General features: G+C 37.7%; 3 protein-coding genes, 1 non-coding gene and 1 pseudogene across 27 annotated transcripts; 2 read left to right on the forward strand and 3 right to left on the reverse strand.

Annotated features, from left to right (window-relative positions):
* Window positions 1-89,861: 89,861 nt before the first annotated feature.
* Window positions 89,862-275,502, forward strand: ACSS3 (acyl-CoA synthetase short chain family member 3). Of its 4 annotated transcripts, none has more exons than XM_070788879.1 (17): window positions 90,053-90,658; window positions 120,935-121,079; window positions 144,344-144,532; window positions 148,513-148,647; window positions 154,244-154,384; window positions 164,615-164,695; window positions 164,776-164,871; window positions 190,835-190,986; window positions 201,071-201,174; window positions 219,929-220,024; window positions 222,696-222,759; window positions 236,566-236,647; window positions 239,099-239,221; window positions 262,341-262,440; window positions 262,522-262,697; window positions 263,840-263,946; window positions 275,484-275,502. In XM_070788879.1, exons 1-16 carry the CDS (start codon window positions 90,351-90,353, stop codon window positions 263,906-263,908), a joined length of 2,061 nt encoding a protein of 686 aa, XP_070644980.1. In that variant the 5' UTR covers window positions 90,053-90,350; the 3' UTR covers window positions 263,909-263,946; window positions 275,484-275,502. The 4 variants fall into 4 exon arrangements, with proteins under 4 accessions (XP_019815867.2, XP_070644980.1, XP_070644979.1 ...); XM_070788878.1 differs by lacking the exon at window positions 275,484-275,502 and adding an exon at window positions 268,314-269,275; XM_070788877.1 differs by lacking the exon at window positions 275,484-275,502 and having other exon boundaries at window positions 90,055-90,658; window positions 263,840-265,991.
* Window positions 266,732-767,956, reverse strand: PPFIA2 (PTPRF interacting protein alpha 2). 21 transcript variants are annotated; one of them, XM_070788858.1, is made up of 33 exons: window positions 767,667-767,952; window positions 763,274-763,524; window positions 663,530-663,583; window positions 471,542-471,643; window positions 461,395-461,559; window positions 456,762-456,836; window positions 418,796-418,912; window positions 394,864-395,085; window positions 385,012-385,158; window positions 383,766-383,900; window positions 378,033-378,119; window positions 377,521-377,604; window positions 377,143-377,274; window positions 375,556-375,618; window positions 371,328-371,419; window positions 366,366-366,501; window positions 364,800-365,020; window positions 355,381-355,618; window positions 351,559-351,588; window positions 346,646-346,776; window positions 344,549-344,703; window positions 332,229-332,322; window positions 305,760-305,841; window positions 301,204-301,404; window positions 290,638-290,700; window positions 289,006-289,035; window positions 286,811-286,986; window positions 283,061-283,158; window positions 275,017-275,192; window positions 273,857-273,925; window positions 271,686-271,845; window positions 270,402-270,493; window positions 266,732-268,124 (listed from the first exon to the last, which is right to left on the reverse strand). In XM_070788858.1, exons 2-32 carry the CDS (start codon window positions 763,520-763,522, stop codon window positions 270,435-270,437), a joined length of 3,843 nt encoding a protein of 1,280 aa, XP_070644959.1. In that variant the 5' UTR covers window positions 763,523-763,524; window positions 767,667-767,952; the 3' UTR covers window positions 266,732-268,124; window positions 270,402-270,434. The 21 variants fall into 21 exon arrangements, 20 of the variants coding, with proteins under 20 accessions (XP_070644959.1, XP_070644958.1, XP_070644975.1 ...); XM_070788857.1 differs by having other exon boundaries at window positions 286,811-287,004; XM_070788874.1 differs by lacking the exon at window positions 663,530-663,583.
* Window positions 310,160-310,231, reverse strand: TRNAC-ACA (transfer RNA cysteine (anticodon ACA)). The gene has a single exon. It is a non-coding gene; the product is annotated as a tRNA-Cys (tRNA).
* Window positions 348,764-349,669, reverse strand: LOC109558286 (intraflagellar transport protein 22 homolog pseudogene; annotated as a pseudogene).
* LOC109558944 (translation machinery-associated protein 7) lies at window positions 658,046-658,442 on the forward strand. The gene has a single exon (XM_070788704.1). The coding sequence runs from the start codon at window positions 658,088-658,090 to the stop codon at window positions 658,280-658,282; it is 195 nt and encodes a 64-aa protein (XP_070644805.1). The 5' UTR covers window positions 658,046-658,087; the 3' UTR covers window positions 658,283-658,442.
* Window positions 767,957-1,153,433: the final 385,477 nt, after the last annotated feature.

Below are 1,153,433 nucleotides of genomic sequence, written 5' to 3' on the forward strand. Positions count from 1 at the left end.
AGGGGATAAACTAGTGAACGTAGGTTTATGTTTTAGAACTTTGGTGACTATATCACTGAGCAGAAAAGTGGGGAAAAAAAAAAAAAAACACCCAGATTTCGAGCAGGATTTACCAATAATTCTAATTCCATTGACACATTAGTATTTGGGAGCTGTCAAACCACTGGGTTAAAAATAAAAGCAGTTTGGAGATGCTACATGTAGACTCAGTTATGGTGTAAAGAATCAAGAATTTTAGGCTTGGGAGCAAGCCAAATGATGGTCAGATCTTCTCATTTTACAAGTGAAGAAAGTAGGTGCTCAAAGTCACACATTATTTAGTTTCAAAGCTGAAATTAAAAGTAGAGGGGACTTCCCTGGTGGCTCAGTGGCTAAGGCTCTGAGCTCCCAATGCAGGGGGTCCAAGGTTCGATCTCTGGTCAGGGAACTAGGTCCCACATGCTGCGATTAGGAGTTCACATGATGCAGCTGAACATCCCGCACTCCACAGTGAAGATCAAAGACGCTGCCTGCTGCAACCAAGACCTGGTGCGGCCAAACCATTATTTTCTAAAATGATGACTGTATTGAAACAGAATGAAAGGCAGGAAAAAAAAAAAGTTAAAAAAAAATAAAAGTAGGTGTATTCATATTAACACCAGTCCCTTTTCCAATCAATGAAAGACATGGATAAGTTCCACAGATCTGCATCAGCCAGTGAGTGACCTCTATTGTAAGCAATAGAAATGAACTCCGATTAACTTCAGCAGAAATGAAATTGGCAGAACAGTGTCAGGACCTGTGAAATAAAATCACCATGGACTTGTCTTCAGTTGGGCCAACCAAGAGGCAGACTTTGGCCAGAACTCAACCAACCATCTGACTGCAGTAAACTCTCATTCTCACTCTCTGTAGGGGCAGTCTGGGATACTGGGCATTAACGTGGCTCAGTTCAATTGGGTAACCAGTCATAAGTCATCTTAGGGGAGCAAATAAGTAGACCCATATGAACAAATTGAGGTAACACACTGAATGAATCAGGACTCTCTGAGAAGCGTGCTCATAGTGAGCCCTTCAGCGCAGTTTCAAATTACATCGCTCCCTCTTTGGTGGAGCACCCTCTGTTTTCACACATTTACACACATAAATATCAAAGTTCTGAAGCTCTCTGAGTCTGTATGAAACATGCCGATACATGGCTCCAGTTGGAAGCCTGGAGATCATGAGTATGATTGGGCCATTGGATATGAGGAAATTGATTTAATTGTCTACAGGATACTCTCGTGCAAGGTGATTAGCTGTTAAGCAAATGAAAAGGATTTTTAAAATCTGGTTAATAGGATTGGATAATGAGCACATGTTTTCAAATCCTAATAATCTCACTTATATAACCATACCCACTGCATCTTTACTCTTTCTGAACCAGTGCCATAAATTTTGAGCCAGAAACGTGAGTTCTGCACCCTAATGTTCACCTCAGCACTATTTATAATAGCCAGGACAGGGAAGCAACCTAAATGTCTATCATCGGATGAATGGATAAAGAAGATGTGGTACATATACACAGTGCAAGATTACTCAGTGATAAAAAAAAAAAAAAAGAATGAAATAATGTCATTTACAGCAACATGGAGGAACCTAGATTGTCATACTGAGTGTTGTAAGTCAGACAGAGTGAGACAAATATATGACAGACACAGTGCCTGAAGAGCTATGGATAGGGGTTTGTAACATTTTACAGGTGTCAGTGAACAAAGCCATCCTCAAGAAAAAGAAATGGAAGAAGGTAAAGTGGTTATTTGAGGAGGCTTTACAAATAGCTGAGGAGAGAAGAGAAGCAAAAGGCAAGGGAGAAAGGGAAAGATACACTCAAGCAAATGCAGAATTCCAGAGTTACAGAATAGTAAGGAGAGATAAGAAGGCCTTCTTAAATAAAAAACGCAATGAAATAAAGGAAAATAATAGAATGAGAAAGACCAGAGATCTCTTCAAGAATATTGGTTATACCAAGGGAATATTTCATGCAAGGATGGGCATGATAAAAAATAGAAACAATAAGGATCTAAAAGAAGCAGAAAAGATTAAGAAGAGGTGGCAAGAATACATGGAAGAACTATACAAAAAGGGTCTTAATGACCTGGATAACCACGATGGTGTGATCACTCATCTAGAGCCAGACATCCTGGAGTGTCAAGTCAAGCGAGCCTTAGGAAGCATTACCACAAACAAAGCTAGTGGAGGTGATGGAATTCTGGCTGAACGAAGTAAAATCCTAAAAGGTGATGCTGTTAAAGTGCAATATGCCAGCAAATTTGGAAAACTCAGCAATGGCCACAGGACCAGAAAATGTCAATTTTCATTCCAGGTCTCAAGAAAGACAATGCCAAAGAATGTTCAAACTACTGTACAGTTTTGCTCATTTCACATGCTATCAAGGTTATGCTCAAAATCCTTCAAGCTAAGCTTCAGCTATACTTGAACCAAGAATTTCCAGATGTATAAGCTAAGCTTCAGCTGTACTTGAACCAAGAACTTCCAGATGGAGATTTAGAAAAGGCAGAAGAACCAGAGATCAAATTGCCAACACTCGATGGATCATGGAGTAAGCAAGGAAATTCCAGAAAAACATCTACTTATGTTTCATTGACTACACTAAAGCCTTTGACTGTGTGGATCATAACAAACTGTGAAAAATCCTTAAAGAAATGGGAATACCAGACCACCTTACCTGTCTCCTGAGAAGCCTGTATGCAGGTCAAGAAGCAACTGTGAGAACCAGACATGGGACAACGTACTGGTTCAAAACTAGGAAAGGAGTACTACAAGGCTGTGTGTTGTTACCCTGCTTATTTAACTTATATGCAGAGTACATCTTGAGGAATGCCCAGGGGGATGACTCACAAGGTGGAGTCAAGATTGCAGGGAGAAATATCAACAGCCTCAGATATGCAGATGATACCACTCTAATGGCAGAGAGTGAAGAGGAACCAAAGAGCCTCTTGATGAGGCTGAAAGCGGAGAGTGAAAAAACTGGCTTAAAACTCAACATTCAAAAATATAAGATCATGGCATCCAGTCCCACCACTTCATGGTAAATAGAAGTGGAGAAAGTGGAAGTGGTGACATATATTATTTTCTTGGGCTCCAAAATCACTGCGGATGGTGACTGTAGCCATGAAATTAAAAAATATTTGCTCCTTGGAAGGAAAGCTATGACAAACCTAGACCACATATTAAAAAGCAGAGACATCACTTTGCTGACAAATATCCATATAGTGGAAACTATAGTTTTTCCAGCAGACTTGGGTTCTATTCCTGAGTCAGGAAGATCCCCTGGAGTAGAAAATGCCAACCCACTCCAATATTTTTGCCTGGGAAATCCCATGGACATAGGAGCCTGGTGGGCTACAGTCCATGGGGTTGCAAAGAGTCAGACACGACTGAGTGACTAAACAGCAGCAGTAGCATGTTGTTAAATACTTTAAATTAAAAAAATTATATTTCTGGTTTTAATAAAGTCAAATTTTAAAAAATCAGTCCTTCATAAGGTTGCCAATGTTAATAGTTAGGTAGGATTTTTTTTTTTTTTTTTTATGTGCCAGGAGTAAAATTTTAGAGGCTCTCTGATTGAATTATTTTGAAGTGATTAAAAAGCCTTCATAAATTCTTTATCTTTGTAATTTTGATGTTTTAAGAATTTTAAAGTTGCTAAGAAAAAGATAATTTAGTTTTGGAAACAGCTTTAAAAAAGCTTTAAAAATCTTTTGTTATGATATAAAGGCAATGGTATTCAACAATTATTTGTAGTACAAGAGGAAGATAGTCACAGAACTGACCATTTATATTAATTTCAGTGTCACTGTACTAGGATTTAAAATGCATTTTTATTGCCATTTGTCATGTCATCAGTTTCAAAGGTTAGAAAAATGATGTATATTATGCCCCAATCTTTCCCAAGTTTCGTTTTCTCCATGTAATGAAATGTAAAATGGTCAGGACAGTGAGCTCTGTGGGATCACGGGATCCCAATCACAACCTCATCACAACCAACTAACAAGCCTCTTAATCAAGGGAACTGTATGCGGGACATAGCACAGCTGAGGTGTGATTCAGGGGCTGGCAGACATAGCAGTGAAGAACCAGGGACATTTAAAAACAAGTTGTAATCCAGTTTTGATTGACTCTAAATGGAAAATGACACAAGGAAATTTCAGGTGCTGAGTGTTGGAAGTTGTAGCCTGTTCTGTCTCAGTACAGATTTTCGGGTAATCAAAAACATTCATTGATGCCTAACCGAGTTTACCATTAGGACAATACTGCAGAGTCACAATGTAAAGATAAGTCTAGCATTACCAAGAAATCAGTTATGATTTTATTCTATTTTTTATTAAGTGCTTGCTATGAGTACATACCAAATACATAATGTTAAAACCACATACCGAGGTAGTTAATTCAACTTCCTTACAATGGTTTAAAATGCCAATTTGGTAAATGTGTCCCGGCTGATTACATTGGGAGTAGTTTGATGTAATCAGTCAGCTAAGTGACTGTTCTCCACCTGGCACATTGCTGCTTTCTTCATTCTGCTTCAGGTACTAGGGGCAAAATGAGCTATGATTTTAGCTGCTTTGGTAGTGATGCGCCTGCCTTCTCAGTTATAGAACAGTTTGCTTCATGAAACACTGAGAAACACCTTAAATAGTAGAGAAACCAACTATATCAAGGGTTTTTTATTCCCCAGAGTACCATCCATGCCAAAGACAGGAAAACAATCAGCCGGATCGGAGCTGTCTTGAATCTTTCAAGCAGAGTATTCTTTACAGTGAGAGTCAGGTCACAGTGAGGATGACTGAATGGGACCCAGCATCTGAAGGGAAACGGAGAAGCAACCTAGCACGAACATAACTGACTCAGTTTTCTGGCTCCTACTACATTCTCACCCCTTCATAACCCATGCTCAGATCATCATTTCACTACTGATTTAACATCTTTATTGTAAACATGAATCCAGATGGCTGAGACTCCATTCTTCTTTTCTATCTCAAGATTATGCCAAACGTTACTTTCTTTATAACACCCCTGACACTTTCTATGTATCTTTTTCTATAAGGTCCATATTATTCTGGTTTTTTTGTTGTTGTTATTGTTTGTTTGTTTATTCAACAAATATTTATTGAGCACCTACTGCATTCCAGAAACTATTCTGGCAGCAGAGACTGGAACATGGAGAGGGCACATATTATTTCTGACATCAGAAAACGTAAAAAGAGGAAAGAGGAAAGGCAGACAACAGATAAGTAAAACAGTATCAGAAGATGATAAATGCTATGGAGCGGGCTTCCCTGGTGGCTCAATTGTAAAGAATCCACCTGCCAGTGCAAGAGACATGGGGGTTCGATCCCTTGTCTGGGAAGACCCCATGTGCCATGGAGCGACGAAGCCTGTGCACCGTAGCTGCTGAGCCTGTGCCCCCGAGCCTGGGAGCCGCAACCACCGAGTCCATGTGCCGCAAGTACTGAAGCCTGCGTGCCCTAGAGCCTGAGATCTGCGACAAGAGGAGTCACGGCCGTGAAAAGTCCACACACTGCTATCAAGAGCAGCCCCTACTCATCACAACTAGAGAAAGTCCTCACAGCAAGGAAGACCCATTAAGCCAAAAAAAAGTAAAGAAATAGAAAAAAATTTTTAAATGCTATGGAGCAAAATATTTCAGGTTAGAGGATACGGGACATTGGAGGTATATTTTTAAATAGGATGGCTAAGAAAGATGTTGCCAAGAAGATAACACTTGAGTTACGGCGTGAAAGAAAAGGATTGAACTTCGTAGATATCACAGTTACGTTATTAGTAAGAAAATGGGTTTGTGTGGTTGGTGTGAAATACATTAAAATGTATTAATGTAGAAATTATTAATGTAATTACCACAATGCTACTATAATACTTTTGACAGAAGGATCCAGTTTACTCTTAGCAGAGTCCATAGAACCTCTGCAAATTATTAATCAAGTTAACCATGGATGTGTATGCATGTATGCTCAGTCAAGTCCGACTCTTCTGCGCACCATGGATTATAGACCACCAGGTTCCTCTGTCCATGGGATTTTCCATGCAGGAATATTGGAGCAGGTTGCTATTTCCCACTCCAGGGATCTTCCCAACCCAGGGATTGAACCTTCCTCTCTTGAGTCTCCTGCATTGGCAGGTGGATTCTTTACTGCTCGTGCCACCTGGGAAGCCCCAGGCAAGTAACCATAAAAGGTATGAATTAAAATTGCAAAATAAGTGTAAAACAAAACACAATATGCTGTGTTCAAAACTATAACCAAGGACTTTCCTGCTGGTAGAGTGGATAGAAATCCGCCTGCCAATGCAGGGGACACTGTTAAGATTAACATCCCTGCACTGTTAAGATTCCATGTGCCTGGGGCAGCTAAAGCCCTTGTGTCACAATTACTGAAATCTGTGCAGTCCTGTCCCAGGAGCCACAACTACTGAGCCTCTGCTCTGCAACTACTGAAGCTCTCCTGCCTAGAGTCTGGGCTCCACAAGAGAGGCTGTAATGAGAAGTCCGTGTATTGCAACCAAGAAGGGCCCGCAGTCATCACAAGTAGAGAAAGCCCGCATGCAGCAACGAAGATCGAGTGCAACCAAAAATAAATAAATTAATTAATTTAAAAAAAACTGAAACCAAAATAGTGTTGGAAATGAGGCAAGCAAAAGGTAGCAACTTTTAAAGGTAATCATATATGATAGTTTGAAATGTGCATGCAATTTAGTATTATGAGACAGGTTAGTGCTCATGAATATAAATCTACCACCAGAATTTTTAAAGACAATTTTGTTAGCTGGAAGAGAGACTATGCTATTGTGATGAATAATAAGCTTATATGTAGCAGGCTCATTTGTACCTTTGGTAAGAGTGGATCTTGTGTATGCTGCTACTGCTGCTAAGTCGCTTCAGTCGTGTCTGACTCTGTGCGACCCCATAGACGGCAGCCCAACAGGCTCCCCCGTCCCTGGGATTCTCCAGGCAAGAACACTGGAGTGGGTTGCCCTTTCCTTCTCCAATGCATGAAAGTGAAAAGTGAAAGTGAAGTCGCTCAGTCGTGTCCGACTCTTAGCGACCCCATGGACTGCAGCCTACCAGGCTCCTCCGTCCATGGGATTTTCCAGGCAAGAGTACTGGAGTGGGGTGCCATCTCACTATTTATAGCCTGTAACTTAAAACTTGAAAATCAGGATCTCAATAATATTCTTCTAATGAAAGATATTTTTTAACTTACATTAATAAATATTAATACTTTCCTCTATTTAGAAATCTGAATGGACTTTCATTTTATATTTAAAACCTCAAAGAGTCTAAAATATATGGTGATTTGATCATATCATACATACAAATTAATCAAATCAAACTCAGAAAAGAAGTCAAACAATAATACTCATTAAGTCATATAAATAACTGAGTCCATGATAAAAAATAGATAGAACAGTCTTATGGACTCTATGGGAGAGGGAGAGGGTGGGAAGATTTGGGAGAATGGCATTGAAACATGTAAAATATCATGTATGAAACGAGATGCCAGTCCAGGTTCGATGCACGATACTGGATGCTTGGGGCTAGTGCACTGGGAGGACCCAGAGGGATGGTATGGGGAGGGAGGAGGGAGGAGGGTTCAGGATGGGGAACACATGTATACCTGTGGCGGATTCATTTTGATATTTGGCAAAACTAATACAATTATGTAAAGTTTAAAAATAAAATAAAATTAAAAAAAATAGATTGTTCTAGCCATTTACTTAGTTTTCTAAGTATTAAAAACATTCAGGCAAAATGCTTTATAATCTAGCTACCACTGTTGGTATAATTCCAATAATAGGTATAAAATCAATTTAGTTTTTAAAATGTTAATCATACATTCTCTGAACAGATACAGGATGCCTGAACATTAATTAAGGTTAGATTAGTTGATGAAAAAGTTTAATTTAAAATTAACTTTAGTAGTAATGAGACAGTATAAAAAGTATATTCGTATATTCAATGAGCAGAGACTTTGGTGGAGAGAAAAGACTCTTTTTGCTGTAGCAGATTTATTAAGTTACTATAAATATTTTACAAATTCAGTCTCCAAAATATAGCAGCAACGGCTTAGTTATTTATCTTCTCATTGCTCTTCTAGAAACCATAGAGAGCATCAAGGAGAATGGAGAGGGGAAAAGGATGAATTTGCAAACTATATTTTCTACAAAACTAGGAAGCATGGAGATTATGGAAACCACATGTACATATAAAGAAAGCATATGAGACCTGTGGAATCTAAAGGAGAAACTGCTGGGTGCAGGATGTCAGGGGAGAAAAGAAAGTTCTGACTGGCAAGTATTAAACATTGATAGGAAATAATCTCTCTCAGGAGAGAGCCCTTCAAAGGGTAAGAATTTAAAATTTTAATTTAAAAATTCCCAAAGCAACTATTTATTCAAATAGATAATAAAATCTGCATTAAAAAACTACTTAGATAAAAAGAAAAATGAGAACTTAGGGGATACAGCCAAATGTATACTCAGAAGTAAAATAACATGCTTCAAAGAGGGCATCATGTTTTAAAAAAGAAAACATTAATAAATTATGCAGATAAAGAATATAGAAGAGATGAAAATAGTTTATAGAAATATGAGAACGAAAATAAATGGGATCAAAGTAGAAAGATGAAAAATTTTTAAATATTAGAAGAGAAACAGTTAATAAGTAAATCCAAAATTTGTGATTTCTATTGTACTTATCTTTGTTCTTACATGTTTGTGGGGAGTAGGGATAGAAAGAATGTGTAACACATAGAACATAAACTCTGTAACAAATGTGACAAAAGAAAAAATTAATTTTAAACATATAATAGGAGATAAAATCAGAGATAAGAAATTTGAGACCTTTCATAGACCCACTAATAAATTTGAAAATATTATTGCAAGTGGCAATTTTCTGAAAAATTACCAATACTCACTCCAGAGTAAAAAAAAAAATTGAATAATAACCATGGAAAAATAAAAAAATACATTATTAAATTTATTAAAGAATTCTTTCCTTAATGGCTTAATTGTAGATGCAACTGATTCTATACAAACTACCACAGGTTAGAAACATAGAACGTTTCTCTGTCATTTTCGAAGTGAACATCCTCCTGAGCTCAGAATATAGGAAAATTCTCTCTCCCTCACTCACTGTAGGCAAACCTGCTTATGAATATGTAGAATAAAAAAAGCACCTTCGGGATTCACTAAAAAATCACAACACAAACAGATACAGACTCACAGAGAGTTGCCAAGGGGGACGAGAAGGCGGGAGGACCGAATTGGGAGTTTGGAACTAACAGATGCAAGCCATCATACAGAGAATAGAGGAACGACAAGGCCCTATTGCAGAGCACTGGGAATTATATTTAATATACTGTAATAAACTATAATGGAAAAAGAAAATGAATCACTTTGCTATACATCAGAAACTAACTCAACATTCTGCAGTGGCTCAGTGGTAAAGAATCTGCCCACCAAGGGAGACACAGGAGATCGGGATTCAATTCCAGATCAGAAGGCAATGGCACCCCACTCCAGTACTCTTGCCTGGAAAATCCCATGGATGGAGGGGCCTGGTGGGCTGCAGTCCATGGGGTCGCTAGGAGTCGGACACGACTGAGCGACTTCACTTTATTTTTTCACTTTCATGCATTGGAGAAGGAAATGGCAACCCACTCTAGTGTTCTTGCCTGGAGAGTCCCAGGGACAGGGGAGCCTGGTGGGCTGCCGTCTATGAGGTCGCACAGAGTCAGACACGACTGAAGCGACTTAGCAGCAGTAGCAGCAGCAAGTTCCCCTGGAGTAGAAAATGGCCACTTACTCCAGTATTTCCACCTGGATAATTCCATGGACAGAGGAGCCTGGCAGGCTAGAGTCTGTGGTGTTGCAAAGAGTCAGACACAACTGATCAACTGAGCACATGCTTCAGTAAAAAAATCATAACAAGCTAATAACCCTCTACAACCACATAGAGTTATCCATAGGAATTCAAGGATATGTTAATATTGGGAAAGATATTGATATTACATCATCAATGTAGTACAGAAAAATCACCATCTCAATAAATTATCAAAACTATATAATAGAATTACACATCTAGAAGTTGATGAACCAGGAGGAAAATTAGGCAAATATGGCATTATAGAAATGTAGAGAAAAATGTTTCAGTAACGGGTTGGGTTTTAGTTCTAAAAGTTGAAATATTATGAAGATAGAAAGAAAGCAATTGCATTAAGATGGCAAGTACTGTGACCAAGATAAACAGAGTTTCAGTGGAATGCAGGGCATAAAAAAAGGGAGAGTAGAGTACAAGCACAGAAAGGAAATATAGATAACTCTATGATATTGGCTATGAGGTCAAAAACAGGCAAATAGTCGGATTGTGTGGCAAACAATACAACTACTTTAATATCAAACTTTGGAATAACTAGAATTTAGAGGATTGTACACCTAACTAGAGATTCTATCATCTGTCATATTCATTCATTCTTTCATTCACCAATAGCTGAGCAGCTGCTAGGGAGAAAACACTGTAGCAAAGGATTCCAGATTATATTCTGTTCATGAGAAGTTTGTATTCCAGTTTTGGGAATTAAGATAATAAAAATACATAATAGAAGGTTTGCTGCTGCTGCTGCTAAGTCACTTCAGTCGTGTCCAACTCTGTGCAACCCCATAGACGGCAGCCCACCAGGCTCCCCCGTCCCTGGGATTCTCCAGGCAAGAACACTGGAGTGGGTTGCCATCGCCTTCTCCAATGCGTGAAAGTGAAGTTGCTCAGTCACGCCTGACTCCCAGAGACCCCATGGACTGCAGCCCACCAGGCTCCTCCGTCCATGGGATTTTCCAGGCTAGAGTACTGGAGTGGGTGCCATTGCCCTCTCCGAATAGGGGTATAATAAATTTTGTCCAGGCCAAACACATACACACACGCACATGCAGCAAAACGCTTTTCATAATTATTTCTCCCAGACCGTAGTTTAAAGCATATTCCAGAAAAATGCACACTAATACTTTTAAAATTATATTTTAGCTCAGAAAATAAAGGTACAGATATTTAAATATATTACACCATGATAAAGTGTAAGTAAACAAAAGGCAATTACTTGGATGCTTCAGGCATAAAGGATGATTAAATGAAGTCATGAATCTTTCAAGGAAAATGGTTGGTTGTTCAGAATTTGTTTGGCTATCACAAATCTCATTTTCTATTTAAACATTGACCTAACTTTAGTAGTTTTTTTGAAGAATATAAGTAAATCAAAACCTAAAAATGCCAGGAAAAAAAAACTGGACTAGGAAAACAAAATTGTGGAAGTTGGAGAATGATAGGAGCCATAGTGCAGATAACTAATCCGAAACTACTTTTTATTTGTTAATTAACTGCAAACATGGATTCTGAGAAGATTATTATTACCTGTGTCAGGTATTGTAACATGCAATAGGAAGAATGCACAAAGGAAGAAAACCAGCCTGCCCAGCCACATTTTACAGTCTTCAGCATTTCCACGAGTGTAGATATCTGAAATGAATTCAGTTTCGGCTTATCTGAAAAACAGTGTTTTTTATTCTTACTGTTAAAAGAATAATTTTCATAACATCAAATTCTGATTTCGAAGATGCTATTGCATTTTCTTTGTTTTTTTTTTTTTTTTTTCCTAATGAGAAACAAGTCCACTTAATTCATATAGCTATTCCTCTGATTGTAATGTATGTTTTCCCCCCTCTTGCTACTTAAGACACTTTCTTTGTTTTTGATACTCATTTGTAGTTTGATTATGATGTCTCTCAGTGTATTTTCTTTGTATTTATCCTGTGTGGAGTTAGCTGGACTTCTTGTTGGTTTCCACGCTTGTGAAAAATTTCTCCAATTAATCTGCCCTATTCTCCCTCTTATATTTCTAGAACTTCATTTGCATGTATGTCAGACCACGTAGCATTTATCACAGTTCAGTGATACTCTTTATTTATTTATCTTACATTTTTTTCTTCTATCTTCATATTGGAGAATTTCAGTTGACCTAAGTTCAATTTCATTGACATCTTTTTCTGTTGTCTCCAATCTGCTGTTAAGCCCACTGAACATATGTAAAACCCTTATCTGCTATTTTCAATACATCAGCCATCTTAGAGTTTTTTCCTACTGAATACTTAAAATTCTTTTTTCTTGACAATGAATCACTTTTCCCTGATTCTTTGAGGTTGAGTATGTTTTATTAAATGTTAGACATCTAACATCATTATTAGATGTTAGACAGTGTTAGACAGTGTAGGGGAAAGATGTAAAAACTGAATTCTGTCATCTTCCTCTGAAAGTGTTTACTTTTGTTCTAACAGTTAAATTATTGTTCATTCACCTTGACTTTCTGGAGGCTTGGTTTAATACATTACTACTTTGCTTTAAAATCTGAAACTTGTCATTTTAATGACTGATATTTCAGTAAATCTAAGTAAGATGTAGTTGAGAGCAATAACAATAACACTAGTGGATTACTTGACAATCACTTTTAAAAGGTATTCGAATAGAAAGAGAGAAAAGAAGAAAGAAAACAAGTTGGTTGCCTTCCCCTTGCCCCTGGGATAAATGCAATCACCCCAAATTGAGATATATCACTCTTTATAGTCCCATCTCAGAGCACCTTTCCAGTTTTCCAGTCTCTATTGTCTTCTAACATCCAGCAGTAGAACCTAACTCTGTTCAAGACTTAAATTTTTGCAAATGCTGTGTTCTACATCAAGAATAGGCTTATAGCTAATATCTTTTCAATACTACTCACAAATTACTCAAAAAAACATGTCGTAATTCTATTAGACAAGGTTAGGTCCTGCATCCTGAGACCCTCAACAATACTTTTTTCATGTGTCTATAACAGATTTTATCTCATCATACCAGTTCTCTAGTGGAATTCTTGAACATTATTCATTTATTCAACAACAGCTATTCTGTACATAAGATGTAAGAGGTATTGGTATAGGTGCTCAGGATACCATGATGAAAACAATAGAAATGATTTTTTACCGCAGAATGTATTGGGTGTTGTGTTCAGATTTTGTCTTGAGAAGCAGTACCTAGTCAGTGGTTAAGGGAACAGATTTTGGAACTAGACTGCACTGTTTGAAGCCCATCTCTACTATTTACGAGCTAAATACCCTTGAAAAGTTACTTCTCTGTGCCTCATTTTCACCATTTGATAATTGTCAATAGTATTTCATAGTTTCCATGTGAGCTTAAAATACGTAAACCAGTAGAATGGAGCCTGGCATACAAGAACTCAATAAATATTTGATATTATTTTCCTCTCATGCTTAGATTATGATGTCCAAAATATTGTAGGTGCAGCCAACATATTGTTGAATGAATGAATACCTATGTTTCTGTATTAAAAGATACATATCACTTATTGAAGAAATTTTATATTGCTTCTCTGTTTTTTTCTTAACCAATAAGAAGCTATATAAGAAGTCAGAACTCAGGCTAAGAGATATTAAAAGTGCATTTGTTAATGCAACGATAGCATTTACTTCTTTTCTACTTGCTCATTCAACAAAATTTTTTTTTTTTGCTCTTCTTTATTAAAAACAAAAAATGTAACTATTCTTTTCTTTGGGAGTTTATAAGTTAGATGGGAAATTGATACATATTTAATTACATATAATAAAGTAAAATGTGGTATACAATGAGGATGTGACGGAATGAAGTAAATCACACATTTGAAAGCATACATGGACTGCTTGGCATATATTAATTTGAATTATATAAAACTACCAATATTTTAATGGTTTGTCTAGTCAAATGGCAATTTTATATGATTCAAAACAATAGCAGATAATAAATACATTCATGTATCAGAATAATATGTTATTCAGAAGAGGGGAAAACTTTCAAGGATTCCACTTTTCAGAATGACAAATAAAGCTTTAGAATAACAGGCAATTGGAAAAGATATGAAGAAAAAGTAGATAAAAGTCAAGTGATTCAGTGATTCTTGAAATGTGGTCCCACAATTTTAGACGAGCACAGGAAGTAGTGACCAAAATACAGCTAACCTGAAAGAACAGTGGTCAGATATTTTTAAAAAATATTTCTTTAATTTCATTTACTTTATTTTTGCCATAGTTTTCCATTTTCTGAAGTTGGAAGGGGAGGGGAAAATTGCTCAAGACAGAGCCTTTCTAACTAATAAATGTTCTTACAATTAAATTTTATAGATCTAGAAATTTTATAAATCTAATATTTTTATTTTTATGTTTTGGAAGCTCCACGCAGCTGGCGAGATTTTGGTTCCCCAACCAGATGTTGAACCCAGGCCCTCCAACAGTGTGAAGGAAGTGTGAAGTCCTAACTGCTAGATTGCCAGAAAGTACCCTATAAATCTGACAACTTTACACATCTATGTCTATGTACTTTATGATAATATTTCCTCCCAGTTATTCTTACTTAATATAACTTCTAAAATATAGTTCACTAAAATATTTTAGTGCTAAGTGTGTTAAGTCAGAAGAATTTAAGTTTATTTCTTGATCTACTTAGTCATTCACTTAGTAAAATGTAACAACATGCATTTCAAGGAGTCAGTTCTTTGTTCAAAATCTTCGTTTAATGAATAGAAGGATACAGAGCTGCAGGACACTCAATACTTAAAGCTGCATAAAATTAAAAGCACCCAGTGAATTTAAACTAAGGATTTTTAGTAAAGTTTCATGCTTTAAAGTGCAAGTAATTTGAACTGTAATTAAAGACAGATGGTTTATTAATACGTCCACTTGAATACTTGGATTTATGCTTTTTAAAATGGAAATTCCAAATGATATATGTGTTATGTATAAGTCCACTTAGCCAAGGGAGAATTTTCACTAGATTTTATATTAATTTATATGCATTTAATACTGATAATGTCATTTTAGCATCTTCACATGACATGAAAATAAATACTTAGTCTTTGAACAAAATATACACTAAAACATATGACCTTTGATACTAATAGCTAGTCAACACTGCTTTGTCTAAAGCACTTACTCAAAAATTACCCCAATATGCTAACTAATTTGAACATTATTGTCGTACAGATATTAGTTCCATCCCTGAAACAACTATAAATAAAAATAAATATGTAAGGGAGACAATGGCATTTGATGTTGTGGAATCACCTCTGAACTGGGATTTAGGAGATTGTTCGTCACTTGGGAAATGAGGGGTGTAAATTAGATTGTCTTTATCAGCTCTAAAGTTTCATGACGCTGATACTAGAATGCAAAGATTCTGAAACAAGGGCTTAATGGAAAATACAAAGGGTTTGCCAGAAGATAAGTTGTGTGTCTTATCTTTTTCTTCCCCATAGTTTAATCTCAGTCTGTATATATCTACTGTGTTTAGAAAAAAATCTTTTATGCACAAAGAAGAGGTATTTGTTTAACTGAAAATCTTTCAATTATAGCAGACAGGAGAAATAACTCTTCTCTTCATTTAAAATAACCCATATGAAAGGATTGAAAATATAATCTGCAACTTTTATCAAAGTGTCTTTTTCAGTTGATCCCACTTGCAAAATAAATGTATTTTGACAAAATCAACATAGGTAAAGATACGACAAATCTATAGGAAGACAGCTTTCTGCATCCCAAACATTTAATCTTCATGCTGGGCTCCTTCTTCCATTATCAATGTATTTTCTAACCTTGGCAATAAGGTTCTTTTGCCCACGGACTCTAGTTTTCAAATGATTGTTCTCTATAAGGCAAGTGTTCAGCAGTGTAAGGTAGAGCCTACCCTGTGAAATATACGTGGATTTTAACAATGAGGACCAAAAGGGGATGGGTACTTAAGTGGTGGAATCTGAATACTATAGTATATTTAAGCAATGTTCTCATTCATCAGACCACCAAATAGATACCCCCAGAGAAAGCTGGTCATACATTACCACCTCCGTATTAAACAGTTACAGATCTATTTCCTTGGGTTTTAGGCACCAACTCAGGTTTACCTTGGCAGAAGAAAATAAATGGTGTAAACCATTTAAGCATTAAAGATATGGGTAAGTGAGGGACTGAGGTCTAGACAGAGGCCATCAAAGGAATGTTTGGCAGCAGGAAAGAGTAGTTAGCATGTCAGCTGAGTATCAGCTGGAAACTACTTAGGCAGTGAGAGGGGATAAAGCATTGAAGTGTACAGAAAGGACAGCCTTCTGTTGGACTTCAGAGCAAACACAGTATATGTAACTGGTGTGTGAAACACTGATCACGCTTATTACACAGCACAGAATATTTAACTCATACATGTCTTTGTCTGAGTATGCATACCCTCCATCTGATCCCTCGCTAACCCCTCCAATAGCTTGCTATATCCTTCCAAGTGTACCTGAAACAAGCAAGAGAGTGCAAACACCAATCAACCAATGAACAAAATCAGGCAATTTTTATTTGCCTGATTTTTGTTTTTTACTTTATACAGAACAGTATAAATTGAAACCTTGTTTCTTTATACTTTGTAAAAATAAGTATTTCTCTATTTGATTAGACAAGAGAATGATATAGTATTCTAAGATTAGTTTCAAACAAGTATAATTTTGGTACAATTATAAGTGTTGGTAATAAGTAAAAACTAAAAGAGATAATAAAGACTTAAAACTCAAAATTCCCAAATGTTTAGTCTAATACTGTCATTTCACAGATTCATGAAGTATTCCCAATCTTTAAAAAATATTAAAATAGTATTTACATAAGCATTAACTGTATGGTAAAAAGTGGCTTCCCTGGTGGCTCAGGCAGTAAAAAACTCTGCCTACAATGTGGAAGACCTGGATGTGATCCCCGGATAGTAATTCTCTGGAGAAGGAAATGGCAACCCACTCCAGGATTCTTGCCTGGAGAATTCCATGGACAGAGGAGCCTGGAGGACTGCAGTCCTGCTGCTACTACTAAGTCACTTCAGTCGTGTCCGACTCTGTGGGACCCCATAGACGGCAGCCCACCAGGCCCCACGGTCCCTGGGATTCTCCAGGCAAGAACACTGGAGTGGGTTGCCATTTTCTCCTCCAATGCATGAAAGTGAAAAGTGAAAGTGAAGTCGTTCAGTTGTGTCCGACTCTTAGCGACACCATGGACTGCAGCCTACCAGGCTCCCCCGTCCATGGGATTTTCCAGGCAAGAGTACTGGAGTGGGGTGCCATTGCTGCAAATAGTTGGACTGAGCAGCTAACACACACACACACACACACACACACGCGGTAACAAATTTCAGATTTCCCCAAATTCAAATGTGTTTGCTAAGGTGACTCCATGGTAAAGAATCTGACTGAAATGCAAGAGATGCAAAGATGTGAGTTCAATCTCTGGATGAGGAAGATTCCCTGGAACAGGAAATAGCAATTTACTCCAGTAATCTTGCCCATGGACAGAGGAGCCTGGTGTCACAAGGGAGTCAGATAAGACTCGGTGACTAAACAACAACATATGGTAACTAATTCCAGATTTCCCCAATTTTAGGTGTATTTCCTAGTATTCTAGTACCCATGTACAAAAGTATCTCTAGAATACTTAAAAATATATATCCATATAATGAATGAACTAGTCAAAACATCATGTATTTTAGGTAGAAGCTATCAATATTCAAATGGTTATTCAGATTTTTCACTTTTTATTAGGATGTTTTGACATTATGAAGACATGAAAAAATTCATTTTTATTATAAGGTATATCCACATTAGGTGACTTATTGAGAGGATATTTATATGACTAATTCATGACAAACTTCAGTGGCTGGAGTAGCATGCAAAGAACAGCTTGAAGTCCTTTCAGACTTTTTAGCAGCTCTCTACTTCAGCTACTGAGATTTCACTTGCTGCTGCTGCTGCTGCATCACTTCAGTCGTGTCTGACTCTGTGCGACCCCATAGATGGCAGCCCACCAGGCTCCCCGTCCCTGGGATTCTCCAGGCAAGAACACTGGAGTGGGTTGCCATTTCCTTCTCCAATACATGAAAGTGAAAAGTGAAAGTGAAGTCGCTCAGTTGTGTCTGACCCTCAGCAACCCCATGGACTGCAGCCTACCAGGCTCCTCCGTCCATGGGATTTTCCAGGCAAGAGTACTGGAGTGGGGTGCCATTGCCTTCTCCAGAGATTTCACTTAGCAAAATTTATAGAAACCAAAATCTCTTTAAAAAAAAAAAGGATTTAAAAGACACTAAATATAAACATGGAACAACAGACTGGTTCCAAATAGGAAAAGGAGTACGTCAAGGCTGTATATTGTCACCCTGCTTATTTAACTTCTATGCAGAGTACATCATGAGAAACACTGGGCTAGAAGAAGCACAATCTGGAATCAAGATTGCCAGGAGAAATAACAATAACCTCAGATATGCAGATGACACCACCCTTATGGCAGAAAGTGAAGGGAAACTAAAAAGCCTCTTGATGAAAGTGAAAGAAGAGAGTGAAAAAGTTGGCTTAAAGCTCAACATTCAGAAAACAAAGATCATGGCATCCAGTTCCATCACTTCATGGGAAATAGATGGGGAAACAGTGTCAGACTTTATTTTTTTTGGGCTCCAAAATCACTGCAGATGGTGACTGCAGCCATGAAATTAAAAGACGCTTACTTCTTGGAAGGAAAGTTATGACCAACCTAGATACCATATTCAAAAGCAGAGACATTACTTTGCCAACAAAGGTTTGTCTAGTCAAGGCTATGGTGTTTCCAGTGGTCATGTATGGATGTGAAAGTTGGACTGTGAAGAAAGCTGAGCACCGAAGAATTGATGCTTTTGAACTGTGGTGTTGGAGAAGACTCTTGAGAGTCCCTTGGACTGCAAGGAGATCCAACCAGTCCATTCTGAAGGAGATCAGCCCTGGGATTTCTTTGGAAGGAATGATGCTAAAGCTGAAACTCCAGTACTTTGGCCACTTCATGCGAAGAGTTGACTCATTGGAAAAGACTCTGATGCTGGGAGGGATTGGGGGCAGGAGGAGAAGGGGATGACAGAGGATGAGATGGCTGGATGGCATCACCGACTCAATGGGCAGGAGTTTGAGTGAACTCCGGGAGTTGGTGTTGGACAGGGAGGCCTGGCTTGCTGCAGTTCATGGGGTCGCAAAGAGACACGACTATGCGACTGAACTGAACTGAAATATAAACAAAATTTACTTGATTATTGTTTATGGTCAATTAGTTATGAGACAGAAATGGAAAATTTTCAAATATATCAACCATTAATAGTAAGCTTACTTAACAGCTTCAAAAGAATTTGTGCCAATAATTAACTTACTCTCTATTGGTAGTTGAGTAGGGGTGGAGATTCTAGAAGCCTGGACTGAGACTAACACAGAAGGACGACAGGAAAAATTCCTTAACAAAGATAATTTACCAAAAATGATAAAATAAAAAACAGTTTCTGAACAGTTCTATATCTATGGAAGACACCGAATCTGTAAATTAACATTCACAAAAATGTAAATACCAGCCATTACTTGTGAGTCCTTCTAAATATACAAAAAACACATAGCATTAATCAATGCAAAACTTTCCTTGGCATATAGAGAGAGGGACTACTTTCCAGTGTATTTTATGAAGTCAGAATAAATCTGATATGAAAATATAACAAGGACAATGTAACAAAGATATATTACAGGCCAGAATCTCTCATGACATGTAGGCAAAATCCTTAAATAAACATTAGCAAGTCAAATAAAGTAGTATATAAAATATATGATGTGTTATCATGATGAATTGTGATTTGTTTCAGGAAAGCATGTTTGCATTAATATTAGAGGAGTTGATATAACTAACCACATTAAGAGAATGAAAAATAAAAATAATTTAACTATATCAATAAATCAATAAATGCAGAAAAGCCGTTTGACAATATTCAACATCAATGATGATTAAAAAAAAAAAAAACTACAAATGGCAATGGAGGAAAACTTCCTAAATTTCATAAAGGATATTTATTTTAAAAATCCACAGCTATGATTACATTTAATGATGAAATATTTAACATTTTTTCTTTAGCTTGGAAAAGGCAAGAATGCCATTATTACCACTTCTATTAAGCTCTGAATTGTAGCCTCTGTCCAGGTCAAAAAGTACTGAAAAGGATAAAGGTGGAGAGGATAAAGGGAAACAGATGACATGATTGTGTATCTTTATAAAATCTAATAATATTTCCAGATAAGCTAGGAGAAATTACTGTATAAATTTATCAAGATTCAAAACTAATAATAATATACAAAGGTAAATTTTATTTCTATATGTTGAAGACAAAAAATAGAAAATAATACTGAAACTATCACAATATTTGTTAATTGGTTATACTGGAATACAAAACAAAAATTTTAATAAAAAAGGAAAATAACAATAAAATATCATTTATAACACCAGAAATCTAACTCCTAGAAATAAGTCTTCCAATGGATGTGCTAAAACTACAAAATATGGTTGAGACATGTTAAAAATAACAAAAATGAATAGAAAGAATGCCACATTCCTGCATTGGAACTCACTACTTTGTACCATGTAGAATTTTTTAAAGAGCCCCAATGATTTACACTACTGCATTACTTCCTCCTCTTGAAACAATGGGTGGGACTTTTAACTTGCTTCTAATCTATAGAAGATGTACGGATGTGAGAGTTAGACTATAAAGAAAGCTGAGCGCCAAAGAATTGATGCTTTTGGACTGCGGTGTTGGAGATGACTATTGAGAGTCCCTTGGACTGCAACGAGATCCAACCAGTCCATTCTAAAGGAAATCAGTCCTGAATATTCATTGGAAGGACTGATGCTGAAGCTGAAATTCCAATATTTTGGTCACCAGATGCAAAGAAATGACTCATTTGAAAAGACCCTGAGGCTGGGAAAGATTGAAGGCGGGAGAAGACGGGAACGACAGAAGATGAGATGGTTGGATGGCATCACTGACTCAATGGACATGAGTTTGAATAAACTCTGGGAGTTGGTGATGGACAGGGAGGCCTGGCGTGCTGCAGTTCGTGGGGTCACAAAGAGTTGGACATGACTGAGAGACTGAACGGAACTGAATTGATGGCAATGGTGAAGGGATTTTACAGATATAATCAACATCTCTAATTATTTTTTTTTAAAAGGGTCATTGTCCTGAGTGGGTCTGGTTATCACATGAACCATTTAAAAAGAGTTTAGACAGCAAAGAAGGAAGAAGTCAAGAAACTCATTCCTCCTGGTCTTGACGAAACAAGCTGTCTTGATTTCTATATGGTGAAAGAACAGATACTGATTCCTGACCTCTGAGTGAGCCTGAGGCAGATCTAATATAGAAAGAGACCAAGGTCTCAAATTAATAAAGAGAAATCACATAATCAATGAGCTGATAAGGCCCTTCATAACATTTACCATGTTTGATGCGGGGGTCAAGTAAGTATTTTTGCTCCCAATGATTCAGGTCACAATCAACTCCCAGACATACCCTACACTGACAGTCAGGAGATCCTAGAGCTCATTAAGAACTGTTTACTGTGTCCAGTTCCACATGTTGAATGCCTTTGACCCCTATTCATCATTCAATTTGATGACCTAGCTTTGGGCTACCAACTGCTCTATCAGATCATGCAATCCATATTCCTGTAGGTCAGTCTTAGCCCGTAACTACTACTGTAGTGACTACTGTAACACCGATGCTGTTGTTCAGCCACTCAGTCATGTCTGACTCTTTGTGATCCCATGGACTGCAGAATACCAGGCCTCCCTGTCCCTCACCATCTCCTGAAGTTTGCCCAAGTTCATGTTCATTGCATCAGTGATGCCATCCAGCCATCTCATCCTGATGCCCTCCTCTCCTTATGCCCTCAATCTTTCCCAGCATCAGGGATTTTTTCAATGAGTTGCTATTTGCATCAGGTGATCAAAATACTGGAGCTTCTTCAGCTTCAGCATCAGTCCTTCCAATGAGTATTCAGGGTTGATTTCCTTTAAGACTAACTGTTTTGATCTCCTTGCAGTCCAGGGACTCTCAGGTGTCTTCTCTAGCACCACAGTTCAAAGGCATCAATTCTTTGTCACTCTGCCTTCTTTACAGCCCAGCTCTCACAACCGTTCATGACCACTGGGAAGACCATAGCCTTGACTACACAAGCCTTTGTCAGAAGAGTAATGTCTCTGCTTTTCAACCCACTGTCTAGATTTGTCATAAATTTCCTGCCAAGCAGCAATCACCTTCTGATTTCATGGCTGCAGTCACTATCCACAGTGATTTTAGAGAGCAAGAAGAGGAAATCTGTCACTTCTTCCACATTTTCCCCTTCTATTTGTCACAGCCGGATGCCATGATCTTAGTTTTTTTAATATTTAGTTTTAAGCCAGCTCTTTCACTCTCTTCCTCCACCCTCATCAAGAGGCTCTTTATTTCCTCTTTGTTTTCTGCCATTAGAGTGCTATCATCCATATATCTGAGGTTGTTGATACTTCTCCCATGTATCTTCCAGCTTGTAACTCATCCAGCCTGGCATTTCTCATGATGTGCTCCACATACAGGTTAAACAAACAGAGTGGCAGGAGGCAGCCCCGTCCTGCTCCTGAACCAATCAGCTCTTCCACACAGGGTTCTAAGTGTTGCTTCTTGACCTGCATACAGGTTTCTTAGGATACAGATAAGATGGTCTGGTAATCCCATCTCTTTAAGAGCTTTCCACAGTTTGAAGAGTCAGACACGACTTAGCGACTTAACTACTACTACTACTACTACACAGTCAAAGGCTTTAGCATAGTTGATTAAACAGAGGTAGATGTTTTTCTGGAATTCCCTTGCCTTCTCTATGATCCAGCAAATGTTGGCAATTTGATCTCTGGTTCCTCTGCCTTTTCTAAATCCAGCTTGGATGTCTGGAAGTTCCTGGTTCATGTAATGCTGAAGCTTAGCATGCAACATTTTATGCATACCTTACTAGCATGGGAGATGTGTGCAACTGTCCAATGGTTTGAACGTTCTTTAGCCCCACCCTTCTTGGGAATCAGGATGAGGACTGACCTTTTCCAGTTCTGTGGTCACTACTGGGTCTTCCAGATAGCTGACACTTATATGAGCCTCACCACGAGCATCTACCACTTCAACTTAGACCACCTTCAGCCTTAGGGCTCCAGGAGTATCCAAGAAATAAACAATAAAATCACAGTCCAAGTCTATGAGACCCATGTGAAATTAATATTTGAGTTGATCCAGAGGATTGACATATGTTTGGGACCACTTTCACACATTCACAAACTGTGAGGTTGAAGAGCCAACTGGATTAGGGGTACCTGGCCTTGGGACAGGCTAACCTGAAAGGGAAAGCTTATGTTGATGAAACTGTTGGTCAAAACCTCATTGTAATACTTTGCCTACCTGCTTACTTCTAAACTCATCCAAGAACAAGATCAGGAGGTTTGGGAGGGCAGCAGGAACCTGTTTCTCCCTCCATCCGACTCCTCCACCCCTCAAGTTAGTAGCTTTCTGCCCTCCCACCCCCATCTTAGAGGGTATCCGGCTTCTTTACTTTATACTGGTTATTTAACTACTCCACCTGCCATGTATGAATTACCAAATGCAGATTTGAAAAATTTGAACCAGCTTTTACCTGTTGAAAGTGTTTAATTCAGGGCACTCTTGGTGGGTGGCTTTCTCCAGGGCTTATACATTTCCTCTTGCTGCAAATCCCTTTCCTCTTTTGCGCTCCTCTCTTCCTGGATTATTTAGTTGTCTCTTCATTTGTCTTTTCCCACTCCCCTTTCCATCCCCTATCTTCCAATTTATTTTACATCCGGAGGGAACTGTGACGCTACCTCAATTGTTACAACAATCAGTCAAATAAAGTGCTCTGTGCTGCAAAAATGGAAAACAAAGGAAGAAGAAATGAATACGTAAAAGAGGACCCTGAATTTAAGATCAGATCCCAGACTCTGCCAGCAATTTGACTGCAACCTTGTGAGCCCTTGCCCTGGGTAGAGCACCCATATAAATCATGCCTAGACTTTGTACTATGGAACATGAGATAATTAGTGGGTGTCATTTTAATTCCCCAAATTTTTGGTAATTTGTTATGCAGTAGTAGAAACCCAAACTAAAATTTCTAAATCACACCCAAATTAATCTATACATTTAACAAAATTCCAATAATAATCCTAGCAGCTTTTTAAAAAATTAAAATTAACAAGCTAATTCTAAAACTTTATTAAGAAAATGCAAAAAAATGAGTCGAGTAAATCTTGAAAAAGAATAAAGCTGGATTACTTATATTCTTCGACATCAATATATAAATCTACAGAAATATTGGTGCAAGGATAGCCATGCAAATTAAAAACACACAACAGAGAGTTCTCAGATTCACATGTGTGTGCTCATTGAAATCCCAGGTGGCTCAGCGGTAAAGGACACACCTACCAATGCAGGAGACTCAAGAGACATGGGTTCCATCCCTAGGTCAGGAAGATCCTCTGGAGAAGAAAATGGCAACCCAGTCCAGTATCTTTGCCTGGAAAATACCATGGAGAGAGGAGCCTGGTGGGTTGCAATGCATGGGGTCACAAAGAGTTGCACACGACTGAGGACTCATGCACGACTCAATGTTCATGTTTGGTGATGAGAACGTCACTGAAGTTTGTTGTACAAAAATAGTCTTTTCAATAAATGGTGCTGGGTCAACTGAATATTCGCAAATAACATGGATAAACCTTTACCCATAAAAATTTAATTTGAGATGGATCATAGATATAATTATAAAATGATCATAATAAACCTTTCAAGACAAAATATAGGCAGTCTTCAAGTGCTTGAGGTACTCAAAGATCCCTGAAACAGTTCACAAAAACCAAATGATGAAAGAAAAAAAAAAATGATAAGTTGGTTTTGATGAAATTAAGAATACCTGTTACACAAAGGACATCGTTTTGAGGGTGGAGAGCTAACCCACTGGTGGAACAAGATAACTGCCTCACATACATCCATCAGAAAACTTGTCTTCAGAATATGTATACCTCTTATTCAGTAGAAATCAATCAATAAGATTAAGAAGATCAATCAATAAGAAAACCACAGATCACGATTTTATAAATGGGGAAAAGGTAAAGGCTTACAAAGAGAGGAGATCCAAGTGACCAAAAACATGAAATCATGTTCAGTATCATTAGTCATCAGCAAAATGCAAATTAAAAATATAGTGAGGTATCACTGCACAGAAATTGGAATTGTTAAAATTAGAAGATTAATAATATCAAATGTTGCCTTCTTTAAAAAAACTTGGATATGAGATGAACTTCAGATTCTTGATTTGAGATTCAGTTTAAATTGCTAATTCAGGCTCTTTTAGGGTCTTATTAAAATTTATTTATTTTTAATTGGAGGATAACTGCTTTATAATATTATGTTGGTTTCTGCCGTACATCAACATCAATCAGCCATAGATATATGTATGTCCTCTCTCTCTTGAAACTTCCTCCCACCTGCCACCTAGGTTGTCACAGAGCACCAGGTTTGAGCTCCCTGCATCATACAGTAAATTTCCACTGGGTATCTAATTTTATACATGTTAGAGTGTATATTTCAATGCTACTTTCTCAATTTGTCCCCCCCTCTGCTTCCCCAGCTGTGTTCGTAAGTCTGTGTTCTATGTCTAATGCAGGGTTTTATTCTTTCTTTTACTGCACACGTTAATATTCCCAGGGAACATTACAGTTACTAACTAGTAAGCTTTTTGGAAGAAAGTCTGTGGTTCTTCATGTTAACAAAGAAAACTATGGTATTCTTCAGTACAGTGGGGAGAAAGCACAAACAAGACAAGAAGAGAGGGGTTCATAGAAAGTTGCGAACAGAACTCAGTTATAGCATATATTACTCTCTATGAAATGATGTGAAGAAGCTTCTAGAGACATCATGTCCAGGGAACTGATTATTGCACTTCTGTGTTTTGTTTGCCTTTATAGTCTTTCCTCAATTCTTTTCTTGTAGAAATAACTAAAAAATAATAAGTATAATGGCAGAATACTTGCAGACAGCAATGTATCATTACTGCAGTGTTCTACAAATTTTGCTAATTATGTGATCTGCGCTAGTATAAGAATATTAACTATAATTTCTGATGGAAGTTTCTATTCCAATATAGGTTTATGACAATATTAGGATAGTTTCTTTGACTCAAATTATGAGAAACTGAATGAAAATGATTCAACTCACACTACGGTAATGATAGTAATGATAGGCCAAAGTTTTGGAGCTTCAGCTTCAGCATCAGTCCTTCCAATGAATATTCAGGACTGATTTCCTTTAGGATGGACTGGTTTGACCTCCTTGCTGCCAAGGGATTCTCAACAGTCTTCTCCAACACCACAGTTCAAAAGCATCAATTCTTCATGTGTACGTGAATCCAAAGTTGTAACTTCAGGAACTGCAGAGCTCCTGTGTATGGAGATCGATGCTAGTTAAAGAGCTCGAAACTTGGAATGAAGTAAGTCAGAAAGAGAAACACAAATAACACGTATTAAAACATGTAAATGGAATCTAGAACAATGGTACAGACAAACCTATTTGCAGGGCAGGAATAGAGATGCAGACATAGAGAACAGACGTTTGGGCACAAGTGGGATGAATTGGGAGACTAGGACTGACATTTATATAGTACCATGTGTAAAAGAGATAGCTAGTGGGAACCTGCTGTATATCACAGGGAGCTCTGTGATGGCGTAGATGAGTGGGATGTGGAGGTGTAACGGAGGTCCAAGAGGGAGGGGGTGAATGTATTCATACAGCTTATTTAGTTGTTTGTTGTACAGCAGAAACTAACACAACATCGTAAAGAAACTACCCCAATAAAAATAAATAAAGAGCTTGAGACTTACTACATAGACTAGATGTGTGCATGTGTGTCTGTGTTTGTGCTAGAGGATGACTATGAAAGCATTCTTTCTCATAGTACGTTATTCAAACTATAAAGATAACTTCATAAAGCATACACTGTATTAAAAGACAGGCATACTCAAGGATTCACAAATAATGTGTACTACAGCATAAAGGACCATAAAAACCTTTCACAAGAAAGGTCACCATTTTGAGGCTTAAAGGAATTAATGCATATAAAAAAATTCAAACGGTCTGTGAGAAATAATGGGCACTCAATAAATTTTAGCTATTATCATCGTTATGAAAAACTGGATTTGGCGAATCTCTTATAAGCATAAGAAGGAAAGGGAAAGTGAAGAAGAAAAAAATGACATTGTCATCAGAACATGTGACAAATTTGCCCTGCAAGTTCATGACAGTGTGGTGGTCACAGTAGAAAATAAAACCACACAGCGGCTCAGCTCTGGAGTGGATAGCCATATAACTGTGAAATGAGGGTTTTCTTCCCTTCAGTTTTCTAAAGTGTGCTTTAAAAAAAATCCCCCATTTTCTTTTAATCCCTTTAAGTATTCAGCCAAAATTGATGCATTTGAAAGTGTATCATGAATACATGCAGTTTGAGAACCAACGGACTAGTTAATGAAATTACTGTGGTTTTTATTGGCAAAGCAACTGTTGCTGAAAGATTAATTTAATATATAAATATTTTTTCATGGAAAAAAATGAAGGAGGATGTGAGAAAGGAATTGGTGAAATCAAGATATATGATTTGGTTCTCTTCTAAGACCAAATTCAACACATAAAGTTACAACAGTCTAATTTGGTTGTATAGAATTTTATCCTCACGGAGAAGGCAATGGCACACCACTCCAGTACTCTTGCCTGGAAAATCCCATGGACGGAGGAGCCTGGTGGGCTGCAGTCCATGGGGTCGCTAGAGTCAGACATGACTGAAAAACTTCACTTTCACTTTTCACTTTCATGCACCGGAGAAGGAAGTGGCAACCCACTCCAGTGTTCTTGCCTGGAGAATCCCAGGGACGGGGAAGCCTGGTGGGCTGCCGTCTATGGGGTCGCACAGAGTCGGACACGACTGAAGCGACTTAGCAGCAGCAGCAGAATTATACCCAGAACAATTATTTTTAAGATACTGTATCTAATCTTTCCTTCAATATTTTCATTTGCCTACTAATAAAACTATCAAATCAAATAAAAATAAAGTAAAAACAGTAGAAGGATATTATCTAACATTTATGTGTCTTTTACTGTGTATCGGAAGCTCTGCTTGGTGCATTACATACGTGATTTCTTTCAGTCTACAACTACCCTAATAAAGAGGCTGCACGGGACGCTGATTTTGGCATCCCCAGCCATCGTTTCTCTCCCGTCACTGTGAAGCTGCTATGTGGTCTGTTTAAGACTGAACGCAGCCCCAGATCAACACATTGCTCTAAACCTGTAAGAGCACTCTTTGCCATTTTTCCTCTGATAGAAATGATTTTAAAGGGTAGGCATGAGCCTCTGGATGATTAAATCCAGATGAAGTCTGAAGGGCTGGTGTTTGACGTTTGTGGGGAGAGTAGGGCTTTCTTACTCTGGAGGGAACACGGTGAAACAAGAGGATCTCAACAGCTAGACATTTGCCTAGTCCACAGCCAGCTAGCACTGGCACACAACCTCATAAAAATGGAGCCAGAGCTGTGAGCAAAGCATCCTTGAAACTTCTGAATTCTCAATTTCCAAGAGCTAATACATTTTGGCTATTCAAATTGGGGGGGGGGGTAGTTTTTCGAAACTTATAATCAAGAATCCAAATTGAGTCAGAGATGTATTATTATCTCCATTACACACATGGGGAAAATTAAATTTGCTATGTCATTGCCTAAGAATGTAAGTTCTAAAAGTAGAATTTGGATTCTGGAAGTCAGAACTCTAGCGTTATAGTGTGCAACCATTACAATAGATGGTCTTCCTAAATGATGTTGGGAAACACTGTAGCATTTACTATCACGTTCAAAAAAGTTTAAAGAAGTATTTTTTATTATTTCTTCACCTAATTGAAAAAATGGTGATGGTGAGGTTGGTTTTTGTTTGGGGTTTTGAGTTTTTTGGTTTTGCTTTGTTTGGAACAATGTGAACTAAAGGATAGACATAATAATTTGGATGCTTTGGAATCCTAATAGTTGGACCACTCTGTATAAAAAAAGGAATTTTCAAAGTATGAACAGTCATAACACTTCTTCCATTTCTCTAACTTGGAATCATTGTTGGGGTTTTGCAAGTCCTCTCTATCTGATGTATTGAGCAATTGATTTGAAATAGTGGAAAGAGCATGAGTTTAGAGGAGTTTGGAGACCTTAGATTAAATTCTGATAAACCCCTGAAAGGCTCTATGATGTTGATTAGTCTTTGAACTTCAGTTCCTTCTATAAAGAGTGGTTAATAATACGTTTAATACTTTTTTCTTTTCTTCACTGGCGTGTTGAACAGATGAAATGTGATAAAAGGACTATAACTGGCAGAAAATGAGCCTTCAGTAAATGGTATCTAAATCATAAAAGATTTTTGTAAATTCTAGTAGGTTAAAAGTACCACAGTTGCTTTTGTGCCAAACTAATATATCACTCGGAGAAGGCAATGGCACCCCACTCCAGTACTCTTGCCTGGAAAATCCCATGGATGGAGGAGCCTGGTAGGCTGCAGTCCACGGGGTCGCTGAGGGTCGGACACGACTGAACCACTTCACTTTCACTTTTCACTTTCACGCATTGGAGAAGGAAATGGCAACCCACTCCAGGGTTCTTGCCTGGAGAATCCCAGGGAAGGGGGAGCCTGGTGGGCTTCCGTCTATGGGGTCACACAGAGTCGGACACGACTGAAGCGACTTAGCAGCAGCAGCAGCAATATATCACTATGTGAAATTGAAGTCGACTCTTTTGAGATCCCGTAGACTGTAGCCTACGAGGTTCCTCCATCCATAGAATTTTCCAGGCAAGAGTCCTGGAGTGGGTTGCCATTTCCTTCTCCAGGGGGTCTTCGCAGCCCAGGGATCAAACCCAGGTCTCCCGCATTGCAAGCAGAGGTTTTACTGTCTGGGCCACCTGTGTTCCTTAGGTAAATGGTGTTGGCATACATTCATTCCTTCTCTACAATATTGAATAGCATTAAGAGCACACTTATGCTCTTAATGAACACATTTGCACATATTATCACCCTTAGTCAAAATTTCCTATTTACTTCTCCTTGTTGCATGGTGTTTTAGATAGGATAGGACACAGACTTTGTACTCATACAGACTAAATAGTTCAAATCTTGATTTTGATCCCAACTCTAATACCAACCATGCAAACAGAGGAATTGCTAACTTGTCTCAGGTCTTTTGTCAAAAAAAGAAGAATGCTTTTTTCTTCTTAATGAAATGAGTGGATTACAAGAGATATTACACAATAATATAAATATGTATAAAGTTCTCACCATAAGTTAGTCATTAATGTTCATTTCTATTTGTCTCTCTTGTCTGTCTCCTTCACCATCGTCACCCAAGCACCACATCAGAGTATTTTTTTAATGTGTGGAGGAATCAGCACTTTTCTCCTTTAATGAGTGAAAATTATTTTCTTTGAAATCTAAGGAAATTGGAAAATTTAGAGTTATCCATCTTAAAGGTACCCACTTAAAGTGTTCAAAGTGACCAAAATGAAATCAAGCACTATTTCTCCCTATGTTTAAGACAAATTAATGGATTTCTTCCAAATACCACTGGATAATATTGCTTCCAAAACTATCCTGGGTTTAAGAAATGCAGAGTTCTTTGAAAATCTTTTATTTACTGTAAAATTTAATATCAAATTTATCATGAGTATTAGAATATCAAGATTATAATTCCATATATTTTGCTGTGTATGCCCACACACATACACAAAAAGGAAACTATACATAAAATAATGTGTCTAAATTATAGAGGTCTAAAGTTTTTCTCTTTTTATTTATATGTATATCAGAATTTTTAATCTGAAAAGCATGAGTAATTACCTTAGTTCTCCATTTTTATGCATTTCATAGATCAACTTTAAATTTTACTCTTTCAAATTAACTTTGCTTGCTGTCCCAATAGACTAGTACTACCTAGCATATATTAAATATGTAAAACAGGTGCTTTATAATGCATTATCTTCACCAAAGTAAATTAAGGCTCTCTTCCAATGGAAAACAATGTCTGTGTAGAATGCTAATAAGTTAAATATTTGTTTTTATGGCAACCATTTCTATTACCAACAATAGTGGTTCTTTAAAAATAAAAAAGAAGAAGAAGAATGAAAAAAGCAGCAGAACAAAGCAGTAGTCTATAAAATAAAACCTGAGCAGGTGCAGAGAAATACAGTAACCTCTGTCTTTGGCTATTTGTCATCATTTATATGCTTGGAATTAGTGTGGTGTCTGCAGGAGATTAATTTACATGAAGAAAGCCAGATTGGAAGTAAAGGCCTCTCTAAAGGAAATGTATACTATGTAGGGACTATCTATCATTTTGTGTTCTGAGATTGGTTCTAACAAGGGGCCGTATTAGTATGCAAGCCCTTGTGTTTTATTCCTTTTCTAGTTTTTGTTCCTGGAATGAGGTATTCCCATGAAGCTCATTAAACTTCCATTTCTACAGCTGGCACACCACTCAGGCATGAATAATCTAAGGGGTAAATAGAAAGTTGATATAAATAGGCAAACATTTTTGATAAAATATAAAATAATAGGTAGCTGAAAACTGGAAGTGACTCATTGACACAAAAAAAGAACATTTTATCACTTTTCTTAAGATTTAGTTATGAGAAATTCTGATCTGAGTTTTAAATTCTTGTCCAAATGAATGTTCAATTCAGTTCAGTTCAGTTGCTCAGTCGTGTCCGACTCTGCGACCCCATGAATCGCAGCGCACCAGGCCTCCCTGTCCATCACCAACTCCTGGAGTTCACTCAGACTCATGTCCATTGAGTCAGTGATTCCATCCGGCCATCTCTAGAAGTCTTTAAAATTGTCAAGTGCTGTGAACACAACAGGGGAAGGAGAGGGTGGGACATATTGAGAGAGTAGCATTGAAACATATAGGTTACCATTTGTGAAACAAGTAGTGGGAAGCTAATGTGTATCCCAGGGACTGCATCCCAGTGCTCTGGGACAACCTAGAGGGGTGGGTTGGGGTGGGTGGTGGCAGCCAGGCTCAAGAGCGAAGGGCTATATGGATACTTATGACTGATCCACAATGTTGTATGGCAGAAACCTATACAACATTGTAAAGAAATCACCCTCCAATTAAATATTTTTTTGAAAAAATTGTCCAGTGCCCATACAGATATGTTATTAATAGTAGTATGAATATTTAAAGCATGGGCATGAGAAAATTCAAATAAATAATCAAATTCCTTTTCCTTGATCTTCAAGGTAACAACGCAGGGGAGGAATGCTTAATACCTTCTTTGGGATATTTGCTTATCACTCTGAAAGAAATAGACTAGGATTCACAAATCATACAACTTCAGAAAACAGACAGCCCACTTTGAATCTGAAGTAATTATGTAGTTCAAAGAAACAAATTGAAAGAAAAAATCTTTGTAAAATGACTACTGATAAAGCAATTAGTATTTATCAGATGGGTTCAAATTAATGTCTGATGACACTCATAGGGAAGCAGAATTCACACTTCCTCGGTGATAGTGTCAATTCAAAAATTCCATTAGGAGAATAATTTCTTAATAGCAGCTACTGAATTAAAAAAATGTGCATCCTTTTCATCCCAGCCCTCCAATTCTGTTGCTGCTGCTGCTGCTGTCGCTTCAGTCGTGTCCGACTCTTAGCGACCTCATGGACTGCAGCCTACCAGGCTCCTCCGTCCATGGGATTTTCCAGGCAAGAGCACTGGAGTAGGGTGCCATTGCCTTCTCTGCCTCCATTTCTAGGTGCTCCCAAAAGGAAGCACAGCGGTACCAGCTGCAGCATTGTTTGTATTAGTGAAAATTGGTTTCAATGTGGTTATTGATCAGATCAGATCAGATCAGTCGCTCAGTCGTGTCTGACTCTTTGCAACCCCATGAATCGCAGCACGCCAGGCCTCCCTGTCCATCACCAACTCCTGAAGTTCACTGAGACTCAGGTCCGTCGAGTCAGTGATGCCATCTAGCCATCTCATCCTCTGGCATCCCCTTCTCCTCCTGCCCCCAATCCCTCCCAGCATCAGAGTCTTTTCCAATGAGTCAACTCTTCACATGAGGTGGCCAAAGTACTGGAGTTTCAGCTTTAGCATCATTCCTTCCAAAGAAATCCCAGGGCTGATCTCCTTCAGAATGGACTGGTTGGATCTCCCTGCAGTCCAAGGGACTCTCAAGAGTCTTCTCCAACACCACAGTTCAAAAGCATCAATTCTTCAGCACTCAGCCTTCTTCACAGTCCAACTCTCACATCCATACATGACCACAGGAAAAACCATAGCCTTGACTAGACGAACCTTTGTTGGCAAAGTAATGTCTCTGCTTTTGAATATGCTATCTAGGTTGGGGTTATTGATATGAAAACAGAAATTATTAGAACCGTTTCTTACATTATACTTAACATCTATTCCACATGGGTTAAAGACTCTAATGTAAAAGCAAAACTTAATAAAAATGTTCAAGAATTTAGAGGGCATTTATTTTGGTTACTGAGATAGAAGAGAAAAAGAACACAAAACATTATACCACAAACCATGTATGAAAACTTACTGAAATATACACTATATTAAAATTACCAGGTTTATTTTGAGAAGAGATATTGTAAACTAAAATGACTTATCTTTTTTTTTAATTTTCTAATAAATTTTTTTTTTAGTTTTTTTTTTCTTTCTTTCTTTCTTTTTTTACTTTACAATATCGTATTGGTTTTGCCATACATTGGCATGAATCCACCATGAGAGTACATGTGTTCCCCATCCTGAACCCCCCTCCCACTTCCCTCCCCATCCCATCCCTCTGGGTCATCCCAGTGCACCAGCTCCGAGCACCCTGTGTGATGCACCGAACCTGGACTGGATAGATCTTTAGCTTAAAAAAATACTTAAAAATCTATATAACAGAATATACTGTTTTTCAGAATAAATAAAAGAATTATTATGAATCAATAAAGAAAACAGAACCAATACGGAAGAAAAATAAAGGATGTGAGCAGATGACTCAGAAAAAGCTTGATAAAATTACATTAAAAATGCTCATTGGTAATCACAGAGATAAAACTTTAAATAATATTTTGATACTGTTTCACACCCAATAGATAGAAAAAACCATAACAGGCTGACAAAAGAGGTGGGTAATAAAACAGAACTGTTGATTCTCCAAGATACTGATTGAATGTAAACTAGCACAACCATTTTAAATAGTAATTTGGGAACATTTGAAACAAATTTGAAGATGTTCACATACCTTGATAGAGCAATCTCACATCGAGGCACACGCCTCAGTAAAACTCTAGCACATGTGTTCCAAGTTAAAGGAACAAAATGTTTATAAGAGCATTTAAAAAGTCAAACTGAGTTGTTTTAGTTCTGTCATATCATTGCTGAGAGTTTCTAATTCTGATTCCATGTTGCATCTTTATTAGTTTATTTATTATGTCTTTTTCTTGATATCTTCTAGCTCGCTCAGCATGGTTTTAATATTTATCTATTGTATGTCTTTTCTGGGGTCTTTGAATTGTGTAGATGTTCTTCCATTTCTTTTTTATTCTTTTTACTTATGAGATTCACGCATTATTTTTCTCTTACTCATTTTTTTCTGTGAAATTAATTTTCTTGAATTTTTAAAGGAAGCTTTGATTTGATTTGATTGGTTCTCCAATCTCACAGAGCTCACTCTTCTGTCATTTGCTGTAGCAACTTGCTTCCTGACATACCTGGCTCTCTTCTCTCCCCAACTATTACCTGAACACCCCTTTTCCTTCTTCTCTGTTATTTATGTCATGCTAAATTTGGGTTCAACTTCCAGAAGTTACTCCCTGGGGGCCCTGCCCTGGAAGCTAGCCTTGGCGGGTCAATTTCAAGCCTTCTTAGAGATAGAATGTCCCCTCTCCTTCAGACTTCCTTGCTACAAGCTCTTGCACTTACCGACATTTGGAGCATGCCCAAACTCCCCCACAGTGTCAGTTCTGGTTGTGACTATCTTGCAGGGTTTTCCCTTCTCATGCTCTGCCCATGGCTCCACTGCTTGCTTCTACTTCCCCTCCACCAGCAGCCTCTTCATCCATACACAAACACACCCGTGCATGTGCATTTATTAATGTATTTCTTATTCGGTGTAGCTCCTTGTTTACATTACATTCTCTCTCTGTCATACAGCCCTTGTTCTAGAAGAAGCAAGCTGCTATGTTATTGGCTTCCCTATAAAGAGGCCAATCTGGCAAAGAAGTAAAGAAAGCCTCTAGCCAGTAATCCATGAGGAACTGAAGCCCTCAGTCTAAAAGTCTTTAGGGAACTGAATCTTGACAACAACTGTGTGAATGAGCTGGAAAGCAGATCCTCCCCAAGCAGGCCTTCAAATGAAGACACAGAACTGGCAGATCCAAATTTTTACAGTCTTGAGAGACTTACTGAGGCAGAAGACTCTAGATAAACTCTGCCTGTATTCTGGGTCCACAAAAAAATGTGAGATAATCAATGCTTATCAATTTTAAAATGCTAATTTATTATGTTATAATAAATAGCTGATATAACTCATACATGGAAGGCATGGTAACCCACTCCAGTATTCTTGCCTGGAGAATCCCATGGACAGAGGAGCCTGGTGGGCTATAGTCCATAGCATCACACAGAGTTGGACATGACTGAAGTGATTTAGCACCCATCCATAACTCATATAGGAAAAATTATATATGTATGTTATATGTTGATGCATTATTTATAATTGCTAAAAAATAGAGTCAATCTAAATGTACATTAATAGAATAATAGTTAAATAAATGGAGGTTCATTCAAAAATAAAACATGCTGCTACACCAAAAAAGGATAAGAAGGCTCTTAATGTGCTGATATGAAAAGATAATCAATAAGTTATTAAATGGAAGAGCAATGTACAAAATAATACATCACACGCTAACATTTATTTATGCCTATAAAACTGTTCTGGAAAGATACAGAAAAAACTAGTAACCATGGGTACCTATTTTGGGGGACTGAGGTGGGTGGAAACTGAGTGGCTGTAAGTACAGAAGTGGGAGGGAGACTTTCAACTCTATAGTTTTTTATGCTAATTGACTTTGGAATCTATGTGAATGAATTAGCTGCTTCACAAATTAATTAAATGTTTAAAGGCTTAAAGGGAAAAATAAGTAAAATATTTAACAGAAGTTCATTTTCTTTTTCTAAAACACAACATAAAATTGAATAAGAAAAAGAAAATTGCATTCTGTGTGGTGCATGTATATGTTTTTACAATAGGCAAACATTATATAACTTACTGACACTTGTTTATGTAATATATAAGTAACATTACTGGATGTATGTAAGGCTTATTACTCCTGTGCCCCCGTTCTCATTTTCCAATCCTCATTTCAGTCCTTTCTACTTACTGCCCAATCCTTTGATGCCACTCGCCAGCCCATCCTTCTCTGACTTCTCACTGTCCACTCCCGATTCTGCTCTTATTGTGTCCTCTCTCCTTGCCTAGATCAAGATCTAAAACAGAACTTGTTGCATCTTAAATAATAGCAGCAGTAAAATTAATAGTCCAAGCTAAGCTGGAATCAAGATTGCAGGGAGAAATATCAAAACCTTCAGCTATGCAGATGACACTACCCTAAAGGCAGAAAGTGAAGGAGAACTAAAGAGCCTGTTGATGAAGCTGAAAAAAGAGAGTGAAAAAGCTGGCTTATTTTTTTTTTTAACTCAATATTCAAAACACTAAAATCATGGCATCAGATCCCATCACTTCATGGCAAATAGACGGGGAAAAAATGCAAACAGTGAGAGACTTTATTTTCTTGGGCTCCAAAATCACTGAGGACAGTGAGTGTAGCCATGAAATTAAAAGACGCTTATTCTTTGGAAGTAAAGCGGTGACAAAATTAGACAATGAATTAAAAAGCAGAGGCATCACTTTGTCAACAAAGACCCATATAGTCAAAGCTATGGTTTTTCTAGTAGTCACATATGAATGTGAGAGTTGGACCACAAAGAATTGATGCTTTCAAACTGTGGTGCTCTAGAAGACTCTTGCGAGTCCCTTGGACAGCAAGGAGAAAAACCCAGTAAATCCTAAAGAAAATCAATCCTGAATATCCATTGGACAGACTGATGCTGAAGCTGAAGCTCCAATACTAATGGCCCATCAGATGGGCCATCTGATACGAAGAGCAGACTCATTTGCAAAGACTCTGATCCTGGGAAAGACTGAAGGCAGGAGGAGAAGGGGCTACAGAGGATGAGATGGTTAGATGGCATCACTGACTCAATGGACATGAGTTTGAGGAAACTCAGAGAGATAGTGAAGGACAGGGAAGCCTGGTGTGCTGCAGCCCATGGGGTCACAAGGAGTTAGACAGGACTGAGTGACTGAACAACAACAATATATAACTCAAAATAATATGTAATCAATAATATGCAACTTGATACTTGCTTACATAATAATAATTTTTAATGCACGGGAATGATAAATTCCAAATTTAGGCTAACAGTTATTTCTGGAAAGAGAAAGATATGAATAAAATTGGAGAAGAAGCGAAGTGACTTCAACTGTATCTTTCACATTTTCATTTCAAATTAGGTCATACAGATTGAAAAAGTACAGAGAAGGATAGAAGTGTGGAAATACTTGATGCTTTTGGGTAAAGGAATTATTGTAGGAAAGCCACTTAAACATATTTTATATCTTGATGATGGAATTCTGTACAAATCAGCATGAAATTTAAACATAGCTATACTGTATAGTTATTGGACCTGTTTTGATGGAGTTCACATAAAAAACATAAAAGCTTATGTATCTGTTTTTGATATTAGGAACTATCAAAGTAAAAGCACATCATTCTGACATACTGGGTGAGAAGGTGAGCACTGAGCATCTTATGGGTAATTTTTTCGATAGCCAGTCCTTGAAGTTACAAATTTACACTTGATAGATTGAACTCAATCAAACAGCCATACCTAATTTATTGGGAAATGTAATTTAGTTGTGTGCACAGGGAAAGAAATGAGATTTAGTGAGCACAAAGCACTGTCTCTTCCACGAGAGATGACAGCTGCTCAGCATGTGGGAATGCTGACCTGTGATGCCAGACCTTTCTATTTTTTAAGAGCAGATAGAAATTCAGTTTTCTTTAAAATTTGATATCTCTGATTTTTATATGTTGGCAATTAAATCATTCTTTTAATGACCTTATATGAGTCAAACAAAATATGTGTCCAAGCTGGATCCAGTCTACAGGGTAATAGTCTACAAACTTTGATGGTACTAAATAAAATATCCTATAAATGAACACTGAGGGGGATCAGAGTTAAAGATCTCTTTTCCTGTGGATTTTGGGTACACAGTTTTCCAAAATTACCACATTAGTTGGCACTTATGAGAAGAGTTGGCCAGTACGCCACAGAAGCCAAGGGGTAAGACAAGATTACACCCAGTAAATTAGGATGTGGACTCAAAGACCATTGGATCGATCCAGCAAATCAAAACCTAGGGCCAGCCACAACCCTGTAATAAAGTTATACTGCCTTGCTTCTTGAAAGTTGCAATACTGTTGTAGAAAGGCCTCACAGACACAGAACCATCTACAATCCAATACAGCTCAGACTTGGAGGTAGAGACTGAACATCAAAATTAGAGAGCTATATCCTCATTTTGAGATGTGGTTGTTAGGAAAAACTTCGTGAAGCAGGGGAGATGTGAATTACAGTTTGAAGAATGTAACAAAAAAGAACCTTGAGTATATTCACACAGTAAGTGGAAATGTGAGAAAGAAAGAAAAGACAGGGCTTCTAACGAGCTGAATTAAATCTCAAGTTCTGCCTTCACCAGCTACCTGAGTACAGAGGCTTCTAATTATCTCCTGATTACTATTCTTATTTTATTCTCAATTTTTAGCTGGGCACAGAGCTTCCTTGCCTTTAGGTATGATCGTATGTCTAAGTATTAGCAAATGACTCTAAGGATAACAGGGTGCACAACTTCTAGAAAATGCTTTTAAAGAGGATCTTTTTATCCTTCTCTTCTTGCTGGTTAAAATAAGCACCTAAATTCTGAGACTCTAACAGTTATCAGGGACCTTGAGGTGGCCTTGGGAATGGGAGTCCTTTTTAGCATAGTAACAAGACAGGAGCCTAGGCTGGAAACCTCTGGGCTCTCTGGATGTGTGAAAGATTTGAACTTGTCTCATTTATGTTATTTTGCTTTAAAAAATACTCAAACTTGAACATATTATTTTGCCTCCCTGAGCTGGAATTTCCTTACAATGATGGAGGTAACTTTGTTAAGATAGCCCCATTGATATCTTCATACTTAACGTTCTGTATGATTTAGCAGGAAATTTAAAAAAAAATCTATTTGAGCAAGTGCACCGTGTCACACTTTACATCAACACATCTCACATAGAAGTAAAAAGTTCAATTACTCAGGTATTGTCAAATGTAGGGAAGTTTCTCTTTGAGAAAACACGATACCATACAAAATACCTAAATGGAATACAACATACAGGTATCTGCCTCTTTTCAAGTTTGCTTTATACCACTTTGCTTTTACAGAAGACCCACATTAACACTTGTTTTTGCTAACTGAAACAAATCTGAAGAGGGTTTTCCTTTTTAGGAAAAAAGGCAAAAACGGACATAAGTATTCAGTATTTGTTTTCCAGGGATCCAGTTGTAGAGGCAGCGCTTACCCCCCAGCAGCAAAAGGGCACTTCGAAACTCCTTTCCTGGGATTACGCTCAGCATCTCTGTGTCAGGCCGCCATAGCTTTGAACTGTCTGTGGGCATATGTGCTTTATCTCTATTTATTTTTGTATGCTGTTAACAAGATGTGCCCTAGGGTAATTGCTTTTTTACTTTACTCTATTTCTGCTAACCAAAGTTTTCACAGAAACATTCTACTTTTAAACAGTGAAAGAAAATAGCAATAGAAGTTGGAATAGAAAATTATTTCAAGTGTGCTCATTCATTAACATCACACTGCAAGCAAAAAGATTACATCATAAATGATACTGTAGAAAACTTTTATAATTGATCCCTTAAAACTGATGATTAATATTACCTTCCTCCTGGTCAACTTTTCCCAAAGTATATTCATTCGAATAAAAATCTTGACAAGAAATCAACAAAATACATATACTGGGGTGAAGGAACTGTTTATACTCCTTCAATCCATATTTCCTTTTGAGAAATTCAGCAGACACATTAGAATAGAAGTCCTGAGCCATGGGGTCGCAAAGAGTCAGACACGACTGAGCGACTGAACTGAACCTGAGCCATCTCAAACAAGCAGATAAACAAAAATGTTTATCTGTGTTTAATCAGTTATTTCTACAATATATTTGACCATAATAATGTTTTTCTTTGGAAGAGTGGTTGGGAAACAGTTCTAGATGGTTTACTTTTCCAGGATTCTTTCTTTACATCCTGCTGCTTCTCCATTTAGGAAAGTAAACACAGCCCCACAGTAACAGATAAGTTAAATTCCATTTGCTATTTCACAGCACTTCCTGCAAGAAAACTGTCTGTAAACCACAGCTTGAGATTCTCAGAGGGAAAGAAGAATGATCAGTGAGCTCAGTTTAGACACTGTGCATTTAATTTTGTCTTCTGGGCTCTGTCTCTTGTAGCAAAGCTCAGCTTTAAATTAGAAGTACCATTATCATATTATGGGCTTTAGAAAGATACTTGACATTCACCCTGGACTTAAACGTCCTTGGAGAGAGATTTCAAGAAGAGAATTTTAGTGATTGATTTGAGACCTCTCCTTGTCTATAAACCTTACAGTTTACATAGGCAATAAATGTTTTTTGAAATCAGTACAAATGGAAGCAAGAGACTAACAAGTGAGAAAAGTACAATACAAAACAAGTAGTTAGTACATGGAAATGGCTCCTTTTTAGTATAGCATAATTTTTCTGCTGTTCTTTTAAATGTTTTGTCTACCAAGAGTACAGAAATCTTCTGACTAGAAGATGCCATCTGGTGACTTTATACAATATCAGTACTAAAAAAAACTCTATTTTCCCCAATTGTAATAGGTCTAAAAACTCATTCTTTTGAGATTTCAGTGATAGGGTCCAGAAAAACACATTTTTCTTTAATTCTTTTTTAGCATTAAACAAAATAAGCTAAAAGTTTATTTTCATTATTTAAAATACCTATATGATTCATAACATAAAGTAAGGAATGGAAATAAAAACTCATCAGATCAAGAAACATAAATTCATAAAACTGCTGGGAATCCAAAATAACTTGAGAAGTATAACAAAAATTATATTGATACATTCCCTCTGGAAATCATAGCTATCAAAAAGCTATATAAAAGGCCATGTTACAAATGTGTGGATTTTTAATCCATGGAACAGATGGCAGGTTTTCATTTTATTCAATTGCTTTACCAATGGATGAATCAAACATCCAGTAGAATTTTTATTTTTATTTCATTTGAACTTATAACTATAATTATATATAATGGAGTGCTAAGAACAGTTAGAATGTTTTTATAGGAACATAATAATAACAATGTAGGATTATTAATTCAAAGCTGCCATTTCTGGGAAAAGTCTAGAAATCAGTAGGTGGCAAGTAAAATATGAAACATTTTCTCAGAAACCATTGTCAGCTTTACATATCAAAATATATGGATGCTCATGCAGAGTTGTTTTTGTTAATGATTAGTACTGGTGCATGTCGTTAGGTTAAAACAATGGATATATTGTACAGGGAAGAAAGGACATCTATAGAAGATCAGATTGCCAATTTTGATTTTTAGCCAAATTCAATTTCACTGGGTTGTTAATAACTTGATTGGAGGTAACTTTGTTTATTTCGGGAACCTGTGTATTTTATATGGTCACAAAATGGGTTAATGCATATATAGCTCAGACTGAAAAGTACACGATGCTGCAAATCTGAGGGATATATTTTCCATCTTGATTTAAATGTTTGCTTGTACACAGCAGTATTTTATGAAGCCCCTGAACTTATGAACCCATGCCAGTCTACATGGTTGGTTTAACACGTGCCATGTTTGATTGTTCTTCTGAATGACCACTAATATTCTTTTGTGTTCATAATTCCCAATATTCTATTCTGAAATCCAGCATAACATTTCATTTCAATGTGCTGGTTTAGTCCTCTAGGAAGGATAGAGACTATTAAATTTTCAAAGCTTCACAATGCTATTCCTGTATCTAATAGAAATAGCCAATTGAAAATAATCACTGTGGTTTCTCCAGGGAACCTAGCTGTGCTTTCTCTCACAGTGTCCATTTTCTGACACATAATTCAATCATCATTAATCTCAAGCTTATTAACTTTCTGTACCAGCCTTTAGGGGTGACTATTTTTATAAGAATACATTCTAAAAGTTCCTAAAGAAGCAGTGAGACACTGCCTCTTACTAACATCATACACCTGCTGCTGTTACGAATTACTTTGCTTCAATAAATGAACTTCAGATAACAAACTGTTTCTTTAAGTATAAAGAATAACCTTTTAAAATAATATGTATTTCAAGTTATGATTCTACTAACCTGAAAATACAATATTATTTTTTACTAAAATAAACACACTTACCTGCTTTTTTTAAGCAGAAAATATCAAGCATAATTTAGGTTTTCTTTTAACAATTAGAGTCATTTTTACAATCATCAGTTTTATGCTTGGCTTTAGTATGGTTGCTAGTTCATTTCTTACTATTATTTAGTTATTAAATAACAATTTAGTTTGTCAGTGAAGTGCTGAGCACATGAGAAGTTTTAAAAAAATATTTATGGAATTAACACACGAATTCTCAGATGAAGCTCTTACTAATGTAATGTGGACAGAGAAGTAAGATACCCAAGTGTTGAAAGTGTACATTCATTATATATCTAAGGTTGACTCAATGGTCTAGCCAGTAGACAAGTCACATGAATCTTTCAATACCAAGTATTTCAGTCGATCAGAACTTTATCCATTCACTGTCAAGTTCTCAGAGTTGTTAGATGTTGAATTTACCAAAGATTGATCACTGAATAAATCAGATGTTATTATCAATGAGAAATGACACGTGGAAATAATACGTAGTGCTCTTGGGGAATACTATTATTAACAAACATATGAAAAGTGAAAGTGAAAGTCGCTCAGTCGTGTTCAACTCTTTCTGACCCCATGGACAGTATAGTGAGTCCATGGAATTCTCCAGGCCAGAATACTGGAGTGGGTAGCCTTTCCCTTCTCCAGGGGATCTTCCCAACCCAGGGATCAAACCCAGGTCTCCCACATTGCAGGTGGATTCTTCACCAGCTGAGCCACAAGGGAAGCCCAAGAATACTGGAGTGGGTAGCCTAACCCTTCTCCAGCCGATCTTCCCGACCCAGGAATTGAACCTGGGTCTTCGGCATTGCAGGTGGATTCTTTACCGACTGAGTTATGCTTTGCCTTAAATGATTTTTATATTTAGTTATTGATTTAGCTATAAAGAAAACTCACACATCAACTTTACAATTTGCTGTCTTTCTGTATGTGGGGCCAGAATCAGTTGTACTCAATGGTACCCTGAGAGGATAATGTGGTATATAAGTTGAAACCTGTGATTAGTGAGCATCCTTTGGGAACTCTCTGGGTTTCTTTATATATTCACAAACTTTTTTTCATGTACTTGAAGACTATTCCCAAACGCTAGTGATGTAAACTTGATTAAGTGGGTGATAAATTAGAAAACAGTGACCAAAAACAAGTCAAAAAAAGCAATGTTTTAGATAATTATTTTTAGTAAGTATTTGTGTACTGAAGCAATATTCTTTTCATCTAGATTGTTGGAGTCCCTACAAAAATATAACTTAATTAGAACAATTATAGTTCTATATTTTTATTCATTCTCTTGTAGTTTTGGTATATTTATTCTTTAATAAAGTTTTTAAAGAATCAATTGATACTGAAGTACTAAAAATTGTTCTGAATTTTAACCTACAATGTTGATTTTGATAATCTTAATTTTCCTTATGATTTTTCTTGAAATTTCTCAATAAAATGGCAGATTACTTAGAAATGGTCATATCTATTTTGATATTTTTAATGCATCTCCAGTGAAATTCATTTTATGAACAGTAGTATAGACTTATTCTGTGAAGAATGATATAATCTCTAGTTCATGACTGTCTTGGATTCAGATGGCATCAGTCTAAAAATTGGAAAGCATTCTGCTTATAGAACCTGAAGTTGGGATCTTCAGCCCACATGGATCTGAGGATGTATTCTGTGGTTTTTAACAATCATTTCACTGTTCAATTTTTAAAAAATTGAGCTGCATTCTGTGTATGTATGATGAGTAGTAATGTTCTTATTAAGTCCTAAATTCAACAGCAAAAAAATGAAGGTTGAGAAAAAAGCAGACTCAATTTTCTGCATTTTAAAGAATGTTGAAAATAACAGTGGCTTCAAGCTCTCTGATGGCTGGTTCCCACTACTCATCATTCCTGGTCTCTATCCCAACTCTAAACTGTTTTAAGCACAAGCCAGGCAAACAGGGAGAGCTGAAATGTATTTAAGTTGTGAATTATTGACCTAAAGAAGAAACTATGGATTTTCACTTCCTTGCCTAAAGAGTGAAGAAATGGTGTTTACCAAATCCATGAGAGAAGTCTCAAGAAATGCCACCACCAGAAATGAGAAGTCAACACTGGTATCTTCAACAACATTGCTATCTTACTACCCAGGTGAGTTGTTTTCTTATGCAGCATACTTGTTGATTTATGCATATCTGTTCAGAGGTCAGAGAACTAGATTATGGATATAAAGTGAATTTGATTTACTTAAAATTTCCTATAATTGTACACTTAACATGTATTTTTTCTGGAACCAGTTGGTTCAATATGATCTGTAATTCATCAAAACACAATAACTAAAAGTAAAATTTTATTAAAATATATAATAATTTCTTAGAAATGAGTCTCAGTGAGATTAAGTAATTTCAAAATATTAATGTATGCAGAGATGACTATGTCATATTTCTTAGTGTTAGAATATTTTTTATATTAGCATTAGAATGCCACAAGTTCACATAAATTGTATTTCAAATTTTTATAGTTGTATGAATCAAAAATGGCTTTTATAAACATTTTGGTTGGAATGACATTATTTTTTAATATAAATATCTCTCAATTATTTGAATTCTTTTTATAAGTAAAAATAACATTATTATCAAAAATTGTTGTTAATAACCTATTTTCTCATAGCTCAATTAGGTCTTCCTTCGATTTTGTCAAAATCTAAACATTTGAAAAACACGGACCAAAAGGACTTATTACCTCATGGTCAAAATCATTTACTTTCTCCATTTCTGGGAAATATATTAGGAATACTAATTATATTCCTAACTATATCAGGAATCATATGAAATTGCTGTAATTATAGGTCAAAAGTGATTGAACACAGAAATTTCATACAATTTAACCTATATCTTAACCTTTCACTCCTTGTCACAGCCTTATGGATAGGTCCTGCTGATGTTCCATTTTAAAGACAAAAACTGAAGTAAGGAGATGTTAAGTCATTTGCCTAATTTTTCTTGGATAAAAAGCAATAAATTCAGAATGTGAATTCAGGTCATCTTACTCTGGTTTGTTCTGTTATCAACTGAATTAAAAGTTGCTCCTCAGTGTACTCAGAAATATTTGGAAAATAAAAGCATTCTCTCAATTTCAATACATACTTACCAATATAATATTTTTTGATAAAAGGTTTTTATCTTGCCATATGCTTTAAATAGACTTTAAAAAACTTTGGAGCTGCAGATTTAGCTAAACTTGATTACCAAGCAATTTAATTAGTAAAGTCAGTTCTCATTGTCAAAATAAAAAGCCACTATCGTGGAAAGCCTAACTTTATTTTTCTAGTCAAATAAGTATGTCAATACTTATTTTGAAAAGTATTTCAAAACCACTGAGAAAGAGTGTAGAACATGTAAGATAGCATCCTCTTAAGATAAGATTAATTCATACAATTTTATAATTCATAAAATAAATTTATAAAGCAATATACTATTTCTTATTACTTATTTTTAATAATGCAATGTATTACATAGCTCAGATCATAAGTAATTTATTTACCTAGAAATATTTCCTTGTTAAATCTATGTATACATGTATCAAACTCTGATGCTTGGTCATTTGAATAAATAAAGAATGTGTAAAACCAGAAGGAACTCTATTAATTTTACTAGCTATCATGATCAAACAAACTTATCCTGTATCTAAATGGAGAAACTTCTCTATAGCCAAAACTAACAAGTCTGGCTAGCATTTACTTTTACTTTTTATTAATAGAAGGTAGAAAATATAGTCATTTCATAAGATGAAATAAGAGGAGAATTAAATAATTAAATATCTCACAATATGACTTGACTTGATAAAGTAGATTTTAACTACTTTGAATAATACATACCAAATCGGAAAGAAAGCATAAAGATTTTGCCCATGAGTTTTATCCAGTGTATCTTGAAAATTTTGATAATCTCAAATAATATTCCAATTATGATAAATATTTCAATAATACATACCTAATCTGAAAGAAAGCATAAAGATTTTGCCCATGAGTTTTATCCAGTGTATCTTGAAAATTTTGGTAATCTCAAAAAATATTCCAATTATGTTAAACATATTCCAATTATGATCTACTTCATTAAGCTAGAGTGCTCCAACTCTTCAAAGTATTTTTTCTTTTTTTAGCTAATGATGTTTCCCAAGGATGAGTCTTAAGAACAGCTGAAAAGAACTGCTTATATTTAAATACATGGGGGAAAAAAGCTATTTTCTTTTTTTAATGTTTCTTAACTATGTTATTTGCTTTGCTCTTCTGGAACTACCTCAAAAATTGATGCTTTCTTTGACAATATGAAAAGTTGGAAGAAATGAAATCTTTAAACAGCAATTATCAATACCGATGCCTTTTATTTTTTTAAATTTTATTTTATTTTTAAACTTTAAAATATTGTATTAGTTTTGCCCAACATCGAAATGAATCCGCCACAGGTATACCCGTGCTCCCCATCCTGAACCCTCCTCCCTCCTCCCTCCCTGTACCATCCCTCTGGGTCGTCCCAGTGCACCAGCCCCAAGCATCCAGCATCGTGCATCGAACCTGGACTGGCGACTCGTCTCATACGTGATATTACACACGTTTCAATGCCATTCTCCCAAATCTCCCCACCCTCTCCCTCTGCCTTTTAAACACCAGTTTTTCACTTGTAACACATTATTGAGCTGAGGCATATTAATGTCGTAGGCATTAGTTTCTGCAAAAATTCCCCTGTCAGTAGTAACGTGTTAACAGAAATATCTGCAAGACCGAAAGAGACACACATCCTGAGGTGGTCTGTATTTCCTTGGCTATCCATTTATACTGATTTGTTCTCTTACACCAATATTTTGAAGTCACTTTCTTGGATGTCCAGAGAGATTTTTGAGAGGTGTGCCTTTCTTTTGTGAAGCAGGATAGAAGAGATAGGGAGAGGAAAGTGGAAGGGAGGAAACCACCTCAAAGTCTTTTCTACAGTCACCCTCAGCTATATCTGTCTCAGGAAAGAATACATTATTGCTCCATTATTCCTTTTAAAGTCTTGGCATTATAGTGGTTTGCATACTGAGGTTTAAAAACTGCTCCATAGATTATTGTTAAGCCAGTGATTTAAGAAAACTAAAGCTCTCTATTTGTACGCAATGAAGTCTAGAGTGTTCAATAACTGAAAAAATAGATAGATTTGCATGTATGTATACACACATTTTAGATCATCTGATTATTTTTTTTTCATCTGATAGACTATTTTGTTATCATGCAATTGTTTTGTACTTTCCATGTGAATTTGTGTTTCTGGTTTTACTAGACCAAGATATTACCAAATGAGACATATGTGCTGAGTAGAAATTGTAAACATGTGTTTAATATTTAATTATAGTATTTCTCAATCTAGGGTCCACAGACTCTTTGGGATCCACAGAAACATTCTCAACAATCTGCAGGGCCTCAGGTCTGAGAAATTTTGGTTAATGCACTGTCATTAAGAGCTCAGACCATCAGAGTCAATCTCAGATTGCAGCTCTCCCCCTTACCAACTGTGGATCCTTGGGGAAGTTTCCTTTATTCTCTGAATCTCAGTTTTCTCATCCGTAAAATGACCATGTAAAATGCTCATATCCTTTTAGGTTGAATTAATCAAGATAAATACTTCATTTACCCATAAAATCAATAAGTCAAAAATGCTATTTCAGAACAACAGAGACTTATTATTTGTGTTCTGTGTATAATTAAGTCAAAGTAGTGCACACTGCTTCAGAAATATCTGTACTATTTATGTTAGCCTTCAGGACCAAATTTTTGGTGTACATTTAAAGAATAAGAAACTTTATATTGCTAAAAATTAATCAGTCTGATAGCTAGCATAAAATTGTGGTTTTCTAATAGAAAATATATTCATTTTATAAGTGCAGATAAGTTGAGGGTTAACTGTAATTGAAATGAGTTTTAACTATCAATACAGCTTTTCATTAAATCAGACTCCCCAGAATTCCAAATTGTGCTTTTTCTACTGATAGGAAATTGTCTTAGCATAAAATATGGAGCTTGTGGGAGAGGAAAACATCAGTAATCATTAACAAAATCATTTCAATGTTTTGTGGGACAGAGGGAATATTTTGGCCCTGTGGTAAGCACTGTATAATTATAATTTAGACTTACATTTCTTATTGCAGAAATGCTGGAAACAAGCAACAAATAGATTTCCTAGCAATATCCAAATCAAAGCTACTCTTATTTAGACCAATTGGTGCATAATTAATGATACTTTAATATGCAGCAAGGTTGAGGATGTTGAGAGGAAAACATGAGACACACTGAATCTTTGGGATTTTCCTCACATCCTCTGTATTATTCAGGTTAGACTACCTACCAAAACAGACTATCCCTAAATCTCAATGTCCTAACACAATAGAGGTTTATTTCTCTCTCATGTTCCATCTAACCTAGGAAATGGTAGACTTCTAGGACATAGATTCCTGTCAGGCAGCTTTAGCATTTTCTAAGGTCTCAGAGTCTTCCACAGAACTTTTGCAGGCAGACAGCAGACGTAAGAAAAAATATCAAGAGTATCTCATCCAAGGGTTTGGGACCTACCTCAGACAGTATGCCTGCGTACATGCTAAGTCGCCTCAGTCGTGCCCAACTCTGCGACCCGAGGACTGTAGCCCACCAGGTTCCTCTGTCCATGGGATTCTGCAGGAAAGAATACTGGCGTGGGTTGCCGTGTCCTCCTCCAGGGGATCTTCCTGACCCAGGTATCGAACCCCATCTAGTACATCTCCTGTACTGGCAGACAGGCTCTTTACTGCTGGCACTACATGGAAAGCCCTTGGATAGTATCAGTTCAGTTCAGTCGCTCAGTCGTGTCCGACTCTTTGCGACCCCATGAATCGCAGCACGCCAGGCCTCCCTGTCCATCACCAACTCCAGAAGTTCACTGAGACTCAGGTCCGTCGAGTTAGTGATGCCATCCAGCCATCTCATCCTCTGTCATCCCCTTCTGCTCCTGCCCCCAACCCCTCCCAGCATCAGAGTCTTTTCCAATGAGTCAACTCTTCACATGAGGTGGCCAAAGTACTGGAGTTTCAGCTTTAGCATCATTCCTTCCAAAGAAATCCCAGGGCTGATCTCCTTCAGAATGGACTGGTTGGATCTCCTTGCAGTCTATGGGACTCTCAAGAGTCTTCTCCAACACCACAGTTCAAAAGCATCAATTCTTCGGCACTCAGCCTTCTTCACAGTCCAACTCTCACATCCATACATGACCATTGGATAAACCATAGCCTTGACTAGACGGACCTTTGTTGGCAAAGTAATGTCTCTGCTTTTGAATATGCTATCTAGTTTGGTCATAACTTTCCTTCCAAGGAGTAAGCGTCTTTTAATTTCACGGCTGCAGTCACCATCTGCTGTGATTTTGGAGCCCCCCAAAATAAAGTCTGACACTGTTTCCACTGTTTCCCCATCTATTTCCCATGAAGTGGTGGGACCGGATGCCATTATCTTCATTTCTGAATGTTGAGCTTTAAGCTAACTTTTTCACTCTCCTCTTTCACTTTCATCAATGGCACCCCACTCCAGTACTCCTGCCTGGAGAATCCCATGGATGGAGGAGCCTGGTGGACTGCAGTCCATGGGGTCGCTAGGAGTCGGACACGACTGAGCGACTTCACTTTCACTTTTCACTTTCATGCATTGGAGGAGGAAATGGCAACCCACTCCAGTGTTCTTGCCTGGAGAATCCCAGGGACGGGGGAGCCTGGTGGGTTGCCATCTATGGGGTTGCACAGAGTCGGACACGACTGAAGCGACTTAGCAACAGCAACAGAGGCTTTTGAGTTCCTCTTCACTTTCTGCCATAAGGGTGGTGTCATCTGCATATCTGAGGTTACTTATATTTCTCCCGGCAATCTTGATTCCAGCTTGTGCTTCCTCCAGTCCAGCGTTTCTCATGATGTATTCTGCATATAAGTTAGATAAGCAGGGTGACAATATACAGCCTTGACGTACTCCTTTTCCTATTTGGAACCAGTCTGCTGTTCCATGTCCAGTTCTAACTGTTGCTTCCTGACCTGCATACAGATTTCTCAAGAGGATAGTATACATCATTCAAAAAAAAGATGAGAACATTGATATTAGTCCCAACTGGATGGGCTCTGCTAATCCTCTATAGAAATTCAGGATTTGGTTTAAATTCAAAAATTCTTATTGATTTTTGTTTCTTTTACAGATGTTTCTGTTACATTCAGAAACTTTTTATTTAATCATAATTGATATTAATTCATTCATTTCTAACTCTGTGAGATTCTAAACAGCCTTGTATACATATGGACTTAATTCTATTGTAAAGAGATTACATCTGTTACAACAAGATCAGTTAAGTAATTGCCAGCTGGTTAAATATGAATGATTTAAAAATCTAATTTCCTAAAAAGAATCCACAAAGATTAAGTACAATTTTCCATAATACTCAAGTAAACAAGCATCAAAGCTCAAGGTTAATAATAAAAATGACAATCATAAAAGTAAAATCTCATAAGAGATCTTCTTGCAAATAAATTACTATATTTATGACAGAAATTTGACATATTATATTTGACATAAATATGACATACTATGTTTAAGACATAAATCTTATGATGACAGGATCTAACAAGAAAGGAACAATACCCAAACCTTGCTAAGTTAAAGGTGTTTGAAGTATAGATATTCTTCATCATCTATTGTACTACTATTTACCAGATATTAAAGCCTGGCCCATTGATTTGCATTTGCAAAATATTTGTATCAAGAACTTTAAGTTTAACTTTAATTCTCTCAATATTCTAGTCACTCAAGTTTGGAGGTGCCATTTACATTTATTTTAATTAATGTACATTAAAGATGTTAGAGATATAGATTTTTTTAAATCTCCACTCCTAAAAATATGTTTACTCTGAGAAAAACTGGGCAAACGCTGTGGGTTAAAAATGGTGATATTTGTTTATCAGCAGATGTAGATTTGCTGTGGTGGTTCAGTTCCTAAGTCATGTCAGACCATTTGTGACCCCATGGACTGCAGCACGCCAGGCATCACTGTCCTTCAGTATCTCCTGGAGTTCACTCAAACTCATGTCCATTGAGATGGTGATGATATCCAACCATCTAATCCTCTGTCACCCCCTTCTCCTCCTTCCCTCAATCTTTTCCAGCATCAGAGTCTTTGAGTCAGGTGGCCAAAGTATTGGAGCATCAGCTTCAACATCAGTCCATACAATGAATAGTTAGGGTTGATTTCCTTTAGGATTGACTGGTTTGATCTCCTTGAAGTCCAAATGACTCTCAAGAGTCTTTTCCAGCACCACATTTTGAAAGCATCAATTCTTTGGCACTCAGCATTTTTTATGGGCCAGCTTTCACATCCACACATGACTACTGGGAAAACCATAGCTTTGACTTTACAGACCATTGTCAACAAAGTGATGTCTCTGCTTTTTAATATGCTGTCTAGGTTTGTCATAGCTTTCCTTCCAAGGAGCAAGCGTCTTTTAATTTCATGGCTATAGTCACTGTCCAAAGTGATTTTGGAGCCCCCAAAAGTAAAATCTGTAACTGCTTCCACTTTCCCTCCTTCTATTTGGCTTCCCTTGTGGCTCAGTTGGTAAAGAATCAACCTGCAATGTGGGAGACCTGGATTTGATCCCTGGGTTTGGAAGATCCCCGGGAGAAGGGAATGGCTACCAGCTCCAGTATTCTGGTCTGGAGAATTCCATGGACTGTATAGTCCATGGGTCACAAAGAGATAAACATGAATGAGCAACTTTCATTATTTACCATGAAGTGATGGGACTGGATGCCATGATCTTAGTTTTTTTAGTGTTAAGTTTTAAGCTAGTTTCACTCTCCTCTTTCACCCACATCAAGGGGCTCTTTACTTCCTCTTCACTTTCTGCAATTAGAGTGGTATCATTTGCATATCTGAGGTTGTTGATATTTCACCCAGCCATCTTGATTCCAGATGGTAGTTCATCCAGCCTCTCACTTTTCATAATGTAATCTGCATAAAAGTTAAATAAGCAGGGTGACAATATACAGACAGACTCCTTTCCCAATTTTGAACAATCTGTTGTTCCCATGTTCAGTTCTAACTGTTGCTTTTCCAGATTTCTCAGGAGACAGGTAAGGTGGTCTGGTATTCCCATCTCTTTAAGCATTTTCCACAGTTTGTTGTCATCCATGTGGTCAAAGGCTTTAGCATGGTCAATAAAGCAGAAGCAGATTTTTTTTTTCTGGAATTCCCTTGCTTTCTCTATGATCCAAAAAATGTTGCCAATTTGATCTCTGGGTCCTCTGCCTACACATGGTCCTGCAAGAGTTAGCTTATAGCTTCACTGATTTATGCAAACCCCTTTATCATGACAAAGCTGGGATCCAAGAAGGGGAGATGTAAGATATCTGGGGCTGAATTTCCAACTCTCAGCTTTCCCACAGTGAAATAACTCATGACCACGTGACTCACTGTATGCTTTGGATCGTGTGGTCCATGACCCACTGTTTGTTTGGGTAAAGCATTTACTCATCCAAATACTAGGTGGACTACAATACTTTTACCTACATATTTTCAAACTTTAAAAAATGCAATAATTTTATCATGTCCATAAAACTGTGGAAAACCAAACTTTATACTCACATCAAAGGTGATCATATTTATTTTACTTTAAATATCAATACATGTGAGTCTACTTAGTAATCGAAGTTCTACAGCACTTAACAATATTTTTGTATTTACATTTTACTCTCTAACTCAAAACCTTTTCATTTCTGATTTGATTCTAGTCCAAGCTCTTCATGGCAAATGGATGGGGAAACAATGAAAACAGTGACAGACTTTATTTTCTTGGGCTCCAAAATCACTACAGATGGTTACTGCAGCCATGAAATTAAAAGACACTCCTTGAAAAAAATAAAAATAAAAAAAATAAAAGACATTCCTTGGAAGAAAAGTTATGACCAACCTAGACAGCATATTAAAAAGCAGAAATATTACTTTGCTGACAAAGGCCCATCTAGTCAAAGCTATGGTTTTTCCAGTAGTCATGTATGGATGTGAGAGTTGGACTATAAAGAAAGCTGAATCCCAAAGAATTGGTGCTTTTGAACTGTGGTGTCAGAGAAGACTCTTGAGAGTCCCTTGCACTTCAAGGAGAACAACCAGTCAATCCTAAAGGAAATCAGTCCTGAATATTCATTGGAAGGACTGATGCTAAAGCTGAAACTCCAATACTTTGGTCACCTGACATGAAGAACTGACTCATTCGAAAAGACCCTGATGCTGGGAAAGATTGAAGGCAGGAGGAGAAAGGGATGACAGAGGTCAAGATGGTTGGATGGCATCACTGACTCAAAGGACATGAGTTTGAGCAAACTCTGGGAGTTGGTGATGGACAGGGAGGCCTGGCATCACAAAGAGTCAGACGTGACTGAGCAACTGAACTGACTGACTGACAAGCTCTTCTAATACTATGAGTTTAGTCTTTAGTAAGGTATTGATTTTTCAGATACCACTCTAATGGGAGAAGTTGAATAGGAAGTAAAGAGCCTTTTGATGAAGGTGAAAAAGCTGGCTTGAATATCAACATTCAAAAAACTAAAATCATGGCATCCAGTCCCATCATTTCATGGCAAATAGAAGTAGGAAAGGTGGAAGCAGTGACAGATTTTATTTTCTTGGGCTCCAATATCACTTCAGATAGTGACTTCATCAATGAAATTAAAAGACACTTGCTCCTTGGAAGCAAAGCTATGACAAACCTAGACAGCATATTAAAAAGCAGAGACATCACTTTACCAGCAAAGGTCCGGATAGTCAAAGCTATGGTTTCCCCAGTAATTATGTATGGATGTGAGAGTTGGACTATAAAGAAGGCTGAGCACCAAACAATTGATGCTTTTGAATTGTGGTTCTGGAGAAGACTCTTGGGAATCCCTTGGACTTCAAGGAGATCAAGCCAGTCAATCCTAAAAGAAATCAACCCCAAATATTCATTGGATGGACTGATGCTGAAGCTGAAGCTCCAATACTTTGACCACCTGAAGGGCTAACTCGTTGGAAAAGACCCTGATGCTGAGAAAGACTGAAGGCAAAAGGAGAAAGAGGAGGCAAAGGATAAGATGGTTAGATAGCATCATCCACTCAATGGACATGAATTTGAGCAAACTCTGGGAGATAGGGAAAGGCAGAAAAGCCTGGTATGCTGCAGTCCACAGGGTTGTAAAGTGTTGGACATGACTTAGGAACTGAACAACAACTATTTTTCTGAGGTTTAAATTCCTTGCCTATAAAATAGGGATAAACCTTTCATTTTAACAAGGTTTTGTAAAAAACTTAAATAAGATGAGTGGTAAACTCTTTGTAAACACTATGGGCAAAGCTCAAGAGTGTCTTGCTTTTTCTTTTTTATCCATGGTCTTGAAGTTTTTTTGTCATTTTGATTTTTGACTTTTTATGTGGGTTTTTTTGTTTGTTTGTTTTTTGCCTTATCAATTTACTCACCCATTAACTCAGTTGGCAAATCAGATATGTTCTCCAAAAACACTTACTAAATATCTACTATGTAACAGTACCATGCTACATATCATGGATATCAAGGTAAGCTTGATCCTTACCCTTACAAGATGGAGTTTATTCTGGCAGAGGGTGGAGTGTGATGAGTGCTAAGACAGCAGAAGCAGAGGCATCTCCTGTACTTAGAGCTTCTTGGAAGAGGCAATGTATAAGGAGAGATCTTAAGGCTATGGAGGAATTATCTCAGAAAAAAAATGTCAGGCAAAACAAAATACTGTGTATTAGCAGAGAAGTATGAGAACCAGTCTTAAAGAAACTAAAAGTCCAGGGAACCACTTGGAGATGTAGTAAGAGACAAGGAAGGGGACCTAAAGAGAGGCGAGGTCATGGAGGGTCTTGTAAGTTAGGTTGAATAATTTTTAGTCTATTTGGATTGCAATGTTGTTGTTCTTCAGTCACCCAGTCATGTCCAACTCTTTGTGACACTATGGACAGCAGCACTCCAGGCCTCCCTATGCCTCACCATCTCTCGAAGTTTGCCCAAGTTTATGTCCATTGCATCAGTGATGCCAGCCAACAGTCTTATCCTCTGACACCCTCTTTTCCTTCTGCCCTCAATCTTTCCCAGCATCAGGGACTTTTCCAATGAGTCGGCTGTACGCATCAAGTGACCAAAATACTGGAGCTTCAGCTTCAGCATCAGTCCTTACAATGAATATTCAGGGTTGATCTCCCTTAAGATTGACTGGTCTTATCTTCTTGATGTCCATCCAAGGAGTGGAATAGGCAAATCAAAGCATTTTTCCAGTTCCTCTTCTGTCTCTGACCTGCATATCTTGGGTCATAATTTAGCTTTCTCTGGTAGTTCAGACAGTAAAGAACGTGCCTGCAATGCAGGAGACCTAGTTTCGATCTCTGGGTCAGGAAGATCCCTTGGAGAAGGGAATAGCAACCCACTTCAGTATTCTTGCCTAGAGAATCCCACGGACAGAGGAGCCTGTTGGGCTACAGTCCACAGGGTCACAAAGAGTCGGCACACTGAGTGACGAACACTTTTGCTTTTGCTTTAGCATAAAGTCCTCTGTGAGTTTTCTCAGGATACAGTCATGTGTCTGTTGTCACTGCCATAGCATTCAAAAAACGAAGATCATGGCATCCGATCCCATCCCATCATGGCAAATAGATGGGGAAACAATGAGAACAGTGACAGACTTTATTTTCTTCGGCTCTAAAAATCACTGCAGATGGTGACTTCAGCCATGAAATTAAAAGACTCTTGCTCCTAGGAAGAAAATCTATGACAAACTTAGACAGCATATTTAAAAGCAGAGACATCACTTTGCTGACAAATGTCCGTATAGTCCAAGCTATGAATTTGAGCAAGCTCCAGGAGTTGGTGATGGCCAGGGAAGCCTGGCATGTGGCAGTCCATGGGGTAGCAGATCGGACACAACTGAGCGACTGAACTGAACCGATTTATTCTGCACACTTAAACATTATATCCTGTTGGGTACAGTTTTCCTTCCTGATTCACGTTATTGGCCTCTTATCACAGCAGATACCATTTTCACATTGACCCTGGGGCTATCTGAAACTTAATGCTTTTACTTGAAGCTTCTGGACCATTCCACCTATCAGTCTCTTTTCTTAGCAGCCCAGGAAGATCCATTTCTCCTTTCTTCAAGGTAATTAATAAAGTATAATGGGGAGTATAACCCTTCAGGAAACTACACTACCACACACACAGAGGTACATGCACACGTATTTAACAAAATTTCAATTTCCTGTGATTTTATAGATAAATTCCATATAATTTTAAGTGGCTTAAAAGGCACTAATATTAGGTTGCTGCAAAAGTAATTGAAGTTTTTGCATTGTTGAACTTTGCCATTTGATACTAGAATACATGCTTAAGTGAATGTGGTTATGTTATTTTAATGTATATTTCTTGCTTTATTTTTTTTCCGAATCACTTATTTCTTGATGTTTATTTTATGTTTATTTTAAACTAGGGAAATGACGTTAGATAAAAAGCATATTTGAGCGATTTTCTTATTTGAGTTCAAAATGGGTCATAAAGCAGTGGAGGCAACTGGCAACATCAGCAACGCATTTGGCCCAGGAACTGCTAATGAACATACAGTGCAGTGGTCGTTCAAGAAGTTTTGCAAAGGAGATGAGAGCCTTGGAGATGAAGAGCATAGTGGCATGAAAAAGCTGGATAAGTGGGTGCCACATGAGCTGACCACAAATAAAATAACTCATTGTTTTGAAGTGTTGTCTTCTCTTACTCTACACAACAACAATGAGCCATTTCTTTATTGGGTTGTGATTTTGATGAAAAGTGTATTTTACATGACAACCAGTGATGACCAGGGTCAGTGGTTGGACTGAGAAGAAGCTCCAAGGCATTTCCCAGAGCCAAAGTTAGTCACTCAATTGTGTATGACTCTTTGTGTCTCCATGGACGATAGCCCACCAGGATCTTCTGTCCATGGGATTCTCCAGGCAAGAATACTGGAGGGGTTGCCATTTACTCCTCCAAGGCAATCTTCCCAACCCAAGGATCTAACCCAGGTCCCCTGCATTGCAGGCAGATTCTTTATCATCTGAGCCACCAGGAAAGCCCAAACTTGCACCAAATAAAGGTCATGACCACTGTTTGGTGGCCTGCTGCTGGTCTGATCCACCACAGCTTTCTGAATCCTGACAAAATAATTACATTTGAGAAGTATGCTCAGCAAATCAATGAGATGCATAGAAAATTGCAATGCCTGCAGCCGGTACTGGTTAACAGAAAGGGCCAAATTCTTCTCCACAACAACACCCTACAGTAAGTTGCACAACCAAAAGGTGAAGCAATTGGGCTAGGAAATTCCTAGCAACCCATATTCACTCATTCACATGACCTCTCACCAACGGACTACCGCTCCTTCAGGCATTTCAACAACTTTTGGCAGCGAAAAGTCTTCCACAATCAGCAGGATTCAGAAAGTACTTTCCAAGAGTTTGCTGAATCCTGAGGCATGGATTTTTATGCTACAGGAATAAACAGACTTATTTGTTGTTGGCAAAAATGTGTTGCTTTTACAACTCCTATTTGTTTAATAAAGATGCATTTGAGCCTAGTTATATTTTATGTCTTTTTTTTTTTTGGAGGCTAATTGCTTTACAATATTGCATTGGTTTTGCCACACATCAACATGAATCCACCACGGGTATACACGTGTTCCCAATCCTGAACCCCCCTCCCACCTCCCTCCCCAGTTATGATGATTTAAAACTCATGGTCCAAAACTGTAATTACATTTGCACTGACCTAATACGATCTTATAAATCCTGGCCACATCTTCACTCGACAATTAGTAACAACCTCTGTGTTACAGCGAGTACACAGGGGGAAAGTACAACAAGGCTCAAGTGTGTTCCAGACAGAGATTACAACACATGAAAATGGCCAGAGGTGAAGATGAGAAAAGCATAGGCCTATCCGAGTCTCTGAAAAAATTACAGCCATTTTTATAAGCTTTTTCTTCTGTCTGGAACACTCTGGCACCTTATTTCCTGCTCAACCTGTCTGTCCCTGCATTTCTAGCTTAAAAATCATCTCGTTCAAGCAGACTTCTCTGGCTTACCTCCTTCCCCAACTTTTTTCATGAATTATCAAGTGCTTCCATACTCCCACAGCCCTTTTCTTGTAATTGATTATTTTAATTTATTCTTATTAAACTATAAATTCATGACAACAAGAATCTTGCTCCTGTGATATTCCAAGTAGCCAACAGAATGCCTGACATATAGCTGATAACTAAAATATATATATATTGAATGAATGAATGAAAGAACTATCTGTTTAGTGCCAATTATGAATTAAGCATTTTACCAACTGCTTTATCTACACTCTTACTTAAGCTCCCCAGTATTGTTGCCATTTTACACATGAGGAAACTGAGTCTTAGAATAAGAAAGTGAAAGTTGCTCAATCATGTCCGACTCTCTCCAGGCCAGAATACTGGAATGGATAGCCATTCCGTTCTCCAGGGGATCTTCTCAACCCAGGGATCGAACCCAGGTTTCCCACATTGCAGGTGGATTCTTATTAGAATAAGAGACTTGTTTCAGATCATACAGCTAGTAAGCAACAGAGTAAGGACTGAAAGCAAGGACTATCTTACTCAAGAAACTGAACTTTCATCCACTCAATTATAACAGTTTTCCCCTTATTTCCTGTTATGTGTGCTTTGTGCTTCAGTCGCTTAGTTGTGTCCAACTCTTTGAGACACCATGGACTATAGCCTGCCAGGCTCCTCTATCCATGGAATTTTCAAGGCAAAAATACTGGAGTGGGTAGCCATTCCCTTCTCCAGCGGATCTTCCGGACCAAGGGATCAAACCTGCATCACTTGCATCTCCTGCATCAGCAAGCAGATTCTTTACCACTAGTGCTACCTATTAAGCTTCTCAGTTCTTTTTCTTAATAAGAGCACAGGTTACAGCTAAGTTTAGAGTTATAAGAGTTATGCTCCTTTCTCTTAATAAATCTGTTTTGACTGCATATCAATGGTATTATTATTTTTAAATGTTTTTTAACCTATGTTCCATTTCCAAAGAGAAATCTGAAGTGGGTTGCGTTCTTTCCTTGGCAAGCTTTTCTGATTGTTATCTTTCTAACTGGAACTGATTAAGCATATTTTTGTGAAACAGAGCAATATTGCCTGCAAATCCCAAATCTCTTAGATCTAGATCTGGCACAAAAATCCTGATCAAATTGCCAAAAGTAAAACTGCAGCAAGTTCAGTTAAATATTCACAGGATTATTTATTTTATATTGATTTAAAATTGTACTGCAATAAGTCACTTAAATGTTGCTTTCTAATAATATTTGTGGAGAAACGAGTCAACTTTGGGGTTATCATAACAATCATGAAAATATTTGGTTACCATTCAGTTATATACACCATAACTAAAATCCCTAGGATAGATTTAATTTAGTTTTTACAGTAACCATCTTTACTCTGCTCTACATAGGTATTTTGATTTTCATAGAAATTTAAGAATTTTGTTACATATGTTAATTACAACTTGATTATAATTGTTTAATTACCACAAATGCACTTACAGTGTGAAGGCTCAAATTTGTTTTGCTTCTATAGAGTCTAATAGAGTGCTACTACACGTAGCATTGTTTGACTCAATGGGCACTGCCCATGAAGTAAGTAACAAACAATACAGAGCAAAAGTTAGTCACTTTTCTATTATTGCTTACCTAATTCTGAAAAGAAGAAATGTGTATGTTTAAGAAAACTGTGTTTTCTGAGTTAAACTTTTAATTCAAATATTGATTGTGGTCTAAGTGTCATTCAAAACAGTATTGTTCAATGACAAAATAAAGGTTTAGTTCAGTTCTTAGTGCATCTGATCTCTTAAATTATAAATTACAAAGGAGGCATCTACTTAACTGAGTCTCTGCCTCTTCTGTACTTGTTTATACAAAGTGACTCCTGTTTGTTTTCAGTGTTTTCTCATCACAGAGAACATACATCAAAAAGCATGGTCTTGATAATGTTGTCTGTGATTGTGGTTTCAGTCTGTCTGCCCTCTGATGCCCTCTCTCAGTGCCTACCATCTTACTTGGGTTTCTCTTACCTTAGACGTGGGGTATCTCTTCTGACTTTATTTTTCTGGGCTCCAAAATCACTGCAGATGGTGATTGCAGCCATGAAATTAAAAGACGTTTACTCCTTGGAAGGAAAGTTATGACCAACCTAGATAGCATATTCAAAAGCAGAGACATTACTTTGCCAACAAAGGTCCATCTAGTCAAGGCTATGGTTTTCTCAGTGGTCATGTATCGATGTGAGAGTTGGACTGTGAAGAAAGCTAAACACCGAAGAATTGATGCTTTTGAACTGTGGTGTTGGAGAAGACTCTTGAGAGTCCCTTGGACTGCAAGGAGATCCAATCAGTCTATTTTAAAGGAGATCAGTCCTGGGAGTCCTTTGGAAGGAATGATGCTAAAGCTGAAATTCCAATACTTTGGCCACCAGATGTGAAGAGATGACTCATTTGAGAAGACCCTGATGCTGGGAAAGATTGAGGGCAGGAGGAGAAGGGGATGACAGAGGATGAGATGGTTGGATGGCATCACCAACTCAATGGACATGAGTTTGGGTGGACTCCAGAAGTTGGTGATGGATAGGGAGGCCAGGCATGCTGCAATTCATGGGGTTGCAAAGAGTCAGACACTACTGAGTGACTGAACTGAACTGAACTGATAATGTTGAGGAAAATGTTTTTGAGGAAAGAGGTGAGGAATATCTTTAAAATCACTGATCTTTTGTCTAGGTTAGTAGCCTAAGACTTTTGTTAAGCAGGCTGGATATCCTGGGTCTAGAATACCCATTAAGTATACTCCAATTTGGAAAATGACTGTCAGTTATGACAGTGAATGAATAAGGGGTAGGGGGCATTTGGCATTATTTAACACCATTAATATTATATACTTTGGGAGGGCGGTGCTAATGCACTCAACTTTTCTTGAGTCTCAGGAAGTCTAGAATGGAGTTTGAGATGTTGAAGGTTTGGGGGTTTGTTTGTTTAGGTTTTTAAATTTGTTTTTGCAGGTGAGGAGAATAAAATTTCTTTATAGCTCTCTAATATGGACAAGACAAGAGAATCAGCAAAGGTTGAGAATGGTTGAAGAATTAAGTGCCTGTCTATACAACAGGTAAAACTGGAATACAGAGTCTAGGAGAAAGAGCTTCCTAAAATTGAGTCAGGGTGGGACTCAGTACTAAAATTTTATGAAATACAAACATCATAGATAAAAGGAAACAGTATCCCACTAGCAAACCCCAAGCCACCTCTTTGAAGGCCTTTTGTCATAGACGTAAGGACCAGAATGTGTGTGTGTGCTCAGTCGTGTCCAGCTCTTCACGACCCCATGGACTGTAGCCTGAAAGGCTTCTCAGTCCATGGGATTTTCCAGGCAAGAATAGTGGAGTGGTTGCCTTCCCAGCATCTTCATGACCCAGGAATTTAACCCATGTCTCCTTCACTGGCAAGTGGATTCTTCACCACTGAGCCACCTGGGAAGCCCCAAGGACCAGAATAGGAGGCTCCAAATCCCAAAACTTTATAAGCATAAATCAGACACACTTCTATTTTTAAAATCCATCCAGCAGCTCTCAACCACATTCAGATTAAAAATCTAAATTCTTTTCTGTATTCTATAAGGTCCTTTATGATCTAACTCCTCCTGTCTCTAAACAGCATCTCTCCATCCTTTAACATGCTCCAACATCATCTGTTAACTTTCAAACTCCCATATTCATCAGGCTTGTTCCACCCATGGAGACCCTGCAGGAGTTCTTTCTTTTCTTCTATCTTCCCCCAGATAGTCATATTGGCAATTCCTCCCTATAGATCAGGTCTTCATTTAAATATCACCTCCTAAAAGAATTCACTCACTTGCCTTTTCAGTTCAGTTCAGTCTCAGTCATGTCCGACTTTTTGCAACCCCATGAACCACAGCATGCCTGGCCTCCCTATCCATCACCACCTCCCAGAGTTCACCCAAACTCATGTCCATTGAGTTGGTGATGCCATCCAACCATCTCATCCTTTGTCGTCCCCTTCTCTGCTTGCCCTCAATCTTTCCCAGCATCATGGTGTTTTCAAATTAGTCAGCTCTTTGCATCAGGTGGCCAATGTATTGGAACTTCAGCTTCAACATCAGTCCCTCCAATTAACACCCAGGACTGATTTCTTTTAGGATGGACTGGTTGGATCTCCTTGCAATCCAAGGGACTCTCAAGAGTCTTCTCCAACACCACAGTTCAAAAGCATCAGTTCTTCGGCACTCAGCTTTCTTTATGGTCCAACTCTCATATCCATACATGACTACTGGAAAAACCATAGCCTTGACTAGACAGACCTTAGTTGACAAAGTAATATCTCTGCTTTTTAATATGCTATCTTGATTGGTCATAACTTTCCTTCCAAGGAGTAAGCGTCTTTTAATTTCATGGCTGCAGTCACCATCTGCAGTGATTTTTGAGCCCAAAAAATTAAAGTCTGACACTGTTTCCACTGTTTCCCCATCTATTTCCCATGAAGTGATGGGACCAGATGCCATGATCTTCGTTTTCTGAATGTTGAGCTTTAAGCCAACTTTTTCACTCTCCACTTTCACTTTCATCAAGAGGCTTTTTAGTTCCTCTTCACTTTCTGCCATAAGGGTGGTGTCATCTGCATATCTGAGGTTATTGATATTTCTCCTGGCAGTCTTGATTCCAGCTTGTGCTTCTTCCAGTCCAGCATTTCTCATGATGTACTCTGCATCTAAATTAAATAAGCACGGTGACAATATACAGCCTTGATGTACTCCTTTTCCTATTTGGAACCAGTCTGTTGTTCCATGTCCAGTTCTAGCTGTTGCTTCCTGACCTGCATATAGGTTTCTCAAGAGGCAGGTCAGGTGGTCTGGTATTCCCATCTCTTTCAGAATTTCCCACAGTTTATTGTGATCCACACAGTCAAAGGCTTTGGCATAGTCAATAAAGCAGAAATAGATGTTTTTCTGGAACTCTCTTGTTTTTTCGATGATCCAGGGGATTTTTAAAAATCACAGCCCACATCTTTATCTCAAATAATATTTATGTATTGTGTTATAGTACATGCTAGGTTATTATTTTCTATATCTGATCACTAGAATGTAAACACTATGAGATCTAACAAAAAGTGTCTGTTTTCCATATACTCCTGACATAAATTCATATTCAATAGCTCTCTGGTAAAAGGACTGGAAGGTTATTGTTGAACCATGAAAGACCCTGGGATTCTTTGCCTCTGGAGGAGAAGAATTCAATCCAGTGCCAGTGATGAGGCTTGATTGCTCAGAGCTTTTGTGTCATAGAGTTTTATTAAAGTATAAAAGAGATAGAGAAAGCGTCTGACATAGACATCAGAAGGGGACAGAAAGAGTGCCCCCCTGCTAGTCTTCAGCTGGATGTTGTAGAGCTACTAGCAAACTGTTAATTATGGAAAGCAGATGTCTCAAAACTCAGAGTGGCACCAGGCCCCTCACCCACAACATGCATTTTGAGATAACACTGGCACCAGGTGAGTCATTCCGGGCAATAAAACCATTGGCATGAATCTTGAAGAGAGACAGGTTTCCAAGTAAATATATAGTTTCATTAACATAGATTAGGAGAACAATGATAGGAGTAAAACATACTGGTTTGTTGAGCCCTTATCAGTTCTGAGTCTTCAGTGGAAACAACCTGAAGAAAGACAGAGTCTAGGGTAAATACAAAGTTCATTAACATGGCTTAAGAAGAAAAATATTTCCATAAGAAAAACACATTGGTTAGCTCAAGGTTTGAGAAAAGTTAAGTTCAGGTGGAGTCAGGCGTCATCCTGGCAACACAGAATTTTAACCAAAACCTCTTTTTAAATTTTTATAGAGAAGGGGAAAAATCTAACACTTGTTTGTTTCCTCCTGCCACTTAAGAGAGAGATAAAAAATGTCTGACACTTGCAGCCTATTTCCTCCTTTTGGAGACCCCTGGCCTTCTTGTCTGTTTCCCTCTCAAGACTACCTGAATAAATGAGTTAGATAGTTAGAATAGGAAAAAGGAGTCCAAAATGGTTCTGGCTAAAAGAAAAAGAAGGGAAAAGCCCACAAAAAAATAGAACAAAGGAAGGTCCAAGGACCAGAGTGAGGACCTAAGGACCTAAACAAACAGCCCTCCTGGCTAGCCCAATTTACATAGGGCAGGCCCAGAGGAGAGGAGACAAATGAATAAAAGGAGGAAGCCTAGAAGGATTGGGGGATTCTCTTCTGTTTGTGTCTTTTGGATCTACCTGCCATCATGCCTCTAGGATGTATTTTCCTTTACTTTCTAAATAAAACTGAGATGTAATATGGGGCTGTAACACTTGTCCGTCCGTCGCTTCAAATTTTTGCTGTGACGAGACAGAACTGAGGAAATTACAAACTCCCCTGACATCTATGATGCCATGACTTGGATTTAACCTGGCTGAAACAACCTCAGCTTGGCCCCCATGGGGCAGAGGCCAAGCACAGTGGAAGCCCAACACAGTGAAAGCTCCCGCAGTAAAAGCAGAAAGCAAAGAAAACCCAGCACCGGGGAAGTGTCAAGAAGCCCAGCGTGCTGGAAGCCGGACAGCAAAAACAAACTTGGCAGAAAGCTCACATGGCTCAGTCTCAGATTCCAGAAGACCTCTGGTTAAGGTAGGAGGTCCTTGCTCTGATGGCTGGAAGGACATATGGCTAACAAAATCTTAATTCCTTTACAACCTTGTGTCTCTTGTTTCCTCACAGAACCTGCCCCCCACCCCCCACCATGAACAGGTGAGCAACAGTAAGTGCAATTGAGGGACTCTGGCAGGGGCTACTCCTCAGTGTGTCCCAAAGGCTCCACTATCTGGTGGGCCCCAGGAGCTGTTGCCCAAGAGGGTAGGGGCCCTTCTGTCCTTACTTTTCTTTATGTCAAGGATCAAGCCAATGAAAACTGTGAGCACAGGTCAGGTATATAGCAGATTTTCTGGCAGGTTATGAAGGGGATTCCTCGGCACGTTTTTCCCACTGTGTTTTTCCTCCCATCCTTCAGCTCCTCTCTCCTGGGACTTGAGCCCAACCAAAACCCACAGTGCCTGGCCTCAGGACTTAATGAAGCTCAGGCTCTGATGTCTCATCGCAAAATTTCAGTGAGAGACACAGCATAGGTAAGAGGTGGATTTGTTTGGATTCAGAGAGAAACACACCCCGCAGGATGTGGGCCATTGCAGGAGGAGAGGGCTTCAGTGTTGGAATGTGGTGTGATTTCCAAGCTGGGTGATCTCATATGCTAATGAGTGGGAGGATCATTCCAACAATAAGGGAACCACCCACTCCTTGGAACTGTCCTGTCACCTCTGGGTGTAGCTTGCAGATTGAGGATCAATGCTTAGTTGAATTTGACTTGTTATCTTGGACCCATTTGATTTTAATCCATTTACGTTATGCACTTGTGCTATGTCATTCTTTCAAAAGTTGTGCCCTGCTCCCTTCCCTCCTGTTTCATGCTCTTTTCCTGAGCCGTGTCTGGGCCCACAATATTGCCTCTACAATCTTCTGGAGGAACAAACAGAAAATAGCTGGCCCTTGGGAGGAAAATACTGTATAATATCCAGTCTCTCTAGATATTCAGGCCTTCATCTTCCGTGTTTCCTACAACATGTGCAACAACAGCATCTCTCATTGAACCCGCTAGGATGGGTGACAGGTACGCCTGTTAAAAGTCCATCTGTTGGCATCCCTTCAAGGGCAACTGGGCTTCCAGGGATAATGTTTGCCACTTTGGGAGTTAACCCTGCAGGCCATTTGGGCCCACTTACTACACTTCTAAAAGTTACAAAAATACCCCTGGATCAAATCTCCACTCCACTTTTATGGAACATCTGGTCTGTTGCCTCTTATCAGTTTGTTCTTAAGCCACGTACTAACTCCTACAACTAGGACCCTGCCCACTTGTAGGCAACATCACTCCACCCCACTTATTATTATTAAAATACTCTTAATGCCCTTAACAGGACCAGATAGCCCACTCCTTTGTCATTACTTCTGTTATTACCTAGAGTGGGTCTTTGACAATGTTTACCATTGGAGACACCCTAACCTGCTCTTATGGAGGATTAGGGGAGGAAACTGGTGACTTACATTCCCTCAGAGCAATAACAGGATAAGGCTTATGGCTATTTCTCCAGTTCCCAGTCTCAGGGACAGGCTTGGGTTGCTTTACATCATGGTATCTATTCCTATCCGTGGTGACAAGCCAGCAATAAATTAAGATTACAACCCCTTAATCCTACCCAGTACTAGTCACATTGGAGACTTCGGGGATGCCCAACTCCAGCTTGGGAATCCCAGGAGGTCGACCTGCCTTGACCTGCCTAGGGATCTGGTCCTCAAAAGGTTGTCATACCTCAACCTGCTCAGGGATCTGCCAGTCCAGGGGTCCCAGGAGGTCAACATGCTTCGACCTGCCTGGGGATTCGATCTCCAATAGGCTGTCATGCCTCAGTTTGCCTAGTGATCTGCACCCTGACCTGGGGATGCCTGGTTCTCAGGTTGTAACAGTACTGGGTAGGATAAGCTTCAAAAAGACTTACCCCTAAGGAAGTCGACCCATGGAAATTGAAGGAGGCCTATTAGTTTTTTCTTTTCCTCCCTGTCATCACTGTCTTTCAGAGGGGAAATAACCAATCTACTTGTTGACAGATGGCCTTGAGATGCATCCTTAATAACTGGAAGCTGATTGATCCTCTGTCTCTAAGGGTGGTGGTGGTGGTTTACTCACTAAGTTGTGTCGAACCCTTGTGACCCCATGGGTGGTAGCCCATCAGGCTCCTCTGTCCATGGGATTTTCCATGCAAGAATACTGGAGTTGGTTGCCATTTCCTTCTCCAGGGGATCTTCCTGACCCAGGAATAGAACCCAGGTCTCCTGCATTGCAGGCAAATTCTAAGGAGATTCTATCTCTAAGGAGAAGTTCCTTAAAATTCTTTTGTGCCACTGAGTGGCCACGGTATCCTCTGGGGGACAAGGAACACTGGCCTGAGGATGGGAGCTTAAATTACAAAACCATCCTGTAGCTAGACTTATTCTGTAAAAGACAAGGGAAATGCACAGAGATCCCCTATGTCCAAATTTTCTTCCAACTAAGAGACATGGCGGCTTCCCTGGTAGCTCAGAGGGTAAAGTGTCTGCCTGCAATGCAGGAGACCTGGGTTCAATCCCTGGGTCGGGAAGATCCCCCGGAGAAGGAAATGGCAACCCACTCTAGTACTCTTGCTTGGAAAATTACATGGACAGAGGAGCCTTGTAAGCTACAGTCCATGGGGTTGCAAAGAGTCGGACACTACTGAGCAACTTCACTTCACTTCAAGAGACATGAAGGAACTCTGTCTTAACTTATGGGATTGTTGTATGCCCTAAAAGTGAGCATACTAGGCAAATGGTGTTAGACACAGACAACCAAGAGAAGGAGCTTGTGCCCCCAAGTTACCTGGTGCTTCTTTCTTGTATCCAAACGTCCCCCCCATATCTGGGAGCACCCCCTCCACAAAAGCCAACTCGAGTATGTCCCTTAGTCGGAACTGGAGCAGAAATCAGACCAACCCGGGTCTGTAAGCCCTTCTCCCTCTTAGAACTAAGACAGATCAAACAAGACCTGGGAAGCTATACACATGACCCAGGCAAATATATAGATACATTCCAACACATTACCTTGGCCTTTGACTTGATGTGGAAGGACATCATGGTCATATTTAGTCAAACTTTATCTGACACTGAGCATGCTAGGATCTTAAAGGAAGCCCAAAGGTATGCTATGGGGCTTCACACATCAAGTGATAAATGCCCAGTAGGGGAATGTGGTCTCCTCCTCAGATGCTAATTGGAATTATAATGGCCCTGAGCACATCTGGGAAAGTGATCATTTTCTGATCTGTATAAAGGTAGGACTGAAAGCAGCCCAGCAAAAAGTAATCAGCTATGCCCAGGTCTCAGCAATAACTCAGGAGCCCAATGAGAACACCATTGCCTTTCTGGAAAGGCTAAAAGAAGCCCTCCAAAAGTTTACCAATCTGGACTTGGACTATTATGAGGAACAAGTGATTTTAAAGGACAAATTCCTGTCCCAATGTGCATCAGACATCAGGATAAAGCTACAACAGCTACAGCAGCAGAACCCTGCTGCCTCTTTAGATGAGATGGTCCAGACAGCCACCAATACCTTTTGTAACAGAGAACAGGAGAGGGAGGCCAAGGCCCAGGAAAGGGAGAAAAGGAAAGAGATAAGGCATGCCCAGACACTGGCTGCCCTCCAGGGAAGCCCTATGGCACAACCCTTGAAGGACAAGGCATGAGGCAAATGCCTAATCTGTAGACAGGCAGGACAATGGGCCAAAGAGTGTCCAAACCAAAACAAGTCTCCTAAAATGATGCTGCAAATGTCATCAGTTGGGACACTGGGCGGCATTGTACCCTCAGGACCCAACAGCCTCAAGGTCAAGCGCCAAGACTTCCCTTGTGATGGTTCAACAAGACCTTGGCTAAAGCAGCCGCTCCAGCCAGCCTGCCTGGCACAGAGAACCATCATGGGGCTGGAGCCAAGGGTACAATTGCATGTGGCAGGTGGGTCTGAGAATTTCTTGGTTGACACAGGGGCTACCTACTGTGTCCTGACCTCCTACTCCGAAGCCTTCTCTTCCCAAACCTGTACTATTTTGGGTGCTACAGAAAAAAAAAAAATTACAAAAATATTCACTTGAGCACTTCTTTGTTGCTGGTGTGGACAAATATTTTCCCACCAGTTTCTGGTGGTCCCTATTATTGGGTCCTATTATTGGTCCCTTATTGGGAAGAGATCTTTCCCTGCCTTCAAGTCTTGCAGATATTGCAGTCCTGATAGAAGATGCTTTAAAACTCTCTCTTGGGGGCAAACTGACTATTTTTCCCAGCCAGCAAGTGAAACAACTCCTGAATGGGAGAAGCCATTTATGGATGTCTGATCAAAGGACACTCAGATATGTAGTAGTCTCCAATTTTGAGACCATAGAGGCTGAACCTTTGCCACCAGGTACTTCAGCCCAATTAGCTGAGCTCATAGCCCTGACTCAAGCTTTAGAGCTGGGAAAAGGGAAAAAAATAGCCATTTATAATGACTCCAAGTATCCTTTCTGGTGCTACCTACACATGCCACTATTTAGAAAGAAAGAGGCCACCTGACCACCCGAGGGTCCCCAATCAAATATGGTGATTGAATCTTTAGGCTCTTGGAGGCAGTCCATCTGCCCACTGAGGTCTCAGTCTCCCACTGTAAAGGACACCAAAAAGGGAACACAGAAGCGGCATAAGGGAACCAAGAAGCTGATCAGCAGCTAAGAGAGCAACATTACAGAACAATGACCTAATAGGTGTTGCTACCTTAGTTTCACAGACTAATTTGCCAGAAACTCCTTCATATACTGAAGGTGAAACTCTTAAAGCTAGGAGTGAGGGCTTTCAAGAAGATCATATGGGGTGGTTCCAAAAGGAGGGACGCCGTTTTCTGTCTGGAAACCTCCAGTGGAAGTTTGTTAACTCCTTACATGCCACCACTCATTTAGGGGAAAAGGCCCTCCAAAGATTACTAGAAAGGTCCTTCAGAGGAACAGGCCTCCAAACCACTATAAGGCAAGTGGTCTACTCTTGTCCCACTTGCCAGTCAAACAAATGCCCAAGGAGCTCGAAGACCCCAGCTGGCCCAACCCGTACAAGAGTGTGGGACCTACCCAGAAGAGGACTGGCGATGGACTTCACCCAGATGCCAGTTTCTCAAGGGTATAAATACCTATTAGTCATGACAGATACATTCACAGGATGGATTGAAGGCTTTTCCACCCAGACTGAGAAGGCTGAAGAAATGGTAAAAAAAAAAAAAAAAAAAAGCTGCTCCATGAAATCATTCTGAGATTTGGTCTGCCCAGGTCATTACAAAGTGACAATGGGACATCATTTATTTCTAAGGTCACCCAAGGGGTCTCTAAAGCACTGGGCATTACTTACTATCTCCATTGTGCCTGGAGGCCTCAGTCTTCAGGAAAAAAGTAGAAAGAGCCAACCAATTCTTAAAATCAGAGATAAAAAAATAACCCAGGAGATCTTGGGATGGAATGAGGCTTTACAAATAGCTCTCTTCCAGACCCATATTGCCCCTAAGGAACAGGTTGGTCTTAGTCCTTATGAGATGCTATATGGGAGACCTTTTATTTATGTCAATGACCTCTTCCTAGATCAGAGGCTCAGACCCTCCAGTCTTATACTATGACCACTAGGCAATTCCAACAGGATATACGCTTGCGGAATGTCAACCAGGACCCAAAAGATTCTAAAGAGCCAGCACTATACGCTCCATGGATTCAAATCCTAATTAAAGTCTGGAAAGATGGATCCCCAAAGGCTCAACTCCAGCCCCCATGGATGGGCCCCTACCCTGTATATCTTTCTACCCCCACAGCAGTCACAGTTCCAGGACACAACTCCTGGATTCACTACTTATGAGTCAAACCATGGAAGAAAACAGAAGAGGACACTCAATCCACCTGTGAGCCCCTGGGACGTCTCAGATACCTATTCAGAACTACAAATGAGTGCCATTCCAATGAACACCCCCAAAATCAAGTTTCTGGGGATAAGATTTCTCATGATAGAGCTAAAGAGCCAATGCAGCTTGGGAGGGGTTGTACTCCAAAATAGAGAGGAGATAGATCTCCTGATCCCTGAACAAGGAGGGACTTGAGCCATCTTGAATGAGATGTATTGTTTTTGGGTAAATATCTCCAGCTAAGTTAAAGAAAGTCTACAGTTCAGTTCAGTCACTCAATCATGTCCGACTCTTTGCCACCCCATGGACTGCAGCACGCCAGGCCTCCCTGTCCGTTGCCAACTCCCGGAGCTTACTCAAACTCATGTCCATCGAATCAGTGATGCCATCCAACTGTGTCATCCTCTGTTGTCCCCTTTTCCTCCTGCCTTCAATCTTTCCCAGCATCAAGGTCTTTTCAAATGAGTCAGTTCTTTGCATCAGGTGGCAAAATTGTTGGAGTTTCAGGCCTCAAGAAAAACATTATAGATCCTACAGTACCTCAAAGAATGAGCTGGAGAGTTCTTGGGGTGGCTACCATCTCTCTTTGGGGGATCCTCCTGGTGACGGGAAATTTGGAGTTGGCTAATGCCCATGAGATGGCTGGATGGCATCACTGACTCGATGGACATGAGTCTGAGTGAACTCCGGGAGTTGGTAATGGACAGGGAGGCCTGGCGTGCTGCGATTCATGCGGTTGCAAAGAGTTGGACACGACTGAGCAACCGAACTGAACTGAACTGAACTGAATGCCCCAATAGTCCCTGTCATCATGATATTGATGCTGCTTATGGTTGCTCCATGTATTATCAGTTGTCTAACCTGTTTTGTCTCTGCCCAGGTCAACAAGCTACAACATGCAGTGCCATTTCAAGGATATATAAAACTACACCTGACCACAGGAAATATCACTCACCCTTAGATGAACACCACTATAAGGACTCCGAGCTTTGAGACTAGCAAGAGAGGGAGGCCCAATGCCCCTCGCCATCCCAGTTCAGCAGGAAGTAGCCAGAGAGACCGTCACACCCCTATTCACAAAGAATTGGGCCTCCCATCTTTTGAGGGGGGAATGTTAGGTAGTTAGAATAGGAAAAAGGAGTCCAAAATGGTGGTGGCTAAAAGACAAAGAAGAGAAAAGCCCACAAAAATAGAACAAAAGAAGGTCTGAGGACCAGAGTGAGGACCTAAGGACCTAAACAAACAGCCCTCCTGGCTAGCCCAATTTACATAGGGCAGGCTCAGAGGGGAGGAAAGAAAGGTATAAAAGGAGGAAGCCTAGAAAGATTGGGGGCTTCTCTTCTCTTCAAGTCTTTTGGGTCGGCCTGCCGTTACGCCTCTAGGATGTATTTTCCTTTACTTTCTAAATAAAACTGAGCTGTAATATGGGGCTGTAACACTGGTCCATTCGTTGCTTGAAATTTTTGTTGTGACGAGACAGAACTGAGGAAATTACAAACTTCCCCAACATGTTGAACCAGTCATATCTCTAAACTGAATATCGGAGGCATTTTGAAGCAGGTTAAGGTCCAGGAAGTCACCAACATCTGGAAAATTTGGCAGAAGTGTGTCAGGGTACATTCATGACTGGCAGGCTGAATCTTTCATAAAGAGAAATTCATGAAAATGGACAATTTTGGAATCCAGCACCAGGAGCAAAACTCCGAGCCCTAGTAGGATATTAAATTATTCCTAAATAGCACAGATGGCACCCCACTCCAGAACTCTTGCCTGGAAAATCCCATGGACAGAGGGCCTGGTGGGCTAAGAGTCGGACACGACTGAGCGACTTTGCTTCGCTTTCACTTTAAATAGCATAGATACTTTAGTTAATAAAATAATCCTCAGGTAAATGCATTTGGATATTACATTAGCTCTTTCAGAATAGAAAACTTTAAGTTTCATAGCTTCAGATTGCTCTTTCCCATAACCTGGCCCATTTGGTGCTTGTCATAACTCTTTTAGGATAATAACCTTTTGATCTATTACTGCAGATTCATTTTAATAAATTCAATTGGCTGTAGCACATTTAGAATTTGTATTAACTTTTTGAGCTTAACATTTAAACATCATTAAATGCACTGAAGCAGAATTATTCTTTCTTGATTTAGAGAGGATCTTAAATTCTTTAACATGAACATTTTCTGAAAAATAAGTATATTAATCAGGTAGGGCCTCCTAAAATTCATAGACATGTCTATGAAAATATAACTTTCAGCTATCCTTTTGGCAAAGATAGAAAACATTTATTTAAAAAATAGATTATGGGATATGAAGGCAAATTTGTATTTTAATAGGAAACAAATGGAACAAAACAGAGTCTGGATTAAAACAGAGCAGATCGGCTGTTTCCAAGCTTTTGCATTCTGCAATTCTCTCTTAAGTGGCACCATCCTTGTACGCTCACATACACAAACACAGACAACATGCCACTAAGTTGGTCATTCATTTAACTAGCTTGTTGTATTAAGTGTTTTCCATGTGTGGCAACTGTGGAAGGCCTGGGGACACTGAGAGTAAACTTGTAACACACATTACTACAGGGGCTCACAATCTTCTGAAGGAGAAGGTAATAATTACAGCAGTGTAATAGATGATATAACAAATATATGGATAGGGCAGAGAATAGCAAGGGCTCATCTGCTTAATGCCATCAGGGACACATTCGCGAGATGAAGAGATTTGCATATATTAAACCCTAAAGAGGGAGTTGAAAGGGTTGCCAAGGTGAAGAAGGCACTGCAGCTGAAGGAAGATTTGTGGAAGTTGAAGGACTAGGATTTTATAGGGAACTGTAAGAAGCTAGGTACAAATAGAGCCAGGTGTGAATATGTAGGAAAAGATAGTGTACACAAGTGTAGAAGAGCTATTTGGCAACACTGTTGGCAGCTTGCTAGGGGGTCATAATTCCTGTACAAGATTTTACTATCCCTGGTCTTTGCCCGTGTTAATAAGTAAACTCCAGTAATTATGAAAAGCCAAAAGTGCTCTTACTTTTGGCAGCCAGCTGCCAAGATGGTCCCCAATCATTCAAACTCTTCCTACTCACACCCTTGTATAGTTTCCTTCCACACTGTACCAAAGTTTGTCTGTGTGACCTACACCATAAAGCAGAAGTGATAAATTGCCCTTCTGAGATGGGACTGGGAGTACAAGTACAAGACGGTGGAGTAGAAGGATATGCACTCATCTTTTCCTGCGAGAACTCCAAAATTACAACTTGCTGCTGAACAACCATTGACAGGAGAACGTTGGATGCCACCAAAAAAAGATACCCTACATAAAAGGGCAAAGGAGAAGCCCCAGCAAGATGGTAGGAGGGGTGAAATCATGTTTATAATTAAACCCCATACTCGCCATAGACACTTGGAAGGCTCAAACAAAACCTTGTGTGCACCAGGAAACCCCACAGAGACTGAACCAGACCTCCCTCTGAGTGTTTCCTGTGGAGGTACAGGTCAGCAGTGGACTGCTGCAGGGCAGGGGCTCTGGGTGCAGCAGACCTGGGTATGGCATAAGCTCTCTTGGAGGAGGTCACCATTAATCCCACCATAGAGCCACCAGAACTTACACAGGACTGGGGAAACAGACTCTTGGAGGGCACAAACAAAACCTTGTGCTCACCAGGACCCAGGAGAAAGGAGCAGTGACCCCACAAGAGACTGACCCAGACTTGCCCATGAATGTCCAGGAGTCTCCCGCGGAGGCATGGGTTGGTGGCACTGAGGTTGGCAGTGCATGCTGACCTCCTTATGAAAGAGGTCACCGTTATCTTCATTACCTCCACAATAATTTGGCCTCAGGACAAACAACAGGGAGGGAACACTGCCCTGCCCATCAACAGAAAATTGGATTAAAGATTTACTGACCATGGCCCTGCACATTAGAACAAGACTCAGTTTCCTCCTGTCTCTACCATTAGGAAGCTTCCATAGCCTCTTATCCTTATCCACCAGAGGGAAGACAGAATGAAAACCACAATTACAGAAAACTAATCAAACTGATCACATGGACCACAGCCGTGTCTAACTCAATGAAACTATGAGGCATGCTGTGCACAGCCACCCAAGATGGACAGGTCATGGTGGAGAGTTCAGACAAAATGTGGTCCACTGGAGAAGAAAATGGCAAACCACTTCAGTATTCTTGCCTTGAGAACCCCAACAACAGTATGAAAAGGCAAAAAGACAGTACACTGAGAGATGAACTTGCCAGGTGGGTAGGGGACCAATATGCTACTGGAGAACAGTGGAGAAATAACTCCAGAAAGAATGAACAGATGGAGCCAAAGCAAAAACAACACCCAGTTGTTGATGTGACTGGTGATGGAAGTAAAGTCCAAGGCTGTAAAGAACAATATTGCATAGGAACCTGAAATGTTAGGTCCGTGAATCAAGATAAATTGGAAATGGTCAAACAGGAGATGGCAAGAGTGAATATCAACATTTTAGGAATCAGCGAACTAAAATGGACTGGAATGGGTGAATTTAACTCAGATGACCATTGTATCTACTACTGTGGGCAACAATCACTTAGAAGAAATGGAGTAGCCATCATGGTCAACAAAAGAGTCTGAAATGCAGTAATTGGATGCAATCTCAAAAATGACAGAATGATCTCTGTTCATTTCCAAGGCAAACCATTCAATATCACAGTAATCTAAGGCTATGTCCCAAGAAAAAATGCTGAAGGACCTGAAGTTGAATGATTCTCTGAAGACATATAAGACCTTCTAGAACTAACACCCAAAAGAGATGTCCTTTTCATTATAGGGGACTGGAATGCAAAAGTAGTAAGTCAAGAGATACCTGAAGTAATAGGCAAATTTGGTCTTGGAATACAGAATGAAGCAGGTCAAAGGCTAACAGAGTTTTGCCAAGAGAATGCACTGATCATAGCAAACACCCTCTTCCAACAACACAAGAGAAGACTCTAGACATGGACATTACTAGACGGTCAATATATAATATATAATTAGATTGATTCTATTTTTTGCAGCCAAAGATGGAGAAGCTCTATACAGTCAGCAAAAACAAGACTGGGAGCTGACTGTGGCTCAGGTCATGGACTCCTTAATGCAAATTCAGACTTAAATTGAAGAAAGTAGGGAAAACCATTAGACCATGCAGGTATGACCTAAATCAAATGCCTTATAATTATACAGTGGAAGTGACAAACAGACTCAAGGGGTTAGATCTGATAGACAGAATGCCTGAAGAACTATGGACAGAGGTTTGTGACACTGTACAGGAAGCAGTTATCAAGACCATCCCCAAGACAAAGAAACATAAAAAGGCAAAATGGTTGTTTGAAAAGGCCTTACAAATAGCTGTGAAAAGAAGTAAAAAGCAAAGGAGAAAAGGAAAGATATACCCATTTGAATGCAGAGTTCCAAAGAATAGCAAGGAGTGATAAGAAAGCCTTTCTCAGTCATCAGTGCAAAGAAATAGAGGAAAACAATAGAATGGAAAAGACTAGATATATCTTCAAGAAAATGAGAGATACCAAGGGAATATTCCATGCAAAGATGGGCACAATAAAAGACAGAAACGGTATGGACCTAACAGAAGCAGAAGAGATTAAGAAGCGGTGGCAAGAATACACAGAAGAACTGTACAAAAAAGATCTTCATGACCCAGATAACCACGATGGTGTGATCACTCACCTAGAGCCAGACACCCTGAATGTGAAGTCAACTGGGCCTTAGGAAGCATCACTATGAACAAAGCTAGTGGAGGTGATGGAATTCCAGTTGAGCCATTTCAAATCCTGAAAGATGATGCTGTGAAAGTGCAGCACTCAATGTGCTAGCAAATTTGGAAAACTCAGCAGTGGCCACAGGACTGTGAAAGGTGAGTTTTCATTCCAATTCCAAAGAAAAGCAATGCCAAAATATGTTCAAACTGCCACACAATTGCACTCATCTCACACACTAGCAAAGTAATGCTCAAAATTCTCCAAGCCAAGCTTCAGCAATATGTGAACTGTGAATTTCCAGATGTCCACGCTGGATTTAGAAAAGTCAGAACCAGACATAAAATTGCCAACATCTGTTGGATCATTGAAAAAGAAAGAGAGCTCCAGAAAAACATCTATTTCTGCTTTATTGACTATGCCAAAGCCTTTGACTATCTGGATCACCACAACTGTGGAAAGTTCTTTAAAAGTTCTGGAAAACCAGACCACCTTACCTGCCTCCTGAGATATCTGTATGCAGGTCAAGAAGCAACAGTTAGAACTGGACATGGAACAGCAGACTGCTTCCAAACTGATAAAGGAGTACCTCAAGGTTGTATATTATTATCCTGCTTATTTAACTTATATACAGAGTTCAGTTCAGTTCAGTTCAATCACTCAGTAATGTCTGACTCTTTGTGACCCCATGAATCACAGCACGCCAGGCCTCCCTGTCCATCACCAACTCCCGGAGTTCACTCAACTCCTGTCCATTGAGTCGGCGATGCCATACAGCCATCCCATCCTCTGTCGTCCCCTTCTCCTCCTGCCCCCAGTCCCTCCCAGCATTAGGGTCTTTTCCAATGAGTCAACTCTTCCCATGAGGTGGCCAAAGTACTGGAGTTTCAGCTTCAGTATCAGTCCTTCCAATGAACACCCAGGACTGATCTCCTTTAGATTGGACTGGTTGGATATCCTTGCAGTCCAAGGGACTCTCAAGAGCCTTCTCCAACACCACAGTTCAAAAGCATCAATTCTTCGGCACTCAGCTTTCTTCACAGTCCAACTCTCACATCCATACGTGACAACTGGAAACACCATAGCCTTGACTAGACGGACCTTTGTTGGCAAAGTAATGTTTCTGCTTTTTAACATGCTATCTACATTGGTCATAACTTTCCTTCCAAGGATAAGCATCTTTTAATTTCATGGCTGTAATAGCCATCTGCAGTGATTTTGGAGCCCCCAAAAATAAAGTTTGACACTGTTTCCACTGTTTCCCCATCTATTTCCCATGAAGTGATGGAACCAGATGCCATGATCTTAGTTTTCTGAATGTTGAGCTTTAAGTCAACTTTTTCACTCTCCACTTTCACTTTCATCAAGAGGCTTTTTAGTTCCTCTTCATTTTCTGCCATAAGGGTGGTGTTATCTGCATATCTGAGGTTATTGATATTTCTCCCGGCAATCTTGATTCCAGCTTGTGCTTCTTCCAGCCCAGCGTTTCTCATGATGTACTCTGCATATAAGTTAGATAAGCAGGGTGACAATATACAGCCTTGACGAACTCCTTTTCCTATTTGGAATCAGTCTATTGGTACATGTCCAGTTCTAGCTGTTGCTTCCTGACCTGTATATAGGTTTCTCAAGAGGCAGGTCAGGTGGTCTGGTATTCCCATCTCTTTCAGAATTTTCCACAGTTTATTGTGATCCACACAGTCAAAGGCTTTGGCATAGTCAATAAAGCAGAAATAGATGTTTTTCTGGGACTCTCTTGCTTTTTCCATGATCCAGCGGATGTTGGCAATTTGATCTCTGGTTCCTCTGCCTTTTCTAAAACCAGCTTGAACATCTGGAAGTTCACGGTTCACATATTGCTGAAGCCTGGCTTGGAGAATTTTGAGCATTACTTTACTAGCGTGTGAGATGAGTGCAATTGTGCGGTAGTTTGAGCATTCTTGGACTTCCCTGGTGGTGCAGAGGGTAAAGCGTCTGTGTACAGTGCGGGAGACCTGGGTTCGATCCCTGGGACAGGAAGATCCTCTGGAGAAGGAAATGTCAACCCACTCCAGTACTCTTGCCTGGAAAATCCCATGGATGGAGGAGTGTAGTAGGCTACAGTGCATGGGGTCGCAAAGAGTCGGACACGACTGAGCGACTTCACTTCACTTGAGCATTCTTTGGTATTGCCTTTCTTTGGGATTGGAATGAAAACTGACCTTTTCTAGTCCTGTGGCCACTGCTGAGTTTTCCAAATTTGCTGGCATATTGAGTGCAGCACTTTCACAGCATCATCTTTCAGGATTTGAAATAGCTCAACTGGAATTCCACCACTTCCACTAACTTTGTTAGTAGTGATGCTTCCTAAGGCCCACTTGACTTCACATTCCAGGGTGTGATTACACCATCATGAGTATCTTGGTCGTGAAGATCTTTTTTGTACAGTTCTTCTGTGTATTCTTGCCACCTCTTCTTGATATCTTCTGCTTCTGTTAGGTCCATACCATTTCTGTCCTTTATCGAGCCCATCTTTGCATGAAATGTTCCCTTGGTATCTCTAATTTTCTTGAAGAGATCTCTAATCTTTTCCATTCTATTGTTTTCCTCTATTTCTTTGCATTGATCGCTGAAGAAGTCTTTCTTATCTCTCCTTGATATTCTTTAGAACTCTGGATTCAGATGTTTATATCTCTCCTTTTCTCCTTAGCTTTTTGCTTCTCTTCTTTTCACAGCTATTTGTAAGGCCTTGCCAGACAGCCATTTTGCATTTTTGCATTTCTTTTCCATGGGGATGATCTTGATCCCTGTCTCCTGTACAATGTCACGAACCTCTGTCTATAGTTCATCAGGCACTCTATCTATAAGATCTAGTCTATTAAATCTATTAAATTAATAGATTTAATATTAAATCTATTTCTCACTTCCACTTAAAGGAATTTGATTTAGGTCATACCTGAGTGGTCTAGTGGTTTTCCCTACTGTCTACAATTTAAGTCTGAATTTGGCAATAAGGAGTTCGTGATCTGAGCCACAGTCAGCTCCTGGTCTTGGTTTTGCTGACTGTATAGAGCTTCTCCATCTTTGGCTGCAAAGAATATAATCAATATGATTTTGGTGTTGACCATCTGGTGATGTCCATGTGTAGAGTCTTTTCTTGTGTTGTTGGAAGAGGCCAAATTTGCCTGTTACCCCAGGTGTTTCTTGACTTCCTACTTTTGCATTCCAGTTCTCTATAATGAAAAGGACATCTTTTTTGGGTGTTAGTTCTAAAAGGTCTTATAGGTCTTCATAGAACCGTTCAACTTTAGCTTCTTTAGCATTACTCTTTGGAGCATAGGCTTGGATAATTGTGATATTGAATGGTTTGCCTTGGAAACGAACAGAGATCATTCTGTCATTTTTGAGATTGCATCCAAGTACTGCATTTCAGACTCTTCTGTTGACCATGATGGCTACTCCATTTCTTCTAAGGGATTCCTGCTCACAGTAGTAGATATAATGGTCATCTGAGTTAAATTCACCCATTCCAGTCCATTTTAGTTCGCTGATTCCTAGAATGTCGACATTCACTCTTATCATCTCCTGTTTGACCACTTCCAATTTATCTTGATTCATGGACCTGACATTCCAGCTTCCTATGCAATTGCTCTTTACAGCATGGGACCCTGCTTCTATCACCAGTTACATCCACAAATGGGTATTGTTTTTGCTTTGGCTCTATCCCTTCATTCTTTCTGGAATTATTTCTCCACTGATCTCCAGTAGCATATTGGGCACCTACCAACCTGGGGAGTTCCTCTTTCAGTATCCTATCATTTTGCCTTTTCATACTGTTCATGGGGTTCTCAAGGCAAGAATACTGAAGTGGTTTGCCATTCCCCTCTCCAGTGGACCACATTCTGTCAGACCTCTCCACCATGACCCGCCGGTCTTGGGTGGCCCCACACGGCATGACTTAGTTTCATTGAGTTAGACAAGGCTGTGGTCCACGTGATCAGATTGGCTAGTTTTCTGTGATTATGGTTTAGTGTGTCTGCCCTCTGATGTCCTTTTGCAACAACTACCATCTTACTTGGGTTTCTTTTACCTTGGACATGGGGTATCTCTTCATGCCTGCTACAGCAAAGCGCAGCCGCTGCTCCTTACCTTGGACGAGGGGTATTTCCTCATGGTCGCCCCTTCTGACCTTGAATGTGGAGTAGCTCCTCTCAGTCCTCCTGCACCCATGCAGCTGCCGCTCCTTGGACATGGGGTTGCTCTTCTCAGCTGCCACCCCTGACCTCGGGCATGGGGTAACTCCTCTTGGCCACCGCCCCTGACCTCAGACCCCATGGACTGTAGCCTGCCAGGAATTCTCCATGGAATTCTCCAAGCAAGAATACTTGAGTGGGTTGACATTCCCTTCTCCAGGGGATCTTCCCAACCCAGCAATCAAACTCACGTCTCCTGTATTGCAGGCAGATTCTTTAGTGTCTGAGGTACCAGCTCATGGAATATATACAGAGTACATCATGAGAAATGCTGGGCTGGATGAAGCACAGCTGGATGTGTGCTGGATGAAGATTGCTGGGAGAAATATCAATAACCTGTTATATGCAGATCATACCACCCTTATGGCAGAAAGCAAGGAATAACTAAAGAGCCTCTTGATGAATGTGAAAGAAGAGAGTGAAAAAGCTGGCTTAAAACTCAGCATTCAGAAAACTAAGATCATGGCATCTGGTCCCATCACTTCATGGCAGATAGATGGGGAAACAGTGGAAACAGTGAGAGATTTTATTTTGGGGGGCTTCAAAATCACTGCAGATGGTGACTGCAGCTGTGAACTTAAAAGACGCTTGCTCCTTGGAAGAAAAGTTGTGACCAACCTAGACAGCATATTAAAAAGCAGAGACATTATTTTGTCAACAAAGGTCCATGTTGTCAAAGCTATGGTTTTTCCAGTACTCATGTATGGATGTGAGAGTCAGACTATAAAGAAAGCTGAGTGCTGAAGAATTGATGCTTTTGAACTGTGGTGTTGGAGAAGGCTCTTGAGAGTCCCTTGGACTGCAAGGAGATCTAACCAGTCCATTCTAAAGGAGATCAGTCCTGGGTGTTCATTGGAAGGATGATGCTGAAGCTGAAACTCCAATATTCTGGTCATCTGATGTGAAGAATTGACTCCTTGGAAAAGACCGTGATGCTGGGAAAGATTGAAGGTGGGAGGAGAAGGGGACGACAGAGGACGAGACGGTTGGATGGCATCACTGACTCAATGGACATGAGTTTGAGTAAGCTCCGGGAATTGGTGATGGACAGGGAAGCCTGGTGTGCTACAGTCCATGGGGTTGCAAAGAGTCGGACATGATTGGGCAATTGAACTGAACTGAACTGATGGGATGGGGGAGCCTGGTGGGCTGCAGTCTATGGGGTCGCACATAGTCGGACACGACTGAAGCGACTTAGCAGCAGCAGCAGCAGAACTAATGGGACTGGGTTATATAAAAGATTGTGGGGTCTGTCTTGCTCTCTCTCTCTCTGTCTTTCTCTCACACCCACACATAGCACATCACTCAATCAATCCATCACTCAGTCACTTGTCAGGGGGAAGTCAGTTGTCATGTCTTCTGAACAGCCCCATGAACTGAAGCTTCCTGGCAGCAGCCATGCTGGTGAGCATGAAGCTGATCCTCCTGCCCATTGAGATGGTCTTAGTCCTGAGCAAGATACCTCCTGGCTATCACTTCATTAGAGCCAGAACCACCCAGCTAACTAACTCATCCTGATTCCTGATCCACAGACGCTCACATGAGAGAATAAATGTCTGTTGTTTTAAGCTGCTCAGTTAGGGAATAATTTATTAAACAGCAATAGACAATAATATACTACTCATTTTCAAATGACTTCTAAGGGGAACAGAATAGATCCCAAGTGAAAGTGACAGATCAATGCTAACAGCTTCAGACTCCTTACTATAGGTGGTGAGAAGCCATTGACAGATTTTAGGCCAGGGAGTGATAAAATTGATTCATGTTTTAGGATGATTACTTTTGCCTTAGTCATAGGGTTTTTCCATTCCATTTTGGGGTCCTTCCTCCACTATTGCTTTTTCATCTGCCTCTGAAGAACCTAACAGTATATGACACTTGCTGTGTTATTTTCCTGACTATACTATAAGCTACTCAGGATCAGAAATGGATCTATTAGTACCTCTTGGTCATTTATAAATAATTCTTGGTGCTCCTAGAACTCTGCTGAGCATTAGTAGGGAGAGGACTCAGTAAACACTTGCGAATTAATTGAGTGATAGGAGATGGTAGAGCCTGCAGAAAGGCAGTTGGGCTAGCAAGTGACTAGATTAGCTTGCTGAAGGAATGATGAAGGAATGGCCTTTAGAGATGTCAAAGGAGAAGAAAGGAGAAATCAGTCATTTCACACACAACACACACACACACTAATAGCTAGCTTTGCAGGTGCGATCACCTATTAAAAAGCTTAAATCTTTGTACTGTCTCTTGGTGTTGTCACAGCAGAGATCAAAGGAAGAGAATTCTGGTGGCTGGAATAGTCTGGCAGAACCCAGCAATATTATTTGTAGTTCGTAGATATAAAACAATGCTACCAAAAAGTGATGAAAAGTAAAAATAGCAACAACAGTTGTCTTACTCTTTCAAAGCTTATGAGTTGGTTTATACTAGGCTAATAAAAGTTTCAATGGGAAGAAGCAGTATAATGTTATAAAGAAATAAACCCTGTATCATATCTACAAAAGTAAACAGATATAAAGAGACAAATTTTATATTCACACCAAGTTATAGGAGTATCTGGATTAAGCAAAAAAGCAAGTGTAATCAAGTAACAAAGAGAAGTCCACTGAAATCCTTGCTATACACAAAATATCTTCATTGGAGATTGTGAACACACCCTAGAACTCTAAATATTCAGTTATTTACTTTTTTAAAAGGTAGGGATTTGAATCAACAGGTAACACATACTAGTATCACAAGAATCAGCTAAACTCTTCTCATTCAGAATAATGGCTGGAAAAAATGTCCAAATACTTTAAAACTGTCTTATGCATATAAATGAGATATCCGTTTTTATGATCTACTAAAAGTAATTTCTTTGTTTTCATATTTTCTTCCATTTTAAAATAGTACTTCATCTGAAATACTTGTGTTGTCTTTAAAACCTCAAAGTCATTACCCACTTCCTTGTTATGTAAGAGCAACTCTTGTTTTGGGCTTGTTTCATTTTCTGGTTTAACTTTGTATCTTCCAAATACACACACACACACACACGTGCACACACACACACACGTGCACACACATGCACACACAAACTGGGAACCTGAAGTAATGTTAGGCAATCAACTACATTTTACAAAAACTTTTATTATAAAGGATATTTCTTTTCCTTTTCATCATTTGTTCCCTGATAATGAGATCCTTTCTTGTATAAAGTTTTATTATTAATACAAAAATTGAGTAACAAGCAGTGGTTTTAGTTTAAGACAATAAAGTAGAAGCAATACTTTCTAAGGAATTACCTCTGAAAAAGAATTAAAATGATCTTTCAAGGATTTGGGGGATCTGATTAAAATATTAACCATTTTTATTCACAGCTCCACTGATGAGATTTTTCTCCCCCCCAACTGTAAATTGTTATACAGAGAAAAACAAACACAAACAAAACCCCCAAGAACTTGAAAAAAATGATTAGAAGTATTTGCCTAGGTTGTTCCTTTTCAGTTTTCTTCAAATAAAAGCAACTATATTTTTATTAACTTTTACTAACTAAAAATAAATTTTAAGATGTTTTATTGTTTACTTTAAAAAATCTTTAATTTTGTGTTGGGGTTAGCCGATTAACAAACAATATTGTGATAGTTAGTTTCAGGTGACCAGTGAAGGGACTCAGCCATATATATACATGTATCCATTCTCCCCCAGACTCCCCTCTCATCCAGGCTGCCCCACATAACATTGAACAGAGTTCCAAGTGCTATACAATAGACCCTTTTTGGTTATTTAAAAAGGATAATGTGGCACTAGTGGTAAAGAACCTGCTTGCCAACGCAGGAAACGTAAGAGATGGTGGTTTGGGTCGGAAAGATCCCTTGGAGGAGGACAAGGCAACCCACTTGGGTTTTCTTGCCTGAAGGAAGAATCCCCATGGACAGGAGAGTCTTGCAAGCTACAGTCCATGGGGTCTCAAAGAGTTGGACATGACTGAAGCAACTTAGCACTCATGCAACTGATAAGGAATGTCTTTAAAAAATAAAAATTAAGCTGGTTGATGAATCCCATACCTTATATTTGGTTGCTAGGATGAACTGAAGTTGTAGAGCTCTTCCCATCCACAGAAATATTATTTGTTTTAAAACAATTCTTTCATCTGCCTTTTCCTCCTTGACTTTACTGAAGTTACTGTGTGAGCAAAAAAGAAGAAAGTTTCAAAACAGGAGTCTATAATTACATTACTATTAGCTATTTCACTTCAGAAGTTTAAAAAATATTTACTGAGCTATGAAAACTAGCATATTTTCCAGAAATTCTTTACTAAATCAGAATTAATCTGCAGTGTTTCTGCAGGCTCAAATTTCAGCACAGTCTTTACCTGCTGCAGAAATAATTTATGCAAATACTTCCATGCCAAGTTTTCATAATATCCAGGAAATTTGATATATGAGGACATTCTTACTTTTGTCGGTAGTAAAAATCTTACTAGTTCCAATAGACAAAGGTAGACATTTAACTCTAAACAAATTTATGTGAAAATTCTGTAGCCAGCAGAATACATGATCAGGGTAGTCTACACTTATTTTTAAACTGTGTACTTTTTCATTCCTTTTACTCTCTCTGTTAACAAAGGCCTGGATAGCCAAGGCTATGATTTTTCCAATAGTCATGTATGAATATGAATATGAGAGTTGAACCATAAGGAAGGCTGAGCACAGAAGAATTGATGCTTTCGAACTGTGGTGCAGCAGGACTCTTGATAGTCCCTTGGACAGCAAGATTAAACCAGACAATCCTAAAGGAAATCAACCCTGAATATTCATTGGAAGGACTGATGCTGAAGCTGAAGCTCCAATACTTTGGCCCCCTAATGTGCAAAGCTGACTCATCAGAAAAGACCCTGATGCTGGGAAAGAGTGAAGGCAAAAGGGGACAGGGGAGGCAGAAAATGAGATGGTTAGATAGAATCACAGACTCAATGGACATGGGTTTGAACAAACACCAAGAGATACTAGAGGGGAGGGAAGCCTGGTATGCTACAGTCCATGGGGTTCCAAAGAGTCGGACAAGACTTAGCGACTGAATAACAACTCTAAAAGTTTAGCCTGTACTAAGAATGACTGATCAGAGGCTGTTATAATCCTAGGAAAAAGTTGTAGGATCCTGTATCTTTTTCCTCTTTTAATTCTAATTCTACTCTGTCATCCTAACTTTCAGCATCTTTTTCTTAGGCAGTAAGTGTTCCAACTCCAGTTTCCTTCCTTTCTCTCATTCTTTCTCAAGCAGTCTTTCACACTTCTTTGATTCTCTATGCACTTTCCCTGCATGACTCTTCATCATATGAAAGTTTCAGATAATCTTGATCTACTAATCTTTGCTCAAGGTGTTTAATATGTCATCTTGAATAGCATATTAAACATACCACTTATTGCCATACAATGAAATATTGTACTTATTACAAAAAGCTAGAATTTTAGAGGGCGTGAAAACCATGTTGCCCCCAAATTAGTTAAAAATATAATTTTGCTTTTTTTGAACAAGTACAGAATGTACATGCATGCTTCAATTAAAATAATTTCTTACAAAAATTTCTGACTAAAATTTTAAGGGTGTTAGTGAAGTTGGAGATTTGAGGGATTTATTTTTTGGACTGAGTGTTGGTTTGCTAATGCCTAGGTGCTATGCAGTTTATACATATTTAAATTTTATAACAATCCTGTGAGATAAGGATTATCAGCCTCAAATAATGTTTGGTGTTAAAGGTGAAATGGTCTAACCTCAGGCAGATCTGCACACTACTTTCTAGCTTCCTCGGAGAAGGCAACGGCACCCTACTCCAGTACTCTTGCCTGGAAAATCCCATGGACGGAGCAGCCTGGTGGGCTGTAGTCCATGGGGTCAATAAGAGTCGGACACGACTGAGCGACTTCACTTTCGCTTTTCACCTTCATGCATTGGAGAAGGAAATGGCAACCCACTCCAGTGTTCTTGCCTGGAGAATCCCAGGGATGGGGGAGCTTGGCTCAAGTTTCTAGTTTTATTGCTCACTCCAGTTCTCATCTCCACTACTCCTCCTGTGGACTGACCTTTACTTATGCTCTTCCCTTTTCTTGAAATGAAACTGGTAATCACAATCTATTTCAAAAAGTACTTAAACCAAAACAGCACAATGCAGGGTCCAGAAAAAAACAGTTTAATCCAGCAGTGTGGGGGTCTAACTTTTCTTACACAATCTTTTAATCAGCCCTTTTGTTTTTCAGTCCTTAAACTTCATCCTGAACTTTCAGAGGAAGCCAGGGCCTCCTAATGCTGAAACATTTCAGGTTTCTGATAAGGAAATGCATTTTCTCCTTTCAGCTTCCCCCTGCCACCCTCCTGCCCCCTTAAATCATACACCATGAATTTAATTTCTTTCCATTGTCTCATTTGGCTTGTTGTCCTCTCCTGTTTTCTTCATTCTTACAGATTTTTACCACCACCATCACAGTCACCACCACAACCATCACCACTGTCCTTTCTTTTTTAGAAAGAAAAGGAAGATGAAGAAGAGGAATGGATGTGGGTAGTCACCTTGTTATATTTTGCTGGAAGTCTAAAATCTTTCTTCTTTTGAATCATTAGCCTGGTGTGAAAATTGTGGACTTTGGAGTCAGGTTCCCCACCTTTTCCAAGCTGGGGCACAGAGAAAATGTATTTGCGTTGTATGCTGGGGTAAGTGGCAACACTAACACGATAGGTCAGTGCACCTTGAATCACAGGAGTGCCAAGGTATCCACCACACTGCCTCAAGGTGGTCAACATGGGGATTACAGTTCCTGTGTTGTAGCCACGCGTTCCGGGAAACAAGCTCACTCAGAAGGACAATGCAGATAGTGGAGTGCAGTTTATTACACCGGCGGGCCCAAGGCAGAGTCTCCTCTTAGCCAAGGACCCCAACCAGCATTTGTGAAAATCTTTTATACCCCATGTGTACGTATCTGAACCCACCACTCCAAATCCCTTGAGACTTACATAAGCCAAGGAAAATACAGTCCCAATAACCCCATCATTCATGTGCTATGTGCTCATGTGCTCAAACAGTCAAACAGCCAATAATCAATAAAGCCGAGGTTACACTCCAGTAGATACAGAAAAATTTATGGCCTGTCTGGAGGAAGGGGTGATTAGTGTATGGTTTCTCTTAGGCGATGAGTAAGCTAGATACGATCTTCAAGGTTCCCCTGTCTGGAGGGGGTCTTCTCCTTCTGTTGTTGTTTTCATAGGCACTAAACCCAGAGTTCAGAGTCCATTGGAAAGGTGGCTGAGCATGATCAGCATGAACAGGCCTAACATGGAGTTTCAGGCCCTATGAATTCTTTCTCACCTGCTTCTTAGTACTGGTTGGGAAATGCAGGAGCTAACATATCTGAAAGTGCCAGCACAATGTTGACACACAGTAGGAGCCAGCAGAGATCTCCTTGCTTCCTTTATATCCCCCTGAGTCAGTCTCAACTTACACAATGCAGGGGCCAACGTATTTGTTCATCAGATGACTAAGATGGACAGCACTGTAACACCACAGAGGATGATCTGGGGTCAGAGCATTCTGTAGACCAGAGAGCAGCATCCACAGCTGGGCAGAGGACAGGAGGAGGCAGGAGGCTATCTGGCTTCCTGCCTCTGCACTGAAGGGCCTTTGCTTTTGGAAATCACTGGCCCTGAGGCCTTGGAAGAGTTGGCTGCAGGTGTTAAGGAAAAGTCTAGTGTCTTGTTTTTTAGATGAAAGGAAAGGGCTGAGGTGATTAAAGATATGTTCTTTGTTTTATTATATTTATCCCTGTTCTGTTTAACCTTTATTTTCACATTATTCTTTTCCTGCACAAAAAAAAAATCTGTTTACAGCTTCTCAAGTTTACAATCTTCCTAGGGTCGGGGCATTCTTCATTTGTTATGTCGGATTTGGGCACACACATGTTTACAGTTAAAAGTGCAAATGCTGTCACACCAAACAGCATGTGGCATAATACAAGGCAAACGAGATAGACTCTGAATTTCACTAATGAGTTAGAAAAACAAAACCAAAAAAACCCAAACCCCAAACCAAACAGAATAGTGAGGAGTTTAAAGAATGTTAAGTCCACCAGACAGTAACTTACACCTCCTGCCTTTCTTTTTAAAGTTTCCTCAGCTTCCTCTTTTTTGATTCATCTTGACTTTGCTCTTCCTTTTGACTTAAATTTTTGTTTTGTTGGGTTTTTTTTTGACTCATCAAAAAAACAACAAAAAACGGGCCAAAGAAACTCCGAAGAGGCAAATGGGAAGAGAGAGAAAGCAACAGGTCGTCCTGCTTTCTGCCGAGCTCACGTGGGGGCTCTGAGCCGAAGGTCCCATCCCAAGGTTGGGGGTGGGGGGCTACCTTCCCTGCGGCCTGTCAGTCACCCCCACGAGGCTCTTTCCAATTCGGTTGGGCAACCTCCCTCTACTCCTCCTCTCTCAGCTGTCAGGAAATCCTGGAGCCGCCCTCACCCCGGAGCCACTTGTTTTCTAAGTGGCCAGGGATGGAGCTTTGTTTTCAAAAGAAGTAAATAAAAAAACTTGAGACTTCAGGGGCTCGAGGGCCGCAGAGTTCGGCTCGGCCGACGGCTCCCGCCCCCCCGGGGCGAGGCGGCTCTTCCCGCCGGTTCTCGGAGACCGACCCCGAGCAGCTGCACGCTACTTGTTTGCTGGAAAACAGGGGGGGCTGGGCCGGCGGTCCTCGCCTTAGGGGCTCTCCAGTGTCGGGGCGGGGGCGCCCCTCCCGGCGGGGTCGCGGGGCTGCGGACGCGCCGGGTTTCTCTCCAGGACGCGGGGACCCCACACCCCTCCCCGACTCCGCGCCCCCTCTCCAGCTTCCCCCCGCCGCTCCAGGTCGGTTTTTCCCGGCGACTCTGGTGGTGCCTTCCAAAGTCCCAGGGCCCTGGGCACACCTCGGGGTTTTCTCCCGCCCCCCGCCTGCTCTCCTTGGGGCCCCAGGAAGTCGCGAGCGCCCCACGGGTGGTGCGTTCCGGGCGGCGCGCGGCGGAGCCTGCAAGGAGTTGGGGAGGAAGGGGCGACCCCGCCGGCAGCTATGAAGCCGTCTTGGCTGCAGTGTCGCAAAGTCACCGGCGCGGGGGGCCTCGGCGGGTCCCTGCCCGCGTCCTCTCCCGCGCGCGGAGCCGGCCCGGCCCGCCGGGCGTACGTGGCCCCCGGCCCGCGGGGCGCTCTCGGGGGCCGGGGCTGCAGGGCGCTGTCCTCGGGCGGCGGCGAGTACAAGACCCACTTCGCGGCCTCGGTGACCGACCCCGAGAGGTTCTGGGGCAAAGCCGCGGAGCAGATCAGTTGGTACAAGCCCTGGACCAAGACGCTGGAGAACAGACATTCGCCTTCCACCAGTTGGTGAGTGACTTTGCGCCCACCCCCATCTCTTTTGGGCGTCCAGGCTCGACGTCCCCTGCATCGGAACCTGGAGTTCTTTTGGGAAAAGAGAGTGAGACTGGAGGTGTGATCACACCTTTTAAATCCGTGTTTAATTTCAACTTCATAAGTCAAGCTCTCTTGCCTTGTCTTGAGGGATTCGGTTACCTAGGGTGAGAGCCCTGGTTCCTGTAGACCAGAAATTTACCTGTATGGCCAGGCTCTGCTTAGCTGAGCAAGAGCCAGCCCCCGAGAGACACACAGTCTGGAAGGGTAAGCAACCACGGAAACAGGTGCAAGCAGAGTGATGAACTAAGGGTTTCTAAGTATCCTCAGGCTGTGGGGAGGAAGAGAGTTGGTGAAAGACTTCAGTAAGATCACACCTAAGTAGAGATTGGAAAAATGGATATATCCTCTCAAAGTTCACAAGGCTTCAGTTATTAAAGTCCAGGAGGTGGAACACAGGTTGAAATTTGACTGTTGATGTGGCTGCGAATAATTGTGTTGGTGGGAAAGGGGACTGGTGAGTCAGGGGTTGGTTTGGGAAAGGATTTATGCATCACGCCAAGTAGCTGGGATCGGGTCCACAGCCCTATCCTGTATATGAAGCTGCATATACAGGATAGGGCTGTATAGAGAGACCTATTCTCTCTGCATAGAGAGAATAGGTAATATACCTGCCTAGGAGGTGCTAGAAATCATGGTAGGAATAAAGGTGCTTTTTTCTTTTTCTTTTAGAGTTATGATTGTAAGTAGTTATAAACATTGTTTTTGTGTTACAACAAACAAAAGATACATTTGTCGAATAAATGCCAAACTTGTCAGATTCTTAAGGGTGAATCACACAGGAGGACTCGAGTTATGGCTGCCCTTTGGGCCATGTGCCTAGCCCTTAAGAATGTGGTTGCTTTCCTCAGGCAGCCCCGAGGGAGAGATGTTTTCTCTAAAAAATTCTGCAAAGCACTGCAGTGAGGTTTCCCACTGCCATTTCCAAGTCCCCAGCAGTGAAATGGGAGAATGACATGGTCAGGTTTGCATTTGATGAATGTGTTCTTGTTGGGAGTAGGAATCTGGAAGGGAGAATGACCTCTCGACCAGAGACTGTTCTCTGTCACCAACATGCTGTGTCCCCTCATGATTGTTTGGAGCTATTTACATGGTTTTACCTTTAGAGTCTAGCACGTTTCCCCATCCAGTTCAAGTTTTCCAGTAGTGTTTGATTGATCCTCTCTTATGTACCCATCAGCGAATCAAGCATGTGGCATGCATGTGGCAAGGGGCACGGGGAGGTGTCATGATGGTTAACAGCCTGTTCTCTGGGGCCAGAATTTTGTGTTTGAGTTCTGGCTTTTATAGTTACTGGCTGTGTGTTCATAGGCAAGTTGCTTAATCGCTCTGTTCTTCAGTTTTGTCATATATAAATGTGTAACTAGTAAGATTAATTTAGTAAAGGATTAAGACCAAGTCTTAAAAGAAATAGACCCTATAAATGTTAGAGTAAGAATAGCTATCTTTGCACTCTCATTCCACAATTATTTAAGAGCAGGAAATCTCTAGATCTGAGAAGATCAAAACACCGAGATTATTGTCTCACCTGAGAATGTGTTCTCAAAGTTCTGTGTCCATATATCTGTCAAAAAGTATGGAACTGAAATTATTTATGTGACCACCGTCCCATAAAACTGTGCAGAAAACTCAAGAAATCACTGGGACACTCCAAATCAAAACCAATGAGGGCCAGACCTAAGGTAGTGGCAGTGGCACTACCTCTAGAACAGGTCTCTAGAGGATTAATTGAAGTTGGGGAGGGCTCAAGGGAGTACAGAGAATGTGGAACTCAAAATGTCCATCAAATCGACCTTTAAGATCTGGAGATTTTCCCTCTATGTTTTTTCTCTTCTTAATTTCTAGTTGCTTGCCTGAATTTTTAAAAATTGTAGGCATAAAATGTCTACTTTTAAAGAGGTTTTTGGCCAAAGGGTCTTTGTATGTATTTTATTTTATTTTTTTAAATTTTATTTTATTTTTAAACTTTACTTAATTGTATTAGTTTTTCCAAATATCAAAATGAATCCGCCACAGGTATACATGTGTTCCCCATCCTGAACCCTCTTCCCTCCTCCCTCCCCATACCATCCCTCTGGGTCGTCCCAGTGCACTAGCCCCAAGCATCCAGTATCAGTACATTGTAGGTCACAGTATTTGATAATATTGTATCCAAATTCTTCATCTTTGTACTCTTGGAATCACGTGGCTGTACCTGTTTTATAGCAGCCCAACAGATCAAAGTGAATAACAGATAAGTCTTTGAGTCTGTATTTGTTTTAGCAGTGTGATTCAATCTTACTGAGGAGTTTGGTTGGCAGAGCAGAGTTGGAGAGGCAGGTAGACATAGGAGACCATCCATCCAATCTGAAACTCCATTCAAAAAATGGTTTCAATCTGAATCCTATTTGGAGTTATTCTTCGTTGGTTAACATTTTTCTGCAAAGGTAAACTCAAGGTCAGGGCAAGTGTTCACCCGCCCCCCTTTATACCCCTATATTCTAGGGCAGAACAGACACATGAATTTAAAAAGTGATAGGTAACAGGATACACGGACTTAATGATTTTTGATTCTGCATGTCTTGGGAGGTGGCAAGTGGATACAGGCACAATTTGATATGAAGGTGCTTTACTTACTTTTTGAAGCTGGGATCTGGGGAAGGGAGCTGTTGACCACCAATCCTTAAGTAAAATGAGGAAGGCTGCTACAGCTAGCTGTTCTCTTCGAGGTGGAGCTGACAGAGGTGTGTAGTCAAGATTGCTGAAGCCCCATGGTTTCCCAGAAGTTGGATGGATTCTTCCTCATTATACGCTTATCTGTTTATTTTTTGTGGAAGCAAACTCCCCTCTGAATCTACAGGCCTACCAAAAGCCCCAACACATAAATAGTAATGCATATTAGGTTTCACAGTGACATAAACTACTCAATAGTAGTTTACACATGCAGTAGTATGAGCATGGAATCGAAGTCTTTGAGGGTGATACTTTAGGGACCTTCCATTGTAGTGAATAGCCCTGTAGAATAGATTTCTGTATTCTCTGTAATCTCTGAGATCTTTGAAAAACAAATTCCATGTAGGTGCTTTAGGAACATGTGAAGAATTACCTTTCCTCATAGTTTGTTGGTTCATTCACATTGTTGACACCTAGCTTTGGGGAGAATAGAGTCTCTATTAGACTTCAGTGGAGAACTGACTATATGGTGAAGCAATTAGAACCCCTAGTAATTTCTGTAGTCCTGGGACCACAGAAAGGATGTTTTGGTTGTTTTCTCCTGATGAATTAGACATCCTACTGCCTTTCCTGAAAGTGAAATCCAGCTACCCCTCTCAGAGGAATTAGGCAATTCACTTTTGCATTATGCATTGTGGTTAATTTTTGCGGTCTGGGTCATTAATTATCCCTTTGTCTGGAAACATTGCAGTCCTATTTTAGTTTGTTTATATTTAAACAACATTCAATAATCAGACTCTCACATACTGTTTGATTTATTTTTTTTGATTATTTAATTTAAATGTATTAACAGTGACCATAAGCTAACAAAGAAAAGTCTAAATGCAGATGATTAGAAAATGATTTCTGCTTGGTTAACATATCTACAATGGAAATCGTGTAGGTACTTTTTTTTAACATGCAGGATCTCAGTTTCTGACTGACTATGAGATAAAGGTTGTTTAAGTCTCCAAGTCTTAAAAGGGCTTATAAGTGTTAAAGATATCAATTATTCACTCATTGTGTGTATAGTATAAAGAAAATGATGAAAGAGATGGGAGACATACAGTAAATTATTACAAAACTATTTCTTTAGAGTTGTAGTAAATGCTATGAAATAATAAGGGGATTTGCCATAATCTTTTCTGGAAGGATTGTGGTAGGAGTCTTGAAGAAATGATGGTTAAACTGAGATCACAACGTGTAGGGATTAGACTCAGATGGAGGAGGGAACATTCCAGACAAAGAGAACAGCAGATGAAAAGGTCGTGAGGTATGAAGTAGCTCAATAAGTTCTAGGAACTGAAAGAAGGCTGACTTGGCAGGTAATAATTAAGAAACAGAAGGAGAAAGCCATATTGTGAATGGTCTGGTGAGTCATATTAAGGATTAAAATTTTTTTTCCTAGCACAAACAGGTCCCATAGTGGATGATCAAAACTTGAACTTCCTACTCTTCTTTCTGCACTGGAACAAGAAATGTTTGGGTTCAACCCCGGCTCTGCCACTTCCTTTGGATAGGCTTCAATATCCGTACTGGTAAAATAAGAGTAACGATAGGATCAGTTTCTTAGGATTATAGAGGTGGGTGGGAGCATAAAATGCCTAGGACTGTACCTGGCACACAGACCTCATTACTGATGTTTTTGAAATATGGAAGCGAGATTCCCAGAAGCTAGTGTGGACCAGAAAGTTTTCAGAGAAATGGTAGCATATGGACTCAATCTTAAAGTAGGATTTAGAGGAAGAAAAACACTTTTTGTGTGCAAAAGAAAAACTTTTGTGTCCAAACCAAACATGACGTAGGCATAGAGGAGAGAAAGAACCAAATATGCTTGTAGGTCAGAATGGATAGGAGATCAGTTGGCTTGTAGTGGTTATTGTGGAGTTACAGTTACTCCATAAGGTGGTTTCAGGATGGTTTTGGAAGGCTTGGAATAGCAAGCTAAGACATTTGCATTCTCTTTTTAGGCTGTACGTCACAACCTGTCTGTAAGTCTGCAGATAGGTTTTGTGTGACCTAGGTGCTGGGTTTTTTGTTTGTCTGTTTTTGAAGTAGTTGTCAGTATTTAAACATTGGAGGATTTCATCTAAAATTTAAATTTCCTTTAATGATTCAGTCTGGGGGGGTCTTCTTTTGAAAAAAAGCAGATTAACTGTCAGCGCTTGGTCAGCATTTTCACATGGCAACGCTTGGCTGGAACTGAGTAGCTGCTGTCCCAGGTGAGATTAGACACACCGATCACCAGGTGGGGTGTAGGGAAGTAAAGGAGTTATGATAAACCTGAGAATTTGACTCAGGTACCCAGGTGGAGGAATTGATTGTGAATTAAAGATACTGATTTGAAGACTTGGCATGAGCTTATAGGATTATAGGTTTGACTGACATTTGTAAAGACCTGAGAGCTAAAGCTTGGTGAATGTTGAGTTGGGGGGGAGAGAGAGCGCAATTTAGAGAGAGAGAGAATGAACAAAATACTAAAAACTGAACTGGGGAGATAAATGGAAGAGGGGGAAAAACCTGTGAGAGTGGATGAGGCTTGTTCAGAGAAGTAGGATAAGGAAGAGCAGAATATTTTGGTGCCATGGAGTAAGAGGGAGAGAAGAGATAAAAATAGGGAAGGTCGATAGTGGTCAAGGGCTCTAGAGGAGTTTTGAGTCTATTGAGGACTGAAAGATAACAGTCTTGACGCAGAAATCTTCAGTGATTTTTAATAATGTGACGTCAGTGGAGAACTGAAGGCCAAAACCAGGATCCCGAAATACAGAGGGAACTGGTGGTAGGCAAAAACAGTCCAGGAATATATTGGACAATGACAGGAAGGGGAGGCGAGATGACAGCATGTGGAGGCGTCTGGGTTACCTGAAAAGAAGTTTCCTCATTATCTTTCCTTTCCCCACCTCCCCCTTTAAGAGCATCTCTTGTTTAAAGGAAGAAGTGAAGAAATCTGGGAAATAGGAATGAAGGGAATTTTGCTTATTTTGAAACCTGTTCCTCATTAATAGGACTCCTTGTTTTTACAAGTTGAACTTTGTGTGGTTTCTTATCTGTTGTTTTCTTTAGATGCCAGAAGTTCATGGAAAAAACAAAATGGAAAAGTCTAAAAGATGGAATAAAAAGCTACTTAATAGATTTACATGAGGTAGATAGCTAAGCATTTAATGATGAGTTTAACAGGGAAGATAAAGAGACAGTTAAAAAAAAAGATGAAAGAACTAATATTTGTTGATTTGTTAAATTATTCTGGGGTTTCAGACCTGTCAGTAAGTGGTTCAGAGGGAAAAAAGTTCTTTATCTTTTACTTGCAACTTTTCTGAGTCTGACATTCTTTCAAAGGAAAACAAATAAGGAAAATATAATGTGGATTTTATATAATCAGAAAGTAATTTATTCCTCTATTGAATTTTGATTCTTTGGCAAACAATTAGCCACATTAAGCTGTCTTGGAAATTCAGCCTCCCTCCCTCTCTTTCTTTTCTCTAATAAAATTTCCTTCATATTTATCAGTGTATTTAGTTCTAGTTGAAAGGTAAGAGTTTTATCTTGGGATGAAAAAAATGTATCCCTTTCTGACAAACTCTAAATGAAATGAATTTATTCATAATATTGTGCACAGTACAGATACATTTAAATTTTAAATTATCATGTTTTAGAAATGAAAAAATATTTTATGAGGGTACATGGTGAGCATGAAAAATGGCCTGTTAGCAATACTCTCCCTCAGATAGACTCATCAAGAAAGACCAATTTAAAAAGATGGGCTTTATTTTATATTCTGAAGGTCAACAGCTTGGTGCTGTGCTGTATCTAATTTTCTCAGTCTGTCATGCTGCTGAAGGTTCAGGACAGAACAGAATGAACTACTGGAATGCTGCGATTACATAAGCAGGGATGGATTGCCTGACAAATGCACAGTCTGTGCACAATGGAAATTCAATCAGCTGTGACCAGTCTTCTACCAAGTGTGGGGTAAAGTCCACGCTCTTAGGACCTCCTGGAAGGTGGCTTACTTTTTCTTTTGTTCATGCCACATACTATTAGTTGAGGAAAAAATCCAGTAGTTGAAGTTATTTTTCTCTTCTTGTTCTCCTTTTCCCCCTCCAACTCCTCCTTTTTTTCATTTTCCCCTTCCCCCCACCTTCTTCCCTGCATCCTTCCTTGTTCTTCTCCTTCTTCTTTTTTTCTTAAAAGAATTTCCACTTAAGCAGTGACTCTGTGAAGGTGGCATTTCTTTCTATTGTGTGAAATTTGTGAGAGAAACATGTGGGAGGCTAATGAATATTTGTGATAATGTATCTGAATGTAATAACCTCTTTACAGTTTTAGGAAACACATCTGAAAAACTTATATTCTTTATGTAAACCATGTGGTTAGAGAACTTATAAAAAGTATGAATTATATGTACTTTTGCTGGCATTATGGCCAAATGAGGTAAGGGACAATGCATAGAAAGGAGAAGTATTATTCTTATCTAGGAAAATTGAAGTTTAAGAATTTCCAGTTTGAAATCGTCCAGCTGAAAGTCTTAGAATAGCTGAAAACAGATCAGGTAACAACGTTAGAGGAGAGTTCGATTTATAACTTTTAGGTAAGTAGTGAATTTTACTGATTTAAAATACTAGTTGCTCTAAGTGGGATAAAAGCATCTAAAGTCTGTAGGTCTTGACTTAAGAGATAACTCTAGGTAAGAGGAATACCTTCTCCAGGTTTTGATGTTAGTATAGCAACATTTCCCAAGTATAATTTTTGAGATGTCTCTCCCAAGTGACATTAGTTAAGTAAAAGAAATTTGGGGAGATTAAGGGAAAAGAAAGATTGCTCTGTAGACATGATCAATATAGATATCTGTGCAAAAAAAGTAGTACAATAAAATGATAAAAAATTTAAATAGCCCAAGGGATGTAAAATCATTATTATTGACTGTTTGCTAAAATAACCGTAAGTGAAAGCCCTGGAACTTAGAAAAGTCTACTTTTGCACTAATCTCTTTGCTTTCTCTCCACACTTTTTAAAATTTTCAGTTTCACTGATTCTCAGTTGTGAGTTAAGTGCTTTTCTAAGCCACAAATGCTGTGACATTGCCTTGCTCCCAACTCTCCCTGCTTAATCAAGGCTGAATGAAGTTTGCCAGTGTTACCGATGCAAATTTGTACCATATGCTATCATTTTCCCCTTGGGTAAAAATGTGGGTAGGGGAAAAAGTGTTGAGGATTGTTATTAGTGGAGAAAAACAAATTGATTTCTGGGTTAAAACTTAGGTCCCCAGTCCTTGAGCAGTTTACGGTACCAAAATGTGGACCGTGGTGAGTACTGCTGTTCAGCAGTGTCTGTTCTCTGCTTTTGAGCCCACAGGAGGGTCCAGCTTCCCCTCCCAGGGGTGGTTATGTGACTAGCTTTGGCTAAAGCAGCCAGAGAAAGGCGTGTCACTTCCTGTGAAACAATCAGTGGCTAGTGCTTCAATGCTTAGTCCTCCCTGTCAGTCAGAGCCATGGTGGAAGCATGTGTAGCCTGGGGAACCGAGCACATGCAGGGGATGGTTCTCTGGGGAGTCCACTTGAAGCCTCAGTAAGGGTGCGTGAGTGAGGAATGAACATTGTTTCAAGTTACTGAGTATTTGCTATTGTTACTGTGTGATGGTTCTTTGGGGAGTCCACTTGAAGTCTCATTAAGGGTGCATGAGTGAGGAATGAACATTATTTCAAGTTACTGAGTATTCGCTATTGTTACTGTGTGTAATCCAGCCTATTTTATTGATTGTGACATCATTAATGTATATATTAATAACATATAATAATAACATAGAACTTTTTGAATGGAAATGTCCAGCATAAGGCATTGGCGAACCACTCCAGTACTCTTGCCTGGAAACTCCCATGGACGGAGGAGCCTGGTGGGCTGCAGTCCATGGGGTTGCTAAGAGTGGGACACAACTGAGTGATTTCACTTTCCCTTTTCTCTTGTGTGCATTGGAGAAGGAAATGGCAACCCACTCCAGTGTTCTTGCCTGGAGAATCCCAGGGACGGCGGAGCCTGGTGGGCTGCCATCTCTGGGGTTGCACAGAGTTTGACACGACTGAAGTGACTTAGCAGCAATTTAGCAGTCCAGCATATAGTGAAAACAGCTAGGCTTACGGTATCTGTGCTATGAGCCAGATAGAATACTAAGTACTTGAATTTATTTAATATTTCTAATAACCCTGTGAGGTAGGGGACCTTATACTCTTGTTTAGTGTGTATGGAAATGAACATACAGAGAGTTTAAGAAAACTTGCCTAAACATATAAAACTAATAAGTAGCAGATCTAGGATTTGAACCCAGGCAGTCTGAATTTGCACTTCCTAGGTGGCTCAGTGGTAAAGAATCTGCCTGCTAATGAAGGAGACTCAGATTCAGTCCCTGGGTTGGGGCAGATCCCTTGGAAAAGAAACTGGCAACCCACTGCAGTATGCTTGCCTGGGAAATCCCATGGACAGAGGAGCCTGACGGGCCATAGTCCATGGGTCTCAAAGAGCTGGATATGACTAAACACAGCAACATAGCACAGCATGGTACAGGTTGAATTTAGCATCTGTGCTCTAAATATACACTACATTATATTGTTTCCGTAATAATTGTCTTATTTAATTTTTGCTTTTTTTTTTCTTACCCCTTCTCCACTGAAACTACTAAAAGTAACTTTAAAAATCTGGATTTATATCTCAGAAGCATTTGGAAAGTATCTCTATTTTATTTAGAATGATAGACTGATGTTCTTTGAAAAAATAAACTGTATGTTTGATGTAAAATATTTAAAATGTATACAACAGTCCCAAAAGTGGTGGGAGAGGGACTTTATATTAATTGTTACCTACTTTAGAAATGTTTCCTGAACAGTAGAAAGCGATATTAATCCCTTCTCTTAAGAATGCTATGTTGGTTTTCTGTCTTAAGGAAAATCTAATGACCACATTATTACTCATTGCTTGTAGTGTGCTTTAGCATTATTTTTATGAGAACACATGATAAATAGCCTAATTAATTCATCTAATTATGAGTACTTGAAAAATTTCCTTTCCTCCAACTTCTCAGGAAAAAATAATAGGACTTGTTACATGTTTGTAATTATGGAAGTTGTTTGTTTTGATTACTTTTTTTTAGTGCATTCAAGTATGGTATTCTTTGCTGTTTTGCTTCCATTGCTTCTCATCTTGATCCTAATGCAGGTGGACAGACCTTGATACATAACATACGTTAAGTGCAGGGATGAGTTTTTTCCCCAAGGAATCATATTGCATCCATCTCTCTTGTTTCTAAGATGAATATCTTATTTTTGAAATCCAGTACAAGAACCATGAACTGTGGGCTCTCTCACTAACCTGTGTTATTCTATAGGTGTTGCCAAACTTTAGGGAACAAATAATCTGAAAATGTTAAACCTTCCTTTGAGTGTCTAAGGGATGAGCCACAGCAATATCTGAAGAGTCTGTAAGAGAACACGTGACTGTTCTCAAGCACATGACTGAGTTATTCATTCTTTTCTTTAAGACTGATGAATGCGTTTCAATAATGATAATAACAGTAATAACAATCATGGCGATACAACAGAAATCACTATGGAGCACTTGTGCTGAGTCAGACTCTATGCTAATACTATATGTGTACTTTGAATCCTTCTGACACCCTATGAGATACATATAATGCATTTTTTATGACTGTGTAAACTGAAGGACAGAGCGATTAAATGACTTGTAATATAGTGGTAGACTTAATTTTTCACACCCGTTGGGTCACACTGTAAGAGCCCAATTTCTGTAATGAATTGTGACTACACTCTTTAAAACGTCTTTTGCCTGATTGTCACATGACTGTACCTGGAAAGTACAAAGGAATGAGAGCAATGTTTGAATTAAAAACATTTTTTAATCAGAGATGTAACTTCCCTTCTCTCATTTGTCACTGATGTTTCTATGTGTCTTCCATTTTCTTCTCTCATTTTAGTGGAATTTAAATCTTCACTATTTTCCCAGAGTCAACTTGTACCTGTCTTCTTGGTAAATGGTTCTTTCCTAAAAAGCCTATCACCTTGAATCTTATTTCCCTTTAAACTAGTTTGGCAAAGAATGTTCAATTCCCATTTGCATTTGGTCACTATACATCCACTATGTAAGCTCATCCTCCACTGATACTTTTCTTTACCAGTAGCTTAAAAGATCACAGCTAGGTGACAGAGGGCAGGGGTCAGGTCTCAGTCATCTTTGCTGTCTCTACCGTGGAATGCACCTGACCTTGTATATGTCTGTCAAACTATTTCAGGTTTAAGAGTTGTATCCATGTCATTTTACCAGATTGTCATGTTTTAGTCACCTTATTTAGTAAACATATTAGCAGATAAGCAAAAGAAAACTCACTGTTTAAAAGTAATAAAAGACAAATACCATATGATCTTACTTATGTTGTTTAGTCACTAAATCATGTCTGACTCTTTGAGACCCCATGAACTGTAGCCCATCAGGCTCCTCTGCCCATGGGATTTCCCAGGCAAGAATATTTGAACTGGGTAGCCATTTCCTCCTCCAGGGGATCTTCCTGACCCAGGGATCAAACCCATGTCTCCTGCATTGCAGGTTGATTATTGACCACTAAGCCACCAGGGAAGCCCTGATCTTGCTGCTGCTGCTGCTGCTGCTAAGTCACTTTAGTCGTGTCCAACTCTGCGACCCCGTAGACGGCAGCCCACCAGGCTCCCCCGTCCCTGGGATTCTCCAGGCAAGAACCCTGGAGTGGGTTGCCATTTCCTTCTCCAATGCATGCAAGTGAAAAGGGAAAGTGAAGTCGCTCAGTCGTGTCCCACTCTTAGCGACCCCATGGACTGTAGCCTGCCAGGCTCCTCCATTCATGGGATTTTCCAGGCAAGAATACTGGAGTGGGGTGCCATTGCCTTCTCTGAAGCCCTGATCTTATATGTAAATTCTAAAAACCATAACAAACAACAAAACAAAGCAAAAACCAGGCTCACAGATGCTGAGAACAGATTGGTGGTTGTCAGAGATGGAGTTGGGTGCAGGTGAAATGGGTGAGGGGCATCTTAAATACTTAAGTACTTGCTTGAGTGTGTTAAAGCATTACAGAACACAAATATATATTATTACAGTAAGAATAGCACCAGTAATATTCCTTACCATAGTTTTTTGGTGACATGTTTGCTGACCTGTTATAAAAGTGGAGTTTTTTTTGGTTCTGCTGCTGCTGCTAAGTCGCTTCAGTCGTGTCCGACTCTGTGTGACCCCATAGACGGCAGCTCACCAGGCTCCGCCGTCCCTGGGATTCTCCAGGAAAGAACACTGGAGTGGGTTTCCATTGTCTTCTCCAATGCACAAAAGTGAAAAGTGAAACGGAAGTCTCTACGTCGTGTCGGACTCTTTGCGACCCCGTGGACTGCAGCCTACCAGGCTCCTCCGTCCTTGGGGTTTTCCAGGCAAGAGTACTGGAGTGGGGTGCCATTGCCTTCTCTGTTTTTTTTGGTTCTAGAACTTATTAATTCTTAATCTGTTTGTTCCTTCTTTTATTCTTCCTTTCTTTCTATTGTTCACTCATTAATGTTTACTGAATGGTCATCTAGGCCAGGCACTATTCCAGGTGCTGAATAAGAGTCCAAGTAGAGTATAACGTTGAGGAGTGATTTCATACATCAAAGGGAAAAAGTGTTTTTGCTTGTAATAAGATAGCTTTCATTTTCCTATTTAATAAAAGGAGAGTAATCATGAGTGATATGGACTATCGAGTTATTTTCTGAAAATACGGGTAATAAAATTTGCTTTATTTTGCAATCAAGTCTACTCTGAATTACCTTTGACCATTGAGGTGTGAGTAACTAGAATATACAGGCTCACATCATGGTGATCCGTGGCCATTTTCTAACTAAGAAATCCTTTGATACATAAAATAATCAACCAATTTTAATTTTATCCCTTTGTGTAGCTTCTTATTTTCTGCCAGAAGTGCTAACACCCAGGAAAGTGAGGAAAAGACAAGTAACACAAAAAGAATAAAGAGAAATAATGGGCTTGGTTAGCATCAGCTAGATAATGAACTCTTGGATAATTGAGCAGGCTGCACTGCATTCAAGTTTCAAATTAACGAAATGTGAATGGAAAATGTTTAATCTATGATATTATATGTAGACAGTGAGGAAATGGGCAAGGATAGAGCAAAGACAGTTTGTGACCTTGTTAGATTATTTTGAGGATAAGACTAGGGGAAAAGACAATAACAATTTTGTCTACTTTTCTTAATGTTTTAATTTACACTCAATGGTATCTGGTTGGTTAAGTTGGCTTTAGTTTCCGGCTGTGTGTTAAGGTTGTTTTGGCAAGAGTGAAGGTGGGAAATTGGAAGAGATTTAGTGGGGTTTAATTAAAAGAGCAGAGATTTTATCATCCAAAAGCCTTGGTTTGAGACATAGATTTTGAATAACTTTTCATTGACATTTCTTATTCAAAAGTAATTCTGACTGAAATTTAGGTTTATGCTTTTTTTTCCCCAGAAAGATGCAGTGTTACTTTAAATTTTAATTGTGTAAACTCAGGAAAGCCAGAATAGATGGAATATCAATTATAGTTCAATATCTAGTCTCATATATATCTTGGTATAGTTGGTATATTTCCCTTCAGTCTTTCATTTTCTTTTTAAGTTTTTATTTTGGAATAATTATAGACTCATAAGAAGTTGCAAAAATAGTACGAGGAGATCATTTATACCCACCACTTAGCTTCTTCCAATGGCAACACCTTACATGACTATAGTAAATTATCAAAACAAATTGACATTGGTTCAATACAATTAACTTGACCAACCAACTTACTCAGATTCACCAGGTTTTGTTTTGTGTATGTGTTGTGCTTTTAAAAAATCTAGTATCTATTTCTGTTTGTCAGTTTGTTTGACTCTCTACTGTTTTTCTTACAGAGAAATAGAATTATAAAAACATAGAACTTTAGAGTTATACTGTTATATTGTTTGATAGCTTATTTTCCCAGTTGGAGTAAGTTGTGGTTTTTTTCATACCTCTGTTCTTCTATTCCGTGATTTTTATGTATGCAGAATATCTAAACATACTGGGTGAATGTAAAATTATTTTTTTCACAATCCCTTCCTGTTGATTTTGAGGTGGTTTCTCTTTACTTGCAAGAATACTTTCTTCTTTGGAGACAGCATTCTAAAGATCTCTGTGTCTCTGTGTCTGACTGTCTGTCTGTCTCTGTTTCTTTCCTTCCTTCTTGCAGATGAATTCTTAGATTTCTGAGTCAAAGAGGAATTATACGCTTTCTGATATATATTGTCAAAATTTTTCTCCAAAAATATTAGTAAATATTGTAAGGCTCCACAGCCTTTTTCCTTATGAGATATTTAGAGAATAAATAAAGATAATAATTTAGTGGACTGAACATTGGGTGTTTTAAGATCTTAATATTGTGTCACATTTGTTTCAGATCATTTTATTTTAAGAAATAAAATAAAATTGATGCTCCCTGTGTATCTCCCCCAATTATATAGTCTTTATAGAAACAATCTCAGAATAATTTAGAAGTCTCAATGGGAAGAAAAGTTCTTTTTAGACATTCTAAAATGATTGATTGTATTCTTCCTCTTTAATAAGAGCTTGTATAGACCATTTCTCTGTGGACATGAGCTAAGTGTGTAGAATGAGTTAATAAATGTGGTGTCTGCCTTCTGGGAGCCTCAACTGTAGAGGACAATTTCCTCAGAACATTGCAGTGTCATTCTGCCTGAGTTATAGCCTTAACGAGAAAGAAATGGATAGCTACGATGAAGACGTAATGTGAACGTAGAAAAAATACAGCCCTGAAGTCCTCAGGTTTAGAGCACATTAGTTTCAATCCTCTCTTTTCCCTCTCTCTTCTTCCCATTTCTCCCTGCTGCTGCTGCTGCTGCTGCTAAGTCGCTTCGGTTGTGTCCGACTCTATGCGACCCCATAGACTGGGCTGCCCCGTCCCTGGGATTCTCCAGGCAAGAACACTGGAGTGGGTTGCCAGTTCTTTCTCCAATGCATGAAAACCAGAGCAAAATAACACCGTGTCATCAAATTGGCTTTTTCTTCCCTTGGGTGCTGGGGTTGCTCTTTCTTTCTTTCTGTCCTTTCCTTTTTTTTATCACATCATCACGTTCTTTCTTTATCACGTCATCACTATCATCAGGATTAAATGCTAAAAGGCATCTTCTCTTTCTTCCATCAGATACAGGTTGGCATTGGAGAGTGTGCACCCTCTTCGGCCCCCTCTGATTCTCTGGATGGTTTGGAGATTTCAGGGTTACCTGCTTAAGGTCTCCATGCGCATCCTGGTCTGTAGGTCTGGTTTTCCAGGAACCTGCTCTGATTTGGAGTTCTGTTCCTTATGAGCTCATCGTGATCTGTTTCTGAGTTGGTTGTCTGAGGACCACTGCTCCTGAGTGCCCTAAGTAGTTCTCTTGAAAAGGGCTGACTGATAAAGTTAACTTTCCTTTAGAATGTACTTTTAAATATATATTTATTGAGGATTATATTTAGATTTTAATAAATTTATGCTTTGAAATGTTAATATCTTGATCTTAACTTTTACATTTGACCTTTAACTTTACTTAATTTTGATTTTAGCTTTTCCTTTTTTGAATTGAGTTGAATCCTACTCCCTTTTGCTTCAATTCTTCATTTTTCCTGCATTTCCTCTAGAATAAAAATAAAACAAGCAAGATAAAATTGTGTCCTCTTCTTCTGCTTTGAATTTAGCTGCCAGGCATGACTCACAACCTAGGGCTCTTTAGGATCACTCATTCATGCCTTTTCTGTCTATTGACAATGGATCCAGTTCAGATAACAGGTATTGATTTCTTGAAGGCCTTTCTTTTTACTCTTTTTCCTGTTGGCTGCATTTCTCACTACTGGCAGTTCTCTCTGTTTTAATCCGAGATGATCTGGCAAGGGTGTAGATCATTATTTCATGTCCTTTCATGCTGAGGTGGGACAGTTTGTGGCGAAAGCTGGTAGACTGGGGCCAGGTTCTGAGTGTATTTACTAGTGTGGACATTATCAATAGGGCTAAAGAGCACCTCTCACTTTATGTTAGGTTTCTCTGTTAAAATATTGTCCTATAGAGAGATGTGCTTTCCAGCTTCTTTTACAAACACAATATCCTTAGTGGTTAAATGAGCATGAGGTTATTATGCTGCCCCAAGTAAGCAATTACCCAATTTGGAGGGTTTCCTGGAACAGTCAGTTGATACTGTCCAAGGCCAAGTACCTGTAACTTAGATGAGATGTCACAGTGCGAGAAAAGCAATATGATGCCCTCTTAAAAATGCTTAAAGCCTTCTCTGTGTCCAATAGTAGTCTTTTGAGCTAGTTGTTGTTTTTGCTGAGCAGTTACCTCATGAAACCCTTATTCTTATTTGTGTTAATGTGTCAGAAGAGTGCTATTTCAATATACATTCATTCACACTTGCAGCATTAATTTAAAAATAATAATTGAGCATTTGCAATATGCCATTAATGTGGCTCAGAGGGTAAAGCGTCTGTCTACAATGCGGGAGACCTGGGTTCAATCCCTGGCTCGGGAAGATCCCCTGGAGAAGGAAATGCCAACCCACTCCAGTACTCTTGCCTGGAAAATCCCATGGACTGAGAAGCCTGGTAGACTACAGTCTATGGGCTCACAAAGAGTCGGACATGAATGAGTGACTTCACATTAATGAGCTAGCACATGGCCTGTGCCCATAGGACGTGGTATCTAGTGAGGGTACAAGAATTACTCAAGTTAGCATACAGACATGGAAAACTGGAAATTCTTCACATTTTCCCTGGCGTCGGAAAGTATTGGGTTCTAGTCTGTAATGTGTTAGTTTGATAATTCTGGGAAGCTTTTTGACCTCTTTAAGCCTCATTTCTCATCTGTAAGATAGATATAATATTGTCTTTCTCAAGGGATAGCGCATGGATTAAATGCTTTACCAAACTCGGTTTAAACGACCAAACTCAGAACCTGGCCCATTATGGGTAATTAACAAAATGCTATTCCTTCTCTTACTTCAAAAAGTATTTATTTTTCTTTTTTTATTTCAGGTCTCCCTTAAAGAGAACATAAACCTGATACCCAGAGATGATAAGACCTCAGTTTTCTTTGATACACCCTTCTTCCTACTTTAAGCTCCTTTGATTTGTTTCTACACTTCACCACCTTTTTTTCTTTTTTTTTTTACTTCCTGTGATTTTCTAGGCTAGTCAATAGATCCGAACTGATTATCTTTCCTTGTTTGCCTCCCACTGTGACCTGAAATCCCATCCTGAACAGGGCATTCCCTTTAAAAGGCCTCCCCTTCCTTGACAAGGTATTCCAGGCCTTTAAGGTAAGGCTTCCACGGGTCTTTCTTGCCTTAGCTCTTGTTATGCTCCCACCCCAAACACACATCTCTTCTTTCCGCAGCACTGATGCACTTGTAAAACAGAACCTGAACTTTGCCCTGTTTTTCACTTTCCCACTTGCCAGTGCCATTAAAAAACAAACAGTATTTCCACTGGTGTTCTGTCCTTCTCCCCTCAGCTACCTTCACGTTTTGCCCTTCTCTTTGAATACAATCCAGCTGAAAGATCGGCATAAATAAAGAGATACTTCTCTTCACATCATAAAGTCTTGCCTTGTGGTCTGTTTTCCAAGTCCTCTTTTCTCTTACACTCCTGCGTCCACTGAAAGGTGGCCTCAGGCCTCATCACTCGACCCAGATTCTCTTCCAAATATTCATCAGTGTCAATTTATTGCTTAATTCTACGTATTGACTTCAAGTCCTTACCTTGTTTGATCTCTCTTTAGTATTTGACTCTGGGGACCATCTCTACCTCTGAAATTCCCCATGGCTCTGTTGTCCAGGATGGTAGCCTATAGCCGCACGTGGTTACTGAAATTTGTTTAGTTAGAATTAAATAAAATTTAATTTACATAGCTAATATGGCTCTTGAGTATTTGAAAGGTGGTAAGTGTGACTGAGGAACTACATTTTAAATTTTTTTTTTTTTAATTTGTGTTTTAATTAGTTTAAATTTAGCCAGCCACTTGGGGCTATTCTGTTGAGCAGTGGAGATATAGTACAGTTGCATCATCACAGAAATTTCTGTTGGACAGGGCTTCTCTGGAGTAAAGATTGGCAGAATTTTTCTTTAAGGGGCAAAATGGTAAATATTTGGCTTTTCACGCTAGATAGGCTTCATTGCAACCACTTAATTCTACTGTTGTCAAACAAAAGCAGCTACGGAAAATATATAAACAACTATGTGTGACTGTGTTTCAATAAAGCTTTATTTATACAAAGAAGTGGTGGGCCAGATCTGGCATGTGGCCAGAATTTGCTGACCCTTCTCGAGCCCTGGTTTCACTTCCTAAAACATTTTCTTTTCATTCTTCTGTATTTCTCAGATCTCTCCTTCCTTTCCATCTTTATCATCCCAGTACTTGATTACTGCAAAAAATCTCATTAGTCCCCTCTCCTGTTCCTGCTGCAGTTCATTGTACCCACTGGCACAGAACTGTTCTTTCATAATTCATCGAAGTCAGATCATCACTTGTCAATGTATGTAGTGATGGTAATCACTTCATAGGGTTATTGAAAGGGGTCAATGAAATGTGTATAAAATTGTACTCATGGTGGATTTAGATTTCTCTCACATTAACTTATCCACATAGAATAGTGTTTGTGACCCAGCGTGTGACATCCTGACATCCAGTTCCAGCTTGTCGGACTTCACTATGGACCAGACATAGGCTACATAAACTCTGTGTACCTCAGTTTCCTCATCTGTAAAATGGGGATATTAGTATACACATAACATTTTTGGGATAATTAAATTAATTTGTATTAAATGCTCATAGTATTATGTTGATATAGAGTAAGGGCGATGTAGTTGGTTTTCATTTTATTTTTCTAGTTTCATAGGTGATTGAAGAAAGACTTAGACATGTTAATATGTCTGCATTCATGCAACTTGTAAATGCCATGTCTGAGATTTGAACTCTGGTCTTTTGACCTTAAAGCCCAGGCTTACTACATTCATTTCAACATCCACCACTCCTTACACATGTCCATGGTTGGAATTAATCTCTTTTTGCTGTGCTTTCATCATACTTGGTTTGTACTTCTGTCAGGAAATTTGCCACGTTTTGCTTCTTATTATAGTTATTGCAAATTAGTCTGCCTTTCAGCGTAGAGAACATGTACCCAGTTATACTTTTTCCCCTTCCTTCACAGTCTCAGCTAATCAACAACAGATTATTTATTGTTAAAATTTTCGGATAGAAAAATGTTTTAAAAGTATTATTGACAGTTAATAGAGGAGACTGTAATCAGCTGTAGTCGTCTTAAAAAATAATGAATTATTATAAAAATTATATGTTTATTATTATTTTAGTTTATAGATTCAGTATTTCCGTATACAGATAACTAAATGTATTCACCATCATCAAATTGTTTTCAGTATGTTGCTTCTGGTTTATTTAATTTTTGAAAAAGAGCTTGGAGTTTCTTTTTTTCCCCTGAAACTATGATGAAATGAAGACCCCCATAGGAGATCTTCAAAGAAGGAAATTATAATTTGATCCAAGGAAGAAAGCTCATATCAGAAGGTAAATTATAAGTTAGACTTTCCAGTTATTTAGTAATGAAAATTTACAGAGTAGAGAAATCAGTAGCTGAGTATATAGAGAGGGTTACAACATTGTCACCACTAAATATGGTTTTGCTGGAGGAAGCTTTCAATAGTTATTTCATGGAAACTGAAATATTGTAGTTTGTGAAAGAGTTTCATAGGCCACCCTGTTAAAAGCATTGCTTTATTAAATGTTATTCTTGGCATGGGAGGCAGTGGTAGAATTGAGAGGAACATTTTAGATTTTACTGATTTAACTTTTCATTGCTGGATAATCAGATTCACAGAATAAATTTCTATCAATTTCCCCTTCTGAAACAAGGATTATTATTTTTTTGAGTGTCAGAGTTTCTTTTTCCTTTTGTAATGTTTGAAGATTGACTTAATAAATACATCCTTAAAAAGGAAAGTTAGCCTTAAACAAAGGGAAGGGTGGTGGTGATGAGAACTGATGGGAACAGAAGAATCATATACACATTTGCCACTAGCTCTTTCTGGCTTCAAGAGATCAAGACCATGAAACTTGTTAGGCTCCCTGCTTCTGAAAAAAATTTCAGACATCCATCCACAGTCACCACCTTAGCTCACGGTGTGGGCCAAGTACACACTCCAGTCTAACTCATATGATGAAAAAGCTGAAGTCAAATACACCATTGGCTAGAATCAGCTATTAGGAACGACAGGGAAGACTCAGGGTAAGCTGAAGTGAAGAAACAGAAGAAGAATACAACTCAAGGCAGATTTTTTCTGAAGAGCTAAGTCTAAGATTTTATGCCAGATATAAGCTAGCAGGGGTTGATGAGAAAGAGGCAAAGAAAAGTAGTAAATTGTCTTCAGGAAATCTAGAAGGAATTTCAAGATGTTTCTTCTCTCCAGAGCCCCCCTTAGTCCTGCCTTTGTGAGCTCAGACACTGATAATAGCTCATCTCTGACTTCTTTTCAAGGAATCTAACATTACTGCTACAGAATTACACTAGCTGAGATTTCTCCCATTTCGTTTGTCCTAGAATTCATTCCATTGGCTCTCAAATTATAAAATAGGACAATTTTTAAAGCTAGTTTGCATTTGTGAAAGTGTCTAGATCTCAAGATTTGTATCAGGATAGATTAAGTCATCCTGCAGGAATAAACAGCCCTCAAATCTCTGTGTTTTAAAATAGCCCAGGTGTATCTCACTCATATTACAGGTTTATTTTGGGTTACCCAGGAGATTCGCTCCATGTCATCCATCCTAACTCAGGGATATAGGCTGATAGTGCAGTTCCATTTGCAGTATCCTTGTGGCAGGGAGGAGGAGAAGTTGTCAGCTTGCATTTGCTCTTGAAGACTCTGTATATTACCTCTCTTGCCATTTCATGGGCCACAGCAAGCCACGCAGTTATACTTCATTTCAAGTGGATATGAAAGTGCAGTCCTACAAGTGCTTGGAATGAGGACAGCCAAAATCATAGTGGACAGCAGGAATAATGACACAAATTTATGACAGATATCTTTATGTGATTTCAAGGTTCTATCTAGCTATTTATTATTGACTCTTCAGCTGCTTGAGGTTAATTCTGGTGAAAAAAATAAAAAGAACAAAGTTTTTATGGCCCAAATTTTGGTTTCTTTTTTTTTTAATTTAAATATCTTTAAGAAATTTTATTAAACAATAATCAGATAATTTTTATTTTGTACTTGACTCTAAAATATTTAAGTCATTCAAATACAGCTGTTAAATTCTTACAATCATTTTCCCAGCTGCTTTGTATTTTTCACTTCCTAAAGTTTAGCTGGAACTGGGGACGGTGAGATGGGAAGAGGAAACACATCTGTAATGGCTATTTAATAAGCTATGCTCTGTGGCTAAATAAATATACATATAGTTATAAAGACTCTCATTCTTTTAAAATTAAATAATATCAAAATTTGGTTTACCTACAGTATCCAGTAAGCACAGAAACATTTTATATTACCTGAATTCAGAAACACATGGCACCAAACAGGGGACCACAAATATTATGCAGGAACAGAATAATAAACTGAGTTTAGATGTTATCATATATGTAAGCAATGCTTCTTTTTTACCAGAAGAATATTAAAAAAAGATGTTTTTGTTATAAAAATTTTTTTACTAATGGTAGCTATGCTGATTACAGAGTTGATGATTCAGTCAGATCAGGAGAAAAGCCATCTAGACAAATTATTTAAAGTTATTTAAATATATTTATTTTGGGGGGCTCTGAAATCACTGCAGATGATGACTGCATCCATGAAATTAAAAGGTGCTTACTCCTTAGAAGAAAAGTTATGACCAACCTAGATAGCATATTCAAAAGCAGAGACATTACTTTGCCAACAAAGGTTCGTCTAGTCAAGGCTATGGTTTTTCCTGTGGTCATGTATGGATGTGAGAGTTGGACTGTGAAGAAGGCGGAGCGCCGAAGAATTGATGCTTTTGAATTGTGGTGTTGGAGAAGACTCTTGAGAGTCCCTTGGACTGCAAGGAGATCCAACCAGTCCATTCTGAAGGAGATCAGCCCTGGGATTTCTTTGGAGGGAATGATGCTAAAGCTGAAACTCCAGTACTTTGGCTACCTCATGCGAGGAATTGACTCATTGGAAAAGACTCTGATGCTGGGAGGGATTGGGGGCAGGAGGAGAAGGGGACGACAGAGGATGAGATGGCTGGATGGCATCACTGACTCGATGGACGTGAATCTGAGTGAACTCCGGGAGTTGGCGATGAACAGGGAGGCCTGGCGTGCTGCGATTCATGGGGTCACAAAGAGTCAGACACAACTGAGTGACTGAACTGACTGAAATATATTTAAATCATCTATTCAATATATAAATACATGCTCATGAAAATTAAATAACACAGGAAGTATTTATCATATAAAAATATAGACTATCCCTTCTCCATTCTGTCCCTCAACTTTCTCTTACGCAGAGTTTACCACTGTTAATATTTTCCTGTCCATTTTTCTAGACTTCTTGTGCTTTTATGCAACACAGAGATGAACATGTAAGCAACTTGCTATGGCTATGTTAAAAGTACATTTTGTATGTGTGTGTATGCATATTCCTAAATTGCTGAACTAATTTACTTGGTCACCTACTTTATGTGAGAATGCCAGTTTCTCTTTACTATCACCAACAGTGTGTATACTATATTTTTTATACCAGTTGGCTCAGACGATAAAGCCTCTGCCCACAATGCTGGAGACCTGGGTTCAGTCCCTGGCTCGGGAAGATCCCCGGGAGAAGGAAATGGCACCCCACTCCAGGACTCTTGCCTGGAAAATTCCATGGATGGAAGACACTGGTGGGCTATAGTCCATGGGGTCGCAAAGAGTCGGCATGACTGAGAGACTTCACTTTCACTTTCAGTGTAGAAAAATGACTTCTCATTATTGTTTTAATGTTCATTTTTCTGATGTTTGTAGGACTGAGTACCATTTTTATGCTTTTTAGCTATCATATTTTTCCTCTGTGGATAGTGTGCTGAAATTCTTTGTCTATTAGATTAAAATTTTTTTTTTTTCTTATTGACTCGTAGGAGCACTTTGAATATTACTGAAGTTGCAAATGTACCTTTCCCCTTGTTAGTTAGGGCTTCCTAGGTAACTCAAATGGTAAAGAATCTGCTTGCAGTGCAGGAGACCTGAGTTTGATCCCTGGGTTGGGAAGATCCCCTGGAGAAGGGAATGGTTACCTACTCCAGTATTCTTGCCTGGAGAATTCCATGGAGAGAAGAGCCTGGCGGGTTACAGTCCATCAGGTCCCAAAGAGTTGGACACGACTGAGCAACTAACACATACTTACTTGTTAGTTATGTTGAGAATATGCCCTCCCCACCCTCCCCACACCTCGACTTTATCTTGTCTTCTATTTTATGCACACATAAACACATAATACACACACACACACACACACACACACGTACACCCAAACGTGCTCATCTGAGTGTGAGGTATAGCAGGTAGCTGAGTGGAGAACATTTCAAAATCCAAGTAAGGATCCATATTCACTCATCAGTGGATGCAGGTTTTGATTGCTACAGTCCTTCTTTCTATAATTTTTCAGGGAGAAGAGGGAATTGCCAGGTGGCAGTGGTATACAGAGTTTCTGGGCCTCTTGGAAGTTATGTAGAGCCTTGTTCCTATTTTACAGGTCTTAAATCTTCAGGACAATTATGCATGCAGAAATTATCCTTGTTTCAGAAAGACTCTAGAAAGGTAAACTTTTGCATGATGCATGTGAGTGAGTGTGTTTGATTATTATTAATTTTCCATCTAAACACCAGTGACCCATTCTTTATTCCTACCTCCCTCTGATCTGGGAGTTATTTCAGAGCTTTATTAAAAGAGAGGTTTTCTGATAAGTGTTTGTATTTCCTGCTTAGTATTTATAGGTTCCTTATGAATGTATTCTGTGGTAGGGCTGTATACATTTTTCTGCTCCTCCTTTTTTATTTTTTTATTTTAACTTAGCAGTATATAAAATGTCACAAATTCTATGGGTCTGCCATGTTTCTCATGATTTCTGGATTTACCAGTCATTGATCCTATCTGTTTTATAAATTAAAAATTTTTCCACTTTTATGATCTAGTGGTAGCACCATTTTCTAGGGGTTCCATATTGATTTCAATTTTATTTTAGTTTTACATTTTCTCTCTTATTCAGGTAGATATGGCAATTTCAGATTGCTTCCAATTTTCTGCAGAAGAAATTCAGGGCAGGGGTTGGGTAGGATAAAGAATATGAAGTTTTTTCCTTTTTGCAGCAGGATTAAATCTGACTGAGTTTAAAAAGAGAGCTATTCAAAGACTGTATTGGCAGAACATTCCAGAGGTTATGTCTAGGGGCTGTATATGCCTGATACAGATGCTGATGTCCATATATATATATGTTCATACACACAAATATATGTGTGTTTCTGTGTGACACATGAAATACTAATAAATTTGGGAATATTGGAGCATCACAAATGAATGAAAACAGGATTAGTCAAAAAAAACGATGCTTGGCAATTTGTTGATGAATAAACAAATTTAACTGTACTGCCATATCAAAAAATATATATATATACACACATATAACACATGTATCATAGTGCGTGCCAAGTCATTTAAGCTGTGTCTGACTCTTTGTGACTCCATGGACTGGAGCCTGCCAGTCTTCTCTGTCCATGGGATTCTCCAGGCAAGACTACTGGAGTTGGTTGCCTTGCCCTCCTCCAGGGAATCTTCCTGACCCAGGGATCGATCACAAGTCTATTGTGTCTTCTGCATTGGTAGGCAGGTTATTTACCACCAGCACCACCTGGGAGGCTTATATATCATAATATAAGCATTAAAATATAATATATAACAGATTTTACACACAGATTATATATGTATATAAATATGTTAATAATACCTTTAAGACATCAGTATAAAAAAATTAAATCAGAAGAGAGTAATATGAATTATCTTAGAGGGGAAATTGTGATGGAAAATTGTGAATTTATTTGATGACATATGAATTTAAAATATTTTTCTGTTCAGATCAGAACAGTCGCTCAGTTGTGTCCGACTCTTTGTGACCCCATGAATCTCAGCACGCTAGCCTTCCCTGTTCACCAACTCCCGGAGTTCACTCAGACTCACGTCCATCGAGTCAGTGATGCCATCCAGCCATCTCATCCTCTGTCGTCCCCTTGTCCTCTTGCCCCCAATCCCTCCCAGCATCAGAGTCTTTTCCAATGAGTCAACTCTTCGCATGTGGTGGCCAAAGTACTGGAGTTTCAGCTTTAGCATCATTCCTTCCAAAGAAATCCCAGGGCTGATCTCCTTCAGAATGGACTGGTTGGATCTCCTTGCAGTCCAAGGGACTCTCGAGAGTCTTCTCCAACACCACAGTTCAAAAGCATCAATTCTTCGGCACTCAGCTTTCTTCACAGTCCAACTCTCACATCCATACATGACCACAGGAAAAACCATAGCCTTGACTAGACGAACCTTTGTTGGCAAAGTAATGTCTCTGCTTTTGAATATGCTATCTAGGTTGGTCATAACTTTCCTTCCAAGGAGTAAGCGTCTTTAATTTCATGGCTGCAGTCACCATCTGCAGTGATTTTGGAGCCCAGAAAAATAAAGTCTGACCCTGTTTCCACTGTTTCCCCATCTATTTCCCATGAAGTGATGGGACTGGATGCCATGATCTTCGTTTTCTGAATCAACGTTGAGCTTTAAGCCAACTTTTTCACTCTCCTCTTTCACTTTCATCAAGAGGCTTTTTAGTTCCTCTTCATTTTCTGCCATAAGAGTGGTGTCATCTGCATATCTGAGGTTATTGATATTTCTCCCGGCAATCTTGATTCCAGCTTGTGTTTCTTCCAGTCCAGCATTTCTCATGATGTACTCTGCATATAAGTTAAATAAGCAGGGTGACAATATACAGCCTTGATGAACTCCTTTTCCTACTTGTAACCAGTCTGTTGTTCCATGTCCAGTTCTAACTGTTGCTTCCTGACCTGCATACAAATTTCTCAAGAGGCAGATCAGGTGGTCTGGTATTCCCATGTCTTTCAGAAGGAAATACCATAAATTAAAATTTGTGAATAAATTAAAATAATTTATAAATGTTAGACTTAAATTCAATATCCTATATAAAGAGCATTTAAAAATTGGCAAGGCATTGTGTTTAATACTAGTAGTCACATGAAGCAAAACTAAAACAGTTTTTTACTTCTAAAATTGAAGAAAATTGAGAACAATCTGTGTTTAGAGTAGTGTGATAAAATGAACTTCCAGGTAATGCTGATGGTAATATAAATTGATTCAACATGTCCAGAAAGCAATTGGTCATTTGGTGTGTGAAAGTGTGTGTGTGTGTGTGATTGTAGGAATCTTGTTGGCATACATAATAAAAAGCAATGTGACCAATGTTTCTGTAAAAGAAACATCATCCTGGGATCATTTAAAATAATGACAGCATTGTGAAAAGCAATTTGCCACAATGCAAGGGAACTTTGTGCTTAAATAGTGCTGCAGAAGCTATTTTTGAACAGCAATTGAATGGAATATAATGCCTTGATTAAGCATGTTTTGAGAATTTTTCAGGTCATTGGAAAAAACTTATAATGTGTTCTTAAACAGAGGCAAAGTATTTACATGTAAAAAAAATAAAAGAAAATACTCCATAGTAGATTTTCTGGAATTTCTACAGTGAGCATTAGTGATTTTAATAATCTGGGCTGACAAACCATTTAAAATCTCATAAATTTTTAGAAGGGGTAGTGAAGAGACAGCACATAGAAGGCATCCAGTTGATCTTTACTGAAATGATTTGATTTGAAATGAAATAAAATCTTGTAATAGTAGAGTAATCAGATCTTTGAGCTGTGAGGCCTTTTGCAGGTCACTTGGTCCCGTTATCCGCAGTAATCCAGCCCTTAAGTTTAGCCAGTTTATAGCAGTATATTCATTACCTGTAACCACCTCTGGAGCCACGCCAACATGTCACTCCATTCAACAGTTCTTGCTTATTATTGCTTGCAGGCCTTTCCTTCTGTTTGAATTTCTTTCCTGTCTGTCCCAAAGGGTGCCTTAAAATTCTTTAAATTTCTCTAAGGGCATACTTAAAAAAGAAAATGCTAGTGTGCAAATAATTACATTTTAAGCCACCCAAAATTTGAAAATAATTGGAGGAAAAAAAAAAAAACAAAGTTCTTTGAGTATAGGTGAATTTTGGGTGCCTTCTATATCTTGGCTATTGTAAATAATGATGAAGTGAACATAAGGGTGTATATATCTTTTTGAATTAATGCTTTTGTTTTCTTCTGGTAAATACCCAGAAATGGAATTGCTAGATTTTATGGTAGTTGTGTTTTTAATTTTTTGAGGTGCCTCCATACTGTTTTTCATAGTGGCAGAACAAATTTACATTCTGAGTAACAGTGCACAAGGGTCCCTAGGGTTGTTTTTTGATTAGATGACTTAATACACATGAAATATTGGTCTAGAGTAAGCTATTAATAAATATTACTTAGAGACTTTCATGACAAGGTGGACAAAATGTACTTTTTCCTATTCATTCCGTTAAATATAGCTAAAAACATAGGACATTATGTATAAAACACACATAAGAAGACTCTGAAAGGAAAAGAGAAGAAACCAGATCAGCTCAGATTTGGGACCGGAGAAATGACATGACACTTGAATTCCCCAAGTTTTCTTTTTTGCTTGTATTATCCTAGACTGAGCACTGGAGAAGGTGGCAATTCAGAAATGCCAATGGATGTAGAAAAAAAGTACCAGCAAATTTTCTCTTTGGATCCCTCCCCCCTACACCCAAAATAAAAAAGGGTAGGGAAGGGCAGCCTGCCAAGATGGGACATCTTTGGACAGTCACCACCCTAATCCAGTCAAACAGTACAGCAAACTGGGATCCCCATCCCATCCTCACCAGTGAAAAGATGGTGAGGAATCTAGGCTTCTACTTTGCCAGGGTGTGTCAAGGGTACCCTAAACATTGCCAGCTCCCCTAGCGGTATCAGAAAAGGTTTTATCAGGAATCGGAACTTTCATTACAGCTGAGATAAAGAGGTAAGGAGGCTGTTGGCCCTGGCAGTGTCAGTGGAGTCCATGTGGGGAGTCTTAGTGAGGTACCATTCCCCCTGGATGGCAGGATGATGTAATGGAAGCCTAGTGGGAGCCTGGATGCCATTCCCCCTGGGAGCCAGGATGATGTAATGGAAGCCTAGTGGGAGCCTGGATGCCATTCCCCCTGGGAGCCAGAATGATGTACTGGAAGCCTAGTGGGAGCCTGAACTTTGACCCTAGCTCAGTGGTAAGGAGGTCCTTCTTTGAGGCCTAATGAGGAGCTGGAACTTAAGCCTGAGTAAACGTTTTTTACTTTTCTCTTGATGTGTTAGTTAATTATGGCCATAATTATGCTTCATATCTCCACAAAAATCTGAGTCAGAAGATGCTTGCAAAGTCGCTTCAGTCGTGTCCGACTCTGCACAACCCCAGAGACGGCAGCCCACCAGACTCTGCCATCCCTGGGATTCTCCAGGCAAGAACACTGGAGTGGGTTGCCATTTCCTTCTCCAATGCATGAAAGTGAAAAGTGAAAGGGAAGTCGCTCATTCATCAGTTAATCTGTAGGTTGTCATGGGATCGGTATGACTGGAAATGTTGCTTTCAGATATCTATCTATCTGGCTGAGTTGGGCTCCTTGCTTCTTTCTGGGCTCTGCTTCCACCTGCAAATATTCATTCCGGGCTCCAGGCTGAAGAGGAGGCAGCAGGAATGCCTGGAGGCTCTCCTCCAGGAGAGGGTAGAGGTGCTGGAAAGCGAGCCTAATTATATCTGCTGTGTCAAGTGCTTTCAAGTAAGTGCGTGCCTCTTGTCTGCTGATAGCCAAAGCAAGTCACATGGATGGCCCCAAAGTCAGGGGAAGTATTCTCCACTGATGAAAACGGAGGCAAGAGGAAGAGACAAAGTATTTTTAATAGAAGAGGCGAGGAGAAGAGACCGTGTTTTTGAACAAACGTGGAATCTGTTGCACTTGGCAATTCAGAATCATTGTGTTAATTACTCACTGTGCTGTACTGTAAGGTCATCATTTTCACCATCACTGATGCGTGCAGCCTCATTTGATGCTGATTAAATGATCCCTCCTCCTACTGCCTTCTGTATCTGTTATTTCTTATTGCTGCCACTGTATCTATAGGTGTATTACCTGCTTCCTTTCACACAGGGCTATTTGAATGAGTACCTGATGGTGACACTCAGTTTCATAAGGGGACTTTTTCTTGTTGCTTCAATATTTTCCTATTATTTTGCATTTTTATAATATTTGCTAGTCTGATGTTGGAACAAATGAACCATTACTATACTTGTATTTTTTATCTAACATTCTCTTCCTAAAAAAGTAGAAAATTCAATTCTCAGGGAAATGAGTTATATTTTCTTAAAAATTATCTCCATCTATCTACATTATATCTGTGTTTTCCAAGGGATGCACTCAGCAATTAAGAGATAAGGTAGTGAATTGAGAAGTTTAAAAAATTTATTAACCATATGTACATGTTGATTGCTTATTCAAATTATGAAGTGTCTCAAAATTCTGAAAAGAACTTACCTATACTTTGTGAAATTGGGGGTATTACATTTAATTGAAACAAATATATATCTTTCAAGGAATATAAATATTTCCAAGAAGAATTGATTTCTTTCCAGTAAGTCTGTCTTTTTATAGCAGAGACCCAGACTTCAGTCATGCGTCTACTATTTGCCCTCTCAACTGTGCATCTGTGCTGCCGTTGGTTACAATTCATTTCATGTAAAGTAGATTATTTTGGTGCTGTATACTCTGGTTTCATCCTAAGCAATAATATCCACAAAATTGTCACCTTGAAGTGAAGTGAGTGAAGTGAAAGTCACTCAGTCGTGTCCGACTCTTTGTGACCCCATGGACTGTATAGTACATGGGATTCTCCAGGCCAGGATACAGGAGTGGGTAGCCATTCCTTCTCCAGGGGATCTTCCCAACCCAGGGACTGAACCCAGGTCTCCCACCTTGCAGGCGGATTCTTAACCGTCTGAGCCACAAGGGAAGCCCCCCTTGAAGTGCGAGGTATGTTTTCTTCTAGTGCACATGAAAATAAGCACATATTTATTAAAATCAAAATGTCACTTCTGTACCATCTTAAATAGTTTACAATCATCATTACTTGGTATAACATGCCTGGGAAAACACTGTTTTAAGGGCAGCTCGCCAAACTAGAACTACAGAAACCTGGTTAAGCAACGTTTATGTTTCGAAAAGAGTCATTCACTTTGACTTTCCAACTATTTTTCAGGTTTGTGGAAGGGATGCTGAACATTTGTTACAATGCCATCGATCGTCATATTGAAAATGGTAAAGGAGATAAGATTGCTATCATTTATGACAGTCCTGTTACAAACACTAAAGCCACTATTACCTATAAAGAAGTCCTGGAACAGGTAATATTATTAACTTTCTATACATGTTCTTTGGAAATCATACAGAAATTAATTTAAATAGCATACATTCTCATTGCATAGCCTTAATTCTCTTAATTCATTGACATGTTATTGTACTTTTAGTGCACACTGTAAATAGATGTGTGTTTACTCACTTAAATTGTTTTTATTCTTTATATTTTACAGTACTAAAAGATACTCATTTTATTATTTTTAAACATTTTTATTGCATTATAGTTGCTTTACAATGTTGTGTTAGCTTCTACTGCATACAAAATGAATCAGCCATATATATAGAAATATCCCCTCCCTTTTGGATTTCCCTCCCATTTAGCTCACCAGGCTACACTGTATGTTCCCATCAGTTGTTTATTTTATGTATAGTATCAATCATGTAGCATTTCCCAGGTCGCTCAGTGGTAAATGCCTTAGACATGGGTTCGATCCCTAGGTGAGGAGAAGGAAATGGCAACCCACTCCAGTATTCTTGCCTGGGAAATCCCATGGACAGAGGAGCCTGGCTGGCTGTAGTCCATGGAGTTGCAAAAGAGTTGGTTGGACATGACTTAGCAACTCAATGACAGCAAACATCAAAAGGCTGTATGTATCAGTTCCAAACTCCCTGTTCTTCTCACCCCACCCCTTTCCCTCTTGATATCCATATGTTTGTTCTCTACGTGTATGTCTCTGTTTCTGCTTTGCAAATGAGATTATCTATACCATTTTTCTAGATTCTACATATATGCATTAACATACGATATTTTTTCTCTTTCTGACTTCCCTCACTGTGTATGACACTGTCTAGATCCATGGAATTGGACAGAAATCCCAGAGATAAACCCACGCACATGTGGTCACTTAATCTATGACAAAGAGGGCAAGAATATACAATGGAAAAAAGACAGCCTCTTCAATAAAAGGCTGGGAAACCTGGAAAACTATATGTAAAAGATTGAAAATAGAACACTCCCTAACATCATACACAGAAATAAACTGGAAATGGGACCTTATTTTAAAGGAAGAGGTCAACGAATCTCTGATAGTGTGCTTTTCCTGTCTCTGGCCTTCATTTTCCGTCCATGCTGGCATCACCTGGCCGCTCTCTCCAACTCTTGTGCTGTTGCAGCGGTCCCCTCGCCTTCTGACTCACACACTGCCACCAAGATGACACTAAGATTTTCTTCCTAAGAAACGACTTATTACTCTACCCCCATGTACAAACCTCTTCTTTAAAAACTACTGTTATTTAGAGAGCAGAATCTGGATTCCTGTGATGTATAAGACACTTTGGAATCTGATCCCAGCCTCCCTCCAAGCTTCATTCCCCAATGCTCTTGGCCATGAATACAACTCTTTTTCACCCTAGATGTCCTTACACGCCCTCAGGCACTCCTGGCCCTTTAAAGGTCTTTGTACATGCTCATTCATTTCCCTTATTTGCTCTTTTTTAGTTTTTTTTTCCCCCCATCTGGGTGGTTCTCAGGTGAATCATGATATTGGCAGATAAGTTATGAGATTCTTTTCTTCCAATATTAGGGTAGAAATGAGATGTCCTAAGTAATTATAAAAGTATTTGGGTTGCTTCCATGTCCTGGATATTATAAACGGTGCTGCAGTGAACATTGGGGTACACGTGTCTTTTTCAATTCTGGTTTCCTCAGTGTATATGCCCAGCAGTGGGATTGCTGGATCATAAGGCAGTTCTATTTCCAGTTTTTTAAGGAATCGCCACACTGTTCTCCATAGTGGCTGTACTAGTTTGCATTCCCATGGGAGAGGGAGAGGGTGGGATGATTTGGGAGAATGGCATTGACACATGTATAATATCATATATGAAATGAGTCGCCAGTCCAGATTCGATGCACGATACTGGATGCTTGGGGCTGGTGCAGTGGGACGACTCAGAGGGATGGTATGGGGAGGGAGGAGGGAGGAGGGTTCAGGATGGGGAGCACGTGTATACCTGTGGTGGATTCATTTTGATATATGGCAAAACCAATACAATATTGTAAAGTTAAAAAAAAAAAAAAAAGTATTTGGGTATTGTGGACTGAAGGAGACTTATTCTTGCTCTGGGGGAGGGCTTTTATTTGTTAGTGATTTGAAGGGCGGTAGACTAGAGGGCAAGGTTTCCCGGCCTTGACACTGTTGATGTTTTAGGTCAGGTAGTTCTGTTGTGGGGAGCTGTCATGGACACTGTAGGGTTCTTAGCGGCATTTCTGCTCTCATTCATTACTTGCACCCCTTTCCCAGTCGTGATGACCAAAAATGTCTGCAGGTATTGCTGAAATCTCCCATGTAAATGCCTTTACTTTTATATGGAGGGTTTTTGAATCACATTCTTTTATTTTGCTTTTTTTTTTTTTAAACTCATGTAGAATTTCCATGCAAGTTTTAGAGTATTTGGTCAACTCCCCCTGGCTCTCTGAAATAATATCCTTTGGCACCATCTTTGTTTCTGTTTAGCCTTCTAAGGGATTTCAAACAAAGCAACTGAGAGAAAACTGTTACTGCCCCAGTCCCGAGTTGCTGCAAGCAATAAAGGGAGGAAACAAGGAGGCTTTGCAGCCTGGCTACAGCAACAAATTCTACATTCAGCTCACTGGAACATAAGAGGAGTTTATGAAAAGTGAAGACCCCAAGGGAGAAGGGGTAGCAGTGAAGAGTTAAGGAGAAGCCACAAATTGCCTAAGAAGTAGAGCTGCTGACTTGACTTCTAGACTGCCAGAGAAAGCGCACTGGTTGGCTAACTAGGTTACACGCCTCCAGTCCCGGGCAGCTGGGAGGAACTGTCTTGTCTTTTCATTTCATAGCAGGAATAGGGCCTTGCCTCTTTCTGGGACTCATACTAGGGAAATTCCAGTCTAACAAGAGAGTTCAAATACTGGGCAGCTGACTACAGAAAAAAAGAAAATAATGCTGCAAATACAGTGTTGGATACTGTTCGTGAGTCTGTAACGTGGGAACTGTGTATTTTCAGAATGAAGTATCTAGAGACAGAGTTTACAGTGGTATGAGGAGGAAAGGCAGTCTGTTATCAAACAATTTTGGTTTTCATCTGAGGCTGTGTTTTATTTTAAAAGATAACATAAATCTGATAACCTGTTATATTCTGTGTTTTATTTTATGTTTGTGTTTTCAGCTTTTAGATAAGGTTTATAGCCTGTGTTCAAAACCTTAATCCTATGATTTGGGTATATGGTCATAGTCTCATTCATAATTAAGACAGGTTGATATTAAGATGGGCTTCTTAGGTGGCTCAGTGGTAAAGAATCCACCTATAATGCATGAGACATGGGTTCAATCCCTGGGTCAGGAAGATCCCCTGGGGAAGGTAGTGTCAACCCACTCCAGTCTTCTTGCCTGGAGAATCCCATGTACAGAGGAGCCTGGTGGGCTCCGAAAAGAGTCAGACACGACTTAGTGACTAAACAGTAACAACAACAATATTAAGATCCTGGTTAATCTTAATTGCTAACCTGATGAGGAAACTTACTTATGTATTTAACATATATGATCTATATCAGTATGTTGAATTTGATACATGACCAAACATCAGAGTCAGAGAACACACTTTGGAAACATACACTAGGAAGTGTTAAATACATTGTTCTTACTCTCATTTTCTGCTGTTTTGTTTTTAATTAGTAAGTGTATCTGATAAGTACACACACACAGTTTGCTTAGAGGCCATTCTGTTAACTCCTCTTGGTTTTCTCATATGGAGTCTGGACTCTTAGACCCTTTTGAGGTTTGTACTGGTTCATTGGTTTCAGATTGGCCTGACATCAAAGTACTTAAAAGGCCTGTTTCTCTCATCTGCTGACAGCTTCTGATTCCCCAGGGTTTTCTTCTCTAAAGTACTAAAGGAAGGACTGTTAGGAAAGAGGGGGGCATTGTGCTGTATTTTGATTACCTGCTCCTGGTTCCCTGTGGCTTTTACTTTATTAAGTAGAGAAGACAGACAAAGAAAGGTTTAATGGGTAAGGCCATTGAGAACAAACAAAAAGAAGAGCCTTTGTACTTTACTTGTTTTTATCTCTGCTGCTTCATTTCTTGGGAATTTCTGTCTAGGTAAAACTAAAGTCCATACTTGTTAATTAGTGAACCAGAACATTTTAGGGTAAAGTGTTTCAGTGACATGAAGGATCTGAAGATTTTACAGAATGATTCAGAAGTAGAGCTTTTCTCAAACTGTCATCTCTTGGGGGGAGCTGATAATGAAAACGCTTGTTTAAGATATTTGTTAGAGATGGTTTGGTTCAAGATCACTTGTTCATTCAACACATACTTAGTTTGCATGCCACACCTTCCTTGGAATAAGGAATAAAGGTAAATGAACTTATTCTCTATATTTAAAGAGCTAAAAAAAATCATGGAAACATAAGACTGGTTGTGTAGGGTAGTATAGTATTTTGTCAGAGAAGGCAATGGCACCCCACTCCAGTACTCTTGCCTGGAAAATCCCATGGACTGAAGAGCCTGGTGGGCTGCAGTCCATGGGGTCGCTAAGAGTCGGACACGACTGAGCGACTTCACTTTCACTTTTCACTTTCATGCATTGGAGAAGGAAATGGCAACCCACTCCAGTGTTCTTGCCTGGAGAATCCCAAGGATGGCGGAGCCTGGTGGGCTGCTGTCTATGGGGTCGCACAGAGTCGGACACGACTGAAGCGACTTAGCAGCATAGTATTTTGTGGTAAGGCACCCAACTCAGCCAGAGGCAAATAGGGTTTAGGAAAGCTTTTGCAAGAGTCAGTGTCTTATATGAGTCCTGGGACTTCCTCCCCAACACCCCCTTGCACTACACTACACACCCCAGCAAGCACCCACTGCCCCCCACCTACTGCAGTCAACTCCCCAGGCTTGCTGCACACCCACCTTTGAGCCTTTCTACTTGCCTGCCTTCTGCTTCAGATGGTGTTTCTTCCAGATATCTTATGATTCATGGTACCTGAATATTACTCTCTCAGTGAGACTTTCCTTGGCCATGTTAAATACAGAGGTTCCCATGCACCCCACTTCATGAGTCCTTTTACTGCTTTCCTTTTTTCCTTTTAAAATTTACCTATTTATTACTAAGTACCACTCTTGATATTTTATTTTATAAATAAAATAGGATGTCAGTTCCATGGAGGAAGGCATTTTTGTTTTGCTCACAGAATAGTGCCTGGCACATGGTAAACATTTTTTGACTGGTGAAGCAATGAAAGCTGAGCGCCAAAGAATTGATGGTTTTGAACTGTGGTGTTGGAGAAGACTCTTGAGAGTCCCTTGGACTGCAAGGAGATCCATCCAGTCCATTCTAAAGGAGATAAGTCCTGGGTGTTCTTTGGAAGGACTGATGCTAAAGCTGAAACTCCAATACTTTGGCCACCTCATGCGAAGAGTTGACTCATTGGAAAAAACATTGGAGGGATTGGGGGCAGGAGGAGAAGGGGACGACAGAGGATGAGATGGCTGGATGGCATCACCAACTCGATGGACAAGAGTTTGGGTGAACTCCGGGTGTTGGTGATGAACAGGGAGGCCTGGCGTGCTGCAATTCATGGAGTCGCAAAGAGTCGGACATGACTGAGTGACTGAACTGAACTGAAGCAATGAATGAATGAATGAATGGGCTTCGCAGCTGGGCACTAGTGATTAAGAACCTTCCTGCAATGCAGCAGACATAAAAGATGCAGGTTCGATCCCGGAGTCAGGAAGACCTCCTGGAGGAGGGCATGGCAACCCACCCTAGTACTCTTACCTAGAGAATCCCAGGGACAGAGGAGCCTGGCAGGCTCCAGTCTATAGGATCGTCACTTCAGGACATGACTGAAGTGACTTAGCATGAACGTGCAAAAAAAATTAATGAATGAGCTACCATTTGGAATTTCTAAGTGACTGTAGCTTCCTTTATTGTGGGGATTTTTTATCTTTGAATTGTTCAGTTCAGTTCAGTCGCTCAGTCGTGTCCGACTCTTTGCAGCCCCATGAATTGCAGCACGCCAGGCCTCCCTGTCCATCACCAACTTCCGGAGTTCACCCAAACTCTTGTCCATCGAGTTGGTGATGCCATCCAGCCATCTCATCCTCTGTCGTCCCCTTTTCCTCCTGCCCCCAATCCCTCCCAGCATCAGAGTCTTTTCCAATGAGTCAACTCTTTGCATGAGGTGGCCAAAGTATTGGAGTTTCAGCTTTAGCATCAGTCCTTCCAAAGAACACCCAGGACTGATCTCCTTTAGAATGGACTGGTTTCCAGGTTCGATGCACGATACTGGATGCTTGGGGCTGGTGCACTGGGACGACCCAGAGGGATGGTATGGGGAGGGAGGAGGGAGGAGGGTTCAGGATGGGGAACACATGTATACCTGTGGCAGATTAATTTTGATATATGGCAAAACCAATACAATACTGTAAAGTTAAATAAAATAAAATTAAAAAAAAAAAGATAGAATGGACTGGTTGGATCTCCTTGCAGTCCAAGGGACTCTCAAGAGTCTTCTCCAACACCGCACTTCAAAAGCATCAATTCTTCGGCTCTCAGCTTTCTTCACAGTCCAACTCTCACATCCATACATGACCACTGGAAAAACCATAGCCTTGACTAGATGGACCTTTGTTGGCAAAGTAATGTCTCTGCTTTTGAATATGCTATCTAGGTTGGTCATAACGTTCCTTCCAAGGAGTAAGCGTCTTTTAATTTCATGGCTGCAGTCACCATCTGCAGTGACTTTGGAGCCCCCAAAATAAAGTCAGCCACTGTTTCCCCATCTATTTGCCACGAAGTGATGGGACCAGATGCCATGATCTTAGTTTTCTGAATGTTGAGCTTTAAGCCAACTTTTTCACTCTCCTCTTTCACTTTCATCAAGTGGCTTTTTAGTTCCTCTTCACTTTCTGCCATAAGGGTGGTGTCATCTGCATATCTGAGGTTATTGATATTTCTCCCGGCAATCTTGATTCCAGCTTGTGCTTCCTCTAGCCCAGCGTTTCTCCTTCTCTTTGTTTTTTTCAAATTACTAGTTATAGCAAAGCTCATTGAAATAAAAGTGTGTGTGAGTTTATGTTGCATGTGTATGTGTATATTATATGTAGTTATTCTTTTTAGAAATTCCTACTATGAGTTTATCTTCTCTGCATCTAATTACATTTTAAATTTACTTCTACATGTGTTAAGTTTGTGTTTTTTTGGTATTCATACAGTTGTAAATTTTTATGTGTGTATTCACTAAACAAAAATATGACCCCCTAAAGGGCATTTGAGAAATTTTCATAAATATATGTATGCAGGGAAAATGAAGCCCAGTGTGTACTACATTTTCCTGATTTAATTCAAACTGAAAGTGTCTATTATCTTTACTAAAGGTAGCTTTTGAAATATAATTACGGCAGGAGCTGTAGTTATAAAGGCTGAATAATTTAGAGGAGAAAATTACTCTGAAATCAAGGGCTATATCCCATGAGAAGGCCTCCTTCCAACCTCTGCCCCCTTTAGGAAGCTCTCTTCAAAATGTGAATTTTGTCTTCTCAGAAACATGTCAGGGTAAGATCATCTCATATTTCTTTGCTTGCCACATCATCAGTATTTCCAGAAGCAAACCCCTAAATCACCAAAACCAGAACACACAGAAGTCCAGCCCTGCCAGAGGTTGCCTTATTGAGGAGAAGATATACAGCAGTGGGTATACTTAGTTTTCTTTTCTTAAACTTCCTAAATAAACAATAAATACTTCAGTTGTGTTACAGTCTGCACCACTAAAAATTATATCTCTGTAAGACAGCTTATGTTTTCCATGGTTGGTAAATTGTGAACGAGGCTATTATGAGATTGAATTTAAAGCAGTTCATGTATTTTTCTAGCATGCAGGTTTTTAAACTTCTATTGAAATGTGATATACATTTAGAATAGTGTACAGGTCATAAGTATAAACTTGTTAGATTTTTCACAAACAGAACACACTCATGTCACCAGATCAGAAAACAGAGTATTCCCAGCTCCCAGAAGCACTTATTATGCTTCCTTTTAGTCATTTCTCTCTCAACACACATGTGATTGTTATCCAGACATCTAAACACCATCTATGATGAGGTTGCCTTGCTTTCTCCAACTTTGTGGAAACGGAATAAATCAATATACTTTTTTTTTTTCCAACTTTTTGTTTATGAGACTCTTTCATTTAATTGTAAGAGGCTGTAGTTGGGTCACTTGATTAATGACTAGTTTGGGGCTGTTACAAATAATGCTGATATGAATATATTTGTGAGCAAAATTTGGTGACAATATGTGTGCATTAATTGGAGGGACAAGCTTAGGAGTAAGATGGCAGATTATGGAGCAGGCACATGCTTGGCTTGCATGCTGCTGCTGCTAAGTCGCTTCAGTTGTGTCCGACTCTGTGCGATCCCATAGACGGCAGCCCACAAGGCTTGCCCGTCCCTGGGATTCTCCAGGCAAGAACACTGGAGTGGGTTGCCATTTCCTTCTCCAATGCATGAAAGTGAAGAGTGAAAGTGAAGTCGCTCAGTCCTGTCTGACTCTTAGTGACCCCGTGGACTGCAGCCTACCAGGCTCCTCCATCCATGGGATTTTCCAGGCAAGAGTACTGGAGTGGGGTGCCATTGCCTTCTCCGCTTGGCTTGCATAGATAAGGTCAAACAATTTGCAGAGTGGTTGTACCAACTTAACATTTTGAGTGTTGGTGGTAGGAGAATGCTAGTTGCCAAAACTTGATGTTGCCCATGCCAAGTCTTTTTAGTCTGGGCCTTTCGAGTAGCTGTGCACTGATACTGCCTTCTGGCAATAAATACATTTTAAGTATTTATGATTTATTTGGCTGTGTCGGGTCTTAGTTGTGGTCTGCGTGAACTTCATTGCATCACGCGGGATCTTTGTTATGCTGCCCACGCTCAGTGGTTGCAGCACGTGGGCTCAGCAGTTGTGGTGCACGGGCCTAGTTGCTCCACGGCCTGTGGGATCTTAGTTCCCCCACTGGGGTTTGAACCCGCGTCCCCTGCATTGCAAGGCGGATTCTTAACACTGGACCCCTGGAGAAGTCTGGATTTAATTTCATCATCCCTAATGGCTAATGCAGTTAACTCCTTGTCCTGTGCTTTGGGGCCATTTATTGTTCTACTTTTCTGAAGAGCCCAGGCAGGTCTTTTGTGCATTTACTTTTCTTTTGGATGGTTTCCACGTCAGGAAGTTTTGGTGAGAGATTTTCTCACAATTGAAGAGAATAGCTTATCAATATCTGAAAACCTTAAGAATAAAAGATGAAGGTCCTTTAGTAAAAATGATGATTAAATAGTTTTAGAAATCTAAAGATGAGGACATTGTCGCCTATTTTAAAAATAATTAATGTGAAAGTCTATGCTTTACTAATCTTGACTAACCTTTTTTTTTTTTTTGAAGAAAGTTTGGAAGCAAATTCCTTACAGAAGAAGCAGGAAGCATGAGCCCCAGTGTTAAGGCTGTAAATGATCTACTGAAGATGATGCTGTGTTAGTACTTTCATGGATGTTAAAAGGCTCTACTTACATTGATTTTTGAGTGGTCTGGCTTCATCTAATTTTCCCAGAAACCTTGTTATTTTTGTGAGCTAATTTGTGCAGTGCAAAGTTGTATAATGTGGTTTAGCAGAAACACTTCTATTTCATTTGAAATTGAAGATGTTTACATATGAACTACTGATTTAAGTTTTTATCTAAATTATAGCTGGAACTTTATTTGAGTAACTTTTCAGCTTAATGAAATTTAAGTTAGATTCTGAGAGTACTCCGCAGAAAGAAAATAGGTATTAGATCAATCTAATAGATAATATAGAAGGGAATAAATTAAATCAGAAAACAACATTTTGGTATTTCCTGGCTTCTTTTTTCCCTATTGTTAGAGCCATGCATTCAACACTAGAAATGTCTAAAGATAATTTTTACATCAACCCAGAATAGCAACAATATGGGCAACCCTTTTGAATTGTCTCAGCCAGGTTTTTAAAGAAATTATATTTCTCTAATTTTCTGAAATCAATTTTCTGTCTGCAGTATAAACTCACTTCTTTTCCACTCCTCTATGCCAGAAATCCTCACCATGCTTCGAAGTCCAGACCACTTTACTTGTACCTTTCTCTAAGCACTGGTTTCTTTTTGCTTTTTATTTTACTTAGCAGTGTACCTACACTATTGGTATACCTACTTATTTATTAATGTACCTCCTGACCATAGTAAAAGCTTCTTGAGAATAAGGGTTATATTTTATTTATCAATTTATTTATACAATGCTTTATCATTTATATTATATATTTATTATATATAAGTATATATATTATATATATATTCCAATATATATATCATTGGAAGGACTGATGATGAAGCTGAAACTCCAATACTTTGGCCACTTGATGCAAAGAACTGACTCACTGGAAAAGACCCTGATGCTGGGAAAGATTGAAGGCTGGAGGAGAAGGGGACGACAGATGATGAGATGCTTGGATGGCATCACTGACTCGATGGACATGAGTTTGAGCAAGCTCCAGAAGTTGGTGATAGACAGAGAAGCTTGGAGTGCTACAGTCCATGGGGTCGCAAAGAGTCGGACATGACTGAGTGACTGAACTGAATTGATTCAATGTTTAATATAGGCCTCATAGCATAAGCTCAAATTACATACTGAATGAATTCATGAATAGAATATTCAGTAACTTTCATTAAAAAGTAAAGAAAAATTAACTATTGTCTAAGAGAAATAATCATTTCCAAAAATATCACTTGTCTCTTCCACATTGTAATTTTTTTATATACTGGGAAATTTAAATTTTTTAATAGGGCAAAAATCTTCTTTATTTTAATGTTTTGCTTGACTAAAAGTTTCTATCTGCATCTCAAAGCTCTGCTTAAAACATTTACCTAATTTGGTCATTTTGGAAATGTAGAAGTCTGGTCTCTAGTAGTTTTTATTCCTGCATTTGCTTAATGAATTTATTTTTATCATTCATTGGTAGGTTCTTGTTAGATGATTTGTCTTGTCTACAAGGTGGTTAAACTCTGACCTCTTTGAAAGTTAACTTGGTAAGATCAATGGATGATCTGCTTTCCATTTATTTTCTTGGACTGGAATGATGATGGAGCCAAGTTTATTTATTTGTTCAAAATATACTTTTAGATACCTAATATGTATTTGGCGCTTCTGTGGACACCATGCATTACAGTAGTGAATGATACAGTCTTTGCCTACAGGAAAATTGCATTCTAATTGGGGAGATAGGTTATGAATAAAAAAGATAATACAAGTGAAAAGGTAACATGACATAAGGGAAGAAAAGCATAAGGCTAGAGTGACCTGGCCTCTCTTTTATATAGATTTGTCTGAGAAAACTGCTCATCACTGAAGAGATAACCCAGTGACATGGACTCAGATAAAGGCTGGAAGAAACCATGTCAACATTTGGAGGAAATGATATCGGGCAAAAGGCTTCCCAGGTGGCAGTAGTGGTAAAGAACCTGCCTGCCAGTGCGGGAGATGCAGGAGACACGGATTTGATCCCTGAGTCGGCAAGATCCCCTGGAGGGGGGCATGGCAGCCCACTCCAGTATTCTTGCCTGGAGAATCTCATGGACAGAGGAGCCTGGTGGGCTGCAGTCCATGGGGTCGCTAAGAGTCAGACACGACTGAGCGACTTCACTTCACTTGTCACTTTCATGCATTGGAGAAGGAAATGGCAACCCACTCCAGTGTTCTTGCCTGGAGAATCCCAGGGACGGGGGAGCCTGGTGGGCTGCCCTCTATGAGGTTGCACAGAGTCGGACACGACTGAAGCGACTTAGCAGCAGCAGCAGCAGAGTAACTTAGCACATGCACAACAAATCCCAGATTTTGGTATATAAATATTGTAACCTGTTAATGTTATAATAGACATTTTGTTTGAACAGTAAATAATTCTTCAGGGAGACAAATAATAGCTGAAAACCAAGACCCATAGGTGGCATACAAGAGATGGAGAATGAAGACGTCTTCCGGGAAATGCATATTCAACCAGATATTGAATGCTTATTGTATGAGGCAGAGGGCTCAGAAAAATGAATGCTTCTTACTCTCAAGGAACTCCTAGTTTGCCTGGTGAGAAGAACACAAAAGCAACTGTGTGTAATGTAACATTTATAGCACAGAGGAAGAAGGGACTAATCTGGCTCCAGTAGTTGAGAGAAGGCTTTGCTGTGAAAGTGAAGCATTATTTGGATCATAAAAGAAAGAAAGAAATATGTGCCACCTGTCTTGGCTGTTGTAAATAGTGCTACAGTGAACATTGGGGTATATGTGTCTTTTTGAATTTTGATTTTCTCAGGGTGTAGGCCCAGTAGTGGGATTGCTGGATCATATGGTAGTTTTATTTTTAGATTTTTAAGGAGCCTTCATCCTGTTCTCCATAGTGGCTGTATCGATGTACATTCCCTGCAACGGTGCAAGAAGGTTCTCTTTTCTCCACATCCTCTCCAACATAGAAAAATACCATATATTAATGCATATATATAAAATCTAGAAAAATGGTTCTGATGAACCTGTTTTCAGGGCAGGAATGGAGATACAGATGGAGAGGAATCTGTGCCCCATACACAGATGGCCTCCCTACAGGTGTCCCTGGTCTGCAGCAGATTTGTGCCAGAGTTGGACCTGACATGGTTAATGATGGCGTGCACTGTGAAGGCAAGAATGGCTGTGTTTGCTGACCTAGGGGAGGCCAACAAGATGAATTACATGGGATCCCAAGTAGAAAGATGGCTGAAGAACACGAGAGAGACAGTTACTAAAGTCAAGAAGGTACTGAGTAGAAAGAGAAACTGTGCTCCTCCACGTGGAAGTACGAGGAACTGGTAACAGTTATTCTTCTGTTGACCACCGCCTGCACTCGCTGTACTGTCAGCGACTTTAGGACAGCTGAGCGTGTCATCAGCTTTCAGCTTCTGACCTTTAATAATAAATGTTTGAAGCTACGGAATTATTTGACTTGATAGAATTTTCAAAGCAAGTTGAGGATAAAGCTAATTAATATAATGGAAGACGTTGATTGGCTTAAGTGATGCAAATAGAGATATGAGGATAGAATCATATTTCAAGTGTGTGAAATATTTTGTTAGGCTTTTTGAAATCAGTAAAGATCTACACATGGGAAATGATGCTATTAACTTTAGTTTAATTCATTTGACAGTTTTATACTCATAGTTTTGACATTTGTACTAGTTAAGTAAAATAAATGTTAATAAATCAATGCATGTTGCATTCAGTAGAGTTATTGTGAAGACTGGAGATCGTGGGGGAATTGATTGTTCATTTTTTCATGCTATACTTGATTGAAGGTAATTTTGTTTTCATTATAAAGCTGAATTATGTTAACTTTAGGTGATGGATAGGGAGGCCTGGCGTGCTACGATTCATGGGGTTGCAAAGAGTCGGACACAACTGAGCAACTGATCTGATCTGATCTGATATCATATATAGTTTTTATGGGAAATTTTATCTATTTATGGGTATTTATGATATATTCTTGGCATTTGTGATGATCTACATTGCTTTATTAGCTACTCTGCATGCATGCTTGCTCAGTTGCATCTGACTCTTTGTGACCCCCTGAATTGTAGCCCACCTAGCTCCTCTGTCCATAGAATTTTCCAGGTAAGAATACTGGAGTGGGTTGCCATTTCCTTCTTCAGGGGAACTTCCTGACTCAGGGATTAAACCTGTGCCCTTGTGTCTCCTGCATTGGCAGGCAGATTCTTTAACACTGAGCCACTGGGAAGCCCTTATTACCTACTAGTGTGTGCATTATCTTTGTGAATTTTTCATTTTTTAAAAATAATGTGTGCCTCTTTTTGGTGAGTGATATTAATGCTATTGGGAACAGACCCAACTATTGCAATGATCTTGTGTCCTTGTACAACTCCTGGGATATTTAGCAACTTCTCTGTGAGCCATTTGTATATATTCATTGACTTCTAGATTGTATTGACCAATGAAATCATAAAGGTTAACAGGAACACAGGCAAATTCTGGAAAGTATGATTGGTGTACCCGGAGTAGTTGTCATGTTTATGTACTGTCTATAAAAATGCTGAGGGTGTTTGTTTAATTAAAGCTTTGATTAAATAATCAGTGTAGAATCGATCTAAATGATGCAAGGTTCCTGTTGACATCTCTTGCCATCTCTTGCTGCTTTTATATTTGTCTTTCTTTATGAGAAAAAAGATCATTGAAGCAATTTTTTTCCTCTTAAAAATGGAGACATATGAATACTTCATAAAGGAAAAGCATTCTTACATACTTTTTGTATTGACACAAATTGTTTTTTAATGTGCAATTAAAACTAGGTTTTAATGTCTTTTCTTTATAGCTCAATAGATACATAAAGCCATCTATGATTTATAAGCCAGGATAAAAACAAATCTACAAGTTCAACCAAGCTCAGATTGACAAAATTAATTTCATATAGTGAGTAATGTTGAGGTAGACCTGAACATCTAACTGCAAGGTGCTTATGGTTTGAGTGCTGCGGCCCTGGGTCCTTTGAGTTTTGGCAACCCGTTCTCTGTGATGCCTCAATTCTTCTGTCACGTGTGTGTGTGTGTGTGTTAGTTGCTTAGTCGTGTCTGACTCTTTGCAACCCCACAGACTGCAGCCCACCAGGCCCCCCTGTCCATGGGACTCTCCAGGCAAGAACACTGGAGTGGGCTGCCATTTCCTTCTCCAAAAGGAACTATAGAAAGAAAGAAAGTGAAGTTGCATAGTAGTGCTTAAACTTTCATAAAGCCTTTTATTTTACAGTTTTGTTATAAAAAATCATTACATCACCTGGCTTTTATTTAATATGCATGAATTATAAAAAAAATTACAAATAAATACAGTGAAACTGCATGAGTGCTCATAAATCCAGAATATGCTTTACATGATTAATTTTTTAAAAATTGTCATCAAAATCAAAACACCAGGTTTAAAAATTCTCATAGAGAATTCATGGATGACCATGAGAATGTCTCCACAGACCCCAGGTTGAGAAACACAACAGTAAACAATTTATTAGACTGAGAAAAAGGAATATAGTTTTAATTCACTTAGTGCTACTTAAAATATTTTCCATTGGTCTTTTAACATGGTGTTTATAGCAGTCACACTGTAATTTCTTTGTAAATATTGATTTCATTTTACATTTTGCTTGTTTACTACTATATACACAAATATGTAAGGCAGTGATTTTTTATCATGGTCTTTATGTTCATTGAAGAATATAGCCATATCCAGATGACTTACATGAGTTTATATTTAATTGAATGTTCTTTATTAATAGAGCATAGTAGATTCTGTACCTTTTAAACATATAATACATTTGGAAAAATGTGTACATTAACTACATTATACTGTAGTTTTTCTAGAATATCTTTGTAAAGCTATGAGAGTGCAAAATTATGAAGAATGACTTCTCCAATAGTTGAATTCTGTTTCATTGTAGTCCAGGTGGGTTATATTGTAAAAAAATGTAATAAAACTTGCTTTAGGACTTGGAATATTTCCCTTAGAAACGCTCTAGAAAGCATACAGAAAGTAATCAACTTTGACTTGAGCTATGGTTTAAAAATTCATTTGAGAAGTCTTTAATTGGAATCTGTATAATATTTCTCCATGTGTCTCTGAATGGTGCTTGGGTTCCAGGCTGGCTACCAAACTGTTTAACACATAATTTAGCTGGACATAATTTAGTGCATAATTTAGTACATTAGCAGTGACAAATAATACAGTCAATATGCTTGCAATACTTGTAATTCAGGGATTAAGGGAGGAAAATAAAATGAATGAGAATTTATTGGAAATATTGGTGCTAGAGAAAAAACACGTGCAATTAGAGAAGAGTGTAGAGATAGAGAACAATGAGTTAGTTCTGAGAAGTCTTTCTGGGCAGTTGAAAGAGTTACAGAGGTGGATGTTACTGTGAAGAAGACAAGTGGAGGTGGTTTGTAAGAAGGATGTTTGCCTAAGGTGGGATAAACTGAGAGGGTAAACAGTGGCAGGAAAGGGGACATGGTATGATGTCCCAGGGACAAAAGGAGGATGTTGTGAGGATCAGCTGGAAATGGATCCAGGAGGGGACCCTGGAGTTTGGCTTTTTGGTAGATGAAAGGTGGGGAAAGGGTCAAGATCACATGTAAATTGGGGTTTATAACTTTCATAGTGTCTGTTTTAAACCTCTGGTAGATAATGCAGCAAAACCACGTTTACACACAGTCTGCATTTTAGACAGAGTATCATTTTTTTCTTGTTGTTGGACAAAGAATATGACTTTATTTAAAAAGCTGGCTGACCGAGAAGATGGCAGACAAATGTCTCAAAGTTTTAATATCATAGTTTTAAATGGTTCTGTGTGTAGTCACCACCTAAGGGTTCTTCTGTTTTTCTTTCTCAGCTACCCTAGTTAGACTCTTTAACAACGCAGCCCTCTCGCTAATGTCCTCACCTGTCTAACCTGTTGTTGTTCCATCTCACCTCCATGATGGAACTGCAGACCTTGATCAGCCTAGTTTTTTGCCATCTCCATTTCTGTATCTTAATGTGTTGAATGCATGCTGTGTGTGCTAAGTCACTTCAGTCGTGTCTGACTCTGTGCAACCCCATGGACTGTAGCCCGCCAGGCTCCTCTGTCCATGGGATTCTCCAGGCAGAATACTGGAGTGGGTAGCCATTCCCTTCTGCAGAGAATCTTCCTGACCCAGAGATTGAACCCACATCTCTTATGTCTCCTGCATTGGCAGGCAGGTTCTTTCCCACTGGCGCCACCTGGGAAGCCCACCTCGCTTGAAAAATTGAAGAAAAATGTCCTAACTGCAAATAGGGGTTTACTACAAATCCATCATCCCCAGTATCCATTGGGATTTCAGTTCTGTATCTTTTTTCCTTTAGCATTTCTTTGATAAGTTTTGTCTTCTGCCCTCCAAAGCCTATTTTAAACCTTTGACTGTCCCATTTCTATGCCTCAAGCTTAACAGGGAACTTTGATTCAAGCCTGGCAACTGATTTTTGTGGATGAAAGCATTTGCCAACCAGTTCTTGGAACCCAAACCTGAACCCGTTCTTTCTTTCCTACCATTACTTCTTGCATCCTTCAACCATCATTTCCTATATGGTCTACACAAAGTATTTCTCAAATCATGTCATTTATTTTTATCACCACTGTCACAGCCCTAGATCTTGCAAAAATAATTGCATTGTAAGGATAAGGAAAGTGCCTACTTCTACAGAGATCTTAACCTGAATATAAATCTAACTTAACAAAGCTTAGCAAGGTTCTAAAAGATACATGGTACTGAATCTCTATATCTTTCCAAGTCATCTCACAACATTCTTCACCCTGAATTCTTGCTTGTCTATTCTGAACTGCTTTACTTTCTCAGACAAATGCCTAATCAAAATAGCAAATTTCCTGAGGATTAGGAATTTTGGCAGAAACTATCAAGTGAGTAAAAGCAGGAGGAAGTCATTATTACTCAACCATTAATGCCCTGAGTGAAAAGATGTTAAAATGGTAAAAAGTGGAAGCAATCCTTAATTATTCTTTTCTATATAGTTTCTTTCCTTTTAATTATACATACAGTAGTCATGTCATGAGTAAATGATAGGCGTCAATTACATTTTCTATTCTTTTAGACCTTGGACTTCTCCTTTATGGAGGATTATTTTCTCTGTCAACAATGGCCTGACTGAAATAGGAGTACTATTTTAAAATGAACAAGATGTCCTTTTTAAGATGTGATAAATTTTGATGATCTGCTTGTAAATCACAGCATATCAACATTAAAGAAATGGAGAACATATTCCTTATCAAGTCTCTGAGCAACATGCATAGAAAAGGGTAGGATTGAACTAATTTTCTGTGAAATACAGTCTGAAAATCACATTAGTCTTGAAAGTACACAGATTATTGAAATTGTGGTTATTTTGAGCCTGAACTAAATAGATTAAACAATTCTCCATTTCATTCTGCTTGCAAATACACAGCCTTAAAATGACCAAATAATGATTGAAACCCACTTGTGAAGAAAGTTGGGAATGAGAAAAATGATTACTCTCAGGAATGATATTAATTCCTTCATTTGGGGAAAACTATTTGGGAAGAAATGTGTTAGTATATATTTTCTAGTTCATTATCAGATAACTGTTTTGAACATAAGATACTACTTTATATTCTTTTCTAAAACTCAATAGAATTCCATTTTAAAATATGAACACATATTATTTGTTTTAGATAGTAATAATACATTTTACTCTTGAATATAAATGGTATAGTTTATCTTTTGAGGAAAGGTTGATTTCTCTTCTTTTAATTAACATCACATCACCTCTACCTTCTTTCTATTGAAAAGCATAGCTCACAATTGAATGGACTTAATATAGCATCATATTTAACAGAAAATTATCTCAATGTCATATCCAATAAGTAGTCACTGTCTTAAAAAGTTACATTTGTAGAAACTTCTTATGTTAGATGAAAATATTTGCATTCCTGAAAGGTTCCTTTCAAATAATTTTAGTATTATGTCACATCTTAAGCAGTTTTGATATAATTTATTCTTTTCACAGATACTTATTTACCTGGATGCATGGTTGGTGCATGACCAAAAGAAGAAACAATTCATTAGAGATACATTTTTACCTTCTTGGTGGCTCTCTATGTATGTACAAGTAAAGAAAAAGCAAAACCATGTCTGTATGATGTGTGGGTACAGAATATGTGATTAATTTATATGTTTAAAAGTAACATATAGGTGCTTTAGGTACTTAACTCTTTCTATGGGAAATTAAGTATAGTCTGAAGAGCAGGTCATTCATATCCAACTTTAGTAAACTGTCTCCTCAGATATTATAATTAATTTTTTTTTGGTAAAGAGATGCTTTTTAAATAATACTTGTATGTATTCATTTGGTTGTGCGTGGTCTTTGTTGGTGCGTGGGCTTTTCTCTAGCTGAGACTTCTCCTGAGCTGTGGTCCACAGGCTTCCCTTGCAGTGGCTTCCCTTGCAGAGCACAGGCTCGGGGCACGCCGGCTTCGGTGGTTGCGGTCCCCGGGCTCTAGAGCACAGAATCAGTAGTTGGGGTGCACGGGCTTAGTTGCTCTGCAGCATGTTGGATCTTCCCAGATCAGGGTCGAACCCATGTCTCCTGTATTGGCAGGCAGATTCACCATTGAGCCACCAGGGAAGCCCCTATAATTTATTTTTAAGCTACTTCCATTTTCTGATATTGATTCAAGCAGAGTTTGCAGAGTAACATCATTGCTATTTAGAAATATGCTTTCTCTTGTCTTCTCTTTCATATAATTTTCTTTGACATGGCCCTAAGGTTGCCTCTGATTGTTATCTTTTTACTATAATTTGGACAACAATGCTCTCATTGTCTTACAAACAGTGATTTTCCTTAGATGGACACACTGGTGGTTTGTGAAGCAAGTGCTGTTTACTCTGTGGAACATAATCTTTGATCAGTTTTGACTAATGTTCATATTTGTGTTGAGGGAATATTTTTTAATGAAACATTCTCAAATGTTTTCATATTAATAAATCCCATTTTTTATGAGCTAATATTTTATTTTTCATGAGTGTATTTATTAAAAAGTCTTGAAACCTATTTCCCCATTCATTTTCAAATTTATAAAAAATATTAATTATATTTATTTTATAATTTACAAGTAACGGTGGAAAATTTTGCTGGAGTAACATTTAGTCCCAAAAAGTACTAAAAAAGGTATTTTCTCTATCGATCGTATAAAACGTGTGTCTTCCTAGCGACTCAAGCGTGATTAGTATAGCATCTAAACACTGAGGAGTAGCTGCCTGGAGGGAGGGTAACAAGGCCAAAAGTGCACCATCTAGTGGTGACACAGACATAGTGCAGCTTAATTTGACGAGATAGTCTTCCAGGGCCGTGGTTAACAACTCAGATGCCTGCAGAAGCCCGGCAGGTAGTATGTATGGGAGAAATGGATGGGAGAAAAATCAGTTATCCATCAGTTATCACATCTCTGTGGGCTTCTGTGGTGACCCAATGGTAAAGAATCCGCTTGCCACTGCAGGATACATGGGTACAATTCCTAGGTTGGGGAAGATCCCCTGGAGAAGGAAATGACAACCCACTCCAGTATTCTTGCCTGGGAAATCCCATGGACGGAGGAGCCTGGCAGACTACAGTGCCCAGGGGTTGCAAAGCGTCAGACATGCCTTAGTGACTAAGTAACAACAAAACTCACATCTCTTTAATTATGGAACTGTGGTGTAAGCACATGACAAAATAAACAGGTTGCAGAAGAATATATTTTAAACTGAGAAGGAAAGAACAATGCAAGCTCTGTTATGAATAGCCCTAGGGAATGGCAAGTTCATGGCAAACCCAGCAGCTGATCTTTGGGTTCAGTTGATTGTTGTCATTCAAGAACACAAAGCCACTGTGACTAGACCTTCCAGTTTTTTAAGAGAACCTAGAAATCTGAATTTGCATATAAAATCTTCTGATTTTAATATGTTGGCTCTTTGTCTTTTTTAGGTGTGACATGACCTCACCTTAAATACATCTTGGGGCTACATTTAGCCATTGTGAGATCTTTTTTTTTTTTTTTAAGAGCTGAATTTAGTGATTTTCATTTCTTTAAGAGGACAGACAAATTTTAGACATCTTCCAGCAACAATGTGAAGTGAGACTGGATTTTAAAGTTACTGAATCACTGCTGGATTGGATTTTGGTTGAAAATTCTTTTTATTCAACACTATTTAAGATGCCAAGACTATAGCTGTGAATAGGACAAACTCTTCTCGTTGGTCTCTCCCAGTGCTCCACCTTAAATGGAACACCCAGTAATGCAACCCCAGAGCATGGCTACTTTCTGCAGGGTTTACAGTGAGATGTTTGGATATAACTTTTGGTGTTACCTTGGTTCTTAAACTCCATTAGGAATTTAAGTTCATGGTTGATGTTACTTTGATTTATTTTTCTTATAACTTCCTACTGGGCAACTTGGGGTTCTTAAAAAAATAGCACAAAATTAGAGTTTGCAATACAGGGCAGGATGAAACACTGAGATAGTTGTTTGTTACTTTCTGTATTTCCCCAGAGCCCTTGACCTTGACCACATCTTTTGCCATCTGCGCAGAGGAAGTGAATAGAGAGAAAAAGGAAGAATGATCAGGATTCTGAATCCTTTGAACTTGTTCAAAAAGTAGGAGAGGCAGAGTGAAATGAAAGGAACCACTAATAGCGGTGTGGCCTAATTCCTTCTCCCAGGCCTCCTCTGTTCACTCTTTTAAACATCACATTTAAAGGCAAGCATAGTCCTTCCATTTGCCCAACGGATCCCTTCCACCCCTTAAGTGCTCTGACCTGATACGTGACTACTTTCTCATTTGATCTTTCTGTTCCACAGTCACATCACATATGATCCCATTTACACCACTGTACTGGTGTCCTGTCTGCCTGAAATAGTATACTCACAGACAGCCACTTATTCTTGACCTCCTGCGTGTCGTTGCTCAAGGGTTGCTTTCTTAGGTCTGTCCTGATGGTCCCGTTGAGAATTATATCCCCTGTATCCCAGTCCCCTCTGGTTTGCTCTACTCCCCCCATCAAATGGCACTCAGTACCTTTTAACGTAATACATGATTATTATGTTCATTTCATACTCTCTGTTAAAACAAGCATGAGTACTCTGGGGGTAGAGATCTCTGTCTTGTTTGTTTACTGATGTGTCAGAAAACAATGTGTGTGATGTATGGAAACTCAATATATATTTTTTAGATGAAAGAATGTTGAAGTTCTTGTTCACTTAAATCTGTGCATACTTCCTGCAGTCTGCTGCAGTGGAAAGGTTTCTTGCAACAAACTATGTCATGTGTAGGCTTATGATCTATTTTATCTTTGAACTTGGACTTGCGTGTGTGCTCCGTCGTGTCCAACTCTTTGCGACCTCATGGACTTTAGCCTGCCAGCCACCTCTGTCCATGGAATTTTCCAGGCAAGAATACAGGAGTGGGTTGCCATTTTCTTCTCCAGGGGATCTTCCCTACCTGGGGATCGAACCTGTGTCTCTTTGTGTCTCCTGCATTGGCTGATGGGCTCTTTACCAGCTGAGCCACCAGGAAAAACCCATTTTTGTCTTTATTACTAGAAATACATGTTAAGATGAAAAATATTTGTTTGATTCCTAAATGCATGTTAGAAGTAAAAAAAAAAGTTTGAATGTATGCTCTTAATATAGAGGGCAGTCACTTTATATAGATAATTAGTATTAAAAACAGCAAAGAAAAAATACTTGGTTTTAGGGCAACAGAAAGAACCAAGAATATGAGGTCAAAAGGCCTGTAATGGATCCTGGTTACACCTAAGGTTAGCTATTTATTATTTCTGAGTGTCAGTTGCCTTTTCTTTAAAATAGGAATGATCATAATAATAGAATCTGTCTTATTTACTTTATAAATGTTTGATGATATGTTTTCCCTGTTAATCCATGCTTGTTTCCTTCAACAATTAGCCCAACATATATCTGAATTTGAGACTCGTTTATTTATCTGTTCACTTGACAGATTACCCTTTAACATACAGGCTCCACAGGGAAAAGCCTGTGTCTTTGTTTTTTTTGGTGTTGTTTTCCCAACCTTAAACACAATGGCATATGATAGTTTTTCAGTAAAAATATTGTTGAGTGAATAATTAAGCAAATTTAAGCCATGAAATTCACGTGGCATAATAATAGTAAATCGGCTTGTAGTCAAGTGAAGTAAAGTGAAAGTCACTCAGTTGTGTCCAACTCTCTGACCCCATTGACTATACAGTCCATGGAATTCTCCAGGCCAGAATACTGGGGTGGGTAGCCATTGCCTTCTCCAGGGGATCGTCCCAACCCAGGGATCGAACCCAGGTACCCTGCATTGCAGGCAGATTCTTTACCAGCTGAGCCACAAGGGAAGCCCAAGAATACTGGAGTGGGTGGGATCTTCCTGACCCAGGAATCAAACCGGAGTCTCCTGCATGGTAGGCAGATTCTTTACCAACTGAACTATCAGGAAAGCCCTGTAGTCTATTACAATAGTCCAAATGTCTGTTATTGTCACCATCTAAACACTTATCATCATCATCAGTATGTATTACTCAGGCTTCTATAACCCACTGCCAGTGGGCTGAGTGTCTTCTGGGGTTACTCCTATACCTTACAAGTTTAGTGAATTCATACAGAGAACACTTTGCTGATCTGGTGATGCTGTTACAGGTCTCTAAGCTGGCTGGTGTTTTGGTCAAGCATGGTGTCAAGAAGGGTGACACCGTGGTTATCTACATGCCCATGATCCCACAGGCGATGTACGCCATGCTGGCGTGTGCCAGGATAGGAGCCATCCACAGTCTCATATTTGGGGGATTTGCATCCAAAGAACTAAGCACTCGCATTGATCATGCAAAGGTAAGTGCTTTGTTTGGAGAAATCAAGCAATAACCACATATAGTACAGCTGTGTTCATCTGCAAGTGAACCATGCAAGAGTGATTGTGTTTACTAGATCCTCTTATCAAATGAGATGAAGTTGACTTTTTACTTGGCATACACTATTAACCAAAATTTTATTTGTGAGTAGGTCCTATGTGAAAGATATCACTCTAAATACTGTGAAGAGTATGACATGTAAGGTGCAAGTCTTTCAAATTAACTTGCCATTTACATTTGGATGTATAAGAACTTTAAGAAAGATAATAACTAATATACTCATTCAGCATATATTTATTAAGCTTCCACTCTATGTCTGGTACTCTCCGTGGAACTGGTTAAAAAATGATACTTATCACATGGATGGGACACATGACTAGTTTTATAACCTGTATATTTCCACGAATGGTGGTATATAGCATAGTGGTTAAGAGGGAGTGTCAGGGACGGGTGAAGTTATACATTTAGATGGGGTACTGACATCACAAACTTGAAAGGCTGTTGTGAAATATCATTGAGATATTGAATTTAAAACACTTAACATAGTGTCTGGGATATAGTACCCATTAAAAAAAGATTAGCTGTTATTATTCTATGAATTTAGAGCAGGGATTAGCAAACTTTTTTCTGTAAGTTACCGGGTAGTAAGTATTTTAGGCATTGTGGGTCACATGTGAGCTTCTGTTGAAACTACGGAGCTGTGTTGTAGCACTTAAGCACTACAGAAGCGAAGGGCATGCAGTGTCCCAACAACACTTTACAGAATGTAATTTGGGCAGGATTGGGCTCTCAATCATAGTTTTCAGACCCCTGATTTAGAGACAGGAATGATATCTCTTGGTTGGGGTGGCTGAAGAAGGCTTCCTGAAAGAGTGAGATTTGAGTTATATAATATCTTGGTTATGATTCAGCTAGTTGAAAAGAATGATGTAGTCGGATCCAAAAGGTGAGAAAAAGAATTAGAGGCTAGCACTAGAGGCAGGAAAGGGTAAAACCCTTTTGAAGGACAGCAAATAGATCAATGTGATTGAAGAGGAAGAGAAGGTGAGCTTGCAAAGGCAGTTTTTGTCTGAGTTGCATCCTGTAGATGCCGACCAGTCAAGTTTTTGAGCAGGTGACCCTCATGTTTTGAGCAATGTTAAGAGGAGGCAAGTCTGGCAATATGGTGTGAATGGGAGAAAGGCGGGAATGAGAACCTTCGGTCGCTGGTCTCTTTGTGAATCAGTGGCCAGTGAGCGATGTGCAAGAGAGGAATAGCAGTGGGAAGGTTAAAGAAGGACTGTCATTATGGGAGTAGGAGATGATTGATCCAGAGAGTTTTGCAAGCCCAGGATGAGACATTCTTAACAAAAAGGGAACTAGTATATACTGAGGGTCCCCTGAGTGCTAGGCAGGGAGTGAGGTTTTACATATGTGACTTCATCTGGTAATAAATAGATCAGTTATTAGAACTAGGAAGCTGGTTTGCACACAAAGTGGCTGGTTCTTTTTTTTCCCTCTCTCCTTTTAAAAACATGTTGAGTTAGTCCTTTGACTTCCCTGGTGGTGCAGATGGTAAGGCATCTGCCTACAATGTGGGAGACCCAGGTTCAATCCCTGGGTTGGGAAGATCCCCTGGAGAAGGAAATGGGAACCCACTCTAGTACTCTTGCCTGGGAAATCCCATGGATGGAGGATCTTGGTAGGCTACAGTCCATGGGGTCACAAAGAGTTGGACACAACTGAGCAAATTAACTTTCACTTCCTTTAGCCCTTTGAAGGGAAGTCTAGGGGGAAATGTGTCACTGATCTGCAAATCAGTGGGCAGTTGGAGACTTCTCTAGTTTTTTAGCTACAGAAATTCTTAAACAGCATTTGGGCATTTGGGTTGGAAAGATCTCCTGGAGAATGGAATGGCTACCCTTTCCAATATTCTTGCCTGGAGAATTCCATGGACAGAGGAGGCTGGCAGGTTACAGATCATGGGATCAAAAGAGTCAGACACAGCTGTGCAACTAACACATGAGACACATTGTTTTTTATAAAAAGCTTTTATATGACATGGGGAAAAAACATATATACACACACACACATAATAAGAATTTGTAAAACTTATGCTGCATCACTGGCATTTTTCATTCATAACAACACACACACACATACGTACCCTAATCTTGTTAAGGAGTTTAGGCAATAAGTGTGTGTTCTTACGGGCAAGACTTTTGAGCAGGTCAAATTGATGATGAGAAGATGGAGACAGCAATACATACCTGAGATATTTGAAAATAGTTAATATTTGAAACCAGGAATGATTTTGATGTCATGATTTTCAACTAAATAGCTTGAGAAGAGTTTTATTTTAATAGATGAAGATGGGAAAAATGTATTCTGATTGAGATGGAATAAAACCTGCAATAAAAGGCTGTTAATAGAAATGCAAAAGAATGATTTTCTAGAGGAAGAATCTAATTTTGCCTTTATTAACTTATTCAACTTTTGATATATTCTATACATGTTTTTAATTTGATGTGTAACTTTCATTTATTCAGAATTCTAATTGCAGGGAGTGTTATCTAGAGTTATTTTTGTACATATTACAGACGTTAATATGTGAATTATATTCAAACGTCTGACCTTTAAAAATATAATAAAAGGATACATGATTTACTTTTTACTTTTTTTGCTTTTAAAAGGCAGCTTAAAATAGTGGAAAGAGGAATGTTTTGAAATCTGTCAGAACTGGCCCTCTTTCTGATTCCACCACTTAGAAGCTGGGGCTCACTATGCCGCGGGCACTGGGCCTCAGTTCCGCGAGTATTGAATGATACTGAAAACTGGAAAGTGCTATATATGCATATATTTGGCACAATATAACCCTTCCCTAGAGGAAGCATATTGTAACCAGAAATCAAAATTCAGGAATGGATGCACCTTCTGGGATTGATTTTTCTGTCTCCTGAATAATTTATCTGTCTCCTTTGCTTTGGATTTCTCTGTGAAGAAGCAGTGTACTTAAAAGAACAAAGGCATGTTTGTTTTGTAAATTACTGAGAATTTTGGTTCCATGCCACAAGTATTTTGTTGAGAGCTTATGTTACGACAAGCGTTGTACCAGGCATAGGAGACAGGGAGGTACTGGGGCCCAGACTTGTCCGTGGAGAGCTCCCTGTGCAGAGATGGGAACGAAGGAGCACCTTGACTCTACATGGATGTCTGAGGCCTGCTCAGAATCTACCAAGGAGGGAAGACTCACCTTGACTCTTTCGGCTACACCTGCACATATCTTGAAGAATGACTGGCCAATTGTCGGGCAAAGAAAGTGCCAAGTGTGTCTTAATGACAAAAGCAGACTCAGACTCTGTGGGACTTGAAACTTAAATCATTTGAGGGCCCTTTTAAGAAACACAGGACAAATTTGCAATATAATATTTTGTGAAAATGAGTATGCATTTGAAATGAGAAAGAATCATAAAAAAGTATTAGAGATTCCAGTCTCTTCCTTCTGAGGTCACTTTAGGTGTTTAAGCAAAGACGCTTATATGAAAAACCTTAGAAATGCTTATTGATAGCAGTCAGGGTGGGTCTCTCCCCTCTAAGAAATGCTACAACTTCAGTAACAACCAGCTGTTATGTGGGCATATGCAAGTGAGGGGACTCTAAGCTTCCATTTCACTGGTTCATGGCAAATTTACATCTACCTGGCTTAATGAATTCTTTGGGAAGTATTTTTTTAACAGCTCCTGTTTGTTGGCCAAAAGCATCATTGAATGTGGAATTCTGAACAGGTAAAGGAGATTTATGTGGAAGTGGTTAGGGCTATACCATTTAAAACTAGTTTCTTGGTTTTCAGGCCATTTATTCAAGAGAGAACAGAATCGTTCAAACATTTCTTTAGAAATGTTAAATTGTCAGCCTGCATCTGAAATATTGTGATTACCTTAACTAGGATGGTTCAGCTTTGTCGTTTGTTTTTCATTGTAGCCCAAGCTGGTTATTACAGCATCATTTGGCATTGAACCTGGAAGGAAGGTAGAGTACGTACCACTCGTAGAAGAGGCACTGAGAATAGGACAACACAAGCCAGATAAAGTTCTCATCTATAATCGTCCACATATGGTAATCTGAATACTGAATTTGGTTCTTGCTTATGCTGGTGTGCTAAGGATGATTGTTGTTGACGATTTGACAGGAGCACTTGATTTATAAACTCTTAAGTATCCTTTATGAATGTCACTATTTGGGGCAAAAGACAATGATGTTTTCTGTCTTTATAAAAAACTAACTTAAAAAGATTGAAACATAGAAATATCTGTAATATTAATGAATTGGATCCAGTGAATAGTCTATTGTGGTGTCCTTTATTAATTTATACTATAACTTTAATAATAATACAGTTGACCCAATGCAGGGTTTAAGGACATCAGCCCCCAGACAGTTGAAAATTTGCTTATAACTTTTGGCTCTCCCATGAATTTAACTAATAGCCTGTTGTTGAAAGTAGGCTAGAGAAAGAACTGTATTTACCTGAATTATATTTATCCATATTGTAAGTTTATGTCTGTTTATAAGATGAATTGTCTATCAGTACCTGCATCAATATTGTCTTATATGATACAAAATACTGCAGATGTACTACATATTACAACCCTAGACATCAAAAATGAAAAGATAATGTGAAAAAGAAATTCATATTTAGTTACAGATGTAATGATTCACACATTCATAGCAAAGAAGCAACAATACAATTGCTTCATGATAGCCTGGGCTATACACTAATGAATGAAATACACAGTTTTTATGGCATATGGCATGGCCTTATAGTCATATTCATACTATAATATTGGAAACATTGTTAACTTAAAAAAAAAATCACTTCCCTGTGATGATAGGCTGATACCCAGTTTCTCTAAGTACCAGAGAAAGAGGTATACTGTAAAGTAATGTAATTCTAAGTTAGGAAACAGTAGGGAAACTATCACATTATTAATTTTATATTAAATATCACTTACTTTATGCCTATATAAAGACAAACTAGTATCTCCACATATGTATTCATGACATCACTTTTTCTTAACTTTTTTGATATTTCTAAGTAGTATGGTTCATCTGCGAGTTTTTCAAATTGCTATAAATCTTCAAAAATTTTTCCAACATATTTACTGAAAAAAATCTACATGTAAGTGGACCCTTGTTGTTCAAACCTGTATTGTTCAAGGTTCAACTGTACCAGAAACATTTACTGACAGCTTACTGTATAATTTTTAAGACACTCCATTCATGGATAATTTTTTTAAAACTTCCTGATAACTTTATGAGCTTGGCATTACTCCTGTTTTAAAGAAGAGGAGTCCAGGAAAAAGAGAGATAAAGTAACTTGTCCAGCTAGCATCAGGGTCATGATCTGAATGTGTGCATTCTGACAGTATGCTTAATCTCTCAGCTACCTAGTCCTGTGGTGAGGTGTGATTAATTTCTTTTTAAAATGTCTTTTAAAAATGTTAGAAAAAGTAATCGGTCTGGAAATAAAAACTATGTTCAGGAAAACAAAATATGAATATTTTAAACAGATAAATTACTGTGATCCATGAAGGAAGAAAAAGCAGTATAATACATAAATGACTGTATTTTACAATGCTTTTTCCTAGTAAATTTGCCCACATAATCAGCTTATTTCTACATCCCAAGCTAGGTCTCCAGCTATTTATAGTTAGACTGACTTGGGTTTCTAGCAGATTAAAATTTTTTGCAGAAGGAAAATTGCAAGTGTGCAAAGAATCATGCATAATTTGTAGAACTCTTGAGAGGTTATCTGTGGAAAATGCTTAAATGACAAGATGTAAGAACAGAGAGCATTAGAGCTCTCTCAGTTTGATTACCACCTAGGAAGTCCCATCACTACATTACGTTCCAGTGTAGTCTGAGTAGTCTGTGGTTCCTCAGGAAAGGCTGCACTCAGTGATTTTAATATTTTCAATGTCTTGAAGGAGAATTTTAAATTTCTTTCAGATGACCTCCAGCATGTTTTTAAAAAAGGCTTGTTGCTGTTGGGTCAGGGAGTGTAAAGTCAGTAATCCAGAAGGCTTTGAGTAAGAAAAGGCTAGGGGAAGGGTAGGAACACAATAACACAAGTGTTCAGTGTGTGTGTATGCTATTCACACATGTATGAATTCATGTAGAATTTCCAAAGAACTTAAGGCTAGACCCAAAGGATTTTCAGATATTCTTTATTCAATTCTTACATTCTTATAAACCAGTAAAGTAGATGTTATTACTGGCCCAATTTTACAGATGAAAATACAGTCATGGACAGGTCACACCACAGAGTCACAGCCACGAAGTGGTAGAGCCAACATTTAAACTCAGTTTAATGACTTTTAACCAATGAGATATATGCTGTTTTCTTTTGCTTTATAAATGCTGTGTATATGGATATGTTTCCAATCAGATTTTTCTCAAGCAAATATAATCTTTTACCTTTTTTATTATTAATATTTGCATACATCTCTAACATTCACATCTTAATGCAATATTATGCATATTGTAGGCACTCAGAAGATTATTATTATTTTAATTTTTGAGATAATTTATTACATTAGGCTTCCCTGCTGGCTCAGATGGTAAAGCGTCTGCCTGCAATGAGGGAGACCCAGGTTCAATTCCTGTGTTGGGAAGATCCCCTGGAGAAGGAAATGGCAATCCATTCCAGCACTCTTGCCTGGAAAATCCCATGGACGGAGGAGCCTGATAGGCTACAGTCCATGGGGTCACAAAGAGTCAGACACGACTGAGCGACTTCACTTTCACTTTCACTTTAATACATTAAGATAGATCATAAGAGTACATTTTGATGCATTTTCAAAACTGCATGCACCTGCATAACTCCATCCGAATCAAGATAGAGAATTTTTCCATATTTGTTCCTTTTTCCAGTCAACAATTCCCCATTCCTAGAGGCACATGCTTTCTGATTTGTACTGTCATAGATTTTTTGTTGTTGCTGCTTCATTCCCAAGCTTCAAATAGATGGAATCATACCATGCATAGACTTTTATGTCTCCCTTCTTTTGTTCAATATAATGTTCTGAAGATACACTTCTTGTGTGTCATGTATCAATAGTTCATTGTTTTTTACTTTTGAGTAGTATTTCCTAGCATGAATATATAAAAAATTGGTTTTCTATCCTTCTATTTATGGAAATTTGGGTTATTTCCACTTTGGAGCTATTATGACTAGAGCTGCTATGAACATTCTTAATCAGGGCTGTGTGTGGATCATGTGTTTCCGTTTCTCTTAAGTAAATATATGGAGGTAGTATTGCTGATTCATATAGTAGATGTATATTTGACTTTACTAAGAACTTTGACACAATTTTACATAGTGGACATAATCATTTTATTATTCCAGCAGAAAATTATGAGTTCTAGTTGCTCATTTTCTTTATTGTTTGGTATTTTATAAAAATCTACTTTGATATGTAACTATTTAATCTTGTACTTTCTGTTGCATGATGTAACGTTTTCCCATGTCTTTCTTTTTAACAGTAATGTGTTTGTATTTTTTAAAAAAACTCTCATAGATAACATTTTGGGATCTTAATTTTTTCATCCAGTCTGACCGTCTCTGCCTTTTAAATAAAGTATTAATATTAAATCCATGTACATTTGATTAAAAAGGATGATAGCCTTCTCTTTCCTCTTGATAGGTAGAGATCCACTGTTACTTTCCCCCCTCCCATAACTAGCTCCCTTTCTCCCTCTCCTTATTTTTCCTGAGACCTTTCCTCTGTTTTGACTCTCCTTTATTTCAGCTGGATGTCTCTTGTCCTTCATATCTGACCTTCTGTTGAGGCAGTAATTAAGCCCAGTGGATTGGCTTTGCTTTGAGTTTAGAAAAGATACAAATTATGAGGCTCGCTGATGCATCTCCTAACTAGGATTGCTTTTTTGCCAGAGGAGATAAAAACCTGGCTGCCACTCCTAAGCCTCAGGGAGGCTGTGAGGGCTCCATTGGCAGGTCACATCACTCATCTGTTGTGCTCCCCCAGGACTGCCTTTTAAGAGTGATAACAACTAGGAGGGATATGTCTATAGAAGAAATGCATGTATGAAAAGGCTAACGTTGATTTTCCCCTGTCTTCCTCTCATTAGATCTTCTTTAAACATGCCTGCATTTCTTAGCCTGAAGAATAACCCTTCATCCAAATCCTCATTTTGTTTGAACTGCAGTTATTTTTGTGATTACTCAATTGACATTTTTTTTTTGTTACACAGTGTGATGATTTTTTTACAGGTCTGTAACTGTGATGCTCTAGGCTTGATAATTTGAATTGAGTTGTGTTTATCTGATGCATAAAAACAAATGGAAATGGAAAGTTTGATCACAGTTAATTATATTTATTTATCTAAATGGTGCCTCCAGGACACATCCACAGTAGGGCTGGAAAAATCAGTTGGGGCTAAAACTTCCCCTTCTTGAAGGTCAATTCAGATTATTGTCTATCATGTGCTTATTCATATAGGCATTATATTTGTGATACTATTAATATATTGAAGTAGCGGTTTGTAATTGTATCCATTTAAATATATGACCATTGTTTTTACAACCCCAATCAATAAATTAAGGAACCACAGAAGCGGAAATGACCTGGCTTTTAAAAATCTGTCAGTGTCTCTGAATTTAGTTGAGGGATTACCTGAATGAAGTGTGATAGTTACATACGCTCTCTAGGTGGTGAACTTATTTTCAGTGAGGACTGTGTAGTCTTGCCTTGTACCTTTACTAACAGGTTCAGCAACTGTAAATTTGCTGTTTTGTCATCTTGTGATTAGTCAACATTTCAGAAAATAACTAGACATGTACTGGATCATAACTCTAAATAGCTATAACTCTCCACTATAATAATTTTTCCATAAGCCACTTTTTTCTTCTTCACTGGCTTGTTTCATTGGCACCTTTTAAAGATACCTGTCTAACTTAAGATGTGTCTGTCCAATTCATGGCTCTATTATCATAAGTTTGCAACACAGAGCTTGGTTCTAGGAACACAAAAGAAAACACGCATTTCTACCATATTAGTATCGTTGGTGGAGAAAAACTTGGGTAGCTTTGTATACATGTCTCATACTCTCATTAATTTCAGAACTGATTTTTGTCCTTAAAAAAGTGAAAGTATATTAACCCTCCTCTCCTGAAAGTGATTTAATATTCTCCTGTTTGGAAAAATGACCACAGTATTACCCTTAAATGGCAGTATTACCCTTGTGTAAAGAGAAACTTTAGTAGGTTAGTTGAGATTTCATTGTGAAGACAGTAGTTCTAAAGTAAAAAGAAATAGATTATGATAAATAGAAGTTAGTTTTTAAAGTCGATAGTGTACATACAGTTGTAGAATCATGAACCTCTGTTAGTTAAGCTCTTACTGTTGATGAAATCATGCCTGCATCACATTTAATTTCTTCAATATATCTCTAGGTTTAAATAAAACATTTTCTGCGATAAGTTCAGTTGAAGTCAACATCAAACTGTTGAATTTCTTATGAACATTTATCCAAACTCATGACCCTGAGATATTGACTTATTGGTCTGACATTTAGCTGTATAGGCCTAGATTTCAGTCAGACACTCAGACTAATGTAGATTTCGTTACTCTCCAGTGTTTTCCTGATGTAATCTCCTTTGTTCAGTGCATATTCCTGGGTTTTTGTTTTGTAGGATATGGTTCCCTTGGCTCCAGGTTGTTATCTTGATTGGGATGAAGAGCTCTCAAAAGCACAGTCACATGATTGTGTTCCCGTTCTTTCTGAACATCCGCTGTATATCCTTTACACATCTGGAACGACGGGGTTGCCAAAGGTATGCTCTCTCTTGTTGCGTTCTTCAGTCACTCAGTCGTGTCTGACCCTTTGTGACCCCATGGACTGCAGCACGCCAGGTTTCTCTGTCCTTCACCATCTCCCGGAGTTTGCTCAAACTCATGTCCATTGAGTTGATGATGCCATCCAACCATCTCATCCTCTGTTGCCCCCTCCTCATCCTGCCCTCAGTCTTTCCCAGCATCAAGGTCTTTTCCAATGGGTCAGCTCTTCCCATCAGGTGGCCAAAATAGGCGCTGTCTTAGGGGTAGTTATAGTGACAGATTTTTTTGCACGTAGAATATTTGATTACTGATTGAAAATGTTTGCAGACTTTATCTTGAGGTTTAGGCTTAAGTAGTTTATATCTTAAATCCTGTGTCTAAATATATAGAACTATTCATTATATTTAATGCCAAATGCTTTGTCTGTATTTCATTAAAAATCTTTACAATATCAGCAATATTCAATTGCTTTAGTAAGGTATTAACATATATTTGATTGAATATCAGTTGGCTTAATAACATTTTATAAAATATATTTTAAGTGAAATATTTTTATTTTTTAAACTGAAGTATAACTTTCATACAGAAGTTGATTTTTTATTTAGAGGAATTTGATTTATCATTATAAATGCAGCTTGGAGAACTGGCCTAGACAGTTTGATCAACAGGTAATTTATCCAGAGTGTTGAGCTATTTGATTTGCAGCACTGAAGATACTCAAGGATTTTTAAGTCTTTTTACCCTGAAAGGTGTTTTCACAAAGCAAAGTTAACAATGTCAATATTCTTGAACATGTCAGATACCAAACCATTACTTTTGCCTGGTATCTCCAAATAACACTGTTTCTTCATAAACTTCATAAAGATTTATGCAATCATTTTTCATCTTTATTAGGGAGTTCAATATTCATTGAATCACAAAATGTTAGTAGGCAAAGGGACTTTTCACAGTCACTCAAATCCTATGTGACATTGGCCCACTATTAATATTGGAACTCTATAGCATCAGAATTCTGAACCATAACCTGTTAATATTCTCAAAATAGTGATTCTATTAGTTTAGATTTAAATAAAGGAAGATCACGGAGAAGGCAATGGCACCCCACTCCAGTACTCTTGCCTGGAAAATCCCATGGACGGAGGAGCCTGGTAGGCTGCAGTCCATGGGGTCACTAGGAGTCGGACACGACTGAGTGACTTCTGTTTCACTTTTCACTTTCATGCATTGGAGAAGGAAATGGCAACCCACTCTAGTGTTCTTGCCTGGAGAATCCCAGGGACGGTGGAGCCTGGTGGGCTGCCGTGTATGGGGTCGCACAGAGTCGGACACGACTGAAGCGACTTAGCAGTAGCAGCAGCAAAGGAAGATCAAGACTTAAAACATTTTATATGAAATTCACTTGCTTGTGAAAAAGAAAACATTTGGTAGAAGGGTATATTCTCTCTGACTACAGACACAATGTTTTGTTACATTTTGGTCTACCATCGTGTTCTGTATGTAGTTGGTACCCACACTTTTGTTGTGTGAATAAATAAATTAATGCATATACATAAAAATATTTGTGTCATTGTAGAATCAAAGCCCTGTGCTTTGTTAAGAACTCTGGTCATCTGAAAAATAAAATTTTCTTATATTGCATATTTGTCTGTTTAAGCAGTCCAAATGATTACTGGATGCAGTCTGTCCCTTCCACTTTTTGCAGTTAAGCATTATGTACCAGCCACAATGAATCCAAATGAACATTTGGCTGCGAAATAAAAGGGACTCAGCAAGTTATAATCTCATATAAAAGTATCAACATGAGAGCCAACCACTGACCCTGAAAATATAGTAGAGCCTAACCAAAAAATAAAAATCACTTTAGCTCCTTAAAAGCCTGAAGGAATCTTACAAAAACTTTTGGTGCTACCTTGAGACTTTTAATCACTGAAATTCACTGTTGCCTGGATGGGGATCAATATGAGAGGGCAGAAGAATAGTTTGCCATCAGTTTAAAATTGACTCAGCTAGTGTAGTGGAAATAAAATAAAAGTAATATATAGGGCATTCAGTCTGAAAAGTGATGATTCCAAATAAAGAAGAAACCTAGATATCCCATATTTTCTTTGCATCAAGAACTACTTTCTGGAATTCTTAGATGCCCAAACTGAAGATTGTTTGATGTTTTTATCATCCTCATTTTTTTTTGTTACATTAACAGTACCATTCCAAAGATTAATCTATTTCTATAGATTGGAGAAAGCTTTAATTGTTTGAAGATTTCTATTCACGCTGAATTTAGTTCATGGATGTTCATTGGGTGCTAAAAGAGATAAAAAATTAGTAAACCACAGTCCCTTCAGCATAGTGGGGTTGCAATATATATCAACACAGATAATGTAAGATAGACTGTGATCTTTCCCTAAGAGGAAAAAACCCTACTTTGGTCTCTTGAAGAAAAGATGAGTTTGAATGGCATCTGAAGGATTAAATTCCATTAGTTCAACAAATATTACTGAGCACCCAAATACATATCTGACCATCTTTTTAGAGTTCTGTGGCTGGATACAGGCACTGAACAAAGAGCTATGTAATAGGTGATGTGTTATGAGGAAAAATAAAACAGAGGAAGGGTAAGGGAGAGTGAGAGTGCTGTTTTATCAGGGAGATGTCAGGGAAAGCACTCGATGGTATGACATTTGAAGGACGAGTAGAAATTTTACATCAGGTGACCTCATGGGGAGGAGGGCATTCCAGGTTGATTGGGTCAATATAAGTAAAGACAGGAGCATGTAAGGCTCCAGGATGGCTACTGCAGTTGGTGCAAAAAAAGTAGAGAAATGGCCAGATTTATAGGCAGGGGCCAATTGTTTAAAATTTACCCAAGAAGTTTAGGTTATATACTGCCTGTAAGGAATGGAGAGCACTGATATTTCTTAAGAAGGAGACAAAAATATGAAGGAAGGTAACCCTTGCACCATTACACAATGGAAGCAAGGAGATTGGATTTCAAGCTGTGCTTAGGTTTGGACCATTTATTAGGGAGCAATCGGAGAAGGCAATGGCACCCCACTCCAGTACTCTTGCCTGGAAAATCCCATGGATGGAGGAGCCTGGTAGGCTGCAGTCCATGGGGTCGCTGAGGGTCGGACACGACTGGGTGACTTCACTTTCACTTTTCACTTTCCTGCATTGGAGAAGGAAATGGCAACCCACTCCAGTGTTCTTGCCTGGAGAATCCCAGGGACGGGGGAGCCTGGTGGGCTGCCGTGTATGGGGTCGCACAGAGTCAGACACGACTGAAGCGACTTAGCAGCAGCAGCAGCAGCAGCAATCAAGGATAAGAGTAAAACAGAGGAAGAGTACAAGGCTTTGAACCTGAGAACATAGGAAAGTGGTTTTGTTTATTTACTAAACTAGAAACAAGAGAATGGTTTGGGGCTGGGAAAACTGGGAGGTTTTGTATATGCTGAGTATGATGTCTCTTTGGGACATTAACATGGAAATGCCCAGCCGGTAGTTGGAAATGAAGTTCTGGGTTCAAGAGTACATCTCGATTTGGAGCTAGACCCTTGGAATATCATCAGCTAGATGATGTAGAGGACTAGTGTTTAATTCATGGGATTGAGTAGGTTTTACAGAGCAGGGCATGCAGAATGGCAACACAAAGTAGTCAATTTTAAAGGTCTTTCAGAAATATTTCTCTTATCCCTTCAGTGCACTTTAGAATTTCAATTGCATTGAAAGTATATGTTGCCAACAAATATTTTTGCCACTTATTTTTTTCTACTTTTTAAATATATTACTTTTCATTTACTTATCTTCATAACGTTGCATGTTCTCTAAAAGTGTAGAATATATTTCATACACCTTTGAATATACTATGGCACTAACCTTAGAACTGGGCCATAGCAGATCCAAAATATTTAATAATCTACTTTTCCAGTTAGCTCCAGATTCCTCTAATTTTTTAAATTGAAATATAGTTGATTTATAATATTGTGTTAATTTCAGGTATACAGCAAAGTGATTCAATCATATATAAATATATATATGTTAAAATCAATTCATAATTTAATAACAACTACATGAACCAAAAATCCCATATATATATAAATATATATTCTTTTTAAATATTATTTTCCATTATAGATTATCACAAAATACTGAGTATCCCGATGCCTCTTTATTCACAAGATTCTCAGTTCATTTTTGGCAGGTATAATCAGGATTAATAGGATCTGAATTTTTAATATTGAGATTCCAGGAATAGAAATACAGGAAAGATGAGCATACATGAATTTATGACATATTTAAATATAAATTTCATGTCATAATTTAGTTTGTTTTCTTGATCTTCATGAAGAAAAATAGTGTTGTGAACCCATAAAAATACTCTACTTAAAACTGCTCGTTTCCCATAGGTGCATATAAAACACATAATTCTTTCTCTTCTTTGGCTGTAATTTGCAGATATATTTAGGGCATATTTGCATTTCTGCATCTGCCAATTCTGGATTTGTCAGATTATTGTATGACAGATTGATCTGCTACCTGCTGCACATATTCTAGCATATTCTACAACTGAGCTGCTTTGCATACATTTCTGTATTGTTATGCGTGTTTATTCTGTTTGGTTTGGTTGACTGTATTCAAGGTACTTCAAGGAACTATACAGTAGAAGAATACTTCCTCTGGATTGGGTGTCATTCTGGGAATGGGAGATTTAGTGATGGTCATATTTACCTTCTTTCAGCTTGTTGTCATGGAGGTATGGTGATAACCAAAAAAATAAAAAGTGGCATAGGAGCACAGGGGAAATAATTAGGAAGACGGCCGTAATAGGAAGGTGGTAGGCAAGGCCTTTATTCTGATGTGAGTTTTCTATAACTTACATCAACTTTTATTCCTATGTGTTAGGTGACTTATTTATATTCTAGACCATAGAGAAAGATAAGAGAAAGTTAAATAAAAAAACCTGTGAAAAAAATTTTTTAATCTGTAGTACAATTTTTGCAGCTTCCCTTGTGGCTCAGCTTGTCAAGAATCTGCCTACAATGTGGGAGACCTGGGTTTGATCCCTGGGTTGGGAAGATCCCCCTGGAGAAGGGTAAGACTACCCACTCCAGTATTCTGACCAGAGAATTCCATGAACTATATAGTCCATGGGGTTGCAAAGAGCTGGACAAGACTGAGCGACTTTCACTTTCACAATTCTTGCAGCTAAAGGCTGAACTCACTATACCTTTGTCCCTGATCTCACAGTTGCTCAGATCCATAAAAAATTATACTGCTGCTGAAGTATCATCGATAGAGGTGGCTTCAGAGTCATCAGAAAGCCTGCAGCAAGAGATTTTATGTTTGAAGAAGTAAACCAAATGGAATCATTCCATTTCTACTAATACGGCATTAAGTTCTGTAAATTTCAAGGATTTCTCTTGAACAAAGAATAATATTTTTTTAATTATAGTTTTCATATATTGCTTATTCATTAAATTGTTCACTGTTTAAATCAGTTGACATATGTATTAATTGTCTGTTCTATGCTGAAGATACAAAGGCGTTCTTATGGCGCTGAGAGTGGAGGAGGAGACTGAGCAGTGGGTGGATGTTGTTAGTGCCCAGAGGCTCAGCGAAGTGTGCAGGACTTGTGGCCATGAAAAAGCGGGGAGAGGCTTTTAACACAAGCAGTGGGTTTGGATGGCTTCCAGAAGAGGCAGCACTTTCACAATGCTGTTAGGTACTCCTGTGATGAAGCAGGAGGTTACCAGGTGCAGAAAAGGGGTGAGGGTTCGTTTTAGGAAGAGGGGATATCATCCGTAAAACTCTTATAAGAACAAGAATATTGTTGGTTGGTGGGTTTTTTAAGTAAGCAGAGCAATACCTCATACTTTTCAACTCATTGACTCCAATGGTCCCATGGTGGTGGATTTCTTTTTTTCAGGTAATATTTTTGTTTCCCCTTTCTTCTTCTTTTGTTTCTACTTAATTTGCCAGACTGAATTGAAATGTATATATAAGCATGCATACATACAAAGCATATGCATGTGTGTATACATGTAGACATATATGCATATGTATTTACATATGTATGTGTGAATGGATATATATTATATGTATGTATATTTGTGTGTTTGTCTTGTACAAGTCTTTATGACTTCCCTGGTGGCTCAACAGGTAAAGAATCTGCCTGCAATGCAGGAGACACAGGAGATGTGGGTTCAATCCCTGGGTCGGGAATATCCTCTAAAGGAGGGCATGGAAACCCACTCCAGTATTCCTGCCTGGAAAATCTCATGGACGGAGGAGCCTGGCGGGCTACAGTCCACAGGGTCGCAAAGAGTCAGACACGACTGAGTGACTAAACTCATAGCACAGGTTAATAGCGGGGCTTAACTTGGGAAGAATGTTTTGTTGGTTACTCTATGTAGACTTCTCCTACCTGAATATTTTGAGATTTTCCATTCAAATTTTAGATCTATTATAAAACATTTTTCAGATAAGACTCCCAAAGTCTTAATCTTACCACATATCTCAGTCTTCCTTACTTTTTGTACTACAACTGATGTTATTCCAGCTGCATTCTTCATAAATTGTAGTACCCAAACAGTGCACACTTGATATAAACAAGTTTTCTGTTTTACAGTAATTGACCCATTTATGATATTTTGTGGCTGTCTTTGTTCAAAGGCAGCTCATTAAACTGGAAACCGTAAAGAACCATCTGTGACTAACTGTTATTCCTGGGGGATAAATAATTAGCCTTTAGTTTCACTTGTATGGATTGAATTTTTTTGAATATCTATATACATTAAAAGTGTTTTGTGTTGTTTAAAGAACACTTTCACATTGTCTACTTTTGTACTGAGGTAGAATTCACTTTTGTGTCTTTATTTGGGGCACAGAGTTTTATTCCCACCTGAACGTCTTTAAGTTTTCCAGAAGAATTTAAGTATTATGCTGATCCTACAAAAACCAAAGCAGTGTATTGGGAGGCTATAGGGTTTTTCTGAAAATATATTAGGTCATCTAATGTCTTTACTTTTAAGGAAGGTAGGATATAAGTGCATAAAGTAACAGATTCAAAAGAATGAAATGCAGCATGCTTGTGTTGTAGGGATAAGCACTGATGGTCACCAGTATTTTTACCTCATACTCAAATAGACTTCAGAATGCCAGTTTTTGTTTCTGGTTAATTATGCATACTGGAATATAATGATTTGTGGGTTTTTTTTTTTTTTTGAGCACGGTTTATGTATTTTCAGAGGTTGAACAGAGTTTATCTGTTGCATTTTAATTATCATTACCTGGAAAAAATGACTAGAAACAAAAATGCTTTATCATATTAATTTTAACCACATGTTAATATTGAGTGAACTCTGGGAGTTGGTGATGGACAGGGAGGCCTGGCGTGCTGCATTCATGGAGTCGCAAAGAGTTGAACATGACTGAGCGACTGAACTGAACTGAACTGAATATTATAAGAAAGAAACTATCTTTTTAAAACTAATCTTTCAGTGTTTTTACTCTTGAACTTCTTATGAAAGATCTACATGGATATATACATATATATGGAATTTAGAAAGATGGTAACAATAACCCTGTGTACGAGACAGCAAAAGAGACACTGATGTATAGAACAGTCTTATGGACTCTGTGGGAGAGGGAGAGGGTGGGAGGATTTGGAAGAATGGCACTGAAACATGTAAAATATCATGTATGAAACGAGATGCCAGTCCAGGTTCGATGTACGATACTGGATGCTTGGGGCTAGTGCACTGGGACGACCCAGAGGGATGGTATGGGGAGGGAGGAGGGAGGAGGGTTCAGGATGGGGAACACATGTATACCTGTGGTGGATTCATTTTGATATTTGGCAAAACTAATACAATTATGTAAAGTTTAAAAAAAAAAAAAGATCTACATGGAGAGTATGATATTATGCACTTTTTCCCTACACTGTACTAAATAACAAGAAAATTGAAAGCTGTCATCTGAATATGTTAGCGGCAAGACCAAATTTCATATTGAGAATATAGATCAATGAATAGAGAAATGATGCCAGATGAAAATTTTATACTCATTGTTAAAAAATTAAAAGTAAGTGGATGTTAATATCAGTGAAAAACAGACATGGCTTTTCTGTCTCTGTTAACTCTGTTTTCATTGTTTTTAATGAGAATCTCTGATAACAACCTCTAATTTTTTGACATTTCTGTCTTTTGTGTGGGGAAACATAAAAAACAGTAATTGCTAGAATTAAGAAAATAATTTTGCTAGTAAGACATTAAATTATTGACTGTATAATTCTTAGTTTTTTCATGCAAATTTTCATTTTTAAGTCTAACTTTCTTGGGGTTAAATGAATTTAAGTAGCCACCATTATATAGACAAAGTAACTCTGGTAAATAACCTTTAAAGAAGGGTTCACTTGAGAGGTAAGCGGAAATTTGACAACCTGTCCTTTAAATTATCTTCTAAGTTTTACAAATGAATTACTACTCATTCATGTTCTCCTTAGCCTTTTATTCCTTTCTATCACTTCCAGTTGATTACTCTTACTCTCTATCATTTAATATAAAAAATTTACCCTTTTGTAATGATATTTAGAATTATTAATTAAACATGACCTCTAAATGCAGGGACAACAGACAGGTGAAGAGAAATTCTAAAACATCTTAAGTGAAATCATGCCTGACATTAAATTTCACAGAATATTGATAGCATATTGTCTATGAAAAAAACCTCCAATTTTATCCTTTACCAAATGAATAAAACTTTTTAGAAAAGAGTGTTTGCAAGTGGATTCGTTTCAAATTCATCAAGATTTTGAACTGTAGGAAAAGATCTTCTCAATAAGACAAAAAATTAGCAAAGTACATGGAAGACATGTATAGTATATAGCAATTGAAGATCTGCTCAGATTACATGGGAAAATGCATGTGTGAAAATTATTGGTAGGAGCTTAGGATTTCTGACTCTCCCAAGATGATCAAAAGAGCCAGCTGCATGCTACCCATGTCATACAAGCTAGAAAGCATACCTGTCAAATGCCAGCAAAGCTTCCTGTGACATTTGCCAAGAGACCAGGTGTTGCTGCTGGTAGATAAAAAGTATTCCACAGCTTGATACCTATGTTTTATTAGTGGTACCTGAGGAAAGTAGCAATTTTAGTAACAAACAGGAAGTCAGCTTCTTTTTCATTCTCCTGATGCATGCATGTGTGTTATAGTTACAGAGCTGTGCCAAAATAGTTCAACCAGTAGCACGAACATTAATTACAGCCATGTGTGGCCTTTCAGGTAAAATAATTATTTTCTTCACTGAGTGATTATAGTTGCTCTACTAAGAGATGTTTGAAAATACTTGTGAGTGAACTATAACATATTTCTTAGCAAGCATTCACTTTCTCGTTCTGAATATTCACATCATTAAGTCATTGTGAGCCAATAATGACTAATGTTTATAATGAAGCAATAAATGAAATTAGTTATTAAATTTGCTGTCAGTTCTTATCTGTGATGACTCTTGCACTTAGTTTTCAAATATTAATCTTGTATTAACATTGAATACATTCACTCTCAAGAATATCTGCTCACAAACTGATTCATGAACGCTATGGTGCTATGCTGTAACCATCAAATCTGTCAGCCTTAGATCTAACTCATCAGAAGTGAGATCTAAAGAACTGCTCGGCTCTACTACTGTGATAGCATGGTCCTTCAGGTTAGCATTTTAATAAGACTCTAGTTAGAATATGACTGTTTCCTCTAGGCATCCTATTATTATTTAATACTATTAAGGAATAAATATCCTTATGGTGGTCTGTGTCGTAGGCACACAGCTATCTTTGATCTTTCTGTGGACTTAATTTTGAAGGTTTTCATTTTTGTTCTGGAAATATGTGTTAAAATGCAGTGTTGATAATTGATGTTACCCCTGGAAATTTTTCTTTTTATTGCATGTGATTCTGTGAAATCATATTTTCTTTAGAAAGTCCAGAATGGTCTGTGAGAATGAATTCTACAAATGGACTGGTATGAACAAATTATTCTGTGTTTGTTATTGGAGGTGTCAAAGAAATGGTGATTCAGATACAATTATTAATACATGAAAGCCCAAGTTATTTATAGCTTTAGAATATGAAATACTTTAAACAGGTGCTTTTCTTAAGTGGATAGTATGAAGAAAGAGGATCTTTTAACACATTGTCTATTGATTTTAACTTCATCTCTTCTTTCCTTTAGGGTGTGGTGAGGCCCACTGGAGGATACGCTGTAATGCTTAACTGGTCGATGTCTTCCATATATGGACTTAAACCTGGAGAGGTAATCATGGTTTTAAGTTCATATTATATGACATTTATCTGATTAAGATATATGCGTTTTATTTTCTTCTTATTGTTTAGGTGTGGTGGGCAGCTTCTGACTTAGGCTGGGTTGTCGGACATTCCTATATCTGTTACGGACCTCTTCTACATGGAAATACTACAGTTTTATATGAGGTAATAAAATTCATACCACATATACATAGTGTTAATTTCACTGAAAGTTTCTGAGAAGTAGTCTAAGTAGGAACAAAAAAAATTGAATGGGGACAGGGAACATTTTTATGTCTTCTTCCAGTTTAAAAATATGATTTCATAAGACAGAGAAATACACAGAAAAAAATACACTATTTAAATTGTGTTGAACAAAGCCATAAAACAACAAAAGCCATATTCTGAAAAATATACACTAAAAAACTTTATGTCTGTCCCTTTCTAGAAAATATCATTGGACTGATCCTGATTTAGAACCTTAGAAAACAGTCATCACAAAACAGAGATTCACCTTTTTGTGTTTTTAGAGAATTAATGGATTTCAACTGTATGGTTTCTTGATTTTAGCAGATGTTTTTGGTAGTTTCTGATGATTGTTGTATGTATAATAGATGATGTATACATAATTTCTGTATGTATAATAGATGATGTGTGTATAATTTCTGATGATGTTGTATGTATGTATAATTGTTGGAGGTATATATGCTTCTAGACTGATCAGATTGAATCTTCGTAGCTTTAAGATTCAGTTGCATGGATTAATGTTAACCAGGAATAATATTTTTGTGTGTATACTAGAAAATTCTGCTCTTATGCCTATTCTATTTAATTTTAGTAAGTGCCTTGTATAAATACTTAAAACACATGTCCATCAGATTTGTAGGATATCGGAAGTTGAGAGGAACAGTAAAATGGTAGTTTGCTAAATCAGTACACAAAATAATCTTGGACTTTTGGGATAAAACACACAAGATGGGAGAATATGGAAATCCTTTTATAATTATATTAAAATATAATTGCAAAAATAAAGTCAGGGAAATTTGAGTTGGTTACAATTTATGTGGTTAAATCCCTGTGATTATAATTGTCTGTAGTTCAAACATCAGTGGTTGATAGGATGACTTTAAAAAATAGTCACCATATGCAATAGTATCTTATTTTCCCTTCTTACATTTGGAAACTTATGTTCAGTTTAATGAGGAGAAGAAAAAAATCATTAACTTATTAGAAAGCATTTGGATGAAAGGAAATAGAGTGAAAATGTCATACAAGAAAGCAATGAAGGAATTGTGAATGGTTTAGTCTGATAATAGTAATATATTTAGTGTGCATATTTGTTAAGAACCTTTTGACATTTAAAGAGTGGCCACATAGTAATGTAGTAATGTGGAATTCCAGAGACCTATCTTTTGGGCGAAATCAGAGAAAATTTAACTGTTCATTGGTAGAATAGGCAGCTTCTGAAATAGAAGGCTCTCTTTCACTTAAAGTCTTTCAACATCAAGAGAGGAATATGAAAAAGAGAATTTTATGTGACGTGTGGATAATAGTATTAGATTATGTCAAAGTTCTTTAAAATCTTAGCATTCTGCAAGTCAATGATTCTGAAAGAATCAGAGACTGTTCTTAATCTTTGTGGCAATCTCCTAGTCCCAGTCAACATTTAAAAGCATGATTATTCCTGCATTTTCAGCTGGCTGATTTTCTGTATTGAAATGCTCAGAGATATTAAGGCAAACTTTGACACAAATATTATGCCATCTTGTACTACTCCTTGTCTTTTATACTATCCCTCTGTCCTTTGTAGACTTAATATGCCCTGTGGTATTTGTAATAATTAAAACATAAAATTATCTTGATAATTGTGTCCATACTGAAGTCCTTGCAATAGAATAAGTGTTTTTATTAAAACAATAATTCCCTCGGAAGTAAACAAAATAAGCCTTAACACTAATACTTATAATGAATTGTGGAATTGCTAATATAAAGTGACAAAGCCAAAGATGCCATTATATTGATAAGTATTTATTAAGTATTAGTTTGCCTTTAGGATTATAGTACATGTAATTTTTGTGCATTTACCATTGGCCTTTTTTTTATTTTTTAAGCTTATTTAAAGTATAATTGCCACACCATTAAAAGGGCTCTGCTTGTCTTTATCTTGAAATGATGAGCTCAAGAACAGTCTAGATGCTCTATTAGTATTTGTTGTACAAAAGGGTGATTTTCTTTTTTTAACCTTTTAAATCTTATCTGTGAACTCAGGTTTCTTTCCTACAACTTATAAACATCCTCGATTCTCTCTTATCATAAAACGAAGCCTTTTAGACTTCTGCACATTTCTAGCTATCCTATCTTTATATTCTTCTCCACTGAGTCCTTGGAAAAAATACCCTTCCCTTATTGTCTGAACTTTATATTCTTCCAATTATTCTCCAACCCAGTGAAGTCCAGTTTTTCTCCACATTGTTTCATAAGCTACTGTATCAGAGGTCAGTGGTGGCTTAGTAAGAGACAAAGTCAAGGATTTTCTTCAGTTTGATTTTATTTTTTCTCTCAATGGCATCAACCCTGGTGCCTGTGTTTGGTGATGGTAATTCTCTCTGCCCTCTTGAGTCCTGTATATCCTTTTGCTATTGTTTAGGCTGTTTCTTTTGACTTACATGACTTTCCCTCTGTCTTTCCTTGTCTGGTTCATTCCAGCTATCTTGTAGATTCTGATTAGATGTAATCATCGCTTGGAAAATTTCCTCAAAGTCTTTGACTGCTCAGTTCCCCTTTCTGTGGTTCCATTGCCCCTTGAACATATGCCTGTTAGTTAGCTGACCACACTATTCTGGAATTATATCTAGTAAAGTGTGAGGGCGTCACAAGCCAGTCTCAGCGTAGTAGACAATACACACTAAACATGTAGTAAGTGCTTATGGAACTAAATTGGATGCTACTTCTCTGTTCTCATTCTGCCTCTCTGACATCCTGTCTTCTGTTTCCTCTCTTGGTTTCTTTTACTTTGATCCTCAACATTGGGTGATAGTAGAGTCTTGTTCTTAGCCCTCTTTTCTCATTCTGTTTATATTTCCTGGATAATCTCCATGCAATTGGATTTGAGTATTATTATTTAAACCCAGGCTCCTAACTCCTCCTATCTATATCTAACCTTCCTGCTAAGCACCAGCTTATTATTAGGGATTTTCAGATGGCCCAGACATCCCTTATGGTCAAGGTGCTGTGAAATGAACTCACAGTCTCCACTTTTCCCTCCAAAGACATTTCTTTCCGTGTACTCTGCCCTGTTGTTAACATTACAGTCAGCTAAACTAAGAATCAAGAAGTGATTCTAACTTCATTCTCCTTATGTATCATATTCTATTGCTCACTACAGCTTGTTGATGTACATTTTTTTTTGTTCTTGTTGTTCATTTGCTCAGTCATGTCTGACTCTCTGCAACCCCACGGGCTGCAGCACTCCAGGCTTCCCTGTCCTTCACTGTCTCCCGGAGTTTGCTCAGACTCATGTCCATTGAATCCATGGTGTCATCCAACCGTCTCATTTTCTGTCACCTCCTTCTCCCTCTTCCCTCAATCTTTCCTAGAATCAGTGTCTTTTCCAATGAGTCAGCTCTTCTCATCAGGAAGCTGAAGTATTGGACTTTCAGTCTCAGTCCTTCCAGTGAATATTCAGTTTATTTCCTTTAGGATTGACTGGTTTGATCTCCTTGCTGTCAGATGTGAAATGACAGGGTTAAACATATTTGAGGAACTTTCAATGAATCCTTGTGTTGGTCACAATAGCAAATAAGATGCTATTTGAGAGGAGTCCAGCTGCCTGTAAGAAGTCTGGCCAGATTTTGGAGCCCAAGAAAATAAAGTCTGTTACTATTTCCATTTTTCCTCATCTTTTTTGCCATGAAGTAATGGGGCTGGATGCGATGATCTTCATTTTTTAAATGCTGAGCTTTAAGCCACCTTTTTCACTCTCCTCTTTCACTTTCATCAAGATTTCCTCTTTGCTTTCTGCCATTAGGATGGTGTCATCTGCATATCTGAGGTTATTGATATTTCTGCCGGCAATCTTGATTCCAGCTTGTGATTCATCTAGCCAGGCATTTCACATGATATATCCTTATGTAGTTAAATAAGGGTGACAATATACAGCCCTGATGTACTCCTTTCCCAATTTTGAACCAGTCGGTTGTTCCATGAACAGTTCTAACTGTTGCTTCTTGACCTGCAAATTGATTTCTCAGGAGGCAGGTAAGGTGGTCTTATTCCCATATTTTAAGGTGGTCTGGTATTCCTATATTTTAGCACATGTCAAAAGTGTCCTCTTGTTTCCATGCCTCCTGCCACATAGTCGAGGCTGTGACAATTTAGTAAGTGTGTTGTTGACTGGTGTGCATTCTGTGTTTGGCCTCTGATCTCACTTGTGCCTGTGCTTTCCAGGTGTATATATCAGACAGCCAGTCTAGACCATGTTCTAATAAATACTGCCTTCAGATGTCTTTCCAGGCCATCTCTGCCAAAACTCTAATTTCTGAGCTCTCCTCACTGTCCATCTAAAATGCAGAGATGAATGCAGAACTTCGCTGCTTAAATTTTTTCAAAGGGTTGAGTTCTGCCTCCAGGAAGTTAGAGATGGCATACTTTTCTCTATTCCTCCCACTAAGTAGAACTGAACATTTTAGGCATTATGTCTAAAACAAATGTAAGACTAAAAGATGGAGATAAAAAAAAAAACAAAAACAACAACAAAAAAAGATGGAGATAAGAAGGAAAACTGACTTTAGGGACCTTGAAATTTGAGAAATAACATAGTGAGGACACCTTGGCTTTATTTTTCCCTCTTAGATTTGTGTCTAAAGAAGCTGACAACCTATAAGTGCCAACAACTGCAGACAAAGCAAATCACAACAAAACTAAACCCTCTGAAAAGGGAAACAACAATAACAAAAACAACAAGCCTGACCTCTCAAGCCAAAGGTTTAGGAAGGAGCAGTCTAAGACATGAAACTTTTAGATGGCTGCACTCCAGACAGATGACACACACAGATCCATGGTCCCAACCCCACTGCCAACAGCAAAGGCTGAGTGGGAAGTTTAGACTTCCACAATTGTTAGGCTTTAAGGAGGAGCTTAATTCTAACCCTCTTCCCACAGGGTGGTGTCAGAGGAGTTTGAATAGGAAGCCAAGATTTTCCTTCCTGTTAGATTATAATGAGGACCCGTTGAACAAGCAATAACAGTAGAGACCAAATAAGGAGCCTGGGCTTATCCCCCTAACCTACCAGTAATGAGATACCCCTTCCATTCTCCATTGGGATAGAGTCAGTGGAAGCCTAGTAGAGATACAGGATTTTGGGGATTTTCAATAACAAGACCACCTGTCTCTTCCCAGTGATATCAGTGGAGGCCTTGTTGGGAGCAGTAACAGGGAGCTCTTACTTTATCCAGGCAGGGAGGTGCCTTTAGAAGCCTACAATTAGAACGGGAACCAACCCAGAGTCATGAAGAGCATTCTCCCAAGCTATTCTCTTCTCCAGGGGATCTTTCCCACCCAGGAATCAAACCCAGATTTCCTGCATTGCAGACAGATTCTTTAGCATTTGAGCCACCAAGGTACCCAGTTGGGTATCAATGGAGGTCAAATGAGGAACCTGGATTTTTACCCCTATGTCTTCCTTCTTTGCTGGAGTGAAATCTAAATAAGCCACCTGAAACAAGACTTAAATACGAGTCTGTCTCATAATGTAATACCAAGAAACTATCCAGGATTTGATGACCTCATACCAAGAACTAAAAACATCTCAAGCTGAATGAGAAAAGACAGTTGATAGGTACCAGAACTGAGATGACAGAGATGTTAGAATTATCTGACAAAGATTTTAAAGCAACTGTGGTAAAAATGCTTCAACAAGTGATGATGAACATTCTTTAAACATTCTATTTTTTTTAAGGTCAACAAAATAGTTACAGTTAAGAAATAAAAAGTTCCAGCAAAGATGGAGAAGGTGTGGAGAAAAGGGAACCCTCTTACACTGTTGGTGGGAATGCAAACTAGTACAGCCACTATGGAGAACAGTGTGGAGATTCCTTAAAAAACTGGAAATAGAACTGCCTTATGACCCAGCAATCCCACTGCTGGGCATATACACTGAGGAAACCAGAATTGAAAGAGACACGTGTACCCCAGTGTTCATCACAGCACTGTTTACAATAGCCAGGACATGCAAGCAACCTAGATGTCCATCAGCAGATGAATGGATAAGAAAGCTGTGGTACATATACACAATGGAGTATTACTCAGCTATTAAAAAGAATACATTTGAATCAGTTCTAATGAGTTGGATGAAACTGAAGCCTATTATACAAAGTGAAGTAAGTCAGAAAGAAAAACACCAATACAGTATACTAATGCATATATATGGAATTTAGAAAGATGGTAACAATAACCCTGTATGCGAGACAGCAAAAGAGACACATATAGAACAGTCTTTTGGACTCTGTGGGAGAGGGAGGGGGAGGGATGATATGGGAGAATGGCATTGAAACACGCATAATATCATATGTGAAATGGATCTCCAGTCCAGGTTCGATGAATGAGACAGGGTGCTCAGGGCTGGTGCACTGGGATGGCCCAGAGGGACGGTATGGGGAGGGAGGTGGGAGGGGGGTTCAGGATGGGGAACACAAGTACACCCGTGGCGGATTCATGTCGATGTATGGCAAAACCAGTACAATATTGTAAAGTAATTAGCCTCCGCTTTAAATAAATCTATGTTAAAAAATAATAAATAAATAAAAATACCTTAAAAAATAAGTTCCAGCAAAGATATAGATGCTATAAAGAATAATCATAGGGAAATTTTAGAGTTGAAAAACGTAATAGCAAAGATAAAAACTCAATGGATGGGCTCAATACCAGAACGGAGGGGACAGAGGAAACAATTAATGAACTGGAAGAAGAAGCAATAGAAATTAGGCAATCTAAACAACAGAAAGAAAACAGACTGAAAACAAACAACTAACAGAGCCTCAGGGATATATGGAATGATAACAAAAAATATAGCATTTGTGATTTCAGTCGTGAAAGGTGAGGAGAAAGACAGCGGGCTTGAAAAAAATAATGGAAAACTTCTGAAAACTTCTCATCTTCTCAGACTTGGCCAATGGTATATATATCTATTGGTTCAAGACTGAGTAAACCCTCAAACAACGTTACTATAAAGAAATCGACATACACAAAAAAACCTTAATCAAACTTCTGAAAATTGAAGGCAAAAAAAAATTATCTTGAAAGTAGTGAGAGAGAAAAGATTTCTCATCTGTATGGGTAAATCCCTTTGAAAGATAGGATTTTTTAGAAACTAGGGAGGTCAAAGGAAAGTGACAGAATGTTTTTCAAGTGTGAGAAGAAAGGAACTGTCCATCAGAATTCTGTATTCATGCAAATATATTTTGAAGATAAAGGAGAAATAAAGACATTCTCAAGGGAAAGAAAAATTTGGAAAATGTGTTACCACTTTCTTATTGTTTAGTCATTAAATCGTGTCTGACCCTTTCACAACACTATGGAGGGTGAAGCCTGCCAGGCTCCTTTGTCCATGGGATTTCCCAGGCAAGAATAGTGGTGTGGGGTGCAAATTCCTATGCCCGGGGATCTTCCTGACCCAGGGATCGAACCCGCGTCTCCTGAGCTTTAGGTGGATTCTTTACTGCTGAGCCACGGGAGGAGCCATAAGCCTCTCTAAAAGGGACAGCTAATGGCCAGTAGTTAATAATGAAAGACTAAGTATTTCTTATGTTTGAGAACAAAGCAAGGATGTCCACTCTCACCTCTTCATTCAATAAAGGTCCTAGTTAATTTGATAAGGCAATATATGAAAACAAAAAGAGAAACATATCAGAAAGGAAGAAATAAAATTGTCTCTATTTGCAAATGGCATGATTGTCTAGGAAATTACAAAACATATTTAAAAACCTGTAATTAATAAGTGAGTTCAGCCAGATCTCAGGATACAAGATAAACATGCAAACATCAGTGGTTTTCCTACATACTGCAGTAAACACCTTTGGCTACAAAAAGGCAACATCTCCTTGTAGAGATGGAACTGTTCTTTATCTTGATTATATCGTGTCCTAATTGTGATAGTAAGCTATAGTTTTGCAAGATGTTACTGACTGGGAAAGCTGTTAAGGGTACATGACATATTTCTGTATTATTTCTTACAGTTCCCTGTAAATCTAAAATTATCTCATATAAAAAACTTAATTCAGTCAGTTCAGTTCAGTCACTCAGTCGTGTCCGACTCTTTGCGACTCCATGAATCGCACGCCAGGCCTCCCTGTCCATCTCTTAACTCCCAGCGTTCACTCAAACTTATGTCCATCGAGTCAGTGATGCCATCCAGCCATCTCATCCTCTATTGTCCCCTTCTCCTCCTGCCCCCAATCCCTCCCAGCATCAGAGTCTTTTCCAACGAGTCAACTCTTCGCATGAGGTGGCCAAAGTACTGGAGTTTCAGCTTTAGCATCAGTCCTTCCAGAGAACACCCAGGACTGATCTCCTTTAGAAAAGTTACTAAAAGAGATGTCAAAGAACAAAATTCAAACTTATTTGCATGATATGAATGATCTGTAGTCATCTGCTTTTTGCCCATCTTTAACATCTGTCTCTTGTTCTGACCTCTAATTCAGCTTCCTACTCAGCAATCCAGTCATTATTAGCACTTACATGAACAGAAAAAAGTGAAAGTGAAAGTCGCTCAGTCATGCCCGACTCTTTGCCATCCATGGACTATACAGTCCATGAAATTCTCCAGGCCGGAATACTGGAGTGGGTAGTCTTTCCCTTCTCCAGGGGCTCTTCCCAACCCAGGATCGAACTGCCAGTGATTAAGTTGTCTCCTCTACTGAAATTCCACTTTTGTTCTGATCATGTAGCAGAGTGGTTCTTTTTCTTAAGGGATCAACTTGGATTTCATCTTCTCTCTGATGTTTCTGTGCTTTCCTCTGGCTGATCGAAGTTCTTTATAATTGCATTCTACCGTCTAGATTCCTTTGGTCTTGTGAATACAGACCTGTGATACTGTCAACTGAGGACGGGGATGTTTGTCATTTCTGTACGTGCAGTGTCCAGCACAGTGCCTTTCAGGAAACACAGAAAATTCATTGTGTAAATGAATTTCTAAGAGGATTAATTGACAACTGGAGCATGCAGAACACAGGGCGAAAACTTGCTTGATTAATTAAAGCAAAACTAAAGTATAACGGAGTCCTGACTCGTCACTAGGCCAGGAAATGAAAAAAGTCTTTATTAACTTCCACAAAATAATTGTCCCACTTGTGCCCCAATTTTAGTTGGATTGCTAAATTGGCATTGTTTTATTTTAGTGTTATTATTATTTTTAATTTAGGAAACAAAAATCTTCCATTACATAATATAAATGGATTCTTTGAATAGTGAACAGAATAATTTAGTAGATCATTCATGTCTTCATAGGATTATCTTTTCTGAATAAAAATAAATTTGTAAATTTCATTGATCAAAGATTTATTTTTATTCTTAATGAATTATAGCATATTAAAACTATAGTATGAGGTAGACAGTGAATTGGTATCTGTGATGATATCTTTCCCTAGTGATGCATTTTAATTTAACAAAAATTGATGTTCTGAAGTATTAGGAGATTTGCAGCTTACTCTGTGCCAAATCATCTAGAGTACAAAAATCAGCTCATGAAACATTTCTCTTTTATTGAGTACAAATGGTTTATGATATTATGAATGAATAATTACATTAGCTGAAAAAAAATTAAAAATGGTTATAATTAAGTTGGATATTCAGTGAAACCTCCAAGTACAGAATAGTTACCCACTTGAAGCAATCTGTTTCACCATAAAACTTACAATGGATATTTAAATAAGATTTTCTTTTTTGCCACAGAGCAGCAGTCCCCAACCTTTTTGACACGAGGGACCAGTTTCGTGGAAGACAGTTTTTCCTCGGACTGGAGTTGGAGGATGGTTTCAAGTGATTCAAGCACATTATCCTTATTGTGCACTTTATTTTTATTATTATTATTATATCAGCTTCATCTCAGATGATCAGGCATTAGATCCTGGAAGCTGGGAACTCCTGCCATACAGGCCATGTAGGCCTACATGTTCCTGGTTGTCTGCTTTGATTTTAGCTTCCTGATAATTGCCAAATTTTCAACACATTCCTGTTTCTTTCAGTAAAACAAACAAACAGCAGCAAAAAAAAAAAAAAACCCATAAATTGTTGATTCCCTGTCCCCATGCAGTTACAGCTTTCTTCATCTTGGAAGGCTCTTGCCTATACCCAATAGCTCCACTTTCTAACCTAGAACTTAACTCCACAATCCTCTCAAACTGACATCTGTCATCTTCATTTCATAATAACAGCTTTTGATAATTTCTTTAGTGACTGGAAAAGTCAGTTTTCATTCCAATCCCAAAGAAAGGCAGTACCAAAGAATGTTCAGATTACCATACAGTTGCACTCATTTCACATGCTAACAAGGTAATGCTCAAAATTCTCCAAGCCAGGCTTCAGCAGTACGTGAACCAAAAACTTCAGATGTATAAACTGGATTTAGAAAAGGCAGAGGAACCAAAGATAAAATTGCCAACATCCTCTAGATCATAGAAAAAGCAAGGGAATTTCAGAAAGACATCTACTTCTGCTTCACTGACTGTGCCAAAGCTTTTGACTGTGTGGATCACAACAAACTGTAAAATTCTTAAAGAGGTGAGAATACCAGACCACCTTACCTGTGTCTCCTGAGAAACCTGAATGGAAGACAAGAAGCATCAGTTAGAACTGGACATGGAATGATGGACTGGTTCCAAATTGAGAAAGGAGTACATCAAGGCTGTGTATTGTCACCCTGCTTATTTAACTTATATGCAGAGTATATTATATGAAATGCTGGGCTGGATGACTCACAAGCTGGAATCAAGATTGCCAGGAGAAATATCAACAACCTCAAATATGCAGATGATACCATTTTAATGGCAGAAAGCAAAAAGGAACTAAAGAGCCTCTTGATAAAGGTGAAAGAGGAGAGGGGGAAAAGCTGGCTTAAAACTCAACATTCAAAAAACAAAGATGGTAGTATCTGGCCCCATCACTTTATGGCAAATAGATTGGGAAAAAGTGGAAACAGTGACAGATTTTATTTTCCTGGTCAAAATCACTGTGTATGGTGACTGCAGCCATGAAATTAATAGACGCTTTCTCCTTGGAAGAAAAGCTATGACAAACCTAGATAGTGTATTGAAAAGCAGAGCCATCACTGCCAACAAAGTTCTGTATAGTTAAAGCTATGATTTTTTCCAGTAGTCATGTACGGATGTGAGAGTTGGACCATAAAGAAGGCTGAGCGCTGAGGAATTGGTGCTTTCAAACTATGAGGCTGGAGAAGACTCTTGAGAGTTTCCTGGACTGCAAGGAGATCAAACCAGTCAATCCTAAAGGAAATCAGTCCTGAATATTCATCGGAAGGACTGATGCTGAAGCTGAAGCTCCAGTGCTTTGACCACCTGATGCAAAGAGCCAGCTGTTCGGAAAAGACACTGATACTGGGAAAGATTAAGGGCAGGAGGAGAAGGGGGAGACAGGATGAGATAGTTGGATGGATCACTGATGCAATGGACATGAGTCTGAGGAAACTCAGGGAGATAGTGAAGGACAGGGAAGCCTGGCATGCTGTAGTTCATGGGTCACAAGGAGTTAGACAGGACTTAGCGTCTAAACAACAACAGCAACTAGTAATTATATTTTGCATATGCCAGTGGACATTTTCAGTCCTCTTCATATTTGACTCTTCAATGTTTGGAAGTTTTGACTTTCATCTATCTTAGTTACTTTCTTCCCTTCTGAGGAAAACATGCTTCTATTTTTCTGATGTTATTGTTATGCTCATATCTGCTACAGGAATTTTCTGACTCGTTGCCTGAAATATATACCTCTTATCCTTTACAGCACAGCCAAATGTCACCTCCTGAGAGAAGCCTTCCTTGACCTCTCTGACTAGGGCAAATCTACATAGTCTTTCTTAAGCACCTGGGTTTTTTTCCTTCTTGGTTTATGGCACCATTGCCATTTCACTTTAATTTTTATGCTCCTCTGATTTATCTACCTCTCTCTGCTCCATACTCTGTGAGGGAAGGAATCATGTTAGTGTTTGCTCACCATCGAGTCTCAGCTTCTTGTCTTGTTCTGGACAGATTTTCAGTTCTCAATAAATATTTGTTAATAAATGCCTGAATGAAGATATCAGGAAAAAAAAAAAAACTTGATTTGTAAGTAAAGACTTTTTTCCCCCAAGAAAGGAAAAAGTAATTCTGATTTTCTCTTTAGTAGAGAACTTCATGAACAAATTAAGTAATCCATTGTATCTTTTTCAAGAAGCAAAGATTTATTTTTGTTCACTGATGTGTACATATTTAATATATGCAATTCTGGAAGCCACATTGGCCTGCCCAACTAAAATATACAAACCAATTCTGAATAATTCAGCCCTTTATTTCTCATCTATAAATATTACTATTAATAGTACCTCTCTTACATGACATTAAATTGGTTAATCCATTGAAATACCTTAGGATAGTTGCCAGAATATAATTGTGCCATAAATGCTAGATATTATAAGCTACTGTTATTCAAAGCTATGAATGTTTTCTTTCCCAGAATAAAATTCTACAATATAAACACCAGGCATTCATTCCCATGCTGTCCAGCCATTGTAATGCTTGAATTTTCACATATTCCGCATTTCTTCTTTCAAAGTGTTTGTCCTCCCAACTCTGACGTGGTCATCAGCACATTAGAGTCCGCTCCCTTTGGACCCCATTCATTCTCTTCTGAGCACCAGTCAAAGGAATCAGCACACGGGCATGTGTTGATCCTGCTCCTACCATCTTTGAAGAATGCACAGCAGATGTGGAAAATGACCCCGTGGTCTCTCCCCTCAAGGATCTGTCCTTTCAGAGTAGAACTTGTGATTGAAATGAGAGTGGCCTGGAAGTCTTTCATCTGCAAATAGTACAGAACATTTCATGGTTCATTATTATCCAAACATATATAACCTTTCACTCCTACTTTTTGATGGGCTTTATCAGTACAAGCTTTTAAACTGCCTGTATATCTTTGAAAACTTCAGGTCATTCAGCTTGATAGTCTCTTTTTGAATGTTCTTTTCCTGATTTCATGGGAGGAAGGAAAAGTTTAGATAGCCCTATTTTTTTTTTCTTTACAGTATGCTTAGTGTAGAAATGAACTCTGCACTCGCCTTTATTTGTGTAAAAGTTTAGTAAAATAATGTACGTGAAGTCAGTGTGAAAGCTTCAAAGAAATATTATGATATGGATATGTATCTATAAAATATATACAAAATATAGCATGTATAATATCAATTTATATGAAATAGTGACATTATCATCACCATATATACCTGGATCAAAACGTTAAAACATTTTGCAGTATGAAAGGCTCATGTTGCAGAATATTGAGGATACTTCTTTGAACTACTTTCAAGTTATTTTAGTATTGAACACTCTTGTTAGGTCATCCCCAGTGTTTCCTCCATGGCTGTCGTCTGCTCTGTTCGGCTTTGTGTTTGTAATCTCTGTGAAGACATCCTATGATGTATTTTCCACATGTGAATGTTCTGAATTCTCAGTGCCTCCCAGGCTTCATTTTAACAGTGTAATTGTTACTTGCATGTATAGAGTTATAATCCTTTTGCAAGACATTTGCACTTCCATCTATGTTAACCTGTTTTCTTTATTGATTATCCCCTTTTCAAGGACAGAGATTTGCTTCTTTCAAGTATGAAATCTGTTCCTTTTTTTTTTTTAGCCACGAATTGCCATAATATTGTTAACTAATATACTCCATAGGCATACACCAAAGACTTTCTCTCTTTTTCCTCGTACAATGGAAATTTCTTTCTTTCTTTTAAGTATAGTATAACAACAATGTATTTTTTGTGTTTGTATGAAATAAGAAAAATGATGACTCAGTTATTACTTTGATTCAGGCTGTATAATTTTAGTATCTCAATTGGAACGGATTGTAAACCTGATGCTAGCATCTTTTAGGTTTCTTACAAGACTAGTTGTTGAAAGATTCCTTTTTTTGAGTATTTTTCTCTGTGTGTGCCTGTGTTTCATGATAGAACAGGCAAGTGCAACTACTGTCGTAGCTCCAACAACAATATTTATTGGGTACCTGTTGTGAGCGTAGCATCTTGCTAGGATTGATAGAGAAACAGAGAAAGTATCAGATGCCCTCCTTGCAATAAAAGCACTGACAATATAGTCAAAGAATTAAGAGTAGTGTAAAGGATAGAAAGCAAAATTGAAGACAGCACCTAAGAAATGTATTACAGTGTGTAGAAAATGTGAAAAAATTTCCAGAAGCTACATTGAACCATTAATACTCTACATTAGATACTTGCACCTGGTTTGGTGCAATTTTCTGATGACAGAACTAAATGAAGATCAAAGAAATTAAATAAGTTGCCTTAGGTCACATACCTTGTAAATGGATTATATCCTGGCTCAAAAATCTTTCTATTAGTCCCTTAAGAGAAGTTTAGGACTAGAGTAGACAGTAAAGGTTTGTGGATGATATAGTCCAAGTAATAACAGCAGCTTCTATGGATGAGTGTTGGGTGATAGGAACTCCTCTAAGCAGTTTATATGGTTTTTAATTAATTCTGTCTCCAAACTCATGGGATAAATATTTTGCCTACCTATTTACAGTTGTAGAAACTTAGTTTCGGAGACATTAAATAACTTTGCCAATAGCATAAGAGTGATGGAGCTGGGATTCGAAGCAAGGTTTTCTGGCTGCAAAGTCTCTGTCCTTGGGTTCATAATTTTGAGATGAACAGTTGGGAAACTTGAGTAGTGCAGACTAGTTTGCTCTACTATATGCCAGAACCAGAGTATCCGTGATCTGAACATAAAGGAGAAGGCAGGATGTTAGAGTGTCAGGTGGATATTGTAGGACAAAGGTAAAATGGAAATTGAAAATAGTTGAGATGTCTTCAGCTAGGACAGCTGCTGTAGTGGCAGTTGTCAACTGAAATACTGTAGTAGGAGTGACGGCTATTGTGGAGGAGAGAACGGTACTTTTAGTTTTGGTAATGTTGAGTTTAAAGGAGCTACTCAGACATTTGTGTGGTGTTGGGAAGTGAGGTTTGAAACTCAGAAGAACTTTCAGAATTAGAGATGTGAAAGAGTTAATAATTCAGGTACCTAAAGTGATCAGGTTATGCAGCGAGGTGAAGTCTGAGAAAGGAAAGCAATATAAATTGAGGGTGAGAAAGTGAAAAGTGATAAAGGAATCAGAAAGCCATTTCCTAAAAACCAGTGGAGGGGAGGTCTTCCAGAAGATGAGGAATCGGTGAGCTAAGTGCTACGGAGAGAGGCCTGGTAGAACAAAACTGAAGAGAGTTTTGGCAATTTGGGTGTATGAGGGCAGTCTCCTAGGAAAGTTTGTGTGTTCATTTTATTTTTAACATGGAGAAACAAGAGCATGCTGAAGTTTGTATTTGGTAAATTATGGAACGGTGTGGAAGAGTTAGACTTTGTACAGCCTCAGGTTGAATTGCAGTATACATATTGAATACACTTTATTTTGAATACACTTTGAATTGCAGTATACATACGGAATACACTTTATTTTCTGGGTGGGAACCTGTTGGTGTAATAATGCAAGAGGCCATTTAGTTTCTCTAACAGTGAATTCTCACTCCTTGCTATGAGTAAAGAGAGCCTGAATTTGTTCCTTCATTACAGGATATAGCAGAGTGATTGCTCATCTGCATGGAGGAATTCAGAGAGGAAAGCAGTCCTGCTTTTATCTAGCCTTGAACTACCAGCTATCCTAGAGATAAATATTCTCTGATTGCTGAGAACGGTACATATGTCAGAGTCCCTAATTAGCTCAGCACTGGGTCTGTGGAATTACCGATTACTGTGCTCTGCTTCATTTACTTGGCATTAATAACTTTTGAAAGTAAGCATCTTTTTAATAACGTTTATTACCTAGGTGAAAGAAATGGTTTATCCCATTGAGGGTAAGATCGTCAAAAGTGTCAGTATGGTCAACTCTCAGAGTTGGGAAAAGGCAGGGGAAGAAAACAAACCAAAACGGACAGACCTATTTTTGATTGTTTAAAACTCTATTGAGGTATAATTGGCGAATAAAATTTAGGCTGTCTGATACATGTGTGCATCATAAGGGCTTCCCAGGCGGCTCAGTGGTAGACTCCACCTGCCAATGCAGGAGATGCAAGAGACGCAGGTTCCATCCCTGGGTCAGAAAGATTCCCCGGAGGAAGAAATGCTAACCCACTCTGGTATTCTTTCCTGGAGAATCCCATGCACAGAGAAGCCTAGCAGGTTACAGTCCATGGGGTCGCAGACAGTCAGACATGACAGCTGAGCGTGCATGCCTGCATGTACCTTATGAAGGGATTTCTCCCATTTGCTTAACTAAAATGTCTCACATATTAATCATTCTTTTCCTGTTGAGAATATTCAAATTCTACCCTTAACAAATTTCAGTGATATGGTATTGTCAACTGTTTGTCACTATATTATATATTAGATCCCCAGGTGCTATTCACCTTATGGCTGAAAGTTTGTACAAAAGGGATAGATCTAGATGAGGTTATAGATCAACATATGCAGCCTGAATGTAGGCATGGAGAAGTCTTACCTTTTCAGGCTGGAAGCTAGAGCCTATCCTTCCTAACCGAAGAAAGGCAAGGACTCAAACCTGAGGAACTGCAACTCTGTGGTATCTACCACAGGAGATAGTGAAGAGGGATTGTCAAAATAGCAGATGTATTCAAAGCATTAATTTGAACCACATGAAACTTCTGATATTTGACTGGCTTTGATTTACAAAAATGGCAAATTCTTGTAATCAAAATAATAGGGGGATAAAGAAGACAGTGTGGTTGGGGACCTCAGACAGGACACTAAGTTTGGATTTTTGAGACTATTTGCAGCCCTTTGTAAAAGTGGATTAAGAGGGTAGCAATAGGGAGGCTTATCCACCCTGTTGGGGGGAAAATGAACTGAGTTATGATCATCTGCCCTCTAGCTTCATCAAGCTGTTTCTCAGAGTGAAACAAAATCTTAAAGAGATTTTACCTAGAAACCTAGGGATATATGTAGAAATCTTTTGGTTATGAAGGATTTCAGAAACTGATAAAAGCAATTGACTTCCTTCCCTAGGAAAAAGAGCATATACACATTAAAAAAAATCAGAATATTTATGAACCCCTCTGAAATTCAGATCAGAAACCCTTCATTTAAAGATAAAGGTATATTGCTTTCAAGCAGTAATAAAACCAAAGTAAAACCCCAAACTAAAACTTAATTTTCAGTGGTCTCTGGACAACACATTAACCTCTGCTGAGCAGGGGTTAATCGTTTCATCTTTGTGGATAAGGCAGTTTTACACAGGGTGCTAAGTCTACAAATCATGATATATAGATATAGATATCGGTATCTCCAGTCTGGAATCTGATTTAGGGATCAAGGCATAAGTAATTGGGGGAATAAGGCATTTCTCTTCGATTGTTTTCTCAGTAAATGGCCTCCTATTATCAGATTTCACTTATATCAATATATTCTTTTTATCAATACTTAGATTGGCTCATTTACTGATAACAAATGGAAAAAAGCAGCAAAATTTAGTGTTAAATTCTAGGCTCATCTACTGGGATAACCAGGCATGTAGATAGCGAAAAAATAGCCTAGCCTTAGGTAATGTGTTCAATTGTTTCAGTCATGTCTGACTCTTTTGCAACCCCATGGACTGTGTACCCTGCCAGGCTCCTCTCTTCATGGGATTTTCCAGGCAAAAATACTGGAGTGGATTGCCATGTCCTCCTCCAGGGGATCTTCCTGACCCAGGGATCAAACCTGGGTCTCCTGCAACTCCTGTATTGGCAGGCGAATTCTTTACCACTGGGCCACCAGAGAAGCCTTAGGTAATGCTTAGTATAAGGACTAGGCATTGGTTTCTCAATCCTGGCTGTGGATTATATTAATAATTACTTTGAGGACACATAAAACATAACAATATCCAACCCCATATCAAGGCCGATTAGATCAGACTCTCAAGGAGTGGGGACAAGGCATTGGTACCTTTCAAAGGAATTCTGAGAAGTTCTAATGTATGTTTAGTTGTGGCAATCACTGGTTTAGAATTGATTTAGATGGTGGTATGGATATAATGGGGGCTTCCCTGGTGGCTCAGCGGTAAAGAATCTTCCTGCAGTGCAGGAGACCTGGGTTCAGTCCCTTGGTTGGGAAGATCCCCTGAAGGAGGACATGGCAACGTACTCTAACACTCTTAGAGAATCCCATGGACAGAGGAGCCTGGCAAGCTGCAGTCCTTAGGGTCGCACAGAGTCGGACATGACTGGAGTGACTAAGAAGCAGCAGCAACATGGATACAATGAAGGAAAGCAAGATAAAAGCATATCCTCACAGGTGAAGCCCATGGACTGGTGAAAAATCTCTAGCAAATAGAGTCAGTTGATATAATTTTTTAGTTATTAAATTGTCTTTATAGGTATATTTACTCCCTGGGTCAGGAAGATCCTCTGGAGAAGGAAATGGCAACCCACTCCAGTACTCCTGCTTGGAAAATCTCATGGACGGAGGAGCATAGTAGGCTACAGTCCATGGGGTCACAGAAATTGGACATGACTCAGCAACTAAACAAAAACAAAGCATATAGTCACTTGGCACATATTTCAGAGCTCACAAAAGGGTAAAGAGCATGCATCTCCCTGTTCTCTGTGCTCAGCTATCCAATTTCTCTTACTTGGAAGCAGTCAGTCTCTTGTTTACAATAGTTCATTCATGTATAAACCGCATCTTTTCTTTTTGTCTACAAACAGCCTTGTGCAAATGGTATGCACACTAGTCTATGTTTGGCTTTTTCACTAAATAATATACCCTGGAGAATTGCTTATGTGTTGACAAGTCTCCAGTTTAGATGTTGCATGCCCAAACTCGTATCCCTTGATAAAAAAGCACCAGGCATGTCATAGGAACTCAACAAATGCTATCGCCAATTTCATCATTCTCCCAAAATAAATCAGCCGACTCTGCTGCACCTGTCTCCTGAAATGAAATTCAGGAGTAGTCCATAAGGGGTTTTTGCTGTCTTCACTTTCGAACTGCAGTAAAAACATGCCTTCGATGACATTCTCAGAAGTAGTGTTCAAAAAGAGACCAAGTGTATTTCAAATCTTGCCACAAAAAGAGGCAAAAACTGTAGTTGACTCAAAAATGTTATGTCAGAGTCTAAGAAATCATACATACTCTTGACCCCCAAGCCTTGAATAAAATGAAATCATAGGATTAGTAATTAAGTCAATTAAATTTTTTTTTGCTCAAAAATTTAATATTTAAGTATACCTTTGTTTTAAGTTGTTGTATTCCACTGTCTTCTGTGTTGAAAAATTAAGCTATTGGAAACTGTGTGAGAAGTCTAGATACTACCTTTTTCTGACTCTGAACTTACACTTGTGGTGCATTAATATTAACACCTTGAAGCAGTAAGGCCTAGATGGTTTGTAAGTGAAGCTTAATTTTATGATATTTGGTGTCTAAGAAAACTGTCACATTCTCCATGCTTTGTACCATTGCTAACCACAATGTGTAAATATAAGCAGTTGACATTTTATAAATCTCCGATGTTAAAAATTCATGGTTTGTAACAGCTGAAAGCTCATAATCTCTGCTTTGCCATTTAGCGATTGCTTCCTGCCTTTGTTTTCTGGGTAGCAACCAAAACACTGTAGACTTCAGAGGAAGGAAATCAAAGCAAATGGTAATGACATTGACTGAATTTTAAAGAGATTTTCAGTTATTGCTACCTTTTAGCTGTATTACTGCTTTGGATGTGTGTGTTTGTTGAAAATTCCTATAATCTTAGACTCTTCTTGTTTTAAAATTGAATGGGTTTGGGACTATTGCCCCTTATTGAATATGCAAGTTCTGGAGTCAGTGTCTCCAAGCAACTCAGCATGCTTAGTGTATTAATGGTTAATTTTTAAAAGCATTGTAAAGGAGTTGTATTACTTATGTGTGCATGGATGTGTATATGTGCACGTGAGCCAATGATGTACAGGAGGGGAGGAGCGGAGAGTATTCCATCAAATCAATAAGCTGTTTGATTATTATTAAGTCATTTTCATTTAGAGTTTGTGGTTCAGGAGGCTTACTAGCTTTGCTTCAGTTTTCTGAAGCTACTAGTGTTGAAGATATACGGGTCCTATGTTTGTCATGATGGTCTTTTCCATTTATTAGACACAAAATAGCTTACAGCACCTACTATGTAATTTTTAATAGTATTACTACATGAAATTGAAGATGTTAGTCACTCAGTCACGTCTGACTCTTTGCAGCCTCATGGACTGAAGCTTGCCAGCCTGTCCAGGCTCCTCTGTCTACTGAAGTGGGTAGCCATCCTCTTCTCCAGGGGATCTTCCCAACCCAGGGATTAAACCCGTATGTCTTGCGTGGCAGGTGGATTCCTTACCATCTGAGCCACCATGTCCTCCGTAACCCTCCATAATTACTAGAGTATAAGTTCCTTTAGAGCAGGACATTTCCTGGCTTGTTCAAAAAATTATTCCTAGGATTTTTAAGAGTATCTAGTCCATAGTAGACGACCAATAAATATTTATTAAATGAATGAATATGTTAGCACAGTCTAATGTATTATGATTGTATGCAACAATGGTTTCTGATGACAGATCTTATTTTGTGCTGTGTTGTATTTGCTGAGCTGTTATATCATCCAGAACTTAATGTTTATGTTAATCAGCAGGCTGTTTTGGGAAACAATAATTTCTTTGATATAACATATTTATATCAAGATTTGAGATTGAATAGAAGTTTTAAGAAAGTAAATAAATTCATAAATATTAAAGTAATTCTGAAATAAGGAATTCACAATCATGAACTCCTTATTGCAAAATTCAGACTTAAATTGAAGAAAGTAGGGAAAACCACTAGACCATTCAGGTATGACCTAAATCAAATCCCTTACGATTATACAATGGAATTGACAAATAGATTTAAGGGATTAGATCTGATAGACAGAGTGCCTAAAGAACTATGGACGGAGGTTCATGACATTGTACAGGAGGCAGGGATCAAGACCATCCCCAAGAGAAAGAAATGCAAAAAGGCAAAATGATTATCTGAGGAGTATAACCTTACAAATAGCTGAGAAAAAAAGAGAAGCTAAAGGCAAAGCTGACTGCAGCCATGAAATAAAAAGACGCTTACTCCTTGGAAGAAAAGTTATGACCCACCTAGACAGCATATTACAAAGCAGAGACAATACTTTGCCAACAAGGTCCATCTAATCAAGGCTATGGTTTTTCCAGTCATGTATGGATGTGAGAGTTGGACTATAAAGAAAGCTGAGTGCCGAGGAGCTGATGCTTTTGAACTGTGGTGTTGGAGAAGACTCTTGAGAGTCCCTTGGACTGCAAGGAGATCCAACCAGTCCATCCTAAAGGAAATCAGTCCTGGGTGTTCATTGGAAGGACTGATTTTGAAGCTGAGACTCCAATTATTGGCCACCTGATGCGAAGAGCTGATGCATTTGAAAAGACCCTGTTGCTGGGAAAGATTGAAGGTGGGAGGAGAAGGGGCTGACAGAGGATGAGAGGGTTAGATAGCATCACAGACTCAATGGACATGAGTTTGAGTAAACTCTGGGAGCTGGTGATGGACAGGGAAGCCTGGCATGCTGCAGTCCATGGGGTCGCAGAGTCAGACACGACTGAGTGACTGAAATGCTATTGATACTGAAAGGCAAAGGAGAAAAGGAAAAGTATACCCATCTGAATGCAGAGTTCAAAAGAAGAGCAAGGAGAGATATGAAAGCCTTCCTCAGTGATCAATGCAAAGAAATAAAGGAAAACAATAGAATGGGAAGGAGATCTCTAGATCTCTTCAAGAAAATGAGAGACACCAAGACACCATTTCATGCAAAGATGGGCACAGTAAAGGACAGAAATGGTATGGACCTAACAGAAGCAGAAGATAGTAAGGAGAGGTGGCAAGAATACACAGAAGAACTATACAAAAAACATCTTCATGACCCAGATAAACACAATGGTGTGATCACTCATCTAGTCTCTGGCATCCTGGAGTGTGAAGCCAAGAGGGCCTTAGGAAGCATCACTACGAACAAAGCTAGTGGAGGTGATAGAATTCCAGTTGAGCTATTTCAAATCCTGAAAGATGATGCTGTGAAAGTGCTGCACTCAATATTCCAGCAAATTTGGAAAACTCAACAGTGGCCACAGGACTGGAAAAGGTCAGTTTTCATTCCATTCCAATCCCAAAGAAAGGCAATGCCAAAGAATGCTCAAACTACTGAACAGTTGCACTCATCTCACATGCTAGCAAAGTAATGCTCAAAATTCTCCAAGTCAGGCTTCAATAGTATATGAACTGTGAACTTCCAGATGTTCAAGCTGGTTTTAGAAAATGCAGAGGAACCAAAGATCAAGTTGCCAACATCCGCTGGATCTTCAAAAAAGCAAGAGAGTTCGAGAAAAATATCAATTTTATTGACTATGCCAAAGCCTTTGACTGTGTGGATCACAACAAACTATGCAAAATTCTTAAAGAGATGGGACTACTAGACCACCTTGCCTGCCTCCTGAGAAATCTGTATGCAGATCAAGAAGCAACAGTTAGAACTGTACATGGAACAACATACTGGTTTCAAATCTGGAAAGGAGTACATAAAGGCTGAATATTGTCACCCTGCTTATTTAGTTTATATGCAGAGTACATCATGCAAAATGCCGGGCTGGAAGAAGTACAAGCTGGAATCAAGATTGCTGGGAGAAATAGAAATAACATCAGATATGCAGATGACACCACCCTTATGGCAGAAAGCGAAGAACTAAAGAGCCTCTTGATGAAAGTGAAAGAGAAGAGTGAAGAAGCTGGCTTAAAACTCAACATGCAGAAAACTAAGATCATGGCATCCAGTCCCATCTCTTCATGGCATATAGATGGGGAAACAATGGAAACAATAAGAGACTTTTTTTGGGGACAGTCTCCAAAATCACTGCAGATGTTGACTGCAGCTATGAAGTTAAAAGATGCTTGCTCCTTGGAAGAAAATCTATGAGCAACCTCTACAGCATTACTTTGCCAACAAAGGTCCATCTAGTCAAAGCTATGGTTTTTCCAGTAGTCATGTGTGGATGTGAGAGTTGGACTATAAAGAAAGCTGATTGCTAAAGAATTGATGCTTTTGAACTGTGGTGTTGGAGAAGACTCTTGAGAGTCCCTTGGACTGCAAGGAGATCCAACCAATCCATCCTAAAGGAAATCAGTCCTGAATATTCAATGGAAGGACTGATGATGAAGCTGAAACTCCAATACTTTGGCCACCTGATACAAAGAACTGACTCATTTGAAAAGACCCTGATGCTGGGAAAGATTGAAGGCGGGAGGAGAAGGGGATGACAGAGGATGAGATGGTTGGATGGCATCACCAACTCAGTGGACATGAGTTTGAGAAAGCTCCGGGAGTGGGTGATGAACAGGGAAACCTGGCGTGTTGCAGTCCATGGGGTTGCAAAGAGTTGGACACAACTGAGTGGCTGAATGAACTTGAATTCCATAATAAAAAAAATATCACTCATTGCCTCATGTTCTTCTGAGGAATAGACAATCTAATGCAAGATAACTGAACCTTTCGTAGTTCAACTAATTTACAAAAAAGTGTGAGCTTTTATTCATCACTTCCATTAGTATCCTAATTGTAATGACATGTTATCATCATTTTTTATGCTTAATAAATATATTAATGGAATTTTGTTTGATGCAGGGTCAGAATTTATTATCTATAAAAATATGGTACAGTTTTAACTATTATTTCTAATGAACTATTGTTTCATTATCCTTGGATATAATTAATTTGAAGGTGCTGTAAAATACAATAAATAGTGTCCCGTGTGTAGGTCGTCACTGTGGTGTAGCATTTTCTTGGTGACTAATGTCACTCTTCAGTGAGTATATTATCATTGTCTCGTGACACTGGCGCTGTAGTAGAATTCAACTCAAATTGGCTATAAAATAACCTTCTTCAGTAGAGGTCAAACCACTTTAAAATATTATCTCAGTGCTTTTAGCTTATCAAAGACTTATTGGAAAAGCGATTTATTCTTATTTGGCAGACAAGAAAATGGCAGCATTGACAGGGCAAGCCAATTGTGTAAGGTCAGTTGAAAAACCATTTATATGGGGGTGAGGTGAAGTTTCCAAGGTTACAGTCTACCGCCCCCGGTGATCAGTGCCTAAGACAGACTGAAGAAGTAAAAGTCAAATCTTTACCTGCCTTGGTTAGAAATAATAAAGTTGGTGCTGATATGCTCATGCCTTCAAAAGGTATAAGTTAAATTACATACATGAGTTGCCAGAATGTATTTGGCAGCTTTTTCTACTACATCAATGTGTTGACCTGCGATGGTAATGAAATCCTACGATGGTAGTGAAATAAATTAAAATCAGGTTTTCAGGGTAGTTGTGATAATAAAAATGAATTTCTAATTGCAAGAAGTATCTTTGGTATTTAAAGAGCAAAAGGAGAAGTAACAATAAAATAAAGAGGTAATTTAAAAAAGGAAAGTATAACTATATTAAAGAATATTGAGAATAACTTTAAAAAATATGTGAAAACTAAATAGTACCCTAGGAGAGATCCAATTAGAAGTGGATAGTGAATCAAAATTATTAAACAGCTATCATATCATACTTATGATAAATGTCATATCATCATCCACTCTTATTAGTTGTTTGGGGAGACCTCTAAGTTGGCTTCTAGCAAATTCTTCCCTTTCACTTTTCACTTTCATGCATTGGAGAAGGAAATGGCAACCCACTCCAGTGTTCTTGCCTGGAGAATCCCAGGGACGGGGGAGCCTGGTGGGTTGCCGTCTGTGGGTCACACAGAGTCGAACACAACTGGGGTGACTTAGCAGCAGCAGCAAATTCTTTCCTTCCTCCCTCCCTCCCTCCTTCTTTCTTTTTCTCTTCTTTTCTTTGCTTACGATAGCTCAGTGTTTCCCAAGTGTGTTTTCCAGGATATAAGGTCCAAAGGATGCTCATATGCTCTTCAGTCTTCAAGAAATGGCCCAAAATAGGAAACCTATTTATCTCAACCACTTCCAAAAGGATTTGCTTGTGAAATATACATTATATGCATATAAACATTCCAGGACCTGACTTCAGAAACAAAGGAAGAAGTACCAGTGATGAGAATGGATTGAGGAATGAAGGAATATAGTTGAACCAACATAGATTTTATGGGATCCTTTGATTTTTTACAGAATTACTGATTTATTTATGCCATGCTCATTTTCAGTTAAAAATGTTTTGTGTCCTTTTGAATTGCATAGTCCACAAAGATTGTTAAGTTTTTGTGAGTGGATTATTTGTTGAACATGCATAATGTCATTTTGAGGCTGTGGAAAACCTACATTTTGAGATATCTTATTAGATTTTTTTTAATTCTTAGAAATTGGTTTTCTTGAAGTGAGACATTTAATTGAAAAGGTCAGTGCTGAGAAATCACTGTAATTCCAGGTTTTTCTGTCTTCTCATATATTTTGAGACTTGCTATTGTCATTTTTAATGGAGATCATGAAAAATGTGTAATGTTAGAAATTCATAGCAACCACATTTCTCATTTAGTCTGCCAGACAAAACAATATATTTAATTGCTTGGAAAATAGAAGACTGTTTTATTGATTTAATTATATATATATATATATTTCTAGTCCTTTATGTTTCAAAACTTAAGAAAGGAGAAGTTGCTATTTGAAAAGCTTTTAGGATACAGTATTGGAGCAAATCGCTTGTCTGATATCTGGGCATTTTGTTTATTTATGACAGAACATGGAAACATATTAAAACTAAGATACGGTGAGAACCCCATTTTATTAATATTGCTATGTTAAATGTGTAAGTATTGAACAGTCAATGAAGTAGGAGACATTTTACCTGGTGACGCTTTGAATGAATCTCGTTGTAGGGGAAGCCTGTGGGGACACCAGATGCTGGTGCCTATTTCCGTGTGCTCGCGGAGCATGGAGTGGCTGCCTTGTTTACAGCGCCGACTGCAATTAGAGCGATCCGTCAACAGGACCCTGGGGCAGCCTTGGGGAAGCAGTACTCGCTGACAAGGTGAACTTGGGATACACAGGGCAAATTACATTAAGAACTGCAATCACAGTGAATAACTGAACACTGTACATTTTTTCTAGCACGGCAGTACCGTTACGGAAAAAGTCAGAGGTTCTGAATGTTAAGAATGGCTGTTCTAAATGTATTTTTGAAAGAGTTGGAAATTTAGCTATACTGTGAATATTTTTTAATACCATGTCCTGTTTATTTCTGTTCAAATTTTCTCAAATTAGTTCTCTTTTTAAAACTACTCTGCTTATATTTTCCTTAAAGCAGAAGGCTAACTGTGATTTATACATATATATACATGTATGTGTGTTTGTAATCTAGTTCTTTACCACTAGCACCACCTGGGAAGCCCCACTCTCTCTGGTAGTAAAGAACCCACCTGTCAATGCAGGAAACATAAGAGACACAGGTTTGATCCCGGGGTCAGGAAGATCCCCTGGAGGAGGTCTTGGCAACCCACTCCAGTACTCTTGCCTGGAGAATCCCATGCACAGAGGAGCCTGGCAGGCTACAGTCCAAAAGGTCAGACAGACCGAAGCGACTTAGCCTGCACATGTACATATATATAAATGCATATATATAATATCTACCTTTTGAAAATAGACTAATAGTCTAAATAGAGGGAAAATACTTGATTTTACTTATAAAGATAAAATGTGCAAATTATAGTCCATATTACCTATGTTGAAAGAGTGAAGGAAATTATTTTCCTGTTGTTTTGTAATAATGTGCTCAGAATAGATACTTTTGTGCTGGTTTATTGCCATTCATTTTAGCTTAATGATATGTACATTCAGAGATAATTATAGCAATTTGTATCTTCAAGGCAGTTTCCAGCATCAGTTCTCATTGAACCTTTCTGAAATAGGTCACTGCTATCATAAACTAAAAGGATTTTGTAGTTTCTTCAAGTCAAAATTGGTTTTAAATTAAGTCAGTTTGAAATTTTTAAATTAAATTCCAGATGTTATGAATTTTATGCTGCTATGACCCAAAGAAGGGGTTAAAACAGATACTGTACAGCAATTGCAGATGTAAGCAAGAAGATTTCAATTTGGGCAGGGTCAGTGATTTGGTTCATTTGTTTCTTTTTTGGGGGAAAAAAAAAGGGATCTGGATTTACATAAAATGTTCATAAAATGAGCATATAATGTGTTCATGAAATACTCTTATATTCCTATTAACTTTATTTACTACATTGTGATTTAGTTTACTCCATTTCAGTAAAAGAAGAGAACATAGGTTTTGGTAAACACATCTGAGGCTGTGTATAGTCTCCATGTCTTAACACAAGACCAGGGATTTTGAAGAAATAGTGCCCTTATTCTTGCAGTGTCCCTTTCTGACAAATGCATTCTGATGACAGGGCATGGGGGTGTGACGACCAAGCTACGGTCTGTTGTGTGCTGCGTCATCGTTTCCCATTTGGTACATGGGTTTCAGATGGTATCCTTTACTGGAAAGGCAAGAAACCATTTCTAATTTGCCTGAAGTATAAAGGGTCTGCTGCTAAGTCGCTTCAGTTGTGTCCGACTCTGTGTGACCCCATAGATGGCAGCCCACCAGGCTCCCCCATCCCTGGGATTCTCCAGGCAAGAACACTGGAGTGGGTTGCGGTTTCCTTCTCTAAGGCATGAAAGTGAAAAGTGAAAGGGAAGTCGCTCAGTCGTGTCCGACTCTTAGCGACCCCATGGACTGCAGCCCACCAGGCTCCTCCATCCGTGGGATTTTCCAGGCAAGAGTACTGGAGTGGGGTGCCATTGCCTTCTCAGTATAAAGGGTCAAATAATACCAAATGAATACCTATTAAATCACCAATAAATGAACACCTATTAAATATCAGATTTAATAGGTATTCATTTGGTATTGAATGAATTTCAATACCAAAATACCAACTCTTTCAAACTAATAGGTATAGACACAGAGTATGAAATTTTAGTCCATGAGATGTTAATGTAAGAGAAATTGCAATAAACTCCCCTGATCAAGCCCCTTTGTCTTTAGGCATTTAAGTTATTCATGATGATGTGAACCTATGTTTTAAGTATCTATTTAGGACTGCAGACTCTAAAACAGCCTCAATTATTCAAATGACTACTATTAATAAGTGCAAACACTTGCTGATCACCTACTATGTGCTAGGCATAAGCAGTCATAGTTTGTTGTCTCACTGGTTATCACAATAAGTAGGAATTATGATTACTCTCATCTTACAGGTAAGGGAGGTTAGGGCCAGAAGTTAAGTGACTTCTTAGCAAGAAACTAACTCAGGCGATCTAACTAGAGCCTACACTCCTAACTAAATACCATGAACATAACACTTTCTATATAAAGTAAGTTAGCAGACTAACTTGACCTAGGGATTTTTGTCACTCATGGGATAAATGCAGCTTTTCCTTTTCATATATTTATAGTCTATACGAATAGTACCTTCACTGATCTACTTTGATAGGTTCTGACTTGTGGACTAACAGAATGTTAGAAGAGACCTCCAAAATCCAATTATCTTACTGTAGGCAACCGGAGTTCAAAAAAAGTTAAGTTTGGATTAGAGACAGAATGAAAACCAGAACCCAAGTCTTCTCATACAACTATACCTTTAATTTTATATTTATGTTCAAGGCAATTTCATGATGACTTACTGAATGGATATTTCTTAGATATTATAATCGCAGCCTTGAGATTGATTTGCAGTTTGCTTCTCTCTCCTTTTGTAGAATGTTTTGTGATGGTATTTTCTTTTTAAATGTTACATAGCTCATCAAAGGTTGTTTTAAAATAAATTTAAAGATTTCCCCTAAATTTAAGAGGGTACTCTGAAATAGGTAACTAACCAGAACTATGTTATTTTATCAGACAACTAGAGTTTGGGAAAATAGGTAAGACATCGTCTAGTGAAATCATTTCATTTCACAGTAGAGAAAACTTTGCCGCAAAGAGGTAAAATAACATTCCCAGGATTATAAAGCTACTATAGGGCAAGAGCTGGGCTAGGCAGTACTGTATGGTAATTTGGATTCTGACTGTGGAGTTAGACTCCCTGGGTTCAAATCTACCATTTACTGACTGTGTGACCTTCAGAAAGTTATGTAGTCTCTCTGTTCTTTTGTGTGTGTGTGTGAGCTAGTGCAAGAATATGATGAAAATAGAAGGTACGTAATTCATGCAGAGCACTTGGAACTGTTCTTAACATAGACTGTCTTAGCTATTATTATCATCTGCTTTCTAATTCACTGCTCTTTTTCATACATCATAGTGATTTTTTTTCCCCATGATCTTCTAGTTCAATTTCAGTAAAGTTAGAAAAATAATCTCTGCTGGGATTTCCATTCAAGATAGCGCAGTACCTCATACTTTGATGTAGCCTTTCTTTTCCAATTACATAGCAATGAGAGTTAATATGAAAAAGAAGAAGCAGAGCGTCAGCGCTGAGCTGAAAAATAAACTCTTCTGTGGACTAGAAATGGATTAGAGTGGCAAAATGGCAAGGGTGGCCGCAGCCAGAGGCTTGCTAGGTGTGCAGGCAGGTGTTGGCAGAGTAATAGGGACCCAGTGTTGCCTTGTACTCCCTATGGAGTCAGAGTTTGCTCACTGATTGAGGGTGAGCTGGGGTGTTAACACACCACTCAGAAAAGGCGGCTGATAATAATGACTGTCAATTGTTTTCTGGGACTGTGACTTATAGCAGACGTTGGTCCAGGGGTCTGAATCAGACAAAGGACAGTCCAGCAATCAGAGACTGAACCAAACTGCCCATCGTCATCCTGGAATAGGATCTGTGATATCCCAAGTATCACTGTGGATTAATAATTCTGAACCATCATTATGGCATTAGATGTCACAAACCTATTGAACAGAGAAGGTGAGCATAGGAGAGAGAGAGAAAGAGATACAAATGACAACAGAGAACTTCTATTTTGAAAAGATTGTGGGAAATAAAATTCTAAATACATGAAGAACTCTAATGCTATTTAAATCAACAGAACATGGATTCATTCCAATTGACCTTATTTTTGTAATATAGTCAAATCAAACTTGAAAATAAGTATTTTGAGGATAATCAGTCGTAAACTAACAACTTTTATGTAAAATTATTAAACTTGGATATGAAACAATAAAAAAGTACAGTGGATAGTGTAAACTAAATAAGTATATGGATACAATGAAAGGCTCTGTTAAAATGATAGCATATTACTGACGAAATTACTCAGAATGCAAAACAGACAAAATAAAAAGTCTGAAAGGACAGTTAAGAGACTTGGAGGGAAGAATCGGTTCTGTTTGAACAGAAGCCAAAATAACAGTAATAAAATGGTGGAGAGTTTTTTTCAAAAGGTTATTTGAATTTTCTAGTGGCGAGAAAATAGAATGAAGGAAAAAGATGGAGTTAACCACTGGGACATTGATGTAAAAAATGATGATGTTCTGTTGTGTGAACTAGAAGTTGATAAGGCATTACTGAAATGATATGTTTTATTTAACCTATGTTGGCACAAGTAAAGAGTAGTTTTCTATTGTTTGGTAGTTTATGGACCTTCAAAGAAAATATTCATTTTAGTTTTCTTCTGCTTATACATTATTACCAAAAATTCTTCACCATATTTTGGCTTTGGCTTTTTATCCATTACTATGCAGCTTCCTATGTATTTAGGAATAAAATTAATTTAACAACAATACCATTTTACTGTTTCCCTTATTGCTTAATTTTCAACTTCATTTGAGTGTTGAATTGTGCTTGATTTTATATAAAAATGAGGAAAGATGTATAGGTCTCATTCCCATTCATCTCTCTCTCCATTTTTTCTGCTCTAGATACTGTATATTGTCATTTTGCTTATCCTTTTAGTGTTACACATTTGGAAGTAGGTTCATCTTTCCATGTGTTGCCATCATCTGAGTATCTCTCATATACTGAGTTACTCTACAATCTAGGGCAGTGCTATCTGGTAAAACTGATATCTACAGCACAGTAACTACTAGCAACATGTCACTACTGAACTCTTGACAAAGGGTTACTACTGTGAAGAAACTGATATTTTTAATTTTTTTCAATTTTAACTACATTTTAAACAGCCAGAGATAGTTAGTAGCTACCATATTGTACAGTGCAGAGACAGGATGTATATAATGAATATGAGTAAATTTTCTCTCCAGAGAGTCCAAATAACTGTGAAAAGATGGCTAATTTTCACTTTTATAAATTTTTAAATAAAAATACATTTTTGAATTTTTAAAATGGGGCATTCATCTGTTTGTGAAATTAATAAAATAGTGGCAATGTCATTAATGAGAAATTTCACTGTTGGAAAATGTTTCAACGCCAGGCCTCCCTGTCCATCACCAACTCCCGGAGTTCACTCAGACTCAGGTCCGTCGAGTCAGTGATGCCATCCAGCCATCTCATCCTCTGTCATCCCCTTCTCCTCCTGCCCCCAATCCCTTGCAGCATCAGAGTCTTTTCCAATGAGTCAACTCTTCGCATGAGGTGGCCAGAGTACTGGAGTTTCAGCTTTAGCATCATTCCTTCCAAAGAAATCCCAGGGCTGATCTCCTTCAGAATGGACTGGTTGGATCTCCTTGCAGTCCAAGGGACTTTCAAGAGTCTTTTCCAACAACACAGTTCAAAAGCATCAATTCTTCGGTGCTCAGCCTTCTTCACAGTCCAACTCTCACATCCATACATGACCACTGGAAAAACCATAGCCTTGACTAGACGAACCTTTGTTGGCAAACTAATGTCTCTGCTTTTGAATATGCTATCTAGTTTGGTCATAACTTTCCTTCCAAGGAGTAAGCGTCTTTAATTTCATGGCTGCAGTCACCATCTGTAGTGATTTTGGAGCCCAGAAAAATAAAGTCTGACACTGTTTCCACTGTTTCCCCATCTATTTGCCATGAAGTGATGAGACTGGAGGCCATGATCTTCGTTTTCTGAATGCTGAATTTTAAGCCAACTTTTTCACTCTCCTCTTTCACTTTCATCAAGAGGCTTTTTAGTTCCTCTTCACTTTCTGCCATTAGAGTGGTGTCATCTGCACATCTGAGGTTATTGATATTTCTCCTGGCAATTTTGATTCCAGCTTGTGCTTCTTCCAGTCCAGCATTTCTCATGATGTACTCTGCATAGAAGTTAAATAAACAGGGTGACAATATACAGCCTTGACGTACTCCTTTTCCTATTTGGAACCAGTCTGTTGTTCCATATCCAGTTCTAACTGTTGCTTCCTGACCTGCATATAGGTTTCTCAAGAGGCAGGTCAGGTGGTCTGGTATTCCCATCTCTTTCAGAATTTTCCACAGTTTATTGTGATCCACACAGTCAAAGGCTTTGACATAGTCAGGATCAGGTATTTTAAAGTTTGGATTTGGCGTTGTTTATGTATTGGTTTTTCTTCTTCCAACAACATACAAATATTTCTAAAAGGCTTTTCAAGGAAACAGGAGTTGTCAGTGGTGATAAGTCCTGTTGCTCAGACTTCTCAGATAATCCACCCACCTCCATCTTTTCCCCCTAGGGCTGCCTGGGTTTAGGTCTCACCACTTCTCTGTGATGGTAATAGCCTCCCAAACCCAGGACCCTGGGATCCTGCCCTGACTTTCTTTCCATCCTCCCCACTCCTGCCAGTAGCATGTTCCTAAACCTAAAATCTTACTGTGCCACTCTCCTGCTGAAAATCTTTCAGTTCAGTTCAGTCGCTCAGTCGCGTCCGACTCTTTGGGACCTCATGAATTGCAGCACGCCAGGCCTCCCTGTCCATCCCTAACTCCCGGTGTCCACTCAAACTTATGTCCATCGATTCGATGATGCCATCCAGCCATCTCATCCTCTGTCGTCCCCTTCTCCTCCTGCCCCAAAACCCTCCCAGCAACAGGGTCTTTTCCAATGAGTCAACTCTTTGCATGAGGTGGCCAAAGTATTGGAGTTTCAGCTTGAGCATCATTCCTTCCAATGAACACCCAAGACTGGTCTCCTTTAGGATGGACTGGTTGGATCTCCTTGCAGTCCAAGGAACTCTCAAGAGTCTTCTCCAACACCACAGTTCAAAAGCATCAATTCTTCAGTGCTCAGCTTTCTTCACAGTCCAACTCTCACATCCATACATGACCACTGGAAAAACCATAGTCTTGACTAGACGGATCTTTGTTGGCAAAGTAATGTCTCTGCTTTTGAATATGCTATCTAGGTTGGTCATAACTTTCCTTCCAAGGAGTAAGCGTCTTTAATTTCATGGCTGCAGTCACCATCTGCAGTGATTTGGGAGCCCCCCAAAAATAAAGTCTGACACTGTTTCCACTGTTTCCCCATCTATTTCCCATGAAGTGATGGGACCAGATGCCATGATCTTTGTTTTCTGAATGTTGAGCTTTAAGCCAACTTTTTCACTCACCTCTTTCACTTTCATCAAGAAGCTTTTTAGTTCCTCTTCACTTTCTGCCATAGGGTGGTGTCATCTGCATATCTGAGGTTATTGATATTTCTCCTGGCAATTTTGATTCCAGCTTGTGCTTCTTCCAGTCCAGCATTTCTCATGATGTACTCTGCATAGAAGTTAAATAAACAGGGTGACAATATACAGCCTTGACGTACTCCTTTTCCTATTTGGAACCAGTCTGTTGTTCCATGTCCACTTCTAACTGTTGCTTCCTGACCTGCATATAGGTTTCTCAAGAGGCAGGTTAGGTGGTCTGGTATTCCCATCTCTTTCAGAATTTTCCACAGTTTGTTGTGATCCACACAGTCAAAGGTTTGACATAGTCAATAAAGCAGAAATAGATGTTTTTCTGGAACTCTCTTGCTTTTTCTATGGTCCAGCGGATGTTGGCAATTTGATCTCTGGTTCCTCTGCCTTTTCTAAAACCAGCTTGAACATCTGGAAGTTCACGGTTCACATATTGCTGAAGCCTGGCTTGGAGAATTTTGAACATTACTAGAATTTTGAACTATTTGAACATGTGAGATGAGTGCAATTGTGCAGTAGTTGAGCATTCTTTGGCATTGCCTTTCTTTGGGATTGGAATGAAAATTGACCTTTTCCAGTCCTGTGGCCACTGCTGAGTTTTCTAAATTTGCTGGCATATTGAATGCTGCAGTTTCACAGCATCATCTCTCAGGATTTGAAACAGCTCAACTGGAATTCCATCACCTCCACTAGCCTTGTTTGTAGTGATGCTTTCTAAGGCCCACTTGTCTTCACATTGCAGGATGTCTGGCTCTAGGTTAGTGATCACACCTCTTACCACCTTCAGGATGAAATCCAAATTCTTTAGAAAGTTCTGTAAGCTCCTTTGTGACAAGGCCCAGGACTGGCTCTCCAGATGGCTTCACTTGCTCCTCATTTACCCTAGAAAGGTATAATATACTTAATCACAGAAGTTTAGAAAAATAGTTTTGATAGCTTGAATAAGATACAATTAAAATATGTTCATGTTTTTCAGTCATAAGATTATCAACAGTGTGGCATTTATATCCTTATTTTGTCTTGTTTTTATATAGTATCTAAAATCATAGATATATCAACCTTATTTTAAACTTTACAACTTTAGTCTTTGTTATATTTTAGCCTACTTTAATAGCTTAATGTGTTACTATCTATTTCACCCTGCTATAACATGTCTGCCTGATGAGGTCATAATTGATAATCCAGATTTTAATTTCAAGCAAGTTGTAAGTGAATACATATTTGATTACCTAAATTTTAGGTAATATTAGGTAATATATTTGCTTGAATTACAAATATATATGTAGTTTGCATAAAGTTTAAGTATCTAAAATTCTCAGATATTTTGATTGGTATTGATGTCATAAAGATGAATGATCCTAAGGAGCTGTGAGAAATAAGCAAGAAGCAAGTAATTATAGGATGAGATATATGTTTGTAACGGAGGCAGCATAGAGGCTCCATGGTTGTGGAGCATGGTGTGGGAATATTTGAATCTTCATGAGATTTTTATGAAATAAGTTAAGGGAATGAGAAATCTTCTGTGGCTGTACTACATTGTACAGGATGGGTAGGCAGGTTTTTACATTTGATTTGTATTTATTATGTTTTTATTTTAATGATAGTGAATTAGGTTTTCATACACACCTTCTTTGTTTTGACAGACAGGCCATTGAGAATGGAAGAAAAAAAATAGTTTTTCTCTCAATGAACCATCAATGGTGTCAAGCCAGTTCTGTTTTTTTCTATTTCATCCTTTATATACTGTGGCATAGTGTTCCCTGCAAAGGATTGTTCATCTCTTAGTAATCATTTATTCCTTTTGATAAGAGCCTTTTTATCCTGGAAGGCCACAATGCCATTTCTTTTTAAATCACCTACCTTTCCTATATGTCCTTGAAATAGGAGAAATATATGTTGAAATCAGAGTAATGTTTATTGAAGGAACTCATGAGAAGGAGCAAGTGTATCATATGTATGAGCACATTTGTTGCCTTAGCTGATACTCTAGAGTATATTTTTGTGCATGGACCTAAATAGCATACAGCAATCAAATTTGGAGCTAAAATTAGCTGAGGTAATGTCAAGGAGGAAAAGATTTTTCATTTTTTGATTATTAGATGAATATGACAGATATATTATGAAGATCAACTCAGTTGCTTTTCTCAAAACTGGAAAGCTATAGCTGTGAATTATGCTTCTGAAGCATTTCTCTCCAGTGCTGTGATATGTATTTAGTTATACTGGGGCCTTCCTGGGTGGCGCTAGTGATAAAGAGCCCACCTGCCAATGCAGGAGTCTTAAGAGACATGGGTTCAAGCCCTGGGTCGTAAAGATCCCCTGGAAGGAGTGCATGGCAACTCACTCCAGTATTCTTGCCTGGAGAATCCCGTGGACAGAGGAACCTGGCGGGCTCCATAGAGTTGCAAAGAGGCAGACACGACTGAAGTGAATTAGCCCTGCGTAGCGTGCTGGGTCCAAACAAGTGATGCCTGCTGTCTACAACCATTCTACAGTGTTTTCCTCCGAGAATTAATGTGACTAGATTCTACAGTGTTTAAAAGAAGGCAAAAACTGAAATTGTTTCAGTTTAGTTTCAATGAATAATTTCAATTCACTCTCCCTTTAACACTCAGGTTCAAAACACTGTTTGTGGCTGGAGAACGATGTGATGTGGAGACGCTGGAATGGTCCAAAAAGGTCTTCAGAGTGCCTGTGCTAGACCACTGGTGGCAAACTGGTGAGAGTTTCCCAACCATGTCCATAAATATTGCAGAAATGCTGAGAGACACGCGGGGGTGGGAGGGAATTCTGAACTGTGACCATCAGGCACAAACTCAGCAATCAGGCGGTTCTGGCTTCAGTAGAAGGAAGCAATTATTTGATTATCCTTTTGTTAAAAAATCTTCTTAAATTACATTGATACTATCGTTCTCTTGACCTTGGATATAAAGCCCTGAGACCTCGTTTGCTTTCTCATCCTCCTTGTTTCATATATCTGGTGAGTCACTAAATCTCAGGTTTTCCTTTGGATTCATCCCACCTTCAGCGCTCTGATTGCCTTTGAGCTGCAGCAGCCGCGCTGTCATCCACCCTTACTGAAATTATCGTCATCACTCATCTCTGTTCTCTCTGCTTTCCTGTAACCTAGCTTTCCTATAACTGCTCCAAGAGTACTTTTTAAAAGCTCTGTTTCTTTTATAGAATTTCCTGTGCTTCTCTAGTCCTTTCTTAGGATCAGATCTCTTCTGCTTAGCACTCGACAGACAAATGTATTTTTCTCCAACACACTTATCATTATATGTGTAATTTATTTATTTACTTATTTATTCTCTATTTTCCTCCCACCGAGTGATCCTTGGGAAACAACTTGTCATATTAAGTGGATAGAATAAAACTTTGGTAACTTCTTTTGAGGGATGATTATGTACATATGTGCAAGTAAGTAGTTCATCTGGAATTTCTTTTCCTTGTCACCGAAGGTAGTGATTTTGCTGGCTTTGCCATTTGGCTCACTGAAAATAGCTATGAGTTATGAGAGCCTTGTAGCCTTCATATGGATATATTTCAGTTCAATCCTACTTAGTTCAACTAATTAGATCAACAGTTGTATATGAGTGTTTTCAGAATTTACATCTTCTGAACATTTTAGGCAGGGCATCAAATCTGAATTAAAATAATAAAATTTCTTAGTAAAAGTTAGGTCTCATTTTAAAATGACTCAGTCTAGAAGATTGAGAGACTAAAACTGAAGTTTGGTGTTTAATATTTTGGAACTCTTTGATTCTGATAAATTATACTTTTTGTATTATCTTCTTGGATGTTGCTCTTTTGGAAAAAATGTGTTTTCTATATTCTTTGTAACTTGAAATATAAAATGAATGATCAGAGAAGAATACACGTTCTTTAAATAAGATGAAAATTAGAAAGAAAAGTTCTATTCTGTCTAATTTGATTTGCTAAGGAAGAAATTTCTTATCTAAATTCAAATTTGTAACTATTTGGGAAATAAAAAAGATAAGATTGAATGTGGAGAAAGCAATGCTCTGTGTAAAATACATATAGAAAACAAGTGAGGAATTACTGCTCTGTATGGAAGAGTGTCTATAGACTTGATACATCGCCTATTCATCAGGAGAATTCCAACAGTTATTTTCCTGGGCATAAAGAGGAAAATATTTGATTACCTTTAAGATTGCTTTCCATGATGGTTTTCCTTTCCTGGTCAACATACAGTTTGTTTCCAATATACAAGTGACCTTACACAAATACTTGCACAAGAGTTCTGTCCCCCACCCCTGGCTCCATTAAAGGTGACTATGCTGAAGATTGTTGAAGGAAATCAGTGCGTTAATAAATAAAATTATGATTCCTTTACTTTTTCTTATTGATATTTGCACATAATAGCCTGTGCAGATGTGTGCAGTTAGTGAATCCAGGCTTACAGAAAAGCTCACTGAAGCCTGAGAAACAAGCATAAGAGGTCTCTGGTGAGTACTGAGTTCCATGTGAGTTTGCAGTTTTTCTTTAATGTATCGTTCAGAGGGAATTAATCACCACATTATGTCAGTGTGCAGTCACCTTAATCAGCTTTTAATGGCTGCTCATTACTGTGGAAAACAGTGAATTTCTACTAACAATAACTGATTCTTTCCATCTACCACATTTATTTTTACAGCATTTGATACTGTATCCAATTGAGTACGCAAATACATACATAGGGATAGGTATGTAGATGGGTAAGTATCTAGCTGCGCTTCCCTGGTGGTTTAGATGGTAGGTAAAGACTCTGCCTGCATTAGCCTCCAATTAAAATAAATAATTTTTTTAAAAAAAAGACCAAGTTGGAAATGGTCCTAGAATAAAGGCTTATATATTTTGATTTTGAAAAAAAAAAAAGAGAGAGAGAATCTGCCTGCAATGCAGAAGATCTGGGTTCAATCCCTTGGTCGGGAAGGTCCTCTGAAGAAGGGAATGGCAGCCCACTCCAATATTCTTGCCTGGAGAATTCCATGGACAGAGGAGCCTGCCGGGCTACAGTCCATGGGGTTGCAAAGAGTCAGACATGACTGAGCAACCTACACTTTCACTTTTTGCCTTCAGAGAACTAGCTATTTTAGTGGTTTTAATCATTATAAAAAAAAAATTCATCCTACGTGGTGCAGGTGTCTGCAACTAACAGAAAATTTAGTTAGAATCTTTATTCATTGGCATAAAAGAAATTAGTTCACTATTTTCAGTGATATATGTTGTGGTAAATAATTGAAAAATGAAGTTTAATGTTTGCAACTGTTCACTTTTCTTAAGATATTAGATTACTAGGGGAAAAGGTAAACACTTTATGGGTTATTATTAACTCAGAAAGAAGAGAAGATTTGATATTTCTAGCTTGTTTATGAGTTTCCTAATATTTTGCATGTCAAATAGATGGTGTGTGCTTCACCAAGAGGTATGTCAGTATAAACCTGATAACATTTCGAGGAAGGTTAACCTTTCACCAAAGGAGTATTTTTCTTTATTTAAAATTTCAAATTTTCTACAAGGTTGTTCTTGTTATTGACTTAGAAATTGATATTATTTTATATAATCATACACTTTTATGAGCCTCAGATACAATGCATAATTTATGAATTTGCTCTCTGATTACATTAATATATGTATACAAATGAGCTGTTAAGAAACCGTGATGTATAATTTGGAATTAGTAAGGGATATGGTAAGTAACTAAAGCACATGAGTGAAAATTGATTAGTTCCTGTGACTTGGGTTCTAAGAAGGCATTCTGCAGTCAATCCATTTGTATTACGACATTGTTTTTGTTGGGCTTCTCAGGTGGCGCTAGTGGTAAAAAATCTGCCTGCCAGTGCAGGAGATGTAAGGGATGCAGGTTCGATCACTGGGTTGGGAAGTTCCCATAGAGTAGGAAATAGCAACCCACTCCAGTACTGTTGCCTGGAAAAGTCCATGGACAGAGGAGCCTAGTGGGGTGCAGTCTGTGGAGTCAGAAAGAGTTGGACATGACTGAGCATCTCAGCAGCAGCAGCATTTTTTTTTTGTTACTCAAGTGAAATTTTTATTAACCACAACATTTCTAGTGACTTTTTTGATCTGTTAATATCAACATTCTCTGATGTCTGATTTAAATAGCACCTAAGATTCTAAACTGCAAACTAATCTGTAAAAAAATCCAGGAACAGATCAACTCCTTGTAGGGGCATTTAATAAAGAATTGTCACCGTTCAACACCACTGAAGCATTAAACGCTTGTTTTGGATTGTAATAATGTAAACATGAAATGCTTTCATGAAGGAAATTGGTCTTGCTAGTTTATATAGGAGAGTTGTATCTACATGATTCATAATTCTGGGTAATAGATGAATGTCATTTACCCAGGTGCTTTATCTTCACAGTAATTTATCCATAAAATGATTGAAAGCATTTGGATTATTGACTGAATTTTTCTTTCTTTTTTTTTTTTAACCTGGAGTTTGAGAAACAGAGGTGTCACAGTTATAATCTGAGAAGGGTAAATTAAGAGAATTGATGATTCTTCCCTTAAGATATGATAATTTGTGCACAAAAATATAAACAGCCAGAACTTCATTCTCCTCAGTTGTACAATCACTAATAAAACACTGTACTGTTGCAGATCATTTTTAGTCCTAAGATGAGCTTTTCCAGTAATCAAACTGCACAAAGAAAGAACTCTCAGTGCAGTGCATTGTGTCTCTGGCAAGAATTTTTTTTTTTTCCCCTGACTTAAGATGACTATGAAGGAAATGTTTTCCTTATGAGTGAATCGTCTAGTGTAAGCAAGTAACTGCTGCTGCTGCTAAGTCACTTCAGTCGTGTCCAACTCTGTGCGACCCCACAGATGGCAGCCCACCAGGCTTCCCCATCCCTGGGATTCTCCAGGCAAGAACACTGGAGTGGGTTGCCATTTCCTTCTCCAATGCATGAAAGTGAAAAGCGAAAGTGAAGTCACTCAGTCGTGTCCGACTCCTAGCGACCCCATGGAGCCTTCCATGCAGCCTTCCAGGCTCCTCCGTCCATGGGATTTTCCAGGCAAGAGGACTACTAAAACCCAAAACATAGTAGACCTTACTCCTTTTTGAAGTTTCCTCCTTCCTTTTCCCCTTGTTTCCTTCCTGCCTCCTCTTCTTGTCCCTCTTTCTTTCCTTCTTTCTCTCCTTCCTCCCTATTTACTGTAAGATGTGGCACAGTCATTTCCAGACCTGGCCATGCATGCTCAGTCACTTCGGTCATGGCAAAGATTTGGACATGACAGGTGCCTGAGCACGTGTGGCACTGGTTTGGAAATGATTGTAACAAAAAAGTTGGGCATCCTGCTTTGTTATGTTATTTAATTTTAAGTAGAAATACTGTATTCTTTCATTTGCTATCAGTCCGTTAAAGGTATTGACTGCAAAGGTAGAATACTTGAGTTCCACAGTTGCTTTTATAAGAGGCAACTTGGTGAAGGGCTTAGATCAAAAGAATCCATGATTCTTTCCACCTGCTAGCAGAACAGATCTCTGTGGTTTGCATCAGAAGATACAAAGCTTCTGTTGAAAGTGTTTTAAGTGATGCCCCAGGAGTGATGAAGTAATTGAAATGAGGTAATGACCACCAACTTGAGTAGCACTGGGTGATTTTGTTGTTTGTTTTGTTTCCATCACTTTAATGGAGGAGTAAATTTCTTCCTAGAATTTTTAAAGCCTCTAGGAGGGATTTCAATGAGAAAATGGTAGTCTCCTAATGGATTGAGACATTGGTGGCGATTGAAGTTATTGATCTTACTTTAGCTGCCTTGAGCCATCTTTGCTGAGTTCTTATATTTTAAAGTAATCACAGTGTTTCTCTCCCTGTTTGAACTGCTGCAGTTTTAATTGCAATTGCTACTTCTGAAGTAAATATATTCTATATATAGCCTAAATCCTCCTCCTTTGAGGAGGAATCTGATAATTCTAGATTTTATTAAAGTAGACCCACAGGCTCCAGCAAACTTTAATCAAGCTGGCTCTTAAATCAAAATCATTGATCCTAAAGGCACATACATCCTAATACCATATTATTAAAATATGTCAAGGCTGCCTGATCCAGTAATCCTTATTTATGTAGTATTCAGTAGGATATACTTCCTGAGGGCCACGAAGATTGGTTAGGTTGACCAGATTCAGTCGATATCATTAGGTGTATCTGGAGAATATCCATCAGCCTAGGATTTTTTAAAGGCGGCAATCCCTTTTATTTGCAAGAATCAAAACCACAAAATGGAATAGTTCATTGTAGTTTAACAACAGTTACCCTAAACAGAGAGCTCTATGAGAAATGATAGACTCAAATGTAGTTCTGTCTCCTTCCTCCCGGGTAGACGCATTGTGACTTGATACTGGAGGCAGAATGTCAGTTTGTCGTGCTTTTTTTTTTTCTTCTGACTCATCCTCTTCCTTTGTCACCTTTGTGTTTCACACATTCCACCTTCAGGCATCTGGATTGATGGACTTGTTGCAGAAAATTTCTACCTGTCAGTGTGTAGTCCTGAGTTTAGTCCGTGATAGGGGATTTTCTTCATCCCTGGACGTCTCCATTGGGAATTTTATGAGTCTGGTTATTGTGCCTTTGAAAAAGCCATGTTACAACTACGTGCTGGATGTGTGACTTTCTTCCATCTTAATATACCTAGCTTGGCCCCATGCAAAATCCTGTATATTTTCCTGAAAAATGGCTTCCTAGGGCTAAGAGATAAAAAGCTCTGTATGGCTAACAGTACAGCGAGGAAAAGTATCTTCCTGGTAATTTGATCTTGATGACACTATCTTTAATTATTCAAAAATCTGTTTTCTGTGGTTTGGGTGCCTATAGTCTCTAGCAAACATTCCTTTTGTTGCAGATCTTGAAGTAAAAAATTTCTATATACAACCAAATGCTGCCTTCCTAGATTTTAATACTTGTAAACTGTCATCCCCTGCTTTCTGGGTTTTCCTTAATATTTTCTGAGCCCATCAAATTTGGGCTGTGGTTGTAGGGTTTGGTTAAAGTATAGGCCTACATTTTTAAAGACAATAGATTGCACTAGACTTTTGAAATATACATTATGGAACTCAGAGAGCTGGGTCAGACTGAACAGACAAGGCCACTGCCCCATGAACTGGTTTGTCCAGAATGTACCTTATGATTTAGAGTGTGAAGAGTCTTTAGTAATATGAATGAATCAGTACTGTCTGATGCATTTTTGTTTTTCTCAACATAACCATGGAAAATAAATTCATCTCTTTTTTTATTCATTCATGGGAAAGAAATTGTAGATAGTTTGGCATGAGAAGTTGTGATTGGGAAGAACCATCATATAGACACAGAGTCATCTCAGCAACATTCAGCTAGTGATGCTGTGATAGTGTTCATCTGGTGAGAGGGGAAAAATTTGTCTTGATGGTGTCTTTGTTGCCTGGCAACCGGATTTTTTTCTCATTTAGAGCAAGACTTCATTAGTCTAAAGTAGATAATGTTTACTGATAATTTGAGAACACGAGCTTAAAGGTAAGCTACATGAATTTGGTTTGTGGAAGGAATAATCTTTTGTCAAATGTTAGACAGGCATGATGAGGCTTTCTCTTTTTGAAATGAGTTAACTGTTTACAGATTGTTAATCCACCTGCTAATGAATATCCCAAGTCAAATAGCAGCCACTGAATCAGACATTTTCATCTCGATAGCATTATAATGTGGGAAGAACTCCATGTTGTTATTTTTTCAGGTATGATTACTATACATGAAGCTGTTCAGATATGTATACTTGCTTTTTAGAATCTCTATTTATGCCCATTATTATATCAGTGATAATCTTTTTGCATCATTTTTAAAGTCTTTGGTGAATTTGTTACACTATTGCTTCTGTGTTTTTTTGTTTGTTTGTTTGTTTTTTAATTTTGGCCATGAAGCATGTGGGATATTAACTCCCTACAGGGAATCAAACCCATAATCCCCTTATTCAAAGTCTTAGCCACTAGACTGCCAGGGAAGTCCCTTAGTGACTAAACACTGAGAAATTAAGAATGTAAAATTGATTTGGTCTTAGAAATATCATCTATTTTAATTGTCCTACCCTTGGCAAGAATCACATTTAATCCATTCTAGAAGGGTGAAAATATGTAATGATTTTGTAGATCTTTATAAGGAAAAGAGTTCCGAAACCCTCCCTTGATAAACCTTATTGTCTGGAAATTTGATTTTCCCCTCCTGCATGTAATTCTCTGCACTGTGGGCCCATTGGCCCCATGAAGTAGTAGTTCCCGATTCCTCTTTTGTTGTCAGTTCTAATTAGGAAACAAAAAGTGGCTATTCTCTTTAACAAGCAACACGGGTAGTAAAAAGTGACACTGAATCCCAGTAAGACTTTAAATCCTGGTTTAGCCACTTATTGTGTAGCCACTGGCAAGTCCTTAATCTCTAGGGCACGTCTGTTTGCTCAAAGGTTTGTAGAAATCCTGAAATGAAGTGAAATATGTATGAACAATGCAGCAAGTTCTGGCTTTTACTAACACTCAATGAATGTTTTTCTTTTCCTTTCATTTCTATGAATAATAACCTTTCATGAATATAAAGGCCATCTTTTAGTATTCTGGTCTGTAGGTAGTTCAGACCCAAGAAAACTTAGAACATAAGAGCTTAATTCATAAAAGAAAATATTAATCATAGAGAATTTAATTTCTTAGAGTCAACTAGTTAAGATTAGGACCAGAGCCTCATTGTTCTGTGTTGATTAGAGCCCTTTCTTTGTATGTTTTATCTTATGCCTTCATTAATTCAGCATTTATTATCTAATTCAGCTGCAGGTTATTTATGAAAGTCTCTAAGGTGAGAGGCAGCTTGCTGGTAAGAGAGTAGGATAAGACCAGTGTCTCACAGCTTGAATTAATGATCTACTCCCAGTACCAAAAGTTAGACTGCTTTGAATTAAGTATTTTAAACTATGATCGTCCTATCTCATGAACACAAAAGATTAAATTGATTTTCTTTCACTGCAGTACATCTCACTGTTTCTGCTTTCTTTCTGCTACCACCATTCAAGTTATTTATAGCTCACAGTATAGATTTAGAGGTGTAGAGAATGGTTTCTTTACAGATTGCTTCTGTGCCCATCATGATGCTGTGATTAATATGACTCAAGGGCCCTGGGCCACTGAATTGATTTATTTCCAGGACTTTAACTCTCTGCATGGGCCACCAACTTCTAAAATCCATATTGTTTTAATGTGTGTTTCTAGAGCCTCAGTGGGAGCACAGTGGCAACTTCCAGATATAGCAGGAGCTCTTATTTATAGATCTAAACCTGCATAACGTTCTTCCTCTTAGCCCTCACTCACATCTGCTCTTCTTTCTATGTTGTCTTTCATCTGTAAACCAAAACCCTGGAGCTTGTCCTAAATTTCTCCCTCTTTTCCTGTCTCTGTATCCAGACCATCAGCAAGGCCTTTTAATGCTGAGTGTCACTCCAAGTTGGTCTCGTCGTCTACTACCGCTGCCTCAGACCACCACCGTCTGATTGATTTCTTGCTCTGGGCTGGGATTCTCATTTTAATGCTCCAGTGTGCAATTGAAGAGATTTTTCTAAAATGCAGTTCTGAACAAATCCCTGAGTCCCCCAGTGTTCCCAGAATAATAGCCAAACTTCTTAACATGGCACAGAAGGCGCTTAGTGGTCCTCCTTTTCCCCATCTCATTTTGGTCCTTATTATCTCTCTTACTTTACCTCTTCTTCTCACACTCAACCCCCCACCCCTAACTCCCGCAAAGTTTGCTCTGCTAAACAGCTTGAAGTCAGTCCTTTGGTGGTTGACCTAACTTCTCAACTTTGCACATCCTTCTATTTCTGTTAGGCATGTCTTTCCGCCTTTAACACTCATTTTTCCCCAAAAGAAATGCGTTAAGTAACTCTCATATATTTAATAAATATTTATTGAAGGACTGACCTTTGAATATCATTCTTAGAATAAGAAAAAGATTGTAGCAGAATCATAACAGTAATATACAGCTTTTTTTTTTTTCCTCGCTTACCTGAGTCTTCTCTTTGTCTTGCCCCCTTATCCATTTTGGGATTGCATTGTGTGATTTGCTGCTTATTTTTTTAAGAACCCTGATCTTAATATTGGGAGCCCGAGCCTAAATTATGTAAGTATGTATTTACTAGTCAGAAAACATTTCCCAAGCACAAAATGTCAGGGATTACACTTTGGTCCTACTGATACAAATGATTCTTAAAGCATCCAATAAGCATCTGATTTCAGCTGCAGGCTAGGAGAGTGTTTTCATATAATTACGTGCACAATTCTTTTCTGAAAGATTTTGTCACATTTATAATGGCAAGTGTTCCAAGTATCTATTGTTGTGCAAAAAATACTTAAAACCTAATGGCTTATTACAGCCACCCTAATTCATGGTGTTTTGGATCAAATATATGAGTTGAGCTCAATTAGGGATTTTGTACGATTGATTGAGACAACCCAGAGAAAATTGTGTGATGAATGAGCTGGTCCAGAGGGTCCTAGATGGCATCCCACTCATGCCTGGGATAGGCTGGAAGGCTGGACTCAGATAGGACTGTTGTCTGGAAAGCTTGCAAGTGGCATTTTTAGCCTGGAGGCATTGGAGTAGCGGACCGTCTTACATGGCATTTCACTCTTGAGACAGTATTCTGAATTTCTTAAGGTCTGTGCTTAGAAACTGACAAAGCATCACTTTCACTCTTTTCTGTTACTCAAAGCCATCAAAAGCCCAAAGTAAATTGCATCCACCTTTAATTCACCACCATGGAGAGATTTCAGAGTTGTAGATGTAGCCTCAGGACTCTTCAGTGTAATTTCCCCTTTGCTCATAATTCATAAGTGGTGTTCAGAGATTCTGTTTATACTTGAATGTGTCCCTTGCCAAAATATATATTTTTCCCCAATGTATAATATTTATAAAAAACTTAAATCATAGTATTCATTGTTTTACAACTTTTATCTAAATAGTGGTTGGTAAGAATTATTTCCTATCACTAGACAATTTTCTATGGTATTTGAATGACTTTGCATTACTCCTTAATATGGAAAAATTCCTATTTTTTGGATAATCTTTTAAACTCTAATATAAACATTTACATGTGATAAACATCCTTGGTGCTTAATGTTTGTGAGCTCTTTCAAATATTTCCTTGTGTATATCCCATAAAGTGGAACAGCTGCGTGAAAGGCTATGATCAGTCTTTAAGAGTTTTTATAAGAATTGCCATTTTTAAGGCTTTTTATGAGAATTGCCTTGTTGCCTTTCAGAAATGCTGCATGGGCAGAGGAGCCTGGTGGGCTACAGTCCATGGGGTCACAAAGAGTCAGACATGACTGAAGCGACCTACCACGCACGCACGTATTGGTGACAGTGGGAGAGAATGTGCCTGCCAGTGAAGAAGATGCAGGAAATGTGGGCTTGATCTCCAGTCAGGAAGATCCCCTGGAGGAGGAAATGGCAACTGGAATGGGCAACCCACTCCAGTATTCTTGCCTGGAAAATCCTGTGGCCAAGGAGCCTGGCAGGCTGCAGTCCATGAGGTCGCAGAGTTGGACATGACTGAGCATGCACACACGCACAACTCTTACATAACAAAAATGACTGTCTTTGGCTTGTCTGGGCAGTCTGTGTCCTGTCTGCTGCCTAACCGGGCTCTAGTCTTTTTGTCAGTCTTTTGAATTGGTTCTTGATGTTCAGGAAGCCACAGGAATCTCTATCATTAACCAACCATCCTAAAACAGCTCCCATCTGTCCATTTTGTCCCATATATCCCTCTCAAAACCCCAGATAGAATAAACCTGATCATAGAACCCGTATGATGCTCAAATATTTAAGTAAATTCTATTTGCATTGTTCTTGTTGTTCAGTTACTAAATCATGTCTGACTTTTTGCAACACATGGACTGTAGCCTGCCAGGCTCCTCTGTCCTCTACTATCTCCCAGAGTTTGCTTAAATTCATGTCCCTTGATTCGGTGATGCTATCTAACCATTTCATCCTCTGCCATCCCCTTCTCCTTTTACCTTCAGTCTTTCCCAGCTTGCATTGTTGTGATTCATTAACTTCTTTGTTTGAAAGTCTTCATTAGCTTGCAACATTGAGTTCAGTTCAGTCACATAGTCATGTCTGATTCTTTGTGACCCCATTGACTGGAGCTTGTCAGGCTTCCCTGTCCATCACCAACTCCCTGAGCTTACTCAAACACACGTCCATTGAGTAGGTGATGCCATCTAACCATCTCATCTTTTGTCATCCCCATCTCTTCTTGCCTTCAATCTTTCCCAGCATCAGGGTCCTTTCTAATGAGTCAGCTCTTCAATCAGGTGACCAAAGTCTTGGAGCTTCAGCTTCAGTATCAATCCTTCTAATGAATATTCAGGACTGATTTCCTTTAGGATACACTGGTTGGATCTCCTTGCAGTCCAAGGGACTCTCAAGAGTCTTCTCCAACACCACAGTTCAAAAGCATCATTTCTTCAGCACTCAGCTTTCTTAATGGCCCAACTCTCACATCCATACATGACTGGAAAAACCATAGCTTTGGCTATATGGACATTTGTTGAAAAGTAATATCTCTGCTTTTTCATATGCTCTCTAGGTTGGTCATAGCTTTTCTTCCAAGGAGCAAATGTCTTTTAATTTCATGGCTGCAGCCACCATCTGCAGAGATTTTGGAGCCAAGAAAATAAAGTCTGTCACTGTTTCCATTGCTTTCCCATCTATTTGCTATAAAGTGATGGGACCAGATGCCATTATCTTAGTTTCTTGAATGTTGAGTTTTTAAGCCAGAGTTTTCACTCTCCTCTTTGACCTTCATCAAGAGTCTCTATACTTCCTCTTCACTTTTTGCCATAAGGGTGGTATCATCTGCATATCTGAGATGGCAACATTACTCAGACTAAAAATTTAAGGTCTCATGTTAGTTTTCTGTGATTGTGGTTTTCATTCTGTCTACCCTCTGATGGAGAAGGATAAAAGGCTTATGGAAGCTTCCTGATGGGAGAGACTGACTGAGGGGGAAGCTGGGTCTTGTTCTTATGGGCAGGGCCATGCTCACACTGCTGCCCTCAGTGCCCCTGACCCTGCCAGGGCCACCGTTGACCCACGCCTCCACTGGAGACTCCTGGACACTCAGGACAAGTCTGGGTCAGTCTCTTGTGGGGTCACTGCTCCTTTCTCCTGGGTCCTGGTGCACACAAGGTTCTGTTTGTGCCCTCCAAGAGCCTGTTTCCCCAGTCCTGTGTAAGTTCTGGCAGTTCTATGGTGGGGTTAATGGCGACCTCCTCCAAGAGGGCTTATGCCATACCCAGGTCTGCTGCACCCAGAGCCCCTGCCCTGCAGCAGTCCACTGGTGACCCGTACCTCCTCAGGGGACACCCAAACACAGTTCTGGCTCAGTCTCTTGGGTCCCTGGGTCCTGGTATGCACAAGGTTTGTTTGAACCCTCTGAGCGTCTCTGGCGGGTAAGGGGTTTGATTCTAAATGCGATTTCACCCCTCCTACCATCTTGCTGGGGCTTCTCCTTTGCCCTTGGATGTGGGGTATCTCTTTTTGGTGAGATCCAACATTTTCCAGTTGATGGTTGATCAGCAGCAAGTTGTAGCTTTGGAGTTCTCATAGGAGATGAGTGCATGTCCTTCTACTCTGCCATCTTAATGCCACAAATTTTCCCTTGGTATCTCTAATTTTCTTGAAGAGATCTTTAGTCTTTCCCATTCTATTGTTTTCCTCTATTTCTTTGCATTGATCACTGAGGAAGGCTTTCTTATCTCTCCTTGCTATTCTTTGGAACTCTGCATTCAAATGGGTATATCTTTCCTTTTCTCCTTTGCCTTTAGCTTCTCTTCTTTTCTCAGCTGTTTGAACTGTGGTGTTGGAGAGGACTCTAGAGAGTCCCTTGGACTGCAAGGAGATCCAACCAGTCAATCCTAAAGGAAATCAACTGTGAATATTCATTGGAAGGAATGATGTTGAAGGTGAAACTCCAATACTTTGGCTACCTAATGTGAAGAACTGACTCTTGAAAAGACCCTGATGCTGGGAAAGATTGAAGGCAGGAGCAGAAGGGGACAACAGAGGATGAGATGGTTAGATGGCATCACTGACTCAATGGACATGAGTTTGAGTAAGCTCTGGGAGTTGGCGATGAACAGGGAAGCCTGGAGTGCTGCAGTCCATGGGGTCACAAAGAGTCCAACACGACTGAGTGACTGAACTGAACTGATGAGAACTTTGAAGTAGTTTTGCTGCCTCTTCACTATCTCTCTTACCTTATTTCCTGTTAATACTTTCCTCATTTGTTCTGCTTCAGTCAAACTGGCTGCCTCACTGTTCCTCACATACTCTAGGAATACATCTACCTCTGGGACCTTTGCACTTGCAATTCCTTCTTCCTGACTCTTTGTCCCTGCTGCTGCTGCTAAGTCGCTTCAGTCGTGTCCAACTCTGTGCGACCCCAGAGACGGCAGCCCACCAGGCTCCCCCGTCCCTGGGACTCTCCAGACAAGAACACTGGAGTGGGTTGCCATTTCCTTCTCCAATGCATGAAAGTGAAAGTGAAGTCGCTCAGTCGTGTCCCAACTCCCAGCGACCCCATGGACTGCAGCCCACCAGGCTCCTCTGTCCCTAGATCCAAGGCACATGTCCTCTCTTCTTTCAGGTCTTCACTCAAAGGTCACTTCTCTAGGAGTTTATTTTCTGGCTACCCAGTTTAAAATTGCAGTCTTTTCCCTTCACATCTCATCTCATATCCTGTCTATACTGTCTTTATTTTCTTAGTAATTATCTCTTTTTAACATGCTATATATTATACTTTTATCTGTTATTATTGTTTGTTTCCCCAAATAAACTATGAACTCCATAAAGATAGAGATTTTGATCACTTTTGTGTATTGCTCTATCCCCGGTTCTAATGACAGCACCTAGCTCATAATAGCTGCTCAATAAATATTTGCTAGTAAGTGATATGTACCCCCGTTACTTCCATTTGCAAATATGAGAGACTGGACTCACTCCCTGTCAGAAAGGTTTTTCTTCCTCTGCTGTTATGTAGTCTGGATGAGCTCTCTTTTCTTCTCATCATCTGCGTTCTACGTGAGAGCCTTCCAAGTAGTACACTTGTCTGTTCCATTCTGCTCTTTGAAAAGAACTATGTGGACTAGGGTAATGGTTTAAATTTTCTATGTTAGGCTTCAATACTTTAAATCTGTTAAAATGATATTTCCTTTTCTATCTGCTTATAGTTGAATTCAGTGCAATAATACAGGCAAAAAGCACTTACACATGGTACACAGCATAATTCATATTTGAGAAAATTATGTTTACTTGTTTTCTTTCCTCTTCCTACTTTAGAGGTTTTAAGGAAACTTCATGGGGATAATAGCTCACTGATGCAATAAGGTAGAGTGAGGCAGTAAAAATGCTGAAATAATAGTGAAGTGTCTGTATTAGCTTCTAAGACAGTATGGATATAAACACACCCAGGTGACTTATTCTTCACAACTTTCTATTTCCACCGATCTTCTTCCTGGTTTTCTCTTATCTAAAGAAATTGTGCTGGTGAGTTGCTGAGCATTGTACCTTTCTAAGGTTGGATGTCTTTGGAAAGTTCTCCAAATGAAATGTCCAGTTGTTTACTTCAAAGAGAATGTTGTGGTTTCTTCATTGTAGCTATTTCCCAGTCCACATGTTACATCTGGATTTCCTGTCAGCTTAGATTACTGTGAGCCAGTTAATTACAGCCTGCGCAATATGAAGCAGATGTGTTTAGCACATCTTTGAAATGGGGCTTTGGGAGTCCTTTGGGGTTTAAGGACTGCAGCATTCCTGGGGGCTTTCCCCAGCTGGAAGCCTATTCTGTATATGGACCCACTGGGCAGCCAGGGTGGTTATACAATCAGTGGGTGTGCAGGAATGTGTGAGCACGCACCTGTGTGCCTCCAGTAATGATGGATCATTTCTTGGGTCTCAGGACGCTCAGAGGTATAAAGAGAAAAAGCAAAGTCTCTAACAACCAGTCTTGGGTCTTTCGCATCCCATTTTTGTCCTGACTGTGGCTCCTTATTAGACTTTGATTCCTAGGATCTGTCATTTTGTCTGTGCCCTTTGTATGTCACTACGAACAGTTCTTTTTAATCCCCAAAGTGAATATCCAAATAAAGTCAATGAGTGCTCTCTCTGGTAGCACATACACTAATATTATACAGAGTGAAGTAAGCCAGAAAGAAAAACACCAATACAGTATACTAACGCATATATATGGAAGTTAGAAAGATGGTAACAATAACCCTGTGTACGAGACAGCAAAAGAGACACTGATGTATAGATCAGTCTTACGGACTCTGTGGGAGAGGGAGAGGGTGGGCAGATTTGGGAGAATGGCATTGAAACATGTATAATGTCATGTATGAAACGAGTTGCCAGTCCAGGTTTGATGCAAGATACTGGACGCTTGGGGCTGGTGCACTGGGACGACCCAGAAGGAGGGTATGGGGAGGGAGGAGGGAGGAGGGTTCAGGATGGGGAACACAGGTATACCTGTGGCGGATTCATTTCGATATTTGGCAAAACTAATATAATATTGTAAAGTTTAAAAATAAAATAAAATAAAATTTAAAATGTTTTATCATTTAAAAAAAAAAAAAAGAAAATCTAGAGAAGATGAGTGTGGCCCCTGCACAAAATAAAATCAACAAGGTACTGAAATTACTAATTTTCAACGTATAAACTTATATTATCTACTTGAAGTAACTGAATGCATAATCCTTTCCATTGCTCTTAAAAGTCAGTCAAAATGATCATACAGAAGAAAAGAATATACTTTTAAAATTTTTATTTATTTTTTAATTGAAGGATAATTGCTTTACAGAATTTTGTTGTTTTCTGTCAAACCTCAACATGAGTCAGCCATAGGTATGCATGTGTCTCCTCCCTCTTGAACCTCCCTCCCACTTCTCTCCACATCCCACCCCTCTAGATTGTTATAGAGTCCCTATTTGAGTTCCCTGAGTCATACAGCACATGCCTATTGGCTATCTATTTTACATATGGTATTATTGTAAGTTTCTACTTTTCATAGTTGTTTTATACTCATAAACAAGACAGTTGAGGGTTGAAGATTATGAATACGTAATCACTATGAGAAGATGGTTAAGAATCTTGGGAAGGATGTATAATGTCAGCTTTGTTGCTGTTTAGTTGCTAAGTCCTGTCCGACTCTTTGTGACCCCATGGACTGTTGCCCCCAGGTTCCTCTGTCCATGGGATTTCCCAGGCAAGAATACTGGAGTGGGTTGCCATTTCCTTCTGCAAGGAGTCTTCCCTACTCAGAGATCAAACCCGCATCTCCTGCTTGGCAGGCAGACTCTTTACCACTGAGCCACTTGGAAAGCCCCAGAGTGTCAGCTTCTGACAGTGCTCCAGTTTCTCAAGTCTTTGTTTCAGAGTAGGTTTCTTCTCACCTCTCCTTCCCATCCTCCCTACTCCCAGTATTATCAGAAGAACAGAGAGCCTGCGTCCTTTATAAAAATCCACACTGAGATGAGATGAAGCAGGGTGCAGCTCAGAGTTTGGTTGTGGTAGTTTGTTTGCTTTTCTTGTAGGCAGCCGGTTCTAGAAGTGTCGATAGGCATTAGAGCCCCTGGAAGGTCCGTTTGTAGGTTCCGGAGCTGTCCACTGATAAGTTGCTGAGAGGCCTCATGGTGTTGAGAAGTGTGGAGAATTTGAACTTCAGATGACTGAAGTGGTCCTACTCATCAACTCAACTTGACAAGATATGCTTCAGAAATAGCAGATTGATTTCAGCAGCTGCTTCTCTCCAGGGTGGGAGGGAGCAGCAGCATCTCGAAGGGGACGTCTTCTTTCCTACTGTGTCTTAGTAGCTTCTGTTCCTCTTGTCACTTTGTTCGGAGTACCTTCCTTTAACCACCTCATTCTGCAGGGCTGCTTCCTGTCATCACCACGGCTCTTGTCTCACTGCTCTTCAAGGGCAGCTGAGATGAGATGAGTACTCAGGTATTTTCCAAAAGGCAAAGGGAAAATGCTGCTAAATTTCCAAACCTGTGGGTTTCCTCCCATGCTTTGATTGTGCTGCGGGGAGAATGCTCATAGCTGATAGAATGCCATGTCATAAAATACCTCCTGATTTTTTGTCATCATATGAAACTATTTGAGAATTCTTTGTTAAACATCAGCAATGTCTGCTCTGGTTACTCACTGCTTCTGCTCAGCAGTGACCATCTGGCTTAGCATCTTAAGCACTGGACTGTGACTCAGGAACTGGGTTTTGATGTTTGAGAGGTCTTCCTCTGTTACTGATGCCAGCTGAGCTGCCATCAGAATGTGAATAATAAACTGAACTACTCCAGAAGGTAAAGAACAGTAATAGATGTATTCTAAAGTGACACAAATATGTGACAAATCATGGTGAAAGAAACACATTCTGGGTCCTTAGGAAGATAGATGTTATTAATATTTTGGATTACTTTGTATCTCATTATTTTGACAGTCAATCCCTTGCGTGTATGTAGATGTACATTTATGTATGTAAAGTAGTTCTGAAACTTTTTGGTATCAATACCCACTTGCCCCTCACAGAGACAAATCTCATATTCAGAATATTCTGGTAACTTCAAACTTGCATTTGCCAATAATAACAAATGCATTGCTTTATAAAAAATTATAAAAGTTTCAGAACTTAAGATTATCATGTATTAATAATAGCTGCTATTATTCTATTATAACTTGAGACAGAGAAGACAAATTTAAAAGTTTTCGATAATCAATGCAGGCTAATTGTAAGTCTCTGGTCTTGAGGAAATAATCAGCATAACATAAATATCTTCCTCCCAAGGTTTTGGGCCTTCAGAAGTCCAGGAGCAGCAGATTAAGAGGAATTTGATAAACCATTGATGAATTTCGTTTTCGAAGCAAGGTTTCTAGGCAAAAGTAGTTCTTAAAACATTAGAATATGATACTGCTCATATATATTTTTAAAAATCTTGGTGTTACCTATTCCAGAGACTAAGTTATAAATTACAGAAATATTTTTCCTATGGCTGTTACTTACCCTGATATTAAAATAACTTTAGGTGAATTAAAAGAAAGCATCTTTATTAGAGATTTTTCAGTTTTTACTGTGTTTTGTAAAACTGTTACAGTCACATAATTCTCCATTCTTCATGCCTGCTGATTCACAACTGAGAACACTAAAGAAGCCTTTCTTTAAAAGGAGCACTACTATGTATGTGATTCTAAATTTGTATGCTTAAGTTTTAAAAATGTCAATATGATATAAATTACTGGATTTGTTTCATTTTTAAAAATAGGCTTGCCCTATTTATTCCTCATGCAATGAAATTCTGTGGAGGGAGAAGTGTGGTGCAAGCACCGAAGAAACATTATGATCTCAAGTTGAAATATTAAATCATAAATATTACTTGTTTCTCCAGAGACTGGATCCCCAATTACAGCATCTTGCATTGGATTAGGTAATTCTAAAACACCTCCTCCAGGGCAAGCAGGAAAAAGTGTTCCAGGATACAATGGTGAGAAATTACCTTGATTACTTGAAATATTTAATGTTAATAAATTTGGTATTTTTCTGTATTTAGTGTGAATCATATTGATTGAAACGTAGTAGTTGCTTAATAAGTATTTGATTGAGTTAATGCCTTGTATTAAAAACGTCTTCTTGTGATAACTTTTGTTATTAGCCAATCTTGTCAGAAGTGATATTGTAGACTTCTAAGGGCATGTTGTAAATGACTATCAAAATATAAGGCAAGTTAAGGACCTATGGGCTTCCCTGGTGGCACTTAAGAACCCCCTGCCAGTGCAGGAGACATAAGAGACACGGGTCCAATCCCTGGGTTGGGGAGATTCCCTGGAGGAGGGCATGGCAACGCACTCCAGTGTTCTTGCCTAGAGACTCCCTTGAACAGAAGAGCCTGGTGGGCTATAGTCCACCTGGTCGCAAAGAGTCGGACATGACTGAAGCGACTTAGCATGCGTACAAGAACTTATGTGAGAGATTAATTCCTATGGAATATATGCTAGGTGCTGAGTACTTTGCATACATTATTTCAATTAATCATGAGTTTATTTAATTTAGTGATATTCCCATTTTAGCAATAAGTTAGCTGGTACCCAGAGAGACTAAATAACTTCACTAAAGTAATTCAGCTGGTTAGGTCCTGAAGACAGTGCAGACCATTGTGTTTTATTTTGTTTGTTTGTTTCTGGATTAAAAGCTGCAGTTGTTCCCATTATATATATTATCTTTATTTTAGGGGTGATAATAAAGTTTTTAAAACTTGTTGGCTAGAAGATGCATATGAAGAGTAAAGATTCTAAAAAGAAAAAATGGTTTCATTCTTGTTGGCAGTATGTGACAATGAGATACACTGTCTTTTCCATCTAAGTTTTTTAAAGTCATCAGTAGTGATTATAATAGTTCAATAATTTCCTCTGGATTTCACCTCTTAGTTGTATGTGTTACAAGTCAAACATTCAATTTCCTTATTTATAAACAGGAATAATAATTCTGTATGCTTCGTAGGGTTGTTTTTTGTGATGAAACACAGTGAAGCAGTGGCATAATGCCTGCTGGTAGGAAAACCGAACGAAGTCTTAGCTAGTAGGATCATTAGTATTTCAGAGAAGCCAGAGGGACTGACTTGTTTTAGATGTACACATTCATTTTACAGACAAGAAAAATGAGATACAGAAGTTACGCTGTTTGCATAAGGTCACACATTTAGCTTAAACCCAGCATCTGGAAAGAAGATAATTCCTGCATGCAGTTTGTATTTGCATGAAAATTACAAAGTTTCGAGATTTGTCTTTTACTTCTCTAATATAAAAACATATTTTCTTTCTAGGACAATGACTGGTTAAGGATTATTTGGTTTAGCCTAGCAGATATATTTATAAAAAGACAAAAGTGTATTTTTTTTTAAGTGTAAGAATAGATACTTTGTCAAGTCAGTGACTTCTCCAGGCATGGAAGGGTGAACCCAACTTCAGTGAAATCCTCCCTTTGAACAGTTCTGTCATCTCTACTCCTTTTATCAGAAAAAATGCTTTTGTGTTGGGCCATTTTTGGGGCTGATGACCGTGGGAGATGTTGACTCCATTTCCCTTTCAGCATTTCAGTACCATTTTTATATCCAGTTATAAGAAAGAGTTAAAGCTTTGAGGCCTCATGGAATTTCAGTACAGACATTTCTCATTGTCTGAAAGTCATGGGCTTACAGACAGCACAGCTTAAGCACTAGAACTAAAGTATAACCAAGGAAATAAAGACTTTATGACTCATGATTTTTATGTTTTGTGGTTATTCAGAGATTCAAAAGTATAATGTAACATTTAATATTATAATGAAAAAAGCCATATCCTTTTGGGAAAGGAAAGAACACCATTTTGTGTAAAAAATATGCAATGTAATATAATACTTAATCTCTCATTCAATTAGTACGTTATGCAAGATTGTCACTGAGTTTTCTTTTCAAGTGATTACTGTACAACACTGTGAGAAGGGAATTATTTCCAGTTTTTAGATAGAGAAATTGGAGGGGTAATAGAATGAGAATATGTTCTGGGGCACATAGTAAATTGGCCACTGTGCTGAGATTTGGGGAAACAAAGATGAATTATCATGCATCATGGCCTCACCTTTAACGAGCTCACATTAGGGAGAGACAGATACTGACCCCGCTAATAACTGCCAGAATAGAATAGTGCACTGGGAACACAGAGATGGGAGCGACTAACTTTTTCTATAAGTAATGCTCTTCTTTTCTGATCCCTTTTTTTGAGTAGCATAACCTGAATGGATGAAGCCACAAAAAGGATCTATTAAAGCTTAAAACATAATGATATGTCCTTATTTCTAGTTTGTACTAGGTTACTGCTATGGGTGCAAGCTTTGGTTTCCTAAAACCAAATGGGTATAAACATAGATTTTAATATTACCAGCATGTTTAAAATACTGTGTCCTTATTTAAGGAAGGCTCTGAAGAAAATGAATTATCTAATTAAAAATCAAAGACATGTACACTTTAAATTTTCTGTGAGACATTTTAGCTTATTTATATATGTTCGTGACCTCACAGGAGTTAAAGGATGCCTTTTTTAAGCTAGAGTTGGGAGATTAAATATGAAAACTTTCATGCTTTAAGGTTATTTGTTTTTATTTATCTATATTTTACTTTGCAGTTATGATTTTGGATGACAACATGCAAAAACTGAAGGCTCGGTGTTTAGGAAACATCGTGGTAAAGTAAGCAACATTTGCCATCTATTATTTAAAAGAGCAAGAATTGATATATAAGATTAAGAAAAAGTAGAGTGGTTGCAATGGTATTACTAGTGAAGAGGTTGCAGAAGAAGCTTGTGTATTGTTTGAGAATACTCATTGCCTGGCCTTGTAATTTAAACATGGAAGCCCCATAAAGTGGAACCAATTTAGATACGATTTTTAAAAAGATAAATCTTGCATCTTTTAAAAAATGTTTCTGTTTATATGAGTAATGCACAGATGATAAAATTAATATGAATACCAAAAATATAAAGAAGTATATAGTTTTTATACTGTAGCCCTTCAGTAATACAGTGTTGATTTTATAATATATAAATATACATGACATTTTTTTGATGAGGATTTTAGATTATTGAAATTAGTTTATTCTCATGTATTCCTGTTTTTACTTAATGCTATCTCACAGCATTTTAAATTTTATCTACCTCTTAAAAGTGTTTATCCCTTTCTAGGCCTCTTAGTCTTTTTTGAATATTATGATTATAAATAATGCTGTATTGAATATCCTTTCTGTGTTGTCTTTTCTGATCATTACAATGGTACTGAATAAATTTCTAAATGTGTAATTAGTAGCGTGGGTCAAATAGTAGCATGACATGTAATTCCTGACTCTTCAGGTACCACAGTTCCTTGCTAACAGTTTTCATCATTGTTCATTTGACAGATAAAGTGTTAGAATTTACCATAAAAATATTCAAATTTACTTTGGTTGAATCAATACTTTGAAGTTATTAAGCTTGGAGCAGCTGAAATGGAAGTTAAGTTAGAGATACACAGTATGTGACATTTTAATAACTGATACAGGTAGCTTTAGTACCTCTGATTAGCACAATGTTGGCATCTTTACTGACATGTGTTAAATAGTAGAATTTGCCAGAATGAGCTGTTATAAGTAAAGAACATTGCATGTGTGTTTTAAAGTTTTATTTTCTATTTATTTAAAAGAACTCTTATTACTTGGCATTCTCAAATTGGTCTAAAATTTTTCTCAGGTTAATGAACATTTTAAATTCTTTAAAGACTAAATGATAGGTAGTAATTTTTAAAAGCATGTGTTTTTTCTCAGGGAGAGATGCTGTAACCTTACAAAAATCTATAGAGGAGATGCACCTTATGATACAGTTCTTCTCAGATTCCTGTTGTAATCAGTAAACACGAAAACACTTTATCATTATTTTAATTTAAATGTTAAGACATGTCGACAAATGGAAAATTAATTCTGAATATGCCATTTGCATTCGTATTTTTTCTGAATAGGAATCCATATTAACATAGAATTGATTGAAATCTTTCAGTTGGTTGAAATAAGGGGAGGGCTTGCTAAATAATAAATCTGAACAAAATTGTGGGTGAATGTCTAGCTCGCTTAGGGAAGTACATGGTTTGTGAGAATTTTTAAAAGCACTCCAGCAGCTTACATTTTTATATCACCCTAACTCTAAGTGAGTCATCTGTTTTATAAAGCAGTGCTTGCAAGATCCCAGAGGTAGCGTTTGATGCCAGCACAGTTTTAATCCCTCATGCATCCTGTGACTCTAATCACTGGTGGCTTCACCCCACAACCATTCCAAAATAATAAAGCAAATAAACTATAATTTTTTTTCTCATACCCATTAGTGTTACTTCAAGTACTTGAAAATGACACAACTATTGTCTTAAAATATTCAGTGCTTTAGATTGTCTCCAATTCAGAATGATTTTTTTCCCCCTCTCTGTTCATAAACAGGGAATTTTATTGTACAGATTCGGGATTCTGAGATTTCATTATAAATTAGTTGATGATACAGAATATTATGACATGCAGTGGACTTGGATTCCTCCCTTAGGTTAATAGTGAAACTAGGTGTTTGTAAATATTTATATATATATATATATATATATGTAGATAGATAGATAATTATAGTTATAGTTATTTTCAAAAAGTAAGGTAGAAATAATGAAAAAAACAAAAAAACCCAAAACAGTTACCACCAAGATCTCTCCTTTTTTTTAAAATCTCAGACTCTTGAAACCTTATTTCAGGAACTCATTTTTACCTGTGATAGTAAGGATTTCATTTTGAAACTCTAATCTGCAGTAGCCATTCCATTCTGACTCATTGACCTGAAAATTATTCACGTATCCCAATAGTTGCTTGCAGTATGCATAGGGTATTTCATATTTAATGTCTATCAAGGCTTGTGTGTATTCATCTAGAGCTATTCTGTGTGCCTTGAGGGGACGTATCATTCATCCAGAATGGAAAATGGCCAATGAATGCTTTTTAAGAGCACACAATAGATATATGTTTAAGTGAATTAAGGGAAAAGCACACCTTCTTTACTTAAAAACATTACCGTGGCTTAAAAAAACTGTGTAGTCTGAGAAGAGAATAATTTTCTAGGTAAACCGTATTCTAAAGTAGCTACCTGGGTCCCCAGAACCGCTTGGTGGCTATGGGCTTCCCTGGTGGCTCAGATGGTAAAGAATCTGCCTGCAATACAGGATACCTGGGTTCAGTCCCTGGGTCGGGAAGATCCCCTGGGGAAGGGAATGGCAACCCACTCCAGTATTGTTGCCCAGAGGATTCTGTGGACAGAGGAACCTAGTGGGCTACAGCCAATGGGGCTGCAAAGACAGGACTGAAGTGACTCACACTTTCACTTTCAAAAGGTTTTTGGTTAAGGATTGTATATGATATTTAAGGTTCACAAAATATCTGAGCTTCTAATCTTTAAGAAATGTATTGACTCAATACATTGTATTTCTCAACTGTATTGAGAAATTAAAAATTTATAACATTTAACATCATAACAACTTCATTGTCAATATAGTCTTCATAAATGTTTCATTTTATTTGCAAACATGCAGGTTGTATTTTCTTCCCCTCATTGCTAAATCTGTACAGTGATTGTTAAGAAATAATAATGAATGGTAAACTGTAGGTATGTCTACTTGCTGTATGATTTCAAAAGCAAAAATATAGCCTTTTCTTTTTCAGAAAATGTTCTAGTTTGTATGGTGTATTGCTATGTTTTATTATCTTTGCATGGATATAAAGTAAGGCCACCAATAATAAGAATGACTCAGTCCATGAGGGACTTAAAACTGATCTGGCTTTAAAAGCCATTGTGGGGGGTGACTGCCAGTCAGAGTTAGGTGTCATTCTTCTCTATTATTCCTAGTTACACTTTTTGTTAGTACGTAGATAATAATTAAGAGGAATATTCTTTAAAAGAACAAGATTCTGTAATGCTGTTCATGTTCACTAATTATACTTGTAGTGATTAGAAAGAATAGAAAGAAAAATCTACATGGAATATTTGAGATGTATGGGGCTCAAACTACATTAAAGTAATTCAGTAAAAAAATATATATTATGCCTCTCTGTTTTAATTCCAAATTTGTTTGCTTTTTGTAAATACAGCTGTAGCTTCTTGTTGCACTATAAAATCTGTTATGACTAGTGTAAATGATATTTGAAATTATCTTTCTCTGGCAGTTTCTTTAAAATCTGAAGCTATAATCATATGTCCAAGTTTTACAAGGTGCTAAGCTATGCTTAGCACCATTATATGATTCATTTTATCATGTTACGATGACTCATCCCCAAATCAGAAATAATAATATGTGGTAATTTTGAAAAAAAACCCTCTTGATCCACTTTTGCTCTTTTAACTTCCTTTGTTAAGGCTTTCTAAAAATCTCTGCTTTTCTCTTGAGGATCCCTAACGAGAAGGTAGACATTTTAGTGATTCCTAAACTCCTGTAGATCCTATGATGTAATAAACATGAATCTTACAGTTCTTGTAGATTTCTTGCTTTCAAAGAATTTATCTTTCTACAACAAGAGAAAATGACATGCCTGCATGGAGGTAGAGAATTCTTTTGATTTTGAAACTTACTCCAGGCAGTTAATTTTGTGGGTAAGTTATGATATCTGAATTGCTATGAATACAGAATGTTCATGAATTTTAGAAGGTTTTTCTGTAATTGCATCCAGAGCTCCAAAGTATAGAAATAAAACTGTGAGTCAGTAATTTCCAGGCAACACCATGCAGGGCATGAAAGAAAAGTTGAACTGCAGTTGCTTTCCTCGGTGCCACAGCGCTGACTGTTATTAAAGCCATAGGTCTCTGCCTCTTCCTGACTCGTGGACACGCATTTTTCTTTGACCAGACACAGTTGTTGCTCTTGGAAGCGCAGCTTGTCTGCCTCCTGCTGGGTGTCCCGCTGGCTTGTGCCCTGCAGGCAGTAATGGGGTGCCAGGGAGTTAGATGGCCTTGTCTGGGGGGCTTTTACTCTGATGCCTGCTGGTTTCTCAGCCTCCAGATATTGAACACGGTCCTTAATGACATCTGTTTGCATCTTTACAGTTTGGCAAGAGTGACTTGGTCACTCCCTGGGCTGCCGTCTCGGGAGAAGATCAGGATAGCTTTTGTTCACCAGTGTATCCTGTGACTAAACCAGGGGTGGCATGGGGTTGTTATCCCATTCCTTCCTGTATCTCCTATGCAGATTTTAGTATGATCTTTTTATTAACCTTAAAACAACACTGTGAGTTTGGCAGTGGGACATATATTATCTAATTTTTTATCTAAAACATCATTAAAATCTAAGCATCATTAGTAGTCATGCAGCCAGAACTCACATTTCTTACCCAGTTGTTTGTCAACCCAGAGAGAAAGAAATTGTGGCCTACTAATGTCAATAAAGACCTGAAAAAAACCTGACCTGAAAAGGTCAGTTTTCATTCCAATCCCAAAGAAAGGCAATGCCGAAGAATGCTCAAACTACCGCACAATTGCACTCATCTCACATGCTAGTAAAGTAATGCTCAAAATTCTCCAAGCCAGGCTTCAGCAATATGTGAACCATGAACTTCTAGGTGTTCAAGCTGGTTTTAGAAAAGGCAGAGGAACCAGAGATCAAATTGCCAACATCCACTGGATCATCATGAAAGCAAGAGAGTTCCAGAAAAACATCTATTTCTGTTTTATTGACTATGCCAAAGCCTTTGACTGTGTGGATCACAAGAAACTGTGGAAAATTCTGAAAGAGATGGGAATACCAGACCACCTAACCTGCCTCCTGAGAAACCTATATGCAGGTCAGGAAGCAACAGTGAGAACTGGACATGGAACAACAGACTGGTTCCAAATAGGAAAAGGAGTTCATCAAGGCTGTATATTGTCACCCTGCTTATCTAACTTATATGCAGAGTACATCATGAGAAACACTGGGCTGGAAGAAGTACAAGCTGGAATCAAGATTGCCGGGAGAAATATCAATAACCTCAGATATGGAAATGACACCACCCTTATGGCAGAAAGTGAAGAGGAACTAAAAAGGCTCTTAATGAAAGTGAAAGAAGAGAGTGAAAAAGTTGGCTTAAAGCTCAACGTTCAGAAAACAAAGATCATGGCCTCCGGTCCCATCACTTCATGGGAAATAGATGGGGAAACAGTGGAAACAGTGTCAGACTTTATTTTTCTGGGCTCCCAAATCACTGCAGATCATGACTGCAGCCATGAAATTAAAAGATGCTTACTCCTTGGAAGAAAAGTTATAACCAACCTAGATAGCATATTGAAAAGCAGAGACATTACTTTGCCAACAAAGGTCCGTCTAGTCAAGGCTATGGTTTTTCCTGTGGTCATGTATGGATGTGAGAGTTGGACTGTGAAGAAAGCTGAGTACTAAAGAATTGACGCTTTTGTACTGTGGTGTTGGAGAAGACTCTTGAGAGTCCCTCGAACTGCAAGGAGATCCAACCAGTCCATTCTAAAGGAGATTAGTTGTGGGTGTTCTTTGGAAGGAATGGTGCTAAAGCTGAAGCTCCAATACTTTGGCCACCTCATGCGAAGAGTTGACTCATTGGAAAAGACCCTGTTGCTGGGAGGGATTGGGGACAGGAGGAGAATTGGACGACAGAGGATGAGATGGCTGGATGGCATCACCGACTCGATGGACGTGAGTCTGGGTGAACTCTGGGAGTTGGTTATGGATAGGGAGGCCTGGCGTGCTGCGATTCATGGGGTCGCAAAGAGTCAGACACAACTGAGCAACTGAACTGACTGAAGTCACTTCTTGGGAGATGAAAAATAGCTTCATAGGAAAATCTCCGGTATAGCCTAAAGACCTCACAGGAAATTCTGAGAGTGCAAAGTTGGGATATGACTCTAGAATTCTCTAGGTAACAGGAGTTTTGTCTTCAATTTATTTCTGATACAAACGGGCATTCCTGACAGAGTATTGAATATAGACCATCCTTTGTGTGGGATTGGAAGGACCTAGGAATTTTATTTTTCAGATTGGTCAGGGATGTTTACCTTCTACAGTGATGAACCTTCTCTTCCTTTATTAGCTATTTAAGGATTTCCTTGAGAAGAATGGGCTTCCCTGGTGGCTCAGATGGTAAAGAATTTGCCTGCAATGCAGGGGTCCCGGGTTTGATTCCTGGGTCAGAAAGATCCCCTGGAGAAGGGAATGGCAACCCACTCCAGTATTCTTGCCTGGAGAATTCCATGGACAGAGGAACCTGGCAGGTTGAGCGACTAACACTTGGAAAAAATATTCTTTAAGAGGAACTCCACATTCTCAATTGGATGGGTTGTGATAGAATTTTCCTTTTCACTCTGGGAAGACTTAGGGAAGATATCACAGGCTGGTAGCTTTTGACCTTATATTTGAAGGATGATAATCAACGCCTTAGATCTGGTAGACAGAGTGCCTGAAACAGTATGGATGGAGATTCATAACATTGTGCAGAAGACTGTGACCAAAACCATCCCAAAGAAAAAGAAATGCAAGAAAGCAAAGTGGTTGTATGAAGAGGCTTTACAAATAGCTGAGAAAAGAGAAATAAAAGGCAAAGGAAAAGGGGAAAGATATACCCAACTGAATGCAGAGTTGCAGAGAATAGTAGGAAGAGAAAAAAAGCCTTCTTAAGTGAACAATGCAAAAAATAGAGGAAAGCAATAGAATGGGAAAGACTAGAGAGCTCTTTGAGAAAATTAGAGATCGCATGGGAACATTTCATGCAAAGATGGGCACATCAAGGACAGAAGAGGCAAAGAACCTAACAGAAACAGAAGATATTAAGAAGAGGTGGCAAGAATGCAAAGAACTGTACAAAAAAGGTCTTAATGACCTGGATAAACACGATGGTGTGATCACTTACCTAGAGTCAGACATTCTGGAGTATAAAGTCAAGTGGGTCTTAGGAAGCATTACTATGAACAAAGTAGATATGATGAAATTCCAGCTGAGCTATTTCAAATCCTAAGAGATGATGCTGTTAAAGTGCTGCCATAAATATGCCAGCAAATTTGGAACACTCAGCAGTGGCCACAGGACTGGAAACGGTCAGTTTTCATTCTAATCCCAAAGAAGGGCAATGCCAAAGAATGCTCAGACTACCATACACTTGTGCTCATTTCTTATGCTAGCAAGGTAATGCTCAAAATCCTTCAAGCTATGTCAACAGTATGTGAACTGAGAGCTTCCTGATATAACAACTGGATTTAGAAAAGGCAGAGGAACCAGAGATCAAAGTGCCAACATCTGCTGGATCATAGAAAAAACAAGGGAACTCCAGAAAAATATCTACTTTTGCTTCGTTGACTAAAGCATTTGTGGATCATAACGAACTGTGGAAAATCCCACCTTAAAGAGGTGGGAATTCCAGACCACCTTATGTGCCTGGTATGTATGTGGTCAAGAAGCAACAGTTAGAACTGGACATGGAACAACAGACTTGTTCCAAATTGGAAAAGGAGTACATAAAGGCTGTATATTGTCACCCTGCTTATTTAACTTATATGTAGAGTACATCATGTGAAATATTGGCCTGGATGAATCACAACCTGGAATCAATATTTCCAGGAGAAACAGCAACAACCTCAGATATGCAGATGATACTAATGACACCACTCTAAGGAACTAAGAGCCTCTTGATGAGGGTTAAAGAGGACAGTGAAAAAGCTGGCTTAAAACTCAACATTCAAAAAACAAAGATCATGGCATTCAGTCCCATCACTTCATGGCAAATAGAACAGGAAAAGAGGAAACAGTGACAGATTTTATTTCTTGGGCTCCAAAATCACTGAGGATGGTGATTGCATCCAGGAAAAGAAAAGAATCTTCCTCCTTAGAAGAAAAGCTGTGGCAAACCTAGGCAGTGTTTTAAGAAACAGAGTGATCACTTTGCTGACAAGGGTCTATACAGTCCCAGCTGTGGTTTTTCCAGTAGTCATGTGCAGATGTGAGAGTTGGACCATAAAGAAGGCTGAACACCAAATAATTGATGCTTTTGAATTGTGGTGCTGGAGAAGACTCTTGAGAGTCCCTTGGATAGCAAGGAGATCAAACCAGTCAATCCTGAAGGAAAGTGAATTTTGCTTAGTCAAGTCTGACTCTTTGCAACCCCATGGACTATACAGTCCATGAAATTCTCCAGGCCAGAATACTGGAAGGGATAGCCTTTCCCTTCTCCGGAGGATCTTCCCAACCCAGGGAACTTCCCAACCCAATTGAGATCGAATCCAATTGCAGGTGGATTCTTTACCGGCTGAGTCACAAGCAAAGCCCATCTTGAAGGAAATCAACCCTAAATATTTATTGAATGGACTGATGATGAAGCTGAAGCTCCAATACTTGGCCGCCTGATGTAAAGAGCCAACTCATTGGAAAAGACTCTGATGCTGGGAAAGATTGAGGGCAGAAAGAGAAGGGGGCGACAGAGGTTGAAATGGTTGAATGGACATGAGTTTGAGCAAACTCTGAGAGATAGTGAAGGACAGAGAGGCTGGGGTCCTGCAGTCCGTAGGGTCACAAAGAGTCAGGACTTAGTGACTGAACTTGCAGACAACAAAGCATTAACCAGCATGTTTCTTAGTATTTTCAGAAAATTTCCTTCCGTCTACCTTTCCAATGAATTTTTATGTTATTGTAACTACAGAAAAAAATATTCTTTTTCTAAGTAAAACCTGCATTTAATATAGAATAAGCATTAGGTTAGCAACAAGAAAAGTGTTACTTTTGAATACTGCAGAAAACAATTCTGCTCTAGTTCATATACACCTAACTTTTTTTCTGGAGACTATTGCTTCTCTTATAACATATTTTATACATATTCATGTACAAAATCACTGATACTTCCAATTCTGGAACTCCCTCTTCTTTCTTGCTTTGCATTAGGACCGTTAAGTGTTACCTTCGAAGGTTCCTTCTTTAGAGTCTCTTTTCAATAGTCGACTAACATTTGAATTTTTCAATTCACCAGACTTTATTAGTGAAGAATCGGTAGCATTCTCTTACTTTATCCTACTAATTATCAACTGCAACTTCATATCTTGCTTTCCTGCCTGTTCCTCAGTTAGATTTGGGGATAATAAAGAAGTTTCCTCGGGGCATCTCAAAAATGACTCAGGACCAGACACATATGCCATTTGCCACAGATCCATACCTTGGCTGGTGATGAAAAAACTTCCCTTCCAAGAGTTCCTGATAGTATAGAGTTTAACCATCTGCTGTAAAACTTGCCTGACAAATTTTCTTGAATATAAAAATTCAAGATGTTTTGATGTTATGTCATTAATTTAATGGATTAGACATCATTCTTTACAGTCTTTCTCCCTACATGTATTCTGCTGCTAAGTCGCTTCAGTCATGTCCGACTCTGTGTGACCCCATAGACGGCAGCCCACCAGGCTCTGCCATCCCTGGGATTCTCCAGGCAAGAACACTGGAGTGGGTTACCATTTCCTTCTCCAACGCATGAAAGTGAAAAGTGAAAGTGAAGTCGCTCAGTCGTGTCCGACTCTTCACGACCCCATGGATTGTAGCCTACCAGTCTTCTCCGTCCATGGGATTTTCCAGGCAAGAGTACTGAAGTGGGGTGCCATTGCCTTCTAAAAAAGTACTAAATTTCCTGTAATATACAATATGCCAGAATCTCTGTTCATCTTGGAAAATGGTTTATATATATTTACCATTCATGTCTAACACAGTGACTGAGGAATGCCAGACACTCCACAAATACGCGATTGAATGCAGAAAACAAATGCATGAGTTAATGTGTGCATGAATGAATAAATTAATTAAATGGTCAAAGAATTCTTCTGGTGTTTTCTTCTTTAACTGTCAAATCTCCACCCTCTCTCCACTGGCTACTTCTGCTTAAGTATTTCACGTCTTAAATCTGCCTGTCTCTTCATTAAACCCCGATTTTCTTCTCTCCTTCTGGTCACCCACAAACTTTTAAAAAGTATAGTCTAACCTTACCGTCTGCACTTTCCTGATTACTCTCTGATCACTGCAGTCATTTCAGCTCCACTCTGCAGAAATGGCTGTCCTGAGGGAAATTCACAATATCTTGGTCACTGAGTTGCATGACCTCTGTTGAATCCACTTGGAAAATAATTTGCCCTTCACTTGACCTTGTTGAACACTCAGTATTACTAAAACTCTGCTCGGGAGGCTCTTCACATACGAGTGTCTCCTGGTTCTCATACAACTCTGATTTTCTTCTTTTTCTTCATGGTCTTTTTTTTTTTTCTTTTTCTTGGTCCCTCTCTAAGACTCATATTTGACCTTGTATTTCTCCTTAATATTCTGTACTCCTCTCCATGGATCATACTCTTGCTGTGTTATACTTAATTCCCAGGGTCTATAGGTGTATCCAAACTTAGGCAAACCTTTCTCACAGATGATGTAAAAATTCCTGCTGTCCCTATTCTTCGGAAAATTTGTGAAGATATTTAAAGTTTTGTGCAGTGGCTGAGAAAGCAAGTATCCTTAAAGCTTAATTTTTCTGAAGGAATTGCTATCTGTACTTGTAACCCTCTAGACTTTAATTAATTATAAGAATATAATCTATCTGTTAGGCTTCCCTGGTGGCTCACATGGTAAAGAATCTGCCTGCTATGCAGGAGACCCAGGTTGGATCTCTAGGTCAGGAAGATACCCTGGAGCAGGGAATGGCAACCCACTCCAGTATTCTTGCCTGGAGAATTCCATGGACAGAGTACCCTGGCAGGCCACAGTCCATGGAGATGCAGAGTCAGACATATCTGAGTGACTAACACATACAATCTATATGTTACTAATTGCTAGTATCAAACTTTTTCAGGAAGTAAGAGAAAACAGATCATCAGGATGTCTTCTTTTATGAATAGAGACTGCAAACTTAATCAACTTCTGGGAAGTGTAAGATTTCCTTTTCTCTCCAGGAACACTCTTACCAGAAAATGCTAAACTCCTGGTCCTATGTGCACACACTGAACTAGGTATATTGTAGGCCACTAGGAAACGCAGCCCATCCTAGAGGAAATCAGTCCAGAATATTCACTGGAAGGACTGATGCTGAAGCTGAAACTCCAATACTTTGGCCACCTGATGCCAAGAACTGACTCGTTGGAAAAGACCCTGATGCTGGGAAAGATTGAAGGTGGGAGGAGAAGGAGATGACAGAGGATGAGATGGTTGGATGGCGTCCCCGACTTGATGGATGAGAGTTTGAGTAAGCTCCAAGAGTTGGTGGACAGAGAAGCCTGGCATGCTGCAGTCCATGGGGTCGCAAAGAATCGGACATGACTGAGCTACTGAACTGGACTGAGGAAACGCAGCTCACGTTCTGTACATGAAGTAGTAACTCATTTGGATTATTATTGCAGATACTCAGAAGTCTCTGTTACTGGGAAGAGGCCATGCATGGATGTTGGAAATCTTACATTTGGGGTAGATACAATGGATGAGACACTTGAACAGCATGTCCTTCTGTACTCATTGCTCTTCGTATGGGCAATGTTACGTGTTTAAGAATTTGGATCGGCAGTTCTGTGTATCTCTGTATCAGGTGGAACTAAGTGAAAACTGCTCCCCCCTCTACCCAACGTGTACATTCAAATGTACCTCAGACCCCACCCAGCTCTGCTGTCTCCAGTACAGCCTAACATAGAAAAGTCAGTTAAAGGACCTGAAGGGACTGTGTGCTTCAGCTTGCTGCCTTCCTGCAAATTAGCAATGAACAGTAATAGTAACAGCAGTAACGATACAGCAGCATCTCTGTGGTTTTTAATTTCTCAGGTTATAAAATGCTTTCCCGTGTGTTTTATGAAACGATACGAGATCCAGAAACACTGGGGTCACAGTTTTCCTCCATCTTAAAAAAGTACAAAAAGGAGACAGCAAGGGAAGAGCTGTGGGCAGGCTAACATGGGGGAAAAGGAGGATCCTAGCTGGTGGCTGACCCCAACGGGAACAGCATTTTCTCCTGACAGAATGTGAGAATACAATTCAGTGTCTCAGAAGTCTAGGACTGGGACTGGGGTTGGAAGCGGCTGATGTTGCCTCATGTTGGCAGTCTCCGTGTCTGCCTGCCTTTCCATTTCCCACCTCAGCACTGGGAAATCACTGCTTCACTTGGTGTCTTTTGTGAGTACCAGAGGGTAGGGTTTTGAAAATCTTTAAATTGACAGTATCTGAATTTACAAACTATAAAGCATCTCAAAAGTTTCTGTGTCCAGAAAGTACACTGAGCGGTTATTTTTGATAGGTGGTACTTCCTACAGGGAACTGATATAAGAATTTACGTATTTATTCATGTAAAGATAGGTAGCTAGGTATGGGCTTTGCAGGTAGTACAGTAGTAAAAAATCCGCCTGCCAATGCACGAGGCACAAGAGACGCAGTTTTGATCCCTGGATCTGGAACATCCTGTAGAGTGGGAAATGGCAGCCTACTCCAGTATTCTTGCCTGGAAAACTCCATGGACAGAGGAGCCCGGCGGGCTAAGCCCACAGGGTCACAAAGAATCGGACATGACTGAGCACACATGCGTGCAGATAGAGGTGAGCCCTTGTCATATGTGTGTGCTTAATTGCTCAATCGTGTCTGGCTCTTTGCACCCCATGGACTGGCTTCTCTGTCCATGGGGATTCTCCAGGCAAGAATATTGGAGTGGGTTGCCATGCCTTCCTGCAGGGCATCTTCCCAACCCAGGGATCGAACCCAGGTCTCCCGCGTTGCAGGCAGATTCTTTACCATCTGAGCCATAAGGGATCTTCCCAACCCAGGAATCAAACTGGGGTCTCCCACATTGCAGGCGGATTCTTATGTATAATCCCTGTTTAATATTATGGAAAAAAAGAAGGAAATTGAAGAGGAAATTGATTACAAAGAACAGATATATGCTATCTTCTATTTTATATGCTCACATGTCTTCATGGGTTCATAGGGGTGAGAAATAACATAGGTCTGGATTGTCATGAAAAGGAAGAACAGGAGATGGAAGAGTGGGGAGACACATTGATTGTGAAGATAAGACTATGCATGAGATGTTTCATTGGATCATCTCACTGCACAACGAGACTGGCAAAGGTGGCAGTTGGTACCTTGATACGTCAAAAATTTTTTTGATTTATTTGCCTATGGTGGAAGGAAATTTCCCTTAAAAAGTAATATAATGATGCATTTCTGGTTCCTTTTTGCAGATGTTATCCTTCTTACCAAAAGAGTGATTGATGCTAATCACTATCTGAATGCCAAGATGGTGTGCCTTTGGTGCCCTTCTCAGAAACTACAGTTACCCTTCCGTGAATTTCCTATGTCTTGGTCAGCTGCTTCACCCTCAGTTAGACATGATCTATCTATCAGGTTTAGGGGTTACAATTCAATGTGGGACTTGAATTGTTCTTACTCATCATGGCGGAAAATGAGTACTTCTAATCAATCTGTCTTTACTACCACTTTTGTCCTAATTCCCATGCTCTGTTTTTATACAAGGTTGCCATTACCACCTGGAGCTTTTTCAGGACTCTGGAAGAATCAAGAGGCATTCAAGCATTTATACTTTGAAAAATTTCCTGTAAGAATTTTATTATTCTTTTTTTAAACTCACCTTACATACTTCTCTGTAGTTCTCGCCTATTACATTAGGCAGCTTACTCTTAGAATCATGGATCGCAAAACTACCCTTAAAGGTTATCTGGACCAGTTTCCAGACCTCAGAGGGAAAGAATGCCCAAAGCTCAAATGTCTAAATAAGTCATTTTAATATTTTTTTTTTATCAGTTTCTGGACATAGAAATATCTCAGTTTCTCTTATTTTTTTCTGAAAGTTAACAGCCTTTGATGGCACCCCACTCCAGTACTCTTGCCTGGAAAATCCCATGGACGGAGGAGCCTGGTAGGCTGCAGTCCATGGGGTCACTGAGTCGGACACGACTGAGCGACTTCCCTTTGCTAAACTAAAACTTTTGGAGACTTTCTATATGATTTCTTGCATTGGATTTCTCCTCACAGACTGAGAACACTTGATCAGAACTGGACAGTTGTCATTAGAACCTCATTAATGGTAAAGAACCCACCTGCCAGTACAGGAGACATAAGAGACATGGGTTCGATCTGTGGCTTGGGGAAATCCCTTGGAAGACGAATGGCAACCCACTCCAGGATTCTTGCCTGGAGAATCTCATGGACAGAGGGGCCTGGCGGGCCACAGTCCCTAGGGTTGCAAAGAGTCGAACACAACTGAAGCAACTTAGCATGCATGCACAACTCCTCTGTATGAGCAAAATTTGAGGAACATTTGTTCTGCTTGCCAGAAATTGTATTTTTTTAATCCCTTTGCCTATTATTGGCATTCATTCCTGAGTGCCCTCTGAGTTCTTTATTTTGAAATACAAATACAGGATAAAGACAGTATACTTAACATCCAACTGTAGTGCTTTGGATAACGAAAAGTATCTTTTGGCATTCTGTTTTATCATTTTCCTGTTACTCTGTGGTTTATGTTTATAATAGTATGTAATTGATAATACGCAAAAGGGCCCCACTCTCATCTTGCTGCTGTCTTTTCACCTCTATTTCTTTCCCTTAGAGAAATACCTGGTCCTCATTATGCACCGGGTAAAAAAAGAGTGAATGATTAGAATTGCATTAAAAAACAAAGGTGAGTCTAAGTACTTAGCATTCTATCCTTATTATTTGTGAGTGAAGGAAACCTAATCTAATCAACTAGACAAATGACAAGAATTAAAATAGCTTCCTTGAGAAAGACATCTCAGGGTTAAATGACCTCAGTAGCCAAGGTTAAACATGCCCCAAAGGACTGTGGCTGAGAAGATCTGTCTAGAATTGACGCCAATAAGCCCCATCTATCTGCCCGATGGGCCCCAGTCAAATCATCAGAGGACTGCTGTGATTAATTACAGCCTGACAGTGACACAGGATATGCGCATGTGGTTTTCAACATGAGCACCTTGAACAAAATGGAAAGCTCCTTCAAAGCCCCATGGACCGTAGTTTATGATTAAACTAGATATAGTGAACCTATACTCTGTCTTGTTACCTCAGCCCTGTCAGCTGAACAGCTCAGAAGGGTTGAGTAACTTGCTCACTGTTTAGAGGAACAGAGCTGACTTTTGGACCTGTAATTTCTGGCTCCAGGGCCCACGTTCTTAACTGTATTCTAGATGGCCTTTCTTGTAGTAATTGCTGTAAGAGTTGCCAATTATTGAGGATTTATGATGTGCGTCAGTCTGCCCTCTTCATATGCTTCGTCTCATTTATGCTACTCATAGCCTTATAAGGCACGGTCCATTATCCTATTTAATAGATGAGCATACTGAGTTTTAGGAAGATTAAGAAGCACAAATAGTGACTTGCCTGGATTTATCTGGAAGCCCAAGCTCATAATACAGGTATTAACGCAATTCTGAAGCATTAGGGGGAGAAATATTTCTTTCTTTCTAATTTTATTCTTCTTGATTTTTCATTCTGTTGTAACATCTGGACCAGTGAAACTGTACTGCTACTCTGAGTTGACAGAAAATTAAGTTTTATACTTACTATTTAACTATAATTTCAGTGAAGCTCGAGTCCAATCCAAATCTATGTTAATAAATTAGTGGTCTATTTTGTAATTATTAATAGAGAGCTTTAACACCTTTAGAAATTAACACAAGAAATCTATCAAAGAACTACTTTTGCAATACCAAAGCCTACTGGAAATATTGAGCTATTACTTCTCCATTAAAAGAAGAAATTGGGTTCATAAACTTTGGAACTTTCAGTCCAAATGCTTAGCTTCAACATATATAAGAACACTTTAATTTATTCCTGGATGTCAAGGGAGCAAACAGATTCTATTAATAGTAAGCTTTCAAAACCAGAAGTAATGGAATTCAATAGGCTAGTTGTGAGAAAGCCAAATGCAAACCTATTTTTATCCTATTTTATATTTTACCAAGATTAAAAATAATTACATTACCTAATACTAGATGCTAATCAGACATTCTTTATTCTTTATTTTCAGGGATACTATGACACCATGGATGCTGGGTACATGGATGAAGAAGGCTATGTTTATGTTATGTCTCGAGTTGATGACGTGATAAATGTTGCAGGTCACAGGATTTCTGCAGGTGCCCTTGAGGAGGTATTGATGAATATTGGTCTTTTATTCTAGATAGTATTTAGGGACAAATCTAAGTTAAAGTCAATACTGAGGTTGTCATTCGACCTGAAAAATGATCAGGCCCTTCCTCTGAAGCATAGGCTTGGTGGTCACTCAGGTATTTCCCTCACCTTCCTTTCTCTCCTGTAGATTTTCCTGTTCTCCATATTCCTCTGATTTCTGCCTGCATAATAGAGAGGAATTTTAAGCACTTACATGTATTTGTAATTTATGGGAGACTCTGTATACATTTGCACCTCGATCTTTGCTACTTGATTGCTTCTAGCATCTTGATTTGCTCTTGTTTGATAACCAGGTTTGTATATAGTCTTTACTTGGTGTGATATTTAAACATTTTATTGTATTCTTAAATCCTGAGAATTTTCTTCCAATGTAAATTATACCAAGTCTCCAGAAGAGTGTTTTAAAATATTCTCTTTTTTTTTTTGTTTACCCTAAAATGCTCCTTTTTATTGTGTAATGCTTGTGCTAAGTTGCTCAGTCGTGTCTGACCCTTTACAACCCCATGGACTGTAGCCCACCAGGCTCATCTGTCCATGGGATTCTCTAGGCAAGAATACTGGAGTGGATTGCTGTTCTTTTCTCCAGGGGATCTTCCTGACCCAGGGATCAGACCCATGACTCCTGTGTCTCTCCTGCATTGAAAGTGGATTCTTTACTGTGGAGCTACCTGGAAAGCCCTTATTGTGTAATACTATGAGCCACCATCCCTGGTGGCTCAGACGGTAAAGCGTCTGTCTACAATGTGAGAGACCTGGGTTCCATCCCTGGGTTGGGAGGATTCCCTCTAGAAGGAAATGCCAACCCACTCCAGTACTCTTTCCTTGAAAATCCCATGGATGGAGGAGCTTGGTGCAGGCTACTACCCAGATCAGATCAGATCAGATCAGTTGCTCAGTTGTGTCCGACTCTGCGACCCTGTGAATCGCAGCATGCCAGGCCTCGCTGTCCATCACCAACTCCCAGAGTTCACTCAGACTCACGTCCATTGAGTCAGAGATGCCATCCAGCCATCTCATCCTCTGTCATCCCCTTCTCCTCCTGCCCCTAATCCCTCACAGCATCAGAGTCTTTTCCAATGAGTCAACTCTTCGCATGAGGTGGCCAAAGTACTGGAGTTTCAGCTTTAGCATCATTCCCTCCAAAGAAATCCCAGGGCTGATCTCCTTCAGAATGGCCTGGTTGGATCTCCTTGCAGTCCAAGGGACTCTCAAGAGTCTTCTCCAACACCACAGTTCAAAAGCATCAATTCTTCAGTGCTCAGCCTTCTTCACAGTCCAACTCTCACATCCATACATGACCACAGGAAAAACCGTAGCCTTGACTAGATGAACCTTTGTTGGCAAAGTAATGTCTCTGCTTTTGAATATGCTATCTAGGTTGGTCATAACTTTCCTTCCAAGGAGTAAGCGTCTTTTAATTTCATGGCTGCAGTCACCATCTGTAGTGATTTTGGAGCCCAGAAAAATAAAGTCTGACACTGTTTCCATTGTTTCCCCATCTATTTCCCATGAAGTGATGAGACTGGAGGCCATGATCTTCGTTTTCTGAATGTTGAGCTTTAAGCCAACTTTTTCACTCTCCACTTTCACTTGCATCAGGAGGCTTTTGAGTTCCTCTTCACTTTCTGCCATAAGGGTGGTGTCATCTGCATGTCTGAGGTTATTGATATTTCTCCTGGCAATCTTGATTCCGGCTTGTGTTTCTTCCAGTCCAGCATTTCTCATGATGTACTCTGCATCTAAGTTAAATAAACAGGGTGACAGTATACAGCCTTGACGAACTCCTTTTCCTATTTGGAACCAGTCTGTTGTTCCATGTCCACTTCTAACTGTTGCTTCCTGACCTGCATACAAATTTCTCAAGAGGCAGATTAGGTGGTCTGGTATTCCCATCTCTTTCAGAATTTTCCACAGTTTATTGTGATCTACACAGTCAAAGACTTTGGCATAGTCAATAAAGCAGAAATAGATGTTTTTCTGGAACTCTCTTGCTTTTTCCATGATCCAGCAGCTGTTGGCAATTTGATCTCTGGTTCCTCTGCCTTTTCTAAGACCAGCTTGAACATCTGGAAGTTCACGGTTCACATATTGCTAAAGCCTGGCTTGGAGAATTTTGAGCATTACTTTACTAGAGTGTGAGATGAGTGCAATTGTGCGGTAGTTTGAGCATTCTTTGGCATTGCCTTTCTTTGGGATTGGAATGAAAACTGACCTCTTCCAGTCCTGTGGCCACTGCTGAGTTTTCCAAATGTGCTGGCATATTGAGTGCAGCACTTTCACAGCATCATCTTTCAGGATTTGGAATAGCTCCACTGGAATTCCATCACCTCCACTAGCTTTGTTCGTAGTGATGCTTTCTAAGGCCCACCTGACTTCACATTCCAGGATGTCTGGCTCTAGGTCAGTGATCACACCAGCGTGATTATCTGGGTTGTGAAGATCTTTTTTGTACAGTTCTTCTGTGTATTCTTGCCATCTCTTCTTAATATCTTCTGCTTCTGTTAGGTCCATACTATTTCTGTCCTTTATCGAGCTCATCTTTGCATGAAATGTTCCTTTGGTATCTCTGATTTTCTTGAAGAGATCCCTAGTCTTTCCCATTCTTTTGTTTTCCTCTATTTCTTTGCATTGATTGCAGAAGAAGGCTTTCTTCTCTCTTCTTGCTATTCTTTGGAACTCTGCATTCAGATGCTTATATCTTTGCTTTTCTCCTTTGCTTTTCACTTCTCTTCTTTTCACAGCTATTTGTAAGGCCTCCCAAGACAGCCATTTTGCTTTTTTGCATTTCTTTTCTATGGGAATGGTCTTGATCTCTGTCTCCTGTACAATGTCACGAACCTCATTCCATAGTTCATCAGGCACTCTGTCTATCAGATCTAGGCCCTTAAATCTATTTCTCACTTCCACTGTATAATCATAAGGGATTTGTTTAGGTCATACCTGAATGGTCTAGTGGTTTTCCCTACTTTCTTCAATTTAAGTCTGAATTTGGCAATAAGGAGTTCATGGTCTGAGCCATAGTCAGCTCCTGGTCTTGTTTTTGTTGACTGTATAGAGCTTCTCCATCTTTGGCTGCAAAGAATATAATCAATCTGATTTCGGTGTTGACCATCTAGTGATGTCCATGTATAGAGTCTTCTCTTGTGTTGTTGGAAGAGGATGTTTATTATGACCAGTGCATTTTCTTGGCAAAACTCTATTAGTCTTTGCCCTGCTTCATTCCGTATTCCAAGGCCAAATTTGCCTGTTACTCCAGGTGTTTCTTGACTTCCTACTTTACTACCCATGGAGTTGCAAAGATTCGGGTACAACTGAGCAACTTCACTTATGAGCTTTTTACTTGTATAGATTCTTGTAACTATCACAAACAAACAGGATAAAGAAAAATTTCAGCGCTGCCAAAGAGTTATTGTGACCCTTCCCATGCCTAACCCCTGGGAACCACTAATTTTTTTCTGTTCCTATGTTGTTTTTGCCTCCTCTAGAATGTTGTATAAATGGAATAATGCAGTATGTAACCTTTGGAGACTGGATTATTTTACTTGAGATCCATTCAAGTTGTTGTGTGTATCGATAATTAGTCCTTTTATGTTTCTGTGCAGTATTTCATTGTGTAGATGTACTAACCCATTTGTGTGTCCTTCACCATTAAAGGGTTTTGTTTTTTTTTTTAATGCTTCTCGGAGAAGGCAATGGCACCCCACTCCAGTACTCTTGCCTGGAAAATCCCATGGACGGAGGAACCTGGTAGGCTGCAGTCCATGAGGTTGCTAAGAGTCGGACACGACTGAGCCACAACTTCACTTTCCCTAAATGCTTCTAGTCTGAGGCAGTTGTAAATAATGCTGTTGTATACATTCAAGTTTTTGTGCAAAAATTAATTTTCATTTCTCTAGGTTAAATACTAATAGGGAGTTTGCTAGGTTACACTGGTAAGTGTATGTTTAAGCTTCTAAGAAATTGCCAGTTGGTTTTCTAGAGTGGTTGTGCCATTTTATATTCCCATACGTAGAGTCTGAGTGCTCCTGTTTCATCTCATCTTTATTAGTACTTGGAATTGTCATTATTCCTAATTTTAATCATTCTAATAGATATGTAAAGGTATCTCATTGTGCTTTAAATTTGCTTGCCTGTAATGACTAATGGGGCTTGCCTGGTAGCTCAGTGGTAAAGAATCCGCCTGCCAACACAGGAGATGTGGATTTTTATCCCTGGGTTGGGAAGATCCCTGGAGAAAAAAAGGCAACCCATTCCAGTATTCTTGCCTGGGAAATCCCATGGACAGAGGAGCCTGGTCCTGGATCACAAAGGAGTGAGACATGACTTAGTGACTAAACAACAGCAACAATGACTAGTGATGCTAGAAACCTTTTCCTGTGTTTATTTGCCATTCATATATCTTTGGTGAAATATCTGTTAAAATCTTCTGCCTATTTTTAAAAAATATATGAACTCCTGGGGATTATATGTATATGTATATATGATGATGATCTAGTTGCTAAGTTGTATCCAACTCTTGCAACCCCATGGACTGTAGCCTGTCAGGCTCCTATATATATATAAACTCTCAAAACTGAGCAATAAGAAAAAAAAACAATTTTTAAAAAATAGGCGAAAGATTTTAACAGATATTTCACCAAAGAAGATACATATATGTGTATGTGTATATATATATATATATATATATATATATAATGTTCTGGATACAAGTCCTATATTTTCTAGTCTGTGACTTGTGTCTTTATTCTCTTAAAAGTACTCTTAATAGCGCTTGCTCACTCAGTCATGTCCAACTCTTTTGCAATCCCATGGAATGTAGCCTGCCTGGTTTCTCTGTCCATGGAATTTTCTAGGCGAGAATACTGGAGTAGGTTGCCATTTCCTACTCCAGGGGATGTTCCTGACCCAAGGATCAAATGAACCTGCATCTACTTCATCTGCTGTATTGGCAGGTGAATTCTTTACTGCTTAATGAAGTGAAGTGAAAGTCGCTCAGTTGTGTCCTACTCTTTGTGACCCCATGGACTGTATAGGCCATGGAATTGCCCAGGCCAGAATACTGGAGTGGATAGCCTTTCCCTTCTCCAAGGGGTCTTCCCAACCCAGGGATCCAACCCAGGTCTCCTGCATTGCAGGTGGATTCTTTACCAGCTGAGCCACAAGGGAATCCCAAGAATACTGGAGTGGGCAGCCTATCCCTTCTCCAGCGGATCGTCCCGATCCAGGATTAAGCCATCTTAATAGAGAAAAGTCTAATTCACCATTTTTTTTTTCTTTTATGGATCATGGTGTTTATCTAAGAACTCTTTCCTAAACCAAGGTCATATTTTCTTTTTTGTTTTCACCTAAACATTTTGTAATTTTGTCATTTACCCTTAGTTTTATTGTTTTACATTTTACATCAATTTACATTTACATTTTGGGCATTTTTTTTTTAATATGGTGCAAGGTACAGGCTGAGGATTTTTTTAAATATGGATGTTAATTATTCCTTGTGTCATTTGTTGCAAAGGCTGGACTTTCTCCATTGAATTGCCTTTGCACCTTTGTAGAAAATTAGCTGACAGTATTTGAGTGGATCTTTTTCCAGAGTATCTTCTGTTGTTTTAATCTCTGTGTTTATCTTGTCACCAATACTTTTCTGTCTTGATACTATTGCATTGTATAATGTCTAAGAATTGAATAGTGTCCACAGTTTTCAAAATTGCTCCACTTTTTCAAAATTGTTGTGGATATTCTGTTCCTTTTCCATATATATTTTAGAGTGAGCTTTTCTATAGTTAAAATTAATCCTGCATGGATGTTTAATTGCGATTATGTTAAATCTGTAGACAGATTTGAGAAAAATTGATATCTGGATTATAGTAAATTGTCTAATCCATGAATTTCATACATCTCTCCATTTAGTCTATTTTTTTGATGTTTCATTAACATTTTATTTTTAAGTATGTAGAATATTTTCCTAATATATACCTTCAGTTCAATTCAGTTGCTCAGTTGTGTCCGACTCTTTGTGACCCCATGGACTGCAGCACGCCAGGCCTCCCTGTCCATCACCAACTCCTGGAGTTCACTCAGACTCACGTCCATTGAGTCAGTGATGCCATCCAGCCATCTCATCCTCTGTCGTTCCCTTCTCCTCCTGCCCCCAACCCCTCCCAGCATCAGAGTCTTTTCCAATGAGTCAGCTCTTTGCATGAGGTGGCCAAAATACTGGCGTTTCAGCTTCAGCATCATTCCCTCCAAAGAAATCCCAGGGCTGATCACTTTCAGAATGGACTGGTTGGATCTCCTTGCAGTCCAAGGGACTCTCAAGAGTCTTCTCCAACACACAGTTCAAAAGCATCAATTCTTCAGCGCTCAGCCTTCTTCACGGTCCAACTCTCACATCCAGAGGAAAAACCATAGCCTTGACCAGACAGACCTTTGTTGGCAAAGTAATGTCTCTGCTTTTGAATATACTGTCTAAGTTAGTCATAACTTTCCTTGCAAGGAGTAAGCGTCTTTTAATTTCATGGCTGCAGTCACCATTTAGCTACTGTAAATAGAAGTTAAAAAAAAAAAAGTTGGTTTCCAAGTTTTCTTGGGCTTCCCTGGTAGCTCAGCTGGTAAAGAATCTGCCTTCAATGAAGGAGACCTAGGTTCATTCCCTAGGTTGGAAAGATCCCCTGGAGGAGGCGGTGGCAAGCCACTCCAGTATTCTTGCCTGGAGAATCCCCATAGACAGAGGAGCCTGGTGGGCTACAGTCCACGGGGTCACGAAACACAACTGAGGACTAAGGACAGCACAGCACAGTGGATATAAAAATACTGTTGACTTTTATGAACTGATATGTATCTTATGATCTTGTTAAATTTGCTTATTAATTCTAAAAATTTTGTGTGTGTGTATAGATTCCTTGGGATTTTTCTGTGTAGACAATCACGTTGTCTCTCATTAGAGACAGTTTTATTGCTTTCTTTCCAACCTGAATGTGTTTTCTTTCTTTCTCTTGCTTTCTTGAACTGGCTCGAATCTCCAGTATACTATTGAGTAAGAGTGATGGTGGCAGTTACCCTTATCTTTTTGCTGATTTTAAACTGAAAGGGTTCAATCTCTTAGCATTACGAGTGATGTCATCTGTAGATGTTTCTAAAGATGAACTTTATCAAATCAGATTTCCTACTATTCCTGATTTGCTAGGTTTTTTCTTATTTGAATGAATGTTAAATCTTGTCAAATGCTTTTTCTACCTCTATTGCTTTGATTGTATGGGTTTTCTTTTTAAGCCTATTAATATGGTGAATCACATTAATTAATTTTTAACTGTTGAACAATCTTGCACTACTTGGGATAAGCTTTATTTGCAGTATATTATTGTTTTAATATATTGATGTTTTAAAAATTAGAGTAATTTTTCTTGATCTGAAGTCAACTACTGATAGTAAGCATTTTTTTAATAGTGTTAGTATTATCTTTTCCGTTTTAATATATATGGATCATTATATTATATTTATCTTTTCCGTTTTGATATATATGGATCATTATATTTCCCTTCTTGTAGATAACATATAGTTGGGCCTAGTTTTTATTTTAATCCAATTTTACAATTTATATCTCTTGACTAATGTTTTTTAAGACCATTTACATTTAAATCAAGTGTTGATATATTTATGTCTCCAGGTTTATTATTAGCTTCCTTTTTTCCTTTTCTCTTTTTATTTCCTTCATATTATATTTTCTCCCCTTTTTTTTTTTTTTTGGTAAGTTATTTTTGGCTGCGCTGAGTCGTCATTGCAGCACGCGGGCATCCTCTAATCGTGGCAAGCAGGGGCCACTCCTTGTTGGGGTGTGTGGGCTTCTCATTGTGGTGGCTTCTCCTGTTGCAGAGCACAGGCTCTCGGCACACAGACTTAGGAGTCGTGGCACACACACGGCCTTGGTTACTCTGCAGCACGTGGAATCTTCCCCAGACCAGGGATCGAGCCCATGTGCCCTGCATCCCTGGCAGATTCTTAGCCACTGTACCACCAGGGAAATCCCTCTCCCTTCTTTTAAGTCGTTTGGTTGTTTTTTTGTAACTTCCATTTCTTTGCTGAGAACCTCTCCATTCATTCCAAGGGTGCTTGCCCATACTTTTGGGCCGTGCTGCTGTGGGGTTTTTAATATTTATCTTTGTTAATTTTACCCTTAATGTGTAAATGTGATGTTCTGGGTCAAAAACAGATTTCTTAAGGCTAAGTGCTCTCTTACTCCAGGGCTTATCCCTATGACCCAACAAGAGCCTATGGGAAATTTCCCTACATAAACACACCATAGATGAGAGACAAGGAAAATAACTTTTCTCTGCTTATAATCCCAGGGACAGGGGAGCCTGGTGGGCTGCCGTCTATGGGGCTGCACAGAGTCAGACACGACTGAATCGACTTAGCAGCAGCTGCTGATAAAGAGGCAGGAGGCACCTATGCTTCACTCTTCCTAAAGAGGTCTCCTTGGTAACAAAGAGCTGGAATCTAAACTCCAGCTCTTTGATATGTACATAACGTCTCTCCAGGAGGCAGATAGCCCTGTGTGTCTCTACCTTTATAACCTAGAAATGTTTCCAACTTCCAAAACCCTCTTTTTTGACATGTAAATACCGAGGAAGATAGTGAGCCAGTCTCCTCGGCACCTTCTGAGTTTAACCTAGGGATCTAGTTTGTGCTTGCATGCTAACTTGCTTCAGTCTTGTCCGACTCCTTGCAACCTTATGGACTATTTCCCACGAGGCTCCTCTGTCTGTGGGATTCTCCTGTCAAAAAAATATTGGAGTGAGTTGGCATTTCCTCTTCCAGGGGATCTTCCTGACCCAGGGATAAACCAGCATCTCTTAAGTCTCCTGCACTGGCAGATAGGTTCTTTACCGCTAGTGCCACCTTGGAAGCCCCAGGGATCTCGTCAAGGCTGTAAGCATTTTGTAGCCCAGGAAAATTAGAAAATTTTATTATCCTGCTGTATCAGAGCAATTAACTAACCAACAGGTGTTGATCAAATTCTCAAGGTATTTGAAGAGTCTCAGAAGGCTAGGTTTTTTATAGGAGCAATGAGAAATCTGGAAAAGTTTTATTTCCCTGCACTGGAGGGGTCCCCAGCCTCCAGGATCTAATGCCTGATGATCTGAGTTGGAGCTGATATAATAATAATAGAAATAAAGTACACAATAAATTCAATGTGCTTGAATCATCCTGAAACCATCCCCCCTTTCCCCCCAACCCCTGTACCAATGAAAAATTGTCTTCCATGACACCGGTAACTGGTGCCAAATGGTTGGGGAATATTGCCCTACAGATATAATAGCTACATTAAAATTTTTATCTGGTATTTCTAATACTTGGGTCATCTTGGGTTTGGCGTTTGTTGAGCATCTTTTTTAAAGAGGTGTTTCAGTTCAGTCGCTGAGTTGTGTCTGAGTCTTTGTGACCCCATGGACTGCAGAATGTCAGGCCACCCTGTCCATTATCAACTCCCGGAGTTTACTTAAACTTATGTCTATTGAGTTGGTGATGCCATCCAACCATCTCACCCTCTGTTGGCCCCATCTCCTCCTACCTTCAATCTTTCTCAGCGTCAGGGTCTTTCCAAATGAGTCAGTTCTTTGCATCAGGTGGCCAAAGTAATGGAGTTTCAGCTTCAGCATCAGTCCTTCCAATGAATATTCAGGAACGATTTCCTTTTGGATGGACTGGTTGGATCTCCTTGCAGTCCAAGGGACTCTCAAGAGTCTTTTCTGACAACACAGTTCAAAAGCATTAATTCTTCAGTGCTCAGCTTTCTTTATAGTCCAGCTCTCACATCCATACATGACTACTGGAAAAACCATAGCCTTGACTAGATGGACCTTTTTTTGCAAAGTAACGTCTCTGCTTTTTAATACGCTGTCTAGGTTGGTCATGGCTTTTCTTCCAAGGAGCAAGTGTCTTTTAAGTTCATGGCTGCAGTCACCATCTGCAGTGATTTTGGAGCCCCCAAAAATAAAGTCTGATACTGTTTCCCCTGTTTTCCCATCTATTTGCCATGAAGTGATGGGACTGGATGCCATGATCTTAGTTTTCTGAATGTTGAGCTTTAAGCCAACTTTTTCACTCTCCTCTTTCACTTTCATCAAGAGGCTCTTTAGTTCTTCTTCACTTTCTGCCATAAGGGTGGTGTCATCTGCATATCTGAGGTTATTGATATTTCTCCTGGCAGTCTTGATTTCAGCTTGTGCTTCCTCCAGCCCAGCGTTTCTCATGATGTACTCTGCATAGAAGTTAAATAAGCAGGGTGACAATATACAGCCTTGAAATGCTCCTTTCCCGAGGTGTTTAGGTTTTCTGAATTCTTTTACATTATGATTATACTTTTACATTATGATATTCTGGATCCTTTTAAAGTCATCTGGATTTACGTTCTTGTGATTGTTTCTTTTAGCAGATGGTCAGCCCAGTTAAGATCAGACCACATGTCCTTACTCACTTTCTGTGGATTGTGGTTCCAGTGTCAGTCTTGTTTTCAAAGCCTTTACAGTGCTATTCTGGTCCATCTCACTGTGTCTTTCTCCCAGAGGCCAATCTGAAACTCAAGTGCTCAGAATTTTTGTGGTGCTGATTCTGGTGGGATTCATGCATGCACAATTTTGGGGGTAGGCTCAGGACATCATACTCGGATTTAAAGTATCACTTTTTTAGCTCCCTTCTCTCTGCGATCTTCTCCTTTTGGTTCTCAGGGCTCTCCCTTACTGTTCTACTCAGTGTAAAGTCAGGGCTTCAGCCTCCTGGCAGCCCTCCCAGGGTTCCGTCCTACACAGTCTCCCTGTACAGCATCCCTGAGGGGAGGAAGGAACTCGTCTCTTTGCTAGCACTCGCCTCCCATAGGACAAAGGGAGTCAGTAGGGATTCACGCTCAGGGACTGGATGTTCACTAGTGGGCAGGGCAAGTGGCCCGGAATCTTCCCAGGCTCTATTGGTTTGGGATAGGAGAGTGGGCAGGGCTCCATCCCCAGGATCTGCTGCATAGTGATGGTGGAGAAGGGAAAGGACACAGCTTTGTGGCTGTGTTCACCTGGTGAAAGGTGTGGAGAGTCAACAAGGTCACTACATCTCTATAGGAAGGAAGAGGGGCACCGCTTCTTGGGTTGGAGTAGGGAGGATGAAACCAAAGGCTTCTGTTCCCCGGCTCCTTTGCTTCTTTTCCTGGATCTCTGAGTAGACCCTGCGAGCATCTCTAGGGCTTTTTCTGTCCATATTTTGGACTGCTGTAGAACCCAAGCCAGAATACATAGGAGGCAAAACCAACAAACCATAACCACAACAAAACCCAGAAGCTTCTGAGCAAACAGAAAACAGGGGCCTCAACCACCGGGTTGCCTCTCAAGTTCTGATGGAGTCTTCTTATACAAATTATGGCCCAGAGTACTCCATCGCAAGTAGTGGAAGTGATAGGGTGGAATGTATCTACTCCGGTTTTTTTGGAGCCAAACCCATAATAGTTTTTGGATGAAATGGGGAACACTGCCATATAGATAAAAGAAAATGCTTAAAATAGTATGATTGATAATGCAGTATGATCAGAGTATGCAGAAACATAGTTAGTTCTCTCTACTTAGACGATGGTCACTTTCTCTAAAGGTCATACTTCAGCTCAGACTTACTGACTTAACACTACTTGTCATGAAGGCCTTCTTTTCCCTTAGTGATAGTCAGTGTGATATTATTTGAGTAAAAGGAAAGAATTTTATAAAATATTTTGGAACATGTGACTTTTACCTGCTATTATAATATTGCCTTGTTTTTAACCAACTGTGAATTTTGTGATAACCTGAAATTGAAATTTACGCTTCATGTATTTTGGCGCGTTGACAAAAGGTGGTTGCAGGTGCATGAACTTTTAATTTCTTACTCATAGATTACCTCCAGTATTCACCTGCATTTCTGCCAGACTCGGCTGATCCAAATACAGAGCTTACATATGCATAACTCTTATCAGTTGAAATTCTTGGTTCTCTCTTTTATTTTTTAGAAGGAAATGCCAACTTATTCAAATATATATTGTGCTTTAATATGTTTCTACTGACATGCTTCTCACTGTATGTAACAGAAGAGTGGGGCAAGCAGAAGATAGGCAGTTAAAAATGGCAAAATTAAAAAAATAAAAGGACAGGACCTGTGGCATCTAATAAGAATTTTGCCATTGGGTCTTAAGAGTTCTTATAGCACGCAGCAGTACACCTCTCAGGGTTAAGCCTTCTTGAAGTGAATGTCTCCCTTCATATGAATGACAAGATTCTCTTTACTGCATATTTATGTCTAATAAGGAAATTATTAATCATATCTTAATTCATATCAAGTTTGTCTTCTCCATATTAGAATCTGTTAGGGGCTTGTGAACCAATATTTTTACTGGCTTTTTCCTAGCACCTAGAAAAATTGCTTAACAAATTGATAATATGTGTATGAGATGTTTATATTGATGACATTACCAGCTTTTACTACAGTGCCCCAAATTTTATCTTTAAATGCTTTTTCAGGATTCTCAGCAATGAATACTGGATTCTACTCTGATTTTTTTTGAAATAGGACTTGAGTGTCTTAATCCACTGGGAGTATTATTTGTGGAAATAAAAATACTGTTGTTTTTATATACAGTGAAAACATCTAACCTTTTAAAATTTCATTTGACAGTTTATTACCTTATATAAGACTAAATCAAAGAGAAATTCTACTAAAATGACATCAAAAATATATCAGGGAACTATTAATGTGAGGTTTTCTCTTCTCAACATTGTTGTCTAGTCGCTAAGTCGTGTCCTACTCTCCTGCGACTCCATGCACTGTAAGCCTGCCAGGCTCCTCGGTCCATGGGATCTCCTAGACAGGAATACTGGAGCGGGGTGCCATTTCCTCCAGGGGATCGTTCACACAGGGATCGAACCTGCGTCTCCTGTATTACAGGCGAATTTTTTTACCACTGAGCCACCAGGGAAGCCCCACCGTAAGAAAACAGAATTCTAGGATGGCTTTTAGAAATTTAAGAGGGCATTATTCTTGCAGATCTTAACACATGCCTTCTATAAATATTAGGTAATAAGCAAATCTGCTTTGAACAGTTGATCTTTGAAAGCCTAGCATCTAGCTAGTTCAAGGTATTCTTAAAAAAGTTTTGTCCTGAATCTCCTAGTTCAGGTCTTGTGAGCCCAGATTACTAGGAGTCAGTGTGGTCCTTCTGCTTAGCTCTCTTTTACTTTTGATAACAGATCTTTTCATGCAAAGACATCTGCAGGGAGCAAATTGGGCTCCCTGATTTCATTTGTTTGCTTGTAACTTAAGTTTTAGTTTGCTAAAGAATCCTAGGAGTATCCTTGGGAACTTGGAAATCTGGTATTAAAATACTGTATTTAAAGCCTAGGGCTTCCCTAGTGGCTCAGATGGTAAAGAATCTGCCTGCCATTCAGGAGACCCAGGTTTGATCCTTGGGTCCAGAGGATCCCCTGTAGAAGGGAATAGCTACCGACTCCAGTATTCTTGCCTGGAGAATCCCATGGGCAGAGGAGCCTGGTGGGCTATAGACCATGGAATCACAGAGTTGGACACAACCCAGCGACTAACACTCACTTTCAAAGCCTAGGGGAGCGTTCACATAAAATTTGCCCTTTTTTCTGACCAAACTGTCACTGTTTGTTTTTCCAAGTTAGCTATTTTGTTCGCTATTTTAGGAATGATTTCTTCTAGATTGGATACATTTCTATAAAGGATGCATTCAACAAAGATGCCATGCAATTTCATTTCTACCCAATATTAAACGAATATTGATTTAAATAGTTGTGAAATTGCTGAATATTTTTCTAGGCACTGATATGAATATTGATGAAGATGTGGAAGCTGACGGTTTTCTACATCACTCCAGTATCAGAGCAAAGAAAACAATATTCCTCCTCTTCCTACTGCAGAGACAATCTTCCACGGCACAGTGGCTCCTTGCATCTTACCAGGGTGTTTGATTTAAATTAATTCTTCTAAAATTAAAATATTTAAAGCATAATTGAGAAACCTGTATAATTTAGCAAACTAAAACCCTAAAAGTCATTAAAATTTACACAAAACTGGCAGTACCCCAGAAACAAAGGCAATTTGTTGCCATAGCATTTATGTGCTCGCTTTGGGTGAAACAATCACCTTTTAAGTTGTATCACATTTTGGGTACTTGAGTGCCAATTCACTACAGATGCTTCATGGATTTTATATGGAGGGAATATATGAATGTGGCTTTTGATTCCCACCCTCCCCCACCCCGTAGGACATTTGGTTGGCTTCTGTCTCTTAAATGTTGCCAGGACATATTTTGATGCTTTTCTTTTTAACGAGTCAGTTGTTGAAATCATTATTTGGCATGCAAATACCATTTGTGGAGCCAACATAGAAAGCTGCCTCCTGCCTGTATGGCATCTTTTTAGCACTGATAGATTAATATAATGTTTTATCCACTATAATGAACTGTATTTACAGATGACGTGGAATTCTGGAAAACGACATGTTTTCCACAGATTTTTAAGACTTTGTCTTCAGTCTGCAAAAATGGGACGCTTTGATACTACAATTGTGTTATATATTACTTCTGATTTTAAAATGCTCTCTGCCCTTATGGAAAAACCAGTTAGCATTTTCCCATCCTATTCTAAAAACACTGCAACTGAGGATGGAAATTAAAATAACCAGGTGAAATAATAGCACATTAGAAGTTTTTGTTGTTCAATTCAATGAGAATCATAGTCATAGTGGTTAGATGACAAAATATCTGGATGTATGAATTTTTAAACAGTGATTTAAACTAAAACTTTAAAAACTCAGGTATAAAAGCAGGAGTGAACACTTCAGTATATGTAAAACTCTGGCTAGCTAGGTTAAATTATTTTTCTCTATCCACAAAGGGAGTGTTAAATTGGGATGAAAGGATTGAATCTAGCAAGTCTGTGTCCTCCCTGCTGTCAAGAGGGTATTGTTTTCCATGATGGGCGACTGTCCATACCAACTGCCCGAACAAAACTCTCGCAGTAAAATGTGTCTCTACTCTTAGCATATGGACTGAAAAGTAAATAAGACCTTAACAAATGGCAAAGCTGTAGGAAACATTTTGAGAGTTCATGCTCAAGCAGTGAGAGAAGGTGGTATTTTGGCATCTGCATAGTGTGCTTGCAGAAGTTTTTGAGTCTGTACCAACTGAAGGAGAGGGTGTGGACACCTTTACCTCAGCAATGAAGTTAAGAAAACAATAGTATAAAAATCGTTTATTTAACTCATATTGTCCAAGAGCATTGTAGGAATCAAAAACTATATGGATGGCAAACCTCACAACTGAACATCTCACGACTAATGCTGATGATAGGATATGGGAAATGCTGACTTGCATGCTTAATTAGGGGCAGTGTGTCCACTGCGTTTGTACCAAACATTCTAGCAGTTCATTGAGGCTTCTAGGAGTTTGGAGAAGAGAAAGCTCGTTTTCGGCTTGGACCCATTTTTAACTTTTTTCTGTGGAAAGTTAGGGATTTTTAGTGGCATGTCAAATTTTGTTGGTTCTTCTCTTCTCTCTCTGAATGTAACTTTTTTTGTTGAGTTTTTCAGCTTTTCCTTCTTCATATGGTCATTAGATATCAGGATTCTTTAAGGCTTTTGCCCTTTCCTGCCCCCCACCCTACTGCTTTGTCCCCAAATAATTTCATCCATGTCCATAGCTTTCATGATCATTGCTGCTAAGTCACTTCAGTTGTGTCTGACTCTGTGCTACCCCATAGATGGCAGCCCACCAGGCTCCCCTGTCCCTGGGATTCTCGAGGCAAGAACACTGGAGTGGGTTGCCATGTCCTTCATGATCATTAATTGCATTCAAATACACATTTTAAGGTAAAGACTCTCTTCAGATCCAACTGCCTCAACTTGGATATCTTTAAAAGTACTTCAAATGGAATATTTCCAAGACTTAATACATGATTTTTCCTCCCAAGCTTAGCCCTCCACTAGCATTTTCTGGCTTAGAAAATGACACCAAGGAAAGAAATCTTAAAAATTAGGGCAGAAATAAATGCAAAAGAAACAAAAGAGATCATAGCAAAAATCAGCAAAGCCAAAAGCTGGTTCTTTGAAAGGATAAATAAAATTGACAAACCATTAGCCAGACTCATCAAGAAACAAAGGGAGAAAAATCTAATCAATAAAATTAGAAATGAAAACGGAGAGATCACAACAGACAACATAAATACAAAGGATCATAAGAGACTACTATCAGCAATTATATGCCAATAAAATGGACAACGTGGAAGAAATGGACAAATTCTTAGAAAAGTACAACTTTCCAAAACTGAACCAGGAAGAAGTAGAAAATCTTAACAGACCCATCACAAGCACAAAAATTGAAACTGTAATCAAAAATCTTCCAGCAAACAAAAGCCCAGGTCCAGACGGCTTCACAGCTGAATTCTACCAAAAATTTAGAGAAGAGCTAACACCTATCCTGCTCAAACTCTTCCAGAAAATTGCAGAGGAAGGTAAACTTCCAAACTCATTCTATGAGGCCACCATCACCCTAATACCAAAACCTGACAAAGATCCCACAAAAAAAGAAAATGACAGGCCAATATCACTGATGAACATAGATGCAAAAATCCTTAACAAAATTCTAGCAATCAGAATCCAACAACACATTAAAAAGATCATACACCATGACCAAGTGGGCTTTATCCCAGGGATGCAAGGATTCTTCAATATCCACAAATCAATCAATGTAATACACCACATTAACAAATTGAAAAATAAAAACCATATGATTATCTCAATAGATGCAGAGAAAGCCTTTGACAAAATTCAACACCCATTTATGATAAAAACTCTCCAGAAAGCAGGAATAGAAGGAACATACCTCAACATAATAAAAGGTATATAGGACAAACCCACAGCAAACATTATCCTCAATGGTGAAAAATTGAAAGCATTTCCTCTAAACTCAGGAACAAGACAAGGGTGCCCACTTTCACCATTACTATTCAACATAGTTTTGGAAGTTTTGGCCACAGCAATCAGAGCAGAAAAAGAAATAAAAGGAATCCAAATTGGAAAAGAAGAAGTAAAACTCTCACTATTTGCAGTTGACATGATCCTCTACATAGAAAACCCTAAAGACTCCACCAGAAAATTACTAGAACTAATCAATGATTATAGTAAAGTTGCAGGATATAAAATCAACAAACAGAAATCCCTTGCATTCCTATACACTAATAATGAGAAAACAGAGAAATTAAGGAAACAATTCCATTCACCATTGCAACGGAAAGAATAAAATACTTAGGAATATATCTACCTAAAGAAACTAAAGACCTATATATAGAAAACTATAAAACACTGGTGAAAGAAATCAAAGAGGACACTAATAGATGGAGAAATATACCATGTTCATGGATTGGAAGAATCAATATAGTGAAGATGAGTATACTACCCAAAGCAATTAATAGATTCAATGCAATCCCTATCAAGCTACCAACAGTATTCTTCACAGAGCTAGAACAAATAATTTCACAATTTGTATGGAAATACAAAAAACCTCGAATAGCCAAAGCTATCTTGAGAAAGAAGAATGGAACTGGAGGAATCAACCTGCCTGACTTCAGGCTCTACTACAAAGCCACAGTCATCAAGACAGTATGGTACTGGCACAAAGACAGAAATACAGATCAATGGAACAAAATAGAAAGCCCAGAGATAAATCCACGCACATATGGACACCTTATCTTTGACAAAGGAGGCAAGAATATACAATGGATTAAAGACAATCTCTTTAACAAGTGGTGCTGGGAAAACTGGTCAACCACTTGTAAAAGAATGAAACTAGACCACTTTCTAACACCATACACAAAAATAAACTCAAAAGGGATTAAAGATCTAAACGTTAAGACCAGAAACTATAAAACTCCTAGAGAAGAACATAGGCAAAACACTCTCTGACATACATCACAGCAGGATCCTCTATGACCCACCTCCCGGAATATTGGAGATAAAAGCAAAAATAAACAAATTGGACCTAATTAACCTTAAAAGCTTCTGCACAACAAAGGAAACTATAAGCAAGGTGAAAAGACAGCCTTCAGAATGGGAGAAAATAATAGCAAATGAAGCAACTGACAAACAACTAATTTCAAAAATATACAAGCAACTCCTCCAGCTCAATTCCAGAAAAATAAATGACCCAATCAAAAAATGGGCCAAAGAACTAAATAGACATTTCTCCAAAGAAGACATACAGATGGCTAACAAACACATGAAAAGATGCTCAACATCACTCATTATCAGAGAAATGCAAATCAAAACCACTATTAGGTACTATTTCATGCCAGTCAGAATGGCTGTGATCCAAAAGTCTACAAGCAATAAATGCTGGAGAGGATGTGGAGGAAAGGGAACCCTCTTACACTGTTGGTGGGAATGCAAACTAGTACAGCCACTATGGAGAACAGTGTGGAGATTCCTTAAAAAACTGGAAATAGAACTGCCTTATGATCCAGCAATCCCACTGCTGGGCATACACATGGAGGAAACCAGAATTGAAAGAGACACGTGTACCCCAATATTCATTGCAGCACTGTTTATAATAGCCAGGACATGGAAGCAACCTAGACGTCCATCAGCAGATGAATGGATAAGAAAGCGGTGGTACATATACACAATGGAGTATTACTCAGCCATTAAAAAGAATACATTTGAATCAGTTCTAATGAGGTGGATGAAACTGGAGCCTATTATACAGAGTGAAGTAAGCCAGAAAGAAAAACACCAATACAGTATACTAATGCATATATATGGAATTTAGAAAAATGGTAACAATAACCCTGTATACGAGACAGCAAAAGAGACACTGATGTATAGAACAGTCTTTTGGACTCTGTGGGAGAGGGAGAGGGTGAGATGATTTGGGAGAATGGCATTGAAATATGTATAATATCATATATGAAACGAATCGCCAGTCCAGGTTCGATGCACGATACTGGATGCTTGGGGCTGGTGCACTGGGACGACCCAGAGGGATGGTATGGGGAGGGAGGAGGGAGGAGGGTTCAGGATGGGGAACACGTGTATGCCTGTGGCAGATTCATTTCAATATATGGCAGGACCAATACAATATTGTAAAGTTTAAAAATAAAATAAAATTGAAAAACTGTAAAAAAAAAAAAAAGAAAAGAAAAGAAAAATGACACCAGCTATTCAGGCCAAAACCACAGAATCATTTTTAACCCCTTTGACTTCTTGCTTCGTATCCCACTTATCATCAAATTTTGTCCATTTTACCTCTAAAAAACTCTGGATCTTTTTATACCCCCTCCTATGACTTCAGTCTACTCTTATAGCCTCTCTAGGGTTTTCTCTGTGTAAATCATTGCACCCACATTCAACAACCCTTTGTTTATTCTTCACAATGAAACCAAAGTAAGTCTGTATTTCTCAGAATCCACACTGAAGGGAAAGAAACCAATTAGTAACAGCTACATATTGTACAGTTTCAGGTGTATTAATGTTCTGGATAAGAACTTTGGAGACAGTCAAAAAGATCAGTGGTTGCCAGGAGTTATTGAGAAGTGAGGGATGAAGAGGCGGAACACAGAGGATTTTAGGGCAGTGAATGTACTCAGTAGAATACTGTAATCATGGCTATGTGGCATAAAACCCATAAAGTGTACACCAAGTCCGATGTCAGCTCTGGAGTGGGGTGATAGTGGTGTTCGTGGTGGCTCCCCCGCTGTAATGACTGCACTGCTCTGGTGAGGGATTTTGATGATGTGGAGGTTGTGTGTAAATGGGACAGGAGATACATGGGAACTCAGGACTTTCTGCTCAGTTTTGCTATGAATCTAAAACTATTCTGAAAAAAATAAAGTCTTAAAAAATCCATTCTGATCTTTCATAGCCTCCTTACCTCCTGAAAGTGCTTTATCATCTTCCAGTGCTACTAAAGGGAAACCCCAGTGGCTCAGGAAAGAATCCGGCTGCAGTGCAGGAGACTCAGGAGACAGGGGTTTGATCCCTAGGTCAGGAAGATCCCCTGGAAGAGGGCATGGCAGCCCACTCAGTATTCTTGCCTGGGCAATCCCATGGACAGAGGAGCTTGGAGGGCTACCGTCCCAGGGGTTGTAAAGAGTCAGAGGTGAATGAACACAGACAATGCTACTACAATAAGAAAATCCTTCACAGGCACAGCCCTTTTTCTGCCTCTGTAGCTTCATTTCCTCTTGCACCATTCTCACTTTTGCTCTAGGCTTTCCAGAGATCAAATTGTCAACATCTGTTGGATCATCGAAAAAGCTAGAGAATTCCAGAAAAACATTTACTTCTGCTTTATTGACAATGCCAAAGCCTTTGACTGTGTGGATCACAACAAACTGTGGAAAATTCTTAAAAAGATGGGAATACCAGACTACCTGACCTGCCTCTTGAGAAATCTGGATAAAGGTCAGGAAGCAACAGTTAGAACTGGACATGGAACAACAGACTGGTTCCAAATAGGAAAAGGAGTATGTCAAGGCTGTGTATTGTCACCCTGCTTATTTAACTTAAATGCAGAGTACATCATGAGAAACGCTGGGCTGGATGAAGCACAAGCTGGAATCAAGATTGCTGGGAGAAATATCAATAACCTCAGATATGCAGATGACACCACCCTATGGCAGAAAGTGAAGAGGAACTAAAAAGCTTCTTGATGAAAGTGAAAGAGGAGAGTGAAAAAGTTGGCTTAAAGCTCAACATTCAGAAAACTAAGATCATGACATCCGGTCCCATTCACTTCATGGCAAATAGATGGGGAAAAAAATGGAAAGAGTGACAGACTTTATTTTTTTGGGCTCCAAAATCACTGCAGATGGTGACGGCAGCCATGAACTTGAAAGATATTTGCTCCTTGGAAGAAAAACTGTGACCAACCTAGACAGCATATTAAAAAGCAGAGACATTACTTTACCAGCAAAGGTCTAGTCAAAGCCTTGGTTTTTCCAGTAGTCATGTATGGATGTGAGAGCTGGACTATAAAGAAAGCTGAGCACTGAAGAATTAATGCTTTTGAACTGTGTTGTCAGAAAAGACTCTTGAGAGTCCCTTGGACTGCAAGGAGATCCAACCAGTCCATCCTAAAGGAAATCAGTCCTGAATATTCACTGGAAGGACTGATGCTGAAGCTGAAACTCCATTACTTTGGCCACCTGATGCAAAGAACTGACTCATTGGAAAAGACCCTGATGCTGGGAAAGATTGAGGGCAGGAGGAGAAGGGGACAACAGAGGATGAGATGGTTGGATGGCATCACCGACTCAGTGGACATTAGTTTGAGTAAACTCCGGGAGTTGGTGATGGACAGGGAGGCCTGGCATGCTGCAGTCTATGGGGTCACAAAGAGTCAGACACGACTGAGTAGCTGAACTGAACTTCCAGCCACACTGGTCTCCTTTTTATTTGAATGGAATATGCCCAGCCCTTCCCTTTGGCTTTGGCCCCGTCTTCCTCTTGGTCTAATCACTTCTCTGCCTGCTCAGTTGCTTGGTCTTGTCCAACTCTTTGTGATCCCATGGGCTGTAGCCCCAGGCTCCTCTGTCTATGGGATTCTCCACAAGAATACTGGAGTGGGTTGCCATTCCCTTCTCTAGGGGATCTTCCTGACCCAGGGATTGAACCCAGCTCCTCTCCTTCTTCTGCATTGGCATGGGGGGTTCTTTACCACTAGCGCCACCTGGGAAGCCTTTCTTTCTAAACTGCAAGTACCATTAAGACAGTACCCAGCCTATTTTTGTTCACCACCAAGCCTTCTGCAATATAGGGGGTTGGGGGTTAGGAGGTATTTGTAAATGTTTGCTGAAGAAAGAATGGGGACTGCCACACTAGCCCTTGGTTACAAGTTTGCTTACTGTTTTCTCCAGCCATTAAGGGTTTGGAGTCACTGAAATGTATATCACACAAATGTATATCTCATCTAGGAGAGAAGCCCTCTAAATGTAGTGAGTGTGGGAAATCCTTCCTTGAAAACTCAGCCTTCGATGGGCACCAGCTTCCCACAGGGGAGAAGTCATAAGAAATGTATATTAATCTCATGGAAAAGAAATTTTTGAACATTCATTTTTAAAAGTCCATCATAGCAGAATGTTTTGTTTTGTTTTGTTTTTTTAATCCTAAGCTTCTCTATTTCATGTGATTACTCTGTGGGTTCTCATGATTCTGGACAGAAATTGCTTTGCTCTTTAAGGCATTTGGAGCCTGTGCTGTGCTGTGTTTTGTTGCTCAGTTGAGTCCGACTCTTTGCAACCCTATGGACTATAGCCCGCCAGGCTCCTCTTTACCACTGCATGGATTGTAGCCCACCAGGCTCTTATGTCCATGGGGATTCTTCAGGCAAGAATACTGGAGTGGGTTGCCATGCCCTCCTCCAGTGGATCTTCACAACCCGGGGATCTAAGCCAGGTCTTCCCCACTGCAGGCAGATTCTTTACAGTCTGAGCCACCAGGGAAGCCCATTTTCTAGAGCTTAGGGTGAACAGTATGAAAATGGGTGCTCAACAATGGTGATTATCTGATGTCAGGGCTTTACTTTCTGTCCAACTTCTTTCTCCACTTCTTGGAAAATCCTCTCTGGATAGGTGGGCACTCAAGAAGAGAAATAAAATCACTGTTTATTCATGATTTGGGGTTCTTCTGGTAGCCAGCCCTGAAGTCAAATCACCATGAGGCCATCTGTTTTCCAAGGCCCATTGCAATTTGTTCCCAAGTGGTATCCATTGCATAGTTTCCCTGACTTCATTAATAAACAACTGAGATGAAGAAGTCATTCCCTTACTTTCCAGGTAAGCTAAGCAATTTGTCTTAATTACTGCCAGTCTTTAGTGACTTTGGGATCTTAACCATTCACCTCAGTCATAAAGATATGAATAGTGAATTGATAGTCATTTTCACAGAGGCAGCTCTGGGTTTTTAAGTTCTCTGTCACGTACTGTTTTTCCGAGTTGAAATTATATATACTGCATATATACGTGTATAAACATCTAAATGAACGCTTTTTTAAATTACAGTCTATCCTTTCCCTTGGCATTGTGGCTGACTGTGCTGTTGTTGGGAAGGAAGATTCTTTGAAAGGTCATATCCCATTAGCCCTCTGCGTGTTGAAAAAAGGTAAGCTGTCTTTGTCTTCCCTGTTTGGGCCCTGAATGATTAAGGTTAATGCAGAGCTTACCATCTGAACTTTCTCCCTAGATATAAATACAACAGAGGAACACGTTTTAGAAGAAATTGTGAAACACGTTAGACAGACCATTGGCCCTGTGGCTGCTTTTCGGAAAGCGGTGTTTGTCAAACAGTTACCCAAAACCAGATCTGGCAAAATTCCCCGCTCAACGCTGTCTGCCCTTGTCAATGGCAAGCCATATAAGGTAAATTATCAAGGCCGTTTAGTGCTTGGTTCTGAAATGTTCTCCCCCATGTCTTTGGTGTCAACAAAACTCTTTAAATGGTTCTCAATCATGAATTATATTCCTAAAAAATACATAATAGTACTTCTCTTTTTTTTAATGTTAAGGAGCAGATTGCGTAGCCATTCTCTCTGTAGAAATGAGGGTTTTGGAGGAAACATTAAGATCATATTCTTTGATTATAAGAACCAGTATGTGAAATATTTTATTTTTTAATTTAAAATTTTTTTATTTTTTAAATAAAAATATTTTAAATATCTTTATTATTTAATAAAGTATTGGTGAATATGTCAGTTAATTTCAAACAAATTGTGGAAACTCAGTCTTATTAAGGATAAATTTTGCTTCATTGCAGTCAATAGCGACTGTTAGTGAGAAAGTAAACACTTGAGACTGGCTATAAGATATTTTAACAGTTCTAATTTGATATATATGCTCATTATCTTTCCTGCTTTGAGTGAAAATTATTTTAGGGTATTTAAGTTGATTCAAACATAATGCATTCTTTTAATTTGTGTGCATATTATATATGCATAGTTATACATTTTAATCATAAAAGTCTTGCAAAAAGTGATACAGCAATAAAGAGTGGTTGTGTGGGCAAAGCAAAACAAACAAAAATCTTTCTATGGAGGTTCATTCAAAGACCGATAAAACAAGTACCATTTAGGACTGACAGGGCTGAGTGACTAAATGCTGCGCGTCTAGGACTGATCGTTTTGCTAACTGAACCATTTATTTTACTGTTAAAATGTTAATCGCTCAGTCATGTCGACTCTTTACCACTGCATGGATTGTAGCCCACCAGGCTCTTATGTCCATGGGATTCTCCAGGCAAGAATACTGGAGCGGGTTACCATTCCCTTCTTCAGGGGATCTTCCTGACCCAGGGATCGAACCCAGGTCTCCTGCTTTGCAGGCAGATTCTTTACTGTCTAAGCCACCAGGGAAGCCATATTAAAATATTAAGTTCAAGTTTGCTATTTTTGAACCTTTCCATATATATATGATAGTAGGGAATACAAAATTGCATTGAACTGCTAATACAGAGAGTGGAAGGGGTTCATGAAAGCACCTTCATCAGACTCTAATCTTCTTTCCAGGTGTCTCCTACAATTGAAGATCCTGGAATTTTTGAGCACATAGAAGCCATGTTGAAGCAGGCATCATGACTTTTTTTCTTCTTTTTTGAGTCACTTTTCTAATTGGAGTAAGTTTTTAGAATTACTTCCCAGAAATAAATATCGAAATAATATGCAAACTGAAATGTAAATTGTAGGGCTTAGTCTAAAAGACTGTACTTGAAGACTAATAAGACCTGTGCCTTCTGTTTGATTAGCCCAGTTAGCACTGTTGCCAGTTGCCTGTATCATGCTCATTATTATATAGATTTTCCAGAACTTGCATTTAAGAAAAATATATCTAATGTGTGATTTTTATAAATTGTAACTCCTACCCCCACCAAAAAAATGACACTACTATCGAGCCACTTCCTTAAATTAGGACTCTGCAGCTTTGATCCAAGACCTAAAACTCAAGTTGAAGTCAGAAAAGTTATTATTTTCTTATAGAAGTTCTGAATATCTTTGAATATTCTTGAGATGCTCACAGGGTTGGTTATTTTAAATGAAATGGGTGAAATGGGAAGTTTTAGATAATCACTGAGACATAATTTTCTAGGTAGGAGAATTTGTCTCCTCACACATCCTCAGGGAACGCTGGGTACAAAGGTACAGCTCTCTCCAGTCCTGTGTCACTTAGTCAAGGGAGGTCACAGGCCAGGTAGAGAGCACAGAGGTCCATTCATCCAATCTCTTAGTCATGCAGATGAGGCCTCCTTGCAGCCCCTCTTACTGCTTCAGGTTCAGAGTTGACTAGATACTTTGTAATGATCTCAACTTCTTTTGGAAAAAAGGAAATGATATAGAAATGGGTAAACTGTCAAGGAAAGCTCTTAAGGAAGAAATGTAAAATTTTTTACATTTTACATATGCTAAAGACCAGGAGAAGTTTTAAGAGAAACCAAAATTCCAGATTTTATGTGAAATCTCTAATTTTAAAATAACTCACTGAAAAAAAGTTGTCACATCCAAAGCACATCTTTCTATTTAAACTTTTGTAAAATTATTGAGCATTAACAAAGAACTAGAAATGAGTCTTTGTGCCAGTTAACCAGAGTATATACAGATCATTAAACATTTGGTTTACTTAGGGTTCTACATGGTATCAGTTATTAAAGAATACATTCAAACTAAAAAAAAAAAAAAAAATGCCATACCTATTGAGTCTTTGATGGTTCTCAAAGTATTCCTCAATCTTTCAGTCCATCAGTAACGTTATTTTAAGAGCAATTGTCCTAACATAAAAGTCCGGTAACACATGAAGAAGTATATATGAGAAATAATAGATGAGCTTTTTTACTTGTTTGTTCCATAAAAATTGCTTACAAATTGTATGAAGACATTCTGAAAATGTTAGGATTCTTTGGATCGTAGACTGTAAAACAAATGGCTTCTCAGAGTAAATTGTTATTTGCTAAAATTGACTTTTTGATTGTTACACCTGAAAAAATATATTCATCTAATTGTTCCCTTTATTTTAGAAGCCTGAGTTACACTGATTAGATAGATATTCAATTTATAATTTGAAGCTGTTAGGTTCCTTAAACTGTCTCTTCTCTTCCGTACATTTTATCTATTATCACAACTGTAATCTTAACAAATAATACACTTTTTAATGTCTTCGCGTTAGGATGTATTGCCGTGTTTTTCATATAAAATTCAGTTGATTTGAAACGGCACATTCGTTAGCTGTTCATTTGTGAGGTGTAAGCTCAGGCAGATCCAACAATTGCATACAGATTGTCTTTGATCCTCTTGCACATTTTTCATGGAGAAGACACTTCAGCAAGCAGGCTTGAGCTATTTTCCAGTTGAGTGGGATTGGGAAACAGTGCACAAGACCAGGCAAGTAATGTTTTCTTGTATCTGGTTGAGGAAATTGATCTCCTTTGCAGGGTCAGAGAAAGTACTGTTATTCTCACAAGACTGAATGTGGGACCAGAAAAATACAGTCAAGCCATCAGATTGCTTAAATTTTGAAGGAAAAAAAGGAATTTTCTATCTTAATACTGACTATAAGGTACTTTCACTCGAAAGTATTTAAAATATTTTGAATTAAACCTGTCTTTAAAAATAACACTAATAATGTTACTAAAAAATGTAATTTGCTGAAATAAATTCTGTATGATCTTCATTTGTCATTTCATAGAATTTTTTTACTGTAAGGTATTAGAAAAATTAAAATGTAAATATTTTAAAATCTATAGAAAAGTGTTTGCCAATTAATGAAGCTAGTTTGCTTTTTAAAATGTACTAAGTGTATATAAGTGAGAACTGTTTTACAAGAAGCAGTTTTATTTATAGGGAATTATACGTGTAAATTTCTGATTATTAAAAATATAAAAATTCATGATGATGGTGGTTAAAAGCAAGAAAACCAAGGTTCTAAGCTTAATCAGTTAATTGGGTTTTAGAATCTGACACAAATGATCTTATACACTGAAGAATATTTTATGGGTTTTGAGGTAAGTAACTGTATATCTCTGTATGTTTGAGTCTATTCTAAATGATTAATATGTCTTGCTAGGTGATCTCTAAAGGGGAAAAACTATTACACAATTAAGTCATGCATGACAGTAGATACAAATCTACTTTGTTATTATGATACCATAATTTCTATGTTATACTTCATTTCTGTAAGTCAAGATCCCCATATTCAGATGAACCTAAAAAGCTCTTTACCATTGTTTCCAATCAAGCAGCATTTTTAGAAAATTTAAAATCACTTTCACAAGCAAGTTTAGTGCACCCTCTTGTGGCAGCCTCACCTTTGTAGATAAATATTAGATTGAGAATCACTAAAAAGAATGATTTTCATTATAGTTTGAGTAAAATATTTATATGTGACTAGAAAATAAAGCTTAAACAGAGAACTGGAAGTATTTTTTTTTATTGACAATGGAGAGGTTTTCTGTTACCATTACCTTTTGACTGAGTCTGTTAAACAAAAAATCGACATCCAAACAAATGTAATGTACGTGCAAACACAGCAAATTAAATACAAAAAAAAAGAATTACTAATGACAGGTCTTGCTCTTAATAAGATCAAGCAGCAGAAAATCAGCAGTTAGATAAATGATATTATTAAATAGATTTTACTTTGAAATCTCCCATATAAACAAAGAATAAACAACAGTTAACACCACCAAATAAAGCCACAGGGAAGAGATTACTCTTCGATACTTTTATACACTATATATGTTCATCATTCTGTCTTTCAGTTATTTCCTCTGATAAGACTGACTTCAGGGAAGTCCCAACAAGGCCTTCTGGGCTAAAAGCTTAAAACATTAGACATGAGTCTGGCTAATGCCCTGTTACATTGACAGAAAGGAAGGGTTTCTGGGGATTTCTGTTTTTCCAGTGGAGATGACCTCAGACTCTGCAGTGGTTGAGTCACTGAACAGTGCTGCTGACGGCTGGCCGTGCAGGGTATTTGGATGAACGTGGGGTTCTTAGTAAAGAGGTTTTTTGTTCCTTGGTCCACAGGTAACAAGAGAAGATAATGTTTTTTCTTTATAAATATTTTCTTTTTTTTAAATAATTGCTTTGACTCTTGTAAACAGTTTGGCTTTGTTTTGTATTGAAAAGGAGATCGAGCCATCACAGTGCTATTTCTAAAGATATAGGACATCCCTGATTGCCTTTAAAGGTCTGTTTTTGGCTCCAGTTCCAGGTTAAATCACTCTTTTTTACATGATCAGAGGCAGGTTTTCAGCTTTAAGGATTGACAGACTTGAAGGAGAACCATGTGGAAGCATGAAGCACGCTTCCCGGAAACATACCGATTTGACTGTTACAATTCAAAAACTGTAAAAATGGTGGAATGGTAAAATACAAACAGTACTTGGAATTGTCAAATGTTTGCACTCAGGACTCCATGAACCATATATTTTATTTTTAAAAAAATCATATTTATATCCATTTACATAAGACTTACACATTTAAAAAGAAATACATACACAGTAATACATAAAGGCCTAGTATATTACAATAAAACATGAAAAAACAAGTGGCTCCATTTCATAAAAGCATCTGTTGTACAGAATTTATGATGTGGATGATGCTTAGTATTCAAATGAGCATTTTCTTACAAGTGTAGTAAACTAATCAAACTTAATATCTGACTCCCCCCAGAATCACATTTTCAGTTAGTGAAGCATTACTTGTGGTTATTTCCTTGGAATCCAGTCTTCACAAAGGTTTTCACTGCTTGTCTTCTTGGATGGTAGTGCACTTTAGGTAGAGTAGACTGAAAAGACGACATCTAAAATGTGTAATGGACAGCGTTAGTTTACGGAAAGACCCCAGACTGGAAACTCTCCCTCTGCTATTTTTGGTGCAGTTCCATGCATCTTGCCCACTTTTGTCCTAAGAGATAATGAGTAGGGGATTATCTTGGGGCCAACTAATAGCTGTATGTAATTAATATTTGCTCCTCTCTAATTTTGTGCAGGCAAGCTTCAAAAATAAGATTTGCTCAACTTCATGGAAAGTATGGCCATAATACAAACAAAGGTATTCAGAGAAAATGTCAGCAGTCCTTTTTGAAAAATGTATGGCTTGCTCATTAATACACTGAGCTGACTTTTTCCATGGAATAGATCTGTATTCTAACTTCTATGTGCTCTTCAAAAGATACCGTTGTTTAATAGTGACAAAAACAGTGATAATCAGTAACATAAAGAATCTGGGTCATCACAGATTCTTTCCGGTCATAATAAGGAAAAGATCACAATTACTATCCCAACACAAGAAAAATATTAACATTGGATTGGCCAAAAAGTTCATTCAGGTTTTTCCATCCATAAGGTTTTATGGGGGCTTCTTGGGTGGCGCTAGTGATAAGGAACACTCCTGCCAATGCAGGAGACAGAGGAGATGTGGACTTGATCCCTGGGTCACTAAAATTCCCCTGGAGGAGGGGGAAATGACAGCCTGCTCCAGTATCCTTGCCTGGAAAATTCCATGGACAGACGAGCCTGGAAGGTTACAGTCTATGGGACCACAAATAGTTGGACGTGACTGAGTGTGCGCAGACGTACATATATACACATAAGATCTTATGGAAAAAGCAGAGTGAACTTTCTGGCCAGCCCAATATGTTCTGAATTACGTTAATGACAAACGTGCTAATAGTTCCTCAAAATAGAAATTGGTCGTCCCAGGTTAATTTACTGGAAATAAATACATTTATCCCATTTAATGGTAAAAGCTAGGAAGTATGAACTAGAATGCCATGCACAAAATACAGACTGCAAATAGTTAAAGAGTAGTTCTACCCATCAGTTAAGAGCTAAGAAGCAAGCAGTACTCAATATATTAAATAGTCATTTGTGAATTAGTGATGTATTCTGCTCCTGGTAAATTGTTATACTATGTGTAGAAACTATTAAAAATGGTATTTTGGAAAACCTCTCATTTAGCCAAATTATTAATTGGATACTGTCATTAAATTTTTAATGTTAGGGTTTTACATTCTGAAATTACATCTCTTATCTGAAAGCTTTTGTTTTATCATCAGCAGTTTCAAAATAGTGACCCAAATAAGGCAGCATACCAGCTCCTATATTAGGCCCCAAAGACCATCAGTAAACCGCGTGGAGCTTTTAGTTCAAGGCAATGAATAAACAGCACAAGATGAGCTGTTCCTCTCCCCATCCCTGTGCACACATTTGTTTCTAAATATTGCCCTAAAAAACATTTTTCCAAAATATCGATCCATTGTCCATGGTAGACTATTTTAGTAGAGTTGTAGATTAAAAAAATGTCCTTGACATTTATACTCTAGGAAAACTTAGTTTTGCTAAAGACTGTTCTTTAATAAAACTTTGGAAGTAGGTTCCATCAACTAGTATTTCTCCAAGTACAAATACCTTGTACCTTAATGATTATACAGCATGGTTTTCTATTCTGTCCACCATTGTTATAAAGTTATTTCACTTTGTTCCTATGCTGTACATCTGAGATACTTAAAATTCCTATGTATTTCAACAGATATAAATCATATTGATGAAAAACAACATACCAGACGTTCAGTTTTTCTCAGTTATATTTTTTTTTTTTTTAATATGAAATCACCTCCAAGTCACTTGCCTGTCTCTACTACTATTTTGACTCTGGACACCTACAAGAATAACTGTTTGCCTACTTCCGCTTCCCCTATATAAAGTACTCACTTAATAGTGTCTTATTCTATAAATGCCAGACTCTCATCATCAAATGCTATGTGCATCAATATAAAATGCTCCTAAAAAGTAGAAGCCAGGGTGGTAGCCATGCATTGATGTGAAATAAGAGAGTGACAGGCCTCCAACAGACAGGCCTTAAACCATAGCAGACAGACAGTGATAGAAAATCCTAGATGAAGAGTTACATTATGAAGAGGCCTTTTACTCTCTAGAAATTCAAAGGGGTTATTATTTTCACTTCTGTACTGCTAGGCCATACCAAAGAGTATCATGTATATATTTCCTAGTCTATGTAGGTTCCGTTTTTCTTTTTTTGGTGGTTTGTTTTTTGTCAGCCAACGAAAACTACTCACAGCAAGTCAGTGCTGCCTCCTTTGAGTGGCTTGTCAACATGAGTATGTACGAACAGTGGAGTTGTCTAACCTCTGCAGTCTTGATGAAGCAACTGCAAACGGAGAAAAGGGCTTTAGAGGGACTCAGGTGATGGAGTACAAAATTTCCGATGAGAAAGGTTTACTTTCCCTGCATAAAGGGATCTGGACATATTAATAGATCTTCTTTCTCTCAGACAGAAGCCACTCATATTCCTTTCCTTGAGACCAAGCTACTAATGAAAATGTATTCCAGTGTGAGTCAACTGAGCTTTCAAGTTGTATTCCTCCTAAGATGAAGTCTGTTAATAGCAACAGTTCCCTTGGGTGCTCCTGTTTTTGAAGCAAAGATTGCTCTTGGAGAATTCAGTACGATGGATTTTCTTCCCCTCCGACAGTGAAAAGCTTCTACACTCATTTTGATCATCTTAACTTCCTCATGAATTTTGATACTGTATCCATAATAGGAACACATTAGAAGAAATGTAGACCAAACTCACGGCTTACACTAGAACTAATGTTAAGGGCCATGATAGCTCCCACCTTAAAAAGAAATAGTGATTTATAGGTGGTTTTCTCAGTAAAAGAGAGTGGGACTCTTTTGTTAAGTGCCTACCCAACAGACAAAACTTGGTGACTACAATTTCAGGGCTGTCTCTCTCCTCCAGAATGGCTGTTTTCCTTTGTGAAATATACAACACAAGTCTAATGTCCACAGAAGGAAATACTAATTGGGAAATTACTGTTGGTTTTGTGTTTGTTTAATTCTCTTCTCATGGTTGTGCTTGTTTATTTAAGGCCTTCTGCCTTGGTCAGAGATGAAAATATCTGATGAGTCCAAGTTTTTAAGATGAAATATAAAACTTTGCAATATTCAAGCATGTAGGGCAACAGTGGAGTTAATTTCCATTTATTAAGGACAGTTAGTCCAAATCCAAACTCTAAACAAATTATTTACTTGGTGAATAGAAGAGTAAAGAAACACAAATCATGCAGATGTTTTTCTTCCTAGATGTGGACATTAGCCAAAATTGTCCTTTTCAGGATTTAATTTTAAATTATTTTTTAAATGTGAATAAAGTGCTGTGAGTTCATGCATTAGCAATTTACAAAAGAGAATAGTCTGATGAAAGCAAAGCAAACTTCAAGCAAAGCAAACCAACTTAAGGAAAGAGTCAATTTCAGAAAGCTGTGCAAGATCAGAGAATGATAGCATTTGCTAAACAAGCGTTTTACTTTATAAGCACAAATGCAAAACTACTGTACCATCCGTTGTCATTTTCCTTGACTGCCCAGACGTTGTAGTTAACCTGAATCCAGCTGGCAGTGTTTCTGAGGACCCGGGCATCATGCTGATTCCATGTACTTCACGGGGAGGAAACTGCCTTCTCCAGGTTGACCCACGCCTGAAATTCTTGTCCTCACTCTGCCAGCACAGAGTTATAATTTGATGTAATGAAAACAAGTAAACTAGTCTAAGTGCTTAAAACTGTGTTCTTAGAAACATGTAACAAAGTTAATGAGAACGATAAGCAACAACATCACAGGAAAAGGTTTCCATGAGAGGATATTAAAGGATATGCTCTCTAATCTCAATTGAGGATATGCTCTCAGTGGCGTCTATAGAAGCCCATGAGATTATTTCACTGGGATATGAATAATCAGCTTCTCTCAGAAACAAGTCTGTTCTGGCTCTAGCTAAGTTGTTTAGATATTTTTGTTCACATTCAAAGAACAAAACCGAAATCAAGCACAGCAACAAACAAAACACTAAAACAAGAGACTAGAGGGTTTCAGTGATAAAGTCATGTGCTGCTCTTAAGAAAAAGAGGCAGCATATTTTAAAGGCAGATAGTTGTGTTCCATTTAGGCTTTTCAGCTTGTCCATTATTTTCAAGAAGCAACACTAGAACCCACAGAGACATGTACCTCAGCCTAGACCTCTGCTTCAGGTCAGTCTGTGTTTTAGAATCTAACACTATGACAGATCTTTAACAATTTTTATTAAAATTCCTTTTCTACCTTTTAAGTAAGGATAGTTGTATTTAAAAGTGTGTATGGGTTTATGTAGACTATCTTTCTGTTTCAACAATTAAGAATAAAGATTAAAAGCAGGTGAAAACTATTTTGTACAAAATATATAAACAGCAAGGTCCTACTATATAGCACAGGAAACTGTATAATAATAATATATCCTATAATAAACCATAATGGAAAATAATATGAAAAGAATAGATATAGAACTGAATCACTTTATTGTACACCAGAAACCACAACATTGTAGATTAGCTATACTTAAATAAATTTTTTAAAAAGGACTAAGGATTGAAAAGATTATCCAACAAATTATAAAATTAAGGTCAGTTAAATAACTTTTTTTTTGTATTTACAAGCATTTATTTTTTTTTAATTTAAATTTATTTATTTTAATTGGAGGCTAATTACTTTACAATATTGTATTGGTTTTTAAAAATAGTAAATATTATCCTAATCGCACAGGAGTAAGAATTTTAGGAAGCTAGTTGAGGTTCAGACCGTAGAACTTGTCTGCCTCTAACCTCCTCCACAAAGGACAAGCTTGAGTTTTATAAAACCAAGATCATGTTCCCTGCCCATTTGAATGTGGTATTACTGTGCCATTTTAAGAATTGCTGGGTTCACTCACAAAGCTATTGTAATCAGCTTTTCTTGACAGCTTAGAAACACCTGCATTTTGCAACGCATAATTATGCATCTCTGTATTTTCCACCTCATACTCAGATTTTCCTCCCCATTTCTTCCAGAAAGATCTTTGAAAAGCTCAAAAGGACTATTAAAATCCATAGTTCATCAGTGCACAGAGTGTGATAAAGTCCCTTGTATTCCTTCATCTCAGGAGGCTACTTACCTGTTCACTATTTTCAAATCATTTAAACATGCATATACGATGCGTAGAATTTCTCATACTCAATATAGCTTTCAATTCCTATGACTGTTAAAATGTTACACATATGTTTTTAAGGAAAACACAATAACGATATCTAAAATAAAGCTTCCCATTTATTGAAAGCAAGTTTTCTGTTTCTTTAAATATCCTAAAATTTCCTGTGAAGATAAACTGGTATTTAGAAATAAGCACATGCCTTACTGAAAAGCTGAATTTACCAGGACTAGTGTTACCATTACTTATAATTGAAAAAATGTTGCTCAACAGTATTTTGCTTTAACAACTCATGAAAAATGGCTGATTCTGAATTATTTCTTACTGTATCTAACTGCTGATATGATAATACTTATGAATTCATAAAGTTCTTTTCCAAATCAAATGAATAACAAATATCTAAGTGGAGGAAATTCTAGATTCCATCTATACAAGCATCTGGAAAACTTGAGCAGTGGTCCTTGAAAGCCATTTTGCTTGCACTAAGGCCCCTTTTGAGTGACAGACAAGGACTTACTTCATCCAGGCGCCGTTCGGTTCCCAGAGCCAGGAGGTTATTGTACTCCCTTTCGAGAATCTGCCTTGCCTGTTGACATCCAATTACAGTTACCATCACGGAAGTCACAGTTTATTTGAAAAAAATCATAGCGATTATATTTACCTCCGAAAATATCCTAATACCCTGTTTTATTTATAAGGGTCTTATTTTTTTGTCTTCCATATATAAGCCATTGTAAATTTTAACTATAAACACAAGGAAGGACAATTTTCTTTAGTGTGGACAGTGGACATATAGCCTCGCCTAAATATCTGAGGTAAAGGGGTTTGACCTCACTTATTACTTTTTCTAATTGAGTCCTTGATGTAAACTTTGAAATATGTAAAAATGAATTGGAAAGTAAAGTTAGACTGCCATACTTTTATCAAATCTATGCAGACAGTTCTCAAATCTGACCAAGGATCATCATTCAGGGAAACTAGATAATTAGGATTTCTGTGTCCTCTCTCTTGATATCTGATTTCTTAGGCCTGTGATGTAGATTGCAAATTTTCTTTTAAATTTTTAAGGAGCTCCCATGATTCAAATAATTACCCAGGCTTGGGAATCAATGGCAAAAAGCAAAGCTGCTTGTCTGTCTAATTCAGACATGTGAATAGAAATGACTGGCCCACAGAGAGGCAGAGACTAAAGGCCATCTGTCAGGGACATTGCTTGGGGGAATCTGGCATTCAGGTGGGAGGGTGGACCACATAACTTCTAAATCCTGTGCTGCTTCATTTTATGATTTTGTTTTGGCTAGAAATCCAGTAGCTTAAAATTAAAGCCCCAGTGACATATTTCAAAGGTTGAGCTAACGCCCATTAAGAATCATGAATACACAACTTTTTTTTTTTTTTCTAAAAGTTTACTTTGACCTTATATACAGCTTCCGTGGTGGCTCAGCTGGTTAAGAATCCACCTGCAACGTGGGAGACTTGGGTTAGATCCCTGGGTTGGGAAGATCCCCTGGAGAAGGGAACAGCTACCCACTCCAGTATTCTGGCCTGGAGAGTTCCATGGACTGTAGAGTCCATGGGGTCGGAAAGAGCTGGATATGGTGGAGTGACATTCACTCTCACTTATATAAGCTAGGACACAGCACAACCACAGCACAACCACAGCACAGAGGGGCTTGCCTGGGTGTTCTGTGTTGGAATCTGTAGTAATAAAGCTAAGCTGCTGTAGTCAAAGTTCTCATCCAGGGCTATCAGTGAGCCATGCACACCACTTTCAAGAATATTATTTGCATATTCTCGAAGTCCAATTGCTTGTATCCAGCGAATAACACGATCATTGCTCCACACCAACACATCTAGGAAAAGAGGTGCAATATTTTAGGCTTCGGTATTTTGCATAATAAATAAAAAACTGCTAACTAAAATAAGCCAAGGGTGTCTGGCCAGATCATCATTTATGCTGACTTCTTTATCTACTTCCTGAGGCACCTGGCACCCTTGTGTTACACATATTTACTGTCTGAATAACTATACTTTTAGCCTAGAAAAATTCTGTCATTTTAAGAGTGCTTATTATCACTGAAATGAGAGCATTTCCATCACATGGAACATAATGTCTCAAAGCATTTCTTGTTTTCATTCTCTAGGGGTCTGTATGAAGTTCAGTGCTTTTACCACCAGATGGAGACATTTCTTGATCATCTGAGTTAAATTCGCCCATTCCAGTCCATTTTAGTTCTGCTGCTGCTACTGCTGCTGCTAAGTCGCTTCAGTCGTGTCCGACTCTGTGCGACCCCATAGACGGAAGCCCACCAGGCTCCCCTGTCCCTGGGATTCTCCAGGCAAGAACACTGGAGTGGGTTGCCATTTCCTTCTCCAAGGCATGAAAGTGAAAAGTGAAAGGGAAGTCGCTCAGTCGTGTCCAACTCTTAGCGACCCCATGGACTGCAGCCTACCAGGCTCCTCCATCCATGGGATTTTCCAGGCAAGAGTACTGGAGTGGGGTGCCATTGCCATTTTAGTTCACTGATTCCTAAAATGTCGATGTTCACTCTTGCCATCTCCTGTTTGACAACTTCCAATTTACCTTGATTAATGGACATAACATTCCAAGTTCCTAGGCAATAACAGTTACATCCACAACTGGGTGTTGTTTTTGCTTGGGCTCTGTCTCTTCATTCTTTCTGGATTTATTTCTCCACTGATCTCCAGTAGCATACTGGGCACCTACCGACCTGGAGAGTTCATCTTTCAGTGTCCTATCTTTTTGTCTTTTCATGCTGTTCATGGGGTTCTCAAGGCAAGAATACTGAAGTGGTTTCCATTCCCTTCTCCAGTGGACCACGTTTTGTCAGAACTCTCCACCATGACCCATCTGTCTTGGGTGGCCCTACACGGCATGGCTCATAGTTTCATTGAGTTAGACAAGGCTGTGGTCCATGTGATCAGATTGGTTAGTTTTCTGTGATTGTGGTTTTCAGTATCTCTGCTCTCTGATGGAGAAGAATAAGAGGCTTATGGAAGCTTCCTGATGGGAGAGACTGACTGAGGGGGAAACTGGCTCTTATTCTGATGGGCATGGCCATGCTCAGTAAATCTTTAATCCAATTTTCTGTTGATGGGTGGAGCTGTGTTTCCTCCCTGTTGTTTGACCTGGGGCCAAACTATGATGGAGGTAGTGAAGATAATGGCCACCTCCTTCCAAAGGTCCCATACACACACTGCTACACTCATTATTAAGAAGAGGTGGCAAAAATACACAGAACTATACAAAAAAGATCTTCATGACCCAGATAACCATAACGGTGTGATCACTCACCTAGAGCCAAACATCCTGGATTGCAAAGTCAAGTGGGCCTTAGGAAACATCACTATGAACATAGCTAGTGGAGGTGATAGAATTCCAGTTGAGCTATTTCAAATCCTAAAAGATGAGTCTGTGAAAGTACTGCACTCAATATGCCAGCAAATTTGGAAAACTGAGCATTGACCACAAGACTGGGAAAGGTCAATTTTCATTCTAATCCCAAAGAAAGGCAATGCCAAAGAATGCTCAAACTACTGCACAATTGCACTCATCTCATACCCTAGCAAAGTAATGCTCAAAATTCTCCAAGTCAGACTTCAACAGCACGTGAACTGTGAACTTCCAGATGTTCAAGCTGGATTTAGAGAAGGCAGAGGAACCAGAAATCAAATTGCCAACATCCACTGGATCATCGAAAAAGCAAGAGAATTCCAGAAAAACATCTACTTCTGCTTTATTGACTATGTGAAAGACTTTGATTGTGTGGATCACAACAAACTGTGGACAATTCTTCAAGAGATTCTTCTTGAGAAATTTGTATGCAGGTCAGGAAGCAACAGTTAGAACTGGACATGGAACAACAGACTGGTTCCAAATGGGGAAAGAAGTACATCAAGGCTGCATATTGTCACTCTACTTATTTAACTTTTATGCAGAGTACATCATGAGAAATGCCAGGCTGGATGAACCACAAGCTGGGATCAAGATTGCCAGGAGAAATATCAATAACCTCAGATATGCAGATGACACCACCCTTATGGCAGAAAGTGAAATAGAACTAAAGAGCCTCTTGATGAAAGTGAAAGAGGAGAATGAAAAAGTTGGATTAAAACTCAACATTCAGAAAACAGATCATGGCATCTGGTCCCATCACTTCATGGCAAATAGATGGGAAACAATGGAAACAGTGACAGACTTTATTTTGGGGGGCTCCAAAATCACTGCAGATGGTGACTGCAGCCATGAACTTAAAAGACCCTTGCTCCTTGGAGGAAAAACTGTGACTGACCTAGACAGCATATTCAAAAGCAGAGACATTACTTTGCCAACAAAGGTCAAAAAAGTCAAAGCTATGGTTTTTCAAATAGTCATCTATGGATGTGAGAGTTGGACTATAAAGAAAGCTGAGCACCAAAAATTGATGCTTTTGAATTGTGGTGTTGGAGAAGACTCTTGAGAGTCCCTTGGACTGCAAGGAGATCCAGTCTATCCTAAAGGAAATCAGTCCTGAATATTCATTGGAAGGATTGATGCTAAAGCTGAAACTCCAATACTTTGGCCACCTGATGTGAAAACTGACTCACTAGAAAAGACCTTGATGCTGGGAAAGATTGAAGGCAGGAGGAGAAGTGGATGACAGAGGATGAGATGGTTGGATGGCATCACTGACTTGATGGACAAGAGTTTGAGTGAACTCCGGGAGTTGGTGATGGACAGGGAAGCCTGGCGTGCTGCAGTCCAGCGGTTCACAAAGAATCGGACACGACTGAATGACTGAATTTACTGAACTGGGGACATTTCTTATTTGTGTCGATATACAGCTCTTCTGTCAAGAGAGCAAGATGAGAGTTTAGTATGGTTCTTCATCAGAGTGGTTTTCAAACTACTACCTAATTATTACTTATGTACTAGAAGAAACTCTTTTTTCATCTGAAGCAATAAGTCAGAATAAGATAGAACAGACATTGAATAGTTTAATACTTACTCTACTATTTTGTCAACCCACTATTTCTCAATTACATATTAATCCAAAAATCAATGACTCTCAAGTCATAATTTTTTTTTTCCTTTCAGGTTGAAAAGCAGTATTTTACTGAGGTACAAATACTTTGAATTTTATTTTCTAAAACTAAAACCTTTAGAGAAAAATATTAGGTACACCTTTATTTGGACCAAAACACATCAAAGTATCAAAAATATCAAAACATATCAAAAGTTTTATCACTTTTTCCTCATTTTCTTTCATTATGAGTGACAGAAATACATCAAAATAGAAGTATCAGATTGTTTCATATTTTAAGAACTTAGGGGAAATGAGGGGAAAAAAAAAGTTTTTCTCAATCCTGTAGAAAGGGAAATGTAGTCCATAGTTTACTAGTACAGTAAAAATAAGTTTTCCTTACTTATATATTTTTTTCTTTCTGAGTGAAATTTATACCTTATCCACAAAAAGTATAAAGAATACATTGAGAAACATTCTTCAACTGCTTATTTCCCAAATTATCTGCAAAAATCTTAATATTATTTTCTTCTTAATGTGTGTGTGTAGTATTTATACATTAATTTCAAAAACATTATACTAATTGTATAATACATTAATTAATCACCAATTTAGGATTTCTTGTATAATATTAAAGCAGTTAAGTGATACCTCAGCACCAGGCCTTCATGTCCTTTCTAAGTCACGAGCCTCACTCCAACGGTAACCAATATTCTGACTATTCTCCCCACAGGTTAGATTTGTCTGATTTCTTAGCATTTTATAAATGAAATCATGCAACATGTATTTTTGTGTCTGTGTCTTTCACTCAATAGTTCTCCCATGCTATGGTTATTTTCATTGCTATTTAATATTCCATTGTATGATTATGCCACAATGGATCCACTCTACTGTGGATGGAAATGTGGATTCTACTGTGGGTTAAGAATAGTGCTGCCTTGAACACTCTTATTTGTGTATTTTGGTGTATATTGTGAATATATATACAGCTATTGAGTAGCCAATGATAGAATTGATGTCATGTTATATACATACATTTAATGTTAGCAGATATTGCTAAATAAATACCCACTCTCACAATTTAAAACACCCAGTGCTACAGGCTTACCTCTCAACACATTTCTCTTTTTCTCAAGATCATGGCCTCTCAAGGCTTGGGTGTTTCTTAGTTGCTTTCTGCTGCCTTCAAACAGCTATTTATTGATTGATCTAGTTTTTCTACTTGTTCTTGGTTGAAGATTGATCTGATTGAATGTATTCCATTTATAGTCAGAAGTAGAAATTCCTCAGATTAGTTTGTATTCTTTTTGTCTCTGCCAATCCACAGCGATGGTAAAGTATTTGCATATGAATCTGGAAGGCATATCTACTTCACATACCTCTACTTAACTTCAATTGTGGCTTGAACAATCTTCAAGCAAACAATCTTCAAAGCAAAGCCCCTAAGAGTCTCTTGGATTTGGTTTAATGAGAAACATCTGAGGAAAGACTCAAAATGCCCACTTTTCAGAATCACTTTACTATATCCTGCTCCAGCCTAGGCAGAATGAATTTCTTCAGGAAGTAGGATGTTTATTGTCTCAGAATTCTAGCTCTTTCTTTCCCCATGTCTTCAGCAAAGCAAAGGACTTCAGTAATAATCTTTACTATCTAAGGACATTTTATATTATGTATGTTCACTGGGTCTCCCTGGGTCAGTCCTAAAGTATATGTGTTCCTCTGTGTTCATTAACTTTTTCCATTGAGGTGTTAGACCTCAGAAAACAGGATGTAAGTTGGTGGTATTATATTTTGGTTACATTGGGTTCGATCCCTGGGTCGGGAAGATCCCCTGGAGAAGGCAATGGCACCCCACTCCAGTACTCTTGCCTGGAGAATCCCATGGAGGGAGGAGCCTGATAGGCTACAGTCCATGGAGTTGCAAAGAATCAGACATGACTGAGTGACTTCACTTTCACTAATCAGTTACTATAGTTCTATCTACTGATTATACCACACTGTATGTCAAAAGTTGGGTAGGTATGTATGGTTGGCAGTAACAGTTCTGTAATTATTTTTACTAATGGCACAACAGTTCAACAAAAATGTCGAGTTCTCTTTATGCTAAACAAATTTGTAAATAGAAAGTGTTCTTTTCTAGAGCTGGGTTTATGTTTTGTTACTCTATGACATATATAGTTACCATATTTCTATAAATATATGTCTATCAAAAATTCTATTAACATACTTGTAGCTGTTTATGAAATAATATAAAATAATTTATTTACAGGCTGAAGGTAAATAAGATACTAATCCCAACTGCTCTTCCTCAGAACATCATAGGTTTTTTTTTTTTCATATTGTAAATTAGATCCCATTCTATAAATCTGTTTTGAAGCAAAACTTATGCTCTGACTTTAAAACTTTGTAAGGATCCTCTTGACCTAAACAATAAATGGCTAAAGATCAGTGTTGACGGTTTCCTAGCAACAAATTAAATGCTTGTAGATCCTTGATATGCACATGGTCTCTTCACTTCAGAAAGCTGTTTATTAAGGTCAAGGTTAATTAATACTTCAGATAATAACAGAGACCCCTAGTCACAGTCAAGAGTTATTCCTGTAAATGGTATCAGATCAGTCATAGGAAATGGGCTATTTTTATGATCTCACTCAGAGCTATATCACACATGGAGTTGCCTGTGTATAATCACGGTGAATCATGGCAGTTTTTCTCAGAGTTATGCTTACAATTGCCAAGTACTAATATAATATTTGATGTAGTGCCAAAAACATCTATATCTGAAGCATTCCGTGGTGAAACCAAGCATAATAAAATCTAATTGGAAAACAGTACTTCAAAAAGAAAACCAGAAAGGCATGTCCCATGGTAAAGTCTATTTGTGTGCTAAAGCATCTTTTGTTAGGTTAAACACAGACTTCCTTCTGGGGTCTTTCTTGGCCAATTAATCCCCAAATTTCAATTCACCTGAACAGCAGTGGTCTAAAGATAGCTTGCAATTTCCTGGGTCCCCAAAACAAAGTGAAATCAAACAACTCAATTTTGATAATGGAAAAACACTTTCTTGCTCCTAAGCAGTGAGTCAAATGAAGTGTTACAAGAAATCCATTGTGTCTGTCTAGTCTCCAATGAACCATTTATCGAAAAATATTTTTAATCACCTTCACAGGCATTCAGACCCATTCTACTATAACTAATGTACTGTCCAAGAACTGCCAAAGGTAAAAGTAATTTCTGACAATGCTTATCACAAATGAAAACTATAGAAGTCTAACATCTTAAAGAATAAAACAGTGCTAAACTTTAATATGGGGAAGATAGATAACATGTAATACATACTGTTTTCATATCTAAAGTAAGCCCTAAAGGCAGTGAAAATAACAACAAAGTCACGCCTAACTTTGAACAATTAATTACAAACACTTACTGAATTCAATGAAATGCTTCTAAACATAAACTCCCAGGAAATAGCAAACAAATAATAACTTATATGGAGTTCATTTTGAGCTTATACTCAAAATTTTTTTCAAAAACTTTGAGCCTTTTTTCCATTAAAAATAGACATAAAAGGACATGATTCCCCCCACAAAAGTCCTATAGATAACTTATGCTGCTGCTGCTGCTAAGTTGCTTCAGTCGTGTCTGACTCTGTGCGACCTCATAGACGGCAGCCCACCAGGCTCCCCTGTCCCTGGGATTCTCCAGGCAAGAACACTGGAGTGGGTTGCCATTTCCTTCTCCAATGCATGAAAGTGGAAAGGGAAAGTGAAGTCGCTTAGTCGTGTCTGACTCTTAGCGACCCCATGGACTGCAGCCTACCAGGCTCCTCCGTCCATGGGATTTTTCAGGCAAGAGTACTGGAGTGGGGTGCCATTGCCTTCTCCATGATAACTTATATCTTACATCAAATCATTAAATTTTCCTTCAACAATAACAATAATAAAAATAAAGTGGTCTCTAACAAGTATAAGACCTAACATGTTGTTCTTTTTAAACAGTTCTTTCCTCTGTATACTAAGGTATATCTCAATGTTTAAAGGTCAATTACTAAATACAGTACTTTTCTAAAAAGTCTGTTACAGGGAATGTCTTTTCTTATAATTCAAATCAAATATTTTCATACAAATATTAGTTGCAGCAGCCAGTAATCTTTCTAAAATCATTTCTAGTTAAAATTATTAGTGAACTAGTCTCATAGGGGAAAAATTCCTCTCTAACTTCTATATAAAAATTCCTATATAATTTATATGTCTTACAGAAATAAAATCTCTGGGCACTGAAATAAAATCAAATGATACAAGTCAAAGATGAACTGCTATAAATAAATTATATACCATGTTTCTCTGAATCATAATGAGAAGGTTCTATTAAAAGTTTGACAAAAATAGCTATGTGGAGGCATCTGTAAGATAAACAGAATGTATAATTAATAGGTTCAGAGGAATAGACCTTAATTCAGAAAATCAACAATATGACCCCAATGGGATATCTATCTTATATAGTGATGATATCCTTTTCTGAGTTTTAATCAGAAAAGTTATGAAAAAGAAATAATGATGATACTTCTAGTCGAATATTTATGTTATTTAATGACAACAGTAATGCATACAACACTTTACGTTCATAAAAATGAAAACTAAAAATCCCCCTCCTCCAAAGAAAGACTTATGATTTGGTATGAAAGAAAGACATAGTACCTTTTATTTCATGTTGGCTTGCTTCTCGTCTTCTTTCTAGTTCTTTTCTGTCATAATTCAACCTTTTTAAGCACATAATTCCATATTGTAAACTTGTTCTGTTATTTTTTTAAAAAAGGAGAAAACACAGTGAGTTTACTCGGTAGATGATTAAGCATAAACACTATGTCTTACTTCTTCGCCAATACGTTAATGTTTTATCTGTAATTAAATTACTTAGGATTATAGGGAAATAAAACTATAGTTATTTTAAGCACTCAGTGTTTCTAAAGAGTAAAGAAAGTATTTTTGAAATAAATTAAGCATAGTCTTAAAACAATCTTGGATTTTGTTGTTCATCTACATTTTTGTTTTCCATTAAGCTATTTTAGCATTGTTTGAAGACAAATGAACATCTTACTCATTTGAAAATAACTTAGAGTCACTATTATGGAGTCAAGAAGGAATTTATAGGAAATGGTTACCCTCCTTTTCATGATGAGAAAAATAATATAAAAATATGAGTAAGTAAAATATTAACATACAGAAGCAAATAAAATAAATAGCCACCAACTCTAAGTGACAGAGAAGTATGTGAAAGGAAAAAGTCAATAAACAACGGAACTCCCTATGGAAAAGATATTGTGGATGAACGAAAAACTGATCCTTAAAGATCAAGCAGAGAAAGATTACAGGGCACCATGACATAGGATTGCTGATGAAATGTTAAATATGTGGTGGTACTGAGACCCACTGTCCAGAGTTGAGAATCCGTGTCAGGAAATAAGGAGGAATGTGACTTCACATGGAGAATGGGGTTACATTAAGAAAAGTGTGCATTCACAATAATGTGGGACATATCAAGATGACAGAAAATTACTGGACGATTTTCAAAGGAGAAAAGCATGAAAGGTTTTGATTTAAGAAAGAATGAATCTGATAGCAAAAGAGGAGTTGGGAGAAATAGGTAATTCTAGGTAACAGGGAAATGAGGAATCAGTGCTGTCAAAATAATGCTCACGATAAAGACAATGAAAAGCATGAAAAGAAAATCCAAAACCCAGGGATCTTTGAAGAGAAGAAAGAAGAATTAGTGATACTATATATAAAGGTTATGAAAGAGTATAATAGGTAGAAAGAATCTCTAGGCCTCAGGAATGAAGAACACTGATTATTAGTGATTTCTTAAATGTTTAGAATTACAGACAAAGACATACACTGGAAAAGGAAACGGCAACCCACTCTAGAATTCTTGCCTGGGAAATCCCATGGACAGCGGAGCCTGGTGGGCTGTAGTCCATGGGGTCACAAACAGTTGGACATGACTTAGTGACTTTCACCTCACTTCACTTAGACACAACACGCTGGCCAGGCTACTCTTACGTGCTGGATACACTTCTAAGCCCTGCATTTTTCGTAAAACAATGCTGAGTTCAAATAGTTCAGAATCAGAGGAAAATGAAAAAAAAAAATCTACATTAATTGCTACTATTGGATGAATTGTATTCCCTTAATTGTTGTGTTGAAGCCCTAACACACCCTACTTCAGAATGTGACTGTAATTATGGATCGGGTCTTAAGAGAGGTAATTAAGATAAAATAAGGACATCAGGGTAGGCCTTGATCCAGTATGTCCAGTGTCCTTACAGAAGAGAAAATGTGGAACACGGAGAAAACTGGGAAGTATTCTGGCATGGGGAAGACCGTGTGTGTGCACACTGAGAAAGCAGCTATCTGCAAGTCAAGCTGAAGAAACCTGCAATGCTGACACTTTGTTTTATAGATTCCAGAACTTTAAGAAAGTAAATTTCTGTTGTTTAAGCCACCCATCTGTGGTATTTGGTTATGTTAGCCCAATTAAACTAATTCAGTGGATGCCAGATAATACTGATGTGAAAACCATCATAGACATTAGCCAGCTTGAGATTAAACCAGTGGCTCTTTGCCTAATTTCTGCCAAACTTTTATATGTAATGTAAAATTGTGCTGTAAAGGGGATATATATATTGTTATAACAATGTCTGACAGGTGGCAAACTGAGCTATAAAGACAGTGGGCTGTCATATGCAGTCAAGTCCTACCTGCTTTAAGTCAGAGCTCAGGACAAACAAGAACTCTGCCATTTGAGGAATTTTGATTTCTTTGAAATATTTTTTAACACCCCAAACATTTTTGATTGGACTATGGCTAATTAACAATGTTTTGTTTTTTTTTTTTAAAACCTGATCACTGGATTAACCATATCTATTATAATAATAATAACTAAATTCGATCTACTGAAGAATACAAAACAGGCGTAAGTGTGTCATCAAAAATTCTAGTATTCAAAAGCCTATTGCAACTACACAAAATTTGAGGGCCTAAACATTCAATGACAGAGAACTCACTACCTCACAATGTACGCTATTCAGCAATAGTGATACAAAGTGTTTTTCTATTGGACATAAATCACTCACTCTATAATCTACACCTGTTTGAAATAGGAAAGTGTATGTTCAAGACAGCAAATATTATTCTTCTATCACATATGTTAAAACATAAGTAAATTTATCTGAACTCTTCCCTATCCAAGATAAATTTAATTCCTTCTTTTCCCCTAGACTTCTACCACTCTATCGCAGTTTAATATCCATCAATGAATACAGTTTCTTATCGTCATCTCACCACGTTGTAGGACTCATTGTGCCTGCCAATAAACACAGTCTCAGTGCTGGTTAATGGCTTGACAGGTGTCACAGAAGTCAACTATAAATAACATATTTTTCACTTGAACTGCTTTTAAATAATGAATTCCCAATCCGGCATTTTAATGGTTTTTAAAAATGGTATTATATTTGTTTCTACTAAATTTAATCCAATAGTGTCAACAACTGTTAAGATTCAAAAGATTTTGATAAATTTGACTGAAGAATCTCAATTATTATCTCTTTCTCCTAACTGTATGTCATTAACATAAATGATTTTTATACCATTTTAATTTCAGTCATTAATTAAATGTTGGACAGGATGTGAGCAAATAGTTTGCCAAATTGTCTAGATTTATATTTATTAATTTACTATAATTAACTATACCTAAAATGATCATAATACAACTGACAGTTTTGCAGATAACTTACAAGGAGATCAGGCTATAACATAACATCTATGACATGGTATTATAAGAAGTGTTTTTCTACCCCCTGGATAATAAACAACTTGAAAAAAGAATTTTCATATTTTTAATCATAGCAATTTACTGCTCTGTTTTCCTCCCACTGTCTCATGTCCTACTCAGTGGTTTTTTCCCTGAAAATTAATGCACGAATAAGCAAAAGCACTGAAAGATTTATATAAAAACAAAAATGTTTTTCAGCAGAGAATTCCTTCTCAAAATTTTTTTCTAGCATATCCCTAAGTTATTTAATTTATAACTACATATATCTATAGTTGAAACTGATGAATTTACTCTTAATAAATATTTTTCTACAATGAACACATAGATTCAAATTGCAAACATGAAATTTCCTAAATATACAGGGGGGAGAAAAGATCCACACTGTATGGAATTTAGTACTGTCTAATTCTGTAAATTTGGGGCATGTAATATGCACCCAGCTCTACATTAGACACTCCCTGCAATTTATTGCATGAAGATATTTTTGCCAACTAGATGTACACAGATGTTTCAAAGAGCACATACTCTATATTTCTTAAATATCTCTTTATGTTCTAGTAATATATACATTAATTACTTTTTCACTTAAATTATTTCAGAAAAAACCTAAAACCTACCGATGGAAACTATCCACCATTTTTAAATGGACGCGGAGATCTTTTTTTGTTAGGTGATCTAGCATTCTTGCATCTACCAAGCATTCCATAAAATAACTTCTGTACTGAGGTAACCCCAGGCTGGGAAGCCATTCGTTTCCAATCCACTCATGGTTCATATCTCCATATGCCAGGGTCTGTAGAAAAACCGGACACTAGAATTGTTTTATAGCAGTCAAGTTTCTTAACCAATAAAATGAGATGGTAATTGGAGGATATGGGCTATCATTTTAATTGATATTTAACTCTTTTATATATTGAAATGAAGCAGAAATAATAGTTAGCCTCTAAATTTGATGTATTTTGTACAAAGTGGAAGTCTGTGTCCTTGCCTACACGGTCCTTGCTTACAGCGAATGATTATGTTCACTTTGTTTTCTCAAAAGGAATTACATTTTATACAAAATACATTTTAAATTCAAAAGTTAAAATGAATGATATAAACAAATGCTGAGCTGAAAGATCCTTACTTTGTACAGATGGATTTATTTAATTCAACTTATTTTATCTTTATCTGTCAGCCAGTATGCCACCATTTCCCTCTCTTCAATGCTACTATTATATTGCTGTGGTGTAATGGCAAATCTTGTGAAAACAGAAGCCTCAGTAAATGAAGAGAGAAAGGAGCCACAAGGCTAGAAGGCAGAATGCTGACACTTTATGTGGCCTCTGCCATTACCTAGTGAAGCATGCAACCAGTACTCTATGAAAACTGATGCAATCTTTTATAGATATCAGTCAATACAGACTTTGTATTTAAAGAATCAGAGCAGGACCAAAATGGTAAAATATAATCTAATTATTTAGTATAACAATATAAACTGATCTTACCAAACACTGTTCGTAAAAGTCTAAAACCCAGATCAACCATCGCCACTAAAGCAATTTTTAAAAAGAATTATTACTCTCTATTAATTTGACAGTATTTTCCATTCAGGTCCTTATCAAAGTCACAGTTAGAACATGTATTTCTCATTAAAACTGAGGTGTTCCTCTTATTTTGTGTGTTCCTAAAAAATGGAATGCTTACCAAAATAAAAACCTAATGCAACCCTAATTTACAAAATGTAGGTCCTAGTAGTATCTGGGCTTCCCTGGTGGCTCAGAGGTGAAGAATGGGCCTGCGGTACAAGAGACACAGGAGACGCGGGTTCAATCCCTGGGTCAGGCAGATGCCCTAGAGAAGGAAATGGCAACCCGTTCCAATATTCTTGCCTGGGAAATGCCATGAACAGAGGAGCCTGGCCAGCTGCAGTCCATGAGGGTACAAAATGTTGGACATGACTGAGCAACTAAACAGCAACAGCAGCAAGGGCCTAGTAATAACTACCGGAATTTTACATACAGTCAAAGTTTGAATCACATTACCTAAAACACATTAATTCTTTTACTTTAGTAGTATAGTGTGGAAATGTTGAAAAAGGAATAACTTCTCTACAAACATATATGTATGTTCACATTACAGATGTTTGACTCATAACGCCATCTCAATAAATGGGAGTGACTTCTGATGTGCAGTTGCAAAGCTAACCCATGCCCCTCCAACTCCATTTCTCACACACTTTTCATTATAGTATAAAGCTTGTATGTGCTCAGTCATTCAGTCATGTCCTACTGTGTGTGACCCCATGGACCATAGCCTTCCAGGCTCCTCTTCCATGGGGTTTCTCAAGAATACTGGGGTGGGTTGCCATTTCCTCCTCGAAGGGATCTTCCTGACCCAGGGATTGAACCCATGTCTGTTGCGTCTCCTGCATTGGCAGGAGGATTCTTTACTACCAGTGCCACCTAAAGAATAGGTGATTCCAAACAATTTTTTTGAAATCTCTCCTCTTCCCCTTACATCCAACATAAATGATTCCTGATTAAATATATTCAGAGGGCGATTTCCAAGAAGTTTAATTTGTAGTTCTTTTAAAGGAGAAAGGAAATTTTCCTTTCAAAAGAGGCCAGGTGTAAAATGACAATCAGCTTCTTGATTGCAAAATATGGTGATTAAAAAGACTTATATAGTATTAAACATAATAAAGTTGAATACACGATTAAGCTAATCTTAAGCTAAGTGAAGATTTATAATATTATGACATACAGTTTTCTTACTTTATATATTCATAGCCTACTAAATGATACTGTTTTAAAGCATATGAATTTCCTACCTGGGCCCAGCTTCCTTCCTCAGATTCTTTCTGTGTTAGCAGCAGGAAATGATTAATAAAGCAGATAAATATAAATTAATCTCAAAATTGATACAGTAAGTTTTTTTCTAGTAGAAGTAAAATTGTTTTGCTAATAAAATGTTAATTAGGACACAGGCAAATAAATACACAATCCTTATTGAGATCACAGCAATCAACTGAGGAGTTCAAGGGTGACTACGAGGGCACCTATGTAATTTCTAATTTAGGCTAATTAAATACACACATGTGACATATGGAATTTTCATGATACATTTGATCTGGTCATTCTAAACCTTTTTGATTCTTAAAACTGTGGGATTTTTCATAATAAGTTATAATAAAAAATTTTGATTATATACATACAAATATACAATGCACAAATGCGTATATATACATATGATGGAGAAATCTGGTGCAAAGTAAATTAATGGAGTGGACAAAGGAACTGCATCCTTCCAACTAAGCTTTGTGGTAATGAAATGGGTCTCAACAACAAGCAGCAACAAACAAAACTCAATAAGAAAAGACCAAGTACAACAAGCTAAAGTAAAAATGTAATTAGTAAACAACATGGGCATTTTTATTCACCATAGGCTAAATAAATTCAAATGAATAAAATGAAAAGGACATTAAATTAAAAATAAGTTGCTCATAATAAAATGCATGGCATGCCCAACTTTGCAACTTTAAATGAGAAATGACTATACATAATATTGTATTTTTTAAAGCTGACAATTATGAGTCACCATGAATTTCTTTAAGCATGTACTTTTAATAATTTTAAAAACTGAACACTTTTCATGGGGATGATTGGGGGTGAAGCTCTGTATCTGAGATTGGGAAAGTACAAGAAGCTAAATGATTGCATTTAAAAAGGATATTCAGAGACAGCAAAAGAGACACTGATGTATAGAACAGTCTTATGGACTCTGTGGGAGAGGGAGAGGGTGGGAAGATTTGGGAGAATGACACTGAAACATGTAAAATATCATGTAAGAAATGAGTTGCCAGTCCAGGTTCGATGCACGATACTGGATGCTTGGGACTAGTGCACTGGGACGACCCAGAGGGATGGTATGGGGAGGGAGGAGGGAGGAGGGTTCAGGATGGGGAACACATGTATACCTGTGGCGGATTCATTTTGATATTTGGCAAAACTAATACAATTATGTAAAGTTTAAAAATAAAATTTAAAAAAAAAAGAAAAAAAATAAATCATAGATTTACAAAAAAAAAAATAAAAAGGATATTCAATCTATACATTCTATTACAAATTTAATTGGGTTTCATAACATGCATTACCTGGGAATATGCTAAGTTTTAAGTGATATTTGCTATAAAACATTTCCAGTGTTGTGAAATAGATAAATATTATTGAATTCTTGATTACTTGTTTGCATGTTACAAACTCTTATATTAACCACATTATGACAATCTAGTACGGCTTTATTTAAAAATGTCTAAGTGCAGTGAAATTAGACCATAATCATTGCATATCACTGTGTAAACATACCCATTACTCTGATCCTATGGTATAAACCAAATAGCTTTTCCATCCAAATAGCAGCAAAATAATGGTTTTGCATGTTCAACAAAGCTGTAAAGACTAACCGTTTTTGCTGGAGCCGCAAGATTTTCCATTTCTTCATGGGTCACCCAGACGTTGCCTGAAGGCTGGTGAGGAGGCCCAGAGGGAAGCAGTGGGATCCACGGGAGGAAGCAGTGGTAAAGAAGAAAGGCAGCGCCATTGTGAGTTAACGGAACCACAGTAACGCACCGTGCTCTTGCTTCTACAGCATGTGCAAGAGACAGCATTGCTGGCTTCTCACAGCTCCCTTTTGCTTCTACTTCAAAAGATTAAATAGAAAGAGGCATGCTGTGAAGCTCACGTGGGATAGGTTTAAAATGATACTTCTGTAATTATTAATCAGGAAAAAGGCTTAATCAAAATTTGCATTTCAAAGGTACGTGGCTATTGGATCCATCTTTTTGTAATCATGGAGAACCGAATAAATTTGATCTGTAGAATAATATTTTTTCTTCAGTAAACAAAGACACATGTGTTTTGTCATGTTATTGCCAATATTTCCTTCACAGAGTTTTGATTCTTCAATGTCCTTGGAAAGAGAAAATTGATTGTCAATACAAAGCTGAAAGTACTATCATAACCTGTCTGGAAATCGATATCAGTTTTTCCCAAATGACCTCTTCCTTTCATAGTTCAGTAAATATGTTGTTTTCCTATATTATTAAAAAAAAAAAAAGAAATGCTATTTTGGGTGTAATAAAAGTTATTTTTTTTCAGTAAATATTGTCAGAAGTCACAAAACTTGGGTTAACTGGTTTTTCAGCAGTATCCTACACCATTATAGAGAAACGGAAAGTTTCCCTCTAGCAGGCACTATTCTATTATGAAGTCTCATTTTTCTTTTAATAAAAACAACCCATGATATTTCTTTTATATACTGAGTTACATACAATTTCTAAACCAAAGTCCATTTAGTAACACACAGATCACTGGGAACCACTTCCCATCAAATTCCACCATTTAACTGGGATATCATTATGAACATTTCAACATTGTCTAAGTACAGCAATTCTATAGTTACAGTGGCATTTACATCCTATGTATTACTTGTTACTTATTTTGGAAGGGGTCTCATTTTAAAGAACTGGAGGTAGCAAAACTGACACCCCAATATGTCATTACCATAATTTTCTCTGGCCATTTCTACCGATACAGTGCCATGTTAACTTAGCTTCTATTATAGATGATGGAATTTAATATTTAAAAAAATAACTGCATATAAACTAAACCGATGAGTATAATTCAACATATGGTAAATCTCATGTATAAGAGAATTACTCATGGTTGAGCAATGAAACAGTAAATATTCATTATTATAAGTAAATCATATAGGCATAAAGATCTCAAAGGATAAGTATCATTTATACATATAGAATTCTCATTTTCCTACCATTTTGGAATTCTGAGTATAAATGAATTTTTTTCTTAAAAGATAAAACTGTACAACTGTAAAATATACTTGGAATACAGCAGCCATCCATGTCATTAAAAGCCCCTCCCTCTAGCCCCAGCTTCTAAAAATGGTGCTCATTATAAACAGAAAGTTGCATACGAATATATGATTATTAAATCACTTGGCAGAAACTGCTTTCACTGCCTTTTTGAGGAGTGTACTATGCTCAAAAAGTGTTTTTACACTTATCTGTCACATTCCCTTTACACTCAGTGATGACACTGCTTTGCCTGAACTGTCTCTTCATCACAAGCTTCAGTGATGGTTACTTGAGAGGAAATTCATTTAAGCCAGACTGTTTTACAATGATGTCTATAGATTCCACCTTGTTTGTGAATCCAAGAAATGAAGACCGCCCTCCTTCTGTAAGAAATTTGACCAGTATTATTTCATACTGAAATGCAGACATGTATAATCTCTTTCCTTGTGGCTTGGTTAGTAAAGAATCCACCTGCAATGTGGGAGACCTGGGTTCAATCCCTGGGTGGGGAAGATCCTCTGGATCTTCTGGGAATGGCTACTCACTCCAGATTCTGGCCTGGAGAATTCCATGGACTGTACAGTCCATGGGGTCACAGAGTTGGACACAACTGAGTGATTTCACTTCACTTCACATAATCTCTTTCACAGGTTATTTAAAGTCTGTATCTGCCGGTCTATCACCATATTCTGGAGTAGGATTCAAGGAGCTATGACTTAATCTGTATCTTTGCATGCAAAATGAGTATATATTCAGGACAATTTATATACAAAATGAGTATATATCCAGGACAATTTCCTAAAGAATGGTTGGCAAACTTCCCGAAGTTGTAAGTTGGTTGTTCACTTGTGCTCTGCAGTTTTACTTGTGAGGAGCACTGCCTGCTCTACAGTCTTGAAAAGTAACTCATAAAATGACTCCTATACGACCCAACCACTTAGGCATTAGTTGAGGTTTTCAACAGGTTTATTTTATAAGCACGCCTACAGGTAGTAAGTCAATTATTTAGATTTGTTTCTTTTTATCACCAGTTTCAAGGATGGAACTTTCATCTGGGTAAGTCATAAAAAGGGTGCTTTAGAGCATGAGCATTTCAGCAAAGAGCACATCTTAGATTATAGCTAGAATTGGGACGCTTCGAGAAGGAAAGGACATAGGACACTGGTGCCTTGAGTCCAGGGATAAAGACTGCAAAAAGTGGCCTGGAAAAGCATAAAGGACAAGCATCATATCATTTGGCTGTGGCTTTCTGAGAGCCACTGAAAATCATTTACTTACTGCCCTTGGTGTCAATGCTGCAACCCCTGATAAATGAACTGGAAAATGCAAACCAGTAAATGATTTTTTGTGTGTGTATGGCAAATACCAGTTGAGCCCAGAAAATGATTTCTAAAATTTTAGTTATCTAGAAATTTACTAAATCAGAATCAAGAGGTTTGAGTTCTAGCAGTGCCTCTTCTCAGTAACTAGGTCATTTCCCAAGCTTCTCTAGATTCTACATCTGTTAAGTAGGCTAAAACTACATACTCATACTGTAAAAGACCCTAATAATTTTAAATTATGATGCAATATATTCTGATCCAGGGCTGGGACTAGGATGAGGTAGGTGAGGTGTCAAGGGGGCTCTGTTTAAGGAAGCACTCACTCTCAGGGTCATGGAAGTGCAAGGTCGGCACTGACAGTGAGACCGTCATTCAGTTTCGTTGGAGGTGCCTTGCTAGCCTGACCTTAGCCCAGATGCAGTAGAATATGCAGCTACTATTATCAATTGAAATCTAGACGGAAAGTTCCTAAAGGAGGTTAAGAATTAAAGCACTTACCTAATTAAATCATTCAGGAGAGATTTATGATATAAAAATAAATATTAAAATGAGTTTAAGGGATAACTTATGAAAACTAATTGGGGGAAAATAATTCTCTTGCTGTCAGAAATACAAAATAAATAAAGCAGCCAGACCTCAGAACAACCCTGAACCTTATCTAGCTGTCACTGCTGTAATGACTTTCATCATTTTGAAGCATTTTTCACTTTATAACTGAATGTCAAAGTAAATTAATTTGAAATCTACCTTCCACATGGCTGTCTGGGGAAGCCTTACAAATAGCTGTGAAAAGAAGAGAAGCGAAAAGCAAAGGAGAAAAGGAAAGATGTAAACATCTGAATGCAGAGTTCCAAAGAATAGCAAGAAGAGATAAGAAAGCCTTCTTCAGCGATTAATGCAAAGAAATAGAGGAAAACAACAGAATGGGAAAGACTAGGGATCTCGTCAAGAAAATCAGAGATACCAAAGGAACATTTCATGCAAAGATGGGCTCGATAAAGGACAGAAATGGTATGGACCTAATAGAAGCAGAAGATATTAAGAAGAGATGGCAAGAATACACAGAAGAACTGTACAAAAAAGATATTCATGACCCAGATAATCACGATGGTGTGATCACTGACCTAGAGCCAGACATCCTGGAATGTGAAGTGAAGTGGCCCTTAGAAAGCATCACTACGAACAAAGTTAGTGGAGGTGATGGAATTCCAGTTGAGCTATTTCAAATCCTGAAAGATGATGTTGTGAAGTGCAGCACTCAATATGCCAGCAAATTTGGAAAACTCAACAGTGGCCACAGGACTGGAAACGGTCAGTTTTCATTGCAATCTCAAAGAGAGGCAATGCCAAAGAATGCTCAAACAACCATACAATTGCACTCATCTCACACGCTAGTAAAGTAATGCTCAAAATTCTCCAAGCCAGGCTTCAGCAATACATGAACTGTGAAATTCCTGATGTTCATGCTGGTTTTAGAAAAGGCAGAGGAACCAGAGATCAAATTGCCAACATCCACTGGATCATGGAAAAAGCAAGAGAGTTCCAGAAAAGCATCTGTTTCTGCTTTATTGACTATGCCAAAGCCTTTGACTGTGTGGATCACAGTAAACTGTGGAAAATTCTGAAAGAGATGGGAATACCAGACCACCTGATCTGCCTCTTGAGAAATCTGTATGCAGGTCAGGAAACAACAGTTAGAACTGGACATGGAACAACAGACTGGTTCCAAATAGGAAAAGGAGTTCATCAAGGCTGTATATTGTCACCCTGTTTATCTAACTTATATGCAGAGTACATCATGAGAAATGCTGGACTGGAGGAAACACAAGCTGGAATCAAGATTGCCGGGAGAAATATCAATAACCTCAGATATGCAGATGACACCACCCTTATGGCAGAAAGTGAAGAGGAACTCAAAAGCCTCTTGATGAAAGTGAAAGTGGAGAGTGAAAAAGTTGGCTTAAAGCTCAACATTCAGAAAATGAAGATCATGGCATCCGGTCCCACCACTTCATGGGAAATAGATGGGGAAACAGTGTCAGACTTTATTTTTCTGGGCTCCAAAATCACTGCAAATGGTGACTGCAGCCATGAAATTAAAAGACGCTTACTCCTTGGAAGGAAAGTTATGACCAACCTAGATAGCATATTGAAAAGCAGAGACATTACTTTGCCAACAAAGGTTCGTCTAGTCAAGGCTATGGTTTTTCCTGTGGTCATGTATGGATGTGAGAGTTGGACTGTGAAGAAGGCTGAGCACCGAAGTATTGATGCTTTTGAACTGTGGTGTTGGAGAAGACTCTTGAGAGTCCCTTGGACTGCAAGGAGATCCAACCAGTCTATTCTGAAGGAGATCAGCCCTGGGATTTCTTTGGAAGGAATGATGCTAAAGCTGAAACTCCAGTACTTTGGCCACTTCATGCGAAGAGTTGACTCATTGGAAAAGACTCTGATGCTGGGAGGGATTGAGGGCAGGAGAAGAAGGGGACGACAGAGGATGAGATGGCTGGACGGCATCACTGACTCGATGGACGTGAGTCTGAGTGAACTCTGGGAGTTGGTGATGGACAGGGAGGCCTGGCATGCTGCGATTCATGGGGTCGCGAAGAGTCGGACAGAACTGAGCGACTGATCTGATCTGATCTTCCACATTTAAAATGGCCTGTATCCACATTTCTCCCTAATCTGACTTGATGTTTCTCTACCATAAGGAAAAATATTTCTCATTATAATAAGACTAGTTTAACACAACTGTATGTCACCTTATTTACTTAAAGGTTGAGGTTTAGGAGGTTATTAATTATGTAAAGGGAAACCAAAGTAGACTGAAAGAATATTGTGAAAAAGAAGGAAAACTGGTAGAGTGCAGGAAGCAGGAAACTACACTTGTTACGAGCACAGACTACGGGCAAAACCACCTTAGGACAAGTCACTTAACCTCTCTGTTCATCAATTCCTCCCATTTGTGAAATAGGTATCATGAAAGTACCCATCTCATATCGTCCTCAGACTCAAATCAGTTACTGCATGTAGAACACCTAGACCAGGGCCTGACCTTAGTTCTCCATTGATGTTGGCTGTTACTACAGTTTTACTAGAATTCTCATAAACAATCTCTACCCAAGTAAATCTTTAGTTTAATAAATGCTCTTTATTTCCCCTGTACATTTTGTTGAAACTTATCTTATGCCTTCCATGTCTGCTCAAAATTGCTAAATTATATGTTTACCAAAGATCACTTGTTTTTGTTTCCAAACCTTTCTACTTTCACAGCACTTTAAAAAAAAATCAGGCAATTTAAGTAAATATTATATAGAGCCAAAAATTAAATGAACTTGGCTCATGTCTGAACATTAAGCTGAATTATTTGGAAAGACTAGATAAGGGTAAATATTAAAACACATTATCAATCAGAAATACAACTTCAGCAAAGTCTAGGGAAGAATCTGTAAATTTCCAAGAGGATTCTACATTCACATAGCTTTTCGAGTATCTTAGTTATCACTTTAAAAAGAAACTCAAACTAAAAATGTTGAAAATGTTTAAAGGATGAAGCTATCAAATAAACATAATGTGAAACTCCAGGTACTGGAATTAGCTAAAAGAAAAGTCCTTAGGGTTTCATCTAAATTTGCAAGTGCCTGAATATTTACATATTTTTACTTAAGATGAAATATTTAAAGAATTTATGTATTCTTTATGATATACCTCTTAAACCAAATATTTCAATTATCTGATATCTCCATCTCTATTCTATTATATAGGAGGCCTTCTATAGTAACTATAGTAACAGCTTAGGAAAAAGAAACAGAAAGCTGGAAGATTAGGGCTGGCCCAGGGAAATAGTAAATGTAAATAATAATAATGAATGAAAACACTAGATTTTCTATTCGTCCATTTCATCTAAACACAAAAGGAGGCAGAGTTCTGTTCAGTTTTTTGTTTTTTTTTTTTAATCTAAGTATCTTGTTTTTTTCTCTTAAGAACTTGAGTGAATGAATAAGGTACATCTTTCTCAGGAACCCAAACCTAAACACACGGAATATCTTTTATGATCAAAACTGTTGGCAGTGTTCCAGAAGACATGATAACATTTCTTAAAAAAAAAAAGTCAACTCCTTTTAAAATTTCAAAGAGTGAATCCTAGTATATAATTTTAGGTGATGACTTTAAAATGTTTTCATCTTCACTTTATGTAGTAGATTAATTACTATAAATTGACATGTAATTTTTTTGCAAAGAAAATCGTATTTGAAATATATTAAAAATAAGTAAATACTTTCATGTAGATAGAGTTAAAGAAGTATTTACAAAAAGCACTCAGTAGATTATTTTTAAAGCAAATAGAGACAACTTCTCTCTTGTGTAACCTATATCAATATTTAGCTAAGGGCATATGTCTTCTGTGAATAAAGAGCTTTTACACATTAGCAAAAAGAAAAAAAAAAAGAATATTCCTATAATCTGACAGAAAAATGAAAAAAGCTATGAATAGGAAATTCATTTAAATACTAAAATAAATAAGAATATGAAAACATCTTAACTTTACTAGTAACTTTTAAAATGTAAACTTAAGCAATGTAGTCATTAACTTTGACAAAGGGGGAGAGAAGACTACACAATACTATCTGGTAGTTAAGGTTCAAAAGTAATAAAAATATAAATGCCCTATATACAAATATTGGTATGGAAATAACCACAGTTAATGTAATAACATAACTATATTCATACTATTGTATTGTAAATACAATGAAAATTGCTAAATAAGCAAAATGTCCAATTTATAAGGGGGTTGGTTAAATAAATTAAAGGAGGTATGCAGCAATTAACAATGATACTACAATTACATATTTAATATTAATAAAATGGGGGAAACATTCATGTCATATTACTGAGTTTTAAAAGTACAAAATAATGTATTATGTGAAAATATTTTTATAAAATGAGAAAGTAGAATGAAAAGGTCTCTATCAAAGAGTTAATAGTGAAAATATGAATTATTTTAATAATTAGCAATATATTAGCTGTCTTTCAAATGTTAACTTCTCTTTGAGCCTTAATCAAAAGTGACTTTTCCCTCATTGGAATGCCAGAGCACTCTGCTTCTATGTCTTCCTTTTCTTAGCATGGTTGCCCTCTCTGTAATCAGGGCATACATATTTCATATCCTGTGTAGTGGTGGGTAGTACAACTTATAAAATCATCATTTTAAGGTGCATATTTATTGACTATTTACAATTTGCCAGGCAGTGAGTTAAGGCCCAGGGACTATGGAAAACCTCATAATACACTTGCTCTAGTGTGGGATGAATCAAGGATAGAAAATTATGCAGTCCTTTCTTCTAAGTATACAGAGCGATGACTCGGGAAGGGAAGCAAGCCCAGACTTTGGAGTTTGGTGAAAACTTTTTAGAGGAAGGACATTCAGGGGTCATCACTGGAGGACAGTGACCCTGGAGTGGAAAGAATGTTCCAGGCAGAGAGAAGAATGACTGAAAAAGCTAATGATCAACCCAAATCATAAAAGTTTAGGAAACTGAAATCAGGTCTGTGTTCCTGGGATCCTGATCTGAGGAAATAAAGCCTTTGAGGGGAATTGAGAATAGATGATGAAGGGTCTCATAAGCTCTCTTTACATTTGACTATTCTTTGAACAATTGAGTATGCTCTTACCTTTAACAGCTTGTGATTTAAGTTCCTTCAGTTTGTTTAGAGATTTTTAGAAAAATACTGCTTAATTATTCAATTTTCCTTTAAGAAATAGGATGCTAAATATATATAAATTATACTCTACTTTTCATATTTAAATTGGGACTTCTGTTGCTTTTATTTTTGCAAGATTAGAAATTTTAAACATTTTTGTTCAAATTTGCTCTTGGGAGGAGAATGTTAACATAAACCAGTCATGATACTTCTCTCTCAGTTGGAAGTTACGCAGGAAACTCATCATCAGATCTGAATTCTGTAGTAACTATTTTAATGGCCTTCTCAGTTTTTATTTTAAATATATTCTGAATTACTTTTTTAGCTTCAGTAATACTTCAGCTATAGTATATAACATTTATATACATTTTAATATGCTATCAGTTCAGTTCTGTTGCTCCATCGTGTCCGACTCTGTGCGGCCCCATGGACTGCAGCACACCAGGCCTCCCTGTCCATCACCAACTCCCAGAGTTTACTCAAGCTCATGACTATTGAGTCGGTGATGCCGTCCAACCATCTCACCCTCTGCTGCCCTCTTCTCTTCCTGTGCTCAATCTTTCCCAGCATCAGGGTCTTTTCAGATGAGTCAGTTCTATACATCAGGTGGCCAAAGTATTGGAGTTTCAGCTTCAGTATCAATCCTTCCAATTAATATTCAGGACTGATTTCCTTTAGGATAGACTAGTTGGATCTCCTTGCAGTCCAAGGGACTCTCAAGTGTCTTCTCCAACACCACAATTCAAAAGCATCAATTCTTCAGCAATGCTGTAAAGAGTTGGACTGTAAAGAGTTGTAAAGTCCAACTCTCACATCCATACATGACTACTGGAAAAACCATAGCATTGACTAGGCGGACCTTTGTTGGCAAAGTAATGTCTCTGCTTTTCAGTATGTTGTCTAGGTTGGTCATAACTTTTCTTCCAAGGAGCAAGCATCTTTTAATTTCATGGCTGCAGTCACCATCTGCAGTGATTTTGGAGCCCCCCAAAATAAAGTCTGTCACTGTTTCCACTCTTTCTCCATCTATTTGCCATGAAGTGATGGGACCAGATGCCATGATCTTAGTTTTCTGAATGTTGAGTTTTTACTCAACGTTTACTCTCCTCTTTCACTTTCAACAAGTCATATATAAGAATTTGTTAAAGTATATATTTTCTCCTAAATATATCTTAGGAAAAAGTTAAAATGGAATTATATAAGAAAGATAAACAATTAAATTTTGACTTTGTGTTTCTAGCACTGGAATCTAGTACACTGGGAAGGAATATAAGAATATATATAATAAAATGAAGCCAATTCTCCAATTTATGGTGATGTTTAAGACCCATATGACAAAAAGTTATACTCAAGTTAGCTGTGTGCCTGAAAACTGAAATAATTTTGCTTTCCTATCTTTTGCCCACTATTTGAACTTACCTCATTTTTCCTTTTTTTTTTTTTTTGTATAAGACACGGGATAAGAAAAATCCAATTAACATCAGAAATCACATTCTTTATCAGAAAATGATATAATTTGGAGAAGGACTAAGGAAAGAATGAATGTTATTTGCAAGTTTCTCTCAGTGTTTGAATTTGTCATCTGGCATTCCTTTTTAAAATATTTTGATCTTTTCTAATATTAAGACAGGGACAAAATTATGAGAGAAATAGGGATTTATAAATAAAAAGCAAACAGGTTTTGAGGGCAGGTAATTCACATGGTATTTATAAAACATTAAATATCAGGTACTTTGATTTATGAAAACTGCTTAAGAGGTAGTGAGTTTAGCGTTACATCTTCAAAAAGTACTGCTGCCCAGAGTTCATCTCTTGAGATGCTGGATTACATTAAAAAGGAAAAATCTCATGAAAGAATAAACTCTTGGTCTTGCTTGGGAGAAAAATCTAAACTTTAGAGGCTAGCTCAAAAGTCTATTTTGGTTGCAGCCTTCAAGTCTGATAGGAATCATAGCTCTTCAATTGAAAGCCTATTAAAAGTAGCATCAAGGTTAATGAAGAGCAAGCTAGATCTCCTGAGAATAATGCATGCTGACATTGACATGCTTGCTGCCACAGTTCTGCTCTGTGGGCCTGGGGAGGCTGCTGTCTGCCCAGCCCTGGGAGAGGGAAGGAGCACAAAGGGACTCACAGTTCTGGATGTCGGAGGAGCTGAAGGACTGGTTAGGGAAACCATCTCCTGGATTGCTAATCGGAGCTTTAAGCGATGCAGAGGGTTGCTGATTCCAATCTCTCTCTGGATCTCAGTGTCCGATAAAGCAGACATAATGGCACCACTCTTCACATTGGCTCTGCAGGCTGCCACATACCAAGCAGGCATTCCCAACCAGAGCTGTTGGATTGGGAGGAAAATGTACCCAGATTATAATCATAGTTAACCATTAACGCTATGTGCTACATTGTATTCTAATTACCTGACCTGTATGAACTCATTTATTACCACAACCCCATGAAAGAGATGCAATTCTTATTTCCCCCAGGAGAGAGAGAGGCATAAAGACATTAAATAATTTATTCAAAGAACCAGTTAGGCAGTAATGGAAATAAAGATTGGAAAGGTAGCCTTCAGGGTCTGCAATTTAACAACGAATTTATGAGGGATAAATATAATAGCTGCACCTCACCAAACCTCCTCTAGAGTTTAAGGACAAGAATGGCTACAAGCTGCATTTGGTAAAGGCTCAATTAACACATTTGTTTAATAAATGACTTCAATTTAGAATTCTCCTTTGGAATTCTGAGTGCTTTTAATCAAAGGCTTTAATGTGGCTAAGCGACATTTCCAACCTACCTACCTATGCTATGTGCTAATTTGTATGTGCTCCATTAGATGCTAAATAGGAAAATACTTTTTGGAGAACGAAATGATGGGCTAATGGAAGAGGCTAACAGTATAAGCACCTGTAAAACATTAATTAAAGAGAGTTATGAAACAAATAATGCTCTAGAAATTACGGATTCTGATTTTTCAACTTTGCTGTGAGACTCTGGAAGGAGTTGAATTGGCAGTGCAATGAACACAGCATAATGCCCAGCACGCATCTGAAGCCCAGGGTGGATGCGCTGAGTTGTAGCAGCAGAATTACACACACTATTTTAATAAGGAATATTCTTGCCATTCCTCTCCCCGCTCCCCTATGAAGAAGAAGCGGGGCACGTGCTGGTGAGTTTAAATTTTTAAAAAGCTAAAGTACTATTTTGGGGGGAGGGGTATTTTATTTGTTGGTATGAACAGACTGAGCAAAAGGAGAGTGAGAGCAAGTGAAGGAAAAAGTGAAGAACAACCATAAATCAGCAATATATAGCGTCAAGAGCTCTAGACTAAGAATCAGAAGGCTCGGGCCTTCCCTGTCATCGGTGAATTGTACAAGTCCTCTGTACCTCAGCCCTATTTCCCTCCTTTGTAAAATGGAAGGGATTTGGCTTTATTATTTCTAAGGCTTTGTTTTAGGCAGCTTCTAAGATGGTTCCAAATAATCTCACTTCCTGATATTCCTGCACGTGTATCACCCTCTTCCTCCAAGTTGGGGCTGGACCTGGAGACTTACTGTAATGAAAAGACTGTGTGATGAAAGTGACTGGCGCTGGTGGTGAAGAACCCACCTGCCAATGCAAGGGGTGCCAGAGATCCAGGTTTGATCCCTGGGAAGATCCTTTAAAGGAGGGCATGGCACCCCACTCCAGTATTCTTGCCTGGAGAATCCCATGGACAGAGGAGCCTGGCAGGCTACAGTCCATAGGATCGCACAGAGTCAGACACGACTGAAGCGACTTAGCACACATGCAAAATGATGGGATGTGACTTTCCAGGTTAGGTTACGAACAGACGGGCTTCATTCCAGCTGGTCCTCTCTGCCTCTATTCTCTGAGCTCTTGCTCTGGGGGAAGCCAGCTGTCGAGCTGCGAGCAGTCCTGTGAGATGCTCATGTGGAAAGGAACAGATGTCTCTGGCCAACAGCTAGCAAGGAATGGAGTCAGCTCAGAACTGGATTTTCCCCCAAGTCAAGTCTTGACACGACTGGGGCCCTGGGCTGACACTCTGCCTGCAGTCTTGTGAGAGACTCTGGAAAGAGGCCGTAGTAAACCATGTCTAGATTCCTGACCCACAGAAGTCATGAGGAAAAGAAATGCTACGTGTTGGGATAATTTGCTACATGATAGTAAATAACTAATACTGATTTTTTTTTTAATTTTAAAAATTCTTCTATGTTAAGGGGTTGCTTGCTTCTGTAGAGGAATTAAAAAGTCAAATCGTTCACACAACGTGACCTGGGCTGTGACGGAGAGAGAAAGGAGACAGGTGCAATGCATGACTGACGATAGCATCTCCTACATGTTAGGCATGGGAATTGACCTTGCCTTGACAGATAATGATTATATACGAGTAAAGACTGGATTTGAATTCATAGTTTGTAACCTGAAGTTCAAAATAACTAAACATCTAAATATACCTTCACTGGACCTGAATGATTTTCACTTCTTTTCACCTCCTCTATACTAAGATATTTGGACTTCCATACCAGTTAACATTACCAATACATGGTTGCCAATACCTAGTTACCAAGGTCATTCCTGATTGTTCTGTGTGCGAAGTCGTTTCAGTCATGTCTGACTCTGTGCAACCCTATGGACTATAGCCTGCTGTGCTCCTCCGATCATGATATTCTCCAGGCAAGAACACTGGAGTGGGTCACCATGCCCTTCTCCAGGGGATCTTCCAGACCCAGAGATGGAACCCATGACTCTTAACATCTCCTGCACTGGCAGGCAGGTTCCTTACCACTAGTGCTACCCGGAAAGCCCCCATTCCTGATTAGACTTTCACAAAGTTCTTGGTGTCTATAAATGGTGTATGAAGCATCAGACTTATTTGTACCCATCACTCAGTGGGCTGTGCAATCAAGGAGGTACTAAAGGAGGTGAAAGTTAAGAGCTCTCACTCACTGGATCACCCACCTCATTCATCATGTTTATTCCATTTTATAATTTCAGTCACTTTAGGGAACACACAAGGAGCAATTTCTGTGTGCTCAGGATAGTTTTAATTAGCAGAAATGTCACTGCCTGTCATTCCCTAGGCCCTTAATGTCAGTAAATCTTTTTTTAAATAAAGGATCTGTTCATCACTTGCCAAAATAGCAGCTAACTCTGTGAAATTGTAGCTCATTTCGCTGGAGAGAAACTGCACAATGAGTTGCTCTCAGTTTTGCAGTGGGCTTTCTTAAACATTTTGTCTTATAAATTGATTTTTAAAATATAGTAATTTTAAAGACATATTCGGAAGAACAGCTGTGATCACTAATAAGCTAAAAAATTTCCTGACTGATATGAAAGAATAAAGCAAGACACAGGCTTCTTTCACTCAGTCCAAGGAAAAAATGCAAAGCATGTTTTTATATTTATCTGTGTAAGATAATTTTTTAAAATTAAATGTTTTGTTGTCCCTCATTGATTAATTCGTTAGCTCTGGATTTGATATAATAATGAAGGTGAACAATTTTAGAATCCTGAACCTTTTAAAACAATGGTTTCTAATTGCCTCTGCCAAGCAACAAAAGTTCATACAGTCAGTCCCTTGGTGTTCTTGGGCTATTGGCTCCAGGACATCGCAGACCAAAATCTGCAGATGCTGGAGTCCCTGTTGGGCCTGACTATCCAGGGCTTATCATCCATGGATTTGTTTCAGATTGAACGTGTTTGGTTGAATCCACGGGCGGGGAACCCATGGATACGGTGGACTGACTATACTCCCCTTCATCTTGACATCAGCATCTCCTAGCAGCTGCCAACAGCCCACATTAGAGAACTGAATGGAAGGGGTGGTGAAACTATTGATAAGTGGCATGAAAGGGCCCTTGTGGTCAAATATGTATTTCCTTCCCCATTCTCGTCTGCTTCTGCTGATCAGGTATTGATTCATTTATCCAGGCCCTTGTATTGTGCAGGATATGCTAAATGTAGTTCTCATTTCATTAAAAACATTCAGTCTAGACCCAGAGGGGAACAAGGGTTTGTGTATTCTGCAAAATTCCAAATGTCTAAATCTAGCTGGCTCCTTCATGTTCGGGAATTATACTACAAGCAAAGGAATGGCTGCAAATGTCTTGAATCACACAGAAGTGTTAAAAATACGGAGATGGCTCTTTTCTGTTAACCTGCTGATGAGGAAGGGCTCTGGACTAATGTACTGGACAGATGCTTCCTAGCAACAACACAGCGCAAGTGTTAGTCACTCAGTTGTGTCTGACTCTTTGTGCCCCCATGGGCTGTAGCCCCCCAGGCTCCTCTGTCCATGGGATTCTCCAGGCAAGAGTACTGGAATGAGTTGCCATTCTCTTCTCCAGGGGATCTTCCTGACCCAGGGATCAAATCCGGGTCTCCTACATTGCAGGCAGATTCTTTACTGTCCGAGGAGTGTCACTCAAGAATTGCTTCTTGATTTACTCTAGATATAAAGAACACGGAATTTACTAAGAGTTTCTTTCATCTCACTGCCTGCTGCTTCTGCCACAGTCACAAGAAAGCATCAGAGTAAAATCACAGCTATGACTGTGGGTCCCTAGATAAAGCAAACATTCTCTTTATAAGCTATTCCAGACTATGGGAAAAATGAAGACGTCAGGAACCCAGCTTTACTTGTCTCTAAACATTGGATTGGATGAGAGTCTTCTGATTTAATTCTCTTACCTCTAGCCATGCGACTACAGTGGGCCCATCCCACTGGGCAAAAGGTAATCCCTTTCTCCGAGCTTCTTCTAGAAGTTCGTGCCTGAAGTATACAGCAAGGATTATTAGTCAGGTAATATGGGAAAAGATGGCTGTGATTATTTTTAATGACAATATTTTTTAAAAGCCCAATAATCTTTATAAGCTTTTAATGAGTTAATACAGAATAACAGAATTCTTTCTTTCTTTGAATAATACATGCAAATCATCCATTGATTTTATTAGAAATGAAACATTGATATCTAAACATAATCTAAACACTGATTCTCTGAAATTCAAACATTAAATGTTAATGGACTAAGAAACTGAATTATATTATCAACAAATATCTTTATCCCTTAAACAAGAAAGTGGCCCACATATACATATTCCTGCATGCATTACAGGGTCTAAATGAAGTTTCTTCCATCTGTCTTGTCTGCTTCTCTTTATTATTTCAATAGTAAAAAAAAATGCCTGTTTATAGAGGCAGAAGATCAAGTCCATAATTTTAGCCCCATTTAAATGATACACTTGATTTTAGTATGCTTTCTGGGTCCAGGTGGCTATCTTAGGAGTTAGTTTTTTGTATAGACTACAACATTACTTCTCATTTGAAGGGAACTCTGAGGTACATTGACTTCCATCTTTAAAAACAATGTAAGGTATAAAATTCAATAGTACACTTATTTTCATTTACAATCACTACTGGTTTTAATAAAAGCAAAGCATCTCAATGACAACAAATGGTTGTTTCTGAAAACAAAAATATGTGAAGAGCCTAGACAAATGCATCTTTAATCACTATCCCTACTACTGACCCTTGACATCCATTTACAAAACCAATTTCAGCTTGTTAATGATTGAAATAACAAGTTTGTGTTTCTTTGGAACTCAAATTGATATATTCCTGGCCAGGACTATACTGGAAAATATATTCTCTATTCCTTAGATACATTGATCTTACACACACATTTTATACATATTGTTTTATTTTGAATGTGTGTCTTTCATGCTTAGGAACTCCAAAATGAAGCATTTGATTATTTCCTGCTATCAACTGATTAATTGCTTATTGAGGTGGACTATAACATGTTAGAATATATAATAAAGATGTCTTCTAACACAAAAGCTTTCCATGTCTGCGATAGATGCTACCACAAAATGCAGCGCAACAAAGAAATGAGGAGGCAAAACAAAGATTGAAGTTAATTGTAGCTGAAGAGACACATAAATCAACTGCTTTTTCACTTCACAGGGTAATAAAGAAAGCATGCGTAAGCTATTCAGCACCTGGGAAGGGGGACAGCGACACTGGCGCCCTGACTCCAGAGTGAAACTAGAGCAGTTCTCGAACCTGGCTTGCTCTCCTCTCACCCATCCCCTCAGGCTTTCCAATGACATTCCTGCACTGAGAACTGGGCTTTTTGAATAGCCTAGTCTCACTGTTATAGAATATATCAATATATTCAATATATTGAATATAAATGAGTTGAAGGGTTAAACAACAAACCATCAGGTAATTATCGAGCACCTATTGTGAGCTGAGACCTGAGACTCACACAGACAAGCACCCAGTTTTACAGGAGATCCCTGGTTAAACAGAAAAAGCAAATACAAGAAACTGTTTAAAAATATAGTACAATTCACAAATAGATGCTAACCTCAATGAAGCACATTCTGAGTGGGATGTTTTGGAGAAGGGGTTAATATTCGTAGCAATGGAAATGAGCAGTGGAGACTTTAGAGCAACTGAACTGACTTTGAAGGGCTGGTGGAAAGGAGTTAGGGATGACATTCCAAGCATGACGAGCAGTAAGGGTGGAGGGGCAGAGGCAGGACTGAACACAAGACACATGCAAGAAAATTCAGAGTAGGTTTCCACAGAGCCCAGGAGCATTATCAAGAGTTGCAACGTTATATCCATTAGGGGGGGAAAACACTTCAGTTATGTGACAGGTGAGTAGCATTAAAGGGGAAGAAACAAATACACATTTACAACTGGTTTTTGCTACATTTAGCAAAAAAAAAAAAAAAAAAGGCAAGTCAATATGCACTCACCATCTAGAAAGCACATAACATTTTCACAAGGAAATGACATAAATCATACATAAGCCATTTTTGGAAAGTAGAACATTTCAATTGTGAAACTTCTAATGAGTTCCCTAATTTAAAAAGCACACCACAGGAACTGGAGTGATCCTGTTAAAAGTTGAGTCAGATAATGTAACTTCTCTGCTCATAACTTTCCAATTACTATTTGCCTCACTGAGAATAAAAGCTAAAGCAGCTGTTAGGATCCACTCTACCCTCTGTTCTCGGACTCAACTCCCATCTCAGCAAGCAACACTGGTTTCCTTGTTGTTCCCTGGACACAGTCCAGACTTTTTTCTGCCGCAGGACCTTTGCATATGCTGTTGCCTCATTTTGAATGCTTGTCTCCTGTATCTTCACATGCCTTACTCTTTGTATACTTTTAAATCTTTACTCAAATGTCACTTTCTCTCTGAATGTCTCTTCCCCTCTTTCCCATAATACCAAGCAGACATTCCTTATCCCCATTCCTTGCCTTATTTTTTCCCACATCACTTATCTTCTAATATAACGTATCATTTATGTCTCGACCTGTCATCTCATGAAAGAAAGTAAGCTCAAGGGGGACCAATGGTTCAAGTACATACTCTGTTCAGAGGTGCATCTGAAGCATCCAGAACAAAGCCAGGCACCAAAGAGGTGTTCGGTAAACAGTAGTGAATGTTGAACATGTCAGCCAGTATTTGTTTACATTTAGTTGCTTCTTGTTTCAGTAAATTACATCTCATAATATATTTTTAGTATATTTTTTCCAGTCACTTTATGAGAACAACACCCATGACAGATGATTCTAAGAGTTCGATCTGGTTTGAGACTCCTGGTAGGAATCTGATTAAGAGGCGATCCAATGAGCTCAAATAATCCTATTCTCCTTTTGAACAGAAATTTATCATACAGTTGTCTGAGAAATCATCGGACATTATATCCCATGGAAAATATTTCCTTGTGCTTTGTTATGTTTAAATCACAAACACTCATAGCACAGCAGCTTTAGTAAGAGTATGCAAATGTCATGGGGAGCGTGTAATTTCCTTCGTTCTGTCTCACCGTAAACATCTGAAACAGCAGACCAGTGTCACAGCTCGATTACAGCTCAGAATTTTATTTGGCAAGCAAAGGAACATACACCCTCAAGGCATGAAGGCAGGCTGACCTTAAAGGAAAAGTGAAGAGAAGAGAGGCCAGAGGCCCATTTTTGGCTCTTTTCAAATGTTTTTTCTCTTCCCCCTGAGCCTGCCCTATGTAAACTGGGCGAGCCAGGAGGGCTGTTTGTTTCACCTGAGGGTCTCACTCCAGTCCCCGGACCTTCCTTTGTTCTGTTTTCGAGGGCTTTTCCCTACTTTGTCTTTTAGCCACTGCCATTCTGGACTCCTTTTTCCTACTCTAACTACCTAACACAAAGATAATGAGGTAAGGGTCCAGGGGATTCTGCCTTTGGCCCTTGGCTGGCAGGGCTAAATCCCAAATAGAGGCCTCTGAACTGATACATTTGAAACTGTGAGAAACAGGCCAGACTGGAGTGGATGACTGTATGTTGCATGATATTAATCCAGATCTGCTTTTCCTTAACCCAAGGGCGGTATTAATTATGTAAAGCAATGCACTGAAATTCTCAAAGCAATATTTCATTTAATTTTTCTCTATTAAAAAAAATCTGCATCATATGGAAATTATTTAAGTGACATATATCTGGACACACTGGCTTGGGAGAGAGGCATGGTTAGGAAAATGAAGCAATATGGTTACTGCTGAAGTTCTTGGAAATCACTGAGTTTAATACATGGTGATCTCACGAGAGATTATTAAGAATGAGTATAGCATTAATTGCATGAAGGCATGTTTGTGGTCATCAGATATTTTGAAGATACTTTCAGAGAAATAGTGACCTGCAGTATTAGGAAATACTAAATTAAAAAAAAGTGACTGGATAAATAGGCATTTTGGATACACTGGTGTTCTCTGCTTTTGTCTTCCTTCCTTCCTTCCTTCTTCCCTTGCTCCCTCCCTTCCTTCTCTTTCTCTCTCTCTGTTCCTTTGTTTCTTTCTTTCTCCCTTCCTTCTTCTTTTTTCTCTTTTAGATAATCTAATATCTAGCCATCCTTTCCCCTCAAATCACCTACATCTACCGATCACTATACACATGGGCACCCATGAAGTGAAGTGAAGTAGCTCAGTCATGCCCGACTCTTTGTGACCCCCATGGACTGTAGCCCACCAGGCCCCTCCGTCCATGGGATTCTCCAGGCAAGGGTACTGGAGTGGGTTGCTATTTCCTTCTCCAGGAGATATTTCCCACCCAGGGATCGAACCTGGGTCTTCTGCATTGTAGGCAGATGCTTTGCCGTCTGAGCCACCAGGGAATATTGGGCACCCACATTTGTTTTAAATTTTAGAACAGATTTTAGAGGACAGTCAGTAGCACTTCCTTGTACAGGAAGTTTCAGGTACAAGACTGTCATTTCCTGTGTGGAAACAAAGTACTGGTTGTAAAGGAAGGTCAGTTTTGAATCAGAAAAACTTCTGCGTTGCTGAGTCTTTTCAGCAAACACATTCTTGTCTGCAGGAAAGAATGCCATTGCTGCTGTTGCTGCTAAGTTGCTTCAGTCGTGTCCGACTCTGTGTGACCCCATAGATGGCAGCCCACCAGGCTCCCCCGTCCCTGGGATACTCCAGGCAAGAACACTGGAGTGGGTTGCCATTTCCTCCTCCAATGCATGAAAGTGAAAAGTGAAAGTGAAGTCGCTCAGTCGTGTCCGACTCTTAGCGACCCCATGGACTGCAGCGCACCAGGCTCCTCCATCCATGGGATTTTCCAGGCAAGAGTACTGGAGTGGGGTGCCATTGCCTTCTCCAAGAATGCCATTAGATTTCCCCAAAGGCCTCAGACTCTCTTGAGAAGGGTGTCAGTGAGTTACTGTCAATGGAATGCGGTGTGTCGAGAAGCACGTGGGGAACACTCAGGGGTGTGAATAATTGGCAAGTTCACAGGGAAACGTGCAGAGGGTAGCCTGCACTTGCCGCACCTGATCCGAAGACAGGAGCAAAGCGTGGGCACCCTAGTGATATCTACCACCAAGGACATCTAGATAAAGGGCTGGAAATGTCTAAAAAATGTAAATCCATCAAGGGCATTTTCTGGGCTTGTAGTTCCTAAATCCTAATCCAGACTAATTTAAGCAAGTATGGCTTTGCTTGAATGATTCCATCCAAATAGAAATGTCTGGTTCCTCCTTTCTAGGTTTTATATCTTCAACTGTTTCAGTTTTGACCTCACAAGTAGAGTATGTTTGCGTTTCTTAGCTTTGTGTCTTTCATACTGAATGATATCCATATGCTTTCCTGTCTTGTCTTCCCACTGTGTCTTGTTTTTCAAGACACAACAAAAACGCTTTCTCTCTGAAACCAGCCTACCCTGCACCTGGAGGCAACACTTAGTACTTATTTTTTTAGGCCCCTCAGTACCAAGCAATTTTCCCTAGAATATCTTTAACATTTTGCTGAGTCAGAAATTTTGTTAGTTTTATTTTGTTTTGAGGTCAAAAATTCAATGCATAGTAGGTCTATAAGAATCTACTGACTGCCTGCTGACCCTAGTCCCAGGGCGTCCGCAGTCCCTGATCTCATGCTCTTATAGTTTGGGAGAACAACTTGTAAATCAACAAATTCACTAAGATGTTAAATGCTGAGAAATGAAATTCATTATTCAAAAATTCACAACCCTGGGGGCAGTGAAGTCTCCTTCTCCATATTTTTCCCAATGTGGATGGTTCGTTGGTGTCAGTGAAAAGAGAGTCACAAAGAGTCAGCTTCCTCATGTGTAAGATGAAGTTGATAACAGTACCTATTTCAGAGGGTTGGTATGAGAGTTAAATAAGAAAATATATTTAATGTGATGACAACTATAATGTGTACAAAAGAAACAGCCAATAAATATGAGCTATTTATTATTGAACTGTCCTCTGAAAATCATTCAATAGTTACTCAAATGCCTACAACACAATCATCAACTTGGATTACAAAGACTAAACCTTCCTTTCTAATAATCTTCCCTGACCTCTAATTAGACCTAGAAACTTACTTTGCCAAATAATTTGAACATGAATAATTCCATCTTTGCAAGTACCATTTTCTAGCAATAGTAAGTTGTTTCTTGTCTTTGATGATCAAAATCTCGAGTGCTAGCTAAGTTGCTTCACTCATGTCTGACTCTTTGTGACTGTAGCCCGCCAGGCTCCTCTGTCCATGGGATTCTCCAGGCAAGAATATTGGAGTGGGTTACCATTTCCTTCTCCAGGGGATCTTCCCGACCCAGGGATCGAACCCAGGTCTCATGCCTCAGAGGCAGATTCTCTACCATCTGAGCTATCAGAGAAGCTCTGGGACACCTAAATCATAAAACATCCTCTTATTTTTGATCATCCCAGATCCCACAATGACTCTTATCTTTCAAAATCTGGAAATTCATAGTGTGAGTGTCATTCATAAAGACTGTTTCCTTCTTGCCTGCGTGTGTGTTCAGTCATGTCCAACTCTTTGTGACCCCATGGACTCTAGCCTGGCAGGCCACTCTGTCCATGGAACTTCCCAGGCAAGAATACTGGAATGGGTTGCCATTTCCTACTCCAAGGGATCTTCCTGACACGGGGATTGAACTGCGTTTCTTGCATCTCCTTCATCGACAGGCAGATTTTTTACCACTGTGCCACTTAGGAAGCCCATTAACGGCACCAAATGCATGAGGTTCATCTTCCTCCCAAGACTAACATTCAGAAGTAAGAGTTTACTCTTCTACTGCACCATGCATCTTTGCTTGATCTAGCCAAGAACATCTTTTGAGAGATTGCTGTCTCGTAATCCATGAAATTCTCAGTGTTGACAACCATCCAGGATCCTTGGTCGAAGGTTGACTTTTAAGTATTCTATGTTTTTGTTAAGATCCAACTACTTATTACATCTTAATAAGAAGTAAGAATTTTGCTTATCAGTTACACAGATTGGCTGCAGAAAGAGATTAAAATGTCCTCTCTAAAATTAAATATGATATTTTGTAAATTGATTGGCTACTACCAAAGCTTTTGTTTAAACTCATTTGTAGATCATGGCAGTGAACTCCCAGTCTGCCTCTCCGGTGGTATTCCCTACTTCTCATCATTGTTCCACCTTCCAGAAAGACCTTTCTAAACACAAATATTTTTGGAAGGGTTGCCTGCTTTAAAAACTTCAAAGGGGGAGGGAAGATTTTAAAGCAGGCAACTAAAAATAAACTTCCCAGGTGGCACAGTGGTAACGAATCCACCTGCCAATGCAGGAGATATGAGATGCAGGCTCGATCCCTGCATCAGGAAGATCCCCTGGAAGAGGAAATGACAACCCATGCCAGTATTCTTGCCAGGAGAATCCTATGGATAGAGGAGTCTGGTGGGCTACAGCCCATGGGGTCACTAAGAGCTGGGCATGACTGAGCGCACACAGAGAACTGAAAATAAAGGTCATATATCTTGGCACAACTAAAAAGACCCTTGGTGAAATGGCCCTTGGATTTCTCCTAGCTTCTTTTGCTCAACCAGTACTGCAGTGCTTGCTATGTCCCAAATACCTCATTCTATTTTTTTACCCTCCATGACTTTGTATATGCCTTTATCTTCTGCCCGGGACATCCTTCTTTGCATCATAATTGTGGAAAACTCACACTTATCTTTCTGACTCAGTTTAAACTTTATCCTTCCTGTCAAGATTCCAAGACCTGTCCCAGGCAGAATTCATTTTCTCTTCTACGAGAGAAAGAGAAATTTGAATACATATTCTGTACATATAATACAAATACATATATTTGAAGAGAATACATATTCTCTTCAAATATTATAACTTGCATACATTCTAGTTATTGCACTTGCTGTATTTCTCATTTATGATTTAATATTGTATTTAAATGTAATTGAAATGTATTACAATTGAGTACAGTGAGTAATTGAATCTATTGTACTTTCTTGTTTATATGAACCACTTCATATTCTGAGATAAAATATCATGGTTTGAAAAATTTATGTTTCTGTATGCAGACGAATTAGGCTTTGGATCTTGGATAATAATTGCTGATATGCATTTACCACTTACTCTGTGATACTGAGTGACAGTGTGAAGCACGATCCTTAGTGCCTTATACGTATAAGTCATGAACCTTCACAGCCATCCAACAAGATACATGCTGATACACATTTGCAGATGAGGACACTGAAGATGAGACCACTTGGAACACACAGTCAGTGAGCCAGAGCCAGAATCTGAGCATCACAACCTGGTTAGAGTCAGCCTCTTACCCCCCACATTATCCTTTAGCTAACTAAACTCTCTGAACTTTTCACAATCATGAAAGGAGGATGGGAGTAACCACATCTTTGTTAAAATGAAAGGCAATGATGCTCTCCCACCTGTATTTCTCCTCTCATTTTCATTCACATGTAGACTCACATTAATTTGATTTCTGGTAATATAGATAGTCTTTACCACCTTCACCATCACACATCAGTTCCCAACACTATAAGATAAAAAAGGAACCTTCCTTTTCTTGCTGTTTCCTATTAAAAACAGGTTCTGAATCTTGGCCAGAGGAAGGAAGTTAGCCCCATTTATATAATCAGGATGGAAAAGCTGAATTTGTAATTTGTTTCAGTTTAATTTTGCATTATTGTAATACAAAGTAATTATCTGGTTGAAAAATTTATCTTTAGGGTTTATTTATTTACTGTGGCACACAGCAAGTACTTACTTATTAATATAACCAGGAGAAATAAATGACTTGATAAGAACCAAGAATGAAATGTAAGTCAAAATAATTTGACAGTTGAATCTACTTCTTAACAGTATAATACAGAGAATAAATCTATACATAGTTCTAAAAGCAAATTTACATAACTTTGCACTATTATTAATTATAAAATGTATCCTATTCCTATAAACTTCAACAGTGAAGAGGGTAAATAAAACATGATCTCTTCGAATTTCAACCAGACAATGGGTTATAATGCCATTTTTCAGAAATCTATATCTATTGACCAATTCTGTGAGAATCAAAAGTACAAAAAACTGTTTCAAATTCTGGTCAGTAAATATGAAGGAAATATAGCACCATATCAATTTTTTTAAACACATGTAAGTTGAAAAAATATATATATTAATTAACATAATTATTCTGAACAGAAATATATTCCAAATCCCAATCAACTGCTTCAGACATTGATTACCTAACTATACACATTTAGCTCCATAAAATTAAGAGTTTCAAATCCAACATTAACAAGGTTGACTTGATCTGAAAGCACAGCATGCTGTGATTCTGTATGTGGGTAAGTGCAAGTGTACATGTAGGTATATCCTATTTGGCACATTTTCACATGTAGTACATATAAAAGTCCATTGCACATTTACGTGGTGCTTTATTTAGATCCTCAGATGCATGCTACATTGCTTGAAACTGAAATTATTTGAATACATAAATCCTAAGTTCATTCATGTTGAAACCTTTTTTTTTTTTTCCTGCAAAAATGGAGGGCAGAGCCTCAGGAAAGAAATATATTTGTGAATTTGAGTTGGGATTTACATAATTTCACTCCTCATTTTATTTTGAATTTAATTACTTTCAAAACCGCTAAAAAGGTATAAACACACACATGCATGCACAAATGTGATGGAGCAATGCAGTTACTCATGCTGTTGTTGACAGCTAGCGGGGCTTGTATTTCTTCCCGGTAAACAATTTCCCTTTTGCAGTACACTGTGGTCTGTCCTCCCCAGTCCCTTCCTGATTGTTAAATAGGAACTTACTGGAGAGACACTGGGAAGTTTGCAGGTTTATTTGGAGGCCATTTAGACTAGACTGCTTTGGTGCTTCATTAATTTTGAGTCCTCTTTAAATCAGATTTGAAGTTTATAGTTCTAAGCTTCTGAGATTATTTTTTTCCCATACTCTTGTGAGTATTAGGAAGTTGGCAGAAAGTACAGATAATATAAGTCATTCACTCAAAGGTATGCAGAAAACACATGGAGCTTAAAGTCTTGTCTTCTGTTCCTAATTCAATATTCTTTCCACCCAAATCTTCCCACGTCTATGCTATGTTCGTACTGTCTTCTCCTGACATTTAACTTCCCAAGCTTCCTTTAGTAATTGGACCAAGGAAATGATTTTGGGGTCTTAAAATGTTTAAATTCTAGGAGCATGCGCAAGACAAGAAATTAAATTTTAGAATTAAGGTAATTATATCAGTTTCTTAAAGTCCACAGACATTGATGTATTATGAATTTATTATTTTTCAATATTGCATTCAAAAAGAAAAGGGAGAATAAAGTTTTATTTCTTGGCATTATTTTTCTCATGAAACTTAAAATCATTAGAAAACAGAAGGCTACTATTACATGATGACATGTAAACAATTCTTTAAAATCCAGGGTCAGAGTAGTGAATATTTTAAAAAAGTAAGGTCTTACAATTTGCATTTGGCCAATGTAGTTGAATAGTACTCCAATCACAGTTTGCCTTGCATTTTCAAGAACACTTCCTAGAGCTTTCCTTAATATAAATTATCCTAACTTAAAAAAATACTGCATTGTTAAATAATTAGTAGTAGTAATTATATCTTAGAGTAGGAAAAATGTAACAAATGTAAACCAAACTAATAAACAAAGCACATGACCTGTATTGGTGTATAAAATATCCATATTGCCCATTAGTGACACTTTCCATAGCTTCCTGAAAAATTGCATCTCACTAGAGCCGTTTTATTTGCTCCCTCAAAATGTTTTGCTTAAGTGTAAAAATCAATACCTCTCTCCATCTAAAGTGTTTTATAGCTCATCATGTTGTCCATGTGGGCATTTATAGAAATGTAATACTTTATATTATGCATAAACTGAAGCCTACTTGGTTTTAGAAATAAATAACATATTCTAAATTTAGTTCAAAAAGCAGGATTTGAAATTTGGAACAGTAATCTTAGTAATACACCTTTCAAAGCTTTAAGAATTAACTCGTAGTATAGGAAACAGGAGAAAGAACACACGAGACCAAAGGGTTCAGCCAAAACCAAGGATTACATATAAGTTCTACTGGGGGAGATTCAACATTTAACCCTCTTCATCAAAGGGCAGTTCTGGTAACTGACAAATAAATTTATCTCTTGAATATAATGCTAGTGGAGAACCATGAAGCACTTTGAAACACACAGGCAGAGTCAGCCATGCAGCATAGTCAAAAATACCCAAGTGACCTGCAGCTATTACTTAAGCCTCACTGAATGTCATACTCACCCCTAGAGAGTGACTTAAGAACTAGGGAAAATGTCATCTGGATTGTCTTTTGATGTGTGTCTAGTAGAACCGAAGAAATTGAAGTGCCTGAAAGGCCAACATGATTCATTTAAATGTGAACATTTCTCTGAACCAATGATTCCTTTTAAGAAAATGAATACACTTCACAATTTTCATTTTAGGTCAGAGGCCGTGCAGCTTGTGTTACAACTGAAAGGAGAAATACTAAAGACAAAAGAAAAAGAGGATGGTGCTGAAAATAAACATGTTCAGCAGCCATTGTGATTCAACTTACCCTGATGTGCTTTTCATGAGATGGAGGAGGACAGATGAAAAAGAAAAGCACACAAATGTTAATGGATACATTTCAATCCAAAGAAAGCCATGGAATAAAACAAGAGCATCATTTCAGATGTGCTAAAGCTCAGATACGAGAAAGACATGGTGTTCTGTTTTTTTTTTTTTTTTAAATTTCACCATGACACAGATACTCACTGCATCCAAAAGCATAATCAGGCTGAAGGCAGTTCTAATAGTTGACCAGTAGTCTGTCTCTTGAAAATGAGCCACTCTGAAACATGCATGACCACATTTTCCCAGCCTATAGTAAACCCCGGGAGGAAGTCAGGCAGCTTGTTAAAGAAGATTCTTCACCTCAGGCCACTCAGGTTATTTTACAAATAGAAGCAGTAACCTATTAAGTGATGCTTGGGATCTCAAACAGATTTATAAGCTTAGAGCTTAAGAAAAATACAGCAGACTTCTGGAAAGACAGTGACTCGAAGAAAGCACTGGTTTGAGGGTGGGTCTATCTGGATTCTGGTTCACATACATGGTTTGATCAAAATCACTGGGAAGGTTCTGATGTTCAATCTCCCGAACTTAATTTGAGGCAAGAAGAAATTTTCACATCCTAGTTCCATAATTTTATTGTGACATTACACATGTGGTATAACAATAGTAATAATTATGTGCCAGTAATCAGGTCATGAAAAAGTCCTAAAAAATTCTATCAGTCTTCTCCCCTCTAGAAGAGTAATTCCTCCTCCTCTATTTAAGCTGGCAACTGGGTGTCTTTAAGTAGACACATTTATTTATTTGGACAGATGTTGGTAAACATTGCTCTGAGGGGGAAAATGAACTAGATTAGTTCACCAATGTTACCAGATGTCATCACAGAAAGGTTGATTTTGTTGTGGTGTTTGAAGTAGCCCACTTGTTCCCTGGGGAGAGTAGAGGCACTGGGAAAATATGGAATTTAAATAACCCAATAAAAAGCCATGAGAATATTATTTTAAATTTTTTTATAAAAGCATACTAGACCAATTCTTAGAAAAATAAAATTTTACTACATAAAATATAGTCAATGTAACAAAATATGAAGCAGAGATTCCTATCTAAGAAATGAAGCAAGTTAGAGAGCTCCCTTTTTTAATTACACAATCATTATAAAGAAAAGCTGGAAGTGCGATGAACACCCTGCACGTGCCTCCTCCAAATGCATTCATTCAGAGAAACTGTGTATTCTTTCACTAAATGTGCATTTTGGAGAAATGCAGTTCTTTGACCTTAGCTTCAGAACAGCTGGGACTAGTTTTTAAATTTTTCACATAAACAAAAACACAGCAGCCCATACACATTGGCATCTCAATGTCCTAAGAAACTTAAGGCATCTTTCTTGCATCATATATGCAACAGAAAGGAAATTAAGACCCAAAGAAATACATTCTAGGTGGTTAGAATGATTTTCCTGTCAACATACCTGTGAACTCTTTGATGAGTTATGAGAAAAAAGCAATTTCTGAGCTCTCCATGAAAACTATTTTTCATGAAGCATTTGGGGCCAGTTATTACCATGGACAAAATAATCTTCCTCAGCCTACAAGTTACCTAGGCATTGCTCTCCAATAAAGTTGAATAAATCTGCACACAGTGGAATATTAATTTTTTTCACATATTTATCATTTTTAAAATAGGAAATCTGTACCTATAGAAATACCCTAAATATAAAACATGAGAAATTGTGAAAATAAACAGGAAATACAAACATATGACTCAAAAAGTATTGCTTAAAGTTCTAATATATTTATCAGTGTGCATAAGTTATCTGACTTCTCATAGTTTTTACTAACTTTCTTCTCCTCCACAGGCAATTAATTTAAGAGCAATCTTGACTAGCTATTTCATTTTAGAATTAAGTATTTCAGCTCACAACTTTCAAAAAGACATGTTCTGCAACGGACAAAAAGCTGTAATTATAAATGACTCTTAAGAGAGTTTGTGATAATATATTATAAATTCATATCAGAGGTAATATATATTTGTAGTGCTTTTGGTCTAGATAAAGACAGTTTTCTTCTTATAAAAATTGATATTCTTTTCTACATGCAATTATTTATAGGAACATATAACTTATTTTTTTCTTTCTACTCCAGATTGTCAAAATTATGAGAATACCAAGAGAGATTCTGTCAAAAATTAATCTTCTTCATTTAAAGACCACTGTAGTATATAATAGACAAATAATTTTTCACTGACCTAGAAAAAATAGGTTTTAAGTTACCCTCTAACCAATAAGAACAAGTCAGTTATTGGCACAATATTTTCCTTGGGAACATCAGCATACATCCAGGCACAAACAAGAAGATATTATCAACTAACATATATCTTATATTTAAAAACAGGATTCTTAAATGTTTAATTGCCTCACTTTAATCTTCTAGATCTTCCACTGAATGAATGAGCCGTCTATTTATAAACTAGTTAACTTTGAATGCAAAATTTCATATTAGAAATATTTATTAAATGAACTTCATATGTGGAATGTAGTTGCCTTTTGCTTCTTAAAGTTCAAGTTAACGACTCAGAAATTTAAAAAATCAATTGTTAACAATTGAGATTGAGGAGTGAACAGATAGTGACTGAAGCGAAAAAGTAGAATGAAGAAATGATTTCCTTTAATAGGTGAAACGTGAGCATGTTTAAATGCTGATGACCACAATCCAGAAGAGAGGAGAATTTGAAGAGAATCTGAAGTACAAGTGGGAAACTGGCACAACCAGACAGACAAAATAAGCAGGGATGGTCTTAAATGAGAAGAAATTAACCTACTTTGCTGTGTTAAAGCAGGATGGGGGCAAGAGTTAGTGTGAATTCAGCAGCAAATAATTCAGAGGACTGAGGTGGTCTCTTTCTCTCTCCCTCTAGAGTAGAATGTGAATGCACCTGCAGAAGACACAGGTTTGAGGACAGTGGAGGTCTCTGACAAAAGCTGCAGAGAATAGAAAGAAGACCGGTGACAGAAAAATATTGGGAATACCTGGCAGTGTTGAATTCCCACATGAAGCTGATTCAAATTCCCTTGCATTAATTTTCTCTTGTAACCCAAACATAGCCATGGAGAAAGAAAAATTCATTGGTGACTCTAGTTATGATATGGACATAACCAAATGAAAAAAAATCATGGGTTTGGAATTTCTGAGCATGGTGAAATTATGGTCATAGAATCCAAGCGAAATAGGGAGATAGAAGAGGACCGAATGCAGCTGATACACTAAAAAGTGATAGAAGTTTTTAAAAAGATGATAGTAGAAGAAGTTGATAAAACCAAGCTGAAAGAAGGAGATAGGAAGGAATGATATGCATGAATTAGTAACTTCTGAGTAGGGGTGATCTGGGAGCAATGACAGGATTCAGAATATAACATAGGATGTGTCTGACTTGGAAGAGAGAATGACATTGGAAGTAATGAAGCCATGAACTTAAAGGTTAAGTTGCAAACAGCTGATTTATGTGGATATAAGAGCACCCAGGGATGATAGCAGAAATTGCTTTATATACAGTGATGGGATACAGATAAAAATAAATAGCCAAGCACATTTATAGTGATCCTTATAAATTAAAGAAAATGATTCAGAAGTGTTAAGTATGGTTTATTATACTTCTACAGAAATAATTTTTCTTTAAAGTCAATATTGAATCCAAATAGCTGAAGTATTTAAGACTCTTTAAAAGAGGCTGAGAAATCTTTACTTTTTCAAGAATTTTGTTATTCTTTTGCCCGTGATTATATTCCAGTCAAGCCCCAATTAAAAAATTTAAGTATGTAGAATCTGAAATAAATACATTTAACTGTATGCTGTATATATATGTAATATATATATATATGTATCAATCAGTTCAGTCGCTCAGCCATGTCTGACTCTTTTTGGCCCCATAGACTGCAGCACGCCAGGCTTCCCTGCCCATCACCAGCTCCCAGAGCTTACTCAAACTCATGTCCATTCTGTTGGTGATGCCATCCAACCATCTCACCCTCTGTTGTTCCCTTCTCCTCCCACCTTCAATCTTTCCCAGCATCAGGGTCTTTTCCAAGGAGTCAGTTCTTCACATCAGGTGGCCAAAGTATTAGAGCTTCAGCTTCAGTCCTTCCAATGAATATTCAGGACTGATTTTCTTTAGGATTGACTAGTTTGATCTCCTTGCAGTCCAAGGGACTCTCGAATCTTCTCCAACACCACAGTTCAAAAGCATCAATTCTTCAGCACTCAGCTTTCTTTATAGTCCAATTCTCACACCCATACGTGACTACTGGAAAAACCATAGCCTTGACTAAATGGACCTTTGTTGGTAAAGTAATGTCTCTGCTTTTTTAATATGCTGCCTAGATATATATATCTGTGTGTGTGTTCAGTCGCTAAGTCATGTTCAACTCTTTGTGACCCCATCGACTGCAGCATGCCAGGCTTCCGCGTCCTTCACTATCTCCTGGAGTTTGCTCAAATTCATGTCCATTATTGAGTCAGTGATGCCATCCAATCATCTCATCCTCTGATGGCCCCTTCTTCTGCCTTCAGCCCTTCCCGGCATCAGTTATATATATGTATACATGCATACATATATTTTTTGAATGAAAAGTCTCTTGTTATCTATTTTTTTTATAAAACCCTGTCAATAGGATATAGATAATCACTGACCTTAGAAATGTGGGAACAAGGTAGAGAAGCTTGCTTCTGAAAGGCTAACTTTAAATAACTATGGGCAAAAAGCACATCTTCAAAGACCTTATAAAAATACCATATAGAGCTAATATAAGCTTCTATATTATGGAAACAAATATAGAGAATACCTTTTAGATCAAGATGTCAGTCAGCATTATATTTGAATGTATCCTAATTAGTCACTTTTTTCTTTTCTTTTAATGAAAGAACTTAATCATCCTTACTGTTAGACACCGACTTTGAAAACTTTATTGGGACAAATAATGTTAGATTGATTCAAGCAGACATTTACATTTCTTACATAACTTATTAGTAATCATTACTATACTCATATCAAACTTTGGTGATAGTATGTGTGGCTAATTACATCAGAAAAAAATCAACTTTATAAAGTAACTACACTACTTTGAAATTACCTCCATTTCTCATTCTTAAATAAGTGTCTGATTTGAATACATTTGTTGCTAATTTGGAAGGATGGGATGGGGTCAGATAAGAAACTAATTATTCCCTATGGAAAAAACTATGCTTCTCTTTTCAGAGTATAAAGAGAGAGATTCTTTTTTGACTCCCCATGGAGACTATTTAAAATTAGATAGGAGACTTAAGATCCAGCTGAAAGTTTGGACTACATAATCTTTAAATTGCAGCCTTATCCTGAGATTCTAAATAGTTCAGAGAAAATAGGGCTCCAGAGGTCTGCACCTCTGTATACCACAGTGCTTGGAAAGCTGTGTTTTTTCATTGTGGAAGCAACAGCATTTCTACCTCAAAGGCTTTGTGAAAACTACAAGACAAAAATACGTGTAAATGTATAGAACAGTGCCTGGCATATTGCAACTACTCAATGTGGTTATTAAATACTTCTTACATATAAAGAAGATCATTATTATCATTACCACAAAAAGGATGAGGAGGAACACAGAACAGGATATACACACACAAGGAGACAAGAGTAGTCATAAAAAAGACATAGATATTAAGTATATTAAGAACAGAATGTGCAGGATGGGAAGCAGAGACAAAGGGATAGATAGGAACCAGATAATGTGGGGATTTAGGGACTATATGAAGGCATTTGAGATTTATCCTAGGGATGCTAGGAAATGATTGAGGGATTTTAGGCAAGTTTAGACATAATGATTTAGATAGATTTCTTTAGCTGAAGTGTGAAGAATGAATTTGAGGAAGGCAAGACTAGAAGACACTGTTTTAGTATGATGGCCTGAGCAAGAAAGAAGAAAATCAGCAAGCTTGAGAGATTTTAAAGAGCTATTATCTAGATCACCTTGTGTGGAGGCGCACAGAGGGAAGAGCAAGGACGAGGCAGGATGAGGGCAGAGACGAAGCCCTGGTTTCCAGTTCGGTTAGTTTGTGGAAGTCACTGCCCCAGTTCCTGTTCCATATTCTTGGGTTTTTGTTCTTCTTTTTCCCCCCAGATGCTATTTATGTATTCAGTTATGCAAAATGCATGTCTTGAGTATCTACACTGTGCCAGGCACTGCACTTGTTTAAAAAAGCAGAGGTTCTCTGAGTCCAGCTTTTTGAATTATGTAGAAAAACACAGAATCCGGGGCAGGGGCAATTTGAAGAGCATGTAATTCAATTTCTCAACTGAAACCTGAATCCCTCATATAATAATCTAGCCACATTCATACACTTGGTAGGTCTATGTTGGACTTAATCACAAGAAATAGCTCTCTTTCTAGGGGGTCAATTCTTTCTTCTCAGATCTGTGATTGTTAGCAGTCCTCACTTACACGCAGCTCACATTTATCTGTTAGCAGCCTTTCACTTTGGGCCCAAGATCTTCTCATGCAGCCAAAAGAACACATTTGATTGCTCTTTTTTCTTCGGAGTGTCTGGATCTTTGTTATCCGTACCCCACATATTCCTAATTGTTTGCAACACTCCTTGAAGGCGTTCAGTGTCATCTTGCTATGCTGATCATGTTCTTCCGAATATATGCTTGTTTGAATATATCTGCTTCAAGCATATTTCCCAGAAATTAATACAATATCCAGGTATGTTCTGGTCAGTACATAGAATTTTGGCCTTATCAACTGCTTTTTGGGTACTGAAAATCATTAATATCTTTATCAGGCATTGGCAATTTATCTTTTTTTGTAGAAACATTTTTCTCAGGAGTTGCAGTTAAATTATACATATCCCCCTATACATAAGCATTCAGCATATATGAAGTTGGGTGCAGATTTATTAACATATAAATGACCCTGTTAAACTTCATCTTCTTAGATTTGCATCTCTCTTCAAAGGTTTCCCTTAAACAAAATTCTTTATCTAAACTTAACTACGTCTTCTAGCTTCGTGCTTTCACAAATATCATATTCATATTTAAGTCAAATACTAAAGTGGTGAGTTTGCCAATTTCCATTTCACTCAGTCATCAGGAATTCACTTGTCCAGCCCCTGTGATTACAAGGACTCCACCAGTTATATTTTCATGGTTTTAGTCTCATTCCAATCTTATGTTCGTTTAGAAAGTAATCAAAACACTTTGCTGAACTCAATGTGTGGTGTTTCTACAGCCTTTTTCTCATCTACATGTATAGAAAATGTCTGAAATGTTTAAGGACACAATTCATTCTTAAGGGATTCCATTTATTCTTGGTGATTGAAAATCCCTTTCTTACTGTTCAAAAATAACCTATTGGATGTTTTGTTTATTTTGAAAAGCTAACCAGTCTAAGCAGGGTGTCAATATACAGCCTTAACTTGGAGAACATCCTTTAAATAAGAACATTATGTGGTTTTAGTCATATGGCACTCTTCTCGTTCTGCTCAAAGGCCAGAAACTTAGAGAAAGGATCATGGGCACTGAAATACTAAAGTGCAATAATTTGTTTTCATGACTGTCTCTCTACAAGCTCTTTGAAAAGTAGGGCTGTATAATTCAAATATCAGTCGTTTCTCACACAGTTCCTGGAAAAAAATGGGCACTAAGTAAATGACTGAAAAGTTATCATTTGCATGTTTCATTAATCCAGGATTTACTTCAGTCAAGACAAACAATATGGATCTTTTTATAGAAGGAGGTCATTTTTCTGGTACATGTAACTATCTGAGTTTTCACTTATTATTATTCTTGTTGTTGTTTTGTTATTTATTTATTTATTTATTACTTTACAATATTGTATTGGTTTTGCCATACATCAACATGAATCTGCCATGGGTGTATTCTTTTTATTTTTCATGGGCAGAAAATACAGAGGCTATACAGGGATTCTGATTCTATTGATACTTACTCTGTAATCTACTAACATTGCACCATAGGTTCATAACAATATCCCTATTTCTTCCATGTTTTTTTCCTTCCTCCAAGAGGGCACATTGGTTTTCCTTAGATTCATTTTTTTCCTAACAAATTTCAGTAGATTTTGGCCTTTAGCTTTTGTCTATTATTATTTTTTAGGTTCAGGGAAGTCTTAGAATTGTTCGTGGCAGGAGCTTGGCAGGACATGCATGATCAGATGGTAAGGCAATGATAGCTCTAACTCAGTGCAGGCAGAGAGGGCAAATTTCCGAAGTGCAAAGCTGGAAACTGAGATATATTTCCCAGATAAATACTGAGAACACTGGGTTTAGATTCTGAAATATTCTACTTTATTAGATCTTTTTGAGTTGATTACCCAAGAGTGTTCCCTTTAACCATGTCTGTACTAAAGGAACACTTGACTATAACTAATTGATTCAAGTACAAATATCTCTTCCATATTAGGCCAACCACATTCTTTCACCCAGGAGCTTAAAAATGTGAAATGGAAAAGATAAGTTATTGACAATACTCTAGAGAAACATTTCATAATCTGTCATGGTTGAAGTTTTAGAGTGGTCCTGGCTCTGTTGTTTCTGCAATTTCTGAGACATTCTAATATCCTACAAGTGAATTCCTTTTTTTTCTTTTTTTGGCTTTGTTCAGCCAAATTTAGTTTCTATAACATTCTTCAAAACATATTTTTGTGGAGGGAAGCAAAGACATTTACCTTCCATGTATATGACCTTACTTGGATGGAAAAATGTATTCAAAGCTTATAATACACGTCTTACAGATTAACTTATGGAATACAACTCTTTTATAAGTTTAACTTGGCACCCAGGTACTTAATAAATATTTGTTGAATGAAAGAATGTTGTGGAGATTCTGTGATACCTTTAGGTATGAATATTTTCAGTGACATTTATTTTGCTTAGAGATATGCAAGCTCTGAAACTTCCAAATGCTAAAGATTAAAAATGCCAAGTCTCAAAACACATTAATGTTTATGCACTGAAGGAGACCCTTAGGATTGCAATAGAAATAAATTAACTAAATCTATAGAGCTTCACTTTTATGTCTTTGATGTTCTAACATAAAGATTCATTGGTAGTGATTAACTGTGAGTGTTATGCTCCAAGGATAAAACTGCTTCTCTGGAGGATGCTGCTGATTGCCAAGTTGGAATGTTAATTTCATTTTAATGATGCTGAAAAATTGATTTCAAATACAGAATCCATATTCACTTCATAGTGGTATCCATTCAGGAGAGCATAACAAATCTAACATATAATAATATATTACCTATACTATAACTAAATATTAAAAATGGTAAATTAGTATATTAATATTCATATAGTATCTTCCAATTTAGTCTCAAAATACCGATTTCAACATGTATATATGTTTTAATAAAAAATTACACCGTGTTAAAAATGCAAAAATAAAACATAAAAAAGCAGATAAAAAACATACAAAAATTTAGGATTTATATTTCTGGAGCTATTCACTGGGTAACTGTAGATTTTAATATGCTTACTGACTATCATGAACTGTCATGAGTGTTAGACAAGTGTATTACTACTGAAACAGACAACTGCTCTTTAATCTCATCAGTCTCTGTAAAAATAAGCTTCTTAGAATTGAAGTTAAGCTTAGAAATAAAAATCTTTTAAGTCAATATATGAAAGGCAGTCTAATCTAACAAGTCTTTAGATTGAAAGTATAAAGTAGAAAAATGAAACATAGAAATTATTTGAATATAAATGTATTATGACATTTCTGAACCTCAGGATTAAGTGAGAAATCAAGCTTTCAGTGAAAGAGAAAGGAATGTTATACCAGGAAACAATGACAATCAACTGACATTAGACATAAGTGGCAGCCAAAAGAGTAGTATGTTTAAAGCTTTGAGGGGAAATTATTTTAAACTAATACTTTTATAATTTTCCATTAATTTAGGTATAAAATATATTTACAGATCTCTAAGCATATAAGAAGTTTGTCATAAACCTTACCAACACATTTATGGAGATGGTAATATGGGAAATTAGCAGCTAAATATGTTCCAGGAGGAAAAAAAAAAAAAGGGTAAGAAATCTGAAGAGGTATTAATACATATAATGGATACTTCTAAAGCTCTTTTTTAGGCAAAGATGCTAAGGACAAAATTTCTTTTCTTTTTTTGTGAGTTCATAGTTATTGATTCTAGAGTAACATATTTATGGAATCATAATGATGCAAATGCTATTTTTAAGAAGAAAATCCCATGGATGGAGGTCCAAGGGGTCACAAAGAGTTGGACACGACTGAGCGACTTCACTGCACTACATATACCTTACACTTGTACATCCTGGAAACGTGTGACTAGCGTTTCTTTCTATGCCAAGTGACTTTAACTTGGCGGTTCAGTTTTAGGAACCTCCTTTTATTTCCATATACTAAGCTGTGTTGTAACAGCTGCATCAGTAACAAAGCTGACATTTTTATCTCTTATTGTCTGACTCCTCTGTTTAGCAGCAAATAAATTCTAAACTTTAGCAAAGAACAGAGTTTCTATTCACTGGGTACTAAAATATTAATACCAACATCCAGATTCTAAGAGAAGTTCAGGGAGTTAGGGAGTCAAAGGATATTTATAAACTGAGGTTTTTGGTGAGCTAGGCCATGTACATTTTGGATATTGCAGTAGCTTTTTAATAAGGTGCAGTTCTTTTATAGAGTTGTGTGGTTGACTAACTGGCCATCCTGAGAAAGAAGGTTTAGGGTTTAGTCTAAAACATTTGCTGGAGAGTTAAGATAGGGAAATAGGTTCTTGAAGATCAGGATGGAAGGTATAAAAGGGAAGAAGTGAAGTTCTCAGGTCTAGTCTTAGGAATAGCAAAGATAGCCAATTGATATTAATTAGAAAAGATGCTTGCCATCCGATGAAATCAAACAAAGGACGGTGGAAAAGACCTCACATAGTAATGACACATTAAGAGAACTCTGGAGAATCACAATTTTAATACGGAGACATATTGAAAATAATAAATGATGCAATCCTTTAGGATTTGGAGAACTATACCACAAGGCTACAGAAACACTGGCCGAATTTTAAAGAGGAAGACTAGACAAATTAATGTGAAGTACCCTGGTGGCTCAGAGGTTAAAGCATCTGCCTGCAATGCAGGATATCTGAGTTTGATCCCTGGGTGGCGAAGATCCCCTGGAGAAGGAAATGGCAACCCACTCCAGTATTCTTGCCTGGAGAATCCCACAGATGGAGGAGCCTGCTGGGCTACAGTCCATGGGGTCGCGAAGAGTCAGACACAACTGAGTGACTTCACTCACTTTTCACTTACCCTGAGTATTAATTGGAATGACTGATGCCGAAGCTGAAGTTTCAATACTTAGGCCACCTGATGTGAAGAGCTGACTCATTGGAAAAGACCCTGATGCTAGGGAAGATTGAGGGCAGGAGGAAAAGGGGGCGACAAAGGATGAGATGGTTGGATGGCATCATGGATTCAACAGACATGAGTTTGAGCAAACTCTGGGAGATAGTGAAGGACAGGGAAGCCTGGCGTGCTGCAGTCCATGGGGTTGCAAAGAGTCAGACACATCTTAGCTACTAAACAACTACAGCTCAAAGAATTTCAAGATGAGTTTCAGTTTGACATAATTATCATAGGTATTAACTGTATTCCATATAAGCCTGCTGAAGAAATTTATGGAACTGAAGATTTTAAGGAAAGTATAACAAAGATAAGATGTAATAAAAATGAACCAGGCAGAACAACAATAGGTTGACTTTAGACCTTCAGGTTAGATGCTGTTCTCAGGGAAGAATAGCACCTGTGTGATAATACACAACTCAGGAAGATAGTACTCAGCTTAAGAATTATTAAGACAGTGGATGCTTTAACAGATCTGGTATTCTTAATTTCCTATTTCTCATCATAGGACAGTAGCTAGAAACAGAAGAAAAACAAATGTCTGCACCGCGAAGCAAAGCAAAAGCAGAACAAAGTAGGAACACAGACCTAGTAAGATGTTTTAATCTATCTGTCTTTAGTTGCTGGATGGTAAGTGTACCTCAAATTAGACCTTTGTCTGGGACTGCCAACGTTGTAAATTTCTGAACTTTGCAAGCATTTGGAATATCTTGAATGCTGCTCTCTGATTTCTCTCCCATATGGTTTTTCAAAATGTGTCATAAGTAACTTATTTAAAGATTTCAATCAATTAAATTTAAACTCACAGATTGTCAATCAGAGATACCTGATATCTTAGTAAAGTTAAAAATAAGATTTTCCAGCTATGCTATTTCCACAGGGAGACTAATGAAATGAATCTCTGATATGAACTTTGGTACAGTGATCATAAGTATAAGTACTGGGTCCTGGACACATCACTTGGCTTGGTCATTGGATAGAATGTAGAAGAACTGGTGGGAAGCCATAGTCATTGTAACCACGTATGCACAAACTATAGTGTTTAAAGATTTGAAATTGTTTTCTCCATTTTTTTGTGTATTTTTTTTAAAAAATGTACTTGAATTTATTTTTCATCTTGAAAGTAGATATATGAAACTTGAACACAGAAAAGAGTATGATTCATTGAAGCACATTTAAAGAGGATATAGTGTCTTTTAAACATAGAACATGAGAATTGTTTAAATAAAAATTTAAATGCTTCAGAAAATTTGAGAACATGACCAATGTTTAATCATGTAATAAGAAATTTGATAGCAGTAAAGTTTGAAACTATATCATTTAACAATAATTTACCTTGCTTATCTGGTAAAACCCATTACATGAGTACACGTGACTTTTTAGTAACCCAGAAACCCAGACATGGTGCCATAGAAGGCACGGATGAGCATTAGCACTTCCTTATATGTCTTACAAATATAGGTTGAATATCTATTCTTATTGGTCTTTTGCTATGAGATGGTCAATAATAAGAGAGATGCTTCGGTCTTTTCACTAATTAGCAACAACACTTTGCCTTGTTGTATCCATTTTAACTCAAATAATATTATTCTATAGGAAACAGTTGTGCTAAGGAATGTTAGCCTTTGTTGTATTATGGCTTGTTCTTAATATTCTTCTTGATATTCAAGACAAGGACTCTATGTACTACATTTTAAAATTATATTTTGCCCAAATGTATTTCAAAATGAAGTAATCAAGTTAAGCACAGGAAGATCTTTAAACCAAGTCCAGAACTTAAAATCATTTTCTTACTGTGAGAATACTTAGGATTTAAGGAATAATTCCATAAGATTAATATCAAATCAATCTAACAGTGTATAAAGTTAACAATTCCTAAACTTTAATTCTAAATTTATGATTTTGTTAAGTCATGGTATAATTGGAATTTTTAACTTCAGTAGCTGTTGAAATTGACATTTAACTTGGTCTTAAACAACAAACGAATTATGTGAGGCATTGCCTCCATACTGCCTTATATGTAAGATGAAAACTGGACAGATTGCCATTATTTTTAAATATTTCATTGTGGGGAAAATGAGAATTAACTTTTAAGGGAAATAAACTAAGTGGATTAGCCAGGCTAGGGTTTGATTATTATTACTACTTTAGACTTAAAGCAATCTCAAATAAATACACTGAAAATCCTTTAGACTTCAAGTAAATTTAATATTTATATATATACTTTGAGTGACCAGTAAATAAAAAGGTAATATTTATTAGTATGGAATGTGATCGAGCATTTAATTGTATTCAAGAGAGAATGCTCCCAAGGTCACTTCTTTTTTCTGTATAGCATTTCCACTAAATTTGGATATATAATTAATTTTAGTAAGTAGAAAGTTAATGCAACAGTTATACCAGTGGATTCTTCTACAACTTTTAAATACATATTTTTCTCATTATTAGCAAACATCTGCAAAGCAAGTGAGAAGGGAAAATATGAAGTAAATTAATTAGCATAGTATAGCCACTTGCATGTCAATAATAATGATGACTAGAGCGATGAACATACTTTCAAAGGAATGAAGATAAATAGGAAAACTACAAGCCTAACATAATAAATATTTGAGAGGGAAGAAAAGGAATAACCAACTAATAGATCCTGGAATAAAGAGAAATTCTTTGGATTTTAAAGAACATGGTCTAAAGGTGCTATTTCATCATTGAAAATGTTACTATTCATTTAAAAAATATGTTACATATAGACCCACTTGTGTCTAACAGCTGCTGAGACTCCAAAATTGCCAATTTTGCAAGTTCATTTAAATGTTCCATCTTATATGTGAATGAAAAAATATACTATCAGTTTCCTGACAGATGCAAAACAATCTGCTGTGATTCTAAAATAAGTTTACATTCAATCAGAGAAATGGTCTCCTTTTAAATACTCCATTTTAAGAGGAGGTTCTTTAATTGTCAAGAGAGGAAATACAAAGTTGGATGGTATAATCTCCATTTTATCATGCCAGTTCAGTACTGAATTCAACTTCAAATGGAATATTATATTATTTGTAAGGCTACATTTAAATATTTTAAATATATTTGAGTTTTGAAATAAAAGCTTTGATCTCTTTAAAAAAAAAACAAAACTGTTTCTTTATACTAGGGACTAAAATCTTTTAATAGTTGGATGATTATAACCGTTAACATTGAAGCACCAAATAGTTTCAGGGAATACCCGGATAACACTGGCCTCGGGCTATTGTTTTCTTTCCAATTACTCTGTTTTTAATTCCCCACAAACAATGATACAAAGTAAGTAAAAGTTAGAAAGAGAAGGGAAAAAAAAAATCTCCAAACCTACTTTTTCTTCAGTCTTCTGTCCTTCTCAGCTTGAGTTCCCAATTTACCTAACCCCAGGGACTCCTGAGCTGCAGCCTCCGTCTCCATAAAGCCTCCTGTGAAGAAGTAACCGTTCATGTTAGGTTGGATACATTGTGTCAATTCTGGAATTACATTTTTTAAAGTTTATTTGAGCAACTGTTTAGTATCACTTTTTTTTTTTTTTTTTCCTTTTTTGGCTGGTCTTTGTATTTCCAACTCAATATGCATTCGCTGGCATGGGTATACACACGGAGAGAATGGGGGTGGGTATACACATAAACACACACCGAGAGAATGGGGGGGGAAAGCACCTATAAAAAAAAAGGTAGGCCATTCAATCACACCCAGTAGCAACTAATACATGTGGCCTATACACTGAAAAACACTTAACTACATAGTCTGCAAGCTTTGAGGTTTGTTTTTCTACTTTTCTTACGAAAAATGAAAAAATTTGTGCTGTGTGTGAGGTTTTTTCCACTGTTTGAAATATTTGAAATTTTTCATGTATGATGGAATAAATGATAGCCCAATGCACAGAAACTCAAGTGTATGTCTTCTCTTCCAAATTGAGAGAATGGAGAGATATTTGCTGAGTTAAAACTTTTTGCTCTAGAACCCTCCTCTGCTCACCTGGCTGACTCCTATATCCTTCAGTACAAACCTGACTTTCAGAGCTTACTACGTTCTGGAAGGCTTTGCTTTGTTTCGTAATTTTAATGAAATACCTGAAAAAAATTCTTAATCTTTTTTCAAAAGACCCTGGTAAGAATTGTTTTTACCAAGCAGTTCATAAACTATTTGATGTAGAGTCAGTTTCATTTGGCTTTGGGATATATATGATATATTTATATAACCTTGGAGTAAGAGGAGAATGTAAGTGTGTTGGGCGTTGAACAATTTTACAGAGCAATTATTTAGCATCTCTAACATATCATTGTTCATAAATTATCAGTTGTAATTGAAAAATGAAAACTTAAAACCTGGGCTCTGTTTTCTCTCTGCTATTTACTGTGTGGAAAACATTAAGTTAATTTATCTTTAAGTACATTATGGTATACATATGCTTTTAATTAAAAGAGATTTAAATTCCATTTAAGCTCAAGATTAGGTAGAGAGATTTATGCTAATCCTCTTACAAAGACTACACAAAAACATTCACCAATATATCAGTAGGTATGTACTATTAAAGATAATTTTGTTGTAATTGTTTTTCATAATTTATTTTAGAGAATAATTTAACTACTCAATACTATTAGTTCGGGAACACTGTCATAAATAAGTTAATCTCATAGCCCCGTTATTCTGTTACTGAACTGAATAATTACAAGAAAGTCATCTTCAACTGAAAACATATTGATTGCTATCTAGATCTTACTCAGGGATTCAGAGTTTGAGGAATGAAATTTACTTTATTCAATTATACACATAAGCAATTAAAACTTAAAGAACTTTATATTGTGAATGATTTTCATTATGGGTATTATCAGGGAAGTCACCTACTAGTTGACTAAAGTACTCAGGGAATATTTTTAAATGTGGAAATTTCCACTATGCAGAATGAGTGAATATTTTCATTTTATTTTTCTCATTGGTATCCCTGCCCTACTGTACATCTATAAATTACTATTCACCATATGCAATAACAATAAAATTGCTCTCTGGAAATATAAATGGAAATGAATAGCGATTCACTTAAAAGTCACAAAATTCTTCATCAGTCCAGATGGGGACACAGAGATTGATGAGTAGACCTATTTCATAAACAATGAGATATTCTCAACCACTATGTGGTTGGATAAATCAGGCTTTTTATTCTTCTGAGGAAAGAACATGTAAATTATGATTTAAACTTTTTACATTTTAATTAGAGAAAAGAACATTTTAAAAAGTTTAGTGCTCTGGAAGAGAAACAAAGAGAGCTCTAGAGGAATTTTGTGAGTCCAAACCAGATCCAGAAAAAAATAGTAGAGTTTTCTTCTCACAAATACAGTTCTAAAAGTAAAAGGCATGAGGGGCTTGGAAATATTGATCACTTCAAAATCTAATATTCTTTAAAGAAATCTGATAAAGAATTGTTGCTACATCGTGTTTGAAAATGCCAATAGAAAATGACACATAAGCCACAGTAGGCAAAATTAGTTTCAAGTGGCATGGGCTGTACCCTTAAGCAGGAAAAAAATCTAATTATGTGCACTTTTAAGTCCAAATAAAACATTTATAGATGAGAAAAACATTCTTTCATAGCACTGATCCAGGAGTGAACTCCGGGAGTTGGTGATGGACAGGGAGGCCTGGCGTGTTGCGGTTCATGGGGTCGCAAAGAGCTGGACATGACTGAGCGACTGAACTGAACATGTTGAAATGATAAGTTTTCTATATTGGTTTAAATAAAAACATTATTAAACTTAATCTCACCTATCTCTTTTTACTAACCCTCTTAATATAGCTACTAGAAAATTGAAAATTACCTATGCAACTCGTATTTGCGGTTTGCATTATATCTCCATTGTATTGGTTCTATACAGGAGACAATACCAGTTTTCAGAGGGAGTGTAAATATTTGCATATGTTGGTGGGGGAAAGGAGGCAAATTTTTATATGTCACAACGATTGCGAAGTGCAACAGATATACATTAGATAGGAGTCAAGAATTCTAAACACCCTTCAGTAAGTAGAAAATCCTTTAGTTTACCCATTTTGAAATTGCAAGAGTGTGCCTAGTGAGAAACACTCATTCTCCAGGAGACCTCTTAGTAATACGGAGTGTGTACATACTAAGTCGCTTCAGTTGTGTCTGACTCTCTGCAATGCTATGGACTGTAGACGGCCAGGATCCTCTGTCCACGAGTTTCTCCAGGAAAGAATACTGGAGTGGGTTGCCATACCCTCCTCCAGGGGGATCTTCCTGGCCCAGGGATCAAATTCACACCTCTTATGTCTCCTACATGGCAGGTGGGTTCTCTACCACTAGCGCCACCAGGGAGTGAATGTCGCTCAGTTGTTCCGACTCTGTGACCCCTCTGTACAGTCTATGGAATTCTCCAAGGCAGAATACTGGAGTGGGTAGCCTTTCCCTTCTCCAGAGGATCTTCCCAACCCAGGGACTGAACCCAGGTCTCCTGCATTGCAGGCAGATTCTTTACCATCTGAGCCACAGGGAAGCCCAGTGCCATCTGGGAAGCGCCTAGTGATACAGCGAGAGCATCATTACTATACCCCATCTCACAGCATAAGGTGTTTAGGCATAGAAGGCTTGAGTCCCATGATTCAGTGGATACTCAGGTAATATATTGCTTATCACCTTGTCAGTGGCCCCCTAGAGGTGGCACATGCAAAATCCCAAGGCAAAATCCATACCCTCTATGAAGTTCTCTGGGCCATCAGGCACTCCGCAGACTCTTTTGTGAGGTTTTCAAGGACTTTGAAGTGTTTGAGACAGGATCGCTTTTAGGGTGTGAGGGGCCTAGTCAAATATTTCTTCCAGACCCCTTTCTAGACAAATATTTTGAGTAATCCAAAATTAGTGGAACAACAATCTATTGTGATCCAATCTCATATGACACCATTCTGTCAGCAGGAGTGATTCAATTATTAGGCCATCCTTCTGGAACCAAGGTCAGGCAACAAGGTCAGGTGGTTCTGGCCCAGAGCAACCCTACAGGTAAAGTCTCTAGGCTCCCCCAGGAATCCGGAGAATACCAGATACAGTTCAGAGAATTAGGGAGAAACAGGGACCCAGGTGCACATGGTTTGGTTGTATCAGGCATCGTGCCCAGACGGCACTGCCTTCCTGTCTGGTTCCATCTGAAAGGTAACAAAAATATTGAATGCTTCTAGAGACTTGACCTAGGGCTTCCCTGGTGGCTCAGTGGTAAAGAATCTGCCTGGAATGCAGGAGACTCAGGTTCATCCCCTGGGTTGGGAAGATCCCCTGGAGGAGGGCATGGCAACCCACTCGAGTACCCTTGCCTAGAGAATCCCATGGACAGAGGAGCCTGGTGGGCTGCGGTTCATAGGGTCACGCAGAGTCGGACACAACTGAAGTGACTCGGCAGCAGCAGAGACTCGACCCACACAGTTACAGGTCTGGGAAAAGGGTGTGCTGCCGGGATAGCATTGCCAGTCCCAAGCTCTCCCAGGCACCAGAGGAAGGTCTTGGAGAAATTTCAGGAGAGGTGCTACAGCATAAGATCTCCTAAGATCCAGGCTGAGAAATTTACCAAAGGATGTGCAAAGGCCTAGATCTATGGATGGCTTTGTTACTGTTCAGTCGGTAAACTGTATCTGACTCTTTGCCACCCCATGAACTATAGCCTGCCAGGCTCCTCTGTCCATGGGGTATTCCAGGCAAGAACACTGGAGAGGATTGACATTTTCTTCTCCACGGGTACTAGATAGAGATATCTGTTCATTGGGATTGTGAAGGCAAATATCTCTATGTTGCCTGGCCTTAGACTCTACTGAGTATAATTTATTTCCTGTTGGCACTTGAGGTAAGAATCTGTAGGAAATTCAGGCCAAGACCCACATGGCAAGGGCTCTATATCTCCATTTGTCCAGCAGAGTTCCTTGCTATTGTATTCAAAAGAAAATCTAATCCCAGAGAGATTAAAACTATAATCTGCAGCTGATCAGTATTTCCATCTTTCATCTACTTGACCTCTCTTTGGAATGAATCCATACTACTCATTTTGATTTTAAACACACTTGAATGTATAAACGATGACTTGTTTCATGACTCAGTCTATTAGTTCTCTGGAGGAGGCACCTAGGCACCGTGGCTGGCTCCTAAATGGCATGTAATAAATGCATTCATAACTGAACCTAAACACTGCTTCCTTCAGAAGAAGACATTTTTATTATGTAGAGCATGACTCATCTCTAACTGATGCTTTGAGAATTTATATTGTATTTACTACTCCCATAACATCTAGGAACAATCTGAATTTTGAGGTAAAGGCTAGCACAGCAACCCAAATTTTATGTGTAGAAACATGCTTGCTAAACAATGTTGCTCTGATGTTGCTATTGCTTCTGCCCATTATTTTCTTATGCTGATTATAATAAATAATAGAAATCAGACCATTATGATATAATACAATCTGACAGATAACCATGAAGACAATTGCAATTTAGCAGGCATAAACGTGTCTTTGAAATGTATTGCTTCTCATATGCATTTAAGGGAAACTTGCAACAGTAGTTTTTATTAATTGTTTTACTCAATAATATACACATTTTATGTATCTTTAATTAGGGATACTGCCTGTATGATTTATATGTATTTTCTGCTTTTAGCATTTTCCCACCTGCTTGGGTAATCACGTGTGCTCTGTTCATTTTTGTTTACGGTCATTATTATTAGGACTCTGAAGTCCTGGGTGGGTCTTCTACCTGGGTATTTCCCAGGTAGTAAATCTGTTAAAATCATGTGGAACAGATGACCCACCAGAGGTAATAAATGCATTTAGCATCACTACGTCTTGACCCTCTGTTGCCATCTTCCTCACTGGTTAACTGCCTCTGAAGCACAGCATGGTGTGCGATTGCTCCGATTCCTCACTCTCGCTTGTGCTCGGATACTTGATCCCGGGACCCAGACCATTTCCTTGGCGTGCTGTGCCTCCTTCAGGGGGCTGCCTCCTAGTCTATGCATTTTCAGTGTCTCCACAGCTAGGCAACTTGATCCTCAATCCTTATCACTTCTTTGGCTTGATCATTTGGTTTCACACTTCACACCCCAGCCTGGCATCCACTTCCTAACTAACCCTATAAAGACCCAGGTTCCTTTCCATCACATCTCCCATGGAGTTTATCTTTTCATGTGGCTTCAGTACTTTTTTTTGAGAGATAAGTCTTATTTGAAACTCAAGTTTTATACCTTTTCAATTCTAAAGGAAAACTGCACTTTGTTCTGAGTAGAGTCAAACATACCGAGGGAGGGAAAAAATTAACCTTATGTCTATATATTCTATAAGAAAGTTTATAATATATTCTGTGATGCTTTTACTATTGCCTTGAATTGTTCTTTACTTTTTATGCATTTATGTGTAATACCCTCAAGAAGTTATAAACTTTTTGAAAAAAAAAGTTTAATTTCATTAAGTTTCCAAACATGTTCCATGAGACTATGAGCTCACTGAAGTTCTTTCTGATGGAAACAGTCCCAAGAGTATATTGTCTGGAGCACTCGCCGAGCAATGAGAGCTGGGAACCACTGCCAACCCTCCTACCAGTGGCTGCTTTACCTGGATGATTGTTAAAATCATCTGTTTCTGTACAGTATAGAGCATGGGTCATTACATGGCCTTTAGATATCTTCTAACTCTAAAAGTCTGTAATTTGAAAAATAAAATGCATTTTCATAGTACAAAACTCATGTTACGTATTTTATAGAAAGGAGAGCTGCTGGGTCTAAGGCTTAAATGTTAGAGCTTCATAGATTCAGGACTACTAGGTTTGAAATAGGCCTTAAAGATCATCCTGTCCAACTGCCCTTCCAATTCTTGGACCCCTTTCTACAACAGTTCTTCCTACTATTTACCTAGCTTCTGCTTGATGATATCCAGTGACTAATAACTCATTATTTCACAAGCCAGTTTGTTTGTATATAACTGTGACTCCGCAGTGTTCTCTTTCTTATTGAGATGAAGTTGGTCTTTTAACACTTTGGCTAGAGTTTTGTAGCCTTACTAAACAATGAAAAGGCCAAAGATTCTGCATATAACAAGCTTTTCAAATATTCATAATCAGCCATCCAGACAGGTCAGCAAAGGGAACAGCATGCCCTTCTACTTAGTTACTTCTCACATAATTTCAATTCTCCTTATTAGCTTAATATTTCCCTCCAAACTTACTTCAAAGTTATGATATGCCTCTGAAAGTGTAGTTATGAGAGATGGATTCTATTCCCTGGCTCATGTTTTACAATAGAAGAACAGGATGAAAAGGTCTTCTTTTATCTCAATACTGTATGTCTATTAATGTGTCCTAAATTCATTGACTTATTAACTTTAAAGTTACATGAATAACCAAATTTTTCTTGCAAAAAATGTTCCCAAGAGTTACACTTTTAAAAATAGGATATTTTGGGCCTTCCATGTCTCAGGTTTTTAAGGTAATCCTAAAGGAAGAACACTTATTTTTCTTCCATTTGTGATTTCTTTCCATATCACCAATCCATAAATCAGATCACTGTGCTATTGAAATATTCATGTTCAAGTGATTGGGGGATGTGTTGATCACAAACAGTGAATCCTCATCAAGCCATTAGAAACCTGGATTCAGGATGTCATCACTCTACTCATCATCACTATTAAAGGAGGATTATTCACCTGGTTGCAAATTCCACCTAATTTTTCCATCACTCAGGCTCCATTTTGTCATCTTGTGTACAGGGCTGCCATGAATCCCAGCTCACCCAAATGCCTTTCCTGTTCTATTACTGAGTAACTTTGTCAGAGAAACAAACAGGCTTCATCTGACATGGCTGTTTTGAACACAATTTAATTTGCTTTGCTTTGAAACAGGTTGATGCCTTTGGATAAAATTACAAGTCAAGCCAGTCAACATTCTGATTACTGATGCATAATCGTGGATCTTGAGATTTAGAACCTCTGTTTCTGATTGTCTTGAGTTCAGACAATGTAGCAGGTAAAGCTCTTTTGGGCCAGAAACAGTACGTTTCAGTATGAAGTGTTTGTTTTTTAAATGAAAGGTTGTCTGTGCTTATATGCCACCCCCGTTGCTAAATTCAGTGTTCTTTGACGTCAGTGCCATGCTTTCACCATTTTCCTAAAGTCCACGGTCAGTACTCTGTACTTCACGGTGGCTCATCATATGCTATTTGTTCAAAATAGGAGTAGATAAATGACTTTGGATGATCAACATTCTACCTGCCCCCACCCATCAAAATATCAATTCTCTTGGGCTTCCATGTCCTCTTGTTAATGCCTCTTTTCTGGTTGAAGTTTTGCTTTTCAAGTAAGGAGATAGAGGCAAAAGTGTTTTGGAATAGTTGCACTTATTTGCATATTTTGTTCAAATACATTAAATCTTTGTTTTATTCATTTTCTTTAAACTTTCAAAAATAATAAACAAAAATAATAAAAAATAAGAATTTTATAATTCCCCTTTTGACCTGGGCAGGTTTTTCAATTATCACTTTATTTTGGTTGGTGCCTTTTTGGATACTATTCTTACTTATCTATGACATTCAACTATATCTGTCATTCACATAGATACAACTTATGTAAAAAATGTTTTAGAATTTGTTTTTAGGAAGAGGTCACCTATTTTAGATATACTGCTTAAGTTTACATCATCATAAATATAATTGAGTTTATTTCTTTATAATATCTAGCTTTGATGTCCTAACCAGTCTTCCAGGTTGGTTAAGATTGAACTTGTGTCTAGAATTTTATGTGTGGAAGTCAGCATATAGTAGGTTGTAATGTGACTGACAGATGAGGAAGAAAAAACTCACTTAAGCTTGGATGATACGGGTAGGGAAAAATAAGTCAATATTTAGGGAAGATGGCAGGATCAAGTAATGACTTTTAAAATGAAGGTTAGATATGAGCATGTTTAAACATTTATGGAAGCAACAGAGATGCGTTGCATCTGGATGCATAAATCAGGGGGGTGAAACCATGGTCACTGGGCTGTTAAGTCTTTTACGACCTGCTATATAGCCCAGTAAACTCTACTCAATATTCTGTATTGATCTATATGGGAGAAGAATCTAAAACTGAGTGGATATATGTATACATTTAACTGATTCTCTTTGCTGTAGAGCAGAAACTAACACAACATTATAAATCAACTAACCTCTAATAAAAGCAAATCTAAAAAAATGCATGTTATTACATCCTGAATCTATTCTATATTCTAGGAAGTAAGCAGAGATATTTATTGGCCTGCTTTTTCCATGTCTCTCAATGAGAGTATTAAACTTTTTTTTTTTTCATCTTTTTTAGGGGTTTGTAATATAGAAAGAAAGTGAGAGAAAATCAAAGAAGAAAAAATAGAGAGAGAAACTAAAACCAGACCCCCAAGTCTGCTAAAACAATATTCCCTCTGTCAGGACACTCTCCCCAAATTCAACTGTGACCTTCAAGGAGACAAGGCTCATAAATACGGTTTATCGTTTTAAATCCTTTATCTGTAAAGTATTTTTAGCTTTATTCAAATGCTTTTCAATGTGTTGCTTCCTTTGAGTTTTGGAGTTTCCACATTTATACTGCCTCTGATAGCAACATATTCATAAAAAATAGATGTGCTGCTGCTGCTGCTAAGTCACTTCAGTCATGTCTGACTCTGTGCAACCCCATAGACAGCAGCCCACCAGGCTCTGTCGTCCCTGGGATTCTCCAGGCAAGAACACTGGAGTGGGCTGCCATTTCCTTCTCCAATAAAAAATAGATCTACGTATATTGAATTTGATGCTCCATGGTTAGCAGTTATCAATGCAGTCACATTGACTGATCCATCACATCTGATGTTCACTTTATTACCTTAGCTTTTCAGACTGTATATAACAATCTATAAGGTGAATAACACCCCCTTTACAAATACTCTATTCTGTGAATTACTATGAATTTCTCCTTTGTTGTTTGTCAAACTAGACAGAATTGAGTGAAGATTTTCATAGTTTTATTTAGAAAGTTTCCTTCCTCTGCACCACATTTCATTTAAATGTATCTAGCATAGCTATTGTCCAGAGAAGGCAATGGCACCCCACTCCAGGACTCTTGCCTGGAAAACCCCATGGACTGAGGAGCCTGGTGGGCGGTAGTCCATGGGGTCGTGAAGAGTCGGGCACGACTAAGCGACTTCACTTTCATGCATTGGAGAAGGAAATGGCAACCCACTCCAGAGTTCTTGCCTGGAGAATCCCAGGGACGGGGGAGCCTGGTGGGCTGCCGTCTATGGGGCTGCACAGAATCGGACACGACTGACATGACTTAGCAGCAGCAGCAGCAGGGTAGCTATTGTCAAGTTAACTTAGGTTTCTTTGCCTCTATGAGCTAAACTCTTCAAGAGTTCTAAGACCTGGGACACGGTCCCAAATCTCAATTTTGGTTCTCTGACACCATCAGCCCTCTACCATGTTACTTTCCATGGCATCATCTTCTATCTCCTATTTCTCTTTTCATTGATGAAAGAAAGAATATTGGCACAGTGCTCCCATGTCTGAATTTTCTAGATCAAGTTATTAAAATCATGATCCTTAGAGATGTTTCCCTAATTCCTTCTAATGTGTGCATCAGCAGCACCAGGTGGCAAGCCCTGGACTTGGTTACGCTTCCACGGTCTTCCCCTCACAACGCGGAAGCCCATTTTTCAGGACAGACGTGAACATGAGTCTGTATTCCTCAACCAAAGCACTAGTGGTACCAGGTACCATTTCTTCAGGAAAAGAAAACAAAACACATCAAAACATGATGTACTGAAGCTCACGTGTGCCTGTGTTTCCTTATTTTCTCAAGTACTATATCCGATAAAGACCTTTATTTTTGGTTTCTGCAGGAACTTTGTGCCACCCACCATGTAGCTTTTCTACAGCTCCGGAAGTACAGATTCTTGTCTTTGTCTTCCTCATCAGCATCGTAGCTCTTACTCTGCTATTGTCACTAGCTTTGTTTATACTCTATTGTTCTACAGAGCAAAACAAAATTGCTCAGAACTCAGAAATCTTCTCAGGTCTACAATGTGATCTTGAAAAACTACTGCTATTTTCTGATTTGGATGGAGTTGATAAGAACATAATTGTAATTAATTCTCATCTGTTCTAACATAGAGACACATGGTCACTGAAAATGAGTCAAAAGGCTAAGTTTCTAGAAGCTTTTATATTTTTGCAGGCTTGAAATTATATCCTTGATATCTTGATTCTGACAATAAATAGTTGTCAAGTGAAACAGATTTTAAAATAATGTCTTGGTGTGTTTTATATCCCCCAAATAACCACCTTCTTTTAGCATAAAAGGGTCCTTTCCTGAGAAAGAGAAGCCCAAGGAACATGTTCTTCTGTTGAGTAACAGTCACAGAGTTGACTGCCCACGTGTTACAGAGATGGGTTTCCTATGGCTTCTGACGTTTTTTATGGGTTTCACACTGTGGAACTTGGGGAAGGTATTTTTGAATAATACTACAGTTGTAAATCTGCAAATATGAACACTATTCTCAGAAATTCTTGTAGTGCCAGGGCAGTAAACTAATTCTGGGGGATGGGACATTATTTGTGAATAATCATTCCTTTATTTGAGAACTCAAAATGAGTATTAAGGGAGTGCCGCATTCTGTTCATCACTTACCATCAGAAGCAGGAGCTAAATTTTTTCCTAAATCTTTTTCTCTGTAATTTAACTCTAGTTCTGAACTCAGCAGAATGAGAAGAGCAGGGAAAAATTAAAGGTAAGCATAAATAAGCAAGATGACGAAAAGGATTTCAGGATAAAAATTCAATACGTAAAATGACATCAAAGGAAAAAAAAAGCCAAGAGTATATATCATCATTTAGAAAATACAATTCACATATTCTTTTTGTTTCAGACTATATCTATTTATTTATCTACCTATCTATCCATCCATCTGTTTATCAACCTATCTATATATGTATATATTTACCTAGGGTCATTTCAGATGTATTGATCCATATTTCGTTAATTAGTCACTGACAATAATTCTAATGAAACTCCTTTTGCCCTTTCCTCTGTCTCCCCATTTATAGGCTATAGAGTTTGTTAATACAAAGTTGTAATATTTTAAAACAAAGAAACCTTACCCTTTACATCTAGGTCTTTTAAATGCTTTATTTTGACCTAAAAAGAGTTGTTTTGGATTTTTTTTGTAGGTTTCTTAATTTTTTCAACAGAAAAACTTTTAAAATACACACGGCTAGTTTTTATATACATCTATGTAGTGTGCTCAATGGTTTCAAGCTAGTTTTGAAACGTGGCCTTGGACGAATATTTCAGTTTGGCTAATTATTAATACATTGCTTACTCATCAATAAACAAGGATGACACTAGTAACACCTGTCTTGAGAGTCCTTGTGTCTATCACAATGTTAAAATTACCTATATTCTAGTTCTTATTATTAACAGAGGAATCACAAGGATTGGAAATTTTATAATATCTTCCTTTGAAACTTTTACCAAGCATTATTCAGCTAAATCGGTTACAAGATGATTCAACTAGAAAGTTGATCAGGTAGGGGAAATAAGATGAAAGATAGATGGGTATTAAAAAGTAAGGAAAATGAGCGGCAGTGGAAAGTCAAACATGCATACTTACGGAGTTGCCCAAGACGAGCTTTTTCTTTTTTACCAAACAAACGTCCTATTGAAGACTTGATTCCTTTCTTCTTGGGGGCTTTGTGAAGAGAGTCTTGGCTGCTGTTGGCACTGCCAAGCCCAAGGCTTTCGGGCTCGAGGGAGGCAGATAAACTACTGCAAACATAAAAGAGGGAAAACTGCTTGCTTTGGTGCAACATTCAGCAGGCACACAAGACTGTACCTGTCACAAGACAATTCTGCAACATCCACAAGGGGCGTGCGTGCTAAGTCACTCAGTCGTGTCTGACTCTTTGCGAGCCCATGGACTGCAGCCCGCCAGGCTCCTCTGTCCATGGGCTTCTCCAGGCAAGAATACTGGAGTGGGGTGCCATGCCCTCCAGGGGATCTTCCACAGGGTACATAAGACCTAATTCCTTGATAAAGGCACCAAAGGAGGAACAAGTAGACTTGAATGCTACTTTCTCCTTTGCCTCCCATGTTTCTTCTTAAGCACATTAAAGTATGATTTCCTCAGCCTTAGGACCCTCAGCCTCCAAATTTTCTCTAGAAAATATTTTTCCTAGTATTTTTCCTTATTTTTCATACAATATCAAACCAATCAATGAACATAGATTGGTTTATTAAGTTCATGTGAAGTGACCTTCTATAATTTAGTCCTGGACCCTTTACATATTTCTTTCTTGCAGTTTATTTTTTTAGATCTTTAACATAATGACCTATGACAAGAAATTTAAATATAACTAATGAAGTTTATGCTCATATTCTAGCCCATGGTTTAACTGGATTTTCCTCTTGGTATCTTTCTCAGTTTTTGTGCTTAATTTGTTGAATTTTAAATCATCTGGGTGAGATTTTGAAGTAACAAATCATATACCCTAGTGATCACTGTATATTTTCCTTATAGTTCTCAGGTCTTGTAGGTACATGATAAGCTGAAATGATTTCCAAGCAAGCTGATCTAGGTTCCATCCCTGGTCAATGTATTTAACACTTTTAATAGGATAGGTTCGATGATACTGTTATCATTTTTATAGCTGCTAATTTGACAGTATCATGATGAATTATTTAACTGTACTTATTCATCTTAATTAATCTGAGTTCAGTAAGACAGTAAGGAATCTGCCTGCAATGCAGGAGACCTCGGTTTAATCCCTGGGTCAGGAAGATCTACTGGAGAAGGGAACAGTAACCCATTCCAGTATTCTTTCCTGGAGAATTCCATGGACAAAGGATCCTGGCAGGCTACTGTCCCTGGGATTGCAAAGAGTCAGACATGACCGAGTGCCTAACACACACAACACACTAAGTATAAATTTTGAACCTGGAATAACTTTCACATTAGGAAATAAAAATAAAACAAAGAAAAAATGCTTGATATCACAAAAAAGTCTTTTCAAAAATGTTTATTGTAAAACACATTATTTAGATAATAGATTCTTACTTAAATCATTATATTCAGTTACATGTTCAGAGATGCTATAAATGATGACAGTGAAAGAACATACATTTAAGATGTAAATTGTATGCTTAGATGTATTTATTTATGGCATTAGTTATTATAGAAATCTGCTTCAATTTTTAGGCAGATGGAAAGGACAGTATGATGAGTTGCTATGACAAATAGGGTATTTTCCCATGTAAACTTATCTCTTCTTTTAATATTTCAGTTTTTTTTTTTCCTTCTCTAAGGAGAAGCTTTAGAGCTGGCAGTAGCAGCACCCATAGGGTGATTTACATATCTGTCTGTTAAAAGTAGCTGGGGTTCAATCATGGACTTAATTATCTTTACACTAGAAGCCAAGCTTATAGTCTTGCCTTGGAATCTCTTTAGTTTTTGGTAATTAGTCCTGACCAGTACTTCCTATACTTTGACTCCATTTAGTAACAAGATTAAAAATATACAGTTAATTCTAAAAATGAAAATTTGATCTCAGAATGAAAATTCGGCTTTTTCACAAGTGATATTGTGAAGACGGAGAAGGAGAATTACAGCTCAAATAAAAAACTTTATATAAATTTTAAGCAGTCTGATAACACTAAAAGGAATACTTGGGGGAGGAGGACATACAGTGGCAGTGCGCTGGGAAGGTCATACCTTCGGGCATCATTATGGTAGGAAGAAGGGAGGGTGTGAGTCATCCTGATGGCTCTAGGGGTAGGGGGAGGAGAAGTTTCACATTTAATGGTTGCTTTATCCTCCCGACCATCTTCTTCTACCACTGCAATCTGGAAGCAAAAAAAAAAAAATACACCAGATTCACTTTTTCTAAATTTTAACTGAAACTGATGAAAATAGAGACTCATTAAAGCAAGGCTATTTGAGTAATTATAATATAAAAGCAAAACAAGAAATTTAGGGCATATAAGTCTTACACATAAAAACTCACATTATTAAAGAGCAGGAATTTCATAACTATTTAAAAGTTAAGACACTCCAGTTAAAAGAGACATACACACACATAAATGGACTTACTACATAAAAATATTAGTTAACTGTAAATAAACACCATACATCAATATCTAGGGACTATGGAAAAGCTATCTTGGAATCCATTAAATATATCAGAATGTAAAAGCTTTACAAAGTTATTGAACACATATTTGAACTAATTCACTAAAAATATGCATAGTCATCTTTTAAGTGGGAGACTTTTGAAGTGAGAATTTGACAAAATAAAATGTTATCAGATAGGGTGTTTTAAATCAGGCTAATTAAATGTGTTCCCAGATATTAAAAAAAAAAAGCTGCAGTTTATAAGAAAAAAACTTTCTTTTTAAAGTGAGAATAATAAAGGTAAGAATGGAATTTTCGCAAACTGTTTAATTTCACTACTTCTTATGGGAAAATTGAGAAGGACATACAGTTCACCATAAGCAGATGCGATGAAAGGGATTTCTTTAAAGAATTTAGTTCCAAGTCCAGAACAATTCATGATACCATAAATTTTGCCAGAGATGGATATACAGAACTGTATTAAAATAAGACTTTTCAACAACCAACTGAATTGTATGATAAAGATTTTTAAAAACAATGCTGCATTTTTCATAGTACCACTGTGCATTATATATATATATAGAGAGAGAGAGATTGAAAGATTGTGGAAACCGTAGCTGAAAGATGTATGGTTCTAGAAGTTCTGATGAAGAAATGTCTCAATAGGGCTATAACAAAAGGTTTAAAACTATGTTCTCGTCTTCTGTCTATAAATGTCTCGCTAGTTTCTTTACATTAAGCTATTATACTTAAGTGTGTTTATATGTGATACTTCATGTATTGGAGAAACAATACAAGTGTCTGTCTGGGCTCTTGTCATTCAAACCTAGGTTACTTTTACCAGCACAGTGCATGTGTTCTCAGTCGCTTCAGTCTTTGCAACACCATGGGCTGTAGCCTGCCAGGCTCTTCCGTTCATGGTATTCTCCAGGCAAAAATACTGGAGTGGGTTGTCATCTGTTGTTCCAGGGGCTCTTCCTGACCTGGGATCAAACACTCATCTCCTTCTCCTGCACTGCAGGTGGATTCTTTACCACTGAGCCACCTGAGAAGCCCTTAACAGGATAGGACATCTTAATAAGATCTCTTTTCTCCATTTCAATGAATATAGTGCTATTAGAAGAATCTTTTTCAAGAACTGCTTTCAGCATAATGTTGATACTATGGAAAACCCTTTCTAAACTCACATCTCATCTAAACTTGTAAAGCGTATTTCAAAACTCTTCCTAATACATATTTATGTTTTCACAGTTCCATTATTTTACCAAGATTGTTTTCCACAATTGTTTCTGGGAAGCCTGATTATTTCTGTTTTCAGACTTTTCCTCTGAAACACCCTCTTATAAAACACCTTCTTCTCTCCAGATGGCAGGTCAAACTAGGCCAACTTTCAAAATATCAGCTCTTAAAAACATTAAACACAAACCCTTTCGCTGAATAATACTTAAATCTCATGCTATATGAGTAAAGTGGAAGAGAAAGACTTCAGATTCAGAGATGGATTTGAATCTTGACTTCTCTTCTTTATTGAGTGACGTACTAATTACTTATCTACTCTAAGATTAAATTTTCTTATCAATAAAATAGAAGTGAATATACTCAGTTTAATTTCTTTTGAAGTGCAAATTAAATCACGCATATAACTCCTTACCCTGATATACAATAAATGTTAGTTTGTGGTTTTCTTTCTGTAACCTTTCTTTTTTCTTTCTTTCTTTTTTACAATTCCACAACTTGAATGACATGACATATGGAAGATGGCAAAAAAAAAAAAAAAAAATCACCTTGCCTTTTCAGCTCTTTGGAGAGATCTGGGGCAAAGGAATCAGAATTCAACAGTAGGATTTTCTCAGCTGAACTAAGGATAGAGAATAGACCGTAGGGAGTCAACTCCCTGGCTGACTGGTCTTTGGGGCAAATAAAGAAAATGCCTTCACAGCCAAAGGGAAATGAGAACCTTCTTAGGTGGATGGACTTCAGGCTCTGCACTGATATTAACTTCATTTGGGATGTGGATATCTCCTCCGGGTCTCTGCTCTCGGACACTAAGTTGATTATGCTTCTTAAATACTGGATGAATTCCATCCTGATCTCTTCCGGGTAGTCCTCAAGATTCGAGTGCACCAGCTTCAGCTTGTTCAAGGGTGGTGCCAGAGCTGGGTTTTCTTTGTCACTTCTGGAGCCTGGTGTGTGGTGTGCAATTAACAGACACGGAGTATTCTGTAAGAACTGCTGCTGAACGAAACAGGAATACCACATCTCAATTTCCTTCAGGTGACTTAGGATGCTGGCATTGAAGACGATCACCACCCCATGAGAGTCCTTCATCAGGGCTGGCCAGTAAGACTCGAACTCTGGATCACCACCACAATCCCAGAGCTCAAATTCACACCCGCGCCTTCGTTGTTTGCTGGTAACACGTGGATTCTCAAATTCCAGGATCCTCACTCCTTGGGTTGGGTTGTATTCAGTGATATCAGAAGCTTGTGTCAGAAAGTAGGCCAAAATGGTTTTTCCACTCTCGCAGGGGCCCCCAAGGAGGACTCTGGCCTTCAGCAACTCAGTCCCGGGCCCACGCAGGCGCCGCTTGAGTCCGCGCTGCAGTCTGCACGGAGCGGAAGTCATCGCACTATAACCTTCCTTTCTTACCAATCATCTTTCTATATTCCCTAAATTCCCTGAGGCTTTATTTCTGCACAAGATCTTCCTTTACATTTTTTCCCCCTCTTATGCACACTGAAATTATTTCACATATCATATACTCAGATTTCTTCCTGTATTTCCAGTATAATCCTTTTAAGTGGTGAAGGAAGTCAAAGACAAGTGGTAATAACATTATGCGTGATAAATTTGGCAGTTGAGAACTAACGGATAGCGTCAAGGAGAAGATACTAAAAGAAGATAGATGATGGACAATAAAAAGAAAATTCAATCAATTTAGGTCATGTAAGCATACTATGATTCCCTTAATTAAAAAAAAAAAAAAGTTCCCTAGTTGCAGAAGTATTTGGGCATAGGCTGATTATCACATCTTGAAGATGCTGAAAAATAGATTTATTTATGTATTGGATAGTAGGTTGAATCTTTAAAATTTGTCCCATCTGATTTCCTGAATCTGAGCTCTTCCACTCTCAATTATCTAACACAATGTTATTTTGTGAATCTGAACTTTATTCCATTTTGTTTCTAACCCAGGGATCAAACCCAGGTCTCCTGCATTGTGGGCAGATTATTTACCAGCTGAGCCACAAGGGAAGCTTGTTTCCTATACCCAAGATTTATTCTCTTGACTTCATTCTAAACAGGAAAGTAGTATCTGGAGCCATGCTGAGAATGCCCCTCCCTGGGCTAGCTAATTCCTAGAGATAGCAAACTATGTTCCTGGAGTGTGCCTTCCATATGCACACCAAACACTCTAGATCAGTATCCCAAATCATCTTTTCTATCTGGCTCTTGCACTCTGATTGTGGTTCAGTCACTAAATTGTGTCTGACTCTTGCAAACCCCTGGACTGTAGCCCGCCAGGCTCCTCTGTCCCTGGGATTTCTCAGGCAAGAATACTGGAGTGGGTTGCCATTCCCTTCTCCAGGGGATCTTCCTGACCCAGGGATAGAGCCTGGGTCTCCTGAACTGCAGGCAGATTCTTTACCAGCTGAGCTATTAGGGAAGTCCTTACCCTCTAGGAGGCACTATTCTTCTGCCTTAATCATCACAGGCTAGGTGTCAGACAACTAGAGATAGACCCGAGACCCTATGACCCACTGAAATGACTCAAACTAGTCAGTCCTAAGCCTGCTTATCTTCAGTTCAGTTCAGTTGCTCAGTCGTATCCGACTCTTTGCGACCCTATTTACCTTCACAATAAACATTCCTGCCCATGATTTCTCCTCACACTTTCTGAGTCTTGACCTGGTGCTTCCCCTTGGCCAGACATATCATGGCATGCCCGGGCTCTTGGGAAGTATGAGTAAGAAGCTATCTTTTATCTTTTATTTAAAAATAAAAGCTATCTTTTATTTACTAAAGATAGTAAAAGCTATCTTTTATCTTTTATTGGTAATTGTTTCTTGATTTGCTTGTCTTATGTAACTAAGTAAACTCTGGGAGACAGTGAAGGACAGCGAAGCCTGGTGTGCTGCAGTTCATGAGGTCACAAAGAATCAGACACAACTTAGTGACTGAACAACAACAATGTTAAAACCTACATTTTAAAACAAGCATCACTATTCTAGTATCAACAGTAAACTGTCTAATTATTCCAAAAGAGGTCTATAAATTCTGTGGAAAATCAGGATAATTTAGTCCCCACAGTCTAAACATTACCCTAGAAAGTATAAACAATTTTATCTTTAGACATTTGCTCTTATGATTGCATTTAAGCAATTCAAAAGCACTTAAATATTTTTAATATTTTTATGTTAATAAAATGCTTCAATTATCAGAAAGATAATTTTAAATCTTTCATAGAAAAAATAACATTCAATTAATAATCATATCAAAGAAATGTACAGTACCTTTCTCCGATGTTTCCTTAGATCACTTGGCTATGATTGGCAGTAATAAAAACAAGACAAAACAGAACCAGTTAATGATTATCATTTGGCCAGGTCACAAATTTAAATAGTAGCTATAATTTAACTTTCTTTTTTTAAACTTTCATTCCATTCTTTTCAAAATAAATGTATTTTAATCACTATAAAAGCATTCCTCCAGGGAGCTATTTTCAAGAGGAAACTTCCTAGATGGCAAGGTAGAGGGGCAGGTCTTCATGAAGGGATCATGTGTACATGCCTGAAACATGAGCTGTGAGACACAGACCTTAGGGAATATGAAACATACATGAAGTGACTAGCCATAAGTAAATATGGGACTATATCCTCCCAAGGAAATATAGATGGGAGTGAAGAAGACTATGTGTAAAGGGAGAGCCAATGCACACACAAGTAGTTTATAAACATTCCCTTTTATCTTGCCTATGCGGGCCTTGGACCTCCTTTGGGCAGTTATGCTATTCCTACGTGATCTCAAACTTTCTGACATCTGAAATACTGAAAGCTTCTGCTTTCTCAGATGCTATTACCCAAATACCGAAAACTCTGGCTTCAGTAAGTACAGCATATATCTGCGGCTTCTGTTTTCTTCATAGTGCTCTCTTACAGAATTAAACAAAATGAAAAAGTTATTTCTTTATGACCTCAGATAAAATTTATTCACTTAATATTTGTTCATTTTTCTTATGTAAGGAAAACACTTGTTAAACTATTCCATTATACTTTACATTTCTGTTGCTATGGAAAATTGGGTTGATTTACCTCATTCAATATTCTAAATAACTAGATATCACTAATGTTATTTATGCCTGTGGATTTGTGGTGAGGTAAATGTAGATATCAATAGGTTTTACTACCAGGACAAATACCTATGTTTGCTAAATATGTAAATATAAACAATATGAGTGAATATAATGTCTTTTAAATCTCTGCTTGTCTGTCCCTAAAATTTCAAATTTTGCTTTGATTTCAAATTTATATTCAAACATGAATTACATCCAACAAAATTATTTTTTTCTCCAGTATTTTCTACAGGTAAAGGAAAACCTGTCTTTCACCGTAACAAAAATGAATTTGATGACAGAGTTCTACTAGGTGATAAGGATCTCCTGGATTTTATTTTTTGTTTTATTGAGTCAGATATTAAACATTTTAAATGTTTAATTTTTGTTTACTTTTTTCCTTTTTACCCTCAGGAAATTCTCTAAATAGCTTTTAAGTACTCTAATTATAGTATAGTAATGTTCATTTACCATTGTTTTATTTATAACTGCTCAAGAAAATGCATGAGAGCAGTGGCATCCTATTCATACACAACCAAACATTATGTCTAAATGGATACAAATATATTATTTTGTTATTATAAAAATAACAACACTGTCAAAGGTTATAATGCTAATATATAATGAAAATACTTAAAAGGTCAAAATAATAGGCTGAAAAAGTGTAGAAAATAATAGCAGTACAGAAATAATCAAAGTTCTCTTGGCTTGAATGCTAAGTAAATTATACCCTTGTGGGCCAATATTCTTACTACAGCTTTGATGACAAGTAGATCATCAACATACATAGCATAAATTGCACATGCAGAAACTAAGCCAAATACAATATCATTTTTAATGACTCTAATCAGATGGATGGTTCCCGGATTTTAGAGGGGAGGGCATACCCCACGGCCTGTGGGATTTCAGTTCCCTGACTAAGGATCAAAACTGTGTTCCCTTTAGTGGACGTGTGGAGTCTTAACCACTGGACCACCAAGGAAGTTCGGTTCCTGATTTCTAAAATAAGGAGATCATAATTTGGTCATAGATCAAAATGTAGCTCAGTATATTGGGTTAGTTTATCTTAGTACATTGGCTAAAAGGTTGTGCTGTATCTAGCTGGGATCTGCTTTGATTAGTTGGTCTTTATTTGGATTTTCCATCTGGAAATAAGCAAGGAATAGGACACGACTGAAGCGACTTAGCAGCAGCAGCAGCAGAATAGTCAATGGTTGAAGGAGGTATTTCCTTTTTAATTTTTTTTCATCATTTCTCTTTTATATAGATTTTATTGCCTGGAAGTTTCATAATTGTAAAGACTTTGGATATAGGAAATACTGCCTCATAAATAGCCTTCTGTTCCAATTTTCAGTGCAAAATTTAAGAAAAACATACCTAAACTGATATACATAGGAGAAATTTTATGAAGATAAAATCTAAAAATCATTTACTTACAAGGTAGTTTTCCCCTTGGGGTGAGAATATTATATATATATATATATATATATACACACACACACACACACACACACACATACATATATGCACACATGTGTGCATTTATATATATTAATTCTAATGCCATTTTTTACCACAATACACATTATTGCAACATATTTTTTTAAAGATTTATTTAACGATCATTTAGAAATTGAATTAAACTTCATTGTTCATATATTATACACACGTACACAGATGCAGGCATTGTGACACTTTTTACAGAGGCTTCACAGCCTTCTGACCAGAAATACTATATACACTTATATCATATTATTCTGTCCTATTATTAATTTCTCCTCCATTTGTTATACTTGTACAAGATTTTTGCAGAATATCATCTATTATTTGATCTATTTATGTTTTAATTAATCTCCATCTCCAAACTTTTATTTTTAATTTAAATTTTATTGTTTTAATATAGTTCTAATATTCATGACAAAACATAGACTTTTCCCTCATAAAGAGTTCAGAATATTTACATCTTCACTATTGTTGTCCTTTCAACATATTTCCCAGGTAATCACAGAAAATATATTGAAATATGTTTCCCTCCTAATCACTGAAAACAACAAAGATAAAATAGTATATGCTTTTGACTTAGCAAATTTGAAGAAAAATTCAGCTCCTCTTTACTAGCTGTGTTGAACAAGGACACTTATCCATACCCTCAACATTTCAATTACTTATAGTCAAGATAATGCCCTTAGATTTTCAAATGTTATCATGAGAATAAAGTGACTAAACATCATGACAGTCAGCAGTCACTCTGCCTATATTATTTTTGGCAAGGGGTATTTTAATTTTTCTTTCATATGTTAAGAGTACTTCGTAATTTAGATTTCTGACTTTTAATCTCAAAGGAAGATACATGAAATAAAAGATTAAAGGATAAAGAAGGGTGAAACTTTTGACATGGAATTATAAGGCTCAGGAAATTGCTGCTATTGTTTTAGAATTTAAGCTCTTCTTTTAGAATTATAATTTTACATTATAAAATTATAACATTCTATGTTGGTGTATTGAAGCAATTATAATAAATATTTTTGAAACTGTGTTAAAAAAAAAACACCCAGTCTCAATGTACTTCATCAAGATGTCATCAGTAAAAATGAACTTAACGGTTTAAATTATTCAGATTTCTGATGTGATATTTAGATTTCTGCTCTTCCTTCCATTTACTAATTACGTGGCCTTGGGAAATTATAGCTGTGTAGGCTTCATTTCCTTATTTTACAGTTGGATTAATATTTGTACTTATCACATAGGTTTTTATTAGGCTTTGTTTCCTCATTTATGAAATGAGGAAATATTAATGTGAAATATTAATTTCATATTTATTAATATTTCATATTAATATGAAATAGTTAGATTAATATTTGTACTTATCACATAGGTTTGTTAAGAAAAAGAGAAAAATGATAAAACACACAGAAAGCTTTTAGATGAGAAGAAATATCCAATAAATTTTAGCTAATGCATCAGTAATTCTAATGGAAGCAAAGGTTCTCTGGACACATCATACCAGTGTCATGACTCCCATCCGATCCATTTCCCTGGCAGGACTTCGAGGTGTGAGCTTTGGTGTTGAGTGTCCGCTAGGGGGAGACGAGCTGGCCAGCGAAGAAGCTGTGACCGAGGCAGTGATGGAGGTACCTGGGTGGACCCTTGCTAAATTCAGGCCTTCCAGACTCACACTAGCCACTCTGTTCTCAATTTCTTCAGCACGTAACTCTGTGGATTCTTTTTCTTCTTGAATTAGTCTGAAAGATATTAGTTTAATTTTGATATATTACATGTTGTTATAAAGTTATTAATATTTGGAATTCATCAAATAAATAAATGAATAAATAACTGAATATTTTTATATCAAATCTAACATTTTTATTTTTTCCCTAGACAATATAACTTTCAATAAATTCCAGAGACTTCTTGGCTGAGAACTAGAAAATCTTTTTTTTCAAATGACATATAATCCCTTGGGTTTACAGTTTGATACCCTTTCTATACTGCTGCTGCTGCTGCTGCTAAGTTGCTTCAGTCGTGTCCGATTCTGTGAGACCCCCATAGATGGCAGCCCACCAGGCTCCCCCGTCCCTGGGATTCTCCAGGCAAGAACACTGGAGTGGGTTGCCATTTCCTTCTCTAATGCATGAAAGTGAAAAGTGAAAGTGAAGTCGCTCAGCGGTGTCCGACTCTTAGCGACCCCATGGACTGCAGCCTACCAGGCTCCTCCGTCCATGGGATTTTCCAGGCAAGAGTACTGGAGTGGGGTGCCATTGCCTTCTCCGTTTTCTATACTGCTACCTGTTAAAACTCTTTTAAAACTTTGAGTGTCTAGTTAATTACTGCCTCTAATCTTAATCTTACATTTGTACTTAGGAACTAATATGTGAGACTTTTAAGAACTCAAGTCTCAACAAGGTCATTGACTCTTACCTCCTATCCAGTGAAAAAGTATGATTGATAGACTCCTCAAAAAATGGTCATTCATAATTATAATTTGACCAAATAAAACCCTGACTTAGCCAACTTGCTTTTACATAAGCACTAAGCAATTTAAATAATGTATATATGCTAGATAGTTAAATGTTTTAAGAAAAACTATTGCTGTAAATGCTTTTGAGAAGACAAATCACTATTACTATTTTTCTTTATCAGGGAGAAATTTCAAGAATATACATAAATTATTTATTACAAAGACAAAGAATAAAGAACATTAGCGGGGTTGGTGCAAAGATCCTATTTAAGCTGAATCTATATACAATTTGCATATTGTTATAATAAAACTGTGTACCCATATAATTTATTTGAAAAATGGGGGTTAGAAACATCTCTCCTGAGATCAGTTCAGTTCAGTTCAGTCGCTCAGTCATTTTTGACTCTTTGCGACCCCATGATTCACAGCATGCCAGGCCTCCCTGTCCATCACCAACTGCCGGAGTGCACACAAACTCATGTGCATCGAGTTGGTGATGTCATCCAGCCATCTCATCCTCTGCCATCCCTTCTCCTCCTGCCTTTGATCTTTCCCAGCATCAGGGTCTTTTCCAATGAGTCAACTCTTTGCATGAGGTGGCCAAAGTACTGGAGTTTCAGCTTCAACATCAGTGCTTCCAATGAACACCCAGAACTGGTCTCTTAGGATGGACTGGTTGGATCTCCTTGCAGTCCAAGGGACTCTCAAGAGTCTTCTCCAACACCACAGTTCAAAAGCATCAATTATTTGGCACTCAGCTTTCTTCGCAGTCCAACTCTCACACCCATACATGACCACTGGAAAATCCATAGTCTTGACTAGACGTACCTTTTTTGGCAAAGTAATCTCTCTGCTTTTTAATATGCTGTCTAGGTTGGTCATAACTTTCCTTCCAAGGAGTAAGCATCTTTTAATTTCATGGCTGCAATCACCACCTGAAGTGATTTTGGAGCCCCCAAAATAGTCTGACACTATTTTCACTGTTTCCCCATCTATTTCCCATGAAGTGATGGGACCAGATGCCATGATCTTTGTTTTCTGAATGTTGAGCTTTAAGCCAACTTTTTCACTCTCCTCTTTCACTTTCATCAAGAGGTTCTTTAGTTCCTCTTCACTTTCTGCCATAAGGGTGGTGTCATCTGCATATCTGAGGTTATTGATATTTCTCCCAGCAATCTTGATTCCAGCTTGTGCTTCTTCCAGTCCAGCATTTCTCATGATGTACCCTGCATATAAGTTAAATCAGCAGGGGGACAATATACAGCCTTGACATACTCCTTTTCCTATTTGGAACTAGTCTGCTGTTCCATGTCCAGTTCTAACTGTTGCTTCCTGACCTGCATACAGGTTTCTCAAGAGGCAGGTCAGGTGGTCTGGTATTCCCATCTCTTTCAGAATTTTCCACAGTTTCTTGTGATCCACACAGTCAAAGGCTTTGGCATAGTCAATAAAGCAGAAATAGATGTTTTTCTGGAACTCTCTTGCTTTTTCCATGATCCAGCAGATGTTGGCAATTTGATCCATCCTGAGATATCTTCCTCTTAAGTATAAATGGATTACTGTGATTTCCAATGATATATAATCTTTAATTTCAAGGTAATGATCACCACAAAGTTTTCTTTTTACATATTTACTTTGGAAAAGTTTGGCAATTTCTTACAAAACTAAACATACTCTTAATATATAATTCAATAATTGTGTTCCTTGATATTTACCCAAAGAATATGAGAGCTGAGGTCCACACAAAAACCTGCACATAGACGTTTAGAACAATTTTATCCATGATTGTCCAAACTTAGAAACAACTAAGATATCCTTCAGTAGGTGAATGGATACATAAATTGGTACATTTATACAATGGAATAACATTCAGTGCTAAAATGAAATGAGCTATCAAGCCATGAAGAGACATGGGGGAACAATAAATGCATATGATTAAACGAAATAAACCAATCTGAAGAGGCTACATATTGTATGAGTTCAAATATATGACACTCTGGAAAAGGCAACCATGGATACAAAAAAAAGATTAGGGATTTCCAGGGGTTGGGATGGGGAAAGGGATGAATAGACAGAGCACAGTGAGTTTTTCGGGCAGTAAAAATATTCTGTCTGTATGATATCATGATATTGGGTATACATCATCATAAATTTTCCAGACAACCAACAGTGAACCAAAATGTGCAAATACTGTGATTCCTCTGATATGAGGTATTTAGAATAGTCAGGTTCATAGCATCAGAAAGTACATTGGTAGATGCCAGGAACCAGGACATGGGGTAGGGTGGGGAGGGTGAATGGGGAGTTAGTGTTTAATGGGGACAGAGTTTCAGTCCAGGAAGGTTAAAATTCAGAAGATGGGTGACGTTAAGAGTTGCAGAACAATGTGAATGTACTTCATGTTACTGAACTCTACAGATAAACATGGTTAAAATGTTGTTGTTCAATTGCTCAGTCATGCCTGACTCTTTGAGACCCCATGGACTGAAACAAGCCTGGCTTCACTGTCCTTCTCCATCTCCTGGAGTTTGCTCAAACTCATGTTCACTGAGTCAGTGATGCCATCCAACCATCTCAGCCTCTGTCATCCTCTTCTCCTCCTGCCTTCAATCTTTTTCAGTATGAGTCTTTTCTAATGAGTTGGTTCTTCATATCAGCTGGCCAAAGTATGGGAGCTTCAGCTCCAGCATCTGTCCCTCCAATGAATATTCAGGACTGATTTTCTTTAGGATTGACTAGTTTGATCTGCTTGTAGTCCAAGGGACTCTCAACAGTCTTCTCCAACACCACAGTTCAAAAGTATCAATTCTTAGGTGCTCAGCCTTCTTTATGGTCCAACTCTCACACCCATACATGACTACTGGAAAAACCATAGCTTTGATTATATAGACCTTTGTGAGCAAAGTAATGTCTCTGCTTTTTAATATGCTATCTAGGTTGGTCATAACTTTTCTTCCAAGGAGCAAGTGTCCTTTAATTTAATGGCTGCAGTCACCATCCTCAGTGATTTTGGAACCCAAGAAAATAAAGTTACTGTTTCCACTGTTTCCCCATCTACTTCCCATGAAGTGATGGGACCAGATGCCATGATCTTTGTTTTTTGAATATTGAGTTTTAAGTCAGCTTTTTCACTCTCCTCTTTCACCTTCATCAAGAGACTCTTTAGTTTCTCTTTGCTTTCTGACATAAGGATGGTGTCATCTGCATATCTGAGATTATTGATATTTCTCCTGGAAATCTTGATTCCAGCTTGTGCTTCATCCAGCCCAGCATTTCACACAATGTACTCCTCATATAAGTTAAATAAGCAGGGTGACAATATACAGCCTTGGCATACTCCTTTTCCAATTTGGAACAAATCCACTGTTTCATGTCTGATTCTACCTGCTGCTTATTGACCTACATACAGATTTCTCAGGAGGCAGGTTAGGTGATCTGATATTCCCATCTCTTTCAGAAGTTTCCATACCACACAGTCAAAAGCTTTGGCATACTTCTTCAATAAAGAAGAAGTAGATGTTTTTCTGGAACTCTTTCTTTTTCGATGATCCAATGGATTTGGCAATTTGACCTCTGGTTCCTCTGCCTTTTCTAAATCCAGTTTGAACATCTGGAAGTTCTCAGTTCACATGCTGTTTTAGCCCAGCTTGAAGAATTTCAAGCATTACCTTGCTAGCATGTGAAATGAGTGCAATTGTGTGGTGGTTTGAACAGTCTTTGGCATTGCCTCCTTTGGGATTAGAATGAAAACTGACCTTTTCCAGTCCTGTGGCCACTGTTGAGTTTTCTGAGTTTGCTGGTATATTGAGTGCAGCACTTTAAAGCATCATCTCTTAGGATTTGAAATAGGTCAGATGGAATTCCATCACCTTCACTAGCTTTGTTCATAGTGACGTTTCCTAAGGCCCACTTGATTTCATAGTTCAGGATGTTTGGCTCTAGGTGAGTGATACACTATCACGGTTAGCTGGGTCATTAAGATCTTTTTTGTATAGATCTTCTGTGTATTCTTGCCACCTCTTCTTAACATCTCCTGTTTCTCTTAGATCCATACCATTTCTGTCCTTTATTGTGCCAGTTTTTGCATGAAATGGTTAAAATAGTATGTTCTATATTATGTGACTTTTACTACAATAGTGTTAGTCACTCAGTCATGTCCAACTCTTTGTGACCCCACGGACTATAGCCTCCCAGGCTCCTCTGTCTATGGAATTTCTCAGGCAAGAATACTAGAGTAGGTAGCCATTCTCTTCTTCAAGGGATCTTCCCAATTTACAGATCAAATCCAGGTCTCCTGGATTGCAGGAAGATCCTTTACTGTCTGAGCCACCAGGGAAGCCTCTTTACCACAATAAAATGACATTAAAAAAAAAAAGGTGAACCATAATGTAACTTATGGATTTGAAAAATATGCTGCATCAATGTAAGTTCATCAGTTGTAACAAAAACTACTCTTATTAAGGATGTTGACAATGGGGGAGGATATGCATGTTTGAGGCCAGGAGGTATATGGGAACTCACTCCACTTTTCTCTCAATTTTGCTCTGAATCTTAGACTTCTCTAAGAAATTACATTATTAAAAATTCTAATATAACTACTCTTAATTATAATATTTCACTTACACAAAGAATATGAATTCTGTTAGTCTGAAGTTTATTATCATGGTGCCTTTTAAATTCACCCAAAGCAAGGTCCGATGCTGTAAAGGGCAATAATGCATAGGAACCTGGAATGTCAGGTCCATGAATCAAGGCAAATTGGAAGTGGTCAAACAAGAGATGGCAAGAGTGAATGTCGACATTCTAGGAATCAGCGAACTGAAATGGACTGGAATGGGTGAATTTAACTCAGATGACCATTATATCTACTACTGCGGGCAGGAATCCCTCAGAAGAAATGGAGTGGCCATCATGGTCAAAAAAAGAGTCCAAAATGCAGTACTTGGATGTAATCTCAAAAATGACAGAATGATCTCTGTTTTTTTCCAAGGCAAACCATTCAATATTACAGTAATCCAAGTCTATGCCCCAACCAGTAACGCCGAAGAAGCTGAAGTTGAACTGTTCTATGAAGACCTACAAGACCTTTTAGAACTAACACCCAAAAAAAGATGTGCTTTTCATTATAGGGGACTGGAATGCAAAAGTAGGAAGTCAAGAAACACCTGGAGTAACAGGAAAATTTGGCCTTGGAATACGGAATGAAGCAGGGCAAAGACTAATAGAGTTTTGCCAAGAAAATGCACTGGTCATAACAAACACCATCTTCCAACAACACAAGAGAAGACTCTACACATGGACATCACCAGATGGTCAACGTTGAAATCAGATTGATTATATTCTTTGCAGCCAAAGATGGAGAAGCTCTATACAGTCAGCAAAAACAAGACCAGGAGCTGACTGTGGCTCAGACCATGAACTCCTTATTGCCAAATTCAGATTTAAATTGAAGAAAGTAGGGAAAACCACTAGACCATTCAGATATGACCTAAATCAAATCCCTTATGATTATACAGTGGAAGTGAGAAATAGATTTAAGGGCCTAGATCTGATAGATAGAGTGCCTGATGAACTATGGAATGAGGTTCTTGACACTGTACAGGAGACAGGGATCAAGACCATTCTCATAGAAAAGAAATGCAAAAAATCAAAATGGCTGTCTGGGGAGGCCTTACAAATAGCTGTGAAAAGAAGAGAAGTGAAAAGCAAAGGAGAAAAGGAAAGATATAAACATCTGAATGCAGAGTTCCAGAGAATAGCAAGAAGAGATAAGAAAGCCTTCTTCAGCGATCAGTGCAAAGAAATAGAGGAAAACAACAGAATGGGAAAGACTAGGGATCTCTTCAAGAAAATCAGAGATACCAAAGGTACATTTCATGCAAAGATGGGCTCGATAAAGGACAGAAATGGTATGGACGTAACAGAAGCAGAAGACATTAAGAAGAGATGGCAAGAATACACAGAAGAACTGTACAAAAAAGATCTTCACGACCCAGATAATCACGATGGTGTGATCACTGACCTAGAGCCAGACATCCTGGAATGTGAAGTCAAGTGGGCCTTAGAAAGCATCACTACGAACAAAGCTAGTGGAGGTGATGGAATTCCAGTGGAGCTATTTCAAATCCTGAAAGATGATGCTGTGAAAGTGCTGTACTCAATACGCCAGCAAATTTGGAGAACTCAGCAGTGGCCACAGGACTGGAAAAGGTCAGTTTTCATTCCAATACCAAAGAAAGGCAATGCCAAAGAATGCTCAAACTACCGCACAATTGCACTCATCTCACACGCTAGTAAAGTAATGCTCAAAATAATCCAAGCCAGGCTTCAGCGATATGTGAACCATGAACTTCCTGATGTTCAAGCTGGTTTTAGAAAAGGCAGAGGAACCAGAGATCAAATTGCCAACAGCCGCTGGATCATAGAAAAAGCAAGAGAGTTCCAGAAAAACATCTATTTCTGCTTTATTGACTATGCCAAAGCCTTTGACTGTGTGGATCACAAGAAACTGTGGAAAATTCTGAAAGAGATGGGAATACCAGACCACCTGATCTGCCTCTTGAGAAATTTGTATGCAGGTCAGGAAGCAACAGTTAGAACTGGACATGGAACCACAGACTGGTTCCAAATAGGAAAAGGAGTTCGTCAAGGCTGTATATTGTCACCGTGCTTATTTAACTTATATGCAGAGAACATCATGAGAAATGCTGGACTGGAAGAAACACAAGCTGGAATCAAGATTGCTGGGAGAAATATCAATAACCTCAGATATGCAGATGACACCACCCTTATGGCAGAAAGTGAAGAGGAACTCAAAAGCCTCTTGATGCAAGTGAAAGTGGAGAGTGAAAAAGTTGGCTTAAAGCTCAACATTCAGAAAATGAAGATCATGGCATCTGGTCCCATCACTTCATGGGAAATAGATGGGGAAACAGTGGAAACAGTGTCAGACTTTATTTTTCTGGGCTTCAAAATCACTACAGATGGTGACTGCAGCCATGAAATTAAAAGACGCTTACTCCTTGGAAGGAAAGTTATGACCAACCTAGACAGCATATTCAAAAGCAGAGACATTACTTTACCAACAAAGGTTCGTCTAGTCAAGGCTCTGGTTTTTCCTGTGGTCATGTATGGATATGAGACTTGGACTGTGAAGAAAGCTGAGCGCCGAAGAATTGATGCTTTTGAACTGTGGTGTTGGAGAAGACTCTTGAGAGTCCCTTGGACTGCAAGGAGATCCAACCAGTCCATTCTGAAGGAGATCAGCCCTGGGATTTCTTTGGAAGGAATGATGCTAAAGCTGAAACTCCAGTACTTTGGCCACCTCATGCGAAGAGTTGACTCATTGGAAAAGACTCTGATGCTGGGAGGAATTGGGGGCAGGAGGAGAAGGGGATGACAGAGGATGAGATGGCTGGATGGTATCACTGACTCGATGGACGTGAGTCTGAGTGAACTCTGGGAGTTGGTGATGGACAGGGAGGCCTGGCGTGCTGCGATTCATGGGGTCGCAAAGAGTCGGACACGACTGAGCGACTGATCTGATCTGATCTGAAAGATCAGAATCCCAGAGCAAGTTTTAATAATGTAACATAGTACAACATTAATAATGTTTAAACACATTCTAATGGAAAAACTGCCTCCTCTTCAAAAAAAAGAAATTTTGTACTTTAAAATGATTGGCCATACACGACTCCAGAAAAACCTGGTGAGAGGTGACATGGTTTTGCTAAATAAAAGAATACAGTTTTAAACTCTAGGCATTCTATTAATTGTAAAGGAAAATCAAATTAGAAGAAATAGTTGAGTAAGAGATAGGTTGAAGTTTAATCAAACTAAAGATCCAGTTCTACTCAGATATTCAATTCATTTGGAAAACTGATCCAAGATTTCACCTTTACCTCATTCATTTATATTGCTCTAATATTGACTGCAAGGAGATCCAACCAGTCTATTCTAAAGGAGATAAGTCCTGGGTGTTCTTTGGAAAGAATGCTGCTAAAGCTGAAACTCCAGTACTTTGGCCACCTCATGCGAAGAGTTGACTCATTGGAAAAGACTCTGATGCTGGGAGGGATTGCGGGCAGGAGGAGAAGGGGACGACAGAGGATGAGATGGCTGGATGGCATCACTGACTCGATGGACGTGAGTCTGAGTGAACTCCGGGAGTTGGTGATGGACAGGGAGGCCTGGCGTGCTGCAGTTCATGGGGTCGCAAAGAGTCGGACACGACTGAGTGACTGAACTGAACTGAACTGAACATCATTAATCTGCATTTTTCACATATGTTTCTTATAAAAGCTGTCCTAAGTTTATCCTGGGAAACTGTGAAACTGTACATTATGATTCCGTAGGCGCAGGGTGAGGTCTGAGTATCTGGATGCCAGTGCTCCTGATTTGATGAACACAATTTTAGAATCAAGGTCTACCAATCCCTTGAGACCATCAGAAATCATTGAACTCACCTGATTTCCTTGTTGATTGCATCCAGTTGTTCCTGAAGCATCATGGCCAGTGTCTGGGCATCAGAATGACCACTTGGAGAGAGAAGATCCATTGAGCTGAAAATTGTTTCTCTATCGTCATCATCAATGTCAGACATCTCTGTGTCACTTTCAAAAGGGTGGCTGCTTAGCACTCCAATTTGTTGAGTTCTATTCCACTCATGATCTCCAAGAGATTTCACCTGGAAGGTAAAGGAAAAATTACAGTATATTTCATCTTGCTCATTTTCAAAGCACTATTTTGAAAATAAAAACCAAAAACACACATGCTTTTATAGCTTCCTTGGCAAAAGCAGAATTGATTATTAACATTTTATTTATCATGTCAATAAGATAGTTCCTTGATACTTAAGTAATGGAAGGTATTAATTTCAGCATAAATATCAATATTTTAATAGGAATAAAAATGTTAAACTTCTGCATGATTTTTAGTTCAACCTCAATTCAAGGTAGTACTTATTTTAAAGCATCTATGTTTCCAATGTTTTCATGTTTTGTAAATGTAACAATCTCTATTTACTTGTACTTAAGCACTTCCATTTCTTATACTATTAATAATTAGCCTGAGGGAACACATATTATCACACAATAAATTACACAGGAATTCTTTCTCCTGTATTCTAACAAAGTAGCAAAAACATTGCAAACATTTAATTTAATCTCCACTGCTCTGGTTGCTTAAATGCCTCATTGATTTTTTTAAGCCCAAGGCACATCAATTTACATGACTATGTTTTTTAAATTAATACAATAAGTCCTCCATATGAGTAACAGTCTTAAGTAACCAAGAGACCAGTGCTTGAAATTTCAGGCTATGACCTGAAGGCAGGAGATGGCTGAAAGAAAGAGAGCAGTCCTAGATTTCCTGCTATTTACAAGTGGGTTTTCATTTTTGTGATGATGTAAAATGATTTTGGGGGGGACCACAAAAGTGATATTGCCCAAAAAGCCATTTTTGGCCACATGGCATAATTTGAAATCACTCAAATATAGATACAATTATCTTATCACTTGGCTGACTATGCAAGGTAGGACACATAAAATTCCTGGGCTTCAATTTTTTTCATACATGAAATTAGTATAAAATAGTACTCAATTTATAAGGTTACATGAATAAATACTTGACACATGCTTAGTTCAACTTATGGTACCTAGAAGGTGTTTTATGTTGGACTTCCCAGATGGTGCTAGTGGTAAAGAACCTGCCTGTCAAAGCAGGAGGTATAAGAGATGCACGTTCGATCCCTGGGTCGAGAAGATCCCCCAGAGAAGGGAATTCTTGCCTTGAGAGTCCCACGAACAGAAGAGCCTGGTGGGCTATAGTCCATAGGGTCATAAAGAGTCACATATGACTAAAATAACTTAGCACGTGCACAGGGGTTTTATGTTAGCTATAGTTAAAAAAAAAATCTGTCATATATCACACTTGAAACTAACACAAATGAATGCTTTCAGTATAAAAATACTATCCAAAATGGAAGAGTGTATTTACTTAAACCATCAAAGACTTGAAATCAAAAGCTTAACCTTTGCCTCATCTCTCCGCACACCCATGCGGCCTCTCCTTGGTCTTCTTATCACTTTGGTTGTTCTGTAATCAGACTGGCTGTCCACTAGGGATCCAACAGAGTACCGCAGCTCGGCTGAGGTGTCTAGATGAGTTCTGGAAATGAGGAAAACTTATCAGCAAATCACCATCCACCACTTAATTGGCAATAAAACTCAAACGCTCAAGGGGGAAGAAAATATGTTATGAATCTTAGAGGTCTCTTCAGAGGCTTACGTCATACATTCCAGTCTCAGGTTCATTCTGAAGATCAGGTTCCTTTTAGAATATTAAAAAGCCTTTCTGTTTATTCATTATCATTTTCAAACTCCCTAGTCAATTGAAACATGTTAAGATTGACAACCAAAATCCACTGGCTTACATTCTGACAACTCTGTTTTATTTTGAGCTATTTAGTGGATAATCCAATACATTTTATTTATCACTGTGTTTGTTTTAAATATTCTTCATTAACCTAAGAGAAAAATGAGTAAACATTTTGAGTCACTGCATTATCTATTTTCTACTGTTTTATTTTTCAATTTAGGAAATTAACAAAATACTTAAAATCAGATTGACCTAAGGTTAATAATTTTTTTTTTTTTTTTTTGGAAAATAAAATATGATAGTCCATCAGAACAGTTTTTCAGGTTTGGATAAGACATTGTTCCAAAAATATTAAGGAAGAATCTTTTAATAAGCACATTCAATTCTGAAATCTGCTTAGAGATAAAACACTTTGAAAATTCTAATTGGAAAATATCATCAGACTAGTTTTCAATAAACATGAAAATAAAGTACATTGTAATTGAAGTGCACTAAAGGTTTCTCCAAGTATATTATTTATATATGGATTTATATAAAATTAAGTTTGCAGCTATAGTAATGATGATAATAACAAATGCAACATGCTGTCATATAAATGATCCATCATCAATAGGAAATACTCTTAAAGCTGTTTTCTCTTGAACCTGGGGCTTCTGTTGATCTACTCTGCTCTTACTCTCAGTTCTCTTTGCGGACAAAAACAAACATCTCCAAATACTTGGCAAGACTATAAAAGGTTAGGTGAGTTCTGGGTTTTTGAAGAAGTAGAAGACACTGACTTAATTGATGCAGGTTCTTGTTTAGCCCAATTGGATGTTAAAACAGACGAACTAAGGAATCATCCTCCAAATAGATGACAGCTATTGTTTTTATAGCAGCAAACTTGAGGCTTAATCAGGCAAAATGGCTTTATTGTGAATTAGTTATATATTACAAACTAGCCAATCAGGCCATAGCCATTAAATGGCACAACTGTCAGTCTTTATTTATAGCAGAGGATATAAATTTCATCAAGACAAAGATCAGATTTTAGTCACCACTGTGTGTTCAAGGAGATATTCCTAGAATATAATAAGAACTTGATAAATATCTGGTAAGACAAGAAATGAATGCAATTGATTATATTAATATTATAGTCCAGACTGTCCAGGTCAGCATATTCCCTGTTTAAGGACCTTTATTAGTCTGTGGCTGCTTAGGGTAATGTCTCTTTGGGCACTAGAGTTTCTAAAATTATAACTCATCATGCTAGGAGTATTGTTTTCATGTTGTTTTATCTCTCAATTCCAGGTCATCAATAAAAACACTAAACAAACACAGATCTGGTCCCATTGATGCCCTCCTCAAAACTCTTCATTGTTCTTACAAAGCCCTCTACCTGGGCTTCTACTTCCCAGTTTCATTTCCATTTACTCTCAAAGTCAAACTTTCTTTTGCTTCAAGCCTTTGAACATGCTATTCTTTCTGTCTCTTCACACATTTATATGATTACTATTTCTTGTTTCTATTTAAGCTGAGGCTTAAAAGTCTCAACGTCATATACTACTCTAGCTCCTGGTGAATGTATTCACATTCCCTGTATGAATGTGAATTCCCTGTGTGAATGTGAATGTGTTAGTCGCTCAGTTGTGTCCAACTCACAGAGAGTCCATGGACTGTAGCCTGCCAGGTTCCTCTGTTCATGACATTTTCCAGGTAAGAATACTGGAGTGGGTAGCCATTCCCTTCTCCAAGGGATCTTCCTGACCAGGTCTCCTGCATTGCAGGCAGACTCTTTATTGTCTGAGCCAACAGGGAAGCCCTGGCTTCCTGAGGATTACAGGAAGCCCTGTAATCCTCAAATTCGTATTTGTGCATTTTCCATCTGGAACATGTATTCTTCACTACCATCACCTATCTCCAATGTTACAACATCTCACAAGTAGAAAGCACTTAAGTTATCTTGAAAGAACAAAAGACCTGAAGCAACACTAATTGTAGGAAAGCATTGCTATTATTTTATTGGAAGCAGTTACTCCTCACCTCTCTCCTTTTATTCAACTCTGATCTGTCAGAGGCAGTATTTCCCTATATTTCAATTTTTAAATTATTTTTGGTGTACAGTATTTTGAGAGGCATTGGCAGATAGATGGAAGTTACAACACAGTCCCTGGTTCCCTTAAACAAGGAACCATGAGGTTTCCCCTCCAGGATCTCCTGGGACTCTTGAATACAATCTCATAAAGGAACTTGCACAGATAAGTAGATATGAATTTTCTTGGAGAAAACCTGTTGCTCATTTCTCTGCTTCCTGGGATGTCCTTTCTTGTCCTCTGCAATTATCCAGATCCTAACCTTTCTCCAGAGATGAGCCAAATGAGGCCTTTTTCCAGTCACTTTGGAACTCATTTTTCTTTCTTATCATCATTGTCACCATATATATCACTGAATTAATAACTTCAGTTCAGATATATAAATCATAATAAAACATTGGAAAAATGAACATTATTTTCAAAACACTATATTAGTAGAGGATATTGGTCACTGTCTTACTCACTCCAGCTCATCTCTTCCTACTTTCCCACCTGTAAGATCAAAAACTAGATGAAGTTCTCGTGTACTTTGTTTTCTTTATTTCTTTTTCAATTGTGTGCACTCAGAATATGATTGTTCAAGAAATAATTTGTTTAATAAAGTTTCAGTTGTCTCTTAACTTTTTATAAATTAGCTGTCTTAATAATTCCTATAATACTGTATATTTGTGAGTTGATTTACTGTTTACAAAACACCCTTTTCTCACTTGTCTCATCTTATCTGCAAAGTAAACTTGTCATAAAATGTTATTTTATATGTAATTAATGTAAATATATATATATTTAATTTGAATTTATTAAGGAAAAAAGGGTTTTCCAAAATCAAACAGTTATTTTGTTATTACATGCCTAAGACCTAGGAATGTCGACTTAGTTGTTTTTAGTCTAGTGTTTCCTCTACAACCTGTTGTACCAAAGAATAGTTGTTCCCTATGTAGTTCCCAGGAGAAGGCGATGGCACCCCAGTCCAGCACTCTTGCCTGGAAAATCCCATGGACGGAGGAGCCTGGAGGGCTGCAGTCCATGGGGTCGCTAAGAGTCGGACACGACTGAGCGACTTCACTTTCACTTTCATGCACTGGAGAAGGAAATGGCAACCCACTCCAGTGTTCTTGCCTGGAGAATCCCAGGCACGGCGGAGCCTGGTGGGCTGCCGTCTATGGGGTCGCACAGAGTCCGACACGACTGAAGCGACTTAGCAGCAGCAGCAGCAGCAGCATGTAGTTCCCAGGCTTCCCTGATGATTCTTCACTGTCAATAAATGTCACATTGTTCGGCTGCCATGATGACTCACTACAGTGATAAACTTTTAGATAGCACTTTTACAACTCTGTATTTCTGAGACTGAAGGTAAAAAAGACAATGAAATGGCCATTTGGTCCTAATAAAATATACATTTGTTGATTGAATAATGCTAGTTCTGTGTATTTACTCTGTTGGCGTTTTCTTTCATCTTTACCATTATCAGCATCATCATCACCATGTATATCACTGAATCAATAACAAGTTCAGATACACAAATCATAATAAAACATTAGAAAACTAAACATTATTTTCAAAATCAAAGATCTACATATCTAAAAGTTCCTTGGGTGTATTTACATCTGTAGAACTGATTCTTATATTAAACTGAATTCAAAATTCTGAAGAGAATATAAGTACTTTTAGGATTTTTTTTATTTGGATTTTTCACTTGAATGCTTGAAAAATGCTTTACTGGATATGCATTTCTTCAACAATATCTATTGAGAGTCATATATATATATATATATTTTTGGGGTGCTGAAATTATAGTACTCAAAACAGGCAAAGAACTCCAACCCTTGTGGAGCTAACATTCTTAGGATTAGCTTAAGACCAAAAAAATGCACTTTTATAATAGAAGTCTGTGGTGGTCAAAAGTTTCAAATAGCTGATACTGTGTTGTTTCACAAATAAATGCTTGTTATTAACTTAGATATATATCTATCTACATAGTAAATAAGCATCTCTTTGCTTTTTTTTTTAAAGATGAGGTATTGACTCAAAGCAGCTGAGTACAAATAAATTTACTTGAAAATTTTTTAACATATTTCTCCTTTCCTCTTTTGCCTCGACAAAAACAGATCTTTACCAATGATGAGTAAATATAAGTAATCATAACCAATGATGCTTCTTCAGTAACAGGAAACACTGAAAGCATTTCTGCATATAGAGAAAATGACCGATGCCTCTTACTAGAAAAACATGTAATCTCTGTATCTATAGCTCCATGTCTTAATGTATGGTTTATAATATATAAGAAGACATATATTTCTATATATATTAAATGAAGAATACAAAAGGTAATGATTTATATTTTATTGCATGTGTGAGGAAAGAATTACTAAATTAGAGAATTATTTTGGAGCATAGAAACTATAAATCAGTAAGGAATCAAAATAGGGCAATGCCTGCTGACCAACAGAAGGCATTTAGTTATTTTATTTGAGGAGATACAAAACCCATAAGAAAGTTCACATTGATTTTTGGTGAACTATAGATAAGCTTTTAATTTAATATTACCTTGGTATTGTGGGTTCAATTAAAGAGCCAGTTCTCATTTTCAACTGGTCAAGTTCGGATCTCAGCTTTTCAATTTCTTCTGCTAACCTTTCCTAAAAATCAAAGAGGTGTTACTCGGATGATAGGCATATACCAATAATACCAACATTCAATTATGATAAACCAACTACTAAGCTTAATAACTTTCTAAAAATGGAAAGAATTAATATATTTTTATTAAGTATTGTTAGATATGACAGCAAAAAATGCCTGACTTTCCCCTTGAGATGAAAATGTGACAGAAGAAATTAATACAATTTTACCCACATTCTCTAGTACTCACTAATCCTAAATCTTTCTAAACATATGGGAAAACTAAGATCATGACTAGCTATATATACATCACTTCAAAATCAGAGTAGAAAGCATAGCTGTTTAAAAAATCAAGAAAAGGTTAAGAAAAGGATGATAAAAAGTCATCACCTGATATGAGCTAAAGTTATTAGCTTGGTATTGGTACAATAACTTGTGCATCTGAGAATTTTCTAAGATTGGCATTATCAGTTTCAGTCTGTAAATTTATGAAGACAAGAGTGATCTTATAGCCCTTAATTAAATGCTCATGTAAGCACTCAGTTTTGTTTTTGTGATTATAAATTTTATAGCATTATAAATATTTAAATGTGTCCTTCTGTATTTTCCATGGCTGTTATTTTTCCCCCTCGCAGGGGCCAATGATGGCCATTTTATTGGACCCATACTTCTTTTCTCACCATGACTTTTTTTCAGTGTGGCCTTTGCAATGTTTATCGTATCTGTTCTTTTTATTCTTTCTACTGCCATCCTTTATTACACATATTTTTACCTTTTTCCTGAATTATTTTACCAACTTCCACAGAGGCATCATTCCCTTCCATCTCTTGCCCACACATTCCTCTGCTAGCTGTATCATCTTTAAAGACATATATGATCAAATAAAACTCTTGCTTATAGTTATCTGATACATTCTTATTATATTTATTAATTCATTGATTCATTATTTCCACAAATATACAATGAGCATCTCTTGTGTGGTAGGCTTTAAGATACAGCATGCATGCTACAGCAATGAACTGTCAAATTTCCTGCCCTCATGTAATTTACAATCTAGCAGAAAAGAGAGTAAACAATTTGGGTTTATAGGATGTTGGTAGGAAGTAGAAAATAGCAGAGTAAAGGAAGGCTCTGAATTAAGTGATACTTGAGCAAAGACGGAGAGAAAGGGAGGGAGATAAAAAAAATACCTTCAGGAAAGGAATGGCAAGTAGGAGGAATGGTGGGTGCAAAGGCCTCTTGGGGGGACCACATTTGGTGAGGGAGAGGGCAAGGAGGCTTTTGTGTCTGGACTGGAAAAGTTAAGGAGAAAGGCAAGTGGTAATCGCTTTAGGAAATCATGCTAACAGGATTTGGTAAGGGTAGGCCTGAAAGCTCTGTAAACCATCTTAAAGTGTCTGGCTTTTACTCTGAGTGAGATAGGGAATGACTTGGGGATTTTTGAGTAGAGAAGTGACCTGATGATTTTGATGGCTGTGAGGTGAACTGATGAATGGGACTGGAAGGCAGGGAAGAAATGAAATTATTACTGCTCTTCCAAAAACAGGCCAAGAGGATTATGGCTTGGACAACCGTGGTGTCAGAAGAGAATGGCAAGGATATTGGTTGCATTCTGAAGATAGAACTGAGAGAATTTGCTATTGAACTGGCTAAGGGGTGTGGATCAAGAAAGAGGTCAAGAATAGCTCCAAGATTTTTAACCTGAATAATTAAGGGGAAGAAGTTGTGACCTATTGATATGACTGCTGGGTGTTGATTAGGTTAATTGGTAGTGGCGTTTTGGGAGTTGAGGGGATTACTTGTTAAGATGGAGATGCCCGTGAGTCCAAATAGAGATACTGAATTGGCTCTTGAATAAATGAACTCCTTCAGGAACGAGGACCCAGTAGGTGATCTAAATTTGTAAGTACTCAATTTACAAATGGTATTTAAAATCTATGAACTCACCAAGGACTGAACATACAGAATATATCCAAGGATGGTCCTAGGAACTTTAGAGATCAAGATAATGAAGAGAAACATGAAGAAAATAAGTTGATTATATGAAGGATTTTACTCATAATGGACTTTGCTGCTGCTGCTAAGTCTCGTCAGTCGTGTCCGACTGTGTGCGACCCCATAGACGGCAGCCCACCAGGCTCCGTCGTCCCTGGGATTCTCCAGGCAAGAAAACTGGAGTGGGTTGCCATTTCCTCCTCCAATGCATGAAAGTGAAAAGTGAAAGTGAAGACGTTCAGTCGTGTCCAACTCTCAGTGACCCCATGGACTGCAGCCCACCAGGCTCCTCCGTCCATGGGATTTTCCAGGCAAAAGAGTACTGGAGTGGGGTGCCATTGCTTTCTCCATAATGGACTTTGAGTTATAGATAACTGAATGGAAATTTGAGAAGTTATAGATGTGGTTAGATTAGGAAATGTGTTCAGCTGTATGGAATGGCATTCAGAAATGATGTATGACCTGGGATTTGCTTCCTCTAGATACTGACATGAACAGGGATGTAAAGCATGGAATGATTTGTACTGCTGATTGCCTGGGCAGATTGTTGGAGTTATAAGGTTCAGGTAGGTGGTTGGGGAGTGGGTTCTGGGGATCTTGCCAGAAGCACACAGAGCTTTGAATAACATAACATTCCAGAATAGGATCCAGTCCAAAATTCACAATCTGGTAACACTCTAGTCCTTTAAACACATACTAGTCACAGCAAACTTCTGGTGATTCAGCAAATCAACCATCTTTGTTTTTTCTCCACACTACTGCATAAGTATGTCCTCTTCCCTATCCTTCTCTGTTGGTTAAGATCATATGTGCCTTCAAGAGCTGGATGAAATGTCATCTTCTTCATGGAGACATTCTGAACTACTCCAGAAAGAATTAGATGCTATCTTCTAGGCACCATACTGAATTGTTCTAATACATCTATCTTTCAGGGGATAAGAGTATGTGCATCCTGACTGTGGGACAAAATAGCTATTTTTAAATTAATATCATAATATGTAGCATTCAATACGGTTAGATGTACAATTGTTCCTTCTTCTCTTTATTCTCTCATCTTTTCCAATACCTTCCAAATGTCATATGTTGTCAGATCTTCCATCCCTTCCTTCTCCCTCTCCTTTTCTGCCTCTCTCCCTTCATTCCTTTCTTCCTTCCATCTGTTTCTTCCTTCCCTCTATTACTCCCTGTTTCCCTCCCTCCTGCCCATCTCTGTTTCCATTCCTTTCATCTTTTGTTGAGCACACGTTTAATAAGTCACTTCTTAAGACAGTGATTAGGTATTATTTCATTTACCTATGCTGAACAAAATAAGACAAAATTGCTAACAAGAATTTTACATGCTAAGGAAGGAGGAAAAGACATTATCAATGACAGCTTTTAATGTTTCATAATCTGGTCCTTATCTGTCTAGTCTCTCATGTATTCTACAATAAGAATAACTGATTCTAGTAAAACTGCTAAGCCCATTATTATTTAAGATCTCAAACCTAACTACTCATCCTCTCCCCACTCTAAGCACCTGCAATCAGGGCACAGGTACTGTATTTGAAAGACCTGCACCACAGTCCTATCTTTCCTTAAAGTTTTCTGAAACCTTCTTTAGAGCATCAGTATATGGTGATCTCTCTTACCTGTAGTTCTTATCGTCTATTTCCCTCATTTGGCACTTGGCATCTGCTACTCTACAATTCATTGCCTTGTGCTTTTTCGCCTGAGACTTTTTCAGATACTTTAGAACTAAGATTTTGTTCGCAAAGATGTAACTTATCACAACTGTTATGCACAGTAGTTATTTAATACATTGCAGCTAAAATAATCTCAGACTAGACACAAATCAGTGCATACAATTTTATATAAAGTTCAAAAAAGTAAAAATAATTTTTATTTTTCTGTTAGCAGTCAAGATAGTGATTATCCTTTAGCATAAAAGTTGCAATTATAGGCTAACAATGGGGGGCTTCCAGGCTGTTGATTTTTAGTGTGTTGGCTTGTAAAAGTTTATCAGGCTCTCTTTCTATATGTACACTTTTCTGTATGTATTACATAAAATTTAAACTATTTTAAAAGATAATATCCTAAAATTATTATCAAATTTATTTTACAAAAAAACATTCACCATGGTGAAATAGAAAAGTGGACAAAATGTAAGGTTCCATAATACCTTATCATGTAAAGATTCTTCCAGATTCTTTCTGAAAGTTTCTGATTCTTGAATTAAAACATTCTACAGAAAAGGAAAGAAAAACAGATAAATAATTAATAAAGTAAAGAGAAAATCACTCAATGTGTAGATTAATTTTCTATGACTCAAGAATTTTCTTTGATTCCTTCCTTGGCACCATTTATTTTTTGGTTTCCATGGAAACTAAGTTTCAATGGAATCTTTAAACAAGACACTTGAACATTTTTAGAAATACATAATTAAAATGGGAAGTGTCATTTTGTAACAGTTGGATTGACATATAAGATAACTATTAACTTTTAAACTATTTTTGTCAACCTCTTCTTAGTCTTTTTTAAAAAAAATAAAATAAAATTTGAAATAATCAGTTTACTCTTTAAATGAGAAAAAGTGAATAAAAAGCAAAATATTAGCTAAAGCTGTCACAGAGAAGAATTCAGATGAACTCATTTTTATTACCTGAAGAAAGAAAAATTTAAGATCATATATTTTAAAGATTCAATTTCTGAACCTTTATTTCATATACAGAATGAACAATTTCTAATAATGATTAAATTATTAAATAAAAATAAAATTTAGCTATTTAAAAATTAATGTTACATGACATGATATATAAATAACTTGCATGACAGATTAAAAAAAAATCCTTGCCATAAAAGTATTACTATTTTTAAAATCTTTATATTTTTCTTGTAGTATTACAAAGCATGATTTATAATAATGCATTCTTTTTAAATTCATAGAGTAAAAAAGTAAGAGTTTGGGAACTGGCATGCACTTGGAACTGAATAGGAAGAAGGTATGCCTTATGACTTGATGGGTAAACTGATCAAATTTCTTTAACATTTTCTTGAAACATTTTTCCTGTTTTGGTTTACTGTATGGAGCAGGGGGAAATGTCTAGTTTAAGTAGTGACTGGCATTCAGTCTAAATTTCCAAAATGATTTCTCCACCTGGGTTTTAATTCCTACCTTTTTTATACCATGGAACTGGCAATCAGCTGACAAAACTTTTGTTGATCTGGTAGTTGACAACTATTAATGAGACATATAAATTGTGAGTGAAATTGCAGATGGTACAAAAGCCTGTTTTTGGAAACAATATGGCTGAAAGTATTGCATTTCTAAATTCTGTGGTGAGATTGACACTGGTTTTATTGGTGATATAAACTCACTCACATTTTGGCTTTTAGATTAGTAGCAGATTCAGATACTTGAAACATTTGAATGGTTCATATCCAAAATACTATTTTTTGTCTTAATCTTTTTTGCACACCAGGTGAGAAATAAATGAAACACTTTCATCACAAAACCATACCACATTTCAATACATTTGTCTATATGATCATGCTACATATATTATATAACATGTAACTTTTTTTTTCACTTAAAAATTGATCTTACATATTTTTATAGAAGCCATTTGTTCACTTTTAAGATGTATCAGGCTCCTTTCAAATTAAAGAAAGTAAATGGATCCTCTGACCAATACTATGATTGCAGGAGAGCAGAAAGCAAGCATGATCATAAGAATATAGCTAATAATCATGTGATTGGTCATTTTACCTTCTCTTCTAGAGCGGCCATCCGTTCCTTTAAATGTAGCTGTAAGCGTTCATTGGATTCTGTCAGAAGTCTGTCCACAGTATCAGATAATCTTTTGTTGTGCTCCTCATTCATTTTCTCTCTTTGCCTAGCCTTATATCCAAATAAATAAATTTAACATAAGAATCGTTTAAAAATTATTTGGGTTTGTTTTTATATTTTTTCTAGTTTAAATATTGGATTTAATTTTATGTCTGTTTTGATTAAATTGGCAGAAGCTCTGGCATATCCATATGATTTTTAAATATAACCCATAATCAAGAAAGGCATTCATTTCTTATATGTAGAGTATAAATCCATTAACTGAGGCTTGAGAGGGATGGCTGTTAAAATACATACTCTTTGAAGTTCTTGATTTTTCTCTTCGAGTTGACCTTCGAGATGCCTCATCCGTTCTTCAATGTTTCCATGTCTTTCTTCAGCCTGTTAAGAAATATGAAGAATGCATCTGACACGTAAGATGTGGTTAAGACTTTTCCTCTAAATAAACTGAAATAAAATGTAAAGCAAGCTACTACCAACTGCAAATGTAGTTTTCAAAAAATAAACTTTCTTTCAACAGGCAGCTGAACAGCATTGCTTGAAATGTGTCAGCTACAAAGGCCTGTCACATCCAAGCATCAGCAAAACATTGGAGTTATTTATGAGCAATGAGATCAGCCAAATGTAACATGCAGACTGTGCATGGTTTGAACACAAACCTGCCATTGTCCAATCTTAAGCTCCTGAAGCACTCAACTGCACAGATGGTCGATTATCAATAAATAAAAAGTAACAAAATTTTTAGAAATGAAAAGAAAAAATTAGATGGATTCTATTTAGCGATAGAAAGTAAAGTCCAGTAGGACTACCTTCCTACGTATGGAGATCATTTCTTGTAGTTTAGCTTCCATAACATATTGATAATCATCAGATGAGGTAGAAGAGGTTGGATCAGACTAACAAGTCAAGGAAAAGGAGAGGGACAAAATTGAAAAATCAGAACTAAAGACACTGACACTGAACAGAACATAGCACAGAATGCTTAAAAGAAAAGTGTGACAGCAAATTTAATACTTTAATAGACAGAATTTTATGTGGAAAGAACTACACTGATATTTGGTGAACATGATGCAGTTGATGGTTGTAAGTGAAAAACAATGATATGCTCAAATAAAAAGCTACCAACCTAAGGTATGAAAGGTTAGTGATGGCTGGCGATGAACGATTACTACAGAACGAAGTAAAGCAACTCTGAGAGTCATGTAATCGTTGGAATTATGGGAAACCAAACACTAGAATATGTTTCTGATACACTGTCATAAGTTTTGTGTTTTGGTTTGTTATATTACTTAAAAATCATGGAAACAGTGTACCTCAATGTTGAGGAGTAGGCCAAGGCAATGATCTCAGGTGAAATAAATTTGGAACAGTATTTATTATAAACCCAACTCTGTAGAAATCAGAGAAGAAGCTAAGCTATGGGGTTAATTAATAATTGGAGTATTCTCCAATTCAAGCAGGATTGAGTTTCCTCAGCAACAGTGGCAAACTTACAAAATGACTTCTGGTCTCTGAATACACACTATGGTTGTAGGTGTAAAACCTTAGCATCTACTCTTAGACATAGCCTTAATTTGACATTTTAAATGAAAATGATTAAAAGTCCTCAAATTACCAAAGGGATAGTAGTGCCGTGAGGACAAGAATACTTATGGTGAACTTTCCTGAAAGACACAAGGGGCCATTCCAAAACCGATTCTGCATTGATTTGTTGCTATGGAAACTAAAGAGTGCCCTAAAGTGAAAAGGCGGGACAGTGCCTTTGTGAGGCACTTAATGTTTGCCCGTCACAAGGCTAGTTACATGTCTTGGAGGTGAATGTCAGGTAACCACAGATGCAGAGTGTTCAACACATGACATTGCTGATAGCTGAATTGTATTAGTATGTTATGCACAGATTACATGTAAAGTTACATCAACATTTTAATCATAATTACAAGTTAAATGATCACAACAGCCAAAGTACCTTATATCAGTATAAACAATATTTAACTCCAGAGCATATTCTATTACATTTTATAAGTTCATTCTAAAACAGAGAAACTTACTTTATGCAAATATGAGACTATATATAAATATGTCATGCAGTACCTGAAAAGAAATAGTAACCTATTCATGTATTGGTTCATATGCATATGTACTATTTTATCCAACAAATTCCAACTTAATCTATAAAATGAACATTTAACATTTAACTGATCGGCTTATGTGAATTATAATTCAACATTTATATTTTATAAGATTTTCCTTCTGATATTTTTATTTCATAAATTGGCAAAGTAATGAAGAAAAAAGAAATAAACAATTTCTCTCCCCAAATCTCCAACCAGAAGCAATAAAGAATGCTACCATAGTCTTCAAATGCTACAAGACAATTTTATAATATTATTTAAAATTTATAATTCAATTATTAATACTGTATATAGGTCAAAATATTACTGAAATGATATACTTTAAATTCTTAAACAGATCTGTAATCTCTCAAAATTAAATTTTAACAAGTAATGTTATGACAATTAGTCAGGTGATTGATTCAAGGTAGTCAAAGCATGAACATTTCTATTTGCAAAACTGTTCACTCCAATATACAAGTAGAGTTAGTATATCTTTCCAAGGTCCTTAAAACTGCTACTGTTTACATCTTAACGACTGAAAACACACCAAACACTGTGAAACTCCACTTCAGAGATTAAACAAGAATTCTGTCACTATTTTGTTGATATTTTTAAGTCACTATTTTGTTCATATTTTTTATTGGTACTAAAAACGGATGAAATACCTTATGAAATTCAAGATGAATTATGTCCTTGCTGAGGGAATATGCATTTTAATTAAAAAAGTAAACATCATAAATCAAAAGATTGGGAGCCCAAAATGTTTATTAGTTGTGTATTCACTCACCGAAGCCAAATTTTTCATTTTATCCCTAGCCACCAGCATTCAAATCTTTTGACTTTCTGAAAGCCTTAACTGAGCTTTAGCTACCTATTTTTACACATAAGCCCACATACATACATACATACACACCACCAGCAGAAGAAAAGGTTGTCTTATCAACCAAAAGGTAAATTCAGACATCATCTCTAAACAAGCACTGGATAAATGTGCAAGCACTACTGATTTATGTTCATCTGAACCCGAGGAAGACTGCAATTTAAGGAAATGATGTAAATGCTAGAGTCACGCAAAAACAGTCTGCAATTTTATGACTCCTTGATAGGATATAGGGCGTATAGTGGTTTCACTCTCTAATGTGACAAGACAATTTTCAAATAAGCTAAAGTTTTAGAAAAAATTACAGGAAAAAATGGTTTTGAGAAGAAGGGGAATATATTTGGAAATGGAGAAGGAATTAAAATTAAAGAGAGGAGGGCCAAAGAGAATAAAAAATACATAGCAGATAATAAAAGAAAAAATACATATAGACCAAATAAAATACATGAAAGGTTGTTAATAAAATCATTCAAAACATAGGATAGGGAGTCTAGATTTAAATTAAGCATACATCATAAATTAGTGAGAAGTCAAAAATATTATGAAGTAGAAAAAGACTACGGAGGTCAATAACAGTAAGGTTTCAAAAACAAACGGGTATGGAAACAATGAACTAAAGCTGGTTTTAGAGACAGTCCCTTTAGGTCTTGAGAAGAGAAGATAAGAAAATGCTTAAAAATTATTTTAGCCATCAAACTTGGGAGAGCAAATGAAAGACTGAAAGACTGATCTTCAAATGTTATAAAAGGGTTACAAGCAGAGGGAGTAAATTGAAAACAAAATCTCAGGACTGGAGGAGCGTGAATAATGAATTAAATATGGCCATCTGAAAACTATATATCTGAAATAATCTGTTGATACACAGCCAGTCAGTAGAGAAAACAGCAAAAAGGACAAGCAGAGTGAATTCTAGCAGCTTCACACATTTTAAGAGAGATAAAACTGCTCAAAAGGGAGGAAACCAAAAGGTCTAGATGAAGTAGAATTTTAGTAATGTATTATTGGAGAGGTTCTGGGTGAAGTCGCTCAGTCGTGTCTGACTCTTTGCAACCCCGTGGACTGTAGCCCACCAGGCTCCTCTGTCCATGGGATTCTCCAGGCAAGAATACTGGAGTGGGTTGCCATTTCTTTCTCCAGGGGATCTTCCTGACCTAGGGATCGAACCCAGGTCTCCCGCATTGCAGGCAGATGCTTTAACCTCTGAGCCATCTGGGAAGCCCAAAGTATTATTAGGTAGGAGTAAACGGAGGAAATTTCCAGGCAATAGTACTGGAGTGGGTTGCCATTTTCTTCTTCAGCGGATCTTTCCGACCCAGGGATGGAACCCAGGTCTCCCGCATTGTAGACAGATGCTTTACCATCTGAGCCACCAGGGAAGTCCAATAAACTGAGGAAGTACTTTGGCTGCATAAATGAATACAGGTATCAAATAGGATCCCAATACAATTAAATGGAGGGCGAGACAGATGAGATACCTACTTTAAGTTATTTTTAAATTCTAAATTAAGGATTCTTAGGGATATTTAATTAAAGCCTCATTTGTCAAGTATTATGTTTTAAATTATGCTTTATTCTCAATCAATCAGAGGTTAATTTGGGGCAAATTTGCTGAATTTTAAATTGTGATTTGGGGAGAGAGATTCCAGACGTTCTTGTATTTTACTCACACAGTATTGATGACTATTTTATACTAAAATATCACAAAAGTTACTTTTATTATTTAACCACTTGCCTAACTCCTTCTAAAATATTTCAATTCAATAAGATAACTATAAAAATCCTTTATATTCCTCAGATGAAAAGCCTAAGTATGCATATCTTAATCCATATTACAGTAATTTAAAATGTGCTTCCAAAAAAATAGAATACTACTAATCTGTTTGTACTTTTTATATAATTTCAAGAATATTTCTCAAATTAAATAAGTTTATATTTATTTTATATGGCAAAACCAATACAATATTGTAAAGTTAAAAAATAAAATAAAATTAAATTAAAAAATAAAATAAAAATAAACCATCAAAAAAATAAATAAAATAAAATGTTAATTAAAAAAATAAAATAACAACAAGATAAAAAAAAAAAAAAAGAAAGCATACATTTCTGAAACTGCCATAATGGTTTATGGTACTCTGATCTGTGACTATAGAAGGATCCACATTTTATCACCCTAATCAGATAAAAGTTCTATTCAGCTAGTTAGTCCAGTAACTCTACCGACACCCAACTATTCCAATACTTTCTACTCTGTCAACTGTTTTCCTTTCTCTATCTGATTAACTACCCTATTTGAATGAACAGGCATCAGTTTACTGTTTCTTTCTAACCATGTGCTTCTTCTGAAAGCAACAATGTGTGCCTACTTTTACTTTGCTGCATCAGTTGTTTGGGATAATCCCTAACATCAGAGTTTATCATTTGCAGTTCATATATCTATCTGAGCTATTTATTACAATGGCACGAAAAAAAGCTTCCATGACCTAGGAGCCTGGCAGGCTACAGTCCATGGGGTTGCAGAGTCAAGACATGACTGAGTGACTAACACTTTCACTTTTCACCAACAATGTTTAAACATCTAAAACGTGTGTACCTTTTTGAATTGATATTAATATTCAAACATGCTTTTAGTGACAAAATCTGGACCTTTATTCTAGTGACATGCATATACACTTTGAAGCAATTGCCATTTCCATTTAACCGTGAAAGGTAAGAGCAGTCATTTGGGCTTCCCTGGTGGCTCAGCTGGTAAAGAATCCACCTGCAATGCAGGAGACCTGGGTTCAATCCCAGGGTTGGGAAGATCCCCTGGAGAAGGGAAAGGCTACCCACTCCAGTATTCTGGCCTGGAGAATTCCATGGACTATTCCATGGGGTTGCAAAGAGTCAGACATGACAGAGCAACTTTCACTTTCACTTTACAACATTATAATGGTTGCTAAGTTCTAAAGTAAGCAAATTGCAGAATTTTACGTCCATAATGGAGCAGTTAATTCTGAACATTCTTCAGAATATTATCGATTTTATTGGTTCAGAAGAAATTTCAACTATTAAAATCACTTTCTCTATTTAATACCTTTAGATTTTATGGCTCTACAAATCTAATTTTCAACTTCTAACAAATTTTTTTCATACTGTAATCAGAAAGAAATCAACTGCTTATGATACTTCCTGCATTTTTAAAACTATACAATTTATATTAAGCTTACTAAATTATTGTGTCTCATGTATATCTATGTTAAAATCATTATGTTTTTATATTTGTTGATTATTCTTATGTACAAATATTACCATGGAAAATTAGCTATAAGAACATGAAACTTTGTTTTTGCTAATGTTTAAATAGGCAAAGAAATAATCATATTCATTTATCAATCATTCATTTCAACATAAATAAGATATATGTAATATAAAAAGTCATCTAAACAACAGACCAATATAATATAAACTCCATAAAGCCTGAAGAACATCTTTATAGATTCCATCTCGATTACTAGTCATTTCTAAAAGTATTAATATATCTAGATTGACCAATTGTTTTATTGTAGTACCTTTGTCAGGGCTGCAATTCTCTGAGCCAATTCAGCCTCTACTTCAGGTAAGGTCTCAGCTTTTCTCATAGTTTGCTGCAACTTTTGCTCAGCCAGCTCAAGACGCTCTTGTAACTGTCTATTCTTCTCTTCCATCTGAACCAGGGATGAAGAAAGAGACACTTGAATTGTCACAGTTAGGATAGCAAACACCAGTCACTAGGGGCTGTGGGCTTCAGCCTTTATCCTAGAGTTAAAATCAGCTACTACTACCACTTGTTTTCATATATTGCTTATCAATATGCCTTAATAAATTTAGCACATAAAAAATGAAAACCTTTTACCAACAACAGCAAAAAGGAATGAAGTTAATAGTGAGAATTAACTTGGACAAATGAGACACAACTTAGTACTCAAACCTCAAATGCACCATAATATCAATTGACTGAAAATCTTAACAATAGCTAGAGTAGGAGAGGGAACGGATCACAGTGGTTGAGAGTTCAGGCTCTAGAGATGAAGTTGGCTAACTTTTTCTGCTAAAGACCCGATAGTAAATACTCCAGGCTCTGTGTATCACAAAGTCTCTGATTCAACTATTCAATTCTACTATTGTAGCACAAAAGCAGTCAGAGATGATGATTAAATGAATGGGTATGGTTATGTTTTGATAAAACTATACTTGTAAAACAGAGCCATAGTTTTGGCATGTGGGCTATAGTTTGCCCATTCCTTCTCCAGAGCTGGATAGACCTAGGCTTCCATTATTGACTCTGCAATTGCTGTACTTGTGACCCTGGGAAGGCAGTCATGTACTCTGAACCTGAGTTTCCTCTGTATAATAAATGTACTTATTTTACTCTCAGTAAAATAATTGTATAATAATTATTATCCTTTACACTATAATAATTGTACTTACATGTGGTGGTTGGATTTAAGTGAGGTTTTATATATATATGTGTGTGTGTGTGTGTGTGTGTGTGTGTGTGTGTGTGTGTGTGTGTGTATATATATATATATATATATATATATATATTGGTTACCACAGTTTCTGGTTCATGTCCAGATCCAAAGTAAATCTTAATCATAATTTTTAAGACAAATTTCTAGATTATATACTGAAAATCACATCTATTTAGTTAGTTTGATTCTAAATTGCAGAGAATAATTTACTGCTAAGGAATACCATAGTTTACGTACTCCATGTTTTGTGAGAATGGTGAGAACACATACAGACCAGAACGAAACCAAGGTGGAGATACTGAACCTGCCGTAGGATGGCCTCTTTATTCGCTAATTCATTCTCTAGTTTGTCATTCATGTCATGTATGGAGGTAGATTCTCTCTGAGCACTGAGGTAACGCTTCTCAAGGGTCGTGATTCTTTCTTCCATGTCTTCCTTCTGAGCCATAGCCTAAAATGAAAATAATTAAAAAATCAAATCAGATTCTCAGTTTGTGTATTATCTTATCATTTAAATAAAATAGTAAGATATTAAAAAAAAAAAAAAAACTATTGCTTCCTTGAGGTAAATTTCATTCTTTTCTTTTCATAAAAGGGATGCAGGATTTCATATGTATTTTCTCAGCTTATCTGTCAGAATTCTTGCATCTTGGGTTAGCAAAAAGCATTGTCTCTTTGAGAATGCAACAAAGTACATTTTAAATCTACCTACTGCACAACTGGTATTCTTAGAAAAGAAGTGGCAGAAAAATTAGCTCGTTATACAGTAGAGATAAGTACAAATATGGATAGAGTTACAAACCATAAAATTGGCACAATGGTACCTGCAGTTCCAAATTGCATAGGAATTTTCAAATGACGATAATAAATATCATCAGTATCCGTATCTTCATTTATAAGTAAGAATAACTCAGTGGTTAAAACAGGGCAAAAATGAAATAAAAAGTAAACTTGAGTCACACAAATGAATTGACAAATTTACTTTGGAACTTAACCATTTCCCTTGTTTAATTGGAATATGTTATTTTTCAATTGAAAAAGAATTTAGAGACTTCAACAAACACAGATCTCTAGGGGAAAAATCAACTATTGGTGCAAAAGGAGCAATAATTCTAAATATTATATTATAAATATATTAAATATTACATTAAGCAATACTTTTAAACCATATAATTCACAGATAACATGGACATAATTTTATCTTCCAAAGAGCCTAGATGAGAATTTATTAATAGGCAGATAACCTACTTCTTTGAGCTATTGGGGAAAATCAGCTCCAGAAGTGAACACCTTGGGCTTGGTGTGGTTTTCTGATAATTCGGAAAACGCTTTTACATGTTGGTGGTTTAGCCTCTAAGTTGTGTCTGACCCTTGCGACCCTATGGACTGTAGCCTGTCAGGCTCCTCTGTCCATGGAATTCTCTAGGCAAGAAAGCTGGAGTGGGTTCCTTCTCCATTTTTGTATAAAAAGCCTAAAACTGAGGAGATGGCGGTAGCTTCCATATATTACTATCAAGGTCTCTTTAATCACTTGTTCCTAACCAGTCTCTTTTACTCTCCTACAGGCAGAATCAATCCTGCCACACCCACAGAAGAGATAAATTCTATTCCTATTTTCCAAGAGAAATAGAAGCCCTTAAATGGACAGCCTTTTAGCATCCTGAACTTCCCTCACCAGCATCTGGAAATTTAACCACATCCACACATCCTTAACTTCTACCTTTCACTTTAGAACAGCTGTTCTGCCTTCCCTCAAAGTTTACTCATTATATGTATTCTGGCTTTATGCTTTTTCTACTGTAGAGATCTTGATCACTTTTTTCTCTTGAATTTTCAAGCTGATAGTAGAGGTAAATCTCAAAACAATAGCTGAAAGAATGAAACAGGCTTATAAAAGTTTTGGTATACATTAAAGGTGGAGGGCAGAGGAAAAAGAGATAATTCAAAGAAAATAAAAATAAAAAAGATAAATAATTTGCTTTACCACTGTCCATAACTGAATTGAAACTATGAAACCGAACTGTTGGAGAGGATGGGAAGATTCACCATAGCTTTAAAATTAAGTAAGCAAATTAATTTATCAGGTAATTAATAAAATCCTAGAGAAACAGAAAGCTGTTCAAAAGAAAATATTATTGAAAACCACTCCTCGGATCATTTGTGGAAACTGTTTATATAGTCATAATAATGATGAACATAATAAAGAGTCAGACATGACTGAGCACACACACACACACATTCACACAATAACAACACTGAATGTAATTTTGAGATGAGTATAGTGGAAGGATGGATGGAAGAGAAAGGAAGTGAAAGAACAAAACAGATAAAATCCTCATATGATAGCAAGATATAGTCAAAGTGAAAGTTGGTCAGTCGTGCCGACTCTTTGTGACCCCATGAACTACAGAGTTCATGGAATTCTCCAGAGCAGAATACTGGAATGGATAGCCTTTCCCTTCCCCAGGGATCTTCCCAACTCAGGGTTCGAACCCAGGTCTTCCACATTGCAGGTGGATTCTTTACCAGCTGAGCCACAAGGGAAGCCCAAGAATACTGGAGTGGGTATTCTATCTCTTCTCCAGCGGATCTTCCCAACCCAGGAATCAAACCGGGGTCTCCTGCATTGCAGGCGGATTCTTTACCAACTGAGCTATGAGGGAAGCTCATACACATTTCTTAAATCATATCAATTTATACACAGAAAGGTTTTATTTTATTAACTAACAGTTTTAGTTTTATAATTAAAGTTGTTGAAAGGAATTGTTTTATTGTTACATATGCCAAACTGTTGGCATTTTTTTTAAAATAAATTAACACAAATGTAACCATGTGAATAATACTTCAACATCAGTTGCTATTTCTAAGTAACAAACATATTTTTAGAGAAATAAATTCATTGATATGGTGCTTCTTTTACAAGCATGCTTTCATGATATATAAAAACATGTTTTTTAATTTCATTTTCAATAAAATGTCTGTTCTTTTGGGAATTCTTTTAGTAATAGAAAAATCCTCAACCCTATCACCCACTAGTCCAAATAATTTTTAAGCTTATCAAAAAGCAATACAATTCTTTGCTAAAACTACCTATGTTAAAAATACCCTTAATATCCAAAGTCAAATTTATTTAAGCCAGCATCTCATATTGGAAAATTACACTTTATCACACTAAACTGGTATAAAGGAAGTTATAACTGACATAGGGCTTTTTAAGCTCACCAAAAAAAAAAAAAAAAAGTCAGTGAAAGTTTCCTTTCAGAAAGTTGGTTCTTTTTAAAGTAAAGAACTTTTAAATTGTAAGAACTGGTTTTATGATCATATTAAAACTGTTTTCTATACATGTTTTAAATTAATAGGATTTTCACCCACTCTAGTTTAGAAATTACATGCCTCAAATATAAAATATAGCTCTTTAGTACTGTCTTTAATAAATATCACTTAACGCAAGCAGTTATATAAGACTAGAAGCAGTTCTGGAGAAGGCAATGGCACCCCACTCCAGTACTCTTGCCTGGAGAATCCCATGGACAGAGGAGCCTGGTGGGCTGCAGTCCATGGGGTCGCTAAGAGTCGGACACAACTGAGCGACTTCACTTTCACTTTTCACTTTCATGCATTGGAGAAGGAAATGGCAACCCACTCCAGTGTTCTTGCCTGGAATATCCCAGGGATGGTGGAGCCTGATGGGCTGCCGTCTGTGGGGTCGCACAGAGTCGGACACGACTGAAGTGACTCAGCATAGCATAGAAGCAGTTCTAGAGGACAGCGGCACTCCTCTGAAAACTTGTCTGCCTGTGGAAGCTCTAAAGCTGCAATAGAATCTCAGACCCCAACTTCACTCCTAGGGAATGTCCACACCCAGAACGGAGGAACTAAAGGTAAGCGATCACAACCATATCCAAAGCAGAAGCGCAACTGCATGTTTTCCTTCCTGTAGAATACGGCAAAATGATTTTTTCTTTTGTTTTCAAATCAAAAGGCACTTAAAGGTTTCTGTTAGATCTCCTTTCTTTCATTGCTGCTACTACTACTAGTAATACTTCTTTTTTAAATGCAGCCTTTGAAGGGCATGAACCAGGTCTCAAAGTACTTTAAATACCTCTCACAGAAGCCTTTAAGACTTTACGACTTGTCAAACAACAATTAATATAAAGGTAACATTTTTTTGGCTCAGAAAGTCTCAGAGCATTTCAGTCTTTAAAACCACAGCTGATAATTTTTTTAGACATCTAGGTTAAGTTTAAATAAGAGAGAAATACCGAAAGTAATGGCTAAAAGGATTGAAATTAGGCTTTGTTGCCTTCTTTGACTACCTTAATCCTACCGAACTTCAAGACCAAATTAACACCTCTTTGGTTATTTGTATTTATACTAATGTTCAAAAGTGTGAAAATTAATCCATCAATTTGTCAAAAATCATCCAAATTATTTTTTTCAACAGTATATACACTTCCCTAGATCATAGCCATCCAAACAGAAGCTACAATTCAAAAAACTTTTCCTTAAAATTTAGACTTACTCTATTTTCTATATTTTTTAGTCCAACGATGGTAGGGTTTTCAGAGTATTCCTTCAGAGTGGCTACAATTATTAATCGTATTGTTATATATCATAGTGTTAATTTTGTTTTCATTCAGAACTCTGGGAATATTATGTCAATTTTGTAGCCCAAGAAAAAATTCTAAACCTAGTTTACATATATAAATGTCTTACAAAATTCAGTTAAAGGCATACACGTGCTTCTTCAGAATGTGACTATGAAGTAGCATATACTTGCTTTTAATCCTAGTTTTTGATACTTATTAGCTCTGCTCTAGGTACGCATTGCTTAATTTTTCTATGTGTCATCTTCTTTTTCTTAAAATTTGGACTTTGGTTGGGATATTAATACCTACTACGTAACACTGTCATGATATAATATTGTAAGTGCTTTGCATGATGTCCTGTATATAATACACACTCAGTAAATGCTAGCTTCTTTTTTATTATCATGTACAATACCCACTCAATAAATAATAGCTTTTTGTTATTATTTATGTATTATTTTTATTACTATTATACCTACAATTATTAATAGCTGATCTGACTATGACATATGTTATGTGTAAGAGTCATTGGATGGGACTTCGGTATTTCACTTTTAATTCAATGATTCATATAGGAGATTCAATTTATAACTACAGGCTGTGTTGCCAAAAATAAATTTTGAATTTACAAGTTGGAGAAATATCTTTTCCTTGTGTATTACTAAGAAATTCTAAGCAAGAAAGTTTTTCCTAGTTCCTAAAAACTTCAGCCTAAAAAAGGGAGAAAACTGCATAATTAATTTTCTCTTGACTTGAAGGTTATAGACTATATTTTATTATAACAAATAAATGTAATTCTATAATAACTTAGAGTTACTAAAGTGAAAAAATATAACTCCATGTTTCAGATAACAGAAAAGATTAAATTATATGTAGTCATTCATACAATCACTTAGGGAACATTCAAAGAGCTCTTAAGAAGTTAGAGTGATGAGCTGTTTTTATTCACAAAATAAAATATAACTGAAATACTTCACAGAAAATTTTAACTCTTTACTTAGCAATATGTTTAAGGAGGTATTACTATTACTCATTACTACTAGCTAGTAGCCTTTTTTAAAGAGTGGAGAGGTAATTCAGTCTCTGTCATGAGACTGACTATATTTTCTAGTGTGAGTCCTGTGCAAAGCTTCAACCAAGCCCCTACTCTAACAGGCTACAGTTAATTTAAGGAGCACTTAAGATGAAACTTAAAAATTAATTTTGAATAGATTTATTTCTTGACAAAGAATATTTGCTAAAATACAGTCTGAAACCATTAATGAAAGATAAGCACACAATTTGTTTCAGATATATTCGACTATGCATATGCACAGCAACTGCATTGAAGTTTTTAATTTTATGGTCAATTTTTCCTATTCTCTATTTTTTTCTTAATTAGACAAATATTTATTGTGTATATCATATATAAATGATACTGTGCTGGCAGCATTATAGAGATAGCAAGGAGGATCACCTTATTTTGTTTTCTACTTAGAAATCTTGCAAGCTAGTAGTCTTTGTAGCTTGCAAGTTAGTAGACAAGGATACAAAGCAAAGTCTGAAATTTTTAATGTTTATATGATACCTTTTGAAAGTACATGATTTTCATATTTTCTTGCTTATATAAAAGGTAAAAGGCTTGATAATATAGGAAGTAGTTATAGTGAGCTGCATTCTTTTTGATGGCTGCTATCTCTGAATAAATGATTGCATCTTGCTGATTTCGAAGCTACCCCTAATGGAAGAAGCACGGATTCTGAAGATGGAATAGTCTTCCATCCTTTATGGTGCTGGGAAGTGGGGAAGTGGTGTGTTGGGAGAACAGTGGGTAGGCCTTGGACAAGTTATTTACATAACCTGAGAAAAATGGCACAATTAGAAGTATCTTCCCTATAGGACAGGAGAAATGAAAGAAATTAAACATAATCCATCTGGAATAGATTCCAAGGTCGCTTCTCAAGTGATTTCTAGCAGCAAACCAGAGCCCCAGGGCCTGTGACCTGGATGTTATGGGACATAATTTATTTGGCCTTCACAGTGTCCTTAATACACACACACACACGACGCATCCAAAAGACAGGCAGAATATAGGTTCCTCGTCCGGATCTCATTAACCCTATCACTTCCTACTGTATGCATCTCCTCTTTACACAGTTATATTGTTTGCCTGAGCTCTGGAAGCATTTGTGTTTGCACCACTCTCCCTCAAATGTGAATGATGAGAAATATTCCTTTCTCATGAAACCTTTCTATATTATAACTACATAGAAATTATGAGCTGATAAGAATAGTTCTATTTTAAAAGAATTCCTTCTGAAAGCAGAACACACCTTAGCTATTGAAAGGAATTCCTAATTTGAACAAAAATATCCGGCATCAAATATGTGACTGATATTTTAAATCTGACTCAACTTTTTGTCACCTACATCCAAACTATTTAGAATCAAAGTTTTATTTTTACATAGATCATAAGAAACGGGTAGCTGGGGATACTGGGCTCTATCTGCGAGCGACACTGGATTCAGTTCAGTTCAGTCGCTCAGTCGTGTCTGACTCTTGACTGCAGCACGCCAGGCCTCCCTGTCCATCACCAACTCCCGTAGTTCACCCAAACTCATGTCCATTGAGTCAGTGATGCCATCCAACCATCTCATCCTCTGTCGTCCCCTTCTCCTCCTGCCTTCAATCTTTCCCAGGATCAGGGTCTTTTCAAATAAATCAGCTCTTCGCATCAGGTGGCCAAGGCATTGGAGTTTCTGCTTCAACATCATTCCTTCCAATGAACACTCAGGACTGATTTCCTTTAGGATGGACTGGTTAGATCTCCTTGCAGTCCAAGGGACTCTCAAGGGTCTTCTCCAACACCGCAGTTAAAAAGCATCAATTCTTCAGCACTCAGCTTTCTTTATAGCCCAGCTCTCACATCCATGCATGACTACTGGAAAAACCATAGCCTTGACTAGACAGACCTCTGTTGACAAAGTAATGTCTCTGCCTTTTAATATGCTGTCTAAGTTGACACTGGATTAAACAAGTGTAAATAGAACAGGTGAGTGTTAAGTGAAAACAAAATAAAACAAAACACTGCTAATTCTGTGAGACTAAGAGATGAAGAAGTAGAAAATGATTAAAAGTTCAAGAATGGCCCTGGTGGTTTACTGCTCAAAAATTGTAGCATTTCATAACAGTAATACAGAAGAGAGGTTACACTTCGCCTACTTTATAAATTATCTGAGTTTGAGTGCTGGAAGGAGTGAAGATGAGAGATGCATTTGTGAACTGTTAATTCATACAAAGGCGGGCATTCATGCTAAGTTGCTTCAGTCATGTCTTACTGTATGTGACCCCATGGACCATAGCCTGCCAGGCTCCTCTGTCCATGGGATTCTCCAGGCAAGAACACTGGAGTGGGTTTCCATTTCCTTCTCCAATATAAAGGCATAGAGAGCATTATCTAAGCAGTGGCAGATTGGTCTCTCACTTCATGGATCATCTATCTTACTCTGAGATAGTAGGCATTGTTTGCAGACATATCCTGGTTTCATCCATGCCTTTCGATGTTTACACCAAACACTCATAAATATCCATTCTTTCAACAAAGAGCTTTTGAGTGCCTATTATATACTCAATAGTTGTATATGTGATTAAAATAGAGCAATGAACAAAACTAGGCAAAACACAAAATCCCAGCTCTTATGAATATTTATGTACATTGGAGAGGGAGGCATATGACAAACAAGTAAATCAGTAAAGTATATGCTGCTGTCAGATGGCAGCAATTCTGTGAGATTTTTAAAAAATGAAAGAAGGAGAGTGTATATTTATAAACACTAGGTTTAGAGAGTGCTCCACTGAGAAGACATTTGAGTAAAAAGCAGAAGGAAAAGAAAATGCAACAGAATAGATCTGGCTTGTTTAAGAGGCCACAGTAACTGAATTGAATGGAGTAAAGGGAAAGAGTAGAGTTCCAAGAGGTCAGAGGGTGGCAGTGAGATAGTATGATTGTAGACCCCCGCAAGGACCTTGCTTTTACTATAAGTAGAATAGGTAGTCATTGAAGAGCTTCGAGGAGAAAGTGACTTGAGCTGACTTACACGGTAACAGGTTACTCAGGCTGCAGTGCTGAGTATACATTATCATGATGCTCTAATGGCAGAAGATTGCTGTGTGGAGTAAGCAAGAGCCACGAAGACTGTGGCAAGAGGTCATGTGACAAACTCATTTTGAAGTTGGAAGTAATACGCTTTGTGGATGTATCAAATACAGTGTGAGTGAAAGAGAGGTACCAAGGACAGTTCCAAGGTTTTTGGTCTGAACACCAATAAGTAGTATTGCCATCAGCTGCGATAAGTAAGGCTGCAAATAAATCTGACTTCTTAGGGGGAATAGCAATAAACCAGTCTTGAGGATGTTAATTTTGAGACCCCCATTAGAGATCTAGATTCAGGCATCTGGAAATCAGGAGAGACAGATAAGCTGCAGATATAAACTGGGAATCATAAGGCCATGGGTAGTTTTTGGAGCTATGAAACAGCATGGATTTACCAGGGGCGTTAAGGCTGATTGAAGAGGGAAGGCTTTCCACAGTTAGGGATGAGAAGCAGAGAACGTAAAGCAGCCTGAGACAGGGGTAGCAAGCAAAAATGCAGGAAAATCAGGAAGAGTGTAGTGTGCTAGTAGCAGGATGAAAAAGTATATCAGGAATCAGATCAAGTGCTTCAAAGGACTGAGAAGTGGCTCCTGGATTTAGCAACATGGAAGTTAAACTAAATAAGAACTGTTTTGACGGGACTGTGGAAGCAAAAGTATGACAGATAAAAGGGGCTCAAAGGAGAATGGGAAGAAAAGAATTGGATACACAGAGTCAACTCCAATAATAGCTAATTAATGAAACACAAAAGATAAAAAAATTAAAAATGTGATTTAAAAGAACATGTAAAATGGAAAATGTGAAAATCATAAAAAGTTCATGAATGTAGATAATTTTTCTTTTTAATTAAATGGAGTGATAAAATGAAGATTCTAAACTTTGCACTTTAGTTGGTAAAATGATCCCGCAATGTCACAAATAAGACATCTTGTAACTTTTGTCATAAAGTACTCTTTTTCAAATAGATGAAGTGATGTTACATTTAGGAAGAACTGAATATATAGAAAAAGAAAGGTTCCCACTGTCACACATGTACATTCACATTCATAGATACAAAACCAAAATAAGAGAGACATTTTTAAAGTAATGTCTGTGGGTATTCCCATCTGCTAAGAGTACAGCAATTCATTATTCATACCCAAATCTAGGGTTATTTAAAATTAACAGCTTAAACTTTTAAAAATTCATTAAAAAAACTATAGTTTTCATTAATTCTGAGACTTGCTACCAACATTTTCTTTCTGTACATATTTAGAGAAGTGATGAAATAAACTATTTTTGCCTTAGTGAATAAGTTTCATAACTAACATAATGTATTCCAATTTATGATCTTTTGGGAAAATATATGAGCACATGCCATCAGTGGAAATTATGGAAAAATATCTCAGAGGCAGCATTTAGGAAGCAGAGACTGAAAGTGTTATGAATCACTTACCTCCCTAATGTCCCTCTGATACTTAGTGTTCATTTCTTCTGTTTTAATGAGATCCTTTCTTGCTGTCTCAGCTTCCTGTTCCACCTCTCCCACTCGGGAAGAAAGGGCTGCTAAACGTTCTTTCATTTGGGCCATTTCATAGTTTTGTTTTTCAAGCAATTCTTGTAGTTCGACTATTTGACTTGTTTCATCAGTTGAGTCTATAGAACCATTGGACAATCGCTGTGGGAAAAAAGAAAGAAATGACACCGAGAATTATCTACCTCTTTAATTTGAAATCCATGACCTTAAAGACCTAAGACTGATAAACATTTCGTACTGAACAGTAAGAACTCTAATAGAACTAACTTTGGAGGAAAACTAAGCTTCTGAGAAAACTCTTAATTGACGTTAAAATATAAAAGTAGACCAGTAATTTTCAAGTAGGTTAAAAGGCGCATTTGAACTGGAAGCTACTATATACACATTATACACAGTTTAGCACAAAACACAGGTAAACCCTAAGCATTCAGTAAGTGGCAGCTATTTTTAATCAATTACATATGAAATTTATTATAAAATAATATTATATTTATGTAACACAGCCTATCATTAGTAAGAAACTATGTAATATTTTCTACTTTTATTCAAGATCCTTTATGAATTTGCAATTAATTTTCAATGACACTCAGTAAATGAGCTTACACAACATTTTTCTTTTAAATAAGATTATTCCTATTGTGAATCTGACCTTGTTGGAACAAAGGTATGGCATAGAAAAGTCTTGCTTTCTATATTGCTATCAACATAAAAGTTATGAGTGTGCACAATCCACAGGAAAGAGGCTGAAAGAGTTTAAATAATTTGAGACTGATTTGTCCTCTTTTTGAAGGGGCTGCCTGGAAACCAGGGTGATCCATGTCTTCAGACTGATGCCCTACAGCCAAACTGCACTGGAGTTTTGTGGTGAAGACAGTGCAGGAACTGGGGAGAAATAAGTGCTAAAACAAAAAGATTACAATCAAGCAGAAATAGGAAAGAATGGAGAGAGAGCAAAGAAAGTATTATCAATTCTGCTAGAATGCCTGTTTGAGAAATGTGAATTTGTTCTAGCATGATAAATACATTAAGGAACAAATTGAACATAATGTAATTTGTGTTTTCTCACGTGCAATCTCATTCTTGAGAATCACTGGCCGAACGCAGAAAAACAGACCTTGCTGAATCAATCAGTGTAGGAATATATTAATCAAAATGCCACACATGCTCATTTCTCAAGCATCAAACACCGAACTCACACTTCAGGGAGCAGTTCGGGTTAACCCATCCATATCTGTACACCTGTCCGATTTTACTTACCCGCTCCTTCCACCACTTCACAACAGCTCACAGTTATACCCCTGCCGACACCCACTTTAATAAGCAAACTTCACATCTTTTTCAAGGTAAAGAGTTAAATTTATCATAGCTATGCAATTCTTAACCATTTAACATGGGTAAAACTGTGCTACCAGTTTTACTAGTATTCTATTTCTTTTCGAAGTCACTAAGCTGTGCTGCAAACCCCTTTCCCCCATGAGCTCTGTGTTTTTTATTTTGTGATTTTGCGTAACTCATGACACTTGGGAATGCAAATGTCACATTAGACAAAAGGTGGTGCTAGTGGTAAAGAACCTGCCTGCAATGCAGGAGACAAAAGGGACTCAGCTTCAATCCCTGGGTTGAGAAGATTCCCTGCATGAAGGCATGACAATCCACTCCAGTATTCTTGCCTGGAGAATCCCATGACAGAGGAGCCTGGTGGGCTACAGTTCAAAGGGTGGCAAAGAGTCAGACACAACTGAAATGATTTAGCATGTGTGCCCATAGGAGAAAAGGAGGACTATCGACTGCATCACAGAAGATAAGTGAGAAAGATAAAACAGAGAGAATGGGAAAGCAAACAAATGGCAAGGCATGTTGATAAGTCCAGTTACCTAACATGTGGAGAAACAGCTGGACACATCAAAATTAAAAGGCCAGAGAAAGACAGTCTTAGACAGCATCTTAAGATACCAGCTGGATCTGCAGTTAGTACTTCAAAAATATTACTGAATGTCTGTAATGCAGGTGCCAAACTTCTAATTACTTAGTAAAATGGGTAAGAGGTGTTACAATTAGGTAGGGATTTTGAAGAGGAACCACAGATCAGTCGACCAGATGCTCCTTCAGTTTTGATTCCCTTAGCTGCTGGGACTGATGCTCACTGAGGGATCAGAGCTGAGAACATGCCCAGGAATTGCTGTTGGTGGAAGGGAACTGCCTTTCCAGAGTTAAAAGTCCTTCCTGGGGTATGCAGTACCACATACAACACAGACCAGTATTGTGTTTGTGCTCAGTCATTCAGTTGTGTCCAACTCTGTTTGCGATACTATGGACTGTAGCCCACCAGGCTCCTCTGTCCATGAAATTTTTTTCCAGGCAAGAACACTAGACACGGATGTCATTTCCTACTCCAGGGGATCTTCTTGGCCCAGGTTGATCTTCTTCAACTTGCATCTGTTGTGTCTCCTGTACTGGCAGGTGAATTCTTGACCACATAGACCAGTAATATTGTGAAGCTAATAAAAATCCAACATTCTAGACAGTTTTTAAGAACACAAAATGGAAAAACATTGATTGTGACCTTTATATATGACATTCATGGGCAAGTCTGGATCAGTCTCTTTTGGGGTCACTGCATGAGTGTCCAGGAGTCTTCGGCAGAGGCGTGGGTCAGCGGTGGTCTGCTGCAGGGTTGGGGGCACTCAGTGCAGCATGTTAAACAGCAGAAACATTACTTTGCCAACAAAAGTCTGTCTAGTCAAAGCTATGGTTTTTCCAGTGGTCATGTATAGATGTGAGAGTTGGACTGTAAAGAAACCTGAGTGCCGAAGAACTGATACTTTCGAACTGTGGTGCTGGAGAAGACTCTTGAGAGTCCCTTGGACTGCAAGGAGATCCAGGCAGTCCATCCTAAAGGAAATCAGTCCTGAATATTCACTGGAAGGACTGATGCTGAAGCTGAAACTCCATTACTTTGGTTACCTGATGCGAAGAACTGACCCTGATGCTGGGAAAGATTGAAGGTGGGAGGAGAAGGGGATGACAGAGGATGAGATGGTTGGATGGCATCACCAACTCAATGGACATGAGTTTGAGTAATCTCTGGGAGTTGGTGATGGATGGGGAAGCCCTGCATGCTGCAGTCCATGGGGTCACAAAGAGTCGGACACAACTGAGTGACTGAACTGGTCTAAAATATGACATAATTATCTATACGTTGAACTGGGAAGAGCCAATTTACATTCATTAGACAGCAACTGAGAACTGATTTAGGAAGAAAGGCTAGAGCCAATTGCCAGTCAGTTATGTCCAAATTTGGGATCACTGGGGTATTATATTACTGAATTTCTATAATAACAGCAAATTTTTTTGATCTCTATATACAACCTGTAAGTAAGGAGGAAACCTTGAGCTTTAATAGAATTTCTACATCTTCACATTGAGAATTTTCTCTAGCCAACTAGAAAAAAGGAAAGTTTTAGAAACTATGAAAATTAGAAAATAAATTTTTTTTATTTGAAAAATGTTTTATGTTATTGAAATATTACATTCAAGATTGAAGTCCTTAAGAACTTTGGAGAAACTGAGACTTAGGTAATTACACAAAGCTGACTTGAATTAAAATGCAAAACTTTGAATTCACAGTTCATTTCATCTATACTTTATTATTTTTAATTAGGACATATAATCTAAAGGATAAACAACACATGTTGGATGGTATTGACAAGTACCAAGAATACGGCTGTGTGTGTGTATATAGCTATATGAACATACATAAAACAGCACACACACACGTACACAACCACACACATATGTATATAAATTCTGCAAATATTTGTTCACTGCAACTGATTGATCTTAATTTTCTAATTAGAAAAACGATTATTCCAATTTTGTGCATCTGAAGTCCATTAAAATCTTATCTAAAAATTGCATAGTTTTAATGGGCTCAAGGCAAGAGAAATTTAAGTAAATATAAACAGTAATCAGACAATGAAAATAAAACACTTTCATAATGTTAACCTCCTCAATTCCTTTAAGTCCATTAAGTAACAGATGTGTCTTACAAAGTCTTTATGCTACTTTGGAATTTTGGACTATCCATGGAAATTTTTTGAACTCTCATTTTTATCTTCTGAAGTACATGAAAGTGAAAGTTGCTCAGTCATGTCTGACTCTTTGTGACACATGGACTGTAATTTTTGCCAGGCTCCTCTGTCCATGGAATTCTCCAGGCAAGAATACTACGGCATTATCTGTTTTAAAAAATATATATTTCATCTATTCAAATCATCTTAAATATATTCTGTGCTGAGTTTAATATATGCTTTCATAATTTCAGAGTAGAAAGGTCATTTTAAACCTGTGATTTATGTCTTGAAAAAAGAATATATAGCTTTTTTTCCAAATCATTATTCTCTTGATCTGATACCCTTGCAAGTATTTCCTTTTACTCCAAGAGATCATTGTACTCCTCATTTTACTTTAAATTTTCAAATTTGGATTTGCCTCCAAATCCAAACTAAGACTGCATTTTCATTAGAATGATGAAAATTATAGCTTCCAGGTATACATATATCCCCCTCCCTCCTGGCCTTCCATTCCAGCCGCACCTCCCCTCCCATCCCAACCATCCGGGTCACCACAGAACACAGTGCTGAGCTCCCAGTGCTCTACTGGAGGCCCCCACTAGCTATCTGACTTACATATGGCAGTGCATATACATCAATCTCAATCTCCCAGTTTATCCCATACCTTATCCCTACCCCAGTGTCCACAAATCCATTCTCTATGTCAACATCTCTATTCATGCCCTGAAAATATGTACATCTGTACCATTTTTCCAGATTCTACATACATATTAATAAACTTGTTTTTCTCTTTCTGACTGACTTTACTCTATATGACAAACTCTAGGTCCATAACAACCTATTGGATACAGTAAAGGAAATTGAAGCACAGAGTGTAAATATTTTAGGGTCAAATTACTGAAACGTCGTAAGATTAAGATTTGAATGAAGGCATTCAAGTTTCTGATTCCTAGGAGTCTACTCCTGCCACTCTTATTTCTTTTGTTGATTTTCTCTCTCTTTCTATGTCTTTGTGCATTCTCTTTTGTTCATTTATTATATCATTTAACCATTCATTAAACCTACTTGTTGTTTCATTTACTCATTCGTTCAATCACCAAGACTCTATTTCCTTTGCTTCTACCACATGCCAGATACTAGGTTGGATGTGCTGTGAAACAGGAATATGAAGATTCCTGCCTAAATACAACATAATGTGGGGAAAAAGAATAAATCAAATAAAGCAACCAATTAAGAAATGACACCACCCTAATGACAGAAAGCAGAGAACTAAAGAGCCTCTTGATGAAGGTGAAAGAGGAGAGTGAAAAAGGTGGCTTAAAACTCAACATTTAAAAAATGAAGATCATAGCATCCAGTCCCATCACTTCATGGCAAACAGATGGGTAAAAATGGATACAGTGATGGACTTTATTTTCTTGGCCTCCAAAATCACTGTGGATAGTGAGTGCAACCAGGAAATTAAAAGACACTTGACTCTTGGAAGAAAGGCTATGATGCCCCTAGACAGTGTATTAAAAAGCAAAGATACCACTTTGCCAACAAATGTCCATAAATTCAAAGTTATGATTTTTCCAGCAGTTATATATGGATGTGAGAGTTGGACCATAAAGGAAGCTGAGAACCAAAGAATTGATTGATGCTTCTGAACTGTGGTGCTGGAGAAGACTCTTGAGTCCCCTGGACTGCAAGGGGATCAGTCAATCCTAAAGGAAATCAGTCCTGAATATTCATTGGAAGGACTGATGCTGAAACTGATGCTGAAGCTTCAATACCTTGGCAACCTGATGTCAAGAGCCAGCTAATTGGAAAAGTCACCTGATGCTGGGAAAGGTTGAGGGCAGGAGGAGAAGTGGGTGACAGATGATGAGGTGGCTGGGTGGCATCATCGACTCAATGGACATGAGTTTGAGCAAACTGTAGGAGATAGTGAAGGACAGGGAAGCCTGGCAGGCTGCAATCCATGGGGTAGTAAACAGTCAGACACAACTGATTGACAACAAAATAAAATTCATAAGGACCAGATAGCATTTAAACAATGTGGATTCCTAATGCTTCAAGGTTGTTGCTTTTGGGCATCTTAGCCTGCCTAAACTGTTTTTTTTTTTTTTTTTTTTAATCTCCAGCACACATATTGCTTTTTAGCTCTCAAAAAATCAGACTTGACCTCAGATTTCAAGTATTGTTCAACAAATAACATTTTGTCTTTGATTTGAAATTCTCCAGTACAGATTTCACAGCTGTTATTTTCAATTCCACAGTGACTCTTTAAACCTGTTTTACTATATATAAATCATCTATTTACAATCGCTACAAACCTAGAGCCTAGAACAAAGCACTAATATTTGTACTACATATCAGTTATTCTCAACTATGACCACACATTAGAATCCTTGGAAGAACTGAATAAAAATATAGAATGGAAATCACTCTATATTCCATCCAATTGTGGGGTCCGGACATATAATTGTTTTTAAATCTTCCCAAGTAATTGCAATGTTTAGTTGAGGTTAAGAACCACAGACCTCTATTATGCAGGTACTTTACTAATAACTATATCCAATTTATTTATTAAACCTAAACAAACTCTCTGGCCCAAAGAGGAAAGCTTCAAAGTAATAAAATAAAAGGATAAGGATTGATGAAATGAATTTTAATAAAAGATCTGATAATAGACCCAAGAAATTAGTATTTTTTATCCTAATATAAACTAATTATTTTTAATGTACTATTTCAGATGGAATGACCTGACTTTATCTCTTATTCATGAAAGATGAGAAGAAAAACACCTCTATAATAGAGTTGGCTAAATGTTGCTCTTCTTGGAAGGTTTCTAGACCAGATGATTTCTTATATTAATAGTTAGTTCTCCATTAATAATTTTTTTGTTCAAAACTGAGATTTGCAAATTCATTATGATATATTTAATTCTTGATAATTTTATTCAATCCAAATGCCCAGCAAGAGGCCTTTGTCAGTTCTTAGTTTAATGTGAACAGTGTTTATTAATAAGTATAAAATAGATTTATTATTTTTACAGAAATTCTAAGCCATTTAAATTTCCACAAAATTTAAAAGAAGGATCGTTTCATCAGAGGAACCTCAGTTATTCTGAAGTTCCAGTGCTCTCATTATGTTTAAATTAGAATACAAATCACTCACTCTCTGATGTATGTGGCTTAATAGAAATACATTTCTTTTTTATACTCTTAAGTCTAAATAAAATATCAAGAAATTTCTAGTCAATGTTCCTATGATCAAAATTAACAACACTCATAAATGGGAAAAGTAGCTGTTTCCCATATTACAACATAAAATACAAATCTTAAAATATTAATATGGAAAAACATTCCTCTGTAAAATTCTTAAATAATCTATATAACTAGAAGATATAAGGAGATGAAGAGTACATAAAGATTTTTTGGTCTGATTTTGTTTTTTATTTTTGTTTTCAATTAAAAGTCTTCTTGTGTTTCTTTGTTCAGCTATAGAACAAACAAGTAAGAGTGACGAGGATCTTTCCAGCTACAAGAATTACTTAGAAGTCCGTTTAGATATGTAAATATAAAAAGTATACACCCTGTGCTAGAGGAATAATATTTAGTAGAGCCTCGATAAACTATTTCTTCCACTATGTCTTGATGAGAGGAGGGGCATTTGCATAATTACAATGAAATCTCCAAAGGGAGAAGGCAAACCAGAGTTTCAATTACTCACCTTTTAATTGTGAAGTTTAATGTTATTCCAAATTCTCTTACAGACTAAGTCAATTGACTGGATCAGAAAAGTCTCTAAGGGTTAGCAAGGAGACCCTGTTATGAGGGAAGTAAGAGTATAACCTTCCTGGCTCAGTCATCTCAATGCATTTGGGAACTTAAGTGTGAAACTAAGCCTCAATCTAGCATAACTTGTAAAGAGCAAAAGTTCTCTGAAGAACCACTCTGTTAGGGAATGATACTGCTGCTGGCAAAACTTCAAAACCAGGGCAGTAATTAGGATGGAATGGTTTCATTTAGCTTGTATGTCAGTGGGTTATTGCAATAGTACATGGATGGCATTTGATTTTGAGGGGCCACTGATTTCCAAAAGTGAAACTCTGAAGACTATAAAATTAAGCATGACACTCTGACCCATGCTATTCACACTGTATTGGACCAGTATATAAGAAGTAAAATGAAAATTGAGAAGGAAGAGAGTAAAACTCCTTATTTAATTACTACTTAAAAGCTCAAGAGCAAGCCCTTAGAATTACTAACAGGTTAGCAAGTTTGCTGCATGTCATACTACTGTTTAGAAATCAACTGTACCTTTATATGCCTTTATTAATTTATTGGAAAAATTAAAAGGAACTAACAATCACAATAGCAACAAAACTGTAAGTTCAGTTCAGTTCACTCGCTCAGTTGTGTCTGATTCTGCAACCCCACGAATCGCAGCATGCCAGGCCTCCCTGTCCATCACCAACTCCTGGAGTTTACCCAAACCCATGACCATTGAGTCGGTGATGTGATCCAGCCATCTCATCCTCTGTCATCTCCTTCTCCTCCTGCCCCCAATCCCTCCCAGCACTAGAGTCTTTTCCAATGAGTCAACTCTTTGCATGAGGTGGCCAAAGTATTGGAGTTTCAGTTTCAGCATCAGTCCTTACAATGAACACCCAGGACTGATCTCCTTTAGAATGGACTGGTTGGATCTCCTTGCAGTCCAAGGGACTCTCAAGAGTCTTCTCCAACACCACAGTTCAAAAGCATCAATTCTTCAGCACATAGCTTTCTTCACAGTCCAACTCTCACATCCATACATGACCACTGGAAAAACCATAGCCTTGACTAGATGGACCTTTGTTGACAAAGTAATGTCTCTGCTTTTGAATATGCTACCTAGGTTGGTCATAACTTTCCTTCCAAGGAGTAAGCGTCTTTTAATTTCATGGCTTCAATCACCATCTGCAGTGATTTTTGAGCCCCCAAAAATAAAGTCTGACACACTTTCCACTGTTTCCCCATCTATATCCCATGAAGTGATGGGACAAGATGCCATGATCTTCGTTTTCTGAATGTTGAGCTTTAAGCCAACTTTTTCACTCTCCTCTTTCACTTTCATTAAGAGGGTTTTTAGTTCCTCTTCACTTTCTGCCATAAGAGTGGTTTCATCTGCATATCTGAGGTTATTGATATTTCTCCTGGCAATCTTGATTCCAGCTTGTGCTTCATCCAGTCCAGCGTTTCTCATGATGTACTCTGCATATAAGTTAAATAAGCAGGGGGACAATATACAGCCTTGACGTACTCCTTTTCCTATTTGGAACCAGTCTGTTGTTCCATGTCCAGTTCTAACTGTTGCTTCCTGACCTGCATACGGGTTTCTCAAGAGGCAGGTCAGGTGGTCTGGTATTCCCATCTCTTTCAGAATTTTCCACAGTTTATGGTGATCCACACAGTCAAAGGCTTTGGCATAGTCAATAAAGCAGAAATAGATGCTTTTCTGGAACTCTCTTGCTTTTTCCATGATCCAGCGGATGTTGGCAATTTGATCTCTGGTTCCTCTGCCTTTTCTAAAACCAGCTTGAACATCTGGAAGTTCATGGTTCACGTATTGCTGAAGCCTGGATTGGAGGATTTTGAGCATTACTTTACTAGCGTGTGAGATGACTGCAATTGTGCGGTAGTTTGAGCATTCTTTGGCATTGCCTTTCTTTGGGATTGGAATGAAAACTGACCTTTTCCATTGCTGAGTTTTCCAAATTTGCTGGCATATTGAGTGCAGCACTTTCACAGCATCATCTTTCAGGATTTGAAATAGCTCCACTGGAATTCCATCACCTCCACTAGCTTTGTTCATAGTGATGCTTTCTAAGGCCCACTTGACTTCACATTCCAGGATGTCTGGCTCTAGGTGAGTGATCATACCATCATGATTATCTTGGTCGTGAAGATCTTTTTTGTACAGTTCTTCTTTGTATTCTTAATATTCAAGAATATTAAGAAGATCTTCTTAATATTCAAGAATATTAAGAAGATATTCTTAATATCTTCTGCTTCTGTTAGGTCCATACCATTTCTATCCTTTATTGAGCCCATCTTTGCATGAAATGTTCCCTTGGTATCTCTAATTTTCTTGAAGAGATCTCTAGTCTTTCCCATTCTGTTGTTTTCCTCTATTTCTTTGCATTGATTGCTGAGGAAGGCTTTCTTATCTCCTCTTGCTATTCTTTGGAACTCTGCATTCAAATGCTTATATCTTTCCTTTTCTCCTTTGCTTTTCACTTCTCTTATTTTCACAGGTATTTGTAATTTGGAAGTGGTCAAACAGGAGATGGCAAGAGTGAACGTTGATATTCTAGGAATTCGCGAACTAAAATGGACGGAATGGGTGAATTTAACTCAGATGACCATTATATCTACTACTGTGGGCAGGAATCCCTTAGAAGAAATGGAGTAGCCATCATGGTCAACAAAAGAGTTCAAAATGCAGTACTTGGATGCAATCTAAAAAATGACAGAATGATCTCTGTTTGTTTCCAAGGCAAACCATTCAGTATCACAGTAATCCAAGTCAATGCCCCAACCAGTAACGCTGAAGAAGCTGAAGTTGAACAGTTCTATGAAGACCTACAAGACCTTTTAGAACTAACATCCCAAAACGATGTCCTTTTCCTTACAGGGGACTGGAATGCAGAAGTAGGAAGTCAAGAAACACCTGGAGTAACAGGCAAATTTGGCCTTGGAATACGGAATGAAGCAGGGCAAAGTCTAACAGAGTTTTGCCAAGAGAATGCACTGGTCATAGCAAACACCCTCTTCCAACAACACAAGAGAAGACTCTACACGTGGACATCACCAGATGGTCAACACCAAAATCAGATTGATTATATTCTTTGTAGCCAAAGATGGAAAAGCTCTATACAGTCAGCAAAAACAAGACCAGGAGCTGACTGTAGCTCAGATCATGAACTCCTTATTGCCAAATTCAGACTTAAATTGAAGAAAGTAGGGAAAACCACTAGACCATTCAGGTATGACCTAAATCAAATCCCTTATGATTATACAGTGGAAGTGAGAAGTAGATTTAAGGGACTAGATCTGATAGATAGAGTGCCTGATGAACTATGGACTGAGGTTCATGACATTGTACAGGAGACAGGGATCAAGACCATCCCCATGGTAAAAAAAAAAAAAAAAAATCAATGTATCATAGAGGTGACTATTCTCCCAAAATTCATTTATTTACTTAAGCAATTCCAATGGAAATATGATAGGGTTTTAAAATGGGACTTCAAAAACTGTTATTATAATTAAGCTCTAATAATCAGGATTTAGGTAATACTAGTTAAAATAGTGTGGCATTTAATTACCTAACATATTTTTATGGGTCTTCCTTGGTGGCTCAGATGGTAAAGAATCTGCCTGCAATGTAAGAGACCCAGGTTCCATCCCTAGGTCATGAAGACTCCCCGGAGAAGGGAATGGCTACCCACTCCAGCATTCTTGCCTGGAGAAGTCCATGGACAGAGGAATCTTGTGAGCTACAGTCCATGGGGTTGCAAAGAGTTGGACACAACTTAGGGACTAACACTTTCACACTTTCACTTTCAGAGCTTACCACGTGCCAGGAGCTGTTGTAGGTACTTAAACCTGATCAGAAATAAAACAGAAACTTTAAACATCATGGAGTTTATTCTTAGCTAGAACGACAGACTATAAATTATAGGTATTATAAATAAATGAATTATACTCTATATTAGAATACATTAATGGCACTTGAACAAAGGCTTGATGCAAGAGAGGGAAATAGCTACACAGATATCTGGGAGAAGGGCATTCTAGACAGAGGGAAGATCAAGTCATAAGTCAACAGGAAAATGGTACTGGTGAACCTATTTGTAGGGCAAGAATAGAGACGCACACATAGAGAACAGATCTGTGGACACAGGGGAGGAAGGAGAGGATGGGACGAATTGAGAGAGTAGCACTGAAACATATATTATCATATGTAAATGTCCATTGGAAGGACTGATGCTGAAGCTGAAACTCCAATACTTTGACCACCTGATGCGAAGAGCTGACTCATTTGAAAAGACCCTCATGCTGGGAATGATTGAAGGCAGGAGGAGAAGGGGATGACAAGGATGAGAGGGCTGGATGGCATCACCAACTCGATGGACATGAGTTTGGGTAAACTCCAGGAGTTGGTGATGGACAGGGAGGCCTGGCGTGCTACAGTTCATGGGGTCACAAAGAATCAGATACGACTGAGTGACTGAACTGAACTGAACTGAAAATAGATAGCCAGTGGGAAATTGCTGTATAACAGAGGAAACTCAGCCTAGAGGGGTAGGATGTGGTGGGGGGATGGGAAGGAGGATCAGGAGAGAAGACATATGTATACTTAAGGCTGATTCACAATGTGGTATGGCAGATATCAACTGCCATAAAGAAGTCAACAGGAGGCCAGTGTAGCTGGGGTGAGGGAAGAGATGAAGTCAGAAGCTAAGGGAAGTCACATCATGTAGTGGGCATGCTTCGTTGCTCAGTCCGTTTCTACTCTTTGCCATCCCATGGAGTGTAGCCTGCCAGGCTCCTCTGTCCATGGAATTCTCCAGGCAAGAATACTGGGGTGGGTTGCCATTTCCTACCCCAGGGATCTTCCCAAACCAGGGATTGAACCCACATCTCCCGCAGCTCCTGTTACCACCGCACCACCTGGGAATCCCCATAAATCATGTAGAGTCTTGTGGTAAATAGGAAACATTTGCAGAGTTTTAAGCATATGATTGACATGTTCAGATTTAGGTTTTAAAAATCACTGATTCATGCTATGTTAAAAAATAGACAGTAAGAGCCCATGAGAGAAGCAGAGAGCCTTGGAAGGAGTCTGACTACAATAATCCAGGTGAGAGATGATAGTGGTTTAGAGCCGAGTGCTAACTGGAGGTGGTGAGAAGTGGCAGATTTTAGACATATTTTGAAAGTAGAACAAACAGAATTTCTTTACAGTTTGATGTGCGGTATGAGATATAGGTGGCTCAGCTGGTAAAGAATCCGCCTGCAACGTGGGAGACCTGGGTTCGATCCCTGGGTTGGGAAGATCCGCTGGAGAAGGGAACCGCTACCCACTCCAGCATTCTGGCCTGGAGAATTCCACAGAAGTCCATGGAGTCACAAAGAGTCAGATACGACTGGGTGACTTTCACTTTCATGAGACATAGGGAAGACCTGAGAATAATTCCAAATTCTTTTGACTGAGCAACTGGAAAGCTGAGATTTGCATTATCTGAGATAGAGCAGATGCAGGGAATTTTGGAGGGGAATTTCAAAAGATAAGTTTTTTGACATTTTAAGGTTCAGTGTCTTTTAGATATATTAGTGGAGATAGATGTTCAATAGGCAGGTCAATATATATGCTTGGTTGTAGGGTCTGAACTAGAAGTAAAGATTTATAAGTTATTCACACACAGATAGCATTTATGATCAAAATCACTGAGAGAAAAGATGGAGGACTAAACCCTGGATTATCCCAACATTAAGAATTCAATAAGAAAACAGGAAGTAACTCTATTTAAATAGAGTATAATCTATTAAAAAACACTGAACTACTATGCTGTACATCTGAAACTAATATTAGTATAATATTTGCATCAACTATACTTCAATAAATAAATAAATATTAGAGCAAGTTCTGACCATGAGAATGTAATCTTTCTGGAAACTGAAGAAATCTTGGAAAGTATATAGGAGTTTTCATTTTATGGGAATAGGAGTTTAAAGCAAGTTTAATGCAACTCTCAGAATAAAATACTCTCATTGAACATGAATATCTAGATGCTTTAAAAAAAAATCAAGAAGAATATGATCCAGGAAAGGAGACTGAGACAGAATAACTGGTGGGGTAACAGAAAAACAGAGAGTATACTTTCCTATACTGCAAATGAAAAATAAAAATGAACCTAGAAGGAAAGAGTAAATTAAACAGCTCTGCATGCACGCATGTACGCTCAGTCGCTCAGTCATGTCTGACTCTTTGTGACTCCATGGACTGTAGCCCACCAGGGTGCTCTGTCCATGGGATAGTCCAGGTAAGAACACAGGAGTAGGTTGACATTTCCTCCTCTAGGTGATCTACCCAAGGATCCCAACCCTCATCTCCTATGTCTCCTGCATCACACAGGCGTATTTTTTACCACTCAGCTACCTAGAAAGCCCTGAACAACTATGACGTTAACTCAAAAAGGGCTGAGCATTGGTCACTGTATTTAGTAATATAAAATCAGTGATGATGGTAACAGGAGATGTTCCTGTGCAGTGATGGAGCAAAGACCTTCCTGGGGTAGGTTCATAAAGAAAGCATTTGTGCACGGTGAGTAGACCACTATTTTGAAGAACTTTGCTACACAGGGGAGTAAAAAATGAAGCAATAGCTGATTGTATAAGTAGGACCAAAAAAGAATTTAAGCTGAAGAACTTAGTGTGTTACAATGGGATATATGAAGAAAAAAAAACTGAAGACAAAGGAAAGCACAGTAAGAATTGCTGGAAAAGGACATGTGACTAAGGGGACTTTGCTGATGGCTCAACAATAAAGAATCCACTTGCAGAGGAGGAGACACAAGAGAGGCGGGTTCAATCCCTTGTGGAGAGGAGCCCTGGGAGGAGAAAATGGCAACCCACTCCAGTACTCTTGTCTAAAAAACCCCGTGGACAGGGGAGCCTGTCACATTACAGGCCAAAGGGTCGCAAGGAGTTGGACACAGCTGAACATGAGCACGCACACCTGACCAGATGACTGGGAAACATTGACATGGTGTCACAAAGTTTCCTTTTTATGAGGTCTTTTTTTTTAAAGTTCTTAAAGGCTTATGCTTCTGTCTAAAAAGCTCTTTCATGCTTCTAGGTACCCAGCCAGATTTCAGACTTCAGAAATAGTCGTATATTTCAAAATTCATTAAATCATGTAGTTTTCAGTGATACCTTTTCACTCATGTTCACTTTTAATATTTATATACTTGTTACACTATTTATCTTGGCTCCTCCCTCTCACAAGCTATGTGACTTTAGAGCCAATAATCCTTGCTCTATAAATCTTACAGGGTTAGTACAGAGATCAAGTAAAACAACTATATAAAAGCACTTTTGGAAACTAAAGGGCTTTACAGAAGTTATTTATCTTGTTCTCATTGGCATGTAGCCCTTTTGTTAATGAGGTTTACAGACAACTTTGAAGAACAGTCTGCCTGTCTTTATAAGTCTAGAGCCACCATTAGGGAATGTTTTTCAGAATACTCATCTTGGCATGTGCAATTCTCCTGAGGATTAATAAGATTTTTGGTCACACAAATTTAGGAAACACTGAATAGTATTAACATGTAGTACTGGGGAATTTGAATAAATACTACAGTAAAGATAACAGTTCCAAATTGTATAGCATAATATATCTTAATATTCTCATGCCCAAGAAATCTCTTTTTTGGGGGAAATGGGTTTGTTTCTGGAGAACTATTGCTTTATGAGAAATATTAAGATGAATAAACCTTACCAAAATGAAAAATAAAATTAGGTCAATTGCAGGACATCTGAATGATAGACTTAAAAATTCTCCTGAATTGGCTTAAAGATCAGACAAAACAATGCTGAGGGAAGGAAAAGTACTTCTTCTTTATATCCCTATATGAAAGCAGAGTCCTTGGCGCAAAATAGACACTCAAATTATACCAATAGGACAGAGGTAGATGAACAAATTTTCTGTCAAACTCTTGTGAATCAGTCAGCCTTTTAAAGTCTGAAATTATCCTGCTTCAGCAAAGATGTGTTTATCCTGCTTCCCCTGGATCTGGGCTAATGATACAAATGATACTAAATCTGTTATTAAAGATAGAGGAGTCAATTTCACTTCCCATCTATTAAAAGCATAGTGAAATATAAAAACCCAGTCACTGGATTCAAAGGATTTATTTTGAACTTTTTAAGTTCTCATACAACATTAGAGGTCTTCCCTCATAGCTCAGTTGGTCAAGAATCCACCTGTGATGGAGGAGACCCTGGTTGGATTCCTGGGTAAGGAAGATCCAGGAGAAGGGATAGGCTCCCCACTCCAGTATTCTTGGGCTTCCCTTGTGGCTCAGCTGGTAAAGAATCCACCTGCAATGCAGGAGACCTGGCTTCAATCCCTGGGTTGGGAAGATCCCCTGGAGAAGGGAAAGGCTACCCACCCCAGTATTCTGGCCTGGAGAATTTCATGGACTATGCTTCCCTTGTAGCTCAGTCAGTAAAGAATCTGCCTGCAGGGCAGTAGACCTGGGTTGGATCCCTGGGTTGGGAAGATCCTCTGGAGAAGGAAGTGGCAACCCACTCCAGTATCCTTGCCTGGAAAACCTCATGGACACAGGAGCCTGGTGGGCTGCAGTCCATGGGATCGCAAAGAGTCCGCATGATTGAGCGACTAACACTTACTTATGCAGTCCCTAGAGTCGAAAAGAGTCGGAAACAACTGAGTGATTTTCACTCACAACATTAGAAGATTTTTGCTTCTTATTTTTGCCACTGTTTATAAGATGGCTTTTGGTTATAATCTTTCTCTCCAACTCAGCTCCTATAAAGTTGATACGGGATAACTTCCTGTGCATATGGATGAACCATGAAACAGCCTAACCTCGCCTCTTCTGTGCCCTTTTCTAGCCAATCATAGACTTCTAGGCCACTCAAGCCTTATATATGTAAGGCCATACTTGGACCCTCTATTTCCTGGGAGGTGCACCAATCCCAAAATGGCAAATTCATAAATCTCATCCTTTTGTTTGGCTCCAATGCTTAAAAATTCAATTGATGGATAAAAGGGAACTGTATACTTTATTATAATGTTATTATGAGGAATTACATCACTGCATAGGGGATCAACACACAGAAGAAACTATTCTGTTAGGGCTGCACCTTTTCTGGCTCAGTCATGTCTGACTCTTTGTGACCCCATGGACTGTAGTCCACCAGGCTCCTCTGTCCATGGGATTTCCCAGCAAGAATACTGGAGTGGGTTGTCATTTCCTCCTCCAGGGAATCTTTCCTACCTAGGGATCAAATCCAGGTCTGGAGTCTCCTGCATCGGCAGCTGAATTCTTTACCACCGAGCCACCTGGGAAGCCTGATTAAGAGGTAAAAAAAAAAAATCCCAAGGATAATTACCTTTGAAACAGAGAAGAAACTTAACAATGAATAAAATAAGCCATAATTAAGAAAGAACTGAATTTTTTGATGAACAGTTACTGAAAGTAGTTGACACGGGGTGAGGAAAGCATATAAAAATTGGCAAAATACAATTAATTACTGGAGATATCCCTATGGATGAAGGATTTCGGCTGTAACATAGTAGTGATCTTTAAAAGAATGGCATTTGTGTTAATGGTCTTTTATAGTATTTTTAAAATAGATATGTAGTATATTCATAAGCCAAACATTTAAATGTATAGCTAATAGGTTTGTGTGAGACTATGTAGAATCTGCGTATTACAGTATTTTATAATCCAGTGCCATGGTATGAGGAAATAAAGCCCTTTTGTCACCAGTGAGGAGCACATTGCTCATGAAGCTATATTAACTTTTTCTAAGTGCCCATTTTTGTTATTGGTGGTTCAGTCTAAAACAGTCTTGCATCACTAAAAATCTATAAAACCCTTAATTTTGGTAAAGGCACATTCCATATTTCATCTTTTATAAAACTTCAGTGTCCTTTATGCACAGAATGCAACCATTAGACACTTAATTGCTAGATTTTTTGATCTGAGTATTATTCTTGTCACCGATCCTTCATTTCGTTTTACATGTGTTTGGCCAAAGCTCTTCCGCCTTCCTGGCAGGAATTAAAAAACTGAAAAAAATGCAAACAAAAATCTGTTTCTGATTTTATATTGACTCAGCATGCACATTTACATTGACTGTTACCCAATTATTTTGTTGCATTGTATTAAAGAACAGTCACGAATTAATGTCAAATTCTAAGAGGAATGAATAATGAGAGCAGCGCTGTTGGAAAGGGAAGCACCAGCTTGGTTCACTAAGAGTACCTAAGTGCAAAGTGGGGTGACAAGCAGAGAAGCTTGAAAGGTGAGAAGAGGTCAGCCAGTTGGGAAAGGATCTCCTATGACGTGCCAAGGATGCGTTGTGTGATCACTTGAAAGATCAGCCACCCACTTCACCCTGAGCTCTGAGAAGAACCACAGTAATCTCTTAGTCACTAATGAACAACAAACATCAAAATGTATTGTGTCAAGTGTAACTACTGGTTTGTGAGACTTCAGTTTCACACACACACACACACACACAGATATATACATACATACATATGAACACAGAAGTGCGTAGTAAAATGTTGCAACTGAATTACATTTTTTACAGCGGGGAGCAGACAGGCGGGTCCTTACTGCTTGTGGATCCCAAGGCAAAAGAACAGAGAGGCTTACATGCCATAAATCCAAATATGACAGTCAAATAAAAAAATCATCCTACTATCTTCCTTGAAATGCCTTTCACACTGACTTTTAGGCTAGATTTAATGAATAATTCTAATGAAGTTCCACAGCAGAGCTTAGTTACCCAGATATGCCCTAGACTGTAGCCTGCTTCTCTTCCCAGCCTCAGCTCCTTCCAGAATCCTGGTCTGCTTTATCTGCATAAACAGTGCTTCTAAAAATACGTGTCCCTTAGCTTCTTCTGAGGTCCACTGGAGTGTGGGCAGAGACAGACGTTGTTCCTAGGAAGAAACTCACAAAGGCTCTGGAGGGTAAGGTCTGTTTGATCTGAAAGTTTGGGCTGCTAGGAACTTGGCAGGTTGTCAAGAAGAGGTGCTGCTGTGACTCACACCTCTGCAACTTCTCCCTGTGCCCATCCTCAGAGAGGGGCACGGGGGGCAGAGAAAGACCCCGCTCAACTGTGGACCCCTCTTGCCTAGGTTTAAAAACCATATTCATAGCAATCAACATTTGTAAATGCCACTGTCTTCAAGCACCTGTTCAGAGTAAAAAGGGATATAACTGGGAGATTTGGGGGAAGAAAAAATGGAAGAAATTTTTTAAAAGCATACTCTTAAATAGACTAAAATAATTCTAGAAAAAAAGGACATATGTGTAATTATGAAAGACTAAAAGTTCAGAAAAAAATAATATTGGATTAGAATGACTTTCCAGAAACCAATATAACACCTAGAGAAAGCATCCTGGCATGAAGGAACATGAGAGCACAGAGGAGGTGAGAAGACCAAAGTTCTGGTCCTACTCTGGACAAATAAGTCACTCAACCTAAGCAGACCTCAATTTCATTGGCTATAAAATTAAGAAAAGGGAAAAAAATCTCTCACAGGTTCAGAAGTCTGATATGAGAAAAAATGATAAATGGATATAACGATGTAGTACAAATGATTTGTTAAAAAATACCTAATCAAGATGCTTCCACGTTTAAAATCCTTCCCATTTCTCTGAAAATAAAACTGGACTTCTAATTGCAGCCAACAAGACTGTCTGGCACACACCCTGCCCCTGTGTGCCGTGTCCCCTGCTTCTCCCTCTCCTGACAACTAGGCTCCTTTTTTCCCAAGAATATGCCCAAGAAGTTCTTTCCCACTGTTGGAGCATGTGCACTTAGCGTTGCCTTCGTTTCAAGAACTCTTGACGCTTTTCCACAGACTCCCTGTGCTCTTTCAGGTTCCAGTTCAAACACCACCCCTTGAGAAACCATTCAGTGCCCTGCCTACTTAGCAACCTTCACATCGACCTTGCACCTGCCCCGTGATCACATTCATTTCCCTTTATGTGTACGTACTTATTTTACTTACCTCTGCCCTATTCATTAGCATTCCAACCACCCAGAACAGAACCTATTTCTGAGCACTTCAGTAAGTTCACCACTAAAAATTTACTGAAAAATCAATGACCATGAGAACCCGGTATTAATAAATATAATGACCGTAGTGCTTATCCATTGCTTGTTTTCCTAACAACGAAGTTACAAGCAAGGCATGACTGCTGCTGCTGCTGCTGCTGCTAAGTCGCTTCAGTCGTGTCTGATTCTGTGTGACCTCATAGATGGCAGCCCACCAGGCTCCCCCGTCCCTGGGATTCTCCAGGGAAGAACACTGGAGTCGGCTGCCATTTCCTTCTCCAATGCATGAAAGTGAAAAGTGAAAGTAAAGTCGATGAGTCATGTCCGACTTTTAGTGACCCCATGGACTGCAGCCTACCAGGCTCCTCCATCCATGGGATTTTCCAGGCAAGAGTACTGGAGTGGGGTGCCATTGCCTTCTCCGAAGGCATGACTAGTTACTTGTAACTGATGCTCAGGGAGGTTGTAGCATTAAGGACACCCAGCTACTATTTAAATGGCACAGATGGGATTTGAATCCGGGTTTACTGACTTCAACCAAATTACTATTCCATGCTGCCTCACTGACACCTCCTATCACAACTGATGCATCTCTCCTTTAAAATCTATTATCATTTTTGACATCACTTTATTCATCACGTTTTGCAATATTAATTTGGGCAGATTATTTTTACTCCTGCAAAATTTAGTGACTATGTCCTCTGAATCTCAATCACTGTCTAACATTCTACTTAGCAAACATTTTCAGCTGAAAAAAATAATTGCAAGTAGAGTTATAAGTCAGGAGCATTATTACCTCTTTTACCAGAGCAGTGTGTTTACTAAGTTTTTTCCACACATTAACTCCCCTGTAGAAAGCAACAGGAAGAAACTTATTGGTCCTAGTCTGAACTTTTAATGAGGCAAAATTTAGTGTTCTGAAAAATTGTTATTATCCTGTGGATATTTATGTTCTTCTAGAACAACTGATTAAATGTGTGGCATAAAGAAACAGACTTGTTTCAGTTAAACTTATTTTTTCTTTTCATTTTTATTTTTTACATGTTGGTAATAATTACACAACTTTTCTATGAGTAATAGGCCTGTTTCAGAGTGTGCTTTGTAAGACTATTTTTATCAACTATTTTGTCAACAGAGTGTTCAAGCCACTGACGTAAAACATCTCCTCTTGGCTAATAACCCACTCTGACCATGTAATTTAAATAACTTTACTGCCCTAAACAAAGAGTAATCCTTGTGACTAGGATTTACCAGCCACTTTCTGACAGTTCCACAGCACCTAGTAATAGTTTTGTGTTTTCCTTCCCAACAACCACTTTGCAATTTATACACGAATACTCCAGTCATCCTACACTGATAACCTTCATTACACAGACACTCCCCCAAATAATCTCTTTTCCTTTGCTTTAACATACTTTCTAAATACTCCTTATAGAAAAATTAAGTGTAAGGAATTAAATTACAACCTTATAACACTTGTTATTCAATGGTATTAACACACTTTAAATAATCCTGTTAGAAGGGATACTTTTGAAAAGATTTATAATGTTCATCTATATAATTTAAGTGTTTATATAAGGATGATAAAATAATACTTATTTTAGGATTATGTTTCAGGATAGGTACATGATATTTGGAAATACCCTAGTATATCACTACTCTGAGCATTTGGCAATCACTCTTCCTACAATTCAGGGAAATTGAAAAACAGAATACTGTTAATTACAATATTTAAAAATCTTTAATCCATTTACATCCATTCTTTACACCCTTTTAAAAAGAGTGAGTTAGCAATGGCACAGAGTTTCTCTTCTGCACTGGCTGAAAAGCCTTCACCCAGAACTAGAAGGCAAAGATCGTTAAAAACAAGTTCTTTGGGTTTTAAAATACTCAGAATCCTCCACATATACACCACTATCTTTTGAGTCCAACAGAGACAAACATCATTTATTTGTAGGTTCTCATTCTAATTCTGTAATTAGGTAATTAATCTGACATCAATTGTCTTACATTCTATAATGCCTGAATATTTAGGGTTTATATTTCAAAGAAATAAATTTGAAAACAAAATACATGTATGAGTACTGCTCACTCCCCAGAAGTATTAAAGAAATGCTTTAAGCACAAAATGGTTTGTTAGCAAATAGATACGGTCTTAAACTTTTTATACCTTTGAAAGCATATTTTTTTAATTTGACTTTGGATTAGCATAATGTGGCATCGTTATATTTTGAAGATTTCTAAGAAAAAGACTAAATGACCATAAAGTTCATTTTCACATTCAAAACAGTGTGATTATGTAATTCTCTGAGAAAAGATATATCACTGTATCACTGATGACATAATTAAACTGAAACAGTAATAGAAAAATGACATGCTAGTTTCCTAAACTGAATATTTCATGTAGATGCCTTATTCTTAAGAGCTTGGTGGTTTATTTACTGAGTTAATGTCAGTTAAGTTATCTAAAGAAAAGAGAAATAAGTTTTACTCAAATTTGAAATATAGTTCATGAAATCTGGCTGTCAGATTATAGCTTATTTTTAATACCTAGCTTAAGATTTCTATAAAATACATGGATAAAGGCTAAAATACTAAGGCCTTTAATGAAGAGTTGTTTGCGTCTCAGCCATCAGAATTGATGGCCTTCCTGGGAAACTAGTTTGATTTACTTGACTTCTTTTGCTTTAACACTTAAAGGAGGAAACATAAGAAGCCCCTTCACTTGTTTCAACTGGACAAATGAGGAAATGTGCAATTTATTTTATGGTAAGAAGTCTAGGGCTTCCCTGGTGGCTCAGCAGTAAAGAATCCACCTGCAATGTAGGAGATGCAGAGATGCAAGCTTGATCCCTGGGTTGGGAAGATCCCTTGGAAAAGGATATGGCAACTCACTCCAGTATTCTTGCCTGGAAAATACCATGGACAGGAGCCTGGCGGGCTACAGTCCGTGAAGTCTCAATGAGTTGGACATGACCTAGTGACTGAACAACAAAGGTCTAGGACTATTTGTACTGTGGTCCAGTCACTTACTTCTTAATCTCTATGTTTCAAAACCTCTTGATATTCACAATGATACCAGTTTAGATACCTGCTTCATGAGCTCTTGATGATTAAGGAGCTCAGCCATCCAAAGCTATAACTTGCAAACACCCAGGAGATGGTCCAAGCCTCACGTGCAGGATGTACAAATACCCATATTTAATATTCATGTGATTCCAGATCTACCAGCATCTGACCTTCTTTCTCTTGGGCTGGGAACAAGTGGTTCAGCACAGAAGAGTGCAGAAAGGCGCCAGAAGAGACTGTTAGTTTCCTCGACCTTGGTCTATGCCCCACCCACAAGGAAAATCAATTCCTTCTAAAAAAATAGCAAAAGTTGGATGACTTCATATATCCTTTCATGTAATTTCTCATTAACAGAGGTACTGCTAGAGTACCTCTAGCATCAAACACATGGAAAATGAAAAGTCAAATAAGATATTATCAACATTTTTTGCAGTGATAGGCCACAGATAAGTCACCAATTATACATAGAACCAGTTATAAATCAAACTTATTTTACTTTAAACAGTCCTGTATATGTATTACTAATATATATATATACACACAGACATATTTATTCAATTATAGATCTGTTCAGTCAGATATATAATTAAATTCTTAAGAGAATCAAGTTAATAACAAGTATATTTGATTTATATTTATGCGCATAAATATATATATATGTGCAAATCCACACACATAATATGTTTGAGAAAATCAGACTATGAGCAATTAATAAGGGAAATCATAAGGCACTTTTGACCAAGTCAAAACATAGTGTTTATTACAAGAATTACACAGATATTTCATATTCCTGTCAAACGGTATAGCAAGTACACATTTGCATGTAAGAGCATGTCATATGCATGATACCTTTTCATGGACTTTCTGGCCAGGTTCCATCCCTTCAAGATGTTCAGATTCTGTGGACCCCTCACTTGATACCATTTTTCTTTGTATATGAACATTTTGTTCACGCAAGGCCACAATCTGCAAAATAAAACCATCGTGCCTTTAAAATCTAAAATACCAACATGAAGTATACAAAAATTGAGCTTACTTGAATGTGGTTAAGAACTAGTGAACACAAACAAATAACCATAAAATAACCGTTAAATTGTACTCATTATTTCATAAATATTTCTAAAATTTAGATTAGCATTTTAAAAAATATTATAATATTTATGCATTGTAAAATTTACTTAAAATATTTTCTAGTTGGAAAATGTATCTATCAAGTTTGAAATGTTTCTAAAGTGGTAGGATCCATGAGTTTTTAACTCTGAAATTACTTCTTAGTTTATGAAATGCAATAAAATTTGTTTTAGTCTGAATCCTTAAAGTATAAAAAAAAATAAGACTGAATACTGAAGACCAATTATGAGCACATTCATCTTCCCTAAGAGACAGTACATCTGCAGCTTTAAAACAAGCAAATAAGTAAGCTGGACTTAATTTTGTACCACTACCATAAGCACTTAGAGTTAAATTGGTCTCACTGTCATTATTTTAACAGTCATTATCTTAGTAGATCTAGTCCAAATATAGTTAATTTACAAAAAGAATTCTCAGAAGGCAATTAATTCTTGTAAAACCTTAGCTCAGTTTGATACACATGATACTTTGAACTAAGAAACAGATTCTCAGATAGTTGCAGTTTAAGTGATCTTAATGTACAGAGTGGAAGATCATGTTCTAGCATTTTAAAATGGTGTTTTAAAATATATTTGCTATTTATGCATATTATTTCAAAAGTACTTTACATTATATCAATACCACAAATTAGTCATTTCTTAGCAAGTTTTATTATAATGTCAACTCAGATATTGAGTCAGTATTGGTTCTAGAGGAAATTAATGTCCATAGTATTCAGTACACGATAAATATGGAATCATATTAAACTTATATGTTGAAATTATAAGATGAACATGTCACATAGACAAATAATTATCCAATAAACAAAATACATCAAGAGACTGGTCATTTGTCCTACTGTCTGCCTCTGCTGCTTATATGCCAGCAGTGTATTCTTGAGAAAAAGTGATTGTGCATATGACCTCCAGCAGTTCAACACATTTCTTAAGGGCATATCAACATAATGAAGAACAACTCTGAAAAGGTGCATCTCTCTTGCAGTACTGTGATCACCAAATAATTGGTTCCCTAAAAATACCATTCTTGCCCACCTACAACCTATCCTCCACAAAGTAGCCAGAGTCATCTTCTAAATTTAAGCTATATTGTGTCTCTCTTTAGCTTTCCAAACAACCTCTCTATTTTTCCCTATTTAGCATAATTTTAAACTTCTTGACCTTCAGGATCCTTTTGAATACAATGGCTTCCTTTCAGTCCCTCAAGTAGACTGGACTCTTTCTCACTCAGAACTGAGGGACTTGCTCATCTTCCCATCTGAAGCATTCTTCCCCAGCTCAGAGTACACCTGACACAATCATATTTCAAAACTCAGCAGAAAAACATGCTCCTCCGGGAAAGTGTACCTAACCATTATATGTTTTATAATATATCTGTGTTTATTTCAGTGTGCCTCTTACTCATTAAAATCTAATATTTTATTCCTTTATTTACTTACTCACTTTGCTTGTTTATTTAGCTAGCAGAAGTCCTAATGACATCTCATGGGAAAATAATTTTCAAAGGAATACCTTATTGAAAACAACATTTTCAAATGAAGCAGCACATCACATTAGTATGTGCAGGGATTCAATATAAATGTTGAATTAAAAAATGAATGGGTATGGAAAACCAAAGAATATAGATCTAACTTATTCAGAAATAACCATAGATAAAGATTTAGAGTGCTTGAGAATCTTCAGGGACATTCCTCTCATGTTGGCATAGAAATGAATTACATCAAAGGAAAAACAGGAGTGAAATAGTCTCTGAATATACCATTTTTATATTACATTCTTAACATCTTGTCTCTTGCAGAAAGCAATAATACTATAGTACTAACAGTACATAATAAAACTTTATTATGAATTTTAAAAATTAAAGAATTGTATATTGAAATCTCACTAAGACAACATCCAGCACCAGTGTTAGTTGCTCAGTCATGTCCAACTCTTTGCAACTCAATGGACTATAGACCACCAAGTTCCTCTGTCCATGGAATTCTCCAAGAAAGAATACTGGAGTGGGTAGCATTCCCTTGTCCAGGGATCGAACTAGAGTCTCCTGCATTGCAGGCAGATTATTTATCATCTAAGCTACCAGGGAATCCCAGATAACATTCATGACTTAACAAATAATGTTAAGGCAAAGGTAACAACTAATTTAAAAATTCTTTGCATTTTCTTCCATTATTTAATTTACTCAGAAGTGAAGAGAGACCTTTTAAATAAATTTCTCACTTTACAGAATAACTTACATTTGTATAGTAATTCAGATAAATATCAAATATACCCTAGTGCCTAAAATAAAGTGGTCATCTGTAAAGATTTACTGAAATGACTCAGTGAAAGGATTAATTAATAACCTTAACTAAAGAAGTCAAAATGTCAAATTCATATAGAAAACTTACGCCAATATGGTTGTGCCACTATGTTAAAAATTGCAAACTTCCAGTTTTTCATAACATATACCCATGATAATTCCAAGAAAGACAAACTTTTCAGCCATTAATGTGCAAACTCTGCTTTTTCTAAAATCATTCTCACAAATTAGATTTCTGAAACTGGAGAACTGATGCAAAATCCTCTATATTCTCTATCATTCTAATATGGTTATATTCTGTTCTATTTTTGCCCAACAACAAATTATCCTAAGTAGTTCTGAAAGCAAAGCTCCAGCCTCTGATTTAATTGTAGGTGTTAATAAGCTTGATTCTTCCTTTCACACTGGGGAAAGTGAGAGGTTCTCTCCTGTGAATACTGCTTTGGGGGTAGGGCTCGCTCTTCTGTGTGTGTTCAAAGGGGCAGAGAAGGTCACCTAGAAATCTGTAGCTGAAGGTAGCACAGGCCTCCTTAGGAAATTCTCCCGGCTGACTTCACAAACGAATGCAGAAGGTGGCTTGGGAAGTAGTTCACAAATAACAAGTGGAATGAAAGCGACTGATTCTCTGGCTGTACTGACAGTGGATGCTCTTGAAGGGAGGGTGCAAGTGACTTGCCTGGAATACCAAAGAGGGACTGAATCCCTCATTGCTAAACTGCTAACCCTACTGCAAATAGGGTGGTGTGGTGGGCAAGAGGAGTCATTTCTGGGGAATCTCTGTAGCTTACTCAGTTGCTATGTAACTGCAAGAATGTACTGGGAACCCACCATGTTAAACTATTTTCATCTGCAAGTTAGGTCTTAAGACCCACATTTAGCAAGTGATTAAATTGAGACAAAGAGAACTTAATGAGAACTAAGGAATCAAATAAAAGTCCTTATCTTTAGGTTTTCTACTCTATCACATTGTCTTGCATGGCTTTGCATTTGGGCTCTGATAAGTCAGGGGAAGTTAACAGTGGGTGAGGGTGGGTAGGAAGCATTTCTTTTCCAAGTACTGTTGTCTGCCCACCCCGGGCTTCCCTGTACTTCATTGAAGTTATGGACCCCTCCCTGAAGAGAGGCACCTGTAGGCAGAACTCTGCACGCATTTTTACGCATATCAATCCACTGAAGGCCCATGACACTCTGGTCAAGAGTCTTTCCACAATCCTTTTAACTGATAAACCATGATTTGTCAAGTGTTTGTTGACATTTGTTTTTAAATGCCCGGAATTCATTCATATTTCTCTTGGTGAAGACATCTTACATTTTCACCGGGGAATTTTCCTTCTCAGCTCTCATCCTGGACTTTCCAGGTGGTGCTAGAGGTAAAGAACCTGCCTATTGATACAGGAGATGTAAGAGATGCTGGTTTGATGCCTGGGTTGAGAAGATCCCCTGAAGGAGGGCCTGGCAACCCACTCCAGTATTCTTGCCTGGAGAATACCATGGACAGAGGTATCTGGTAGGCTACAGTTCATAGGGCCACAAAGAGTTGGACTTGACTGAAGCAACTTAGCATGCACTTTAATCCTAGAGACACTAGGCAGCCAGAGCCCATGGAAGATGGGTGAGCACATGGTCTAAGTCAGCAGCTTCCTTGAGAGAAGCTTCTTGCAGAACTATAGGGTAAGAGCCTCTTTCTAGTATGGAAAGTAGGCTAGTGGGATATAATCAGAGTACTGTTTACCATCAGTTCCTCCTCATAGAGAAGCAGGTAGAAATGATGGAGCCCTGATGAATGACTTCTACTGCTGGTTTTAGCCATTCTTAAATCAATTCTATCCCTGACATCTCCATAAAATGAGCCCCAAATTTTGTCTTTGTGCTTAAACTTTGTATTGATTTTCTCTCAATTGCAACTAAAAGTGTCCTTGGAAATATAACAGGGAACATGGAAAGCAACACAACACACTCAATATCTACATGGGGATTTGGAAAAATGACTAAGAGTTTATGAGAGAGACAGTAGGAGACAACTTTTCAGTAGTCAGGAGAGCATGAGCTCTTTGTGTTCCGAGTACTGCAGGCTGTTTAATATTCCGGTGGGAAACATATCTGGAAGAAGATAAAAGAATGACAGGTGACTCAGGAAGCTAAAGTATTTCAACTAAAACTCAGGCATCTGTGTGATTGTTTCTCTTCAGCTTATTGGTTTGCCTTGACCCTTCTTTGGGTTTCTTGATAGCTTATTAAGCTTCTGACAGCCTGACTCTGCTTCTAGGCACTCCCAAACCCATTATATTTCCAAGGCAACTTTCCAAGTTTTTTTTTTTTTTTTTCTTTTAACCCTTTGCCTCTGTCAGGTTGCTTCTGGCCCTTATCAATCTCTGATAAGCTCTGATCTCACACAGTGGACTATGGCTGGTCTTGGTGGCCTGTCTTCCAGTCCGGAAAATTCCCCAGTCCCCATTCCTTTATTTCTATCAGACTATTTCAAGGATCCTAGTATGCTTTACAACAGATTCTCTTCTATCTTCTTTCTTTGAAAGACAGTTTTCCTTGATGGTCTGGAGACATTCATGCACTTCACAAATATTCGTTGATATTTCACTGACGATGTATCAGGTGTTAGGGAAATTATTAGGGGGAAAAGGCAGAAACACTTTTAATTCATTCTTGTTGGCTGAGAGAAACTGTAAACAAAAATACGTGGAATACATTTTTAAATGGTGATAATTGTAAAGGGAAAATTAAAGCAAGTGAAGTGAAGTCGCTCAGTTGTGTCTGACTCTTTGCGACCCCATGGATTGTAGCCCATCAGGCTTCTCGGTCCAGGGGATTCTCCAGGCATGAATACTGGAGTGGGTTGCTGTTTCCTTCTCCAGGGGATCTTCCTGACCCAGGGATCAAACCCAGGTCTCCCGCATTGTAGGCAGACGCTTTACTGTCTGAGCTACCAGGGAAGCCCAATTAAAGCAAGGGAGGGATGCAATTAGGAACTAGGTGCTTTCTGAGTATAAATCTGAATGAGAGAAAGGAAGCAATGTGGATACCTGGGAGAAAACTTTTCAGGCAGAGGGTTCAGAAAATGAAAATCATTATTGAAAACAAAAGTCTGAGATTCATAAAAATGTTTTAGTGAGTTCTTCATATGATGTAAGATGTCTTCAAAAGATAGCTGAAAGTCGACATCTTGAAAACTGATTCCTTCAAAAGATCACTGAAAATTGATGTCTTGGAAACTTCAGGTGTCAAGAAGTGCACAGAAACATGTGATTCTTAAGAGAAAGGTGATTTGGAAGAAAATAATACAGTGTAGTTTGTATCTCTATATTCTCACATTTTGGGATTTCTCAAGTGTTGGAACTATATTAATTCATCCATTGAACAAATGTTCATTGATCATTGTTCTAAGCATGAGACACCACTGGGAGAAAAGCCCTTCCCTCAAGAAGCTTACATTCTAGCAAAGGAAAGGAACATTAAGACAGCAGCAACAAACACCAACAATCTAATGAACTCTTAAAATGTGCCAAAATCTGGGCTTAACACATTATATAAATGTACTTCTTTACATCATCTTTTCATCTAGACTATCTTTTCTTTCCAAGTTCAAGATTTCTTGAAAGCAGACCCTCCCTAAGATGAATAATTGCACACAAGTAGTTTATTTGGGAGGTGATTCCCAGAAGCATAGCATTCTTAAATATTCCTAAAAGGCCTAGGAGGAATCCTGGCCCTTCTAGTTGTTACTGGTTTCTGACTCTATTTTTTTTTTTTTCATTTTTAATTTACTTTTAATTGGGGGAAAAGGTTGTCTGACTTTGTAAAAGTTTCTTAACCTTAAGGTCATGTTCCTCTGCTATAAAATGAGGGATAATAATACCTATGTTTTAGTGTGTTTGTAAAGTTCTTAGTCAAATATGATGTACATTAAGTGTTTATTATGTCAATATTCATAATGTAATAATGAGGATCACCTTTATCTTCTTATTCATACTTCATGTTCTAGCTGATGAAGAACTTGCAGTCACACATATTCAGAATGCCACCTTGGCCGTATGCTTTTATATTCATTTGGAATGCTCACACATAGAGATCCTAAAACTCTTGTAAATTCCTCAGTGATAACAGTACTCATTCAGAGCATCTTTTCTTCTAATGGGGGATTCTGGGTGGGCTCCTGGATGGAGGCTCATCACCAGAAGGATCAAGTCATTATTACAAGCTTGGAACTTTTAGCTCCACCCACCATTCTCCAGACAGGGAACAGGGAAATGAATCAGTGATTAATTACTCATTCAATAAATGATTGATCATACCTATGTAATGGAGCTTTCATAAAATTCCCAAAAGTACATGGATTGGGGAACTTCCAGGTTGGTGCACATATCCACATACTGGAAAGTGATACATCCCAACCCCACAGGGACAGAAGGTCGTGAACTCAGGACCCTCCCAGACCTTATTCATTATGTATCCTTCCATCTGGTTGTTAATCTGTATCCTTTATTACTATGTTGTTCAGTTGCTAAGTCGTGTCTGACTCTTTGCACCTCCATGGACTGCAGCACTCCAGGCTCTCCCATACTTGACTAACTCCCAGAGTTTGCTCAAATTCATGTCCACCGAATCAGTGATGCTATCTAACCATCTCATCCTCTGCTGCCCACTTCTCCTTTTACCTTCAATCTTTCCCAGCATTTAGGTCTTTTCCAATGAGCTGGTTCTTTGCATCAGGTGGCCATAAATGTAGGTAAATGTTTCCCTGAGTTCCATGAGCTGCTCCAACAAATTAATCGAACCCAAGGAGGGGTTAGTGGGAGTCTCTGATTTGTACCCAATTAGCCAGAAGCACAAATGACAAATTGGACTTGCAAGTGGCATCTGAAGGAGGCTGGGCGTGCTCTAGTGGAACTGAGCCCTTGACCTGTAGGATCTGATGCTACCTCCAGTGTCAGAACTGTTGGCAGTGTCAGAACTGAGTTAAACTCTAGGACATCCTGCTGGTGTTGCAGTGAATTGCTTGGTAGGGGAAGTGTTGCTGTCAGAAGTGTTGGTAAGTATGATAGTAGTGTGAGAGTAAAGGAGAATCAGAGGAGGAAGAAGAGAGTTTTTCTTACATACCTTTTCTCCTTAACTGCCTCTCATCATCTTTTATGACTTAGCTATTATAGTCAACAAGAGAGTATAAAATGCAGTACTTGGATGCAATCTCAAAAATGACAGAATGATCTCTGTTCGTTTCCAAGGAAAACCATTCAATATCACGGTAATCCAAGCCTATGCCCTGACCAGTAATGCTGAAGAAGCTGAAGTTAAATGGTTCTGTGAAGACCTACAAGACCTTCTAGAACTAACACCCAAAAAAGATGTCCTTTTCATTATAGGGGACTGGAATGCAAAGGTAGGAAGTCAAGAAACACCTGGAGTAACAGGAAAATTTGGCCTTGGAGTACAGAATGAAGCAGGGCAAAGGCTAATAGAGTTTTGCCAAGAGAACGCACTGGTCATAGCAAACACCCTCTTCCAACAACACAAGAGAAGACTCTACACATGGACATCACCAGATGGTCAGCACCAAAATCAGACTGATTATATTCTTTGCAGCCAAAGACGGAGAAGCTCTATACAGTCATCAAAAATAAGACCGGTAGCTGACTGTGGCTCAAATCATGAACTCCTTACTGCCAAATTGAGACTTAAATTGAAGACAGTAGGGAAAACCCCTAGATCATTAGGCATGACCTAAATCAAATCCCTTATGATTATACAGTGGAAGTGAGAAATAGATTTAAGGGATTAGATCAGGTAGACAGAGTGCCTGAAGAACTATGGATGGAGGTTCGTGACACTGTACAGGAGACAGGGATCAAGACCATCCCCAAGAAAAAGAAACGCAAAAAAGCAAAATGGCTGTCTGAGGAGGCCTTACAAATAGCTGTGAAAAGAAGACAAGCTAAAGGCAAAGGAGAAAAGGAAAGATATACCCATTTGAATGAAGATTTCCAAAGAATACCAAGGAGAGATAGGCAAGACTTCCTCGCTGATCAATGCAAAAAATAAAGGAAAACAATAGAATGGGAAAGACTAGAGATCTCTTCAAGAAAATTAGAGATACCAAGGGAACTTTTCAAGGTCAGAAATGGTATGAACCTAACAGAAGCATAAGATATTAAGAAGAGGTGGCAAGAATACATAGAAGAACTGTACAAAACAGAACTTCACGACCCAGATAATCACAATGGTGTGATCACTCACCTAAAGCCAGACATTCTGGAATGTGAAGTCCAGTGGGCCTTAGGAAGCTTCACTATGAACAAAGCTACTGGAGGTGATGGAATTGCAGTCGAGCAATTTTAAATCCTGAAAGGTGATGTTGTGAAAGTGCTGCACTCCATATGCCAGCAAATTTGGAAAACTCAGCAGTGGCCACAGGTTTAGAAAAGGTCAGTTTTCATTCAAATACCAAAGAAAGGCATTCTGAAAGGCAAAGAATGCTCAAACTACTGAACAACTGCACTCATCTCAAATGCTAGCAAAGTAATGCTCAAAATTCTCCATGCCAGGCTTCAACCGTACTAGAACCATGAACTTCCAGATGTTCAAGCTGGAGTTAGAAAAGGCAGAGTAACCAGAGATCAAATTGCCAACATCTGTTGGATCATTGAAAAAGCAAGAGAGTTCCAGAAAAATATTTACTTCTGCTTTATTGACTATGCCAAAGCCTTTGACTATGTGGATCACAACAAACTGGAAAATTCTTCAAGAGATGAGAATATCAGACCACGTGACCTGCCTTCTGAGAAATCTGCAGGTGAGGAAGCAACAGTTAGAATTGCATATGGAACAACACACTGGTTCCAAATCAGGATAGGAGTATGTCAAGGCTGTACAATCTCACCCTTCTTATTTAACTTATATGCAGAGTACATCATGCAAAATGCTGGGCTGGATAAAGCACAAGCTGGAATCAAGATTGCTGGGAGAAACATCAATAACTTCAGATATTCAAGGAACCTCAGTTCAAAGGGAGAGTATCTTATGAGTCCTAGGTTTAAGGCAGATGACACCACCCTTATGGCAGAAAGCAAAGAAGAACTAAAGAGCCTCTTAATGAAAGTGAAAGAGGAGAGTGAAAAAGTTGGCTTAAAGTTCAACATTCAGAAAACTAAGAGCATGGCATTTGGTTCCATCACTTCATGGCAAACAGATGGGGAAACAATGGAAATAGTGACAGACTTTATTTTTGGGGCTCCAAAATCACTGCAGATGATGACTGCAGCCATGAATTAAAAGACGCTTGCTTCTTGGAAGAAAAGTTATGACAAACCTAGACAGCATATTAAAAAGCATAGATATTACTTTGCCAACAAAAGCCCATCTAATCAAGGCTATGGTTTTTCCAGTAGTCATGTATGGATATGAGAGTTGGACTATAAAGTAAACTGAGCACCAAAGAATTGATCCTTTTGAACTGTGGTGTTGAAGAAGACTCTTGAGAGTCCTTTTGATTGCTAGGAGATCCAACCAGTCTATTCTAAAGGAAATCAGTCCTGAATATTCATTGGAAGGACTGATGCTGAAGCTGAAACCCCAATACTTTGGCTACTTGCTGTGAAGAGCTGTCATTTGAAAAGGCCCTGATGCTGGGAAAGATTGAAGGTGAGAGAAGAAAGGGATGACAGAGGATGAGATGGTTGGATGGCATCACCAACTCTATGGACATGAGTTTGGGTAACCTCTGGGAGTTGTTTAATGGATAGGGAGGCCTGGCATGCTGCAGTCCATGGGGTCGCAAAGAGTCAGACACAACTGAACTGAGGTGACTGAACTATTATGTCACTCACTTTGGGATGGGTGGCACCCCAGTGATTTAAGTTACAAAATTCCTTAGCATTCTCCAGTAACTCATATCAAAGAAATTATCACTCTTCAGCATGACTGACTGGCTGTTTTTTCTGTGACTGCCCATTTTGACACTGAGTTTCTTGAAATCAGAAACTATATCTGATTGATTATTCCCAGTTCTTAGTAACTTGTTGACAAGTAGAGAGCACTCTAGAAATATTTATGGAATGTTGAATGACAGCAGACTGTATGAATGGAAAAGACCTATGGGGAGTTGGAAAAATACTCAAGAATGTATATATGGAGAAGAAAATTAGTTATCCACATTAAAGACCACATGAACTTGAAGTCTTTCCTAATGTTCATATTACATGATTCAAGGTTAAAAAAGGCACCCTGGGTGTGGAAGAGCTCACTGGGTAAATAAAGAAAGAAAAGAACAAGAAATATTGCCATAGTCTTGTAGAGTATTCACAAGTCTCGGTGTGAGGAGGCAGACAAAGTAGACAGCACAGGCAACTGCACAGGAAGGTCAGAATAGGATCACGGAAGGGCAGCTTAAGGAACGTCTATAAGAAATAGTACATAAATACAAAGTAATAGGAAATGTCATTGTGTCTTAAAACATTAAAAAACATTCACAATTGTAACCTAGGTAATGTGATTCAGGTGCACTGAAGCAGCACTGTGCTTAAATGCTTTAGATTTAGAAGAGATTTACATTAGATGCAATGTGTAATTCCAAGGGTATCTAGGAATTTATTCATGCCAAAGAATTCTTAAACTGGACACAGAAAAGCAATGTAAATTAACTGTCACTTTCCCCCTTTTCCCTCATATTTTTGAAAATGTTAATGCACAGGATGTTTCTCTGAGGTTGAATGAGGAAGGAAGACAATAAGAAATAGGAGTTTAGAAATTAAATTTCTAATTAAGAAGAGCTAACAATAATACAGTTGCTGAATGTTGAAAATTAATCATATGCCACATATCCCTGGTGGCTCAGAAGGTAAAGCATCTGCCTGCAGTGCGGGAGACCTGAGTTTGATCCCTGGGTTGGGAAGATCCCCTGGAGAAGGAAATGGCAACCCACTCCAGTACTCTTGCCTGGAAAATCCCATGGATGGAGGAGCCTGGTAGGTTATAGTCATGGGGTTGCAAAGAGTTGGACACGACTGAGCAACTTCACTTTCACTTTTCATATGCAAAGCAATTCATATACTCTTACATTATTTCATTTAATCTTCCCAGTAACCTTATATATTTCGTATTATTTTTATTTTACAAATTAGGAAATTAACATAAGGGGAATAAGTAATATATTCAAAGTCTGTAGAAAAGGATATGATAGAGACAGGTTTTCAATCCAGGTATGATACCTTTCAAAGGGATGGTTTTTAAGTATTATGTTATAATGCCTTTTGAAAAGTAATGAAGTCATTCACTGTATACACAATCCAAATATTTATCTAGGTCATGACTACAGTTCTGTGGTCTGATGGTAGGGGAATTTACCTGCCCTGATTTGGCAAACAATTTAGACACAAAATATGTCTTCAATTATTTTTTTGGAATAAAAATCATGCTGTTTACATTATTTATCACTTTTATTTATAACTCTTCTGTGGCACAGGTATGTCATTTTATGTTGAAAACTTTCCAAACTTTTAAAATAAATCATGTCTACCATCCTCATGCTAATTCTCTAGAGATTTTCATTCTGATGCTTTTAAATTCATATTCGCCTTTACCTATTCAACAACAACTTCCAGACAGTGCCCACATCTAATTAGCAAGATTCTTTTCATCTATTTTTACTCCAAACTCAATTAACAATTCCAAGAGTGAGACTTAGAGAAGTCTCACTACACCGACACATAATTTGGCTTCTGCACAAATAACTTATTCTAATTTAGTTGAATTCTCTGCTTAGATTATACTGATGTTGCAACAACAAAAAACAAAGACAGGAAACTAGTAGAGCATAGGGATTCATAATTTACATTTAAGCAACTCTCCAGACACAACAGTTTGGATTTGTGTTGTTATCTATTAATTGGGAAACCAAAAAGATTGAGACACTGATTCCAAAGAGAACTAAGGACACTAAGCCAATAGCAATTTCACTTTCCAACTCTGGCTTTTGGACATGAGATTTAAAAGCATCACTGAAGCATATTAAAACCAGTGTAAAGTAACTTTATGTAGTTCAATGCAGTTCGATCAGTTCATATGTAATATTCATTTTCAATGTTTGTCCGTGAGAATGGATAGACTAAAAACCTATATAACAGTACTGGTCCATTGAATGATCAAATTGCTTTGAGACGAGACTCAGAGGTTTACATTGTGAGGATTCATCTCTTGTCAAGTTCAAAAAAATAGTTACTTAATAACAATGAGTGAATCCATTTTTTCTAATGAATGACTGAATAGCTTGGAAGGGGGAAGTATAGTTTAAGTTGGTGGTTGCTTAGAATTTTTACCACTGCTCTATCTCTGTTCAGTCAACAAATGTTTATTGAATGAATGAGAACACACTGTACATTTTTTTTTTTAATTCCTCCATTTTGACTGACGAACCTCCCCAATTCCCATTAGATGAATTGACTAGGAACTATAATTTCGGTCAGTTGTGTCCGACTCTTCATTACCTCATGGACTATACAGTCCATGGAATTCTCTAGGCCAGAATACTGGACTGGGTAGCCTTTCCCTTCTCCATTAATTTATATGCACATCACCTTAAATTTCTGGTGATCTTTTGATGAAAAATATAGTATACGAACAGTACATGAATTTTGACTGCTTCCAAATTTTATATCTGAACTGATTTAGCTTATCTCTAAAAACAAGGATACTCTCTCTGACTGTGGAATCTAAGCTTATTTAGTTCTTAATGATGAAAAAATTCTTTTAAAAATAATATTAAACATTTTAAGACTGATTCTTAAAATAACAGGCCTGGAAAACTATTATTTTTAGTTTTAAGTTTAAGACAACAGTAGCAATAGCAAAAACTTCAGATGTTTGCTTAGATAGATTTGCTTTTATGGTGGATGATTATAATCTCTATCTCCAACATTAACTATAGCATTCAAAAAAGCTATGTTTTTAATATAGTGATTGATATATAATTCTAATATAAATTCAACTCCCTATCAAATGAATCTCTATTCTATTCATCTAATTGGTATTTGAGTCATTACATTTTTTGGATACTTGGTTACTCTTTATTTTTATTTATTTCCACTACTCAAATTGTTGTCTGATATTTAAAATGACAATAAAATCAAATGCCAGCATTTTCATTAGAAGCATATAAATGGCTTCAGAAAATATAAACCACTTAAATTGGACAGAATTAGTGGATATTGTTAAGGCACTATAAAGCTATTGTAGTAGATTAGCAGCTAAGAATGGGAAAAGATAAAAGAATAGGAATAAAAATGACTGAGGAAACTGCTAGTGTGATAAAGTACAAGAATTAGTCCAGAGAACAAAAGCAAAAATTAAGTCCTAAAAGAGTTTTCTAAAAGTGTCAGTAAATAGGAAAATACACATTGGAAAAAAATATTTTTCACTGAAAGCAGGCAAGCCTCCTTTGAAAATATAAATAAGCAAATAAATAAATGAGGACAGGTGGAAAATGTTCACTGAAATACATGAAAGACACTGAGAAGTGCACCACCACACGTAAGAGGCAAAATTTGGTGTTGAGTGCTGAGAATGTTGGCAGCCACTTAGCTGAAGGTTTTGAATGTCATGGAAAAAATATATTACAATCTCTATCACCCAGGAAGATGCCATTGCTTACAACTTTCCCTGCCCAAAGAGGACAGCAGAATTCTATTTAAAGATAAACTGGTTTTTGTTTAATTAGAAAAGGAGACCAGTAAGTTGAGGTAGCTTTAATGCCAGGGTAAGAATGGTACCCTACTCCAGTACTCTTGCCTGGAAAATCCCATGGACAGAGGAGCCTGGTAGGCTGCAGTCCATGAGGTTGCTAAGAGTCGGACATGACTGAGCGACTTCACTTTCACTTTTCACTTTCATGCATTGGAGAAGGAAATGGCAACCCACTCCAGTGTTCTTGCCTGGAGAATCCCAGGGACGGGGGAGCCTGGTGGGCTGCCATCTATGGGGTTGCACAGAGTCAGACACAACTGAAGCAACTTAGCAGCAGTAGCAGCAGCAACCTATAGAAGTAAACCAAAATTTAAGCCTGTAATGCCTCAAGGTTGCGAAATCGAAATGCTTAGGATAACCAACCATGGACAGCCAACCAGGCTTTATTTTTTAAGCTGTCATCAATTGAATACTGCAATTTCTCTTCTTTGTTTCTGCACTGTATCTGAAGTTCTCCCTTGGCTCCTGTGGTGGAGCACTCCTGATCATGCATTCCTGGTTTGACATTGCTTGATTTGAGTTGATTTTTTTCCAAATAAACTCTTACAAATTTTTGATTTGCCTCAGTTTATCTTTCAACTCTTGGGTCACAATGAAAAAAAGCAAATAGGACTTACTAAAGGTGTTGATTATGATAAAGTATTCGTACTTCTTGACAGAGAAGACAGCTTTCTTCTTCATACTCGCCACAATCACTTCCCCTAAGGACCATTATTCTGTAACGTCAGAAGTATCAAAAATGCTAATTTGGTTTGGGCTTCAGCCAAAAGCAGAGGAATGACTGAAGTAATTATCCTTCCTCCTCCAAAGAAATAAAAAAGAGGGCAAAATAAGGAGACCAAGTTATGCTGAGAAGAAGGTCACAGGAACCTGAATAGTCCAATGATTCCCTGCTGCTGCTGCTGCTGCGTCGCTTCAGTCGTGTCCAACTCTGTGCGACCCCATAGACGGCAGCCCACCAGGCTCCCCCGTCCCTGGGATTCTCCAGGCAAGAACACTGGAGTGAGTCCAATGACTCCCTACATGATGTATTTATGCAGTGGCAAGTATACTCTGAGACTTATGAATCTCTGTCTTCAAAATCCTCAATATATTTTATGAATTATGCTGACATGAATAAAAGCTTCTTTAGTTATTTCATGTATATGAAGCAGTATTAAAATTCATCAAGCAAATACTGATTATTAAATTAATCAAGGTAAGTCTACATAATATTAATCACATCTCTGTCATCTGTTTATTCAAGTGCAGCCCATCCGCTGTTAGGAAATTTGGAGTGTTTTAGAATGAACATTATGTTTTAGTAATCCAAACATGCTGTATTTCCATCAACAAATATTTGAAAAGACTGCATTAAAATTCATCCCTGCGATCTGAGTACTAACCAGGCTTGGAATCTGCTTCAGAGATCAGACAAAATATTAGGACCTTCTGGCGTTTGGGGGTAGAGGGGAATGGGAGGTTGTTGCTTGATAGGTATGAAGTTTCAGTTATGCAAGATGAATCCTTTCTAGAGATGCACTGCACTACATGGGGCTAGAGTCAACGCTATGATACTGTGCACTTTAAAATATGTTAGGTGTTGGAATAACTTCCTAGGTCCAACATGAAGCCACATCAGCACACCAGAACTTGGGTAACTTTTGTGTCCTTGTAAATGCTTTGCTCGACCAGAAAAGCAGCATGTCTGGTCAGCCAATGCCAAATGCCAAGCCAACCCTGGGCCTTTTCACTCCTATCAAGGTGACAAATGCCGCCCCAGTCAATCAGATGTTTTCTATTATTTGTTCTTTACTCTTTATCTTATAAAACCTTCTTGCCTTCCATCTCATTTTGCAGTTCTCTGAAAAGAGACTATTTCATGGGGTGTTATATAAAGCTGGTCTGTATCAGCTTAATTGTTTCCTTCAAAATTTTTTTAATGGAGGATAGATCTCATCTAAGTGTCCTTATAACAAAAGCAAAAATAAAAACAAAACAAAACCAAAAAAAGAACCAAGGGGAATTTTTGGAGGTTGATATATAAGTTGAGTACCTTGATTGTGGTGATGCTATCATGAGTGTATGCGTATGTCCAAACTCATCAAGATGCATACTTTAAAGTGTACTTTTTATATATCAGCTATACCTCAATAATGCTTAAAAAATCAAAATGGCCAACAGGCATATGAAAAAAATAGAATAAATCTCTTTGGAGATGGACTATACTATCCTTTCAGTACCATGAGAAATGACCTTTTCACTTTTTTCAGCCAGGCAGGGCTAACACTGTAAGAACACAGTTGATTTTTTTCCCTTCAATCAGGGCAGAAGTGACAAAATTATAGGCTATGTCTTGCAACAATTGCTTTTAGCTCTGTTATGCTAAGGGAAAGAGTCTTGAGGCAAATAAAAGTATTTCAAGGTGCTTGAAAGTACTTGAAAAACTGTAGAAGGCAGAAACCATATCCATTAGTATTTCTTGCGTATAAAAAAGCAAGCCAGGGTAATAAAAAGGATTCATCCATTTAGTTCCTTCCTTGGACATCACAAAGGAAGTATACTAAACCCACTATTCTTAACAATCCCTTTTAAAACAATCCATTTAATTGGGTTCTAACAGTAATAATCTTGTGTTATATTCATTTGCATGCATTCTAATATTGTATTTATATGACTTTAAATTGTGTACATATTATAAAATGTCAAAATGGGAATTGTCCAGAACTTATGTAGTCTTTATACCTTTTGTTAATGGATGAAGAAAGTGATATTTACAGAGAGTAAACCATAAACCACGGCCCACACTCGATAACTGCCAGCTGGTCAGTCCTACTGTGGACACGCTCCACCTCTACAGATCTCAATTCAATCGTCTTATTAAACAGAGGTCCAACAGTATCATGGCTGAAAAGATCAATGTCAACATCAATAGCAATTAAGATTTACTGAAAAATACTATGTGCCCAGCACAGTTTTAAGCACTCTATGTGTCACCCACAAACTGGCGCTTGCCATTGGCACTTGCAGTCTGCAAGGTATGAGCTCCAGAAGGTGTTGGCTTCAACATCTCCTGAAAAGAGTTCAGGGTGGGGATCAGGAGTGAGGCACTGAAAAAAAAAAAACTGGCAGAACTGGTCTTCAGATGGTTAGATATTTTCCGGAGAAGATTTTATGAGCCCAATTCTCACATTTCCTCATATCTAGAAAAGCACTAAAATCCTTCATGACTAGCAATAACCTTCTGCAAAACATAAGTGCTGGATTGCATGGACTCCCCCTTCACAAAAATCACCTGTTTTCTGACTTTCCCCTTGACTCTTTGGAGCTGTTTCTCAGAGCTACCTGAAATGCTGTCTCCCAAACTATAGACTTCATTTTGCCCCAAATAAAACTTAACTCACAACTCTCACATTCTGCATTAATTTTCAGTCCAAAATGTATTAACTCATTTAAACCTCTTGACAATCTGATGAGCAATATTCTATTAGAATTGAGGTATTGGGCTTCCCAGGCAGTGCTAGTGGTAAAGAATCCTCCTGCTAATGCAGGAGATATAAGAGATGCAGGTGGGCATGGCGACATACTCCAGTATTCTTGCCTGGAGAATCCTATGGACATAGGAGCCTGGCCAGCTATAGTCTGTATGGTCGCAAAGAGTTGGACACGACTGAAACGATTTAGCATGCATGCAATTGAGGGAAACAGGTTATAAGGAAATTGCCTGTAGTCAAGAGCTAGCAAAGAACAGAACTATTCAGGGGGAAAGTAAATTCCCCCGGGTGGAGATTACAGCTCCTGTTTAGAGTGTGCTCAGGCCTTTCTTGTCATTGACCAGGGCAGAATATATGCACAGCACTCAGCTGAATAATCTATATAGAAGGACGGTTGTGTACACCACTTGCTACTTTCTCTCCATTTGCCAATACTAACTTCTAACGGCTCTTTACTACTCACTTTTCATAGAACAGTTCATATTTTTGTCTCTTCTTTATTGTGATATATATCTCACTGTGTTGCAATCTGCAGTTTATAGGTTTTATGTCCTATATTTATGTTATGTTTAGATCAGGATTCTTAGCAGTTCAACATCATCGTCATGCTTCTTTAACCATTTTTCTAGATTCTACATATACAGCTTAGTATATGATATCTGAACTCTACTTAATGCACTGTGGTATCCTAAATGGGAGGGAAATGCAAAACGAAGGGGATGTATGTATATGTATGGCTGATTCATTTTGCCGTCCAGTAGAAGCTAACACAACATTGTGAATAAAAATGAATTAATAAAAAATAAATAACTCACTGCAAAACAAATAAATGAATTAAATGCAGATCCCATTTTAATGAATCTGCATTTTTTAATATTCTTTTAGTGGGTTTTATTATTTTAATATTAATATAAAATTAACAAAATTAATATTTTAATATTCTAACAGGGGTGACTGTTATACACCCCTTTGTTTGAGGACCAATGCATATGAGGTCTTCGGGTACAGAGGGTTTCTTTCCTGTCTATTACTGTATGGCGGGCAGAGGCAGCAGCCCAGTGAAAGATCTCTGAAGGCTGTGACAGTAAGCCTCAGGACATGACCTGAGGGATCATGTATTGTTGGGGGGCCAACTACAGCCTTCAGGCTGCCTATTTTTGTCAGGCCCGCAAGCTAAAAATGGTTTTCACATATTTGAATGGCTAAAAAGTATCAAAAGAAGGATAATACTTTGTGATACATGAAAATAAAAAGAAATTAAATTTCTACTATCCATAAATACATTTTTATTGGAACAGGGCCAAGCTTATTTATTTACATAATTGTCTGATTGCTTTTTCTCTGTAATGATAAAGAAGTTGTGATAAAGAGTTTCCAGCCCATAAAACCTAAAATATTTACAACCTGGTCCTTAAAGAGAAGTCTGCTAATCCTTGGTGTAGCGGCTCATGTCCATCTCTTTCTTTAAAAACTATTCAAGTGGACTTAGGGAAGATCAGAATTATAACTCTACTTCCTGATTTTTAGACTTATGCTTTCTATTTACTTTCACACATTATTTCTAATTTCATTTAAATCAGTAGAAACACAGAATAAATTATCCCTGAAAAGGAATTATTTGATGAAGTAGATTTTTTTCCCACATACTCTTTGCTAACTTGTGTCTAAATAGGAATATTTTAGATGACATTGGTTAACATTACAAATGTAAGAATTGAGAGAATGTATAAAAAAACTAAAAATAAGTGTAGATTATATTTGCAGTGCTTTCTATTCACAGCTCTGTGTAATTTGCTTTACAGAATCTTTCTCTACCTAAACTTAATTTTAGGTTTATACATTTCTAACATAAGCTCTTTGAGAGCAGGCAGTTAGTTACTTCTTACTTAGTCAGTGGTATGTCCTCAAGACACAAAACAGTACTTGATAGCTGTCCAGTAGATTCTGCAGAGCACTTATTAAGATCATGAACTGTGAAGCAGAATTCTGGTTCTACCACTTTCTCACAATATGATCTTATTTACTTTCTCTGTGACTTTCTCCTTTTCTATTAAGTGATACTATTTGTAAAAGCCACATAGTTTTTTAATTGGCAGACTGAGTCAATTAGACAGACCTATGTCTGTCTGCTGTAGTTTTTCTCTACTATATCCCTACTCTAGTTCTTAAATCAGAATTAAACTATATAATTTTTAAGTGCAGATAGTCAGGCTTCATGCTAACCGTGAATCAGAATTTCTAGATGTGGTTGTATTTTTCAAAAGCTCTACAGGTGAAGCTGGTGTTCAGTCAAGATCGAGAACTAGTGCCCCAGGGTGGACAAACTTTCTATTCTTCCTCTGTATGAGAGGCTTCTCTTTGTTAGAAAGAATATTTTTAAAAAGATATCAGTAGCTTTCTCTTTTTCTAATATTGAAATAGTAACTTATTTTCCTCACCTAGTCACTTTTGTTCTTGATACAACAAAAATATCAGCAAGGGTGCAAACCCATCCAATTCCTTGGATAGAAAATAGCTATTCCTTTGGGAATCACTGGGAATTAATCACTACCTTACAAAATGTTTTAAAAGGTAGAGATGTGAAGAAATGAATAGACTCAAAGAAAGAACAGATGCTCAAATGTTTACTAGCTTTGTATTTCAGGTGAGTTACGTTATGCTTTAGAACCATGTCTTCTGCATCTTTAAAACTGCGACACCACATTCTGCCTTATACAGTGATGAGGCATTAGCAGGATCTCAATAACTTCTCACTGCTAATAGCAGCAATTATCTCATAATCTGGAGTTCCATAAAGGTGAGGAGGGTAAATCAGTGAAATTTCCTGGAAGTGCGTTAAAACGCAGCACTGAAGTGCTTGACCCCGTCCACCGCCCCAAATAGTAGGCTCCCCTAAAATATTTCTGACACTATAACTGTACTGAAATTTCATCTTAAGAAAATTATATTTTCTTTCTCCTACTCCTTTCCAGGCTTTTCTCCCTCCCTCTCTCTCTTTTTGTCTCTCTCTCTGTCCCTCTCAGTTTCTTGTTAATTGGTTTTATAAAACTTTCTCAACACATATTCTGATTCTACTTACAGGGTTTTTTCTCCCTCCTTATCTCCCAATCTCAGTATTTTCTGAGTAGAAAATAACATATTGGCTTTATGAGCATGTTATTAAATAAGGAGATATTATCAACAATAATCATTCATTTAAAAAATCTTCAGTTAGGATAGAGACAGTTAAGATGATCTCTAGCTGTGTAGTGAAGAATTTGGCTCTGCCTGAAGAGAGGTCAGGCCTCTGCCTATAGCTTTTGGAGGTAATCTGCATCAAACTTGATAGGAATGTCTTCATTTAGAATGAGGTCTAATTATCTAATTACAGAGGATCATAGGATGTGGTTGGTCACACTTAATAGTTTTATTTCAGGACTTATAATGTCAGAAAGACCAACCATATGGTTTAGGAGGGCTTGTGTCTTGACCTAAAGGCTGAGATCAACCACATGGACAATCAAACTATCAGTTATGTTTACGTAATAAGTAAAATAAAACTCAATAAAAACTCTGGAGAGTCAAAGCTTGAGTGAATTTCCCAGCTTGGAGAATTATCTCACGTCAGTTCCAGGAGGGTAATATATCCTGGGGACAATGGAAATTCAGCATTTGAAACCCTCCCAGACTCTGCCCTATAGATTTCTTTCCTTGGTTAATTTTGAGCTGTATCATTTCCCTGTAATAAGCCATAATGGTAAATGTAATAGCATCCAGTGAGTTCTGTGAGTCTTTTTAGTGTATCCCATAACCTTGGAGTTGGTGTCAAAAGTGAGGCCAGTCTTATGAATGACTGTGTCCCTGGAATTTGAAGTTTGGCTAAATGCTGGTAATGGTGTTAACGGATTGAAGACTTATGTGCCCCCCCCCCCAAATCCATATCTTGAATCCAAACCCCCAATGTGATGGTTGTAGGAGGTGTAGCCTCTGGGAGATGATTAAGCCATGAGGGTGGAGTCCACATTAGTGGGATTTAGTGCCCTTATGAAGGACACTCTAGAGGTCTCTCTCATTCATTCTGCGCACCATTGATGAACCAGGAAGCAAATTCTTATCAGACACCACATTTACCAGGTCTTGATCTTTGATTAGGTAGCATGGACAACTGTGAGAAGTAAGCGGTGGTTTAAGCCACCCAGCCTATGGTAGTTTGTTTTAGCATCCCTAAAGGCTAAGAGTCGGTCATGACTTAGTGACTCAAGCACCACCACCAAAGGCTAAGACAAACAAATAGTATATGGCAAATATAAGTTGATCACACTTGTGATGTTTTCTGCTACCAAGGTTTTAAAAAGTAAAATTATGAGCAGTCAAATTAATAGTTACACACACATTGACATACACACACAAAGCAGATTAAAGAAATCCATGCAAACTTTCTGTTCCATATATTTCCTTTTAGTATCACCGTAGCTCACCTTTTTGGAACTTCCAAATTTCTCAACATTTGAGATCCATTGTCCTTCCCTGCCAAAGTGAAATGGGAATAGAGAAGTGCTACAGAAATCCTCTGATTTTGTTTAGTAAAAGTGAGGTCTCAGATTTTCTACACTGAAAATTTAGGGACCAATACAATGCTCTCAAATTCAAATTCAAAGTAATGCTCAAAATTCTCCAAGCTAGGCTTCAGTAGTACAAGAACCAAGGACATCCAGATGTTCAAGCTGGATTTAGAAAAGGCAGAGGAACTGGAGATCAAATTGCCAACATCTGTTGGATCATCGAAAAAGCAAGAGAGTTCCAGAAAAACATCTGCTTGATTGACTATGCTAAATTCTTTGACTTTGTGGATCACAACAAATTGTGGAAAATTCTTAAAGAGATGGAATACCTGGTGAAAGAAATCAAAGAGGACACTAATAGATGGAGAAATATACCATGTGCATGGATTGGAAGAATCAATATAGTGAAAATGAGTATACTACCCAAAGCAATTTATAGATTCAACGCAATCCCTATCAAGCTACCAACAGTATTCTTCACAGAGCTAGAACAAATAATTTCACAGTTTGTATGGAAATACAAAAAACCTCGAATAGCCAAAGCGATCTTGAGAAAGAAGAATGGAACTGGAGGAATCAACCTACCTGACTTCAGGCTCTACTACAAAGCCACAGTTATCAAGACAGTATGGTACTGGCACAAAGACAGAAATATAGATCAATGGAATAAAATAGAAAGCCCAGAGATAAATCCACACACATATGGACACCTTATCTTTGACAAAGGAGGCAAGAATATACAATGGATTAAAGACAATCTCTTTAACAAGTGGTGCTGGGAAATCTGGTCAACCACTTGTAAAAGAATGAAACTAGACCACTTTCTAACACCATACACAAAAATAAACTCAAAATGGATTAAAGATCTAAATGTAAGACCAGAAACTATAAAACTCCTAGAGGAGAACATAGGCAAAACACTCTCTGACATACATCACAGCAGGATCCTCTATGACCCACCTCCCAGAATATTGGAAATAAAAGCAAAAATAAACAAATGGGACCTAATTAACCTTAAAAGCTTCTGCACAACAAAGGAAACTATTAGCAAGGTGAAAAGACAGCCTTCAGAATGGGAGAAAATAATAGCAAATGAAGCAACAGACAAACAACTAATCTCAAAAATATACAAGCAACTCCTACACCTCAACTCCAGAAAAATAAACGACCCAATCAAAAAATGGGCCAAAGAACTAAATAGACATTTCTCCAAAGAAGACATACAGATGGCTAACAAACACATGAAAAGATGCTCAACATCACTCATTATCAGAGAAATGCAAATCAAAACCACTATGAGGTACCATTTCACACCAGTCAGAATGGCTGCCATCCAAAAGTCTACAAATAATAAATGCTGGAGAGGGTGTGGAGAAAAGGGAACTCTCTTACACTGTTGGTGGGAATGCAAACTAGTACAGCCACTATGGAGAACAGTGTGGAGATTCCTTAAAAAACTGGAAATAGAACTGCCTTATGATCCAGCAATCCCACTGCTGGGCATACACACTGAGGAAACCAGAAGGGAAAGAGACACATGTACCCCAATGTTCATCGCAGCACTGTTTATAATAGCCAGGACATGGAAGCAACTTAGATGTCCATCAGCAGATGAATGGATAAGAAAGCTGTGGTACATATACACAATGGAGTATTACTCAGCCATTAAAAAGAATACATTTGAATCAGTTCTAATGAGGTGGATGAAACTGGAGCCTATTATACAGAGTGAAGTAAGCCAGAAGGAAAAACATAAATACAGTATACTAACGCATATATATGGAATTTAGAAAGATAGTAACAATAACCCTGTGTACGAGACAGCAAAAGAGACACTGATGTACAGAACAGTCTTAAGGACTCCGTGGGAGAGGGAGAGGGTGGGAAGATTTGGGAGAATGACATTGAAACATGTAAAATATCATGTAAGAAACGAGTTGCCAGTCCAGGTTCGATGCACGATACTGGATGCTTGGGGCTAGTGCACTGGGATGATCCAGAGGGATGGTATGGGGAGGGAGGAGGGAGGAGGGTTCAGGATGGGGAACACATGTATACCTGTGGCGGATTCATTTTGATATTTGGCAAAACTAATACAATTATGTAAAGTTAAAAAAAAAAAAAAAAACTCAACATTCAGAAAACTAAAAAAAAAAAAAAAAAGAGATGGAATACCAGACCACCTCACCCGCCTCCTGAGAAATCAAGAAGCAACAGTTAGAACTGACATGGAACAATGGACTGGTTCCAAACTGGGAAATGAGTACGTCAAGGTGCATATTGTCAATTTATTTAACTTATATGCACAATCATCGTACGAAATGCTGGGCTGGATGAAGCACAAGCTGGAGTCAAGATTGCTGGGAGAAGTAACAATAACCTCAGATATGCAGAAAACACCACCATTATGGCAGAAAGCCAAGAGGAATAAAGAAGCCTCTAGATGAAGGTGAAAAAGGAAAGTGAAAAACCTGGCTTAAAACTCAACATTCAAAAAATGAAGATCATGGCATCTGGTCACATCAGTTCATGGCAAATATATGGGGAAAGAATGGAAACAATGACACTTTATTTTCTTGGGCTCCAAAATCACTGCCAATGCTGACTGCAGCCATGAAATTAGAAGACACTTGCTCCTTGGAAAAAAAGCTATGACCAACCCAGACAGCGCAGTAAAAAGCAGAGACACTACTTTGGCAACAAAAGTCCATCTAGTCGAAGACATGGTTTTTCCAGTAGTCATGTATGGATGTAAGAGATGGACCAGAAAGAAGGCTGAGTGCTGAAGAATTGATGGTTTTGGACTGTGGTGTTGGGGAAGACTCTTGAGAGTCCCTTGGACTGCAAGGAGATCAAACCAATCCATCCTGAAGGATATCAGTCCTGAATATTCATTGGAGGGACTGAGGCTAAGGATGAAGCTCCAATACTTTGGCCACCTGATATGAAGAGCCAACTTACTGGAAAAAGACCCTGATGCTGGGAAAGATTGAAGGCAGGAGAAGAAGGGAAAGACAGAGGATGAGAGGTTGGATGGCATCACTGACTCAATGGAGTTTGAGCAAGCGCTGGGAAATGGTCAAGGACAGGGAAGCCTGGCATGCTTCAGTCCAGTTCAGCTCAGTTCAGTCGCTCAGTCACGTCTGACTCTTTGCAACCCCATGAAGCACAGCACGTCAGGCCTCCCTGTCCATCACCAACTCCCAGAGTTCACCTAGACAGCTGCAGTCCAAGGGGTCACAAAGAATCAGACACAACTGAGTGACTGAAAACAACCATGATGCTCTCATGCTGTTTCCTTCAGGATTCCAGGCAGAGTTATACTGTAGTTTACACCAAGGGAAAATATTTAGATGCAAGGTCCAAAATCTAGTAATTAAATTTATCCAAATAATTACAAAAGCATCTAGATGTTTTAATGTGCTTTTTTCTATACAGTGAAATGTTTAATTTCAACACAATATAAGGCAGTTCAAATGCACGTTAATTTAACTAATTGATTTGTCTGTGTATGTGTGTTCAGTTGCTGAACATTAAACACTGTGTCTGACTCTTTGTGATCCCATGGACTACAGTCCTCTGAGCTCCTCTGTGCTTGGTATTTTCCAGGCAAGAATACTGGAATGGGTTGCCAATTCCTAGTTCTGGCAATCTTCTGGACCCATTGATCAAACCCGCATCTCTTGCATCTCCTGCATTGGCAGGCAGATTCTTTACCACTGCGCCACCCAGGAAAGCCCAACTGATTTAATGCATGTCATTAATTAATGCCTATTGCATCTTTCTGTCAATATAATGAAGTCACGATCCTTGAAGTAATCCATAGAAACACAACAAATATAAAGATGTCATGATGAATTTAAATAACTACTAATAAGTAAACTGTTGATTTAGAAACAGTTTCCATATTTAAAGAAATTTTGTTATTAAGAGAAAGGCCAGTCTTCTGACATCCTGGCTTTGGATCCCTGCTGAGTAGTGAAAACATGCTAAACAATTCACTTATTGCCTTGAAGTTTCAGTTTCAAAACACAAGTAATAACTACACTTTCTCATAGGTTATAATGATTAACTGAAAAATATATCTGTATGTGTGCGTGTCTAATGGGGTGTAGGAACAGTGCCTAGCATAATGCCAGGCACACAATAATCTCCCTCAGATTTGCAGGTGCTATTATTTTTACAAACTGTATAAATGAGTGAATTGAAAAGTCATATATAACATTTGTGTAGTGCTACAGAATCATCCTATGAATGAATATATTGTTTCTTTAATAAAAGGGGATTTTTTTCTGAGTTTAAATAAAGCACTGCTATTATATCATCAAGTTTGCACTGTCAACAGAAGAGAATTTTCATCTATTTAACTAATTAGCTGATATTCACTTTTTAAACCTAATAAAAGTAATACAACTTAAGTACTTCAAGTTTACAAAGTGTTTCCTTGTATACTATTTTATCTAAAATCATGACTCCCTTGAAAGATAGGCTAGCCCAAAATTTATTTATTTATTTTCCAAAATTTATTAATATTCTATTTCACAGATGAAAAAGCTGAGGTGCAGAGGTTAAATAAATTACCATGGGTTATAGAATCAATAAGTGATAGATACAGGAGTCAACTGAAACTGAAATCTTTTGACTTGAATTTAACATACTTTTTTAATTTTTACTTTGTACCTTGTCTCTTACTAAATTCAGTACTACACTTAAAAAGGATACGTAATCTTGCTCAACTTTTTAGTTTTAGAGTTAAAAATAATATGCTAATAAACACATGGGTAAAGGGAGGGAGGAGGGAGGAGGGTTCAGGATGGGGAACACATGTATACCTGTGGCGGATTCATTTTGATATTTGGCAAAACTAATACAATTATGTAAAGTTTAAAAATAAAATAAAATTAAAAAAAAAAGTCAACCAAGGTGAACTGAAGGGAAAAAAAAAGTAATATCCATCAATTATGATGTTATGACCAAAGTATTAATACTAATATCAAGCATGATTTTGCTAATAGAAAAAAATAATTCATGATCTCCATATGCAAATATAAAACAACCAAGTCTGCTATCACAAGAAAAACAAACTTTATACTTTCATCAAAGACAAGATTCTAACCAAAACAGAGACTTTTAAAAGACTTGAAGACAGACTTCAAACGTCTCATAAATAACAGGAGAAAATTTTAAACTATATTTTAAACAATTGCTTCACCCCGGTCTTGAAAATAGTAAAAATAATGGAAGTAGCAAATAGCAGTTTCTTTAGCTCTCTTTTCACTGCTGAGATTTAACATACATTGTTGTAAGATGTCTTGATTCCTTTCTATTTGGGAAATATTCTTTGTACTGGAACAATACAATGATCAGCAACAAAGAAGACATTTTCTATTGATGATAATAATTTGGGTAATTTACAGTCTCTATACTTATGTTCATAGTGGAGTACCATCACAAAGGAACATCTAGAGGTGTCATAGGGAATTGTAAGCCTTTGTGAACAACTATAGTTGTGACAATGCTGAAACTTTGAGTTGATCAATATCAAGCAAAAAAGGACATCCTTCACGATGATTAAACACTACCATTAAATAAAATCAATTAACAATTACACAATTTTCTAACTCCAAATGATACAACTCCAACAGGAAGAGTAGGTTCCCAGTAAGTGGCTTTGTGGAAACTCATAACAGTTTGCACGCAATCTAAAAAGACCATGTCAGAGGATTTTTCATTACCTTCAAGGGATCTAAGTTTGCAGCTGCAAGGATGGCATTATCTTATGCAAACACTGTTGTCATTTAAAAAGTTTTGCTGATGAACCTATTTGCAGAGAAGCAATGGAGACACAGGCATGGAGAATAGACTTATGGACACGGCTGGCGGGGGGTGGGCAAGGAGAGGGTGGGATGTATGGAGAGAGTAACACGGAAACATACATTAGCATATGTAAAATAGACAGCCAATGGGAATCTGCTGTATGACTCGGGGAACTCAAACCAGGGCTCCTAACAACCTAGAGGGGTGGGATGGGGAGGGAGGTGGGAGGAGGGTTCAAGTGGGAGGGCTGATTCATGTTGATGGTAGACAAACACAATACTGTAATGCAATTATCCTTCAATTAAAAATAAATAAAAAAATAAAATCCAAATAAACATCTAGAAAAAAAAAAAACTGAGCCATGATGACTCAAATGCTAATAAAATTGAGTCATGATGACTCAAATGCTAATAAGACATGAAACTTATATTAGACTTTCTGTTGGAATGAGAATTCAAGTTGATCAAGGAACTTACTGATAATGAAAAGTTTCATTTACTAATGATGAAAATAAACCAACCAGTTGAATTAGGATATGTTGTGTACATAAACATGTAGGAAATCAGCAAGCTGTTTTAAGATTAATCATTTTAATAAAGGCAGTGAGAGACATAAAATATTAAATCTGCTTTTATCTCATAGAACTGGGAAGGAGATAGAATGAAATGAACCCCAAAAATGAGTAATTGGCAAAAGGCCTATCAACATAAATAATTACCAATTTTAGGATTATGAAATAATTTAACTCAAGAACTTTTTCAGTGGTATCCTTTTCTATATCTGGAGTTTTCCACTAATAGAAATGGCAGGTTTAATTTAAAGAGAAAAATTACTTGGTCATTTCATTAATTCTGCAAATAAGTGATCCTACAAATTTCTATAAGTATTGCTATCAGCTCCCCCAAGGCAAATTTTTCTAATAAGCACTGCTCAACCACTTTTCCACTTTCCTCCTGGTTCTTCTGGTTTATCTTTAACACATTTCTTTCTAATTATTTAAATATTGAGTTGCTCATGAATTTCAGAAGCTTCCTGAATTTTACTTCTATCAAGTTTTAGGGCAACATTTTACCTCTGAAGCAAAGTCACCTGAGACAACTTTAGTTTCATATTTGTATCTCATTCTTTCAAATTATGATGAATAACAGAACAGAACTTCATAGATTTAGATAAGGAAATACCATGACGAATCTATGTTGTTTCAGTTCATAAGTGCTGTGGCTGCTGCTGCTGCTGCTAAGTTGCTTCAGTCGTGTCCAACTCTGTGTGACCCCATAGACGGCAGCCCACCAGGCTCCGCCCTCCCTGGGATTCTCCAGGCAAGAACACTGGAGTGGGTTGCCATTTCCTTCTCCAATGCGTGAAAGTGAAAAGTGAAAGTGAAGTTGATCAGTCGTGCCCGACGAGTAGTGACCCCATGGGCTGCAGCCTACCAAGCTCCTCAGTTCATGAGATTTTCTAGGCAAGAGTACTGGAGTGGCTTGCCATTGCCTTCTCCGAAGTGCTGTGGAAACTGGCTTTATTTAATTTGCCAGGGTAACTTAATGAGAGCTTCCTCTGAGTCTACCACACCACCCCAAATTGTTCTTGCTTAGTCTTAATTGACTCTTTGCCATATTCTACATTATGGTATTCTCAAGCTTTTTGAACTCACAAAAGTAACTCTGTTTCCACCTCCCTTAGCAGATAATCCACTTCCTTGGGATGACCCTCTGATAAAATTCCTATGTCTTCTTTCCTCTCCAGATCAAAATCTTCATTCACGTCTCTCCTACACATTCCATTTTCCTTCCCACAATTCTCAAAGGTAGGAGTGCTACTACTTTCCATTGATCTCCAAATCACTCTTATCCTCTTCCCTGTTGTCCATCAATAACCCCTTCTTTCTCCTTTTTTGTAGTGGCTGTAAGCATCTTCAACTGGCTGTCCCTGAATACTGCCTACTTATTTAGCTTTCACCCTCCTCTCTCCATTGCCAAACTTCTCAGATGAGTATTCCTCACTGTCTCCCATTTTTAGACTTCTAATTTACTCAAATTCTTTTCATCACAGCTATTCCATTATAGTGCCATTATAGTTTCCTTCCATTATAGTTTACTATAATGTCTTTGCAAACATTTTCAGAGACTTTCTAATTGCAAATCGAATAACCTCATATTAGACATGATCTCACAGTTTTCTATGAAACATTTGATGCTGCTGACACATCCAATCTCCATTTAAAACTCTTGTCTCTCTCTCCCTCTTTCTATCATTTTTTTTTTTTTTTTGCTTCCAGGACTCTTGACTACTTTTTGGTGTAGGTTTCACCTTTGCCTGTACCTATTTACCTTTTCCACATCCATGGATTCAATACAGTACCGGTTCTTAACTCAAAAGACTGTAGTGATGATTAAAAGTGCAATGTACTTAAAACAATGGCCATATTCCAAGGTTCCATAAACTCCTCAAATGTGAATTTGTTGTCTCTAGCCCCTCTCATGATCTTGATCCAGTATTCTGAATGTGAGTGATACCTGGTTTGCCCATAAAGTTATTTAATTTTTCCTTAGGAAATAAGACTTTAGGAATAAGGCTGGTTGTAGATGAAGTAACATGAAATGCTAATTTCCTTAAGATAATTCTTATTGAAAGTTGAAAGATTCAGTGGCTGGAATAAAATGAAAACATAGAATAAAAGCAACATAAAAATACAGTCTGCAACTAAATGTGCCAGTTCATTTTAGATATAATACAATCACATAGAAAAGCTTTTAAAATAAGTACAGCTGTGGACTCAGTGAAATTAGTCTGTCAATTGAACTTTTACTGTAGCTTCTGAATAATCCATTTTGTCTGGCTTAATTAAATAATTAAAAAAGCATATGGGCTTCTGCTAAAAGAGAACACATTGTTAGAATGTAATCTATTTATTCCTCTGTACTTCCCTTTATTGTACTTTTTTTTTTTTTTTTTGTAGTTTTCCAGTTTTAAGCAATAACAAAAGTACTCTTCAAGAAATAAAGACTTGATTGCATTTTCTCTGTCTAAAGAATCTGGACTCACTTTTTTAGGACAATGGCCTGGAAGATGTATTCAATGTTAACAATACAGTCTGCCCTTGTGGGGCTATTCAAAGAGGCATAAAATAACAACAAATTTTCATTATGTATATGTATTTATTTACAATGTTGTTTTGATTCTTTCATTTATTAGTATTTTCCATTAGTAAAAGAACTTAAGAAATGCCAGATTGTTCAAGTTCTCTGTTTAACTTCTGTATTTTGCATTAGGAGTCCTCTTTCTTTCAAGAAGCAGTAGTGATTTTTATCTGAACTATAAACATAGAATATTGACTCAGACATATATTTTTTTAGTTGTAACTCTTGTACGCTAGTCTGCAACATTAAAAATCTGATTATATTTCTTCCCTTTAAAAAAGCTTGTTGCTGATTCACCATTGTCTACAGGATGAAGCCAGGCTCTAGGCATCCCAGACTCAGATTTGCCTTTCTCTGCAGCCTCATCCCCATCTGTAATACTGCCTGCTTCTCTTTTCTTCCTCCAGCTTCATCTGACAAGCTCTTTGTAGTCACCCTCAAAATTCTAGGTAAATATTTTTCCCTAGGAATATTTAAATTTTTTTTCCAGCTTTATGGATATATAACTGATGAAAAACATTTATAAGTTTAAGGTATACAATGTGAATATTTGATATATGTATATATTATGAAAGATTACCACAATAAGGTTAACTAACTGGAGTGGGTAGCCCTTCCCCTCTTCAGGAGATCTTCCCAAACCAGGGACTGAAATCAGGTCTCCCACATTGCAGGCAGATTCTTTACCAGCTGAGCCACAAGGGAATTCCAAGAATACTGGAGTGGGTAGCCTATCCCTTCTCCTGTGGATCTTCTGGATCCAGGAATTGAACCAGGGTCTCCTGCATTGCAGGCAGATTCTTTATCAACTAAGCTATCAGGGAAGCCCTAACTAACATATCTAATACTTCACGTGTGTGTGTGTGTGTGTGTGTGTGTGTGTGTGTTGAGAACATTTATGACCTGCTCTTATTAAATTTCAGGTATACTACATAAAGATTTGGACAGGACTGAGTGACTGAACTGAACTGATAAGTGTTGTGAACTATAGTCACCATTCTGTATATCAGATCTCCTAATCTTAATCATTGTATAAGAGAAAGTTTATATTCTTTGACAAACATCTCCCCTTTTTACCCAAACTCTAGCCTTTAGCAACACCAATCTAGTCTTTCTGTGTGTTTGACATTTTTAGAATCTGTATATAAATGAGATCACATAGTATTTGTCTTTCTTTGTCTAACTTATTTCACTTAGCATAATGCCCTCAAAGTTCATCATTATCCATGTTGTTGTAAATGGCAGGATATCTCTAGGAAGTTTTTTGTAATACCATCTGCTTTTCCTCATTCATGTCCATACAATTAATTACTACTAAAGCTTGTGGTTTCATTTTCACTTTAGTATTATTGCATTATAATTACTTTTTATTGTGGTAAATAGTATATAGAATCTGCCATTTAAAACATTTTAGGTGTACAGCTAAGTGGCAATACATAGATTTACATTGTTATATAACCATCAACACCATTCAACTTCAAAAATTTTCTTATCTTCCCAAACTGAGATTCTGGACCCTTAAATAGTAACTCCTCATTATAGTTACTTTTTACTGTGTCTATTTTCCCTAACAGATTTGAAAAAAAAACTGTTGCTTTATTAATATCTGAGTTTATCAATATATTTATACCCAGTACTTAATATAATGGCTGGTAAACAGAAAATGCTCAATAAATGTCCGTTGAATTGATGTATCATGCTCAAAATCACAGTTTATTATGTCAGCTAGCCATATCAGATTGTCAACTTTCCAGCTCTACTGCACCCTAACCCCACAGTTTATAAAAGAGAAAAAGAGGACACATTTTCAGTGGATTTCACTTTACCAACACAAAAACAAAAACCAAAAATAAAACACTACAAAACAAATACAAAACTACACCTCAGTGCTTTTTAATTTCATAAAGAGTAAATGCCACATTCTGAGCATGACTTCAGGGTTTTCTAGAATCTGAGTCCTATTATCCTCTCTTCCCTCCTCTTCCACACTTTTTCATACTTAGATTCTTACCAATACAATATCATCCATTATTTCTGAAATAGGCAAATTCAGGTTTCCTTAATCATACTGTTTGCTCACCTTAAAATGTTTCCCTACAGTTTTGAATCCAAATCATAATTTTCCTTCATGGGTGAAACTTTCTCTGATAATTTGATTCAAAACAAATACTCTTCATCTCTCTGCTCTTTTGTACTTTATTTGAGTCTCTGTTTTATTTTTATTTAGTTTTGTACTAAATTACATTTTACTTATGTTTATATGTTTGTCTTCATCACTGGAGGACAAATTATATAAACATTTTGTTGTTGCTTAGTCACTGAGTCATGTCCAACTCTTTGAGACCCCATGGACTGTAGCCTGCCAGGCTCCTCTGTCCATGGAATTTCCCAGGCAACAATCCTGGAGTGGGTTGCCATTTCCTTCTCCAGGAGATCTTTCCAATCCAGAGATTAAACCTGAGTCTCCTGCACTGGCAGGCTGATTCTTTACCTCTGAGCCACCAGGGAAGTCCATATAAACATCTGCATAATGCTTATTTATCCTTTCATTTTTTTTTCTATTTCTACCATCAGAGACTCACAGAATTTTCTGTACATAGTAGTTACTCAATAATTATATTTTGAAAAGACAAATACCCTTATTTTATAGACATGATCAATGTAGTGCTGTTTATTGAGCATGATGAAGGTTGTTCCAACTACTTAATTAAGGAAATACCCAAGGAACAATGTGAAAACACCAAATAGAAGGAACTCTATACAATGCAAGCTGACAAATATATATTGGTCACAAAGTTGATATCACTGTACTGAGTGAAGTAAGCACAAATAAGCAAGACATAGCTCACTTTCTCAGGGAACTAACAACCTAGACTTAGGTATATAATAAACTCTAATACTTGTTTAACAGTCAAAACAAATGCTGAAGCAATGAGAGTAAGCAATTTAAACAAAGAAGCAATGATTATCGGATAGAAATCATAAAAGATTTCATTAGAAAGGTGATGTCTGAACTTGAGTTTAAATGGGGAAGTACGATTTCAATGGGTGAATAGGGGTTGTGGACACATTCCAAGAGAGACATTAACGTAAGTAAGATTTAGAGTCAGGAAAAATGCTGGCTGCTTTCAAAAACAATGAATACTATAATTTAACAAGATGTTAGAATGACTCAGAAAAGTAGGCTAATAAGAGTTATTAGCCCTAGTAGTAGAGATCATTATGTTATTAACATTCATAAATATGTAAATTTTTGGAAAAGCAAGAGAGATCCAGAAAAAACATCTATTTCTGCATTATTGACTTTGCCAAAGCCTTTGACTGTGTGGATCACCACAAACTCTGGAAAATTCTGAAAGAGATGGTAATACCAGACCACCTGACCTGCCTCTTAAGAAATCTGTATGCACGTCAGGAAGTAACAGTTAGAACTGGACATGGAACAACAGACTGGTTCCAAATAGGGAAAGGAGTACATCAAGGCTGTATATTGTTACCCTGCTTTTTTAATTTATATGCAGAGTACTTCATGAGAAACGCTGGGCTGGAAGAAGCACAAGCTGGAATCAAGATTGCTGGGAGAAATATCAATAACCTCAGATATGCAAATGACACCACCCTTATGGCAGAAAGTGAAGAAAAACTAAAGAGCCTCTTGATAAAAGTGAAAGAGAAGAGTAAAAAAGTTGGCTTAAAGCTCCACATTCAGAAAACTAAGATCATGGCATCTGGTCCCATCACGTCATGGGAAATAGATGGGGAAACAGTGGAAACAGTGTCAGACTTTATTTTTGGGGGCTCCAAAATCACTGCAGATGGTGATTGCAGCCATGAAACTAAAAGACACTTACTCCTTGGAAGGAAAGTTATGACCAACCTAGACAGTATATTAAAAAGCAGAGACATTACTTTGCCAACAAAGGTCCATCCAGTAAAAGCTATGGTTTTTCTAGTAGTCATGTATGGATGTGAGAGTTGGACTATAAAGAAAGCTGAGTGCCGAAGAATTGACGCTTTTGAACTGTGGTGTTGAAGAAGACTCTTGAGAGTCCCTTGGACTGCAAGGAGATCCAACTGGTCCATCCTAAAGGAAATCAGTCCTGAATATTCATTGGAAGGACTGATATTGAAGGTGAAACTCCAATACTTTGGCCACCTGATGTGAAGAACTGACTCATTTGAAGAGACCCTGATGCTGGGAAAGATTGAGGGCGGGAGGAGAAGGGGACGACAGAGGATGAGATGGTTGGTTGGCATCACTGACTCAATGGACTTGAGTTTGAGTAAACTCCAGGAGTTGGTGATGGACAGGGAGGCCTGGCGTCCTGCAGTCCATGGGGTCACAAAGAGTCGGACACAACTTAGCAACCTAACTGAACTGAATATGTAAATTATATCATTATGTTAGTAACATATTAATACGGCATAGATTACATTATATATCAGAAAATATGATAATAATCAGTATGAATGGAGCTTTGCTTAGTGTATTTAACCTTGAAGAATTATACAGCAGAAACCCTACTGTAATATCCCAGTTGAGAATAAGGAAGATCTGAACTATGGTAGTTTTGATGTATATGGAAAAATGAGAACAAATTAGTGCAGGATAGAGTGTGGATAAGGTTAAATGTATGCATCGAAACCCCGTGAATGCATAGAGCTAAGATAAATTCAAAGACAATCACACTTTCAAGAGAGAATAGTGGTACATTAGGAGAAATAATCTCTCTGGGTTCACTTGTAAAATAATACTAGTAAGCCTGGCATGCTGCAGTCTATGGAGTTGCAAAGAGTCAGACACGACTAAGTGACTGAACTGAACTGAACTTCCAGTATTATTCTGCTGATATATGTGTACCTAGCGTAAAGCCTAGAGATTTAAAGCACTCAATAATATTAGCTATTGCTATTATTAACATACCAATAGAATAATCTAATATGGAAAATGGCATCTGACTCTAAAATGTTTATTATTTCATTTATTTATAAGTATAATGAAAAGTTAGTTAAAAAATCAAAAACTATAGAAATATATAGTACATGTTTGCAAACACCAAAGACAACTAATGGTAACAATTTGGCTAGTTTTTTTTCTAGTCCTATAGTAATACATTATTTTCTTAATTAATTTTTAAAAATTGCATTACTATTATTTGTAGTTGTGCAAAATTGGGAGCACTCTGTACAACTTCTTCCTTTTTCCATAGTAGAATGCTTTGGAGCTTTCAGAACAGAACATACAGTTATCTCATATTCTTTTTAATAAGACTGCTTATTTCACTTCATTAACATGCCACAGAGAATCTAAGGGGCACGAGGGAACCTAGGGAGGCCCGTCAGCACACATGGTAACTTTTTGTTAACTAGAACAATGGGTGCCTATAAATGTTTACAGTCCCTTTAGTGCATGTCTTCATTATTAAATCCTAAAATGGTTTAATCCTTGATTCATGCTTGCTGGACACCTGTGGCAGAGAACAATCTATACAAACATTAGCAGAGCCCTTGAAGATTCCAAACCAATTTTTAAAACCTTTAGTGGAGCTCAGAAAAGAGCATGAATGCTGAGTTACAGATTTGGTTTCTTTTTTCACAGGAGTCATGGTTGAAGTCTTGGATGAAGGAGATATGGATGAAGTCTCCGAAGAATAGATTACATAAAGAAAAGTGTTAAAGGGTGCTAACTCTAAAATCATCTGTGAGAATGGGAAATGCATTATTTCTGAAGTTTAAATTGTTAAACCTAGAACAAACAAAAGCCTATAGAAGCTTATTTCATTAGCCTAGCTAATTTTAAAAAAACAAGGGAGTTCGTACCAGACAAGAATTTTAGCATGGTTGTAAATATATACTTGTTTGTATGTGAAGTGTAAATGTATTATTTTGTTAAGAATCTCTTGGCAAACCTATAATTAGGGACACTGATCTCCCACTTGCTTAAGTATTTAAAAGTACGAAGATTTTGCTAAATTGTTTAGTAATAATAATACCTGTATTTACATTCCTGGAACAGACTTCTGAAAAAAGGTAGCCTTGTAAATAATTATCAGAGAAAAGGAGAGAGACAGAGCGAGATGGGGCTATTTTAGTGGCCTGAATACATTTAATTTGAGATCCATCTATCTATCCCTCATCTATATCTTATCCAATGACCCAAGTTCACTGGTAGACAAACAAGGAAATAAAATATTCTAAAGGAAAAACAACTCTGTAAATCTCATGGATGATTATGATTATAAAATACTTTCTTAACGTCATGAATGAGAGCAAAAGAGTGGATTCAATGATGCCACTAAACATGGGCACGATGCTTCATTTGAAACAATTTCCTAATTTAACAGATATTTGACATGTGTTCCAGTTTTGGAGCTGTGTTTTACTTCTTAAAAGGACTGGCGTTCTGACTGCAGTCTTTCTAAATCCCCATCTCAGTAGCTCTCATATCACTAGCTCTTGATAATTTTCCTTTCCTCTCTTAGTGACAGATCTGAATCACCAGAAATCAGAAAACATAATTCTGGCAGCTAGTTTGAACAGGCCTTGTTCAGTGGCATAAACAGAATGTAATTTATTTTTTGTGACAGTTTTAATAAATGTGACGTGAAACACAAGGGATATAATGTTATCGATATTGCACCTCGAAAGAGGAGAAAGTTTGGTATGTTACCTCCTGATTAGCAGCAGCTAGTTCTTCTTCCAGTGCAGAGACTCTTTCTAAAGAAACCCTCAGTCGCTCCCTTACCTAGAAGAAAAACCAAAATATGTGCAGTAATGTACATCCCATACATATTGAACTGTGCTGAATCCATTAATATTACCAGAGACAGTCACATTTGGCAAACTATTAAACTATTTATATCCCTAAGTGCTCAGGAATACTATGACTATGTTGTCACTTTACAATATGACTGTAACAAGGGATTTTTCTTGCAAGCAAGTCCTTCTAGTGTTTCAGTTAAGATCAACTCCTCTTGTACTGAATTCTGATACAAAGTGGAGGCAAAGTTCAAAAGTTTATTATGAATTCATCTGAAAAACAGTCACTGATTAAGCATAAGATAAAGGCAAAAAATTTACTGCTTTAAAAAATAAGTTTTTTCCTTTGATGTTTAGTACAAAATAATTTGTCTAAAAGCAAAGGATTCTTAGAACCTGAAAATTGTTGCCCATTGCTCACAAAATTAATTTTGTATTAGTTAGAGGTCTACATCGTAATTGAGGGATTGGAAAGTATGTAATTACTCTGGAATTCCTAACTACTTTTCAGATACCAAAGGTTAAACCATTATATTTTACAGAACCAAAGAATGCACATTCAGTTTGAAAGTAATGATTTCCAAATGTTTCATATACAAATGAAACTCAGAGAAAAGTTTCTTTGATCTTTGTTTTCTTAGAACTTCTAAAATTGTTTTAGTTATCTTATGTTCAGATTTACAGATATGCTTCATATTAAATGCATCAAAAGTAGAAAAGCTGAGAAAGAAGTTTGGCTAAACTAAAATAAATGACTACAGCAGTTTAATTTTCCTTAAAAACATCAACAAAATTTATAGATTTAATTTAAAATAGAATTCATGGTGAGTTTTAGATTATTTATGATTAACATTGATTTTCCATGGGAATATAACAGTAAGCATTTTAATATGTAATTATATAAATAAATTACATAATAAAATTCAATTTTATTAATTTATTAATGGTATAGTTTAATTAATTCTTTTTCTTTTTTAAAGTAAGATTTAACTAGGGATATAAGTTAAATACACAGAATATCTAGAAACCTATGTACATAATAATTTTAAAATTGAAGTACATTTTCTAGTTAGCAGACATAAAAAAAACAAGTGATATCTTATGAATCTAGACTCTAATTGATTTTAAAAAATCTCAATTATTTTAATACAGCATAATGAAACTGAAATTATTCAGGTGACTGGGTGTACTTAACTCTTGAAATACATGTTAAATAAGAAAGAATTAATGCCTGAGTGGAGTTTTAATATTAATTTCATTGATATTTTCATTATATTTCATTATGTTTAAAATCTGAAAATTAATAATACATGCATAAATGGATATTTGATATCAAATGTAATTACACAAGATCCTTCATGATGTTTAAGTATGCCAGATTGGCTGCCAGGTACCAATGCTGTTAGACAAATATCCAACTGTTCATAAAAATGCATGAAACTTATGTTGATTAATAACTGAACAAGAGTGACTTAGAAGGAAATCTTTGATGATTTGACTTGGGAAATACTTTTTTCTATGAGTGCTTGGAAAGATGCAAACAAAACAAATATTCCATAGGCATGAAAATGAGGAGGACTGCTGATACACTGAATGCAGATATCAACAGAAACCTTAGTAGAAGTTCTTGATATTTAACAGAGATGATTGTAAAGTTTTATGCACCATTTCCTAAAATACTAGATATAAAATATGGATATTCTGATAAAAATCTAAGAATCTTGGTTGATGAGAAGAGCAATATGAAATAGTCAAAATGTAAATTAATCTCAACATATGCAACACTAATCAGATCACATTTAGACTGAAATAAAGAGGTTAGAGTACTATGTTTAAAAGACATACATTTTTCATTTCCTCTAGCCCACAAAATTGGTACACATATTGGAGAACTATGTCAAAATCACTGCTGGTCTTAGCTAATTGGTGTGTATTCTACCCTACAGCTCAGTGAATATATAAATGAGGACATTAATAATGAAGACTGCCAGTCATTGCAATTGTCCAGAGCTATGCTCAGTCTTTGTATTTTATTTAGCTCTTCTTGTGTTCTAAACCTTCTGTGGCAAAGTTTTTCATTACATCTTCTTCTGATCTTTCATATATGTTTTATGTTAATAACCATAGCACTTAAAATAGAATATTGTAAGTACTTGTTTATATGGGTCTCTCCTCACCTCTCCTGATCACCACAAGAAGCTGTTAGCTATTCTTAGTTAGGAAAATTGTTTATGAAGATGCTTAGGCACATGTCAACCCCTCAATAATTAAATGAAATGCTAATTTAAATAAGCATGTGAATCAACAGTGATACTAATATCTTTACGTAGTTTGTAATTTTTGTCAAGTGCTGAAATTTATCATTAACAATAACATTCATTAACATTTACTGAGCATTTCTCATTTACTAAGTACTGGCTAGGAGCTTTATATGTCAGACAACTCTACTGGGTAGGGTAGAGTTCTCTTCATTCAAAAGAAGAGAAAACAGATTAGAGAACTTAAGACACTTGTCTAATTCAGTCTAACTCCAAAGTTCAAGCTCATAATACTTTTCCTTTAGGCTATTTGTTATTACTTAGTTGACAATCAGTTCAGCTGCCCCTCAACTTAGCAACATCCAGGGTACTTCTGGTGAGTTACTAAACCCTATTACAGTCCCTATGGTCACAGTATGAAATAGCTTATGCTAAGCTCACTGAACTTTAATATGTACTAAATTACTTTTAGATCCTAAGTTGTACAACAACCATTTTCTTCTTAAATGTACTCATATTTGTATGAAGTGCTGTTTTATTTATTGCCTTCTATTCATTTTTTTTTCATAACAGCATCCCTCATTTAAGTGATGTGGGACATCTGGGGAACAGCCAAAACTATTCACTCTCTAGACCCTCACTCAAGTCACTCAAAACTGCTAGATTTTCTCTGAATAGGCCATGCTCTTTTCAACACTCTTGGTTAGTTCACAAATTGAGCATACTGCTTAGAGTATCTTTACTTCTCTGCCTAACAACCCTTACACATTTTAATACCCAGATCAAATGTCACCCCCTCTGTGAAGACATTCTTGACGTTCTTATTACTTCTTCAAGCACAATTAGTTGCAACTCTTCCTGTGACTCCATATCACATTGTGTATATCTTTGCGTCACATAGCCTGTTATTGACATGGGAACTCCAGCGCTATGAACTCCTTACTTGTAAAGAAAGTGTGCCAAATATATGCCAAGGAGTCTAACACATAATAGCTATTGTATAAATGTACAGTCTTGCTAATTCTTATTAATGCAGTTTTATACTAAGAAAAGAAATATAATAAGAAAGTAAACATTAAAGATATTAAATTACTGTTTTATATTAGTTGATATTATATAGATAGGGATTTTTATATAATATCCATTTGTGTCTTATTCAAAATTATTTATAAACTAATTGCCTCTTATACTAAAATTAAAAATAAGATACAGTTCCTTATTAATAATCTTGAAGACAGAATTGTAGTTATCCTTATACATGCACAAAATCCCCTGCTCTAAGAACATCTGAAAGACTGATGATAAAAATATGTAAGGATATAAATATTAAATAGAGCAAAAGTATCTGTATGCTCAAAATCTATATATAACTGAGTAATAATCCCTAGTTTGGCTTTTAGTGCTCAGAACTTGTCAGATAATTTACAATGAAGTGCCCCAATTCCCACTGTAGAAAATCCTAAAGCCTTATTAATTTTAAAATTTTAATCTTTGAAATTTAACAAAATTGAAATCATGTCATAAGCCTTACTAATCTCCAAAGAATATTATCATCATATTGGCTTATTAATGTCCATAGAACTTATTTGAGTAACAGTTAAGAGAACTTACAGTTACTTAAAAAAGACCTAAAGCAGATTTTGCTACTAATGCCTTATGCTGCCCCATGTGGAGACTCTTTAAAATGTGTGTTCAGTACTAAGCTATTAGAAATTCCCCAAATAAAACCCTAAACTTCTAATATGAACCTCTAAAGGTTAAAGTACATCCAATTTACATCTCAAGATGTTTTACTGTCAGCTAGGAGTCTTCTATATGGCGACACACTTCAGAGAGGCAGGGAGGAGAGAGACTGCGGGGTGGGGAGAGAATAGAGAGAAAGGGAGAAAGAAAGAAAGGCTAAATGACAGTATTAAATTTCAAATGGCCATCTAGACTAGGACTATAGCGTGCCATAATAGGAGTCTTAATAAGCCATAGATTCAGTGGGATTAAACAAAAGAATGTGGTTATGAATATTAATAATATACATCAAATAGTCCAGTTGCATTTTTTGAGTGATTTTTTCCTGTAACTCAAATATGTTCCTCTGAACTGCCTGACTACAGCAATCAACTGAGTCGTGGATGAAGACGAGGAGCTTGACGATGACGACAAAAGCAGAGTTAAGCTTGAAATCTTTTGGTAATACTATACCTTTTTTCCAGTAGTTTGATTTTTAATTTCAGCTTTATTGAAGTTATAATTGACATATCAAATTGTAATAATCCTTTCCCAGTACTATACCTTTTCATCCAAGGCCTTGTGGTGCTCAAATAAAGATTTCAGCGCCTTGAGAACCTCAACTTCACTGGACACTCCCGAGGGTGACTGGGCTTGTCGCTTCACCACCGTCATTCTCAGTGACCTCTCGTGTCGTGACACAAGGCACTCCAAATGCTCCAGTAATAGCTATTGGGTTTAACAGAAAATGTAATTGCCTTATGAATACAGGTCACTAATGCACAGAGAGGACTTCTATTTTAGCAGACTGAAGATTTATATATTATCTAATGATAACATCAGATTATCCTACAGGTAGCATCAGTGAAACACAAACCTGAGTTCATAAACCAGGGTTCAAAAATATACTAGAAGTAAATTGCATTTCTATCACATAACAATTTATTAAATTTAAAATATAATGTGAATTATATACATTCTTTTATAAGATTTAATAATGTCAGTTTAAGCTGAGGAGAACTAGAAAACACCATATGTGAAAATGAAAGTTGCTTAGTCTAGTCCGATTCTTTGCAAACCCACGGACTATACAGTCCATGGAATTCTCCAGGCCAGAATACTGGAATAGGTAGCCTTTCCCTTCTCCAGGGGATCCTCCCCACCTAGGGATTGAACCCAGATCTCCTGCTTTGCAGGTGGATTCTTTACCAGCTCAGCCACAGGGGAAGATCCAATAAATAGGATAACTATTGAAAAATGTTATACAATGATGACTTTATTAGAAAATAGAATTCAAAGTCAAAATTAATTTCACTTATATCTGATAATTAAAATTTTTTAAGTTGAAGGAAATGAGCATAAACTTCATGTTGCTTTAAACTTGATTATAATGACAATCACATGTTGCTATAGTAATTAATGTGGTAACACTAATGATTTTATTCACAATTAAATTCTTGGATTACATAACAGAAAAATATATGCAGCCAACTGGAATATAGTAATTGAGACCAGCAGTAGTCATTTTGGGGAAAGAGATTAAGGACATAATTATTAAACTGTCTGCTCTGGAATGTACATTCACCCAGAGTAGTCTTTGGTGCCACGACAGAGATTAGGGGCAAGTCCAGTGAACAATGTTTCATTCTGTCACAGACTTTATGCTCTGACTTTTCCCAAATAAATTTTGCTTTTAAATGTTTTGTGAATTGGAGTTTCACCTTTATTTTATAACGCAGTTCTGCAACTAAAAGCAAAGATATATGAAAAAAAGAAAAAGCTGTTATCAGTTATTACAATTTTGCTAGTGAAGAGTTGTGGTGTTGGAGAAGACTCAAGAGTCCCTTGAACTGTAAGGAGATCCAACCAGTCCATTCTAAAGGAAATCAGCCCTGAATATTCATAGGAAGGACTGATGCTGAAGCTGAAACTCCAATACTTTGTCCACCTGATGGGAAAAACAGACTCATTGGAAAAGACCCTGATGCTGGGAAAGATTGAAGGCAGGAGGAGAAGGGGACGACAGAGGATGAGATGGTTGAATGGCATCACTGACTCAATGGACATGATTTTGAGTAAACTCCGGGGGTTGGTGATGGAGAGGGAGGCCTGGCATGCTACAGTCCATGGGGTCACTAAAAGTCGGACACAACTGAGCGACTGAACTGAACTGAACAACAAATGACTAGTAAGGAGAAAAGATTTTCAGAAGGCTAGTGAAAGCATAGGCTAACAAATGGTGTCTAGGCAAAACAAGCAGGATTACTGAAACAATATAGGAAAAGGCAGATATAAGATACTGAGTTGGAAAGATGTAAAGAAAAACTATTATCTTTCAAGAGTTTTCCTAAAGCTCATACTATAGTGAGAAATTTAGTTTTCCCACAAAACTACTATTAATTTCAGTGTCACATATTAGTGTCATGTTTCTCAGTTCTTAATAAGTTATTTTTTCTGTATTCACTGTCATTAATTATGGTTCAGAATGTCAGAAAACTTTGCCTATTATTAACACAAAAAAACACAAATATCTGAGATACTAAATGTATATAGATCAGTCAGTAGGAATCATATTTAAGCATCAAAATAATATTTAAAGTTCTTCAGTATAAAGATGATATAATCATTATTTTCAAAGAGCTTTTATTTACCAACCTCTTATTATAATCATGGTATTCTACTCCCCTGAATTATGTAGATTCTATAGACACATCTATAGATGTGTGCATTGCTTAAATCCAAGCTGTTTCACATAAGTTATAGAGCTCTGCCTATTTCTCCAACTTTATCTAATATTAGTTTTCCCTTCTCAGCATTTGTCTATATCTAATTCACCATTTATTGTACACATTCACCTTGTTTAAGTCTGTCTCTCAAAAAACAATGTAAGGTCCATGAGGAAAGAAAGTATTTTTATTTATTAATATTTTCCCTATTTTGTCCATTGCCATATCTCTTAGTGCCTAGAAGATTGGCACATAATAGATGTGTACAAATTTTTGTTAAATGAATAAATGAACCCTGATTAAAACAGGAGTTTGTAAGAGCTCTGTCTATAAGTAAGAACTCCTCAGACAAATGGGAATCTGGGATATCTGACCCAGATAGATTTGAAAAATCAATAATTAAATTAACATCAAAAGAAGGAACAGTATCTTCTATGATTCATGGATAGTTAAATGACCACCTGAGTTATTCTAAAATGAGGTGTCTCTGAAAGTAAGGCTTTGATGGACTGAGTCATAGGGACAATAGACCATTTTGAAGGGCAGGAGGAATATAAGGACAGTGAGGTGAGCTGGCTGCTTTGAACTGCGTTGAAGAGTTAAAAGAAATAAAATGACTAGCATAAGGTTTTAAGATTTAGGTCAAAGCTCAGAGAACCCAGAAGCTGCTGCGGCTGCTCAGAAGAGCCTCTTATTGAGGTCCCAAGACAAAACAGAAAAAAAGAGAAAGAGCCTGATCTAGGAGAGGTCACTGAATTACAATGTATGATGAATTCAGAGCCTTACCAGATTTCTTATTTGGAAAACTTGGAACTACTCTGAAAATAAAAGGGCACCCCCAAGAATTAGAAAAAGGAAATTTAGAAAATACTCTTATCCCCTGAACTCCAATGAGCTGCCATGCTTTACTGATAAGTTACATCTCATTTGTCTTGGTGACCACGCATGACTTCACTTAGAGCAGTTACCTTGCAAAACAAAGCCTATGTTCCCTCCTCTTGAATCTGTGGAGGCCTTTGACTGTTCTGACCAACCTGCGTTGTACAGTGAAGTTACAATTTGTGACTTTTGAGTCTAGGTCCTAAGAGGCAATGCGGTTTCCAGCTAGTTCACTGGCACACTTGCTCTTAGGTCCTGGAGCCACTGCATAAAAACTCACTACTCTGAGACCACTGTGCCACAGAGCTCATATGGAGGTTCTTACATGTAAAGTCCCAATTAAACCTGTCTGTCTTTCAGTCATTCCAGCCTAGGTGCCAGACACAAGAGCAAAGAAGTCATCTCACAAGTAGACCTTTCAATCCCCAGATATTTGCGTCACCACCTGAAGACCATAGGCTAAAGTTGGCCCATACCATCTTATGGTAAAGGATAATTTTCAGAAATCTTGTGAGCTTGTGGTTAAACACAGTTAGGTAAAGCTTAAATTATGTAAGCTTATGACTCAATGGACATGAGTCTGAGCAAACTCCAGGAGATAGTGAAGGACAGGAAGGCCTAGCGTGCTGCAGTTCATGGGGTCGTAAAGAATCAGGCATGACTTAGAGCCTGAACAACAACAAATAATTAAATATTTTTAAAAAATAGTAACCATTCAAAATATATCACTTCCTAATTATCTTAGTATATTTTACTATTACCAATGTCCACGGCATTGTTTACTTTAATTTATTTGAATAATAGAAATACTATATAATGGTTCACTACTGTGCATTTTTTCCCAACTCTGCATTCGGTGACAGCATGTTGGTAGTTTGAAATCAGCAACAATGGGAGTATTTTCACCATGGAAAATGAGTAACACTATATATTTTTTTCTTTTTCAGATTAAAAAAAATAAATTGTTTACCAGTCACTGCATGTGCGCTCAATCGTGTCCAACTCCTAACAATCCCATGGGCTGTAGCCTGCCAGGCTTCTCTATCCATGGGGTTTCCTAGGTATGAATACTGGAGTGGGTTGTCATTTCCTTCTCCAGGGCATCTTTCAGATTCAGGGACTGAAACTGTGTCTCTTGCATCTCTCGCATCAGCTGGCAGATTCTCCACCACTGAGCCACCTGGGAAGCCCACTAGACCTCAAGTCATCCCAGCTGAGAGCCCAAAACTTACGGAGCAGAAAAGGGCTGTCGTACCTGTGCCCTTTCTGAATCTCTGACCCATAGAACTGTGAGTGTAGTAAAATATTGCTTGTGTCATTACATTTTGGGATGGTCTGTTTTGAAGCAATAGATAATCAGGAAATCTTCCCTAAGGAAAAGAGAATGCAAACATTTCTTTGGATATTAGCTCTAAGCTAAAACTACATTTTTGGTGCTCACTGGCGTACAGCTTTTCAATAATCTGGTAGACATAATGATTCATCCTGTGGATAAACTGGCCTATTTATTTGACCACCACAGCATTTTCTCAGTGGGCATAAAATAGTGACCATGGTTTCAGGGATAGGACTTATTCACTGGCCTGACAAAATGGGGTTCTTGATGAAAGTGAAAGAGAAAAGTGAAAAAGTTGGCTTAAAGCTCAACATTCAGAAAACGAAGATCATGGCATCCGGTCCCATCACTTCATGGGAAATAGATGGGGAAACAGTGTCAGACTTTATTTTTTGGGCTGCAAAATCACTGCAGATGGTGACTGCAGCCATGAAATTAAAAGACGCTTACTTCTTGGAAGGAAAGTTATGACCAACCTAGACAGCATATTAAAAAGCAGAGACATTACTTTGCCAACAAAGGCCCATCTAGTCAAAGCTATCGTTTTTCCAATGGTCATGTATGGATGTGAGAGTTGGACTATAAAGAAAGCTGAGTGCCGAAGAATTGATGCTTTTGAACTGTGGTGTCAGAGAAGACTCTTGAGAGTCTCTTGGACTGCAAGGAGATCCAATCAGTCCATCCTAAAGGAAATCAGTCCTGAATATTCATTAGAAGGACTGATTTTGAAGCTGAAACTCTAATACTTTGGCCACCTGATGCAAAGAACTGACTCATTAGAAAAGACCCTGATGCTGGGAATGATTGAAGGTGAGAGGAGAAGGGGACGACAGAGGATGAGATGGTTAGAGGGCATCATCGACTCAATGGATATGCGTTTGAGTAAACTCCAGGAGTTGGTGATGGACAGGGAAGCCTGGTGTGCTGCAGTCCATGGGGTCACAAAGAGTTGGACATAACTGAGCGACTGAACTGAACTGAACTGATGTTGATTCTGATGAATACCTATGTAGTCCATAGGTTACAAAATATTAGGATAATATTGATATTTAATGAGAGCATAACTGTGCACTGAAGAACCATATGCACGTGGCTGAATACAGTATCGAGATATGAATCTTTTTTTGTGAATAGGAGATTTTATTTTTGTCTAAGAAGTCTATTTGTATTGTTGGGTAGATACATATCAGTATTGCTGCTTTTTGGAATTTTAATACGAAAACAAGTATGATAAAATCTGGGTGGTAATGCAGACTAACATCTCAGGTTGCCCCCAATCTTTTGAATGTATCTTCCATGTTTGATAGGCCCCCACATTCTGAATGCCATCATTCCAATGGACAATCCAAAAAACACTTCTCAGGCATGTTCACCACCAGGTGGCAGACGTGTGACTTAATAGCCGGCCCCCTGCACAGGAGAGATTCTGAGGGGAGTCAGGTGAGGACAGGAGCTGGGCAGGGGGCATCCCTCTTGCTGGTACAGGTATTAGCAGAGGCTGCGTGTCTCTGGGACATCGGATGGAAGAAAAACACAAAGCTAAGAAATGCTGTCCTAGAAATCATGCACGTAAGCTCAGTTTAGACATTTCTCATAGGCTTTAATTAAAGCCTTCTTGATTAAAACGGCAGACTGTACTGTTTTGTGCAATTGGGAACTCTCGTCCATGTAATAACAAAAACAGTTGTGTTTTTAGTGATATAAACCAGACTCTTTAAAGAGTTTGACAATTTAAATATTCTGAACACTCTTTGATGCCTAGAAAAATATTCTCTATAATAGAGGCTTAATAGTTGTTGAACTGAAGTAATAATGCTTGTAAATTATCTATCTTGGAGAATGTGGCCAGAAAATGTTCTAATCTAGAAGGTATCTATGGCTTTTAAGCTTTAAATGAAAACCTATTACAAATAAAAAGGAACTTACCTAAGATGCCACTAACAGTCTACTAATTTGTACACCTTTGCTAGAAACAAAACTTTGATGTTTAATGAATCTTGCAGAAGGCACCCTTTGGTATACACTCAAAGGACTGGAGGGACGATGTGAGTGGCCATTAATTTATGTTGGAATTCACTTTAAATGACCACAGCCTGGATATTTATACACATAAACGTATCAAATCCTATATCCATAGACACATATTGCCTCACTGAGAATTTTTAAACTAAATTTCTAAAACTATAAGTCTTTCTACAACATCACCTTGTGTGCAATTATCTTCAATCACATACAATATTCAAGTAGAAATGTATTCTGCCCTGTAAACTAATTTGGCCTCTGTAATATGGTCAAATAACACAATAGCAGCATCGGAAAATGAAAACAGTCAAATTGATTGCTTTCTTAATCAGTCCACTTAGTATCCTTTACTCTCAAACATGGCTTAGATACCCTACAGGATCTTGTTTTCTTTTCACATTAAGAAAAGAGTTCCTTGGAGAAGGAAATGGCAACCCACTCCAGTATTCTTGCCTGGGAAATCCCATGAACAGAGGAGTCCGGTGGGCTATGATCCATAAGGTTGCAAAAGGGCTGGACATGACCCATCGTTTGACAATGGGTTTTATGCACGTTTGAGTCCCACACTGAATAGCTGTAGGGAGAACATGTGTTGTACCTTACTCACTCTTGTGTTTGTCATAACCTATTGTAGCACTTCATAAAAAATATACATGAACCCGAACACACACATATTTTATCTGCTTTTAACTACCAGGGTCTTCCTTTTCTCAACCGGATTGTACTTTCTACTCCTCAAGGAAACAACTTTAGAGGGATTTTAACTTGTACAGACAGGCTGATCAAGAATGGGAAGCTTTTCTTTAGTGTCTGATTTTATTTGAACATTCATTTAATATAATTCTTTTGGCTCAAAACAAAAGTAAGGGCATAGTAAGGAATGTTTCAAACTCAGTCTTTAAACTAAGGATCATTGTTAATAAGTCATCTCTGAGCTCTTCAGGTACCAGAGCAGTTGAAACAACAAACAGCAAGAATGAAACAACAACAAAACTTTTCTACTCTTATATTAAGAAATAGTAACTATATAAATATTTATATTTTCCCTCACCCTTTAATTCGAATAATTCTGCAAAAATATGGTAATTTTCAGCAGTTGATTTCAGTATGTTGAAAAATGGCAGGAATGCTGTTTTCTACAAATACAACTTGCATGGGTATGGTTAGAGAAGTTTTAGGAATAACAAATTTTGTTTCATTATTTTTTTCTACATTCTTTTTAGTGTGGAAATATTAAACAATAAAGATTTTTGAATGTTTCTTTAAATATGCACTACAATTTTTGAAGTTTTTATTTTTGTACAATCATGAATAAGATTAACATGACTTTATTTGGATTTTCTCAATTTAATTACTTGAGGCAGTTGGGTTTAGGAGCAACTCTAGTGATTATTTTGATTTTTTTTTTTTTTTGTACACTTTTATTTTGGGGGCAAGGATCAGGTTTATCTGTAGTGACAAAATGATAAATGGCCACAGCTTTACCTGTGACATCAGAATAAATACCTAGCACATTACTTTCCACACAGCTGATAGAAAATAGATTACTAAACAGATTGGGGCTGAATTACAAGAAGTTGAACAAACTCTGCTCCTTCCTAGAGATAATCCCTTAGGTCACACATTACTTGTGAGTAACAGGAATATGCTTTTTAAAATATACAGCCATTGATGAAGCCACAGAGTGCACTCTCTGGGTGTGTCATTTACAAGCTGTGTGTCTTGGGGCAAGTTGCTGTGTTAGTTTTCTCATCAGTTAAATGGGGACAATAGGATTGCTGTGAGGATAATGTGAGTGAAACACATAAAACAGAGAGAGAGACATTTCACCTTTAATCAATATGTCACTATATTATTACCATTATTATTGTGCGATACACAAGATAAAATTTATTCATTCATCTTCCTCTGAAAATTCTATTTTCTATTTGAGAACAGATATAATTCACTCAAATATCCTACCTTTTGATCTATTGCTTTTGCTGATACTCAAAATGAACAACAAAACCTCCATCCACCTATGAGTTCTCTTTATGAACTGTGTTTTCTGTGTTATCTATTTCAGTTTGTAAGCATATGTTAACCTCTCAATGTTGAAAGAGAGAGTCACAAGCTTATCATGACCCTAGAAGTTGAGACACTCAATTCTACTCAAACTTTCCCACAATCTAATAAAAAATTCTTTTCGGGTGTGAGATCACATTACTTTGTTGCTTTCTCTCCATGACCAGTAAGTGGGTGTTTATAGCAAGAAGAAAAATATACCACACAGAAGGAGAAACTATTATGTAAATCCATTTAAAAATCTTATATTTAGCAACATTTAATAGGGTATTGAAACTCCAGTACTTTGGCCACCTGATGCGAAGAGCTGACTCATTGGAAAAGACTCTGATGCTGGGAGGGATTGGGGGCAGGAGGAGAAGGGGACGACAGAGGATGAGATGGCTGGATGGCATCACTGACTCGATGGATGTGAGTTTGAGTGAACTCCAGGAGCTGGTGATGGACAGGGAGGCCTGGCGTGCTGCGATTCATGGGGTCGCAAAGAGTCGGACATGACTGAGTGACTGAACTGAACTGAACAGAATAGGGCATTATAGGGGAAGAGTAAAGATTTTCTGATTTTCAGACCTGGATATTTCTGAGGTGGTGGGGGAGGTGATTATGTAACTAAGTTGTTACATATAAATCAATGGTTTGCACAAGGAAGGCTTCATAAATCTATTTCCCTTGATGTAATCAACAACAAAAATCCTCCACATCATTTAGAAAGGTAGAAAAAATGTTTTCTAGCTTTATTCATGTTTTGTCTTACAATATTCAGCTGTCATTTTTATGTTACTAAGACCAAGCGTACAATGAGTACATAATTAACATACCTTACTCTCTCAGTATTAATCTGCCAGAACTCTTAACACTTCAAATATTTTCACTTACTTCATATTGAAATTGAACTACAGTCACACCAAAGTGGTTTTACTTTACATTATTTTACTAGAAAAACTTCTCTCATTGACAAGTAATATGACAGTTTACACAGTCTGAAATTTAGTAAATTTTTCTTCTGAACTAGAAAATAAGGTACCTCTGATGATAGCAAGTCATGTGATTAAACAAATACATGGGTTTTCAAGAGCAGACTACTGTAATTTCCATCAGGTTCATGAAATAAAAATATCATAACTGGAAGTCTCCTTCATGAGCTTCTAAAATAGAAAAGGTATGCCTCTTTTAATTAGGAGAGTCCTCTTTCAGTGATTTACATTTTTAACATCTTTTTAAAAAATTATTGTTTTTCTGAGGGTGAGGTGAGGATGAACATCAGGCCATTCCCTCATAGTACCCAGAAGGCAAAATCATGCTCCCCTTTCAAACCTGTGACCCTACCATCTTGCCCACTCCCAGTGTCTGAAGCATGACCCACCTACTCCATTGCAAAACAGTCTGGAACTCACAATGGAAATGCCACTTTTCCTTTTAAAGTAAAAAAAACAAAGGTCAGAAGAAACACTAACATTTTTTAAGGCAACACCATGATTCAGTAGGCAAGGCTATAATTTAGGTTTCTGGTCTTCCTGTTCTGAGTTTTGTAGTATATTCTCTTTCACTCTAAGTAACAGACAATAAGTTGGTGTCTGCTTGAAGTCTTCCTGAAGTTTTTAAAGGCTTCTATTTTTATGAATGTATTAGAGATAAGACACTGAACTATGGAATTACTTCCAAGCAGAGGCAGTTTTATACTTACTCTTGTGTTGTTTCTTTCAGCTTTAAGTTCAGAAATTTCTTCTTCCTTTTCCAAAAGTTGTTCCCTGCAAGCATTTAATTCTTTTGTCAGAGCAGCAAATTCCTGAAAGGGGAATAAAAAATTTTTTTGAAGACATATACCAGATTTTTAAAAAATGTATTCCAGCAGGAAGGAAAAAAAAAAAAATCAAAATATAAACTTTTGAGTGTAAAGAATAGAAAGAAATGGCCTAGTTGATTATACCTTGCTGTTATGTATACATACATTGCTGTCATTAAATCAACCTCATTCCAACCTTCAACAAATGCTAGTCCATGATACTTAACATACACATAATATTATAATACACTGTTCAGATGAGAGTATAAAATATATTTCAGAATGTATCAGATATAGCATATTGAATTTAACATTAGTATGATAACATATTGATAATATGGAATAATTTAAACTTTGCTAATTTTGTGAACAACTCTGAAGATCTTACACTCTCACTCTGTATCACAAAGTTTAGACTGGGTGTACTACATCATAAGGAAAAAACAGCTACCATCAACACCAAGCTAAAATTCTTAAATACACTATTTAGAGATTAAGAAGTGTACTTATTAAATAGGATGAAGAAAGAGAATACACCTGTGTCCTACAAAATAATAAATATAATATATTTATAATATATAATTATATATATAATATAATATAATAATAAATGCATCTAATACTTGATATCATTATCTGAGAGTCTCCTATTAATTTATGTATTGCTCAGTTTTTCATTCTGAAAGGTAAGCTCCATGTGAACTGGGACTTTACTGACTTCACTGACTTCACTGCTAAAGTCCTAGTGTCTAAGACATAGTGGGTGCTCAACTAGTATTTATTTTCAATAAAAGAACACAGGTAATATATTCTGGAGGACTTCCCAGGTGACTGACTCAGTGGTAAAGAATCTGCCTGCCAAGCAGGAGATGGGGGTTCAATCCCTGGATCAGGAACATGCCCGGGAGAAGGAAATGGCAACCCAAGCCAGTATTCTTGCCTGGGGAATCCCTAGACAGAGGAGTCTGGCAGGGTACAGTCCACAGGGTCACAAAAGAGTTGGACACGCCTTAGCAAGTAAACAACAACATATTCTGGAGTAATCCTTTCTCCATTACAAATGACACTTTGGAGTAATTGTCAATGGCTTCCTTCCCCAAAATGGGATCAGAGATTAAATAATGTGAGTATTTCTACCATTAGGTAGTGTGTTTAGACACAATAAAGAATGCTTAAAAAGAAGGCAGAAACACCTATTGAACTATTCTGTTACTTCAATTTACAAATAAATATTTTTAAGTAATTTTAACATATCCATATTATTATAAAATTCTTCACAGTGGTTCTTTAATAAAATTGATGGCTGTCAAATGTGTTAAGTATTTGGGAAAATTTGGGACTAGACTGGGAAGGAACTGTCAGAATATCAAAAAGAAAAAACAAAAATGGAGAGATAGGTTTGGTTGACCTAACCCTCACAAAGGCAAATTTAGTAAAAAGTAAATGAATATGATGATTATGCAAAGCTGGGAAAGGTTTAGGGTTTATATTTTTGCCTGCTTCAACCACTTATTTTGCTGGTTCTCTGAGTGGCTTCAAACCAACTGGATACTTCAAAAACCTCGGAGCAGACATTTAGAGTTTAGAATCAAGATGAAAGAGTTCATTGTTTCATTTGGCTGGCATTACAGATAAATGTTTTCTCCTCTGATTGCTGCCTGCTTAAATGTTCATATTCTGAGTATATTATTCAAGTGGAGAATGGAAATAAGCAACAAGTAGAAAAAAAAAACACAACACTTGTATAGAAAACAAAATTTTCTTCATATAAACTGCATAGTTTTGATGGAGAAAAGAAGAGAGTAAGAAAGAACCTGCACTGCTTTTTAAAATTAATCCTATATTCACGAATAGGGCTTCCCAGATGGCACTAATGGTAAAGAACTCGCTGGCCAATACAGGAGAGAGAAGAGACGTGAGTTCAATCCCTGGGTCAGGAAGATTCCCTTGAGGAGGGCAAGGCAACCCACTCCAGTATTCTTGTCTGGAGAATCCCATGGACAGAGAAGCCTGGAGGGCTGTAGTCCAGAGGGTTGCAAAGAGTCAGACATGACTGAAGGGACTTAGCATGAATACATGCAAACTTACACGAATATCATAAGACAAAATATTAATCAAATCTGTAAATTTAGTATCATATCATTTTTTTAAGTGAAACATATATCTGGATTATCTTTTTAGAAGTTTAACTTACTATCTTCAGAAAGAAAAAAGGTCAGAAGAAAATAATTTATAATTTTAACATTTCTTATCTCCAGATGGTAAAATTATAAGTGAATTTTGTTTTTTTGGCTTTATGCTATGTATTTTGCTATCAAAACTCTCTAGAATAAATATGCTTTTATGCCTAGTGAATAAAAGAAAATGCGAATCTATAAATTCACTGAAACAGTCATGTGTTCATAACCAATGACAGATATTAGTCAAGATGTTACTAGTGACAGACGACTTTGCATTTTTAATTTACTATCATGGCGCTGACTCTGAACAAGCTATTTAGTGACTCCATGTATTAAGATTAATCTTACATTTATTAACTTTCTCTCAAATTCCAGGCACTATTTTCACATTCATTATCCTATTTTACTCTCTCAGTAACTAGTGGGGGAGTCTCATTTCCATTTCATGGCTGAGGAAACTGAATTACCAAGATAAAAGTTCAAGTTCACAAAGCTCATAACCCATAGTGAGGAATATTGTGAATACAGCTCTCCAGACTGGACTTCCAGGGCTTTTCCACTACACCATTTTGACCTGGCATGTATGTATGGATCAGAGTTGGAGGACATTCAGCAATCTTCTTCTTTATCTGGAGATTTACATAACCATTACTTATAATTACCTGATATGATCCTTCTTAATTAGTCCAAAGGGAGCGTGGGGATCTAGGAAGTGGCGTATTTCTTCCATGCAGGGTTACAAGTGTGAGACAAGGACATCCTGAAAATCTAGGACTGAAGTAGATGCACCTGTCTTGTATGGAGTTAATCATCAAATGTTTTTACACTTTTTCTCTGACACTTCTCTATTCTGTACCAACTTCTCCATCCATACTGTCACATGAACTGAGTTTTTTAAATCAACTTTTCCTAGATAACATTAATAATAATAATAGAAGAGGTAATTAACATTGAGTGAGCCCTTACCATACACCAGGTACTCTACCAAGCAATTTATATTGATTATCTCATTAATCCTAATGAAATTCTGTAAGGTGATACTAAAATCTCGCTAAACAAAGCTAAACGCTTACCATACAATTCAGCAAATCTCACTCCATGGTATCTCATGCCAAAGAAATCACACTCCAATGAAGTTGAAAACTATGTCCACACAAAACCCTGCATACACCATTTATAGCAGTTCCATGCATAATCGCTAAGACTTGGAAGCAATCAAGATGCCTTTCAGTAGGTGAAGGGATAAATAAACAGTAGCACCCTTAGACAAGGAAGTACTGCTGCTGCTGCTGCTGCTAAGTCGCTTCAGTCGTGTCCGACTCTGTGTGACCCCATAGACGGCAGCCCACCAGGCTCCCCCATCCCTGGGATTCTCCAGGCAAGAACACTGGAGTGGGTTGCCATTTCCTTCTCCAATGCATGAAAGTGAAAAGTGAAAGTGAAGTCACTCAGTCGTGTCCGGCTCTTAGCGACCCCATGGACTGCAGCCCACCAGGCTCCTCCATCCATGGGATTTTCCAGGCAAGAGTACTGGAGTGGGGTGCCATTGCCTTCTCTGAAGGGAGTATTATCTAGTGCTAAAAAGAAATGAGCTATCAAACCAGGAAAAAACATGGAGAGACCTTCCATGTATATTAGTAAATCAAAGAAGCCAATCTGAAATTGCTACTATTGTATGATTCCAACCATATAACATTCTTAAAAAAATAAAATTTGGGGACTGGTAAAAAGATGAATGGTTGCCACAGGGGTTGCAGGTGTGGAAGGGATGAACAGACAGAGGACAGAGGATTTTTAGGGAAATGAAAAAGCTTTGTGTGGTATTTGATGACTTATACATGTAATTAACAGAGAAGGCAGTGGCACCCCACTGCAGTACTCTTGCCTGGAAAATCCCATGGATGAAGGAGCCTGGTAGGCCACAGTCCATGGGGTCGCTAAGAGTCGGACACGACTGAGCGACTTTACTTTGACTTTTCACTTTCATGCATTGGAGAAGGAAATGGCAACCCACTCCAGTGTTCTTGCCTGGAGAATCCCAGGGACGGGGGAGCCTGGTGGGCTGCCGTCTACGGGGTCACACAGAGTCGGACATGACTGAAGCAACTTAGCAGCAGCGACATGTAATTAAACATTTGTCCAAACCTCTAAACATACAACACCCAAACTATGGACCAGTGGTAATAAAGATGTGTCAATGTCGTTTCATCAATTGTAGCAGATGTACCACTCTGATGTGTGATGTAATTAATGGTGGAGATCACTCATATGTGGGGGTAGAGGGTACATGGGAAACCTCTGCACCTTCTTTTAAATTGTGCTATGATCCTAAACTACTCTATGAATATAAAATCTTAAAAAAAAAAACAACAACACTGAGGCCTAGATAAGTGAATAAAATTTGCAAAGTTGGACACTTAGTCATGGTATAGCTGGGTTCTGAAATCAGACAAGCTGGTTCACACTGGATGACTACAGTAGACTGTTTTTCTATTTTCCCCTCTCCTGACCACATTCTTTCCTCTTCTAATTTGCCCTTTCTTAGTCTTTGAAAAGTTATACTTTCCTCAAGCTCACAAAAATTTTCAGAGCTTTCTACTTTTAAGCACATTAAATTTAAATATATTTTTAACTTTAAAAATCCAAACCATCCAAAACATGACCTTTCTCAATTAATTAGCTTTCTTTTTCATCAAAAAACAGAAACTACCATTTTGAGCAAGAGCCACTTCATGCTGAACTTAGTATTTTATATGAATTACTTCATTTCTTTCCTATTTTTCAGATGAGAATATTGAAGCTTAGCATGGATGAATAATTTGCTCAAGGTCACACAGCTAAAAATAATTCACCTTGATTACAAAATTCTAATTTCTGCAACACTGCTTCTTTCTCACTGAAAATGGAAAATCATCAATTTTTTCAATAGTAACAATTGATATAAACATATCATCCCTCTAACTCTCCATCCACACATATAGCACTGTGCACCTAGACAAGAGAGTTCCAGAAAAGCATCTATTTCTGCTTTATTGACTATGCCAAAGCCTTTGACCGTGTGGATCACAATAAACTGTGGAAAATTCTGAAAGAGATGGGCATACCAGACCACCTGACCTGCCTCTTGAGAAACTTGTATGCAGGTCAGGAAGCAACAGTTAGAACTGGACATGGAACAACAGACTGGTTCCAAATAGAAAAAGGAGTACGTCAAGGCTGTATATTGTCACCCTGCTTATTTAACTTCTATGCAGAGTACTTCATGAGAAACGCTGGGCTGGAAGAAGCACAAGCTGGAATCAAGATTGCCGGGAGAAATATCAATAACCTCAGATATACAGATGACACCACCCTTATGGCAGAAAGTGAAGAGGAACTAAAAAGCCTCTTGATGAAAGTGAAAGAGGAGAGTGAAAAAGTTGGCTTAAAGCTCAACATTCAGAAAACTAAGATCATGGTGTCTGGTCCCATGACTTCATGGGAAATAGATGGGGAAACAGTGGAAACAGTGTCATACTTTATTTTGGGGGGCTCCAAAATCACTGCAGATGGTGACTGCAGCCATGAAATTAAAAGACGCTTACTCCTTGGAAGGAAAGTTATGACCAACCTAGATAGCATATTGAAAAGCAGAGACATTACTTTGCCAACAAAGGTCTGTCTAGTCAAGGCTATGGTTTTTCCAGTGGTCATGTATGGATGTGAGAGTTGGACTGTGAAGAAAACTGAGAGCTGAAGAATTGATGCTTTTGAACTGTGGTGTTGGAGAAGACTCTTGAGAGTTCCTTGGACTGCAAGGAGAGCCAACCTGTCCATCCTAAAGGAAATCAGTCTTGAATATTCATTGGAAGGACTGATACTGAAGCTGAAACTCTAATACTTTGGCCATCTGATGTGAAGAGCTGACTCATTTGAAAAGACCCTGATGCTGGGAAAGAATGAAGGCAGGAGAAGGAGAGGACAGAGGATGAGATGGTTGGATGGGATCACTGAGTCAATGGACATGAGTTTGAGCAAGCTGCGGGAGTTGCTGATGGACAGTGAAGCCTGTCCCATGCTGCAGTCCATGGGGTCGCAAAGAGTTGGACATGACTGAGCGACTGAACTGAACTACACATACCAGACCCTGTGTTAGGGGCTGAAGATGTGGAAATAACTTAGGCATAGTTGTTGCACTTGACCTCATAGATCTTTTGGAATTCACATTTCATTCATATCAGGAGCTTTCATCACTGATAAGCACTGAAAACCCATCTCCAAAGTGCCACACAGGAGGTAATACTGGTTTATGTGCTTAGAGGCATTGTTGACTAACAGGTTAACTCTTGCTCTAGTACCTTCCTCTTAGCAGGTTTATCTTCTGCCTCTACCAAAGATTTATTCCTGTTTCTATCTCCATTTTTAGGTTTTCTCATCTCTCTTATTTTCTACTTCTTTCACATACTATTTCCTTTACCAAGAATGCTTTTCCCTATCCTTTCTGACTAACTGACATATGTGTAAAGTACCTGCTTGACTTGTTAATGATCTATTATAACTTGTTCAAGATCTAGCAATGCAATTACTGTATTTTTCATAATAATTGAATTATTTGTTCATCTCCTCCAAATCAACAGCATGATCCTTTAAAACAGTGTTGTTACCTTGTTTATTTTTATAGCTTTAGAACTTAGCAGAGTTTTGGACAAATTGCAGATATTCTGTAAATCCTTGTAACAATAAGTGAATAGTTCATTTCCTAAATGCTTGCTTTTAATACTAAAAACACTTTTTTAAAAAGTGTAAATAATTAAGAGTCATTTCTTTTTTCTGAGATTGTTAGAACTTGATCATTTATAACATGCCACCTGATGCGAAGAACTGACTCATTTGAAAAGACCTTGATTCTGGGAAAGATTGGAGGCAGGAGGAAAAGGAGATGACAAAGGATGAGATGGTTGGATGGCATCACTGACTCAATGGACATGAGTTTGAGTAGGCTGCAGGAGTTGGTGATGAATAGGGAGGTTTGGCGTGCTGCAGTCCATGGGGTCGCAGAGAGTTGGACATGACTGAGAGACTGAACTGAACTGAACATGCCCAATATTCTTTTTGCTTCATTTCTGTTGTTTTCTCCAATATCTGAAACTTTACTGTTCTGCTGTTCTATATTCTACATAGCAATGGTTTTACTGTCTGCTATATTTTATTGCATGTATATGAAGTAATACTATTGTTCCTATCAAATCACACATTCATATTTATCATTTGTTCATTGGACATGCTATTTCAGTCTTATTCCTTCTCAAAATAAAAATGCATATTTAACTCATACGTTACTTCTCTAATCTAGAGTTTCTTAAACTATATTCCATAGAACAGTATTTCCACAAGTTTCCTAGCCAAAAGAAAAGGCCAAATAGATTTGAGAAATGATTTATGGTATATATTTTGCTCTTGAAAATGTACTATAGCCATCAGCACATAAGAGATTATGACGAAAGCTGGTTTTGTGGCCAAGAAATGGAAACCATCTAGATTTCTATCTATAGGAAAATGGATGAATCAAATATAGTAAATGTACATGTGTAAAAGGCAGAACAAGTTGGCTAGAGCTTTATATAATATCACGTGAAGGTTTCAAAAATACCATCTTGCATGAAAAGAGGTAAGTTATACAGAACATAATGTGTAACACAGAGCACTGTCAGAAGCTAAAGGCAGCGAAGGATAAATTTTAGATGAAAACTTCATTTCTGCCCCCCCATCTAAAGTCAAAGGAGATTGCTTTGAATCACTGAGACAGAATTAGTAGGTCAGTTGCCAATCAGAAACCATATTCAACAACTTTTCAGACTAGTCATTTTGTTCCCCAAACATAGCCTGCCAAAATTCTTACTTTTCCCAAGAACCAAAATGACTTTCCCCAGTCTGCACTTTTTTCTTGGAATTATTTTAAGAGCAGTCAGGACACAGAGTGCCACAGAAATGCCCCCAGACAGAAGGGAGTGTCCTGTTTCTTTTTTAGCATGTATTCATGCACACCACACACATATATGTGTGTACACACACACACACACACACACACACACACACACACTTCACATGACCACTCCCTCTATGCTAGGGAGATGACAGTGAAAGAAGCAAGTTAAAGTCCCTACTCTCAAAATGTTTAAACACTTTCAGGTACTTAGCACTCAAAATACTTTTATTCAGAGCAAATCATTTCTAGTTATGTCAATCCCCTCTTAATACGAATTCCACTCATGATATAGAGCATTAGTTCCTTTAGAAAGAGAGCAAAATAAAACACATTTCTTAAAAAAATTGAAGGTATAATTTCTTTTTGCCTTTTTTCCTTACTTTCCTTTTTTTAAATCAGATTATAGCTGATTTACAATATTGGGTTAGTTTCAGTTGTACAACAGAAGAAGGTATTGCTTCTTAGAAATCAGCACAAGTTATCTAATTTCTGCACCCTCCTAATTCTAAGTTACAAGTTTCAGAAATTGCATGAAATTTAGTTTCTTTATTGTCGATTTTTAACACTAACTTCTTGGTATTACTTCTTTTCTCTCCTGCCCACCTCATCCTTTTTTTAAGCTATTGTTTCTTGAGCACTTATTAAAGGTTAGAGATAGTGTTAGGATCCTTACATTTGTTACATCATTTATTCATGATGACAGCTTTATTCTTTCTGGATGAGAAAACCTGAATGAAAGAGACTAAATAGCTCTAGCAAGGCTCATGCTGATACACAACAATATCCATGCTGGTATCAACATCCCTCAAGCTTGTCAGCTCCCCAGAGAGAGCTAGCCTGCCTTTGTATCTTAACAGTGGTTTTGCTGGTGCGTGCTGGCAAGTGAGCTAAGGAGGGTCATCAGGATATCATGCCTGAGCTGCTAATACTTCAATTAATATCCCTTAGGTTTGTGGGGTGTTCTCAGTTTAGTGCAGAGAAACTTCTCCTGTTTTGGTCCCTCCATGTATATTTTCAAAGGAAAAGATACATCAGCAAAGTGTAGATTGACTCAGATCCTGTGCCTACTTACCCTCTATAGAGGGAATCTGGTCAGGTGAAAAGTGTATAGATTCAGAGCTTCCTCAGGCCATCCTTCCTCTTCTCTTCTCCTTATGTCTCTTTCTACCTTGTGAATCACCACAGATTACAGGCTGCCAGCTTCACACAGATACAGAACAGTATACATGTTCATCTTCAAATGCATTTTTTGATAGCTAATATTAAAGATGGAAGGATGGAAAGAGACTACTGACTTCTTTGCCTCAGTTCAGGATGGTGTGCTTACTTGAGGAGATTTATTTGAAGAAAAAATGATATATTTTCTCACTAACTAAATGTCCAAAAGGTCTTGACTTAATAGATGAGTCCTCACCTCCTAAAAGCAGGTCAGGAGAAGCTTCATGACAGGAGGGGAATTCAGCCTTTTAATTTCATGTCATTGACACCTGGCAGCAGTCTCCAGAGTAATCTATGACAATCCGTTCATCATAATTACAATTTTAACACTCTTTATCTTTCAATTAAACCTGCATTCTGTGGGCCACTTAATTAATGAACTGACAATGGCCTTATTTCTGCAACCATATATGAGTAAGCACTGGCTGAAAAATCAGACAGAGAAGAAAAAACATAAAGGATGAGCTAAAATGCAGCTTTCCTACATACCACCAACACCCTCCCTAACCACAGAAAGCATTTTTAAAATTTATTCTCCAAGCATCTAACATTTGTGCAATTCAAAAATAGCTCTGAGGAAAGCATATGGCATGAAAGCATGCTGACTTGACCATCTAGCATTTAAATTAGACAAATTAACTACTTCAACATGTTTTTATAATGACTTCCTTAGGCTGTGCCCCCAACTTAGTATATTTTGGTTTCTCCTCTTTTGAAAATTGAAAATTCTTCAAGCAATTCTATTTGTAATACTTGGTGGAAAGCTCTGGATTTTAACCCTACATTTAGCTGGATATAACTTGTCATAAGTTTACAGGTGTAAAGATACACATCTTCTCCACACCACACATCCTGGAATTAATAACGGAAGTATTACACTAGAGAGGTGAAAACAAATCAGCTAAAATAATTGATATAGTCCCTAAATGTTATATGTGTACAAATCTCAGAATATTAGTTGCTATAAATTCACAAGAGTCTTTATAAATTTAGTTTGGAAACAAACAAACAAAAAAACACATTTATTTCCTAGGAATCTCTCTCTCTTCTTCTCTACATATATTGTTTCCTATTTTATTATGTTATGTAATCAAATGTGGTGTTAATGACCTCTGGTCTTATAATTGCCTCCTAGACTTGCATGAGCCCAGGGAAAGCTGTCATCCAAAATTACTGTGAGAAACAGCCGCGTCTTACAGGCAGCCCTGGGCTAGACAGCTCGAAGGTAGAGTTGCCCGCGTAACTAATACAATTAGACAGGCACAACTGGACTTCCAGAGTCTTCACAGAAATTGTTGAGTAAGCCTGCTTAATTTAAAAGGAAAATTAGATTCAAACTTTATGCAAATACTATTTTGTATCCCTTTGATTTTTATGTATGCCTGTTTCAATAAGACACTGTTTTGTCTTTTTGCTAAAACTGCATAATAGAAGATTATGTTAATGTAAGAAGATTCTGTTAATAATGACCTGAGAGATGCAGGTGTCTTTAAAATCAAACATGCTTACAAATGACACTTCATGGTAGATGTGGACATGGGTACTGGGTGATTTTATTTTCAAAAATCTTCCAATCAAGGTAATTGTCATTATCCAAAAGTGGATGTTTGTTGAGTCAGATACAGTGCTGTCAGGCTGCTTCAGGCTCTCTGACCATCAAGTCATGTTCCTATCATGCCTCACTTACTCACTCCCACTGAAATGTGCCTATCTTATATATTACCCCTGCTGGTTTTGCAGACTTTAACTTGTCAGTATGTGTATAGAGCTGCCCCGGGTATTGGGTGCTCTTTAACAGCATCATTTGACGTGATTCAGCTTTGTTGTTGAATTCTCAAGAGCAGGCAATGTATTTATTGGAAACAACCAAAAGTGTCCTTCAATAGGTACAAAGATAAACCAACTTTTAAAAAGAGAAATGGCACATCCATACAATGGAATATTATTCAGTACTAAAGAGAAATGAACTACCAAACTATAAAAGGACATAGAGAAACCTGAAATGCACTTTACAAGTGAAATAAGCCATCTAAAAAGACTACATACTGTATTAGTTCAACTATGTGACATTCTGAAAAAATTAAAACTGTGGAGACAGACACTTTTATCACCAGTGGTTACCAGGGTTTGAACTGGAGTGGGCTGTGATGAATAGACAAAGCACGGAGGATTTTTAGGGCAGTGAAAATCTCTGTTACGATACTGTGATGACTAATACATGTCTTTATACATTTTCAAAACCCCAGAATGTACAATATCAAAAGTAAACTATAAGGTAAACTATAGACTTCTAAATGATAATGAGTCAAAGTATCAGCTGGTGGTGGCTATATGAATAATAGGGAGGCTATCCACATCGGGGGACAGGAGTGTAAGGCAAGTCTATGTACTTTCCTCTCAATTTTGTTATGAATTTAATATTGCTCTAAAAATTAAAGTCTTTTTTTTTTCTTTTATTTTGTATTTATTAACATATGGGATGATGGACATTTACTAAACTTATTGGGGGTAATCATTTCATGCCATATATAAATCAAATCATTATTCTATACATCTTTTTTTTTTTTATTAGTATACATGTGTTCCCCATCCTGAACCCTCCTCCCTCCCCATACCATCCCTCTGGGTCGTCCCAGTGCACCAGCCCCAAGCATCCAGTATCGTGCATTGAACCTGGACTGGTATCTCGTTTCATACATGATATTTTACATAGTCTTAAGAATAAAAAAAATGAGACATTAGTGGAAATGTGAATAGCATAGGTCCTTGTTATAATAGATGTTCATAAGTGATATATACTAGTAGTTTTTGAGCTAAATGTAGTTATTTGACAGTTAATATTTTTCTTCCAAGAAAAAATTTTCCATGTTAGGATGGGACATTTCATTAGGTGCTTCAGGAAATTAAAGAAAATGCATGTTTTTTTTTTTTTTTTCTTTGTAGTAACTGAAATTACATGAATCTCGTTAATTATCTATCTCCTCTTTTTGAGGAAGATCCTGATATCACTCCTAATAATAAATCAGGGAGAGAAAGATTGTTCTCAAGAGGAACTATAAAGAAGAGAGGGTTCCACTCTATCATTAGTGGACTAGAATGATAAAAAATTATCCAAAGCAATGTGACACAGTAAACTCAGCACGTTTTTGAAAGAGAAAGTGCTTATTTTACCCCTCTGTTCCTTTGCAGTTGGTAAACTACTGCTGATCAATTAATGAGGTTATTATTATGCAACACACTGAGAAACACAGTATGTCCTCTTATTAAACTAAGCCGTAATGTTAACAGCTGTAAAGACAGAAACTACGAGGAAAGTCACTGAACATCACAAAATTGTTCTTTAAAGTTTCTTAGAAAATACGTCTCTGACCTTATCTGCTATTATTCTCTCCGCATTTTTTTTTTTTTTTTGATTGTATCTATTACCATTACCCTGGGGTTTACACAACTCTCAAGATATTGTCTGGTGTAAGATGTGAAATGACAGAGTAAAACATATTTGAGGAGCTTTCAATGAATCCTTGTGTTGGCTTTGATAAGATCCTATTTCAGAGGAGTGTGGCTGCCTATAAGTCTGGCCAGAATCCAGGGCTATAATGTAAAACCTTTTACAGATTTCCTGACCCAAGAGATGAGGACGAACGATGTTTAATGAGGAGCTCTCCTCCTTGGGCTCGGTCTCTAAGCTTGAGTAGCTTCTCTGACTTCCACATCCTGCCCTCTGCCTAGTATTACAAATTAGAACGAGAAAGACAAACCCAAAGGCCTAGAATCAAGATTAAAGTTACCCATTTCACAAATCCTTTCCCTTTAACCTCCTCCAGCTCCCAGTGTACTTTTTAGTCAAACAGAAAAAGCCCTTGGGCCTGATATTATTGCATCAGATGTATGGAAGTAGAGAGAGGGAGATCACCAGAGAGAAATCCTCACAGAGGAACCAAGGCTTCTAGTTCTATAACCCAGTTAATGATCTTGTCTTTGATTTAGACTCATCTTTATGGAAAGGGGAAAATAATATTTTATCTCCACCAATGTCCAAAATATATCTGCTTATTTGTGCTTGAAAAATCTGGTCACTTATTAAAACTCAACATTCTGGATATATTAGTAAAATCACCTGGCCCAGCAAGCACTGTAGCTAAAGCATGTCAGGCTTAGTCACTGCCAGCCAAAAACCCTGTTGGCAGGAAAAGCCAATTTTCAACAGCTCTGACAGTGTAAAGCAGGAGGCATGTTTGACAAGATGCTGTGTATTAATTTAAAAGGCTTTAGCATCTGGTTAGGTAACACCTGCTGTGGCGAGCACCCCCAGGCACATAAAATAGCATTCAAGCTGAATATTTAAATCTCCCAACATAGCCCAACAAAGCTCTAACTCTAAATAAAACAAAACTAAATCATGTCTCTCTATAAATCAACAAGAGTTATAATTATATAGCCAAAAATATTTGCTCTATGACATTGTTTGCATAGTGGTAAAGAATCTGCCTGCCATTGCAAGAGACGCAAGAGAGGTGGGTTTGATTCCTGGGTCGGGAAGATCCCTTGGAGTAGGAAATGGCAATCTACTCCAGTATTCTTGCCTGGAAAATTCCACGAACAGAGAAGCCTGGCAGGCCTCTGCCAGGACACATAAGAAGGACACAGACGAACGACTGAGCACGTGCACACACAAATTAAAATGCTGCAGGAGGTGTTATAGAAGTTATAAAACATATTAAAATGCACTGTTCTGTGTTGGAGAATTCTACTGTGTGCAGTGTTTATAAGAGGATCAAGGCCCAGAGAAAAACACTGTGTTCTATTATGTTGTATTGATACATAACTAAAGCAGAAATTGTCACTGAAATGGGGGAGATGATGGCACCAAATAGCAAAGAAACACAGGCCATAGGAGAGAAAGAGCCGGCAGGGCCCTTCTAGGTACTCTGTCTTTGAAAGGGAGTCAAATCTCAAGGATTAGAGTCATCAGGGAGAGGGGAGAGAGACGTGGAGTTCCATCTAGAAGTCTAGAATTGGCAGGACACACTACACGACTTAGTACCATTAAAAGTTCAGTAACACACATATGCAGAGTACATCATGAGAAACGCTGGGCTGGAAGAAGCACAAGGTGGAACCGAGATTGCCAGGAGAAATATCAATAACCTCAGGTATGCAGATGACACCACCCTTATGGCAGAAAGTGAAGAGGAACTAAAAAGCCTCTTGATGAAAGTGAAAGAGGAGAGTGAAAAAGTTGGCTTAAAGCTCAACATTCAGAAAACCAAGATCATGGCATCCGGTCCCATCACTTCATGGCGAATAGATGGGGAAACAATGGAAACTGTGAGATACTTTATTTTGGGGGGCTCCAAAATCACTGCAGATGGTGACTGCAGCCATGAAATTAAAAGACGCTTGCTCCTTGGAAGGAAAGTTATGACCAACCTAGATCGCATATTAAAAAACAGAGACGTTACTTTGCCAACAAAGGTCCATCTAGTCAAAGCTAGGGTTTTTCCAGTAGTCACGTATGGATGTGAGAATTGGACTATAAAGAAAGCTGAGTGCCAAAGAATTGATGCTTTTGAACTGTGGTGTTGGAGAAGACTCTTGAGAGTCCCTTGGATTGCAATGAGATCCAACCAATCCATCCTAAAGGAAATCAGTCCTGAATATTCATTGGAAGGACTGATGCTGAAGCTGAAACTCCAATACTTTGGCCACCTGATGCAAAGAACAGACTCATTTGAAAAGACCCTGATGCTAGGAAAGATTGAAGGCAGGAGGAGAAGGGGATGACAGAGGATGAGATGGTTGGATGGCATCACTGAGTCAATGGACACGAGCCTGAGTAAACTCCAGGAGTTGATGATGGACAGGGAGGCCTGGCATGCTGCAGTTCATGGGGTTGCAAAGAGTCAGACATAACCAAGTGACTGAACTGAACTGAACATGTTCTGAGTCCATGGATACAAAGAAATATTCTTAGAATAATTGAATTTTTTGTGTAGTTTCCTACAGTGAAGAGATCTGTCAGCCCAGTTTGGATACCAGGTTATTTGACAATTCTTTCTCACTGTAAATGAATAAACTGATATTTTGAAAATTCTTTTATTAATTCCACAAAATATTATTGACTGCCCAATATGTAGGGGATTCTGCAATTTTTTTCAGATGTTGCAATGTGAACAAGGGTGAAAAAGACACAATAAACCAAGGTAAGTGAAGCAATTACAATATAATATGAGAAACACTATGGTGGAGCTATAACCAGGGTATTCAGCATGCACAGGCATGTTTCAACTAACCCCTGGAGTGGGTATGGGTATGGAGGGAGCATGTAACACAATATGTGAAAAATAAGAGTTAGCCAGGTAAAGTATCTGTTGAGTAAAAATTTTTCCAGATCAAAGAAGCAGCACAAATAACACCCCCCTCCCATGCCAAAAAAAAAACCTTAAAACATTCAAATTATAACACTTTTAAAAAAGCCACAAGGATAAATTAGAATCTTGGATTAGGCGATGGCTTCTTTGAGACGACACTGAAAGCTCAAGCAACACATGAAAAAATAGATAAATTGTACAGCATCTGCTATGGCCTGAAATGTGTTCACCCAATTCACATGTTTAAGCCCCAACCCCCAGTGTGATGGTATTTGGAGATGGGGCCTTTGGGAGATGATTCAATTTAGATGAGGTCATGGCCGTGGGATTATTGGCCTTTGTAAGAAAGCAAAGAGGCAGTAAATCGAGATTTCTCTCTCTGCCATTTGAGGAAAAGTCAGAAAACAGCCATATGTAAGCCAGGAAGAGGATGTGGCCATGCTGTATCATGAACTCAGATTTTCAGTCCCTGGAACTGTGAAGAAATAAATGTTTAAGCCACCACGTCTATGGTATTTGGTTATGGCAGTCCAAATTGACTAATACACTATCAAAACTAATAAATTTTGCATTTTAAATGAAATCATCCAGAAAAGGCAACCCATACAATGAAAGATCATTTTTGAAAATCATGTACCTTATTATAAGTACTTGTTTCTAGAATGTATGAATAACTGTTACCATTCAAGAATAAACACACAAATAGCCCAACTTAAAAATGAGCAAAGAATCTGAATAGACAGTTCTCCAAAGATGTACAAATGGCCAATAAACAAAAGAAAAGATGTTTAACATCATTAACCATCAGAGAAACGCAAATCAAAACCATAATGAGATACCACTTCACATGTTCTAGAATGGATATAATCACAAAGATAAGTGATAAATGTTAGCAAAGATGTTAGCAAAGAGAAACTTCATACACTGCTGATGGAAGTGTAAAATGGCACAGCTGCTTTGAAAATCAGTCAGGTCATATCTCAAATGGTAAAAGAGATATCATATGATCCAACAATTCCACTACTAGGAATATACCCAAGAAAATGGCAAACACACATCCACACAGAAACTTGAACATGAATGTTCACAGTAGCATTATTCATGATAGCTAAAAAATGGAAACAAACTAAGTGTTCAACAATTAAAGGACTGATGAAAAGGGTAGTATATACATAAAATGGAAATTATGCAGAAATAAAAGAAACAAAAGTCCTAATATTTACTATATCATTCATGAACCTTAAAAATCTTGTGCTAAGCTAATGAAGCCAGTCACAAAGGATGGTATATTTTATAATTCGATTCATATTAAATGTCCAGAAGAGACAAATATATAGAAACAGGAAATTGGTGCTTGCTAATACTAGGGGAGAAGGGGAAGTTGGAAGAGGTGATATTTGGGGGTAATAAACTGTTCTAAAATTGACTGTGGTGATGAATGCACAGCACCATGATTCTACTGAAAGCCAATGGACTGCATTTTAAGTGGGTGAATTAGATGGCACGTGAATGATGTTTCAATAAAACTGTTTGAAAAAGACAGTTCAGCGTGGATTCAGTGTAGTGGGGATGTGAGCTCAGTTGTGTCTGACTCTTTGCGACTCCATGGACTATAGCCCCCAGGCTCCTCTGTCTTTGGAATTTTCCAGGCAAGAATACTGGAGTGGGTTGCCATTTCCTTCTCCAGGGGATCTTCCCAACCCAGGGTTCGAACTTGTGTCTCCTGCATCTCCTGAATTGGCAAGCGGATTCTTTACCACTGAGCCACCTGGGAAGCCCTTCAGTGTGATGTACGATATGCTAAATATTTCGAACTTTGGTAAAGGGCAATGGCAGCTATAGGAGAGATTTAAGCAGGAGAATGACATTATTAATTTTGTCTTCCTTCTTACGAGTTCAGCAACTACTCAGAGATACTAAAACAACGAAATTCTGGACTTGCCAAGCTAAAGGAAGGATTCTGGGTCTTATTAAAAGTATAAGGTAACAATATCCTGGCATATTCCTTTTAATAACCATTCAATCTTCTTACAGACATCCAATTCTTTTAATTTCAATAACATCCATTGATTGTTGTCATTAGAAATTTTTCCATTCCTGTTTTTTGGACCATCTTGATATCCTCTCTCCAGGAACAAAAGATGTTAGAACAACACTTTACATAAGAAATATGCCACTTTAACTTCTCCTTCAAGGAAACATCCCCTAACATCTGAGTATCTTTCTGGTCAGTAGATGCAGGAAGAAACTCAGGAGGCTACTTTCTCGGGAAGTACTCTTCAAGATAAATTTTTCAAGAAGAAGATATGTGGAAAATATCTCACATATATTCTTAACCTCTTCAATTGCTCATAAGAAATCTACAAAGACTTAGCCAAAGCTAGGAAAAACTTTTGAGTTCCCTCTACCCTATAGATATTTATTTATAAAACAAATCTTATCAATACTGAATTGCCACACAAACATACATATGCATAAAATTACATATAGGGTATAATGTATAATGCTGTATATAATACATAGATTTTTTTACTATCTTACAAGGCCTTTCTACAACTTCATGAAATAAATCACATGTGTGTTGGCACCATATCTTCCCTTGCCTGAGACAACATGAAATAATCACTTATTTATTGAAGCAGTCTTGTAGTAGTCCTTGATGTTGAACGTTAAGTAGCAACTACTTAGTTACCCAAACTGGCAGAGGAGATGAACCCTATTTGCCATCCTGTTTTCTTACCTGGAGAATTCTATGGACAGAACGAGCCTGGCAGGCGGCGGTCCATGGGGTTGCAAAGAGTTGGACACAACTCAATGACTTTCATTTTACTTTTCATTTTTGAAAAGTGGACCAAAAAATTGTACATTTTTTTCATGTCTTCTTAAAAAAATAAAGTATTGCAAATAGTCCAAACCATTAACTTCTATAGACAATTTTTTCAACTGTGGAATCATATCTTAGATTATCTTTTGTGTGTAGACAAAAGATATTAGAAGGATTCAAAAGAATTAGAATGATTGACTCTTGTCCACATTATGCAGATGAAGCAACGCTGGAAAGTCTCTTTATTTGACTGAAAGTCCATAGCACTCCTTGTTTGTTTTTAATTTACTTAAGCTAATGTTTCTTGGGAGAATGGAAAATAGCTATGAGTCAAAGTAAATATTCAGATGTTCCTTTTTCCCAATTTTATTTTTCAATGTGGAAATGGTTTAATATTAGTTTGCTTAATTTGTTTAATATTAGCTTTCAGTGTGGAAATAGTTTAATATTCCTCAAAAAGAAGATTATATTTTATGAGTAAGAATTTTATACAGCGAAAAGTAAAAGGATATTATTTTTTTCAGGGAAGAAAACATTTTCCACACTTCCTTCATGCTGAGTTTTTACATTTTCATTTAACAGCACCACACTTGTGAATACATACTAGCACCCAGACTCACTATAATAGCATTAATTACTCTGAAATATATTACTGCCTTAGGCTTTACTGTGTTTTTAAAAAATCTTGTATTTATACTTCACAAGTAAGCAAAAATCAAATTAGCTGTTCTATTTATCTGCTTTTAATGCATTAAAGAAAATTTAGTCTTATTCGGCTTCTCCAATGCATGAAAGTGAAAAGCGAAAGTGAAGTCGCTCAGTCTTGTCTGACTCTTAGCGACCCCATGGACTGTAGCCCACCAGGCTCCTCCATCCATGGGATTTTCCAGACAAGAGTACTGGAGTGGGGTGCCATTGCCTTCTCCACTTATTCAGCCACGAGTTTGCTCATTTTGAGAAAAATTACTCTTAGAATTATTTAAGTGGTGAAGTCAATGTTACAGGCAAAAGGAGGACCCAGATTGGTTGAAGACTCCTCAGAGATGTTAAATATAAATTGTTTAGAGCACAATGATACATATAACATTAAAATGAAATGTTCTTTTAAAGTTAATGAGATTTTCTGTACGTGGCTTATCTCATTTAAATTAGTCATGCCACTCCTGCTTGAATTTTTGTTACTCAAGGGTAGTAAGTCTTCAGATCCCAGTAAGACAGCAGACTAGAAGTTTTCATTCTAATCCAATATAACAAATAACTCTGCATCTAGGTGGTAAATTCTGTGAGGGCCAGATCTAAGGCTTTCTTTCCTCTGTTATAGTGCCAATTCCTCACTCTGGATTTGTCAAAGAGATTATATTTTTTAAATAAAGACAGTGTTAAACTGTTCACATTTAGTAATGAAAACTTTAATGCAGATGAATTAGCAACAGAAAAAAACACAACTAAAATATTATTCTGATAAAGCTACTGTGGTATGAATTTTAAAACATACCACGTTCATTCTTTTAAAAGTGCTATTCCTTAAACATTTTGAATACATATTACATTTTTTATAATGCTAATATTTGACATCCTTGAGAATAGAAACTGTTTTATCTGATTTTTGCATAAGGCAACTTAGTTCTTGGGATTTAAAATAGTGATTGAAAGCTCATGTTTGGTTATTTTAATGTGTGGGAATTCTGTGAGGTTTGGCTGAAAGAACTTCTTTCAGAGAGAATATATTTTTCCTTCTGGTAGGTACTGTGAAGCAGGGGCTAGTAGCTTAAAATTCTAAGTTCAAAGAGAGCACTATGGAATCACTGTTTTTTCCTAGGCCTTAACTCAGGTTCATAGTGACAGTCTGAACATCTTTTTGCTGATGGTAGTCTTCTTCTAGGCTATCCTGACTTTGATAGCCCTTCAGTGGTTCTGGATTTATACAGGGGTTTTAATTATTTTTCTTCCTAGATTCAAGGCCCTGCTCCCAGCGTACTGCACTGACAATAAGCCCCAAATTTTTAGCTCCTGGGATCAGGAAAGGTCATCAGGATGCTTACGTCTTCAGAAAACACTGCATTAGTTTTTCAACAGCCTATCTGTTATTTTTTATCCAGGCTTTTGTACTATAAAGGTCCTTGAGGCTTTCCTATTTGCTACACTAGCAGAAAGTGGAAGTTGAACATGATAAAATATTCATAGATGCTTATTTTCCATACTGAATTAACATTAAACATAATTCAAGCCATCAGGGAATCATCATTGGGAATATTTTTTTTCTTTGCTGGTTACCTAGTTTGTGAGACATATGATCAAATGTGACATAAAGAATTAATGAGTTCATAAAAGAAAACACAAGGAATCTAGGTTTATATAACATAAAATATGATCTGTATTTAAAATAATTCAGTCAACTAAAATATTCATATTTCCTCACTGAAAGTGCTTTCTGTTAAGACGTTTGGTCTGAAGAAGAAAAACAAAACCTCAGGACTGAGAGAAGAGGGTATGGGAGCTACCTTCAATTATTTGAAAAAAATCAAAATGGAAAATGACTTTCATAGAAGACAGTTTCCCCAATTTTTGAAATCTATTATTTTCAATTCTATAGAATATAGTGAAAATAGTGTTAGTCACTCAGTCATGTCACACTCTTGTGACCCCATGGACTGAGGCCATGGGGCCTTTGAAGGGCCTTTGGGGTAGGGATCACTTTCAAAATGCCGTACTCCTTCATCTGCAGTCATATATTCTTAAAAGACACTGAAAAAAATTAAATGTTGGATTGCCTGGGCAAAGGCCATTTCCTTATTAAAAATCTCCATTATATTCTAATAATTTTAGTTTCATTTTACTACCCTATTAAGATCAAATAAATGGCTGAAAATGCCACCAGGGTAAGAATCAAATACTCTTTGAGGTAGGTATAAAGCACACATTAAAAAAATTAGTCCACATTGTTTTATGCCTGACTCTCTGCTAGACATTTTTGAATAAGATGTAGTTTCAACCACATTGATTCTGATTATCTACTGGGAAAAACAAAGCAGATAGCTATATACTTGGGATAGGGCCTTCTGGTTAAATCTGTCATTGAGTCTATCATAAGTTCATTTACATGAGAGAGAAAGGTGACTTCTGGGAAGGTAAATTAGGAAATTGAATAAAATCTCCAACTCTGGAGGCAATCTTTTGTTAGAATCCCAGCCCCATCCCTTTAGCAGCTGCTTGGAAATTTACCTTTTATATTTCATACTGTATCATCTGTAAAATAGAGATGAATCACAGAACTAATCTCACATCTCTTTGGGTTGCTGTGAGAAATTACTACTTTATTCATGTAAAGTGCTTAGAAGTATAAGTACTTGCTGATTAACACTATGATTATTATTAATTGTTTTTATTATTACTAGAACAAACTCAGAGCCTGTATCTTTAAGGAGAGAAGCTCATGTCACAGATGATTATAGGAGTAAATTTTATATTCCTAAGCCCCACCTATCAATAGGGTCTGATATTGTCACATTAATCACCAGCTTGCATGGACGATATTTCACATCCATGCTCTCAAGTCCCTCCTCAGAATTCTATGATAGTCAATTTCAATTAATTCTGTTATATAGAGAAAAAAACAGTTGCATTTGGGTCGAATATCATAAAAATATGATGTTCGATGGTCAATCTGATGTTTAAAGGATCTGAACAGAACTGGACAAAAAAAATAATTAATATAAATGACCACAGATATAAAAGGTAAAAAATATATCATACTAACAAACAAGTTAGAATGTGTGTGAGGATAATGAGTCTCATAATCTATTTTGATTAGCGTTAGCATTTCCATTTAAACTTTTATTTATTTTCATATTTAAATTAGTGATTTAAAATATATTAATTGTTAAATGCTTTATGAATACATTATTGCTGAGAATTCTAGCACTTATCCAAAGAAAAGTTCTTTTATGTAATAATACTACACAAAATAAATTACAGAGTTGATAGTTTCTCTTTTAAGTTTGTCTTTCAGTCTTTTCCTGTTATTTTATTATTCCAAGTTTTTTAAATATTTGCATTTGGAGAATAGGATGGGACAAATGTGAAACATTTGTCACATACAGAGGGTATGGCCATATTGAACCAGAATCCACTCCAATTTTCATGAGCAAATTAGTAAAAGGCACTACTTTGTCATCTGTTTCCTCCCACCAGCACTACTGATAATTTGCATCACCTGCCGTTATGACATTTCAGGATTTTTAAATTAAGGTATAGTTAACAAATAACATTATATTAATTTCAGGTATACAACAAGATTCAATATTTGTATATATTGTGAAATAATCACCACAAGAAGTCTAGTCTGGTGTAATGTCTCAGCAACTCTCAAATATGTGCAACAGAGTATTGCAAACTATTGTTACCATGCTGTACATGACATTTCTTTTATAACTGCAAGTTTGTACCTTTTCATCACCTGCATCCACTCGCCTATCCCTCACCCTGACTCCGGCCACCACCAATCTGTTCTCTGAATCTATAAGAGCCTTTCTTTTTTTTCGGAGTCCCTCTAAAATTGAGATCTTACACTATTTGTCTTTCTCTGTCTGATATATTTTACTTAGCATAGTGAAAATCAGTTTCAAGTTCCATCTATGTTGTTACAAATAGCAAGATTTCCTTCTTTCTTTTGGCTGAATAATAGTCCATTGTGTGTATATATATATATGTATCAGATCAGTCGCTCAGTCATGTCCGACTCTTTGCGACCCCGTGAATTGCAGCACGCCAGGCCTATACATATATATGAAAGTGAAAAGTGTTAGTGGTTCAGTCATGCCTGAGGCTTTGCGACCCCATGGACTGTAGCCCTCCAGCTCCTCTGTCCGTGGAATTCTCCAGGCAGGAATACTGGATTGGGTAGTCACTCCCTTCTCTAGGGGATCTTCCAGACCCAGGGATGGAGTCCAGGTCTGCTGCATCGCAGGCAGTTTCATTAGTGTCTGAATCATTTGCTAGTTCAATTTTAGCTTTTGGAGGCCCCTCTATAATCCTTTCCGTACATAGTAACTGCACTAATTTACAATCCCACCAGCAATGTACAATAGTTCCCTTTTCTCCACATCCTCACTAACTTTTGTTCCTTTTAAACGTTTTCATAACCATTTTGATAGGTATGATGTGGTATCTCATTGTGGGTTTTGCATTGCTCTGATGATGAGAGATGTTATACTTAGGTCTTTAATCCATGTTGAGTTTGTCTTAGTTTACAGGGTGAGGAAATCTTCTAACATCATTGTTCTCTATTTAGATGTTCAGTTTTCCTGGCACCACTTTTTTTTTTTTGGCTGTACCATGGGGTTTGTGGGATATTAGTTCCCCAGTGAGGGACTGAACCCAGGCTCAAGGCAACAAAGGTTCCGAGAGTCTGAACCACTGGACCACCAGGGAGCTTCCTAGCATCACTTACTGAAGAGACTGTCTTTCCTCAAAAATATATACTATTTCCTGCTTGGTTGTAGGTTAATCAATCATAAATAAGAACATGGGTTTATTTATGCATAATTTCCTTTTGATATAGTACCCATCTTTCAAGGCTTATTTTGTATTCTACCACTACAGAGAGGCCTACTCAAATATCCTCCTAGTTAGAGATAAGTGGTACTTATATTTCTCTTTCATTATCGCAGTCTTTCTTTTGTATATATGTCCAGTTTCCCCATACAAGATCTTTCCTGTTATAAGACTTAACATTCATTTTGGTATTACGATAAACAAACATTAGCAGTGTTGAGCATATGGTAGATGACTAAAAAATTCATATGGTAATTAAACTGATTAATTAGTTTGGAAATACAAATCTCAAACTTATGACATCTGCTGATTTATAGTTGGGTCTACCCAGGGAATTTTAGGAGCTGTAAGGTCACATTTCAGAAAATTCTGATTTTTTGTCTATATTGTTAATTTTACCCTGGGCATATAGCTTTGTAGCATATTTCTATCATAGAAAGGCAACCCACTGAAAATTGCAAATGCAAATATTAGAAACTCAGCATAAACATAAACACCTGCCTCAATGGAAGCTCATAATTGTCAAAGAGAGAAAAGTATATCTGGGTATCAACATCTTTCTTTTCCATTGTTCTATCACCATTTTGCAACCAATAATGTTTCTAAATAAGCAACATACTCTTTCTTCTAAATTGGATACTTATGTTTAAGAAAATGCAAAAATAAGAGAACTAAATACAATTAGATGTTAAATTAAATTTGTGTATTTAGATACTATAGGAATTGTGTGTGTCATATTCATATCAGATAAAAGTAATTTTTGCTACATAGCTCTATGCAAGGGAAAAAGCAACAAAAATTTCTTCAGACTTCTTAGACTTCCAAACCCTCGGATTCTTTATCACAGAACTCTCCCTTACTTTTCAAATATGCATTTTCCTTCAGTCTCACTAGATTTTTCCTGCTTTCTTCTTTTGAAACTTAGGCATTTGCTTAAACATGTTCCATTGACTTCACTCACGTTCACCCTCAATTCATCCTTTCTGTGACATAAAGTCCTCTGCTAAGAATCTTTCAATGCAAGGAAACGACAGCCTAACTTGTCAACTGTAAGTGATTATTTGACTTCATTTTTTCAAGGCCTCTGACAATTTCTGGCCTCATCTGCTGCCATTTCTCACTTCAGCATAATGCTACTTTTACCCATTCCTCTGTTACATCAGACTCTTGCCTAAAGATGGGCTTCCCATTTGCTTTTCTTTAAGCCTGAAATGCTCTTCTGTCTTCAATGTGATCTTCTGAGAGAGGGCTTCTTTTTCACCCACTCTAAGTTAAGTTTCTGCAACCTCTCCATAAGAGTTTATCTCTATTCTTTCATGCTTTTGGAAAATTACCTTCTGATATTTTCTTTGAATTTAGCTTTTTTTTTTTTTTTGCTTTAGTCCCACTCTACTAACATAATTGCCAATTTGGATTTTCTGCCTTCAATCTTTCTTATGTTTAATTCATCTTACAGTTAGAATGCACTGATCCCAACACTTGTTTAACCATCTCATTCCTCCACTCTCCTACTAAAATATAATAAATATTTGATACATACCCCATGCCTAGAGGATAAAAGTAAAAGTCCTTAGCCCTTTGTTCAAAGTCACCACGTGGAGCCTCTATCTATAGCCCTAAAGCATAACTTGCTGTTTAGTTGCTAAGTTATGTCCAACTCTTTTGCAATCCCATAAACTGTATCCTTCCCCAGGCTTCCCTTCCCATGAGATTTCCCAGGCAAGAATACTGGAGTGGGTTGCCCTTTTCTTCTCTAGGGAATCTTCCCAACCCAGGATTGAACCCAAGTCTCCTGCATTGGAGGCAGATTCTTTACCACTGAGCCACCAGGAAAACCTCAAACTACAACTCCTATTAGTCCTTTAAAAGGAATGCTCTGCCTCAGGGAATAAAAAATCATGTTAACATACATTCTTGCCTGTTCAGTTCAGTTTCACATCATTTCTATTGCCTCATTCACTCATCTACATATATAAATCTTTTTCTTTGTTTTACTAACACTTCAATGAACACTTTTCCAACTGTTCCAGAATTTAACGATCATTCCCTTTTTATTCATACCTACTCAGATCTAAGCAGAAAGATTTTTGCTTTCCTAAATATTAAGACAATTTAAAATATTCATAAATTGTTGTATGAAAAAATCATTATGCTGTTTGTATTTGATAAAGTTGTAAAATAAAATTAAAAAAAACCTTTCAATTATCATTTTTTAAAAAAATTCATCACATTCACCCCAAAACACTGATAGGCTTCCTAGTTGAGGATCAAACACTCTGTCAGAAAATGGAAATAGTCATATTCAGTCAAAACAGACAAAAATTGTTGCCCTTAGGGAGCTTCATTCTTGAAGAGATGGTGGTAGGGGCTAAGAAGACAGAGAGTAAAGAAGACAAATAGGCAAATATAGAGAACAGTAGATGGTGGTGAGTGCTAAGTGAAAGTCGCTCAGTCGTCTCTGACTCTTTGTGACCCCATGGATTATACAGTCCACAGAATTCTCCAAGCCAGAATACTGCAGTGGGTGGCCATGCCCTTCTCCAGGGGATCTTTGCCACCCAGTGATCAAACCCAGGTCTCCCACACCGCAGGCAGATTCTTTACCCTCTGAGTCACCAGGGAAGCCCTGGTGAGTGCTAAGGAGTATAACAAAACAGGGAGGGAGGGGGTTGCAACATAGATAAGAAGTGCAGAAAGCACTCAGGGAGAGTGTGACATTTGAGGAAAGGCCAGAGATGATGAGGGAGTTAGACATGAATATCTAAGGGGTGGGTGAAGTGCTTCTGGTATGATGGAAGGGCAAATATAAAGGATGGAGTATTCTGAGCAATACTGGTGGCTCAGCAGTAAAGAATCCGCCTGCAAGGCAGGAGCCAGAGGAGATGTGGCTTCGATCCCTGGTTTGGGAGATCCCTTGGAGGAGGGCATGACAACCCACTCCAGTATTGTTGCCTGGTCTCAGGTACAGAGGAGCCTGGCAGGCTACAGACTAATAGGGTTGCCAAGAGTTGAACAAAACTGAAGTAACTTAGCATGCATGCATATTTTGAGCAAAGGGAGCAAGGAAGAGAAGACAACCAAGTCCCAGAGCTAACCTGGGGCTCAAGCATGTAGAATTTTGTAGGCCAGTGTGAGGACTTGGCTTTAGGGAAGCATTTGGAAGTGACATGATGGGATTTCTGTGTTAATGGAATCCTTTGAGTAGCTGCTTGAGAGAGAGAGCAATTTAAGAGCAGCAAGAAAAGAAGTAGGGAGACCCATGAAAGGGCTCTTGAAAAAATCCAGAGAAAGACAATGGTGACTTGGACCAGACTGAGGCAGCCAGTTTCAGGAACCAGGGTATAATATAAATATACTTTAAAGATAAAGCTAATAGGATATGTTGTAAAATTATATCTGGGTGTGAGATAAAGAGGAAAGTCAAGGATGATGGGTGACGATTTGGGGAATTTGGGCCAAAGCATCTGAAAAACAGAATAGAGATCTGGAAAATTATGAGAAGTGCAGGTTTGGAGCAAGGGCAGGGAGTTAGGAGGTAAGTTTTTGATGTCTTAAATGCAGATGTCATTTAGAAAACTAAGGTGGATTTTTTTGAAGTCTGAAGTTTAGCAGAGGAATACACGTTGGCAACACTAATGTGAGAATCATTATATATAAAATGGTACTTAAATCTGTAATTTAGCCAAGATTATCAAACGGATGAGATAAAATGAATAAAATGTGAAGAGGTTCACAGACTGAGTCTGGGGCACGTCTCAGTGTTTGGATGGGGGAGATGAGAAAGGAGTCAATAAAAGAAACTAATAGAGTCTAAGAGGCAGCAGAAGGAAAAAAAAGAAATGTTATTACTAGAAGGCTGGAAGATGTTCCGAGGTGAGAGTAATCAAGTCTGCTGAATACCCCTGAAGACTAGAAACTCTAATCACTGGATTTGGCAACACTGAGATCACTAATGTTCTTAATATTATCAGTTTCACTGGAGAGCTGGTGACAAGAGCCTGAGAGAATTAGAAGAAATTGGAAACAATGAGCATTCACAATTTTCTGAGTTACTTTGCTGTACAGGAAATGAGAGAGACTGGGGTGGGGAGTAAGTAAAGCCACAATGCAGTCAAGAGAACTTGTACAAATGTGATTATTAATAATGGAAAGTAACAGAGTTTTGAACACTGATGGAAAAGAAAAGGAGAGAGAGAGAGGAAGAATACAGAAATTGTCTCTGAGTAGGCAAGAGGGGATTGGAGAAGGCAATAGCAGCCCACTCCAGTGCTTTTGCCTGGAAAATCCCATGGATGGAGGAGACTGGTGGGCTGCAGTCCATAGGGTTGGGAAGAGTCGGACACGACTAAGCGACGTCACTTTCACTTTTCACTTTCGTGCATTGGAGAAGGAAATGGCAACCCACTCCAGTGTTCTTGCCTGGAGAGTCCCAGGGACAGGGCAGCCTGGTGGGCTGCCGTCTATGGGGTCACACAGAGTCAGACATGACTGAAGTGACTTAGCAGCAGCAGGCAAGAGGGGATGGTGATTGCAACCATGAAAGTAAAAGATGCTTACTCCTTGGGAGGAAAGTTATGACCAACCTAGATAGCATATTAAAAAGCAGTGACATTCCTTTGCCAACAAAGGTCCGTCTAGTCAAGGCTATGGTTTTTTCAGTAGTCATGTATGGATGTGACAGTTGACTATAAAGAAAGCTGAATGCCAAAGAATTGATGCTTTTGAATTGTGGTGTTGAAGAAGATTCTTGTGAGTCCCTTGGACTGCAAGGAGATCCAATCAGTCCATCCTAAAGGAAATCAGTCCTGAATATTCATTGGAAGGACTGATGTTGAAGGTGAAACTTCAATACTTTGGCCACCTCATGCGAACAGTTGATTCATTGGAAAAGACCCTGATGCTGGGAGGGATTGGGGGCAGGAGGAGAAGGGGACAACAGAGGATGAGATAGTTGGATGGCATCACCGACTCGATGGACATGAGTTTGAGTGAACTCTGGGAGTTGGTGATGGACAGGGAGGCCTGGCGTGCTGTGATTCACGGGGTTGCAAAGAGTTGGACATGACTGAACTACTGAACTGAACTAAACTGATGCTAAGGTTTTTAGGGTTGGGTTGAGGCACAATGTAATTTGCCACTTAATTTATAATGTTTCAGATAAAAAGTCAGAGAAAGAAACAAGTGAAGCAAATGTGCAAAATATCATAAATGTAGGTGAAGGGAAAACTTGATAAGAATAAACTTTTGACTCTATGTTTTGTCAGCTTTAATACACATGGTCAGAGTTCAGTGTTTCTATTAACAGCACCCAACCTGCTGTATGCTGCTGCTGCTGCTAAGTGGCTTCAGTCGTGTCTGACTCTGTGCGACCCCATAGACGGCAGCCCACCAGGCCCCGCCGTCCCTGGGATTCTCCAGGCAAGAACACTGGAGTGGGTTGCCATTTCCTCCTCCAATGCATGAAAGTGAAAAGTTTAAGTGAAGTCGCTCAGTCGTGTCTGATTCTTAGCGACCCCATGGACTGCAGCCTACGAGGCTCCTCCGTCCATGGGATTTTCCAGGCAAGAGTACTGGAGTGGGGTGCCATTGCCTTCTCCCAACCTGCTGTATAGTACGGGATAATTCAACACCCAGCAATGAAACAGAAGGGATATGCCAAATATTAATATATATGTATCATAGGATCTTGATGATGTTATGTTTATATGAGTAAGACTAGATGGATGGTTTAGTACAATAGAAAAGGAGATAGATTTGAGGCATAAAAATAAACTTGAGAAGCTAGTATATTATGCAAGGTACCACAACTTGCTCTTCTTGACTATAGTATGCCTCAGAGCAAATGGAGCTGCCTTAATATTAAAATGGCTTTAGTCCTACTGGCCCACTGTCTCCCTGGAGAGTGGGGGTACAGATTGTTTTCTAAAATGCAACAGTCAGTACTGAAATCTGTCATAATGAATACTCCAAAATCATAAAGGTCAAAATATACATTCTAACCCATGCTTAGTTTCTCATGCATATGAGCTGTTTGGCAGCAGCCCCACTTCCCTAGAGACAACCAAATGCTTTATTCACCAATGACAGTTGTGACTACAGAAATAATCCTCTTACAGATTGTTCTTTGTGATTAATAGCAATGAAAACAGAAACTATTGTGCTGAGGCCACATTTTCAGGTCATTTCATGATTATATTTGGTTCAACAATATTGAAAATTAAGGATTAAAAAAATGAGATGTCTTTGAATTCCTAAGATGAGACTGGTGACTTGAGATCTTTTCTTACTGAGATTATTTGTAAATCAATCTTTTTACTAGAACACAGGTTTCCCTATGTGTTTCTGGCATATGGGTTACATAAGAAAACGTAATAGGAATGAATTATAAAAGGCCTCCTCTCTGCCCTCATAGCAGTCATGATGATCTTGTGTCTCAATAAGGCCCCATAACTCACAGTTAGGGTCCTTTTTGATCCTCTTAAGCACAAGCTTAAGTTCTAGATTTGAAGCGTTTCTTTCATATTTCATGGGCCATGCTCAATTTCTTTTTTCCATAATTTTGCTTTTCCCAGGCTCTTCAATAAAACTGATTTGGAGGAAGGGGACACAGTATTACAAATACTTAAAAAAAAAAAACCCTAATAGATGTTTCTCTCACAAATTTACATAAAGTTGGCTTGGCTGGTGAGGGCATACTGTGGTATACGCCATAGAGGACTTTTTTTTTCCTTCAAATGTTCAGTTCAGTTTAGTCGCTCAGTGGGGTCCAACTCTTTGTGACCCCATGAATTGCAGCACACCAGGCCTCCCTGTCCATCACCAACTCCCGGAGTTTGCTCAGACTCACGTCCATCGAGTCAGTGATGCAATCCAGCCATCTCATCCTCTGTCGTCCCCTTCTCCTCCTGCCCCCAATCCCTCACAGCATCAGGGTCTTTTCCAATGAGTCAACTCTTCGCATGAGGTGGCCAAAGTACTGGTGTTTCAGCCTCAGCATCATTCCTTCCAATGAACACCCAGGACTGATCTCCTTTAGAATGGACTGATTGGATCTCCTTGCAGTCCAAGGGACTCTCAAGAGTCTTCTCCAACACCACAAATGGAGTGTGAACTAATTCTAAATTTATAGAAGAGTTACAAATATAGCACAGAGAATTCCCATATATCCTGTACCCAAGTTCACCTACTGTTAACATCTTATATAAGCATGGAATATTTACCAAAGCTAAGAAATTAACGCTGGTACAAAATTGTCAACTAAACTCTTCAGGTTTCCCACGTTTCTCCACTAATAATGTTAGTCTGTTCCAGATCCAATCCTGAGACACCATGCTGTATTTAGTCATCGGGTCTTCTTAGCCTCCTCTAATCTGTGACAATTTCTCAGTCTTTCTGTGTCTTCCATGATCTTGACATTTATGAAAAGGACTGGCCACATATATTGTAGAATGACCTTCGACTTGGGTTTATCTGATATTTCCTCATGATTACATGGAGATGATGAATTTTTATGCCCCTCTTATTGCATCCTCAGGGCATGCAGTTATAGAGATTTAGAAATGCATGTTTCCTCTTGGGAAAGAAAAGCATAATGCATGAAGCAATGGAAGAAAAAAAGTTACTATGATACTCTTTCCCTGCTGGCATTTTTGGCCTGCTCCCATAAGGCAACACTAGAAGTCAGCATGCAGGGTGCTGAAAGGACTTGGGTACCTCTACCACATTCATCTTTGCAGGCCCTACTGCCCCTGCAGCGAATGCATGGAATGTTCTCTCTGCCAGGGCACACATCCTGAGTGGGCACCATGGCTCTGCAATGCCCCTTCAAAGGGTGCGCCATTACACAGCTGCTCTCCATCTTCTATTGTCAACAGTTACAACCATAAAGGGAGTCCCTGACTGTTATTTGTTGTGGTTGTTGTTGTTCAAGCTAAGAAAATTGCTGATAACTTCAAAAAATGGCTATTGACTTTTATTCTCTCTTTCATTTTCTCAATCGTCTCTTTTAATCTACATCAGAGCAGAGAGACACAGTCAAAAGCTGTGCCCCAGGGGAGTCCACGCTCTTCCCTAAGTTAATTCTCACCTTGGAGATATTGGCTCAGCTAATACTAATTATATGGCTGAAGAACAACAAAAGGGGAGGAAGGGAAGATGAGTCATGATGGATGTACCATGCTCAGCACTTTCCATCAGATCCCATTTAAATCTGAGAACCTATGAGGTGAATATTATTTTGCCTGTTTTACAGATGAGGAGAGAAGAGTTCAGTAGGATTAAAAAAATTCTTCAAAGACAGTCAGGTAGTAAGGGGTAAAGCCAAAGGTCCCTCCTTTTCTCACCGGAGATATAGATCGTGCACACTGTCTGAGTTCAAGGTTAAAAGGCATACATTTTCATGCTTTGACCAATCAAATCCAATCCTGATACCATTCCCCTAGAGGGTGAGTACCCAGATAATCACCCTGAAATAATTGGCAAAGGCTATTTCTATGACTCTGATCCCTTTTAAAAGGAAGAGATGGATGTAAACAATAATATCCAAAGCACAAAGGGTTCCACAAAGTTCTTATTCAATTCTGTTTGATTGTATGTGGACTGGACCCTGTTAGAGGTCTGAGGGTTTTGTTCATCTCCCTAAGAGTTCAGTGCCTCTCCTTTCACATGGCTCGTCCTACTCTAATACAAAAAAGCACAAACAAAAATGGTTTTTCCCTGTTTCTGATGGCTCCCTGTGTCATATACAACTATAACTAAGAATTCCTTGTAGGAACGTGGCAAAATAAGAGACTAAAGACAAAGATTCTTACCTTAACTCTTGGCTTTACTTATCTGTAAAGATCTTAAATTTAAAGAACAAATTTCTTCATGCTCAAGGCCTTAAAGTGATAAAGTGAAAGTGTGAGTCACTCAGTCCTGTCCAACTCTTTGCGCCCCCAAGGACTGTAGCCTGCCAGGCTCTTCTGTCCAAGGAATTCTCCAGGCAAGAATACTGGAGTGGTTTGCCATTTCCTTCTCCAGGGGATCTTCCCTATCCAGGGATCAAATCTGGATCTCCTGCATAGCAGACAGATTCTTTACTACTCAAGGTTGTAGGGCTCCCTATTTCTCACGGCAGCATGGGCTGTCCAGCACTTTCAGAAAACTTAATTTCTTAAGAGATTCCATGTCTGGGTCTCTGATTATTCTTACGCCTAAATGCCTATGTTACAATCTCTCCAGAACACTACCCTTGCAATATTATGCACTGCGATTTTGAGCCCTTACCAGGAAACTTCACTTACTGGACTTCACTAGTGGGTGGCTCAGCATAAAGAATCTGCCTGCAATCAATGCAGGAGATGCAGGCCGATCACTGGGCCAGGAAAATTCCCTGGAAAATAAATGAGATGGCAACCCAATCCAACATTCTTGCCTGGGAAATCCCATGGACAGAGGAGCCTGGAGGGCTGTAGTCCACGAGTCACAAGAGTTGGACACAATTTAGCGACTAAACCACCATCCCCAGGAAACCTTACATCTAAGGACATGATCCTCCTGATCTGACTTACTTCAGCCGGTGCAACTCTGATCAGCCCCTCAAGGAAGCCATCTGTGGATGTCTTTAGGGATGCTTACAAATGTCCCAGGTCTTGTTTTCTTTTGGGCACATAGCAACACACACTTCCCTTCCCTCTTTGAAGTTAGCTGTGGTTACCTTCAAATCCTAATTCTTCCCTTTGCTAGTAACCTGAACAAGATAGTTGACATCCCCAAACCTTAGTTTCATCTGTGACATGAGGAACACCTACTTGATTCATAGGTTTGTTGTAAGGGTTAAGAGAGTATGTAAAGCATCAAGAATGGATATTGCAGGATTTTCTTTTCATTTTCTTTTTCTCATTATTGCAAACAGACTCAAAGGTTACCTTGTTGCCACTCCACTCTCAGGGCATATAACTTACAGGCAGATTTAGGAAAACACACATTCACATAGTTTAACAGTTGATATTTTACAAGTTCTTTTTCTCATCATAGTGGAAAAGGGTGGGCAAAGATCATTTCTTATCAAGATTTGCATTTTCAGTTCCAGGACAATTTTAGGATATAGCATACACATGCTAGTTAGTTAGTTAAGTTGCTCAGTCGTGTCCGACTCCCTGAGACCCCATGAACTGTAGCCCATCAGGCTCATCCATCCTGGATTCTCCAGGCAAGAATACTGGAGTGGGTTGCCATCTCCTTGCATGTTAATTAAATGACTGACAATGAATGAATGATGACCTCCACCTGGAAACTCAAATGCATTCTTCAAAATTCGGCTTATTGGCTCCCTCCTGACATCTTTCTTGATTCCACCAGACACCTTTAGATAAACTTTCTTGCAATTACATTGAGCCATCTATCTCTATATACTACCCAATCTATTTTATAACACATAACATTGCGAATTGCAGAGTTTGCTATCATAAAACTGGTAAACTCTTAAACTTAGACAAAAAGCAGCAACAGAGCAATTAGCACCATTAACTGAGTCGCTGTGATGTGCTGAACTCTTCAAGTACTTTATATAGTTATGTAATCTTCCATCAGCCCTATAATACAAAGCCCCATTTACACTTGAGGAAACTGAGGTTTAGAAAGATTAAATTATTTACTCAGTGTGATAAAACCACCCAGTAGGCGTGCTGAAGTTCTAGTCTCTTTGGCTGAAAACGTGACTTCTGAACCAAAGACACTCTACCCTGTGCATGCTTGCAACACCCAGCCCTGCCCAGCCCCTTCTTGTAAGATCCTTTGAACATAATGAGCATTCCACCACTTTGAGAATTGCCATAAGCTTTCATTTTGAGTTCATTTTTTGGGTTCATTTTTCATTTCAAGTTCATTTATAATTTTACCCCAAATTTTAGCCACTTCAGGTTGGAAAGCTTCCAGATCAAAGAACACACTCCGTGTACAACACTACTTTTGGCAAACAGCATCCAACATCTTGTCATGATAAAAACCTGCTGCCCCTGATACACAGTAGAAGCTGCTCACTTTCTAGTTTCAAACAATACAGTAAATTATTTGTTTTAAAAATCTAACTTAACATAATTCACATATTTGTCTTACTTGGGTATCATGCTACATTAAATAGCATTAAAGACGCTATTTACTGAAAGTAGCATTTAGGGTGTCACATGGTCACTCATTCATTTGTGCTAATAATGTTCAAATCCTGACCTGCTATATGACCCATATCTTTGAACTGTGGGCTTTTCTGAATTTTATCTGTTAATCTGAGCCTGATTTCTCAAGTGCTGTTTCAGTTTGTCCATGGACTTAACTCTTGTAACTCCTGATTTCTGCTACTCATAATCAGATTAATTCAGATAAAGCTGCACCAGGGAAGAGGTCAAAACCATTGCCAATAATAGTAGTTGCCCTACTTCAGTCTATTTTCAACACTAGCTGGGAGAGTCTGTTCACACCAAAGTGAGCTCAGCACCTCCACCCACTGCTCACCATCCTTGAGGGGCCTCTTTCTTCACTCACAGTAGAAGAAAGACAAAGTCACTGCTATTGCCTACAATGTCCTACATGATCTGCACACCTCTTCTCTGATTTTATCACTGATTACTTTTCCCCCTAATCTATTCTTTTACAGCAGAATTGTCCTTTTTTGCTCAAGCATTCCAGGAATGCTTTCACCACAAAGACTTTCCACTTGCTATTCCCCTTGCCTTTCCCAGAGAGTTTCTCCCTCATGTCATCAAGGCATTCTGTCACCTTAGTAAAATTTCTAAAACCTCTTCTTTGCTTTATTTGCGATAAGGATATTTATCACTATCCAACATACTATATATTTGCTTAGATTGTTGTGTTCATTGTCTAGTCCCCCTGAACACTGTAAACTCCATGATAAAGGCACGTTTCTGTATTTTGACCACTGTTATATTATGGAGCCTAGAGAAATACCTGGCACCTAACAGATGCTTGAAACATATTTATCAAGTGACTGAATAAATAAATGGACATGTCATTATCAACTTTTGCAAATGTTTGTGGCTTGGATTATTTTTACTAAATAATATGAGCTAGTTCTTAGAAGCTGATATGTGGTCTTACTGTACTAAATCTTTATACTTAAAAATTAGTATTTTTATTTTTTAATGAAAATTTTAAAATAATATGCTAAAGGCAGTATTATTTCCAAGATGAAGATGGTCTCTTAAGTATATTTAGTGCTTCTAATACTCTTATTGTCAATTCACTGCTAAGGTAGATCAAAGAAGAAGAACTGAAAGCCAAGGGTGCCCAGAGCTAGAGACATTAGTGTGGCTTTGAAGAGAGAGAGATCTGAGCACTGGCACGGAGAGGAAGTTACATAATAAGGAACATTTTTCTCTCAGAAAAAGGGATGTGCATTTGGGGGGCACTTCTTTGTTTCCCAGTGGAATACCATATTTTTGTGGAATCCATGCCTTGACCTGATTTATAATTTTAAGAAAATAGATAAAATTACCTTTTCTTATGATAAGCAAACCTTTCAGTCTTTCTTAGTTTCAGCCTTAGATAATTGGAACTCAAGCTAATCTACAGTTATTTTTCATCATTAATCTAAATAAGATCTAAGATTCATAAACATAGGCCACTGTCTCTTATCTAATAACACTTACACTTTTCCTTTACTTGGTAAGTCCTCTAGGAAAAAGCCCAGCCTCCATCAGAAGCTACCTGCCATCAGAAACTTCAAAAGAGTAGAGACAGAGACAGGGAGAGGGAGACAGACAGACAGACAGAGAACATTTACTTTAAGAACAAATAAGAACACTTCAATCATTTCTAAACCCTGTGTGCGACTTTTATTCTCAGACTGAATGTCTCCATCTCCTATAACCACTTCTCTCTATTGCATCCTTTTCTCTCATTTTCTCCTCACTGCCACAGCCCTGGTCCAGATTGGTTCCTCTGGCAAGGGTTATGGTGACAGCCTTCTAACGAGTTTCCTTTCTAAAATCTTTGCATTCCAGATAACACTTCACATCTCCAAAAGATATCCCTGAAACTCAGATCTTTTCATCACACTGTTAAAAAAAAAAAGTCCAACAGATTCCCATTGTTCACATGATAAAGTTCAAGGATTAAGAGGTTTGGCATGATGTATCAAGTTTTCCATAACTTTGATCAAATTTTCTGGTGCAACTCTAGCTAGCCAAGTCTAGATATACAGAATTATTCACTCCTTTGTTGTTTTGTAAAAAGAAAACCTTTACTAACTGAAAAAACAAAACAAAAAGATGCAGATGTTTTCAATGCAATTTTGATAGCCTTTTGGTAAAATATGAACTGAAATCTCAATCTTTGTATAGAAATTTATTTTCCTGGGTCCCTGGTAAAGTTGAGAAGATTGTTCATTATTTCCTATGCGTCTTACATTTAAAAATTGACCTCAAAGACCAAGTAGTCATGCCAAAGCTCATGAATAAACATACAAAAAAGTTATTTTAATCTGAATCTACAATGTATAGAAAACTGAGTCAGACTTCTAAGTAATACTTGGTATAAAACTTGTTAAAAAGCAATAAAAACTCCATTTTTTTTTTGTTATAGCATGCCAAAGAACTGAAGAGATCCCATATATTTTTATAACTTTCATATACTTTGCTCCTGGGTGGCCTTCTCTTAGAATAATTTTTCTTTCTTGTCTTCCTAGCAAATTCCAAGGTGTTTTGTTTTGTTTTGTTGCTGTTGTTTTTTAACAGCTCAGGTCAAATGCCTACTCTGTATAGAACTTTCCCATTTCACCACCAGAACTAACTAACATTCGGATACCACTTAGCTTATAACTCTCCCTTAATATTGCCACATAGCATTATATTTTTATGTATATTTTCTCTATTTAGATATTAGTTGGTTGACATTGACAACATGGACTGCAGCTCATTCTTTACTCCAAACAAAATACAGTACTGTTATATACTAAAGATACTATTTGTTGATAAATTGATATTAGGTTTACTATGCCTATACTGTTCTGTTCATTTTTACCTCAAAACTAATGTTTACTGATGTCTTTTGTGATAAATGTGACATAATATTTAGATATTATATAACCAGAAAGGTCTACAGTCGGTCTATTATTTTCATTGATCCAGACTATCAGTTGGATAGTAAAGGGCGAGATAGAAAATATTTTCAAATTTGCAGACCATACACTCTCTTTCCCACCACTCAACTCTACTATTGCAACACAAAAGCGGCATGGATATTATGTAAATGAATGGGTGTGGTTGTTCCAATAAACATTTATTTACAAAAACAGGGGACCAGACAGATGTGGCTCTCCTCTAGAGCAGTCTTCCTCAATCATATTACACACAAAATAAGGCATTTTAAAGAACAGAAACAAGACCACCTCACAGGGGTCTGAACGAAAGCAGAGCTATCTGTTCATTAATTCCCGGTGAAGTATGGATGTATAGATGGTGGAAATCTGGGTGATGCCCCTCCACAGTGGTTCTCAGACTTCAGATATTACACAGAAATTGGAAAATAGTAAGGGGAAAAAGATTTTTAACATTAGCCCTCCTGCTCATGAGAGAAGTCCTTCAAATTATATTACTAATGCACCTGTTCCATCACTCTCTTCTCCTACCTTTGGTCTGAGATCGTACATCAAGGCCAAATCCAAAATATACTGCCAAGGTGAACAAGCTTTTACTTACAGTGATTTATATAAAGTCCTCTCTGTCCCAGGGATCTTGGGACTCTTGATGTGCCCCTGAACCATGTCCTCTCGCTTCAGGGAGCACTTCCAGGCCTTTCTGTCTAAACCTGCTTACTCTACCTAACCCCACATAAGGACCCTTCACTTCAAGTTTAGTTCTTGATTTTTTAAGAAATTTAAACATAATCTTGAACTTTTAATTTTGTATTCGGGTAAAGATGATTAACAATATTGTGATGACTTCAGGTGAACAGCAAAGGGACTCAGCCATACGTAGACATGGATCCATTTTTCTCTTTAAACCTGAAATTGTATAATGCCTTCTTGTGTGAAATTCAGTCTTTGGTTTCTCTCTGCCCTAAGTTCAAAGCTCTAGGTCACCTCTGCTCATTCCCCTATCAAATGTGGCTCCTTTCAATCCAGGACAGGTCAGGTTCTGAAAACGGAGCTTGAACAAAAGAGAAAGCCAGACACCACCTTGAAAGAAAATATTCTCCCTTTTTCTCTAACAACAAAGAACTCAAGATCTTTTCTGTGAGAACTCAACTTTGTGCTTCTTCATCAGAAGTAATGTGAACATTTTTAAAAGTTCAGAACCATTATTCTCTATCTATTAGATGTTAAGGAAGACTAGAAGAGGTAAAAAGAAAGGTACATATTCCACAAACATACAGCAACCTAACTATTCTAACTACCTGATTGCCTATGCCTTATAATTTGGTTTCTTCACTTGGCACATTGCAAATTATCTTAATACATATTCCAAATCTCAGCTAAACCCCCTGAAGTTGAATATTTTTCAAACAGCTATTTTATATATATTCCCATAATAATATATATACAAATAGACACATAAGAGATGCATTTGTGTGTATGTGTACATATTATAAGCATAATAACTTTCCTCAGAAATATACCATTCTCAGGTTATTTGAACCTCAAATGTCTATATGTTAGTTTTTCCAATTTTTACATATAAATTCACATTTGTTTTTAAGTTTGAATTTGATCCTTATGTAACTTTATCAGTACAGCCATAATAAAATCATTGACTACTAAAAAGAATTTTAAAAGAAAAATATAGAATCCTATATCTAACATGATTTACCACCTGTTAGATACAAAGTAGTATTCAAAGCTCTTTACAAATTTTAATGTGTTTAATTCTGAAAACAATGCTATGAGATAAGTTTCATTACACAAATTTTACACCAATTTCAGTGAAAACAAGGGAGGTACAGAAAGTTACAAATACGTATGGCAAGGCAGGGATTTAAACATAGGCTATGACCCAGAGTTTTCATTCAAAACTACTTCTGCTTTTATTTTTTTCCAAATCAATGTTATGGCATACTAATTTTGTACAGTTATCATAAAAGGAGAGTCTTCAAAGAAATTGCTATTGCAAACGAAATATTCATGACAAGGAAAAATAAAAAGAGCCAAGTCTGAGCACATATCCACCCATGCAAAACTAACTGAGCTTCAGCTAGTGAAGTTTATGCACTTTTTAAAGTACTCTAATTAGATGTCTTCTGTTTTCCCTTTGTTTTCCATCTTTATTTCTTCCATAGTCTTCAGAAGGAAGCGGGATGGATGTATAGTTGTTAAATTCACAATAATAATTTACTAGTAAAAGGAAAAGCCACATACTGTAAGATTTTCATTGCAGAATATATGACAGATTTTCTGAAAGTAATAGCAATAGAAAATTCTGAAAAAAATTCAAATAAAAAGCAGAAAACTCTGGCATACAAAGAAGATTCCATAAAATTCTAGTTCAGTTGTGTGACCACTTCTGACCCATCTTTGAATATTTCCCAACAATATGTCAAGAGAAAATATTTACATTTGAAAAACCATTTTACAAAAAACCCTCTAATCATTGCTACTGAACACTTTGTGGGAGGTGTTAACTGGTAACTACTGTTGCTGCTAAGTCGCTTCAATCGTGTACGACTCTGTGCGACCCCGTAGACATCCTCCTACCAGGCTCCCCCGTCCCTGGGATTCTCCAGGCAAGAACACTGGAGTGGGTTGCCATTTCCTTCTCTAATGCATGAAAGTAAAAAGTGAAAGTGAAGTCACTCAGTCATGTTTGTCTCTTACTGACCTCGTGGACTGCAGCCCACCAGGCTCCTCCATCCATGGGATTTTCCAGGCAAGAGTACTGGAGTGGGGTGCCATTGCCTTCTCCAGTTAACTGGTATAGCCTTCTGCAAAGTTAATTTTTTAAACAAATAATATACCCTAAAGGGAATCACCATAAGAATAATCAGAAATGCAAATCAAATTTTATGTATGAAGATATCTGTAAATAAAATTGACTAAAATACAACTTATAATCATTCAAATTTAAATGGTTTAGAAAAATATTCCTAAACAGTACTGTTTATAAAGCACTGGACAATAATATGTATATGTATATATAAAATTTTATTTCAAATACATAAAAATACACTGAAAGCTACATAAAGCTCCCCTCTATACTGGAGAATCTTTGGGGGAAAAATTGTGCTGTTCACTTTCATGTCTCAGGCATGTAATTTACATAAGTAATGCTCAATGCAGAGTACATCATGAGAAATGCTGGCCTGGAGGAAGCAAAAGCCGGAATCAAGATTGCTGGGAGAAATATCAATAACTTTAGATATGCAGATGACAGCATCCTTATGGCAGAAAGCGAAGAAGAACTAAAGAGCCTCTTGATGAAAGTGAAAGAGGAGAGTGAAAAAGTTGGCTTAAAGCTCAACATTCAGAAAACTAAGATCATGGCATCCGGGTCATCACTTCATGGCAAATAGATGGGGAAACAGTGGCTGATTTTATGGTTGGGGGCTCCAAAATCACTGCAGATGGTGACTGCAACCATGAAATTAAAAGACGCTTACTCCTTGGAAGGAAAGTTATGACCAACCTAGACAGTGTATTAAAAAGCAGAGACATTATTTTGCCAACAAAGGTCGGTCTAGTCAAGGCTATGGTTTTTTCAGTAGTCATGTATGGATGTGAGAGTTGGACTATAAAGAAAGCTGAGCCCTGAAGAATTGATGCTTTTGAACTGTGGTGTTGGAGAAGACTCTTGAGAGTCCCTTGGACTGCAAGGAGATCCAACCAGTCCATCCTGAAGGAGATCAGTCTTGGGTGTTCATTGGAAGGACTGATGTTGCAGCTGAAGCTCCAATACTTTGGCCACCTCATGTGAAGAGCTGACTCATTTGAAAAGACCCTGATGCTGGGAAAGATTGAGGGCAGGAGGAGCAGAGGATGACAGAGGGTGAGATGGTTGGATGGGATCACTGACTCAATGGACAGGTTTGGGTAAACTCCGGCAGTTGATGATGGACAGGGAGGCCTGGCATGCTGCGGTTCATGGGGTTGCAAAGAGTCGGACACAACTGAGTGACTGAACTGAATGCTCAATGCAAAAAAATAAAATTAACAACCGAATGAATGTTTATAGTTGGATATCTGTAAGGGGGTTTCCCTCATAGCTCAGTTCGTAAGGATCTGCCTACAATTCAGGAGACCTGGGTTGGGTTCGATTCCTGGGTTGGGAAGATCCACTGCAGAAGGGATAGGCTACCCACTCTAGTATTCTTGGGCTTCTCTTGTGGCTCAGCTGATAAAGAATCTGCCTGCAATGTGGGAGACCAGGGAGACCTGGCTTCAATCCCTGGGTTGGGAAGATCCCCTGGAGAAGGGAAAGGCTACCCACTCCAATATTCTGGCCTGGAGAATTCCATGGACTTTACAGTCCATTGGGTTGCAAAGAGTCAGATATGACTGAGCAACTTTCATTTCACTTCACTTCATTTCATCTGGTAAGAAGATCCTTTAAAGATCTTACCATTTCCAACTCCTGAACTGATTGTTTATCTCAAAAGACCAAGCACATCTACACAAGCAGATATTCTTGCATTCTCTTTCAGCATTGCAAAATTAAGTTCCTGTTGTTTAGCTGCTAAATCCTGTCTCACTCTTTTGCAAAGTCAAGTAGTAAAGTGTTTTTATTTGCTCATGAAAAATAAAAGATAACAGCCTAGTTACAATCTATAGAATTTTTGTGCAGTTTAGACGACACAGGGCACGGAAAGCATTTTACACATAAAGATATAGCATGAAAGAAATAAGTGCTGCAGTTACTGTAGTACAGTTGTCTCTTGGCATCTGAGGGGAATCCATTCCAGCACCCCACAGATATCAAAATCTGAGGATACTCAAGTCCCTCATATAAAACGGCATAGTATTTGAATATAACCTAGGCACATCCTCCCATACACTTAAAGCATTTCTAGATGATTTATAATACCTAATAACAAATAAATATTATGTAAATACAGTGTAAATCATTTCCAGCCTGTGGCAAATTCAAGTTTTACTTTACAGAACTTTCCTGATTTTTTTTTTTTTTTTTTTTTTAGTATTTTTGACCTGCCCTAAGTTGAATCCTGGGAGGCAGAACCTAGGGATACGAAGTGCTAACTGCAAATTGAAGCCCTTAGGGCCTACTGAGATGCAATGTTTTCTGCCTACTTTCAGCTGTATTTTCTATAGTGTCCATAAATGTCAGCATGTTAGCTCACAGTGTGTTCAATACTTAGTTGACTTATCATCCTTCATTTAATATCCCACAATATCTCCCCATTGTTTGTGTGACAAAGTCGCAACTCCTCATGATGACACAAGACACCCTGGACAGCCTGGCACCTCCCAACCAGTCCTATCCCATCTCCCAAAAGTAGGTGCCCTCAGCCAAACCACATTACTTATACTCCCTGACTCTCTTCTGTGGACTTTGCCATGCTGTACCCCAGCTTAGAATACACTTTTCCCTTGGCCTGATTTCCAATCTTTCTTTAAAATTTAAAACTTGCCATCTTTTCTTTCAGCTGGACTTGTCTTTCTTCCATATTTGCATGTTTGCATGCTAAGTCACGTCAGTCCTGTCCGACTCTCTGTGACCCTATGGACCATAGACCGCTAGGCTCCTCTGTCCATGGGATTTTCCAAGCAAGAATACTGGATTGGCTTGTCACGCCCTTCTCCAGGGGATCTTCCCAACCCAGGGATCAAACCAGTGTCTCTTAAATTTCCTGCACGGGCAGGTGGGTTCTTTACCACTAGCAAAACTGGGAAGCCCCTACGTGCCTCCAACATCACTGCAGCTTTCCTTGACTGTCCTCCCCCTAAACTGGCACACGCTCAAAGTCAAGTACTGTGTTATACTCTCTTTTCCAGTGCTCAAAACAAAGCTTAGCCCCAGATAGAGATTTATGAAGTCATTTCATTGATGTGCTGCTATACTAAATTAGTTTAAAAATTACAGTATTTTCAGAACCAAAAAAGGCTTAAATTTTCAGAGAAATTTTAATTCTTTAAGGCAGGTTTACCAAAGAGACAAGTTAAACCTAACAGCACTCTCAACATGGATCTAGCTTTCCAAGGTACTTTGCAAATTAGAAACGAAATACTTATGTTCATGAGCATCTCACTGGCATGCCTCTTTTCCTAACACAGTACTTTATTGTTACAGGCTTTGATCATCTGCCTTTTTTCCATCATAAATATATGTGTAACCTTGTGTGTGATAAAGTCATTTATCATATCTCAAATACCATTAAGACTTCTTTCCTAAAATAGTCTAACAGCTAATGGGAAGGCCTTAATAGTTTCTAATAAAACTAAAAAAATTATATTTGAGAGTACATGTAACTTATTCCCTAATGTCTTCAAAGAGGAGACTTGGGAAAATATAAAATAAGGAAACCAAAAAGTTAATACTCTCGTTCATTTTTTTTATTGGGATGTATGAATAGTGTTAATATTTAGATAGATACATAAAACCCATCATAGAGTTATTGGCAAACAGTGTCAGTGGCTATCAGTGAAAAACAAGGGCTTGGTAAGATTAACAAAACAATAAAAATTTAGAGATAAATTTAAAAACATGAATACCTTGCATTTTTAAAAACGAAACCAAACTTGTTTTGTAAAATTGGGTAAAAGGCAGAAAAAGGCTTTGTCAAATAACACAACAGGTCAGTAAACAGAAAAAATAAATATCCATATGACTATATATACATTTTCCTCATTTATAAAAGGAAGCTAGTGTTTCCTCATAGTCTAGTTGTCACATATAAGATCATAAAAGTCACAAATATCATTGATCAGGTGATTTAGGCAGAAGAGGCACGCATTCAACTAGTGAAGCGTAAGTCACACATTTCTTTGGAAAAGAACTCAGTAATATTTAGCAAAGTTGAAAATGCAGGTATTCTTTAATTCTGCTTCTAAAAACTTATTGTACCATATAATTCTAAAAAAGAGGGCATGGCAACCCAATCCATTGTTCTTGCCAGGAAAATGGAAAGAGGAGACTGGCAGGCTATTGTCCATGGGTCTTAAAGAGTCAGACATGACTGAAGCGACTGAGCATGCACGCATATACTATTAAAAGTATTTAAAAGTATGTAAATAGAAACTTACTGCACTACTTTTTCTGTCAGCAAAAAACTGGAAAGAACTCAACAGCCATCATTCACGTATGATTACATGCAGTACTATATATCCACACAATGGAATACTATACAGTCATTAAAAGAAGTAGATCGTGTGTTTTAGTTTTTACTGAGTTTTCTTTTATAACTTTAGTTTTTTTTTTTTAAACAACATTTACTTTCTTAACAGTTTATTACAAAATACTTTTAGATTTATAGGAGACCTCTTTCCATCAACATGAAATATTCCTCCATTGATTTAGTTATTTGATTTCATTCATCAGTTTTGTATTTTGTGCTATATTGATCTTGTATATATTTTATTTCATTAATACCTAAGCCTCTCATTTGCTGGGAGCTAATGTGAATGTTGTATTTTTAATCTCAATTTCACTTGTTCATCGTTGGTATATAGGAAAGCAATTGACTTTAGTGTGTTAGCCTATCACCTTGTTTATCAGGCCCGAAGTTTTTGTCAGGATTCTTTTTGATTTTATCCAGAGACTATTATGTCATCTTTGAACAAAGACAGTTTATATTCTTTTCAAAGAGCTCTAAATATATAGTTCCCATATACTCTGTATCCTAATGTTCTTAATATCAACGTCTTACATAATGCTGATATATTTATCAAACTAAGAAATTAACACTTTAAAAAAATTATTTATGTATTTTTAAAAAGCTACATCATTTGAAGTAGATCAATAACACATAATAAATGTAGACTAACCAAGCATAGATAGGTAGACTGGTCTCAAGATCAGTTTTCTAATAGCAATTGATCAGACAAATCTAGATTTACTTCTCATTTGTGACATTTAAATAGCAAGAAATTAGCAGCCCATCTTATATATGATTTTCCCTTCTGTGCCACAATTAAACCACACTGCTCTATAAAAATAAACAAATGAAACAATAAAAATAAAATAAGTGTGATATGCAAGAAATTGTGTTTCATCTTCTCATTTATTTATATGATTATTTCTTGAAGACCAGTACTGAACCAGTACTAAACCAGTACAAGACCTGAACCAGTACTACATGAGCAGACTGAGTTGGAATTGTGAGGATACACAGAAAATTTTTTTAAGTTCTGTTTCAACAGAATTCTTAGAAGGATCTAAGTAAAAACTATATTTGTTAATTGGTCTTGCCCTTTTTTGTCCCAGCCCAGATTCCTCCCCTGAACCCTTGGACACAAACTAAATACACAGAGTCAGTCTAATAAGCTGATCTGCTCAGAAAATTTCTTCTTTTCTTTAAGCCCTCCCACAGGTACAATCCTATTGATGCCATCATTCAGCATACATCACCTTCTTTTTACCCTGGGGGCAGACTAATTTACAAGCAAAACGAAGGCCTTGACTTTTACATCCTATGACAGTAATTACATACGGGATTGCTAAATAATAAAGGCCTGTAACCTATCTTTTGCAATCATCTGAGAAAATGAATTAATTATAAGTCAGGATACTTTAACTCTTTTAGAAGTATCTTTTTATTTTTTTTATTATTTTTTTTCCATTTTGTTCCTTGCTTTTTTTTTATTCTAATTTTATTTTATTTTTAAACTTTACATAATTGTATTAGTTTTGCCAAATATCAAAATGAATCAGCCACAGGTATACATGTGTTCCCCATCCTGAACCCTCCTCCCTCCTCCCTCCCCATATCATCCCTCTGGGTCGTCCCAGTGCACTAGCCCCAAGCATCCAGTATCGTGCATCGAACCTGGACTGGCAACTAGTTTCTTACATGATATTTTACATGTTTCAATGCCATTCTCCCAAATCTTCCCACCCTCTCCCTCTCCCACAGAGCCCATAAGACTGTTCTATACAAATGAGCATTTTCACCCACACAAAGTTAGGATCTGTATGGAGACACGTACTTTCTCATAGGGCTTCCCAGGTGGCACTTAGTGGTAAAGAACTCACCTGCCAATGCAGGAGAGGCAAGAGACCTCTGGGTTCAACCCCTAGGTTTGGAAGATCCCCTGGGAAATGGCAACTCACAGCAGTCTTCTTGCCTGGAGAATCCTCATGGACAGAAGAGCCTGGTGGGCTACAGTCCATGGAGTTGCAAAGAGTTGGACACGACTGAAGTGACTTAGGATGCACTCAGGCACTTTCTCATAATTTATTCACATATCAATAAACACTTTATTGAGGCCAGGAAATTAGGTGGAAAAACATCTTTAAGGAGGTATCATAGTATTCTGAAGCAACTAAACAATACATTATTGACAAAGTTGGAAATTCAAAATAATCACTTTTATACAATAACAATAAATTTGATTTCTATTGCTTATAGTAAACATACTAAACTATGCTGCATGGTTTATTTTTTTTCCTTTCTGCAATCCTTTTCCTTTCCTTGATAACAGATTGTGGAAATAAATTAACTCATTTGTTATTCTATGTCATTCTAGTATTTAAGCTGTCACCAATGCTTTTATTATAAAGAAGAATCACTTGTGGACTCTGTGTTTTCCTTCTTACGTATTTTTTTGGCATTCCTTCAGTGTTCTTTCCTGCATTAACTTTAATCTGTGAGATGATACACATGGAAACTAAAAGGGATTCAACGAGAGAAAAAGTATAATATGTTCCTATTATTGACATCTCCATGAATTTTATAACACTCATTTACTTTTAAGTATTTTTAAATCACTACAAAAGTGGACTGACAATTAATGCTATACTTTATGTGTAATGAGCAGTATCTGACACTTGAAAAATAACAGATAATGCTAACTCAACAGTAATGTAATCTACAACAAGGCTACTTGCCTCTTTCCTACCCCATTGATGTGCTGGATCATCAGCAAAGGGTAAATCAAAAGGCAACTTACATGGAGGACAAAACCTGTTGTTTCTTAGAAATCTGGAGTATCAACTTATGTGCATAAATATGCTTTAATGACTATAAATCATACACAAATCCAAAAGGATATTATTTATGTTGATCAACATACTTTGCTTACTTAATAAAAAAGGAAATGGCAAAACATTCTCAACACTGTGCCACTATTATGTCAGCTTCATCATCTATTTTTCCGATTTCTTACTCATATATGGAATTGGCTGCTTTTCAACATTTACTCTGATGTTCAGTCCAGGCCTCCAAAGACTATCACCAGCTTCTTCCATCAGCTCAGATTCTCATATTTGAACTTAGTGCACATCGCCTGAATGTTTCAGTCCCCTCAAACTCAATGTCCTCAAAACTTACTTTCTCTGCATCTTCTCTTTTTGAATACAGTTTTATATATACATGAATGCTTTTATAACTGAGACAGAAAAGAAAGAAGGTGAAGTCATTCAGTCATGTCCAACTCTTTGCGACCCCCTGGACTGTAGCCTATCAAGCTCCTCCATCCATGGAATTTTCCAGGCAAGAGTACTGGAGTGGGTTGCCATTTCCTTCTCCAGGGGATCTCCCCGACCCATGGATGGAACTTGGGTCTCCCACATTGCAGGCAGACGCTTTACCATCTGGGCCACCAGAGAAGTTTGTGACTGAACTTTTTTCAAATCAGAAACTTGGGAGTCATTCAAAACCTTTTTTTTCTCATTGTTATACATCCAATAACTCATAAGACTTATAAACTTTACACCAGATACATCTATAGGATCTTATTCATCTCTCCCTCCCCACAATCATCACCTCTTACAAAAACTATTACCAGAGTTTCCACACAGTAGCATCACATACCTGGAAGGACCTTAAATTCTCAGCATATCAAATTTTCTGTTCCTCATTCTTGAAACTTCCCTGCATGGACTTCCCTGGTGGCTCGGACAGTAAAGTGTCTGCCTACAATGTGGGAGACCCAGGTTCAGTTCCTGGGCTGGGAAGATCCTTTGGAGAAGGAAATGGCAACCCACTCCAGTACTCTTGCCTGGAAAATCTCATGGACGGAGGAGCCTGATAGTCTACAATCCATGGGGTCGCAAAGAGTCAGACACGACTGAGCAACTAAACTTAAATTCATGCTTGAAATAGTTCTCACAACATTATTTTTTCCCCGAATACTGTGAAAATCAAGGAAATATGCTTTCTACAGTAGATTTATAATTCTTGTGTAGATTTATATTTGGGGAGAACAGTATAGAAGAGTAGAAAAGTGAACTGGAATTGTTTCAAATAGACTAATTTTAGAACTTTAGAGTTCAAATAGTTTTTTTTTTTTTTTTTTCTTGTTTAAATTTAGCTAAATAGTGCAAATACCCAGAATGTCAACATCCTATATAATCTTGGTACATTTATCAAATTAAGAAAGAATATCCTGACCGTCTAGTCATTAATAAAATAAGGATGATATTTTCTGACAGACTTCTTATGGAGATTAGTGAATTAGATATACAATCTTGTCTCTTTATCAACTCTACTATACATTTCCTTTTCAGTTGTCAGACATTTACATTTTTACTAGGTTTTTGTTATGGGATGAATTGTGTTCCCCCGAAAGATACTAAAGTACTAAGACCTAGTACCTATAAATGTGGCCTTATTTGGAAATAAGATCTTTGCAGATGATCACACTAAGATAAGGTCATTTGGTTGGATCCTAATCCAATATGCTTGTGTCCTTATAAGTAGAGGGGAAATTTGGGTAGATGGACACTTACAGAGGAATGACAAGGTGAAGACACAGGGAAAACGTTATCTAAAGCCATGGAATCCCGGAGGCAATAAGAAGCATGGATCAGATTCTCCCATATAACTCTCAGAAGAAATTAATTCTGCCAATAGCTTGATTTCAGACTTTGAGCATCTAAAACTATTAGACAATAAATGTATACTGTCTAAGCCACCTGGTTTGTATTACCTTGTAAAAGAAAATCCAGCAAAGTAAAGCAGCAGTTTTGTTTCATGTAAATGTGTCCATTCTTGTGTTAACCATTTTAGAGGGTTAGGTAAGAAAAAAGACACACTTGAATATGTAGATCATGTGTCACTTAGTACACAGGTAACTAGATAATTCAAGACATTTATAATGCCACACATGAAATTCTATAAATCTCAGAGGGAAACATGTCAAAATAATTACATTTACATTCTACCAAGCCAAAGGGAAGCCCTCATGATCAAGAGAAGCTGAACAAAGTCATTCGTGTAACATTTTCCTTAACTCCTCTCTGTATGACTACCATTGAAATTCTGTGTAATTTCTCTAACTGCTGGATTATTGTACTATTAAAGAGGCTTCTATTTAATAGCTGGAGAAGGCAATGGCACACCACTCCAATACTCTTGCCTGGAAAATCCCATGTATGGAGGAGCCTGGTAGGCTGCAGTCCATGGGGTCGCTAGAGTCGGACACGACTGAGTGACTTCACTTTCACTTTTTACTCTCATGCATTGGAGAAGGAAATGGCAACCCACTCCAGTGTTCTTGCCTGGAGAATCCCAGGGACGGGGGAGCCTGGTGGGCTGCCATCTACGGGGTCGCACAGAGTTGGACACGACTGAAGCAACTTAGCAGCAAAGAGGCTTCTATTAGAAAGACCATAGTTTAAGTGAATCACTGAGAGGGCTAAATAAACAAACTTTAGATTAAACATTTAGTAACTAACCCTAAAGTAAACCCAGAGAACAGGGACCCAGGGGACCTGCTCTCTTTTCCCAATCAGGAAGTCTCCAGCTTTCAGACAACACACAGTGACCAGGAAAACAGCAGCGGCAGAAGCTCCAGAAGCCCAGTCTCCCTGCTAGAGCCGGCACCAGTGAGATCTGTGCCACATGTCCTGCCTCTCAGCATCCACAAAGTGCCCAACAGGATGCTGAGACCTTTGCTAACTCCGCCAGAGAAGTCCTACATTCCTCTCTGCTGTGCATTTCAGCTGACAGGACAGAAGCCACAGAGAGAGATATGACATTGACAGCTGCTGCTGCTAAGTCGCTTCAGTCGTGTCCAACTCTGTGCGACCCCAGAGACAGTGCCCCACCAGGCTCCCCCGTCCCTGGGATTCTCCAGGCAAGAACACTGGAGTGGGTTGCCATTTCCTTCTCCAATGCACAAAAGTGAGAAGTGAAAGGGAAGTTGCTCAGTTGTGTTGGACTCTTAGCGACCCCATGGACTGCAGCCTACCAGGCTCCTCCATCCATGGGATTCTCCAGGCAAGAGTACTGGCATGGGGTGCCACTGCCTTCTCCGGACATTGACAGAACCTGAATAAAATCAGTTTAGGAGCTCTGACTGCAAGAGAATCTTGAAAATGTAGGTTGTAGCTGTCTGCCTTCTGCTAGTCATCACGCCCCATTAGAAGTAGGATGGTGTTGAGCACCAACCTACCATACCACCAGATAAACTAGCAATGTCGGTTTGATATGGAGGCAACTTAGGCGCACGATGAAATCTCTTGTATAGCAGTTCTTACTCTTCATTGCTGCTTGCAGACTGTTTCCTTCCTAAAAGCCTCCAGTTTTGAAACTCAACTCTTATGCTGCACTGCCAGCCACACTTCTTTCTGTAGTAATTTAAAGATGTGATTTAATTACTTTCTTTCATATATTAAATATTTTAACACCTGGCTCAAAATCATTTTTTTTCCAATCAGAATTTTTGATGCATAGAAAAGAATCTTGACCTATTTTTTGATCCTCAATTGTACCTTAGTCACCCATTTTTGATCATAGAAAAAGTAATGGAGTTCCAAAAAACATCTACTTCTGCTTCATTGACTACACCAAGGCCTTTGACTGTGTGGATCACAACAAACTGTGGAATATACTTAAAGAGATGGGAACACCAGACCACCTTACCTGTCCTAAGAAACTTGTATGCAGGACAAGAAGCAACATTTAGAGCTGGACACAGAACAAATGACTGGTTCCAAATTGGGAGAGTAGTACGTCTAGGCTGTATATTGTCACCTTGCTTATTTAACTTATATGCAGAGTATATCATGCAAAATGCTGGGCTGCATGAAACACAAGCTGGAATCAGAATTGCCAGGCGAAATATCAATAACCTCAGATATGTAGAAGAACAACTTTAATGGCAGAAAGTGAAGAGGAATTAAAGAGCCTCCTGATGAAGGTGAAAGAGGAGAGTGAAAAAGTTGGCTTAAAGCTCAACATTCAGAAAACTAAGATCAGGGCATCTGGTCCCATCACTTCATGTCAAATAAATAGATGAGGAAAAAATAGAAATAGTGACAGATTTCATTTTCTTGATCTCCAAATCATTGTAGACAGTGACTACAGCCATGAAATTGAAAGACATTTGCTCCCTGGAAGAAAACCTATGACAACCCTAGACAGCATATTAAAAAGCAGAGACATTACTTTGCAAGTGAAGGTCCATGTAGTCAAAGCTATGTTTTTTCCAGTAATCATGTATGGATGTGAGACTTGGACCATAAAGAAGGCTGAGCACCAAAGAACTGATGCTTTCAAACTGTGGTGCTGGAAAAGTCCCTTGGACTACAAGGAGTTCAAACCAGTCCATCCTAAAGGAAATCAACCCTGAATATTCATTGTCAGGTCTGGTGATGAAACTGAAGCTCCAATACTTTGGCTACTTTGGCGAAGAACTGAATCATTGGAAAAAAACCCTAATGCTAGGAAAGACTTAGGGCAAGAGGAGAAGGGGGCAACAGAGGATGAGATGGTTGAATGGCATCACTGACTCAATGGACATGAGTTTGAACAAACTCAGGGAGATAGTGAAGGACATGGAAGCCTGGTGTGCTGCAGTTCATGGGGTTGCAGAGTCGGACACGACTTAGCAACTAAACAACACTACCACCAGCTTTCAAGGTCATGCTTTGTCTTGCTAACATCAATAAGTGAGTGAAAGTCACTCAGGCATGTCCGACTCTTTGTGACCCCATGGACTGTCCTTAGAATTCTCCAAGCCAGAATACTGGAGTGGGTAGCCTTTCCCTTCTCCAGGGGATCTTCCCACCCAGAGATTGAAACTAGGTCTCCCACATTGCAGGCATATTCTTTAACAACTGAGCTATCAGGGAAGCCCACTGCTAACATCAATAGCTATACCCTAATATCATAATCTAAATTATAAATACCTCATTTCTATATACCATCCTCTAGATTTCTAACTATTCCCTTAAATATCCAAGAATCAGTAATTCTCCAAAGTGAGAAGGGCCTGAATCTACTACATATCATCTCTTCATTCTATCTCAAGTCCTTACAACCCTAACATCCATCTTAGATACTGTAATTCATAATTAAAATTGTGCAGACATCTACACCTTTCCAAGCATCTCCTTGTCTTCTCAAGCACTTTCTAAACCACTTTTCCTGATGTATAATTTTCCCTAACACCTGTGTAGCCATCTATCTTTTTTTTCTTTTTTCACTTGACTGCAATTGCCATGAGGCCAAAGACTGTTTTATTCACTGCTGCTGCTCCAGATTGTACAGTAATGTCTGGGATGTAATAAGAACTCAAATAATATTTTCTGAGTAAATAAATGACATAGTTATCTTATAATGATTCTTTAATTTAACTAGAACAGTGGCTGTCAGATGGTAGGTGCTCAAATACTTTTTTGAATAAATAAGTCATAAAGAACCGCAATTCTAAGATGAAGTAAGCCCTTACAATTGTATTTGGTATATCCATTAAAGGTAAGTGGAAAAGGCCATTTTGTAAAGTCAATAATACTTAAGAAATACAAAGTTATCTTGATGTTTTATTTATATTTTATGAAATTTAAAATTTCATATAAAATTAAAATTTTCAAAATATAAAATTTAAAAATTTTCCTCTTTTATTTTCCCTTATAAAATTTGCCACCTTTTTGATGATAATTACTTCAAATAAAGTAACAATGGGCTTGCCTCGTAGCTCAGCTGGTAAAGAATACACCTGTAATACAGAAGACCCTGGTTTGATTCCTGGGTTGGGAAGATCCACTGGAAAAGGGATAGGCTACCCATTCCAGTATTCATGGGCTTCCCTGGTGGCTCAGATGGTAAAGAATCTGCCTGCAATGCAGGAGACCTGGATTCAATCCCTGGATTGGGAAGATCCCCTGGAGGAAGGCATAGCAACCCACTTCAGCATTCTTGCCTGGAGAATCCCTATGGACTGAGAAGCCTGGTGGGCTACCGTCCATGGGGTCACAAAGAGTTGGGCACAACTGAGTGACTAAGCACACAAAGTAACAATATAATGTCTAAAGATTAAAAATATGTGAGATAACTAAATGAATGAATTCTCAGATTGGTCAATTAAAATAACTATAGATATATTAATGTTGTACTGAAACTCTTATTCTTTTCAAATTGATTCTACTCTCTTCAATTTGTCTTTAAGAAAGGAAATTAAATAGCTTGAAAATATTTAAAGATTCATTTTAATGATGCCTTTCAGCAGTCATAATGTAGTTCCCAAGCTATTAATTACATCAGGTAAGTCAACCATGACAATCTGTTAATAGGAAATGAAGAAGAAAATTAAATTAGAGGAAACTACTTAAACTGATTACCTAATTATAGAGGCTCATATTACATAAGCATGCAAAAGGAGAGCCTATATTTGTACACTTACATGCACCTAACTTTGATTGCTGACAGTGATGTTGCTTTCATTACTCTAGTGAACCTTCCAGAGATCTATAGTATGTCAAATTGCATGAGGTAGTCTATTAAAAAAAAAAATGTTTCAAGTCTTTTTGTAATTAACATGTTCCTAAAAGCTACACAGTCTTTAGCTGTAGAAGCATATCACAACAAAATGCTATTTAGAGATTATCATAATAACATTTATGATGGGTTATTTAAAGAATGGAATTATCTGATTTTGTGTATTTTGTAACCTCTCACAGTACAAAAGGCAACTGCTGCTTTCTTCCCCTTTTCCTTTCTGATTTCTTTCTTTCCTTCCTTCCACGAATATTTTTTGGTTACCTGCTACGTGCCAGGTACTTTGACAAGTTTGGCAGGATAACACATAGCAAGACAGAAAAAAGTGTCTGAGATCTGAAAGATAAGAAGCAGTCAATTAAGAGAATAGCTGTAAGAAAGGGGGTCAGCATGCTTTCCTATTTCTTTGGTGGGAAAAGCAAAGCATATTCTAAGAGTTAGTGTGTTGGGACAGAAGGGATGACAGTGAGTGTATGAAAGGACGGGGATAGTAGGTGGTCAGCATTCACACCATGCAGTGTCTGGTGGCCCAGAGCGGGAATCTGCATTCTGTTGTGTGCACAATGAGAAGCCGGTATAGTGCTTTTGGGTCTTCCCCCTGTAGCAGTGGCTGAGTGGTAAAAGAATCCCCTGCAGTGTAGGAGACAGATGCAGGAGCTGCGAGTTCAATCCCTAGGTCAGGAAGATCCCCTGGAGGAGGACATGGCAACCCACTCCAGGATTCTTGCCTGGAAAATCCCATGAACAGAAAAACCTGGCAGGCTACCATTCATGGGGCCACAGAGAGTCAGGCAGGACTAAGGCGACCGAGCAGGGCTCACAGTGCCTTTCAGGAGGGAGCCCAGATGGGTTAGTGTCAAATTACCTAAGCATCATATAAAAGATAATAGCAGAAACTTCTTTTTATTATATAATGCCCTACTTTGTGTTTAATGTTAGAGAATGACATAAATCCAAAATCTATAGTATATATATTTTTTAAATAAGGATGGTGCTAAATATTCATAGATGGATTGCTAGAGTATAACTAAATGATTAGTTAATGGAAAACAATGTATTGTTGACCCTTACAAATTTAAGGAGTCACATGAAGGAAAATGTGGCTTAATGATCATTAACAAAAGATCAAAGTGAGTTTTGAGACTTCTGCACACCCTAGATAACAGTCCTTATTAAATACTGCTTAATGCAGTAACTCTGGTGAGTGGTAATTTGAGATATTAATCATCTAATTGAGTGAATGGAGGTTTACTTTAATCTTTACTAATCATGAATTCTTGGAAAAGAAGCAATATATTGCAAGCTTCTGCAAGAGCAATATATGTATCAGTAAGCACTTAATATGGCTATTTTATTAACTGAAGTATTTTAAGTAGTGATGAGACATCCAAATGAAAAAAATTTTAATGTTAATAGATGTTGTTAAAACTTCACATTTTATATATTTATCAATTTTTTATCTTCTGAAGAAGATAAATTATATCCAGGACTGCTTGACTTTGTAACATAAAATTTACACTATAGGTTGTTATCAATATGTAAAGAAAACAGCAAGAATTGATTTTTTCAGTGGTTCTCATTCCAACCAAACATAATCAGAGAATACATTTCTCTAAGAGAATAATTGTCATGCATTAAGGAAAACACCAAAAATATAGCTTCTTTCAGATATTTGAGCCATCATGACTTTTGGAAAATATTAAATCTGTAGACTTGAATATATAAGCAATGTGAACTGGGCTGCAAGCATCCATTATTCAAGATATTTAAAGCTAGCTATTTCACTGACTCAAAATAACCTATTGCAGGTTATATTTTTCCTTTGATTCCACTGCCTACACCTCCCTCCAAAATGGACATGTATTCTCCTAGGTATACATTTAACTTCATCCAAGAAATATGCATTGACTCTCTACTGTGGATCCTATACATAAAACACAATATAGGCAACATTTGATGTAACTCTATGTGTCTTTATGTTCAGAAGGTATGATACATTAAAATTGACTATAATTCCTATCTGAAGATATATATATATATATATATATATATCTCATGCCTGTTAAGTCGCTTTTTTTGTGTGTGTCTGACTCTTTGCGATCCTACTGACTGTGGCTGCCAGGTTCCTCTGCCCATGGGATTCTCCAGGCAAGAAGAGCCCAGTGAGTTGCTATTTCCTCCTGCAGGGGAGCTTCCTGACCCAGGAACTGAAACCACGTCTTTACCACTGAGCCACCTGGGAAGCCATCTGAAGATTAGCTCTCTCACATGTATACCTGTGGCGGATTCATTTTGATATTTGGCAAAACTAATACAATTATGTAAAGTTTAAAAATAAAATAAAATTTAAAAAAATAAAAAAAAATGTTTTAACAATTCTCATACAGAAAACCTTAGATATAAAAACTTGAGTCAATCATTCTACATCTGTCTCAGCAGATGTAGAAATACATCTGTATTTCTATTTGTACAATGTCAGAAATACATAGAAATACATCTGTATTTCTATTTGTACAATGTCAGAAATACACAGAAGTATTTCTGACTCGGAAATCACACAAGCTTTCTTCCTCCAAGCTCCTGCTAGTTCAGTAGTACGGTCTATCCTACATATTACTGTAAAAGCTACACCAGTTCTTTATTTCACCCCACTTTATTTCCCTCCCATCTAAATTTTTCCTTAGAAGCCCTTTTCCACAATAATAACTCTCTTCTTTGCTTTCCTTACAAAATACTTTTCCAATTGCCTGCCCTTACTGAAAGCAAGCTTTCTTTAGAAGGCATCACTCTCCTGTTCCCTTACTTGTGGGGATAGTATTCCGTATCAGTTAAGGGAATGGTAGCTTCTATAACAGTCAGTCAGTTCAGTCACTTAGTCATGTCTGACTCTTTGTGACCCCATGGATGGCAGCACACCAGACTTCCCTGTCCCTCACCAATTCCTGGAGCAGAGAAAGTCTTAAATCTCAATAGAAGCATTTTCTAATTAGTAGGCTGGGAACTTCGCTCCACGTCCTCTATCAAGGACCCAGGGTGATGGAGGTTCTGCAGTTTTTAATATGTTGCTTCTAGTACACTTGTGGAATCAACATCCACGGGTCAGAAGATGACATGGGATTTTATAGGCCAGAAATTGGTGTTTGCTTTTGTGGCCACTCATTCATGGGCCACAAATCTGTCAGTTGGATGCTCTTAAGAACAAGGGAAGAAGGGACATATCCTATAGCCAAGTGCATGGAAGGAAAGGAAACCGGTTTTGCTAAATAACTAAGCAGTCTCTCAGTATTCTATGCTTCACGTGCAACAGGTGCATGTTGCTGGCATTTTCTATTTATAAAACAGTTCTTTATTCATTGAGACTTGCATAGGAATCACATCTTAGAATTGACTACCTTCTATATTTTCATCAATGTGAGAAGTTTTAGTCTTTATGTGGTCGACCCATTCCAAAACCTAGCTTCCAGATTTTTAAAAAAATTTATTTCAACATAAGTAATTGTTCTTTACCTTTCATCTCTTCTGCCACCCATATTCACGTACACTTGTGTGAACTGCTTTATGCATTCTTGTCATTTGGACATTTGAATTATTGTAGTTCTTGAATTCTGTATCCTTTTTCTCATTGGCATCCCTCTTGCAACTGTTATTAAGCTCTATTTACAAGGGATTCTTTCCTGGCCTTTCCTTCTACTGTCTGAAGATGGATCTGTACTCTGTGTTATCTAAGAAACTAGAACTTAACTCTGTAATGTGAAGGATTTTGAAAAATAAAAAATTTATACTAACTTCAGCAAATTAGTCTGAATTTTCCCACCTAAATCTCTTGTCTTGCTAAACCCATATTAACCCATCAATAGCTGTTAAACAATGGCCCCAGTGATGCTCTCTCTATATCCAGTTTTAAGTTGCTATGCTTGTGGTAATGTATTATTCAACACCGAGGAACACTTAACATACTGTAAGTATGCCACATTCATGCCTTTCTTCACGGTGAGACTCTAAGTTCCTTGAAGGTGGGAAGCACATTTCATCTATAAAACTTAATAAATCAGTAAATATTTTCTTGCAGAATTAAATAACATACTTATATGTCTAAGAAATCTAGTCATTAGTAAAAGAGATAAAATTTAAAAATCAAGACATTCTAATAAAATCTAGGTCTCAGTAGTGGACACTGCTGTGTCCTTTTCTTCTTTCTAAATATCTAGATTTTAGAACAGTTATTTCTCCCTCCTACATGCATCCCAGGTAGCCTGGGAAAAGCTAATTAATCTCCTAATTTCAGAGTACGTTTTTGACTTGAGAGAACCAGAATTTTCTTTTCTCTGTTCTCGGACACTAGCCTAGGGATGTACCCTTGATTGAATCTCTTACTTGGAATCCTGGAAACAGAAAGTGTTTTGTCTTCTACTAGATGTGAATAAATATTCATGTGGTCCTACTCGCTAATGGAAGATAACTTTTGGCTCTGAGTTTTGCCTATTTGGGGATGGTGATGACATTTCTGGAGGGCTGAGCAGAGAAACATGAAACTGTGTTCTTGATGACATAGTTGAAGCACTGTTCACCCAGTGCTGAATCCTACCTTATTTTTGGATGAGTTACTGGTAAATCTCTTCATGGTTTAAAATTAGTCTTAGATGAGATTTCGTTGCTTTAACATATTTACAGTTTCTTAAATGATATTCTTAGGACTTGATATAAACATTTAGTCATTTGACTAGTTGTTTATGGAATGTCAAATAAATGAACTGATAATTTTGACATGTTAATACAGTCCTTATATGATAATGTAAACAGAAAATAATGCATTTCTTACCTTCATGTTGCTATATAACTAGAATAATCAATATCAGATACTTTAAAACATTTAATATGCTTAATTTCTTGATAGTGTTTATCTCTAGCTCCTCATACTCAAGTGGTTCTGCATAAGTTTAGGCTACATATGATTTATATCTGTTTTAAATGATATAGTTATTCATATTTTTGAATTCCAATAATAAAATTATGTTTCTAGATGGGAGTATGACTTAATGGTTAAACTAAAGAATTTCCACGAGAATTTAAATTAGCCTTTGATTAAAACCAAGGCATTGATCTAACAGAAAAACTGATGGGAAATTCTGCTAGTTTTATAAGAAAATGCATGCAAATTATATAGTCAAAGTGTTTGAGTCTTGATCTATTTTTTAACCATAATATAGGAACTGGGATAATCAATATTTAAACTTAATAGGTGTCAGTACTAGATGAAAACAGACTAATTACCCAGAATTATGCATCTAACGCATCATTACTTTCCTCTTTTCACTGAATAATTTCCATCCTGAAAGACACTTTATTTATCCTTCTGTCTCCTCCTACCTACTCCTACCATTTTTCTACTTTCCTTTAGAATAAAATTCTTTTAAAAAAGTGTCTCTACATACGTTATTTACCTACACTCGTGCTATTCCCTCTTAAATCCACTTGACCAAAGCTTATTTTTGACAAGGTACACAGTGACACCACACACACACTCACTCTCAAATATCTGCACAGTCCCCTCCTCACCTCATTTGAGTTCATGTCCAAATGTAACATTCTTAGATTAGCCTTACCTAGACCTCCAGAAGGAGAAGGAAATGGCAACCCACTCCAGTGTTCTTGCCTGGAGAATCCCATGGACAGAGAAGCCTGATAGGCTGCAGTCCATGCGGTCGCACAGAGTTGGACACGACTGAAGCGACTTAGCAGCAGCAAACCTCCAGCACCCTGCTTTACCATTCTCTTTAGTGCCTAATGATCATCTGATATTCTCTATATTTTATTTACATATTTGTCATCATCACCAGTCACTCTCACTAGAATGTAGGCTCCACAAAGAAGGCTTCTAGTGTTTTTTCATTGCAGTATCACAGGTCCTAGAACAATGCCTGGCCATTTGTAGACACACAATAATTTTTGTTGAATAAATGAGAGAACCATTGATCAAGTAAGCAAGAATTAAGGAAGCCACTATTGGTAGACAGAGGATGTCAGGATACAGTCTAAAACACACAGGCTGATTTAAAAGGATTAATAAGTCAAAAAATAGTATAGGTAACAGGATTTCAGATTCTACAAAAGACTAGGTAAAATGAAAGAACAGAACTAGATAAAACATCAGCTTTTATGTAATTTTCATACATACTTCATATATTCTAAAGCCAGAACTTATTTTAAACAGAGCTTTTTTTATAAGTGGAAGCAGGCAAATATAACTTCTGTGGGGTGAAATAAAAATGAGTTCCTGACAATGAGAGGGAATCTACATTCCATTCAAATTACTGGGTACTTATGTGTTCAGCCCTAAACAGTAGTGACTTATAACTGTCTATGCCCACAAAATACAATTTAAGTTCACAAATTGGCAAATAAGTAAGCAGAAATATTATACAGCAACACAGCTACCAAAAGCATGATTAAAAGTACTTCCAGAGCAACATCAGAATAATTATCCTATAATCAGCAGCAGAGGAAATGCACTAAAGCCAAGTTTTATTTTTCTCAGATTCATGGGACTGTGGAGCTTACCCACACAACAGAATCAGTAGCATGAAATTATATTTTACACATAAATCAGCCATTGTACACTCTAAAATCATATAGAAACCAGTGAGTGTAAAAAACATACTTTATAACAATAGCTTTGAAAAGAAACAATAGTGGTATTTTCAACATCAGTAAAATGGATCATATTCCAATTTTGTATTATTTCTAAAATTAAAGCATTGCATCAAGAGTTTCAGTTTTAAAAGAAGACATGCAAGAAATCATTTTCATTTATAACTCATTTGGGAAACTATTTTCTTCTCAGCACAAAGAACAACTCATCTGAAAACAAGAAAGGCACAGACTAGTAGAGTCAATGTGTCAGAGAAATTAAAAAAAAAAAACTGACCACCAAAATGAAAATTATTTTCATTTTAATGAACATCATTAACAAAGAAAACATTCCTGTATATTAAATAAAGATTTAAGAAACAAAATGTAAAAATGAGGTTGTTATAGATTTCTCCAGCTAGTCAAAGACTTTTGAGCCTAATGCTAATATCTTATTTTCCTTTCCAGGATCAAGTGATGAGCTAACATCTTAATTTCTTCAAAATTATATTTTCCTATTTTCAATATAATATTCTTAATGTTTTATTTTACAATTCTAAAATAATGAGTAAGGCATTAAAAAACAAAACACAAAGGTGGGGGGGGGGAAGGAGAGAAAAAAAATGGAAGGTCAAATGAGAGAGCTGCTGCTGCTGCTGCTAAGTCACTTCAGTCGTGTCTGACTCTGTGCGACCCCATGGACGGAAGCCCACCAGGCTCCCCCGGTCCCTGGGATTCTCCAGGCAAGAACACTGGAGTGGGTTGCCATTCCCTTCTCCAATGCAGGAAAGTGAAAAGTGAAAGTGAAGTCGCTCAGTTGTGTCCGACTCCTAGCGACCCCATGGACTGTAGCCCACCAGGCTCCTCCGTCCATGGGTGTTTCCAGGCAAGAGTACTGCAGTGGGGTGCAAATGAGAGTACTAAATCCCAATCCAATAGTCCACCAAGAAGGACTAACCTCTAGGAAGAATATAATCTGTATATTTATTCCAGTTATAGGTGTATAGATGGAGATGAGAGAGGAAGAGGGAGATAGAAATAGAAACAGAGAGACAGAGAGAAATTATCTATGTAACAAGATTGTTCTAGTTACAATGATGACCAAGGTTATTTCCAATTCTATGTCAGTTATAATTGTTATTTTAAGTAACATATTTGCTAAGTTTGCAATATTAAAGTACTTAAGGAAATTTAGACTTCCATATATTATACTTCTAAAGTGTAATTTAAGCAATTTATAATATTATCTTTCAAGCAATTTAAACCATTAAAGGGAAATTAAGGTATGCACTGTACAAATGCAAACCAAAATATAAAAAGGTACTAAGTTTGTAAATGACAACATATAAATTTAACAAAGCTCTGCAAATGTTAAAATTTGCTACAATTACGAGCAGAAAAATATGACTGCCAATTAAAATTTAAGGTTTAAAAATGAGAGATATAACTTTAAACCAATGAATACTAATTCTTAAAATAATCATTTAATAAATATTTTCTACATGTCTCTCTAAATATTTTTGAAGGGTGGGAATGAAACAAAAACAAAAACCAATAATCTTAATGCATATTATTTTACATAGCAATGTATATTAAAAGAAAGTGGATCACAGTATGATGAGAGAAACATGAATTGAACTCTTGACTAGGGAACCCAGTGGTAAGGAGGTGCCATTTAAGAGGAAGTCAAAAATCTGGGGGCAGAGCACTCCTACCATGCATGAGAATAGGAGGGGAGGACTATGTAGGCAAGAGTCAGGATATGAAGAATTCTTTTTACCAGGTACACTGGAAAACCTTAGAGGGTTTCAGTATGGAAGACAGGAGACTTGATATGTATTTTAAGAGACCACCTTGGTTGCTATGGTGGGGAGATGAAATGGAAGCATGGAAGGCCTGCTGAATGGCTATTCTATTTCACTGAAGAGGTGACACTGTCTTACGCTGGAAGGGAATTAGAGTATTTGGATGTATGACATCAGGGAAAGTTGACAGAATGTGCTGATTTTCACTGAGAATTGGCAGATGAGGTATACAAAAGCAAAAGGGTGAGATCAAGAATGAATCCTAAAAAGGAAAAAATGAATCCTAGAGTTTTGGGAGAATCTGAAAGAGACTATGTTATTTACTGAAATGGAGATGGCTAGAGGTACACAAGGCTTGAGGGAGGAAAATCCTCCTTTGAGGATGTCTGAGGTATGTATTTAGACATCTCAGTAGAGATGTGAAGTATGTGGCTGGATATACACGTTATGTATGGCTAGGAAGTCAGGGCAGCAGAGAAATATACTTGATACTTATACCTGTTTATTTGGTTCTTTGTTTTAATATGCTTCAAATTCATTTGTATCAGTTTGGTCATAAGCCTAGAGTATAATTCTCAAACATAACTTTGATTTCAGTTCAGTTTAGTTCAGTTACTCAGTCGTGTCTGACCCTTTGTGACCCCATGGACTGCAACACGCCAGGCCTCCCCGTCCAGCACCAACTCCCGGAGTTTACTCAAACTCATGTCCATTGAGTCAGTGTTGCCATCCAACCCTCTCATCCTCTGTCATCCCCTTTTCCTCCCACCTTCAATCTTTCCCAGCATCAGAGTCTTTTCAAATGAGTCAGTTCTTGGCATCAGGTGGCCAAAGTATTGGAGTTTCAGATTCAACATCAGTCCTTCCAATGAATATTCAGGACTGATTTCCGTTAGGATGGACTGGTTGGGTCTCCTTGCAGTCCAGGGGACTCTCAAGAGTCTTTTCCAGCACCACAGTTCAAAGGCATCAATTCTTTGGCGCTCAGCTTTCTTTATAGTCCAACCCTCACATCCATACATGACTACTGGAAAAACCATAGCTTGACTAGATGGACCTTTGTTGACAAAGTAATGTCTCTGCTTTTTAATATGCTGTCTAGGTTGGTCATAACTTTTCTTCCAAGGAGGAAGCGTCTTTTAATTTCATGGCTTCAGTCACCATCTGCAGTAATTTTGGACCCCGTAAAAATAAAGTCTGTCACTGTTTTCACTGTTTCCCCATCTATTTGCCATAAGTGATGGGACCAGATGCCATGATCTTAGTTCTCTGAATGTTGAGTTTTAAGCCAACTTTTTCACTCTCCTCTTTCACTTTCATCAAGAGGCTTTATAGTTCTTCTTTGCTTTCTGCCATAAGGGTGGTGTCATCTGCATAACTGAGGTTTTTGATATTTCTCCCAGCAATCTTGATTCCAGCTTGTGCTTTATACAGCCCAGTGTTTCCCATGATGTACTCTGCATGTAAGTTAAATACGCTTAAAAAAGTTATATATAAGTTACATAAGTTAGAAGAAATGAAGTAGCCATCAAGGTCAACAAAAGATTCCAAAATGCAGTACTTGGATGCAATCTCAAAAATGACAGAATGGTCTCTGTTCATTTCCAAGACAAACCATTCAATATTATGGTAATCCAAGTCTATGCCCCAACCAGTAATGCTGAGGAAGCTGAATGGTTCTATGAAGACCTACAAGACCTTCTAGAACTAACACCCCAAAAAGATGTCCTTTGCATTATAGGGGACTGGAATGCAAAAGTAGGAAGTCAAGAAATACCTGGAATAACAGGAAAAATTTGGCCTTGGAGTACAGAATGAAGCAGGGTAAAGGCTAATAGTTTTTGCCAAGAGAACACACTGGTCATAGTAAACACTGTCTTCCAACAACACAAGAAAAGACTTTACACATGAACATCACCAGATGGTCAATATCGAAATCAGATTGATTATATTCTTTGCAGCCAAAGATGGAGAAGTTCTATACGTTCAGAAAAAACAAGACCACGAGCTGACTGTGGCTCAGATCATGAACTCCTTACTGCCAAATTCAGACTTAAATTGAAGAAAGTAGGGAAAACCACTAGACCATTCAGGTATGGCCTAAATCAAATCGTTATGATTATACAGTGGAAATGAGAAATAGATTGAGGGGTTCAGATCTGATAGGCAGAGTGCCTGAAGAACTATGGACAGAGGTTTGTGACATTGTACAGGAGGCAGGGATCAAGACCATCCCCAAGAAAAAGAAATGCAAAATGGTTGCCTGAAGAGGTCTTACAAATAGCTGTGAAAAGAAGAGAAGCAAAAGGCAAAGGAGAAAAGGAAAGATATACCCATTTGAATGCAGAGTTCCAAAAAAAAAAAAACAAGGAGAGCTAAGAAAGCCTTCCTCAGTGATCAATGCAAAAAATAGAGGAAAACAACAGAATGGGAAAGACTAGGAATCTCTTCAAGAAAATTAGAGATACCAAGGGAACTTTGATTTACCATAGCCATTATTGTGATTTAAAAAAAAAAAACAAAACACTGATGTTAGTACTAAACCCTAAAAAAGTAGTATTTTTCTATAATGGCAATGTTTTAGTGTTGAAAACTTACTAGAGATCATTGATTCCTTGTTCTTTATTTTATTGGTGAGAAATCTAAGGTGCAAAAAGTTATAATTCTTTGGAAATAAAAATATAAAATAGAATGTTATTATTCTACTCTATCATTCACCTTTCTCAAGAGAAAATTTTTATTTTTCTAATATCTAGGAAATGGAAACCATGCCAGCAAATCACACTGGCATACATAGTATTACAGCATTTATTCATTAAAAAATGCCTGTTGAGTAATTAAGTAATTATTTAATATGTGCCTGGGATGCAACAAGGCTCTCAGTTCGGTTCAGTTGCTCAGTTATGTCCAGCTCTTTGTGACCCCCATGGACTGCAGCAGGCCAGACTTCCCTGTCATCACTAACTCCCAGAACCTACTCAAACTCATGTCCATTGCATTGGTGATGCCAATGCCAATGGCCAATGAGATGCCATCCAACCATCTCATCCTCTATCATCCCCTTCTCCTCCTGTCTTCAATCTTTCCCAGCATCCAGGTCTTTTCCAATGAGTTAATTCTTTGCATCAGGTGGCCAAAGTATTAGAGTTTCAGCTTCAGCATCAGTCCTTCTAATGAATATCCGGGACTGATTTCCTTTAGGATGGACTGGTTGGATGTCCTTGCAGTCCAAGAGACTCTCAAGAGTCTTCTCCAATACCACAGTTCAAAAGCACCAATTCTTCAGCACTCAACATTCTTTATAGTCCAGCTCTCACAAAGATAAAAGATAACAAAACTGGAGAATAAAATATGATGATAGAGTAAGTAGAATATACCATGACATCACAGAAAAGGGGAAAAAAATGCAACATCAAAGAATCAGAGACTTTCACAATGAGTTAATGTTTGGATGGAATACTGAATAACGAGTTACGTAGGCTATGACTTAATCAGTCAAACTACAAAAAAAAAAAAACAAAGAAATGATGAAGAAGATAATAATTGGCAACCAGCAAGTGATCAGATGATTGATATACTGGAATATGAGGACATGGGAAGATATGAGACAGGAAGGAAGAAGTTCTTCATTCCCACATATGTTTTAGGATGTGAAAGGGAAGATTTCTTCCCAAGGGTGCTGGGGAGTTTTGAAGGGCTTTTTTTTGGTTTTTGTTTTTTTTAAAGAGAATGACACAGGAGGAGTAAGACTGAAATGGACCAAGACTGGAGGCAAGGAGGTGATTTTAAGGGCTATGATAATAACTAATTTGGTAAGAAATAATGAGAACAACAAAATTGAAAATTAGAAACTCAGAGATCAACTCCCAGGTTTACAATATCACTTCTGGGAATAACAGATTTATGGATGTTAATTAAGAAAATAAACGTAATAGACATATTTCCTAGGAACTGTGTTGCTCGGTTTTCGAAATGGTCAGCATTATCTTTAATGTCTCCCCAACCACAACCTTTGGTCACAGTTAATTGGATAAAAATAGTCTTCTGAAATAAATGCCGCCAGGACATTGGCTGGACAGACTTTATGACTTGGGTGGTCTGGCTTTAACAGATGAGTTAATCCAATCACATTAGAGTTGAGAGATTGTTACTAGTGAGCTGTAGACTTTATAGCTGGAAGAGTTTGTATCCTTAGGTTCTGGGGTGGATATATTCAGACTTGTGCAAACTGATGACTAAGCCAACTTGTAGAGAAAGGAGGATAGAGCAGACATAAAAAAGAAAGTGAAATAATATTCATGCAGTCCCAGAGAGACTGTTCATGCAGCTCAGCTCCCAGCCTGAACTGGCTCATTCTGCTGGTTCTGAGTCAGCTAATCCTTTCACTCCTATCCTTGGGTTTTGTGAGGTCCTTTAACACTTTATAATTAATATTCTCTGTTATTTGATCTAGTTCACATGCATTTGTTGCTTGCAACTAAAAGAACACTGGGTGGAAAATGTAAGAAATCAATAATCAAACACACTAGATGCTTTGCAGTTAGGATTTCCTTTTATGTACAAAAGAAAATCCAGCTTCTTTGTGAATATCTAGTTAATAGAAGTATATCTTTTTTGGATACACTATTTTATTTTTAGAATTTTTGGTATCAATTATTAGCAGTTTCTTGATATTATGATGAAATTATCAAAGCATGAACTATGCCTATTGCTTGCTTTTTTCCTCATCCCCAAACCTTCTATCTTTAGCAGTAAGTCTTAGAAAGGTTTTAAGTTTGTTATCTGCATCGTCCTCTCTTTCAACATATTAATAGAAGTAGCTTCTCACTAAGAGGAGCAAAAGCCCCTTTATCTCAATTAAGTTGTCTCCATTTATCAAATATCACTTAAGAATTTTCTATTAATAGTGTATGTCTCATGTATCTGGTTTTGGCCGAAATGTAGCTGACATTTCAACTTTGTATCATAACATTGGTATGAAATGCTGTGAAGGGGCACTTAGCTTTCTGAGCAAAGTAGGGTTCAGTTTCATATTCAGTGTCACCAATGCCTCAGCTGAAGAAAGGGATGAATGAAATGCAGTGGGTAACCAGATGGAAGGGTCACTGGTCAAAACGTTCAAAATGTATATGTATTCAATATGGTACTGTTATAAATAATGCTGCAACATTTGATGTAAAAGGATATTCTATAAAGGTACTAATCTCCTCCAAAGTTTATATATAAATCTAGGGTCTATCAAATGTATACATATACTCTTTAAATGGTGTGTGTCCCTTTTTATCCTATCCTTTAGGTACAGTTTATTTAAAAACACAAAATACAACTGAGCAGACCTCAAAATCCACAGCAATAAGGGCTTATAGATAATACTCAGTTACAGACTTTCCACAGTGATTTTCACTACTTTAAAATTTTTACTACTTTCACTACTTTTTAATTTTAAAATCTGTAAAAATTTTGAGTGGGAATGAAATTGGGTGTGAACATTTTGACTTAGAATAGTACTATAGTGACAAATGTGTGAAATATAAACTACAACTTATCAATATTACAACAAAGATCCTCTTCAATTACAATGGTTCCTAAACTCACATTTCCTTGCTTCAAATCATTGTTCTATCCTACTGTCTTATCCTGGTTCTCAATGACCTTGAAAAATGTCATATTTATCTTTCAATCATCACTTCCTAGCTGGATATTTCACCAAATAAGAGTGCAACTAAGAAGGCCCAAAGTTTTGAAATATTTTCAATGCATTTTCCCTTCTTGGAAATTAAATTACTTTATTGTTGCTTTCCATTCTTTAAGAATTATTTTAGGGAACAATGAGGGAACCTCTAGGACTAAACGTTCATTGCTGAACATTGAACTTCAAACTGAACCACAAAAATCATAGCTAAGCATACTTTCAAAAGATTAAACGTTTTCTCTTCAAGCAATCAAAGGAGAATTTATATCTATCAAGAAACAAAGTTTAGATGATAGACCATGATGTCAGAACAAAGAGCAGATAAAGTAACTGACATACAAATAGATTTAGGTATATTGAATCAACTCAGGTTGATTAGAGAAACTGATCATCTTGGGGAAATTCCCTGCTTTCTCCTGTATAGTCTTGGCAAGCCACAATGCCCTCAGAGAAACCCCAGTGTTACGAGGTGCTTTGGTCCCCACAATACAACACCATAATTAATGACTGGAGAGGCTGTCTAGATGAATAAACATGAGAGCATCCTTAGCAGATCTGGCACAGTCCAGTCTGAAATACGACATATGTACTCAAAATTGGTGTCCAGGACAATGGACACCAATGGCTACATATATACACACACACACACACACACATTATTTGACATGGAACAACAGACTGGTTCCAAATAGAAAAAGGAATACGTCAAGGCTGTATATTGTCACCCTGCTTATTTAACTTAAGTGCAGAGTACATCATGAGAAACGCTAGGCTGGATGAAGCACAAGCTGGAATCAAGATTGCCAGGAGAAATATCAGTAACCTCAGATATGCAGATGACACCACCGTTATGGCAGAAAGTGAAGAGGAACTAAAAAGCCTCTTGATGAAAGTGAAAGAGGGGAGTGAAAAAGTTGGCTTAAAGCTCAACTTTCAGAAAACGAAGATCATGGCATCTAGTCCCATCACTTCATGGGAAATATATGGGGAAACAGTGGAAACAGTGTCAGACTTTATTTTTCTGGGCTCCAAAATCATTGCAGATGGTGATTGCAGCCATAAAATTAAAAGACGCTTACTCCTTGGAAGGAAAGTTATGACCAACCTAGATAGCATATTAAAAAGCACAGATATTACTTTGCTAACAAAGGTCCGCAGATATTACTTTGCCAACAAAGGTCCGTCTAGTCAAGGCTATGGTTTTTCCAGTGGTCATGTATGGATGTGAGAGTTGGACTGTGAAGAACGCTGAGCGCTGAAGAATTGATGCTTTTGAACTGTGATGTTGGAGAAGACTCCTGAGAGTCCCTTGGACTGCAAGGAGATCCAACCAGTCCATTCTGAAGGAGATCAGCCCTGGGATTTCTTTGGAAGGAATGCTGCTAAAGCTGAAACTCTAGTACTTTGGCCATGTCATGCGAAGAGTTGACTCATTGGAAAAGACTCTGATGCTGGGAGGGATTGGGGGCAGAAGGAGAAGGGGACGACAGAGGATGAGATGGCTGGATGGCATCACCAACTCAGTGGACATGAGTTTGGGTGAACTCCGGGAGTTGGTAATGGACAGAGAGGTCTGGCGTCCTATGATTCATGGGGTCACAAAGAGTCGGACACGACTGAGTGACTGAACTGAACTGAACTGAACTGAAGTTCTATTATAAGACTCATAACTTGAAAAACTCACTCACGTGTTCTTTGTTGTAACTCAGTACAAGTCTCTCTTTTATATATGAAACCAAAATAAAAATATAAGGTAAGAACTAGGAAAAAAAACATTAGCAAACTGTGCTGTTTTGTCACATCACTAAATTAGGCAAGTCATAAAAGACAAGCAAAGTCAGATTTTCAGATCTGTTCTCAAATTCATTTTCATACATCATTAAAGCTAACTCTTCAGTGAAAATATGAGTATTATAAATATAGTAGGCATTTTAGCATGTGTAGAATACACTATAAGAATCAAATGTCAAAGCACTTAAAATTCATCAATTATCATGACAAAGCTAACAGCTATTACTTATTTCCACATGAGATTAGCTGAAGAAAAACATGAAACAAGATAAATGTATCATCCATTCTGAATTATCTATCCAGCAATCCTCACTGACTCAGCATAACTTCTACATTTTAATCTAACATAGTCAGATATTTAATATTACACATAAACTATAATTTTAAAGCTCAGATTCTTATTGTACTTTACAAATAGAGTTCAATTGTATATTCCAAACTCTTCAAGTACCATATTAAAAATTACTTTTAGATATCAGCTAAAGACTTCTTGTATTCCCCTGAGTGACTTCATTAGAGAAAATTAAAAATAAATATTTTTAAAAGTCATGTATGGTTCCCTGCCAATGCCTGATAATTTTGGTGTTTTTTTTGTATCAGTAAATACTAATTTATCAATCATGCAGTATTTGTAAAATACAGGCCCTAAAACCTAGGTGGAAAGTAGAAGGATAAAGAATTAAAAATAAGGATCTTCCAATAAAGCACTTAAATATGTACATATGTACTTTATAGATGAAATACAAAGTTTAATCTGAAACAGTCATAGAGAAATCTGCGACAGAGAATAATTACTTGATGTGATATAAGGTTTAAAAAAAATCTCTGCTGGGACAATTAAGTCCTAGATGAGATTCAGCATCTAGACATTTGACTGATTTTTACCATTTTTTTCACAAATCCTTCCCACTGGCCATCCAGCCACTATCTCTAAATCCTTTACTCCCTAACTTACAAGAAAAAAGCTAAGTTAAAGAAGTAAAGGAGGAGAGGGAGGGAGAGAGAAAGCACAGAGTGGCCCCAGCTAGAACTGAGGACATCTAAGAATATATCAGCTTTGCTCAGTCTGTCTCTTTGACCATGCAGAGCCCTGTAGCTAGATTCCCTCTCCTGCTTTCAACCAACATTTTCTGGATAATTTACTCACCTAACCCAGATCCCTGAGGTGGCTTCCTGTACCTCCTGGTAAGTGTAGATGCCCTCGGTAGAAAATTTATTCTACTGTCAACACACCTCTACTAGAGTGCAGATCACAAAGTATTTTAAGAATCCCATCTTCTTCTTAGTGAGTAAACTCTTTGTTTCACTAATGTTTTCCAAGGTCTGACACAGTGCATATATTAATGCTTTTACTTACTTTCATATTCCTTTTTCTCTCATTTTCCATTTCTATTAGGCATAATTGCTTGGAGCTAGTTTTATCTTCCCAAAATTTTATTAACTTCAATGTCTTTCTGTTTAATCTGATTAAAGCAACTTAAGTTAACTAAAGCTTTATTTAACCAGGGATAATAACATTCCAAAATAGGACCTCATTTACCCAAATGAATTCCCATAGTGGGAGGGAAGACAGAGGGCCAGAGAGGGGATGAGTGAACCAGTAGAGGTTTGGGTAAATGGTCGATTTTACACAGATTTTACACTTCTTGTCAGCTACCACTCCTGCCTTACCAAAGCAAACAAACCAAATAAAGTGGCAAATAGCAAGAGAATAAACACACAAATCAGGGAATAAATACCTGACAGACCTTTTGAAGTTCTCTCTAATGTTTAAGGAAGGTAGGATGATTTATTGTAAGAGTTAGCAAGTAAGGATGAAAAGAACTGTGTTGGATTCTAACTCAACGACTAATCTGTGGAAAGTGATTTATCATCTCAGAACCTCCTCACATTCAACAACAAATATGTATACGACTAGAAAGCCTTTCCTTCAAACCCACCTGAAGGCTGAGATGAATCTCTCATGTGACAAAACCTTTTTCAAGCTAGGAACTCAGTAAAGGTTGCTGCTGCTGCTGCTGCAAAGTCGCGTCAGTCGTGTCTGACTCTGTGCAACCCCATAGACAGCAGCCCACCAGGCTCCCCCATCCCTGGGATTCTCAAGGTAAGAACACTGGAGTGGGTTATTTCCTTCTCCAAAGCATGAAAGTGAAAAGTTAAAGTGAAGTCGCTCAGTCGTGTCCGACTCTTAGCGACCTCATGGATTGCAGCCTACCAGGCTCCTCCGTCCATGGGATTTTCCAGGCAAGAGTACTGGAGTGGCGTGCCATTGCCTTCTCTGCAGTAAAGGTTAAGTTGCTATCAAAATAGATGGAAGAAATTATCTCTCATAAAAAAAGGAAACTTTGACATGGGGAATTTATCAATCATTTAATATTAAATAAATATAGCTCTTTACAGCTTTAAAAATATTTTTAAGAGTATAAAGCATATGTCTATGTATTTATTTGTGCTATTATTGACAAAAACAGGGAGTGTTCAAAACAAAAAGTTACACACTCAAATAAATATCCATATTTTAAAAATATTACATTTTAGAATTCTAAGACATTTTGTTTCATTTCAATGGAAGTAACAGACAGAAAAGCACAGAAATAATATGAAAGACAACCCATACATATCAAGACTTTAGAAATGCTTCATATTTCCATATTAACTATAGATCTCTCCTTAGGAAAAAGATTACATGTCAGACATACAATTAAAGCCTGTACCCCCTCAGCTCAACCGCCTTTATCTCTTTTTCCAGGGATATCCACTATCCTGAAGATGGAGCATATTATTCCCACAATGATTCTTGCATATTATACAATTATACATGTATATATAAGTATTGTGTCCAAAATTTGCATAAATAACTTAGTTTTACCTAACATTACATTTTTGAAATTTATCACTATGGATACATGTAGCTGTCATCCATTTATTTTCATTGCGAAACAGTCTTCTACTACAAGAACAAAACAGTTTATTCTTTCATAAAGAAATCAGGTCATTTCTTACTGTTTTTTCTTCTCGAATTGCAAACAGCTCATTGGCAAGTGTTTTCTCTTTTTAATGAGTGCAATTCAAATGGACTCAGCTGTAGGAAACTTTCCATGGCACAGTCAAATCTGACAATCCTGACCATAAGCCCCACCTCAACAGCTGTCCATACGAATGTAAGATAATTTTATGTATAAATTAATGTTTCTGTAAGAAGTTTCCATGAAAAAAGTTGTCTTCTGTGGTGGGAAATCAAGGGCCAAAGGAAAACCATAATCTTCAAGAAGGAATATACAACACAGTGAATTTGTTTTGGTGGTTCTCCACATGATGTTTACAGTATCAATGACAATTTGAAAAAAGGCTTTATTTTGTGGAAAATGAAACAGACTTATGAAAAAAATGTTATTGCTCAACAAAATAGCTCCTTTTTTTAAAATATTAATCAGATTGATTATGTCTTTAAAGTGATCAGTAAACGAAAGGATGGTAGTTTCTTGAATATTTAGGATAACTATGATCAGGCTTCTGACAAAAAAGCACTTTTTCTTGAGTTGACTTGCTCCGGAATTGACCTGTCCAGGCTCTAAACTTAACAGTTTTGAAACCACTGTAGACACATAATGGTATCGAACAATTAAGTAATGTTTGGCCAATGGGGGCAGCTAGGTTTCTCTCTTGGATTGATAGGTTATAGAGAAGCAAGGGAAGAAGACCAGAATGATCAATATGAAACTGAATTAGGGTTAGAGACATTAGTATGAATTCACGCTTAGTTTAATAGAGATAAAGAGGAACATTGTAGTGGAATACTTGCGTGTGTCCTAAGTCACTTCAGTCGTGTCTGACACTTTGAGACCCCAATGACTGCAGCCCACCAGGCTCCTCTGTCCATGGGATTCTCTAGGCAAGAATATTGGAGTGGGTAGCCATTTCCTTCTCCAGGGGACCCAGGGATTGAACCCGAGGCTCCTGCCACGTCTCCTGCATTGGCAGGCAGATTCTTTACTGCTGAGCCCCTGGGGAAGCCCTGAGTGGGATACTTAATGAACCCTAAAAGGATACATTTGTCCTAATCCTTGGAACCTATTAATATTATCTTAGTTGGCAAAAGATGTAATTAAGTTAAGAATCTAGTTGTGGTGTTTAGTGACTAAATTGTGTCCAACTCTTTTGCATTCCATGGACATAACCCACCAGGCTCCTCTGTTATGGGATTTTCCAGGCAAGAATACTGGAGTGGGCAGCCATTTCCTTCTCAAGGGAAACTTCACGACCCAGGGATCCAACTCAAGGCTCCTTCCACGTCTCCTGCATTAGTAGGTGGATTCTTTACCACTGAGCCACCTGGCAAGCCCCTAGCTTATTCTAGTTTATCCTGGTGGCCCTAAAGGCAGTCACATGTATCTTTACAAGAGAAAGCAGAAGAAGTTTTGAGACAAAAGATGAGGAGGCAATGATTATGACAGAAGCAAAGACTGGAGTGATGTGGCCAAAAGTCAAGGAATACCTGAACCCACAAAAACTGGAAGAGGCAAGGAATGAATTCTCCTCTAGAGTCCTGGAATAGAGCATGGCTCTGCCTCAGGTTTGGGCTTCTAGCTTCCAGACTGTGAGAGAATATATTTCTGTTTTGTTTTTTTTTTTTGCTATTCAGTTTATGACAATTTATTATAGCAGTCTCCGGAAATGAATATAGATCTATATATCTATCTAATTTATCTAGACAGATATCTAGATACACTTCTTTGTAGACAGACAGACATTAATAGATAGATTAGCATGCATGTATTTAATTACTCTTTCAATTGAAAGGGCCTAGAGGTAATGATACCCCGATAGCAAACGGAATACTGACCAGATCCTATTTTAAATGAAAACATTTTGGAAAGCCTAACTACCAGTGACTCAAGTCACCAATATAACATATTTCATCAGTCATATGCACAGAGATTCTATACGTAACTAAACACATCTTAAACATTCATTAGGTCTGGACGTGCCTGAACATTTACATATTAAAATATGTGCTATATATTACTGCATTTATTTTCTTTTACATTTCTGGAGAAAGAAATGGCAACTCACTCCAGTATTCTTGCCTGGAAAATCCAATGGACAGAGGAACCTGGTGGGCTACAGTCCAAGGAATCGCAAGAGTTGGACATGACTTAGCAAATAAACTACTACATTTCTTTTATACTTCAATTAGAGTGTTACATTGACTTTTTAAAAATTTAGATGAATTATATTTTGTAAGAGTTTCACTTAAGGAGATAAAAAAGAGCATCACAATGGAAAACACTGGATTTATTATAAGTCAGGATTGTAGGGTCTAGGAAGTCTGAACACCACTGGTTCAGGAGCTTCTGGTCTTCTTTTTTCCTGCAGTATAGAGACAGCAGGCTGTGACTCCTCAGTGTCTCATCATGCCCTAAGCCTGGCAGTGATAAGTGTGGCAGATGCTGGGGGTGGGTGTTCTGGAAGGGAAAAGAAAATAATATTTTCCAGTATCTAGATTTTGGTGTTGGCAGTAAAATTATTTGTCCATGACAATCTGCATTTATCTTCTGTGGAAACTGTGTTCAATTTATGGAACTATGCTCACTTTAACTACAAACCTAAGTTATATTGTATAAGTTTCACTGGCATTTCATTTTATTACCAAAAAATGTATTGATCAATAATATATTTTGAATGATTTAAAATCCAGGTATCAAAAGTCTACTTCTGAGTCTCAGTCTAAAACAAAGTTACACACTCTTCACTTTATGGTAACTGTTAACTGGCTGACTATGAAATGGATGTGATGTATTTAATGAAAGAGACAACAAAATTATAGAAAGTATGAAGAGAATAGCAAATTTGAGCTATATTTCACCATAATTTGTTCTGGAACAAATTTAAAATTCTTTGACAAATGATGTAATTTCCATGTGACTAATATTTTAATATGGAAAACAGGGATAATAAGTGATCTTTAATTAAAAGTATCTAAGAACAATAAAAGTATCTAGGAAAATGTAATAAGGAAATGAAGTGGAACTCTGTTGTGTTTTACCAGCTAAGGATTATTATAACTTTTTAAAAAGTGAGAGAGAATTAGAATATTTACTTTTCTTTAAATAATAACAATATTAATTCATGACTCCTATAGCCTTAGTTAGGAATTATGAGGTCGGTCATTAAACTAATGTTACAATAGGTACTATGATTTATACACAAGAGACTGCAGGTGCTTTTCATACAACCATAACACATTTGCAAAGAAGATATTTCTGCCATTCCCAAGACTTAGTTGGTAAGCTTTTAATTAGCAAAAAATATAAGGAAGCTTAGTTTCTCACAAGAGAAATAAATAGCAAAATTCAATGTCTTTGAGCCATAGCTTGCCTCCACACAAGTAGTGAATCATGCTCTCCCATCTGTCCCAACCCGATTGCATCCTTTAGAAACACATGCCTCTTTGGAAAGAGCATTGTCACATATATTTATTATTCCTCTCATTTATATATAGTTCTAGCTTTGCCACTATATTCTGAGAGCCTTCTGTCCTTTAATGATGTTGAGTAAGCTTTGTTGGAAAGATGCCAGTCACTACCATTCATAAATGGAGATAATATTTGAATTGACAAGTGAAATATTAATATATTCTAAGAAAAAAAACAACTTTTAAGATATCTGATGATATATGTTAGATGCTAGAGAAACAAGAGATTTTAGCTTCTACAAAAATATGACCTAGATGTCAACTGAGGCCTTTTAGATTTTGAGATTTAAGTAATATTGATGGTTACTCCCATATCATGTCCAGTGGGAAGTACAACACATTCCTTGATTTTTTTAAAAATATGGGCATGCTCATTCTCATAATAGCCTATTTCAAAATTCTTGTCTCACTGAATTCTTGAATTTGGCCCTTTCCCCCAAAGGGTCTCAAAGCATTATTTATATGACTCATTTGCATGTTTAATAATAGTAATAGGATAAATAATAGTTACACATAGTAACAACAGAAAAAATAGTAGTAATCTATGAGTATGAGGGAGTCTTATTTTGAAATGCTATTTTAGCCACTTCTTCCCACATCACTATGAATTTGTTGCTGCCAAGCTGACTGGTTTTCGGTTGGGAGGTCTATTATTTTCTCTCCGTATCCACAGATCCCAATTAACTTATTATGCAAAGCAATTAACTTGTCTCTGCCTATCCCAAATCAGCCTCAGATCATTTTATCTTAATTTAAGAAAATAAGTCATTAACATACATTCTGAAGCAGACAGTAGCTTTCTTTCTGAGATGAGTTTGTGAACTTCTTGGTAAAACAGATAATTTAGTACAAAAACATTTACAATTTTTAATACCAAATAAATGGACCATTATACAATTAGCACTAGACACAAGAGATATAAATTTTGCTTTTTCAGAATTCACAGTCTAGGGTTTCCCTGGTGGTCAAGGAAAAGCTTTACAATGGAGGGGACACCAGTTTGATCCCTAGTTCAGGAGGATAAACCCCCACATGCCTTGAGGCGACTAAGCCCACTGGCCACAGTAGCTGAAGCCCACACACCTAGAGTCAGTGCTCTGCAGAAACAGAAGCTCATGGACCACAGCTACAGAGTAGCCCCCTCTTGCTGCAACTAGAGGAAGACCATGGGCAGCAACGAAGACCCAGCACAGCCAAAAAGAAATAAAGTTTAAGTCCAGGTTCGATGAACGATACTGGATATTTGGGGCTGGTACACTGGGATGACTCAGAGGGATGGTACGGGGAGGGAGGAGGGAGGAGGGTTCAGGATGGGGAACACGTGTAAACCTGTGGTGGATTTATGTTGATATATGGCAAAACCAATACAATATTGTAAAGTTAAAAAAAATAAAATAAAAAATTAAAAAAAAAGAAATAAAGTTAAAAAAAAAAATCACAGTCTAGCCAGGAAGAGGGAAAAGTGAAAAGGGTTATATATAATTAATTAAATGCTGTAAGAGGGTTCTACGGGGTGTTTAAGAAGCTGGGAAAATCCAGAGATTATCAAGCTCATGGCCGAAGGGGAGGATTCATGTACAGAAAACATCTGATCTAAGTCTTCAGAGATGGATAAGAATGTGCTAGGCATTTGGGAAGTTAAGGCATTCCAGATCTAGGGAAAAGCATTTGTAAAATCATGAAAGTAATTTATCTGGAAAAAATAATAATGGAATATTTTTGATAGGGTATATATAAAATGATATGATGCAATTAGCCAGAAGGTAGTAGGTTAATATTTAGATGATCTCGGTAAGGCAGAGAGTGGAAATAACTAGTACTTACAGGATTTGGACATAAACAAACTTCCTATTCAGAATCTGGGTTCAGTGGACTAAGAGGATTCTGGCTGAGGTCTCCACAGAGCAGTGTAAAAGTAATGTTTAATGGTGTTTTGTATTTGCCATTTAAGTTGAACTAATATGCACACAGGATGATTCTTTAGTAGAAATAAACGTTAAAATAAACTCAAGATGCCTTTGCTATGTCATTAGAACATAAGGAGTGAAGGTAAATATGTGAGTAAAAATGTGAAGAAAGAAAATTTAAGTGAAAAGACTAGTAGATTAAGAAGTGAACTCTGGTGGAAATTGATAGTTAATGGCCAAAGAGATGAAGACTCAGAGATAGGAAGAAATCTGAGAAGGAAATCTCTTTAAGTATGATAACTATAACTAAAGAACACTGACACTAATTCTTTTCGTATCTTTCCCAAAAGGGATTGCACATGTGCTAAGTCACTTCTGTTGTGTCGGACTCTTGGCCAATCCCATGGACTGTAGCCCACCAGGCTCCTCCGTCCATGAGGATTCCCCAGGCAAGAATACTGGAGTCAGTCGCCATGCCCTTCTCCAGGGGATCTACCTGACTCAGGGATCCAACCAGCGTCTCTTAAGTCTCCCACTTTGGCAGGAGGGATCTTTATCACCTGGGAAGCCCAAAAAGGGATTATGCCTCACTAATCTGAGATTCTTTGAATTGATAATGTAAATCTTAATAGGCATAATTTTCAAACAGTTACAGAATTAATGAAAGGATAAAACAGTCTTTAGTCATGGGTTTCTGTTATTTAATCTTTTTGCTGATACTTAGGCAAAACACAAATCATTATAATTAATTCCATAAAAGGGCAAAAATAATATTTGAGTGCAAATCAGCAAATCAGTAACTTGATAGAGTTGAGATAGTTTTCAAAAGAAACAATAGAACTTTAATTGCAAATGAGAAACAAAAATTTATCCAGAATCTCAATCCATGTCTGAAGAACACAAAACTTAAGGTTCAGGGATACTACAGTTACACTTCTGGGTGTTTAAATTTGACACTGATAAATATTGTAACAGAACACAGTCAAATTCAGTAGCTCCTATACATTGCTGCCTGTTAGGATACTTCAAATAGTCTTTAGAAATAGAGACTTCCAGGGTTTAACCCTAAATTAAATAAACTGAATAACAAGTTGTTGGCATGGAACTAATAAACTCTTATATACACCACTTGTCTATGACTAGCCATGACATGAGGAATCACTAGACTGGAGGTACCTAGTTCACTTTCCAATGGTTTCCAAATACTTTAAATAATATACATTATATTGGTATACTTTCTAGTTATCACGGCTTATTCATCATATTTAAAACTTACTGATTAGGCAAAATACTTTGAGGTGAAGATTGTCCAATAGAGAGCTGTCATAGCTCAGTCAGTAAAGAATCTGCCTGCAATGCAGGAGACCTGGGTTTAATCTCTGGGTGGGGAAGATCCCCTGGAGAAGGAAATGGCAATGCACTCGAGGATTTTTGCCTGGAAAATCCCATGGACAGAGGAGCCTGGTGGGCTACAGTCCATGGGGTCCCAAGAGTTGGACATGACTTTGTGACTAAAAAACCACCATAGTCCAATAATTATACATGTCATGGTTATTTTACCAAAATTAACCCAAGGAATAAACAAAAATCTATGGCTATCAGATGAATAATGTATCTTACTATGCATAACAGAGTGGGTTTATTGACATTCTAACATTTTAAACAGGCTTCTTGTTGAACCTCATTCACTTTGGTCTTGTGATTATAGAATATTTTCACAAAAAAATAAATAGGATATATTTATTTTTATAATTTCATGCATTTTAAAAGATGCAAAATTCTGTACTGTTTTAATCAACTAAATGTAAAATATATTGATTGGGTGTAATAGGTCATTCTATGAGTGAAAGCTTTTTACTTAAGGTGAGATTAGGTAGGCAGTGAAACGGAAATGGGGAAATTTGAGCAAGCTTTTCATGAATGTTAGGCTGTTTTGGGAGAAGGTGATGGCACCCCACTCTAGTACTCTTGCCTGGGAAATCCCATGGACGGAGGAGCCTGGTGGGCTGCAGTCCATGGGGTCACGAAGAGTTGGACACGACTGAGCGACTTCACTTTCACTTTTCACTTTCATGCACTGGAGAAGGAAATGGCAACCCACTCCAGTATTCTTGCCTGGAGAATCCCAGGGATGGGAGCCTGGTGAGTTGCCGTCTATGGGGTTGCACAGAGTTGGACACAACTGATGTGACTTAGCAGCAGCAGCAGGCTGTTTTGATTCAGTTTATCTACCCCCTCCACTGACTTTTGAATCAAAAGGAATATAATTATGTTTACCTATGGAACCTTATCGTGTTCCCTCTACAAATGAAAGGAAGGACATTCTGACATATTTTTATAGAACTGAACTTTCTTCTGTGATCTACAGTTATATATTACTGTATTTAGACTGATTACTGTCTGCCAGCAGGACTGAAAGAAAGCTGCATGAATGAAGAGATCAGGCCTACTACCTTCATTCATCAGGATATTCCCAGATCAAGAGAGTTTCTTGCGCAGGAGAGACTCAAAACACCTAAATACCAAAACCTTAAAGGAATATTTAACATATTTTCTGCTGCAGATATACAAAATCCCTTTGGTTAGAACTTTTGCATTTTTTTTTCTGCTTACCTGAGCAGAGAAGGATCTTTAAAACTTATCAACTTTTAAAAGTTATATATTTGAGTTATGCTTTCTTATTCAAAGTTCTCATCACAAAGGCTATCAATTATTCTGGGAAGCAGCATTATTTCAGCAATTTCTATTAGCTATCATTAAAGTTAGTCTTTGAATAGGTGAATGGCTACAATAATTTCCTTTCTCTATTATTAGAGCTAATTCCTGAAAATACAGAAAGTCTAGGCTATTACTCAGTTAAATAATTTCAGATCATAACTGAGCCTTCTCAAATTAAACAGCATTCAGTTCACTAAGTGGGTAATTTACTTAAAAGTATTAATGGTTTGAGAAAATTAATACTTATGGTAAAGTGCACTTATAAAGTTTCTGGCCATAAATTATGCCTCAAATATCATCAGAAGTTCAGGAAAGGAGTTCTAGAAAAGCCATGGTCTAATATGTATGAATGTTTATATGAATAATTAATAAATGTACTAAGCCTCACACACTTATATGTGACTAACATGTTTCTCAAGAGCCAAATGAATTATCATAGAAAAACTGATCAACAAAGTCCTTCAAGTATGGTGGGTTTCCAGCTATAAGTATGTGCTGGGAATCAGTGGCCCTGGTTCATAATTTTATAATTATACAACAATCCTTTTCTAATTGCATTTATTTGGTTCATATAATAAGTTTGGGCATAAAATATGGTGTTTTCTTTTACTTCATCGGATAAGAAACATGTTAGTGATACTATTTAAAAATATGTTCAAATGATTCATTTATTTTTTAAGAATTTTACATAACTAATACAAACAAAATGTAATGTTCATTGTGCTTTTCTATCTTATTAAGTAAAAAGTGGCAAAGAAATTTTCTGCCTTTACTTTCTAAAATCTGAAAGGTAGAAATATGGAATTGTACTGGGTCAAATTTTATGATAGCTGTTAACAGAACTCTCAAAAAATTTGTTACATTAATATGTTCATATTGAATAATTCTTCTGGGCTCTGAAATCACTGCAGATGGTGACTGCAGCCATGAAATTAAGACACTTACTCCTTGGAAGGAAAGTTATGACCAACCTAGATGGCATATTCAAAAGCAGAGACATTACTTTGCCAACAAAGGTTCGTCTAGTCAAGGCTATGGTTTTTCCTGTGGTCATGTATGGATGTGAGAGTTGGACTGTGAAGAAGGCTGAGCACCAAAGAATTGATGCTTTTGAACTGTGGTTTTGGAGAAGACTCTTGAGAGTCCCTTGGACTGCAAGGAGATCCAACCAGTCCATTCTGAAGGAGATCAGCCCTGGGATTTCTTTGGAAGGAATGATGCTAAAGCTGAAACTCCAGTTCTTTGGCCACCTCATGCGAAGAGTTGACTCGTTGGAAAAGACTCTGATGCTGTGAGGGATTGCGGGCAGGAGGAGAAGGGGATGACAGAGGATGAGATGGCTGGATGGCATCACTGACTCGATGGACGTGAGTCTGGGTGAACTCCAGGAGTTGGTGATGGACAGGGAGGCCTGGCGTGCTGCGATTCATGGGGTTGCAAAGAGTCAGACACGACTGAGCGACTGATCTGATCTGACTGAATAATTCAATTTTGTTACAGTGTTAACATGCAGAAGTATAATACCACACATTTCATTTATTTTGAATAACAAATGATTTTTACTGTAGTAAGAAAATATACCAAATTTATCTAGATTTGCAAATATTGGTATTATAATAAAAATTATATTGCACATTTTATTGACACTATCCAATACAGAATGCAAATAAGTAATATTTTAATATGAATCTATAATGCATTTTGAAAATAGTATAGAATAAGATATACATTTTCAAAGATATACATTGCAGAATGCAGAGAAAAAGCTATAATTGGGAAAAAAATAGTTGTAAAAGCTAACTCACTCTCACTGACAAGAAATGTATATATTTTATTAAACTAAAGATTTCTTAAATAAAAGTCATAGGATGGCACAACTATAGGGTTTCTCCTGGAACCAATTGGTCTGGCTGAAATCTGCCAGTATAGGAGGAATAATAATAATAATGTTTAAAACATTTTTGAGTCATTATATTGTTATTCTTTTCATAGTGTTCATGGGGTTCAGGAGATGGAATTCCAGTTGAGCTATTTCAAATCTTAAAAGATGATGCTATGAAAGTGCTACACTCAATATGGCAGCAAATTTGGAAAACTCAGCAGTGGCCACAGGACTGGAAAAGGTCAGTTTGTATTCCAATCACAAAGAAAGGAAATGCCAAAGAATGCTCAAACACCCACAAAGTTGCACTTATCTCACAAACTAGCAATGTAATACCCAAAATTCTCCAAGCCAGACTTCAACAGTAAGTGAAGAGTGAAATTCAAGATGTTCAAGATGGATTTAGAAAAGGCAGAGGAACCAGGGGTCCAATTGCCAACATCGATTGGATCATCAGAAAAGCAAGAGAGTTCCAGAAAAACATCTATTTTTTTTTTTTTTTTTGCTTTATTGACTATGCCAAATCTTTTGATTGTGTGGATCATAACAAACTGGAAAGTTCTTAAGAGATGGGAATACCAGACCACCTTATCTGTCTCCTGAGAAAACTGTATGCAGGTCAAGAAACAACAGTTAGAACCGGACATGGAACAATGGACTGGTTCCAAATTGGGAAAGGAGTACATGAAGGCTGTATACTGTCACTCTGCTTATTTAACTTATATGCAGAATGTTAAATGTAAAATGCTGGGCTAGATGAAGTACAAGGTGGAATCAAGATTGCTGGGAGAAATACCAATAACGTCAGATATGCAGATGACACCACCCTTATGGCAGAAAGTGAAAAGGAACTAAAGAGCCTCTTGATGAAGGTGAAAGAGAAGAGTGAAAAAGCTGACTTAAAACTCAGCATTTGAAAAACAAAGATCATGGCGCACAGTCCCATCAATTCATGACAAATAGCTGGGGAAACAATGCAAACAGTGACAGACTTTATTTTCATGGGTTCCAAAATCACTGCGGATGGTGACTGCAGCCATGAAATTAAAAGATGCTTGCTCCTTGGAAGAAAAGCTCTGATCAACCTAGACAGCATATTAAAAAGCAGAGACGTTACTTTGCCAACAAAGGTCCACACAGTCAAATCTATGGTTTTTCCAGTAGTCACCTAAGGATGTGAGTTGGACCATAAAGAAAGCTGAGCACCGAAGAATTGATGCTTTTGAACTGTGGTGTTGGAGAAGACTCTTGAATCACTTGGACTGCAAGGAGATCAAACCAGTCAGTCCTAAAGGATATCAACCCTGAATATTCATTGGAAGGACTGATGCTGAAGTTTCAATACTTTGGCCACGTGATGTGAAGAACTGACTCATTGGTAAAGACCCTGATGCTGGGAAAGATTGAAGGTGGGAGGAGAAGGGGATGACAGAGGATGAGATAGTTGGATGGCATCACAAACTCAATGGACATGAGTTAGAGCAAGCTCTGGGAGTTGGTGATGGACAGGGAAGTCTGGTGTGCTGCAGTCCATGGGGTTGCAAAGAGTCGGACACGACTGAGTGACTAGACTGATTGTTATTTAAAGATATCCTTTTGAACAAAATCACCCTAAAAGATAATATTCTACTGTGTTTATCAATAGGTTCTTGAGATCCCAGATGTTGGCTCATTCCTCAAAGGAAATATAGATGATTCACTCTATAATAAGTAAGAAATACTATTGTATCATGCCCGATTATTCACACAACTAAATTGAAATGTACAGAAAATTAAATTCATGGTTTTCCAAATGTTCTCTATAATTCTCAATTTCTGGAGTTTGGATTTCAACCAGTATTTAGAACAAATGGAGGACTGATACATAGTTAATATGATCTATATTTCTTTACCCAAATGTGAGTATATTTTCTTATCATTTATAACATGAGATAAGCTCACTGAAAAAAGTCAGGAAAACTAGGCAAGTGAAATACATGAGAATGCTCTCTCTGGACCACCCAGAGAAAGCATCCCCATGTTTCTGCACAGAACATAGCATAGTCCTGGAATATTGGTGACAGTGGAGACAAGACCATCTGAGTATGATCACAGAGCTATTGAGCAATGCACATTATAGAAGCCAGGACAGCCAATGAAGGTAACAGTAGCTCATCGAATTTATTTAGAACTCCTGAGATGTCTCAGGAGACCTTTAAAATACTTCAAGATGTGGTTGGCCCTATGCTAAATATTTAAAGTCCTGCAATGGCATATGAGAGCATAGCTAGTGAAATACATGTGTTAGTCGCTCAGTTGTGTCTGACTGATTGTGACCCCATGGACTGTATCCCCTCAGGCTCCTCTGTCCGTGGGATTTCCCAGGCAAGAATATGGAGTAGGTTGCCATTTCCTTCTCCAGGGGATCTTCCCCGACCCAGGGATCAAACCCAGGTCTCCTGCATTGCAGGTAGATTCTTTACTGTTTGAGCCACTAGGGAAATATGGGTTACTACTTGCTAATTGGGGTTCCCATATGGCACTAGTGGTAAAGAACCCACCTGCCAATGCAGGAGATGTAGGAGATGCAAGTTTGATCCCTAGGTCAGGAAGATCCCCTGGAGGAGGGCATGGCAACGTACTGCAGTATTCTTGCCTGGAGAATCCCATGGACAGAGAAGCCTGGTAGGCTAGAGTCATGCACACACTTGTCAGTTTAAACTCTGGCTGGAGTTGCCCGGGGAAGCATGCACTGCAATGCCTGTTATGAACCATAAGCATGTTTCCATTCTATCTCACATCTATCTCAGGCATGTTTTCCATACTATCTCACATTCTATCTACCAGTCTATCTCTCACAATGGATTTAGCACCATTTCTAGATGAGAAGCTATGTATTAAAAAAAGCTGAAATTTAGTCCTTTTTGCATTAGAAACAGCATAAAACTTGCTTTATAAGTTCTTGAATTTCAACAAAGGGCTATTTGGCTAGCTAAATCTCTTTTTTAAAACTTATCTCAGAATTAACACCCCTGAAAATTAAGAAATTTTGAACCTTTAAAAAATGCTACGTTTCATGAAACAGTTGAAAAACTTTTAAAACACAGGGAGAAAAGGTCATTTCCATTTCACTAAAGGAATCAAGAATTGCTTTATGATACTCTAAGTGGTACAAAACTCAGATAGTAACAGCTCTATTTCAAAAATAAGTGTTAAAGAGCCTTGTTTTTCTTTTTTTAAAAATGGAAGGTGAGTGAGATGACAGCAGTGTGTGTATATATATGCGTGTGTCCATGCATGTGTGCACACATTTTTAGGTAGTAGGACAATTAAAGGCCAAGAAAAGATGATCCAAGATTGGAATTTCACGTAGTTGAGTGGTATGGGATTCCATAGTTTTATTCAATTGAAAGGAAAATAATATTTATCCCAAAGTTAAACTATGGTTTTCCTGTTGCATGACCAAACATATGATTTCAAGCTAAAAAAATGTTATAAATATATGGAAAATTATACCCAAGATGCCATTAAAAGACTCTTTGTTTGGGGCTCAGTAATTCTAGACTTAAGAATAAATTCATGCGTTACTATATCAAAGAGTTCATAAGAACATCAAAAGAAAAGATTTTCTTATTTAAATAGGATGTTCTCTTTAAAATTGCAAAGTAAAAATATTTATTAAATGATTTTACATTTTTCTCTTATCCAATACTTTTTCCATAATGCTAAGTTCTTTTGTAGTCTTTTGGCTCATTTATTTCCCCAGAGTGATGTTGACATACATCTGCTCAAATTAATAAACAGTGTATCTCAGTAGACTCATTTAGCCTGAATAAAAAGTTCAAATGCTAATTTGTGGGCCAGTGTAGCTTCTTTCAACCAAAGTATAACACCTTATATGCTTACACCAACAGAGGCAGAAGACTTGTACACCTTCTTTCTTGTTTTCGTCTTTTTAAATGACATTTTGGCTCGGACCGTAAAGAATCTGCCTGCAATACAGGAGACCCAGGCTCAATCCCTGGGTTGGGAAGATCCTCTGGAGAAGGGAATGGCTACCCACTCCAGTATTCTTGCCTGGAAAACTCCACGGACAGAAGAGCTTGGCAGGCTACAGTCCATGAGCTGCAAAGAGTCAGACACGACTGAGGTGCCTATCACTTTCACTTATGGGACTATACTTGTAATCATGAGAAATACAGGTACCAGAGACTGAAAAAGTACCGGCATCTCTCTCTTTTAAGAAACATAACTGTGCATGTGTGAGAGACAGAAACAGAGAGAGGAGAGAGAATTCTTTAGCATTGTATTAAGAATTATATGTGAAAAGCAATGTGTACTTATATATTAGTTACAAGTATTGCCATGACCTCACAATTTGCTTGTTCTTATAAAATATGAGCAGAGAATCTTATGTATTTTGAAAAGAACTGGAGTTATTTATGCCTTAAATAAAAACTGAGCTGACTTATTTTTGTCAGGCAGAAAACTGGGCTCTCTTTCACAGAAGACTTTTCAGATCTTAAATGTATAGCTCTAAATATTTTAACTTGACTTAAAAGTGTCAACAATTTGCCTTTACTATTCTGAAACATCATATAACCTTATATTTGTAAGCAACAGAAAGCGTAGGATTGGAGAAGGCAGTCATATTTGGAATCACAGAGACCTAAGTTCAGTTTCATCTCTAGTATAGGTGCCTCGGATTCTGTCATTATAAAAATGATTTTGTGGTGACTGTAGAGATCAAAGTTTATAAAAGCTAACACAATATTTCTGTCTAAAAACAGCTGATAAATTTAATTAATTGAGATTTCTGATCATGAAGAATATACATCCACAAATCATCTTTTATGCCAAAGACATTCTGCGCAAATTATAAAAAATAAGTTTTGATTCTAAAACTGAAAAGCTAATTGCTGATTTCTATTCACATTTTACAAACATACAACTAAACTCATAATTTATTAAAACTTTCATATGAGGCTTACCTCAGGTATGAGACTGTGTATAGGAAAGATATGGCTTTATAAAGTGTGGGTCAGGTGAAAATCAGTGTGTAGAGACATTGCTTCAGGCACTTCAGGGGTTCCTAAACCTATGTAGATAAAAGGTTTGGCTTCTATTGGTGATTAATTTTTGTATTCTCTGGAGAATTTACTGACACAGTTTCAAAAACCACTTTGTCCTAATTACAACAGAGTTCTGATGGAATTAGTATCAGATGCAAGCCATTAACTTTTTTCTAGGCTGTGTGTGTGTATATGTGTGTGTGTATGTGTTTCCTAGGCTGTGTGTGTATATATACACACACATATATATACATACATATACACACACATATATATATGAAACAGCACCTATTTTTGCATGGTTCGGTTAAAGTCAAAATGTCTGTCTTTAGATACTTATTTACTTCATCAAAGGGAGAGTTTGTATATACTGAGCACCGAATAATTATCTCAAAAGTTAACATAAACATGAAATTAGATGACATCTGTACAAGGATTGATATATTTTAGGTGCTTTGTCATTGTACAGATGTCATTTAATTTCATGTTTGCATTAACTTTTGAGATGGTTATTAGGAGATAATACATGGAGTTCAAGGAAAAGAGAATAGTGTGGGAAGAAAATCAAGGATGATTCATGGAGGAAGTAAGACAAAACATATGTAGAGTTCATCTTACAGACGATGTAAGAGGGAACCAGGGGCTTCCTGATATGGAGAAGCAACCCACAGAGTTTGGAATAGGCACTCATTGTGTTGAAAAGCATCACATCATCGGTCTGAAAAAGTTCCAGATGGGTACTTTAAAATAACTAAAAAGAATAAATACAGTCATACATTACAGTTTAAAGAAAACCAAATGTAAAAAATCTACTTTTCTTCCAATTGCATGCTTATAAGTTAAAAAGCAATAACTTTGATAAAAATAATTATAATAATAATTCAGGAATTGTGAGTATAGCTTAGCATCTTTTATATAAAAAAAGATGTTATACATCTAGTAATAATAATTCAGGAATTTTGAGTTCAGTTCAACATCTTCTATAAAAAACTAGCTGTTATATATCTACAATCAAGAGGATATGAAAAGCATGAATGCATTTTAATATCAACAATTATCCAATTTAAAACTCTGCTCTCAGTATTATTCTAAAATACATAGTTAAAAGTTCAGATAAATGTTTTGAAAAGCTTTTCAAGAAGAGGCCCCCAAAATCCAGAGAGTATTACAGTGTGAAGATTAATTGAAAAGTTTAATATACCACACCGATATACAAACAGTGGTTAATTTCAGATATTTTCTAATCATAAAATTATAACGAGATGATTGTCAGCATATAAAATGAAAATAATTCAAGAATTATGCACTCTTTTTAATGTCCATGGATAATTTTATTCTACAGATAATTGTAGAAACAATACTATTAGAGAAAAAAATTAAAACTCTTCTGTAGTTAGGACTAACAGTGATAGCTGAAAATAATTCATTGAGGAATATTTCAAAGTGAATAGCCATTTTAGGGGCTTCCCCGGTGGCTCAGTTGGTAAAGAATCTGCCTGCAATGCAGGTAACCTGGGTTCGATCCCTGGGTCAGGGAAGATCCCCTGGAGAAAGAAATGGCTGCCCACTCCAGCATTCTTGCCTGGAGAATTCCATGGATAGAGGAGCCTGGTGGGCTACAGTCTGTGACTCCCATGTCTGCAAAGAGTCGGACATGACTGAGCAACTAACACTTCACTTCATACTTTATAACCACTTGTGTTGACTGAACAAGAGCCACTTACTCTGGAGAATTCCAACATGCTAATATAAATTCAGAGTATCAGACAAGGAGAGAAATTTTTATAAGTCATTGTTCATCACAATGGACAATGAATATTGTCTACACAGAGAAGTCATGGTCTCCATTTTTAGTCTTTTTTAGGTGTGAATATCTTTATCTTATCCTCTTTTCTATGCATGTATTCATTTTACTTTTAAAATTTCTTAAACAAAGAACCCAGTCATCTATTCCTTTCCACACATATCAATTGGCTTATGAGTTACTTTTATCTTCCTCTACCTCCTCTGAGGTGTCACATCTTGGGTACCTTCTTCTCCCAGGGTCTCCACTGGATCCTTCTGCATGATGACCTTCAAATATTATATATCACTAAAAACGCCTTTAATATATTTACAACCTCTACTGCTTAGATTTTTCCTTTTCATCTCTATGCTTCTTAAGTAGTCTAACTTCACTGCTTCCACTTAGTTTAATTTGTTCATTGCAATCTGGCTTCATTTCTAATGAATTAAATCCAATTATCCTTTTAGTCTACTTCTAATAATCTGTTGTTGATACAGTTGATTACTCCTTTCTTTAAAACTGTCTCCACTCATGCCTTTTATAATAACACATTCTTCAGTCACTATTCATTAATTTTTTCCACTTAACAGATATTAAACCGTTATCATTCGGCAGACATTATTGTAGATGCCAAAGTATAAACTTCAGTAAGGTGTGGTCCTTATAACTTTTAGGGGAAAAAAGCACACAAATAATTGTCATAAAATGTGATAAATGCTATAGTAGAGATATTTACATTACAATACAGTATCAGGGAAGAGGAATCATTTTTTAAAATTTTAATATAAATCACTGCTTCAATTCCACTATATAAAATCAACAAAAGTTACTCAATATAAAGCTCATCCTTTAAATAGAAATAATGGCTTCTAAAGAGTTCTGTGTGAATGACATAAAATTACTCATTCATTTTGTAAAATAGACTAGAGTATGAAAAATGATTATTTTGAATGATATTAGTTTTGATTAACATTGTAAACAGAAAAGATTCATCTTCATTGGAAACTTATGAAATTAATCATTATTCAAATGGCACTTTAGAGGTGGTATATTTGAACTGAAACACACACACACACACACAAATATAGTCTTTTAAAGCTGAAGGGATCTTAGAGACCATTTAGCCCCAGCCTATTATTTTATAGGATTTCTCTGGTGACTCAGCGTTAATCTACCTGCAATGTGCTGCAGGTTTGATCCCTGGGTCAGAGAATATCCTGGGAAAGAGAAATGACAACCCACTTCAGTAGTCTTGCCTGGGAAATCCCATGGACAGAAGAGCCTAGTGGGCTACAGTCCATGGAGCCACAAAGAGTTAGACACAGCTTAGTGACTAAAACACCACCATTATTTTATAAAGAAAGGACTGATCTCTGGAAGGTTCTTGCTCCACATTACAGATTTTAGGGGCATAACTGAATTAGAACTCAGGATGCTCTTTTCTAAATGATCTTTCTAAAATAGGAAAATTGAGCACAATAGTAACTCTACATCATGAAATGCACACATCCCTTTTTGTAAGTATTTACAATAGTCTAAAGTAAAGATGATGCTGTGGAAGTGCTGCACTCAATATGCCAGCAAATTTGGAAAACTGGACTGGAAAAGGTCAGTTTTCATTCCAATCCCAAAGAAAGGCAATGCCAAAAAATGCTCAAACTACCGCACAATGGCGCTCATCTCAGTTCAGTTCAGTCGCTGAGTCGTGTCTAACTCTTTGCGACTCCATGAATCTTAGCACGCCAGGCCTCCCTGTCCATCACCAACTCCCGGAGTTCACTCAGACTCACATGCATCGAGTCAGTGATGCCATACAGCCATCTCATCCTCTGTCATCCCCTTCTCCTCCTGCCCCCAATCCTTCCCAGCATCAGAGTCTTTTCCAACGAGTCATCTCTTCGCATGAGGTGGCCAAAGTACTGGAGTTTCAGCTTTAGCATCATTCCTTCCAAAGAAATCCCAGGGCTGATCTCCTTCAGAATGGACTGGTTGGATCTCCTTGCAGTCCAAGGGACTCTCAAGAGTCTTCTCCAACACCACAGTTCAAAAGCATCAATTCTTTGGTGCTCAGCCTTCTTCACAGTCCAACTCTCACATCCATACATGACCACAGGAAAAACCATAGCCTGGACTAGATGGACCTTTGTTGGCAAAGTAATATCTCTGCTTTTGAATATGCTATCTAGGTTCGTCATAACTTTCCTTCCAAGGAGTAAGCGTCTTTTAATTTCATGGCACACATCTCACACACTAGTAAAGTAATGCTCAAAATTCTCCAAACCAGGCTTCAGCAATATGTGAACTGCGAACTTGCAGATGTTCAAGCTGGTTTTAGAAAAGGCAGAGGACCAGAGATCAAATTGCCAACATCTGCTGGTTCATCGAAAAAGCAAGAGAGTTCCAGAAAAACATCTATTTCTACTTTACTGACTATGCCAAAGTCTTTGACTGTGTGGATCACAATAAACTCTGGAAAATTCTGAAAGAGATAGGAATACCAGACCACCTGACCTGCCTCTTGAGAAACCTATATGCAGGTCAGGAAGCAACAGTTAGAACTGGACATGGAACAATAGACTGGTTCCAAATAGAAAAGGAGCACGTCAAGGCTGTATATTGTCACTCTGCTTATTTAACTCATATGCAGAGTACATCATGAGAAACGCTGGGTTGGAGGAAGCACAAGCTGGAATCAAGACTGCAGGAAGAAATATCAATAACCTCAGATATGCAGATCACACCACTCTTATGGCATAAAGTGAAGAGGAACTAAAAAGCCTCTTGATGAAAGTGAAAGAGGAGAGTGAAAAAGTTGGCTTAAAGCTCAACATTCAGAAAACGAAGATCATGGCATCTGGTCCCATCACTTCATGGAAATAGATAGGGAAACAGTGGAAACAGTGTCAGACTTTATTTTGGGGGGCTCCAAAACCACTGCAGATGGTAACTGCAGCCATGAAATTAAAAGACTGCTTACTCCTTGGAAGGAAAGTTATGAGCAACCTAGATAGCATATTCAAAAGCAGAGACATTACTTTGCCAACAAAGGGCCATCTAGTCAAGGCTATGGTTTGTCCAGTGGTCATGTATGGATGTGAGAGTTGGACTGTGGTATTGGAGAAGACTCTTGAGAGTCCCTTGGACTGCAAGGAGATCCAACCAGCCCATTTTAAAGGAGATCAGTCCTAGGTGTTCATTGGAAGGACTGATGGTTAAGCTGAAACTCCAATACTTTGGCCACCTCATGCAAAGAGTTGACTCATTGGAAAAGACTCTGATGCTGGGAGGGATTGGGGGCAGGAGGAGAAGGGGACGACAGAGGATGAGATGGCTGGATGGCATCACCGACTCCATGGACGTGAGTCTCAGTGAACTCCACAAGATGGTGATGGACAGGGAGGCCTGGCGTGCTACGATTCATGGGGTCGCAAAGAGTCGGGTACAACTGACCAACTGAACTGAACTGAACTGAAAGTAAAATATTTTAACTAGTATCACATGTGTTTTTGAACCCCCTACCCCCACAATTATAAAATGATAAACCAACTCCTAAACACAGTGTTAAACTCCCAGGAATGATCAAATTGATGTTACTTAACATAACTGAAACTGTGTTGCCCTAAGAAACAAGAATGAGAAAATTAGATTCCTAAAAATGTCTTTCATAGAAAAAATTATGAGCTATGTCTCAAAAACTGTCACAGGCAATGCAACAAATATTTATGTTACCTGTCATCTGGTCACTTTATTTTAGGACAAATCTGAAACTATTCCCTCTTTTTTTTTTTTTTTTTTAATTAGTTGCCTAAGGCTGACTTGTACATGGTGTCCTCAATCCTGTCATATATATATGTTTACAGGGAAATCACATCTTCTCTGGGGAGAGGGTTAGGATTTAGTGCACTGGGACGACCCAGAGGGATGGTATGGGGAGGGAGGAGGGAGGAGGGTTCAGGATGGGGAACACATGTATACCTGTGATGGATTCATTTTGATATTTGGCAAAACTAATACAATTGTGTAAAGTTTAAAAATAAAATAAAATGAAAAAAAAAAAAAAAAAGTCAGTTCATAAGCAAAACTGAAGTGACTTAGCAGCAGCAGCAGCACAAGGCAAAAACCAATTTATTCAAAACCACTCTAGACAGTACCTCGGGGAAGCTTCACTCTGGAGATCAGCATGTACAATCCACTGAGTCCACCCCAGGCCGTTCCCCTCCCAACTTAGAACATATGACTCCCACTGGGGAAGAGCACAGGATGGATGAGCTGCCCTGCCTCAGGGTTTTGTGGAATGAAAAGTACAATGTGTACTTTTTGATGGATGAGAATTATCTTTTAAAACAGGGATTACATTCAGCTTCACAAGGTGCTCACACTATAAGAAGCACAGGAGCTACTATAGAAATTGTTTAGGTTCCCCATATCACAGTCACTTGGGGATATGCTCATTGCATAGCATCTTCTATAATATTTACATCTTTATTTGTCTCCCTTTCGGCTGTTGCAGTACATGAATAGTTGAATTTACCTAAGGTACATGTCCAAATGGTGCCATCTCGCTTAATATACACTTTGTTCATATATATATGTGTACATACTCTGATATATATATTATACTGTGTATACCAGCTATGTATTACGTATATATATATACTATGTATATGCATGCCATTACTCAACTATACACATGTATATAGTAGAAAAAAATGTTTTAATGATTTGTTTCAGAAAGATGCTGAGTTTTGTTAAAATTCTAATAATCAAATTTCTAAAATATATAACTATTACTTAATAACAAATTTGGTCTTTAGTCCCATCCTCCTAAGAGGAAGCTTCTAAAATTTTGGAATGTGCCCAGTGATGAGTCTCTTTATTATTCATGGTGGGTCCCAGGGAGCACCCCTGAGTTTATGCTAATGAGATGACTCAAGAGAGGCCCTCAGGTAGTTTCAGGGTCAGAGCAATCCAGAAAGATCAATCATGTGATTGATTAGAAGATTGGGGCTTTGAAGCAGGTGCTGTTAACCTGACCTCCAGTGAGCAGATGAGACTGTAGATCAAGTTCACTCTGCCAATGATTCAATTAATCATACCTGTATTAAAAAACCCCAATAAAAATTCTGGACGTCTGAAGCCTTAAGAACTTCCTGATTGGTGATACACATCAGTATGTTGAAAGGATGATGTATCCTCAGAACACAGAAGATTTACAGCTAGGAACCTCCCAGTTTCACCCTAGTGTCTCTACTTTTGGCTGGTCCTGATTTGTATCCTTTTCAGTGAAACTTAAATAGAAGTATAGTAGCTTCCTGAGTTCTTTGATGTGTTCTAGCAGATGGTGACTGCAGCCATGAAATTAAAAGACGCTTACTCCTTGGAAGGAAAGTTATGACCAACCTAGATAGCATATTCAAAAGCAGAGACATTACTTTGCCAACAAAGGTCCGTCTAGTCAAGGCTATGGTTTTTCCTGTGGTCATGTATGGATGTGAGAGTTGGACTGTGAAGAAGGCTGAATGCTGAAGAATTGATGCTTTTGAACTGTGGTATTGGAGAAGACTTTTGAGGGTCCCTTGGACTGCAAGGAGATCCAACCAGTCCATTCCGAAGGAGATCAGCCCTGGGTGTTCATTGGAAGGAATGATGCTAAAGCTGAAACTCCAGTACTTTGGCCACTTCATGTAAAGAGTTGACTCATTGGAAAAGACTCTGATGCTGGGAGGGATTGGGGGCAGGAAGAGAAGGGGATGACAGAGGATGAGATGGCTGGATGGCATCACCGACTCAATGGACGTGAGTCTGAGTGAACTCCGGGAGTTGGTGATGGACAGGGAGGCCTGGCGTGCTGTGATTCATGGGGTCGCAAAGAGCCGGACACGACTGAACTGAACTGAACTGAACTAAGTGAATTATTGAAACTGAGAGGGTAGAGGGGACCCTCAAATTTAGAGACAGTTGGTCTGATGTGTGGGAGGATTGGGAACCCCAGAGCTCGTCACTGGTGTCTGCAGTATGAGACTGTTATAGAGGTTTATGCCCTCAAATATGAGGTCTGCGTTAATGCTGGGTATTTGGTGTCAGAATTGCACTACAGTAACTTTGCCATAAATGTGACCAGCACCATGTCTGAAGGTAGAGTGAGTTGTCTGTTTATTATGTAATTCATCTAATTTTCCTCAAGGAGCTACACATATTAGGTGATAGATAAGAAGTGAACTTAATGCTGTCTGATAATTTAAACTGTCCCTAGTTGAGGGAATCTCATCTCAGAGTAACTAATAAGAAGTCCATTATAGTCAAAACATCCCTCTGCCTTATAGGCCACTCTTTTACCTACCATATGTGGACTGCTCAATTCTTGTCTATCCTTCCTTTTATTTTCCCTCTTGTTAGACATGGTCAGGCTTTATCTCATTCTCTACATCATTACTTAGTGTCAGAGGTCAGAAGCTACCAACAAAACCATGGCTTGATGGGAAAATAACTTTTTTCAAAACATTATTTTCATTAAATAAGGGTATAGATTTTTAATTATTTAAAATAATAAAATATGTGTAGCCAAAAATAGAGAACCACTGTTTATAGTAAAACTGAATTAGGTATTTTTATACTTTTCTTAATAATATATTCAACTAGAATTGTTTAAAACAAACCAATATTTGAAGTATTTACTTCGGTCACCAATACTCATTTATGTTGAATCATGCCTTTTCATTAATACTAGTGAAAATTAAAAAAAAAAAAAGAAAATTTACTTACATGGTATCACAATTTGCATAAATGATGTCATCTTTCTACGCTTCAGTTCTTCAGGTTTATTCAGGTCAGAACGAAACAATAAACAAGCTCACAGTAACATTATATAGACTAAAAGTAGGCACTGGTGACTATAGAGTTGTTATGTTCTTTTACCTTTAATAACCAAAATACATGATAAATACCTAGAAGGCTTCCTTGATTTGAAAGAACTTTGGACCTTATTTATTAACTATGTTGTTCAAGTGAAGAATTACAAGGATGTTTTAAGATTAGTACTGTATGCAAATTTTATCTCTCCTAGCAAAAAAGTGAACTACATTTACTCTGAAACAAATTAAAAGTATAAATAAGCAAAAATAAAATAAAAATTATCTAAAATTTTTCCAAATCTTACCAAAAAATTCTTTAGTATTTTGTGACATGTAAAATCACTGAAAACCTTAGTGGTTTGGAAAGAAAGAAAACTGGTTGCAATATCTTTCAGGGCATACTTGCAGGATTTTTTAAATACAGTCACTCAAAAAATTTAGAACAATAGGATTGCACTGTACATGGAACACTGTGCCCTACATGTTTAATTTAATATCAAATAATAAACATAAAATTACAATATTAAAAAAGTTCAGAACACTTTCATTATGGAATTAAGGAGTAATTAAATAACACCAAGCAGTAGCTTTCACTAGCCCTTAATGAAAATGGCAATATCACAAAAACTCTATATTTTATTTTACTTAATATGTAAACACTATATGAGCATTCTCATTATTTCTTTTATTGATTTTTTTAATAGGTTAGATGTGGTAAGTCAATTACTCAAGGTTACAGAACTGATAATAGTTTGTATAGGTGTTTGAAGTCAAGTCTACCTGCAGTCTAAACTGCAGTTTTAAGTACAGTTCAGTTCAATCACTCAGTCGTGTCTGACTCTTTGGGACCCCATGGACTGCAGCACGCCAGGCCTCCCTGTCCATCAGCAACTCCCAGAGTTAACTCAACTCATGTCCACTGAGTCAGTGATGCCATCCAACCACCTTATTCTCTGTCGTCCCCTTCTTTCGCCTTCAGTCTTTTCCAGCATCAGGGTCTTTTCAAATGAGTCAGTTCTTTGCATCAGGTGGTCAAAGTATTGGAGTTTCAGCTTCAGAATCAGTCCTTCCAAAGAATATTCAGGACTGATTTCCTTTAGGATGGACTGGATGGATCTCCTTGCAGTCCAAGGGACTCTTAAGGGTCTTCTCCAACACTACAGTTCAAAAGCATCAATTCTTCTACACTCAGCTTTCTATATAGTCTAATTCTCACATCCATACATGACTACTGGATAAACCATAGCCTTGACTAGATGGACCTTTGTTGGCAAAGTAATGTCTCTGCTTTTTAATATGCTGTCTAGGCTGGTCATAACTTTTATTCCAAGGAGCAAGTGTCTTTTAATTTCTTGGCTGCAGTCACCATCTGCAGTGATTTTAGAGCCCAAGAAAATAGGCTCTCTCACTGTTGCCATTATTTCCTCAGCTATTTGACATGAAGTGATGGGACCAGATGCCATGATCTTAGTTTTCTGAATGTTGAGTTTTAAGCCAACTTTTTCATTTTCCTCTTTCACTTTCATTAAGAAGCTCTTTAGTTTTTCACTTTCTGCCATAAGGGTGATGTCATCTGCATATCTGACATTATTGATATTTCTTCCAGAAATCTTGATTCCAGCTTGTGCTTCATCCAGCCTGGCATTTTACATGATGTTCTCTGCATATAAGTTAAATAAGCAGGGTGACAGTATACAGCCTTGACGTACTCCTTTCTCAATTTGGAACCAGTCTGTTCCATGTCATGTTCTAACTGTTGCTTCTTGACCTTCATACAGATTTCTCAGGAGGCAGGTTAGGTGGTCTGGTATTCCCATCTCTTTCAGAATTTTCTACAGTTTGCTGTGATCCACACAGTCAAAGGTTTTGCCATTGTCAATAAAGGAGAAGTAGATGTTTTTCTGAAACTCTCTTGCTTCTTTGATGATCCAACAGATGTTGGCAATTTGATCTCTGGTTCCTCTGCTTTTTCTAAATCCAGCTTGAAAATCTGGAAGTTCACGGTTCATGTACTGTTGAAGCCTAGCTTGGAGAATTTTCAGCATTACTTTGCTAAGACCCAATGCAACCAAATAAAAAAAAAATTTTTTAAACTCTATTGCATTTATATATTTTAATGACAAACTATCAGAAAGACAAATTAAGAAAATAGTCCCATTTTTAATTGCCTCAAAAAATAATAAAATATCTACTAATAAAATCAATAAAGGATCTGAAAGACTTGTACACTATAAACTATAAGACATTGATAAAAGAAATTAAGGAAGGCGAAAATAAAGGAAACATATTCCTTGTTCATTAATTAGGAGAATTAATATTACTAAAAGGCTTCCCAGGTGGCACTAGTGGTAAAGAATCCATCAGCCAATGCAGGAGACATAAGAAATGCGAGTTCCATCTCAGGGTTGGGAAGATTCCCTAGAGGAGGAAATGGCAACCTACTCCAGTATTCTTACTGGGAGAATGCCATGGACAGAGGAGCCTGGCGGGCCACAGTCCATAGGGTTGCAAAGAGTCCTACACAATAAGGGTCTGAGCACACATGTACAATATTGCTAAAACTCAAGCAATCTATAGATTCAATGCAATAAAAATTCCAATAGCATACTTCACAAAACAAATTTCTAAAACTTTAATTTGAGACCACAAGAGATCTGAATTGCCAAAACAATTCTGCGAAAGAAGGACATAGCTAGAGGTATCACACTCTTTGATTAGCTTCATAAGTGACAAATAGATTCAAGGGATTAGATCTGATAGACAGTGTCTGAAGAACAAGAGACGGAGGTTCATGACACTTCACAGGAGGCAGTCCAAACCATCCCCAAGAAAAAGAATTGCAAAATGGCAAAATGGCTGTGTAGAGATCCTATAAGTAGATGAGGAAAGAAAAGTGAAAGGCAAAGGAGAAAAGAAAAAAAAGATACATCCATCTGAATGCAGAGTTCCAAAGAATAGCAAGGAGAGAGAAGAAAGCCTTGCTAAGTGAAAAATGCAAAGAAATAGAGGAAAACAATAGAATGGGAAACACTAGAGATCTCTTCAAGAAAATTAGAGATACCAAGGGAACATTTATGTATAGATGGGCACAATAAAAGGCAGAAATGGTATGAAGCAAACAGAAGCAGAAGATATTAAGCAGAGGTGGCTAGAATACACAGAGGAACCATAAAAAGAAAAATCATTATGACCCAGATACCACAATGGTGTGATCACTCACCTAGAGCCAGACATCTTGGAGTGTGAAGTTAAGTGGGCCTTAGGAAGGATCACTATGAATTAAAGCTAGTTGAGGTGATGGAATTCCAGTTAAGCTATTTCAAATCCTGAAAGATGACGCTGTGAAAGTGCTGCACTCAATATGCCAGCAAATGTGGAAAACCCAGAAATGGCCACAGGACTGGAAAAGGTCAGTTTTCACTCCAATCCCAAAGAAAGGCAATGCCAAAGAATGTTCGAAATACTGCACAGTTGCATTCATCTCACTTGTTAGCAAACTTATGCACAAAATTCTCCAAGCTAGGCTTTAACAGTACATGAACCAAGAGCTTCTAGATGTTCAAGCTAGATTTAGAAAAGGCAGAGGAACCAGAGATCAAATTGCCAACATCCACCGGATCATACAAAAAGCTAGACAATTTCAGAAAAACATCTATTTCTGCTTCATTGACTATGCTAAAGCCTTTGACTGTGTGGATTGCAACAAACTCTGGAAAATTATTAAAGAAATGGGAATATCAGACTTACCTGCCTCCTGAGAAACCTGTATGCAGGTCAAGAAGCAACAGTTAGAACCAGACATGGAACAGTGGACTGGTTCCAAATTGGGAAAGCAATATATCGAGACTGTATATTGTCACCCTGCTTATTTAACTAATATGCAAAGTACATCATGCAAAAAGCTGGGCTGGATGAAGCACAAGCTGGAATCAAGATTTCTGGGAGAAATATCAATAACCTCAGATATACAGATGATACCGCCTTTATGGCAGAAAGTGAAGAGGAACTAGAAAACCTCTTGAAAGAGGAGATTGAAGAAGTGGGCTTAAAACCCAACATTTAAAAAATGACAATCATGGCATTCAGTCCTATCACTTCATGTCAAACAGGTGAGGAAATAATGGAAACAGTGACAGACTTTAATTTTCTTGGGCTCCAAAATCACTGCAGATGGTGACTGAAGTCATGAAAGTAAAAAACATTTACTCCTTGGAAGAAAAGCTATGACAAACCTAGATAGCACATTAAAAAGCAGAAATATTTCTTTGCTGACAAAGGTACACACAATCAAAGCTATGGTTTCTCCAGCAGCCATGTATGGATGTGAGAACTGGACCATAAAGAAGGCTGAACTCCAAAGAATTGATGCTTTTGAACTGTGGTGTTGGAGAGAGTCCTGTGGACTGCAAGTTCAAACCCGGTCAATCCTAAAGAATATCAGTCAAGAATATTCATTAGAAAGACTGTTACTGAAGCTGAAGCTCCAACACTTTGATGCACAAAACTGACTCATTAGAAAAGGCCCTGATGCTGGGAAAGATTGAAGGCAGGAGGAGAAGGGGATGATAGAGGACGAGATGGTTGGCTGACATCACTGACTCAATGGACATGAGTTTAAGCAAGCTCTGGGAGATGGAAGGACAGGGAAGCCTGGCATGCTGCAATCCATGGGGTTGCAAAGAGTCAGACCCACTGAGCAACTAAACAATAATAACAATTACAAAGCTACAGTAGTCAAAACAATATGGTACTGGCACAAAAACAGACGCACAGGAAAATGGAACAGAACTGAAGGTCCCCAAATAAATGCATACATATATGAACAACAATTTATGACAAAGGATCAAAGAACATTCAATGGAGAAAAGACGGTCTCTTCAATAAATGGTGTTGGGAAAACTGGACAACCACATGCAAAAGAACGAAACTAGACCGCTATGTTACACAATACACAAAAATTAACTCAAAATTAATTGAAGACCTGAATATAAACCTAAGCCATAAATTTCTTAGCATAAAATGTAGATACTGCTCACATTGACATTGGATTTAGTGATGTTTTGTGGATCTGATTCCAAATGAAAACAAATGAAAAAATAAACAAAGGGGACTACATCAGACTTAAAAGCTGCATACCTAGAAAACCATAATCAAAATGAAAAGGCAACTTACTGAATGGAAAAGATATTTTAAAATCATATATCCAAATTTTGTGAGGCAACTGAGTTGTCAACCTGCAATGCAGGATATCTGGGATTGATCCCTGGGTTGGGAAGATCCCTTGGAGAAGGGCAGGGCAACCTACTCCAGTATTCTTGCCTGGAGAATTCCCATGGACAGAGGAGCCACAGTTCATGGGGTTGCAAAGAGTTGTATAGCATTGAGCAACACAGCACAGGTGTAACTCCAGCTATATTGATTGTACTATGTCTAACATGATTCCTGTGCTATTTTACATGTGAGAAATTTCACCTATAAAATCTCTATCCATGTACACATACAAAATAAGACAATTTCTATAGCATGGGTTCTTTAGTCTATTGGTAATTCAGATGAACTCTGTTATTAGGTGGAACTGTAGTTCATCCACAGTTCATAAGAGAAAGCCCTTCTTTACAGTGGTTTCCCAGCTAATAAATAGAAGAGAAAATACAAAGTTACTGTTTCATAACTGTCAAAGGAAAACAAGACACTTAAGGACCATGGATCCTTAATGCTAAAAAAGTTGGGTAACTGTTCTAGAGTAAAAGAGACTAAAAAGACAAAAATACAATGTGTCATACTTGATTCTTCTTCAAAAGACAAAGTCATAAAGGATATTTCTGGAACAGCTGGAAAAATGTGAAATATGAACTGTGTATCAGGCGATAGTGTTAATATTCTTACATGTGATGTGATGGTGGTTATAGAGGAGAATATTTACTCTTAGGAGCTCATGCTGAATTGCAATGAATGTATACAACTTACTTTGAGATTGTTCAGAAAAAGGAAAAATAGACATAATATGACCAAATATTGCATAAAGAAACAATATTGAATCAAGATATGGTAATTCAAATCTTCATTATACTATTCTTTCAATTTCACTGTATTTTGAAATTTTTCATAACAAAAAGTTGAAATATAAGTGCCAAAACTTGAAAGGCCTAAAATGGGCATAATGACAATACATAATATAATATTTGGATTCAATTTTAAAATGTTAATGAAAACGAATTGCTTACCTTTGTGGAATACAACACCCTATTTGAGATTTCTCTATTTTGGCTCTAGTGGTGTTTTGGATAGCTTTGTTGTGAGCAACAGTCCTGTACATTGTAGAACGTTTAAAAATATTGCAGCTTGTGTCCACTACATGCTTGGATACTGTCCTTTTACCCTTCACCCCCCAAAAAAATCCCTCAAAATGTCTATAAAAATTGTCATATGTTCCCTGGGGGAGCAAAATTTTCTCTGGTTGGGAAGCACTGCTTTACATGTTGATTTAAAAAAAAAAAAAATTGGCCATTCCTCCAAATTGCTACTTTTCAGATATTTAAAAAATAAAAATTAATTCATTTTTAGTATAAACTTTGTTAAAATCTAACTCTTCCCATTAAACACACTCAAAGTATATGTCTCTACTCTGATACTTGTGAATAAAAATGGTTGAATGGATTGCTAAAAAAGAGTATTTTTAAACATCCAATTTTAAAATGCTTTTATGATAAAGCCTCTGGCAAATTTTTTAAAATAAAATCTTGCCTTTTTCCACACCATTATTCTGAATAAAGATCAAACAAAAATTTTTTGGCCTGGTAGCTTAAAGCTTGCCGCTTCTCGTAAGAGATATTACAATTATAATTTGATCCATGGCATATTTACTAGGAAAAAAGATACAGGCATTTGGAACAAAAATTACCACCAGAACTGTGTATAAGAAGCTTTTAAAAGCTTGCATATCATTAATACATACAACTACTTGGATGAATCTCTATAGGTATTAGGTTGAATGAAAGCAGGTATTCTCACAAGGTTAAATTATGTATGCTTCCATTTATATGACATTCCTGAAGGATGAAAGTAAAACTATAATGATGGAGAGCAGAGCAAATTGCCAGGGGACAGAGACAGAGGGAGAGTAGGATGACTTAGTGAGAGCAAGAGGGGTGTCTTCCTGGTGATGGAACAGTTCTGTAGATGAACTGCAGCGGTGGTTACATGAATCTATATACATGTTAAAATTCATAGAACTGTGTACAAAAAGTCAGCTTTGCTGTTGTTAGTTTATAAAAATAATAAGATTTTTTTATAATCCTAATTATAAAATAAGAATTTGCTTATAATCCTAATTATAATCACATTAAAAATTCAATGCTTAATAAAGCATTTTCTTTTTCTAGAAAAGCCTTTTAGTTGCTTGATAATAAGGGTGAGTTATTAACACATTATATGTAAAGAAAGTACTTGAGGAAAATTAACAAAAATTCATAACCTAAATTCAAAAATACTTGTAAAACATATAATAGAAACTAATATAGCCTGGTTGATATCATAAGAAGGCACTGATAAGCTTGATTAACTAATTTATTAATTAAATTAATGATAAGTTTAATTGAATATCATACTCCAAATATCAAATATGAGTATCTTTAGATTATCAGATTGGGTTGCATATTGATGGAAAGAAACAACACAGATGTTCTAGTGTTCTAGTGCTAGTGTTAAGTTGCTGTCAGTCATGTCTGATTCTCTGTGACCCTATGGACTATAGCCCGCCAGGCCCCTCTGTCCATGGAGTTCTCCAGGCAAGAATACTGGAGTGGGTTGCCATTGCCTTCTCCAGGGGATCTTCCTGACTCAGGGATCAAACCCGTATCTCATGTCTCCTGCAGGTTCTTTACCACTACTGCCATCTGGGAGGCCCATGCCTGGTCTGTAAGTTTCCAATTACATTAAATGGTGACAGTCACAGACCTTATGAAAAGAAGGGGTACCAGTCAAAGCAGTAGCATTATCTTGGTTTGTCTTTTCCTTATCAGTTGACTCCCTAAGGGATGGATACACAACTGCTATCACATTCTCTGTAGTTGTGAGGAAATGGCCAATTTCTTTCTAATGAAAGGCAGAGGAACCAGAGATCAAATTGCCAACATCTGCTGGATCATGGAAAAAGCAAGAGAGTTCCAGAAAAACATCTATTTCTGCTTTATTGACTATGCCAAAGCCTTTGATTGTGTGGATCACAATAAACTGTGGAAAATTCTGAAAGAGATGGGCATACCAGATCACCTGATCTGCCTCTTGAGAAATCTATATGCAGGTCAGGAAGCAACAGTTAGAACTGGCCATGGAACAACAGACTGGTTCCATAGAAAAAGGAGTATGTCAAGGCTGTATATTGTCACCCTGTTTATTTAACTTATATGCAGAGTACATCATGAGAAACGCTGGACTGGAAGAAACACAAGCTGGAATCAAGACTGCCAGGAGAAATATCAATAACCTCAGATATGCAGACGACACCACCCTTATGGCAGAAAGTGAAGAGGAACTAAAAAGCCTCTTGATGAAAGTGAAAGTGGAGAGTGAAAAAGTTGGCTTAACATTCAGAAAACGAAGATCATGGCATCTGGTCCTGTCACTTCATGGGAAATAGATGGGGAAACAGTGGAAACAGTGCCTGGCTCTATTTTTTTGGGCTCCAAAATCACTGCAGATGGTGACTGCAGCCATGAAATTAAAAGACACTTACTCCTTGGAAGGAAAGTTATGACCAACCTAGATAGCATATTCAAAAGCAGAGACATTACTTTGCCAGCAAAGGTTCGTCTAGTCAAGGCTATGGTTTTTCCTGTGGTCACATATGGATGTGAGAGTTGGATTGTGAAGAAGGCTGAACGCTGAAGAATTGATGCTTTTGAATTGTGGTGTTGGAGAAGACTCTTGAGAGTCCCTTGGACTGCAAGGAGATCCAATCAGTCCATTCTGAAGGAGATCAGCCCTGGGTGTTCTTTGGAAGGAATGATGCTAAAGCTGAAACTCCAGTACTTTGGCCACCTCATGTGAAGAGTTGACTCATTGGAAAAGACTCTGATGCTGGGAGGGATTGGGGGCAGGAGGAGAAGGGGACGGCAGAGGATGAGATGGCTGGATGGCATCACTGACTCGATGGACATGAGTCTGAGTGAACTCCGGGAGATGGTGATGGACAGGGAGGCCTGGCGTGCTGCGATTCATGGGGTCACAAAGAGTCGGACACGACTGAGCGACTGAACTGAACTGAACAATCTAACAGTGTTCTATACTTAGACCTTACGTCATCGTTCTGGAATGCCAACAATCTATGTGTGTCCATTTAAAAGATGTTTACAGACTCCGATTCTTCTGATTTTTGACCCACACTTGGCTTTAGCAAGACTATATCCTCAAAGGGGAAATAACACAGTTAATACTTAGATTTCACAAGCTGTGTCTACTTCTAGGCTCTTTTTGGTAAATTTGAATCCCCACATTCCATTCTGTCTCTAACATCAGAGCCTTAACCCGGTGATTTTGATCCTGGGTTTCATCTGACAATCACTTACATTTTCTTCACTTTCCCAAGAATTTATAAGCCCCTATGGAAGACAGAGAAAGAGTAGCATGCTTTCAATCACTGATGCTAGAAGGTTCTGAACTGTTCAATACAATGCTCCTATGGAATAGCAATTCATTATAGTCCTTAAATGTATTAAATTATTTTTAAAATGTACGGCTGTTAAAGAAGTTTTAGTTGACCCTAAGATCCTAGAATGGTCAATATTTCTTTCTAACTTAAAATACTCTAATATCTTAACTGAAAGAAAAACCAAATCCAATCTGTATACTGTTCTAGGCTGGAAGCATTCTCAGCAGGAATTGTACCTCTGACTTTCACCCTATCATTAGAGCTTTACTTAATTTGCCTGATCTGTGATCATGATTTTGGCTTGCAATTAGACAGATGGCATTCAATTGCACATTTAATGTTACATCTTCTAATACTGCAATACAAAAATAGTTATCATGGGCTGCATATCCATTTTCTGTAGACACCCAGGAAAAATAACTTTCACATTTCCTCTTTTATCATCTACTTCTGTGCAGCCAGAAGGTTGCATGTCACGCCTTACCATCTGTTGATGTATTGCTTATTAATATATTTTTGTTTTAAATCAGGGAATTAATGGAAAATTCTAGATAATAAGATTCTATTTAATAGCAATTTATTATCTTTTTTAAGAAATTAAAATATATCTAAGACTAAAACTTCACGAAGTATTATTGACTTTTTTTTGGTGTTTCAGAAGGATCATCAGTATTTTAAGATTACTTGTATTAAAAAAATCTTAGATAAATCCCACTAAGTAGAAAATGGTAAGAATTAGAGGAGGATGATTCTTATTTTTATGCCACTGTGTTCAGCTTCCCAGACATAAATGTTTACATCCTTCTATTGAATGCAATGATAATAATTTGCAATTATCAACTTACCAATTACCTTTTTAGTAATATGAGCCTTAGAATAGCCTTCAACTTTCCAGTTCCCATGAACAAAATACAGATTCATTTCTACCTGTGTAGTTACCATGACACCTCCATAGATGTTGTTGTTCTTGTGGGAAAAAACCTCTATTCCCCTGAGAAGGCTTACATTCATGTCCAGTTACAGAAACAAAGTCCTAATTTAATTTATTCTTTTGTGCTTCACACTGCTCTTACATTTGCAAAGCTTAAATTGCTTTGGTAAGGCTTTGTGTTCCTGAGGTTAGATGACAGGATACCCAGTTTCTTTTGATATTTTCTCCTGTTTTCATGGAACTGTATCAAAACTAATTTGAATGCTAAACAAACTAAAACCAAACTGTGGGGTCTTGGTTCTGAAAACTGACAGAATTCTCTTGAAGCAATGTGTGTATATATTTAAATTATCTTCAAAATATGTAGGAGGTTGAAGAATATCCTCTAGATTTAAGTATGCAATGTTTGTGAGATCACTGATTTTAAAATCTCCTTAAGATTGTTAAATTTCTCTCTTACTGTAGATTTGTGAACTTCCACTTAATAATTACTTTTTCAATATTCCCATTTCCAAATGGAAATAGTTCATGAAACTAAAGATAAATGTAATTAAGAAAAGTGGAAACTGAGAACTTCATCAAAGTGATGAGGACACCAAAACAGAGAATATTTCACACTACTTTTATCATTAACTAGGTCTTATGACAAAGCAGATAGTTATAAATCCACCACTACTGTTGGACAGGCAACCGGTACAAACATGAGAATCCATGAGAAATTTAAATTTCCACTTAAGCTTGTCAATCTCAGATCATACATACTAACCGTCCTTATAGAATAGATATTTATGAAATATTGAGTTTGTGGTCAGCATCAAGATAGGCTTCAGTTAAGAAAAGTGAGCAAAAACACACACTGGCTCTGTTCTCTGGATTTCAATTTAAAAAACCTAATACACATATGTGTATAATTATGTACTGAGAAAACTAGCATCAAAGAGTGTGGCACTTATAAAGCTGTAAAACAGAGGAACTTGACATTATCTAATGAGTTAGCAATAGCTGTTTTCCTAGTTAGGATCAGGTCCAGTTGACATAAAAATTACAAAAAAGGGACAGAAGCAAGAAAGAAGTTCACTGCTGTGTCATAAAAAAGACTGATTGATGTATGCGGTCCAAGGCTAATTGTGGAAGTTCCAATAAGATGGAGGCCCATATTCCTTCTCTTTTTTTTCTCTCAATCTGAGCATGGGCTTTTACCTCATCATCAAATATGGCTGCGTGAGCTCCAACAGTCAGCTTTGCATTCCAACTATCAATAAGGAGTAAAGTCAGGAATGGTGCCTTTCAACTCTTTAAAAGAGCTTCCTAGAAGTATTGCACAACTAGTCCTATTACATTAGTGGGTAAGAACTTGGTCATATAGTCATACCTAGCTTTGAGGAAGAATGATATAGTCACATAAGATATCACTAATTAAAAATTGAGCTACTTAAATAGAGAAGATAAAAATACATATTTGGAGGCAAGTAGCTGGAGAAGGAAATGGCAACCCCACTTATTGCCTGGAGAGTCCCAGGGACGGTGGAGCCTAGTGGGCTGCTGTCTGTGGGGTCGCACAGAGTCAGACACGACTGAAGCGACTTAGCAGTAGCAGCAGCAGTATTTACCATAACTTGCTTGGGAAAATGACTTTGAAAATGAGGTTTGCAGAATGCATAAATGTTAAACAAGTGGTGGGAGGAAGGGGACAGTGAAGCGTATTCCCAGCTGATGCACAATCCACATGACTACATAGCCTCCAACGTGGCTGGACGTAGACTACTTGTATTTAGTATCCTTTTAAGTAGGAGAGAAAAGAACTTCTCTCTTGTAGGCAATGCTATTTTGAGAATTTAGAGATATGCAATTCGGCTGAATCCTAACTGTATCTAAAATAACAGCCCTTGCTAACCCTTTAGACAAGTTCCAGGTTCTCTATTTTACTATTTTGAGCCCAGCACATCATTAGTGTTTTTTGCTTTTTCACTAATTACATTAGGTTTATTCTTATGAGTTTATATAAGCTTCGAACATTATTACAGATACATAAGGAAATAAATCTAGTCAAGATCACATAAATGTCATAAGAATGAGTACATATATATATATATATACACACACACACACATATATATATACATACACACACATACATAAACATTCTATAAGGGGATCTGCTTGAAATACTTTTTGTTGAGCTACAGCAAAAATTTTGAAAATGTTTAGATAATAAAATCTCATATTTTAGGAAATATTTATCCAAAAACATATGCTAAAATAAGTCAGTTTAAGTGCATATGTTTTCTTCTGATATATACATTCTCCAAAAATATCCCCGCCAATATATTTTTTGAGGAGAGGGGATTAGAAATTTATCTAAAACAATTTCAAATACTTTTAAGCTAATCATTTGTTTGCTGACAAACCCAGAGTCGACAGGTATAGTTTTAAAGTACCACTGCTGATACTAAAATTTCACATAAACACTATCAAACCTCAAATATGAGAATTCATGCTATTCCAAATGTTGTTAGGATAATAAAACGCGTTACTAACCAGGCTATTTTAATCTGTATATTTACTTAATAGAGGTTCAATTTTTTCCAAGCAAAATGCTATTTTATTCAAGGAAAATAAACATAGTATATCTTATCCTTCATAAAATAATTAACTATCCAGATTACAAAAATACACATGCCTCCGTTTAGGAAAAAAAAAAACCTATAAATTAATCAAAATATTCCACTGGGGGGGAAAAAAATCCTACAGAAGGTTGCTTCTTTTTTCTTCCAAATTTCGTTTTTGGACTGGTTATCCACGGCCTGAAAAGCTTCTGTCCTATATGCATAATCTTAGCAAGCAAACATGATCTTCAATTGCATGACTTTTTTACTAAGAAAAGTCATTGGTAAGTACCAGAGAGCATATATATATTTATTTAACTTCCATAAAATGAGATTACACCAGATGAGCTGCCAGAAGAGTACACAAAAGAGAAGTTAAGGTACTTGCTGATAAGCAGTGTATACATGTATTTTGTAAACATCTTAGAAAAGACTTTCTGAAAGAAAGGCCAACGAAATAGTTTTCATGTGAAAGATATTGACGCTGTAAGACTGAAGTATTTATGAAGTAAAACAGGGAGGTAAGTGAAAAGCAAAGATAAATTAAGTGGAGAAAGAGCAAGTTGGTTTGGGTAGGAAAGCTCTGTGAGGGGTGATGAGATATATATAGACAAAATTGCTTACTACGAACTTGCTTAGAGATGACAAGGTTGCCTTGGGGGTTGTGCTAATCATCTAGTACTAAATTGAATCCTAAAATTCAGCGTCTTAAAACAATAGTGATTATTTATTATTCATTATTTTGTGAGTCAGGAATTTGGGGATGGCTCAATTGGGAAGTTCTACGTTGGGGCATCTCAGAAGGTTGCAGTCAGAGACTGATTTGGGCAGCAGCCGTTTAAAGGCTTGACTGCAGTACCAGAGGGTCCACTGCCAAAGTGTTTCAATTGCATGGCTGGCAAGTTAGTGCTAGCTCTTGGCTAGGGGCCTCAGTTCTGTGGGCATCGCTTCAGGGCTTCTGGAGCACCCTCACAGCATGGCAGCTGGCTTGTGAACAATTCCAAGACAAGAAGGTAGAAGCGGCAATGCCTTCATAACCTCATTTCAGAAGGCATATACTTTTGCTTAGGCCACATTTTATTCACATAAGGGCAGTTTTAATTTCATGAAGGAGAGGTCTACACAAAAGGCATGCATTTTAGGAGGTGAGAATCACTGGTGGTTATCCTCACAGTCAAAAACCAAATCAGGGATCAAAACATCGACCTCTGCTTTACTGATTATGCCAAAGCCTTTGACTGTGTAATCACAACAAACCGTGGAAAATTCTTCGAGAGATGGGAATACCAGACCACCTGACCTGCCTCCTGAGAAATCTGTATGAAGGTCAAGAAGCAACACTGACAGCATGACATGGAACAGCAGACTGGTTCCAAATTGGGAAAGGAGTACATTAAGGCTGTATACTGTCACCCTGCTTATGTAACTTATATGCTGAGTACATGATGAGAAATGCCTTGACTGGATGAAGCACAAGCTGGAATCAAGAGTGCTGGGAATAATATCAATAGCCTCAGATATGCAGATGACACCACCCTTATGGCAGAAAGTGAAGAGGAACTAAAAAGCCTCTTGATCAAAGTGAAAGAGGAGAGTGAAAAAGCTGGTTTAAAACTCAACACTCAAAAAATGAAGATCATGGCATCTAGTCCCATCACTTCATGGGAAATAGATGGGGAAACAATGGAAACAGTAAGAGACTTTATTTTCTTGGAATCCAAAATCACTGCAGATGGTGACTGCAGCCAGGAAATTAAAAGACGCTTACTCCTTGGAAGAAAAGCTATGACCAACCTAGTAGAGACATTACTTTGCCAACAAAGGTCCATATAGTCCATATAGTCAAAGCTATGGTTTCCCAGCAGTTACGTATAGATGTGAGAGTTGGACTATAAAGAAACCTGAGTGCTGAAGAATTGATGTTTTTGAACTGTGGTGTTGGAGAAGACTCTTGAGAGTCCCTTGGACTGCAAGGAGATCCAACCAGTCCTTCCTAAAGGAGATCAGTCCTGGGTATTCATTGGAAGGACTGATGCTGAAGCTGAAACTCCAATATTTTGGCCACTTGATGCGAAGAGCTGACTCATTGGAAAAGACCCTGATGCTGGGAAAGATTGAAGGCAGGAGGAGAAGGGGACGACAGAGGAAGAGATGGTTGGATGGCATCACTGACTCGATGGATATGAGTTTGAGAAAGCTTTGGGAGTTGGTGGTGGACAGGGAGGCCTGGCGTGCTACAGTCCACGGGGTCACAAAGAGTTGGACACGACTGAGCTACTGAACTGAACTGAACTCCATGCTTGGTAGTTTACCCATTTTTAATCTGCATAAAATCCCTGAGAGATAGCTTTTACTGTGTTCATTTTATAGTGAGAGGACTAAAATTGAGTAGTTGAATAACTTGCCCAAAGTCACACAGGTAGTTAGTGGCAGGATATATGTTGATCTGATTTCTAATCTTACACTCCTTTATCCATGCCATGAAGTCTCAGAAAATATTGTCCATTCTAGGATGATTCTGCTGGATGAAAAAATGTCTGCATGGTGACTGCTGCACCTCTTAAATGCAGCGTAAAGTGCATGAGACAGAGACATTAATCACCACAAATAATTCAGGTATTTTTAAGGTATTTTGTATTTAAAATATACTTGATGATGATACTTATTTTATAATATTAGAATAAGATTGCTATCTCTTCATTGAAGCTAAATTCAATATAATCTTGAGACAGCTATTAATAAACTTTAAGAACCAGAGATCAAATTGCCATCATTCGCTGGATCATCGAAAAAGCTAGAGAGTTCCAGAAAAACATCTATTTCTGCTTTATTGACTATGTCAAAGCCTTTGATTGTGTGGATCACAATAAACTGGAAAATTCTGAAAGAGATGGGAATGCCAGACCACCTTACCTGCCTCTTGAGAAAGCTCTATGCAGGTCAGAAAGCAACAGTTAGAACTGGACATGGAACAACAGACTGGTTCCAACTAGGAGAAGGAGTACATCAAGGCTGTATATTGTCGCCCTACTTATTTAACTTATATGCAGAGTATATCATGAGAAATGCTGGGCTGAAGGAAGCACAAGCTAGAATCAAGACTGCAGGAAGAAATATCAATAACCTCAGATATGCAGATGACTCATCTCACATGCTAGTAAAGTAATGCTCAAAATTCTTCAAGCCAGGCTTCAGCAATATGTGAACCGTGAACCTTCTGATGTTCAAGCTGGTTTTAGAAAAGGCAGAGGAACCAGAGATCAAATTGCCAACATCCGCTGGATCATAGAAAAAGCAAGAGAGTTCCAGAAAAACATCTATTTCTGCTTTATTGACTATGCTAAAGCCTTTGACTGTGTGGATCACAATGAACTGTGGAAAATTCTTCAAGAGATGGGAATACCAGACCACCTGACCTGCCTCTTGAGAAATCTATATGCAGGTCAGGAGGCAACAGTTAGAACTGGACATGGAACAACAGACTGGTTTCAAATAGGAAAAGGAGTACGTCAAGGCTGTATATTGTCACCCTGCTTATTTAACTTCTATGCAAAGTACATCATGAGAAACGCTGGACTGGAAGAAACACAAGCTGGAATTAAGATTTCCGGGAGAAATATCAATAACCTCAGATATTCAGATGACACCACCCTATGGCAGAAAGTGAAGAAGAACAAAAGAGCCTCTTGATGAAAGTGAAAGAAGAGGGTGAAAAAGTTGGCTTAGCTCAACATTCAGAAAACTAAGATCATGGCATCTGGTCCCATCATTTCATGGCAAATAGCTGGGGAAAGAGTGGAAATAGTGGCTGACTTTATTTTTCTGGCCTGCAAAATCACTGTTGATGGTGATTGCAGCCATTAAATTAAAAGATGCTTACTCCTTGGAAGGAAAGTTATGACCAACCTGGACAGCATATTAAAAAGCAGAGACATTACTTTGCCCACAAAGGTCTGTCTAGTCAAGGCTATGGTTTTTCCAGTGGTCATGTATGGATGTGAGAGTTGGACTGTGAAAAAAGCTGAGTGCCAAAGAATTGATGCTTTTGAACTGTGGTTTTGGAGAAGACTCTTGAGAGTCCCTTGGACTGCAAGGAGATCCAACCAGTCCGTCCTAAAGGAGATCAGTCCTGGGTGTTCATTGGAAGGACTGATGTTGAAGCTGAAACTCCAATACTTTGGCTACCTGATGTAAAGAGCTGAGTCATTGGAAAAGACCCTGATGCTGGGAAAGATTGAGGGCAGGAGGAGAAGTGGATGACAGAGGATGAGATGGTTAGATGGCATCACTGACTCAATGGACATGGGTTTGGGTGGACTCCAGGAGTTGGTGATGGCCAGGGAGGCCTGAGGTTCATGGGGTCACAAAGAGTCGGGTACGACTGAGCGACTGAATTGAACTGAACTGAACTGAAACCAAACACAAAATAGGACTTTCTTCATGACAGTTTAACATAATTTCCCTACGAACTTGTAACTTTGAACTTGCAAATATATCTTAACATAAGGGCAGATATTTTATGAAAGCAAAGTGATACTTCATAGGCCTTATTACTGAAATTCCGCTGAGGGCATAATCATCAAACACACAAGGGCTGTGTTCTTGGTATTCAAGATTAGTTAGTCAATGAATAGCAATCATGTAACACCACCTTTCTAATGAACATTTATTACTTTAATCAAATTTGATTAAAAAAATTTTTTAATAGAACTGATCACTTTTACTATGGTAGATAATTTAAAGGTTTTATTTCATTTTACACAGTTTCTGGGTTACAGATAAATCATTAACTACTAACAGATGAGTATCATTCTTGACACATCAATATATTAAGTCTGAGTTTGAAAAATTCCTTGACAAACACATGCCCTAAAGGAGAAGTAAGGTAAAGGTCATCATTATGGAGGGCCAGTCCTTGATATAATTAGTTTATTTTAATGAAAAAAAAAATGGTTTGGAATCTTCACAATTAGTACCTCAACTGAACTTATAAATTGGTCCAAGAAGAAATAACTAAATGACTTTATCACAACCAATCAAAATCATGCCTTTATAAAACAGAAGAATAATTATTTATAACTAGAAAAAGGCCTTGTGGATATTTAACCTTATACCCAGCAGTTGTCTTTCAAATAGAAAGTACCATTTATAGCGCTGAAAGAACTCTATCTCCTCCTGTCCACTGTTTCTCAATGTGTGACATTTCTGTACTGACATCAGCTGGAATTTTGTTTAAAAATTAAGATTCCTTGGCCCTTACCAGATTTTCTGAATCATCTCTGGGGGCGGTAATATGGTAGCTTGAATTTCTGGATAATTACGTATTCTAAAGTTTGACAACCCATATAACAGCTCTAAGTATTTTTATTATGATCCACAACAGAAGAAGAATAAAATAAGCTGTTGTCAATAACATAAAATCTGAAAGCCCAGTTTCCATTCCCAGAGAGAATGTGCATTGACAGTATGAAGTAGCATAGCCTTGGAAAACAAAGTATTTCATTCAACTCTTTGATACTTTAATAAGAATAATACTAAAAATTATGCTGTAAGTACTACTGTGTTGTATCTGTACTTGTTGAACCCCATGGTAAACAATTCACTTGACCTTAATGACAACCTTTGAGGACAATATTCCAATTTCATTTACAGATGAAACAACTGAAGTTAGACTATGTCACCTGTTTAGTAGGTGGCAGAGAATGATTAATACTTAGGTCTATCTGACTTCAAACTGCTATAATATAGCACTATAACTGGAGTGGCTTGCCATTTCCAACAGTCAGTAAAGAATCTGCCTGCAGTGCAGGAGACCCAGGTTTGATTCCTGGGTCAGGAAGATCCCTTGGAGAAGGAAATGGCAACCCACTCCAGTATTCTTGCCTGGAGAATCCCATGGACAGAGGAGCCTGGCAGGCTACAGTCCATGGGGTTGCAAAAGTCAGACACGACTTAGCAACTAAACCACCACCACTACTACTCAAGCCTGATAACTTTAGGAAGATATTAGATATTCAAAGAAAATTGAAGCTGATGTACAGCATGGTAATATAGAATATCAAACAGATTGAAATGGAACATCTAAGTGTTACATGCAGTTCACATGAAGTGCATTGATCCTGACATCATTTAGTAGACATTAAATAAGAAAGAATATATTTATGTAAAATTTTGGAATGTTAAAAATTTTTTTTCCAAAATTTTTACAAAACTTATTTTGTTAATTATATCTTCTCTCCAAAAAAAGAAAACAACATCAAAAATAATATAAACATGTGCTCACATGCACATGTGCATACACAGACACTTAGGCAACATAATGGGGTTAATCACCTCTCTTCTCTTGGATAATTCATATTTTATAGTGACAATGTCAAGTTTAATTGACATAGTCTCAACAGAAAGCTTGGTATAAAAGGTAACTTGTAACTTCTGAGATAACGACATGTATCCTTTATACAGTCAGATACCTATTGCTACTGCTGCTAAGTCGCTTCAGTCCTGTCCAACTCTGTGTGACCCCATAGACGGCAGCCCACCAGGCTCCCTTGTCCCTGGGATTCTCCAGGCAAGAACACTGGAGTGGCTTGCCATTTCCTTCTCCAATGCATGAGAGTAAAAAGTGAAAGTGAAGTTGCTCAGTTGTGTTTGACTCCTAGCGACCCCATGGACTGCAGCCCACCAGCCTCCTCTGTCCATGGGATTTTCCAGGCAAGAGTACTGGAGTGGGGTGCCATTGCCTTCTCCACTGATACCTGTTAAGCACTCACAATTTGTTCACCTAACGAATATATATGGTGTCCTTAAGGAAATCATAGTATAATGGGGAAACTCTACACCTACTTAAATTTTGTGTGTGTGTGTGCTCAGTCTCTAACTTGTGTCCAGCTCTTTGCAACTCCATGGACTGTATCCAACCAGGCTCCTATGTCCATCAGACTTCCCAGGCAAGAATACTGGAGTGAGTTGCCATTTCCACCTCAGGGAATCTTCTCGACCCAGGGATCGAATTCGTGTCTCCTCATTTTCTGTATTAGAAGTGGATTCTTTACCACTGAGCCACCTGGGAAGCCCCTACTTAAATTAGATTGGTGTTAAATAAGTAAGCACAGCATTTTACAGGATCTCACCAAGGATGGTGGTGAACCTAACTGGGAATTGTGACACATTCATGAAAGACACACACTGTACTTGGTTTGAAAGAATGAGTGAGTTTGGAACAAACATAGAAAAGGGGGAAAGAAAGTTTTAGGACCTCTGAGGAATATAGAGATGCAATTGCTAATTTTTTTGACTTAAAGGAAGCCTAAAATCTGTTTGAGCACCACAGTCTTTTGATAGTATACCTCATTATAAGTGAAGTCGCTCAGTCATGTCCGACTCTTTGCGACTCATGGACTGTAGCCTGCCAGGCCCCTCCATCCATGGGATTTGCCAGGCAAGAATACTGGAATGGGTTGCCATTTCCATCTCCAGGGGATCTTCCTGACCCAGGGATTGAACCCGGGTCTCCCTCACTGCAGGCAGACTCTTTACCATCTGAGCCATCAGGAAAGCCCATACCTCATTAGAGTAAATAGAAAATTGCTGGGACCTAGGTTGAACAAGCCAGATAGAAGGTTAATACATACAGATGATGGCATGTTTATGATTAAGTGAGATCCAGGTTGGATAAAACAGACTTTATCTCTCTTGAATTAAAATCTTGGGAATGGAGAGAATACATGTAGAGTTAACCTATTTAGTGACAGCACTGTGAACAGAATACTCTTCAATTTATTCCAGTACAAAGATGCAAAGCTGTTCTGATTCATATGTTCTCTTCTTCAGAATGTCTTCTTTGTGCACTTGGATGCTTCCTATCTGCTTCCTATGTTCTATATTTCTCCTTAGCATTTATCAACATCTAACATATGATACCGGAGAAGGAAATGGCAACCCACTCCAGTACTCTTGCCTGGAAAATCCCATGGCCGAAGGAGCCTGGTGGGCTCCAGTCCACAGGGTCGCTAGGAGTCGGACACGACTGAGCGACTTCACTTTCACTTTTCACTTTCATACATTGGAGAAGCAAATGGCAACCCACTCCAGTGTTCTTGCCTGGAGAATCCCAGGGACGGGGGAGCCTGGTGGGCTGCCATCTATGGGGTCGCACAGAGTCGGACACGACTGAATCAACTTAGCAGCAGCAGCAACAGACTATACATTATCCTATTTATTTTACTGTTTCATCCAACTAGAATATAAACTTCATGTTTTACTTACTCACTGCTACACATTATCCTATTTATAATCCATTTCCCCACCCCCCCACTGAATATAAGGTGATTTTTCACTTGCTCACTAATTTATCCAATGCATAGAATAGGGGCAAGCACTTAGTTGACTGCATAAGTCAATAAAAGTGCTTCCCATATCATTCAAATATTTCTCTTTTGAATAACATACCGCAGTCACTTTTTGTTGCTTGAAAAGAGCCTTAACTGAACTTTGTTTTTAAATGTACAAAATGCTTTCAAGTACATTTTCTCATATCAACCCTGCAAAATATATTTATTATTCTCATTACTTAAAGGTAAAGAAATTGAATCTTAGTGAAGTTTAATAATTTTTGTATATGTACCCATTTCAAGTTGCAGATATGAGACTCCAAGAGTCTCACTTGCTCCCTGCTTTTTGTACTCTGCCTCATGTTGAAAATCTCCAATACAAATGTTCCAATGAGATGTCAGTGACAACTGCCCACTTCTGTGTTTTATCACTCGAACAGACTCATTTTCTATATTCAATTGAAACCTTTTCTGTTTTTATTCAGACTCACGTATTCCTGAAGTTTTCTTACCACATATGCTGAACAACTTCACTGTATTCAAACCAAAAGAACATCTCTTTTGAGTGGCAATGAAAGTGAAGTCGCTCAGTGGTGTCCAACTCTTTGTGACCCTGTGACTGTAGCCTGCCCGGCTCCTCCATCCATGGGATTTCCCAGGCAAGAATGCTAGAGTGGGGGCCAGTTCCTTCTCCAGGGGATCTTCCTGACCTAGGGATTGAACTCAGGTCTCCCACATTGCAGGCGGACTCTTTACCGTCTGAGCCACCAGGGAATCCTAGCAGCAGAGATGATGTCTTTTTTCCACATTTCTTTCCCTGACTACAGAACATCCACAATTTTTTCCACCTTTTCTTCAAAGATCTGTTTTTCAATAATAAATTATGCTGGCAGCATTCTGTATTAAAGATTTATCTCTGTATTTAATTTAAAGTATTGTACCCTAACAGGCTATATATAATGAAATTACATTAATGTAATGTGAAAAGTAAGAGTAATTTTCTGGATAATCTAGTTTGGGGCATTCCATGTATATGATTGTAATGCTGATCTTTCCCCACAGAGGCACAAAGTCTCCTACATTTTCTTTAGCTTATAATAAGTTACTATTGTATCCTTATTACTTACAATGTTTTATTTGCTCCATTTAATCTTTAATATTACATACAGGCAAAATATTTAAATAAATATGAGAATTACCTAATAGTGCTAACTACACTAACTTTATTTCAGTTGTAATATTTCATGAGGTAAAAACCCCTTTAAATTTATATTATTAAAGAACATCTATTCATTCTACTTATATTTTTGGAGAGCTTACTAAGTACTAGGCATGATAGAATGCTCTGGGAATCACTGTTAAATAAAATATAATTTCTCAGAATTTATGTTTCTAACAATATATTATAGAAACATTGAGTAAAGTGTAATTTTTCAGTGAGTTTTTTTCTTTAAAAAATGAAATTTCAATCAATTACTTCCTATGTTCATTAACACTGAAGACTGACCCACACTCAGTTCAACCTTAATCTCATTAGCACTCTGATTGCTTGATTTTTTTGCCACATTTGCCAATATTTATTCCCATTCCAATTTCCATTTAGGGAGATTAACAAGAAACTCATTTATTAAGACTGATCCAAAACTATGCTTCCAATCCTGGCTCAATTCTCGTTCTACTTGATGTCTGTTATCTCGGGCTCAGCCATCTTCCTCTCTCTTGATCCATTTTCACTTTCTTCACCTTATTTCTCAGAAGATGAAGCTTTCTTCCTTCCAAGGCCAATGTTGCAGTTCTTCCTTTACCCTCACCCTTCTTGATTTCTCTAGTCTTCTCTACCCTCTGTGGATACATATGTACATGGTCAAAGGAAATACATAGTTTCTTTCTTGTTTTGCAAAATAGTTTTTGCTTTAAAAAAGAGTAAAAGTTGAATGTTTAGGATATAGTAAAACAACAGTCATTGCTCTTTTCAGAATACCATGCTAGCTCAGGAATGAGACTATTTGTGAAAGTCTCTTAGAGGAAGTATTTTTTTCTTCATGATCACCATCTTCATAAGGTTGTACTGAATAAGCATGAAATTATCTAAATTATAATAGTAATATCTATATAAACAACCTCAGATATGTAGGTAACACCACTATAATGGCAGAAAGTTAAGAGGAACTAGTCTCTTGAGGAAGGTGAAAGCGGAGAATAAAAAAGCTGACTTAAAACTTAACATTCAAAAAATGAAGATCATGGCATCCAGTCCTATCACGTCTGGCAAATAGATGGGGGAAAAGTGGAAACAGTAATAGATTTCATTTTCTTGGGCTCCAAAATCACTGCAGATGGTGACTTCAACCACTAAATTAAAAGACACTTGCTCCTTGGATGAAAAGCTATGACAAACCTAGACAGTTTATTACAAAGCAGAGACATCACTTTCCTGACAAAGATCTGTATAGTCAAAGCTATGGTTTTTCCAGTAGTCATGTATGGATGTTCTTGAAAGTGAAAGTCACTCAGTTGTGTCTGACTCTTTGTGACACCAGTAAGAGTTGGACCATAAAGAAGTCTGAGTGCTGAAGAATTGATGCTTTTGAACTGTGGTACTCAAGAAGACTCTTGAGAGTTCCTTGGACTGCAAGGAGATCAAACCAGTCAATCCTAAAGGATATCAACCCTGAATGTTATTTGAAGGACTGGTGCTGAAGCTGAAGCTCCAATACTTTGACCACCTGATGTGAAGAGCTAATTCACTGGAAAAGACCTTGAAGCTGGGAAAGATTGAGGGCAAGAGGAGAAGTGGGCAACAGAGGATGAGTGGTTCCATGGCATCTCCTACTCAATGGACATGAGTTTGAGTAAACTCTGGGAAACACTGAAGGTCAGGGAAGCCTGGTGTGCTGCAGTTCATGGGGTTGCAGAGTCGGACACAACTTAGTGACTGAACAACAACAACATATAAACCCTTGACGTCAAAGTATTTTCAGAGAAACAAACAATGTGCTATTATTTTTGGATAATTTTCCACAAGGCAACTCTAAGAGTTTTGAGCATAGAAATCTGGTGTTTTGCTCATTATCACTAAAGTCTGGCATAATGGGGATGTAGAACAAGGTGTATCAAATGATTTTACAAACTAATATAAGAGAATTAATTTTAGATACTCTTCAATTTACACACAAATTCATTCATTCAGAAAACACATACCATCTATACGACAAGCATCAGGCTAGGTGTCAATAAACAAATATAAGTAGTTAAGTAAAATAAATTTTATGTTTTTCTGGAGTTTAGCAAAGACACACACACAAAGCCAGGAGCCTCTAAATTAGATTCTGAGGTGATATTCAAGGAGAGGTAATTAGGAAAAAGCTTTCAAACTGTATTTGCAAAATAAACCAAGCACACACACTCCAAATGACAGTAATTCTGGGAAGTCAGTAGGTTCAAGGATTTCATGCCCAGCCCCATCGTTCTACCCAATTCTCCTCATTCTCGGCCAAAGTCTTTTCATCCACTTCCAGTTTCCCCTAACCCTGTAAACAGACGACTCCCACATTTACGTCAACTCTTCAGACAGACCTCTCTCCTGAGAGCCAAACCCATATTTCCAACTGTCTACTCAGTCTGCCCACAACCAAACTCAATATATTGGTTTTCAAAACTACTCTTCCTCTATATTTCTCTCTCCCTCAATAGAAACTTGGGAGGTAATCTTGCCTTTTGTGGTCTTGTCTCCTATATTCAGTATGTTAATGAATTTTTAAAATCTCTCTCTTAATGACTTTTCCCTCACCCTTAACATCTCTTAGTTCATACCCTTGCCACCTCTAGTGTGTTTTGCAGACCCCCCTTTGGCTCCTGCTTCTGTTGTGACTGCAGCTTATTGACCTCTTACTAACTAGCAGGCACTATGCTCCCTGAATTAAATACTTTATCTTAGTGAAAGTGAAGTCGCTCAGTCGTGTCCAACTCTTAGCGACCCCATGGACTGCAGCCTACCAGGCTCCTCCATCCATGGAATTTTCCAGGCAAGAATACTAGAGTGGGTTGCCATTGCCTTCTCCCTCAGTAGAGTACATGTACACAAATAGAAACAGAGAAAATGAACCTAAATACATGTCTACCAAATAAAGAAGTCAGAAAGTGGAAAATGTGCTCCCAGCTAATTCTGTACCTTTCATGACCCACTAGTCACCTTGATTTGGGCAATTCTGTCCTCCTGTATGTCAGGCATAGGAAACATGGTACCTTGGCATCAGTTCAGTCGCTCAGTCGAGTCCAATCTTTGCAACCCCATGAATTGCAGCATGCCAGGCCTCCCTGTCCATCACCAGCTCCCGGAAATCACCCAAACTCATGTCCATGGAGTCGGTGATGCCATGCAGCCATCTCATCCTCTGTCGTCCCCTTCTCCTCCTGCCCCCAATCCCTCCTAGTATCAGAGTCTTTTCCAATGAGTCAACTCTTCTTAGAAAGTAAAGTGAAGTCGCTCAGTTGTGTCCAACTCTTTGCTACCCTGTGGAGTATAGCCCACCAGGCTCCTCTGTCCATGGGATTTTCCAGGCAAGAATACTGGAGTGGGTTGCCATTTCCTGACTGAAGGGAAAGGAAATTGACAGTAGGGACATTAATTAGGGTGCTCAACTCTTAAGAGCACCCTAATTAAATGTCCCTACTGCCAATTTCCTTCTCCTTCAGTCAATACTTGAAAACTTAAGTTATTGTAGCTAAGTATATAAGTGAAATACATTTGTGGACCTCATGCTGGGAATTTTACCACCATTTATATATTCCTATGGGGAAGTCATTCTAGATGAGGATACATTCTTTTCAGTCTATAATTCAATTCAACACCTATTTACTAATTACAGTTTTGTGCTGCACAATCTCTTAGTGTTCGTGATTTAACAACGAAAGAAAAAAAAAAAAGAGGACAGAAGGGCCTGTCCTCACAGAACAGATAGCGTAGCCAACATCTATTAAACAGAAACCTCTACAGATGGAAGAGATATGATCTCCTATGGGGAGCCCAGGAGCCACTCATTGTTTTCTATGGTTGGTCTCACTAATGTAAAGAGCATTCTTGTGTAAATAAAGGTGTGTATTAAGCAAACACTTCCCCCCTTGGTTTCCCTTTTTACCTTCCAGCACAATTTGATTGGCAATTTGATTACTATAAAAACATATTTCTAACTAAAAGAAAAGTGTCAATAAGGATTAAATGAGATGTAACTAAACAAGAATCTCAAGTTTAAAAACTCAGTGAGTCTGAAATACAATGTTTTGAAGAAGTAGAGCTAAATTTCTATAAGTTTTTGAATTAATAGATCAACAGAGGGTTAGAAATTATATACCTCAAAATAATTTTGCTGATGTATTTAATCATCAACAATTTCAGCAGAAGAACATAGGGGAAAGAGTATGGAATTTTGGGTTCAGTAACTCTGGATTCAGACATATATCTTATATTATTAACAACTACTTTAAGTACATTTTTGAGCATCAGTTTTTTCTATCTCTAAAGCAGGGAAATCATAATTTCATAATTCCTCTAGGTGTTTTTTTTTTTTTTTTTTTACTTTGGAAAGCCACTGAATAGTTTTTGCTGTCCCATCAACCAGCCAAGGCATAATCCAGTATTCCAGCTAAATGGTAAATTGAAGCCTATCATTTCTCATTGAAAATCCTTGAATCCTAAGTTCAAGTTCCTGAGGATCTGGACTTGACATTCAAACCTACCTTTATGTTCTTGACTTTGGACATTGACTTTTAGCCATTTCCTGTCTCCAGTTTATGTTTTAGTTATATTAAAGTCTGCCTTTCCCACACACCAAGAAGTTGTCAGTCTACTTGCTTGAAAGACTTATTGCGTTGTCTCTACCATTTATAATCATAATCATGACTGCATATAATTGGGTGACAGAGAAAAAGCTTGGTTCTCTCACTGAGCTGGGGAAGTCTGCCAATGTTACTCTATAACCCTAGAGCCGAAGGGTCTGTCTTATTTCTATTGGGCTACTTTGCTTTCATTTTCTATTAAATACAGAACATGTTCCAAGCATACTGATAGATATATTCAGTGCATTTTTTAAAAATATCAACAGTAGGAAGTTAATATAATGTGCTTCAAATAATATGAGTAACAGTGGATTCCCAGGTATTAAAAAAAATGATAGAATATGAAAAAATCTGTTTTTTTCCTCTGAAAAGCCAGAATTACCTCAACCTCATATAATCACAAAGATATGGTACCCCACGCTAATTATCAGTAATATCTTTTGAGTGAAATTGTTCATGCAATTGAGATTTTCAATTTGCCTATTACTCTTCTACATATTTCAAGTAATAGTATCTGCTAAATTAAAAATTATACATTCAACAATTTTAAAGTTCTTTTGATAAAGTATAAAAAGCCTCAATTACTAAGGAATTATACATAGGTATAAAGAAAAAAATTTCAAAAATGTTTTGTCTAGCTGTAAAAGAAATCTATTACAAAAACAATGAAATTAAAACTTTTCTGAGAACCATAATGTAACTGTTATTTATTTTGAAGAACCCAATGATGGTACTCAAAGGCTTAGTTTTACATACATTTACCTTTAAATATCTTTAGCTACTTCTCTAATAATATATATATATCAACAAATGCTTATATAGTTTAAACAAAAAATTAGAGTTTTTGTGTTGAATTTTCTAATTTTAATCATTTACTTTCCAACAAGCCCCACTTTTTATACAGGGATAATAACTATATCCATTTGCTAGGGATGTAGATGAATAAAATGTTCTCAGTGATTAAAACAAAGCATATTAAGTACTCCTGTAGTGATATAAACAAGCAAATGATCAAAGAAAATGTACTTAATACATCATGAATAAATCAGGTGAATGAGTGAAGGGGAGGTAGCATTTAAAACAAGTCTTTAAATAAAAACAACTTTTCAATAGACAGGTTCAGTGAAGAGGCAAAGAACAGAAGCATACAGACAATTTTCTGGGAAAGCAAGTCAAGAAAGCAGTATGTTGCATGAGCTCCAGACCAGGAAAAGCTTCTTTATAACAAACTAAAGAAATGAATTTTACTCTCTAAGGACAGGGGACACAAACTATTCTAAACATGGAAATGGCACATTAATATGTTTCCCCGCTTTGTGGCAAAGTGTCTTTCTCTTGTTTTCAGTGGGTGCCAGCGGGCAACAGAGTCAAACACTTTCACACATTCTTGGCAGTACATGTTATTAATGCCAGGATTAAATGGCAAAGAAATATATCCTAAGCAGAAATAATTGCTCTGTGGGTTCAATAAATCAAAACTGGTCCATCAGAAATTAACTCCTTTGGTTTGAGGAAGTGGTTTGCACACCACTTTTGCCTTGTTTTTGAAAGGAATATGCCATTTGTTACTTGCTGTGCCTGAAGGCTTGCATAGAGTTCCAATGAATAAAACAGGTAAGTGTAGAATGAGGAAGCATTAATAAGCTCAGAAGAATGTATTCCTCCTCCCTACTGTCTCTAGCAACTACTGACAAGCACCCCTCGAATCTTAGGATTCTGCAGACAGTATGAAACCTCTAGATGAAGATACTTAATTTCTAGGAAATGACGGGGTAGCTTGGTGGTCATCAATACTTCTGGGAGAATTTACACATTATGTCTTGGTTAGCTTATCTACAGGTTTAGTAAAATATAGTAAATAGTTTTACTTGCAGAAATAGAACTAAATATGAAATGATGTTAGGACATCATCTTTTATGGACATAAAATTAAAAATAATTTATTGCATTCATATATATACTTTAATTTTGTTTTAAAGTAGGTTTCCCATTTGTACATATTTGAGGACCATAGACTGACAGCTTTAATCCATTCAAATATTATAATTAATTTTAATTTTTGTCAATCAAAAATCATTCTAGACAACTATACTCTAGAACTTGAATTTTTGGAGGCAAGTTACTCACTAAATATATAGTGCAAATTGGGTGTTGGCATCATTCAGGGTACAGGGACCTCTGAATGAAAAATGCAGATTCAAGTATTTTCATAGTATATAGAACTGAGATCTCACTTACAAGGAAATTAATTTAAATTAAGTGTTAGTCTATACAAGATAGTATTTGCACATGTGAATAGAAGTGTAAATGTATGTGACTAATTAAAATGCAATGAAAAATATAGGCTTGTAATTAGAATATCCTTCAGCTTCTTATTTGTCATCTTTTTACCTTTAAACAGTTCAGGTCAACTATGTTCTAAATCTTACTTTTAAAATTTGATATTATACAATTTCAGCAAAAAATGACAGGATAGTTTAAACATCTGATGAGAAGATGGAACTGAAACTCAGTATTATTCATGCTAAGCTATCTTAAATGTTTTTGCATATGTTAACTCTTGTGCTAGAATTAATTTAAGAAGGTAAGCATTAAAATCTCAGTTCCTTGATGCAGAATCATTTCAGAAATGCATTTATGCCATTCCATAATGAGAACCACTTTCAAAAATCTAACTAATCATTTCCACAAGATATACTTCTGACAAATGGTCTGTTATTTTACAGCATCTCATTTCCCATGACAGTACCACAATCAAAACTACATCACCTTAAAATAGGCTAATGTATATATAAATAAGAAAGATAATCCTGCATAATTCAGTCCCTTGAAGACAAAAGCAAAGACTTAACTTTTATAAGCCAGTTTTCGTGCTTTAAAAACCATCCTTCTCTTCCACCAAAAGCAAAAACAAACAATAGCAACAAAAAGGTAAACACACAACGCCTGTCACCACAAATGTCAGGATCAAATACCTTTCTGTGATTTTAAAAATGTAGCAAAATAGATCTCATATTTGTCAACATTTCTATTTTATCTGAAATCTTACTGCTTTTTACATGAATTGTTATAACATCAGCAAAAAAAAAAAAAGAGTGGTTAAAAATCATTCCAGTGTGTTTTCAAAGAAAATCACCTGTCAGGAAATGTGTCAGCAAGACCTGCTGAAAGAATTGTAAAACGCCTGTCATGACTGAGCATATGGAATTTACTGACCCTTAAACTTTAAGAGACTGAAGCAGAATACCCAATGTCAAAAACTGCCCCTAAGAGGCAGCTACAGGATATTGTAAGGAGTGTTTATATCTCAGTGTACGGAGAAGAAAAAAGTAATAATTCTGTACAAGAGCCCCAGGGCAGTTGCATTTTGAATCACTTCCACAATAAGCTGATCGCCACTGGGAAGCAAAAATATTCTGTAACAGCACAGACTTGCACTATCAGTAGACATCAGTGTAAAGCAGGAGAGGCAACAGGATTAAAAATAGAAGTATAAGAAGGAGGAGAGAGAGAGAGTAATTATATCTACTGCTAGAGTGTGCAAAGGCAGGAGATTTTAATAAATCATATGTGCATTTATTCAGAGCTTCTTTTTACAAGAAATATTACCTCTACTACATTAATTCTCTAGGTTTTTGCACTTATTTTTTAGTACATTATAACTTTATAGCTAAAATAATTAAATGCTAGGCTGTTCATATTCCCAGAGTGTAAAATATACAGAGAAGAGTTTCATTCCCCCTTTTAATCTAATGATGATATGATTGAACTACAAAGTAAACCTTAGCACTGAAAAATGCAATTTGAGGATAAAAATGAGGTAGAATATGATTTACTTTAGACGTAACCATTTTCTAGACCGATGACTGATTTATTCAAAGGCAACTGAAAGTCAGTAACAGCTTTGTAACACACATTTACATTTATATTGTAAATCATTTTGACTTTTTGATAACACAGGAAATCTTCCATCTTAATGAGTTTCTACTTTACCTCAAATAGAAAGAGCATACTAAACATGACACTTAAGCTACTGTATTATTGATTAATTTTATATTGCACTCATAAAAGTAAATAACAAGAGTCATGTTAAGCTATGTATAAGAAATACAAAATTTTTCTAAGCCTACAGAACATAGTTTGCAAAGTTCCATAAAATGTCTTTTAATTTTATCTTCTCTGTAATATATCAGGGAAGGAACTTAATAATTTTCACCATATTATATCCATAAAGAACAATTTCAGGAGACTATCTCATAAACCTTGTAAATATGATAATACAGCAGATTTAAAAATCCTTGTGAAAATTAGTTCACTATTATTTGGCTTGAATTCACAGAGAATCATAATGCTATCTAATTTCCATATCAAAAAACCTGGATTAAAAGGACATGCACATTTTCTACATCTTACATCCTCTTTAATACTTTCCATTTTGCAGTTTTCCTTCCCTTATTTTTCTCTTTATTAAAAGTTGGACTATGGATTAACTCCCTAGGTAGTGAAGCCATTTAAAGCACACTTACTTGAAAAGTATAAAACCGGGTCCCATTAGGAGGATGCACTTTAGGGGAGCCAGAAACGGTGTTCATATCCGAGAAGATCATTTCTGATCAGAGAGACAATATAATCCACAAGGAGCTACAGATGCAGAGCAGAGAGCTTAGCACACAGATAAATCCGTGCATGCATTGAGGGAGGCTAGAGTGTAAAATGAAACCTGCTCCATCCTTCTTAGATACACAGTGATAGCATTTTGAATCTTTCTTCTACCTTTGAAATCTAAGCTGAAAGGTCATCAGCTACTGACCTTTTGTGCAGCTAGTTCTTTAGAACATACAGTGTTTAAAAAAAAAAAAAATTAAAACACCGAAGGAAAAAAGCAAGAACCAACAATAAATGGAGCTTGTGCAGAATCTGGCAGTGCTGTGGACCTGCCCATCTGTTCTCAGTGATAATCACCTCCCTCCACCACAGTCTAGCAGAGTGATTATGCTAAATATCCTGGTTAACCAATAACATACAGTTTCAATTCAGGGAAACATGCACAGTGTAATTCTGAGGACCTCTCCTGACTAACCTGAAGCGTGTTCCCTACACCATTTAAAGATATATCTAGTAACAAAACATAATTTCATCACGATTATTTCTATACCTTTCTAAATCTCTTTGTTACTCATGTATTTTCAACATGATTTTAAATTTTAAAGCCTTTAAAAAAAAAACAGTTCTTTTTAAATTGTATAAATTGTATAGATCAAATCATATTGCAGCTGGCTAAAACTTTCTGGGGCAAGGCATATAATTCAGTAATGCTATATAATCTAGGCATATTATCAAATAAAATGTATCAATTATTTTTAATTTCTGCTTTTAAATAACATCATGAATATGAATGTATCATTGCTTTCTTATTTCCCTCACCTTAATTAAAAAAATGATATCATAATAAATACTTTATAAAGTACCATACATTTATTCTAAATAATTACAACTTTATCTCAAACATGTAGAAAATAATTAATAAAACATACTTTAGATACATGAAAATTTTGACCCAAACTCTCAAAATATTGATTATAAATATTTAGACTGTGTTGTGATGCATGTCCATTTTTCTATGTCTTTTTACACAAATTGTTCAGTCTGTCTAAAGGATCATATTCAGATGACTTTACACTTTTCAGAGGTAAAAATAAATGTTCCATTTACACATGGTTCAAAAGTGGAGACTTCAGGAGGACAGAGATTAAAAAGAACCAAAAAATGTGTCTTTGGGAATGTATCTAAGATGACATAGTTATTCACAACCAACCACCAGGAACTAACTGTTCTGAACTTGAAGACTATAAAAGTAATATGCTGGTGATGAGCTCTCAAAACTTAAATTACTATTCCTTTTTACTTTTGAATTTCTAGTTATGATTCTAATTCATAATATCAAATAGTAGAAAATAGAAAGAAATTCTTAATTCCTAGAATTCCTATATTCTGGCAAGTTATGTAAGTAGGTAACTGTTTACTTACCAAGCTACTAAACAAAGCAGAAGATAATGTGTTAAATTAATGCTTAATTGGGGGATAATTTTAGATTTATAGAAAAGTTGCAAATGTGTCCCTCACCCAATTTCTCTAATTGTCAACATCTTACATTACTATGGTACATTTTTTAAAACTAAGTAACCAATACAGAACATTACTATTAATGAAACTTCAGACTTCGCTTGGATTTCACTAGTCTTTCCAATAGTGTCCCTTTTCTGATCTACGTGCCAGTGGCGGGTACCACAGTTATTTCGTTTTTTGTTTTTTTCCATAGTTTCCTCTGGTCTGTGACAGCTTCTAAGCTTTTCCATATTTTTCAGGATCTTGAAGACTAGAAAGAATTTCTGGTCAAGTATCGTGTAGGGTATCTCCCAATGCTTGGTCTGATGTTTTCCTCAAGATTAGACTAGGTTGAAATGGCAACCCACTCCAGTGTTCTTGCCTGGAGAATCCCAGGGACGGGGGAGCCTGGTGGGCTGCCGTCTGTGGGGTCACACAGAGTCGGACACGACTGAAGCGACTTAGCATGGGTTTTGGAGAATACTAGAGGGGTGAAGTGTCTGTCTCATCACATCACATTAATATTAGTGAAGTGACCTCACCACATCATATTAGGCATGAACGATATCCACATTTTACTAGCGATGTTAACTTTAGTCATTTGGTTAAAGAAGTATTTGTCAGGTTTCTCAACTATAAAATTACTCTCTTTCTGTTTCCATACCCTATTCTTTGGAAGTTGTTCACTCTATTCTTTGGAAATTGCACACTCTCAAAGAAGAAATATGGAGAGATGAAATTAAGCTTTACCTCCCTGAGGGGAGAGTATGTATGTATATTATATGGAATTCTTCTATACAGAAGCCTTGCATCTCTCCTTCGATTATTTTTTCAATTATTTATTTATGTAGGCATGAACTCAGGTATGTTTATTTCATACTTTGGATTATAATACAATTTATTTGATGCTTAAATTGTCCTAGCATTGGTCACTGGGAAATCCTTCAGGTTGGATCCTGTTTCCCTTCGATATGTTCCCATCTTTTTTTTTTTTTTTAGCCCAAATGATTATTTAAAAAAATTTTTTTTCTGGTATAAATATTATTTGCTAAGATTACTTTTAGTCTCCTTAACTATAACTCTAATTACTACTGCAAGTTTACTTGAAAAGTCATGTTTTCCTTTTCCATTTCTATGTTAAGTAGCCATATTATTTCATTCCTCAAATTAACTGCTTTTCCCCTTCTGATTTCTTAGCCCACGTGGGATTTGTTCCATTGATGCTCAAATAACTATACACACATACTAGTTGTGGTAATCAGTGGTGTATATATATATATTTTTTTTTTTGGTTCTTCCCTTTTAAAGATAAATGTTGGGATCATATTTACTGTTAAGCATGGGGTCATGTAACTCCTGCTCCCCAAGAGTTCTGAGTGGGAAAATGTCTCAAAAGAGATGAAGAGAAGAATATATATGTGAAAAGGCACAAGATGGCATAGAAGTAGAGTGACTGGGAAAGCATGGCTGAAAATATTGCGGGGCAGAAGAAGTGACCCTGCTAGGTGGTTTTTTTTTTTTTTTTTTTTTCATATAGAAACATTTGCTCATGTGAAATTAGTAAAGAGACTTAGTCAACACCCTTTTCATATGAAATCCAGTGAAATTAGAACATACTTGTCTTTTAAAAATATAAGAAATGTAGAGACATATTCTCTTACTTATAGTTAATTACTTTTCCAAATAGTTTTCCAGGATGATTGTGGCTTGTCAAGAAATTCCATACTTAGCTTGACTGTTTTTGAATTAAATTAAGACTATGTTAAGTATTAACTCAAAAGTTTAAAGAGTACATTATTGTTCTGTAATATAAAATTTAATACACTGATGGTAGCAATCATCAGTTTCCAGGCAATATTAACCACAGGATGGGTAAATATGTCTGTTTCAATTACTACACACAGATCACTCCCTTAAATCTCTCGAGATCTATCTTCCACAAAGAGAAGTAAATTAACAATATTAACTCCAGACGGCTTAATGCCAGCAATCTCAAGTGCTTGAATTTTTACAGAAAAAAACAAACTGAAAATAAAAAAGGATAAATAAATTACATTTTTTTTAATGAGTAAAATAAAATTCTTCAAGCCAGACACTTGTTTTTAATAGACTTACAGAGATGATTCCCAGAAATCATATAATACATCTTTCTGCCTCTGGGAATAATTACCCTTAAGTCTTCTGAAATACAGGTTATCAGTTTGGTTTTATAAAAAGTTCGAGAATAGTTTAAAGCTACCATTTCATATCCTGTCAGGAAGATTAAGCACAAACATTTTTCATCCCTCAACACATTTTTTTCCAACAAATAACATATCCTGCTTCAAGACAAGCAATTCAATATAATTTGTCTTTCATTCACTTACAGGCATTGGATAACACACTCAAACATTTGCTAAAATAAGAGTTTGCAGAGTTAAAGGAGTACAATGAAAAGGGCTGTTCATTTGCTGTTAGTTTCCAATAAATGCCATACTGGATGAAGAACAGGAGAGAGAGCAGAAGAAGGAAGAGGAGTAAGATGAGGAGGAGGTGGAGGAGGAAAGGAGAGAGGAGAGGTATCAATACAGTTTTCATCATAGCATTATAAGGTAACAAAGAATTTTGTAGCCAAGCATTCAGTTAGAAGTCATGCCAGATGGAGTGAAATTTACAGCCCAGATGGGAAATACATCCTAGTGAATCCATACGGATGGCATATGGAAGACAGTTAAGCATATATTGCTATCTATCTATCAAACATCTATTTATCTAAATATATATTCATAATTATGCATCACTATCCATATCTGTATTGTCTTTATATCATGAGCTTTTCAGGATGCAGCAAAGATGACCCTATACATATAGCCAAAACTCTTAGATTACGTCACATCCTGCTTCTGAGTTTTCTATTTTCTGACACTCACAGCACGTTGTTCATTCATTCACTTATTCATTAATTCAACAAATCTTTATTGAAGAGAGATGATGTGTCAGATACCCATTATAGTTATGACAGAAATGAAAGACAGGTGAACTGAGAGGAAATACTCATTTAGTAGCATGTCAAAGACATGATTGATCCAACAGGTGTCATCAAGTCTAGCAATGAGAACTTGATTAAAGTATTTCAATTAAAAAAAAAGTTTCTAATGTCTCAGAGACGTTTTGACAAGTTTAAGACTGTTTTTTAGCTAATTAATCATTCATTCATTGAGGTTGTCCCAAATAAATCAAGACAATCCTTGGTATCCTTCAAGATTTGTGACCATGTAAACCAAGAAAAAAAAAAATGGGCATATTGAAATAAAATTTTACAACCTTCCATTTATAACAAAACAAAAATATTAAATTTGGCTTTAATCCATATCTTGATAATAGTATGTTGCATTTTCTTACATTATCTCATAAAGTTTTATATATGTCTGTACATATGTGTGCATGTATATGCATATATGTGAATTATATACATATACACATGTTCATGCACACATGTCATTGCATATATGCATATAGACACACATATATGCAAGTATATTGTCTTCAAAATTCAAATTAGAAAATTTTTAAATATTATCTTTTTATATTTTTTGTCCTCTTTCACTTTAGTTTCTCTTTAACTGAACCACATCTTCCACAAATGTTTACCTGTATTATGATGATAGACTATGAATACTTTAATTCTTAAATTACAAATATTAATTGTCTGAAATTCAGGATTCAATTTTTGTTTTGTCTTATAACAGAGAAAAATATTAGCTGATTAGAACTCTAAATTTTACAAGTCCGTAATTTCGTTACAATACGTTGCTTATATTCTGAAATATATATCATCAATTTGATTTTATAAAAATCACATAAAGTTTTATAACAGGATGTTATTTCCTAATCTACCACTCTGGATATCAGATGCTCAAATAGCTCAAGTTTTTATTATAATACTTTAAAAGATTTCAGAGCTCTGACTTTATACACATAAAAACAGTTAGCTGAGAAGCTGTGGGTCCATTCTATGGCATGATAACCCATATATAGTATTATATGCTGAACCTGAAATTGGATATGCCCCACATGCTGTACTATATAGTACAGTTTTTGCACTAAATTTCACTTTTTCTTAAAAAATTGGTAAAATTCTTATCTACTCATGATCAGACAAATACTTTCACTCTGGACAAATTTGTGTTCTCTTCTTCACTGCCCAGTTTCCATATATGTTCTCAGATACTATACACTGAAGTTATTGCATCAAGATTCAGAGAATTCTCAGTTGCTCATAAAGGATCTGAATTTTAGTCTTTTTTAATCAGGAAATATAATGCCTTGTTAAAGTCTGAGATAAAAGAATCTTCCTTAGTGTGCAAAAGTTGTGACCTATATGGAACTTATCTTCTAGTCTGTCCCTAACAAGAGCCAGCGCCATGCAGGCATAGAGTTGTTTAGCCACCAAGTCGTGTCCGACTCTGTGACCCCATGGACTGTAGCCCGCCAGGCTCCTCTGTTCACAGGATTTCCCTGGCAAGAATATTGGAGTGGGTTCTCATTTCCTTCTCCAGGGGACCTTCACAACCCAGAGATCAAACTCAGATCTCCTGCATTGGCAGGTGGATTCTTTACACCACTGAGCCACCTGGGAAGCCCATGCCACAGAACAGGTATGCAATAAATACTTGGGTAATGACTGAAACATTCTTCTTTGATTGGTTTGCTTCTCTCTTTTCAAAGACTACATTTTAATATTATCTCATTTTGACTTGTTGACTAGTCTGGACCACTTAGAAATCTGTTTCCTCATTCTCAGATTCTTACAGCTAGTATGTGGTATGTTTAATGTTCCAACTTTGGGCTGAGTGCACTGTTTGGTATATAATAGGGAAGTCTTTGCTGAATGAATGAACAGAAATAAAAATGGACAAATATAGATATTCTATCAACTTATATTGTTTTTATTAAATAATGCTGTATAGTGGTTTAGAAAATATATTTAAAAATATATGTTGAGACACCTCACTTTTATACACTTATATGAATGCACTCACCCAAATGTACACATAAATTCATCTTCATCCACATATTCACAGAGCTTTGAGAGAAATATCATATTAAAGAAAATAAACATATACTCCAAGCAAACAAGACAGATATTCTAATGCTTTTTTATGCAGTTCACTTTACATTTCAGTTCAGTTCAGTCATTCAGTCATGTCTGACTTTTTGGTTGTCTCTGGTGGACAACTCCCAGAGTCCACCCAAACCCATGTCCATCGAGTCGGTGATGCCATCCAACCATCTCATCCTCTGTCATCCCCTTCTCCTCCTTCCCTCAATCTTTCCCAGCATCAGGGTCTTTTCAATGAGTCAGTTCTTCACATCAGGTGGCCAAAGTATTGGAGTTTCAGCTTCAACATCAGTTCTTCCAATGAACACCCAGGACTGATCTCCTTTAGGATGGACTGGTTGGATCTCCTTGCAGTCCAAGGGACTCTCAAGAGTCTTCTCCAACACCACAGTTCAAAAGCATCAATTCTTCTGCACTCACCTTTGTTTATAGTCCAACTTTCACGTCCATATATGACCACTGGAAAAACCATAGCCTTGACTAGACGGACCTTTGTTGGCAAAATAATGTCTCTGCTTTTCAATATGCTATCTAGGTTGGTCATAACTTTCCTTCCAAGGAGTAAGCGTCTTTTAATTTCATGGCTGCAGTCACCATCTGCAGTGATTTTGGAGCCCAGAAAAATAAAGTCAGCTACTGTTTCCACTCTTTCTCCATCTATTTGCCATGAAGTGATGGGACCAGATGCCACAATCTTAGTTTTCTGAATGTTGAGCTTTAAGCCAACTTTTTCACTCTCCTCTTTCACTTTCATCAAGAGGCTCTTTAGTTCCTTTTCACTTTCTGCCATAAGGGTGGTGTCATCTGCATATCTGAGGTTATTGATATTTCTCCCGGCAATCTTGATTCCAGCTTGTGCTTCACCCAGCCCAGCATTTCTCATGATGTACTCTGCATATAAGTTTACTTTATACTAAACATCTTGATTATATCATCCCAGGAGAAACAGATTTAACTGATAGGATTAGAGAAATCATGATGGTAACCAATTCTATACAAAGACCTTCATGATAGCATTATTACCATGGTTTGCTTGGAATAATGAGATGATTTAATTATTAATTTATATGGATGTACATGACATTCATAATCCCATGTTAAATTAGAAAGACTGAAAGATTACAGGAGCAAGGGCATTATTATGCAAAACTCTGGAGTAGATTTCCAAACTTTAGAATATCTTATTTCTAACTCTTTAAATTCTCTACTGCCACAGTTGCCAAGGTAGCAAGTACATTATTTTCTTCTTAATTTTATTTTTTCCAAGAATTTTCCTTGAAAGCTAAAGCCAATCACTGTATGGTTTTATTTTCTTTTAAGAGCAAGAACAATGGCTCAGTAGTTTCCATTTATTGAATGATATTATATGTCAGTCATAGTGTTGCCTTTTTCAAAACCTGTTAAAGGAAGTATTTTATTTCTCACTTATATATAAGGAATCTGAATCTTAGAAAAATTATAACTTGTCTAAGGTCACCCAGCAGGTATGTGAGAGAGTCACTTACTTTCAGGTTTATCTAATGGCAAAACCACACTACAACTCAAAATTATATGTTGGCATTGCTTATCCACCACTGATTTTAATTTAGTACAGAAATATAAAAAAAGAAAAAAAAAAACAAACCCTGATTGATTGAATGATTGATTTCATACATCTAAGAATCTCTAGATGGTGGGCTATCTGATGAACTATTTATTTTAATATTATTAAAGTGCTCAGATTTTCCTAATGGATCAGTTGTGGGTTGTGAAAGAAAAGAATCCACAACTTCAAGTCTTTTGACCTGAGCAATTTCTCGTGTTTGGTCTGATCCATGGAAGGGCCTTCCCTGATGGTTCAGATGGTAATGAATCTGCCTGCAACACACGAGACACAGGTTCGATTCCTTGGTTGGGAAGATATTTGGAGAAAGGAATGGCTACCCACTCAAGTATTCTTGCCTAGAGAATTCCATGGACAGAGAAGCCTGGCAGGCTACAGTCCACGTGGTTGGAAAGAGTTGGACAACTGAGCAACTAACATTTTCTTTGTGTGTGCTTGGTTTTTTTTTTTTTTTTTTTTGGTCTTATCCATGGAAGAATGAAATAGCTACCAACTGAGATGAAGAAGACTGCCAGAGAAGCAGGTTTAGGGACAATTCAGTTGTTCAGTTTTGCACATGGTGAGCTTGAGGTTTCTGCTAGGTATCTAAATAGGGATTTACAAGGCAGTTGAATATACAAATCTGGATACCAAATAAGCATACAGATGAAAACCAAAAGACTGGAATGAATGCTAATATATAAGAAAAGAGGTCAGAGCCAAAGCCCTAGTGCACTCTATTTATAAGCATCTTGGTAGACCAGCAAAGGAGAATGAGCAGAATTAATCAGCAAAGCAGAGGGAAGACCAAAACAATGATGTGTTTGAAAGACCACTGATCAGCCTGAATCCAAGAAGTGAGAGTGGTCATCTGTATCAGATGCTGAGACCAAGTAAGGTGAAGATTGGCTCTTGGAGTTATTAATAACAAAGCAGAGGTTGGCTTCAGTGGAGGGTTGCAAGAAAAGCTGATTAAAGGAAGCTTAAGATAAAATGGGAGGAGAGAAATTGGAAACTGTGCAGCAAAACATATTGCTGCAAAGGGAATTAAAGAAATGGCACACTGGCTGGCAAAAAGAGAGAAAGGAGAGAAATAAGAACACATTTTGCGGAGGGAAAGGCTCTAGGCAGATGATAAAAAACTGATGATGTAGAATGAAAAGAGGCAAATTTCTGCAGTAGATGAGAGGAGATAGAATCTATTAGAAAAAAGACTAGCTTTAGAGAGGAAGAGGATCCCATCTTTGATAACACATGGAAGGCAGAGTACTGAATACCTATTTTGGTAACTGTGGTGGTGGGAGGTGGTGCAAGTCTCCAGGGACTTAAGAAGAAAGGTTATCAGCTGAGAGTAAATTGAGGAAGGGTGCTTTGAATGTTGGAGATGTAACAGAACGGTATAAATTAATCATGTAGGAGAGAGAATATTAAAATACATCCATATTAAAGAACACAGATTAGATATGTGAGCAAATTAGTTGACTTTACTTCTTTAAATTAGAGGCTTTGGCAATAGATGATTGGGCTGAGAGAAGCTACAAAGTTTTCAGCTTGGCAAAAGGCAGTTTAGAATGGAGGCTCACTGGAGGCAGGCGGTTCCAGAGACTAATGAAGGGAGGGAAGAATAAAGCAAGACATGATTCTTGTTAATTCTCTCAGACTGCTTACCCAGGAAATCAGTTCGGCTTTGAAGAATACCAGTTAGGCCAGAAGTGAGAAGGGAAAGGCTACCCACTCCAGTATTCTGGCCTAGAGAATTCCATGGACTGTATAGTCCATGGGGTTGCAAAGAGTCAGACATGACTGAGCAACTTTCATTATCATTTCATTATTACAGTGGTGTCCCTGCCGCACGGGGGGCTTCCCTAGGGCTCAGCAGGAAAGAATCTGTGTGCAATGCAGGAGGCGGGGGTTAATCACTGGGTTGGGAAGATCCCCTGGAGAAGGAAATGACAATCCATGCTAGTATTCTTGCCTGGAGAGTCCCATGGACAGAGGAGCCTGGCTGGAGTCCAGGCTTTGTGACTCTCTGGGTCAAAAAGAGTCAGACACAACTTCGCAACAGAGCACACATGCACACGGGGACGCACAATGCCTCGTAAACTAGAAGGGATTTCCCAGAACAAACATCCCTCATTTTCATTCTCATAATCTAACTTGTTGGTGTTCAGTCCCCAAGTCGTGTCCAACTCTTTGTGACCTGCATGAACTGCAGCACGCCAGGCTTCCCCGTCCTTCACTATCTCCCTGAGTTTGCTCAAACTCATGTCCATTGACTGCAAAGCCATCCAACCATCTTGTCCTCTGTTGCTACTTTCTCCTCTTGCCCTCAATCCTTCCCAGCCTCACGGTCTTTTCCAATGAGTTGGCTCTTCGCATCAGGTGGCCAGAGCAGTGGAGCTTCAGCTTCAGGACCAGTCCTTTCAAAGAATATTCAGGGTTCATTTCCTTTAGGATGGACTGGTTTGATCTCCTTGCTGTCCAAAGGGATCTCAAGAGTCTGCTCCAACACCACAGTTCAAAAGCATCAATTCTTTGGCACTCAGCCTTCTTTATGGTCCAACTCTTACATCCATAGATGACTATTGGAAAAGCCATAGCTTGACTATATGGGCTTTTGTTGGCAAAGTCAAGTCTCTACTTTTCTAATACACTGTCTAGGTTTGTCATAGCTTTTCTTCCAAGGAGCAGGCAACTTTTAATTTTCATGGCTGCAGTCACCATCTTCAGTGATTTCAGAGAACAAGAAAATGGAATCTGTCACTATTTCCACTTTTCCCCCTTCTATTTGCCAAGAAGTGATGGAACCAGATGCCATGATCTTTGTTTTTGGAATGTTGAGTTTTAAGCCAGCTTTTTCACTCTCCTCTTTCACTTTCATCATGAGGCTCTGTAGCTCCTCTTCTGCCATTACAGTGGTATCATCAGCATATCTGAAGTTACGGATATTTCTCCCAGCAATCTTGATTCCAGCTTGTGCTTCATCCAGCCCAGATAATTCACATGATGTACTCTGCATATAAGTTAAATAAGCAGGGTGACAATATACAGCCTTGATGTACTCCTTTCCCCATTTTGAACCAGTCTGTTGTTCCATGTCTGGTTCTAACTGTTCTTCTTGACCTGCATATAGGTTTCTAAGGAGGCAGGTAAGATGATATGGTATTCCCAACTCTTTAACAATATTCCACAGTTTGTTATGATTCACTGTATTTTTTCCTGGACATATTAAAAATAGGAATCATCTGGCCCAGTTTTCTCCTGCTTTATAAGTTAACTTTTATTTCCATTCTCTCCATACCTAATCAGGAATCCATGATCTATTACATCTTCCATTCTCTTGCTATTCTCATCCTATTTTCCTAATACATTTTTATTTGATTCATTCAGTAAATATTTTTTAATCCAATTGTCCATTTTGTCTCCTACAGCCTGAGTGGATATGTGGTGTTGGAGTACATCACACAACTGATGCATTTTCAAGTGGGCCATTCTCCACCTCAGCAGTGCTCCCTGTGCTGCCTGCCCCTCCTCATCTCCCACTTGTCTCCTTTCACAGCACTTCCACAAACTTTCCTCTAATCTGTTTAAGGTCTTTCTCCACTGCTTGCTCACTCACTCACAGAAGCTTTATACTGAAATCCCTTTCTTTGTACTCTTACCTACATTTGCACCCACGTTTATCTTTGTGTCTCACCTCATCTCAAAGTCTGAGACTGATCCTTCCACTCGATTTTGTCACAAGGAGAAAGGGAAGTTTCCTGGCCATTTCAAGTCTACAAGGGGATCTTCCTAAGTATCATTCTTCTATGGTATCTTTTATCCATATCTCTTTCCTTGATTGTCCCTTTAAAGCATCCATTATTCATTGGCCTCCAAACTTAGCTTGCTATAGACTATCTCCAAACAAAGTTTCAGATGGTTAGAGACACAAAGGGCCCTAGCAATCATCCAGCAGAGTAGAATCTTCCAACATTAGAATTCTCTAGGGTGCTTTAAAAAATACTAATATTTAGGCCTTACTTCTAGCCCTCTTGGTTTAATTAGTTTAAGGATGCCAAATTAGTATTTTTCTAAAGCTCCCCTGGTGTTTTTCAAAGTGCAGTCAACACTAAGGGATCATTGACATAGTACAATTCTTTTATTTTGCAATCAAGCTGAACATAAGAGAGATAAAAATGTCCTGCTCTTCTTGGTCATACCATGAATCATTCTGAGCTAACTAGGGCACGGCATCTCAACTAGTGTGCTGCAAATAGGTTACAAGCACGCTGCAACACCAGTCTCTCAGCTTCAGGGTGACTCCTCAAAGTCGCGACTTCCTAGGCTCCTGAGGTTGCTCAGTTCCAGGCTTGAGCATCCTCCCCTGCCTGCATTAGTGTGACAGAGAAATACCATGATTTTCTCTTTGTGTCATTATGTGAACAAGTTTGAGAAACTCTGATATAGTACACCCTTATTCTCAAAATTTGCCGACTAATATTTCTTCTCTGAGAAGATTATCTTTCACCTTGTTCTCTATTAAATTCCACTTTTTAAATGTTGATCATTTCTAAATCCAGGTCATGTGACCAGTTTTGTGTTATTAGTACATTCTTCAGTCCAATAATTAAATAAGGAATGAATGGTTGACCACCACTAAGACAGAGAATGACCTCAGTAAAACTTTATTTTCAACATACTGACAGTGAATTATTATTCCAGAATACAATTTCTTAGCTGGAAATGTAGACAGATAACTGAATGACTGTGATCAAGTCACAGTTTGGTAGCTTGTTGATTAGGAAGCTGTATAAACACAGAATTAAGACTTTACTATTCCATGATAAATTGTGGGCATTTATTAATTCCTTCAATTTATCTGCTTTGTACTTGACATCCACCACACATAAATAAATGAAAGGAACATAAATATTAACACTTCATAACAGAGGCAGAAAATGGCACCCCACTCCAGTACTCTTGCCTAAAAAATTCCATGGATGGAGAGGCCTGCTAGGCTGCAGTCCATGGGGTCGCTAAGAGTCTGGCACGACTGAGCAACTTCACTTTCACTTTTCACTTTCATGCATTGGAGGAGGAAATGGCAACCCACTCCAGTGTTCTTGCCTGGAGAATCCCAGGGACGGGGAAGCCTGGTGGGCTGCTGTCCATGGGGTTGCACAGAGTCAGACATGACTGAAGTGACTTAGCAGCAGCAGCAGCAGCAGTTTGCTTTAATTATCAAAAGGGCACATAATCAGCAAAATAATTTTAGTGTCTTGGGCAGCACTGGCAACTCCAGTCATACAAAAAATGTTGATTTGACTGAACTGATTAAATTCAAGGAACTGGATATTTCTTGGAATTATATTATCATTAAATGATTGACTCAGTACAAGGGCTCTCGGTCAAACAGAGTGAGAGCAAGCTAAGTCGCTTCAGACATCTCTGACTCTTTCAGACCCTATGGACTGTAGCCCGCCAGGCTGCTCTGTCCATGGGGATTCTCCAGACAAGTATACTGGAGTGGGTTGCCATGCCTTCCTCCAGGGGATCTTCCCAACCCAGGAATGAAATCCATATCACTTATGTCTCCTGCATTGGCAGGCAAGTTTTTACCACTAGTGCCACCTGGGAAGACCGGTATCAAACAGACCCAATTTCAAATCCCCATGCTTCTAATTTCCTGACTAATAAAACTTTGAGTTAGCCTCTCTGAGCCTCAGTTTTCTTTCTCTCCAAAGTGAGGACTAAAATAGGTTTGAACAATCGGTGGTGTTGTAAAAATCAAGTAAGATTATGTAGGTAAAGCTCTAAGTGTCATCACCACTCTCAATCAGAATCAAATCTACATTCTAAATTTCCTTTTTTAAACCAATAGATTGTATTGCACTTCTGCCTTTCTTGATTGCCTGCTATCACCCAGAATTCTCTTTTCACTGAAATTCAGGGGCCAACTCCAGTGTCCATTGCCTATGAAGTCTCACCAGTCCAGAAACTTTATTTCCACACCACTAGTCTGTACTTCAGTTGTAGCCCTTACCAAGGCCTGCTACGGGTGAGCAATTAGCATACTGGTGCACCTGTCCACTCAACTAGCTCCTAGAAAATATGACTTGCTTTCTTCATACAGAAGTCTATAATGTCTGTAAATATGTGAATCAGACCATGCTGTTCTCTTACTCTCATCTCTTTAGTACGTTTCTATCACACTTCAGAGGAAATCCAAAGTCCTTTCCAAGCCTACAAAGCCATCAATATTTGATCCTGGCCCTGCCTGTCCACTGCACTCCACCATGCCCTTGCACACTATCCAGAGGCCACACAGTCTCCTTCTCTGCCCCAGAATATAATATCAATGATACAGTGGAGATCTACTGATCAGAAGCTATGAGTCAGATGCCATTCTAGGCATCTGGGGAACATTGGTGAATACAATAAACAAATACCCATCTTTGTAGAGCTTTCACTCCAGTGGGAAGAAGCGTGGAGATCAGCAATATAAGTAAATTATATTGTCTTTCAAAAGGGATAAGTACAATAGAAAGAGGCGGAGCAGGGTAGAGGAAAGGGAGAAGAGCCAGGGAAGAAGGGATTAGCTGTGATTTCAAATCCATGCTAAGCATGTTCTCCCCTAGCACTGGCAACTGCTAATCCTTTTGCCTGGCTCTCCCCTTGCCAGCCCACCCAATATTCACATAGTTCCTTATATCAATTATTTAAGTGTCTCCCTAAATGTCAACATTTCTGAAAATCATTATCTGAAGAGGGTAAAATGTATGCTCCCGCTCCCACACTGCAGCTCTCTACTCCCCTAATTAGCTTTATTTTCTTCACTACATTATATATTTATTCATTTTACAATGAATATATATATATATATAAACTATTTTATTTCTAGTGCTTAGGACAGTATTTGCCATAGTTATAATAGATATCTATTAAATAAATAAATGCAGGTAATAATTAGCTTCAGCTCATGGTTATTAAATGTAAAAGGTAAAGCCAAGAAAACTGAAATTTATTCAATAATATATTATTCCTTAATAATTGGGGAAATAATTTCTATTTTAAAATTCTGCCTTTTTTATGCCCATGGTACTTTTTATAGAAAACAAGGACCTGCCAAACTTCTTTAAATGAGATCCCTCTTCATTAATTCAATAGTTGTTGAGTGCTCATAACATTCTAAACTTTGTACTAAGCACAGAATATACACACATTCAGAAGATGGATATAATTATTTTTAAAATGGCATCTTTAATTATTAACAGCCTTTTATACATATATATATATAATTATTTATATATATAATTATAAAAATCAAAACACAAAGATTGTGAACATCATCACACTACTTCTTTGGAGTTAAGTCCCCATTCAAAAATGATGGGTTGAGAAGAAAAGCATGGAGGGAGGTAGTCAGAGTGGAACAAGGAAAACAGGCTAGAAGGCTGTTCAGGTGAACACTGATGGTGGCTCAGACCAAGGTGGTAGAGGGAAGCTGGTGAGACTTACCTACGCTCTAAAATATTCTGAAGGTAGGTTTGGATATGAGGAAAACAGGAGTACAAAAAAAAAAAAAAAAAAACTGAAGAATTTTACCTACATAAAAGGGTAGAATAACCATAAACGGAGATGGGAAGACTATGGTTGGATCAGGTTTGGAAGGATGATCCAGAGTGCAGCTTTCAACAAGCTGTGTTTTAGATAACTATGAGACATTCACGGGGAGATGTCAAGTAGACAGTTAGATGTATGAACTTGGATTTCAGTAGAGAGTACTGGCAAGAACTATACATTTGGAAGGCTTCAGTGTATAGGAGTAAATTTAAGGCGAGAAGAGGAGAGTTCAACAACAGAATCTTCCACCCCGACATCACAGAATCCAGTGAAATGAGGAAGGGCTGAAAAAGTAGCTAAAGGGGCCTAAAAGTGGGTGTCAGAAATCACAGTGCTGGGACTGGGGTTCCATGGGCGGAGCAGTCTTCTCCTGAAAAAAGAGCCTCCTGTGTAGAGCAGACAGCCTTTTTGTCCAAGCTGAGAATTTGGACAGATAGCTAGGTGGACTGAAAAAGGAGGTTGCCTCTTTCCAGCCAACCAGGTCTGCCAAATCCATAGTAGTGACCAATGAAGTCACAAATTATCACGTGATTATTATCCTATTCTGACTTTAATGGCAGGCAGGATGGAAATACATCAGTAAACAACATGTGCTTGCAATCTGATATACAGAGTGTGAGTGCTAAGTAGCTTCAGTCGTGTTCAACTCCTTGCGACCCTATGAACCGTAGCCCAGCAGGTTTGTCTGTCCAAGGGATTCCCCAGGCAAGAATACTGGAGTGGGTTGCCATGTCCCCTTCCAGGGGATCTTCCCACCCCAGGGATCAAACCTGCATCTCTTATATCTCCTGCATCAGGAGACAGGTTCTTTCCAACTTGCACCTCCTGGGAAGCCCACAGAACTAAATACCAACATCAAAATAATCTGGAGGGCCAGATGTCAGTGCTATGGGGTACATTATAGATTCTTTGATGAAATGTTGATATAGTCCAGTAACTAGTAATTTAGACTCTTTCCTAAACAGAAGAATGTATGTTAAATAAAATTAAACGTGGAAACCCATGATATAGACATATAAAAGTGAAATATCTTTGTTTGAAGCAGAGGTAGCAGAATCAGAGACATGCTTGTTCAGAGCTCCTACTGGACTGTTCTTGGGCATCTTGACATAGTCTTAGAGCCCTGGTAAACATGGCTTAGGAACACTGGCAGAGACTTAAACATAAAGCAGGTTAGACATGAAAAAAATTGGCATTTGAAGCTCTCAGGAAAGGTCTGGGAAAACAGGACCAGATAGACAGATTGAGCCCAGGTTGTCAATGTTTTGGATTTTCCTGCCTCCAGAATTGTGATATCTCAGTTGTAAAACTTCCAAACTAAAGAAAACATCTTGGAGATGACCAGAATCATCTAGCAATAGTGTTAAATTAACTATAATTTTAAGGAAGAGATAAAATGTATAGTCCAGAATAAAACTAAACTTGATGTGAGTAAGAATATACATATTCAGTGAGTTTCATCCATTTCATGAATACATTGATTCTAAGGTAAAGGGGTTAAAAAAAAGCATTTAAAAGTTTTTAAAAGAGAAAGGAAAACAAGACAGTGAAAATGCTCTTCCACAACCACCTTGGGAAAGACAGAAGTTGTGACGGAGCACACTCGATAATGAACCTACAATTGCATCCAATATTAATCTATTTTAATCAAATGGGGAATTAGCCTTCCTGCCAGCACTAAGTGGAAGTGTGAATAAGAATGCAATCTTGCAGAGTCCCTCAAGAGGAATATTCCAACTTATTTAGAGATGTGAGACTGTTAGGAAGTATTCAAAATAGGGAAAATAGAGACAATCAGAAAGGCATGGACTATTTTAAAAGAGCAGATAAGATAGAATAAGAGTCATGAGAAATACAAACTAGTATTTGTAAATGCTCACTTAAGTGATGAGGAACTTTGGCAACTTTAATAGCCTAAATGATACATTAACTTCGTGCGTCTACTCCATCGAATTGGGACATTATTTCTTCTAAGGCTGAAAGATGTACCACTAGTTTACAAAGGTGAGCAGTGAAATGACCTGCCAAAGATGTCATAGACTTTAGCCCACCAGGCTCCTCTGTCCATGGCATTCTCTGGGCAAGAATACTGGAGTGGGGAGTCATTCCCTTCTCTAGGGGATCTTCCCGACCCAGGGCTTGAAACTGGCCTTGCAGACAGATTCTTTACCATCCGAGTCACCAGGGAAGCCCTAAAGATGTCAGAGTAACTTACATTAACAATACAAGATATCAGAATAAATAGCCTGTGTTATTGCGATACATGTAAGTTTAGAAAGCTTATGCAAGAAATCTTAAACAAGTAGAATTCAAGTTAGACGAATCAGGATGCCAAGAAATTTGTGTGTGAAAATGGAAATTATTATGTGCTAGCTAAAGATATCATGTTTTGAGTTTGGAGTCTATTTTGAATAGAGAAGTGTTATCCACATCATTTTCCACCTAAGATGTGATGAAAGTAAGACTGTGATATTGGGGTTAAAAAAGGTAAATTTTACTTAGTACCCTTTTATCTCCTGTAAACAAGTCAGCTAAATTTTGGGCACTACTTAAATAACTACATAAAAAGGAAAAAGAACAGACACACAACCAAAAACAATATTCCCTATTTCCTTGATCAGAACATTATGCTAGTAATCCTTTATATAATCACATGTCATATTATTTTGTACTAATTGGTTATTGTGATCAATGTCTTCCTTTTGCCAAAGGAAAAGATTCCATGTGAAGTGGTACAGAGGAAGGAACAGGTGCAATGAAGACAGGCTGAAAAGAGGATCTTCATTTTCACAAGCACTAAAGGTCGACATACACTCTTCTTAGAGTAGCTGATAATCATATGTCAACTTGCAAATCCAGAAAATACACAGTAGATATGTGGCTGTTACTACTCTCTGTACACCCCAATTTTTAATTATTAATTTTCTTAGGTTCAGAATCAGGCCAATCCTATAATTCATACATTGCTTAGCACTTACCTCAGAACACACTTCTATACATAATATCTAATCATGATAAGGATAATGATGAGATATCTTAAAGGTTTACCCCTCAAAATCTACCATCAGTTCAGTTCAGTCGCTCAGTCGTGTCCGACTCTTTGCGACCCCATGAATCGCAGCACACCAGGCCTTCCTGTCCATCACCAACTCCCAGAGTTCACTCAAACTCACGTTCATCGAGTCGGTGATGCCATCCAGCCATCTCATCCTCTGTCGTCCCCTTCTCCTCCTGTCCCCAATCCCTCCCAGCATCAGGGTCTCTTCCAATGAGTCAACTCTTTGCATCAAGTGGGTAAAGTATTGGAGTTTCAGCTTTAGCATCAGTCCTTCCAATGAACACCCAGGGCTGATCTCCTTCAGAATGGACTGGTTGGATCTCCTTGCAGTCCAAGGGACTCTCAAGAGTCTTCTCCAACACCACAGTTCAAAAGCATCAATTCTTTGGCACTCAGCCTTCTTCACAGTCCAACTCTCACGTCCATACATGACCACTGGAAAAACCATAGCCTTGACCTTTGTTGGCAAAGTAATGTCTCTGCTTTTGAATATGCTATCTAGGTTGGTCATAACTTTCCTTCCAAGGAGTAAGCATCTTTTAATTTCATGGCTGCAGTCACCATCTGCAATGATTTTGGAGCCCAAATCTACCATAGACAACAAGAATTAAGATAATGACATACACTTTACTGGTTTTGGCCTTACACAAAATTTTGATAGAAGTAATTACTTCCAAGTTACAGGTTGTATACATTTTTAAATCTTTCCATATGTTAAATATGATATCAACTTGCAAAAGTCAAGGAGGTTAGGCTATCTTGCAATGAACTACATTATTAGCAAAACACTGCAAAGTAACTTAATTAATTAGTCAGTTAAATGTGAATAACTGAGCAAATTTCATGTAGAATGACATCAACTCAGTTTGTTAAAGCATAGAGGTTAATGATGGAATGATGCTGCTCACATAAACTAATCACTCTCTGCAGTGGTACTGTCACTCCACGCTCACACTGTCTTACAAGCAGTTGTCCTGCGCCATAGAGAAACTTGGCTGAAAACTACCAAGTTCATTTAAATAAAAATTCATGACAGAATGGAACATGTCACTGTCATGTACTTACACACTTTAGGGTAACGGTTGGGGTCTAACCTTATCAATCTCTGTGACTGATAGGTCAAGGTTGCCTGTGATATGTCTGATTTGTGTGGACATGCCCTAAGTAGTTGTTAGAGATGTGAATAAGGATTCAAAGCCTATGTTTACATCCTGAAACAAGAAATTTAACAAGAGAAATTATGCTTGTGCTCAGATTCATTACTGAAATGTGAACTCTCTTTGGAGGGCTCACCAACAAGGCAGGAAAACTCAGTGTGAAGGAAAGAGAGGAAGGCTGTGTATTAAAATCCACAGCTGGTATCACTGATATAGTAATGTCACAGCATGATCTTCTTTGGTTCCTTGGTCAGACTTAACAAAAATCTCTCAGCTTTGAAAAAAAAAAAAAAGCCTGAGCCAAAGGCCCAAAGAGCTTTCAAAATTCAGCCAAAGTTGACTGACATAGCTGTAAATATCTGAGAGGAAGCCTTATCACGTTTGGGAGAGACATATGCACAGACCAGAAGGGATGACGGCACGAGCATGGAGCAGAGGTCAAGATGGACGGAACACAGGTGAGCAAGAGCATCTGTGTGGAGAAGGGCCACACAGATCCATTAGGCCCTGGGGCCTCTCAGATACAGAGCCCCAAATTCTCCATTTCCCGTTCTGGCAAACGTTTCCTCTTCTTTGCTCTTACTCTGTTTTTCCTCCTTTTATGTTCTTCCTCAATCTTTTCTATCAGGCCAGGAAACTTGCTGATCTCCAGTGTTCAGGTAATCTAGTGACTGTCATTAGAAACTTTCACAAGATGAAAAAAAAAAAAAGATCACCCAGCTTGGACTCAGACAGCATGAATCTTGGCTCTGCTACTTTGTATAGCAGCTATTTTGTGTCCCTGGGCAAGATTCGTGACTTGCTTTGTTTTGATTCTTGACTTTCAAAGTCATGGTTTCTAAGGCTGTAAACTGGCTACAATAACACATATCTGACAGAGTTCTTGAGCAGATTGTATTCGAACATCTTATTTGAAAATAATTATCATGATAAGTAGTAAACTCATTTCTGCTATTTCTATTATTCTCCTGTATTTTCTAAGTATTATTGCCATTTCCTGACTTTTTCTCTCTTGTTTTTACTCCCTGTAATTATCTTGTGTGCTATGACTTAGCTGTTCGTGATAGAGAGAAATATGATTTGTAAGCCATAGAAAGAGGAGAGATCGATTCTCAACAGCAATCACTCTCAGATTTCATTAAAATCACTCTCTGAAGAGGCACTGTCACTCCACACTCACACTGTCTTACAGTTGTCCTGTGCCATAGAGAAACTTGGCTCAAAACTACATTCATTTAAATAAATAGAGCCTTAATTGACAGAAATCTCTAGATCCCACAGCAGAATATTTAAAGCTAGTTTTTGTTACTCCTTTTCTAAATTAGATTAGCAACTCATGCAGATAGCATTTATAGCAAGTTTGTAAATGTAATTTATATATCCTACCTATTTTAGGAATATTAAAGCCAGTGGAGAGGACTTATTCTAGGTCAAAAAAGACTCTAAAGTTGAAAGAATTCTTCTCTGTAAACTGAAAAAGAAGCTATTTTCAAGCTTTCTCCATTGCACATCAAAGGGATGTTTTTCTACTAATATAGCCTATTTCAACTTACAAAATCTTAAATCTAAGGCTATATTATATGGTGTGAGGGACCATCAAAAATATAAATCCATAAACTATTTAATCTAGTATATTATTACATCCTCATTAAATTAAAAAATCATATCATCTTCAAAACTAAGGCATGTGATCAAATAGACACAACGTTGGATATAAATAGGAATTCTCTCGAGCTATTTGAATCACCCTGCAGTATGTCTGGTAGAATGGGCAGAGTACTACAAACAATAATGAAATTAATACAACAGGAATTGTGTTCTGAACATTATGTTCTTGGCAAGAATTAAGGTGATGCTATCATAAAGGACACCTGCTTCCAGAAATTCAATTGGGAAACGATTGCATTATTTCCCTGGGAACAAGGCAAACGCACATTTTGAATGATGTGCATTATTTTGGGGATTTGAGGTTAGCATGGACAGAGATTTTTGAAGTACTCAGTATATTAAATCTTTCTTTATCCTCTAAATACTTTTTCTTCTTTGCCCTAGAAAAAGCAATTATTTATGCTACATTACCTTCAGTTATGGGGATACAGACAATATTACGAATCAATCTCCTTTTAACTCTCAAAATAGATCTTAATTCATACAGGATCCTTTTTTTCATCTTGGTCTTAGATGATGTGCTTGAAAGCAGATAACTACATACATCAGCAGCGATCAGGCAAGGTCATCAATATCCATGACAGTCTTTAAAAATTAGAGTGATTTTGATCACTGAAAGACTTCCAGTCTCCTGGGAGAGTACTGGCTGTTCATTACAACTGTTTTTCCATGACATCGTTACAAAGAAGGATGTATTCTTATTCTCATATCATACATGGGATGATGTATCAATTGCATAATTGTGAATATCACAACCTAAAGGAAAAGATTGAGCTTAATTTGTCTTCATTTCCAAGATGAGTACTATGGAGCTTTATATTGTCAGAACTGACAATAATGTTAAATTCATGATCAAAGATAACTTATAACATCCTCACATTATATGCAGCTGAAATAATCCTTGGAATTTCAATTATTTTCTTCGATCGCCCTCTTGTGGCCATATATATGCTGCTACTAACAACAAAATGAAAATGCTATATATTTAGTTTTGTTCTAGCTAAAAGCCTTGAGGTTTTATTAACATCTGAAAATTCACTTTATAGTTAATGATAAATAACCATGCATATTCTTCAATTTAAATTATAAGCAAAATCTTGATTTCTAAAAATTCAGTATTGGCAACAATAAAATTTTTCAAGAAATATAATCAGTAAAAGGTTTGCTTTGGTTATTTATTAGTTTCGAACCATGAACATGCATTGATCCATAAAACTAATATAATGATTTAATATCATAAAATAAGGCTTTAGTGCTATATATGATATAATTTTCAGGAAAAGGAAATTTTAGAATAGAATAGTAATATCTAAGATTAGTACTAAGTACTGATATTGGTGTTAGAATTTCTTCTTGGTTCTCTAACATATTTACTAAAGCATGTTTATTCTCAAAGACACCATAAAAATAATAACAATATACAATCAGGTACACCAGGCACATAAGCTGTTGAAATGTATTGATCCTGGGCTACTATTTAAGCTTTCTAGGCCTCGGTTTCATCAGTGGTAAAATAAGAAATTTGAGCCAGGTGATCTTGATTAACACCTATTTTAGATCCGTCTATTAATATATCCCATTCACAAGAACTAACTAGCAATCAACAGCTCTGTTCTCGTTTCTCCTCTCTCCACCTGATTTCTAGAATGCAAGTCAAAACATCTACCAAGTTCTCATTTTTTTTTGAGGCTGCTGCCTCCGGTTCACGTGTGCAGGCTTCAGAGATGGTTCTTTGCAGAACAAAGGAACTCAGTGACACACCATGTTTACAGTCTCCTGTTGTTTTCAGTGCTGGTTGGCAAGATGTGGCCCAGAGCCAAAAGAGTGAAGGAAAAGGACCACAGGCAGAGGGAGGCTGAGCAGGCCCCCGTGGGTAAATGAAGCTAGTTGACCTTTCTACCTCTTCCAGAAGGGATATATGCCAAGAAGAAAGGTAAAATAAGCTCTGTGCTAACACTGGAATAAAAAATGGACATAGATTAGATCACCTAAGCTTTGCAAATATTTATATAACAGATCTGAGAACAGGTACCTATCTATAATATATATGTTGAAGTTACAATGTATTGATTATACCAATAAAATTTATATTGCATTGAATGAGCTTTGATAGTATGATTTAAGTAGACAGGAACACAAAACTTATGCATCATTAAAAAAAAAAATTTTAGATGTAAAGACTTAAAAAAATCTAATCTCTAACACTCCTGGAAGAGAACATAGGCAGAACACTCTTTGATGTAAATCATAGCAATAATATTTTGTATCTATCTCCTAAGACAAAAGAAACAGTCAAAATAAACAAATGGGTCCTAATTAAACAAAAGGTTTTGCACAGAAAAGGAAACCATGGACAATACAAAAAGACAACCTATTGAATGGGAGAAAAATGTGCAAATATTATGACCCATAAGGGGTTAACATCCAAAATATATAAACAGCTCATACAATCCAACTGATATGGAAGCAACCGAGGTGTCCACCAACAGATGAACGGACTGGATAAAGAAGATGCAGTGTGTGCGGAATAATCCTCTACCTCACCTAACCCAAAGGTCTGATAGTGTGTTAAAGTGAAGGGAAAACAAAATGATAATGATAATGCTGCATGAAATTACAGAACTGTCATATAAAAATACAAACACAAAAGGCAAAACTCAGAATGGTCTTTCATTCTTTTTTAATATTTTCTGGTGATAAATATATAACACCTAACTCATGAATTGCTGAATTTTAATTTGGAAGATAATCATCTCAGTCAAGTTACAACGTAATTACCACAATGTCTACTACTCAGTATTTATGTTTCCATAACACTGTCACGGAGGATGAGATGGTTGGATGGCATCACCAACTCAATGGACATGGGTGTGGGTGGACTCCGGGAGTTGGTGATGGACAGGGAGGCCTGGCGTGCTGCGGTTCATGGGGTCGCAAAGAGTCGGACACGACTGAGCGACTGAACTGAACACTGTCATCCCAATACTGCATTACAATGGCTTCTAAACATTTAGGAAGTATAGAACTGTGTTCTACAGCAAAGACTGCATTCCTGACAGACCTGATACCCAGTTTTAGCTCTCACCTAGTTCCAACCGCCCGACAACCCTCTTCACCCGTAAAATGGTAGTCATCACAGTACTCACCTCATAAGTTAGAAACATGACTTAGTGACGTAAGGCCTTAGTGATTTGGTGCATTATCTAGTAGAGGATAACTACTCAGTACGTGTTAGTTATAAATACAGTAATGTTAAGCCAGGGATGAGTCAAATCTATATTGAGTGAATAACAGTTGTGTCCATTATTAGGGACATATACTATGTTTATTTAGTCCATATGTTTCTACTGTAGTAAACCATTAAAATAAAAAAGTAATAGGTGTTTTGTAATACATTGCATTTTTCTCTTAGAAATACTTTTAATATATGTTCCTTTACATAATACACTGCATGAACCACAATCTGGTGTGCACATTTTTCTTCAATGAAATAAGCAGGAAAACAATTCTAATACAATGTGATGCATGGTCACCTAGGAACTTAGCTAAGACATGGTTGTAGTCATGGTTAGGTTAGGATGGTTTTTCTTCTTCTTCTTCATTTTTTTCTTTTTCTTGTAGGACAGCAAGAAAATACTTGCAAAGACTTCCCATAGGAAGTGACTTTTAAATTTGTTCTTGAAAGCTAAAACAGAATTGGTGAATAGAGAAGAATAGGCTTCCCTGGTGACTCAGTAAAGAATCTACCTGCAATGTGGGAGACCTGGGTTCAGTCCCTGGGTGGGGAAGAGCCCCTGGAGGAGGGCATGACAACCCATTCCAGTATTCTTGCCTGGAGAACCCCCATGGACACATGTGACTGGTGGGTCACAGTCCATGGGGTCGCAAAAAGTCGGACATAATCGAGCGCTGAGTGACTAAGTGCAACATGGTAGATACAGTAATAAAGTATTCCAGGCAGGAGGAATTTTATGATCAAAGGAAAGAAGTCTAAATAAACTAAAGATCACAGATTTATACAAATAAAAACTGTATAAATAGAAGAAGATAATAAGACTAAATGAAAACTATTAAACAAGATGAAAAGAAAATGAAAGAAAGTCGCTCAGTTGTGTCCAACTCTTTGGTACCCCATGGACTGTAGCCTACCAGGCTCTTCCGTCCATGGGATTTTTCAGGTAAGAATACTGGAGTGGGTTGCCATTTCCTTCTCCAGGGGATCTTCCCGACCCAGGGATTGAACCCCGGTCTCCCACATTGTAGGCAGATGCGTTACCATCTGAGCCACCAGGGAAGTCCATTAAACAAGATAGGAGAGTATAAAATGAGCCATAATCCCTTATTATGATGATATCTAAGGTGATTTTACTTTTATTTTGTGTGTGAGTGTTTGCGGGGGGTTATAGAGAGATTGTTTCTATTTTTATTAGGATCTCAGGAAAATTCATGCCAAAAATGAGAGAGAGTGAAAGTTGCTCAGTCATGTCTGACTCTTTGCGACCCCATGGACTGTATAGGCCAGAGTACTGGAGTAGGTTAGCCTTTCCTTTCTCCAGGGGATCTTCCCAACCCATGACTGAACCCAGGTCTCCTGTATTGCAGGCAGATGTTTTGACAGCTAAGCCACAAGGGAAGCCCCAAAATGAGAGAATCAAGTACTCAAAACTCTGCTGGACTCTTTGGCAAAGTTTGAAAGTCTCCTTACAGGTACTCACTGTGGTAAGCTGGTATTCACTTTGGAATGACTTGGAATATACATAAAATATTACCATTTTTTGGTCAGTAAAGCAGTTTTTGTGCCCTTCCACACCAAGTATGAATGCAAATAGAAGTTGGAGCTTCTTTCACTTCTAGAAATGTCTGTAATCTTTTTAATAGGTTTTGATCTCATGAACTGCTGTACATAAATTGTTAGTTTGAAGGTTGGCATCTTTCTGTGGCTTGAAATATGAACTCTATAACTAAGGGTTAAAATTATGGATAAGGCAAGAAGTCTCCATTCTTTTTTTGAATGTTCTTGCTGCAATTAACTAACCTTAATTTTCATAGCCAGAATGAATTTCTGTAAGCTTATTTTGTGGAAAACATTTAAGCTTTTATTTTGTATTCCTCATGGCAAAGGCAATATTTCTGCTCTTTAGGTGACTTGATGAAGTGATGCAATTCAACTGTAACTTTGCTGTTCCTCAAAGCAGGGAAGGCTGTTAATAACTTTCTGAAACTGAGTCATTTTATTGTCTTACACATTAATTCTCCACAGTTAAAACAAGTTCCTTTCCCCCAAGGCTCTTGCATTGCCCTCTTGTGGATAAAAGTGAAATATTTTTCCTTTAAGGAACATGCTGCACATTATGATACAATTTTCATAGATATTACCTGTCATCATAATTAGTTTTGAGAACCACATCAGAGTAATAATTTTTATTCCACATATCAAACATAATTTTGAATACTCAAGAGGAAAAGGAAAGTCTATATTTATGCCCCTTCCATGTTTTTAATTTTTTTTTCCTTATGTTCCAAGTTTTCTTCTTTTATTATTTCCTTTCTGTTTAGAGAATTTTCTTCAGACATTGTTTTTTAGAGGAAGCCTGTTGGTGCCAAATTTTCTTACTTTGCTCTCATCTGAGAATTTCTTGATTATCCCATGTTTTTAAAGGGCATTTTTATTGGATATAAGATTTTCTGTTGACAGATCTTTTATTTTCAGCATTTAAAAACATACCGCAGTACATTCTTAGACAGCTAAGGTTTTTGATGAAATTCCACTGTGATTTGAATTGGCTTTCCCCTATCTATAACATGTAATTTTTCTCTGGTTGCTTTCAAGATACCTTCTTTGTCTTGTTTTCAGAAATTTAGGTAGAAAGGGAAAATCGGAAAATGTCAGCTATTGTTTCTTAGAAGCCTTTTCCAGCCCACCCTCTTCTTCCTTTCTTTTTTGGATTGCATGGACATGAATGATAGAGATTTTGTTTCAGTTGCATATGTTCATGAGACTATTTATGTTGCTTTTCAGTTGATTTAGACTTTTCTTTTCAGATTAGGTGATATCTATTTCTTTTTTAATCTCCAGATTCAGTAATGCTTTCCTCTGCCTTCTCCATTCTGCTATTGAATCCAGCCACTCGAGTTTTTATTTTTGTTATTGTACTACTCAGTTCTAAAATTTCCATTTGGTTCCATTTATATTCTCTATTGGAGAAGGAAATGGCAACCCACTCCAGTACTATTGCCTGGAAAATCCCATGGACGGAGGAGCCTGGTAGGCTACAGTCCTTGGGGTCACTACTGAGCGACTTCAATTTCACTTTTCACTTTCATGCATTGGAGAAGGAACTGGCAACCCACTCCAGTACTCTTGCCTAGAGAATCCCAGGGATGGGGGAGCCTGGTGGGCTACCGTCTATGGGGTCGCACAGAGTTGGACACGACTGAAGCGACTTAGCAGCAGCAGCAGCATATTCTCTATTAGGGTTTCTCAGGTGGCTCAGTGGTAAAGAATCTGTCAAGCAGGAGATGTGGGTTAGACCCTGTGTGGGGGCAGATCCCCTGGAGAAGGAAATGGCAACCCACTCCAGTATTTCTACATGGGCAATCCCATGGACAGAGGAGCATAGCAGGCTATAGTCCAAGGTGTTGCAGGAGAGTCGGACAAGACTTAGCGACTAAATAACAATATATTCTCTATTACTTTGCTGAAACTTCATTATTTCTTTGAGACACTTTACTTTTTGTTTCAAACATGTTTATAGTTGCTCACTGAAGCATTTTAGTGATGGCTGCTTTAAAAAACTTTACAAATAATTCTAACAATTGTGACATCTCAAGATTGATGTCTGTTGATTGTTAATTTTCATCCAGTTTGAACTCTACCTGGTTTTTGCTATGCTAATAATTCCCTATTGAAACTTGGACATTTTGGGTATCATGGTATGAATTCCAAACCTTATTTTAAAAATCTATATTTAGCAAACCTCCATGGTCTGCTCTCCAGTGGTGAAAAGGTTGCTGTCTCATTAATTCAAGGTAGGAGTAGAAGTCCAGTTTCTCCATCTATTCCTACCGCCATCTTTAATAGCTTAAAAAATTAAAGGAAAGTCATTCAAAAGCCTCCTTTTTTAGTTTAGTTTTCTCAGTCTCTTCGCCTCCATTAGTTTGCCAGACACCCATACTCATATGGCAATACTTGATCTTTCATCACCAGTGACGTCCTGATCTTCTAAAGCCCAGCTTGAGGAATCTATTTGACGACCATCTCCTGTGCTCTGACTCACTGCTTCCAGTATTCCATTGCAACTGTGCTGTGATCAGATTTACATTTCACGCAGCAACTTAGTATAGAAGTTTGAGAAAATTTCAGGGAATGAAGCTGTGTGTAGGGAGCCTAATGAGAAGGCTATTGCAGAGGTCCAGTTAGGAGACAGCAATGATTGAGGCTAGGTTTGTAACAGTGGAAGGGATGTTTGGGTTTGAGATTTAGTTTAAAGATTTAATTGATGAAGCTTGGAGAATACATTGATGCAAGTTGTGATGAAAGAGTAGTTCAGGAAAAAAAGATTCAAGAATATTTAAGTGCTTCAGTGAAACCACCTGACTTGGTGGTGGAACCATTTACTGAAATATAAAATCTAGGATCTTCCCCATGCATTAATCGAACCCCAGTCTCCTGCATCTCAGGCAGATTCTTTACTGTCTGAGCCACCAGAGAAGCCTAAGTAATAAATATTAAGTAATAACTAGCATATGTTGGGAGAAGGCAATGGCACCCCACTCAAGTACTTTTGCCTAGAAAATCCCATGGACGGAGGAGCCTGGTAGGCTGAAGTCCATGGGGTCGCTAAGAGTCCGACACGACTGAGTGACTTCACTTTCACTTTCCACCTTCATGCACTGGAGAAGAAAATGGCAACCCACTCCAGTGTTCTTGCCTGGAGAATCCCAGGGACGGGGGAGCCTGGTGGGCTGCCATCTATGGAGTCACACAGAGTCGGACACGACTGAAGTGACTTAGCAGCAGCAGCAGCATATGTTGAGATAAATTTATCTTTATAATGATACATAATTTTTAAAACTATATTTGCAGTCACCAGTTTAGATGATTTATGGAGAGATGATAAGCAGAGATCTGAGGAGGGATCTTTGAGCAATATTTGTCTAATTGATTTCATCCACATGTGTTCTATCTAGGATGATTATCATTTATGAATGTGTGGAGTCTCTATTCAAAGATTTCTTAGAGCTCCAAATATGGCATGGTAAGATTAAAACTGCAATTTCAATTTTTTCTTTACTTGCCTTAAATTTTCTTCCTCACTCTGAAGTCTCCTTCCCACATTTTTTCTCTAGTTTCCTGTGGCTTTTCCCTTCTGTCCTTTGAAGGAAGTAATTGTTAGCAAGGGGACTGTCAAAGCCCTTCTTATGTCAAATAGGAAAGCCAACAATCTTGTTCCTCACTATCCATCTCCTGAGGAACAAAATTACAGAAGCAGTCACAACCACCAGATGAGTAGTGTGGGAGGACGTTTGACTGGTATCAATTTTCCCCCTCTTTTTCTCTGAAAACATGTTCCTCTGGATCACATTTCCAAATACCACTTGCAACAAAAACAACATTCAGCAGATCTCTGACAAAAGAAAACAGGAACTACAATAGAACATTCACTCCCAAGCCTTGAAATATCCCCCAATATATCAACACACCACCTACAGCCTAGAAAAATAAAATACAACCACCCACAACACCCTCCCACAGCCAACATGACTCAGACACACACTTTCCTTTTAACCTCACTTACAGAGAATGTCTACTCAGTTGAATAATTAAATTTTCCTAAAGTCAGCAATAAAATATCATACATTATTCAGCCACAATAGGTTTTACCAATGCTGAAATGTATTTTTGGATTTAAACTAAGAAAGTTAAAGTACACGTGTTTCACACAAAGGTTATAAATGTTTTCTTAATTGATGAGAACATCCTTCAAAGAATATAAGCTCAGTAAATGTCTATTAAATAGAACCAAAACTGTCATATTTCACTAAAGAGTTCACACTTGTAATAACCTATAATGGAAAAGAATATGAAAGAATATAAAAATAATATATATAATAGAAAAGAATCTGAAAATAATATATACATATAATACATATATGATTCAGTTAAAAATAACCGAATCACTTTGATGTAAACCTAAACTAGCACAACATTATAAATCAGGTAGACTTCAATTAAAAAAGAGCTCACACTGAGGTTGTGATAATTATATAGGAGTCCAAAACTGTTGACAAACTAGATATTGTCTAGTTCATTCAAAATGAATTAATGAATTCATTTTATTCATTAATAAAATGAATGTAAGGTTGTTTTTGAAAGAACCAGATGATTCCATGGTTTTCTATATCAATTCAGTTAGTTACTACCATTTGTATATGGTACTGTTAATTTTATACTCAATTATGGGAATAACTATTTGTTGTTTTTTTTAAATAAGTATTTGAGTTTTGAGTTTAGGGGAAGCTTAGCTATCTATGATTGATGTTCCTCAAATGTGAACATGATTATGTAAAAACATACACGGTTAGATATGTTTAGATTGAATGTTTATGCAATATGAAGGACAATCGTAACATTTTTGGAACTTTATTTATATTATGAACCTTGCATCTTCGCTTTTAAAATTAATTAAAATATTTCCTGAGCTATTGTTACTCACCTACACTATACTTCAGGCTGAGATCATTAAGCATGGAAAGTTGGGGATGTACGAAATGTCACCTCAGAGGGAAAGGATTCTAGCAGTTGACAATTCCAATAACTAGAAACACGATGAGCAAAAATATAGTGCCAGAAAAGCAAACAACACAATACCATCTTATTCTATGTATTTCATCAAGCTTGCCAAATTAATCATGATCTAGTCTTCCAAAATCTGAAATATTTATTTTTGATTGCCTGCTCTTTTTCTTGTACAGATATTTGCTTTAAATTTACCTCACTGCCAAGGATTTTATGTTCATCTCCACATGGACACTTCTATCTGTGATTTCCATCTAAAATCCCAGTTTTAAACTTTCAATGCCCCAGCAATTATTTCCACTGACAATCCAATCAAGTCTTGTCCAACACAGATTACTTTCAACAGAGTTTTCTTTCTGACATGTGTTTTTGTTGTAATCAGAACACTATTCAGAATACTAAGGAAATTATTAATTCTATAAATAATATACTAATCGTATGTTCTGAGCACTTACTATATTAAGCATACAGTCATGCATTTGCATGATTTCTTTTAATCCAACCAATTACCTGATAAGGTAGCTATTATCATTTCCAGTTTTTTGCAAATAAACAAATTTGAACTTACAGAAAATAAATGACATGTCTAAGGTCAGTTTTTAGGAAAGGGAAATCAGTGCTAAAATGAACAGACTTTTAATCCAGGGCAGTCTTACTGTAAATCTTTAAACACAAAAATTATTTTGCTTCTCATTAACAAAGCCACATAGGTCAAATGATTTAACATGACTTTTCTCACTTCTTCAATGTTTTCCTTGATATCAGGTACCATTGATTATTATCTCACAGGGTATATAATAATATTGTGAAATATATATATATACATACATAGATACACAGACACATACATAGTCATTCAGATGACCAAAATATATTACCCACATACATTTGGTCTTTGTGTGGCTCTTGGCTCACATCTTCCAAAATCCTTGTAATTTCCTAAGTGTGGAGAGTGATAAAGTTGTCTTTTGGTTAGCTCCTATGAAAGTGGAGCCAACCAAACAATTAGAGGATTTGAATTTTCAGTCCCACTCACTGACCTCTGTGGAGGGTGATGGGCTGGACATTGAGTTCAGTCACCAATGGCCAAAAAGCTAAACAATCAAAGGACACAGTTTCAAGAGTTTCTGGATTGGTGAACAAGTGGAGATTCGGGGAAAGTGGTGCACCTGTGAAACCACACCTTTGCTTTATGTTTTGCCATATGCATCTCTTCTGTGTGGCTGTTCTTGAGTTAAAGCCTTTTATAAGAAATGGTTCAGTTCAGTCACTCTGTCGTGTCCAACTCTTTGTGACACCATGCACGCCAGGCCTCCCTGTCCATCACCAACTTCCGGAGCTTGCTCAAACTCATGTCCATCGAATAGGTGATGCACCTAACCAGCTCATCCTCTGTTGTCCCCTTCTCCTCCGGCCTTCAATCTTTCTCAGCATCAAGGTCCTTTCTAATGAGTCAGTTCTTTGCACCAGGTTGCCAAAGTATTGGAGTTTCAGCTTCAGCATCAGTCCTTCCAATGAATATTCTGGACTGATTTCCTTTAGGACTGACTGGTTTGATCTCCTTGCAGTCCAAGGGACTCCCAAGAGTCTTTTCCAATATCATGGTTGAAAAGCATCTTCAGTGCTCAGCTTTCTTTAAGGTCCAACTCTCACATCCACAAGTGAATACTGGAAAAACCATAGCTTTGACTAGGCGGACCTTTTTTGGCAAAGTAATATCTCTGCTTTTTAATATACTGTCTAGACTTGTCATAAGAAATGGTAATCCAGTGAGTAAACAGGTTTGCTGAGCCACACTGGCAAATTTATCAAAATAAAGGAGTGGGCCGTTGGAATCTCCAATTTGTAGCTTATTGGTCAAAGCCCAGGCAATGCTTAGGTTTACAACTGGCTGGTATCTGAGTGTGTGTGTATGGGGTGGAGGTTGGGGGAATCTTAAGAAAATGAACCCTCAACCTATGGAGTCTGATTTATCTCTGGATAGACAGTGTCAGATTTGAGCTAAATTATCAGACTGCCCCCAATCCCTCTTCCCACACACACACTGGAATTTGGTCCAGGAATACAAAAAAAAGTGCCAGTTCCATTTCCACTGCTACAAACCTGGTTGCAGTAGGTTACAAAAGCGGTCACAATTTTTTGCAGATATACCCACTAACAAGTGAAGTACAGTTTGCTGCTGCTGTTTTAGTTGCTAAGTTGTCTTCAACTCTTTTGAACCCCATGGACTGTAGCCTACCAGGTTCCTTTCTCCATGGGATTGCCAGGCAAGAATACTGGAATGGGTTGCCATTTCCTTCTCCAGGGGATCCTCCCAAACCTGGGACCAAACGCACAGCTCCTGCATTGGCAGGTAGATTTTTTTACCCACTGAGACACCAGGGAAGCTGGAGTACAGTTATCTACACCTTGAATCTGGGCTGGCATGTGATTTACTGAGGACCATAGAATGGTCCAGAAATGAGGTTGTATGAGTCCTGAATCAAAGTTTCAAGAGACTTCTCAAGCTCTGCTCTCCATCTTCAAACCTCTGCCACTGCTGGCTACTGAACACACCTGCCCTATCTAAAAACTAAAAGAAAAACATCAAAGACCTCTCAGCTACTAAAATGCCTTCACAGATTCCTGTCCTAAAGCTACCATGAATTACCCTATATAATGATGTCTGAAATCATGCAAAATCCAATAAATCTGTGACTAGTTCTTCAGACGGAGAAGGCAATGGCACGCCACTCCAGTACTCTTGCCTGGAAAATCCCATGAGCGGAGGAGCCTGGTGGGTCACAGTCCATGGGGTCACTAAGAGTCGGACACGACTGAGCAACTTCCCTTTCACTTTTCACTTTCATGCATTGGAGAAGGAAATTGCAACCCACTCCAGTGTTCTTGCCTGGAGAATCCCAGGGACGGGGGAGCCTGGTGGGCTGCCATCTATGGGGTGGCACAGAGTCGGGCATGACTGAAGCGACTTAGCAGCAGCAGCAGCAGTTCTTCAGAATCATACTTTAATTAGACATAATGAATTATTAATGCAAGAAAAATGTTTATTTGAATTACAATTTGTTATAAGAAAAGAAAGATAAATATTGCTATAGTGCAATAATCCTGGTGGGTATGATTATCTGAATTGAGGTTTTTGGATAAAAGATAAGACATGAATATGTAGCCTACAAGTCACCTGAATGTTGGTTCCCAGAATAAGACTCAAGTTTTTTTAACTGACCCATTAATAGTTTGCCATTGCTGTATATGAAGACAGAGAGGCACCTTTACAATTTATGTTTATCACTCAAAGTTATAGAAATAAGGAGCAAAGAACAGAAGCAAGACATATAAAGATTCTAACAAACTAGAAGGATGAAAGTCACATTGCTTAGACTCATTAGAAAAGTTGCCCAAGTCAAACATGTTAGAATAGTGGTGAGGAAAACCTGGCTTAAGAAAATTTGATGTTTAGGGGCTTTCCTGATAGCTCAGTCGGCAAAGAATCTGCCTGCAGTGCAGGAGATCCAGGTTTGATTCCTGGGTCAGGAAGATCCCCTGGAGAAGGAAATGGCAACCCACTCCAGGATTCTTGTCTGGAGAATCCCATGAACAGTGGAACCTGGCAGGCCATAGTCCATAGAATTGCAAGAGTCAGACACGACTTAGCAACTAAACCACCAAACAATAAACCATTAAAACACAAAAACCAGAATGGATTTTATTCTTCTATAGTTTCAACACAGAGGAGTAATATGATTTATAAAACGCTGTAAGGTAATTTGGAATCCCAAAGCATGAGTACAATGTCTGAGTTTGCAAGATGATGAAACCCATGTTATTTTTATATTCATGAGGAGGAAATACTTTTCAGCTGTGGGCTCTCCATTGCAAGAGGAATAGCTTAAAACTTTAGTTCAACCTTCAAAGTAAATTGAGATGAAATAATGTCATACATGGAACCTTAAAAGAATCAGCATCAATATAATACATAAAAATAGTAAAGCTTTTTCAAGTTAAATTCCAAGAAATACTAGATAAACTACTTGTTCTTAGAAAAACTGGGATAATGCACCAGAATCTAGAAAGACGCTAGAAAAGTATTATCTTCAAGTACACAATAGTATATGTGAGCATTGCTTTATTATTAAGATAACAAAATTCATTTTTGTTAAATAATCTAGTTCCCAGTAAAGGTCAATGAAGGATTCCCTAGTGCTGGTCAATGAACGATTCCCCAGTGCTGGTCAATGAACTATTACTATATTCTAATATCTGACAATTGATCAAAAAAAGAGTCAGGCAGACAGGACTGATGTTTTCATGGCCATATTTAGCCCTCCATTGGTTATATGTAACTTGGTGAACACAATAAATTCACTCCCTCAATTTTGGTTTCCTTATTTTTAAAGTAAGGCTTTTTTTTGGATCAGGTCTTAATAGTTTTTTATAATTTATTATCTTATGCTAAATATTAGTTCTAAAATAATGTTCATATAAAAGGAATCATTAGTATATAATTTTACAGATGATTTTCATTGATTCACTAAATGGAAAAAGTTGATGTACAATAAAATTATTTTATATGGTTAAAATAAAATTTTTCTAATTTTATCTTTCCATTTTTAAATTTTCCTTAGGAAAAAGCATGAGGTTTTATTTCTATGATAATAACTTAGTATAGTACAAATTACAAGCACTGTTTTTTAAATGAACTATTATTAATATTCCTGTCTTCCAGTACATATAAGCATATATTCCCACAAGGTGGTGCTCTTTATTTAAAAATTCCAATGGGAAGCAGTTTTTCTGTATTTGCATAGTGCTCAGAGACATAATGCAGGCTTCACAGCATATTGTAAATGATCAAATGAGCAATCAAGTTGTGGTAGCAATTCAGTTATTGAAAGTTTAGAGGTTTTAAGAGTTAAGATCTGAATGGCAAAATGCATTCTATTCATAAGCAAAAACATGGCAGGAAAACACAGTAAGAATATAAGTTTGTATGCAACAAGTTCTTCTCTGGAAATAGAAGGAAGCTGGAGTACAACATGGAAACTGTCTAGAAAATCTCCATTATTAAGTACAAAGAAGTCATACAGTAAGCATATTTTATTAACTAGACTTCAGCTATCGGGGAAGAAGGGAGGAAAGCAAAGAGATCAGGAGAAAAAAATAGAAAAAGTGAGAAAGAAGGAAAGAAATAAAGAAGAAGTTGAATAATGACAGTGATTATTTTTATCCATCCATCTTGAATATGAGCTAAGAAGAGTGAATTTGCTATTTCTTCAGCGCAACTTAGTTCCCTCAAGCCTCTCAGAATATTGTTACATTTCACCTTTCTGAGGCTCAAAATAATATTCAAAATTGTATATTATTTGTTCACATCACTCATCAGTACAAGCCAGAGTTTATCCAGTAACCTCTACTTGATTCTTCCTCTCAAGGCCAGCTTCCAAGGTGATGATTCAAAATTGTGTTACTTTAATAGTGCTATTGAAGGCTACAAGAGGCTCAGAATCTTAATTAGTTACTAAAGGAACATGAAAAATCCTCACATAACAGTGAAATGTGGGTTTAATTTTACAGATGAGAAAACCGATGCTCTGTGAGAATAAGTAGCTGGTCTAAAATCCAAACACTTATTAAAGTGATAAAATTTGGGATTAAACCCTAGGGTCATTTCTTAAGTCTTTATTTCTATCTTATATAATCACGGTATTTAATAAATATTCCCTCTCCAAAAGAGAAAATATTTAGCTTCCCTCAATGAAACTAAAATCTAATATGGCATTTTAAAGGAAGCATCCCCTTGAGATTAATTTCAAAGAAGAGTTTCCAGTTACAGTTTTGATCAGACAAAAGAAAACCAGTGATCTTAGTTCCACTTCTGCCACTAACAAGACATGACCCCCATGGAAAGGTTGTCTTTCTGAATCCTGACACCCTTAATTGTAAAGTAAAGGTATACAGTCATACAGTCTGTGAGGTCAATTCTAGTTCTACAGTATATAAACATAAAAATTGACTGTAAAAGACCAGTTCTACCATATAGATGATCCAAAGTTTGGATTGGGTATAGGTTTATACCCACCTTTTTTTCATTTGGATTTCATATGTAAACATTTTAAAGTTTACTATTTGAACTGGTTATGAAATTAAGAATAGGATACTACTGAAATTTATTGCTCATAGAAGCTATCAAAAGCAATGTGAATTAGATTTGTGGATTTACAAAAATGTCATTGGCAGTTTGTTTCAGAATTCCTTATCCCATCTTAAATAGTAAAAAGTAGCAAAAGGACTAAAAACACAGAAGTGGCAGAGACTACTCTGACTGTGTTACTGAGGAAAATTCTTGAGATGATAGGCAAACAGTCCTAAACGTTGAATCATTTGACTCATGAATACCTTATTTATACACAAATAAATCTGCTATAGTCACTATAGCAGTGGGTAGAACTTAGTTCCCTACTTACCTCTATTTCTATAACATTCACAAACATTCATAAATTTTCCAGCAGGAAGCTTCTTATTTAAGGTCCTGTATTGCATATTTTGGGGTTTTCATGGTGACTTAGAGGGTAAAGAACTGGCTTGCAGTGCAGGAGACCTGGATTCCATCCCTGGGTCAGGAAGATCCCCTGGAGAAGGGAATGGCTACCCATTCCAGTATTCTTGCCTGGAGAATCCCATGGAGAGAAGAGCCTGGTGGGTTACAGTCCATTGGGTCCCAGAGAGTTGGACACGACTGAGCAACTAACACACACACACACACAAATTGCATATTTTCCTCTAATTTTCTTCAGTTTTGGCTTGGATAAAACTTTCTACACTTTTGTGTTTTGGACAAAACTCTTTTTTGGACAAAACTTTTGACAAAAAGTTTTTGGACAAAACTCTCTCTACACTTTCTCCCTAAATGACCTTAGCTATTCACATGCCTTTCAATATTATTTACATACTGGAGTCCCTGAAATTTAAATCTCAATCCATACAAAAAAAAAAAAAAAAACTCACCTATGTCAAGCTAAAAATCATCCTTCTTTCTCACTCCTCCCCAATTTGTCTCCCTCACGCTCTCTGTTTTGGTAAATTTCATGAACATGTATCCATTAGCTCAGCTCAAATCTTAGGAAGACATTTCTAATTTTTACTCAACATGTACTTACAATCCATCAGTAAGTCATCAGTTCTAACTTCAAAATATATCTCAGCCTGCTTTACTTCTCGGTTGCCATGACTCCACACCAAACTCCCACCATCTCTAACCTGGACTTCCATGGTATCCTATCCCCTTACTAGGTTCTTCTTGCTTTAATTCTTATCCTGTTCTACTCAGTTTTAAAGAGCATCCACCATGTTATTTTAGCACATAAGTTTTAAGTAATTTTCTCTCTGAGAGTTGGACCATAAAGAAGACTGAGTGCCAAAGAACTAATGCTTTTGAACTGTGGTGTGGAGAAGACTCTTGAGAGTCCATTGGGCTGCACCTTGACCTTTGGTCAATCCTAAAGGAAACCAGTCCTGAATATTCATTGGAAGGACTGATGCTGAAGCTGAAGCTCCAATACTTTGGTCACCGGATGTGAAGAGCTAACTCATTGGAAAAGAAGCCTGATGCTGGCAAAGACTGAAGGTAAGAGGAGAAGGGAATGACAGAGGATGAGATGGTTGGATGGCATCACCGACTCAATGGACCTGAGTTTGAGCAAACTCCAGGAGAAGATAAAGGACGGGGAAGCCTGGCATGCTGCAGTGCACTGGGTCACAAAGAGTAGGATATGACTGAGTGACTGACCAACAGCGACTTCCTATAGCACTTGAAATAAACTCCTGTAAGACCCAACGTGACCATGCTATTGCCTCTTCTTCCAATCAAATGCAACAACTCCAAGCAAATGCACTTTGTTGTTAACTTACTAAGCTTTTGTCACTCTTGATCCCTGTCTTAGGTTCCCAAGGGTGCTATAATAAATGACCAAAAGCTTGGTAGCTTCAAATGACAGAAATGCATAGTTCTGGGTGCCGGAAGGCTGAAATCAAATTACCGGAAATTCTGAAGGAGAATCTATTCTAACTAGACTCTCTCCTAGTTGCTGGTGATTGTCAGCAATCCTTGGTAGTCTTTGATTTATAGGTGCCAAATTCCAAACCCTGTCCCCATTTTTACAAGGCATTTTCCTTTGTGTCTTTCTATGTGCTCTCCTCTTCTCATACGGACACTAACGACTGGATTTAGAGCCCACTTTATATCCAGGATGTTTTCATCTCAAAATTCTAAGCTCTATCTATAAAGACTATACTTCCAAATAAGGTCACATTCCAAGATGTTGCGTAAACATGAATTAGAAGGGGACATTATTTAACCCACTACACTCCTCAGGTTATTACATCTGCCCAAATATTCATCTACTACTCTTCTTTATTGAAGTAACTTCCTCAGAGAAAACATCCTTGTCTTGTCTTCCATTCTGTTGTTTCCTTCACAACACCAGCCAAACATCTATAATTTCAATACTATATTTAAATGTATCATATGAAATACATATGTATATATGGACATACATATATATATACACACACACACTAAATGTACAAATATAAGAGAAGACATAGAGCAACATGTATACATAAATGTGTACATAAATATTTAAAATTTGTCTTCCTGATATACCATGATGTCATACCTTATGCATTGCTTCATTTAACTAGCCAACATTTTAAGTTAATATATCGTGTTTTGCTTTAAGTTTTTTTGGCCTTATATCACAGACAGATCCAAAGCTGGCTTCCATGTTCATTCCTTCCACAAAACCCTCTTTTTGAGCAACTGCAGGGGGTTGACAAAAGGGATGAATATGAGGGCCACTGTTGAGCATTACAGGGCCTACAGTTTGCGTCTAATTAAATAAAATACGTATATAAATGCATGTCTATATATGTGTATGCACATATACATACATGTACATATAATAATATCACTTAGACCACAATTTGATTGCAACCAGTTAGAACCCTCAACAGAGGAGTTCCCTAAGCTATTCTCAGACTCCTGACCCACAAACTGAGATAAGATGTGTGTTGTTTTGAGTCTATTGTGTGTGTTTAGTTGCTAAGTCGTGTCCAGCTCTTTTGCTACCCCATGGACTGTAGCTTGCCAGGCTCCTCTGTCCATAGAATTCTACAGGCCAGAACTCTGGAGGGGGCTGCCCTTTCTTCTCCAGGGGATCTTCCTGACAAGAGGGATAAAACCCACACCTCCTGCATTGCCAGGTGGATTCTTTACCACTGAGCCACCAGGGAAGCTCCTTTAATTCTATTAGATTGTATTAATCCATTATATAGCAATAGGAAACTGATATACCTCATAAAACAACTTGAGAAGTGCTTCTTCTCTTAGAACTTTAATAGTACAATTCCTTTCTTAAATGGTCACATAATTCACAGGCGAAGCCAACTTGTCCTGGATTTCTCTTTGTGAGATTTTTTTTTTTAAATTGAAGATTCCATTACTTTCATACAAAGTATTTGTACTGTTTTATTTTGGGGGTTAACATTGTTAAGATGTGCTTGCTTAGGAATTTTCTCATTTCATCTACAGTTTTAAATGAACCCACATAAACTGTGTTCAAACTTCCATTATTTTAAATTTTACTAACCCACCAGGGAATAATCAGTTAATTCTTTAAAAAAAAAGTTTTGCTTTGCTTATACTCTATATTAAATATTTCTACTTTATTAATTTTTGTTGCTGGCTTCATTTTTACCCCACTCCAGTACTCTTGCCTGGAAAATCCCTTGGACAGAGGAGCCTGGTGGGCTGCAGTCCATGGGGTCGCTAAGGGTCGGACACGACTGAGCGACTTCCCTTTCACTTTTCACTTTCATGCATTGGAGAAGGAAATGGCAACCCACTCCAGTGTTCTTGCCTGAAGAATCCCAGGGACAGGGGAGCCTGGTGGGCTGCCGTGTATGGGATCGCACAGAGTCAGACACGACTGAAGCGACTTAGCAGCAGCAGCTTCATTTTTGCCTTCTTTCTCTAAACCCTAGGTTTTACTTGCTGTTTTACTTCTAGTTTCTTGAGATAATGCTTGGATCATTGATTTGGGGCCTTAATCTTTTCTAATCTATATTAATGATATAAATATGTCTTTAAGTGGCACTGCTGCTGCTAAGTCGCTTCAGTCGTATCCGACTCTGTGCGACCCCATAGACGGCAGCCCACCGGGCTCCCCCATCCCTGGGATTCTCCAGGCAAGAACACTGGAGTGGGTTGCCATTTCCTTCTCCAATGCACGAAAGTGAAAAGTGAAAGTGAAGTCGCTCAGTCGTGTCCGACTCTTAGCGACCCCATGGACTGCAGCCTTCCAGGCTCCTCCATCCATGGGATTTTCCAGGCAAGAGTACTGGAGTGGGGTGACACTAACTTCATCCTAAGATTTTTCAGTATGTAGTAGTCCAATATCACTGAATTCAACATTTTTTTCTTATTTTTACTTTGAATTTTCTGACCATGAGTTAATTAGAAATATAAAGCATACTTTCCAAAAACTTATGTACTTCCTATTCATCACTTTTAACTTCATTTTTATATTTCTAGTGTAATTCTGATAGTATAAAAGAACATACTTTGTATGATTTCATGTCTTCAAAATTTTTTGAACTTTCTGTAAGACCCATATTTGTTCAGTTTGGGGAAATAAAATGCAAAATTCTTTATACATTACTGAGGAAAAGTTTATCACACTGATCAAATTATCATTATCTTTACAGTTTTTATCTTCTTGTTCAGTCAGGTATTGAAAGAATTATTGAAATGTTCCACCATGACAGAGGACATTTTTATTCTCCTTTTATTTCTGCTAATTTTTGTTTTCTATATATTTTAAGTGTTTGTTATCATGTACATAAACATTTAAAATTTCTATCTTCCTGGTATACCATTTTTTTATATTTAAGTTTCTCTTTTTATATTTAGTATTTCTTTATAAAAGACTACACTTTCTGGTATTCATGTAGTTATACCTGCTTTATTTTGTCACCTCATTTTCTATGGTATGCCTTTTCTATCATTTTGGTTTCAACCTTCATTTCTATATTTTAGAATTCTTTTACAAACTACATATACTTTAAAAACTTTTTTCTGACGATCTTTATTTCACATTGACTATTTTTCACTTATATTTAATGTAATTACTTACATACATTTACTTAAAAGTTAGAATAATGATCTTGTTTGTAATGTCAAACTTTAATGAATTATCTGGCCTTTTAGAGAATGGTCATACGAATTTAATGAAACTTAGTGTTTCTAGATATGAATACTAAGATTTTAAACTCTCTTTTTTTTTTTTTTTTTTGCAAGAAGTGTTGTTCCTAGAAGAAAAAATAGTCAGTTGTGGATTACTCATTTTAATCTATGATGAAGAAAAGGAAAAACAGAAGAAAAATTAGCATTACCACAAAACTTTCCACCATACTCCAATAAGAATATAAAATATTCCTATGAGTAAAACAAAAGAATATCTGGAGAATGTATTATGTAGACAAAAGATAATTTTGCAAATTTCAGGGAAGCTTGATGAATGTTTTTGGACAAATATTAAAATTTTAATATTATAACTCTTCTATTTTTCCTATGAAGTGAAAGTGAAAGTTGCTTAGTTGTGTCCAACTCCTTGTGAATCCAAGGACTATAAAGTCCATGAAATTCTTCAGGCCAGAATACTGGAGTGGGTAGCCTTTCCCTTCCCCAGGGGATCTTCCCAACCCAGGGATGGAACCCAGGTCTCCCAAATTGTGGGCAGATTCTTTACCAGGTGAGCCACAAGGGAAGCCCAGAAATAGTGGAGTGGGTAACCTATCCCTTCTCCAGTGGACCTTCCTGACCCAGGAATCAAACTGGGGTCTCCTGCATTGCAGGAGGATTCTTTACCAGCTGAGCTATCAGGGAAGTCCATTTCCCCCCCATAATACTTATAACTTTATAATCATATACCAATAACTTCATATATCTTTACAAAAACAATTTAATAGCCTATCATACATCTCTGAGGCAGATTCCTATTATGTGGTGTTCTTAACACAACACAGATTTTATTTGAAAAGTAAGAATTCTGTATAATATTAACTTTATTATGAACATATAATCAGATTCCTTTTTAAAGTGCCTTTGGTGGTTGCAACTAATGTTAAGTGAAAAATAAGCATATGCATGTAATTTCAGCATTTACATTTTGCTTATTCATGTTTCCGTGAGTGTTCATTTGAAAAAGATAATCTTTACTGGGAAGTAGCTAGAGTAAGTTGCTTTCCTTCCGGATGAGTATTCTTTCACATAGAGGCACAAGTTCCTACACAGGACCAGAAGACAAGGAAGCTTTATGCTGCCTCCTCTGGAAGCCCAATAAGGCAAAGGGGGAGCCACGAGTTTGCAGTTTCTAACCCCGCTAAGTTTTGATGAATACTAATGGTAGAAATATTGTCACTCTGATTATTTAACTTATGTACAGAGTACATCATGAGAAAAGCTGGGCTGGAAGAAGCACAAGCTGGAATCAAGATTGCTGGGAGAAATATCAATAACCTCAGATATGCAGATGACACCACCCTTATGGCAGAAAGTGAAGAGGAACCAAAGAGCTTCTTGATGAAAGTGAAAGAGGAGAGTGAAAAAGTTGGCTTAAAGCTCAACATTCAGAAAACGAAGATCATGGCATCTGGTCCCATCACTTCATGGGAAATAGATGGGGAAACAGTGGCAGACTTAATTTTTTTGGGCTCCAAAATCACTGCAGATGGTGAGTGCAGCCATGAAATTAAAAGATGCTTACTCCTTGGAAGGAAAGTTATGACCAACCTAGACACCATATTCAAAAGCAGAGACATTACTTTGCCAACAAAGGTCCGTCTAGTCAAGGCTATGGTTTTCCCATGGTCATGTATGGATGTGAGAGTTGGACTGTGAAGAAAGCTGAGCACCAAAGAATCGATCCTTTTGAACTGTGGTGTTGGAGAAGACTCTTGATAGTCCCTTGGACTGCAAGGAGATCCAACCAGTCCATTCTAAAGGAGACCAGTCCTGGGTGTTCATTGGAAGGACTGATGCTAAAGCTGAAACTCCAATACTTTGCCCACCTAATGTGAAGAGTTGACTCATTGGAAAAGACTCTGATGCTGGGAGGGATTGGGGGCAGGAGGAGAAGGGGACGACAGAGGATGAGATGGCTGGATGGCATCACCGACTCAATGGACATGAGTTTCAGTAAACTCTGGGAGTTGGAGATGGACAGGGAGGCCTGGCGTGCTGCGAATCATGGGGTCGCAAAGAGTTGGACACGACTGAGTGACTGTACTGAACTGAACTGAATGGTAGAAAAGGGAAAATCCTCAGAAAATGAGCTCATTTCTCATTTTCCCAGAGGAGGTGGAGTATCACCTCATTGGGATCCCCGGGAGAGCAGCAGCAGCAGCCCTAAATCTGTGCAAATCCTATTGTCTCAGGTTATATGAAATGGCCCACCAGACCTCCTTTTAAGAAAGCCAGCTGTGTGCAGTCATGGGCTTCCCTGATAGCTCAGTTGGTAAAGAATCCACCTGTAATGCAGGAGACCCCAATTTGATTCCTGGGTTGGAAAGATCCCCTGGAGAAGTGAAAGGCTACCCTCTCAGTATTCTGGCCTGGAGAATTCCATGGACTATAGTCCATGAGGTCACAAAGAGTCAGACACGACCTAGTGACTTTCACTTTCACTGTTTGCAGTTATGACTCTTCTATTAGAGAAGAGCCAAACAACCCTTGGCCTGAAGCCTAATCTCATTGAGGCCGAACAGGTGTTTAGCCATTAAGCTGCACAGGCACATGGAGGGTGTCTGGGGTTTCCTAAAAAATAAAAACATATATAGTTAAAAAATACCCCAGACCCCTTAAATCTTATATTCTAAGCTTCAGTAATTACATTTAAACTGATATACTGTATATAGTCAGTTTTATGAGTTGCCGAAGTCTACAGAATTGAACTATTTTTGGATACAAGAGAAAGACAGACCCTTAATTCCTTCCATTGAAAATAAAGGTTTTAATTAAATGCAAATTAGATCTTCAAGATTTGGTTCAACATTCACCTCTCAAAATAAGTCTTACAAAAAGTAAAAATAAAATCCCCCAAACACACTTACCATGGTTCTTTCCATTTAAAAGAAAAGCAATTATTTATCTATGTACCATTTTTACACTAATCAATCATGTTTTGAAAAGAAACAACTGCTAACCAGTTAAAGTACAAAAATCTATAGAGCTTAATTAGTATCTTTCATTTCTTCTCAAGTGCTGAGAATAGTATTGCACACATAATAGGCATTACAAATATGTTTCCTAAATAAAACTTTATTTTTATTTTATATGTTTCACATTTTAATGAGCAGTTACATGCATAAAGCTGTATTCATCCATCTGTCTTTTCAGATAAACATCCTAAATTATAAGCATCTTTGATCAAGAATAAAAATAGTTCCACTTTATTATGTTGGATAAGAACAGTCTAATTAGAAACCAGCCCCTTGTTTAGTCAAGAAACTAAAAAAAGATCCCATTTTTTGTAGGGTGAAATATATATTAAAATGTATATATATACAAATATGTATGTATATACACAGTTAAATGTGTGTATATATATATAAATATACACATATATAAATAAATTCCTGTATAATAAAAATAAAGAGAAAGAGAAAAGCAACTAGGGAAATAACATAATACATGTACAATATCTATAATTGAAAGTATATTACTATTTTTGACAGAATTATTATATAGCTTTTAAGGAACAAAGATAAGTAAATGAAAATGATTCATATTAAGCTTTATATGATCAGAAAACTGAGTATATATTAATATATAGTTCAATGTTTTATTATTAACAAAAATAATATATTTTGCAATAATGCAAGTTCCTAATTTATTTTACTATGTCCTTTTTCATTAACATGTTGCTTTTGCCTCATATATCACATTGCTCCCTTTTGCCTAAATTTCAAGTACTATATCTTTATTTTTATAGATTGATAAGAAATTAATAGTAAGTTACATGACCCTTATTTCTAATAAGTTGTTTTATTACTCTCAGCTTCTCATATAACTTCACCCATAATAGAAAAACCATTTCTAAAATGTCTCTTATCCTATTAAAACACCAGTGAAGCAATATTCTGAGAGATCTCAAAAAAAAAATAAAGCCTCCACATTCAGTGTTATTCTAATGCAACCTTTGGATGTTAATCTATAATTCATATCTTTTTTGCTCCCTTTCATATTTAAGATGATTCAAATCTTTGAATACAGGAAACCATGATCAAAGGTACCCTCTAATTAATTAGTGTTGAAATACATATATTTAAATTGGTCTAATCAATAAAGCACTAATAAACAGGAAAATACCTAACATGTAAATCTTCTGGTATTATTTACACTGAGCATTACATTTCTCTCATGATAAAATCCCTGTATATGAACTTTCATTATTGTTGCTACATATTTATGACACTAATAGTTTAAGTACCTATTCTGACTAGCTAAAATATTAATAAATTAAATAGTTAAAATGAAGTTATTGACTTCTTCCTTTCCTATCCCTTATCCATATTTGCATAGAGGAAGCAAACATCTGATTCAGTTGTTATGTGTATCTCCAAACTCTAAGGGATACACATTAATTTTTTCCCCCTTGCCTTATATCCCATGGAATTGCCTGCTGATGTAGCTGCTGAATAAATATCCAAAGAGAGATAGCACTGCTTTCTTCCACGAGTCATTGCTCTGGGTCCATTCTCATTTGGCTTAGGAGAAGCACACCCTTCTCTTTATCATGAGAGTTAAAACTCTGCACCAATTCTTACCAGCTGAAATTCTGCTAATAAGTCCTGTCTGGTCACCACTTAGAGAGGCTAAAGGTGGTGATTCACAGTGGCAGTACTGACATTACTGTAATTATTAATTAACAAGTCTATGGTGAGTATGGTCTTCCTTGGTGGCTCAGTGGTAAAGAAACTGCCTACAGTGCAGGAGGCCCAGGTTACATCCTTGGGTCAGGAAGATGTGGAGAAAGAAATGGCAACCTACTCCAGCATTCTTGCCTGGGAAATCCTATGGACAGAGGAGCCTGGTGGGCTACAGTCTATGGGGTCACGACTTAGTGACTGAGCACGCACGCGTGCTGAGTATGTCTAGCACTACTCCATACAATGTGGAGATACTTACCACCAATGATACTATGCTCTGAGGCCCTAAGTATAACTTTAAACCACCAATGAAAGTTCCATTTCTTTTCTTTTACTCTCTTATTTATTGAAAAATTTCAATACCTGATTCACATTAATTCTGTCTGAAGACCTACTAGATTCTTCTTCATTCATTTGTTCACTGAAGTGTATAGTTATAAACCAGACAGAATTTTCTGCTTTCAAAGGAATTATATTTAGTGATATTAAATGAGACAAATAAGATATTCAATATCCAAATATATCCTTATGCTTTGGCATTGCCATTATGTTTCCCAATGGTCAATATTTGAAGTTACCCTTGAGTCCTTAATCTTTTCCCATTGGAAGATTCTACTAATACTGCCTTTGTAAGGTTTTTATTCTCTACTATTTTAATTCCTGCTACCACTAACATATTGTGAAGTACACTCATGTAATCTGATTCCAGAATTATTATAACAGGCTCAATCCCTTTCACCATGCAGTATTCTGCTAGAGTTATTACATTAAGCACACAAATATGATCATATATATCATGTGTCTGAGTTGTGTTCTTATTCATTCAGCAAATATACATTGATGGAGTCATATGACCAGTATTCTTCCAGATCTTTGCAATATAATAGTGAACAAATGAGACAGTCTCTAACTACACGGAGCTTTTATTATAATTCACTTCAGTTCAACTCAGTTCAGTTGCTTGGTCGTGTCCGACTCTTTGCAACCCCATGAATCACAGCACGCCAGGTCTCCCTGTCCATCACCAACCCCCAGAGTTCACTGAGACTCACGTCCATCGAGTCGGTGATGCCATCCAGCCATCTCATCCTCTGTCGTCCCCTTCTCCTCCTGCCCCCAATCCTTCCCAGCATCAGAGTCTTTTCCAATGAGTCAACTCTTCGCATGAGGTGGCCAAAGTACTGGAGTTTCAGCTTTAGCATCATTCCTTCCAAAGAACACCCAGGACTGATCTCCTTTAGAATGGACTGGTTGGATCTCCTTGCAGTCCAAGGGACTCTCAAGAGTCTTCTCCAACACCACAGTTCAAAAGCATCGATTCTTCGGCGCTCAGCTTTCTTCACAGTCCAACTCTCGCATCCATACATGACCACAGGAAAAACCATAGCCTTGACTAGATGGACCTTTGTTGGCAAAGTAATGTCTCTGCTTTTCAATATGACATCTAGGTTGGTCATAACTTTCCTTCCAAGGAGTAAGCGTCTTTTAATTTCATGGCTGCAGTCACCATCTTCAGTGATTTTGGAGCCCCCAAAAATAAAGTCTGACACTGTTTCCACTGTTTCCCCATCTATTTCCCATGAAGTGATGGGACCAGATGCCATGATCTTCGTTTTCTGAATGTTGAGCTTTAAGCCAACTTTTTCACTCTCCTCTTTCACTCTCATCAAGAGGCCCTTTAGTTCCTCTTCACTTTCTGCCATAAGGGTGGTGTCATCTGCGTATCTGAGGTTATTGATATTTCTCCCAGCAAGAAAACAAACAATAAGCACATAGGAGCAGAGAAAAGAATATTAGATGATCTCTCTGATAAAGTAGCTTTTGAACAGAGACCTAAAGAAAGTGAGGGAGTAGGCCTAGCAGGTATCTGTGGAAACATCACGGTAAGCAGAAGGAATAATGGCAACAGCATGCCCTTGTAAAGGGCTAGAAACTCGTTGGTGCCATCAGAGTGGAATGAACTATGGAAAGGAAGCTACGACTTGAGTTCCTAGAGACTTTGTAAGGAGAGAAGTCATGAAGGGTCTTAGAAACTACCCCACGGGCTTTGGGAATTTTATTCTGATGGGAAGCCAACAATGATTTAAGCCCTGATGTAACACGAGTTGACATATTCTAAGAAATTTATCTTGCTTCGTTTGCTGAGAAAGGATATATGAGAAAGTATGGTGATTCATACCAGGGCAGTAATTTTGTAGGGGTGGTGAAAATTGGTTAAATTATGAATAAATTATGAAGACAAAACCTACAGGATGACTCTAAGGTTTTGACTTTTGGAAATAGTGGTATGAAATAGACATTCATTTTTAGGGGTAAAATGCAGATTTGTGGAAACTGACAGAGAAGACCAGAAGCTCCAGTTTTTAATCCATTATGCTTTAAATTTCTATTGGATATAAAAATAGGTATGTCAAATATTTAGTTGGATTATACAAGTCTGAAGTTCAGGGAAGTGATCAGTCTAGAGCTGTAAATTATTCAATTATCAGTGTCTAGATGGCACTTAAACTGTAAAATAGGTTAGGATTATCCAGGGAGTAAATATGGGTAAAAAAGATTGCAGGGTCCACATAAATAATCCATCAAACTGGCTTCTCAGTTCCTTGATGTCATCAGTTCCAATGAACTTCATGCCCTCTATACTTCATCTATTTCCATGACCACAATCTGGATCTTACCAGCACCTGGGAATGTTTTGGTCTTATAGCGTTTAAATCAAGCATCCTACTCTCTTGTAACACCTTACCCTCACTGTACTGGTTTCTCAACTTATTGAGATCCTTTCCTATATTCACTGCAATTCTTACTCAGCTTAGACTTTATGATATTCTTGCTAATGCTTTCAATTACCTTGCTTCATTGGTCTTCCACAGTAATTGCCTGTCAGAACAACAATCTGAAATCAAAATAACTGCAGGCATTCCCCTGTCCCATACTTGAGCTACAGAGCACTGTTGAAGCAAAAGCAAACACAGCTTTACACATTTATAACCAGTACAAATTCACTACCTACAACAAGCAGACCCTAACACTTTCCACTAATCCATCTATGGTTTGCATAGTTCTTCTGCAATCCACAAAGGCTAAATATATCTTCTCTATGTTCTTGAACTATCTTAACTCATCATCTCCCCACCACTGTCAGCTAATTAGCTCTTTTTTACAATGTGGGGAAAATAGAAGCCATTCAATGGAAACTATCTCAGCTTTATAAGAGCCACCCCCACCCCCCGCCAAAAAAAAAAAATGTTTGCATCAGTTTCCATAATTTTTTCTACCCTTATTTCACATCTGAACTGATGTTGCTCTTTCTATATAACATGCCCTGGAGTCCATCTTATTCTGCTTCATCCAGTGACCTATTAATTTCTCTTGTCTCAAAAACTCTTTTCCTTCTCTATGAGCTTTCTATGGGCTTCAACACACTCAAACTTTCTCTCCTTAAAACAATTTCTCAAGCTCATCTCTAATGTTGGCTATTATTTCTTTTCACTTCCTTCATAATTAAACTCTTTGCAATTATTTCCTTAACAGCAGAATCCAATTCTTATCTTCCTATTGTTCAATTCAGTTCACTCGATCAGTTGTGTCCAACTCGTTGGACCTCAAGAACTGCAGCACGCCAGGCCTGTGTCCATCACCAACTCCTGGAGTTCACCAAACTCATGTGCATTGAATCAGTGATGCCATCCAGCCATCCCCTGTCCTCCCCTTCTCCTCCTGCCCTCAATCTTTCCCAGCATCAGGGTCTTTTCAAATGAGTCAGCTCTTTGCATCAGAAGGCCAAAGTACTGGAGTTTAAGTTTCAACATCAGTCCTTCCAAAGAACACCCAGGGCTGATCTTCTTTAGAATGGACTGGTTGGATCCCCTAGCAGTCCAAGGGACTCTCAAGAGTCTTCTCCAACACCACAGTTTAAAAGCATCGATACTTTGGTGCTCAGCTTTCTTTATAGTCCAACTCTCACATTCATACATGACTACTGGAAAAACCATAGACTTGACTAGATGGACTTTTGTTGACAAAGTAATATCTCTGCTTTTTAATATGCTGTTTAGATTGGTCATAACTTTCAATCCAAGGGGTAAGCGTCTTTTAATTTCATGGCTGCAATCACCATCTGCAGTGACTCTGGAGCCCCCAAAATAAAGTCAGCCACTGTTTCCCCATCTATTTGCCATGAAGTGATGGGACTGGATGCCATGATCTTAGTTTTCTGAATGTTGAGCTTTAAGCCAACTTTTTCACTCTCCTTTTTCACTTTCATCAAGAGTCTCTTTAGTTCTTCACTTTCTGCCATAAGGGTGGTGTCATCTGCATATCTGAGGTTATTGATATTTCTCCCAGCAATCTTGATTCCAGTTTGTGCTTCTTCCAGCCCAGCATTTCTCATGATGTATTCTGCGTATAAGTTAAATAAGCAGGGTGACAATATACAGCCTTGATGTACTCCTTTTCCTATTTGGAACCAATCTGTTGTTCCATCGGAGAAGGCAATGGCACCCCACTTCAGTACTCTTGCCTGTTAAATCCCATGGATGGAGAAGCCGGGTAGGCTGCAGTCCATGAGGTCGCTAAGAGTCGGACACGACTGAGTGACTTCACTTTCACTTTTCACTTTCATGCATTGGAGAAGGAAATGGCAACCCACTCCAGTGTTCTTGCCTGGAGAATCCCAGGGACAGGGGAGCCTGGTAGGAGGCCATCTATGGGGTCGCACAGAGTTGGACACGACTGAGGCGACTTAGTAGCAGCAGCAGCAGCAGCAGCAGCAGCAGCTATTGTTCCATGTCCAGTTCTTCTTTTCTTTTTTTACTTTGCAATATTTTATTTGTTTTGCCATACATTAACATGAATCTGCCATGGTGTACATGTGTTCCCCATCCTGAACCCCCTTCCCACCTCCCTCCCGAAATCATCCCTCAGGGTCATCCCAGTGCGCCAGCCCCAAGCATCCTATATCATGCACCAAACCTGGCCATGTCCAGTTCTAACTGTTGCTTCCTGACCTGCATATAGGCTTCTTAAGAGGCAGGTCAGGTGGTCTGGTATTCCCATCTCTTTCAGAATTTTCCAGTTTATTGTGATCCACACAGTCAAAGGCTTTGGCATAGTCAATAAAGCAGAAATAGTTATTTTTCTGGAACTCTCTTGCTTTTTCAATTATCCAGCAGATGTTGCAATTTGATCTCTGGTTTCTCTGTCTTTTCTAAATCCAGCTTGAACATCTGGAAGTTCACAGTTCAGGTACTGTTGAAGCCTGGTTTGGAGAATTTTGAGCATTACTTTCTAGCGTGTGAGATGAGTGCAGTTGTTTGGTAGTTTGAGCATTCCTTGGCATTGCCTTTCTTTGGGATTGGAATGAAAACTGACCTTTTCCAGTCCTGTGGCAACTGCTGACTTACTGTCAGCCAAATTTGCTGGCATATTGAGTGTAGCATTTTCATAGCATCATCTTTTAGGATTTGAAACAGTTCAACTGGAATGCCATAACCTCCACTAGCTTTGATCGTAGTGATGCTTTCTAAGGCCCACTTGACTTCACATCACAGGACGTCTGGCTCTAGGTGAGTGATCACACCATTGTGATTATCTGGGTCATGAAGATCTTTTTTGTACAGTTCTTCTGAGTATTCTTGCCACCTCTTCTTAATATCTTCTGCTTCTGTTAGGTCTGTACCATTTCTGTCCTTTATTGAGCCCATCTTTACATGAAATGTTCCTTTGGTATCTCTAATTTTCTTGAAAAGATCTCTAGTCTTTCCCAGTCTATTGTTTTCCTCTATTTCTTTGCACTGATCACTGAGGAAGGCTTTCTTATCTCTCTTTGCTATTCTTTGGAACTCTGCATTGAGATACTTATATCTTTCCTTTTCTCCTTTGCTTTCCAGTTCTGTTCTTTTCACAGCTATTTGTAAGGCCTCCTCAGACACCCATATTGCCTTTTTGCATTTCTTTTTCTTGGGGATGGTCTTGATCCCTGTCTCCCGTACAATGTCAGGAACCTCCATCCATAGTTCATCAGGCACTCTATCAGATCTAGTCCCTTAAAATCTATTTCTCACTTCCACTGTATAATCATAAGGGATTAGATTTAGGTCATACCTGAATGGTCTAGTGGTTTTCCCTACTTTCCTCAATTTAGGTCTGAATTTGGCAATAAGGAGTTCACGATCTGAGCCACAGTCAGCTCCCGGTCTTGTTTTTGCTGACTGTATAGAGCTTCTCTATCTTTGGCTGCAAAGAATACAATCAATCTGATTTTGGTGTTGACCATCTGGTGATGTCCATGTGTAGAGTCTTCTCTTGTGTTGTTGGAAGAGGGTATTTGCTATGACCAGTGCATTCTCTTGGCAAAACTCTAATAGCCTTTGCCCTGCTTCATTCTGTACTCCAAAGCCAAATTTGCCTGTTCCTCCAGGTGTTTCTTGACTTCCTACTTTTGCATTCCAGTCCTCTATAATGCAAAGGACATCTTTTCTTGACTTCCTACTTTTGCATTCCAGTCCTCTATAATGCAAAGGACATCTTTTTTGTGTGTTAGTTCTATAAGGTCTTATAGGTCTTCATAGAACCATTCAACTTCAGCTTCTTCAGCGTTACTGGTCGGGGCATAGACTGGATTACCGTGATATTGAATGGTTTGCCTTGCAAATGAACTAGATCCTACTTGAGTTACTCCACTATAATTACTCTCACCTAGAACACTTTTTCGGAGAAGGCATTGGCAACCCACTCCAGTATTCTTGCCTGGAAAATCTTATAGATGGAGGAGCCTGGTAGGCTGCAGTCCATGGGGTTGTGAAGAGTTGGACACGACTGAGTGACTTCAGTTTCACTTTTCACTTTCATGCATTGGAGAAGGAAATGGCAACCCACTCCAGTGTTCTTGCCTGGAGAATCCCAGGGGCAGTGGAGCCTGGTGGGCTGCTGTCTATGGGGTCACACAGAGTCGGACATGAATGAAGCGACTTAGCAGTAGCAGCAGCAGCAGCAGCAGCAGAACACCTTTCGGGCTCCCCTGGTGTCTCAGTAGTAAAGAATCCACCCACCGATGCAGGAGAAAGAGATTTGATTCCTGGGTCAGAAAGATCCCCTAGAAAAGGACATGGCAACCCACTTTAGTATTCTTGCTTGGGAAATCCTATGGACAGGGGGGCCTAGCGGCTACAGTCTATGGGGTTAGACAAGAAGAGAAGAATAGTTGGACAAGATTTAGCAGCTAAATAGCAGACCACCCTTTATCCTCTTATTGCTAATTTTTAATGGGGCACTCTGTTTTTGAACTCTTTTTTTTTTTCCAGAGAGGTTCTTTTATTTATTTATTTATTTATTTTTTAATTTTTAAATTTTATTTTTTAACTTTACAATATTGTATTGGTTTTGCCATATATCAACATGACTCCGCCACAGGTATACATGTGTTCCCCATCCTGTACCCTCTCAACATCATGAATCTGCTAAAAAATCCTTTTCGCCAGTCTCTTGTGACCTTGGCATGCATAACTGCACATTTTTCTGGTATTCTTTCCTTGTAATCATCTCTGTTTTTTCTTTTTTTCTTCCTCTTACCTTTACTTTTCCTCTGATCTCTAAATACTTTTCTTACTCAGGGCTTTATTCTGAATTCTCTTATCTTCTCTTTAAGAATACATTTTTTAAGTACTGATGAACCTATCTGCAAGGAAGCAATGATGATATAGATGTAGAGAACATACTTGTGGACACAGTAGGGGAAGGAGACGATTGGACTTGAGAAAGAAGTACACATATACACTACCATGTGGAAAACAGACAACTCTTGAGAAGGGGCTGGGCTACATAACACAGGGAGCCCAGCCTGATACTCTGTGATGACCTAGAGGAGTGGGTCAGGGGGAGGGGAGGGAGGCTCGAGATGGAGGGGATAAATATATTATTATGACTGATTTGAATTGCTGTATGCTAGAAACCAAAACATCATTGTAAAGCAATTTTCCTCCAATTAAAAATAAATTTTAAAAAGATGAATTTTGGTTATTAGTTCAAAAAAAAAAGAATACATTTTTTGGAGAGATTTCATCAGCTCCAATATTTTGTCAACTATTTCACATGTTCTATTCAACTATTCTAACTATTCTACATGTTCAAATCAGTGACTATAAATAATATCTGACCTTTAAATTCCAAAATCATTTATATATTCCCAACTCTGATACCTCAATTTAATGTATGAAAAACTGAACTCAGAATCCCCTCTCCAGAAATGCTCCACTCAGTAGGATTCTTGTCTCTATGTATGGTACCTTTATTCACTAAATTGCCAAATTAGAAAGTTCAAAGTCTGCCTGAATGTTTCATTCTCATTCAGCCTGAAGTTTTATTCTCCTCCCTCCAACCAACCACCTATCCCTGTGTTCATCAAGTCCTTAATAGCTCATGAATCAGTTTATTCCTCTCCATTCTCACTGTCACTTGATAGGCTCAAACTAAAAATTTAATGTTTTAACAAAATAAAATGTTGACTTTCCCCTGAGATAGTGCCTCAATTAGTTTTATAATGTACTGGGACAAGACCAAAAAAAAGTCACCATGATGATTTGTATCATCTGTCCTTGGGATGACTGTAAGAGCCTCTTTCAATGGCTTTCTTGCTTCAGCTTTTCTCTAAATCTCTCTTCAGTAGAGCCAGAAAAATGTTTCTAAAGGACAGAGCTGATTAAGTGACTCTCCTATTTAAAGACTTTCACGGGTCCTCATGTTCTTTAGTACAGAGCTCAATGTTTTTCCATGGAATTGCTTCCTCTTGCCCTGAGTTATCTTTTACCTTCTATCTCATCACCACCTACCATCCTCCAGCTTATTTCATATGCTGCTGCTGCTGCTGCTAAGTCACTTCAGTCATGTCCGACTCTGTGCGACCCCATAGACGGCAGCCCACCAGGCTCCCCTGTCCCTGGGATTCTCCAGGCAAGAACACTGGAGTGGGTTGCCATTTCCTTCTCCAATGCATGAAAGTGAAAAGTGAAAGTGAAGTCGCTCAGTCGTGTCCCACTCTTCACGACCCCATGGACTGCAGCCTACCAGGCTTCTCCGTCCATGGGATTTGCCAGGAAAGAGTACTGGAGTGGGGTTCCATTGCTCTAGCCACTCTATTTTTTAATTTTTCACTTACACATATAGTATTTCCTTATTTAAAATTCCATGCTTGACTTTTTTCAGTTGGAAAACTTCAACTCATTCTACAATTAGACTTTGTTTTCTTTTATTTGCCTTCTTTGATCCTCCAGCCACCTCTTACTCCCAACTTGGATTACATGATCGTCTTACTTACTTTCATTTCAACCTGTACTTACATTACATTGTAATTATTCTACCAACCTGTCTCTTTAACTATATTATAAGATGCTGAAAAAAGAAACTGTGAATTGCTTACCACAGTATTTCCAAAATCTAAGTAAATGTCTAGCACACAGCGTACACTCAAATATACACTGAACCGCTTCCGGTGGCAGGGTCTGGGGAAGGGGCAGCAGGCGCCATGTCGGGCCGTGAAGGTGGCAAGAAGAAGCCCCTGAAGCAGCCCAAGAAGCAAGCCAAGGAGATGGACGAGGAAGATAAGGCATTCAAGCAGAAGCAGAAAGAGGAGCAGAAGAAACTTGAGGAGCTAAAAGCAAAGGCCGCGGGGAAAGGCCCCCTGGCCACCGGTGGAATTAAGAAATCTGGCAAAAAGTAAGCTGTTCCTTGTGCCTGAGGCAATGATGACCCTTAGTTCCATTTCTATTTAAACACCTGGATTCCCTGCCGTAATATCTGTTGCCACCTATAGCTAGAATGAAGTGTTGTCTTGGAACCTATTGTACATTTAAGAATAAACTTTTGTAATAAAAAAAAAATATACACTGAAATCTGACTAAACAAATAGGACATGAAAGTAAGTAATAAAGCAATAGAATGTTCAAGGTGAAAGAAATTAAATTAGATCACAATTCAAACTCACATTTTGCATTGCCTTATCTTTTGAAGCAAGTGATTAGAACATTGGTATTTTTTGAATAATCAAAATAAAATCAGTTTGGAAACTTTAAAATTTTAATGCTATTTACAATCTGAAAAATATATAACCTGATCTAAACAGCACCCTCAGGAAAATGAATTGGTTTTAAGTCCTGTGGCGTGTTTACTCAAATTGCTAAGAACCATCAGGAAGACCATTAAAAAGAGAACAGAAAGTACAAAAATATGGAATGTACAATTCTGCTTCCACAGTGGGAAAAAAATTAATACAGATGGAGAATGTTCAGGACAGTGTGCATATCAAGCTAAGGATACAGATTAGATGGATAGTCACTTATTCACCATACTCTAGAAATAAAGAGAAGCAGTAGCATTTGAATAAAGGAAGCTTAGAAAAATTAAAACACTAAGTTGTGTAGGAAGCAAATGTATAGATCTTATTCCGCCAAGGTAACAAATAGAAAGAAACTAAGGGAGGAGCTGACTAGCCCCAGCAGCACTGCTGTTTAAGTCCTGGGTTAGGCAATGGCGTGGACTTAATTCAAACACTGATCATAGCACTCTGAACTATCAGGACACTTTGACATTTGACCAGTGTGCTCAGAAATTTGTTTCACATAGTCTGTCTAGGGTTTCTCTCACATTATTCTTTATTAGATTTTGTCCATATTAACTCTTAAAAATAATCAGAAACAATAAGAAAGTGAATAGCTGGTTTATATCAGCATATAAATAGTAAGAACATTTCTTAAACCAAAGGACAAAGAGAAACTCCTCTCATTGTGTACATTAGTCTGCTTAGCTCTGTATCACTAAACTTAACTTTTGTGGCCAAAGCTTAGCTACTAAATCTCCCCTGCAGACTTAGACGTACCGAGCTTTTGGGCCAAGGGGTGGCCAAAACCTCTGTCTCGTTGGCTCATGGGCTCAAAACAAGACAGAGATCTGTCATACTGCTGATTCTACATGGCCCTGCATAGCCTCAGCTCTCCAGATACAAGGTTCAGCTGGTGTAGCAGGTGAACCGTTTATGCTTTGTACCTGATTTTCAGCATCAAAATCCCCTTGGCCATCAGAAACCGAGTTGTTTAGATCTTACCCTGACCTTCCTATCGGCTGGCTTGAGGGCCTGACAATTTGATAATGTGAGACATTCCTGACATCTAACATTTCACAAGTTTTTCGTTTTTAATATTTAAAATTTAAAACAATATGGTGAAATGGTGTATTTAAAAAGCACTATTTAATTTAATAATGACATTTTAATGATCTATTTGTCTTCCCTTTATTTTATATGGGTGTGTCACTCAGTCATGTCTGACTGGGAGGAGGAAATGGCAACCCACTCCAGTATTCTTGCCTGGAGAATCCCAGGGATGGAGGAGCCTGGTGGGCTGCTGTCCACGGGGTCGCACAGAGTCGGACACGACTGAAACAACTCAGCAGCAGCAGCAGCAGCAGCAGCACATCTGACTCTCTGCAACCCCATGTACTGTAGCCTGCCAGGCTCCTCTATCCATGGAAATCTCCAGGCAAGAATACTGGAGTGGGTTGCCATTCCCTTCTCCAGGGGATCTTCCTGACCGAGGGATTGAATTTGGGTCTCTTGCATTGCAGGCAGATTCTTTACCATCTGAGCTATAACAGAAGCCCCAAGAATCCAGGAGTGGGTAGTCATTCCCTTCTTCAGGGGATCTTCCCAACCCAGGGATCAAACCTGGCTCTCCCATGTTGCAGGCAGATTTTTTACTGTTAAGAAGTTTACTTATGTCTATATGTGAATATATGCAATGTGCTTACACTAGAGGTTAATCTGTGGTCTAATTTTTGTGAATGAAAAATATATGCAGAATATAAAATATCTGATACAATTTTTCAAAGATAATTTTAAGTTAACATAATAGGCAATATTTTTCTCAATGATAGAAGACATTTTGTCTAAGATAATTGTGTTGTTTAGAAAAATCTGTAAGTTCTATATGAAGCAACAGTGGCTGTCCAGTTTATTTAAAAACATACTTCCCAAAATTCTTTTCAGAAGAAAACCATTATAAAACATCTTGACTTGTTCCCTGAAAATAATGAATGAGCCAGTTTCCCTTTCATTATTAGAATTACAACTGAGACTACTGAATTTTCAGAATACCTCCTTAACATTTGGAGTTAAAAATATCAATGCAAACTAAATTCCTAGAGTTACACAAATTTATTCTTACCAGATATGCAAATGTATAAACACATTTGCAAATTTGACAAAAATTTTTATATATGCTTTCTATATGAAAAAATGTAACATTCTCTTTTTTAATGCTTCAGAAATAATATTTATATCCATTCACAGAAAATTTTTCAAGCTTTAAATACACTCATACTTAAAGATGTATCTGGTATTTCTATTACACTGGTAAAGCTATTACTCCACAGCTATGCATTCCTGTGAGAGATCATTCATTCAACATTTTATATTACTCTGTTCAATGAGCAAAAATTATAAGACCTTGAATTTCTTACCAATGAAAATTTCAACACAGAATGGCTTTAGTAATACACGGTAAACATTTATTAAAAATACATAATTTTAGAAATGGATAATGAATAATAGTATTTAGAAAATCTATTATAAAGACCCTTTTTAAAGAAAGAAAAAAGTAATATGAAACTTCAAATGCACTTAGGTTATGTATGATTTAATCTGACTTTCGGTTTTCTACTCTGGGTGCAAAAACGGTATCTCAATTCAAGTCTTAAATGACTGAAGCAACTGTAGACATTATTATCATTTCACCTTCATATCTGGACTACTTTTATAAGCTATATAGAATATTAAAAAGTGATTTTATTACATAGCTCTTGGTAATATGCTTTGGATATCTCTTTAACAGTGGGAAACAGTAAATATATGTACACTGTTAACACCCTAGATTGTCTAAGCTCTTAAATACAATGACATTTGTGTGATGAATTTCCACTCTACAAAATGTTATAAAATAAACACATCTTCATGGTAGGAGATGCCAAGAGAGAATCTCTGTCCTCATGATTTTATAAATTATGTCCAAAGAGAAGACAAACATGTAGTAGAAAACACAGACACATGTTCACTTCACTTTAGCGCTTAGAAATGAAGTTGGTTAAGTTTGCCTTCAGGTCATCAACTTTCCTTTCTGTGACCTTTTGGCTACAGTGGCTTCTTTTAATAACGAGGGTTTAATGCTGGCTCAATCTTCCATGTTTTGTAATTTGCCGTCTTGAAAGGATGTGATTAACTTATTTTAACATGAAAATAGCAGGTAAGAGTTTTATGGCCACATGTAGAAGAGAGGTCTTTTGTTTATTTTTGAACAGGAGACAAATCCTCTTAAAACCAACTTATCTCTAATTGCAGAATTCTTTCAGGAATCAGTGAACAGTGAGGGGAGGTATTTTAAAGGGAATGGACTTATTCTTCTAATAAAAGGGGAATGCTATACACAAACATAATGCAAAGCAGCAGGGTGGAATTGCATCACAGAAGCAGGGACCTCCACTACTTGCTATGCTGCTGCTGCTGCTGCTAAGTCACGTCAGTCGTGTCCGACTCTGCGCGACCCCATAGACGGCAGCCCACCGGGCTCCCCCGTCCCTGGGATTCTCCAGGCAAGAACACTGGAGTGGGTTGTCATTTCCTCCTCCAATGCATGAAAGTGAAAAGTGAAAGTGAAGTTGCTCAGTCGGGTCCGACTCTTTGAGACCCCATGGACTGCAGCCCACCAGGCTCCTCCGTCCATGGGATTTTTCAGGCAAGAGTACTGGAGTGGGATGCCATTGCCTTCTCCAGAAAATGAGCAGCGAAGTAAACAATCAAATTGGAGGTGGATAGGACTGGCCAAAAATCCTGTCATAATATACTTGCTGGGCTGACTTACATTTCATCTTTTCTTATGCTTCAGTATAATAGGTTCAGGGGCTAAATTTAAGCAGCTATCTGAAGAAAATACATTTTTCTTTCTGCATAAATTCAGACAATGAAACTAAAAGGACAGGAATGGACTAAAATACGTTGTGTAGCCTACTTTAGGAGGAATCTGATAAAGATTAGACAGCATCAGGAGATACATGAGAGTAAGACAGGAGAGAAAAAGCTACAGTTAGCTTTCTTTAACACTTCAGTCATGTCTTAATTTAATTATGGACTTCAGGTAGATGCCTAGATGAAGTATAGCTGAAAATTGATAACACAGGATTGTGTTTCACATTAAACCTCACAGAGCTAAGAGAAAAGGAAGCAGTGATAAGAAAAAAAAAATTATACATTGGCTATCTGTTGAAATACACTGAATTTTATCACTTGAGATAGTGCCATGAACTTGTTTGTGCCTGAAGCGTGAAATCACAGGAATGTTACTTTACTGAATGTTTTCTGAGATCAGACATCACATAAAAGACTACAGTGTTCCAATATCAGACTATTAATCTCTTGTTATTGTCTAAAAATAATATTCTTCTAAAAATTTCATGCATTTCCTGGGTAAAGTAGGAAAGAAATGATATCAAGAATCAACACTGTGAAAAAAATGGCCTGAAAAAAATTGTGTTTTTTTCCATCAGTAACAAGAAAGTATATTGCAACCAAAATCATACACTTATTTGAAACAATAAACTCTCAAGTTCCAAAATGTTGTAACTGATGTTGTAGCGCATTAGTAGGATGCAAAGTGTTTATACGTTCTGATGAAGCTTTCATTCTTATTTTTAGAGTCAATATAGGGATGAATTTTATGAATTATTAAAACTTTTTAAAAGACCATATGACACCTCGAAGCAAGTTCACATTTTTATATTAGTTATTGCAATAGCTATAACGTTTGTAAAGAACCTATTCGAAAAAGTTACCTGTACAACCACTTGTATACAAGTAATCCTGATGATCTGGTATGTACATAATTCAATTTGTCAATAGTTAAATTTAATGAAGAATCTAACTTACCGGTGGATCAGCCCCCTTAGAACCAGTCAGCCCTCCTGTTAGGGATTCGATATCCTGAAAAGGGGAGAGGTGTTGATTGTAAAATGCTACTGAACAGCAAGGAGAATTTCCCAGTCCCACAGTGCACTATATTTTTTAGCTACAAAATGAGGGCACTCAACTACATTTTTGTTTTGTCTTGAGATAATTTTGCTTATGGTAAAGCTATGCCAATTGTTGTTATCTAAAGATCTAGATATTTTCTGTACAATCTGTAAATAGAAAAAAAAAATACAAACATTAATTATTCTTTAAATATGCAAAGAAAATGGCCCTAGGTTAGAAAGCAGATGTTTCATCCTCTAAGAAGCTGAAGTGAGGGTGGAACTGAATAAAGAAAATTGAATGAAATCACAATTTATCACATTATTTGCAAGAATATTGAACCTATGGAAAAATGCTCAAACTACAAAAAAATCGAATTATCTACAGTTCACTCAATTACTATACATGTTCAGTCACTAAGTCGTGCCTGACTCTTTGTGACCCCAAGGACTACAGCTCACCAGGCTCCTCTGTCCATGTGATTTTTCCAGGCAAGAATACTGGAGTGGGTGGCCATTTCCTTCTCCAATTACTACATATAGAAGATGAAAATTTAAACAGATCTGGATAGATTAGCTATTCTTTCACAAGGACTGATTTCGAATCTTAAATTGGTAGACACAGTAGATCATGCCTAAGTAAAATTTACAATTGACAAAGATACCACAAATGAAGAAATGGGTGATGCTGTGACGGACTAGAAAGCAAGTGCCCTGTTTTAGGGACAACTGCAGCTCTTTCTTATCAGTTGTATGGCTTTGGTTCCAGGGTTACTAATCATGATCTTTTCAAAAGAAGCTAGAATTGTAGATTTTTAAGTAAAATCTCTCGGGATGTTAACGTTTGCAGCTTTTAATTTTTAAACCAGCCCCCTCTCCTTCCAAATAAAAAAAGAAAAAAGAAAACAAACAGTCTGCTCAAAGGTAGCAGAAAGAAGTTTAGGGTTACATAAGCAAATCGCACTTTTTGCTAAAATGTTTCTTTCTTGAGACCCTGGTCACTTCTTATCTGTTTGCCTCTAGTTGAATGCATAGGTTTGAGGAATCTGGGGAAGTAGTTGCAGCTAGAAATCGGAGATGAAAGAAAGGCAACTGAGTAAAGACAGAAGGCAAAGAAATTTAAATATCTATGATCAGAGAATCAGCCAAACACCTGGATGTCATTAAGAATGCTTCTAATTCTCACTGTCTTGAGAAAAATTAATCAACAAGAGAATTCTGAAGATGCATGGAAAAGGCATTGTCATTCAAGATTTTTAACATGCTGAATGAAAGCAAATTATGAATTCATGGCTCTAAAGAGAATACAGATGTATTCTTTTACTCTTCTAATTAAAAAACAATTTTTGAGCTTATATTCTACTTTGAGTGAAGTTGAGACAGTTTCCTACTTGCACAGAAACTCAAGTTAAACACAGCTTACCCATCACTTGACGCCAAGAAAATTTTCAGTTGTGAACAAGAGAAGCATGTGTGAATGCATTTATCTTGTAAAATTAATAGATGAAATAAGCAAATCCCTTGAGAAACTCTGAAAATAGTTGAAAGGGAGTCAGTCTTTTAGATGGTTGTTGAATATTTCATCTGCCAAATATAACTTAAATCTTTTATAAATGTGTCTATTTTGTTTTTACATGTCTTCATAAACACATAACAAAAAGGGAGACACTAGAAAGTAAAAACATTAATTTTATAGATAATTTTAAAATTTGCTATTGCAATAATGCTATTTGATTAAAACATTCAAATCAAACTTTGATTTTTTTTAGGTTATGGAATTTAGATTTAATAGCTAATAAAATAATTACTACTTACTGAACATTTACTATATGCAGATACTCTTTAAATGCTTTGTATACATTATAAACAGTCTTATAAAATATCTCTCACCCTACTCTTGGCCTTTCTAGGGGTGTGGAAAGCTGACACAATGGTGACTGTTCATGCTGTATATGTAATGTACTGTTTCAGTCCCTTTGGACTCATTGTCTCCTCAGTCAAATCTATAGAAATGTGGAAAGCTAACCTGGCACCTGCCATGTGCTGCTCAGGGATGGCTTGCTGCTTAACGTCAGCATGACACAGCCTCTTTTATATGGATTGTTATCTGCTATTGCTGCTGCTGCTAAGTCACTTCAGTCATATCTGATTCTGTGCAACCCCATAGACAGCAGCCCACCAGGCTCCCCCATCCCTGGGATTCTCCAGGCAAGAACACTGGAGTGGGTTGCCATTTCCTTCTCCAATGCATGAAAGTGAAAAGTGAAAGTGAAGTCGCTCAGTCGTGTCCGACCCTTAGAGACCCCATGGACTGCAGCCCACCAGGCTCCTCTGTCCATGGGATTTTCCAGGCAAGAGTACTGGAGTGCGGTGCCATCACCTTCTCTGGTTATCATCTACACAGAACCAAATAAACTAGGATTAATGAACTGCATGAATTATGTAATCAACTTTCTTAAAAGAAAATCCAGGTGATGAAAGTTTCACTTCCTTCTCCAAGGTGTCAAACACCTGAGTGAGGTTATTAGCCAGTATTTGACGCAAGCTATGTAGAGTCAGTCTCTTTTATATGGGAAAACCCTGCTCCTGAGATGGAAGGTTAGTAATTCAAGGCTGATCCATGAATCAGAAATCTTGGGAAGGCTGAACTGCAAGTGGGATGGAGCAATCAGTGTCAGAGCTCTGAACACAGTGAGACTTGAGGGCAGCCCTTTGAGGGCAGGTTTAAAATAAATTCCACTTTGTGCTACACTGATGCTCTTGGGTGCCTATCTGCACCCCCTTCCCATGATCAAAAAATTGATATATTTTTTTCCCTTTGATACATAATTTGGTTTTTCATGCAAATCATTAAGATCAGATGTTGAAAATACTGCTTCTTCTGTGTGGAGATGGGAAAAAGGAATACTTTAGGACTAGAGATTTTCCTCAGGGCAATTGATGGATCCTTATTTTTATCCCTGAAGAGTAAAATCAGCCAATTACGTTTAAGGAGAAGATGATAAGGTAATCTGTGTATTAAATATGCTAAAATGAAGAAAATAAAGTTTTAAACAGTCAACTGAATCTAACATTGCACATATCATCAGATTCAGAACATCTTAGAACCTAATAGCTACATTTAAAGTTAATATCAAGTATTCAAGTATTATTCTTCTAGTTACTTTATACAATATGAAAATACCTAAAGCAATACAGTATTGTTACCAGCTATGGGTATGTTAAAATTTGATGTATGCATATTTTTAACTTGTAATTATTTTAGAAATTCTTTAGAGGAAAGTGACCATATTTCAATATAAAATACATTTTTATGCACAAAATAATCTATGAAAAATGTATTAGTACAGTGAAATAAATATAAAATAGTAAAACATTAACTTATTTATTGAATGATTACATATAAAATTTGTTTCAAGGTCTTCAAAAATATGATGAGGTATCTTATGTTTGTAGAGAAGTTTACATGATTCATATACTAAAAAATATCAAAGTTCAGCATTTCTCTCATCTCTTTTATGGAAAACCCCCCAAATGTGTCCCTCATGTTCCATTTCCTCTCAATGCAGGCTTCTGTCCCCACTACATCATTGCTACCCCTCTTATCAAGGTTACTGCTGCTGCTGCTAAGTCGCTTCAGTAGTGTCTGACTCTGTGTGACCCCATAGACGGCAGCCAACCAGGCTCCCCCGTCCCTGGGATTCTCCAGGCAAGAACACTGGAGTGGGTTGCCATTTCCTTCTCCAATGCATGAAAGTGAAAAGTCAAAGTAATGACATCTAATTGGGTGAATCAATGGTCAGTGTTCCATCATCATTTTTCTTGATCTGTAAGCCACATTTGACACAGCTAACCACTTTGAAATACTTTTTTTTTCCCTTAGTTTATTCAGTACCATGGCTTTTATTCTCATAGATTTACACTACCTACTCCAATTTCTACTTGGGTATATTATAGTCATCTAACACTTAACACTGCAAAATCAAACTTGATTTTCACCTCAACGCCTCCCTCAAAGTAGGTTTCTGTTCCAGTACTGTCCATCTTGACATCACCATTTATCAAATTTGTCAGGTCCAAATCCATCAGCAAATCCTGCCAATTCTATGTTTAAAATATGGCTGCTGCTGCTGCTACTGCTAAGTCACTTCAGTTGTGTCCAACTCTGTGTGACCCCATAGATGGTAGCCCCCCAGGCTCCCTGATCCCTGGGATTCTCCAGGCAAGAACACTGGAGTGGGTTGCCATTTCCTTCTCCAATGCATGAAAGTGAAATGTGAAAGGGAAGTCGCTCAGTCGTGTCCAACTCTTAGCAACACCGTGGACTGTAGCCCACCAGACTTCTCCATCCATGGTATTTTCCAGGCAAGAGTACTGGAGTGGGGTGCCATTGCCTTCTCCAAAAATATGGCTGCTGCTGCTGCTAAATGGCTTCAGTCGTATCCGACTCTGTGCGACCCCAGAGACAGCGCCCCACCAGGCTCCCCCGTCCCTGGGATTCTCCAGGCAAGAACACTGGAGTGGGTTGCCATTTCCTTCTCCAATGCATGAAAGTGAAAAGAGAAAGTGAAGTCGTTCAGTCGTGTCTGACTCTTCGCGACCCCATGGACTGCAGCCAACCAGGCTCCTCCGTCCATGGGATTTTCCAGGCAAGAGTACTGGAGTGGGGTGCCTAGGAGTAGACTGTTTCTTATTACCTCCATTGCTGTTGTTGTTAAATCTCTAAGTCGTGTCTGACTCTTTGCAACCCCATGGACTGTAGCCTGCCAGGCTCCTCTCTCCATGGAATTCTCCAGGCAAGAATACTGGAGTGAGTTACTATTTCCTTCTCCGGGGGATCTCTCCGAACAAGGTATTGAGCCCACATCTTCTGCATTGCAGGCAGATTCTAAAGAATCACTGAGCCACCGAGGAAGCCCCGCCATCTATGTTGCTACCATCCTAACCCCTTGGACTGTATCAACAATATCCTCCCTTGGGCTAAAGAATTATTTTCCTAACTGTTGTCCATTCATGGGTCCTTCTTTCTGCATATATTCTCCACATACAGTCAGAACTATCCATTTAAAATGAAGGTTAGGTCAGATTACTCCCATGATCCAAACCCCTCCATGGTTTCCCATTAATCTTAGAATAAAATTCAAACTTAGTACTATGGCATGCAAGCCCCTGATGATCTGGTTTTGGCTGTCCCACTGATCTTGTCTTTTGCCATCATCCCTCTCTCTCATGCCACCCAGCCACACTGGCTTCACTGCTGCTTGAAAAACTACCCAAATACAATTGACTGTCTGAATCAGTGAAGGTGCCACCCAAAAGCAACAGGCAAACTCAAAAGCAAGATGCTTAATCCGAGGGTATTTTACAGAGATATGGTTGGTTTAATGGATCCAGTGCGATGGTGAAGCATGGAGACTGGCAGGAAGCCGTAACCAGTTTAAGCCCAAAGGAGTTTGGTGACAGAACAGAGTTGTCTGGAGTTCAGCAAGGGAGGATCACCACTCACCAGCCTCTAGAGCAGTTTGCCATACAGTGGGATCTCAAGAAGTACTTTGTAGATGAATGACTGAACAGATAAATCAGGTAATACAATTTATACTTAAAAAAGGCAAGTCTCAGAGGATGTAATTGAAGTATTTCTCATTGTTGTATAAATGTATCATTTTGAAAGCATGGCTCAAGGCGATAGTGTCTGCATACCAAGTATTTTTAGTATGCCTGAATGAACAAATTAATGAATGACTTGTGCAAGAGCACACATCTGGAAAATGCTCCAAAGAACCTTTGAAATCCTGGGTGTTATAACTTCAAGCACAGTATACATTTTTTTTTTCCATTATACATCACTAAAGAGATATCCTCCTTCAAAAAAGACACTCAACTCTATATTATCTTATCTTGAGGCAATACATTTCTCTATACCCATGGTTTCTAGTTCAAAGAAGGAAAATATACAAAATGATTTAATAGAAAATAAGAGTCGGACACACTAAGCAACTCAACTGAACTGAAACATTAAATTCATCTTCTGATGAAATACTGCCAATACTTCAAATTAAAGACCTGATACCCTAATTATTGTACAATAAATAAATCAATGGTTGAAAACTTTATATAACATATGCACTGAACATTAATAAACAGTTCGAATACATTAAAGTAAAAATCAAAAATGCTCATTTTTATGTAACATTTCAGAGTGTAGGTACATAGTACTGGATATGAGTAAAAGTCAGAAAACAAAATTTCCTTAAAAAAATCATTCATTTTTTTACGTAAGACTTAATGGAAACAATCTTTCATCACAGAACACCAGCTCCTTGAGGCAAGCATCCAAATAATGAATCTGAGTTTATTAATGAGGCATCTTTCCTCTTTTACCAGACTTAAGCTGTTAGTCCTTCCTTGGCAACTTTACAGGGTAAATTTCCTGGGAGGCAGAGAAGAAGCAACAAACACACAACCAATTTCATAAATGGTCTTCCTTAAGAAGGTCAGAGAGAGTTCTATTTAGTACTTCTTTAAAATTTTTAATAGAGGAAAATAGCTACAGTTTTACTTTGAACATAGTCGCCCAAATATGAATTTTCTCTGAGCCACAGAATTGATTCCTTAAAATGAGAATGACTGAACACCTGTTATGACTGAGGCACTGGGCTGGATACAGACAGCATGATGTTGAATAAGTCAAAGTCACAGCTCTCAAAGCGTCCAGAGTCTAGCTGGCCATCAGAAGGACAATGACAACTTAGTCAAAAACATATCACACACAAAATAAGCATAAGGCACCACACTGAATCTGATGGATGGAATCCAGAGGCTACGGCATCCTCTCTGACTTCAAGGATCTTTCAGTATATCGATCTGAAGAACAACATGAGGAAGAATTCAGAGAAATAAGGTGCTAAATTCACAACACATCGGGGTTATGGGGTAAATGTCACAGAGAGACAGTAAGTCTGAGTATTTCATGTTGCTGGAATTGTATTTATTTTTGAATGCATACCAGGTAAGTCTGCCCTAAGATCTTGGTTGGGTGACACAATAATTAACATTTATTAAGCACCTATTGTACCAGATGCCATGCTGAGAGCTCTACTGTCTCATTTAACATCCCAGTTCATTTAGCTGTTAATATTTTCATCATTTTTCAGATGATGAAACAATCTTCAAGACTTTAAACGATTTGACAATGGTTACATAACTAATAAGTGTTCAAATCTAGACAGGCTAACTTCAGAGGCAATGATTTTTAACAACAAGGCTCTCTTGACTAACTGGAGGTGTGGAAAAACTATGGAGGACATCTTGGCACACCACACAGAGACTTAGGATAAAACATATTTGTTTAATATTTGTATAAGGAATGAATAAAATTTTAAGCAGAATTCTGCTGAAGTGAGGTGGATATTTTCTGATGGGACAAAAAACATCCTAGTTTGACTTACAGATAGGAGCGTTGACACCACTGGATTTAGCAAAAAAGTTAAATTCCAAAGATTTTTGCTCTATATTTCTAAATTCAAAGTATCCTCCTCAAATAATTTAAACCAGGACAGGAACTCTACATAATTTAAAAACCTAATTGTGTCAGCATTGCATGGAATAGGGTTTTCTGAAGAAAGCACTGAAGAGATTTAAGGTTCTGCCTTTTCTATGGAGGGCCCTCTTGGAAGCACTTTCCACTATCGTGTGTGTGCGTGTGTGTGTGTGTGTGTGTTACTTTTTTCCCTGTCTGCTCCCTTGCATATGGCTGAGGTGATAAAGGGAAACTTGTGCTAAATCTTGACTCAGACTCAGCTCTGGTTTTGCCAACGTTTGTTTACACACTGATGGGTCCTTGTTGTCTCACATTCAGTATAGCCAAATCAGACCTCCTCTCCTCTCCTCCTCTGTCATTACTCTGGCCAACTGCTTCCACCCAGTCTCTTCCCTCAGCATTTATCTCTGTTGGCATTTCCCAAAAAACAGCCTATCAAGATTTCTGGAGGTCAGTAGAGTATTCCCTCACTCTGGTATTCAAATAACAATGCCAGTCAATTTTTTCCTTCTGGGTTTCCACTTAGTTCATTCTACTACCTCCTTTCATTATCCACTCCAGTCATTACCTTAGTTCAAAGCCTCATCTAATTTTCCCCATACTCCTAGCTTTCTCCAAAATAGTGTCTTTCTTGAGTTCTTTTTTATCTACTCTAATCCTTATATCAATATGGTCTTTTCTCCAGAGAAGTGCTTCTTGCAATGTGACCTGGAAACTAGGAGCATCAGTATCACCTGGAAACTTTAGAAATGCATTTTCTTGAGCTTTACTCTAGTCCTGCTGAATCAGAAACTCTGTGTTTAATGCTTGTTGAGCCCTCCGCTGAGTTTTGATGCAGGGTAAAGTTTAAGAATCTCTACTTCAGAATGATGTGTTTCAAATGCAAACATGTATATGTTAACTCCTATACTCTATCCTCGGAGAAGGCAATGGCAACTCACTCCAGTACGCTTGCCTGTTAAATCCCATGGATGGAGGAGCCTGGTAGGCTACAGTCCATGGGGTCACGAAGAGTCGGACACGATTGAATGACTTCACTTTCACTTTTCACTCTCAGGCATTGGAGAAGGAAATGGCAACCCACTCCAGTGTTCTTGCCTGGAGAATCCCAGGGATGGGGGAGCCTGGTGGGCTGCCGTCTATGGGGTCGCACAGAGTCAGACACGACTGAAGCGACTTAGCAGCAGCAGCAGCAGCAGCATGCTCTATCCTTAATAATACGATCTTATTCTTCTTAGAAACATATCAAGTATCTTTATGCATGGTTTTTCATTATATGGTTCTAGACTTCTTTTCCTATTTCACTTTTTACCGCCTCCTCAAAAGAAACCATATACTCCCTTCATAATGAATCCTGTACTTCCTTTTGTGACAAGTGTTTCTTACTTCTGTGCTTCTGTACCACAGATCCTTCTGCCTAGAAAGCCATCCTTCCCTCCTCTGGATAAATCTTACCCTTTGAAACTCCACCCAGGCACAACCTTTTCTCAGGAGACTTTCCTGAGTCCCAGGAGCTGGGGTAATGGTTCTGCTGCTACTTCCACAGCATCTTCCACTTAACTCATTCACAACTCTACCAAATCATTTTATAATTGTCATTCTCCTCATCTGTCTTTGCCATTCGAGGGATAAATTAGCTCAGTGAGGGACTTACCTTCTGTGTATCTTCAATAGTTATTATGAAGCATGACCAATAAATGTTAAAGGAATAAATCTATGTTGAATTTAGCCTCCCGTGAAGTCCTATAAGGAGAGGGAGAGCTAAATGGCTGACAGTAGTATTTGGGACCACTCTGAAATGTGCATTATCCTATATTAGAACGTTTTCATTATGGATATATATCTACCAGTTTCGTTAGTGTATACCAGCCATTGAGAAGCTGGTTATCTTTGAGTTTACTGCAAAATTTAAACTTCTAGATGACAAAACTGATTTATATCTTTGTTAACACAACAGAGAACCATCCCAAGAGAACCTGGCTGAGTAGCCAGCAGCCCTTTATTTCTACCTCACGCCTACAAAATGCAATAGACATGCAAGTAGAAATATCTTAGTGATCAAGAGAACAGGTTCAAGCCTAGTTTTACTACTTACTAGCTATGTTACCTTGGCCAAATTGCTTTATATGTCTCATATAAGTCAACTTATGTCTTACTACTTTATCCTAGAAGGACCTTGGGTTATTAATTATAATAGTTCATAGAAAGTTATATTGATAAACTATACAGTAAATTATCAATTAAAAGTAGCTTTATTATGCATGCACAGGTATAGATTAGATTACACATGTATAAAATAAAGATGGGCTACGGGTACATTACATATTGATATACATTGAAACATAAGCATTAGCAGGCATGTAGATGAGATCCAGATCCAGATTAATTCTAGGTATGAATAAATTTATAGAATGTATTTTTCCTGAAAGGCAAGAGATGCTAAGTGTCATATTCTACCTCCTCACCTATCCCTATAATTTTACGCATTTCTACGGCTTCAGTTCTTACACATTTTTCACCAGTATCTTTTTTTGAAGGCATAACTTTTATTCTAAGTTTGAGCAATCTTTTTGCAGCAGAGTAACAATGATTTTTTTTTTATAAAATTCATGAATGTATACACAATTTATTCCTCTTTCAGTGTTGAGTCATATGACATTATCACATATTTATATACCATAGTAAACAGCTTTAAGTCTGTTTGAAATGCACTATAGCAAGTGAGAGGAAGAATCCAACATTCAAAAGAGGGCATCAATGTTATGATCCTAGGTACACAAAATTCATGAAAATGTATCTTATTATCCTTCATTGGTTGAGACTCAATTTCTATGATCTTAATTTACAATTAAACCTCCAATTATATGATGCATCAGCTTTTCCTATCTGATACAAACACAAGTAAATAACTAGAAAAAAATACAATACCCTACCTATCCTTTTTTAGATCAGGTTTTATTTTTAACTCAGTAAATAACTGCTTAAAACTTTTACTGGGTTAAAAAAAATCTGAATATTATCCTGAGGTGACTTTTTTAGAGAAAAGAGTAAAATATAACTCTTATCCAACTATTATCTGACTTAGTTTCTCAAAGACATGTATCCTTTTGATTTACATCAGATATTTCTAACAAATATCTAACAATATCTCTCTGAATTTTATGTATTAGGCCAACTAACACAGAGTTTTTAAGCTAATCTTGAGAAACTAGTGAGAATGCAGATAAAACATTTTAAATTCATTAAGTTCATGCTTCCAGAAAAGTCTGACACAGGATTTTCAGCTAACTATTAAGTATGTATAGATAATACCTTAATTCTGGAAATAATAATCATGAAAGAATCAGAGAGATGAAAAATAGATAAAATAGTAATAAGTAGCATTCAGTCAGTTCAGTTCAGTCACTCAGTCGTGTCTGACTCTTTGCGACCCCATGAATCGCAGCACACCAGGCCTCCCTGTCTATCACCAACTTCTGGAGTTCACTGAGACTCAGGTCCATCGAGACAGTGATGCCATCCAGCCATCTCATCCTCTGTCGTCCCCTTCTCCTCTTGCCCCCAACCCCTCCCAGCATCAGAGTCTTTTCCAATGAGTCAACTCTTCGCATGAGGTGGCCAAAGTACTGGAGTTTCAGCTTTAGCATCATTCCTTCCAAAAAAATCCCAGGGCTGATCTCCTTCAGAATGGACTGGTTGGATTTCCTTGCAGTCCAAGGGACTCTCAAGAGTCTTCTCCAACACCACAGTTCAAAAGCATCAATTCTTCAGCGCTCAGCTTTCTTCACAGTCCAACTCTCACATCCATAGATGACCACTGGAAAAACCATAGCCTTGACTAGACAGACCTTTGTTGGCAAAGTAATGTCTCTGCTTTTTTTTTTTTAAACTTTACAATATTGTATTGGTTCTGCCATATATTGATATGAATCCACCACAGGCATACATGTGTTTTTGAATATGCTATCTAGGTTGGTCATAACTTTCCTTCCAAGGAGTAAGCGTCTTTTAATTTCATGGCTGAAGTCACCATCTGCAGTGATTTTGGAGCCCAAAAAAGTAAAGTCTGACACTGTTTCCACTGTTTCCCCATCTATTTCCCATGAAGTGATGGGACCAGATGCCATGATCTTCGTTTTCTGAATGTTGAGCTTTAAGCCAACTTTTTCACTCTCCTCTTTCACCTTCATCAAGAGGCTTTTCAGTTCCTCTTCACTTTGTGCCATAAGTGTGGTGTCATCTGCATATCTGAGGTTATTGATATTTCTCCCAGCAATCTTGATTCCAGCTGGTGCTTCTTCCAGTCCAGCATTTCTCATGATGTACTCTGCATAGAAGTTAAATAAGCAGGGTGACAATGTACATCCTTGACGTACTCCTTTTCCTATTTGGAACCAGTCTGTTGTTCCATGTCCAGTTCTAACTGTTGCTTCCTGATCTGTATATAGGTTTCTCAAGAGGCAGGTCAGATGGTAAGTAGCATTACCAAAAATAATACATGCAAAATTTTCAGAAAGAGGTCTAATTTGAATCTAATGGGTATGCAGACGAGTTCTCTCCATAATGCTATTTTTAAGAGAAAAACTTAAGTTCTAGATCACAAGAGATAAATTTTACATTCATTTCCTGTTTCTTCTCCTTTTGAAATAAAGAATGATGACTATAATGGTAATCAGAAATAGCAAGAGGATATATCATTTTCTACTTTTCTTATGGGCAGCTATATTTCAATTGATGCTAACAAGATTCTGATACTAATCCATGTTCACAAGATCAATATCACATTTAAAAAATACAATTAAATAAAAGGGAATAAAGGAATAAAACTGACTGAAATCAGATCATGATTGCACTGATATTATGCTACTAAATGAATTGACATTATAGCATAGTATAAGAGTCTTCCAACCTGGAGATTCAGAGGCAATGACAAAATGTTCTATAGTCAGTATATGTTCTATAGATAGTCTTCTTTTATTCTATTCAACCGAACAAGTTGCAAAAAAAAAAAAAAAAAAAATCAAAACCAAGTTTCAAAGTTTATAATAAATATGCTTTGATTTGTAAGACATGATAAATCACATACAAGTGGAATCTTTATCTCCCCTTTCTGTAATATTTCTGGAACTTACTTTTCCTTATTTATCATTCCTTCTAGATGTAAATGAGAGCAATTCAACTGAGCTATACAGCCAGAAACTCCAAAGTGAAAGTCTCTTTAGGTTAGCTCAGTGGCAAAGAAATTTGACTATTTCTGTTAAATAAAGCCACCCAGGCAGAAAATGCAAACAGCCAACACTTTGCTTGATACAGTGTTAATCAAACCTGGTGAATATAAGAACCACATCCTGTTTTCAATGGCTCAGTCTGTGGCAATTCAGCTGCTGTGTAAAGCAGGAGTACAGTTCTTCAGTTTTCAACATGCACTGGTTTCAGTTAACGTGGCGGTATGCAAAGTAAGAACTGCCTGCAGTTACTTTTTAAAGGTAGATTAGTCTTTATTCCTTTGCCTCCAGCATCCCCAAAACTGGAATGTGAATCCTGAACACATAGTGCGATAGCTATATATAACCAATAGTAGAACTGGAATTGTTCTCAATTTTCAGATCAGTTCAGTTCAGTCGCTCAGTCCTGTCCAACTCTTTGCGACCCCATGAATCACAGCACGCCAGGCCTCCCTGTCCATCACCACCTCCCGGAGTTCATCCAGACTCACGTCCATCGAGTCAGTGATGCCATCCAGCCATCTCATCCTCTGTTGTCCCCTTCTCCTCCTGCCCCCAATCCCTCCCAGCATCAGGGTCATTTCCAATGAGTCAACTCTTTGCATGAGGTGGACAAAGTATTGGAGTTTCAGCCTCAGCATTAGTCCTTCCAATGAACACCCAAGACTGGTCTCCTTTAGAATGGACTGGTTGGATATCCTTGTAGTCCAAGGGACTCACAAGAGTCTTCTCCAGCAGCACAGTTCAAAAGCATCAATTCTTCGGCACTCAGCTTTCTTTGCAGTCCAACTCTCACATCCATACATGACCATTGGAAAAACCATAGACTTGACTAGACGGACCTTTGTTGGCAAAGTAATATCTCTGCTTTTTAATATGTTATCTAGGTTGGTCATAACTACCTTCCAAGGAGTAAGTGTCTTCTAATTTCATGGCTGCAATCATCATCTGCAGTGATTTTGGAGCCCCCCAAAATAAAGTCTGACACTGTTTCCACTGTTTCCCCATCTATTTCCCATGAAGTGATGGGACCGGATGCCATGATCTTCGTTTTCTGAATGTTGAGCTTTAAGCCAACTTTTTCACTCTCCTCTTTCACTTTCATCAAGAGGCTTTTTAGTTCCTCTTCACTTTCTGCCATAAGGGTGGTGTCATCTGCATATCTGAGGTTATTGATATTTCTCCCAGCAATCTTGATTCCAGCTTGTGCTTCTTCCAGCCCAGTGTTTCTCATGATGTACTCTGCATATGTTAAATAAGCAGGGTGACAATATACAGCCTTGACATACTCGTTTTCCTATTTGGAACAAGTCTATTGTTCCATGTCCAGTTCTAACTGTTGCTTCCTGATCTGCATATAGGTTTCTCAAGAGGCAGGTCAGGTGGTCTGGTATTCCATCTCTTTCAGAATTTTCCACAGTTTATTGTGATCCACACAGTCAAAGACTTTGGCATAGTCAATAAAGCAGAAATAGATGTTTTTCTGGAACTCTCTTGCCTTTTTAATGATCCAACAGATGCTGCAATTTGATCTCTGGTTCCTCTGCCTTTTCTAAAACCAGCTTTAACATCTGGAAGTTCACAGTTCACATATTGCTGAAGCCTGGCTTGGAGAATTTTGAGCATTACTTTACTAGTGTGTGAGATGAGTGCAATTGTGCCGTAGTTTGAGCATTCTTTGGCATTGCCTTTCCTTGGGATTGGAATGAAAATTGACCTTTTCCAGTCCTGTGGCCACTGCTGAGTTTTCCAAATTTGCTGGCATATTGAGTGCAGCACTTTAACAGCATCATCTTTCAGGATTTGAAAGAGCTCAACTGTAATTCCATCACCTCCACTAGCTTCGTTCGTAGTGATGCTTTCTAAGGCCCACTTGACTTCACATTCCAGGATGTCTGGCTCTAGGTTAGTGATCACACCATCGTGATTATCTGCATTGTGAAGATCTTTTTTGTACAGTTCTTCTGAGTATTCTTGCTACCTCTTCTTAATATCTTCTGCTTCTGTTAGGTCCATACCATTTCTGTCCTTTATTGAGCCCATCTTTGCATGAAATGTTCCCTTGGTATCTCTAATTTCCTTGAAGAGATCTCTAGTCATTGCCATTCTGTTGTTTTCCTCTATTTCTTTTCATTAATCACTGAGGAAGGCTTTCTTATCTCTCCTTGCTATTCTTTGGAATTCTGCATTCAAATGGGAATATCTTTCCTTTTCTCCTTTGCTTTTAGCTTCTCTTCTTTTCACAGCTATTTTTAAGGCCTCCTCAGACAGCCATTTTGCTTTTTTGCATTTCTTTTCCATGGGGATGGTCTTGATCCCTGTCTCCTGTACAATGTCACGAACCTCCATCCATTTTAGGTTGGCCCACAGGCCAAGAACAGTGCTACGGTAACAGGCATCCCCACATCCTCAAGCAAGTAGCTGCACCAGGTCTTGATAAAATACTGTAAAGAAAAGTTCTGCCAGAATAAAAAAGCTTCTTCTCTTAATGGGGGCATTATTCGCATTATTGAAAGGAAAAAAAAAATAATATATAAATATATATATATATACATTTTACATACCTTAAGCACATTTAAAATGGGTTCTATCCTCTTAACACAATTTCAAGTGCACAGTGCGGCACTAGTAACTGTGGGCACGATGTTGCACAGATCTCTAGAACTTACTCATTTTGTATAATGGACATTTTATACTTGTTGGTTGGCAACTCCTCATTTCCTCATCTCCATAGCCCCTGGAAACCACTAATCTCTCCTTCTATGACTTGAACTATTTTAGGTATTTCGTATACATGGAATTATGCAGAGTTTGTTCTTCTAGGACTGGCTTATTTTACTGAGCATATCCTCAAGGTTTATTCATGTTCTTGCATTTAGCAGGATTTCCTTCTAAGTCTGGATAATATTCCATGTGCGTGTATATGTGTAAGTCTCTGTGTATAAACACCACATTTTCTTTATCCATTCATCCATGTGGATCTTTTGCACATCTCAGCTGCTCTGAATAGTGTCACAGTGAAAAATATTTTTTAGATTATGATTTAAATACTTGTGTGTAAAGATCCAGAAATAAGATTTCTGGATCACATGGTATCTCATTTTTAATTTTTTGAGGAATCTCTACTGTTTTTCATAGTGGCTACACTATTTTGCATTCCCACCAACAGTGTACGAGGGTTCCAATTTCTCTATATCTTCACCAAAATTTGTTGCCTTTTTGCGTGTACAGTATGGTATCTTTGTTTTTCAGGACGTTTGACATCTTTAGACACGAGCACCAAAGACTGTCTTTCTTTCTCACTCCCTAACCTCTAAGCACACATGCACACACACGCACACATGTGTGCACACATACTCATTCCTAAGACTAGCTGTTGGCTGCATAGGAAAGGTGCATCCTGAAATGTAGTAGACGCAAGAGGACTACCCAGAAGGACAGAGCAAACTAGCCCAGAGGCGGATAAAAAGAATGCCCAGGGGGAAGACGTTTATTAATTTTTCTATTGCTGCTTTAACAGATTACTACAAATTTGGTGACTTAAAACCAAACAAGTTTATTTTCTTACAGTTTTGGAGACCAGAAACCTGAAAATCAAGGTGGTGGCAGGGCTGTGTTCCTTCTGGAGACCTCAGTGGAGAACCTACTTTCTTGTTTTATCCAGCTTATAAAGGACACCTACATTTCTTGATTCATAGTCCCATTCTCCAACTTCAAAGAACATCAGTTTGATTTCTGTTGCACCTTCACATCCCCTTTGTCCGACTCTAACCCTCTGGCCTCCCTCTGAGAAGGACTCTTAAGATAACACTGAACCACCCAAGTAACTTAGAACAATCTCCCCATCTCAAGATCCTTAGACATAATCTACAAAGTCCCATTTACCATGTTAGGTAACATATTTTCAAGTTCTGGGAATTATGATGTGGATGTCTTGGGATCCATTATTCAATCCACCAAAGGGGATATTAAAAATGCAAGCCAGAGTAGGCTTGGCCTGAATCACAGGATGTATGAGGACACTACAGATTCAGAACAAAAAACACTTTCTTGACCAGCCCAGCCAGGAGTTTGTTAGGTTGTTTTTGTACCCTAAAATAAAAATGCCAAATACACTTTTCAAAAATTGCATCCACTGAATTTCTATTATATTTATGTATATATATATATATGCCCTATATTATCATTCTATGTGCTTTCTTTCCATAGAAACTCGAACTCTCTTAGCAGAGATTTATCTACCTCTCTATGTTGTGTGGATTCTAAAAAATATATTGATTCAAAAAACCCCAAAGTCATGGAAGGAGGCTTGGAGTTAACAGCTGACTGTAGGGTTGTAGCAAAGCTTTCTTAAGGCCTCTGCCAAAAAGTAATCTCCTTCAGGCCCCAGCAACTTTATATTCTCCTATTATAAATTATTTTTCTATTCTAGGGCATTGAAAGATGACACATTATTGGAATTAGTCACTAACACTAAGTGAATCATTTCCACAGATTCTATCCAATCTCAAACATCTCAAGTGCAAACTCAATGGGAAGAAGTTGATCCTTTTTCACTGTCCACAATGCATTTGCCAAATGTCTTGCATATGAAACATTACTTCAACAAGTACCTACCAATGGATAATAGCTCAAAGCAAATTTTCATCAGTCATGGAAAGGAGATGCATCATTTCAGACCAGAGGTAACACTCAGGGAGAGGATTCCATAAAGGAGAAAATTATCAAAAAGGGAAAGGGGAGAAAGGATATATCTCACTTATTTTGCAATATTGTTTAATATATCTTTAGAAATTGGGGTGGAGAGACTCTAAAACGAATCTCAATGATCCCATCTCCTAAATTCCATAGGTTTGTGTACTCGTCTCCCCTTGAATATGAATTGGATAATTTTGAAAACATAGTAAAAGTGACGAGATGTAAGTGATGAGATTCTAAGATTAGGCTGCAAAAATTGTGATCTCTCTCTGTGTCTCTGTCTTTCTCTCTCAACCCTTAGGGGAAGCTGCCCCTTACAAGTATCATTATGGGGATGTCCACGTGGTAAGAAACTAATGTCTCATGTCAACAAGCAGCCAGGACATAAAGCTTGTGAGCTCATGTAAGTGAACCCAGAAGCCACTGCTTCCCTGTGTGAGACTGAGATGGCTGCAGCCCTGGCGGATGCTTTGATTGCAGAATTATGAGAGACCTTGAGTCTAGGGAACCTGCTAAACCACCCCAAATCCCTACCAACAGGGGCCATAAGATAACAAATATTGTTGTTTTAAGTCAGCTGGTTTTGAGTTTTATAAAACTGCGTAATTGTTTATGCAGGGATGGATAGCAGCTAAATAGGAATGGATAACTAATACAGCAACTAAACTCAATATACATTTGTAATACTTTCTGCCACATAGGGGCTCAATATAACATAGAAGTACTTCACAGAATTAAAATTTTTATACCAATGAGTCAATAAAAGAAATAACATTTTTCTTGTTCTGGTTTTTATGCACTTATACAACTCTATCTAAAAACAGTCTTTCCAAAAACATTCTAAAAGGAATGTTGGGGGTATAAACAGTAAGTGATCAACCAATTGCTTACATGGTTATTAACAACTCTCAGTATGAATCATAAAAGTATGCAAAACTCACAACACATCTTCTCCATACACATTTCTGTTGTCTTAGCCATTTCTAAATATTTAAGAATTCTTAAATTTCTAAGAAAAACAATTTTTGCTGTGATTACTACTAGGTTGAATTTTGATACCTCAAAGCCACTTGTAACTATCAGCTATGACATGGAATTCTATTAAAAAAAAAAGCAATTTCTTTTCAATTATGTATGAATGACTCAGTCACACTGACACAAAAGAATATTTAAATAGCATCGTGATTTTTAGATGCTGAATATACCATCATGGCTGATGACTCATATGTTATTTTTAACCAGAGATATTTTATAACATAGATTAAAAATATTCCTCATTCAGTATCTGATCATGAATTAAAAATATGAACATACGCATCCAATGTATTCCTATCTAGTGCTTGAGTTGGAGAAGGCAATAGCACCCCACTCCAGTACTCTTGCCTGGCAAATCCCATGGACGGAGGAGCCTGGTAGGCTGCAGTCCATGAGTTAGCTAAGAGTTGGACACGACTGAGCGACTTCACTTTCACTTTTCACTTTCATGCATTGGAGAAGGAAATGGCAACCCACTCCGGTGTTCTTGCCTGGAGAATCCCAGGGACGGGGAAGCCTGGTGGGCTGCCGTCTATGGGGTCACACAGAGTCGGACAAGACTGAAGTGACTTAGCAGCAGCAGCAGTGCTTGAGTAAAACGTAAGGTAATTAAAAAGCATCCATTCAAGAAGGCACAAGGAAGTATATGACAATCTTAAAACTCCATGTATAGAATTCCCCCCTCCTCCATAGGAGCTTTTACAAATGGTCTAGCCTCACTCTGAACATACACATGCTAGTCAAAAAAAAAAAATGTTTCCCTTAGAAAAATATGTTATCCTCCAATGACCACCTCTACACTTCGACTATTTCTGCTTTTTTTAAATGGTTTTGCATTTATATTCTTCAACTCTAATTACCTTAGGCAGCTCCCTGACCTCATTCCTAATTCCTAGTGTTGTAACAGAATTGTCTGAAAAAGCACGACCCCCCAAAATGACAAAATTTATCCAGAATTTTGCAAGCAGAAATTCAACAAAGGTGATAATTTAATTTCAATATATTATGGTTTTGTCATGTAGTTCATGTTAGTGTTTTATTAATACATGGGTCTACACAGCTTTAGAGCCAGGATGAGTGAGTGAGTGAGTGAAGTCGCTCAGGCGTGTCTGACTCTTTGCGACCCCACGGACTGTAGCCTACCAGGCTCCTCCATCCATGGGATTCTTCAGGAAAGAATATTGAAGTGGGTTGCCATTTCCTTCTCCAGGGGATCTTCCCAACCCAGGGATCAAACCCAGGTCTCCCGCATTGGAGGCAGATTCTTTAACCTCTGAGCCACCAGGGAAGCCAGGATAGCTAGGTTCAAATCTTGACTTTGACACTGATTAGATATATAATCTTGGCTAGCTACTTTACCGGAGAAGGCAATGGCACCCCACTCCAGTACTCTTGCCTGGAAAATCCCATGGACAGAGGAGCCTGGTAGGTTGCAGTCCATGAGTTCGCTAAGAGTTGGACACGACTGAGCGACTTCACTTTCACTTTTCACTTTCATGCATTGGAGAAGGAAATGGCAACCCACTCCAGTGTTCTTGCCTGGAGAATCCCAGGGACGGGGGAGCCTGGTCAGCTGCCATCTATGGGGTCGCACAGAGTCGGACACAACTGAAGCGACTTAGCAGCTACTTTACATTTCTGTGCTTTAGTGTCTCATATATGAAATTTATCTAATAAGAGTAACTGTCTCACATGATTGAAAGGGGAGTAAATGATTGCACATAGCAAGTACAAATACGGTTTAGCTGGTAGTAGCATAAGTAGCCATTGTAGAAACAACAGTGGTCATTGATGTGCTTTTTTTTTGAATCACATATTGATTCTGTGCTGTGCTTAGTTGCTCACTTGTGTAGGACTCTTTGCAAACCCATGGACTGTAGCCTGCCAGGCTCCTCTGTCCATAGGGATTCTCCAGGCAGGAATACTGGAGGGGGTTTCCACGCCCTCCTCCAAGGGATCTTCCCAATCCAGGGATCAAATCCAGGTCTCCCCCATTGCAGGCACATTCTTTACCATCTGAGCCACCAGGGAAGCCCATGAATACTAGAGTGGGTAGCCTATCCCTCTCCAGGAGATTGTCCCAAAACAGGAAGGGTTCTTTACCAGCTGAGCTACCAGGGAAGCCCCTACATACCAGTAGGAGAGAAAAATCTGTTTTTTCCATTCTTCTACAGGTATATAGCCTATAGGTTCCCCATTCTTATAATCCAGTCATAAAGAATGTGGTATCATAATTTCATGGCATCTGGTCCCATCACTTCATGGGAAATAGATGGGGAAACAGTGGAAACAGTGTCAGACTTTATTTTTCTGGGCTCCAAAATCACTACAGATGGTGACTGCAGCCATAAAATTAAAAGACGCTTACTCCTTAGAAGGAAAGTTATGACCAACCTAGATAGCATATTCAAAAGCAGAGACATTACTTTGCCAACAAAGGTTCGTTTAGTCAAGGCTATGGTTTTTCCTGTGGTCATGTATGGATGTGAGAGTTGGACTGTGGAGAAGGCTGAGCACCGAAGAATTGATGCTTTTGAACTGTGGTGCTGGAGAAGACTCTTGAGAGTCCCTTGGACTGCAAGGAGATCCAACCAGTCCATTCTGAAGGAGATCAGCCCTGGGATTTCTTTGGAAGGAATGATGCTAAAGCTGAAACTCCAGTACTTTGGCCACCTCATGTGAAGAGTTGACTCATTGGAAAAGACTCTGATGCTGGGAGGGGTTGGGAGCAGGAGGAGAAGGGGCCAATAGAGGATGAGATGGCTGGATGGCATCACTGACTTGATGGACGTGAGTCTGAGTGAACTCTGGGAGTTGGTGATGGACAGGGAGGCCTGGTGTGCTGTGATTCATGGGGTCGCAAAGAGTCAGACATGACTGAGCGACTGATCTGATCTGATTATAATTTCATCAGCATACATTGTGACTGAGTCAAGTTTAAGGAAAAAGACACAAAATGCATGTTTTTACATTTAAACCTTTTATATTTGACTTACAAAACTATGAAGAAACCAGGTTTATCTAAAGAAGCACAGACACAAACCAAGGTGAGCAGATCTCATGATATTTTTGCAGATTTAATTGGGACTTATAATTAAGTATGGTCTCTTAAAGTCTTCTTGATATGTAATGGCTTCAGCAAAACTTTTTATCTGTAATACATGTTACTATATTTTCATTTCTTTGGAATTCATTATTGATCAAGAAATTTTTAAAGCCATATCATGAATTCTTCTCTCAGGAAAGGAATTAAAGATTTTTTTGGACAGTTTTTTGAAAATACGCAATAAAAAAGTTAACCTATTAAAATGGGATCCAATTAGTCCTGACCTATTTGATCCCCTGCTGTTTTTCTCCACTAGATGAAAAGACAGTCTTTCATCCTTAAACCTCATACACTTAAAAGTTCTGACTTTTTACCTTCATTTTTTCGCTTAAGAAATCAAAGACTTTTTTGCATGTGAAAGTAAATGATTTTAATCTCAAATCTCGGTTTATTATGAATGTAGAATCATTTTTATTATTGAAATAAATCATAGATAGACATTACCTAATGGGAGAAGTGTCAGGCTTCCATATGAAATGTAGATTTTCCTCTGATTTCTAAATGTTATTTAATGAACATGTTTCTAATTGTGTAATGAATTAAACATAAAAAGGAAGATATCTTTCCTCCTCCCTCTCAATTGGGAGGTCTTACTGGAAAGTATATATTCCAAATGAGATAATTTATCAGTAAACAATTTTTAAGACCTTAAGGCTATGTTTGTTCACTAAATGCTGTAGTATATAATAATCTATTTAAAACCAACTTACAAAATATTATTATTTACTGTAGTTACAATTTTATTCCCTTACAACAACTCTCAGCTCAGACTTAGGGAGACATATCCAATTAGTTTGGGGAAGAAAAGGAAAAGAAAAACAGAGAAATTAAATGTTATATTTGTAATTATGAAGAGTTTTATAGGCCACTTCAGCTGAAAAATCTATATATAATTATATCACATTATTGGATTTAGATTTACATTATTCAGAAGAGGGCACTTTACACTTTCTAGCAATAACATTGACCTAGAAACTGCAAGAGAACATGGGTTTTCTTTAGTAAAATTAAAATCGATCAATAAAAACTTCTAAAATGTTACAAATGCTCTCAAGTTGTCTCTCCCCTTCACTATTCAGCACGTTTCCTCAAGGCAAAGACTTTGTTTTATTCACTGCTCAATTTCCAGAATCTGGATCAATGTGTACATAAGACAGGCCCTCAATGAATATGACTGAGTGACTGGATGAATATACCATTTCAATTCAAGTCAGGTTAGAATAATCAATCAAGGAAATAACTGACATTAATTTTTTAAACAAATCTATATATAGTGTTAAAAGTCTTCAATACAAGCAACTATAACCAATGTGATAAGAATAGCTCTATTCAGATAAGTTTACTGAGGGACATTCTAAAATAAGTCACATAAAATATATATAAATTTCATCATGTATATTACTATTCAAGAAGAGAAACATGAAGATGACAAAAATACTGATGTCATGTCTTATTCAGAGACTTTCTGATTTAGTAGAGCAAGAGTTGAAAATATTTGTTTCTAAGAAAAGAGATTTGTTTATGTAGGACTGCTGTGGGTAAAGAGTCAGAAGAAGGAGCATGAAGATATAGGCCCCTGAGGATAAAACATACTTTTTATCTAATTTGAGGCAAATCCTTTAATTTGTGTAACTTTTGACCATTTCCTGCACCTATGGAGGAGTGGTGCTCAGAAAGTGTGGCTTAGAGTTGCTATTAATTTAACCTACCTTATCCTTTTCATATATATGCACACACTTACACACAGACAGACACACACAAACACCGTTATGGAAACAGATTGATTCCTTTTCTTCTTTAAAGCAGTGGTTTCAAGTAACCTGAATGCAAGTTATCTGTTTCATGTTCCATGATAATTACCATATACTGTAATAAAATACATTGGAGCACAGGAGATTTTATAACAAATATTGTCAGAGCTAAGATATTTGCTGCTGCTGCTGCGTCGCTTCAGTCGTGTCTGACTCTGTGCGACCCCATAGATGGCAGCCCACCAGGCTTCCCCGTCCCTGGGATTCTCCAGGCAACAACACTGGAGTGGGTTGCCATTTCCTCCTCCAATGCATGAAAGTGAAAAGTGAAAGTGAAGTCGCTCAGTTGTGTCCGACTCTTAGCGACCGCATGGACTGCCCCACCAGGCTCCTCTGTCCATGGGATTTTCCAGGCAAGAGTACTGGAGTGGGGTGCCATTGCCTTCTCTGAAGATATTTGCTAGCTTTTAGTAACTGTGGAAAGAAAGTGAAGTCGTTCAGTCGTGTCTGACTCTTTGCGACCCCATGGACTGAAGCCTACCAGGTTCCACCGTCCATGGGATTTTCCAGGCAAGAACGCTGGAGTGGGTTGCCATTTCCTTCTCCAAACTATGGAAAGCAGAGTTATTTTTCTCTAACTCAGAAAAGCCTTTAGATCAGATATTCTACCATCAAAGGATATGCAAAATCAAAACCTCAGAAATAAAACATTATAGGATTCAAGAAATTATAAAGTTACTAAAGGTGGTACATAGTGTTTAAACCTTTTTTAATGGGAAGATTTATCCTCAAAGATAAAACCAGATCAATTGACTACTGATTTGAATTTGATTTGTTTTCAACAGCAGTTTAAAAATGTGATATGGTTGCACAGACCCTATTCTGCTATATATTGCAAGCTTTTTAAAGAATAAATTTAATAATATTGTGTTGGCCAAAAAATTCATTTGGGTTTTGCTGTATGATGTTATAGAAAAAATACAAATGAATCTTTTGGTCAACTCAATACATAAAATTATTGAAAATTTTTTATGATGTTATAATTGGGTAAGTATGACTTTTTGCAGAGATATTTTCTTCTTGATTTAATTTTTTTTCAGTTTATTGTGAATATTTGATGTAAAAATTGTGTAGTGGTAAAATCACTTTATTCATATTAGCAATATAAGCTTTTGTTGAGAATATAGAGATTAAAAATTATGAAACATACTCTAAAACAAAAGTGAGTTTCTCCCTTGATTATTAATAGTTTAGGATAACTCTTACAGATTATAAGAGGTTAATTAAGTACAGTCATAATGAAAGGAAAGTAAATGATTGGATTCTGGATAGTTCTATAAATACAAAAGTTTGCTTTCAGTGGATTTTATCACCATGATAATTCTCCATCTTATAATATTGGAATAATATTAATTATTGTCTCTGAACATATGAATCGTCCCCAGGTATCTCCCTATCTCTCTTTCCAGTTCATCCTCTAGATGTAGTATAAATTTATATCTCTCCATATCTTAACTAATCATTCAATCCCAAACCTATTTCTGCCTCCACAATTGTACAGAATCTTATCTTGTCAGAGGCACAATGATCTCAAATGCTGCTAAATAAAATTCTTACTGGATGCCAGTACTACTATAACATGGGTGAATCTTTGCTCCTTAAAATTTTAATCCATGAAACTGTTCTTCCATAAAATATTTGACATCTACTCTTAACCCCATGATTACTTCTTTACCTGAGTGCCCCTGAAACTGGTATCCCACAGAATTCTATCCTTGACCGGTCTTTCTTGCACTGTGATTCCCTGGGATGATCTCATTCATTCATAGAGTCATAACCACTAGTAGTAATATATACTGATGGTTTCTAAATTGTTACCTGTCCTGGTGCTTAATGTCATCAAGAAATCTCAAATACACTGTATCCAAACTGAAGTCTTCATCCTTTCAACTGTCCTTCATACGTCAATTAATATCACCATTCATTACCTACAGCAAACTTTGAAGAACCCCTGGATTTAAGCAGCTCTATTGTATTTAATTTTGCTGTTTTGCATTTCTTTTGGAAAATTCAGCAGTGGCCACAGGACTGGAAAATGTCAGTTTTCATTCCAATCCCAAAGAAAGGCAATCCCAAAGAATGCTCAAACTACCGCACAATTGCACTCATCTCACACGCTAGTAAAGTAATGCTTAATTCTCCAAGCCAGACTTCAGCAATATGTGAACCACGAACTTCCTGATGTTCAAGCTGGTTTTCAAAAAGGCAGAGAAACCAGAGATCAAATTGCCAACATCCGCTGGATCATGGAAAAAGCAAGAGAGTTCCAGAAAAACATCTATTTCTGCTTTACTGACTATGCCAAAGCCTTTGACTGTGTGGATCACAATAAACTGTGGAAAATTCTGAAAGAGATGGGAATACCAGACCACCTGATCTGCCTCTTGAGAAATCTGTATGCAGGTCAGGAAGCAACAGTTAGAACTGGACGTGGAACAACAGACTGGTTCCAAATAGGAAAAGGAGTAAGTCAAGGCTGTACATTGTCACCCTGCTTATTTAACTTCTATGCAGAGTACATCATGAGAAATGCTGGACTGGAAGAAACACAAGCTGGAATCAAGATTGCTGGGAGAAATATCAATAACCTCAGATATGCAGATGACACCACCCTTATGGCAGAAAGTGAAGAGGAACTAAAACGGCTGTTGATGAAAGTGAAAGTGGAGAGTGAAAAACTTGGCTTAAAGCTCAACATTCAGAAAACGAAGATCATGGCATCTGGTCCCATCACTTCATGGGAAATAGATGGGGAAACAGTGGAAACAGTGTCAGACTTTATTTTTTGGGGCTCCAAAATCACAGCAGATGGTGACTGCAGCCATAAAATTAAAAGACGCTTACTCCTTGGAAGGAAAGTTATGGCCAACCTAGATAGCATATTCAAAAGCAGAGACATTACTTTGCCAACAAAGGTTCGTCTAGTCAAGGCTATGGTTTTTCCTGTGGTCATGTATGGATGTGAGAGTTGGACTGTGAAGAAAGCTAAGTGCCGAAGAATCGATGCTTTTGAACTGTGGTGTTGGAGAAGACTCTTGAGAGTCCCTTGGACTGCAAGGAGATCCAACCAGTCCATTCTGAAGGAGATCAGCCCTGGGATTTCTTTGGGAGGAATGATGCTAAAGCTGAAACACCAGTACTTTGGCCACCTCATGCGAAGAGTTGACTCATTGGAAAAGACTCTGATGCTGGTAGGGATTGGGGGCAAGAGGAGAAGGGGACGACAGAGGATGAGATGGCTGGATGGCATCACTGACTCGATGGACATGAGTCTGAGTGAACTCTGGGAGTTGGTGATGGACAGGGAGGCCTGGCCTGCTGCAATTCATGGGGTCGCAAAGAGTCGGAAAGGACTGAGTGACTGATCTGATCTGATCATATTTAATTACTCAGTCCTGCTACTTTTATCTTGTAAGTGTCAAATTTCAGTGCACAGAGAGTAAGCTGATAAAAAGACATATCCCACACTTTCACCCAAAAGTTTGTGATCCAGATGTTCTGGGGATGAAAATCTACATTTCTAGTACAGGAATTTTGTTTTTAGGATGGGCAAGATCTGAACACGCTTACAGGCTGAAGATTGGCTGTGGATAAGGAGACACCAAAGAACAGAAGGAACTAATAATGTTGTTAGGCATGTAGGCACCCCTCTGTTGTGAAATCAGTCCTGTAACATTTGGTAATGCACAACACTTGGAAAGGAGTGGAGGCGTGGGGGATGTATTAAGGTACCTTGTCTTTTCTTAGCCGTATAAGCCAGTAAGATACCTTTTTCTGCTTCTTTTTCAAGTTTTATTCTTCTATTTTTTACTGCATTAGAAAAGACTATTCTTTATTTAAAACAAGAAGCCCAAAATGGAGTGGTTTATGCTAAGCACATCACCAAACAGCGCTTGGCTCTCCCAGAAACAGCATCAGAAACACCAGTCAGCAATCAGTCGCCAGATCAGAGCCAGTTAAGTAATCTGCGTGAGGACCCCTGCCATCCGTTAAAAGAAAATAACTGCTATAACCAACGCGCTTTTGGGCCTATTTTCCTTCTTCCTGCTCCCTTCTGCATTTTCAACTTGGAGCCCCTTTCTATTTGTTAAGATGGATGCTGCCCGACTGAATTGACTTTTGCTCCTATAAACTTTTAAATTTTTTAACACGCCTCAGTTTATCTTTTGAAAGCTCTTAGTGTGAGAACCGAAGCAGACGCCCAGGGCCCCAGGAGCCACTAGCAAGCAGCCGCGGTACCTGCAGAGTGCTGAGCGCGCATCCTTCCCGCCCCCTCGCCTCCGGAGGTGCTGGGTCCTTCCCTCTCAATGTCTCCCGGGCTTCAGACTCTGCGCGGAAATCTTCGGAAGTCGGACTGGGTCCAACATAGAAACAGGACCAAACTAGGGGTCTGACTGCGGTCCGACTCAGAAACGGACCGGGTTTGGGGCTGGACCTCGGACAAGTTAGAGACTGGACTGGTTCCAGGTCAGTGTGGGTCCGCCTGAAGCTGGACTGGGCCCGGCGTGAAGCATCAGCTGAATCCTATTGTGTTTTGAGGCCGAAAAAGCAGGTTAACCTTATCCAGGATAATCCTGAGTTACAGCGGCCAACGCGAGAACTTTTAACCTGGATAAACTTTTCCATTTACGACGTGCCTTAGTGGAAAAAAAAAGGGCGAGGGGGGAGGGCTAAAACTCAATAACAAGAGGCGACTCAAAACTATTTTTCCGCCTCCTCATGAGCTCCTGGCGACCAGGAGAAAGCCAGCTGGGATATCCCACTCGCTCCAGAGTCTGCGGAATCCTGGGGGAAACTGGCAGAAGACAGCCAAGGGTAAGAATGCTTATCAAAGTCAGCTTTACTAGATTTCTATCAGCGGTGCTTGGTGGAGAGAGGAAAGTAAAATTTCAGGTGGTCCTTTCCTTCCCAAATTCATAGTGGCAGGCAGAAAGCCCTAGTAAGATCTTTGAACTGACTTGTGAATTTGCTTTTGGAGGTCGATTGGTTGCTGATTCTTTTCCAGGAAAGCTATTGCCTTCTTGATTGTCTTGTTGGCTTCCTAACAGTCAGGCTGGCGCGGAGGGTGGGGGGGTCCCCAAAACATGGCTGGACAGAAATGTGGGTTGCACTCTCCAGCTAATGTTCCTACTGACTGTTGGGAATTGTCTGAATCCTTTCTTGTTGTCTTTAGGAGTGGCACTGGATTTGGGAGGGTAGTATTTTTTGATTCTCTTTGGGGACACCTCTTGGATCCACAGGGTTGTTCCCTACTGTGAGCGATGTCCCTGAGTAAGGGCCAAAATGACAAAAAAAAAGAAAAGTAGAATGTTCTATCTTTGCCATCTAGTTATTTCTGGGCTTGCTTGTTTATAACATTATCTGGCTCTCTGAGGCTACACTCGGCAGACCAAAACAGCCTTTGAAAAGCAAAGATAAACCTATGTAACTGTAAGAGTGATAACAAAGATCATTGTACTTGATGTGTGAATGAAAATGTTTTGAAACATTACAGTTGTTCATCAAAGGCAAAGTTTTACTATGTCTATAGCTTTCAAATTAAAAAAAAAAAAGGTTATTCCTGTTCTTAGGCTTTTTAAAGCTGTTTTCTTCTGCCGAGTATAAAACTTGTCATAGCTTATGAAAAAAACGATGAGCTTATTCTTATAAGGAATAAAGATTCTTATTCTTTATAGGAATAACACATGGAACCTGAAAATTTCTCTGTCTAAAGTTTTGTTTTATTCACATTCCAAAGCATATGGTTCTAGAACATGTGTTTCAAAACAGTTTTATATCACTATATAAAAGATTACTAGTTCCACTTCTGGCATTATGCATTATGTTTGAATTTACATTTCAAATGTATACAGTGTTGAGAATGATATAAAAAGTAAAGTGATGGCTAAAAATTACTACAGAAATATTTCACAGGACAATTACCAGTAAAGGCAGCAGGGAAGAAGAAAACAAAAAAAACACAAAGTCCAAATAGTTGACTATTAAATTTGAGTAAAAGGAAGCATTTTGAATGGAAATAAGCTTCACTGAGAATGCTCAAAATATGGACTTTCTATATTTTGCTTTCATTAAAAATAAACAAAATGTCACCTACAGATGGCTCCCAAATTGAGATTAAAAGGTTTAGAAAATAGAAATGGACTATGGAGAAATGGCTATACTCAGTAAGAATTTTGAACAAGTGAAAGTATCCAAGGTTTTGAGACTGACAACCTAAACTGCAGAGGAATATTTAGTCCTCCTACACTTCGTGGCTAGGTTGTGCATTACTCAGCCGCTGTGAATCCCATTTCCCTCGTCTGTGAGACGAATATCAGCATGAGCCCTCTGCACAGCATTGTTGGGAAGATGAAATGAAAATGCCACAAGTAAAGTGGTTGGGATGTGCCTGACAGGCACCATTCAGAGGATAACTCTTAATTAAAAGCAGCTGCTGTAGCTGCTGCTGTTACTACTGCTTATAAGTTTTAGACAGAGACATGGTTCTCTCCATTTGGCGCTTGGATCAAACTGATCCTTTCAGAGAGCACCATCTCTGAGGAACCACATGATTCTGAACTTTGCTTGGACCTGCATCCGTACCATGTAACGGTTCCTCATGTAGTAGAATTTAAGGGTTAAAGCTTAGGCTTTGTGTCAGATTACTTGAATGAACTCCTGGCTCCAAGACTTGCAAATGCATGATCTTAATTCATGTAACCTCTTTATCTATACAATGAGGATGAAAATAATGGCTGACCGAGTTATTGTGAAATTTAAATAACATTTCACATAAAGCACTTATACCAGCATATGAAATATAGTGCTCAATAGATAAATATCAATCACTGCCTAATCTACCATTTTCTCCTTCAAGTGTGTTGTAAAAATATTAATGAGGTTATCCATTAAAACTATTAAATAGAGTCTTATTACTTATGCATCATTACATCACAAAACTGTTCTGGTAAAGCCTGAACTGAACTTTTTCTGCTTTCAATTAACCTCATAAAAGTAAGCTGTATATATTCTGGGAAGGTAAAAAGAATGAAAAAGAAAGTGGCTGAAAGCTGAGATGTGTAAGAGTTGGATAAGTAAGGAATGAGAAAGAAACAGCAGACTGGTAACCAAAGAAAGTGAGAGAAAACATGTGATGTCAGCAGGAATTTCCTATCAGTTGCTCCTAGCAGCTGCCTGCTGGATAGGAACGAGAAATATAGTGCAGGTGGCAAATACCCGACTGCAGCTTCTCTTTCTGAGTCCCACTCCCACCACAAAGGCACTGCAGCTACTCTTCTCCAGGGACACACTGGAGCCCAGATTTTGCAAGCTGATGTTGCTCTGCATACACCCCACTTCCATATGGAAATTGCAAGAGCATGTCCCTGCTAAATGTATCTTTTCTCTGTCCATGTTCTTTCCCAGTAACTATGTTGCTCTCTTGCCTCTGACAGCCACAATTATAACCTTGTCTCCACTAGCTCCCTCCTCTGTAAGTATCACCCATTCAGGCCAGTCTGGCTTCAAATACCTTCACTCTAGGGAAGCCAGTCTTACTGACATCACCAAATTATTTAAGTCCATTTTGCTACATTTCAGCAGCATTTCCTGGAGTTGTTCACATCGTTTTTCAAAACACTGGGATTTATACATCACAATAAGCCTTTTGATGTTTTATCCAAAGTGCATTACAAAACCACAGAAAGATTTTTGGGGCAGGAAGACTCCAATGACACTATTCTGTCTGGGCTTTATGCCTCCTTCTACAGTGCAGCCTCCTCAAACAAAACTCTAAACGCCAGTTGTTATCAACTAAATGTTTTCATCTCCCCAAAATTTACATGTTGAAGCCTAATCCCCAGAGCAATGGTATTAGGAGAGAGAGCTTTGGGGATGTGATTAGCTTAAGATGAGGTCAGGAGAGTGAAGGTCTCATGATGGGATTGCTATGCTATGCTAAGTCGCTTCAGTCGTGTCCGAATCTGTGCGACCCCAGAGACGGAAGCCCACCAGGCTCCCTGGTCCCTGGGATTCTCCAGGCAAGAACACTGGAATGGGTTGCCATTTCCTTCTCCAATGCATGAAAGTGAAAAGTGAAAGTGAAGTTGCTCAGTCATGTTTGACTCCTAGCGACCCCATGGACTGCAGCCTACCAGGCTCCTCCATCTATGGGATTTTCCAGGCAAGAGTACTGGAGTAGGGTGCCATTGCCTTCTCCCATGATGGGATTAATGCCCTTATAAATAGAGGAGGAACACCAAAGCTCTCAGTCTCTCCTCCATTCGAGAACATAAAGAAAAGGCAGATGTCTGCAAGCCAGAGAGAAGGCACTCACCAAGAACCAAATCTGCTGGCAGCTTGATCTTGGACTTGCCAACTTCCAGAACTAAATGATGTTAAGTCACCCAGTCTATAGTATTTATTATGGCAGCCCGAACTCATATACAGATGTTCCCCAGGGTTCAGTCTGGAGACCCCCTCCTTCCTTCTCTAAACTTTTTCTCCAGAGGTTTTCATCCAGTTCCATGCGTTTTAAAGACTATCTACCTGTGTCAATGAATTCCAGATTTGTACTTTTGTCCTCCTAAATTTCCTCGAGCCCCAGATTTTTATAATAATGTGTTTATCCTGCATTTTATTGGGTCTCAAACAGATAACTCAAACTTAAGTTTCAAGTCTGTTTGTCTTACAGCCTCCTAAATTGTGTTTCTCTCTTAGTCTTGCCCATTAAAAAAAAAAAAAGTTTTAACACACCCACAAGTTGCAAAGCAGAAGCGTGTTAGTCATTCTTGATTCTTTACTTGCCTTTAATCCTCCCGTCCTATCCCTTAAGTCTTCTCCAAATCAATCCAAAATACGTTGTCTTCTTCTCTCTTTTCACCACTGCTGTGACTCTGCCCAAGTAACCGTCTTCTATCCTAGGAATTCCCAGAGTGTGCCCCTTACTCTTATTCTGTTTCCTCTCCTGCCCTCCTCCACTTGCTTCTGCAGATTTTTCTGTTAAATATTAATGACACCCTCATTACAAAATCTTTTAAGTAACAACCTATTGTTGCCTGCAGATCTCAGCTTAATCCTGTGCATTGCCCAACCTTCTACCTTCATTTCAAGCAACTGAGTCTTAGCTGCAGTGGCCATCTCTGAAATCCCAGCAGGCACCATGCTCTGTCTTACTCATGCTGTTGGCTCTCCTGGGAATGCTGTCTCTCCTGATCTTCATATAGCAATTCTGTGTTAGTCCTTCAGATCCAGGTTCAGTTCAGTTCAGTCGCTCAGTCGTGTCCGACTCTTAGCAACCCCATGAATCGCAGCACGCCAGGCCTCCCTGTCCATCACCAGCTCCTGGAGTTCACCCAAACTCATGTCCATCAAGTCGGTGATGCCATCCAGCATCTCATCCTCTGTGGTCCCCTTCTCCTGCCCCCAATCCAGTTTAAATGTCCTTTACTCATGGAGGCCCTGCCCACTTCATCTATGTGGATTCCCCTTGGTATTCTTTCTCAATCATGTGTTCCTCATGAATTAAGAAAATTATCTGTATACATTTGTTACTTATTTGCTATCTGTATTTCTCATTACACTATAAAATGTAAAAGGGCAGGATCTTATTCCTTGTATTCATTAATGCACACTCAGTCTCCAGCACATTTGCTAGACCTGAAGCACTCAATGTGCTAAATGAATGAACTCAAGTATCAAATAGGCATACCACATGCACTTGAATAACCAAGTAGGGTTTATTATAAACTAGACAATATAAACATGTAACTATATTGCCAATTTCAGATCAGATCAGATCAGTCGCTCAGTCGTGCCCAACTCTTTGGGACCCCATGAATCGCAGCACGCCAGGCCTCCCTGTCCATCACCAACTCCCGGAGTTCACTCAGACTCACGTCCATCAAGTCAGTGATGCCATCCAGCCATCTCATCCTCTGCTGTCCCCTTCTCCTCCTGCCCCCAATCCCTCCCAGCATCAGAGTCTTTTCCAATGAGTCAACTCTTCGCATGAGGTGGCCAAAGTACTGGCGTTTCAGCTTTAGCATCATTCCTTCCAAAGAAATCCCAGGGCTGATCTCCTTCAGAATGGACTGGTTGGATCTCCTTGCAGTCCAAGGGACTCTCAAGAGTCTTCTCCAACACCACAGTTCAAAAGCATCAATTCTTCGGTGCTCAGCCTTCTTCGCAGTCCAACTCTCACGTCCATACATGACCACTGGAAAAACCATAGCCTTGACTAGACGAAACTTTGTTGGCAAAGTAATGTCTCTGCTTTTGAGTATGCTATCTAGGTTGGTCATAACTTTCCTACCATGGAGTAAGCATCTTTTAATTTCATGGCTGCAGTCACCATCTGCACTTGATTTTGGAGCCCCCCCAAATAAAGTCTGACACTGTTTTCACTGTTTCCCCATCTATTTCCCATGAAGTGATGGGACCAGATGCCATGGTCTTTGTTTTCTGAATGTTGAGCTTTAAGCCAACTTTTTCACTCTCCATTTTCACTTTCATCAAGAGCCGTTTTAGTTCCTCTTCACTTTCTGCCATAAAGGTGGTGTCATCTGCATATCTGAGGTTATTGATATTTCTCCCAGCAATCATGATTCCAGCTTGTGTTTCTTCCAGGCCAGCGTTTCTCATGATGTACTCTGCATATAAGTTAAATAAACAGGGTGACAATATACAGCCTTGACTTACTCCTTTTCCTATTTGGAACCAGTCTGTTGTTCCACATCCAGTTCTAACTGTTGCTTCCTGACCTGCATACAGATTTCTCAAGAGGCAGATCAGGTGGTCTGGTATTCCCATCTCTTTCAGAATTTTCCACAGTTTATTGTGATCCACACAGTCAAAGGCTTTGGCATAGTCAATAAAGCAGAAATAGATGTTTCTCTGGAACTCTCTTGCTTTTTGAATGATCCAGCGGATGTTGGCAATTTGATCTCTGGTTCCTCTGCCTTTTCGAAAACCAGCTTGAACATCAGGAAGTTCGTGGTTCACATATTGCTGAAGCCTGGCTTCGATAATTTTGAGCATTACTTTACTAGTGTGTGAGATGAGTGCAATTGTGTGGTAGTTTGAGCATTCTTTGGCATTGCCTTTCTTGGGATTGGAATGAAAACTGACATTTTCCAGTCCTGTGGCCACTGCTGAGTTTTCCAAATTTGCTGGCATATTGAGTGCAGCACTTTAACAGCATCATCTTTCAGGATTTGAAAGAGCTCAACTGGAATTCCATCATCTCCACTAGCTTCGTTCGTAGTGATGCTTTCTAAGGCCCACTTCACTTCACATTCCAGGATGTCTGGCTCTAGGTCAGTGATCACACCGTCGTGATTATCTGGGTCATGAAGATCTTTTTTGTACAGTTCTTCTGTGTATTCTTGCCATCTCATCTTAATATCTTCTGCTTCTGTTAGGTCCATACCATTTCTGTCCTTTATCGAGCCAATCTTTGCATGAAGTGTTCCTTTGGTATCTCTGATTTTCTTGAAGAGATCCCTAGTCTTTCCCATTCTGTTGTTTTCCTCTTATTTCTTTGCATTGATCACTGAAGAAGGCTTTCTTATCTCTTCTTGCTATTCTTTGGAACTCTGCATTCAGATGTTTATATCTTTCCTTTTCTCCTTTGCTTTTCACTTCTCTTCTCTTCACAGCTATTTGTAAGGCCTCCCCAGACAGCCATTTGGTTTTTTGCCTTTCTTTTCCATGGGGATGGTCTTGATCCCTGATTACTGTACAGTGTCACGAACTTCATTCCATAGTTCATCAGGCACTCTATCTATCAGATCTAGGCCCTTAAATCTATTTCTCACTTCCACTGTATAATCATAAGGGATTTGATTTAGGTCATACCTGAATGGTTTAGTGGTTTTCCCTACTTTCTACAGTTGAAGTCTGAATTTGGCAATAAGGAGTTCATGGTCTGAGCCACGGTCAGCTCCTGGTCTTGTTTTTGCTGACTGTATAGAGCTTCTCCATCTTTGGCTGCAAAGAATATAATCAATCTGATTTTGGTGTTGACCGTCTGGTGATGTCCATGTATAGAGTCTTCTCTTGTGTTGTTGGAAGAGGGTGTTTGTTATGACCAGTGCATTTTCTTGGAAAAACTCTATTAGTCTTTGCCCTGCTTCATTCCATATTCCAAGGCCAAATTTGCCTGTTACGCCTGGAAAATCCCATGGACGGAGGAGCCTGGTGGGCTGCAGTCCATGGGGTCGCTAAGAGTCGGACACGACTGACACAACTTAGCAGCCAGGTGTTTCTTGACTTCCTACTTTTGCATTCCAGTCCCCTATAATGAAAAAGACATCTTTTTTGGGTATTAGTTCTAAAAGGTCTTGTAGGTCTTCATAGAACTGTTCAACTTCAGCTTCTTCAGCATTACTGGTTGGGGCATAGACTTGGATTACTGTGATATTGAATGGTTTGCCTTGGAAACGAACAGAGATCATTCTGTCGTTTTTGAGATTGCATCCAAGTACTGCATTTCAGACTCTTTTCTTGACCATGATGGCCACTCCATTTCTTCTGAGGGATTCCTGCCCGCAGTAGTAGATATAATTGTCATCTGAGTTAAATTCCCCCATTCCAGTCCATTTCAGTTTGCTGATTCCTAGAATGTCGACATTCACTCTTGCCATCTCTTGTTTGACCACTTCCAATTTGCCTTGATTCATGGACCTGACATTCCAGGTTCCTATGCAATATTGCTGTTTACAGCATCGGACCTTGCTTCTATCACCAGTCACATCCACAGCTGGGTATTGTTTTTGCTTTGGCTCCATCCCTTCATTCTTTCTGGAGTTATTTCTCCACTGATCTCCAGTAGCATATTGGGCACCTACTGACCTGTGGAGTTTCTCTTTCAGTATCCTATCATTTTGCCTTTTCATACTGTTCATGGGGTTCTCAAGGCAAGAATACTGAAGTGGTTTGCCATTTCCTTCTCCAGTGGACCACATTCTGTCAGATCTCTCCACCATGACCCGCCCATCTTGGGTTGCCCCACGGGCATGGCTTAGTTTAGTAATGTTTAAATATTATACATAAGTGTTATGGAGAAATATTTTGAGTTCACCAATACGTTTTTATTGAAACCAGTATCTACCTTATGCTTGTTTTTTGGTGTTACAGGGAGAGTTGAATAAAAATAAAGATAATCATTGCTCTTGAAAAGGGTTCCAATCTAGAGGAGCTAATATTTAAATACACAACATGGAAAAGATGCAGAAAATGATTTCCTACTGTGAAAAATAGCTGTAGAATATTTAAGGAAACTTAATGATAATGAATGGTCTTTTTGATGAATAGTCATGGCCCTTCAAAAACTGACCACCTATGAGAGGTCCCACTGAAGTTACAGAATCACATCACATATGTGTGTACACATGCAAAGTTAATGTGCCTTGGGAATTTTTAATACCTGCAGAAAAAAATTCAGAATTGTAGTTATCTGAAGAAGTCAAATAACATAATACTTCGGGGTGGCAAAATATAATATATAAACAATAGTAACCTATCTTGCATTATATTCTGACTGATGTCAGGCTGGCAAAAATGAATAACGTATACTACCTACTCACAGTGTCTCCATAGTGCAGTTGAGGGAAAGGGAAGTAAAATAATCATATAAATACCGAATCAACAGGTGGTATAGAAGGAAATGCACACACAGATCCTATGCAAGTGCCACAATGGAAGAGTCAACTAATTTGCTTGTGGGGTCTACAGTGAAGTTACACAGAGTAAATGGCACCAATAGCCTTGCCTGAGAGTATGTCATTTGAACCAAGCCTTGAATATAAGTAGAGTTTTGACTGCGTGAAAAATGTGTGTGTATGTTAGTCTCTCAGTCATGTCCAACTCTTTGCAACCCCATGGACTGTAGCCCACCAGACTCCTCCGTCCATGGGGATTCTCCAGGCAAGAATACTGGAGTGGATTGCCATGCCGTCCTCCAGGGGATCTTCCCAAGCCAGGGATCAGATCCAGGTCTCCCACATTGCAGGCAGACTGCTTAGCATCTGAGCCACCAAGGAAGCCCTGGTGTTTTGACTGCTGGAAAAATGAGAGAAGCTTATTCCAGGTAGAAGGAATGACTCATTCAAAGTCAGTGACTCAGACGGCAAAGAATCTTCCTGCAATGTGGGAGACCTGGGCTTGATCCCTGGCTTGGGAAGATCCCCTGGAGGAGAGAATGGCTACAGTACTGAGAGAACTCCAGTATTCTGGCCTGGAGAATTCCATGGACAGAGGAGCCTGGCAGGCTACAGTCCAGGGTCACAAAGAGTCAGATACAACTGAGCAACTTTCACTTCACTTATTCCAGGTAGAAGAAATGGCTTGTTTAAAGTCATAGGCCGGAGAGGAAATGAGGTATCTGTGGAAAATGGAATGCAAAGAAGTCTTGGTGAATTAATACAGTAGGTTCTTGGAGCATACAAGACTTTGCCTACCCAAGCTAAAACATCCTAGTTAAAGGAAAAATGCAAAAACTCAAACCAAATACTGTGATACAGCTGGTTGTTTCACCACAATGTAAAACTGCCTAGTCAGTCATTTAATTTCTTTCTGCCTTGTTAACTATCTTCGTTAAATGAAAAATAGTTTACCTTTTGGAGAAACTATAGGAACTCTTTTAAAACATAGATCAGTGCGTGTTCTAAAGCTTCACTGCCCAATTAGGAGCTGCAAGCCACAGGTGGCCACAGAGCACTGGAAACGTGGCTATTACCACACACTGAAATGAGAACATTTTGGATATATTGGTTTAAATAAAACATTATTAATATGATTTCCCTACAGGCATGCCTCAGTGATATTCCTAGTTTTGTTCCAGACCACAGCAATAAAGCAAATATCACAATAAAGTGAGTCACACAAATATTTTGGTTTCCCAATGCATATAAAAGTTATGCTTACACTGAACTGTTCTTTTAAGTGTGCAATAGCATTATGTCTAAAAAACAAACAAACAATGTACATACCGTAATTCAAAAATACTGTGTTGCTAAAAAATGCTAACCATCATCTGAGCCTTCAGGGAGTCTTAGTCTTCTTGCTATATTAATAACAAAGATCACTGATCACGGATCACCACAATATAATAATAATGAAAAAGTTTGAAATATCAAAATGTGACAGAGTCACAGAGTGAGCAGAGCCTGTAGAAAATGGCACCCACAGGCTTGCTTGAGGTAGTGGTGGTTGCTCAGCCATGTCAGACTCTTTAGGCTGTAGCCCGCCAAGGTCCTCTATCCATTAAATTCTCCAGGCAAGAATACTGGAGTTGGCTGACATTTCCTCCTCCAGGGGATCTTCTCAATCAGGGATTGAACCCGGGTCTCCTGCATTGCAGGCATATTCTTTACCTTCTGAGCCACCAGGGAAGCCCTGCTCAAGATAGGGTTTCCACAAACCTTCAATTTGTTTTTTTGTTTTTTTTTAAATGATCCACAACATCTGCAAAGCACAAAAAGCAACATGCAATAAAATGAGGTATGCCTGTATTTAATTTTCCTGTTTTAAATGACTTCTAGAAAATTTTAAACTACACGTGCAGCTATTTCTATTAAAGAGTACTGTTCTAAAAAAGGTTTATAAAACAAAATTAATAGTATTTCCTAGGAATGGACAACACCAATTTAGAAGATTAGGGATTGTTCAACACTGAGCACATAAAATCCTTTCTAAAATTTATGTGATTAGAATGAAAGCCGTAAAAGTTCAGTATTTTATGACACAGAAGTATTCTCTTACACACGTGGGAAAACATTGAGCATTTTTTAAAAAGTGGTTTCACCTAGAGAAGCTGTATTTTGTAATTTTAATTAAACTTAGAAAGCGGAGAATGACACGACTGAGCGACCTCACTTCACTTTTAGTTTTTAAATGAGGCTATTTATTGTGTTACTTTTGTTATTTCCACAACCATACAAAATTAACATACAAAAATGCTTTTCTGATCCATGTATGATACCCTTCCTTTGACTCTGTTTATTTTTAAAAGCACTTCGTATATGTGAAAGGTAAAATTAAAAATAAGGTAGAAATGTAGTGCAATTATTTTTAGTGTGACTAGTTTTTTCTTTTAATTTTGAGAAATATAAAAGTAAAGAGGATAACATAATTTGGAATCAAATTGAAAATGGCTTAAAATGGTCAATATTTTTTGGTTAAAACTAGAGATTTGGGGGACCATCTACCAATTATTATAAAATTAAGAAAATATACCTAGAAATTACTTGTCATAAACCTAAAATAAAAAAGGTTTCTGAGTTTGACAAAATTATTACTTATACAAAAATTACAACTAATATTTATTTAGTAGAGTTAGCATGAAGCAATAGTGGCATTCAGTAACATTTAACTAATTACATAGATCCACTAATTTCTGTGAAGTGCCTTAAAATAAAATGGATTGTTAGTATTTACTGTTTAGGGAATCTCTGCTAATATAAGAGACTCAGTCAGCTTCTTCAAATGATCAGGAATAACACAGCTTTTAAAATGTATGAGATTACACTGTAATGGCATCTTTTACCTAGTAACATTCAGGCCAGAAAAACCAGTACACATAATCACTGGGCCCTTAATGGAAGATTTCTGCTAATTTTGAAAGCTTTACAATTAGCTGCGATTCAGTGAACCTGATCCCCTGTTAAACTGTTGGGGAACACAAAACAGTGTTGTCTTAAGAGGGCAATGCTGAAGATTCTATGTGAATTTTTACTTGCCAAGGCAAGGAAATTTTAAAAATAAAATTGTTTCATTGTTTTTGTAACTATAAAAAATTCATAGACTGCACTAAGATTAAAGTACACTTTTTCTTTTAAATACTCGGGACCCAGTAGGGCCATTATACTGCCAGGATCTCAGACTTTCTCTCACACACTTCTCGGGGTGCAGGGACCCCTATTATGGAGGGCTTTTTTCTGCTGCAGCCCTCCCTGCAAGCTTATTCCGTCTGAGAATCCTCGTCCTAGCTGTTCCTTCTTCCAAGAAGGCAGTGTTCCTCAGATCTCTCATAATTAGCTCTTTCTTTTCATTTAAATCTCCATTCAAACATTACTACCTGGAAGGCCTCTTTCCAGAGTTCCCTTATTAAAGTGCCATCATTTTCCCTAATGCAGGAATTATTCCTTTCTTTGCCTCAGAATAATCATCAAATTAGAATTTATTTTGTTAATTTGTATGCAGCGTTTGTTGTTAGCCTTTCCTTTGCAGAACACACACTCCATGAAAGCAGAAACATTATTTGGGTTGTCCACCTCTGCTAACAAACTGATTATTAAAATGATGATATACATACATACAGGCTACACACATATATATTTATAAATATATGTGTTGTCATATTGCTCCTGATATTTGGTAGCATATTTTTCTCTATTAAAAGTCTATTAGCTTTTCAAAGTTCGTAAGCGTATCTCTGCAGAATGTGTTTTAATGGTTACAGGGTGTTCCACCATTTCAATATACTAGAGTTTGTTCTCACATCTTCTATTGTTGGATATTTAGGTTCCTATCATTTTTTCACTGTTATAAACAATATTTTGAATCACAATGTTGTAGGTAGATATTTCAACACTTGCCTGATTACTTCCTCCAGATAAGTTCTCCTAAGATAAACTAAGTAAAAAACACACACACACACACACAAATTTTGGTATGTGTATGGTAATACTTTTCTACAAAAATATTTTACCCATTTCTACTTATATCAACATTGTATATAAATGACTATCTCCATAGTCTTGCCAATATGGAAATTATCAATACTTGTCAATTCAAAAGGGGAGGATATATCATTTCTCTTTGAATAAATTGTTCATGGCCTTTGGACCATTGGAAAGTTTATCTTTCTCAATGGTTTCTAAGATCTATTTACATATTAAGATTATTTAACATATAGTCAAATAACTGTCAGTTACATATAAATTTTTCCAATTTTTAATATGTAGTCTATCTTTTTTATGTGTGTTTAGCAACCCCATGGACTGTAGTCCACCATCCTAACCCACAGATCAAACCCAGGTCTCCCACATTTCAGGAGGATTTGTTACTGTCTGAGACACCAGGGAAGCCCAAGAATGCTGGAGTGGGTGGCCTATCCCTTCTCCAGGGGATCTTCCCGACCCAGGAAGCAAACCAGGGTCTCCTGCAATGCAGGCAGATTCTTTGCCAGCTGAGCTACCAGAGAAGCCCATTCATGTATTAAGATTATTTAATATATAGTCAAATAACTCTCAGTTACATATAGTTTTTTCCAGCTGTTTTATAGTAAAATCTGTTTCCTTCAGGTTTTTTATTTTTACTATCAAGTTTTAAAAAGTGCCACTTTATCCCAAGATGATGAAAATCACACACACATATATAAAATGTGTATATATTGTAATGTGTCACACATATATATACTATATATTTTCTTACTTGCATCTTTATTCAAAAATATAAGTATCAGAGAAATTACTTTGCAAGTTTGAAATATTAAGGCTTATATCAATGTATCATTCTAATAGTCTGATACAAAATGGTAAATATTTTCTATTGCTCTCAAAGAGAACCTCACAAATAATACTGTTTCTCTATAGGACAAAAATGCTAAAATCTCTTAATTGCAAATGTGTCTTTCCCAACTGACTTTAATTTTGGTTTATAGGGATATGCCTTAAAAGGGGCTGTCTAGACTTCAAAACTGGAGAAGGCAATGGCAGCCCACTCCAGCACTCTTGCCTGGAAAATCCCATGGATGGAGGAGCCTGGTGGGCTGCAGTCCATGGGGTCGCTAGGAGCCGGACCCGACTGAGCGTCTTCACTTTCACTTTTCACTTTCATGCACTGGAGAAGGAAATGGCAACCCACTCCAGTGTTCTTGCCTGGAGAATCCCAGGGACGGGGGAGCCTGGTGGGCTGCCGTCTATGGGGTCGCACAGAGCCGGACATGACTAAAGTGACTTAGCAGCAGCAGACTTCAAAACAGACTTAGAGACTTACAGTAAGAGTTTAGTTATGAGTACCAGTTGTGGAGGTTGCACTCTGTACCACCTAATGTTTTCAGTTGTGACTAAGGAACAGCCCACTCTTAAATATATTCTGAAGGTAGATACAGTTTGAAACATCATGATTTAACAGGTGGCTTAGTGAGTGACTCAGCCCCTTCACTCTGGCTGTAACAATAACATAAAAGGATTTTTAGAGGACCTGATTGTTCTTTTTTTGACACCAGCCACACGCAGAAATGACTGAGTTATACTTCCAATTATGCTGACTGTCTTTAACTTGGATAATGAAGCTACCATCCTGTCAGTGCCTAAGACTTCCTTAAACGTTGTGTTATTTTCAACCACATCTCCAAGAGAAGTGATAATGTGGCTAGAGTCCCACTGTGTAAGTAAAGTTTGCGTTTATCATAAACTCATTATTCAAGACAAAGGGTGGAGCCCAGCTTTGGAAGCTTGAAATTACTGCATTTTTCATTTTCATGGTTAACATTTTTAATTTTCTTGCTCTTTTTAGGCATAATAGAAATTAATCATAAGACAAATTTTCACCTGTGTGATTCATAGCCATGATTAATATTTCTATGGTCCCCTTTAATATTTCAGTACAGATTTGCTAGAAAATACCATAAATAAAAATAACAAAGTTGTTGTGAGGACTGACTATATACTAAGAGTTTTAAGTATATTAATTCATTTAATCATCATAGCAAATTTATAAGGTTAGTACTATTTTTGTTTCTATTTGACATGCAAGAAAACTGAACCACCAGAAAAGTAAAATACTTACCAAAGGTCACATAGCTAGGAGTTCCAGAGCTAAAACACTAAGGCAGGCAGACTGCTTCTACAGCGCCTCCAAAGAGTACACTCTCCAACTGCTTCATACAGCTTACACTTTTCTCCAGCTTCCATACTCTGAAGTTATGATGGGGTTATAATGAAAGTGATCGACATTTCACTGATTGAGCAAGACTAGCTTCTCAAGTTCTGCAGCAACCTAATTGCAGTTACTCCTAAGAAGCTCTGGAAATCCTAATGCATTAGAGTTGTATTATGGGCTCACCAATGTATTTAGTCTAAGGCATATTTCTCATGTCATTGCCATGAAGTTTTCTGCTATGTATACTAACTCCTGGGTCAGCCTGGTTCTATTCATTAGAATTTATTCAATACTTACTATGTATATGTTACTGTTCTAGCCGCTGGGAAAATAGGAAAGAATAAAATAAAATCCTTGTTCTTGTGAAGCTTATATTCTAGGTAACAGTGCTAAGTGATAAATAGTTTGTGAGCAATAAGTGCTGTGGATGAAAAAATCAAAGATGGGAGAAGTCATTTTATATGAGATGGTAAGGGTAGGCCTTAACAATAAGATGATATTTGATTAAAGACCTAAATGAAATAAAGGCATGATCCAGGTAGATTTCTGAGAGAAGACCTCTTCAGAAAGAGTTCTGAAGAATATCCAATGTGATTGGAGGGAAAAAAAAATAGAGGAGAGTGGTATGATCAAAGGGGCTTCCCAGGTGGCAATAGAGGTAAAGAACCTTCCTGCCAATGCAGTAGACATAAAGAGACTCCGATTCGATCCCCAGGTCAGGAAGATCCCCTGGAGGAGGACCTCCAACTCACTCCAGTATTCTTGCCTGGAGAATCCCATGGACAGAGGAGCCTGGTAGGCTGCAGTCCATAGGGTCGCGTAGAGTTGGACACGATTGAAGCAACTCAGCATACACATAATATGGTCAAAGAGATAGAGGGGCATATGAAATGGGAAATGTGTGTGTGTGTACATACATATATGCAGACATGCACATATTTTTATGTATTTAAAGATTTAAAGTAGAGCTAGAAATATTAAATGCTGGTTAGCATTTAATCAAAGATGTTGAGGGCAAATAGGTGAGCAATTTAGGGTCAGGGTTTGGGGTGGAAGTTAGATGGCTGAGCGCCGAAGAATTGATGCTTTTGAACTGTGGTGTTGGAGAAGACTCTTGAGAGTCCCTTGGACTGCAAGGAGATCCAACCAGTCCATTCTGAAAGAGATCAGCCCTGGGATTTCTTTGGAAGGAATGATGTTAAAGCTGAAACTCCAGTACTTTGGCCACCTCATGCGAAGAGTTGACTCATTGGAAAAGACTCTGATGCTGGGAGGGATTGGGGGCAGGAGGAGAAGGGGACGACAGAGGATGAGGTGGCTGGATGGCATCACTGACTCAATGGACGTGAGTCTGGGTGAACTCCGGGAGTTGGTGATGGACAGGGAGGCCTGGTGTGCTGCGATTCATGGGGTCGCAAAGAGTCGGACACGACTGAGCGACTGATCTGATCTGATCTGATGGACATGTTAAATTTGAGATTCCTATTCAGTGTCAAAATAGAGCTATTGAATAACCAGTTGCAGTTGTAAATTCTTCTTGAGGAAGCAGTACTAGCTGGAGATGTAATCTGGGAGGTGTAACATTATGAACTGTATTCAATGCCATGAGACTGAATGAGCTTACCCTCAGAATCCACGTAAAAGGAAAAGACAAAGGACCAACTTTGATGTCAGCTGACATTTAGAGGCTAGGAATATGATAGAGAAATTACATTGTTTAAATAATGAGGAAGAATTAGAATATAAATTCTGGAAGAGTAGGATCTGAATATCCTGCAGACGATATTCTATGACAATATGTGTATTATGTTTTGCAACTACACTTTCATAAAAGATTCATGGTAGAGTTCATGGAGATAATGAATTTGAATAAAGGAAAAGCCTTTGGCATTTCCAGTGAACTAAGAATATGAAGTTGATGTTATTTTATGAAAATAAAGGCAATAAACAGGGATACTTATGTTAATTCTTGGCATTGTATTGGACCAAGAGCATATGTCAACACTGAACATTTCCAAGAGGTAAAGATGGAGAATTTGTTATAAAAATCTTTAAATGGTCAACTGATATTAATGGAAAGGAAAGTCTGTTTACAAATTCCTCTGAGTCATTTTTCTCATTATTAATCTGGCAGGCAGTAGGAGGTAAAGTTGTGGAGAAATGAAAGTGCTCCTTGGCCCTGATCTCCCAAAATGGCACAAGAACCCTGGTACAGAATATTTCCTAATATACACAACAGACCATAGAGATAACACAATTTTTACATAGAGTTCTAGTTCTAAGAACACTTTCTGTACATTGATAAGACAGAATTTTTTTAATCTTCATTCACCTGTTTCTCTCTTTTACTTATATTAAGAGAATGTGCTACATTCATAGCTACATATTAATAGCAGAATCTGGTACATGTTCTTAAATTCATGCTTGTGCTGTAAGTTTTATATAAGAAACATTTTAAATTTTTAAAATAGGGGATAATAATTAAGGGTACATTTTTATCAGATGATTTTATGTTGAATGTTCAGGTGAAAAAAAGCTACTGGGGATAGGCAGATTAGATAATAATCAAATGTTATGTGCTTTTTTCTGTTTGGTTTTTTTTTTTTCCATAACATTAAGGCCATAACATTAATGAGAGGAATGCAGCATTTACTCTCAGATTTTATGAACATAAACTTCACTGCTAGGGTGAATAATGAAGACTCATTTGTAATTTAAATAGTGCTTTGCAAGCTGGATGTACAAAACTTAGGCAAAGACATCTAAATTATATAAATCAAATAAACAACTACTGGCAAAAGTATATGATTCACATGCATTTAAGAGAAGCTAGTAACTTATACATCCTTAATCTCATTTTACCTTGTATATTTTACCATTTAAAAATAAAGGGTAAATTTTTAGTTATAAACAAGTCATGGGGATATAATGCACAGCATGGGGACTATAATTAATAATATTGTATTGTATATTTGAAAGTTGCTAACAGAGTAGATTTTAAAAGTTCATCAAAAGAAAAAAAATTGTAACTATGGTGATGGATAGTAACTACATTTATTGTGGTGATCATTTCACAATGTAATACATGAATATCAAATTGCTGTGTGGTAAACCCAAAATGAATACAAAGTTATGTATGTCTATTATATCTCTATAAAAATAATTTAAAACAAAGTTAAGCATATCATTATCAACATAACTATATATCAATACTTAGGATTGACCTTATACATAATTTTTCCAGCCTTACTGAGATATAATTGACACATGACATTGTATAAGTTAAAGGTATACAAGGTGATGAGTTGATAATCATATATATTGTAAAATGATTACCTCAGTAAGGTTAGATTAGTTAATACATTCATCTCCCCACATAATTACTTTTTATTGTTGTTGTAGAAATTTTAAAATGTAATACAGTATTGGTAACTACAGTCACTATTTTGTATATTAGATCCCCAGAACTTATTCATGTTATGTGAATAAAGTTATAATAAAACACTAAAGACCATCAGAAACCTTTAGAACTAATAAATGAATTCAGTGAGTCTAAGGATAGCATCATCAACTCAAAGGACACGAGTTTGAGCAAACTCTGAGAGATAGTGAAGGACAAGGAAGGCTGGTGTGCTGCAGTCCATGGGGTCACAAAGAATTGGACACGACTGAGTGAATGAACAACACAAGTCTAAGGATACGAAGTCAACATATAGTAATCAATGGCATTTCTATACACTAATAGTGAACTATCTGAAAATAAACAATCCTGCTTACAATAGCATTGACAGCAATAAAATACATAGGAATAAATTTAACCAGGGTGGGGAAAGATCTCTACACTAAAAACTGTAGGACATTAATGAAATAAATTGAAAAGAACACAGAGAAATGGAAAGATAGACTTTGTCCGTGGATCAGAAAAGTTAGTATGGATAAAATGTCCATGTTACCTAAAACGATCTGCAGATACAATGAAATCTCTATCAAAATTCCAATAGTATTCACAGAAATAGAAAACATATCCTAAAATTTGCATGGAACCATAAGTTTTAAATTTCAACTCATAGTTCAGTTAAAAACTTTAGATATAACCAACGTAAATTTCTTTAATAAATTTTCTTTAATAAAGCATTATTGAGTAAATAAAATAATAACATTTAACACTGATATAGTTCTAAAAACATTTGGTTTAGTACTGCTTGTCATAGCCTTAATAATAAAGACTAATTGTTCACTTTTACCTTTGATTTTGTATTTATCGACATGTCATCTAGAATAACTTCATAAATATTAAATTAATCTTAAATATTAAATGTAATCTAAATTTCTTATATAAAATAAGATTTCTTCTAGAATATGATTACAAGATATGTAATTAGACTCTACCAGTTTCATCCACTCTGTTGCCTTATTCTCATAAACAAAACGAACAAAGAGTACCACTGATCATCCCCCTCTACAGAGGGTTAAGTCACAGCCCACTTCAGCCACCCAGTGCCAGTACTCCCTGAGGGGATTTTAGAATGAAAAAAGATAGGATGCATTCTGTGTTTTTGGATAAAGGGACCCATAGAGAAGATGCATATCTAGGGGCGAATTTCAGTGACCCCAGATTCTTGCATCTTCTCATTCATGGAAAAACACTAAAATCATTAACTTGAGATATCTGTTCTGTATGATTAACAGTAATTGCTTTATGGTTGACTATATGTACTTCCCAGATCCTCCCCGCCCAAAAAATCATATATATATACTTGCTCCTCCCCCACCTCTTCAGAACAGTTCCTTATATCTATCTGACAGAGTGTCTCCTCGGTTATAGTTCTCAGTAACACTGAAACTCACTGATCTTACATTGTGCTTTTTTCCTTCAATTGATATTTTCTATCTCATTAAAGAAATAGACCAGCAAAACATTTCACTCAATTCAAGTTATGTGACCAAAGAACAGAGAGCTAATTAGCTTAGAGAAAATTAGCTCATCCTTTTCAACTCATTAGAATCATGGTCTAACTACTGAGATAGTTAAAGCATAAAGCAGTTCCTAAAGTTGCCAAGACATTTAATTTTAATATAAAATGTAATCCATGGTTATTGTTTGAGATTCTATTTCTCACCCAACTGTTCTTCCACTAGATAATAAACTACGTCTTAGAAAGCCAACACACACACACATGTGCACTTTTTCTTCTCTATACACTGTGTAGGAAGGAAAATACAGGTGATCTAAGAAATGCAAGTTAGAGGAGATGGAGATAAAATTAGTTTGGAATGAAGTATTATTTTGGAATGAAGTATTGTGGGACACACGCATGACAAGAATAAAGACTTCTTAGAAGAAAACTGCCACAAATGGAAATCCTCTGTCTTCTGTTCGTGTTCTATTTTTTTCTTGTTTCTGCTAGCAAGACTTGTGCTGGGGATGTTTTCCTGGGTGAGACACCAAATATATTTAGTTGTGAATGCTTTGGATAACTAGGAAGGAATTCTAGCTGAACAAGTAGCAGCTGCTAACAAGGAATAGAATGAAGCTTCTTCAAGGAAGAGCAGTTTGGCTTAAAGAAGTCAGAAAATGATGATATGACAAAATATGTCATAGGTCTTATTGAACTAAAGACATTTCATGATCCAAAATAATGCTTAGAAGACTCCAAGAGATAGTGAGACATCATGAGAGTCTAGGTCTGAAGAAGAAAACAATCAGCAAATGTTTTCTACAGTGAGACAGATAGTGAAATTTTAGGCTTTGTGGGCCATGTAACCTCTGCTACAATTACTAAAAACTCTGCCTTTGTATCATGAAAGTAGCAATAGACTATACATAAATAAATGGTTCTGGTTGTGTTTTGATGCAACTATGGGCACTGAAAATTGAATGTCATGCAATATCCATGTGTCACAAAATAGTATTCTCCTTCAATCTTTTTGAATCATTTAAAAATATAAAAAGCATTTTTTATCTTGTGGACAAAACAGGGCTGTATTTGACTCACAGGCTTAAGTTTGGCTTAAATTATCATAGAACTTCAGAAAATGCAATGTTAGTTGAAAATATTAGTAAAGATTTATGTTAATAAACTGTAATTGAATTGTAAGATGCTTGCAAGGTGGTAGGTGGACGTTTTGTTTGTTATTTAATTGTCTTCATTGTCTTAATTGTCTTCATCCAATGCAGAGTGCATGTTCTAACCACCTAGGGTGTTGCTCTACATAAAATAATGGGGGCCTTCAAGTCCAAAACAGTCATTCAAAATCACTTAAGCATTTATAGTGCCAGCCTGGGTGCTGAGGGTACGGCAGTGAATATAGGAGACAAACTGTGTAACCTCTGAGAGCTTACATTCCAGAGGGATGCCTTGGATCAAGTTCTCCAGAAGCAAGAGCCTGAGGAAGAGGGTAATGGAGGAAGCAAGGCTTTGTAGGAAAGTAAAAGCTAAGCAAGAATTACAGTTTTACCTAGATACTGGTTTCAGATCAATCCCATGGAAAAAATTTGAAGTAGGAATGCACAGTTGGCTGCACCTTGAGGGGAGGGAACTGGACTTCATTATTCCTGTCTGGGGGTGAGCATGGCTCACTGGATGGACAGCTCCTATTTAACCTGGGGGCAGTTCTCCTAAGATAAGGAGATAGGCACGTCAGCGAGAGGTCAGTAGAGGGATCCAGCCAGGGAACTGTCCCCATCCACTAAAAGGGAGAGAGGAACACTAAACACATAAATATTTAATATATCAGGTCATACATGGTTGTGTGGGTGAAGGAGGACAGATACTGAAGTTGGTGAAATGATTGCTTTCAGCTAGGGTGGTCAAGGAAGGCCTCTACAATAAGGTGAAATTTGAGAAGAAATATGAGGACATTAGAAATCATGGACATGTAGCTATCTGAAAGAAGGAAGACAATAAATGAAAATAGAACTAGCCTTGGAATGTTCTAGGAAGAGTGAGAAGGTGGATGTGGCCGAAGTAGTTAAGAATGGGTAGAGAGACAGGAGCTGAGGCTAGAGAGGAAAGAGGTGGTGACGGATTGTACAGAGCCTTGAAGATCACAGTAGGATATTAATCTCCTGCACTAAGAGAACAAATGCACCAAGTTCTATAACATACCTGCCTCATGGCTAAAAACAGAAGGGCCCTCAAAGCCATCTGGTCTGCCTCCTAAATTTTAGAGAGTTTCTACAGTGGAAAAATCTCATTGAAGCTAAAAGGCAAAAGCAGAATTCTGAAGTATATGAAAAGCAACTTCCCGTCTAATATATTTGAAGGAAATTCTGCTATAAATGTTGGAACAGTTTCTATATACAGGTTCCATTTGCTTAAGTCTTAAATCGTAATGTCATCTTATCCATGGCAAAACTGTTGATGATGAGAGCTAGCTGGCTGATATACAGAGAATGTATGTTCACAGTCTGACATTAGCTTGGCATTTATTCTAGCTGTAATTCCATCACTTTGGGGAAGAAAAATAGTGATAATGGTTTTAAGCAAGCAGGCCATATTTTCCTTACATGCAATGGTCAGCTACTGCCAGGATGATTATAGCTCCATAAATTGCAAGTTCCAGCAAGTCCACAGTATTTTTTTATGTTCAAGTTGATGAATGGAGAACAGCAGACTACCCTTGAAGGATAATCAGTAACTAGTTATAAAGTAATTTGAAAATAACACTGCATATGAATACCCAATAACACTAATGTATCCTGTCGCTTCTATTAGTTTGAGAGAAATATTCCATTTCATTAGTATTAGCCTTCATAGAAGTATTTCTTAATGGCTTCAGCTCTCTGATGTTGTTTTTGCTTAATAAAGAGTTACTATATCCAGTGCCTCTATTAAATCAAAACACGTTTATATGCTCCAGTGCAAAACCATACTTTGTTTTCTTGAAACACAATGTCTTTAAGTTTCTACACATTTATTATTTACTTTAAGTAGCCCACATCTTACTCTGATGTTAATTCTCTCCTAATACAAATTTCTGATCCTAATAGTGCTTCCTGATTATTTGCCATTAAAAACTTCTCAATGTGGTGATTAAGCCTTACTGAGGAGGTGTCCTTGGAAAAGAAGCCTAATTTTCATCTCTGTGTCACACTTCTTCTGCTTCTTTTTTTATAAACATGTTGAGATTCCAATGATATCAGAGAGAAACTTGGCACACTGATGCATTTGGAGGAGTTAAATTTTTTACCTGAATACCTGTGTCTATCTTAGTTTAATTAAGTCAATATTAAATCAACATTCAACCATACATCTTAAAAGAGATATTGAATAAAAAATTCAGTACTTTCCTGCAACTGTATATATTTTAATATCTTGGTGGGACAAAGTCATTTCAAAATAGTGTGTGTGTCCACTGACTTCTAAAATAGGGTGTTTCTGATAACATCACGACATACTTAGCTTAATTTATTTAAATACCCTGTTTTAAATATAAAGAGTATTTAAGTGTGAAAGAGCATTATTTCCTTTCCTTACAGTTAAAGTATTTTTTTTGTTTTATTAACAAATTGCAACCATTCTAATGTATTTAAAGTTAGTAAACCTCAAGAAAACTTAATGCAATTTAAACATAGTCTGGCATTCTCTTTTTAAGAAGTTAAATATGATTCCTGTGAACCAATCTGTGATATAATTGGTGAGAAAGCATAGCCTACATATGCCCACATCTTAAATTTCAAATAGAATAAAATCCCTAATTGTTACTCTCTTCTGTGAAGACAGTTGCTCTCAACAGGATTCTTTAATTAGGAAGAGAAATGGTTCTGGAAAAAGCTCTAACTGATTTTAAAATGTTTTTTGGAAGAAAAATGAGTTGAAATTACTGGCATTAAATACATTTGGGTCTGCATGTCAAATGCATATACACAATAAATTCTTTGGCTAAGAGCTATATACATATAAATGGAACTAAAATGAATAAATTTAAGACTACAACAGAAGTGTTATCTATGGATTTTCTAACACAGCATTAATTCCCCTTGTCTGTTAATGAGACTTCAAATTCTTTGGAACACTACCCCCTCCAATACAGACACTTGGACCTTGAATTAACCTACTGATCCCTTGTGGCCATGATGTAAGCACGTGATTCAACTTGGCCTGCTTCAGTTCTTTCACTTGGGTATGTGAATTTTGAACAGAATTTGCCAAATTCTTTTTGTATGAAAAGAATTGAAGGTGATAGAACTCATATGCAAACACCCCATTAACTATTCTTTTGTTCCTGCTCACATCCATGGATTTTCCTTGGTTCCTATTCTTTCTGAGAACTATTGGGTTTCCTTTCTGAGACCTTGCATACATTGTATACATTGCCTTGCATACTTTCAATAAATTCTTTTTTGGCTCTAGTTAGCCAGAATCAACTTTTGTTACTTATAAGCAAAAATCTCTGGCCAATGAAAGCTCACAAAAATGATAAAATATTATATGTTAAGAAAAAAAATGTTACTGTATGGAAATAAAAATTGCCACATAAAATGTGCCATAGACCTTAAGTTGGAAAGAGAAACAGGAAGTTGATTAATGAATAAATGTTGACACCCTATCAAGAAAAACAAATTGACAGTTTTTATTGCTCAGCTGCTACTATTAGAAATTATCAGCAATAAAGAAAAAAGTGAAATAGGGATACAGGTGTAGATGAAGCCAAATTTGGATATTCTTTCACATTGATCCCAGAGATTTCCTAGGAAAATTCCACTGATCCATTTTGCTGTCCCCTCAGCAGGGGGGACATGTTTTCCATGTGTTCTAAGCTCTTTTGCATTCTTTAATGCATTTTAAAGCTGAAATTGGACAGAGCTTTTGGTTACTAGGTTTTCTCTATCTAGTAGAGTGACTCTTGGAGAATTTTTATTCTATTAACACATGTTGACTTCATTCCTGTTAATAAGTACACACACACATATACACATTTAGTGACAGTTTGATTGCTAAGAGTGCCCTGAATGATTGGGTAACTGTGGTTGAGACACAATTTCAGAAGAATTGCGGGGTCTCACAAAGCATATTTTGCACCATTTTACCATTAGAGAAATATTATTTTACTACAAGTCTTTTCTAAAAGCAACTGTACCACTTTATTCATAATGTCATATGTAGCACTGGTACTGTACCATCCACAGAATTTTTTAGTTACATAAACTTCATATACTTAAGGATAGCACGGTGGAACTATAGAAGCTCTAATACTCTTCAATGCCAATCTATTTAAATTATTTATGACAAAATTTATGTCTGTTTAAATCCCAAGGCTTTTATACAATTACAGAAGAGATTCAGCACAGTAGTCAAAACATCCTATGAAGCTTTGACAGGCCTAAAAATAAATGCACACAAAAATTTAGTGAGCTATGAAGATTAAAATTCAATACCAGAGGGGGAAAATTACTAGTCACAAACATCATTCTGAATATCCTGGTGACCGAAACAAAGAGGAGAACATGATCGCTTTTACTGTTTAGAATCTCAGCCCCTGTGAGCGTAAGCAGTTGTGACAGCGCTGCCAAAACGGGTCTAAAGGGCCACTTGGCGCTCCTCTCACTCTTACTGGTTCCATGAAGAAATGCAGACTCTAGTCACCAGATTGCCCAATTTTTTAGAGACTTTTAATTTCAGACTTTATGTGAAATCTCCCAGATTTGAAGCTTGGAAATTAACCTATAATTAGCAGTTTAAAGTAAAAAAATTAGCTCTGGGATCAGACTGCTGGAGCTCATGACTGCTGGAGCTCATGACTGCTGGAGCTCATGCCTTGACTTCATCATTTACTATTGTTTTTTCCGTGGGCAGGACAATCATTCTCTCTACACCTCATATGGAAGAACAATAATATCAGCTTCATAGAGGTTTTTAAAGGATTTCAGTGAGATAATAGGATATATGATATAAGAATTTAATAGATATTAGTTATTTTTACTATTTAAAATAATGTGTAGTAAAACAGAATATATCTGTAGTGTTAGATATAGGTCACTAGTTTAGATCTCTGCTTTGTAATTGTTCCTATTGTCCAGAAGGGGAAATACCCATTTTTCAGAGAAAGCTCTTTCTTACAGCATTTGTCTCTAAAATAATGTTTTTCTGCAGAACTTCATAGAGATAATGTAATGTATAGAGCAGGTATAACCCAGAGTTCAGTGATGTGACACACCCTCACTCTTCTTCCCCAGCTCCTACTTCCCAGCAAAGTTTGATCTTAACCAAAAATCAAGTGGTATCTTGAACCTTGCATTCGAATTGAATTAGAATTCACTATACAATAATCAACAATAAGAACTTGATGTCATATATATCAACCCATTTCTAATATAGACTTTTCTCTAAACAGGATTCACTGTCCATCAACTCATATGGGAATTTTCACAGTGTACATATATCTTATTCCCAAATCTAAACTGGCTAGATCTGAGACTAAACTTTCTGGAATATTTTAAGATAAAAAGTAACAATGCTTCTGTAGTTTGCTTCAAAAAACATTTCTTTTAATTCCTTATTTATCAACAAAGGATTGTCTAACATCACAGAACCACATGAGAGAAAGAGCACCCATTTCACTTTTTATGAAACTTCTGCTTCCCACAGCAAAATCTCTTAAGAAATAGTTACTATATTTTCTTCTCCTTGTCTCCCCAAAGACAAATCAGGATACCATCTCAGCAAGCTCTGGTTCTATGGAGGAATTTTTTAGTATTCAAAATGTTGGTCTTGATACAGATTTTCTAGATTGCTTCATTCCAACCCACATAAGGAAGATCTCTGTTCTAAAAACCTTGCCTACTTGATGCTTATCAAAATTGTTGCTGCTTTGCCATGACATGATTTATTTCCAGATTTCTCTTCTGATAGTTCACAGAGTGCTTCGTGTCAAACATAAAGGATACTAATTACCTCTTCAACTTGTCCAGTCTCCGAAACACATGAATCACATGTCTGTTGGCATTATGTAACACCGAACAACAGAATCTAGCCTGAGCACATAACCTTCTATCATCTGTGCCTAGCCTCAATTAAAACCTTAGTTGCACATGTGTACAGGTTAAAGCATATAGGCAAACAGGTTCAGGAACACACAGGTTAGAAATATGCTGTGCCTTTCCTTGCCTGCCTCATATTTCACTGCACCACTAACTCCATGCAACCTCTTTGAAACCTATAATTAACACTTTGAAATACTAATTCACTGCACCCTTTCTGCCTACAGTTGAAAACACAAGGACATGCATTGTCAGTCCACAGAAAATACACGGGCAAGATTGCACATGCTGCCTCAGTTTATGGTGATGATTAATTGTAATAATATATGGCACACCTACAGTTCAGTTCAGTTCAGTCACTCAGTCTTGTCTGACTCTCTGTGACCCAATGAACTGCAGCACGCCAGGCCTCCCTGTCCATCACCAACTCCTGGAGTTCACTCAAACTCACGTCCATCCAGTCGATGATGCCATCCAACCATCTCATCCTCTATCTCCCCTTCTCCTCCTGCTCCCAATCCCTCCCAGCATCAGAGTCTTTTCCAATGAGTCAGCTCTTCACATCCGGTGGCCAGGGTATTGGAGTTTCAGCTTCAACATCAGTCCTTCCAATGAACACCCAGGACTGATCTTCTTTAGAATGGACTGGTTGGATCTCCTTGCAGTCCAAGGGACTCTCAAGAGTCTTCTTCAACACCACAGTTCAAAAGCATCAATTCTTTGGTGCTCAGCTTTCTTTATAGTCCAACTCTCACATCCATACATGACCACTGGAAAAACCATAGCCTTGGCTAGATGGACCTTTGTTGACAAAGTAATGTCTCTGCTTTTCAATATATAAAGTTAAAGCGATGTTAATAAAATGTTAATAATTCGCTTTTTAGTTTCATGAAAACAGTGACCAAAGACTATCACTCTGTTGAAAGCTGTCCATATTGATGTACTTAGGAGAATCAATGAGACCCAGTCTTATCTATCAATACAATCACCTATTCTGTTGTTGGTATTTTAATTCTAACACAGTCTCCAGGTGTCCAAGAAAATAATTACTCTTCTTCATAAAAAAGATCATGTCATAGCTTAATAGAATACAGTTCTCTGTACACATTAAAGAGCTGCCAGTTGAGTGCATTGTTTTGCAAAAAACATCTATTATAATGCAAATTACGAAATATAAACACTCTCTAGAATTTCTGTCTATAAAGCAGCTCATTGAGAAAATTTTTCGTAATACAATGGGATAATTCCTGCCACTTAAGGTGCTTTATATCTGAAAGCACAAATTAGAGGATAAAATTAAAGACATTTCTCAATGAGATGCATTATATACAATATTTTATGTTAATTTTATCTAAATTGTCAACTAAAATGTCTAAGATTGAAGCACATTTTAAGGAATTTCATATTATTATTGCTTTGCTTATTTTAAATAATGGGGTTATCTGCAAATATTAGAAAGAAAGAAAACTATAACTTATTTCATATGAGAGTATTTCCAATTATATTTTGGTTTGGCCACAACTGGTTATCTCTAAATTTGAATAATCTTAAAAATAATACTAAAGATTTGTACAGTATCTTCTTTTAAAAGATTGTGTTGGACATCGTTAATAGTGATTGTCAATTGTTGTACTTATTATGTTTCAAAATGACAGTTGGCTGATATACATGGCTGATAACTTGAAAGCTCTGTAGTTATTAAAAATGTCAAAATGTTATTAATTTTCTTTTATAATTCAGCCTTTTTTCAATTCATATGAGGTCAACTGTACCAAAATTAAATAACAGTTTAGAAGAATTGCATAAAAAGGTAGGTCTACATAATATATACATTAATTTTACCTTGAAAATAATAGCATAAAGTTTTTTTTCACCCAAGTTGCTGTAGAAAGGTCACAAGTTTTACCATATAAGAATATTAAAAAGCCAATAATTTGAAAGTTGGCACTAGTAGAGACCACATTTTCTGATCAGAATATATTAAAAATAAAAATAGCAATAAAACTAGATAAAGTAGCCAAAACTATTTCATCTGAAAAGTTCAAAACTACTTACTCTATTATTTAATGTTTAAAAACTGCAGCATACTAATATTTTGGACACTACATATCAGAATCTATTGATGAGACACCATCCAATTCTCAGGGGAAAAAAATCCTTAGTTCTCAAAATAATGATGAGAAAAACTGAAAATAATTGAGTTAAACATCCAACATATAAAGTTAGAAAAAGAACAAATAATAAAGCTACAGGTGAGAGAATAAAGTATTTGAAAGTGATAAAAAATAAATTGATGAATAGGGAAACATAAATATTATAGAGCTAATAAGCCAAATAATGGAGAAGAAAGTCAAAACCCACTCCAATTATTCTTGCCTGGGAAATCCCGTGGACTGAGGAGCCGGGCAAGCTTCAGTCCATGTGGTCCCAAGAGAGGGATATTACTGAGCGACAAAGTACAGCACACAAGCCAAATAAACGTCAGCGAGGTGAAGAGAAACAACAACAACAACAACACAAAAAGATAACCTTTGGAGTACTCTAATCAGGAACAAAGGAAGGAGGAGAATGCATGAACAAAAACAGCAGCAAAATAACAACAGGTACTATAATAAACTTTAAGAGGATCTTTAAATGCTTTTTTAGCAACCATACTCTACGTTCAAATTCATTTTTCTTTTGTTCTCTTAGAAATGTATTTCACATCTATTCTTCTATCCTCAACTTATCACCCATATTCAGTCTTAATTGATTGCCTTGCACTCTACTGGACTAAGAATACTGAAGCAACCAGCAGAGAACTTTCACAGGCTCTCTAGCATCTCTACTGACATACTTGAACTTTTCACTTACTATCACAGGAAAAAACAAAAACAAAACAACCATGTATTCATCTATGTAAAATGCTATATATTCTCCCATTCCCACAACGTTCTGAAAGATGTAACTCCAGGAAGGCCCCCCATCTTCATACATCACAAATTTTTGGAGGTTATTTCCATCAGTACTAACAGTATAAAAAATCCTGTTATTCTATCTGTAAGAAAAGAAAATATTTATTTCTTTTGATTCCACTTTACCTATCAACTACCACCTGTTTGTATCTTCCTATTTATAGCAAAGTTTCTTGAAACCTATCTTTGTACTTCAAATCTCTAATTCTGTTCTATTCATTTTCCCTGAAACTTGGAGAAAATGCCCTTTGCCCATGCTGCTTCACCAAAAATTTGCATGAAAATTATTAACACAATATGCTAGATACCCAAAGTTTAATTAGATACAGGCTTTGCTTCTGAGAAATTTCTAGTGTAAAACAGTTGTTACTTTCCCTGGGATTATAAATAATTAAGGTAAAAAAAAGATACCATTAACTAAAGCAAAATTTTTACAAGGCACAGTGAAATTGTTATACACGCAAATGGTATTCTTTAATGATAGCAAAAAAGAGCCAACAATCTCTGTAGCTCCAGACCTCCTGGATCTGCTAACTCTGACTGAAAGAACCACCATTTCCATTGACGAACATCACTGCCACCACTGCTACAAAGCTCAGCTAAATTCAGTTTTTGTCTTCAGAAGTCTTGCTTTGGATGCTAATCCAGTGGACTGGTGCTGACTGCTGCCTTCTCTTTCATTCCCCTTTCTGTTTTTCTTCTTTGAATTCAGCAGTTAAAAGAAAACTATCTCTGGTCTGTCTGGGAGAACTAAGAACTATGACAAAGTGAAATACTTGAATTTGGAGGCTCAGTCCTTTTTGCTGATTTTTCTTGGCTATGGATGCGAACCTTAGTAACTATTAAAAAGTGAAAAATCTGCAGCACAGAGAGTTTCACTAGATTGATGTAACTAGAAATCTAAACTTCAAATTTCATAGGGAATGCTTTTTTTGTATATCACGGTCTAGAGTCTGTAGACCTCAGTGTCTTGGGTTTGCTAAAGGGCTTTATTTTGCTAATATCTTAACAGGAAAAACCTTAAACTTTCCTTTTCGGATAAGTTTGAATGTAGACTGATTGTCAGTGTGAGAGCTCAGAAATTAGACTTTGTTAGAAATGGAACCCTGACTTATACTACCTTTGCAACCTGAAGAAGGTGAATGAAACCTCCATGCCAATTTCCTCACCTGTAAAAGAGGAAGAATAATAATACCTTTGGTCCATAGGGTAGTGGTTCCTATTGAATGTTGTATATGCAAAGTCCTTAGAACTGTCTCTGGAACATAAGTTCTTAAACAATAGCTATCATTTCTGTTTCTGATCCTAGTCACCACTCTGAAGAGTTGGTGGTTCAAGGCTGCATGAAGAGCAGTTATAAAAGATTTCAGAAAACATGATCAATAATGAAAATCAAATATTAAAACCTATGTCATAACATGATATGATGAATATATATGGAATTTTACCATATAAAAAGTCAAAAGAAACTGTTGAATATGTAAGGACTGAGAAAATATACCACCACTCAAATATCTTTTCACAGAAAAAGTTACTTAAGATTACATTCCATCTGGCCAAGAAATGAAAGGTAAAATTATAAAAAAATATATAAATGATGTATTCAGGAATGATACAAATATTCAAACATATTAAACATAAGTGGTATTTAATTAGCTGCTAAACACTTAATTGCAGCCATGAATACAATTATACACAATATGTTTTGTTTTTCAGTCCCTAAACTGTGTCCAACTGTTTGCAACCCCTTGGGCTACAGCACACCAGATGCCTCTGTCCTCCACCATCTCTCAGAGTTTGCTCAGATTCATGTCCATTGAGTAAGTGATGCTATCTAACCACCTCATCCTCTGCTGACCCCTTCTGCTTGTGCCTTCACTCTTTCACAGCGTCAGGGCCTTTTCCAGTAAGTCGGTTCTTCACATCAGGTGGCCAGAGTATTGGATATTTAGCATCAGCAACCAATGAATATTCAGGGTTGGTTTCCTTTAGGATTGACTACTTTGATCTCCACTCTCAAGAGTCTTCTCCAGCACCATAATTCAAAAGCATCAGTTCTTTGGTGCTCAGCTTTTTTTATGGTAGAACTCTCAAATAGATAAATGACTACCAGAAAATCCATAACTTCGATGATACAGACCTTTTCAGCAAAGTGATTCTCTGCTTTTTAATATGTTGTCTAGACTGTTCCTTCCAGGGAGCAAGCATCTTTTAATTTCATGGCTGCAGTCACCATCTAGAGTGATTTTGGAGCCCAAGAAAAGAAAATCTGTCACTGCTTCCACTCCCCGCCCCGCCCCCGCCCCCCCCCCATCGCCCCCGCTTCTATTTACCATAAAGTGCTGCAGGGTTGGGGGCACTGAATGTAGCAATGCATGTATGGGGCCCATTTGAAGGAGGTCACCATTATCTTCATTACCTCCACCACAGTTTGGCCTCAGGTCAAATAACAGGGAGGAAACATAGCACTGCCCATCAACAGAAAATTGAATTAAGATTTACTGAGCATGGCCCTGCCCATAAGAACAAAACCCAGTTTCCCCCTCAGTCAGTGTTTCCCATTAGGAAGCTTCCATAAGCCTCTTATCCTTCTCCATCAGAGGGCAGGCAGAATGAAAAACACAACCACAACCACAGAAAACTAACCAATCTGATCACATGGACCACAGCCTTGTCTAACTCAATGAAACTGTGAGCCATGCCATGTAGGGCCAACCAAGACAGATGGGTCATGGTGGAGAGTTCTGACAAAATGTGGTCCACTGGAGAAGGGAATGGCAAACCACTTCAGTATTCTTGTTTTGAGAACCCCATAAACAGTATGAAAAGGCAAAAAGATAGGACACTGAAAGATGAACTCCACAGGTTGGTAGGTGCCCAATATGCTACTGGAGATCAGTGGAGAAATAACTCCACAAGAATGAGGAGACGAAACCAAAGCAAAAACAACACCCAGTTGTGGATGTGACTGGTGATAGAAGCAAGGTCCGATGCTGTAAAGAGCAATATTGCATAGGAACCTGGAATGTTAGGTCCATGAATCAGGGCAACTTGGAAGTGGTCAAACAGGAGATGACAAGAGTGAACGTTGACATCTTTTAGGAATCAGCTAAATAAAATGGACTGAAATGGGCGAATTTAACTCGGATGACCATGATATCTACTACTGTGGGCAACAATCACTTAGAAGAAACATCCATAGTCAACAAGAATCCGAAATGCAGTATTGGGTGCAAACTCAAAAACAACAGAATGACCTCTGTTCGTTTCCAAGGCAAGCCATTCAATATTACAGTAATCCAAGTCTATGCCCTGACCTTTAATGCTGGAGAAGCTGAACGGTTCTATGAAGACCTACAAAATCTTCTAGAACTAACAACCAAAAAAGATGTCCTTTTCATTATAGGGGATTGGAATGCAAAAGTAGGAAGTCAAGAGATATCTGGAGTAACAGGCAAATTTGGCCTTGGAGTACAGAATGAGCAGGGCAAAGGCTAACAGTTTTGCCAAGAGAACGCACTGGTCATAGCAAACACCCTCTTCCAACAACACAAGAGAAGACTCTACACGTGGACATCACTATATTGTCAATACCGAATTCAGATTGATTATATTATTTGCAACCAAAGATGGAGGAGCTCTATACAGTCAGAAAACACAAGACTGGGAGCTGGCTGTGGCTCAGATCATGAACTCCTTATTGGCAAATTCAGACTGAAATTTTAGAAAGTGGGGAAAACTACTAGACCATTCAGGTATGACCTAAATCAAGTCTGTTACTATTAAGCAGTGGAAGTAACAAATAGATTCAAGGAATTAGATCTGAGAGACAGAGTGCCTGAAGTTTCTATGAATGGATGTTTGTGACATTGTACAGGAGGCAGGGATCAAGACCATCCTCAACAAAATGAAATGCAAATGGGCAAAATGGTTGTGTGAGGAAGCCTGTGAAAAGAAGAGAAGTGAAAGGCAAAGGAGAAAAGGAAAGATATAACCATTTGAATGCAGAGTTCCAAAGAATAGCAGATAGTCACGACCCAGATAGTCACAATGGTGTGATCACTCACCTAGAGCCAGACATCCTGGAATGTGAAGTCAAGTGGGCCTTAGGAAGCATCACTATGAACAAAGCTAGTAGAGGTGATGGAATTCCAGTTGAGCTATTTCAAACCCTAAAAGATGATGCTGTGAAAGTGCTGTGCTCAATATGACAGCAAATTTGGAAAAGTCAGCAGTAGCCACAGGACTGGAAAAGGTCAGTTTTCATTCCAATCCCAAAGAAAGGCAATGCCAAAGAATGCTCAACTACCGCACAATTATACTCATCTCACATGCTAGTAAAGTAATGCTCAAAATTCTCCAAGCCAGGCTTCAGCAATATGTGAACCATGAACTTCCAGATATTCAAGCTGGTTTTAGAAAAGGCAGAGGAACCAGAGATCAAACTGCCAACATCCACTGGATCATTGAAAAAGCAAGAGAGTTCCAGAAAAACATCTATTTCTGTTTTATTGACTATGCCAGAGCCTTTGACTGTATGGATCACAATAAAGTGAAAAATTCTGAAAGAGATGGTCATACTAGACCACCTGATCTGCCTCTTGAGAAAGCTGTATGCAGGTCAGGAAGCAACAGTAACTGGACATGGAACCACAGACTCGTTCCAAATAGGAAAAGGAGTACATCAAGGCTGTATATTGTCACCCTGCTTATTTAACTTATATGCAGAGTACATCATGAGAAACACTGGGCTGGATGAAGCACAAGTTGGAATCAAGATTTCTGGGAGAAATATCGATAACCTCAGATATGCAGATGACACCACCCTTATGGCAGAAAGTGAAGAGGAACTAAAAAGCCTCTTGATGAAAGTGAAAGAGGAGAGTTAAAACAGTTGCTTTAAAGCTCAGTATTCAGAAAACAAAGACCATGGCATCCGGTCCCATCACTTCATGGGAAATAGATGGGGAAACAGTGGCAGACTTTATTTTCTTGGGTTCCAAAATCACTACAGATGGTGACTGCAGCCATGAAATTAAAAGATGGTTGCTCCTTGGAAGAAAAGTTATGACCAACCTAGACAGCATATTAAAAAGCAGAGACATTACTTTGCCAAAACTGTCCATCTAGTCAAAGCTATGGTTATTCTAGTAGTCGTGTATGGATGTGCGAGTTGGACTATAAACATAGCTGAGCGCCGAAGAATTGACGCTTTTGAACTGTGTTGTTGGAGAAGACTCTTGAGCGTCCGTTGGACAGCAAGGAGATCCAACCAGTCCCTCTGAAAAGAAATCAGTCCTGAATATTCATTGGAAAGACTGAGGCTGAAACTGAAACTCCAATACTGTGGCCACCTGATGTGAAGAGCTGATTCATTGGAAAAGTCCCTGATGCTGGGAAGAATTGAAGGCAGGAGGAGAAGGGGATGACAGAAGATGAGATGGTTGGATGGCATCACCAACTCAATGGACATGAGTTTGAGTAAACTCTGGGAGTTGGTGATGGCCAGGGAAGCCTGCCGTGCTTTAGTCCACAGGGTTGCATAGAGTCCGACATGATTGAGCAACTGAACTGAACAGAACTAATGGGAACAGATGCCATGATCTTAGTTTTTTGATCTTTGAGTTTCAAGCCAGCTTTTTCACTGTCTTCTTTCACCCTCATCAAGAGGCTCGTTAGTTCTTCTTCACTTTCTTCCATAAGGGTGGTATCATCTGCATCTGGAGACTTCCCTGGTGGCTCAGACCTTAAAGTGTCCACCTACAATGTGGGAGACCCAGGTTCAATCCCTGGGTAGGGAAGATCTCCTGGAGAAGGAAATGGCAACCCACTGCAGTATTCTTGCCTGGAAAATCCCTTGGATGGAGGAACCTGGTTTAGGCTACAGTCCATGGGGTCCCAAAGAGTTGGACACACCTGGTTGACCTCACTTTCCTTTCCTATCTGCATATTTGATGTTATTGTTGTTGCTCCCAGGAATCTTGATTCCAGTTTGTGCTTTATCCAGCCTGGCATTTCACATGATATACTCTGCATATAGGTTAAATAAGCAGAGTGACAATATACAGTCTTGATGTACTCCTTACTCAATTTTTAATCAGTCCATTGTTCCATGTCTGGTTCTAACTTGCTTCTTGATCTGCATACAGGCTTTCTGGAAGACGAGTAAAGTGGTCTGGTACTCCCATCTCTTTAAGAAGTTTCCACAGTTTGTTCTGATCCACACAGTCAAAGATTTTAGCATAGTCAGTGAAGCAGAAAAATATGTTTTTCTGAAACTCTCTTGCTTTCTCTGTGGTCCCATGAATGTTGGCAATTTCCCATGAACACTGGTTCTTCTGTCTCTTTGAAACACAGCTTGAACATCTGGAAGTTCTCGGTTCACATACTACTGTAGCCTACCTTTAAGGATTTTGAGCATAACTTTGCTAGCATGTGAAATGAGCAAAATTTTATGATAGTTGGAACATTCTTTGGCATTGATTGTCTTTGGAACTGGAATGAAAACAAACCTTTTCCTGTCCTGTGGCCACTGCTGAGTTTTCCAACTTTGTTGATGTGCTGAGTGCAGCACTTTCACAGCATCATCTTTTAGGATTTAAAATAGCTGAAATCCCATCACTTCCACTAGCTCCACTAGCTTTGTTCATAATAATGCTTCCTAAGGCAAGCTTGACTTGACAATCCAGGATGTCTGGCTCTAGACGTGTGACCACAGCATCATGGTTATCCAGGTCATTAAGACCTTTTTTGGATAGTTCTTCTGTGTATTCTTGCCACCGCTTCTTACTCTCTTCTGCTTCTGTTAGGTTTTTACCATTTCTGTACTTTATCATGCCCATCCTTGCATGAAATATTCCCTTGATGAATCTCCAGTTTCCTTGTAGAAATCTTTTGAAGAGTCATTCCCATTCTATTGTTTTCTTCTATTTCTTTGCATTATCCACTTAAGAAGGCCTTATTATCTCTCCTTGCTATTCTCTGGAACTCTTCATTCAGTTGGGTATATCTTTCCCTTTCTCCTTTGCCTTTCACTACTCTTCTTTCCTCAGCTATTTCTAAAGCCTCCTCAGACAACCACTTTGCCTTCTTGTGTTTCTTTTTCTTTGGAATGGTTTTCATCACTGCTTCCTGTACACTTTTACAAACGTCCATGCGTAGCTCTTCAGGCACTCTGTCTACCAGATCCAGTCCCTTGAATCTATTCATCACCTGCACTATATAATCATAAGGGATTTTATTTAGGTCATACCTGAATGGCCTATTGGTTTTCCATACTTTCTTCAATTTAAGTCTGAATTTCACAACAAGGAACTCATGATCTGAGACACATAGTCAGCTCCAGGTCTTGTTTTTATTGATTGTATAGTACTTCTCCATCTTTGACTACAAAGAACGTAGTCAGTCAAATTTCGGTATTGACTATCCAGAGATGTCCATGTGTGGAGTCTCTTGGATTGTTGGAAAAGGCATTCACTATGACCAGCAAGTTTTCTTGACAAAACTCTGTCAGTCTTGGCCCTGCTTCATTTTGTACTCCAATGCCAAACTTGCCCGTTATTCTGGGTATCTCTTCACTTCCAGCTTTTACATTCCAATCCCCTGTTATGAAAAGGACATCTGTTTTAGGTATTAATTCTAGAAGGTGTCATTGGTATTCATAGAACTGGGCAACTTCAGCTTCTTTGGCATTTGTGGTTGGGGCAGAGACTTGGATTACTGTAATATTGAATGGTTTGCCTTGGAAACAAACTGAGACCATTTTGTCTTTTTTGAGGTCGCACTCAAGTACTGCATTTTGGACTCTGGTTGACTGTGAGGGTTATTCCATTTCCTCTAAGGAATTCTTTCCCAAAGTAGTAGATATAATGGTCACTTGAATTAAATTTGCTCATTTCTGTCCACTTTAGATCACTGATTCCTAAGATGTTGGTGTGCAATCTTGCCATCTCCTGCTTGACTACATCCAGTTTACCTTGATTCATGGACCTAACATTCCCAGTTTTTATGTAATATTGTTCTTTATAGAATTGGATTTTACTTTTGCCACCAGATAAATGCACAGCTGAGCATCATTTCTGCCTGCCTGCTTCATTCTTACAGGAGCTACTAGTAATTGCCATCTACTCTTCCCCACTGGCATACTGAACACCTTCCAACCTGGGGGGCTCTTATTCAGGAATCCTATCTTTGTGCCTTTTCATACTCTCCATGGGGTTCTCCAGGGAAGGATACTGGAGTAGGTTGTTATTTCCTTCTCCAGTCGATCAGGATTTATCAGAACTTTGCATTATGACCTGTGCATTTTGGGTGGCCCCGCATGGCATGGCTCATAGATTCATTGAGTTATGGAAGCCCCTTCACCACAATAAGGCTGTGACCCAATAGACAATATACATTGAAGTATTGTATACAAGTTTCTAATAATATGAATTTATGTTAACACAGATGGAGAAGTTTAGTACAGGAGAAGAGCAAGAATACAGAAACATTCAATTCTTCCACTTTATAAGTTGTACAAAAATGATACAATTACAATAAAGAAATATAGGTGATTTTTTTCAGGAAAAACAGGATCCACTAGTCTGATTACAAATAATTTGTATTTGTCATGTATTGAAGAGTATAAACCAAAGAAACCCAGTTCAACAGCCAAAGCAAAAAAAAAAAAAGGAAACATGAAAGAAAAAGGAAAGAAATTTTGAAGACAAGAAAAATTGCTCATAATACTTTAATAAGAAAAGCAGCATATAAAATTACACATAGTATGATTCTGACTTTGAGAAAAGCGTCTCAACTGTGTGCTCATGCTTATGCTTCATTGCTGGGTCTTGCCTGACTGTGACGCCATGGACCATAGCCTGCCAGACTCCTCCATCTGTTGGATTTTCCAAGCAATAATACTAGAGTGGGTTGCCATTTCCTTCTCCAGGGCATCTTCCCAACCCAGGGATCAAACCCTGCTTTGATCTTCTGCATTGGCAGGAGGATTCTTTACTACTGAACCACCAGGAAAGCCCTTTAAACTAGTTTGAGAGATGACAAAGATCTATTTAAACTGAACTTTAAATAATTGTGGGTGTAGATAAGTGAACATTTTCAGCAAAGCATAAAAAAAGCAATATATAAGAAAGTAATTTCCAAGAACAGACCAAAATTGAACAAGGTTAGTATGTGACTCAAAATGGAAAAATCAGCAAAACATGTATCATAAACTGTGTTGATATTCAGCTCAGTTCAGTTCAGTTGCTCAGTCGCGTCCAACTCTTTGCAACCCCATGAATCACAGCATGCCAGGCCTCCCTGTCCATCACCAACTCCCGGAGTTCACCCAGACTCACGTCCATCAAGTCAGTGATGCCATCCAGCCATCTCATCCTCTGTCGTCCCCTTCTCCTCCTGCCTCCAATCCCTCCCAGCATCAGAGTCTTTTCCAACGAGTCAACTCTTCACATGAGGTGGCCACAGTACTGGAGTTATCAGCTTTAGCATCATTCCTTCCAAAGAAATCCCAGGGCTGATCTCCTTCAGAATGGACTGGTTGGATCTCCTTGCAGTCCAAGGGACTCTCAAGAGTCTTCTCCAACACCACAGTTCAAAAGCATCAATTCTTCGGCGCTCAGCTTTCTTCACCGTCCAACTCTCACATCCATACATGACCACAGGAAAAACCATAGCCTTGACTAGACAGACCTTTGTTGGCAAAGTAATGTCTCTGCTTTTCAATATGCTATCTAGGTTGGTCATAACTTTCCTTCCAAGGAGTAAGCGTCTTTTAATTTCATCGCTGCAGTCACCATCTGCAGTGATTTTAGAGCTCCCCAAAATAAAGTCTGACACTGTTTCCACTGTTTCCCCATCTATTTCCCATGAAGTGATGGGACCAGATGCCATGATCCTAGTTTTCTGAATGTTGAGCTTTAAGCCAACTTTTTCACTCTCCACTTTCACTTTCATCAAGAGGCTTTTGAGTTCCTCTTCACTTTCTGCCATAAGGGTGGTGTCATCTGCATATCTGAGGTTATTGATATTCCTCCCGGCAATCTTGATTCCAGCTTGTGTTTCTTCCAGTCCAGCACTTCTCATGATGTACTCTGCATAGAAGTTAAATAAGCACGGTGACAATATACAGCCTTGACGTACACCTTTTCCTATTTGGAACCAGTCTGTTGTTCCACGTCCAATTCTAACTGTTGCTTCCTGACCTGCATACAGGTTTCTCAAGAGGCAGATCAGGTGGTCTGGTATTCCCATCTCTTTCAGAATTTAACCACAGTTGATTGTGATCCACACAGTCAAAGGCTTTGGCATAGTCAATAAAGCAGAAATAGATGTTTTTCTGGAACTCTCTTGCTTTTTCCATGATCCAGCGGATGTTGGCAATTTGATCTCTGGTTCCTCTGCCTTTTCGAAAACCAGCTTGAACATCTGGAAGTTCATGGTTCACGTATTGCTGAAGCCTGGCTTGGAGAATTTTTGATATCTGGGTCAGGAAGATCTTTTTTGTACAGTTCTTCTGTGTATTGTTTACACCTCTTCTTAATATCTTAATATCTTCTTGATATCTTAATATCTTCTGCTTTGTTATCTTCAGCTCAGAACATCCAAAAAAATTTCTCATAGTTATAGCTGATCTTGTATTTTTGACAAATCTCTTACTGAAGAGATGTTATAAATTAAGATAGCAATCCCTTTGAGGTCTCTATATAGTAGGATTATATAGAATATATTAAATTTATGATGATGATGATACAGATAAAATTATGGTTCTAAAGTATGTCAGCATTCTTAAGAATTTTTTTTACTTAGTTTCCAGTTAAATAATTTTTCAAGAAAACTACTAGTAAGTACCAACTGTTTAATATTGCTCTTGAGTATTTGCTGTGCTTAGTCGCTCAGTCATGTCCAACTCTTTGCGACCCCATGGACTGTAGCCCACCAGATTTCTCTGTCCATGGGGATTCTCCTGGAGTCGGTTGCTATGCCCTCCTGCAGGTGTCTTCCCAACACAGGGGTTGAACTAAGGTCTCCCGCATTACAGGCTCTCTACTATCTTTGACTCTAAATCTTAAGTGCTTTCAGAGAGATTGCATTTCAAAGATAAAATTGTAGAAAGTTTCAGTTGTGCAAAATGAATAAGTTCTAGAGATTTGCTCTACAACATTGTCCCTATAGTTAACAGTCCTGTATTGTGCACTTAAAAAAATTAACATCTTATACTGTGTCCTTAACATAATAAATAAAATTTTGTAATGAATAAATAAAATGATAAAACAATTAGGGAAACCTGTATTTAAACCCTGCTTCTAATATTTACCTGTAGTGTGAGAGAGAAAACATATGTTTCTGAGATTTTATCTTACTATATATAAAATAAAAATAAAGTGATTACTTTCAGAACTCTTTTCTTTTTATGGGATTGTTTTAATCCAGATGTTTCTTTTATATTTCTTCCTGTCATATTATTTTTTATTTAAAAAATTTTTATTTTATATTAAACTCTTTGAGAACAAAATAAAACATTTAAAGGAGTCAACTAATATAATACATGATCAACATGCTTCCCTCCCACTATTCCACTACTCTGAGATTTTTGCCCTTGTTCATTATCTGCATACTTCCATCATTGTCAAACATCTATCATACATCATCATAAATATAGGTTTGATCATCAGTCACCTTAAATAAACTAGGCATTCCTTGAAGGGACAGATATTTTTCATTTACCTTTTTCATTTCTATAAAGGAAAGTACCCATAACTCCCCAGTATAACCTAAACATCTACCCTTTGTGCTCCATTACTACTAGTCACATGACTCTCTGTAACATGTACCTTTTATTATAATGTTTTGATTAGGAATCTGTATCTTCTGAAGATATGTAATATCATTAAGGGTAGGAATACAGTGTCTCCCAGCTTAAAAACATTCAGTACTGTCCTAGATAAAACCATGGTCTCATGTTACCACTGTTTTCTATTTAAGGTACATGTAGCACTCAGGGTTGGATGTCATCACCAACTTGACGAACATGAGTTTGAGCAAGCTCCGGGAGTTGGTGATAGATAGGGAGGCCTGGAATACTGTAGTCCATGCATAGCAATGAGTTGGACATGACTGAGTGACTGAACTGAACTGATAGCACTCAAATCTGAGAACCGTGTTGTAAAAATGACAGGTGCTCTCCCTGTGCTTGTGGTATTCACAGTTTGATTTTCTCTCTAACCCACATGAACCTCTTCAAATATCTAATGATTGTTAGATAAGGCAAGGCTTAGCACTGTGTTAGGAATTTGGGGAGATATGGAGATATAAGATAAAATCTCTATATTCTCAAGAGATTACACTGTATTTGGAGAAGAAAATAAATGAAATGACACTGAGCAAGACAGCATTAATAAGAAATTTAGACTTGTATTTTAAGTTATGAGGCAGTCAATAGAATATGAGGAGGAAGAAAGGCAGATTTGAGATCAGATTTTGAGATATAGTAAGAAGATTAATAATTTATTTTACCAGATTAGTGTTTTCAAATCTAATTATATGAGTTATCTAAGGTGATTATTAAAAATATGAACTCGAAATATCCAGAGATGAAGATGTCATTGGCAACAAGCATTGTGATTCTTATTTTCAATAAAGTTTCTAAGGACTGAGAGCCACACAAAGATATTTCTAGCACCTTCATTGAGGAATAATTTAAATACAACAAAATTAATCTGATTTAAGTATACACTGCCATGATTTTAATGGATAGAGTTATATAGTTATCAGTCAGTTCAGTCAGTTCAGTCGCTCAGTCATGTCCAACTCTTCACAACCCCAAGAATAACAGCATGCCAGGCCTCCCTGTCCATCACCAACTCCCGGAGTTCACCCAGACTCACGTCCATCAAGTCAGTGATGCCATCCAGCCATCTCATCCTCTGTCGTCCCCTTCTCCTCCTGCCCCCAATCCCTCCCAGCATCAGAGTCTTTTCCAACGAGTCAACTCTTCACATGAGGTGGCCAAAGTACTGGAGTTTCAGCTTTAGCATCATTCCTTCCAAAGAAATCCCAGGGCTGATCTCCTTCAGAATGGACTGGTTGGATCTCCTTGCAGTCCAAGGGACTCTCAAGAGTCTTCTCCAACACCACAGTTCAAAAGCATCGATTCTTCGGCGCTCAGCCTTCTTCACAGTCCAACTCTCACATCCATACATGACCACAGGAAAAACCATAGCCTTGACTAGACGGACCTTTGTTGGCAAAGTAATGTCTCTGCTTTTCAATATGCTATCTAGGTTGGTCATAACTTTCCTTCCAAGGAGTAAGTGTCTTTTAATTTCATCGCTGCAATCACCATCTGCCGTGATTTTGGAGCCCAAGAAGATAAAGTCTGACACTGTTTCCACATCTATTTCCCATGAAGTAATGGGACCAGAAATCAACATAATACAATTTTAAAATATTCCCATTATCCTAAAAAAGACCCCTAGTGTTCACTTGGAGTCACTTCATTTTCTTACCTCTGTTCAATTCAGTCATCAGTCATGTCCAACTCTTTGTGACCTCATGCCCTGCAGCACGCCAGGCCTTCCAGTCCATGACCAACTCCCAGAGTTTACTCAAACTCGCGTCCACTGATTTGGTGATGCCATACAACCATCTCATCCTCTGTCATCCCCTTCTCCTCCCACCTTCAATCTTTCCCAGCATCAGGGTTGTTTCAAGTGAGTCAGTTCTTCACATCAAGTGGCCAAAGTATTGGAGTTTCAGCTTCAACATCAGTCCTTCCAATGAATATTCAGGACTGATTTCCCCTAGGATGGACTGATTTGATCTCCTTGCAGCCCAATGAATTCTCAAGACTCTTCTCCAACATCATAGTTCAAAAGCATCAATTCTTCGGCACTCAGCTTTCCTTATAGTACAACTCTCACATCCATACGTAACTACTGGAAAAATCATAGCTTTGACTATATGGACCTTTGTTGGCAAAGTAATGTCTCTGCTTTTTAATAAGCTGTTTAGGTTGGTCATAACTTTTCTTCCAAGGAGCAAGCATCTTTTAATTTCATGGATACAGTCACCATCTGTAGTGTTTTTGGAGCCCCCTAAAATAAAATCTGCCACTGTTTCCACTGTTTCCCCATCTATTTCCCATGATGTGATGGAGTCAGATGCCATGATCTTAGTTTTCTGAATGTTGAGTTTTAAGTCAGCTCTTTCACTTTCATCAAGAGGCTCTTTAGTTGTTTGCTTCCTGCCATAAGGGTGGTGTCATCTGCATATCTGAGATTATTGATATTTCTCCCAGCAATCTTGATTCCAGCTTGTGCTTCATCCAGCCCAGCATTTCTCATGATGTACTCTGCATATAAGTTAAATAAGCAGGGTGACAATATACACCCTTGACATACTCCTTTCCTGATATGGAATCAGTCTGTTGTTCTTTGTCAAGTTCTATAACTGTTGCTTCTTGACCTGCATAGAGATTTCTCAGGAGGCAGGTCAGGTGTTGTGTTATTCCCATCTCTTGAAGAATTTTCCACAGTTTACTGTGATCCACACAGTCAAAGGCTTTGGCATAGTCAGTAAAGCAGAAGTAGATGTTTTTCTGGAACTCTTTTGCTTTTTCTAAGATGCAGTCGATGCTGGCAATTTGTTCTCTGGTTCCTCTGTCTTTTCTAAAGCCAGCTTGAACATCTGAAAGTTCACAGTTCACATTCTGTTGAAGCCTGGCTTGCAGAATTTTGAGCATTACTTTAATAGCGTGTGAGATGAATGCAATTGTGTGGTAGTTTGAGCATTCTTTGGCATTGCCTTTCTTTGAGATTGGAATGAAAACTGACCTTTTCCAGTCCTGTAGCCACTGCTGAGTTTTCCAAATTTGCTGGCATATTAAGCACAGTACTTTCACAGCATCATCTTCCAGGATTTGAAATAGCTTAACTGGAATTCCATCACCTCCACTAGCTTTGTTCACAGTGATGCTTCCTAAGGCCCACCTGACTTTGGAGTACAGAATGAAACTCCGTAAGGCTAACAGAGTTTTGCCAAGCAAATGCACTGGTCGTAGCAACCACCGTCTTCCAATCTCTGTCTCTAGGAAGCTATTAGTGTACTCTCCATCTCTATAGCTTTGCCTTTTCTAGATATTTCATATACATGGAATCATACAGTTTGCAATCTTTTGTGATTGGCTCCTTTCCCTTATCATGATCTTTTTAGTTTCATTTATACTGTAGTATCAGTAGTTCACTATTGGTATTTCTGAGTAGCATTTCATTACATAGATATACAGTGTTTTGTCCATACATTTGCCAGTTGAGGGATATTTATGCCACTTCCATTTTTGGCTGTTACGAATAATGCCTTTACCAACATATGTAAATAGGTTATATGTGGACATATGAGTTCATTTCTCCTGGTAGATTTCTAAATTGAACTTATGTTTATTTTTTTTAGGAAACTGCCAAAATGTTTTTGATAGTGGCTGTATTATATTAGATGCCAATCAGCAATTCATGGAAGTTTTAGGTTTTCTACAATATCATCAGCGCTTAGTATTGGCTCTGTTTTTGATTATAGGATTCTCTGGATGTGAACTGTAATCTCATTTTGGTTTAAATTTGGATTTCCAAATGACTAAAGGTACTGAGTATATTTACATGTGTTCACTGATAGCCACTTATCGTTATTAGTGAAACATCTATTCAAATTGCCCACTTTTTTTAATGTTCCACTATCTTAATTTTTTCCAGATTTATTGAGATATAATTAGCATATAACATTGTGTCAGTTTAAAGTGTACAGCATGATGATTTGATACACTTATACATCATAAAATGATTACCACACTAGGATTAGTTAACATGTCCATCACCTCAAATAATTACTATTTCTTCCTTGTGCTGAGAGCAATTTTCAGTAATGTAATACACTGTTGTTAACTATAGTCACCATGCTGTACCCTAGACCCTGAGAAATTATTCATCTTATAACTTGAACTTTGTACCCTGTGATCAACATCTCCCTAGTCTCTCTTCACATACTGCCCTCAATCTCTGGCAACCATCATTCTATTCATACAATCTATGATCATCTATTTCCTATGATTTCAACTCTTTTAGATTCCTCATATAAGTAAGATCACTTAGTGTTTTTCTGTCTCTATGTGACTCATTTCATTTAGCATAATGCCCTCAAAGTCCATCTGTGTTTTTACAGGACTGGATTTCCTTCTATCTCATGACAAACATAAGTCAATTGCTGGATTATATGATAGGTATATTTTCACTTTTTTGAGGGACCTCCATACTCTTTTCCATAGTGAAAGTACCAATTTTGTTGGTGCTGCAGCCTGTCTACTGGAATTTTGGATTTCCGCAAAGCCTCTCCTGATTATTGGTGATTGTCTAAGACAGTGTTCTCTAATGCCTTACGTACCACAGTCAAGAGGCATGAGTGCTTAGGCACTCAGTCATGTCTGACTCTTTGCGATCCTTTGGACTTTAGCCTGTAGGTTCCTCTGACCATGGGATTTTTCAGGCAAGAAAGAATACTGGAGTGGGTTGTCATTTCCTCCTCCAGGGGATCTTCCCAACCCAGGGATTGAAACGGTGTCACCTGTGTCTCCTCCACTGCAGGCAGATTCTTTACCTGTTGAGCCATTGGGGAAGCCCACAGCCGAGAGGGGCTGGAGACGGTTCACGGACCACTGCATGATCTGCAGTTGGACGCAGGATCTATATGTCTATCACTCAATACACAATGGGGGAGACCCCTTTCAGGTCTCTTGGCATATAGTGCTGAATCCCACAGCTTCCACAAAGGCATTTTAATGCATGAATTGGTGCCAAATTGTTGTTGTTGAGGGGGCAATATGAGTGACTACGTTTTTAATATCACTTTCTATTTGGGAATAATTTAAATATCTCATTATTGAATTGTGAGAGTTTTTATTATATTCTGAATACAAGTCCTTTATCAGGTAAACACTTTGGGAATATTTTCTCCTAGTTGTCTCTGTCTTTTCATTTTTCTTTATGGTCCTTTTAAAGTATGCATTTTAAAATTCTGTTGAAGTCCAATATATCAGTATTTTGTGAATTGTTTTTAGTACTATGTATCTATGCCTAATCCAAGGCCTCAAACATTTTCTCCTAAAATGTGTACTGTTTTGCTCTAACGTTTACATCTTTGGGCCATTTGAGTTAATTTTTGTGTATGGTATGAGATAAAGGTCTAAAATAATGCTTTTGTGTGAATATCCATTATCCCAGCATCATTTGTTGAAAAGACTGTATTCTCCACATTAAACTGTCTCATTATTTGTTAAAAATCAATTGACTGTAAATTGAAGAATTTGTTTTGGATTCTCTCATCTTCCATGTTCTATCCTTATGTCTGTGCTTATTATATCTTAAGGACATGTTTATTCTTAAGCTAGCTTGATTATAGCACTTTTAGGATAAGTTGTGAAATTAGTAAGTCCTTCAGTTTGTCATGTTTCAGGACTGTTTGGCTATTTGAGGTTTTTCACCTTTCCATATAAATTTTAGAATCACTTTCTCCCTACCTGCAAAATGTCTGCAGACATTTTGATAGGAATTGTGCTCAATATGGAGCTTCCCTGGTGGCTCAGCAGTAAAGAGTCCACCTGCAATGCAGGAGACATGGGTTGGCAGGCAACCCACTCCAGTGTTCTTGCCTAGAGAATCACATGGACCGAGGAGCCTGGAGGACTATTGTCCATAGGGCTGCAGAGTTGGACATGACTGAAGCAACTAAGCATACACATGTGCCCAGTATATAGATCAATGTGTGCATATGTGTTTTCTTAATTTTGAGTCTTTGAAATATGGACATGGAATGTCTCTGTTTAAATCTTCTTTAATTTTTATTAGCAATATTTTATAACTTTTAATGTGTTTTTTCAGTGTTAATTTTCAGTACATACAAGCTATGTATTTTGCTAAATTTATTCTCAGTTATTTTATTTTGTTGTTATTGTGGATAGAATCGTTTCCTTTTATTACTTTTTCATACTAGGTAGGAACATAATCAATGTTTGTATATTCTTCTTTTATTCAGTAACCTTGCTGAACTAGTTTATTGGGTCTGATAGTTTGGGAGGTTTCTCACTGTCTTCTTTTGCACATGAAAGAATTTTAAGAAAGGGAGTAGTATAATCATATTTGAATTTTAAATAGATAAGTTTGCAGCTGTGAGGAGTATGTATTTGCAGGAGGAAATGCTGGAGCAAAAGAGATTATTTTTTCAACACTGTTGGAATAGTTACTGACAACCAGAATCCAGCAGGAACATGTAACAAGACTAGAAATACATCAGAAATGAATTAAGAAAGATAATTGGTTACTTTTTTTTCACAGAACCAGTTATGTTTATTTTAAGAAAATTGTCTTAAGCTGTCTTTTCAATTAATTACATTTTGAGCTCATTAAAGCTCGTAGACTTCTGCTTCCAATAATGGCAGACTGCAAATAAAATCAGCTTTGTTGATAAGGAAAACTACCAATGTTTCACATTAAAAAAAAAAAAAAAAGTTCACCTATAATCTAATATGACACAAAAGATAGTAAAGAATAGAGAGTATGGGATCAGGAGAAGGTTAGGTTTCTGACTTTTAGTTGCTTTTTCCCCTAATTTTAGAGGGACTGGATCAGCACATTTTGCAGCTTCATGAGGCTAGAGAGACAGATATTAGAGTCAATTCCTGACAAGGTAGAAAGGCCCTGGTGAGTCCTCCTCATGTGGAGTTGAGATTCTGAAGGCCTGTAATCTAGAAGGATCTTCCCAGAAATTATTTGAATGGAGGTAATTAAGGATTATGGAGAAGGCAATGGCACCCCACTCCAGTACTCTTGCCTGGAAAATCCCATGGATGGGGGAGCCTGTTAGGCTGCAGTCCATGGGGTCGCTAAGAGTCGGACACTACTGAGCGACTTCACTTTCACTTTTCACTTTTATGCATTGGAGAAGGAAATGGCAACCCACTCCAGTATTCTTGCCTGGAGAATCCCAGGGACAGAGGAGCCTAGTGGGCTTCCGTCTATGGGGTCACACAGAGTCGGACATGACTGAAGCGACTTAGCAGCAGCAATTAAGGACTGCTGTGTTTCCTAGGCACCTTGCCAAAATAAATCGATATTTCCTGTAGAGGAAGATAATATAATCCTAGAACTAAAATGACTTCCACCAACAATTTTAAAATAAATGACTGCCAGAGTCAAAAATAACCATGCACATGAAATGACAAGACAGTAGGAATGAGCAATAAGAAAAAATAGAAAATAACAGAAATAGGCATAGGAGGTACAGACATTGAAGACAAAATAACTATGCTTCCAGCACTCAGTGATAAAAGACAAGATGGTAAATTTTTATAGGAAACGGAAAATTTAAAAAGCAAAACAAATGGAAATTGTAGAACTAAAAGGAAAGTAAACACAATAAAGAACCAAATAAATGAACTCAACAACAGATTAGACACAGCAGAGAAAATTAGTGAATCAAAAGTTAGGTACAAATAAGATTTTTGACAAATCATAGACAAAGATGTAGATAATACAGACAGGCTATATGAGGCATAGAATACAAAATGAGAAGAATAAGCATATGGGAAGTAGAACTCAAGAATGAAAGGAAAAAAAGAAAAAAACTTTCCCCAAAATAATAAAAGGCACTAAGTTACAATGTCAATAATCCCTACGAACACAAAACAGGGGAAAAAAAATACATTTCATTATAAGGATCATCATTTTAAAACTCATTTAAGAAATCCCTTAAAGCAGCCAAAAAGAAAAACAAAAAGTACTATTTATCCTAGTGAAAGTCACTCAGTCTTGTCCAATTATTTGTGACCCCTGGGCTGTAGACTGCTAGGCTCCTCTGTCCATAGAATTCAAATCAGAATACTGGAGTGGGTAGCAGTTCCCATATCCAGGGGATCTTCCCAATCCAAGGACTGAACCCAGGTCTCCCACATTGCAGGCAGATTCTTTACCATCTGAGCCACCAGGGAAGCCCAAGAATACTGGAATGAGTAGCTTATCCCTTCTCTAGGGATCTTCCCAACCCAGGAATCAAACTGGGGTCTCCTGCATGGCAAGTGGATTCTTTACCAGTTGAGCTACCAGGGAAGCCCATTTATCCTTAAGGGGGCCACAATTAAATTGGCAACTACCTTCTCGATAGCAATGATGAAGTTCAGAATGAAATGATATGTTGAGTCATCAAAAAAAAAAAAATACTGCTAATCTAAAAGTCTATATCCAGTGAAAAAGGTGAAATAGAGGCATTTTCAGAAAGTCCTAAGCTGAGAAATGAGTTATCTTTAGATCAACACTACAGGAAATATGGAAGGACTGCTCATCAAGTAGAATAAAAATGACCTCAAATGGAAGATCTAAGATTCAGAAAGAGTGATTAGTAACACAAATGGCAAATGTATAAAAAAAAATAAAGGAATAAAAATTGCCTAAAGACAACTACAAAATAATATCTTCATATCATACACATGGAAATATAAAGCAGGAAAAGTACACGTTAACATTACATTTTGGTACACTGAAATAGATGTTGCAATCTATACATTAACTTTTAGAAGAATAGCAAAAGAGTGTAAAACTGCCAGAGTAGTACAAGGTGAAAACTGAATGATTAAAAAAGCATTGTTAATCAATTCAAAAGGAGACATGAAATGTTAGTAACAGAAATGCAAAACATACAGAGAAAATGAAAAGCCTGTAGTAAGACAATAGATGAAGTACAAATATCCAGGTAAACACAGTAAATATAAAAAGACCAAATAATTTTAAAAGGAAAATTGACAAAATACATAAAAACAAAATCCAGAAATTAAATGCTGCTTGTGAGTGATACATGTGTAGATGCAGACACATTGAAAGTAAAAGGATAGAAAAAGATGTACAGTGCAAAAGCTAACGAAAAAGAAATCTGCTACAATACTATTACTCAGAGACAACAGAATTGATGAGAAAATTCCTGTCTAAGAAACTTCATGATGACATAAGATTAAATTGACCATGAAGAGAACAAGGACGCAGCTGAATACAACTAATAAAAACCTCAAAACATATGCAAAAAATTATAGAATTGTGAAGAGAAATGGGAACTTTATACATAGTGGGGGGCATTAAAGTTTGGATTTATACCAACATAGAACTTTAAACTTGGAATTGTAAAGTGAAGTTGAATTTTTAGAAGAAAAATTAAATTTACTTAACAATGTTCTGAAAAATAGGATTTTAGAGATCAAATATTTTCTAAGAAAAAGACATCAGTAGGTAAAATTTTTCTGCCTCTGGCGATGGAAACTGCGATGGAATATTTTGTATGGAATATATTGTATAGTTCATAAGACCATATTCTGATAACAGAATATATCAGGCAATAAAATGTTTAAATGGCATTTTTAATAGAACTGTTAAATAATGTTTCCCATATATAAAAATAACAATAGTCTTGTTATTCAGTTCAGTTCAGTCCCTCAGTCTTGTCCAACTCTTTGCGACCTCATGGACTGCAGCACGCCAGGCCTTCCTGTCCATCACCAACTCTGGAGCTTGCCCAAACTCATGTCTATGGAGTCAATGATGCCATCCAACCATTCATCCTCTGTCATCCCCTTCTCCTCCCACCTTCAATCTTTGCCAGCATCAGGGTGTTTTCTAATGAGTCAGCCCTTCTCATCAGGTGGCCAAAGTACTGGAACTTCCCCTTCAGCATCAGTCCTTCAAATGAGTACTCCAAATTGATTTCCTTTAGGATTGACTGGTTTAATCTCCTAGCTGTCCAAGGGATTCTCAAGAGTCTTCCCCAACACTACAGGTAAAAAGCATTAATTCTTCAGTACTCAGCTTTCTTTATGGTCCAACTCTAACACCCATACATGACTACTGGAAGAACATAGCTATGACTATATGGACCTTTGTCAGCAAAATAATGTCTCTGCTTTTTAATATGCTGTCTAGGTTGGTCATAGCTTTTCATCCAAGGAGCAAGCATCTTGTAATTTCATGGCTGCAGTCACCATCTGCAGTGATTTTGGAACCCAAGAAAATAAAATATCTCACTATTTCCATTGCTTCCCCATCTGTATGCCATGAAGTGATGGCACCAGATGTCATGATCTTAGTTTTTTCAATGTTGAGTTTTAAACCCAACTTTTTCACTCTCCTCTTTCACTTTCATCAAGAGGCTCTTTAGATCGTCTTTGTTTTCTGCCATAAGGGTAGTGTCATCTGCATATCTGAGGTTATTGATATTTCTCCCAGCAATCTTGATTCCAGCTTGTGCTTCTGCCAGCCTAGCATTTTTCATGATGTACTCTGCATATAAGTTAAATAAGCAGGGTGATAATACACAGCCTTGACGTACTCCTCTTCCTATTTGGAACCAGTCTGTTGTTCCATGTCCAGTTCTAACTGTTGCTTCCTGACCTGCATACAAATTTCTCAAGGGGCAGGTCAGGTGGTCTGATATTCCCATCTCTTTCAGAATTTTCCACAGTTGATTGTGATCCACACAGTCAAAGGCTTTGGCATAGTCAGTAAAGCAGAAATAGATGGCAAATAGCAAAATTAACATGGGCTTACAGGCAAAGGAACACTTCAAAGCAGAAGTCTTCTGCCAAATACTCTAGGAATAATTGTCAGTTCTTATACCTGCTTTTGAAAGCAACCTGAAATCTCTTCAGCACCTTCTGAAAGAAGAGGGAGGAGGATATAAGAGCCAAGAGAGATGAGATTGACTTTGCTCCCATGGCACCCATTCCAAGCTCCAGGATAAGGGATCTCAGTACGGGAGGCAAAAATATTTTAAAATTTAATTTTGGGAGAAATCTATCCTAATTCATGGACCAAGAAAGAAATTAGCTATTATTCAGAATCTTAAGAGACACTTGGAGTAACAGGCAAATTTGGCCTTGGAGTACAGGATGAAGCAGGGCAAAGGCTAATAGAGTTTTGCCAAGAGAATGCACTGGTCATAGCAAACACCCTCTTCCAACAACACAAGAGAAGGTTCTACACATGGACATCACCAGATGGTCAACACCAAAATCAGATTGATTATATTCTTTGCAGCCAAAGATGGAGAAGCTCTATACAGTCAGCAGAAACAAGACCGGGCTCAGATCTGACTGTGGCTCAGATCATGAACTCCTTATTGCCAAATTCAGACTTAAATTGAAGAAAGTGTGGAAAACCTCTAGACCATTCAGGTATGACCTAAATCAAATCCCTTATGATTTTACAATGGAAGTGAGAAATAGATTTAAGGGACTAGATCTGGTAGACAGAGTGCCCGATGAACTATGGATAGAGGTTCGTGACATTGTACAGGACACAGAGATCAAGACCATCCCCAAGGAAAAAAAAATGCAAAAAAGCAAAGTGGCTGTCTGAGGAGGCCTTAAAAGTAGCTGTAAAAAGAAGAGAAGTGAAAAGCAAAGGAGAAAAGGAAAGATATACCCATTTGAATGCAGAGTTCCAAAGAATAGCAAGGAGAGATAAGAAAGCCTTCTTGAGCGATCAATGCAAAGAAATAGAGGAAAATAATAGAATGGGAAAGACTAGAGATCTCTTCAAGAAAATTAGAGATGCCAAGGGAATATTTCATGCAACAATGGGCTCAATAAAGGCAGAAATGGTACGGACCTAACAGAAGCAGAAGATATTAAGAAGAGGTGGCAAGAACACAAAGAAGAACTGTACAAAAAAGATCTTCATGACCCAGATAATCATGATGGTGTGGTCATTCACCTAGAGCCAGACATCCTGGAATGTGAAGTCAAGTGGGCCTTAGAAAGCATCAGTATGAACAAAGCGAGTGGAAGTGATGGAATTCCAGTTGAGCTACTTCAGATCCTAAAAGATGACACTGTGCAAGTGCTCCACTCAATATGCCAGCAAATTTGGAAAACTCAGCAATGGCCACAGGACTGGAAAAGGTCAGTTTTCATTCCAATCCCTAAGAAAGGCAATGCCAAAGAATGCTCAAACTACTACACAATTGCACTCATCTCACACACTAGTAAAGTAATGGTCAAAATTCTCCAAGCCAGGCTTCAGCAACACGTGATCCGTGAAATTCCAGATGTTCAAGCTGGATTTAGAAAAGGCAGAGGAACCAGAGATCAAATTGCCCACATCCACTGGATCATCGAAAAAGCAAGAGAGTTCCAGAAAAACATCTACTTCTGCTTTATTGCCTATGCCAAAGGCTTTGACTGTGTGGATCACAGTAAACTGTGGAAAATTCTGAAAGAGATGGGAATACCAGACCACCTGATCTGCCTCTTGAGAAAACTGTATGCAGGTCAGGAAGCAACAGTTAGAACTGGACATGGAACAACAGTGGTTCCAAATAGGAAAAGGAGTATGTCAAGGCTGTATATTGTCACCCTGCTTTTTAACTTATATGCAGAGTAGATCATGAGAAATGCTAGGCTGGCAGAAGCACAAGCTGAATCAAGATTGCTGGGAGAAATATCAATCACCTCAGATATGCAGATGACACCACCCTTATGGCAGAAAGTGAAGAAGAACAAAAGAGCCTCTTGATGCAAGTGAAAGTGGAGAGTGAAAAAGTTGGCTTAAGGCTCAACATTCAGAAAACGAAGATCATGGCATCTGGTCCTGTCATTTGACGGCAGATAGATGGGGGAACATTGGAAACAGTGGCTGATTTTTTTGGGGGGCTCCAAAATCACTGCAGATGGTGATTGTGGCCATGAAATTAAAAGACTTTCTCCTTGGAAAGAAAGTTATGACCAACCTAGATAGCATATTAAAAAGCAGAGACATTACTTTGTCAACAAAGGTCTGTTTGTCAAGGCTATGGTTTGTCCAGTAGTTGTGTATGGATGTGAGCGTTGGACTGTGAAGAAAGCTGAGCACAGAAGAATTGATGCTTTTGAACTGTGGTGTTGGAGAAGACTCTTGAGAGTCCCTTGAACTGCAAGGAGATCCAACCAGTCCATTCTAAAGGAGATCAGTCCTGGGTGTTCATTGTAAGTTCTGAGGCTGAAGCTGAAACTCCAGTACTTTGGCCACCTGATGCAAAGAGCTGACTCATTTGAAAAGACCTTAATTCTGGGAAAGATTGAGGGCAGGAGGAGAAGGGGACGACAGAGGATGAGATAGTTGGATGGCATTACCGACTCAATGGACATGAGTTTGGGTGGACTTCAGGAGTTGGTGATAGACAGGGAGGCCTGGCATGCTGCGGTTCATGGGGTCGCAAAGAGTCGGACACGACTGAGCAACTGAACTGAACAGAATCTCATTTAATAAATTCTGTCATGTTTGGGAGAAATTAGTAGACTTTAATGTAAAAAAAAATCACTAGGATCACAAAACTTGGATTAGAATACAATGAGTAATTTAAAATTTGAGTCCTATGTACCTTTGACATGCTAATCTTCAATAAGATTAAATTGCATAATCTTTATGACTGTTAAATTGTTGGACAAGAAATAGTAAGGTTTTACTAAGGACCATACAGAATAAGTGAACAGAGCTGCTGCTGCTGCTAAGTCACTTCAGTCGTGTCCAACTCTGTGTCACCCCATAGACGGCAGCCCACCAGGCTCCGCCATCCCTGGGATTCTCCAGGCAAGAACACTGGAGTGGGTTGCCATTTCCTTCTCCAATGCATGAAAGTGAAAAGTGAAACTGAAGTCACTCAGTCATGTCCGACTCTTAGCGACCCCATGGACTGCAGCCCACCAGGCTCCTCCATCCGTGGGATTTTCCAGGCAAGAGTACTGGAGTGGGGTGCCATTGCCTTCTGTGTAAATTAAATTTTAGAAATCAATACAAAGATGGATGATATAATTACTCAGGGTGTGATAGTTATGTTTTAGAAGAATTTCACTATAGTCTAAACTCTCTTTTCCCAAACTACAGCATTTTTGTTGTTGCTACCTAGCTTTGAGCCATAAGGCTCTGAAAATAAATATCCAGGACAAGTAAAATAGTGTGAATTTCAATATCTTTGTTATTGAATCTAGATTTTCTCTTCAAAGATGAACAAGAAACAAATGAATCACATGGATGCTAACATCAAGTATACTAAAGTAGACTATAAGATTTATTGGAAAATTCAGGTTAGAAATTCATCTTGAGAATATTAATGGCCTTTTTCTCTTAATATTTTCTTTTTTTGAGAGAATGAGAACGAGTGGAACAATAAACTGCTTAAAAAAAAAAAAAAAACTAACCCAAACATTCTACTTTTCTTATTGTTTTCTCATAATGAAAGTCATATAGATACCAAACAGTGGTAGTAGTTTTATAACATCAAAAGCTATTTTTACCATTTCTTTTATGAAAGCTGACTTGATTTAGGAGCTAAACTCCTTAGTAAAAGAGTATTAAAATGCAAAAACAAATTTGAAGTCAGAAGAATTTATTCATATCTTCAAAGAAAGTTATTTACATTCTGATCTTCCATGCTCTGATTTGTAAAATATTCAAAATGCTACCACCTCTTGATATAAAACTCATTTCATTACGTGAGGGGGTTTGAGGTATAGTATTAACACCAGCCTCATATATACTATAACTTTAGTGTTATAAACACTCTAGCCATAAGGCTTTATAAATTGTATTTGTTCTTCTGTTTTATGAAGATACTTAATATATGCTATCTAACATGTTTATGACTATATGACTTGCCAAATAAGCACAGGATACAGAAAATGTGTTCAAAAAAGCAAAGAACTGGTTTTTGTGTTCATTTTATTATTTAGTATTTTTGAACAACTAAATGCCAGATACTGCTGTAGGCAGAAAACACAGCTGTGAACCATTAAAAAAGAATCTCCTGGCTTCATAGAATAGAATATAGTGAGGGAGAATGAGATAATAAACAAGACAAAGAAATAAAATATGCACTATGATGGATGCTTATAATTGCTATAGAGTAAAACTAGAGCAGGACTGGGAGTATTAAGCAGGGGCTATTCCCAGGTGGTGGTGGTGGTAAAGAACTTACCTGCCAAGGCAGGAGACGTAAGAAACCTACAGCTTTGATCCCTTGGTTGGGAAATGCCCCAGAGCAGAGCATTATAACCCGCTCCAGTAATCTTGCCTGGAGAATTCCATGGATAGGGGAGCCTGGCGACCTACGGTCCATAGGGTCATAAAGAGTCAGACACAACTTAGCAGAAAGAGAGATTATAATTTTAAATAGGGTGATCAGGCAGGGTCTCACTGAGAATGTGATATCTGAGTAAAGCCCAGAATGAGCTGAGAGAGCATGTGTTTATGGAAAGGCAACTTTCCCAGGCTTTGGGAAGAGTCATGGCAAAGTCCGTAAGTCAGTTGAATGCCTGACATGTTGAAAAGAAAGAACATCAGGATGGTAGGAGTACAGCTGAGTGAACTAGATAATAGCAGGAGATGATATCAGACAGATAAAGAGCAGGGGGCAGATGTTAGACCTTTGAACCAGGTTAAAGACCTGGCCTTTTACATTGAGATGGAAAAGCATTTCAGAGACTTGAACAGATGTGAAACAAAATCTGACCTACCTTTTATCAGAGTCCAGATCTCTCTTGCTGTTCTTTTTACAATAAACTGATACAGTACAGGGATACAAGCATGAAGACCAATTAGGAAAATCCAAGCATACTTGCATTAAGATGCAGCTGTAGAGGTGATTATAGTGGTTCAGTTCTACATATGCTTTGAAGCTAAAACTGAAATGTTTAACTGCTAAATTGAATACAAATGTGAAAGAAGAAAGACACCAATATTTTGGCCTAAGCCCACATAAGATTGGGCTTCCCAGGTGGCTTAGTGGTAAGGAACTTGCCTGCAATGCAGGAGACCTGGGTTTGATCCCTGGGTCAGGAAGATCCCTTGGAAGGAAATGACAACCCACTCCAGTATTCTTGCCTGGAAAATCTCATGGACAGAGGAGACTAGTGGGCTATAGTCCATAGGGTTGCAAAGAATTGGACACAACTGAGTGACTAAGCACACACACACACACACACACACACAAGATTAGCATTGCTATTAATTGAGATACATGAGATTAATTGAAGATGACAAACTCAGTTTTGGACATTTTAAATTGCTACATTTTGACTATGAATCTGAAGGTCAGAGGAAATGTCTGGATTAGAAATGTAAATTCCAGTGTTATCAATATTTAGATGTTGTCTAAAACCAGGAGATGGAAGAAATAACCAGTGGTGTCAATAGAGATAAAAAGAGAAAAGGTACAGGTATTGAGCCCAGGGAGTAAAAAGTATTAATGAGTCAGGGGGATGAGAAGCAACTAACAACAAAGACTGGGGAATAACCAATGAGGGTAGAAGGAAAACCAGGCAAGTGGGCTGACCTAGAGCCAAATGAAGAAAGTACAAGGAAAGTGTCTAATGATAAAAAAAAAAAAAAAAAAGGAAACTGAAAAGTTATCACTATATTTAGCAATACGGAAGTTATAAATAATATTTGCAAGAGTAGTTTAGATGAAGTTGTTGAGATGAACACCTGAGTGGTGTAGATTCAAGAGAAATAAGGAGAGAGAAATTAGAACAAGTATAGGGGAAAAAAAATTAACTTTTCCAGCAAATGGAAAGATAAATGTGGTGACAGCTTGGTATGGCAGGGTTGTTAATATATTTTTTAAATGGGAGAAATATAGGAATATTTAATGCTGTTGGTTATAATTCATTAGAGATGGACACATTATTGTTGATGTAGAAAAAAAGAGGGAAAATGTTTTGTCCTAGAATTGCAAGAGGGGAGGAGATTTAGAACACAAAAGAGGGAACTAGCCTATTATAGAAACATGGACAGTTCATCACAGTTGAGAATAAAAGGCAATAAAATAACTAGAAATGATAGTTTCAAAGAATTTACAAATAAATATAATATTCAGTGGATTATAGACATTAGATTCTTATTACCATAACAGATTCCTAGAAACCATAATTGGGTAAAGTCTTAAAGAAAAAAAAAAGTACGTATCAGCCACTCTATACTGTAAACACAGAACCTGACTCAGAGTAGGCCCTAAAATATTGTTGAATAAACCATAATTGGGTATTAAGTGGCTGTGAATAAATTAGTAAAGCTGAGGTGCATACTCTTTATAATCATTTGAAATTGGCAAATGTATACAACATATTAAATGGTATTAGAATTCCTTCTTTTATATGTAAGTAAACAGAAGCCTCAGAAGTTCAGTGGTTTTCTCTTGTCACAGGGTTTGGAAAAATTGAAACTAGAATCCAGGTATTGTAATTTCTAATTAAATACTTTTCCATAAAGCCTATACTGTCCTACTCATTAGATGGACCTGCTGCTGCTAAGTCGCTTCAGTAGCGTCCGACTCTGTGCGACCCCATAGACGGCAGCCCACCAGGCTCCCCGTCCCTGGGATTCTCCAGGCAAGAACACTGGAGTGGGTTGCCATTTCCTTCTCCAGTGCATGAAAATGAAAAGTGAAAGTGAAGTCACTTGGGCTATAAAAGTATGCTGAGTACATAAAAAGCAAATTCATGGTAACATAAATATGAAGATTTGGAGTCCTTGAATACTTATATTCAGTCTAATTATACCAGCTCTAATAATCATTTCACATTTCTTTAATGGCAACCCACTCCAATACTCTTGCCTGGAAAATACCATGGACAGAGGAGCCTGGTGAGCTACTGTCCATGGGGTTGCAAAGAGTCGGACAGGACTGAGCGACTTCACTTCCTTCCTTCCTTCCTTGTTAGAACTTAAGAGTATTTCTGATGAGTGCTTTCTGTGGCCCATGTCTCTTAAAGGTTTCTGTCCATGGGATTCTCCAGGCAAGATTACTAGAGGGTTGCCATTTCCTTCTCCAGGGTATTTGCCCAACCCAGGAATCAAACCCAGGTCTCCTGCCTTGCAGGCAGATTATTTACTGACTGAGCTAGGCTAAGGGAAGCCCTAAAGGTTTCTAGAGAAGTTAAATACTTCTTTATGAATATAATGAAATAAAGATGAGTTAGAGTAAAACAAAATTAAGCCATGAATAGAACCTTGGTTGAACAGGTTACTTAACCTGTCTATGCTTCAGTTTTATCATCTTTAAAATGGGAATGATAACACCCTCATTGGAATGTTTTAAGGATTGATTCTGAAATTAATATTATTATATCTCTTCCTATTCCCTCAGGTAAAGAAATTAGCCCCAAATGAAATTTCACCAAATGTCTTAAGTTTTTTTGCTCATGCTTAGAAAACAAACTATCTTTCCTTTTGTTCTGAAATTGTGCAGTCTCACAATTCCATAGTGCTAGTTCAATAACATACTAGTTCTGAGCTCCGATCCCAATCTAAAGATGTGCTCTGTCCTTCCCTGCCCCTGCCATCCTTCCCATCCACCCACCACACATAGTTCAGGCTTGTTTCAAGCCTTGAAGCAGGTCTGCATTGGAGGATGAGGGTATGGTCTCTCTTTACCCTGACATCCCCTACTCATAGCAGTAGTTTCTGACCATTCTAAGAATCAGGGCCGTGGAAGGGGAAACTGGGGAGAAAGATCACAGTGGTATGGGCTGACCTACATGTCATCCAGGATCAGGGCTTTCTGAATGGCAGATAGATAATCAGTGGTCCTTCTTCCGAGGTGCATTTGTGGCTTCCTCAAAAAACCCCTCTGTAGATTCTTCTTTGGTTTTCATTGACTTGCTCTCAGTATCTTCTCTGAAGTCAGTATCCCAATTTGTCTCTCATTGCTTACCATTTAGAAACTCGGGGTTTTAACATTCTACTTTGTGGGTTTACACAGAAATTACCCTAAGTAATATCCCCTTTCGAGGGAACTTCTTGCTCTTCAAAAAACTAACCTTTGTGTTGATATTGGAGGAGTTGCAGTTTATCTGACAGGTGACTCTTCAACCTGCTGTAGAGAAAGGGGCATTTCCGGCCACACCTGTGGCTTCTAGACTTCAGCCTCTATATTCTTCAACTTGTGGAGGAAGCACATCAAGCTCTCTGAACATTGCTCATGAAGCCCTTCTCACTTGACTAAGTTGAACAGAAATCACCCCATGCTTCATACGTGGTGTGGTAGATTATGCACAGCAGACCAGCTGCCATGCAAAACAGCTCTGTCTCTCTTCTAGCTTTACCAACTTCTGTAGAGTCTTAAAATGGAGTTTAAGCTAATATTGGATTAATTAGTTGGATTATATCTTAGCACCTCCTGCGAATAAAGTCTTGCACCTCACTTATTTAGCCTCCCCTCAAACAGAAAGACAGCCTCCCATTTTAATATCTGGATGCTTAAATGAAACATTACCTGGCATAGATGGAGTGTTCAGAAATGTTAGATATTACTGTCAGTCATCTTCTATTTATTATTTAGTATTTTAAAAGTGGCTAAGTGAGGAATTGCTCACAGAAAAAAGTATTAGGAGAAAAAAGTTTGAAAGATTTAGGAATGAAGACAATGTGGTATCATGAAAGTTAAGAGTGAAATTTTTTTTGTTGTTCGTTTATTTTGGGAGGTATTTTTTGAGAAGGCAGTTAATCACAATGTCACATTTTGCAGTGAATTTTAATAAAACAAACCTCCTACATTCATCAGTTGGTAACTGGTAACATAATTTTTAGTAAGGTTTTAGAAGAAAAGCCCAACTGCAGATGCTCAGAAAGTGAATAGAAGATGAAGACACTGAGACAGTGAAAATAGACAAGTTGGGGAATAAAGGAAAAAAGAGATTGGTAGCTAAATGGAGACATGGTGTTAAGGAAGCCTTTTGTTGTTATTGTACTTACCATCACTGTACTTGTAAGGAATAGACTTGAATATGTTACCAAAAAGCCAGTTGAGAAGGAGAGGGAGAAATTGAAGATACAGGAGACAAAAAAAAAGTCAAAGGAAGAGATACAAAGGAGGGGATTGGGGATTTGGAAGGAAGGATTAAACAAGAAGGGTAGTGCTTAAGGTTGGAGAACATAGGTAAATAAAGATGAGTATGGATATAAATAAGTATATGAGAATATGTAGGAAAAGAGTGAGTACTAAAGAACACCACACCTTGTAGCCTCTGAGGAGAATGGTTATGAAGAATTAAGGACATGAGAATTTCAAGATGAGATAATTAATAGCACATTTTGGCACAAAGAGGCCATGAACATGAAGAATGAAAGAGGATCACTGGATTTGCCAAATGTGCACACATCGGTGGCATACAGGAGTGTGTTTTCAGGAGAATGGTGATGATAGAAGCCTGATTATAAGAGCTAAAAAGGAAAAGAGAGGGACTTCCCTGGCAGTCTGATGGTTAGGTCTCCACCTTTCGACTGCAGTGGGCATGGGTTCAGTCCCTGGTCAGGGAACTAAGATCCTGCATGCCTCACAGCACAGTCACACAAAAAAAGTTATAAATAAAGACAAATAAAAGGCCATAAATAACAGGCAATAAGGGCTGAGGGTAAATACCATTTCATTTGGCTGGGGGAAAAATAACTGGAAGAAAGAGAAACACATTTAAGATAGAATAACCATAATCAGAGATAGAAAAAGATAATAGTATCTTTATTTTTGACAGGAGTGAGGGGTAAAACCCTTCTGTATGTGGTGTGGTGGCATTAAGTCTCACTGAAAAGGAAGGAGCTCTCAATCCAGATGTGATCTTCTTAGTACAACAGGAAGGCTGTTGTTTGACTTAATCAAGAGACATGAGACTGGCCATCAAGGAAGTGAAGAAATTGGGAAAACAATTAAAGAAAATGCAGTTAAGATTCTTTTAAAATAAGATCAATCAAAAACTTACAAAATTTGATAATGATTGTGGAGAGTAGGGTTTTTAGTGCGTTCAATTTGTGCTGGTGTTCATTATTACCTAGGAAAATTGTGCCATTAAGATTGGCTAAGGATAATGATGGTAATATCTATGGTAATAATAACATCAATAGCTGCATTTAACATTTATTGAGCATGTACTATCTGTGAGGTACGGAACTGATCATTTGACATGTTCCAGTTCATTTATGTCTCATAATGACCTTATGAGGCAGGTTCTATCATTATTTGAACTAATTACTTTGACCAAGGTTACTAAGCTAGTAAGTAGCAAGCCAAAAATATACCTAGGTACAGCGTCTCTGGAATAAGAGTGACTTCTGTCACTTCCTGTAAGTTTCACTTAAATATTTTTTTTTTTTAATGTTAAAGTATAAATGTTTCCCTCTTCTCCACAAGTAGCCTCTTTTAACTTAATTTCTTATCAGAGTAGATACTGGCACATCACAATTTATGAAAAATACCAGGTGACATTTAATAATGTTTAAGGTTTCTGAAGCACATACACACACCTCCTTTTAACCACTCATATGGTAGATATCATCCTCTCCTTCCAATTAAAAAAATAGAGTTTCAGAGAAGTCAGTCACTTACCCTTGACAGCTCAGCTAATAAGTGGAAGAATTCCAATTCAAATTCAGATCTTCTAACAAGTCCCAAATCACAGCCATTTAGTTCATGTTCTGGCTATGTCCATTCTCTCTCCTCAGTATTCTCTACATTGACATGTCTTTCTTAGTTTCAAGGTTCACAGTCCTATTTCAAATTCCCACACCTCATCAGAATGATTACATTATCACAATAAGTTCTTCTAACATAATAATGACCCAGATGACTCTTTTAACACCTATTTGTGGTAGATTAGTTACACTGATGGTAACTGTGTTGCATCCATCCTTGGAATTTTGCCATGTAATATTGCTTTCCACTCTGTCTCTTGGCTTGGCCAAGGAGTATTACCAAAAAAAAAAAAATGACCCAAGCAGAAGCGTAAGAAGTATTTGCTTTTTTTTGCTTTGCCCTTACTCTTTTGCCATCACCATGAAAACATGCAAAGACTATCTTATTGAAGGATCAGATACAAACTTAGAGTTGAGGGGCCCAAGTCGGTCCAGCTAAGGCCATCCTAGATCAAACAATAGCCAGTCAACTTTCAGACAACAAGTGGCCTAGTAAGCCCAGCCAAGATTAACCAATCCAAGTCAAGGTCAGGCTCAGGCACTCAGTCTTGTCCAACTCTTTGCAACTCCATGGACTGTAGCCCACCAGGCTTCTCTGTAGATGGGATGCTCCTGGCCAAAATATTGAAGTAGGGTGTCATCCTCCTCCAGGGGATCTTCCCAACCTATGAGTCAAACCCATGTCTCTTACATCTTCTGCATTGGCAGGCAGATTCTTTACCACTAGCAGCACCTGGGAAGCCCAGTAAAGGTCAGCTGAATTCCTTAAACCTATTATATTGCATGATAATTAGGTTTTATGTTGTTTGTTACATAGCATTATTTTAGCCATAGATAACTGATACACAAGTATTATATAACCTATTCTGAATCAAAATGGCAGAACAATATCCCTTCATTATTGCCTTATCATGTCACTAGTTCACTCAAGCTCCTACTGATTACTCTGTATACAAATGTCCATCCTTCCCTTTCACCACACATATGAACAGGCTAGAATGCTCCACTGTCACTATACAAAAGATGCATTCCTACCCTACAGCCTTTCAACAGCAAACTTCTCAGTCACTCTCCTTGCTGCTACTGCTGCTGCTAAGTCACTTCAGTCGTGTCCGACTCTGTGCAACCCCATCGACGGCAGCCCACCAGGCTCCCCTGTCCCTGGGATTCTCCAGGCAAGAACACTGGAGTGGTTGCCATTTCCTTCTCCAATGCATGAAAGTGAAAAAATAAAGTGAAGTCGCTCAGTCGTGTCCAACTCCTAGCGACCCCATGGAAAATCCATGGGATTTTCCAGGCAAGAGTACTGGAGTGGGGTGCCATTGCCTTCTCCGAGTCACTCTCCTTATTTAATCCCTATTTACTCTTCTCTTTTTAATCAGGGATACTGCTAGCCCAGCTGGTTCCTTTATGGGAATTAGGAACACCTCACCTAGCCTGGAGCAGAGCACGGGCTGAATTTCAGTCCCCACATATCCTTCAGCAGGATCATCCCTGCATAACTGTACTGTCTGATACAAAATATCCTCTAGTCCCTTCTAACCTTCTCTTAAAAATATCTCTAATATCATCTTCCACATGAAATTTTATGTAGTTTATTACATATCAGTGTTGTGGTACAAATACTTTTAGTACCTCTGTAATCTTTGGGTACTATATTAATTTTGATCTTTTAATGTTATACCTATTTCCTAAGTTCTCTGGGGAAAAAAAAAACTATGTTTCTTTTTTTTTTTTTTTTTCTATCCCCTTTACAAACAAATGTAATCATTCAGTAATACACAGAAGACCCTCAGTATATGCTAAATACGATGCTGGAAAGGGGCTTCCCTGATACCTCAGTTGGTAAAGAATCCACCTGCCATGCAGGAGACCCTGGTCTGACTTCTAGGTCAGGAAGATCCACTGGAGAAGGGATAGACTACCCAGTCCAGTATTCTTGGGCTATTCTTGGGCAGTCAGCTATGAGGACTATCAAGTGTCTGGGTGAAGAGTTAGAGAATCTTTGGTTGAGTGAAAGGCAGATGATAGGAGAAGGCAATGGCACCCCACTCCATTACTGTTGCCTGGAAAATCCCATGGATGGAGGAGCCTGGTAGGCTGCAGTCCATGGGGTCGCTAAGAGTCAGATACGACTGAACGACTTCACTTTCACTTTCCACTTTCATGCATTGGAGAAGGAAATGGCAACCCACTCCAGTATTCTTGCCTAGAGAATCCCAGGGACGGGGGAGCCTGGTAGGCTGCAGTCCATGGGGCACACAGAGTCGGACACGACTGAAGCGACTTAGCAGCAGCAGATGATAACTGAGTTTGAGCATCTTGAATCTCAGATTCTATGGCTCATTAAAATGGATCTGTGTATTAGACATTAGTGTATTGCTTAGAAACATCAGGCCTAAAATGTGGAATGATGTGGAATTATCAATTCTTGTTAAACACGGTTATCTTTAATTACATAATGAAAAAGAAAACAATATGACTACAAAATATTTTCATGGTTAGGAGTGTAAAAATCACCACTGCATTTGTTCCTAAAAAATGATAGGAGAGAAAATGACTAATTCAAAGCATGAAATCATCAACTAAAAAATATTGTATAGGCGATTGAAAACATAATATGTCATGAAATTTGACTCAGCTTTGAAATTCTATCCATTTCCTAAAACAAATTTCACTTTTATGTTATTGTAGTTTTTATTTTACATACTTTATTTCTGCCTAAAAACTCACAATACCAAGAGAACATTTCATGCAAAGATGGGCACAATAAAGGACAGAAATGCTATGGACCTAACAGAAGCTGAAGAGATTAGGAAGAGGTGGCAAGAACACACAGAACTGCACAAAAAAGAAATTCACGACCCAGATAATCATGATGGTGTGATCACTCACCTAGAGCCAGACCTCCTGGAATGTGAAGTCAAGCGGACCTTAGAAAGCATCACTATGAACAAAGCTAGTGGAGGTGATGGAATTCCAGTTGAGCTATTTCAAATCCTAAAAGATGAAGCTGTGAAAGTGCTCCACTCAATATGTCAGCAAATTTGGAAAACTCAGCAGTGGCCACAGGACTGGAAAAGGTCAGCTTTCATTCCAATTCCAAAGAAAGGCAATGCCAAAGAATGCTCAAACTACCACACAATTGCACTCATCTCACACACTGGCATGGAGAAGGCAATGGCAACCCACTCCAGTAATCTTGCCTGGAAAATCCCATGGATGGAGGAGTCTGGTAGGCTGCAGTCCATGAGGTCTCAAAGAGTCGGACACGACTGAGCGACTTCACTTTCACTTTTCACTTTCATGCATTGGAGGAGGAAATGGCAACCCACTCCAGTGTTCTTGCCTGGAGAATCCCAGGGACGGCAGAGCCTGGTGGACTGCTGTCTATGGGGTCGCACAGAGTTGGACACGACTGAAGCGACTTAGCAGCAGCAGCACACACTAACAAAGTAATGCTCAAAATTCTCCAAGCCAGGCTTCAACAGTATGTGAACTATGAACTTCCATATATTCAAGCTGGATTTAGAAAAGGCAGAGGTAACCAGAGATCAAATTGCCAACATTCATTGGATCATCAAAAAAGTGAGAGAGTTCCAGAAAAACATCTATTTCTGCTTTGTTGACTATGGCAAAGCCTTTGACTGTGTGGATCATAATAAACTTTGGAAAATTCTTAAAGAGATGGGAATACCAGACCGCCTGACCTGCCTCCTGAGAAATCTTTATGCAGGTTAGGAAGTAACAGTTAGAACTGGACATGGAACAACAGACTGGTTCCAGATCGGGAAAGGAGTATGTCAAGGCTGTTTATTGTCACCCTAATTATTTAATTTATATGCAGAGTACATCATGAGAAATGCTGACTGGATGAAGCACAAGCTGGAATCAAGATTGCTAGGAGAAATGTCAATAACTTCAGCTATGCAGATGACACCACCCTTATGGCAGAAAGCGAAGAAGAACTAAAGAGCCTCTTGAAAGCAAAAGAGGAGAGTGAAAAGGGTGGCTTAAAACTCAACATTTAGAAAACTAAGATTATGACATCTGGTCTCATCACTTTGTGGCAAAAAAATATGGAAACAGTGTCAGACTTTTATTTTTTGGGGCTCCAAAATCACTGCAGATGGTGACTGCAGCCATGAAATTAAAAGATGCGAAGAAAAGTTATGACCATCCTAGAGAGCATATTCAAAAGCAGAGACACTTTTTCAACAAAGGTCTGTCTAGTCAAAGCTATGGTTCTTCCAGTAGTCATGTATGGATGTGAGAGTTGGACTATAAAGAAAGCTGAGTGCCAAAGAATTGATGCTTTTGAATTGTGGTGTTGGAGAAAACTCTTGAGAGTCCCTTGGACTGCAAGGAGATCCAACCAGTCCATTCTAAAGGAGTCAGTCCTGGGTGTTCATTGGAAGAACTGATGTTGAAGCTGAAACTCCAGTACTTTGGCCACCTGATGTGAAGAGCTGACTCATTTGAAAAGACCCTGATGCTGGGAAAGATTGAGGGCAGGAGGGGAAGGGGACGACAGAGGATGAGATGATTGGATGGCATCACTGACTTAACGGACAGGAGTTTGAGTAAACTCTGGGAGTTGGTGGTGGACAGGGAGGCCTGGCGTGCTGCAGTCCATGCGGTCGCAAAGAGTCAGACATGACTGAGTGACTGAACTGAACTGAAAAACTCACATTTGTGGGAGTCATTTTCTTCTCCCAAGCGAATGTCAAATGTAGTGCCACCAAACAGTTCAGGTACATTGCTTACAAAATAGTTTAAAAGGTTCAAGGATGCAAATTGAAGAATTTTGTATTCCTCTGTTACTTGCAGAAAACTTAAATCCCTGAAGTTGTAGATTAGGTTATTAAATATTTGCTTTAACAAATGACAGGACCATCACTATCTTTAATGACCTGTGGATTGCTAAGGGTACTAAATATTTCTAATAGTAAAATACAAATAAATATTGAAAACTGTGTCAAAGTGTTTATAAAAGAGACTAGAACTATACCCATTAAATGTACAGGCTCCTAATCCCTAATCTATAATTCCAAAACTCAAACACTCTGAAAACTGACATTTATTTGTAAGTATGAGGCCATTTATAGTCTTAATATTTTTCACACAGTAGGAATTTCTCATATTTCTTCAGAAATATGAAGTGTATAATTATATAGTGTTTCCTAGAATCTGGCTAGAGGAGATCATAGTTTAAGTTGTACAATACATGCATAATAAGGAAAATTCTGAACTTTCAAACACAATGGGTTTGAATAAGAGATTGTGTACCAGTATAATTAAAAGTCAAAAATTTTATTTTTATTTATTTATTTATTATTTTTTTTAAAAGCAAAAATTTTAAATTTAGGTGTGGCTCAGACAGTAAAGAATCCACCTGTAATGTGGGAGACCTGGGTCCGATCCCTGGATTGGGAAGATCCCCTGGAGAAGGGAATGGCTACCCACTCCAGTATTCTGGCCTGGAGAATCCCATTAGCAAAAAGTCAGACACAACTGAGTGACTTTCACTTTCAAATTTTGATGATATTATACAGATTTTCAACATAACTGAATGCTATAATTAAAATATTTTCATTCCTATACCATTCAAAAGAGGTTTATCTACACAATATAGTTATATACGAAATATTTTCAGTTTTCTCCTTTCCCTCCTGAATACCTTGTTCTAGCATTAATATTTTATTTTTACAACATCTTTATAAAAGATTCACCCATGTCTCTATCATATCACCATGATAGAGAAAAAAAAAATGTAAGACCCAAATTATTCTTAGAATCATCTTAATAGTGTTAGGATCACAAATTGATAGCATCAAGCTTAAATAAAATATAAAAAGATAACTTTAGGAGGGGTACCTGTATAGTCCTACACTTACAACCAAAGAGTCAACTTCTAAGAAGAGTGTGGGAAAAACACATGGCATTTTTGCAACTCAGTTATAAACTTCAGTTTTTTGCCATTCTAATACATAATAAAATTATGTTGAACTTGCCCCCCAAATAATAATATAATACAATTCTAGGATTCTTAATGAAACACTCTATCCAGAAAGAGAAATGATTGCCCTATTCTATGCTCATCACAGAAGGTAATGAATAGTGTGATTGGTTATAAGACCATATTTTAACAACAGCATTAACCAACTCAGATAATTTTAGAGGTGAGTAAGCATGATGATAATCATTCTAGAAATGACTGTATGAAGAACAGTTGTAAGCACTGAAATGTCTAGTTTGAAAAATATAATTTTTGGTGAAGGTATGACAGTTGTCCTTTGAAATGAACCAATACAATGCATTCTGTGCAAACAAGTTAGTGTAAGTCAACAGGTTAGAGTTATTGGAAGTATTATTGCATTTCAACACAAAGCAGACTGAAAATGAAAAGAACTGGGACAGGAATTATGGAATTACCTAATGGGAATGTGACAGAGCAATCTAGGTGATCCTTTTTATTCTGAAAGTCATAAATATCTCAACATCATACTACACGTTTATTGTATGGCTGGTTTAGAATTTTATCAACATTGATTATGTAATTTTCAGTATTTATGAAAAGATATTACCTACAAGATATAAATTTATGGAGAAAGATCAACTCTTCAGCATTTGCTGTACTGTCTTTTAAGTGAAGGGCGAATCAAACTTGTTTTAAAAGAAAAATATCATTTATTGAGGGGTGATTATTAAAAACTTAGTTCATATTCTATGATGCTTCTCATACCTAAAATATGCAATTCTTAAGTAAGAGAACTGACTAATTATTAAATTTGTACATAAATTAGCTGAAAATCCTTAAAATATCTTTTTCTGTAAAATAAGTATATGACAATAATATAGTAAAAATAAGTTATTTTATATTATTACATATAATAATATTATTACAATACATATAAATAATGCATATAACATGTTATTACATAAAATAATTATTTTCTAAATATTTACTTATAAATAAAATTGTTAAAATCTAACAGTTTTAAGTTTGTGAGAATAAAGCTGAACTTTTGCCTATTCTCCTATTTCCAAAATACTTTTCTTTTTTAAAGAAACTGGTTGAAATGTTTTTTCGAAGGGAGGGTAATACATCAATAAATTCAATACTTTTAAGCAGTATTAACCTTCTCTAAAGAAAGACAAAAACTATTGGAAAACAGACTTCCAAGCACTATCATATCCAAAGACAGACCACGAAACTGAAAATGTAAAATACATCTTTCCAAATGTCATCTGTGCTAAGTCGCTCAGTTGTGTCCAACTCTTTGTGACCCCATGGACTGTAGCCCCCAGGCTCCTCTGTCCATGGGGCTTCTCCAGGCAAGAATACTAGAGTGGGTTGCCATGACCACCTCCAAGGGAATCTTCCCAACCAGGGATCAAACCCAGGTCTCCCACGATCAGAGCCACCAGGGAAGCCCAAGAAATATTGGAGTGGATAGCCTATCCCTTCTCCAGGGATCTTCCCAACCCAGGAATCAAACCAGGGTCTCCTGAATTGCAGGTGGATTTTTTTTTTTTTTTTTTTACCAGCTGAGCTAGGGAAGCCCAAATATCATAAAAGTATTTAAAAAGCAAGAAAGAGAAAACTATCTATTCTCACACTCTGGTAATTAAAAGCTGATCAACAGGTGATCTTCTACCTCCACCAAAAAACAGATAAAATTTCAAGAGAAACACCAGATAGGGACTCATGCTTCAAATCTCCCACCACCAAAGTGCCACTGTTTTGTTTGAGGCAAAGTTGCATGTGAACTAATGATCTATTCTTAAATTTTTCTCACCAAAATTTGCATATCATCTCTACTAAGGGAAAAAATAATTATCAGAATGGAAATAAAGCAAAGCATATTATATCTTATCACATTTTCAGCTGCAGTACGAAGGACAGAAGCTCCCAGGAGGCATACCTGTGGCAGGGCTGAATTGAGCTGTCTCTGGAGCGAATCTCTGTCATAGATGACATCCTGCAGTCTTTGCTGGGCAAGTGAGAGGCTTTCTTGGGTTTCCCGAAGGGTGTCTAGAAGACGATCCCTTTCATCCAGCATATTCACCATCAGCTGCTCAAAATGGGAGTCTGAGTCCGAGCCACTGCTTTGGGAACCCCTTTGGCTCATTGGGGTGTCCTCATTAATCGTGGGCATCACTTCACACATCATTGCTTAAAGAAATTAAAGGGGAGAGAAATCTTAGTAAAACAAGATTTCCAATAAACCCACTTGACTCTCAGCTCACCCAACTCTTTGTAGCTCATCAGCCTTTCTCCTCTCCTCAATGCCCCAAATCCTACCATACTAAAAATCTGACATCAGTGAAATATGATTTACTGACTTCCTCAAACATGCTCTCTCTTTGCATGACAATCTACATATCTCCTACCTACAAAAACACAGCTTGATTTCATTTACTTCTCAAAATTTGTTTTTTTTTAAATGATTTACCCCACCTCATTCAATTTATAATAAGATGTCACACAACACTTATTAATTGATCACCTTTCTTCCCATTCAAATTTACAAATCACTTATAGCTAATACCTCCATCTTACCCTTATTTGTTATTACATTGTTAAAAGCAAGCATAGTGGCTGACATTTAACAGGTAGGAAGCAAATGATGTTTGTGTTACTTAAATAAATGAATGAATTGATGTTCATTCTTTCATTTAGAAGATCTGAAAATAATTGGGTATTCATTTATGTAAAAATCAGCTTTTACTTTTTAATTTTATCAAGTTTTTTCATACAACTATTTTAAAGCTTCTTGACTTTACAACTCCCATTTTATTATTACAAGCTCTCTTCCTGAATTCCTACAATATTCTACACAGAGTAGATAAGTAATGCTGACTGAATTAGACACATGCTTTAGGATATAGACTGAAATGCATAAATTTGTTTAGATTATTATGCTACTAATTATTCTTATTCTTTTGTTTCCTGCAAATTACTTTGTCTGCTTTCCATCCAAACCATACAAACTAACACTCTTTCAAATATTCCACAAAACAGATGCCATAAATTACATTAGCTAATGTAGAAAGTTTACATCCTAACTGCTAATCAGAAGCAGCTAGTCATAAAATAATTGAACTCTTCAGAATATTTTTAAATTAATTTACTTAAAATTGAAAACACAGACATTAAGATGTAACATTGACCTGTTGTGTAGCATTTTAAAAATCAGAAATTATCTCATTTACTCTTTTCTTTTCTTTCTTATGTTTAAGAAAACATCAAATCCATCTCAGTTTCAGTTGCACTGAAGCCAGAAGCTATTAATTAGAGGGCTTGGTTTTGCAAAAGTCTGATGTGGAGAAAGGCTGGTTTGGCTGTTGATCCTGCAGCATTCTTTGGTTTTATAATACAAGGTCAATTTATTTTTCTGTCTACATATTCCTGTCCTTGGGGAAAATATTTCTGGTGATATTTTCAAATAAAATGTCAAGATTTAACAGTTCAATAGTTAATTACTTTTTATGTAATTCTTCATATAAATTGAGTTATTAAATAGAGAAATTCAATTATCTGTGCATTATTTGGTCAAGGCCCACTGAAAACTAGGAGATACTTTTAAAAAGATAAAAGGAAGTATTCTGTCACTGACAGCCTATACAGAAGGATTAAGGCAGGGGTAAATTTTAGAACAATTCAAAGTAATGCTTTGAATTACTGCTCATCATTCAAAACACTGGGCTCCCTGAAGGCAAGAACTTGACTTGTTCAATTTCTTTTTCACCCTAAACTAAAGTAAGTGATTCAAATAGGACGTATGAATATTTAAAAACACACATGTACACACTCAATCACACTCATGCATTTGCTAATATTGTTAACCACTTAATGGTTGCAAATAAATTATTTTTTATTTTTCTCAACCTGAATTTCATTCAAACAATAGCACAAAGGTGGGAAAAATGAGACTCTTTTCTGTTATAAATTTCTTTACATTAATTAAAACGAAATTGGAAAACAAACCAAAAAAAGCTCTAATATATTTGAATATTTAAAGCAGTTGGTTCACATGCCATGCATAAAATCCACAACACTGAACAGCTGTGTCATTCTGAGGACTCATTATAAAGAGCCAATGTGTTTCTACTGACATTTAAGGTTAAAACAAAATCCTGGGCGAGGAAATGGTTGTACAGTGACAATCAGTGCCGAAACACTTACAGGGTTTCAGTTTAAGGTTGGTTGGACATTTTCAAAGTTGTGTTCTAAATGTGTCCTTCCTGAAAGAAAGCTCTGAGCCAACCTCTACTCTAAGTCACTCATAATAACTTTAAATTATGAGGAAAAACTTAACTGCAGCAATTACCTCAGCTACAGCTTTCTTCTGAATACGCTACTCTAGTTCTGACAACCATCGTCATCAGGAGACATTAGACACTCAGAAACTTTAGGCTCTTTGATCAATAAATATAAAAGTTGGTCTTTGACATAGTTGGAAGATGCTATGATGAGAAGCAGCTAAGGGATTTAGAAAGTCCATTAAATTTACACTCAAAAGAACTTGATTCAATTCAATTCCCAAGGCATGTGAGCCAGAGCAGTTCACTCCATGTCTCCAAACTTCAGTTTTCTTTTCTGTAAAGTAGGAATAATAATGTAGGCATTTTTTAAAAACAAGCCCATAGTTCCAATAGGATACCTGACTGAAAACACATAGTAAAATTATAAAGAACTATTGCAGATTCAACTATTTATTCCTATTATAAAATGGCCAACATTAACCTTTGCAAAAAGAACATTTTACCTTTATGATTTATTCTGCTTCTATGCCTAAAGGTTTAATTCCAGTGGGTGCTCTAGACTTTTCAAATCCAATTCAAAAGTTACTTAGAAAATAAGATGAACACATGGTAGATGCTTTTTTTCCCCTCACAGTCAACCCGCATGAGTAAATCTAAAGTCTTTTCATCAAAATTAGAAGGAAAACATTTGTCTACAAAAAACAAGGCAACTTTCATGAGCTAGTTTAGCTTCTTGCAATAAAACTGATATTACGTCTAATATAAATTACAAAACAGTTGTATATTTTTTGAAATATACTATAACTTATTAAGTGTACATTTTAGGTGTTAAAAGCAATTAAAAATCTGTATTCAGTGTAACTTGCATAGTACAGAAGGCTATGATCATTCAACTTATCTTCTATTTCATCCTCATATTGCCACTTTTAACTTTTAGAATCATTTTCAATATTGAAAACTTCATTGTATGACATAATTCCTAATAAACTAGAGAGAGCATACTAACAATTTGCTTTGATATTTGCCTTTTCATCATTCCCTTCCCAAAATCAACTGGTACATGAATTATGTTATACTCTTCCTAGGTGTTGATGCCCTGGTCATTTAATTACTGAAGGTTTCAAGGGCTAGTTAGAGACATTGTTTATTTTTTTGTTGTTAAAAAAAAAAGAAAAATAGCTGTTTTAATTATCTCAGTGCTGAAATTTAGCTTGAAGAATTTTATACCAGGAAAACCAACTCCCTTATTCTTAGCACATAACCTTGACTGTCTTCTAAATCTCTGATTTCAAAATAAAACTTTTGAATGCCCACTGGAGTCATTACCCAAGGGCTTTCAAGATCCAGAGTGTTTCTTAGCAATATATGCTATTCCAACAGTATGTATCCAGATATGACAGTACTACAAAAGCTTTTTTTTTTTTCTGTCAATGACTCACTTTATTCAAACAGATAATTAGGATTTAGAGCCTACTGGAGACAAAAATCTAATTATTCTCTGTAGTCAGTTTCTTCTGCAAAGATTTAGTCTTTAGAACCTACCTATCTCCGCCTCACTTAATCCACAAGGAATAATTCGGTGAAAGAAATCTTAGCCATTGTCTGATTACACTACATGAATATTCCTCCTCCTATTTAACTCTTTGAAGTCCCCTGTCCTCGGGAAATATTATTATATTTTTAATGCCAGCATTTTGCACTATCTTCACCCTAGTGCATTTACAGCTGGCCAAAGAGCCAGCTCACCCCCATAAGGCTGGCTGGACAGTTCTCTCTCAGCCACACCCCCCCACCACCCTGAAGAAGTTGACTTCATGATCTGCACACCAAAATTGTCCATCCTGCCCCACAAGAGACAGCCAAGGTAGAGGAAATAGGAGAAGGCAGAGGGTGGGGGTGGAAAGCAAAAGGTAAGGAACACTAATTGACAAGGAGGGAATTTGCATCTCATCTTCCCTGGGGGCGGGGTGGGGCCAGGGCTGGGGAGGGGGAAGGGGTAAAAAAATAAAGCAGATGGGAAACCAGGTAACTCAAACACAGTCTCTGTACCTAATGTCTTGTAATTTCGGGTCCCGCTTCTTCAGTTGAGCAATGACAACCGCAGTCTCAGGCTTGACGAGAGGGGAGGCTCACAGCCGGCACTCCTGGACCATTTCCCTAGCAACGGGAGGAGAAAAGCAGCTTAGACACTCGGGTGCCCCGGCGTTCTCCCGGAACGTGCCCCGGCAGGCTGGCGTGGCAGCAGCTCGGCATCTTCCCGCGGCTCCGTCAGCAGCCAAAAGGAGAAGCGTCCATCGGAAAAATGGCATATTACAAATTTTGCTTTGGGAAGCAGAGCTCGGTTCAGACCATTGTCAAAGGGAGGAGAGGGGGAGGCGGCTCTTAAAGCAGCAGCGACCCGTTTGCCAGAGCAGCCGCAGCTCCTCGCGTGCAGCTGGAGACCCGGGGCGGGGAGTCGGCAAGTGGGGACTGGGTTTGACTTGTAGAAACTTAACCAAGCGGCGCTACTCCGCCACCGGGCCACCTGGAGGGTGTCACCCCCAAACGTGAGCTTTGGGAAGAGGTGTGAGGAGAACCTGGAAGGGAATTTCTCCAACCAGCCCCCGACCCGGAGCCCCTCTGGAGTTTATGTCTACCTCCAGGAGTTGAAAAGCTAAAGGGAAGCGAGTCCGCAGGGATGCGAGAAGCAGGGCAGATCCCCTCCTGGCCCTCTGCCTATTTCCAAGCTAAAGGTGTCTTGTTTCACTTAAAAGAGCTGCTGCTTCTCCAGAAGGGCAAGCAGTCAGAACCCCCACACCCAGCTTCGCCTCCCAGCCTCTTTGCTGGCATCGGTTGGCCGGGAGAACCAACCTGCTGGGCGCCGGTGCGGATGCTACAGCATCTTCTTACTTGCCTGTGCGGTTGCTGCTGCCGCTCCTCCTCCTCCGTCTGTCTCCCCCACCTCCACCCCCTTCCTCCTCCTTGGCAGCCGCCACCTCCTCTTCCTCTGAAACAAGGGCTTCCCCTGGAAGCTGGTGCAGTGGTTTCCACCGGCCCTTAAATAAATTCTGAAGTAATCACGTCTTTGCTCTCCTCCTCACGTACACGCACTCGCGGATACACACGACTCCCTCAAAGCTGCTGAGGCGTGCGCTGGTCCCAGTGCCCCCGGCAGAGGCAAGGGCTGGGGCTGGGCAGGTGTGACAAGGCGGGTGCGTTCCTCCTTGCCCTGGCTTCACGCACAATGGTCTCTACAAGAAGACGTGTGTTGCCCGTACTGGTAGGGACAGAACAGGCTTTAGCACCGTCTGGCTCTCTGGCCTTCCGTGCTTGTCATTTCTTTAACCGGCTTCCTTCTCTCAAGACCAAGGGCATGGTAGTTGCGGTAGTAGAGACCTGAGTCAATCTAGGGTGTGGCGGCATCTGTCACTTCTCATTACCTCTCCAGCTCTTTTCCATTCATAGCTTTGGAGATGAGAATTGTGTGTTAAGTACTCCCTGCCAGAGTAAATTTTAGCTTTGAGCGGTCTGCTCCCTGGATCTTTTCCAGTTCTCTCATACCTGAACAACCCGTAACATATTTTCCTTTCTTTCTGCCTCTTCTGTCCATTCATACAGACCCATCAGGGATAGAGAGGATGCAGAAGACAAAACTGGTACCTGCTCTAAACAAAAAGGAAAGGTTTCAGTAAGGGAAATTAAGATATCCTAGTTTTAGTATAAAGAAGAGGACATGCAAAAGAGAATTGGGAGAAGGGTTCAACATTATGTATAATTTGGAAGTTAGTACAAATACTTTTATGATGTAGTGCAATAAATCCAAAAGATATGTTTCACTTTTGTGTTAGGCAAATAGTCCAAAGCTAACTATAGAAATACTATTCAAATAACTGCTCACTTACATTAAGTACAGTATTCAAGAAACATACCATTTTATGTTAGGCTGCTGCTGCTAAGTTGCTTCGGTCGTGGCCGACTCTGTGCGACCCCATAGACGGCAGCTCACCAGGATCCCCCATCCCTGGGATTCTCCAGGCAAGAACACTGGAGTGGGTTGCCATTTAATTAAGTTGATGACCTCATAGTAGAATGTGAGCTCAAGCTCACATATTTACCCCCTTCTCTTCTAGACTGTTACTCAAATTCTGGTTCACAACACAATCTTATTAGAATTAAGTATAAGAGAATTAAGTATTAGAATTAAGTATAAGTATTAGAATTAAGTATAATCTTAATGTAAGGATTCATTAGATGTCAACTGGAGCACTGTTTCTCAAACACAGCATACTTATTGCTGTTGTTTAGGTCACCAAGTCATGTCCAGCTCTTTTGGGACCCCATGGACTATAGCATACCATGCTCCTCTGTGCATGGGATTTCCCAGGCAAGTATAATGGTTGTCATTTCCTCCCCCAGGGGGTCTTCTCCAACCCAGGGATTGAACCCATTTCTCCTGCATTGGTATGCGGATTCTTTACCACTGAGCCATCGGGGAAGCCCCATAGATCACCCATAGATCTTGTTCTATTGTAGATTCTGACTCACTTGGACTGGGGTGGACCCTGAGATTCTGCATCTGTAACAACTCCTGGATGAAACTACACTTTGGGTAGCAAGGATCTAGATCACCCAGTCAACCTACTATGTGATGTTGACTTAAATATTCTTAATCACAGGAAAACTCACTAAGTCACAAAGCACCCCAGCCCATTTTCAGATAGATCTAATTTAATAACAGATTTTTCATACTGATCATATATCAGTACTCATAATTTTCATTCTCTGGAATTCCCCTGGAAGATATAAAATGTTCTTTATACCTCAGAAATGTTCTTATTTTTAGAGACAGTTGACATGTCTCTTTGTACAAGAATTTTTTCCTTCCTTCCTTACAATTTTCTTGGTAATCAACATTTGCCAAGTATAGCCACAAAGTTGTTATTAATAGTATTTCCAAGAAAAGTCTTGATTTGTCTGATTCCTATTCATATAAGAAGTACAAATATTAATTCTAAATATAATGCCCACATATAGTTGACACAACAGTTGAAGGCCAACTCAGAATTGATAGCACAAAAGAGAACATTTCGATAATGGATGGCAGGAAGCATATAGTAAAGACTATTTTACAGAGAATAAATTGTCTTTATGGTCATCCTCAGCTTAGAAACTATATGTTCTCACATTCTCACCCTTAAAACCACTGCAAAGGGCGTAAATAACATTTAGGTGATATAGTCAACCCTACACTAGTTGTACACTAGTTCTAATCTAGTGGCTCTCAAGTTTAGCATGCAAGAGAATCTCTAGAGGAATGGTTACAGAACAGATTTGGGGGCCCCATCCCTAAAGGTTCAGATGTGCCCAAAATGCTACTGGGGAAGAACACAGAAGTAGTTCCAGAAAGAATGAAGAGGCTAAGCCAAAGTGGAAACAGCCCCAGTTGTGGATGTGTCTGGTGGTGTAAGAACAATACTGCATGAGAACCTGGAATGTTAGGTTCATGAACCAAAGTGCACTGGGAGTGCTCAAACAGGAGATGGCAAGAGTGAACATCAACATTTTAGGAATCAAATGAACCAAAATGGACAGGAATGGGCAAATTCAATTCAGATGACCCTTGTATCTACTACTCTGAGGAAGACTCCCTTAGAAGAAATGGAGTAGCCCTCATAGTCAACAAAAGAGTCTGAAATGCAGTACTTGGCTGAAATCTCAAAAATGACAAAATGATCTCAGTTCATTTCTAAGGCAAGCCATTCAGCATCACAGTAATCCAAGTCTATGGATAAATAGGCAAATGAAACTGAATTTGACTGGTTCTATGAAGACTTATAAGACCTTCTAGAACTAACACCAAAAAAGATGTCCTTTTCATCATAGAGAATTGGAGTGCAAAAGTAGAACATGAAGAGATACTTGTATTAACAGGCAAGGTTGGTCTTGAAGTACAAAATGAAGCAGGGCAAAGGCTAACAGAGTTTTGCCAAGAGAATGTACTGGTCATAGCAAAAACCCTCTTTCAACAACTCAAGAGAGAACTCTACATATGGATATCATCAGATGGGCAATATCAAAATCAGATTGATTATATTCTTTGTAGCCAAAGATGGAGAAGCTCCACAGAGTCAGCAAAAACAAGACCTGGAGCTGACTGTGGCTCAGATCATGATGAGCTCCTTATTGTGAAATTCAGACATAAAGAAACTAGGGAAAACCACTAGGCCATTCAGGTATGACCTAAATCAAATCCCTTATGATTATACAGTGGAAGTGACAAATAGATTCACGAGGTTAGATCTGATAGACAGAGTGCCTGAAGAACTATGGACAGAGGTTCATACCATTGTATAGGAGGCAGTAACCAAAACCATCCCCAAGGAGGGAAAAAATGCAAGAAGGCAAAGTGATTGTCTGAGGAGGCCTTACAAATAGCTGAGAAAAGAAATGAAAGGCAAAGAAGAAAGGGAAAGTTATAGCCAACTAAATGCAGAGTTCCAGAGAATTGCAAGGCAAGATAAGAAAGCCTTCCTCAGTGATCAATGCAAAGAAACAGAAAACAATAGAATGGGAAAGACTACAGATCTCATCAAGAAAATTAGACATACCAAGGAAATATTTCATGCAAAGATGGGCATAATAAAAGACAGAAACAGTAAGGACTTAACAGAAGCAAAAGAGATTTTTAAAAAAGTAGAAAGAATATACAGAAGAACTATACAAAAAAGATCTTAATGACCCAGATAACCACGATGGTGTGATCATTCACCTAGAACCAGACATCCTGGAGTGTGAAGTCAAGTGGGCCTTAGGAAGCATTACTACAAACAAAGCTAGTGGAGGTGATGGAATTCCAGCTGTTATTTCAGGTCCTAAAAGATGATGCTGTTAAAGTGCTGCATTCATTATGCCAGCAAACTTGGAAAATTCAGCAATAGCCACAGGACTGGAAAAGGTCAGTTTTCAGTCTGTACAATTGAGCTCATTTCACATGCTAGGAAGCTAATGCTCAAAATCTTTTAAGCTAGGCTTCAACAGTATGTGAACCAAGAACTTCCAGATGTACATGCTAGATTTAGAAAAGGCAAAGGAATGAGAAATCAAAGTGCCAACATCTGTTGGATCATAGAAAAAGCAAATGAGTTCCAGAAAAACATCTACTTCTGCCTCATTGACTACACTAAAGCCTTTGACTGTGTGGATCACAGCAAACTGTGGAAAATTCTTCAAGAGATGGGAATATCAGACCATCTTACCTGCCTCCTGAGAAATCTGTATTCAGGTCAAGAAGCAACAGTTAGAACTGGACATGGAACAACTGACTTGTTCCCAATTGGGAAAGGAATATGTCAAGGCTGTATATTGTCACCCTTACTTATTTAACTTATATGCAGGGTATATCATGGGAAATACCAGACTAGATGAATCACAAGCTGGAATCAAGATTGCTTGGAGAAATATCAATAACCTCAGAAATGCAGATCATACCACCCTAATGGCAGATAGTGAAGAGGAACTAAAAAGCATTTTGATGAAGATGAAAAAGGAGAGCGAAAAAGCTGGCTTAAAATTCAACACTCAAAAATGAAGATCATGGCATCCGGTCCCATCACTTCATGGCAAATAGATGGGGAAAGAGTGGAAACAGTGACAGACTTTATTTTCTTGGGATCCAAAATCACTGGGGACTGTGACTTCACTCACAAAATTAAAAGCCACTTAATCCTTAGAAGAAAAGCTCTGACAAACCTAGACAGCATATTTTAAAGCAGAGATATCACTTTGCCAACAAAGGTTCCTATAGTCAAAGCTATGGTTTTTCCAGTAGTCATGTATAGATATGAGAGTTGGACCATAAAGAAGGCTGAGCACCAAAGAATTAATGCTTTTGAACTGTGGTGTTGGAGTCCCTTAGACAGCAAGCATATCAAACCAGTCAATCTTAAAGGAAATCAACCCTGAATATTCACTGGAAGCACTGATACTGAAGCTGAAGCTCCAAAACTTTGGCCACCGGATAGGAAAAGCCAACTCACTGGAAAAGACCCTGATGCTGGGAAAGATTGAGAACAGGAGGAGAAGAGGGCAACAGAGGATGTGAGAGCTGGATAGTATCATTGACTCCATGGACGTGACTTTGAGCAAACTCTAGGAGGTGATGAAAGATGGAATCCTGGCTTGCTGTAAGTCCACTGGATCACAAAGAATCTGACACAACTGAACTGAACAACAACCACAAATCTGTGGTTTGTCTAGAGAATTTGCATTTCTAGTAAGTTCCCAGGTAATAGAATACTGCTCGGTCAGGAATCCCACTCTGAGAACACTAAATAAATAAATCTGAAGAAATTTGGGAACAGTATGATTACAGAACAAGAAAACAACTGATATATTTAAGGCAAAAAGTCTCCCACACAAATATAAAACTAATTATTATGCTGAGGTTATCTTCTACTCCTACTGGTGTTTGGAAGCCATGGAACAATGGTTAAGATAAAATATGCTTATCTTCTAAGAAGTTAATTACATTTAGGCAGAAGTAGTGGAACCCACCTCTTTCATTAATTTTAGTGCCTACCTTCAATGAAAAAAAGTAATTCATAGAGGCATTCAGTGTCACTAACCACACTTATTAATTCTTATTCTGCATATTTTATTTCAAATACCACTTTTTTGTCTATATGTTCTTTCAAGGGGAGCATGTCATAGAGCTACTCTCATATTTACTGTGGTGGCCAGCCCTTCCATCTCTTTGGATATTCCAAATATCACATGGTATATTAGTAACATAATAGCATAATAATAATAATGAGCACTTTGGTTTTGTATGTCAAGATAAAGTGTGCTAAAATCAGGCACCAAAGAAAATGAGTAATTAAGTACGGCTATGACAGTAGCAAAGATTGAGGAAGTTGCAGTAAGTTGTCTTTTAAATTCAAATATAATTTTGATGCAAAGTAAAGCAAATATTTACAGTTGTAATAGACATTTTAATTTCAGTGTCACATCATTTCAGCTATAGAGTTTACCATTTATGAAAATAGTTTGCCTATGTTCACAACACTTTATTAACTATTATGAATATTATTCATATTGTTATATATATATTAATGCTAGCATTATTGAAAGAATTAAATTGCATTTTCTTATTATGCTTACTGTTGAATTTAAAATTTAACATGGCTTAGATTGATAATATAAATAACTTCCACCATACACTTTACCTACCTATAGTTTTGTGAGAACATGAATTTATTTCCATTAAACAATAAGACCACATAATATTATTATGCTGTATAATTTAGAGCGAGCAATAAAACAATCCCAAATAAATAATGGGTCACAAACTCAAGTGAACTTTATTTTTTACTCTTTCAATATTCCAAGGTAAGAATTGGTCAGTGGGCTACTCTCGTCCATACAATAATTTAGGGTCCTTGTCTGATATCTACCATTTCTTTGGGTTTTGAACCTACATGGTCCAAAAAATGGGAGAAATAAGCATACCACTTCTAAAACCCTTGGTCCAGAAGTGATACGTACTTTTTTCATTTGCCACTGGTGAGAATAACTCACATGGCAGCATTCAATTACAAGAGAGCCTGGGAAGACAGTCTATCCTTAAGGCTGGAAAAAGAATAAAGAGCCTTTTGGTAAAAACTTAGCCAGTTTCTCTCACATACTGTTTGTGAAAGTGACAGTGGAAATAAAAAGTATGTAACAATATGTTATGTTTAAACTTTCTGTTATGTGTACATTAAAAAAATGCAATTAATTGGAATCAATGGTCATAACAGTCAGTACCCAATTCTCTCACAGTTAGCATTGTTTATTATAGAGGTTTCATGTATCTTGTGTTTATCCTACACATTTTTCTTTTAACCTGTCTAAAAGAGCAAACTGAAGAATATGAAAGTTATTTAAACACATAGTTGCTGACTCTTGTGCTTCCACACAAATATATGAGTATCAATTCTACCGAGATAAATTTTTTGTGAGGCTACATTAATCAGCCTTTATCTATGCATTTATATGAGATTATTACAATATATAGCAATTTGACAAATAGTCACAGGGATTTAAATTTATAACTAAGGAATCTTAGTGTTGTAGCAGAGCAAAAATTGTTATTTTTTGAAGTCAAAATATGATAAGAGAAGACAGGTTTCAGATAATTTTATTTTGCATCATTCAGTACTATGTAACATCAAATCGAAGAGCAACATAAGGGCACTGAAAACATAAATTAGAATAGTGATGCCTTATGAAGTAACATTTTCTCCTTTTTAAGGAAAAAATAACATTTCATGGGGAAAAATTATCTTACGTTACTCTTTAGACTACTGTGAGGGAAAATATTAAAAGAAACATTCTAAATGCATTCAGTAGTTGTTTTATTATCTAGAAAGAAAAGATTTTAATTTTTGCTGCTACTCCAATTCAGGGAGCCTTGCTTTAGAATTGTAGAATCATGGAATTTTATGCTGAGAGTTCTGATATAACTCCATTCTTACAGATGCATATAGTAACACTAATTCCTGGGTTTTCTGGCTCAAGTACCTAAAGAAACTAAGCAGGCACTGGTTCAATTTTGATATCTACTTTTTGATGCCTCCTATTAAATATAAATCTTCCAGAACTTAACTCAGACTTATTCATGATTACCTACCTACTTGGATCATTGATACTGATAATAACTGATACTAATCCAGTTATTTCTTTGAATCAATTGGCAGCACAAATAAACTGCATGAAGTTGAGATCAGTGATCACTGCTATTCTTTGGATGAGAAATCATTGGAAAATAATAATCACCAATGTGAAAATGAGCTTTACCTTAATGCTCACTACTTCAGGACATGTGCAAGCTTAAATGATGAAAATAACTGATATGGGTAATCCTCATTTTTGATGTAGTTTAAAGATTCACAAAATGAATACAAATGTAGGCTTGAGAAAGATATAGATACACAAGATACACATGAGAATTATCTTTCATGAAGTCTTTATTTGGCCACCCATTAGTGACTTCAGTTGTGACCCTTTATGTCATCTGCTCAAGTAACCATATAAAATCCCTAGCTATTTGTTAGGCTAATTGGAGAGCTAGAGCTATTGGCCAGGTGTATTTGTCCCTCCATCTCTCTAGTAGAACAAGTGTGTGTCATTTACCCAGAGCATCTTTTGGCATTTTGGCACCAGCTCAGACTTTATCTCTGGCCTTTATAACCACATCACCAGTCAGTGTAGTTGATACGGCAGAAGAAGGAAGAGGACATCTGAACATAGATAACCCAGCATTCCGGAGAAGGCAATGGCACCCCACTCCAGTACTCTTGCCTGGAAAATCCCATGGATGGAGGAGCCTGGTGGGCTGCCGTCTATGAGGTTGCACAGAGTCAGACACATGACTGAAGCGACATAGCAGCAGCAACAGCAGCAACCCAGCATTCAAATAGTGTGATCTTTCCCACTGCACCTTATCGTATGTGTGTTAACATATCTTATCTCTTTTTCCTTGCTTTGGTGTGTTTTTAATAGACTTGATAAAATGAATGATTTTGACTATTTTGTTTTGTGAGCTTTTCTATCCCGTGACCTCTGACATCATTTGCTGGTAATGTACTTGGAGGCTACCATTCCCTCAGGGTGATGTCTCATATGACACTTTGTCTTGGGAAGTGGGAAGGGAAATTTGGGGATCTTTATATTTTTCCAGTGTTAACTCTCTCGATTAGGCTCACAACAACAACAACAAACTAACTAAAAGCAGCAATAACAGCAGCAACAAAAATCCCTGATATTAACCAAGGGCCATCCTCCTGGATGCTCTCTGAAATCTCCTTCAGTCACAGAATGCAAAATCATCTCACAGAAACATATGTTGTGAAAGACAAGTATCATCAAACAGTGCCAAGCTGTAACTGGGCCCAACTTAGATTTACATAGGGAAACCATAAAGTGGACTCCGGCAAGCTGGGGTTACAGGATTGCTAAGATCCCTTTGAGTAATCTTGAAATTATGCAAACTGGCATATTGTGTAACTCAATTTATTTCAGTAATCATTTCACCATGGTTAGTAAATAACTGTTGCTGCATATATCAGTGTTTTATTTGCATTTGCTTTCCCAATGAATTTTAGAGTTTTGAAGTTGTAAAATGGGTCTTTGGTACTGAAACTTATGTTATAATATTATACATTTGTAAATGAAGGTTTCACTCATAATTTTAGGTGTCCATACATCATCTTGGAAGTGGCTGTGTAGGGAGTCAGGGGTCACACAATATGAAGAGATATAATGGAAGTGATGTAGGAGCATAGCAAGTAACCATCTAATCTACTTGTGGAAGACCAGGATGAGAAGTATTTTCTAAATAAATCTGTGAATGAATACTGTGCAGATGTAACAGCAAGGGCAAGTAAGCAGAGGCAGATAATCTATAGATTGCATAGGAAACAGGGGAAAGTGCCACTTTGGCTGCTATATAGAGATAAGACAGGCTTAGACTGACAGAAGTGAATGGAAATCTAAGCAGGGACCATGTGTGAAAGAACATGTAAATCTTATTAAAGAGCTTAAAATGTATTGAGGGGAATGCAAAGTCTAGTAAAGTTTTAAATCAAGAAAAGTTAGAGCACATTTTGGAAGGAAAAGGGTAAAAATTGGGAACAAAACAAGCTATGGTTAAGATATGAAGTTGGAACCATCCTTCAAGGGGGTATGAAAGAGGCAGGAGTATTTTCAGTGAAAACAGAGTGAATTCACTTTTGATCATGTTGAATTTTGTTATCTGACTGTGAGCCGTCCAATTAGAGATACTAAAAAAGAGCTGAAAAAGATAATCTATCAAATGAGAAACCCGGGCCAATGATAAATGTTTGAGAATCATTGGTGACATTTGCGACAATGAAAGGTGTATAGAATTAGACAAGATGAGGGTCGAGTCATAGAACCTCAATAAATACAAATATTTAAGAAATAATCCTAACAAGTTAGGCAGAGACAAGGGAGGAAATTAGGTGAGTATATGTCACAGATGGTGCTTCCCTTATGGCTCAGTGGTAAAGAATCTGCCTGCAATTCAGGAGACCCAGGTTAAATCCTTGGGTCAGGAAGATCCCTGGAGAAGGGAATAACAATCCACTCCAGTATTCTTGCTTAGAGAATACCATGAACAAAGGAGCCTGGCAGGCTGCATTCCCTGGGGTCGCAAAGAGTTGAACATGCCTGAATATAAGCGTGTGCACACACACACACACATGTCATGCATACCAGCGAAAGAGAGCAAACATTTGAAGGAAGGGCTGAGTGGTGACCAATGTCAGATATGACTGAGAAATCAAGTAAGGTAAAAACTGGAAAATGTTCTGTAGATTTAGCAACAGACATTACTAGAATATTTAACAAGGGGAGTTTTACTGAAGTGGAATTGCAGGGAAAAAATCACTATGGCTTAAGAAGATTACAGATTGAAATAGTGGCCATCCAAGAAATGTAGCTACTAATGGTATGAAAGATTTGGAAGGAAGCTGAAAAGATATTATAAAAGTTCCTTTCTTTGGAGTCAATAGAGCTCTAGGTGGTGATTAATTGGGCATTAGAAAATTCCAGAATCTCAAAATTGTATCCAAAATTTGCATGTATATGAATCAAAGTGAAAGTCACTCAGTCATGTCTGACTCTTTGTGACCCCAGGGATGACAGCCTACCAGGCTCCTCTGTCCATGGAATTCTCCAGGCACGAATACTGAAGTGGGTAGCCATTCCCTTCTCCAGGGAATCTTCCCAACTTATGGATCAAACCCAGGTCTCCTGCAATGTAGCAGATTCTTTACCCTCTGAGCCACCAGGGTATATGCATAAGTGCATTTATTTGAGGTGAGTATTTATAATATGAGATTCTTGAGGCAATCAGAGATCAAAATATTATTTCAGTTCAGTTCAGTCATGTCTGACTCTTTGCGACCCCACGTACTGCAGCACGCCAGGCTTCTCTGTCCATCACCAACTCTATGAGCTTGCTCAAACTATGTCCATTGAGTCCGTCATGCCATCCAATCATCTCATCCTCTGTTATCCCCTTCTCCTCCCGCCTTCAGTCTTTTCCAGCATCAGGGTCTTTTCCAATGAGTCAGTTCTTCGTATAAAGTGGCCAAAGTATTGGAGTTTCAGCTTCTGCATCAGTCCTTCCAGTGAATATTTAGGACTGATTTCCTCTAGGGTGGACTAGTTGGATCTCCTTGCAGTCCAAGGGACTCTCAAAAGAGTCTCTTCTCCAGCACCAGTTCAAAAGCATCAATTCTTTGGCACTCAGCTTTCTTTATAGTCCAACTCTCATTTTAATATTAGCATTAATACTAATATTAAAATATTAATAATCAGAGCTATATTTGTGTGTGTGCATGCTAAGTCACTTCAGTAGACTCTTTGTGACCTTATGGACCATAGCCCATCAGGCTCCTCTGTCCATGGGTTTCTCCAAGCAAGAATACTGGAGTGGCTTGCCAGGCCCTCCACCAGGGAATCTTTCCAACCCAGAATGGAACCCGCGTCTCTTGTGTTTCCTGCATTGGCAGGTGGGTTCTTTATCACTAGCACCACTTGGGAAGCCCAATCAGAGTTGTATATAGTATATTATTTAAATAAATAGCCATTAGTTTTATACACTATTTGTATAATCTTTATAACTTGAAGAGACTTGAGTTTATATATGATGACAATATTATTGAGACTTTTTTTTTTTTTGGTTTGGGACAGGAAAAGAAATCTTGTTACTTTACTATAAAACATATCATGGTATATTTTATTACTATTTGCCATTATTCACAATATTCCCTGAAGAAGATTATAAATCACTACCTGTTGCAATGCTCATTTTACTGCCCTTTGTGGAAGGAGTATGTATCCCTTCCATACTGACACGGACCTTGTCATGTTACTTCTTTCTGTTCATGGAATATGAGCAGAAGTGGCCATGTCAAGACCTAATAGAAATGTGAAAGATCATCACAACTTCCTATGCCTTTTTTCCCTCTGTCATATATCTGAAATAGTTGCTATTCTTTCAGCCCAACAAGAGAAGGAAATGGCAACCCACTCCAGTGTTCTTGCCTGGAGAATCCCATGGACGGAGAAGCCTGGTAGGCTGCAGTCCATGGGGTTGCACAGAGTTGGACACGACTGAAGCGACTTAGCAGCAGCAGCAGCCCAACTAGTACATAAATATATTCTTCAAAACTATACCTTTTCTAATGTGTTCACATCACTATTATTTGGATATTGTTGCCGTTTTCAGGTGTTTTCCCCTTCCCCATTCTATATAAGTAATGAAAAGGAAGGACTACATCAAGAAATTTTGCACAGAACAAGTATATATTGAATGATGACATTATATTACTTAATATGAACAATGCAAAGAGAAAACTGGGGTGCCTCAGTCCTTGGCCCCTTAAGGGGTAAATAAGACAAAATCACAAGGGATTTAAGCATGAAAAAGCAAAATTATAAGCCAATAAAAATTTATGCAGATCAAACTAGTAATGTCTCAAGTAAATATGAATTTGGTTTTAACTGTTCCTTATGAGTTACAGTAGAAACTCTAAGGGAAAGTATGAGTACATAACTTGAACAAATATACAGAATTTATTTGGGGCATGAGAGAAGCAGAGAAAAGGGTAAAATAATGAGAAAGATCATCTGACTGAGAGAATGACCTGGGCACAGAGGAGTGAGACATCTAAATGATCAGACATGAAACTATTAACTTATTCAAACATCACTAAAGCTTTAGTGATGAAAAAAACCAAAAGACATTTGGTGTAAAGATCTTTTGACATTATATTAATTTTATATGAAAATAAATACAGGAGAGGAAGAACAAGAAATTAAGTTAGAAATCCAAAGTGTGACTTGATACTTGGTTGAGAATTAAGAAGATAGGGATTGGAGGGCAGTGTTAATCCAAGTAGTCTGAAATATATTTTTGTGCTCAGATAATTTTCCCTGTTATTACCTTTTATTTATAAATTTAATTTCTTTCATCCCGTGTATGCTTTATTAAGCATCTATGATATTCCAGACAATGTTGTAGATGCTGAGAATGTAGCAATGAATAAGCAAAACAAGACAAAACAAGCTTGTGCTCATGGAGTTTACATTCTAATATTCATTCATCCCAAAATATTTATAACATATCTTTCATCAGATGATTCATCAGTAGTATGGGACTCAGTTACAAATATCATTATAAATATCAGTTTATAACTATAAATATCAATTATTATATGGTACTTTTCAAACCATAGACCCACAGTCTGTGTGTGTTTGTAGAGAGAGAGAGAGAAAAAAAAAATTTTGTTTTGACCCTAGAAACATATAACAAGTATCTTACTTTTAAAATGCAGAAGGCCTGAATAGGCATTTTTCTAAAGAAGACAGATGGCCAGTAGGCACATGGAATGATGTTCAACATCACTGATCACCAGGGAAATGAAAATCAAAGCCACAAGATATGCCTTCGCATCTGTTTGAATGGCTATCATCAAAAATGCAACAAATAACAAGTGTTGGAAAGGATATGGAGAAAAGTGCACTGTTGATGGGAATGTAAATTGTTGCAGCCATAACGAAAAGCATCATGGAACTTCCTCAAAGAATTAAAAATAGAGCTACCAGATAATCCAGCAACTCTTCTCTTGGGTTTACATCTGAGAAAACCAAAACACTAATTCAAAAAGATATATGAATCCCAGTGCTTATTGCAGCATTATTTATAATAACCAAGATACAGAAGCAACTGAAATGTCCCTCAGTTGACACTGAGAGTACCCCTCAAAGATGAATGGATAAGGAAGAAGCAAGATATATGCGTACACACACACACACACACACACACACACACACATACTGAAACACTACTCAGTCATAAAAAGGAATGAAGTTTTGCCATTTGCAGCAACATGGATGGGCCTGTAGAGTATTGTGATTAGTGAAATAAGTCAGACAAAGAAAGACAAATAATATATGTTTTCACTTATATGTGGAATGTGAAAATAAAAATAAATAGAATATAACAAAACAGAAACAGACTCAGATACAGAGAACAAAAAGTGGTTAGCTTTGGAGGGAGCAAAGCAGCGAGGGGCAAGATAAGGGTAGGGGATTAAGAGATGTAAACTACTGTGAATAAAATAAATAAGAAACAATAATGTAATGTGAAGCACAAGGAATATAGTCAATATTTTATAACTTTACATGAAGTAGAATATATATTGAATTACTATGTTATTCAAGTGAAACTATTATAATATTGTAAGTCAACTACATTAAAAAAAAAGCCTTTCACTTCTATATTCCTATGAAGTTACAGAAAAGCTTAAATGCAAAATGAACTTCTTTTCAAAACTGTTATTTCTTTATTGCATTTGTTTATTTTCATATGTGATTTTAGGACTATTATGATATTTCCAGGTTATAGTAAAATCAACAAATTTGGAATAATATTTGAAAACTTTAAAAAGCACAAAATTATACTAGTGTCTTTTAGACACCTTCAGAATCTGAGGGCATTCAGTTTTAAAGCTATAGCAAAGAATATAATTCTCCTTTAATTAATTTCTGTTGAATTGGATTTCAGTGTTTGAATTAAATAATTCAAAGAGAGAATGAGAAAAAGTCAAAGAAAACAAAAATTTTTTGCTCTATAAATATTAATGCATTAATTACCAGGAATAAATCTTAAAATACCTTCCTTCAAACCTCTCTTTCTTTATAATATAGAATTCTATATTAAGATATTTGCTATAACATCTAAGATACTTACTATGATATCTAAAAATTACCTGCAGTTAAGACCTAAGATCATTAGTCAGGAACTTTTAGACTGATTATTTATTCCACTTTAAAGTTATTAAAGTCACAAATAAAAATTATTAACAGTATTCTTAAATTTGACACTGAAAGTTTTTGAGATGAATTGAATATATCTGTAAAGCAGATTCTGCCTTAATGAGAGTATTTGATGTGTTTTTTAAAATTCATTATCAATTGAGTGTAGTAAAATGACGAGTAGATATCATCTATGCCTTTGTCTAATAATTACAATTAAATTTACAATGAAATTTCTGAATATTGTGTAGATTTTAGTGCAACTTACGAAGCTCCTACTTGATCTCTCTATGAAATATTTTAAAAAGTAAAAGAAAAAATCATGATATCTTGCAGAGTTATTGATAAACTTGTGAACATGGTCGTGTCAAGATACTCTGCACATATTTCTCCTTTTCCTCAAACTGAATGTAGCCAAAACCAAATTTCTTTCTTTCCTTTTTTTATTCCTAACTCCTCATGGTGTCCATTTTCTGAGTATGACACCTCCATCCTCCCAATAAGTAAGAATCATAATTTTGGAATCTCCATTTATTTCTAAATTTCGATCCAGTATCTAATGTAATACTTAGATTTGTTTGGCTTTAACTACAAAATATTTCTCAATTTTTCTTTCTGTTTTTACCATCATGACTCAATATTCACTCCACATTAGCTGCCGTCTGTGGGGTCGCACAGAGTCGGACACGACTGAAGCGACTTAGCAGCAGCAGCACCATGTAACCGAGTTGTTTTTAATAATCTTGAAGGAGTTCAGCAAGTGTAGGAGGAAGTCAGGATATAGAGAGAGTCTTGGGACTAAAATCAGGCAGAGAGATATACCACTGAGGTGCAGTGATAAACTATACACAAATAATTCAGCAAGCAGAGCATCTGAGTCATCATGTCCATACATAATAGGTCACAATCCAGTATCAAGCAGGGCAAGTAGAATGCCTGGCAGCATGTGGGCTTTACTCCAAAAGAGACAGAAGCAGAATTTCAGTCCTTCAGAGGTTGAAAGAGCAAGGGAGAGCATCTGCCTGAGTAAGGAAATAAAATATAGTACTAAAAGCATCACCTAAACAGGGTGCCTGGTCTCACGTCTTCTCATAGGCCAGCGTACCTTAGGCAAATGATTTTCTGTATTTCCCATTATATTATGTGTAAAATTGGGATAAAAGAGTATCTGCATCATAGGATAAAGGAGATCATTTATATACACAGCTAAATAAATGCCAGCTATTCTTAGCACCAGTAATACCAGACCTGAGAAATCAGGCAAAACCTAGTATTTGCAGCTGAGATAAAAAGTAGAGGTCACACACAATAGAGCAAATTTGTGTAAACAGATAAATGTCAGGGATGGTCTTGATAGATAAACATACTTTGCTTTACCCTCTCAGTTCTGCGATTTCATCTAGAAAATACCTAGCTAAATTACGTAGAATTTATGTTAGCATGAATGCCACCAACATACCATTTAGTTTATTAATGAATTTATAAAATGCTTTTTAATATAGTTGTCATTTCCATTTTATCAGAATGTAAGTACTTGAGCAGTATGAAGGTTCTTTAAAAGACTAAAAATAGGAGTACCATGTGATCCAGTAATGCCACTCCTGGACATAGATCCAGAAAGGATGAAAAATCTAACTTGAAAAGATACATGTGCCCCAACGTTCAGAGCAGCACTCTATACGTAGCCAAGACATGGATGTAAACTAAATGTCTATCAACAGATGAATGGATGAAGAAAATGTGGTATATACACTAAGTCCCCTACATATAGATATTCAAGTCGCAAGCATGCGTCTGGTTCCAGCAAGGAGCCCGAACCTGTGCCATCTTTGTGAGTCAGTGAGTAAAACTGCAGATTGCCCTCCATCTCCTCCAAAATGTAGGCTTCACAGTGTGTGAACTAGGAACTTTCAGAGGTACAAGCAGGATTTAGCAAAGGCAAAGGAACCAGAGATCAAATTGCCAACATTTATTGGATCATGGAGAAAGCAAGAGAATGCCAGAAAAGCATCTATTTCTGCTTTCATGGACTATGCTAAAGCCTTTGACTGTGGATTACAACAAACTGTGGAAAATCCTTACAGTGATGGGAATAACAGACCATCTTACCTGCCTCCTGAGAAACCTATATGCAGGTCGAAAAGCAACAGTTACAACCGGACTTGGAACAACTGACTGGTTTAAAATTGGAGAAGGAGTACCTCAAGGCTGTGTAGTGTCACCTTGCTTATTTAACTTATATGCAGAGTGTATCATGCAAAATGCTGGGCTTGATGACTCACAAGCTGGAATCAAGAAATATCAACAACCTCAGATATGCAAGATGATACCACTCTAATGGCAGAAAGCAAAGAAGAAGTAAAGAGCCTCCTGATAAAGGTGAAAGAGGAGAGTGAAAAAACAGTTTAAAACGCAACATTCAAAAAACTAAGATCATGGTATTCAGTGCAATTACTTCATGGCTAATAGATGGGGGAGAAGTGGAAACAGTGACAGATTTTATTTTTGGGGGCTCCAAAATCACTGCAGATGGTGACTGCAGCAATGAAATTAAAAGATTCATGCTCCTTGGAAGAAAAGCTGTGACAAACCTAGACAGTGTATTAAAAAGCAGCGATATCACGTCTGTATAGTCAAAGCTATGGTTTTTCCATTAGTCATGTAGGGATGTGAGAGTTGGAACATTAAGAAGGCTGAGTGCCAAAGAATCGATGCTTTTGAACTGTGGTGCTGGAGAAGACTCTTGAGGGTCCCTTGGACTGCAAGGAGATCAAACCAGTCAATCCTAAAGGAAATCAATCCTGAATATTCATTGGAGGGCTGAGGCTGAGGCTGAAGGTCCAATACTTTGGCCACCTGATGCGAAGTGCCGACTCTTTGGAAAAGATCTTGACACTGGGAAAGTTTGAGGACAGGAGGAGAATGGGGTGACAGAGGGTGAGATGATTTGATGGCATCACAGATTCAGTGGACATGAATTTGCGCAAACTCCAGGAGATAATGCAGGATGGGGAAGCCTGGCGTGCTGCAGTCCATGGGGTTGCAAAGAGTCAGACATGACTGAGTGACTGAACAACAACAACTCCATCTCCTCTTGCTGACAGTCCTTCAGTTCTGCCATCTCCCGTCTCCTCTCCCTCCTCCAATCAGTAGCTCTTTTTGCCTATTGACCCAATGCCAGCCTCTATATGCCAGATATTGTACTGTACTTCAGTACTTTTCAAGGTACTGTATTGTATGATTAAAAGTATTTTGTGTGTGTGTGTGTTTTTATGTATTATTTCTGTGAAAAGTATTATAAACCTGTTACCGTAGAGTACCATATAGTTGACTGTGTTTGTTGGGTACCTAGGCTAACTTTGTTGGGCTTAGGAACAAATTGGACTTACATGCTCTTGGAATGGAAGTCTTTCATATGTAGAGGAGTTACTGTATATGCAGTGGAATACCATGCTGTACTGTGTTTATGGTATGTAGCCCACCAGGCCCCTCTGTTTTGCCTGGGGATTCTCCACGCAAGAATACTGGAGTGGGTAGCTGTTCCTTTCTCCAGGGGATCTTCCCAACCCAGGGATCAAACCCAGGTCTCCCATATTGCAGGCAGATCCTTTACCATCTGAGCCACGAGGGAAGACCAAGAATACTGGAGTGGGTCTCCTATCCCTTTTCTAGGGGATCTTCATGACCCAGGAATCAAACCAGGGTCTCCTGCATTGCAGGTGGATTCTTTACCAGCTGAGCTACCAGGGAATCCCAGTGGAATGCTACTCAGCCATTCAAAAGAATGAAATAATGCTATTTGCACATCCTAGATGAACCTAGAGATTGTTGTACTAAATGAAATGTTAGAGGAAAACAAATAGCATACGATATCTCTTATAAGTGAGATCTGAAAAAATGATACAAAGGAGCTTATTTACAAAACAGAAATAGACCAACAGACATAGAAAACACTGATGGTATCTAAAGGGGAAAGGGTGGAGAAGGAATAAATTAGGAGTTTGGAAATAGCAGATACATACTACTGTATATAAAATAGAGGAACAAGAACCTACTATATAGCACAGGAAGCTATATTGAATATCTTGTAATAAACTATAATGGAAAAGAATCTGAAAAAAATATGTGTATATAACATATGTAACTAAATCATATTGCTATATACCTGAAACTAATACTTCAATTTTTAAAAAGCAAACAGTATCTAATCAAATTATTATAAGGTATTATTTTTGCTTTAAAAAGGTATAAAGTTGTATGTGCTTAAATATCACTCTACTAATGCATAAAGTGGCTGACGAACTGAACTTACTCATGAAAAGAAAAAGTAATTACATTTTAGAATTGTAAATTGAAATATGCAAAGACAGTTTACTTGAATAACTTCAAAACTGCTTCACTGTCAGTCAGACTTGGTTGTATTTGTTAAAACTCAGTTTTATTTATTTGTTTACTCCTTCTTCTTCACCAAAATGTCACTTATTTGATGGAGCATGATAACAGTCTCAGGTTAATTTCTGATACCATCAAGGATAGCATTTATGAGAAAATATTTTCATCTCCAAATCTTGGGATTTTGCATTTTCTTAGAAGGAAACATTTTCAAAATTTTAAATAAAATATGGGCTACTAAAAGTAATTACTACACAGAAGCTACTGTTTCAAACAGAAGACAATTATAGGAAAATCTCTTAAGACTCTGAGATAATTTAAATATTTTGGTTTGTATTATCGAAAACTGAATATTAAAATTATATTGGGATTAAAACTGGGAGTTTGTTTTTCTAATATGGGAAAATGTAATTTAATTTAATTTCTCCATTAACTGTAAGAAAAGACTCTATTCCTATCAGTGTTAAAGAATATTATTATATCCTGTTATGTTTATTGCCATAAACATTATATTAAAAGAATTTAAATGTGTTGTTTATGTTTGGTTCATTTTAGAAAAGACATTACATTATACTTATATCCGGAGAAGGCAATGGCACCCCACTTCAGTACTCTTGCCTGGAAAATCCCATGGACAGAGGAGCCTGGTGGGCTGCAAACCATGGGATTGCTGGGAGTTGGACATGACTGAGCGACTTCACTTTCACTTTTCACTTTCATGCATTGGAGAAGGAAATGGCAACCCACTCCAGTGTTCTTGCCTGGGGAGTCCCAGGGACGGTAGAGCCTGGTGGGCCGCCGTTTCTGGGGTCGCACAGAGTCGGACACGACTGAAGCGACTTAGCAGCAGCAGCAGCAGCATACTTATATCAAAAACTCTAATTTTAATGAATAGATTATAATATTCCATTTGAATATAATTTAAATAGAAATGAAAACCGTACATAAGGCATTATGCATATTTAAACTTGGATAAATAGCTGAAGATATGACTAATAGAATAAGTACTTATCATGACATTGTAAAATGAGCCTGCAACTAAAGAATATCTTTCATTTATCAATAACTATCTCTGTGAAGTATTTTACCCAGTCTCTTCATATTACTTATAGTTACTTCCTACATGCACACTTATTTTAGGTATTTAAGTTTGCATGCATTCATGCTCAGTCACGAGAGAAAGTAATGGCACCCCACTCCAGTACTCTTGCTTTGAGAATCCCCTGGATGGAGCAGCCGCCTGCTGCAGTCCATGGGGTCGTGAAAGGTCGGACACGACTGAGCGAATTCACTTTCATTTTTCACTTTCATGCACTGGAGAAGGAAATGGCAACCCACTCCAGTGTTCTTGCCTAGAGAATCCCAGGGATGGTGGAGCCTGGTGGGCTGCCGTCTATGGGGTCGCACAGAGTCGGACACGACTGAAGTGACTTAGCAGCAGCAGCAGCAGCATGCTCAGTCACTTCAGTCGTGTCTGACTCTGCGACTCCACGGACTGTAGCCCGCCAGGCTCTTTTGTCCATGGGATTCTCCAGGCAAGAATACTAGAGTGGGTCACCATGCCCTCCTCCACGGGATCTTCCTGACGCAGGGGTGGAACCTGTGGCTCTTATGTTTCTGGCATTGACAGGCGGGTTCTTTAGCACCACCTGGGAAGCCCATTTACGTTTATATCTTCCTTTATATTATCTTATAAACCCATGTTATACATTACATGAAGATTTTCTGAAATAATAGTTGTACTTATTTTCTTGTCTTTTACTGGAATGATGTATTTACCATGTAAATTGAAGGCTGCATTTCAAGATATGCTTAAACTTATTCAAGTGGGAAAACTATTCAAGACTCCAGGGTTGCAATGATGTCATTTTCTTGAAAAACTTCAGAAAAATCTATACTTGATGAAGGAAGAACATCTTTTAGAAAGGAGCAACCACACTGGCCAATCTGGCCAAGATTAATAAAACACCAAAGGGCTTAATAGGCTGCATATGTTTATGGGGCAGGCACCAGGTGGACATCAACAAGAGTAATCCAATATTCCCTTCCTTTGTCATTTACCTATTATGGGACAAAGGAAATCTACAGATGGACAAGGTGATTTAGTTTAGACTAATTTACAATGATTGTTTTCTGATCAGTTAGACAATGGGTGTTAGATGAAGTAGTTTGTCCTTTAGAAATTAGATCAAGATATTGAGGATAACCTTCGGATGGTGACCTTTGTTCCTTTCAACTTTGGCTAATTATAGATCTTGGTTTCAAGGTTAATGATGTTATATCCATTACACTGTCAGTTTTCTAAGATAAATCAATTCCTAAGTGATATCACTGTAGTGCAAACTGTTCACAACAGGAGCTAATCTGGCCATGCACTTTACAATTTAATTATTGTAAAAGGAAAATGCATTAAAATGTAGTCATTATATGACAGCTTTAAACAGAGGGCTACAACTACACTTTCATTTAGATCTTTGAAACTGAGTAAAGGTACTTTAAAAAACTTTAACTTAAAAATGCGCAGAACACACAGAAGAAAAGCATTTGCTTATCTTTGTATCATACATTAAAAACATGTATTTAGATTTTCTATGTATGCACACACACATATGGGCTTCCCTGGTGGCTAAGCGGTAAAGAATTCTCCTGCAGTGCAGGAGACATGGGTTCAATCCCTGTGTGTGAAAGATCCCCTGGTGAAGGAAATGGCAACCCACTCTAGTATTCTTGCCTGGGAAATCCCATAAACAGAGGAGACTGGTGGGCTATAGTCCATGGAGTTGCAACGATTGGGACACAGTTTAGCGATTAAACATGCTTGTGTGCATGTGAAGTCCAACAACACATGTATATGTATATACACACAAATATAATAAAGCTAAGTATACTGCATGTCTTCAAAGAATTTCAAGTATGATCAGATAAAATGTTAAGTAGTAGATATAGTATGGGAGGGCTTGAAATGCATTTGTAAATTTCTAACTCCTTCATGTGCAAATAATTTATTCACATGTAAGGAACTTGAGAAAAATATGATTTCCATAGTAAGACCAATTCTTGCCTACCACGACACATGACACCATTTCATTATCTTATTGTGAACTAAAAAAAAAAAAATCCACTAGTCATTGATTAGTAATACTGACACAAATAATAATAAAACCTTCTGTTTAAGGTAGTCAGGCCATAAGTATTAAATTACTCTTTTCATTTTGCGCAGTGCTTTAGGATTAAAGCTAGAACTCAAATACAATGTTTACTCCTGTAATCTGCATCGCTGATTAGTTAAGAAATGTTTTCCAATACTAAACAATTTAAGAAATATATATGTAAAGCCTGTAGTAACTTTACAATATTGTATTGGTTTTGCCAAATATCGAAATGAATCCGCCACAGGTATACATGTGTTCCCCATCCCGAACCCTCCTCCCTCCTCCCTCCCCATACCATCCCTCTGGGTCGTCCCAGTGCACCAGCCCCAAGCATCCAGTATCGTGCATCGAACCTGGACTGGCGACTCGTCTCATACATGATATTATACATGTTTCAATGCTATTCTCCCAAATCTTCCCACCCTCTCCCTCTCCCTCTCCCACAGAGTCCATAAGACTGTTCTATACATCTGTGTCTCTTTTGCTGTCTTGTATACAGGGTTATTGTTACCATCTTTCTAAATTCCATAAAAAAAAATGTCATGGGCATTTTAAAATGCCACACTGAGATATTTTTCAAGAAATTATTTAACCGAGTCGGTCATTAGATCATCATTATTATATCTCAGTTTAAAGAATTTTTTAAAAACTTGCCAAAACCTAACTAGGAACTCTGATACAGCATTCTAAAGGATAAGTTTGGAGGGTTTTGTTTATTTGGATACAATTTGATGAGGGTAAGAGCAACATTATCGAAAAAGAAGTATCCTTTTCTGTGTCCATCAATGTTTGATATGTCAAAGGGAACTTAATTTACTATCTTTGAAGGTTTTGCTCTGGGAGCTTTTAAATTTAAACTTCACATTATAGCTATTAATTCAATCAGCATGTCACAAATCTGTCCATCAATATAAATGATGTGTAATTTAACTTCATCATCACATAGTATTGTTCAATATTATTTACCAAAGAAGCTTGTGCTTTTTATTTTACATATTTTTAGAAGATTTACTCTCTTCCAATTAATGTGTGAAGCTGGTGTATGCCTAAAATTTCCCTGCCACTGAGTGAATGAAAAGCATAGTCTGTAATTTGCATATTCAATATTTTTCCCACAGGTTTGCCCTCTTTATTTTTTTATACAAAATAAACTAACAATGAAAATACCTACAACAGATACATAAATCACAAGTCTATTGATTGTTGCTATTTGTTGTATACCACATTTTAGGGACCGTATTATATGAACAGTAAATTTGCCAGCAAATAATTCAAGCAAAATGGTCTCTACCCTCAAATAGAAACTATAATCACAACATTTAAGCATTAGTACTGACAGTTTGCCTTAATGTTTCATCATGAATTTCATTCTTCACAACAGATTGTAGTTCAAATTAGAGGCACTGCTTTGGCATAGGAATCCATATCACCTTTTGGAAATTAAGATGTATACTTAAATCCATACTCACATAAAGCTCAGCTACCTTCCTTTTGTATTTTATTCTGTCATTTTATATGCAAATTATCCTGGTATCAAAAAGTCCTGCAGTTTTGCCTTTCTCCATTAGAACAGAGAACTAACAATAGAAATTATGAAACCATGGTTACATTAGAAGAAGTTCTGCATTAGTCAGAGATTCTATTAATTTGTGTTATGTCCATCATTTGAGACATATTCCAGTATTTTTAAAGCAACTTCTATTCATGAGGGAGATACAATAAGAGATAGGGTTTTAAAAGATCAACTAACTATATTAAACAATATCAGAGGCTTCTAAATAAAACAGAAATGAACAAGGTATACTCTTTCATTTAATGTGTAAAATAGCATTCTGCAGATAAAAATTATAATCACATAAGTTTAGTGCTAGCACAAAACCAAAATGCCTCTCAGGTAGCTAGAAATATTCTTCTTCATATCCATAGAAAACAACTTTATTTTCTCTGTTATATATTGTTAACACATATATTTAATTATTTTATTCAATGAAACGAGTTTTAAACTTTTGACTATTATTCATTGGCTACAAGAAAATATATATATGTTCTTTACATTAGGAACTGCAAGCAAAATAACCAAATGCATATGCTAATTTTTGTTGTACATGTATAAAGAAATTGTCACATTTTAGTGTATATATGTATACATTTATAGATAGATACTAACATCCACATGAATAAAGGTAAAGAGTATACAGATATACACAGAGATACCTACATAATTTACTTTGAATTCATACAATTGTATTTTATTTTTTTTTATTTTTTAAATTTTATTTTATTTTTAAAGTTTACAATATTGTATTGGTTTTGCCAAATATCGAAATGAATCCGCCACAGGTATACATGTGTTCCCCATCCTGAACCCTCCTCCCTCCCCGTACCATCCCTCTGGGTCGTCCCAGTATACCAGCCCCAAGCATCCTGTATCCTGCATCGAACCTGGACTGGCAATTTGTTTCACATATGATATTACACATGTTTCAGTGCCATTCTGCCAAATCATCCCACCCTTGTCCTCTCCCACAGAGTCCAAAAGACTGTTCTATACATCAGTGTCTCTTTGGCTGTCTTGTATACAGGGTTATTGTTACCATCTTTCTAAATTCCATATATATGCGTTAGTATACTGTATTGGTGTTTTTCTTTCTGGCTTACTTCACTCTGTATAATAGGCTCCAGTTTCATCCACCTCATTAGAACTGATTCAAGTGTATTCATTTTAATGGCTGAGTAATACTCCATTGTGTATATGTACCACAGCTTTCTTATCCATTCATCTGCTGATGGACATCTAGGTTGCTTCCATGTCCTGGCTATTATAAACAGTGCTGCGATGAACATTGGGGTACACGTGTCTCTTTCCCTTCTTGTTTCCTCAGTGTGTATGCCCAGCAGTAGGATTGCTGGGTCGTATGGCAGTTCTATTTCCAGTTTTTTAAGGAATCTCCACACTGTTCTCCATAGTGGCTGTACTAGTTTGCATTCCCACCAACAGTGTAAGAGGGTTCCCTTTTCTCCACACCCTCTCCAGCATTTATTGCTTGTAGACTTTTGGATCACAGCCATTCTGACTGGCATAAAATGGTACCTCATAGTCATTTTGATTTGCATTTCTCTGATAATGAGTGATGTTGAGCATCTTTTCATGTGTTTGTTAGTCATCTGTATGTCTTCTTTGGAGAAATGTCTATTTAGTTCTTTGGCCCATTTTTTGATTGGCTCATTTATTTTTCTGGAGTTGAGCTGTAGGAGTTGCTTGTATATTTTTGAGATTAGTTGTTTGTCAGTTGCTTCATTTGCTATTATTTTCTCCCATTCTGAAGGCTGCCTTTTCAACTTGCTAATAGTTTCCTTTGTTGTGCAGAAGCTTTTAATTTGAATTAGGTCCCATTTGTTTATTTTTGCTTTTATTTCCAATGTTCTGGGAGGTAGGTTATAGAGGATCCTGCTGTGATGTATGTCGGAGAGTGTTTTGCCTATGTTCTCCTCTAGGAGTTTTATAGTTTCTGGTCTTACATTTAGATCTTTAATCCATTTTGAGTTTATTTTTGTGTATGGTGTTAGAAAGTAGTCTAGTTTCATTCTTTTACAAGTGGTTGACCAGTTTTCCCAGCACCACTTGTTAAAGAGATTGTCTTTAATCCATTGTATATTCTTGCCACCTTTGTCAAAGATGAGGTGTCCATAGGTGCATGGATTTATCTCTGGGCTTTCTATTTTATTCCATTGATCTATATTTCTGTCTTTGTGCCAGTACCATACTGTCTTGATGACTGTGGCTTTGTAGTAGAGCCTGAAGTCAGGTAGGTTGATTCCTCCAGTTCCATTCTTCTTTCTCAAGATAGCTTTGGCTATTCGAGCTTTTTTGTATTTCCATACAAATTGTGAAATTATTTGTTCTAGGTCTGTGAAGAATACCGTTGGTAGCTTGATAAGGATTGCATTGAATCTATAAATTGCTTTGGGTAGTATACTCATTTTCACTATATTGATTCTTCCAATCCATATGAATTCATACAATTGTATTTTTAAAATAATGGCTTGATGAATGGTCTTCCTTGACATAGTCTCTGAACATACACATTCACTTATACAGAAATCAAATACTTTAACAGTAACAATCATAGGTATTACTTAGTAAGTGCACATAAAATAAAAATTGTGTTCTAAAGTCCCACTTTCTAAATTCACAGTAAAGGTAAATTTCTTGCTGGATAAACTAACCTTCAGTATTTAAACTCTCAGTTCCCTCATCTTTAAGTTTAGGAAATTAAGATGACAGTGACAATAATATAAAACATCTATATAATATTGTCTACAATCTGAGCACTATATAGGATATAAATATATACATATCACCATATGTAGTGGTCTCCATTCATAAAGCTATTGAAGACTAAACAGTTAATACAGAGTTTCTAGAATATGTGGTACAGGTGAGCAATCGGTGAAGATTGCCTTTCATTACTAACAACCCAAGTCTTTCTGACTGGTATGTTACATTCATCCTCTCATTTAATTCTCATGATAACCCAGTGGAGCAGACAACACCTTCTTTATTTAGAGATGTGGAATTAAGACTGAAAGAAGTTAAGCCATTTTCCTGTAGCCCCTCTTTGTTAGTTGTACAGCTGGAACTCAAGTCAGACTCCAGAATCTCTTAAGTTCAACCATTATGATTTATTGCCTCCCATACTCAGCTTCCCAGGTGGAGTTAGTAGTAAAGAACTCATCTGCCAATGCAAGAGATGTAAGAGATGGGGGTTCCACCCCTTGGTTGGGAAGATCCCTTGGAGGAGGGCATGGCACCCCCTCCAGTATTCTTGCCTGGAGAATCCCATGGACTGAGGAGCCTGGCGGGCTGCAGTCCATGGGGTTGCTGGGAGTTGGACACTGGGAGTGACTTCACTTTCACTTTTCACTTTCATGCATTGGAGAAGGAAATGGCAACCCACTCCAGTGTTCTTGCCTAGAGAATCCCAGGGACAGGAGAGCCTGGTGGGCTGCCATCTATGGGGTCGCACAGAGTCGGACAAGACTGAAGCGACTTAGCAGCAGCAGCAACTGCAAACCAAAGTCAAAGTAGTCTATTGGTGACATTTTTACACAACCAGGGAGCACAAACTTAGTGGAGAGATGGAGAGCTGATCTGGAAGGGCAAAAATTCTTATATACCATATTCTTTTAAAATATTTCAGAATGTTACTTCTATTTTAAAGCCTTAATTAATTAATGCAGTCCCTTAAAAATAGTCATTAAGTTTTGCCTATTATAAAGAGTGACAATACATATATTATTCCAAACTTTTGCAAGTGGAATTTCTAGTTTTTTAAAAGAGTAATTTCAACATTCATTGTCTTATTAACAAAAGTGTTCAATCCAGTTATATTAACACCACCTGTTTGATAAATCTGTTTTACACAGCAGATGTAAACACTGCTGTTTATCAACTGTATATTTTTACAAATCAGTTTTTTATTAATACATCCATATAATCATATATTATGGCGTTTGGTATGTGATTTTCTTATATTTATTCATTATTGGTATATAATTTTATAAACTTCCATCTTCTTTTTATATTATAACCACATATTTTACAAATGTAGGATTATACTATATTGATATTCTTCAGTTTGTTATTTTCAAAATAATCTGTCCTATTTGTCTCCTCATATCTGGATATAGATGTTTTTCTTGTTCTTTCTCTGTGCTAAGTAATATTTCAGTTTGTGGGTGTACCAAAATATATTCAACCACATTTTTCTTGATCAGATCAGATCAGATCAGTCGCTCAGTCGTGTCCAACTCTTTGCGACCCCATGAATTGCAGCACACCAGGCCTCCCTGTCCATCACCAACTCCCAGAGTTCACTGAGACTCACGTTGATAGAATATAGAAAAATGTTTTTTAAAATTAGAAATGATCCCTTAATAATCACACTTCCACATACTTTGCAACTTTCCCAGGTTCTTCATTTTCCACTGGGCTGTTATCTTTCTCTTAACTAATTATGGATTGTTTTGCATATTCAGGAGACTGGCCCTCATCTGTTTAATGTATTGCTTACATTTTTATCTCTCATTATTTGTCTTCTGTCTTTTTTGATGTGTTCTCAGCTATTTTGTAAAGAAATCCATTAACCTATTGCTTTTAGGGTTACTGTGTGTCATGTCATGCTTATAAACAACATCCCCATCCTTTAGGGCATTTCTCTCCCCAGTCTAGGTAGTCTTCTCATAGCCATGCACTGATCAGTATTGTCTTCAGTACTCAGGGAATCCACTGCAGAGCTCTGTGCAGGTTCCCTGCCCCGCCCCCCCGCCCCCCGCCCCCCCCGCAGGTGTTCTGATTTGCAGAATTCTTTCCACCTTTGTGGAAAGACCTCAGCTTTCCTGACCTCAGCTCCGACTACTTAACTCAGGGAGATGGTGGTCTCTACCTAGGTCCCCCCTCCCTGTGTACACAGCATGAGAACTCTCTTACGGCAAAAAGCTGGGAGAAGTCTCATCTCATTTTTGTCATATCTCTTAGGGATCACTGTCCTGCCTTGCTTTATGTCCAATGTTTTGAATATCTTTGATTTACAGATTTTGTCCATTTATTTTTTTCATTGTTTTTGGGTTAAATTGAATTTCTGTCACATCATCTTGGCCAGAAGCAGAAGTCCACACTTAGGTTTTTTATAATTATTCACTAGAGACCCGGGACTTCCCCAGTGGCTCAGTGGTAAAGAATCTGCCTGCGATGCAGGTGACATGGGTTCTATCCCTGACTGGGCAAGATCCTCTGGAGGAGGACATGGCAACCCACTCCAGTATTCTTGCCTGGAGAATCCCATGGATAAAAGAGTCTGGCTGGCTACAGTCCATGGGGTCACAAAGAGTCAGACAGGAGTGAGTGACTGCATGCCCTAGAGACTCAGCAATATTTTATTTTATCTTTTATTGAAGTATCATTGACTTACAGTGTTATGCCAGTCTCTGTTGTACAACAGAGTGACTCAGTTATATACATATACACATTCTTTTTTTAAAAATATCCTTTTCCATTATGGTTTATCACAGGATATTGAATATAGTTCCCTGTGCTATACGTAGGACCTTGTTGCTTATCCATCTTATACTTAATAGCGTATATAGTTTACAGCTGCCAAGTCCATACTCCCAGTCCTTTCCTTGTCTACCCTTCTCCCCTCTGGCAACCACAGGTCTGAAGATCTACTATAATTCCTCGGACGGCTCCAGTCCCCTCACAGGGTTGGAGTTCTCCCCTGAACCTCCGTGCATATAGCTCTCGGCGATACCCTGCCTAGTGCTCCTGATTCCCACCTCCTGCAAGTGGCTCTGCTGCCCAACTCCAGCTTCTCTTCATATGCTCCAGGAAGCTAGATGACCACTAGGACCTGGAAAACGACTCTTGCCTGGCATGAAGCATTGCTATGGGCTAGGAATTCCCCTTGACAAGCTCTGGCCTTTGGCTACTATCACCATTCCCAATTACTTCTTACTCACAAGCACCCTTCATCCCTCATCCCCACTTTAGGATAAATGCCCTCCTCTACACAAATTAATTTCCCTGCATTTCTGGCTTCCAAATTCATTTGAAATAGAAATTTCCCCTAATGTGGTATAGTGTTGGAGAATTATTCCACTTTACATGCCATACTGAATTATCTTTCAAGTTATTTTTTCCCTTTACTTTTACATTATATGATTAAGTTCACAGTGAAGAACAAAAAGATGCTTTAAGGAAAGCTATTTCAGTAATACGGGAAAAATTTTAGTCAACTCTATGAAGCCACTGAAAGAATTATTTTGTAATTAGAGTTTTTCAAAACCTAATTAAATGCATGTAGCTTAAGAAATGATGAGCTACAGTTAATATATACTTTTATAGCATCTGTTAGTTGTTCAGTTGTGTCTAACTCTTTGTAACTCCATGGACTGTAGCCCACCGGGCTCCTCTGTCCATGGAATTTTCCAGGTAAGAATACTGGAGTGAGCTGTCATTCCCTTCTCCAGGGGGTCTTCCCAACCCAGGTATCAAACCTGGGTCTCCTGCACTGCAGGGAAATTCTTTAGCATCTTAGCAACCAGTGACCCCTCTGGTTTTATAGTACCTAGTCCATCACAAAAACAATAAAAACATCAAATTAGTTAATTAATAATGTATTAGTTAAATAATGAATACATAGAATATGCTACTTCAAAAGAGCTTGGAGTCAGGATATGTGGGTATGTAATTATCAAACTTTATGGCAAATTAAAATAAAATTTCACAGTTTCATAAAATCCATCCTAAATGTTTACTTTCCTGATATCACAAGTTTTGATAAAATTAATTTATTAATAACTGCCAGAATGCAAATATACTAAGAAAATCTTTGTATACAGCTTTACAGTTTATGAATAATCACTAAATCACATATGGATAATCACTAAAATAGAGTAAAACTAGTCAAAATGTATGTTTCTTTAGTTTACGTTGCTCTGCCTTTTCTTGGAATAATCTTAATAATCAGACTGAAGTCACACGTTAAAACATGTTTTATTTCAATTAAAAGACATTTAATTTTGAAATCTGTCTGTTATTCTCAAAGTGTCTGCAGATGTGGCATCTCTTATGTGTAGTCTTTCACTGCATTAAGAATGAGTTTCTTACCCACATTGTAACTTTTTCACCACTATAAATAAAAATCATTTAAATTATGTTGTCTCACTTTGACAGCAACTGAAAACTATTTCATTAAAATTTTGAACACATTGGGTAAAATAACTTAGTAACACACTATATCATTGATAGTAATAGTATTGATAAAATGCCTTAGAGGATAGGATGGCTGTATCTTTGTAGAAAAGAAAACTCATTCAGTTTCACTTGCAGCAGTGAAATATCAAAAAGATAGACTGATTTTTGTACTGTTACTCAATGACAAAGTCACATTCTTATATGATATAGGATTTCTCATTATTAGGTTTTTTACTAGAGTCACCATATCATGTACCTTAATAATGAAGAAACCTACTTTTTATCAGTGATAGCAGATAAACAGGTACTGATTTCTTTCTAGTACTGGCATAAATAATAAAAGAATGGAATGTCACAGCCTAATGTAGGCAATAAACTCAACCTTTATTGAGTTACACGGTTATGTGAGAAGTTGAAATAATGACTAAATTGAATCAAAGTTTTAAACAAATGAATTTTTCAATTATATCTCATTTGAACAGCAGTTTCACTGGTTTTCAACTCTTTAAGAGCATTTTTTTTTTCAATTCTAGAAGTTTTAGAAGTTCTCATCCAGAAACTGTAAAAAACATAAAACAGATTTTAGTTTCTAGAAAAACACTTAGAGGTAAATTTTATTGGGATTTATTAGGATCCTAAAATTTATTAGGATGATAAATGAAAGCTCATTATTTTGAGCCAGAATTATATTTATTTGAGTACTTTAATGATATTCTTGTTATAAGTTCCAGGGATATTTTGCATCTCTAAGGATGATCACTCATTTTCCACTTGAAAATTCTATCCTAATTATCACAGCATTTCATAAAACTTAAAACCCATTACTGCCAAGATCAATCTTCTTAATATTTTCTCATTTATTTAATGTATTTTATAAGGAAATTCATTTCAAACTGCTGAAGGCTTGTCTTCATAACTTATTATTTTATCCCTTCTTAATAAGAGTAATAAGAGTAATTTTTTCTGTTATTTCTGTTGGTTCTGATTCACTTTAGATTTGTTTCACACAAGTACAAATGAACTTTTTATAGAACGTTGAAAATTCATTTAAATAGGTTGAAAATATATTCCTGTGTTTTGGAGCTCTCTCTCTGTTTTGTTCTATTGATCTTCTTTCTCTCTTTCATTATCAACCTCTTACTTTCTTTTGACTCCTTATTATTTGAAATAAATAAACCTGCTCAAATCTCATCTATCTTTTAAATTCCCTTCAAGGACCCATCTCTTCTCCCAATTACTACTCTAGGTCTCTTCCTATTTACAACCAATCTCCTGACATATTCATCTATGATCTCTCCATTTTATTAGCTTCCATTCATTCTACAACCCACAGTGATATTCTCTACCTAAGATTAACTTTGAGCTTCATATTGGTAAATCAAATGGGCATTTGCAGTCTTTATATAATCAGAATGATGCGATTGCTTGGTTTGCTCTGGAGAGACTTGAATTATGGTTGCTGTTATGGTGTCATATTCTATGACTTAGTGACCAAACAACAACAATTGTGTCAAATGCAGTTCTATTTTTGCCTGAGACTTTTCATCTTTTGGTAAAATCTAACTATTAACTTTTGCATTAAGTATGGCAAGTTGTATTTGGTAAACTGCTCTTGCGAAATGTCCAGCTTCTGCGATCATCTCACCTAGCAGGTGAAAAACATGGGCAATGCACAGACTTCTCATGTTAATAATACTTAAACATTATTATTATGGTATTGTCATATTAATATATCCCTGGACAAGGTCTCATATAGGCTGTAGATTAAATTTATATTCACAACATATTTGAACAGACCAAAAGATAGAGAATACAGCACTTTCACAACATCATCTTTTAGGTTGTTTTTTTTTTTTTTTAATATAAATTTATTTATTTTAATTGGAGGCTAATTACTTTACAATATTGTATTGGTTTTGCCATACATCATCATGAATCCGCCACGGGTGTACACGTGTTCCCCATCCTGAACCCTCCTCCCACCTCCCTCACCATACCATCCCTCTGGGTCATCCCAGTATACCAGCCCCAAGCATCCTGTATCCTGCATCGAACCTGGACTGGCAATTTGTTTCACATATGATATTACACATGTTTCAGTGCCATTCTGCCAAATCATCCCACCTTGTCCTCTCCCACAGAGTCCAAAAGACTGTTCTATACATCTGTGTCTCTTTTGCTGTCTCACATACAGGGTTATCATTACCATCTTTCTAAATTCCATATATATGCGTTAGTGTTTTTCTTTCTGGCTTACTTCACTCTGTATAATAGGCTCCAGTTTCATCCACCTCATTAGAACTGATTCAAATGTATTCTTTTTAATGGATGAGATAGATGGATGGCATCACTGACTCGATGGACGTGAGTCTTAGTGAACTCCGGGAGTTGGTGATGGACAGGTAGGCCTGGCATGCTGCGATTCATGGGGTCGCAAAGAGTCGGACACGACTGAGCGACTGATCTGATCTGATCTGAATACTCCATTGTGTATACATATCACAGCTTTCTTATCCATTCATCTGCTGATGGACATCTAGGTTGCTTCCATGTCCTGGCTATTATAAACAGTACTGCAATGAACATTGGGGTACACGTGTCTCTTTCAATTCTGGTTTCCTCAGTGTGTATGCCCAGCAGTGGGATTGCTGGATCATAAGGCAGTTCTATTTCCAGTTTTTTAAGGAATCTCCACACTGTTCTCCATAGTGGCTGTACTAGTTTGCATTCCCACCAACAGTGTAAGAGGGTTCCCTTTTCTCCACACCCTCTCCAGCATTTATTGCTTGTAGACTTTTGGATCACAGCCATTCTGACTGGCGTGAAATGGTACCTCATAGTGGTTTTGATTTGTATTTCTCTGATAATGAGTGATGTTGAGCATCTTTTCATGTGTTTGTTAGCCATCTGTATGTCTTCTTTGGAGAAATGTCTATTTAGTTCTTTGGCCCATTTTTTGATTGGGTCATTTATTTTTCTGGAGTTGAGCTGTAGGAGTTGCTTGTATATTTTTGAGATTAGTTGTTTGTCAGTTGCTTCATTTGCTATTATTTTCTCCCATTCTGAAGGCTGTCTTTTCACCTTGCTTATAGTTTCCTTTGTTGTGCAGAAGCTTTTAAGTTTAATTAGGTCCTATTTGTTTATTTTTGCTTTTATTTCCAAAATTCTGGGAGGTGGGTCATAGAGGATCCTGCTGTGATTTGTGTCAGAGAGTGTTTTGCCTGTGTTCTTCTCTAGGAGTTTTATAGTTTCTGGTCTTACATTTAGATCTTTAATCCATTTTGAGTTTATTTTTGTGTATGGTGTTAGAAAGTGTTCTAGTTTCATTCTTCGACAAGTGGTTGACCAGCACCACTTGTTAAAGAGATTGTCTTTAATCCATTGTATATTCTTGCCTACTTTGTCAAAGATAAGGTGTCCATAGGTGTGTGGATTTATTTCTGGGCTATCTATTTTATTCCATTGATCTATATTTCTGTCTTTGTGCCAGTACCATACTGTCTTGATGACTGTGGCTTTGTAGTAGAGCCTGAAGTTAGACAGGTTGATTCCTCCAGTTCCATTCTTCTTTCTCAAGATTGCTTTGTCTATTCGAGGTTTTTTGTATTTCCATACAAATTGTGAAATTATTTGTTCTAGCTCTGTGAAAAATACTTTTGGTAGCTTGATAGGGATGGCATTGAATCTATAGGTTGCTTTGGGTAGTATACCCATTTTCACTATATTGATTCTTCCAATCCATGAACATGGTATATTTCTCCATCTATTAGTGTCCTCTTTGATTTCTTTCACCAGTGTTTTATAGTTTTCTATATATAGCTCTTTTGTTTCTTTAGGTAGATATATTCCTAAGTATTTTATTCTTTTCTTTGCAATGGTTCACAATTTTGCTAACAAAAGGCCCATCTAGTCAAGGCTATGGCTTTTCCAGTAGTCATGTATGGATGTGAGAGTTAGACTATAAAGAAAGCTGTGTGCTGAAGAATTGATGCTTTTGAACTGTGGTGTTAAAGAAGACTCTTGAGAGTCCCTTGGACTGCAAGGAAATCCAACCAGTCCATCCTACAGAAAATCAGTCCTGAATATTCATTGAAAGGACTGATGTTGAAGCTGAAACTCCAAACTTTGGCCACCTGATGCGAAGAACTGACTCATTTGAAACGACCCTGAAGCTGGGAAAGATTGAAGGCTGGAGGAGAAGGGGACAACAGAGGATGAGGTGGTTGGATGGCATCACCAACTCAATGGTTATGACTTTGAGTATACTCCGGGAGTTGGTGATAGACAGGGAGGCCTGGCGTGCTGCGGTCCATGGGTTCAGAAATGGTCAGACACGATTGAGTGACTGAACTGAACTGACTGAAAAAATAGAGATAACATGATTAAGTCTTAATTATTTCTATACCTTCCCCAAATATGATTTTTAAACTCTTAGGAAATGTAGTATTAATGAAAATCTTGGACTCTTTGCTTTGAAATTCACAATGCTTTACAGCACTTATGAAAGTCATTTTCAATTTTTTTTAACCTCAATTGTTCATCTGTACTAAGTGTCCCCCCTCCCCCGCCTTATACACAGAGAGAGAGCAAGAGAGGGTAAAAGACTCTCTATTTCACTTGTTCTTGGCTTCTTATGCTTTACCAGTGATATCCTGTAGTTGAAGAGCTGAATCTCCACTCATCCACTCAAGGCAATACTTCTTAAAAATACTCAATTTCTTGTTAGAAACGCTGGTAGCTACATTGCGACTTGCATAGCTCATCTTTATTAGAGTTGATGATAAACAAGACATACTTGTTAACTTTGGCATTTGTCCTTGAGGATGCTGTATTTGAAACAGTTTTAGTACTCAGAGAATACTTATTCTTCCCAGTGTTGGAGTTTACAGTCCTAGAAACTCCAATCTCTTTCTGTAAAGACTTATGAAACCAGAATAATGTTACACTGATGCACTAAGGAAGCTGAATTGAGATATAGGGGGAAATGTTACCATTATCTCTCTTGCCCAGAATCTTCAAGGCCCCATTTCAAACACTTCAGTTTGATTTCTTAAACAAAATTCAGATCCTTCACACTTCTGTTGTCTTTCCTACCAAGAAACATAATTATTCTGACTTAACTTCTAAGTCTGACTTAACTTCATCTAATATCTCTAAAGTGATTTGAAAATAGTGACATCTTAAATGACCTTTTAAATTTAATTCTCAGAAAAAGCCTCCAATAATATGTGAATATTATATAGCCTTTGAAAAAATAAAATATTTTTGAAAAATATCCATAGGAACTTAGGAAAGAGACGATAACAACTCCTGAAATTGTATGTGACTGCACTTTGACAACGGCAAAGTACTAAGCAAATGGAGAATAATACAGTTACTGTATTACTCTACCAGACACTAGAATTAGTATTATCTTTTCAGCATCTGTATGTGGAAGGCCGAGAGTAAAGGGAGGACTAAGAATTTGTAGGAGAGCAAAAATGAGGCACATTCTGTGGATATTACATATCCTGGGGAAATGGTCTTGATAGAGCCCTGCATGGCCTCCCTCAGCTCTGCAGCTAAGCTTCATGCTTCAGTTGCTACAGTTTCTTTGGCCCCATTTTATTAAATTCAACACTAGCACCAGGGTGTGAAGTTGCTAGGGAAAAATTTTGGAAAGATACTTATTCATAGCCCCAGTTGGTTTTCTATGGATTAATAAGTAGCGCAATGCAATTTAATTCATTTTAAATCAATGATGCGACCCATCTCTCTGTGGAAGAAAATTACACTTATCTCTGTGTAACATTTGGTGAGCGAATTACCTATTTGTGCTGCTTGCCACCCTCAGTACTTAAATGTTAATTTTAACGTAAACAGAATTATCTTTCTGTACAATTCCGGCCTTTAACACCTTGTTAGATTTTTGCAGTAGCTTTCTGACTTTCCACAGCTGCAGCTGCTGTCTTGGGGCAACTGTTGTCAAGACAGCCTGCCTAAGACAAGAATTTCACTGTGGTGTTTTTGGCTCAGAAAAGGTCACTAGATTAAGACTGTCATTGAATCTTTTTCTTGGGCTTCTAAAATTCCCTAGTCACCATCCCTATCGATCATTTGGTGAAATTATGTACTGTATTCTAAAACTGATTGTGTGTGTGCGTGGCGTATTTCCAGTTATATTCTAAGCTGCTTAAGGACAGAGAAATTAAATTTTACTTTTAACTCCTAGCTTTTTAACTTCTGGCATCATTTAAATCATGCCTGTAGTATTCTAAGAACATTGTATATCTCATATATCTAATTACACAGCACCTCCTGCTAGGTGTTGTTATCACCATTTTATATTAGGGAAACCAAGTCACAGAAAATATGTGACTTGACTAAGTCCATACTCCCAAGTAGATGATAAAGCCACTTTTAAAATGAAGACTCTTGGCCTCAAAACCCTCCCTCTTCATTCCACAACATACTGCATTTAGTAATTTGTTTTTGTTTTTAATGATATTTGGCCTCAAGAGAACAAAATTATCATCCGGATGATACATACTGGATGAAAGAAAAACCACTGAGACTGCTGATACCTTTCTGTTTGCTTATTGCTGCTGCTGCTGCTGCTGCTAAGTCGCTTCAGTCGTGTCCAACTCTGTGTGACCCCAGAGATGGCAGCCCACCAGGCTTCCCCGCCCTGGGATTCTCCAGGCAAGAACACTGGAGTGGGTTGCCACTTCCTTCTCCAATAGCTAGCTAGCTAGCTAAGTCGCTTCAGTCGTATCTGACTCTGTGCAACCCCATAGATGGCAGCCCACCAGGCTCCTGCATCCATGGGATTCTCCAGGCAAGAGTACTGGAGTGGGTTGCCATTGCCTTCTCCAGCCTTCTCCAATGCAGGAAAGTAAAAAGTGAAAGTGAAGTCGCTCAGTCGTGTCCAACTCTTACTGACCCCATGGAACACAGCCTACGAGGCTCCTCCATCCATGGGGTTTTCCAGGCAAGAGTACTGGAGTGGGGTGCCATTGCCTTCTCTGTTGTTTGCTTATTGGAGTCAGATAAAAGAAGCAAAGTGAAAAATCATGAAACAGATGGCTGAGCAAACATTCAGCAGGACTGGGGACACTCTACATTGATCTTGTATGACACAGTTCCCCTGAGTCAGTAAAATATACAGAAATAGTAATGTCTGCCTTATTTAAACACCAGTTTGTAAGGCAAACTGAAGAGAAAAAAAAAAAAGTATGGTGAGAATTGGCACCTGTTCATTAACATTCTTTCTAGACTAATGAAAAAAATAAAAGAATCTTTAGGCCACCTTCCTTGGGTGTTGAAATTCATGCAAAGTAACTTTTCCCACTGGTTGCTGGGAATTTTTGGTAGTCATGGTCTATAGACGTGTAGAAGGCAGTATATACAGCAACAGTAATTTCCTGAGACATATGTCCATACTCTAAACAGGAGGAGGCACTTCAGCAAATTCCCTTTGTGTCTATTAAATGTTTTCCATGATTTCACGTGCACTCCATTAAGAAAAAAAAAATTCTCTTCATCCCAGTGGCATAACAGTAGACATCTTTTTCATTCTGGAAAGTTGTGGATATGAATTCCTTAATTTAAAAAAGGAATTTTTTTTAGTACTCAGATTCTGTGCTATCTAATCAGCTCTTGACAGCAAGACAAAGACCCAAACTTAACTTATTTTGGTAGAAGATAACATAAAATGAGTTATCTGTCATTTTTTAAAATGTTGGAATTAACAGCATTTAAAGTTCATGACTTTGAAAATCTCTGCTGAAAACCTAAAAAATGTGTTCCATCAAGACTCTTGCTTTGACACCCAGGTTCTCAATGAAAATCATCTTCTGCTTTTTCACTTGGCAGCGTGTTGACATTCCCTCCCATTAGCTCAGTTCTCCCCAACAATAATTTTAGCAGTAAGTGTATGTTCCTTTGTGACTGTACATTACAAGGATTTTACATGCATAGAAACCGGTAAACATCTTGAAATTCTTTTGGTAGTAATTTTAGGTGAAAGTCTTTCTTTTGTGAAAAGGAGGGCAGGAGTTATCTACGAGGGACAGTAGTTCAGTAAATTTTATCAGTTTCTAGACCTATAGAAAAGAAAACATTAGAGAATCAAGGGAAGATTAGTGATACACCATGATGAAATACAATTTTAAAACATAAAAGTGTTGATAGTACCCTTCGAAGGTGCAGCATTCATTTTTCAAAAAGAAATGTCAATATAAAAGATAGGCAATTATTACTATTACTATTTAGTCCTATCAGTATTCTTTGCAGGACACAGTAAAACACACTGCCTCTTAAGTTAAATTATGTAAATTGAGAGGAAAAAACAAGGAGGTCAAATAAGACAAATCCTACTTGTAAATATTGATACAAAATAGCAAGTGACCTTCTATTTAAATGTGATTTAATAACAATGTGAAAAGGATGTAGCAAAAAAGACTAATTATTGAAGGTAAGCCCAAATCAAATGTAATCTAGTATAATTCTCCCATGTCTACATTTTAGAGTATAATAGACTGGAAATATGACATAATTTTATTTTTGTAATAAATACATTGCTGTAGAGCTATAAATCATTTTTTATTGTTTACTGAAAATGCAACTGAAAAATATTAATAGCATATTTAACTGTGCAGATATTGTTAGAACTGCAAGTGCAATGTCGTTCCCGTGGTTGTCATCTCATTTATTTTTCCCATCCTGAGTAAGAACGTTTTGCATACCCTTCCCCAAAGTAGATACAATTCTAGAAAGCAATAATTGCAGTGTACATTTTACTGAAAATGGTAATTTATCACAACCACATAGCAGAACTCCAGAAAAATCTTTCTAAGCACCTTCTATTCCTTGTTCCCCTCGAACTTTCCGCATAGGCCTCTCCAGCCTCAGAACTAGCGCTTTTCAACCTCTGGAATCTGCCCTCGGAGTTTCCTTATTTCACAGCTCTTCTTCAGCAGAATGCAGTTACCCCTCAGCGTCTCAAGTCTTGCAATTTCCTCATTCTTATCACCCAGCTCAGCAAGCAACACATGTTCTTTATAAAGCTTTGGGGTCTTGAAATATTTTAATATTTTCCTGCCATGAATGTGTTTTTATTCACAAGTGAAATAGATATCTGAAAATAAAATATATTTAGGGATTGGAATAGGAGAATAAAAGGAATCTACAGCACAGATTTACAGGAACTTGTGGGCACAAATTGGTTAAACAGGCCATCAGAAAAGGAAAGGGGAGGAGGAAATACTGATGAATGAGACAAGAACAGTCCTATAGAAATTTTTATTAAGTTCTGCTGCATGGAAGCAATATCCCTCCAGTTGCAATACATTTTTAAAAAAACTTATTTATCAAAAGGAACTATGTAAAGCCAATCTTCCTAGAGATGATGTTTGTAATACTTGTAACTAAAGAGACCTTTCATTCAGAATATTTCAAATTCAAAAATCCACCAATAAAGAAATAGATGACCCTTTCAGAATCAAAACAAAACAAAAAAATGATAGACAAATGATTTGGTCAGGCTCTTCACAAAAGGGGAAACCCAAATTGCCTTTAAGTGTATAAAGGAGTGTTTCACATCCATAATCATCAGGGAAAAGTAAAATGAAAACCAATAATGAGATATGACCCTACACCCAAAAGATGACCTTAAAAAATAGTAGGTATAGCTGTCAGTGCTGTGTCCTTGAGGATAAGGAAAAATTTGAACTCTTATATACTGCTACTGGGGAATAAATTGATACAATCTCCTTGGGAAACTGGTTTCTGGTTTCTAAAAAAACAGACTCTAATCATCTATTCAATTCCATCCCCAGGTAGATATAATACATGGCAGGTACACAGTAGAATTGTAAACAGAACTACATAATATGAATACAGTGCTGTATATTCATAATAGCACCCTTCATAGTAAAACTCAGCTGGAAAAAAAAAACAAATAACCATCAGCAATCAGATCAGATCAGATCAGATCAGTTGCTCAGTCATGTCCGACTCTTTGCCACCCCATGAATGGCAGCACGCCAGGCCTCCCTGTCCATCACCAACTCCCGGAGTTCACTCAGACTCACGTCCATCGAGTCAGTGATGCCATCCAGCCATCTCATCCTCTGTCGTCCCCTTCTCCTCCTGCCCCCAATCCCTCCCAGCATCAGAGTCTTTTCCAATGAGTCAACTCTTCGCATGAAGTGGCCAAAGTACTGGAATTTCAGCTTTAGCATCATTCCCTCCAAAGAAATCCCAGGGCTGATCACCATCAGCAATAGAATAAGCAAATAGTGTTACATTCTTAAAGTGGGTTATTACAGAGTAATTGAAAAAAAATCACTGTTACACACAACAGCATGGGTCATGTCAGATGTATTGTGTTGAACAAAATTAATCCCAGCAAAAAACATAGACTTTATGATTCTACTCCTCCCGTAAAACGCAAGTTCAGTTCAGTTCAGTCACTTAGAATGGAGTCACATTCTAAGTGTTTGACTCTTTGTGACTCCATGAACCACACACGCCAGGCCTCCCTGTCCATTACCAATTCCCGGGGTTCACCCAAACTCATGTCCAGTAAGTCAGTGATGCCATCCAACCATCTCATCCTCTGTCATCCCCTTTTCCTCCTGCCCTCAATCTTTCCCAGGATCAGGGTTCTTTCAAATGAGTCAGCTCTTCACATCAGGTGGCCAAAGTATTGGAGTTTTAGCTTCAACATCAGTCCTTCCAATGAACATCCAAGACTGATTTCCTTTATGATGGACTGGTTGGATCTCCTTGCAGTCCAAGGGACTCTCAAGAGTCTTCTCCAACACCACAGTTCAAAAGCATCAATTCTTTGGCACTCAGCTTTCTTCACAGTCCAACTCTCACATCCATACATGATCACTGGAAAAACCATTGCCTTGACTATATGGACCTTTGTTAACAAAGTAATGTCTCTGCTTTTTAATATTCTGTCTAGATTGGTCATAACTTTCTTTCCAAGGAGTAAGCATCTTTTAATTTCATGGCTGAAGTTACCATCTACCATGATTTTGGAGCCCCCCAAAATAAAGTCAGCCACGGTTTCCACTGTTTCCCCATCTATTTCCCATGAAGTGATGGGACTGGATGCCATGATCTTAGTTTTCTGAATGTTGAGCTTTAAGCCAACTTTTTCACTCTCCTCTTTCACTTTCATCAAGAGACTCTTTAGTTCTTCACTTTCTGCATGAGGGTGGTATCATCTGCATATCTGTGTTTATTTATATTTCTCCAAGCAATCTTGATTCCAGCTTGTGCTTCTTCCAGTCCAGCGTTTCTCATGATGTACTCTGCATATAAGTTAAATAAGCAGGGTGACAATATACAGCCTGACGTACTCCTTTTCCTATTTGGAACCAGTCTGTTGTTCCATGTCCAGTTCTAGCTGTTGCTTCCTGACCTGCATACAGGTTTCTCAAGAGGCAGGTCAGGTGGTCTGATATTCCCATCTCTTTCAGAATTTTCCACAGTTTATTGTGATCCACACAGTCAAAGCCTTTGGCATAGGCAATAAAGCAGAAGTACATGTTTTTTTGGAACTCTCTTGCTTTTTTGATGATCCAGTGAATGTTGGCAATTTGATCTCTGGTTCCTCTGCCTTTTCTAAATCCAGCTTGAACATCTGGAAGTTCATGGTTCACGTATTGCTGAAGCCTGGTTTGGAGAATTTTGAGCATTACTTTACTATCGTGTGAGATGAGTGTAATTGTGTGGTACTTTGAGCATTCTTTGTCATTGCCCTTCTTTGGGATTGGAATGAAAACTGACCTTTTCCAGTCCTGTGGCTACTGCTGTTTTTCAAATTTGCTGACATATTGAGTACAGCACTTCCACAGCATCATCTTTTAGGATTTGAAATAGCTCAACTGGAATTCTATCACCTCCACTAGCTTTGTTCGTAGTGATGCTTCCTAAGGCCTACTTGACTTCACATCACAGGATGTCTAGCTCTAGGTGAGTGATCACACCATCATGATTATTTGGGTCATGAAGATCTTTTTTGTATAGTTCTTCTGTGTATCCTTGCCCCCTCTTCTTAAACACTAGAGATCTCTTCAAGAAAATTAGAGATACCAAGGGAATATTTCATGCAAAGATGGGCTTAATAAAGGACAGAAATAGTAAAATGCAAAAAAAGCAACAATGATAGTTTTTGGTGACTCAAGTCAGAATAGTGGTGATCTGTGGAGTGAACATTGGAGGGTGATGTGGAAGAATCTTTTCAAAGTGCAGGGTCTCTATTGTATTCTGGTATAGATGGTGGTTACCTAGGTGTGTTTATTTTACCACTTAGGCAATACAGTTTGATTTGTGTACTTTTATGTATGTACCATTTTATTCACTTCAATAGCATATTGCAAAGCAGAGATATTACTTTGCCAACAAAGGTCTGTCTAGTCAAGGCTATGGTTTTTCCAGTGGTCATGTATGGATGTGAGAGTTGGACTGTGAAGAAAGCTGAGCACCAAAGAATTGATGCTTTTGAACTGTGGTGTTGGAGAAGACTCTTGAGAGTCCCTTGGACTGCAAGGAGATCCAACCAGTCCATTCTGAAGGAGATCAGCCCTGGGTGTTCATTGGAAGTACTGATGCTGAAACTGAAACTCTAGTACTTTGGCCACTTCATGCGAAGAGTTGACTCATTGGAAAAGACCCTTCTGATGGGAGTGATTGTGGGCAGGAGCAGAAGGGGACGACAGAGGATGAGATGGTTGGGTGGTATCATCGACGCGATGGACGTGAGTCTGAGTGAACTCCGGGAGTTGGTGATGGACAGGGAGGCCTGGCGTGCTGTGATTCATGAGGTCACAAAGAGTCAGACACAACTGAGTGACTGAACTGAACTGATGTATGTACCATATAGTTTGGTTGTAAAAGTTAAAAAAAATTAGTGAATTCAGTGACCTTTTGAATTTTTGTCCAATCTTGTCATTCCAACAAAAACAAAGGTAAAATGTCTACTGCTTCAGTTTCTGTGTATTTGAGACATAAATGCTTAAATTTATTCACTTCTTGCTATTTGCTGTGTTGTACATATCCTAGGATCCATGTGAAATTCTAATTGTAAGGGAGAGATTACTTATATTGGTGCTTTCTTTTCCTAGAAGTATACGGAGCAGAGTAATTTGTAGAGGTTTGTCCAAGCAACAGAATAAAATGCTGCATCTTGAGGAACATTAAACATGAAATATTTTAAATCATGACTTAAACAGTGTACCCACAGAGACAATATGAAGGGTCATTTCTTTTTTTAGTCTTTGTGACTAATATGAAACTTTCATGATGAAGTCATCAAGAAATGATGATGTATCAAAACCCATTTTTTAACTGTAAATATTAGAATGTGTGAAGGGGAAGTCAGGAAAATCATGGACAATTGATCCCCTGTTGGTCTCTTATTCTACAAAGTCATAGCTCTTCCCAACTAAGACTTGCCTTCATTGGGCCCACCCATGTGGTACATTAAGCCTGTGTCCATGCTGGTGAAGGGAACAACATTATCAAAATTCTGAGAGGGAACAAATAGCATTGTCAAGGAAGTATGAGTTATTAAGTTTATTCAAAGTAGAGGCTTAAGGAAAGACATTGTGAGTCAACTGGGCTCAGATCCTGGAAGAACTGAATGTAATGGCCATGAAAGAAATTGGGCTTCCCAAGTGGTGCTAGTGGCAAAGAATCCACCTGCCAGTGCAGGAAACATAAGAGACATGGGTTTGATCCCTGTATTGGGAAGATCTCCTGGAGGAGAAAATGGCACCTCACTCCAGTATTCTTGCCTGGGAAGTTCCATGGACAGAGGAGCCTGGCGGGCCACAGTCTGTGAGGTAACAGAGAGTCAGACACAACTCTGTGACTACTGAACACTACTAAAGCAGCTTAGCGTGCATGCGTGAAAGAAACTATACTTTTAAAATAGTTACCGTGATTGGAATAAAAAGGCAAGCCATTCCTAATATTGCTTATTTTGCCAGAAAGGAGAAAAGGTTTCATTCTCTACCCACCTCTCTATACATACAAATGTTGTTTGAAAAGATATATTATAGGACTTTGAAAACAAATGTGCTAATAAATGCATAGTCACAACCTGAGAGTAATCATTCGATGGTAGAAGAATTAAATTGATGGTTTCTCTCTATATTATTTGGAAATCCAAAGTCTAATTTTAAGAAGATGGTATATAAATTTTAAAGAGCCTCTTAAGGGACATGATTATTATCACAAATATACTTAATTGTGGTTGAGGCTTATCTGAAGGACTCCATAAAGCTTTGGTCCCCACACAACCCCAAACAACCAAGATACTTTCAACTCTCATCATGGTGGAGAGCTCATTGTTTCCTTACACCTTGAAGACTTACCAGCTTTTTACACTCCCCTATGAAAATCAAAAGGAAGTACTATATGTGTATATATATATATGTGTGTGTGTATGTATATATTATTAACTAAATGTATATATATATATACACACACACACACACACACACACACATTCTGATGTATATGTATGTATATTTAGTATGGATGTATATATAATTAATTAAATATAATTATGCTATATTTAATTAGCTAAAATCTCCCTAACAGCAGAAGAGGAACAAGGATCCCAAAGTTTGTAGAGGTATATACTGAAGTGGTCATGCCAAAGACATTTCTTTGTATTATCAAGCTCTAACAAACCATATTTTTACTTTCTACCATTCAGTACATCATATTTATGTTTATTTTAATGTGTACTATGGTTTTCTATATTGCTTAAAATTTGCTTCCCCAAAATTTAAAGCAAATATTTAAAATTGTGTAAAATTGATGCCATAAAAGAGGTATCCATGAGTTTTGGACTCGGACGTTGCCTACTCACTTGATTCTTCTGTCTTACATCACAACTCTGATGTTGTTTTTAATAGCAATATTTCAATAGAAACATTCACCACCCTAGAGCTTCTCCCAGTCAGGGGAGGCCGTGTGACCTATTTCAGTTTCATGTGCTATAAAGAGGTTCTGGAAAAGCTATTATTTTTCTGGAAAAAAAAAAAAAATGAGGATAGAATCAGCTGTAATCAGCTTTTTGGCTCTTCCTCTTTCCTTTTCTCCTGCTTGCAGCGTTGACATGAGGCCTGAAGGTGAGGTGGTCACTTTGAACTGTGGAATCATGGATAGGTGACAGTGAACCACCAGTCAGAATCTAGTAGGGGTCTGAGTGTCACCCGTGCTGTGACTGCCATTGATGTCCATTGGAAATTTCTGCTTTGTTAGGTGCTGTCCAGTACATTAGCCATTGTCCTCACGGAGTTACAGAGCATTTGAAATGCACCTAGTAAGACTGAGAAGGCGATGGCACCCCACTCCAGTACTCTTGCCTGGAAAATCCCATGGACGGAGGAGCCTGGTGGGCAGCAGTCCATGGGGTCGCTGGGAGTCGGACACGACTGAGTGACTTCACTCGCACTTTTCAATTTCATGCATTGGAGAAGGAAATGGCAGCCCACTCCAATACTCTTGCCTGGAGAATCCCAGGGACGGGGGAGCCTGGTGGGCTGCCGTCTATGGGGTTGCACAGAGTCGGACACGACTGAAGCGACTTAGCAGCAGCAGCAGCAAGACTGAAGAGTCAATTTTTAATCTAATGCATTTTAAAATTTAAATAAGAGCCACATATATCCAGTGGCCACTATATTAGATAGTGCAACTAGACTATATCTCTATTTAGTTGAGTAGATAGGCAGGTTCTTTAACATGAAATTAACTTTCCTCCTAACTATGTTTATTCTGGAGCTTCAAAGTCTCTCTTTTACCTCTTGGTGCACAAATATACATACATACATGTAGTCTGAAAATCTTTCCCTTAGATTACTCTCGGATCAGCACCTTAGTGGGATTGACCTACAAATAACTGAGATTTTCTTTATAGTGGAGAAAAAAAAAAATTGGAGATGTGGAATACTGAAGAGAGAGTGATTTACCACAAGCAAACTCCAATTCCTGAAGGAAATGTCCCTGATTCCGAATGTAATCAAGCTTCTTCATCTGTATTACTCAATGAAGACAACTAAATAACACAGAAGGATATGTGTTCCTTGCAGGTTAAGCCTTCCTTCTCAAAGAAAATGGGCTCTGCCTCTCCTCAAGGGATATGTCACCCCCTACATGTTATGTTGCCCTAGTTCGTCTCACTTCATATTCAGACACGATACCTCTTCTGACGTGGGCTTGTTTTATATTAGGGCAGAAAAGGAAAATGAATAGACAGAATGCCCTGCCTGATGGCTAGCAGTACACATATGTTCCATTTCTTGTGTCTGAGTCATTCACACAGACCCAAGAATGAGTAGAGGTCAGCATGACACCCACCAGAAGGGACAGAAAGCCAGCTGTGGACAATTGAAAGGATTAGCCACTGCTGCCAGCCAGCAGGCAGGAAACGGTGTATGAAAGGTCTTGTCTTTGAAGACTGTGAAAAACAGAAAGATCTGAGTCTTGGAATCCCAATCATAACCATAAATAAGACTTTCTGTGAACAGAAAGTATTAAGAGCATTGCTGTGGTTGTCATTTTCACCCTAGGTTACTAATGGAAATACAGCCTGATAGTGTTTCATACACAGAAATTGTTAGGCACCCTCTGTAAAAAATGTTTTTGGGAAATGAATTATTATACACTTTCATTTTAAACATTTGAAGATTTAGAAATTACCCTTACCCAGCTATGGCCTTAATGTGTATCTGGTACTAACTGAAGCCATGTTATCACACAGCAATTGCTTATCTTCAATCACAGAGCTTCATTTGATATACAAAGTATGTAAGAAATATTAGGGCATAAAAGCATTTTAAACATTTTTTTTTAAAACAGAAACTATGACAAATGTTATAACTGGACTTGTGAGACTGTATTTCTTTCCATCAAACACAGTTCTGTTCCTGGCTGGTTCATTGCAGCATACAACTAAAGGAATTTAAATAAATGAAAAAAAAAAAAAAAAAAACAAACACCAAAAACCAGACCACTCTGACACATAAATTCTAAATCATTTGATAATATACCATTATTTCAATTATACTGGAAATGATAGTGGGTAAATATAATAAACCTAAGGCAAATATCAAAGCCCCAAAGTAAATTCAGAACAATTAAGTAATTTGCTTTAAAGGCTTCCTTAGCTATAGAGTGAATGCTTACTTGGCATCTGTTAGCCACTTAATAGATAATAATAGTACAGACTAATTGAGTACTTACTATGTGCCAGAACCTGTGCTAACCACTTATATTTATTGTCTCATTTACTCCCTTTAATCAGCTGTTATAAAATGTAATATAATCAAGGTGGTTATTTTATTAGCTTTATGAAGGATTCACATTATGTCATAGTTTATCAAAATATATTTCATATTAATTTGTGATCATTATCTTTAATATGAATGATAACCTCCAATGAGGTAATGACTATATTGGCAAGAATTTTAAACTGCAGATTCACAAGATTCACATCCTTACATCCACTTTGAGCTCTACTACTTATATATCAGTTATATGACTATGGGAAAGCCACTGAAAACACTGCTAACAATTGGCCTTATATTTTGAAAATTGTTTCAAAATAATAACTGAATGAGGAGGAGGAAACAAAATAGAAGATATTCTTAAATCACAAACTGTTGATCCAAGAGAATAGGTACAGGACTTCATCATGTGTGCCTTTTAAAGATAAGTGAAGTAGAAGGAATGGAAAATGATTCGGATGTTTTTTTAGGGCCGGTGTAACTTTTATCTCGGAGAAGGCAATGGCAGCCCACTCCAGTACTCTTGCCTGGAAAATCCCATGGATGGAGGAGCCTGGTAGGCTTCAGTCCAAGGGGTGGCTGAGTCGGACATGACTGAGCAACTTCACTTTCACTTTTCACTTTCATGCACCGGAGAAGGAAATGGCAACCCACTCCAGTGTTCTTGCCTGGAGAATCCCAGGGACGGTGGAGCCTGGTGGGCTGCCATCTGTGGGGTCGCACAGAGTTGGACACGACTGACGTGACTTAGCAGCAGCAACTTTTATCTGCATTTATCTTCATAAATGAAGAAAAGCATAGTAACTAATTAGGAGTGCTTGGAAACTATAGAGCAAAATGGTAAGAGAGGGAAACTTGACTCTAACAAGTCAACCTACAACCACTGATTATGTCTCACAAAGACATGATAGTGCTGGGTTCCATGAAGAGAACTAGACAGGAAAAAGTACAAAGCCTGGGCAAGAAGTAGGCAGAACTTTTGCATTAGCTTGCCTGAAGTCATGAACTACAACAACAGTTCTCAGGGAAATGGATTGAATGGATGCGTCACGAGTTTGTAGCTCTTTGTAGTTTGTGTAATATTAGAACTCTTATACAAGTATGGCTTTTCTCTTGCGTTGGTGACTAACTTCTCAATGATTGACTCATCCGCTTCCTCTACTTTCCCTTCAGATTACCCATGAAATCGCAAGTGTCCGAGTCACGATGCCTCTAGAAGGGAGAGTACTGATTCTGATTTGCCATATTCTGGGAGGCATTCCCTCTGCCACACAGCAGATATACGAGACTCTGCAAAGACTCAGAGCTGCTCTATATTTTGGTGGATGGAACAAACACCACCACACAGGGAAGTCATTAATTTGAAATTCAGGCCCAATCACATGAATGGTGGTGCCCTTGGAGCAACACGATCTGCACCAAAGCTGAATCTGTTTTCTTTAGTGTTAGGTCATTACTAGACCTGTCTCTAAGCATTTGCCCTGGAGACTAAGTATCCATGATGTGGCTTGGCCAACTGAGAAATTTTCCTGACAGGGATTCGGTCCTGGGACGTGAATGGCCTTGTATGTTGGGGCAGCCATTCTGGGGCTAGCAAAACAAAGATCATTTATCTCAAAAATATCCAGGAGGGGAAATGCCATCATTCAGAGTTCGAAGAACAGGGAAAATGAGAAGAACAAGCCCATTCCTTAATCTTATAGGCCCACACTGGCTAAAGGCTGCCAAATATGGGAAATGCCTACATTGAACTGTCCTCGAGCTGAAGATCTGAGAGGAGTGTTCTAGCAGCATCCAGGTGGACCTGAAGAGCCCAAGGGGAAAATCCACATCTTGTCTGTGCTGAACAGCAAACTACTAAGATATAGCTTCATTATTCATGAAAAAGGAAACTTCCTATAGTGAGGGAAGGAAATTGCCTCAGGGTAATTAAAAGACTATTGCAGGGCATATTGGGGACATTGCCTTAAAAACGTAGAAGACAGTTGACTCTAAAAATGTAGTACCTCAATAAATGTGAGAAAATGTTAGACTGCGCTTACTATGTGCTGTCACTAAAATATATGAACAATGCATGCTATCTGAAATAAGAAGGAAAGTAAAGGAAGGAAAATAAAATGGAGACAGACAGGCATGATGATAGCTCCATGGCATTAGAGCTTGAAAATTTGCATTCAAATCCAGGTTTGGCCACATCAGTTATCAACTCTATGATTTTAGTTGATTATTTAGCTTTATTGAATTATAAGCATCCTTGCAGATAATAAAGGAAAATTAAAATGATACAAAAATTTAGAAAAATAGTACAAAAATATAAAAAGAAAAGTAGAGGGTAATGTCTGTAATACAGGTGTAATTAAAAGCTTTACTAAGAACTACTGAGAAGAAATCAATACATGACATATCTACAAAAATGTGAGAAAAAACTTGTATTCTAACCTCATACCATATAATAATGCCAAGCGGTTTGAAGAATTATGTGTGAAACATACAACTGATCTTGGCAAGGCAACAGCGAGTGGACTTTACAGCTTCTACTGTGAAACCAGATCTGAATTCTCTGCCCAAGAACTGAACCTGGGTAGCCTGGATGAGAATCAGGAATCCCAGCCACCAGATCAGCAAGGGCTAGAGGCTAGAAGCTGTGTTTTCCTGGATCTTAGCGGCCAGTGAGAAATGCATTTATCACGGAGGCAGAAACTGCAAATGCAGGTACAGAGTTTAATTATTAGAGGCATCGCACAGCAACGAGTGCACGTAGAGAAATGGTTCGTTTAGTTAAGACAGAAGCAAGACAGAGATGCACAGCTGGAGAGAAAAGATGTGGGCATCCCTGCCTCATGAAGAAGAGCAAAATAAGAGCGATTAAATCATTTTAGTCAGTTCTTTCGGGTCTTCGTCTTCCTTCAGGCAAATTATCTGATTTCTTTTTCCACACCTGACCTACCCTGGGAACCTCCTGAGTGGGCATGCACCCCTCAGCCAAGATGGATCTTGAACTGAAGGTTTTTGGGAGGCACACGACTCTATGATCTGGTGTTATCCCTTGACTTTTGACCAACAGGGAGCCTTTCTGCATATGTGTAGTGCCTCCCATGTCCTGAAAGTGGGGGGAGGAGAGATCCCTTAACCCTTCAGTCAAACAGGATTTTACCCCTCTTTGTCTTTGGCATGACTATTACCTTGACTCTCACCGTGACTATTACCTTAAAGTGTTTACAAGTGACCAACACTTGCTATTACCCTGTTTCTGCATCCATTTTGAAGGGCAGACAGGAGGCTGATTGTAAATGTCTTAACTAGAGCACAACTATCTCTTGTCCCAGAAAATGCTAACAGGTGTAAGTATCCAGCCTGAAACCCTCTTCTTCATGCCCCATGAAATGTAAACTAGAGGCCAGTTATAAATATCTAAGCTGAAGCCCATCTATCTCCTACGTCACAACTGCAAAGGAACAAGATGAAATTATAGAGGAACATGTGTGTGTGATCTAGGGGAGAGAGATAATAAAGTTTCCTAAGCACAAAATCATGAAATAAATCATAAAGGAAAAAATTAATGTGAAAACATTATTAAATATACTTACCTTTTAAAACAAGAAGACCATCATAAAATTTAAGCATGAGAATTTAAGCAGATACAAGCTACCATACATAAACTAGATAAGCAACAAAGATTTACTGTACAGCATAGAGAATTTTAAATTGTGGTGCTAGATAACATTCTTGACAGTCCCTTGGACAGCAAAGAGATCAAACCAGTCAGTCCTAAAGGAAATCAACCCTTAATATTCATTGGAAGGATGGTTTCTGAAGCTCTAATACTTTTGGCCACCTGATATGGAGAGCTGACTCACTGGGAAAAAACCCTGATGCCGGGAAAGATTGAGGGCAAAAGGAGAAGTGGGTGGCAGAGGATAAGATGGTTAGATAGCATCACTGACTCAGTGAAGAAGAATTTGAGCAATCTCTGCTAGATAGTGGAGGATGGAGAAGGCTGGCGTGCTTTACAGTCCATGGGGTCACAGAGTCGGACATGGCTTAGTGAATAAACAACAACAGTGAAGAGATATATACGTACATATATGATATATACATGATATACATATATATATATATTCACATATATATTCACTGCTAAGTTGCTTCAGCTGTGTCCGACCCTGTGTGACCCCATAGACGGCAGCCCACTAGGCTCCCCCATCCCTGGGATTCTCCAGGCAAGAACACTGGAGTGGGTTGCCATTTCCTTCTCCAATGCACGAAAGTGAAAAGTGAAAGTGAAGTCGCTCAGTCGTGCCTGACTTTTAGCAACCCCATGGAGTGCAGCCTACCAGGCTCCTCCGTTCATGGATTTTCCAGGCAAGAGTACTGGAGTGGGGTGCCATTGCCTTCTCCGGATATGTATGTATGTGTGTGTGTGTGTGTGTGTGTGTATATATATATATATATATATATATATGTTATGTAGTTAGAATAAGGAAAAGGAGTCCAGAATGATGGTGGCTAAAAGACAATGCAGAAAAAAGCCCATGAAAATAGAACAAAGGAAGGTCTGAGTTATTGACATTTCTCCTGGCAATCTTGATTCCAGCTTGTGTTTCATCCAGCCCAGTGTTTCTCATGATGTACTCTGCATATGAGTTAAATAAACAGGGTGACAATATACAGCCTTGACATACTCTTTTCCTGATTTGGAACCAGTCTGTTGTTCCATGTCCAGTTCTAACTGTTGCTTCCTGACCTGCATACAGATTTCTCAGGAGACAGGTATTCCCATTTCTTTCAGAATTTTCCACAGTTTGTTGTGATCCACACAGTCAAAGGCTTTGGCATAGTCAATAAAGCAGAAGTACATTTTTTCTGGAACTCTCTTGCTTTTTTGATGATCCAGTGGATGTTGGCAGTTTGATCTCTGGTTCCTCTGGCTTTTCTAAATCCAGCTTGAACATCTGGAAGTTCACACTTCACATACTGTTGAAGCCTGGTTTGGAGAATTTTGAGCATTTCTTTGGTAGCGTGTGAGATAAGTGCAATTGTGCAGTAGTTTGAACATTCTTTAGCATTGCTTTTATATGTGTGTGTGTGTATAAAAGATATGAGTAGACAATTCATAGATGATATATGAAGGACTAATAAACATACAAAAATTTTCATCCTCATCATGAATTGCTTAAATTAATGTTCTAAATTGCTTAAATGAATATTCTATTACCTGTCAAATTCACAAAGAGAAAAGAGTAGTAGTGTAGGTGAAAGTTAAGTCGCTCAGTTGTGTCCGACTCTTTGCAACCCTGTGGACTGTAGCCCACCAGGCTCCTCTGTCCATGGGATTCTCCAGTCAAGAGTACTGGAGTGGATTGCCATTTCCTTCTGCAGGGGATCTTCCCGATCCAGGGATCAAACCCAGGTCTCCCTCATTAGAGACAGATGCTTTACCTCTGAGCCACCAGGGAAGCCCAGTGTGGGTGAAAGTGCACAAAATAAACACTCTTACACCTACTGGGAGTATGCCCCAGAACAACTTTTCTGAGAAACAATCTCATCTCATATATTAAAAAAAAAAAATCTTTAAAAATACTGCATACACTTTGACCTAGTGTGTTACTTTGTACTATTCTAACTAGAGGCAATAAACATTCTGACAAAGATTAATATCCATGTGTATCATTGTGGCATTACTTTTAACAGCAAGATATTGGAAACAACCAACATGTTCAATGTTTGGAAAATGATTAAAAGCACATTGGCACAGCCTTCTGCTGTTGGGAGATTAGGTAGGCATAGATTTAAATCCCGATTCTCTCCTTTATCTGTGCCTTTTTCTGAGTTACCTAACTTATCTTCATCTTTGTTTCTTCAAATGCAAAATGGGGTTAATAATATCTATTCCAGGGTATCTTTTAGAGTAAATATGATGATGCATTCTAAGTGTTCTACACATATGCATATGTGACAGTGGAATGTCACACTTAAGAAAAGTAATCCAAATAGTGTTTATGAAATCAAATTATATGGACCGCTGTGAACATTTTTGAAAAAAAAAATCATCCATAAAATTCAAAACATTTTGTTTGTTTCTTTCCAGCCATGACTCTGATATGCTCGTGTAGGGTGCTTTTTTCCCTCCCCATGCCGGACTGAATCAGGAGTCTGGATTCCATGTGAGCTGAGCTCCATTAGATATTTGCCTGAGAGTTATCATGGCAGATGGCGTGATAACTTGGAGAAGGAAAACGGCAACTTCCTTGGAGCTGGAAGTTCCTTCCTTGGGAAAGGAAATGGCAACCCACTCCAATATTCTTGCCTGGACAATTCCATGGACAGAGGAGCTTGGCAGGCTGTATAGTCCATGGGATTGCAAAGAGTTGGACACGACTGAGTGACTGTCTCTCTATCAGGGCAAACAAGGTTCCTTTCCCAAAAGTAGAAACAAATTTACGCACAAGTGGCAGGCCTGAGGATGCTGCCCCCAGGGAAGCTTTCAGAATTGCAAAAACCTCTTTATCACCAAGCACTGTGTAGGTGGGTTGAGTAAAGGGGCCCCCTATTAGGGGATTTTCCCCAGTGGTTTATGGGATCCAGGCAACACTGTTTGGAACACACAGTGTTGTGACAAAAATGATGTGACAGGCTGAAAGACACAGTAACATCACCTCATTACTCAGGTTTTAGCCACTGCTAACTGAAACGGACGGCATCACCGACTCAATGGACATGAGTTTAAGTCAACTCCGGGAGCTGGTGATGGACAGGGAGGCCTGGTGTGCTGCAGCCCATGGGGTCGCAAGGAGTTGGACAGGACTGAGTGACTGAACTGAAAGGGAAATGTGCAACCTAATAGCTGCAATTTAAGTTGTATTCAGGAACCTAACTTAGAAGTATAGCCAGGAAACAGCTTCTCAGATAGCTCTGAGGCTACTCCAAAGAGGTAAAGGAGGAACCAAAATGTATATGAATTTTTTTTGCTGAAGAAAATAATGTAGTCCAACGTCAAATGATTACTGCTAATCACAAAGAACAGACAAACTCAAGATAATGATTTTAGTGCTTTATTGTGTGTGGGAGGATGCAAGAATCTGGGTTCACTGAAATTGTTTTCTTTAGATATGCATCTTAACTATCTGGGCTTCCTTGGTGGCTTAGACAGAAAAGAATCTGCCTGTAATACAGGAGACTTAGGTTTGATCTCTGAGTCAGGAAGATCTCCTGGAGAAAGAATTGGCTACCTGCTCCAGTATTCTTGTCTGGAGAATACCACAGACACCATGGGTCTCAAAGAGTTGTAAACGATTGAGCAACTAACCCTTTTACTTTTTTTCAGTTCAGTTCAGTCGCTCAGTCGTGTCCAACTCTTCGCGATCCCACTCTTTGCACACCAGGCCTCCCTGTCCATCATCAGCTCCCGGAGTTTACTCAAACTCATGTACATCTCATCCTCTGTCGTCCCCTTCTCCTCCCACCTTCAGTCTTTCCCAGCATCAGGGTATTTTCAAATGAGTCAGTTCTTCGCATCAGTTGGCCAAACTATTGGAGTTTCAGCTTCAGCATCAGTACTTCCAATGAATATTTAGGGCTTTTTTACTTCACTTAATTATGTAGGGCCAGACTCCACAGCATAGAAGGCTTCCTGTTTTTCCTCCATCCTAAACTCCAGTACTTTGGCCACCTCATGCGAAGAGTTGACTCATTGGAAAAGACTCTGATGCTGAGAGAGATTGGGGGCAGGAGAAGAAGGGGACGACAGAGGATGAGGTGGCTGGATGGCACCACTGACTCGATGGACGTGAGTTTGAGTGAACTCTGGGAGTTGGTGATGGACAGGGAGGCCTGCTGTGCTGCAATTCATGAGGTCGCAAAGAGTTGGACACGACTGAGCGACTGAACTGAACTGAAACTCCCCTCGGGGCACTGTCAGTGGATAATATTATCACTGCTAATAGGTTCAGGATTTCTTTTGGGGGCGGATAAAAACTGATTGTTGTGATGGTTACCTGACTCTGTAAATCTACTGAAAAAGACTGAACTGTAAACAAGTAACATATAAATGGCCAATACCTTTTGATCCATGTAGAACTAGAACGGCAGCCATGTGGGTTTGTTTACAGTGTCCACATATACACAAAACTCTCCAGACAGAAAAGGTGAGACGCTCAGATGTGGTAAGGTAGAAAATTTAAAGCAATTCTTCAATAAATAATATGGAGTATTAAAATTTACAAAGCCTCTAGGTGCTTTGCATGACTCTTTTTTTCAGTATCCCGTATTTTTAAATTAATTTTTATTGTAGTATAGTTACTTGACAATGTTGTGTTAGTTTCTACTTACAGCAAAATTAATTAGACATACATATTTGTAGACCCCCTCCCTTTGGACTTCCTTCCCATTCAGATCACCACAGTGCATTAAGTAGAACTCCCTGTACTATAGAGTATGTTCTCCTTAGTTGTCTGTTTTATACATAGATACCAAGGAGGAAAGGGAGGGAATGAGAGGAGTTAGGATATTGGGATTAATACCTCCCTTTCCTGATTAGCAACTGTTTGAATCCACCCTTTGGAACTCAGGGAAGGTCAAGGAGCCTGAACAAAGCATATATCCTACAGACAAGAAAGGAGAATACAGGACAGATCTCTACTCCACAGCCCCACAGAGTCCTGCTCAGTTTTAATTTAGGGAACTAGGCAACTATGACTGTGATAACTTCCTGTCAAAATGGAGCATCGGACTGCCTCAGCTTGGAGAACAGACACTGAATTGGAAGTATTCCTGAGTTCCAAGTCCTAGATCTGAGCCTTGTATGATTAAAATCTCAATCCCTTGGTCTGCCATTTTGGTGTAACAGACCCAATTAGAAGTAGCTGGAGGAGGGATAACTGGAATTTTAATAGACAAAATAAATCTCATTTCTTTTTAGAAGAATAGGTCTGAAACCCAGTCTGGACCTGGCACTTCGGGGAGACTTGTAGCCAGGTAGCCAGTTACCTAGCTTTATAAAAAGTAAGGTTGTGGTTACTAGCTTCTAGCAGACATTGTTTTGAGAATGGTGGCATCCAAGCCTGACACGACTCAGAAAACTCAAGTGTTAGCAACACAAGGTCTAATCTGAAAGTACACCCATAGCATCGCCTAGTTATTTCCCAGGATGTCTGAACCATAGTTACTCTATTTTGACTTTTAATTGTAAACTTTTCCTTAATAGCCAAAGCAGATGTCACCATTAATGACGTCAGTGTTTTTCAAGGTATGAGAAGATGCAAGAATTGAAACTCTTAAAATCTTCTCCTGAAAAGATCTAACTATCTGAAGGCCTGTTCTGCCAGTTTTTCCCAGAGCACAGAATGCTTCATTCCTGATTTTCACCCTGAACTCCTTTCAGGGGTGTTGAAAGTCAGCAGTTGCAGTGGCCATGATTTAATCTTTGTAGATGTAGATGGCAAGTGTCAGTTTTCAGTTCGAAGAGCCCCTTTTTGCTCATAAACTTGACCATGATTTTGAGGGGGGCATTTCATGACCATTTTATCCCATGGTGCTGAGAATGTCCATTCTCAGGTTTGGCAAAGATTTTGTTGACAGGCCACTCAGTGTGCTGTTACTGGACTAGGCCATAAAACAGTATCCAAAATTCTCTGGACCATCTGTCTTACTAGCCTCTTGGTCCAGGAAAATATTCCCTCTTGTTGCTTCTTCCCATATCTAGAGTTACACTGTTACCATTATCAATCTCATATGGGACTATATATTATTCTATTAGAGGCCTCAGACACACATTTGACAGTGTAAGAAACAGCAATTTTGTAAAACAAGTGAAATACAAATAACATAGCCAGCAGTACTAGTAAAGTCCCAAGTAAGACTTAAGTTAAGAGCTTCCATTAGATGTAGCCCAGTATATCTCAGGTCATCTGACTTAGTCTGCTCTGTAGAATCTTTATCTTCCAGGGAAATTATATATTGGCACCACCGTCTATAAGGCACATAGCCCAGTTTTCTAGTGTTACTAGACTGATTATCCTTCAGTTCAGTTCAGTTCAATTGCTCAGTCGTGTCCGACTCTTTGTGACCCCATGAATCGCAGCATGCCAGGCCTCCCTGTCCATCACCAACTCCCGGAGTTCACTCAGACTCATGGCCATTGAGTCAGTGATGTCATCCAGCCATCTCATCCTCTGTCGTCCCCTTCTCCTCCTGCATGATTTAATTGTTTCCAACACAGAGGAGACCTTAAACCTAAATTACCATAGTCTGGTGTTATATATATAGATCCATCCCATAATTGTGGGAGATTTTTTTCCTCCTTTGCTGAAACTTTTCTTGTTGCTTTGATTGAGCTTGAGTAATAGAAAACAGCTCAAATTTATGGCCAGAGTCTGAGCAGGCATTATTAATTGGCCCAGTGAAGTGATCCCATCTAGTAATATCACAGTGACCTGAATATGACTATAATTTTTTTTTAAGTAAATTTTCTGAGGGCCAACCAGTTAGAGTCTTGTAGTTAAGAAATTTACCAAGGTAACCCAGAACTAGACACAGGTAATTGGCCACAAACCCAACAATTGAATTGATTTCTAAAACTAGCATAGAATCAGGCCTATGATAGAAAAGCATTTGATTTATATGCAAAGGTCTAAGAAGTCAAGAAAACATAAATGATCATACGAATCAGGTCCAGCATCTTGGGCAAGCTGTCTACCTCTGATATCGTCATCTTCTCATCCTGGTGCAGTGTAGTTTCTCTTGCTTGAGTATCATTTTAAGGTGAGATCAGGTCAGCTGTCTTCTCTATAGACCAATCCAGTGTAGGGGACTTTGGAAGTAGGAATTAATCTAAGAGTTAATTTCCCTTCAGTTTCATTGTGCATGAGCCAGTTAAGAGTACCTGATAAAAAAAAGTCCTTCCATCCAGGTTGGAGACAGTCCCTTAAATTATGTCTTTTTCCAGTCCTGGTTGCAGGTCATGAGGCATCTGATCTTCATCCAAAGATAGATTACTGAGATAAGCTTCAGAAACAAACTTAGGGTGTTCTTTAAGAATTCAATTAAATTTTACATTAATATCACAACAGCAAAGAGCTATCCAAGAAATGAGTCTTATTATCTCCATTGGTAGACCTCCATTAACAAACTGGGATTTAACAGTTATTAAAACATATTTTTCTCCCTAAAATTACCCGTATTTTTATCAAATATAACCAAATAAAGGCTAGCTTGTTTGCAAAATAGGTGTGTTCTCACTAATTTTGGTCTGATGATTTATATAACCATAATTGATCATAGACTTTTTATTTTGCTGAAACATGTATAGAATCTCAGACTGAACTTTTAAAATAAAACAGGGCTGAGAAACGCACACCAAAGGCTTATCACAGATTTTGCCTAACAAATCTAGGTGAATTCTTCCCTTTTTAAGGTCTCAAAAATTCCTTGAGATTTTTGTACCTGTTAGGGAGATAAACTTCCTAGCTCATTTGATAAACTTACTGGAAACCTAAGAGTTTCAAATTTCTGGAGGAGTCAGATAGAGAGAAAATATAATTGTTTTGTTTATAATGTATAATTTTACCAAATTATTTTCATAATTAGTTTGAGAGGAAGGTTTACCCTACTCCTGGAAAACACAAGATTCAAACCTGTAATTTTTCAGATAGAAACCATAAAAGTTATAAGCATATTCACTGTTTCATTCTATCCTTTGTTAACTTTTGTGAAGTCATCAGATTTTCCATTAGAATACCGGGACGTATCAGGATGTTAAAACTCCATATAATTTCTAGGATATCTGTATTAGTAATTTTACCATACATTATAACATGAGTGGATTTATTACTCATTTGATAATCTTTTTCATGTAGTTTAACCAACCAAATAAACACAGTTTAATATCTCTCTTTGGGATGTTTCAGGGGCCCTCTGAAGCACCCCAAAGTTAGCTAGAGGTCAAAAGAACTTCAAAAGAATTCGACTTAGGAAGTTTTATGGAAAAGATCAATTAAAAGGGTTTAGAACATTTGGTCAGATTTAGTCAATGTTAATGAGTGTATCATTTAGCTTGTTGATAGGTCACAATAGGTCTAAATACCAAGGCTCAAGGTCTAGTGAAAGTCAGCTCTGCCATCTTGGTCCTGGTTGACTCTAACCAGTTTTCTTATGGCTGTGCCATTTCTAACAAAATCCATTAATCTAACTAATTGTAATCCAATTTTAGAAAATCCTGATCATGCATAATTCTTTTTAATACTTTTTCATACTTTTTTTTTTTTAACTGAAAACACACTTCCTACTTTCCTTTAGCAACCAAGAACTAACTTTTATATTAGCATTTTATAGATTGGTGAGCATAAGTACCAGTGATAATTTCTAAAACCCTTGGTTTCTTAAAACATTTTAGTATGGCACCAAACATTATCCATTTATAGTCCCAAATCTCTTTAGTTTCTCTGTAAAAGGAAATTAGTGTTTAGTAGTAAATGTTTCAAAATCTTGTTTTATTTGGAAATGACCTAACTTACTCAATAGACTTCCAACACTTAGCACAACCCTTAGAAATTCAAGTTATGCCAATCTGGAGAGACTATTTTAGACAGATTATTCCTAAAGAATAATTATTCTTAATAGAGTTTATATAAAACTCATATCAAAAAAAAAAGCTCATATCTCGTTTACATTTTTTTAGAAGTTTCTTCACTCAAGGCAATTTCCTTGTCGACAAACTTGTAACAGATATAATATTTAACTTATATTAAACCTAGGTATAATGTAAATATTCTATTTAATGGTAAGTACTCTAAGACATGTCTATATTAGATAGATCAACAAACAAACATTAATATCAGGTATTTAATACTGAATATTTACCAGTTCAAATGAACCTGGAATTTATAGTTTAATTTAGAATTATTTGATTTGTAAGTGCTTACCTTTCTTTAAGCCAATTAAATAGAGCTCATTTACAAATTAACCTCAAAAATATTATCCAGAGATAAAGACATACTGAGACATATATAGACAGACACAATGCAAGATCTAGCTTCATTTTCTAAGTTTAGTCATGAATTAGACATTACGATATAAAATTTACTAGTTTATAAAAAAACCGTTGGAATAAATAAAACTTTTAAAGGCACTTTCCCATTTTTCCTCAGTGTCAGGAGTTAGAGATGGTCTAGATAAGTGTTCCTGAGAGCCCTGGTCTCAAGGCACAGGGAAAGAAAATCAAGTTCTAACAAAATGGCGGCAGGTCTAAACCAAATGGTGGCCAGACAAAGCAAAATGGCCATCAAAAACCACAACACAGAACACAGAGTTAAAACACACATATAAACCTGGCAGTCCTCATCAGACACTCTCTTAAATACAAGAATACAGTCTCTCAGAAAACCTCCTATAGAGACACAGAATTTCAGATCCAAGTACTAACAGAGTAAAGGAAAATATCTCAGGTCTTCAAAGATTTCAAAGGGAGGAAAGGAAGCCAGGTTGAAAGAAAAAGGGGGAGGAGACGGGAGAGGGGGGCAAAAGGGGTGGCCTTACAGACGTTTCCTGCCACCTGCAGGTACCCAGGCATTATGGGACTTTACCCTGGGCCTCCAGAAAAGGGAGGACTGGAACTCAGCCCTACCAGAAATCAGACCAGACCACAACCAGAATTCGAGTTCTCTGCCAAGGGATGGTGATCAGTCTCCAATCCTCAGCTCAGGCTGAGGCCTTTCGACCAGATTCCTGCATTCAGGACTGGAGGACTAGAAAAATGGGGAAGGATAGGAAGGGTTAAGGAGAGGAGAGAGGGAAGGGGAGAGAGGTCAATAAAGTCTCTTGTTCCTTACCTGGTTGGGGCACTCTGGCCAGTTGTCCACTTCAGAGAGGACTAGGGACAAAAGGGTCCCAGTTGCGGCCGCTGGATCTGGTCCATTGGCAGGCAAGCTGGCCCCTGAGTACCCCGAGTGGTCAGGATGTCAGTCTCAGTGAAGAAGAGTTCCACCAGAGTCACCATTTGTTGCAGGAAGGGGGACCCCTTCCAGGGCCCGAAACTGGGCTCTTGTCTAACACTCAGAAATGAATTGTCCAAGGAGACATATGTGCTGACAAGGCAAGAGATTTTATTGGAAAAGGGCACCTGGGTGGAGAGCAGTAGGGTAAGGGAACCCAGGAGAACTGCTCTGCCGCATGGCTCGCAGTCTTGGGTTTTATGGTGATGAGATTAGTTTCCAGGTGGTCTTTGGCCAATCATTCTAATTCAGAGTCTTTCCTGGTGGCTCACACATGGCTTAGCCAAGATGGATGCTATCGAGAGGGATTCTGGGAAGTGGACGGACATGCGGTGTCTCCTTTCAACCTTTCCCGAGTTCTTCCGGTTGGTGGTAGCTTATTAGTTCTGTATTCCTTATCAGGATCTCCTGTCATAAAACAACTCATGCAAATGGTTACTATGGTGCCTGGCCAAGGTGGGCAGTTTCAATCAGTGTGCTTCCCCTAACAATTCCACTCCTAGATATATGCCCAAGAGAAATTAAAACACAATCCATACAAAAATTCTTATAGCAAGCAAGAGTAAGAACAAGTAAAATGTAAATCGGCTGATGAATGGATAAATAAAATGTGGTATATCCATACAGTAGAATATTATTATATGACAATGAAGGAGATGAGGTAGTGATAAATGTTATTACATGGATGAACCTTGAAAGCAGTATGCTAAGTGAAAGAAGCCAATCACAAAGGACCACATATTGTATGATGATGCCATTTATGATGCCATTTTAGATACTCAAGAGTATGCAAATCCATAGAGATAGAACCTTGATTAATGATTGCCTAGGGCTAGAAAGAATGGTTTGAGGAAAGTGGTGAAAGACTGCTAATAGGTTCAGGGTCTTTTTGGGGGGGTTGTGGATAAAAATCGATTGTTGTGATGGTTGCATGACTCTGTAAATCTACTGAAAATTATTGAATTGTATGCCCATGAATTGTAAATTATATGAATTATAGAAAAATGAAGCTCTTATAAAAATGTACTTGCCTAATGTACTGACTTTCACTTATATCAAAGTCTACAATGGCAGTTAGTCCTTGACTATTTAGAATAAGAACCACTTAAATTTTAGGATAGAAAGAGACATTAAATATTTTATATTCCAGTCTCAGTTTATGTATCATAAAGTACAGTATAGTCCCTGTCTCTCTCCACATGTCAAAGCTAGATGTCCAAACTGTTTTTTTAAACTGAGGATTATTTTCTCCCACCTACTATTTATTTTATATGGTTAGCAGGCAGTTCCAACAACCTTGGTTTATGTACATTTTAGGAAGAAGAGCTCCCAAATCCTGTTGATACCTGGAAAAAAAAAAAAAAATCTCATATAATTAAAAAAAAAATGCTTCAGTTCCTTTCCTTCAGATCTTGGCTCAACCATCATTCACTCAAAGGCATTCTATGAATACTCAATAAAGTAGTTTAGTATAGACTATTACCAAACTCAGGTCCAGCTACTTGCCACTCAGAAGCCAATACTCAAGAGAAACATGCTGTAGAAAGGAAAAGTTGCTTTATTCAGGAAGTCTGCAACCTGGGGGGAAAGCCAAGGTCCCCTGTCAATCAAGGGGAAGGAGTTTTTAAAAGGGAGTTTCGGGTGTATATCTGCAGACAGAGGAATCTACATGTATAACAGTGTAGTCAGCTCTGACAGTTATCTTGAAATTAGGTGGTGGTCTGATCAGCACTATCTTGATTTTTCTAAGTGCATTTAACCTTCACCACCAAGGATTGATTTTTGCCCCATTTCTTTGAGGCCAATTCTCAGAATTGTGGCAGTGTGTGTCATGGCTACAGTCTAGTCATTATGTAATTAATTTCTTCCACGTGGTGAGGGTTCCAGTCTCTACAAAATACCTCCAAGGATATGGCTCAGAATATTATCTATAGCCCTTGAAGAGAAACTAAAGGTCCTTGAATTTTCTTTAATGACTAAACTATTATTTTGACCTGTTTTGATTGTTTTTCTTTTGATTCTGCATCTCCTCACTTCTATGACTAAATTTACTTTTTGCCTAAAGTTTTCCTAAAGACAAAATGTCAGCTGAGGACGTGAGGTGGGGCAAGGATCTGTCCTGGGAAGCTTCCATGAGTCTTGCACTGTTTCACTATATTTTGTCTATATCGTTCATTTCTCTTAGAATGTAAGGTCCATAGGGTAAGGTATTTTTTGTTGTCATCCGACCTAAGTAGACTTGGTCATGCACAGTGTTTAAGTTTTTATTCTTTTAGTTTCACATTTGTAGATTACAGTACCTGGCAAAGAGGTCTTTGAAGTAGGTTAGCCTTCCTCCACAGTCTTCCTTTCCTTCTCTCAGCTCTCTGTCCTTTTAGGGACGGCAGCTACACATTGGACAAAGGGCTGATAAAAGAATGTTCTATCATAGTTATGGTCATCTTCAGGCAGCAAGCCAGCACCCTGCCTGAGGTTGATTGTAGGACACAAGATTCATGATTTGCTAGCCTTTAATGCTCCATTGTGCAAAGGAGGGGAGTAGTTCTAAGACATTTTAACCTGTGGCTATTTCTTGAATATTGTTAGGTTTTCCGCTAATCCCCAAATGTAGTATTCACATAATAGCCAAGAGCCACACTCGTCACTAAAATAAATCCACTTCTGAGGTTCAGTATGTCAACTAGAAAAGCATTAGTTTTTCAACACGCTGATATCTAGACCTTTTATTGTAGCCACTGCTAAAGTGCTGTTCCTCTACCACAGTGTAGATCCACCACCCTAGACTGTGATTCTTGATTACCCTAATAGCCCCTAAACTCAGGACGCATAGTAATATGTTCTGGAGGCTGAGTTCAAAGCATGGCTCAAAGATCTTGACATCGCTCTCCTTTGCTACTGTATTCTCGTCACTAGGTGTCTGTCACTGTACGGTCAGTTATTTCAGACAAATTTAAGATGCCATCTGACCCTTATCCTCAAACTTATCCTGTCATAGTTATCGTGCATAATCCAGTATAATTCCTTTAACTGTAGCTGTAATAAAAATTTTACCTGTAGGAAATAAAGGAGCTACATATGACATTCTCCTGAGTAAGTTCATCCTCATTCATGACTTTTGCCTTTTCCTTTTTTAATTTTTGTGTTCCTTTGAATATGCTGACCAAAAGATTTTTTCACTGAGGCTCAGGTAGAATTTCAGCTGAAAATCAATTGCTTTTGTTTCCTGGGAAAAAATTAATATTGAGCACCTTAACTTTTTATTGTAACTGAAAATATTGTCAGCTTACTATGTTCTTGACTGAGAATTTTTGTCTCAGTCATGAAGAAAGTTTTGCCATGATAGATCAGAATTATTTTTAATTGTACTAGATGCTACATAGCATGTAAAATGGTACAGTCACTAGTTAATGCACTCTTTACCCCAAATCATGAACATTTGCTATAAATAAATCCTTATCATAGAAATGTAATTTGTAATTTCAAAGATCCTTTAAGTTTGAACTCATGCCAAAAGACAGCCTTATACCAGTGTGGGCTGCTGGCAGTTGGCTTATACTCATAGCTTACTGAAAACCTTTCTTCATCCCTTTACTGTGGACTAGGAAGCAAAACACTACTCCAGTCTCTTTACAAGTTCCTTACAGAGTTGGTCAGGATATAGAGTTTTGACCAGTAGAATGTAGAAGGATACCCCAGGATTTACCTCATGAATGAAATGTCAGAATCCCTTGAAAATAAGGCCTTTGCTTTTGACCCTCTTTTATCACCTTCCTCATCTCTAGAACTTGAAAATGATGATCAGAAGTTCAGCACTTTTCTTAAGGTCAGGGAAGAAAAGGTATGTGTTAGGGGCAGAAGAGAAGGATAGATGCATGGTTCCCTGAAGATATTCTTGAGCAGCTCTGCTGGACTTGGACCCTGTAACCTCCAGATTTTTGATCTTGAAGAAAATTAACAAGTTCATTATCCCAATAGAGCAAATATCTAATATAAATAGTTGCAGTGATAGGAAAAAATAATTTTAAAAGTGATTTTCAAGACAGAATTCTTCCCTTTCTTCCTATCACAGAAAATATGACAAAAGCTAAGGGATGTTTTTATTATATTACTTTTAGGCATCAGAATAACAGAATTTTCTGTGGGATAAGTTGAGACTCTGTGTTACCATTTGATACTTTAACCTATACAGTTTATTTTTATTAAATATGTATTTAAAAGAAAATAAATCAGAGATGTGATTTGAGAGTTAGGCTATAAGTTATGACAGACTACTGATAATATTATTTTTATTCATATGCATAAAAGTTTCAATACTCTTATATAGGCATTGTTTCCTGGACTTTGCTCATGAAAGTTCTTTTATCCCAGGAAAATAAAATTCATAGTTTCAAAGGGTACTAACAATGGCTGGAGCAGAGATTTTCTTTTTTAAAAACTATCAGTTTTATATTATATACTCTTAAAAAGTATCTCAGGATTTATTTTATCATTTTTCTGTTTCCATTCTGAAAAGGAGGGTTGGGTTATGAACAAGATAAATGAAAAAGAAAATCTGCTTAAAGACACAAGCTGTGTACCATGATTAATATTTTGCAAATGATGACCCACATGCATTTTAATTTCCCCCTTAAATCATGTTTGAGTTTTCCACCTCCCACCTCCAGAACTAAGTCAGGAAGTGTATAGAGAGGGTAGAATCTCCCTGTTTTTAGTAAGACATTGAACATGAAGAATGGGCTCTATGAAGAGAAAAAAAAAAAAAAATGACCAGTCTGTTTCAGCTCCCATTTAACATTTTGAGGGCTTCCCAGGGGGCATGGTTGCTAAAGAATCCACCTGCCAATGCAGGAGATTCAAGATATGTGGCTTCGATTCCTGGGTCAGGAAGATCCCCTGGAGTAGGAAATGGCAACCCATTCTAGTATTCTTGCCTGGAAAATCCCACGGGCAGGGGAGCCTAGCAAGCCACAGTCCATGGGGTTGCAAAGAGTCAGACTCATCTGAACATGCAATAAATTATATAGCCATAGCAAATAGAAGATGCCTCTTCCTCCTGTGACAACTAGGCTTGAAGGTTCTTTGTTCTTACTAGAAAGGAGTTAAGATATAGAGAATGGGAATAAGCCAGTCCTTCTCTGTCCCATGCAATTGTGGAAGCAGGGAGACAGAAGAAAGCAAAATTGCTAAAACTCCTCTTCTGATTTTTCTTTCTAGTCTTTGACATGGAATGTAGAGTCAGATAATGAAATAGAGAGAATGCCCTAATCCATTTCCTTTCAGATTAGTGTATAAAACTATCTCCCAGGTGTTTTCTCCCACATCAACCTTGGGTCCCAATATCGGAGTAGATAGTCATATAATATAAGGAAAGTGAAGTCACTCAGTCGTGTCTGACTCTTTGCGACCCCGTGGACTATAGCCCACCAGGCTCCTCCATCCATGGGGTTCTCCAGGCAAGAATACTGGAGTGGGTTGCCATTTCCTTCTCCAGGGGATCTTCCCGACCCAGGGATTGAACCCAGGTCTCCCGCATTGCAGGCAGACGCTTAAACCTCTGAGTCAGACAATAATGGTAAGGTTTGATTTTTCAAAATTCTTGCATGAATTGAGGTGGGACCTGGAAGGTTGTGAGAGTGCTGACAGCTAGGTTTTGAGGATGGTATTGAGGTCACTGAGGCAGGTGAGTCACCCAAGTAGGAAGTCATAGAAAGTACTGAGATGAAACTAAGTCTATAAGGAAGGACCATCATGCTTTAACCAAACTGAAAGGAAATGGATTTTGTGTATTACTGGTCTCTGATTTCAGACCTAACTCTTGGTAGTATTGCTGCAGGTTTGTGCCCTACAAAACTGGACTCCAATCAATTCTATGTCAATCATAGAATTGTTTGACATAGAATCTCATATATATTGAGAGAGAGACAGACAGACAAAGGCAGACACAGAGAGTGGAGGGTGGACAAAGAGAGACAGAGAGAGGCTCCCTGGGCAATTTTATAATTTGATAATTGGAAGACATTTTTTAACAGATTAATTTCTGGCTCTGAACATTTAATACATTATAGATTTTTTCTCTTCCATCAATATCCACACACTTCTAATCTCTGCTGCCATCAGACATGTTCATACGATATTAAATCCTCTTGCCCTGCCATCTTCATGTCATGAAGTAGGCTGAGCTATCACAGTGGAGAGTAGTAGGAGTAATTCTGGGAAGCCATTGCTGCACTGATATAGCTAGCATAACAGAACTCTATATGATGTAAGGGTGATCTTCAAAAACATATCACTCTTAACCTAAAGCAAGGGAATTCCAAAGATACATCTACTTCTGCTTCATTGACTATGATAAAACCTTTGACTGTGTGGAAAGGCTTTCCACACCTAACTGGAAAATTCTTAAAGAGATTGGAATACCAGACTGTCTTCTTAGAAATTACCTAAGAAATCTGTGTGCAGAATAAGAAATGACAGTTAGAACCAGGCATGAAACAATGAACTGGTTCAAAATTGGGAAAGGAGTATGTCAAGGTTGCATGTTGTCATCCTGCTTATCTAACTTATATGCAGAGTACATCATGTGAAATGCTGGGCTGAATGACTCACAAGCTGGAATCAAGATTGCTGGGAGAAATATCAATAACCTCAGATACGCAGATGATACCATGTTAAGGACAGAAAATGAAGAGGAACTAAAGAGCCTCTTAATGAAGGTGAAAGAGGAGAGTGAAAAAGCTGACTTAAAATTCAACATTCCAAAGATGAAGATCATGGCATCTGGTTCCATTGCTTCATGGCAAATAGAAGGGGAAACAATGGAAACAGTGACAGACTTTATTTTCTTGGGTTCCAAAATCACTGTGAATGGTGACTGCAGCCACAAAATTAAAAACAACAACAACAACAAACACTTGTTCCTTGAAAGAAAAGCTATGACAAATCTAGATAGTAAATTAAAAAGCAGAGACATCACTTTGCCAACAAAGGTCAATATAATGAAAGCTATGGTTTTTCCACTAGTCATGTATGAATGTGAGAGTTGGACCATAAAGAAGGCTGAGTGTTTTCTTTTCTTTTTTTTTTTTTCTTTTAATGCTTTTGAACTGTGGTGTTGGAGAAGATCTTGAGAGTCCCTTGGACAGCAAGGAGATCAAATCAGTCAATCCCAAAGGAAATAAACCCTGAATATTCACTGGAAGGACTGATGCTGAAGCTGAAGCTCCAATACTTTGGCCCTCTGATGCAAAGAACCAACTCATTGGAAAAGACCCTGATGCTGGAAAACACTGAGGCCAAGAGAAGGGAGTGACAGAGGATGGTATGGTTGGATGGCATCACTGACTCAATAGACATGAGTTTGAACAAACTCAGGAAGATGGTGAAGTACAGGGTAGCCTGGCATGCTGTAGTTCATGGGGTCACAAAGAGCTGACATGACTTAGCAACCAATCAGTAACAACAACAGCATTTTCAGCGGAACCCCTAAATACCAGCAGCCACTCTCCTTTCACTCAAGATGAGGAAACTGTGATGGAAATATTGTTGGAGTGAAAAGATATAGCAGTCTTAACTAATTAGAATTGACTGAACAACAACACTGGAGAAGGCAATGGCACCCCACTCCAGTATTCTTGCCTGGAAAATCCCCTGGCCAGAGGAGCCTGGTCGGCTGCAGTCCATGGGGTCGCTAAGAGTCGGACACGACTGAATGACTTCACTTTCACTTTTCATTTTCATGCATTGGAGAAAGAAATGGCAACCCACTCCAGTATTCTTGCCTGGAGAATCCCAGGAACGGCGGAGCCTGGTGGGCTTCTGTCTATGGGGTCACACAGAGTTGGACAAGACTGAAGCGACTTAGCAGCAGCAGCAGCAGAACAACAACACCAATAGTACTACTCTTAAAATTCTAACAAAAAATCAACCATGTTAAAACATTGCAAATAGTTCACAGTAAATATTCTTCTGAATGAAAAAGTAAAAAATGTGAGAGACTGAGCATTGTGTTTTATTGTCTGTCTCTTGATTAAATTATCTTCATGGGAGAGGGTTGAAACTGAATAAAACTAAAATCTAAAATTTCTTCCACTGAATAGTGGCTTCAAGGTCAGTAATAAAGAGAAACAAATTTGTTATTTTAAAAAATCCATATTTAACATACATTCAAACTTTAATGTGATTTTCCCATATTCAGTATAAACACATTTTAAATTCCATACATCTTATCTCTATTGAAATCTTCCTCTTTCTTTAAGATCTGACATAACTGCCACCTCTACTTTGAAGCCTTCCCTGGTCTCCAGGGAGAATAGAACTCACCCAAATAGGAATTGCAGTGGTACTTGGTTTGTGCTTATATCCTAATAGTTATTACTTACCACTTTATATTTTAGTTATTGGGTATGCATTATCTCTGGGGTGACCATATGATTTATTGACATGGCAACACCACCTTTGAAAATAAATGCAGCATCTTGTTAATTAAGCCAGGAGCACAGGTAGAAATTCAGGCTGCCTTGAGGAAACAGGGAAGGATGATTATTCTTTATCTCTCTTATTTGAATGAAATTTTCTGAACACATAGATTGGAACTTTGATTTTTTTCCCTTTAGGGTTCTTAGTAATTTCATTAAAATCACTAGAGAGGAGTTTAATATAATTTGTTAGATGATTACTTTAGTTGATAATTTTAAAAACTTCCCTTTATTTACTTATAAACATTTACCTTTCTGGTTTATGGACAATCAAGTCATGACATAGACACAGTTCATATAAGCAAGAATGTCATAGGCAGTTTAAGTTAATAAAAATTACTCAATAGCTGGTTCAATAAATATACATTCTCATATATAAAATGGGTAGACATACATCATTATATACAGAGATTACTCTGAATTATAGAACAGATATTTCTGCTTTTTAATCTGATGGGTCACAATGCAAATTTGAAAGATGTGGATTTCCAAAATGGACTAAATCAACAAAGTTTATTGGACTACAAAGAGGAAAATCCAAGTTGTTCATTCCCCATTCTAGAAAATTGTGATTATTAATTTAAATGTCTGGGTCATGCATCATTTTAATTGATAGAGTTGACTAGAATAATCTCATGTTTTTGTTATTGATAATGATTACTTTTTTATGTTTTATATCTCTAAAAGATTATATAAACAAAATTTGAAAATTGTCAACAATTTTACATTATATTCATTTTCCTATTATTTTGAATTAACTTAGATGCTTAGATTTTACATAAGGTGTTTGGATCCTTTATGTATTATCTTTTGTAGTTTTTTTTTTTTAAACTAGGTTTTGTTCATTCAATAAATATTGATTGTTTATTATAATTCATGAAAGTAGGTCATTCACTGTGCTAAACCCTGGGGGAAGAAACAGTGAAGATGATACATTTAATCAGAAAATTCCCTGATAGCTCTTTTGGTAAAGAATCTGCCTGCAATGCAGGAGACACTAGTTCAATTCCTGGGCCAGGAAGATCCCCTGGAGAAGCGCTTGGCTACCACGCCAGTATTCTAGCCTGGAGGATTCCATGAACTATAATCCATGGGGTCGCAAAGAGTTGGACATGACTGAGCAACGTTCACTTTCCTTTTCCTAAGAAAATAATCTTAATTATATTTTAAAAATATTTTAATTGACCTCTAGTTTTATATTTGGGGTTATAAAATTTATAAATAGAATTGTTAGTTTTTATTTTTTTTTAATTTTATTTTTAAACTTTACAATATTGTATTGGTTTTGCCAAATATTGAAATGAATCTGCCACAGGTATACATGTGTTCCCCATCCTGAACCCTCCTGCCTCCTCCCTCCCCATACCATCTCTCTGGGTCATCCCAGTGCACCAGCCCCAAGAATCCAGTATCGTGCATCGAACCTGGACTGGCGACTCATTTCATACATGATATTATACATGTTTCAATGTCATTCTCCCAAATCTTCCCACCCTCTCCCTCTCCCACAGAGTCCATAAGATTGTTCGATACATCAGTGTCTCTTTTGCTGTCTCGTATACAGGGTTATAGTCACATACTGCTTCCCTGATAGCTCAGCTGGTAAAGAATCCGCCTGCAATGCAGGAGACCTGGGTTCGATCCCTGGGTTGGGAATATCCTCTGGAGAAGGGAAAGGCTACCCACTCCAGTATTCTGGCCTGGAGAATTCCATGGACTGTATAGTCTATGGTGTCAGAAATAGTCGGACATGACTCTCACTCACTCACTTCAAGTCAAATACATTATACATTAAGACTCATTAAGCATGCAATGATTTATACCTGCATGTGAGTGGAAAAAATGCAAATATAGAGAATAGTTCAATTAAGATTATTGTCCATGAGTTGAATAGTATGTAAATTACCATGCAGTCTTCTGAAAACAAACTCGGTTTTCATATGTCTTACCCTGTTATTATTCAACTTATCATGTCAGATTGTGTTCTGTTTTTTACACACTACCAATTAATTTTATAGCTTTCAAGATTAAGATTACTTTCTTTGTCTCCTCCAGTTTAGCTTTAAATACCATGTTATAGGTGATATAACTAATATAAATATATTATCTTGCAATTAGGCTCATATAAACAGAAATATCAGTATATCAGAGTTAATGTATAAGTCAAGGTCTCAGCAGGATAAAGATGGTATATTCATTTGGGATAAATTGAAGAGGCTTATTAATGAGATTGTTTTAAGAGTTAGCAGTGTGAAAACCTTTGAAGACTTCCATAGGGGAGGAACTGGTACACTAAATACCCAGCATGTCTGTCTTCCTTCTCTCTGATCATCTGCCTGGGATTCTTTATTGGCAAAACTCAACTGGAAGAGGACAAGAGAGCCTTCAGAGATGGTCAATAACAGGTGTACTTTCCAGGAAGGAGAGTAGAGTGAAGAGTGAATCTAATAAGACAAGCAAGATATATGGCACCATTCATTCTTTTGTTTCTCAGTATACACTGTAGTCTTTGGCCTGAATGTGTTGCAAATACAAGAGACACTTAGAGACCCACAGCATGTTCAGTCAGTCAAACTCCTATCTGACATCTAAAATATTAACTGCAACCAGTTTTCATATAAGAAAGTAGGAGAAAAAGAGAGAGAAAAAAAGAGTTAAATAATATTAAATACGGCTAAGTCACCAATTCTTTAACTGATTAAAAGATCTAGGTTGATTATAAATGTCTTAATTCACAATATATTCCACATTCTCCTTACCCTCTGCTAGTAACTTTCTGGACAAAGTTCCTTAGAATGTTAATCCAAATCATTTTTCCTATAGAATCTGACACCTTGCATTGCCACAGTATTTCACTGATTAGGGCTACAGCATATTAAAAAGCAGAGACATTACTTTGCCAACAATGGTCCATCTAATCAAAGCTATGGTTTTTCTAGTAGTCATGTATGGATGTGAGAGTTGGACTATAAAGAAAGCTGAGTGCTGAAGAATTGATGCTTTTGAAATGTGGTGTTGGAAAAGACTCTTGAGAGTCCCTTGGACAGCAAGGAGTTTCAACCAGTCCATCCTAATGAAAAAGAGTCCTGAATATTCATTGGAAGGACTGATGTTAAAGCTGAAACTCCAATACTTTGGCTACCTGATGCAAAGAGCTGACTCATTAGAAAAGACCCTGATGCTGGGAAAGATTGAAGGTGGGAGGAGAAAGGGATGACAGAGAATGAAATGGTTGGATGGCATCACCGACTCAATGGACATGAGTTTGAGTAAACTCCGGGAGTTGGTGATGGACAGGAAGGCCTGGCATGCTGCAGTCCATGGGGTCGCAAAGAGTCAGAGACAACTGAGCCACCGAACTGAATTGAACTGAACTAATTCATGATATATTCCATATTCTCCTTACCCTATGCCAGTAACTTTCTGGACAGAGTTCCTTAGCATGGTAATCCAAATCATCTTTCCTATAGAATCTGATGCCTTGTGTTGCCACAGTATTTCACTGGTCAGGGTTATGAACAAGCACATAGAAGTGTAAAGAGACACCCAGTGAACCCCTGGATTCCAATAACAGTCTTCTTTTTGTCCAGTACATCCCAACTAAAGGGATCAATGACCCCAGTTAGTTCTCTTCTATTGATTTAGGGACATGAGAACCCTCCCCCAATGGCCAGGAGAAAATTTAACCTCCAATTTGTTGGAATCATGACTGTATTTTTTTTGAACTAACATTCCTTCTTTGAGCACTAGAGCCCCCACACCTACCAAGTTCAATGTTGCATTGCCAAAAATAAAAATTTCTCCAAATGTTACCATATGTAATATTAAGAGAGGCCACCTTCACTGTCATCTCTTTGTTCCCATATCTATGCATTCTGGGTATACATGAGCTGAGGTTTAAGGCATATATCACATATCCTGTAAGCCTACTATATCCTGTTCCCTCCCCCAAATTGAGGTGCTTGATGAAATGAATATAAAACCCTTAAACCCCATTAGGCTACTTATTCTTTTATCGCTTTTCCATTCATTCTCAATAGGGGTATCCCTAAGTGGGGGATGTTGAGTTTTGAGTGTAAAAAAAATCTGAAATATCAAAATAGCATTTGATGGAAGAAGGGCAGGATGTGGGGGTGGCACAATTAGAAAAAGCAATGTCTAAAAAAATTCTGTAGGAGAGAGATAATGAAGAAACATTGAGAGACATTGAGTTACTATATTTTGTTGTTGCTAAGTCGTGTCCAACTCTTTGTGACCTTGTGAACTGTAGCACGCCAGGATTCCCTATCCTTCACTATCTCCATGAGTTTGCTTGAGTTTATGCCCATTAAGTCAATGATGCCATCCAAACATCTCATCCTCTGTTGCCCCTTTTCCCTCTTGCCCTCAATTTTTCCCAGCATCAGGGTATTTTCCAGAGTCAACTGTTCTTTTCAGGTGGACAAAATATTGGCGCTTCAGCTTCAGCACCAGTTTTTCCAGTGAATTTTCAGAGTTGGTTTCTTTTAGGATTGACTGGTTTGATCTCCTTGCTGTCCAAGGGACTCTCAAGAATCTTCTCCAGTACCACAATTGGAAAGCATCAATTCTTAAGCACTCAGCCTTTCTTATAGTTCAGCTCTCACATTCATACATGACTACTGGAAAAACCATCAGATCAGATCAGATCAAATCAGATCAGTCACTCAGTCGTGTCCGACTCTTTGCGACCCCATGAATCGCAGCACTCCAGGCCTCCCTGTCCATCATCAACTCCCGGAGTTCACTTAGACTCACGTCCATCGAGTCAGTGATGCCATCCAGCTATCTCATCCTCTGTTGTCCCCTTCTCCTCTTGCCCCCAGTCCCTCCCAGCATCCGAGTCTTTTCCAATGAGTCAACGCTTCGAATGAGGTAGCCAAAGTACTGGAGTTTCAGCTTTAGCATCATTCCTTCCAAAGAAATCCCAGGGCTGATCTCCTTCAAAATGGACTGGTTGGATCTCCTTGCAGTCCAAGGGACTCTCAAGAGTCTTCTCCAACACCACAGTTCAAAAGCATCAATTCTTCGGTGCTCAGCCTTCTTCACAGTCCAACTCTCACATCCATACATGACCACAGGAAAAACCATAGCCTTGACTAGACGAACTTTTGTTGGCAAAGTAATGTCTCTGCTTTTGAATATGCTCTCTAGGTTGGTCATAACTTTCCTTCCAAGGAGTAAGCATCTTTTAATTTCATGGCTGCAGTCACCATCTGCAGTGATTTTGGAGCCCCCCAAAATAAAGTCTGACACTGTTTCCACTGTTTCCCCATCTATTTCCCATGAAGTGATGGGACAGGATGCCATGATCCTCGCTTTCTGAATGTTGAGTTTTAAGCCAACTTTTTCACTCTCCACTTTCACTTTCATCAAGAGGCTTTTGAGTTCCTCTTCACTTTCTGCCATAAGGGTGGTGTCATCTGCATATCTGAGGTTATTGGTATTTCTCCCGGCAATCTTGATTCCAGCTTGTGTTTCTTCCAGTACAACATTTCTCACGATGTACTCTGCATATAAGTTAAATAAACAGGGTGACAATATGGACCTTTGTCAGCAAAGTGATGCCTCTGCTACACTGTCTAGGTTTAATACACTGTCTAGGTTTGTCATAGCTTTTCTTCCAATGAGGAAGCATCTTTTAATTTCATGGTTGTAGTTATACCACCCACTGCAATACTTTTATTTAAAATATTATTTACAACAGAAGCAGAAGGATATTGGAAAACCATAAAGGTTAATGTAATAACCTGAGGGTGAAAAGTGAAAGTGAATTTCGACCCCATGGACTGTAGCCTACCAGGCTCCTCCCTCCATGGGATTCTCCAGGCAAGAGTACTGGAGTGGGTTGCCATTTTCTTCTCCAGGGGATCTTCCTGACCCAGGGATCAAACCCAGGTCTCCTGAATTCCAGGCAGGCACTTTAACCTCAAAGGAGACAGAAAGGAGAAATAGTTTAAAGAACTTGTAAGCACATAATCATATTTAAAAGGCTGACAAGAAGAAATACAACTTTTGTTGAGAAAAACAGCCAGTTTAAAGAACCTCTTCAGGAAAGATTTCATGGCAACAAGTTTTCCAACATTATTTTCATATTTTGTTCTTATCTTTTGCCACAGTTCCCAATTTTTTGTCCCGCAAGCTATACAGAAATGGAACCCATTGATATAGGATATGCAGGTCAGTCTCTTAGGTCAGAAAACAGAGTGTTAAAAAGGTGGATGGGGTAAACAGATGCTATTCAACACAATAGTGTTTAAGGGTAACCAACAAAGGGAAGATAGTTTCTAAAATTCGTTACTTTCTTGAAAGTGAAAATATATGGATGAATCATTATCTTTGAAATATGTTTCTAAGTAAAATCTTGTATTAATCTTAATCTAAATTAATATGGGAAGCGACTGATGAAAATATGGTGAGACAGTGGTATGATACTGGATAAAACTGTGAGAATTTGTAACAAGGTATTACAGAGCTAATACCCCCTGAGTTCAAGGTAATCTGCATTATCACTTTTATATAGTGCATATAGAAGTCTATGGATAAAGTCTATAGAGAAAACAAATTTTTTCTAAAAATAAGCAATTAGTTTGTTTTTTAGCCTAATGGCGACCCACTCCAGTGTTATTGCCTGAAGAATCCCAGGGACGGGGGAACTTGGTGGGCTGCCGTCTATGGGGTTGCACAGAGTCGGACATGACTGAAGTGACTTAGCAGTATAAGGCATCAACATTGAGTAAATTAATCAATACTAAGTTAAAAAAAAATCCTTATAAAACGCTCCCTCTGATGGTCTGAACACTTGATAGTCATACCCTTCTCAGTGTACTGCATGCCTGTCCAGTTACAAGGAACCAGGGACTATCAGGAGGAATCCCAAGTGGATCACCAGGGTTTCACATGTATTACTCCCTGCTCTCATATGTAGAACTGTCTTAAAGACTTCTGCTGATGAGGGTCATAGCCGGATGGTTCTTAAGGAGTAGCCTCATGTGGAGGGCTCAGCACTAGCTTCTGTTTTTTAACGTTACACATTCAGAAGCAACTGTAGCTAGATATTCATTGGTGAAATACTTTGTAAAATTGGGCCCATAAATAGCCTCCATGTCTGCCATTTTGGCCACTTTTTTATTGTGCTTAACATCCCATTTTGGGGGTGGTTGCTGAAGAAAACTGGCTAAATCATTTTGTCTGCTTCATTATTCAGTGCCTCTTCCATCATGGATGTTTTCTTGTGTAAGGTAAATACAAAATTTTACTTTACTTTGTGCCCTGCACCATATGTCCATTTGCACACCTCTGCTGGAGATTTTGTCTCTGACCTTTCAGGCTTTTTTCACCTAAGCTGCTGACCAGTTGACCAAGTCAATGATCAATAATACGGATCTATATAAATTCTTAACTCAGGTCACTTTTTGCTCACTGTGTCACATTGGCATTGTGTCCATCAATGTAGTTTGGTATCGTTTATATGGAATTTATCTATAGCCCAAATCTTTTTGACTTAAGTATGATACAAGGCAGTAGAGTTGACATAGTCCTGTGGAAAAAACTCTAAATTTTGTCCATCCCACATGAATGCAAACACTTTCTGATTTATTTTATAATTGAAATATTAAAAAATGCACTTGTGAACTAAATAACCACATACCATGTGCCTGAAGTATTATTAATCTGCTCCAGCAGTGACACAACAGCTGCTATTGGAACTGCTAGTTGGTAGAGCCTGAAATAGTCTACGGGTAATTCTCTTAATTCTGCAATGACCACAACAGCAAATTAAATGCTAACCTTCATCATACTCCTCAGGAAAAACATATTGTTTTCTTGGATCGAGGTTAAGGGGGGTAGCTTCCAAGTATTCCATCTGACTTTCCAAATTTCATTAGCTCTTATGCCGTAGACTAGTGGGGGGCTTCCCCAGTGGCTCAGTGGTAAAGAATCCACCTGCAATGCAGGAGATGCAGCAGATGCAGATTCAATCCCTGGATCAGAAAGATCACCTGGAGAAGAGCGTGGCAACCCACTCTAGTATTCTTGCTGGGAAAATCCCATGGACAGAGGAACCTGGTAGATTACGGCCTGTAGGGTCGCAAAGAGTCGGACGACTGAAGCGACTGAGCATGCACATACGCATAGACCAGGGACTCAGTGTGGAGTCACTCCTACAGCCAAGTACAGTAATTCCACTTAATGGTTAGGAATTGAGAAAATGAGTACTGACTGGGTGTGCAGACCCAGTAGACTCACTGTGGGGCAGACTTTCACCAAAACTCCACTTATTACCTGGCTCCCATAGGTTCCCATTTACTCAAGAGAGAAAGAAGGAGAGTAAGACAATACTTTGGGTCTCTGGGTATTGATGCCAACTCATATTCTGTTTGCCATAGTCCTTGAAATGTTTGTGTATAAAGAAATAGAGGGAACTATGGAAGGATGGAAAAGCTGTCAGACTGCGTTGAAAATGAGTGAAAAAGATGGAGAAGTTTGGATGGAGACAAGGCCATTTGTGATCTTGAACCAAAAGTGGTCAATCGAGTCCTGTATTTATTTCCTAGAAGCGACTGACCTTGGCATTCGTACACCCTTAGTCACTTAACAATCCTCACATCTTTTGTTTAGAGATTCAGTTTCTCTCCTCTATTACAATAGCCTTGAATAAAGTCTTCCTTGTTTCTTTAACTTGTGCAATTTTCTTTACATATAGGAAGCAACCATTAATTTATGTTTTATCTCTATTTATTGGCTATTCTGGACATTTCATATAAGTGGAATCATACAATACTGAAGTCACTGACTCACTTCTTTCCTTTGACTTAATGCTTTCAAGTTTGATGATGTTGTAGTATGTATCAATACTTAATTCCTTTTTGTGTGTACTTAGCCATTCAGCCTTGGGTGACATTTTGTGCCCACATAGACTGTAGCCTGCCAGGCTCCTCTGTCCATGGGGATTCTCCAGGCAAGAATACTAGAATGGGTTGCTAGAATGGTTGCAAGAATACTAGAATAGATCCTCCTTCAGGGGATCTTCCAACCCAGGGATTGAACCCAGGTCCCACACTGCAGGTGCATTCTTTACTGTTTGAGCCACTAGGGAACCCCTAATTCTTTTTACTGCCAAATAGTATTTCATTTTTATGTCTATAGCATGTTTGTTTATCCATTCATCAGGTGATAGACATTTGAGTTCTTTCTATTTTCTGTCTTTTATGAATGCCTGCTATAAGCATTCATGTTCAAGTTTTATGTGGATATATTTTCATTTACCTGGGATGTATACCAAAGAGTGAAGTTGCTGTATAGCTTCCTGTGTAATATTTGGAGTAACTGACAAACTGTTTCCCAAAGTGGCTGCACCATTCTGTCTTCTGAGCAAGAATGTATGAGGATTCAAATTTTACCTTAGCATTGCCACCACTTTTTATTATCTATTTTTTTTTCCACAGCAAGTCTAGTGATTATAAAATGATATTTCATTGTGGTTTTTATTTGTATTTCCTAATAACTAATGAAATTGAGCATCTTTTAATGTGCTTATCATCTTTGGAGTAATATCTGTTCAAATCCTTCACATAGATCGAAATTTAAAATGGCCTTGTCTTAATATTTCAAGTTTAAAACGATTTTCAAAAGGACATTTCAGTTGTCCTATTTTTTGCTGTTATATATGATGTAAACAGCCAACTCATTGGGAAAGACCCTGATGCTGGGAAAGATTGAAGGCAGAAGGAGAAGAGGGAAACAGAGGATGAGATGGTTGGATGGCATCATTGATTCAATGGACATGAACTTGGGTAAACTCTGGGAGACGGTGAGGGACAGGGAGGCCTGGCATGCTGCAGTCCATGGAGTCACAAAGAGTCAGACACAACTTTGCAACTGGACAACAGCAACAAGTATTTACCAAAAAGCAACAAAAATTTTCATGTGGGTCATGAGGTAATAGAAGCTTTTATTTTCCTTTTTGGTCATGCTGTTTACTTTTTGAATCTCAACTAGTATAGACATTAAACCATGAAGTGTGTCTTCAAAGCTTGTGCTTGTTCCCTAAAATATACAGAGTTAAAAAGCAGGTATTCAAATTCTTGGTTATTGAATGTTATTTAATATTCCTTTTTATAAATCCAAGTATGCCCCATCTAAAAAGTACTGGAATAAAAAAAGATTCTACATTTATAAAACTAATAAATTAAGGTAAAATTATATATACACTATAAAATATTATTTTGCTAAGACAAGTAAGAAAGAAATGATTAAAGGATCCTTTTAGAACATTTATCCACTGTTTAATCATCATCTGACTAATTATAGTGAGTTTATACAATATATTTATGAAATACTAAAGGATAAAAGCAAGTATATGAATAGTAATGTTCAAATAACAGCAGATGTGGGAATATATACAAGCCAATCTTCCTAGTATAATTAAATCAATTTAGGCAAATGTGTATTACTATTCCTCCTATAGCATAGTGGAAACAACACTGGAATTCGATTCAGAAGAATTGCATGTGTGGTGTAGATCTATAGCATAATGGTTGCATGAACTTGGGCAAGAGAAGAGAAAATATTTCATAAACTTTAAAGTTTTATGCACACATAAGGCATTAATAGTTCTAAACCTGACAATTAAAAGTAATATATATGTACCACATCTTCTTTATCCATTCCCCTGTTGACGGACATTTAGGTACAGCAGGGACTAACACAACCTTGTAGAGCAACTATACTCCAATAAAAATTCAAAAAACAGGATATAAAGAAGATAGCAGGGAAGCTCATCTGACTAGAGGGGAGCACCTATGTATATCTGCATCTATATCTACCTATGTAGATATATAATTCTAACTCTAATTTGGTGATAAAAAGCTGCAATGACTTTAAAATACTTTTAAGTAGCTGATAATCAGTCATACAAGTAATGGTTCACAGTTATTTTCCTTCTTTACCACAGACAGAACAAGAGGTTTTATAATCTAGGAACATTAAAATAAAGACTTTTCTTAAAACTTCCAAGTATAACAACATTCTGTATCAAAGACTGTTTGCCTATAAAGTCAGAATACCTAGACTTGTATTGAAATAAACTTCTGTGAGATAACATTTTGAAAAGACTTTTAAAAACACAATAACTTATGGTGACATAAGAGGACAATTTTACACTTACTTCTGGAAGGAATTCTATAGTAAGCAAATGTATAATAACAAAACTAACAGTAACCTTGAATCCCACCCAACAACTGATCTACAAAGTTTCTCTGGTCAAATTGCTTTCTTACTCTGCAGATTATTTGCAAACTTCTCCACTCTGTGCATCCTGTCCTCTGGGCCTTCCCTGTCATCAAGTGATCTCCCTTGCTATTTCACAGAAGAAAAGAAAGAAAAAGTCATTTAAGTTTCTTCCACCAATCTTGCAAACCATCTGTCCACATTGTTCTATCTATCCTTCCCATTTCAATGGAGCTGTCCCTCATCACATCCCAACCCAATTCTTCTATCTGTGCTCTATCCTGCACCTTTCTGCCTTCTCAGGAACCTCAACTCACACCACAGGTTATCATTTCTCTTTCCTTTACATTCAAGTTTTCCCTTTGAAGTCTTTGCATTAAAGCATGATCAAGCCTATAATCCAGCAAATAAGAGCAAAACCTTCCTAAATCAAACACTTTTCTAGCTAACAAATTGTTTCCTTTTTTCTTTTGCTAAGAATATATGGAGGAATTTTAAAATTAAAAAAAAAGGTTTTTGAATCTTAAATCTGCATAAAGATCTTTTCAAATTGCATTAAAACAAAATCACAACCCTCTTATAGTATTTTTCTAAAAGCTTCAACTGATGAACTAAAAATTTCCTAGCTAATTCTTTGGAATTTTAACTCAATGACCTTTGTTTCAAAATGAGGTCAGATACACTGTGAATTTCTTATTCTTTCATATCTTTTGATGAGTCTAGATATTCTGGAAAATTTCAGTGGTATGTTAAAAAATTTATAATTGCCCATAATAAAAACTACATCTCACTGCTAATTTCTCCAGTTTTTCTATGGAAGAATTTTGGCTAATGGAAGAGCAAAAAAGTAATATTATAGGAAAATAACAAAGGCTTGCTTACTGTAATAAAGATGTACAGGCTGAAAGATGAACTGGTCTTTCTCTAACCTAATTAGAATTCCCAAAGTTTATTGAAAAACCAAAGAAGTTTTAATATTGAAGACAATTTTTAGAAAGTAATTTTATAGAATTTACACCATCAGATTATAAGGATTACTATAAAGCTATAACAGTTCAGACAAAGTGATGTTACCATACGGCTAGTCAAATAAACCAATGACTAGAATAGACAGTCAAGAAGTAGACCTATACATACTGAGTCATTTTATTTATAAATAAATATGCCAGTGTCAGACAGTGGAGAATGAGTGGTCTTTTCAATAAATGGCACTAGAAAATATAAATAACAAAGAAAGATCTGCTCCTATGTTTACCATAATAAAGAAGAAATTCAATTACAACTATTGATACAAAAGAGAAGGGTAAAACAATAATACAGATAGAAGGAAACCAAGGAGTATATCTTTATGATCTTAGAGTAGGCAAACACTTCTTTAGTAAGACACACAAAAAATTGACTAAAAATTTCTAACCTTACAACATTAAATTAAACTTATTGTTGGGGCCACCCAAGATGGACTGGTCATGGTGGAGAGGTCTGACAGAATGTGGTCCACTGGAGAAGGGAATGGCAAACCACTTCAGTATTCTTGCCTTGAGAACCCCATGAACAGTATGAAAAGGCAAAAAGATAGGACACTGAAAGATGAACTCCCCAGGTCAGTAGGTACCCAATATGCTACTGGAGATCAGTGGAGAAATAACTCCAGAAAGAATGAAGGGATGGAGCCAAAGCAAAAACAACACCCAGTTGTGAATGGGACTGGTGATAGAAGCAAGATTCGATGCTGTAAAGAGCAATATTGCATAGGAACCTGGAATCTTAGGTACATGAATCAAGGCAAATTGGAAGTGGTCAAACAGAAGATGACAAGAGTGAACATTGACATTCAAGGAAATCAGTGAACTAAGATGGACTGGAATGGATGAATTTAACTCACATATCTACTACTGTGGGTAGGAATCCCTTAGAAGAAATGGAGTAGCCATCATGGTCAACAAGAGTCCAAAATGCAGTACTTCAATGCAATCTCAAAAACGACAGAATGATCTCTGTTCATTTCCAAGGCAAACCATTCAATACCATGGTAATTCAAGTCTATGCCCCAACCAGTAACGCCGAAGAAGCTGAAGTTGAACAGTTCTATGAAGACCTACAAGACCTTCTAGAATTAACACACCAAAAAGATGTCCTTTTCATTATAGGGGACTGGAATGCAAAAGTAGGAAGTCAAGAAACATCTGGAAAACAGGCAAATTTGGCATTGGAGTACAGAATGAAGCAGTGCAAAGTCTAACAGAGTTCTGCTAAGAGAACGCACTGGCCATAGCAAATACCCTCTTCCAACAACACAAGAGAAGACTCTACACATCTGCTAAGTCTCTTCAGCCGTGTCCGACTCTCTGCGATCCCATAGACGGCAGCCTACCAGGCTCCCCCGTCCCTGGGATTCTCCAGGCAAGAACACTGGAGTGGGTTGCCATTTCCTTCTCCAATGCAGGAAAGTGAAAGTGAAGTCACTCAGTCGTGTCGGACTCTTAGCGACCCCATGGACTGCAGCCTACAAGGCTCCTCCATCCATGGATTTTCCAGGCAGGATTATTGGAGTGGGGTGCCATTGCCTTCTCCGGACTCTACACATGGACATCACCAGATGGTCAACACCGAAATCAGATTGATTATATTCTTTGCAGCCAAAGATGGAGAAGCTCTATACAGTCAACAAAAACAAGACTAGGAGCTGACTGTGGCTCAGATCATGAACTCCTTATTGCCAAATTCAGACTGAAATTGAAGAAAGTGGAAAAAAACCACTAGACAATTCAGGTATGACCTAAATAAAATCCCTTATGATTATACAGTGGAAGTGAGAAATAGATTTAATGGACTAGATTTGATAGACAGAGTGCCTGATGAACTATGGATGGAGATTCATGACATTGTACAGGAGACAGGAATCAAGACGATTCCCAAGGAAAAGAAATGCGAAAAAGCAAAATGGCTGTCTGAGGAGGCCTTACAAATAGCTGTGAAAAGATAGGAAGCAAAGGAGAAAAGGAAAGATATACCTATTTGAATGCAGAGTTCCAAACAATAGCAAGGAGAGATAAGAAACCCTTCCTCAGTGATCAATGCAAAGAAATAGAGGAAAACAATAGAATGGGAAAGACTAGAGATCTCTTCAAGAAAATTAGAGATACCAAGGGAATATTTCATGCAAAGATGGGCTCAATAAAGGACAGAAATGGTAGGGACCTAATAGAAGCAGAAGATATTAATAGGTGGCAAGAATACACAGAAGAACTGTACAAAAAAGATCTTCACAACCCAGGTTAATCATAATGGTGTGATCACTCACCTAGAGTGAGACATCCTGGAATGTGAAGTCAAGTGGGCCTTAGGAATCATCATTACGAACAAAGCTAGTGGAGATGATGGAATTCCAGCTGAGCTATTTCAAATCCTGAAAGATGATGCTGTCAAAGTGCTGCACTCAATATGCCAGAAAATTTGGAAAACTCAGCAGTGGCCACAGGACTGGAAAAGGTCAGTTTTCATTCCAATCCCTAAGAAAGGCAATGCCAAAAATGCTCAGACTACCACACAATTGCACTCATCTCACACGCTAGGAAAGTAATGCTTAAAATTCACCAAGCCAGGATCCAGCAATACATGAACTGTGAACTTCCAGATGTTCAAGCTGGTTTTAGGAAAGGCAGAAGAACCAGAGGTCAAATTGCCAACATCCACTGGATCATGGAAAAAGCAAGAGAGTTCCAGAAAAACATTATTTCTTCTTGATTGACTATGCCAAAGCCTTTGACTGTGTGGATCACAATAAACTGTGGAAAATTCTGAAAGAGATGGGAATACCAGACCACCTGACCTGCCTCTTGAGAAACCTGTATGCAGGTCAGGAAGCAACAGTTAGAACTGGACATGGAACAACACAGTGGTTCCAAATAGGAAAAGGAGTATGTCAGGCTGTATATTGTCACCCTGCTTATTTAACTTCTACACAGAGTACATCATGAGAAACACTGGGCTGAATGAAGCACAAGCTGGAATCAAGATTGCCCGGAGAAATATCAATAACTTCAGATATGCAGATGACACCACCCTTACGGCAGAAAGGGAAGAAGAACTAAAGAGCCTCTTGATGAAAGTGAAAGAGGAGAGTGAAAAAGATGGCTTAAAGCTCAACATTCAGAAAACGAAGATCATGGCATCCGTTCACATCACTTCATGGCAGATAGATGGGGAACCAGTGGAAACAGTGAGATACTTTATTTTTCTGGGCTCCAAAATCACTACAGATGGTGACTGCAGCCATGAAATTAAAAGATTCTTACTCCTTGGAAGGAAAGTTGGAGCAACCTAGACAGCATATTAAAAAGCAGAGACATTACTATGTCAACAAATGTCCGTCTAGTCAAGGCTATCATTTTTCCAGTGGTCATGTATGTTTGTGAGAGTTGGACTGTAAAGAAAGCTGAGTGCTGAAGAATTGATGCTTTTGAACTGTGGTGTTGGAGAAGTCTCTTGAGAGTCCCTTGGACTGCAAGGAGATCCAACCAGTCCATCATAAGGGTGATCAGTCCTGGGTGTTCATTGGGAGGATTGATGTTGAAGCTGAAACTCCAGTACTTTGGCCACCTGATGCGAAGAACTGACTCATTGGAAAAGACCCTGATGCTGGGAAAGATTGAGGGCAGGAGGAGAAGGTGACGAGAGAGGATGAGATGGCTTGATGGCATCATCGACTTGATGGAAATAGGTTTGGGTGGACTCCGGGAGTTGGTGATGGACCGGGAGGCCTGGCGTGCTGCGGTTCATGGGGTCGCAGAGTCAGACACGACTGAGCGACTGAACTGAACTGAACTGAATTGTTCATCAAAAATTATTTTGTTAATAAGATATATTTAAGAAATTGTTCACTGTAAATATATTATACAAAGGACTCATACTGAGAATATAAAAAATTTACTAAGCAAATATTTTTAAAATCTCATTTTGAAAAAAAATTTCTATTTAATTGAAAGTGGCCAAAAGACTGACAAACATCTAACAAAATAATATGTTCAAATTGTCAATAAGCATATGAGAAGTTTCAAATTATTAATCAAAGAAATGCAAGTTAAAACCATAGATCAACCAGCAGAGTGGCAAAAATTAAAATGAGAGTGTATCCCAAGTGTTAGGACAGAGGAGTAAGGAAAACCCACATATGTTGCTGAATATAGTGTAAATCAGTACACCTAGGTTGGCAAACTTTTAGGTAGTATTTAGGAAAATTAAACCTATATTTATCTTAGACCCATTACTTTTAATTATTTTGGTGTTCCCAAGACTGTGTATGTCTTATAAATGATTTATTTGTAGCAGCTTTATTTACAGTACCCAAGTATTTGAAAAAACTTAAATGGCTCTGAATAATAGAATGGGTATACAGATTGTGTATGATACATACATAGAGGAATAGTACACAGCAATAAAAAAGAACAAATTAGTGACAACCACACATCAATAGATCTCACAAACTGTTGATTAAAAGAACTCATGCACAGTGGACAACTCAATGTATATTAGCTTCAAGGATAGGTGAAACCAATGGTGATAGATATCAGAATATTGGTTAATTCTAGTAGAAGGACAGTGGGGTGAAACACAGAATGAGGGAACTTCTAGAATTTAATATCTTGATCTGGGTAGTTGTTAAATGAGTGGATTCATGTTAAAAATCATAGGGCAAAATTCATCCATCCATGCACTTAAAATAAGAACAATAAGCTATATGGATGGAGACTTCAGTTTTAAAATAAACACACACACACACACACTCATGCTCACACAAGTATGATCAAATGCTCTGGAAATGTAGAGGAGAAAGTCATTACTTTTTCCTGTGACACATTCAACTGAAGAGATACCTAATCATCCTGTCACATGCCTCAAGCCCTAGTCTGGTTAAATTCTTTTATGCTGATACATAATGACTCCCTTCTATTTTCTTCATGCTTTGTGAGATTTGCTGACAACATCCAGAATCTTTTACAATGAATATCCTGACATGATGAATCATAAGAAAGCCTAGTCATTGATCAGTCATAAGAAATAGAGGAAAAAAATAGGATGGGAAAGACTAGAGATTTCTTCAAGAAAATTAGAGATACCAAGGGAACACTTCATGCAAAGATGGGCTCAATAAAGGACAGAAATGGTAGGGACCTAACAGAAGCAGAAGATATTAAGAAGAGGTGGCAAGAATACACAGAAGAACCGTACAAAAATGATCTTCATGACCCAGATAATCATGATAGTGTGATCACTCACCTAGAGCCAGACATCCTGGAATGTGAACTCAAGTGGGCCTTAGGAAGCATCACTATGAACGAAGCTAGTGGAGGTGATGGATTTCTAGTTGAGCTATTTCAAATCCTGAAAGATGATGCTGTGAAAGTGCTGCACTCAATATGCCAACAAATTTGGAAAGCTCAGCAGTGGCCACAGGACTGGAGAAGGTCAGTTTTCATTCCAATCCCAAAGAAAGGCAATGCCAAAGAATTCTCCAACTACTGCACAATTGCACTCATCTCACACGCTGGCAAAATAATGCTCAAAATTCTCCAAGCAAGGCTTCAACAGTACGTGAACCATTAACTTCCAAATGTTCAAGTTGGTTTTAGAAACGGCAGAGGAACCTGAGATCAAATTACCAACATCCATTGGATCATCAAAAGAGCAAGAGAGCTCCAGAAAAACATCTACTTTTGCATTATTGACTATGCCAAAGGCTTTGCCTGGGTGGATTACAACAAACTGCAAAACTCTTAAACAGAAGGGAATACCAGAGCACCTGACCTGTCTCCTGAGACATCTGTATGCAGGTCAGGAAGCAACAGTTAGAACAGGAGATGGAACAACAGACTGCTTCCAAATCAGAAAAGGAGTATGTCAAAGCTGTATATTGTCACCCTGCTCATTTAACTTATATGCAGTGTACATCATGAGAAACACTGGCCTTGATGAGGGACAAGCTGGAATCAAGATTGCTGGGATAAATATCAATACATCGGATAAGCAGGTGACACTACCCTTATGGCAGAAAGCGAAGAAGAGCTAAAGAGCCTCTTGATGAAAGTAAAAGAGAAGAGTGGAAAAAGTTGGCTTAAAACTAAACATTCAGAAAACTAAGATCATGACGTCTGGTTCCATCACCTCATGGGAAATAGATGGGGAAGCAATGGGAACAGTGACAGACTTAATTTTGGGGGGCTCCAAAATCACTGCAGATGGTGACTGCAGCCATGAAATTAAAAGACGCTTGCTCCTTGGAAGAAAATTTATGACCAACCAAGATGGCATGTTAAAATGCAGAGACATTACTTTGCCAACAAAGGTCCATCTAGTCAAAGCCTTGGTTTTTCCAGTAGTCAGGTATGGATGTGAGAGTTGGACTATAAAGAAAGCTGAGCGCTGAATAATTGATGCTTTTGAACTGCTGGAGAAGACTCTTGAGAGTCCCTTGGACTGCAAGGAGATCCAACCAGTCCATCCTAAAGGAAATCAGTCCTGAATATTAATTGGAAGGACTGATGCTGAAGCCAAAACTCCAATACTTTGCCCACCTGATGCAAAGAGCTGACTCATTTGAAGAGACCCTGTACTCGGAAGGATTGAAGGCAGGAGGAGAAGGGGATGACAGAGAATGAGATGGTTTGATGGCATCACCGACTCAATGGACATGAGTTTGAGTAAACTCCAGGAGTTGGTGATAGACAGGGAGGCCTGGCGTGCTGCAGTTCATGGGGTCACAAAGAGCTGGACACGTCTGAGTGACTGAATTGAACAGATGATGAATCACTTTTGAAGATGGAAGGATTTTTCAAAAAATATTTCTTTCTTTATAATGATTAGCAATTTTACCCCATAATAATAATATCCTTAAGTTGTTACTTCCTTTTTCCTTCAAAATATGAGACCCATAGTTAATCTGGGTGTGCTTTTCAAATAGAAATGTAGTGTAGAGCTTGCCTCTAGCAATTTGTAGTTTTCAGGATGCCTACCATTCTCCCATCCACTCTCATATTTTGATATCTCTTTAAAAATGCTTACATTAAGTTATTTTGTTGCATACTTAATTTTTTAGTACTGATAGGCTACTATTTATGTGATAAAAGTGAATGAATTGAACATATTTCATGTAATGTGTGTTAGTCGCTCAGTCATGTCCAACTCTATGCGACCCCTTGGCCTGTAGCCCACCAGGCTTCTCTGTCCTTGGGATTCCCCAGGTAAGAATACTTGAGTGGATTGCCATGCCCTTCTCCAGGGGATCTTCCTGACCCTGGGATCCCTGCATTGCAGACTGACTGTTTACCATCTGAGCCACAAGCCACAAGTGTATTATTTCATGTAATACTTGATGTTAACCTCATGCAAAGAGTTGACTCATTGGAAAAGACCCTGATGCTCGGAGGGATTGGGGGCAGGAGGTGAAGGGGACAACAGAGGATGAAATGGCTGGATGGCATCACCAACTCGATGGACATGAGTTTCGGTAAACTCCAGGAGTTTGTGATGGACAGGAAGGCCTGGCGTGCTGGGGTTCATGGGGTAGCAAAGAGTCAGACACGACTGAGTGACTGAAATGAACTGAACTGAAAATTTGAATTGATGTACAAAAAAGAAATAAAAGATAAAAGATAGTTTATTAACCTGATTACATTTATATTTATTTTTCTGAGTTGCACAAGAAAACCTTTTAAAATCATGAGTGTCAATTATCAAGTAAAATATGTTGAATTTCTTAGACATGTAAAGCTATATGTTCTATCTCACATAAAATATTTGACTTAATAAAGCTTTTTCTTTGATACAATCAAAGCAAAAGGCTTTGCAGAATAAAACAATTTAAGGAAAATTATTAAAACTATAAACATAATTTAAAAGATAATTATTCTTTTCTTTTAAGATATAACTTCTATTTGGCCATAATATACATGAGGTGAGTTGAAAGTAAGCAATACATTTTTAAATTGCAAGTTACTTCAAAAGTGATAAATTCTACTTGAAAACTAAATATGACCTGAATTTAGCAAAAATAATTAATCAACTTGAATATGATTTATTTTCAGATTTGTGAGTCAACATAAAAATTCACACATCTAAAATATCATTCAAGATTAAGTATTATCATTTTAAAATAATTTTCCTTACTATTTGTCCTACTTATCTCCTTACCTCTACAAACTGTTTTCTCTTTCAGGATCTTGCCAAGAAATAGAAATTAGGTGAAATTGATTTGAGCAGTGACTTTTAAGGCTCTGGGTTTTGAAACATTGCCTACCACTATTGCATTCATACTCCATGGGTCCCTTTGGTTATGCCCCTGCCTATAAGTAGTTCCACCTGCCCTATACTGAGAATCCATTTCTTGATTCTTTCTCCTTTGATGTTCTTCTATATCTTGTTTTGATGAGTGTAACTTTCATAATGGAGATTCAGGATTTTTTGCTTAAACTGGGAGAACAGGCAAAGAAGGAGATCTAAAATCAAAAGGTAGGTAAAATAGTAGACTGAACTTTTATACTGACCTTTAGCTCACTGTTTTTTCCTTAATTCAGTCTATTCCCCTCAAATCATGTTTAATTGGAAATATGATTATGGTACTTGGAAGATCTTCAGTCTTTCTTTTGATCCAAGGATTGAATTAAAAATCTTCAACATGGCCTACATCATTTGGTACCTGCCTAACAAAGTCAGTGTTCTACAAGCTAAGTAGTTTTTTCCAGAAACATATACTCAGCTAATCACTTGAATGAAGCAAACTAATTGGAGTAAAATTCCCAATGCCTTCCATATTCCAAAAAATACTAAATAAAATGCTTTAAAATAAGATATGATCCTGACCAACTCCTCCCTCTTTTTATGCAAATTTTATACCTAATCCTGCTGGGCTTATGGAATTAAAATGCATTTAGCGTAGCAAGGGTGTTATGGCTATGGAAATCTCTTCAAAAATGGATGCAAAACAAATAAGGAAAATTTTTAAACCTGTTTTACAACAATATATATTTAAATAAATTAATAGCTCCATGATATTCTAAGATATTCCATTTCAACTAATAATTTATTTGAATGAAACACTAAGTAAATAAATATCAATATATGCATATATTTATTAAGTATATAATATTTATTACATATAATGTTTAAATAATTGTTTCTCAGGTATCCTTTCTTTGCAGGTGTTCATAGGTATATTCAGGACATAAGAGCTAAATATAGAACTAAATAATACTTGTTCATGTCAACCATCAGTAAATATCAATGACTTAAGTCCTTCAGAATTCAATAGAGACTTAGCAATCCGGTTTTTTTTTCCATTCCAGATATAGTCTAAAGTGTACTTTTAGACTGTGACTAAAATTTTCAAATCTCTTTTTAGTGTTTGGTGATATAGACATATTTTCCAAATATGCCTCAAAATGCATTTCATGCATCAAAAACTTACTAAGGTTTTAATAAATGCTTATGAAATATATATGTGAAATATCAAATACAATACTGGGAAAGTTTGGGGTTAAATAAAATTAAATAGGTTTCTGTACTGCAGGACTTCTTAGACACTTTAATAGTGTAACAGCTTGTGTGTGTCCTACACAATAGCTCAGCTGGGTCCTACTCACTCCTCTGTCCAGGGAATTTTCCAGCAAGATTACTGGAATGGGTTGCCATTTCCTACTCCAGGGGATCTTCTTGACCTAAGGATCAAACCTATGTTTCCTGAATTGGCAAGCAGATTCTTTACCACTCTGAGATTTAGTAATAGTAAAATAAAGTATGCTACAATTTCCAAAGTGATTTAATAAAAAAATCTACTGAGGAAAAAAGGAGCACTACTTCATGGAACTTTGAAAGGGCTGGCGGAAATGCACATTGATAGGTAATTTGCTTATTGTACACTTTGATAACTAAAATATTGTTTCTTCTTACCGATGATTTATTTAGTATATGAATAGAATTATCTTGTTAACATCTGTTCTCATTGAAATAACTTGGAAAATTGAAATCATCTTTCACTTGGAAGTTCTCATCTTAAGCGTTATTTCATATGTAAGATGTATTACTCTCACCATACAGTAAGTACATAGTCTTCTCTCACAACACTGTTTTAATTTCCTCAAACATATATTAAAATATCCTCCCATCTGTTTCCTCTCACTAGAGTTGTTATCTAACTTCGTTACTATAGTCCAGATACCTAGTCAGTGGTGGACACAAAGTAAGTTCTCAATTAATATTTATTAAATAAATGAAAGAATTTACTAGGGCTTTATGGCTTGTAGAAATTCAAACCAAATAGTTGTATACTTTGTGTGTTTAGCTGCTCAGTCATGTCTGAATCTTTTGTGACCCATGAACTGTAGCCCACCAGGCTCCTCGCTCCATGGGATTTGCCTGGAAAGAAACCTTAAGTGGGTTGCCATTTCTTTCTCCCAGAAATCTTCCTCTATCAGGGACTGAACCCACGTGTCTTACCTCTCCTGCATTTGCAGACAGGTTCTTTACCGCTGAGCCACCAGGGAAGCCCAGTTAAATACATAAAAGCAGTCTAAATCAGGATTAATGATCACACGCCCTACTAAAGGATAGTATCATTTGATTTAGTTACACTTTTACCAGTGGGCACGATATCAAAAGATGTGTTTCTGTGGAAAAAGTCAAGAATCTGTAGCAACCATAACAGGTTGTTGGATGGGAGCCTAAAGATGTGTTTCTGTGGAAAAAGTCAAGAATCTGTAGCAACCATAACAGGTTGTTGGACGGGAGCCTAATGCCTTCAATGTCATAGTTCATCTTCCTTTGACAGTTCACCATTTCTTTTAAAGCCAATCAGTACTGAAAGCTATGAAGTAACTGGAGAATGCTGTATTTGCTATTTTTGGAACCCTTTGACAATAAACATTTAAAACACACATTTAAAATTTACAAACCCAAAGCACTTCACTTCATAGGAAGAAGCTTAAAACTTGGTTATTTATAATATATTTAGCTATATAATATTATCTCAAAAGATGTGTTTATTTACTAATAGGAAAGAAGGCTTTTAAATATAAAAAAAAAGTAATTACATAGGTTCTTAAGAATAGTTAGCCAAAAACCTCAAATAGGATTCTTTCATTCTATAATACTTCTATGTAAAGCATTTCTGAATGCTATGCAAAAGCAATAGCACTGTGTTAAATTATACTTGCACAGTAATATTTTAAGTATTAGTTTCAAGTATTAGTTTTAAGTAATAGTTTCAAGTATTAGTTTTAAGTAATTAAAGTAGTATTCAAGTAATTATTTCAAGTATTAGTTTTAAGTAATAGTTTCAAATATGGAAAATTTTAGTATTCAAAATATTGAATTATGTTACTATTTCTTTTTCAATATTGTTTGCCCATTAAATAAAAGAGATTTTAAAAAAGGAATCATTTTAGTTTTTAAATCATTTTTTCTGCTTCTGATTACTCACATGAAATTGGATTTGGTCGCTATTTGAAAAAAAATTTTAGTAATGGCAAGGAACATTTTATGTTCTGTTAATGCTCCATTTTGAACTGTGTTCAACTTGAGTTACATTCAAAGAAAATTTTAAATTGCTGATATATTTTATTCACAGTAAATAATTGTTTCCTTTTACTTGGGGAACAAAAAGCACACCCAACAAAATAATCCTTTCTTATTTGCAGACTCATTAAGTAGAAACTGTTATTATTAGTGTGGTCATTTATTTTATTGTTGAACTGGGACAGTTTTGAGAGGATAAGAAGACCTAAAATTAAATCAGCATATAAATATTGACTTGCAAAATTCTTTTATTATTTGTGGTGGATATATAAAATGATTAAACCATAACTACAATCATATGACCTTATGACTTCTACTTATATACTCAACACTAAGCCATTAATATATTTTCAAAAACATACATTAAAATATTCATAAAGTACTTTTATCCACTAGCCCAAATGAAAATTACCAAGATGTCCATCAAAATAAGAATGTATAAGTAAATTTAGTATATTCACATAATGGAAATCTACAGAGCAATAAGAATGAAATACCCACAAGTATAACTATTAGGGAACATGAAAAGATTATTATCAATATTTTTAGATAAGAAGCCAAATGAAGGCTATGTAGTATATGACTCCATTTATGTAAAATTTGAAAACTAACAAAACAAATGTATAGCTTAATAATAAGTAGTGAAGTCACTCAGTTGTGTCCAACTCTGTGAGCCCATGGACGGTAGCCTACCAGGCTCCTATGTTCATGGGATTCTCCAGGCAAGAGTACTGGAGTGGGTTGCCATTTCCTTCTCCGGGGGATCTTCCCAACCCAGGGATCGAACCCAGGTCTGCCGCACTGCAGGCAGATGCTTTACCCTCTGAGCCACCAGGGAAGCCCAATAACAAGTAGAGCAGGGCATAAATAGCGCTCATGTCTTTTGGTAGTGTTTTGTTTCTTGATTACATTGTTGGATTCAATTAGTGAAACTCTTTAGAGATGTACACATATTTGTGAACTTGTACACATATGCTTCAAATAATAGTTTCTTTAAAATCACTGGTATACTCCATAAGCAAAGTTATTCTTGCTGAGCGTGCATAATCTTTAATGTGATCCATAAATGTGTATTATTCTGATGTCATGTCTGCTATTTCTGAAGAATAAGGGGTTTCTTTTAAAATTTTTCATAAAGTTGTCCTTTGGAATTATCTTCAAAATTGCATTTATGGTTAATACATTTGCTATGGTTGACATATTTAACTGAAGCTCTTCTAGAGACCATAATCTTCTTTGAGAAAATAATCTCCATATAGGCACTGAGGTAAAGGAAGCTCAGAGAAGATTCTAGTAAATGGAGGCTCTCCCTACTTTTTTTTTATATACCGAAATAGATAGTCATTTCAACCCACACATTTTCAAATGCCTCCACTCACAAAAATCTTTTCTTACAGTTTACAGCAAACAATAAATGGGCTTCCCTGGCAGCTCAGTGGTAACAAATCCACCTGCCTTGTAGCTCAGTCGGTAAAGAATCTGCCTGCAATACAGGAGACCTGCGTTCCATTCCTGGGTTGGGAAGATCCACCGGGGAAGGAAATGGCAACCCACTCCAGTATTCTTGCCTCGAGAATTTCATGGACAGAGGAGCCTAGCAGGCTACAGTCCATGGAGTCACAAGAGTTGGACACGACTTAGTGACTAAGGCACCACCAAAGCAGGAGACATGGGTTCAGTTCCTCAGTCAGGAAGATCCCCTGCAGAAGGAAATGGCAACCCGCTCCAGTATTCTTGCCTGGAGAATTCTATGGACAGAGGAGCCTGGTGGGTTATAGCCCATGGGGTTGCAAAAGAGTCGGACATGACGTAGTGACTTAACAACAAACAAACAATAAATTCTATATTTACTTCTTTAAAAATGTCACAAAATTTAGATGCTACAAAATCATTAGGCTTCTCCAGTTCATTAAGTTTTGGCATAGAATATAAGTGTATTCAGTTAAGTATACCCATTCCTTCAAAGAGCTTTAAGACAAATCAATATATAATAATAATGGCCCTATTTCAAAACTACATCTCATGTACTCCTTATGTTGCTGCTGCTGTTAAGTTGCTTGAGTTGTGTCTGACTCTGTGCAACCCCATGGATGGCAGCCCACTAGGCTCCCCCGTCCCTGGGATTCTCCAGGCAAGAACACTGGAGTGGGTTGCCATTTGCTTCTCCAGGGCATGAAAGTGAAAAGTGAAAGTGAAGTCGCTCAGTTGTGTCCAACTTCCTTGCGGCCCCATGGACCACAGCCCACTGGGCTCCTCCATCCATGGATTGTCCAGGCAAGAGCACTGGAGTGGGGTGCCATTGCTGTCTCCTACCCCGTATGTTTCCATCATCTAATTTGCTCACTGCCTCCCTTTCTTTGATAGGAAACATCCATTCCTGTTTGCAGGTGTCAATTTCAGTAACTGAAACTTATTAAAATCTCCAAAAGCTGTAGATTGTTATTGCATCATTTGTTGGTTTTAGGCTTCTAAATAATTTTGGCCAAATTCAACCGATTTAAAACACAAATTCATAAAATAAGCTCATTATTATTCTAAGGCACTTAATTTACAAGGTAGTTTCATCAAAGGCTCAACATTTAAAAGATCCAGCTGGTGATGGGCAGCAAAGAAAGCAAGCACGTAATGCTGTGCTGAAGTATCAGTATTTAGCATCAGCTTCTGGCTCAGATGGTAGAGAATCTGTCTGCAATGCAGGAGACCTGGGTTTGATCCCTGGGTCACAAAGATCCCCTGGAGAAGGAAATAGCTACCCACTCCAATATTCTTGCCTGGCGAATTCCATGGACAGGGGAGGCTGGTGAGCTATAGTACATTGGGCCACAAAGAGTTGGACATGACTGAGCAATTAACACTTTCACTTATTGTAAAATAGTTTAGGTAGTATAAATAGTGTATAAAAAATACTTGTGAATGTTGACAATTTTATTTCGATTAGTAGAATATCACAGCTTATTTCTATGCAATCATAAATTGGGGTGTTCCGTAATCAAAATCAAACCATATTACTCCTCAAAAGGGTTCTGAGTTTGATAAGAAAACAAGTTTTCCATGACTGTGCTCCATCAAAATTTAACTTTTTACTACAAAACCACTCATTTTATGTTTAATGTTGAATTTTAAACTGAAATATAGTAGTATTAATAACTATGTCAGGTATTTCACTTTGTACAAAATGAACTTCTAATATTTTACTTTGATTTCATGAAAACTGTAGATTAACTCAACAACTGATTTTTTCTCTGAAGCATCAGATAACACTGACAAAAAATTAATTGTTGGTATGAAACAATTATCCATCCTTTACCAGCTTCCAAAGTTCTGCTAATGAACAACACATTAACGGTTAGTGTTTCACTTCTGCATGTAAAAGAAATTTGCGGCAAAATAGGAAATTAATTTAGAAGAATACTTACTTGCTTTAAATAAAAAGTCATGGTTCAGAGTGAAATCTCATCTTGTGGAACACCATCTTCTTATGGAACACCATCTTCTTAAAATGAATACTTATATTTGATGTAGATGCTGATGCCTCTTAAGCAGATTTTATGACTTTTAATTTTCATGGGCCATTGATATCATCATGAGGCCCATGGCAGATGTTAAATGTAAGCAAACAAAATTTCAAAATGTTAACAAACATGAAATAAATTCATATTTTATACTATGCATTTATATCCAATAATAAATGGCAAAACTATAGAAGCAGGAACATTCATTATCTCTATGCTCTCTAAACCACAGGGCTGAGACTCTTTTTCTTGCTCATATTTCATATAGCTAACCTGTAATTTCCAATGGATAATGCTGTTTTCATAAAGCTTCACACATCTGACAGACTGCGAATGGGCCATGACAGAACTGATGGTCACTTCAGTGCCCAGCAGAGGCCCAGAATATCTTCATGTGTTGTTTAATCACTGAGTCATGTCAGACTTTTCTGTGACTCCATAGACTATAGTCCGCCAGCATCCTCTGTCCATGGGGTTTCCCAAGTAAGAATACTGGCATGGGTTGCATTCTTTCTCTTAGGGATATTCCTGACCCAAGGGTGGAACCCATGTTTCCTTCATTGCACAAGGATTCTTTGCCACTGAACCACCTGGGAAGTATTGTTCTTCATACTGCCCGTGAAGAGAGGGTTTATTCTCTTGTGCCTGGAAAAAGACAGTGGGAAAGAGGTAGATTGATACTGGTTGTTTTTCTATTTTGTGTGCACTTTAAAGTGAAAGCTCTGTGCTCTACACATGTATTTCAGACACTGCTAAAAAATATGATGGGAAAAAATGGGCAGGGTAGGGTCAACCAATTGCATGTCAGTTTATTTTAATGTACTGTTGGTAATAACTAAACAGCGAAAACTCTGGAACATATATTAAATCAGTTGAGATTCCAGGTCAACAGTCATAAACTGAGAAGAAATGTTTTGCTGACTGTGATCATGAAAGAATTCTTAGAAGAGGTAGCACTAAGTTTGGGATTTAAAAGGTGAAGAAGTGTTTAACAGGCAGAAATGGCAGTGAAGATACTATAGGCAGAGAGAATGGCTGTAGCAAAAATTCCTGACCTATTTTACTGTCTTTAAGTAAACCATTTTTTTCATTCTCTGTAGCAGTAACTCAAAAACTCAAGATGTAGTCAAATTCCCTTAGAAACACTGATGCTTTCCATACCAATACAATTTCCAGTACATTTTTCTTGATACATCCCAACTGTGGATCATACCACTGGTGGTAAAAGATGATTTCATTTATGTGAACACTATGTTAAAAAATTAAATCAAATACTAAGACAAATATTCTCTTCAATATTTATAATTATTTCAAAAGGAAAATCTCACTTTACTGCTTGTCTTTAACACCTTTCTAGACTTGATATATATGTTTTTTAAGTAATAATTATCTGGAAAAAATTTGAATGTTTGTTAAATTTTTAATAAATTTTATTTTTATTGATTAAACTTTTTATTTACATTTATATTTTTTTCAAAAAATAATGCTTTTTTCTTTAAAGCATGATATAAAGTTTTCCTTTAAGTCTAAGTGAAAAAAAAAGTCAATTTAAATATATTTAGTAGACAATAGTTAATAGAGTTTGCAAAATGGTAAAAATTTCAAAAGTCATATGTAAGTGCCTCAATTTGGGGAAATAGCATATTCAAGATTTGAAAGCAATCTATAAAGAAACTTCTAAATTCAACCAGCACAGCGACCAGGCATTTCAATGTGTCAAAATAAGGACTGCTTAATTTGTCTTTTGCAAAGACATTACTTTTCCAGATGTCCTATGTAAAACTCAACATTTGTTTAATTCCAAGCTTTATCTCTATCTTTTCAACATGTAGTCAACCTATAAAGTTTTAGAATGGTTCATATAATTTTTTTAGTATTTCCATCAATTCTACAATTACAATATGATCATATTTTAATCTGACCTCTCTCTTCCAAAAGAACATACTCAACACATTTGCCCATTTAAGTCTAGATTTAAAGTATTCTACAGAAATTGAAAGGGAAACATTGTATTAATATAAAATATTTTAGAGACTATTCAGTAAGTTAACAATGTACTTACTGTGGCATATTTTTATTACTACCTGTATAATAAATTTTGTTCCTTTATTGGAAAAATGCTTCTGTTGTTTCTGAAAAAAATTACAAGTGTATAGTTATTATTCATTTAGTCAGAGCTTGATGCATTTTAAAAATAAGCTTAAGCATTCTATAGCAATCATTCCTTTATTTATCATACAGCATGAACAGCTTATTTAGAAAGAATCTTTCCAAATGATACCAAAAGAAAAAATTTTAGTTGTATTTCATGTCACATGCATCATATCTTTGGTAAATCAGAAATTGTGCTAATAATTCAACTTGGTACATTGTAATTTATTTCTGAAAATTTGCCAAGACACTTAACTCAGTGATTACTACCCTTCCTTTCTTATGTCAATTTCTACATCATACCCTATGTTTCTAAATTAGATTCAACATTAACCTGTAGTCAGATCTTCAGATAAAATTTATTGAACATTAATTATGAGTTGATCTCAGAACCACAAAGATATTAGAATGTTACAAAAATGGAAAGAAGCAAAGTCTCTGTTGTTAAATATAAATGCTAGCTAGGGAAATGCAAAATATAAACGTGAGAAAACTAAAGAAATTTAAAAAGCAACTTGCAATTAACTATAAATTAATTAAAAGAGTAATTGAGAATTAAAGATATAGGAAACAAAAAGGCAACACGTTCTCAACAAAATCACTTATTAGCCATGTAATCTTGAGCAAGTTTCTTAACAATTGTATAACTCACTTTCCTCATCAGTAAAATGAGGATCACATTAACACATGCTAGGCAAGCAGGTTGGCTGTTCAACTCTCTCCAATTCCATGTTAGTCAGGTTTTGCTGGGCAAGATTTGCCCAACTATAGACTCCATTTCTCAGTTACTGTTGTAGCCAGCTGTGGCCATGTTATTAGTGTAGCTTTTACTGAAGCAATCTGGACAGAAGTAATCTTTGTCTCTTCTGAACCAAGATTGTTAAAAAAAGAGTGTTTTTCTTGAATGCTTTCTCTCTGATTTCACTGGCTGTTGTCAGGTCAGTGTGTGGAGTATTGCTTTCCACCTACCATAATAATCTCCTTTGACTACTTAGCTAAGCCATTGGGATGAGCTATCTGTTAAAGTAGATTTTTTCTACTTTGTGTGTGTGTGCTTGATTGTGTCCGACTCTTTGCATCCCCATGAACTGTATGTAGCCTGCCAGGCTCCTCTGTCCGTGGTATTCTCCAGGCAAGAATACTGGAGTGAGTTGCTGTGTTTCCTACACCATGGGATCTTCCCAACCCAGGGATCAAAATTGTGTCTCCTGCATTTCCTGTATTGGCAGGCAGATTACCACTGAGCCACCTGGGAAGCCCCTGAAGTAGATTAGCGACAGTGATAGTGGTAGTGAAGTCGCTCAGTCATGTCCGACTCTGCGACCCCACGGATAGTAGCCAACCAAGCTCCTCTGTCCATGGGATTTTCCAGGCAAGAATACTGGAGTGGGTTGCCATTTCCTTCTCCAGGGGATCTTCCCGACCCAGGGATCGAACCTGGGTCTCCCACATTGTAGGCAGACGCTTTACCGTCTGAGCCACCAGGGAAAGCCTAAAGTAGATTACCTACTCTAATACAAATGACCTAAGGTTGTTGTGAGGAACGATTTAACATATAGCCTCATCCATAATAAAAGCACAATAAATGCTATAAATAGTGCTTTTACTGTAAAATATTTCTGAAATTTGCTTAGTTGTCTTATCAATCAGTTCTTTCTATAAGACAGCTGAAAAAATGTCAGTCAACTCTAACTTGAGAGAATTAAATAATAAATACAATTTTTTTAGGTCCATGTTACCTGTATGCCATTTGACCCAAAAAGTATTTTGTGTTAGTCAAAGAAAACAAGCTATTCTGACAAAGGGGGATCTCCAGGGTTTTGCACAATGCTTTTTTATGTGGTTATTGTCATTATTTTATTATTGTCATTATTTTATAAATGAACAAATGCATGATCCAGATTGATAATCATCTCCAAAGCTAGCATGTAGCAACTCTACTGATTAATTTCAGATAATGCGCTAAAAATGACTGGTTAGGGGGTTCAGCAATTGTTTTGCCAGCTTCATGTTTGTAGAAGAAAGTCAGTATCTAAAATAACCAAATGGTTACTTTGACAAAGTGGTAGCACTACATTTTTCTGGTTGCCCTTTCAATGGAGGCTAATCACATCTTCAGTAATTCATTTCATAATCAACAATCTGTCAGTTTTGTTGGATGTATAAATCCTGCCTAACACAGAAGTTGTTACCTGACAGCTTATATCAGACATGTTATTTCTTAGGAGTTCTCTTTGCCTGGGCTGTAACTTTCTTTGTCACTTCTGGAGTATCTGTCATCAGTTTCTTGTTTTCACAGTAGTACCCTTTTATTACAAACCATTATTCTCTAGCTCCTTACAATCATATAGGATTCCTGTCATCCACAAACCAGATATTTTCCACTGGCTCAGAGTATTTCACAACCAATTTATTGGCAAATGATCGTTACTTTTTTGTTTTAGTCTATAGGAAGGATTATAAATCCAAGCGAGTGATACTGATTTTAAGTTCAAATTAAGCATCTGCTTTTGCACTGTAATGAACATCTTAAATGCACCATATTTGTCACTTTGATACTTTTTATAAATTAAAAAAAAATCAAAACATTTCCCACAGATATACTCCTAGAAGACAATAGTCTGAAGAAGTATGGACTAAAAATATAAGCATTGAAAATTCTTTGTTCTGACTCAAAATTGGGAGTTGAAGAACTAACTGTTCTCTATCAATAATCAGGATGATTTCATCTATAGATTTCTCAGAAGTATCTGCTGATAGATGAATGTTTAGAATGGGATAACAATGATAAAAATACAAATATGTCAGCAGTTTCTCCAAAATCCTCCCATAATTGATTTATAAATGAAGAAATAATTATAAATACCTTGGTAACTTGTCATCCTGAAATAAATAATGAACTTTTACACAGACATATTCAAGAGTGATTATCTCCTGACCAATTATGTTTCTGCTACTGATGATGTTTCCTGAGAAATTTAAGTAAACTGTTTCATATTTATTATGATTGAATTCTCCATGCATAAATTAAACAACAAACTTGTGTTTCCCATAAAGAAAACAAGTGTTTTATTTCTTAAATTTTGCTTAATATCTTGAACATTAAAAAAAAGGAATCCCCAAATCCTATTTTATTATAAAATATAAGACATGAATACATGAAGTAGTGCAGCCCTCTGGTGTTCACCGTGAATGTAATACATATAATTTCATTTCAATTGTGAGTCTATTGAATCTGACGGTGATTTACCTAAGATAAATGAGTGAATGCTATTCTAAAACAAGAGGCCTAGAACACCTATATTAACTAAAGCACTATACTTCTAATCAGATTACCTCAGTCTTGCAGTTCTCACATGATTCAAAATCTAATTCCTTCCTCACATGAAAAAAAAAAAAATGTATTACTCTATTCTTGACCAGATAATGTCTGAATGTTATATTTTTTCAAAGTCTTTTGTTCAACATAACCTATTCCTACTGAAATCAAATGCCAGGAAAATCCACCAACAAACTAAGCTTCATTTCAAAGGACTCCAGGTGGTCTGGGTGATTATTTGGCTTCCCATTTACACAGAAAAATCTGGTGAAAATTTGAACACAGCTAGATAGAAGAAGGTATCTGTGATAGGCCAGTGCTTCTGGATCCGCTGAATGCTGTCATTTTGCCTAGTTGAGCAGCTTTTGCTCGTCCATCCTTTCCTTTGGAACTGGAGAGTGAAGGCTAACATTTATTCATGTGCATCAAATGCAGGTCCCCTTCTACGCACATGACATACAGCAAATGCTTTAAAAAAGCAACCTATAAAAGTAGATACTATGATTATCCTTTCTTACCATTTGACAAGGAATGCTGCCAAAGTTAAATATTGTCTGTAGTTATAGTTAGTATATAATTTGCTGTCTTTTTTCAGACACTTTGAGAATTAAGGCATAAATAATAAAGGTAAGACAGCAGACATAACCTAGGACAAGCCCAGACACATGAAAATATATGGTCATCCCCCTTATATTTCATAACGAATTTTAAAAAGTAGAAGTTATGCTACATGTTAGTCATTGTTTTTCCAGCATTTAAATATCTATAATTCTATTTTTTTTTTATTTCACTAATTCCAAATCCTTGGGACTGACTGTATTGAGCCTACTTAGTAGCAACACTGAGAAACAGTTTTCAGCAATGTCTGTTTTATACTTCAAATAAGCAAGAAAACAACTTGGCAGAGGAGCGAGAGAGGAAACATATAGAGAGTTTTATGTTTCCTTTATATATACAGAAATGTCAAACTTTTAAGCAACATTGCTTGTCATTTCTTTAACAATGGTAATTGAAAAACAAAGCACTGCATGTACACCTAAATCCATTTGCAGGGGTTAATTGTTCATCTCAGAAATGTCAACATGAAACAATACTAAAAGATATTATCCTTTCCTTTCTACATCTGTTCAGGACACACATGGAAGCTAATATTTTAGACTTAGTCTAAATACTGCACTGTACATAATCTCAGTTATTTACAGAATTTGATTTAACTGATATTTATGGACTACTTACTGTTTGCCAAGCAGATAGGGATGGTAGGAACTAAACAGTCAAATTCTATTCAGAGGTGTTTAGGGGGAAAGAGAGAAAAAGACTAATAATTATAAATAATCACAGCATACCAGGTATTAATAGTCACTATAAAATACATTATTAATATAGTGATGGGAGGGTACTTTTGTTTGGGTTATTAAGGCATTCCTTTCTCAATAATAAACATTTGAGCTGAGTTTTTTTTATGCTAGGAAAGAATCAATCACGAGAAGGCTGGGAGAAGTGTATAATACAGAGGAAAGAGCAGATTCACAGACCTGAGATCGGAAACAAGTTGGCAGGGGAAGAGGATGAAGAAAGCAGTGCTAGAGCTTAGGCACAGCAGGAAAGCAGAGTATCAGGTGAGCCTAGGGACGTCAACCCTGGCCAGAGCACCAATCTCGTGGGCCCTGGTACTTGCTGTGGGTTTAATCAGAGTGCAGTAAAATGCCTTTAGGGTTTTAATCAATGGCAACCATGAATTGGTATGCCTTTTAGACAGATCACTCTGGCTGCAAGGCAGAGAATAGATTTTAGGAAGGCAGAATGGAGACAGTGATATAAACTAAGAGGTCTTGTAGGTAGCCAAACAGTGGTTTGGGTCTGGGAGCGGGCTTTGGAAGGGAAAAAAGTGGATTGATTTGGAATTTATTTCAGAATTAGAACAAGTGAGATTTACTGGTAGACCTTCTGGTAAAGAAATTACAGCTTCTTTTTTTTCTGCAGTAATTTTCATTTAATTAATGAGATTAGGTTTTGCTGCTTTGTTTTGCTTTTCACTTGTCACAGGATTCGGTGAGTCAATTATTAGATTTCAGGTTCTTAGTGAGCTGTCGAAAATTGTGTACAAAATAATCAAGTACATTTCTTAATATATACAGTTTTGAAGGGAAGTCAGTTAATTTGTTTTTTTGGGTGATAAGAGGCCCATGACCCAGAGCAAGAGAGGAAATATTGAGCTTATTTCCCTAAGTATTGTACGCATGCTCTTCCATGACCTGAATATCTATCTCCCTGCCTTCATCTCTTACTACCGCTGCCTGGTAGATTACATTATAATAATACCAAACTGCCTCTTCCATGACATTTTTTTTCTATAATATCTCTTCTCATGCTGTATTCTCTGACTCTGCGCATTTCTCATCCATCAAGATTTGGCTGAGATATAAGTCCCTCCAGAATATATTTTCTAAACTCTTAAACTCCAGTAACTTTTTTCCTGTATGTGCCCCAAACATATATATTTGTTCTTATTATCAGGATTATTTCATTAGATAAGATCCACAGCACAGATATTATTAGATCAAAGGTTATTCACATGAAGATTTCTTTTAATAATTGCCTAATATATTTCTAATACAATTGTGTGATTACAGTGTCACCGTCAGTGAAGGATAAAACTATTTTGTATCATATTCTCCTGAATGTTGTTGTTCTTATTCAGTCACTAAGTGGTATCCAACTCTGCGATCCCATGGACGGCACCACACCAGGCTACGCTGTCTTCCATTATCTTCCAGAGTTTGCTCAAATCATGCCCATCGTGTCAGTGATGCTATCTAACTATTTCATCCTCCGTTGCCCGCTTCTCCTTTGCCTTCAATCTTTCCCAGCATCAGGATCTTTTCCAATATAGGCTCTTAACATCAGGTGGCCAAAGTATTGCAGCTTAATTTTATTTAAAGAGTATATAAGAATTGCTTTTTTATTTTGCATTTGTTTGATTATGACCAAGGCTGAATTTTTAAAAATAAACATTTAGTTGCTACTTATATTTCCTCTTTTGTTTGCCTACTTATATTATAATTATAATTTATTTTATCTTTTCTAATTAATTTGTAAGAATTATGTATAAAACAAGCAATTATTTCTGCCATATTTGCAACTTTGTTTTAAAACTAGTTAATACTTACTGAACACTAATTGAACTAGTTTATGTCATAACCACCATGCCTAGGGGTTTACATACGCTACCTCATTAAATTCTCAAAGTTAATTATGAGAAAGATGCTATTGTAGCTCTCATTTTAGAGATAGGAAACTTATGTATAAAATAGTTTAGTAGTAAATTCTAGTAAGGAAAACCAGAAATCAGATTAAAACAGACTCCAGAACTCTTACTTCCCTAGAAAAATCTAACCTATTCCAGTTGACATATTGCTTTTGGTCTGTCTTTGAACATATTTAAAGCCCTGACTATGTAAGCTTCCCTGGTGGCTCAGACAGTTAAGAATCTGCGTGCAATGCGGGAGACCTGGATTTGATCCCTGGGTTGGGAAGATCCCCTGGAGGAGGACATAGCAAAGCATTCCAGTATTCTTGCCTGGAGAATCCCCATGGACAGAGGAGCCTGGTGGGCTACACTCCATGGGGTCACAAAGAGTCAGACATGACTGAATGACTAAGCACACATGTAAGATTCTATTATTTCTTAATTTGTATTTTAGTTCCTTGATTAGGAGAGGGTAAATACTAATCCCTGGTTATTTTCTGCTTAGTGAGATACATAGAAAAGGTATGGGTTACAGTGGTAGCTCTTTGAATCAAAAGTCTAAAATGTGCTGGAAGTACGAATACAGAAGTTGGATATTTATTTAATAGTGCTTCATCTCAGTTACACAGTCTGCAACATGAATAACGCCCACCAGATCTGTGTGTGTACGGCACCACAACTGTACATTGTTAACCCTGAGTTGCTCTAGTTAGATATACAACTACCAGCTTATAAGATCAGGTAAAAAAAAATATTTAAACTTATCTGCTAGATATTTTTAGTTCTTTCTTTTGGAATATTGAGCCTTTTACATATTCATGCTTCTAGATTGTGGGTCCAACGCTGTATGCCCATATAAACAGTTGTTATGTTTCTCTTGAAAATATTCCTTAAACCAAATAAGTGATGTACATATGAATTCCTCATCGTAAATAGTGCTTTAATAATGAGCATACAGGAAGTCAGCATCACAGGGGTGAAAAATCTCAGGCTCTGAATTATAAAGACTGTAGAAATTCATGTTCTGTCATTTACTGTGGGACCTTGGGCAAGTGAATAAGCCTCACTTGCCTTACATTTAAAATAGGCATCATAATAGCATCAACCTCTGTCAGGTATATTTTGGTGATTAAATGTGATATTTAATGTACCAGAAAAACAAGTTAAAGTGATAATGTTAGCTATTGATATTAAATAAGATAAAAAAATAATTATTAATCTCAAAACAGTGCTATTAAATAGTATCTAGCAACTGTCAATATAGAGCTTTGTGAGTTTCATTCTTAGGGCTCTGCTTTCAGGCCCACTGAAGTCTCCTTCACTTCAGTGGATGTGCATAACAATAAATTAGGCCATTGTGAAAAATATACACTTGACCTGGTTGTCATTGAACTACAGCTTTTTTCAATGGGGAGAATGCTTGCTCCTCTCCCATTAACAGTTTTTCAGTTAAATCAAAATTGAAACATAATTATTTCAGTTTATTTTCCAGATTGTTGAAAGTGATGACTTCATTTATTATTAAGTGCAACATCTGGTAACATCTCAGAGCATGCAAATCAGTTAACCCCCTTTGATTTGGTTTTCTTCTCTCTTTTCAAGAGGGCTATAGCTTTCTTATTGGTCAAAATGGAATTATATTTAATACAAAGGAAATAATCAGCAGGTTGTTTATCAATATCAAACAGATTATGCTCTGTGAGTATATAGACAACTACTCACATATTAAAAGAACTCTAATGTACTTAATTTTATCATTAGAAAATACTTATTTAATGTGAAAATAATTTTAATGCTGCTTTGCTTATCATTGTCACCTGAATTAGTTATATTATAATAATGGTCAAGGCTAATTTTGGCTAACATCTCTAGGAAAACACAATAAATGAACCTGATTTATTTTGGGGCATTGGCTTCATGTGAAATATTATTATTTTTAAAAATATTAAAATATAAACTGCCTTTAACTAGTGTTTTAAAATCAAAATGGAATTTTTTACGTAAAAGTATCATACTTAATAAAATCACAAACCATTTCTTCATTAAAAATTTTTACTAAGTCTTTAGTGATGGCATTTATATTTTTATCACTAGAGACAGTTTTTCATGTTAATTTTATCTAGTCTTTTTGCAGTGTAAAGAACCAGGAAAGTGATAAACTTTATAACTTCTTATAGAAAGAATAAAATATTTCCTACTCAAAAAACTTGGCTTTCCTTTTTGTCATCTACTCTTTGATTCCAAACACCAATACGGTATATTAACGCATATATATGGAATTTAGAAAGATGGTAACAATAACCCTGTATACGAGACAGTAAAAGAGACACTGACATATAGAACAGTCTTTTGTTCTATACATGGGAGAGGGAGAGGGTGGGATGATTTGGGAGAATGGCATTGAAACATGTATAATATCACATATGAAATGAGTCACCAGTCCAGGTTCGATGCATGATACTGGATGCTTGGGGCTGGTGCACTGGGACGACCCAGAGGGATGGTACAGGGAGGGAGGAGGGAGGAGGGTTCAGGATGGGGAACACGTGTATAACTGTGGCGGATTCATGTTGATATATGGCAAAACCAATACGATATTGTAAAGTTAAAAAATAAAATAAAATTTAAAAAGGAAGAAAAAAAACCAAAATAATTTTAATTGTTTCTACAGAATTTGCAGCATATTATTCATGTATTCTAAGCATGTTTGGAAATACAAAACTCCTATCATTCTCTTGGAACTATTATAAATATTAGATATGTATTTCATAAGACTGTTCCAGTAAGAAAAATATGACTAATTATAATGGCTAAAACTCTAGCTCTTTCCTAAATTATGTCAATTACTTGATCCAGATTTTATTTTTCATTTGATTTATATTGCAAGCACTCATGACATATTTTTAATTATTATTTTCAGAAAGTATCATGGATAAATAGTATATTATCTTCACCATCATCATCAAATTTGCTGTCTTATGTCTATTGGGTAAAATAAAATTCATAACCTAAGATATTGCTGAATTTTAAAATACACAGGAATATTTTAAAAGCAATAAAATGATTATCTGTATTGGGAGAGCCAAATGAGAGTTGTTAGTGGCCAAAACATCCTGAATTAAATTTGACAGTATTTCAAAGAAATTGATTTTTAAATATTATTTCATCATATTTGTAGCTGTTTTCATTTTAATTCATCCATGTAGTTAATTACTCACATTTCTACTTTTTTTCATAAATTAGTTCAAAAACCAGAGAATCTGGTGTTATTAAAATTAAGCTACTTTTGCTTTTGACCAGTTTTAAAGAGAATATATTGTCAAACCAAATTCTCTTATCTACATGCTGAGAATACATTTCTATTTTTGAAACCACATGAGTAGGGAGATGTTTTGAACTTCTGGTATTCTGGATCACGGAACTTCCCTGGTAGCTCAGCTGGTAAAGAATCCGCCTACAATGCAGGAGACCCCAGTCTGTTTCATGGGTTGGGAAGATTCCCTGGAGAAGGGATAAGCTACCCACTCTGGTATTCTTGAGCTTCCCTGGGGGCTTAGATGGTAAAGAAAATGCCTACAATGCGGGAGACCTTGGTTGGATCCCTGGGTTGGGAAGATCCCCTGGAGGAGGGCATAGCAACCCACTCCAGTATTCTTGCCTGGAGAATCCCCATGGCAGAGGACCCTGGTGGACCACAGTCCATGGGGTCACAGATACAGGTTTATTCAAATAGCTTATTGAGCATGCCTATATAAGAACTGAGACATTCACGACTTCCCTGGTGGTCCAGTAGTTAAGAAAGAATCTGCCTGCCAATGCAGGGGAGACACAGGTTGGCTTCCTGGTCTGGGAAGATTCCACATGCCTCAAGTGGAGCAACTAAGCCCCTGCACCAAAACTGCAGAGCCCCTGTGCTCTTCAGCCTGCAAGCTGCAACTGCTGAGCCCAAATGCTGTGACTACAGAAACCCGAGTGCCTAGAGCCTGTACTTCACACCAAGAGAAGCCCCCGCAAGGAGAAGCCCGTACACCACAACAAAGAGTAGCCTCTGCTCATCACAGATAGAGAAAGGCCGCGTGCAGCAATGAAGACCCAGTGCAACAAAATAAATAAATAAATAAAAATAAATAAGAAAAAAAAAAAAAGAAGAAGAAGAAGATCTGAGACATCCAGGACAAGGAAGCAATAATTGCCCTGGAGAGTTGGAGGCCTTCTAATGAAAAGAGATTGAAAATTCAGTTGATGTACAACCAAGAGAAATATAAACAATTTCTTCCCACATTCCAAATAATATTATTCTTTTTCTCTGTTTGGAACTTAAGTGCAGAGAATTAGTTAAATAGCTTATTGTAAAATATTATGAAGCTCATGTTACACCATTTAACATTGGTTAATATATAGTCTTCTGAGTTGTTTTCCTTCTTTATAAAAACAAATAGTACCAAAAATGTAATACCAACTAAAAGCTATAGTTCAGTTCATTCAGTCGTGTCTGACTCTTTGTGACCCCATGAACCACAGCACACCAGGTCTCCCTGTCCACCAACTCCTGGAGTCCACACAAACCCATGTCCATTGAGTTGGTGATGCCATCCAATCATCTCATCCTCTGTCGTTCCCTTCTCTTCCTGCCTCTGATCTTTCCCAGCATCAGGGTCTTTTCAAATGAGTCAGCTCTTCCCATCCTGTGACCAAAGATTTGGAGTTTCAGCTTCAACATCAGTCCTTCCAATGAACATCCAGGACTGATCTCCTTTAGGATGGACTGGTTGGATCTCCTTGCAGTCCAAGGGACTCTCAAGAGTCTTCTTCAACACCACAGTTCAAAAGCATCAATTCTTTGGCACTTAGCTTTCTTTATAGTCCAACTCTCACATCCATACATGACCACTGGAAAAACCATAGCCTTGACTAGATGGACCTTTCTTGACAAAGTAATGTCTCTGTTTTTTAATATGCTATCTAGGTTGGTCATAACTTTCCTTCCAAGGAGTAAGTGTCTTTTAATTTCATGGCTGCAGTGATTTTGGAGCCCAGAAAAATAACGTCAGCCACTGTTTCCACTATTCCCCATCTATTTGCCATGAAGTGATGGGACCAGATGCCATGATCTTTGTTTTCTGAATGTTGAGCTTTAAGCCAACTTTTTCACTCTCCTCTTTCACTTTCATCAAGAGGCTCTTTAGTTCCTCTTCACTTTCTGCCATAAGGGTGGTGTCATCTGCATATCTGAGGTTATTGATATTTCTCCCAATAATCTTGATTCCAGCTTGTGCTTCCTCCAGCCCAGCATTTCTGATGATGTATTCTGCATATAAGTTAAATAAGCAGGGTGACAATATACAGCCTTGACGTACTCCCTTTCCTATTTGGAACCACTGTGTTGTTCCATGTCCAGTTCTAACTGTTGCTTCCTGACCTGCACACAGGTTTCTCAAGAGGCAGGTCAGGTGGTCTGGTATTTCCATCTTTTTCAGAATTTTCCAGAGTTTATTGTGATCTACACAGTCAAAGGCTTTAGCATAGTCAATGAAGCAGAAATAGCTATAACATTAATCTAATTTATATTTACTATTTATTCCTTTCCTAATCAAATTTGTATTCTGGGTTTTATATTTATTATCACCATATGTAGTCTATTTGAACCTGCATTTTTTGCTCAATATTGTTACTAAGATTCATTGCATATTTTCCTATACTTGACTATTTCTTACTATTACTATTTCTTGACTTTTTAAGATACCTTACATGCAATATTTTTCCTTCTGTGACTGGATTATTTCACTTAGCATAATGTCCTCCAAGTTAATCCATCTTGTTGCAGATCGCTTGATTTCCTTCTTTTTATGGCTGAATAATATTACATTCATGCATGTACCATATTTTCTTTATCCAGTCATCTGTTAATAGATATTTGAGTTGTTTCCATATCTTGGCTACTGTAAATAGTAATGCAACGAACATGGGAGGGCAAATACGTCTTTGAGATCTTGAATCCAATTTTTTGGATATATACCCAGAGTGCTCCTACTGAGTTGTATGGTCATTCTGTTTTTAATTTTTTGAGGCGCCTCCATTTCGTTTTTCATAGTGGCTGTAGTATTGAACAGCCCCACCAATAATGTACAAAAGTTTCATTTCTCTACAATCTTGCCAACACTTGTAATATTTGTTTTTTGTTTTTTGGATAATAGCCTTCTTAAAAGATATGAGGTGATAACTCATTGTAGTTAGATTTGCATATGCTTGATAATTAATGATGTTGAACATCTTTTTATAATATTGGTCATTTGGATGACTTCTTTAGAGAAACAACTATTCACGTTCTTTGCCCATTTTAAAAACTGAGTTATTTTCTTATTTACTATTGAGTTGCAGGAGTCCCTTATATGTTTTGGATTGTATATATCTCCTAGTGTATGCCAACATTTCTTTTGGGTATGTGTAATCTGAAGTGAAACTGCTGGAGAGTATGTAAATGTTCTGTATCATAAAACAATGCCAAAGTGATTTGTGGAATGGTTTATTTATTCAAAAAGTTTTTTTTTTTTTAAATACTGTGAGAAGCATCATTTTGTACCCATGGTATATTAGTGAATGAAAATAAAGGATATTTCCTTCATCCGAGTTTACAGGTAGGTGTAGAATGCAAACGATTCATGTGACAAGTAAATTACAGAGTATGCTAGAAGGTGATAAGCATTATGGGGTAAAGTATAATAGGTTTAAGTGTATTGAAAGGACTGTTGAGCAAGCACAGGGAAGAATTTAATTCCATTGAAAATTCATTCGAGCAAGAATTGAATACCCAGTTTCACTCTCCAAAAGAAATTCAAAGAGTATTTTTATTTTATGGAAAATCAGTGTGTACTAATGTATTTAGATCTTTCACAAAAGTGAAATGGACTAATGTAAAATTTCAGAAAGTGGAGGATATCTGCACTTGAAGGTTAAGCAGACAAGGATTTTCTAAAAAAATGTATATGATGTTTAATGATATATAAAAGTCAAATATAATCCCAGGACTTCTATCCTGAGTGACCGGAAGTTTGAGTTGCCATCTACTGAAATGATGTCTAACAAAAAAGTTTGTTGAAGAAAGCTCAGGAGCATAGTTTTGGGTATGTTCATACAAGTTTAAAATATCCATTTGGCACCCAAGTAAAGATGTCAAATATACAGGGTTTTCCACATTCTTTTCCATTATGATTTATTATGGGATATTGAATACAGTTCCTGGTGTTATATGAGAGGACCTTGCTGTTATCCTCTCTATATGTAATAGTTTGCATCTGCTAGTTCCAAGCTCCCAGCGCAACCCTTCCCCACCCCCTCTGCCCCTTGGCAGTCACAGGTCTGTTCTCTATATCTGCGTCTGTTTCTGTTTCGTAGTTCAGTTGTGTCCTATTTTAGACTTCACATTTAAGTGATATCGTATAGTATTTGTCTTGCTCTTTCTGACTTACTTAGCTGAGTGTGATGATCTTTGGGTCCATCCATGTTGCTGTAAAAGGCACTAGTTCATTCTTTTGTGTAGGCAGGTAATATTCATCTTCCTATCCATTCATCTATCAATGGACATTTAGGTTGTTTCCATGCTTGGGCTATTGCAAATAGGGCTTTTTTGAAGATAGGGATGCATGTGTCTTTTTATAGTTTTGTCCAGATACATGCCCAGGAGTGGGATTGCTGAATCATGTGGCAACTACATTTAAAGTTTTTTGAGGAACTTTTATACTGTTTTCCACAGTGGCTGCACCAACCTACGTTTCCATCACCAGTACAGGAGGGTTCCCTTTTCTCCACACCTTCTCTGGAATTTGTTATTTGTAAACTTTTTTTTTTTAATTTTATTTTATTTAACTTTACAATATTGTATTGGTTTTGCCTTATATCAAAATGAATCTGCCACAGGTATACGTGTGTTCACCATCCTGAACCCTCCTCCCTCCTCCCTCCCCATACCATCCCTCTGGGTCGTCCCAGTGCACCAGCCCCAAGCATCCAGTATCGTGCATTGGACCTGGACTGGCGACTCGTTTCATACATGATAGTATACATGTTTCAATGCCATTCTCCCAAATCTTCCCACCCTCTCCCTCTCCCACAGAGTCCAAAGACTGTTCTATACATCAGTGTCTCTTTTGATGTCTCGTATACAGGGTTATTGTTACCATCTTTCTAAATTCCATATATATGTGTTAGTATACTGTATTGGTGTTTTTCTTTCTGGCTTTTTAATGATGGTCATTATGACCAATGTGAGGTGGTACCTCCTTGTAATTTTGATTTGCACTTCTCTAATAATTAGCAATGAGCATTTTTTTTCATGTGCCTATTGGCCATGGGTATGTCTTCTTTGAAGAAATGTCTATTGAAGTCTTAAGCCCATTTTTTGACTGAGTTATTTTTTGGGTCATTGTTGTTATTGAGTTGTATGAGCTGCTGCTGCTGCTGCTAAGTCACTTCAGTCGTGTCCAACTCTGTGTGACCCCATAGACAGCAGCCACCAGGCTCCCCTGTCCCTGGGATTCTCCAGGCAAGAACACTGGAGTGAGTTGCCATTTCCTTCTCCAATGCATGAAGTGGAAAGTGAAAGTGAAGTCGCTCAGTCGTGTCTGACTCTTAGTGACCCCATGGACCTGCAGGCTACCAGGCTCCTCCATCCATGGGATTTTTCCAGACAAAGTACTGGAGTGGGGTGCCATTGGATATCAAAGAAACAGCTTCATTCTCTGTTTGAGAAAGGGGAGTTTGGAGTTAGTAAATTCTTAGCAGGCAATATAAATTTGGAAAAAGTTAGAATATCCTGAACAAAACTATAAGGACATGATTATATATAGAGAAGAAAATAGAAGGTCAAGAAGAGGAGGGACTGGTAAAAAGTAGCAATTATACAGGAAAGTAATCAAGAGTGTGGTGTCCAGAAAGCCAGAAACAAAAGTATATTAAGGAGTACACAGTGATCAATGTTGTTAAACACTGCTACGAGGTCACATAAAATGGGAACAGGATTAACCATAAGGATGTAGCAACATACAAAGCATCGGTGTCCTTCCCAAGAGCACTTCCACTGGAGTAGCATAACAGAAAATAGGAAGAAAGAAGTACCAGTTTATAACCCCAGCAATGATATATGAGATCCTACATCAGATCAGATCAGATCAGTCGCTCAGTCGTATCCGACTCTTTGCAACCCCATGAATCGCAGCATGCCAGGCCTCCCTGTCCATCACCAACTCCCGCAGTTCACTCAGACTCAAGTCCATCCAGTCAGTGATGCCATTCAGCCATCTCATCCTCTGTCGTCCCCTTCTCCTCTTGCCCCCAATCCCTCCCAGCATCAGAGTCTTTTCCAATGAGTCAACACTTCGCATGAGGTGGCCAAAGTACTGGAGTTTCAGCTTTAGCATCATTCCTTCCAAAGAAATCCCAGGGCTGATCACCTTCAGAATGGACTGGTTGGATCTCCTTACAGTCCAAGGGACTCTCAAGAGTCTTCTCCAACACCACAGTTCAAAAGCATCAGATCCTACATAGAATGACAGAAATAGCCATATCATGTACCAGGTCTCACTCAATGATGACCGTTCTCTATTTATATTATCTTCCACATTTAGCCAGCAGCTCTTCTATTAATGTCATCTTCTGTGTTTTGTGACTCATTTATAAATCTCTTCCCTGCACTCTGTACTCACTCACTTAGCTTATTGATACTGTTGAAATGCATCCTGTGAGCTTCCTGCCTCACCCCATCCAACCTCCAACACAATAACTATAGCTGTTCTAAACCAAATCTGACTTTATAGATTCTTTGGTCCCCTGCATACCACACACTCACAATTTTAAATGGAAATTTTTGTTTCCCCTCATCAACTTATTTAAGATGGAGCAACTTTAATTTATTTTGAAAACTGCCAGCAGCTTTAAAAAGAATAAATAACATTTATTGAACATCTCTAGGAATAAGTTGTGAAATTTCTGACTTTGACAAAAAAGTGTAAGAAAAATTGCATAATATGTTATACAGGATAGTAAAGTTCCTGAAACTTCTCAGAAGTGAGAACAACATACAAATCAAATCAAGATAAGATGTCAGGGGCATGCCAATTAGTACTTCTGATATAGCAGAACAAAGGAAAAATCATGATAATGACAAAGTGGGCTAAGAATGGAGGCTGATGAATGTCTGAGAAGTCTGAAGGTATTATTGAGAAAAGACTAATATTGATACTCCTTATTTCCAGTATCATGTCCCATCAGGGATAAATATCTTTAACAGCAATCAGTAAACTGAAGTAGCAAGCCATTTGTTAATTTATTTTTTTATTAAACAATGAGATCTGAATGTTCTCCATACTGAAGTTTCAGAATCTCTTGATATATTGGGTTGTCATGACCTTGGGTTATTACTATTAGGGCAATCATGGAAATTTGACAATACCACTCTTTTGCTTAAAATCCTGATTATAGGATAAAGTCAAGTCATTACTCCTTTAGCAAAATGAAAATCCTTCACATACAGTAAGCTTCTTTTTCTTTTTAGTTACTATCTTGTGTATTCTGTGTCACCAGTGTCCATAAAGAAACAGTACATTGAATGGATAAGAAAGCTGTAGTACATACACACAATGGAGTATTACTCAGCCATTAGAAAGAATACATTTGAATCAGTTCTAATGAGGTGGATGAAACTGGAGCCTATTATACAGAGTGAAGTAAGCCAGAAATAAAAACAGCAATACAGTATAGTAACGCATATATATGGAATTTAGAAAGATGGTAACGATAACCTTGTATGCGAGACAGCAAAAGAGACACAGATGTATAGAACAGTCTTTTGGACTCTGTGGGAGAGGGAGAGGGTGGGATGATTTGGGAGAATGGCATTGAAACATGTATAATATTATATGTGAAACGAATCATCAGTCCAGGTTTGATGCATGATACAGGATGCTCGGGGCTGGTGCACTGGGACGACCCAGAGGGATGGTACAGGGAGTGAGGTGGGAGGGGAGTTCAGGATGGGGAACATGTGTACACCCATGGCGGATTCATGTTGATATATGGCAAAACCAATACAATATTGTCAAGTAATTAACCTCAAGTAATTAAAATAAATAAATTTATATTTAAAAAGGTATTATCCTCAAAGACAATATTAAAAGTCATGTCTTTTCTCAAAAAAAAAAAAAGTAGTACATTCACACAGGTAGTTATGGAGAATTTAATAAAAGTGTCAAATATATGTTAGGTATCATAGTGAGAATAATTCAATAAAATAATTACAAGAAATACTATAATAAAAACACTAATAAAAGTTTGTAGTTGGTTTATGAAGGATTTTATGTTTGAAAAAATTTTGCCCAGTTGAGACACAAACCCAGTTCAGGGCAATTTATAAATAAGCAAATCAAATGCAAACAGTCAGAGTTGACAATGTACAGTGCAAATTAGAAATGAGTACTAGAAGTAATAAAATTATCCAGATGTATAAATTAGTCTCAACATTTTAATAGCCATACTCCTGTCCTTGGCAATTTCCTTAATTTTACTGTATAATTGGTTCTATAGAAAAGTGTATCAGTTAATATTAGAGGACATAGCTTGTTTTGTTTTTGATAAAAGAAATAGGAATAAGACTGTTTATTTTGCCAACCAAGGTTGGCCTTGTAAAATCTGGGCCCTATAATTTAGTATCACTCGGTAAAGGACAGCTCCTGACTGATAGAAAGGAGGCAATACTTCTGTGGTAAAACAAAGGCTTTCATTCATATTATTGCACTAAATAGACCTTAGAGGTCAGCAGGACAGAGAATGTTATGATGCCTATTTCAGAGCTGAGAAATCATAGCGTCGGTGTTTCCAACCAGTTCAGTTTCCCACAGATTATTTATAGAAGACCTAGAATGTGAATTTAAGTCTCCTAAAATCAGACTCCAGAAGTCTTGAATGCAGTTCAGTTTAATCCAGTCAAGCAGCCGTGAGTACCAGGTACTGACTGATGTGCATTCAAAGTCAGATGGAAAGGAGTTCTGTCCTTTAGGAATTTATAACATGATTTGAGAAAAGAAACCTACACATTTGATGACATAATGCAGAAACTCATTCTAAGACTAATAAATGTTTTAAATATAAATCCCTATATACAGAAACAATAAAACGTTGTGATTATTGTATACAGTGAGGGATTGTATGTGATAAACACTGCAGTAAGCCCTTTCTAAACTGGTTTTCTCCAATTTATTGCCAAGATTTTCCCCAAATAGTTTATAAAACACTGATTAAAACATTTGTCGGCTCTTCCTCTGATGTGTTAAAGTTATAAAGGTATGCATGAAATGGTTTTATACAAATTTAGTGTATAATTATTCCTGTTACTTGGTTGAAGTTACTGTACTTAAGTGAAAATTAGATGGAATTCAGGAATATTCCTATAATGTGGTAAAATTACCTTTAATATTTTAATCCTTAAATATCTGTCATTATGCTTTTCAGGGCATTCTGTGGCATAAAGATACACTCCTGTGTCTTAAACATATATCCATTCAGAATGTGCAAGTATTTTAAATACTAAAGTACTCAAGGAAACTGTAGTCATTTTGTTCCCTCCTTCACCTTGCAAGGGCTTCCCTAGTGGGTCAGCTGGTAAAGAATCCACCGGCAATGCAGGAGACCCAGCTTTGATCCCTGGGTTGGGAAGACCCCCCGGAGAAGGGAATGGCTACCCACTCCAGTATTCTGGTCTGGAGAATTCCAGGGGCTCTATAGTCCATGCAGTTGGAAAGAGTCAGACAGGACTAACTTTCACTTTCACCTCACAGAATGCTGATTATTTGGTATATTATAGCATGCCTTGGAAAAAAGTATGAATGTTTGTTGTAATGTTTTTCTAATGGTCATGAAAACTTGAGGGAAATGCAGAAATGAAGTTGAAAATTGTATTTTTCCTGAAGCTTCACTGCTAGCTTTACCTTGATCAACAGTGCAACCATGCAAAGGGAATAAAAATATGAAGTAAATTTATGTTGGTTAGGTTGAATGAAACACTATATGCTGAAAAATAAATATAAGTGCAATGATAACATTTATTGATTGTTTGCCATCAACAACACAAAGTGTTTGCAAAAGGTGTCACACATACAATCTCATATTTTACTTGCAGTTGTTAACTGTTTTCTCCATTTTATAGTTGAGGAAACTGGGTTTTACATAAGTTAATAATATACTCAATATATGCAGTGGATATGAGATGAAAACTCACAATTTTCTAATTTTAGCACCTAATTTTTATGCTTTGATTTCACCACCTTAGTATCAGGGTAATTATCTTTAACACTAGAAAAAAAAATTTTAAAGATTTTTTCTTTCCTTAAAATTCTAGAACTAATGTGAACTAATTGATGATACCCAAAATAATTTTTTCTTGCCATCTGGTTTTTGGATAATTTTTAGCTAGTAGACATCATTTTGGAGAAGGCAATGGCACCCCATCCAGTACTCTTGCCTGTAAAATCCCATGGATGGAGGAGTCTGGTAGGCTGCAGTCCATGGGGTTGCTAAGAGTAGGACACGACTGAGCGACTTCACTTTCACTTTTCACTTTCATGCATTGGAGAAGGAAATGGCAACCCACTCCAGTGTTCTTGCCTGGAGAATCCCAGGGATGGCAGAGCCTGGTGGGCTGCCATCTATGGGGTCACACAGTGTCGGACACGACTGAAGTGACTTAGCAGTAGCAGACATCATTTTATGTTGTTTTACTATTTTAAAAATAATACTAATATGTCCAGGGCTAGTTCAAAAATATTAGTTTCTTATGAACGCCTAGCAGTTTTTTCCTCTGACAGAATTTAATTTTTTCTTTTGATCATACCTTAAAGAAAAGATGTGTTACCCGTGAAGCATTGCTGAAACAAATGAGGAAAATAGTTAATCAAAAAAATTATATTTAAAAATTAAGTTCCTTTTCCAAGTTATCATACTTTTTTTATGGATAAGATATGCTTATGTCTGTTTTATTACTTCATAAAAAAATTCCTGAAAACCTCACTGATAAATGACTAACCTTGAAAGACATTAAAATGTAAGGAGGATTTCAGCTAAAGTTTTCAAATTCTTTAAACATACAAATAAAACATTATAAAAGCAAAAATACACTTTTTTTTTCTTTTACTAATCTAGGAAATGCAAAGACATAAAAGCAAAACAATATGGATGGGATTCTTAAATGAAAGTAATGAATCATGTCAGCACTAATAAGACAAAAGATCTCACAATATTTTTGCATCTTTTTATCGATGAAAGCAATTACTTTGCTTCGCCATGTGTGGTCGGCTCATTTTTTAAAATCTGTATGAGTTTTTTAACTCTTCCTTAGTTTCAAAATTATAGCTTCAAAGAAAGCACTGTTCTGTAAATTCCTATGGCAAAGTAGGATTTATGAAATCTTATGAAACTTGAAGATGGTGGGCAAAAGAAGGAAAACAAGGCTTATTGGCATTGTGCTCCAATCCTTAAAATCATTGATCAATTTGCGTTAGGCATTATTTTCACCATTCTGAAGATAAGGAAATGAAGGCCAGAGAAAGATCAACTAGAACAATTGAGCAACTAATCTTCTTTAAAAGAAGAGAAAGCAGCATGGTGTTCACTAGTAGTAGGCACACTTGTAATTTCTGGAAATTGCTTTCAAGCCTTGAATAATATCCTTGAAACCATTGACTGGCATTCTTCTTAACTTTTAAACTTGGATTCTTAACCACAAGCTCCTAACTTAATTAAAAAAAAAATACAAGTCTCAGTCATTATTGGATAAATACAGACATGATTATGTATTAATTTTACTACACTAATTTTCAAACTATATCAGAAAGTATTGGGCTTCCCCAGTGGCTCAGTGGTAAAGAATCTGCCTGCAATGCAGGCGACTCAGGAGACACGGATTCAATCCCTGGATCAGGAAGACCTACTGGAGGAGGGCATGGCAACCCATTTCAGTTTTCTTGCCAGGAAAATCCCATGGACAGAGTAGCCTGGGGGGATACCCAAGAAGTTTCAAAGAGCTGGATATGATGGAAGTGACTGAGCACACACACATATATTTTAATTGCATTCATTATATTGTGCAGAAACTAAATATGTAAACAGTTTTGCAGTTGGTCTTTTGTTTCTGGTGTCAGAAGGTGTGCAAAAAATATTCCTGCAGGAATTCTACCACAGGAGCTACATATTTCTAGAACGCAGGACTCTCTTATGTCACTCACTGTTCCCCTCAGTTAGCAACCCTTATGTTTCCGTGGCTTGCGTACTTTCATGGGAACAACAACAAAAAATACTTTTACTGGATGATTTGAACTTAACAAATGATCTGATGAGCAACAGGAAAGTGTCTTCTCTTTTGTAGAAGCTGTATTAAACATTTGTTTCCATCTTAACACATAAGATTTTGAAAGGTATCTCTATTTTCTCTTATTCTGTATACATTTTCTGCAGTTTCTCACACATGAAACATTCAACTAATTGTTAATGCAATTCAATTTAATATCAGTAACTAATGATCAGGATGCTTTGAAAATGATGTACCATTTTTAAAGATGTTTTTATGTTATTTTGAATAAATAGTGGCAGTTTTATTCATTACTATGGCAACCTGAAATTCTATTTAAAACTGTGACATTCCATTTTCTCAGAAGGCATTTTAATTAAAACATACTCAAGTGTTTACTGAAATGAATATCTAATCTCACCATCATAGCAGGAGAGCATATAATATTGCTATGACTGATAATATAAGGAGTACCTATCACTGAAAATGAATTTGGAAAAATGTCTTTTTCAACCTGATTAACTTTCTTGTTAATTAGGTTTGCTTAGTTTTACTACTGCAAGCAGTTTTACTACTGCTACCTATAGGTTAATACTCTTATGCTTTTGATTTACTGAATCTATTGAACTTGCTGTAACTTGAATACCAGATACTATTTCATATTTCTTCTCCTATACTCTGAGTCTTTCAAGTCCATAATGTAAACAAGCATCTTTTATTTTCAGCGCTCAACTCAGATGGCCTTCCTTAAAGTTTTTAAACCATTTTCCCCCTTTAGGAAAAATTGCCCGTTCCTCTAAGTACCCCTAGTGTTTTCTATATAGGTCATGAATATGTTTTACATATATATTTAATTCTGTTTCTTCTTCACTGAGCTGGTGTGTCTCAAGGGCAGAGCTACATTTGTTTCCCAGCATCTAGTTCTAGCACTCAAAATAATGGACTCTCGATAATAGAATTAATGCCTAATATATAAGTGCATGCAAGAATGAATGAAAATCAACCGAATTACATATGGCACTAGTTTATAAAGGCACATATTTGAAAGATCTCTTGAAAAGATAAGAATAAATATGATACATATAAAGTTTTCACTGTGTCTCAACTAAACTATCCTCTTGAGTTGTCTCCTCATTGTAATTTTTTTAAAAATATTGTTCCTGTGCAGTTAGGAACATAGAGAAAAGACTAGTTACAGAACAGCATGTATATCATAATATTATATAATATGCTATATATGGAAACGGTGTGTGTATTTGTGTGTCTCTATTTAGAGATCTTGAAAGTGTTTATTAAAGTATTAGAGTGGTTACATAAGGGTGCTAAAATTTTGTGTCATTTTTTGTTTCAACTTTTAAAGTTTATTTGAACTGCTAGGTTGATCACATGAACTCATTTTGAAATATATTACCTAAAGGAAAATATGTTATTCATATTAAATGAAAAGATATTAGTAATAATGCCTATGTATGCTGGAACTGAATAATTCAAAATGATAATGGTATTTTGCCAATATCCATTGGATTATAAAAAAAGCAAGAGTATTCCAGAAAATCATTTACTTCTGCTTCATTGACTACATTAAAGCCTTTGACTGTGTGAATCACAACAAACTGGAAAATTCTTCTAGAGATGGGAATACCAGTGAGCCTGACCTATCTCCTGAGAAACCTGTATACCCATCAAGAAGCAACAGTTAGAACTGGACATGGAACAATGGACTGGTTCAAAATTGGGAAAGGAGTGTGTCAAGGCTGTATATTGTCAACCTATTTACATAATTTCTGTGCAGAGTACATCATGCAAAATGCTGGGCTGGATGTAGTACAAGCTGGAATCAAGACTGCTGGGAGAAACATCAACAACCTCATATATGCAAATGTACCACTCTAATGGCAGAAAGTGAAGAGGAGTTAAAGATCCTCTTGTTGCGGGTGAAAAAGCACAGTAAAAAAGCTGGCTTAAAACTCAACATTCAGAAAATTAAGATCATGGCATCTGGCCCCATCACTTCATGGGAAATAGATGGGGAAGCAATGGAAACAGTAACAGACTTTATTTTCTTGGGCTCCAAAATCACTGCAGATGGTGACTGTAGCTATGAAATTAAAAGATGCCTGCTCCTTGAAAGAAAAGCTATGACCAACCTAGACAGCATGTTAAAAAGCAGAGACATTACTTTGCTGACAAAGGTCCATATAGTCAAAGCTATGATTTTTTCCAGTAGTCATATATGGATGTGAGAGTTGAACCATAAAAGAGGCTGAGTGCTGAAGATTTGATGCTTTTGATCTATGGTGCTGGAGAAGATTCTTGCGAGTCCCTTGGACAGCAAGGAAATCAAGCCAGTCAATCCTAAAGGAAATCAGTCCTGAATATTCACTGGAAGGATTGATGCTTAAGCTGAAGCTTCAACACTTTGGCCACATGATGCGAAGAACCAACTCATTGGAAAAGACCTTAATGCTGGGAAAGATTGAGGGCAAGAGGTGAAGGGGGCAACAGAGAACGAGATATTTGGATTGCATCATTGACTCAATGGACATGAGTTTGAGGAAACTCTAGGAGATAGTGAAGGATAGGGAAGCCTGGCATGCTACAGTCTGTGGGGTCGCAGAGTCAGACATGATTATTGACTGAACAACAACAATTTTTCTATATGAGGGAATCACAGTTGTCATTTTTCCTCTTTTTAAAATATATAATTGCCCAAGTATACATTTTTTTTCAAAATGAGAAAATCATAAACTTTAATATTAACAACAAAAAACCCCAGACATAAAATATTTTACACTGTTTGAAAACTCTCTAATTGGTGACTTCCAAGGTTTTTTAAAAGGGAAAAGAGTAATATCAGTTAAAAAAGGAAGCATAACACACTAGTATTTCAGATTATTTTGTAGATTCTAACAATGAAAGCTCTAGGAGATAGTGATGACAAAGGCCTGTATATAGTTAATGTTACTTCTGCTTCACACATTATGTTTTTAAGTGACTAAGTGTACACTTGATAAGCCATTGTTACAACAGTCCAACTATGTCCTAAATAGAACACTCCCCAAAAGGCAGAGCTGGTTTCATAAGAGATAAGGATGTCTTTAATTATTTTCCTCATAGTAAAAGTTACATATGTATATGATCTGGTAATAGAACAGTATATGACCCTAAAAATGATTGTTCTGGGGACATCTTCCAGCAATAACACTGCTGAAAGATATTCATCCTTGGATGGAATGAAGTTGAGACACGAAGTCTATAATTCCCCACACTGACTATGATCATCAGGAGGCTAAAATTATCTCAGTGTGGATACTAGTAAATGTAGAAGTAAATTGTCTAAGAGAAAAGATTTCCCAATTTGTGGTATGCTTGATTCTCAATGGCTAAGATGAAGCCATAAAGTCTATTAAAGATCATCAAATGTGAAAGAAGTCGCTAAAAGTCAAAGTCAGATGAAACAATGAACAAAAATATGTTTAGATGTTCAACCACAAAGATATTGAATTTCAGATATTAGAGCATCTACTTATCAATTATTTTTAAATGGTTAATGTCTGCACAAAAATCCCTGAATATGAGATAATTTCTCTTTTTTTTTGAATATGAATTCAAATATGTATAATTTATTAACCTTATGAGATACATAAAAACATATTCTCCTTCTATACCAGTGGCTATTAAGATCAGATCATGAAGTACCATCCCTTGTTATCTATGTAACTTATATGTATTAGGTTATTGTTGTTACCCTATTTTTCCACCTTCTAGTTTTAAGAGAATGACTTCAGCACCACAACACTCATTCTGCTCTTTCCCCAATCTCCAATTGTTTCTGAAGGTCACCAATGTGTATTTTATATGATTCCAAAGACATTCTCTCAAGTTCTTCTACTTATTTCCATCTGTATGTGAAGCTTTCTTGGACATTAATAATGTTTCAGTTCTCATGGTGTCAGAGCTGTAGAATGATCCTCACAGAAATCGAAGTAAGGCTTCTGATCACTCAACATCATACTTTGTCTCCTAAGCCGAGACAACACTGTATATTCCCTGTGTTCTAAAATCCCTTTGACAACATTTACCCTCGCTTGTAAATTATAGGACTCTTTTTAGAGATTTCAAAAGTAATAAGTGGAAGCGTTTGAGCATAAGCCATTTTGTGCTGTCCTTCTCCCCATCCAATTTTTCACTGCCTCCACTTTTCAAAAACCTTCCTTTCTCTCCCCTATATTAACTAGTATCTTGTTCCTGATCATATTTCACTTTATTATTAAGCTTTAAACAATGATAAAGTTCAGTGTTTTTAGAAGTTCGTTTGTCAAAAGAAGTGCCTGAATAATCGGAACACCCAGTTGGTATGTCACACTGGCATATATTAGGACCAGCTGAATCATATAGCTACAGTATAAAGCTCTAGCAAGGTTAGGTTTCATCTTATGGTGGCTTGAGCAGGTTGCCAATATACTGCATGGTTTTCTTGTTGTTATTGTTGCTGATTCAATATCTACTCTCCAGTGTGATGTGAAAAATAAGAACTCAGAGGTTTTTGATACTTTGATGGTAAGTGAGTTATAGTCCTAGTAAAACTGTTACAGCTTTATAGTATCTGCAGAAGTGCAAGACTTTATTAGCTGGATCAAGTTTACAGTTTTATATATTCTGTAGAAACAAAAGGCTAACACTCAAAATGGCCACTAGCCTTTTATTCATGGCCAGCTATTGTGTGATAAAATTACTTTTCAATTCTGAGCATCATGGTGACTGATAAAGTTCTTTAATGACTGGACGTCAGCTGGCATGAGCAGTCTGACATGGCTCTTGCCATAGTCATATTAATATATGTTATAAGCAATTGTGGAAAGTAGATATTTAAGATTCAAATATCATCCTAAACAGAGAAGAAGAGTAGAGAGACAATATATCCATGTCTTTTATTTCTAAGACAATTTCATCATATCTTTTTTGGACTAAAATCACATCATTTGCTACAAAGACAAAATTGCAAATGCCAAAGGGTTGTGTGTGTGTGGAGGTGGGGGTGTACATGTATATAAACATACTTGCATACACTAAGAGTTTGAAACAGTCCTTGCGAACAAACACATTTCTGTATATATGCAAACTGATTGGGAGGAAGGCAGGAAATAGAAACAAGTTTCTCATATTTCAGCATTTCAAATGTCCTTATATAAGCTCAATTAGGATACCCACTTACCCTTGATGCCTTCATTTTTCTTCCTCTTTACTAAGCTAAATTAACTCCATCATCACCCAAATGTTTCCAGTACCACAATTAGACAAGCATATAGAAAAAAGATGACATAACATGCTTTTCCATTTATACTTCTTGCTCATTTTTATCTCAGCAGCCAAAAATTGGCTTAAGCCTAGAAGCCAATGGAATATTTTAATACAAGGGTTAGGAAAATGAGTAAGAGAATGAATGGAAGAGATTGCAAATGGTAGCTGGAAAATGTTTGAATACATACAGTCCTAGCACCTCTGCCATAATTTTCAAAGTATAAATTCTACTGGGACAGTAGAATATTCTTCTTTTTGCCATTGGGTAGAACATAATCTTTAAAAGAGGAATGGAAAATATCATCACCTCTGTTATTCAATTCCAAACCAACAGCAGTAAGACTTTTATTAAATTATGTCCTTTGCAAAATTCTGCTCATATCAAATATTACAGAACAAATTTATAACTTGATCCCTAATACACAGAGATTGGGCTACTTATATGCCATCAAGATCATGCACACTGAGTCCAGAAGTTGAGAGACGTTTGCACTGATTTAATCAGAGCATTTCATAATTGCTTTTGCAAATGACATTCTTTATAGCATTTTAAAATTTACAAGTGTATTAGTATATATTTAAATTCTTGAATTATCAGTAGGAGATAAATAAAAATACTTTTCTCTGTTGAACCAATTAAGAAAACAGGGATACAAAGACCTAAATAACTTGCAAATTGCATATAGGTAGTAAGTGGGAATTAAAATTCAGATTGTCTTAATTTCAAGTTGCATATTTTTTTATGTATGAAGTATTATCTTATAATTACAGAATAGTTTTTAGCTATGAAGATAAAATGACTAACAGGGCCATATGAGCATTGAAACTAATTAATTCTAAGTGAGAAATTACAGGAAAAAAAAAAAAAACAGACTAAGCTTAGAAGCTTAGTTCTTTCTCCCAAAGGATGCATTCCAAAAAAATAGAGGAAAGCTTAATGCAGATGGATATTAGAATATATTTATTATTATTAATTTTAAAATTAATACACAGTACATTATTTATGGGAAAATATATGATTTATTGGATTGTTTTAAAATGTTTATGCCAAAAAAGTATATGTCAGGAAAATAAATGAAATTAAACAGTAGAATGTTTATATACTTTAATTGATGTTGGCAAATGGATATAGGGAAATTTATTAATCTATTTGATGAATGTTTGGAAATTTTATATAATAAATGTCTTAAAACTCAAAGTAGTACAAATCTACTTTCTCAGTGAACTTGAAGACTTAGGTAATATGGGCAATTTTTCCTAGAACATATCTTATCAAACCTCACTTTTAAGAAATAAAAATCTCAACTGTTATATGACTATTAAAGAAATGGAATCAATCATTTAAAAACTGCACACATACGTACCTAAACCTACTGAGCTCAAGTATTTTTTCAGGTGAAGCCTATTTTCAAGAAACAAGATAATTTCACTTACATGTAAATTCTTTCAAAGCATCATAAGTGAGCATACTTTTGAATTCACTTTATGAAGTTAATACATCATTGATCCCCAAGTCAGAAAAGGAGAAATAGGAGAAAAGAAATTTATAGATTAATCTCATATATATCATAGATGAAAAATTCTCAATAAAATAGCAGCAAATCTTATTCAGCAAAGCCTTAATACAAGTAATTGAAAAGTTTAATATGAGAAATATCTCCATATGCTTTGCATTAGTCATAAGAGGAATATATAATAATTTTAATTTTAAAATGAAGAAAAATAATTAAACATGGTTAAATATGCACTGCAAGGAGATCCAACCAGTCCGTTTTAAAGATCAGTCCTGGGTGTTCTTTGGAAGGAATGATGCTAAAGCTGTAACTCCAATACTTTGGCCACCTCATGCAAAGAGTTGACTCATTGGAAAAGACTCTGATGCTGGGAGGGATTGCGGGCAGGAGGAGAAGGGGACGACAGAGGATGAGATGGCTGGATGGCATCACTGACTTGATGGACGTGAGTCTGAGTGAACTCTGGGAGTTGGTGATGGACAGGGAGGCCTGGCATGCTGCGATTCAAGGGGACACAAAGAGTCAGACATGACTGAGCAACTGAACTGAACTGAAATATACATTTATAATAAAATAAGAATAATAGTCATAATTATAATAATAAATCCTCAGGAAACTAGGAAAAGAAGACAATGCCTTAATCTGACAAATGTTTCAATACAAGCCCATAACAAATAATCACACCCAATGATAGCATATTCAAAAGCAGAGACATTACTTTGCCAACCAAGGTTCATCTAGTCAAGGCTATGGTTTTTCCTGTGGTCATGTATGGATGTGAGAGTTGGACTGTAAAGAAGGCTGAGCACTGAAGAATTGATGCTTTTGAACTGTGGTGTTGGAGAAGACTCTTGAGAGTCCCTTGGACTGCAAGGAGATCCAGCCAGTCCATTCTGAAGGAGATCAGCCCTGGGATTTCTTTGGAAGGAATGATGTTAAAGCTGAAACTCCAGTACTTTGGCCACTTCATGAGAGGAGCTGACTCATTGGAAAAGACTCTGATGCTGGGAGGGATTGGGGGCAAGAGGAGAAGGGGACGACAGAGGATGAGATGGCTGGATGGCATCACTGACTCAATGGACGTGAGTCTAAGTGAACTCCGGGAGTTGATGATGGACAGGGAGGCCTGGCATGCTGCGATTCATGGGGTCGCAAAGAGTCGGACACAACTGAGCAACTGATCTGATCTGATCTGATCTGAATGGTGAAATATTAAGATGGTCCCTTTTATACAAAAAACAACAGTGTAAGACTTTCCTAGTGGTCCAGTGGTTGGGAATCCACCTGCCAATTTAGGGGACATGGGTTCAGTCCCTGCTCCAGGAAGATCCCACATAGTGAGGGATGACTAAGCCGGGGGCGGCAACTCCTGAAGCCCACACACCCTAAAGCATGTGCTCTGCAACAAGAGAAGTCACCACAATTAAAAGCCTGTGCACTGCAACTAGAAAGTAGCCCGCATGCAGCAACAAAGACCCGATGCAGCCAAAGAATAAAATCAATTAATTAAAAAAACAGAAGTGTACATAACACACTTTTACTAAATATTTTTCTGGAAATCCTAAGCAAATACCATAGAAAAGGTGTCATTTTATGATCACTAGCAGGATAAGTACAAGTACTCCACATTCTAGACAGTATGATTGCCCAACTAGAGCATTCACACCAATCTACAAGTTATCACACTTCAGTTCAGTCGCTCAGTTGTGTCCGACTCTTTGTGATCCCAAGGAATGCAGCACACCAGGCTTAACAACAGAATTTAGAGTGCACTGCACAGGCGGAGAGGACAATGGCACCCTACTCCAGTACTCTTACCTGGGAAATCCCATGGACGGAGGAGCCTGGTGGGCTGTAGTCCATGGGGTCGCTGAGAGTCGGACATGACTGAGCGACTTCACTTTCACTTTTCACTTTCATGCGTTGGAGAAGGAAATGACAACCCACTCCAGTGTTCTTGCCTGGAGAATCCCAGGGACGGAGGAGCCTGGTGGGCTGCCATCTATGGGGTCGCACGGAGTTGGACACGACTGAAGCGACTTAGCAGCAGCAGCACAGGCGTTGGAGATCAGTGATTATTGCTTCCCTGTACTGACACTTGGGCTTCACAGGTGGCGCTAGTGGTAAAGAACCCGCCTTCCAATGTATGTCTTAAGAGACACAGGTTTGATCCCTGAGTGGGGGCGGGGCGGGGGGGAAGATCCCCTGAAGGAGGAAATGGCAACCCACTGCAGTATTTCTGCCTGGAGAATCCCATGGACAGAGGAGCCTGGTGGGCTACAGTTCATGGGGTCGCAGAGTCAGACATTACTGAAGTGACTTGGCACGCATGCACAATTTAGTCAAACAATAGGCAAACTACACAGCCTGTAGAGAAAATCTATTTTGCTGCCTGTTTTTTTAAGAACTGTGAGATAAAAATGATTTAAAATGTAAAAAACTTCTTAGCTGTTTGTTGAGAATAATTGATGGGTTTTGCTCCTTGGTCTACAAAGTTAAAATATTTACTAACCAAACTTTTATAGAAAGAATTTGCTAATCCCTGACTTAGATCTCTAAACAAAATCTAATCACAGACACAAACAATTAGAAAATGTAATTTATAAGTGTCATTTCCAAAAGTTAATATATAGGATAAGGCTAATATATTGAAAATAATATTAAGACATTTGTAGAGAAAATTGTAAAACTGTGTTTAAAGGCATTAAGATTAGCATGCAAAAAATGTAAAGAAATTTTACTGATCAGTTTTTAAATGTCAAATCTAAAAATAGAAAAAGTAGACAAAAACACAGAAAATGTAAGTGTCCTATAAACTATGTATCAATAGTAATTAGGGAATTACATATTAAGACCATAAGGAGAAACCATTTCAGGTTGGTAAAATTTATGTTTGACACTGTCGAGTATTAAAGAGGATGTAGATCAAGTAAGATTCTAATATTTTGGTTCAATCTCTGTGGAGAAAAATTTGACACTTTCTACTGATGTTAAAGATATGTATAACAAATATCCCAGCAATTTCATCAGTGGAAATTTGCTCTAGATAAGCTCATGTTTGTTTGTAAAAGAGGATGGATTTGTACTAGAACATAAGCTTCAGGAGGACAGCAAATTCATTTTCCTCATATTTTTGATGCTTGATAACTATTTGTTTAATGAAGGATAAATGAATGAAATATAATCAGATATGAACTAAATATCCACCAACATTACAATGGATTCTTTCTGATACACACATAAAAATCCATACAAAAGGAAAAATAAATGATCTAGAGCTACATGAACCAACAGAATGAGTCCCAAAGGCATAATATGGCAGAAAAATGTTATAGAAGGATACATACAGCATAAATATAAAATACAAAATGTATAAATGATATTATGTATTTTTAAAGATAGAAGCATTGTACAAATATAAAGACATTTATGAACCTGGCTTTCTCTGAGGGTTAAGAAAGAAGGTTAGATTAGGGAGGAGCACATAATGAATCATCTGAAGATATTTTTAATGCTTCATATTTTATTCTGGGTAATTAGTGTATAAGTATGCATCATATTATCTTTTAAGCTTTTTTGTACATCTAACATAGTTATTAAAAATAAAAACAATAGTAGTGAAGTATTATGGGAACAAAGAAGACAGTTTATTAAAAAATTGAACCACAATATTTGTTTAGCAGAAGGTGAAATGCAAACACAGATGGCCTTTTTTTCTTTTTTTGCTATGTGAGAATATGGAAATAAACTTTGGTTGTGAAATATGAGTTTGGGAAACTAAATATTAGTTTAATCATAAAGAGTCTTGAATGTCAAGTTTAAAAGTTTAAACCAATTTTTGAAAACACTACATTTTCTAGCAAGGTAATGACTTGCTCAGAATAGCATTTCAGGGAGCAGCTAAGTTTACAATAAACAGGAAAACAATATGGAGACCATTAACATAGTCTAAATTCTGTGCTATGAAAATCTGAACATACACACAAAAAATAAAATGAAGAAAATAGAAAAGCTGAAAATGAGTTGAAGCTTTTGTATCAAATTGAAAGGGTTAAAAAATAAAATGACAGCATTCTTTGGATAGGGAGCAGTCTTCCTGAAGGGTTCACGCTGCATTTTTTTTTTTTTTAATCATGAGTTGGTTATTTCAGTGCTAAGTTTTAGTTTACCTGGTTTATAGAAAACAGACTAGATCTGGGTAGCTGTCATAATTGGGGAGTATATCACAAAGAGCAACTGTACCTAGAGTTTTATTTTCATTTCAGTACATAGCTTAAAATGTTAGCTAATTATGTCAGAAAAATCCTTCCATAAGCTTTACATTTGATTCTCTCAAATGTCCTATGAGGTAGTAATATCAGCTTGTTGCTGCTGCTGCTAAGTCGCTTCAGTCGTGTCCGACTCTCTGCGACCCCATAGACAGCAGCCCACCAGGCTCCACCGTCCCTGGGATTCTCCAGGCAAGAACACTGGATCGGGTTGCCATTTCCTTTTCCAATGCATGAAAGTGAAGTCACTCAATTGTGTCCGACTTGTAGCGACCCCATGGACTGCAGCCCACCAGTCTCCTTCATCCATGGGATTTTCCAGGCAAGAGTACTGGAGTGGGGTGCCACTGACTTCTCCGATCAGTTTGTTAGGACTGCCTTAACAAAATACCACACACTGGGTGATCTAAACAACAGAAATACATCGTCTCACAGTTCTGGAGGGTAGAAGTCTAGAGTCAAAATATCCCAGGTTTGGTTTCTTCTGATGGCTATAGGGAGAATCTGTCCCATGTCTGTCTCCTGGCTTCTGGGGTTTGTTGGCCCTCTCTACCATTCCTTGGCCTAAAGATCTGTGCCTCCATCTCGCTGTATCATTCTTCCTTTGTCCACATCTGTGTCTAAATTTCCCCTTTGATAAGAACACCAGTCACATTGGATTGGGAGCCCACTCTACTCCCAAATGACATCATTTAAATAATAATTAAATGATTATTACTTAATTATATGTTCAATGACAATTATATGTGCAATGATCCTATTTCCAAATAGGTGCTATTCTGAGATACTAGGGGTTATGACATCAATATTTAAATATTTGAGGGACACAATTCAAGCCATAACAGGTAAATTTAATTTGTTTTAAATTTTTACAGATGACTAAACTGAGAAAGAGCTGACTCATTTGAAAAGACCCTGATGCTGGGAAAGATTGAGGGCAGGAAGAGAAGGGGGACACAGAGGATGAGATGGCTGGATGGCATCACTGACTCAATGGACATGGGTTTGGGTGGACTCCAGGAGTTGGTGATGGACAGGGAGGCCTGGTATGCTGCAGTTCATGGGGTCACAAAGAGTTGGACATGACTGAGCAACTGAACTGAACTGAAACTGAGAAAGAGAAGGGTTAAGTTTATTGCCAAAGGTCACCCAGATAGAATATGGTGGAATATGGTGGAGGTAAAGTTTGCAGTCAAGCTGTCTGACTTCACATGCCATTTCTGAATTTAGAAGCTAGAATAAATAAAAAACTTTCCTTTGATAGGAGGTTGTCTTAGTATATATTAGATATACTAAGACTCACATTTTACATAAACATCATAAATTTGTCCTGAAAAGTGTAAATAAAATGTATGAACAGTAGATACCAAAGGGTGAGGAATGAAGAAATGGATACAAATGTAGAAACCTAGCTCTCTCTCCAGAAGACTCAGCTGTCAACCAACCACTTCCCCCAGGCTTCTGAGTCTACTGACTTCTTCACAAGTGATTAAAGTCAATGGGAATGTTGCAGATGGGGATATGAGAAATAGTCAACTCCTGAAAGAGTTAGAGACATTGGAAGCTGGTCTCTGTATAACTGAGTTTCCTTTAACTATAAAATCCTATCCTTGAATATCAAAATGTAGGTAATTCTAAAGGTCTGTTCCAAATTTCCATCCCTATTTCAGGTCCCTGTTGTTTCCCACTTAAAGATTCTTCCAAATTTTTGTTTCTAGAAAAGCCTGTGAGTCACATCATTGCTGCGGTGTCAGACTCTATCCACGTTGTTTTCTTAGAAAAAACTCCAGTACGTTAAATTGTTTGAGGCGTATGTAACTTCTGAGACTCTTGGACTATTTTGCAATTGTCCTCAATTTTCCTTCAACAAGGTCTCAGTATGAAATGTGCTATTTTGTTTCAATACCCTTTTACAGTCTTATCTTTCATCAAAGTTATTTTTCAATCATGAGTTTGTTTATTGGCTCCCTGAAACTACTTAATGTGCTTTTTCTATATCCCTGTGACATCTGATAATATCATAGTCTTCTAACTCCAATTCACAGTTATTATGTTTAGGGGGAAACTCTCTGATTCTCATAGCAATATAATTTATCCATCCCCTGTGCTCCCTCTTGGAGAAGGAAATGGCAAAGCAGTTTAGTATTCTTGCCTTGAGAACCCCACAAACAGTATGAAAACCCCAAAATATAGAACACTGAAAGATGAACTCCCCAGGTCAGTAGGTGCCCAATATGCTACTGGAGATCAGTCAAGAAATAACTCCAGAAAGAATAAAGAGATGGAGCCAAAGCAAAAATAACACCCAGTTGTGGATGTGACTGGTGATGGAAGTAAAGTCCGATGCTGTAAACAGCAGTATTGCAAAGGAAACTGGAATGTTGGGTCCATGAATCAAGGTAAATTGGAAGTGGTCGAACAGGAGATGGCAAGAGTGAACATTGACATTTTAGGAATCAGCGAACTAAAATGGACTGGAATGAGTGAATTTAACTCAGATGACCCTTATATCTACTACTGTGGGCAAGAATCCCTTAGAATAAATGGAGTAGCTATCATAGTCAACAAAAGAGTCCAAAATGCAGTACTTGGATGCAATCTCAAAAGCAACAGAATGATCTCTGTTTGTTTCTAAGGCAAACCATTCAGTATCGCAGTAATCCAAGTCTATGCCCTGACTGGTAATGCTGAAGAGACTGAAGTTGAATGGTTCTATGAAGACTTACAAGACCTTCTAGAACTAACACTCAAAAAAAAAGATGTCCTTTTCATTATAGGAGACTGGAATGCAAAAGTAGGAATTCAAGAAATACTTGGAGTAACCAGGCAAATTTGGCCTTGGAATACAGAATGAAGCAGGGCAAAGGCTAATAGAATTTTGCCAAGAGAACACACTGGTCACAGCTAATAAGCTCTTCCAACAACACAAGAGAAGATTCTATACAAGGACATCACCAGATGGTCAATACAGAAATCAGATTGATTATATTCTTTGCAGCCAAATATGGAGAAGCTCTGTACAGTCAGCAAAAACAAGACTGGGAGCTGACTGTGGCTCAGATCATGAACTCCTTATTGCCAAATTCAGACTGAAATTGAAAAAAGTAGGGAAAACCCCTAGACCGTTCGGGTATGACCTAAATCAAATCCCTTACAATTATACAGTGGAAGTGAGAAATAGATTTAACGGACTAGATCTGATAGACAGAGTGCCTGAAGAACTATGAACGGAGATTCGTGACATCATACAGGAGGCAGGGATCAAGACCATCCCTGTGGAAAAGAAATGCAAAAAGGCAAAACAGTTGTTTGAGGAGGCCTTACAAACAGCTATGAAAAGAAGAGAAGCAAAAGGCAAAGGAGAAAAGAAAGGAAAGATACATCCATTTGAATGCAGAGTTCCAAAGAATAGCAAGGAAAAATAATAAAGCCTTCCTTAGTGATCAGTACAAAGAAATAGAGGAAAATAATAGAATGGGAAAGACTAGAGATCACTTCAAGAAAATTCGAGATACAAAGGGAACATTTCATGCAAAGATGGGCTCAATAAAGGACAGAAATGGTATGGACCTACAGAAGCAGAAGATGTTAAGAAGAAGTAGCAAGAATACAGAGAAGGACTCTACAAGAAAGATCTTTACAACCCAGGTAATCATGATGGCTCACCTAGAGCCAGACATCCTGGAATGTGAAGTCAAGTGGGCCTTAGGAAGCATCACTATGAACAAAGCTAGTAGAGGTGATGGAATTCCAGTTGAGCTATTTCAAACCCTAAAAGATGATGCTGTGAAAGTGCTGTGCTCAATATGACAGCAAATTTGGAAAAGTCAGCAGTAGCCACAGGACTGTAAAAGGTCAGTTTTCATTCCAATCCCAAAGAAAGGCAATGCCAAAGAATGTTGACAGACTACTTACTGCACAATTGCACTCATCTCACATGCTAGCAAAGTAATGCTCAAAATTCTCCAAGCCAGGTTTCAACAGTATGTGAATCGTGAACTTTCACATGTTCCAGCTAGATTTAGAAAAGGCAGAATGACCAGATATCAAATTACCAACATCCATCAGATCATCAAAAAAGCAAGAGAGTTCCAGAAAAACATCTACTTTTGCTTCATTTATTATGCCAAAGCCTTTGATTGTGTGGATCACAAAAAACTGTGGAAAATTCTTCAAGAGATGGGAATACCAGACCACCTTACCTGTCTCCTGAGAAATCTTTATGCAGGTCAGGAAGCAACAGTTAGAACTTGACATGGAACAACAGACTGGTTCCAAATTGGGAAAGGAGTATGTCAAGGCTGTATATTGTCACCTTCCCTATTTAACTTACATGCAGAGTACATCATGAGAGATGCTGGGCTTGATGAAGCACAAGCTGGAATCAAGATTATTGGGAAAAATATCAATAACCTCAGATATGCAGATGACACCACCCTTATGGCAGAAAGTGAAGAAGAACTAAAGAGCCTCTTGATGAAAGTGAAAGAGGAGATTGAAAACGTTGGCTTAAAGCTCAACATTCAGAAAACTAAGATCATGGCATCTGGTCCCATCACTCCATGGGAAATAGATGGGGAAACAGTGGAAACAGTGTCAGACTTTATTTTTGGGGGCTCCAAAATCACTGCAAATGGTAACTGTAGCAGTGGAATTAAAAGATGCTTGCTCTTTGGAAGAAAAGTTATGACCAACCTAGACAGCTTATTAAAAAGCAGAGACATTACCTGTCAACAAAGTTCCGTCTAGTCAAGGCTGTGGTTTTTCCAGTAGTCATGTATGGATGTTAGACTATAAAGTTGAGTGCCGAAGAATTGATCCTTTTGAACTGTGGTGTTGGAGAAGACTCTTGAGAGTTCCTTGGACTGCAAGGCGATCCAACCAATCCATCCTAAAGAAAATCAATCCTGAATATTCATTGGAAGGACTGATGTGGAAGCTGAAACTCCAATACTTTGGCCACCTGATACGAAGAACTGACTCATTAGAAAAGACCCAATGCTGGAAAATATTGAAAGCAGGAGGAGAAGGGGACGACAGAGGATGAGATGGTTGAATGGCATCACCAATTCAATGGACATGAGTCTGAGTGAACTCTGGGAGTTGGTGATGGACAGGGAGGCCTGGCGTGCTGCAGTCCATGGAGTCGCGAAGAGTCAAACACGACTGAGCAACTAAATGAACTGAAATGAACTGTGCTCCCTTTGTACTTGCCACAAGATCATTACAACTGTTATCGGGTTGTTCTAGTTAGCTGACTTTCTGCTTGGTTAAGGTGCTGGCTCCTTATGGATGGGAACAACAATATATATAACAATGATCACACACACACACACATATATATATATATATAATCTTCTCAGCAAGGAGTAGTTTAATTAATATATAATCAAGTAATCAGGTTTTGATAAATGTTTTTGAGTGTGTAAAGAGAGCATATACTCTGTTTCCTCAATTAGACCTATATTCCCTGAGTCAGTTTTCATCATCTTTTACTGCAGCAAATGATTCTGATAATGGCTCACTGTGGTAAATCTCAGTTCCAAACTTACTTGAGACAAAGTTCAAAGAGTTGAATAGATTTACTGAAAGAACAACGTGGGAATTTTTAAAAATAGACTTAATTCACATTTTATTAATGGCTGTAGGAATGGTTTCATTACCATTTAATCATGTTTACTCAATGTAAAAAAAAAACTAATTATTGTATCTTAAAGAGAAAATAACAGATTTCAATTTTTTTTCTGTTGAAAAGCGAGGGAAACATGAGACTTAAAAAAGCACTTCTGAGATCAATGGACCATAGAATATTAAACATATTATTGTATATTTTTAAATCATTTAACACTTTTGAAATATCTTGTAAGCCAAAGAAAACGTGACTTCAAACAGAGTATGACAAGAAGGTATCTTGTTTGCAACCTCTGTGATACATAAGTTGTGTCAAAAATACAACCCCTTTGGGGCTAGAGGCTCTAACCCCTAAGCCAACATGCCTTTCAGGGTTCAGAAAAGTTCCAAGCGAAGCATTCAATCTGGGAATCCTCTGCAGATTCTTCTTTAAAAAAAAAAGATGTATATTTAAGCACGTATTTAAAAAAATCTGCAATGTACTCAAAATAGTTCAAGAGCCAATGTAGCAGCTTTGTAATCTGCTCCTATTTGTGTTCATCTAGGTCAGGGAATTGTTACCCATTAACTTAAAAAGTAAATTAACTCTTTTATTTTTTGCGAACTGTTGTTTTAACTCTCTGCAGCCTGACCACTCACACTTTTATAGACATTTGGTACCTATTGCTTCTAAGTGCATCCCTTGTGAACACTCTCATATTCTCTATATCGCCCTCTCTCAGATCTCTGCTCACTACTCGGGCATTAATACACTACCTTTGTTAACATGAGGATGAAGTTATTAACCTTTTCCATGATACATATCTGCTCTCTGCCTGAAAATTCTATAGTTTCATAAACCAAAAAATGTGTTTATTTATGGAAATTTGATGACATAGCAAGCACTTTGGGAAATCACTTTCTGTCAGGCAAGACTTTGGACATAGCTTAAAGAAGTGATCATTAATTCAAATTCTGTAGTCTGGCAAGTAAGACACACGAGCAATGCAGATATTGTGTGGCAAACTTAAATGTGAAGCCCTCATCCTGGTAGCCCTGCAGTTGCTTTATTCCAGAAGATTTTCTGTCCTGCAGGATAGTAAGAATGGAGCCGAGAATCCCAAATTTCAGTTGCTAAGAAATGAAGCATTTTTAAATTGTCATTGAAATACCATGTAAGCCAAAGAAAACATGACTTCAAGCAGGATGTGATAAGGGGGCATCCTGTTTGCAACCTCTGTGACATAAATTATATAAAAATATTGTGCCTTTGGGACTAGAGGCTCTAACTCCTAATACAACATGCCTTTTGCAGTTCAGAAAAGTTCCAAGTGAAACATTCAAGTTGAGGACCCATTGTAGCTCCAGATCAGATTATCCATGAGTGAGTGACTGAGTGAGTGAAGTCGTTCAGTCGTGTCTGACTCATTGCGACCCCATGGACTGTAGCCTACCAGGCTCCTCCAACTATGGGCTTTTCCAGGCAAGAGTACTGGAGTGGGTTGCCATTTCCTTCTCCAGGGGATCTTCCCAACCCAGGGATCGAACCCGGGTCTCCCACATTCCAGGCAGATGCTTTAGCCTCTGAGCCACCAGGAGGGAAGCCCCAGATTATCCATAGCTATTCAGAAATAGGAAGTTTGAAACTTTTGGAAATGCTCAAAGTTTGTTGTAAATGGAAAAAATCCAAGAAAAAACGGCTTTTGTTTCAAAAATTTTAAAATAGTAGGTGAGAAACATTTTTTAAAAATATCAGTGAGGCATAGTTAGCATGATCAGCTTATCAATTCTCCCAACCCCTGCTTAAATTGTTATATACAATATTCACTTTTCCCATATGGCTATATTTTAATTTGAAATAAAAGAAATTTAATGTGTTATGTAATATTCTTAGAAGTTCTTACCAGTTTAATCATCAGTGACATTATTTCTTTTCCTTTTATAATGTAGTTGATTTTGCAATGCTGTATTTGTTTCTGCAAAGTGATTCAGCTTTATATATATATATATATATGTACACATTCTTGTTCCTATTCTTTTCATTATAGTTTATCACAGGATATTGAATACAGATCCCTGTGCTATAGAGTACAACCTTGTTGTGTATCCATTATATATATGTGTGTGTATATATGTATATAGTTTGCATCTGCTAAACCTGAGCTCCCACTCTGTCCACCCCTCATCTCCCTCCCCCTCGGCAATCACAGGTCTGTTTTCAATGTCTGTGTGTCTGTTTCTGTTTCACAAATACGTTCATTTGTGTCATATTTTAGTTTCCATGGGACTTCCCTGGTGACTCAGACGGTAAAGAATTTGCCTGCAATGAAGGAAACCTGGGTTTGATCCCTGGGTTGGGAAATTCCCTGAAAGAGGACATGGCAACTGGCTCCAGTATTCTTGCCTGGAGAATTCCATGGACAGAGGAGCCTGGTGGACTGCAGTCCATGGGGTCATGAAGAGGTGGACATGACTAAGTGATGCACACTTTCACTTTCATTCACTCTCACTTTTAGATTCCACATATAAGTGATATCATATGGAATTTATATTTATCTTTTTGTCTTCACTTAGTATGATAATCTCTAAGCTCATCCATGTCACTGCAAATGGCATTATTTCATTCTTTTGTATGGTTGAGTAGTATTCCATTATATCGAGGTACTATATTTTTTTTCCATTTATCTGTTGTCAGAGATCAGATTGTTTCCATGAGTTGGCCATTGTCAATAGTGCCACTGTGAATATAGTGGTACATGCATCTTTTTGAATTACAGTTTTGTCCAGATATATGCTCAGGAATGGGATTGTTAGATCATATGGCAACTCTATTTTAAGTTTTTTGAAAACCTGTAAATTGTGTTTCATAGTGGCTGCACACAATTATAGTTCCAACAGTATAGGAGGGTTCCCTTTTCTCCACACTCTCTCTAGTATTTGTTATTTGTAAACTTTTTAATGATGTTCATTGTGACCAGTGTGGGGTGCTACCTCATTGTAGTTTTCATTTGCATTTCTCTAATCATTAGCAGAGACATTACTTTGCCAACAAAGGTCTGTGTAGTCAAGGCTGTGGTTTTTCCACTGGTCATGTATGGATTTGAGAGTCGGACTGTGAAGAAAGCTGAGCGCCGAAGAATTGATGCTTTTGAACTGTGGTGTTGGAGAAGACTCTTGAGAGTCCCTTGGACTGCAAGGAGATCCAACCAGTCCATTCTAAAGGAGATCAGCCCTGGGATTTCTTTGGAAGGAATGATGCTACAGCTGAAAGTCCAGTACTTTGGCCACCTCATGCGAAGAGTTGACTCATTGGAAAAGACTCTGATGCTGGGAGGGATTGGGGGCAGGAGGAGAAGGGGACAACAGAGGATGAGATGGCTGAATGGCATCACCGACTGGATGTACATGAGTCTGAGTGAACTCTGGGAGTTGGTGATGGACAGGGAGGCCTGGCATGCTGCAATTCATGGAGTCGCAAAGAGTCAGACACGACTGAGCGACTGAACTAAACTGAACTGAATCATTAGCAGTGATGAGTAATTTTTTATGTGCCTGTTGGCCACCTGCATGCCTGAAGAAATGTCTATTTGAGTCTTCAGCCCATTTTTTGATTGGGTTGTTTTGTTGTTGTTCAATTGTATGAGCTGTTTTTATATTTTGGAAGTTAAACCCTGTCAGTCACATCATTTGAAAATATTTTCTCTCATTCCGTAGGTTGTCTTTTCATTCTGTTTATGGTTTCCGTTGCTGTACAAAAGCTTGTAAATTTCATTAGGTCCCACCTTTTTATTTTTGCTTTTATTTCTATTGCCTTGAGGAAGTGAACTAAGAAAATATAGGGAACACATGTATACCTGTGGTGGATTCATTTTGATATTTGGCAAAGCTAATACAATTATGTAAAGTTTAAAAATAAAATAAAATTAAAATAAAAAAAAGGAAGAAAAAAAATTTCAAAAAAAAAAAGAAAAGAAAATATTGATTTGAATTGACATTATTTCTTAACATTCCAATCCCAAAGAAAGGCAATGCCAAAGAATGCTAGAACTACTGCACAATTGCACTCATCTCACATGCTAGTAAAGTAGTGCTCAAAATTCTCCAAGCCAGGCTTCAGCAATACATGAACTGTGAACTCCCAGATGTTCAAGCTGGCTTTAGAAAAGGAAGAGGAACCAGAGATCAAATTGCCAACATCTGCTGGATCATTGAAAAAGCAAGAGAGTTCCAGAAAAACATCTATTTCTGATTTATTGACTATACCAAAACATTTGACTGTGTGGATCACAATAAACTGTGGAAAATTCTGAAAGAGCTGGGAATATCAGACCATCTGACCTGTCTCTTAAGAAACCTGTATGCAGGTCAGGAAGCAACAGTTAGAACTGGACATGAAACAACAGACTTGTTCCAAATCAGAAAAGGAGTACATCAAGGCTGTATATTGTCACCCTGATTATTTAACTTATATGCAGAGTACATCATGAGAAATGCTGGACTGGAAGAAGCACAACTGGAATCAAGATTGCCAGGAGAAATATCAATAACCTCAAATATGCAGATGACACCACCCTTATGGCAGAAAGTGAAGAGGAACTAAAAAATCCTCTTCATGAAAGTGAAGGAGGAGAGTGAAAAAGTTGGCTTACAGCTCAACATTCAGAAAACTGAGATCAGGACATCTGGTCCCATCACTTCATGGGAAATAGATGGGGAAACAGTGTCAGACTTTATTTTTGGGGGCTCCAAAATCACTGCAGATGGTGACTACAGCCATGAAATTAAAATATGCTTTCTCCTTGGAAGGAAAGTTATGACCAACCTAGATAGCATATTCAAAAGCAGAGACATTACTTTGTCAACAAAGGTCTGTCTAGTCAAGGGTATGGTTTTTCCAGTGGTCATGTATGGGTGTGAGAGTTGGACTGTGAAGAAAGCTGAGCGCTGAAGAATTGATACTTTTGAACCATGGTGTTGGAGAAGACTCTTGAGAGTCCCTTGGACTGCAAGGAGATCCAACCAGTCCATCCTAGAGGAGATCAGTCCTGGGTGTTCATTTGAAGGACTGATGTTGAAGCTGAAACTCCAATACTTTGACTGCCTCATGCAAAGAGTTGACCCATTGAAAAAGACCCTAATGCTGGGAAGGACTGGGGGCAGGAGGAGAAGGGGATGACAGAGGATGAGATGGCTGGATGGCATCACTGACTCAATGGACATGAGTTTGAGTGAACTCTGGGAGTTGGTGATGGACAGGGAGGCCTGGCATGCTGTAATTCATGGGGTCGCAAAGAGTCGGACATGACTGAGCAACTGAACTGAACTGAACTGAATAAATATAGCCCTAACAAATACCCTTTTTCTTTTGCTGAATTTCATTTTTTCTGTTATAATAATGAGTAAAACCTCACTGCAGAAAATTTGGAAATAAAAAATTAATAAACAAAGTTTCAAAGTAATTATGAATACCCTACGCATAGTAACTTCCAGGTTGATTGTAGATATAACATGCAAATTTGGGCATTGTTTTGCTTAATAGGTTAATAAAGATGGATACACAGTTGACCCTTGAACAATGCGAGAGGAAGGGACATCAACACCCCATGCAGTTGAAAATTTGCATATAACTTTTGACTCCTTCAGAGCTTAACTACACTGGGAATAGACTCTGGTTTACCAGAAGTCTTACTGATAAGGTAAACAGTTGATTAGCACATATTTTGTATTGTATATGCATTATATGCTATTATGTGCTTTATTCTTACAATAAAGTAAGTCTGAGAAAAAATGTTATAAGAAAGTCATCAGGCAAAGAAAATACATTTACAGTCTTTTTTTTGATACTGTGTTTACATTCTCTGTTTTCAAAATGAATTATTTGTCAGTACCTACATCAATACTGTCTTATATGATCCAAAACACTGGAGTTGGTCTACATATTACTAGCACTAGACATCAGAAATGAAAAGATAATGAGAAAAGAAATTTATGTTTATTTACAAGTAAAATGATCCATACGTTGATAATGAAGAAGTAATATGATTGCTTTAAGATAGACTAGTATAATCAATACAATTGCTTCAAGATATCCTAGCCTATACACTAATGAATGGATTGTTGCATAATTTTTTGGCATACAGTACTACACTCAAATTCTTATTACAGTATTGGATACATTGTTACTTTGTTTAAAAAAGGTACCTACTGGTAATGTAGGCTGATGTAAATTACACAATTTCTCAATTATGATAGAGAGAGCCATACTATGTAGTAATGTAATCCTTTGAAAATAAAGTTATAAAACTGTAAGAACACTAATACATTATTAATTTTATATTACCACTCACTTTATACCTATGGGAGATAGACTGGTATGTACATATATTTTATGCATTCATGACATATCTGCTTTTTTGTTTTCCTTCAGTATTTCTAAGCTATGCAGTTCATCTATGATTTTTTTCAAAATGCTGCAAATCTCAAAAATTTTTTTCCAAAATATATATTGAAATAATCTGCATACAAGTGGACCCCTCCAGTTTAAATCCATGTTGTTCAGAGCTCTCAGTTCAGTCGCTCAGGTGTGTCTGACTCTGCAACCCCATTGACTGCAGCACGTGATGCTTCCCTGTCCAACACGAACTCCCAGAGCTTGCTCAAACTCATGTCCATCAAGTCCGTGATGCCATCCAAAAATCTCATCCTCTGTTGTCCCCTTCTCCTCCTGCCCTCAATCTCTCCCAGCATCAGGGTCTTTTCAAATGATCAGCTCTTCACAACAGGTGGCCAAAGTATTGGAGTTTCAGCTTCAACATCAGTGGATAGACTTGTTGGATTTCCTTGCAGTCCAAGGGACTCTCAAGAGTCTTCTCCAACACCACAGTTCAAAAGCATCAATTTTTCGGTGCTCAGCTTTCTTTATAGTTCAACTCTCACATCCATACATGACTACTGGAAAAACCATAGCTTTGACTAGAAGGAGCTTTGTCAGCAAAGTAATGTCTCCAGTTTTTAATATGCTGTCTACGTTTATCACAGCTTTTCTTCCAAGAAGCAAGCATCTTTTAATTTCATGACTGAAGTCACCATCTGCAGTGACTTTGGAGCCCAAGAAAAATAAAGTCTGTCACTGTTTCCATTGCTTGCCCATCTATTTGCCATGAAGTGATAGGACCAGATGCCATGGTCTTAGTTTTTTCAATGTTGAGTTTTAAACCAGCTTTTTCACTCTCCTCTTTCACTTTTAGCAAGAGCCTCTTTAGTTCTTCTTCACTTTCTGCTTTAAGGATGGTGTCATCTGCATATCTGAGGTTATTGGTATTTCTCCCGGCAATCTTGATTCCAGCTTGTACTTCATCCAAACCGGCATTTCACATGATTTACTCTGCATATAAGTTAAATAAACAGGGTGACAATGTACAGCTTTGATATACTCCTTTCATGATTTGGAACCAGTCCACTGTTCCATGTCCCATTCCAACTTTTGCTTCTCAACCTGCATACAGATTTCTCAGGAAGCAGGTCAGGCAGTCTGGTATTCCTATCTTTTCAAGAATTTTCAACATTTTCTTGTGATTCACACAGTCATTGGCTTTAGCATAGTGCAATGAAGCAGAAGTAGATGTTTTTCTGGAACTCTCTTGCTTTTTCTGTGATCCAATGGATATTGGCAATTTGACTTCTGGTTCCTCTGCCTTTTCTAAGTCCAGCTTGAACATCTGGAAGTTCTTGTTTATGTACTGTTGAAGCCTAGCTTGGAGAATTTTGAGCATTACTTCCCTAGCATGTGAGATGAGTGTAGTTGTGTTCAGAGGTCTACTGTATATTATTTTTTGAGAAGGCAAAATATCTAGATGTACCCTTATTTGGGGGGCTCAGCATTAAAGAATTCACCTGCAGTGCAGGAGATGCATGTTAGTCCCTGGATCGGGAAGATCCCCTGGAGATGCGAATAGCAATCCACTCAATTATTCTTGCCTGGGAAATTCCATGGACTGAGGAGTCTGGTGGGCTACAGTCCATGGGGTTGCAGGAGAGTCAGACACAACGTAGTCACTAAACAACAATAACAACAACTCTTATTTTTAATCCGTATACTTTTAGAATGTATCCATATACTAATCCATAAACTTTTAGAAATTTTCTGACTTTCTTACTATTATATACAGTACCTCAATATGTATAAAGTGAAGAACTGAAGTGAAGTCACTCAGTCGTGTCCGACTCTTTGTGACCCCATGGACTGTAGCCTGCCAGGCTCGTCTGTCCATGGGATTTCCCAGGCAAGAACAATGGAGTGGATTGCCATTTTCTCATCCAGGGGATCTTCCCAACCCAGGGATCGAACCCAGGTGTCCCACATTGTAGACAGATGCTTTTACCTCTCAGCCACCAGGGAAGTCCCTATATGTATAAACATCTATTATAACATGTGAAAGATTTCAAATGTGGCAATTTAGAGTTTGAGAATAATCCAAGATAAACACAAGACTACAAGACCAAATCTTATCAGCACTACTAGTGCATTCACTAGTTGAGCATTTCTTTTTTAAATTATTTTTTCTATAAATTTTATTTAAAAAATTGAATATAATTGATTTACACTATGATATAAATTTCAGGTATATGAGTGGGACTTATAATTTTTAAAAGTTATACTTCACTTATAGTTAATATAAAATATATACCTCTTAATCCCCGCCCCGATCTTGCCTCTCTCTCCTTCCCATTCTCCACTGGTAACCACTAGTTTATTTTCTATATTTGTTTGTTTCTGTTTTGTTTTATTCACTAGTTTGTTTTATATTTTAGATTCCACATATAAGTGATAAGATATAGTATTTGCCTTTCTCTATTTGACTTATTTCTCTCTATATAGTAACCTCCAAGTCCATCCGTGTTATTATATATGGCAAAATTTTATTATTTTTCACAGCTATATTGTATATATGTACCACATCTTCTTTATCCATTCATCTCTCTACATATACTTAAATTGCTTCCTTGACTTGGCTATTGTAAATAGTGCTTCTGTGAACATCGGGATGCCTATGTAACTTTTCAAATTAGTATGGAAAACTGCTGTTTAGATGGCATGGTCAAGGAGGTGCCTTTGGAAGAGTGACACTTGAGCAGATGCCTGAATGAAGCAAAAAATTAATGACATGAATCTCTTGGAAGGAAGCTTTCTAGCCATATGAGTGGCTCAAATAAGCATATTCATATTATGTATTCTCAGTTGTAGAAAATATAAATTATACACATCTCTTAAAGATTGACACCACATCTGTGGTTTTGTGGTATCCAGTGAACCATAGCACTAACTAAAAAAACATTTTTATATGATAAAAACTAATTTCTCCCTTGTGTGTATTATGACCATGCCTAATGTTACACCCATGGATCTTAGAATATCTGGTTAGTTAGGTGGTCAGTACATCTGCAGATGTCTGCTTCCACTCGATTACAAGGTATTCGTTTACATTCTGATGTTGCTGGACTCAGAGCTGTTACAGGCTGATTGACAGACTGTTTACTAGTCTCAAACTTCTTACACTTCCCTGCAATTAAATCGTGTATAAATCATCTTGAACTATGGGCTCAAATATATATAAACCTACATTATTTATATTTCATATCTTTTGATAGCTTTAATATAAATATATGTGAATAAGGGAAGGACCATGCACTAGCAAATTACAAAACCCCTATTAAATGTCAAGTATTCAAAGACTCTTTACATGCTGTATTCCATTTGCTTAACAGCTCATGAAATATTATTAGCTCCATTTTGCAAATGAGAACCTAGGATCAGTTCATTTCAGTTCAGTTGCTCAGTTGTGTCCAACTCTTTGCGACCCCATGAATCGCAGCACACCAGGCCTCCCTGTCCATCATCAACTCCTGGAGTTCACTCAGACTCACGTCCATTGAGTCCGTGATGCCATCAAGCCATCTCATCCTCTGTAATCCCCTTCTATTCCTGCCCCCAATCCCTCCCAGCATCAGAGTCTTTTCCAATGAGTCAACTCTTCACATGAGGTGGCCTAAGTACTGGAGTTTCAGCTTTAGAATCATTCCTTCCAAAGAAATCCCAGGGCTGATCTCCTTCAGAATGGACTGGTTGGATCTTCTTGCAGTCCAAGGGACTCTCAAGAGTCTTCTCCAACACCACAGTTCAAAAGCATCAATTCTTCAGCATTCAGCCTTCTTCACAGTCCAACTCTCACATCCATACATGACCACTGGAAAGACCATAACCTTGACTAGATGGACCTTTGTTGACAAAGTAATGTCTCTGCTTTTGAACATGCTATCTAGGTTGGTCATAACTTTCCTTCCAAGGAGTAAGCATCTTTTAATTTCATGGCTGCAGTCACCATCTGCAGTGATTTTGGAGCCCCCCAAAATAAAGTCTGACAACTGTTTCCACTGTTTCCCCATCTATTTGCCATGAAGTGATGGGACCAGATGCCATGATCTTCGTTTTCTGAATGTTGAGCTTTTAGCCAATTTTTTCACTCTCCACTTTCACTTTCATCAAGAGGCTTTTGAGTTCCTCTTCACTTTCTGCCATAAGGGTGGTGTCATCTGCATATCTGAGGTTATTGATATTTCTCCAAACAGTCTTGATTCCAGCTTGTGTTTCTTCCAGTCCAGCGTTTCTCATGATGTACTCTGCATAGAAGTTAAATAAGCAGGGTGACACTCTGTAGCCTTGACATACTCCTTTTCTTTGGAAACAGTCTGTTGTTCCATGTCCAGTTCTAACTGTTGCTTCCTGACCTGCATACAGATTTCTCAAGAGGCAGGTCAGGTGGTCTGGTATTCCCATCTCTTTCAGAATTTCCCACAGTTTATTGTGATCCACACAGTCAAAGGTTTTGGTATAGTCAATAAATCAGAAATAGATGTTTTTCTGGAACTCTCTTGCTTTTTCGATGATCCAGCAGATGTTGGCAATTTGATCTCTGGTTCCTCTGCCTTTGCTAAAACTAGCTTGAACATCAGGAAGTTCATGGTTCATGTATTGCTGAAGCCTGGCTTGGAGAATTTTGAGCATTACTTTATTAGCATGTGCGATGAGTGCAGTGTGTGGTAGTTTGAGCGTTCCCTGGCATTGCCTTTCTTTGGGATTGGAATGAAAACTGACCTTTTCCAGTCCTGTGGCCACTGCTGAGTTTTCCAAATTTGCTGGCATATTGAGTGCACCACTTTCACAGCATCATCTTTCAGGATTTGAAAGAGCTCAACTGGAATTCCATCACCTCTACTAGCTTTGTTCGTAGTGATGCTTTCTAAGGCCCACTTGGCTTCACATTCCAGGATGTCTGGCTCTAGGTCAGTGATCACACCATCGTGATTATCTGGGTTGTGAAGATCTTTTTTGTACAGTTCTTCTGTGTATTCTTGCCGTCTCTTCTTAATATCTTCTGCTTCTGTTAGGTCCATAACATTTCTGTTTTTTATTGAGCCCATCTTTGCATGAAATGTTCCCTTGGTATCTCTAATTTTTTGAAGAGATCTCTAGTCTTTCCCATTCTGTTGTTTTCCTCTATTTCTTTGCATTGATCACTGAGGAAGGCTTTCTTATCTCTTCTTGCTATTCTTTGGAACTCTGCATTCAGATGCTTACATCTTTCCTTTTCTCCTTTGTTTTTCGCTTCTCTTCTTTTCACAGCTATTTGTAAGGCCTCCTCAGACAGCCATTTTGCTTTTTTGCATTTCTTTTCTATGGGGATGGTTGATCCCTGTCTCCTGTACAATGTCACGAACCTCATTCCATAGTTCATCAGGCACTCTATCTATCAGATCTAGTCCCTTAAATCTATTTCTCACTTCCACTGTATAATCATAAGGGAATTGATATAGGTCATAACTGAATGGTCTAGTGGTTTTCCCTACTTTCTTCAATTTAAGTCTGAATTTGGTAATAAGGAGTTCATGATCTGAGCCACAGTCAGCTCCTGGTCTTGTTTTTGTTGACTGTATAGAGCTTCTCCATCTTTGGCTGCAAAGAATATAATCAATCTGATTTCGGTGTTGACCATCAGGTGATGTCCATGTGTAGAGTCTTCTCTTGTGTTGTGGGAAGAGGGTGTTTGCTATGACCAGTGCATTTTTTTGGCAAAACTCTATTAGCCTTTGCCCTGCTTCATTCCGTATTCCCAGGCCAAATTTACCTGTTACTCCAGGTGTTTCTTGACTTCCTACCTTTGCATTCCTTTCCCCTGTAATGGAAAGGACATCTTTTTTGGGTGTTAGTTCTAAAAGGTCTTGTAGGTCTTCATAGAATCATTCAACTTCAGCATCTTCAGCATTACTGGTTGGGGCATAGACTTCGATTACTGTGATATTGAATGGTTTGCCTTGATGGAGCTTAAGGAACTTGTACCAGACCATTCAGATTATGACAGATGGAAAGATAATATGAATCCACAGAAAACTGACTCTTAAATCCTATCTGCTTTCTAGCTTGTTCTCTTCATAAAACTGAGAGCTGCTTCCAAAGAAAGTAGTTTGCTTATGCTGCCTAGATGTTCAAGAATTTTGAATGTTTTTTCTACTCTCCATGGGACTAAAACTACACTTGTTAATATGTTTTACATACCTTCAGAAACTAGTCCTTCACCTGCCCTGCCATAGGCTTGCACTCTTCCTTCATGTGCCACATCCCCAAACATGAGGCACTTTGATTTTCCTCTAAAATATCATGCACAGGAAAAGTATTTTTAAAATTACAGTTTATTTCTTTCCCTCTGCTTCATGTCTAGTCACTCAAAGCTCATATCCTGTCTTTATTTGACCTTTCGTATCCCCAGAGGATACAACAAAGTCAAGTATTCTTTTAAATAAATAATCATGTATGAAGGAGATTATATTTTTTCTCAAAATTTTCCTAAGCTATGCATATTAGGGGAAACATGGTTATGCTGGGATGTAATTTTCAATATAGTTCTTGTACTTTATAAAATCATGGATGTAATGATTATAATTTTATGTATCAACTTGGAGAGTAGTTTTGGTTGAAGTTGATAATTAATTCAGTACAGTGTAAGTAAGCAGATTGCCCTCCATAGTGTGAGTGAGCCTTGTCTAATCAGTTACAGGCCTAATTAAAACAAAAAGAATGGCCTCCCCTGAGCAGGAAGGAGCAAATTCTCCAGCAGGCTACTTTTGGAGTTTATTTGTACCATTGGCTTTCCTGAATCTTCATCTTTTGGCCTTCAGACTAGAACTGCTCCACGAGCTCTCCTGGCTTTTGACCTTGTTGTTCCACATTAGATGTCTGCCAGTGTCCATAGCTGTGTAAGCCAGCTCCGTATTCGCTCTCTATAGGTAGTAGATAGACAGATAGACATATTACGTATATTCACACATCATATTGGTTCTGTTTCTCTACAAAACTCTCATATGATGGACTGTTAGCATTTTGAATTTCCCATGAGTGTGTCTTTTTCAACATTATCTTTTCATATTTTATCATCTTTGTGATTATAGACTTTCACCAGAGAATCCAATAACAACAATAACAAATTTATGAAAAAAGAAAAAGTCACTAACTTTTTGAAAATATAGTCAAGAAAGAAAATATAAATCACAATATACTCAACAGTGAATAAAATTTAACATTTACATAGCCATGGTATTCTGAACACTGAATACTGATTTAACTAAAAATTATGAGTTTATTATGTGAAAGAAAGGGAATAGCAAGAATACAAGGAAACAAAATCTTTACCTGCAATAAAAGTAAACCAATATTTATTATACAAAGACACAAATTAATAAGTAATGATATTAACATGTTACCTAGAAATTTGTAGGTAAATATCATGAGACGACTGAATGAATGAGAAATGATTACTACTGTGGATTAGCAACGGAGACTGTGATTTGCAATATTACGTATTTTTAAGTTGCATTCCATATTACTTTGATAAATATCTTTATATGAAAGCAAAATTGGAGTAGTGAGTAGTCAGTGAAGAGAAAAATGTAACAGTCTATGAATTCCATTAAAAAAAACCTTGGAAAGAAATGTTATAATATGCCTGATGCAGCAATTATCTCAAAACTTAATTTTATTATAATTGCTGAAGGTGTATGTAAAGAGCACTGTCTAGGCAGAAGCACAGTTAAGTGAGTAATTTAGAGTATAATCTCAGGCCCCAGACTCTTCAAGCCAAAAGACACCATAGAGATCATCTGTACATTTCTCATTGCTCTTTCCAGTTCATCCGCTTTCCCCTTTACCTCACCATCAGGCATAAGCATGAGGTATTACAGTTTAGCAAAGGGATATGCCACAGCTGTTGCCTCTCTTGACTAGCTTCCAGTTGGTCAAGTGGGAGTGGCCAAAGTAGGGAATCGGAATTCTATGAGGAGAAAAGATCATATGGTCTGATTAACAAAGTATTGATAAAATTATTGAATTAATGCAGTTATTGAGTTAAAAACAGTTATTGATCTTCTTATTGACTGCATTTGAAGCTACTTTAATATCAACAAATTTAAATTAACTCTAAGAATCTTCTGTAGACTTTCATTGAACTTAGACATTGTAGATCTTTAAAAATGCAGGTAGATTAGACAAATTAAGATGAACACTCACAACAGTTAGCATTGTTTTTGTTGTTGAGTCCCTAAGTCATGTCTGACTCTTTGCAACCCAATCGATTGCAGTATGCCCTGTCCTTCACTATCTCTCAGGGTTTGTTTAAACTCATGTCCTTTAAGCCAGTGATGCTATCCAAGAGTCTCACCCTCTGTCACACCTTTATCCTCCTGCCTTCAGTCTTTCCCAGCATCAGGGTCTTTTCCAGTGAGTCAGCTCTTTGCATTAGGTGGCCAAAGTATTGGAGTTTCAGCTTCAGCATCAGTCAGTCCTTCCAATGAATACTCAGGATTAATTTACTTTGGGATTGACTAGTTTGATCTCCTTGCTGTCCAAGGGACTCTCAGGAGTCTTCTCCATCATACAATTCGAAAGCATCATTTCTTCATCACTCAGCTTTCTTTATGCTCTAGCTTTCACATTCATACATGACTACTGGGAACACCATAGCTTTAACTATATGGACCTTTGTCAGCAAAGTAATGTCTCTGCTTTTTAATACACTGTCTAGTTTGGTCATAGCTTTTCTTCCAAGGACCAAGTGTCTTTTAATTTCATTGCTATAACCACTGTCCAAGTGATTTTGGAGTCCCCCAAAATAAAATTTGTTACTGCCTCCACTTTTTCCCCTTCTGTTTGCCATGAAATGATAGGACCCAATGCCATGATCTTAGTTTTTTGAATACAGAGTTTCCAGCCAGCTAACTCTCCTCTTTCACCTACATCAAGAGATTCCTCTTCACTTTCTGCCATTAGAGTGGTGTCATCTGCGTATCTGAGGTTGTTGGTATTTTTCCTGGCAATCTTGATTCCAGCTTGTGATTCATCCAGCTCAGCATTTAGCATGATGTATCCTGGGTTGGGAAGATCCCCTGGAGAAGGGAAACACTACCCACTCCAGTATTCTGGCCTGGAGAATTCCGTGGACTGTATAGTCCATGGGGTCGCAAAGAGTCGGACACGACTGAACAACTTTCATTTTCACTTTCATCCTGCATAAAAGTTAAATAGTTAGCATAGTAGTCTTTATTTTACTCTGGAGTGGGAAATGTTCAGAATTTAACTCCCTGAAGCATAAGGGTTTCCTTATCTTAATCTGTGAACGAACTGGACTTGTGGCCATTTTTATCATTAGATTGGAGAACCGGAATGGCCTTTCATTCCCAGAAGCAACTTTTTGTGGTGTGATATCATGGGTACCCACATTTGTAGTGGTAGTCAGCCTTATTAATTCTATCATGACATTAGATGTGTACTTACCAAATGTTTTTGTAGGATTTTAAACTTGTTTCTCTTGCCTATCAACAGAGAAATCCTACTTTCCACACTGCCCAACTCCAGGAGAATCCTAAGCAGACCCTACAATTGTGAAATGTGGCTATGGGTCTGCCCACATTTTCAAACAGTTAGCATAGGCAGAAATGAGACATCGGATGAAGACGGTCAAGGACACTGTATACTCCAGAGCTGAATGTCAGTGACAGTCAGAAACTATGACATTGCTAGCTCCGAGATATAAGAATATAGAGAAAAAATTTCCAGACAGGGTGGGAAAAAAAAAAAAAAGAGAGAGAAATATGTTGTTTGTTGAAGGTGCAAATCAATTTGGAGATTAGATGAATAGAATACAATTTTCAACAATTTTTGTGTATAGTGCATATTGAGATTTCCAAAGAAGTTTATTATTCATCATCATATTCCAAGGCATCAATGATTTTTTTGAGGTAAGATATTGTCACTGGGCCAAAAGAATTGGAAAGGATAAAAATTGTAAACAGCTGGTTGGTTTCTGTGTGCCAGGAGTGGAGAGATGCCTGACAAATTGCTTAGCTATAAATCTGGAAGACAAATGTAATAGGTAGTTGACACAGAAGAATTTGAATTAAAGGAATTTATGGAAAATAAGGGAATATGAATTTTTTTGCCTTTTGTAATCATAGTGAATAGGAATGACAGAAATATAGATTCCACATGGATTTATTTGGAATGTCTCAAGGGACACTTGGCCTTAAACAACATCAGATTTTTTGGAATCATGTATTTTGTACTGCTGATAAAAGTAGATGTCTAGACTAAATGACTAAAATTATTAATGACTAAAATTATTAATTATGTAGTTTAAAAATTATAATTATAGCATGAAATAAATTACATGATGTAGCTACAGAAGTGAAACTACAGAATTTTTTTTTTTTATCTTTACCAAAGACCCTTGTCTTCCCTCTTATGAATTTTATCTTCTTGACAGTGAAGAGCTTGCAAGATTCCCTGTAGTCATCAGCATAATTCTTATCTAAGCTCATTAAAGATCTTCTGGGGTTCCATGCAATGTCTTAGAGATTAAATTTTGCTCAGGTGTGAGCTCAAGGGGAATTCCATACAGAAGGCTGCAACTTTGATTTCTCCACTAGGGAGAATTTGTAGAAGTCATAAATATCATGTAGATTTTACCTTCCATATACACACACACATATATATATATACATACACACACACAACGTTAAGTAGAAGAACACAGAATTTGAAACCTACCTTTAATCATTGAATTCCCTATAGCTTTATATTAAGCCATTTGGATTTTGTGGCTACTGTCTGAATTAAGTAGAAGTGAGTCGCTTTGCTATAGCAGTCTGAAACTCAGATTGCTCACATGTAATTGCTGGCTATTTTTAGAATCATTGTTCTATGATTTATCTTCTTCTTGCATCATAAGTTGAGCTGTATTTGAACTATATTATTGTACACAGAGGAGTCATCCAGTTGACATAAGACAAAGTAAATATATTTTTGCCTCTCTAGCAGTTTTAAAGAATGCATTTTATAAAAGGACAGCAAATTAATCATTAAGACCTATGTCTTAATAAAGTTGTTACTATATTATGTTCTAGTTATTGATGACATATTTTAATCTGGGAAAGGGCAGATGGATTTAGTAAAATGCTATACTGCATGCTATAGTAAATTCTAAAATGTTATACTATATTCTATATGCTATACAGAATTTATTAAGATGCCAATATTGAGAATACATTTTGGCTTAATAATTAGTACCATTTATTGAGCATTAACAGTGTACTTAGAAATATACCACGCTTTACACATCTAATTTTCCTAGAAATAGCTTTATTAACAGTTTTTTTTGGTCTTATTGTTGAATGCTTAGTTTATCAGTCAGCATACCTACAGAAAATAGATGGCATACTCTAGTGAATAACTGAAATTTGATGAAAGATAAATGACAAGGATGAAGAAACCAAAGAAACAGGATGAAAACCTAGGAATTCAGAGACATGTTCCCTGAGAGGCAAGGACAGCTAGTAGTTACCTGATCCGGGGATGCTGCAACCTTTGGAAAGGTGTTATGGGACAGCTGTGGCCTTAGAGAGCACAGCCACTAGCTACTTGGGTACTTTAAAGGGAATAAACAGCCATCCTAATTTTCCTGTCTCCTCTGAATCTCTGAAAGTATTTCCTACTCACAAAATTCCACACGGGTAAAGCCAGAGGGCAAGGAAGTCCAGATTGGCAATCTGTAGAGGCCAGCCTCCCCTAGCACAGAACATTTAAGAGAAGAACTTGAAGCAGATCTGGTAAAGCAAATGGAGAATGTGTAGCACTATGTTTCTCTTTCAGGCTCTTTGTTATTATTAGTACACAGAGAAAATGTCTTCAGGCAGGAAGATTACATCCCACTGGGACAGTGCATAAAAGAAACAAAATAAGCAAAATATATAGTATACAAGATAATGGCTATGGAGGAAAACTAGGGCATTGAAAGAATAGAGGGAACAATAGGAAGTGTAGAAGGTGGGGTAAAAGTTTTAATTTTAAATAAGGTGGCCACTGAGGAAGTGGTATATGAGCAAAGACCTTAAAGAGGATTCTACATGGTCATTTAAGGAGAAGACATTTCAAGCAGAGGTACCAGCAAGCATATATCTCTAGGTGAGAACAGGATACAGGCAAGCCTCATTTTACTGTATTTCATAGATACTGCATTTTTTTGCAAATTGAAGGTTCATGGCAATCCTGAATTGAGCAAGTCTGTTGGCACCATTTTTTCAGCAGCATTTGCTCACTTTATGTCTTTGGGTCACATTTTGGTGATTTTCACAATATTTCAGAACTTTTCATTAATATTATGCCCGTTATGGTGATCTGTGACCAGTGGTCTTTGATGTTACTATTGTAATTGTTTGGGTACACCATAAATAATACCCATATAGGATGGCCAACGTAATTGATAAATGTGTGTGTTCTGACTGCTCCATTTACCAACTAGCAGATCCTTCATCTTTCTCCCTCTCCTCAGACTCCCTGTTCCCTGAGAGATAATGATTTTGAAATTAAGACAATTAGTAACCCTCAATGGCTTTTAAGTTTCTAAGTGAAAGGAAAAATTGCATATCTTCCACTTTAAATCAAAAGTTAGGAATGATTAAGCTTAATGACGGAGAAGGCGATGGCACCCCACTCCAAAACTCTTGCCTGGAAAATCCCATGGATGGAGGAGCCTGGTGGGCTGCAGTCCATGGGGTCGCGAAGAGTCGGACACGACTGAGCGACTTCACTTTCACTTTTCACTTTCACACATTGGAGAAGGAAATGGCAACCCACTCCAGTGTTCTTGCCTGGAGAATCCCAGGGACAGGGGAGCCTGGTGGGCTACCGTCCATGGGGTCGCACAGAGTCGGACACGACTGAAGTGACTTAGCAACAAAAGCTTAATGAGGAAAGAATTAATGTTGAAAGCTGAGATAGGCCATAAGCTAGGTCTATTGCACTAAACAATTAGCCAGGTTGTGAATGCAAAGGGAAAGTTTTGAAGGAAATTAAAAGTGCTACTCCAGTGAACACGCAAATGATAAGAAAGCTAGCTTGCATTCTTGATGGTATGGAGACAGTTTCTGTGGTCAGGATAGAAGATCAAACCAGCCATAAGATTCTTTTAAGCTGAAGTCTAATCCATAGCAAGTCTTGAATTCCCTTCAATTCTATGAAGGCTGAGAGAGGTAAGGAATCGGCAGAAGAAAAGTCTGAAGCTAGCAGAGGTGGGCTCATGAGGTTTAAGGAGAGAAGCCATCTTAATATCAAAGTACAAGGTGAAACAGAACGGATGTAGAAGCTGCAGCAGCTTATCCAGAAGATCTAGCTAAGATCATTAATGACAGTGGCTACACTGAAAACCAGATTTTCATTGTAGATGAAATAGCCTTTGATTGAAAGAAGATTCCGTCTAGCACTTTCATAGCTAGAGAAGAGAAGTCAATGCCTGGTTTCAGAGCTCCAAAGGACAGGTTGACTAACTTTCTTGTTAGGAGCTAATGTAGCTGGTGATTTTAAGTTGAAGCCAATGCTCATCTACCATCCCCAAATAAGGCTGTTAACAATTTTGCTAAATCTGCTCTGCCTGTGCTCTCTAAATGGAACAGCAAATCCTGAGTGACAGCACACATGTTTACAACATGGTTTAATAAATATTTTCAGCACACTGCTGGGATCTGTTGCTCAGAAAAAGATTCTTTTCAAAATATGACTGCTCACTGACAATGCACCTGGTCGCCCAAGAGCTCTGATGGAGACGGATAATGAGATCAATGTTGTTTTCATGCTGCAAATACAGCATCCATCCTGAAGCCCGTGGATCAAGGAGTAATTTCAACTGTCAAGCCTTATTATTTAAGAAATGCATTTCTTAAGGCTATAGCTGCCATAGATATTGATTCCTGTGATGGATTTGGGCAAAGTAAATTGAAAACCTCTGGAAAGGATATACCATTCTAGATGCCATTAAGAACATTCATGATTCATGGGAAAAGAACAAAATATCAATGTTAATAGGAGTTTGGAAGAAGTGTATACCAGGCCTGACGGATGACTTTGAGGGGTTCAAGACTTCGATGGAGGAAGTAACTGCAAGTGTGGTGGATATAGTGAGAAAACTAGAATTAGAAGTGGAGTCTGAAGATGGGAATGAATTGCTGTGATAGTTCATAATAAAAATTGAATGGATGAGGAGTTGCTTCTTAGAGATGAGCAAAGGAAGTGGTTTCTTGAGATGGAAACTTCTCTTGGTGAAGACACTATGAATATTGTTGAAATGACAAGAGAAGATTTAAAATATTACATAAACTTAGTTGTCAAAGCAGTAGCCAATGTGAGAGGATTGATTCCAGTTTTGCAAGAATTTCTACTGTGGGTGAAATGCTATCAAAGAGCATTGATGCTACAGCAAAATCTTTCGTGAAAGGAAGAGTCAGTTAAATAAGAAAACTTTCAGTTCAGTTCAGTTGCTCAGTCATGTCCGATTCTTTGCGACCCCATGAACTGCAGCATGCCAGGCTTCCCTGTCTATCGAAACTCATGGATCTTGCTCAGACTCATGTCCATCCAGTCAGTGATGTCATCCAACTATTTCATCCTCTGTCACCCCCTTCTCCTCCTGCACTCAATCTTTCCCAGCATCAGGGTCTTTTCTAATGAGTCAATTCTTTGCATCAGGTGGCCAAAGTATTGGAGCTTCAGCTTCAGCATCAGTCCTTCCAATGAATATTCAGGATTGATTTCCTTTAGGATTGATCAGTTTGATCTCCTTGCAGTCCAAGGAACTCTCAAGAGTCTTCTTCAACACCACAGTTCAAAAGCATCAATTCTTCAGTGCTCAGCTTTCTTTATGGTCCAACTCTCACATCCATATATGACTATTGGAAAGACCATAGTTTTGACTAGACTGGACCTTTGTCATCTAAATAATGTCTCTGCTTTTTATTTTATTTTATTTTTTGTCTCTGCTTTTTAATATGCTGTCTAGATTGGTCATCCTTGGAGAAGGAAATGGCAACCCACTCTAGTATTTTTGCCTGGAGATCCCACGGGCAGAGGAACCTAGCTAGCTACAGTCCATGGGGTCAGAAGAGTCGGACATGACTTAGTGACTAAACCACCACCACCACCAGGTTGGTCATAGCTTTTCTTCCAAGGAACAAGTGTCTTTTAATTTCATGGCTGCAATCACCATCTGCAGTGATTTTGGAGCCCAAGAAAATAAAGTCTGTCACTGTTTCCACTGTCTCCCCAGGTATTTGCCATGAAGTGATGGGACCAGAGGCCATAGTCTTAGTTATTTGAATGTTGAGTTTTAAACCAGCTTTTTGACTCTTCTCTTTCACTTTCATCAAGAGACTCTTTAGTTCCTCTTCACTTTCTGCCATAAGGGTGGTGTCATCTGCATATCTGAGGTTACTGATATTTCTCCCGACAATCTTGATTCCAGCTTGTGCTTCATCCAGCCTGGCATTTCGCATGATGTCCTCTGCATATAAGTTAAATAAACAGGGTGACAATATATAGCCTTGATATACCCCTTTCCCAATTTGGAACCAGTTCATTGTTCCATGTCCAGTTCTAACTGTATTGCTTCTTGGCCTTCATACCGATTTCTCAGGAGGCAGGTAAGGTGATCTGGTATCCCCATCTGTTCAAAAATTTTCCACAGTTTGTTGTGATCCACACAGTCAAAGGCTTGGTGTAGTCAGTAAAGCAGAAGTAGACATTTTTCTGTAAAGATGTTCACAGCAAACTTAATTGTTGTTTTATTTTAAGGGATTGCCACTGCCGCCCCAACCCTCAGCAACCACTGCCCTGGTCAGCCACCACCATCCACCCCGAGGCGAGACCCCCACTAGCAAAAGAGGTTCAGGTGATGCTTAGCACTTTTTAGCAATAGAGTTTTTTTTTTTTTTTTAAGTAAGGTATATACATTGTTTGCTTAGATATGATGTCATTGCACACTAAAATGTAGTGTAAACCTGACTTTTATAAGCATTCAGAAGGCAAAAAATCCATTTTATTGCAATATTCACTTTATTGCAATAGTCTGGAACCAAGTTTACGGTATGTATGACTATATGTAGTTTGTTAGTGAAATGGTAAAAAAAAGTAACATAAAGCCAATGTGGTTGCTGAGAAACAGCAAAGGAGAGAAAGGCTGGCAAGATAGGACTCTTGAAAGTCATAGAAATTAATTCTGTTTTATTTAAAAGCAAAGGGAAACCACTGAAAACTTGAAAGAAGAGGTAGATGTGGTTGTTAGCTCTACACTCCAGAAAACGTGCTCCAGCTGTAGTGAAAAGTGGCAAAAATGCTCTGGTGCAGAAGGTGATGAAAGGACAATGAGGAAAGATATGGATGTTCTGGGCAGTTACAGTTAGGTAGATGTCAATGATGCTAATTTGGATAAAGGTGGTGGCAGTACAAATGGACTTCCCTGGTGGCTCAGCTGCTAAAGAATCCACCTGCAATGTGGGAGAGCTGGGTTCGATCCCTGGGTTGGGAAAATCCCCTGGAGAAGGGAAAGGCTACCCACTCCAGTATTCTGGCCTGGACAATTCCATGGGTTCGCAAAGAGTTGGATATGACTGAGAAACTTTCACTTCTAGTATAAATGGAGAGAAGCATAAAGATTCAACAGATATTTAAAACAATGTAATCATCACAGTCATGGGAAAAGCACTGGATAAAGAGGGTAATGAGAAAAAGGGAAATGAACAGGATGCTGCCTTTCACGGGATAGAGAGCAATGGCAAAGGATTGCATTGGTTTTAATTTAGCTTCAGATATGTTGAGGTGCTTTTCTGACACCCAGAAGAAGATGCCAGGCAGACTGTTGGTATTTGCTTTGAAGTTTAGAGTACAATCCTTGATCAGATATGCAAGTTGTGACTCATCCAGTCATCCTTCATGTGATTAAACAGACAAAAAGCCACAGTCATAGATGTAATTGATAGGGAGAGTTTTGGTACACTTTGCTTTGAATAGCTTCAAATTTAGCAACAGATAGAATGAGCTTGAAAAGGAAAAAAAAAAAAGCATTATATATATATATATTTTTTTAATGTGTAACCTGATTTTTAATGTGTAACCTTAATGTGAGCTATACTTTATGTTCTAATGATTAACTTAAGCATGAGCAGCTACATAACTCTAAATAATAAAAGGCTAAATAAAGTAGAGTTGTTCTAATATTAGTATTCAGTTTCTCATTGAGATATAGAGTGGACTTCAGCATTTTCAGAAAATGGCTTCTTTTCCCTACTTTTGCAATTTTTCATCATAATCCTTTGTTGACTTTTCCTTTCTTGTTTTTTTCCTTTTGCAAATGTACTTTCTATACCTAAATAGTCATTCTTTTGTTTTATATAAGCATATTTATCCAAATGCCTTTAATTGCAGCATTTTTGGTCATATCTAAGAGACGATAACCTTAGATTTGCCCTTTCTTCGGTCAAAAATACCACTTATTTTTCCCTTTTCCAAGAGATTTTATAGAATTATTCTCCCTTAAATACTCTAACAACATATTTCCTTATATACTTTCACCTAGCTTAAAAAAAGAGACAGCTCAAGAAGCAGAAGGTAAAAAGTTTTAAGCCAAAAGAAACTAGAGCCTTTTGAGATACTAATTGCATCTCAAACAGAAAAGAGAGAAGAAAACAATTATCTGATGGATTTTATTCACTGAATTGCCTGAAAGAATTTTTTTTGTCATGCAATGATTTTTTATGCTTTGATTTACAGTTTATGGTTATGCCAATCCTCCCACAAAGGAGCCCTGCTGTACAGAGTTCCTTTCTAGTTAACAGGCAAGCCTATTACGTTTTCAACAGTTGGGCTGCTCCTGGCCCCTCATTATCTATGACAACAATTTGGCTGCTTTTTCAGTCTGGAATAGAGTCCTCACATCCTTTGGCCTGTTATATGGAAGCCTTAGTTTTATGGAAGAATAGCTCTTTGAGGTAAAACAAAATGTCCAACTAACAAGATTCTTTCAAAGTTAAACATAAGATTAACTTTGAATAGTAATATATCCATAAATGCCTTGAAAAACATCAAATACGAAATACATTGTTTTATGGCACCCTCATCTCTATACAGAGAAGGCAATGGCACCCCACTCAAGTACTCTTGCCTAGAAAATACCATGGACAGAGGAGCCTGGTAGGCTCCAGTCCATAGGGTCGCTAAGAGTCGGACACGACTGAAGCGACTTAGCAGCAGCATCTCCATCCAGTATTTAGAATATTGATATAGTTGACCAAGATGGACTTACCTTAATGTTTCCCTCAGCTTGTCCAAACATTAAGCATGCTTCCTCCTGAGTATATGCCCCTGAACTCCCTACTTAGAACATTTAATTTAGAAAACTTGCAATTCCGAATTCTTGACCCACAGAAGTTGTGAGATTAATAAATTTTGTTGTTTTAAGCTCTTAAAAAAAAAAAAAGAAAACTTGCAATTGTAAATTATTTTTCTGTCCTTTGTAAAGGACAGAAAAGTTTTCTGTAAATCTTCTACAGCCCAGGAATGTCTTTCTCAAGGACCTGGGATTCATTTTTATTTTTGAAATGTAATCATCAGAAAAGATTTCATTCCTGTCTCCCCGTGTCTGTGGGAGAGTAGTTACCTAACTTCTTTAAGTGTTAATTAGTAAGCACAGATGGCCCATTCACACTGACTGAGTCTCCCCTCCCACACCCCTGTGTCCTTCAGTACTTTCCACTTTTCCTTTCAGTGGAGTCGAGTTCAATATTTCTGCCCTGTTACAACCGTCTCTCTTTTCCATTGTGATTGTCTTGAAGAAAGTCTTCATTGCCTGTTTAACTGACCTGGTATAATTTGTCTTTTCCTAAAAACTATGTGAATATGTTGGAACAGGGCATGGCAACCCACTCCAGTGTTCTTGCCTGGGAAATCTCATGGACAGAGGAACCTGGTGGGCTACAGTTCATGGGGTTGCAAAGAGTTGGACACGACTGAGTGACTAACATGCATACGAATATAATGGGTCAAATGGACAAAGATTCAGTGCTGACTTTTACGTAGCTTTTATTCAGTCAGCTATATAGCCCATGCACAAAATCAAATGGGACTGTGATACTCAGAATCTCTTGACCAAAGTCATTCTTATCTTGCTAATTTGATACAGTTTTGAAATCAAAAGAAATAGCATGATATTGGTCAGTGTAGTGTTTGTCAATATAGTTTCCAACACAAGTCTTTTATTTAAATTCTCATCATATTCATGTCACAGTTTTTAAAATTATTGTATGCTATTTTCTCAGGTATACCTTCATTGTAGAGTTCTGTAAATTATCATTTGAATTAAAGATTAACAGTAATTATAGCTTTGGGTTTCTTTCAAGTGTCCATAATTATTTAGACAAAGGTTAAAATGTATTATAATTAAGAAGTTTGGCAAGTAACGGAGAAAGTGTAACACTGAGAAAAAGGACATTTTAGTATACTCTAAAATAGCAGTGGCCACAGGACTGGAAAAGGTCAGTTTTCATTCCAATCCCAAAGAAAGGCAATGCCAAAGAATGCTAGAACTACCGCACAATTGCACTCATCTCACATGCTAGTAAAGTAATGCTCAAAATTCTCCAAGCCACGCTTCAGCAATACATGAACTGTAAACTTCCAGATGTTCAAGCTGGTTTTAGGAAAGGCAGAGGAACCAGAGATCAAATTGCCAACATCCGCTGGATCATTGAAAAAGCAAGAGAGTTCCAGAAAAACATCCATTTCTGCTTTATTGACTATGCCAAAGCCTTTGACTGTGTGGATCACAATAAACTGTGGAAAATTCTTAAAGAGATGGGAATACCAGACCACGTGACCTGCCTCTTGAGAAACCTATATGCAGGTCAGGAAGCAACAGTTAGAACTGGACATGGAACAATGAACTGGTTCCAAATCAGGAAAGGAGTATGTCAAGTCTGTATATTGTCACCCTGCTTATTTAACTTGTATGCAGAATACATCATGAGAAACGCAAGGCTGGATGAATCACAAGCTGGAATCAAGATCGCCGGGAGAAATATCAATAACCTCATATATGCAGATGACACCACCCTTATGGCAGAAAGTGAAGAGGAACTAAAACGGCTGTTGATGAAAGTGAAAGTGGAGAGTGAAAAACTTGGCTTAAAGCTCAACATTCAGAAAACGAAGATCATGGCATCTGGTCCCATCACTTCATGGGCAATAGAAGGGGAAACAGTGTCAGATTTTATTTTTCTGGGCTCCAAAATCACTGCAGATGGTGACTGCAGCCATGAAATTAAAAGACACTTACTCCTTGGAAGGAAAGTTATGACCAACCTAGACAGCATATACAAAAGCAGAGACATGACATTGCCAACAAAGTCCGTCTAGTCAAGGCTATGGTTTTTCCTGTGGTCATGTATGGATGTGAGAGTTGGACGGTGAAGAAAGCTGAGCGCCAAAGAATTGATATTTTTGAACTGTGGTGTTGGAGAAGACTCTTGAGAGTCCCTTGGACTGCAAGGAGATCCAACCAGTCCATTCTAAAGGAGACCAGTCCTGGGTGTTCTTTGGAAAGACTGATGCTGAGGCTGAAACTCCAGTACTTTGGCCACCTCATGTGAAGTGTTGACTCATTGGAAAAGACCCTGATGCTGGGAGGGATTGCGGGCAGGAGGAGAAGGGGACAACAGAGGATGAGATGGCTGGATAGCATCATCGACTCTATGCACATGAGTTTGGGTGAACTCTGGGAGTTGGTGATGGACAGGGAGGCCTGGTGTGCTGTGATTCATGGGGTCACAAAGAGTTGGACACTACTGAGTGACTGAACTGAACTGAACTGAAAATATAAATATAGTGATCAAATATTATTAAAATGTAACATATTAGTAATTCCACATAAGGCAATGAATGATTTTTTAACATTTATTTAGATATGATTGACAAAACTGTAACATTTATAAAGTATAGATCATGATGATTAGATATATGTATACATGTGAAAGAATTCCTCCCCTCTAGTTAATTAACAGATGCATCATCTAACACCTGTATCTTTTTTGGTGAGAACTTTTAAGTTCTATCCTCTTAGCAATTTAGATTATACAGTACCATGTTATCAATTGTAGTCACAGTGTTATTCAGTAGAACATCAGACTTTGCTCGTCTTTTCGTTCAAAGCTTGAACCAATCTCTCCTTATTTATCCAACCTCCCAGTCCCTGGCAACTGCTTTTCTGCTTTATGTTTCTGTGAGTTTGACTTTTTATTTAGATTCCACATATGAGTAATACCGTGTAGTATTTGTCTTTCTCTTTCTGGCTTATTTCCCTTAGCATAATACCCTTAAGGTCCATCCATGTTGTCTCAGAAGAGCCAAGACATGGAAATAATGCACAACTTATGGATTACAAATGCACAAATTTGACAGGTATTACCCATACTGTGACGCTTCTGAAAAACTTGTAAAATTTCACCTTAAGTTACCTGAACTTATTGCAAACCAAAGCCAGATTTTCAGTGGAATGAACACTTAGATTAATGCTTTTCCCCATTGCACTTTTCCTCACCTGACTCATCCACCATCCGTTCTCTGCCCATGTCTGCCTTGCTCTGTGCTCCTGAAGCCTGCTTTCTGTGGCCTGCTGCCTCTGCTCTCTGCGGGGATGGAAAACACCAGCACTGGATAAAAAGATGACGCTTTGCCTGCACACACCTTGTTTCCATGGCGCTAGCTGCTTTCCTGTGGCCCATTTCCAGGGCTTCAGCTCTCTTAGATTCTGTTAACACTGTTCCATTCCCTGTTCTTGTTTTTTTCAGGCCCATGATAATACTCACTTCCATAAATCTTTTCAGTTCAGTTCAGTTCAGTTCAGTAGGTCAGTCGTGTCCTACTCTTTGCGACCCCATGGACTGAAGCACGCTAAGCCTCCCTGTCCATCGCCAACTCCCGGAGTTTACTCAAACCCATGTCCATTGAGTCAGTGATGCCATCCAACCATCTCATCCTCTGTCATCTTCTTCTCCTCCTGTCTTCAACCTTTCCCAGCATCAGGGTCTTTTCAAATGAGTCGGTTCTTCGCATCAGGTGGCCAAAGTATTGGAGTTTCAGCTTCATCATCACTCCTTCCACTGAATATTCAGGACTGATTTCCTTTAGGATGGACTGGTTGGATCTCCTTGAAGTAAATAAAGTGAAGTGAAGTGAAGTCGCTCAGTCGTGTCCGACTCTTTGCGACCCCATGGACTGTAGCCTACCAGGATTCTCCGTCCATAGTATTTTCCAGGCAAGAGTACTGGAGCTCTCTGCTGGATATAATATGTATCATATTGATGCTACATGTGAACTGAGTTCAAGTTCCTATCTAAGACAATTGAGAAAAGTAACATTACATTTTAAAATAAGGCCTGTTTTTAACTTTTCAAAGACAGTAGAATATAACTTCACAGGTATCTTCATTATCTCTTTATAAATTTACATTAATAAAATTCCAAACCTACACTATAGTACAGTAAAATAAACTCCTGTGATTTTCATCACCCATTTCAAGAACCTTGTATATTTTACTGTATCAGTCTACCTTCCTTGTCCTTTTTTCAAGAAAAGAAGGGTGGTAAGAGAAGGGATAGGCCTGAAATGTTTTAAAGCTAATCCCAGATAGTGTATCATTTCACTGTTTTAGTACACATCAAAAGCAAAAAATCCATGTCATTATTACTATGAACAGTTAACAAAACTAACGATTTCTTATTATCAACTAGAATGCCTAGAATTGTCTCAAAAACATCTTTTAAATTTGCTGTTTTGAGCATTAGAATCTAATCCAAATGATCTATTCAAATTGTATTTCCTAAGTCATTCTCTTTCTGTCTTTCCCTTTTATGTTTTTTTTTTTTTTTTTAATATAGATAAGTCTCCCCTCCTTCCACTCTATTTTTCTTGGCATTGCTTTTTTGAGGAAATTAGATTAGTTATCTTATAGATGATCCACTGTCTGGTTTGGGTGATTATTTCCTATGGCATTTCACACTCTATTCTGTTAGACTGGATATAAGTCCTTAAAAACTTGATTTCATTCAAGTACTTTTTTTACTTTCTTGCAAAAATGTTTTGTAGATGATGCTATGATGCTTTGTACATCATGCTGTATCACTTTGGAGGCACATATTCTCCAGTTGCCTCAATTCAGTGATATTGATTGATATATAGTTTCAGATGGTTACAGCCTGATTCCTTCATTGCAAAATTCTCCATCTTTACTTAATAGTTTTAACATCCATTATTGACCATTGCCTAAATCAGTTCTTTTGTTAGTAGTAGCAAAACAGTGTTTTTTCTAATTGTTATTTGTTCTACATTTATTACCTGGAATAATTCTTTTATAAAGGATAGTTTTCTTCACCTACTAGGGTCTTTTTGTTACATTGAATTACAGTTTATGTTGAAAAGGTAGAATAATTTATTAATTCTTTTTTAAGAAGTATCCTACTTTAAATCCAATTGGAATAATTTCTATGCTATTTCCTGTGGTATGGGGTGAATTTTGTTACTTTCTCTTATAAATACTGTGATAAAATTATGACCTTTTGTACTCACTCTGTTTTAAACAAATTTAGTCTTTTTTTTTTTTTTTTTTTGAGATTCATGCTGTCTCATCTTTGGTCAGTGATACTTCCTGTGAACTTTGATATCTCCCCATTTGTTTTCTATAACTTATTTTCTAGCAAAACCGGGATGTCCCAGGCCCTTCTTGTGCATTTCAGGACACAGACTTGAAATCAATCATGTTTTCAAGAAGGCTCCCTTTTTAGTGTGAAAATATTTTATGTGAGAGCTAGAAGAGCTCGATATTAGTATGTGGTCATTGCCTCTGTGCTGTGCTTAGTCACTTAGTCATGTTGGACTCTTTGTGACCCCGTGGATTGTAGCCAGTCAGGCTCCTCTGTCCATGAGATTCTCCACGCAAGAATACTGGAGTGGGTTGCCATGCCCTCCTCCAGGGGATCTTTCTAACCCAGGGATTGAACCTAGGTCTCCCACACTGTGGGTAGATTCCTTACCATCTGAGCCACCAGGGAAGACCAAGAATATTGGAATGGTTAGCTTATCTCTTTTCCAGGGGATCTTCCCAACCCAGGAATTGAACTAATGTCTCCTGCATTGAAGGTGGATACTTTTCCAGTTGAGCCACAAGGGAAGCCCAGTCTTTGGCTCTAAGCCTTTTCAATTGAGGAATGTGTAAAGTTTTTTTTTTTTTTTAATTTATTTATTTTAATTGGAGGTTAATTACTTTAAAATACGTGTAAAGTTTTAAAAAGGGAAAAACGAAAGTGGTCATATGGCTGTTTCCCATGAATTGCACAATTATAGGGTTTTTATTTGCTTGCTTTCTTTGATTTAATACCTGCAGCATGTTGCTTTAGGCTAGAAAGCTCAGTTAACAACAAATAGCATAAGTTACAAAGCATAGTATTGATTTACTCGATCCCTGGGTCAGGAAGATCCCCTGGAGGAGGAAATGGCTACCTACTCCAGTATTCTTGCCTGGAGAATTCCATGGACAGAAGAGCTTGGCAGGCTACAGTCCACGGGGTTGCAAAGAGTGGGAGATGATTGAGCGGCTGACACGTTTACAACATACAAAGGATGCCTATGACTTTAAAATTGACTCAATACATACATTTCGGGAAAGAAAAGAGGTCTTGGGAGAATAAAAAACAAATAAGAAACAATTTATCTATATCCAGCTACAATGGAGTAATTGATATTGGACCTATCCTCTATGTAAATAGTTATAAAACTACATAGAGAATATAAGTCATGGTTTCCGTGAACTAAAGATCACAGATTGGAATTAAGGTTGATGAAATGGATGCCAATTTCAACTCTAAGAATCATGATCCAGAAACCTATGTGGGGGTTCCTTATTAGTCTTTGATCAATAGCTATGTTAATGCAAAGGGCAAGACCTAGTGTTGCATGATTGAATGATGGTCATACCATGATATTCCAGCTTGAAGAAAGTGAAGAGAACTTCCCTGTAAGGCCATTACTCAGGTAAAATTCTTAGAAGCCCAAATCTTAACAAAGGGAACTATGCATAGAGTAAAATGACACACCCTAGGAGTAAGCATAAAACTAAAATAAATTTCCCAAAGAATAAAACTTTATGGGGTCAAAAGGCTCTACTTAACTGCCTTCCAGAATGAAGCTCAATACTCTTTTCAAAAAGTCAACATAATCCAGGCTTTCTATAATGTACCATCCAGAATGTTCATCATAAAATAATTTGTCTAAATATTTCTAATTGTTATAATTTGTGTTTTGAAACATAATAGACTTGTCTCATACATCCCTACATATCATATAATACTTTTTCTGAAAATTTTCATTTTGAGCAGGCTTAATGTTTTTTCACATTTTCTAAAACCTGTTCTGTCTTGGTGACTTGTCTCCATCATTGAAAAGGATGAGGGGAGTGGAGTTACATATATTATTAGTTTGTTCCTTGTGTAGTTTGTTTTGACTGCCATGAAATTGTTTTGCATTCTACTAACTTTGTATATAACAGAATCTCTTTTGGTGATGTACATGTTTCTGAGATTTTTAAAATATTAATAATAGCTACAGAAAGCAGAATAGAGGTTTCTTTTCTCCAACTTATAAAGATTTCTCAAGTCTTATTGAGTCTCCTATGTATGGATAGCATCAAATATTTATCTGCTAATGTTGTAAAATGTTTGTTAAAGTTAAGCTGTTGGTTTATAAATAACCGTAAACACTAATAAAATGGAAGAATACACAGTGTATTTTCCTAGTGTAGAAAAATGGAAAAGAATTACTTATATTCAGCAGCATCTATACAGTTACTTTCTGACATTGCACTATTTTCAAAATGAGGATATTTTACCTGAAATTCAAGGCTTTGTGAAAATAGTAGTGGATTTTTTACATTAAATATATGGTGTGTTGTCAGTTTCAAAAATTCTAAGTAATTATTGGGTATTAAATTATATAATACAATGGATGAATTAGCAAATTAAGGCATATTTTGAACTCTAAAAAATACAAACTAGTTTCTAAGTGCCCTCCCTTAGGAATTGCCTGTTAAGTACTTACAAGAGTGCCAATGTGATCTTACGTCCTTGAAAACTGAAAATAAAGAAAGATTATAATAATGTCCAACCACTATCATAAAATTTACACCCTAGGAAAGATGTATGGCAAAAACCACCACAGTATTGTAAAGTAATTATCCTCCAATTAAAATAAATATTAAAAAAATAAAATAAGTACTTAAAAAACATATTAGTGTTAATTTTTCATTAAAGTGAATTTAAATAGGTTTTCATGCATGTGGTTTTCAATTGTTTAAGCAGTGATGAGTTATGGAAAGAACAGGGAGTCTAAAGTCAAACGAACTTTTGTGCTAAATATTGACTTTGTCATTTCAACGTATCATGTTGGACAAACAGCTTATTGTCTCTGTCTCTCAGTTTCTTCTCAACAGAATAGTCACACTAATGCCTTTATTTCAGGAGTTTTATGAGGATAAAATGTGACAACAAGAAAAATTTCTTTAGAGTATGTGGAATGTAGTAATATTCCATAAATGTTGATATTTAAAAAAAAATGTTGGTATTCCTATTCTTTTTTTTATGTCTTAAATATACAAAATTTTTATTTGTCAATTATACGTTAATAGATCTGGCAGGGGCAGGATTAAGTAAGGTCCTAAAAATAATCAAGATGTACACCTTAAATCTATATAATTTTTGCCAATTGTATTTCAATAAATCTGTTAAAGAATAAACTTTAACATGATTCATGTTAAACAGAATATCACTTTTTTTTTAATTTAAAATTATTTATTTTAATTAGAGGCTAATTACTTTACAATATTGTATTGGTTTTGCCATACCTCAACATGAATCCACCATGGGTGTACACGTGTTCCCAATCTTGAACCCCCCTCCCACCTCCCTCCATGTACCATCCCTCTGGGTCATCCCAGTGCACCAGCCCCAAGCTTCCTGTATCCTGCATCAAACCTGGACTGGTGATCCATTTCTTATATGATATTATACATGTTTCAATGCCATTCTCCCAAATCATCCCACCCTCTGTCTCTCCCACAGAGTCCAAAAGACTGTTCTATACATCTGTGTCTCTTTTGGTGTCTCGCATACAGGGTTATCGTTACCATCTTTCTAAATTCCATATATATGCATTAGTGTTTTTCTTTCTGTCTTACTTCACTCTGTATAATAGGCTCCAGTTTCATCCACCTCATTAGAACTAATTCAAATGCATTCTTTTTAATGGCTGAGTAATACTCCATTGTGTATATGTACCACAGCTTTCTTATCCATTCATCTGCTGATGGACATCTAGGTTGCTTCCATGTCCTGTGTATTATAAACAGTGCTGTGATGAACATCGGGGTACACGTGTCTCTTTCAATTCTTGTTTCCTCGGTGTGTATGCCCAGTAGTGGGATTGCTGGGTCGTATGGCAGTTCTATTTCCAGTTTTTTAAGGAATCTCCACACTGTTCTCCATAGTGGCTGTACTAGTTTGCATTCCCACCAACAGTGTAAGAGGGTTCCCTTTTCTCCACATCCTCTCCAGCATTTATTGCTTGTAGACTTTTGGATCACAGCCATTCTGACTGGCGTGAAATGGTACCTCATTGTGGTTTTGATTTGCATTTCTCTGATAATGAGTGATGTTGAGCATCTTTTCATGTGTTTGTTAGCCATCTGTATATCTTCTTTGGAGAAATGGTATTCTTATTCTTTGTCCATTTCTCTCCCATGAAATAAGAAAGCTCAAAAATCAGATCTTTTTCAGAATTTTTAGAGAGTAGGAAGTAAAGTGATATATCCTAGTCTGTCAGAACATTCTCATTTTCTCACCATGGTATTCTTCAATCTACTGCACTAATACTTGTGTTCTCTACCTGACTTCCATCATAAGAAATGGACTACTTGCATTTTTATCACAGATTTTATCTGTCACTTAACAACTGCATTTTATGATTTTTCACAGTCTATTTTTGCTCCTCCCTTTCACTCCTATATTTCCCTTTTCTTCTGAATTATCTTTCTTAACATATAATCTTGCCCTTGGGTGTGTGCGTGCATGCTAAATCATTTCCGTTCAATTCAGTTCAGTCACTCAGTCGTGTATGACTCTTTGTGACCCCATGGACTGCAGCACACCAGGCCTTCCTGTCCAGCACCAACTCAAGGAGTTTACTCAAACTCAGGTCCATGGAGTCGGTGATGCCGTCCAACCATCTCATCCTCTGTCGTCCCCTTTTCCTCCTGCCTTCAATCTTTCCCAGCATCAGGGTCTTTTCTAATGAGTCAGTTCTTCATATCGGTGGCCAAAGTATTGGAGTTTCAGCTTCAACATCAGTCCTTCCAATGAACACTCAGGACTGATCTCCTTTAGGATGGACTGGTTGGATCTCCTTCCAGTCCAAGGGACTCTCAAGAGTCTTCTCCAGCACCACAGTTCAAAAGCATTAAATCTTTCATGTTCAGATTTCTTTATAGTCCAACTCTCACATCCATACATGACTACTGGAAAAACCATAGCTTTGACTAGACTCACCTTTGTTGACAAAGTAATGTCTCTGCTTTTTAATAAGCTGTCTAGGTTGGTCATAACTTTTCTTCCAAGGAGCAAGCATCTTTTAATTTCATGGCTGCAGTCACTATCTGCAGGGATTTTGGAGCCCCGAAAAATAAAATCTGTTACTGTTTCCACTGTTTCCCTATCTATTTCCCATGAAGTGATGGGACCAGATGCCATGATCTTAGTTTTCTGAATGTTCAATTTTAAGCCAACTTTTTCAGTCTCCTCTTTCACTTTCTTCAAGAGGCTCTTTCGTTCTTCACTTTCTGCCATAAGGGTAGTATCATCTGCATACCTGAGGTTATTGATATTTCTCCCAGCAATCTTGATTCCAGCTTGTGCTTCATCCAGCCCAATGTCTCTCATGATGTACTCTGCATATAAGTTAAACAAGCCAGGTGACAATATACAGCCTTGACGTACTCCTTTCCCAATTTGGAACCAGTGTGTTGTTCCATGTCCAGTTCTAACTGTTGCTTCCTGACCTGCATACAGATTTCTGGTCAGGTGGTATGGTAGTCCTATCTCTAAGAATTTTCCAGTTTTTTTGTGATCCACATAGTGAAAGGCTTTGGCATAATCAATAAAGCAGAAGTAGATGTTTTTCTGGAACTCTTTTGCTTTTTCAATGATCCAACAGATGTTGGCAATTTGATCTCCAGTTCCTTTTCTAAATCCAGCTTGAACATCTGGAAGCTTACAGTTCATGTACTGTTGAAGCCTGGCTTAGAGAATTTTAAGCATTATTTTGAACATTACTTTACTAGTGTGTGAGATGAATGCAATTGTGTGGTAGTTTGAGCATTATTTGACATTGCCTTTCTTAGGGGTTGGAATGAAAACTGACCGTTTCCAGTCCTGTGGCCACTACTGAGTTTCCCAAATTTGCTGGCATATTGAATGCAACACTTTCACAGCATCATCTTTTAGGATTTGAAATAGCTCAACTGGAATTCCATCACCTCCACTAGCTTTGTTCATAGTGATGCTTCCTAAGGCCCACTTGACTTCACATTAAGTCACTTCAGTCATGTCCAACTTTTACAACCCCACAGACTGTAGCCTGCAAGGCTCCTCTGTCCATGAGATTCTCCAGGCAAGAATACTGGAGTGGGTTTCCATGCCATCCTCCAGGGGATATTCCCAACCTAGGGATCAAACCCGCATCTCTTACATCTCCTGCACTGCAGGCAAATTCCTTACCATTAGTGCCTGGGAAGCCCAATCATGCTCATAGAGGTTAACAAAAATTCTTCAGTGGCCCTAACAGTAAAGCCTGACCCCAAGCCCAGGTTCCTCCCACTATACTGTACTATTGCAATGTTCACTTATACTATGACAATCCAAGTCTCTTCTCCTTCAGATCTCTTACAAGGATGATATCCACAGATTCTTAATTTTACAGGTGTGCAGCTCTGAGTCCAATATACTTAATTACACACACACACACACACACACACACACAATATACATTCTAAAAGGTAACTATTTGTCCTCACATAAGATAGTGTAATAAGAAGGTAAATATTTACCTTGAATATTACCAAAGTTTACATGGAATTAAAACTCATAAGGATGCAAACTATTTGTACCAAACACTTAGATTCTCACTCTTGTTTCAAGTAGTTTTCCTTGGCCTTGCTGAGGATGAGAAATAAGCTGATTGCTGAACCTCATCCTTCATCAAGGCTACTCAAATATCAGCAGAAATTTCCAGTCAAAGCTGAAATGATTGTGCTGGTTCCACATCTTAGTGTCTGACCTACTTTCAGAGAGTAGGGCTCACTGAAGCCCTGGCAACCACGGTTTTGCTTCTGTCTTCATAGTTTTGAGTTTTCCAGAATGTTGTGTAGTTGGAGTCACACGGAATATAGCCTTTTTAGACTGGCTTCTTTCACTTAACAAAATATATCTAAGGGTTCTTTATGTCTTTCCTGGCTTAATAGTTCATTTCTTTTTATCACTGAATAATACCTCATTGCATGGATGTACCACAGTTTGCTCATCCACTCATCTATTGATGGACATCTTTTTTTCCACTTTTATTAAGAATTGACATACATCGCTGTATAAATTTAAGATTTATAGCTGAAGGCCATATTGGTTGTTTCCAAGTTTTGGCGATCATGAGAAAACTGCCATAAATGTTCATGTTCAGTTTTTTGTGCGAACATAAGGTTTCATCTCCTTTTGGTATGTATATATTTAGGAGCAGAATTAATGAATCATATGGAAAGACTATATTTAAGTAATTATCAAACTGTCTTCCAAAGAGGCTGTGCCATCTTGCATTCCCAGTAGAAATGAATGAAAGTTTCTGTTGCTATATATGCTCAGCAGAATTTCATATTGTCAGTGTCCTGTATTTTAGCCATTCTGATACATGTAGTGTGGTAAGATGGCATCACACATGATTATAGGTATACACACACACACACTCCCATTCACATACATACACACACATATATCTTTGCTGCTTAAAGAGTTTTTCAATGTTATCGCCACTGTTTAGGTTCAAAAAACACTTGTCTCTGCCAGCTTTTTAAGACTTTGAGTTTCTGGGATATATAGTCCCGTTATTTCTTACTTGCAGAACTAGCAAATTCTTTTTTAAGCTCATTTCCTTCTGTGATTCCTGGGCAAATGTGATCAACAAAAACCAACATACACATTGGTATTCTGTTTTCTGACTTCTTCCCCTCAAGCTAAGTTCTGTGTGTACATGGTCTGCATATGCTACTGCTAAGTCGCTTCAGTCGTATCCGACTCTGTGCGACCCCATAGATGGCAGCCCACCAGGCTCCCTGTCCCTGGGATTCTCCAGGCAAGAACACTGGAGTGGGTTGCCATTTCCTTCTCCAGTGCATGAAAGTGAAAAGTGAAAGTGAAGTCGCTCGGTAGTGTCTGACTCCTAGCAACCCCATGGACTGCAGCCTACCATGCCCCTCCATCCATGGGATTTTCCAGGCAAGAGTACTGGAGTGGGTTGCCATGTATATATATATATGGCTTTATATGTAATAATGTATTAACTATGTAATAATTATTATAATAATTATATCATATATATATAAGAGATTTATTAAAGGCTAATTCAGACTGCTATGGAGGATTAAAAGTCCCACAATATGCCATCTATAAGCTGGAGAACAAGGAGACCCGGTAGTGTAATTGAGTGTAAAGGACTGGGAACCAGCAGAGCAAATAGTATAATTCTTAGTCTGCGTCCATAAGTTTGAGTGCAGGTAGTGCCAGTGTCTGAGGGCAGCTCAAGAAGAGAGAAGAGAGAATTCGTCTTTCCTCTACCTTGCTTTTTCATTTTATTTAGACCCACAGAGAACTGATGATTCTCACCCTTACAGAGATGAGGAGAACTGTATTCAGTCTATTGTTTCGAATGCTAATCTCTTCCAGAAACACCCTCATAGAGCTAATTAGAAATAATGTTTTACCACCTCCCTGGACATAACTTAGTTCATTCAAGTTGACACAAAATTAACCATAACTGGAAACTGTCCCTAACAGGTGCCCCACAGAAACTATATTACCACTATAACTTTGGTTTCTGCTCTATGCATGGAGGCCAAGTGCAATTAAAGTAACAAAATTACACTTCTTTTGATCTTCTCCCCTGTATACTAAAGGATCTCCAACCTTTTCTGAAAATAGATTTGAAATAAATTAGATTTTGAAAATTTGAAACAAATAGATTTTGAAAATAAATTTGAAAATAGATTTCTGAGCAGTTTACTTTTTTATTCATCAGAAAGGGTCTATCAAACAGATAGAGTGTTCCAAGGATAGTTTCATAATGAGATAAAACCAAGCAATATGAAAAAGTTCAGGACCAATGTAACCTGTTGTTCAGTTGCTAAGTTGTGTCCAATTCTTTGCAACCCCATTAACCGCAGCCCGCCAGGTTTCTCTGTCCATCACTATCTCCCTGAGTTTGCTTAAACTCATGTCCATTGAGTCAGTGATACCATCCAACCATCTCATCCTCTGTCGTCCCCTTCTCCTCCTGCCTTCAATCTTTCCCAGCATCAGGGTCTTTCCAACGTCAGCAATTCACATCAGGTGACCAAAGTACTGGAGCTTCAGCTTCAGCATTAGTCCTTCCAATGAATATTCAGGGTTGATTTCTTTTAGGATTGACTGATTTGATCTCCTTGCTGTCTAAGGGGCTGTTAGACATACAATAAAAATAAAGCCCATTCTAAATAGTTGCTTCTTCCTGCCTTAGATTAAAATTCCAAGAGAATTAGGGAATATGATTTTGTTTCTGCCTGTTTTAAAGAACAAAGGTGCAGAAAGTGAACATTAGTATTTTAAAAGAATATGTATACATATTTTTCTAAAAAAAAAAAAAAAACCTAAAGGTTTTTTTCAAACCCAACCACATTTTAATTTTAGCAATGTAAATAAGCCACTTTATTTTCAAACACAAGATACATTGCTTTAATAGTCATGCTTAGTTTAAATCTTGCAACTGTCAAAATCATGATAACTTATTTTAATAATTCTGGTTGTTCCAAAATAAGAAAATTATATCAAGCTACTTTAATTAATTCACTTGTAAATTGTAAATGAAAATTAGAAGTAAACATTGAAAGATATTCCCAATTATTATAATTCTTTATTCACAAGAAACTTATTCTGAGAATTTAAAAGAACATCAAATATTATCTGATTTTCTTTTTTCTTTGTAGCGTGTGAGGCAGAATCCCATATTGTCCCCTTCTTGCAGAATAGAAAGGTTTTGATGGAAATAAAATTTCCTCTTCCTGAAAATATATCCCTCTCCTTGTACTCTGGATCCTGGCCGCTGCCAAACCTGCATAAATCATCCACCTGTTCATTCATTTATTCATCCTTCCACGTATTCTGCAAAATTGTGTGGCAATCCAACTATGTGCTGAGCACTATGCTTGGCAATGAGGACACAATAACCCTAGAGAAAGTGCCTGAGAAAAGAGGAGAGACATGCAGCCCAGTGGATCCTGGCAGTAAGCTCCTGTCCTGCCTCCAGCTTCTCTTCTCAAACTAAAGCAGATCAGAACTTTTGTTTTCTGAGGCGAAGAGAAGTATACAGAAGGGGGTTGGAGTCAGGCAGGTAAACTGCAAGCCTTGCAGATTTTTATGCTTTCAGTATTTTTCAGTCCTGGTCTCAGAGGCAAAATGACTAGGAACATTGGAATTGCATGTGCTATCCTGGAAGTCACAGCCAGCTTCAGGCCCTCAAATCATCTTCATATATATTTAAACCAGAGTGGGGAGCAGCACTAAATGGTACTGAACAGCAGCCAGAACAAACTGGACTTGTACCTTGCGGACAGATCCCTGGAACTCAGGATGGTTGCTGTGCAGGGTTGGACTCCATTTCATTAATCTTGCTATAAAGTGAGCCCCACATATTACGTTATTTAATTTGGGGTCTACTTATATTAGAGTGGGGTAAATTACCTGAGAGACACCTTTTTCCTTTGTGACACAGTACAAAGAAAAACAAAGGAAGGAACAAAGATGCTGATAGCTCCAGCGTTGGTAGCAAGGAGTTGAGGAATTTTCTACCTTGTTGGTGGTGTCTAGTTGCTAAGTCGTGTCCGACTCTTTGCAACCCCATGGACTGCAACATGCCTGGCTTCCCTGTCCTTCACTATCTCCCAGAGTTTTCTCAGATTCACGTCCACTGAGTCAGTGATGCTATCTAACCATCTCATCCTCTGCTACCCCTTTGTCCTTCTCCTTTCAATCTTTCCCAGCATCAGGTGTTTTCCAGTGACTTGGCTCTTTGCATCAGGTGGCCAGGTATTGGAGCTTCAGCTTCGGTATCAGTCCTTCCAATGAATATTCAGGGTTGATTTCCTTTAAGACTGACTGGTTTGATCTCCTTCCTGAGTTCTTTTTTTTTTTTTTCTGTGGTTCAGGAATCAAGTTCATCTGGTGAGAATGGTGAGGCAAATACATTAAGACATTACAACTTCAAAACAAAACAAAACCTTTCCCAGTCTGTATGCTTTTTGCTCCTCAACCTTCTCCAACAGTTGCTTCTTTCTCTGCTGAGACCCTTTAAACTCTTTTACTTCCCGACTTGTTCCTGGCTTCATTTTTACTTAATTTGTTTTACTTGTTTGTCTTGAACCAGCCTGCATATGTGGTATCTGTGTCTCTCAGTTCTAAATTTAAATTTATTGGAAAAAAGACCCTGACAGGGCCAGCTTGGCTCAACTGGATCCACTAAAGCGTTCAGCTGTGGTCAGGAGTCAAGTCATATAATCCTGGCGGCCATACCTGAGTATAGAGACTACTTCTGGATAAAGAGAAACTGCTGTAAATTAGTCAGAAAATGTATGGCACCTTCATCATTCCCATGGACCCCACGTTCCTAGTTTTCTTTATTTTCAGGAGAATCTTTCTCAGAATCTTTGCTTGACTATTTTCCCTCATCCTGAAATTTTGCTAGTGATTTCCAGGATTCTCTTCAAGGTCCTCTTCTCCTCTCTCTCTGGGACCTTCTCCTGGGTGATTTCATCCTTTTTCAAGGATATAATCAACATTGATCCAGTGATAATGCCTAAATTTATTCCTCTTTTACAGAACTTGTTCCTAAGTAACAGGCCAAGAACAGAGCTAAGAGAGGTAGAGAAAGTTTTGATGACATCAAAAATGTCAAAACCCTGGATTTAGCTGACCTGAAACTAAATCTGTCTCTGGGTTGTTTTGTAATAAGAATTCTTGCTTAAGCCATATTGAGCTGAGTTTCTCTTACTTACAAACAAATGCTTATTTGGCTGATTCAGGGATATTTTTTAGACTGCTTTCTTCCTCAATGTTTCCTCCTGCCATTCGCCCTGGAGTTCCTGTCTTGGTCACTTCTTTATTTTTCTCCCAAGGTCAGACAAATAGCCTTTGCAGGAAATAGTCTTATGCTCTTCCAGAACCATTCTCACTTTCCTATTATCATGAACTTTTCCTAAGTCAACACATGCATGCATATACAGACATGATGAAACAAACTCAAAATGCTAGTTATCATTTTGCTCTTATTTAATAAACAGTTCTTTTGAGAAAGTGTAGCTATTAAAGTTAATTTAAACACAGTTCTCTGTTTTCACTAGAGAAAGAGATAAGGTATAAACATCAGATCAGATCAGATCAGATCAGTCTCTCAGTCATGTCCAACTCTTTGCGACCCCATGAATCGCAGCACACCAGGGCTCCCTGTCCATCACCAACTCCTGGAGTTCACTCAGACTCACGTCCATCCAGTGATGCCATCCAGCCATCTCATCCTCTGTCGTCCCCTTCTCCTCCTGCCCCCAATCCTTCCCAGCATCAGAGTCTTTTCCAATGAGTCAACTCTTTGCATGAGGTGGCCAAAGTACTGGAGTTTCAGCTTTAGCATCATTCCTTCCAAAGAAATCCCAGGGCTGATCTCCTTCAGAATGGACTGGTTGGATCTCCTTGCAGTCCAAGGGACTCTCAAGAGTCTTCTCCAACACCACAGTTCAAAAGCATCAATTCTTCAGCACTCAGCCTTCTTAACAGTCCAACTCTCACATCCATACATGACCACAGGAAAAACCATAGCCTTGACTAGATGAACCTTGGTTGGCAAAGTAATGTCTCTGCTTCTGAATATGCTATCTAGGTTGGTCATAACTTTCCTTCCAAGCAGTAAGCATCTTTTAATTTCATGGCTGCAGTCACCATCTGCAGTGATTTTGGAGCCCAGAAAAATAAATTCTGACACTGTTTCCCCATCTATTTCCCATGAAGTGATGGGACCGGATGCCATGATCATGACAGGTAGTAAAATATAAACTCAAGAAACCTGGGACTCATCCCATCTATTTTAACAATAAAACTACCTGAGGAAACACATATTTTACAAAATTATTTCTACATTTTTATCTCTCCCCTAATAAAAATTATAATACCTACCCCTCATAGTGTTATGTGTGTACTTAGTCACTCAGTTGTGTAGGACTCTGTGAATCTTTGGACTGTAGCCTGCCAGGCTCCTCTGTCCATGGTTATTTTCCAGGCAAGAATACTGGAGTGGGTTGCCATTTCCCTCCTCCAGGGGATCTTCCTGACCCAGCAATCAAACCCGCATCTCTAGTGTCTCCTGCATTACAGGCAGATTCTTTACCTGCTGAGCCTTCAATGTTACAAAAGCCTAATTAGTAGGAGCTCTGAAATAATTGAACCTTGTGAAATTGTTCTTTGACAATGACATCTCCAAAGAATTAGATACACATTTAAAAGTAAAAGAAAATTAGGAGACATTAAATGGACAAAATCTTAAAAGAAATACCTATATAAATACTTAAGGTAAGGTAAGGTAAGTCGCTTCAGTCATGTCCGACTCTGTGTGACCCCATAGACAGCAGCCCACCAGGCTCCCCTGTCCCTAGGATTCTCCAGGCAAGAACACTGGAGTGGGTTGCCATTTCCTTCTCCAATGCATGAAAGTGAAATGTGAAAGGGAAGTCGCTCAGTCGTGTCCGACTCCTAGCGACCCCATGGACTGCAGCCCACCGGGCTCCTCCGTCCATGGGATTTTCCAGACTTACCTATATGTAATTTTTATCTTGAAATATACAACATTTGTATTCTTGTTCAAATAACCCTACTTTTGTAAATAAAACTGCAAGTTCTTTCATGTATTTACAAATATAGTAAACTGTATAGAATTCATATACATTATAGCACTTGAATGTGCATACAAAGGATTTAGTTTAAAAGGAAAGGAACTCAGCTATTGTTTAATACTATGCAGACATATTTATATCTTGTCTGCATTAATAGTGATCTAGCCAGAACTGCAAAATAGACTGATCATAAATATACTTAGTTTCTATATATAGATTTATTTTATTTTAGATGCTAAGTGCAACGTAAGATGTCATGGGCAGATCCAGAGCAATGGTTTAGAATACTTCCAAGCAATTCTCAATGCATCAAGTAAAAATAAAATTCAATACAAATTAAAAATAGATAATACATTTTACTTCCAAGATGTATTTTCCCTATAGTATATATCCCCAAATAACCTCTTAATAAGACTTACAATCTTCATAGTAACATATATTAAATATAATTTCTCTTATTTATGTAAAATACCATGAAAAAGAATGCTTTTTGAAATTAGGACAAGATAGTAATTCTCTTTTATTTTTAAACAAATTCTTCTTAAAAATAATTTTGCTAAGCTAAATTGCTCACTCCTTTTAAAATGTATAGCTACCTTTATTTTTTTCTTTTTTTTCTTTTTTTCTTTTATTTTTTTAATTGGTACCATCCCCCCAAGGCCGGCAAGGCCAGAGACGCAGGGGGCAGAGCTGCCGTGCTCGCGTCACGCCGCGGGGCCTTTTTTTTTTTTTTAATGGGCAAAAGCATCCTCAGGATTTTTTTTTTCGAATTATTTTATTTTTTACATTTTATTTTATTTTTAAACTTTACAATATTGTATTGGTTTTGCCAAATATCAAAATGAATTCGCCACAGGTATACATGTGTTCCCCATCCTGAACCCTCCTCCCTCCTCCCTCCCCATACCATCCCTCTGGGTCGTCCCAGTGCACCATCCCCAAGCATCCAGTATCATGTATCAAACGTGGATGGGCAACTCGTTCCATATATGATATTATACGTATTTCAATGCCATTCTCCCAAATCATCCCACCCTCTCCCTCTCCCACAGAGTCCAAAAGACTGTTCTATACATCAGTGTCTCTTTTGCTGTCTTATATACAGGGTTATTGTTACCATCTTTCTAAATTCCATATATTTGTGTTAGTATACTGTATTGGTGTTTTTCTTTCTGGCTTACTTCACTCTGTATAATAGGCTCCAGTTTCATCCACCTCATTAGAACTGATTCAAATGTATTCTTTTTAATGGCTGAGTAATACTCCATTGTGTATATGTACCACAGCTTTCTTATCCATTCATCTGCTGATGGACATCTAGGTTGCTTCCATGTCCTGGCTATTATAAACAGTGCTGCGATGAACATTGGGGTACATGTGTCTCTTTCCCTTCTGGTTTCTTCAGTGTGTATGCCCAGCAGTGGGATTGCTGGATCATAAGGCAGTTCTATTTCCAGGTTTTTAAGGAATCTCCACACTGTTCTCCATAGTGGTTGTACTAGTTTGCATTCCCACCAACAGTGTAAGAGGGTTTTCTTTTCTCCACACCCTCTCCAGCATTTATTGCTTGTAGACTTTTGGATCGCAGTCATTCTGACTGGTGTGAAATGGTACCTCATTGTGGTTTTGATTTGCATTTCTCTGATAATGAGTGATGTTGAGCATCTTTTCATGTGTTTGTTAGCCATCTGTATGTCTTCTTTGGAGAAATGTGTATTTAGTTCTTTGGCCCATTTTTTGATTGGGTCATTTATTTTTCTGGAATTGAGCTGTAGGAGTTGCTTGTATATTTTTGAGATTAGTTGTTTGTCAGTTGCTTCATTTGGTATTTTCTCCCATTCTGAAGGCTGTCTTTTCACCTTGCTTATAGTTTCCTTTGTTGTGCAGAAGCTTTTAATTTGAATTAGGTCCCATTTGTTTATTTTTGCTTTTATTTCCAATATTCTGGGAGGTGGGTCATAGAGGATCCTGCTGTGATGTATGTCGGAGAGTGTTTTGCCTATGTTCTCCACTAAGAGTTTTATAGATTCTGGTCTTACGTTTAGATCTTTAATCCATTTTGAGTTTATTTTTGTGTATAGTGTTAGAAAGTGGTCTAGTTTCATTCTTTTACAAGTGGTTGACCAGATTTCCCAGCACCACTTGTTAAAGAGATTGTCTTTAATCCATTGTATATTCTTGCCTCCTTTGTCAAAGATAAGGTGTCCATATGTGCGTGGATTTATCTCTGGGCTTTCTATTTTGTTCCATTGATCTGTATTTCTGTCTTTGTGCCAGTACCATACTGTCTTGATGACTGTGGCTTTGTAGTAGAGCCTGAAGTCAGGCAGGTTGATTCCTCCAGTTCCATTCTTCTTTCTCAAGATCGCTTTGGCTATTCGAGGTTTTTTGTATTTCCATACAAATTGTGAAATTATTTGTTCTAGCTCTGTGAAGAATACTGTTGGTAGCTTGATAGGAATTGCGTTGAATCTATAAATTGCTTTGGGTAGTATACTCATGTTCACTATATTGATTCTTCCAATCCATGAACATGGTATATTTCTCCATCTATTAGTGTCCTCTTTGATTTCTTTCACCAGTGTTTTATAGTTTTCTATATATAGGTCTTTAGTTTCTTTAGGTAGATATATTCCTAAGTATTTTATTCTTTCCGTTGCAATGGTGAATGGAATTGTTTCCTTAATTTCTCTTTCTATTTTCTCATTATTAGTATATAGGAATGCAAGGGATTTCTGTGTGTTGATTTTATATCCTGCAACTTTACTATAGTCATTGATTAGTTCTAGTAATTTTCTGGTGGAGTCTTTAGGGTTTTCTATGTAGAGGATCATGTCATCTGCAAAGAGTGAGAGTTTTACTTCTTCTTTTCCAATTTGGATTCCTTTTATTTCTTTTTCTGCTCTGATTGCTGTGGCCAAAACTTCCAAAACTATGTTGAATAGTAATGGTGAAAGTGGGCACCCTTGTCTTGTTCCTGACTTTAGAGGAAATGCTTTCAATTTTTCACCATTGAGGATAATGTTTGCTGTGGGTTTGTCATATATAGCTTTTATTATGTTGAGGTATGTTCCTTCTATTCCTGCTTTCTGGAGAGTTTTTATCATAAATGGGTGTTGAATTTTGTCAAAGGCTTTCTCTGCATCTATTGAGATAATCATATGGTTTTTATTTTTCAATTTGTTACTGTGGTGTATTACATTGATTGATTTGCGGATTTTGAAGAATCCTTGCATCCCTGGGATAAAGCCCACTTGGTCATGGTGTATGATCTTTTTAATGTGTTGTTGGATTCTGATTGCTAGAATTTTGTTAAGGATTTTTGCATCTATGTTCATCAGTGATATTGGCCTGTAGTTTTCTTTTTTGTGGGATCTTTGTCAGGTTTTGGTATTAGGGTGATGGTGGCCTCATAGAATGAGTTTGGAAGTTTACCTTCCTCTGCAATTTTCTGGAAGAGTTTGAGCAGGATAGGTGTTAGCTCTAATTTTTAAAAAATAAGCATTCAGTTCAGTTCAGTTCAGTTCAGTCGCTCAGTCGTGTCTGACTCTTTGCGACCCCATGAATCACAGCACGCCAGGCCTCCCTGTCCATCACCAACTCCCAGAGTTCATTCAGACTCATGTCCATCGAGTCAGTGATGCCATCCAGCCATCTGATCCTCTGTCGTCCCCTTCTCCTCCTACCCCCAATCCCTCCCAGCATCAGAGTCTTTTCCAATGAGTCAACTCTTCGCATGAGGTGGCCAAAGTACTGGAGTTTCAGCTTCAGCGTCATTCCTTCCAAAGAAATCCCAGGGCTGATCTCCTTCAGAATGGACTGGTTGGATCTCCTTGCAGTCCAAGGGACTCTCAAGAGTCTTCTCCAACACCACAGTTCAAAAGCATCAATTCTTCGGTGCTCAGCTTTCTTCACAGTCCAGCTCTCACATCCATACATGACCATTGGAAAAACCATAGCCTTGACTAGATGGACCTTTGTTGGCAAAGTAATGTCTCTGCTTTTGAATATGCTGTCTAGGTTGGTCATAACTTTTCTTCCAAGGAGTAAGTGTCTTTTAATTTCATGGCTGCAGTCACCATCTGCAGTGATTTTGGAGCCCCCCAAAATAAAGTCTGACACTGTTTCCACTGTTTCCCCATCTATTTCCCATGAAGTGATGGGACCAGATGCCATGATCTATAAGCATTATAGAACAATAATTAGTACCTAAAAAAGAATCATTGTTGAAATACAATGATTGTGATTATTATCATTCCCAAGGTAGTATTACCTGCAGTAACAACATCTGAAGTTTAAACAACTGCTCCTATATCATCTGAATTTTAATATATACAATTGAACCATCTAAAACTACAATGAATTGGGCTTTTCCTCAGATTCTCAAAATGATAAATACAATTATTTCATTTATTTTTACAATGAGAATGTTTGTAATTTTGCAATTATGGGTTGAAAAGTTTCCGTGGCTTTTTGAAATTTTATAGAAGACCTGGAATAAATATGGAAATAGAAAAGAAAAAAAAAAAAAACCTAGTGATTCTATAAGTATACTATGGGATATCTTCCCAGCTTATAATTATCTGAGAAGCCTCCCCAGACCCAGGCTCTGATGAAGAGTTAAACTGCCCTCCTATGCACCTGTGACTTCCCTGCAAGCACTGCTAATGAGAACAAAAGTGGGCATAAATTCCAAAATAACCTAACCTTATTGTTTCTTTCAGAAGTTTATGTTTTCTGATTCAGGGACTTACTTTGTTGGTATTGGTTCTTGGAGTTATAAGGTATTGTTCATTTCAATTAGTGTTTGAACCAGTGTTAACAGAAACCTAGAGTCACCATGAGCTGTGAAAAGACTCATTGACAAGACTGCCTATCTGAAGGGAAAGAATGAAGGCAATGTGCAGTATGCAGCCTGAGGCAAATAATTAGAAGAGAGAATTTGAGTGTAAGAAAGAGGACAAAAGATTAGAACAGAGGCTACTTATTAACCTTATACACATGAAACTATCTGTATTCTTTATGACTTGGTTCCTTGAGAGTACTCTGGTTCCTAAGTGCTTCACAGACATATCACGATGGTACAGAGCTAATTGTATAAGTTGTTTCCTGTCTGAGGAAGTTTTACAAACACCCAAGTGAAAAAAGAGAAGTGAAAGGCAAGGGAGAAAGGGAAAGATATACATAACTGAAGGCAGAGTTCCAGAAAATAGCAAGGAGAGATTAGAAAGCCTTCTTAAATGAAAAAAATGTAAATAGAGGAAAGCAATAGAATGGGAAAGACTAGAGATCTCTTCAAAAAAATTGGAGCTATCAAGGGAATATTTCATGCAAGGATGGGCACGATAAAGGACAGAAACAGTAAGGACCTAACAGAAGTAGAAGAGATTTAGAAGAGGTGGCAAGAATATACAGAAGATCTATACAAAAAAAGATCTTAATGACCCAGTTAACCATGATGGTGTGATCACTCACCTAGAGCCAGACATCCTGGAGTGTGAAGTCAAGTGGGCCTTAGGAAGCATCTCTATAAACAAAGCTAGTGGAGGTAATGGAATTCCAGCTGAGCTATTTCAAATCCTAAAATATGATGCTGTGAAATTGCTGCACTCATTATTCCAGCAAATTTGGAAAACTCAGCAGTAGCCACAGGACTAAAGAAGATCAATGCCAAAGAATATTCAGACTATCATACAACTGTGCTCATTTAACATGCTAGTAGGGTAATGTTCAAGATCCTTCAAGCTAGGCTTCAGCAGTATGTGAAACAAGAAATTCCAGATATACAAAAAATGGAAACAGTGGCAGATTTTCTTGGGCTCCAAAATCACTGCAGATGATGACTGCAGCCATGAAATTAAAAGACACTCTGTCCTTAGAAGGAAAGCAATGACAAACATAGACAGTGTATTAAAAAGCAGAGACATCATTTGCCAACAAAGTTCCATACAATCAAAGCTATGGTTTTTCCAGTAGTCATGTATAGATGTGAGAGTTGGTACATAAAGGAGGCTGAGTGCTGAAGAACTGATGTTTTTGAACTGTCGTGCTGGAGAAGACTCTTGAGAGTCCCTTGGACAGCAAAGAGATCAAGCCAGTTAATCCAAAAGAAATCAACCCTGAATATTCATTGGAAAGACTGTTCCTAAAGCTCCAATACTTTGGCCACCTGACATGATGAGTTGACTCACTGCAAAGACTGTGATTTGGGGAAAGATTGAAGGCAAAAGGAGAAGTGGGCAGCAGAGTGTGCAATGGTTAGATAGCATCACTGACTCAATGGACATGAATGTGATCACACTTCAAGAGACAGGAGGACAGAGGAGTGTGGCGTGCTATAGTCTATGGGGTTGCAAAGAGTCTGACAGGACTTAGCAACTGAACAACAATGGAGCTCATCAATTAGGTCCCAGCTAGAACCATGGAGAGACAACCTTCGAAGCATAACAGAGACCAAATTGTTAGCTTTAATTAGTAATGAAATCTAAGAGAAGGGCAATCTAATAACTTACCCTAAATTTGTCAGATATATATACCCAGTTACAAACCTAAAAGGAATACTGTAGGTTTCACTCATGAGGTCCTGATCCTGAAGAAGGTGGTATAGCTAATACATTTCTCTGCACTCAAAGAAAAGAATGGGTAATCTACATACATTCAGTGTGTTCTCCAAAATTCACTAAATAATGCCATGCCTACTTGTCTGTGATGCTAGTTCTCATCAAAGATAGTCTTCTTTAATTAGCCTGGGTGTTAGCAAGACATTGATACTATCTAAAGTTTTCTGGGTGAATCTAATATACAGCCCATCCTGGAAACCTCCTTTCTAGGCAAGACTTGCTAGAGTAAGAAGCGGCCATTGTCAACCTCCCAGGACTTTTTTTTCTCTCAGCTGTAGGACTTGATCATCTGACTTATGACTTACCTAGGTGTGGTTTTCCCTCTCAGGTAAGCATATCAGCAATTTCATTAGGATTATCCCACTACTATACCCAAGAGGCTCCCACCAAAATACCAGTAACTCCTATTCAGACTATCTTTGATCTTATGCTTGGTAAGGTATATTCCAGAAAAAGCTGCACAATCCATCCTAAACCCATCCTAATACATCAATCAAATTAAGTTCAAGTGTTTCTCAATCCAAATTAATACCCTTTACTATTTCCCAACCCAAATTACATCAGTTCATGTCATTATAGCTTATCAGCTTCAGCAATAAGATTAAGTGACTTTAAGTATACTAGTGATAAAATAACAACTAAGATACGTGCCATATTTGAATATAAATCTCTTGCATTATTAATTCATAGGAAAATGTGGAAAAGCAGTCCAAAGAAATTTTATATTTAAAACTAAAATAATTTTTTCAGATGACTTTAAGGCCTAATTAATTTAAAGTTTTCCCCAATTTCATGAATCATTTAATCTCTGCAAGAAGAGGTCTCAACACTTGCAGCTAGAGTTTCGGTTTTTGTCTACTGAGTAAAGTATAAATCCCACAGCACCAATAAAGTTCAGCTTATCTCAGCCAAAGTCTCTTGTGTGCTTTATTAAAAAATTTTTATGTGTATCCACCATTACAGTATTATACAGAATGGTTTAACTGCCCTAAAAATCCCCTGGGTTCCTCCTATTCATCTCTTCTTCCCTCCACCCACCATCTAGAAACCACTGATTCTTCTACTGTCTCCATAGTTTTGCCTTTCCACATGAATACCCTGGTTGGAATCATATAGTGTGTTCACTTACCACTAAGCATTTGAGATTCTTCCATGTCTTTTTATGATTTGAGAGCTCATTTATTTATTGTTGAATAAAATTCCAACACAAAGATATATCACAGTTTATTTATCTATTGACCCATTGAAGGACATCTTGATCCAGGGTATTTTAATGTCCAGTCAGAGTTTAAAAAATCACTGCCATAGACCACAGCAGAAATTTAATTGGTTTTGAAGGAAGGAGAAGAAATTGGGAAACATTTATTTTAGCCATGGCTGAGTGTCAGACTACTCATTGTCAGTGTATATTTAAACACACTTGTGATAAACAAAATCAGGAGAAAGCTCCCATTGAGGGATTAATGTTTTTCACTAAGTGTTTTTCATTTGGCGCTGGGAAAGCCACCTACTCATGCTGTCTTTTCATGCAGAATGTGAGCTATTGTTGCGTTCTTATGAAGCCTAGAAATTTGCTGTCAGCTCCAGTCACCATATGCTGTCTTACTCCTTCCCTGTCTAGCCTTTAAATTTAATTCCATCCCTTCTAATCAATTTCTCTTTGGGGTTGTATGCTTTCACACTATTATGTAAGCAATTATTATTTCACACTAAAATGTAAGCATTTTAGCCTCCTACTTTAGGTCATTTAATAAGGGTAGATGCTTCTGAAATCTTTGGCGTAAGAAATGTTTTCTTTAGTCCTCTAGTGTTTTCAACTGGAGAATCACTGCCAGCATATCTCTAAGGTAAAACTTACCTGTGATTTTTTTCCCCCCTTGTGGCTTGTAACCCCAGAGGCTTAGAATGGACCAGCTTCTGTCAGGTGGTCTTAAATACATTGTCTTGTACAGCTTTGCAAAGTCTCAGGCCTTGTATATCATAGCTCTTTTTGTTGTTTTTTGTTTTCAAACAGCTTTATTGAAATATAATTAACATACTTATGTGTTATCCATTTAAAGTATACAATCTGACATTTTTCAGTGTGTTCACTAAGTTGTGCAGCCATTGTGAAAATCTTAGTTGGGAACATCTTCAATCTCCCTGGGGAAAAAACCTGTTCCCATAAGCAATCAATCTCCATTCTCCCCATTAAACTCTAGCACTAAGCAACCACCAATTTACATTTCATTTCTATAAATATTCTTATTCTTGCTACTTAATATGAATGAAATAGTCCAATATATGTTCTTTTGTGACTGACTTTAACTTAGCATAATATTTTCAATAGTCATCATGTTACAGCATGTATCAGTACCTCAGTTTTTCCTGCTGAATAACATTCCACTAGTACTCTTGCCTGGAGAATCCCATGGATGGAGGAGCCTGGTAGGCTGCAGTCCATGGGTTCGAGAAGAGTTGGACACAACTGAGCGACTTCACTTTCACTTTTCACTTTCATGCATTGGAGAAGGAAATGGCAACCCACTCCAGTGTTCTTGCCTGGAGAATCCCAGGCACAGCAGAGCCTGGTGGGCTGCTGTCTATGGGGTCGCACAGAGTCAGACACAACTGAAGTGACTTAGCAGCAGCAGCATATGGACATACCACATTTCATTTACCCATTTGTCAGTTGATGGTCTTTTGGGTTGTTTATACTCTGGAGCTATATACTGCTGTTATGAACATTCATATACAAGTTTTTGTGTGGACATATATTTTTATTTCATTTGAATGTATACCTAGGAATGGAATTTCAGGTCATATGATAATACTGTGTTTAACTTTTTGAAAAGCCACCATTCTGTTTTGCAAAATGGCTACACTTTATACTACCCCCAATGATGGTATAAGTTCCAGTTTTTCCACGTCCTCACCAAACTTGTTATTGTCTGTCTCTTTTATTATAGCCATTCTAGTGGGTGTAATGGAGAAGGCAATGGCACCCCACTCTAGCACTCTTGCCTGGAAAATCCCATGGACGGAGGAGCCTGGTAGGCTGCAGTCCGTGGGGTCACTAGGAGTCGGACACGACTGAAGGACTTCACTTTCACTTTTCACTTTCATGCATTGGAGAAGGAAATGGCAACCCACTCCAGTGTTCTTGCCTGGAGAATCCCAGGGACGGGGGAGCCTGGTGGGCTGCCATCTATGGGGTCGCACAGAGTCAGCCACAACTGAAGCGACTTAGCAGCATCAGCAGTGGGTGTAAAGTAGTGTGTCATAGTGTTTTTAATTTTCATATATAATGTAGAACATCTTTATATGTGCTTGTTGATCATTAATATACCTTCCTTGTAAAAAATGTGTATTTAAATTGTTTGTCCATTTAAAATTTTCATTATTTGTTTTTTTTATTATTGAAAAGTCCTTTTAAAATATCTGGATAAAAGCCCTTTATCAAATATATGATGTGCCAGTGTATTTTCCCAGTATGTGAAGCTTATTTTATTTTCTTGATGGTATCATTTGAAGCACAAAAGTTTGAAATAATGTAGTCCATTTTTTTTTTTCTTTCATCATTTGGGCTTTTTGTGTAGTACCAAAGAAACCATTGCCTAGCTTATGGTTGTTAAGATTTATGTCTGTGTTTTCTTCCAGGAGTTTTATATTTGTAGTCCTTACATTTAAGTCTATGATCAATTTTGAGTTATTTTCATTTTATCATATTGTGTTGTATTATATTATAATTTTTTGTATATGATTTGAGGTAAGGTCCCACTACATTCATTTGCATGTAGTCATCCAGTTGTCACAACAGCATTTGTTAAAATGAGTATTTTTTTCACCATTTAATTTTCTTTTCTTACTTTTCAAAAATAAATTGAGCATATGTTTATAATTATGTCAGTACTGCTGGAATAACAACTGTCTTGATTACTATAGTTTGCAGTAGGGTTGAAATCAGAAAGTTTAAGCCCTCCAACTTTGTTCTTCTTTGACTATTTCTTTTGGCGTGCGCACACACACACACACAAACACACACACACAAATACAAACAAACACCCGTCTACCCATTCATCTATCACTGGTCATTTGCACTGCTTCCATATCACAGGTATTATGAATAGTGCTGCAATTAATTTTGTATTCTGCAAATTTACTGAATTCACTGGTGAGTTCTAAGAGTTTTTTGTGGCATCCTCAGGGTTTTCTATATGTAGTATCATGTCATCTACAAATAGTGACAGTTTTACTTCTTCCTTTTCAATTTTATTTTATTTTTTCATGATTGCTGTGATTAGGACTTCCAATACGATGTTGAATAAAAGTGGCGAGGTTGGGCACCTTTGTCTTCTCCTAGATCTTTGTCTTCTTCCTGAAAGAAAATGCTTTCAGCTTTTTACTACTGAATATGATATTAGCTATGGGCTTGTCATATATGGCTTTCCTTATGTTGAGTTATATTCCCACTGCTTTGTTGAATGGTTTTTATCATAAATAGATGCTGAATTTTATTAAAAGCTTTTCTGCACCTATTGAAATAATCATATGATTTTTACTTTTCAATTTGGAATATGGTGTATCACATTGATTAATTTGCAGATATTGAACCATCCTTAGTTGTAAGTTTTTTCTTTTCATCACTTTAAATATATTGTTTCAAAAAATAAATAAATAAATATATTGTTTCACTCCCTTCTGGTCTATAGAGTTTCCACTCAAAGTCAGCTGATAATCTTATGAGAGTTTCCTTATACATAACTAGTGGCTTTCCCCTGCTGCTTTTAAGATTCTCTCTTTACCTTTAATTTCCGCCATTTTAATTATACTGTATCTTGATGAGGCCCCTTTGTGGATCACTGCCTTGTCATGGCAAAGGGGTTTGCATCACTTGATGAAGCTATGAGCCGTGCTGTGTAAGGCTACCCAAGACGGACAGGTCGTAGTGGAGAGTTCTGACAAAACATGGTCCACTGGAGGAAGGAATGGCAAACCACGCCAATATACTTGATGTGAGAGCCACATGAACTGTGTAAAAGGACACAAAGATATGCCACTGAAATATGAGTCCCCCAGGTCTGAAGGCGCCCAGTACACTCCTGGGGAAGAGTGGGGGAGAACTACTAGTAGCCCCAGAAGGAACGAAGCAATTGGGCCAAAGTGAAAACAATGCTAAGTTGTGGATATGTCTGGTGATGAAAGTAAAATCCAGTGCTGCAAAGAACAGTATTGCATACAAACCTGAAAAGTTAGATCCGTGAATCAAGGTGAATTGGATGTGGTCAAGCAGATTGTAAGAATAAACATCAACATCTTAGGAATCAGTGAACTAAAATGGACTGGAAGGAACTAATTTAATCCAAATGACCATTATATCTACTACTGTGGACAAGAATCCCAAAGAAGAAATGGAGTAGCCCTCATAATCAGCAAAAGAGTCCAAAATGCAGTACTTGGGTGCGTCCTCAAAAATGACAGAATGATCTTGGTTCATTGCCAAGGCAAACCATTCATTCAACATCACATAATCCATATCTATGCCGCTACCACCAATGCCAAAGAAGCTGAAGTTGATCAGTTCTATGAAAACCTAGGAGACATCCTAGAACACCAAAAAAAAAAAAAAAAAAAAAGATGTTCTGTTCATCATTGACAATTGGAATGCAAAAGTAGGAAGTTAAGAGATACCTGGAGTAACAGGCAAGTTTGGCCTAGGAGTACAAAATGAAGCAGGGCAAAGGCTAACTGAATTCTGCCAAGAGAATGCATTAATCATAGCAAATACTATTTTTCAACAACACAAGAGATGATTTTACATATGGACATCACCAAATAGCCAATACAGAAATCAAATTGATTACATTCTTTGTAGCCAAAAATGAAGAAGTTGTATACAGTCAGCAAAAACAAGATCTTGGAGCTGACTGTGGCTCAGATTATCAGCTTTTCATAGAAAAAAATCAGGCAGCAGGGAAAACCACAAGGCCAGCAAGTTACGACTTAAATCCCACATGAATATACAATGGAGGTAATGAATAGATTCAAGGGATTAGAACCTATAAACAGTGTGCTTGAAGAACTGTGGATGGAGGTCTGTAATATTGTACAAGAGGCAGCAAACAAAATCACCCCAAAGAAAAAGAAAGGCAAGAACGCAAAGTGGTTATGTGAGGAGGCCTTACAAATAGCTAAAGAAAGAAGAAAAGCAAAAAGTAAGGGAGAAAGGGAAAGGTGTATCCAACTAAATGCAGAATTCCAAAGAACAGCATGGAGAGAGAGGAAGGCCTTCTTCAATGAATAGAGTGTAAACCTAGAAGAATACAACAGAAGGGGAAAGACTAGAGATCTCTTTAGGAACACGGCAGATATCAAGGGAACATTTTGCCCAAAGATAGATACAATAAGGGACATAAACGATAGAGACCTAGTAGATATTGAAGCGATCAAGAAGAGATGGAAAGAATACACGGAAGAATGGTACAAAAAGGATCCAGATGAACAGGATGACTATGATGGTGTGGTCAGCCACCAGAGTGAGCCATTCTGGAGAGCGAAGTCAAGGGGGCCTTAAGAAGCACTGCTGTTAATAAAACTGGTGGATGTGATGGAATTCCAGCAGAACTTTTCAAAACCCTAAAGGATAATGACATCAAGGTTTTGCATTCAATATGTCAGCAAAGCTGGAAGACCCAACAGTGGCCTACAGGACTAGAAAATGTCAATCCTCATCCCAATTCCCAAGAAGGATAGTACTAAAGAATGTGATAAACACTGGACAGTTGCACTCATCTCCCATGGTAGTAAGGTCATGCTTACAATCTTGCATGCTAGGCTTCAGCATTATGCGAACCAGGAAATTTGATATAATCAAGCGGGGCTTAGAAAAGGAAGAGGAACCAGAGATCAAATTGCTGACATTTGGTGGATCATAGAGGAAGCTAGGAAATTCCAGAAAAACATCTATCTTTGTTTCATCGACTACACCAAAGCCTCAGACTGTGTGGATCATAATAAACTGTGGAAAGCTCTTAGAGACGGGAATAGCAGACCATCTTACATATTGCCTGAGAAACCTGTATGCAGGTCAAGAAGCAACAGTTAGAACCCTATATGGAAAAACTGATTGGGTCAAGATTGAGAAAGGAGTATGACAGCTGTCTGCTGTCACCCTGTTTGTCTAATCTATATGCTGAGCATATCATGAGAAATGCCGGGCTGGATGAGTTACAAACTGGAATCAAGATAGGCCAGAGATATACCAACAACTTCAGATATGTGCATGATAGCACTCTAATGGCAGAAAGTGAAGAGGAACAAAGGAGCTTCTTGATAAGGGTGAAGGAGGAGAGTGAAAGAGCTGACTTAATTCTAAATATAAAAAAGCTAAGATCGTGGCAACTGGTTCCATTACTTCATGGCAAAAGAGGGGGGACATGTGGAAGTAGTGACAGATTTCCTCCTCTTGGGCTCTAAAATCACTGTGGACAGTGACTGTAGCCATGAAATCTGAAGACGATTGCTTCTTGGCAGAAAAGCTATGACAAACTTAGTGTGTTGAAAAGCAGAGGCGTTACTCTGCCAACAAAAGTCTGTGTAGTTAAAGCTATGGTCTTCCCAGTGGTCACAAACAGTTGTGAGAGCTGGACTGTAGAGAAGGTGGAACACTGAAGAACTGATGCCTTCAAAGTGTGGTGCTGGAGAAGACTCCTGAGAGTCCCTTGGACAGCAAGGGGATCAAACCAGTCAATCTTCAGGGAAATCAACCCTGAATACTCATTGGAAGGACTGAAGCTGAAACGAAACTCCAGTATTTTGGTCATCTGATGCAAACAGCTGACTCAGAAATGCCCCTGATGCTGGGAAAGATTGAGGGCAGAAGGAGAAGAAGGAGTCAGAGAATGAGACGGCTAGATGGCATCACCAAAGCAATGGACATGAATGTGGGCAAACTTCGAGAGATGGTGTGGGACAGAAAGGCCTGGCATGCTGTAGTCCACGGGGTCATGAAGAGTCAGACATGACTGGGTAACTGAACAACAGTCTTGATGTGGATGTCTTTTGTTTAATCTTGTTGGGCTCCCTGTGCTTCCTGGACTCAAATACTTGTTTCTTCTCCTAGATTAGGAAAGTTTTGATTTTTATGTCTTCAAATATGTTCTTCATCCCTTTCTGTCTCTCTTCTCCTGGGACCTATACAATATGAATGTAATACACTTGGTGTTTTCTCAGCAATCTGTTAAACTCTTCTAGTTTTTTTTTTAATGCTTTTGTTTGTTTGTTTTTCTGTTCAGCTTGGATGATTTCCACTACTCTGTCTTCTAATTTGTTGACCCGTTTCTCTGTATCATTTAATTTGCTGTTGCATTTAGTGCACTTTTTATTTCAGTTATTGCATTCTTCATCTCTGTTTGGTTCTTCTTTATATTTTCCAGGTTTTTGTTAAACTTGTCACTATCCATTCTTTTTTTTTTTTGAGTTAGTTGAGCATCTTTAAGATCATTGGGGGCTTCCCCGATATCTCAGTTGCTAAAGAATCTGCCTGCAATGCAGGAGACCCCGGTTTGATTCCTGGGTCGGGAAGATCCACTGGAGAAAGGATAGGCTACCCACTCCAGTATTTTTGGGCTTCCCTTGTGGCTCAGCTAGTACAGAGTCTGCCTGCAATGTAGGAGACCTGAGTTGAATCCCTGGGTTGGCAAGATCCCCTGGAGAAGGGAAAGGCTGCCTGGAGAATTCCATGGACTGTATAGTCGATGGGGTTACAAAGAGTTGTACACGATTGAGTGACTTTCACTTTCACTTTCAAAGATCATTAACTTGAATTCTTTATTGGGTAGATTGCTTATTCATTTTGCTTGGCCCTTCTTCTGAAATATCTTGTTCTTTCTTTTTGAAAATGTTTCACTGTTGCTTAATTTTGCCTGATTCTCTATTTTTCTTTCTAAGTATCAGGTAGGTCATTTATTTTCTCAATCTTGAAGACATGTCCTGATGTAGAAAATGTCCTACGGGGTCCAGCACACACTCCCCTCTGTTCCTCAGAGCTTTATGCTCGAGAGGCACTCTTTATGTGGGTTGTGTTGGCCCTTCTGTTGTGGTGGGACCAACTTCTGTGGGTGCACTGGTAGGTATGGTTTGTCCCTGGTTCTGTTTGTTGTCTAATATATAGATTACCAGCCACTGGTGAGTGGAGCTGGTTCCTGGGGTGGCTGGATGCGGGGCTCAGGTCCTCCCAGAGCCAGCCCACTGGTAGATAGGGTCAGGTCCCAACTTGACTGGATGTATGGTCCTGAAGGATCCAGAGATAGTGCTGACCCATTGGTTTGTGTCACTAGGTGCCGGGTCATATGGTGGCCAGTGCTAAGTCCCAGGGTGGGCGGGGGTCTTGGTGGAGGTGGGGAGCTGTGGCAGCTGACACCCTACCAATGGGTGGGTTTGTGTCCTTGTGAGGCTGGCTGGAAAGTCCTGAGAGTTGTGTATACAGGCCACAGTTGGCACTGGATTCTGACACTAGTAAGCTAAAAGGAGGGCTCTAAAATGGCACTTGCTAGCACCAGTGTCTTCATGGTAGAATGAGCTTCCAAGAATGACTACTGCCAGCATCTGTGTCCCCAGCGTGAATCCAAATTGTCTCCTGCCCTCTCCAAGAGGCTTTCTAAAATCAGCAACTGAGTCTCCTCCAGGCTCCTTTGAATTACCGCTTCTGCCATAGATCTCAGAGCATGTGAGGTTTGTGTACACTGTAAGAGCAGAGTCTCCCTTTCCTACATCCTTTTGGTTCTCCAAAAAGCAAATCCCACTGGCTTTTGAAGCTAGATGTTGGCAGAGCTCATATTCCCAATGCACAATCCCTAGGCTAGGGAGCCTGATGTGGAGCTTAAACCCTTCAGCCCTTGAAGAGAACCTTAGAAATTGTAATTATCCTCCTGCTTGTGGGTTATCTACCAGGAAATGTGGATCTTGACTGTGCTGTGTCTCTCCCTCACATGTCTGTCTTGTTGTGGTTTCTTCTTTGTATTTTTAGTTGTAGACATCTTCTACTAGTTTTCAGGCTTTCTCATCAGTGATTGCTCTGTAAATAGTTGTAATTTTGGCATGTCCATAGTAGGACATGTACTGAGGGTCTTCCAACTCGCGTCTTGGTCTCTCCCCTATTGGCCTCTTTTATATTAAGCAGATTTTGTTTAGTGTAAATTTTAGTCACAAACAGATTTTAACTATATTTTGAGTAATTTGTATTAGATATTAGTTTCTCAAGGATTTATAATACACATCTTAACTTATAAGAGTCTACTTCACATTTATACTGATTTAATGTAATTCCAAGTAAGACAGTAGGTGCTGAGAGAGGGCATCAGAGGGCAGACAGACTGAAACCAGAAACACAGAAAATGAGCCAATGTGATCACATGGACCACAGCCTTGTCTAACTCAGTGAAACTAAGCCATGCAATTTGGGGCCACTCAAGATGGGCGGGTCATGGTGGAGAGGTCTGACGGAATGTGGTCCACTGGAGAAGGGAATGGCAAACCACTTCAGTATTCTTGGCTTGAGAACCCCATGAACAGTATAAAAAGGCAAAAAGATAGGACACTGAAAGATGAACTCTCCAGGTCGGTATGATCCAGTATGCTACTGGAGATCTGTGGGGAAATAATTCCAGAAAGAATGAAGGGATGGAGCCAAAGCAAAAACAACACCCAGTTGTGGATGTGACTGGTGACAGACACAAGGTCCAATGCTGTAAAAAGCAATATTGCATAGGAACCTGGAATGTTAGGTCCATGAATCAAGGCAAATTGGAAGTGGTCAAACAGGAGATGACAAGAGTGAATGTCGTCATTCTAGGAGTCAGCAAACTAAAATGGACTGGAATGGGTAAATTTAACTCAGATGACCATTGTATCTACTACTGTGGGCAGGAATCCCTTAGAAGAAATGGAGTAGCCATCATAGTCAACAAAAGAGTCCAAAATGCAGTACTTGGATGCAATATCAAAATAAAAAAACCCAGAATGATCTCTGTTCATTTCCAAGGCAAACCATTCACTATCACAGTAATCCAAATCTATGTCCTGACCAGAAATGCTGAAGAAGCTGAAGTTAAATGGTTCTATGAAGACCTACAAGACTTGTAAGAACTAATACCCAAAAAAGATGTCCTTTTCATCATAGGGGACTGGAATGCAAAAGTAGGAAGTCAAGAAACACCTGGAGTAACAGGCAAATTTGGCCTTGGAGTACAGAATGAAACAGGGCAGAGGCTAATAGAGTTTTGCCAAGAGAACGCACTGGTCATAGCAAACACCCTTTCAACAACACAGGAGAAGACTCTACACATGGACATCACCAGATGGCCAACGCTGAAATCAGATTGATTATATTCTTTGCAGCCAAAGATGGAGAAGCTCTATACAGTCAGCAAAAACAAGACCAGGAGCTGACTGTGGCTCAGATCATGAACTCCTTATTGCCAAATTCAGACTTAAATTGAAGAAAGTGGGGAAAACCCCTAGAACATTCAGGTGTGACCTAAGTCAAATCCTTTATGATTATACAGTGGAAGTGAGAAATAGATTTAAGGGACTAGATCTGATAAGGTGCCTGATGAACTATGGATGGAGGTTCATCCATCCATATGACAATGTAGAGGAGATAGGGATCAAGACCATCCCCAAGAGAAAGAAATGCAAAAAAGCAAAATGGCTGTCTGATGAAGCTTTACAAATAGCTGTGAAAAGAAGAGAAGCAAAAAGCAAAGGAGGAAAGGAAAGATATACCCATTTAACTACAGAGTTCCAAACAATAGCAAGGAGAGATAAGAAAGCCTTCCTCAGCAATCAATGAAAAGAAACAGAGGAAAATAATAGAATGGGAAAGACTAGAGATCTCTTCAAGGAAATTAGAGATACCAAGAAAACATTTCATGCAATGATGGGCACAATAAAGGACAGAAATGGTATGGACCTAACAGAAGCAGAAGATATTGAGAAGAAGTGGCAAGAATACACAGAAGCACTATACAAGAAAGATCTTCATGACCCAGATTATCACGATGCTGTGACCACTCACCTAGAGCCAGACATCCGGGAATGTGAAGCCAAGTGGGCCTTAGGAAGCATCACTATGAACATAGCTAGTGGAGGTGATGGAATTCCAGTTGAGCTATTTCAAATCCTAAAATATGATACTGTGAAAGTCCTGTGCTCAATATGTCAGCAAATTTGGAAAACTCAGCAGTGGCCACAGGACTGGAAAAGGTCAATTTTCATTCCAATCCCAAAGAAAGGCAATGCCAAAGAATGCTCCAACTACTGCACAATTGCACTCATCTCACACACTAGTAAAGTAGTGCTCAAAATTCTCCAAGTCAGGCTTCAGCAATATGTAAACTGTGAACTTCCAGATGTTCAAGCTGGTTTTAGAAAAAGCAGAGGAACCAGAGACCAAATTGCCAACATCTGCTGGATCATCAAAAAAGCAATAGAGTTCCAGAAAAACATCTATTTCTGCTTTATTGACTATGCCAAAGTCTTTGACTGTGTGGATCACAGTAAACTGTGGAAAATTCTGAAAGAGATAGGAATACCAGAGTACCTGACCTGCCTCTTGAGAAATTTGTATGCAGGTCAGGAAGCAACAGTTAGAACTGGACATGGAACAACGGACTGGTTCCAAATAGGAAAAGGAGTTCGTCAAGGCTGTATATTGTCACCTTGTTTATTTAACTTATATGCAGAGTACATCATGAGAAATGCTGGACTGAAAGAAGCACAAGCTGGAATCAAGATTGCCTGGAGAAATATCACTAATCTCAGATATGCAGATAACACCACCCTTATGGCAGAAAGTGAAGAGAAACTAAAAAGCCTCTTGATGAAGTTGAAAGAGGAGAGTGAAAAAGTTGGCTTAAAACTCAGCATTCAAAAAACGAAGATCATGGCATCTGGTCCCATCACTTCATGGGAAATAGATGGGGAAACAGTGGAAACAGTGTCAGATTTTATTTTTTTGGGCTCCAAAATCACTGCAGATGGTAACTGCAGCCATGAAATTAAAAGACGCTTACTCCTTGGAAGGAAATTTATGACCAATCTAGATAGCATATTGAAAAGCAGAGACATTACTTTGCCAACAAAGGTCCATCTAGTCAAGGCTATGGTTTTTCCAGTGGTCATGTATGGATGTGAGAGTTGGACTGTGAAGAAAGCTGGGTGCCAAAGAATTGATGCTTTTGAACTGTGGTGTTGGAGAAGACTCTTATGAGTCCCTTGGACTGCAAGGAGATCCAACCAGTCCATTGTGAAGGAGATGAGCCCTGGGATTTCTTTGGAAGGAATGATGCTAAAGCTGAAACTCCAGTACTTTGGCCACCTCATGTGAAGAGTTGACTCATTGGAAAAGACTCTCATGCTGGGAGGGATGGGGGCAGGAGGAGAAGGGGACGACAGAGGATGAGATGGCCGGATGGCATTACTGACTCGATGGACGTGGGTCTGAGTGAACTCCAAGAGTTGGTGATGGACAGGGAGGCCTGGCATGCTGCGATTCATGGGGTCGCAAAGAGTCAGACATGACTGAGCGACTGAACTGAACTGAAGTGAAGGAATATAGACAAAAAAGTTTGTCCTTTCCTCCTCCTTGAGAATTCCGAACCCCTCTCTCCTTGGGGACCCCCGGACTTCTTATCAACCTGTGTAGGAATTGACTCTCTCAATAACTACCTACAAAATTACTTTTAATGGCACTCTGTTTTTTCTTGTGGCTTTGAATTACTATCTTTCACTTGTTTTCAGTCTGCAGAACTTCTTTTAATATTTCTTTTAAGGTAGATCTACTTGCAACAGATTCTGTTTTTCCTTATCTGGGAATGGCTTTTTCTCGCTCTCAGTTTTGAAAAATAGTTTTGCTAGACATAGCAGTCTATGTGCGACAATTTTTGCTTTTAGTGTGTTGAATATGTCATCCCACTGCCTTCAGGCTTCTGTTGTTTCTTATGAGCAGTCAGTTTGATGTTATGATTCCTTTTCTCTTGTTCCTTTCAAGATTTTCTCTTTGTTTTTCCACATTTTGTCTGTGATTGGTCTGGGTGTTTCACCCTTGGCATTTATTTTACCTATAGTTTAGTGAGGTTCTTGGCTGTAGTACATGCTTATTTTTCATCAGTTTTGGGGAGTTTTTAGCTTTTATTTCCTTAACTGTTAGTCTCTCTTGCTTTCCTCTCCTTGTGGTAGTCCTACTACATACATGTACACTGGTGTTTTTAATGGTCTTCCACATTTCTCTTGAGGATCTGGTAATTTTTCTTTTTTTTTTTTTTGTTCTTTTCATGTCTTTTTAAAACTATTTAAAAAATCAACTATTACTGAAGTATAGTTGATTTACAATGTTGTGTATATATATATATATATGCTGCTAAGTCACTTCAGCTGTGTCCAACTCTGTGTGACCCCCATAGACGGCAGCCCACCAGGCTCCCCTGTCCCTGGGATTCTCCAGGCAAGAACACTGGAGTGGGTTGCCATTTCCTTCTCCAATGCGTGAAAGTGAAGTTGCTTAATTGTGTCCTACCCTCAGCGACCCCATGGACTGCAGCCTATCAGGCTCCTCCATCCATGGGATTTTCCAGGCAAGAGTGCTGGAGTGGGGTGCCATTGCCTTCTCTGGTGTATATATATATATATATTCCCTTTCATACTTTATTCCATTATGGTTTATTACAAGACATTGAATACAGTTCCTTGTTGTATACCGTAGGATCCTGTTGTTCATCCATGTTATATATAACAGTTTGCATCTGCCAGTTCCAAACTATCAATCAAACCCTCCTTCACTCCTCCCCCTGGGCAACCACAGGTCTGTTCTTTATATCTGTGAGTCTGTTTCCATTTCATAGATGAGTTCATTTGTGTCATATTTTAGATTCTAAATGTAAGTAATATCATATGATATTTGTCTTTGTTTTTCTTTTTCCTGATTTACTTCACTTAGTATGATAATCTCTAGGTCTATTTATGTTGCTGCAAGATGGCATTATGTTATTCTTTTGTATGGCTAAGTAATATCCTTTTATATACATAAATCACATTTCCTTTATCCATTCATCTTTTGATGAACATTTAGTCTGTTTCCATGTCTTGGCTGTTGCAAATAGTGCTGCTGTGAATATATGAAGCATGTGTCCTTTTGAATGATAGTTTTATCTGGGTATAGGCCCAGGAGTGGGATTGCTGGATGATATGGCAACTCTAATTATAGTTTATTGAGGAGCCTACATACTGTTTTCCATAGTGGCTGTACCAAATTACATTCCCACCAAGTGTGTAGGAGGGTTTCCTTTTCTCCACACCCTCTCCTGCATTTGTTATTTGTAGACTTTTAAAAAATAATATATTTATTTATTTATTTTTGGCTGTTCTAGGTTTTCATGGCTGCGTGGGCTTCTCTCTAGTTGTGGTGAGCAGGAGGCTACTCTTTTACGTGGCGAGCAGACTTCTCACTGCGGGGACTTACCTTGCTGCTGAGGACAGGCTCCAGGGCCCACAGGCTTCGGTCGTTGTGGCACATGAGCTCAGTAGTTTTGGCCCCTGGTCTCTAGAGCACAGGCTCAATAGTTGTAGTGCACAGGTTGAGTTGCTCTGTGGCATGTGGGATTTTTCCAGCCCAGGAATCAGACCCACGTTTCTTGCATTGGAAGGCAGATTTTTTCTTTTTTTTTTAACCACTGAGCCACCAGGAAACCCCTTATTTGTAGACTTTTTAATAATGGCCATTCTAACTAGTGTGAAGTGGTACCTCATTGTAGTTTTGATTTGCCCTTCTTAATAATTAATGATGATGAGCAACTTTTCATGTGTCTATTGGCTCTGTATGTATTCCTTAGAGAAATGTCTATTTGGGTCTTCTGTCCATTTTTCAATTGGGTTTTTTGGGTTTTTCTTTTGTTGTTGTTAAGTTGTATAAGCTATTTGTATATTTTGGAAATTAAGTCCTTGTAGGTCACATTGTTTGCAAATGTTTTCTCCCAGTCCATAGATTGTCTTTTCACCCTATTTATGACTTTCTTTGCTGTGCAGAAGCTTATAAGTTTGATTAGGTTCCATTTGTTTATTTTTGCTTTTATTTTTATTACCTTGGGAAATTGAACTAAGAAAACTTTGGTACTATTTATGTCAGAGAAAACTCTGTGTATGATGTGAAAGTGCATTATAACTTCATTGATTTGTGGCTCTCCAACTTTCCCAACATCACTTACTGGAGAGACTGTCTTTGCCCTGTTATATATTCTTGCCTGAAGTTGTTGATGTTTCTCCCACCAGTCTTGATTCCAGCTTGTAACTCATCCAGCCCAGCATTTCTCAAGATGTGCTCAGCCCATAGGTTAAATAAACAGTGTGACAGCAGACAGCCCTGCTGTACTCCTTTCTCAATACTGAACCAAACAGTTGTTCCATACAGGGTTCTAACTGTTGCTTCTTGACCCACATACCAGTCTCTCAGGAGACACCTTACTTATAAGTAAGATGGTCTGCTTGTCAATAACTTCAGAGATGTGGATGATACCACTATAATGGCAGAAAGTGAATAGGAACTAGAGAACCTCTTGCTGAGGGTGAAGGAGGAGAGTGAAAAAGCCGGCTTAAAACTAAATATTAAAAAAGCTAAGATCATGGCATCTGGTCCCATTACTTCATGGGAAACAGAAGGGGAAAGGTGGAATTAGTGATATATTTCCTCTTCTTGGACTCTAAAATCACTACAGATGATGACTGTAGCCATGAAATCAGAAGACAGTTGATTCTTGACAGGAAAGCTGTAACAAACCTAGACAGTATGTTGAAAAGCAGAAATATCACTCTGCTGACAAAGCTCTGTATAGTCAAGGCTATGGTCTTCCTGCTGCTGCTACTGCTAAGTCACTTCAGTCATGTCCAACTCTGTGCGACCCCATAGATGGCAGCCCACCAGGCTCCCCTGTCCCTGGGATTCTCCAGGCAAGAATACTGGAGTGAGTTGCCATTTCCTTCTCCAATGCATGAAAGTGAAAAGTGAAATTGAAGTTGCTCAGTTGTGTCCGACTCTTAGGGACCGCATGGACTGTGGCCCACCAGGGCCCTCTGTCCATGGGATTTTCCAGGCAAGAGTACTGGAGTGGGGTGCCATTGCCTTCTCCCTGGTCTTCCTAGTGGTCACATATGGTTATGAGAGCTGGACTGTAAAGAAGGCAGAGTGCCAAAGAATTAATGCCTTCAAACTGTGGTACTGGAGAATACTCCTGAGAGTCCCTTGGATAGCAAGGAGATCAAAGCGGTCAATCTTAAGGGAAATCAACCCTGAATACTTGTTGGAAGGACTGGTGCTGAAGCTGAAGCTCCAGTATTTTGGTCATCTGATGCAAACAGCTGACTAATTTGAGAAGTCTCTGATGTTAAGACTGAGGGCAGAAGAATAAGAGAGCATCAGAGGATGAGATGGCTGGATAGCATCAGTGATGCAATGGAAATGAACTTGGGCAAGCTTCAGGAAATGGTGAAGGACAGGGAGGCCTGACATGCTGCAGTCCATGGTGTTACAAAGAGTTAGACACAACTGGATGACTGAACAACGATATTCATACGTCCTTTGTCAAAGATTGATTTACTATAGGTGTGTGGGTGTGTTTCTAGGCTCTCTATTCTGTTCCATTGATTCATATGTCTGTTTATGTGCCAATACCATGCTCTTTTGATTAGTATAGCTTTGTAGTATTGTCTGAAGTCTGGGAGGGTTACGTATACTGCTTTGTTCTTTTTATTCAGCGTTACTTTGGCAATTCTTGATCTTGTATGCTGCTAAGTCACGTCAGTTGTGTCTGACTCTGTGTGACCCCATAGACAGCAGCCCACCAGGCTCTGCTGTCCCTGGGATTCTCCAGGCAAGAATACTGGAGTGATCTTGTATGGTTCTATATGAATTTTAGGATTATTTGTTCTAGTTCTGTGAAAAATGTCATGGACAATTTGATAGGGCTTGCATCAAGTCAGTAGACTCTGTGTAGTATGGCCATTTTAACAATATTAATTCTTTCAATCCAACTGCATAGGATATATTTCCATTTCTTTGAATCATCTTTAATTAAACTCCCTAATCAACTGGCTTTAAATCAGGGAGATTATCCTAAGGGAGTCTGATCTGATCAGTAAGTCTTTTAGTAAAGTGAAGTGGTAGGATTTCCTTTCATTTTAAAGGCTAAAATAAAATTCTATTAATACATATACCAGATTTTCTTTATCCATTTTATCCATTCATCTTTTGACAGGCATTGAGGTGGTCTAAATGCCACCTGCCATTGGAGATATCAGGTAATGCCATTATGCTATAAATGCCGTTATGGAGATAGCTGTTGTGAATAATGCTGCAGTGAACACAAAAGTGCAAGTATCTCTTCAACATCCTGATTTCAACTCTAGGACATATATTCAGAAATGGGATTGCTGGCTCATATGATACTGCCTTTTTTAACTTTTTTGAGGAACTTCCACATAGTTCTGCACCATTTTTCTTTTCAATGAATAGCATTTAAAAATCCCAGTTTCTTTATAGACTTACGAACACTTGTTTTTTGTTTTTGTTTTTTTTTTTAATATGTAATAGCGATTCTAACTGGTTTGAGGTATTTTCACACCATGGTCTTAGTTTGCATTTCCCTGAAGACTAGTGAGTTTGGGCACCTTTCTGGTTATATGTATATCTTTCTTGAAGAGATATCTATTCAAGGCCTTAACCTACTTTTTAGTCTTTTTTTTTTTTTTTTACTATTGAGTTGCAGGAGTTCCTTATATGTTTTGAAATTAACTCCTTATCAAGGATATGATTTGTGAATATTTTCCTTTCATTCTATAGGTTGCCTTTTCACTTTGTTGGTTGTTTTCTTTGCTGTGCAGAGTTTTATAGTTTGATGTAGTCCCAGTTGTCTATGTTTTCTTTTATTGTATTTTCATTTGGTGTTATATCCAAAAAACTCATTGTCATAAGGCTTTCCTCCTGTTTTCCTCTAGAGATTTAGAGTTTTAGATTTTATGTTTAAGTCTTTAATACATTTTAGCTGATATTGTGTGTGGTATCAAATAAGGGTTCAATTTCATTCTTGCACATGTGAATTTTCAGCATTCCCAGCACCATTCAGTAAATGGATGAAGCTAAAGGACATTATGCTAAGTGAAATAAGGCAGTCACGGAGGGATAAACACTGCCACTTGTATGGGCATCTAAAAAACTCAAGTTTAGAGAAACAGAGGTAGAATAGTATTTGCCGGAGGGGGGCAGGGGGAAGGGGGAAATAGGGATTTGCCAGTCAACAGGTAAAAAGTTTTGATTATTCAAGGTGGATAAGTTGTAGATGTCAGCTATACAGCATTATGCCTGCCATTTATAATACTGTATTGTACACTTAAAAATCTGTCGAGTAGAACTTATGTTAAATATTCTTACCACAATAATAAATAATATGTAGATATATACGTAGATAACTAGACAGACAGCTGGATGAGTAAACACATAAATGCGTAGATAGATAGGCAGAGACACAGAATAAAATGAGGTATAAGAGAAAGATTCCCCTGGGTTGGTCTAAGAAAAACTGGAATATGTCATGAATTCTGCCAATGGATTTGGAAGAGGTCCTCAAACCTCAGATAAAAAATGCATCCCCTCCTTATACCTTATTGGAACAGTTGAAGACCTGAGCAAAAGATTCAGCCAGCACTTGCCTGGATTCCTGACCCTGGAAACAGCGAAATAGTACATTTGTATTGTTTTAAACTATTAAAATTGTGGAAATGTGTTGACACAGTCACATAATCTAATTTACTCTCTTTTTGTCTGTAACTGAATCCTTTCCACTGCTGTGCCAGATTGCTAAAGGCAATACTGTCCTCCTGCATTTCCTAATGCTGCTACTATAGTCCTACTGATTTAAAGGTAGCCCCTTGCCTGCATAGAACTTGCTCACCTAAATAAAAATTGCCACAAGCCTGTGAATAAAGCCTTCCTAAAGTGTAGTGACCTGGCAAATTCATAAAATCATGTGGACAACCCTTACAAAAGGCTAAGATCAAGGCAAGCTCCCCGGGCTGGATGAAAAAAAGTCAACTGCAAAACAGGAAACACTTGACTTCAAGAACCTCATAGGCTTCTGAACACTATTAAGGTCAAAACTACCACAACTCCCACATGCTAATCTAAGGCTTAAAACCTCAGTCAAGCCTTAACCAGAAGATGCTCAGACCTTGGGAAATGTACAAATCTTAGACCTAATAATACAATTAAAAAAACAGATCTGTACAATTCTTAAAGACTGAGTTATCAGTTTTGTCCATTCTAAAGGAGATCAGCCCTGGGATTTCTTTGGAAGGAATGATGCTAAAGCTGAAACTCCAGTACTTTGGCCACCTCATGCGAAGAGTTGACTCATTGGAAAGGACTCTGATGCTGGGAGGGATTGGGGGCAGGAGGAGAAGGGGACAACAGAGGATGAGATGGCTGGATGGCATCACTGACTCGATGGACGTGAGTCTGAGTGAACTCTGGGAGCTGGTGATGGACAGGGAGGCCTGGCGTGCTGCGATTCACGGGGTCGCAAAGAGTCGGACACCACTGAGCGACGGATCTGATCTGATCATCATATGTGTTTGTATATATGCATGCATACATGTGTGTATCAGCAAATTTGTTTGGAAGGAAGTAAATCGGAGAAGGCAATGGCACCCCACTCCAGTACTCTTGCCTGGAAAATCCCATGAACGGAGGAGCCTGGTCAGCTGCAGTCCACGGGATCGCTAGGAGTCGGACACGACTGAGCGATTTCACTTTCACTTTTCACTTTCATGCATTGGAGAAGGAAATGGCAACCCACTCCAGTGTTCTTGCCTGGAGAATCCCAAGGACGGGGGAGCCTGGTGGGCTGCCGTCTCTGGGGTCGCACAGAGTCGGACACGACTGAAGCGACTTAGCAGCAGCAGCAACCACTGAATATGTAATTAGGCAATAATTCCTAATCTTGCGATCAGATACTTTATTTACCATTCCGGAAGAGTATCCATGAGATTTTTAAATGATCTCTGAAGAATTCCATTTTACTCAGGTTACATATAAAAACATCATTTGGCAGATGAATCCTTTGAACATTCTTATAAGGTGAAAGCATACACAGTTTATTTAGGAAAAAATAGTCCAATGGTAGTATTTAAAAATGTTGTCCATGTATTATCGAGCTTAAGAAAAATTAAAATATATGAAACAAAATTCTATACTTCTTTAGAAATTTATGATAACCTCTTTTCCTTAATAATCTTGACATTGCTAATTACTAAGCTACTATAACAAAGAAATCAAAAAATATAGAAACAAAGAAAGTAGATTCATCTCTCATCTCTCTGAGATTAGAAGGCAATGTGTAGTCCTAAATACGTGACTTCCATCCTTGGGACAAAAGATGCTGTTTCAGTACTTACTGTCTGCCACAATGAGGAAATAAGGAGAAGGTAAGGGACCGCAAATATAATTCCTTTTATGGATGTGCCTATAAATGACATTCTTTATTTCCAGTTATGCCCTGTTGGCCAGAACTTAGTCACCCGGGTATGCCAACTGTGGAGAAAACTGGGAACATATCCTGTACATGATAACCATATGCTCTGCTAAAACTTAGGAGCTCTAAAATTAGAGAGATAATGAATAGATATTGGACTTCTAGTATTTGTCTTTAGCTCTTTCCTAATCTTTCTACATACAGTAACTTATTGTGTTGCCATCTCCTATTTTCAGGGGTAGTATTCCAAAATTACTCTTCAAAAATATACAAGCCATTTATTATTTCAAAAATAATGAGTGCAAAGTTTAAAAATTCTGCTCTTCAAAGGAAACTATAAAAAAGAATACAAACTACAGACTGAATGAAAATATGTATAAGTCATATATCTGATAATTTACGTCGATAATATGTAAAGAATTCTCAAGACTTAATAAGAAAACAGAAAACCCAAATTTGTAAAAAGTGAGCAAAAATTTTAGCAGACATATTACAAGGGATACACAGATATCTATCATATACACACACAAAATTCTCAGCATCATTATTCATTAAAGAAAGGGAAATTTACCACAGTGATATACCACCACACCTATTAAAATGGCTAAAATTAAAATGATTGACTATAATACTGATTAAGATGTGGAGAAACCGGGACACTCATACACTGCTACTACGAATGTAAATGGTATAACTATCACTTTGAAATGTTTAGAAATTTTTTTTCAAGGTAAACATATAGCAACCATATGATCTATATAGCAACCATATGATCCAATTATTCTGCTCCTGGATATTTACCCCAAAATAAATGAAAATGTATGTCCATACAAGTCATATACACAGATGTTCACAGTAGCTTTATTTTATATTAGTCAAATACTTGAAACAAGTGAAAGTTTATCAACAGTGAAAAGGATTAATAAACTATGGTATATTCATATAATAAAATATGAATGATACAGGGATAAAAAGTGATGATCTATTTATATTTATAACAAGATGAATAGATACCAAATTATTATTCAGTACAAAAAGCCAGACCTCACCTCTTGCCAAAATAGTATCTCCTCATTCCGTGATTTCATTTGTTTAAAATTTTAGAAAACTCAAACTAATCTTTAGTGATAGAAACCATGTCAGTTGCAGTCTGAAGATGGAAAAATACTATGAATAAGTAGAAAGGGAATTATAAGGAATCACAGGGAAATTGTTGGAATTGATAGATATGTTTATTATACTGATTGTGATCATTTTATAGGTGTATCCATATAATGACATATTACATTGTATGCTTGAAGTATGCAAAGTTTATTGTATATCATTTATGCTCACAAGATTTTTTAATAAATGAACAGATTCAAGAATATTATTGGGTTTAGACATGACAGAGAAGGGTGCAAGCTACCATTTAGATATGGAATAGTCCATAATCCTGTGTACTCCTTTGAGTCGGTATTATGAATGTGAATGTCATCTGTCATTTGTGTCTCAGTTGGAAAAAACTGGAACTTCTGTTTGAGTTTTGTGCTTGGACTAAGGACTGTAGAGCAAGACATGGTCCCTGTGCTACAGAACTCTTACAAAAATTGCAGGCAATGCTACTCTTCTCAGTGTACATCTCAATTAAATTGTGAATTCCTCAAGTAACACAGTATTGTAGACTCATAAAATATTGGAAATAAGATCAATTTAGGTTTATGTAGTCCAGCTTATTTTCAGAAATGGAATTGAACTTACACAGTAGCACACAGAAATATATTGGCATAGTTGGGATTAAACCTACCTCTCCTGGCTCCCTGCCCAAAGTTTTCTCCATTACATCATTTCTCTTACTGAACACTAGACTCTGAGCAAAGTCAGCGATCAATAAATTTGCTTAACAACTGCTGATCGAAATTGACAAAAAGCACAGAAGAGTCTCTTCACAGTTACATTCTTTTCTGAGGTTTAAGCAACGAATAGTTCACAAGAATAAGAAATAGGGGAAGATTCTGAATCTTCCTGTTTATTTCTTCTTTTCCTCTTTAAACGGAGATATATTTACATGAAAGTGCTGTAAAGTAAACAAAGAATAAACAATTAAGAGCCAGTACCTACAAACAATAAGAAAAAATAGTTGACACTGCGATGGGAAAAAATTTAGAAATGACTGCTAAAATGTCAATTTATGAATTAAGACTCTTAGTAGAGGTTAAATTAATCTGGTTCACAATCAGTGGGAGACCTTTGAGAGACTCCATGCTATTTATAGTAAAGACTCTGAAGCTATGCTGTTCATTTATATCAGGTAACAAAATTACTACTGCAACAGAAGCACTTTGTAGGATCTATGGCACTTGGCAGGAAAAGTATTGATTCCAAGCCAAGGAAATGACAGTACAGTGTAGCTGCTGCTGGATTGAAGAAGGAAAAATAAAAGAATAGATAATAACAGATGCATGTGGGCAGTGAGAAGAAGTGCAATCAGTTCAGATTAATTATGAGCCCAATATGTGTGCAGAGACACATTTTGAAGAAATTCAAGATAAAAGAGAGTAAGCAGGTAGGATGGCTGTAGGGAATTGATACTCAGACAAAAAAGACTACATTCACATCAGTTAGGATAAAGGACCTGTCACAAGAAGGACATCATGAATGACTCTGTAAGCAGGAAGAGGTAATCACAGGCCCTGGCACACGGAGACACATTAAATCTGCTCAAGGGAGTAACTTCTAGTTCTTGTCATCATGTGATGTTCATTTTTCTTAAGCCATTTTGAGAAATGCATTATGGTAAACAGGAGTACTGATGACTTATTAAGGAAGCAAGTGCTGAAAAATATTAATAAAAACAAACTATAGTTTCTAATTGAGTCAACTGTCATATCCCAAAGTCACATATGTAATAAATTCACCATTATAGATTATAGTCCATAGTTGCAAATACAAAGAAAACAAAACCAACAAAATTGCTTTGTCCTAAATGGATATCATAAAACCCATCCATTCTGATCATCTGAGACGCCCTCATCAGATTTTATTGCAACAAGTTTGTGTTCTCCAACAGCAAATATATAGTAGAAAGTTCAGAGGGAAGGAACTGCTATAAAAAGGTTATCAGATGAAAAATATTTGTAAAGCCATAAAGATAAGGGGGTTTCATAAAAATCATGAGACAAAATAAATCTTAATCAGGAGTCAATCTATGTAGAAACATACATTTCTGCACCTCGATTGATCATGATACCAACACATTCTATGATGTAAGATGATTTAAATTTAGAGTGATGCCTCAAAAATCACTGGAAGAATGAAAAATCATCTTTAGTACACTCTACCACAAAGACATGAAAGTGAGAAATACAGTATGGAAATGCCTCCATGCAAAAGTATTAAAATGTAAAAAAATTTCTGCCTTGATTATAGAAGCAACCTGGAAAACTCCCTTCTATGAAACATTTCACTGGTCATGAGGCATTTTCTAGACAAGCCACCGTAAACTCCCTGGTAAAGGTAAGAGATATATATTTGGCATATGGCTTTTGCTTGGAAATGAGAGAAATCCAGCTAAAATGATTAAAGAAATTTTCAGTTAGTTTATGCATCTGAAAAGCCTAGTGTATTCAACTATAGCTGGATAGAGGTATATAAGGTGCCAGGAATCTATTGTTCTTTATCCCTTAATTCCATTTCTTTGTGTTTTTTTAACCATTTTATTTTGAAAATCTTATTAACTTACAGAAAATTCAGAAGACTATTACAAAGTGTTCACATATATCCTTTATTTAGCTTTCCCTAACATTAGTCATTTAGATAGCCATAATGCAATTGTCTAACTGGGAAATAAACAATGCTACCATGCATTAAGTTGTTTTGTCACTTCAGTCTCTTCCTACTGTAAAAATTCCATTTTTTCCTTGTTTTCATTACCTTGATACTTTTGATGAATACTGATCACTCACTTGTGTAGATAGGTCTCAATTTGAGTTTTTCTGGTATTCCTTATCTAATGATTAGGTTGAGGTTATGCAATTTTGGCAATAACACCATAGAAGTAATGACTTTTTTCTTCTCCAAGTGCATCATATTGAAGGAAAACAATGCCAATATATCTTATTTCTGAAGATGTTCACCTTGATCGCCTGGTTAAGGTTTCCTCTGCCAGGTTTCCCCATTAGTTAATATTTCTCTCTTTGTAATTGATAAATAACTTGGAAGAGCCACTTTTGAGACTATGTAAACAACTTGTTTCTTCTCAAACTTTCACCCAATGATTTTATCACTTTTCGGAAGGTATTGTCTGGAAAAATCATTCTGTGATGTCTGCCACAGCTGTGCTTCCTCATTAGCTTCAGTCTCAAAGGGACAGTGCTAAAGAAATAGGGACTACAAGTTGCTCTTGGGGACATCCAACCAGCTCAGCAGTCCCGATGAAAGAACCAGTTCCTCCAGTTGCAACAAAACACTGAGTGCCACGGGTAGTTTCCTTCGTTTAGATCATATATTCATTGCTGAACTGATACCTCAGATAGCCAAGGGGAGGCCCCTGTCACAGACCAAGCGGGGGTCATGCTCCCACACCTGCAGTTGGAGGATGGGTTCAGTTGTCCCACTATAACCACAGGAACTGAGAATAGAGGAGAGGAGGTTCCCCAAGATAAAAGCAGTATATTATTACCAGAAGAGATGGTAGATGCTGCAGAGGCACCATCAGGATACCTGCCACACTAAGGGATAGCCAGTTATTCTTGATACGTTTTGAGATCCAAGTTTGTGAAAGACAGTTTCTAAACCCATAAATATAAAAGTGCTTAAAAATATAAGCACTTAAATGTATCTTGTTTATCACAATATAGAAGACTGCAAATTCTTGGTCATTGATTTCATTGCTGTAGTGTAAATTTCCTTCTCCTCTGTCCTTAATATAAATAGGAAAAATAACCATACTTCTACAGTTGAAATAGAGTACTTGACATAATACATGACACATAGGTAACTGCTCAAAAATATCATGGTTGTTATTATGATTATTACTATTATTAAATACTCAACTTGACACATATTAATGTAGAGTCTGTTATATACAAGATACTACTAGGTTTAGGACGCAAAGATGAATAAGAAAGTGTTCTGTGTTAAGGAACACAGAGACTAGTGTAGAGGATAAAATATGCACAAAGCTCTACCAGGCAGGATGTTACAAGTTTTCCATAATAGGAATCAGTGCTATGCATATATTATATGTTTATGTTTTTATATATTAAGTCCCTACTTAATCTCTTCTTCAGGCAATACAAAAACAGAAAATAAAGGAATGCATTTTCAAACAGCTTTTTCTTAAAAGATTAGTCATTCTACACACTTAACCTTTCAGATATAAATTGGATGTCACATTAACCAGCAACTGAATAGAGTGAAGAACAATTGACTTTATTGTTACTAATATATTAGATAGAAAGACTTAAAGATCACAACAAGTAATCTAGTCAGAATGTTATTTTTCAGCATTTAATGTTATAGCTCTTCATGCATGACAAAAGACCTCTGCATTTTTTTCCCCTATACATGAAGAAAATCATATTATTTGATTTGTTTGACAGAAAGCTTTGTGATTTAGAAACCACTTTTGAACTAAATGACCAGACTGTTGCTAAGCAACTGTGTAAAACACTTCTTAAGTACAAAAGACACAGCTAAAATACAGCATTGTAAGGTCTATAGTAGTATGTCTGACATTTTTGTACAATCAGTCTAATATTTTCAATATTCTCTTTCATAAATCAATTATATATGTGTGTGAGTGTGTGTATTCAGAGAAAGTAAATAGATTGAATGTGAAATTGAAAGCAAAATCTCAACCCAATTGTGTGAATTTACAATAATAATTTTTCAGGTCTGTTTGGCCCTGTTAGCCTGCCACGACATAAAATTTTTCTAAATATTTTTAGAAACTCTTGAAGCTTCTACACAGAGTATTATTCAGATGTTCTGGATCAATGATTGCTCTGCAAATAGATTTTACATTTCACAGATCTTATTTCTGGAAAAATACCAAAACAAGAAAGTATTACCTGACTTGACAACATATATTCCAATTTAGAAATAATTATATAATTAATGTAATTTTATTGTGAGAGTAGTTAGTAAAAATTCAGCAATTTATTACTTAGTAAATGTAGATTTTCATTACTAACACTACAGAGGCCAGAAATATACTTGTCACTTCTTAAACAGAAAGATAAGATACACTTTTCCTGTAAAGCTGTGACAAGTGGTAAGCCTGATCCTTTGAAACCAGAGAAATAAGCCCTTGGATTACTTTCCTATGAAAATACTGCTTTACTTTACAGAAGTAGCTCTATCATCAGGTAAACTTGGCAACTCATGAAGCCAACACTCTGAGGAGCTAAATTAACCACTTACCTCAAGATGCCTGCCCGCTGTGGTCCTAACTAGAGATTGTCAAACACTTAGCTATTACAAGTGACCCATTTCTGTTTCATTCACATAAGAACATTCCTTTCACAAAAGTCATATGGACAGAACAAAAACAAGGACTTACCCTGGAAGGCAAAGGTCTTTGAGTAATTTGCCTGCTAAGCTACAAAGCCTCTTGATGAAAGTGAGGGTGGAGAGTGAAAAGGTTGGCTTAAGGCTCAACATTCAGAAGATGAAGATCATGGCATCTGGTCCCATCACTTCATGGGAAATAGGTGCAGAAACAGTGGAAACAGTGTCAGAGTTTATTTTCTGGGGCTCCAGAATCACTGCAGATGATGACTGCAGCCATGAAATTAAAAGACGCTTACTCCTTGGAAGAAAAATTATGACCAACCTAGATAGCATATTGAAAAGCAGAGACATTACTTTGCCAACAAAGGTCCGTCTAGTCAAGGCTATGGTTTTTCCACTGGTCATGTATGGATGTGAGAGTTGGACTGTGAAGAAGGCTGAGTGCCGAATAATTGATACTTTTGAACTGTGGTCTTGGAGAAGACACTTGTGAGTCCCTTGGACTGCAAGGAGATCCAATCAGTCCATTCTGAAGGAGATCGGCCCTGGGATTTCTTTGGAAGGATTGATGTTAAAGCTGAAACTCCAGTACTTTGGCCACCTCATGCGAAGAATTGACTCACTGGAAAAGACTCTGATGCTGGGAGGGATTGGGGGCAGGAGGAGAAGGGGACAACAGAGGATGAGATGCCTGGATGGCATCACTGACTCGATGGACATGAGTCTGAGTAAACTCCGGGAGTTGGTGATGGACAGGGAGGCTTGGCCTGCTGCAGTTCATGGGGTCGCAAAGAGTCAGACACGACTGAGTGACTGAACTGAACTGAACTGAAGCTACTTTCTGTAAGACTGAGTCCTAGGGGATATTCACTTCAGTTCATTTCAGTTGCTCACTGATTCCAACTCTTTGTGTCCCCATGGACTACAGCAAGTCAGGCCTCCCTGCCCATCACCAACTACTGGAGTTTACTCAAACTGAGGTCCATGCAGTCGGTGATGCCATACAACCGTCTCATTCTCTGTCATCCCCTTCTCATCCTACCCTCAATATTTCCCAGCATCAGGGTTTTTTCCAATGAGTCACTTCTTTGCATCAGGTGGACAAAGTACTGGAAGTTGTTGAAGATGTTGAAGTTTCATCTTCAACATCAGTCCTTCCAATGAACATTCAGGACTGATCTCCTTTAGGATGCACTGCTTGGATCTCCTTGCAGTCCAAGGGACACTCAAGAGTCTTCTCCAACACCAGGGTTCAAAATCATCAATTATTCGGTGCTCAACTTTCTTTAAAGTCTCACATCAATGTATGACTACTGGAAGAACCATAGCTTTGACTAGACAGACCCTTGTTGGCAAAGTAATGTCTCTGCTTTTTAATATGCTGTCTAGGTTGGTCATAACTTTTCTTCCAATGAGCAAGTGTCTTTTAATTTCGTGGCTACAGTCACCATCAGCAGTGACTTTGTAGCCCAAAAAAATGAAGTCTGTCACTGTTTCCACTGTTTCCCCATCTATTTGTCATGAAGTGGTGGAACATGATGCCATGATCTTAGTTTCCTGAATGTTGAGTTTTAAGCCAAAATTTTCACTCTCCTCCTCATTTTCATCAAGAGGCTTTTTAGTTCTTCTTCACTTTCTGCCATAAGGGTGGTGTCATATGCATATCTGAGGTTAGTGATATTTCTCCCAGCAATCTTGATTCCAGCTTGTGCTTCATCAAGCCCAGCGTTTCTCATGATGTACTCTGCATACAAGTCTTGACGTACTCCTTTCCTGATTTGGAATCAGTCTGTTGTTCCAGGTCCACTTCTAACTGTTGCTTCTTTTCTTTTAAATTAATTAATTAATTTTTTTAAGTTTATTTTTTTATTTTATTTTTTATTTTACAATATTGTATTGGTTTTGCCATATATCAAAATGAATCCACCACAGGTATACATGTGTTCCCCTTCCTGAACCCTCCTCCCTCCTCCCTCCCCAAACCATCCCTCTGGGTCGTCCCAGATTTCACAGGAGGCAGGTCAGGTGGTCTGGTATTCCCATCTCTTTGAGAATTTTCCACAGTTTGTTGTGATCCACACAGTCAAAGGCTTTGGCGTAGTCAATAAAGCAGAAATAGACGTTTTTCTGGAACTCTCTTGCTTTTTTGATGATCCAGCAGATGTTGACAATTTGATCTCTGGTTCCTCTGCCTTTTCTAAAACCAGCTTGAAAATCTGGAAGTTCATGGTTCATGTACTGTTGAAGCCTGGATTGGAGAATTTTGAGCATTACTTTGCTAGCATGTGAGATGAGTGCAATTGTGTATAGTTTGAGCATTCCTTAGCATTGCCTTTCTTAAGGATTGAAATGAAAACTGACCTTTTCCAGTCCTGTGGCCACTGCTGAGTTTTCCAAATTTGCTGACATATTGAGTGCAGCACTTTAACAGCATCATCTTTTAGGATAGAAATAGCTCAACTGGAATTCCATCACCTCCACTAGCTTTGTTCATAGTCATGCTTCCTAAGGCCCACTTGACTTCACATTCCAGGATGTCTGGCTCTAGGTGAGTGATCACACCATTGTGATTATCTGGGTGGTGAAGATCTTTTTTATACAGTTCTTCTTTGTATTCTTGCTACCTCTTCTTAATATCTTCTGCTTCTGTTAGGTCCCTACCATTTATGTCCTTTATTGAGCCCATCTTTGCATGAAATGTTCCCTTGGTATCTCTAATTTTATTGAGGAGATCTCTAGTCTTTCCCATTCTATTGTTTTCCTCTATTTCTTTGCACTGATCACTGAGGAAGGCTTTCTTATGTCTCCCTGCTATTCTTTGGAACTCTGCATTCAAATGGATATATCTTTCCTTTTCTCCTTTGCCTTTTGCTTCTCTTCTTTTCATAGCTGTTTGTAAGGCCTCCTCAGACACCCATATTGCCTTTTTGAATTTCTTTTTCTTGAGGATGGTCTTGATCATTGCCCCCTGTACAATGTCATGAACCTCTGTCCATAGTTCTTCAGACATTCTGTCTATCAGATCTAATCCCTAGAATCTATTTCTCAGTTCTACTGTATAGTCATAAGGGATTTGATTTAGGTCATACCTGAATGGTCTAGTGGTTTTCCCTACTTTTAATTTCAGTCTGAATTTGGCATTAAGGAGTTCATGATCTGATCCCCAGTCAGCTCCCGGTCTTGTTTTTGCTGACTGTATAGAGCTTCTCCATCTTTGGCTGCAAAGTATATAATCAATCTGATTTTGGTGTTGACCATCTGGTGATGTTCATGTGTAGAGTCTTCTCTTGTGTTGTTGGAAGAAACTCTTTGGTATGACCAGTGCATTCTTGGCAAAACTCTATTAGCCTTTGCCCTGCTTCATTCCATATTCCAAGGCCAAATTTGCCTGTTACTTCCAGGTATTTCTTGACTTCCTACTTTTACATTCCAGTCCCCTATAATGAGAAGGACATCTTTTTTAGGTGTTAGTTCTAGAAGGTCTTGTAGGTCTTCATAGACCCATCACTGGAGATTATTTATTATCTTGTATATCTTTCCACATTAGAACATATTATAGAAATAGTCTATAGAATGTAACTTATGAGGATAATAAAACACTTTAACTTTTTTTTATCAAGGTCCCATTTCTGTAGACTTTGAATTCAGTTTGAACTGGATTTGATTCATGTACACTGTTTCCTTTCTTTGTTCTTATGTTTTGGGCTTCCCTCATAGCTCAGTTGGTAAAGAATCCATCTACAATGTATGAGACCCCAGGTCGATTCCTGGGTCGGGAAGACCCACTGGAGAAGGGATAGGATACCCACTCCAGTATTCTTCAGCTTCCTTTGTTGCTCAACTGGTAAAGATTCTCCCTGAATGCAGGAGACCTGGGTTCAATCCCTGGGCTGGGAAGATCCCCTGGAGAAGGGATAGGCTACCCACTCCAGTATTCTGGTCTGGAGAATTCCATGGACTCTGTAGTCCATGGGGTCGCAAAGAGTCAGACACAACTGAGTGACTTTCATTTTCACTTTTCTTTGTATTTCCAACTTAAGGCTGTGGTTTTTCCAGTGGTCATGTATGGGTGTGAGGGTTGGACTGTGAAGAAAGCTGAGCACCAAGGAATTGATGCTTTTGAACTGTGGTGTTGGAGAAGACTCTTGAGAGTCCCTTGGACTGCAAGGAGATCCAACCAGTCCATCATGAAGGAGATCAGCCCTGGGATCTCTTTGGAAGGAATGATGCTAAAGCTGAAACTCCAGTACTTTGGCCACCTCATGTGAAGAGTTGACTCATTGGAAAAGACTCTGATGCTGGGAGGGATTGGGGGCAGGAGGAGAAGGGGACGACAGAGGATGAGATGGCTGGATGGCATCACCGACTCGATGGATGTGAGTTTGAGTGAACTCCGGGAGTTGGTGATGGACAGGGAGGCCTGGCGTGCTGCAGTCCATGGGGTCGCAAAGAGTTGGACACGACTGAGCAACTAATCTGATCTGTTCTGATCTTCACAGTGTGTTTCAACTGAATAAAATGACAGCTACTCTGGACAGTTTTTCCTCTCATTATGCTATTATTCTTGATGATGCAGATGGTAATGGAATTAGAGCAGATACACAGGCCTCAAAACACATCAAAAGGTGTAACAGATATTTAACCTTGACACATACAGTGAAACTCTAATAAGGAATCCTTTAGTCTATAACCTTCTTAAGGGTGAAAAATGAAAGAAAGTGAAGTTGCTCAGTTGTGCCCGACTCTTTGCAACCCCATGGATAGTGCCTGCACCAAATTCCTCCATCCCTGGGATTTTCAAGGCAAGGGTACTGCAGTGGGTTGCCATTTCCTTATCCAGGAATCTTCCCAACCCAGTGATCGAACCCAGGTCTCCCACATTGTAGACAGATGCTTTACCATCTGAGCAACCAGGAAAGTCCTAAGGGTGGAACTATCATCTATCTTTTTCATTGTTTTATCCCCACCATATACTAAACACATTGTAGGTGCAAAATAAAATTTAGGAACTTATCTACTGGCTCAGAGATGTCATGTCCAAATATGTAGAAAATTGTTTTCTTATGTATTCAAGATTTTAAAATATATCAGATTTATGTTTATTCACACTTGATCTTTAAAAAATGACAAGAAAAGTTATTCAAACCATTCTACTTTCTAGTTTGGGCAATCTCAGCAAAATGTCTTTTTGAAGGCAAAAAGTACCTTCTTGCAGAAAGACTCAGGTACTATATTAATCATGTGTTATAGTATATTATGCCAGCAAATTTGGAAAAGTCAGCAGTGGCCACAGGACTGGAAAATGTCCATTTTCATTGCAATCCCAAAGAAAGGCAATGCCAAAGAAGGCTCAAACTACCACACAATTGCACTCATCTCACACGCTTGTGAAGTAATGCTCAAATTCTCCAAGCCAGGCTTCAGCAATACGTGAACTGTGAAATTCCACATGTTCAAGCTGGTTTTAGAAAAGGCAGAGGAACCAGAGATCAAATTGCCAGCATCCGCTGGATTATGGAAAAAGCAAGAGAGTTCCAGAAAAACATCTATTTCTGCTTTATTGACTATGTCAAAGCCTTTGACTGTGTTCAGTTCAGTTCAGTTGCTCAGTCCTGTCCAACTCTTTGTGACCCCGTGAATAACAGCACGCCAGCCCTCCCTGTCCATCACCAACTCCCAGAGTTCACTCAAACTCATGTCCATCGAGTTGGTGATGCCATACAGCCATCTCATCCTCTGTCGTCCCCTTTTCCTCCTGCCCCCAATCCCTCCCAGCATCAGAGTCCTTTCCAATGAGTCAACTCTTTGCGTGAGATGGACAAGGTACTGGAGTTTCAGCTTCAGCATCATTCCTTCCAAAGAACACCCAGGGCTGTTCTCATTTAAAATGGACTGGTTGGATCTCCTTGCAGTCCAAGGGACTCTCAAGAGTCTTCTCCAACACCACAGTTCAAAAGCATCAATCCTTCGGCACTCAGCTTTCTTCACAGTCCAACTCTCACATCCATACATGACCACTGGAAAAACCATAGACTTGACTGCTACAGGTAAGTCAATTCAGTCGTGTCCAACTCTGTGCGACCCCAGAGACGGCAGCCCACCAGGCTCCCCCATCCCTGGGACTCTCCAGGCAAGAACACTGGATTGGGTTGCCATTTCCTTCTCCAATGCATGAAAGTGAAAAGTGAAAGGGAAGTCGCTCAGTCGTGTCCGACTCTTAGTGACCCCATGAACTGAAGCCTACCAGGCTCCTCCATCCATGGGATTTTCCAGGCACGAGTACTGGAGTGGGATGCCATTGCCTTCTCTGTAGCCTTGACTAGATGGGCCTTTGTTGGCAAAGTAATGGCTCTGCTTTTGAATATGCTATCTAGGTTGGTCATAACTTTCCTTCCAAGGAGTAAGCATCTTTTAATTTCATGGCTGCAGTCACCATCTGCAGTGATTTGTGGATCACAATAAACTGTGGAAAATTCTGAAAGAGATGGGAATACCAGACCACCTGACCTGCCTTTTGAGAAACCTATATGCAGGTCAGGAAACAACAGTTAGAACTGGATGGAACAAGAGACTGGTTCCAAATAGGAAAAGGAGTACATCAAGACTGTATATTATCACCCTGCTTATTTAACTTATATGCAGAGTACATCATGAGAAACGCTGGGCTGGAAGAAGCACGAGCTGGAATCAAGATTGCTGGGAGAAATATCACTAACCTCAGATATGCAGATAACACCACCCTTATGGCAGAAAGTGAAGAGAAACTAAAAAGCCTCTTGATGAAAGTGAAAGAGGAGAGTGAAAAAGTTGGCTTAAAGCTCAACATTCAGAAAACTAAGATCATGGCATCTGGTCCCATCACTTCATGGGAAATAGATGGGGAAACAGTGGAAACAGTGTCAGACTTTATTTTTTGGGGTTCCAAAATCACTGCAGATGGTGACTATAGCCATGAAATTCAAAGATGCTTACTCCTTGGAAGGAAAGTTATGATCAGGCAATGGCACCCCACTCCAGTAGTCTTGCCTGGAAAATCCCATGGACAGAGGAGCCTGGTGGGCTGCAGTCAATGGGGTCGCTAGGAGTCGGACACGACTGAGCGATTTCACTTTCACTTTTCACTTTCATGCATTGGAGAAGGAAATGGCAACCCACTCCAGTGTTCTTGCCTGAAGAATCCCAGGGATGGGGAGCCTGGTGGGCTGCCGTTTATGGGGTTGCACAGAGTCGGACAAGACTGACGTGACTTAGCATAGACAGCTTATTAAAAAGCAGAGACATTACTTGGCAACAGAGGTCCATCTAGTCAAAGCTATGGTTTTTCCTGTGGTCATGTATGGATATGAGAGTTGGACTGTGAAGAAGGCTGAGCACCGAAGAATTGATGCTTTTGAACTGTAGTGTTGGAGAAGACTCTTGAGAGTCCCTTGGACTGCCAGGAGATCCAACCAGTCCATCCTAGAGGAGATCAGTCCTGAGTGTTCATTGCAAGGACTGATGATGATGCTGAAACTCCAATACTTTGGCCACCTTATGTGAAGAGTTGACTCATTGGAAAAGACCCTGATGCTGAGAGGGTTTGGGGGCAGAAGGAGAAAGGGATGACAGAGGATGAGATGACTGGATGGAATCACCGACTCGATGGACATGAGTTTGGGTGAACTCTGGGAGTTGATGATAGACAGGGAGGCCTGGCGTGCCGAGATTCATGGGGTCACAAAGAGTCAGACACAACTGAGTGACTGAACTGAACTGATAGTATATTCAATATTAAGTTATTTTTATCTTTTTGCTTTAATTTTTTTTCCTTTTTATTTCTTTTCTTGCAATGTTAACTTAAATATCCAAGACTATTAATGAGAATGTGAATGGAAAATAATTTTTATTGGAATTGTATAGTTTCAGTTCAGTTCAGTCGCTTAGTCATGTCCAGCTGTTTGCAACCCCATGGACTGCAGCAAGCCAGGCCTCACTGCCCATCACCAACTACTGGAGTTTACTTAAACTCATGTCCATCAAGTCAGTGATGGGATCCAACAATCTCATCCTCTGTCATCCCCTTTTCCTCCTGCCTTCAATCTTTCCCAGCATCAGGGTCTTTTCCAGTGAATCAGTTCTTCACATCAGGTGGCCAAAGTATTGGAGTTTCAGCTTTAGCATCAGTCCTTCCAATAAATATTCAGGACTGATTTCCTTTACGATAGACTGGTTGGATCTCCTTGCAGTCCAAGGGACTCTCAGGAGTCTTCTCCAACACCACAGTTTAAAAGCATCAATTCTTTGGCGCTTAGCTTTCTTTACAGTCCAACTCTCACATCCATACATGACCACAGGAAAAACCATAGCTTTGACTAGACCTTTCTTGGCAAAATAATGTCTCAGCTTTTTAATATGCTGTCTAAGTTGGAAATAACTTTTTTTCCAATGAGCAAGTGTCTTTTAATTTCATGGCTATTATCACAATCAGCAGTGATTTTGGAGCCCCCCAAAATAAAGTCTGACACTGTTTCCAGTGTTTCCCCATCTATTTGCCATGAAGTGATGGGACCAGATGCCATGATCTTAGTTTTCTGAATGTTGAGTTTTAAGCCAACGTTCTCACTCTCCTCTTTCACTTTCATCAAGAGGCTCTTTAGTTCTTCTTCCCTTTCTGCCATAAGGGTGGTGTCATCTGCATATCTGAGGTTATTGATATTTCTCCTGGCAATTTTGATTCCGGCTTGTGCTTCATCTTCATCCAGCCCAGAGTTTCTCATGATGTACTCTGCATATAAGTTAAATAAGCAGGGTTACAATATACAGCCTTGAAGTACTCCTTTCCCTATTTGGAAACAGTCTGTTGTTCCATGTCCAGTTTTAACTGTTGTTTCCTGACCTGCATACAGATTTCTCAAGAGGCAGGTCTGGTGTCTGGTTTTCCCATCTGTTGAAGAATTTTCCACAGTGTGTTGTGGTCCACACAGTCAAAGGCTTTGGCATAGTCAATAAAGCAGAAATAGATGTTTTCTGGAACTCTCTTGCTTTTTCCATGATCCAGTAGATGTTGCCAATTTGATCTCTGGTTCCTCTGCCTTTTCTTAATCCAGCTTGAACATCTGGAAATTCATGGTTCATGTACTGTGAAGCCTGGCCTGGAGAATTTTGAGCATTACTTTACTAGCATATGAGATGAGTGAAATTATGCAGTAGTTTGAGCATTCTTTGGCATTGCTTTTGTTTGTGATTGAAATGAAAACTGACCTTTTCCAGTCCTGTGGCCACTGCTGAGTTTTCCAAATCTACTGGCATATTGAGTGCAGTACTTTCACAGCATCATCTTTTAGGACTGAAATAGCTCAACTGGAATTCCATCACCTCCACTAGCTTTGTTTGTAGTGATGCTTCTGAAGGCCCACTTAACTTCACATTCCAGGATGTCTGGCTCTGGGTGAGTGATCACACCGTCATGATTATCTGGGTTGTGAAGATCTTTTTTTGCATAGTTATTTTTGTTTTCTTGCCACCTCTTTATAGTTTACTCACATTTGAAACAATCTCAGCTGTTCCAGAGTTGCCTGCCTAATGAATAATATGATAATAAATGCAGAGTGGAAGACTTGATTCTGTCCCATTCTCTCAGAGCTGCTGTAGAGTCCACTGGACTCACACTTCCAGATGCTACCTCCCTGAATTTCCATCCTGTGGGCAGCAGTGTTAGTCTGTTCAGGTTGCCATAATATAACACCACAGACTGGGTGGCTTAAAAAACACAAATTTATTTTCTCACAGTTCTGGAGGCTAGAGTCCAAGATGAAGCTACCAGCTTGGTTCATTGCTGGTGAGATCTCTCTCCTGGGCTTGCAATTGACACCTTCTTGCTGTGTCCTCATATGGCCTTTTTCTGAGTTCTGGTTTTTCCATCTGCTTAAATAGATTGCAGTCCTGCATTAGGACCCCGCCCATAATGACCTCATGAGTGCCTGCTTAGTTGCTCACTCAGTGTGTCTGACTCTTTGCAACCCCATGGACTGTAGCCCACCAAACTCCTCTGTCCATGTAATTTTCCTGGCAAGAATACTGGGGTGGGTTGCCATTTGGTGACCTTAACAATGAGCCATGCAGAGCATAATTGATGAACAGCTGCAGTTGCTATGTCTGTGATCTGCCATTGCACTGAAACTTTTAGAACTGCCTTACAGTTAAAACTCTTCCTACTCCATCCTCTTTCCTTCCTATGCTCCTTCCCTGGGATCAGGCCTGCATCATGATCTAAAGATTCCCCATCTTCTTCCCTTTGTCCTGGCACAGGCATTTCTTCCAGTAAATCTGTTGCATGTTTAGCCCCATTGGCATCTATTTCTAGGAAGACCTGAAACAACACATAAGGATATGTGGGCACAAAGCTTCTAATTATAAAGGGAAGACATGGTAACAGACTGGAAAAAAAGAAAGAATTGTTAGCGATTTAGAGATTATAGGAAATTTTTATAATTTTTTAAATGTATCTTTACTCTTTAAAAATTGTTCAGAATGGAAGAATATTTTCATAATCAGAGAAAGCAGAGAAAATTAAATAATACCATTTTTAGCAACATGGATAGGACCTAGAGACTGTCATACTGTGTGAAGTAAGTCAGAGAAAGATAAATATATGATATTGCTTATATGTGAAATCAAAAATTAGGGTACAAATTAATATATCTACAAAACAAAAATAGATTTATGGATATAGAAAATAAGCTTCAGTTACCAGGAGTTGAGGAGGGAAAAGGAGGGATTGGGAGACTGGGATTGGCATAAACACACTATTATATATAAAACAGATAACTAATAAGAATCTGCTGTGTTGCACAGGAAACTCTATTCAATACTCTGTCATGGCCTATGTGGGAAAAGAATCTAAAAAGAGTGGATGTATTTATGTGTATAACAGATTCACTTTGTCATACACCTGAAACTAACACAAAATTGTAAATCAACTATACTCCAATGAAAATGTTTTTATAAAAAGCCATCAAAAGAGGCCAGAAAACGATGCTCCAGCAGCTGGAGCCCTTTGAGTGCTTCCAGAATGGAGGACAGAGGAGTCTGCCTCCGCCTGATTGAAAGGCAGCTCCTTCACTCAGCCCATAGTTTGCCCAGAAGGTAAAGTGAGCTCTTAATGCTCTGTGTGATCTGAGTTGTGAGTGGAAGGTCACAGGCCATGCCCTGTGCCCCCACACACTGCCCAGGAGGGTATGGGAAGCTTCCACCTCAACACATTCTGAGGCAGTTCATTCCTGCCTTGATGGCATTATTGATCCTCAAGTGACTGGCTGGTACTGCCTCCCCCACCTCCTTATCCAAATCTGAGTAAATTTGTCTTTCAAGAAAGAAAGAAAGAAGGAAGGAAGAAAAATAAAACAAAATACAAATGTTTAAGGAAGGAATGAGCAACAGTATGGGCAGGAGAATTCTGGGTAGAAGTGAAGGAAAATCCTGGGGAAGAACAAAGATTTCACAATCTGCCTAGACTGTGATCCCAGCAAATAGCAAGTAGGTGGTGATCCACAGACTCCTCTGTGGAGAGGGAAGAAAATGCTCGTCTTTTTCCCTTCTGAAAGTCACACAGTCCATTGAACAGATTACTTTGACTGAAAGTCTAATTCCACACTATTTCTTCACTCTTTGCCTCCATCACCTCATTTGTAAAATAGAACTAGGAAGTTTGTTCTAGGATTAAATGAGATAATGCATCAATGTACTTAGAAAAGAAGGTCCTGGCACATGATATGAACTTAGTTAATATTACTTTATCATTGTGACTTTCTGCAACAGTATTTCATATACTTTGAACAAAATATGAGGTTACATCATGAAGTAGTCTTACCATCAAATATGTGGTTAAACAAGAATAAAGACTCTGTCGCATGGAATTTAGAAATCAATTTTATTCTAATGCTTTTCTGATTTATATAATCACATTGTGTGACTCCAGGTTTCAGGGTTTTGAGACTAACTTTAAAATAAAGCAAACAAGCAAAATATATATTATTTTCAATTAAGAAGCTCAAGTAGAAAGTATACTTGAACTGCAAGTGAAACCATTGAGATTTGCCAAATTGAGAAGTAAATCTTACAGATTGCCCTTTCTGCCATGTATTTGAACCTTCTAAAACTGATGGAGATATTTCACAGATCCAGATATTTGCAGGTAGGAAAAAAAAACAACCTGTCACTGAGTGAAAAAAGGTTCAGCATGTCTAGTCCTCCTCCTCAGTCCAGCTGCTAGAGAACAGCGGGAGAAGACATGCCTAGGATATCTATTCACCAAGTCAGAAAGTACAGCTGAGGTTAATATCCAGCACAATATACATACAATGGTTTGTATAAGCCATTGTATTTTTTTATTTCATTCAGTAAAATGACAGTAAAAAGTGTTAATTGAGAGCCAACTAGATTTTGTCACAGAAAGGAGAAAAACAATCACTGAGACAAACTAATTTACCCTCAAGGAGCTTACTGTCAACCAAAAGGAAAACAAACAGGAAGTAAGTAAACTAATAAAAAGAAAACAAACTAGTGTAATTTGTGTAAAGCAAACAATGGAATAATATGATGAGGTGATTGGGTGGAAACAAAAGGAAGTAGTCTATTACAGACTGCTGCTGCTGCTAAGTCTCTTCAGTCGTGTCCGACTCTGTGCAACCCCATAGACAGCAGCCCATCAGGCTCCCCCGTCCCTGGGATTCTCCAGGCAAGAACACTGGAGTGGGTTGCCATTTCCTTCTCCAATGCATGAAAGTGAAAAGTGAAAGTGAAGTCACTCAGTCGTGTTCAACTCTTCACTACCCCATGGACTGCAGCCTACCAGGCTCCTCCATCCATGGGATTTTCCAGGCAAGAGTACTGGAGTGGGGTGCCATTGCCTTCTCCGCTATTATAGACTATTATTTATTAAAGTCTTCTCTTTAGGTTTATTTATAAAGAAGAAGAACCAGCCATTTCAAGATTCTCAGGGACACTTCCATGAAAAGGGAGGAGTGAGTGCAAAAGCTTGAGAGGAAACCCCTGTTGGTCATTAGAGGAATAAAAGAAGATCTGTATTATTGGGCCCAGGAAATAAAAGGGAGAATGGTGGGTGGGGGAGGTCAGAGGAGTTAGGAAGACCTTAAATTAGGGGAGAATTAGATATTATGATATAGATTTTAGGTTCATTCCAAATTCAGTGGGGAGCTTTTGAAGGGTCCTAGGCAGTGGAGATGTGATATCCACCGTTTTGAAATAGAAAATTTTCATGGGGCCATTTAACCTATTAGGAGTCTAACTAAATGCAAGCTACGTGAATGGCATTTTAAGTGATAGCATGTGAAATAGCAGGAGTAATTTTATCCACATTGCAATAAAACAGCATAGAATTTGCAGGGAAAAAATACTGGAGAAATCAACAATTGTTATTTTACAAGCAAAACATAAATAAATAAAGATGCTATCAACTAAGGTCTGTGTTTTCTTATGAGAAGTTATTGATCTAAGAAAGAGTTGAAGCCTTAGAAATTTAGTGAAACCCTGGCCTGCTTATGATGTTCTTCTCTTTACCCCTATCTAGATGGAAGAGCAGCAAATTATTCTCTACTTTACAAATATCTAGGGTTAGAAGTTCAGATTAGTTCTGCAGGAAGTTTCATCTCACACAACTGACACCCGTGAGAACCAGGGATTGAAGAAGGTCAGCCTCTGCAGCCACACTTCACAAGATTTCCGCTGGCAAACATATCCGAAGTTCACTCGGTGCATTCGTTCTGCAATGTGTTTTCAATAAATGTCACCATGTACTCAGAAGACAACTCTAAAATTAATCCTACCTGTGGTAATATGTCTTGCAATCAGACAGGCTAAAGGCTCTCATAAGATCTCACATGATATTTAAGCCTCAGATGTGGCCATTCAGGGTAATTAGGAACTTGTTAGTTGGAGGAGTGTTGACTTTATGCTCAATGTATTTGTATGTTGCTTTGGTTCAGAAAAGACTTAAGAGATACAGTGATTTTAGACATGATGCCATATAACAAGGTAAGATTAAATTCTACAATAAAACGAGAAGAGAAACAAGACAAAGAGAAACAAGCATGGGGAAGTAAAATGGACCAGCATGAGCTTAACAGAACATAAATACTATTAACCTTTCTGAAGGGTTCGCAGATTGGCTCCAAGCTTTCCAGAAGAATGGCATTTATTCAGCTATGTTCTTAGTATGTTAAGATAAAAATAACTAATTTCTCAAGAAAAGCAATAATAACTCTTCGTGGTTCTGAGATCAGAGTGATATTTATCCCACAGACCCTCTCTGGTGGACTGAAGACCATCTTTAATGTACTGAACAACATCTTCAATAACATTCTTATGGGACATGTAAGCTATTTTATAAGGAAATGGATGAATGAGACTTCTATATCTACACATGCTAAGATAATAATTCCTCTTTTTCAGCTTACACTGCTGTTAGCATTTTAACATTTAGCATTTTAGCAAGTAAATAGTTTAGATTGAGGTTGCTAGGGGTTGAAAATAATGTTTGCGAATAGACCTCAATCTCTCAAATGCTTTTTCTTTGGATGAACACTTAAGCAAAGAAAGGTGGAAGAATGCAATCATGTATTTATTGAGTGGGACTAATTCTAAAGGCGGAATGGTTCAGATATGGAGGAGTGTGCAGAAGAGAACATTTACCTCTCTAAATTTCTATTATTGGTAGATGAGGAAGTCAAGGCTTTGAAACAGAGAACACAAAAATGTGCCCCAAGGGTGCTTGGGGCCAACTACATTTCCTTCCAAGAAAGGGAGGCGGGGCGGGGGTTTAAGTCCGAAAAAAGAAAACACCAAAGAACACAAATTTTCATATTTATTTTCTGGGTCAAGGACTCCTTTACGATTCAGATAAAAACTATGTATTTTCTCACGGGTGCGGGGGGCAGGGGGGAGCGCGGGGCGGGAAACACATTTTAATGTAGCAGACATGATGTCTCAACCTGTTCTAGCTTTAGAAAAATTTTGATGATGAGGATCTAAAGCAAGGGGAAAAAATTTGTCATTTTTATCATCTCCGTTTGTACATCTGCATTAAGAAGAAAGCTGGCAAGCTACAGGTATGTACACATGGAAAGTATTTTGTCTAAAGCAAAGAGTATAATAGTGTAAAACTAGCAAAAGAGTTTTAGAGTTGAAATGGTGACCGGTACACAATGGTGACAAATACGTCTGGGAAGGATATTGGCAAGGGCTAGAGAAAACTCAAAGCAGCGGATCACCAGAAACTTTTAGGGAAGGGTGGAAGGAATCCTTGGGAGTGGCCGTGACAGCACTACAGCACAGGGAGCAGAACATGCTTCACTTGGTATCTGTGTGCAGCACTGCCAGGAATTCAAACACTAAGAGGCACAGAGAAGAAAGAGTAGGTGATGAAGCTAGGGTTATCCCACCTCACATTTGGGAATGCAGAGTGAGCTAGAGCGTTCTCCCTGTAGTCTGTAAATAGAGAAGAAGCTGAGAAGAATGAATCCTACTAGGATTAGTTAAATGGGGGAGTACAAACTTTGAGGTCTTTAAGCCAACATCAACTTACTGATGCCATCTATTCTGATAGCCTAATAGGATTTTTTGAAATTAGTTTTCAGTGTGTAGAACTAATATCTATATAAATATATATAGATATTAATATCTACATTTCTGGCTTCTTAAAATAATATCAGATGATTTGACAATCAGATCAGATCAGTCGCTCAGTCGTGTCCGACTCTTTGCAACCCCATGAATCGCAGCACTCCAGGCCTCCCTGACCATCACCAACTCCTGGAGTTCACTGAGACTCATGTCCACCGAGTCAGTGATGCCATCCAACCATCTCATCCTCTGTCGTCCCCTTCTCCTCCTGCCCCAAATCCCTCCCAGCATCAGAGTCCTTTCCAGTGAGTCAACTCTTCACATGAGGTGGCCAAAGTACTTGAGTTTCAGCTTTAGCATCATTCCTTCCAAAGAAATCCCAGGGCTGATCTCCTTCAGAATGGACTGGTTGGATCTCCTCGCAGTCCAAGGGACTCACAAGAGTCTTCTGCAACACCACAGTTCAAAAGCGTCAATTCTTTGGTGCTCAGCTTTCCTTATAGTCCAACTTTCATATCCATACATGACCACAGGAAAAACTATAGCCTTGATTAGATGAACCTTTGTTGGCAAAGTAATGTCTCTGCTTTTGAATATGCTATCTGGGTTGGTCATAACTTTCCTTTCAATGAGTAAGTGTCTCTCAATTTCATGGCTGCAGTCACCATCTGCAGTGATTTTGGAGCCCAGAAAAGTAAAGTCTGACACTGTTTCCACTGCTTCCCCATCTATTTCCCAGGAAGTGGTGGGACCGGATGCCATGATCTTAGTTTTCTGAATGTTGAGCTTTAAGCCAACTTTTTCACTCTCCACTTTCACTTTCATCAAGAGGCTTTTTAGTTCCTTTTCATTTTCTGCCATAAGGGTGGTGTCATCTGCATATCTGAGGTTATTGATATTTCTCCCAGCAATCTTGATTCCAGCTTGTTTTTCTTCCAGTCCAGCATTTCTCATGATGTACTCTGTATATGTTAAATAAACAGGGTGACAATGTACAACCTTGACATACTCCTTTTCCTATTTGGAACCAGTCTGTTGTTCCATGTTCAGTTCTAACTGTTGCTTCCTGACCTACATACAAATTTCTCAAGAGGCAGATCAGGTGATCTGGTATTCCCATCTCTTTCAGAATTTTCCACAGTTAATTGTGATCCACACAGTCAAAGGCTTTGGCATAGTCAATAAAGCAGAAATAGATGTCCTTCTGGAAGTCTCTTGCTTTTTTGATGATCCAGTGGATGTTGGCAGTTTGATCTCTGGTTCCTCTGCCTTTTCTAAAACCAGCTTGAACATCAGGAATTTCACGGTTCACATATTGCTGAAGCCCGGCTTGGAGAATTTTGAGCATTACTTTACTAGTGTGTGAGATGAGTGCAATTGTGTGGTAGTTTGAGCATTCTTTTGCATTGCCTTTCTTTGGGATTGGAATGAAAACTGACCTTTTCCAGTCCTGTGGCCACTGCTGAGTTTTCCAAATTTGCTGGCATATTGAGTGCAACACTTTCACAGCATCATCCTTCAGGATTTGGAATAGCTCAACTGGAATTCCATCACCTCCACTAGCCTTGTTCATAGGGATGTTTTCTAAGGCCCACTTGATTTCACATTCCAGGATGTCTGGCTCTAGGTCAGTGATCACACCATCGTGATTATCTGCATCATGAAGGTCTTTTTTGTACAGTTCTTCCGTGTATTCTTGCCATCTCTTCTTAATATCTTCTGCTTCTGTGAGGTCCATACCATTTCTGTCCTTTATCGAGCCCATCTTTGCATGAAATGTTCCTTTGGTATCTCTGATTTTCTTGAAGAGATCTCTAGTCTTTCCCATTCTGTTGTTTTCCTCTATTTCTTTGCATTGATCGCTGAAGAAGACTTTCTTATCTCTTCTTGCTATTCTTTGGAACTCTGCATTCAGATGTTTATATCTTTCCTTTTCTCCTTTGCTTTTTGCTTCTCTTCTTTTCATAGCTGTTTGTAAGGCCTCCCAAGGCAGCCATGGCGAACTCCAATTTTTGCATGCAACAATCATTCCCTCCCAACACCAAACTTTGTTTTTCCAACACTGAGACTAAGTTATCTTCAAGCTTGAGAAGTGTTTCCAGTAACCAAGTTGCCTATTTTTTTAATTTGTATTACCTGCCTCACCTCTATAGCTTTGAGTTCATAATCCACTCCTCTCCACCCCCTGAACTACTATGTTGTATTTTATTCATCTATTATGGCAAGCATGAGGTTGCATGTACAAACCTCCAATTCTAGGGAGCTTAACTGGCCAAAGGTATCAAATGCTGCACTTTGAACCTACCACTATAACTTCAGTAACACCACACTCCTTATTGGCTGTTCCCAGTCAATGATTGAGTGCATCCTGAAATAGTTCCAGGACTCTCTAGTCACTTTGCCGAAGCTTCTAAAATTCCCTAGGCAGACTAATCTGCTTTCCTTCAATCTTCCTTTACCCTGGGTCATACTTGCTTCTACCAGCTTTTTCCAGCTCCCTCTCATTTTCTGCCTTAACGGCATTTTCTGTACTAAAGTCCTTGCCTATTTTTAATGCTCCTCACTACCTGCTTGTTGATGAACCTGGACTATTATAAGTGATATCAGAAGTAAGGTGATTTGAGAAAGAGGGCAATAAGATGGGGATTTGGGGTTGGCTCACCCACTGCCCAAAAGGTGAAGAGAGTGTCACTGTGGTTGATAAATGAGACATGGATAGTCACTGGCACAAATTTCACCTGTAGTGACTTGAAAATTTAAAAAGTGAGAAAACAGTCCCAATGGAGATTTTAACCTGGCAGATGAAATAATGTAGGCCGTTGAAAAATTTGGGAGTGGGAGGATACCTACAAAGGCAGTGAAGTTAACTGAGTACAGCTAAATTATACTGATACTTTATGGAAAGATAATGAGAGACTTAAGGCTATCTTTTAAATTAATTTCTATTGGAATATAGCTAATTTACAATGTTGTGTTAGTGTCTGCTGTACAAAAAAGTGAGTCAGTTATACATATATATATATATATATATATATATATATATATATATATATATATATATCTCCACTCTTTTTTAGATTATATTCCTACACAGGTTATTACAGAATTTTGAGTAGAATTCCCTGTGCTATACAGTAGATTCTTTTAAGAGAGACTGAGGGCTATTCAAAAGCAGTTAATGGCCAAGTGGGACAGAGAGCCTCTGTGATAGAGGTTATTACCTGAACAAGATGAACAGACATAGCACCTGGATGAATTGAAGGCACAAAACCCCAGAAATTCTTAAATGCTCAGTCAAGGCAAGTCTGTTTTACAAAACTTAGGGCCTGGTAGAGAAACCCTGAGATGTTAAACTATGACATGGATACCTCTAGATGGAGACTCCTTGCCCACTCAGACTCTCTGGTCTAGCAGAGAGGTGATCCACCCTTCACTGGTAAGAGCTAACATGTCACTCTGCTGGAATAAGCTGCCAGAGCCTCTCCCTCTTATGAAGCACCAAGTGTTCTTCCACCTCCTCTCCTGGACACCAAGCTGATAATGAATGTTAAATCCAACAAAATCCAGCTGAGGATATGCTCAGGCTGATAAGGGGGGATAGAAACAATATATAATAAGGAATTGCAAGATTTAGCAGGCATTTACCAAAAGGAGCCAGGGGATGCTCCTGGGATTGCATTTGAAGAGGGCTTGTTCAAGAGTGCCAGAACATAATACAGGATAAGGAAGAATTCATTGACTGAGGAGGCAAGGCATTTTCTCAGGGTGTGGATTTAATACTCTACTAAGAACATCATCAGATGGAGCAAAGTTCTTCCTGTAGTGGCTCTTAGATGCTAGGAAAGAATGATGGTTGAGTCTAAGTGAAGTAAAAATGCCTATGTTACCCTGGAAGATAACTGAGGAAGGAATTAAGAAGCTGAAAGAAGTGGGCATAGTGAAATAGCAATATTCTGTAAGGGCAAAAAATCCACCAGAAGATTACAATCCATGAGAAGATCCAAAGAACACGCCATTCAGCAAGTCACCAATGTTTAGTGAGAGGGGTATTATCACTAAGAAGTCCCTTGATGGATATCCTCTCTAGTCCAGGAAGGATGGTAAGAGAGAAGATTAGAAAGCTGGTGGTGTTAATGTTCATGGAATGATGGGAACCTAGAAATAATAGATGCTAGAGGTAGTACTTAATGGGGCTTCCCAGGTGGGTCAGTGGTAAAGAATCCGACTGCAATGCAGGAGACATGCATTCAGTCACTGGGTTAGAAAGAATCCCACTCCAGTATTCTTGTCTGGGAAATCCTATGGACAGAGGAACCTGGGGGGCTATAGTCTATGGATTGCAAAAAGTCAGACATGACTTGAGCACACATGCACATGTGTGTGCTTGCTAAGTTGCTTCGGTCATGTCTGACTCTTTGTGACCCCATGGACTGTAGCCCACCAGGCTCCTCTGTCCATGGGATTCTCCAGGCAGGAATACTGGAGTGGGTTGTCATGCCCTCCTCCAGGGGATCTTCCCGATGCAGGGAGCAAACCTATATCTCTTATGTCTCCTGCATTGGCAAGTGTATTCTTTACCTCTAGAGCCATCTGGGAAGCACAAACTAGCACTTAATTGCCAGAAACCAAGAGGCAGCAATTACTGTAACTGTCAGTAAGGTCAGGCAGAATATTTGGCTACATCACCTGCCTTCCATCATGGAAAGGCCAGTTCTTTGTCCTCATAGCATGAGAAATTTTTATGGGTTGGGTTTGCTTTTCCTCCCTGGAGATCCTCAGGCAAACCTACTGTGAGGAGCTTCTGAAATGTCCAATTTATAGACATGAAATCCCACACAGCATAGCAACTGACCAGAGGACCCTCTTCATGGTGAAGGAGATATGAGATGATTCAGAGAATCATAGAATTCATGATCATAGAATCTATTGATCAAGTCTTGCACCATGCCATCCAGAACCAGCTAGTCTCATACAAAGCTGCAACCATCTTCTAAAGGTGTAACTGAAGAAAGTACTCTGAAAAGATGATGTGTTATCCCCTCGGGACATAGTGCATTCATTAAATCAGAGACCATTCTATAGCGTTATATTCTCAAATAGGAAAGATACATATGTCCTTCCAGAAAGCAGGAGTTCTCCTACATACCATTCCTTCCAAAGACTCACTGGAGGATTTTGTGCTTCCTGGCCCCATCACTCTGGGTTCATCAGTGTTGGAGGCTTCAGTGCCCAAAGGAGGCACACTCTTGTCAGGAGATGTTAGAAGGACCCACTGAATTTTAAGATATGGCTGCTGTCAGAGCTTTAGATTTCCAATATCAAAGGAGCAACTGGCAAAAAGAGATGTTCACCATCCTCCATGGGATACTGACTCCATTCAGTAGGAAGTCGAAATGCTTTCACACAATAAGGACAGTAAAGGATCTGTGTAGAAACCAAATGATACACCTGGGTGCCTTCTGGTGCTCTCTTGTCCCATTGCTTCTGTAAGCAGGCGCATACAGCAATCCTAAACTGAAAAGACTTGATCAAGAGCTCAAAACCTCCACTCCCCTGAAGAAAAGCAAAATATGGTAATGCCCTCTATCACAGTGGAACTGATCTGTAGCCATATCCTGACCTCTATAACCCTCTGATTTTGTACTGATCATCACACTTAGCAAGCTTTTGCTGTATACCTGAAATACACTTTCCTAGGAAATTGACATTGTTTGCTCACCCCTTTTTGTGTTTTTTCAAATATCACCTTCTTAGTAGGAGGGCTGTGACTGCCCTATTTAAAACTTCATATTTGCTTCCTATTTATCTTTACTCCATTCCTGCCTTTTTTTTTTTCCCCATGGCACTTACTAACACCTAAAATACAGCACAGTGCACTTTTATGTTCATATTCTTTATTGCCTCTCAGCCCAAATGTAAGCTTCAAAAAACTGGGATTTTTGTTCACTTTTTTACATTTAAAGTCACTCAGTTGTGTCCAATACAGTTCATGGAATTCTCCGGGGCAGAATACTGGAGTGGGTAGCCTTTCCCTTCTCCTAGGGATCTTCCCAACCCAGGGATCAAACCTAGGTCTCCCACATTGTGGGCAGATTCTTTACCAGCCAAGCCATCCGTTTAAATAATGCTTGGTGCATATTAGAATGTCTTATTAACGGATATGATGAATGGTTATCACTATAGGCAGCAGTTGTTATATATGTAAAGCAATGTAGGCAGAAGCTAGACTGCAAGGGTGTTGCCATGTAAATGGGCACTGGGAAAATAGCATCATCATCATTGACTTCATTATTATTCCAGCAACCAATGTTTATGAATGTTCATTATGTGCTATACACTTTGCAATCTGTTTTACATGCATTTTATTATTTAATCTTTCCAACTTTATGACATGGGTTCTAATAGTATTACTTTCTCTACAGCTTAGAAACATTAAATATCTTAATCAAGATAGAACTAATTGGCAGAGATATTATTCTAACTGGATCTGACACTAAAGTTTTGATTCATAATTTTAGCTCTCTGGTGAACACAGAAATCACAGAGAACAGTTTTAGAACTTTGTAGTATACCAGAGAACTGGAGAAGGACAAAGAAGTATTAAAGTGACTCAACAATATGAAATGTAAATGTTTCTCATTTTTGAAGTGTAATTTAATAAAAATGTAGATAATGTTTTAAAGATGTCAGAAAAAATACAAAAAATTAAAAAAAGAAAGTTTTATGGCATATCTTAGACATACACCATTGCCTTTATTTTAAAAAGTAAACAATGACTTTATTCCTTCATCAGTCTTTATAATCAATTTTAATGGAAGTTCAATTAAAAGTTGTTCCCATAATAGAGCAGAGTAATCACAGAGACAGGCAGTAGCAATATTTTAAGTCTAGCAAAGAAAAATAAAGATTTTTATAAATTCCTAGGTAATAATATATGTTCTAGAATACTACAGTGAATTTTTAAGTCACTACCTTGAGCCCACTATTAAACACACACATTCGTGAACCAAATGAAAGTTTTTATGCTTTTTTGGGGGTGTCTTTTGAGGTGTATTTGAGACCCAGGTGCAGAATATCATAGAAAAGTCTTGAAAGGTTGTTGAATCACACGAAGACACCAGGATTCTTGGCCCCTGGGGGAGAAGAATTCAATCCGGGGCCAGAGACGAGCCTTGATCGCTCAGAGCTTTTGTGTAATAAAGTTTTATTAAAGTATAAAGGAGATAGAGAAAGCTTCTGACATAGGCATCAGAAGGGGGCAGAAAGAGTACCCGCTTGCTAGTGTTAACAATGAAGTTATATACTCTCCAATGAATCCAAAGAATGTCTGGAGGTTGTAAAGACCTCACCAGACCTACTCCCATAATTTATATTTTAAGATAACAGAATTAGCCAGAAGGTTTAATCCAAAGACTGTCCTCAGGCAGGATACATCCTTGTAAAGACCAGGTCTACTCCCATAATTTACATTTTAAGATAACAGAAAATTTAATCCAGAGACTGTCCTTAATCCAGAGACTGTCCTCAGGCAGGATACATTATTGTTATATAATCCTAAGGAATGTAGAGAAAGAAAAAAAAGTTTGTCCTTTCTTCCTCCTTGAGGATTCCAGACCCCTCTCTCCTTGGGGACCCCTAGACTTCTTATCAACCTGCCTAGGAAATGACTCTCTCATTCTGTTATCTCAAAAACATAGGCTAAATAACTCAGTTATTTTAAAAACTTTGAGATTTCAAGGACAGTTCTGTTGCTTAAATGAAAAGCAGGTGAAAGTTCTACAGAAAAGTAGCAAATCATAAAAGAATTGCAGATATGAAAGTCATTTGGGTCAAGGCTAAGAAACAATGGTAGATAACATGTACAGACTAATCTCAGCTAATATGGAAATAAAGGAAACGTTTCCTTTGAAAACTCTTGCTTCATTTTTGTGTATATCTATGCTTTCACATTTGTTGGAAGCAATCTTCACTATGTAAAAAATTATAGGAAACATTTGCCATGCTTTGATGTACACATATTCAAATTTTAATTTTACCACATGGCTAGCTTACTCATTCATTTGTTTCTACACACACACACACACATTAATCGAAAGTCCCTTGAATACTAGATACTGTTAGGTTTTACTTAAACATGAATGAGAATTTTCTTTGTCCTGGAAGCCTACATAGACACTAAAATTTGCAATACAGTGTGAGAAGTGGTACTGATGTAGGTAGACTCAGGGTCCTGGATGAAAAACAGTTGGTTTTAAAGGAACGGATTATATCCCACATAAATTTTAGGGAGTGAGGGATATTAGAAGGTGGATGTTAGTCTTGAAAAATCTTGAGGGACTTGAAGGGCTCAGTGAGACATTTGTATGTCTGGAGCATGAGCTGCTGCAGTGAAGCCAAAGGTGGAAGATAGTACTGGAAAGTGAAGTGTTTGCATCAAGAAAGAAATACAACTGGGGCTTCCCAGGCAGCCCAGCTGGTAAAGAATCTGCCTGCAATGCAGAAGACCCTGGTTTGATCCCTGGGTCGGGAAGATCCCCTGGAGAAGTGATAGGTTACCCACTCCAGTATTTTGGGGCTTCCCTGGTGGCTCAGATGGTAAAGAATCCGCCCTCAGTGTGGGAGACCTGGGTTCAATCGCTGAGTTGGGAAGATCCCCTGGAGGAGGGCATGGCAACCCACTCCAGTATTCTTGCCTGGAGAATTCCATGGACAGAGGAGCCTGGCAGGCTACAGTCCATGGGGTCACAAGTCAGACACAACTGATCAACTAAGCAGAACATGAGAAGGAAACTGAGGACGTTTTCAACAGGAAATAATATCAGCTTGGTTATCCAGTAGAACAGTGTAGTGACATGCAGAGTATATTTGAGTTATTGGAGATGGAAGGCAGAGGCAATAGGTGCTACAAGTTAGACAAAAATGCAGACACAGTCTAAACCAAACTGTTAAAACTAGTCTTAACCAAGGTGTGATCTGTTTAGGCTGTTTGTTAATAGCAGCAGCGAAAATAGGTAGATGCCATGCATGGGATTCTTAAACACATTTATTGTCTATTACGCTACTCTCTTTACCCATTTATGTTAGCAGTTAATGTTAGTAGAGTTAGTATGTCAGTACAGTTCCCTCAGGCATTTATGCTTGTGAGACCTGGTCTAAATTTAGTATTAACAGAGAATTAGAGAGAAGAGGCAGAGAAGGCAATGGCAGCCCACTCCAGTACTCTTGCCTGGCAAATCCCATGGACCGAGGAGCCTGGTAGGCTGCAGTCCATTGGGTCGCTAAGAGTCAGACATGACTGAGCGATTTCACTTTTACTTTTCACTTTCATGCATTGGAGAAGGAAATGGCAACCCACTCCAGTGTTCTTGCCTGGAGAATCCCAGGGATGGGGGAGCCTGATGGGCTGCCATCTATGGGGCTGCACAGAGTCGGACACGACTGAAGCGACTTAGCAGAGAGAAGAGGGCAGAAGTCTTTTCTTTGTCTTAGGTTAAGCTGATTTTCCAACAGCATATTTGAGATTTCCTCATTCATCATTAATATATATATATGTTAATTTCTTCCATATTTTAGATAATATTTGAGCAATATTAGAATTATGAATGTCTGTGACTATAAGGCCATTTTTAATTATAAGGCTTTCATGGAATTTGCTAGTTGCAATGTTATTTATGTCATTAAGGTTTATCAGTATTTCATTATATACCAGGTGTTTTATTCTTGGGTCATCACAAATATCTCCCAATACTATACAAACCATTAACATTTAATGTATAAGCCACATTGTCTGACAACTAATTACTAGAAGAAGCACACAGAAGTGAATCACAATCAATGAGGCAATTTCAGGTCAGGCACTTAAATCCAAAACTGAGAAATCAGTGAACAGTTTAAATAAAACAATGGACAGCCTGATGCAAGTTTATTTTACTATAGCTACTTTGTACTTCACAGTAAGAAATAGTTGAGAATTGTGAAGATCATCACTAAAGGTATAAAATTTCATTCATCATGCACACATTTTTAGAGATATTAATTTTGAAGGAAAAATTCCACAGCATATTTTGAATAAAGATTGTTTTGCTTATAAGTAAGATAGCTTACTCTATCAATTCAAGACATGGAGTGAAATGAAGTAAATGTTGTGTATGATCTCTAAATTGTTAAAACAATTGCCTAGTTATATTCTGCTGTCAGACCCTCTGTAATTGTAAATTCCAATAATGTTTTTCTGTTGTTAACTTTAAGTCTATTTTGCTCTTCTATTGGAAGAGAAAGTGGACCCATCTTTCCATTAATGTTATCACCTTTAGCAAATATTTACTTTGACAGTACTAAGGAGAGAGAGAATAAACATATTTTAGAAAAGGAAAAAAAATGTGTCTTTTCACCAAACACAAGATAAAAACATTATTCCAAACTAAATTAAGTTGAGAGTTCCAAAGAATAGCAAGGAGAGATAAGAAAGCCTTCCAAAGTGATCAGTACAAAGCAATAGAAGAAAACAATAGAATGGGAAAGACTAGAGATCTCTTCAAGAAAATTAGAGATACCAAGGGAATATTTCATGCAAAGATGGGCTCAATAAAGGACCTAACAGAAATGGTAGGGACCTAACAGAAGCAGAAGATATTAAGAAAAGGTGGCAAGAATACACAGAAGAACTATACAAAAAAGATCTTCATGACCCAGATAATCACGATGGTGTGATCACTGACCTAGAGCCAGACATCCTGGAATGTGAAGTCAAGTGGGCCTTAGGAAGCATGACTATGAACAAAGCTAGTAGAGGTGATGGAATTCCAGTTGAGCTAATTCAAAGCCTAAAAGATGATGCTGTGAAAGTGTTGCACTCAATATATCAGCAAATTTGGAAAACTCAGCAGTGGGCACAGGATGGGAAAAGGTCAGTTTTCATTTCAATCCCAAACAAAGGCAATGCCAAAGAATGCTCAAACTACTGCACAATTGCACTCATCTCACATACTAGCAAAGTAATGCTCAAAACTCTCCAAGCCAGGCTTCAACAGTACATGAACCATGAACTTCCAGATGTTCAAGCTGGATTTAGAAAAGGTAGAGGAGCCAGAGATCAAACTTCTAACATCTGTTGGATCATTAAAAAAGCTAGAGAGTTCCAAAAAAATCATCTACTTCTGCTTTATTGACTATGCCAAAGGCTTTGACTGTGTAGATCACAATAAACTGTGGAAAATTCTGAAAGAGATGGGAATACCAGACCACCTGACCTGCCTCTTGAGAAATCTGTATGCAGGTCAGGAAGCAACAGTTAGAACTGGACATGGAAAAGCAGACTGGTTCCAAATAGGGAAAGGCTGTATATTGTCACCCTGCTTGTTTAACTTATATGCAGAGTACATCATGAGAAATGCTGGGCTGGAAGAAGCACAAGCTGGAATCAAGATTGCTGGGAGAAATATCAATAACCTCAGATATGCAGATGACACCACCCTTATGGTAGAAAGCGAAGAACTAAAGAGCCCCTTGATGAAAGTGAAAGAGGAGAGCGAAAAAGCTGGCTTAAAACTCAACATTCAGAAAACTAAGATCATAGCATCTCGTCCCATCACTTCATGGGAAATAGATGGGGAAACAGTGGAAACAGTGGCTGACTTTATTTTGGGGGGCTCCAAAATCACTGCAGATGGTGACTGCAGCTATGAAATTAAAGTACGCTTTCTCCTTGGAAGGAAAGTTATGACCAACCTAGACAGCATATTGAAAAGCAGAGACATTAATTTGACAACAGAGGTCCATCTAGTCAAAGCTATGATTTTTCCAGTAGTCATGCATGGATGTGAGAGTTGGACTATAAAGAAAGCTGAGCACTGAAGAATTGATGCTTTTGAACTGTGGTGTTGGAGAAGACTCTTGAGAGTCCCTTGGACTGTAAGGAGATCCAACCAGTCCATCCTAAAGGAATTCAGTCCTGAATACTCATTGGAGGTACTGATATTGAAGTTGAAACTTACCCTTATTCTCCCCACTTTACATGGGGGGTAATTGAAGGTCAGAGAATTTAATTTACTAAAAGTCACAAAACTTAAAAGCGGCACATTTAACATTTGATATATATAGTTTAAATAAAAAGCCTAAATTCTTTTTTTAACGTGCCACTAAGGGATATTCTTTTTTAATGTGTTCATTTTTTTTTTAATTTTATTGAGGTAATAACGTTGGCTTGTAACACTGTATGAATTTCATGTGTGCAGTATTATATTTGACTTCTGTGTACATTACAGGGTACTTACAGCCACAAGTTTAGTTTCCTTCCATTCATCGTCATATAACTGACCCTCTTTACACATTTACCCTCCCCTACCCTTCCCTGTGGTGACAGCTAATTTTTTCTCTGTATCTGCCTATTTGGTTTTATTTGGTTTGGTTTGTTCATTTATTTTATAAAGCCTAAAATAAATGGAATTCCATCATAGCTCAGTCAGTAAAGAATCTGCCTATAATGCAGGAGACCCAGGTTCAATCCCTGGGTGGGAAAGATCCCCTAGAAAAGGAAATGGCAACCCACTCCAGTATTCTTGCCTAGAGAATCGCATGGACAAAGGAGCCTGGTGGGCTACACTCCAGGGTCTCAAGGGTCAGACACGACTTAGCAACTAAACCACCACCACCAAATTCTTAACTATTATATCATACTACCTCCCAGCTCACAGTGAAAATTACAAGAAACAGAATTCAGTAGCATGAGAAATGTAATTTAAAAAGTTGATATTTGAAATTTCAGTAACAAAGAATTTTTCAATCCTTTATAAGGTACTATTGAAAGACTTGTGAACGAATGCCAGAATTTTTACTTAAGATTAGTTAATAGTTAATCGTTCATTTAGTTATCCTATAAGCTACTTAAATAATTGGAATTTAGTTTTGTTCATGGCAAGTTCACTGTATAAAAAACAAATGCATTTTTAGTTTTATTCTTTTTATTCTACACTCAACCAACATTTTTATTGTTTACTTATGCCTTTTTAAAAAGTTTATGCTAATTTACATAGTTATATAAATACAAGATACAAAAATTTTAGAAATGACTACTCTTATGGAGATAAAAAAGAGAGAGAGAGAGAAAGTTAATGGAAGAATGTCATGGTATTGATTTTACTACAAAAGAGAGCCACAACTGATCTGATATCTTACTTAAATAGGTTTTCTAAACAAAGCCCGAAGCATATTGTGCAGTTGTCAGAAAAATATTGTCAAAAAAACTTCAGTATTGGTGCATTGGCTCAATAGAAATATTTTACTTTCTAGACAATGGAAATCAATAGATCATGCCTGTAGCTAATTCATGTCTTAAACCAATGGTAGGTTGAAAAGAACTGATGAAATGATACAACTGATGAGTGGATTCTAATTTCGGTTACATTTATATTATAATGTCAGGTAATTCTTGCATGTGTGATTGTGTTCCATAATCATTTTTCCCCATTATTTCCTTAAGGCAATGTATAACACATATTAGTAGAACTTATATTCAATATATGAAATGAAACATTTTTTTTTTTTTTTACTATTTCAAGTTTTCTTTGTTCAAACTTATATGCAGCCCATAGTTACCATACTAAAATTTCAGAATGCTGTTTTGACTCTAAAAATATGAATATAATTTCAGCTATATTTCCATTATTTATTGGGGCTTCCCTGGTGACCCAGATGGTATAAGAATCTGCCTGCAGTGTAGGAGACCCAGGTTTGATTCCTCAGTTGGAAAGATGCCCTGGAGAAGAGAATGGCTACCCAGTCCAGTATTCTTTCCTGGAGAATTCCATGGACAGAGGAGCCTGGCTAACTACAGTCTACTGAGCGACTAACAATATTACTATTACTTCATTATATATGAAGCCTAACAATGAGCTAATTATTTTATCCATAAATTTAGCTCCAAAATAATTTTGAGAAGGTGCTCTAAAATATTTTAAACATTACATACAGTCCCCGATGGTGATTATTTTGTAAGGGAAAGCTCACTTAATATAACTATAACTCCATTTTTAAGTCTCATGACCTCACCTTCTCACCTTGTCTGCTTCTTCAGAAAAAAAAAAAAAAAAATCAAGATCACAAGTAAAACTGCATGTGATTGTTGAAGAAGTCTGATAGTGTTTTCAATTAGTTGAATGTTGTAAAATTTTGCTATGTATATACATATGTATGTAGATATTTATATATAGAGAGAGGGACTCCAGGCATAGTTTTCCTCATGCATATAAAAATGTAAAAACCAGTGAAATGGAGTGATTCACAATTCAGTTTCATCAGGCTAGTTCTTTTATTGCTCAAAAACTTGACTCTGAAACAATATCATAAAGGTGCTCAAAATATTTTACAAGTAGCAACTTTTACTTAAATATATAGGGAACAATTTATAATATCATAAATTATAATCTAATAAAATCTTAGAATCTTAGAGCATTTTCTGAGTAAACAAGTATACCTCTGTTAACCAGAAGCAAGGATTAAGTGTGGTATTATTTTTGTAAATGAAATACTGTAAAGAGCTCATCTAAAATATGTCAAATATAATTCATAAAGAAAACCAGTTAAAAATTCAAATAAACTTTGCAATAATCTGCCATTAAAATTATGCAACTAGAATTGCCCATTTTGTTATTTTCTTACATTTTCCACTTTTAGTTTATGAGTTAGCAGGACTCTATTTTGAGCTAGCCAAAGATATCTGTGAATTATTTATAGACTAAGCAGGCATATGACTTAAATGAGATATTTCCTCTCTATAGAATAATGTGTACCATTTATAATACTCCTTAAGTTCAACTTCCTTTGCGTGTTTAGAAGAATTCTTAAACAAATACACAGATGAATCTGAAACACTTATAGCATTATGTCCTTTTTTTTTTTCTATAAAGGACTTGTGAGGACAGAAAAATACAATTGGAATAATACATGTTTATAGGATTGTGACAAATTCTTTGAAGAGTATATTTTCTATTGGGTTAGCTTGCAACATCAGGGATACCAATTATTTTATGGAATAGTATTTCATTTTTAATTATGAAATCAAGGTATAAAAATAGATTTTTCATAAGAAAACTGTAGACAACATGAAAAATGATTAGAAGCTAAAATATATAAATGTGTGGCTAAGTCTGGGATAGATCATATTCTACTCTAAAAAGAATTAATTTGAAATAGTGAATTTTCTCCCAGCTTTATTGAGATGTGATTGATAGATAAAATTGTATATACTTAAAGTGAACAACTTGATGTTTTGATACATATCCACACTGTGAAATTATTACCACAATCAAGTTCATTAACACATCCATCACTTCACATGGATACTTTTGTGTATGATGGGAACACTTAAGATCTGCTCTGAGCAAATCTCAAGCATATAATACAGAATTATTAACTACAGTCACCATGCTGTACTGTGAGTTCCTCAGAACTTATTTATTTTATAACTGTGATTTTTACCCTTTGACTAACGTATTCCCATGTTCTCCATCCTCAGCCACTGGTAACCACTGCCATTCTCTGTTTCTATGAGTTTGACTTTCCTTAGCCGAGACTTCACATATAGGTGATGGTGGTTTAGTTACTAAGTTGTGTCCGAGTCTTGCAATCCCCATGGACTATAGCCTGCCAAAGTCCTCTAACCATGGGATTCTCCAGACCAGAATACTGGAGTAGGTTGCCATTTCCTTCTCCAGAAGATCTTCTTGACCCAGGAATCAAACCCGGGTTTCCTGCATTGCAGGCAGTTTCTTTACTGACTGAGCTATGAGGGAAGCCCACATACAGGTAATAACATACAGTGTTTGTCTTTCCATATCTGGCTTATTTCACTTAGTATAATCCCCTCAAGGTTCATCCATGTTGTCAAAGATGGCAATATTCCCTTCTCTTTTAAAATTGAATAATATCCCACTGGACATATATGCTACATTTTCTTTATCTATTCATCTGAAAACGCACTCAGATTGTGTCTATGTCTTGGCTACTGTGAATGATGCTGCAGTGAAGATGGGAGTGCGTGTCTTTTTGGGATAGTGATTTTGTTTCACTTCATTACTAGAAGTGGGATTGCTGGATCATACAGCAGTTCAATTTTAATTTTTTTCCATAATGGCTATACCAATTTCTGTTCCCACCAACAATGTGCAAGTGCTCCTTTTCTCCACATCCTCACCAACATTTGGTATCTCTGGGTTTTTTTGATAATAATTATCATGACAGGTGTGAGGTGATTTCTCACTGTGGGTTTTACTTAACATTTTCCTGATGATCAATAATGTTAGGCACCTTTGCATATACCTATTGGTTATTTGTATATCTTCTTTGGAAAAACGACACTGAAATTAATGGGGAAAGAAATATGTTCAGACAGAAGAAATAACAATATATTTGCAAACTAATCCACCAGCAAGTAAAAAGTTATCATATTGGAGAGGAGAGGATTTCTAGAACGATGGCATTGAGTAGGTGACAGAAGATGGCATCTAGTGTATAAACAGAGGAGTAGTCTTTCAATAGAAACACTTTGAATACTCACACAGCAGCAAGCAGGAAGACTGGAGTATGAGTGTGCTAATACTGGTAAATGATTAGTAGTGGTTTTCATGTGAAAATTCCCTGATACTTGCTACAGTTCTCTCTGTGAACTAGGAATTGAGGTGAGGATGAAGAGGTATTGAGATTTTAAGGAGGAGAAGAAAATAAATAGTTATCTAAAAGAGAGGAAATATGAATAGGAATGCAGAGTAGGAGAGCTGGGCAGAATGAAGGATTCATCTGTGACTCAAAGTCATGAATATAAAGTGAGACAAGTTAGCATAGCTGTGCTTTTTCTCCCCAGCCTTATGTTGCACAGGTGGAAGCCTGGTATAGGAGAATAGTTTAATTAGACAAAACTTGTGTTTTCCTAAGGAAGTAAAATAAAGCAAGAATAACATAAAATAAAGGGAATAGAGAATATACACAAGGAATTACAATCAGAGATCACAATTTTAATCTTAGTGGAGAAAAGATATGTAGAGAGTGAAGAACAGTGAAATAAAGGTTATATGAATGCAGTGAGAGTACTGGTTAAACTGAAGGAGGCTTGAGGTCTGGGTATTCAAGGTAAACAATAAAAATAGAAGGATGTGGTTAGGGTGTAGATTACATGAAATTGAAATTTGGAGTGGTTGTAATTGTGGAAAGGACAGGGCCTTAGAGGTATTTCCATGGAAACTCATGCCTGAGGTAGGATATAAGACAAGATAGATGGACAAGAGGTCAAATCCAGAGAGCATCAGTTGGTGGAGAGATTATCTATGGAAATATTTTTAAATGCTCCAAATTAAGTCACAAGAGAGTGACTGCAAAAGAAGAAATAAAATTCTCGAGAAATGAATGTCATATGTAACATTATTGGTTCTGATGATTGGTGTAAAATTTCTGTTCTTCAATATCCATCTTAATCTAAAGCTTTGTTGTTGGACTAAAAGGTAATTCAGTTAATTGCATTATTTCTGAACCTTATTGCTAAATGGTGTTAAACTACATGACTTTGTGAATCAACCCCCAAAAGAATTTATAGTCAGTGTTGCCAATGAAAGTCTTCCCCATGTTATAAATGGAGGGAGGGAAAACTTCTTTTCCTAGTATGTGAGATCAGAGCAGCTTCTCAGAAGACTGATATATCCCTCTATTATAAGCAGTGGGATGAGTATGCATCAGGTGCACCAATTTATACAAGATTGTTTATTAATTTTAAGAATCAAACATATGGTCAGTGGAGGCGCTCCTTAATATTAACTGCCAAGGTTATATGAAAGCATGATGGCTAAGACAATAAAGTCAGAGAACACATGAGTATGATCTGAACAAGTGGTAGCATGGAGAATCAAGTATGAATTCTCTTAGAAGTTGAAACAAGAATGAGAATTATGAGGAATGTAATTTAATGACACAATACCATATGATGACTGGAATAACAAAACCAGTGTGTTCCAACAAGATATTTCTTAGAAATTTTAACAAATTATAAATCATTCAGCATCAGTTCAGTTCAGTCACTCAGTCATGTCCAACTCTTTGTGACCCCATGGACTGCAGCATGCCAGGCTTTCCTGTCCATCACCAACTCCCAGAGCTTGCTCAAACTCATGTCCCTAGAGTCGGTGATCCCATCCAACCATCTCATCCTCTGTGATCCCCTTCTCCTTCTGCCTTCAATCTTTTCCAGCATCTGAGTCTTTTCCAATGAGTCAGTTCTTCGTATAAAGTGGCCAAAGTATTGGAGTTTCAGCTTCAGCATCAGTCCTTCCAATGAATATTCAGGGTTGATTTCCTTTAGGACTGACTGGTTTGATCTCCTTGAAGTCCAGGGGACTGACTCTCAAGAGTCTTCTGCAACACCACAATTCAAAAGCCTCAATTCTTCAGCGCTCAGCTTTCTTTATGGTCCAACTCTCACATCCATGCATGACTACTGGAAAAACCATAGCTTTGACTATATGGACCTTTGTCAGAAAATTATTCAGCATACATGGAGATATATTTGAAAGACAGAAATCATGAATGTTAGGATAAGCCAAGGATAGCTAAGTTATGCTGCAGTATCAGATAATCCACAAGTCTCCATGGTTTGAGACAGTAAATGTTTCTCTCTCATGCTACATGTCCAATGTAGGTCATCAGAATGGCTGTTCACAGAGGTCACTCAAAAGACCCAGGTTGACAGAGTCTCCATCCTGCACTGGTATGGTAACAGGTGGTAGTTATGCATACTGTATCTGGTCACAATTTCCCAACGTGCCAAAGGCAGAGAAGTGAAAGATTTGTGAATAGCCATAATGACCACAACAAAATTATAATGAAACTAATCCAGCCAAATAATGTTGCCAAAACTTGGCCTCTATTGACGGGTACCAAATATAAACACAGAGACAGAGTTTTGGGTGAATAGAAAGGTTTGGCTTTTATTGTTTTGCCAGGCAAAGAGGGGCAACAGGGGGCTAATGCCCTGAGGACCATGTAACTGACCTTGGAGTGGGTGGTGAGGAGTTATGTAGTGTTTAAGGAGCAGAGCATGATCAGCTCATGGTCAGTTCTTGGATTGGTTGGCATCAAGGTGAAGTTTCAAGCATCATCAACCTTCTGGTTTCAATCAGCCTAAGGTCTATATTTTTGTGGTCAGCAGTTTTCATCTGCAGGGGGTCTGCTTCCTGTAAAAACAACTTAGAAAAGTGTGTCACGCCTTTATCTATATCTGTCAGAAAACTAGGAGCTCGGTGATTCTGCTATGCAGCAGAATTATAGTCTAAATTGTTATCAGTTCTCTAACCCAACAGCTATTTTTCGCTTCATCTTCATATTTCCCAATCATTAACTCTCGAGTTAACATTTTACGTCAAAAGACAAGGACACAGAGGCTTGTACATGGTTTCAATAGCACATTTTCTCAAAAATAGGCATATGTATACACACACACACATACACACATATTTATAAGCAGTTAAACTAAGCAGTTAAAATCTCTAGTTCCTGACAAACCTATAAAACTATTTTATGACTTGCGCCCTATGAAAAACGTAGAAACTGACACCAAGCAGTCCTTCCCATCTGCTGCTGCTGCTAAATCACTTCAGTACGACCCTGTGCGACCCCATAGATGGCAGCCCACCAGGCTCCCCCGTCCCTGGGATTCTCCAGGCAAGAACACTGGAGTGGATTGCCATTTCCTTCTCCTATGCACGCATGCATGCTTAGTCGCTTCAGTTGCGTCCGACTCTGTGCAACGCTATGGACAGCAGCCCACCAGGCTCCTCTGTCCACGGGATTCTTCAGGCAAGAACACTGGAGTGGGTTGCCGTTTTCTTCTCCAGTCCTTCCCATCTAGCTCATCATTAAGTGATTAAAATTGCCCCTTGCATAAAATTGAATGTAAAATACCATATATAGGATCTCCCCCGTCAGGTGAGAAGGACTAAATCATACTTCTAGACCTTTATTCTTCTTAGAATAATTTTAAGAACATCTTCCTGTGGCACCCTCCTTTTTCTTTCCATTTTCATTCAGGTGACTCAACTTCTGATTAGACATAATCCAAGGATTTAATAACTTAAGATATAGGGCTTAAAATAAATACCTAATTACAATGATAGGAACTGGATGTAATTTTCAAAGGAAGCTGAGATCTTCCCAAAAACTTTCAAATCTTAGTTATTTTTCTTTCCAGCAATATTGTTTAGCTTCTGCTATGTAAGGACAACTGGAAAGTGTATACAGAAGTATTTTGGTCAAGCACAGCTGCGTTCAGACACAGTTAGCAAAATGTTGCTATTGAGGAAGATAATGTGGGTCAACACTTCCAGAGCACTGATGAAGACTTTTTCTTTTTGTAAAATCACAGTTACTCTTCTAAAGAAAGGTTTGGTCCCAGAAGAGGTAACATATCACTAAAAGATCCTTGGTTTTGATGGGAGTGACAGGGAAGGTAGGAGAGAAGCCAGGAAGAAGAGCCCAATAGCTATCTAAATGTCACATAGCTGAGGCACACAATGCTGAAACAGACAGGAAGTCAGTTTTCAGATGGATCTGCATGAGGCCAAAAGCTTGATGTTATAACTTAGATATACAAGATAAATCCAGCATTTTCTATGTAGCTGCCAAGACAGCCCCATAGAAACTTTTTTTCTGAGCATTCTACTGGAAAGAGTAAGGACTTAGAGGATTATCAATTGTGGAGAGTGATTCATGGAGTATATATTATGACAGAAAAATAGAGCAATTTCTTGTCTTTTGTGTTTGAAAGACAGAGAAGGAAAAATAAAGGGAGTATTATGATGTAATAGAAATTTTCTTTAAAAGCTTTATGATATTTAGAATATTTCAATTAAGAACAATAAAGTAGTTTTAATTAAATATTGATAACTAATATAACAGGGTACATAAGAACAAAAATCAGAGTATCTGGGTTAAAACTCAGCTTTTGCTATCTATATGCTGTGATTTTTCACAAGTTACTTATCTTTCTGTCATTCAGCTTCCTCATCTATAAAATGGAAAAAACTGTAGGCTTTTGTCATAATGATTAAATAAGCTAACAGGTGTAAATCACTTAGAAGAGGGTTTGCTACATAGTGAGCACTCAATGATTTAATATAAGCACTCACAGTAATTTATTCATTATTGTTATTATTCAAGTTAATAATATCCTATTTGAATAATGTATTCCTTATAGGAATCTTGTAGATTATTAACATAATTTATAGGTAATGTTGAATTATTGTTAGTAAATTGAATCTAGGGAGAACCAGCTACTGCCAGTAAAATATTTTAAATATATCCATTGGAAATATGTTCAATGGTTCTACTCATATGAATACTTATGTATGGCATATTAATTTAAAATGATTTCTCAAGGTATACCCTTATTTTACCTTTAAAATATATCTTTCTATATTTGCAAACACATAGAATACTACTTCCAGAAAAAAAAACAAAAGTCTGTTCATGGTGATTTCCTCTGAGGATGGTGGTATTGTGGGCATGTAATGGAAACAGCCTTAATTTTCATTATATTAGCCTTTGTGTCAGGGTTTTTTTAGTATGTGCTAGCAGCAGCAGCAGCATATCAATCAGAGAAGGCAATGGCAACCCACTCCAGTATTCTTCCTGGAAAATCCCATGGACAGAGGGGCCTGGTAGGCTGCAGTCCATGGGGTCGCTAAGAGTCGGGCACGAGTGAGCGACTTCACTTTCACTTTTCACTTTCATTCATTGGAGAAGGAAATGGCAACCCACTCCAGTGTTCTTGCCTGGAGAATCCCAGGGACGGCGGAGCCTGATGAGCTGCCATCTATGGGGTCGCACAGAATCCAACACAACTGAAGCAACTTAGCAGCAGCAGCGGCAGCAGCAACATATCAATAAAAAATATATTGAAATATTTCCTTTCCTTGTACAGAGCAGTTTATTTGCCTCATTACATATATTTTTTTTCTGTTTCAGTGATTTTTTTTTTTTTCCTTTTGCTACAATAGGCACAGTCTAGGGAAATCAGAAGACACGAGTTGAATTATGCATGAATGTTAACAGATCTTTTCACTCTTACATTAGCAGCATGTCCTACTGGGATAGGGCAGGAAAACACCCTACTCATTGATGACCTGCCAGAGCAAGACTGCATCCATGCACCCTGCCAAAAGGAGTACTCTCAGTTCTAGATTACTTTAAATATATATAGGAATCCCAACTAGAAAGCTATATTGGGATCCCATTACCATTTTTATCTCTGACATCAGTGAGTCAAAGAATGTTTGGTACAATTGTAAGTGACATATCACAAGGTTAAAATGGAAGACTGTGGTTCAAAAACATGGGGGATCCCTAAATTAAGAGTACAATTTTATCCTGAGAAGAAAGGAAACAAAAAATAGCACTTTTTCTCAATGCAGTTTCTAGGAAAGTTGTGAAACAACTTTCTTTTTATAAAGTGTTGAAACTGTTGACTATATATGTTAAAGGAACACATTTTTCCCCGTCTTTTATTTTTAACAACTTTGCATCAACTATTATCTAATTTTAAACTTGTCATGCAAAGTTTCATCAAGAATAGCTATTTTAAATCATTAGAGTTAGCTCTAATATTGTGGGATGTTTTTACTTTTACCTATGTCCTACAAAACATATCTTAAGGGACATAAATTGCTATCTTGAAGAATTTATTAGTCAAAACATTTGTGGAAACCATGTGCAAAATTAATTGTTTTACTTCCTTCAGAACAATCAAGCCATGTGTGTTCATGAAATAATGAATGTAATTATTTCTGTAATTTTCTAATCATACCAATTCTGAAAAAAAGACATTTTTATGACTATATAAAAGTAAAGGTCTAATTCAAATTTTTCTATATTTATAAGGAAACCAAATTTACTTTGAAATAGACCACATTTTAATAAGTACAACATAATGGTTGAACTGTAATATATTTTTGTCTTCTTTTTGAAAGACTGTTTATTTAAGAGCATTTTTAGATTTATAGCAAAATCAAGAGGGTACAGAGATTTCCTGTATACCCCTTCCTCCACACAGACGTAGCCTCTCCCATTATCAATATCCCCCACCAGGGTACTGCACTAGTTACAACTGATGAACCCACACTGGACACATCACAGTCACTCAAGTTCACATTTTGCTTTAAGGTTCATTCTGAGTGTGGATAAATATATAATGACATGTATCCATCATGCAAAGTATCTTCACTGCCCTGATGTAATATTTTGCCTCCTCTGAAAATCTGATCACAGAAAACTTACATCTGGCAATACTATTTGAAATACAAATTCCCAACTATTTTTTGTTTAATTAATATCTTTATCTAGCATACTAATATATAAAGTGAAAGTGAAAGTCGCTCAGTCGTGTCTGACTCTTTGTGATCCAATGGACTATAGCCCACCAGGCTCCTCTGTCCATGGTGTTCTCTAGCCAAGAATACTGGAGTGGGTAACCATTCCTTTCTCCAGAGGGTCTTCCCAACCCAGGGATCAAACCCAGGTCTCCCACATTGCAGGTGGATTCTTTACCATCTGAGCCACCAGGGAAGGCCTAGTAATATATATATAATTCCCTATACTATACAATAGCTCCTTCTTGCTTATTTGTTTTATATATAGTAGGGTGTATCTCCGGAGAAGGTGATGGCACCCCACTGCAGTACTCTTGCCTGGAAAATCCCATGGACAGAGGGGCCTGGTAGGCTGCAGTCCATGGGGTCGCTAAGAGTCCGGCAAGACTGAGCGACTTCACTTTCACTTTTCACTTTCATGCATTGGAGAAGGAAATGGCAACCCACTCCAGTGTTCTTGCCTGGAGAATCCCAGGGACGGGGGAGCCTGGTGGGCTGCCATCTATGGGGTTGCACAGAATCAGACACGACTGAAGCGACTTAGCAGCAGCGGCAGCGGCAGCAGTGTGTATCTCAGTTCAGTTCAGTTCAGTCGCTCAGTCATGTCCGACTCTGTGCTACCCCATGGGCTGCAGTACACCAGGCCTTCCTGTCCATCACCAACTCCTTGCTCAAACTCATGTCCATTGAGTCGGTGATCCCATCCAACCATCTCATCCTCTGTGATCCCCTTCTCCTCCTGCCTTCAGTCTTTCCCAGCATCAGAGTCTTTTCCAATGAGTCAGTTCTTCGTATAAAGTGGCCAAAGTATTGGAGTTTCAGCTTCAGCATCAGTCCTTCCAATGAATATTCAGGACTGATATCCTTTAGGATGGACTGGTTGGATCTCCTTGCAGTGTGTATCTATTAATCCCAAACTGCTAGTTAATTCTTCCGCCTTCCCCTTTTCCTTTGGTAAACATAAAGTTGTTTTCTATGTTTGTAACTCTATTTCTGTTTTGTAAATGAGTTCATTTGATCATTTTTTAGATTCCACATATAAGTGATATCATATGATATTTATCTTTCTCTGACTTATTTCACTTAGTATGATAATCTCTAGTTTCATCTATGTTGTTTCAACTGGCATTATTTCATTCTAAGACAAAAAATCTTAGTATTCCATTCTATCCTGTAGGAGGGCATGGCAACCCACTCCAGTATTCTTGCCTGGAGAATCCCATGGACAGAGGAGCCTGTGGGTTACACTCCATGAGGTTGCAAAGAGTCCAACATGACTGAAGTGATCAGCGGCAGCAGATGCAGCAGCATTCCATTGTATATATATGTACACCAATCTTTATCCATTTGTCTGTTGATGGACACAAGTTGCTTCCATGTCTTATCTATTGTAAAGAATGCTGCCATGAACACTGGGGTGCATGTATCTTTTCAAATTAGAGTTTTTGTCTTTTCCAGATACATGCACAAGAATGAGATTGCTGCAGTTCAGTTCAGTTCAATCACTCAGTTGTGTCTGACTATTTCTGACTCCATGAACTGCAGCACTCCAGGCCTCCCTGTCCATCACCAACTGCTGAAGTTGACTCAAACTGATGTCAATTGAGTCAGTGATGCCATCCAACCATCGCATCCTCTGTCGTCCCTTTCTCCTCCTGTCTTCAATATTTCCCAGCATCAGGGTCTTTTCAAATGAGTCAGCTCTTCCCATAAGGCAGCCAAAGTATTGGAGTTTCAGCTTCAACATCAGTCCTTCCAAAGAATATTCAGGACTGATATCCTCTAGGATGGACTGGTTGTATCTCCTTGCTGTCCAAGGGACTCTCAAGAGTTTTCTCCAACACCACAGATCAAAAGCATCAGTTCTTAGACCCTCATCCATACATAACTACTGGAAAAACCATAGCTTTGACTAGATGGAACTTTGTTGGCAAAGTAATGTCTCTGTTTTTTAATATGCTGTCTAGGTTGGGCATAACTTTTCTTTCAAGGAGTAAGCATCTTTTAATTTCATGGCTGCAGTCATCAAATGCAGTGATTTTGGAGCCCCCCAAAATACAGTCAACCACTGTTTCCATTGTTTCCCCATCTATTTGCCATGAAGTGATGGGACCAGATGCCATGATCTTAGCTCTCTGAATGTTGAGTTTTAAGCCAACTTTTTCATTCTCCTCTTTCACTTTCCTCAATAGGCTCTTTAGTTCTTCTTTGCTTTCTGCCATATGGGTGTTGTCATCTGCATATCTGAGGTTATTGATATTTCTCCCAGCAATCTTGATTCCAGGTTGTGCTTCTTCCAGCCCAGCGTTTCTCATGATGTACTCTGTATAGAAGTTAAATAAGCAGGGTGACAATATACAGCCTTGACGTACTCCTTTCCTGATTTGGAACCAGTCTGTTGTTCCATGTCCAGTTCTAACTGTTGCTTCATGACCTGCATACAGGTTTCTCAGGAGGCAGGTCAAGTGGTCTGGTATTCCCATCTCTTTAAGAATTTTCCACAGTGTATTGTGATCCACACAGTCAAAGGCTTTGGCATAGTCAATAAAGCAGAAACAGATGTTTTTCTGGAACTCTTGCTTTTTTGATGATCCAACAGTTATTGGCAATTTGATCTCTGGCTCCTCTACCAGTTCCTGGTTCATGTACTGTTGAAGCCTGGTTTGGAGAATTTTGAGCATTACTTTGCTAGCATGTGAGATGAGTGCAATTGTGCTGTAGTTTGAGCATTCTTTGGCACTGCCTTTCTTTGGGATTGGAATGATTGCTGCATCGTATGGAAAATCTAATTTTTAAAGGAACCTCCATACTATTCTCCACAAGGTTGCACCAATTTATATTCTCTCCAACAGTTTAGAAGGGTTTCCTTTTCTCCTCACCCTCCCTGGCATTTGTTATTTATTAGTGGATTATTCTGATTGGTATGAGGTAATACCTCATTGTGGTTTTGACTTACATTTCTCTAATAATTAATGATGTTGAGCATCTTTTCAAGTATCTTTTGGTCATTGTGTATCTTCTTTGGAGAAATGTCTACTTAAGTCTTCTGCTCATTTTTTGACTGGGTTGTTTGTTTTTATATTAAGCCACGTGAACTGTTTGTAAGTTTCAGAGACTAATCCCTTGCGGGTCACAGCATTTGCAAATATTTTCTCCCATTCTGTGGACCTTTTGGTTTGTTTATGGTTTCTTTTGCTGTATAAAACCTTTTGAGTTTAATTAGGCCTCATTTGTTTATTTTTTGGTTTTATTTCCATTACTATGGGAGATGAATCAAAAGACTTTGCTGTGATTTATGTCAGAGAGTGTTCTGCCTACGTTTTCCTTTAGCAGTTTTATAGTATCCAGTCTTACTTTTAGGTATTCAATTCATTTTGAGTTTGTTTTTATACATTATTTTATATATATTTAGAGAATGCTTAAATTTCATTCTTTCACATATAGCTGCCTAGTTTTCTGAGTACAACTTATTGAAGAGAATGTCCTTTCTCCATTGTATATTCTTGCCTCCTTTGTGGTATGTTAACTGACTGTAAGTGTGTGGGATTATTTCTGGGCATTCTATCCCATTTGATAGAATCGATATGATTCTATGTCTGTTTTGTGACACCATCATTGTTTTGATTAGTGTAGCTTTATAGTACAGTCTGAAGTCAGGGAGCATGATTCCTCCAGCTCCATTCACCTGTTTTTCTTGAGATTGCTTTGACTATTTGAGACCTTTTGTGTTTCCATACAAATTTTTAATTTTTTCCATTCTAGTTATGTGAAAAATGCTATTGGTAATTTGATAGGAATTGCATTGAATGTGCAGAGTACCTTAGGTAATATGGTCTTTTTTAACAACATGGACTATTCTAATCCAAGATCCATGTATATCTTTTCATCTTTTTGTGTCATATTCAACATATTTTATCAGTGTCTTATAGTTTTTGGGTTTTGCCTCCCTCAGTTCAGTCGCTCAGTTGTGTCCAACTCTTTGCGACCCCATGAACTGCAGCAGGCCAGGCCTCCCTGTCCATCACCAACTCTTGGAGTTTACCCAAACTCATGTCCATTCAGTCGGCGATGCCATCCAACCCTCTCATCCTCTGTTGTCTCCTTCTCCTCCTGCTCTCAATCCTTCCCAGCATCAGGGTCTTTTCAAATGAGTCAGCTCTTCGCATCAGGTGGCCAAAGTATTGCAGTTTCAGCTTCAACATCAGTCCCTCCAATGAACACCCAGGACTGATCTCCTTTAGGATTGACTGGTTGATCTCCTTGCAGTCCAAGGGACACCCAAGAGTCTTCTCCAGCACCATAGTTCAAAGGCATCAACTCTTTGGCACTCAGCTTTCTTTATAGTCAAACTTTCACATCCACATATGACTACTGGAAAAACCATAGCCTTGACTAGACAGAACTTTGTTGACAAAGTAATGTCTCTGCTCTTTAACTTGCTATCTAGGTTGGTCATAATTTTCCTTCCAAGGAGTAAACGTCTTTTAATTTCATGGCTGCAGTCACCATCTGCAGTGATTTTGGAGCCCCCCAAAATGAAGTCTGTCACTTTTTTCACTGTTTCCCCATCTATTTGCCATGAAGTGAGGGGGCCAGATGCCTTGATCTTAGTTTTCTGAATGTTGAGTTTTAAGCCACCCTTTTCACTCTCCTCTTTTGCTTTCATCAAGAGGCTCTTTAGTTCTTCTTCACTTTCTGCCATAAGAGTGGTGTCATCTGCATATCTGAGGTCATTGATATTTCTCCCAGCAATCTTGATTCCAGCTTGTGCTTCATCTAGCCCAGCATTTCTCATGATGTACTCTGGATATAAGTTAAATAAGCAGGGTGACAATATACAGCCTTGACGTACTTCTTTTCCTATTTGGAACCAGTCTGTTGTTCTATGTCCAACTCTGACTGTTGCTTACTGACCTGCATACAGGTTTCTCAGGAGGCAGGTCAGGTGGTCTGGTATTCCCATCTTTTTCAGAATTTTCCACGGTTTACTGTGATCCACACAGTCAAAGGCTTTGACATAGTCAATAAAGCAGAAATACGTGTCTTTCTGCAACTCTCTTGCTTTTTCAATGATCCAGCTGATGCTGGAAATTTGATCTCTGGTTCCTCTGCCTTTTCTAAAACCAGCTTGAATATCTGGAAGTTCACAGTTCACATATTGCTGAAGCCTGACTTGGAGAATTTTGAGCATTACTTTACTAGCATGTGAGATAAGTGCAATTCTGCAGTGGTTTGAGCATTCTTTGGCATTGCAATGAAAACTGACCTTTTCCAGTCCTGTGGCCACTGCTGAATTTTCCAAACTTGCTGGCATTATGAGTGCAGCACTTTCACAGCATCATCTTTTAGGATTTGAAATAGCTCAACTGGAATTCCATCACCTCCTCTAGCTTTGTTCATAGTGATGCTTCCTAAAGCCCACTTGGCTCGCATTCCAGGACATCTGGCTGTAGGTGAGTGATCACACCATCATGATTATCTGAGTCATGAAGATATTTTTGTATAGTTCTTCTGTGTATTCTTGCCACCTCTTAATATTTTCTGCTTCTATTAGGTCCATACCATTTCTGTCCTTTATTGAGCCCATCTTTGCATGAAATGGTCCCTTGGTATCTCTAATTTTCTTGAAGATATCTCTAGTCTTTCCCATTCTGTTGTTTTCCTCTATTTCTTTGCATTGATCACTGAGGAAGGCTTTCTTATCTCTCCTTGCTATTCTTTGGAGCTCTGCATTCAAATGGGTATATCATTCCTTTTTTCCTTTGCTTTTTGCTTCTCTTCTTTTCACATCTATTTGTAAGGCCTCCTGAGACAGCCATTTTGCCTTTTTGCATTTCTTTTTCTTGGGGATGGTCTTGATTCCTGTTGCCTCCCTAAATAGGCTTATTTCTAGGTATTTGCTTACTTTTAATGGTAGGTAAATGTATTGTTTCCTTAATTTCTCTTGTTAATATTTCATTGTTCATATATAGAAATGCAACAGATTTCTGTATATTAATTTTGTGTCCTTTATAGCAGTCATTTATAAAACTGTTACTGTTTGCAGACAACATAATACTATATATAGAAAATCCTAAATGTCATCAAAAAACTACTGGAGCATGGTAATAATATGATAATATCAAATGAAATGAAATGTTAAAATCTTTGGATGAACAAATTGCATCTGAATGAAAATCATTTGTGTTGCATGAGAAGCCCCACGTCACTGTCCAAACTAAGTCCGTGTTTAGTTCACAGTTGAAACAGAAAGTTACTCTTCCTTCCAATGGAGGTTTAAGTACTCTTTCAAATACCTTGGACAGCATAATACTAATCACTGAAGAGAAGACAATTATTAGGTCAGGGGTAAAAATCAGTTCCTAAGTGTATTTAAAAGAAAGATGCTAATATGTTTATTGTGTAGCCATTTGTGATAACAAGTAAAACAGGCCATTACTGTTTTTACATAGAGTCCTGGAGGCATGTCATACTTCTGTAACATCTGTGAACTTTGAGCATTTGCTGTAACAAAAATCAAATGTGTTAACTACAGAGGAATAACTCTATCATGATGTCCTTGTTACCTTGCACATATGACTTCCCTGGTGGCTCAGACGGTAAAGCATCTGTCTACAATGCGGGAGACCTGGGATCAATCCCTGGGTCAGGAAGATTCCCTGGAGAAGGAAATGGCAACCCACTCCAGTACTCTTGCCTAGAAAATCCCATGGATGGAGGAGCTCGGTGCAGGCTACTGTCCAAGGGGTCGCAAAGAGTCAGGCACAACTGAGCGGCTTCACTTTCACTTGAATCACAGCTTAGATCTGAGTCTTGGCAGGATGCTTTATGATTCTCTTAGAATACAAGAGGATGCGATGACTCAGGATCTGCTATGAGGCCATTTCCTACTCATCGTTGTCCCCCTGGGAGGCAGTCTACAAAGCAGTTTCTCTTGGTCTCTGGGTTTTGATGAAGTTTGAGGCTTTCTACCCCATCCTCCTCAGTATACTGTCAGAATATAAACCCACATAGATAGTCTGTCTTTGGTTCCTCAGCAGTGGTGGTCCAACAGATCTTATTGCTATCTCCAGCTCCTTTGGTTTCATTATTGTCCTTCTTAGTGTGTGGAACATGAATCACTGGGAACTGGCACCTTTGGCCTAATCTTCTTTTCATTGCCTATGTTAGTAATAAATAGTCTAAATCTACAAGTGACTCATTGTATCTTTATGAATTGGATCAATCAAGCCTTGGGCTTGGCCTTGCCAATCTTGTCTGTTAGCTAAACGGTAACAGCATCTCAAAATTGAGTATGTGGCATTTAAAGATAGAACTTAAGATGTCACCAAGCATATGAAAAGTCCAGGTGAACTGACACAATGAGAAGATATTTGGGAGGGAGATCCTGTAGTAGTCATGTAATCTCTTCTAGCTGATTATAACCATCACTTTTTAAAAAAATTATTTTTTTATTTTAATTGGAGGCTAATTACTTTGCAATATTGTGGTGGTTTTTTGCCATACATTGGCATGAATCAACCACAGGTGTACATGTGTCCCCCTATCCCAAAGCCCCTTGCCACCTCCCACCTCCCTCGCCATTCCATCCCTCTGGATTGTCCCAGTGCACCAGTTTTGAGTGCTCTATTTCATGCATCGAACTTGGACTGGTCATCCAAATTCACATATGGTAATATACATGTTTCAATGTGATTCTCTCAAATCATTCCACCCTCGCCTTCTCTCACAGTCTAAAAGTCTGTTCTTTACATCTGTGTCTCTTTTGCTGTCTTGCATATAGTGTCGTCATTACCATCTTTATAAATTCCATATACATGCATTAATACACTGCATTGGTATTTTTCTTTCTGACTTACTTCACTCTGTATAATAGGCTCCAGTTTCATGCACCTCATTAGAACTGACTCACATGTGTTCTTTTAAATAGCTGAGTAATACTCCATTGTGTGTATGTACCACAACTTTCTTATCCATTCATCTGCCAATGGACATCTAGGTTGCTTCCTTGTCCTAGCTATTGTAAACAGTGCAGTGATGAACATTGGGGTACACGTGTCTCTTTCAATTCTAATGCGTATGCCCAGCAGTGGAATTGCTGGGTCATATGGCAGTTCTATTTCCAATTTTTTAAGGAATCTCCACACTATTCTCCATAATGGCTGAACTAGTTTGCATTCCCACCAACAGTGTAAGAGGGTTCCCTTTTCTCCACACCCTCTCCAGAACTTATTGTTTGTAGACTTTTTGATTGCAGCCATTTTGACTGGTGGGACATGGTACCTCATTGTGGTTTTGATTTGCAGGTCTCTGATAATGAGTGATGTTGAGCATCTTTTTATGTGTTTGTTCAGTTCAGTTCAGTTGCTCACTCATGCTTGACTCTTTGCAACCCCATGGACTGCAGCATGCCAGATTTCCCTGCCCATCACCAGTTCCTGGAGCTTGCTCAAATTCATGTCCATCGAGTCAGTGATACCATCCAACCATCTCATCCTCTGTCATCCCCTTCTCCTCCTTCTTTCAATCTTTCCCAGCATCAGGGTCTTTTCCTGAGTCACTTCTTTGCATGAGGTGGCCAGAGTATTGGAGTTTCAACTTCAGCATCAGTCCTTCCAATGAACATTCAGGACTGATTTCCTTTAGGATGGACTGGTTGGATCTCCTTATAGTCCAAGGGACTCTCAAGAATCTTCTCCAACACCACAGTTCAAAAGCATCAACTCTTATACATTCAGCTTTCTTTATAGTTCAACTCTCACATCCATGCATGACTACTGGAAAAACCGTAGCTTTGACTAGACAGACCTTTGTTGGCAAAGTAATGTTGCTGCTTTTTAATATGCTGTCTAGTTTGGTCATAACTTTTCTTCCAAGGTGCAAGTGTTTTTTAATTTCATGGTTGCAGTCACCAAATGCACTGATGTTGGAGCCCAAAACAATAAACTCTCTCACTGTATCTATTGTTCCCCCATCTATTTGCAATGAAGTGATGAGACCAGATGCCATGATCTTAGTTTTCTGAATGTTGAGTTTTAAGCCAAATTTTTTCAGTCTCTTTTTTCACTTTCATTAAGAGGCTCTTTAGTTATATTTGTTAGCCATCCGTATGTCTTCTTTGGAGAAATGTTTGTTTAGTTCTTTGGCCCATTTTTTGGGGGGTCATTAATTTTTCTGTCATTGAGCTGCATGAACTGCTTGTATATTTTTGAGATTAATTCTTTGTCAGTTGTTTCTTTTGCTATTATTCTCTCCCATTCTGATGGCTGTCTTTTCACCTTGCTTATAGTTTCCTTTGTTGTGCAAAAGCTTTTAAGTTTAATTAGGTCATATTTGTTTACTTTTGCTTTTATTTCCATTACTCTGGGAAGTGGGTCATAGAGGATCTTGATGTGATTTATGTCCGAGAGTGTTCTGCCTATGTTTTCCTCTAGGATTTTTATACTGTCTGGTCTTACATTTAGATGTTTTAATTCATTTGAATTTAGTTTTGTGTATGGTGTTAGAAAGTGTTCTGGTTTCATTCTTTTACAGGTGGTTGACCAGTTTTTCCAGAACCACATGTTAAAGAGATTGTCTTTTCCCCATTGTATTTTTTTGCCTCCTTTGTCAAAGATAAGGTGTCCATAGGTACATGCGTTCATCTCTGGGCTTTCTGTGTTGCTCCATTAATCTATATTTCTGTCTTTGTACCAGTATCATACTGTCTTGATGACAGTAGCTTTGTAGTATAGTCTGAAGTCAGGCAGATTGATTCCTCCAGTTCCATTCTTCTTTCTCAAGATTGCTTTGGCTATTTGAGGTTTTTTGTGTTTCCATACAAACTGTGAAATTATTTGTTCTAGTTCTGTGAAAAATACCATTGGTAGCTTGATAGGGATTGCACTGAATCTATAGATTGCTTTAGGTAGTAAACTCTTTTTCCCTATATTGATTCTTCTGACCCATGAACATGGTATATTTCTTCAACTGTTTGTGTCATCTTTGATTTCTTTCATCAATGTTTTATACTTTTCTATATATAGGTCTTTTGTTTCTTTAGGTAAATTTATTCCTAAGTATTTTATTATTTTCATTGCAATGGTGAATAGGATTGTTTCCTTAATTTCTCTTTCTGTTTTTTCATTGTTAGTGTATAGGAATGCAAGGGATTTATGTGTATTAATTTTATATCCTGAAACTTTACTATATTCATTGATTAGCTCTCATCACTTTTAAATGATGGATAAATAGAAACAAAAAAAGAGGGAAAATAAAATTGTTATAGAACAATCAGAGTACATAGTATTCAATAAAGTTAAGCTAGCATGCAAAAACAGTTGTTATGTGAAACTTATGTTTCAGTTATTTATATAAATATTCTTCTATATTATTAACTATGGCTACAATAATTACACGTTAAAAAAAATAAATCTCAGCACACAATAATGTTTTTTAGTTCACTAGTTGTGGGTTGTTATTGTTCACAAGTTGTGAGTTGGCTAGGGTCTGCTCTAGTCCAGGCTTCACTGAGTGCCTCTGCTGGTGTCAACTGGCTCATTCACTGGAAAAGGTGAGAGTTGACTGATCTGTGGTCAACCTGGCTTGGCTGGTTCTGCTCCGTGTATTTGTCATCCTCCTCCCAGGACCAGAGTACTGACATGGCATGTTCTTCCCATGACAGTGGAAAGGAGACACAGTTACAAAGGTTTTCCATGCCTCTGTTTGCATTATATCTGCTAATATATGGTCAAAGCAAGTCACTTGCTAAACCCAGATAAGGGACAGGAGAAGGGAGTCTTCCCACAGTGGGAGGGACTGTAAAGTTGCCTGGTACAGGGTATGGATGTCTTATTCTATTACTGGAGAGAGAGTGAGGAGCTGGAACAGAAATCCGTTTGGCCACATTCTCTCCAGTTCAAATTTCTCTATCTGAATATGTGCTTCCATGGAGTGCTGTCATGTAGAATCAATTTTCTATATCTAAATAAAAAATCTTTATAGTGAATATGTATTCATGTATTAACAAAAAAATAAATTGCTTGTGAATCTGAAAAGAGAATTAAAAATTAACTTATCCTATTTCAGCTTTTCTTCCAACAGGACTGTGTTTTTGCATTTCTGTCATTTAAATGTATTTTGGCTATTATCTCCCCCACATTATTAAGTTAAAAGATGTCTTCAAAAATGAGTTAAAAGGTTTTAATGGAAATAATTGAATTAAGAGCCCTAGAAAAGCTCATGTGCTAGTATAAAAAGTTACACTTAAAACTTAAGTTAAAATTAAAAGTTGTAAACTGTAGAGGAAAATATTGAAAGTTGAAACTTCGATCTACATATGAATAAGACAATTAACAAAAATGTTGGAAATATATTTGATTCTAGAAAGTTTTCCCAGAGTACAATATAATCTTTTTGCAATATCTAGGGAACATTGTGTGCTGTGTATTAATGACTACAATTAGCATAGAATAGCTTTGAGCCTCATGTACAGAGAACAGAATATGTTGAACAGACTAAAAAATCTGAGGAAGAAGAAAATGGAGGAGGGATTTGACTTAGTGAAGGAGTTGGGTTTCAAAGGAAAAACTGGATAAGTCAAATGATTTAAGAATTGTTATAAATGCGCATTTCATGAAGAAGCCTGTAGCTTACTTGTGTCTGTATAGAATGATGATGACCTCACCTTTTTCTTATCTCCAATAATGTTTCCCCATGTTCCCTATACTTCAGACCACCCTACTTCCTAAGTTCATGTATATCCTGAACTCGTCTCTTTTGGGGAGGCCGATTTGAGACTTGTTCTTCATTAACTCACTTAGCTGCCTCGTGAAAAACCCTTTCTCTGCTGCAAACCTCAGCATCTCAGCGTTTGACTTACTGAGTGTCTGGCAAACAACAGTGAAAGTGTTACCACTTTCTCATAGTGGTAACAGAGAGAAACATAGCCTCTTAGTGACCAGACTCAGGACTTCCCTCACCTGCCATTAGCAGCACAAGGTCACTTTTTCCCCACTTGCTAATGCTTTCAAATCTTCCAACAACCTAATACAGGGCATTTCTAAATATTTAAGTTCAGTTCAATTACTCGGTCATGTCCAACTCTTTGCAACCTCGTGGACCGCAGCATGCCAGGCCTCCCTGTCCATAACCAACTCCCAGAGTTTACTCAAACTCACGTCCATGGAGTCAGTGATGTCATCCAACCATCTCATCCTCTGTCGTCGCCTTCTCCTCCTGCCCTCAATCGTTCCCAGCATCAGGGTCTTCTCAAATGAGTCAGCTCTTCACAATAGGTGGCCAAAGTATTGGAGTTTCAGCTTCAACATCAGTCCTTCCAATGAACATTCAGGACTGATTTCCTTTAGGATGGACTAGTTGAATCTCCTTCCAGTCCAAGGGCCTCTCAAGAGTCTTCTCCAACACCACAGTTTAAAAGCATCAACTCTTATACATTCAGCTTTCTTTATAGTCCAACTCACACATCCATACATGACCACTGGGAAAACCATAGCCTTGACTAGACGGATATTTGTTGGCAAAGTAATGTCTCTGCTTTTTAATATGCTGTCTAGGTTGGTCATAACTTTTCTTCCAAGGAGTACATGTCTTTTAATTTCATGGCTACAATCACCATCTGCAGTGATTTTGGAGCCCCGCAAAATAAAGTCAGCCACTGTTTCCTCTGTTTACCCATCTAATTGCCATGAAGTGATGGGACTGGATGCCGTGATCTTAGTTTTCTGAATGTTGAGCTTTAAGCCACCTTTTTCATTCTCCTCTTTCACTTTCATCAAGAGGCTCTTTCATTCTTCATTTTCTGCCACAAAAGTGGTATCATCTGCATATCTGAGGTTATTGATATTTCTCCCAGCAATCTTGATTCCAGCTTGTGCTTCATCCAGCCCAGCATTTCTCATGATGTACTCTGCATATAAGTTAAATAAGCAGGGTGGCAATATACAGCCCTGATGTACTCCTTTTCCTATTTGGAACCAGTCTGTTGTTCCATGTCCAGTTCTGTTGCTTCCTGACCTGCATACAGATTTCTAAAGACAGAGTAAATTCACTGGTACTTTTCAAGATATATTCTTTAAAAATTCCTTAATAATTACCAAGAATCTACTCAGGATGTAAAATTGAAGCTTCTTACCTAAGTTCAAAAATTTGGAATTTGTATGGTTTTTTCTTGAGGCTTGTTTTGTTTCAGTGATCTCATTCTCAGAAAGAAGAGTTATCAGTATCCTTTAAGCTTTCAGTCGGTTCCAATGGAATCTCAGCAGCAAGTAGCACTAATAACTGTTTCCAGAAATAAATAAGCAGTTTTTTTCCTTTCTCTCTCTCTCTGGCTATGAAAAGAAGTAAACTGGGAAAAAACACTACAAATGAAAATTGCAAGCATATTAAAATGTTCACATTCCCCAAGATAATTGCATTCAGAGTATTATAATTTCAGAGTATTGATCATTTACCTATGAGGATTTCTATTTATAGTCTATTAACTTGCTGCTGAGAATATTGCTTGCTCTATCAGCAATCATTTCATTACCAGTAAATCCCTAATAAAATCACTATTTATAATTGAAAACATTATCTAAACTCACTCAAGACTCAAGTTTATATAATGGAGGAAGTTTTTTAATGTGATAAACTTAGATTTAATGTTTACCTCCAATAGGTAAAAGATAGTTTTGACATCATTTTTTTTTTAAGACTACTTTTTAAGGACAAACCCAGTAAGTCCCATTCCTATTTCAAAAATAAGTTGCTCCCCAGACTACATGGAAGCCTGTTAGAAATATGTATTTGTTTTGCGTATGTGTGTGTGAAAAGCTACTTAGAGTTCATCTCTCAAACCTTTGTGAAAGATAGGTTCTCTTTGAAGAGAGGTTACTTTAAATGTGGCATTTGGAATATTCCATTAGTTCCTGTGATATAGGGCAATGAGGTGTGCTGCATTGTTGGTTTGACTGAAGAAAGCTGTGCAAAATCTTACAAAAGGCAGAAGGCCATACTTGGGTTCTTACACGTATTGGATTTATTTAACTCTTTTCTTTAGTACCACAGTGGGGAGGAACCTGTACTCAAAGATGAGTTACTAATATAGACTATCACCTCCTTTCCTACCACTGGAATCTAGTGAAAACCAACTGAACTGTAATTTGATTCTTCACATTTTTTCACAGTGCATGGCATTTCTTTTGCACTTCTTTGCATATTTTCATTTTATTAAGCTTACATTCATAAATTCTTTACTGGAGATTATACTAATGCAACAAAAATGTAAATGAAAAGACATATCCCAGATGTATTGAAGTTACCTATATTTGGGACGAGAGCTTCTGTTCAACTCTACACCTGGAGTGGCACGGCGCTACCTGAACACACTTAATTAGCATTCAGCGAGTGTCAGTGGAATAGAAAATGAGCCATTATGATTATTCATTTTTTAAGCATAATGATGTAAGAAAGAAAATAGGATTTGCAGTCAGAACATCTAAGTTTGACTGCCAGCTCTGATATTTACCAGCTTGTATTGTCAGAAAAGTTACTTAAACTCACCAAATCTCAATTTTTCTTGATTAAAAACAATTTTCTAACGGAATTATTGGTAGAATCAAAAAAAAGGTAAAAAATATGAAAGTTTTCTCAAACGTGATATCCAAATATTTTCAAAGGTAGGTAGAGATAAATAAAACATTAAAAACAATTTTAACCCACCAATATGATGAAAAAATTCTAATTAGTGTTACTATACCAATGGTTTTTGCCTTCTATTGTACCACAAAATAAACATTACTTCAAGTGACAGTAACTTGAATTAAATAACTGAGTAATATTGGCACCACAGAGTGCACTGTAATTAAATAACATAAAAATATTCACAGATTAATTATTTGTCCTCTCATTGCAATTAGTTTATTCATTTTGCCTTTTCTTTATTGGTGATTTTTCTATGTAATTTCCTTTCATTCTTAGGACATTAGTGTATAATGAGAAAAAAGATTTCCATTCATTAGAGAATATGTACTGAGGTTTGATGAAATCATGTTTGATTATGTTTAATTTTAGTTTAATTTTCATCTTACACATTTCACCTATAGGGACAACAGAATAATCTGAGGGAAAATAGAAAATGTTAATGCAATAATTTGGAAAGATTCAAGGTTTAATAGCAGTGAGGAAATGAATACCAGATAAAAAATGAATTTCTGTGTAGTACTAGGGTCTTGTAGCTGCAAGGACATATAATAACAATGAAATACATATTGCATATAATAGCAACATATTTCTGAAATACATTGTCAGAAATAATGTTACTGTAGTAGTTAATGGAGAAGGCAATGGCAACCCATTCCAGTACTCTTGCCTGGAAAATCCCATGGACGGAGGGGCCTGATGGGCTGCAGTCCATGAGGTCGCTAAGAGTCGGGCATGACAGAGCAACTTCACTTTCACTTTTCACTTTCATTTTTCACTTTCATGCACTGGAGAAGGAAATGGCAACCCACTCCAGTGTTCTTGCCTGGAGAATCCCAGGGATGGGGGAACCTGGTGGGCTGCCATCTATGGGGTCACACAGAGTCGGACATGACTGAAGTGACTTAGCAGCAGCAGCAGCAGTAGTTAATTAGGTTTGAACTAGCCAAAGCCACTGCATATAATGAAGAATCACTGTCTTCCTGAGTCTCTTTGACTAAGTAAATATTGTTTGTGAATTAAACCAGGAATGGAGCAAATTATGGCATTTCAGAAATCTCAAACAGCCTTTACATGTTGATCACATCTGAAGGCCATTTTATTTATTTATTTATTTTTTTCTGAAGGCCATTTTAAAATACTGTTTATAAAATATTTCATTCCCACTATAGAACTTATCGAGAAGTAGCACCTATAATTATAGTCATCTTTGCATTTATTATGCCTAAATATTTTCTTCAAAAAATTGTAGCTTCAGGTTGCATGTGGCTGGTCTACTGTTGTTAGTCTGCAATACTCCTGAATCTCTGCATTCAATCACAAAGTCCTGCTGGTTCCACCTCGAGTATCTTTTTAATTTGTCCATTTAACTAGGCTCTTTGCCTTTTGTCTTATCACCTTCCACTGCTCAATGCATCCTCCAAAGTGAAGCCAGAGTAAAATAATCTTTCTACCACCCAATTCTGAGTACCATACACCTCTTTGAAGTCTCCTGGCAGTTCGCTGACTTCACGACTTAGTCCAGACTTCTCAGAAGCTGTGTAACCATCCCCCTCCACACAACTCAGGTCTTGGGTCTCCCAATTTAGTGTCACATAATCCCAAGTCCCACTCCATACCAACACATATATTCTATTTTAGTAATTCTTTATGCTTCCCTAAATCACTGAACTTCTACACATACTTTTTCCATTGTTTAAAAAGCTCTTCCTCTGTTTCATCTCACCATCTGATCTCAGGTTAGGTGTCACATGCTCCAGGAACACTGCAATCTAGAATCAGTTTCCTGCCTGTTTGGCCTCTTCTTACCCTCACTTATTTATAACCATGCCCTCATAGACACTGAGTAAACGAACAGTGAATGAAGTGAATATTTTAGACAAAATTAAGTATCATGTAGAGCCAATCAAACTGTGGCTCTCACGACCTTTTAAACTAGAACATTTATGAACTATTTGCTAAACTCACTATTTTTGTGGATTAACTAGTGATAAAATAGTAAAGTATGTACTGAAAAATTTTCAAGGTAAAAGAGAAGATTTTTTAAGGGAGTATTGGACCACAAAATTTGTTAAATATATAAAAGAATTGTTTATGACATTAAATAAGTACAGGCAACATGTTAACAGAATTTTGTTAACAAATGGGCATTGAGGAAATAAAATAATACACATGGCTCAATGGGAAGCTAAAAAGTGTGGCATCTAAGTTAGTGTTAATCTGAGTGAAGAGGAAATAAGTTGGAAAAAGTCTGAACCATAGAAGCCAAAAAGATAAAGGATCAAATTCTAATTCGACTAATTATTAATTGAATAACTTCAGAGGACAAAAATTCTTTGAGTCTCTGTTCTCTCATCAGTAAAATGAGAATGACATTCCATGCAAAATTTGAAAAATATACCTTCCAAATCTAAAGCACCTACTACATTATCTAGCACAAAGTGGAAATGCAGTGTTAGTTATATAGTTAATATTATGAAATATAATGGAATTAATGTGATCACTGTGAAGTATAGTCAATAAATAAGACCTCATGTAAGAAATTATTTTGATCTGGGCTTTGAAGATGGATGAACACTGAGATCAAAAAACACTGTGGATGGTAACTGCAGCCATGAAATCAGAAGACATTTGCTTCTTAGCAGAAGAACTATGACAAACCTAGACAGTGTGTTGAAAAGCAGAGACATTACTCTGCCAATGAAGTTCCATATAGTCAATGCTATGGTCTTCCCAGTGGCCATGTAGGGTTTTGAGAGCTCACCATAAAGAAGGTGGAGCACTGAAGAATTGATGCCTTTGAGCTGTGGTGCTGGAGAAGACTCCTGAAAGGCTCTTGGACAGCAAGGAGATCAAACCAGTCAATCTTAAAGTCCTGAGTACTCATTGGAAGGACTGATGCTGAAACTCCAGTATTTTGGTTATCTGATGTGAACAGCTGACTCACTGGAAAAGTCCCTGATGCTATTGAGTGCAGAAAGAGAAGAGGGGATCAGAGGATGAAATGGCTGGATGGCATCACAGATGCAATGGACATGAACTTGAGCAAACTTCAGGAGATGGTGAGGGACAGGAAGACCTGGTGTGCATGGGGTCGCAAAGAGTGGGACACGACTGGGTGACTGAACAACAACAACAAAATACTGAGGAAGTGATGGAGACAGGATGGGGGCAGGTTGCGTTTATAATTGAATCACATCTTTACTATGCCACATTTATTACAAATTAACTCGTGTCATTGTTACCTGTGTTAAATTTTCTCTTTACTACATTCCAAATTTCTCAAAGAAAGAAAGCATATTTTGCCCAACTCTGCTAAGTTCTTGGCAACTAACTTAGAGTACATTCAAAGTAATTTACTGCTGTTATTAATTTAAATAGCTGTGTGGGTGACTCTTAGGAATAGAGTCTGATTGATCACTGAGGCAGGGTTAAACAATTTGAACGAAGTTCTATTATGGACAATCTTCAAACCCAGGAAAATATATATATACTCAGTTTTACTAAAAGTCCTGAGTAACTGATGAGTTAGACAATAGAACTATCCAGGTTTCCTAAATTAATGTAAAAAAAATCACATAGAAGAAGTATGCATGTATTGATAGTAATATTTTTAATGAAAAATCATGAAAGAAAGTATTGATATATACTGTTTATTAAAATTTGCCCTAAAGTAAATATAATCAAAACCACATGACACAGACAAATAGGTGGAAGATGGCTAAAGCCCAGGCACAGATCCAAAAGGGGGTTGCTTTAGCCACATTTTGAAAGACTCTGAAGGTCAGAAACTGAAGGAAATCTTTTCAGCTGGTGGAATATTGGCTGATATAACCTCATTGTTCACTTTGCTTGCAAAGATAGATGGCCTGAGGGAAGGAGCAGTACCAATTGTTATTGGGCTATGGCTAATGATTAGAGACTTGTAAGAAAGAAGATTAAAGACTTGTGGCCAAGAACATTAAGGAAGAAATACTCAACAAAAACATTTCCACAGTGAAGCCAACCATTAATAATCTGATGTACATATTCCCCTACTCTGAAGGTAGGTTAACCTCCTTCTGAGCAAACTGGAGCTTGCTCAGTGGGCGCATGAGGTGGGCAGCCATCGTGACATGAACAAGAATATACATGGGCAAAGCACCACAGGCTTGTCTTCCTGAAGACTGATCTGTATTCCACCGCTGTCACCCAGTTTCTTAGAAATGATGACCAACTCTAGGACCTCAGCATGCTATCATGCCCTAATAAAATCAGCCAGCTAGAAGGTGACAGATTGACTACACTGGATCTCTTCCATCATGAAGGAGGGAGTGAAAAAAGCCTTTTTGAAAAAGGCACTTATTATGTTTTTAAATATCCTTTTCTTCCTCATCATACTTCTCTCAGAATCACCATCTGTGGACTTACTAATATATCGACATTTTGTCCCACACAACACTACTTCTAATCATCAGACTAATGGCAAAGACATAGGCAAAGGGCTAGTGTCCATGGGATTTGTTGGTCTTATCATCTGTAAAATGGTAGGAAAGCCTAGTGAAGATATGATTATGTCCTCAGCTAGAGGACATGATATCAAGATATTACTACCCAATAACTCTTAGTAATTACTCGCTCTATACTTCTAACAGAATTATATTCTTGTTAGAGGTCCCTTAGATAGGAGATTTCTTCAGGCCTAACTCCGACACTGAAACTGTATATACTTCTCAGTATAGAGCAAACCCTAAGAATGGTGGGAAAAAATGGAATAGCATCTACTGAGTACCTAGTATGCATTAGGCATAGTGCTAAGTCTATTTTGAAGGTGAGGAGATAGGCTGATGAAAGTTTAAGTCACAAATATGATGTATACTTGAGTGTAGATAGGAACCTAGGTGTGTTTTATTCACAATTTTCTAGTGTGCAATGTTAGGAGAAGGCTAAATAATATCCTTGCTGCTGCTACTAAGTCGCTTCAGTTGTGTCCAACTCTATGTGACCCCATAGACGGCAGCCCACCAGGCTCCCCCATTCCTGGGATTCTCCAGGCAAGAACACTGGAGTGGGTTGCCATTTCCTTCTCCAATGAATGAAAGTGAAAAGTGAAAGTGAAGTCGCTCAGTAGTGTCCGACTCTTAGCAACCCCATGGACTGCAGCCCATCAGGCTCTTCCATACGTGGGATTTTCCAGGCAATAGTACTGGAGTGGGGTGCCATTGCCTTCTCCAATAATATCCTTACTAAAGAAATTTATATAAATTTGAAAAATACTGAAAAACAGTATATTTTTCATCTACTTCAAACAGTGTGTAGGGTCTCTCAGAGTTGAGAAGTTTAAGGTGTTAATAAACACCTTTAATGAATGTATTCAGTTCAGTTCTGTCACTCAGTCATGTCAGACTATTTGCGACCCCATGTACTGCAGCAGACCAGACCTCCCTGTCCATCACCAACTCCCGACCATTACCCAAACTCATGACCATTGAGTCAGTGATGCCATCCAACCATCTCATCCTCTGTTGTCCCCTTCTTCTGCCTTCAATCTTTCCCAGCATCATGGTCTTTTCAAACGAGTTACCTCTTCACATCAGGTAGCCAAAGTATCGGAGTTTCAGCTTTAGCATCAGTCCTTCCAATGAACACCCAGGACTGATCTCCTCTAGGATGGATTGGTTGGATCTCCTTGCAGTCCAAGGGACTCTCAAGAATCTTCTCCAACACCAGAGTTCAAAAGCATCAATTCTTCAGTGCTTAGCTTTCTTTATAGTCCAACTCTCACATCCATATATGACTACTGGAAAAACCATAGCCTTGACTAGACGAAACTTTGTTGGCAAAGTAATGTCTCTGCTTTTTAATATGCTATCTAGGTTGGTCATAACTTTCCTTCCAAGGAGCAAGCATCTTTTAATTTAATGGCTGCAATCACCATCTGCAGTGATTTTGGAGCCCCCCAAAATAAAGTCAGCCACTGTGTTCACTGTTTCCCCATCTATTTGCCATGAAGTGATGGGATGGAATGCCATGATCTTCGTTTTCTGAATGTTGAGCTTTGAGCCAACTTTTTCACTCTCCTCTTTTGCTTTCATCAAGAGGCTCTTTAGTTCTTCATTTTCTGCCATAAGGTGGTGTCATCTACATATCTGAGGTTATTGATATTTCTCCCAGCAATCTTGATTCTGCCTTGTGCTTCATCTAGCCCAGCATTTCTCATGATGTACTCTGCATGTAAGTTAAATAAGCAGGGTGACAATATACAGCCTTGATGTACTCCTTTTCCTATTTGGAACCAGTCTGTTGTTCCATGTCCAGTTCTAACTGTTGCTTCCTGACCTGCGTACAGGTTTCTCAAGAGGCAGGTGAGGTGGTCTGGTATTTCCATCTCTTTCAGAATTTTCCACAGTTTATTGTGATCCACACAGTCAAAGGCTTTGGCATAGTCAATAAAGCAGAAATAGATGTTTTTCTGGAATTCTCTTGCTTTTTCAATAATCCAGCGGATGTTGGCAATTTGATCTCTGGTTCCTCTGCCTTTTCTAAAACCAACTTGAATATCTGAAAGTTCACGGTTCATGTATTGCTGAAGCCTGGCTTGGAGAATTTTGAGCATTACTTTACTGGTGTGTGAGATGCATGCAATTGTGTGGTAGTTTGAGCATTCTTTGGCATTGCCTTTCTTAGGGTTGGAATGAAAGCTGACCTTTTCCAGTCCTGTGGCCACTGCTGAGTTTTCCAAATTTGCTGACATATTGAGTGCAGTTTCACAGCGTCATCTTTCAGGATTTGAAATAACTCAACTGGAATTCCACCACCTCTACTAGCTTTGTTCGTAGTGATGCTTCCTAAGGTCCACTTGATTTCACATTCCAGGACATCTGGCTCTAGGTGAATGATCACAGCATCGTGATTATCTGGGTTGTGAAGATATTTTTTGTATAGGTCTTCTGTGTATTTTTGCCACCTCTTCTTAATATATTCTGCTTTTATTAGGTCCATACCATATCTGTCCTTACTGAGCCCATTTTGCATGAAATGTTCCCTTGGTATCTCTAATTTTTCTTGAAGAGATCTCTAGTCTTTCCCATTCTGTTGTTTTCCTGTATTTCTTTGCACTGATCCCTGAGGAAGGCTTTCTTATCTCTCCTTGCTATTCTTTGGAACTCTGCATTCAAATGGGTGTATCATTCCTTTTCTCCTTTGCTTTTCGAATGAATGTATTCAGGTAAATACAATTCTTGTTTATTTCTTTGCCTGCTTAATCCCTATTTATCTTCTCTAAATGAAAATGCCATGAGAATAAATTCATGTCTCATACATTATTATAGTCCCACCTCCTCCCTCTGTGGCACTTGACAGATACTCCATATATACCTATTATGTGAATGAATGATGAATGAGACAAAACTTGAATGATTATCAGTCAACTGTCTCCCATTCTCCCACAGATTCCACCCTTCTACAAATTGAGTTTCAAAGAGTAACTACCTAGGGGCATCTTTGATGCATAATAGGCCAATATGACTTTGGGGTACAGTTGAAGGACTTCTTGTTTTGAGAAACGACTGCTGCTGCTCCTGCTAAGTCACTTCAGTCGTGTCAGACTCTGTGCGACCCCATAGATGGAAGCCCATCAGGCTCCCCCGTCCCTGGGATTCTCCAGGCAAGAACACTGGAGTGGGTTGCCATTTCCTTCTCCAATGCATGAAAGTGAAAAGTGAAAGTGAAGTTGCTCAGTCATGTCTGACTCTTTGCAACCCCATGGACTGAGATATTACAATATCCATTTAATTAGGAAAATGCATTTGGTATCATGAGCGAACACTGAATATTAGGAGTCTGTGATCCTGGTGCTGACTGTCCCTAATAAACCATGAGATCTCAAACAGGTAACTCAATGACCTGAGCTATGTATTTCTTTATCTTTGAAAGTAGATTTAAGGAATTGATCTCAAATGATATCTATAATCTAAAATTCAATGACTCTAAAAATTACATTGTCAATTGTTTTGTTTTTCATATGAGTGGGATATTTTTATTCAGCCTATAATCTAACATGTTAGCACCTTATGGAATAGGGCACATCTATTTGTATCTTAGTTTTTATTTGTAGTACATAAAAGTAAAAGTATATCATAATGTAAATATAAAATTTGAAAATAGAAAACATGACATGCATTTAATTTCATTGACTACGATGATTAGCTTTTCTTTTTTCTGATTATATATATTTAGACATATATTTTTTAGTTCCTATTCAAAAATATTACTCTATAACAAAACTACTTAAGACATTCAATTTCCCCTTAAAGATAAATTAAGTAATATTTATTGCATAGTATCAGGAAGCAAGCTCTTTTTACTGTATCTTAGGGAATCATATAGGACTTGCACTTCAACAGACAAAGAGCTTGATTACTGTTATTCATTACTAAATTGATAACATTTAAAGGTCCATGGCATTCAGTTTTTTTTTTAAATGAATTAAAAATACATAGAAGATATTTTGTTTTTACTGACTTTACAAAAATCCCTGATTAACATGCCAGATGCTACAGCTCTTGCAGCTGATGAAGGATCCCGGAGTTATTGTCCTTTCCACAGTTGTTGTCAAAGAACTGAAGCAGATTGTGCAAGGCTGCATAATCATAGGATTTTCTTCCTATTGAGGAACTAGTAATGCAAGAAAACCCACTGTCTTCATGAAAAAAGTTTAAAATGATAAAATTCTGAATAATGAAAAAGTTTAAATGCAAATCAGTAGTATGGTATTCTTTGACATTCTAATTCTGAAGCCTGTATTTCAGTTTCTTCTCATTGACATGAAAATCGTATATTTTATCATCATGAAACAAAAAGATTTATAGCAGCATGGCTGAAGAGAGAGATGCTTTAGTGGGTACAGGTTGTGTGGGTGGATGATATAAATGAAAATAAGAGATAAGGAAAATTAAATTGAGAAACTTTATTTTTTAATTTAATTTTCATATCCCTTTAGGTTGCATATTCATTAAGGCTATCACAGTGAAGCAGCCCATTTATACCTAAATACAGAGAGAGTCACAGAAACCTATTTCACTGTGCCACTTGGATCAAAATGACTAAATTTGGAAGACACTGTTCATTCTCCCTTCTTCTGTGGTAGCATCATGATTTTATTTAGGGAAGCAATGTGGTTCCCTAGTTATGAATCATGATACTAAATCATGACCATATTTTTCCCTGAGTTCCCAGCCTCCCCTCAAGGTAGGATGACTTTGGGATCTAGCTCTGGTCAAGAAGACTTAAAAGGAAGTCTGCTGAAGGAATTTCTGGGAAAGTGTTTCCTTTCATGGGAAAAAAGGAATATATGGACCTAGCAGAACCCTTTTCTCTTCAGCTATTATCCCACATCACATTGGTATTCAAAAGAAAACAAGCTGGAGATTTTCCTTAGAACTACAGAGACGCTGGTCCTTATATCACCAAGTTCTGAACCAACTTCAGCCACCATCTACTGTTAGGAGTTTGTTAAAATAATAAACTAGACATTTACCACTGCAAGACAGGTTTGCTACTACTTACAGCCAAACATTAGCATATTACTTTATTTATATTACTTTCTAACATGCCAACCATTCAGATTTGCATCCTAACTCTAGTGATTCTTACTAACAAACTAGCATCTCTTGCTTGGGTCAGCTAAGATTCAGTCTTATTGCCTCTAGTTTAATTCATTTACTATCAGACGATCTTTCTATAATCTAAAACTGATGTGTTCATCTCCTCTTTAAGACTCTTCAGTGGTTCCCCAGGTCTGTTAGGATACTATTTAAAAGCCTTGTCTTAACCTGAATAACTGGTTCGTAGTTGCTTCTCCAACTTCATTAATCCATTTATTAAATTTTAGTTATTTTATTTTTAAATAAGTAAAAAAGTCTAAAAAAATTTCCTATGTTAAATGTATATAGTTATTAAGGATCTAATAAATATGGAGCCAACACAAGCCTGCTGCTATGTAGTTTCTTTTTTTTAATCACAATTTCCCATTCTTTGGCTATAAGTATGTACCCTGCCCCACAACCCATGTTAGAAGCCTTAACCAGCCAGCTGTGTGACCTCTAGTCTTAACACATTATGTGTAGGTACAAAATAAATTACTGGTCTTTTGTGTCATGGAGCTCAAAATACTTTCAAAAAGAATTTAACAAACATTTCTGTATAGGAATACTGAGATATAATCTGTGGCTCTGAAAATTACAAAGCAATTGTTAAGAACCGGCCAAACTTCCATTTCCAGGTTTTTTCACTCGATTCTTCATTTCCCTATAATAAATCAATAGCTTACATGTAGCATTATTCAGTTGCTCCCTTATTTAACTAGCTATAACCACAAGTTAGTAATCTTTGTCAGTAAATATGGATGCTTTCAGAATTGACATTGTTTTTCAGTAAAAGTACAAATATGCCACCAAACATTCAGTTGAAAGGAACAATTTCAAATCTATTTTGATATTAGTCAAAACAAATCATTCCCAGAAATGCACATTGGTAATGCCTCAGCTAAAATTAAGCAGTCAGAAAATGATATACACATACAAAACCAAGTGGCAAAAATAAGGCAAACTAAAGTAATCAAAACTGACATTAAAACTTAGGTTTTCAGCAATTTAAAACTCTTTCATCAACACTCTTGTACTTCAGACAGTGTAGAATGAAGATTATTTTTATACTTGAAGATTATTTTTTCTCTCACAAATTTTGTATGTATAGAAATATTTTAAAAATAGACTCCCAAATGTAAGAAATAAGTATATATTGAATACATGTATATAAAAAATTAAAATCTATGCTGCCTTGTAGAAACATGTAGATTATCAAGCTAATATGTATTAAAAACTATGAACTCAGGACCTTCAGATTATGAGACTGACGTGCTGCCTACTGCGCTAAGGAGGCAACTCATTTTTTCATAGAAACTGTTAAAATTACTTCTACTCAGCAGTTTTTTTCATGAATAGATAATCCATCACAAAACCTACAAAAATCGTTGTCTTACATTGCCTTGTGCTTTGCAGTGGTAAAAGCTTTATTTGCATTTGCTTTCTCATTTTATCCTTAAATCTGTCCATACAGATATTTTCCCCCTTTTATAGTGGATTTCCCAAATATTTTAAATGAACTGGACAAAATGGCATTCATCTACTGTGGACTTAAGTCCTTAATGTTTTCACTTAACAGCCTTGTATAATTAAAATCAGTCATTGGACTCAAGCATACCTGTGCTTGAATTCTGGTTGTGAAATATTTTAGCTGCATGATGTTATCTAACTTTTCTGTGTAAAAAGGAAGTTGGCAAGATGAGTTGACATTGTTGACAAGATTATATAGGTTGTCTAGCACAAGGTCTGAAATATAGAAAGCCCTCAAGATAGCCCCCCTCCACAATCCCTCTTTCAAGTTCTCTCTCCTTCTTTTCCTTCCTTAAAGACATGTCCATGGGTTTAAGAAAAAGAAAGCTAAAAAAATAAGCATTTTCTACTTCATGGAAAACATGGCAAGTGTCTAAGTTTTCCTGAGTTTACCCTAAGAATAGATTTGAATTATTGAAAATTCATTATGCTGAACCTGTAGCCTAGCTGGGCTTCCCTGGTAGCTCAGATGGTAAAGGATCTGCCTGTAATGTGGGAGACCTGGGTTCAATCCCTGGATTAGGAAGATCCCCTGGAGAAGGGATTGGCTACTCACTCCAGTATTCTTGCCTGGAGAAACCCTGGTGGGCTAAAGTCCATGGGGTCACAAAGAGTCAGACATGACTGAACACACTTTCAAGTTTCATCAAACTGAGGGAAATATTGTGATCATCTTGATCAAGTATCACATTTGTAGGAAAATAAAACCACAAGACAAAAACAATTTACAGGTGTTTTAGTTATCTATTCAGTTCAGTCAGTTCAGTTCAGTCACTCAGTCGTGTCCGACTCTTTGCGACCCCGTGAATCACAGCACGCCAGGCCTCCCTGTCCATCACCAACTCCCGGAGTTCACCCAGACTCACGTCCATCGAGTCGGTGATGCCATCCAGCCATCTCATCCTCTGTCGTCCCCTTCTCCTCCTGCCCCCAATCCCTCCCAGCATCAGAGTCTTTTCCAATGAGTCAACTCTTCGCATGAGGTGGCCAAAGTACTGGAGTTTCAGTTTCAGCATCATTCCTTCCAAAGAAATCCCAGGGCTGATCTCCTTCAGAATGGACTGGTTTATCTATCTATTACTGTGTAACAAAAGTGAAAGTGAAATTGTTAGTCACTCAGTCTTGTCCAACTCTTTGCAGTGCCATGGACTGTAACCCGCCAGGGTCCTTTGTCTATGGAATTCTCCAGGCAAGAATACTGGGAGGGTAGCCATTCGCTTCTGCAGGGGATCTTCATGGCTCAGGGATCAAATCCCAGTCTCCTGCATTGCAGGCAGATTCTTGACCATCTCAGCCACCAGGGAAGTCTGCTATGTAACAAAATACCCTTCAAATCATCAGCTTACTTTGACAAACATGTATTATCTCAGCATAATTTAAGAGGGTCAGGAATTCAAGCAGGGCTTGGCTGTGTGGTTTTGGCTTGAAATCTCTTAGGGCATTCCAGTCAAATAAACTAAAGCTGCTGTCCTCTTAAGGGGCTGAAAATCCATTTCCAAGTCCATTCATGTAATTTCTGATGGAAGTTTTAATTCTTTACCACCTGGGGCTCTCCATAGAGGCCTCTCCTGCTTACACAGCATTATGACTTTCCCTAAAGTGGCATTTGAGAGAGAGATTGAGAGAAGTCCTAGGATGGATGCTCTTGTCTTTTACACCTAACCATATGACATACCATCACCTCTGCTAATCACTATTGATCACAGAGACAGTTCAGTTCAGTTCAGTTCAGTCACTCAGTCGTGTCCGACTCTTTGCAACCCCATGAAATGCAGCACACCAGGCCTCCCTGTCCATCACCAACTCCCGGAGTTCACTCAAACTCACGTCCATTGAGTCGGTGATGCCATCCAGCCATCTCAACCCTGGTACAATTCATAAAGGTATGAATACAAAAAGGCAGGAATCATTAGGAACAATCTAGGAGGCTGGCTACCAAACTGCCATGATCCACCATGTAAGCTGAGCCCTACTTGTCCCAGTAGCCCAGACAATGTGTACTGAGCAAACAGGAAATTTTAGAGGCATAGGTTTTATTCTAACCTGAGTATAATGCAAAACCAGCAGAGAAATCTGAAAGCCTCGCTGTTGCAAAGTTGAGAGAGTGAAATAGCACAAAATGTCACTTTAGCACTCTGCTTCTCACACTGTTACCAAGCAAGTAAATATTTAAGCAAACTTTTTATACTGTCTCATATCCATTTAAGTCTAGATACTCTTGAGGGTTCTCCAGTTGAGTCATATTTATCTTCTGGAAGAAGCATCCTTTCTCCCTCGGCCCTTTAAATCTCTGAGCTACAGAATCCATCTCCATTGTACAGAAAGATTTCCAAACAACTATATAATTTTTACTTCAATGATATAACTTAATGACTCTAGTTGATATTTTTAATAATGTTATATTTATATTCTGACTCAAATAATTAAAAGTAATGAGCACAGAGTAATTTTCACATAGTAGGCATCATAAATTATTAATTAAAGATACCTTTCTACTGCCTTTTTATATAAAGTAACAAAAGAAAATATGTTAGGCTTTTTGTTAATATTGCAAAGGAAAGTGGACCTTCTTAAAAGAACTATAAATCAATAAATATCCATATGTAAATCTTAAAAAGCACATACACAGGACACAAATATTGCTATCAAATTAAAAACTTATATTTCCAAATACCTATAATTTGAAAAAGTAGAAGTTTTTTAATATATTTTAAAAGTCAGCATACATAAAAATAGTAACACAAACCTCTTTCCTTTATTACATAGCATATGTATCTAGTTTCAGTGAATTTTATATCAGGACTCAAAAGCTGAAATTACGGTAATTTAAAACCACTTCAAAGATGTTATGAACTACCTCTTTTTCAGGCCTGTTTCATAGATATTTCTATAGTATAATATATAATTCATGATTCTGGAAAGAAAATGTGAAAGTGACTGAGATATCATTTTAAAGGCAATTTTAAGGTGACAACTTGTTCAAAGATATGATTGAGGAATTTAAATATTCATAAATAATCTTTAGAATTTATTATTTTAAGTTATAATAACCTATACTTTAATGATAATCTGAGCTATTCAAACACAATGAATAAAAGGCTAAGAAGGTGAAACAGATTCTTAGGACTATTACTTCATAATTTTATTGCATTAAAAATGTAGAGTTGGATGGAGGTTTAAGAGAAATGTTGGTAGATGATGATTAAATAATGTTCTTCTAACTACTGAATATTTATTTTAAAAAGTAAAGCATTTTCTTTAGAAAATAATTTTAGGGACAGTTTAAGTGTGTAAAAAATGAATCAAAAACATCACTAGAGTCAGGAGACCAGAAGGGGGAGCTCTCACATCCTTTGACAATAGCCAAGCCCAACAGGAAGGAAAAATGGACACTCTTCTTTCTTGGCAAGGTCTCAGCCAATGAAAAGCTGTGGACTCTGTTACAACCATCCCAACTTCCTTTCCCCCTCTATGAAGTGTTCTCCTACCCTTGCCATAGGGTTATTGCACACAGCTGGCCATGGTTGTGTACCCTAAATTGCAATTTTCTGCGGATCCCAAATAAACCCATCTTTGGGGAAATATCTGGCAATCTATTTTAGGTCAACTATACCCAGAATAATTAAGTTTCTCAAATTAACATAACAAACAAGCAAACAAAAAGCCCAATTTCTTAAAATTATTTATTCATTTACTCTGCTTTCCCCCAATATATTCATTTTCATAGCTATTATCACCACCTAGCCTATTATATGGCTTTCCAAGTGACTCAGCAATCAAAAATCTGCTTTCCAAACAGGAGATGTGGATTTGATCCTTGGGTCAGGAAATTCCCCTGGAAAAGGAACTGGCAATCCACTACAGTATTCTTGCCCAGGAAATCCTATGGACAGAGGAGCCTGGCAAGCTACAGTCCATGGGGTCGCAAAGAGTCAGACACAACTTTGCAACTACACAGCAGTAGCAGCAACCTGTTATATATTTATTGTTTTAATGATGTGCTGTGTATATCCACCCCCTAGAATATGAACTCTATGAGAAGAGGACTCTTTCTGTAATATAAACAATTCTAAACCCAGATCATAGAAGAGTCCCAGGTTTATATTAGGTACTTTATAAATATTTACTGAGTGCATAAGTAAATGATGATCGTGTGCCATGCACTGAACCAGGTGCCAAAGATGTAGTAATAAATGATATAGATATGATCCCTATCATGAAAGTGCTTAATTTTACTGATGGTAGAGACAACAGCAGTATGAACTCTGAAACTGGGAGAAGGCTTTCTGAAACCAAAGCTCAGATGGAAAAATGTTTGGAGATTATCCAAGTGTTTTAAAGGCCATAAAAGAGAGAAAACTGTTCAACATGGGAGAACTGTGTGCACAATGACCCAGAAAAGAGAGAAGGAGTGACCTGAATGAAATTCCATACAATTCTATTGTACAGTTTAAATTAAAGGTAACAGGTATCAATTAAGATGCTTTCAGCATCAAGCAACAGAAAAATCACCTCTAAATCCTCAGTTCAGTGGCAGTCAATTAAACTAGGGTTCACTTCAGTCTTTCCTTTTCTTAAATCTGATACCACTGATTCACTCTTGGCAAGCTAACCCCTGCAGTGATAGTCCTAAAGTGACTAGTGGCAGCTCTCCAAATCTACTTTTGCTTCCTCTTTACACTCAGCATTGAAAAAAGGTGGGGGAAAGTGACTACTGTTTACAAAAAAAATCCTGAGATTCACTTTTGTTGCGTCAATTTAGATCACATGGAAGCTAGGTATAGGCATGGACTGTTTTGTCTTTCCCAGGTCTCCTGCTCAATGCTTGGACCATGGATGGAATGAATATCCATAAAATCATAGGGAGCCAATAGAAACCAAGGATTCTTGGAAATGGTGAAAGGAAAACTGAATGCATGGGTTTGTTGCATTTAGCATGTAACATTAGATTGTATCCTAAAAGCAACTAAGAGACATTGAATTGAGCCAAGGAAGAAGTCACTCAGATTTTCATGTTAAAAATGTTACTCAGTGTGAAGAACAGAGTGAACAAAATCAAGACTAGAAACAAAGAGGCCAGTTAGCAGGTTGTTGTAAAGTGTTATTTGTAGGGATTGCTGTTGCTGTTCAGGTGCCCAGTCACGTCCAGTTCTTTGCAACTCCCTGGACTGCAGCACGCCAGGCCTCCCTGTCCCTCACCATCTCCTGAAGTTTGCCCAAGTTCATGTCCTTTGCATTAGTGATGCCTTCCAGCCATCTCATTCCCTGAAACCCTCTTCTCCTTCTGCCCTCAATCATTCTCACATCAGGGACTTTTCCAATGAGCCATCTGTTTGCATCCGATGACCAAAATACTGGAGCTTTAGCTTCAGCATCAGTCCTTCCAATGAGTATTCAGGGTTGATTTCCTTTAAGATTGACTGGTTTGATCTCCTTGCTGTCCAAGGGACTCTCAGTCTCTATCAGGAGGGATAGGCTGACAATAAAATATTCAGGATATATTCAACAGTTAGAATAAGCAGACATTGAAGATTTGGATTTAAGAAATGAAGGAAATAGAACAGTCAAGGATGAGCCATGTGTTGGTCAAGGGGACATGTATGATGGTACCATGGAAACCAAGGATGAAAAACAAGTTGTGGTAGGAAACGATTGGTTGATTTTTGGATATAAGTTTGACAGGTCTACAACCTTGAAGTTGTTTGAGTTCCCAGGGCCTTGCCATTTCAGGGGATGTTAAATGTGTTATATAATTCTATAATATAAGTAAAACTATAAAATTAGATATAACATTTGTTAATTATTAGCACAGAACCAATTTTCTTTTTGTGTTAAAGTTCTAGCTACATAATTGCTTAATTTTTTATGCTACTTGCTAAAGCCAATGGTTAGGAAATACAATTGAGACTAGAATCATACAATGTTCTTCTTCAAAGAAGAAACATGAATGCCTATCAAATACCACCTGCTACAATGGTGTGGAAATCAAGTAGAATATGAATTAGAAATATCCTAATTCAGTGCCCAGAGGAGCAAGCACTGAATTAGGTAACATCAAGGTCAAGTGGGTTTCCCAGATGACACTAGTGGTAAAGAACCCACCTGCCAAGGCAGGAGATGTAACAGACATGGGTTCAATCCCTGGGTTGGGAAGATTCCCTGGAGAAGGGCATGGCAAGCCACTCCAGTATTCTTGCCTGGAGAGTCCCATGGACGGAGGAGCCTGGCAGGCTACAGTCCATGGGGTGGCAAAGAGTTGGACGTGACTGAAGCGACTTAGCACGCGTGCACACACACACACACACACACACACACACAGGGTCAAGTAGTGACATACATGAAGAGTAAAGACATATACAAAAGTAAAGCAAGATTTTTTTAAAGTTAAGATGAAAAAAAAAAAAAACATTATTATCACAACACAGATGCCCTAGATGCTTTTAAAAGTTGGGGGGGGGGGGGCGGGCGGGGAGGGACGGGCTTCTTTGTATGGGATAACATCTACCTGAAACATTGCTTGGAGGAAGAGGACCAGGCAGTAAGATTAGCAGCTGCAGCATGGAACTGATTCAGCAGCAGATGTGAAGCAAAACTCCTCGTTCCAAAATCTGCTAGAGGGATGTAACCTCATTAGGGAGGAAGCTGAATCTAGGTTATACAATAATGAAGTAGACAAAAGCCATAGCTAAACAGAACTTCATAATAAACCGATGAGAATTTCAGGGAGAAAGAACAGAAAAGAAAGAGGAAATAAGGAGGATCAGGGTGAGAAATAGGATTTTAAAAAAAGAAGATGAGGAAGGAAGAGAGTGAGACAGGGCATTGGTGAGGGGAATGGTGCAGAGAGGGGAGGGCAGAGGAGACAGAGAAAGAGAGAATTAAAATGAAGTAACCAGAGGAGAACTTCCTTATGGGTAAAGGGGATGTTTTAGAGATTATAAGCAGTTTTCATTGAGTAGTATTAAATTTCATGTTTTCAGCAAAGTCTGCTACGCTGAAATGTTGCCATGTGGTAACATTGAGAAGAATAAGAACAGGAACAATAATAGGAAATGTGGTCATCCTCACAACGACCCCTTCTACCAGTTCTTGGATAGATGATCTCTGTCTTCTCAAGAGGAAGGATAGATAGGTGTTTTGGGTTCCATATGTCATGGCAGCTTCCCCTGAGGTTAGACATAGGTTTTATTCTAAATGAATTCAAAATGAAATTATATTCACATAACATTATTCATTCATGTATTCAAAAATACAGCCAAGAGCAAACTGAATGACTGCACACAACATAAATGAGTGTTTTGACAAAGAAGGTACAGTGTAGAGCTAAGACTGACTTTGATACAAATACACAAATTAGTAGGTGAATTAATTATGTAATGGCATGTGAACCTAAATGAGGTAAGTCTAACATGGTTGTTACAGTAGAGTTCTGTTGTTCATTTGCTCAGAACTGTGTCCAACTATTTGTGACCCCATGGACGGCAGCACGCCGGGCTTTCCTGTCCTTCATTATCTGCCAGAGTTTGCTCAAACTTATCTCCATTGAGTCAATGATGCCATTCAATGATCTCATCCTCTGTCACTCCCTTCTCCTCCTGCCCTCAATCTTTCCTAGCTTTGGAGTCTTTTCCAATGAGTCAGCTCTTTGCATCAGGTGGCCAAAGTACTGGAGCTTCAGTTTCAGCATCAGTCCTTCCAATGAATATTCAGTGTTGATTTCCTTTAGAATTGACTAGTTTGATCTCCTTTCTTTCCAAGGGACTCTCGAGAATACTGGAGTAGGTAGTGACTCTTCTCCAGGGGACTCTTCCTGACCCAGGGATCGAACTTGTCTCTTGCATTGCAGGCAGACTCTTTACTGTTTGAGCCACCAGGGAAGCCCCTATAGTAGAATAAATCTGTAAAAAGTACACAAAGTTTTAAGGACTATTTTTTCAACATCCATCAATAATTATATATTTTTAGCAACGTAGGATCAAGGTCCTAAACCTAACTCTGATGCTATGTGTGTGATTTTGACCAAAGCACAGGGTATATTCAGAGTTCAGTTTCCTTATTTTTATCTTGAGAGCATTGATTTGATCATTGTGCAGGTTCTTTCACAGCCCAAATAGACTACAGTTCTGATGCCGGTCAGTCTTACCTTTTTCTAATGTGTGGCATTTCTACTATAGTTGTTTTCTTAAAATGCTTCTACTGTCATCTTTTAAAATAAGACAAAATTAAATACGAGATGTGCCAATCCATGAATGCACCTTCTTTTTTTTTTTCAAATGCAAGTTTTACTAATGCAGCATTTTTTCAGGAAAAAAAAAAAAAAAGAAAGATAGTCCCAAAATGACTTCTACTGAAAACAGTTATCTCTTCTGGTCAGTGTCATTTGCTATCATCATTCTTATTCATGGGATTTCTATCTCAAATATGACTACTCTGTTAGAAAAGTGAAAAATACACTTCTCTTAAATTGCCCTGACATGTCCCCATGTGATAAAGCTTCATTATAAAATCACTTTTAAGAAATTTATTAGGTGACTTATTCAAAAATAGTGTGTAATTATCAGGAATAAGAGATTATTTTAGCATGATGCAAAACATAATTCACTTTCACTGTTCAGGAGGCTCATAAATAAGATTTGAACATCAAAATCATAGAAGATATTTTACAAAAAAGAGTAGAACAGTGTAGAAAGAATGATAAGGTCTACTCTTGTTGAATCGTAACACATATAAATGAAACGAGAGTTGTTGTGGGTATCAAATAAGATAGTGTTTGCAGAGCATTTGGCACATGTAATTAATTAGTAAATTATTTCACTGTATCCTCTCCATGGAGCAAATACCCCAATTTTACAGATGAGGAAACTAAGGCTCCTATCATTAGGCTAGTGAATGATGGAGCTGATACTCAGACCCATCAATAGATTCCAGAGGTATAGACTTAACTCATGTACCATAACACCTTCCAAACATACTTTTACCATGCCCACAACTTTGAGCACATGGAAACAAAGAGTTTTATTGACAGCTTTCTATGGGATGAGATATTGAGAAAACAGTAGAGCTGTTGAGTAGAGTATTGCTGAGTAGCTGGAGTAAACTAACAGCAAAGTTCTTTACAACAGATGATGAAGCTTGAGGGTTCATGCCTTATTCTAGTATGGAACGTCGGCACTGGAATGACCAAACCAGATGAGGAATTTGACACCAGTGGAGTGGGGCAAACCTATGACAAGCGGCAGTCAGAAACATAGTAGGGCTGGTGTAGTATTCAGAGTAACAGTTAGGTGGCAATTCGGGAAGGTAATACCTACATAAATGATAATAACAGATGTTATTATCAAGTATAGAAACAGAAGTAGGAATTCCAGTGTCAGGAAAAATGAAACTGTAATGAGGTAAAATATAACAAGTACAGTGAAACTGTACACCCTAATACCATATGTGAGATCCAAAACACATAACCTTTATAATGTGAAGTTACACTATTTGAAGTTAACGAAATGACTGGCCTAAGGCTGCTGCAGAGGATGGGAGGTGATTGCCAATCACATTTTTATCCACAATTGCATTGTTGCAGGATGCATTAATTTTAGTGGTTCACTGTGCCTACCACACACCAGAAAAACTAAATGCTTTACTTGGGGTACTTCATTTAATCAATAACAACTCTGTAGCTAATATTACCTACTCCTTCACACCGATGAGGAAACTGAAATGCTTAGTAACTTTCCCAAGATCAATCAAACAGTAAAGGGCAGGGCTATAATTAAAATTTGAGCTGCCCAGCCCAAGAGCCCACACTTAAAACTACCAGACAAGCCCGCCTCTGCAAAGTCAAGTATCAACCAGCTAAGGTCAGAGACTCTGGCAGAGGGTAACAAGTTTCATGTCACAAGGTTGCAATTTGAAGGGTGGGTTCAGAGCTCGTCATTTTGACACATTAGAAGTGAAACAGTGAGAATAGTATCTGGCGTATAAGACATACTCAATGAGTGTTAGCTATGAACATAATAAGAATCACTGTTGCTGTTGTAAAAAGGAGAAGAAAAGATGGGAATTGTCATAGGCTGAATTACAGCCACCTCCAAATTTATGTGTTGAAATCCTAACCCCCAGGGCCTCAAAGTGCGACTTCATTTGGAGATAAGGTCTTTAAAGAGGTGACTGAGTTAAAATGAAGTTGTTTAATTCAGTTCAGTTGCAAAGGATCCACACGACTGAGTGACTGAACTGAACTGATAGAGTTTCAAGTTTGCTTCATTATAATATGTTCATCTCCCACTATGAGAACACCAAATTGCAGCTAGCTGCTGAACAACCATTGACAGGAGGATGTTCAGTTCAGCCCAGTTCAGTTGCTCAGTCGTGTCCAACTCTTTGACACCCCATGGACTGCAGCCCGCCAGCCTTCCTGTCCATCACCAGCTCCCAGAGCTTGCTCAAACTCATGTCCATCGCGTCTGTGATGCCATCCAACCATCTCATCCTCAATCGTCCCCTTCTCCTCCCGGCTTCAATCTTTCCCAGAATCAGGGTCTTTTCCAATGAGTCGGTTCTTTGCATCATTGCGAAGTATTGGAGTTTCAGCTTTAGCATCAGTCCTTCCAATGAATATTCAGGGATAATTTCTTTTAGGATTGACTGATTTGATCTTCTTGCAGTCCAAGGGTCTCACAAGAGTCTTCTCCAACACCGCAGTTCAGTTCAGTCGCTCAGTCATGTCCAACTCTTTGTGACCCCATGAACCGCAGCACGCCAGGCCTCCCTGTCCATCACCAACTCCAAGAGTCCACCCAAACCCATGTCCACTGAGTCAGTGATGCCATCCAACCATCTTATCCTCTGTCATCTCCTTCTCCTCCTGCCCTCAATCTTTCCCAGCATCAGGGTCTTTTCCAATGAGTCAGATCTTTGCATCAGGTGGCCAAAGTATTAGAGTTTCAGCTTCAACATCAGTCCTTCCAATGAACACCCAGGACTGATCTCCTTTAGGATGGACTGGTTGGATCTCCTTCCAGTCCAAGGGACTCTCAAGAGTCTTCTCCAACACCACAGTTCAAAAGCATCAATTCTTCAGCACTCAGCTTTCTTTACAGTCCAACTCTCACATCCATGCATGACTACTAGAAAAACCATAGCCTTGACTAGACGGACCTTTGTTGGCAAAGTAATGTCTCTGCTTTTTAATATGATGTCTAGGTTGGTCATAACTTTCCTTCCAAGGAGTAAGCATCTTTTAATTTCATGGCTGCAGTCACCATCTGCAGTGATTTTGGAGCCCAGAAAAATAAGGTCAGCCACTGTTTCCTCTGTTTCCCCATCTATTTCTCATGAAGTGATGGGACCCGATGCCATGATCTTAGTTTTCTGACTGTTGAGCTTTAAGGCAACTTTTTCACTCTCCTCTTCCACTTTCATCAAGAGGCTCTTGCAGTTAAAAAGCATCAATTTTTCATCGTTCAGCTTTCTTTTTTATAAAGTAAAGATATAACCTAATTACAGCTCTTTGCATCAGGTGGCCAAAGTATTGGAGCTTCAGCTTTAGCATCAGTCCTTCCAATGAATATTCAGGACTTATTTCCTTTAGGATTGACTGTTTGAAGTCAATCCAATATGACTGGTATCATTATAAGAGGAGAAAATTGCAGCCCCGGAACTTTGAGAAAATAATTGTCTGTTGTTTAGGCCACCCAGTTTGTGGTGCTTCGTTATGGTGACCCCAGCAAATTAATACAGGTACGCCAAAGTGGGAAATGCAACATAACCATAAAATATAAGAGCTGTGTTAAATTCAATATGAAAGCTGTTGTGTTCAGTCGCTAAGTGGATCCAACTCTTTTTGACCACATAGACTGTAGCTCGACAGGCTCCCCTGTCCTTCACCATCTCCTAGAGTTTGCTCAAATTCATGTCCATTGAGTTAGTGATGCTATCTACTGTTATGAAAGAAATTGGTACAAAACTGCGGTAGGGACCCACATAAGAGAGATGGACTTCTGACAAAAGCTCAGATTGTAGGCTCTGAGGCAAAGCTTGTAGCATGGCTAATAGCAAAAGTAGTTAATTGCCAAGCTGCTGTTTTAAAATTTCTTGAATATCCCTTGCTAAGAATGTTGAAGGAGCTTGGGGATGGGGCAATCTTAATTCTAAATTTTTTCCTAAATTAACATCAAACCTATGTTTCCAGTATGTGTTAAGCCTAAACTAGGTTACTACAGCTGCATTTTGTCTGTAATCTTGCTTATTTCAGTGGTGAATAGCCTAAAGTAATGGTGACATATTTTTCTAAAAATAAGATCTGGAAATCTGTCAGACATATAGGGAACATATACCTGCTTAGAACTTCCTTTTTATCTACTAATCTGCTTTAAATAGACACTAATTTCTGCTATTCATTTAGATGTTATTACTTTTTTGTAACTATCTACAGTATATCTTTAATGTTAGCCATATCTAGATGTGGGTAATATGCATTGGGCTGAATTGATGAAATTATTCCAGAAGAATGGTATCAACAATAGTAGTTTTCTTTTCCTGTTAGAACCCACAGGTACACACGCATACTGCATTTATTAAAAAGCAAGATCGTTGCTTTGCATTCTTCATTAATAATTCATATTGCATGCACACAATACCAAAATAGCTTAAATGAACACAAGTGAACTAAAAGTAAATTAGTGATGTTGTAACCAGTTACAATTGCAAGAAAGAATAAAAAGCATACAGTGGGGAGCAATTGGCATTTGAAAATATTTTGAATGTTGTGGCTTTTCATTATCAAATGCAACAAGAAAATCAGCTAAATGTCACCCTCCTCTTCATTTTTGGAACATATTCTACCTTTATAGATGATTCTGTGTGTGGTATACTGATATATTTCACAGGTCTGATGGCGAGACTCAATAGAAACAAATGCCATTTCCCAGAAAGTGCTCTCCATCCCAGATTAATGAAACCTAAGTAATGATCATAGTGCCAATCAGAAGCGTACATGTCATTGTCTCTGTTTTAAGATTTATAAGTAAGAAAATATTTAGGGAATGATTTTAAGCTATGTTCAAACAGTGATTTTAAATTAGTAGATGGACAATTGCTATGTCGATTAGTCATCCATAATCAAGGAACAATAGCTGTTGTCCAGCTATGCATTCTTCGTGGTGCAACTCATCTATTTATTTTCCATATTTCCTTCAGTTCAGCTCAGTTCAGTTCAGTTGCTCAATCGTGTCCGACTCTTTGCAACCCCATGAATTGCAGCAGGCCAGGCCTCCCTGTCCATCACCAACTCCGGGAGTTCACCCAGACTCACGTCCATCGAGTCAGTGATGCCATCCAGCCATCTCATCCTCTGTCGTCCCCTTCTCCTCCTGCCCCCAATCCCTCCCAGCATCAGAGTCTTTTCCAATGAGTCAACTCTTCGCATGAGGTGGCCAAAGTAGGAAAGTAAATAAACTCTCCAATGTCAACTATATATTATCAATTAGCATGATGCTAATGTTCAGGTTGAATCTCTGTGATAAAGAAAATCATGACATGCTCTGGGGAGGACAGTTGCACCATTATTGAAGTTGACCCCATATTCATGGGTATCTGGGAATTCATGGGTATGTGGGACAACAGAGGAAAAGAGCAGCTTCCTCAATTTCTGTCAGACCATCCTAGCAGCTGCTGTCCTAGTGCAGCCCAATGTAAGGTGAGAAATGTTTTGAGACACCAGTTATGTGTTATTATATACTAATGATGTTTTAAATACAAAATCATTAATATGATTTTTAAATTTAAAGGCATACATATTTTGATTATTTTAACCTTAAGTTCAAATAAAATCACATAGATTTCCTTTTATTCTCCTCCAGAACATGCCAAACCTCTGCAGAGATATTTCTAGCTTTTTAGCTACAAAGGAATTATACATTTTTCTCAGACAGTGGTTGTTATTTTAAGATAAAATACACCGGAGAGTGAGGGTTTTGTGTATGTACAAAAGAATAATCTTAGCCCTCAAAGACATTCCAAGGAAAAGTATGATATGAACAATTCTCAGCTTACTTTTTTGTTAATATGAGTTAGAGTCCTACAGATAAATTAAATACCCAACATTTTTCTGCTTGTTATACAGTATACATAACTTAAGAATAAAAGAAAAATTAGCATTTTCTACAGACTTCAGATTATTTAAGTTATGTTTTCTGTAATCTTTGAGCCTTTGAGTGTGCTATTTTTGAGATGAAAAAAATGGAAATATTACAGGGAAATTAACCCTTCTAAGTTCACTTCCAGCTCTTCTAGTGGGAAGTCTCTAAACCTCAACCCAGATTTTTCTCAGAATCTTCAAGGCCTCTACACACATAGGGCAGATAAGAAAATCCTAGGAACTTATATACAGACCTTGGCTCCCTCAATGCCAGAGTAACAGTAATGTAACCAATCAGTTTTATTTCAGTGAAAGCAACCAAGCTCTACAAAATTTATTAAGCCTGCACCGTATGTAGACACTAAGCCAGATACTGGTCCCAGAAACCTCAGAAGTTCTTTTCTTTAAAAAAGAAAAAATAAAAATAAGAAAAGAATAGTGGAGAGAAAGTCTACATATTCTCCAGCACCAACCAGGGCAAATCAGGGCCAGGACCTACCATTTCTAAAATTAATTTTTAAAATCATGTTAGAGTCAGAAGGTAGGAATATAATGACTAATTAGAGCTCCAGAAGCAGAGAAAATCTTTTTAAAAAGTTTTTCCTTTTTCATTCATGGATTAATTTATTCACTTATATGTTCAACTAATATGTATTAATTATATATATGTTCTGCCAGTCACTCTTCTAAGTAGTTTCATGAATTATCACAGTAATTTAAAAAAAAAAAAAAGCTTATGAGGAAGGTATTATGATATATACTTTACATGTAAAGGGCTAGAACCCTAAGTCAAAATTTTGTCATGGTTAATTAATCCTTCATGTGTGTGGTAATTAAGTTCCAATCCATTCGTTCTTCAAATTATTTAACAAGTGTTTGGTATTGAGGAAACAGTGAAGAAAGCATTTCTTCCCTGGCCCTTTAGAGCTCACAGTGGAGACCAGTACCTCCTTTGGATCCAGGCAAGTGAAGCCCCTGCCCCAGGCTCTGCTCTTTAGGGAGCCCTAGATGTTGAAAGGTCTTTCTCAAAATTGGCAAAGTCTTCCTCCCAAAGCCTGAAGCCTGCAGTGATATCCAGGTAGCAACTCTTAGGCACAGGCTAGGTCTCCTACAGCCCCTATTCCTTGTGCCTCCCCTCCAGGCACTTTCCCAATTTCAGTCCTATGCATGCGTTCAACCAGAGGCCCCAAAGAGCTCCAGGACTCATGCCCAGGAGGTCACTTTAGGGTCCCCTGGGCTAGGCCTTATTTCCAAGAAGGTAACCTAGAGAGAGAACTGCTCCCTGCAAGCCAGTGTATTATCATTTCTTCCACATGATTATTTATGTAAGAATGAGCTTCCAGAATGGCGCGGACAAGCTGACTGTGTGTGATGCTCTTTGACATGGGGCATGTGGTGAACTCAGGGCTCTGGGCTGCCAATAGTATGCTGCTGACCAACCTTTGGCTTGAGTTCATGGATTGGATCTTACATTGGAATCATGTGTCATAGCTCATACGTCTGTGTTCTGGCCACTGTGCTGCCTCTGGTCTGTAGCATCAGAGGGCAATGACAAGCACACTCCTTGGTGTGCTGCTCACTATGGCAGAGAATTACTGCCCTCCCCCATAAGCTCGATGTGATATATGAGGGAGTCCTTGGGGGTAGTTGCACCTCATGCAGTTTCCTCCTTTTCTAAGAATCATAACTTAGGTTTTTCATAATGTTTCTGCTCTCTGATTGTGGTGTTCACTGGGTGCATCTGTTCACGTGCTGAGAGCATCCAGGATCAAATATGACTGGCTTAAATAGCCTAGTATTGGAGAACTGAGAGCTAATAGCTCTATACAACACCAAAAAGAGTTTCCAGTCTCTCAAAACTATAATTATTCCTTCCTTAATTTCCTAGCTGTCTGAAGAGCAGGTCCTCTAGAATCCATTTTGTATGACATGAACATGCTTTCAGACCTTATGAATTGATCCAATATGCATTTTTTCCAATAATTCATAAGGAGAGAAAGAGAGAGAGACATATATCCAGACAGGTGAGTTAGGTATTATTTATCTACCAGTAACTGGACTCTATGATTTTCTGTAAGTCATCTGTCCCCACTAAACTCCTTTCCTGTGTAAGCTAGCTCGGATTCTTACGTTCATATCCGGATCACTAAATTCCTAACAAATAAAGCATTGTCCAATATAGAATAAATGATTCCCCCTAAAAATTCTCTAAGTTCTGCCATTATATAATTTTAGGGTTTGACTATATATATGTGTGTGTATATATATTCTATATGTGTATGTGTGTGTGTGTATATATATATATATATGTATCTCCTATATCCCACAGGGTGCCTATAGATAAATCTCCTATGAAAACAAGTATAATATATAAATTTCCATAACATAGGAAGAAACAGACATTGTCAGTGAGAGTCAGTGAAAGCAACATATATGGTAATTACTCTTATAAATTTCAGATAATGTAATTATTAGTTCAAAAATCATCAAATGGATACTTCTTTCTTTTTTTACTTTTAACTTTGCATTGGAGTATAGCTGATTAGCAAACAATGTTGTGATAGTTTCAGGTGAACAGCAGAGGGACCCAGCCGTACATACACACGTACCCATTTTCTCCCAAGCTCCCCTCCCATCCAAGCTGCCATGTAACATTGAGCAGAGTTCCACGTGCTATACAGTAGGTCTTTGTTGGTCATCCATTTTAAATATAACAGTGTGTACAGATAACCATAAGTTTGTTCATTAAGTCTGTGAGTCTCTTTCTGTTTGTAAGTTCGTTTATATAATTTCTGTTTATACTCTACATATAAGGGATGTCATTCAATATTTCTCCTTCTCTGATGACTTACTTCACTCAGTATGACAATCTCTAGGTCCATCCATGGATGGCATTATTTCATTCATTTTAATGGCTGACTAATTGAGCCACCAGGGAAGCCCACAATATTCCATTGTGTATATGTGCCACATCTTTATCCATCTCTCTGTTGATGGGCATTTAGGTTGCTTCCGTGTCTTGGCTATTCTAAATAGTGCTGCAATGAACATTGTGGGTACATGTATCCTTTTGGATAATGTTTTTCTCCAGATATATGCCCAGGAGTAGGATTGCAGGGTCATGAGGTAGCTCTATCAAATGTATCTTTTAAATAATTATACAGATAAAGTTAATAAAAGGGCTTCCCAAGGTGGCACTAGTGGTAAAGAACCCACCTGCCAATGCAGGAGACCTAAGAGACACGGGTTCAATCCCTGGGTAAGGAAGATCCCCTGAAGGAGGGTACGGCACTCCAGTATTCTCGCATGGAGAATCCCATGGACAGAGGAGCCTGACGGACTACAGACTATAAAGTCACAAAGAGTTGGACACGACTGAAGTGACTTAGCACAGAAGCATGCACAGAGTTGAAAATATGAGAAATAAATCTATAGAAAGCAAAACCAGGCAACTTTGGAAAAGAAGCCAAGGAACTTACAGAAATTGAAAATATAGTCTGTGAAATAAAAATAAGCTTCAGTGGCTTCATCAAATAGTAGACCAATTGCGTAAGAGATAGTCATATAGAAATAACAAATCATTATGTTGTATAACAGGAGGAAAGATAGTGTTTCAGGTCAATTATAATTCAAAAATAAACTCATAGGAAAAGAGATTAGTCATTACCAGAGACATGGGATGAGAACAAAGGGGAATTGGGTCAAGGTAGTCAAAATGAATAAACTTCCAGCTAATGGGCTTCCCTGGTTGCTCAGTCTGTAAAGAGTCTGCCTGCAATGTGGGAGCCCTGGGTTCAATCCCTGGGTCAGGAAGATCCTGTGGAGAAGGAAATGACAACCCACTACAGTGTTCTTGCCTAAAGAATTCCATGGACAGAGGAGCCTGGTGGCCACAGTCCATGGGGTCACCAAGAGTTGGACACGATTGAGCGACATTAACAGTTTCACTTTCATAAGATAAATAAGTACTAGGAATGTAGTGTACATCATGATAAATATAATTAACATTGCTCTATGTTATAATGATAGCTATTTACAGAGTGAACCCTAAAAGTTCTCATCACAGGGGAAAAACATTTTTTCCATTTCTTTAATTTTGTATCTATATGATAGAATGAATGTTTACTAAACTTATTGTGATAATCACTTCATAATGTATATAAAGCAAATCATGATGCTGTGTGCCTTAAACTTATATAGTACTGTATGTCCATTATACCTCAATAAAACCAGAAGGAAAAGAAAAAGAGATAATTAGCAAAATGGAAGTTAGAACTGAAGAAATTATCTGAAACAGGCAGGCAGAGTTAGAAATGTTTTCTAAAAAGAGAGATTAAAGACTCTAAAAGACAAATTGTAAACGTATACAATGTAAAAAGTAGAGAGAGTGGAGTAAAATCAAATTTTCAAGGAACAAAAATGGCTAACAGATATATAGAGTTGATAGTGGTTTAGTAACTAAGTCGTATCCAACTCTTGTGATCCCATGGACTGTAGCCCAGTAGGCTCCACTGTCCATGGGATTTCCCAGGCAAAATAAAACTGATAAATGATATAAAAAATCAGCAATCGAGTAGTATAAAAACAATTCCAAGGAAATGAAACAAAGCCAAATCCATGGTTTGACACATCAAAATGGAATTGTAGAATGCTGAAGACAAGAAGAAGCACCAAAGAGACAAAACAGATGATCAATAGAATAATTATAATTAATAGATGATAGCTCTCTGAATAGCATCAAAAGTATTGTAAGAATAGGGAATTATACATTTAAATATGTGAAATAAGATAAGAGAATTTTATTTTATAATAAAATTATATTGTTTTATACTTAGCTAAACTAAGTATGCTTGTGAGATAGAGGCATTTTCAGACACGTAAGAATTGAGGAAGTTTAGCTTCAACAGATCCTCACTGGAGGAAATCATCTCTAGTAACACATTTCAGAAATAAAATTGCTCCCACAAGCAAGCAGAGATTCGAGAAAGAATACAACTATGCCTAAAGTCAGCTCTGACCTATAATGGGTATTCAAAAATCAGTTGCTAAAAAATGAATATATTATTTTAATTTACAATTTGAAATAAAAAGTGGTTACTAAGTATAAATTGTTCAGGATAAGAAGAACATGGCACAATCTTTTTGTAATTACCAAATTCTGAAATAAAAAGACCACAGATCAGGCTAGAGGCAATTTATATTTTTTCTCATTAACAATTTTCAGTTCCTTAATGTGGAAAGACGAGTGATTGAAATGAGAACTTGTTATGTATCATCTTGTTATTTCTGTTTCACATGCACACACAGAATCTTCAGGCACTGTCAATCCTCTCTTATCCTTTTAAGAATATCATTTGGCCACCATTTGTGTAAACATCAACTCATAATATCTGAATGAGTATTCATTGTTGCTGCTGCTAAGTCGCTTCAGTCGTGTCCGACTCTGTGCGACCCCATAGACGGCAGCCCACCAGGCTCCCCCGTCCCTGGGATTCTCTAGGCAAGAACACTGGAGTGGGTTGCCATCTTAGTTTCCAGCAATAAACATTCAAATCAGGATTCTGGGAAGGTTTAATGTGTGTTAACCCTTATCTTCCTCATTAAAAAACAAGATAATTGTAAGCAAATCTTTCTGTATCCTGTGTATGTCATTTTCTAAAACACCAAATGGAACAAGACTAAGCCAATGCTTTCATGCTTTGCATTTCTTGAATCTCCCCCATTCAATATCGGAGATTGTGTTTGGTGCTTTTTTCCCTTGCGTCCTCTCACTGCCCTAGCACATAATTCAGCTAGAGTACACCAAGGTGCAGCCCATTTGAGCAGCTGAAACAATTAGTTCTTATATTTTCTGAGTAAATTTTTTTCAGTGTGAAGATAATTTATCTTAAAGGAAAAGTTCCCTCAACTCTTGGATATTCATTAGTATCCTTCTTTCAGCTGGCTCCAAGCCTAAAATTCTCTATCATCTTAATGAAAATATAAATGTAATCATTCTTTTTTTTTTTTTTTTTTAACATTTTCAGATACATCAGCTCATTCAGGGTATTAGTCTTCCTGACACTTCTTAAAATTTAAATTTCTAAAAACTTGGTACCCATAATTCTTTAAAATGTTGAGCTTAAGGCAAATTTTATCTGCACTTTCCATCCCTTACTTTGATCCTGTGTATAGTTTAAACAATATCAAGAAAATCTTCATTTATTGTGCAGAATGGCTGACCCCTAAAGATGGCCATGCATTAATCTCCCCACTTTTACATGAAAAATAACTTTGAAGACATAATTAAGGTTATAGACCTGAAGAAAGGGTGACGACCTTGGGTGATCCATGTGTATCAGTGTGATCACATGAGCCCTTAGAAGCAGAGACTTTCTCCAGATGGAATCTAAAGATTCAGCAGAAGTCAGAGGACTCGATCTGCTGTTACAGAAAGAAGCCACATGAAAAGCCGAAGGAGGACCACAGGCAACCTCTAAACAAAGACTAGCCGCTGGACGACAGCTTGCAAGAAAACAGAATCCTTAGTCCTATGACCTCAAGGCCATGAATTTGGTTGACAGCTTGAATAGCTGGGATTTGAAATTTTCCCCAGAGCCTCCAGATAAGACTCTAGCCAAAATAAACCAGGATGCTAAGTTTGGCCTCTCAATGCCTTGAGCAGAGAATCCAGTTTAAATCACACTGTGCCCAGACTTCTAACCCACAACCCTGTAAGGTAATAATTGCTTTAAGCCATCAGTTATGTAGTAATTTTGTGATATCAATAGAAAACCAATACACTCACAGGTCTCTTCCTTTATAGAGCTCTAGCTCATGGAAGGAAGCCTATTTTCTCCTGATTTTTATGGAGTTAGCCTCCACAATATCTGTATTATAGGTCAGGTTAGGCCCAGTCTTCCCTTCATGGCACAGTAACTTACAAAATAATATTGTTTCTTTTCCTCAAGACTTTCCATCTCTTCTATTCCACCAGTTCTTTTGAAGAGATGCTCAAAATTGGAATAGCAATTTCTGTTCTTGCTCTCTTTGCCGTCTGAGAGATGAAGTCACCAGCAAAGCAAGTCAAGAACTTGTCAGATACTCTGATTTTAGCCAACTGAGACTTACAGCAGATGTCCAGAGAGTCCCTCAGTTTGCCTTGGTGCCAGTTCTGTGTTCTGTGTCAGGAATGCGTCATCCATTCCTTCCATCTGTTAGTCTGTCACCTTCAAATGTAAGGATTATAGAGAAGCAGCCTTTACGTATTTGGCACTGAAATGATAATGATATTACTTCAGCTCATCTCTCCTTTTACCTTCGCATAAACACTCCAGCGTTCGAAGCCACTTGGACATGAAATCACAGAGACAGATTTTGCTAGCTCATCAGTCTCACCTGCCTGGCTACAGGGCCTCAGTTCTTCTTTAGCTCAATAGCCTCACCCTCCTCCACAGGGCACAATTCTCAGTCAGACCCACAAAGAATAAGTTTTATCTAGCACTGAGCTTTACTCCTGCCTCACAAAGGTCCCAAGAAAGGAGCCATAATCAATGCCAAATCAAAACTTGGGATGCCCTCACCCCATCAGAGCCATCTTCCTAAAATCACTTCTCCTATGAAGTCTGTGTTAGGTTAGAGTGACCAGTACTAACAAAGGCTGTTACAGATTTTACAAGGAAGCTACCTAGTGTGGGCTTCCCTCGGGCTTTATAGCCTATTAATCATGTAACTACAAAGAATATGTAGCTAAATTCTCTTCTCCAATATAATCATGTCTTATAATTCCACTGTAGATTTCTTTATAATAAACAGCCTAAAAAACAGAAATTATCCACTAAAAAGATCAGTATACCATGACTCCTGGAAAAATCTTTATATATCTTCCAGCTGGTAAATTTCAGAATATTGACAAGGAGATCTGGTCAAAATCGCCTGTGTTGAGGGAAATGGTAAGAAGTAAATGACAGACTCACTTTTCTTTCAGTTTCCAATTATAGTCAAAGCCATTGCTGTCCTTTGATGATCAGAAATTTTCTTTCGTTCAGAAGAATTCTTCCTCAGGTGCCAGACTTCCACTCCTACCCTCCTGCTCTGTTAAAATTTGCCTTCCAATGCCTTCCTGTTCACCAGTAACGCCTATATAGCTGACACCCTCAGTACTGAAAAAGTCAAGACTTGTTTGCAACCCCATAAAGATGAATGGATGTAAAAATATATGTACTGCCGTTAGGAGGAGAATGTACTCACATCTATCTATCAGTAACAGCCCTGATTCACTCTATAATCCAACACATGTTAGCATGTCTTCCTCAGGTTGGTTACTGCTGGCTCTCCTCTCCTAATCTGTAATTTTTTTTTTTTTTTTACTATCTCCAATTACTTATTTCCTTTGTGAATCCATTCCAACAATTTTCATGACATCACTGAGGTTGCTGCTGCTGCTGCTGCTAAGTCGCTTCAGTCGTGTCCGACTCTGTGCGACCCCAGAGATGGCAGCCCACCAGGCTCCCCCGTCCCTGGGATTCTCCAGGTTAAACCTTATCATATTATGCAATAATCTCATGTTTAGTTTTTTTATTAACCATATACTAAACATTAGTCTATGATAGACATCTGAGACCATACATTTTCTTAGTAGCCTCTTCTAAAGAATTGTTTATGTTTATTTATAGCCAGTATTTCTAATCTCTACAAAATACTTGTATTCAGTTTTGTTCATCTTAGAATTTGAATCTCTCCTCCCTTTTCAGTTCAGTGCATTTTTTTGGACAAGTCATGTAGTCTTCAGGCAAAAAGCAAACTCTTGTGATTCCTGTGAGGTGGGCTAATTTCTTTCCCAAGGATTCTGACATTATGATTCAGACTCCAAATGACCTTTTTCAGTACCACTTGTAATATCTGAATTCACTCAAAAACATCACTGTTCTTTGAAGTACTTCAAAGTTTTCTGTTCAAAATCACTTTGCACAGTTGCTTTAAGATTTTGGATAGCCTTTCTCTGGAAATATCATTCACCTCCTTATACATTAGCAGGGACAACTAGCATGCAGGAGATTAGATTAAGAAGGTAGGCTGTCTGTTACCTCCCATTCTCAATGAGCGCATCTCCCAGTGGATCATGTTAGGCCTACAACACTCAGTTGGGAGTTAATTCAACCATTCGTACTTTCCAGGAACTATATTATATTCTTGGAATCAGTGCCACTTGGAATTTATTACACTGTTACATTGTTTTTCCCAGAAATCTAAATTTCCTATAATAGAACATACTTATTGATTTTAGAGCTCCAGTAGAGCAGCTTGTTTTTCTACTCTCCTGCTTACTTCACTTCTCTAAACTCTTTATCTGTACGGCTTTGTTGTGATTTCCAAATATTCTCTCATCCTGTTTCACAAAGCACATTTTCTCTTGAGTGACTCCTTTGATGCAATGTCTCATATGTATTAGTTAGAAAGTACAGAGTTTTTTCTTTCATTCCTGAGTCATCAGTCTCCATTCTCTGAATGCTTGCTATGAATTTTTATGTACTCGACGTCCTTTGACTTTTGTACTATTTCTTCTTTCTCTAGTCATTACTCCATTGTATGAGTCATGTTTGGCAAAATAAACATTTATCCTAGAATGAAAACTCCACACACCTGATTCTTTTTTTTTTTTTTTAACAAATGTGACCCTGAGCCGATAAAAACTATTTTGACCACCAATTTCTGTTAAAAATGGGAATAATAATTTCTATACTTCAGAGTTGTGAAGTAAAATAACACGTGATTTTTGAACTATAACACACTAGAGAAAGCCTTGGTATTCATAGTTTGGTAACAATTCAACCATTCATTCATCCATTTTTGTATTCAAAATATATATATTAAACTTTGTATAATGTCCTTTTCACTCAGGTCTAAGTCCTTGATACTTCTATTTCTTAGACATTTTTGCTCACCAAAACAGAAACAGTTGCAAGATAGTGTTTCTTCTTATTTTACTTAACAACTATTTCAATAAAAATATTTTTTCATAGAGCATGAAAATAAAAGAGATATATTCCACACACTAAAATAAATTTGGAGGCCAGAAAGTGCATTCTATCCCTAGGTACTTGGGGTAGAATCTGAGGAGGTTGGTAAGACTCTGAAGAAATACCTGTGCTCTACACCTAAAAAACAGGCGCCCAATGAGTACTCACCAAGGATGCTATAATGGTTAATTTTATGTGCCAACTTTACAGGCCTAAGGGATGCCCAGAGAGGTGGTAAAACATTTCCAGGTGTTTCTGTGAGAGTGTTTCCAGGAGAGATTAGCATTCGATTCAGTAAACTGGCTAAGGAAGATCCACCCTCACCAATGTGTATGGCATTGTTCAATTCATTGGGAACCCTAATGGAAAAAAGGGCAAAGGAAGGGCAAATTTACTCTTCTTGAGCTAGAACATTCATCTTCTCCTGCCCTCAGATATCCAAGTTCCTGGCTCTTGGGCCTTAGCTAGGATCGAATTATTTCACTAGCATTTTTGGTTCTCCAGCTTGCAGATGACATATTGTAGGACTTCTCAGCTTTTGTAACCAGATGAGCCAATTCTAATAATAAGATCTCCTCACATTTATCTCTATGGACCCTATTAGTTCTGCTTTTCTGAAGAATCCTGGCTAATACTGATTTTTCAGGGTAATCTTTAAGCATTCAGAGGAGCCCCTGTAGGCTGGACCAGTGAGCATTATACCTTAAACAATACTTGCGTGCAGAAAGTATCTTGACACTGCATTGGACTATGGAAACATTGCATACCTGGGAGAAAGGAAAGTCCTGATAATGAGTGAATTTATCTAAAACTCAGGAAGATAGATCTAGGCTAGGACTCAGATTTAGTTATTATGAAATAAATGTTCGTTTTCCCATATATGAATTTTTGAGTGATTAATACATACAGTAAAAACAGAGCATGTGTCTTACAGCACTAGGCCTGTTTCTTTGGCTGCATAGACCCTCTGAGGCTAGAGTTAACAAGCGAAATAACATTGTCGGACTGCTTCGAGAATCAGTCCCACTGGATTCTACGATGAAGTTCAGTATCAATTGCCAATTTGATTAACATTTTGCTCCTAGTTATTTCTTAAACCAGTGTACTCCACAACCATAAAATAGAATACTATAGTGCCATGAAAAATAATCCTTCTGAAAATTAAAGATGGAAAATGCTGATGATTGATTTTTAAAAGGAGAAAAATAGAATCGAGAGCTGGAAAAACAGAATGATGCTAGATTTTTAGCAGAAGTGATGGTGGTGGTGTGTATGTAAATATCAGGATATGTAAGGAAAGATAATGAGAGATGCAGCTGCTGCTGCTGCTAAGTCGCTTCAGTCGTGTCCGACTCTGTGCAACCCCATAGACGGCAGCCCACCAGGCTCCTCTGTCCATGGGAGTTTTCAGGCAAGATTACTGGAGTGGGTTGCCATTGCCTTCTCTGAATGAGAGATGAGAAACTCACTAAAATTATGCAAAAATTATGCTTTTCTATAACTACAAAGATTGTGTTTAAATTCTTACTTTTTTCTTTATATTTTCCATATTTTTAAACTTTCAGCTATAAGCATGTATCACTTTTTATAATCAGGCAAAAAAAAAGTGTTATTTTTGCAGTTCCCTTCTGACACTTTCTTATGTTATCTCCCTCCAGTTGTCAAGAAACAATCGGTTGCCAAATACTAGGAAATTAACAGCAATTATCACCAGCTGCCTAGCTGCTCAGAGTAGTCACTGGACTGTAATCCACCCAGCATGAGATAGAAAACCTTGAAGGAATAAAGTGAATGATTAATCAAACTTGAAAAATTAACTTCCCAGGAGAGCATATATCAAGATCTTACTGACCACCGGACATCATTCTGAAAGTCCAGTTTTAATAATTTCAGCAGCATCAGCCCTTCAAAGCAGGTTGCTAATGGTCCACTTGGCAGAGGAGGAATTTCATATGTTTGAGATAGCTTCTAAAATTCTAGTTAACAGTGAAACATTTCATTGTCTTGGATGTGACAATAGTATTTATATATATGATTTTCTTTATTTAATCAGCACTGGGTTCAAGTGCCCAAAGAGCATTACTGGATTGCATACTGACTTTACAGAGATGGAGAACTATTGTCCTTCTCTCTAAATTTCCTAAAATCCACGTAGGTAAACTACATGAGAGCATTTATTGTTGTTGTTTATTGTTGTTCAGTCGATAAGTTGTGTCAAACTCTTTGCAATCCCATGGACTGCAGCATGCCAGGCTTCCCTGTCCTTCACTATCTCCTGGAGTTTGCTCATACTCATGTCCATTGAGTCGGTGATACTATCTGACCATCTCATCCTTGGCCACCTCCTTCTCTTCCTGCCCTCAATCTTTCCCAGGACCAGGGTCTTTTCCAATGAGCTGGCCCTTCATATCAGGTGGCCAAAGTATTGGAGCTTTAACTTTAGCCTCGGCCCTTCCAATGAATATTCAGGATTGTTTTCCATTAGGATTTACTGTTTTGATCTCCTTACTGTCAAGGGCTCTCAGGAGTCTTCTACAGCACCACAGTTTGAAAGCATCAATTCTTTGGCACTCAGCCTTCTTAAATGTCCAGCTCTCACATCCATACATGACTACTGGAAAAAACCATAGCTTTGACTATACTGACCTTTGTCGGCAAAATTATGTCTCTGCTTTTTCCTGTCTAGGTTTGTCTAGCTTTTCTTCCAAGGAGCAAGTGTCTTTTAATTTTGTGGCTTCAGTCAAATATCTGCAGTGATTTTGGAACCCAAGAAAATAAAATCTGCCATGGTTTCCAATTTTTCCCCATCTATTTGCCGTGAAGTGATGGGACTGGATGCTGTTATCTTTGTTTTTTGAAACACAGGAGTGTAGATACTCATTTTCAGATTTTGAGGAGAGGAAGCAATAGCCTCTTCTTTCCTATCCAAATCCCAATCAAGTTAAAATATAGACAAAATGTTAAGGCAGCTTCTTCTAGGTCGAAATTGGAGAGAGCACTTCCATTTGTGGCAAAGAAGGCATTCTTATTTTGACCCAGAATTGGACAGACACCAACCTTGTTAGAGGTAACCCTAATGCTAACCCTCCCATGGGGGAAGAAGCTGCCTCTGCATAAATGTTGGTGGTGAGGAGCAGAGCAAAATGTGTGCTCTCTCTGGGCAAAATTGTACTACAACAGTGTTTCTCAAAGCATTGTTCCTGGACCAGTAGCAGCAGCATCACCGGGGAAAATGTCAAAAATGCAAAGTCACAGACCTACTGAATCAAATTTCTGGAAAGGGGGCCCAGAAGTTTTTAAACAGCATCTCTAAGGAATCGTAAAATCACCTGTATTAAAGAGATAAAGATTGAAAGAGAGAAAGAAACTAAAATACATATGCATGCCATCTCTTTCTGAGCTCTCCAATAAAATAACTCTTCCTACATCTGCAGCAAGAAGGAAGTAAGGGAAAGTAGGAGAGAGGCCAGGAAGGTTACACTTTTGTAACTCCCTCCAGATAGAAGGGAATATCCAGAGTAGGGAAGAAGCATCCACCTACAAATCTTCTTTAGCTATTAATCCCCTTAACCCACTGAATTTAAACATTAAGTTTATGGTCAAATGGGAGTTTATCTGTCCTTTTGATGGAGATCACAGGAGAATCATGACAGTTTGTTTCCTCTTTCATAGGCCTACTTCTCCCCTTACCAAACTTTTACTTCTTTTAGTACCTTCCTGGAATCATTGGTGGACAGTGTACACTTCATTTCTCAGTTTCTGAAATGATTTAGAATAACAATTAAGTTGGTTGAGACAAAAATTAGAATTATGACTAATCCCTTCATAATGAAAAGTTTAGAGCTAATCTAACTATTATGAAATAGGGACATTTACAGACTGCTTTTGATGACAAGGAAGAAAAATCTTTATTCTTAGCTCCAGAAATTTTTAAAACTTTAACTCAGAAGACTTATCTAAAAGTCCCATAGCCAAACTTGCAAATCAAACTTGAAGAATCTACTTGGAAAATTTCAGCTAACGACCTACTTAGCCAAGCAGCTACTCTTTTCTATTTAATCAGAGAAGTGATCTATGGCTCAAAATATTTTAGCAGTCCAATCACTCATGTGATAAGTAAAGTTATATAACTATATAAAACTGCACAATATCTAAACTGAAGGCATAGAGCCATCAAAAGTTGAACTTTATGATTTTTCCCTTGGGTACAACTAATTACAGTGGAGGACTGTTCCACTAGGAATTAACTACAAGGCTGTTTTGTACTTAAAGCCAACAGGACACCCTCGCTTCCATTTCCCATCTCAAATTAAACTCAACTAGTATTGTCCAATATAAACTATCTAAATTCTACAAATAGGATCAAATGTCAAATTAGAATATGCTAGTAATAATAACAAGCAAGGTTCCCAAATGTGAGATAATTTTCCTTTCCTTTTTATATTCCAAGGAAGAATTAGGGACAAAATTTAAAGACATCAAAAGCCAATGAACAAAAGCCTCAAACTGAGCCATCTTGTTCTTTGTTAAGTGAAAGGCCTAAAAAAATAAAATTCTTCCCAAACTTCTTATCGTGCTGGGTGTTAGAGAGGGTCATTGATGTTCCTATGGAATTGGGGCTCACTCACAACCACCAAGGAGGTGATGTAATTCCTTTCGGACCTCAGAATACGAATCTGTCTCTCAGAATCTGTCTTTGAAATCCCTAAAGAAACAGCCAAAGGAAATTCTGCAATACGCCAGATACCTGAGAGGATGTCTCCTAAAAGACACTTCCGCATAAAACCTAAACTTACAGGAACCAAGAGAAATCTACGTGTCACCACCCCTCTATTCAAAATAAAAGACAACAACCCAAGAGCTGAAACCTGAATAGGTAGAGTTGCCCATATAATTGTTTAGATCATAATACTAAACTTTGGGCCTCTGGTAAAATGAAGGAGCTGTAATTGAGACACCTGCATTAAACCTGAGATCTGGTTCCAGCAAAGTTTCCCTTTCCCTCCAGGGAAATATCTTCAATTCTGGTACTTAGGATTCTCACCAATCAAAAGCAATCAGATACAAGCACGTCACCAAAGATGACCAAAATCAAAAAGATTCAGCAGGACTAACAACAAATTTAGACCTACAAAGATGAGTTTTTTTTTTTTTTTCCCCAGATTTATTTTAATAAATATAACCAACCATTCCAAAAGTTTGGGGCTTAAAAAAGATCTCTTTCTCTCTCCCTCTTTTTTTTTTTTTTTTTTAAACTTTTACAGTCAGGAATTGGAGAAAGTCTTAGCCAAGTGGTTCATCTCTGATCCACTTGGGATCAGTTGAAATCACTGGGGGCTGGAGGAGCTACTTCCTAGATGTCGTCTTTGTTGATATGTCAACTGCCTATTGCTCCTTGGTTTTCTCTCTCTCCAAATGGTGTCTCATCTTCCAGGCTCTAGCCACTCAGTTTGGCCTCAAGGATGGTAATTCCATATTAATCACATTTCTGTTATGTTTGTTGGCTTCCAAGTAAGGTTGCCGTATTCAGCAAAAACAAATATAGGATACCCACTTAAATTTGAATTTCAGGTAAACAAAAAATTTTGCTTTAGTATGAAGTATCCTGGATATTGCCTGGGACACACTTAAACCAAAGAGTATTAATAATGTTAATCCCAAGAAGTAGTTAAGTGAAAGACTTTTGAGCCATTTAAGGGCCTTGCTCAGAATTGAAACAAGTGTCATCTCTACCACGGAATACTGGTCAAAGCTGTCACAGTGTTCATCCAGATTTGATTTCACTTCTTGTTGAGGTGGTGGCAAGATCACATTGCGGAAGGGACTGTGGGATGGACTATATTATCATGGCCATCTTTGGAAAATACAGTCTGTGAAAAAATAAGCATTAATATGAAAGAAGTTTTTAAATATACAATGTTCTAATTCTGGCCTTGTAAAATGAGTTTGGAAATGTTCCCTCTTGTTCAATATTTTGGAAGAGTTTGAGAATCGTATTAATTCTTCTTTGAAAGTCTGGTTCACCAATGAAGCCATCTGATCCTAGACTTTTGATTTTGGGTAAGTTTTTGATTATTGATTCAATCTCCTTACTCACCAGTCTGTTCAGATTTTTTACTTTATGATTCAGTCTTGGTGGATTGTATGTATCTAGGAATTTATTAATTTCTTCTGAGTTATTCACTTTGTTGGTGTATAATTATTCATAGTAGACTATTATGATTCTTTGTGTTTCTGTAGTATCAGTTGTAGTGTTTCATTTTTCTTTTCTGATTCATGTTTGTCTTCTCTTTTTTCATAGTCTAGTTGAGGGTTTGTCAATTTTGCTTATCTTTTCTAAAAAGTAACTTGATTTCATTTGTTGTTGTTGTTGTTTTTTTTTTTTTTTCTATTCTCAATTTTATTTATTTCTGCTCTGACCTTTGGTACTTTTTCTTTCTGCTGACCATAGGCTTAGTTTGTTCTCTTTCTAATCTCTTGAAGTATTAGTTTACTTGAGATTTTTTATTTGTTGTTACTTTATTACAATAAACTTCCATTTAGAACTATTTTTGTTGCATAAGTTTTGGTATGTTATGTTTTCATCTTTGTTTCAAGATATCTTTTGATTTTTTTCTTTAACCCATTAGGTATTTAGGAATGTGCTGTTTAATTTACACAAAACTCAAAACTGGATCAAAACATCATTGTAAAAACTATGTTACAATATCACTGACAAAATTAAATGAAGAAAGAATTAGAAAAAAAATAGAGCTTCTGAATAACACTGTAGATATAAAAATGTGGCAAAAGAGAAAAAATAAAGTTAACACAAGCCCCAAATTATCAGCAATAATAATAAAATTAAATATATTGAATTTGCCAGAGATTCTCACACTGGAAGAGAAAACTATCTACCTATATATGCTTTATAAGATGCAACTAAAATATAATAGACTGCAAAGTTTCATCTAAGATGCTAGAAAAAATTACACCAGGAAAATACTAATGAAAAGAGAGCTGGGGCGATGCTCTTCCTATCAGACCAATTTGACTTCAAGCCAGTTAACTTGGTTAGGGTACAGCCTAAGCTGCAGAAACAAGTGATACTTCGAGTACAGCTGCTCTATCAGGGGACAGACAGTCCAGGAGCAAGAGATGAGTCAGTGCAGGGAAGGGAGCAGCAATGACAGCAAAGTCATTAAAAGACTCAGACCTTCAGCTTCCTTGGTCCACCACCACTGGGAGTGTTGTTCATCTGTTTTTTGTGTGTTTTTTTTTGTTTTTGTTTTTTAGTGCATAAAGCTTGGTCACCAACATGTCCATGTCTCAGCCAACAGAGAGACTGCAGTCATTTTCTTTCCAGTGTAGGTAATAAGTTGTTACACTTTTGCTCCCAATAATTAGTTACAAATTAGGTACAAGAATACAGCTGGTTGCAAAGGAGGCCAGAAAAGGAACTCTTGCTAGGAGGCTATGTGGCATCTAATTCAACAGAACAGAAAGACATATGATTATAAAACTGAAAGCCCTTGTTAAAATACCTTCAACATATGTAAGGCAAATATAAAGGATGAATCTGATGAACTATTATAATGAAGTATTTCAATATGCCTTTCTCAGTGATTGATGAGTCAGGCAGAAACTTACTCTTTAAGTTATATAAACTAACTCTAAAGTTAATAATAAAGTAAGTTTGAAAAGCACAACTAACAGTCTGTATTAAATGAATACATGCAGAACTTTGCACCTACAAATTAGAAGCACACATTCTTTTCACGCATATATGGTTTATTTACACAATCCATCACATACTAAACTATAAAACCTCTCTCAACAAATTTCAAAAATCACTATCTTGACTGTACATTTTGTGACTACACTGCTATTAAATTGGAAGTTAGTATCCAAAAGGTATATTCGAAACACCAAAAATACACCATTCAAAACTACATGTCAAATAATTTATAATAAAACTTCCTAGGAGGATAGTTTATTTGGTGCCTAAACAAATCCATACAAGAGGGATTGAAAATGTGTGAAAATTAATGTCTTCTCACAAGAGATTTTAGATGCTATTACACTAGGCAAAACCCACATTTTAATAAAAACTAAGGCTCTTGAAGTATGGGGCTCAAAAAGGAAACAGAACTTAAAATACATTTAATGTAATGGATGAGGAGGACCCAGCAATTAAATTAGATGATCTCCTTTACAAGTCTTAAATTTTGCAAAGAAGAGGTAGTAATCACTTGTATTGTTCCCAAATACTAAGCCTACTTCCTGTAGGTGAATTATGAATCTCATCATTGCCATAGACTTGCAGTGCATCCATTGAAAGAGTACACATATGTCACTTTGATGCATTTGGCCACATCACTTCCTTTGTCCAACAGCATGTGAGCAAATGGGATATCCATCACGTCCACACAACTGCTTTAACAGCCACTGCTATTGTTGCCATTTTGCTTACTCTTTTCCCTCTGTTCTGACAATAGCATGTCCCAAATAAGCAAAGATTCTTCAGCCTGAATCCTGGAATAAAATAGAAATGTGCAACAGACCCACAGGTGCTCTAAAGTGACTAGTAGCTAACATGTTTTTAAAAAAGATTTTTTTTTTTAAGTTTATGGGATAGTTTGCTATAGCAGCAGGCTAAGCCAGACACTGTGCCTGACACCTCACTCATCATGCATAAATAGGAAGCATGAGCATTATGTTCCTAGGTATGATAATGTTATGATGCCAAAACTCACAGTCTAATGTGAAAATTTCCCTTCTTGTGCTTAGACTCACGATCATGAATCCCAGGTTTCTAGTGTAGGCTAACAAGGATCATGGACAGAGGAGCCTGGTGGGCTGCAGTCCATGGGGTCGCTAGAAGTCAGACACGACTGAGCAACTTCACTTTCACTTTTCACTTTCATGCATTGGAGAAGGAAATGGCAACCCACTCCAGTGTTCTTGACTGGAGGATCCCAGGGACGGGGGAGCCTGGTGGGCTGCCGTCTATGGGGTTGCACAGAGTCAGACACAACTGAAGCAACTTAGCAGCAGCAGCAACAAGGATCCTAGTGAGACTAAACTGTGGGAGCGATGCTTTCCCTATTCTAATCCCTTCCTCTCAAATAACTGAAGCTTTCCTAATGGCTCTTGCCAATATCATTTTCTGGGAATAACTTCTGTTAAATGGGAAATGGTTACTTTTCTAAATTCGATAGGCCTGGGAGCAGAGCTATATTTATGTGTGTTCTAAAAAGTATTTGGATTTTAAAAGAAGTGAGCCACATAGAGACTTGGAATTCAATTAATTAACTCCTGAGTTCTCCCAGGGAGCAGCTCTTGACAAAGTCCTAAATTACCCTGAACCCAGGAAATTCTTCCAAGCTGAGATGCAAAAGAGAAAGAAGAAATCCTCAACTTTAATTTCTTTGAAATTTAAAAAACAAGAGCATGAGTATTTGATATTAAACTTCAATCCCTTTATATTTTGAATTTTTTTACGTGCAAGAGGATTGAATTTCTTTGAATGTCAACTTCTCCCTGATGATTGATAAAATGAAGGTGTTCAGGTTTAAATTTGGGGTATCTCCATGTTGACTTCATTATTTGAATACCTTAATGTTGTCATTTGATGTTGTCATAAGCTCCTGATAGGCGACATTGGAACAATCTGGGGAGAGAAATAGACCTGGAAATGAATTGTCAGTATTTTACAAGTGTGACCCGAATATTAATTTAATATTGAATTTTTATCCAATTTCAAAGCCTTGTGGCAACAAAATTGTACTGCCCATCAGTGGTCTGAGAAAAATATTCAAGGAGCAGTAGTTTATATGGAAGAAGCGGTATCATGAAGCTATAAGCAGGACTTCTGGTAGGCCAGTGACTTCGTCCCCCGAAGAGAAGAGCCACAGTGCTGGTAATCCACGGGCTCATTACGTAAACCCAGTACACTAAAGAAAAAGAGCTGCTAGATGTTAGGGAAATTCTTTACACTCTTGGTATTTACTTATATCTGGCAGGAGCTCCACTATTTTTGCATATCATTACCCATTCCACCTCCATGATGATCCATGAGTTAATGAAAAGAAAGTTCAACCCAGTCATTTGCTGTTCTTTTTCTCTACAGAAAGAATGTGTTCCACTCTGCTGCCCCATTCTACAAGTTGTAACCAGGTGGGAATGAGTTCTAGTTCTAGTGAAATAGGCAGTTCTGAGATAAGAAAATCTCAGTGGCATCATGTACAAAGTTGGCTTGGGTCAGGAGCTCTGCAAAGCTCCTCACTTCCAAACAATGACTCAGAGATCAAGTTGGCTTGCATCTTATCATTGTACCATTTGAGCATATGAGTTTCTGGTAATGTTAATGTGAAGACAAAACCTTGCATGGCACATTTTAGATGCTTTAACCTGGAAGTGATATACCATATACATCATAACCCATTCTCTAGAACTCATCACATTATTTAGTTTTACACAAGAGAGCCAGGAAATATTGAAAGCATATGGAGATTTGGTAAGTGGCTGATATTTCTGCTGCAGTAGAATTATAATATTCTGGTGAACACTGTTTGTCTGTAAGATATGACACATTTAGCTATATCAAGTTTATCAGTAATGAAAGTGATATTTCTTATCCTGTTTGCCCCATTTGTCTTGTTTAATGGCCTCAGAATTTGAGTAGTATAGAGATATGATTTTTATTCCCACCTCCAGCGGCCTCAATATTGAATACTGAACAATTAGTAAGGATAATACAAGATCTCAGAACAAAGAATAATGACTGTAAATCAAACAAATATTTGGAGAGTAGGTAGAACTTAACCTCAGATTTGAAAGATTAATGAGACTTAGAGTTTTAGAGCTTTAAACATTTTTCTTATCTCTCTTTCCCTAAGTAAAATCAGCAACAACAACAAAAAATTCTGAAACTATATCTTCATAATGAAATAAAGACAAGAGAGATAGGGAAAAGTCAATGAGTTAATACAGAGATTCTGACAGTCTTGAAATGTTAAGTCCTGAAATGTAAGTTTCCTTGCTTCCCTGTAATACAAAACCATTATTTTTCTTAATGGCTTAACAAGGATGTGTTGAATATATGCCATATCCATGCAAATACAGACATATTCCATTAAATAATGTGGCCGTTAAGAGGCCTTTAATGAGATCCTATATGCCATTATTTGCTGGCAACATTTTTTTTTCTAATTTTATTTTATTTTTAAACTTTACATAATTGTATTAGTTTTGCCAAATATCAAAATGAATCCGCCACAGGTATACATGTGTTCCCCATCCCGAACCCTCCTCCCTCCTCCCTCCCCATACTTAAAATGATGAAAGAAAATAACCTACAGCCCAGATTATTGTACCCAGCAAGCATCTCATTCAAGTATGAAGGAGAAATCAAAAGCTTTTCAGACAAGCAAAAGCTGAGAGAATTCTGCACCACCAAACCAGCTCTCCAACAAATACTAAAGGATATTCTCTAGACAGGAAACACAAAAACGGTGTATAAACTCGAACCCAAAACAATAAAGTAAATGCTGGCAACATTTTAAGATACTCAAATCTGATCCACTGTAAGGCTTCTTCTTCTGAGTCCTTTTTCTTGTAAGAGCACAAATGAAACTGAACTTTGTCAGTTTCTTTGAATGTTATGTTCTGCATTCACTGTCACAGCACTCATTCCAGTAGGTTTTCTACAAATCTTCGTAAACGCCAAGGTACCATTTTTGAAAACTATTATCAGGTAATCACCTCACTCCATTTGGCTGTTGTGAGTCTATAAGTATGTCAAGTTTAATCATAAGTCCAAGCCTACAAGATTCCAAACTTGGTATTCTTTACCCTTGTAAGCATTAAACTGATGTTTACCGGGGGGAAATCAATGAATGAATGAATGAATCTTTTTCTTCAATGATAGATTCTCATCTAAACAAGAAGCTGTAATTTATTGAAATTCCATTAATGACATTAAACTTCAATATGTGTATTATACAAGAGCAAATTCCTTGAATAAAGGTTTACACATAATGATTTCCTTCATAATAAAAATAAATAAGTTCAAGAAGCAAAATAAATTTTGTTGTATAAGCAGGCACTGTTTAGGGTGATTTTTGTCCTATAAGCAATTTGTATTAAGGTTAAATATATAGAATATGTGCTGCTATTTCATAGGACTGATTCAATATTACATAAGAAAAAACAATTACCTCAGGTCTCAATGCTGTGTCTACTTTGCATTATTCCCCATTCCAATCTTTTGAATCTATATTAAAATTATTATTATATTCATTTCTTCCATATGTATTGGTCAAACCGCAAGTGACAGAAAGTCAATTTAAACTAGTATAAATAAAAGAAGAGAAAAAAGAAAAAGGAAGTCAGGAGACTGGAAGGAAAGAAAGGAGGGATTACAAGAGGATAGAAAATAATGGCTCACTGACTGATGGTCTAGGAGTCAATTAAAATTGCCAACATCCGTTGGATCATGGAAAAAGCAAGAGAGTTCCAGAAAAACATCTATTTCTGCTTTATTGACTATGCCAAGACCTTTGACTGTGTGGATCACAATAAACTGTGGAAAATTCTGAAAGAGATGGGAATACCAGACCACCTGATCTGCCTCTTGAGAAATTTGTATGCAGGTCAGGAAGCAACAGTTAGAACTGGACATGGAACAACAGACTGGTTCCAAATAGGAAAGGGAGTACGTCAAGGCTGTATATTGTCACCCTGCTTATTTAACTTCTATGCAGAGTACATCATGAGAAATGCTGGACTGGAAGAAACACAAGCTGGAATCAAGATTGCCAGGAGAAATATCAATAACCTCAGATATGCAGATGACACCACCCTTATGGCAGAAAGTGAAGAGGAACTACAAAGCCTCTTGATGAAAGTGAAAGAGGAGAGTGAAAAAGTTGGCTTAAAGCTCAACATTCAGAAAACAGATCATGGCATCCAGTCCGATCACTTAATGGGAAATAGATGCAGAAACAGTGGAAACAGTGTCAGAGTTTATTTTTCTGGGCTCCAAAATCACTGTAGATGGTGACTGCAGCCATGAAATTAAAAGACGCTTACTCCTTGGAAGGAAAGTTATAACTAACCTAGATAGCATATTCAAAAGCAGAGACATTACTTTGCCAACAAAGTTTCATCTAGTCAAGGCTATGGTTTTTCCTGTGGTCATGTATGGATGTGGGAGTTGGACTGTGAAGAAGGCTGAGTGCCGAAGAATTGATGCTTTTGAACTGTGGTGTTGGAGAAGACTCCTGAGAGTCCCTTGGACTGCAAGGAGATCCAACCAGTCCATTCTGAAAGAGATCAGCCCTGGAATTTCTTTGGAAGGAATGATGCTAAAGCTGAAACTCCAGTACTTTGTCCACCTCATGTGAAGAGTTGACTCATTGGAAAAGACTCTGATGCTGAGAGGGATTGGGGGCAGGAGGAGAAGGGGACGACAGAGGATGAGATGGCTGGATGGCATCACTGACTCGATGGACGTGAGTCTGAGTGAACTCCAGGAGTTGGTGATGGACAGGGAGGCCTGGCGTGCTGCGATTCACGGGGTCGCAAAGAGTTGGACACGACTGAGTGACTGATCTGATCTGATCTGATGGCATAAATGGACTTAGATATTCAAAATGTCAAATTTCTCACTCTCTTTCTCTCTCCTCCTCCTGCCAGAGTGTCTCTCCCTGCTCTCTTTAGAAGATAGATACTAGTGGTACGATGCTTAAGCTTGAGTCTTGGTTTAAGAAAAATAAAGTCAAAAAAAAAAAAAGAGTCCACAGGAGACACTCTGATGGGTCCACTTTAGGTCATACATTCAAACAAGCTCATTAGTGCAATAAGAAAGATGGACTACTCTGAATGTCCAGGGTCAGCATCACAGATACACCTCTGTTAACAGATTTAAGAGAACTGAGTAAAGAAATACGGTCAATAAGCTAAAAATAATTTATAACACTGTTGATTTATTTAGTGTCAGGCACATTTCTCCCAACTCTTTCTCTGGTAAACTGCCTATCTCTGTATCACTTAGTTCCCCTGGGGTTTTCTCTTGTTCCCTCGTCTGAAACATATTTCTGCTTCATTTTGTCTAAATCACCTCATACCAGTCACACTGGCCATCATCAAAAAGTCTACAAAGAATAAATTCTGGAGAGAGTGTGGAGAAAAAGGAACACTCCAAAGCTGTTTGTGGGAATGCAAATTGGTGCAGCCATTCTGGAGAACAGGATGGAGGGTCTTTTAAAAGCTAAAAACAGGACTATCATATGACCCAGCCATCCACTCCTGGGCCTATATCCAGATAACATTATCATTTGAAAATATACATGTACCCCTACATTCACAGCAGCACTAGTTATAATAACCAAATCGTGGAAGCAACCTAATTAAGGGTCCATTGATAGATGAATGAATAAAGAAGATATATTAAATATATACAGTGAAATATTACTTAGGCATAAAAAAGGAAATAATGCCATTTGCAGCAATATGGATGGGCCTAGAGATTATGATACTAAATGAAGTAAGTCAAACAGAAGGAAGACAAATATCATATATGTGGAATCTAAAAAAAATAATAGAAATAAATTTATTTACAAAGCAGAAATAGACTCACAGATACAGAAAACAAACATGATTATCAAAGGGGAAGTAGGGGAGAAGGATAAATTAGGATTTGTGGTTTAAATATACACACTACTATATATAAACTAGATAACAAGGATCTGCTATATAATGTGGGGAACTATACTCTGTCTCTCTCTGTCTATATGGGGGAGAAGGATAAATTAGGATTTATGGTTTAAATATACACACTACTATACATAAACTAGATAACAAGGATCTGCTATATAAAGTGGGGAACTATTCTCTCTCTCTCTCTCTCTCTCTCTCTCTATAGAAACTAACACATTGTGAATCAACTTTATTTCAATAAAAATTAAAAAATAAAAATAAAACCCTTTAGACCGTAGACCTTCAACTGTTGTCACCCACACTTATTTTCTCTGATGTATGGCATATTTTACTTTGTACTTTCCCAATGGGAAGAGATAATTTATGTTAACCCCCTGATTTTAACCATAAAAAACCACATGGAGAAAAAAATCCAGGCCCCAAAGAGTAAAAAATTTATAAAATTTTTTTCAGAAAAGAAACTGATTTTATGATTCATTCATACCCATCAATAACAGCATCATACCCAGCAATATTCTAACCAAATCAAGCAGCTCAGCTAGACCAGTACCCCTTTGGATTCCCATTATATATGAAACAGAGGGTGTTAGGACAGTTTTGAAATCATTTTGAAAAAAAAAAAAAAAAAACAAACTATTTCATCTGATCTCAGAAACACTTGCTGGGTAATTTCATGTGTTACCTTTTATCCTCCATGATAATCTCTTTTTTATTTTCTTCTTCCTCGATATTCACCAGGAAGAGAATGACCATGTATCTTTGAGATTATATTTGAAACTGGAATATATGACCATGTGGTTTTTTAATGGAAAAATTAATAACATACAAAACAGCAGTTATTCACCAATGTATTGTTATTTATAGCAATCTGCTACCTTGGTGGAAAAAGCGGGGGGTAAAGAAAACAAATAAGAAGAGGAAATCTTTAAATAATGTGTCAGTCATCTATTCTCGTATAAATACTTGTGCATTCCAATAGCATCTTTTGTGGCTTTCTTTAAAAATCACCATCACTGTAGGTAAATAGATGCAAAAATCTCATTTTCATTGTAGAAAGAATTATATTCCTATAAGAAAAACTTAAGTGTATTATTTTTTCCTGACCTGGGGATTGAACCCAGGTCTCCTGCATTGCAGTCAGATTCTTTACTGCCTGAGCCACCAGGGAAACCCATTATTTTATACATTAAACACAAATATAGACAATGTCATGTGCAACTGTGTATTACGTATTTATTTCTATAAGGCATAGTTATGTTTTGTATGGATATATTCATGTTTTATGCATGTGACTCCTTCAATAAAATGAATATTGATAGACATTTTATAAATATGTTGCTATGGACTGAACTGTGAAAGTGTTATTCACTCAGTTATGTCTGACTCTTTGTGACCTCAGGAACTATAGCCCATCAGGCTCCTCTGTCCATGGAATTCTACAGGCAAAAATATTGGAGTGGATACTACTACTAAGTCACTTCAGTCGTGTCCGACTCTGTGCGACCCCATAGACGGCAGCCCACCAGACTCCCCCGTCCCTGGGATTCTCCAGGCAAGAACACTGGAGTGGGTTGCCATTTCCTTCTCCAATGCATGAAAGTGAAAAGTGAAAGGGAAGTCGCTCAGTTGTGTCCAACTCTCAGCGACCCCATGGACTGCAGCCTACCAGGCTCCTCCATCCATGGGATTTTCCAGGAAAGAGTACTGGAGTGGGGTGCCATTGCCTTCTCCGATTCGAGTGGGTAGCCATTCTCTTCTCCAGGAGACCTTCCCAACCCAGGGATCAAACCCAGGTCTCCTTTGTTGCAGTTAGATTCTTTACTGTCTGAACTACCAGGGAAGCCTGAATTATATCTCCCCCCAAAGTCACATGTTGTAGCCCTAACCCCCGATGTAACTGAATCTGGAAGCAGGGTGGTTAGGAGGTAATTAAGGTTAAAGGAAGTTGCAATGGTGGGTCCTGGATCAGACAGAACAGTGGTATTAAAAGAAGAGAAAGAGTTCTTTTTGTCTCTAGTATGTGAGGACACAGTGAGGAGATCGTGATCTGCAAATAAAAAAAGTGTTCTCACTAAACACCAAATCAGTTTCACCTTGATATTGGATTTCTTTAGCTTCTAGAACCGGAGAAGGCAATGGCACCCCACTCCAGTACTCTTGCCTGGAAAATCCCATGCATGGAGGAGCCTGGTAGGCTATAGTCCATGGGGTCGCTAAGAGTCGGACATGACTGAGTGACTTCTCTTTCACTTTTCACTTTCATGCATTGGAGAAGGAAATGGCAACCCATTCCAGTGTTCTTGCCTGGAGAATCCCAGGGACAGGGGAGCTTGGTGGGCTTCCATCTATGGAGTCGCACAGAGTCAGACACTACTGAAGTGACTTAGCAGCAGCAGCTTCTAGAACTATGAGAAATAAATTTATCTTCAAACCACCCAATCTGTAGTATTTTGTTATGGAAGCCCAAGCAGACTGAGATATATATATATATATGCATATACAATTGGAAGAGGACATGGCAACCCACTCCAGTGTTCTTGCCTGGAGAATCCCATGGACAGAAGAGCCTGGCGGGCTACTGTCCATGGGGTCCCAAAGAGTCAGACACAACTGAAGCGACATAGCACACACATACATATATAATGCTAGTGACAATGGTCGACATTTATTTAGTGCTTACCAAATGCCCCAAGTGCTATTTTAAGCTAGTTATGCGCATAATTTCATTTAGTTTCCACCACAATTTTGTGTTATACATTATTATATCAGTGTCATATATTAATCAATTGTTCACAGTCATACAGCTGACACCCAGTAGAGCCAGATTTTGAATTTGCACAAGACAAATAAGTTAAAGATAAACTTAACAATAGCAAAACTGAACAAAAAAAGAAAGCAGAAAAATGGTTGTAAATAAACTATTTACTGTAAAACATATTTTTCAAAATCTCTGAAAGAAATTCATTGTAGAAATTGACACATAGAGAAAAAATATTTAGTATATTTTTAAAATCAGCCAAGTAATCCTATAAATTATAAACTAGTGTTTAGATGAATTTTTAAAAGGTAGAATTTAAGTGTCTCTTTTGAAATCTATTTTATTAACTTATGACCAACCCCCTCCAGTGCTTTACTTAAAGGCATCTTCGTGCTTTTATTAGTAAGTACCTCCCATTTCAGCACAAATGCATGTTGAATATTAAATCAATGAAGATATTATCATGCTGAATATCATGCCTTCTATATTTAGCATGTAAACAGATTTCTTCTGCATAATGCTAAACAGAGCACAACTTTCTTATCATTTGTTTTTCTTATCTAATCAACATTTGTTTTTCTTATCTAATCAACATACCCTTAGACTGAGTTTTCTTTAATTGTATAAAAATATCATACTCATTATTTGAAAATCTTTGATGAATTTTTCTATTTCAAATGCACATACCTCAAATATACACATATACCATTACCATAAAATTTATAATGTCAAAAATCTATTTAGCATTTATAATTTAAGGAATAATAGTATATCAATAGAGTATAATATAAATAGGGCATGTCAAATATCAACATTTCCAAAACATCGACTATACAGTCAGTCCTCTAGAGGTTTAAAAATTACACTAATTGCTGAATACATTATTTGGTTAATTAAATATGCTACACAAATTTTATGAGGTTTAAAAATCTATTTTCTGATGTGATGAAATATGCTTAAATATGAATTCACATCTATCAGTTATCAACTGAGACCTAAAAATCTTAAGAAAAAATTTAAAAATTCACATTTAAGGAGTATATATATAGAGAGAATTTTATTTTAACTTTTAATTGGGGTACAATTGCTTTACAGTATTGTGTTGGTTTCTGCTGTACAACAATGTGAATCAGCTATAAGTATACCTGTATCCCCTTCCTCCTGAGTCTCTCTCCTACCCCTTCCCCTCTCCTGTGGAGATAACACATGATATAAAAACTTCATACTTTTTCTCACTCCTATATATCCATGAGTGTGCCTCCACCCCAATCCTTTTTTTGTTTCTGATCTTCCTGTCTGTCCCCTTCAGGCCCCTAACGAAAAGGCCAGGCTACTTGACACCGCCTGCGAGTCGACATGTGTTCTGATCTTGACAACCATGCACTGCGGCCAGCACAGCTCAGGCATTTTTCTTCTCTGTCAGCTGCATATAAGGGATACCCTAAACAGGTGTCAACTGAGGAAGGGGACCAGACAAGAGTGGGAGATGGTGTGGGGGTCTGAGCTACCTGCTCATGCAGACTGCCCGAGTTCAGTCTGGACGTAGCACTTCTATCTTCTAAGATTAGTACTGGTCTTGCCTGATTTTATTTATGAATTGGGTGATCTCATATGTCTTACAGTGGACAGTTCTAGATGAATAGTCACTTGATGTCTTATGGTCAAGCACTCTATCAGGGATCAAATGCATTTCCAGAAATGACCTTTCAAGAGGCATGTCATTATCTACTGCATATGGCATGACCTTATTTCAGAATTCCAGGAATTGTGTGTGTGTGTGTGTATGTGTGTATGAGATTTCCCTACTGGGGCTTCTAATAGACAACAAAACATCTTTCCCAATACAATTTCCTTAAGATCATAGGGCCTGACTGTTTCAAGTGTTTTTACTGCTTTATTTTTTTTATGTTGGTTTCTCTTATTTAGGCTTTTAGTATCAGGCATTGTAGCTGACAAATTGTTGGTAGAAACAGTTTGGATACTAAAATTATGTTGTCTTCTTCTAGAGAGGATTAAGGTATACTGCTTCTAGTCTCCTAGGGGCACAGGCATACTGAGATTGCCTTAGCCTAATTTCAGAGATTAAGATCACTCAAGTTAAGCTGCAATTCCCTCCAAGGACCTCTTTCTTTCAATTTTATCCTACATGTATAATGCAGCCCTTAGAAGTTATGATGTGTATATAAGAGGGTTCAGGATTCTAATATCTTTCTCCATATTTCTGTATGGCTATTAAAATATCCACTAAGCATCTCTGGTGCCTGACACACAGTGTACACTCTGTGTATTTGTTAAATGTGTGAATCTATGAATGACTGAATGATGGACACTTAAATACCAACAGTGATCATGGTAACTGATGAGCATCACTGATCAAAAACACGACAGTTAGTTTAAAGTGTATGTGTGTGTGTGTTGCGTGTATGTATGTGAATGGATTGCAGTACTGCGACAGTTTTTCTGGGGATATTCATTTTCTAAATAATTCCTGCTTAACCCTTCAGTTCAGTTCAGTCGTGTCCGACTCTTTGCAACCCCATGAATCGCAGCATGAATTGCAACCCCTCCCTGTCCATCACCAACTCCCAAAGTTCACTCAAACTCACATCCATCGAGTCAGTGATGCCATCCAGCCATCTCATCCTCTGTCATCCCCTTCTCCTCCTGCCCCCAATCCCTCCCAGCATCAGAGTCTTTTCCAATGAGTCAACTCTTCACATCAGGTGGCCAAAGTACTGGAGTTTCAGCTTTAGCATCAGTCCTTCCAAAGAACATCCAGGACTGATCTCCTTCAGAATGGACTGGTTGGATCTCCTTGCAGTCCAAGGGACTCTCAGGAGTCTTCTCCAACACCACAGTTCAAAAGCATCAATCCTTCGGTGCTCAGCTTTCTTCACAGTCCAACTCTCACATCCATACATGACCACAGGAAAAACCATAGCCTTGACTAGACGAACCTTTGTTGGCTAAGTAATGTCTCTGCTTTTGAATATGCTATCTAGGTTGGTCATAACTTTTCTTCCAAGGAGTAAGTGTCTTTTAATTTCATGGCTGCAGTCACCATCTACAGTGATTTTGGAGCCCAAAAAGGTAAAGTCTGCCACTGTTTCCACTGTTTCCCCATCTATTTCCCATGAAGTGATGGGACTGGATGCCATGATCTTCGTTTTCTGAATGTTGAGTTTTAAGCCAATTCTTTCACTCTCCTCTTTCACCTTCATCAAGAGGCTTTGTAGTTCCTCTTCACTTTCTGCCATAAGGGTGGTGTCATCTGCATATCTGAGGTTATTGATATTTCTCCTGGCAATCTTGATTTCAGCTTGTGCTTCTTCCAGTCCAGCGTTTCTCATGATGTACTCTGCATGGAAGTTAAATAAGCAGGGTGACAATATACAGCCTTGATGTACTCCTTTTCCTATTTGGAACCAGTCTGTTGTTCCATGTCCAGTTCGAACTGTTGCTTCCTGACCTGCATATAGGTTTCTCATATAGGCTTAACCCTTACTATGTCCCAATATGCAAGCCTCTCCCACCATTAAAAAGCACATATATTTCACTAAGAGATCTTAGTAGTAAAATAATAAAAACTCACTGGAATATTTGTATAATTATCTATCAATATTGATTTTATTAATTTTATATATTCACTATAAACAGAAATGTGTATCTATTTGGGAAAGAAACTATTAATATATGTTTAATAGGAGGATTTTACATATACTAAGTTTAAATTTAATGAGAATAGAAATCTTTGGACTATGAGCATGGGTATCAAACTCCACTTTGTTGCTAGAAAGTTCTAGGACCTCAGTCCAGTTACTTTATCTTCTAGACTTAAATTTCCTAATCTGTAAAATGAAAGTGTTTGACTAGGTGACTTTTCTATATCTTCTAGTTCTCAGATGGTTTGATTTTTATCAAATAATATACTTGAGCCCCGGAAATTTCTCACTGTAACAACAGAAAATCAACCAAGTATGAGTAACCACTAACACTCATATTTATAATGGGCGATGACATTTGTTAGAGATGTATAAAAGAAAATGCACTTTAAGATATAATTTCTTTGATTTAACAGGGATTAATTGAAAATGAACTTTTAAATATAAAAAGATTAAGGTATTTGAGTATTATATTCAGAAAATGAATAAGGAAATCATGCAATGCTGTAATGGAAGATTAACTTTAATGATTTGTGAGCACTTAAATGATGATTACATTCACATAGATTGTAAAATGCCACATTACTCATTCATTTATGACTATAATTCAGCTTTTTATTCTTGTTGCAAGGAATTCTGTACAATAATTAATTGAACCCAAGTCAAAATCTGTGTATGAAGGAAGAAAAACCACCTCAACACTTTAATTTTGCATTGACTACATTATAGGCAGGAAAAAGAAGCAAAATGAAAGTGCCTGCATTACTTGTGTCTCCTGTCAATATGTCATTGATCTTCAACATTCTTCATTCTTTATCTAACTTAAGTGTCTCGACTAACTAAACACCCAGAATTTCACCAAACAAAACACGAAGAAAATACCTTTACAAAAGGGAAGAGATTATATTCTGAGATCTGTCTTCCTTTTCCTATGAAATTTAAAAGCACTATTCATTCACTTATTCATTTATGCACAAAGTTTATCAAAAACTGTGGCAAAAATTGCCAAATGCTCATGCATTGCATTCTCCTCCTGGGTAGATGGCTATGTCACATCTCCAGACTCCCTGGCAGTGTGACCAGGTTCTGGTGAAAAAACATGGACAGAAGTGACAGCCTCCGTTCCCAGGCTTAGAAAATAAAACCTTCCCTATATGATCTCCTTTTAATTCTCTTTCCTTTAAAACTGTAAGCTCCATGAAGGCAGATACTGTCTTTCTTTTTCACAGGTGTATTTTGGAAGCTAATTTATGCCAATATAGGGCAGATGACACTCAATAATTACTGCCATTTATTGTTTGGGTGCTTCCATGTTATAGTCTGAGGAAATGTCAGAAAACCAGGCCAGTTAGGTATATGGTGAAAACATTAAAACGTCTTTATCCCTGGGTAACTATCAAAGGTTTTTAAACAGAGGAATAATGGATCAAATTTGTTATTTTAAAAGATGTCCTTGGCAATAATGAAACAATATCTAGTGAGGGGCAAGTCTTCAGTTTTTTGTTTTTTTTTTCTTTAATTACTATCAGACTAAAAGAAATGCTTGATTTTTTTCAAGTGAGAAATTTTTATATTCTTACATTTGTAGAATAAGACTTCAGACTGGTATTTCATTTGTCTTGCTCACCAGTTTTTCCAGTGATTTGAGCACACACAGAGTGGGCACACAATGAAATACTTACTAAATCAATAAAAACATATTCTTTGTATTTTTTCATGCATTTTAAAAAATGTCCTTTCCTACCAATTGACACATCACAGAAAATTGTTCATGTGTAATTTAAAAGCCTTGATGTTGCAAAACCAGCCTCTAAATTGATACATGAAAGGAAATTAGGAACAGACTTCTACAGCTCCCAAAGAGAGGTTAAGATCATATTTTTCTTGAATGTACTTCCTATATATAATGTAAGCACACTTTTCTGCACAGGCTAAAGCAAGCTACTTCACATCCCAGATTAGAGAACTGGGCCTATTTAAGAGAAGAAAATCCATTAAATTAGAAAATTAGTATTGTTAGGTTCATTTCTTTCCAGATAAAAATAGAACTACTATTAAAGTGTCATAGAAAGCATATTCCTGATAAGAATTCTACAAACATTTCTTCCAAAAGAATACAAGGAATTTACTAGACATGGCCTTCACTATAAATAGTCTTTAATGCTCACATTTCAGCATTCAGATGAGTTATTTGTAATATTTTCTTTCAAATAATTGCAGCACTTATCTTACTGAAAAGGACACGCCTTGAAAATAGGGGGATTTTTCTCTCATATTAAAATGTGCAAAATTTTATTCCTTTCAGGATATCTAAAAATAGGATAAAACTTATAGGTAACTTAATAGAGAATATTCACTATCCTTTTATAAACAAAAATGCTGGAAACAGCTGCTGTTTTTTCTACATGAGAGATAAGGAAGATGGCTGTCTCAGGCCTTGTCCACCAAATATAATCTCTCTAACTCTGTTCCTCTCAAACCAAACAGGTTCCAGTACCTGGAGGAGGTGAGCAAGGCTGTGGGTGCTGATGGGATCTTAAAGAACAGAGCTGTACAGACAAGAGTCAAGGTAAGAGCAGCAGAGAATTGAACTGAAAATTAAAGCCAACTCTTGATTCCAAAGAGAGCCTGGCTTACATTTATTCACAGCAATGTTTGTTCCTTAGAAAATAAGCTAATTTTTCCCAAAGAACTTATAAGTGAGATAGACAAGTTGAGTTCTCTTTGTTAGAGTCACTAAAGAGTACCAGCTTTTGAGAAGCAAAGGGAACACACAGTGAAGAAACTACTTGCAAAGTGTTAGTTGCTCAGTCATATCTGACTCTTTGTGACCCCATGGACTACAGCCCACCAGTCTCCTCTGTCCATGGGATTCTCAAGGAAAGAATACTGGAGTGAGCTGCAGGAATCTTCCCAATCCAGGGATCAAACCCGGCTGTCCTGCATTGCAGGTGGACTCTACTGTCTGAGACACCAGGAAAGCCCCAAACTGCTTGCAAGTGAACCAGTAACCCATGACAATAGCAACCCTTGTGTCTTTCACTGTAACTGTCAGTGAAGTTAAGGCACTCTGGCCATTAGACCCAGAGACCGGAAAGTGATCCTGCATCCAAAGAGAAACAAAATAAACTCACCCTTAAATAACTTAGATTGCTAGAGTATGAATGCATTATCTTAATACCCTCTATCCTCACCTCCCCACAAAAGTTTCAGGATATTCAAGTTCAGCTTAAAAAATGTTTGGAAACATAAAGCATATCACAATTTCTATTGTACTAGAGGCATAGCCAGAACACTAAAACAAGAAAAGCAAATGCAAGATACAAAAAAAATTGAAAAAATAGACCTGAAAAATCAGAAAAGAAATGTAATATTATTTGCAGATAATTTGACAGTATTTTATAAATTCCATAAAATCTATAGAAAAAAATTTTAATCCATAAGTAAATTTAACAAGTTTGCTGGACAGAAGGTCATTTTTAAAAGTGTTGCATTTGTATATGTCATCATCAAGCACAACAAAATAAAATGTTTAAATTAGACTGTTTAGGTCAGAATAAAAAATCAAATGCACCCATAGAATATACAGCACTAAGAGTAAACCCTAATACAAACCCTAAACTTTAGATGTTAATGATGTGTCAGTATGCTGCTGCTGCTGCTGCTAAGTCACTTTAGTCGTGTCCAACTCTGTGCGACCCCATAGACGGCAGCCCACCAGGCTCCCCCATCCCTGGGATTCTCCAGGCAAGAACACTGGAGTGGGTTGCCATTTCCTTCTCCAATACATGAAAGTGAAAAGTGAAAGTGAAGTCGCTCAGTCATGTCCGACTCCTAGTGACCCCATGGACTGCAGTATAGATTCATCAATTGGAAAAAAAAAAAAAAAATGTACCATTATGGAGAAGATTAGACATCAAGAAAATTAAAACCTAAATGAAATACAACTGTACAAATGCCAATATGTATAAAATTGAAAAGATTGACAATATCAAGTATTAGCAAAGTTGCAAAGCAATAGGAGTTTTCAGACTCTACTGGTGGAAATACGAATTGGAAGAACCATGCTGGAAAACTCTTTGGTGGTATGTACTAAAGCTGAACATGGGCCATGCCCTGTGACCACGATATTCTATTACTATATATATATATATATATATAGTATGTATATATATATACCCATATACATATATATGTATATGTGTATATATATATATATATATATACCCAGAAGAAATTCACAGGTAAGTACATCAAGAGATGTGTGTCAGTACAATAGCAAATTAAAAGAGCCAAAAACTGGAAACAAGTCAAATATCCATCAACAATAGATTAGATAAATAAATTTAAGTAGATTTAGCCAGTGCAAAGCTAGAGAGCAATAAAAATAGAGAAATATATTAGCAAAACTATGATAGAAGTAAAAAACAATATATTTGATTTATTATTTTATATAAAATATCTATATAAACTTATTAAAATGTTTTATTCCTATAAATAAATTATGTTTACAATATAAAGACTATATACCTTTCAAAGATTTTTTTTTCAACATTGGAAAAAATCATCTTAAAAATCACAACTGTTAAAAAAGAAACAAAAAGTATGATATAGTAAAAGTAAGGGGAGGTTAGCCTGACCAGCTTACCAGATGTTAAAATCAATATAATTAAAACTATGAGCTGTTGGTATGAGGGTATGTGACTATATCAGTGAAACAAAATAAAGATCACCCAGTACCAAGCGATAGTATCTTAATACAGTCAGAAAGAAGAGAGGTTATTTAATCAGTGGTGCTGGCAAATTGGCTTTTTTCCTTGGAACTCCAAATCACAGCATGAAACAAACAAACAAAAATCAGACTGATTAAAAACTTAAATGTAAAAAGAATAAAAATATTAGAAGAAAACTTGAGACTTTATTTGAAACTTTGTGTCTGAAAAGGCTTATAATAACCAAGACAGGAAATGGCTTTTTCACAACTTGGTATTAAAAAACCAGAAAAGAAAGAGGTGCGAAAGTATACAGTTAAGTAGAGTTTTTCAAAATTGACACTATTGACATTGTGGACTGGATTCATCTTTGTTATTGGGGCCTATCTTGTCCAGTGTAGTATTTTTAGCAGCATCACTGGCCTCTACCCAGAGGATGCCAATAGCACTTCCCACACTTCCTGTAGGTCATAACAATTGAAAATATCTCCAATCATTGCCAAATGTGCATCACTGTGATAAATACATGTCACAGGATGTTAGCTAATCCCCAGAAGAATGCATTAGCTTGCCTGACAATTTTCAGCTGGCTCAGACGGACTATCACAATGTAAACAGGAGACATGACCTGAGAAAAGACGCAGTAAAGTGCACATAACATAGTCTTATTTTTGTATCAGAAAAAAAAAAAAAATGATTGTGTCAGCATGTGTGTTATTTTCATCTCTTATGTGTATATGTTTCAAAGATAGAAACAAACTATTTAGTTCTTTATTTTTAAAAGAACATAATATGAAATGTCAAGTTAAAGTTTGGGATATTTTTTGAAGTTCAAAAATAGGAGGTTTGTTTTTTTTTTTAAGTTCAATTTAGAATAATAAGTACAACAAGCAAAAGTTAATAATAACATACTAGCTACATTCTTTAATCAGTTTTTGACACTAAATAACCACCTATATTTGGGAATGAATATTTTATGTCCTAGGATGTTCACAACAGTCCTAATTCCAATAAATTGTGTTTCTTTCAAATAAAGGATATTTAACTACCAAGTGTTTTGACACTTTAAAAATATTTTATAAATAAATTCACTGTATAGAAAAACATATTTATCAAATCATGATCCCTACTTTGAACTAGAAATAATTATTACCTGAAATTACTTAAATATACTTGTCAAAGTCCTATAGGAAGACATCACAACAGGCATCAAAACATTTACTAGCATTTGTGATCAAAAGATGTTCTTAAATTGAATGATTGCTTACAATTGCCCACATGTTTATGGCGTCTATCATATATCATGATTTTCTCAGAAAATCCCAATTTTCAGATGAAAAAACTGAAATTAATAAAGGTTAAATAACTTGCCCAAGAACACATACTTAATAAGTAGAGAGATTATGATTGCAACCAAATTCTGTTTGATTCTAATGTATAAATTTTTTTGTTAAACCAAATATCAGGACAACAAGCATTTTTGTTCTCACCTTATTGGGAAGAAATGCATGTTTAGTTACTCAGTTGTGTCTGAGTCTTTGCAACTCCATGGACTGTAGCCCACCAATCTCCTCTGTCCATGGGATTCTACAGACCAGAATACTGGAGTAGGTAGCCATTCCCTCCTCCAGGGGATCTTCCCTACCCAGGGATTGAACTCTGGTCTCCTGCATTGCAGAAGGATTCTTCTGCATCTGAGCCACCAGGGAAGCCCAGGGATGAAGTAAGATCCAATAAGCTGAAAGCCTCAATAGAAGGGTTCCAGAAACCTCAGGAACCACTCGCTGTAGTGAATATTTGCAGGCTGACTTCCCAGCATTCATTCTTACATTCCATCTTCTCAAAAGCTACTTTTCACTTTAGGGGAAGTATGTTAGTTTCTAATTATTGCCTCTAAAGAATGAATACTCCATAAATGCAATGAGAACCATATCAGCAGTTGGCAGAATCTAAATTTCAGAACTCTGGAAGTTAAACAGAAGGTTTGCAATAATCCAAGGAACGCAATTTCAAGAAAGAGGGCCGAATCTTAACGAGAACAGCGAACTTTATGACCTCTGAACTTGCTTTATTCCCACTACCCTCATCCGAGTTCTACCATAGCCTTGAAACCAGCAGACTCACCCTGTGGTAGATAAGAAAGCCAAAAGACCAGCAGACGCTGGAAGGGGAGGAATTATTTTGAAGTTTCCTCAAAAGTTTAATTCCCAGGGACTTGTCACTATTTTATATTCTGGCGTCTATCTGGAAAAGCCCGATTCACAGGACTCATCTATATTTGACCTAAGTTTGCTCAGTGAAAAGACTCTATCCTCAGAGAGTTTGTTAAAAAAGAGTGAGATGATAGTAGATAGTAACTCAAATCCACAGAAGAAATAAGGAACACCACTAAATGTAACTACCTCAGTAATATGAAATACAGTATATATGTTATTTTTGTTTGTAGTCTTTTCTCCTGCTCTGATTTTAAAAGGTAACATAAAGCCATATTATAAAATTTTGTTAATAGGCTTGTAATATATAAGAAGCAATTTTCGTGACAAGAATAAACATGTGCACCCATGGCTGATCCATGTTGATGTATGGAAAAACCCCCCACAGTACTGTAAAGCAATTATCCTCCAATTAAAATAAATTAATTTAATTTAAAAAAAAGAATAGCACAGAAAGTGAGGTTGGGAAAGACTAGTTTAGAGCATAGTTCTAGTATAGTATTAGAATGAAATTATTATTAATGTGAAGATTAAGATGCTAATTATAATTCCCAGGGCAACCCCAGAGAAAATAATCTAAAAATAGATAGTAATAGAAACAAGGGAAGTAAAAGAGATCACTAAAATTACCTATTTAATAGAAAAGTATGTGATGACTTCTTAGATATGTTCTCTTCTACAAGTTTTACAGTTTTATGTTTTACATTTAGATTTGATTCATTTTGAGTTAATTTTTGTACAAAGTGTGAAGTCTATGTCAAAGTTAATTTTTCTGCCAATCAGTGTCCATTGTTCCAGTGTCATTTGGTGAAAAAACTATTCTTCCTTGAATATTCTTGCTCTTTTGTCAGAAGGAAATTAGCATGTTTGCATGAGTATATTTATTTTTTCTATTCTATTATTACATGAGCTTATTCCTCCACCAGTACTACACTGTCTTAATTACTTAATTTCCTCCAACTTTGTTCTTGTTTTTCAAAATGATGCCAGCATTTTAATTCCTTTCAACTCCATAACATTTTAAAATAAGTTTTTCTTTATCTACAAATAGTGACATTTTTAAAGACTTCTTCTTAAAGAATGAAGAGGGAGTTTAATACACAGATGAGTTTTAACGTCTTGATGTAGAAAGTAGTGTATATTAGGGCTCTAACAACAAGCTAGTCAACTAAAAATTAAGATCTAGTTTTATCACTTATTAGTTGCCTGACTTCAGGCAAATAATTTACTTTCTCTAATTTTCAAATTCTTTATCTGGAAAGTGAGTAGGTGGTGCTAGGCTTGTAAAAAAATTGAGCTCCTTATATAATAGAATCAGTTTAAAAGATATCTGTGGATTGATGGTAATCAACAATCCCTCACAGATGCAGCTGAGGTCTGCAACACAATACAATAAGCTTGTATCTGAACATTTATGACAATAACATGAAAATAAGCTAAATGCTGAAGAAAATAGATTGTGATTGGAAAATAAAGAATAGCAAACGAGGCATGGAGGCAGGCAGATTATTCACTATTACTATAGAGAATATTTGCATAAGGTGACCTGCTACCTCATTTTATTGAATTGAAAACGCCAGTGATTGCAACAGTACTCTCAATTTTACATTCCACTAAGAAAAGAAAAAAATGCTATCAATTATAATTATAAAACATCATCTAAGTTTTAGGTATTAAAATGTGGACAGTGTGCATCTTAAAATCGGTGAAAGAATACAATCCCTTCAAGCTTTCAGACCTGTCCTAACAGAAAATCAGGCAAATCAAAATCATGGTTTTGCCACATATAAGATGAATGACCCCCTAGAAAGTTATTCGATCTCTTCAATCCTGAGTTTGATCATCCTCAAAAATGAGGATAGTAAGAGTAAACTGCTTCAAAAAAGAGGAGAAATCAAAGTCAGTACTTTGAAAATGCTTAATGGTATATAGAGATGTAACAAACAATAGCTAATTCACTGGTTCTTTAAGAGTTATTATTAGGAAAAAAACACTATTCTTGAGCCCTGGTACAGATAGAAGTTTCTCTTACTTGAAGTTGGGCTTTTTTTTTTTCTACTCCTTTATCTCTGTCAGAGCTTAGGACTTCACGCATGCTCACTTCCTCACATTTTCTGTTTTTCAGTATCTCTCAGAAATCTAGATCTAGCCTTTAAAATACTCTGGGTAAGTACCTTAACAACTTTATATCTCCTGTCAGTCTTTATTTGGAGTAATATGTAGTCCTCAGTGAATACTCAGTGTACTCTTATGCTTCCTTTATTGTACTTACTTGAAACCTTCATTCTAAACAGGAAGTAGCTATATAAGAAGTTCATAGAAAATTGTCTATGCTAGCATTTCCTAAACACTGCTCTTTTGACTCTTCTGACTTGCTGTAAATACAAATAAAGATTCTGGGAGCACATTGCCTTAGCTAGCTGAATGGAACTCTAGAATCTTCCTTTTCTGAAAGCTGGCCAGCTCACCTTGCTATATAGTCATGTCTAGTAACCTCTGGTTTAGGCCTCCCAGGACCTTACCTGTGAGTCCCCTGACCACCTGAATCAGAATCACCTAGGATGATAAGAACATTTCCAGGTCAGAGTGTTAGCTTCAGAGCACTTACCATGTCAGCAACATTTAACAGGAGGATTCCTGCATGCTGTTTTCTATTTCTCAAGGATTCTCTGTTCCTTATCAGTTCCTGTTCTGAGAACAGGACTATAATTGTTTTATTCACTGATTTTCTAGCGCCTTTGCTCTAAGAAGGAAAAGATGCGGAGAGGGGGTTAGAGATAGTGGCACATATTACCCAGGAAATGTTTATTCATAGGAAACATCTTTTTTGTTCTCATACAAAGAAATCTGTAATTTATCACCATGTAACTTACACAATCAGATACGGTTTAAAAATATTAATTCAGGCTTCCCTGGTGGCTTAGATGGTAAAGAATCTGCCTGCAATGTGGGAGAAAGTGAAATTCACTCAGTCATGTCTGACTCTCTGAGACCCCATGGACTCTACAGTCCATGGAATTCTCTAGGTCAGAATACTGGTGTGGGTAGCCTTTCCCTTCTCCGGGGGATCTTCCCAACTCAGGGATTGAACCCAGGTCTCCCACACTGCAGGCGGAGTAGGAGGCAATGTGGGAGCATTGTGGGAGCAATGCGGGCAAAGTACAGGCAATGTGGGAGACCTGGGTTCAATCCCTGGGTCAGGAAGATCCCCTGGAGAAGGAACTGGCAGCCCACTCCAGTATTCTTGCCTGGAGAATCCCATGGACAGGGGAGCCTGGTGGGATAGAGTCCCCAGGGTGGAAAAGAGTTGGACATGACTGAGAAACTAACACAAAACACAATAGTAAGTTAGATAAGTCTGAATGATACTTTTCTAAAAGAGATGTTAAAAATTCTTTACTATTTACTAATTAGTCCTCATGACAATACAGCTTAGAGTTGGACATGACTGAGAAACTAACACAAAACACAATATTAAGTTAGATAAGTCTGAATGGTACTTTTCTAAAAGAGACGTTAAAAATTCTTTACTATTTACTAATTAGTCCTCATGACAATACAGCTTAGCAGTTAAGGCAATTAGTTTAAAATTAGAACTGAGTACATTTAGGTCACTACCACTTACCAGCTGTGACCTTCAGTATTTTTTTTAAGCTATCTAATCCTGAGTTTGATGGTGGTGGTGGTTTAGTCACATAGTCTTTAAAAGAGACATATTGGATAAAAATCACGTGATTATCTCAATGGATGCAGAAAAAGCATTTGACAAAATTCAACACCTATTCATAATAAAAACTGGTGACAAAGTTAGTGTAAAAGGAACATATCTCAACATAATAAAGGTCATTTATGAGCTCATAAAAGGTCATTTACAAGCTCATAGCTAACATTATACTCAATGGTGAAAAATGGAAAGGTTTTCCTCTAAATTTAGGGGAAAGACAAGGATGCCCACTCTCATCATTTCTATTTGACATAATATTGGTCATAGTCATAGCCATAGCAATCATACAAAAAAGAAAAAAGAAAATAAATAAAAGGCATAAAAATTGGTAGGGAAAAGGTAAAACTGTTGCTATTTGCAGATAACATGATACTATATATAGAAAACCCTTTTTTCCACCCAAAAACCTGTTAGAACTAATAAGTGGATTCAGCAAGGATATTACTCAGCCATAAGAAACAATAAGATTTTGCAAAAACGGATGAAACTGGAGGCTGTTTTTCTGAGTGAAGTAAGTCAGAGAAAAGTAAGTATTGGATATTATTACTTATATGTGAAATCTAAAAAATAAAACAAATAAGTTAATATACCAAATCAGAAACAGATTCCTAGACACAGACAGCAAACTAGTGGTTACCAGTGGGGAGAGAAGTCAGGGGAGGAGCAAGATAGAGGAAAAAGATTAAGAGGTATGAATTACTAGGTATAAAATAAATAAAATACAAGAATGTAATATATACAACAGGGAATATAATCAATTATTTATACTAACTTTAAATGGAGTATTATCTATAAAAACATCAAATTGCTATATTGTACACTTCAAACTAACATGATATTATGAATCAACTATAGTCAATTTTTAAAACGTTAAAAAGAACAGTAAATGATAATTCATAGGCCTGCTTTAAAGAATCAAATAAAATAATATCTAAAAAGAACTAAACATAATATCTAGTACATGATCAGCTCTCAAATGTTATCTTGTATGATTATCCATCTTGTAAATTAATATATTTAATCATGCTGAATATCTTATTTTAAATATCAACATTACTCATTTTAACTGCCATCTCAAATACAATTGAGTGATGGTGAAATTTCTGGGAAAAGAGTTAAAAATGTCAAGAAATTTTTTTGAGATCAATTTTTCCATAGTTTATCCTTTGAACTGGTTTTTTTTTGTATACATACTATTGACAGTAGAAAATTCAAAATCGCTAGCAACTTTTTATTTTTTTTTTGGCCTGGGAAACAGATTTAGCCAATTTGATAAATTATTGCAGTTATAAATAATATGTGTGCTACTGGGTAAAGACAAAGAGAAAAAGAAAAACAAAAAAAGAAATGAGAGAAAACAGTTAAAGTCACCAAAGACTCATTGGTGTCAGAATATACTACAAGATATTGTAGATTTGTTGTTGGGAAAATGAACTCTGTTTGCAGAAGACATTGTCACAGCATGGCCCCTGCAGAGAAAATAATAACAGAAGCTTCACATTCTCATTTTACGATATACTAAGTGGAATGAAACTCAAATAAGTGATCCAAAATCTGCTCATTCCTCTGTAAAGTAGTGCTTTTTAAATTTAAGAGCTTGTGTTTTGGGAATCAGCTACTGTAGAATATATTACCAGTCAGTACTGATAAAATTATCCAAAGATTAATTGCTAATAAATGTTTACAGTTTATCTGATATGATGGATCCAACTATTCACCAAGTCTCTTATTTTGATTAACCTAACATCCTCTAAGTAGGAATAGTTTTATGAAGTTGAAACTGGCTGGCTATGTTGTCATATAAAAGCAGCAGTTTGGCTTCTATCTCATTGTGGTAAATTGTACACTAACCACTTTCAATGAATCACACTTTCCAATGTTCATAATTTTCTTTTTTTTTATTTTATTTTATTTTATTTTTAAACTTTACATAATTGTATTAGTTTTGCCAAATATCAAAATGAATCCGCCACAGGTGACTCCGGGCTTAGCCATCTGACTTGCTTTACCATGGGGATATCAGCAAATGTAACACAAGCAGAAGCTTAAGTACTTACTCATGAACCTCCCCTCTTGGAATGCTACCTGTATCATGTGAAACAGGGACCAGTCTCCAGTCAGTACTAGAGGTGAGTACATCTGCATGAGGGAACCACTGGAAACCAACAGAAAAACAATCCACCAAAACCACAGGAGCATAAAGAATGGTTAAATTATGACATTAACTCACTATGTGGTGGAGTTATTTGTTTGCAGCAATACATTATTGTATTAAGAATTTAGTACTAGAAGTGGTAGACAAAACTCAGAACGTGTGACATTACTTTTGAGACTGGGCAGTGGGCAGAGAGTCTCCAAAGGCAGCAAGGAAACAGTGTGGTTGAATGAGCCATAGGGATCCAGTGCTAAAGCCTGGACGCATGGTGAGCTGTACTGTCGTAGGAGCAAAGCAATTAGTAAATTTGTTATCCACAGTAACCTTAAAATATCAAGTATTCCTGGGAATTCCCTGGTGACTCAGTGGTTAGGACTCCAAGTTTTCACTGCTGAGGATGCGGGTGCAATCCCTGGTCAGGAAACTAAGATCCTACAAGCCAGCTGTATGGTACAGCCACAAAAGAAAGAAAGAAATATATATATATATATATCATATATATATGTATATATATATATATATGTATATACACACACATATATATATGATATATATTATATTATATTATATATATATATATTTATATATATATAAATTATATATATATAATATTTCTAATGAACCTGAGGATTTAGGTGATTGATTTCCAAGGTGAATGTTGGAATTGTCCATTACCTTCAAGGGAGAGAGAAGGAATCCCAAGAAAGAACTGCTTAGTACATGAACAGAATTTGGTGTGCCATTTTAACTAAATTTTAAGCATGGGGTTATATGAATGCATTTAATTCTTTCCCCAAATTTTCCTGAGGTCAGGTTTGTGCTCAGGAGTCATTAAGAAGTACTTTTTCCACTCCACCAGAACAAATACCAAATAAGTCTCTATCATCAGTATAGCTTTTTGTGGTGTATTTTGGGCTTGAGGGGGTGGTGTTTGTTTGTTTGGTTTTCTGGGGTTTTCCCAACGACAATATCACCTTTATGGATCCTGGTGTTGTGAAGGGATTTTCCCATGTAACTTCCATCCAAAGTGTGGCGTGTCTCTCCACACAGAGGATGCATAGATATTTCCAGGGTGAATTCTACTTTAGTGGTATTTACCCTTCTGGATTCACAGCCTTTCCATGTATGTTACCTCTAAGATTTTTCTACTGTGTTCTCATTCACTCATCTGTGAATAGATACAGGGAAGGATCACTTTGGTAGGACCTGAACATTGTATAATTTGGAGGACATTTGTTAAGAAAAAGAATGCCAAAGAATATATACAAATTTCCTCAGGCCTTAGAATGGGCCTTGAAACTTAAGCTTCAATAAACCTTATGATAAATCTCCTTCCAGTTTACATTTCTTAGATATTTTATTTATAAATTTTAGGTTACATATCAAGAGAATTTCTCGAGACAGTGTATTGTGTCACTGGAAATAGAAGTACAGTTAGTGCTCAGTATGTACTTTCTCTGATTGTAGTTCCATGAACATAGCAGCAGGGACTTTCTAGTTCACTGTGTCCTCAATACTGGATGCTCAGTAAATGTTTGGTAAATGAATGTTTGAATTGACAGTAAGTTGAATTTACTTTATTGGTCAGATATCTTTGTGCAAAAACATGAAATGGAACTCAGGAGTATAGAATTAAATAAGCAAATGTAAAAATTAATTAATTCAATAACCCAACAGCAGATTACACCAGCTATGAAGTTGACACAGTTGAATCAAAAGGCAATTCTTTTGAAATCAGATTGTCCTAAAGAAATCACCCTTAAATTCTTAGAACAATGAAATCGGTCAATAATATACTCCCTCAACATTTTCAATTCAAATGTTTCACATGTTATAAGATTGGGAACTCTTGACAGTCAGTGAGAATACGCAGAGTTGTTTTGCAGAGGAAAATAGGCCTCTGTAGACATGCCTCCCACCCACATCCATAGCAAAGTGAGCTGTTAGGTAAGAATATTAATCGTAGAATATTCATATTCTAAGAATATTAATACTATTAATATTAAATAAGTAAAAATATTAATATTAGAATATTAATCTTTTAGAACTATAGAAGGCTGACAACTTTGCCTCTTAACATCTGATGGCTAAAGCTATCATGGGCACTTGTTAAAGATGACCTTAAAATATGTGTGTGTGCTCAGTCATGTCCAGCTGTTTGCAACCCCATGGACTGTAGCCTACCAGGCTCCTCTGTCCCTGGAATGTTCCAGGCAAGAATACTGGAGTGGGTTGCCATTTCCACCCTAAAATATAGATATAAGAGAACAACAGTTTCCTGAGATGGTAAGTCTCCATTTATCTGGATTTGGTAGATTCTGTCTCTGTAATAAATTAGACATGGGTCACATGAAGTGCCTGAATCATAATAGCTTAGCATCCCATAGAAATGCCTTGACCGAGTCATTTGCTATTCTTTCCTCTGATTTAATGCTGTGCCTTCACCTTTGTAAGGGGTCAAACAAAAACTCATTATCTGAACAGTGTTTTTATTCCTTTGGTACAAACAAAAATGAAGGCATTATCAACTGACAAGGCTGCTCATTATACATAAATCTCCATGATATATGTCTCACTAAATTTCTTTCCAAGAAATAATTTGCCCCTGCAGAGGAATTTATAAGCCTTTGATATCAGACATGAATATTACTTAGCTTGGTATGTTTCTTTTTTTTTTTTTATGCTATGGCTGCCAAGGAATTAAGCCAAATTTTGTGCCCAGCAGTAGTAATGAGGTCATCTGAGAAATCTGGTGACATAAAGTCCTTATGTTTCTCTAAGCTTGTCTCTCTTCTTGAATTTAACATAATTTAAAACTGTATATTTCATGTCTACAACATTTGAAAGTAGCTGTGGTTGAGATAAGAAAATAAATAATATACATTTTAAAGAGCTATATTTGTCATCATTATAGCCATTGTCTTCTGTGTATAAAATATAGATGAAATATGACATATCAGTTAAAATTTTCCTGGTGGAAATCAACTATACACCTCAAATATTTATATAAATATTATTCATTAATCCATTCTTTCATAAATAATGAGTTTCTACAAACAGGACTGTTTAAAGAAGGTTGTGCCAGGTATTGTTGGGGGGAAATTATAAAAGTACTATTCAATCCCTTAAACTAAAAATCTAGTCAGAGAAATGAGAATCTAAAATTTAGGTAACACTAGACGGGGAAGCCTGGTAGGCTGCGGTCTATGGGGTCACACGGAGTCTGTCACGAGTGAAGCAACTTAGCAGCAGCAGCAGCAGCAGCAGCAAAGGCATATAACTATCAGTCAAAGGTCCAGCATATTCCAGGAAAAGAGCACAATAATTCGATCAGCTCTCTGTGGGGGTCATTATTCCCTAGACCCCATGGAAATGTATACCTGACATTTATACCTGACATACCTGGGATTTATCCTCCAATCAACAAATTACACTTTTATTGGTATGTGGCTGTATCTTTTCAGTATAGTTTAGAATTGTTCTAATGATAGAGCCTGTTATGCCTACATTTCTAGCCTTATTAACCTGGCTTGAATTAAAAGCTTATCTGGAAGAAAATAAAATATCAGTTGTAAAAAGACAGACCCTAGCAGAATAAACAAACCAAATGGATTGGCAAGTGGCCTCTCAAACTGAGGAAAGCAGGATATGAGTCATTGACTCTCAATGAGGGAGAATCCAGATGGACTAGTGTTTATTCTACCGTACAGTACTTTAATCGGGGTTATAACAAATGAGCTCAATAGCAGGCAGCCTATATTGCAACATGCCTATGTATAACAGTATATGATGATAGTTTACTGCCATTTATCAGTTTGCATCCATGTCTCTCCCCGCTAGATAAGGAGGGAAGAATTTTCCCCAGTCTTGCTCAGCCTAGGATCCCTAATGCATAGAACAGTGAAAGACACATGCTAGATAAATGCTGTTGATGGAAAGAATTAAATACTAAATGATTGATACAAAGAGTAAACTATGCAGAAGTCTAGAAGAAAAGAGAATCCTACTCTCTTGGAGTGTTGTCTTCGGTTAGATTTCTCCCCATATAGACAAGGATTCAAGAGTAAATAGTGCCTTTGGGAGGGGATCACAGGAAGCCCTGGAAAGGAAGCAGAAACACGAGATAGGGAAGAGAGGGAAGCCAAGAAGACATATGTTATCTAGAAGGTTCCCGTGGCCAGTTACCAGTTACCAGATCTGTGATCAGCTGGGGCTTTAAGAGACACTAGACTGTAACTCAGAATTTTCCCTCCTGAGAGGTGAGAAAAATGGAGTGTTTATCCTCCAACTTCCATCTAACTTTGGCTAAGGATGGATGCTGAGAATATTAACTAAACCTCGTCCATTCCTGTTCTCTAGCTTCTGCAGAGAACTCATGTTTCTTGAACTAGGATGCAGTAGGCAGGCATTGAAATAATGAGTGCAGAGGAGATACTGGTGGGGCAGCAATAGTATCTACTAAAAGCATTATTGAAATAGAAATGAAAAATGAATAGGATTCAAATTGACAAAAGATAAATCAAGCTAGAGACATAGAACAAGCGAGGCATATTTGTGAAACCAAAGAAAAAACCAAACCTAATGAATTGGAGGATTAGTGAGAATTAGTTTTAAAAGTCCATTGCTTCCAAATCACAAGGCTCTTAAAAGTGACCAAGGGCTTTGGGCTTTACCCTGTAAACAAAGGAAACCCTGGAAGATTTTCAAACGTAAGAATAAAATGAAGAAACAGAATAACAAAGATTAATTTGTCAGCTCTAAATAGGAAGAAATGAAATATTGTGATCTTGAAGTGTTTTTCACATTATATTGTAATTCAGGTTTGAGAAGCCTGGACTAGAATGGTGGGATTAAGGCAGGAAACAACAAAAAGGCAAATAAGATGTAATAGATGAACTAGAGGAAGAACAGGAAAGAAGGAGGAGCCCAAGGAGGAGCCTAAGATTGTCAGGGTTGAAATTAGTTGGTCATGACAATTGTGCTTTGACTTAGTCCTAAATTATAGACCTAATTGGGTTTCCCTGATGGCTCAGATGGTAAAGAATCTGCCTACAATATGAGAGACTTGGGTTCGATCCCAGGGTTGGGAAGATCCTCTGCAGAAGGGAATGGCTACCAACTCCAGTATTCTTGCCTGGAGAATTCTATGGACAGAGGATCCTGATGGGCTACAGTCCATAGGATCACACAGATTCGGACATGACTGGGTGACTAACACTTTCACTTTTTGGCATTGGTGAGTTTAGTCTGTGTGTGCACAGAATTATTTGGTACTGATCTATTGTATCATGAAAATGAAATTTTAGAGAAAATAAAAGATTATATTTTAAAGCCCCTTTACATGAAGAAGGTAAGTTATTGAGTGATCCTACTGTGCTGTACTATTATGTATGGACTGTTAGCTAGCAGCCTAAAGGAGCTAGCATTGAGGTATGGTAAAATTTTGTCTGCATGCCGGGTACAGAGCTGACATATTCATACCTCTCCCTGACTCTGTAGCTAGTCTGTCAAATAGTAACAGATGGCATGTCTTCAAGAAACACTATGATTCATATGTATTAGTACATTTAATCTTCTGAATAACCAATCAGGGAGTTGCTAGTGTCCTCATTTAAAAATAAGAAAATTAAGACAAATGAATAAAAGTAGGTTTCCCCAAAGTCACACAAACAGAAGATGGCAGAATTAAAAGTAGATGACAGGCAATCTCTTTCCAGAGCCACATTCAATTCTTTGTCCCCTCTGCCTGAGCAAATGAGCTTAACCCAGAGAAGAGTGATGGCTGAAACTCATTTTGGATGTCCTCCTATGGCTGACTCCTCCATTCATAATAGCAGAAATGTTGAAATTTGTGTATTCTATAAGACCATTATTGAGGGAAAAGCAAACATAGAAATTTGAATCACTCCTTTTTCTTGTAAATAATTTTAAGCTTTTTCAGATTTATACTGTTTAGCTATTCCAAGAGTGTGTTTCTTTTTCATCTTCCTCTTTGAATCTTCCAGAGTATAGTCACACATTTGACAAATACAAAAGTTAATTAGCCTGAGAGCTAAAGCCACTATTGTAATTTCCTCTGGCACATACATTTTGAAATCCCTGTATAAACACAAAGACATCTTTTCCCTTTCCCTGAGATCTATAGGGGTAAAAGTGTTGAAACTGGCAGAGTGACAGACAGAAGATCCTTAAAGTCCACAGCAAGTAACTTTTAAATATAAAATCTATTTCCTTAATACTTTTTCTCCTCTTTAAAGGTTAGGAAATTGCTTTTGTTGGATTACCTATTTAATACTTATAATAACCTAAGTGTATATTGATTTTCTTTCTATAATGATGTATTATGGAATGCTTCCCAGGGTTTGTAACATTTAATTTCCACTCATCTATTTTATAAATCTAAACTTAAAGAAAAAAGCATTTTAAATAAAACTATGGGGTTGACAAAAAAGTTCATTCGGGTTTTTCCATAAAATGTTACAGAAAAACCCGAATGAACTTTTTGGCCAACCCTAAGAATAAAGTCAACACTTAAATCAGATTGATTATATTCTTTGCAGCCAAAGATGGAGAAGCTCTGTACAGTCAACAACAACAAAAAAAAAGACCAGGAGCTGACTGTGGCTCAGATCATGAACTCTTTATTGCCAAATTCAGACCTAAATTGAAGAAAGTAGGGAAAACCACTAGACTATTCAGGTATGACCTAAATCAAATCCCTTATGATTATACAGTGGAAGTGAGAAATAGATTTGAGGGACTATATCTGATAGATACAATGCCTGATGAATTATGGACTAAGGTTCGTGACATTGTACAGGAGATAGGGATCAAGACCATCCTCATGGAAAAGAAATGCCAAAAAGCAAAATGGCTGTCTGAGGAGGTCTTACAAATAGCTGTGAAAAGAAGAGAAGTGAAAAGCAAAGGAGAAAAGGAAAGATATAAGCATCTGAATGCAGGTTTCCAAAGAATAGTAAGAAGAGATAAGAAAGCCTTCCTCGGTGATCAATGCAAAGAAATAGAGGAAAACAACAGAATGGGAAAGACTAGAGATCTCTTCAAGAAAATGAGAGATACCAAGGGAACATTTCATGCAAAGATGGGCTCAATAAAGGACAGAAATGGTATGGACTTAACAGAAGCAGAAAATGTTAAGAAGAGGTGGCAAGAATACAACAGAAGAACTGTACAAAAAAAGATCTTCACAACCCAGATAATCACGATGGTGTGATCACTCATCTAGAGCCAGACATCCTGGAATGTGAAGTCAAGTTGGCCTTAGAAAGCATCACTACAAACAAAGCTAGTGGAGGTGATGGCATTCCAGTTGAGCTATTTCAAATCCTGAAAGATGATGCTATGAAAGGGCTACACTCAATATGCCAGCAAATTTGGAAAACTCAGCAATGGTCACAGACTGGAAAAGGTCAGTTTTCATTCCAATCCCAAAGAAAGGCAATGCCAAAGAATGCTCAAACTACCGCACAATTGTACTCATCTCACATGCTAGTAAAATACTGCTCAAAATTCTCCAAGCCAGGCTTCAGCAGTACATGAACCGTGAACTTCCTGATGTTCAAGCTGGTTTTAGAAAAGGTAGAGGAACCAGAGATCAAATTGCCAACATCTGCTGGATCATGGAAAAAGCAAGAGAGTTCCAGAAAAATACCTATTTCTGCTTTATTGACTATGCCAAAGCCTTTGACTGTGTGGATCACAATAAACTGTGGAAAATTCTGAAAGAGATGGGAATACCAGACCACCTCACCTGCCTCTTGAGAAACCTGTATGCAGGTCAGGAAGCAACAGTTAGAACTGGACATGGAACAACAGACTGGTTCCAAATAGGAAAAGGAGTACAGCCTTGACGTACTCCGCACAATTGCTGGCATATTGTCACCCTGCTTATTCAACTTATATGAAGAGTACTTCATGAGAAATGCTGGGCTGGAAGAAGCACAAGCTGGAATCAAGATTTCCAGGAGAAATGTCAATAACCTCAGATATGCAGATGACACCACCCTTATGGCAGAAAGTGAAGAGGAACTAAAAAGCCTCTTGATGAAAGTGAAAGTGGAGAGTGAAAAAGTTCACTTAAAGCTCAACATTCAGGAAACTAAGATCATGGCATCTGGCCCCATCACTTCATGGGAAATAGATGGGGAAACAGTGGAAACAGTGTCAGACTTTATTTTTGGGGGGCTCCAAAATCACTACAGGTGGTGACTGCAGCCATGAAATTAAAAGATGCTTACTCCTTGGAAGAAAAGTTATGACTAACCTAGATAGCATATTGAAAAGCAGAGACATTACTTTACCAACAAAGGTCCGTCTAGTCAAGGCTATGGTTTTTCCAGTGGTCATGTATGGATGTGAGAGTTGGACTGTGAAGAAAGCTGAGCACTGAAGAATTTATGCTGTTGAACTGTGGTGTTGGAGAAGATTCTTGAGAGTCCCTTGGACTGGAAGGAGATCCAACCAGTCCATTCTGGAGATCAGCCCTGGGCTTTCTTTGGAAGAAATGATACTAAGGCTGAAACTCCAGTACTTTGGCCACCTGATGTGAAGAGTTGACTCACTGGAAAAGACTCTGATGGTGGGAGGGATTGAGGGTGGGAGGAGAAGGGGACGACAGAAGATGAGATGGCTGGATGGCATCACTGACTTGGTAAACGTGAGTCTGAGTGAACTCTGAGAGTTGGTGATGGACAGGGAGGCCTGGCATGCTGCGATTCATGGGGTTGCAAAGAGTTGGACAAGACTGAGTGACTGAACTGAACTGATAGAATAAAGTCAAACTTGTTACAGGATTACATGTACCTAACACTTTCACTGGCAAATATTACACTGCCTTTTACTTATTTCATATCCTTTGTGGGTTTTTTTTTTTTTTTTTTGCAAGATAACACTTCAAATGATTACTTAACAACCATTTACTGACAGATACTATGGCCAGGGACTTTTCTTGGGACTACATTGAGAATATGAGCAGAACTTGCATCCCACTTCCAAAGACTTCATGTTTCTCATAAAACATACCGACCAAGTAAATATATGATTCCAATATCCAGTCATGCTAACAGAATAATGACTCCTCAAAGACATCCATATCCTAATCCCAGAACCTGTGTATATATCAGGTCACATGGCAAAGATGAATTAACATTGCATTGGAGAAGGAAATGGCAACCCACTCCAGTGTTCTTGCCTGGAGAATCCCAGGGACGGGGGAGCCTGCTGGGCTGCCGTCTCTGGGGTCGCACAGAGTCAGACACGACTGAAGTGACTTAGCAGCAGCAGCAGCAGCAATATTGCTAATAAACTGATCTTAAAATAGGGAGATTTTCCTGAATTACCCTGATGAGCCCAGAATAATCACAAGGGACTTGAAAGTGGGAGAGGAAGGCAAAAAAAGAGAAAGTCAATCAGAAGAACTGACTACAGAAGATATGTAGAGATTCAAAGATGGTATAAAAAAGCCCCAATACAAAAACTTTAGGCAGCCTTTAGAAGCTGGAAAACAAAACAAAACAAACAAACAAACAAACAAACAGAAAACAGGAAGTCCAGGGGGGGGGGAGGAAAAAGGAGAAAAATCAGGGGAAAAAAAAGAACCAGGAAACACATTTTTCCCTAGAGCATCTGGAAAGGAACACAGCTCTGTAGACACCTTGATTTAAACCCAGTGAGCTCTGTATTGAGCTTGTATCCTACAGAACTCTAATAAAATAAATCTGTGTTAAATTACTATTGTTGATGTTCAATCGCTAAGTTTTGTCCGACTCTTTGACCCTATGGACTGGAACACTCCAGGCTTCCCTGTCCTCCACTATCTCCTGGAGTTTGCTCAAACTCATGTCCATTGAGTCAGTGATGCCATCCAACCATCTCATCCTCTGTTGCCCACTTCTTCTCTTGCCCTCGATCTTTCCCAGCATCAGGGTCTTTTCAGTGAGTTGACTCTGCATCAGGCGGCCAAAGTATTGGAGCTTCAGCTTCAACATCAATCCTTCCAGTGAATATTCAGGGTTGATTTCCTTTAGGATGGACTGGGTTGATCTCCTTGCTGTCCAAGGGACTCTCAAGAGTCTTGTTTAGTACCACAATTTGAAAGCATCAATTCTTTAGCACTCTGCCTTCTTTATGGTCCAACTCTCACATCCATAATTGCTGCCACAGCAAATTAGCACAAATTTAGCAACTTTAACTGCATACATGACTACTGGAAAAACCGTAGCTCTGGTCCATACAGTCAAAGCTGTGGTTTTTCCAGTAGTCATGTAGGCAGTTTAAGTCACTGAATTTGTGCTAATTTGCTGTAGCTGCAATAGGGAACTATACACTAATGAAGCGCACTGAACTAGAGATAGCTTATTTAATGCTATAGGAGCCCACCAGGAAAACTCAGTCTGGAATGAAAAAGTGAGTGCCCCTGCCTGCCCCCACCCAGAGAAATACAGTAAAGATCAAGAATCTTCACACGATCCTGTCCCTGGCCTTCAAAATGCCTACATGGTCAAGATCATGGAAAGAAAATTTTGACACCTTTATGAAGGCCCTTGTTGGATTGTTACAGACATAAGAGCAAGCAGGAGAGTCAAAGCCAGACACCTTGAAAAGTCATACTCCCTTCTTTTTGAATCTCTTTTTTGAGAAATAATGGCAAAGCATGTCAAGAAATTGGAGCTTCCCTGGTGGCTCAGACAATAAAGAATCTGCCTGCAGTGCAGGAGACAGGTTTCAATCCCTGGGCTGGGAAGATCCCCTGGAGAAAGGAATGGCTACCTACTCTAGTATTCTTGCCTGGAGAATCCCATGGATAGAAGAGCCTAGTGAGCTATAGTCCCTAGGGCCCCAAAAGAGTTAGACACAACGTAGAAATTAAACAGCAACAACAATATAGGTATAGTATAGTTTTTATAACTAGGTGGTAAATAATGGTAAAGCAGGGGAAGATCTGTCTCTCTTTCTCTCTTTTAGAACTTAAATGTAAGACACTATTTGAAAGACCAAAAGGAGTAATTTCTGTGGCATGGCCCCCTCAGCAACACACACACATACACACAAAACCCTCAGAAAAAGCTATAGGAAAAAACTAAAATGGCTTCCAGATGTTAGTTTATAAAATTCAGACAGGCTACAATCCAGGTGTCTACTCTCGGAAAACTGTAAGAGGCTTACTGTGAATAAAAAGAAAAAAAGCTAAGTGACTGCCAGTGAATTAATGGTGAAGGCTGTCTTTTTATGTCACATTTCAAAATCCGCAGTCACCTGCAGTGAGCTCTCAAAAATTGCTATTTAGGAGACCTTGTGACTAAAGATCTAAAGATTCCTCAATTAATTGCCAGTTAAATTCCCATCTCTTCCACTAGACCAACAGTTTGAAAACAGAAACCTCTCGTATTCTTCAACAATGCATCTTCAGTATTGAACATATAACACCTTGCATATAATAGATGCTTAATCTCAATCCATGTTTGTCTAATAAATCAATTTAATTTTGAAAAATATTGAAAGAGAAAATTCTTTTCAGTAAAATAATAGGTAAAAAAAAAAATCAGGAATCAGATACTCTCATCCCAATTGGGTTAACACACACACACACAGCAAAGAAATTAAAAATGTTAGCTGTGGATATTTCTGAGTGGTGGGCTAATGAATGTTTTATATTGTCTATTTTAACTTTTCTCTATCTTCCAAACTCTTGAAAATGAGCATATACACTTTTATAATCAGAATTTTTTAAGCCATGTGAGTTACAAAGAGATTCCCTCATAAGAAACTGATGCCTTGACCTTAGAATCTCATTTTTATTCTGGGTTTTTCACCCTGCATGATTTCCAGCCATTTTCCATGTAGTAAGCTGGAAACCACTAGATTGTATAAGGTAAGCAGCCTCTTTCCTATCCTTCCTTAATTTTTTCCCTATGCAAGAATCTGAACTGATACTAAAACAAAGATTCTTATAGATTCAAGGCATTCTTTATATGATTCTGTAGTCAAATAAGAAATCTCCCCTGTGATTTGAAGCAATTTAAAGAGCAGTAATCCTGAGAAGGTATTCATCCAGTCATTCACTCGCTCATTCAATCATTGATTTATGGATGTAAAATAATGCACCTTCATGAGTAATGTTATGACTCTGTCACTGACAGACTCTTCCATTCCATTGCTGCTCTATGTTCTCATTTATACTCTGTCCAGGACCACAGCATTTCTGACCTAAATGATTCAGTTAGCATCCTAACTGGCCTGTCTGTCTCCTCTTATTCTAATCTATCCTTTGTTATGTTTCTTGAAGCTTTTAGAAATACAAATCCATTACATGGCATGTAATAGGGAAATTATGACCTTGGGGATCAGAGAACTCTGGATTGGAGCCTGAGTCTTCTACTTACTATATTGGTCATAAGTTTTATCTATGAAGTTATACAACCTCTGTTTTTCAAATCCTGTCTCTGATTCTTGCTAGCTCTGTGCCCTTGGGGAATTTATTCCATCACTCTCTCACTTCCCTCCTCTATAAAACTGTTGCAGGAAGGGGAACCCCTTCCAGGCCCCGAAACTGGGCTCTTGTTTAACACTCGGAAGTGAGTTGTCCAAGGAGACACATGTGCTGGCAAAGCAAGAGATTTTATTGGGAAAGGGCATCCAGATGGAGAGCAGGATGGTAAGGGAACCCAGAAGAACAGCTCTGACACGTGGCTAGCAGTCTCGGGTTTTACAGTGATGGGATTAGTTTCCGGGTTGTCTTTAGCCAATCATCTGACTCAGAGTCCTTCCTGGTGGCGCAGCCAAGATGGATGCCAGCGAGGATTCTGGGAGGTGGTCAGACACGTGGTGTCTCCTTTTGACCTTTCCCGAACTCTTCTGGTTGGTGGTGACTTATTACTTCCGTGTTCCTTACCAGGACCTCCTGTCATAAAACAGCTCATGCAGATAGTTACTGGGATGCCTGGCCAGGGTGGGTGGTTTCAGTGAGTGTGCTTCCCTTAACAAAATGGGGCTAATCACACCTACCTCATAGTATTGGCTGACATAATACATGAAAAGTTCTTCACTCATTGCTTAGCATCTGCATTTCCTATTGCTGCTATAACAAACTACCACACAGTCAGTAGCTGAAAACAACAGAAATGTATTCTGTCACAGATCTGGAGACCAGAAGTCGAAAATCATTTTCATAGGATCAAAATCAAGGTTACAACAGGACTGTGTTCCCTCTGGAGGCTCTATGGGAGAAAATGTTCCTTCCCTCCTCCAGATCTTGGTGGTACTATTTCTTGGCTTGTGGTTGCATCATTCTGATGTGTACCTACTTGGCTACATTATGTTTTTCTCTTTTATCTGAAATATTTCTCTACCTCTTTGTTACAAGGACACTTGCTATTGAATGCATTTAGGGACCCCCCTCATATAATCCAAGGTAATCTCCCCATCTCATGATCATTAATTTAATTGCATCTGCAAAGTCTTTGCCAAATAGATAACATTCACAGGTTTTAGGGATTAAGATATGTACATCTGAAGGGGCATTATTATGCCAACTCTAGACCCTAGCTCATAATTAATTCCAAGAAATGTTAATTATTATCCATATTATGAGACTTTGGGCTACCTTCTTAGTTTTAATGAGTTTTTATTATAAGTAACAAAATAACAATGTACTGATTCATACCCCCACTATCCCAATAATGGTATAAAAGATCACAATAATGGTTTAATAAATGCATTTCCTCTTCCTTAAACATCTTTAGTGTGTGTTGTTGAGGGTGTAGAACCACAGGAGCACTTACAGAGTCTAAATTGAAACAAACATCAGCCATCCCATTCCTAGATACACACTCAGCAAATTGTATGCATATTCACCAGAAGAGAGGTACTAGCACACTCAGGGCAATGCTTCAAATCAGCCCCAAACTGAAAACAAGCTAGATGTTAAGTCACCAGCAGAGCTGATAAAGTGTGACATATTTTTACACTAGAATAATCTACAGAGTTGGAAATCTGCAACCACCTGTAGCAATGTGAACGAGTCTTTAAAACATTCACATTAGCAATATGAATGAATGTTTTTGAAATAAGACACTCAAAAACTATATACGGTGGTCTGTATCTAAAAACATAATCAAATTTATCAATGCTGTTGCATGTCATAATAGTGGTTACCCCCGGAGTATTGATTAGAAGGGGGCAAGCAGGGCCTTATAGAATGCTTGATTGATATGTCTTTTGATTTCAACAGTAAATTCGTCATCATACACTGATTGTATATGATCTTCACTGCAGTATATTGTGCTTTAATTAAACATTAAAATTGAAAAAAATATTCTTCAGAAATACCCTACCCCGAAAACATTAAGTCTAAATTGTTTAGATTGGCGCACAAGGCCATTCTCAATTTCCCCCATTCTCTGGTCTGTTTTCCCAGCCTCATTGCCTACCATTTTCCCCCACTCTACCGTCACAGACTTCTAGGTACCAGTCCCTAAAACAATGTATGCTCCCTCACACGTGTACTTTCCATCCCCTCTTCTTAGATTCCATTTTCCCATCTCTTGATGAATGCTACTCATTTTAGGACCCAGTTTAACTCCATCTTGTCTCCTGTGTGACTCTATGCATGCTGTTCATAAATCTACCATGTAACACTTATCTCATGATACTTAAATTATTTATGAGTTTGAACATCTATATAGGAAGCTGTTATTAACATTCAAGATGGGTTAGGCAATCATTCTCTTCCATCTGTCAAAGGCCCCTTATGGATTTTTCTATTATAAGACATTCTGTACTACAGCCATTTCATTATGCATTCATCTTGGCCCTTACAGGGTATAGGTTTCTTACAGAGAGACCTCCTTATCTCTGTGTCACCTAATAAGTGTTCAACACATTTTTATTAAACTAAACTCGATTCCCTTCTCTACTACATTGGGAACTGTTGAGCAAACAAACCGCAGTGTTTATTATTGAACCTCTGGCATTTGTCTTGATGCTTGATACATACTAGGTTCTCAATACATTTTTTTCATTGCACAATTAAGTCTATGCTATTTCAAATTTTGGATTAAAAACTTCTGAATCTATCCTATTTAATGGCCATTATATGACTTTGGAGTTGTAGGTTGCTTTGCAGAGCTTCACCTGTGGAAATTGAAGCAATGGTGATGAGACACATCTTTATAAGCTGTAGTACTTATGAACTTCAACAGATTATCATGTCTTTGGAGAAACCTAAAATGGCAAACTGACTCAAGTCAATTCAATTAGTTTAATTCAATAAGCATTTGCTGAAAAGCAAAAGTATTCTGCTAGACTTGGTGAGGTATATCACATACAGAAATATTGTCCCTGCCCTCAAGGGAACCACTGTCACAGGAACTCCCTGTGAGAGAGATCAGAGAACCCGCCTGCACAACTGCCAGCTTAAGCAGCTAAAACATGGTATCCTGTGGAATAAGAGATAAAGCACAGCTACGGGAGAGAGCAGTGCTCATGAGGTAGGTCATTTGAGTTCACTCTTGAAAGATACATAGATTTTTAATGTGTGTATGAAAGATCCTGTAGTTCAGGAGTACAAATTATTTTTGTACTGTTTTGCAAAGTAATCAGAAAAGTTGTTAGTCATTCAGGGGAGAAGGAAGGGAGAAATGAGGGTCAGAAACAATATTAAAAATCCAATCCAGTTCACGTTGTTAAGGGTTTTAAATGACACTGAGATATTTGGACTTTATTCTGTACGAAATTATAAATGTTGAATGTTGATCATCTGTAGTAGGAATACCACTTGCTGATTGTGTGTTAGAGCCACAAGAAAGGAGACACTGGGGGCAGGGAGACACCTGAGGAGTTTGCTGCAGTAATGCAAATAAGAGGTAAAGAGAATCTGAACTACAGCAAAGATTGTGATAGCAGGAAAAAAAATTGAACTCTATTGCTAAATTAGAATTGGTAGTGATAGACTACTAATTGGTGGTGAGTGGTAATATCTGGCTATGAAGCAAATATAAGAATGACACTAGAAACTAACACGATGTCATAAATCAACTATACTTCAATTAAAAAAAAGTAAAAAATGAAATTTTAAGATAATTCTTACATCTCAAGGTGATTTTTCTGACATCATTATACTGTTAAAATTCTCCTATTAAAAAGTTTTTATTGAAATATTGTTGACATACAATGTAATGTTAGTTTCAGGTGTACAGCAAGATAATTCAGTTAAACACACATATATATAATCTTCATATATAGATATTCTTTTTCAAATTCTTTTCTCCTATAGGTTATTATAAAATACTGAGAATAGTTCCCTGTGCTATACAGTAAGTCCTTATTATCTATTTTATATGTGTATGTATTGATCTCAAACTCCTAATTTATCTGTCCTACCTTTCCCCTTTGGAAACTATAAGTTTGTTTTCTATATCTGAAAGTTTCTGTTTTATGAATAAGTTCATTTGTATCATATTTTAGATTCCACATACAAGTGATATCATATGATATTTATCTGTCTGACTTCACTTAGTATGGTAATCTCTAGGTCCATCCATGTTACTGCAAATGGCATGATTTCCTTCTTTGTTATGGCTGATTGTGTATATGTACAAAGTCTTCTTTATCCATTCATCTGTTGATGGACATTTATAGTGAGTCCATGTCTTGGCTATTGTAAATAGACCTGCAGTGAATATTGGAGTCCATGTATCTATTCTAATTAGACTTATTTTTGGATATATACTCAGGAGTGAGATTGCAAAATCATATGGTAGCTCTGTTTTTTTTTTTTTTTTTAATTTTATTTTATTTTTAAACTTTACAATATTGTATTGGTTTTGCCAAATATCAAAATGAATCCACCACAGGTATACATGTGTTCCCCATTCTGAACCCTCCTCCCTCCTCCCTCCCATACCATCCCTCTGGGTCGTCCCAGTGCACCAGCCCCAAGCATCCAGTATCGTGCATCAAAACTGGACTGGCGACTCATTTCATATATGATATTATACATGTTTCAATGCCATTCTCCTAAATCCTCCCACCCTCTCCCTCTCCCACAGAGTCCAAAAGACTGTTCTATACATCAGTGTCTCTTTTGCTGCTTTGCATACAGGGTTGTCGTTACCATCTTTCTAAATTACATATATATGCATTAGTATACTGTATTGGTATTTTTCTTTCTGGCTTACTTCACTCTGTATAATAGGCTCCAGTTTCATCCACCTCATTAGAACTGATTCAAATGTATTCTTTTTAATGGCTGAGTAATACTCTCTTGTGTATATGTACTGTTTATAATAGCCAGGACATGGAAGCAACCTAGATGTCCATCAGCAGATAATTGGATAAGAAAGCTGTGTTTTTGGTTTTTTAAGGAACCTTTATCCTATTCTCCATAATCGCTGTACCAATTGACATTTTTACACACACTTTCCAGTGAGATAGTTCTCTTTCATTTCACTAAAGAAGAAAAGAAAAGGGTTGCTGAACATACAACCATTTCCCGCCTACTAAGACCCAAGTTGAGCAAAATTACAGGAAGAGAGGCTATCTGTAATTTCAAGTTTATTATATCAAACCACGGCCAGAAGTCAAGGTCCTGAAGCCCTTAGTCAAAAAGCACAAGTTCTCTAAGTCTGAGAGTCTGTTGCTGTTTTGTAAATAAGTTCATTTGTATCATTTTAAATAGATATCATATGATATGTCTCTTTCTCTGTCTGACTTTCTTGACTCAGTATGACAGTCTCTAGGTCCATCTATGTTGTTAATGAAATTGCATTGTTTCACAAACTTAGAGAATGAGCCTATGGTTACTGAAAGGGGAAGGATGTGTGGGAGGGGGGAGGGATAGTTAGGGAGTCTGGGATTGACATGCACATACTTCAGTATTTAAAATGGATAACCAGCAAGGACCTACTGTATAGCATATGGAACTCTGTTTAATACCCTGTAACAGCCTAATTGGGAAAAGAATTTGAAAAAAAAATAACAAAGAATAAATATATGTATATGTATAACTGAATCACTGTTGTACACCTGAAATTGACCAACATTGTTAATCACGTGTACTCTAATATAAAGTAAAAAGTTTAAAAAACAAAGATTAATAAGGTCTGAGGATGTAATGTAAAACATGGTGGCTGTAGTTGATTATACCATATTATATACTTGAAATTTTCCCAGAGAGTAAAGCTTAAATGTTCACATACATAAAAGATAAACATGTCGAGTGAAGAATGCGTTAACCAGATGGTGGGCGTCTTTTCACAATGTATAGTATTGTTACAGTGTACAGTGTAAATATCTTACAATTTTATTCATCAACTATACCTCAATAAAGCTGAAAAAAATAAAATTAAAAAAATAGCACATTACACCTTCCTGCACCTTTATATCATGGCTGATGTGTTCAGTCACAAGGTTGTGTCTGACTCTTTGTGACCCCGTGGACTATAGCCCACCAGGCTCCTCAGTCCATGAGATTTCCCATGCAAGAATAATGGAGTGGATTGCCATTTACAGGGCAACTTCCTGACGCAGGGATCAAAGCCACATCTTCTGCTTGGCAGATGGACTATTTACCACTGAACCACCTGGGAAGCACACCAACCAGGAGCTATTGTCAAATCATAATCAAGAATATGAGCCATAGAAACCCACCCCAAGAGCTTCAAAATTAACAATGCTTTAAATAAATTATCCAAGTGAAATGCCAACTAAATTAAAAGATTTCTCCTCCTAGTGGTTCGGCACTCACAAGTCAGTTATGTTGTTGTTTGGTTGTTCAGTCATGTACAACTTTTTGCGACCCTGTGGACAGCAGCATGCCAGGCTTCCCTGTCCTTCACCATCTCCCGGGGAATGCTCAAACTCATGTCCATTGAGTCGATGATGCCATCCAACCATCTCCTGCTCTGTCATCCCCTTCTCCTCCTGCCCTCAATATTTCCCAGCATTAGGGTCTTTTCTAATGGGTTGGCTCTTTCCATCAGGTGGCCAAAATTGGAGCTTCAGCTTCAGTATCAGTCCCTCTAATGAATATTCAGGACTGATTTCCTTTAGGATTGCCTGGTTTGATCTCCTTGCAGTCCAAGGGACTCTCAAGAGTCTTCTCCAACACCACAGTTCAAAAGCATCAATCCTTCAGCACTCAGCCTTCTTTATGGCCCAACTCTGACATCCATATATGACTACTGGAAAAACCATAGCTTTGACTAACTATATGGACCTTTGTCGGCAAAGTAATGTCTCTGCTTTTTAATATGCTGTCTAGGTTTGTCCTAGCTTTTCTTCTAAGGAGCAGGTGTCTTTTAATTTCATGGCTGCAGACACAATCTGCAGTGATTTTGGAGCCCAAGAAAATAAAGTCCGTCACTGTTTCCACTGTTTTCCCATCTATTTGCCATGAAGTGATGGGACCAGATGCCATGATCTTCGTTTTTTGAATGTTGAGTTTTAAGGCAGCTTTTTCATTCTCCACTTTCTCTTTCATCAAGAGGCGCTTTAGTTCTTCTTCACTTTCTGCCATAAGGGTGGTGTCATCTGCATATCTGTGGCTACTGATATTTCTCCTGGCAATCAGTTCTGGCTTGTGCTTCACCCAGTCCAAAATCTCTCATGATGGACTTTCCTGATGACTCAAATGGTAAAGAATCTGCCTGCAATGCAGAAGATCTGAGTTGGATCCCTGGGTTGGGAAGATCTTCTGGAAGAGGACATGGCAACCCACTCCAGTATTCTTGCCTGGAGAATCCCCATGGACAGAGGAGATGGGTGGGCTACAGCCCATGAAGTAGCAAGTAGTTGGACATGACTGAATAACTAAGTACAGCACAGCACATATTATAAGTTAAATAAGTTAAATTATAATTTATATAAGTTATTAAAGTTATGTAAGTCTTATATGCTATACATTAAATATATATAATTATATATATATTACATATTATATATTAAAGTTATATAATTTATTAAAAGTTAAATAAGCAGGATGACAATATACTCCCAATTTGGAGCCAGTCCATTGTTCTATGTCCAGTTCTAACTGTTGCTTCTTGATCTGCGTACAGGTTTCTCAGGAGACAGGTGAATTGGTCTTGTATTCCCATCTCTTTAAGAATTTTCCACAGTTTGTTGTGATCCACACAGTCAAAGGCTTTAGCATAGTCAATGAAGCAGAAGTAGATGTTTTCTGGAGTTCCCTTGCTTTTTCTCTGATCCAATAGATGTTACCAATTTGATCTTGGGTTCCTCTACCTTTTCTAAATCAGCTTGTATATCTGGAAGTTCTCAGTTCACATATTTTTGAAGCCCAGCTTGAAGGATTTTGAGCATTACCTTCCTAGCATGTGAAATGAGTGCAATTGTGCGGTAGTTTGAACATTCTTTAGCATTGTTCTTCTTTAAGATTGGAGTGAAATGAACTTTTTCCAGTCCTGTGGCCACTGCTGAGTTTTCCATATTTGCTGGCATATTGACTGCAGCACTTTCACAGCATCATCTTTTAGGATTTGAAATAGCTCAACTGAAATTCCATCACCTCCACTAGCTTTGTTCGTAGTGATGCTTCCTAAGGCCCACTTCACTTCACACTCTAGGATTTATGGCTCTAGGTGAGTGACCACACCATCATGGTTATCTGGGTCATTAAGACCTTTTTTGTCTAGTTCTTCTTTGTATTCTTGCCACCTCTTCTTAAGCTCTTCTGCTTCTTTTAAGTCTTTGTCACCTGTCCTTTATTGTGCCCATCTTTGCATGAAATGTTTCCTTGGTATCTCTAATTTTCTTGAAAAGATCTCTGGTCTTTCCTATTCTATTGTTTTCTATTTCTTTATGTTGATCACTTAGGAAGGCTTTATTATCTTTCCTTGCTATTCTTTGGAACTCTGCATTTAGATGGGTATATCTTTCTTTTTCTCCTTTGCCTTTCTCAGCTATTTGTAAGGCCTCCTCAGACAACCATTTTGCCTTTTTAAAATGAAAAATATTCTTCAAATCCTGGGTTAAACATACATAATATTTGACCTTCAAGTCTCCACGTTTAATTCGTAACAAATTCCAAAGTGCTATGGAAGTAATGCATGAACATGGAGGGAGATGGCAATAAGACAGTTGAGACTGGCTTGAAAATAAGGCAGTTCACACCAAAGAGATGAGAATGACTTCACAAATGCCTTACCGATATTGAGAAAGAAATTCAACTGAGTCACTTCAAACTGACTTCAGGTAGCAGCAACAATCTATTTTAATTATAATCCTCATAAACCAAACCACATCATGGGTTTAAAAAGCAGCAGCAACAACAAAAAAACACAGGATCACAATAATAGTCACAGAGAAACACAGTGTTTTCTTATTTGCATCCCAACTTATCCTTCCAGACAGTTACTAACTCCACACCATTACTGCCACCACAACTGCTACCATTGGCATTAACATCCCTCCCATTTATTCTTGGAATCCCCACAGGATAGCTCTTCTGTGCTCCAGGGACCAGTCCTCTTAGCAAGCCTGAAGCATTTTATATTTTTCTTCCTTCCTACTCTGACACTCTGTGGTTACATCTGTCTCTGCCAAGACTGCAGAAATTTCTAATGCTTCTGCCTGCTCATGCGTCTACAGTTGCTATCAATGCTGCGTGTCTAGAGAACTAATAACTCTAAATCTTGTCTTATCCAAAGCATTTCTAATCACTGAGGAAAAGCGTAGGTCAGTCTCCTGTAGCTTTATAACTCCCAAGCACCACTTTCTTGACCTAAAGCCACCTTTACAATAGTCTCAGTCCCTTGGGACTGTACAAGTTAAGTGGCAGATACTCTATTTAGAATCATTCCTCGTCTTCATTTTTAGACTCTAGTACATATAATACTCAGTAATTGTTTCACCTTTGCTGTGCACAAAGCACTGTAAGAGACTTTAAATAGATTATATTATTGAATTTTAATGACAAATCTGTAAAGTAGATATTATTATCTTCATCTTACAGATGGGATAAACTGAGGTTTTAGAGTTATTACCGTTGTTGGCCAGTGGCTTAGTGTCCAAGTAGTCTCATGCCGGACTACACTAAACTGCCTCTCATTCCTTAGCATAAATGAATCTGATTCATTTTTTCTACAGCGTGATAACTATGCAGGCAAAGGACACATCAGCCTAGAGCAGATCCTACTTGACTCCACTGGGGCATGTGTACAAAATTATGCCTTCCCTGATCAGCTGCCTGGACAGGCTTTTCTGAATGTGCCTAATACCTATAGCATGACCAAAATGGCAGGTTCCCCTCTTTCCTGGATGGCAAGAGATTTGGTTTGTCTTGGTCAAAAAAAAAAAAAGGAATTAATTCATACCAGCACATTCCTGAAATGGGAGGCAAATACCTCTCATCTCTCTTTTGACCCTTTTGCTTTCCAGTGGACAGGCCGTGTGTCTGATCACAGCGCTTCTGCAAGTCTAGCAAACCCTGGCCAGTATGGCTTGCCTCCAGTACTAAGGGCTAAATGGAAAGTGTCAGTGGGCCTGACATGTGTAAAGCTTTTGGCTTCTGGAGAAAAGTCTCTTCCAGAAAGTTGATTTATTGAATATGCAACAAAGAGTGGTGTCAAATTGCTCAAAAGAGGTGCTCCTCCGTGCCTTATATAAACCGAGCTATGTGAGACTCAATAGCAGTTGTCTGAAAGAAAAGATCAAAATAAACCTAAGGAAAAATATGAAAGAGTGGAAACAGTATAAAAAACAGAAGCTGATTTATCAAATAAAACCTAATATTCTCAGAGATATAAAATAAAATAGTATATCCTCAAAGACAGAACAGGTGGTAGATGAAAAAAACAAGCTAGATGAAAAAACAAGCTAGAGGAAAAACCTCCAGTTATACATGTTTTGTATATAAGTGTATCTGAGATTCCAAATAGCTTGGAAATCATGCTAAGAATATTTCCCAAAAAGCGAAGTAAAGGAAAATAGAAGAGGAAATGATGAGAAAATTAAAGGATCATAGTGGTTCAACATCAGATAAAAGAAACACCAGAAATAAAAGAAAGAAACCTTAAGAGTAGCTTTTCTATAAAAAAAAACCCAAAATACTAACTTACAAATTCATCCACAACTAAAGACCCAAGTCTCCTAATTAAATAAGTTCATGGAACATCCTACAGAAAGAGAAAAAAAATAATAAAAATTATGCCAAAATGTATCATTATGACATTTCAGAATATTAGGGATAAAAAAGGTTCTAAAAACTCTTTAAAAAGTTAAAACAGATGACTCAAAAAGGCATAAAAATAAATTTTTCATGGACTTTAATGACACAGGAAAGATATTGTAGCAATGCCTTCAGCATGCTGAGGGAAATTAGTCTTTAATCTATAAACCTAGATGTATCACATGTTGAAGACTGAAAACAAATTTCTCCATCATTAAGCCTTCTTGAGAACTAACTAGAGGATGTGCCCTCTAGGATAAGAGAGAAACTAACAAAGGAAAGAGGAAAAGAGAATTTCCATGATGTGGACAAAAAGGTCCCAAAAGGTAGTTGTCCATCTAGCCTCCTACTTAACCAATCCAGTTCAGAGTGAAGGACTGAGTTATCTGGTAAGATGGCCACCATGAAGATGGCCACAGCAAGATGATAGTGATTTGATATGTTGACATTTTAGAAAATATTATAAGTGTGTTTTGGGACTTCCCAGGTGGTGCTAGCAGTAAAGAACCTGCCTGCAAACACAGGAGATATAAGAGACATGGGTTCCATCCTTGGGTCCAGAAGATCTCCTGGGGAAGGGCATGGCAACTTACTCTAGCATTCTTGCCTTGAGAATCCCATGGACAGAGGAGCCCAGCAGGCAACAATCCATAGGGTCACAAAGAGACATGACAAAAGTGACCCAGCACACATGCACGTCAGTGTGTTTATAATGGCTCCAGTGAAGCATAGGGACAAAACTTAAGTCAATAGAAAACTAGGCAAATAAGAAAATGATCAATTCTAGAAAATCAGAAAGTTGTGTGAAAAAAAGGATAAATAACCTCTTCATTCTGCATGAAAATTCTTACTTTGTTTTTAAATGTAAACAATAATGAACAATACAACCAAAATTATAGCATAGCCATTTTAAGAGGAAGGTAAGAAAGGAAGTAAGTAAATGAAGAAGAGTTACACAATAGAGAGCTGATCTCTGTGCAACCAGAAGGTGTTAATAAATACGCAAAATTGATTTAGATCAGTATAAGAATGTTTGGCCACCTGATGTGAAGAACTGACTCATTTAAAAAGACCCTCATGCTGGGAAAGATTGAAGGTGGGAGGAGAAGGGGACGACAAAGGATGAGATGGACCTGGGTATGGCATAAGCCCTCTTGGAGGAGGTCGACATTAACCCCACCATAGAGCTGCCAGAACTTACACAAGACTGGGGGAACAGACCCTTGGAGGGCAGAAACAGAGCCTTGTGCACCAGGACCCAGGAGAAAGGAGCAGTGACCCCACAAGAGACTGACCCAGACTTGCCCATGAGTGTCCAGGAGTCTCCGGTGGAGGCAAGGGTTGGCAGTGGCCTTCTGCAGGGCTGGGGGCACTGGGAGTAATAGTGCCTGCATGGGATGTTTTGAAGGAGGTCGCCATTATCTTCACTACCTCCACCATGGCTGTCTGAGGAGGTCTTACAAATAGCTGTGAAAAGAAGAGAAACGAAAAGCAAAGGAGTAAAGGAAAGATATAAGCATCTGAATGCAGAGTTCCAAAGAATAGCAAGAAGAGATAAGAAAGACTTCCTCAGCGATCAATGCAAAGAAATAGAGGAAAACAACAGAATGGGAAAGACTAGAGATCTCTTCAAGAAAATGAGAGATACCAAGGGAACATTTCATGCAAAGATGGGCTCGATAAAGGACAGAAATGGTAGGGACCTAACAGAAGCAGAAGATACTAAGAAGAGGTGGCAAGAATGCACAGAAGAACTGTACAAAAAAGATCTTCATGACCCAGATAATCATGATGGTGTGATCACTCACCTAGAGCCAGACATCCTGGAATGTGAAGTCAAGTGGGCCTTAGAAAGCATCACTACAAACAAAGCTAGTGGGGGTGATGGAATTTCAGTTGAGCTATTTCAGAACCTGAAAGATGATGCTGTGAAAGTGCTGCACTCAATATGCCAGCAAATTTGGAAAACTCAGCAGTGGCCACAGGACTGGAAAAGGTCAGTTTTCATTTCAATCCCAAAGAATTCTCAAACTACCACACAATTACACTCAGCTCACATGCTAGCAATGTAATGCTCAAAATTCTCCAAGCCGGGCTTCAACAGGACATGAACCGTGAACTTCAAGATGTTCATGCTGGTTTTAGAAAAGCCAGGGAACCAGAGATCAAATTGCCAACATCGTTGGCAATTGGATCATCAAAAAAGCAAGAGAGTTCCAGAAAAACGTCTACTTCTGCTTTATTCACTATGCCAAAGCCTTTGACTGTGTGGATCACAACAAACTTGGAAAATTCTCAAAGAGATGGGAATACCAGACCACCTGATCTGCCTCTTGAGAAATCTGTATGCAGGTCAGGAAGCAACAATTAGAACTGGACATGGAACAACAGACTAATTCCAAATCAGAAAGGAGTACATCAAGTCTGTATATTGTCACCCTGCTTATTTAACTTATATGCAGAGTACATCATAAGAAATGCTGGGCTGGATGAAGAACAAGCTGGAATTAAGATTGCCAGGAAAAATATCAATAATCTCAGATATGCAGATGACACCACCCTTATGGCAGAAAGTGAAGAACTAAAGAGCCTCTTGATGAAAGTGAAAGAGGTGAGTGAAAAAGTTGGCTTAAAACTCAACATTCAGAAAACTAAGATCATGACATCTGGTCCCATCACTTCATGGCAAATAGATGGGGAAACAATGGAAACAGTGGCAGATTTTATTTTGGGGAGGGCTCCAAAATCACTGCAGATGGTGACTGTATCCATGAAAACAAAAGATGCTTGCACCTTGGATGAAAAGTTATGACCAACCTAGACAGAATATTAAAAGTAGAGACATTACTTTGCCAACAAAAGTCCATCTAGTCAAAGCTATGGTTTTTCCAGTAGTCAGGTATGGATGTGAGAGTTGGACTATAAGGAAAGCTGAGCACCAAAGAATTGATGCTTTTGAACTGTGGTGTTGGAGAAGACTCTTGAGAGTCCCTTGGACAGCATGGAGATCCAACCAGTCCATCCTAAAGGAAGTCAGTCCTGAATATTTATTGGAAGGACTGATGTTGAAGCTGTAAGTCCAATACTTTGGCCACCTGATGTGAAGAACTGACTCATTGGAAAAGATACTGTTTCTGGGAAGGATTGAAGGCAGGAGGAGAAGTGGATGACCAAGAATTAAATGGTTGGATGATGTTACCAACTCAGTGGTCATGAGTTTGAGTAAATTCCAGTAGGTGGTGATGGACAGGGAGGCCTGACGTGCTGCAGGCCATTGGGTCACAAAGAGTCAGACACGACCACACGACTGAATTGAATTGAACTGAAGAATCTTTGGAGGCCCTCAAAAGAAGAGTACCTAAGGAAATAAAAACAGATCAAAGAGTCACGTTTGTCTCTGAATAACAAAATTAGAGATTGCTAGGTGTTGATTCAGGGTTCCCCAGTGGCTCAGTGGTAAAGAATCTGTCTGCCAATACAGGAAACATGGGTTCAACTCCTGGAGTATGAAATGGCAAACCACTCCAGTATTCTTGCCTGAGAAATTTCACAGACGGAGAAGCCTAATGGTCCATTGGGTCACAAAAGAATTGGACATGATTTAGTGACTAAACAACAGCAGCAAAGATTTGATATAGGACATAGTCTTTCCGTAAAAACTTCTGAACAATGCTTAACTCAACTATGTAATTCCTTTATTTGAAAAAACCAAGAGTCAAAATCTTTAGTCTGCTATGAAGACTAATTTTACTGTTTACAACAAGCAAGTCCAGTTTTTCTTATTCAGTTCTCTTATTAAGTTTTACTTAAAAAATAAAAACTTATAAGGCCTTTACCATGAGCAGTGTATTTAGTGCTGCCTTAAATTTTAGTTCCAAGATTATTTTTGACTGTCAATAAATTTAAAATTGTAAATAAATGATAGTAAAGCTGGAGATACTACGTAAAATTAGAGTTGAAATAAGAGTTTGTCAGGAATGAGAAAGCATCAGTTGGAAGATGGCTAACCTGGGGCAGTGCCAGCGAGAAGCCAGAGAAAGAATTCAACAGCTACATAATATTCAAATGTAATGTAAACTAATTAAACAAGGAGGGCGTTAGACTGACGTGGTCTCACTCCTTAGTACCCTTGTGAACAAGCCAAAATCTAAGTCTGAAATGCCTCAAGATTAATAAATAGAGACCAAAGGATGACCAACCACAAATACCAAATGAGGCCTTCCCAATCAATGCAACCATCTAAGTATAGCCAATCAAATAATTTCCTAGCTTTTCTACCCCTTCTTTTCTGTAAAAGTCTTTCCCCTGCCTCTGTAGGTAGAGTGCTCCTAACCGTTACCTTAGTTTGTCACTGCCTGAGTCAATTAGATTTCTATTCAAATAAACTTAAAAATGTTAATATACCTTTGTGTATCTTTTAACAGTAGGCACTACCATGATGCATTCCTGTCACTATCATTATTATCAGTTTTTTCTGTATGAGTACTTACCATATAAATTTTGCACACATAATTCCCACAATAACCTAACATAGGTACCTTACAACTCCCCTGTCCCACCAGTAACTCCTTACCACATTATCTCCTTTTGTTGTCTTTGTAGCAATCACAAACTCTCTGAGTTAATATTATCCTTTGGTTGGAGATGTCTTTGTCTTACTTGTTCATTATCTGTCTACAATATAAGCTTCATAAAAACAGAGACTTCATCTTATTCCTTACCGGGAATATAGTCGGTCTAAGTAAATTTTGTACAGAAAAATACAAAATCAATCTAGAGAAAGGTTAAATATCTAAGATGAACATTTAAAACAGAAATATGTTCAGATATGTAAAAATAAATTTAAGAAAACTGACAGAATTGGTATGAAATCATAGAAAATATTGTGTGGTATGTGTATTATATGTACATGAAATATAAAATCTGAGGAAACATTAGCATTACCTATCTCACAGTTATGGAGAAGGCAATGGCACCCCACTCCAGTACTCTTGCCTGGAAAATCCCATGGACTGAGGAGCCTGGTAGGCTGCAGTCCATGGGGTCGCTAGGAGTTGGACATGACTGAGCGACTTCACTTTCACGCACTGGAGAAGGAAATGGCAACCTATTCCAGTGTTCTTGCCTGGAGAATCCCAGGGACGGGGGAGCCTGGTGGGCTGCCGTCTCTGGGGTCGCACAGAGTCAGACATGACTGAAGTGACTTAGCTTAGCTTAGCTTAGCTTATCTCACAGTTAAAGTTAAATATTTTTGCTTTGCTTCTCTGCTTATTCTAATTTTTTACATTAAACATAACATATAATAAACATAGTAAAATGTTTTAAAAAACCACGTGACAAGATACTTACTCAAGATACTAAAATAACATACTCAACTAAGTCCAAGGACTAAGCTGTTTGCAATGATTCTTTATAAGGAATGCTTAGGTGTCCAATGCTTAATTTAACTCATATATGATCAAAATAACCTATAAAGTCTACAACCATATTTATTATTTGGACTCAGAGGTCACAAAAAGCTATGGACAATATTTGTCCCAACAGACCTAGAGATACCCAATGTTATTCTCTGTTCATATTCCATTTTAGCCTTCAAATCTAAATCTATTTGCTCTAAGCTTTTTTTTTTTTAATTCCATTTCAGTCCTTTTAGTAGTTTGGTTTCCTTTTTCCTGCTTTTCCTTATTCTCTCTGCATCTCTTCTCATACATGAAACTGCCATCTCGGGAAAAAATGAAGTGGTTAATGTGGTCATGAAAATTCCCTGTTATCCTTCTTGTATATATCAATCTGTTTCTTTCTAAAGCTATTTTTGATCACCCAGATTCAGTTTACCATACACTAATAGGGAGAGTGTTTACCTAATGGACTGAAACATGATAAAAAATTTTCTTCTCCCCTCATATGATCTACAAGTAAGCTGCTTTCATTTCCAGCTTTCACTCATTTGTATTGCTCTTTTGTCTTGCTTATAAGAATGCAAATCTGGTTATGACTAGCTGGTGTGTCATATCCTGTTAAAATATCCCATCTCCTAACACACGTTTCTAAATAATTAAACTGGTAGGAAATATTTACCTAAGGTAATATGCTATTGCTTAATTAATAAAATTATTTGTTGGAATGATAGAAATATATATATATATATATATATATATATATATATATATATATAATTTGCATAGGTGTAGAGAGTTGGACTGTGAAGAAGGCTGAGCGCCGAAGAATTGATGCTTTTGAACTGTGGTGTTGGAGAAGACTCCTGAGAGTCCCTTGGACTGTAAAGAGATCCAACCAGTCCATTCTGAAGGAGATCAGCCCTGGGATTTCTTTGGAAGGAATAATGCTAAAGCTGAAACTCCAGTACTTTGGCCACCTCATGTGAAGAGTTGACTCATTGGAAAAGACTGATGCTGGGAGGGATTGGGGGCAGGAGGAGAAGGGGACGACAGAGGATGAGATGCCTGGATGGCATCACTGACTCTGTGGACGTGAGTCTGAGTGAACTCCGGGAGTTGGTGATGGACAGGGAGGCCTGGCATGCTGCGATTCATGGGGTTGCAAAGAGTCAGACACGACTGAGCGACTGAAATGAACTGAACTAAGGGAACACTACTATGAACTGTGTTTAATTAAGGACGAAGTGTCATAGAAAAATATAACATATTTTCACAATTCATTTAAGCTTATTTTCTGATAGATACATATAACTTAGTATGAAAATGCACTGTTTCCAAAAAAACTGGGTGAGATGACATAAAAAGAATGCACTGTTAGCCATGTGGATCAGCTGTGTGATCAACTCCCCACCTGCCTTTTGGGAAGGAAGCCCACTCTGGGGCCAGGCACACCAGGTGATAATCTAACAGATGCTGCAGGACTACCTCCTACTCACCAGGCTCGAACACAGACAACATCACCTAAAACCAAAGGAAATAGCAGCATGTGTGAAGAGAATACTGTTAAACAGGCAAGATAGAAATGACCATCAGATCTTTGAAGAAGTCAGTCTTCCAGTGGTCTACCAAATAAAGCCATATAGCAAACTGAACATTTTCCCCTTTTTGGTTTCACTAAAGTAGCTGCTGCTTCTCTTCTAATTATATTATACAGAAGTCAGTCTAGTACTATGTATTAAGCAACCTGTCTGCATGATGTGGGTGAGATTTGCTTTGTTTGTTAAGTTTCATTTGAAAGAATTACGAGAGAGAAGAATATAAATGACGTATGCGTTAAGAGATACAAACTACTATGCATAAAATAAGCAATGAGAATATATTGTACAACACAGTGAAAATATAGCCATCATTTTTTAATGATTTAAATAGAGTGCAATCTATAAAAATATTGAATCACTATGTCATATACCTGAAACTTATATCATGTTATTAATCAACTATACTTCAATAAAAAATAAAAATTTCAATTAAAAAATTAAAAATTTTAAAAGTACATAAAAAGCCAAAACAAAGCAAATAACATGCACAGTGAAGTAAATCTGAGGCAGACCACTAAAAGCCCCAGAGAGAAAAACGAAGTTCAAGTGAAATTGCTTCCTTCTTAGGAAAGTGATACCAAAGTTATGTTTTTTTTCCTGTTCAGACATTGATTCTCATAATGGCCTGCAGCATGTAATAACCTTTCTACATTAGCATCCTTATGCAGAAAACTGGCATCATATATTTTATTACTTTGAGTTCATCTCTAGAGTGGTGAGGGGATTAATTAATTTATTCATACATATTAAATACATTTGGTAAAAGTCCTTTTGAAATTCTACCACAAACCAGCCTTCTCATCTTTGATCATTAGTTGTTATTTTTCAAATGGTTGTATAATGTTTTAAAATTTCTTTTATTTTTTTCACTGGTAAACAAAACTTCTGTAGGAAGATTGTGAATGCTGCTTGATTAAATCAATGGTAATTTCCACAAACAACAAATTTTCTCAAATGCCTATTTTAATTACTATTACAATATCATGTAAATTTTAGCAACTACAAATCAAGCAGTCCAGAAATTAGGTCTGATAGATTCAGTGCATTAATGGGTTTGATGCATTGTTCAGCATATGTATTTTATTGCAGAAAGCTAATCTTTTTCCTGGTATCTCACACAGGCATACAGCTACAGCTAAAACGAACATGCAGTTTTCTGAGGCTTTCCCAAAGGGACAATGCGTATCACATAGCAACATCTGCCAAGGAGAAAACTACACGACCAGTTTCGGTTTTTCCCTCTTGTAAAGATGATTTCATCCAATTGCAGGAAATGTATGCAACATCAATACCATTTTAAACATACTTTACTATGCAAGTCTATGGTTATTTTATTGGGCTCAATAACCATTATCACACCTTAAATTTTGCATTTCTAAAGAATTTTCACATCTGCTTAACAACCCTGCCAAGGAAGGGTTGATCATTCTCATTTTACATATAGAAAAGCTAATATTTAAAGGAGGTGATTGTCTTGATCAAGGTCATAAGACTGCCTTTATGTAGAACCAGGATGGGATTCGCTACTCAGTTCTGTTTGCATTATACCTTTCATATATATGTGCACAAAAATAATGTATAATACAAGTACATAGTTATATATTAACAGCCTGTTTTATAATCTACCAGGTCGTATGTAATGTGAAGGGAAACACTACGTCTATTGATTGTTCTAATTTCTTTGTAATCATAGTGCAATTTGGTTTTTTGTCTTATAAATGATAGAGATTTGGAACAGCTGCAAATTGCTAATGTTCCTGGATACATTTGGCAGCAGCCTGAGGCAAGCAAATCCACAATAAGCAAATTAAATCCTTATAGTAATTTATCTCTAAGCACTTACAGTATGAATAACAAAGGTATTCTGGGCCCAAAACAAGTTTAAAAGAAATATAAGTGGTTGTTTATTTATTTATACAAAGGGACCAAGAAGTTTAGAGCATATGGTACAAAGGACAATAACCAGGAGAGTCAACTTCTTGCTATAGCTGAAAAATCATGAGCTTTGAAGTGAAAAATAAAAAAAGAACTGCTTGAACTTGATAAGATTTCAAATTTGATATCAAGGTAAAAGATTGATAGTAAGTCCAGAAGGGCTTTCCAGGCAGAGAGCATGGGTGTGAGAGATGGAGCAGAGGCAGATGAGAGATTCAGGTTTCAAAGAGTTTAAAGTAAAGTCGCTCAGTCGCGTCCGACTCTTTGTGACCCCATGGACTGTAGCCTACCAGGCTCCTCTGTCCATGGGATTTTCCAGGCAATAGTACTGGAGTGGATTGCCATTTCCTTCTCCAGGGGATCTTCCCGACCCAGGGATCGAACCCAGGTCTCCCACATTGTAGACAGACACTTAACCGTCTGAGCCACCAATCAAAGAGTTTAGTTTACTCAAAATCTGCACCCCTCTTGTTATAAGAAACAGAAATAATGGCCAGGTAAATAGGAGATACCGTTATTCTCTCTACTGTACAGCTCTAGAGTACAGTTAGCTACTTGACATTTCACTTTTTCCTTCATTCACAGGTCTGTGCCGTGCCTACCCTCTACTCAAGGCCAACTTTACAAACGTTGGCAATCTCTACCTCATGGTTCTAAGCCATCGGTGATAAGCCATGCATTAGGTAAATAGCTGAGGGAGGAGCACAAAAAGAAATATTAAACTATTGAAGAAAAGTTATTCATGGATCCTTATTTAAGATAGTGAAGTGGACTTTCTCAAGGGGGACTGTCATGAAAGGCATCTGGACCACCACAATGTTTTACAGTGGGGGTGAGATATTGCCCTCAACTCAACAGAGCTAGGAAAGTGGGAATTTATAGCCAAAAAGTGAGAGGGGTTATCAGTGGATGGAAAATTATTAAAAGGAAATATCAGGGGTTGGCGATGACTCTAGCTTTAACAACTCAACGAGACTCTTCTGAAGACAAGTCAGGTGGTCAGACATCACCCAAAGAATGGTGAAGGATGGGGAACTTGATCAAATGTCGAGGCTGGGAGATGATGGCTAAACTGACTTAGCAAGATTCTTGCTAAAACTGGACAATGCAGATATGAACATACACACACACACACACAAGTCACTCAGTCATGTCTGACTCTTTGTGACCCCATGGATTGTAGCCCACCAGGCTCCTCGGTCCATGGGATTTTCCAGGCATGAATACTGTAGTGGGTTGCCCCACAGAAGCTCAAACATCAGGGCCTCGTTGAGAAGAGTGTTACAAGAAGCCTGACTAGAGTTTGGTCCAGATAAGAATCTTTGTCAGCACACACACCCGCAGAGCCCCTATTCATTCTGCCCACAGATACCTTCCAGTGTCATCAAGTGCCACTACCTCCATCTTGTCAAGGTCACTATGCCCCATCCCACCTCTATACCTGTATGCACTTTTGCCTGTCTTAATATCGTTCAAGGGCACTTTTCCTGACCTAAAGCTTATCTTCATCTAGAAGATAAACCCTGCTACATGCTTTCATCAACCCATATTTGGCTCTCACAGCAGACAGTTGTTATGAAATTGTGCAGTTGTAGATAGTAATCGTGTGTCAATGTGATTCTTTAATAATTATCTGCCAATAGTTCAATAAAATTCTTGAGGTTTTTTTAAATTTATTTTATTGAAGTAACTAGAGTATAGTTGATTTATAATGTTTTGCTAAATTCTGCTGTTCAGGAAAGTGATTCATTTATACATATGTATGTTTGTGTATGTATATATATATATTTTTGGTATTCATTTCCATTATGGCTTATTCAGTTCAGTTCAGTCACTCAGTTGCTCATTCATGTCTGACTCTCTGTGACCCCATGAACTGCAGCATGCCAGGCCTCCCTGTCAATCGCGAACTCCTGGAGTCCACCCAAACCTGTGTCCATTAGTCAGTGATGCCATCCAACCATCTCATTCTCTGTCATCCCCTTCTCTTGCTGCCTTCAATCTTTCCCAGCATCAGAGTCTTTTCCAATAAGTCAGCTCTTCGCATCACGTAGCTAAAGTATTGGAGTTTCAACTTCAACATAAGTCCTTCCAGTGAACACCCAGGACTGATTTCCTTTAGGATGGACTGGTTGGATCTACTTGCAGTCCAAGGGACTCTCAAGAGTCTTCTCCAACACCACAGTTCAAAAGCATCAATTCTTTGGTGCTCAGCTTTCTTTATAGTCCAACTCTCACATCCATACATGACCACTGGAAAAACCATAGCCTTGACTAGATGGACCTTTGTTGATAAAGTAGTGTCTCTGCTTTTTAATATACTGTCTAGGTTGGTCATAACTTTCCTTCCAAGGAGCAAGCGTCTTTTAATTTCCTGGCTGCAATCACCATCTGCAGTGATTTTGGAGCCCAGAAAAATAAAGTCAGCCACTGTTGCCACTGTTTCCCGATCTATTTCCCATGAAGCAATGTGACCAGATGCCATGATCTTAGTTTTCTGAATGTTGAACTTTAAGCCAACTTTTTCACTCTCCTCTTTCACTTTCATCAAGAGGCTGTTATTTCTTCACTTTCTGCCATAAGTGTGGTGTCATCTGCATATCTGAGGTTATTGATATTTCTCCTGGCAATCCTGATTCCAGCTTGTGCTTCTTCCAGCCCGGCATTTCTCATGATGTACTCTGCATATAAATTAAATAAGCAGGGTGACAATATACAGCCTTGACATACTCCTTTTCCTATTTGGAACCAGTCTGTTGTTCCATGTCCTATTCTAACTGTTGCCTCCTCACCTGCATACAGGTTTCTCAAGAGGCAAGTCAGGTGGTCTGGCATTCCCATCTCTTTCAGAATTTTCCACAGTTTATTGTGATCCACAATAAAAATAAAAATAAATAATAAATAAATAATAAAAAACAAATAAAAATAAAAAAGAGATGGGAATACCAGACCATCTGACCTGGCAAATAGATGGGGAAACAGTGGAAACTGGCTGACTATTTTTCTGGGCTCCAAAATCACTGCAGATGGTGATTGCAGCCATGAAATTAAAAGATGCTTACTCCTTGAAAGGAAAGTTATGACCAACTTAGACAGCATATTAAAAAGCAGAGACATTACTTTGTCAAAAAAAATCCATTTGGGAAATTTGAGCATTACTTTACTAGCGTGTGAGATGAGTGCAACTGTATGATAGTGTGAGCATTCCTTGGCATTGCCTTTCTTTGGGATTGGAATGAAAACTGACTTTTTCCAGTCCTCTGGCCACTGCTGAGTTTCCAAATTTGTTGGCATATTGTGTGTAGCACTTTCACAGCATCATCTTTCAGGATTTGAAATAGCTTAACTGGAATTCTGTCACCTCCACTAACTTTGTTCGTAGTGATGCTTCCTAAGGCCCACTTGACTTCACATTCCAGGATATCTGGCTCTAGGTGAGTAATCACACCATCATGATTATCTGGGTCCTGAAAATCTTTTTTGTATAGTTCTTCTGTGTATTTTTGTCACCTCTTCTTAATATCTTCTGCTTCTGTTAGGTCCCTACCATTTCTGTCTTTTATTGAGCCCTTCTTTGCATGAAATGTTCCCTTGGTATCTCTAATTATCGTGAAGAGATCTCTAATCTTTCCCATTCTGTTGTTTTCCTCTGTTTCTTTGCATTGATCCCTGAGGAAGGCTTTCTTATCTCTCCTTGCTATTCTTTGGAATTCTGCATTCAAATGGGTAAATCTTTCCTTTTCTCCTTTGCTTTTTGCCTCCCTTCTTTTCACAGCTGTTTGTAAGGCCTCTTCAAACATCCACTTTGCTTTTTTCATTTCTATTTCTTAGGGATGGTCTTGATCCCTGTCTCCTGTACAATGTCACGAACCTCCATCCATAGTTCATCAAGCACTCTGTCAGTCAGATCTAGTCTCTTCAATCTATTTTTCACTTCCACTGTATAGTCATAAGGGATTTGATTTAGGTCATACCTGAATGGTCTAGTGATTTTGCCCACTTTCTTCATTTAAGTCTGAATTTGGCAATAAGGAGTTCATGATCTGAGCCACAGTCAGCTCCCAGTCTTGTTTTTGTTGATTGTATAGAGCTTCTCCATCTTTGACTGCAAAGCATATAATCAATCTGATTTTGGTGTTGACCATCTGATGATGTCCATGTGTAGAGTCTTCTCTCGTATTGTTGGAAGAGGGTGTTTGCTATGACCACTGCATTCTCTTGGCAGAACTCTATTAGCCTTTGCCCTGTTTCATTGTACTCCAAGGCCAAGTTTGCCTGTTACTCCAGGTGTTTCTTGACTTCCTACTTTTGCATTCCTGTACCCTATAATGAAAAGGACATCTTTTTTGGATGTTAGTTCTAGAAGGTTGTAGGTCTTCGTAGAACTGTTCGACTTACCATGGCTTATTACAGTCTATTGAATATAGTTCTGTGTGCTATTCCGTAGGAACTTGTTGTTTATCTAGTCTAGACATGATAGTTTCCATTCACTAATCCCAAACTCCCAGTCCACCCCTCCCACCCCACCTCCCCTGTGGCAACCACAAGGGTTGCTGTCCTCTACGTTTGTGTGGCTGTTTATGTTTCATGGACAAGTTCATGTATGTCATAGTTTAGATTCCACAGGTCAGTGATATCATATGATATTTGTCTTTCTCTTTCTGACTTCAACTAGTATGATAAGCTGCAGGTCCATCCATGCTGCTGCAGATGGCATCATTTCGTTATTTTGTATGGCTGAGTGATATTCTGTTGTATGTATATACCACATCTTCTGTATCCATCCATCCATCACTGGACATTTAAGTTGCTGCCATGTTTTGGGTATCATAAATGATGTTGCTATGAATGTAACAGTGCAACTATCTTTTCAAATTACAGTTTTTTTTTTCCTGGATATATGCTCAGGAGTGGGATTGATGGATCACATGGCAACTCTATTTAAGGTTTTTGAGGAACCTGCATACAAGATTCCTGAGTTTTCATTGACTGTAAGTTTCATGAGGGACAATGATGGGTATATTTTGCTTAATACTATAATCTGGCACCCTTCTATAGTGGATCAATAAATACTTATTGAATAATTGGGCCCTTTCTAAGAATAATTCTCAAGTAGAGAGAGGAGTGAAAGTGTGGAGAAAAGATAAGAAAATTAAAACAGAATGAACAAGAAAACTGGGTTTATTCCCCCACTCATACATGTAAAATTGTTCACTCAATAGCTAGTAAGTTGGTTTTAAATCTAGCAAATTTTGATAGTGAACCTCTGTTTGCTTATTTACTTAAGTTTACTTATAGAGCTTGAATCATAATGTCCCTACTTTGCATGATTAGAAAAGTTTACAGTTATCATATATTAGTGGATTTACTTTTTATTTATATTGTTTAGCCCTTACTGAAAAATAAAACCCAAAATTATGATACTGCTTCTCTGAAAAGCATGGTCTGTGATGTTCATAACTGTGATCTATATGCAAATATGGCACCCATATATTTTCTGCAAAGAATAGCAAGAACTTGTCTATCAGAAAAAAATGCAGATTATCAACAATAAGGCAGTTCAAAGTCTTTCAGAAGCCTAAACTAGGGAAAAGATAAGTAGAAAAGATAATTTTGGAAATTAAGGGAGCAGTATGAGACTTGGGTAACTTTAGCTCAAAAACATGGATTGAGGAAGTTCTACAAATGTTCTACTTAAACAAAAGTTTAAGTATATAAACTTTAGAAAAATAAAAGTAAGAAGCTAATCCAAAGGAAACATTTTATATATTTAAATAACAAAGGTTGTTTTATATGCAGACTCAAGTGGCATCTTCTTAACCTAAATTGTCAATGCAAATTTGTTTAATACCCATAAGGTTTTCCCCCTGAAATGATCAAATGTTCTCTCTCAGAATATGTCACGTCAGCATAAGAATTACTTTGACATGGGGGCAATTAAGAAACAGTAGACACAAAAGGAAATCTCAGTACTCTGTCTTTCTGCCTAAAAGTAGGAGGGAAATTTATCTGAGTAAAGATGTTCCCCCTCCCTTTTTCCAGAAAGGAACAGGACAATGACCCTCAAACACTGAAGACAACTCAACCTTATTAGTGGAGATAGCACCAACTCTAGTCTGCATAATAAACCATACTAAACAACACTTATCTTAGTTGCCTTACTAAACAACACTTATTCCATTAGCTTTCCTCGTGTATTTACCTTCTCACAGTTTACTGCCCTTAGAAGCCCAACCCCCTTTTTCTTGATCTTGTCTCCTGTCCACAATTCATTGCCCTTTGTTAAAATGATATATAGCTCTCAAGCCTATCACATCTTTGGATTTTCACTTCATCTTGTTTTTGGAGGCCCCATATGCATAATAAACCTTTTTCTGCCAATCTATCAGGTGCCATTTTAATTTGCAGACTCTAGCTACTGAACATAAGAAGGTAGAACAAAAAAATTTTTTTTACATAACCTTCTGCCTCCCATCTCTAGTTTTTAAACAAAAGAAATGGGCACTTTTTAATAAGCTGCCATCAAGTAGGGAACTTCTTAAATGATAGGCAATATTGTTTGGAGAGCATTCTAAAGAGGAGTATGCCATTCAATGTATCATTCATTTATTTAAAATTTATTTATTGGGTACCCACTATAAATCTAATGTATAAATCTAATGGTTTGACTAAGATAGACATAGTGATTGTCTTCACAGATCCAGTATTTTATCAGGGAGAGAAGAATTAAGCAAAGCATTACACAATTAATAATTTAATAACTAGTATTAATTCTATAGAAAAGAAGTACAGGGTATTGCAAAAGTGCAGCTACTAAAAGACCTGCCCCAGCATGGAAGGAGAGGGTGACCGATAGAGACATCCTTGAAAGAATTATATTTCAGCTGAGTGTTGAGGAATGAGTAGGAATTAACTAATATTTGACCAGACAGCATCTACTACTCATTTAATGAGCTTTTGTTGGGGCAGAGTCCACTACAGTTAAAAGAAGTCAAAAATACCAGATACTCATTTTTGCAGCATCCTAGAACCCCATGGACAGAGGAGCCTGGTGGGCTACAGCCCACAGGGTCACAAAGAGTCGGACACGACTGAGCGACTTCACTTCACTTCACTTTTATAGTTAAAGTGCAGCCACATTTGTATTACTGTGCCTTTAATATATATGTTAAATATATATATATATGTAAAACTGAATTGGGACCAAGTGACACAAAATGAATGGGAAATGGATGTTTTCTGTAGGTATCAGCTGATGCAGAAATAAAGAGTTGGTTGGGCAACAGACTTGGCGGTAAGCAGCAACACTGGGGAGAAGGCGATGGCACCCCACTCCAGTACTCTTGCCTGGAAAATCCCGTGGACGGAGGAGCCTGGTGGGCTGCAGTCCATGGGGTCGCTAGAGTTGGGCACGACTGAGCGACTTTACTTTCACTTTTCACTTTCAAGCATTGGAGAAGGAAATGGCAACCCACTCCAGTGTTCTTGACTGGAGAATCCCAGGGACGGGGGAGCCTGGTGGGCTGCCATCTATGGGGTCGCACAGAGTCGGACACGACTGAAGCGAGTTAGCAGCAGCAGCAGCCGCGGCCGCACTGGGGCTTGGTGTGGAGGACCATGATGTCTGCACCGCACTGGTCTGGAGCGATCGGAGATGTGGTTCTGGCAGCACGGCCGCAAGCTTTGTTCTCTAGAGCCTGCCCAGTGTTTCTGTGAGCCCCCAAACATCTTTTAATATATATAAATATTTCCTCTTAAATTAGTCAGAGTTGGGTTTTGTTGGTGATAACCAAGCGAAGGAGTGGGAGAGAGTGAAAAAGAGCTCCTTGGTGAAGGTGAGAGTGAATGTGAACCGTCCGAGTAGCTAGGAGGGACGATGTGACAGGAAAGCTGCTGCCGGGGCAGCGACCACTGAGCCAGGGCACCGAGGCCGTGAGAGGGAGTCTTTACCTTGTTCTAAGAGCAATAAGAGTCAGTAAAGAGCTTTAAGCAGGCAGGAGACATGATAAAATTTGCATTTTTAAAGGTCACTCAGCGATTGGAGCCTTTATGCCGGAAATTACTGTAGCTAGATAAAGAGTACGGCTGTGGAAATGCAGACGAGAAGCTGGAATTTTGAAATTCTATGAAATAAAATAAATCGGTTTTGGCAAGAGGTCAGATGTGTAAGAGTGGGACATCTTACTTGCACAACAGCCTGTTACTTGTTCGACAGAAGCGGATAACAGATGGAGTAATTCCAATATATGTACATTCTCTGGCTGGTCTGATTTGCATATATTCTGCTAAACCAAATATAGTGAGTAGAAGCACATAGTTAATACACACACATGATATTTCTTCCCCCATTTTCTTAACCTAAAATGATTAAATTCTATTCCTCTGCATTTCATGTACTTCAGCAGTTTATAACATTATGTCATCTCTGCAATAACAATTTAATCTTTTTCCTTGCGTTTTGAAAGGAAATGAAAGCATAAATTTGTTCTAGAAATGTGGAAAAGAAATTCAGAAGCTAGACAAATAGAAGGGTTGAGAATTTGTTTGGTTGATACTTGATGTGTTGCTAAACAGTAAAATCCAATTATTAGTAATAAAAATAAAACAGAAATTACTTCTCCATACCATCTAGTAATAATAAGCAAAACATTCTGATAGTTGAAAGTCCTTTCGTTGTCTCCTAATGATAATGCTGCAGAACTCAGCCTCTCTTTCAATAGGTATTTGTGACCAGTAATGTTGTGTTGGCGGAAACTTTTTTTTTTTTTTTACCTTAATTCTGTGCCTTCCTCTGTGTTTTCATAGAACTCCAAGCAAAACTCTAACACACACTTGCATAGGTCATGACAGGGATGGATGAATGTGGTTTACTTCCAGTTCGGAAATCATGGATCCTATCAAATAAGCTGCAACTTTTCCAACACTCATAGGTTCTACAGCCTTAATCATGGGTGTCCTCTGGGCCCACGCGTTTAACTGGCATCCATCCTTGTTTAAAACTGATACTCTGCCTGTGCTTCATGACTTCTTACCTACTATCTCCAAGCCTGACCAATGGCCTGCTTGTTCCTTGCTTGATATCATGCTTGCCTTTGCCCACACCACCCTAATCCGTGGTACAATTCTCTGGTGCCAGTTTGTAAAGTTTCTATGCAATTATTGTTAGCAGCCTTAGTGGTTTAAATTTTTAATTATTATTCTTAATTGAGTTATATGTATCCAGGCTGCAAAGGTTTTTAAATGGATCAAAAAGATATATTGTAAAAAGTAACATTCCATTCAGAGAGCAGAACGGATGAACTGGTGGGGCAGAGAGGCTTTATATGACGGTGAAACTATTCTGTAGGATCCTGAATGGTGTATGCATGCCATACATTTGTCAAACCCCATAGAACGTATAACGCAAAGGGTGAACCCTCATGTAAACTACGGACTTTAGTAATAACGTATAAATGTTGTCTCATCAACAGTGATGATTGTACCATGTTAATGTCAGTTATTACTAATAAGGGAACTGTTGATGGGGAAGGGGGGCATTCCATGTGGGAACTCTGTGTACTTTCTGCTCAATTTTTCTGTGAAGCTAAAACTGCTCTAAAATATAAGGTCTAATAACTTTCTCTCCCATTCGTGCACCACCACCTAATTCCTTTACCTATAGGAAATGCATGTACTGAATGTTTTATATACTATCCATACATTAAAATATGTAATGACAATTAGCTACCAATTATAGGTGCTGCTTTTAAACTAAAAACATGATTCACTATAAGAAAACCAAAATGCCCCTTGCTTCAGTTCCATCTAATTTCACCTCCAAGTTCCTCTCTGACCCAGAGGATTTTGTTTATGTTTTGCTTCCAGCTGATTAATTTTTTTCCAGGCTAGGGAAAAGTCCATTATTCATTATTCACAATTATGCTTTTGGTAGTACACATTATAGTTAATTGGGCTTCTGTGGTGGCTCAGCTGGTAAAGAATCCACCTGCAATGCGGGAGATGTGGGTTCAATCCCTGGGTTGGGGAGGTCCCCTGGAGAAAGGAACAGCTACCCACTCCAGTATTCTGGCCTGGAGAATTCCATGGACTGTATTCCATGGGGTCGCAAAGAGTCAGACATGACTGAGCAACTTTCACTTTGTCACTTACAGTTAATTACATATCAATTTGCATCATTATTTTGTTTAATGTCGTACTCTTGCCTGGAAAATCCCATGGACGGAGGAGCCTGGTAGGCTGCAGTCCATGGGGTCGCTGAGGGTCGGACATGACTGAGCAACTTCACTTTCACTTTTCACTTTCATGCATTGGAGAAGAAAATGGCAACCCACTCCAGTGTTCTTGCCTGGAGAATCCCAGGGACAGAGGAGCCTGGCAAGCTACAGTCCACGGGGTCGCAAGAATCAGAAACAACCTAGAGACTAAAGAGAGAGAGAGAATACCATAACCACAGTTCTAGTCACACAGTGTCTTAAAGTCATTCATCCTTTAATACTCCAAATACATAAATATTCATAAGAATTTTTGCTGAGTTGAACTGAGAAGGAACAGATACTCAATTCGACAAAGGATAAGTAAGCAAAAGCAGCCACCGTACCTCTTCGTCTTACTTTCCCCTATGGCAAGAGTAAAATTATTTCAAGAGTATCAAGCTGTGACCAATTTTGATTTGACTTTGTGTTCAATTTGTCTATCCGTTTTTGTATAAAAATGTCAGAAACATAGTAGATCTTCAGCATCCATCCCTTAATGGCTCCTGCATTGGCCAATTTCTTAACCTAGACATTCTGCCTAATGAGAATCATTCTGCCACCAGCAAGGAATTAGGATTTGCCAGGAGTAATCCCTTTAGACAATTAGAAACATCTTCTTTATTATTTTTTTCTCATATTATATGCTGCCATATGGCAACAAGAATCTACCCAGCAGAGCATATGGAAAACTTGCCATGCATGGGAAAACATTAAAGGGAAAATATGGAAACAAGAGATGCTGCCATTGCTCATACCACTGCATAAGAAAGTTGCCTGCCACTCGTGCCAAAGCATAAGTAGCTGAACATATCTCTTATGTGTGATTTCTATTTTATGTTTAAGTCTGGCTTACCAAGCAGTACCCTGCCAGTGTTAGTCCCTGTTTGGATGCCACTTGGATAGAAACGTTTTTCTATACATGCAGTGATCTAGCGCAGGAATCCAGAATGTTCTCTGTGTCTCACCTTGAACAGCCTCTTCTACTATTAATTTTCCTTTACATTACCATTGACTCTGTTTCTTAGAATGAATGCATCCCAGCCAGTCTCAATTACTCCTTCTCCCTCACCTCCCATATCTAGCTAGATACAAATCCCATGAATTTTATTTAAGAAATACCTTTGAATCTGGTTTATATTTTTCATCCTTGCTGCCTTTACATTTAAGCACTTTTTTCCTTTTTGAAATATTGCAATAACTACCACTGTCTTCTCTCTCCTAGACCTAGTTTCTCTTCCCACCAATCTATCTTTCAACTGCTGCTGGAACTAACAAATTCTAGAACATAATTCAGGTGAAGCCACTCCTGTAGTTCAAAACATCTGTTAGTTTGACAGGGTAAAGAATGAGATCGGGCTTAGCTTAACATCTCAGGGGCTTCCCAATCTATGCCAGTGAATCTCATCTCGATGAATGCTCCAGCCACACGCCTTTTTTCACATCTTTTCTTCAAACACATCAGACCCTTTTATATCTCCCTGTCTCTTGCAAAGCAATCCTACTGCCCTGGATGGTCACTCCTCACCATCTTTATCTTGCCAATTACAACTCATATGTGAAGTATCTCTTCCAAGTAGGGTTACTTGCTTCTTTGATGCTTCCAGAACTCTTTTTGTACATTGTTATCTGTTTCTAAGTTTTAATGTCCCTCTTTGCCAACACGTTTTATAATATCTGACACTTAAAAAACACTAAAAAAAATAATTGCTGAGCAATTATTGAATGAATAAATGAACGAATGGTGCATCTATTTTAGGATGATCTGATTTTCAACACATACTCTATAAAGTAGACTTGGGAAATTGTAAAAAAAAAAAAGGATTTGATATTTTTGAGAAAAAACAATAGAGATATGGGGGAAACGTTTACATATGCAATGTCTATGTGTGTCTGTGTTTGTTCAGTCACTCAGTCCTGTTTCACATAATAATTTGTCACAAATAAACAATTTCTTAAGGGGATTACCCAAATGTAATTTAATATCAAATCGTTCTCAGGATATTCTAGGTCTTTCTTCTAGGTACTCCTGACTCGAAATGAATCCTCTTTCCTGATCCTTTAGGATTATCACATATCTTCTTGCTGTCCTCTTATTTAATGTGACAATAGTCCT

The sequence above is a fragment of the Bos indicus genome, chromosome 5 (assembly GCF_029378745.1).
Source record: "Bos indicus isolate NIAB-ARS_2022 breed Sahiwal x Tharparkar chromosome 5, NIAB-ARS_B.indTharparkar_mat_pri_1.0, whole genome shotgun sequence".
In the NCBI taxonomy this organism is placed as follows: Eukaryota; Metazoa; Chordata; class Mammalia; order Artiodactyla; family Bovidae; genus Bos; species Bos indicus.

Bases quoted from the DNA above. Each gene is read 5' to 3' on its own strand.
- ACSS3 (XM_070788879.1), top strand. From the start codon at position 90,351: ATGAAGCCGTCTTGGCTGCAGTGTCGCAAAGTCACCGGCGCGGGGGGC. The intron at 190,987-201,070 runs GTGAACTTGGGA...TTTAACACTCAG, and splicing joins AAGCAGTACTCGCTGACAAG to GTTCAAAACACTGTTTGTGG. The intron at 222,760-236,565 runs GTAAGCAACATT...TTTTTATACAAG, and splicing joins TTAGGAAACATCGTGGTAAA to GTTGCCATTACCACCTGGAG.
- LOC109558944 (XM_070788704.1), top strand. From the start codon at position 658,088: ATGTCGGGCCGTGAAGGTGGCAAGAAGAAGCCCCTGAAGCAGCCCAAG.
- PPFIA2 (XM_070788857.1), bottom strand. From the start codon at position 763,522: ATGATGTGTGAAGTGATGCCCACGATTAATGAGGACACCCCAATGAGC. The intron at 377,275-377,520 runs GTATGTATTTTA...TTTGGATATAAG, and splicing joins AAAATCAAGAACTTCAAAGA to GCTAGGCAAAGAGAGAAAAT. The intron at 301,405-305,759 runs GTAAGAGAATTA...CCAATCCAACAG, and splicing joins CTGTAGTCGCATGGCTAGAG to CTCTGGTTGGGAATGCCTGC.